The sequence below is a fragment of the Narcine bancroftii genome, chromosome 3 (genome assembly GCF_036971445.1).
Source record: "Narcine bancroftii isolate sNarBan1 chromosome 3, sNarBan1.hap1, whole genome shotgun sequence".
NCBI classification, from domain to species: Eukaryota; Metazoa; Chordata; class Chondrichthyes; order Torpediniformes; family Narcinidae; genus Narcine; species Narcine bancroftii.
This window is the reverse complement of record NC_091471.1, coordinates 38,381,973-39,535,405: the sequence shown is the minus strand read 5'-3', so window position 1 is coordinate 39,535,405 and position 1,153,433 is coordinate 38,381,973. Positions and strand designations below refer to the sequence as shown.

General features: G+C 42.3%; 7 protein-coding genes, 5 long non-coding RNA genes and 5 other non-coding genes across 34 annotated transcripts; 11 read left to right on the top strand and 6 right to left on the bottom strand.

The window, feature by feature from the left end:
- Positions 1-76,901: 76,901 nt before the first annotated feature.
- Positions 76,902-89,357, bottom strand: LOC138756090 (uncharacterized). 2 transcript variants are annotated; one of them, XR_011352737.1, is made up of 4 exons: positions 89,310-89,357; positions 86,311-86,430; positions 86,122-86,228; positions 76,902-77,077 (listed from the first exon to the last, which is right to left on the bottom strand). It is a non-coding gene; the product is annotated as an uncharacterized lncRNA (long non-coding RNA). The 2 variants fall into 2 exon arrangements; XR_011352735.1 differs by having other exon boundaries at positions 86,134-86,228.
- A 25,863-nt stretch (positions 89,358-115,220) lies between these two features.
- Positions 115,221-166,631, bottom strand: LOC138756089 (uncharacterized). The gene is made up of 4 exons (XM_069922750.1): positions 166,529-166,631; positions 161,947-162,015; positions 119,441-119,622; positions 115,221-118,231 (listed from the first exon to the last, which is right to left on the bottom strand). Exon 4 carries the CDS (start codon positions 116,056-116,058, stop codon positions 115,417-115,419), a length of 642 nt encoding a protein of 213 aa, XP_069778851.1. The 5' UTR covers positions 116,059-118,231; positions 119,441-119,622; positions 161,947-162,015; positions 166,529-166,631; the 3' UTR covers positions 115,221-115,416.
- A 64,559-nt stretch (positions 166,632-231,190) lies between these two features.
- On the bottom strand, positions 231,191-261,362 carry LOC138757101 (endothelial lipase-like). Of its 2 annotated transcripts, XM_069923877.1 has the most exons (10): positions 260,943-261,357; positions 254,850-255,034; positions 251,625-251,804; positions 241,100-241,211; positions 239,427-239,651; positions 238,560-238,802; positions 238,351-238,471; positions 237,268-237,489; positions 233,368-233,469; positions 231,191-231,928 (listed from the first exon to the last, which is right to left on the bottom strand). In XM_069923877.1, the coding sequence occupies exons 1-10, from the start codon at positions 261,025-261,027 to the stop codon at positions 231,904-231,906; spliced, it is 1,500 nt and encodes a 499-aa protein (XP_069779978.1). In that variant the 5' UTR covers positions 261,028-261,357; the 3' UTR covers positions 231,191-231,903. The 2 variants fall into 2 exon arrangements, with proteins under 2 accessions (XP_069779978.1, XP_069779979.1); XM_069923878.1 differs by lacking the exon at positions 237,268-237,489 and having other exon boundaries at positions 260,943-261,362.
- Positions 261,363-330,368: 69,006 nt separating this feature from the next.
- On the bottom strand, positions 330,369-343,097 carry LOC138757103 (uncharacterized). Its single transcript, XR_011353346.1, has 3 exons — positions 342,810-343,097; positions 331,261-331,469; positions 330,369-331,126 (listed from the first exon to the last, which is right to left on the bottom strand). It is a non-coding gene; the product is annotated as an uncharacterized lncRNA (long non-coding RNA).
- LOC138757102 (large ribosomal subunit protein uL22) lies at positions 342,978-351,785 on the top strand. 3 transcript variants are annotated; one of them, XM_069923881.1, is made up of 7 exons: positions 342,978-343,001; positions 344,076-344,125; positions 344,202-344,242; positions 349,047-349,181; positions 349,751-349,849; positions 351,138-351,329; positions 351,684-351,785. In XM_069923881.1, the coding sequence occupies exons 2-7, from the start codon at positions 344,086-344,088 to the stop codon at positions 351,729-351,731; spliced, it is 555 nt and encodes a 184-aa protein (XP_069779982.1). In that variant the 5' UTR covers positions 342,978-343,001; positions 344,076-344,085; the 3' UTR covers positions 351,732-351,785. The 3 variants fall into 3 exon arrangements, with proteins under 3 accessions (XP_069779982.1, XP_069779981.1, XP_069779983.1); XM_069923880.1 differs by lacking the exon at positions 342,978-343,001 and adding an exon at positions 343,012-343,034; XM_069923882.1 differs by lacking the exons at positions 342,978-343,001; positions 344,076-344,125; positions 344,202-344,242 and adding an exon at positions 347,986-348,074.
- Positions 343,818-343,885, top strand: LOC138759724 (small nucleolar RNA SNORD58). The gene has a single exon (XR_011355052.1). It is a non-coding gene; the product is annotated as a small nucleolar RNA SNORD58 (small nucleolar RNA).
- Positions 348,907-348,973, top strand: LOC138759723 (small nucleolar RNA SNORD58). The gene has a single exon (XR_011355051.1). It is a non-coding gene; the product is annotated as a small nucleolar RNA SNORD58 (small nucleolar RNA).
- LOC138759721 (small nucleolar RNA SNORD58) lies at positions 349,484-349,554 on the top strand. Its single transcript, XR_011355049.1, has one exon. It is a non-coding gene; the product is annotated as a small nucleolar RNA SNORD58 (small nucleolar RNA).
- LOC138759722 (small nucleolar RNA SNORD58) lies at positions 350,201-350,272 on the top strand. The gene has a single exon (XR_011355050.1). It is a non-coding gene; the product is annotated as a small nucleolar RNA SNORD58 (small nucleolar RNA).
- Positions 351,786-356,949: 5,164 nt separating the features above from the next.
- Positions 356,950-387,694, top strand: LOC138757100 (UPF0729 protein C18orf32 homolog). 6 transcript variants are annotated; one of them, XM_069923874.1, is made up of 3 exons: positions 356,950-356,973; positions 370,758-370,942; positions 387,170-387,694. In XM_069923874.1, exons 2-3 carry the CDS (start codon positions 370,760-370,762, stop codon positions 387,272-387,274), a joined length of 288 nt encoding a protein of 95 aa, XP_069779975.1. In that variant the 5' UTR covers positions 356,950-356,973; positions 370,758-370,759; the 3' UTR covers positions 387,275-387,694. The 6 variants fall into 6 exon arrangements, with proteins under 6 accessions (XP_069779975.1, XP_069779972.1, XP_069779977.1 ...); XM_069923871.1 differs by lacking the exon at positions 356,950-356,973 and adding an exon at positions 360,352-360,375; XM_069923876.1 differs by lacking the exons at positions 356,950-356,973; positions 387,170-387,694 and adding exons at positions 360,352-360,375; positions 383,868-384,023 and having other exon boundaries at positions 370,758-370,930.
- LOC138759674 (U6 spliceosomal RNA) lies at positions 384,469-384,575 on the top strand. Its single transcript, XR_011355017.1, has one exon. It is a non-coding gene; the product is annotated as a U6 spliceosomal RNA (small nuclear RNA).
- A 14,436-nt stretch (positions 387,695-402,130) lies between the features above and the next one.
- On the top strand, positions 402,131-925,542 carry dym (dymeclin). 5 transcript variants are annotated; one of them, XR_011353340.1, is made up of 18 exons: positions 473,702-473,819; positions 487,784-487,979; positions 544,275-544,327; positions 546,573-546,666; positions 581,293-581,426; positions 600,099-600,171; positions 619,147-619,272; positions 648,671-648,813; positions 684,762-684,944; positions 692,909-693,087; positions 701,552-701,677; positions 708,957-709,070; positions 711,870-711,964; positions 797,869-797,974; positions 864,499-864,681; positions 870,869-870,982; positions 894,902-895,058; positions 924,993-925,013. XR_011353340.1 is itself a non-coding variant. In XM_069923866.1 (18 exons), exons 2-18 carry the CDS (start codon positions 487,840-487,842, stop codon positions 925,140-925,142), a joined length of 2,178 nt encoding a protein of 725 aa, XP_069779967.1. In that variant the 5' UTR covers positions 473,702-473,819; positions 487,784-487,839; the 3' UTR covers positions 925,143-925,542. The 5 variants fall into 5 exon arrangements, 4 of the variants coding, with proteins under 4 accessions (XP_069779966.1, XP_069779967.1, XP_069779964.1 ...); XM_069923866.1 differs by lacking the exon at positions 894,902-895,058 and adding an exon at positions 759,147-759,311 and having other exon boundaries at positions 924,993-925,542; XM_069923865.1 differs by lacking the exons at positions 473,702-473,819; positions 894,902-895,058 and adding an exon at positions 402,131-402,216 and having other exon boundaries at positions 924,993-925,542.
- On the top strand, positions 408,869-419,546 carry LOC138756672 (zinc finger protein ZFP2-like). Its single transcript, XM_069923058.1, has 2 exons — positions 408,869-409,207; positions 418,389-419,546. The coding sequence occupies exons 1-2, from the start codon at positions 408,869-408,871 to the stop codon at positions 419,544-419,546; spliced, it is 1,497 nt and encodes a 498-aa protein (XP_069779159.1).
- On the bottom strand, positions 420,687-473,655 carry LOC138757098 (uncharacterized). The gene is made up of 3 exons (XR_011353343.1): positions 473,328-473,655; positions 426,428-426,462; positions 420,687-420,848 (listed from the first exon to the last, which is right to left on the bottom strand). It is a non-coding gene; the product is annotated as an uncharacterized lncRNA (long non-coding RNA).
- Positions 925,543-968,700: 43,158 nt separating the features above from the next.
- LOC138757097 (uncharacterized) lies at positions 968,701-986,617 on the top strand. Of its 2 annotated transcripts, none has more exons than XR_011353341.1 (2): positions 968,701-968,872; positions 986,340-986,617. It is a non-coding gene; the product is annotated as an uncharacterized lncRNA (long non-coding RNA). The 2 variants fall into 2 exon arrangements; XR_011353342.1 differs by having other exon boundaries at positions 968,701-968,910.
- On the bottom strand, positions 974,208-1,089,340 carry LOC138757099 (uncharacterized). 2 transcript variants are annotated; one of them, XR_011353345.1, is made up of 4 exons: positions 1,088,907-1,089,340; positions 1,069,681-1,069,995; positions 1,026,287-1,026,355; positions 974,208-975,740 (listed from the first exon to the last, which is right to left on the bottom strand). It is a non-coding gene; the product is annotated as an uncharacterized lncRNA (long non-coding RNA). The 2 variants fall into 2 exon arrangements; XR_011353344.1 differs by lacking the exon at positions 974,208-975,740 and adding an exon at positions 1,005,956-1,009,803.
- Positions 1,088,291-1,130,804, top strand: smad7 (SMAD family member 7). 3 transcript variants are annotated; one of them, XM_069923867.1, is made up of 4 exons: positions 1,088,292-1,089,430; positions 1,090,540-1,090,593; positions 1,098,289-1,098,360; positions 1,130,151-1,130,804. In XM_069923867.1, exons 1-4 carry the CDS (start codon positions 1,088,821-1,088,823, stop codon positions 1,130,687-1,130,689), a joined length of 1,275 nt encoding a protein of 424 aa, XP_069779968.1. In that variant the 5' UTR covers positions 1,088,292-1,088,820; the 3' UTR covers positions 1,130,690-1,130,804. The 3 variants fall into 3 exon arrangements, with proteins under 3 accessions (XP_069779969.1, XP_069779968.1, XP_069779970.1); XM_069923869.1 differs by having other exon boundaries at positions 1,088,300-1,088,690; XM_069923868.1 differs by lacking the exon at positions 1,090,540-1,090,593 and having other exon boundaries at positions 1,088,291-1,089,430.
- Positions 1,130,805-1,153,433: the final 22,629 nt, after the last annotated feature.

The window sequence follows — 1,153,433 nt, the reverse complement described above, 5'->3', positions numbered from 1 at the left end:
ATGGCTGGCTCCACCTCCCAGCTCCCCCCCCCCCCTCTATCCAGATATAACCCTGGCTTCCTGTCGTTTGATGGGGGGGGGGGGTGGATTTTGTAAAATACGCCTGTATGTTCTTAATGAATTGTGTGCTCCAGTGCTTTTGGTTCTGGACCTCCTGTGTCACCTTAAAAGCGTGGCCTTGGAGTATTCTGGTCCCCTTCCCCCTATAACAGTTTGGAACGGAGGGCCTCTAAAATCAGAACCCACATGCAGCTTCTCCACACTGAATATCGACCTCTCCCCTACATAATGAGCTCTGCCATCCAGGGGTTACCTGCATGGCTCATTTTGTCAAGGCACGCCACCTGCCCTACTCCAAGGAAGATGTCAGGCAAACGAGTAGGCCTTGCCAGCTCTGCGTGGAGTGCAAGCCGCACTTCTTCCACCCTGCAAAGGCGCACCTGATCAAGTCATCCAGGCCCTTCAAATGGCTCAGTGTCGAGTTTAAAGCAGCTCTCCCCTCCACAAACAGGAATGCTTTCTTCCTCTCTGTCATAGATGAATACTCCCACTTCCTGTTCGCCATCGCATGTCCAGACACATCCACTTCATCAGTCATAAAGGCCCTAGATTTCATTTTCACCCTGTTCGGGTATCCCAGGTATATACATAGCAACCATGGCTCAACTTTTATGAGTGAAGAGCTACATCAGTACCTGCTGGCAAGGGGCATCGCATCCAGCAGGACTGCTAGTTACAACTGCTGGAGGAATGGGCAGGTTGTAAAGGAAAATGCCACAGTCTGGAAGACTGTCAAACTGGCTTTTCAGTCAAGTGGCCTTCCAGATTCACTCTGGCAGGAAATTCTTCCTATGGCGCTCCATTCCATCCGGTCGCTACTATGTACAGCAACCAACACTACTCCTCATGAGCTCCTATTCAATTTTGAGAGAAAGTTGGCATCAGGAATTACACTCCCGACCTGGTTCACACTCCTGCTCCAGTCATTCTCAGGGTGCACGTGAAGAGAAGCAAAACCGACCCCCTGGTGGAAAGGGTGAAACTGCTCCATGCCAATCCCATGTACATCTATGTGGAGTACCCAGATGGCAGAGAGGACATCGTCTCCATCAGGAACTTGGCATCCACCAGAACAGAGGGTCCATTGGCTCAAATGCCCTACGAGCCGCAGAGCTCATTCACACCACCACCAGTCAGGCCTTAGGGAATCTGGTTCAGGAAGAAAGTGCATCCCTCTCCCATAAAACTGTAGACACTGCTCCCCTCTCCTTCTCACAAGAGGACCAGGAGACCCAAGACCCCAAGGCCCTCCCATGCTTAGTGGTCTGTTAGGCTCTCCAGACCCCCAAAAGGCTTAAATTTGTAAATAACTGTATATTTTTCAAAAACAATTCTGAATCAGTGTTCTCTGTCTTCATTCTGCAGGAAGGGGTGAATGCAGTAAACTGAGATTCACTGGTAATGTGCTGTGCTGATGGCTGACCCCGCCTCCAGGCTCCCCCCCCCAACCCCCCATCTACCCATATATAACCCTGGTTTCCTGCCAAAATCCTGAGCCCTTCTGAAGACCACTGTAAGACCCTACCCTTAGTTATAAGCTAATAAAAGCATATGTTCTCCTTCTAGTCGTGAGAGGTTTTATTCGCGCTTATACATCAAAATTCGACATAGCAAGAATTATAGACAACAGCTCCTTCTCAGTTATGAACATTGGAATTTTTTGTGAAAAATAGGCAACTGGATGGTAAATTACATCATCTTTTTGTACTAGAACTGCACCTGCTGCCCCCTCACTGGCACCCACTGCGAAAGAAAATAGTCTGTCAAAATCAGGAGATTTTAAAACAGGGTAATGGCATAAGCATCTCCTTTAAATTTTCTAAAGCTCTCAGACAAAGTTTAGTCCACACAATTTTTTCTCCTTTCTTCAAAAGATTGGTTTAAGGAAGAGTGATTTCAGCAAAATTTCCTTTAATACCCTGCCATTCCTAGAAGCCTTCTCACTTTCTTGCCATTGGGAATAGGAAATTCAGAAATTGCATTCACCTTAACAGATTTACAAGGATGTTGCCTGGCTTACAGCATCTGGATTACAGGGAAAGATTAAGAAGACTGGGACTTTATTCATTGGAGTGTAGAAGGTTGAGGGGGGACTTGATAGAGGTATTTAAAATTATGAAAGGAATAGATATAGACTCTTTCCTGAGGGCAGGGGAGGTTGGAACAAGAGGGCGTGAGTTAAGGGTAAGGGGGCAAAACTTTAGGAGAAATATTAGAGGCTGCTTTTTCACTCAGCGAGTGGTGGCAGAATGGATTGATCTTCCAAAAGAGATAGTTGTGGCAGGGTCCTTCTGTCATTTAAGAGAAGGTAAATGGAGGTGAGGGGGTTGGAGGGTTATGGGCGGAGAGTGGGAGAGTTGAGCTAGTGGAGTTGTATAAGTGAACCGGTGTGGACTTGAAGGGTCGACATGGCCTGTTTCTGCGCTGTAAACGGCTATATGTACAACACCATCTTTGCTCCTTTTTCCGTCCAACTGCTTCATTTTACACAGTTCCCCATGTAAAATTTCCTCTAACATATTTAAGGCCTTTTCATCTGTGGCTTTAAACTTGTTATTATCAATCCTCTTTCATGTTACCTGTGCACGCAAAATGGGGGTCGATAAAATGTATCAACACAAATCAAATGAAAGCAAATTCATAGGAAAGTATAAAAGAGGAAAAGGGAGATGGAGTGGTAAAGCAATTTTGCTTTTAAGAATCATAAAAGAAGGAACTGGTCTCAGCCAAATGCTAGACCTGATGGCCTAGAACAACAGGAACTTTAAAATGGTTATTAAACTTACAATTTCATAGGACATTACAGCATAGTCCTTCAGCCAACAATGTTATGCTGATCCATATAAATCTACTCCCACACCAAAGTAATCTTTCCCTAACTTACATCCATTTGTCTTTCATCCATGTGTCCAGGAGTCATTTAAATGTCCCAATTGTACCAGCCACCACTGCCACTCTTGAAAATTATCACTGAGAGGCAGACAATACAATAAACTAACATTTTAACTGTACTTTTTTTTGTGTTTGCCCATGCAGGGGTGTATTTCTGTAAACTCTTGCAGCTTTACAACCCTCCAAGATATCTGCCCATATCCAGTTCCAACCTGTTGCATTTCCACGCCTTTAATCACTCCAACTTTAATAACCGTGTCTTTAGCTGCAGGAGCCCGAAACTATAGAATTTCATTCCATAGCACAGAAAGAAGCTCTCTGAGGAAATTGACCTTCACCTTAGTGTAGTGGAGGAAGAGGTATTGCTCTAAATGTGCAGGGTGTTAGTGTGAACACACTTGAGTCTGGTTCTGATCTTATTTAAGGATGGATGCTTGCATTAGAAACAGTTCAGACAAGCCTCATTCGGTCAGTAATCTTCAAATCAATGAAGATTTGTCCTATGAAGTAAGATAGAGCAGATTTGGTCTAAGTTCTTTGGAGTTTGGAAGAAAATTTTTTAAAAACTGCAAATGTGGCATATCAGAAATAAAAACAGAAAATGCTGGAAGTACTCGGCAGGCCAGGCAGCATATGTAGAAAGAGAAACAGATCATGTTTAAGATTGAAGAGGTTTCAGCAAACGGACTTTAGATGGATGATGACACTCTGGCAAGGGTAGTTACAGTCCTACTGCTTTGGAATTTACTTCTTTTGTGTAACAGAGCCGTAATGAGGTCTATTTGCTTCACCCCAGCGTGTACACAGAGCATCAGTGAATGGGTTATTGAGGTGTGAACATCACTAATTGTGACAATATCTTCCATGGTGATCATTTGGTGTAGGCTAATAGGGCAATAATTATTTCTTGGTAATATCTATTGAGTTAAAATTTCAGACCTTCTGAATCACACAATTAGCAACATCTTAAATAATCTGTTTACCAAAAAAGCAATCACCGACATGAGCTGCTATCTCACAGCATCACCTACAGGGGATGCTATTGTAATTTCTTTCCATGCTCGACACCCAGCTTTTCTACTGTCATGTTTAACATTCCCTTCAAACATTACAACACTTCATTATCTTCTGTCTTCCTAGACGTTTGGATATATCGCTTAGTAATAGAGGGACAAGTGTAGACTACTCAATAAAGAGTGGCACAAGTTAGCACAGCAGTTCTTCTTTGGCTTGGCTTCGCGGACGAAGATTTATGGAGGGGGTAAAAAGTCCACGTCAGCTGCAGGCTCGTTTGTGGCTGACAAGTCCGATGCGGGACAGGCAGACACGGTTGCAGCGGTTGCAGGGGAAAATTGGTTGGTTGGGGTTGGGTGTTGGGTTTTTCCTCCTTTGCCTTTTGTCAGTGAGGTGGGCTCTGCGGTCTTCTTCAAAGGAGGTTGCTGCCCGCCAAACTGTGAGGCGCCAAGATGCACGGTTTGAGGCGTTATCAGCCCACTGGCGGTGGTCAATGTGGCAGCCACCAAGAGATTTCTTTAGGCAGTCCTTGTACCTTTTCTTTGGTGCACCTCTGTCACGGTGGCCAGTGGAGAGCTCACCATATAACACGATCTTGGGAAGGCGATGGTCCTCCATTCTGGAGACGTGACCCATCCAGCGCAACTGGATCTTCAGCAGCGTGGACTCGATGCTGTCGACCTCTGCCATCTCGAGTACTTCGACGTTAGGGATGAAAGTGCTCCAATGGATGTTGAGGATGGAGCGGAGACAACGCTGGTGGAAGCGTTCTAGGAGCCGTAGGTGGTGCCGGTAGAGGACCCATGATTCGGAGCCGAACAGGAGTGTGGGTATGACAACGGCTCTGTATATGCTTATCTTTGTGAGGTTTTTCAGTTGGTTGTTTTTCCAGACTCTTTTGTGTAGTCTTCCAAAGGCGCTATTTGCCTTGGCGAGTCTGTTGTCTATCTCATTGTCGATCCTTGCATCTGATGAAATGGTGCAGCCGAGATAGGTAAACTGGTTGACCGTTTTGAGTTTTGTGTGCCCGATGGAGATGTGGGGGGGCTGGTAGTCATGGTGGGTCTGGAAGGCTGGCGGCAAAACTCTGCATGCCAAACTGCATGAGTTTTTCAAGCTTTGTTGGGACCAAGGAAAACTGCCTCAGGATCTTCGTGATGCCACCATCATCACCCTGTACAAAAACAAAGGCGAGAAATCAGACTGCTCAAACTACAGGGGAATCACGTTGCTCTCCATTGCAGGCAAAATCTTCGCTAGGATTCTACTAAATAGAATAATACCTAGTGCCGCCGAGAATATTCTCCCTGTATCACAGTGCGGCTTTCGCGCAAACAGAGGAACTACTGACATGGTCTTTGCCCTCAGACAGCTCCAAGAAAAGTGCAGAGAACAAAACAAAGGACTCTACATCACCTTTGTTGACCTCACCAAAGCCTTCGACACCGTGAGCAGGAAAGGGCTTTGGCAAATACTAGAGCGCATCGAATGTCCCCCAAAGTTCCTCAACATGATTATCCAACTGCACGAAAACCAACAAGGTCGGGTCAGATACAGCAATGAGCTCTCTGAACCCTTCTCCATTAACAATGGCGTGAAGCAAGGCTGTGTTCTCGCACCAACCCTCTTTTCAATCTTCTTCAGCATGATGCTGAACCAAGCCATGAAAGACCCCAACAATGAAGACGCTGTTTACATCCGGTACCGCACGGATGGCAGTCTCTTCAATCTGAGGCGCCTGCAAGCTCACACCAAGACACAAGAGAAACTTGTCCGTGAACTACTCTTTGCAGACGATGCCGCTTTAGTTGCCCATTCAGAGCCAGCTCTTCAGCGCTTGACGTCCTGCTTTGCGGAAACTGCCAAAATGTTTGGCCTGGAAGTCAGCCTGAAGAAAACTGAGGTCCTCCATCAGCCAGCTCCCCACCAGCACAGCAGTTAGTGCAATGCTATTACAGCACCAGTGACCTGGGTTCTAATCCAGTGCTGTCTGTAAAATATTTGTACCTTCTCCCAATGGCCATGTGGGTTTCCTCCAGATATTCAGCTTTCTACCATCCTCATAAACGTATGGGGATTGTAGGTTAATTGGCTCATTTGGGTGGAACGGGTTCGTGGGCCTGAAGGGCCTGTATCTGTATCTGTAAGTTAATTTTTAAAATGATATGTTAATACATCTGTGATTCTCTTCCATCATTTTATTAGATTCTTCACTGTGGTTTCTCCAGAAGTAATGTCCTTTTATGGGAAGTGAAACACACATTTGATTATGAGAACAACTTAGAACATAAATTAGTGTAGCACATTACAGACCCTTTAGCACATTACATTGTACTGACCCATATAAACTATTCCATAATAAATCTAACTCTTGTCTCCCTCACAGACCCTATCCCCTATTTTCTTTATATCCATGTGCCTATCCAAGTGTCTTTTAAATTTATCTTTTGTACCAGCCTCAACCACTACCCATAGCAGTGCATTCTCTGTACTACTCTCTGTATAACAATATCAACCTCTGGCATCTCCCCCTATACTTTCCTCCCCTCACCTTAAAGAGATGTCCTCTGGTATTGGCCATTGCTGCCCTATCAAAAAGCTGCTGGCTGTTCTCTCTGTCTATGTCCCTGTAATCTCATACTCCTCTATTAAATTGTCTCTTATCCTCTGTTGATCCAAATAGAAAAGTTATAGCTCACTTAACCTTGCTTCAAAAGACATGTCTCCAGTCCAGACATCATATGATAAATCTCCTTTGCATCCTTTCTAAAGTTTCTACATCTTTCCAATAATGAGGCCCAAAAAATGAACACAAGTGAGGTCTACAACATTACCTCGCAGCTCTTGAAACCAATACCCTGACTAATGTGGTCCAGCAAACAATGGACCTTCATTACTACCTATCAACCTGTGTGGCAACTTTGAGGGATCTGTGGATTTTGACACCAAGATCCTTCTTTTCCTCGACATTGCTCACTCTTCTGCCATTAACCAAATACACCTCCTTCAGGTTCAATTTTCCAAAATGATTCACTTAACACTTTTCTGGATTGAACTTCATCTGCCAATTCTCTGCCCAACTCTGCATCCTGTCTATATCCTGTTGTAACCTATAACAACCCTTTATACTGTCCACAACATCTCCAACCTTCATGTCATCTGCAAACCCTCCACTTCCTTATCCAAGTTATTTATAACGATCACGAAGAGAGAGTCCCAGAGCAGATCCCTGTTGAATACCACTAATCAGTGATCTTCAATCAGAATACCTCCAATCCTCCAGCACCACATTACAAAATAAAGTATATCCTCTTCTCTAATGATCATCATTATCAACGCCCCAGCAACCTCTTCCCTCATTTCCTGCAGTAACCTGAGGTATATTGTGTCCGGTCGCAGGAACGTATCTGTCACGTTTTTCAGAGCTCTAGCACTATCTTTCTTAACCTAAACATGCTCCAACACATTAGCCTACCCTATGCTGACCTCACATTCATGAAAGTCCCTCTCTTTGATGAGCACTGAAGTAAAGTATTTCCTCCACCTCCAAATACGCGTTTCTCCCTTTGTCCTTGAGCGATCCTACCCTCACTTGAATATTGCTCCCATTCTTCATGAAGTTTTCTTTAATTCTACTTGCCAAGGCTTTTTCGTGACCCCTTTTAGCTCTCCTCAATCCTTTCTTAATATCCTTCCTGGCTACCTCATAATTCTCAAGAATCCAGTCTGATTTATGCTACCTAAACCTTATATATGCTTCCATCTTCCTTGACAACAGGATATAGACAGGATGCAGAGTTGGGCAGAGAATTGGCAGATGAAGTTCAATCCAGAAAAGTGTTAAGTGAATCATTTTGGAAAATTGAACCTGAAGGAGGTGTATTTGGTTAATGGCAGAATAGTGAGCAATGTCGAGGAACAGAAGGATCTTGGTGTCAAAATCCACAGATCCCTGCCATTCTTTCCTTGTTTTCATCAGACAAATCTATCCAGAACCCTCATGCAACTGGTCCCTAAACAACCTCTAAATTTCTGCTGTGCATTTTCCTTTGAACACCTGTTCCGAATTAACCTTCCTGTTCCTGCCCAGCACACCATTAGGCACAACAATTGTAAGGTCAAAGGGGCAACATTGGCATTGCGGGGCAGTTTTTAGGTGGTTGCCACAACAGTCAATGAACTGACAAACCCATTGCTGTTGCTATTTTGAATGAGATGTGCTGTTGTGTAGTTTTGCTGCCTTGGAAAAATTATCATCAAAATTTGGATCATTCAAATAGAAACAATCGTAAAATAATAACACCTAATAGATCGCTTCCATGAATGCTTATTATATTCTCAATCATACCTTTACCTACATAAGGCATAATAATCATTTAACAAATACAACTGGGTTCAGTTGAAACCACCACTCTGCCTGTGGCACTCAGTGGTGTTTTATTGAAGAAAAAAGTTTAATAGAATTGCCCAACAACCTAAGCAATGAAATATTAGCCTCAGCTACACTTCATAAGCAGAGGTTTGTGCATACAGAATGGACGCCCCTCCTCCCTCCTCAAACTATCATAAAGCATGTGAAGGACATGTCTCACCTCTTCCCTGTCATCCCCACCATGATGTTCCTGCTCAGTGACTATAGTTCATCATGCTGGTTCTCTGTCTCCTGTTGCTCTCATGGACAACAGATCTCCATCCTCATTTTCAGTTTCTTTGCTGTTGCTACAAGTACTGACACTCGGATTAGACAGAACTTTCTTTATGAAATGCAGCAATTTTCAAACTTAAAACCATTTCTGGTACTACAATGTATCAAAGACATGCCATGAGTAGAACTCAATTCTTAAAAGTATGCATGTAGTTATATGTTAAGGTACAGACTCGCCAAGGCAAATAGCGCCTTTGGAAGACTACACAAAAGAGTCTGGAAAAACAACCAACTGAAAAACCTCACAAAGATAAGCGTATACAGAGCCGTTGTCATACCCACACTCCTGTTCGGCTCCGAATCATGGGTCCTCTACCGGCACCACCTACGGCTCCTAGAACGCTTCCACCAGCGTTGTCTCCGCTCCATCCTCAACATCCATTGGAGCGCTTACATCCCTAACGTCGAAGTACTCGAGATGGCAGAGGTCGACAGCATCGAGTCCACGCTGCTGAAGATCCAGTTGCGCTGGATGGGTCACGTCTCCAGAATGGAGGACCATCGCCTTCCCAAGATCGTGTTATATGGCGAGCTCTCCACTGGCCACCGTGACAGAGGTGCACCAAAGAAAAGATACAAGGATTGCCTAAAGAAATCTCTTGGTGCCTGCCACATTGACCACCGCCAGTGGACTGATAACGCCTCAAACCGTGCATCTTGGCGCCTCACAGTTTGGCGGGCAGCAACCTCCTTTGAAGAAGACCGCAGAGCCCACCTCACTGACAAAAGGCAAAGGAGGAAAAACCCAACACCCAACCCCAACCAACCAATTTTCCCCTGCAACCGCTGCAATCGTGTCTGCCTGTCCCGCATCGGACTTGTCAGCCACAAACGAGCCTGCAGCTGACGTGGACTTTTTACCCCCTCCATAAATCTTCGTCCGCGAAGCCAAGCCAAAGAAGAAAAAATACACTCCATAACTGGAGATCAAATTGCTGCCAACACTGTTTCCTCCTTTTGCTTTTTGACAACTAGCTCAACATAGCTTGATTTTACTGATTACAAGGACATGTGTGAAATGAGGATTAATTAATTAAATAAATAACCTGCCTTTAGCCTATTAAGTAATAGGCAACTGGATTTTGTATCTTACTGGGTTGTGTGGATGGGAATGTGTTCTCCAATAGATCTGAAAATGGAGATTTACCCAGGTTGACTCTGTTGTGAATTATGATTAGCAAAAGCTTCTTTTGAGTAATGCAAGAACTGCTGTCTTAAGTTTCCTATGGATGTTCCGGCTTTCAATATATTACCACACATTTAGGTCATTACTATTTTAGATGTGGAATTAGTTATACTAACTGAAATGAAATTCCAGTTGTCCTCAAATTCAATCATCTGTTACTTTTTTCCCTATTTATATTCAAGGGTCTTGGTTAAAATATTGTGCAAGGTTATAGAGTAATTAGGCTACGCAATCTTGCTGAACATTCAACACCTGCTGATACTGGACCAAAATGTTTTGCTATTATTTTTTCAGCTAAGTGCCATTGCTTGGATTTTGCAACAGCGTGTTCCATGAAAATTGAAATGATAATTGACAGCTCGTGGATACACCAGTGGAAAAAAAAACAGCGATAGAAATTGACATTTAATTTTTACAGATCTTTCATTTAGGTTAATCTAAAATACTTGTAAAGAACTTTAAATAAATGAGAACCCAATCCTGTTAGATCTTTGGTGAAAGTTAACTAAGGACTGCAGGTGAGTCCTGCACGGCAAAGTGATTAACAATCCCCCTCTCTTCAAAAACTCCACATAACTCAATGCCAAACCATCTTTCCTCCCGAGACTTACACAAGGGCCTGAATTGAGGCATGTTTTTGACCACACAAGCTGGCTGAGGAGAGCATTAGGCCTGAGGGCTATTTTACATCAGTCCACTGTCTTCTTGACCTTGAGTTACTTTGGCCACCATCTGAACTCAAAATAGGCCTAGATCCACCAACAGCACTTCATTCTTATAATTCAGATCCATCAAATGGGGTGCAACACCCCACCCAAGGAGACTGGAGAGAGAAAGAAACAAGTAAGTTATTTTGGGAGGATAATAACTGACATGAACAGCCCAAAAGCAATCTGATGATAAGCTCCAACAATTCACTATATGTATAATTTGATTTTAGAAAACAAACTGTTGAATGAGCTCGGACGCTCAGCAGCATCTGTGGAGGCAGCGGGATGGTTGATGTTTCAGGTTCCTCCAGCAGCTTGCTTTTTGCTCTAGATCAGTGGTTCTTACCCTTTTTCTTCACCATTCACAAACCACGTTAAGTAATACCACATTAAATAATACCTATGCCACAGGTGATCTGTGGTCAGTAAGGAATTTCTTATGGTGGTATGTGAGTGGGAAAAAAAGGTTGAGAATCAGTGATCTAGATCCCAGTGCATGCAGTCTGTTGTATCTCTATAATTCCATTTACTTTTCCAATTGTAATTTTTTTTTTGCCTGATCACTTATTTTTATGTCATCAATAAAGTTATGAATATGGACAATAAACTTGAAAAAATGTGCTTCCAAAACAATTTGGGGAAAAATAATACTAATTTTATTAATAATGATAATTTCCAACAGATAATCGGTATATTCTCTCTGCAGAAGATGACGCAGAAGCAGCTTAAATTACCAATCAATTGGCTTCAGTTGAGGACCTGCTTGTATTCTTCAGCAGTTAATCTTCACCCTTAAGCAAGGACTGAGGTAAGTCATGCAAAGGGATATTGCATAAAACCAAGCCTTTCTGCCCATCAAGTCTATGCTGGCTATCAAGCAACAATTTACACTAATTCTACACTTTATTTTTCTCTCCAAAATCCATCATCTTCTGCCTGATTCTACCACTCAACTGGTTAATAGTATTAATCCTTTGTGGTGTGGAGAGAAATGGAGAACACCAAGGAAAACTCACATGGTGTAATGCGCGTCGAAAGAACCAAAGACTTGTTGATCCAAACCAAGGCTTTTATTAACTAAAAGACTGGAGCATATCACAAGTAGGTCGACCACTCCAGAATCACCTGGTCTGGCTAGGAGCAATCCTTTTTGACCTGCCAGTAGGTGTGGCTACACTCTCAGCCAATCACAGTCATCCTACACTACCATCTGTACATATGTTCAGATACACATTGGTGATAGAATCTGTACTATCACATATGGTTAAGAGATTATGTTGCTGGAGCCTTGAGGCAGTGGCTCTATTAGCTGTGCTCCCCTTAGTGAAATGGTGCTGGGCATTGAGAGCCTGGAGTGGAGGTTGATAAACTTTCACACCCACTGGCCCTCCAACCCTTTCTCAGCCATGGGAGTGGTTGATTACCCAAAATCTTTTCAGGCAGGCCTTACCCACAACATTTCTTCTTCAACAGGATTTGAGGCAGGGCTGCATTTACTGATTCCTTCTTGTGTTCCCCTGTCATCCTGTCTCATCCGTCTGCCTGCTGTTTGTCCCTTCCCTTTCCTGATCAGGCACCTGTAACAGAGAGAACTTGTGCCTGAGTGCGAAAGCATCAGGCACAGTTGCAATTTTAATAATTAGCATGGTGCATGAGCAGAATAGGTTCAGCACAAAAAATTTAAGTGTAAGAAATTTAAAATTTAATAGCAATTTGAGTCAAAATCTTATAATTTGAAGATATACATGGAAAATTAAGTCTTGGTAAGAATTGTGAGCAAGGAAAAAAAATTTTTAAATTAATTATGTATTTTATAAATGACTTTATTTCTAACATTTCAATTCACTTTCATTTATTCAGCTCACTAAACAGAACAATCTTCTGAAGTTTAATTAAATTTCAATTTTATGTTATTATATTTTGTTTTTCTTTCCTATGCTGCATTATAAATATAACCAACAGTCTATAATTGGGAGCCATGACTAGGTTTCTGGATATGCTTGTTAGGATTTGCAGAATTTCCCTTCATTATACCAAATAGTCATTATTCAAAAACCTTCTGCAGATGGTAAATGTCATACAAACTACCAATAATATGAACTTGAATTTTTGCTAAAATTCTTGATGTGGATTTATCATTGAGATAGGACAAATTGAGGACATGTGAATGATTAGAATTTTCTCCATAAATAACTCCACACTTCAGCCACTTGACAGTGGTAGAACTGTGGATCCTGTTTTCGATTTTGTGGAATAAACACAATGATGGAGAAACTCAGCAGGTCAAACAGTGTCCTTTATATAGCAAAGGTAATAATACATGTCCATTGTCTTGGGTTTGAGCCCTTCATCAAGGTATGTAAAAATATTGGCAGGCATCTGAACAAAAGAGTAAGGGGCAGAGATGTGGTTGCAAAGGCAGGAGGTATAGAAGGGAGGGAAGGGACTGCAGCGATCAAGGGGAGGAGGAATGGCTAGGGGATTAGAGGGGGAAGGGAGGAGAAAAACTGGAACTGGAACTGTTGCGGTCTGGTGCACAGTGGAATCCCATTATAACGAGATAGTTGGGGTCCAAAAAGATCACACTGCAAAAAAAAGTGGGGTTGCACTAAATCAGGGTTTCAATAAATGATTGTAATTACAGTTGAAATTACAACACAAATTAATTTTTATTAAACCAACCATCCCTGCTACTCGCAACAGCCGCAGGTCCCCACTCCTCACTGCACCCCCAGGACCTTGTTGAGGCTAGACAACAGCTCTCAGACACATGCTCCTACCTACCCCTTCCACAGGATCCCACCATGGCACATCAAGCCACTGTCTTCAACACATCTCCAACCTCATCACCTTTGGACACTTCCCTCCCACAGCCACCAACTCATTGTATCCCATCCCAACACTGCTTGTTTCTAACTTCTGACCAACATACACAAACCTAACCATCTGGGTAGACCCATTGTTCCTGCCTGTTCTTGCCCCACCAAACTAGTTTCATCTTTCCTTGACTCAATCTTTTCTACCCTAGTCCAATCCCTCCCTACCTACATCCACAATACCTCACATGCCCTCCATCCCTTCAATTACTTCGGATTCCCTGAACCAGACTGTCTCATCTTCATGATGGACGTCCAATCCCTTCATACCTCTATCTCCCATGCAGAAAGTGTTAGAGAACTTCACTTCTTTCTGGACCAGAGACCCGACTAGTCATCCTCTATCAGCACCCTCCTCTGCCTGGCAGAACTTGTCCTCATTTCAAACAACTTCTCCTTTAATTCATCTCACTTTCTCCAAATCAAAGGAGAAGCCATGGGTGCCTGCATGGGTCCCAACTACACCTGCCTGTGTGTGGGCTTTGTGGAGCAATCCATGCTGCAAGCCTACACAGGCAAGACTCCTCAACTCTTCTTCCGGTATATTGATGACTACATCGGGGCTGCCTCATCACCCGTGATGAGCTTGTCAACTTTATTCACAGCAGCCGACTTCCACCCCAATCGCAAACTCACCTGGTCCATCTCCAACAATACTCTCCCATTCCTAGATCTTCCTGTCTCTATCTTGGGAGAAAAGCTTTCCACCAACATACAGTGGAACCCCGATTTAACGTGCCCCGATTTAATGCAAATTCAGATATAACGTGATGAGTAATTAGACCCGGGCTTTGAGCTGCTGCCAGAAACGAGTACAGGTGCTTGGGGCTCGCAGGGGCCTGGGGCTGCCATGAACAGCAGGGACGTTGGGTGGCCGCAAGCAACGGGAACCTGTGGCTGCCACAAGCCGTGAGAGCCAGAGGCTGCTGTAAGCAGCAGGGATGTCAGGTTGCCGAGAGCAGCAGGGTCCTGGGGGTGCAGTGAGGAGTGGGGACCTGCGGCTGTTGCGAGTAGCAGGGATGGTTGGTTTAATAAAAATTAATTTGTGTTGTAATTTCAACTGTAATTACAATCATTTATTGAAACCCTGATTTAGCGCAACCCCACTTTTTTTTGCAGTGTGATCTTTTTGGACCCCAACTATCTCGTTATAATGGGATTCCACTGTGCATTACAAACCTACCAACTTCCACAACTACTTTGACTACACATCCTCATGTCCTGCTCCTGCAAGGATTCTATCTATCCCCTTCTCTCAATTTCTCTGTCTCCATCGCATCTGTTCCCAAGATGAAGTATTCCAGTCCACATCTTCCAAAATGTCTGCCTTCTTCCACAAATGTGGCTACCTCTCCACTACTATCAACTCAGCCCTCACCCACATCTCTTTCATTTCCCATTCATCTGCCCTGGCTCCCTCTGTCCCCAGACACAACAAACACAGAATCCCCCTTAGCCTCACCTACCACCCCACCAGCCTCTGCATCCAACACATTATCCTTTGGGATTTCTGGAACTTACCACAAGATCCCACTACCAGACACATTTTTCCCTCTCCTTCCCATTCTGTCTTCCTTAGGAACCGCTCCACCGTGACTCCCTCGCATACTCCTCCCTCTCCACTAATCGTCCCTCCAGCACCTTCCCCTGTGGCTGCAGGAAGTACCACACTTGCACCCACACCTCCTCCCTCACCACAGTCTGGAGCCCCAAAATTTCACTTATGATCTTCAGGACTGATTTACTGCATCTGGTGCTCCCTTTGTGGCTTTCTTTACATTGGAAAGACTGGATACAGATTGGGAGATCACTTCTCTGAGCACCTTCACTCCATCTACACCTCCCATTAGCCAACCATTTCAGTTCTGTGTCACACTCCTACATTTACAATGGCCTTATGAACTATCACACCAAGACCACCCGCAAATTGGAGGAACAACACATGATTTTCCATCTGGGCACTCTCCAGCCAGATGGCATTAACATCAACTTTTCTGGTTTCTGTTAACCTGCTCTCCTCTTTCCCCACCCACCCCCCCCCCCCACCCTCACTTCCCTTTCCTTCTCTTTTGAGTTCTTCTCTGCCCCTTCCCTCTCTATTCACCCAGCCATCCCTCCTCCCCTTGATCACTGCTGACCCCTCCCTCCTTCCTCCACCTATCCCCTCCTGCCTTTGCAACCACACCTCCGACATTTTTCCATTCCTTGATGAAGGGCTCAAGCTCAAAACGTTGGTTATGTATTTTTACCTTTGCTGTATAAAGGACGCTGTTTGACCTGTGCAGTTTTCCCAGCTTTGTATTTTTACTCCAAACATATTTTTGTGTTTTACAGCTTCAGATTTTTAAAAAATTTAGCACAGTAGCAGGCCCTTCCAGCCCATGAGCTAGTACCGCTCAAATACCCAATGAGCCTACGACCCCTGTACATTTTGAAATGTGGGAGTAAACCAGAGCACCTGGAGGAAACCCTTGCAGACACAGGGAGAATGTACAAACTCCTCACAGACAGCCCCAATTTGAACCTGGCTCGCTGGCACTTTAATAGTATTGCGCTAATCACTCTGCTCATCGTGCTGCTCTGTGTTGACTCCATTTTAGCTTTCTCCTCTTAATGCTTGTTACAAACAAATGACCTAGACATCAGCCAAATGGGAGATGAGATTGAGCCTTTAGTCTTATCTGGAACAACAAAACACTGTCACTTGCTGCAGCTCAGGAAATGGTCTCGCTCCATACATGTTCCATAAATTTCTCTAGCGTTATCTGGTGCATTCTGGGCATCTGATTGAATACCTGATTAAGCTGTACCTATTTGCATGCACACACCAATTTTTATAACAGCAGACTGTCCTTCAACTGATGCACAACCCAGATCTTTATGTTTCTATGATTTGAAACTGTAAAACAATAAAATAAGACAGCTGTAATGGAAAGCATTTATGCCATTGAGCCAGAACCAGGAAAAATTCATTTGGGTCTATGATCCATCTCTTTCATCATATCTCTGCATTGTTTTCCTCACTCAGGTATCTTTCAAAATTCACTTTTGAAGATTATTGTTGAATCTTTCGCCAGCACCTAATTAGGAAATGGCTTTCAAATCTTGAGTTTGCTTTACTCGTGATCTTTATTTTTTATGAATTTATGTTCATGACCTCCAGTTGACAATCCAGAAGATTGAGTAGTCCATGTCTATTTGATGAGATGAGCTTTGGTCACCAATGAGTTATCCCAATGTTTCACTAACAGGAAGCTAAAAGCAAAAAGCAGTGGAATACTGCCCATGAAATATTAATTTTGGCCTCCAATCCATATCCAAGCTCTAACCCCAAAGGTAAAAGAATGGTAGGTTCAGCTATTTGGCCATATTAACATCATCTGCCAATTTCAAGAATACATGAAGCAATATATGTGTGTGTGAAAACAGAAAATGCTGTAAACACTTTGCCGGTCAGGTAGCAACTGTGGGATAAGAAAGTGATTTAATGTTATTAAATTCTTAAACAGTTGGAAAGGTTGACCAACTGCTCTTCTATGGACGAAGACATATTCGCATATTCGCAGTTTCTCTGGTGGCAAGCAACATGCTAGCATGGATCAGTGGGGCCTTAGTACAAATACGATGAGTATCACCGTGTTTTGCAATGGAGGCAGAAAATAGTAGAGTAGAAATATCAGGGAAATCTTCCAACGGTTTGGAGAATTCATCCACTGGTTTACTCAATGTTTGAAGATGCAGAGCAGGGGTATAGGCGTTTGCCAGAGGAATGGTCTGAAAAGTAGTTCTCTCCATCAACCAATGCCCTTTTAAGTCGATGAAGAATGAATGAACCTAAAGAAAATCTGAACCAAGCAAAGGTCAGGATACTGCTGCTATAATAGATGGCCAAGTGCAGAGATGATTCTCGAATTTGACATTCATCTTCCTGGTGCCGAAGATTAGAATGTTGGAACTGTTAACTGCTTGTAGTTGCAGGTCTGGGGTAGGATTGTGTGCATCAAAACCGATGGGTGTAAATACACTAACTTCTGAACCCGTGTCCACCAGAAATTTCTGCTGGGACAGTTGGTTCCATACATACAATAGGCTAGCAGGTCTTTCACCGACCACCGCAGCCCTTAATGGCAGTTGGCCTGGTCATTTCCCACAAATGAGCAGGGTGGAAGGCACTTGTGGGCATTTACTCCCCAACACCTGTGATAATAACACCAAGACGAGGTGTCCGCAGGCTGCTTGCCCATTTTGGGGCATTGTTTGTTTGTAGGGAGTGCTGTGTTAAGAGCACTAAAGTGTGACATGGGGTCAAGAGTGGAGGGGTTGGTTGCAGACTTGTTTTTCCCTGCTGTCCTTTTTAGCCAACCATATGTCTGCCTCTGCTGCTCCAGCCCTTGGATCCAAAAAGATCTGCTCAAATAGCAGATTGGAACTTTCACCAGATGCCAGGAACACTATTTTGTTCATTAGTTCTGAAGGTGTGCTGTCTCCCAACCCATCGAGATGTAGTATTTTGGCTGCTCCTTCCCTATAGAACATATCATATACCCACAATAAAAGGGCTTTTAAAGCATCATACTTGCTGGAACGTGGTGGATCCCGAAGGAAGTCATCGACCCTCTTAGTGACAGCCTGGTCCAGGCCACTGACGAGATGGTAATAACGAATAGTGCGAAGGTGAAATTGTGCTCCAGCCAGTTGAAACCACAGTTCACGCTCAGCCATCCAGAAAGGTGGCAGCTTCACAGCGATGGCTGCAGAGTCAATGTTTGTCCAAAAATATAATTTTGGACTCATCGGGGGTCACTGGAATCACTGTGGACATGATGAAATAACCACACAAGGCGTTTTTTTCAATGAATTAAACAGATTTACTGTTTAGAATGTGTGCAACATTTTAAAAGGTCAAATCACGCGCCCAGCACTCATTGATGTCATCATGTACTGACGTCACATAGCCAGTTTGATGCCTTCTAGGGATTTAGTGCCGCCTCTTACCTGTGCTTATGCTCCTCCTCCTGTCCCTCTCTCCCTTCTCTCCTCCCTTCTCCTTCCCCCCAATTTATTCAGACACCGGTCTGCTTTTTGCTCATATTTTGACAAAGTACTCAGGCCTGAAATGTTGGTTACCCTTTACTGATACTGTATGACTTGCTTATTTTCTCCAGCACTTTTGTGGATGGCATAAGAAGCCATAGGTGCTTGTGGTTAGTAAGGGATTACTTAAGGTGGAAGAAAATGAAGATTGAGGTCTACTGGTGTATTGATTTACATGAGGTGGCCTACTGAGTTTTAATTTTGGGATGAAGAGCATTTTTTAATCCAGTATCCTTTCAAAATGCTTGCATTTTTTCTTGCAAAAAAAAAATATTTTCTTTGCAATTACAAGTTCTATTTGTGATTTGGCGGGAATTGGGGAATTAAGTGAAAACTCTTGTACTTCTAGAAAGGATAGAAGAAACCCCAAATCTTCCAAAATATTCTCTTTATTCAGCCATATCTTAATAACTAAATTTAGCTTCATCAAATTGATATCTTTTGGCTGAATTATTTCCTTTCTCAGTACTTTCATTCTTTATTGTATCATACAGTGAGACCCTGGCTTGATACTGAAGTTGCTCGGTTAAAGACACACTGAAAGCTCAGTCACCAGAGTAAAGCCATTTTACTGGCACACTCAGATCTTTCACAGGGCATGGATAAAGGCATGAATTTTATAGACAATAGGAGCGGGAGTAGGCCCTTCGGCCTGTCGAGCCAGCACCGCCATTTTACAGATCATGGCTGATCACTACCATCAGTATCTTACAATTTGTAAGTTCTCATTCATTTCTTGATGAAGTAAATTACAGGAAGAGCCTTAAAGTTCTGCAGCATATATAGCTTATTTTTTTAAACAAGTGGATAATTCGTAGCACAAAGTTATTTGCAAAGCACGTAAAAGGCCAAATAACCAGTATTATTTTTGTTTTTGGACTCAACAGTATGTGTGACATGTTGAAAGCGTGGCACGTGTAGTGTGTATACGGGTGGTATGAATTCCTGTGGAATGCTCTTTTGGAGGTTTTGCATGAAATTACATTGGAAGAGGTAATTAATATTAATAGTGGGCTATGCACAAGAAAGCATCGACAGACACTGAAACCATACTACTTAAAGGAGTAATCAATCTCTTGCAGCTTTGCTTTTCAATCCCTGGTGCCTGCTCTGCCCTTCAATTAGATTATAACTCCTGCATGAGCTCCATATTCCTCAGTTCCCTTCATACCTAAAAGTCTATCGATCTTTGCTTGATTATGCTCAGTGACTGAGTTTCCTGAGTGTCCTTTTGTAGGTTCCAAAGATTCAGTACCTCGAAGAGAGGAAATCTTCACTCTGAATGGCTTACCTCCTACTTTAAGAACGTGTTCTTAATTATCTACTAATTGATAATTAATGTAATGGTTTTATTTTTTTAAATGTAACATAGGTTTCAACACTATTTGTATTGCTATTATAAGATTTGTAATCCTTTATTTGATTGTCATGTACCTACGTAACATTTATTTGATAAAACCAATAAAAATATTGAAAAAGAAGACTGTGTTCCCCATTTGTCGATGCCACAAACAGGACAAGCATCATCCTTTTCATCCATCTCATCAAATCCCAATGAATTCATTTTTTGCTAATTTTCCCATCAACTCTCCCCACATTTTACCACTCAACCTACACATTTGGACAACTTTACAGTGGTTAATTAACCTAACAATTTACACATCTTTGGGCTGAGAGGAAACTGGAGTATCTGGGAGAAACCCAGTCATACAAATATGAGGCAAAATTCAACCATATTCAAACAGACTTTGATAGACTTTTAGATATTTAGAAAGCACAGGAGGTCAGAATTGAATGCCAGTGACTTGTGCTGTGAAGCAGCAGTGCTACTCATTGTGTCACTGTACTGCACCAATGTTGCATGCTTCAATGAGCTCCTCTTTCATTCTGTTAATCTCCAGAGAATATTGGCTCAGTCTGCTCAATTTCCCCTCATATTACAAGCCTGCCATGCCATGAATCTGGTGAATTTCACTGCACTCCCATCCATATACCCTCTGTGGGTGGCTCTCGGTTCCCTTTTAAATGTTTCCTCTCTGATCTCAAATCCATGAACTTTAGTTTTATATTCACCTACCCTGGGGAAAACACTGAGAACTGTGTGCCTCATGATTTTATAAAGCTTAATCTTTTAGCCATTGACACTACAGGGAGAAATAACCCAGCCTATCAATCCTCTCTTATAATTCAAGCCTGCCAGTTCCAGTAGCATTCTCATGAATCTTTTCTGCATCCTTTCCAACTTAATTATATCTTTCCTGTTGCTGGGTGACCAGAACTATTCACAATGCATTAAGTGCAGAATCAGCCATGACTTGTACAATTGTAACATGAATTCCTTACTTCTGTATTCAATGCCCTGATAGACGAAGGCAAATGTGACAGATGTCTTTTTCACCCCTCTATCTCCCTATATCACCACTTCCATAGAATTATGCACCTGTAACCTACAACACTCTCCAGGATCTTACCATAATTGTGCAAATCCAACTGCATCACAGCCCGGTATTGGGGACACCAATACCCCTGAGAGTAAAGTCCACCAAAAGATAATGAACACAGCCCAGAAACCTCCCCACAAGTGAGTACATCTACAGGGAACATCTGCCATTTGAGGGCAGCAGAAATCAAAAAGGACCCACACCACTTAGCACACACTCTGTTCTCACTGCTGACAACAGGAAAGGTGTACAGGTGCCACAAGACTTTCACCCACAAGGTTCAGGAACAGCTGCTACCCCTCCGCCATCAAACTGCTCAATAATAAACTCAATCAGGGACTCAATTAAAGACTCTTACTTGTGCACTTTCTTGATTTTCTTTTGTTCTCTCTGTATTGCACAATCAGTTTGTTTACATTTGTTATCTGTTAAAATCATAGAACCATAAAAAGCTACAGCACAGAAAACAGGCCATTGGGGCCTTCTAGTCTGTGCTGACCATTATTTTGCTAGCCCCAATGGCCTGCTCCCATTCCATAACGCTCCCATTCCATAACCCTCCAATCCCCTCCCATCCATCTATCTATCCACTTTATTCTTAAAACTTAAGGTCGAGCCCACATTCAGATGGCAGGTATTCCACACTCCTATCACTCTCTGAGTGAAAAGGTTCCCCCAAATCTTTCCCCTTTCATTCTAAAGCTATGCCCTCTTGTATTTATCTCCCCCAACCTAAGTGGAGAAAGTCTACTCGCATCCCCTCTGTCTATACCTCTCATAATCATGTAAACCCCTATCAAATCTCCCCTCATTCTCTTTGCTCCAAGGAATAAAGTCCTAACCTGTTTAATCTTTCCCTGTAGCACAGCTTCGGAAGACCTGGCAACATCCTAGTAAATCTTCTCTGCACTCTTTCAATCTTATTGATATTCTTCCTGTAGTTAGGTGTCCAGAACTGCACACAATATTCCAAATTTGGTCTCATTAATGTCTTAAACAACTTCAACATAACATCCCAACTCCTATACTCAATATTTTGACTTATAAATGCTAAGATGCCAAAAGTTTACTTTATAACCCTACTCACCTGCAACGCCACTTTCAGGGAACAATGAATCTATATTCCCATATCTCTTTGTTCCTCTGCCCTCCTCAGTGCCCTATCATATATTGTAATCACCTACCGAGGTTTTCCCTTCCAAAATGGAACACCTCACACTTGTCTGCATTAAACTCCATCTGCCATTTACTGGCCCATTCTCCCAATTGGTCAATATCCCTCTGCAAGCTTTGAAAATCTTCCTTACTGTCCAAAACTCCTTCTATCTTTGTGTCATTATTAAACTTGTTGATCCATTTTACCACATTATCATCCAGATCATTGATAAAGACAACAACAATGTTCCCAACACAGATCTCTGAGACTTACCATTAGTCACAGGCCTCCAATCAGAGAAGCAACCATTCACTGCCACTCTCTGTTTTCTCCTACACAGCCAATTTTGAATCCTGTTTATAACCTCTCTATGAGTACCTAGTGTTTTAACCTTCTGAATTAACCTCATCAAAGGCTTTACTAAAGTCCATGTAGATAACATCCACAGCCTTTCCTTCATCTACCTTCTTGGCAACTGCTTTGAAAACCTCTACAAGATTCGTTAAATACATCCTACCATGCACAAAGCCATGCTGACTGTCCTTAATCAGCCCATGGCTATCCAAATGCCTATATCTCAGAAGTCCTTTCAATAATGTACCTACACCTGACATCAGGCTCACTGGCCTATAATTTGCTAGTTTACTGTTGGAGCCTTTTTTAAACAACAGGACCACAATAGCTACCCTCCAATCCTCCGGCACCTCACTCGTGGCTAAGGACATTTTTGAATATACCTGCCAGGGCCCCTGCAATTTCTACATTAATCTCCCTCATGGTCCAAGGGAATATCATATCTGGCCCAGAGAATTTGTCTCCCCTTATTTGCTGTAAGGCAGCATCACCTCCTCCTCCGTAATCTCCATATATTCCATGACATTTCTGTTTGTTTCCCTTCCTTCCTTAGGCACAATGCCAGTTTCCTGAATAAATACTTTTAAAGATCTCCTCCATTTTGTGAAGCTCCACACATATCCTCTAGGGGTCTAATTTGTCCCTTACTCTCATTTTACTCTTAATATACTTGAAGAAACCCTTCGGATTTACTGTCACATTATCTGCCAAAGTAACGTCATGTCTCCTTTTTGCCTTCTTGATTTCCTTCTTTAGTATATTCTTACATTTTCTAAACTCTAAAAGGACCTCATTTGCTCCTTGCTGCCTATACCTGTATATACTTTTCTTTTTAACCAGATCGCAAAAATCCCTTGAAAGCCAAAGTTCCTTATGCCTGTTATCTCTACCTTTAATCCTGACAGGAAGATGTAAACTCTGCACTCTCAAAATTTCTTCTCTTACCGAATACATTCTTGCCAGAAAACAACTTATTCCAATTCACTCTTTCTCGATCCTTTCTCATTTTCACAAAATTGGTCTTTTTTCGATTTAGAATCTCAACTTGAGGACCAGACATATCCTTCTCCATAATTAAGTTGAAATTAATGACATTATGGTCACTGGACCCAAAATGTTCACCTACACATACATCTGTCACCCAACCTGTCTGATTCCCTAATAGGAGATCAAGTATTGCATCCTCTCTCATTGGTACCTCTAATATATTGGCTTAGAAAACTTTCCTGAACACATTTGACAAACACTAAGCCATCCAGCCCTTTTACAGTGTGGGAGTCCCAGTCAATATGTGGAAAGTTAAAATCTCCTACAATCGCAACTTTCTGTTTCTTATATCGGTCTGCTATCTCTCTGCAGATTTGCTCTTCCAATTCTCACTGACTATTAGGTGGTCTATAATACAACCCTATCAATGTGGTCATACCTTTCCTGTTCTTCAACTCTAGGCTGTCATGTCTATGCACAACTGTGATATTTTCCCTGACTAGCAATGCCACTGCTCCCCCTTTCATCCCTGCCCCTCTATCACATCTGAAATAACAGAACTCCGGAACATTGGGCTTCCAGTCCTGCCCCTCCTGCAACCAACTCTCACTAATAGCAATAATGTTGTAATCCCGTGTGCCAATCCATGCCCTAAGAACATCTGCCTTTCCAACAATACTCCTTGTATTGAAATAGATGTACCGGAGACATTTTTGTCATAAACAAACCTCTGATTTCTGTCTATACATGCAGTCCTCGCATGACCCTTAACCTCCTCCACCTCACTAACTACTCTAACACTCTGGTTCGCCTCCCCACAGTTCACAGTTATTTTATTTGTTTACACATTTATGCTGTGTACAGCTTATTTCACGCACTACCAATTAGTGGCAATTCTGCCACGCCTGCAGGAAATGTGAATCTCAGGGTTGTATGTGATGCCACGTAGGTACTCTGACAATAAATTTGAAATCTGAAAAGCCCTGCCTTGATTTAATCTTTCAAAGTGCAACACCCTGTCTGAGTGAAACTCCATCTTCCATTCCATGTCCCACTTTCCCAGCTCATCTCGATCCCATTATAATCTTAGATAATCTTTTTTACTATCTACTCTACCACCAGCTTTGATATCATCTGCAAACTTATTAGCCATGTAATCCAAGTCATTAATTAGATGACAAACAACAGCACTGATACACCAGTGTTAACCACTTGTCACACCCCTCCCATCTGAGTAACAACCCTCCATTGCTACCCTCTGACTCTTACTGTCAAGTCAATTTTGTATCTAATTGGCCCACTCACCCTGGATCTCATCTGATCTGATCTCTTGGATCAGCTTACCATGTGAGACCTCATCAAAAGCTGTTCTCACACTCACATAATGGCTACCATCTTGGCCACATCAATCCTCTTGTTTGTTTCAACAAAAAGATTGATATCATGCTCACCCAGTCTGTAGTTCACTGGATTTTCCTTGCAGAATTACATAAAACTGCAAAATTACCCTCCATCCAGTCTTCTGGCACCTCACCTGTGCCTAACGATGAGGCAAATATCTCCACCAAGGCTCCTGGGATTTTTTCCCTAGTTTCCATTATGTTCTAGGATACACTTCATCAGGTCCCAACAATTTATCTACCAATGTGTTTTAAGACCTCCAGTGGTTCCTCTGTAATATGGATCTCTTCAAGACATCACTATTCATTATCCCGAGTTCCCCATAGAACATAGAACAATACAGCACAGTACAGGCCCTTCAGTTCTCAATGTTGTGCCGACCCATATATTCCTTCCAAAAAAAATACTAAACTCTCCCTATCCCATAACCCTCCATTCTTCTTTCATCCATGTGTCTGTCTAACAGTCCCTTAAATGTCCCCAATATGTCAAAATGTCCTCTATTTCTCTCTCTCCATGGTAAATACAGATGAGATAAACTTGTTTAAGGCCACACCCATCTCCTGTGGCTCCACATATGATCCTTCTTGTTGATCTTTAAGGAGTCATATTCTCTCCCTAGTTATCTTTTGCCTTTAATACATTTGTAGAATCTCTTAGAATTCTCCTTAACCTTAGCTGGCAGAGTTTTCTCACAGCCACCATCAGCAAACATGGATATATTTCAGTTGATCCCTTCATCCAAAGAGGCCAGGTGCCATTACTGATCCTTGGAACAATCCAGTAGTCACAATCTCCCATGATGAAATTTAAAGCAGGGCCCAATAGAATGACAATCGAGGTCATGTTGCAAGTCCATTTGAAGGTTCAACTAAGGATTATTTTATTGCTGTTGTTTTCCCTGGCTAATCTATTCAGGTCTGCAAATTAAACAGAGAAAAGAGGGAAAAACCCAAAGTGTCTCCATTCTTCTGTGCAGATATTTTCAATGTCCATTGAGCTTTAAAATAGCTGAATCTGTGAAGGGAATCTGATCATTTGAAAAACTTCCCCCCAGGAGATCATCGGTAGGGTTGAGGTTACCAATTTAGAACATAGAACACTACAGCACAGTACAGGGCCTTTGGTCCACAATGTTGTGCTGACCTATATACACCTACTCAACAAACTATGTCTTCCCTATCTCACACCCATAACCCTCAATTTGTCTTGCATTTATGTATCTGTCTAAGAGCCTTTCAAATGTCCTTATTGTACCAGCCTCCATCACCACCCCTAGCAATGTATTTTTGCAGAAAAACTTTACCCCTGACATCTCCCCTAAACTTTCCTCCCCTCACCTTGTAGATATTCTCTGGTATTTGCTTCTTTTACTCCCTCTCATAATCTTGCAAACCTCTATTAAGTCTCCTTTCATCCTTCTTTGCTCCAAAGAGAAAAGCCTTTTCTGTTAATCTTGCCTCATAAGACATGCCCTTCAATCTAGGCAACATCCTGTTAAATCCCCTCTGCACCCTTTCCATAACTTCCACATCCTTCTTGTAATGAGATAATCAGAACTCAACACAAGTGTGTTTTCATCTTGAAAAACAAAACAGGAGCAGAAAAATTAGATCAGGGAATGAAAGAAACAATTTTTTAAAACCTTTCTTATAGAAAATGTTCCAGGTTTAAACCAATGGTAGTATTTCATTATTGTGGTGTTCTCTTGAAAAATAACAAGCAGTGAATGAACAAGACACCCTGGTATTTGAATATTTGCGTGGCATTAGGACCAATGGAACATGTTCTGAAGCATTTCAAGAGGAGAAACAAGGTATTGTTGTTGCAGAAAATATTTTAAGTTAAGCAGTCACAGGGATGGCACCAGATGATTTGCAAATGAAGCACAAATTTTAATCTTTTAGAACAAGAATTCTGGTTTATTGCTATAATGAAAAAAGTGACATTTGTTGGAGGAGAAATAAATGAAGCATATTTCAAGTGTGTAATGGTGAAATATTTCAAACAAGCATGAGTTCATGAAAGCCAGATCATGCATAAAAATTGTATTTTCATTTATTGTTGGCAGATTTACAAGGTGAGTGTGAGGGATTTATGTTGGCCCAGTCTCTGCTATGGACTGCCTATCACATTTTCCCAATCCAACGTGAAACTTGAACATTCTATTTGATTATTTTTGTCCTGAATGAAAGTGAAAAGATGCTGGATTTAGAGTGGTGGAAAAACAATTTTCAATAAATGTTCCAATTGTCCAAGTCTTTGATCAGATATCTATTCCAACAGAAATAGGTGCCAACTTCATAAATACATGAACATCATGGTCAACTGATAAAACTGGCATTATTTTTATAATTGGGCTGAGGTGTTTGTGGTGAGGCCAGTATACATGACCCAGACAGCATTTCCATTGAGAGGATGATCGTTCGGTTTCTAAATCGCCAGTACCTTCATGTTGATGATGCTGTTAGGTGAGGAGATACACATCTTTCACAAGTAACCACACAAGAAGTTATCAATAGTCATATTGGGATGCTACATGCTTTGCAGTGGAACTTGGAGCTGATGGAACCTTGATATGCTGTTTGGAGGGGCCATCTGATAAAAGAGCAGGAAAATAAATACAGAGTTGTGTTTATATAAGCATTTTCAAGATTTTCCACTTTAAGGCCACTGAAGCAATTTTTGAAGTGTCATTTTTGTAACATTGATTTAAAAAACATAAAAATACAGGATCATGAGTAGGGTCTTTAGCCCTTTATGCCAATTTTGCCATTCAATAAAGCATGGCTAATTCAATCTAAGCCTCAACACCACTTTCCTGCCTTTTCCCCATACCCTTTGACTCCCTCATTGTTCGAATGCCTGTCATTCTCTCCCTTGACTATTTTAATGATGCCACCTGCACAGATCGCTCAGATAGAAAATTGCAAGAGTCATACCTCTTATGGAAAAAAAATTCTCATCAACTGCTTGAAATGTGCAATTCCTTATTCTGAAACTGTTTCCCTTAGTTCTAAATAACCCTTGCCAATCTCTTGCAGATTCTTTCAATAAAATCACTTCTCATTCCTCTAAATGCTATCAAGTCCTACCTGTTCCAACGCTTTGCCTACCAAGTCAACCTCTGTGCAATGTGGTATCTATGTAACATCTAAGTGGGTGAGCAATTTTTGAAGTGTAATTTTTGTACCATTCCTTTAAGAATATATATAAAAAACATTATTAGAGACTGGGTCAGGAGTAGGCTATTTAGCCCTTTATGCCAATTCTGCCATTTAATAACAGCATAGCTAATCCAATCTGGGCCTCAACGCCACATTCCTGCTGTCTCTCTGGAGTTCATTTCCAAAGATTTGGTGAATAAATAGCCTGTGAATATCAGACTGTGCCTTTAATGTCTGAGTTTTCTGTGATATGCTGCCTATATTGTTAGGAAAGGTTCATGTTTGGTGAGTTTCAGAATTACAGTATTCCCAGTGTTAAGTTGACACTTTAAATTGTAGTCACTCTGACTTCAGATTTTCAGATTTCAGTTTTATTGTCAGAGTACATACATTATATCACATACAACCCTGAGATTCTTTTTTCTGTGGGAGAGGCAGAATTACCCCTTATTAGTCGTGCAAAAAAAAAACTGCATGCAGTGTATACATGTTAACAAATGTAAACAAACTGTGCAATGCAGAGAGAATAAAAAACTCAATAAAGTGCACAAGTAAGAGTCCTTAAATGAGTCCCTGTATGAGTTTGTTCTTGGGGAGTCTGATGGTGGAGGGGTAGCAGCTGTTCCTGAACATGGTGGTACGAGTCGTGTGGCACCTATACCTCTTTTGTGACGGTAGCAGTGAGAACAGAACGTGTGCTGGGTGATGTGAATCCTTGATGATCGCTGATGCTCTCTGACAGCAGCGTTCCCTGTAGATGTTCTCGATAATGGGAAGGGTTTTGCCTGTGATGTCCTGGGGTGTGTCCATTACCTTTTAGAGGACTTTACTCTTATGGGTATTGGTGTCCCCAAACCAGACCATGATGCAGCTGGTCAACACACTTTTCACCACACATCTGTAGACATTTGCCAGGGTTTCTGGTGTCATATCAAGCCTCCACGATGCAGACATGCTTTCTTCATGATGCCATTATTGTGTTGGGTCCAGGAAAGATCCTCCAAGATAGTGACTCCCAAGAACTTAAATTTTCTCACCCTCTCCATCTCTGATCCCCCAATGATCACTGGATTACATACCTCTAGATTTCCCTTCCAGAAGTCAACAATTAGCTCCTTATTTTTGGTGACATTGAGTACAAGGTTGATTGTTGTTCCAGTGGATACACAAGTCCTGAGTGCCTATTCTGGGATGACAGAATGGGGGCATTGCATAGAAGGCAAGGTTAGGAGAAGAGATGGGAGGATGGGATGCTGAAAGTTTCCATCTGTAAAGACCGATTTCATTCTGTCTAAAATGCATTTAGAATACCTCTTATATCGTGGGCCTAGGCCAGAATTCAAACCTCATCTACAAAGATCCACTTTGTCTCACATTCAATCAACTCAAATCAATTATAGTGAATACAATTAAATCCCTCTCTCTCTCTCTCTCTTAGTTCATGACCTCACCGTCTCAGCCATATGATCCTATAGAAATGGTGGATATAGTTGGGGCTTGGCCTGTTAATGGAGTTGGGTGTAGAAGACTCGGCATTTTGTATTTTGTACTGGAGAAACAGTTCGAAAAGCTCCAGGGCTGCAGAAGAATCCTTCTCTCCACTTTTAGGTTTCCATAGGTCAGCATAACATCATGGGCTAAAGGCCCTGTACTGCAATGTTCTACATTCAGATGTACCTCCTTTTGGCCTTACAGCCATGCCCATGTCCTCTTCTCTAGTGATCGTGGATGAATGATCTTCAGTTTTTGATTTTCTCATGGGATTTGTAATGGGCATGAAGGAGAGAGGCAAGAGCACAAGGAGGAAAAATTCAAAGTTCATATCATTGGGTGAAAGAACACCCAGACAGAATACAAGGTGCTGTTAAAGGAGGCCACATTGGGAAACACTAAAAGGTTGAAGGAGGTGCATGTGAAACTTTGCCTGACTTGGAAGGGCTTTTAGTGAGTCCCCGGCTGATGGTGAAGAAGGAGCTATAGGGACAAGTGTTGTACCTCCTGAGTTTGTAGGGGAAAGTGCCAGGGACAAATTAGGCCAAAAATGAGGTGAGATTTGTGTATGTAGCCTTCCAAAGAAGTACAAAGTTAGTAGTAGGTTGATTGGTAACAAAGGTGTATTTGGGCAGAATCAGCTCATGGGCCAGAAAGGCCTGTTACCATGCTGCGTCGCTAAATGAAATTTAAAAAACTATGAGCGCTGATGTGTGCTTTTTGGGCAAAATAGCCTTTCTCTGTGTGGTGAAAATGATACAATGTGTTAAAATGCTATAATAATGCAAGCTCAGTTCATCAATCTTCTTTTACATTTCTAGCACTGTAGTCAATCTAGAATTATCTCGGAGTGTGAAGCTTTGTTCCTCTTTCAGTTTCCAGGCACTGTAGAAGCAGAAGATTAAACTTGTTGGGATGATTTTTCTCTCCCTGAAAGCACCAGCTAAAGTGAGGATGGCACACTTTTAAGTTGCAGAGAAGTTAAGGAAGGGATAGATAGATAGATGAGTACTTCTGATAGAGTGAGACCAAGGCTGCCATGAGGGTAATTTGCAGAGGTCATTTGGTCTGTGGGTTAATTGGGCATTTGGAGAGAAAGAAATGAACCAAAGTTATCAACAGTCGGAATAAAACAAAAGGAATGTAAAAATTGCCTAATTAAGGACATTCATAGTAGGTCAAACTGTGCTAAAGGTACTGAAATATTAACTTTGTTTCTCTTTCTCCAGATGCTGCCTGATCTGCTGAGTTTTTCCAGAATTTTATTGTTTCTTATTTCTTATTTCATCTCTGTAGTTTTTAGATCATGGTAGCAAATAAATGGACTTTCACCTTTGAGGTATCATGCAATCTCAAATATCACTTTGTTGCTTTGAAATCTGTTTCTTATTTGTTAACATTAAAAACATATACCCAAGGTAAAGAATCTAGAAGCTTTCCACTAAATAATATGCTCAAACTTATATTTCGGTGGGGACCAAGGAATCAATTTTGATTCCAACGGTGCACCAAACAGCACCAGAGAGGCTGCTCTACTGAGGCCAAGATTGGGATGGGCTAAGAGTCGGTCTCTATGCTGAGATTTTGGCCGGTATTGGTCACTAGGTATGATGTAGGCAAATGCCATCTATAATGTAGGCAAATGTCTTGGACATGCAGCATTCAAATCATGAACCCCTCTGGACAAGTCACCAATCAAACCTCCCTGAATGTGGATCAGTGGCAAAATCCTCAAATTATAATCAGTGTATGAAATAATATTGAAGTGTGTTCAAATTTTACAATGAACACCAAGTCAATAGACAATAGACAATAGACAATAGGAGCTGGAGTAGGCCCTTCGGCCTGTCGAGCCAGCACCGCCATTTTACAGATCATGGCTGATCACTACCATCAGTACCCCTTTCCAGCCTTATCCTCATAACCCATAACCCTTAACTCCTTTGTCCACTATAGTCTTATCTAACTCTCTTTTGAACATAATCAGCGAATCTGCCTCTACCACCCTCTGTGGCAGAGCATTCCATAGATTCACACTTCTCCGGGTAAAAAAATGTTTTCTCATCTCCGTCCTAAAGGGCCTACCCTGTATTCTTAAACTATGCCCTCTAGTCCTCGTCTCCCCCATCATTGGGAACAAGTAATCCGACTTCACCCTGTCTATCCCCCTGATGATTTTGTACCTCAATCATGTCCCCCCTCATCCTTCTAAACTCCATCGGATACAAGTCCAGTTTTTCTAGCCTTTCAGCATATGTCAACCCCGCCATCCCTGGAACTAACCTTGTAAATCTGCGCTGCACACCCTCTATAGCTAGTATGTCCTTCCTAAAAATTGGAGACCAGAACTGGACGCAATACTCCAGGTGGGTTCTCACCCGGGCCCTGTACAACTGCAGAAGGGCGTCAGATGCATCACACTTCAATATTGCATAAAAAGGGATTTTGTACATGAAACAAATGAAATTATTTAACTCACATTGGAAATGAAATGTGTGATCAGCCAAAGTGAAACATAAATATTATTGTCTATGATTTCTTAAATCATAATGTTTTACAGAACTTGCTCCATTTCATTGTTAGTGAGTGGCAGTTTAGAGATACTGCTATATATTACTAACTCTACTTATTTACTTTTAACAGACTGTTAATATAAAAACAAGATACACTCATGACGTAAATTGATTACATATTTCTGCCTACTGAAGCAATTCGATATATGAGATGTGCATAATGCAAGATTCTTACTAAGTGAAGATTTGTGATGGTTTTAAAGTTGTAAACAAGAGCATCCTGAGAGACGTGGACTCACTTTCAACAACATTACCGGTAATTATACGATACTGAAGTGATAGACCAGCCACAGGCCCTTTGGCCCAACATACATACTGCCTAGTTGGTGTTCTGAGTGAATCCCATTTGCCTGCATTTGATCTATATCCTTCAAAATCATTATTACCCATATACAGGTGCTCCTCAACTTACAATGGGGTTACTTTCCAGCAACCCCATCGTAAGTCAAAAAATTGTGAGTTGAAAAAGAATACCGCACCTACCACTAAATTTTGAATATCTTTATTCCACACTGAAAAAACCCATTAATGTCCACAGCTGAAAGCACAATGGGCATGAAGAATGTTTGAAGCATTGAACTAAAATGAATTGCTGGATGGTGGGGATGGTAAAGCGACAGGGTCATCAATTTCATTTGTTCGCATGATCGCTAGCGCATTGATCGCGAGAGATTGCGAGCGCAGTTGAGTCAGCATGGTGAGAGAGTAGGCTGTACGATACTCTCATGCGATGCTGCCGTTGCCCAGCATCACGAGAGAGTAGCGTACCACATCTCGGGAACAGATCGGAATTTGAAATTTAAAGTACGGATTCAAACCTTTGTAACTTTGAAAAATCATAAGTTGGACTATCGTAAGTAGGGGAGCACCTGTATCTGGCCAAATGTCTTTTGAATATCTTAATTGTACTCACTTCTATATTAGTTTTCTGCCAGCTTGTCCCAGCTATGGCCAACTGTCTGAGTCCAAATACTGACCCTCATGTTCCTTTTAAATCCCTCCCATTTGCCTAAAGTTATGTCCTCTTGTTCTAGAATTGTCTACCCTAGGGAAAAGACAGTGAGAACATAAGAAATGGGAGCAAGAGTAGGCCATCCAGCACATCGAGCCTGCTCCACCATTCAATGAGGTCATGGCTGATCTGATGACAGGTCATCTCCACGACCTGCCTTTTCCCTATAGTCCTTAATTCTCCTAGTCGGTAAAAGCCTATTGTCATAAGTTTCTTTTGTTCCAGGGAATAAGGACTCAGTTGATCCAACATCAGCCAATAACTCAAACCTTTATCTTCAACCAATGTCGGTTTTGCTGCTTAAACGTCACAATTTTGTGCATTCTTCTTTCCTTAATTTCTTGGCTTGGTGGAGGCATATTATAGGTCTTATTAATCCAGACACCACAATGGCAAAACTCACAGATAAGTATCTGCACAAGATGATTCCCAGTGCCTTTAAGACAGCAGAGTTTGCAGATTTAAGAACTCACTCATTCATTGCAACTTTGCGCAAGCACGGATTCTACCCAATGTGTGTAATCGGAGAGACGTGAAAATTTTCAATACATTCTTTATTCTGTTTGAAGCTGTTGCAAATGGACATTCCGGTCCCACCAGTTCTGGAAAGCCGCCAGCATTTTGGCATCCATCACTGATTTCCTATCCTTTGAGTTATTTGTCAGTCTACTCCAAGCCTGAGCAATTCTTCTTTTTTTAAAATTTAAAGCAAGTACCTCTGAGCTGGCAATAAAACACACAAAAATATTTTTTCTCAATATAACATATTCAATCCATCCTTCAAATGTCAATGTTAATTACATCAAGTAGATCTTTGCATTCTGAAGCACAGGAAATAGCAGTTTTAGTAAGTTTAAAAATACAAAATAAGTATTTTGGCATAAGATTCCAACACATCCACCAAAATGTGCAGATGCTTGGGGTATGTTCAATACCAGTTCGAAGTGCAAGTCCAGATGTGAAGGAAATGAGTAAAGCCGTGTTTTACTGTTGTCGAAAGTGTTGGATTATCTCTTTTCTCCATATTTAATGAACATCCCAAACTAATGTGGACAAATCATAACTGAATGTGTGAGTGGCCTGAACCATGACTTCTCTTTCTTGCCCAACCAGTTTTGGAAGTGGCAGTGGGGATGGGAGTGGGGGGGGGGTGGTGGGGGGGATTGGTGAAGTAAGATAGTGTACACTCACAGTTTGTTTACTCGTGCTTGGTTTTCTGCTGAGGAGAGTGGAATGAGTGAGCTGGTGCGATCACTTTCAACAGATTTCTACCTCCTTTTGAATGAACAAGTGTTTTCTGATTTCTCTTCTGTATAGCCAGCCCTAGCTTTAAGATTATGCCACCTTGTTCTGACCTGGTAAAAAGTCCCAATAATGGATGGAGCTATCACAGGACAACACTCATGCTAAGTGACAACAGAAGAGTGAAATTAACAGAGTTTAGTGATCCCGCAACCAACAAATCAAATGAAGGTTCCTGCTCTCTTTCTGATGTAGAAATCTACTTGGGATGAATTAGCAAATCCTGGATTTCCAATCTGCTTGCAACTACCAACAAAAGAATTCATGGCTAGTAAAGAAAAGTGAATTATGTCCTTTGCATTTTGTTCTGGAGAAACAAAAGCTCCAGGGCTGCAGAAGAATCCTTCTCTCCACTTTTAGGTTTCCATAGGTCGGCATTACATCATGGGCTAAAGGCAATGTTCTATATTCAGATGTACCTCCTTTTGGCCTTACAGCCATGCCCATGTCCTCTTCTTCTAGTGATCCTGGATGAATGATCTTCAGTTTTTGATTTTCTCATGGGATTTGTAATGGGCAGGAAGGAGAGAGGCAAGAGCACAAGGAGGAAAAATTCAAAGTTCATACCATTGGGTGAAAGAACGCCCAGACAGAATACGAGGTGCTGTTAAAGGAGGCCACGTTGGGAACACTAAAAGGTTGAAAGAGGTGCATGTGAAACTTTGCCTGACTTGGAAGGGCTTTTAGTGAGTCCCTGGCTGAAGAAGGAGCTATAGGGACAAGTAGGGGAGCTTGTAGGGGAAAGTGCCAGGGACAAATGAGGCCAAAAACCTGAGCAGCCGGTGACAATTCCTATCAAAGCTGTGATTTGCAATGAGTCATGGCAAAGCCTGTTGTGGTGATCTTGGAAACAACTGTGGTCCACAATGCAATGACAAACTCGACCACACCTTATTCAACAAGAGCTAGAGTTTCTCAAGATGACATGTAAAATTTGCTTCAGGCCATGCTACTTACAGAAGAAAACCAACCTCCTCTTTTAACTCCTGCCAGACTGTGAGAAAATAGTGGGGTTTAACTTGTCTACAGACGATTATAAATCAAGAAAAATTACATTGTCCACATCAAATGACAAATATATAAAATGACTTTAAATACCAAGCTCCACTGAAACTAGTGAACAGAACCATAGAGTGCAGGATCAGACCCTTCAACCCATCTGGTCTATGCCGAGCTCTAATTCCTCCTGGCCCCAATGATCTGCACCCAGCTCATAGCCCTCCATATCCCTCCCATCCAAATACCAATCCAAATTTTTCTTAAATGTCAGAATTGGGCCTTTGTTCACCATTTTAGCTGGCAGCCTGTTCCACACTCGCACTACTTGTCTCCAGGTTGACTGGAGCAATGAAACACCCAAACCAACAATTATCCGGAGGCTCCCCACTGACATAGGGGCAACACAGTTAGCATGCAGTCAGCGCAACATCATTACAGTGCCAGAGATCTGGATTTGAATTTTCTGCTTTCTTTAAGTATTTTGTACATTGTCCCTGTGTCCATTATCTAGGACATGTTACAGAAAATCAGTCTATAAATAATACTTGAATGCATTTTGACTTCTGATTAAAGAGAACAGAAACTACCGGTAAGTGACGACAATGTCTGGGTGAGATAACCAAATAACCTTGATAAGTATTGATTAGCCTTAGTGGCAATGTTCCGGCTTTAATTTTTTTTAATTTTAAATTTAGAGATTAGTGCAGTAGCAGGCCCTACCCATCCACAAGCTTCCCCAATGCATCAAGTATCCTACAAACCCAGTTTTTCAGGTTTTTGATGCCTGATTACTGTAATCAGAAACTTTTATACAGAGATCATCTTAGCATTGATGGAAAATGGTCTGGAAATAATTTTCATTGGTAACAGTGCGTGAAGTTCAACAAGCAGTCATAGAAAATTTGTTCTTCCTTAACTTGTTTGGTGTTACATATAACCATGCCCAACAGTGTTCAACAATTTTGAAAGGATAGATCTTTGTCAGAAGAGGTCATGATTTTGTGTGTAATAATGAGAATTGAGAGTGTGATAAAACATAGTTATATATAATTATATATAATTGTCTAGTCGGGCACACCTATTGGCCGGGTGTACCTGTGATCCCTCCCCACAGGCTCCTGTTCCACAGACCCCTGCAGCTCAGTGCAGGACAGTCAAACAGTAGAGATGTGCTTGTGTTCTTAAGTGAATAAAAGCCTATTGGTTTCTCTACAATAGTCTTTCAGGTAAATGATGGTGTTTCAATTTTATTCACTTAAAGTTTTTTTTTAACAATGGAGCAGATCCTGAAGCCAGGAAAGCTGGAGATCCACCCTCAATCGCCTGAGGCATCCACCAACTTTTAGCTCTGGGTGTGCTCTGTTTTGAGGCCTTCCTGCAGGCCTCCTCTACCATTGTGCGATCGGACACCAACAACTGCAAGAGCTACACTCTCGGGTCGGCACCCTGGTTAACCCCATGATGAGGGACGCTACAAAGTACCAGGAAGTCATGGACATTCTCAAAGGACGGTATCTGTGTACGATCAATGTCGTCTATGCCCGACACCTCCTAGTGACTCGAGATCAATGACCCAGTGAGTCCAACGTCAAATATCTTTGGGCCGTGCGAGCACTGGACAGGGCCTGTAAATGCAAGGCTGTGTCCGCTACAGAGTACTGGGATGCCTACATTGTGGGGATCAGGTTGAACTAAGTCTGACAGGGACTCCTGGAGCAAGGGTAGCTCAGTCTGTGGAGAGAAGTTGAGCTGGCAGGTTCGCTGAAGGTAGCTCTCCAGAACATGCAGGCCTACGCGTCCGACTTTGTGGCCACCTCATGGTTACTCTGGGCACAACCATCTTGGGACGAGCTGCCACCCCCTCACTCTGCTAATGACTCGAGCACAGCAACAGCGCTCCGTGATCACCTCCCGCCACATTCGTCCAGCTCTGGTGGTGACCCAACGACAGACACAGTGCTAAGAAAAACATCAGAGGAAACATTGCCCAGCGAAGGATTCAACTTGCTCCAGCTATGGGAAGAAGGACCTCTACACCAAAGTGTGTAAATCCAAACCCCTGCCTAGCACCACCATGTGTGGATTGTGGGGACCACCATCCCAGACACCATCATCACCCAGAGCCAGCTGCGCTCTGTATTATATGTTGTGGCCGCCATCTTGGGTGCCATCTTCGGGACCCAGCAGTGCCGCATACAGGCCCTGGGGCTGCCATTTTGGACACCGCCACCACCCACAACAGCGATGTGCTGTGACCTGATACTGGCCTTCATCGACCAGGGCAGCCCACATTAACTCACCAGGTCGATAATGGATATTCAGGTAAACAGCCACGTGACGAGTCGCTTATTCGATAGTGGAATCACGGAGAGCTTCATTGACCCAGACACAGTGCAGTGTCTTTCTCTCACAGTACAGCTGATGAACCAGAAGGTCTCCTTAGCATCCAGGTTGCATATAGTGTGCATCTGGGGCATCTGCGTAGTGACTCTAATGGTGTGGGGCACTGAATATAAAGACTTGCGGCTAATGATACGTCGCAGTTCTGCACTGCTGAATTGTTGAGACTGGATTTTCAGTGCCACCTTAAAAGCGTGACGATGAAGTTCGATGGGCCCCAATCACCCCTTACTGTATGTAACCAGCAGTTTTCTAACCGGCAACCCCACCACTCACCACACGTGACCTGCGGGCTCTCCACACTCAAAATTGCTCCCCTGTTGCTATTTGTCAACCTCACTCCTGAATGTAAACCCATTGCCACCAAAAGTAGGTGGTATAATGCCGGGGACAGGGCCTTCATCCAGGCAGAGGTACAGCGCTTACCCAGGGAGGGGTTATTGAAGCCAGCACCAGCCCCTGGAGAGAGCAGGTAGTATGGAATGGGGAAAAGAATAGGATGGTCATAAACCAATACACGCAATTGGATGCATACCCCCTTCTACGGATCGCTGACATGGTCAACTAAATTCCCAGAATCGGGTTTTTTTTGACCATTAACCTGAAATCGGCATATCATCAAATCCCTATCTGCCCAGAGGATCGCCAGTATACGGCATTCAAGGCAGATGGCTGCCTCTACCACTTTCTGCAGGTCCCCTTTGGTGTCACAAATGGCATTTTGGTCTTCCAAAAGGAGATGGACCAGATGGTGGATCAGTACGAGTTGCAAGCTATCTTCCCATACCTCGATAACGTCACCATCTATGACCACAGCCTGCAGGACCATGACACCAATCTCCTTAACCTCACATATAACAGGCCAAGTGCATGTTTCGCACAACCTTGGCTGTGTCATGGAGAATGGAGTCAACGGCCTGGACGCTGACCACATGCGTCTGCTCCTGGAACTTCCCCTCCCTCATACCCTCAAGGCCCTGAAAAGGTGCCTTGGGTTCTTTTCTTATTATGCTTATCGGGTCCCCAATTATGCAGACAAGGTCTGCTCCTTCATCAAATCCACATCCTTCCCCCCGGCGGCAGAGGCCTTTACTGCCTTCACTCGATTTAAGGCAGATATCACTAAAGCCACAGTGCATGCTGTTGACGAATCCACCCCATTTCTGGAGGGGAGCGATGCATCAGACTTCATCCTAGCAGCAACCCTTAACCAGCCAGTCAGGCCAGTAGCCTTTTATATTTCACATATCCTACAGGGCCCCGAGATTCGGCACTCCTCAGTCGAGAAAGAGGCCCAAGCCATTGTCGAAGCAGAACAGCACTGGCGTCATTACCTGGCTGGTGAGAGATTTACCCTGCTGACTGATCAATGGGCAGTTGCGTCCATGTTTAACAATCAGCAGGGGGGTAAAATCAAAAATTACAAACTACTGAGGTGGAGGATTGAATTGTCTACCTACAATTATTCTGTACCGGCCAGGGAAACGTAATGAGCACCCAGATGCCCTGTCCTGCCTGACCTGTGCCAGCACACAAATCAACCGGCTGCAAAAACTCCACAATGATCTTTGCCACCCCGGAGTTATCAGGCTTTTTCACTTTGTCAAAGCATGCCACCTGCCATACTCCATTGACAAGATCAGACCCATGTCAAAGAACTGCCTCAATTTTACCAACCAGACAGGGCATAATTCGTTAAAGCCACCCACCCCTTTGAGTGACTCAGTGTCGATTTTAAAGGACCCCTGACCTCCACTGACAGCGGTATGTATTTTCTGAACATCATCGATGAATATTCCTGTTTTCCATTTGCCTTCCCATGCTCTGACATGACCTGCTGCCACAGACATCAAGGCCCTGCGTAGGCCTATTCACTCTGTTTGTCTTCCCCAGTTATATCCACAGTGACAGGGGGCCATCTTTTATGAGTGCTGAGCTGTGCTAGTACTTGTTGGCCAGGGACATTGCCATGAGCAGGTCCACAAGTTACAACCCCTGGGGTAACAGGCAAGTGGAGAGGGAGAACGCTATGGTTTGGAAGGCAGTCTAAGGGGCTCTCAGTTTCCTGCTGGCAAGAGGACCTCCCAGAGGCACTCCACTCTATCAGGTCCCTGCTATGTATGGCCACAATGCCACACCACATCAATGTATATTTTCCTTTCCCAGGAAATCTGCATCTGGGATCATACTACTGACGTGGCTAACGTCCCCAGAGCCCATCCTACTCCAGAACCACGTGAGGATCTTAAATCTGACCCCCACAGGTCGAAAAGGTCCACCTCCTCCATGCCAACCCCCAATATGCCTGCGTGGCATACCACGACGGACACGATGATACCGTCTCTGTCAGGACTTGGCTCCCTCAGGGGCTCTAGAGGCCATGGCTGTTCCCCTCTCACTCCTCAACACACACGATGCACCTGACCCCTGGTACCCTGCCTCTGTCCCATGGGAGGTTACACCAGTCTCATTAGTGGCTACCCACCAGCAGAACACTGATGAGTATGTACAGCTGCCCAAGACCATCTAGGATCCTACTGGGACAGTCCCAGTAAATGACCAGACCACATGAAAGACTGAACTTTTGACTTTGAATTGAAATTGTGTAAGTTCCACTTCACCCTGCTGGACTTTTTTTAAAAGCAAGGAGTGAATGTGATAAACCATAGTTATGTATAATTGTCTGGTCGGGCATATTTATTGGCTGGGTTGTACCTGTGGATGTGCTTGTGTCCTTAAGTGAATAAAACCTATTGGTATCTCTACAATAGACTTTTGAGTAATTGGTGGTGTATTAGAGAGATAAGAGTTTATTGTCATATACATGAGTATGATGTACAAATGCACCAAAGCAATTATTGGCTGCAGTCAAATGGTACACAAAATTTACCAACTACAATAATATACATTAAATTCCACGATATGCATTTATTTGGGGAGAAGGCAAAAGTAACACGTATCAATAATATATTTATTGTGGCCTATTCCTTGCAAATTGTAAAAATGAAGTGTAACCACATATTAGTAAATTTTAAAAATACACTTATTGGAAAGGAATTAAAAATCTCCCAACCTTCAGTGTCATTTAAAGAAACACAAAAATATTAAATGTGGTGGTACACCACCAGCCTACTGCAGGGGGAAACCTCTGTACCTGCAGGAGTGTAAGGGGACAGGACAACACCTGGCCGGCTGTCAATCAGTCAGCCTGAAGGGATCAAGCCCCACCTGGTAATGTGTCAATCACCCTCTGGGATATAAGCCTGCGCCAGCCTCCCGAGGCCTCACTCAGAGTTGCTGCAGCTACAGCCAGCCTGGCTCTGTGGAAGTCTTTGTGGATTAAAACCTGTTGTACAGACTTTACCTTGTGTGTATTTGATTCTGTCTAACAGCGCACCACATTGAGCAAACAAGGAGAAGCTAGAGAGGACCAAACTGAAACTTGGACTCACCATTTCCCTCCATCGATGCTGCCTGACCGACTAAGAGCCCTCCCCCCCCACCCCGTTTCTTTTGCTGAATATTTCCAGTTTCCATCTCTTTAGATGCCATGATTCCAAGATCTAGAATTATTACCTCAAACTTTCAACCCTCCCTACCCCATTTCCCTCCAGTTCTCATATTCCTTTTGTGTCTTTGTACCAAGTTAAACTCCTTTGAAGTGCTTTGAAATAATAAGGCTACCATAGATAGATGTAAGTGACTGATGTTCCCATCACAGAGAAGCTGTGACCCTGAAGTAATACCTGCTCTGGCCCCTCTGTATCCCTTTTCATGCCCTCCGCTACAGATTGTAAGAAGAACATAAACACTCAACAGTTGTGACTCCACAGCTTGATGACAGTGTGCAATTATTTTAAAATGCATTTAAATTAAAAGATAATTTTTAGAGCAGTTATATCACTTTGAAGAGAATGTATCGCCCTGTATTTGTTAATTACAGCATTCCATTAGCTGACCAATACAACAATTTCATTTAAAGCCATCTGAAGCTCCTTTAAAAAAAATTGGCTAACGACCTTGATGGTGGTTCATACTTTGTTGTAATATTATACTTTGGTCTCATGCATTTCCATAATATCATGTTTAATGTGCCAAAGCATGATGTGACAGGTGGCTATTAACTCTCTAGGGCAATTAAAGATTAACCATAAGACAAGTATCATTGCATTCAATTCTGTTTTACACTTTGTTAAGGCAATACTTCGCCTTGAAAAGAGGTAATAAGTACAACAAAATATTGAACAAGCCACACAACATGGTGGAAATGCTCAAGTTCATGTTTTAAGTGGAAACCAATCTGACTGGAAAAGGAGCTGATCTCAGATGACAAGAAATAGGTTATTTTCAGAAAGCAGAAAAAAAGAAAGAGCTCAAAGCAAATAGAGGTGTGGATCTTGTGGTTTGATTAACCACTTCCTTCAAGGGCCAGCTACAGATTGATAGCCTATTATTAGATAAGGTGGTGCTATAAAAAGATTGAAAGAGTCTTATTACCAAGTTTCCCCTGCATCTCTTTCCAACATCAAATCCATTAATTATTTCTTTGTTCCTCAGAATACTCCAGTTTAATTTTTTTTTAATTTTCTATCAATAACCTTTAATTCCGAGAAAAACAAAAAATGGTGGGAAGTACTCAGCAGATCAGAGACCATCAATAGGTAGAAATATTTTGAGACATATCCATTTATCAAGACTAAGGTAGAACAGGTGAATTTATGTATATTCAGTATGTCACCGAAGTCTTTTGTTAACTTCTACAGGTGGACCGTGGAGAGCATTCTGGTTGGTTGCATCACTGCCTGGTATGGAGGCGCCAACTCTCAGGACAAGAATAAACTCCAAAGGGTTGTTAACTTTGCCTACGACATTACAGGTGCCAGACTTCACTCCATCGAGGACACCTTCATGAGGCGATGTCTTAAAAAAACAGCCTCTATCCTCAAACCCCCCCCCCCCCCACCAGCCAGGCCATACCCTCTTCACTCTGTTACCATCAGGGAAAAGGTACAGGAAAAGGCCAGCACTCAGCAGCATAAGGACAGCTTCTTCCCTGCTGCCACCAGTTTCTTGAATAATCAATGAACCAAAGACACGGCCTTAGTTTTCATGCCCTATTATTATTATTATTATTTTATTTTTTAATAGTAATATCATAAGATGGTTATAATAAGAATGTTTGCCCTGTGATGCTGCCTCAAAACACCGAATTTCATGACTTGTTCATGACAATAAATCCAGATTCTGATTCATAAATGTTTTAACTCAAAACATTGGCTGACCATTTCTACCCATGATGCTATCTGCCCTGCTGGGCATCTCCTGCAATTCTTCAACATCTGCAAATTTTGTGTTTTCCTAACCTTCAGTTCTAAATTTGTAACCAATATAACAAGAAACATACATACTTACTACTGTGTAGAATGGCAGGGGGGAGGGATCGTTTCATTCATCTTTTACATGCTTGATCTGTTTATACTTGTATGCCTCACCTACATAAGGTATTAAATTAAATACCCAGTTCCTTCTAGATGGTTGACATCTGAGCCACGCCCACAGTAAAAGAATAATTGTCCCCCTCCCATGGGGATTCTTCGATAAAGAAAATTCCTTTGTTCCCTTCTTTCCTTCACCACGTTCTGAGGCTTCAAGAGCTCAGTTGAAATTAATTGTTCTGGAAATTCTCTTCTCCTCATTATTATATTCTTGCAATACTGATCAAAAGTGTTTTCGTTTTCCCAGTGTAAAAAGAAAGAAAAATGTTGGATTTGTGAAATGTTGCTTGTCATAATGGAGGATACTGGGATGTTCTGGCTGGGAGTAGCTTCAGCAGAGGGACACAAGCTTTGTGAGCTAGTTCAAAACACTGTTAGCAGTAAGTAAACGATTGCAGTTAACTGGAGTTGATAGGTTAATTGGCCACTATTAATAAACATATAATATGTATGTTTGCTCTATGATGCTGTCACAGAACACCGAATTTCATGACTTGTTCATGACAATAAATCCTGATTCCGATTCCATAGTCTGTTGGTGAATCTAGGAGGAGTAGATGAGAATGTGGGAAAATAGGATTACTAGAGGATTGGTGTGAATCGAATCATCCTCAGCAGTGGTCTTATGCCCCCCCCCTCCCGAGGGGGTGGGTGTGCAGCACATTTAATGGGGGCCAAGGACTGAAATCATAAATATTTTTAATGTTTCTTATGTAGTCAGTAGGAAAGAAGTATGGATAAATGGCACTGATTTGGTGAGCCGAAGAGCCTGTTTCCTTTTTACATGACTTTATCCCTCTATATCTGAAGTGGTCAAGAAGGCAGCTAATTGTCATTTCAAGGGCAATTATTGATTGGCAATGGATGCTACACAATGCCTGTATGAATTATATGAACAAACTGTGGAGGACTGAAAAATAACTAGCAGAACATATCCGTAAAGGAACTAGAAACATCCTCTAGATCAGCCACTCTCAGAGACGGCCATATGCCCCCCCCCCCTCCCCACCCCCAACCCGGGGCCGTGCAGCACATTTAAAGGGGGCCACAGACTGAAATCATAAAATATTTTTAATGATTTTTTGTGCATTCAGAAGGAAAGAAATATGGATAAACCAACTAAAATTGACTGCTTCACAGGGAAGGGGGCCCATAAACTTTGATCAGAGTCCTAAAGGGGCCAGAGCCAAAAAAAAAAGGTGGTGATTGGCCTGCTCCTACATTTAAATGATAAAGTCAATAATTAGAAGTAGAATATTGTTGCCATGAATGTTAATTATCCAGGGACAACAGTCACATGGAGTGGGAAAGATCTGAAAAGTCCAGGAGGCAGGGATGCCCACTGTCCCCAACGTTGTTTGTACAGCATTTGAACCGCTGGCTGAAGCCAGTCGACGCGATCCAGATGTACCATCAATAATCACATAAGGGTGATATTGTGAAATTATCAGGCTTTTATTAACTCAAGACAAGAACTACCATCTACCTCACTGACCGATCAAAGCAAAGAGAAAGTGGAACATGCAAGGGACTATGGGTAGGATCAGTCTCAGGAGACGTGTCCAGCCAGGAGCAGCCAATCATGGTACAATAGTGATTTACCACATTCACCCCTCCTTTTTGAGAAGACTCCTGCAGGGTGAGAAGAAGAGAGAAGGTGAAATGACTAAACATATATACATTTTACAGTTTGATTCTATCAGGAGGTCTCCTCTGCCGCAGCAAGTGATGTGGCAATGGTTGGGGCACTACCATAACGTCCTAAGCAGGTTGGTCTGTTAACAATTTGTCGAGGGGTTGGGGCAGGTGAGGTGATGAGAGAGTGGGGAGCTGGTACATCATTGGCGATAACAGTGGCCTGAGGAAGGGGGTGGTCGGCTGCAGGCTCTGGGACCCCTAAGGTTGAAGTGGGAGTTGTTTGTTGAAAGTCAGTGGTTGTAGTGGAGGGCCCTGATGGAGCAAGGTCCTGGATAGAGACCGTGCCTTCGTGCCAATCAGAGAAACCAACGTAAACATACTGGGAGTTCACGTGGAAAAGGCAGACCATCTCAACCAATGGGTCAGTCTTAGATTGCCTGATATGCTTCCAAAGCAGGACTGGTCCTGGAGAGGTAAGCCAGGTGGGCAGCATAGTCCCTGATGCAGACATCCTAAGGAAAACAAACCTGTTCATGAGGAGCGTTGTTGGTGGCCGTACATAAAAGTGACCGGATGGAGTGGAGTGTGTCTGGGAGGACTTTTTGCCATTGGGAGACATGGAGACCCCGTGACCTCAGTGCCAGGAGGACGATCTTGCATACTGTGGTGTTCTCCTTTTCTATTTGCCTGTTACCCCTTGGATTGAGGCTGGTGGTCCTGCTTGTGGCAATGCCCCTGGCCAGTAGGTATTGCCACAAAGCATGATTGATGTACCACATCACTGTGGATGAGCCCAGGATACCCAAAGAGAGTGAAGATATTCTGGAGGGCCTTGATAACTGTGGCCGTGGTCATTTCCAGGCAAAGTATGGCGAAGGGGAAACAGGAGTATTCATTGATGATAGTAAGGAAGTAGACATTCTGGTTGGAGGAGGGGAGGGGTCCCTTGAAATCGAACCGGCCCTTGAAGGGGTGGGTAGATATGGGAAGGTGGCCTGTAGATCATAACAGTCCCCATGTGGTCCATCTCCCGCTGGAAAACAAAGACCCTGTTTGTGATGCTGAAAGGGACCTGGAGGAAGTGGTAGAGGAGTCCATTCATCTCAAACACTGTAAACTGGTGGTCCTCTGGGTAGATTGGAAGCTGGTGATATGTTGACTTTAGGTCAATTGTGGAGAATACCTGATATTGAGCAATCTGGTTGACCATATCGGATATGCGGGGAAGGGGGTAAGCATTGGGCTGCATATATCATTTGATGGTCTGGCTGTAGTCTATGACCATCCTATTCTTATCCCCATTCTTCACCACAACCACCTGGGCCCTCCAAGGGCTATTACTGGTCTCGATAATGCCCTAGCCCAGTAAACGCTGAGCTTCCGCCTTAATGAACGCCCTGTCAGCCATCTGCCAAGGTCCTCCTCAATCTTCCAGAGCAAAGGAAGATAATTGAGTTTATGTAAATTGAGTAAATCCTTATCTACTTTTATCCCCAAATATTTAATGCCCTCTTGTGGCCACTTAAATTGACTCCCTTGTTGGTATTGTTTGTAACTAAAGATAGCATAGAGACTGTCTGCATTAATAATAAAAAGGTTTTTAGCAGTCTTGGACCATATCAAGGTATTTAATCTCCAGGCCCAGACCAAGTGAACCCCAGACAGGTGGGTGGCAGGAAGGACAGGCATGATTAACTATTGCTGAGGACAGAAGTTCTGGAGGACTGAAGGATGGCAAATGTGGTGCCATTATTTAAAAATGGCTTTTAGGATCATCTGTAAGCTTTCCTCCACTGACATTAAATGAATCCCCTCTAGTATTGGCCATTGCTGTCCACCGTATCCATGCTTCTCATAATCTTATACACCTCTATTAAGTTGTTTCTCATCCTGCATTGCTCTAAAGAGAAAAGCCCTAGTTATGTCAACCTTGTTCCAATTCAAGCATCATTCTGGTGAATCTCTGCTTCACCATCTCTAAAGACGACACTTTCCTTATTCTAATACATTCTAATTTCAAAGTATCATCTTTCAAAAGCATGATCTACAATATCCTGATTTTTGATCTCTTTAATCCAATAAATCAAACTTTGTGGCTGCTGCTTTATGTAGCTTTAATTCTTTGATAAAATGGATAAACATTTTGCATAGCTTCAGATTAAGACTTTAGTAATGATGAATAACAAAGTATTCACTGTATAATGATAGAGATATAAAATGTATATAAAGAAGCTCAAACTTTAAAGAGAAACATAATGATATTTAAAGAGACAAAAATACTCAAAGAAAGATTTCCTTTACATGTTATTGAGTAATGAGCAACTCCTTAGCCTGGGTAGATGTTGTGATATATTACATCATAGTCACTATGGTAAATACTACAAACAATAGTCATTTAAAGAGACAGGCACAAAATTAACTAAGAGTTAAAAAATACAAGGTTTTAACCTTTACATTCCGGCCCCTAATTATTATAATAGACATTAATGGTTAATGTACAATAATTTTCTACACAGATACACAAAGTAAATATAGAAAGTACAAGATTAGAAATCAAAACTTTCAGTTTCTTGTAAAAGAAAGATTTTAGTAATAGGTCTAATTAAGTAACCAGTCTTGGTTTTAATCCGCACTTGCTGAACGAAACTTTTCTTATCTGAAACTGTATCCACGAATTTCCCCAACAACCAAAACTTTTGTGGTGAAGAATTGTCCATGATAATTACAATATCTCTGCATACAAAATTGTGTTCAGCTTTAGACCATTTTGGTCGTTCTCGTAATAATTAAAGATATTCTTTAATCTATCTTTTCCAAAACAAATCTACAAATGGGGATTCATCAGGTGAACTCTGTCCTGTGGCAAATCTGCCATTTATTGTTGTCCAGGTTTAGCATTTTCACCTCGACAATTAACACATTTTGATATAATTCTTTTGATCAATGTCGAAGCACCAAGTATCCAATATATCTGGCACAGTTCTGATAACACGCAATTACAGCAACTGTGACCTTTTCTCTCGTGTATATGTCGAACAATCAAATCAAAAATATGAAATTGCTTAGCTAATATAATTGGATGTTTCACTTCTTCTGGAATTATTGCTTTCTCCAATCTTCCTCCTACTCTCAATACATCATTTACAAGAATAGGATTTAGCTTGTAAACACAACTTGTTTTTGTAACTATCAGATTCTTCTTCAATTTTGATATCTCGTTATCAAACGCCAATTCAGCATATGCCAACTCATCAACTGATAGGTAACAGCTCTTTCGAGTCTTCAGGTTCTCTTTCTTGATACGATTTAAAAGCATAGTTTTTAACCTAAGAATCCATGCAACAGCCTTTTTCAAATGAAACCATGAAGAATGATAGCAAATTAATTGAGTGACCAGATCATTTTCATCAGTTAATTGAATAGTATTTACATTCTTGTTTTGGATTTCAGGATTCGCCAGTGAAATTTCTTTTAACTTCTAGACTTTGAGGCCAATCTTCTTGAGGTCATGAAAGAAATTGAGGACCCATGTGTGGGCTCTGTTCAGAAAAGATTGAACTTTTGATCCTCATGAAGCCATATTAGCTGGATTATCCACTGTTTTAACATATCTTCATTGACTAACTCTGTTAATCTCAAAGGTACAAAACCTTGTGGTTTTGTTATTAATGGGCAAATAGCGCCTTTGGAAGACTACACAAAAGAGTCTGGAAAAACAACCAACTGAAAAACCTCACAAAGATAAGCGTATACAGAGCCGTTGTCATACCCACACTCCTGTTCGGCTCCGAATCATGGGTCCTCTACCGGCACCACCTACGGCTCCTAGAACGCTTCCACCAGCGTTATCTCCGCTCCATCCTCAACATCCATTGGAGCGCTTACATCCCTAACGTCGAAGTACTCGAGATGGCAGAGGTCGACAGCATCGAGTCCACGCTGCTGAAGATCCAGCTGCGCTGGATGGGTCACGTCTCCAGAATGAAGGACCATCGCCTTCCCAAGATCGTGTTATATGGCGAGCTCTCCACTGGCCACCGTGACAGAGGTGCACCAAAGAAAAGGTACAAGGACTGCCTAAAGAAATCTCTTGGTGCCTGCCACATTGACCACCGCCAGTGGACTGATAACGCCTCAAACCGTGCATCTTGGCGCCTCACAGTTTGGCGGGCAGCAACCTCCTTTGAAGAAGACCGCAGAGCCTACCTCACTGACAAAAGGCAAAGGAGGAAAAACCCAACACCCAACCCCAACCAACCAATTTTCCCTTGCAACCGCTGCAATCGTGTCTGCCTGTCCCGCATCGGACTTGTCAGCCACAAACGAGCCTGCAGCTGACGTGGACTTTTTACCCCCTCCATAAATCTTCGTCCGCGAAGCCAAGCCAAAGAAAGAAAATTTAAGCACTGATATACTATCAGTCCAAAACATAGAGTCTGATAACTCCATCTGTAATTCTCTTCTTAACCGCATCCATTTTGCTTGCCATAGTGGCGGCAGTCAATTCCATACGGGGTATGGTGACTGGCTTTAATGGAGCGACTCTGGCTTTTCCCATTACAAATCCACAATGTACTCACTTTTTGTTATTTCATAGTTCTAAATAACTGAAAGGATCAAAACTACTTTCACCTGCATCAGGAAAATTTTGTAACTGAGCAAATGTGGCAATTCCAAAGTCGAGGTTTAAAACATCTGTTGACTTCAAAATTTTATAATATTTCAAGACTCTCAATCCAATTCATCCAATCTTGTGCGATGGAATCTGATATAGTTTCATCCCATCCAAATTTTCTTCTGCACAATTCCTGCAGAATTTTCTTGGCTATTAATACTACTGCTGCCAATATTCCGAAAGGATCTTATATTGAGCTCACGATCGAAAGAATACCTCTTCTTGTTAAAGGCCGTTCTTTCAAAACAATTTTAAATTTGAAAACATCAGATTGAACACACCATTGCTCTCCCAGAATTCTTTCAACAGGTAGAATGTCACGATCCAAGTCAAGATGTTTTATCTCCTTTGCTCTTTCTGCCTTAGGAATAACAGCCAACACTTCTCAACTGTTGCTAATCCATTTCATAAAGAAGAAACCTTTTTTATTACAGATTTCTTTTAACTCGTGATAAAGATTTATTGCTTCTTTTTCTGAAACTACTGAAGTGAGACAATCATCAACATAGAAATTATTTCTGATGATGGTTATAATTTGAGAACTAAATTCCTCTTCATCATCTTCAGCACATTTCCTGAGAGCAACATTTGCACAACTCATGGAAAAAGATTATTTGTCATTTTGAATTCAATCATGTCTTTACTGTGATCTCCATGAGGCCACAATAACAATCATAAAAAATCACGATCTTCTGATGGTACTTTCACTTGATGAAATATCGCTTCAATATCTCCAGCAATCACAATGTGTTCTTTACAAAATCTTATCAGAACACCTATTAAAGAACTGGTTAAGTCTGCACCTTGTAGAAGTTGAAAATTCAATGAAACTCCTTGAAATGATGCTCCACAATCAAATACTATGTGAAGTTTCTTCTTTTGTGGATGTATAACTCCATGATGAGGTAAATACCATTTTTCACCCCATCTTTACGTTCCAAGATAGATTCTGATACCTTTTCTATGTAACCCTTGGCTATCATGTCCAACATAACATTTGTATATTCTAAATAAAAAGAAGAATTTCTCTTGAATTTTCTCTTCAAATTCAGCATATCAAGTTCTGCAATTATTTTATTATCTGGCATACAAATTTCTCTTTTCTTCAGAGGTAATGTATACAGTAATGATCATCAACATATTTAACAGAATTTGAAGCTAAATCCAGAAATTGCTTATTCTCTTTTGAAGATTCTTGAATATCTGTGAGACATTCATGGAAATCAATTTTAACCTGTTGTTCCCACAGATCATTAAATTTCACAACTGAAATCCTGTTGACATTCACATTCAATGTCTTTTGATCATTATTCATTTTTCCACCTAATGGTCTATTAATCATCCATCCAAGCAACGTACTCACAGCATAAGGTCCGTCATTTTGACTCCTTATTACTTATAGAGATTTGAGAGCTTTTGGTACATCTAATCCAATTAACATCTCGATCTTGGCATCAATATTAGTTAAGCAAACATTTTTTAGATGAGCCCACTGTTTGCTAATCATCATGATGAGGAATATTCACAGGCATAGTTTTCTGACTAAATACACTTGGAACATCACAAAATTCATTTCTATTCAATCCAGCGATCTGTAAACCTGAAATTATATTAGTTTCAATGTTTTTTTCATCATTCATTATCTTCAATAAGATCTGTGATCTTTTTCCATGAAGATTAAGTTTATTCATTACTTCAAAATGATGCGATACTTCCTGGATAAAGAAATGTGAGGGTCTTCAGTATGAAGCTTCCTGCTTTAGTTTTAACCTGCACAGGAACTATTGAGAGGGCTTTGTCACCACCTGTCGGACTCTGGCTTTACCTTACTCTTAATTTAGTCTATGTGTGGTCTGAGTCCAGCGTGTTCTTTGAATGAAGTGATAGGAGAAGGTATTCGGTTCAACAGTCAATTTATTACACAGCACAAGAATAAAACTTAACAGAGCTCTGGGTCAGTCGTTAGTTCATAGGTCACCTGCACAGTGAGCTATTCCCCAAGACTGACCCCTATTGTCCAATTGGCTCAGTTTATATAGATCAACCTTATCATACAGAACAAAAGTTGGCTTCCTTTGCTAGATTTCATTATCATACAGAACAAAAGTTGTCTTCCTTTGCTAGATCTTTTTGCATAAGAGTTATCACAAGTCATCTCCTGTTTTGCAGATATCTGGGGGGTAGCGCTCCCATCTTAATCCTCCAGGCCAGACTATCCTGTTTATTTTGATCAGAAATTAATTCATCCCCAGATATTTCTAATCACCATTCTGTTCCTGTCTGGCCAATTTGTGCTGTTCTCTTTAACACCTCCTCATGCCTTAATCTTCCTCCTAGACTGGTTATCCATTCCCTTTGTTTCTTGCAGGCCATTCTTTGTTCTGGTCTGGCCTGTGTCTCCTGTGCTACTCACCACCTCCTTCAGTTTGAGCATTCCTCCTAAATCGTTTTATGCATTTCCTCTCCTGGGTCATGTCTCCAGAATGGAGGACCATCGCTTTCCCAAGATCGTGTTATATGGCGAGCTCTCCACTGGCCACCATGACAGAGGTGCACCAAAGAAAAGGTACAAGGACTGCCTAAAGAAATCTCTTGGTGCCTGCCACATTGACCACCGCCAGTGGGCTGATATCGCCTCAAACCGTGCATCTTGGCGCCTCACAGTTTGGCGGGCAGCAACCTCCTTTGAAGAAGACCGCAGAGCCCACCTCACTGACAAAAGGCAAAGGAGGAAAAACCCAACACCCAACCCCAACCCACCAATTTTCCCCTGCAGCCGCTGCAACCGTGTCTGCCTGTCCCGCATCGGACTTGTCAGCCACAAACGAGCCTGCAGCTGACGTGGACTTTTACCCCCTCCATAAATCTTCGTCCGCGAAGCCAAGCCAAAGAATTTGGGAGCAGACAGTTTTGCTCAGCCAACTTTGCTCCATGCTGTGATTGCCACTTAATCACATTCCTCTTTTTCCCTGAACCATGCAGTAAATATAAAATTATTAATTAATCATTTCTTTCATAATGTTTTAACCCCTAGATTCCAACACACCCCATTAAGACTGTTTGTCTGAACCGAAGCTGAAGCATCCTCTCTGGTTATGTCTTTAGTCATGGATTCAGATTGTTTGACTTCCTTCTCAACTTTACTTCGATGAATATGCAGTAACATGGGATGCTTTAAATTGCATATATCACAACTGAATTTTTTTTGTTGATGTGTCCTGGACACAAGCAGCTTCTTTAAAATGGTTAATTTCACATCATGCGACTTTTTTCTCCAATTGTGAACATTTTTCTAAAGCATGCTTATCTTTGCAAAACAAACAGGTTTCCTGAACAGTCTGTTCTTCCTTTTTCTTTGTTTCCTTGTTCTTTCCTGTGTTTCTATCTGACACAGCAGAAACAAAGGTACTTCCCTTTGGTTTCTGTTGAGACAATGATTTAGACTTCTTTACATCTTTTGGAACTATTGAAGTATCCTTAATATTTCCAAATATGGTACAGTGTTAACATGCAAATGCCATTCCAAAAATTGTGCAACATCCTCAAAAGTGGTGTCCCTTCTAGGAAGAATCTTAAGTCTGGAAATTTGGTTCCCCATAATTCCTTCATCTTATAAAGCAATTTGTTTACAATAATTGACAAATTAGCAAGAAAATTTAGCTGTTGCAAATGTACACTATTTCCCATTGCAAAACTGAAAAACCTCACAAAGATTAGCATAAATAGAGCCGTTGTCATACCCACACTCCTGTTCAGCTCCGAATCATGGATCCTTTGCCAGCATCATCTACAGCTTCTAGAACGCTTCCACCAGCGTTGTCTCCGCTCCATCCTCAACATTCATTGGAGCGACTTCATCTCCAACATCGAAGTACTCAAGATGGCAGAGGCCGACAGCATCGAATCCATGCTGCTGAAGATCCAACTGCGCTGGGTAGGTCCCGTCTCCAGAATGGAGGACCATCGCCTTCCCAAGATCGTGATATATGGCGAGCTCTCCACTGGCCACCGAGACAGACATGCACCAAAGAAGAGGTACAAGGACTGCCTAAAGAAATCTCTTGGTGCCTGCCACATTGACCATCGCCAGTGGGCTGATATCGCCTCAAACCGCGCATCTTGGCGCCTCACAGTTCGGTGGGCAGCAACCTCCTTTGAAGAAGACCGCAGAGCCCACCTCACTGTCAAAAGACAAAGGAGGAAAAACCCAACACCCAACCCCAACCAACCAATTTTCCCTTGCAACCGCTGCAACCATGTCTGGCTGTCCCGCATCGGACTTGTCAGCCACAAAAGAGCCTGCAGCTGACATGGACATTACCCCTCCATAAATCTTTGTCCGCGAAGCCAAGCCAAAGAAAAAACAACATCCTCTAAAGCATATCTTTTCTCCAACCACTATCATTTTGCCAAGACATTGGCCAAATCTGCTTGTGCCTCAGCATGCACAGCTGATATGCTTGAAGCATGAGAGGCTGGACTTGACTAGATGCCTTTGAAGACTTTGAAGATTTTTCTGCACTCATAACCATGGAAATATTATCATTAGGATTCACATCTGAACTTTTAGATACCGCTGATTGAGTCTCTATCTTCTGCATTTCACTTGGCACAGCATCAGTGGGAATTCGCAATATGCATTCATCTGTTCCAGTTCCACTAACCTTTAAGCCAGTTAATGAAATCTGCAGAGCCTTGACAGAGTCCTCTTCTTGCTTGGTAGTTGAATCCACTTCTTCTTTGGTGGCTGGCTGCAACCTCCTACCAAGTGTGTCTGTCCACCTTGCTGGCTCAACTCACAACCAAACAGTTCTTTGAGAGGAGATGCTTGCTCAAGGACTTTAGCCTGACGAGACTTCTTCTTCTCCATCTTGGGTTATTCACACTGCAACCTAGCTTCTCCTGGCTTCTTTTCTTCCTGGGAACTGTAAACAAATTTGTATCTTACATGGCCCCTTTAAGAGAATTGCTGATGGCTGAATTGTCTTTGTGTGGATATGCACACAAACTTTCTTATCTGCTGTTTATAATAACATACTTCTGGACTTCCTGCCAATTCTGACTGGCAAAGCACTTGCCTATCTTTTCAAGGTCACAGGTGTCTGGTCAGACTTTGGCTCAATTTCAAACTGTGCAATTCACAGACAGGTCCTCATGGATTCTGGAATATTCTATTATTACAGCATAGATGCCACTTGCTTTAAATTAAGCTGTTAATTATTTTATACAAATTTTACGAGCCTCCATTTTGAACAAAGTTCACAATTAAATTTTTCTTTGAATTAAAAAATAGATGACATTTTCCTTAATCTAATATATCCTAATTTCAAAGTATCATCTTCCAAAAGCATGAGCTACAAAGTCCCGAATTTCGATCTCTTTAATCCAATAAATCAAACTCTGTGGCTGCTGCTTTATGTAGCTTTAATTTTGTTGATAAAGAATATGAACATTTTGCATAGCTTCACATAAAGACTTTCATAATAATGAATAACAAAGTATTTACTGTATAATGATAGAGATATAAAACATATATAAAGAACCTCAAACTTCAAAGAGATACATAACGATATTTAAAGAGACAAAAAAATTCAAAGAAAGATTTCTCATGCTCATGCTTCCTTTACATGTTGTCGAGTAATGAGCAAGTCATTAGTCTGGGTGGATATTGCAACATATTACAATCAGTCACTATGGTAACACTACAAACAATAGTTGTTTAAAGAGATAGGCACAAAAATAACTAAGAGTTGAAAAACATAAGGTTTTAACTTTTACATCTTCAACCTTCCAAAAATGAGGTAACCAGAACTGAACACAATACTCCAAATATGGTTTAACTAGTGTTTTATTGAGCTGCACTGTTTAATCAGAGCACTTGAACTGAATTCCCTGACTCATAAAGGACAGTACATCATATATCTTCTTAACTATGTGATCTACTGACTTGGCAACCTTGATGGATCTATGGGTTTGGACCACAAGATTCCTCTGTTTCCCCATACTCCTAAGAATCCTTCCATTAACTATGTACCCTGCCTTCAAACTCTATCTTCAAAAGTGTATCACTAAACGCAGAGCCAGATTGAACTCCATCTGCCACTCTTCCATTCTACTCTACATTCTGCCTGTATCATGTTGTGAACCTATGGTGTCCTTCCTCATTGCCCACGACACCTCAAACCTTCCTGCCATCTGTAAACTTATTGATCCACCACTCCAATCCCCTGCCAAAATAATTTATAAAGATCACAAAGAACAGGGATGCCAGAACAAATCCCAACCAAACACCACCATATAGAATGTGTTACATCTACAACACTCAGTGGGCGTCAACTTTGTTTTTTTTTAAATTTAGACAGACCTTTTCAGCCCATAGGCCATGCCACCTAATTACGCCCAATTAACCTACAACCCCTGGTATATTTTGAAGGGTGGGTGGAAACCGGAGCCCCAGGCAAAATGCACGCAGACAAGGGGAGAATGTACAAGCTCCTTACAGACAATGCGGTATTTGAACCCTGGTCCCCATCGCTGGTGCTGTAACAGTGTTACACTCTTTTCTTTCTTTGGCTTGGCTTCGCGGACGAAGATTTATGGAGGGGGTAAATGTCCACGTCAGCTGCAGGCTCGATTGTGGCTGACAAGTCCGATGCAGGAGAGGCAGACACGGTTGCAGCGGTTGCAGGGGAAAATTGGTTGGTTGGGGTTGGGTGTTGGGTTTTTCCTCCTTTGTCTTTTGTCAGTGAGGCGGGCTCTGCGGTCTTCTTCAAAGGAGGTTGCTGCCCACCGAACTGTGAGGCGCCAAGATGCACAGTTTGAGGCGATATCAAACCACTGGCGGTGGTCAACGTGGCAGGCACCAAGTGATTTCTTTAGGCAGTCTTGTACCTCTTCTTTGGTGCACCTCTGTCACGGTGGCCAGTGGAGAGGTCGCCATATAACACGATCTTGGGAAGGCGATGGTCCTCCATTCTGGAGACATGACCCACCCAGCGCAGTTGGATCTTCAGCAGCGTGGACTCGATGCTGTCGGCCTCTGCCATCTCGAGTACTTCGATGTTAGGGATGAAGTCGCTCCAATGAATGTTGAGGATGGAGCAGAGACAACGCTGGTGGAAGCGTTCTAGGAGCCGTAGGTGATGCCGGTAGAGGACCCATGATTCGGAGCTGAACAGGAGTGTGGGTATGACAACGGCTCTATATATGCTAATCTTTGTGAGGTTTTTCAGTTTTGCAATGGGAAATAGTGTACATTTGCAACAGCTAAATTTTCTTGCTAATTTGTCAATTATTGTAAACAAATTGCTTTATAAGATGAAGGAATTATGGGGAACCAAATTTCCAGACTTAAGATTCTTCCTAGAAGGGACACCACTTTTGAGGATGTTGCACAATTTTTGGAATGGCATTTGCATGTTAACACTGTACCATATTTGGAAATATTAAGGATACTGTATACGCTTATCTTTGTGAGGTTTTTCAGTTGGTTGTTTTTCCAGACTCTTTTGTGTAGTCTTCCAAAGGCACTATTTGCCTTGGCGAGTCTGTTGTCTATCTCGTTGTCGATCCTTGCATCTGATGAAATGGTGCAGCCGAGATAGGTAAACTGGTTGACCGTTTTGAGTTTTGTGTGCCCGATGGAGATGTGGGGGGGGGGGGGGCTGGTAGTCATGGTGGGGAGCTGGCTGATGGAGGACCTCCGTTTTCTTCAGGCTGACTTCCAGGCCAAACATTTTGGCAGTTGCCGCAAAACAGGACGTCATCGCTGAAGAGCTGGCTCTGAATGGGCAACTAAAGCTGCATCGTCTGCAAAGAGTAGTTCACGGACAAGTTTCTCTTGTGTCTTGGTGTGAGCTTGCAGGCGCCTCAGATTGAAGAGACTGCCATCCGTGCGGTACCGGATGTAAACAGCGTCTTCATTGTTGAGGTCTTTCATGGCTTGGTTCAGCATCAGGCTGAAGAAGATTGAAAAGAGGGTTGGTGCGAGAACACAGCCTTGCTTCACGCCATTGTTAATGGAGAAGGGTTCAGAGAGCTCACTGCTGTATCTGACCCAACCTTGTTGGTTTTCGTGCAGTTGGATAACCATGTTGAGGAACTTTGGGGGGCATCCGATGCGCTCTAGTACTTGCCAAAGCCCTTTCCTGCTCACGGTGTCGAAGGCTTTGGTGAGGTCAACAAAGGTGATGTATAGTCCTTTGTTTTGTTCTCTGCACTTTTCTTGGAGCTGTCTGAGGGCAAAGACCATGTCAATAGTGCCTCTGTTTGCGCGAAAGCCGCACTGTGATTCTGGGAGAATATTCTCGGCGACACTAGGTATTATTCTATTTAGAAGAATCCTAGCGAAGATTTTGCCTGCAATGAAGAGCAGCGTGATTCCCCTGTAGTTTGAGCAGTCTGATTTCTCGCCTTTGTTTTTGTACAGGGTGATGATGATGGCATCACGAAGGTCCTGAGGCAGTTTTCCTTGGTCCCAACAAAGCTTGAAAAACTCATGCAGTTTGACATGCAGAGTTTTGCCGCCAGCCTTCCAGACCTCTGGGGGGATTCCATCCATACCTGCTGCTTTGCCACTTTTCAGTTGTTCAATTGCCTTATATGTTTCATCCTGGGTGAGGACCTCATCCAGCTCTAGCCTTAGGGGCTGTTGATACACTAACCGCTACACTAACCATGCCACCCAAATTTTGAATCCACAATCCCAAGTTTCCATGCTTTGCGACTTTCTGAATGAATCCACCATGCGAAGCCTTGTCAAATGCCTTACTAAAACCCATATACACCACATTCACTGCCTTATCTTCATTAATTTCTTTTGTCACCTCCTCAAAAAAACTCATTTAGGCTCTTGAGAAACAACCTGCCCCTCACAAAGACATGCTGACCATCCTTAAGAAGACGATGATTCTCCAAATACTTTAAAATCCTATCCCCAGGAATCATCTCTAATAGTTGGCCTGCCACCGTGTAAGATTCACCTGTCTATAATTCACAGAATTCTTCCTATTACATTCCTTAAATATCGTTCAAATCCTCTGGTGCCACTCCTGTGGCCAAGGGGAATGCAAAGATCATTGCTGACAAATCTCCATCAGATATTGACAAAATCTGCCCTTGAGAGTGATAAGCAAAAAAAAGGTCTAATTTGATTTCATTTAAAAAGGTCCTTCATAGTGATCTGGTAGATTGGATACAGCAGACAGTGGTGGAGGATGATTCTTTAACCAAAGGTCTGAAACCAGCCAGATAACATATCATTGAAACATAACATTGAAGCTCATTTTCTCCAATTCTCATTCTTCTGCTCTCATCCCAACATCTCCCAGTCAAAACAAGGTCCATAAGTCCCTTGGTTCCATCCCACCAACCACCACAACCAGCACATTATCCATCAACATTTCTGTTAACTTCAGCGCAATCCCACCATCAGCTACAATTTCATCTTATGCAGCGAAAAGTCTCTCCAAGCCTTCACAGTCTGCTCTTCCCTCCTCATCCATTCTTCCACCCCCCCCCCCTGTAAAATTTGTCCATACAGCATCTCCTCACCTCCATTTAAGGCCATGGATCATCCAAGTGAGGCAGAGCTTGGCATGCACATTGTCCAACCTAATTGATTGCAATTAATAGATTCGGTGCAGCCTCCTCTACATCAGTGAAACCAAATATAGATTAGGTGACCACTTTGCTAAATACTTGCACTCTATCTCTGGGTCTAAGCTTGACCTCTCAGAAGCCAGTAGCCAACCACTTCAATTCCTCTCAGTGTTCCCATACACATGTCTGTCGTTGGTCTCAAAGATCACCAGAGTGAGGCCATAAACTTGAGGAACAAGACATTATATTTCTCCTGGACATCCATAAACCCAATAGCATGAGCAACATATTTTTTCAAATTTCAGATAACCCTTACTTCCTCTGGTTCCATTATCTCCATCTCTTCCTCATCTACTGGTTCTTACTTTTCTCTCCATCTCCTCCACACACGTATGCACACACCCCAGTGGTCTCTTCCACTACCTGTTTCTCCCACCTTCTGTCCAATATCACCTCATAGCTTCTCTCCAACTTTTTACTTCTTTCCCCTACACGCAACTTTCCCTTTGACACTCTTGATCTCACCCCTTCTTAAGTTTAGTCTCCATTATGGGGTTCTGACCCAGAACATTCATTGACCATTTCTAACTATGCCTGCAGCCAATCCATAAAGTTCCTCCAGGATCTCATTGTTTGCTTAACCTATCAGCATGTCTTTGGGATTTGGGAGGGAAAAAAAAGAGTACTTAGACATAAGAAGAGATTGCAAAATCCACAAAGGCAGGATCGGTCCCCAGTTATCGGTGTCGGTACAACTGTTCAAATTGCTGTACCATCGAACCTCCGAGGTCTTGGCCAGGGGTAAAAAGGAGGGATGTGTCAGGAGTAGGCAGCTGGCATAAGGCGAATCCTTTGTAGAGTATAAGGAGTGTTGGAGTGCTCACAAAAATAAATTTGGGAGTGCAAAAAAGGATTGAGATACCTCTGGCAGATGATGTAAAGGAAGATCCTAGATATTTTATTAATATATTACGAGCAAAAGGTAACTGAGGAGTGAATTATTAATATGGTCATCAATGTGTGGAGGATGTATGGTCAGGTCTTAAATTAATACTTGTCATTTATCTTTATCTGTGCTTACTGTAGAGAAGGTCATGGAAGCTCAGAAATTCAGGGACAAGAACAGCAAAAGGTTCCACAACACAAAATAGGTGGTGCTGGTGGTCTTAAGGTGAATAAATGTGGACAGATCCTCAGGGTCTGATCAAGTGTAGATTGCAGCAACATTTGGAGTATTGGGTACAAATCTAGTTATCATATTCCAGGAAGGGGAGGTTTTGGAAAGGGTATAGAAGAGATTTACCAGGATATTGTGTGCATTAGAGGCTCTAAGGAGAGGATGGACAAATTTCAGTTGGTTTTTTTTTGTGTGAAGTGTTGCAGGCTGAAGGGAGACCTGTTGGAAATTTATGAAGTTATAGGAGGCATAGATTGTTTTTCCCAGGGTAAATATGTCAAGTACTGAAGGACGTGTATTTCAAGTGAGAGGTGAAGGTTTAAAGGAGATATGCCTGACACATTTTTTACACAGAGATTGAGTGATGTCTGGAACAGGCTGCCAGGAGTAGTGATGGAAGCAGATATGATGGCAAAATTTAAGAGGCTTCTGGAGAAACATTTATATGTGAAGAGAATGGAGGGATATTCATCATCTGCTGGCAGAAGAGATTTAATTTAATTTTGGCACCATACTCAGCACTGAAAAGATGAGCTAAACACCTTCTATGCCCACTTTGGGCAAACAGTGCCTACTAGAATCCCTGCAAAGGCCGTGGACCCTGTGATATCTGTCTCTGAGGATGATGTTAGAACATCATTCAAGAGGGTGAACTCTCTCAAGGCATCAGGCCCTGATGGTGTACATGTCAGGGTACTGAAAACCTGCGCCAACCAACTAGCCAGAGTGTTCACGGACATTTTCAGCCTCTCGTTGCTGCAGTCAGAGGTTCCCACCTGCTTCAAAAGGGCATTAGTCATCTTGGTGTCCAAGAAGAGTTGTATGAGCTGCCTCAATGATTATCGCCCAGTAGCACTAATGTCTACTGTGATTAAATGCTTTGAGAGGCTGATCATGGCCAGAATAAATATGTACCTTTGGGAAGATCTGGACCCACTGCAATTTACCTATCAACACAAACGCTCCACAGCAGATGCAATATCATTGGCTTTCCACTCAGCTTACTCTTCATCGAATGCAGCTCAGCCTTCAATACCAATATTCCCTTAGTGCTGGTCAATAATCTACATACACTGGGTTTCTGTAACCCCTCAGCCCCCCTTGACTCTGCAGTACATCACTTGGCCAACAGATGGCCTAGAGACACGACACCCAGCCTAATGAGATCTGACCACTAGGTGGGCCCAGAGGGCCCATGGTATAAAGTCAAGGTCCCAACCATGTGGTCTCTCACTCTCTCCCCCGGGATCACACTGTAAGCACAGCTAGCAGCCAACTAGATAATTTATGTGAGTGGAATAAAATGTGTTGCCCCAAACAGTATTGTGCCTGTGTTTTCCTGTGGTGCAGTCTGCCACAGTTATGATGGCAGTTTTGGGAATGCCATCGGGGTGAACTGGGATCTGGTGATACCCTGATGAGGTCCACCTTAAAGAATATCCGTGCCCCTTGCAGATTAGCAATGAAGTCCTGCAATATGGGGCAGGAGATATCTGTCGGGTGTGGTGGCCTTATTAAGGTGGCGGTAGTCTCTGCACGGCCTTCAACCTCCAGCTGCCTTAGGTACCATATGGAGGGGGGAGGACCATGCACAATGCCAAGTTCTTCCATCTTTCGAAACTCTTCTCTAGCCAGGTTGAGTTTCTCAGGGGGAAGACACCACGACCTGCCATGGAGGGGAGAGCCCTCCATAATAATTTGGTGTCTCACACCATGTTTTGGTTCGGCCAAGTTGAAATGGGGCATAGCGATGGAGGGGAATTCCACTAAGACTCGAGCAAATTCATTGTTGCCAGTCACAGAGTACAGATAGTGAATTGTAAGATCAATGCCCTTGACCGAGAGTGTCTGAAATGCCTGGGTGTGTTCCACCAGTAGGGAGTTGGCTGTCAGGAAATCAGCACCCAATAATGGTTGTTGTACAGCCACCACCGTAAACTTGCAAGTGAATTGTCTGTCCCCAAAGCGGAGGGGAATTGTACGGGTGCCATATGTATGAACTTGCCGCTGTGAGCCTCGAGGCTGGATGGGGAAGCTGTACTGTGCCCCGGTGTCCACCTAGAAACGTCAGCCCGACAGGGAGTTTTGGATGTGGAGGAGGCTATGCAGTTGGCCTGTCATACCAGCCATCAATGACGGGCGGCCTTGGCGTTTCCCTGGAATGCTCAAGGGGAAGCGGCATCAACACGCCTCGGTACCCCACCGTCGATGATAGAAACAGTACTTCTCACTGGTGGGGTGTGTAAATTGGGTGGTCGGATAGTTGGTCGATGGACTTCCTGGTTGGGCATTGCTGATGAGGTGCGTCACCTGTTCAAATTAAATGCAGGTGTCCACCTTTGCCGCCCATAGCACATCTGCTTGGACAGCCATCCTCCTGGGGTCGTCAAAGTCTTCCTCCACGATGAGCAGCCGGATGACTTCAGGCAGCCACTCCAAAAAGATCTGCTGGAACAGCAGGCAAGAGGTGTAGCCACTGTTGAGTGAGAGCATGATGCTCATGATGGTGGAAGGGGCACTGCCCCCAAACCATCGATGTGCAGCAGTTGGGCCACCTGCTTGCACTTTGAGAGTCTGAAAGCGCAGGTTAATAGCTTCTTGATGGCCACATACTTCCCTTGCTCCGGGGACTGCTGGAGGAAATCAATGATGAGGGTTGCAGTGTCTTGATTGAAGACGTTGACCACATCGTAGTAGCACATGTCATCTGCAGAGATCCGGCAAATGGCGAACTGTGTCTCAGCCTGCTGGAACCACACTCGTGGTTGCGATGTCCAGAAGCCCAGCAGTTTCATCGCTAAGGTGTTGATTGTAGGCTGTTCCTCCATCATTGGATCCAGTCAGGATCACCACTATGGCGGGGTCTCTATGGTTATAGCTCGGGTTATAACTCGAGGTAGAAAGAAGGTTCGTACACCAAGGGAGTGTAATCAACACTGACTTTATTGGGCTGCAGCTCTGCCTTTTATAGGCAGCCGGCCGCGTCACCACCCCTGTGATCCACTGGCTGTGATTGGCCGTTTCGACTGCTATTCCTGTGGCCTATGGGAGCAGGTGTCTCATTCCACGTGCTGCCTGCTTGATCATCATGTTCGACAACTGTTTGCTGTGTCACCCCATGGAGTGGCCCACAGGGCGCTACAGTGCAATAATAAACTGTGCGCAGCGTAAATATGTACCATAAATATTCGAGTATTATGCGAACAATTTTGTACCGAAATTCAAGCTCAAAGTGGGGGGGGGGGAGGTGGTCACATTATACATGGGAGTAAAATTTTTAAAAAATATCTGCCAGTTTTAGCAATGTAGTCGGCTGCCGATACATTCTATACAACTTGAAGATGCAACCATTGAAAGCTCTGTGGGCAGTACGATGTTTGCTGGTTCATTTTGAACCACTCATTATCAGCAGCTGACTACATTGATGACAGAACGACTAGGTTGGGTGGAGAGGAGGGAGGTGAGATGGCAGTGTGAATCATTGGGGAGAGATGGCAGCACAACTCAGGTGGGCGAGGGTGGGAGAGACGGCAGAGTGACTCAGGCGGGAGAGGGTGTAGACGCAGCACGACTAGGTTGGGGGGGAGAGATGGCAGCGCGACTCAGGCGGGCGAGGGAGGAGAGGTGCCAGCGCGACTCGGGTGGGCGAGGGGAGGGGGGTCGTATTATACACGGGTAAAATTTTTCCCCTCACAAATGGGGGGGGTTGCATTTTACACTAAACGCATTATACACGAATATTTACGGTAAACAAATAAAAGAACTGTAAACAGATAATGAATGTAAACAAACTATCTGTGCAATTCAGAGAGAACAAAAGAAAATCAATAAATTGTACTAAATATTGAATATAGAAGTTGGGATGTTACGGTAAAGACAATGGTGAGGCCAAATTTGGAGAACTGGTCACCTAACCACAGGAAATATATCAATAAGATAGAAAGAGTCCAGGTAATATTTACTAGGATGTTGCCAGTTTCAAGGAAAGATTAAACAGGTTTGGTCTTTTTTTCCCTGGACGATAGAAGAATGAGAGGAGATATGATAGCGGTATTTAAAATTATGAGGGGCATAGACAGTAAATGTAAGTAGACTTTTCCAACTGAGGGTAGGTGAGATACAAACCAGAGGGCATGGGTTAAGGGTGAAAGATGAAAAGCTTTGGGGAAACTTCTTCACACAGAGAATGGTGGGAGTGTGGAACGAGCTGCCAGCTGAAGTGGTGAATGCAGCCTCAATTTTAACATTTAAGAAGAATTTGGGCAGGTACATTGATGAAAGGGTTATGGACTGGGTGGAGGTCAGTGGGAGAAGGCAGATAAATAGTTCAGCACAGACTAGAAGGACAAAAGCCCTGTGGTATGGTTCTATGAAATTTTGGGCCAAAGGACCATTTCTGTGCTGCACTATTTATGAAAGACTATCTAGCTGGGACTGTTTTACCTGGAGCACAGAAGGCTGACAAGTGAGCCTATAGAGGCATATAAAATCATGAGGAATGTAGGTGAATGATGACCATAATAAGAAAATCTAAAACTAGAGGGCCTCAGCTTACGGTGAGAGGGGAGGGGGGGATAATTAAAAAAACATCTGAAGGAGAAATTTTTCGCAGAAAGATTGTGGGTAGATGGAAAGAGCTGCCTGAGGCAATATAAAGACAGGATCAATTCCAACATTTAAACGACATTATAGGCCAAATGCAGATAACTGGGACTAACTTAGGCTGGCACTTGGTCAGCATGGTGAGTTAGACCCTCTGGTGTCTCTCTGCTGTTTATATTAACCACAGGAATCTATGTCACTGACAGTGGCATAAGTTTTTTTAAACCTTTTGAAAAAAGTTGTTGTCCAGTGTAGTAGATTAAAGATCTTCTTATGAAATGAGAACAATAATTGAATCCAAATGGACTGAACATGTTCCAAATTGAGAAGTGACATGTTCCATCCTCCTGTTGAAGCAGCAGCCTGTTATCCTGAAGCTGATGTCAAAGGTAGGCTGGAAAGGCCACTGCTCCCTCCACACACCGGATATAATATCATGCACTGGGAATGTTAGTTGGCCCAGATGCAAGCTGGATGAAGAAAGATTATTAAAAAAGATAGGGGAAAAGTATAAACTCTTATTTATGAAGAAAAAGAAAACAAATGCAATCACAAAAACAATTGTAAAAATGTAAATAATCAGAACTGAAATGAACACAGCTATACATGCCTAAAGCAAGCTCCCATGAATGATTCAAACATAACAGCAAAAGGAATTTTGTTTGTAGTTGTGATTTTTACAAAGTACCTGTTCAGCTTCAGTAAATAAGAACTTTGTTGCATATGTACATTGTTCAATGTGTATGGTGATTAACTCATTATCATTAACGTTATCCATACAAGCACATCTAGGCTACTTGGCCCTCAACATTTTCAAGTCGTCTTTTTTCAGTTAGATTTTAGCTGATCTTTTAACTCAGCATCGCTTTTCTGAACTAAACTTGCATCCCTTGTACTGTCTTGAAATGTATTGAATTTTATCTTGAATGTACTCCGTGAATGAACCGCCCATTGCTTGAAGAATTTGGAAGATTTACTATTCTCTCTTTGAAGAGATATTTTTATCTCATTTTTGTGCTGATTGGTTGACCTCTTGAGTTGATCCTTGACCCCTGGTTGTGGATACCTCAACCAGGGAAGAAGTGGTGTTGCAGCTTCACTGCAAAACACCTTAAGAATTATTAATGTCTGAATGAGATCACCTTTCATTCTTCTGAACTCGAGAGAGTACAGTCCTGGTCTATTTAATATCTCTGAAGCCATCCAGAATAATCTGGTGAATCTTCATTGCAGATTATAGATATTACCTATCAGATGGGTCCTTTCCAGTATTAGAGAAGTGTTAATCAAGTAATGACTAAATTTGTTCTATCCCAAGGATGGACAAGATACTTGTGCTTCAGTTAATGCAAATCATATGGGCCAGTTTCAAATGACTGATACTTTTTAAAAAATTTAGTCATTCAACATGGTAACAGGCCCTTTTGGCCTAAGTGCTCAGGCCGTCCAATTACACCCAAATGACCTACACCCGAGTTACGTTTTTAAAAAGTGAGAGATAGATCCTATGTGGTTCTGAGGGGACAAGGTAATTGGTGCGTGTAAAGAGATGTGGATCGAAATATTGGTGGCTATGTAGCATGCAGAATGGGATAGAAAGGGAGCACAGAACTGAAATATGATGGTGGAGGGAAACATCAAAAGTTTTGTAGTGGAATTGGTCAAATGGGTGTGAGAGACAGGAACTGCAAGATTGAAGCGTAAATCTAGATTCAGTGACAGCTTTGGTGATAACTTCTATCCTTTGAAATCGTGTCCCAACACAGTCTCTGAAAGCAAAATTGGACAAAAAATTATTATACACCAGGAAAAAGAAGGAACTTTTAAGGGGCAGGTGACTACAGAAAGTGTTGGAGTTAAGGGCAGGGGAAGGGGAGGTAGAGATTCCAACAGGCTTGTAAAAACAATTGCAGAATGGATGCTGAAACAATTAAACATAGGTAATGCTAGAGATGCTTGTGTGGGGGGGGGGGGGGGGAGCAGGCAAGGCCAACGCCGGGTGGACTGATTGAGGAACAAGGTCAGATAGAGGTTTAAGCACAAAGGTGAGAACTCTAAATTGAAGAGTCAGGTCTGGTGACTAACGCATCATTGAGAAACTGAGGATGCAGAGCAGAAAATTGAGGGTTGGGTTTTGGAGATCAGCCAGGAGAACAATGGATTATAAAGTTATTACTGATGGCTTTATCTAGTATACTGAAGTGGATTGGAAGTGTGGAATCTCATTGAAACAAAAGTAAGAATTCCTTGTGATGAATGGGCCAGAAATTGAAATAGACACTCAGCTAGGGCTGTGGTTCAGCTGGGTGTCAGGGAAGCCAATGGAAGTGATGGCTGATGGGGCACTTTGATTCTACAGAATTGATGGCATCTACCATCCAGTGCTTAGCTTGTTGTGACTGAAGTGACCACATGAGACAAAATCAATGATACAGTCAGGTTTATGTAACTTAAAATAAGCAACCCTACTCTGCACAGCACTGATGAAATTCCTGTTTATGTGTCTCACAAGCTGTTTCATTATATTTGTAGACATTGAATGACAGTGTATTTTAGATTCCATTTTATTTACTAACAAAGCAGCTGGTGACCAGTTTATAGAATATTCTTCCACTAGCTTTATATACTTTAATATACATTGATGCTTAAAGATGTATCGACGTGGTGAGAAATAGCTCCCAAAATAATCAAATACTTACAAGGAATTCTGCTTAACTTGATTCAATTTGTGTTTTGGTTTGTGAAAACGTCTTTTGTTTAAGTCATTTGATGCTGTGACTTGGGTTCACGTTTCAAGTGGCCTGCCTGGAATGTCTGATGTGCACACAAATGAAAGGAGCCCTTAAAATTGATGTTTATACAGTATTTAGTGAAGTTCGTTCGACTCCTTTTGAATGTTTGCATCCTCCATGGCAGAAGCTTTCATAATTTATTAAAGAACAGCCGAAGTAAACTGAAATAAAATTAATGGTTTTAAGTTAAACAGAATTATTTTATGACAAGCAATAGTTTTAATTTATTAAACCCATTCTTCCCATCTCATTGTGTCCATTAGTGGGAACTGCAAGCAGCAGACTGTTCCACCAACAACTCCTGTGAGATGGTGGTAACTATTTCAAGTTCCCACAAGCTGTTAAATTGTGTGTCATAGTGTAGCCACATTGCTAATTTGAGCTTGTAGTGAAATAAAAGGGGATTTCATCAAGATTGTAAAACAGGAAATCCTTGTTAGTCAAATGATGTAGTGATATGAAAAACAAAAGCTTTCTCACTACCAGGGAAGTGGTGTAGATGTGCTGGTAGAAAATGCTTTCAGGGAACTCCAACCACAAAGGACAAGGTTTGGGTGTTTTATCTGGGCTGCATCAGTGACAACCAGAGTAAATGTCAAATGCACCACAATGTAAACTTACTTACCATATATAACTTTATAACAATTTACAGTACGGAAACAGGCCATATTGGGTTCAGTATTCCTTGAAGGTGGATTCCCATGTAGATAGGGTGGTGAAGAAGGATTTTGGTATGCCGGCCTTTATAAATCATGTCAACTTTAGCCCGCACCGATTTATGTCAAACTCCACTAGTTCCACCTACCCACTCCCTTGCCCATAACCCTCCAACCCCCTCACATCCACGTACTCATCTCTCTTTCTCTTTGGCTTGGCTTCACGGACGAAGATTTATGGAGGGGTAAATGTCCACGTCAGCTACAGGCTCGTTTGTGGCTGACAAGTCCGATGCGGGACAGGCAGACACAGTTGCAGCAGTTGCAGGGGAAAATTGGTTGGTTGGGGTTGGGTGTTGGGTTTTTCCTCCATTGTCTTTTGTCAGTGAGATGGGCTCTGCGGTCTTCTTCAAAGGAGGTTGCTGCCCGCCGAACTGTGAGGCGCCAAGATGCACGGTTAGAGGCGATATCAGCTCACTGGCGGTGGTCAATGTGGCAGCCACCAAGAGATTTCTTTAGGCAGTCCTTGTACCTCTTCTTTGGTGCACCTCTGTCACGGTGGCCAGTGGAGAGCTCGCCATATAACATGATCTTGGGAAGGCGATGGTCCTCCATTCTGGAGACGTGACCTACCCAGCGCAGTTGGATCTTCAGCAGCGTGGATTCGATGTTGTCGGCCTCTGCCATCTCAAGTACTTCAATGTTAGGGATGAAGTCACTCCAATGAATGTTGAGGATGGGGCGGAGACAACGCTGGTGGAAGCGTTCTAGGAGCCGTAGGCGATGCTGGTAGAGGACCCATGATTTGGAGCCGAACAGGAGTGTGGGTATGACAATGGCTCTGTATACGCTAATCTTTGTGAGGTTTTTCAGTTGGTTGTTTTTCCAGACTCTTTTGTGTAGTCTTCCAAAGGCGCTATTTGCCTTGGCGAGTCTGTTGTCTATCTCGTTGTCAATCCTTGCATCTGATGAAATGGTGCAGCCGAGATAGGTAAACTGGTTGACTGTTTTGAGTTTTGTGTGCCCGATGGAGATGTGGGGGGGCTTGTAGTCATGGTGGGGAGCTGGCTGATGGATGACCTCCGTTTTCTTCAGGCTAACTTCCAGGCCAAATATTTTGGCAGTTTCCGCAAAACAGGACGTCAAGCGCTGAAGAGCTCACCAAAGCCTTCGACACCGTGAGCAGGAAAGGGTTTTGGCAAATACTAGAGGGCCTCGGATGCCCCCCAAAGTTCCTCAACATGGTTATCCAACAAGGTCGGGTCAGATACAGCAATGAGCTCTCTGAACCCTTCTCCATTAACAATGGCGTGAAGCAAGGCTGCGTTCTCGCACCAACCCTCTTTTCAATCTTCTTCAGCATGATGCAGAAACAAGCCATGAAAGACCTCAACAATGAAGACGCTGTTTACATCCGGTACCGCACGGACGGCAGTCTCTTCAATCTGAGGCGCCTGCAAGCCCACACCTAGACACAAGAGCAACTTGTCTGTACTCATCTAACCTCCTCTTAAAAGACAGAATTGACCCTGCCGTAACTACTTTTTCCGGAAGATCATTCCATTCAGCCACCACTCTCTGGGTGAAGAAGCATTGTCTTATATTACTCCTAAAGTTGTGCCCCCTAACCCTTAACTTATGACCCCTTGTTCCAATCTCCCCTACCCTCAGGGGAAAGAACTTATTCACATCTACTCCAACTATTCCCTTCATAAATTTAAATACCTCTTTCAAATCCCCTCTCAACCTTCTACACTCCAGTTAATAAAGTCCCAGTCTACTCAATCTTTCTCCATATTCAAGATATTGCAATCCAGTCAACATTTTTGTAAACCTTCTTTGCACCCTCTCTACCTTATTTATTACCTTCCTATAATTTGGAGACCAGAAATGCACACAATACTCCAAATTTGGCCTCACCAATGCCTTAAATAGTCTCAGCGTCACCTCCCAGCTCCTATGATTTATAAAGGCCAGCATACCAAAATCCTTCTTCACCACCCTATCTACATGGGAATCCACCTTCAAGGAATGCTGAACCATTATTCCAAGATCCCTCTCTTCCTCTGCATTCCTCAATGCCCTCCCCTTCACTGCATACATCCTATTTTGGTTATTCTTCCCAAAATGAAGCACCTCACACTTATCTACATTAAACTCCATCTGCCACCTTTCAGCCCACCTTTCTAAACAGTCCAAATTCTTCTGTAGTCTATGAAAACCCTCCTCACTATCCACAACTCCCCCAATTTTTGTATCGTATGCATATTTACTCGCCCAATTTACCACCCCATCATCCAAATCATTAATATAAATGACAAACAACAAAGGACCCAACACCGATCCCTGAGGCACACCGCTTGTCACCGGCCTCCATCCTGACAGACAGTTGTCCACCATGACTCTCTGATGCCTATCTTCCAGCCCATCTGACTATCTCTATATTAATCCCTAGAGACTGAACCTTTCTCACTAACCTTATCGAAAGCCTTACTAAAATCCCAATAGACCACATCAACTGCTTACCTTCATCAACCTTTCTGGTCACCTCTTCAAAAAATTCAACAATAAACGTATTTGCAGTAAAACTTCCATGGTAAAATCACCCAATATTTCCTTGCACCATTTTTATTGGAGATGCCATTGAGATTAAAGGTTTTCTTTTGATTTTTATGAATGACCTGGATGAGGAAGTGGAAGGGTGGGTTAATACCTGTAACTCAAGTAACTCAAGTTAAGTTTATGGTCATGTATTGGTTATGTATCTTTATTTTTGCTCTATAAAGTGCATTGTTTGACTTGCTGAGTTTCTCCAGCATTGTGTTTTTACTTCAACCACATTTCCTGCTGACTTTCATGTTTTACTTGTCTACTTTAAAACTCTGTGATATCTTTTTGAGGGAAAATTCTGCTTTTCTCTCTGAAGGGAGTTCTGTGGGATTCTCTTTTACTGCTCCCCTTCTGTATTCCCTGCTGTTCTCAAACTCTACAACAGTCCATATCTCAAGCACAAAACATTGGTTATCTTTGTTCCAAAAAGTATACTATTGCACTTGCTGATTTTCTCCAGCATTGTGTTGTTACTTTAACCACGGTGTCTGCAGATTTTCATGTTTTACTTCAAGTTTATTGTCATCTGATTGCACAAGTACAATCCAGCAAAATAGTGTTCTCCAGTCCTCGGTGCAAAACACGGAGAAACACAAATATAACACAGATGTAACATACATACAATACACATGCAGGACAATATTTATATATACAAATAAATAAATCTTGTTTTGTAAATATTAGAATCTCGGGTGGTCAGTGTGAGCAGTTCCTTTGGTTGTTCAGCATTCTCACCGCCAAGTTAGTAGGTGTGCAGATGACACAAAATTGAGTTGTGTTGTGGATAGTCTAGAGGGCTGTCAGAGATTACAAAGATACATAAATAAGATGCAGACATGAAGTGGGAGATCGAGTTTAACCCAGAAAAGTGTGTGGCGGTTCATAAAGCAGAATACATGGGGTGTTTCTGAGCAGTGTGGATAAACTGAGAGATCTTGGGGTCAAATGTCCATGGGATACTTACAGTTGCTGCACAGGTTGATGTGTTGTGAAGAAGGCCTATGATGTGTTGGCCTCCATTAAACATAGGATTGAGTTAAAGAGCTGTGAGTTAATTTAACAGCTACATAAAACTTTGGTTAGACCCCGCTTGGAATATTGTGTTCAGTTCTGGTCACTTCATTGCAGGAAAGACGTGGATGCTATAGAGAGGGTGAAGAGGAAATTTATAAAGATGTTTCCTGGATTGAAGTTCATTCTTGATGAGGATGGGTTGAATGAACTTGGTCTTTTCACCTTGGAGTGATGGAGGATGAGGATAACCTGATAGAGGTGTACAAGATGATATGAGCCAGAGGCTTTTTCCTGAGGTTAAAATGGCTAACACCAGTTTTAAGGTGCTTGGGAGTAAGTACAGGGGGATGCAAGAGTTGAGTTCTTCATACTGAGAGTGGTGTGTGAATGAGACTATTGGATAGGAACATGTTATACAGAGTGTTATACAGTAAGGAAATACTAGATATTTGGTAGTGTAGGTTATTATGCCAGCACCACATTGTGGGCTGAAGAGCCTGTACTGTGCTGTAGATTTCTATGTTCTAAATCAAATGAATAAATCAATTGTTTCATTGTCACAAGCCAAACACAAGGCAGGTGAGACTAATCTGGGTGAGACATTTTGGTCAGTGTGGACAAGATGGGCTGAAGGGTTTGTTTCTACACTCTATGACTCTACAACTCCAAGAACAAAAATGTAGTAAAAAGCTTCATTTTGTTTGCTATCCAGGCAATTCAACTTAAACAGTAGATAATGTAATGATGACAAATAAATAAATAAGATTACAGCGCAAGGAGTAATGTAACAGTGGTCAAACTGTGCAGGGTATAGAGAAAAGTACAGTTATAAAAGGCAGTTCAAGGGCATGATCTTTTGCCAGTGTGAGATCTATTCTAGCATCTGATAACAGGAGGAAAGAAACTGCCTTTAAAGCTGGGCAGTCATGCTCTTGTGTACCTTTAGCCTGATGGAAGAGGGTGTGATGAGGTGAACGAGTGATTTAATATTTTAACAGTTCTCCCACAACAGAGGGAGATACAGTTAGAGTTAGTGGAGGGTAGGTTGGTTTGTGTGATGGGCTGAGCTGTGTTCACCACTCTTGGTAGTTCCTGGTGGTCTTGGGTGCAGCATTTCCTGTAGCAGGATGTGATTATCCGAGCAGGATATTTTCTATGGTGCACCTGTAAAAGTTGGTAAAAGACTCTCAGGGAATAAACTAAATGTCCTCAGGCTTCTAAAATAAGGTTTCTGGTGCACTTTCTTGGTTGTAACATCAATATGGTTAGACCTAGACAAGAAAATGATGGTCTCCACCTTTTCCACCTCAGCACTATTGATATACACAGGATGTGTGATCACCTCCACTTCTTGAAATCAGTGACCAGTTCCTTCAGTTTGCTGACATTGAGGGGGAAGTTGTTATTCTGCAGTAAAAATTAGGGTACAGTATCAAAGAGTTAAACCATGCAAGAAATTGTATATCAAGATTTCTTTATTGTCATGTACACAAAATACACAAAAATTTGCTTTCCTCAATGTTTCCTCATAAAGGCACACAAAGAGGTGCCTCTCATCCAGCAGCCCTATCAAGATGAGAAAGAGAAGGAGAAGAGAATCCTTTCAGAGACACTGGGTGTACATAGATCCCCACCACCTCCTCCAATCCACTGCTTCCTGCACTACTGTAACCTCTGTGGCTACCCAGCCTCCTATCGGGTCCTGCTGTGAACCCAAACTCAAAGCATGCAAGTCACCACCTCCCACCCCCCTCCCCCCCCCCCCCCCCTCAGCCCTGGTTAGAGTAGTACAGGAAGGTTGAAGAGCTATTGAACCTAAAGGTATGGGCCAGCAGCAGGCTTCATTCCCCTCTGTTTCAGCATGAATGCAGTTATCTAGTTCCCAAGAACTTGCTTCTACAGCAAATGTATCACCTCCAGCAGATGTGTTTCCATCATCCCATTGTAATTCATTTTGATCAATCAGATGACACAATGCAAGAACTGCTGTCAAGTGTTAAAATATGCGCAGGATGGTGGTCAGGACTGCAGTGGAGTTACATACCAACATTTATTGCCGCAACCTCGCTTTGGAAGAACAATCACCCATGGAGTTGCTTACATCAGGAGCACCCAAAAAACGAAGGGACATGCAGGTTGCATAAAATGAGGATGTTGGCAAACCTTGAAGACATAATAAAAAATGTAACACTGTGACCTTGATTTCATTTCCTCCTCTCCTGTACCTTATTCTCTTTTGCATGCTGATCAACTTCTCTTTGACATCCTGATAAATGCAACAGACAATTAACCTCTCACCATAGCTTTGGAAAATGGAAGGAAACCAGAGATCTATGCATTCATGGGAAAAACACACAAACTCCACACAGACCAATCGCATCCAAGGTCAGGAGGGAATTTTTGTCCCTAAATCTCTGAGACTGCAGCCACAACTGCTGCTTTCCCCTGCCACCCACACTGATGTCCTTTATTGGACAAAGCAATAAATAAATTACAAAAAAATGTTCTCTGCACAATGTTTGTGTGTATTTGATGTTTCTGAAAATTCATAACAAAATAATGGTTGTTTTTAATGTGGGTTTTTCTCTCTAAGGCTCCTTGATTTTTGGAAGTTCCATTTATATAATTATCCTTGAATTTCATGAACCTCACAATTAAACAAGTTACACTGTTGGAATTACAAGAACATCAATTACATCTTGCATTATAAATAACATTTAATATTTTTTCTTTCTTCTTTTCCTTTACCTCAGAACTGCAACAATGTTAACATTTCACTTGTTTCTGAAGTTGCCCAAGATGACAAATTTTTTAATAGTTCTACGAGCAAGAACAAAAGAAAGAGTAAGCTATATGGCCCTTCAAACTTGCTCCACGATTCATCAGGATCATGGCTGATCTATCTCAACATCATTTTGCAGCATGTAACACTATTGATCAACCACATTAATATGTCTTAATATGCTTTAATCACCTTAAGACATCAACACATCTCACATGTTGCTGGCACAGTTCCAAGGCAGGCACTGAGGGAAGAGTTTGGATGCAACAGCCTTTATGGGGATGCCTGAGGGGAGGAGTCGCAGGTTCAGGGAGGCAGGCCAGCCCATACAGTTCATTCATACAGACAGGTGCTAATAAATATACACACTGCAACATCCATAAATGTCTAGCGTTATGAGCCCAGAGGACCCCAAAACCCAGCAGCAATAGAAATTCACCAAGAGAAATGGTTACATAAACAAAAGTTGTTTTTAATTATCTTTAAATATGAAAACAGGATCAAACTTTAACTTATTACTATTAACTTAACCCCCTTCTAATTCTAAGCGCACGTGTATGTAATGTGTGTGTAAGTTCAAAAAAAAGTTCTTTGATTCACAGTCCAATCTCACTTCTCACTCCTCCAAGTTCACAGGTATCAGACAATTCTTGTACTGTCCACAGAATTTAACATTTATGAATTTCACCAGGCATTAGTGTTTGAAAGGTAAATGGTTACCGCTCAGGAAGGTTCTTGTCGGTTTTCAGAGAGAGATTTGTTGTTCCTGGACACAAACTGATCCTTTTAATCAGCCTCGTCAGTGTCTTGCCAAAGCAACTTGCCCCATCAGGGTTTTCCAGATAATAACCTCTTTCTTTCAGGTCACCACAGAGTTCCTTTTTTGTTTTCCATATTTCAAGTGAAACATTATACAGCCAGACCACAAGGGCTTTGACCAGGTTGAACTAAGAACTCACAACCCATCTTCAAAATGGGGTTTTTGCACAAGCTTCCCAGATTTTCCTGTTCCAGTCCCAGCCACTGCTCCTGAACCATAGAAACTGAACTCTCTCTCTGAGTAAAACCACATGAACCTCTTAGAACAGCAAACTGTACTCAGACTGCAGCACCGGCCCAATCTTCTGAGTCCGTTTCATCTGTTACTTTCCAAAACAATAATCCATTACTCCACAGCATGTCCAATTAACACTTACTTGTAAAAAACTCTTCAAAATTTTTGCAAAGGCACCCGGGGCATGGACTGTCTGGCTTGAGCAGAGCTCTGGCACTTTAAATAAGATCTGTTTTGAAGTGTTTGTATGTGACCTACATGAAAATCATGCCACAATTTATCTCCTTTTAAAACGTATCTATATATAACATAATCCATCATATTAGAAATTGAGCCATTCTCTGTTTTGAATAAACTCAGTGACTGAGCCTCTAGAAGAGAGAATTCCAAAAACTCACTTTTATGGAAAGAATGTGCTCTTCATCTTAGTCCTGAACAGCCTGGGCTTTACTGTTAGCCTGTGATTCTTAGTTCAAAACCCCTTAGATGGGGGAAATTCCAGGTACTCAACTCATGAGCCATCGGCCCAAACTGCCCTCTCCCTCATTGGATTGACCAATGCTCTGACCTGATCTGACTGGAGCAACCAATTCCATGATCTGATCCTTTGACTCCACTGGAGCACCCTACCCTGTGACCTGACCTTCAGACCCCCACCCCCCATTATGCCCTATCTGTGACCTGACCCAGAGACCCCACCCGATTACCCGACCTGTGACCTGACCTACTGACCCCACAGGAGCACTGGACCACGTGACCTGACCCAGCAACTCCATTGGATGACCTGGACCTGTGTGACCTGTCCCACTGACCCTACCAGATCGAAGGTGCTCAGGTCAGGCGACCCTGATTTAGACATCCAGTCCAGGTATGAACTCTAAAAAGGACATCAGAGATGCCAAAAGATGTTACCCAATCAAACTTGGGTCCACAAATCTCACGGATACCAGTGTAGCATGAATAAAAGCTCTCACGACTGGAGGGAGAACAAATGCTTTTATTAGCTTATAACTATGGGTAGGGCTTCACAGTAGTCTTCTGAAGGGTTCTGTTTAGGTGGGAAACCAGGGAGTGGAGCCGGGAGGCAGGGCCAGCCATCAGCACAACACACTATCAGTGAATCCAAGTTCACTGCATTCACCCCTTCCTGTAGAATTAGGGTCTGTGAATGAAAACAGAGAACATGGGTTAAGAAAAAAATGGTTGAAAAAGATACAATTATTTACAAATTTAAATATTTAAGTGGTCTAGGGGTCTGAAGATCCTGATGGAGTGCCTTAGCACTGGGGGGCCTTGGACTCCTTGGGACTCCTGGTCCCCTTGTGAGGGAGGAGAGGCAGGCTGGGTCTCTGGCTCAAAGGTGGAAGGGAATGCACTTTCCTCCTGAACTGGATCCCCTGAGGCCCTGACCAGGGGTGGCAAGAATGTGCTCTGTGGCTCGCAGGGCACTTGAGGCAATGGACCCTCTGTTCTGGCAGGTGCCAGGTCCCTGATGGAGATGGTGTCCTCCCTGGCATTGTGGGATTGGCATGGAGCAGTTTCACCCTTTCCACCAGGGGGTCAGTCTTGTTTCTCCTCATGTGCTTCCTGAGAAGGACTGGATGGTTTGGAGTGTAGTTCTGATGCCAACCTTCTTTCGAAAGTGAATAGGAGCTCGTGAGGAGTAGTGTTGGTTGCGGTACATAGTAGTGACTGGATGGAATGGAGCACCATAGGGGTGACTTCCTGCCAGCATGAGTCTGAAGGCCTTTTGACTTCAGGGCCAATATGACAGTCTTCCAGACTGTGACGTTCTCCTTTTCAATCTGCTTGATCCCCCAGGAGTTGAAGCTAGTAGTCATGCTGGATGTGATCCCCCTCACCAGCAGGTTCTGGAGTAGCTTGTCATTCATAAAGGCTAAGCCTCAATCACTGACAATATAGCTGGGATACCCAAACAGGGCGAAAATGGAGTCTAGGGCCTTTATAATTGATGAAGTGGAATGGCGAATGGGAAGCGGGAGTACTCGTCAATGATTGAGAGGACGAAAGTTTTCCCGTTCGAGGAGGGAAGAAGTCCCTTAAAATCAACACTGAGCTATTCAAAGGGCCTGGATGACTTGATCAGGTGCACCTTTTCAAGGCGGTAGAAATGCGGCTTTGGTCATTTCCCTGACGTCTTCTTTAGAGTAGGGCAAATTGAGTGCCTTGACAAAATGAGTCATGCGGGTAACCCCTGGATGGCAGAGCTCATTATGCATAGACCGCAGTTGGCCGGTGTGTGCAGAGGTACAGCTTCCTCTGGTTAAAGCATCTGGAGGGTCATTAAGGGCTCCCGGTCGATAGACAATGTCATAATTGTAGGTGGAGAGTTTGATCCTCTACCTAGTAATCTTCTCATTTTTGATTTTGGCCCTCTTGACATTATTGAACATGAATGTGACTGAGCGCTGGTCAGTGAGGTGCCAGCCAGGTAGTGTCTCCAGTGCCTTATGACTTCTACAATGGCTTGAGCCTTCTTTTCCACCAATGGGTTCCACAGCTCATGGCCTTGTAATGTCCATGGAAAAAAATGCAACCGGCCTTCCCGCCTGGCTGAGGGTAGCAGCCAGGGCTATGTCCAAAGCATTGCTTTCCACTTGGAAAGCTACATTCTCACAATGTGGTTCCAGAGGTAATTAAAAGCTATTTTGGATTCAGCCAAGAGGGGGAAATCAGTGGTTTTTAAGAGAGGACAACTGGGGGTAATATGAGAAAAAACCCCAGGCATCTCTTCAAAGCCTTTGTGGTCCTGGGGATGGGGAGCTCTAACAGGGGGCGCATCCTATCGGGATCGGGGCCAATGATGTCATTCTCCACCACGTAGCCAAGGATAGCCAGCCATTTAGTCCTGAACACGCACTTGTCAGAGTTATAAGTGAGGTTCAGGGCTTTAATGGAATGTCCGTTTACCTTCACAGTCACTATGGAGTTGCTGACCTGGTGAGGTCTGCCTTGATCTAGGACCATTGAGGCTAGGTCCTCAGAGACTCCATGCTCCTCCACGCCTCCACCATCCTAGGTTGCCCTGCGTGGGTAAGATAATATCAACCTTGTGGCACAGCAAGGTGGCAGCCCTCCATCTTCCTCTGACGATGATGGCGCCAAGTTTGAATTTGGGTCACGGCACCCAGCCTTTTCGTGCTGTTTCATCACTGCCACCCTCCGTTGGTGTGTAGCGCAGTAAGTGGGTTTCAGGACAAATGGCTTGGGGCTGGAATCGGATCCAGGAGCAGTGCAGGCCATGGACTTCCACAGGCTTCCCCTCACGCAACAAATAGGAACATAGGAACATAGGAAGTAGGAACAGGAGTAGGCCAAAAATGGCCCATCAAGCCTGCTCTGCCATTCAATACGATCATGGCTGATCTAATTTATGACCTAACTCCACCTACCTGCCTTCTCCCCATATCCCCTAATTCCTCTATCATGTTAAAATTTATCTAACCAAATTTTAAATATGTTTAATGAGGAAGCCTCAACCACTTCCCTGGTTAGAGAATTCCAAACATTCACTACTCTCTGGGAAAAACTATTTTTCCTCATCTCTGTCCTACTTACTCCCCCGAATCTTGAGACTGTGTCCTCTCATTTTAGTTTCCCCGGCCAGCTCAAAAAACCTTCCTACATCTATCCTATCCATACCCTTCATAATCCTATATGTTTCTATAAGATCTCCTCTCATTCTTCTGAACTCGAGCGAATACAATCCTAGATGATTTAATCTTTCATCATAAGTCAACCCCTTCATCCCAGGGATCAACCTAGTAAACCTCCTCTGGACCGTCTCCAAAGCCAGTATATCCTTCCTCAAATATGGAGACCAGAACTGGACACAGTACTCCAGATGCGGTCTCACCAGTACCTTATACAGTTGCAACATTACCTCCCTACTCCTGAATTCAATTCCTCTAGCGATGAAGGCCAACATTCCATTTGCCTTCTTAATAACCTGCTGCACCTACAACCTAACTTTTTGCGATTCATGCACAAGCACTCCCAAGTCCCTCTGCACAACAGCATGCTATAGTTTTTCACCCTTTAAATAATATTCATCTCTTTAATTTTTCTTGCCAAAGTGGATAACCTCACACTTACTAACATTGTACTCCATCTGCCAGACCTTTGCCCACTCATCCAGCTTAACTATATCCCTCTGCAGACTCTCCACATCCTCATTACAATTTGCTCTTCCACTCAATTTGGTGTCATCCGCAAACTTGGCTACACCACATTTTGTCCCCTCCTCCAAGTCATCAATGTAAATAATGAAGAGTTGTGGGCCTAACACTGACCCCTATGGCACCCCACTTACCACTCTCTGCCAACCTGAAAAACTCCCATTTATCCCAACTCTCTGCCTCCTGTCAGACAACCAATTTTCAATCCAGGCCAATATACTTCCCCGGATTCCACTTTCCTGTAACTTACTGATAAGTCTCTTGTGCGGCACCTTATCAAACGCTTTCTGGAAATCCAAATATACAACATCAACCTGTTCCCCTCTATCCACCGCACCCATTATATCCTCAAAGAATCTTAACAAGTTTGTCAAACAAGATCTTTCTAAAACCATGCTGCGTCTGCCTGATTGAACCATTACGTTCCAAACCCTCGCCCAATGCCCTTTCTTGCCACAGCTAGAACACCCTGTCTTTTTCCGGGCAACAAGATCGGGGTTGTTGGCTCTTGCCACAGAAAAAGCACTCCCTAGCATGGGAAGCGGCAGCTGTTAGGGCAGGGGTAGCGGGAGCAGCCAGTCCTTGGAAGGGGTCACCTGGGTGAGTGAGCTCTCTGGCTTCGAGGTTGTCATTCTCAAGCCTGGCCTGTTCCAGTGTTTTGGCCAGTTCAACGTGACTAGCCAGGTCCTTCTTTCCCAACTCGAGCAGTCGCTGCCTCATGTACCTTGAGCAGACCCCCGCAACTAGAGTGTCCCAGATCTGTTCTTCCTCATGAATGTGCCCTATAGCCGCTTCATACCTGCACTTCTTGGCAAGCATCCACAGATCCAGCAGGTAGTCATCGATGGTCTCTCCTGGCCACTGGCGACATAAAGCAAGTTGGTGCCTCGTTTTGCGACTTCAAGTACCAAGCCTTTAATGCCTCGATGGCAACATCATATGTGGTGCAGTCCCTGATGACTGCATTCCCTTTCATTCCTACCCTCGAAACGAGTGCGGACCTCCTGAGTTCATCGATGTGGAAGTCGTCACTGGTCACATTCAGGTAGGCCTGGAAGCAGTCAAGCCAGTACGTGAACTCTTCAGCCGCGTCGAGGGACAGAGGGTCTATCAGCACTAAATCTGGTTTGAGCAGCGCTTCCATCGTTAGAAAATAAGCAAATAAAATTGTAATGTGAATAAAAGCTCTCATGACTGGAGGGAGAACAAATGCTTTTATTAGCTTATAATTGAAGGTAAAGTTTCACAGAAGAGTTCTGAGTTTAGGCAAAAAAACCATGGTTATATGTGAGCAGATGGGAGCAGAGCCAGGAGGCAGGACCAGCCATCTGCACAACACATGACCAGTGAATCCCAGTTCACTGCAATCAGGTATATGTGGCAGGGCATGGAAGCCACCATGGGCTGTAAACAGTTATTTAATCGATACCCTTTACTATTGGAGCAGTAATTATGGTCCTATGGTCTCCCAACAGGGGAATAGACTTTTGGTCTGAAAATAAAGGACATCTCTGTGAAGAAAGGCAAACTCTGGGGTGAGAGTAGGACATTTCTGAGGATGCCCACATAATTTATCTCCACATCTACCACAGATCGAGTCCACAAAACTGTGAATGTATTTAAATCTGAGTGGATTTACCACAAAGGTTCTCAGATCATCTTCTACTCTGGTCACTTCCCTTAACTTTCCATTCCTGGCATGTTGGTAGTCTTGCTAACAGTTTCCAAGGCTCTAAACCCAGGGATATTCTTAAACCTCTTCACCTCTCTCTTCTTCCACACCATCTCCCCACTCCTTACATTGGCTTTTAAACTTTTCCATTATTGTCAACATCTGTGTGTGTGACTTAATGGTACAGCTTCTGTGAAACTCTGCTGGGTATTTTTCTGTATTAGTCATAGATTACTGAGATCACTGAGATCGAATTGGATTATTCTATCCTGGAATAAGAAAGGAGGTTGCTGAGTCATTTAGAAATTTAATTCAAACTTTCCCAGTCAGAATGTGAAACAGAGCAGCAATAAAAATGAAGGTTAATTCCATTTGTGTTTGAGTTGCCTGTGGTAAACCATGGGGTCAGTGTTCAAGTCAATCAAAACTTATGTGATAAATGGAAAAATTCTGAAACTGCATGCTGTTGTTTCTAGCTTTCACTAAAATCTTTCTTTTTACTCAATTTATTTGAAGAGAGGAACTCTTCCAGTTTAGTTGTTGAGTTCAAGAAAGCTAAGTATTTCTAATTTCAACCTGGAGGATGGCAATGCCCAAGTCAATGTCACAAAATCATTAATAACATGGAATAAACAGCAGGTCCTCTCCATCCTGTTCTGTCATCCACAGCTAATTTGCAAGACGGCTCAACTGGAGTGACTGGGGTGGGGGGAGGGTGCAACAGTATGTATTGCATGCCTATGAAAGGAGGGGGGATGCTGCTTGGTGGGTATGCTCCTCAGGGGTCCTTGCATACATGAGGTCCCTGATGGAGACCATTTCCTCATGCCCATCCGGGTATGGGGATTCATATTGGGGATTCACCTGAAGGAGTTGAACCCTTTTGACCAGGGGGTCGGTTTTATGGCCCCTCACATGTTTTCATAGCAGGACTGGCCCTGGAAACGTCAGCGAGGAGGGTAGTGTGGTCCCCGATGTGGACTTCCTGGGGAGGGAGTAAATTCTTTTATGAAGGGTAGCGTTAGTAGCAGTACACAGCAGAGATCGAATGGCATGGAGCACCTCTGGAAGGACCTCCTACCAGTGAGAGACAGGCAGTCCCCTGGACTTTAGGACAAGGAAGATGGCTTTCCATACAGTGCCATTCCCTCTCTCTCTACCTAACCATTCCCCTGGGACTTATAACTCATGGTCCTGCTAGTGGTGATACCCCTGGCCAGCAGGAATTGGTGCAGCTCATTGCCCATAAATGAGGATACCTAGATGCTATGGATGTTTGACAGTACCCAAACAGGCTAAACAGGTTGTGCAGGGCCACAAGGATTGTGATGGTGGTCATGTCAGGGCAGGGAATGGCAAAGGGGAACACGAATACTCATCAATAACCATGAGCAAATATATATTGCAGTTGATGGAGAGAAGGGGGTCCTTGAAGTCCATACTCGAAGGCATACGTGGCTTTATCGGGTGCACCCTGTCTGGTGCACCCAGTCCGGTCGGTGGAAGTGTGGCTTGCTCTCCACACAGACCCTGCAGTTCCAGTTCCTCTGACATCCCCAATGGAGTATGGCAGATGCCAAGATTTGATAAAGTGAAAAAATCTTGTGACACTGGGGTGGCAGAGGTCGTTATGGAGGGTTTTGGGTGGCACTGGAAGTCAAGCCCCAACAGAACCGACGCGCAGAGCTGCGACATAATGAGGAGTTTAAAGTCTCTATATGTCGTACCCCGCACAGTCAGTGTCACCGTAGTGTAGCTGTGGATTTCTGTGGAGTGAGACTTTAAGGCTAAAGCGACTTTGTAGACCACCAGTTTTGCCTCAGGGGAGTAATGTTGAACAATGTCAGGATGAATAAAGCTCGCCCTATTGAAAAGGAATTTAGTCACCTGGTCATTATTGGAGATGACAATCATGGAGAGGGTGAGTTGGTGAGGACTGTTTTGGTCCAGCACCACAGAGGCCAGAGTGGGGAGCACAATGGGGGCACCCACGTGGCAGCGTGGGTCTCCCCGGAAGTCAGCAGGGCCCAAGATGGCGGCCCCAATGCTGCAGTGTTGTCATCCCTGGAAGATGCTGGTGTCTAAGATGGCAGCTGCCATGCCGCACATGCAGCTGCGATGGGGCTGGAGATCGGCGATCAGCATACTCTTGCATAGTGGTCCTTCTTCCTGCACTTGGAGCGAGTTGCATCTCTTGCCAGGCAACATTTTTGGGGGTGTTTTGCCTGGCCGCAGGAGCACTCCAGGTGCTCCTGGGAGACAGTGGCTGAGGTGAGCTCGTTAATCGCATTGATAGTGGATCAGTGGCCTGAAGACCCATGTCCCAGGATGGCGACCTCAGTGTGGTTTTGTTTGCAGAGTATGCTTCCACGTTGTGGAGGGCGATCTACAGCGACTTCAGAAGATCAAATGCCCCTTTTAAGTCTAACTTTCTCTGCTCGAGTAAGGTCTGATGCACATAGTCAGACCTGATTCCTGCAACATAGGCATCTCAGATCACGTCCTCCTTATTTTGAGCGGCCAATACTGCCTGGAAGTTGCACGCCCTTGCGAGTGCCCATTCCCCACAGGAACTCATTGCCCGATTTGCCTGTCTGTGAATGACCAGCATTTGCCTGGCATCTATTTCATTTACTTTCTCCCTGTATTGTCCGTTGAGTATATTCAATGCTTCCACATATGTGGTGGTGACTCTGGTCATTGGGAATAATTGGGGTCCAACCTGGGAGAAGAGAAGATGCAGTCTGTTTGCGTCAGGGCACGATGCCGGCTGAGTTTTGTAGGAAGTCCTCAAAACAGCATAGCCAGAGTTTGAAGCTGTCTGAGGCATCAGGCGACTGTGGGTCGATCTCCAGCTTGTCGGGTTTCAGGAGTTGGTCCATTATTAGTGATAAAACAAAAAAATTGTGAATAAAAGTGATGCTCAGTAAATAACTCGTGAGGCTGAAACTGAGTCACTGATTTACAGGCTTTTATTCACAATGGACAGAGAGTCCCTGGCTTTCTGGGGAAGGGTCAAAGTGTTAGAGGCTTTATACAAGATCAAAAGAGGGGGAGGTCACAAGTACAGTCACAGCACAGGGTGGAGCCAAGTTGTCAAGAATACAACAGTTCACCATAAACATCTTATCTCTAACATTTAAGATTCTTGGACTCTGCAAGGAGAGAAAATAGTTTTTACCCCATCCACTTTAATAATTAACCATTTTAATTAACTAATTTATGTGATCCCAGAATCTTTTTGATGCATGCCTCAACTTATCATTTTAACTCAACCATTTTAGCCTAGATATCATTGTGGTCAGAAAAAGGTTAGACTTTGTTTCTAAGCTGTTAAAGATTTAAACAAATTGCCATTAGGGAATACTGACTTTCATTTATATTAATCTGGAAAGTATGATCACATGACATCTAACACCAAAATCAGGGAGGCATCAAATACCCATAATGCCCCAAGCTACTGAAACTGCACTGTTGTGTGACTGGTCTGGCTGGATTTAGACAGACGTGTCTAATTTAACAGTGAGAGAAGCAGCATTGAATCGTAAAAGAGTAAATCGTGCCATTCCAGTTATGACAGTAGTGGTTGCTGGGTGACCTTGCAAATTTTTCTCAAGGATTTCTCACGGAAATAACCAGGAGACCAATGTTCAATTCTAGAAGAATCCTGGGTAAGCCCAGAGAGTTGACTAATTAAAATATCATGTGGCAGCATTGAACAATGTGTTGATATGACGCTCCCCTTCTCTTGTTTAAAATAAGAGGTTTAAGATAAGGGAACTTTGATAAGCCTTTTCATGAATCACAGCAAGCACCTGTTGGATTGTTCCATTCATAATTTGAAAACAAATTGCAGCAGAGAGCATAAACATAGGCAGAATCCACTGGCAGCAATTTGAATCCTTGCTGTCATTGCCAAGAAAACATGTAGAAACCACCTTTTATGGATCACTTTCACCTTCACCATCAGTGGGTGTTAAAGTGGAGGAAAAGTTACATGAACCCAGTGGGATGAAGGGTTCTGGCCTGAAACCTTGTCAGCTGCTTGATCGAATGAGGTACTCCAGCAGATGGTGTTTCAAAAGAGATTACATATTCGGTGCTGGCTTTATGAATTGACATAGATCATTTCTTCTTTAAATTTCCATGTATTTTACATATCTTCCTTTTCGTCCATTCACTTGCAAAGACTTCTCTTTTTCACCCACAGCATTTCCTCTAGAGTTCACCAGGGAGTTCCCCTTGTTTCCCTTCAGTTTCTCTCCTATTTGCCATTTAACTGAAATATTATCGAGGACAAGCACCCTTCTGCACCCAGCTCCACCTCAACATTACCTCTGTACACACCTCCACTGCAGTCATCACTGCTGAAGTAAGACAGGGCAGCATCCTAATCCTGAGCATCTTAAACTGCGTCATCAATGTCCTTGCTTCTTTCATGTCTGAAATGAGAATGTTCAGTGATGATTCCACAATATTCAATTCTATTTGCAACTAGTCAACAAATGAGTGATACCTACTGACCTTCAGCAATCCCAGGAATGGGCTCAACAAATGAGCGATACCCGCTGGCCTTCAGCAATCCTAGGAATGGGCTCAACAAATGAGCGACACCCGCTGACCTTCAGCAATTCTTGGAATGGGCTGGTAAGTGGCAAGGAACATTCAAGTTGCACAAATGATTCAATAGCATTTATGCCACCAAGTCACCCACTGTCGACATTCTGAATTCGCTATTGACCACAAACTCGATCATCCGCATAAATTTTATTGCTGCAAGAACTGTTGAGAGGCTGGACATACTGCAGGGAATAATTCACCTCCTGACAGTCCAAAGCTTTTTCAAGAGCTACAAGACATAGCCAGGACTATGATATAATCATATAACCATATAACCGTTTACAGCACGGAAACAGGCTGTGTCGGCTCTTCGAGTTCGCACCGGTTCATTAGAACAACTCCACTAGCTCAACCCTCCCGCTCTCCGCCCATAACCCTCCAATCACCTCACCTCCATGTACACATCCAACCTTCTCTTAAATGACAGAAGGGACCCTGCCGTAACTATCTCTTTTGGAAGATCAATCCATTCTGCCACCACTCGCTGAGTGAAAAAGCATCCTCTAATATTTCTCCTAAAGTTTTGCCCCCTTACCCTTAACTCATGCCCTCTTGTTCCAACCTCCCCTGCCCTCAGGCAAAAGAGTCTGTTTTTGTCTGGTCTATCAATTCCTTTCATAATTTTAAATACCTCTATCAAGTCCCCTCTCAGCCTTCTACGTTCCAATGAATAAGATCCCAGTCTCCTTAATCTCTCCCTGTAATCCAGGCAACATCCTTGTAAATCTTCTCTGCACCCTCTCCACTTATCTATATCCTTTCTAGAATTTTGAGACCAGAACTGAGCACAGAACTCCAAACCAGGCCTCACCAATGCTTTAAACAGCCGCAGCATCACTTCCCAGCTCCTATACCCTATACTATGATTTATGAAGGCCAGCATACCATATGCCTTCTTAACCACCTTGTCTACATGGGAACCTACCTTCAATTAATTCTGAACCATAACCCTGCCAGGTTCCTCTGCTCCTCCGCGTGCCTCAATGCCCTCCCCTTAACTGCATATGTCCTGTTCTGGTTATTTTTACTGAAATGCAGCACCTCACACTTGTCTACATTGAATTCTATCTGCCATCTTCAGCCCACTCTTCCAAACAAATCAAATCCTTCTGTAATCCAAGAAAATTTACCTCACTATCCACCACTCTCCCTATTTTCGTATCATCCGCATATTTGCTTACCCAGTTAACAACACCCTCCTCTAAATCATTGATATAAATGATAAACAAGCACCAATCCCTGAGGCACCCCACTTGTCACAGGCTTCCAACCTGACAGACAGTTGTCCACCATGACTCTCTGCTGTCTATCCTCCAGCCATCTCTGAACCCATGTCACAATCTCTGTATTAATCCCTAGTGACTGAACTTTCCTTATTAACCTCCCATGAGGAACCTTATCAAAAGCCAAATGGATCACATCCACTGCCCTACCTTCATCCACATTTTTTGTCACCTCGATAGAGTATTTGCTACTTGCCAGAATGACTGCAGCACCAAAGCTTGTCAAGAGCCTTGAGGCTATTCACGGCAAAGTAGCCCATTTGAATGGTACCCTATTCATTGCTGTAAATATTCTTTCCTTCCCTCACACTAGCTACAATGTGTGCTATCTAGGGATATGGGGCAAAGGCTGGTAATTGGAATTAAGTGTGAGTTTAGTTTAGCTTAGTGGATGGTCATGGAATAGACTCGATGGGCCTAATGGCCTGTTTCTGTTCCTTTATCTTGTGATCATCACTGGCTCAAAATCATGGAACTCGACACAGTACTATGGTCAGGATTGCTTCACCAGAAGAACTGTAGCACTTCAAGAATGCAGCTCATCGCCCCCTTCTCAAAGGCAGTTAGGAACGGGCAAGAAAGGATAGCTTTTCCTACAAAGCTCACATTCTCCAAAATTAATATACAAGAGTAATCCTCAATTTTGTGGCCTTCTTTCAGAGCTGACACCTTGCACATCATCTGATTTTAATCTTTTCGTCATTAACAACATTGCATTGAACCTCATCTAAAAGTACATGGAATGGTAAATTGTAAATTATTTCAAGTGTATCGATGAGTGATAAAATCTGGGCAGGAGACCAATTGATGGGAAAGTGGGCATAATAAAATGGGATCCGTGTGGAGTCGATGGAAATGGTTAATAGTCAGCATGGATTCAATAGGCCAAAGAGTGTGGTTCCATGTTTTTTTACTCAGTGGCAAAAGGGTGATTGGAGATTAAAACTACATTCTTCCAGGGTTGCCGCCATGTCAATAAGATACCCTGCATTAATACTAAAAACCTTTATCTGGTTCAGCTAAATGCCAGGCTTTTCCATCAAGACCAAAATTAAACATGAATTTAGAACATTCCCATAATTTTGTTTAGATTCTTTCGTAACATCAACATTCTCACAAGAGATGAACAAACATCCCCTGTTATTTCTGTTGGGAAATTTTCTTTAAAACCTTTCCAGGCTTAAACGCTTTTGCTCTGTCATGATTATGCATTGCTTTGGTTGCATATGTTTTGCCTCCAGTCTAAACATCAATCCAAAAGCTGCTGGAAAATGCAGGAAAATTATCTGCCAACTCCAACCTTTTCAGTTAATTAAGTTTTCAATCATTAGTTGCTTTTCTACCTCTCAAGTCCTGATGCAAGCTCTTAGCCCAAAATATCAGCCATTCCTTTTTCTCCAGAGATGCTGCTCAACCCTTTCAGTTTAGTGCCCAAGTATCATTGTGCCTGGTCTCTTTGACCTGCTCCTGGAACATAGCCCTCCATACCACTCCCATCCATGTATTCATCCAAATTGTTCGTAGATGTCAAAATTGAGCCCGCATTCACCATTTCAGCTGACAGCTCATTCCCCACAATTTGTGGTTGATCTTTCACATCAGAGCCTCTTACTTACTAACCCCATGTCATCTGATTCCTCGATTATTCAGAAATAAATCAAACTCTGTTTTGATTAGAATCCATGTCTGATGTTTCATTGCCTTCTAGGGTGGAGAATTCCAAATCCATTGTGACAATTATAGTACCTCATTCCTTAGCCCATCCAGAAATATTGGTTACATCTTTCAATCTAGTCACTGTTTGTGGACTGTTGTCACTTTCTTGGAATAACCCAGTGCACTCACCCATTTTGCAACTTGATCCCTTTCTGTAGATTGAAAGTTCTGCTTCAATTGAACTGCATCACTTTTAGACTTAATTCTATCATCCTGTGCTCATTCCTTCTTGGGATTGCTTTACTGCAAGCTTATTAGATAACCCTTTCTCATTGAACTATACTTGGATCATAAATAGAAGCTCTAAAATATTGGAAATCTAAACTAAAATCAGAAAATGCAAGAAATATTCAGCAGGTCAGGCAGTATGTGCAGAAAGAGTAAAAGAGTTAACATTTCACATTCAATGATCTTAAAGAATTTGTTCACAAATTGGTTCATCTGCAAGTGACACAGAAGAGACTGTGGATTCTGGAATCTGGCACAAAAAGCAACCTGTTGGAGTAACTCAATGGGTCGAGCAGCATTTGTGGGTGAAAAAGAGGGCAGCATGGTTGGTGTAGTGGTTGGCACAATACATTTACAGCGCCAGCAATCTAGACCGGAGTTCGAATCCCACGCTGTCTGTAAAGAGTTTGTATATTCTCCCTATGTCTGCATCGATTTCCCCTGGGAGCTCCAGTTTCCTCCCACCATTTGAAATGGTGGTGTAGGTCAATCCAGTGTAAATTGGACAGAAGGAACTCATGGACCAAAATGTCTAAAAAAAAATTTAGAAATCAAAAGTGGTCAACATTTCAGGTTAGAACCCTTCATCAACATAAATAATGAAGGGACCTGATCCCAAAACATGGATCATTCTTTTTCTCCCACTGATGGCACTCAAGATGGGGAAGCATAGTAAGCATAGCAGTTAGTCCAACACCGTCGTAGCACCAGCGATCAGGACTGGGTTTCGAATCCTGTGCTGTCTGTAAGGAGTTTATATGTTCTCCGTGTCTGTATGGGTTTTTCCCGGGGGCTCCAGTTTCCTCCCACCCTTCAAAATGTAGGTTAATCGGGTGTAATTGGGTGGCACGGGCTCAGGGGCTGTTAACGTGCTATCTATCTAAATTTTAAAGTTCCTCCAGCAGATTTTCTGTTGCTTCATCAGTGTTCTTATCTAGAAGTCAATCCCATTTACATTCTAAGAATTCATCCATTGCATTATTAGATTTTTTACCACTCTAAATTCCTGTTTTACCCTAACTTTCTCATTTTTTTTTCAGATAGAGCACAGTAGCAGGTCCTTCCAACCCATAATCCCGTGCTGCCCAAAAACACCCCTGTGAACAATTAACCTACTAAATCTGTATATCTGGAAGGTGGGAGGAAACCAGAGAAAATAGAGAAAGCCCTCGCAGTCACAGACAAACTCCTTACAGAGACCACTGGATTATTTTAATAAAGTTCTACATCTTTACAACTCTTTAGAAGCCTGTAAAAAGCTCCCATCAATGTTGAAAAGCAAAAAAAAAAATCCAGATGGTGGAAGTCTAGAGGAAAAGCAGTAAGTGCCGGGAATATGCAACAGATCAGTGCTGGCTAAGAGAGGAAAATTATTGCTTATTAATTACAGTCTAGAGGTTTATCTAGAAGATAACTGAGGGTAGCTAGAGAGAGAGAGAAAAATGCTAGTTGCTGGAACTATGAGATGCCGAACACAACAGTTATTGGAAATTAGAAGCAAAACAAAATGCTGGAAATAATTAGCAACTGTGGAAGGAGAAAAACTGAGTTCAAGATATTTTATGGCCAGTTAGTATAGTTCATCATATCATGACCTACACACCAAAAGCAGGATGGCTCTGTGAATGGAGAGGGAAGGGAGTGGTGAGGTGGAGGAAAGGAGACAGAGGAGAAGATGGGAGGGGGAACGGGTGAAGTTGATGTTAATGCCATCCTGTTGGAGAGTGGCCAGATTGAATATGTCAACACGAGAGTGGTTGCATGTAGATTCCTGGTGCTCCTCATCCATGACAACATGCTACAGACAAGACAGTAATTAGTGAAAATGTCATTGAGCTAAATACTATTGGAGATGTGGATTAGGAAAATAAGCTATAGGCAGCAGCTGTTCTTCTGGTTTGGGGAGATGACAACTTCATGAGGAAGGAAGTAAGATCGTGCTGATGGATCCAGATGAAGTGAAGGAAGAGGGAGTGGCTAAAAAGTTCAACTTAGTTAATTGGCCTGCTTCTACCTTCTAGAATGATTTAATTCCACAGAGCACTGATGGAGCTGAGTCACCTGTGACACGGAAGGATCAATTCATGCAATAAATGAGGATACGTTTTTATTCCTGTTGCTTCCATGTCTCAAAGTTTGGGAAATAACAAAGACTGAAATGTGAATCTGTCACATTTTTTTTTAAACCAACCAGGTTCTTAGTGGAAGGAGAGCTGTGGTAATTAATTAACCTCTTCAGATCCCAAAACTTGCTTCCTGTGTCTCATATGGGGCTACCAAGTCATTCATTCAAGGTAACAAGAGATGCCCAACATCATTTTCTGGTGATATAAATATACTAAATGATATCCAGTGCAACAAAAAAAATAGTCCTTTCATTCTAGAGTTAAACACATGGAGCAGGAGATAGAACCAGGCAGTGTGGGGTTGGGAATCAATGAGGTTAAAGGCTGGTGAGGGTAAGCGATAGAACTGAGCAACGTGGGGTTGGGAATCAATGAGGTTAAAGGCTGGTGAGGGTAAGCGATAGAACTGAGCAACGTGGGGTTGGGAATCAATGAGGTTAAAGGCTGGTGGGGGTAAGCGATAGAACTGAGCAACGTGGGGTTGGGAATCAATGAGGTTAAAGGCTGGTGAGGGTAAGCGATAGAACTGAGCAACGTGGGGTTGGGAATCAATGAGGTTAAAGGCTGGTGATGGTAAGCGATAGAACTGAGCAACGTGGGGTTGGGAATCAATGAGGTTAAAGGCTGGTGGGGGTAAGCGATAGAACTGAGCAACGTGGGGTTGGGAATCAATGAGGTTAAAGGCTGGTGAGGGTAAGCGATAGAACTGAGCAACGTGGGGTTGGGAATCAATGAGGTTAAAGGCTGGTGAGGGTAAGCGATAGAACTGAGCAACGTGGGGTTGGGAATCAATGAGGTTAAAGGCTGGTGGGGTTAAGCGATAGAACTGAGCAACGTGGGGTTGGGAATCAATGAGGTTAAAGGCTGCTGGGGGTAAGCGATAGAACTGAGCAACGTGGGGTTGGGAATCAATGAGGTTAAAGGCTGGTGGGGGTAAGCGATAGAACTGAGCAACGTGGGGTTGGGAAACAATGAGGTTAAAGGCTGGTGGGGGTAAGCGATAGAACTGAGCAACGTGGGGTTGGGAAACAATTAGGTTAAAGGCTGGTGGGGGTAAGCGATAGAATTGAGCAATGTGGGGTTGGGAAACAATGAGGTTAAAGGCTGGTGGGGGTAAGCGATAGAACTGAGCAACGTGGGGTTGGGAAACAATTAGGTTAAAGGCTGGTGGGGGTAAGCGATAGAACTGAGCAACATGGGGTTGGGAAACAATGAGGTTAAAGGCTGGTGGGGGTAAGCGATAGAACTGAGCAACGTGGGGTTGGGAAACAATGAGGTTAGAGCCTGTGGACTTCTCATCCTATCAGGCTGTAAAGTGAAAATATTACAGTTTTGAAATTTCTTCATATTTGGAGTGCTGTTCTCGTGTCCCATCTGGACCTAATTCACAGGAGCTGCTTGAAACCACAAAGATTGATGAGCTAAAGTCTGGTGAATTGTTGGTATTCTTTATTGTACAGTTGGCATAATTGAGAGCAAAGTGGTCTGAACAAAGCACTTCTTCCTTTGAACGTGTCATTGGTGACAAGAACAATGCGGGATTGTGAAGATTTCTGGAAGCATGTGCTTAAAGCGAATTAATGTACTTCTGTGTAAGATGCATTTTTTTGCTGCAACCGTGTCTGCCCGTCCCGCATTGGACTTGCCAGCCACAAACGAGCCTGCAGCTGACGTGGACATTTACCCCTCCATAAATCTTCATCTGTGAAGCCAAGCCAAAGAAAAGAAAAGAAGAAATAGGTTTAAGCAAAAAGTACAAGCCAAATTCCAATCGCTTGAGGTTCCAGGTTCACTTTTAGTCCAGTTGCCAGAACAAAATTAATCTTCTTTGCGCTTTCTTAAAATACTACAATGAAACCAGCCCCAAGCTGAATGCACAATGTACAGCTGATCTATGCCAAGGTGAGAGGAACCACTGGGCTACTGTAAATGGTGCCACTGTGTGAAATTGAGGGGTGACAGTAGGAAGTAATGATATTAAAATGCTACAAATCCCAACAGAATATACTGTAAATCATAGAATCATCAAATGGTTACACCACTGAAGGAGGCCACTGAGTCCTCACAGGGTACATGTTTGTCAGATCCACTGTCCTATCCTATCATACCACATAACCTGATAAGGAAGTTGAACCTACTGGGTCTAAAGACCTCCCTCTGCAATTGGATTCTCGACTTCCTGATGGGGAGACCTCAGGCAGTCCAGATTGGAAACAGCACCTCCAAGACCATCAAACTGAGCTTGGCACTCCCCCCCCCCCCCCCCACCACCCCACCCCAGGGCTGCCTGCTTAGTCTGCTCCTGTTCACTCTGCTTACCCATGACTGTGCAGTTAAACGCAACTCGAACCACATTATCAAGTTTGTGACGACATGATGTGATGGCCCTGATCAATAAGAAAGACGAGTCAGCGTACAGAGATGAGATGCAGTCACTACAGTCGGATGCAGAGCCATCAACCCATATCTGAATGTTAAAAAAAAACAAAAGAGATGGTTGTCAACTTCAGGATGGTCCAGGGGGACCTCACTCTGCTGACCATTGACAGCTCCACCGTTGAGGTCGTTAAGTGTATCAAGTTCCTTGGAGTGCACTTGGCAGAGAATTTCACCTGGTCCCTTAATATCAGCTCCATAGCCAAGAAATCCCATCATCACCTCTACTTCCTGCGAAGGCTGAGGAAAAATTCATCTCCCACCCTCCATCCTCACTACATTCTGCAGTGAATGTATTGAGAGCATCTATGCAACTGCATCACTGTCTGGCTTGGTAGCTGTACCACCTCGGACAGCAAGACCCTGCAGAGGATAGTGAAGTGAGTGGAAAAGATGACTGGGGGCTCTCTTCCTACAATGAGGAACATCTACAACACTCAATGCAAGTGAAAGGCAATAAACATTGTGAAGGACTCCACACACCCCTCAGGGAAACTGTTCTCCCTTCTGCCATCTGGTAGGAGGTACCGCGGCACTTGGGCCCATATGTCCAGATTGGGCAACAGATTTTTCCCAGGCCATCAGACTCCTGAATTTCCAGAACCTATCTGCATAGAATACCTTGGTACTTGCAGTATACATCTTAATATTTAATATTTTATGTTTTTAACCTCTATTTTAACTTCCATTTATGTAAATATGCTCCATGATCCTAGAGAAACACTATCTCAACTTTATCATGCAAGCATGATATGTACGATAAACAAAGGTGACTTGATCTTCATAGCCTGAAAAGCTTTTTTCCTTTTAGCTCCCTTTTGAATGAGGCAATTGAGCAAGAAGTACTATTCTAGGCCCTAACCATTTACTGTGTAATAAAAATCATTTACTTTTGGTTCTTTTGCCAAAGACTTTAATTCTACATCAGCAAGGTTCTTGATTTCCACTGCCAGTGGGAACAATTGCTCTTCACCTACTCTAAATATCAGTCTTTTTACCTCCACCTGATGCACTTGCAACCTTTGCACCCTCTTCAAGTCCTTCACTTTTGGTCTCCTGTGGAGTTTAAATATGGTGGCCAAGATTTTTGGAAAATGCCATACCTTGCCCTTAAGTCATAGGTAACTTTCTCCAGGGGAATACATGCTTGCATTTCCTTGCTCCTCTGCCCGATACTCAGACAGGAGTTGGGCTTCCAGGTAACCGCCATGCAATTCCTGGCCAGAGCCAATACGATCATTACAAATTGAATCTGGACAGCTTCATTTTAAGTCTTGTGTCCATTATGTGACCCAATAGGGACAGCTCTGGGTCTTGTGTGAATTCCTTATCTATGATTTTCCCTAGGACTTCGCCCAGTCCCACCCAAAGGACCTCACCTTGGTACATGTCCAGGACCCAAGCACAAAGGTTCTTGTCTCAATGACACATCTAAAACATTGGTCTGACAGTTCTGGCTTAGATCTATTAATCTTTTGTGACATCAGGTACAGCTGATGCAAAAAATTGTATTGCACCAGCCTTTACCTGTCCGACGCAGGTCAGACCAGCACCACTCACCAATTGTTATTCCGAAATCCAACTCCTACCTCTGTCTTGATTTATGAAGACCTCATTTAGGTCCTTCCACTTAGAGCAGAAAATACATCGCCAAAGTAGATTTCCATGTGTTCCCCCTTTGAATCATGGTCTCAATCTCACTGCACTTTGGTAGGACCATGGTTGGACCTAATTTGTTCTGTAGAAAAGATCTTATCTGAAGGTAGCAGTGGAATGTCTTATTTGATAAATCATATTTCTGCCAAAGTTGTTTGAATAATATTAGCTGCTCCTTCCCGTAATAGTCATCTATACACCTGATGCCATTTTGACACAGATGTCCAGGATCTTGTTATCTACTGTCAGTGGAATTAATCAATTTGGAGTCAGGGGTGTTTTTGGAGACAGGCCCACTTTTATTCCTAAGTATGAAAGTTATTCCAAATACAGATAGGTTGTTTCGGTATAGGGCTGTCTGTTTATCCAGATAACAATTTGGCATCCCATTTATAAATAAAATCCTCTGCCAAGTTCTCACCCACCAAGTGAAGGCCGGTTTGTGTCCAGGATGGTACCTCTCCCACCAGCCCCCACCCCCAAACCCCAAGAGTTAGGAGATGTATCTCGACTGGGCTGCCCAATAATATTTTTTGAAGTCCAGCATTCATAATCCACCCAGACTATAATCCAAGGTCAATTTTTCAATAGAGAGCCTGGCTACCATCCCATTCCATAGAAAAGCTCTCGCTCATGAGAGCAGGGTTTGAAAAAACCCAGGGCAATGCCGCAGCAGTGTCTGAAAAAGATACAGAAGTCTTGACAATACATTCATTTTAATACAGTTGACCCTGTCCATTAACATTATGGGCAGAGACATCCACCTGTTTAGGTCCTCCTCGATTTTTCCCTGCAAGGTTGTATAATTTAGTTGGTACAAAGTATTTTGATTATGATTTATTTTGACTCCAAGATATTTAATCCCATTTTGTGGCCACTTTAGGTAACTATTCTCTTGTCATTGGCTATAATCTTCTCTGGTAAGTGACATAATTTCACTCTTGTCTCATTTGATCTTATACCTGGAGATCTCCCCATAGTCTCCAGTGTAAAGCACAGTTTGGACAGTGAGTTTACTGGGTCTGTCAAATATATCAGCACATAAATTGATCTTTAAACCCTTTGATGTCTGGATCATGGCAAATGGCCTCAGCCAATGGTTCCATAGCTACTACAAACAGGGGCTGGAGATAGTGGGCAGCCCTGCCTACTTGATCTTGTCAGTGGGAAAGCTGAAGAAATTTACCCGTTAGTCACAACTTTTGCCTTGGGTGCATGGTACAGCGCCCTTATCCAATTAATAAAAGTTGGCCATAATCCTATCTTTTCCAGCACTTTGAATAAAAAGTCCACCTCTAACTTATCAAATGCCTTTTCTGCATTGAGGGCCACAGCAAGATCTCTCAGATTTCTAGCTTTTGCCAAATGTATTATACTTAATAGTCTACCCTCGTTATCTGCTGTCTACCTTATTTGTACAAATCCCATCTGATTTTTATTAATTATTTTTGGCAAATATTTCACCAATCTATTTGCCAGGGCTTTGGCTATTATTTTACGGTCCATGTTTAATAATGAAATAGGTCTATAAGAGGACAGAATGAGCAGATCTTTATCTTTCTTTAAGATCATCGTAATAATTGCTGTCAAAAAAGATTCCAGGAGTTTATGGGTCTCCATTGCCTGGTCTATCACCTCCACATAAAGAAGTATCAGTAGATCCTTGAATTCCATGTAGAACTCAGGTGGAAACCCATCCTCCCCTGGAGACTTGTTAGTCTCCAGCGAATTTAATGGAGCATTCACTATCCCTTCTTCCATGAAGGGACAGACTAGGCCTTCCTGTCTTCCCAGGTCCAAATTTATCAACTCTATCTTAGACAGGAACTCACCAATTTTATCTGACCTCCTTACAAATTCTGATAGAGAATTTCCAGGTGTCATTAATTAGTTTTGGTTTGTAAGAGATCCTGTCATCCCCAGTTTGTATCGCATTGATTGTTCTTGAGGCCTGCTCTGTTCTCAACTGCCAAGCAAGGACATTGTAGGCTCTCTCCCCCCATTCATAATATATTTGTTTAGACCATAATATGGTCTTTTCCATGCTGTATGTTTGAAGTGTATTGTATTTCAGCTTCTTATTTGGTAAAACCCTGTACAGATCTTCTGAGCCCAATTTTTGAAAGTCCTTTTCTAAATGAGCGATTTCTTGCTTTAATTCACCCACCTCCCTCTCATACTCTTTCCTTACTGTTTTCATATATCCAATTATTTGACCCTTCAGATATGCTTTGAGGGTGTCCCATAAGAAGAATTTATCTGGAGTAGAGGTACAGTTGGCCTCACAAAACATGTCTAACTGTGTTCCTATGAAACTACAAAACTCCAGCTTCTTTAACAGCAATCCATTAAGATGCCATCTGTATATCGTCTCCTGCTTGTCTGGCATTTCAAGCTTAACTATCAGGGGTGATTTATCTGAGAGAGGTCTTGCCATGTACTCAGCTTTCATGATCCTACACACTATATGGGCTGAAGCCAAGAAAAAATCTATTCTAGAATAGGAGTCATGCTGCCTTGAGTAGAAGGATAGTCCCTTTCCCTCGGATACTTCCGCCTCCATGCATCTATCAAATTCAGCTCTTTCATACCATCAATGGTGGCACATCCCCATTTTGTTTTTACTATTTTCTTTGTTGATTTATCCAAAACAGGATTAAAACAGAAATTAAAATCTCCCCCAATTAGAATGTTTACCCTCCCCTCTGCCAATCTGAAGAAAATGTAGTGCATAAATTTTTCATTGTCTATATTGGGGGCACATACATTTAATGAGGTCCAGGATTTCAAGTATATTTGACAGTGCACCATTATAAATCTATCTGCTTTGTCTGCAGTCACACCCTGCACCCTCACTGGAACACTCTTCCCTATCAGAATTTCCACCCCCCCCCCCTTGCCTTTGAACCAAATGAGGATGCTATTTCCTGGTCCACCTTTCCACTTTCTAACTTTTGATGCTCTTGTTCTATTAAATGGGTTTATTGAAGGAAGGCCAGGTCTACTCCCATTCTCTTAATATGTGCCAAGACTCTCTTTCTCTTGACTTCTCCGTTTAAACCATTAACATTAAAACTAGCAAACTTAGCCATTGCCCCGGGGATTGTTAGACTGATATTTCTTCTGTACCTCTACTACCCTAGCTCCCCTCCTCATCCAACCCTTTGTCTTCAGCCAGACCTTAGGGGAAAAAAAGACAAAGACTAACATAACTTTGCCAAGGGAAAATAAAGACAAAATACAAACAAAAACTATGGTAACACAGGTAATTAACCCCAAATGATTCCCCATTGAAGTTCTCACCCCACATTACAGCACCCCCCCCCCACCTTGGTGGCCATGTCCTCTAACTCATCACCATCCACTCATTCAAATTGGCAGTGCACCTCACACCCATATTTCCCTCCATCTATTTCCCTTGAACTCCCAAAATGTTTTCCCTTATTTAATTTCTATTGACCATAAACTCAATATTTACATTTTTTCTCGCCAAAATACTTTACAATTCATGGCAAGTATTTACGTTATCGTGGGTTAATCCCATTTTGGCTTTTATTTTTAATTTCCTCCAAGCATAGGCAAATCTTCGGCAAATTGCCATGTCTTTCCTGGATCTGTTAAAAACTTCCTCCCCCCACCTCCTTCAGTCTACCCATTAAACTGTGCTGTACCACATTCAAAGTGGCTGGGTATCTCACCACACACTCATATCATTTCTGCTTTATCAAAACCTGGTTCAAAACCTTCCTGGCCTTTAGGAGTGCTGCACTGATGTTGAGATAGAAGAAAACCTTGTTCCCCTTTATTTCCATTGGGCATTCCATCTTTTTTTGTGTCGGCTGCCCTTGCTCCCAATATTTTTTCCCTCTCCTGGTAATGCAATAGCTTCACCAGGACAGAACGAGGTTTCTGCCCGGGACCCAGTTTCGGGAGGAGGGACCTATGTGCCTTCTTTATTTCTACCCTTTCTCCTAATGTGTTTTTACCCAATACTTAGGGGATCCAACTTTGGAAAAAGCTCACCGAATTCTGCCCTTCAGAGCCCTCTTTTACCCCCATTATTTTTATATTTTTTCTCCTACTGTAATTTTCAAGGGCATCTAATTTTTCCCATAAACACTCTCTCTCTCCCTCATCAATGTGTCCAGTTTATCTTCCATGTTGTATATATTATCTTCACAAGCCCCCATTCTTTCCTCCAGCTGTGACATTCTCCTCATTAGGCCTGAGAGGGCACCCTGCATCTTGTCATGCCCTGAGCTCTTTTGTCCATTGTTTGGAAGAGTCTGTCCTCCATGAGGCCCAGTGCCTCCATCACATCCCACATGGAGGGCTCTGAAACCCGCCCCCCCCCCCCCATTTGCTTTGCCTCTTTAGTGTATTTTTTCATGGATCTTGTAAAGCCTTCTTCCATTGCCTCCGTCTCTGCCTGGATTATCGTAGTGACCCTCGGCCTCGTTGTCCTCGTTGCAGGTGCTTACCACCTCTCCGGACCCGACGCTGTATCTGCCACTGGGACTCATCGCATTTTCTCACCTGATGCCAGCTTCACCTCCAGAGCTCATTGCACCGCTCAGCCTGACATTGGATCCACTGATGGAGTTAAGGTTTGCTGCACTGCCTGACCCGACACTGGTTCCTCCTGACTTCTTTCCTCCCAGCTTGGCTCCTTTCCTATGCTCCCTGGTCTCTCTGCCCCCCGATCGCCACACTCACCATCATCGACACGAGCATCGCACGTGATGCGAGGGTGCCCGACCTGGCACTCTCGTTGCAGGGGGGGGAGTCCCAAACCTCTCCCTCTTCCCAAGGCATTCCACGGGGCTTCCAGCTGCCACTTGTCAGTCTGGGACGGTGTTTCCTCCTCGGTCCCGTCCCTCTTGCTGGGCAGGCTGTTCAGTTTGAGTGTCGACCCCTTTAGCAGGCCTCAAAGCGGCCCTACCATTTTCCCCACCACAAGGCACCTTGAGTTGGGTTTCCATCTTAATGCCATTTCCTTAACATTCTTGTTTGCAGGTTTGCTTTTTTTGTCATTATTCTGGTCCAGGTGTCTTCTCACACCATTTACAACTATTGGCTATTCTTTAGAAATTTATTTTTCAGTTTACTTTCTTACAAGTCTGGGAGCTCTGGGATTCTACCTCCTCCTACTCTCCCCACATTATGTGACCACTGTAATTTTCTTCCTTACTTCTCTCAGTGACATTGAATGCATCCAAATTGAACCAGACGAGTTAGCTACATTAAAGCATGTCTGTTACTTCTAGTAGCTTCCCATGTGCAATTGTTAGCCCACCCCTGATTCTTAATTACATCATTTTCTGTGGAGACCCCAACAGCTGTTTAAGTACTGATTTGGTAACAAAACTGAACCTTCTTGGTCATTCAACCACACCTTTCCTCTTGCATATATTTTACTGTAAAGAGAATATTTTTGGATTCCTTTTAACGTTTTCCACCTATTTCCTCTCATGCCTTCTCCTATTTCCTATGTTTCACTTCCCCTCCTGAATTTTCTGTAACCAGCCTGGTTCTCACTTGTGTTGACTTGGTTTTAACTCAAAAAGCAAAAACTTGCAAATGCTATAAATCTGAAATAAATATAGAAAATGTTGGAAGCCCTCAATAGGTCAGGCAGCATCTGTAGCAGAGAAACAGAGCTAATATTTCACATCAATGTCCATTCATTAATGTCTGCCGACAGAATCTCAGTCCTTTTCCACCTATGAAACTCACCTGGATCACAGCACCTCACATGTCAGGCTGCCATTCATAGACTTCAGCTTGGCATTTAATACGATCATTCCCCAGATGCTGATGGAGAAGCTGTCCTCGCTGGGACTCAATATCTCTCTCTGTGACTGAATTCTGGACTTGCTAATGCAAAGACCACAGTTTGTCCGGGTCAGTAGCAGAACGCCAAGCACCGCCATGCTGAGCACTGGTGCACCTCGAGGCTGTGTGTTCAGCCAGCTGCTGTCATGCTATTGCCCCACAACTGCATTGCCATATCCAGCTCAAAATGTGTTATCAAGTTTGCAGATGAGTTGCACTACAAAAAAGAGGTGGAAAATCTCGTGATATGGTGCAAGAGTAACAACCTCAGTGTCATCATGGGTAAGACCAAGTAGATGAACATGGACTTCTGGAGGACCAGGAGCGACCACACTCCAACTCTCTACTAAACATCAACAATTCCGTAGTTGAGAGAGTGTAGAGAACTGAGTTCTTTGGAGTTCATTTAACTAATGACCTATCATGGACACATAACATCTCCTCACTGTCAGGAAGGTACAACAGCAACTGCACTTCCTGAGAAGACTGAAGTGGGCAAGGCTACCATTATGTCATTCTTTTACTGGAGCTCTATGGAGAGCATCCTAGCCGGCTCTATCACAGTGTGGTACAGTTGTTGCAGAGAAATGGATCATAGGTCAATCAACAGGAATATAACAGTGGCAAAGAGGATCAGAGTCTGTCCCCCCCCCACCCCCCCACCCCATCAATGTGATCTACTGGAATCATGGTTTGAAGAGGGCCCATAAAATCACTGAGGACCCCTTGCACCCTGCACACACCATCTTTTGGCTACTCCCATAGAGAAAGAGATCTAGGAGTATCAGAGCCAGTGCCACTAGGCTGAAGAACAGCTTCTTCCCACAGGCAGTGAGAACAATGAACGACCAAAGGAACTGCTCACAGTAACCACTTGAGACGGTAATATTAACAAAATAATATTTATTTATTTATTTACGTGTATAGAATACCTGACCTGCAGGTGTATGTGTGTTATGTCTGGCTGTGCACCGAAGACTGGAGAACGCTGTTTCATCAGGTTGTACTTGTGCCATCAGATGAAAATAAACTTGGCTTAGCTTAACTTGATAATGTTGTGGTCCAGGATTTCTAGTCTTTCACCTTTATCCTCCAAGATGCTCTGCTATAGCTTGGTGATATTTGAGACAAGCAACACACTCCTCCTGAAGTCATCTCTTCTCCCCTAATCATGGAATCCTCATCCTAAGGTCTTTTTTCTTTCTCCATAGGCACTGGAGTAACATCTTTTGTCAGAGGAAAGGTGGGGTTGATCAGAGGCTGGATAATGGAAATTAAAATGAATGTAGAAAATACTAGAAATGCTCAGCGATATTCAGGGTCAAATAACCATTTTTTTTAAATCATTGCCCTACAAGATCAGCATTTCTTGCATTTATTATCTCATCTTCCACAAATTGAATTCTAGTTTCATTTCCTTCCACTATCTGTTATTGACCTTGCCAGCTGCAAAGGAAAGAAATTAATATTGCAATATCTCAAGTTCCATTTTTGTACAGAGTTGCAATAGGATAGAACAAAATTAATCATTGTGGAATGATCAATGAAATGAGAGGTTGTGAGGGGTGATATTGGTCAGACTACTTATTTGACTTATTTTTATTCATCACATGTTTTGCCAACAAGCTGCAGTTCTTGAGGAATGTCCACTTTCCCAAGAGGCATAATTGATATGATTGTTAAGTTTTTCCTTCTCTCCTAGCAAGATCAGGCTGGTGAGGCTCCTTGCTCTCATATCCCTGTTCTGGATGCAATGCTCCAATCTGTGTTCTCCAGGGAGAAACTACAACTGTTGTTATGCTATCAAATTCCACATTCAACCTCTTTGCTCTTAATTTTTTTTATGATCCTTGATTTTTTAAATGTTAAAATAAATTTGTTTCATCATATTCCTATCAGTGTTCAGGATTTCGCCATTGTGGACCAAGCCAGCATTTATTGCTCTCTCTAATTGTCCTTGAATACCAGGGCTTAAGACGCTATTTTGAAAGAGTCATCCACATAGGTGAGTCTAGTCTCAGAAATGGTCTGGACCAGACAGTAATGACAGAGAGATCTCAGTGAACCAAATGAAATTTTATAACAATTCAATAATTTTGAGGCAAAAGTTGCAAGTCATTCATCTTTTTGCTTAAAATAAATTCCAGGTTATTTATCAAATTTAAATGCATCTGCTTCCTTTGTGAGATCTGAACTCTGAATTATTAATCTGTGGCGGCCTGCCACCGCAGTGATCAAACTGGTGCTCTGGATGGTGAGCGCTTCTAAAAGCCAGCAGACCATGCAACGGCTCTGGCCCTAGCAAGCGAACCAGTGGACAAACGGTAAGGGCAGCTTAAGGGCCAGTGACCCCAAAATGGCACTGGGCCCCGCTGCACAGGCAACAGACAAGGACAGTGCACAGGGAATAAGGATTTGTCATGCAAGAGGGTACCCAGGTATGGGAAATCTGCTTTTGTAATGCGGGTCATTGCGTCAGTAAAAAGGGGGAAATGATGGGAACGTGAGAGGTGTAAGAGTTGGGCCTGATCCCCCAATAAAACACACAGATTAACCTGACAGCACTGTGTCTTTCTTTTGAGTAATGCACGGCTACAATTGGCGACCATGACAGTTTAGACAGCATCTAAACCCAACGATGAGTGAACTGGCAGCAGTCCACATAGTTGCTCTCAAGCTGCCAACCTTCTGGACCAATCAACCTTGCGTGTGGTTTGACCAGGCTGAGGCACATTTTCAGATCCAGTAGATCACAACAGAGTCCACCCAGTACTATCATGTGGTGAGCACCCTGGACTAGGATATGGCAATCAGAAGGTGCATACACTGCCTTCAAGGACTTGCTAATCGAGACCTTCGGGCTCTCATGGCGTGAGAAGGGGGCACGCCTGCTCCACCTGGATGGACTGGGGCAGGCCCCCGTTGGGTCTCATAAAAGAGATGCTGACCCTCCTGGGCAAATGACAATAAGAGCTATTTGATGTTTCAATCAAAAGGAAACCTTTGATATTTTGCTTACATGAATCATTCCGTCTCAGCTGCGCACTGTTGCACTTTTTACTGATTCCTTCACTCGCAAGATGAGTTGCATTTGTATATACTTATGTAAATAAGTCATGGACTGGGGAGCCTAATGATGACATTGTGGATAAGACTTGCATGTCATTATTGACATCACTGTGGGATCATAGGTGGAGAGGGTGAGCAAATTTAAGTTCTTGGAGTCACTATCTTGGAGGATCTTTCCTGGAACCAACACACTAATGACATCGTGAAGAAAGCAGATCAGCGCCTCCACTTCCTCAGGAGTTTGTGAAGGTTTGGTATGACACCAGAAACCCTGGCAAATTTCTACAGATGTGTGATGGAAAGTGTGGTGACTGGCTGCATCAAGGTCTGGTTTGGGGACACCAATACCCCTGAGCATTAAACCCTCCAAAAGGTAGTGGACATAGCCCAGGACATCACGGACAAAGCCCTCCCTACTATCAAGAACATCTACAGAGTACGTTACCATCAGGGGGCAACAGCAATCATCAAGGATCCACACAGGGTGTGACATGATGGCGTAGGGAGAAGTCATGGAAAACGCCTCTCCTGGTAGAATTAATTAGTACCCGACTTTTTTTAAAATTCAGTTTAAGTGGTTTTTTTAATTTCTTAGCGGTCTCCGAAGATGGCTACAAAAAAAAATCAAGAACTCAAACTCAAAAAAATTGGCAGCAACTGAAGTTACTTTAATGGAAGAAACTGGACCTACCTTGAAGACTGAGACTCTCTCCAGCCCTGACTGATGAAGACTCCATGGGTAAGGATTCAGGCTGCAGTGCCAACTTCTCAGGGAGTTGGGGAAGATGTGGTGGTGGAGCACAGAAGAAAATTATGGAGAAGATAATAGAAACAACGTTCATGAGTGAAATTCCACACACGTGTGCCACAGAAGCGATCGAGTTGGAGTCTGTGGACTGGACTCTGTCAGTGATTGTAGGTCAAACAAGGGCTAACCAACAAGCCCGCCTGGAGTTTCAGCCACTGGCAACTTCAATGGAGGAGCAAGAAGAAGAACCTGGAGTCGAAGAAGACAGTCTTTTGCTACAGTCACAAGGAGAGGAATCTGAAGAAAGAGGAGATCAATATATTCAAGGTAAAATGGATGCATATTATGTTATCCCAAAACCTCTTTACCCACAGAATTTTGAAAAAATTTATTCAATTAGTCATAAAATGGATGCAAATTTTGCTGAGGTGAAGCTGATTTTACTAATCAGTTGGGAGCTATTAAATAAGAAATGACTATAATGAAGACAGATATGGCAAAGTGTAATAAAACTGTTGATAAAATTAAAATTAAAGTTCAAAAGTTTGAAGAAGATTTCCAGGAATGTCATATGGAGGTGGATGAATGTAAAGATACAGTTAATAAGATAGAAGATTATTTTACGGCGTGGGAAATTCAGAAGAAAGATTTATTGCAAAAAGTTGATATGTTGGAAAATCAGAGTAGAAGAAACAATGTAAAAATTGTTGGTTTTCCTGAGGACTTTGAAGGCAATAAATCCAGTAAATATTTTTCAAAATTGGCTGCCTGAAATTTTGGGACCAGAGAATTTTCCAAATGGTTTAGAACTTGATACAGCACATAGAGTTCTAAGGAAAATACCATATCTGGGATAACTTGGGATAACTGCCATGCTCTAACATGACTGAATGTCTATGTTACCAGGATAGGGAAATGATTTTAGAACGGCAGTTCAAAAAGCCAGGGAACAACAAAATCCTTCAGTGATTCAGAATAATGTATTTTTCTACACAGATTTGGGTAATGAAATTGTCAAAAGAAGAAAAGAATTCAATTCAGCAAAATCAGTTTTGTGGAATAAGGGATATAAATTTGCTTTTCGATACCCAACAGTTCTTAAGGTTTTTTTATGGACAATATCAAGTTCAATTTTTTGCTAATGGGTCTGAAGTTTTGGCATTTGCTAATTCATTACCTAACATTAAGCAGAATGGAAGGCAATCTTCCATATGTCAACAAATCAACGGGGATCAAGAAAAATCTAAAGGACATATTTCACCTGGAAGACTGAGGGTTACGTTGAAATTGATGATGATCCAGTTAATAGAGTTCTTGAAGAAGCTTATCATACTTGACTGATTGAAATTAAATACTGATATTCTGTCAGGGGGAGGCAGGTTCTCTTTTTTCTCCCCTTTCCTCTTCTGAGGCTTCATGCACTTGTGGTTCTCATTATTAAGGGAGTTAGTGCTGACCCAATTGCCACTTTTGGGTTTTTTAAATTTTTTAATATTTTTTTTACTTTTGGGGTTTCTTACTTTCTATCTTTGGAGATGATATGTTTTGAAAATTGGCTGTGAAGCTTTGACGACGCAGGGTGGAGAGGAGAGTTGAATATTTTTAAAATTAAAATATGGTAATAAAAGGTTCAAATTATGTAATGTTAAATGTGAATGGGTTCAATAATCATTGAATAATGAAGAAGAAACTAATGGTTTTTTACAGAAGCTTCAATTACCATCTTTGAATTACCAAGCTCGGAAAGATTTAGATTCTCTATTTACATTGAAAGAAATTATTAAGGCTTTAAATTCTAAGCAAAATGGGAAATCTCCTGGTGAAGATGGGTTTACGCCTGAATTTAATTAAAAAAATTAAAGATTTATTGATGCCTTTATTAATGGAAGTATTAAAACAAGTGACTGTAACTTGTTCTTTACCTGAATCATTTTCAAATGCTGTAATAACAGTAATACCTAAGAAAGATAAATATTTATTAAAGCTGGAGTCTTCTCAACCTATATCGTTATTAAATATTGATTATAAAATTGTTGTTAAAGTTTTGGCTAATAGAATAAATGAATATTTACCTGAGTTGGTTCATTTAGATCAATCTGGATTTATTAGGCTTTTGATAGATTAGAATGAAATTATTTATTTAAAGTTTTACAAAAATTTCAATTTGGGTCAAAATTTATTAATTGAATAAAAGCTTCATATAGAAATCCTTTGGCTAAAGTAGTTACTAATGTACAACTTTCTCCTTTTTCATTAACATGAACAGCTAGAAAAGGTTGTCCTTTATCTCCTGCATTGTTTGTTTTAGGAATTGAACCTCTGGCACAATCAATAAGACAAGATGTTGGTATTAAAGGAATCAAAGTGAATAAAGGGGAGTATAAAATTAGTTTGTTTGGAGATGATGTATTGATTTATATAACAGATCCTGAAAATTCTTTAGTTTCTTTATATAAAAAATTACAAGATTATGGAGAAATATCTGGTTATAAAATTGATTGTGATAAAAGTGAAGTTATGCAATTAGTAGAAGGAGATTATGATTGTTGTAAACATGTAGCTCAATTAGGTGGACAAATAATCCGATTAAATGTTTAGGTATTAGAATTGATAAAAATTTAGATCATATGTATAAATTAAACTATGTTCCATTATTTAATAAAATTAAAGATTGTTTAAATAGGTGGAATGATTTACCTATTACTTTAATAGGAAGAGTGAATTGTATTAAAATGAATATTTTTTCAAGAATTCAATATATTTTTTCAATCTATTCCTTGTTTAGTACCCCAAAGTTTTTTAATGACCTTAACATAATTGTAAGGACATTTTTATGGAAGGGGAAAATGAATAGGATAACTTTGGAGAAATTAAGTTGGAAGTTTGAATTAGGTGGTTTACAACTTCCACATTTTCAGAATTATTATGAAGCTGTGCAACTGAAACTTAATAATGCAATGTTTGATTTAAATAAATCTTCTATTTGGATGAATATAGAGTTAGATAAAATTGATGAGAAGTTTATGTCTGAATTTATTTCTAAGTGGAATTCAAAATTGTTAATTGGTAAGGATACAGAAATTTTGAAATATTTAATTAAAATATGGAATAAAATTGATTATCAGATAGGTGGGAAGGGAAAGATCTCAGTGAAAATGCCCCTATATCAAAATAAACTTTTTTCCTTTTCCTGTAAATAATCATTTTTTAAAAGATATGGAATCAATTGGGGATTTAAAAAGTTGAAGATTGTTTTGAAGCAGGGAAGTTTTTGTCTTTCAATCAAATGAAGGAGAAGTTTCAAGTTCCCACTAATACATTTTTTTGTTATTATCAGGTTAAAACTTTTTTATTGGAAAAATTAGGCCATAGTTTAAAATTACCTAGACAGTCTGCTTTAGAATTGTTGCTAACTGAGGAAGAAATGAATAAATTTATTTATGAGATGTATAAGTTATAACAATATAAAATGCCTAAGTTGAAACCTAGAATGAAATGGGAACTTGATTTAAATAGAAAGATAGATGAAAATGTTTTGACTAATTTGTGTAAAGATAGTATGATTAAGGTTATAAATGTAAGATATAGATTAGTACAATATAATTTTTTACATCAATTGTATTTAACTCCCTCAGAAAATAAATAAATTTGAATTAATTTCCTCAGATTTATGTTTTAGATGTGGACAGGAAATGGATACTTTTTTTCATTCAACTTGGATTTGTTCTAAGGTTAAGAATTTTTGGTTATGTTAAATTGTTTTTGGAGTGAGTCTTAAAAGTACGTTTAAAAGTAAATTTGATCCTATGTTATTTTTATTAGGGGGCATTAAGTCGATTGCTTTAGGATTGAGATTGACTATGTACCAAATTGAATTTTTACATTTGGCTCTGGCTGTTTCTAAAAAATGTTTGGCTATTACTTGGAAATTTGATTTAGTTTTAGGAATGCAAAGATAGCATATTGAAATGAAATCCTGTATTCCTCTAGAAAAGATAATATATAATTTGATGGTTAAATATCATTTTTTTATAAAAGTATGGAGCCCATATTTAAAAACTCTTGGTATTAAAATTTAATCTCCTGGTCTGCTCCAGTGGATGTCTCGGAATTTGATTATTTGTTTTTAGTGATGGTCTCCTTTCTTCTTTCTTTGTAGGTGGGTAGGGGAGGAGGGAGGGTGTTAGTTGGGAGAATGAGGGAGGTTGGGGGTTTTATTCAATTATATAATGTTTGTATCAATATGTTATATTTAATGTTATGTGATTTAAAATTATAAATAAAATATGAAAAAAAAGATCCACACCACTCGGTACACACTCTGTTCTCACTGCTGCCATCAGGAAGGAGGTATAGGTGCCACAAGACTCACACCACCAGGTTGAGGAACAGCTGCTACCCCTCCACCATCAGACTCCTCAATGACAAATTCAATCAGGGACTCTTACTTTTGCAATGTATTGATTTTTTTCCCTCTCTGTATTTCAGTGTTTGTTTACATTTATTTATTTGTTTACATGTGTACATTGTGCAATTAGTTAGAATTAGAACAATGTTGTAATTAGTGCACTGGCCAAGTCATTGATAAAAATTGAGACTAGCTGCAACCCAAGCACCTACCCTTATAATGCCTCATTAATCACAATCTGCTAATGCAAGAAAGACCTACTTTTTTTCTGTGAACATGCTCACAATCTTTACTAGGTCATTTTATCTTCTCTGATAACACCTGGTGCAGCCAAGGTGTAACCTGCCACACTTGTGCAGGTCCCACCCACCTCATCCCAATGATTCAGACCCCTCCCTCCTGTGCCATCTCTCCAGAGAGACATTAATTTCCTTTATTGTTCTATTTCCATACCTATCAGAATGATTTAGGAAGGGACAACTGGAACTGAAACAGATGAAGACAGCGCTGCCAGTGGTAGAGTGATGAAAATTGAAGATGTGCAAGAAGACAGAGGAGAATAGATTAAATCTCACAGCAATGATGCCTGGAGAGGTTTGAGAGTTATAAGTCGTAAGTCTAGGAAGAAATTGCAGACAAAATTGAGAACTGTAAAAAGAAATCATTGCTGATCTGGGTGCCAATATAGATAGAGAATAGTTGTAATGTGTTGAGATTCAGTGCAATTACGAATGGAATAAAGCCAAATATTCCTGAACCCATCAAGGAACCCATCCTCCTACAACAGCCACCTGTGTTCATAAGTAAGGGGTATAACTTGGAGAGTTTTCTCCTTATTGACTCTTTTTTGGAGAATCTATTGCATTGCATTTCTCAAAAGGGATTTACTGAGAAGTTCTTAAAGCTGCAGCCTCAGTACCAGTTGTGCCTGTAACCCTCGTGAAGGTATTTGGCAAAATCCTTTTGGAGCAACCATGGATTTTTATTTAGCATCTCTTCATGTCAGCTTGGGGATTCTAGCTGGGGATTTGATCAATCTTTCATTAAGCATTTGGGAATGAATTTTATTTGAATCATTTTGGAAACATAGCAAGGAAGTTTTTTGAATTTTGACACCAGAAAATTTCATAAAGGATTAAAAGGAGGAAGTTGTCAGCTTGATTATTAAAAGTTTTTTTATTAAAAGCAGATATTTCAAGAAAAATAACAATTCAAGTGGAAGTCAATTTTCTTAAACTGTGCCATTCAATGTAGCCTCCTTTCATTCTGAGATCGAGAAATAGTGACATTAAAACAGATAATGTGTGGGTGTGAGGAGGAAAAGGGGAGACAGTAAATTTTATTTGCTGATTATTGACCAATAAGTCAAGCAAGGAAGCCGGGTCCCAGAAATATGATAACGTAGCACTTGCTTTTTGATCCATGGATTGAATGAAAATGTGTGAATCTGTTTGGAAAACGTAATTGGCACTTTCCAGAGCATTTGATACAATAAGCAAAGCTCATGTTATGTGACAACTACCTACCCACAGTGGCTCCTGGGCATGCACACAGCAGTGATGTTGATTACCATGGAATGAAGGACTCAAGTATAGAAAAATGCAAGCGTTTCAGGAAGGCTGCCCACACACAATGCAGGAAAGAGGTCCCACCTGAGCATTTTTTCAAGGGTGAGGTTTAACCTGAACTGTCGCTGGAGATACTGCATGAAAGGTAACGATGAAATAAAGAAGCAGATTTCTTAATGTTGCTGTTGGTGAGGCCTAGTCATTTCTTGGTGAAGGCAGGAACTAACTTCTGCAATTCTCACTTTGATTGTGCACCTCCACTTGGACAAAGTCTAGTCAGGTATTTGAGAAATGGACTGCATGCTCTTTCTCTGTCCTGGAAATTCCAGCCATAGGTCATCCATATCCATCCCACTGCTTTTATCAATTGGAGGTACCACTTCCAAAGCTCCAGCAGGCAAGTATACAACTTTCATTTGTATATTTTCCTTGGGCAGTATCTAAGGATGAAGGATAATGTGGAGAGAGGGAGACAGAAAGATTTGTAAACCTGCTTTAATGTGACAAGAACATCCTGAGGTCCTTCGCAGGAAGGAGTATTTTCAAAACAACAATGATGTCCAGTCACTTATTATGTCTTACGGTAGACAAAAGTTAAAGAATTTCGTGTATGTTACATTCTAAATGTAGAATGTAACAATAATGGAAACTTTATTAGCACAGATCATGGAAATTGTTTTGAAAGAGTTTTAAAGAAAAGAAAGGCAAAGAGGTTTTAGGAGGGAACTTCAAATTTAGGACCTAGGCTGTTGAAGGTAGATAGTAGAGGACTTAGGGATGTTCAAAAAGCGAAAGTTGGAGCTAAAGCTAGCCACAGAGGGAGAGAAAACCACGCAGAGTTGAAGGTGAGTTGAACCAACTGCTTTACTGATTCAAAAGCTGTGTGATTAAGAACCCTCTCCCAGCAGCCCCGCGACCTGCGGAATGGAAATGATGTCAGCCGCCAGGCTGTGGGCTTGCCCTGCACTCAGAGCTCTTATAGTCAGATCTGCTGCAGACTTGCCCGCGACTCCGTGAGCTGGTTCACCTGTTGCGTGAGCGAAACGCCACATGACTCCATTCCCCTCCAGACAGAATTGGCGTTAGGTGTGGAGTCCACGGCCAACATCTTTTTAGTCCATTTGGGTGGCTGACCTCATCGGTGTGGTGGTAGCAGGCACAGTGTGTTCCAGGTCTCGGTGCACTGGCTTGAGGCGGTCAATGGTGAAGGTCTCCTTCGCTGCCAGCATATATGACCAGGTGAAACGGCTGGAACCAAACTGTAGTGGGATGGTTCACGTGCCATATTTGCGATTACTGCTGTTGTTGGCAGAGGTAAGCACTGGACCTGACTTCCCAGCGTGGGTGTCATGCCTTGAAGGGTGAAAGATACTAACCTCCACCTCTGTGTCTATGAGGAACTTTTGTCCAGAGGGTTGGTCCCATAAGTAAAGGAGGCTATCACAGTGGCCAACCACCATAGCCATTAGCGATGGCCGGCCCCAGCGTTTCCCAGAAAAGAACAGAGTGGGTGGCAACAGTGGGCTCCTAAACCCAAGTTTTGGTGGTAAAAATACCAACAGTCTGAACTGGGGTTGCTCCCTGCTGTGGGTGTCAACAGTTTCATTGGTGGCATGGGGAAGGCCTTAGGGTGTTTTGCAGCAACTTGGTCAATAGAGGCCCCACCATGCTGCTTGGTGTGCCATTGGATATATCTGCATGGGCCACTACTTTGTGTGGACCACTGAAATTGTCGTCAGCGATGAGGAAGCGAATATCTTCTGGCATCTGCTTGAGAAAAACTTGTTCGAACAGTAAACATGGCTTATGGCTATCTGCTAACGCCAGCATTTTGTTCATTATGGCCGATGCGCGCAGTCGCCTAAGCCTTCCATGTGGAGCAACTGCACTGCACACTCATGGTGGGAGAGGCCAGAAGAAAGCATCAGGAGTGCCTTGATTGTTTCATACTTGTCCACAACTAGTGGCTGGTGTAGGAAGTCGATGATGCGGCCTGCTGTTTTCTGGTCAAGTGAACCGACCACATAGTAGTACTTTGTGACGTCCAATTTGCCTGACCTGGAATTGGGCTTCAGCCTGTTCAAACCAGACCTGTGGCTGCGAGATCCAGAAAGCCTTTTGGACCATCAGGGTCACCATTATAGTCGCACTAATCGCGAAGTGAACGAAAAACCACGTAGAATCGAAGGTGAGTTGAACCAACTGCTTTACTGATTCAAAAGCCTCACGCTTAAGAACCCTCTCCCAGCAGCCCCACGACCTGTGGAGCAGAACTGACATCAGCTGCCAGGCTCTGGGCTTGCCAGGCTCTGGGTTTGCCCCTCACTCTGAGCTCTTACAGTCAGATCTGCCACAGACTTGCTCACGACTCCGTGAGCTGGTTCGCCTGTTGCATGGTCCAGCCGCCACAAAGTACAGATTCCTTGGAGAGTTGATGGCTGGAGGTAGGGCATTTATATCACTGATGTTATTTAACAGTGGCACTGAAGCTTAATGTAGACATCTGGAAAATAATTGTCCCCAAACAGAAGTTAATTAACATTTATGGCCACATCGCTATTGAATGACATCATTAATTGTGATTATTCCTCACGTCACACAATTAATTGTTACCATTCAAAGCCAAAGATACCATGCGAGTTTTTCATTTGCAAGTTAGTCAGCACTTAATCTTAAATTTCTTGAGAATTTAAATGGTTAACTTGTTATACAATCTCCAGTTACATGAAATTTGTTAAAACCTGTGTATAAGGATTTTGTCCTATTAACCAGGCTGCTTTATTCACAAAGGAATGCTATTTTGGCAGAGTATTAAAGCAACCTCTGATGTTTGGACACTAAGCTCCTTATTCTGATTTTTAAAAATCGTCTTACATTACGCTCCTTAAGAGAAGCAGGCTAAGGAGACATGAAAACAATTACATCAGAGTTTTGGATGGTAACTACTGAGTGCTGTGAAAGAGGAAGCAATATTACCCTTTCAGCATGCTGTATCATTCATTAAGGTCCTTCATGATCTGTCAACTCAACTTCCCCATACTCTTGCTTCTCTTATGGACCAAAAACCTATTTACCTCAGCTGTAAATATACTCAATAACTCAAATCTTTTCATCTCTCTGTGGCAAAGAATTCTGAAGATTTGCAGCGCTCTGAGAAAAGAAATTCCCCTTTTATCTGTGTCCTAAATGAGCTGCACCTTATTCAAAAACTACGCCCCTTCATTCTCAAATGCCTCCATGAGGGGAAGAATTCTCTCAGCATCTACCCCTCAAGCCCTCTCAGAATCTTTCTGCTTCAGTAAGATCTCCTTTCATTCTCAAATCGCCATAAAGCACAGACCCAATTCATTAATTCTTCTCTCATCCTTGTTTGGATGGCTTTGTTCTACCTTAAGAAATAGGAACAGGAGTCAGAAATCTGGCCCGTTGAGCCTGTTCCACCATTTAATAAGATCATAGTTGAGCTGACTGTGGACCCAGCTTCATCTATCTGATTTTTAACTGTACTGACAATAACCACACCAACAGTACAAGTATAAGACAGCTTTAATAAACTAATATGTACACTAAGAGGTCTTGTCTCTCTGCAAGACAAACCTGGAAGGCTAGACTGTAGCTCTGGACTGCTTTATATACAAGGTCACCAGGATGACCCCTGGTGACCTAGTGGTGGAATTACATATCACCACATTCACCCCCCCCCTTAAAAAAACGTTATTTCCCCCCCCCCACCCCGTCCTCCTTCCCTTGTTTGTAAGTTCATGTCCAAAATTCTTCATGGCTTCCATTGCCTTCTGGACCTCCTCGGTAGTGGTATAGGGGTGGGGGGTACGGTCTGTATTTTGGCCTTTCTTGGTGGAGGTGTGGGAGTGAGAAGTACTAGATGGCCGTGTGGGCTGGGGATCCTCTTGTATGGGATTAGGTCCTGCCATCAAGTCTAGGGTGGTGATATTTTGTGGGGCAGGCATACCAGGGTCCTGATTTCCAGGGTGGGTGGTATAGTCCTCTGGGGTGACTCGATGGACGACTGTTCTAGTGACTGCTGCTGTGCTCCTTGTTGATCCGTAGACATCTGCGTTTCCTCCGCGTTGTTCACACATCCGGCCGGCGCGAGATCCCTGGTGGCCACCGAGTCTTCTCTTCCATCTGGGAATGTGACGAAGGCATACTGAAGGTTCGCGTGCCTCAACTCCACTTGATCCACCAGCGGGTCCGCTTTGTGGGGTCTGCAGTGCTTCCGGAGGAGAACAGGTCCCAGTGTCATCATCCATTTAGGCAGCACTGTGCCTGTCGTGGCTTTCCTTGTGAAAGAAAAGATACGTTCATGTGGAGTCATGTTAGTGGCAGTACACAACAAAGAACGTATAGAGTGTAGGGCTTCTGGCAACACTTCTTGCCATCTAGTAACATCTAGTAACAGGCAGGTCTTTTGCCCCTGGAATTTTAACTTGCAGTGCGGCTGGTAACAATCCCTCTCTCGTGCAGGTACTGCTGTACTTCTGCGCTCATGAATGTAGCACCCCTGTCTATGTGTATGTAGTTCGGGTACCCAAATATGCTGAAGATGGGTTGGAGGCATTTTATAACAGTGTCTGCTGATACATCAGAACACAGGATTGCAAAGGGGAAAGGGGAATATTCATCTATTACGTTTAGGAAATAGACATTTCTATTATTGGACAGGAGCAGGCCTTTAAAATCGAGGCTGAGGCACTCAAAAGGTTCGGTAGCTTTTATCAGGGTGGCTTTGTCTGGCCGGTAAAATTTTGGTTTGCATTCTGCACAGATGGGTCAGCTCTTGTTCACTGACCTCACTTCCTCTACCGAAAATGGGAGGTTTTGGGTTTTAATGAAGTGAAATATCTAGCGACCCCTGGGTGGCCCAGCTCATTGTGCAAGCTCTGCAACTGGGATGTGTGGTTAAGGGTGGCACAAGTGCCTCTGAATAGCGTGTCTGGGGACTCGTTGAGTCTCCTGGGTGGTATAGAATGTCATAGTTAAATGTAGACAATTCTATCTACCAGCGCAGGATTTTGTCATTCTTAATTCTCCCCCTGTTCTGGTTATCGAACATAAAAGCCACAGACCGTTGGCCCGTGATGAGGGTAAAGTGTTTTCACGCCAGATAATGTCGCCAGTGACTTACTGCTTCCACAATGGCTAGGGCCTCCTCTACTGCTGAGTGTCTTATCTCTTACCCCTGTAGGGTTGTCGTCTGTCTTGGTTTAGGGTGGCTGCCAGAGCCACATCAGATGCATCCGTTTCTGCTTGAAATGGGATTGACTCATCTATGGACCGCGTGGTAGCTTTAGCGATATGGTCCCTAATGTTCCTGAATGCTCTGGTGGCCGCTGGGCACAGTGGGAAAACCGAGGCTTTTATAAGTGGGCGGGCCCTGTCGGCGTAGTTGGGGACCCCATTGGGCCTAGTAAGTGAACAATCCCAAACACCTTTTTAGTGCTTTCAACGTGTGTGGCACTGGGAGGTCTCGGAGAGAGCGCATACAGGCTGGGTCTGGGCTGATTTCCCTGTTCTACATTATGTAGCCCAGGATTGGCAAATTCCTGGTGCTAAAGATGCATTTGTCCCTGTTGTATGTTAGGTTCATTTCCTCGACTGCCTGGAAGAAGCGTTTTAAATTCGTGTCATGATCCTCCTGAGTGAGGCCACAGATTGTCACGTCTAAGTAGGGGAACACCACTTTCAGTTGGAACTCATCTACTATTCGGTCCATTTCTCTCTGAAACAGGGACACTCCATTGGTGAGACCGAAGGGGAGTCGCAGAAATTGATACAGCCTGCTGTCTGCCTCAAATGGCATGTAAATGCGATCGCTGTTTCTAATGGGCAGTTGGTGGTATGCTGCCTTCAGGTCTATGGTGGAGAACACCTTATACTGCACAATGTTGTTGACCATGTCTGCTATGCATGGCAGTGAGTAGGCATCTAGTTGTGTAAATTTGTTCATTGTCTGGCTGTAATCCACTACCATGCACAGTATTTCTCCTGACTTTACTACAACCACCTAGGCTCTCCAGGGGCTGGTACTCTGCTCTACGATGCCCTTCTGTAGTAGCCTGTGGACCTCTGACCTAATGAAGGCTCTGTCCCTCGGGCTGTACCTCCTGCTCTTTGTGGCTATTGGTGTACATTCTGGGGTCAGGTGTGTGAACAGCGGAGGGGGTTCTATGTTCAGGACAGACAGGCTGCAGTGTTGTTTCTTCGTAAGGCGTAGTGGGGGGGGGGGGGGTGGTGAGGCACGTTGTGCACTATTGTAATGCTTTCTAACTGGCACTGAACATCTAACCCCAATAGTACCGGGGCACAGAGGTGAGGGAGTACTAGTAATTTGAACCCTTCGTATTTTGTGTGCTGGATTTCTAGAGTAGCCCTGCAAAACTGTTTTACCTCAGCCACAAGGCTGCTGGCAGCTAACAGGATCTGGTACTCACTCGGGTGTGTGGGGAGGGCAAGGCGGTTCACTAACCCCTGGTCAAAAAAACTTTCAGTGCTTCCATTATCTATTAAGCAATTTACCCTCACATCATTAATTTTGATGCACACAGTGGCATCATAAAAATTGTGTGGACTCGCCTGATTCATGTGTAGGGAAGTAAGTCTGGCATGTCCTTCGTGTCCTTCCATCCAATAGTACTCGGTGCCATATTCATCTCCTGAAGACTGTGTCCTCTGCTTTGTAGCATTTGTCCAAGATGGCTGGCTGCACATGGCATTCTTCTTCTTCTGTTTGTCTGTGGAGAAAGAAGAGCTTTCCCACCTGTCATTAGCTGTGGATTTGGGGCTTCTGCAGACTTTTGCATAATGCCCATGTTTTCCACAGTTGGAACAGACATTTTCTCTGGCAGGGCAGAGGGCTCTGGGGTGCTTTCTTTGTCCACAGGAAAAGCACTTGGGACCCTCAAGGTGTTGCTGCTGCTGGGAATTCCTGTGAGCCAGCAAACTTTTCTTTTCGTGGGGCTAGAGAGTCCAGCAGTGTGATGTTTGCCCCAGCCCCAGGGTCCTGTGAGTACTCTTCCAATTCTTTCCTGGTGCTTTCTAAAGTTTCTGCAATAGTCTCTGCCTCATCTAGCCCCACCATTCCTTTCTCCAGCAATCGATGTCTCATCTCAGTGGACCGTATGCCCGCAACAATTCTGTCCCTAATAAGGTCCTCCGCATACTCCTGAACTGATTCTGCTTTAAAGTTGCAGCCTCTCGCCAGGTCTTTTAGAGAATAGTCTCTGGCAGACTCCCCTTCTTGTTGTGACCTGTTCATGAGTCTGTACTGGGAGTGGAGTTCACTATGCCCCTTACTGTAATGCCTCTGTAAAATACTCATTGCTTCTTGGTAGGACCTGGCATCCTGTATAAGGGAGTAAGGGTGGTCTCCCAGCTGCGCTAACAGTAGCATTAATAGCTCTTTATCTGATGCCTCAGCATCCTCCACATAATTCAGAAAGCATCTCTGCCAGTGGCCGAAGTGTGTGCTGGCTCTGGGATTTCTGGGGTCGAGCTCCAGCCTGTCTGGTCGTAGCACATGGCTAAGCCTCAGTCTCTGGTCCCTTAGGTGCAGCAAGGGTGGAACCTGGGGTACTGGGAACTGCTGGTAGAGCATCTGTGGGGCTTGTGTCTGCTGGAGGAGTAACCTGGGTGGGGCTGTTGGCTGAGTCTCTGGGTTTGGGACATTTGCAGTGGGCTTAGGGGGAGGATCCCAACGATAGTGTCAGGTCTCTGTGGTACTGGGTTAACTGCTGCTGGGGGAGTGACAGTAGCAGTGTCTGCTTTCCCTGGCTCTGGAGTTGTCGGGAATTCTGCACCAATATGGCGATCGGGAGCACGACTTGTGGAGATCCTTCCACCTGCACTTGTAGTGGCCCCTTTCTGATCGGACAGGGGTTTAGAGTCAGTGGCGTCTGTACCGGCGAACCCACAGACAGGCAGGGCTCTTGGCTGTTTCTTACCTGCCCTATTGTACTTCTGTGGTCTTCTCTGCATTCCACCACGATTCCAGTACAGAGGTCCCTCGCCGTCTCTGTCCTCAGATGCACATGTGTGCTAGTCGTCCCCAGATTCCATTCTTCAGGAAGAGTCTCCAGGTGGTTGGAAAAGCGCATTGGAGCAGAAGCAGCTTCCATCCTAGTAGCTATCATATTAGTTTATTAAATTGTACTGACAATAGCCACACCAGCAGTGCAAGTATAAGACAGCTTTAATTAACTAATATGTACACTAAGAGGTCTTGTCTCTCTGCAAGATGAACCTGGAAGGCTAGACTGTAGCTCTGGACTGCTTTATATACAAGGTCACTGGGATGACCCTGGTAACCTAGTGGTGTAATTACATATCACCACATTAACCATTAACCTTAATTCCCCCACTCTGTAAAAACTTATCCAACCATACTGCAGGGCTGTATTCTTAGCCCCCTGCTCTACTGACTTTACACCTAAAATTGTGTAGCTTGGTATGTCAATAACACCATCTACAAATTTGCCAACAATAATGGGTTGTATAAAGGAAGGGGATATGTCTGCATACAGGAGGGTGATGGACAACTTGGCTGAATTGTGTACCAACGACAACTTTGCACTCAATGTCACCAAAACTAAGGAGCTGATTGTTGACTTCAGGAAGGGAAATCCAGAGGTATAAAATCCAGTGATCATTGAGGGATTGGGGGTGGAGAGGGTGAGCAAATTTAAGTTCTTAAGAGTTACTCTCTCGGAAGACCTTTCCTGGAAGCAACACACTAACTTCATTGTGAAGAAAGCATGTCAGCGTCTCTACTTCCTCAGGAGTTTGCAGAGGTTTGGTATGACATCATTAACCCTGGCAAATGTCTACATATGTGTGGTGGAAAATGGACTGCATCATGGTCTGGTATGGGGAAACCAATATCCTTGAGCATTAAACCCTCCAAAAGGTGGTAGACAGAACCCAGGACATCACAGGTGAAATCCTCCCTACTATCGAGAACATCTACAGGGAACGCTGCCGTTGGGGAAATTCAAGGATCCTCATCACCATGAAAAAAGGAAACTAGAGACACAACAGATAACCAGCCCAGAAGAAGAGGACCAACATCAAGACACCATGGAAAAAAAAATACCCAACAAACTGAGACAAGCAGCTCAACAAGAAAGTCAGAAGAGACACAGATGCAAGGAAGAGAAATAATAGACACAAACCCAAGAGCAGACACAGAAGAAGAAGAAGAAGAAGAGGAGGAGGAGGGGGAGGGGGAGGTGGAGGGGGAGGGAGGGGGAGGGGAGGGGGAGGGGAGGGGGAGGGGGAAGGAGGGGGAGGGGGAGGGGGAAGGAGGGGGAGAGGGAGGGGGAGGGAGGAGGAGGAGAGAGGAGGGAGGAGGGGGAGGGGGAGGGGAGGAGGGGGAGGGGAGGAGGGGGAGGGGAGGAGGGGGAGGGGAGGAGGGGGCGGGGAGGGGAGGAGGGGGAGGGGAGGAGGGGAGGGGGAGGGGGGAGGGGGAGGGAGGAGGGAGGAGGGGGAGGGGGAGGGTAGGAGGGGGAGGGGAGGAGGGGGAGGGGAGGAGGGGGAGGGGAGGAGGGGGAGGGGAGGGGAGGAGGGGGAGGGGAGGGGGAGGAGGGGGAGGGGGAGGGGGAGGAGGAGGGGGAGGAGGAGGGGGTGGAGGGAGGGGGAGGGGGAAGGAGGGGGAGGGGGAGGGGGATGGAGGAGGAGGAGGGAGGAGGGGGAGGGGAGGGGAGGAGGGTGAGGGGAGGGGGAGGGGAGGAGGGGGAGGGGAGGGGGAGGAGGGGAGGGGGAGGGGGAGGAGGGGGAGGGGGAGGGAGGAGGGGGAGGGGGAGGGAGGAGGGGGAGGGGAGGGGGAGGAGGAGGAGGGGGTGGAGGGAGGGGGAGGGGGAGGGGGAGGAGGAGGAGGGGGTGGAGGGAGGAGGGGGAGGGGGTGGAGGGAGGGGGAGGGGGAGGGGGTGGGGGAGGAGGAGGAGGGGGTGGAGGGAGGAGGGGGAGGGGGAGGGTGGGAGGAGGGGGAGGGGGAGGGGGGAGGAGGGGTAGGGGGGAGGGGGGAGGGGGGGAGGGTGGAGTGGGGAGGGGGGAGGGGGAAGGAACCTCAGCCTGCTTCCCAATTTGTCCTTCAAGTAGGTTTTCAGCTGATGGTATGCAAACATTGTACCGTGAGTTATACCATATTTGTACTTCATTTGTTCAAAAGATAATAAATTATTTCCCAAAAAAACAATTTTCTATTCTTTTGATCCCTTTTCTCTCCCATTCTCTAAAGGAAAGGTTATCTATTGTGAAAGGGATTAGCTGATTTTGCATCAATAATAATTTTGGTAGTTGGTAATTTGTTTTTTTCCTTTCTACGTGAATCTTCTTCCAAATGTTGAGCAGATGATGCAGTATTTTTATCCCTTTTATTTTATTTTATTTTATGTTCTTTTATTTTATTTTATTTTATTTTCTGTTCTTATTTTATTTTATTTTCTGTTCTTATCAGTTCTGCCAAAGCAAACAGTGAGGGAGATAGTGGACATCCTTGCCAAGTTGACCTGCTGAATTTAAATTGGTTCGATATATATCCATTTACTGTCACCTTCGCCAATGGTCCCTTATATAATGCTTTAATTTAATTAATATATTTCTCTGGTAGGTTGAACTTCTGTAGTACTTTGAATAAATAATTCCATTATACTCTCTCAAAGGCTTTCTCTGTATCTAAAGCAACCGGCACTGTTGGTGTCTTATTTCCTTGTACTGCATGAATTAAGTTAATGAACTTACAGACATTGTCTGCTGTTCGTCTTTTCTTAATAAATCCAGTTTGATCTAGTTTTAATATCTTTGGTACATAGTCAGCCAATCTGTTTGATAATAGTTTTGCTATTATCTTATAATCTGTGTTAAGTAGAGATATTGGTCTATACTAGGGGTGTCAAACTCAAATTCACGGAGGGCCAAAATTAAAAACTTGGACTAAGTCGAGGGCCGAACTAAATATTTATTGAAAATTTTCAACAACATCTGCATGTTTTCTCTTCTTTCAACATATGTAATGTTAAACTTTTTCTTACTAAAATAAATGTTTAATAATAGTTTTGGATAAACTCTTTCATTGTCATTGTCATTGGCCCATTTCCTTTAGCATCTGAAACCGTGCACATGACGAGTCAATGAGGTATGATTAAAGCAGTGGTCTTCAAACTTTTTCTTTCCACCCACAGACCACCTTAAGCAATCCCTTACTAATCACAGAGCACCAATGGCACAGGGACGCGAGTGGAAAGAAAAAGGTTGAGAACTGTTGTATTGTGGTAACTCCACATCTGATTAGGTTAATTGTTAGGCAAGTGGTCAGAGAAGGACCCCCCCCCACCCCAAGAAAGGCTTAAATCACAGGAACAAAATAAGCTTCCGTCTCACTGCTCCCAATCTTACACACAGTCCTGATGTGGAATGTGGGGTCGCAGCTCCACGTTCACCCAAGTTCAGGTGCTGTCTGTGTGGAGTTTGTACACTCTCCCCTTGTCTTGGACCAACCAGTTGGTCGCCTGACGAAGGCACCCGAACCCCCCGTTGAAACGCCGGTGTCCGGGGCGGTGGAGGAATTGGCTGAGAAGAGCACATTGCTCCCATCCCCCTCCCATGGTTGGAGAGGGATTAAACTGCGATCTCACGGCGCCGGGCTCGTCTCCAACAAAAGGAGCGGGAGGCAGGGTCCGCCACGCACGGAGGAAGGGGGAAGGCATCGCCAACGAGACATTCGGTCCGGCGTCGCCGCTGAAGCGCAGACCCAGCGAGGATGGTCCCCAACTCCAGCCGCGTCTGTGTGTCCGGGAGCTGGGCGGGCTGAGTGCGGCGCTCCGATCCCCGGGATTCGGGACTCTGAGATCCCTCCACACCTCCAGCGTCTTCATTTTCATCTTCAGTGTGCATGCGCTATACTGGCGCGGCGGCCAGCGGGCCAACTCTAATATATATTTAATATGATCTTGCGGGCCAAATATAATTATGGGCCAGAGTTTGACATGTGTGGTCTATACGATGCTGGTGTTAATGGATTTTCCCCCGTCTTTGGTATTACTGTAATTATTGCTGTTTTACATGAATCTGGCATGTTTTGTGTTTCTTCAATCTGGTTCATTACTTCCAGGAGAGAAGGAGGAATTAATAAGTCTTTAAATATTTTATAGAATTCTATTGGGAGTCTGTCCTCTCCAGGTGTTTTATTGTTGGGTAGCTTTTTTTAATATATCCTGTATATCAAATAGTTTTATTAATTTGTTTTGCTCCTCTTCTTGCAATTTTGATAGTTCAAATTTAGCTAGAAAATCATCTATTTTGTCTTCTTTGCCTTCGTTCTCAGTTCGGTATAATTGCTTGTAGAATTCCTTGAAGTTTTCATTGATTTCTGTTGGGTTATATGTAATTTGTTTGTCCTTTTTCCTTGATGCCAGTACCGTTCTTTTAGCTTGTTCTGTTTTAAGCTGCCAAGCTAGTATTTTGTGTGTTTTTACTCCTAGCTCATAATACTTCTGCTTTGTCTTCATTATGTTCTTCTCCACCTTATACGTTTGTAGTGTTTCGTATTTTATTTTTTTGTCTGCCAATTCTCTTCATTTTGTTGTATCTTCCCTTATTGCTAATTCTTTTTCTGTACTTGCTATTTCCCTTTCCAGCTGTTCTATTTCCCGATTGTAGTCCTTCTTCATCTTAGTTACATAACTTATTATCTGCCCTCTGATGAAGGCTTTCATTGCATCCCATAATATAAATTTATCTTTCACTGATTCTATATTTATTTCTATATTTACTTCGGTACATTTTAAATTGTCGCTCAATGAATTATCTAAAATCCTGTCTTTTATATAGCATGGAGTTTAATCTCCATCTGTACGTTCTTGGTGGGATGTCCTCCAACTCTATTGCCAATAACAGGGGTGAGTGATCCAATAACAATCTAGCTTTATATTCCATTTTCCTAACTCTCCCTTGGATATGAGCTGACAACAGGAACAGGTCAATCTTTGAGTATGTTTTATGTCTACTCGAATAATATGAGTATTCCTTCTCCTTTGGGTGTTGTCTCCTTCATATATCCAAAAGTTGCATTTCCTGCATTGATTTAACCATAAATGTGGCTACTTTGTTCTTTCTGCTAGTGTTTTGTCCAGTTTTATTCATCTTTGAATCCAAATTAAGTTTAAGTCCCCTTCTATCAATATATTCCCCTGCATATCTACAATCTTCAAAAAGATATCTGAAGCAGCTTTGAATATGTGATTACAGACACAATGATAATTAAAAGATTTATAACAAAGATGTACATCAAGCTGCAAGAGAAAGAGAATGATTAAATAAGCTGTAAACCCAAACATAAGTGGGAACAAGATCTAAACATAAAGATAAACAATTAAAAATGGGAAAACTATGCTCCAGAACTATAAACATGATGTTATGTATGATACAATATAATTGGTTACACAGGCTATATATCACACCCAAAAAGTTAAATAAATGGGACCCAAGAGTATCATATAGATGTTTTTGCTGTAAGAAGGAAACGGGAACAACAGTACATGCAATTTGGGCATGTGAGAAAATGGAAAAGTTTTGGGAAGATCTAAATCAGGTATTAAATAAAATCACAAAAAGCAACATACCAAAAAATACAGAGAACTTTCTTCAAAGTAATATAAGAAATAAAGAATTAGGCCTCAAATTGGATGAAGCACAAAAAAGATTTATTATGATAGCCTTAGCTGTAGCAAAAAAAATGTATAATGTCAACTTGAAAATCAGAAGAGAGCCTGAGAATACAGCAATGGTACATGGAAATGAATAAATGTATTCCATTGGAAAAAAATAACATATAATTTAAAAAATAAAGTCACAGTATTTGAACAAATTTGGGAACCGTACATGGAACACAACAGAAAGGGCCTCCACCCCCTAAAATGATAGAATGAGAAGAAGACGAAATGAACTGGCCCAGTGCGTAAAAGTAGATGACACAATTTTCTTGTTTATTTTCATTGTGTGATGACATCATTTAATGAGTTTATTGTATTGTATATGTTGAAAGTCGATAGACAACAGACTCGCCAAGGCAAATAGCGCCTTTGGAAGACTACACAAAAGAGTCTGGAAAAACAACCAACTGAAAAACCTCACAAAGATAAGCGTATACAGAGCCGTTGTCATACCCACACTCCTGTTCGGCTCCGAATCATGGGTCCTCTACCGGCATCACCTACGGCTCCTAGCACGCTTCCACCAGCGTTGTCTCCGCTCCATCCTCAACATCCATTGGAGCGCTTTCATCCCTAGCGTCGAGGTGCACGAGATGGCAGAGGTCGACAGCATCGAGTCCACGCTGCTGAAGATCCAGCTGCGCTGGATGGGTCACGTCTCCAGAATGGAGGACCATCGCCTTCCCAAGATGGTGTTATATGGCGAGCTCTCCACTGGCCACCGTGACAGAGGTGCACCAAAGAAAAGGTACAAGGACTGCCTAAAGAAATCTCTTGGTGCCTGCCACATTGACCACCGCCAGTGGGCTGATAACGCCTCAAACCGTGCATCTTGGCGCCTCACAGTTTGGTGGGCAGCAACCTCCTTTGAAGAAGACCACAGAGCCCACCTCACTGACAAAAGGCAAAGGAGGAAAAACCCAACACCCAACCCCAACCAACCAATTTTCCCCTGCAACCGCTGCAACCGTGTCTGCCTGTCCCGCATCGGACTTGTCAGCCACAAACGAGCCTGCAGCTGACGTGGACTTTTTACCCCCTCCATAAATCTTCGTCCGCGAAGCCAAGCCAAAGAAAAAAAAGAATGTTGAAAGTTTAGTGGGTAGGGAGGGGGTGGGAAGGAGGAAGGGAAAGGAGGGGTAAAGGGGAGAAAATGGCACTATGTATATTCAAGAGGGAAATGTTTGTGTGTATTTTGGTTAATATGGTTCATAGTGTGAAAAATTAAAAAAATTTAAAAGGATCCTCATCACCCAGCACATGATCTGTCATCAGAAAAGAGGGACAGGTGCCACAAAGCACACATCACCAAGTTCAGGAACAACTGCTCCCCCATCAGACTACTCAATAAGGGATTCATTTAAGGACTTTTACTTGTGCACTTTATTGATTTTTTTAAATTCTCTCTGTATTGTACAGTTTGTTTACATTTGTGCTCCGCTTACATTTATTTGTTTTCATGTATACACTGTGTACAGTTTATCTTTTGTAGTAATTCTGCTTCGCCCACCGGAAAATGAATCTCAGGATTGTATGTGATGTCATGTATGTACTCTGATAATAAATCTGAAATCTGAAATATAGTTTATGAGGCAGCCTTCACTGCTTCGTTAGGCAGAGAATTCCAAATTCACTACTCTCTAAGAGAAGCATTTCCACCTGATCTTTGTCTTAAGTATAAACCCCTAAATCTTGATATTGTCCCCTCATTTTTACCAACCTCCATTCTTCTGTCTTATTTGAGTATAAGTATAATTTTTTTTTAAAAAGGTGCTGCTATTATAAAAGTATAAATGGAGACTTTCCTTTTATAAATCCAACTGTAAGCCCTGACAGTGTATGGATTTATACTGTGAAGGGGGTGGGAGGAAAAGGGTTATTGTGTTTAGTTTTGTTTTGTAAGTAAAAGGTTTTTTTTTAAATGGAAATTTTGATATGTATATTTATGAAAAAAAACAAAAATAAAATATTCAGAAAAGGGTATTTTATTCATAATAAAATACGCAATGGTACAAAAAATGTAATATACACAAAACATGTCAACTTTTGCCTGCTCTAAAAGGAAAAATAAAGGTTCACCATTAGCATTGCCCAGCACCCCTAACAAGAAGAGAAAGAGAACCAAAAGAGTGTTCCTTCAGAGCTACTGGCCCTCTTTACGGAGCGATAGCGCATTGCACCCAGCTAAAGGAGGGAAAAAAAGGCAGACTTGCCTCTTATGGAGAAGGCCTATAAGGCAGCGTTGCTTTTATGAAGAGCAGCATCAGGAGCCATCCTCTGGAGCTGAGGGAGGCCGGGTGAGTGGTGCAGCAGCACCTCCTGTCGCCATGAGTTCACACATATGCACTGAGTAATGGCCGTCTTCGTTACCCATAATTTCCCACGTAGTTGGAACCGCTCTGGGAAATGCCAAGCAGTTCCAGCTGCATGGGGGACTATGGGTAATGAAGACAGCCATTGATTCCACATTAAAACAAAAAGAGGCTCACCCCGCTGGGTTCCACTGTGCCTCTGTCTGTCTCCTTCCAGCCCAGCTCGGTGAAGGAGCGAGGGGCAGAGGGGGAACAGGAAGAGGATATTTCTGGGTGGCAGGAAGGAGCCCTAACCCCAGCACCAATCATTATGGGAGCCCTGGTGGTGGCTCTTGGGTTGTGGGCTGACGACATCATAATGACATCATCAGCCTGGCCCTAAGCAGCTGCCTTCAGCAGCAGAGCCTTTATGGAGTGAGGCAAAGTGGCTCACTCCACCTCTGGGACTACCACCCCCACCCCCCAAAAGGATTGGACTCTACACCTAGCATCCCCCATCAGTGTTTTTATAAAGGTAGGTGCAGCAATGTGAAGGCAGAGAATATCTACCTTTACGTTCACGTTTTTTGCCACTATAAAAAGACGTACTGAGTGTCCGTGGATTCACCTCCAGTGGTCCCACAGCCTCGGGAAAACCAGCCCTCTCCAGGAAAATAGGAAAAAAGTTAGGAAAAAGCAAAGCATAACAAAAATAAGATATAAGAAATAGAAGATAAAGATATAGAGAAGAGAAAGAAAATGGCTTCCAAGAAGGAGAAAGTAAAAACAACTGCAAAAAAAAGAAGTAGAAAAGTCGCCAGAGAAGAAAGAAGAAGGCCTTACCTGCAAGAAGGAACAGGACGCTGTGGTGGCGAGGAACACCAGACCCTCGAGGTCAGTGCCTGCCCTGTAGAGTCACGACTCACCAGTCGGTGGACTGCAAAAATGGCTCTCGGAGCCAAACAAAAGTGCACAGTGCACAATCAAAGGAGAAAGAGGACACTGGCAGGAGGGGGCTCAGCAGAGGACCAGGCTGCCACAGAGTGAACAGCTGAGGGACGCCTGACACCAGGGCGCACAGCTGAAGGACGAGGAAGGCAGCAGAATAGGGAGCGATGAAACAAATCTGGGAGATAAACAGAGGGATGACCGACAAGAAGATCAACATCAGGAAGCACAACAGGAGGGGGAGGACCAGCAACAAGAGGCCCAACAAGAAGTGGCCTGACAAAGAGATACAAGCAGCTCATCAGGAAAAACAGAAGAGACACAGACACAAAGAAGAGAAGAATAAGACATAACACAGGTACAGACACAGAAGAAGAGGAAGAAGAAGACCAAGATCTTCACAGAAGAAGATAAAACTTCTGGACAAAGAGAAATAAAAGGTAAAACTGATGAACAGAATATAAAGTTTTTTTGAAGAACAAATGAGATCACTAAAAGAATAGTTATCATTAGAATTTAATGCAATTAAAAGGAAAATGAAAAGAGCAGAAGATAAAATGCAAAGGTAATGACAGAAATAGGGAAAAGAGTAGAGAATGTGGAAGAGCGGGAAACGGCTGTAGAAATGGAAGTAAATGACTTAAGAGAAAAATTGGAAGAAAGTGACAAAAAAAATTAAAGAGACACAAGAGTCGTTATCTCAGAAAATTGATATGTTGGAAAATTATAGTAGGCGAAACAACATAAAAATAGTGGGCCTGAAGGAGGGTGAAGAAGGCACAGACATGAAGGAGTTTATTAAAGGATGGATCCCGAAGGTCCTGGGAATGACAGAAATGCAAGAAGAAATGAGCATTAGCTCCGAAACCACAGTCACAATAAAAACCAAGATCCATTTTAGTAAAATTCCTGAGATACACGACAAGAGAAAATATACTGGAACAGGCAAGGAATAAAGTTAGAGAAGAGAATGAACCATTGGAATACAAGGGTCAAAAATATTTTATGGAAAAAAGGTTACAAATTCATATTAAAACATCCAGCCGTGCTTAAAATATTTATACCTGGGGAGCAAAACAGACAGTCCTCGGATCCAAAGAAAGCACAAGAATTCACAGACTGTTTGCAGGACAGGAGAAGAGATGAAGAGATGTAACAAGAATGAAGATCGGCGACAAAGTATATATAAAGATGTAAAAACAATGTATATATAAAGAAGTAAAGAGGGAAAAGAGACAGGAAGGAAGGGAGTAAGGGGGGGAAGAAGAGAGAGAGCTTTGTTATATGTGTTAAAGAAGTGTTTTCTGGAGAGGGCTGGGTAAAGGGGGAATAACCGTCACTGCAAAATCTGTTGATGCTGCGAACAAGATCGCAATCCAAATTAAAAGGGGAGTTGTGGTTGCCCAGCAAAGGATATGGGGCAACTCAGAGAGGAGGGGAACTTTTGGGGTTAAGGTATTAGAGGATGTTGGAACTGTGGGGTTACTTTATGTCTTAAATGTGTTGTCACACATTAAGTGTAATAAGAGAAAACTAAAAGATGAAAAGGGGATGGAGGTGGCGAAGAGGTGGAAAAGAGGTGTAAGCAAGATATAAGATGGCCATGTTGAACTATATGACTATAAACATTAATGGAATACATAACCAAATTAAATGGAAGAGGCTACTAAATTTATTGAAGAAGGAAAAAAATTGATATAGCATTTGTGCAGGAAAAGCATCTAACTGAAGCAGAACATAACAAACTAAAGAGAGACTGGGTAGGACACAATGGCAGCATCCTATAATTCAAAAGCTAGAGGTGTAGCCATACAAGTTAACAAAAATGTACCAATCAAAATAGGGGAGGAAATAATAAATCCGACAGAGAGGTATGCAATGATAAAGTGTCAGATATACTCAAAATTTTGGAATTTGCTCAATATATATGCGCCTAACGAAAAGGATCAAAAGTTTATGCAGGTTATTTTTTTGAAGATTGCAGACACACAAGAAAAGATATTGATAGGAGGGGATTTTAACTTTAATTTGGACCCAATGTTGGATAAAACTGGACAAAAGACAAGTAAAAAGAATAAAGTAGCCAAATTTATGGTTAAATCAATGCAGGAAATGAAACTTATGGATATATGGAGGAGGCAATACCCAAGAGAGAAGGAATTTTCATATTATTCAAGTAAGCACAAAACTTACTCAAGGATTGATATGTTTTTGTTGTCAGCCCATAAGCAAGGGAGAATTAGGAAAACTGAGTATAAAGTTAGATTACTATCAGATCATTCACCCCTATTATTAGTAATAGAACTGGAGGACATCCCATGAGAACATATAGATGGAGGTTAAACTCCATGCTACTTAAAAGACAAGAATTTAGGGAGTTTATTGAATGCCAAATTAAAACATATTTTGAAATAAACACAGGATCAGTGAAAGACAAATTTATATTATGGGACACAATGAAAGCCTTCATTAGAGGGCAGATAATAAGTTATGTGACTAAGATGAAAAAGGATTTCAATTAGGAAATAGAGCAGTTGGAAAGGGAGATAATAAGTACAGAAAAGGAATTAGTAAAAAAGGATGATATAATGAAAAAGAGAGAATTGGCGGACAAAAAAAATTAAATACGAAACATTACAAATATACAAGGTTGAGAAGAACATAATGAAAACAGAGCAAAAGTACTATGAAATGGGAGAAAAAAACACATAAAATATTAGCCTGGCAACTTAGAACAAGCTAAAAGAATGATACTGGCATCAAGGAAAAAGGACAAACAAATTACATATAATCCAACAGAGATTAATGAAAATGTTAAGGAATTTTATGAACAATTGTATCAAACTGAGAATGAGGGGAAAGATGATAAAATAGAGGAATTTTTAGCTAAAATTGAACTGCCGAAATTGCAACAAGAGGAACAAAACAAAATAATAAAACCATTTGAAATAGAAGAAATACAGGATATATTTTTAAAAAAAGCTGCCGAACAATAAAACACCAGGAGAGAATGGATTTACAATAGAATTTTATGAAACATTTAAAGTGTTATTAATTCCTCCTTTCCTGGAAGTAATGAACCAAATAGAAGAAATACAAAACTTGCCAGAGTCATGTAAGACTGCAATAATTACAGTAATACCAAAGATGGGGAAGGATACATTAACACCAGCATCAAATAGACCAATATCTCTAATAAACTCAGACTATAAGATAATAGTGAAATTATTAACAAACAGATTGGCCGATTGTGTACCTAAAATAGTTAAACAAGATCAAATTGGATTTATTAAGAAAAGACGAACAGCAGACAATGTCTGTAAACTTATTAATCTAATCCACGCAGTTCAAGGAAATAAGAAACCAACAGTGGCTGTTGCTCTAGACGCAGAAGAAGCCTTTGACAGAGTAGAGTGGAACTACTTATTTAAAGTATTACAGAAGTTCAATCTACCAGAAAAATATATAAATTGGATTAAAGCATTGTATAATGGTCTAATTATTAAAGGACATTTAACTAATGAGTGAAATTGGTGGGGTTGGGGGAAGAAGAGTGTTATCAAAATTCAAATTCTCAAAACTCTGTGGAATCTTAAAAGCACAATAAATTTTTGAATTTCTATTAGTTAAAGCAGTAGTAATCAGCCGGGCACAGGGAGAGTCCGGGCACAGGGAGAGCAGCAGCGGCCCCGGCCCCGGTCCGGGCGAAGGGTAGACGGCGGCGGCCCCGATACGGGCAGGAGCAAGGGGGAGACGGCGGCCCCGGCGTCGGTCGAGTGAGGCAGGCGGAGGCCCCGGTCCGGGCAGGGAGTGGGAGGCGGCGGCCCCAGTCCGGGCACAGGTAGAGCAGCAGCGGCCCCGGCCCCGGTCCGGGCAAAGGGTAGGCGGCGGCGGCGGCCCCGATCCAGGCAGGAGCAAGGGGGAGACGGCGGCCCCGGCCTCGGTTGAGTGAGGCAGGAGGAGGCCCCGGTCCGGGCAGAGAGTTGGAGGCGGTGGCCCCAGTCCGTGTACAGGGAGAGCTGCGGCGGCCTCAGCCCCGGTCCGGGCAGTATGGACCGACCTAGGAGGGGAGGCAGGCCCCTCCAGCCCGGGTAAGAAACCTGCATAGGAGAAGGCCACTCCGATATAAAACCTACGACCCAAGGACCTCGCTGCCACGTCCCAGCTTGCTTGGCCACGGCACACGAACCATGGGTGTAAAGGGTGGGGCCAGTACTGCGCACACTGCACTCCACCTAAAAGCTCCTTTGCGCAGGCCCGAGGACAGGTCCACGTCCTCCCCTTCCACGTCCTCCCCCTCCACGTCCTCCCCCTCCACGTCCTCCCCCTCCACGTCCTCCCCCTCCACGTCCTCCCCCTCAAAAGATGCTCACAAACTCAAGCTAGCATTCTGGAACATCAGAACCATGCTAGACAAGGCTGACAGCCACCGACCTGAACGTCGGTCTGCCCTCATTGCACATGAACTCCTCAGATTTGACATCGACATAGCCGCTCTCAGTGAAGTCCGCCTGGCAGATGTAGGCAGCCTCCAAGAACGCGGCGCGGGCTACACACTCTACTGGTCTGGCAAGCCTTCGGATGAACGACGCCTATCTGGTGTAGGCTTCATGGTCAAGAGCTTCATTGCCTCCAAACTCGAAAACCTTCCGACAGGCCTCTCGGACCGAATCATGTCCATGCGACTCCCCCTTCAAAACAAGCGTCACATCACCCTCATCAGTGTCTATGCTCCAACCCTCCAGGCGGAACCAGCAGAAAAGGACAAGTTCTACACCAACCTGCGCAACCTCATCCAACGCACCCCTACAGCCGACAAGGTTGTCATCCTGGGCGACTTCAACGCTCGTGTCGGCAAAGACTCAGAAACCTGGCCAAGAATCCTGGGCAAGCATGGCGTCGGCAAGTGCAACGACAATGGGCGCCTCCTGTTGGAGCTCTGCGCAGAACAGCGGCTTGTCATTACAAACACCCTTTTTCAGCAGAGGGACAGCCTTAAGACCACCTGGATGCATCCCCGATCCAAACACTGGCACCTCCTGGACTACATCCTGGTGCGAGAAAGTGACAAACGAGATGTGCTCCACACCAGGGTCATGCCTAGCGCGGAATGCCACACTGACCACCGGCTGGTTCGCTGCAAGCTCAACCTTCACTTCAAGCCAAAGCCCAGGAACAATAAAGCCCCCAGAAAGAGGTTCAATGTTGGAAACTTGCAGTCAGACGAAGCAAGAGGAAACTTCCAGGCAAACCTCAAAGCAAAGCTCGACGATGCAACCTGCCTCACGGTCCCGTCCCCTGAAACCCTCTGGGATCAGTTGAAGACTACCATACTGCAATCCACTGAAGAGGTACTGGGCTTCTCCTCCAGGAAAAACAAGGACTGGTTTGACAAAAACAGTCAGGAAATCCAGGAGCTGCTGGCAAAGAAGCGAGCTGCCCACCAGGCTCACCTTACAAAGCCGTCCTGTCCAGAGAAGAAACAAGCCTTCCGTCGCGCATGCAACCATCTTCAGCGCAAACTCCGGGAGATCCAAAATGAGTGGTGGACTAGCCTCGCCAAACGAACCCAGCTCAGCGCGGACATTGGCGACTTCAGGGGTTTCTACGAGGCTCTAAAGGCTGTGTATGGCCCCTCACCCCAAGTCCAAAGCCCGCTGCGCAGCTCAGACGGCAAAGTCCTCCTCAGCGACAAGATCTCCATCCTCAACCGATGGTCAGAACACTTCCAATCTCTTTTCAGTGCCAACCGCTCAGTCCAAGATTCCGCCCTGCTCCAGCTCCCTCAACAGCCCCTAAGGCTAGAGCTGGATGAGGTTCTCACCCTGGATGAGACATATAAGGCAATCGAACAACTGAAAAGTGGCAAAGCAGCAGGTATGGATGGAATCCCCCCAGAGGTCTGGAAGGCTGGCGGCAAAACTCTGCATGCCAAACTGCATGAGTTTTTCAAGCTTTGTTGGGACCAAGGAAAACTGCCTCAGGATCTTCGTGATGCCACCATCATCACCCTGTACAAAAACAAAGGCGAGAAATCAGACTGCTCAAACTACAGGGGAATCACGTTGCTCTCCATTGCAGGCAAAATCTTCGCTAGGATTCTACTAAATAGAATAATACCTAGTGTCGCCGAGAATATTCTCCCAGAATAACAGTGCGGCTTTCGCGCAAACAGAGGAACTACTGACATGGTCTTTGCCCTCAGACAGCTCCAAGAAAAGTGCAGAGAACAAAACAAAGGACTCTACATCACCTTTGTTGACCTCACCAAAGCCTTCGACACCGTGAGCAGGAAAGGGCTTTGGCAAATACTAGAGCGCATCGGATGTCCCCCAAAGTTCCTCAACATGATTATCCAACTGCACGAAAACCAACAAGGTCGGGTCAGATACAGCAATGAGCTCTCTGAACCCTTCTCCATTAACAATGGCGTGAAGCAAGGCTGTGTTCTCGCACCAACCCTCTTTTCAATCTTCTTCAGCATGATGCTGAACCAAGCCATGAAAGACCCCAACAATGAAGACGCTGTTTACATCCGGTACCGCACGGATGGCAGTCTCTTCAATCTGAGGCGCCTGCAAGCTCACACCAAGACACAAGAGAAACTTGTCCGTGAACTACTCTTTGCAGACGATGCCGCTTTAGTTGCCCATTCAGAGCCAGCTCTTCAGCACTTGACGTCCTGCTTTGCGAAAACTGCCAAAATGTTTGGCCTGGAAGTCAGCCTGAAGAAAACTGAGGTCCTCCATCAGCCAGCTCCCCACCATGACTACCAGCCCCCCCACATCTCCATCGGGCACACAAAACTCAAAACGGTCAACCAGTTTACCTATCTCGGCTGCACCATTTCATCAGATGCAAGGATCGACAATGAGATAGACAACAGACTCGCCAAGGCAAATAGCGCCTTTGGAAGACTACACAAAAGAGTCTGGAAAAACAACCAACTGAAAAACCTCACAAAGATAAGCGTATACAGAGCCGTTGTCATACCCACACTCCTGTTCGGCTCCGAATCATGGGTCCTCTACCGGCACCACCTACAGCTCCTAGAACGCTTCCACCAGCGTTGTCTCCGCTCCATCCTCAACATCCATTGGAGCGCTTTCATCCCTAACGTCGAAATACTCGAGATGGCAGAGGTCGACAGCATCGAGTCCACGCTGCTGAAGATCCAGCTGCGCTGGATGGGTCACGTCTCCAGAATGGAGGACCATCGCCTTCCCAAGATGGTGTTATATGGCGAGCTCTCCACTGGCCACTGTGACAGAGGTGCACCAAAGAAAAGGTACAAGGACTGCCTAAAGAAATCTCTTGGTGCCTGCCACATTGACCACCGCCAGTGGGCTGATAACGCCTCAAACCGTGCATCTTGGCGCCTCACAGTTTGGCGGGCAGCAACCTCCTTTGAAGAAGACCACAGAGCCCACCTCACTGACAAAAGGCAAAGGAGGAAAAACCCAACACCCAACCCCAACCAACCAATTTTCCCCTGCAACCGCTGCAACCGTGTCTGCCTGTCCCGCATCGGACTTGTCAGCCACAAACGAGCCTGCAGCTGACGTGGACTTTTTACCCCCTCCATAAATCTTCATCCGCGAAGCCAAGCCAAAGAGAGAGAATGGACCATTGGCAAAGGTAGCAGTAAATGGATATGTATCAAGTCACTTTAAATTAAGTAGGTCAACTAGACAGGGATGTCCACTATCTCCCTGATTGTTTGCTTTAGCAACAGTTCGCCTGGCAGAACTGATTAGAATAGAAAATAAAATAAAAGGGATATAAACAAAGAAGAAGGAGTATAAAATCAGCTTATTTGCAGATGACATCATAGTATACCTAACAGAACCAGAGGTATCAGTAAAAGAATTACATAAGAAATTGAAGGAATATGAAGAAATATCGGGGTACAAGATCAACGCAAGTAAAAGTGAAGTGATGCCAATGAGTAATGTGGATTATACAGAATTTAAAAAAAGAATCACCATTTAAATGGCAAGCACAAGCAATCCGATACCTAGGGATCAGGTTAGATAATAACTTAAGCCACATGTACAAACTAAATTATCAGCCACTAATAAAGAAATTTCAGGAAGACTTAGAATATTGGAAAGAATTACCACTAACGTTGATAGGGAGGGTAAACTGCATTAAAATGAACGTGTTCCCAAGGATACAATACTTATGTATAAAATGTATAAAATGTATAATGTCAACTTGGAAAATGGAAGAGAGCATGAGTATACAGCAATGGTACATGGAAATGAATAAATGTATTCCGTTGGAAAAAATAACATATAATTTAAAAAATAAAGTCACAATGTTTGAACAAATTTGGGAACCATACATGGAACATATCAGAGAGAGCTTGCCTACGACCTCATCCCCTAAAATGGGAATGAAATTGATAAGAAGACAAAACGACTAGATTCAGTGTGTAATAAATAGATAATGCATTTTTCTTGTTTATTTTCCTTTGTGCGAAAATATTGTTTTATGGTTTTATTGTATTGTATATGTTGAATATTTATGGGTTTTGAATGGGGGTGGGTAGAGGGAGGGAAAGGGGGAAAAAAAGGGAGAAAAGACTACTGTGTAAATTTAATGAGAAAACTTTGTACATATTTTGGTTGATATGGTTCATAGTGTGAAAAATTAAAAAATTATTAAAAAAACAAGGGTCATTTTTAAATTCCAGCATACAACCTTGGGAAGGGATGTCTGCCAGTGGGCCATACGGTTGAAGTCTGTGAGATCTGGATAGGCTCTCAATGGGTTAAAATGTATTTTAACATTGAAAATGGCAATTTCTGAGAAAACATACCGTTAGATTTTAATTGTAATCTGGTATATTGGTGACAGATTGTGGAGGAAAAATATGTTTTTGAAATTGTTCAGTCTTAAAAAATATGGGGATTTCCAAGAAAATTATGGTTGGTGCTTCAAAGATATTCTAACGTTCTCTGACTGGGGTTGGGTTGGGGAGGGGGGGGGATGGGGGAGGCGAAACAGATTAACCACAGGAAAATGCTTGCTGAAAATTAGAACTCAAACTGATAATAAATCAAATTGGAGCTATTGGCATCAGGTTGCCGCTCATGGACAATATTCCCAATAATAGGCACAGTTAGCTTAGCTGTTAGGGCCACAATTTCAATGGTAGCAACCTGGGTTTGAATCTTGTGTTGTATGTAGGAAGTTTGTACATTCTCCTCGTGACCTCTGTGGGTCTTCCCCAAGTGCTCCTGTTTCCACCCACTCTCCAAAACATACAGAGTTGGTAGGTTAATTAAGTGCAAATAGATTCATGGGCCTGAGGCACTTCTACCATGCTATATTATTAAAATTATTAAACACAGTATATATATCTTCATTATTCATCATTAATTGCTTTTCGCATGGGTATATGGTTGTATTTCCAGAGTGGACAGAAGGATTTCGAATTGAAATATTGTTAAGTCAATAAGAGTTGTCTACACAATCACTAGTTCTGTCTAGATTGGTTCAGAGTTCTTTTATTGTCACATAATAAAACATAAAAATGTAATATACATAATATACTTCAGCTTTTGACTGCTGTAAGGCAAAAAAAAGTTGCCATGAGCTTTGCCTGGTGCCCCTATCAATAAATGAAAGAGGAGTCTGGTCCTGTGGCTAAGAAGAGAAGGGAGGAGAAGAGGAGAGCTGTAGTGATTAGGGGGAGGGGGTTGGGGGGGACAGATAAGAGGTTCTGTGGAAGAGATCAACTATCCCAGATGGTATGTTGTCTCCCTGACGCCAGAGTCTGAGATATCTCAAATCAAGTTCATGGCATTCTCAGGAGGGAGGGTGAGCAACTAGATGTTGTGGTCCATGGAGGGAAGAGTGAAGAGGTTCTGCAAGGAGAGATCAGGGAGCTAGGCGCTAGGTTGTAGGACAGAATCTCCAAGATTGTGATCTCAGATTTGTTACCCATGCCACATGCTAGTGAAGTTAGAAATTGGATAATGCAGCTTAACATGTGGCTAAAGACATGTTGCTGGAGGGAGGACTTTAGGTTTCTGGATCATTGGGCTCTCTTCCAGGGAAGGTGGGACCTGTTCCGATGGGACTGTTTGCACCTGAAATGAAAGAAACATAAGGTTGTGATAGTAGGAGATTTTAATTTTCCACATATTGACTGGGACTCCCATACTCTAAAAGGGCTGGATGGCTTGGTGTTTGTCATATGTGTTCAGGAAAGTTTTCTAAATTAACTAGAGAGAGTGCAATACTGGATCTCCTTTTTGGGAATGAGACAGGACAGGTGACAGAAGTATGTGTAGGGGAACATTTTGGGTCCAAAGATCATCATAGTTCAAGTTAATTATGGAGGAGGATAGATCTGGACCTCGGGTTGAGATTCTAAATTGGAAAAAGGCTAATTTTGAAGAAATGTGAAAGGATCTAGAATGCATGGATTGGTATAAGTTGTTTTTGGGCAAGGATGTGAGAGGTAAGTGGAGGATCTTCAAAGGTGAAATTTTGAGAGTACAGAGTTTGTAAGTTCCTGTCAGAATTAAAGAAAAGGTTAGCAGGTATAGGGAGCCTTGGTTTTCGAGGGATATTGGGGATCTTGTTCGGAAGAAGAGAGAGGTGTACAGCAGGTATAGGCAACATGGAGCAAATGAGGTTCTTGAGGTGTTTAAAAAATGCAACCTCAAAAAAGAAATCAGGAAGGCTGAAAGAAAGACGAGGTTGCCTTGAAAAACAATGTGAAAGAAATTCCTAAGGTTTTCAACAGGTACATTAAGAGCAAAAGGATAGTAAGATACAAAATTGGTCCCCTTGAAGATCAGAATGGCCGGCTTTGTATAGAGCCAAAGCAGATGGAGAGATCAATTTTTTAATATATATCAGTATTTACTCAGGAAACAGGCCCAGAGTCATGGGAAGGAAAGAAAATAAGCAGTGAGGTAATGGAAACTATGCAGATTAAAGAGGAGGAAGTGCTTGCTGCCTTAAAGCAAATAAGGGTGGATAAATCTCGACAGCCTGACAAAATATTCCCTCACACTTTGAAGGAGGCAAGTTGTGGGAGAACCACTGTATAGTTAATAGCACTGTCTGTATGTAGGTACTGTATGGGCTGGCCTGCCCACCTTCACCTGTAACTCCTCCACTCAGAAATCCCCATAAAGGCTGTCATGCCCAAACTCCTCCCTCAGTACCTGCCTTGGACCGGGCCAGCAACATGTGAGATGTGTTGATGTTTTAAGGTCATTAAAGCCTATAAATCACAACTCTCTGTCTAATGTAGTTGATCGATAGCACTACAATTTAATCACCTTAAATTTTGGATCACTTCCAAGTCCTCCACAACAACCTGTGCCACACCAACATCACCAACCTCTATCACTTCACAACCCTCCTTACTCGGTGAAGATATCAGGGAACTGACCTGGAGTTGCCCGTTTTTCGCTGAATCTAAACCCCAATTCTATTCAGACAAAATTCACCTGATTAAAGCAACCCGCCCTTTCGAATGCTTGAGTATGGACTTCAAGGGCTCCCTTGCTTCTACCAACAGGAATGCATATTTCCTGAATATCATCGATGAATTCTACCTCTTCCCTTTCACCATCCCCTACCCAGACATGACCAAAGCCACAGTCATAAAGTCACTACGCAGCATATTCACTCTGGTCGGGTACCTCTGCTATATTCATAGCAATTGGGAATCCTTGTTTATGAGTTAGGAGCTGCACCAGTACCTGCTGGCCAAGGGCATAGCCACGAGCAGGACCACAGCTTATAACCCCTGGGGGAATGGCCAGATAGAAAGGGAGAATGGCCTACTTCAAGTCAAAAGGCCTACCCATCTTCCAGTGGCAAGAAGTCCTCGCTGAGGTGCTCCACACCACCAGCTCCCTCCTTTGTACCACTACTAATGCGACACCACATGAAAGGCTCTTTTCCCTCACCTGGAAGTCAGCATGGGGAACCACTCTGCCATCCTGTCTGATGATCCCTGGGCCCGTCCGCTCCGGAGGCATACCAGAAGCCACAAGGACTGGTCACGGTCCACCTCCTTCACGCAAACTCCCAATACGCAGACACGAAACACATGGTCAATGGCTTTAATGTCCTGAAACCTCCAGCATATAACTACATGCTTCTGGCCTGGATCGAAGATTGAAATTGAGGGAGGAGACTGGGGCTCTCAGTCTTTACTGGGAGGAGTTACCAAGTCAGAGCAGTCCATTGAGGACTCCCACCTGCGTTACTGTGTTCCACCACATTCACCCCTTCCTTTTTGGAGAAAGTCCTGTGGGATGAAGTGGGACAGTATCTATTATCTCCGGTCATGCAGGCTAAACAGGCTCATAGATTCAGCCAGTCTGGTAGCTTTATTTAACTCATATTTCCTCCGTTTTTCAGCTTCCCCTAACTCATATATCCTTTTTTATCTTTCTTCTTGCACTCTTAATTTCTCCAATTCCAATTGCAATTCAAAAGATCTATTCTCTGGAAAATTTTCTGTCTTGATCGCCGCAACACTGGTGGTGACATCATTGGTTCCTGCAATGCGGTGACCCGTCTGGCAGGCTGATTGTCCGGGAGCTGAGCTGTGGCAGTGTGAACCAGTTCTGGGGGTGGGGGAGTGGGGTGGGAATGTCAGTTGTTCCACTGGAAGTTGCAGGGGTGTTGTTCCCGGGGGCCTGAGGGGTCGTGATGGTGATGGTGGTGGTTTTAAGAGATCATTTACCTGGACAATACCCGAGACCGACTGGTTGCTGACGAGGGCTCCTGGGTCTGGGGTCCCTGCTCATGCAAGATCCCAGGTGGGCACTGTGTCTTCCCACCCATCTGGGTACTGTATGTGGACATACTGAGGTTAGCATGCAAGAGGTGCACCTCCTCAACCAGTGGGTCTGCCTTATGGATCTTAATGTGTCTGTGGATAAGCACCGGCCCAGGTTTCATCAGCCAGATTGGCAGTGTGGATCCTGATGTTGACCTCTTAGGGAAGGAGAACAGTTTCTCACATGGGGTGGCGTTTGTGGACATACAGAGTAGAGACCTGGTGGCATGTAGCACTTCCAGGATGACCTCTTGCCACTGGGAGATGGACATTCCTTTTGACTTGAGGGCCAAGAGAATAGCCCTCCAGATAACGCCATTCTCCCTTTTACCTGCCCGTTCCTGCAGGGGCTGTAACTGGTGGTTCTGCTTGTGGCTATGCCCTTGGACAGGAAATTCTGCCGCAACTCCTCTCTCATGAATGAGGACCCCCAATCACTGTGAATGTAACCGGGGTATCTGAACAAGGTAAAGAGGAGGCAGAGGGCTTTAATGAACCTGGGTGTTGTCATATCTCAGCAGGGGATTGCACATGGGAAGCGGGAGGACTCATCCATAATATTAAGCAAGTACACATTCCTTTTTTGTGGGCCTTGAACTCCATACTGAACCATTCAATGGGGCGAGCGGCCTTGATCAGCTGAGCTCTCTTCAGCCGATAGAAGTGTGGCTTGCTCTCCGCACAGACCAAGCAGTTACGGGTCAGCTCCCTGATCTCCTCCACCAAATAGGGGAGGTTGCAGGCCCTCATGAAGCAGTAGAGCATGGTGACCCCAGGGTATCAGAGGCTATCGTGGAGGGCTTTGAGGCGATCACTTGTGCTCTGGCTTGGGTTACCCTAGAGCTTCCCCAGCCGCTACAAGATCTCACAATTGAAAGTGGACAGCTCAATTCTCCACCTCATGATCTTATTATTTTTGATTTTCCCCACTGTTTATTGTTAAACATAAAAGCGATGGCTCTCTGATCCATCAGCAGGGTGGAGGGTCTACCAGCCAAATAGTGCTGTCAGAAGCACACCGCCTTCTCAATGGCCGAGGGCCGGAGTTCAGCGCCCTGGAGGGTTCGGGAAAAGAATGCTACAGGCTTGTCTGCTTGGTTCAGTGTGGTGGCCAGGGCGAAGTCAGAGGCTTAGCTCTCTACTTAGAAAGGGATGGATTCATCAATGGCGTGCATGGCTGACTCGGCAATCTCCCTTTTAATACCCTCAAATGCTTCACGGGCCTTCACCAAGGGTGGGAAGATGGTTGTTTTCACAAGAGGGTGAGTTTTGTCCGCGTAATTGGGGATCCACTGGGTAAGATGCGAAAAGAATGCCAGGCACCTTTTTAAAGCCCTTGGGCTCTGGGGCAGTGGGAGTTCCAGCCAGGGGCACATGCCCTCAGGGTCAGGGGCAATGACACTATGCTCCACCACGTACCCCAGTATAGCCAAACACATAGAATTGAACACACACTTTTTCTGATTTTTGCAGTGGCCAAAACCTTTTGCAGGTTCTCATCATGTTCTTCTTGGGTACAGCCGCAGATGGTAACATTATCCAAATAGGGATATGTGACTTTTAATTTATTGTCATCCACCATGTGGTCCATTTCCCTTTGGAACACTGAGACTCCATTCATGAGACCGAATGGGACCTGCAAAAAGTGGTAAAGATGGCCATTGGCCTTGAACACCATGCATGGACAGTCTTCCAGGTGGATAAGGATCTGGTGGAGAAGGCCCAGAACTGGGTGATCTCATTCACCATGTCAGCTATACAGGGGAGGGGTAGGCATCCAACAAGGTGAATCTATTGATGGTCTAGCTATAATCGATGACCATCCGGTGTTTCTCCCCACTCTTAACCACCACTGCCTGTGCCCTCCAGGGGCTGTTACTGGGTTCTATTACACCCTCCACTAGTAGCTACCCCACTTCAGCATTTATGAACTCCCTGCCCCTGGGGCTGTATCACCTTCTTTTCATGGCAATAGGTTTGTAGTCTCGGATAAGGTTCTGAAATTGGAGGGGGGCGGAGAAACCCGGAGAGTGGCCACGCCACAGGTCGGTTATCCTTGACGGTGTTCCAGTGTGTGATTAGCCACATTCGGGGGGGGCAGGCCTTCCAGGAATTGGTTATTTCTGACTGTGATTGGGGGGTGCATCAAACTGCATCAGCACTCTCTTAAGCTGGCATTGGAAATCTAGCCCCAATATGACTAGGACGCGAAATGAGGCATTACTATCAGTTTGAAATTTGTATACTTTGTGCCCCTAATGTCCCATGGATTTCTGTGAACGCTAATGCTACCTTGCACTTGGTAGGGGACACTGGTAGGGCATAATGTTGGACAATGCCGGGGTGTATAAAGCTCTCGGTACTCTTCATGTTGAATAAGCATCCCATGGTGTGGCCATTTACCTTAATGCCCATTGTCGATAAAGCCAGCACGATGGAGGGTAGTGCCAATTCATTGTCGGAGTCGCTGCTGCTGTAATGTTGGGACAACTGCCTCCAAGATGGCCACCCTAGGGATCCTGAAGATGGCCACCCCCATGGTCCTGAAGAGAAGCCAGACGTGACATCATCCCGTGTCGTCGGTCTTCTATTCCCGCCATTTGGTTCTCAGCTACCAGAAGTCCTCTACCGGCATCACCTACGGCTCCTAGAACACTTCCACCAGCGTTGTCTCCGCTCCATCCTCAACATTCATTGGAGCGACTTCATCCCTAACATCGAAGTACTCGAGATGGCAGAGGCCGACAGCATCGAATCCACGCTGTTGAAAATCCAACTGCGCTGGGTAGGTCATATCTCCAGAATGGAGGGCCATCGCCTTCCCAAGATCGTGTTATATGGCAAGCTCTCCACTGGCCATCGTGTCAGAGGTGCACCAAAGAAGAGGTACAAGGACTGCCTAAAGAAATCTCTTGGTGCCTGCCACATTGACCACCGCCATTGGGCTGATATCGCCTCAAACCATGCATCTTGGCGCCTCGCAGTTCGGCGGGCAGCAACCTCCTTTGAAGAAGACCGCAGAGCCCACCTCACTGACAAAAGACAAAGGAGGAAAAACCCAACACCCAACCCCAACCAACCAATTTTCCCCTGCAACCGCTGCAACCGTGTCTGCCTGTCCCGCATCGGACTTGTCAGCCACAAACAAGCCTGCAGCTGACGTGGACATTTACCCCCTCCATAAATCTTCGTCCGCGAAGCCAAGCCAAAGAAGACCAGAAGTGATGACGGAAGAGAGTTGAGCAAAGATGGCAATGGGATTCATGGCCTGCAAGCGGCGTTGCTGGAAGGGGGTTTAGAGCGGCATACCTTAGTGCAATGCCCCTTCCTCCGGAAATTCGCACAGGTCGTGCTATGGGCCAGGCAATACTTTTTCAGGTATTTTGTTTGGCCGTAGTAATTGCATTCCGTGTGTTCAGTGGCTGCATTGATAGTCAGGCTCCTTGATGCTGTGCCACATGACTTGCCAAGTAGGTCTCAGCATTCTTTTAGGCTGTTTCCAGCAATCAAGCCAGCTGTAGGACTTCTTGGAGGGCCTGGACACCCTTCTCCAGGGGTCACTCACGGATGTGGTTGGAACAGAAACTGGCCACTAACCCACATGGATGAATTCTTCTTGGTAGGCTGTGGCCATTACATCCTCACATTCGCAGGATTGTCCCAGCTGTCTCATGGCCCTCACAAAAATCATCGACAGGCCCTCCAGGGGCCTGATGTTAGGTGCCGAAATACCAGATATACATTGTTCATGGGGGCCCCATATTGCTGTTGCAGGAGGGCCATCGTGTTGTCATAGTTCTCACAGTCCTGTATCATTTGGTAGGCTCGGTAGTCCACTGATGTAAAAAGCAGTTCATACTTATTGCTGTCGGCTGAGATCTCGTGGCGCCTCATGAAGACCTTCAGACAGCATAGCCACATATCATATTTAACAGAGGCCTCTGGTTCCTTGGGATTGGTTTCCAGCTTCTCCACTTGTATTGCCTTGTCCGTGGCAAAGTAATCAGGACATTAAATTGTAGCTCGATCAATGACCACACGCAGGCACGAAGCACATGGCCAAAAGATTTAATGTCCTGAAATCTCCAGAAAATGACTACATGCTTCTGGTTCGGATCCAAGGTTGGAATTGAGGGAGGAGATTAGGGCTCTCAGCTTTTACTGGGAGGAGTTACCAGGACAGAGATGGGCCAACCTGAGCAGTCCAGTAAGGTCCCCCACCTACGTAACCTTGTTCCACCACAGTAATAAACTGGATTCAACAATGAGTGGTCGGAAAAAGCGAGAGAGTAGTATGGTGGATGATTGCTTCTCATACTGGAGGTCTGTGACTAGTGGTGTCCTTCTGGTATTGGTGCTGGAACCAATGTTGTTTGTTGTCCATATCAATGATCTGAATGATAATGTGGTAAATTGGATCATCAAGTTTGCAGATAACACTAAGATTGGAGGCATTGTGGACATTGAAATAGATTTTCAAAGCTTGCAGAGGGATCTACATCAACTGAAAAAATGGGCTGAAAAATGGTGCAAATGGAATTTAATGCAGAAAAATGTGAGGTTTTGAATTTTGGAAGGACAACCCAAGAAAGGACACAAACAGTGAATGGTAGGGCACTGAAGAGTGTTGTAGAACAGAGGGATCTGGGAATACTGATAGATAATTCCTTGAAAGGAGTATCACAGGTGGATGGGGTTGTAACGAGAGCTTTTAGCATATTGTCCTTCATGAATCAAAGTACTGAGTAGGAGTTGGGGTTTTATAGTAAAGTTGTATAAGACATTGGTGAGGACAAATTTAGAGTATTAGGTACAGTTTTGGTCACCTAACTACAGGAAAGATACCAATACAATAGGAAGAGTGCAGAGAACCTTTACTAGGATGTTGCCCAGATTTCAGGAACTAAGTAATAGGGAAAGGTTTTATTCCCTCAAGTAAAGAATGAAGGGAGATTGGGTAGAAGTATTTAAAATAATGAGGGGATAGACAGGGTAAATGTAGATGGGCTTTTTCCAGAGGATAGATGAGATACAAACCAGAGGACATGGATTAAGAGTGTAAGGGGATAGGAGGGGAAATGTCTTTACACAGAGAGTGGTGGGAGTGTGGGAATGAGTTGCCAACTGAGGTGATGAATGTGGGCTCAATTTAATATTTAAATAGAATTTGGAAAGGTATATTGATGGGAGAGGTATGGAGGGCTATGAACTGGATGCAGGTCAGTGGGACTGGGCAAAAAAATTGGTTCAGCACAGACTAAAAGTGTCGAAGGGGCCTGTTTCTGTGTTGTAGTGTTCTATGATTCTATGGCTCTAAGCAAAAGACACTGAGTGTCCGTGGAATCGCCTCCACCACTCCCGCAGCCTCTGCAGCCACAGACATTTGTTCAAACCATTGACAACCTGAGCTCCAGGTTCAAACCTCTGATATGAACAGGAAGCTTTCAGCACCCAAGGCCCTTTTTGCTCTCAATACCCTTTCAAATCCCAGATACGATGCCTGATTGCCGTGAGCCAATTTCCTGCAGCTCGCTGCTTGTGTGGGTCTTGACCACAAGTCACTAACATAGTTTGTGAGGGTTCTTCCGTTCTTGAGCCCCTTGCTGTCCATTTCCATGGTGACCTTCCCTCTAGCAATAACACTGCCATTACAGTAAATCCAGCCAATTTTTCTTTGCAGCAGCAGGAAGTGAGTGAGGATTATGGCTGGAGAACGTAAAACCAGTCCTGTGAATCTGTGTAGTTACACTACCTTGCTGGTAGTTGAAAAGGAATATGTTGTTGCACACTGGGAGATTCCATTGATATAAATATCCAGCCCCAAATACACTGGCCATTCACCATTAAGTCATAGTGAGCTTAATAGCAGTGCCGGGTACGTTCCTGGAGGGGATTCTGACAAAGAGCATATATCTGAATTTGGAAGGGCAAAGAAGCTCAGAATTTCTTGCAATTGCTTTATTTATTAAAGAAAATCCTGGTCCAAGCCATCCTGCAACATCTCATTAGGAGACCAGATCTAGATAGAAAAAAAAACTTACTAAAGTAGAGAGAGAATTAGTTTCTGAGCCTGAAATGGTACCTTGTGAATTTTTCACCATTTTTCTCATGGCCTGAAAGATCCTTATCACTAGATTCATAGAATTATGCAAAACACAAGCCAATGTCCAAATGTCCATGTTGACCAAGATACATATCTACACTAATTCCATTTGCCCGTGTTTTGCCAATACCCTTTTCAGTGCTAAAAAATTATGTCATGTGTCAGCTGGTACTTTACATGTTCAACCATTGACAAATGAGCCTTGGGAACAAAGTATTGAGGCAGTATTAGATGCAGAGGAGGTTTATCGGGATACTTCCTGGAGCATTTCAATAATGGAGACTCGAGAAGCTGAATGTGTTTCCCTGAAGCAGAGGAGGTTAAGAGGGGATCGGGTTAGGGAGTGCAAAATAAGGAGGGCTAGAGATAGCATAGAGTGCAGGAAAATGTTCCCCATGTCAGAGGTGGATAAAACGAGAGGACATTGATTTAGAGGAAGGAATAAGAGACGTATAAGGGATCTGAGGTAGACAATTTTACACCTGGAGAGTGGTGAGTACTGGAATATTCTGCTTCAGAGAGTAGTGAAAGTAGGGTTTCTGACTTCAACATTTAGAAAGTGGCAAGATGAGCACTTGAATCGCCCAGACATGGAAGGCTACAGGCCAACTACTATGAAATGGGATTAGCAGAAGTGTTCCACTGATTGGTATGGATGTGGTTTCCACCCTACATGAATGTATGAGCAAATGACATCCACTTCCAGATGAATTCAACCTTTATTTAATGAATAAAGCAAACAAACATGTTTCATTTTAACCTGCCAATATTAATCACCATTCATGAAGCAAGTTTGGGCATGATGAAAGAACTAATTTGATTCACTTGGATCCATATTTCTTTGCTCTTCATCAAGGTTGAAGGGCCATGCACCATCACTAATCACAGAAAACTGAAGTTGTGAAACTGACAGGCTTTTATTTACTATAGACTGGAACAGTCATAGGAACATAGGAACATAGGAAGTAGGAACAGGAGTAGGCCAAAAATGGCCCATCGAGCCTGCTCCACCATTCATTAAGATCATGGCTGATCTAATTTATGACCTAACTCCACCTACCTGCCTTCTCCCCATATACTGTAATTCCTCTATCATGTAAAAATTTATCTAACCGAATTTTAAATATGTCTAATGAAGCAGCCTCAACCACTTCCCTGGTTAGAGAATTCCAAACATTCACTACTCTCTGGGAAAAACTACTTTTCCTCATCTCTGTCCTAAATCTACTCCCCCGAATCTTGAGGCTGTGCCCTCTCGTTTTAGTTTCCATGGCCAGCTCAAAAAACCTTCCTACATCTATCCTATCCATACCCTTCATAATCCTATATGTTTCTATATGATCTCCTCTCATTCTTCTGAACTCGAGCGAATACAATCCTAGACGATTTAATCTTTCATCATAAATCAACCCCTTCATCCCAGGGATCAACCTAGTAAACCTCCTCTGGACCGTCTCCAAAGCCAGTTATCCTTCCTCAAATATGGAGACCAGAACTGGACACAGTACTCCAGGTGCAGTCTCACCAGTACCTTATACAGTTGCAACATTACCTCCCTACTCCTGAATTCAATTCCTCTAGCGATGAAGGCCAACATTCCATTTGCCTTCTTAATAACCAGCTGCACCTGCAACCTAACTTTTTGCGATTCATGCACAAGCACTCCCAAGTCCCTCTGCACAACAGCATGCTGTAGTTTTTCACCCTTTAAATAATATTCATCTCTTTTATTTTTGTTGCCAAAGTGGATAACCTCACACTTACTAACATTGTACTCCATCTGCCCGACCTTTGCCCACTCATCCAGCTTAACTATATCCCTCTGCAGACTCTCCACATCCTCATTACAATTTGCTCTTCCACTCAATTTGGTGTCATCCGCAAATTTGGCTACACCACATTTTGTCCCCTCCTCCAAGTCATCAATGTAAATGATGAACAGTTGTGGGCCTAGCACCGACCCCTGCGGCACCCCACTTACCACTCTCTGCCAACCTGAAAAACTCCCACTTATCCCGACTCTCTGCCTCCTGTCAGACAACCAATTTTCAATCCATGCCAATATACTTCCTCGGACTCATTGACTGATCAAGGCAGAATGGGATGGGGAGGATGCAAAGGGCTATGGATAGGATCAGACTCAGGAGGCGTGTCCAGCTGACATCACCCAATCATAGCATAACAGTGGTTTACAAACAAAGGGCTAAGTAATTTTCAATGGTGGAAGAGGTTCTGAGGGCCAAATAGAATTTATCCTTGGGCTTCAGTGAAATAAATGAAGTGAAAGTCACTCGATGCAGACACTTACCGTGGTTCCAACCTTGCAGCTGACGACGGAGACACTTACCGGTCCCGACCTCACTGCTATCTTTGAGGAGCTCTGATGGAACTCTAGTTTGGACACTAAGAATTTTAGTTTACTCCAAGGCCTAGAGAATCAAATCTTGTGATGGCTGGGTGTCACCAGGAGGGTGTTGGATAGTGGGGGGAAGGGGAGATGGGGGTGTGTGGGAAGGCACGTGAAGGCAAAATTATGTTAAGCAAGAAGGTGTAGATGGTGGGGCTGAGTGAAACACACAAACTTGCTGGAGAAACTCAGCAGGCCTTGCAGCATCTATTAGAAGTAAAATGTAGCCAATGTTCCGGACATGAGCCCTTTGTCAGGTATCAAGCACAAAGGTAAAATAATTACATCCGTGGTTGCCACCAATTCCACAGAAAAGGTGGAAGTTTTATTCCTTTCCTCACGAGTGTATTGATTAATATCTGGAATTGCTAGCAGAAACTTGCGAATGTAAACTGTGACTAGCCCAGACATGTCGGTTTGGGCTGAAAACAAAAAAATTCAAATCTCCAGATTGACTTGGCACTTATCCAGATTCTCCTAGAATGGTAATATCAGGACCAGAATAACCTCCTGAACTAGTTTTGATCAGCTCAGTAAGTCAGAAAAAAATATATCTGTTTATTTTCCTCAAATGAACCTCTATTGATATTGTTTGACTTGTCTCTTTCAGAGATCACAATTTGACATGTAGAAGGGATACTGAGGTGTAGTTAAGTAGGCAAATGTTAGAATAGTGCAGGAAATACAGGGTGGTAGTTATGGGTGATTTCAACTTCCCTAATATTGACTGGCACCTACTGATTGCAAAAGGGATAGATGGGGCTGAATCTGTCCAGTGTGTTCAAGAAGGACTCCTGACACAGTATGTGGACAGGTCGATGAGAGTAGAGCCTACGCTGGATCTGGTTCTGGGGAATGAACCTGGTCAGGTGGCGGACCTCTCGGTAGAAGTGACCATAACTCCCTTAGCTTCAACATTCCTATTGAAAAGGATAAAAATGGTCAAAATGGGGAAGTGCTTAACTGGGGAAGGACAAATTATGAAGGGATAAGGCAGGAACTAGCGAGAGTAAATTGGAAACAGATGTTTAAGTGTGAGAACACAGAAGTAATGAGGAGGAAGTTTTGGGTCCTGCTGGGTTCAAGATAGGAAAAGATGGTAGGAAAAGGGAACTGTAGCTGACAAAGCAGGTCAGATGACAAGTCAAGAGGAAGAAGGAAACATACATTAGATATAGGAAGCAGGAAACAGGAAGGACTCATGAGAAGTATATGATAGCAAGGAAGATGCTTAAGAAAGGACTTAGGAGAGCTCGAAGGGAGCATGAGAAAGCCTGCAGAATTAAGGCATTCTATGAAGAACAAAAGGATGATGAGAATGAAGATAGGGCTGCTAAAGGATAAAGGAGGCAACATCTGCCTGGAGGCAGAGAAATCTGGGGGGTCCTACATTAATACTTTGCTTCAGTATTCACAAGAAAAAAGGACCTTGATCATGATGAGGTCGAAATTGAATAGGCCTATGTGCTGGACAATGTAGAGAAGTAGAAGTGTTGGATCTTCTTAAAAACATCAAGATTGACAAGTCCCTGGGGCTGGACGCGATATACCCCAGGCTGCTGTAGGAAGTGAGAGAAGAGATAGCTGGGGGAGAGGTTATGAATTTTGAATCCTTTTTGGTCACAGGGGAGGTGTCAGAGGATTGGAGAATGGCAAAGTAGTCCCCTAGTTTAAAAAAGGTAATAAGGAGAACCTGGGAATTATAGACCGGTGAGTCTCGTTTCAGTGGTGTACAACTAATGGAGAGGATTCTTAAGGATAGGATCTATGAACATTTGGAGAAGTAAAGTCTACTCAAGGATAGACAGCATGGCTTTGTGAAGGGAAGGTCATGCCTTACAAGTCTAATTGAGTTTTTTGAGGAGACAACAAAAGAAATTGTTGAGGGTAGGTGTGATCTACATGAATTTTAGCAAGGTATTTGACAAGGTCTCCCATAAGAGACTCGTCCAGAAGGTCATGAGGTACAGAATCAGTGGAACTTTGGCTGTGTGGATAAAAAATTATCTTGCAGGAAGAAACCAGAGAGTAGTAATGGAAGGAAAGTATTCTGCCTGGAGGTCGGTGACTAGTGGAGTGCCACAAGGATCTGTTCTTGGACCCCTGCTCTTTGTGATTTTTATGTGACCTGGATGAAGAGGCAAAAGGATGGGTCAGTAAGTTGGCAGATGACACGAAGGTTGGAGGAACTGTGGATGGAGCTGAAGGTTGTCAAAGATTAAAAGAGGATATAGATAGGATTCAGAGTTGGGCAGAAAAGTGGCAGATGGATTTCAATCCGGATAAGTGTGAGATGATGCATTCTGGAAGGACAAACCAGAAGGCTGAGTACAGGATTAAGAGTATGGATGAATAGAGGGAACTTGGGGTTCAAATCCATACTTCTCTCAAGCTCGCCGCATAGGTTAACAGGATAATTAAGAAGGTCAATGGGATGTTGGGCTTCATTAATAGGAGGATTGAGTTCAGGAGTAGAGAGGTCATGTTGCAACTCTACAAATCTCTGGTAAGACCACACTTAGAGTTTTGTGTTCATTTCTGGTCACCTCATTTTAGGAAGGATGTGGAAGCTATGGAGAGGGTGCAGAGGAGATTTACTAGGATGTTGCCTTGATTGGAAAACAACTCTTATGAAGCAATGTTAGCAGAGCTGGGACTTTTCTCTTTGGAGAGTAGAAGGATGAGAGGAGTCTTGATACAAGTCTACAATGAGATAGACAGCCAGCACCTGTTTCCTCGGGCAGAATCAGCAAACACCAGAAGACATATGTATAAAGTTAAGGGAGGGAAGTTTAGGGGTGACATCAATGGTAAGTTTTTTACACAGAGAGTTGTGGATACCTGGAATGCCTTGCGAGGGATGGTGATGGAGGCTGAAACATTAGGGGCATTGAAAATACTCTTAATTAAGCACATGGATGAAAGAAAAATAGAGGGCTATGGTATAGGGAAGGTTTAGTACATTTTTGTTGGGAAGGAATATATGGGTCGGCTCATCATTGAGGCTAAAGGACCTGTAGTGTTCTATGTTCTAAGCTGGATGCATAAATTATACATTGAGTAGAGAATTTTTTTAAATCACCAGTTTATCACAGTTTTAATCATACAAGGTCAGAACAAAAGATTTCACAATACTCGATGGGAAAATGCTCTGGCTGTATAGCTTCAAATAATGAAACGATTTTAATGAATATTTCCTTCATGAGCCACCTAATCTTTCTTTCTCTCTCTTTCTCGTGCAAGAAAGACAGTTACCATGCCGTAGCCTTAATTCTTGCACAATATCGCTGCGGACAGTGAGATTTTTCTTGTATTTGAATGAGAAGCACAGCGTAACTACTAAACCAAAAGCTCCATGCAAACATATTCTTTCATTACAGTCGTCAATAGCAGATATCCTCATATAATTTTTGCATATAATCAAAGAGCAAAAAAATTGCAAATTATAGAAATCAGAAGTTTCACAGAAGTAGAAATACTCTGCAGATCAGACAGCATGTGCGACTGCTACTTTCAACTGATGTTTTTGAGTTAATGACCTGCAATCAGTGAAGAAAATTCATTGCCCTAAAATGTTACTCTGCTTCACTCTCAATAGAGGGATATATTGATGCAACAGCTAATCACATAACCCAGAGTCTTGTACTTAAAAACTAGACTTACACCACATTATATTACCATGCATTGAGCAATTGACTGGTACAATAGTTAGCAGTAAGTCAAAACAGATTGTATAGGTACATTCTGCTCCACCCAAATTGAAGGCAGTAAATGGTACATTTGGTTTTTAAGCCTGTTACTAAAATAAATATATTGATTTATGTTTGTGTTTAAAACTCGTATCCATGCAGTTTAATTAACTGCCTTAATCTCAATGGACAAGATTTTAAAATTACAATTGGATGAAGAAGTAGAGAGATGGGTCAGTTGGCTTGTGGATGATATGAAGGTTGTGAATAGTGTTGTTGTAGATTACAACAGGATATAGACAGGATGCAGAGTTGGGCAGAAGAGTGGCAGATAGAGCCCATCCCCTAAATATGAGGTGATGAAGTTTGAAAGATCAAACCTGAAGGCAGAGTGCATAGTTAAATTTAGGATACTTAACAGTGTGAAAAAACAGGGGGAACTTGGGGACTAAATCCATAGATCACTCAAGGCTGCCAGGCAGATTGATAGGATGGTTAAGAAGGTCTATGGAATGCTAGGTTTCATTAGTCGGGGGATTGAGTTTAAGAGTTATGAGGTAATGTTGCAACTCTATAAATCTCTGGTGAGGCCAGACTTAGCATATTGTGGAAGCTATGGAGAGAGTGCAGAGGAGATTTACCATATTTTGCCTGGATTGGAAAATGTATTATGAAGCAAGATTAACAGAGCTAGAACTTCATTCTTTGGAGTGAAGAAGGATGAGAGGTAACTTAATAGAGATCTACAACATTATGAGAGGCATAGATAAGGTAGACAGCCAGCACCTTTGCCCCAGGGCAGGAGTAGCATACACAGAGGACACCTGTACAAAGAAAGTTTAGAAAAGATATCAGGGGAATGTTTTTTTTTACACAGAGTTGTGGGTGCCTGGAATGCATTGTCAGGGATGGTGGTAGAGGTTGGAACAATAGGGGCATTTAAGAGACTCTTAGACAGGCACATGGCTGAAAGAAAAATAGAGAGTTATGAGGTAGGGAGGGTTTCTTTATTTTGTAGAAATATATAGGAAGGTACAACATCATGGGCCGAAGGGCCTGCACTGGGCTGAAATGTTCTATTTTCTATGTTATGCAGTCTAGAGACAACAATCTTCTCCTGTTGGACATTGTTTCACATTAATTTGTTATCAGATTCAGAATGCAGTTTGTCATACATACAATAATCCTGATTTTGGGCTCCAAAAACTGGCAGAGGATGATGCCACATAATATTATCAATTGAAAATAATATATTTTACTATGTAAAATAACTGTATTATTAACTCATGCAGGATTAATGACTCATAAACTACAAATGAATGTACTTCTTTGAGAAATGTGGCAGGAAGTGGATTTGGAGCATTTCCAACATTTATAGTGTAATCACGTTTGTCAGCTGTATCCAGCTGCAAATATGGGGGTAGGAATTTTATACTAGTCAGGCTTTCAGAATTTCCATTTACACTTTCAGCTTAGTGGTTTCGTATATTCCATCAAAGTGATATTTTAGGTGACCAACAGCTAACCCCACTCTGCCCCATCCCCTTCTTTCTATTGATGTAATTGTACCTTTCATTTTTAAAATTTTCTCCCTCCAACTGACAATTTTGAAATTAACTGTTCCATTGAAAACTTTGGTATGGACCCTGCCACTGAGCTTGCCTCTGCTCCAAACACCTCTCCCCATCTCTGTTTGCCTTCTCACTTTTACGCTTCTGATGAACGACCCTTTACACAAAAAGCAAGCTCATGTAGCAGCTCACCGGACGCTTAATTGAAATGGCTCGGGAGTTTCTGAGTGACGTCATGATGTCAAAATGTGATGACGATATATGGAACATACGGGATTTTAAAAAGCTGCGTATGACTGTTTGAGTAAATGACTTTTACTGAACTTCAACTCGACTATGTCTGGCCATTTTTGCGTTCTTCATTTTGCACTGCAAAACAGTTGCTACAGTGGTGAACCCAACGAGCCCAAACAAATTTTATACCCAACATGGACAATGCAATGGTTTTGGTTCAGGCAGGCTGAGGCACAGTTCCATATTCAAAAGAAAGAAGTGGACCTGATAAGCGCCCTCGACCAGGACACAGCTGATTGAGTTGTGGATTTCCTTTGGGACCTACCAGCTCTCGGCAAGTACAAAGCCCTAAAAACACTCCTTCTCCAGATTTATGGTCTCTCATGGTGCAAGCGAGTTGCATGGCTCCTCCATATCAATGGCCTGGGGGATCGCACCCCTTTGGAGTTAATGAATGACATGTTGGCACTGGCAGACAGCCATAGGCCTTGCTTGCTCTTTGAGCAGTTGTTTTTAGAGCATATTCCAGAAAACATTCCGCCTCACGTTGGCTGACGAGGACTTTGATAACCCTTGAACAGTGGCTGCCCGTGCAGACATCCTGTGGTATGCAAAAGAGCAAGGCACAAGGCCCATAGAAATTAGTGCTGTGTCACAACAAAACGCCCAGGCTCCACAAGTAGCAGCAACAAGGGGACATACAAGCATGACTCCATGACAACTATCTGGTGTTTTTACCATCAACGCTGGGTTCTGGAGCTCGCCACTGCCGACCCCCTTGGAATTTTCTGGGGAAATGTCATGGCCAGTTGTTGCTAATGGCTATAGCGGCTGGCCACTGTAACAGCTAATTCTATGTCTGGGATTAACTCTCCCAGCGCAAATTTCTCAACAACACGGGTGTAGAGGTTAGTGTCGTTCCTCCTTCGGGCTTTGACACCCGTACTAGGAGTACAGGTCTGGCATTTACTGCATTGAATAACAGTTCAATTCATACATACGGCACATGGATTCTACCCCTGAAATTCAGCGACAATAAGTTCACATGAAAGTTCATTCTTGCTGCTGTGTCTCAGTCATTACTGGGTGCCGACTTCCTCAGAGCCCTGTCACTGATGGTGAACTTAAAAGGGCGCCAGTTGGTGAACAACACAACATTCCAGACTCTCTGCCTTGGAAAAGCCAAATTACCTGCCCCGCACCTAGACACTATAGAGTACTTGAACAAATTCACCAAACTTCTTGTGGAGTTTCTGGACATTTTCACTCCCAGTTCTCCACTGCCATACCCAAACATGGAGTCACACACCACGTCCTTACCCAACGACCTCGTCTCCACGTCCGAGCCCAGTGCTTGCCACCTGACAAGTTGTGGTTTGCAAAACAAGAGTTCCACAAAATGGAGGAACTTGGAAACATACACAGGCTTCCCTGCTACATAATGGTGCCCAAAGCCATGGGAGGCTGGAGACCTTGCAGGGATTACAGGAGTTTCAATGACACTACCACTGCAGTCTACCACCCTGTGCCCCATATACAGGATTTTACAGCTAATCTTCATGGGGCCAGGATATTTTCTAAAATTGACTTGGTGCATGGGTACCACCAAATACCTGTAAGCCCAGAGGATGTGCCCAAGACTGCCAGCATAACACTGTTCAGCCTCTTTGTATTTTTGAGAATGCCTTTTGGCTCAAAAATGTGCACAAACATTCCAACGGCTGATGGATGGAGTGGGGCATGTCATGAGCTTCTTTTTCGAATCCTTGGACATTGACAGCCACTCCCACAAAGAGCACCTGCACCATCTGCATTTACTCTGCTGTCTACAGGAGTTCGAGCTATCTGTGAATCCTGCCAAGTGCAATTTCGGGCAGTCCTCTATTGAGTTATTGAGACATCAGTTCAGAAGCTAGGGTGTTATTCCATTGCCTAGTAAGATGGGAGTCATCTCAAATTGCAGAGGCCAGATACGATCAAAGGACTCCAGGAATTTGTGGGGATGGTCAATTCCTATTGTTGTTTTCTACCCTCTGCAGCTGATATTATGAAACTTCTTTACAATCTCATGTCCAGCGATGCCAAAGAACACAAGTAGACAAAGGAGATTCCAGCAGACCAAAGACACCCTAGCGAAGGCAACATTGCTGGTCCATCCACAAATGGATGCACAAACCACCTTGATGATAGACGCATCCAACGTGGCAGTAGGCAGGGTCTTGAAACAGTACTCCAATGGACAAGGAGGTCTCTAGTATTTTTTAGTAGGCACCTCTGCCCACCAGAAATTAAATACAGTACATTTGATTGGGAACTCCTGGCACTGTACCTAGCACTCAGACACTTCTGCTATTTTTTGGAAGACAGGGGCTTCATGGTTTTTACTGACCACAAACCTTCATGAAGGCATCAGATCCCTGGTCATCACACCAGCAATGCCACCTAGCTTACATATCCAAGTTTTCAAACATGATTAAACATATCTCCGGTAAGAGTAATGTGGTGGCTGATGCCCTGTCCTGCTCCTTTTTTTAAGCAGTACGTGGCCTCTCTCCGGGCGTAGACCACATAGCACTCACCAAAACTCAGTGCCATAACCACAAACTCCTGGCTTATAGAACTCTTGTCACAACCTTGCAACTCGATGAGGTAGCCTTTGGGCCACAAGGTACCACTCTCCTATGTGACTTTCCACAGGTCAGCCTCGCCCTATCATCTTTGCTGCATGGAGACATTGTATTTTCAATGCCATTCACGGAGTGTCCCACCTCTCCATTCAAGCGACAGTCCACCTGATAGCCAACAAGTTGGTATGGCATGGAGTCAGGTTATGTACTGGGCATAAAAGTGCATGGACTGCCAATCTGCAGAAGTGTAAAGGCACGTGAAGACGCCACTTCAGCCTTTCCAGCCACAGCAGTGCAGATTCAGCCACGTGCATTGTTGGCCCACTTTCGATGTCACGAGAGAGGGGGGGGTGAGTAGACTAATGGAAATCTGTTGGTCTGTGCGCCATGCTCCATGACTCTATGACTGGGAGGTGGTGATTCCGTTGATTATGTGGAAGACAGGCAGGTGGAATGAGGATCTCCAAGGGAGACCAATTTTCATATTCTGCTGTGGAATTTCACAGGAGACTGGAGGGACCGGGAAGCCACTCATTTATATTTAGAAAGGGATCAGACCTCATAGAAAATGTGTTATAAATAGTGGAGATGGGTGATAGGGAAACACTGTGCCATAGATCCTATGTTATCAGATTCAGTGAAGAAAGAATCTTATTGACCTCATCTGGTTTACCAAATATTGAGTCCTCTTTTCACACCTTTTTTCCTGCTTCTACTCAAGCACAATGCACTTTGACCCGTACCATGTGATTTAATAGTTCCCTGTACCTTACAAAAGTATAGGCTGCCTAAATTGAGATCCAGCTGAAAGTAGGATCTGGTAATCTTAGGTCAGCACAGGGTGGCTTAGTAATGTGGCAGGAAGCACTGCTGCTTCACTGCTCCCTAACATGGCTTGACCCTAACATCTGGCACTATGTTTGTTGAGTTTTTATATACAGTTATGCGCTGCATAACATCTGTTCGGGCAACGTCAAAACGCTTATAGATTATCCATTACCTATTTTTATATTTATATTTATGGTGTGTATATTTTTAACGTTGCAAATTGAAATCAGTATGAGTTAATGATTTAAGCAAAGCAAAGCAATTATCCAGTTACATCCCCTACATGCTGTTCTCCGACTGGTGTTTGCACAACATCCAAATTGCATAACAACTAACTGTATTTTCCTGTGACTCTATGGCCTTTCCCCAAGCACTCTGGTTTCCTCTCACATATAAAAGTAGGTGCATTGGCCATTGTAAGTTTATCCTTGTGTAGGTGGATGGTGGGAGAATTTGAAGGGCATATTGAAGAGATTTGAAGGGCATATTGAAGAGATTTGAAGGGCATATTGAAGAGATTTGAAGGGCATATTGAAGAGATTTGAAGGGCATATTGAAGAGATTTGAAGGGCATATTGAAGAGATTTGAAGGGCATATTGAAGAGATTAGGCAACCGTGAGGTGATGAAGTTGTCCTGAACACTGGGATAGACTCCTCTAAGTTTATGAAAATAATGCAAGACTTAGAAGACAATCGTTCAATCAGTTCCTAAGAATAATTAATTTTCTTCTCAACCCCCTCTTGTTTGTTTTCCAAACATTAATCCAAATATCTCTTAAAAGTTACAATGGATTTACCAATGCTTCTCATAGTGAACTCCATGAGTGGAAAGCTCTTTCAGGTGGCAATTGATCACCAAACCTGCTCTTAACTGCTTTTGCGAATGATTCAGATGACCCCTCATTTCATTAACAATCTGACCAGTAGAAAGAAATATTTCTTTCCTCACGGCATGAAACTGATGTGGAGCAGTCATCAGCACTCTATTGGAAGGGTGACTGGCCTGCTTCCTTCCTCCAACTTTCTGCAGTTCTACAGAAAAGTAAAATTGTGCATCAGGTGTGGTTTCATTGCTGGGAGCATATCAATGGAAGGTAACAGTGGAATCCAGTAAAAACTCTCTGAAATGTCTGAATTCCCAGTGGGTCAAATTTCATTTCAGGACTCTTTGCAGAAAACATTGAGAGCACATTCTCAATAATGTGAAGTGTTCCACTCCTCTTTCACAGTTTTCTCATGGACAATATGCATTGGGGGTGATATTCTGATCATAGAGGGCTCTTCTCACTGCCAACCAGGTCAAGTTCTGGTGCTTTTTAGTGTGTTGGGCAATGAGGCATTCTGCCAGATGATCTGGACCGTCTGTTTAAGGAGACACCCCACAGTATCCATCAAGTTTTCGTCGCTCACTGTTTGCAGGACTGCCTAATGGACTAGTGGTCAAAGATGCTTGTCTGGGAAATCTTGTTAGACAATGCTGAAGACTTAATCCTCCCCAAGGAGAGAATAGTATCACCAGATATCATTTGCATGCCTCTCTAAAACCAAAATGAGGAATTTACTATGATACATCAACAATGCCAAGAAACATTGTGTTCTGTGATTTTTAATTCTCTGTTTTAGTAATTTCCTATTATTCAAGAAAAAAGAATGTACTGTTTAAAAATACTTTGCTACTTTAAATTGACCATGGGTCAACTCCAGAGGGTGATTGGCTCAGCAAAACCTCCTGATGATGGTGTGTCTGCTTATTCATTTTTCATTGGTTAAAGATAAGTCATAATGTTTCACTGCCTGATGTAGAGGTTATTAGAGTTCAGTCTTCTTTTGTGCGTGCTGTTTGCAGAAAATGTAAATGTTCTCATATTTCATTTTGTTACACATTTGTCTCCACTCTGTTAGCTCAAGCCAATTAACCACAGTCTTACACCAAAGTTGAACAATCTATCCTAGCACTCCGAAGTGTTAAAGGTGAACCTTTTGAAATCAAAGTCTCTCTGCTCTTTTCATTGTCCTAAGTGGAAATAAAGTGTTCAAGGGTTTAATTAAAGGTTAAGAAGTTCTGGTGATCAGTCACCTGCTGCAACTTTCCCACAACTTTAGACCCATAACAGAGATAGCATAGCATAATAGAGAGAGAGAAAGAGGCACTTCAGCCCACAATGAGTCCCTACCAACAATCAGGTATAATCCATCCCCACATTATAGAAGGGTTCCCTTCCAAGAAAAGCATCCATATCAACGTCCTGCAACATGAGCCCGTGACTAAAATTGACAAAATGAGTTGTTTCTTTCACTTGTTATGTTTATTTCATTTTTAATCTCACATAAATTCTGCAACAATGAACTTTTATTCTATATGTCAAACTCTTGGTTGTGATTTTTGAGTTACGCAAACTGCCATTGCATAAGGGTACTTTTTTTTTAATTTATGTTTTTTCATTATTTTAAAGTTAGACAGTAACAGGTCTTTTTGGCCCATGCTACTCAATTACATCCAAATGACCTAGTACCCCCTATTAAGTCAATAGTGAGAGGAAACCCATGCAGAAATGAGAACTACAAACTCCTTACAGACAGTGCTGGATTCAAACCCATCCATTTACCAACACATGGTGTGCAGCCTTTTCTATCTAGGCAATCATGCACTTGTCTTAAACATCATGATTTGGTTCTTAACATGTATGTGAATTGTCAACTTTCTATCTTGGTATTGTGACAGAATATAGATATGTTCTTTGGGAGATAAATTGGGTCAGGTTTTTGATGTAGGACACATACAAACACTTTAAAACAGATCTTATTTAAAATACTGGAGCTCTGCTAATGTTAATCATATCGGCCCCAGAGCCTTTTGCAAAAGCTTTGGAGAGTGCCCAAGAGATTTCACTAATGGATTGTTGTTTACAAAAGGGCAACAAATGAAAGAACTTGTCGGAGCCACATTCTGTCTGGAGTGGAACTTGCTGTTCTAGGAGGGTCATGTGGTTTGCAAGCAGAGAGAGACAGAGACAGAGATAAGTTCTACAGTTTTACAGTCAGCAGCAGCAACCGGGACTGGAACAGGACAAGCTGACAAGCTTGTGGAAAACCCTATTTGGAAGACAGGTTGTGAGTTCATAGTTCAGCCTGGTCAAAGCCCTGTGGTTCATGCAAGAAGAGAGGACTGGCTATCTAATGTTTCACTTGAAATAAGAGAAAAAAAAGAACTCTGTGGTTACCTGAAAGAAAGAGGTTATCGTCTGGTGAACCCTGAGGCGGCAAGTTTCTTCGGCAAGATACTGGAGTGGCTGATTAAAAAAGGAATCAATTGTGGGTGTCAGCGTACAATGAATATCTCTCTCACAACTGACAAGAATCTTTCTGAGCAGTAACGATTTACCTTTCAAGCACCAAAGCCTGGTGAACTTCATAAATGTTAAATTCTGTGCACAGTATAAGAATTGCCTGCAACCAGTAAACTTGGTAGAATGAGAAGTGAGATTGGACTGTGAACCAAAGAACATTTCTGAACTTACACACATATTATATACATGTGCCTTAGAATTAGAAGGGGATTAATTAGGTTAGTTAAGTCAATAGTGATAAGTTAAAGGGTGATTTTGTTTTCATGTTTAAAGATAATTAAAAGCAACTTTTGTATAAGTAACCATTTGTCTTGGTGAATATCTATTGCTGCTGGGTTTTGGGGTCCTCTGGGCTCATAACAGTTTTCAAACAAAAGCTTGCAGAGGGATCAGGACTGTTGCATTTTGGAAGGACAAGTCAAAAAAGGACGTACACAGTAAATGGTAGAGCACTGAGGAGTGTGGTAGGATAGAGGGATCTAGGAATAGAGATAGATAATTCCCTAAAAGTGGTGTCACAGTTGGATAGGGTTATAAAGAGAGCTTTTGCCATAGTAGCCTTCATAAATATAGATATTGCGTATAGGAGCTGGGATATTATGTAAAGTTGTTTAAGACACTGGTGAGGGAAAATTTGGAGAATTGGGCACAGTTATGGTCACCTAACTACAGGAAATTAATCAATAAGATAGAAAGAGTGCAGAGAAGATTTACTAGGATGTTGCTTGGACTTCAGGAACTGAGCTACAGGGAAAGGTTAAAGAGGTTAGGACTTTATTCTCTGGAATGTAGAAGAATGAGGGGAGATGTGATAGAGGTATTTAAAATTATGAGGGGGATAGACAGAGTAAATGTAGATAGGCTTTTTCGATTGAGGGTAGGTGCGATTCAAACAAGACATGGGTGAAGAGTGAAAGAGGAAAACTTTAGGGAGAACATGATGGGAAACATCTTCACTCAGAGAGTGATGGGTGTGCGGAATGAACTTGCAGCTGAAGTGGTAGATGCGGGCTTGATTTTAACATTTAAGAGAAATTTCAACAGGTATATGGATGGGAGAGGTATAGAGAGCTATGAACTGAGTGCAGGTCAGTGGGGGTAGGCAAGAAAAAGTGGTTTAGCATAGACCAGAGGGGCTGAAGTGGCCCTATTTCTGTGCTGCAATTGTTCTATGTTAAGAATCTCCTTATCTCCCCTGAAACATTCAAATTTCAAGCTGTGCTTTTATTAACCTTTCCAAATACTTCAGTTTTTTTTTTAATTTTCACTTCCCTATACTTCATTTGAATTACTTGCAGAGGAAATGAACACAGTTGTCTGCACCTCCCACTGATAGGATCACCCTCACTCTCAGAAACATTGCCTCAGGTTCTGAGCAAGCTATCTATATAAGATATCCTGCATGTTGACTTTGCTCTTCCCTGCTACACTCCCCAAGTCATGGAAAGCTACACCAACAAAGTCATAGATTTGTGGAAACAGAGAAATCTAGGACAGAAAGAGGCCCTTTGATCTGATGAATCTGTGATGACCATCAACCACCAATTTTTATATTGATCCTATCTGAATCATTTGTTGTTCATACATTCCCATCAATTCCTTCCAAGGCGCTATCATTTATCGACACACTAGGGCAGTGATTCTTTCCACTCACATACCACCTTAAGTAACCCCTTACTAACCATAGATCGTCGATGACATGCGGGGAAAAACAGCTTGAAAACCATTGATTTAGATCAACTGTGATGAAACAAGGAAAGTAGATTTCCAAGAAGTAAAACGGGAAGATTTGCAGCCACCGTGGTTGAAGTAAAAACAGAATGCTGGAGAAACTCAGCAGGTGTACTTTATATAGCAAAGCTAAAGATGCAGAACTGACATTCCAGGCTTGAGCCCTTCATCAAGGTCTGGTAAAATGTCATCAGGAGTCCAAACAAAATGGTAAGGGGGGGAGGCATGGGGGGGAGGAGCATGGCCCCAAAGGCAGGAGATACTAGATGGAGAAGGGAGACAGGCCATAGCAGCAAGCAGGGGGAGAAGGGATGGCTAGGTGACTAGAGAGAAAAGGGGGTAGAGAGCTGAGGGAAAGAAGATGGGGAAGAGGAGAGCAGGTTAGCAGAAACTGGAAAAGTCGATGTTAATGCCTTCTGACTGGAGCGTGCCCAGATGTAAAATCAGGTGTTGTTCCTCCAAATTACGAGTGGTCCTTATAGGGAACCTTTATCCAATTATGTTTCTATTTACCTGTGCGATAGTAGGAAGATCCTTTCTGAGGCAACACAACAGCAGAATATAGTTGGTCCAGTATCTTTCTTTGGCTTGACTTCACGGACGAAGATTTATGGAGGGGTAAATGTCCACGTCAGCTGCAGGCTCGTTTGTGGCTGACAAGTCCGACGCGGGACAGGCAGACACGGTTGCAGCGGTTGCAGGGGAAAATTGGTTGGTTGGGGTTGGGTGTTGGGTTTTTCCTCCTTTGCCTTTTGTCAGTGAGGTGGGCTCTGCGGTCTTCTTCAAAGGAGGTTGCTGCCCGCCAAACTGTGAGGCGCCAAGATGCACGGTTTGAGGCAATATCAGCCCACTGGCGGTGGTCAATGTGGCAGGCACCAAGAGATTTCTTTAGGCAGTCCTTGTACCTTTTCTTTGGTGCACCTCTGTCACGGTGGCCAGTGGAGAGCTCGCCATATAACACGATCTTGGGAAGGTGATCGTCCTCCATTCTGGAATTCTTGGAAGAAAAGCTCCCCCTCCCCTGTCAAAAACATAATCTCACCTTGTGTAAATTATTATCCCAGCCATCAATGAGTTTTCCACATCATTCCCAGTCACTGATTTTAATAGGGCTCTTAACATAAGACTTGGTCAAGTGCTGCCTCAGTCAAAAGTAGTGAATGACCCACTCCTCACCTTTGGAACATTTAGTTCTTGTTGACCAACAAGGTCTGGTCAGATACAGCAATGAGCTCTCTGAACCTTTCTCCATTAACAATGGCGTGAAGCAAGGCTGTGTTCTCGCACCAACCCTCTTTTCAATCTTCTTCAGCATGATGCTGAACCAAGCCATGAAAGACCTCAACAATGAAGACGCTGTTTACATCCGGTACCGCACGGATGGCAGTCTCTTCAATCTGAGGCGCCTGCAAGCTCACACCAAGACACAAGAGCAACTTGTCCATGAACTACTCTTTGCAGACGATGCCGCTTTAGTTGCCCATTCAGAGCCAGCTCTTCAGCGCTTGACGTCCTGTTTTGCGGAAACTGCCAAAATGTTTGGCCTGGAAGTCAGCCTGAAGAAAACTGAGGTCCTCCATAAGCCAGCTCCCTACCATGACTACCAGCCCCCCACCCCCCCACATCTCCATCGGGCACACAAAACTCAAAACAGTCAACCAGTTTACCTATCTCGGCTGCACCATTTCATCGGATGCAAGGATCGACAACGAGATAGACAACCGACTCGCTAAGGCAAATAGTGCCTTTGGAAGACTACACAAAAGAGTCTGGAAAAACAACCAACTGAAAAACCTCACAAAGATTAGCATATACAGAGCCGTTGTCATACCCACACTCCTGTTCAGCTCCGAATCATGGGTCCTCTATCGGCATCACCTACGGCTCCTAGAACGCTTCCACCAGCGTTGTCTCTGCTCCATCCTCAACATTCATTGGAGCGACTTCATCTCCAACATTGAAGTACTCAAGATGGCAGAGGCCGACAGCATCGAATCCACGCTGCTGAAGATCCAACTGCGCTGGGTAGGTCACGTCTCCAGAATGGAGGACCATCGCCTTCCCAAGATCGTGTTATATAGCGAGCTCTCCACTGGCCACCGTGACAGAGGTGCACCAAAGAAGAGGTACAAGGGCTGCCTAAAGAAATCTCTTGGTGCCTGCCACATTGACCACCGCCAGTGGGCTGATATCGCCTCAAACCGTGCATCTTGACCACACCACAGAGCCCACCTCACTGACAAAAGACAAAGGAGGAAAAACCCAACACCCAACCCCAACCAACCAATTTTCCCTTGCAACCGCTGCAACCATGTCTGCCTGTCCCGCATCGGACTTGTCAGCCACAAACGAGCCTGCAGCTGACGTGGTCATTACCCCTCCATAAATCTTCGTCCGCGAAGCCAAGCCAAAGAAGAAGAAAGACTGTTTACAGGTCAAGAGTTGACTGGCCCTGGCAAAGCCCATATTGAGCATCAAATGAGAATATGCTTTGCTGCTGGGTGATTATCATTTGAATTTTACTTGTCCTTTTTTTCATGGCAGTACATATATGTGTAATTTTTCCACTTTGTTATGTAGAAGTCATTGTCGTCACTTGGAAAGGGGAACAGGCATGCCTGGAGCTAAAAACTGAACTGCTTACGTCAGGATATTAATTGGTCACATAGACCTCACATTTCCGATGTTATGCAGCACAAAACGAATAGGTTGAAATTTAGCTCACCTCAATGGAGGGGAATGCTGTAGGAAGCCAAGATGAATAATTCACCAGATACATTACATCACTGTTGAGGAGCAAGGAATTCAGGCAGTCTCTTCCCTGATATTTCATCTTGTAATTAAGCAAAAAGGATTAAGTGAATCATAGAAATATATTCCAAATATTATCAATTATTAATTTTCACATCCTGGTCTTTTCTCATTTTTGAATCTGCAAAATAACCTTGAGACATAAACCAACACTTTTAATCATTGCAGTTTTCCATGTGACTCTGATCCATTAATTTATTTATTAAAACTACAAAGAGATACAATTGTAACTTTTTAGTGCCAGGATGGCCAATCATTTGGCAAATTGACAAACCCGATATATTAACTGTTGAAGAATTGTTTGGTGCACTTCAGGCCCACTACCAAAAAGGGCTTTCCCTGCATTCAGTACTGTCGTTTTGATACTCACTACGTCTGGCAACTGAACTCCATGATTTAAGAACTCCTCAGCACCAAACCCACTACCTTGCTTTCATTGTCTGTGCAGGGGCAAAGTTTACTTCAGGAATTGCTCTCTGCTTAAGCCTTCAGCTTTGATCTTTGAGAGTAAAGAATTTATGGCATGAATACCTACAGGGAGCTATTTCCTGATCTGAGAGTTTAAAGCACAAGACTGCATGCTTGCCACTATTTACTGGGTCACTGGATGAGGTCAGTAGTAGTACCCCTATGGATCCCACAAGCAGTTATAGCTGACACGTTAGGGTACTGAGGAGTGGAGAGGAGCTGAGGAACAAAGAGATCTGGGAATACAGGTGCGTAATTCCCTGAAAGTGGTGTCACAGGTTGACAGAGTTGGAAAGAAAGTTTTTGGCATCTTGGCTTAATGAATCAAAGTATTAAGTATAGGAGTTGGGATGTTATGGTGAGGTTGTACAAGAAGCCAAATTTGGTGTATTGTGTGCAGTTCTGGTCGCCAAACTACAGGAAGATTGAATGACTGCAGAGAAGAGATACTCAGATGTTGCTGGGTCTTCAAGAGTTCAGTTACAGTGAAAGATTAAACAGGTTGGGACTTTATTCCTTGGAGTGTATAAGAATGAGGGGAGATTTGTTCGAGGTTTACAAAATTATCTGGAGTATAGACAGAGTAAATGCAAGTAGGATCTTTCCACTTAGATTAGGAGAGATACGTACGAGAGGACATAGCTTTATAGTGAAAGGGGAAACGTTAGGGGGAATTTCTTCACTCAGAGAGTAGTGGGAGTGTGGAACACGCTGCCATCTGACATGATAAATGCGGGCTCACTCTTAACTTTTATGAATAAATTGGATAGATACATAGATGGGAGGGGTCTGAAGGGTTATGGACTGGCTGCAGGTCAATGGGACTAGTGGAATAATATTTTGGCATGGACTAGAAGGGCCAAATGGCCTATTTTCCATGCTCCATAGTTCTAACAGAAATGCCTAAGCAGTATAAAAATACCTTCTCACCCAAAATCAATTAGCTGTGGCTCATCCCTGCCCTACCCAACATCCCTGTCCTAAAGACATTTTTAAAGCAAAGCAAACTAAAACTGAATTATGTTTTTTTCATGAGGTCTTAAAACACAACAGAAGAAAGTGGAAACAGGAATAAATCATCCCCACCACTCAATCACCTTTATTAAGCAATGACTTGATTCAAACTTTTCTATTACCTGGTTCCTCTCCCACCCCCCCCCCCCCCCCACCTCTCTCTCTCTCTCTCTCTCTCTCTCTCTCTCTCTCTCTCTCTCTCTCTCTCTCTCGCTCTCTCTCTCTCTCTCTCTCTCTCTCTCTCTCTCTCTCTCTCTCCACCCCTTTTCTCCCTCTCTCTCTGTGTAGTGTCAAGATACCTTCCAAGATATCTTGATCACCCTTGAATTTACAATAGACAATAGACAATAGGAGCTGGAGTAGGCCCTTCGGCCCGTCGAGCCAGCACTGCCATTTTACAGATCATGGCTGATCACTACTATCAGTACCACTTTCCAGCCTTATCCCCATAACCCTTAACTCCTTTGCCCACTAGAGTCTTATCTAACTCTCTTTTGAACATAATCAGCGAATCTGCCTCTACCACCCTCTGTGGCAGAGCATTCCACAGATTTACACTTCTCTGGGTAAAAAAATGTTTTCTCATCTCCGTCCTAAAGGGCCTACCCTGTATTCTTAAACTATGCCCTCTAGTCCTCGTCTCCCCCATCATTGGGAACAAGTAATCCGACTTCACCCTGTCTATCCCCCTAATAATTTTGTATACCTCAATCATGTCCCTCCTCATCCTTCTAAACTCCATCGGATACAAGTCCAGTTTTTCTAGCCTTTCAGCATATGTCAACCCCACCATCCCTGGAACTAACCTTGTAAATCTGTGCTGCACACCCTCTATAGCTAGTATGTCCTTCCTCAAAATTGGAGACCAGAACTGGACGCAATACTCCAGGTGGGGTCTCACCAGGGCCCTGTACAACTGCAGAAGGGCGTCTCTGTTCCTATACTCCAATCCCCTCTTTATGAAAGCCAACATGCCATTTGCCTTCTTCACAGCTTTCTGAACCTGCATGTTAGCCTTCAGTGACCGGTGAACAAGTACACCCAGATCCATTTGCACCTCCCTACTCCCTAGCTTGTCTCCATTTAAATAATACTCAGCTTTCCTATTATTCCCCCCAAAATGGATAACCTCACATTTGCTCACATTGAACGTCATCTTCCATTCAGCAGCCCACTCCCCCAACCTGTCCAAGTCCCTCTGCATTTTCCTGACATCCTCCTCACACCCCACACCGCCACCCAGTTTAGTGTCATCTGCAAATTTGCTCATGTTATTAATAATCCCCTCATCCAAATCATTTACATAAATTACAAACAACTGAGGACCCAATACCAATCCCTGCGGCACTCCACTCATCACATCCTGCCATCCTGAAAAAGACCCACTTACCCCAACCCTTTGTTTCCTATTTCTTAACCAATTTCCTATCCATGTTAGCACCTTACCTCCAATACCATGCTCCCTGATCTTGCCCACTAGTCTCCCGTGTGGTACCTTATCAAAGGCCTTCTGGAAGTCCAAATACACCACATCCACTGGCTCTCACAAGTCCACCCTCTTTGTCACATCCTCGAAAAATTCCAGAAGGTTAGTCAAGCATGACTTACCCTTAAGGAATCAATGCTGACTAGCCCTTATACTATTATTTCTGCCTAAGTGTTCTGCTATTACTCCTTTTATGATAGATTCCAATATCTTCCCCACCACCGACGTCAGGCTGACCGGTCTATAATTTCCCGTTTTCTCCCTCCCTCCCTCCCTTCTTAAAAATCGGCACCTCATCAGCCACTCTCCAATCCTCAGGGACCTCCCCCGAATCTATGGAACTTTGGAAAATGTCGACCAGTGCCTCCACAATTTCCATAGCAACTTCTTTAAGCACCCTGGGATGCAGCCCATCAGGCCTTGGGGATTTATCAGCCCTCAGTCCCAACAATTTACACACAACCTCCTGCTTCTGGATCCGGATATCCATTAGATCCCCTACTTCCCCAGGAAAGTTCCCCAAGTCTCTTGATACCGCATGACCATACCCCCTGACTGACCATAACCTATATCCTCCTTGGTGAAGACAGTTGCAAAGTATTTGTTAAATTCCTCAGCCATCTCCTGCATAATTCCACCCTTTTCCATTCTTAATGGACCAATTTTAGACCGAACCAATTTCTTCCTCTTCACATATTTAAAAAAGCTTTTGCTATCCTCCATTATATTATTTGCTAATTTCCTCTTGTACTTCATTTTCCCCTCTCTTATGACTTTCTTAGTTACCCTCTGATGCTCTTTGAAGGTTTCCCAATCCTCTAACTTCCCATTCCACTTCGCTATCTTATACTTACTCCCTTTGGATTTGATATTGCACTTGATTTCATTAGTTAGCCATGGCTGCCATTTGCATCTCCTAGAGCCTTTCCTCCACTTTGGAATAAATTTGTCCTGAATCCTGTGAAAAATGTCCATAAAAACCTGCCATTTTTCCCCAGTTGTCCTCCCAGCTAGTGTATCTTTCCATTTTATTTTGGCTAGCTCCTCCCTCATAGCTGCATAATCCCCTTTATTTAACTGCAGTACAGATGCTTCTGACTTCCTTTCTTTTTCCCTTTCTAATTGCAGCTCAAAAGTAACCATACCATGGTCACTATTCTCTAATGGCTCCCCTACATCGAGGTCACTTATTAACTCTGCGTCGCTGCACAGCACCAAGTCCAGAATTGACTTCCCCCTGGTAGGTTCCTCCACTAGCTGCTCCAAGAAAGTATCTCATAGACATTCAATAAACTCACTCTCTTGTGTTCCTGCCCCCGTCTGATTATCCCAGTCCACCTTCATGTTGAAGTCCCCCATAACTACCGTATTGCTACCACTTTGACATGCCACTCTTAATTCCTGATTTATACTTCTACCGATATCTGAGCTACTTTTCGGAGGCCTGTAAATGACCCCCATTATGGTCCTCATGCCTTTACAATTTCTTAATTCTATCCAAACAGACTCTACCCCACCTGTTTCAATGTCTTTCCTTTCAAATGCCTGAATTTCATTTCTTACCAACAGAGCTACCCCACCTCCTCTTCCTAACTTACTGTCTTTTCTATAGGACGTGTACCCGGGAACATTTATTTCCCAATCCTGCCCTTCCCGCAGCCATGTCTCCATTACTCCGACAATGTCATAATCTCCCATTGCCATTTGCGCCTCAAGCTCATCCATTTTATTCCTTACACTCCGTGCATTCATACACAATACCTTGATACCATATCTCCTTTCTCCCTCCACCTTTGTTCTCGATGCACTTGCCCCTACTCTTCTATCACTTTTAGTTCCCTTTTTCCTTATTGTTTCACCGTCTAACGGAACCACCCCTATATTCACTCTCCTATCTGCTTCCCTATCAGTCCTGTTCCCTTCCCCCTGCCAAATTAGTTTAAATCAAATCCGACAGCATTATTAAACCTAACTGCCAGTATATTGGCCCCCGTTGCATTCAGGTGTAAACCATCCCTCCTGTAGAGGACTTGTCTTCCCCAGAAGAGATCCCAATGGTCAATGAACCTGAATCCCTGCACTCTGCACCATTCCTCCAGCCACACATTTAACCTCCTGATTTTATTATTTTTGCCCCCACCCACGCACAGCACAGGTAGCAGCCCCGAGATTACAATTCTGGAGGTCCTGCTTCTTAACCTCCTTCTAAGCTCACGGTAGTCCCTCTTCAGGATCTCCTCCTTCATCTTATCCACGTCATTTGTACCCACGTGTATCAGGACTTCTGGCCGTTCACCTCCCCCCCCCAGGATACTCTGAACCCTATCCGAGAAGTCTCACACACTGGCTCCTGGGAGGCAACACACCATACGGGAACACTTGTCAGGTTCACAGAATCTTTTGTCTGTTCCCCTGACGATGGAGTCCCCAATGACCACCTTGTTCCCCTTCCTTCCTTTCCGCACCACCGGTTCCCTTGGTGCAACCTCTGGCAGGTTATCTTCCCCAACTACATCCAATACACTATATTTGTTGCTAAGAGCAGTAGCCAACGGGTTGATCACCACAGAGCTAGCAACTTTCCCCCCTCCCCTGTCCACTTACCTGACCCCCCCAATCCAGGGGTAAGCACTCTCCCTGATAAGCCTCAGATCATCAAGCTGCAACTCCATTTCTTTAATTTTATTCTTTAATACTTGTGTCTCGTTACATCCCCTGCAAGTATGTCCTGTGGGAAGATTTAAGGTCCTGTCACTTACCTCCTCACTCTCTCTTGCGAGCCTAAGGTCATCAAGCTGGAGCTCCAGTTCATCAACTCGGCCCCTAAGGAACCCCACCCCTTCGCACCTGGCACAGATATGGTCATTTGGGAAGGTGGAGGTCACCCATGACTCCCACATCTGGCAACTTGAGCAGAGCATGGCTCAGCCTTTTAATGTAATGGAATGTACAGTGCACTCAACTAGGAAGGGCTAATAAAAACAGCCAACCTTTCTCTCCGCCTGCTTTCGCCGAAGCCTGATGAGCCAAAGCCTGGAAGTCCCACTCGCTCGCTGGGCCACTCGCTCGCTGGGTCACTCGCTCGCTGGGCCAGTCGCTCGCTGGGCCACTCGTTCGCTGGGCCACTCGCTCGCTGGGCCACTCGCTCGCTGGGCCACTTGCTCGCTGTCCCTCTTATTTATTGGCCTTTTACCAATTAACCCCAACACGCTCTCCTGTACGCCCGCCCGACCAATGGCCGCCTCCGATGCCGACTCCTCTCCGCAGGCCCCGGTAAGAGACTTTTATAAAAAAGCTTTCTTACCTGCCCCCGACTCGTTTCTTCTCTGTCCTTCTCCTCTCTCCTCTCCTCTCCTCCCCCGACTGCTAGTGACTGTCCCCAGTAAGAGCCCTTAAAAAGACCTTACCTTCCCGACACGCTCTCCTGTACGCCCGCCCGACCAATGTCCGCCTCCGACGCCGACTCCTCTCCGCAGGCCCCGGTAAGAGACTTTTAAAAAATCTTTCTTACCTGCCCCCGACTCTTTTCTTCTCTGTCCTTCTCTCTCCTCTCCTCTCCTCTCCTCTCCTCTCCCGACTGCTAGGCCCTGTCCCCAGTAAGAGCCCTTAAAAAGACCTTACCTTCCCGACACGCTCTCCTGTACGCCCGCCCGACCAATGTCCGCCTCCGACGCCGACTCCTCTCCGCAGGCCCCGGTAAGAGACTTTTAAAAAATCTTTCTTACCTGCCCCCGACTCGTTTCTTCTCTGTCCTTCTCCTCTCTCCTCTCCTCTCCTCCCCCGACTGCTAGTCCCTGTCCCCAGTAAGAGCCCTTAAAAAGACCTTACCTTCCCGACACGCTCTCCTGTACGCCCGCCCGACCAATGTCCGCCTCCGATGCCGACTCCTCTCCGCAGGCCCCGGTAAGAGACTTTTAAAAAAATCTTTCTTACCTGCCCCCGACTCTTTTCTTCTCTGTCCTTCTCTCTCCTCTCCTCTCCTCTCCTCTCCTCTCCCGACTGCTAGGCCCTGTCCCCAGTAAGAGCCCTTAAAAAGACCTTACCTTCCCGACACGCTCTCCTGTACGCCCGCCCGACCAATGTCCGCCTCCGATGCCGACTCCTCTCTGCAGGCCCCAGTAAGAGACTTTTAAAAGTCACTCTGCCACTGATGTGCTTCAATTGCAAGCTCTCAGATTCTGAAATTCACTTCCTCTGCCCTTATGACTGACAGACTTTCTTATTTCTTTCAAGATCACCCTCCACATCAAGTCAAGTTTATTGTCATCTGATTGTACAAGTACTAACTGATGAAACAACATTCTCTGGTCATTGTGGGAAAACATGCAGACTCTCAACCAGACAAACACACATACAGACAAATTGTAGATACATTGTAGCGGCCCCTAACCGGGACACGACTTGGTATACAAGATGGCTCACGAGCGTGTCAACTGCGCAGACCCCACAGGGGCTAACGACCTTCATCCGAGGTGACAACCCTTATGGTGGGAAACAATGACCAATCCAATGCTGGCGCTGCTGTGATGTCACTCCCATTGTCAGCAGTAGCGACTGAATATAAGCAGAGCAGCCAATGCAATAAATCAATCTTTGACTTCGACACTTTGGGTGTGTGTCATTCTTTCCACACTTCACAGTAGCACACACACTACATTGGTGACCCCGGCAGGTCCAAATGCCAGTTGGACCTGAAGATGAAGGACCAGACGGTTCTTCACACAGTTTCGTTGAAGCTGCCAATATTCTTGGCATTGCAGGAACACATGTGATTAGACAGGTAGCAGCGACACCTCTCAAATGTGTCAGAGTTCACCATGGACATTCAACACATCGTGGGTAAAACGCTCTGTTCCACCCTGCAATCGAGTCTGTCCAGGCCCTGTCCCAGGGAATAGACTATTCAGCCCTAGCCGAGGCACAGCAGGAAGACCCTAAGATTCTGGCCTCAGGCTAGAGGATGTCGCCATTGACCCTGGTAACCAGTCGCTCTGCGACATCTCCACCATCAAACACTGGCCCAACATGCTGGCAGCATGAAGATGGCAGGTTTTCGATGCAGTGTTTCACCTGACGCACCCAGCCATCAGAACTTCTGCCAAAATGGTGGCCAGTAGGTTCATCTGGCACGGCGTCTCAAAACAGGTCAGTCAGTGGGTCAAGACCTGCATGGTCTATCAGACATCCAAAGTACAGACACATGTCAAGGCACACCCCCCAAAAAAAAACTATTGACATAAGTTCAGCCACGTTCATATTGACATTGTAGGGCCACTGCCAGTCTCCCATGAGGTGAGACAACTCCTCACCATGGTTGACTGCTCCACAAGGTAGCCAGAAGCAGACCCATTGGTCAACACAACTACCAAGACCTGTGCCAGGGCACTAATTAACACCTGGGTGTTGAGATTCAGAGTCCTGGAGCATACAATCTCTGATAGATGCACACAGTTCATTTCGTGATTCTGGACAGCACTGGCTAATTTGCTGGGAACCCAGCTCCACCACACCACTGCAGATCCACACCATGCCAAAAGAAGATTTCAATGCCTCAGCTCAGAGATGGTGATACCAAGGGAGTTTTTGGCTGCAACCAAGGATTCAGAGGACCTGGCAGCCTCATTGACAAAGCTAAGGGAAAGACTAGATACTCTAGTCCCTCCACAACCTCTGCCACATGGCCAGGCCAAGTCCTATGTCCACAAAAATGTAGAGACCTGTGAGTATGTTTTCTTCCAAGGGGGGCACACCAGACACCCCTGCAATGGCCGTATGAGATGCTGTACAAAGTAGTCAGACACAACGGGTGAACATGTGTGCTGGATATCGGTGGTAAGGAAGAGATTTTCACCATCAGCCGTCACAAGCCAACACATCTGGACATTAGCCAACCCGTCTCCACTAAACCCTCATGATGCAAAGGTAGGCCATCGAAAGCGGCGAACAGCACCCTAATTGCCAGTTCTGGGGAGGGTCATGTAGCAGCCCGCTAACTGGAATGCGACCCAGTACACAAGATGGCCAACAAACATGGTGACCGCTGTAGAGCATGTCGAAAGAACCAAAGACTTGTTGATCCAAACCAAGGCTTTCATTAACTAAAAGACTGAAGCATATCACAAGTAGGTCAATCAGTCCGGAATGACCTGATCTGGCTAGGAGCAATCTTTTAAAACCTGCCAGTAGGTGTGGCTATGCTCTCAGCCAATCACAGTCATCCTACACTACAATCTGTACATATACACATTGGTGATAGGATCTGTACTATCACATTAACCCCTTCTTTGAGAACTGACCCCAGGGTGGATGGAGGTTAGGGGCTGTACCGGTCAGGGGGCCTGACCATCTAGCGTGTCCGCTGTGGTACCAGGATTGGGATCACTGGAATCGTGTCACTGACAGGTTCGTCAGGTGCAGCCACAACTTTGTTCAATTCTCCAACGCCGTTGTCGACAGTCTGGCCTGAGCTGGTGGGGTGGTGCTGGTCCCTCTGTTCAAGCACATGACCTGGGGGAGAAGGAATGGGGGAGGTTGGGTTAAAGGCACTGCTGCACCTGATCCAGCTTGGGCTAGGTCCCTTACCAAGACTGTATCCTCCTGCCCATCCGGTTACTCAATGTAGGCATAATGCAGGTTCGCATGGAGCAGAGTCACTCGGTCAACCAAGGGGTCGTTCTTTGAGTACCGGACGTGGATCGGGAACCGTGAGCCATGCCGGTATGGTCGTTCCTGATTCGGATTTCCTCGGGAAAGAGAACATCCTTTCATGGGGGGTGGGAATGGTCGCGGTGCATAGGAGGGAGCGAATGGAGTGTAGGGCAATAGTGAGCATGTCCTGCCAGCGAGAGGTGGGGAGACCTTTGGACCAGAGGGCAAGCGTAACCGCTTTCCAGATGGTGGCATTCTCTCTATAACCACGTGGGTTATAGCTGGTGGTCCTGCTTGAAGCAATACCATGCTCCAGAAGTTCTACCGCAGCTCTGTGCTCATAAACGAGGATCCCCTGTCACTGTGGATGTAACTGGGGTACCCAAAGATCATGATGCCAACCTTGAGCAGATGCTGTGCAGGGCCTCTATGACTGAGGAAGCAATCATGTCTGAGCAGGGCACAGCGAACGGGAAGCGGGAGTACTCATCGATGACCGTAAGGATGTAGGTATTATGATTGGTTGATGGTAGGGGCCCTTTGAAGTCTACACTGAGATGCTCAAAGGGGTGGGTGGCTTTGATGATGTGGGTGTTCTCCGGACAGAAGAAGTGGGGCTTGCACTCACCGCACACCGGGCAGGCTCGGGTCATGGAGCGAATCTTCTCGACCGTGTAGGGCAGGTTGCAAGCTTTGACAAAGTGCGCAAACCTAGTGACTCCTGGATGTCAGAGCTCCTCGTGGAGTCTCTGCAGCCTATCCAGTTGTATGTTACCTCAAGTCCCCCTGGAGAGCACATATGGCAGGTCATTGAGTTTACCAGGCCAATACAGTTTGTCATAATTAAAGGTGGAGAGCTCGATTTTCCACATGGCGATTTTGTCATTCTTGATCTTACCTCGCTGGGTATTGCTAAACATGAAGGAGACCACACATTGGTCAGTCAGCAGCGTAAAGTGCCTGCCAGTCAGGAAGTGTCTCCAACCACGTACTGCCTCAACTATGGCCTGGGCCTCCTTCTCGACAGAGGAGTGCCGGCTCTCAGGACCCTGGAGGGTTCTGGAGAAGAAGGCTACCGGCTGGCCAGCCTGGTTCAAAGTGGCTGCCAGTGCAAAGTCGGACACGTCGCTCTCGAGTTGTAACGGAATGGACTCGTCGATGGCGAGCAGTGTTGCAGCAGCGATGTCCGATTTGATGCAGTCGAAGGCCGCTTTGGCTTCGGTTGACAGAGGGAAGGACGTGGTCTTGATGAGTGGCCTTGCCTTGTCGGCATAGTGTGGAACCCATTGGGCATGGTAAGAGAAATAGCCCAGTAGCAGCTGAATGCATTCTAGGTGAGGGGGGGAAAGTCCATGAGGGGACGCATGCAGTCAGGGTCCGGCATGACCACCCGTTCTCCACCACACAATCCAGAATTGCGAGCCGAGTGATCCGAAAGACACATTTGTCAAAATTGTAGGTCAAGTTCAGCTGAATTGCAGTCTGAAAAAAATTCTCAAGGTTGGCATCATGATCCTCCTTGTCATGGCCGCAGCTGGTGAAATTGTCCAGATAAGGGAAAGTAGCAGTCAGCCCGTTCTGGTCCACCATCTGGAAGACCACGACGCCATTTGTGACCCCAAAGGGTTCCCTGAGGAATTGATACAGCCATCCATTCGCTTCGAAGGCCGTGAAAGATCAGTCTTCTCAGAGGATCAGCAGCTGATGATAGGCCGAACGTAAGTCAATAGTGGAAAATACACGGTATTGGGCGATCTGATTCACCACATCCATGATCCGTGGAAGGGGGTACGCATCCAGAAGCGTGAAGCGGTTGATTGTCTGGCTGTAGTCAACCACCATCCGCAGCTTCTCTCCATTTTTAACAACCACCACCTGGGCCCTCCAGGGACTTGAGCTATGTTTGATAATGCCCTCGTCCAGCAGTCTGCGCACCTCGCTTGTGATAAATTTCCTGTGTTCATAACTATATTGCCGGCTTTTGATGGCCACAGGCTTCCAGCTGAGGGTGAGGTTTGCGAAAAGCACTAGCAGAACAATTCGGAGGGTGGAGAGACTTCAGGTGAGGCCCCGGGGTGCGGGGGGTGGGGGGTGGCTCAGGCTGCCACTGGCAGGAGGCTTCCGGGGTGGAGTGGTTACAGACAGAGAGTGGAGAGAGAACAAGTCTTTGGTTCTTTCAACGCGCTCTACAATTTTATTAACTAAAAGTCTGGAGCATATCCAGAATGACCTGGTCTGGCTAGGAGCAATCCTTTAAGACTTGCTAAGTGTGGCTACGCTCTCAGCCAATCACAGTAATCTTACACTACAATCTGTACATATACACATTGGTGATAGAATCTGTACTATCACAACCGCACAGACCCCGCGGGGGCCAATGACCTTTGTCCTTGGTGACAACATGCACAGTGGGAAACAACGAGCAACGGCGGGAATGCTGACCAATCTGAGGCCGGAGCTGTTGTGGCATCCCTCCTGCCATCAGCAGCGTGGAGAGTGCAGTAAACCAGTCTTTGAATTCAACTTCTTGGGTGTGTGTCATTATTTCCACGCTTTGTAGTAGCGCGCACGCTACAACACATGCAGGACAAGCATGTTGTCTATAAAAATAAATAAATATTCCTATGTGTAAACAGATGGTTAGCATGAGCGGTTCCTTTAAGACACCTCACCTTAAAATATCCTTCCCTGATATGATGTCAAATTAGTTTAATAACAGAGAACCATTTCACTATTACGAAGACAATATAAGATTGACACATCAGTTTCAACTTGAAACCACAAAACCCAAAATCCACCAAGACATATCTAGGGTGTCTTCAGTTACCATGTGAAAGGTTCATACCATGTGACCACAGAACTACGAATGCTGAAATTCCTATCACAGCAATTTCCCATTGAGGAGAGTGGGGTTTCTGCTGGTTCACCGAGAAATGTGGCTCAGCTCTCCACCCCCACATGATATGCTGAAGCAGGTACCTATTCAATATCAGATTTCAGATTTAGATTTCAGTTTAAATCTGTGTTCTATTTAGTGGATTCAGTCTATTGGACATAGAAAGCTAATTGGACCTGGGAAGGAGTGATGCTGGCAGGAAAACCAGGTGAGTAGGAATCTACAAACTCACAAAAAAATGCAGAATCACTATTATATGCTTTTTACGTTCTTATGAGGCAGGAAGTGAAATTAAATGTGTGTGTTTATTCTGATCGTAATTGATACTCATGGCCTGAGGCGGGGGGGTAGCCAGGTTCTAAAGTTAGGGGGAGTGAGCACATAAAAAAAAGGCGCCACAACACATGCCAGATGGGGAATCAGTGGTTGAATGGTGGGCCGCACTGATATTTTGGCAGCATCGGAGCTGGGAAGGGTTGAATGGCAGCAGCGTCGGAGCGGGAGGGTGGTGGCTGCATCAGAGTGGGTGGGTGGCAGCGGAGTCGGTGCGGGATAGTGACGCTGTCATTGGAGTGGAGTAGCAGCGTCGGACCGGGGTGAGGGGGGTGGGGGAAAGGAGCCACTTTTGAAAAAAATGTTCGGGGGGCAGCTAATACACCCCTTGCACCACCACCCCCCCCCTGCCCCCACCTAAACTACGCCACTGGCCTGAGCCTTTTAGAGGCCTCAGTATCAGCAAAATTTAAGTGTTTTCAGGTGTGATTATGTGCTAATGTATTTTCTGTCCCAATGAAAATTTTTGGAAGTACATATAAAACAAACAAAAATAAAAATAGGAGCAGGTTTCTTGTCCTCTCAAAGGTATTTCAATCAAGTCCTCTCCTAAACCTCTTCAAGTACAAGGCTAGCCCATTCAAAGTTTCCACATCCCAGACATTTGTCTAGAAGACCTTACCCTCACTGCTTCCTATGAATTACCACCCTTCCTAAATTAAAAGTCCAGCATTGTAGTCGTTTCGATCAACAAGTCTCAACCATTTTTTCTGTCTATGCCCCCCCCCCCCCCAAACTCTGCTCAAAGCTTATGGACTCCCTTCCCAGTGAAACAGTCAAATTTTGATTTCATCTGTAGCGGCCCACAGTCCACTCCACGGGCCAACACAGCAAACAGTCGTCGAACACGACAATCGGGCAGGCAGCATGCGGAACGAGATGCCTGCTCCCATTGGCCACAGGAATAGCGGTCGAATTGGTCAATCACAGCAAGCGGATCACAGGGGGTCCAATTTGGGCTCACGCATCCGGGACAACCAATCATCAGCCGGCCTCGCTCAAGCCACTCCCTGGTGGTGGCATGGCCGGCTGTCTGTAAAAAGCAGAGCTGCTGCCCAATAAAGTCAGTGTCGATTACTCCACCTTGGTGTGCAAGTCTTCTTTCTACCTTGAATTCATTTTAATTTAGCTTTAACCCGAGCTAGAACTGTAGCAAACATAGCGACCCCTTCCATATTTCTCTCCTACCGACTACATAAAAAACATTTTTTTTTTAATTATATTACATGAGGTGAAAAGAAAACAAGACTTTTACTTAAATGGCTACGGCCACCCCAGGAAATGGCTGGTCTAGATGGTCTCTCACCAATCTGTAGCATAACCTCCCTCCATTTGTGTTCAATTCCTAAAGCAGAAAATGTGGTAATCATACAAGCTATTTAAAGAAATTATGGGAAAAAAGGAGTTCCAGCATTAATTGCTGTGACAAGGCACTCATTACATGCAGCTAAACCAGAGCAAGATCCTTTTCTAGCTATTCCCTTTGTCCTATTATTCAGCCAATCTTTATATAGGTATTTCATTTTAAAATTTAGAGATAAAGCATGGTAATAGGACTTTATGGCCCACAAGCCCATGTGACCTATTAACCAATATGTCTTTGGAAGGAAACTGGTGCAACCAGAACAGGGAAAATGTACAAACTTCTTATAGACCTCAGCAGATTTGAACCCAGGTTTGCTGATACTGTCATAGCGTTGCACTAACTGCTACACTGACTGTGCCACCCATCCTTCTATCCATCCCAATAATATCTTGAATTTTGTTTCACTCAATAACCTTCGATCTGGCTCATCAAATAGCCTTTGGAAATCGAAGCATAATGTCAGTTCTCTTTATCCACAGGTTAGTTACTTCTTCAAAGAATTTCAACGATTTCATCAAATGTGATTTCCCTTTTACTAACTAAGTTGCTTTGCCTGATTACTTTGAAATGTTTTCAATACTCTGCTATTAAAGTGGGTTATTCTCAAACTCGCCATGCACAGGAGCCACATTGTGATCTGATCTTTGGATATTGGGCACAACCTGACAGACAAAACTGAGAGAAGATGAAAGGAAAAACTAAGATTGATCACATTTTCACTCTTACTGTCGAAAAGTATGAACTGTGGCTTAGTAAAATGCCAACCAGTAAATTCTGCCTTTATCCTAAATGCCTCACACAGTTTGAGAAGGCAAATTTCACTTCCTTTTACTCTCACATAGTCTGAGTGTTTCCAGCCTCACATACAATCTTAGGAACATTTTTTTTTAATTTTTTTATTTTTCAAACTGTGAACCATATCAATCAAAATACATGCAAACATTTCTTTGGCTTGGCTTCGTGGACGAAGATTCATGGAGGGGTAATGTCCATGTCAGCTGCAGGCTCCTTTGTGGCTGACAAGTCCGATGCGGGACAGGCAGACACGGTTGCAGCGGTTGCAAGGGAAAATTGGTTGGTTGGGGTTGGGTGTTGGGTTTTTCCTCCTTTGTCTTTTGACAGTGAGGTGGGCTCTGCGGTCTTCTTCAAAGGAGGTTTTATACCTTTTAAATATACAAATTGGCATTTTCTCCCCTTTTCCCCTCTACCCTCCCCCCTTCCCACCCCCCTGCAAACCCATTTAATGCTCAACATATACAATACAATAAAACCATTAAACAATGTCATCACACAATGAAAATAAACAAGAAATTTGTCTCATCTACTTTTGCACACTGGATTTTGTCTTCTTATCATTTTATCATTTTAGGGGGTGGTGGTCCGAGGCAAGCCCTCTCTGTTGTGTTCAATGTACTAAATTTGTTCAAATAATGTGACTTTATTTTTTATATTATATGTTATTTTTTTCAATGGAATACATTTATTCATTTCTATCTACCATTGGAGTACTCTCAGGCTCTCTTCTGATTCCCAGTTGACACTATACATTTTTTTGCTACAGCTTAGGCTATCATAATAAATCTTTTTTGCGCTTCATCCAGTTTGAGGCCTAATTCTTTATTTCTTATATTACTTAGAAGAAAGATCTCTGGATTTTTTGGTATGTTGCTTTTTGTGATTTTATTTAATACCTGATTTAGATCTTCCCAAAATTTTTTCATTTTCTCATATGCCCAAATTGCATGTACTGTTGTTCCCATTTCCTTCTTACAGCGAAAGCATCTATCTGATAATGTTGGATCCCATTTTTTTCAACTTTTGGGGCGTGATATTTAACCTGTGTAACCAATTATATTGTATCATACATAACCTTGTGTTTATTATATTCTTCATAGTTCCAGAGCATAACTTTTCCCATGTTTCATTTTTTATCTTTATATTTAAATCTTTTTCCCACTTTTGTTTGGGTTTATAGCTTATTTTATCATTTTCCTTCTCTTGCAGCTTGATGTTCATGTTCGTTATAAATCTTTTTATTATCGTTGTTTCTGTAATCACATATTCAAAGCTGCTTCCTTCTGGTAACCTCAGCCTGCTTCCCAATTTGTCCTTTAAATAGTCTTTCAATTGATGGTATGCAAAAATTGTACCATGTGTTATTCCACATTTGTACTTCATTTGTTCAAATATTAATAAATTATTTCCCAAAAAACAATTTTCTATTCTTTTAATTCAATTTTCTAAAGGAAAGGTTATCTATTGTGAAAGGGATTAGTTGATTTTGCATCAATAATAATTTTGGTAGTTGGTAATTTGTTTTTTTTTCCTTTCTAAGTGAATCTCCTTCCAAATATTGAGTAAATGATGCAGTACTGGTGAACTTTTATATTGCACAGCTTTTCATCCCACTTATAAAGTATATGTTCCAGTACCTTCTCCCCTATTTTATCTAGCTCTATCTTAGTCCAATCTGGTTTTTCCCTTGTCTGATAAAAATCTGATAAATACCTTAATTCTGCTGCTCTATAATAATTTTTAAAGATTGGTAACTGCAAACCACCTTGTTTGTACCATTCTGTTAATTTATCTAATGCTATCCTCACTTTCCCCCCCTTTCCATAAGAATTTACTTATTATTCTCTTTAGTTCATTGAAGAATTTCTCTGTTAAGGGAATTGGTAATGATTGAAATAAGTATAGTATCCTTGGGAAGACATTTATTTTAATGCAATTTACCCTCCCTATCAATGTTAGTGGCAATTCTTTCCAATGTTCTAAGTCTTCCTGTAATTTCTTCATTAATGGCTGATAATTTAATTTGCATAGATGGCCTAGATTATTATCTAATCTAATATCTAGGTATCAGATTGCTTATGTTTGCCATTTAAATGGTGATTCTTTTTTAAATTCTGGATAATCCACATTACTCATTGGCATCACTTCACTTTTATTTGCGTTGATCTTGTACCCCGGTATTTCTCCATATTCCTTCAATTTCTTATGTAGTTCTTTTATTGATATTTCTGGTTCTGTTGAGTATACGATGATGTCATGTGCAAATAAACTGGTTTTATACTCCATCTCCTTTATTTTTATCCCTTTTATTTTATTTTCTGTTCTTATCAGTTCTGCCATTGATTCTATTGCTAAAGCGAACAGAGAGAGAGATAGTGGACATCCCTGCCTAGTTGACCTGCTTAACTTAAATTGGTTCGATACATATCTATTTACTGTCACCTTCGCCAATGGTTCATTATATAATGCTTTAATCCAATTAATATATTTTTCTGGTAGGTTGAACCTCTGTAATACTTTGAATAAATAATTCCATTCTACCCTGCTTTTTCTGCATCTAAAGCAACAGCCACTGTTGGTATCTTATTTCCTTGAACTGCATGAATTAGATTAATGAATTTGCAGACATTATCCGTTGTTCGTCTTTTCTTAATAAATCCTGTTTGATCTTGTTTTACTATTTTTGGTACACAGTCGACCAATCTGTTTGTTAATAATTTTGCTATTATCTTATAATCTGAATTAAGTAGAGATATTGGTCTATATGATGCTGGTGTTAGTGGATCCTTCCCCACCTTTGGTATTACTGTAATTATTGCTGTCTTACATGAATCTGGCAAGTTTTGTGTTTCTTCTATCTGGTTCATTGCTTCCAGGAGAGGAGGAATTAATAACTCTTTAAATGTTTTATTGAATTATATTAGGAATCCATCCTCTCCAGGCATTTTATTGTTTGGCAGCTTTTTTAATATATCCTGTACTTCCTCTATTTCAAATGGTTTTATCAGTTTGTTTTGTTCCTCTTCTTGCAATTTTGGCAGATCAATTTTAGCTGAAAACTCTTCTACTTTATCATCTTTCCCCTCGTTCTCAGTTTGGTATAATTGTTCATAAAATTCCTTAAAGTTCTCATTAATCTCCATTGGATTATATGTAATTTGTTTGTCCTTTTTCCTTGATGCCAATACAGTTCTTTTAGCTTGCTCTGTTTTAAGTTGCCAGGCTAATATTTTGTGTGTTTTTTCTCCTAGCTTGTAATACTTATTGAACGCCAAATTAAAATGTACTTTGAAATAAATACGGAATCAGTGAAAAACAAATTTATATTATGGGATGTAATGAAAGCCTTCATTAGAGGGCAGATAATAAGTTATGTAACTAAGATGAAAAAGGACTACAATTGGGAAATAGAACAGTTGGAAAGGGAGATAGTAAGTACAGAAAAAGAACTAGCAACAAGGGAAGATATAACAAAAATAAGAGAATTGGCAGACAAAAAAATAAAATATGAAACATTACAAACGTATAAGGTGGAGAAGAACATAATGAAAATAAAAGAATCTTAGGAACTTGATCCTGAAATGGCAGCAGTGCTGGCTGGTTTTGGATTCCATCACATTAGAAGCCCCAAACTTTTTAGTAGCTCTTTGCCAAAGGATCTATGACCACAGTCCATGACGCTATAGCATAATACAGGCCCTTCAGCCCACAATGTTGTGCTGACATACCCAAATAAAATAAATCCACCCTACCTCATAACCCTCCATTTTCATTTCATCCATATGCCTATCTAAGAATTTCTTAATTGCTCCTCCACCACCACTCCTTGCAATGCTTTCCAGGCACCCACAACTCTCTGTGTAAAAGCCTACCCTTGATGTCTCCCCTAAACCTTACCCCCCTTCACTTTGTACAGATGACCTCTGGTGGGTATGCTACTCCTGCCCTGGGTAAAATTTGCTGGCTATCTATTTTATCCATGCTTCTTGTAATCTTGTCAACCTTGACTAAGTCACCTTTCATCCTTCTTCGCTCCAAAGAGAAAAGCCCCAGCTCTGCTAACCTTACCTCATGAGACATATTTTCCAATTCAGGCAAATCTTGGTAAATCTGCAACATCCTGGTAAATCTGAAATGAACTGTAAACTCCAGACCAGAATGTGAAATCTAACTTAAACCACATGTTCAGTAAAATCATTGCCAATCTCTGTTTCAGGTCTCCATCCTGTCAGAGCAAAATATTCCTTGATCCTAAAAATCTACCAATTCCTATTTTGAAAATAATCACCTTCTTCCTAAGCAGACCCTGGAGATTGAGGATATTTCCATCCAGTTTTGTATGTCCCGAGGTGGCTGATGAGGCCAAGGTGAGAGCCGCAGACTGGAGGACAGTTGAGGCAGGGTATGCCTGACAGAATGGGCAGATGTGTAGTTTGCAAAGTCCTGCACACTTTACTGCTTATAATGTATAGTCTCAAAAGTCTCAAGGTCCATACTGAATTATTTTGAACAGACATGGGCCAGGGATTTCCACATTTGCACATTTTCAAAGAGGCGGTGACAACAGCTTTGCTCGCCTAAATTCAGGGGTTTGATGTGAGCACATGAATAATGTGATTTGTTCAATGGAGCTAACTGAGTGCAATTCACTGAGTGTGAACCATTGGCAACCTTGAGCTCAGAGAAGACGTTGACACTGGATCACTTATAATTGCTATGAACTTGAAGGATTCCATGAGTGTCCAGGGAAATAAGTAAAACAAGCATGGAGGTCATGGGCCCTATACAGATTAAAGAGGAGGAGGTGCTTGATAAATATAATCGCTTGTGAGAGGCTAGTATAAGAATTGCTGGGGCTCTGGCAAAAATATTTAAAATTTCTTTAGCCACGGGTGTGGTCCCGGAGGATTGGAGGGTAGCTCACGTTGTTCTGTTATTTAAAAAAGGCTCCAAAGTACCACAGCAAATTATAGGCTGGTGCACCTGACGACAGTAGTAGGTAAATTATTGGAAGGTGTTCTAAGAGATTGGATATACAAGTATTTGGATAGCCAGGGACTGATTAGGGACAGTCAACATAGCTTTGTGCGTGGTAGGTTGTGTTTAACCAATCTTGGAGAGTTTTTCAAAGAGGTTACCAGGAAAGTTGATGAAGGAAAGTTGTGGAGTTGTCCACATGGACTTTAATAAGGCCTTTGACACGGTCGCACACAGGAGGTTCATCAGAAAGGTTCAGACGCTCGGTGTTTATGGTGAGGTAGTAAACTGGTTTTGATATTGGCTATAAGGAAAAAGCCAGAGAGTGGTGGTGGATGATGGCTTCTCACATTGGAGGCCTGTGACTAGTGGTGTGCCTCAAAGATCAGTCCTGGGACCATTGTTTATAAGATTGACTAGGATGTTGCCAGACTTCAGGGACTGAGTCAGGTTAGGAGAATATTCCCTGGAGTCTAGAAGAATGAGGGGATATTTGATTGACGTATTTAAAATTATGAGGGGTATAGACAGAGAAAATGTAGGTAGGCTTTTTCCACTGAGGGTAGATGAGATAGAAACCAGATGATATGGGTAATGAGTAAAAGGGAAAAAGTTTTGGGGAAACTTCTCTCAGAAAATGGTGGGAATGTGGATCGAGCTACCAGCTGATGAGGTGAATGTGGGCTGAATCTTAACATTTAGGAAGAATTTGATTAAGTACCTGGATGGGAGGGGTATGGAGAGCAATGGAATGGGTGCAGGTCAGTGGGACTAGGCAGAATAATAATTTGGCACAGATGAGAAGGGCCGAAAAAGTGATAACCCTGGACACGTGTTAGTCATAAAATTGTGGAATTTATTGCAAAAAGGAAACAAATACTGTACCAATCAGGCAACAGCACACCTGCATGTAAGCTGATCTCACTAGCATCCAGATTATCTGAGCTACACGTACCTGTAGAAGGTACCTTGAACTACTGAGGGCTAATACAAGTAGTGTCTACCACCCCTCTCCCAAATGACAGGCACAACACATGGATTAAAGAAGATATGTGGCTACATATTTGAATGTAAAAATGAAAACAGGTGAGCCACAATGATTCACCCAGGTCATGCCAAGACTGAGCCCCCTCACTGTACACACTTCACAACTGGTCCTCCAGCATTGCCTGCAGATCACAGCGAGAAACAATCTCAAGATAACCTGAGAAAAGAAAGAGTAAGTCACATATGTGCTCATTCTTATACAGTTGGGGCAAAAACCGGTTGATACACTTTATCAGTAATTCTAAAGACTGTGTGAGGAATGAGAGGCTTTAATACACATTAGATTTCAGCCGGCCCAACTCCATGTACTCGAATGAATGGAAGGGGGCAAGGAGGTTGACCTTTAGGTCACAGGAAGAGGGGTTACATGAGGTCAGGTCATTAGTGGGTGGGCCAGCCACTTATACACAGAGAAGCAACAGTATATACATATCATCACACCAGCCCAGATATCAATTAACGTAACTTCAAGTGAGGAGGATGACCAATTGGAAGGTGGTGTCAACTAAGGGTGGATCTGATATTCATGATCACAGGTGGGGGGTGACCTTTGGCCTATTTTCCATCTGTCTAGTGAGGTGCCACCATGTTACAGGAGAGCTTCATCCCATATATCTCCGCCAGTCATAAAGATAGCTTCTTTTTAGATCTGTAATTGTAGAGCTATCAATTAGACCTCACAGACCAGAAGTTGAGATTAATAGGCTTTAATCACTATAAATCATAGGCACAGCTTTCATGCTTTTGGCCCAATTCCAAGGCAGTACTGAGAGAGGGGATTGGACGATACCTCCTTCATTGGGTATTCTGAGGGGGAGAAGTTACAGTATCAGGGGCAGGCCAACTAGTACAACACATTCACCCCTTCTTTTGAAACAAAATCAGGTGGGATGAAGTGTCAGAGTCCATTCGGAGTCTCTTTACAGGTTCAACCTGTCTGGTGGTTTTGTCTGTCGAACTGACCATCACAGTGCTGGCTGTCGTGTAGCCGTTGACTCCTGGGCAGTGCTCTGTGTGACAGGCTCTGATTTAAATGTCTAAACAGAACCAGTTGGGAGTGGGGTGTGGGTTGGGGTTGGAACGGTGCAACTGATGCCAGCATTGGGGTCATATACCCAACCTTGTTCCTGGTTGGAGTTGGGAAAGGGGGGCCCTGGTCGGTCAGCTATGGTCAGTCCAACAAGTGCCTCAGATGTGGGGGGTTCTTGCATGTGCCAGGTCCCAGACAGAGACAGTGCCCTTCCGCCCATCCTGATACTGCATGTAGGCATACTGGGGGTTCGCATGGAAGAGGTGGACCTTCTCAACCAGGGGGTCTGATTTATGGGTTCTGATGTGGCTCTGGAGTAGCCCAGGCCCTAGTGTCATCTGCCAGACCAGTAGTGTGGTTCCTAACGCCAACCTCCTGGGGAAGGAGAATAACTTTTCATGTGGGATTGCATTTATTGCAGTACAGAGGAGGGACCTGGTGGCATGGAACGCCTCTGCTAGGACTTCTTGCCACTGGGAGATAGGTAGCCCTTTTGACTTGAGGACCAGGAGGACTGCACTCCAAATGGCGCCATTCTCCATTTCCACTTGGCCATTCCCTCGAGGGTTATAGCTGGTGGTCCTACTTGTGACTATGCCTTTGGCCAGCAGGTAGTGGTGCAACTCCTTACTCATGAATGAGGACCTCCAGTCACTGTGGATGTAACTCAGGTATCCAAAGAACACAAGTTAGGCAGGGACTTAATAATTGTTGCTGTGGTCATATCCAGGCAGGAGATGGCAAACAGGAATCATGAGTGTTTGTTTTCAATGTTGAGAAAATAAACATTCCTGTTCATGAAGGGAAGGGGGCCCTTGAAGTCCATATTTAAACATTCGAAGGGTTGGGTGACCTTGACCAAGTGAGCTTTCTCCGGCTGGTAGAAGTACAGTTTGGACTCTGCGCAGACCCAGCTGCTCCCTGATGTCCTCAACCGAGTACGGGAGGTTGCAAGCTCTCACAAAGTGATAAAGCCTGGTGACCCTGGGGTGGCAGAGACTGTTATGAAGGGCTTGAAGGTGATCTGCTTGTGCTTTGGCACTGGTACCTCAGTACAGGGCATTTGGAGATTCATTGAGCTTCCCTGGCTGGTACAAGATCTCATAGTTGTAGGTGGATAGTTCAATTCTCCACTTCAGGATCTTGTCGTTCTCAATTTTTCCCAGCTGTTTTTTTTAAATGAATGCTACTGCAGGTTGGTCAGTCAGCAAGGTGAATGGTTTGCTGGCTAGATAATGCCTCCAGTAACGCATAGCTTCCACTCTTTCTCAAAGGTTAAGTGCCGGAGTTTGGAGGCCTGGAGGGTACAGGAGAAAAATGCCACAGGCCTACCCACCTGGTTAAGTGTGGCAGCCAGGGCAAAGTTGGACGCATTGCTCTCTACCTAGAATGGGATGGATTCGTCTGCAGCTTGTATGGCCGCCTTGGCAATGTTGCCTTTGATGCTAGTGAAGGCCACTCGGGCTTCTGCCAATGGGGAATGTCTGCATAATTAAGGACCCATTGTGCTGTGACAGAATATAGATATGTTTTTGGTAGATAATTTGGAGGGTTTTTTAGTGTAGGTTACATACAAACACTTTAAAACAGATCTTATTTAAAATATTGGAGCTCTGCTCATGCTAGATATGTCGGGTCTTCAAACCCTTTTCAAAATATTTGGAGAGTGCCCAAGAGATTTCACTAATGGATTGTTGTTGACAAAAAGGCAACAGATGAAAGAACTTGTCGGAGCCACATTCTGTCTGGAGGGGAACTTCCTGTTCTAAGAGGATCATGTGGCTTTGCAAACAGAGAGAGTCAAACAGGCTTTCTCTCTGAAAGAGAGAGAGAGACAGAGACAGAGACCAGTTCTATAGTTTTACAGTCAGCAGCAGCAACTGGAACTGGAACAGGACAAGCTGACAAGCTTGTGGAAAACCCCATTTGGAAGACAGGTTGTGAGTGCTTAGTTCAGCCCTCGTGGTTCACGCAAGAGAAGAGGACTGTCTAATGTTTCACTTAGAATAAGAGAAACAAAAAGGCACTCTGTGGTGACCTTGAAGAAAGAAGTTATCATCTGGAGAACCCTGAGGCGGCAAGTTTCTTCTGAAGACACTGGAGTGGCTGATTAAAAAAGAAATCAATTGTGGGTGTCAGCGTACAATGAATCTCCCTCTGAAAACCGACAAGAATGTTCCTGAGCATTAACCATTTACTTTTCAAGCACCAAAGCCTGACAAACAACTCAGGAATGACTTGACTCCCGCTGCAGGTCTCCCCCCCACCCTCACCCACCTGACTCCCGCTGCCAGTCTCCCACCCACCCTCGCCCACCCGACTCCCGCTGCCACTGACGGCTCCTCCCCACACCCTCACCCGCCTGACTCCTGTTGCCACTGCCGGCTCCCCCCACCCCACCATTCTCCCCCCACCCTCGCCCGCCCAACTCCCACTGCCACTGACAGTTACCCCCACCCTCACCTGTACGACTCCCATTACCGCAGCTGATCCCCTCCACCCTTGCCCACCTGACTACCGCTGCCAGTCTCTCCCCCCCCCACCTTCACCTGCCCAACTCCTGTTGCCACTGCCGGTTCCCCCCCCCCGCCCACCCTTGCCTGCCTGACTCCCGCTGCCGCTGCCGGTCTCCCCCGCCACCCTTGCCCGCCTGATTCCCGCTGCCATTGCCGGTCTCCCCTACCACCCTTGGACCATCCTGCCATCAGTTTGTGCTACTCACATCTGTAACTCTTACTGATGCTGAAGTCTTGATAATTGTATGGATTTTCTATTGCTACAGGTTCCCTGTTTGAAATTCAGAAACAGCTGCTCCAAAAGCTCATTCTTCTTACTACTTTGCAAATTGTGATAAAGTAATGATGAAATTCACTGATTCAAATTTATTTAATAGCAGGTTGATCAATTCTTCTATAAACCTGGCAGAAAATCTTGGAAATTGTGTTCCCATGACAACATCACACCTCTCAGAATCAATGTTGACCAATCTCTACAGACAACGATTTTAACACTAAATTATATGCCATAATGTCTCAACAATATGAAGTGTGACTGACTACCTACTAAAGGAAATTCTCATTATATTACCAACAGTTTGAGACTCATAGAGGACCATAGCCAGAAACTGCTTCGCTTTATCCATACCAGACAACAAGGGGTTACAAAGCGGGTAATAAGAAATGGGAAAAAGAATTATGAAAGAAAATTGGCACAAAATATAAAAACAGAAAGCAAAAAATTTTATAAATATATAAAACAGAAGAGGGTGGCCAGAGTTAACATAGGACCCTTGGAGGATGAGAAAGGAAAACTGGTAGCAAAAAATGAGGAAATGGCCGAGGCATTAAACAAATATTTTGTATCAGTCTTCACAGTGGAAGACATGTCCAGCATGCCGAAGTGCGGAGTTAAGGATGCGAATGTTGGGGAGGACCTTGATAAAATAGTTTTTACAAAGGAAGTAGTGATGGAGAAACTAATGGGACTAAAGCCAGACAAATCACCTGGTCCTGATGATATGCATCCAAGGGTTCTGAAGGAAATGGCAGAAGTTATAGTTGATGCATTGGTGGTCATATACCAAAATTCCTTGGATTCTGGGCAGGTCCCGGCAGACTGGAAGAGAGCAAATGTCACGCCACTTTTTAAGAAGGGATATAGGCAGAAGACTGGAAATTATCGGCCAATTAGCTTGACGTCTATGGTTGGAAAAATGCTTGAAGCCATCATAAAAGATGAAATAGTGAAATTTTTGGACGTAAGGGTTCAATCAGGCAGACGCAGCATGGTTTTAGAAAGGGAAGATCTTGTTTGACAAACTTGTTAGGATTCTTTGAGGATATAATGGGTGCGGTGGATAGAGGGGAACAGGTAATTGTTGTATATTTGGATTTCCAGAAAGCGTTTGATAAGGTGCTGCACAAGAGACTTCTCAGTAAGTTACAGGAAAGTGGAGTCCGGGGAAATATATTAGCCTGGATTGAAAATTGGTTGTCTGACAGGAGGCAGAGAGTCAGGATAAATGGGAGTTTTTCAGGTTGGCAGAGAGTGGTAAGTGGGGTGCCACATGGGGTTAGTGTTAGGCCCACAACTGTTCATCATTTACATTGATGACTTGGAGGAGGGGACAAAATGTGGTGTAGCCAAGTTTGCGGATGACACCAAATTGAGTGGAAGAGCAAATTGTAATGAGGATGTGGAGAGTCTGCAGAGGGATATAGTTAAGCTGGATGAGTGGGCAAAGGTCTGGCAGATGGAGTACAATGTTAGTAAGTGTGAGGTTATCCACTTTGGCAAGAAAAATAAAAGAGCTGAATATTATTTAAAGGGTGAAAAACTATAGCATGCTGTTGTGCAGAGGGACTTGGGAGTGCTTGTGCATGAATCACAAAAAGTTAGGTTGCAGGTGCAGCAGGTCATTAAGAAGGCAAATAGAATGTTGGCCTTCATCGCTAGAGGAATTGAATTCAGGAGTAGGGAGGTAATGTTGCAACTGTATAAGGTACTGGTGAGACCACTGTGTCCAGTTCTGGTCTCCATATTTGAGGAAAGATATACTGGCTTTGGAGACGGTCCAGAGGAGGTTTACTAGGTTGATCCCTGGGATGAAGGGGTTGACTTATGATGAAAGATTAAATCATCTAGGATTGTATTCGCTCGAGTTCAGAAGAATGAGAGGAGATCTTATAGAAACATATAGAATTATGAAGGGTATGGATAGGATAGATGTAGGAAGGTTTCTTGAGCTGGCCGGGGAAACTAAAATGAGAGGACACAGTCTCAAGATTCGGGGGAGTAGATTTAGGACAGAGATGAGGAAAAATAGTTTTTCCCAGAGAGTAGTGAATGTTTGGAATTCTTGAACAAGGGAAGTGGTTGAGGCTGCCTCATTAAACATATTTAAAATTTGGTTAGATAAATTTTTACATGATAGAGAAATCAGGGGATATGGGGAGAAGGCAGATAGGTGGAATTAGGTCATAAATTAGATCAGCCATGATCGTATTGAATGGCGGAGCAGGCTCGATGGGCCATTTTGGCCTACTCCTGTTCCTACTTCCTATGTTCCTATGGAGGAATTTTTGCAGGTTAGCATCATGGTCCTGCAGGTCATGTCCACAAATGGTCACATTATCCATGCAGGGATAACAGCAACAGCAACACCATTCAGTCTATCACCCACTGAAAGACCGAAACCGCATTCGTGACTTCAAAGGAGGCTCTAAGGAAATGGTAGAGGCGGCCTTCCACTTCGAACGCTGTCTATGGGCTGTCCTCTGGGTGATAGGCCGAATTGAGCTCGATGGTGGAGAAGACCCGGTATTGGGCAATCTCGTTCACCATTCAGCTAAGTGGTGGAGGGGAGAGACATCCAAGAGGGTGAACCAGTTGAAAGTCTGGCTATAGTCTATGACCATCCTGTGCTTCTCTCTGCTCTTTATCACCACTACCTGCACTCTCCAAGGGCTTGTGCTGGGCTCTTTGATGGCCTCAGCCATGAATCATTTAACTTCAGCCTTGATAAAGACTCTGTCCCCGAGGATGTATCACCTGCTCTTAGATGCCACTGGCTTACAGTCAGGAGTGAGGTTTTCGAACAGGGTTGAGGTCGCTGATTGGTTTTATTTGGGGAGATGGGCAGGTGGTTTAAAAGTTGGTTATTATGGACAATGAGGGAGGGGTGGTGGCTATCATATTTCATCAGAACACTTTTAAGTTGGCACTGGAAGTTCAGCCACCAGTATGACCAGTACAAAGAGTTGTGCCATCACAAGCAATTTAAAATTCTAATACTTGGTGCCACCCACGGTTAATGTTATTATGCAGCTCCCTCTGATTTCAGTCTAGTGGGACTTGGAGGCCAATGAGATTTTGCACCAGAATGGGATCACTGTGAGGGACCAGCTCTGTAGAGTGCCCAGTGTATAAAACTTTTGGTGCTTTCTGTGTCGAAAATGTAAATGTTTGTAAATGCAGCCATTTACCTCATTGTCTATGGTGGACCTTGCCAATTGCTGTGGGCTGCTCTGGTCCAAAACGAGAGGTGCCAGAGGCAGTTCATTGTCCGACTCGCTGCTGCTGTATGTGTGCGTTGACGACCTCCAAGATGTCCACCCCAAAGATGTCTACACCATGGTTCACACGCAGAGCCATCGGATGTGACACCGACCCAGGCCATCGTCCTCGGGTTCACCCATGCACTTTTCTCCGCAACCGGAAGTGAACCTGGACGTGACACAGTCTAAGATGGCGACGGCTGCTGCTCACATATGGCGCTGCAAGAGGAAGATCTGAACCTACATACCCTTGTGTAGTGTCCTTTTCTTACGCAGCTGAAGCAGGCTGCACTTCTGGGAGGGCAGTTCTTCCGCTGGTGTTTCATCTGGCCGCCGTAATAGCACTTCAAGTGCTTGGCGATAATGGTTGCTGTTTGGGACACTGTGTCCCAAGATGGTGGCGCCCGTACTCCCAATGTGGCAAATATGTTGCCAGAGGAATAGCCTCTGCGTTCTTTTGGGCCATCTCTAATGATATGGCAAGATCGACCACATCCTACAGAGTCCGATTATCCTTCTTTAGGAGCTTTTGTCTGATGTGGTCAAACCTGAAGCCGGCCATACAGGCGTCCCTGATCAGCTCGTCCTGGTAGACACCTGCTATAATGTCGGTGCAGCCACAAGCTCTTCCCAGCTCCTGCAAAGCCCGAATGTATTCGTCAACAGACTCACCAGGTGCTTGTCGGCAGCTGCCCAGGAGTTATCTGGCATACATTACATTTTTCTGGACCAGGTACTGCTTCTCCAGGAGCCCCATTGTGGCTGAGTAAGTCTCACAGTCTCGAATAATCTGGAAAATGCAGTAGCCGACCTTTGCAAACAGCAAGTCTCTCTTGTCAACTTCTTCCCAAATGTCATGTTGCTTCATAAAGGTGTTCAGGCAGTAACGCCACTGGTTGAATTTTATGGAAGCCTCTGGATCCTTAGGGTCAGTGTCCAGCTTCTCTGCTTGAATAACCTTGTCCATAGCATGAAAATTACAGTGATTAACTGGAAGAGCAATCAATTAGACCCAACAGACCAGGAGTCAAGATTAATAGGCTTTAATTGCTGTAAACTCACAGGCATATGCTATTGGCCCAATTCCAAGGCAGTACTGAGGGAGGGGTTTGGGAGGTACCATCTTTATTAGGTGTTGTATCTGGATTGTACCATCTGAAGTCTTAATAAACACTAGAAAGGCTTGTAAGTTTACAACACATTTCTTTACTCACATCAGCTACTGGGTCGCGCATAGATGCAATGTCTCTCACCACCCATGCGCAACTCTCAAGTGTGATGTGGCTCTTACAGGGTTAGCGTTCATGCTCAGCATAAAATATTCCCAGGTTTCCTCAATATATAACATCCCTCTTTCTTAAAAAAATTATTAACATTTTAAAAATTTATTACAACTTAAGTTTCTTAAAAATAAATCATTACTGCTTCTTTATCTGCAATTGAAATTAAGAATTAACTATTCTATTTACACATTTGTGGTTCTATATTCTTTTCAGCGGAATCACACTGGTGGTCAGATTTCGCTTCTCCACCTCGTAGACCTTGTAGCCACTGTTTGGTTCTGTGATTCTCCTGCTTCTTGCTGTGCAGTCGTTGGGGTGTTGTTGGTTGGGGTTTCACCTCGTGTTCCATGACAAGATGTTGGAATTACAGAAACTACTGATGCTTCTGGTGCTTTTTATGTCAGAACTGTTGGGTGAATGCGGTTTTGTGTCAGTTGCCTGCCTCATTCTGTCTGAATGATATATGATCTTGGCGTCTCAGCTTTTCTAACAATCTTTGCTGGATTCCAGGTTTTTATCACTAGCTCCTGAACATGCACATGCTGCCCTGTGAAGAGTTCTGGTCATGTTTGTGCCTGTTTGTTAGAATGTTGACGACTTCCCTCTTGTATGTTAGTCAATTTTCTCCTTCGTCTGGAGGATAGATTTTGCTTGGCAGGGTTGTCTTGTACTTTCTGCCATTCAGAAGCTCTGCCAGGGACTTCATGTTGGCCCTCAAGGGTGTTGCTCACAGTGACAGAAGAGCAAGGTAAGGTCTTTCTTCATCTCTCGACACTTAGTGAGAGTGCATTAAATTGTTTGTACATGCCTCTCAATGAATCCATGGTCCTTGGGGTAATATGGTAATGACGTAGTGATGGTGAACCCATATTCTGCAGCTATTTCTCTGAATTCACGCGATGTGAATTGAGTCCCATTGTCACATATTAATTGTTCGGGTATCCCCTGTTCCATGAAGAGCTCTCGTACTGCAGCAGTGATGGCTGATGCTTTCAGGTCCTTCACTTTCCTGATGAAGGGGAATTTGGAGTAGCAGCAGGACACTATGAGATACCACTCTTCGTTTTCTGTGAATAGATCTGCTCCCACAGTGCGCCATGGCCTGGCAGGTATTTCAACAGGAATCATCTCTTACTTTTGTTGTGTATTTCTGGCATGCCGGACATGCAGCCACAATGTTTTCGATGTCCTTATACATGCCTGTCTGGTAAAATGCTGACTTTGCTCTGAGTTTGCATTTCTCCATTCCCATGTGGTCTTCGTGTATTTTCTGGAGAATTTCTTTTTTTCATTATCTCTGGTATTATCAGCCGAGACCCTGCCAGCACTACACCATTCTCCAGGGATATGTCGTCCCTGACAGACCAATACTGACGTATTTAGGGTGTACCTACTTTATCATTTCTGGCCATCCCCTGTATCACCTGTAGCGAGAGCAGATGCAGCACCTCGTCTTCTTTAATCAGGTTTAGTTTGTTACTGACGAGGTGATGTCAGACATAGACATATTCTCTATGTCTTTCATTTCGTATTTTTTGTTTGGGGAAAGATGTGACAAGGCATTAGCAAGCACCATTTCCTTTTCTGGCCTGTACTTCAAGGTGAAGTCATAACATTTGAGCCAGAGGAGTTGCCTCTGTGATCTGGCTGGTGCCTTGATGAGGTTCTTTTTCTGGATGTGTTCCAGCAGGCGATAAACACTCTCTACCACAGACTATCTCCCTAGAGGAATCTGTGGAATTTTTCGTAACCATATCCGACTGCATAATGGTTGCTGTTTGGGACACTGTGTCCCAAGATGGTGGCACCCGTACTCCCAACGTGGCAGATATGTTGCCAGATGAATAGCCTCTGCATTCTTTTGGGCCATCTCTAATGATATGGCAAGATCGACCACATCCTACAGAGTCCGATTATCCTTCTTTAGGAGCTTTTGTCTGATGTGGTCAGACCTGAAGCCAGCCATACAGGTGTCCCTGATCAGCTCGTCCTGGTAGACACCTGCCATAATGTCGATGCATCCACAAGCTCACCCCAGCTCCTGCAAAGCCCGAATGTATTCGTCAACAGACTCACCATATTGACATATTGGGTCTCTGGTGTTGTTGTCAGGGCTTTTGAGGCAAAGGTTATCGGTTTTCCTTCCTGCACCAATGCTGCCCCAAGGCCGCTGATGGAAGTTTCTACTTGTAATGTGACAGCTTTTTTTCTGTTGTAGTAGCTCAGTTCTATTTCTCTGCAGACCACTTCCTTAAGCTTGTCGAAATTTCTTTGATGTGATGGTGACCATTGAAACACCACATCCTCTTTTAACAACTCTTTGAGGTTGGCTGTGTCGTCTGACATGTGTGGGGTGAAGGAACGTGTACTGGACCAGGCCAAGGAAGCTTCTTAGTTCCTTTATGTCTTCAGCAATGGCTGCTACCTTCCCTGGGCTTGGCCTGACCTCATCAGGTGTGTACACCATTCTGAAGAATTGGCACTCCTCCTTAATGATGCATTTGTCTGCATTGAGATTGATGTCAGCCCCTCTTGTTCTCTCTATGGGTTCGTGGAGGTGAAGGTCATGGGTTTTCCCATCTCTACCTAAGACCTGGACGTCGTCTGTGATGCCACCGGTGCCCTTGCATCTCCTGTAGGTCTCATCTATCTTTTGTTGGAAGATGTCTTGGCTCACCTTTAGGCCAAAAGGTAGTTGCAGGAACTTGTATTGGCCAAATGGAATATTGAACATTGTGAGCAGTGTCGATTCTTCATCCAGTTTCACGTTCCAATATCCATTCTTTGAATCAAGTTTGCTAAAGATTTTGGATCCCGTGAGTTCAGAAGTGATGTCTTGGATAGTCACCTCTTTTGATTGGTTGGTTTAAGTCTTTGGGGTCCAGACATATCCTCAGGTGGCCATTCGGCTTTTCCTTTATTGCAATGGAGTTCACCCAGTCGATTGGCTACACCACTTTTGCCATCACTTGTTTTTCTTCCATTTCTACGAGCTCCTGCTCTAGCCTTAGTTTCAGCTCTACTGGCACCTTCTGTGGAGCATGGATTATTGGTTTGCATTCTGGGTCTATGGTTATGTGGTTTTTGAATTTTCCAAAGCACCCGACTGTGTCATCAAAGCATTCAGGGTACATGTCCATGAGCTTGGCCTTGTTTGTGATCAGTGGGAGTTGATCAAGTGGAATGTCGCTATTGATCCTCTTGGACATTTCCTTCTCCCTGATCTCATTGTTCACAGAGATTAGCTGCAATTCCTGACAATTATTCAGGCCTAGGATTGTTGGTCCATTGGCGTCAACCACAAAGAATGTGCATATGATGCTTTTTCCTTTATGTCGACCTTTTATTTGGACTTTTCCTAGTTGTTTAATTATGGGACCACCATAGACTGTGAACGTGACATTTACAGCTTCCAGTGTGCCTTCCTTCGGGTACCCGTTCACCATGTTCTCGGGGAACACCTGAAGGTACAGTCTGAGTGGGAGGACGCTGCTTTGTGATCCAGTGTCCAACTTTATTTTCAAGTTGAATGTTGTCAGTTTGTTTCTGATGTTTCTCTTCACTTGGATCGTGATGTGTAATTCATTCTTTCCTCCTTTCCCTTTCTTGGATGTCTCATGGAGGAGTATTGTGTCTGTGTGTTGGATTCTCTGCTGTTGCTTCCCTCGAAGTGGTGTACTTTCTTTCTGTATTCCTGTTTTCTCTCTCTCTTTTCATGCCAGACCTGCACATATTTTCCAATGATTGACCTTCCCACAGGTCCAGCACTTTGAACCATATGCGGGACATTTCTTGCGATCATCGGAGGGGTGTAGTCTGCCGCGCCTCCTACAGTTCTCAGATGTCTGCGGCTTTCTCTGTGCGCACTTCATGGCATCGACCCTTCTATCACTATGCTGTGTGTTGACCTGCACAGAGAGGGATTGCATTTGCCTCCTAGTGGCCTCAAAGGCCCTAGCTGTGTCCATGACATCTGCTAGTTTTAATCCATCTTTTCCTATCAGAGTTTTCTGCATTTCAGGATGAGAGCTTCCGCACATTAGTTGGCCAAATATTCTCTCCCTCTATTTCTTTGAACATGCATTTTGCAGCAATATTCTTTAGCCTTGTGAGGAAATTATCGACCAACATGTCAGACTCTTGTTTTAATCCCTGGAACTTGTATCACTTTATTCTGTGGTTGGATCATGGTTCCAGATGTGAGGAACATTTTTCAAGTGTCCTGTCTGGGTTATTTTTTTCCTCTTCAGCAAGCTCCCAGCTACTAAACAGGTCTAGTCCTCGCTCCCCCGTCCAAAGAAGGATGTAACTAACCTTTTCCTCTGGTGTACCTCTCTTGAGGAAACCTTTTAATGCCAGGTTGCACTACTGCTTGAACTTTTTGAAAGCCTCTATGATGTCGTCGACTTCTCTGTCCATTACTGGGTTTAATGATGTTGTTGCTGCTGTGGCCATTTTCTCCTCCAGCACTGGTAGTCAGATAATGGTGATTTTTCTTTGTTTCTTTCTCTCCGTGTTTATTTCAATTTTTTTTCTACACAGTGTGGGTTTCAATTAATCTCACCGCTGCCACTATGATGTGTCCAGGTTGTACCATCTGAAGTCTTAATCAACACTAGAATGGCTTGTAAGTTTACAGCACATTTCTTTACTCACATCAGGCTACTGGGTCACGTATTGATACGTGCATTAATACAATGTCTCTCAACATGCATGCACCACTCTTAAGTGTGATGTGGCACTTATAGTGTTAGTGTTCATGCTCTAGCATAAAATAGTCACAGGTTTCCTCAGAATATAATGTTAGGGATCTTGATGAGAGGAGTTACGGTATTGGCCAACTAGTACAATGCATTTATTACAGGGTTCCACCACAGTAATGTTGTCTGATTCTGCCCTGTCTCACAGGGCCATAGAATCATAGAACATTACAGCTCAGAAACAGACCCTTCAGATATTCAAGTCTGTGCAGAACTATTATTCTGCCAAATCCCATTGGCCTGCACCCAGTCCATATCCCTCCATGTCCTTCTCATCCATGTCACCGTCCAAATTTTTCTTGAAATTTAAAATAGAGCCTGCATTCACCACTTCAGCTGGCAGCTCATTCCACAATCCCACAACTCTCAGTGTGAAGAAGCTTCCCCTTAATGTTCCTCAAGATTTTCCCCTTTCACCCTTAACCCATATCCTCTAGTTTGTATCTCCTGCTTACCACACCTTCAAAGCATTCATACAAGTTACTCTATTTAAATAAATTGTAAAAAAATGAAGTTCCTGCAATGATCACTGTGACACGCCACTTGTTACATCTTGCTAACCAGAGCAAGGTCCTATTCCTCTTTTGTCCTATTACGTAGCCAGTATTTAATCTTATCTCTCCACCAAGTCAATTCTGACCAACCTCCTTTGTTCCATCCTCTTTAAATATGAGACCATCTATGCCATAAATGTTTCCTCATTATTCCTCCACTCTCTAGCACAGATTTATTTCTTCTTAAGTGATATCTCACTTCTAAAATATTTACTTTAATTTTTCTCTCTCTTTGGTCTTGATCCTCCCAATCTCTATAACTTCTTCCATCTTTGCAAGCCTTCAAGACACCAACACTCATCTAATGGAATTAAACAGGAAAGATTGCAGACACTGTGTGTAGTGCAATACACAAAAATGCTGGATAAATTCAATAGGTCACCATTCAATGTGCTCTCCAATCAGATGGCATTAACATTGACTTCTCCAGTTTCTATTGGGTCCCTCCCCCAGCCCTCTCTCTCTCTCTCTCTCCATCTCCCTCTCTGTTCTTTCCTCCAGCTCCCCTCACAATTCCCTTCCATCTCCATTCAGAACGCTACCATTTTCCCTGTCACCTCAACATTTTTTTTTCTTTTCTGCCCTCCCACCCTTATCTACCTGTTGGCCAGTGTTTGTCCCCTTCCTCCCTCCTCTCCTCTCCCCACATTTTTAATTTCAGGCACCTGCCTAATTTTTGCTCGTACCTTGACAAAGGGCTCAGGCCCGAAACTTTGGTTACCCTTTGCTTCATATAGATGCTCTGTTACCTGCTGAGTATCTCCCGTACTTTTTTTGCATTGCAGCACCCTTCAGCTGCCCATCTCCAGAACTCCATTTTCCTCACCCTCCCCTTCTTCACAATCGTCACTTACACCAAGCTTTTGTTGCCCATTCCTGATATTTCCTCTTGTGGCTTGAAGCATGTTTGGTTTAACCACGTATTATCAAATGCAAGACATTGCAGCAATCTTTCCCTGAGATTTTTAACATCTCATCTGTTGTCCTCAGTTTGTTCTTTTGTTATTGATCTTTTCTCACCCAGTGTTCAGCAGTATTTGTCATGGCCTCTTATTTCTAGGTGGTCATCTGCCACTTCAATCTTCTGTTATTGTCATCCATAACAAAGATTAAAAAAAAACACAAAGCATACCAATTTTCAGTGCCACACTGGCACAGCTCCCAAAGAAGTAGTAGGAAAACATTCTGATGCATACAAAGTACAAAAGATAAGGACATTGATTAGTAACCTCCCAGAGGAAGGAAATTAAAACAAGACGCAACAAAAAAGAACATAACCTGACCTTGCAAAATCCGTGATAAAATGATGCAGAACAAACTCAGAAATGCAAACTAAGCCATGGTTCACAAAATCCACAATAGCTCAGATTGCCCGAGTGTACGACATTTAATTAATTTTTAATTAATCTCTCATCCCTCCTCTTCAATGCATTCATATGTTATTTAAATAAATTGAAGTTCCACCATTGATCACTGTGAATCTCACATTACATGTTGCTAACCAGAGCAAGATCCTTTCTTGCTTATTCCTTTTATCCTATTTCCCAGCTGATCATGAATTTATTTTTTAAATTTCAAAATACAGCATGGTAATGGGCCTTTCTGGCCCACAAACCCATGGTGTCCAATTGCACCTGTGAGACCAATTAACCTTGTACATTTCTGGAGGGTGGGAGGAAACTGGAGCACCTGGAGGAAACCCAGTTAGACACAGGGAGAATGTGCAAATTCTTTAAAGACAGTGGTGGATTTGAACTGGGATCAATATAATTGAATTTTGTTTACTTTAATTACCGTATATACTCTTGAAATCATTGACTTTTGTGGTCCACTTTTTCAGGACAAAAAAGAGGACCGAGGGGGTTGACTTTTACACAGGTCAAACTTTTGACCTCGGTAAGTACCAGCATCGTTCAAGGCATCGAGAGCTCGGGTGGTCAGGATCAGGTGGTGAGTCCATGGTCAGGGCTTTGGGAGTTCAGATGGGTGGCCAGCTGGGAAAATGATGTGTGGCTGGAAGCTCGGATTGGCGGGCAGCTGGGTCGTTGGGAGTTCGGATGGGTGGGAGACCAGAGCAAGGATGCACAGTCAGGAGCTCAGATGGGCAGGCAGCATGGATGAGGATCCACAGTCAGGAGCTCAATGGGCAGCCGGGCAGGGCTTTGGGTTGGTTGCTGGGGCGTCGGGTGCTCCGGCGGGCAGCCGACCGGTGCGAGGGTCTGCTGTCATGGCGTCGGGAGCTCGGGACAAAAATAGGGGTCAGACAAAAACACCATTTTTGGGCTAGAGAAAGGTGGGAGGGGTTAACTATTACATGGTATCGACAATCGATGATTACACAAGTATACACGGTATTTCATTTTTTTGCAACGGGTCTTTCAATTTTACAAAACCTGTTTGCTTTTACCGGTGGTGAATGGCGGGGTAGGGGGGTTAATATGCCACCCCATAGCACTACAGAAGTCATTTGCAGTAACTGAAGGCTTACAAAATTGATGGGCCAGCCTCTCTGATCGGCAAAATCTGTCATCCTGGAGCCATGATTAATGCTGGAACGCCTGGATAGGCAAACAGCTTTAGTGGATCGACTAATCCTTCAAACTTGGTGAGATGAATGAGGTATGAATGGCAAAAGAAGCATGAAACTTTACAGAATCAAGAGCCACACTTCGCGAACAGTTTGACGGTCATAAATTCAAAATCCACACTTGAGGCAGGCAGTCATATATATCACAGTTTACTGATGTTATTAGCTGGCTTTACAGGGAAATCAGATACCACTGATGTTCTTTGAAGATATGGAGGGCCAACAGATGTTTCATTTTTTTTTTGTATGCAAAATCTTCTGCCAGATGGAACCACCAAGTAATTTTGTTGTCCTAGCAATGGCTATTTAAATCTTTAAGTCTGTTCTAGCATTTAATAATTTTGTGGTTGATGTAAAATGTAGCATTACATACCCACCTTTTCCCTTTATCCCTTAATATTCTTAGTCAACAAACATTTAGTGGATCTCAAATGTAAAATTAGCAATTAGCCAAACTATCAATTGCTTTTGGCAGAATTTCAATCACTTTCTGTGCAGAAGAGGGTTTCCCACGATATTTTGTACAACTATAATTATCTTGGATTAGTAAAGAGTAGACAAAATCAAGCATTATGATATGTTTACCCAGCCGTAGTCATAGAGTACGTGTTCTCTGGAGGATGGCAGTGGTCAAGATTTTCTTAAAGGGAGTCAATCTTGGGCATCGGAAACATAAAATAAGGGTCAGGATTTCAAGTGCCAATGACTGGCCATTTCAGTTGTCCATTGTCTGAACTTGAACAGCAATCAGGTGCCCTGTACATGGACTAGATAATTCAAGATTCAATTTATTGTCATGTAATAAACACAGTGCAATATTATTGTTGGGCGCTATCAGTAGCCCCAATAATGACTCGGACAAAGACTGAGGGGAACGATAGGCTTTATTGTACTAGAAACTGCTGGCCCGGGTCCAAGGCTAGGAATGAGCGGGAAGGAGAGGGGACTCGACCTTTATGGCCCGGGGTCACATGGTTATGACTAAGGGAGGAGCCAAGGTAGAAGGACAGCCGGAGGGAGGACCAGCCAGCACATACAATCATATCACAACAATTACACTAAATGAGTTTTTGTCTGCTGCAAAGCAGACAGATTTTACAGAAATTGACTGAAGCGCTTCTTACAGTCAGAGAAAGAAAAGCAGAAGAGAGTCCCCTCAGACTCACTGTGTGTCCATGGATTCACCTCCAGCGCTCCCACTGCAGCCACGGAGAGTCCAGACAAAACCATCAGCAGCCCGAGCTCTAGATCTGAACCTCCAACACAATCAGGTATCCTTCAACGCCCTCCGCACCCAGTTCTAATACCTAGTAACCAGCCAGTCTTGAGCAGTTCCCAACAGTCCAGTGTGACTCCCTCGACCACGGTCACCAGCAGGCTCCCAGTCTGCATGGGATCCTTGCCTCAAGTCACCAGCATCCCACTGCCTGTGCGTTCTTCAGCCTCAAAGCCCCTCACTGGTCTACTGCTGTGGTCACTGTCCTGTGGGTCATCTCCTCTGCTTCTCCTCAAACAGAGGGTGGTGGACTCATTTTATGGTGTCCTACCTCAGTCCTCTGCTTCCGTCTGTAACCCATCACTGCTGCTGCTGTTCATGGGCGCAGACTCTGAGGTTGCAGTATTTTTTAAATAAAACCAACATTGGATCCATTTACTAACTGTTTAAAACCTGTACAGAGCTGACGGCAGTCGGACTGGGCAGTTGGACCCCCCCCACCCCCAAGGAGCGCTGTGACTCCGCTGTCTGTTCTCCACGGGTCCACACCAGCAGTAGCGCTTCCATTACACAGCTCCGGCAGTGCCGCCATTTTCTCAGGCAGATGTGCATGGGAAAATATAATCGATGATGTTGAAGTAATTGATGGGAGTAATGCAGATTGGTATGCAATCCCCTCCTGCATGCTGACCAATTTACCAACATAATCATGGATATCCTCCACATCTCACTCCAGCAGGATATGGTACTCACCTACTTATAACAAGCATCAATTATACCAGTGCCCAAGAAGAGAATGCTTACTTGCCTTAATGATTATCGGCCAGTGGCCCTCACATCAACAGTGATGAAGTGTTTTTAAAGCCCGGTGATGAAGCAGATCAGCTCCCCTCTGAGTGGCAACATGGATCCATTCCAATTTGCCTATTGTAGCAACAGGTCTATGGCGGATTCCATTTCACTGGCTCCACACAAAGCCCTGGACAATGAAGATGCATACATCAAGATGCTCTTTATCAACTACAGTTTGATATTAAACACCACCATCCCCTCAAAACTGATCAGTAAACTCCAAGGCCTGGGACTCAACACCCCACTGTGAATTGGATCCTGGATTTCCTCACCTACAAACCACAGTTAGTGAGGATTGGTAAGAACATCTCCTCCACAGTCTCCATCAGTACCAGAGCACCACAGGGCTGCATTCTCAGCCCCTTGTTCTACTCACTTTAAATCTATGACTGTGGGATGCAGTACAACACAACACCATCATCTACAAATTCATTGACAATACTAACATACAGGAGGGAGATTGAACACTTGGCTGAATAGTGAGCCAACAATAACCTCTCACTCAATGTCACCAAAATCAAGGAGCTGATCATTAACTTCAGGAAGGAAAACCAGATGTGTATGATCCAGTGATCATTGGGAATCAGAGGTGGAGAGTGTGAGCAAATTTAAGTTCTTGGGAGTCACTACCTTGGAGGTTCACTCCTGGATCCAACATGCTAATGGCATCATGAAGAAAGCACATCAGCATCTCTACTTCCTCAGGAGTTCGCGGTGATTTGACGTGACCTTGGAAACCTCGGCAAATTTCCATAGATGTGTGGTGGAAAGTATGCAGACCAGCAGCATCAAGGTCTGGCATGGGGACACCAAAACCCCCAAGTGTAAAGCCCTGCAAAAGGAGTGGACATAGCCCAGGACATCACAGACAAAACCCTCCCCACCTTCAAGAACATCTACAGGGTATGCTGCCATTGGAGAGCAGCAGCAATCATCAAGGATCCACACTACCTCAGGAAGATATACCTTCCCAGAGTCTTTTTCAACAGCAATCATTACGGTGATCCCAAAAAAAGACAGAGATTCATTAAAACCTTCCTCCTATAGGCCTATTATTGAATGTAGATTATGAAATTAGAGCAAAATCATTGGGCAGTAGGTTGCAAACATCTGCCGAAATTAAGAAACCCAGGTCAGGCAGGATTTGTTCATAAGAGGGCAATCAGTAGATAGCGTAGCTATATTGCTCAATGTAATACACCCGGCACAATCGGGGGGATCTGGGATTAGCCGTATCCCTGGATGCAGAGAAGGCCTTCTGATAGATTGGAGTGGGGTTCTCTGTTTCAGACACTGGAGAAATTGGGACTGGGTCAAACATTTATCAATTGTATTATAAACCCCAGTGGCAGAGGTCTCCAGTGTTCCCACTGAGTAGATCTAGTAGGCAGCACTGCCCACTGTCCCCAGCTCTGTTCATACTAACTATTGAACTGCCGGCAAAAACCATTTTCCGGAATCCAGGTGGAACACAAAATCAATCTGTTTGCTCTTGATGTGTTAGTGCATTTGACGGAACCTGGGTGGTGGGAGGGGGTGGGGGGTGCCATTGACCAGACTGAGGACCCTACTGGAATACTGGAAGATGACAGGAAGGTCTCCGGGTATAAGGTTAATCTGGATAAAAGCAAAATCATGCTCTTGTTGAAAGGAGATTATAGACTCTATCGAGGGGAAAGCCAATTCACGTGGTCACAGGAAGGCATTAAATATCTAGGGATAAGAGTGGATAAAGACCTACATAAGATATATAAATTAAACTATTTTCTTTTGCTCCAGAAGAAGGAGGAGGACCTGACAAGATGGAAAACTCTGCCCATAATGTTGATGGGCAGAATTAACTGTGTAAAAATGAAGGGGATGCCAAGATTACAATATCTTTTTCAAACACTGCCCATTTCATTGCCCCAGTGCTTCTTTAAAATGCTCAATGGATGTGTCAAGAACTTTTTGTGGAATGGTAAGGTGTCTAGAGTCTCCATGGAAAAGTTGACATGGAAATACAAATTGGGAGCTTCAACTTGCCAGATTTTTAAAAAATATTACTGGGCGTCCCAGGTGAGATTTATTGCTTCATTTTTTGAGGGATTGTATCCCCCGACTTGGGCACAAATTGGGAGAAAGGTTAGCAGGAGAATTTATGTACAAATGGGACACCAAATCAGTTTCAAAGCAAACAGATAACCCCATAATAAAATATGTGTGCCAGACGTGCCAAAGAATAAATTGATATATTGGATTGAGGGTGGGGTTATCTCCTAAAATTCCCTTGACTCAGAACAATTTAATACCTATGACTTTGGGCAATAAGATCCTGGACACCTGGTGCCGGAAGGGGATCAGGTGTATCGAAGATTGTTACTATCAAGGGCAGCTCATGTCATTCAAGCAGTTAAGGACTAAATAGGAGTAATCGAATAGAATGTTCTTCTGCTTTCTGCAATTAAGATCTTTCCTAAGGGACAAATTGGGACCAACAATGACCCTGCCCAACTGTAGTGACATGGAGACCCTAATTCAGAAGAGGGTTGTGTGTAAATTTATCTCTCGGATGTATTTCATAATCCAAAGTGAAGGCCCAGTCAGGCTTACATTGGTCAAGGGAAAGGTGGGAGTTGGACTTGGGCATAACAATTGATGAATGATGGTGGGAAGATTTGTGTTTGAATAGCCTGATGGGATTTGTTAATGCCAGACACATGCTGGTACAATATAATTTCTTGCATCAGTTATACCTCACACTGATATTTTGGAAATGTGCTTTAGGTATGGTGTGGAGGTATGAACCTTTGTCCAGTCCTTCTGGTTGTGTACAAGGGTGAGATCCTTCTGGAAGACCTGCGGAACACTTTGAAAAAAATTACGAAGGTGGATTTTCCACAGGATCTGGATTTGTACCTTCTAGAGGACATTGGAGAAGTAAATTTTAGACTGTCTAAACTCCAAATTCAGTTTGTGATGGTCGCCTTGTCAATAGCAAGGAAGTCCAATTCCCAGCTAAATATCACACGATGAAATCTGGAAATACAGTGTTGTATTTCCCTGGAGAAAATCACCTCCATTTTACGGAAGAGATATAACACATAGGTGCACAGATATAATTCACATCCCCACCCCCCTCCCCCCCCCGAATAAGAGAAAAGAAACAATCTGTCTCAGCAGGTAAAGAATTAAGAGTATGATGATGACGTGTGTTTTTGCCCCAACCTGTTTATATTTAATATCCGAGGTCCTCCAGCTTCGAGGAGAATCATGTCTTTTGTCGGTATTTGGGTGGTTTTTGCATGTTTGAATTTGTATATTTTGGTATTTGTATAATTGAGGGGATAGGGAGGGGAGGGGAAAAGGAGGGGGAAATAAGGACTCTGTAAATCATATTACGTGGAAAGAGAATGTAAAATTCAGTTTATTGGATTTGCATGAGTCTTTGAAAAATCAAAAATAAAATATTCAAAGAGGATTCACACTACCAGGCACATGCTCCTTTCTCACTGCTACCATCAGGAAAGAGATATAGGTACCACAAGACCCACATCACCAGGTTCGGGAACAGCTACTACCACTCCACCATCAAATTACTCTTTTTAGAATATTTTTATTGGTATTTAATATTGACGTCCTGCTTTGCGGAAACTGCCAAAATGTTTGGCCTGGAAGTCAGCCTGAAGAAAACTGAGGTCCTCCATCAGCCAGCTCCCCACCATGACTACCAGCCCCCCCACATCTCCATTGGGCACACAAAACTCAAAACGGTCAACCAGTTTACCTATCTCGGCTGCACCATTTCATCAGATGCAAGGATCGACAATGAGATAGACAACAGACTTGCCAAGGCAAATAGCGCCTTTGGAAGACTACACAAAAGAGTCTGGAAAAACAACCAACTGAAAAACCTCACAAAGATAAGCGTATACAGAGCCGTTGTCATACCCACACTCCTGTTCGGCTCCGAATCATGGGTCCTCTACCGGCATCACCTACGGCTCCTAGAACACTTCCACCAGCGTTGTCTCTGGTCCATCCTCAACATCCATTGGAGCGCTTTCATCCCTAACGTCGAAGTACTCGAGATGGCAGAGGTCGACAGCATCGAGTCCACGCTGCTGAAGATCCAGCTGCGCTGGGTGGGTCACGTCTCCAGAATGAAGGACCATCGCCTTCCCAAGATCGTGTTATATGGCGAGCTCTCCACTGGCCACCGTGACAGAGGTGCACCAAAGAAAAAGTACAAGGACTGACTAAAGAAATCTCTTGGTGCCTGCCACATTGACCACCGCCAGTGGGCTGATATCGCCTCAAACCGTGCATCTTGGCGCCTCACAGTTTGGCGGGCAGCAACCTCCTTTGAAGAAGACCGCAGAGCCCACCTCACTGACAAAAGGCAAAGGAGGAAAAACCCAACACCCAACCCCAACCAACCAATTTTCCCCTGCAGCCGCTGCAACCGTGTCTGCCTGTCCCGCATCGGACTTGTCAGCCAAAAACAAGCCTGCAGCTGACGTGGACTTTTTACCCCCTCCATAAATCTTCGTCCGCGAAGCCAAGCCAAGAAGAATTGAATGATACAATTATACAATGTGCAATACATTTAAAAATATTTCAAATATGAACATAATTCAAAGGACTAATGGTAATGGTGTCATAAAACATCTTCTTTGGCTTGGCTTCGCGGACGAAGATTTATGGAGGGGGTAAATGTCCACGTCAGCTGCAGGCTCGTTTGTGGCTGACAAGTCCGATGCGGGACAGGCAGACACGGTTGCAGCGGTTGCAGGGGAAAATTGGTTGGTTGGGGTTGGGTGTTGGGTTTTTCCTCCTTTGTCTTTTGTCAGTGAGGTGGGCTCTGCGGTCTTCTTCAAAGGAGGTTGCTGCCCACCGAACTGTGAGGCGCCAAGATGCACGGTTTGAGGCGATATCAGCCCACTTGCGGTGGTCAATGTGGCAGGCACCAAGAGATTTCTTTAGGCAGTCCTTGTACCTCTTCTTTGGTGCACCTCTGTCACGGTGGCCAGTGGAGAGCTCGCCATATAACACGATCTTGGGAAGGATGGTCCTACCCAGCACAAAGATAAGCGTATACAGAGCCGTTGTCATACCCACACTCCTGTTCGGCTCCGAATCATGGGTCCTCTACCGGCATCACCTACGGCTCCTAGAACGCTTCCACCAGCGTTGTCTTCGCTCCATCCTCAACATTCATTGGAGCGACTTCATCCCTAACATCGAAGTACTCGAGATGGCAGAGGCCGACAGCATCGAATCCACGCTGCTGAAGATCCAACATAACATCAAACAAATCACCCAATCTGAAAAAAAGGAAAAATAAAGTTAAAAGTTCTTTTTCGAATGAATTATAAATGTCTTCTTTTTTTAAAAAATATTAAATAAAAGATATACAATTGTCTTTCCTTCTCATTCTATAAGAATTTTTATCAAAAGTTGATTTATTCGCAGTTGAGCAAAGCCATTATCTGTTATATTATCCAGTTTTAAAGATAAAAGAAACAAAAGGAGACCTAAACTAATTTTAAAAATGGAACCCCCCCCCACCTCCACCACCACTATACCTCAAACCCCTGACCACTAAACAAGGTTAGGAAATGATACGTGGAAATCAAGTGACATCAAGCCAGACATTTTGTTCAGTCCAAACTTTCTGATTTTCCTCGGATTTCTGAAACAAACATTCTTGATTTACTTAGTGACTTTCCATTTTCTCATAGAGGCTCAATATCAATTATTTATAGAAATTTGATGGACTTGAAAACAGCTTTGCTAGTTAAAATCAAGAGTGATTGGGAGCATGACTTGGATTTGTCATTTATAGATGAGGACTAGGATATTGTTCGAAATTTCATTAATGAATCCTCTTTCTGAGCGTGACATTATTTTGTTACAATTCAAAGTGGTGCATAGAGCACATATTTCAAAAATTAGACTATCTCGCTTTTATTTTGATGTTGATCCATTATGTTGATAAATGTAAAAAATTTTGAGGCTTCATTGATATATAAGTTTTATACTTGCCCTAGTTAGAAGATTTTTGGAAAAATGATTTCAAACTTTATTGGTCATTTTTAACATCAAATTAGAACCATGCCCCTTAATTTCTCTATTTGGTTTTTCTCAAGAAGAAGAAATACTATTGACTTCATCTCAGAAGCAAATTTTAGCTTTTACCTCATTGATAGCTAGACGGCCAATTTTGATGAAATGGTAAGATAGCACCCACCTACTCCAATGGTTACAGGAGGACATGTCTTTCCTAAGTTTATAAAAAAACAGATATAATGTTTAAGATGTGAAGGTGAATTTTTACAAGACGTGGGGCCTGTTCATGGAATATTACATTATTTAAAGAATTAGGGTATCTGGATGCTCCCAAACAGCATTGTCTGGTTTCCAAATGTCATCTTTCATTTCCTATGTATATTAGATATGCAAGTTAACCTTGTTTAGAGGGAGGGGTTCAATTAATGGGGGGTCCATTTTACCTTTTGTGTTTCTTTTTGAGGTATTTTGTCAAAAGGGTTTGGTTGATACAAAGAATGACTCAATTATTATTTGAGAAATACAGATTATCTGTCTTTTCTAAGATTTCAGCCCATGTATTGGATCAATACATGTGTGTAATTTTTTAATTAAACTCAATAAAGATATTTTAAAAAGAAAAAAAGATATCAACCTGAAACTCAACAGCACAGCACCAAACCACTTTGATTACCCTATGATTATGGTAATAGTCCATAAATAGGCCCCACGTCTTTTGAAAGTTAATTTTTGAATCTTTAATAGCATATCTAATTCTTTTCTAGACTTAGATAAGGCATGATATAATTTCACCACTGTGTGTGTGAAGGTGGAGTAATGTCTTTCCATTTAATCAGAATCGGATATCAGGCTGTCAAAGAAGTAAAAGATAAAAGTTGGAGTCAATAAGACTTTTTGAAGTAGTTAATTAGAGCAAGTAAAGGGCAAGGTTCTAATTGGACCTTAACAATCACCAATAATGTTTTAAATTTTTCTTTCCAAATTTTTTTCTAATCTAGAGCAAGGCCAGAACATATGGATCAAAGAAGCATCAGTAATTTTGTATTTATCACATAGAGGATTTATACCTGAATAAAAACAAGGTAGTTTAACTTTGGACATGTGTACTCTATGGACCACTTTAAATTGCAGCAAAAGGAGGTAGGATTAATCAGATTCCATATAGAGTCCCAAACAACTTCCAAAAATGATAAATTCAAATCCTGTTCCCTATTGTTCTTGATCTTAACTAGTGAGGCTACTCTTAAATCCAGCAAATTATTATAAATAATAGATGGTGAACCTTGGTGGGAAAGCTGTAAATCAAAAAGTAAATCATCACTGCCTTGGGAATTTGCAGAAAATCAGGGATCTTTGATTTGAACAAAATGTCTAATTTGTAAATATCTAAAAAAATGAGTGTTTGGTAAGTTCAATTTTACCACCAGTTGTTCAAAGGAAGCAAAATTGTTTTGAATAAAAAGGTCTTTAAAATGTTGAATACCTAATCTATGCCAGTCCTTAAAAGCAGTATCTAACAAATAAAGTTGTAGAAGATGATTAGATGTAATAGGATCGGCAAGAGAAAAACTGAAATCCAAAGAATCTTCTAAACTGTGCCCATATTCGCAAACTATGTCTAATTATCGGATTATCGGTCATTTTGTATAAGGAACAGGATTTCAAAAAAGACCCAAGAATAGCCAGCAGAGAGGTACTTTTAGTAAATTTCAGTTCCATTTCCCCATGAAGGGCAGCCCACAGATTTCTCAAAAGGTAACAAAAGAAGCAAGTTGCGTATATTGACCACCCAATAATAGAATCTAACATTCCACCATTCCTTTTATCTTTTTGAAGGTGAGCTTTATTTAAACGGGGGGATATAATCGAATCAAGTGAGTCAGAAAAGGATTTGGAAATGAAATTTGATATTTATTTGGAAGAGATACAAAAATTTAGGTAAAATATTCATTTTGATAGAATTGATATGTCCAATCCATGGAGATAAAGGTAATCATCTCGATAACAATACTTTAACTTGATTCAATAAAACTGAAAAATTTCCTTTAAAATGATATTTGCTGGGTGTATCTCCTAGTAATTGCAGTACTGTAGCAAGATAAGTAAATTGATCCTTCACAATCTTAAAATGGAAATTGAAATAACTTGAAATAGAACCATTTAATGGAAATAGTTCACTTTTATGCAGATTCAACTTATATCCAGAAAATTGACCAATCTGAGTAAAGCCAATATGTTTGGTAACAAGACATCTGGATTGGATACAAAAAGCAAAAGATTATCTGCATAAAAAGAAACCTTGTTCAATGCCATTCCTATATATCCCTTTGAAACCTCTATTTCCACAAGAGCCACTTAAAGGACACCTCACTGAAAACTATCAGACTCTGCAACAGTAAACTCAATCAGGGATTCATTTAAAGACTCTTGCAATTTATTGTTTTTTTTTTCTATAATGCAGTCAGTTTCTTTACAGTTCTTTATTTGTTTACATATCTACATTGTGTACAGTTTTTTTCCACTACCATAAATGTAATTCTGCCTCGCCCACAGGAAAAAGAATCTCAGGGTTGTATATGATATCATGTATGTACTCTGACAATAAATCTGAAATTAGTTGTTACTTCGCCTCAGTATGAGTTCAAATCCCATGAACAACTACAGGTATGATTATGGGTAAAATAGCTATCAGATAGCCCAAGGTTGGTTGATCAACGTTTAATGCCTCACCTCCTGACTCCTCAAAATCTTTCCACAATCTACAGTTCATGATCTGTAATCTGATAGAGAACTTTCCACTTGTATGGATGAATGCAGCTGCCATCAAACTAAAAGTACTTGATATCATCCAGAACAAAATGACTCATTTGACTGGGACCCCATCCATCACTCTAAATGTTCATCTGTCAAACCCATGACCCCTTCACCATGAAGATGAAGGGCATTTACGGACACTGTCACCTGCAGTAACAAGCCTGACTTGGAAATATATCATCATCCCTCCCTCAATCTGAATCCAACTGCAATGGCAAACAAAGGACAGTTAGTTTCCAGCATCAAAGAGAGGTGCTAAAGAATGCTCTTTCAGAGACATCAAGAGGCCATGGATTTCACCACCTACTCCAATGGAACTGCCTTGGGCACCCCTGTTGTTGCCCCGCATGTTCAGTGGTAAACCTGAGCTCAAGGTCCTCCTCGACCCCCTGGTTCCAAATCCATGAATTGTTCAGAAGCCTCTCATCTCATATGGCCCTGCACTCTGGATCACAAATTATTCCTGCAGAATTAATAATCACACTCAAGTGGTAACTCTGTCCATCTCTCTCTCTGCAACTGGATCCTTGACTTACTCATCAGCAGAACCCTCTCAGCAACATCACCTCCTTCTCTCTGACCATCAGCACAGGGACACCCCAAGGCTGTGTGCTTCATTCCCTGCTCTATTCCATCTACAAATTAGGATCCAATACAATCTATCACTGTTTTGGTGAAATAATGGGAATAAAATGAGCCAACATACTGGATGGAGCGTCAGACCAACAATCTTGCTTTAAACATCAGGAAGACCAATGAGTTTATTGTGGACTTCAGGAAGAGTAGACTGAAGGACCATGCACTTGTCTTCATTCATGGAACAGTGATGGAGAGGGTTAGTACCTTCAAATCCCTGGGAGTCAATATACCAGAGAATTTCTCCTGGAGTTGGCACATTGAGGAAATCATGAAGAAGGCACACTAGTGCCTCTACTTTTCAAGAATCTGAGGAGAATTAGTGTTGAATACTATAAAACATCGATAGGTCTCTTGTGGAAAGTATAATGACTGGTGACCTTATAATCATATAACCATTTACAGCACAGAAACAGGCCAGTTTGGCCCTACTAGTCCATGCTGAACATCTTCTTCCACCTAGTCCTACTGACCTGCATTTGGCCCATAACCCTCCTCTCCTCTCCTGTCCATAAACCTATTCAACCTTTCCATGAATATTAACATCAATCTCACTTCTACCACCACTGCTAGAATTTCATTCCGAACCCACACCACCCTCTGCATGAAGAAATTCCCCCTTATGTTTCCCTTAAACGTTTTCCCTTTTACTCTCAATCCATGCCCTCTTGTTTGAATCACCTCACTCTCAGTGGAAAAAGTCTATCCACATTGACTCTATCTGTCCCCCTTATAATTTTGAATACCTCTATCAAATCAGCCTTCTACGCTCCAGGGAATAAAGCCCCAGACTGTTCAACTATTCCCTGTAACTCAAACCCTGAAACCCTGGCAACATTCTCGTAAACCTCCTCTGCACTCTCTCTATACTGTTTATATCCTTCCTGTAATTTGGCGACCAAAACTGCACACAATATTCCAAATTTGGCCTCATACAATTTCAACATAACATCCCAACTCCTGTGTTCTATTCTCTGATTTATGAAAGCCAACATACTAAATCCCTTCTTCATCACCCTATCCTGGGAAATTTGAGTGCCCAGGAATACAAAAGGTTACAGAAAGTGGCAAACCTTGCCAAGACCACCAATGAGGCACTGATCTCCCATCCAATGAAAGTATCTATGTGAGATGCTGTCTCAAGAAAGCAACCAACATCATAAAGGACCCCTATCACTCTGGTCACAACCTCTTCTCAATAATTCCTTCCAACAGAAGGCACAGAAACCCGAAGTCAGAAACCTCCAGGTTCAAAAACAGTTTTTAAATTTTAAATTTAGATATGGCACGGTAACAGACCCTTTAGACCCATGTGCCACCCAAATACCCCGATTAACCTACAAACTCTGAACATTTTCTGAAGGTGGGAGAAAACTGGAACATCTGGAAGAAACCCACACAGTCACAGGCAGAATGTACAAACTTCTTACAGACAGTGCTGGATTGCACTATCCTCTACGCTAACTATACCACTCTCTTTGCCTACCATGCCTCCCTATCCAACAGCTGTCAGGTTCTTGAACCTCCTTGTACTGCTCTTAACTCTAAACTACTATAAATTACCCTAGGCCACCACAAGATCTGACTGCAGTGACATGTCATATTTTTTATGCTCTAACTGCAACTGTGAATATTTATTTACTGTATCTATCTTTTGATATTAATTATCTATTTTTATATCTTGCATTTGTGATCATTTAATTTTTTTTACCATTGTAGTTGGTATAATGTACCTGTTTGGCTGCAGCAACTAAAAATCTTGTGAAATGGTACGAGCATAACAACCTGAGTCTCAACATGGACAAGATGAAGGAGATGATCGTTGACTTCAGGAGGACCAGGAATGACCATTCTCCTCTGCATATCAACAATTCTGTAGTGGAGAGAGTGCAGAGCACAAAGTTCCTCAGAATTCACCTAACTAGTGAACTATTGTGAACACACAACATCCCTTCACTTACCAGGAAGACGCAACAGCATCTGCACTTCCTGAGAAGACTGAAGCAGCCAAGGGTATCGGCCACCATTATCAGGTGTATCCTGGCTGACTGCATAACAATGGATCTGAGGTCAATCCACAAGGCCATAGTGTAGCAGAGAGGATCACAGGAGTCTCCCTCCCCAGACATGATCTACTGGGATCGTTGTCTGAAGAGGACAATCAAAATCATTAGGGCCCCTTCCTCCCTACACACAACATCTTCCAGCTGCTCCCATCAGGAAAGAGATCCAGGAGTATCAGAGCCAGAACCACCAGGCTGTGGAACAGCTTCTTCCCATGGGAAGTGAAAATGCTGAACAACTGAAGGTACTGCCCACATTAACCATCTGAGACTCATATTCTCAAAACAACATTTATTTATTTGTATACATGAATTCTTGTCCTGCATCAGTATTGTTTGTCTGTATGTCTGCTATGTCTGGTTGTGTGTCTGCGTGTTTCGTTGTTTTGTTGGGTTGTAACTTGTACAATCAGGAGACACTAAAAACTTGACTTTTATAATAAACAAAATTCACTTTCAGTTAAACAGAAAAAGAGAAGCAAATCTAGTTCATTGTTCTTGTTCCTTTTATTCTTTCTGCTCAAGTTCAAATGTATTATCATAGGTTCACTCAGATGGTGATAAACATGAACAGAAAGGATGAAGTGAACAAGAGCAACCGAATGATCTTATAACTAGAAATGTTGAGGAATCCTATTCTAAGCAATTTCACTGCAGATAGATCAAACCACTGTTAGAATATTACATTCATAGTTTTGATCAAAGATGTAGGATGAATATTCGACGGAGAAGTTGGAAGTTAAATTTCATAGACTGTGAAGAAGGATATGTTATTAATTAACGTAGAGCTATGCAGCACAGGAACAAACCCTAGGGCACAACAGCTCCAATTTGACGTTCATAATTACTTAAGGTGGCACAGTTGGCAGAGTGGTTAGTGCAACCCCTTTACAGTGTCAGCGATCAGGACTGGACTGGGGTTCAAATCCTGCGCTATCTTTAAAGAGTTTGTACATTCTCCCTGGGGTTTTGTCCAGGGCTCTGGTTTCCTCCCTCCTTTCAAAGCATGCCAAGGGTTTAGATTAATGGGATGTAAATTGGGTGGCATTGACACATAGGCTGAAATGGCCTGTTACCATGCTGTATGTCTAAATTTTAAAATTTAAAGAAAATTGGAACAGGAATCGACCTCTTGACCCTCAAACTTGACCTACTCTTCAATATGTTCATGGCTTATCTATCCCAGGCCTCATTTCCTCTTCTGTGCCTGTTCCCCTTCACCCTCAATTCATGACCTTTGAAAACTTCCTCTTCAAATTCCACCAATGATCTGATCTCCTCTGTAGTAAAACTGTCGGGGAATCACCATCCTCGGGGAGAACTTCCTACATACCTCAGTTTCAAGTGACGTCTGCTTATATTAAAGTGCAGTGACCATATTCAGGTTTTTCCAAGTTGAATTATCTCAAAATCTATCATATTATGTCCCATTGAGATCTGACATGTTGCAATAAAGCCAGGCACCCACCACTCTGAATAAAAGGTATGAGTTAATTTGCCTGGATAGCACATAAAACAAAGCTACTTATTTCAGTGCACATGTCAATAAACAATTCAATAATAATTTTTAAATTCCCACAAATTAACTTAATCATTGGATTAAAAAAAAACATGTTACTTCAAAGAATGTCAGGAAAGCAGAGCCAATAACCTTTAATGGAAATTAATGCAAACAAACTTAGTATCTATAAAGTGCCCTTAACATAGTAAAACGTTCCAAAGCCCTCCACAGGAGAGCATAAAATAAAATGTGATTGAGCTACATGAGGAGATTTTAGGGCAGCTTGGCTGAAAATTGCTTCAAAAACAAAATGGAGTGATAAAGAATTCGGGAGGGAATTCCAGAGCTTCAGATCATAGTAAGAAGAAAATTGGTGTCAATGGTGCCCAAGATCAGAATCAAAGCAAGGCAAATATTTCCAGGGAATGATAGGTTGGAAAGATTTCAAAGATAAAGAAAAGCGAGGATGGAAAGAAAGAAGTTTCAACTAATCAGGTCCTTAACCATTCTTCTAAATATCAGCAGATATAAGCCTAGCTTGTCTACCCTTTCATGATTAAACAATCCACCCATTCCAGTTATTAATTCACTAAACCTTCACTGATCTCCTTCCAACACATTTACATCCTTCCAGTTGATACCAGCACTGTGAGTGGACCCACACAGGATTTTACAGCTGGCAAAGTAAGGCAGCAAACATAGGTTGATGTGTGAACACATTGATGCTATGAACAGTTTTCCTTTAGCTAGCCTCAAGTTTACAGAGAGGAAAACAGGTGAGCCACATGGGGACATTGACTTTGTCATTGGTTTAGTCAGGTCAGGAAGCAACATTGGCACTGAAGAGGTCAGAAGAAGGTCGAATTTGTGTTATTTTAACAAGGAAGGAGTTTTTCAGTGCTGAACGTTGATCCAAAACCCATCACAGGGTCACAAGGGAGGATAAACACATGGATCTCTTATTGTGTGGGCAGCCCCCTTGTGGTGCACAGATGAAATGGTAAGTCATATGGACCCTCAAGCCTATCCTGCCATTCATAAGACCATCGCGGATTTAACTGTAATCTAAACAGCACTTCTTTCCCTACCACCTTTCACCTTTTTGTTGATCAAGAGTCAACCTAACTCTGCCTTAAAAATATTCAAAGATTCTGTATCCACAGTTATTTGAGAAAAAGTGTTCCAAAAATCATGACATGCTGAGAAAAGTGACGTTTTCTTTATTCTGCTTATATTGGCGATCCCATGCCTATAATCCATAACCCTTGCTTCTAGAATCTCCCATAATGAGAAACATTCTGTCCACATTCACCATGTCAAGACCCCTCATGATCTATCTGTTTCAATCGAGTCTCTTCTCATTCTCCTACCCTTCTAAACACGAAATGAAAACAAAGCCAGTCAAACCTTTCCTCATCAGACAATTTGCCCATTCCAGGCATCAGTCCTGTTACCCCCCTGAACTGTTTTCAATGCATTAACGCCCTTTCCCCAATCCAGTGCTGCCTGTTGACTATTCCACCTGGACATTTTTATGTGGTCGAGAACCGAGCTGACCAATCAAATCTTACACCAAATACAACCCTTTATAACTGTTACAGAGTCCAGAGGACCCCAAAACCCAGCAGCAATAGATATGCACCACAACACAGTAGTTTTTAATTATATTTGAACAAGAAAACAGAATTAAACTTTAACTTATTACTTACCCTACCTAACCTACTTAATCCCTCCTCTAATACTAAGCACAGGTGTGTGTAATGTATATTTAAGATTAGAAAAGTTCTTTGGATCACAGTCCGATCTCACTGGTTGCAGGCATTTCTCGTACTGTGCACAGAAGTTAGCATTAACAAAGTTCACCAGTCTTTGGTGTTTAACAGGAAAATGGTTACCACTCATGAGGGTTCTTGCTGGTTTTCAAAGAAAGATTCCTTCTCCAGGACATCCGCAACTGATTCCTTCTCAATCAGTCTTGTTGAGAACCCTTCAAGGTTCTCCATATGATCCTCTTTCTTTCAGATCGCCAGTCTTCTCCTTTGACCAGGGTGCCTTCCAAAGATTGCCAGTTTGTCCCTCTGGAACTGATTTCTGTGACTCCTTCTCTCTCTGTTTCACACCCTCCTTCTCTGAGAGCAAAACTGTACTACCTGCCTGCAAAAATCACATGCTCTCCTAGGCAAGCTGTATTCTGCAACTTTGTTGCCCTCTTTGCAAAAAGCATTCTGCAAAAATTCTGTTTTAAAATGTGTTTGTGTGCAACCTGCTCTAGCAATTCATCCCAAACCACCTCAAAATACTCTGTCACAATAACAACTTCCTGATCTAAGTGTTACATCCTTAAATGGCTCCCTATCCCTCCCCACTCCCATTTATCTCTCTATCTCCCGACCTATCTGTAGAGATACAACTACAGCAGTGTCTGCACTCCTACCAGCCTCCTGCAAGGGGCAACCTGAGAGGCTGGCCCCACCTGGCCAACTGTTAAAACCGGCCTGTATATAGCCTGGAGCCAGCCCCTCCCAGGGTCAGTCAGACATGTGGAGTCAGCGAAGAACAGTCAGGCACACGTGAAACCAGCAAGATATTAAAACTGGTGTGTACAAAGTTTGAGCTGATTAAAGCCTATAGTACAGTCTTCTCATGTTTTGTGTTTGCCTGCTGCACAAGTGCCTCACAATTTAATTAGCTCAAAATTTAATGGACCACGGAGAAGTTCCTCACCATTGAGAAGCTAGATATCAACCCGCAACACCCGGACGCCCCGGCACACTTCGAGATCTGGAAGCATGCAATTGAGGCAATCATCCAGATACAGGCTGAGGTCATCATCATGAACCAGAAGAGACTCATGGTACTTCACACCAAACTGGGCCCCTGCACTTTCCAGGCTACCCGAGACTGCATGGACTTCAAGCCAGCGATGTCCATCCTGGAAGTCATGTACCAGCCCCTGACGAACGTGCTCTACGCCCGGTACCTGCTCAGCATCTGGGTGAGACGCAGACACTTACCTAGGGGCATTGTGGGAGCTAGCACGCCTGTGCATGATCGAAGCTGAGGTGACTGAAGGGGAGGTGGAGCAACTCGTCTATGATCCGAGGGCTGTGGTCGAGGGCAACTCGACAGGGACTGTTGGAAGAGAATAATGCCTCCATTATCAGAATCATGGAAGTGGTCTGCTCCCTAGAAGCTGCAGCTCACCATGTAGAGACCTTCGATGCTGGACTCCCCCAACCTCCAGCCTGGTTGACGCCGACGACGTGGAAGAGACGATTTGCTGCTGCCAATGCAGTCCCCTGCTGTAAGGACTGTGGGTCCTGATGTGGGTGGGACAGGCGCTCCCTAAAGAGCTGCCCGGTGAGGAACTCACATTGCCCCTGATGCAACAAGAAAGGCCATTTCGCTAAGGTGTGCCTATCCAGATCTACCAGGAGCGCTGAGGCCCTCTGCGACCAACCGGGAGCCCCCTGGACACTGCCACATGAGAATGCCGGACAGCACCATTACTCCACCTGCCACTTCTGCCTGCACTGTCAACTTCGCTTCCGGCCCGGCCGTCCACCCACACCACTACAGTGTGCTCACCACGAGGGCTGCTATCTTTCATCATCCGACTTCTGCCTGCACCGAAAACGTCACATCCGCCTGCACCAATTACATCACCTCCGACCTCACTTCCAGTCGGGTCGCCTAACCGCCCTGATGTCATGTGCCTCCTGTGGGCACCGCCATCGTGGGCCAGCAGGCCCCTAACCACCCCACTCGCTCGACTTGCCAACCAGACAATGTGGTCAACCTGTGTATGTGCCGAACTGTGCACCCACCACACCCCATGCTCAAAAAGACACCCGCTGGCTGCTATTCACCACAACCATCAGGGAGCATTGACTCAGACCCTGAGGTGGTCCTAGTGTCCACCATGCTAAAGTAAGACATTCCCCATGGACTCAGGCACTCGATGATGGACATCACTGTCAAAGGGAAGGTAACAAAATGCCTGATAGCAATAGTACTGAGAGCTTTGTTCACAGAAATGTGGTCCATACGCTGAAATTAATGGTATACCCAGTGAACTTCTCTATCACCTCCACAGACCAGGACAACTCCATCACAGCACTCGGGTGCTGCTCAGTGGACTTGACAGTGGGGGAGAACACATCAAGAGTTCAGGCTCCTGGTCAGCTCCTCAGCCATTCAGAGAAATGTCTCCAGGTTGGCATCATGGTCCTGCTGATCATGGCTGCAGATAGTGACATTGACCAGGCATGGGAAGGTTGCTCTTAGATTGTGCTGGTCTTCGGGAGGAGTCATGTGATGGAGTAGTGGCCGGACGGTGAACTCCAGCCCTCTCCAGAAAAGTCGGGAAAAACAAAGGAAAACACAAAGGCACAGAAATAAAAGTTACAGAAAAGTGAGGTGGAAAGAAGATGGCGACAAAAAAAGAAAAATCGAAAGCAACGGTAAGAAGAGAGGAAGAGAAGACAAAGGAGGAAAAAGGTGAAGGCCTTACCTGTCCGAAGAGGCCCGCTGCGGAGAGAGAAACCCGCTCCCTCAGGTCGGTAAATAATGGACTACAAAAATGGCTCGCAGAGCCGAGTAAAAGTGCGCAACCGCGTATGCGCGATACTTCGCGCATGCGCGATGCGAATGAAAAAAATCACACCGACGGGAGGGGGGACCAGCTGGGGAGTCGATCTCCACAGCCGGCAACGACAGCTGCAGAACACCTGCAGCAAGAAGAGACCACAGAAGACAATAGAAACAAGAAAGAAGAGGAGGAAAGGGCACCAAAGAAACAACAGATGGCCAACCCAGAGGAAGAAGAAGAGGAAGAGGAAGAGTACAGAGAAATAGAAGAAGAAAAGAAAGGCAAGATAAAGGATATACTTTCTCTTATTAAAGGATACATGGAGTCATTTAAAGAATGGCAAACACAGGAATTTAAGGATTTAAGAAAAAGAATAAACAACACAGAAGAGAAAATAAATAAAATAGAGATGACCTTAACAGAAATGGGAAAGAAAATGGACAAGATGGAAGAGCGGGCAGTAGCAGCAGAAATGGAGGTAGAAGACTTAAAAAAGAAATTGGAGGAATCTAATAAAAAAACTAAAGAGACACAAGAACTACTAGCTCAAAAAATAGATACAATGGAAAACCATAACAGAAGAAATAACATAAAGATAGTGGGCCTTAAGGAAGATGAAGAAGGCAAGAATATGAGGGAGTTTATAAAAGAGTGGATCCCTAAGACCCTAGGATGTCCAGAACTACAGCAAGAAATGGAAATAGAAAGGGCACATAGAGTATGGGCCTCTAAACCACAACCACAACAAAAACCAAGATCTATTGTAGTAAAATTCCTAAGATATACTACAAGAGAAAAGGTACTGGAGAAGACAATGGAAAAAGTAAGAGAGGGCAACAAACCACTGGAGTATAAAGGGCAAAAAATCTTCATTTATCCAGATATAAGTTTTGAACTCCTAAAGAAGAGAAAAGAGTTCAATACAGCAAAGGCGATTTTATGGAAGAAAGGGTATAAATTTATACTAAAGCATCCAGCGGTATTGAAAATATTTATTCCAGGACAACAAAACAGACTATTCTCGGATCCAGAAGAAGCACGAAAATTTGCAGAACAATTACAAAAATAGACTGAGGGAGGAAGACGGGTAATGAGAGTTAAAATGATCACGATTGATATGTATGTGGGTAAAGACAAAAATAGACTGAGGGATGAAGACGGGTAATGAGTGTAAAAATGATCACGATTGATATGTATGCGGGTAAAGAGGTATAAGAGTGAATAGAGACAATGTGCATACGTGAATGTATCTGTACTTAGAGGAAAATATAGATAGTATAGACAAGAATTAATAAGGGAAGGTAATGGAATAGAGAGAATAAGGAGGGAATTAAAAGAGTGACCTTTGTGACATATGAAAAGTGAAATCTTTTCTGGGGGGGCGGGGTGGGGGGAAATAGCGGTCACTGCAAAATCAGTTGACGCTTGCGAGTGGATTCGCAAATCCAAATGGAGAGGGGAGATGTGGTTGTCCGACAAGGGATAAAGGACAACTCAGGAGGGGAAGGGGAGATTGGGGATAAATAAGATAGAAATAGGAGAATAAGGAAAATGTTGGATGTTGTAGGAATGTTGTCTTATAAAGAGTTGAAAATAAGAAAACAGAAATGGAAAAGGAGGAAAGGTAATGATGGAAAAACAGAAAGAGAAGATAAACAAAATATAAAAGGGCTACGCTGAACTATATGACTTTAAATATTAATGGAATACATAACCAAATTAAAAGGAAGAAACTACTAAATTTAAATGAATAAATGTATTCCATTAGAAAAAATAACATATAGGTTAAGAAATAATATTGAAATATTCGAACAAGTATAGGAGCCTTACATTAAATGCAATAGCGAAAACCTACCGGGGACAAACATTATCTAAGTTGATGGAAGGAGAAGGAAAGAAAAGAATGGACTCAGTAGAATTTCTGGTGTATTTTTGTTGAATGACAACATTGTCTGACTGGCTTAATGCAACCTAGATTGTATACCTAAAATGGATGAGAGGGGGGTGGTGGGGGGGGGTGGCTTGGGAGGAGAGGGGGGGAGAAAAAGTCACTGTATATGTGTGAAAAAGAAATAGTGTATATCATGGCTAATGTGATTTATGGTGTGAAAAATAAAAAATTTAAAAAAAAAAAAGATTGTGCTGGTCTTCCATGCAGTCCACCTCCCACTGGAACATGGAGACCCCATTTGTGCCCCTATCATCCTGGGGCTAGACTTTCAGTGCCACCTCCACAGCCTCACCCTTGCCTTCAATGGCCTACTCCCCCCACTCACCATCCACAGCACCAAGTCCAATGACCGTCCCCAGTCCATCTGCAGGCTCTCCACCCTATGGGTGCCCCCTCCATCCCTGTTCAACTACCTGACGCCAGACTGTAAGCCCATAGCTGCCAAGAGCAGGCACTACTGTGCAGCCGACAGGACTTTTATCAAGGCAGAGATGAGACGGCTTCTGGCGGAATCAGCATCTGGAGAGCCCAGGTCTGGTTGTAAAAGGGGGCAGTAAACAAAGGATGGTCATTCACTATAGCCAGAACATCAACCAGTACACCCAGCTGAATGCCTACCTTCTGCCTGACATGGTCAACGAGATAGCCCACTACAGGGACTTCTCCATGAATGACCTGAAGTCAGACTACCACCAGCTCCCCATCCATGCCCAGGATAAACTTTATTACCACCTTTGAGGCAGACGGCTGCCTCTACCATTTCCACTGGGTTCCTTTTGGGGTCACAAATGGGGTCTCCATGTTCCAGCGGGAGGTGGACTGCATGGTAGACCAGCACAATCTAAGAGAAACTTTCCTGTACCTGGTCAATGTCTCTATCTGCAGCCCTGATCAGCAGGACCATGATGTCAACCTGGAGAGATTTCTCTGAATGGCTGAGGAGCTGAACCTCACTTGCAACAGGGAGAAGTGCATGTTTAGTACCACCTGCCTCATCATCCTGGGGTGCATCGTGGAACATGATGTAATTGGTCCCGAAACTGAATGTATGCGCCCCTAATGAAACTGCCCCTCCCCACACACAGGTGCCTATGGCTCTTCTCTTACTACTCCTAGTGGGTCCCCCACTTCTAGGACAAGGTTCACCCACTGGCCCAAGCCACCATCTTTACCCTCCCCCCTGAGGCGCAAGTGCCCTTCGCCCACATCAGACAGGACATCGCCAATGCCATGAGGCATGCCGTGGACGAGGACACCCCATTCCAGGTGGAGTACAATGCCTCTGACGTTGCCCTCGCAGCCACCCTCAACCAAGGGGCCAGACCTGTGGCCTTTTTCTCTTTTTCTCCAGGACCTTCCACAATTCAGAGCTCGCACACTCCGCCATCGAAAAAGAGACCCAGGCAATCATGGAAGCAGTCCACCACTGGCGCCACTACCTAGCAGGCAGGAGGTTCACCCTCCCAAATGACCAGCACGCAGAGGCTTTCATGTTCAGCACCACCCACAAAGGCAAGATCAAAAATGACAAGATCTTGTGCTGGAGGTTGAGCTGGCCACATTCAGCTACAACATCCAGTTTAGGCCAGGGAAGCTCAACGACGCCCCAGGTGCCCTGTCCAGCATGCAGTCCGAACAACTACAGGCGTTGACCTCTGCCACCCGGGAGTCACGTGCCTGTACCATTTCATTAACTCCTGGAGCCTATCCTTCACCATCCAAGAAGTCCAGACTATGACCGAATCCTGCAGAATCTGTGCAGAGTGCAAAACCCACTTCTTCCGCTCACCATAGGCTCATGTAGTCAAGGGCACTCGGCTCTTCAAGGGCCTCAGCATCGACTTCAAGGGACCGCTGCCTTCCACAAATAAGAACTTCCATTTCCTCTTGGTCATAGACGAATACTCCCATTTTCTCATTGCCATCCCTTGCCCTGACACCTCCACCGCTTCTGTTATCAAGGTTCTGGTGCAGATCTTCACCATGTTCAGATACCCAGCCTTCATCCACAATGACCGGGAGTCCAGCTTCATGAGTGAGGAGCTACACCAGTACCTGACAGAGCGAAGCATTGTGACAACCCCCTGGGGTTGTCACATGCTGGCTACAACCCCAGGGGCAACGGGCAGGTGGAGTATGAAAATGGGGTAATCTAGAAGGTAGTTCTCCTGGCTCTGAGGCCAAAAGGCTGGTACGTCGACCTGGCAAGAGGATCTCCCGAGGTACTCCATGCCATATGGTCACTCTTGTGCACGGTTACCAATCAGACCCTTCACAAACGCCTTTTCTCCTTTCCTAGGAAGTAGGTGGCTGGTGTCTCCCTGCCAACATGACTGACGGCTCCGGGACCGGTACTCCTCTCCAAATGTGTGTGGACCCACAAGTCTGACCCCCTGGTCAAGCAGATACTCCTTCTCCATTCAAACCTGAACTATGCCCATGTCAGGTACCTGAATGGTCATGAGGACACTGTCTTGACCAGGGATCTGACACCAGGAGGGGCCTAACCTTCCCACCATGGGCACCCCTGGCCCACCCAGGATTCCATGGGAGCTGACAGGTACCTGAATGGTCATGAGGACACTGTCTTGACTAGGGATCTGACACCAGGAGGGGCCTAACCTTCCCACCATGGGCACCCCTGGCCCACCCAGGATTCCATGGGAGCTGACCCCCTCCCTCCACCTCTCCAGAGGGCCCCACTGCTCACGGATCTGCCCCACACCTACACCTTCTCACTACCAGACACCATCCTGCCCATACCACTGCCCACCCTGCTACCCCAGACCCAACCAACCCTCTGGCAGCCCTGTCCCAGCTGACCATTGACTAGGAGCCAGCCCTGCGACGGTCTCAGGTGACCGTTGGACTGCCTGAATTTGTAAATACTACCTGGTGCCAAAGGACACCCCCCCCCCCACCCAAGGACCCATTTTAAGAAGGGGTGAATGTGGTGATACAACCACTACACTGGCCGCACTCCTACCAGCCCACTGCAGGGGACAACCACTGCACCTGCAGGTAGACAACCTGGGAGGCTGGCCCCACCTGGCTGGCTGTCAATCACCGGCCTGTATATAGACTCGAGCTGACCACCCCCACCCCAGCGGGGTTCAGTCTGACACGTAGAGCCAGCAAAGGACAGTCAGGCACATGTGGATCCAGCAAGATATTAAGACTGGTGTGTACAGAGTTTGAGCTGATTAAAGCCTGTAGTAGTCTTCTCATGTTTTGTGTTTGCTTACTGCACCCCAGCGCGTCGCACTATCTCTCTCATGCACAAACACAATGCTTGCCTTTCACTGTGCGCTTGGTTTTGTCTTTTCCCAACTCGCTGACGCTTATTCATGCCTTCAAGCATCCAACCTAAAAATGAACATGTACTCCCCATCCAACCCTATTCCATTAGGCCGAAAAAAGGCTGCTATTTTTTGGGTAGGATTATGGAGTGGAAAGGTGCACTTCCCATGTGAATTATTCAAAGAGGCCACTGATAGTAGATAGACAAATGTGATGAGTCTTGGTCATCTACGTACAGGAACGGTGTCAAAAAGATGGAAAGAGTGCAGAGACAATTTACAAGAATGTTGCCAAGACTAGAAAAGCTGAGTTACAGGGAAAGGTTAAATAATAGACCTCTATTAATCTACAACCCTGAATCTTGAGGCTGTGACCCCTAGTTCTGGTCTCACCCACCAGTGAAAACAATTTTTCTGCCTCCATCTTATCTATCCTTTTCATAATTTTATGTTTCTATAAGATCTCCTCTCATTCTTCTGAATTCAAGTGAGTATAAACCCAGGTGATTTAGTCTCTCTTTTTATGGTTATATGGTTATAGTGGGAATTTATTACTTGGAGTGTCAGAGAATGAGGGGAGATTTGATAGAGGTATACAAAATTAAGAGAGGTAAATGCAAGCAGGCTTTTTTCCATTCAGATTAGGTAAGACATGGACTAGAAGAGATGGGTTAAGGGTGGAAGGTGAAATGTTTACGGGGAACACCTTCACTCAGAGTGTGGAATGAGGTGCCAGCCGAAGTGGTGGATGCAGGTTCAATTTTGACATGCACTGGATAGGTGCATGGATGGGAGGGGAATGGAGAACTAATAACCGGGTACAGGTTGGCAGAATAAATAGTTCACCATTAACTGGATAGGTCAACGGGCCTGTGTTTGTGCTGAAGTGTGTACTATGGTCCTGTGGTTCGTTGTGTTGGTCCGAGTTTGCAGATGTTCACCAAATGCTTTCTTTGAAACTCACTAATCAGAACGAAAACAGTTAAAATTCACCAGAGGAACAAACACATTTGGTGAAATTCACCCAGTGGATCAAACATCGTTAGTGAAGTTCACTGAACGTAGTTATTGAAATTCACCAATTAAAAATGAACATGGTGTCTGAAACTCATCAAATGTGGTGAATGAAATTCATTTGGACTTCCTTGATAGGAAAGAATGTGGTTATGAAAACTCTTCAAGTGAGACATTCATAGTTACCGAAATGAATGAAGTTTATCGGAAAAGTGTAGTTACTAGAGCTCACCAGGAGGTAAGACTATGGTTAATGTGTGGTTACCAATACTTAATGATCAAACATGAACGTGATATCGAAACTCATTGAATATATTTAATTGAAATTTACTGACCTGGGCAAACAAGGGTATTGGAATTCACTGTCAGTGCTGAGCATGGTTTTGGAAACTTATCAATGGGGACAAATGTGATTCTGGAAACGTGTAGAATCAGGTTATTGAAATTCACTGACATGAAAAAAGAACTATGTCATTTTTGAAACTTACAAACAAGGGTAAATGTGGTTTTTGAAAATGACCGACAGGACAAATTTTTTTAAACTCCCAACTCACTGTCTGAAACAATTGTGTCTCCAGTCAGAAATTAGGAATTGAACATCTGAAGATGAGGCATTAAATGTTTTTTCTTGGAGACAATATGGCAGTGACTACAGCTCAAAAGCTAATAATATCCTGCAAATATTTGAGAAATCGTGCGGAGCTGTGAGACTTAATTGTCATGCAGAGCTTCTTGAGCTGAGTTCACATTCTCTTCATTTTGAAGAGTCCACAGCACTCAGGTAGCCAACTCAATATTCCACCCAAGTAACTACCCTTGTTGGTAGCACATGAAGTGAGCTATGCTCAGCTAAGGCCTTGCCAGTTAATTACACTGGACAACAAAGATTTTGCTTCCTGGAACACTTTTGGATTATTTTATATCTTTTAGGGTGCTGATCACGAAAATCATCTTAAAATGTTCCTAACATGTACTGGTTTTTTTTTTAGATTTAATCTATTTTGTGATTTCCTGTCATATTTTAAGTCTACTTCAACCATACAAAACTATGAAGTGTAACATGTCATTGAAAATTCATTTTCTGCATTCGCACTTGGACTTCATCCCTGCTGATCTTGGTGCAGTCAGTGATGAACATGGTGAAAGGTTTCACCATGATATTGAGCATGGAAAAGCGGTATCAGGGCAACTATTGTTGGTGCTGAGTACAAATGAAAATCAGCGGCAAAACATTTTTAGGTCAGTGAACGCAATGTGTCAGCATCATTATGCGATTAAACATGCCAAATTCAATAAAAGTTAATTTAATGTTTCTCCATGATACAGCAAATCTGAAATTATCTTTCTGTTCATCTTGAAGTTGCCTATAAAATCCCCAATATCTTTTCAGAAAAAATTGTTGTCAAAAGTTATCTGGTAAGTTACCTGAACCAGGAACTGCTCCTGGAGGGAGACAATGAAGTTCTACTGGTTCCCACACACCAGCAGTGAGAACTTGTGGCCCTGAAGTATCAAGTATTACACATATTTCATTCCATTCTTTCCAATTATTACAGAAAAATAATTTTATTTTTCAAATGTACTCCATTTCAATATATAAATAGCATTCAACGAAAGTAAGTCCACAATGTACAAAAAATGTAGCAAATCAATATATACAAATAGGACTATAAAACAGACATTTTCTTTTAAATTATCAGCAGTATAAATATCAAGGCAGCCTAGAACTCTGGAAGTCATTGCAAAAGGCAGCCAGAACTGATGCAGATAAATGAATGTGGGCCTCTATACAAAGGCACCTCGTCTCTTTGAGCATGAGAGCAGTATCCTCCTTCGTACAGAGAACTTCATGCTAAACAAGTTCAGTGGAGAAAACAATGTAACTGGTCAACAGGAATAATCTTTTATTCAACATGGCTGTTTTGGCATTTTCAGGAAGGAATCCAGTTAACGAAATCCTTTGGGTTTCTTTGAAGATATTGTAACTTTACTTCCAAACCCTCATTGTAATAATCTTGAATACAAACTAAAGAAAAAGAACAGGAAGTTCATAAGATTAAATAGTTGCCAAATGAAACCTAGACAAACAATGATGAAGTTGAAGACCACTAGATCCCCAAATTGTCATTTACAGAAGGCTATTTAACAAACTTCTCACTTTACCCATTATTATACAGTAATTAAGTTTTCCTTTTCCATTCCTAATCCACTGAAGAAATGCCATTCCAAAAGGCAAACAAGAAATACGGGGGCCCATTCAACTACCTTGAACCAGGAGAACAAAGTTGGAACGGGTGGCACAGTGGATAGAGGTGTGGCTTCATAGCACCAGAGTCCTGGGTTCTGTGCTGACTTTGAGTGCTGTCTGTGTGGAATTAGCAAATTCTCCCTGCCACTGCATGGGTTTCCTCAGTCGCTCCAGATCCACCTATGCCCCTCACCCTTGTCATAGAATGAAAATGAGTGCACGCACGCACGCGGTTGCAGATTCCAGGGAATCAGAGGACCAGCACGGTGCACCAGAAAACAAGGAGACCACCCCACCCCCATTTGAGAAGAACCACCAGAGGAGATAACCACGGCAGCAAACTAGTGAGGATTCTGAGGCTGAAGAACACACAGGCATCGAGCTATTGGCTACTCACGGCAAGGAACCCACACAGACTGTGGGCTGCTAGCGGCTGCAGTCAAGGGACTCACACCAGGCTGCAAACTGCTAGGGACTGAAGGGGTACCAAGTATCGGAAACAAGATGTAAGAGAGTGCCATGGGTGCTGATCATGTTGGAGGTTTGGTTGCTGATGGTTTGGACTGAAGGCTGTGTGGCTACAGAGAATGTGAAACCCCTAGAGGTGAATCCACGGACACTCAGTGACTCTGGGTGGACTGGATTCTCTTTTGCTTCACTTTCTCTGACTGTAAGGGGTGCCGTACAATTTGTGCTGATAGCAAATCTTTGTCTGTCTTACGGTAGACTAAAGGGAATTTTGTGTAATATCACATTTTTTGTTTTATTACATGATGATAAAAGAATCATGAATTTGAAAGATACAGCAATGAAGACCAAATCTCAATTTTTTTTTAATTAATTTTTTGGACTTTGCTCCCAAGGCCAAGATTTATTGCCCATCTCTAATTGCACTTGAGATGAGCCACTTGTAATGATGTTGGAGGGAATGAATATTTATGGTGTTGGGCATTCTGCTTTGCCTCGTTGAGTACGTTGTGGAAGTTGCAACTATGGAGAGCATCTTCACCTACTGGATTCCTCTGGGGTGTCAGGAACTGAGTCATTCATGACAGGATACTTTGATTTGCTCTTATAGCCACAGTGTTTTTGTGGGTAATCCAATGAAGTTTCTGGTTAATGGTGAATGCAAAGGCAAAAACATGTTCAAATGTTTAAAGTTATGCACCTTAAATTTGCATCAAATAGTTAAGTACATGTGATATATTGCTCAGTACCTTGTTTTGTTTTTAACTGGCCAGCCATTCAGACATTTGACGAATGTCAACTCATTGCCTGGTGAAATCTTAGTTGTTGGATTGTTTGCACAGAATGTATATCTGAGAACAAAAATTGATTGAATTTAACATAAAACCTCGTAATATTTTCCGCTCCAATTCCACCAGCTCATCTTTACCTCTCTCCCTGTAACCTCCATTGACAATGATTAAGGAAAGGAGCCATTCCCTCAGGGAAAAGCGTTCGAAGAATTCACACAGTGAAGAATCAAAGGCAAGGGACGAGGGTCCTTTCTGTCATTTAAGAGAAGGTTGGATGTGTACATGGATATGAGGGGGTTGGAGGGTTATGAGTGAAGATGGGGGGGGGAAAAACTAGTGGAGTTGTTCAAGTGAACCGGCACGGACTCAAAGGGCCGATATGGTCTGTTTCCCGCTGTAAACTGTTAAATGATGAGGAGGTAGAGCCAGATGTCCCAAGTGTATATTCATGTCTGTGAATGCCAGCAATGTGCAACACTTGGATCAATCGTTGAAAAAATAGATTGGAAGATGGATGGATGAAATGAGTAATAGAAAGGCGGCAATTAATAGTTTCCTCTTGAAACAGAGGATGAGAATACAACACAATGGCAATGGTGATCAGGAATTTGGTTTGGACGGTTGTTGTAGGAGGGACAGAAACAATTAAAAGGAGAGATAATTAAGTATCTGATCTGAGGAAAGGAAAACAAGATTGAAGATGATTACTTGTAGTAACTAAAAGTCATTGTTGAATTCAGAGGGAAAGTCACCACTGCGGATGAATTGAAAATGAAGATCATCCTGGGTTATTGTGAGCATAAGACTGATGGCTTCCAAAATTTTAGAAGGGTGGAATTTATTCGGAACTAGATCTATTAGGAGACAGAACTAGGATGAATGTGGGTGTGAAGGCTGTTGGACCTGCAGGAATTGATGAGTATGTAACACAAGATGTTAAAAGAACATAAGAAATAGGAGCAGGAGTAGGCCATCTGGCCCGTGAAGCCGGCTCCACCATTCATGGCTGATCTGATGATGGGCTCATCTCCAACTTCCTGCCTTTTCCCCAGATCCTTCAATTCCCCTACTATGTAAAAATATATGATGGTCGCCTCCACTGCTTCAATGGGCAGATTCACCACCCTCTGAGAAAAGCAGTTCCTCCTCATCTCCATCCTAAATCTACTACCCTGAATTTTGAGGCTATATCCCCTAGTTCTAGTCTCTCCTGCCAATGAAAACAACCTCGATCTTATTTCATAATTTTATGTTTCTAAAAGATTCCCTCTCATTCTTCTAAATTCTAGTAAGTACAGTCCCAGACAACTCAATCTCTCCTCACAGGTCAACCCCCTCATCTCTGGAATCAACCTGGTGAACCTCCTCTACACCACCTTCAAAGCCAGTTCATCCTTTCTCAAGTAAGGAGACCAGAACTGCATGCAATACTCCAGATGTGGCCTCAGAGACAGTTGCCTTGAAATATTAGTTGTGAAAAAATGTGATATGAAGTATTAATGTAAAAAATTGTGTAAAGAAAATAAGAACAGTGCCATTACATTTCTTGCAGAATGAATTAAGTCAAGCAACTGGAAAAACTGAAAAACATCTATATATCAATAGGTAGTATCCATTGTAGGAAAGAGCAAAAATGATTCAAATAAAATCGGTAAGTTGTATTTAGGATATTGTACATCCTGAAAAATAAGCCATGTGAGGAGTGGGTCATATTCTTGATTTTGCATCTGGCATCAACAGTGCGAGAGAAAGGATAAAATAGGATAGCAGTTAATGTCAGTGACCAAGATTTGAATCCAGCAATGCCTCTAAGGAGTTTGCATGATCTCCCCATGACTGCGTGAGTTTCCTCCAGTTGCTCTGGTTTCCTCCCACATTCCAAATATGTACAGGGTTTGCAGGTTAATTAGTCTCATGGGAGTATTTGGGTGCCGTAGGCTCATGGGCCGGAAGGGCCTATTGCTCTGCTGTATCTCTAATTTTTTAGTAAAACAAGACAGCAAGAAAAGACTCTAAAGAAAATCAATAAAATTATTTATAAAAATGAGATAGGCAGGATTAAATTGCGAAACAAATAAAAAGTTACATTAACTATTTTTCACCAAATTTTTTTTTTTTTTTTTAAATCTTCCTTTTTGGAACCAAGTAAACTCTGTAATGCAGTTTGCAGAACATAAATGAAATAAAGCCCTTGCTTGTACTGTTGCAGGAGCTTCAAGGTCATTGGATCAAAAGCAATATGATCAGACCAAATCTCTTGCATAGACAACTGCTAATACCAGAGGACATCTGTTTAACGTGAGTAGAGGAAAGTTTAGGGGAGACATTAGATGCAAGTTATCTTTTTTATAAAGAGGAGCTGACCACTCTGTATTTTTATAAATGCAATGCTAGGGTTGGTGGTGGAGGCTGGTACAATATAGACATTTTAAATACTCTTAGATAGGCATACAGATGCAAGAAAAATAGAGGGTTAAATGTGTGAAGTAGAGAAGAATTAGATTGTTGTGGAGGAGGTTTATATAGGTTGGCACAACACCATGGGCTGTAATACTCTAGACTTTGTAATTTATCAATTGGATTTAGAGCCTTAAAGTAATTACTCAAAGTCAGGACCCAAACTCTAGTCTTATCTGACAGTTTTCTGGCTAACATTTTGAGAGTGGAGTGCATGGCCAATCCAACTGGAAGTGTAATCCAGGATCTCCAAAATTGCTGTAATTTACAGATCAGGAATAAGTTGTTTTACATTCCATGGGTTTCTTCCAGAAAGTTTGATCAACTTATTGATTCTGAGGGATATGTATCCATGAGGATGATCGCAGATGATGGAGAAGCACTCCTGCCACATGCCTGATTGAAGTCTAGTCAGACACTGCACAGCTGACAAAAATTGCATCCTTTACTAAGGAATGATAAGGTAAGAACTCTCAGTGAAGAAATCTCCCACTCAGTCTCAGTTCCCTCCTTTCACTCAGTTCCCAAGCCCTTGGGAAATCCAAGCAGCATCAAGACATTTTTAATGCAGACATTTTAGTGGACAGACACGCATTTAGGTAGAAAAAAATAAATGGGCAGACTATTTTCCAAATGGGAGAAAATTGAAAAGCCCCCAATGCAAAAGGTCCTGGGTGTCCACGTGTAGAATAGCCTGAAGGTAAATTAACAGGTTGAGTCGGTGGTGAAGAAGGCAAATGCAATGCTGGCATTCATTTCATGAGGAATAGAATACAAGAGCAGGGATGAGGTGTTGAGGCTTTGTCAGGCTTCATTTGGAGAACTGTGAGTCATTTTGGTTTCCTCATATAAGTAAGGATGTGCTAACTTTGGAAAGGGTTCAGAGGAGATTCACAAGGATCAGAAACATAATTTAATGTCATGAACAAGTTATGAAATTCAGTGCTTTGCAACATCATCTTAGTCATATTATGACCCATCATACAACACTAATATATAAAAAACTAAAATAATAACAGTAGTGCATGAAAAGTAAGGCAGTGTCTTTTATATCCTTGATTGTCCCTGTATTTCTTCAATCCCTCTCCATCTCCCACCTCCATTCAAGGCCACAAACAGACTTTCCAGGTGACACAGAGCTTTACATGCACGTTGTCCAACTTGGCTAACCATGTTTGACCAGTAGTTCTTCATTTGCTCATTTTTCCCCTAACCCACCAGCTCCTGTCTGGACAGGCTGAAAAAGCTCATTAAATACTTTAAGAACCCAAATTCAGTACCATCTTTTGACACTGGGAAGTGCAATTGGCAGGTTATCAAAAAGCAACGGACAGCCTTTCTGGTATTTCCTCCATTTACATTGTCAAAGTTTAGACTCACATCCACTAAGACCATACTCACTTTTTCTGCATTTCCCCAGACCTCACTCGGACCTTCCTTATCGCCAGCTCTTTCAGCTCTTCTTTTCCATCAGAAGCCGACCCAGACCACCAATTTTTAAACATTGCCCAAAATGACCCACTGGATTTCTCCCAGCTCAGCTTAATCTTCAGCAAGTCCCCAATATCCTCCTCCAAGTAGATAAGGAAAGAGTTTGTCCTGTTTGCAATAACTTGCTCAGGCCTGCAAGGGAATAGCAATTACATCCGTCAAAACACAAATCAACTTGGAGTAAATTGGATGAGTATACACTTCCCTAACCATGGCAACTCGAACTGCATACAACATAAATGCTGCAGCTCTAAATCCTTCCACAGATGCAGCAAGACTTCCTTTGTTTTGTTCTCCTGCTTTATAACAACATAGAAAAATATCTTGTGTCTCATGAACTAGATCACCACAATCCTTCAGTACATTCCAAGCATTTAAAAAATATTCTACTTCTTTATTCTTCCCCAAAGTAAATAAAAAACATACATTCTTCATTCACATTGTACTCCAATTATAAATCTTCTTTTTGCATTTTGTAATAGGACAGATGAGTAGGTTATCTAACTGGCTTGCTCAAACTGTGTCCATGACCATTAGTTTATTTTTAAATCAAAAGAAAGAGCAGTTCTCCCTTAATGCCATAATGACAGAATCTCAAAATTTACACTAGAAACAATAGATTTGGCATGGTTAGAGTATTTTCTCAGTCAATTCTGCTTTAGTTGGTTACTAAAGATAAGACAATTTTTCACTGACATTGGCAGACTACCACTTTATCAGTAGCTGGTTTTAATCTCACCATCTCAGAGAAACTATGGAGTGGGGGAGGGGAGTAGGTTTTGGGAGCGAGTTGGGGGAGTGGGTGTAAGAATGGCAGTACATCTCAGACTTAATTCAGGTCATAGTAAATTCTCCTGCCTTCCGCTGGGTTGCAGTTTTAACCCCAGCCACACACAGCAAAATTTCTATTTGTTCTCACAAACAACACATTCCTGGAGTATCTGCCACCAACTTGCATTCAGATTTCAAAAGCATGCCATTTGTGCTACGTACATTTCAATATTGGTCTTCTTGCTGTCATTTTCAGTTCCATACAAGTTAACGTGCAGCTTGGGGTTTGTGCCTTGGATTTCCTTTGCACTGAATAAATGCATTTTTAATTGATAGTGAAATACTAAAAAAGATGTAAATTATAGAAAAATGTTAATTCATAAGATCATCTTCAAAACTACTAATTATGCCAGACCACCCTCCAAATTCACCTTTAAATGGCATATCCGCTCTCGTTTTTAGGTACATCTTATGGTTGCGTTTACTTCTAATTTTATTGACATTGTAACCTAATTTATTGCAACGATTCTTCCGGCAGCTGAGGCACATGCCCTTCTCAAAAGTCTTCTTATCAGGACATCGATACATCAAGCTTTGCATATCCTGATTGATGATGGAATCGACAAAGAGAAGCACAGACCGCTCGTGCTCACAATTAATGATTTCACCAATATCTGTCAACAGAAGCAAAGAAAACAATCTAACATCAATGATCAGTTCTTCTCCAGAAGAAACAAAGAACTTAAGGACCACTTCATGTATCCACATTACAACTCATTGGGTCAAGTGCCTAACTATGCTGCAAGGAAAACAAAAACAAAAAAATCTGCAATATTATGCATAATAAAAAGAAATTAATTCAAATTTGGGTCATTTATATATTAAAAAAAATTAAGAGTGAAATGAAAGGATGTTGGATCTGAATGTATTCAAGAGATTGTAGTCAGTGGAGAGAAGGATATATAGTAAAACCATAGAGCATGATATGTGGAGATAGGAAACCATCGTTTTGGAAGCTGACTGGCCATTCCCTGTTCCTAACAATTCTATTATAATTGTTGCTTAATGCAAAATTAGCCAATACACGAGAGTCTGGAAAACAAAGTTTGAACTACCTTTATAGAAGTAACATTACACTTGTTACTTCAGGACACAAAGTGTGCCAAGAAAATTTACCAAGAATTGTCAGTGAAAGTTAAATATAGCCAATCAGGAATAAAGAAATCAAAACTGAACCTGTCAAATAAACAACCAATTGTCACCAGCAGACAAAAACACAATAACCATAAAATACTCACTTCCATTGGCTATAGCATGAATGACATTGTGAAGACCACACCCAGGCTGGAAACTGCCACCATTTGGATAAACATCAATGTGCCCAATGGGCTGCTCAATGCCGATGCTAAATCCCAGTGGACTATATGCAAAAGTGTGAAGCACATCGACAAACTCTGCATCATCAGGGGACAGTCGCTTATCAGGCTCAGTACCTTCATACATGGGGCCAGCTGGATCCAAACCTGAAAAAAAGGAAAAAAATGTTCATTCACTGAGAAAATGCCTCTCCTCCCTTCCGACCTTCCTCTCTAAAGCAGAAGTAGGCTGCTTTGTTTCTAAGTATTCATAAGGTTTGAAAGGGTTAATTTTTTTCCCAACTAACCTACTCTTCCTTGAGAAGAAGGACACAAATTCAAGGACAGTTTATTTTCTACTGTTATCAGAATCATAAATGGAACACTCAGATGCCCTTCCTCTGTTTTAATTGCTTGGCTCTACACTCTGCACCTTTGACTTATGGCAACACCACACCTTACACTTATGTTTGTTTGTTTATTATTGCACTAACTGCTAAAAGAGTTGACTGCCTGGATAGCATTCAAAACAATGCCTTTTATTGAATCTCGTTACTCATGTCAATAAACAATTTAATTCAATTCCATATTCAGAGTATTACAGCAACCTTCTTCAAGTGATCATTCATTTCATCTTGGCCTGAAAATGCATGTGCATGCTCTCCAACAAGAAACTCTGCAGCAACTAAAAAGTTGGAACACTGGCAGAATTATATCCTTGCTTATTTTAGCTGAAACCAAATGCAAAATCCCACATCCACAAAACCATGGAAGTTTACTGTCCAAAAGGCAGCTGGCCATCGTTCCATGTTTCTACTGGATGTTTACCAAAAGAATCTTTGGCTAATCTTTCTTCAGTTATTCCCCAATTTTACTTTAGCTTTTAAAAAATGGTTCTTTGCCTCAAGGAATCCAAACGCTGTAAGAGTCTACAGAGATAAATTGTTCCCAATATGATCAACATGATCAGTATGAGACCTTATCTTGCAGACAACAGGAGAAATTTTATATCAACCAAAGCACCAACAACAAATACAGCTCAGGCAAACCTTAAGTGCCACATTTTGTAAAGTATTTTTGCAATGGGCCCAAAAGTGAAGCAGTATGATTTACCTATCCCTGCCATTTTGATTCTGTTTTTTCACCTCCTGCCAGTCAAATTTGCAGAGATTGCCATGAATTTGAAGAGACTGCCATGAATTCACAGCTGTAAAGTCAACGATGTTCCATTCCTTGATCAAATATATCCTGAGTACTTCACTTATTTTCTCAAAAATATTCAACCCAGCTCTAGGACGGCAAAATGGTGCGGTAGTTAAGTGTCCACTGACTCATATCCAGGGACCCTGTTTACATCCTAATGTTTGGGGCTCGGCACGTAAAGTCTCCCCAGGACAGCTTGGATTTCTGCCAAGCATTCCAATTTCCTCCCACACCCCAAAAATGTGCCAGATTTGTGTAGGAAAATGGGGGAAATGTAATTTAAAAGGGGGAAGGTGATTGTCATGTCAGAGAGAAATTGGTGCAGAAAAGAGAAAGAAGGAGGGAGAAGAGGTACACAATGAGATTCCTTGTTGACCCGATGGACTGACGAACAAGCTTTTTTAAATTCATACCTGTTATTCGTCCAATTTTATCTTTTGCATATTTTCCAGCATGTCCCGCAACATGAGCGCCCAAGCTGTAACCAATCAAATGCATCTTTTGAAGAGGTAAATTGGTCACCTGCTGCAGTGGGACAAGTTTACTTTTAAGTAGGTAGTTGGACATCATTGCAGAGTAACAAATAACAACAACCAGCAGAAACATTTACAATTTACTATGTGTGGTTCTTAAAATTAAAAGAACTAGCTGAATTAATAGCCAGTAGCAAAAACTGAGAAGCCAGAGGACCCCACTGGGTCAATCAGCATCCATGAATAAGAAATGGCCAGTCAACATTTCAGGTGAGGACCCTTTATTATGTTACTGTAATGACTCCCCCTTTCAATGATTGAAATTTCCAACATATCTTTATCCAGAAGCAACCCTATATTCTGGTTATATAATGATCCGGAGTCTTTTAGCATGGCAAGTAAAGTGCTGAGCAAAATAAATAACTAAACCCCACAAGCAAAAATTAACCAGCATTATCTGTGCTACTTAAAACTAATGGTTGAGAATTTGGTGACCTTTTACGAGAAGAACATTAACAATCTAGGTAAAGGTGGACTGGCCCAATATATCCATCATACTGAAACAATAAATTGAACCCAATGCCAAAGCAAAATACTGATGATATATGAAATACAAACAAAATCCTAGAAATGCTCAGTCAATCAGAAAGCCTATGTGGACAGATAATTTTCTAAAACAGATTAGCTGTTGTGAAACCTTCATTAATTTTCTCCTCAAAGGTGCTATTTGATCTTCAATCAATTGCAGCTGTTAACAAGTTTTCCTGTTGTCACAATGGTATACACCATCATCATGGAGGAAAGTCCATATTCACGGCCTTCAAACATATCAATGTACACAAGTTACATATAATTAAGTGGCTTTTAAAATACATTCCCACCTTTGAGTTACAAATTGTTAGGATCAAATGAGCTCAAAATCTGTGCTGGCATCACTGGTTTTGCAAATGTACAGGATCTGCTTGATGAAGTGGATATAAAATATTCTATGATAGATTTAATTTGAAAGTTCTTTTTTAAAAATATATTTAGGCTTCAATTCTAACTGCATCATCTAATTAATGTGACAAATTAATTGCTATGTGTGAATATAATTTCTTTTTCATCATTTGTGTATAGGATATGAGAATCAATGACAAGGTCAATCTATATAGTCCAAGCTAATTGCCCATGCAACAGCAAAACTGATGCAGATGAAGCCAAAAGATATATCAACTCTTAGTTCATTAAGTGAAATAAATTCCATCTTGGTTGAGGTGAGGAATGTTTGTATTCGTAGTGCTCAGGATCATGGTGGAAAATATTTCCAGTTTTCACTACAATATCTGGCATCCACAGGACCAAGTGCACAATAAATCTGCCTCTTTTGCTTCGGAACAAATATCACTGCCTCAGGGCTTTGTACTTCCTGCACCAGTGATCCTTGCAGCCTCAAAAATGTTAACTTGTCCGTGTATGAACTCTGACTGAGCTAAATTCAACCAAGTTGGGAGAATTATAACCTAAATCTTACACTGCCTGGTCAGTTTAGATTGGATTTCATCGTCTCAGTATCAAAGAAAGTTTCACTGACTGAAATATTATATCTGTAATAATGAATGGCTTTGATTGGTTGGTGATTACACCATTTTTCTCAGCCCACTGCACGTGAACAAATCGTAAACAAGTCTATTTAAAAAGTTAATGTTTTCACCAGACATGGCGCATGGTGGAGGTTGCCTATCCATGTGATATTATCAGCTCTATATTTATCAGCATTCAGACAGATTGTGATTTTTTTTTTTTTTTTTTTAAATTGGTAAAGGGCACTCAGGCCCACAAGCCTGAGCCACCCAATTAACCTCCAAATCTCGTATATTTTTGGAAGGTGGGAATAAACCGGAGTACCGGAGAAAATCCATGCAGGTCACGGGGAAAATGTACAAACTCCTTATAGTCAGCATCAGATCCGAATTCGGGCTGCAGCATTGTAACAACATTGAGCCAACCACCACGCTAACCATGCTACCCAAAAGAGAGAACAAAGCCATTACACTGGGATTCTTGTCTTCTTCTTCTTTGGCTTGGCTTCGCGGACGAAGATTTATGGAGGGGTATGTCCTCGTCTGCTGCAGGCTGTTGGTGACTGACAAGTCCGATGCGGGACAGGCAGGCATGGTTGCAGCGGTTGCAAGGGAAAATTGGGTTGGGGTTGGGTGTTGGGTTTTTCCTCCTTTGTCTTTTGTCAGTGAGGTGGGCTCTGCGGTCTTCTTCAAAGGAGGTTGCTGCCTGCCGAACTGTGAGGTGCCAAGATGCACGGTTGGAGGCAATATCAGGCCACTGGCGGCGGTCAATGTGGCAGGCACCAAGAGATTTCTTTAAGCAGTCCTACTACAAGAGGTAAAGACTAAAAATCTGAAGACAAAGAAAGCCATCGCTGAAATCCTTCTTTGTTCCAAACTGAAATCATTAGATTTTCCCAGATTAAACACCAAGTTATGAATAAGACTTGCAATTTTGTGTCTGATCCATTTTAAATTAACTCCCTATGAGTAACATCATGGTATGACCAATCATGTCAAACTGAAGTAAAGCCACTTCAACATGAATAAAGTTGGAGAAGGGCAGTTGTGTTATTCTAATCTTTCCTTTTCAAATAGAATAAATAAAGGAATTTCCCTTATTCTGACATTTTGGTTCAGGCAAATGATCAGATTTGGCATTAAGACAAGATTTGAAATTTTATTTGCTTTGTTGACATATGTAGAATCAACTCATTTTCTGCAAATGGCTAGCTCTAGCTAAAATCAGTTGGCAAAATTCTTAGCTCTGAATCAAGCACTTACTACTTCAAATATCACTCCAGATGCTGAGATCATGGGCAATTCATCTCAATGTTTGGATGCTGTGCAGTCAGAGGAGTTGCGCTTTAGTCAAGATGTTTAATCCTAATCATGCTCCTACTGAAAGTTTCTGAGACACTACAGAGAATTTTACAAAACAAATGAAAGCCTAAGATAGCTCCTACATCCATAGTTTTATTTATTTCTTTTCAAACTACCATATATTTTGGTGAGTAAGTTGAGTCTTGGAACCCTCAAAATCTCTCCAAAAAATGGTGGTCGGCTTATAAGCCAGATAAACTTTTGAGACCTTAATTTAGTTCAAAAAAACCATTGGACTTTGATTCGTCATACAAGTTGACCCTTGGAGACGAATTTGCCATACAAGTTGACCCTTGGAGACGAATTTGCCATACAAGTTGACCCTTGGAGACGAATTTGCCATACAAGTTGACCCTTGGAGACGAATTTGCCATACAAGTTGACCCTTGGAGACGAATTTGCCATACAAGTTGACCCTTGGAGACGAATTTGCCATACAAGTTGACCCTTGGAGACGAATTTGCCATACAAGTTGACCCTTGGAGACGAATTTGCCATACAAGTTGACCCTTGGAGACGAATTTGCCATACAAGTTGACCCTTGGAGACGAATTTGCCATACAAGTTGACCCTTGGAGACGAATTTGCCATACAAGTTGACCCTTGGAGACGAATTTGCCATACAAGTTGACCCTTGGAGACGAATTTGCCATACAAGTTGACCCTTGGAGACGAATTTGCCATACAAGTTGACCCTTGGAGACGAATTTGCCATACAAGTTGACCCTTGGAGACGAATTTGCCATACAAGTTGACCCTTGGAGACGAATTTGCCATACAAGTTGACCCTTGGAGACGAATTTGCCATACAAGTTGACCCTTGGAGACGAATTTGCCATACAAGTTGACCCTTGGAGACGAATTTGCCATACAAGTTGACCCTTGGAGACGAATTTGCCATACAAGTTGACACTCGATAAACCAAAAGAACTCAACTACAACAAATTTTCATTAAAAAAAAAACACATTTAGAACCCTTCAAAATCACCGTCATCATCATTGTATGAGCCCCAGTCTGTATCTGATAAGGCGGCTTCAGCTTTGTCATCAGATTACCACAATAAATATTCTTCCATGCCATCAATTGCACAAGAGATACCGCACTTTTTAAACAATTTTATTAGTCTCTACTTTCATTTTGTTACATGCTTTACACAGTACATCAAGTGATATAGCACACATTTCCCCACCTCATCATTCATGTATTCCATTCCTCACGCACATGGTCTTTGAATGGCTTGTTCAAGCAGACATCGAGAGGTTGCAATAGAGATGTCAAACCTCCTGGGATAACTGCCATTTAAGTATTATGTGGTGTTTGTCATGATAATGAATATGTATGAGATGTACCGGAAGTCACGTGGTATGAGAGAGAGATAAGAGCACAAGCAGGAGAACAAAGGAAACTGGAAAATAAAGACTCTGAGAAGTTTACCTGATAAAACTTGTGTTTAATGTTTTATTAACTTCACATTTCGGGCCACAAATGTGACATTGGCGACGAGGATGGAAGAAGCTTGAAGAAAATTAAAGACTAAACAAGATTACAGAGGATTACAGACAACTTCAAGGTGATAAGAATTTTCTCTTTGACTCAGTACTTTTGGGGCTGGGATATTTCCTCATGGCTGGGGCAGACGGTGACTTTCTAACACATAGTGGAATTGCTCATTTTGACCCAACGGGTGATGCAAGCACTGTAAGTGTGAAGTGGAAGGCATGGCTGGAAGAATTTGAATCCTACGCCGACAGTTGTGGCCTATTTCTAGATACCGGTACAGTTGAACAAAAAGCATAGAGGAGGGTGTTACTTCTTTTCACTGCGGGAGCCGCAGTTCTGGAAACATTTAAGACACTTTTGAATACTGGAAGAAAGGATGAGTACCGGAAAGCGGTAGATGCATTAAATGCACACTATGTAGTGACACCGAATGCTACATTTCAACGCCATTTGTTTCGGAGAACGAGACAAGAAGATGGCCAGACAATTGCTCAGTACGTGACGAGACTACGCCAGCTAGCTGTTGGATGCAATTACATGCCAGCTGATTTGGACAACCAATTATTGGATCAAGTTGTACAGCACTGCAGATCAGATAAACTCAGAAGACGTCTACTGGAAAGAGGGAGTGAGTTGGAACTCACCGATGCTTTAACCATTACTGCTGCATTAGAGGCTGTTGAAGGGCAATTTCATACCATGACCCTGAAAGACAACTCAAGCCAGCAAATTAAGAGGCTCTCACATCGCCATAACCAGCCAAGATATACGTCGACACAGGATGTGGAGTGTTATAGATGTGGAAACCGAGGTCACTTTGGAAAAGACCCATATTGCCCGGCCAAAGGCAAAGTTTGCAGAAAGTGTGGAGGTAAGGACCACTTTGCAAAGAAGTGCAAAAGCAAGTCCAATGCAGACCAGAAGAGGAAGAGTACAACTTCCAAAGGCAAAGCCTGGGGGAAAGGAAAGTATCCTGGAAAGAAAGATACCATTCGCCAGATAGACGGTGACGATGATGATACCCAGGAGGGAATGAGTTGTTTCCAATTTATGTTGAATGAGATACGTCATGAGAAGGTCCCAGTGATCATTGGTGGAGTGACAGTGCAGGTCATTGTATACTCAGGCAGTGACAGTAATGTGATTGATCGACATTTATGGGAGAAGTTGAAAAGGAGAAAGATCATCTGTACCTCAAAGAAGTGTTCCAAGAAACTGTATCCATACACAGCAACCAAGCCATTGCAGACCATTGGATGTTTTACTGCAACTGTTGAAGCTGGAGATAAGTACACCGAAGCAGAGTTTATGGTCATAGAAGAGAGGGGAGAACCATTGCTGAGTAGAAGCACAGCGCAAGACCTGGCAATACTTCATATTGGAGCTTGTGTCAATTCAATTCAGTCATACGAGGATATGAAGCAAGAATTCCCCGCAGTCTTCCAAGGAGTAGGAAAGCTGAAAGGTCGACAATTGAAGCTAAGAGTAGATGAAACAGTCAAACCCAAGGCACAACCAATGCGCCGAACTCCGTTTGGACTTCGTGGGAAAGTCGAAGCCAAAATTAAAGAATTGATCGAACAAGACATTATTGAACCGGAGGAACATTTGACACAATGGGTCAGTCCCGTAGTGATTGTGCCCAAACCAAAGGGTGACATAAGACTATGTGTTGACACGAGAATGGCCAATGAAGCTATAATTAGAGAATGACACCCTATACCAACAGTGGAGGAAATACTTCAAGAACTAACTACCAGCAAGGTATTCTCAAAAATTGATCTGAAATGGGGCTATCATCAATTAAAGCTGGATCCAGGTTCCCGAGATGTGACAACATTTTTGACTCACTGTGGATTGTATCGTTACAAGAGACTATCATTTGTAATTAATGCAGCTTCGGAGATCTACCAGTATGAAATCCATCGAGTGATTCAAGGCATTCCTGGAGTTGCCAACATTTCTGACGACATCATAGTTCATGCACCAACGAAGAGCATGACAAACAGTTGAGGTGTGTACTATCTAGACTACAGGAGGCAGGCCTTACCGTGAAATGAAACAAGTGCCAGTTCGGTGTGTCAGAAATGGACTTCATGGGACACAGACTTACACAGGAAGGACTAAACCCTGCAGAGGCCAAGGTGAAAGCTATTGCAGAGGCACGTGCACCTCAGAACGCAACAGAGGTGAGGAGTTTCCTGGGATTGGTCAATTTTTGTGCAAAGTTCATTCCTAATTTCGCTACAGTGGCAGAACCACTAAGGAAACTAACCAGGAAAGGTGTACCTTTTCATTTTGGATCTGAGCAGAAGAAAGCGTTCACAGCGCTGAAGCAAAGCCTGACAGATGCAAAAACTCTTGGATATTACGATCCGGCGGCATCAACCAAAGTCATAGCGGATGCCAGCCCGGTTGGTTTAGGAGCCGTGTTGGTCCAGATGCATGATGGAGGACCAAGAATCATTGCCTATGCCAGCAGATCGTTATCAGATGTGGAAAGAAGATACTCTCAGACAGAGAAAGAAGCACTCAGACTTGTATGGGCCTGTGAGAGGTTCCATGCATATTTATACGGCATTGAATTTGAACTCATCACAGATCATAAGCCATTAGAGGTGATCTATGCACCTAGATCCAAACCATGTGCCAGAATAGAGAGATGGGTACTCAGACTACAACCCTACAAATATAAAGTAATCCACATTGCAGGGAAAACAAACATTGCAGATCCGCTGTCCAGATTGGTGAAGGATGGCGGTCCACAATCCAAGTCAGAATTGGGAACAGAAACAGAGAGCTTTGTACGCTTCGTAGCTATTCAGGCGACACCGAAAGCTGTGTCTACGAAGGAAGTCGAGAGAGAATCCGAACGTGATCCAGAACTCAGGGAAGTAAGAGTGGACAATGGGACAAGTGTACTCACAAAGCTTACATTCCCATTAGAGACGAACTTTGTTGCATCGGACAGTGTGTATTAAGAGGTTGCAGATTGGTGATACCGCAAAGATTGAGACCGAAGATCGTATCCTTAGCGCATGAAGGACACCTAGGTATTGTTGGTACCAAGCAAAACCTCAGGACCAAGGTTTGGTGGCCAGGTTGTGATAAGGACGCAGAGAAATTTGTTAAAACTTGTCACGGATGTCAAATCACAAGTAGGAGTAATCCGCCAGAACCGATCCGGAGTACGCAACTTCCGACAGGATCATGGATCGACATAGCTGTTGATTTTCTTGGACCTTTACCGATGGGTGAATCAATTATGGTAGTGATAGATTACTACAGCAGATACTATGAGTACGTGGTGTTGAAGTCCACAACCACTGAAAAAACAATACAAGCATTAGCAGAGATATTCGCAAGATATGGATTACCTGTTACATTATACTCTGACAATGGTCCACAATTCATTTCAGAGACATTTGCGGAATACATGAGGACCACAGGTATCCACCATCATAAAGTAACTCCGAAATGGCCGCAAGCCAACGGAGAAGTAGAGAGACAAAATCAGTCCATTGAAAAACGATTGAGGATTGCACACGCAGAAGGACAAAATTGGCGAGAAGCATTGCTATCTTATGTGGCTGTCTATCGAGCAACGCCTCATGCAACCACTGGAAAAAGTCCTGCAGAAGCATTTTTTGGGAGAAAAATCTGCACAAAAATGCCAGAAATAAAGGAAATCCGAGACGACCAGGAGATGAGGGACCACGATGCTGAAAAGAAAGGTGCAGCAAAGCTATACACAGATTCGAAACATGGAGCCAAGTACTCAGACATCATGCCAGGAGATAATGTTCTAGTGAGGCATGAAACTGTTGGTAAGCTAGACACACCTTATTACCATCAACCCTATACTGTCGTATCCAGAAGTGGCAGTATGGTGACAGTCAAGTCTCCGACTGGAGTCCTGTATAAGAGAAATGTATCAGGCGTAAAAAGGTACCAGTACAGAGATACATCGAGCAAGAAGTTGAAAGGCCAATACGAGATGCTGAAACTGAGAGACCTGATGATGTTCCAGAGGCAGTTACCAGCACTCCTGATGAAGTGACTAGAGCGCCAGAAACACCCGAAGCCGTGGCGAGCATTATTTCCGACGCTGAGAGTGAACAACCGAGAAGCGACGACAATATCGCAGGCAGGCCAAAACGAAACCAGAAAGTTCCCAAACGAAACAAAGACTTTGTGCTATAGTTTTAATAAGAACTTTGGGACAGTATTTAATCTTATATCATAAAGTGCATGTATGAGTGCTGTAGGAAGTAAATTTCATGTAGTTGAGTTATAGTATTACCATTAGTTACGATGTTTGTAAGTTTCCGAGGGATATTGGTAAGTGAAGGTAAAGTTTATTTCTGATTAAAGGAGGGATGTCATGATAATGAATATGTATGAGATGTACCGGAAGTCACGTGGTATGAGAGAGAGATAAGAGCACAAGCAGGAGAACAAAGGAAACTGGAAAATAAAGACTCTGAGAAGTTTACCTGATAAAACTTGTGTTTAATGTTTTATTAACTTCACATTTCGGGCCACAAATGTGACAGTGTTAATCTACTTTTAGTCTTCTCAGTTAAGTGGCTACAAAATATATCCTAGACCAGCAAACTCTGTTCTTTGGGTAAACCGCCTGGCCATCTGTTCCACACATTGTCTATCCATAGTTTCACACCATTTACATCCATCCATCCTTTTTTTTTAAACATGAAAATGTAAAAAAATACCTGCTGGGAATTTTATTTCAGGTTTAATTTTGTGTTTGAAGATTACCATGGACTTAACTTCGTCCCGTCGGCCATGGACAATAACGCCAAGGTAAACCTGGTCCTTTCATGGCTTGTACTTCTGGTTTGCACAGTTTTCACACCTTTCCATTCCACTGCTCTATTGCCTATCATGTCTACATTTCTGATATTTGCCAATGCAAAATGGTGTTTCTGCCGGTTACGTATAATAAACTGGTGAAAACTTACAACTTTATGATCAAGATCTTTTGGTCGTTTCTGTGCAATTTTTAAAAAATTGTTATACCAGATTGTTCGTGTTCATGGAACGATTGCACCAGCCGACTGTAGCCTCAAAATCATCACCAAGGTCCGGATGCAACTTGGCCCATTTCAGTATTTCGTATGACTATGTAGCAATCTTGCCACTGTTCATCTACCCATTCTACAATGTAACTTTCCAATTCTGGCCAATGAGTGGTTCCTCTTCTCATTGAAGATTGTCTTTTCAGTATTTTTCTTTAAGTCTCTTCTTTCTTCCTCCAATTTCTTACCAACTTCTTATATACATCAAAAATTTCCTTGCAGCAGCACACTTGTTGGTTTTCTTGGCCATTTCTATCACTTTTACTTTAAAACTCACTTCATTCTATTGTCACTTTGATGGAGCCTCCATGATAACAACCACCTTCACCCAACAACTCAATCACTGCGATTTTTGGGGGTCAACTGATACGCCGACCAATGCCCAACAACTCAGTCATCGCAATTTTTCGGGGTTGATTTGTATGCCTGATATATGATAAAAACATTAAAATGAAGCTGAAAAAAAGGGGTCAACACATCTGCCGGTTGACTTATACACCAAAATATACGGGTATTTATCCACTTCCTTTTAAAAGTGGTAAATAATCCTTCGTCAAGAGTTTCTCCTGAGACATTCAAAACCTAACAACTTTCAACTTGAAACCATCTGAATCAGAGGTGATGTTACAATGTTGGGCTTTAATAATGTCATGTTCTATTAAATTAATCCACATTACCCAAGAAGTGATCATGATAGGGTCAATCTCTAAACCACAGGGTTTTCATTGTGCAGCATTTGACTACAACCTCATTCAGGTAAGTCCCACACTTAATTTTCATCCTTCAGCCAACTCACAGCCCTAAACCTCATCTTATCACACATCTTAATTGCCACAGAGTGCACCCACTTTTAGTAATATCAACAATTAATAACTTTGAAAGATAAAGCTAATCTAGAATGCATATATTAGGGCTTTGAAGAGTTAAGTAGTATTATTTACCTTCAGCCAATCAATTAAGATAGCGACTTCTTTTCCAACCACCTCAGAGTTGTTGACAGCTGTTGTGTAAAGTTGGTGTGCACGTTCAAGCCAATTGATCACAATGACGTTTGCATGTGTTTCTTGTTTTTGAAGAGCTTTAACCATAGCACTGATCCAAGATTCCATCAATCCTGTTGTCTACAAAGTAAGACAATGGTTACTAAAAGAGCACCTCCTCACTTTCAATAGGCACCATTTTTCAGTGAGACTTGAATTGTTGAAGGATTATTGGTACTGTTCCTTTTTTTAATCCCCAGATTTATGTTCCCTTATTAGGGACCCATATATACACAGCTCTGCTGCTTTGCAACACCTTCTCCAGCCTCCATAAAAATGATGAATTGTCACTTGAAAAGCAAGTAGCCTGTGCATATTAACATAATGTACTGTCTATGGATTCATTTAGATGTAGAGTCTTGGAGCCAACCAGCACAGAACAGGCCCTTTGTCCCAACTCATCAATGTAACCAAGTTGGGATTCTGGGTGACTCCCACTTGCCTGCATTTGGTCGATATACTTCTAAAACCTTTCTATTCATAGTTCTGTCCAAATATCTTCTCAACATCATAATTGTACTCACTTCTATAGCTTACTTGGCAGCTTGTTCCAAGTTTGGAATTACAATTAATGTAACTGGGCAGCATTTGGAGGCACTTCCTTCAAACATCCCCCCTTTTATACAATCTTTAACAGCCTTTCAGCTCATCTGGTTCTGACCATGTTCACTTACTTGAACCAGGATTATATTCAGAGTAAGCCCAAGGATGGTCAGTGACAAATCAGCAGGAAGACAATTATAGGCACAAGAGTGGGGTGAGGGGCTCGAATTAGTTGAACGAGCACATTCTTTTCATGGTTGGTGTCAATAACATCAACAAACCGGCATCAGATAAACCTTTTACCACATGCATCATCCTCATAAGGGCAATTATTCATATTCTGCAAAAGCACCACTTAGCACTCCCTCAATCACGGACTACTAATTTTGAATTGGCAATTAATAGTTTTGTTCTGATTTGTTGCATCTTAAAATTAAATGGTATCTATTGAAATATAGCATGGGATTTGTGGTTCAAAGTTTCTAGAGTTTATAGCAAGCTATTTTCTGTAGATGTGTTTTACATTACATCAATACAAGTTAAATGTTTAGGTGCAAACAACTGGCAAAATAGTTGTTTCCATTAAACCACAAAATAATGTCCTATATTGCTGTATAATATTCATTTATATGCCACTTCACTAAATTATCATCGTAGAAACCAAGCAAAGTAACAGTGCACATTAAGGCAGCTGAGAAAATGCCTGGTCAAAGAGATCAGCCTTATGAAGCATCTTAAAAAAAAAGTTCATGGATGAGATTGTTAGATTGTAGAAGTAAAACATTCAGTACTCATGGCTTCTGCAGCCACGTGTTTCTCAATGGCAGAGCAGCCAAATATGGAAATCAACAGAATTAAAGGTTAGCCAAGATGCTGGGGAGTTCAAGATTTAGGGAAATTACAATACTCCGATGAATGAAGCAATGGGAGTGTTGCATTGTTAGACAGCACCTGGCAAAACATTATACAAGGGGGCACCTTGTATTCTTGCTGTTCTTAACAACATTTGTATTTCGACCAACTGCAACATATTACCTGATTTCTGTCCCTCTGTTTGTCATACATTGCAGTGCAGTGTGGCTGCTTTGGTTCCTGCATTACAATAATCATAACATGCTTTGAATTTGGCTGTGTATATCAGGTTTGTCTTACAAGAGTGAGTCATTCAAAAAAATAAGATCTAGATTTAAATGGAAAATAATGCAGCTGAAGAAAAGCTGGTCAGGCAGCATCTGTGCAAGAGAATATTTAAGGTTGATTTTTTTTTTTTATTTTATTTCTGTTTTTCCAAACAAGCATGGTGGGTCACTTTTGAAAACACAGTCATTTTGAACATATTTAAACATTATTTTAGTACAAATCACTTCTGAGATTCAAGTACAATATCAATTTACTTGTAATTCCCCTCCCTCCACCCAAACAGCAAAAGAAAAAGAAAACAACCAAGAGATAGAAAATAGTAAAGGAAAGAAAAATTCAGTGGACCGCTAGACTTTTGAATCTACTCCTACTCTGAGGTATTTTGCTGCTATTGTCTTTATGTATTTTGTCCAATTTTTAATCTGTGAGCTGTTGTTATAACTGGGCACCAAAGTGCTAAGGTTGATGATCTTTAATCAGATTTGAAATGAGTACACCTCCTCTCTTTACGGATTCAGCAGAATATTTTTCAATATCCCAGGTTTCCTGCATTAAATTAGCCAATTGCAGAAAGGGCTGGGATTGGGATTCTATCAAACACAGCATCTGATAGTCAGGTTGAGTTTAGGGAGGGGTGAGAGCAAAGGAAAACTGGGTTACTGTGCAATCACAAAGACCTTATCTTATTCAGGACTCAATTATCTTCATTTAAGCAGGTATGTATCCATATCTGAAGTTGTCCTCAGAGTGATGACTTTGACATTTTTAAAGAAAAATGCCAATTTCCAACAACTTTCTAAACCTTTTTTCGATGTTTAAACTTAAAAGTTATCTTAAAGAGAGGAACTGTTCAAGGAACAAGTTTTTTTAAGTTTTCAATTATACTACAATTTCTTGAAATATAACAAAAGAATGATCCATCAAAACATGATTTGGTAAGAATAATGAAAATATCTGAGCATTTATTGATTAATTTCATGGGATATAACTGACGTTATTCTATGAATTAACTCTTCCTTTCCAAACATAATATAATTCTTGCCATTTTTGTTATCGGTACGTGTGGCCTGGAGCTAGGTTTTAAACTATTTGACAGATTCTCGGGATAGACCGCTCAGTTTTTAAATTTTTTTTTAGTGGATTAGTTGAGTTTTTTAATATAATTATTTCTTTATCTCTGTTTTCTTTGTTAGGAAAATTATTTCTAATATGTCACATACTCACTCTTTGGAATTTATATATGATGCACTATGTAGATTTGGACATACCTGTACCATTTTAATTGTGTTATTTCTATTCTCCTTATGCTGAGTAAATTATGAAATGTTAATAAAAAGATTGAAAAAGAAAGAAAATATCTGCATCATGGGATCAATTTTTATGTTGAAAATGTTCAGCCAAGTTGCTGGCTCATAGATAGATATGGCAGATTGTGTAACTCACCGTCCAACCATGAATTATAATGAATGTCTTGGAAGTGTTATTGAAGTTACATTTCAACAGACTTTCTTTCACACCTACAAAAATGGGACAGTCTTTTGTTGAACTCTGAAGGTTAAATTTTGTCTCAATAGTCCTGTAATGCTGACTTAGAGTTTCTTTATGCAGCACATCCTGAACTGCCTTGCCTGTAAGAGAGCCACAAAAGATCAGTTTGCAAAGGTACTGTTAAGTACAAGGTTGTTGTTAAATTGAAAATGGAATAATAATGGTTCTACAATCCAACATGAATAACTTTAGTCTTAATCCCCAAGGTTCTGTATTGTCTAGAGACAGAAAACTTCCAACTGCTTAACAAGATCAGGATTAGGTTATGGAGATATGCAAAATGGTACTGAAGACAATTTTGCAACCAGAGGCTGAGTGAAAACCAACCAAAAGAATGCATTCTGTTAACATGTACATTACTTTCTTTTTTATAACCAAGGATTAGCAGTTCATGTTAAAGAGAAAGAGAACAATGCATTTCATTATTCTTTTACAAAGAATCAAGGATGAACAATTCCAAGTTATGCCTGAAATTTTATCCAAAGATCTTTCTCATCAATAGAAGATGCAACTTTACTTATGTGAATTTCTTGATTTAGTTGCTTCATTAAAAATAAATAGGGCAGCTGGATTTTCAAGAGTACTTGCATTGAAAGGGTTCATAGAAAGCCTCCGTTTTCTAACCACCCGTCCCTATCCAAAGCACATAAAGAGGTGAGAAACATGGATGGTTTTCAATTCAGAATATATAGATTGTGAGTATTAATAATTCCATTAGTTGCCAAGAGCTTCTATTTTTAAATAGCAAGTTACTGTTCAAACATTTTCTAGAAAATTCTAAACAAAACAAAGGAAAAGAAATCAGAAATTAACAACAAAATTTGCCAGAAGTACATTTACTTATTCATTTCAAATGAAGGACAAGCAAACGACAATAAAATCCTCCATTCCTCCAATATCACCAGACACAGAGACATCTTCAGTGAGAATTTAGTGAAGAATGTTTCTGGACAAGCAGAAATTTTGGTATACTGTATACCTTTTCTAATCTTTAGTACAATGCAACTCCAATTATCTGAAATCAGATTCTCCCAAAATCCTCATTTATTCAAATTTTTTTGGAGCCAAACTGACCAGGGATGTCGGGCTCCCGGCGCCAACAGCAGCAGACTTCAGGCTCCTGGCGACGGCAGCAACAGACCTCGGACTCCTGGCATGAGTGGATCCTTAGTGGGGAAGTGTTAGGGATCGGCATTAGCCAGCAATTTTTTTTGGTGTGAATTAAACATTTTTAATGCTTAAAAAGCCTTACTTGTTGTTTGTCGTTGTATAAACACTGTAACAAGTGATTGCTGTTGCTACTGGGCTGTTTTAAAAAATGATAGCTTCTCTGAAAAAAACGTTTATCCAAAATGGGCCCAGTCCTGACCATTTTGGATAATCGGAGTTGTACTGTAGGACCCTGGGATCAAGGATGATGCATTTTCACTTGATTCAGAGTAAACCTGGATCATCAGAAATGTCTATTTTTTTTTCATCCCATCACCCAAATCCATTCTAAGTTTTCATTAGGTAGACTACTGAATAACTTTGGAAGAAGTTGTTCACCTGAGGGACGAGGATGGTCAAGAAGACAAATTAAAGTTGAAAATTATTACACTTTTGTATGATTACCACTTGATGTTTCTCCTCATTTATCAGATCTTAAACCAATCTTATTTACCATCACCATCCTACTTTTCCAATGTCTGAATAACTCGAAGTGGTAAAATAGAAAACTTCTGTTACTACATTTCAGCTGCTTTAATTTCAAAAAACGGTACCTGAACTACATTCGAAATTATCCACTTTTTGCCCTTCTTGAAGTATCTACCAAAATCAATGGGGATATTTTTGACACCACACAACAATGCAAAATGAATGAGACACACCATTAATCTGAATCAAAGACTGACAACATTCTATCATCATTTTATGGTTCCAATGTTTCTATTCCGTATCCATGGATTTTTTTTGGTTTTCAAATAAATCTGGGTTTTCAACGCAGAATGAAAGCCATAACACAATATGGATAATAATGCTTACTTTTGCCTCAAAAACATTAATGTTGACATTCACAGCCTGATGCAGTTCAGAGCAAGAATGGTGCCAGCTTTAACCCAAACTCTGCACTAAATTAATTAACCTTGGCAGGAGCAATAGCAATTGAACTATAATTAGCTCTCCACCCAACGTTATAGCAAGGAAAATTAAGCCAGAATCTGAATCTTAGATGATATTTAGTTACCCTTGCAGGACAGTTTGCAATAAGTGCAAAGGGCAAAGACTGAACAATTTAATTTAATTGAATTTGTTTTAATTTAGATATACAGTATGCTAACAGGCCATTTCGGCCCACTACCTACAATTAACCTACAAACCCCAGTAAGTTTTGGAGTGTGGGAGGAAACCGGAGCCCCCAGAAAAAAACTCAAGCAGGCATGGAGAGAATGTACAAACACCTTACAGACAGCACAGAATTCAAACCCTGATCCCGATCACTGGCACTGTAAAGGGGTTGTGCTAACTGCTACACCTCCCATGCCACCCCAATAAGGCATGACCTCAATGGTTGAATAACTCTCTGACACTATCATATCTCAAAGAATGCCAAAGCAGACAATCAGGACTATAAGAAATCAATCATAGCATGTTGGAGAAGAAAATGTAACATTAATGTGTAAGTAATCAGTTTTATTACAATTAGAGCTACACTCTAGTGGACATACTGAGAATAATCTGACAACATCTTTCATTGGTTCTACCTAGAAACTCAACTCTGCAATATTGTGATGTCCAGCATGTTCTAATCCCCTGTGTAGATTTCAGAGCGTTTAGGAACGTGTTTAAAGAAGCAGCCAATTCAGCTCCAAGCAGTATCACTTAAAATGGCAGAATCATCCCATACATTCTTTTGCCCAACCAACAAGTAAATAGTCATTTTCTATTCAAATGGATCTGCATTTGGCAATGCATCAACATTCTTTCATTTGTAAGAAAAATATTAAGAAAGTAGTATGTCAATACTCAAAGTAATCAAGGACAAACGAGTACAGTAAGAAAAGCAAGAGCTATTCAGAATATTGAAGTCTTGGAAGTTGCAAGATGTCAAGTCTTTATTGATTAGTTGATGTCGTCAATAGGCATCATGCTTGTAATGATTAATATCAGATTTTTCAGGAAGAAATAACTTGGATTGACCAATTTCTGCATCTAAACCAGTATTCCTTGGAGATTTGAAGAGTCAAAGGATTTCTTATTGAAACATACAAGATCCTGAGGGGGCATGATAGGCAAATGTCAAAATGTTTCTTCTGATGGGAGTTTCAAATGATGAAACCCATGTACAAGATTAAAGTGCAGTCAGGTGCATCGGAATCTCTTCATACAGAGGGTGGAATATCTCAGGAATTCTCTACCTCCCAGGGTTGTAGTAGTTAGATCACCAGAAAATTTAAAGAGCAAGTAGATACATTTTTGAAATGGAGACCTACATAGAACAGGTGCAGAGGAACAGTTGAGGCTCTGGGCAGATAAGCCATGTTAACATTGAATGGTGGACCAGGCTTGAGAGATGGGTGGTCTCCTGCTTCTAATAACTTGTGTTCTTATGAACTCAATGCAGACTTAGTGTTGGAAGTTGGACCAGACTCAAATCTTAACTGAATATCACCACTGACCACCAAGATTTAGCAAACCCCGAGATTGACATCATCAAAGTGCTTTTCTTCGGTGCTGTAAATTCCACCTATTCTTTTCTATATATCTAGCACTTTCTATATGAAGGCTCATATCATTAAGTAACTATATTAGATAACTTTTAATAGAACAGCATTGCACAAGAAAAGACCCTTTGGCTCATATGCTAATCATGATGTCTAAATCCATCCTTTTCATATTCATGTGTCTATCTAGAAGCTTCTTAAATGCTACTATTGTACCTGCTTCCACCGCTACCTCTGGCAGTCTGATCCAGACTCCTATCATCCTCTGCTTAAACTATTAGCCCTGCACATCTTTCTTAACCTTCCTCCCCCTCATCTTAAGCACACATCCTTTAAGTGTGTGGTGCTTTTGGAAGAAGATTTTGACTGCCCACCCAATCAATGCCTCTCATCGTTTAACTCATCTCTGGTGAATTTACCTTCATCCCCTATGCTCCAAAGAAAATAATGCAAGTTTGTCCAGTCTCTCCCCACAAATCATGCCCTCAGGTTACAGCAACTTGATTTTAGAGAAGAGTTTCAGTGCTGAAAAATTTTCCAAAGAGTTTCATAAACCAATTAGAGCGTGGGTCAAAAAGACAGCATTTGGAAAATTTTACAAGAGGTAAGACTGAAAGAAAGAGGTTACAGAAAGTATGGAACTCCAACACTTGTGAACTGTAACAACAGAAACCAGAGTGATTTTTTTTTAAGATTGAACTTGCTATAATCAGAAGAGCAGTACAAGAATTGTGGGAGTCTTGAATTTGAGCTATGATTGGATCCCATACTGTAGAATCCCCAGTGGAAACATGGGAATCCTGATGAATTTACATTCACCTCCAGTCTCCATGAATCCCTGCACATGGTGCCTGTGGATGAGATCTGTTAAAGACAGTCCCTGGCAACAGCAGAAGTTCAGAGAGTGATGGGGTTTCTAGGGCCACAGTGGCGGGGAGTGGGGGGGGGGGGGGCTTGCAGAGAAAGGTGCTTCTATTTTCTGGCTGATATACAGTTCTGAAAAAAAGCATGAGACCAGTTTTGATCAACACTTCCATCAGCTGTCAGATTTGTTCAAACCTTGGCCATTGCTAGATTTAAATCAAGTTCTCGTCTACTTTATTCATTACACACAAAATGGCTTCAGGTATGGTCCCAACAAATTGGATCACATTGCATATGCTTTTATTTTCACCCTCCTCCATCCCCCTCATCTGTTCAGAGGGAGCATAAAACTTTCTGCCTGGTATTTGAGACTGCTAGTGGTTTGCAATTGCTTCCAAAAGCACTGCAAATGCTGGAAATCCAAAATAATACTGGAAAATTCAGGTCAGAGAGCATCCAAGAAATATGTTCTCCCCCCCCCCCCCCCCCTCGTCTGCTGGGCATTTTTTTGTTTTCAATCTGCGTGACTCTCCAAAGTGTTTTACAGCTGATGGCTTGGATTCATTCTCACTGGTTGTAATGTGCACGGCGAATTTTCACACGCTAGTGGCAAGTGTTGTTTATCAAGCAAGTGGTCAGATAATGAGAATATGAACTGCTCCCAGGGAGAAGGGTGCCGGGATTATGTGGATCATCCTGCTCTCATCCTCTTATCCTTATGCTCCCCTCCTTGTTTTCCTTCTCAAGATTCCAGCCCTCTCTCTTGTCAATGTGACATCTGCTGGAGATCTAATTTTAGTCATTTTGAACATTCTCGTTTAAGATACATCTTTTCTTTTTGGAGTGAACTCAGCGGCATCTGAGATGGTCCTGCATTCGTACTAGGAGCATCTTCTCGCTCCCAGGCTTGTGTGATATCAAACGCAGCCGTGCACTGGTCTGACCCCCACAGCGTTTCCTGGTGGTGAGGGAGCAGGTAAAGAGTGTATGGCGGATCATGTGGACCACCTGTGCTAAAAAGAAACCATGTCTGAAAGTAAAAGAACTTCGACACCGCACTGATTCCTACTGAATAAAATGCACGGGGTCTCTCAAAATATGTTGAGGCACCTCAAATTTGTGGAGCGAGCATGGGCTTGGCACGTTCCCTGTGCTTGAATGGAAGGATGTTCCAAAAAAAAGCAAGCAGGCGGATCTCTACTTTGGGAACATGCTTTCTTGACCGCGCCGCCCGGTTGGAGAAGGACGGGAACCAGTTGACAGTCTCATCCTGCTGGGAATCCCAGAGGTGTGCGGAAAGGGCTGGAGGAACAGAACCTTCTGAGCTGAGGAGGAGTGACAGTCTCGGGAGCAGGAAATCATTTTAACTGAAGCTATCTGGGAGAAAAGTTCTTAATTCTGATTTGACCTGCATCCTTACCAGTCAGCGTGTCCTTGGAAGAGTTCTCCGAGGAGCCGGTCGATAGCAGAGACAGAAGGCTGACACACACAGCAAGGCAACTCATTGCCCTCTCACTGCTCGGACTTTGGAGCAGGAGGTTGGCTTGGACCCCGTGGAGCGAATGAAGTGGCCGCGCTAACAGCCCCAAAGTTGGTGGAAACTGAGACTTGGTTCAAACTTCTCCAAGGAGCTCGTTACAGCGGCTTCTTTCGCGAAAAGCGAGGTGGGGTGGTAGGGGGGGGGCTGCCATTGGCTTTTTAAACAGATCTTTTCCGTCATCCGACTAATTTGCACATCGATATTTGACTAATTTATTCATCATCTGTTCCTCACATTGGCCGGATCCCGAAGGTGGGGTCTGACTCATGTAAAACTGCCGCCAGATCGTCCAAACGGGGCGGGGAGGGAGAAACTTTGTTCAGGATTGAATGTTTCATCCTCTTGAGTCCATGTTTGAATCTTTGTCAGAGAGAGAAGCAAAGTTCGGAGAAAAGTAGGTCGTCTGAATTCAACGTTGCATGTGGGGTGGCCGGGGCAGTCGGCATTCCGCGGGCACCTTCATGTCGGAAGGCAATGGGAACTTTAAAGCCAGGTCGCTCCTCGTTTTCCGCTCCGGTCTGATGCGTGACCGACAGTAACCTTTCTCGTCTTACTGGCGGTAACGCGCGGATGACTGCAGCAATCTTGGGGAAACGTGCAAACGGTATCAGCCTGACGGAAATGGGAGAGTGCGAAGTTTTTAAAACAGTTGGCAAAAGCAATGGAATGATGTTGCCGGCCCGGTGCTTTGACGGCGGAATCACTGCAGGAGTTGGGCAACAAACTGCTAGCAGGTGTCCACACAGGTTCCTTTCCTTTGCCACATCTAGTCCGAAAGGGGACAGAACCTCTGATCCGGTTCGCATTGTTTCCTGGAGAAAGGGGACACTTGATCTGAACGAATTATCGTTGGCACTTCTGCAACTGACGACGACTGGACCCCCCCCCCCCCCCCCCCGTGGTCTTTGGTGAATTGCTTGGGGAATAATTGGGCGAAGATAAAGATTGAAATCAAAGCGTGGTTACACTGTTCCTGTCAGGCGAACCACTGTCAGGAATCTGTAACTGAAGGTCGTGGACACTTTGGTGGGACCTCAAGACGAGGAAAAAGAAAAAAATCTGCCAGATTTTGCACTCTGATATAGCTGTTTGTCGAGGCAAACAAGATCCGAATAAGGCTGACACAATGTTTCCATGATATAAAGCGAGGAGCTCAAAAATAGATGTCGAAACACCAGCACACTACCGAGGGATCACTGCAAAAGGGCAGCAGAGTGGTTAGAGCAAAGCCTTTGCAGTGCCTGCTCTGTCTGTAAGGAATGTGTACGCTCTCCCCGTGTCTGCCTGGGGTTTCCTCCCACCATATAAAACGGAACGGGGGTGCGGGTTAATTGGGTGGCAGAGTCGTGGGCCAAAATGGCCTGTTACCATGCTGTATGTTTCAATTTAGTCATATATCTTTAGATTGAGGCCTGAAACCAGGTTCAAATTTAAAGTCGTATATCTTTAGATTGATGTCTCACACCAGCTTTCGACAAGCACATCCTTCAATAGCCACATTTGTATCACTGTATGTGGGAGCCTGTTGTCTCCAAATCATTCCTCACCCACAACTTGTTCAATCCCAGGCTAGAGGGGCTACAAAATGATTACTAGCCAGCTAAAAAGACTTAAAGTCTTGGCTTTACCAAGAGGAAGCAAGACTGGTTTGATGACACAGGAGATCAAGGTGCAAATTAATGCAAACATAAGTTTGGATGCTCCATTGCTCTTCACGTCAAAAGAAACTGGTGTGTAAGCATCTGAAGGCAGAGGTTTGGCAGAAAACCATGGCCTAATGGAGAAAATCCAGTCAGCTAGGCTACTCAAAGACAGAAATGAGTTCTTCAGTACAAAAGTTATCTACATCCATATAGCTAAGTCCCCATCTCACTGAAACACAAGAATAGAAGCAAACTAATTTGGGATGGAGAACACTGACCTCCACAGAATTTCAGTTCTTGGGAATCCTGGCATCCACCTGCTGTGTTCAAGAATAGGTTCGATGGGTTCAAAGAGAATCAAGGCTGAACATGTGTTATCAACAAACAGTGGGCTTTATTTAAGCACAGGGGAATTCACAAAAGGACACACTCTCACACAAACTAACGCACACAAGCACAGTACACTGAGAAACTTGGGTTTAAATTCTCCATCACCCACCACACACAGGTACAGTAGACCCAAAAACAAGATTTAATTTCTCCAGCACCTACCACCCACAGGCATGGAATACTCAGAAATGAGGGTTTAACTTCTTCAGCGCCCACCACCCACAGGCACATTATCCTATGTAACAAATAAATGAGTGCATACACTAAACCTGGTGTCCAGTGTCACCGCTGTTTAGAATCCATTGAGTTGTCTCTGGAGCTGCCCATGGCTCGCAGCCTGGAGTTCAGCAATGGTCACAAATAACAAACACACATATAGCAATAATATACAAATAACTACATATTGAGTGTGAATAAATCTCGAAAAACATTCTCAACTCCCAACTGGGAATGCGAGAGTTAAACAGACAGTACCAACCCTCTTTATCCCAAGCAGGCACAACACGCTTAAAAACAGTAAATTAAGTACAACTAACAAGTATATCAAATGAACCTGGTCTCTAGCATTGCCCACGGCTTGGGATCTGGGATGGCCCATTGAATTTGGCCCTCTGGAGCTGCCCGTGGCCTGCAGCCTGGAGTTCAGTCAGCAAACAAAGAGAACAAGGGCAGAGACTATGTAAGATCCATCCACATGACCTGCAAAGACCAATTGTATGTCAGCCTCACCTCTGGATAGATCTATCCCTTGATTGGCAGGTGGGATGACTTCCGATCAGGCTCCAGCCAGTGAGGTCACGTGACTTTCCGCAATCCACATTCCCACTAGATTCCAGACAGAGAGGCCACATTATCCTCACTCCCACCAGGATCCAGATGGAGAAGACACATGACCCTCCACAATCCACGCTATAGCATGGTAGAGATATGGCACCATCTCACCACCACTCCTGACCAACAGGATTAAAGGACCATAAGATATAGGACCAGAGGTAGGCCATTCAACCACTGATACAAGAACTTAAAGCAAATCATACACTTGGATCTTTGCTATATAAAATATGCTGTTTGACCTGCTGAATTTCTCCAGCATTGTGTTTTTATTTGGATTTATTTCCAGAGTGGAGGAATTGCTCCAAGATGCCAAGAAAGCCATATCTCCAAATTTTTTTTTTTAAATGATACGGTCTTTGGAACAGAGTATTCCTGTGAAAATACTAATTCTCAACAGTAAAGAACTTCAGTCAGGAATCTGCAAACTCATCATTAACAAACAGTGCGACACAATATGAAATCTCATGACCGTCATTGAGAGATGAGCCTACATGTAGTTACGACAGAGAGTATTCCTCCTGTGCACCACAAGGAAAGATATCACCAGGGTTCTTCCAAACCACTTTCTGCTACTTCTTAAATCACGGTATTCATTTTACCCATCCAGAAGCCCAGTGGACATGATGGTGAGGTGATGATGAAAGTTTCTTGTTATGCACATATGTACATTATTTTTGATTAATAGTTAAATGGCCTGAAATTCCTACTGATGTTAATTAAACCCAATGAGTTTCTCCAGCAGATTTTTTATGCTCCACATTCCAGCTTCTGCAGTTTTTCCTACGAAAAATTCAGGGAGCTGTACTCACCACTATACTGGCACTTTACAAATTAACTAAAATCTTGGACTCCATCAATTAGGACAGACTGTTGAATACCCTTCTCAAATTTGGAGGTCCTCATCAATTCATGTCCCCCTTACATTTACTCCATGATTAACATGCATGCAAGATTGTATATACTCGTGTAAAAGTTGATCTCATGTAAAAGTTGACCCCCTATTTTTGGCCAAAAATTCTGGAATTTTCCCTATATCTCATGTAAAAGTCAACCCTAGTAACAGTTGCAAGAATCTACATAAATGATATGATGAGGAATTTTTTTTTCTGTTATGTGTATTGATGTAGAATTCATACAAACCTTAGGTTATAGATTCCTTAAATTCATTATAGACCAAGCACTCCAATTACTGGCAGTATAATTCATGTGATTATCACAAAGTATATCACACCACCATTTCTTATATATGCTAAACGATATAAATTTACTTCACTATAATTACTGTATCCTGAATGGATAACTACTGTAAAATTACAAAAGCCTTAACACAATACTTCGTCTGCTTGCCTTTCACAGATGTAAATGGTCACAGGGTAGGAATATAACTAGACCAAATTCATTAACATTGTAAATCCCTATTACTGAGTCAGTACCAGGTATGTCACACCACCTTAAATACAGTGAGCTAGGCCAATATGCATTTACAATACTTCACTTTAAGCAACATATCTCTGAATGGATACTTCGATATCTTAAAATTATGATAGGATACCACAATGCGTGGTCTGCCTGCCATTTGCAAATGAATAGCAGCAAGGCCAAATCAGCTGGAATGTATTTGGACTTCAGCTAGTGATATGGTATTTGGACTTCAGCTAGTGATATGGTATTTTGGATTCTAGTGAAAATTTCAGCCCCTCAAAAATAGTATCCATAAATTTAAAATTAAAAAATGGTCTTGAAAATTCAACTTTTACATGAATATATACAGTAATTTTACTAATCAGTGGCTGCACAACAAAACTAATCTCTGTGATGACTTGTATCAAACAAAGCAAGAATTTTTTGCCAACGTTTTCCTCAGCCTTTCTCTCCATAGTGATTTGTCTAACCTCCACAAGCTTCCTGCAGGTGTGGAACTAACCAGCAGAACTAAATGACAACCATTGAACCTATGATAACTACAGATGGGAACCAATGTTCTCCAAGTCTCAGCAGTATTTTCCAGGACCACAATCCTCCCACCCTCTTAATACGAGATGAAGGTGAGAGGTGCATGTACATTATGATCAGAACTAGTTAGAGTTTTATCCGTGTAGTTTAACCAATGTTGAATGCAGGTTCAGTATTTCTCAATTCCTCCACTCTGGAAATAAATCCAAATAAAAACACAATGCTGGAGAAACTCAGCAGGTCAAACATACTTTATATAGCAAAGATCCAAGTGTATGATTTGCTTTAAGTTCTTGTTAACTTGTTAAATAAATTTAAATTATCGATGTACAGTAAAACACCCAGTCTTCGGCCCCTATGAGGATTGGTGGATGTCGGATAAGTGAATTTGCTAGTTGCTTGAGATTGTGCGTTGCGTGATCGGTAAGCTGACCTCTAGGGGGCTCCAATTTTAAGCTTTCATATTTTTACCTATTTATTTTTGTGATTTTTTTTCTGCTGGTTGCTTGAATTCCCGATAATGGGAACTTGACTGTATTTGTTCCTTTCCCCAATCTGTATTCACACTTTCCAACAAATGAATGATCTCTTTGTTCTTCCTAATCAAACCTATATTGTCATATGACATAATAAGAGATATACAGCATGAAAACAGGCCCTTCAGCCCTCCAAGTCCCTGCTGAACATTAACCACCCAGTTTAATTAAACCTGCATTCATCCACTGTGGTACAGTATATTCTCTCCACGTTCTCATCGAGTCCCCCCAGATTCAACCATTCCCTTACAATGAACAATTTATCTACCAACTCACATCACACACAAAGAGAATGTGCAAACTCCATCTGGGGTCAAGTTTGAACACAGATCCCTGGTGTAAAACTGTCCCATTATTGCCACCCTGGGCTGCCTCTAATTATCTCTGTTGAATTTATTTTCCAATCATTTATTTAATGCCATTCTCTGATTTGTTAAAATCCTCTGTATTTGGAAATTGTGCTTTTGATTGCAGATTCCATCTTAAAATCTATTATATCGGTTTCCTGACTGCTCTCCTGCTTTTCTTATCAACTCTGGTTCATTCCCCTTTACTAAAGATCAAACATCAAATCATAATAAAGAAAATCCTGCCAACAGGATTTTTACATATTGGGTTAGAAATGACTCTTGCAATTATTGTAGGAATAACAGCTGCACGTTTCTCAGTCTTGGTGAAGGGTTCAGGCTCAGAATGTTGACCATCCTTCTTCTTCCACAGATGCTGCTCGACCCCCTGAGTTCCTCCACAAGATTGCTTTCTGCTCCAGATTCTAGCAACCCCAATCTCTCATATTTTTCCCACTTTTCTATTACCCACCTCTTCAGTCCAATTATATTGAATAATTGAAATGCCATCATTCTATTCTTTTTTGCTTGTTTTCTCATTTATTTTCCTATTTCTTCCTGCATCTCTCTTCCATTTTTAGGTGATTTGTGGACTATACCTAACAGCATGATCGATTTAATCCATATGGATTCTATTTGTGTCTTTATTATGTCTTTCCCTTTTTCTACTACCATTATGTCATCTCTAATAGTATCACTATCCCACCACCTCTTTTTTTGTGCAATTTTCCATAAATATATTATTCCCTGCAATATTTAATTCCCAATACATGATTGTGGCCAGCACCCCGGTTCTATTCCAGACACAGTCTGGATTGCAAAATAGAAAGTTTAACTCACTTTTAAGAGGAGATCATTCACCTTATCAATAATCACCTTATGATTATTCCTTTGCTTTTGTGGTAATGCAGGTGGGGACCTCACTGGACTGCTCCGGCTGGCCCGCCTCCAACCTGGTAACTATTTCCCGTAGTTTCCCAATAAAGGCTGAGAGCCCTAGTCTCCTCCCTCAATTCCAGCCTTGGATCCGGGCCAGAAGCATGTAACATTAAAGCTTTTGGCCATGTGCTTCGTGTCTGCATATGGTTATTGATCAAGCTACAATTTAATGTCCTGATTATTTTGCCACAGACAGAGTGGAGAAGATGGAAACCAATCTCAAGGAACCAGAGGCCTCCGTTAAATTCAATATGTGTCTGCGCTATCTGAAGACCTTCATGAGGTGCCTTGAGATCTCAGCCGATGGCGATAAATATGATCTGCTTTTTACATCAATGGGCTACCGAGCCTACCAAATGATACAGGACTGTGAGAACTACGATGATGTGATGGCCCTCCTGCAACAGCAATATGGGGGCCCCCATGAACTTGATGTATATCTGGTATTTGGGCACTTGATGCCTGGCCCCTGGGGAGTGTATCAATGATTTTGTGAGGGCCATGAGAGAGCTGGGATGCAAGGATGTAATGGCTGCAGCCTACCAAGAAGAACTCATCCATGTGGGTTTGTGGCCGGTTTCCGTTCCAACCTCATCCATGAATGACTCCTGGAGAAGGGCAACCAAACCCTCCAGGAAGTCGTACAGCTGGCTAAGACGTTAGAAACAGCCCAAAAGAACATGGAGGCCTACTCAACAAACCACACAGCCGCTAGATGGGGTGTGCCATCTTGGGACTCTGGCACCCTAACTGTCATTGCAGCTGCTGAACACACGAAGTGAAATTAAGTGAAGCCAAACCCAATAAATGAGAAAATATTGGGGGCGTGGCAAGATGGCGTAAGGATCAGACGTGCCTTCCGGTCCTCTCCTGACTCTATCATATTATTTTGTCTAGAAATGCCCGTTAAAATTCTTTAAAAGTTTAGATAACTTCAGTGCTGTTAATTTAACTTCTGACGGTACAATTGGTGAAAAAGAGCAAAAAAAAATGACAACAGATCATCAAAAAACTACATTTTCTAAAAGTTCAAGTTTTGGAGCCTACCTACAGAAAAAACATCGAGACTCAGCCTGAAATGGATCCCAGGAGAAAGGTACAGCTTTCGGATGTAGAGATCAATGTTACATCGGTAGAGCCCCCTAAAGAGGGCGCCAAACAGCCTTTAGAACAAAGAGTTACTCAGGTTCGCACATGTGCAGTAGCATCTGACGGCAATGTTATGAATGAACGGCTTGTGAATCTTGAATCTAAATTATCTTATACAATGCAGGGATTATCCAAGATTATGACTGAACTTGGTACTAGGTTTAATACTCTGGTGAAAATACATTCTCAACAGATGGCTGAGTTTGGAGCTTTTAAGCTTGAAGTGAGAGATAAATTTAATTCGTGTGAAGAAGATATAGACGAAATACGGGATCAAGTTTTTGATGTGACCAAAAGGGTCGAAGACTTACAAACTCAAAATAAAAATTTGGTGAAAAAGATTGATTATTTGGAAAACCAATCCAGACGGAACAATATAAAAATTATTGGTTTGCCGGAAGGTATGGAGGGACCAGACCCAAGAAAATTTTTTACTGAATGGATTCCGCAGGTGCTGGGTCAAGAACATTTCCCGGAAGGTATAATACTGGAACGTGCTCATAGAGCCTTGCGTAGAAGACCTATTTCAGGTCAAAGTCCAAGACCTGTTTTGGTTCATTGCTTGAATTATTACGACAGAGAAATAATTTTACGAGTGGCTATTAGAAATGCGCAACAGAGAAAATCACCCTTGATGATTCAAAATAATCGAGTTTTCTTCTATGCGGATTTGAGTCAAGAAGTTATGTTCCAATGACGGGAATTCAATCCTGCTAAAGAGTTGTTGTGGAAGAAAGGTTACAAGGCAACCTTTAGATATCCAGCTGTTTTGAAGGTTTTCCAAGATGGTTGCCAACTAAAGTTCTTTGATTCTTCAAAGGAAGCTATAGCATTTGCTCAAGAGCTGCCAATTACTCAGTTTCAACAGAGACATAGACCGCCGCGATCTCTAAGGAGACAAGAGATGGAAGAAAAGAGCCGTGCTCCAAGAAGGAATGGTTGTAATGGTGACTTGGCAGTTGGAGCTGATTAAAAAAAGAGTTGTCCTTTTTTTTGCTAATGTTTTTTTTAAAAAAAAAGGAATATTAAATAATGATGATGTTAGTTTAAGATGAAGTGAGAGTTGGGGGAGAGAACTGGATAGGCACTATTTCCTGAAAGTCATCTGCTACGTGTGAGTTATCTCACACCCATTTTTTTTTGGGAGTTACCGCATTGCGCGGTTTAGACGGGAGGGGGTATTTTTAACCTCCTACCCGTTTTTTTTTCCTTTTTTTGTATTATTAGATTAAAGAGTGAAGGGTTTTTTTTTGTTTAAATATAAAAAAAAGCATAAGAAAATATTTGATTGTTTAAAAAACTAAAAATTGATGTGGTTTTTTTTGTAAAGTTTATTCAGTAGATAAGGAATATTTGAAATTTAAATGTGAATGGGATGGATAAGTTTTTTTTTATATTTTTTCTTTAACTTTAAGGTGAAAGGAGTGGTAATTCTGGTGTATATTATTTTGCTATTTTAGTTATAGAACGAAGGGAATAATGGTGAAAGTTATAAATTGAATTATACAATTCTTAATGAGGCTTGAATTTTGTTTGTGGTTTATGTTCCATTTGTTGAAGATACAGATTTTGTTGTAGATGTGCTTTTATTATTTGGATATCTGAATTTTAACGTAATGATTGGGGATATTTAAATGTGGTATTGGAGCTTTTATTGGATAACTATTCAAGAGTAAAAGGGAAAAATGGTGGAAGAGTACTAAAATTGAATTGTACAATGCTGAATGAGGTTTGAATTTTGTTTTAAGATGGTGGTTTATGTGACTAATATGATGATAGATGTGAAGTTAGTTGATATTTGGTGAATGTTTATCTCTATAGAGAAAGTTTTTTTTTTCTTTTTTTTTCATGCTACAATTTTTTTTAAGAATTGATTATTGTTTAAGAATTTTTGATAGATAATGTTACTAACTTTACTAATTTTTTATATTAAGTTTGAGTTAAATATATGTTTCATCTTAACCCCGTTTGTTAAATATATGCATTTAAGTTTGATTTAAATATGTTTTTTAAGTCTGATATTTTAGTATTAATTACTTTTCTTTTTGTTAGTATTTTAATCGGTTATGTTTTTGTTTTTTTTTTGTAAGTGGGTTTTTTTTTCTCACATATATTATTAACTTTATTAATTCTTCACTCTTTGTTTTGGGGGGAAAGGGGGTTGGACTAATTTGAGTTGGGTTAGTAATGTGTAATAATTATTGGGGAGGATATAGTTTATTTAGATTACGGATACTGTATTATAATTTTATTATTTTATTCTTAATTTTTTTTAATGTAATCCTATATGTTATTCATGTTATAAAATCTTAAATAAAGTTTAAAAAAAAAATGAGAAAATATTACCTTCCCCTTAATGCGACCTGTTCGAACTTCTGGAGGAAGGTGCACTACACTAAGGTAGGTAGGTCTGAAACCCCTTCCAGCAGCGCCGCATGCAGGCCATGATCCAGGTCGCCATCTTGGCTCTACTTTCTTCCGGCATAACTTACGATAGCCAAGAACCGAATGGCGGGAACAGGAAACCAACGACACGGGGCGACATCACGTCTGGCTTCCCTTTCAAACCCCTCCGTGGGCGATCTATTTTTGAGACTCCAACAATGAATTGACACTGGCCTCCATCAGGGTGGATCAGAACAGGCCACACCAACTGGCGCGAACGATGATGGACATCCAGGTAGATGGCCACACCACGGGATGCTTGTTGGACACAGGGAGTTCTAAGAGCTTTATACCCAGGCACAGTCCACTGCTGCATCCTGCCTGTGTCCCCTACCAAGTGCAAGGCAGCATTGGCAGCCAAGTCCCACTTCACGAAAATCCATGGGTGCTGCACCATGACTCTAACCGTTAGGGGAACGAAGTATAAAAAGTTCAAACTGCTAGTAATGCCCATCTCTGTGCTCCAGTCATACTGGGGCTAGATTTCCAGTGTCAGCTTAAAAGTGTGCTGATGCAGTTTAACGGGCCACACCCCCACAATCACAGTAAGAAATAGCCAATTTCGTCAATTTCGGGAGGGCCCACCCTCCCTTTCAAATGCAGCCAATCACACATTGGAATGTTGTAGAGGATAACCAATTTGTGGGCTGGCCACCCTCTGTATCCTCCCCCACTCCCCCCCCCCCCCCACCACCATTCCAGACTGCAAACCTCTCACCATGAAAACCAGGTGATACAGCCCCCGGAAGTCAAAGTGGGGTGGCTACTAGTGGGGATGTCATGGAACCCAGTAATAGCCCCTAGAGGACACAGGTGGTGGTGGTAGTTAAGAGTGGGAAGAAGCACCAGATGGTCAGTGATTATAGCCAGACCATCAATAGGTTCACCTTATTGAACGCCTACCCCCTGCCCTGGCATAGCTGACATGGTGAATAAGATCACCCAGTTCCAGGTCTTCTCCACTATAGACCTCAAGTCAGTCTACCACCAGATCCCGATCCACCCGGAGGACCATCCCTACACGGCGTTCGAGGCCAAAAATGCTGGAGAAACCCAGCAGGTCCTTCACTGCGTTTTGCTCATACCTTGACAAAGGGCTCTGCACCGAAATATTGGTGAAATATCTTTAACTCTTAAGGCTTCTGCGGGACCTGCTGAGTTTTATTTAAAATAGCAGATCTTAAGTAAGTGGGAAAATGTAGCCATTCAAAATATCATTCCTTTTTTTTTGAATGGTAAATGTTTTCTTCAGAAATAAATCAGTTAAAAAAAATACTAAATCCCAAATGTGTTGCACTGGAGGCTGTAGACAAAGGGAGGATTGAGCCTGAAGCATCAAGTCATTTTGTCTGATTTCCATTAGTATAAAATACAGTGAAGGACAGAAATAAATGAGCAGGCATGCAATCACAATATGTTTTGAAAAGTTGCAAATATCTAAAAGACATTACATTTGAACATAAGGGTCGTTATGCTAGTATTCAAGCTGAAACTAATTTAGGAATTATCATGACTCTATTTAAAATATCTGGTGAATGGAGACAACGGAAATCTCTGAATTAACCATCTCCCTCCACAGATGCTGCTCAACCAGCTGAATTCCTCCAAGAATTGACTCTGACTGATTACAAAAAGGCAAATTTGATAGATGTTTGGCATTGGGCATAATCTCAAAGTTATTATGCATTCACAACTATAATTCATTGTAAATATGCGATTAAAGGAAAACTCTCAATTTGAAAATAATGTACAGTATTTACTAAAATGAGATAAAGCTGTAAAGTATGAAGAAGTGAAATCTGAAATTAAATTAAGAAATGTAGATAATCCTTCAGCCATTATGGGTTATGAGGAGTTAAACGAAAATCTGTAGATGCTGAAATTGTAGTGCATTCCACAAAAGTGCTGGAGAAACTCGACAGGTCACACAGCATCCATAGGAAGTGTAGGTTAACCAACATCTTTTCCTCCCTTCTCTGCTTTCTGCAGGGACCACTTCCTCCGAAACTCACTCATCCACTCATCCCTCCCCACTAATCGCTTCCTCAGTACCTACCCCTGTGACTCCATGAAGGGCTCAGTCCTAAAATGTTCTTTACCTTTTACTTCCTATAGATGCTGTGTTACCTGCTGCATCTCTCCAGCACTTTTGTGGATTGGATTATGGGTTATGACCCTGCATCAAGACTCTTTGCCTTCATAGATGCTGCTTGGCCTGCTAAGTTCATCCAGTAGTTTATATTTGCTCTAGATTTCAGCATCTGCAGATTCTCTTGTGTCTCTAGATGGAATTCTTCATGGACAAATCAAAAGGTTTAAGTCATAGTTATCCAACATGAATAATTATGCTGGATACCTATGGTTCTTTGGCCCAACATCTCCATGTTAGCCAAGGTGTCAACCAGAGTGAGTATTATTTTCCTACATTTTGCCCATATTCTAACTTTCCTAACCATGTTCCTATCTAAATGGTGTTTAAATATTGTAATTATCCCCACCTCTTTCTCTGGCAGCTCATTCCTGTGATAGTACAGATTCTATCACCAATGTACAGATGGTAGTGTAGGATGACTGTGATTGGCTGAGAGTGTAGCCACACCTACAGGCAGGTCTTAAAGGATTGCTCCTAGCCAGACCAGGTCATTCTGGACTGGTCGACCTACTTGTGATATGCTCCAGTCTTTTAGTTAATAAAAGCCTTGGTTTGGATCAACAAGTCTTTGGTTCTTTCAACGCACTCTACAATTCTATACCTTCTATTTGGAAACATTTGTCCCTCAGGTACCTTTTAAATCTTTACCCTCTCACTTTAAATCTATGCCCTCTAGCTTTGGACTCCTTCCCTGGGTTAATAATGTTTTGACTGTTCATTTTATCAGTGCACCTCATAATTTTACTGTATATAACTCTTTTCGATCAGCTTCCTACGCTTCGGGGAGGGTGGGTGGGGGGGGGAAGTCCTAGACTACCTCGTCTCTCCTTAAAACTCAATCACTCCAGTCCTAGAAACACCCTCATGAACCTTTTCTGTAATATCTCCAGCTTATGGTCGAACAGGATGAGGTCAGGGAGTGTGCCGAGAGAGGGTTGGAGACAGTAAATTAAATCAAATGTTCAATTAACACGTATCCTGTGTGAATAGACCTTTATTCCCATCATTTATCCTTCACTCACAAGGGAAGATTATTTGATCCTTCCAGTTTACTATGGGCAGGAGCCTGATGTATAGAGATTGATTCTACCATTTACACATTCCTTTTGATTCTCTCTACTTTCAAACACAGTTTATTGGTTGCAAACCTTTTGGGACACACTGATAACATGAAAGTAGTATATAAATGCAAGTTTCTCTTTCTTTCTACATTGAAATGTCTACAATACTGATGTCTAATGATAAAATAAATGATGGAAGCAATTCTCAATTACCTTTTCCCCTCACTTTCCTTCTCACTCATTCAAGTTTGTCCATTCACTGCCATCATTCTTGGTCAACTTTATTTGATGTGATTTATTGAAGATCATAATATTCACTCATGGATAAGATCATTTCAATACTAATTAAATACTTTTAAGTTCATTAAAAGACTTGAGAGTAAGATGGGCATTGAATGACTATGGAATCAAAGACGAAAGCAGCAAAATAAATGACCATTCATGCCATTCATCATTCATAAATTATAATAATTATTGCAACAGTCGGTGTGCACATTGGTGGGAATTACCAAGAGGTGTTGAGGGATAGAAGATAGAGAGGAGAGAACTAAACAAGGATTGTCAATAATGTGGAACTGCTGTGCAGTCAAGAAAAGTATGGAAACATCTCTACGCTCACCAACAAGTCTTCTAAAACACTGCAGGAACCCTACATTCAGGGTTGCAGGCATGTTTCTCTATAGCTATGGGGAGGGGTGGTTCAGTGCAGAAATGCATGCTGAGTAGGGGGGGGGGGGTCACATGATGAGAAGAGAGTGAGAGGACATAGAACCCCGGAGCTCCCAGATCTACAAGAAAATAAACCCGGAAAAAAATATTTAAACAACAATCAAAATACTCACTAGCAATGTGGGAAGATATCAAGAACAGAAGAATGACAATGAAAAATAAAACCACAAGCAAGAACCATAAAGAATTGGCCCAGAACCCAGGAGACCAAGTTGAGGTACCTTGTGGTGAAGTAAATGGCAGGACCGCCTCAAGGCCTGTTATGAAGGATGTCACCTGGCCTGTGCAGCCCATGGAGTCCACTCTACAGGAGATCCAGGACCAAGGAAGTGATGCTGCCCCAGATTGGCCAGCAGAAGGCAGGAACCCTGTGAAGTGGCTTGGGGAGAGGGAGGGAGGGACTCGGAATCCCCACTCCTTCAGTGGGAACGTCGGATTGGGCGCTGTTATACTTTGCATATGCTCCCGCTATGGCCGGTGGGAGCAGTGGTGGCAGGGCGGAGAGGCCGAGAAACACAGGAGAGGAGCCGAACCAGGAGGCAACGAGTTCAATGAGGTCCAGCATCGGGTCAGGGAACGAGCAGCAAGAGTGACGACAAGAAGGGGAAACAGCAATGCTGGAGGAAAGTACCATGAGGCCAGGAGGCCTGGAAAAGTCTTACCAGTGAGGGAGGCGGAGGACACAGAGCCATCCTTGTGAGATGTACTGGAGGCCTTGGATTTCATGGAAGATAGGCTCTTTCAAGCTGTGAACAAAATAGCCCAGGACAGATGAAAAAAATTAGATAAAATGCATGGAGCTCTCTCAGGATTAATGGGTAGAATGACAGAAGTTGAGGACAGGGTAGGAGAAAGTGAGGATAAAATTAACAGGGTAGGAAATGAGCTGGATGCACTGGTAAGTGACGGAACACATTTGGGAAAACTTGGACACCCTAAAAAACCACAGGCACAGAAATAACATAAAAATAGTGGGATGGAAGGAAGACACTGAGGGGAAAAACCCTACAGATTTCTTTCAAAACTGGATCCTTTAAGTGCTGGATTAAGATACATTGGGGGATACGGTGAAGGTGGAGAAGGGCACACCAGTCACCCATTCCAAAGCCTGACCCTGGGCAGAACCTCATTCGGTCCTGGTGAAGCTGCTGCATTACCAGCACAGGGAAAAAACATTAGTAGCGGCGGCAGCCAGTGCAAGAAGGCAGGAAGTACCGATGCAAATAGAGGGATATAAGGTATTCTACCCTGACATCAGCACAGTGCTTTTCAAGCAGAGAAAAGAATTTGAGCCAGTCAAAAGGCAGGTAAAGCAGAAAGGATTTGAGTGTATCCTGAGATATCCAGACACCTGGAAAGTGGTATTGCCAGGGGGAATAGGGAAATTTTCAGCGGAGTTGGAAAAGGTTCAGCAGCTTGCTAAGGAATTACCTGCACTTGTGAGGGGGGAGGGGGGGGGTGGGGAAAGAAGAGCAAAAGTAAGAATGGAAATTAATGTATGACACTGTAAATAACTACTGTAGAATATTAAGCATTTTGGTGTAAATATGGGTAAATATTAGGTTTATAAAAATGCAGTTAAAATGAGAAGGGAAAAAAGGAATTGGGAGAACTCTGGGGTGGGGGTAGGGGAGGAAGATGGAAGGGAGAGGTGTGGATCACATAGGCCAAGTAATAGAGGGAAATGGCAACAGCATGGGAGAAGCGATCGTTGAGGTGGGGGGGGAGGGAGGGTAGTTGTTAACTTGGCCTGCAACATCACAAGCACCAGATTTTACTTCATTGAGGACATCGATATGAAGCGGTGTCTTAAAAAAGCAGCCTCTATCCTCAAAGACCCTCACCACCCAGGCCATGCCCTCTTAAATTTGCTACCATCAGAAAAAGGTGCAGGAGCCTAAAGTCGAGCACTCAATGGCACAGGGACAGCTTCTTCGCCACTGCCATCAGATTCCTGAATAAGGCACTGCCTTACTTTTTGTGCACTCTCATTGTTGTTGTTGTTGTTGTTTATTTATTTATTTCCTTCCAATGATCTTGTAAGATGGTATAAAATGAATGTTCAACTGTGAAGCTGCTGCAAAACATGATATTTTATGACTTGTTCATGACAATAAATTCTGATTCTGAGGATGAGGGGGATAGAAGAAGGGTGGGGTTGGGGCTTGTTGTAGTATTTTGTGTTACTTTTGCCTTTTTTCCTTTTTATTTTTTTCTTAAATATTTTTTTATCTGCCCTTTTTGGGTTTGTAGTCCTTGTTTTTTTTTCCCCAGGGTTTAACATGGGCCCGGTGGGCTGCAGCAGATGGCTGAAGGAGAAAGGTTGAACGAACGATGGATACGGGGCGGTATGGGGGGAAAAACAGGTCTGAGAGGCTCAGGGACAATGGTTAAGTACATTAGTTTTAATATTAACAGCTTGAACGGGAAGGTGATAAGGAAAAGAGTCTTGGCACACATAAAAAAAAAGAGTGGATCTGGCCTTTCTCCAAGGTGCACATTTAATGGAGCAGGAACACCAAAAACTAAAAATGGGATGGATGGGCAAGGTAACAGCCTCCTCGTTCAGCTCAAATGCAAAGTGGGTGACAATTCTGATAGGGAAGAGTGTTCCAGTGAGAGTGCAGAATGTGTTCACAGACAGAACAGGAAGATTTGTCATGGTGAACTGTCAGATATATTCACAATCCTGGACCTTAGTAAATGTGTACGCCCCCAACTTTGATGATGAAAAGTTCATATAGGACATTTTCCTGGGATTGGCAGAAGGAAAGGAGAGCATTCTGGTTGGGGGAGATTTTAATTTTTGTATGGATCTTGTCTTAGATGAGTCAACAAATAGCTAAAACAAAGGCAGAGAGGGCTACCATTGACTATATGAAGGAGACGTGTGAAGGCGGAAACATCCGAGGGAGAGGGAATATTCCTTCTACTCAAAACAACATGACTCCTAACCTAGAATAGATTTTTTCTTGGCTTCAGCCCTTGTATAGGCTACACATCGAGCCTTCTCTCAGATCGTTCACCCCTGACATTAACAGTAGAAATGTCAGATAAGCAGGATACAGCATACGGATGGCATCTTAATATGTTGCTGTTAAAGAAGCCAGAGTTTTGTAGTTTTATAAGAGTACAGATAGACATGTTCTGCAAGACCATCTGCACCTCTACTCCAGATAAATTCCTCCTATTTGAGAAGTCAAATAATTGTATAGACCAGAACAGTAAAAAAAAAGAATATATGAGGGAGGTGGATGACTTAGAACAGGAAAAGATTTCCAAAAATTGGGTTCAGAAGACCATTACAGGGCTCTAACAAATAAAAAACTGAAATACAATATGCTCCAAACATAAAGTATGGAAAAGGCCATAATGTTGTCAAAACAAAAATGTTATGAATTGGGGAGAGAGCCCACAAAGTCCTTTTTTGGCAGTTAAAGACAGAATAGGCTTCAAGGACAATCAATGTGATATAAACAGGGTACAGCAGGATCACACATAAACCAAAAGAGATTAATGAGATCTCAGGGAGTTCTATGAGGGTTTATATAAATCAGAATTGACAGGGGGGTCCAATAAAGACAGTGAGTTCCTGCATAAATTAGAGTTACCAAATTTAGACCCAGAAGAACTGGAAAGCCTAGATCTTCCCTTCATGTAAGAAGAGATAGGGAAAGCATTGAATTCACTGCAGACTAACAAGTCTCCAGGGGAGGATGGGTTTCCACCTGAGTTTTATAAAGAATTTAAAGATTTATTGATGCCTTTTTATATGAAGGTGGTAGACCAGGCAATGGAGACCCATACACTCCCAGAATATTTTTCAATAGCAATCATTACAACGATCCTTAAAAAAGACAAAGATCCACTAATGCCATCTTCTTATAGACCCATTTCATTGTTAAACACAGATTATGAGATATTTGCCAAAGCCCTGGCAAATAGATTGGCAAAACGTTTGCTAAAACTAATAAATAAAGATCAAGCAGACTTTGTGCAAAAGACAGGCAGCAGATAACATTGGCAGACTGCTGAGTATAATGTGTCTGACACAAAACAGAAGCGAGAGAGGTGCAGCTGTGGCTCTGGATGCAAAAAGGCATTTGACAGATTGAAGTGGGATTTTTTTTATTTAAAGTGCTGAAAAAGTTGGGGTTAGGGCCAACTTTTATAAATTGGGTGAGGGTGCTGTGCCATGACCCCAAGGCTAAAGTTGTGACCAATGGACAAATTTCTCCAGCTTTCCCACTAACAAGATCAAGTAAACAAGAGTGCCTGCTATCTCCAGCCCTGTTCATACCAGTCATGGAGCCACTGGCCGAAGCCATTTGGCAGGATCAAGACATCAAGGGTTTTAGAGCAGGCCAGGAAGAACATAAAATCAATTTATTTGCCCATGACGTACTGATATATCTAGACAGAAACAGCAAAATCAATGTCCAAGCTGCACTCTACTATGGATAACTATGGGGAGATCTCTGGGTCTAAAGTTAATTGGGACAAGAGCAAAACAAAACCATGCCACTTACTAAGGGGGAATTACAGTCAATAACAAAAAAATCAGGGTCTTTATGGAAAAATTGGCCTGGGATTACAGTCTGGGCGGATTATGAATGCCAGACTTCAAGAAATACTATTGGACAGCTAATTCAAGATGCATCACTTCACTCTTTGAACGGGGAGGTGTACCATCCTGGACCCAATTTGCCTGCACGTGGTCGGTGAGAAGGTAGCAGAGGACTTTATTTATAAACAGTACGCTAAATTGTTATCTGGAAAAACAGGCATCCCTATACTAAAACAAATTATCTTCATTTGGAATAAAATTAACCAATATCTAGGAATCAAAGTGGCGCTGTCCCCAAAATCACCCCTGGCTCCAAATAGATTAATACCATAACAATATCCTGGATACCTGGCATTGTAATCCCATCAGGTGTGTAGAGGACTGTTACAAGTGGAGGCAGCTACTGTCGTTTGAACAACTCAGGAATAAGAATGACTTATCAAATAAGATGTACCACTGCTGCCTTCAGATAAGATCTTTTCTGCAGGACAAATTAGGTCCAACTGTAGCCCTAGCAATTGTCAGTGACATGGAGGCCATGATTTGAAGGGGGAACACACTGAAGTTCATCTTGGTGATGTATATCTTGGTCCAAGCGGAAAGACCTAAACCAGGCCTTCACAAATCAAGGCAAAGGTGGAAGTCAGCCCTAAAAATAACGATTGATAAGCGGTGCTGCTCCAACCTGTGTTGGACCAGCATGACTACAATCATTAACGCGCGGTACAGACTGGTGCAATACAATTTTCTGCACCAGCTGTACCCGATGCTGCAAAAATTGAACAGATGTAAACCAGAATTGTCAGGCCAATTATTCAGTTGTGGCATTGAGACAGGAATCTTTGTGCACACAATCTGGACATGGACCAAGGTGAAACCCTTCTGGGTGGAACTAAGCCAAGTCCTAGAAAAAAAATATTGACAAAGAATTCCCACAGGACCCAAACATAAGACTTACAATGAACCTGTTCAAATTTCAAATCCAATTCGTTATGATCACTTTGGCAGTGGCCAGGAAGTGCACAGTGGCTACTTGGAAATCTGACTCCTGTCTGAGCATAACTTGCTGGAACAGAGTATTGCAAAGCTGTGTTCCCATAGATTAAATTGTTTACAACTTAAGAAAAAAATAACTCTTTTTTGAATTTGGCAACCATACTTACATTCCATAGGAGCACGAATATAGTGGGAACCATCGTGCCTCGCCGCCCTACCTTCCCCGTCTATCCCTCAGTCAGTTGGAGGGGTTGGGGGTGGGGGGGAGAGAAATCAATCCCATCCCAACTAGGAAAAGTCTTTTCTTAAGAAAACAGCCTGAGCGCTGGTGGGCATGTCATGACAAACCCATAAAAACCCTGATCTATGTTTCAATCCTTTGTTGTGAGTGTCTTGAATGTTGTGTGTGATTGTGGTTAGTTAAGTGCTGTGTTAAATTGGGGGTGGGGAGGAGGGAGGGGGATGGAAAGTGCTTGAACTCTGCAGAAAACCTTGTATAGAATTGATTATTGTAAATTGTCTTTTTTCTTTGGCTTTGCTTCGCGGACGAAGATTTATGGAGGGGTAAAATGTCCACATCAGCTACAGGCTCGTTTGTGGCTGACAAGTCCGATGCGGGACAGGCAGACAAGGTTGCAGCGGTTGCAGGGGAAAATTTGTTGGTTGGGGTTGGTTGTTGGGTTTTTCCCCCTTTGTCTTTTGTCAGTGAGGTGGGCTCTGCGGTCTTCTTCAAAGGAGGTTAGTCAATGCAGATACTGTTAACATGACACTAATAATGTTGATAACTGTTTAAGTTTGGAAAAGCATAAATAAAATATTCAAAAAAAAAGAAATGCATGCTGAATGTCCAGACATCTGACTGGCTCGTTACTTACAAATTTTAAGCAAGAGTTTTTAAATAAGCATTTTGCCTCATTTACATATTCAATAAGTGTGAGATTTACTTAGTGTCACCCTGGGATATTAGATAGTGAACTTCAGAAATGTAATACAAGGATTTGCACAGAGTGCAATCAGCTATTCCACTGCTAAACTGGTTTGTTTTGCACAAAGCATATGAAGTTCTCGTTCAGTTTTTCCAAAGATTTCCTGCACCTTCACTGAATATATTTTGGTAGTTCAAGAAAATCTATAAATTAAGTAAATACCATTTCATGTTAAATCCCAATGTTACATCACCACTTTCTGAGTTGGAGATTGTTCCTATATTTCTCTCATTGCTCAACCCACTTTGAAAAATATTATCATTAAAGTGATTGTCCATATACAAAATGTTGTTGTCAGACACTAAAATGCAAAAGCCAAGCAAGATTTACAGCTTATTTGGTAGTCCATGTTGTTAAATTATTAATTTACAGTTCTCTAGTTGCCTTTGGAGATCCTTCTTCAGGAAAAGTATCACCAACTTCTCAATTTCCTGATAACTTATATGGCAAAGTGAAACGTGTTTAGACTCCATGGTTGTTGTAAATTAAATAGTTTACTGGCACCAGGGGACAGTGCTAATTTTTTAGGCACCACAGCTCACCAAAAACAACGACAAGGAGGTGCCAGAGCCGCCCCATGAGGTGCCCGGAGCAGCTTCATGAGGCGCCAGAGCTGCCCCCTGAGGTGCCAGAGTGGAGCTCCAGTGAGCTCCAGCAGCACTGCACCCCTGACTGGCACTCGATACAGGAATACAAATGAAGAATGTTTACTACTGCCGAAAGGCTCTGGAAGAAACAGGATTTGTTTTTAAAAATTTTTAAAAAAACATCAGTGCAGTAAGAGATGGCTCCATGTTTATCAATTCTTCTCCAACTTTTGCATCTTCATCTTCTCTGGCTGTATTAAAGCCAAAAGTAATTGAGAATAAGAAAGCAAACTCATAGTTGTTTCGAATCACGAAACCCCATCTAACAAAAACATAACTAAAGAATGCATTTTTGACTTTAGAAATCATTTTCAGAAAGGTTTTACAGTCTAAATTTGTAGCGGTGTGCACACATTCTCGAAATCTACAGAACTGAAATTACATGGAAAGGACAGTGATGCAACTACCAATGACTCCAAAAGAGTGGAGTTGAGCAAAACTGGAAGGTTTTTATTCACAATAAAATGAAGGCACAGCCCTACTGGTCGACTGTCCCAAACTGAGGAGGAACAGTCACCTTTATTCAGGAGTCTGTGGGACAGTCGGGCCAATGGGTGTGCCCAGACAGATAAATATATACATACAGTGATCTACCACATTCACCCTTTGTTTTTAAAATGAGTCCAGTAGGGTGAAGTGTTGATGATTCAATTACAAATTCAGTCTTTCAGGTAGTTTGATTTTCCACAGCGAAAGGAAAACACGTTCATGTGGTTTGGCATTGGTGGCCGTACATAGAAGGGACCTGATGGAGTAGTTTTTTAAAGGGGAGTTTCTGCCTGACCAACTGATCTATGAGAATTTAAACAAGAAATCTCAAGTAGGAAAAACAAAGGGGAGGCTGTGGATATTGTATATTTGGATTTTCAATTGACTTTCGATAAAGTGCCACATGTTAGGCTGCTTAATAAGATGAGGGCCTATGGAATTACAGGGACAATATTAGTCTGGATAAAAATTGGCTGATAGGCAGGAAGCAAAGGGTTGAAATTAAGGGATCCCATTCAGGATGGCTGCCTATAACAAGCAGAGTTCCGCAAATGACGGTCTTGGGGCCGCTGCTGTTTACAATTTATATTAACGATTTGGATTATGGAATGAATGGTTTTGTGGCCAAATTTGGAGATAACACCAAGATAGGTGGCGGAGCAGGAAGTGTTGAAGGGTATAGACAGATTAGAAGACTGGGAAAAAATATGAAAAAATGAGAAACAATGTTGACAAATGTATGGTTTTACATTTTGGCAGTGGAAATAAACAGGCAGAGTACTATTTGGATGGAGAGAAAATTCAAACCTTGGAAGTGCAAAGTGACCTGGGTGTCCTCATGGAGGGAAGCCTAAAAGTTAATGACCAGGTGAAATTGGTAGTGAAAAAAGCGAATGCTATGTTGGCATTCATTTCAAGAGGAATAGAGTATAAAGTAGAGATGTTGATGAGGATTTATGGGGCACTGGTGAGACCTTATTTGGAATACGGTGTGCAGTTTTGGGCCCCCTATCTTAGAAAGGATAAGATGTTGTTGGAGAGAGTACAGAGGAGATTTACTAGGATGATTCCTGGAATGCAAGGAACATTTGGCAGCTCTTGGGTTGTATTCATTGGAGTATAGAAGAATGAGAGGGGATCATAGAGACATTTCGAATTTTGAAAGGTTTTGACAGAGTGGATATAGATGCTTCCTTTGGTGGGTGAATCAAGGATAAGGGGTCACAGTCTTAAATTTTTGAAGTTAAAACAGAGATGAGGAAGAACTTCTTTAATCAGAGGGTTGTGGATCCGTGGAACTCACTGTTACATACAGTGATGGAGGTCAGATCATTGGGAGAATTTAAACAGTAAATTGATAAGTATCTAAATAGTAAGAGTATTAAGGGATATGGGGAAAAGGCTGGAAATCGGAACTGGGTGTGAGCATGGTTCAGCTTAGTGTAAAGTCACAGAACAGACTCGATGGACCTAGTGGCCTCCTTCTGTTCCTTTATCTTGTGATCTTGTGAGCATCTCAGGAAGTACCTCTTGCCAGAGAGAGACTTGGAGGCCTCTAGACTGCAGGGCTAGGAGGACAGCCTTCCAGACCACACCATTCTCCCTTTCCACCTGCCCATTCCCCCGGGGGTTGTAGCTAGTAGTCCTGTTCAGGCCAATGCCTCTGGCCAGCAGGTACTAGTGCAGCTCATCACTTATAAATGAGGCCCCCCCCCCCCCGCCCCCCCCAGTAGTTGTGAATATAGCTGGGGAAGCCAAACAGAGTGAAGAGACTGCGTAGGGCCTTGATGACTGTGGCAGTTGTCATGTCTGGGCAGGGAATGGCGAATAGAAAACACGAGTACTTATCAATGGCATTGATGAAGAACACATTGCGGTCCGAGGAGGGGAGGGGTCCTTTGAAATCGATACTCAGGCATTCAAAGGGGTGGGTGGCCTTTGCCAACTAAGCTCTGCCAGTAGAAGTGTGGTTTTCACTCTGCACAGACCTGGCAGTTTTTGGTAATCGACCTGATCTCTTTGATGGAATAAGGCAGGTTCCGGGCTTTGACGAAGTGGAAGAACCTGGTGACTTCAGGTAGGCAGAAATCATTGTGAAGGGCTTGTAAGTGGTCAATTTGTGCACTGGCACAGGTTCCACAGGATAGGGCATCTGGGGGCTCATTGAGTTTCCCGGGCTGGTACAAAATATTGTAATTGTAGGTGGAAAGTTCAATTCTCCACCACAATATCTTGTCGTTCTTGATTTTACTCCATTGCTGATTATTGAACATGAATGCAACTGCACGTTGGTCAGTTAGCAAGGTAAATAGTTTTCTGCCAGGTAACGTCTCCAGTGCCGTACTGCCTCAACAATAGCCCGGGCCTCCTTCTCGACAGAGGAGTGTCAAATTTCAGAGCCCTGGAGGGTACGGGAAAAAAAAGCCACAGGTCTGCCCGCCTGGTTAAAGGTGATGATCAGAGTGAAGTCTGATGCATTATTCTCCATCTGAAGGCTACACTGGCTTCTGGTGTTAGGGAAAAGAGGTGGATTTTATGAGGGGCTGAGCCTTGTTTGCGTAGTCTGGGGACCTACTGGACGTAATAAGAGAAAAAGTCAAGGCATCTTTCCAGGGCCTTGAGACTAAGGGGGAGGGGAGTTTCAAGTGCGGGCGCATATGGAGAGGGTCGGGACCAATGACTCCATTCTCAATGACATAGCCAAGGCGGGTGTATGAAATACGCATTTAGCTTTATTGTATGCGAGGTTAAGGAGTTTAGAGGTATGGAGCAAGTTTTGAAAATTGGTGTCATGATCTTGCAGGTCATGGCCGCAGATGGTGATGTTGTTAAGATATGGGAATGTGGCCTGCAGCTCGGAATCATCTACCATGCGGTCCATTTCCTGCTGGAAGACTGAAACCTAATTGGAGATGCCGAAGGGGACTCTCAGGAAATGACAGAGGTGGCCATTCACCTTGAACCCAGTATATTGGCGGTCCTCCGGGCGAATGGGGAGCTGATGGTATGCCAATTTTAGGTTGATGGTTGAGAAGATCCAATATTGTGCAATTTGGTTCACCATATTGGATTTACTGGGATGCAGTTGTGTGTGCCTATTAATGGTCTGACTGTAGTTGATGACCATCTGCTTTTCTCCCTATTCCTCACTATCACCACTTGTGCTCTTCAAGGACTGGAGCTAGCCTCAATTATCCCATTGTTGAGGAGTCACTGCACTTCTGCCCTAATGAAGGTCCTGTCCCCTGCAATGTACCACCTACTTTTGGTGGCAATGGGTTTACACTTGGGGGTTTCGTGAATAATGATGGAGGGATGATTTTGATGGTGGAGTGTCCACAGGTCGTGCATGATGAACAATCAGATTGTTGGCGGTGTTCAGTGGGGGAGGGGGTTGAAGGAGTGCAGTGGGCGATTTAAAAACTGCTGGTTACAGACAATGAGGGGTGGATGGGGCCAATTGTACTCTATCATCATGCTTTTAAGGTGGTATTTAAAGTCCAGACCCAGTAGCACAGCAGCACAGAACTGTGACATCACCAGGAGTTTAAAGTTTTTGTAGTCTGTGCTCCGCACAGTCAGTCACTACACAGTAGCTGCAGACATCTGCCATATGTGATCTTGAGGCTAAGGAACTTTTTAGCATACTGGCCTTACCACGAGGGAGTAGTGCTACACCCTGTCGGTTGAATGAAGCTCTCATAGCTACCACTATTGAACAGGCAACTTGTCACATGGCCATTTACCTGAATGTCCATCATTGGTCTGGTGAGTTTGCCCTGGTCAAGTGTGACAGAAGCCAGTCAGATCACTGTTTGTCACTGCATCGGAGAGTATGAGTGTTGAGTCAGGAGATGGCGGCATCCAAGATGGCGGCATCCAAGATAGCGGCCCCCAAGGCTTGCACACGGCACTGCTGGGTCTCGAAGATAACACCCAAGATGGCAGCCCCCACATGGCACTGCTGGATCTCAAAGAAGGTGCTGAAGATAGAGGCCCCCACAACTCGCTTGTGGTGCCGTTAGTGCCTGGGGATGGTGGCATCCAAGATGGCAGCCTCCATGACCTGCTTGCAGCATGGCTAGGGAGGGGTGATTTTGATCTACACACCTTTGTATAATGCCCTTTCTTCCTGCAGCTGGAGCAAACCACAGGGCAGCTTTTCCTCGGGTTTTTGCCCAGACCGCAGAGGTAGCACTTCGGGTGCTCACAGAGTACAGTGGCTGTGTTTGGGTCACTGGCAGGACGTCGTGGTAAAGGTGTTAGGCACTCGCGGAGTACGGCCACTATGGTTGGATTGGTGACAGAACTTGATGGTGGTGGCATGTCCCAAGTTGTGGAGGCCCTGCTCAACCACGAGGCAGCTGTTTTGTCGGTTGAGTAGGCCTCCACGTTCTCAAGGGCCACCTCCAGTGTGCCTACCAATTCGACCGCCCTCCACAGACTGAGCTCACCTTGCTCTAGTAGTCTCTGGCAAATTTAATTGGACCTGATGCATGCAACATAGGCATCTCTAATTAGGTCCTTCGTGTACTCCGTGGCCATCATGGCCTTGCATTCACGGGCCCGTCTCAGGTTTCGCAGGGTCTGGAGGTACTTTGAGTTTGACTCCCCGGGTTGCTGCTTTTGGGTCACTAAGAGGTATCTGGCATAGACCTCATTTTCGTTTCTCAGGTACTGGCTTTTCAATATGCCCATTGCCTTTGGATACAATGCGACGACCTTGATCATTAAATATACCAGGGGTGCAGTACCTGTAGTTTGTCATTCTCTGACCAAACGATGGCTGATGATGCCTGCAGGAATGCTCTGAAACAACACACCCAGAGTTCAAAGTTGGTAAATGCCTCGGGCGATTGAGGGTGAATTTTCAGTTTCTCTGACTTCAGGATCTGCTCCATTGTCAAGACTATAGCGAATAAAATTGATGCACTATCAATGACTCCAAAAGACTGAAGTTGAGCAAAACTGATAGGCTTTTATTCACAATAGAATAAAGGCACATCCATGCTGGTCAACTGTCCCAAACTGAGGAGGGGGCTGAGGAATAGTCACCTTTATTCAGGAGTCTTTGGGAGGAGCCACAGGTACAGTCGGCCAATGGGTGTGCCCAGACAGATAAATATGTTAATACAGTGGTTTACCACAAACAGAAAGTAATTTGCATACAGGAATTCAGGAATCAATACTGACCTTTAATTCCTGAATTAATGGTACGTAAGTATCTATGATTGGTTTGGTCAGTGCATAGAGATTCTAATCTCAGCCCAACTGCTGTTAGCAGCCTAGTTTCTCAATTTGTAAACTAATGTAGATTCTCTCACTGATTGTGTAGGAAATTCTATCAATAAAATGGCAGATGGAATTTAATGCTGATAAGTGTGAGGTGCTTCATTTTGGTAAGAAGAATCAGAATAGGACATACGTGGTAAATGGGAGAGCATTGAGGAATACAGAAGAGCAGAAAGATTTAGGAGTAACGGTACATCGTTCCCTGAAGGTAGAAACTCACGTGAATAGGGTGGTGAAGAAGGCTTTTAGTATGCTGGCCTTTATCAATCATTGCATGGAATATAGGAGTTGGGAGGTGATGTTGAGATTGTATAAGACGTTGGTGCGGCCTAATTTGGAGTTCTGTGTGCAGTTCTGGTCGCCTAATTATAGGAAGGATATAAACAGAGTGGAGAGAGTGCAGAGAAGGTTTACCAGAATGTTGCCTGGGTTTAAGCATCTGGAGTATGGGGAGAGATTGGACAGATTGGGTCTTTATTCTTTGGAGCGTAGAAGGTTGAGAGGGGATTTGATAGAAGTATTTAAGATTATGAAAGGGATAGACAGAATGGATGTGGATAGACTATTTCCATTAAGAGGAGGAAAGATTAAAACAAGAGGACATGAGTTAAGAATTAAGGGGCAGAGGTTTAGAGGTAACATGAGGGGGAACTTCTTTACTCAGAGAGTGGTAGCCGTGTGGAATGATCTTCCGGGAGAAATAGTGGCAGCGGAGTCAATTGTATTATTTAAGAAAAGGTTGGACAGGTATATGGATGGGAGGAAGATGGAGGGTTGTGGGCATTGTGCAGGGAGGTGGGACTAGAAAGGGGTGTTTGATTCGGTGCGGACTAGAAGGGCCTAATGGCCTGTTTCTGTGCTGTAATTGTTATGTTTTTTATATGTTATGACATAGGACACTGCAGGTACAGGAACAGGGAAGAAGAGTCAAACTGCTGGAGGAACTCATTGGGTCAAGCAGCATCTGTGGGATGAGGAATTAATTTTGGGTCAAGTTCTTGCATCAGGGTGAAGAATGGAGAGGAAAGATAGTGAGTTTAGAGAGGAGAGGAGGAGTGGGGAAGCAGAGGCCAGTAGGTGATAAGCAGGGGTTTTTTTTGTTTCCAACCATAAGCATGTACTCTTTACCCTTTCAGAGCCTGATGTTCCTTTGAGACTGCCATTTTTATTTCAGAAACCAACATAAAGGCAAATTAGTCTGCAACATGCCAGCTCAACTTCAAGGAGATGTTGCTGTTCATGTGACAGAGAATAGATTAGACAGGAGGAATGGAACATATAGAAATACTCTGAGAGCCAGCATAGACTTGATAGTCCAAAATCCTTCCTTCTTCATCATAAAGAAACAAGGTAAATATGGAGCATCCTAAAATGAAATCCACTGTGCAGAATGTGCAAGGGATATTGGTCCCAGAGTGATTAAGTGAGCATGTTTATTGATCAGTGTGGATTATAGCTAACGGAAAAGAAGAGACCAGTTCTCTACTCTTCTTTGCTGCTGTTCACTGGATTTCTCTGCTTAATATAGAAATTGATTCCAGCACCTCATACTAATGAAAGTTTGTATTTCAAATGATTGTCCAGGTACCTCTGTTGGAAGCTGTCTATATAGAAACAAAGTTGGATTCAGCTTCAAAGTCTTGTACAAATACCTGTAATCTGGCTGGCAATTGTAAAAATGCATATGCTTCTGAAATATCTAAGACTTGCCTGTAGCAGTAGAACTATACCTCAGTGAGGTAACCAGTGTGTTTCAGTAGAGCTGCAGCTTAAGGCCAGATGCCCCTTAAACCACCTGAAGCAGCTCTGTAAGAAAATGCATGAACAGAGATTCCAGACTGGCTGCTGTAGCTAGACCTGCTTATAGATAAGGGAGACGGAAAATATGCCTTAAGAGTGTACTATCCATAGTAACAGATGATAGTAGCTACAGAGAACATTATACAAGCTTAGAAACTAATGCCATAGTAACAAGACTAATTAATCAGTGTATGTAACCATAATTGCTGTAACTACAGTACAAGAATGACCTTCGTGTTAGAACCACCTTAGCTTTTAACAACAACTTTGCTATGCAATTGCAAGGCTACGGAAAGAAACTTCAACTCTGGTAAAGGAAAATTATATATGCACCATAATTGTCTATTGTCTGTTATCGACTGCAACAAGTTTACAGCCCCAACATCAGCAAGGCAAAAATTATGTAAGATTTCTTTTTAAATCAGGCTCTTGTAAACTATCATCATTTTATAAACTTGCACTGTGAGTAATCGGGGAAGTGAGAATTTTGTTTCCAGAATCAATGGAATTTTATTGACTGAGAGCAACATCTTCTCAGCTTTTACATAGTTGATATGACCTTGAATGTGCATGTCATGAAGGTAAAACTACTGATTCAATAGGAAATGGAACATTGACATGAGGTATTTTGTCTTAACCAAAACAATACAAATATCATAAGCTGAAGGACCTTTTCCTGTGCTGTACTGTTCTACACACTTTTTAGAACCAGCTTTCAAAGATATTGAACTTTTTGGAGGTAATTTTTATTTGAATTGTTGCCATGGTTTGCCTACCTGTTATTACACCTACCTGGTTTTTACATCAGTTATATCACTGATCATCAGGTGGGCTCTCTAACAGCTGAACAACAAACTCTTGAATGAGAAAGTGAAAAATGTAATTTTCTCCCCTCTAATCAAGGAGACAGAGTTCCCTGTGGCTTCTAGTGATTTAAAGTTTGCTGTAAAAACAAGACAAGAAATGATATAATAGAGGTAAAAGAAGCCTTGCTGAAATTCTACAGAGCTTCAGTAAAAGCAAAATGCAGAGATGAGTGCAAGAAATGCGATCAAGAAGAAGCCATTTAGCCTTTTGAGTCTGTTCCTTTTTTTTAATCTCTTACTTCACCTGATCTCTCCATTAGCCCCATTGCACTTGATTTTAGGCAACATATTCAAGAACTAGATTGCCTGATGGGCCAAATGGCCTGCTTCAGTATATTCATGGGAATATGAGAAATAAAACATTATTGCCAATGTGCTTAAGATTTGGAAAGCAAAATATGAATTGAATTGTATATTGTCACCTGTACCAAGATGCAGCTTAAAAAAAACTTCATTTTGTGCGTTATCCAGGCAAGTCAAAGCCTACTTAAGTACAACAGGTGGCACAAAATAAAAATTTAGACTAAAATGTCACAGAAAAAATGTTGAGGTAAAACAATGCAAAGATGGCATCATTGTATTAATGTGAGGTCTATCGATAATTTGATAACAACAGGGAGTAAACTGTCATTGAATCTGGTTGTGCATATTTTCACTCATTTATATTCTGCCTGATGGGAGTTTCTGAACCCATTCATATTTATAGATGAAATTTTTCAGAAGCTTTCATGAGCTTTCATGGAATGCAAAGTGGGGCAAAACGACGTAGATGGTCCAGTCCCAGCGATCCCCTGAAATTGCATTTACTGTACTAAATAGTCTGGGGACCTCTAGTGGCAGGATGCCAATTTTACAGCAGCTACTCATTATTATAACCATGAAATTAAGTAACTTCCATTGCATCAAATTGAAGTGTATACTGCCCATTGTTGAAAGCATGTTTTAAAGTATTTTGGAATTTATCAGCAATTGTAAAGTGAATGTGTAATGGAATTTGGAAGTGTCACAGTGGTGCGACAGTTTTAAGTTTGTTATTTTTACTAAGATTTTAAGAATTCTTGAAATGTTTTATTTTTTACTTACACAGTAATAATTGTTCATTGTTTTTCAATGATATGGTGCTTTGTTTTTATTTGAATTGACAAAATTCTCTGCCCCAATAAATATGAATCAAGTACTTGCATTTATATATTGTTTTGTCTCAAAGCATTGCAAAAAGGCGTTCCAAAATATGAATTATAGGTCAGTTATTATATAAAAGTTTCAAGCCACTGACTCAGCTATGAACTCGATTTCAAACACACTCCAGGTATGCGGTCATCCTGTTCCAGATCCCACTTCACTCTGGACCAGCCAAATGGAGGGAAACGAAAATATGCAGATTCCTGGGTCCAGTGCAGTACCCAGAAGTGTTGGAGAAACTCAGCAGATCGTAGAACATCCATAGAAAGTCAGTCAATGTTTCATACTTGAGTTCTTCTTGAGGAGTGCCAAAAATCAGACAGATGCCTGAATAAAAAAAGGGGAGAGGAGGGGAAGGGGAGGAAGGGAGATAGAGGGATGAAAGATCAGAAGTAGGGATGTCCATGGAAATGGGCGACTGATATTGATGTTCCTCCAATTTCCATGTGTAAGGTGTTATTCCTCCAATTGTCAGGAGCAAATGTCAGCCTTGCTATGAGAAATAGTTCACAGAAGGCCCCAGTACATTATTGTGATGGGTACTCTTTCATATGAAAATGAGTGTTGACTGATGATTCATTAAAATGACTGGGGCATAATTGGCATAAGAAACAAGTACTAATTAATTGTATTTCTAAGGCTGGAGAGTCGAGAAAGATAAATCTTGTCAGAAAGTAAGATTTTGCTGTATTTAAATGGAAAAATTGTTGTCAACTTTTTCCACATTAGGGGTTGGGTTATAAAGTTATAAACAGCTCCTGGGGATTCATGCTAAATCAATGACATTTTACTACGCATGGAACATTCAATATTGTCACCAGTTTAATACAGTGCAGACACTGAATACAAATAGTTTTTTTATTGTTATCGCTGGAAAATCCAGACTAATAATTCTGGAAATATTTGATTAAAGTAAATGTAGATGTTCCAGCTGGAGAGGGCGATGGAAACAAAGGGTTATACAGTAAATCTAAGAAATTTACTGATAAATCCAATCAGCAATTAAGAAGAAAGTTATTTTGTCCATTGAGTAATGAGAATGTGGAATTTGCTACCATGAAGAGTAGTTAAGGTGAGAAACCATTGATGCATTTAATAGGAGGATTGGGGACTCTTGCAGAGTCTTCTCACGTTTCCTGCTTGGAAATGTCTAATAAACAATGCATTCAAAGATTTTTGTCCCCCCAAGTCATTAATCGCAGAAGAAACTCTCTCTTGCATGGAAAGCTCTCTCCATGGAAATCTAGGTTACAGTCTCTTCAGCTCCTTTTTGTTGCTCAGAATGTCTTCTGTTCCAGGAAGATATTTATAGCTGTGTCCTTCTGAGGGAAAATCCCTGCATAATGGGCCAATGTCAGAAGAAACTGCATATGATCTCAAAAGATAGGTCAAAGTGGGCTGAACACCAGTGAAAAGACTGTTCTCTTATGCAAACATACATATTGAGACATATACTTGACCATGTTAAGTGCACAAATAATATTACTCCATCCATAATCCCCAACATACCCAGCATGACTAGTGCTGGAACATCAAAACCAGGCACAAGGTTTTCCAACAGATGCCACATTGGAGACAAATACAGGAGACTCCCATGTTACAGCTATTTACATTACAGAAATTTTCAAAATTCACAACTCACGCCCAAAGATTTGAGATACAGAATAAACAGAGCAAGAATAGATTCCCCTTGGTCTTCACTTTTCACCCCCACCAGCCTCCACATCTGATACAACATTCTTCATCATTTCTGCCAAATTGAATCTAATCCCCCCCCCACCATGGTCCACCACCACATCATCTCCCCACTCCTTTCCACTTTGCCCACCAAGCGGTCTCTCTCCATGACATCCCGGTTTGTTCTATCCTCCTCACCCATCCTTCGATCCCCTAAGGTACCTCACCTTACAGCTGCAGTTGGTGCTTTACTTGGTCCCTCTGACATTTGTAGCATGGAAGCCACCTTGAATAGATGACATCCATGACAAAGTCACCCACCTTTTACAGCATGTGATAACTTTAAAAGAACCCTTGGCGTTTTGACATTTTCCCCTCTTAAAAAGAATGCCATGCTATTTGGCGTAACAAGGAAACTCCAAATGGGAACAGCCAAGCATGCATGCTGAATTCACAACTCACGAAATGGCCATTACCGTGCTATTTGTCTAAATAAAAATAAATTAAAAATAAAACAATGGATGGAAAAACTGAATTTCTCTGATAAGTGAAGTCATGTGGTAGATAGGATCAGACTGAGCTGCTTAGAAATAAATACTTGTTTCTGTGTGTAACAGGCTTGGATAGGGCATAGAAAAAGGGATGACTCAAGGAATTGTCTTCCAGAACTTATTTGCTCCCTGCAGAAGACAGTATAACACATCAATTGCCTTCTGCTCTTTCTTCCTGCACCACTGCTCCCTCAGCAATGCAAAACGACATTGTGTGGAACAGGTTTCATTCTTTTTCTCGAAATGCACACAGATACTTTAACATTTCAGTATGTACTCAACTCAGTGTACACAATATTAGCCGACAGCTATTAAGATTGACAGGAAAACACTTCAACTAAGTAACAACAAATCTTCTCAAACCATGAAAAACTATATACAAAAGTATATCTTCTTTGGCTTGGCTTCGCGGACGAAGATTTATGGAGGGGTAATGTCCACGTCAGCTGCAGGCTCATTTGTGGCTGACAAGTCCGATGCGGGACAGGCAGACACAGTTGCAACGGTTGCAAGGGAAAATTGGTTGGTTGGGGTTGGGTGTTGGGTTTTTCCTCCTTTGTCTTTTGTCAGTGAGGTGGGCTCTGCGGTCTTCTTCAAAGGAGGATGCTGCCTGCCGAACTGTGAGGTGCCAAGATGCACGGTTTGAGGCGATATCAGCCCACTGGCGGTGTCAATGTGACAGGCACCAAGAGATTTCTTTAGGCAGTCCTTGTACCTCTTCTTTGGTGCACCTCTGTCACGATGGCCAGTGGAGAGCTCGCCATATAACACGATCTTGGGAAGGCGATGGTCCTCCATTCTGGAGGCGTGACCTACCCAGCGCAGTTGGATCTTCAGCAGCATGGATTCGATGCTGTCGGCCTCTGCCATCTCGAGTACTTCGATGTTGGTGATGAAGTCGCTCCAATGAATGTTGAGGATGGAGTGGAGACAACACTGGTGGAAGCATTCTAGGAGCCGTAGGTGATGCCGGTAGAAGACCCATGATTCGGAGCCGAACAGGAGTGTGGGTATGACAACAGCTCTGTATATGCTAATCTTTGTGAGGTTTTTCAGTTGGTTGTTTTTCCAGACTCTTTTGTGTAGTCTTCCAAAGGCGCTATTTGCCTTGGCGAGTCTGTTGTCTATCTCGTTGTCGATCCTTGCATCCGATGAAATGGTGTAGCCGAGATAGGTAAACTGGTTGACCGTTTTGAGTTTTGTGTGCCCGATGGAGATGTGGGGGGGGCTGGTAGTCATGGTGAGGAGCTGGCTGATGGAGGACCTCAGTTTTCTTCAGACTGACTTCCAGGCCAAACATTTTGGCAGTTTCTGCAAAACATGACGTCAAGCGCTGAAGAGCTGGCTCTGAATGGGCAACTAAAGCTGCATCGTCTGCAAAGAGTAGTTCACAGACAAGTTGCTCTTGTGTCTTGATGTGAGCTTGCAGGTGCCTCAGATTGAACAGACTGCAATCTGTGCGGTATACAGCACTAATATACAGCGCCACCCGATGGGCAAGTTAAAAAAAACTGCATGAAGCTAAGTAGTTCAACAGAGACAATGAAAATTTCAACAACAAAGGAAAATACATACCTGCAAACGAAACATCAATTGCCTTCAGGTCTTTCTTCCTCCTCCTCTATTCCTAACAATGCAAAATAACAGAAGTTACAATAAGAAATCTCCGTAATGTTATGCTGTTCACATAACCTGCCATAATACAGTGGCACCAAAAAAGAGTTCAATGAAAACATCCACAAAACATACATTAATGGTCAAAACAATACAATATAATAATGTTAGGAATGAACAATATGCATTAAGACTGACAACATAGACAGTTCATTTTCCAAAGAAACCAGTAAAACAGCGGAGTGTAGTCGACTGCTACAAAGAAACACTCACAGTGTGGGAGGTTAAGCTCTGAGATTTATTGAGGCTGGAAAGGTTCCTTTTATACAGTTGGAGTTCCCGCCGTTTGTTTGATTGCTGACATCAGCAGCATGAATAACAAAACTGGGTGGGAACATACCTTTCTTCCCAGCCTGTTATTGATCTGTTAGCTTGGCCAGCACCATTTTAGGGCTGCTGGTCTTGTACTGCTCCAGCTTTCAACCACTCCGGTTCGCTGTGTTAAGGGATGTGTTACAGTGTATTATGCTGCTGTTTACTTTACTACCGCGTGTGCCACGCTCGATCTCCATGGTGGTGGACTGCCACATGACCCCCCCCCCTCAGAACCGGCACTACAGTTCCTAGTGTCCTTGGATGCAGTCCCCAATGTCTTTGGTGGTCTGCCTCTGCGTCAAGATGCTGGTGTCTCCATGGGTTGTGTCGGATCCGTGTGTGCTGGCTTGAACTTGTCTGCAGTGAAGACCTCTGGTTTGCCACCGATGTCCAGTTCAAAGGTAGCCCCATTGTTCCGGATTACTTGGAAGAGGCTTCGTAGGGCTTCTATAAAGGTGGATGGTGTGACCCTCTGTGCATGAACACATACTCATGGACTTGGAGCTCTTTAGGGATGTTGAACTTGGTTTTCCCGTGTTTGGAGGGTGGGATCAGAGCCAGGATACTGACCTTTTCCCGCAGCCTGTCCAGGAAGGTGGTTGTACCCTCCTGTTGACCTCTGGCTGGTGGGATGAAATCTCTGGGGACCATGAGTGGAGTTCCATAGATGAGCTCGGCAGAGGATGCGTGGAGGTCTTCCTTTGGGGTTGTACAAATTGCCAGCAGTGCCAATGGCAGTTCGTCCACCCAGTTGGAGCCCTTGAGTCCAGTCATAAGGGCCACCTTGAGGTGCCTGTGGAAGCGCTCAACCAGCACATTAGACCATGGGTGGTATGCTGTCATGTTGTGTAGCTGAGCGCCCCACAGGCTGGAGGTAAATTGTGTGCCTCATGTGGCATGGTAGCCCGAACCTTGCTACCCAGGACAAGACGAGTGCCTTAGTGGATGTGTCGGCCAGGGGGATTGCTACTATGTCCACATGAATGTGGTCAAACCTCCGTTCCATTGGCTCAAAAGGCTGCTGGGGGACCTTGGTGTGCCACTGTACCTTAGCCCACCCGCTGACTTGTTTCCGCAACCCATGGCAACTGGACGTGGTCCTGATTGATGGATGTGCCAGCCCATGAATGGAGTCAAAATCTCGTAGCCTCCATGCCGTTGGGATGATAGGTTGAATCTGCCCGGTGGCCACGTCGCACAGGAGGGTAGTTTTACCTGTGCCGACTGGGATACCCTGAAGTTGCAGCCCTGTGATGGCAGTCCTGCACTGACGTATCTCATCGTCCTGCTGCTGTGCCTCCGCCAGTGCCACAAAATCCAGTCGATTAGCCAGAGAGTGGATGCTCTCTTTCAACAAGGAAGGCATTTCTCGAGGTGTGCCTTACATCGGTGGTGTACTCCAAGACGTAAGACAAGTGTCTCTGCTGGCGGGCTGACCAGGGGTCGGAGATCTTGGCCAGGGCGAACGTCAGTGGCTTATGTTCCACAATCAGCGTGAAGTACCAGAAGTGGCGGATGGCTAAGTACTGTACTGTAGTTCAGGGAGCAGCAGATGTTTGCTGAAGAAAGCTAGCGGATGCCAATTTCCTTCTATCTGCTGCTCCAGAACTCCACAAATCACAGTTCCTGAGGCATCAACCGTGAGGGCTGTGGGTGCATCTGACCTGGGGTGGGCCAGGAGTGCAGCATTAGCCAGGACTTCCTTTGCTTCCACGAACGTTCGTGCGGAGTCATCTTCCCAGGTCAAGTCCTTCGCCTTGCCGGTCATCGGGGTAAAGAATGAATGCATGGTTCAAGCCTCTGCGGGGATGAATCTGCAATAAAATTTGACAATCCCCACAAACTCCTGCAGTCCTTTGGTTGTACCGGGCCTTGGGAAGTTGCGGATAGCCTCCATGGTGCAAGGGTATGAGATATCACAAATCGGGTCCAAAATATTCTGAGAGGAGAGGGAGAACAGCCTGATGTCTTGGTACATGTGGGTACAAACGACATTGACAAGAAAAGGGAGGAGGTAATGAAAAGGGATTACAGTGAGCTGGGACGAAAGCTGAAAGTCAGCAACGATAGGGTGGTGATTTCGGGATTACTACCTGTTCCAAATGCAAGTGATGAAAAGAATGTAAGGATAAGGAAAATGAACGTGTGGCTGAGGTGCTGGTGTACAAGGCAAGGATTTAGCTTCTTGGATCATTGGGATCTCTTTTGGGGAAGGCATGATCTTTACAAGAGGGACGGGTTGCACCTAAATCCAAAAGGTGTCAACATTTTGGCAAGTATGTTTGGTACAGCAGTGGGGCAAGGTTTAAACTAATTTGGCAGGGGTATGGGAACCAGAGTGATAGGAAAAAGGGTAGGGAAGATAAAGTAATGGCCAGGAAAAGTAAAATAGGAAAAGTAATGTTGGGAGGAGAAAGTAAAAAATCAGATGGTGCAGTGAGTTTTCGGGTCAATGATAGTCTTAAGAAAATTACAAAGAAAAATAGTGGGCAGAAAAATCAAAAGAAAAGGTTACAGAAGTCACTAAATATTAAAAGGACAAAGAGCATAAGGGTACTTTATCTGAATGTCCACAATATTAGAAATAAGGTTAGTGAACTTGAGGAGCAAATCGGTACCCATGCCTATGATTTGGTAGCCATCACGGAAACATGGCTACAAGGTGACCCTAAATGGGAATTAAACTTTCAAGGGTATCAGGTGGTGCAAAGAGATAGACAGGAGGGTAAGGGAGGTGGAGTTGCACTCTTAATCAAAGATGAGCTCCAGGCAGTAGTGAGGAATGATGTAAGATCTAAAGAGCATAATGTTGAGTCCATTTAGGTAGAGATAAAGAATAACAAAGGGAAAAAATTATTGGTGGGTGTTATCTATCATCCACCATATTAACAATAGTTTAGTGGCACAGGAAATAAATAGAGAGATAAGTGAGGCATGTAATAATGATACGGCAGTCGTCATGGGGGACTTTAACTTCCACATAGATTGGGAAAATCAAGTTGGTCGTGGGAGTCTGGAAGAGGACTTCATAGAATGCATCCGCAATAGCTTTCTTGAGCAGCATGTTAAGGAACCCACAAGAGAAAATGCTCTCCTGGATCTAGTGTTGTGCAATGAGATAGGTAGAGTAAATGATGTAATAGTCAGAGACCATCTGGGAAATAGCGATCATAGTATGATTGAATTTCTCATTCAGATGGAAGGCGAAATAGTTAGATCTAAAACTAATATATTATGCTTAAACAGGGGTGACTACCATAGGATGAGGGAGGAATTGGGCAGAGTGGACTGGGAGCACAGGCTAATTGATGAAACAGTTGAGGAACAGTGGAAGATTTTCAAAGAAATATTTTGTAATGCTCAACTAAAATATATTCCGGTCAGGAAAAAGGGCAGCAAGGGAGGGAAAAACCAACCGTGGTTAACAAAGGAAATAAAGGAGAGTATAAAATTGAAGGCGCAGGTGTACAAAGCTGCAAAGAGCAGTGGGAAACTGGAAGATTGGGAAAACTTTAAGAGACAACAAGGGGTTACAAAGTGGGTAATAAGAAATGGGAAAAAGGATTATGAAAGTAAATTGTCACAAAATATAAAAACAGAAAGCAAAAAATTTTATAAATATATAAAACGGAAGAGGGTGGCCAGAGTTAACATAGGACCCTTGGAGGATGAGAAAGAAAAACTGGTAGCAAAAAATGAGGAAATGGCCGAGGCATTAAACAAATATTTTGTGTCAGTCTCCACGGTGGAAGACATGTCCAGCATGCCCAAGTGCGGAGTTAAGGATGCGAATGTTGGGGAGGGCCTTGATAAAATAGTTGTTACAAAGGAAGTAGTGATGGAGAAACTAATGGGACTAAAGCCAGACAAATCACCTGGTCCTGATGATATGCATCCAAAGGTTCTGAAGGAAATGGCAGAAGTTATAGTTGATGCATTGGTGGTCACATACCAAAATTCCTTGGATTCTGGGCAGGCCCCGGCAGACTGGAAGACAGCAAATGTCACGCCACTTTTTAAGAAGGGATGTAGGCAGAAGACTGGAAATTATCGACCAATTAGCTTGACGTCTGTGGTTTGAAAAATGCTTGAAGCCGTCATTAAAGATGAAATAGTGAAACTTTTGGAACATAAGGGTTCAATCAGGCAGACGCAGCATGGTTTTAGAAAGGGAAGATCTTGTTTGACAAACTTGTTAGGATTCATTGAGGATATAATGGGTGCGGTGGATAGAGGGGAACAGGTTGATGTTGTATATTTGGATTTCCAGAAAGCGTTTGATAAGGTGCCGCACAAGAGACTTCTCAGTAAGTTACAGGAAAGTGGAGTCCGGGGAAGTCTATTGGCCTGGATTGAAAATTGGTTGTCTGACAGGAGGCAGAGAGTCGGGATAAATGGGAGTTTTTCAGGTTGGCAGAGAGTGGTAAGTGGGGCGCCACAGGGGTCAGTGTTAGGCCCACAACTCTTCATCATTTACATTGATGACTTGGAGGAGGGGACAAAATGTGGTGTAGCCAAGTTTGCGGATGACACCAAATTGAGTGGAAGAGCAAATTGTAATGAGGATGTGAAGAGTCTGCAGAGGGATAGAGTTAAGCTGGATGAGTGGGCAAAGGTCTGGCAGATGGAGTACAATGTTAGTAAGTGTGAGGTTATTCACTTTGGCAAGAAAAATAAAAGAGCTGAATATTATTTAAAGGGTGAAAAACTATAGCATGCTGTTGTGCAGAGGGACTTGGGAGTGCTTGTGCATGAATCGCAAAAAGTTAGGTTGCAGGTGCGGCAGGTTATTAAGAAGGCAAATAGAATGTTGGCCTTCATCGCTAGAGGAATTGAATTCAGGAGTAGGGAGGTAATGTTGCAACTGTATAAGGTACTGGTGAGACCACACCTGGAGTACTGTGTCCAGTTCTGGTCTCCATATTTGAGGAAGGATATACTGGCTTTGGAGACGGTCCAGAGGAGGTTTACTAGGTTGATCCCTGGGATGAAGGGGTTGATTTATGATGAAAGATTAAATCATCTAGGATTGTATTCGCTCGAGTTCAGAAGAATGAGAGGAGATCTTATATTAACATATAGGATTATGAAGGGTATGGATAGGATAGATGTAGGAAGGTTTTTTGAGCTGGCCGGGGAAACTAAAATGAGAGGACACAGTCTCAAGATTCGGGGGAGAAGATTTAGGACAGAGATGAGGAAAAATAGTTTTTCCCAGAGAGTAGTGAATGTTTGGAATTCTCTAACCAGGGAAGTGGTTGAGGCTGCCTCATTAAACATATTTAAAATTCGGTTAGATAAATTTTTACATGATAGAGAAATTAGGGGATATGGGGAGAAGGCAGGTAGGTGGAGTTAGGTCATAAATTAGATCAGCCATGATCGTATTGAATGGTGGAGCAGACTCGATGGCCCATTTTTGGCCTACTCCTGTTCCTACTTCCTATGTTCCTATGTACCTTGCTGGGTAGTGGTTTGGCCCCGCATTTGGTAATCCTGTGGCCCAGGAAGTCAATTGTACTCAGCCCGAACTGGCATTTAACCAGGTTGATAGTAAGGCCGGACTCACGTAGGTGACTGTAGAGGTTTCAGAGGGTTTGTGGATGTTCCTGCCGGGTTCTGCTCGCCACCAAGATATTGTCTAAGTAGATGAAGGTGCCGTCCAGGTCTCGGCCCACTGTCCATTAGTCGCTGGAAGGTCTGTGCCACATTCTTCAGCCTGAATGGCATCCTCAGGAACTTGAACAGCCCAAATGGAATGATGATGGCCATCTTGGAAATGTCATCAGGGTGCCCCGCGATTTGGTGGTACCCTTGCACTGTCCATTTTGGAGAAGTTCATTGCTACCTGCAAGTTTGCCGCAAACTCCTGGCTATGTGGCATGGGGTAACGATCTGGAGTGGTGGCCGCATAAAACCAAAAGTAGTCGCTGCACGGTCTCCAGCCCCCAGATGCTTTAGGTACCATGTGCAGGGGAGAAGACCATCAAACAATGCCTTATTCCTCAAGCTTGCGGAACTCCTCCTTAGCCAGTTGGAGCTTCTCCGGGGGATGTCGACTCACCCTTGCATGGAGAAGTGGACCTTTGATAAGGATGTGATCCCTGATGCCATGTCGGGGCACTTCCACCATGAACTGAGGGGAAAGGATTTCCGGGAACTCAGCAAGCACCTTCGAGAACTCATCATCTGAGCTGTGGATGGAGTCCAGGTGTAGTGCCGGGAGCACGGCACCCCTCAGTGTGAAGGTCTGGAACGTATCCACGTGCATAAGTCTCTTGCATTTGAGGTGTATTAGGAGGCTGTGGGCCCAGAGGAAGACCGATCCTGTTCCATCGTGGCCAACATGAACTCCCACGAGAAGTGACTGCCTCCAAACTGCAGCTTGGCCCAACACGTGTCTGTATGCTGCTATTGTTGACAACCCTCAACGTGGGGCCCGCTTTCCTGCATCTGCATCCCAACACGTGTCTGTATGCTGCTATTATTGACAACCCTCAACGTGGGGCCCGCTTTCCTGCATCTGGTGTCCAAACCTGTTGGGGCCATCACGCTGACCTCCACTTCTCTATCCACCAAGAATCATCTACTGGAAAGGCGATCCCATACGTACAGGAGGCTCTCTCAATGGCCAGCCACTGGGGCCATCAAAGATGGCTGGCCTTGTTATTCCCCTGGAACTCGCAGGACGACCGGCATCGGTGAGCCTCAGAGTCCCATCGTTGGTGTTAGAAGCACCATCTCTCCTTGGATTCGTCCCTGCCTCTTGCCTGCCACTCACTTACAGGGCCTGCCTTGGTCTGGTTGTGAGACTTCGTGACGAGCCCCACTGTAGCTGAGCACTTCTGTTTTTGCTTCCACAGATTATCTGCCTGAGCTGCGACTTTCCGGGGTCTCTGAAATCCACGTCAGCCAGGAGCAGATCGATGTCCTTGAGCAGTTGCTCCAAGAATGCCTGCTCGAGCATGAAGCAGGGCTCGTGGTCTCCCATGAGGGCCACCATCTTGTCCATGAGTGCTGACGGGGATGTCCCCTAGCCCATCCAGGTGGAGCAGCCGTGCCTCCCTCTATCTCTCTTTCTCACCACAAGAACCCGAAAGTCTCGGTTAATGGCTCTTTGAAGGCAGTGTAAGTGCCTTCCATTGGTGGCTTGTGGATGAAGTTGGCCTCTCTGTCTGCAGTCTCTGGATCCAGGGCGCTGACCACGTGGTAGTACCATGTGGTCTCAGATGTGATGCCCTGAATCTGGAACTGAGCCTCAGCCTGGTCAAACCACATGCCAGTTTGAACTGTCCAGAAAGTCAGGAGCTTGAGGCCGACTGCACTGAACGCTGCTTCGCTATCCATCGCTGGGTTTAGATGCCGTCTAAAACGTCGGGGTCACCAATTGTAGTCGACTGCTACAAAGAAACACACACACTCGCAGTGTGGGAGATTAAGCTCTGAAATTTATTGAAGCTGGAAAGGCTCCTTTTATACAGTTGGAGTTCCTGCCGATTGTTTGATTGACTGACATCAGCCACATGAATAACAATAGTGGGCTGGAACATTCTTGCATGTGAATTTCCTTCTTCCCAGCCTGTTATTGATCTGTTAGCTGGGCAGCTTGGCCAGCGCCATTTTAGGGCTGCTGGTCTTGTACTGCTCCAGCTTTCAACCACGCCGGTTCGCTGTGTTAATGGACGTGTCACAATGTGTTTATGCCGCTGTTTACTACTGCGCTCACCGCGCGATGTGCCGGCTCGATCTCTGCGGTGGTGGGCCGCCACAGGAGCAACATTTTTCCCCACGACTTACCCTCAGCAATGCAAAATGGCACTGTGAGAAACAGGAGGGGAGGGGCTACGGAAGGTTAAGAGGCACAGAAGAGATGTTGCTCAGCAAAGTTATTTCCACAGGAAACATTAATAAAATAACAGTAAATAAAAATAACTCATCGAGATAAAATTCACAAATACAAAATAATGAAAAGATAAATAAAATTTTTCCTTCTACTTTTCTTTGGCTTGGCTTCGCGGACGAAGATTTATGGAGGGGGTAAAAGTCCACGTCAGCTGCAGGCTCGTTTGTGGCTGACAAGTCCAATGCGGGACAGGCAGACACAGTTGCAGCGGCTGCAGGGGAAAATTGGTTGGTTGGGGTTGGGTATTGGGTTTTTCCTCCTTTGCCTTTTGTCAGTGAGGTGGGCTCTGCGGTCTTCTTCAAAGGAGGTTGCTACCCGCCAAACTGTGAGGCGCCAAGATGCACGGTTTGAGGCGATATCAGCCCACTGGCGGTGGTCAATGTGGCAGGCACCAAGAGATTTCTTTAGGCAGTCCTTGTACCTTTTCTTTGGTGCACCTCTGTCTCGGTGGCCAGTGGAGAGCTCGCCATATAACACGATCTTGGGAAGGCGATGGTCCTCCATTCTGGAGACGTGACCCACCCAGCGCAGTTGGATCTTCAGCAGCGTGGACTCGATGCTGTCGACCTCTGCCATCTCGAGTACTTCGACGTTAGGGATGAAAGCGCTCCAAAGGATGTTGAGGATGGAGCGGAGACAACGCTGGTGGAAGCTTTCTAGGAGCTGTAGGTGATGCCGGTAGAGGACCTATGATTCCTTCTACTTATACTTGCATTAAAATGACTACAAGAAGTAGCAAATCAGGGAAGAAAGAAAAAGTGCCAACTAATCTGACTATGGAGGCTATTACTGAGCTACTGAATCAGCACAGACAGTCATCAGCCGATGATTTTAAAGATAAACTTGACTGAGTTCGGAGTTTAACCGAGGAACATAGTGAACACATGTTGAGCACGAATTGAACAATTTATGTGACCGTGTCAATGAACTGGAAAATGTATGCTCCAGATTAAGCGACAGCAATTTGAAGCTAATGGCGATATTCATTGACTTAGAAGGCAGGAGCAGACAACAAAATTTATGTATTCTGGGCTTGGTTGAATCTATAGAAAGTGGGCAACTTACAAAAAATTTTGGAGTTGCTTTGCATGGTTTTTGGGAAGGAGCTGCTTCAATCTCCACCAGAGATTGATAGAGCTCACCGGTTTTTAATACCTAAGCCAGCTCTGGGGCAGAGACTGCGCTTGGTCATTCTTTGGCTACATCATTATCAAATAAAGGATTCTCTGATTCATGAATCTCATCAAAGAAGGAAATTTGAATATCGCAGCCAGCAAATCAAGATTGTAGAGGATTATGGTTCGAAGTTTTAAAGCAGCCCACCAAATACAGAGAAGAAATGTTGGAGTTGTACAATCGTGGTTCCAAGCCTTCCTTGCTGTATCTTGTACGTCCCCACATTACACTTTCTAATAGACAAAAAAAAGTGGCTGCGCTCGGTTGAAGAGGCTCAGATCTACCTAGACGATCTCCCTACTACATCATGGCCAGCATGAATTTCTACCTGATGTCTTAAGATGATTGACTTTTAAGGTTTCTAACATTTGTTACATAATATTTGTTGGTCGAGGACTGGCTGGTTTTATTAGTCTTGGATTATGCGATCCTTCAGTTAGCAGTGTAGCTGCCGCTATAATTGGTGACCCTGACAGGTTCAAACGTCTTTGAACCCAACATGAACGACCCTTCAATCAATGCTATAGCCATCAAGCTTCCTGACTTCTGGGTTCAGGAGCCGGAGACCTGGTTCAGCGACGCAGAGGCTCAGTTTCACCTCCGTCAGATTTCATCAGATTCGACTAAGTTTTATCATGTGGTTGCCGCCCTGGACCAGGCCACCACCAAACAAGTGCTGCACCTCATTCGGCACCCACCCACGGAAGATAAGTGGGTGCTAACCGGCTCCATTGGTCTCTTCAGGTGCCAGCATGCTGCTCAGATGTTGCGCCTCGACGCCTCGGGGGACAGAACTCCAATCGAGCTGATGAACGAGATGCCCATGCTAATGGGCGATCACACCAACTGCCCACTCTTCGAGCGCATCTTCCTCGACCATCTGCCTGAAGACATCCGGCCGCTTCTGTCCTAGGAGAGCTTTGTCAACCCTAGGAAGGTCATTCAAAAGGCTCAGGAGCTATGGCTTGAATGATTCCCGGAGGGCTCAGCAGACCAGCAGGTTACAAGTCATGGGCATGATCACGCTAAGCCTTCCTCTAGCGCTGCAGTGGAACACACAGTCCCTGCAGGGGCCTCAAAGAACATAGCCAGAAGCAAGTCATCCACTTCAGGCCTCTGCTTCCTCCACCAGCGCTGGGGAGCCAAGGCTCAGAAGTGTCATCAGCCCTGCTCATTCCAGGGAAACAAGCAGGCTGGCCACTGTTAATGGCTGCGGCAGCTGGCCAAAAACACAGCCTTCTCTTCCTGTGGGATTCAGTCAGCGGCTGACACTTCCTGTCGACACCGAGGCCCAGATCAGTGTCATCCCGGCCACAGCCATCGAGTCCCGAAACTGGCCTCAAGAACCTCACCTCCATGCAGCCAATTCGACGGAGATCCAAACATATGGAGACAAGACCGTTCACTTCCAGATCGGCCAGCGGAAGTTCTCGTGGAAGTGCACCATTTCGTCCCTTCCAACTGCCATCCTGAGTGTCGACTTCCTCCTCCCCCACAGACTCCTGATTGACATTCAAGGTAGGCAATCGGTAGATGCTCATACCTTCCAATCCGTTTGCCTCAACACCTCCCGCACAGAGCAGCCACAGTTGGCCACAGTCAGCACACCCAAGGACAAGTTCCCATCCCTCCTCAAGCCGCAGTTCTCTGCTGCCTCACCACGCCATGGAGTGTTTCATTACATCCCCATCCAAGGCCGCCGGATAAGCTCCAGATAGTGAAGGAAGAGTTCTCGCATCTGCAGGAGCTGGGGATCATTCGACCCTCCAAAAGTCCTTGGGCCTCACCACTCCACCTGGTCCCAAAAGCCTACGGCGGCTGGTGCCCCTGCGGAGATTATCGACGGCTTAACGAAGTGACAGTACCTAACCATTACCCGATCCTTCACATCCAGAACTTTACAGCCAACCTGCATGGTGCGAGGGTATTCTCCAAGGTCAACCTGATACGCGGGTATCACCAAATCCCAGTGAACCCAGAGGACATACCCAAAATGGCCATCGTCACCCCCTTCGGCTTGTTCGAGTTCCTACGCATGCCGTTCAGGCTCAAGAAAGCCACCCAGACCTTCCAGCGCCTTATGGACACATTTGAATTTCGTATTCATTTACCTGGATGACATCCTCATTGCCAGCAGAGATCGGGCATAACACAAGTCTCACCTGCACACCCTCTTCTCCCGACTGGCTGACTTCGAACTAAAGATCAATCCGGCCAAAATTACCAAGACATTAACAGATATGTTTCTCAAGACTTCTGCTGACTAAAAGTCAATACAGACTAGCTCCAGTGGCCTGGATGATGTTATGCTCCTCAGGGGGGGTTCTTCCCTCAGGCTCGGCTATCTTGCTGATGATGTGTCACTGACATTGACGAACATAATCTCTCACATCTCCTTCGAAGTTTGGCCAGAAAAACCTCTGTCTCAGCAAGCTGAGGCTCTTGAATGAACTTGATGTACGGCTCGATCGTGAACTCTGATCGTGTCCCAGCCTTCAGGGAGTCAGGGACAAAATACTGGAAGCACTTTGCCTTGGTTTTCTGGTCCCTCAATATCCTGTACAACACACCATTTCTCACAGTGAGTCTGTCCCAGTGCTTCAAGTATCTTGTGACGGAGAGAGACTCCTTAAATCTTTCTCTCCTAGAAGGCCTCCAAAGTCTCTTAACATAGGACAGAACACTAGAAAGAGTTCTATCTTCCAACTGCTTATCACAGAGGTCCTTTTGGTGCAGGTAGGTAAGGTGTCCTGTTCAGGTGGAATCTATTGAGATTGGTACTGCAACGCTTCAACAACACAGGCCCTTGGACCAGCATCCCATTCAATGTGTGATGCTGACTTAATCAGTGCTTTTGGGGCTTTTTTAAATTTTTTTTATATTTTTAGGGTTTCCTACTTTCTATTTTTGGAGATGGTATGTTTTGAAAATTGGCTGTGGAACTGGGACGACCCAGGGTGGAGAGGAGAGTTGAATTTTTTAAAATTAAAATATGGTAATAGAAGGTTTGAACTATGTAACACTAAATGTGAATAGGCTCAATAATCCAATTAAAAGGAAGAGCCCATATTAAGAAGTTGAAAGTAAATATTGCTTTTTTACAGGAAACTCATTTAACAGAGAAAGAACATCAAAAGTTAAAAAGGGAATGGGTTGGTCTTTTAATTCTAAAGCAAGGGGAGTAGCCATTTTAATTAATAAAAAAATTGCCATTTAAATTACAATCAACAATTATTAATCTTTTTGGTAAATTGTCAATTTTTTTCAGAATCTTGGATTTTTATGAATTTATATGTTCCTAATATAGATTATGAAAATTTTATTCAAGATGTTTTTCTTAACTTGGCACAAGTAGATGGAAATTTAATATTTGGTGGAGTCTTTAATTGTTGTTTGGATCCCATTTTAGATAAATCTACAAAATCTTTAATGAAAATTAAAATGACTAAAAGAATATTGGTATTTATTGGAAGAGTTAAATTGGGTAGATATTTGGAGGAAATTTAATCCTAGAGAGAACGATTATTTATTTTATTCTTATCGGTTTGATTCTTATTCTATAATAGATTTTTTCTTAATTTTGGCTCATTTACAAGGAAGGATTAAGTATGTACAATATAAACCTAGAATTGTATCAGACCATTCACCGTTATTGATGTCATGTTTAAATTCTAATAGAATTGAAACGGTTTATAGATGGAGATTTAACTCATCGCTATTAAGAAATGTATAATTTTGTGATTTATGAGAAGTCAAATACAGATGTGTTTAGATACAAATGTTAATTCAGATGATAATAAATTTGTCTTATGGGATGCATTAAAAGCTTATTTAAGAGGCCAAATATTGTTATTTGACTAAAATTAAGAAAAATTATCTTAAGGAAGTAGAAAAATTAGAGAAGGAAATTATGATTTTGGAAAAAAAATTACAAAAAAAATCTGAAAAAGAGGTTAGAATTGATAAATTAAAAAATGCATTATAATTCAATTCAGACTTATAGGACTGAGAAATTAATTGATAGAACTAAACAAAAATATTATGAATTAGGAGAATGAGCATATAAGGTTTTAGCTTGGCAATTGAAAACAGAGCAAGCATCAAGGGTTATTAATGCTGTCAAGAAGAATTCGAAAATTACTTATAAACTACAGGATTCTTTTAGAGAATATTACACTAAATTATATTCATCTGAATCATTGAATAATGAAGAAGAAATTAATGATTTTTTTTAACAGAAGCTTCAACTACCATCTTTGAATTGCCAAGCTCGGAAAGACTTAGATTCTCCATGTATGTTGAAAGAAGTTATTAAGGCTTTAAATTCTAAGCAAAATGGGAAATCTCCTGGTGAAGATAGCTTTACGTCTGAATTTTATCAAAAAATTAAAGATTTATTGATGCCTTTATTAATGGAAGTATTAAAACAAGCAACTGTAACTTGTTCTTTACCTGAATCTTTTTTCAAATGCTGTAATAACAGAAATACCTAAGAAAAATCTTTATTTATTAAAACCTGAGTCTTATATTTATTGTTATTAAATGTTGATTATAAAATTGTTGCTAAAGTTTTGGCTAATAGAGTAAATGAATATTTACTTGAGTTGATTCATTTACATCAATCTGGATTTATTAAGAAAAGATAGTCTTGTGGCAGCACACATCCTCGAGGCGAACCGGCACCGCTTGTACCGCCGCGCCGGCGGGGCAGCTGCGAGAAGATGGCACCGTCAGGGGACCTCTGTGCTGTGTGGGTTTGAGCAAGGTGTGCACCTCGGGCGAGCGTGGTGACGTCACCGCCGATGCAGAGGTGGAGCTCACACTGCCATTAAAGGGACGCGCGTGAAGTTTGAATAAATCAGTTCATTGACACCCCCAACATGGTCGTGGTGCATTTCAATCTGTGTAGCAGCTGCTACACTGACCCCAGCGAGTCCAGACCGTTTTTCTGGCCTTCAGATATGGATTCTGCAGCAATCAAAGCGGTCGCAGTTAAACTTCCCCCCCTTCTGGACACATCACCCACACACTTGGTTTGGGCAGGCAGAACCGCAGTTTCGCCTCCGACACATCACATCAGACACCATGATGTTCTATTACGTTGGAGCGTGCTTGATGAAGAAACCACGGCCAGGGTGGATGACCTTATCCACGACCCACCGGAGGAAGGTAAATACCTCGCTCTCAAAGGCCTCCTCCTAGGCATCTTCGGGCTCCCCCCATTGCAGCACACCTCCAGGCTCCTACCCCTGGATGGTCTGGGAGACAGAACCCCATCTGCCCTCATAGATGACACACTGGCGCTAGCAGAGGGCCACAGACCTTGCTTCCTTTTCAAACAAATTTTCCTCGAACAAATGCCTGGGGACATACAACTCCTGCTGGCAGATGAGGATTTCTCAGATCCACGCCAAGTCACAGCCCATGCAGACATCCTCTGGCAGACCAAGTGAGAAAAAGAGGCCACCCTCAGCCAAGTCGCCCACCCAGGGCCCAATCAGCCACAAACGCCCCCCAAGCACAAACCGGAAGAACCCCACCCCACCTGGTGTTTCTACCATCAATGCTGGGGGGCTTAATCATGCAAGTGTAGGCAGCCCTGTATGTTCCAGGGAAACGACTTGGCCAGCCGCCGTTAATGGCTGTGGTGGCTGGATGCATGAACAGCCTCCTCCATGTGACCGACAAGTCCAGTGCCCGATATTTCCTGGTAGACACCGGAGCCGAATTGAGCATGCTCCCCTGACCGCCCTCAAGACCCACACCCATGCACGGGGCCCAACCCTATGGGTGGCCAACAGATCCTCCATCAAGACCTTCAGCATACACAGATTCAGATCAGCAAGGATAAGTTCTGCTGGAAGTTCGATCTGGCTTCAGTGAGCACAATGCTGTTGGGAGCCGATTTCCTCTGGGCACACAGCCTGTTGGTGGACATCAAAGGCAAACGTTTGGTAAATGCCCGCACTTTCCAATCTATCCTCCTCAACACCATAGACCCGTGTGGCCCGGGGATCACTTCCATCAGTGCCCCCAAGGACAAGTATTCTCGCATGCTTGACGAGTTCCCCTCCTGAAGTGCCAGTTGATGAAGTAGACAAAGACGATGTGGTCAAACAATAATCATGGCTTTTATTAGCAGAAACTTATGGTACAATATTGAAAGACAATAGGTGCATAAACAGTTATACCCAAGGGGAGTGTCCTTAACAGTAGAGATAATGCACAGCCAATGTTTGTACAGTAAGGCTTGTCAGAAGGGAGACAGGCAGCTTGGCAAACATTCACCACACCTCCATCCTGCAGCCACAGTTTACGTCTGCCATGCCCCAACATGGAGTCTGCCACCACATCTCGACCAGGGACCCCCTCCACGCCAAAGCCCCGAGAAGCTGCAACTGGCAAAGGAGGAATTCTCCCGACTGCAGGAGCTGCGGATCATCTGCACCCAGTAGTTCAACCGCAATGGAGGACGCAGGCTTTCAGCACGGTCCATGATTTGGTCCACTCCTCAGTCAAGACCTCGGTTCACATGGTGGTGGAACAGTTCATGTGGCACGGCTTCAAGAAGCAGGTAGCCGGAGGAGTCACGGGATGGAGTAGTGGCCGGACGGTGAACTCCAGCCCTCTCCAGAAAAGTCGGGAAAAACAAGAGAAAATACAAAGGCACAGAAATAAAAGTTAAAGAAAAGTGAGTATAAAGGTGGAAAGAAGATGGCGACAAAAAAAGAAAAATCAAAATCAATGGTAAGAAGAGAGGAAGAGAAGACAACGGAGGAAGAAGGAGAAGGCCTTACCTGTCCGAAGAGGCCCGCTGTGGAGAGAGAAGCCCGCTTCCTCAGGTCGGTAGAAATAGGACTACAAAAATGGCTCGCTGAGCCGAGTAAAAGTGCGCAACCGCGCATGAAAAAAAACACACCGACGGGAGGGGAGACCAGCTGGGGAGTCGATCTCCACAGCCGGCAACGACAGCTGCAGAACACCTGCAGCAAGAAGAGACCACAGAAGACAATGGAAACAAGAAAGAAGAGAAGAAAAGGGCAACAAAGAAACAACAGATGGCCAACCCAGAGGAAGAAGAAGAGGAAGAGTACAGTGAAATAGAAGAAGAAGGAAAAGGCAAGATAAAGGATATACTTTCTCTTGTTAGAGGATACATGGAGTCATTTAAAGAATGGCAAACACAGGAATTTAATGATTTAAGAAGAAGAATAAACAACGCAGAAGAGAAAATGAATAAAATAGATATGACCTTAACAGAAATGGGAAAGAAAATGGACAAGATGGAAGAGCGGGCAGTAGCAGCAGAAATGGAGGTAGAAGACTTAAAAAAGAAATTGGAGAAATCTAATAAAAAAACTAAAGAGACACAAGAACTACTAGCTCAAAAAATAGATATAATGGAAAATTATAACAGAAGAAATAACATAAAGATAGTGGGCCTTAAGGAAGATGAAGAAGGCAAGAATATGAGGGAGTTTATAAAAGATTGGATCCCTAAGACCCTAGGATGTCCAGAACTACAGCAAGAAATGGAAATAGAAAGGGCACATAGAGCATTGGCCTCTAAACCACAACCACAACAAAAACCAAGATCTATCTTAGTAAAATTCCTAAGATATACTACAAGAGAAAAGGTACTGGAGAAGACAATGGAAAAAGTAAGAGAGGGCAACAAACCACTGGAGTATAAAGGGCAAAAAATCTTCATTTATCCAGATATAAGTTTTGAACTCCTAAAGAAGAGAAAAGAGTTCAATACAGCAAAGGCGATTTTATGGAAGAAAGGGTATAAATTTATACTAAAGCATCCAGCGGTATTGAAAATATTTATTCCAGGACAACAAAACAGACTATTCTCGGATCCAGAAGAAGCACGAAAATTTGCAGAACAATTACAAAAATAGACTGAGGGATGAAGACGGGTAATGAGAGTAAAAATGATCACGATTGATATGTATGTGGGTAAAGACAAAAATAGACTGAGGGATGAAGACGGGTAATGAGAGTAAAAATGATCACGATTGATATGTATGCGGGTAAAGAGGTATAAGAGTGAATAGAGACAATGTGCATACGTGAATGTATCTGTACTTAGAGGAAAATATAGATAGTATAGACAAGAATTAATAAGGGAAGGTAATGGAATAGAGAGAATAAGGAGGGAATTAAAAGAGTGACCTTTGTTACATAAGAAAAGTGAAATCTTTTCTGGGGGGGCTGGGTGGGGGGAAATAGCAGTCACTGCAAAATCAGTTGACGCTTGCGAGTGGATTCGCAAACCCAAATGGAGAGGGGAGATGTGGTTGTCCGACAAGGGATAAAGGACAACTCAGGAGGGGAAGGGGAGATTGGGGATAAAGAAGATATAAATAGGAGAATAAGGAAAATGTTGGATGTTGTAGAAATGTTGTCTTATAAAGAGTTGAAAATAAGAAAACAGAAATGGAAAAGGAGGAAAGGTAATGATGGAAAAACGGAAAGAGAAGATAAACAAAATATAAAATGGCTACGCTGAACTATATGACTTTAAATATTAATGGAATACATAACCAAATTAAAAGGAAGAAACTACTAAATTTACTGAAAAAGGAAATAATTTGTCCAAGAAACACACTTAACTGAATTGGAGCACAAGAAATTAAAGAGAGATTGGGTAGGACATGTAACAGCAGCATCGTATAATTCAAAAGCAAGAGGAGTAGCTATATTAATTAGTAAAAATGTGCCAGTTAAAATAGAAGAGGAAATAATAGATCCAGCAGGGAGATATGTTATGATAAAATGTCAGATATATTCGGAGTTTTGGAATCTACTTAATGTATATTCACCTAACGAAGAAGACCAAAAGTTTATGCAAGATATCTTTTTGAAGGTAGCTAATACGCAAGGGAACATACTAATAGGAGGGGATTTCAACCTGAATTTGGATTCAAATATGGATAAAACGGGGAAAAAAATTAACAGGAAGAACAAAGTAACCAAATTTATAATTAAATCAATGCAAGAAATGAAACTTTTGGATATATGGAGGAAACAAAACCCAAAAGAAAAGGAATACTCATACAACTCGGCTAGACATAAAACATACTCAAGAATAGACCTATTTTTGTTATCAGCTAGTATGCAGGACAGAGTAAGAAAAAGAGAATATAAAGCGAGAATGCTATCGGACCATTCACCCTTAATATTGACAGTAAAGCTAGAGGACATCCCTCCAAGAATGTATAGATGGAGATTAAACCCCATGCTACTTAAAAGACAGGATTTTAGAGAATTTATTGAAAAACAATTAAAAATGTATTTTGAAGTAAATACGGAATCAGTGGAAGATAAGTTTATACTATGGGACGCAATGAAAGCATTCATTAGAGGGCAAATAATAAGTTATGTAACCAAGATGAAGAAGGACTATAATCAGGAAACAGAGCAGTTGGAAAGGGAAATAGTAAACATAGAAAAAAAATTAGCAATGAAGGAAGATACAACTAAAAGAAGAGAATTGGCGGATAAAAAAATAAAATATGAAACATTACAAACATATAAGGTAGAGAAGAATATAATGAAGACAAAACAGAAATATTATGAACTAGGTGAAAAAACGCACAAAATCCTAGCATGGCAGCTTAAGACAGAGCAAGCTAAGAAAATGGTATTGGCATCAAGGAAAAAAGACAAACAAATTACATATAATCCAAAAGAAATTAAGGAAAACTTTAGAGAATTCTATGAACAATTATACCGAACTGAAAACGAAGGGAAAGAAGGGAAAATAGATGAATTTTTGACTAAAATTGAACTACCAAAACTACAAATAGAGGAACAAAATAAATTAATAGAACCATTTGGAACAGTAGAAATACAAGAGATAATAAAAAAATTACCAAATAATAAGACACCAGGAGAGGATGGATTTCCAATAGAATTCTACAAAACATTTAAAGACTTATTAATACCGCCCCTCCTGGATATAATCAACCAGATTGATGAAACACAAAACTTACCAGATTCATGTAAAACAGCAATAATTACAGTAATACTAAAACAAGGGAAAGATCCACTCTCACCAGCGTCATATAGACCAATATCTTTGCTAAACACAGATTATAAGATAATAGCTAAACTATTAGCAAACAGATTAGCAGAACAGGTACCGAAAATGGTAAATTTAGACCAAAATGGATTTATCAAAAAAAGACGCACAACAGACAATATTTGTAAATTTATTAACTTAATTCATGCAGTAGAAGGAAATAAAGCACCTACAGTAGCAGTTGCTTTAGACGCAGAGAAGGCCTTCGACAGAGTAGAATGGAATTATTTGTTCAAAGTATTGCAAAAATTCAGTTTACCGGAGAAGTATATTAATTGGATTAAAGCATTATATAAAGGACCGTTAGCGAAAGTGACAGTAAATGGACATGTATCAAAGCAATTTAACTTAAGCAGGTCAACGCGGCAGGGATGCCCACTATCACCTTTATTGTTTGCGCTAGCTATAGAACCACTAGCAGAATTGATAAGAATAGATAATAATATAAAAGGAATAAAAATAAAAGACAGGGAATATAAAATCAGTCTATTTGCGGATGATGTTATAGTGTACTTAACAGAACCAGAACTATCAATAAAAGAATTATATAAGAAATTGAAGGAATATGGAGAAGTGTCGGGTTACAAGATAAACGTAAATAAAAGTGAAGCAATGCCTATGAATAATGCGGATTTCTCAAAATTTAAGAAGGAATCTCCATTCAGATGGCAAATGCAGGCAATAAGATACCTAGGTGTACAAATAAACAAAAATCTAGGCCAATTATATAAATTCAATTACAATCCACTAATGAAAAAATTACAGGACGATTTAGAGCATTGGAAAGATCTACCACTAACACTGATAGGAAGGATAAACTGTATTAAAATGAACATTTTTCCAAGGATATTATACTTATTTCAGGCATTGCCAATACAACTGACAGAAAAATTCTTCAAAGAGTTAAAGAAAATAATAAGGAAATTTTTATGGAGAGGGGGGAAACCGAGGATAGCACTAGATAAATTAACAGAATGGTATAAACAAGGAGGCTTACAATTGCCAAACTTCAAAAATTATTATAGAGCCGCACAATTAAGATACGTATCAGATTTTTATCAAACAAGGGAAAAACCAGACTGGACGAGATTAGAATTAGATAAAATAGGGGAAAAGATACCTGAACACATATTATATAAATGGGACGAAAAATTGGTACAACATAGAACTTCTCCAGTATTACATCATCTCCTCAATATTTGGAAGAAGATACATGTAGAAAGAAATAAAACAAATTATCAATTACCAAAACTAATACTGACGCAAAATAAGCTACTCCCTTTTACAATAGATAACCTTTTCTTTAGAGAATGGGAAAAAAAAGGGATTAAAAGAATAGAAAATTGTTTTTCAGGAAGTAGATTCTTATCCTTTGAACAAATGAGAGATAAGTACAATATAACTGGAGATACAGCGCTGGCATATTACCAACTGAGATCCTACTTGAAGGATAAATTAGGAAGCAATTTGAGTTTACCAGAGGGAAGTAACCTTGAATATGTGATTACAGATACAATGTTAATCAAAAGATTTATAACAAATATGTATATTAAACTGCAAGAAAAGGAGAATGAGGAAACAAATGGTAAAACTAAACAAAAATGGGAACAAGATTTAAATATAAAGATAAAAAAGGAAACATGGGAGAAATTATGTTCTGGAACGATGAGAAATACAATAAATACGAGGCTACGTATGATACAATATAATTGGTTACACAGACTATACATTACACCGCAAAAGTTAAATAAATGGGACCCAACAGTATCTGATAGATGTTTTCGATGTAAAAAAGAAATGGGAACAACAATTCATGCAATCTGGACATGTGAGAGAGTAGAAAAATTTTGGGATGATCTCAATCAGATATTAAATAAAATAACAGAAAACAATATACCAAAGAATCCAGAGATCTTTCTCCTAAGTAACATAAAAAACAAAGAATTTGGAATTGATTTGGAAGATGCACAAAAAAGATTTGTTAAGATAGCCCTAGCCGTAGCAAAAAAATGTATTATGTCAACCTGGAAATTGGAAGATAATTTGAAAATACAACAATGGTATATAGAAATGAATAAATGTATTCCATTAGAAAAAATAACATATAGTTTAAGAAATAATATTGAAATATTCGAACAAATATGGGAGCCTTACATTAAATACAATAGCGAAAACCTACCGGGGACAAACATTACCTAAGTTGATGGAAGGAGAAGGAAAGAAAAGAATGGACTCAGTAGAATTTCTGGTGTATTTTTGTTGAATGACAACATTGTCTGACTGGTTTAATGCAACCTAGATTGTATACCTAAAATGGATGAGGGGGGGGTGGGGGTGGCCTGGGAGGAAGGAGGTGGGGGGGAGAAAAAGTCACTGTATATGTGTGAAAAAGAAAAAGTGTATATCATGGCTAATGTGATTTATGGTGTGGAAAAAAAAAAGCAGGTAGCCCAGATGGTGAGGAACTGCATGCAGTGTCAGACCTCCAAGGTCTAGCACCATGTAAAGGCCCCAGTACAGCAGTTTGACTCCACAGCCAAGAGGTTCGAGCACAAATAAGTTGACATTGTGGGCCCTCTGCTGGTGTCCAGGGACACCCATTATTTGTTGACAGTAGTTGACTGCGCGACGAGGTAGCTAGAAGCCATCCACTGAGGGTCACATCCACCGAGACCTGCGCCAGGAACCTACTCGCCCATTGGATTGCCAGATTCTGGATCCCGGCACACATGACAAGTGACAGGGGAGCCCAATTCACATCACCCTCTGGTCACAGCTGGCAAACCTCTTGGAGATCAAGCTCCACCACACCACCACATACCATCCCCAAACCAACGGCCTAGTGGAGTGCATCCACCGGCACCTAAAGTGAGCCTCATGGCTCGCCTTACCAGTCCCAGCTAGATGGACAAGTTGCCCTGGGTCCTGTTCGGCATCAGAACAGCTCCGAAAGACCTACAGGTATCATCCATGGAGTTGATCTTCGACGCGCCGCTGTCACTACCTGGGAAGTTCTTCGGCCCGAGCACCGGCCCCGCCACCAAGAATCAGACCTTGCTGGCAGACTTGCGGGGTAAGCTTGCCTCACTAGCGCCCCCACTACCATCCCACCATGTGTCCCCAAGTAGCGGGCCGCGGCCAATTTAGTTTTTGTCTGGTGAGGTCCACACACCACATCCCTGCAGCACCCCTTCAAAGGCCCCTACAAAGTCCTGCAATGCTCAGGCAAGACATTCACCTTGGACATCCAGGGCAAGGGTGAATTTGAATTGTCCACAGTCAACCGACTCAAGGCGGCACACCTGGACCTTAGCCAGTTGGTAGCAATGGCCCAGCCAAAATGATGAGGTCGGCACCCAGGTTCTGGGGGGTGGCTGTGTGGCGGCACACATCCTCATGGCGAACTGCCCAGCTTGTACCACCGCACCGGCAGGACAGCCGCGAGAAGATGGCGCCGTCGGAGAACCTCCATTCCATGTGGGTTTGAGCAAGGCGCGTACCTCGGGCAAGCATGGTGATGTCACCACTGACGCAGGTGTAGAGCTCGTGCCGCCCTTAAAAGGACGTGCACGAACTTTGAATAAATCAGTTCGTTGAAACCCCCAACGTGATCATGGTGCATTTCAATCTGTGTAGCAGCTGCTACAGTCTGCTGATAATATAGCTAAATTAATTAGTTTAATACTTAATTCTCAGAGACAATTGGATTTAGCATTAGTTTTATCAGTAGATGCAGAAAAGGCTTTTGATAGATTAGATGGAATAATTTATTTAATGTTTTACAAAAATTTCAATTTGGGTCAAAATTTACTAATTGGATTAAAGCTTTATATAGAAATCCTTTGGCTAAAGTAGTTACCAATGTACAACTTTATCCTTCTTTTTCATTACCACAATTGGCTAGACAAGGTTGTCCTTTATCTCCTGCATTGTTTGTTTTAGCGATTGAGCCGTGGGCACAATCAATAAGACAAGATGTTGGTATTAAAGGAATTAAAGTGAATAAAGAGGAGTATAAAATTAAATATAGATTATCTATTGATTTATATAACAGATCCTGAAAATTCTTTAGTTTCTTTATATAAAAAGTTACAAGATTATGGAGAAATATCTGGTTATAAAATTGATTGCAATAAAAGTGAAGTTATGCCGTTAGTAGAGGGAGATCATGATTGTTGTAAACGTGTAGCTCAATTTAGGTGGACATATAATGCGATTCAATATTTAGGTATTAGAATTAAATTATTTAATAAAATTAAAGATGATTTAAATAGGTTGAATGATTTACCTATTACTTTAATAGGAAGAGTGAATTGTATTAAAGTGAGTATTTTTCCAAGGATTCATATCTTTTTCAATCTATTCCTTGTTTAGTATGTCAAAATATTTTTAATGACCTTAATTGTGAGGAAATTTTTACGGAAGGGAAAAATGAATAGGGTAGCTTTCGAGAAATTAACTTGGAAATTTGAATTAGGTGGTTTACAACTTCCACATTTTCAGAATTATTATAAAGCTGTGCAACTGAAATTTATTAATGCAATGTTTGATTTAAATAAATCTTCTATTTGGGCAAATATAGAGTTAGATAAAATTGATGAGAAGTTAATGTCTGAATTTATTTATAAGTAGAATTCAAAATTATTAATTGGTAAGGATCCACCAATTTTGAAACATTTAACTGAAATATGGAATAAAATTGATTATCAGATAGGTGGGAAGGGAAAGATCTCAGTAAAAATGCCTTCATATCAAAATAAACTTTTTCCTTTTACTGTAAATAATCAGTTTTTAAAGATATGAAATCAATTGGGGATTTTAAAAGTTGAAGATTGCTTTGAAGCAGGGAAGTTTTTTATCTTTCGATCAAATGAAGGAGAAGTTTCAAGTTCCCAGTAATACTTTTTAATTTATTATCAGTTTTAAACTTTTTATTGGAAAAATTAGACCAAAGTTTAAAATTACCTAGACAGTCTGCTTTTAGAATTATTGCTTACAAAGGAAGAAATGAATAAATTTATTTTTGAGATGTTTAAGTTGTTACAAAATAAAATGCCTAAGTTGTATGTTCATAAATCAAGAATGAACTGGGAACTTCAGAAAATAAAGAAATTTGAATTAATTTCTTCAGATTTATGTTTTAGATGTGGACTTGAACTTGTTCTAAGGTTAAGGATTTTTGGATACAAGTTAAATTGTTTTTGGAGCGAGTATTAAAAGTAAGTTTACCACTTGACCCAAAGTTATTTTTATTGAGGGACATTAAGTTGATTGCTTTAGGATTGAGATTGACTATGTACTAAATTGAATTTTTACGGTTGGCTTTGGCTGTTTCTAAAAATTGTTTGGCTATTACTTGGAAATCTGATTTAGCTTTAGGAATGCAAAGATAGCATATTGAAATGAAATCCTGTATTCCTCTAGAAAAGATAACATATAATTTGAGGGTTAAATATCATTTTTTTGTAAAAGTATGGAGCCCATATTTCAAAACTTTTGGTATTAAAATTTAATCTCCTGGTCTGCTCCGGTGGATGTCTCGGAATTTGATTATTTGTTGTTTTTAAGTGATGATCTCCTTTCTTCTTTCTTTGTAGGTGGGTAGAGGAGGAGGGAGGGTGTTAGTTGGGAGGATGAGGGAGGTTGGGGAGATTTTATCAATATGTTATAATTAATGTCATGATTTAAAATTGTAAATTAAATATTTTAAAAATAAGTCATAATTCGCAAACTTGACTATCCAGCATTACTCACAATAGTCTAGCTTAAGCTTCATCAGAATGTGAATCAATGGTTTATTGTCCGTCCAGACTGTGAATTTGTGGCCTTTCAGCCAGTCATTGAACTTGTCCCAGTCTGACCATTTCAAAGCCAGAAATTCTAAATGGTGAGCCAGGTAATTTATTTGGAACTCAGATAACAACTTGTTGGCAAAAGCAAGCTCTGGCTCATTCTTCTCCCTATGGAATTTGAGACAGAACAGCTCCTATGCCATCCAAAGAAGCATCAATAGACAGCATGAAGGGTCAGGTGAAGTCAGGATGAGCCAGGATGCCACTGAAAACCAGTGACGACTTCAGATTTTCAAAGGTCTTTACCTGCCCCAGTGTCCAGTCAGACGCACACAATTTCCTGCTTGACAATTTATTTTAATGACGCTTGCCTTTTCTTTTTCCACCCTTCAACAAGTCAAAGAATGGCTTGGTGATGGCAGAGTATCTGGGCACGACGTGTTGATAGCAATTTATCATCCCTAAAAGGGTCTTATCGTGCCATCAGGTTCCATGAGGTCAGTACTTGTCATGTTGGTGATTTTTTTTCCACCTTACTGGGGACAGTTGAAACACCATTCTCATTTATAATGTGACCGAGAACTCCTGAAGAAGAAGCACTTTTTGGGTGCCAACTTCAAATTCTGGCACCACAGTCTGTCAAACACATCTGCAGGCGCAGCAAGGCAATCTCTTCATTGGGTGCAAACACAACAAATCATCAAAATGGCATAGCAGACTCAAATAGTTTTGGTCCCCAAAAGCGCTGGTCTTCAGGTTTTTACAGAATTCTGTGTTGTGTATTGGCCTATGTGTTGTGTGGTTTTATGTTAAAAATTAACAGTTTGCCTTTAAGAGGCAAGGTGAAGGTAGACTGCTGAGAGAGTGGGAGACGGACTGAACATGTGCAGAAAAATTATCTAAAAATTTCTGGACTTGGACAATAATCCACCACTGGGGGTGCTGTGGAGTGGAAGAAGGCTCAGAGCATGAGTCATGGTCCGGAGGACAGTTTAGAATGTTGGGATTTCAAAAAGGATGAACATTCTAAAGGTAGCCAGAAGGATCTGGACCAAGCCAGTTGTTCCTCTCTCTGCAAGCAACACAAGAACACTTTGAATTTTGTGCTCTCTCTTTCTCAAAGATCTTTTAGCTTCAGTTTACCAAACAAACTGAATTTTGTTTATGATCTTTGCTTCGGTTGTGATCGAAGTTTTATGAGTCTTGTGTGTTTTGTGTTTGTTTTGTGGCTAAGTTTTTCTGTGGGCTGGTTGGAAATATAACTTAGACTTTAATTACATATGTTATATTTAGGCTGGGGAATGTATTAGTTTTACACTGTTATAGGTATTACCATAGTAACCAGTGGGCATTGTTATAAAAGGGGGAATTTTGAATTAAAGTTCGAAGGTGAATTTTTTTAAATAAAGTAATTGTTCATCTTTACCCTTGTGTGATATGCCTTCTTTGTGGTTGCTGGATTGATCTTGTAACATAATTTGGGGATATCATCCAGGAGTAAACCAATTAAGAAGCTTTAGGGGCGATTGACTTGTGTTTAGTTATCAGTTGTCGGAGTTTGACTCAACCTCCAACTTGAAATTAAAAATAATCAGTGAGTGTATAAATCACCAGCAGAAAAACCAGCAACTATGAATATTGACTCGTTCATAGCTAACCCTTCAGTGGTTAATTTAAAAATGGCTAAAAAGACAGAACTGATGATTATAGTTGGCAAGTTAAAACTTCTTACAGTAAAAACTGGGATGAAAAAAAAGGAAATTGCCCAAAATATTTTGTTAAGCACTATGTAAGAAAGGGGGTATTTGAAGAAGCTGCATTAGAACAGTTTCCAAAGGAGAAAACTTCAGAGGAAGAAATCTTGGCTTTGAGAAAACTAGAGTTAGAGGAAAAAAGAGAGGCAGAAGGGAAAGCCGAATGGGAAGAGGTAAGGCAAGCAGAAATGGAGGAGAGAGAGAAAAAATGGAAGCATGAGCTAGAACTAGCTAAATTAAAGCTGATCCTAACCCAAGGAGAGGGAGAAGCCCAAAACCCATGTGCTGGTCAGGAGGAGAGGTTTCTGGTCAGTAGAGAAGTGAGGTTAGTTCCTCCATTTGAGGAAGCTGAAATAGACCAGTATTTTCAGCATTTTGAGAAAGTAGCTGTAAATTTAAAATGGCCACCAGATCAGTGGTCACTCCTGCTACAAAGTGTTCTTAAAGGGAAAGCCCAACAGGTGTACTCGTGTCTCATGGTACAAGCAGCTGATTACAAATTTGTAAAGCAGGCTATATTTTGATCTTATGAACTAGTCCCAGAGACTTATAGACAAAAGTTCATAAGTTTAAAAAAAGCAGCAACACAATCTCAATTGGATTTTGCTTATAAGGTTGTGTGTTTTGATCAGTGGTGTGTCGCAATTAAAGTAGAAAACTGATTTATTGAGGGAAATCATTCTGATTGAGGAGATTAAAAATTGTGTTCCTGATGATATTCAAGTGTACTTGGCAGAGAATTGGCTAAATTTGCAGAGGAATATGCTTTAACCCACAAGTCTAAGTGGATACCAGGGAAAGCCTTTCAAAGGAATACTGCTGATAATCCAAGTAGAGTAGAAAGAAAATCTAGAAGTGAAGTTAAAGGACGAGAGGAAGAAAAATGGGTGAAGCAAAAATTTTTGAGTGTTATTTGCCACTATTGTAAGAAGTTAGGGAACATAATAGCAAATTGTCCTGTACTGAAAAGGAAGAAAGAGAAAGGGCTGTTTCCAACTGCCTGTGTTCAGAGTGAGAAAGTTAGGGATATTTTTAAACCATTAGTGACTGAAGGTTTCATTTCGGTAAAAGAAGGATCCAATCAAGTGCCAGTTAAAATCCTGCGAGATACTGGAGCAGCCCAATCGCTTGTATTAAGCAACATTTTGAATTTTGGTGAGGAGACCGATACTGGAGATGTGAATTTAATTAAAGGCATTGGTGGTGAAGCAGAGTCTACACCTTTGCATAGAATAGTGATGAAATCAGACTTAGTTAATGGCCCGGATACGATAGGGATAAGATCAAGTCTGCCGGTGGATGGAGTTTCTCTTTTGTTAGGGAATGATTTAGCAGAGAGTAAAGTCATACCTGCGGTGAAACTCACAAGTAAGCCATTGGTTTATGAGTCTGAGAAGGATTTGGAAATCTACCCTGTGTGTACCATGACTAGAGCCATGTCTAGAAAAAAGGTAGAGGTAGAGAAAGTCTGTGAAGATCCTGTAGTGGAGGCAAGTATTGAGAACAAACCTAAGGATCCAGCTTTGCTGTTGTCAAGAGAAGAATTAATAGCTAGACAAAAGCATGATCCTGATCTTGCTGGGATAAAAGGTAAGATTCTGTCTAACCAGGAAATTGAAACTGTGCCAGGAGGTTACTTTGTTCAAGATAGAATATTGATGAGAAAGTGGAGACCACAAGTGATACCTGCCAGTGAAAACTGGGTGGCAGTAAGGCAAGTTGTAATTCCCAAAACTTACAGGAATGAAATATTAAAGTTGGCTCATAGTCATCTTGGAGTGAAGAAGATGGTAGAAAAGATAAGGAAATAATTTTATTGGCCATAATTAAGAAATAATGTTGTGAACTTTTGTAGAAACTGTCACACTTGTCAACTGGTGGGCAAGCCTAATCAAGGACCACCAGTAGCACCTTTACAACCCATCCCTGCTTTCGGGGAGCCCTTCTCAAAAGTGATAGTGGATTGTGTTGGCCCATTACCAAAAACCAAAGCAGGAAATGAATATTTATTAACACTCATGTGCACAGCTTCAAGCTTTCCAGAGGCAATTCCCCTGAGAAACATCAAAGCAAAGACGACTGTGAAGGCTATGTTAACATTTTTCTCACTGTTTGGCCTACCAAGGGAAATTCAATTGGACCAAGGGAATAATTTTATGTCTATAATATTTCAACAGGTGGTGTATGAATTGGGAATCCATAAAATTGTGTTGTCTGCCTATCATCCTGAAAGTCAAGGGGCCTAGGAAAGGTTCCAATTAACTGTGAAAAATATTATGAGGGCGTATTGCATGAAAAAAAGGATTGGGATGAAGGAATCCATCTGTTATTGTTTGTGGTTAGAGAGGCAACTCAGGAGTCTCTTGGCTTTAGTCCATTTGAGTTTGTGTTTGGTCATGAAGTCAGGGGCCCATTACTATTGTTAAAGGAACAGTGAATACATAATGATATACAATCAAATCTGTTGGATTATGTTTTCAAATTTAAAAACAGATTACATCAGGGTTGCGAAATGGCAAGGAAAAATTTTAAAAATGCTCAGGGAAAAATGAAAATTCGGTATGATCAAAAAGCAAAAATTAGATACATTAAACATGGCGACAACGTATTGGTTTTGTTTCCAATGCAGTCAAACCCTTTGAGAGCTCAGTTTTCAGGACCATATAAGGTGAAATCAAAAATTAACCAGGTCTCCTAAGTCATTGAGACGCCTGATCATTGAAGAGAGACACAGGTCTGTCACGTGAACATGGTTAAACCTTACTTTGAGAAAATGACTGAGGAGGAGACTAGGATTCTAACCAAGGTGCTAATTATAGATGAAAGTAAGGTCGAGATAAGTTTTGTGGAAGGTCATGGAGCACAGAAAGTGATAAGTCCCAGGCTGGAAAATTCTATAGTTTCGTAAAACTTAGAGACCAAGTTAATGCATTTGACTAAATCAGAAAGGGAAGAATTGAAGACATTACTTATGAAATTTAAGGATATATTCCCAGATGTTCCAAGAAGAACTATTGTGGCTTGTCATGATGTAAACATGGTGACAAAGACTGATGTGTTCCCTGTTCCCAGAATAGATAATTGTATAGATAAGGTGGGGAAAACTAAGTTTCTTACAAAGATTGATCTCTTAAAAGGATACTGGTATGTTCCTTTGACAGAGAAAGGCTGGGAGATTTCTGCATTTGTTACACCTTCAGGATTTTCGGAGCTGAACAGGAGTGTGGGTATGACAACGGCTCTGTATACGCTAATCTTTGTGAGGTTTTTCAGTTGGTTGTTTTTCCAGACTCTTTTGTGTAGTGTTCCAAAGGCGCTATTTCCCTTGACGAGTCTGTTGTCTATCTCGTTGTCGATCCTTGCATCTGATGAATGGTGCAGCCGAGATAAGTAAACTGGTTAACCGTTTTGAGTTTTGTGTGCCCGATGGAGATGTGGGGAGGCTGGTAGTCATGGTGGGGAGCTGACTGACGGAGGACCTCAGTTTTCTTCAGGTTGATTTCCAGGCCAAACATATTGGCAGTTTCTGCAAAACAGGACATCAAGAGCTGAAGAGCTGGCTCTGAATGGGCAACTAAAGCGGCATCGTCTGCAAAGAGTAGTTCACGGACAAGTTGCTCTTGTGTCTTGGTGTGAGCTCGCAGGCGCCTCAGATTGAAGAGTCTGCCATCCGTGCGGTACCGGATGTAAACAGCGTCTTCATTGTTGAGGTCTTTCATGGCTTGTTTCAGCATCATGCTGAAGATTGAAAAGAGGGTTGGTGCGAGAATGCGGCCTTGCTTCACGCCATTGTTAATGGAGAAGGGTTCAGAGAGCTCATTGCTGTTTCTGACCTAACCTTGTTGGTTTTCGTGCAGTTGGATAACCATGTTGAATCATGGGTCCTCTACCGGCATCACCTACGGCTCCTAGAATGCTTCCACCAGCGTTGCCTCCTCTCCAACATCAACATTCATTGGAGCGACTTCATCACCAACATCGAAGTACTCAAGATGGCAGAGGCCGACAGCATCGAATCCACGCTGCTGAAGATCCAACTGCGCTGAGTAGGTCACGTCTCCAAAATGGAGGACCATCGCCTTCCCAAGATCGTGTTATATGGCGAGCTCTCCACTGGCCACTGAGACAGAGGTGCACCAAAGAAGAGGTACAAGGACTGCCTAAAGAAAGCTCTTGGTGCCTGCCACATTGACCACCGCCAGTGGGCTGATATCGCCTCAAACCGTGCATCTTGGCGCCTCACAGTTCGGCGGGCAGCAACCTCCTTTGAAGAAGACCGCAGAGCCCACCTCACTGACAAAAGACAAAGGTGGAAAAACCCAACACCCAACCCCAACCAACCAATTTTCCCTTGCAACCGCTGCAACCGTGTCTGCTTGTCCCGCATCGGACTTGTCAGCCACAAACGAGTCTGCAGCTGACGTGGACATTACCCCTCTGTTAATCTTCATCCGCGAAGCCAAGCCAAAGAAAGAAAGAACACTTTCAGGATTTTATGAGTATGTTATGCCTTTCGGGATGAAAAATGCAACTGGCACATTTCAGGGAATGATTAATGCAGCAATTCAGGGTTTAGAGCACATAGGAGCTATTACGATGATTCAGTAATTAGTATGGATACATGGGAAGAACACATGCTTGAATTAGAGCAGTTATTTCAGAGATTGGTGGAAGCACACCTCACAGTGAATTTGCAAAAGAGTGAGTTTGGACATGCCACTGTAATTTATCTGGGTTATGTGGTAGGATTGGGACAGGTGGCACCAGTTGGAGTGAAAGTATTGGCTATCACTGTGTTCCCTATCCTTGGTAATAAGAAAGCTCTTTGGAGATTTCTAGGTATGATTGGCTACTATCATTGATTTTGTAAAAACTTTGCAGAAATTGCACTCCCATTAATAAAACTACTTTGAAAGAAAGAAAAATTTATCTGGTCAGATGTATGCCAGGAAACGTTTCTGAAGTTAAAGGCCATTTTATGCCATCAGCCTGTACTTGCATCCCCTAACTTTGAAAAGCCATTCTTTTTAGCCGTGGACCTCAGTGACAAAGTGGTTGGTGCTATACTGTTATAGAAGAAGGATGGTGATGGAGTAGAACATCCTATTTCGTACTTCTTGAAAAAGTTTAACGACCATCAATAAAATTACTCGACCATTGAGGAGTTATTAGTGCCTGTTTTAGCATTCCAACATTTTGATGTGTATATTTGTACTGCTCAAAAACCGTTAATATATACTGACAGTTTTTCTGTCTAAAATGAAAAATAAGAACAGACGGTTATTGAACTGGAGCTTAGTGTTACAAGAGTATGATTTAATTATTATACACATAAAGGGGATGGATAACATATTAGCAGATTGTTTGTCATGTTGTTAATCTGGGTAGATATGAATCTAATCACATACTTACTGTAAAAAATGGAGTGTTTATTTAATTTTATTAATGTAATACTACCATTAATTGTTTAAAAAATTGTTCTTGTGGACCGATTGTTTTTAGCAGGGGAGGTGTTACAGAGTTCTGTGTTGTGTATTGGCCTATGTGTTGTGTGGTTTTATGTTAAAAAGTGACAGTTTGCCTTAGAGAGCCAAGGTGAAGGTGGACTGCTACGAGAGTGGGAGACGGACTGGGCATGTGCAGAAGATGATCTAGAAATTTCTGGATTTGGAAGACAAACCACCACAGGGTGTGGAATGAGTCCCAAGCAGAGTCATTGTCTGGTAGGCAGTTTAGAATGTTGGGAATGTAAAGGGATGAACATTCCAAAGGCCATTCTCCACCACGCAACCAACGATGGCCAGTCGTGAAGTATTAAACATGCACATTATTTGGTTATAAGTTAGGTTGAGGCTTTTGGCCTCAACATGATTATCCAACTGCACGAAAACCAACAAGGTCGGGTCAAATACAGCAATGAGCTCTCTGAACCCTTCTCCATTAACAATGGCGTGAAGCAAGGCTGTGTTCTCGCACCAACCCTCTTTTCAATCTTCTTCAGCATGATGCTGAACCAAGCCATGAAAGACCCCAACAATGAAGACGCTGTTTATATCCGGTACCGCACGGATGGCAGTCTCTTCAATCTGAGGCACCTGCAAGCTCACACCAAGACACAAGAGAAACTTGTCCGTGAACTACTCTTTGCAGATGATACCGCTTTAGTTGCCCATTCAGAGCCAGCTCTTCAGCGCTTGACGTCCTGCTTTGCGGAAACTGCCAAAATGTTTGGCCTGGAAGTCAGCCTGAAGAAAACTGAGGTCCTCCATCAGCCAGCTCCCCACCATGACTACCAGCCCCCCCACATCTCCATCGGGCACACAAAACTCAAAACGGTCAACCAGTTTACCTATCTCGGCTGCACCATTTCATCAGATGCAAGGATCGACAATGAGATAGACAACAGACTCGCCAAGGCAAATAGCGCCTTTGGAAGACTACACAAAAGAGTCTGGAAAAACAACCAACTGAAAAACCTCACAAAGATAAGCGTATACAGAGCTGTTGTCATACCCACACTCCTGTTCGGCTCCGAATCATGGGTCCTCTACCGGCATCACCTACGGCTCCTAGAACGCTTCCACCAGCGTTGTCTCCGCTCCATCCTCAACATCCATTGGAGCGCTTACACCCCTAACGTCGAAGTACTCGAGATGGCAGAGGTCGACAGCATCGAGTCCACGCTGCTGAAGATCCAGCTGCGCTGGATGGGTCACATCTCCAGAATGGAGGACCATCGCCTTCCCAAGATCGTGTTATATGGCGAGCTCTCCACTGGCCACCGTGACAGAGGTGCACCAAAGAAAAGGTACAAGGACTGCCTAAAGAAATCTCTTGGTGCCTGCCACATTGACCACCGCCAGTGGGCTGATAATGCCTCAAACCGTGCATCTTGGCGCTTCACAGTTTGGCGGGCAGCAACCTCCTTTGAAGAAGACCGCAGAGCCTACCTCACTGACAAAAGGCAAAGGAGGAAAAACCCAACACCCAACCCCAACCAACCAATTTTCCCTTGCAACCGCTGCAATCATGTCTGCCTGTCCCGCATCGGACTTGTCAGCCACAAACGAGCCTGCAGCTGACGTGGACTTTTTACCCCTTTCCATAAATCTTCGTCCGCGAAGCCAAGCCAAAGAAGGAGGTTGAGGCTTTTGGCCGACTGGAGAAATTTCTGCAGGATAGCGTCATGATCCTGCTAGTCATGGCCACAGATGGTCACATTTTCCAGAGGACCCCAAAACCAGGCAGCAATAGAAATTCACCAAAGCAAATGGTTACATAAACAAAAGTTGGTTTTAATTATCTTAAAACATGAAAACAGGATCAAACTTTAACTTATTACTATTAACTTAACCTATCTTAACCCCTTTCTAATTTTAAGTGCATGTGTATATAATGTGTGTATAAGTTCAGAAAAGTTCTTTCATTCATAGTCCAATCTCTCTTCTTACTCCTCCAAGTTCACTGGCATCATACAATTCTTATATTGATCAAACCAGCAACCACAAAGAAGGCATATCACACAGGGGTTAAGATTAACAATTACTGTATTAACAAAAATTCACCTTCAAACTTTAATTCAAAATCCCCCCTTTTATAACAATGCCCCCTGGTTACTATGCAAATTTATATAACAGTGTAAAACTAATAAATTCCCCAGCCTAAATATAACAAATGTAATTAAAGTCTAAGTTATATTTCCAACCAGCCCACAGAAAAACTTAGCCACAAAACAAACACAAAACACACAAGACTCACAAAACTTCGATCACAACCGAAGCAAAGATCATAAACAAAATTCAGTTTGTTTGGTAAACTGAAGCCAAAAGATCTTTGAGAGAGAGAGAAAGAGAGAGCACAAAATTCGAAGTTGTCTTCTTGTCTTGCTTGCAGAGAGAGGAACAATGGCTTGGTCTGGATCCTTCTGGCTGCCTTCGGAATGTTCATCCCTTTTCAAATGCCCAACATTCTAAACTGCCTCCCAATGACTCTGCTTGGGCCTCCTTGCACTTCACAGCCACACTCTGTGGTGGTGTGTCTTCCAAGTCCAGAAATTTCTAGATAATCTTCTGCACATGCCCAGTCCGACTCCCACTCTCTCAGCAGTCCACCTTCACTTTGGTTCTCTAAGGCAAAATGTCACTTTTTAACATAAAACCACACAACACATAGATCAATACACAACACAGAACTCTGTAACAACAGAATTTAACATTTATGAATTACACTGGGCTTTGGTGATTGAAAGGTAAATGGTTACCACTCAGGAAGTTCTTGTCGGTTGCAGTGGGAGGTTTGTTGCTCGTTGGACACCCACAACTGATTTCTTCTGTTCAGCCACTTCAGTGTCTTGCTGAAGAAACTTGCCCCATCAGGGTTTTCCAGATGATAACCTCTTTCTTTCAGGTCACCTCAGAGTTCCTTTTTGTTTCCCTTATTTCAAGTGAAACATTATGCAGCCAGTCCTCTCTGTTATATAGAGAATTTAGGTTAAAAAGACTTAAGTTAAAATGTGATGATTAATCATAAACAGGGAAGCCAGAACGGACAGGGAGTTTACTAGCAGTCAAGGACAAAAGGATCTGCTGAATATGTTTTTTTAAACCTATCTTTTCATGGTCATAGTGAGAGACATGCAGGAGACAAAGGATTGATAAGAAGGGTGAGAAACAGAATTTAGTGTATGTAGAATTCACAGCGTACGTAACGAACGTGATAATTAATAATGCAGTTATACTTAGAATGCTTTTGTAATACTAACCAATTAAAACAGTATTAATAAGAAGGGGAAGGGCAAATAATAAGGGTATAAAAATCAATGCACTGTATGTATCGGGGCTTAACTGGTGAGAAACCAGTTGAGTCCAACTCTGCAGACTTGTAAATAAAGCTTGTCGTGTCATCAGTTTTAAAGAGACTCATGTGTGAGAAGTTTTATTTCTGACAAATGGGGGCTCGTCCGGGATCTACACTCCGGCCGTGAGGGGAGGCGAGAAGAGGGACATCGGAGGCGGTGCACCCCGCTGAGTTCAGCGGCTCCTAGTCCCTTGCTCGTTGCTTCGGGCGGCTTGAGCGAGTGGTATCCGGACAGGGTGACACGACAAGACGGAGAGGAGAAGGGTGACGGTTCAATCCACGGGAAGACACCGGTAAGTGACGACTTACGATTGTGGTGTGGGGATTGGGTAACAGGTGTAACGGAATACACCTGTTTGGATAAAAACCTAACGTAATAGATTCGGTATAGATCTTTTGTCGTAGTGTGAGGACCCTGTCGCGGGACTCTAGGATAGACCCCAGGGAAACCTCGGCGGTAACCGAAGGAGGGACAGCACCTCCGACGAAGTGCCGAGAAGAGAGGGGTCAACCCCAGGAAAACCTCAGCGGTAACCGAAGGAGGGACAGTACCTCCGACGAGGCGTCTGAGAAGAAGGGAGTAGGGTCCAGAACGAGAGGGTCCTCAGCAACGATAAACAGATCTAGGTGGGAAAATGGGAGGATCAAAATCTAAGGGCTCGTCTGAAAATTCAGGACAATTCCTGGGAGTACCCCTTGACAGCCCTTTGGGGAGAATGTTTGAAAATTGGGATAGTAAAAGATATCGGGACAAAAACAAGAAAAAGATGGTCCAATATTGTCTCCTTTGGTCAAAACAACCTATTAAAGGTTCCTCGGTCTGGTGGCCGAAATTTGGATCTGATGAGGATTGGGTTAGACAAGCATTAAACATATATGTAAATTCGAGACCAAAGGTGAATCAAGAAGAGTCAGCATATGCATTTTGTTGGGTTCCCTGGCCAGGATCCTTAACAGAATGTTTTAAATTGAGGGTAGCGAGAGAAAAGAAATGGGAACCTCTGGACAACCTTCCCCCTCCTTATATTCCCCCGGTGCCTACTGCGCCCGAGGAAAGCTTATTACCGGAGGGGAAAGGTGATGAATCTGATTGCCCCGAAGGGGGCCGGGAAAAAAAGGATGAATTAAGGGAGTCGGACCCTAAACTTCCACCGGTAAACCGACCCTGGACAAGATCCCAGACTGGTCCAGGACCATCAAAGTTTTCAATAAACCTAAATCCCCTGAGAGAAGTTCCTATGGGAGGACCGGGAGGGGGAACGGGATATGTGAATGTTCCCCTAACTAGTACAGAGGTGCGGGGATTTAAGAAAGAAATGAAAAAGTTATTGGAAGATCCTATAGGACTGGCTGAACAGCTTGACCAATTCTTGGGACCAAACACATATACGTGGGAAGAGATGCAGGCAATAATGGGAACATTATTTTCACCCCAGGAGAGGCAGATGATTCGACGGGCTGCCCTCCTCATGTGGGAATATGAACAACCTGGGGACCCTAGACCCCATGAACAAAAATATCCCTTAAATGAACCCAGGTGGGACAAACGAACACCCGAGGGATTGGCAAGTATGAGACAATATAGAGAGTGGACAATTAAAGGGATACGGGAGGCTGTGCCAAAGGGTCACAATTTTACCAAGGCATTTGGGAACCACCAGGGGAAAGACGAGTCCCCTACTGATTTTTTGGAGAGGGTGAGAAAGAATGTCCAACAGTATGCTGGCGTGGACCCTAGTACACCAATGGGTGAACAGCTTATTCGAATTGAATTTGTTTCCAAATCATGGCAAGACATTAGAAAGAAACTAGAAAAGGAGGAGGACTGGAGTGAAAAACCCCTAAGTGAACTGTTAAAAAAGGCACAAAAAGTATATGTGCAGAGAGAAGAAGAAGATCAAAAGAGGGCGACAAAGGTTATGGTACAGACTATCCGACAGATGAATGCTGAATCCAGAGGGGAAAGAAAACAAAACCTTCCTCTAAACAATCCAAGATATCCAAGAGAGGGAAGACCCCGGAGGTTCGTTAAGTGCTATTACTGCAATGAGGAAGGACACTTTAAGAGGGAATGCCCCCGATACAAGAGGGAATTGCGTGCCCTCGAACTTATGGAAGAAGATTAGGGGTGTCAGGGGTTCCAAATGTTAGGGACAAAAGAGGGAACCCCTGGTAAAACTAAAAATTGGTCCCAAGGGAGAAGAGGTGGTGTTTATGGTGGACACAGGAGCGGAACGAAGTAGTGTAATAACTGTGCCAATCGGAACTGAGCCTATAAAAAGTAATTTGACAATTTCTGGGATAGAAGGGGCTCCCAGAATGGTATCAATAATTCCCCAAGTAACAGTGAAACTGGAAGAAAGAGAAGGGGTACAAGACCTCTTGTTATTACCTTCGGCTGGATTTAACCTCCTAGGAAGGGACTTACAGGCTCTCCTAGGTTTGGGTGCTCTCCCTGTGGACGGAGAAGTGCGAGTCCACCTCTGCGCTTTAAAGGAAGAGGATGAACGGCAGATTGACGAGAGAGTCTGGTATAAGGAGGGAAATCGAGGAGGTCTGGACATCCCACCTTTACATGTCACATTAATACCAGGTCATCAGCCGGTAAGGAAACGTCAGTATCCTATTTCTTTGGAAGGGAGAAAAGGGCTACAGCCGGTAATTGAGACTTTAATACGAGACGGACTATTAGAAGAATGCATGTCACCTTATAACACCCCTATACTCCCAGTAAAAAAGTCAGATGGATCCTATCGCCTAGTTCAGGATCTAAGAAGTTTGAATGCTATTGTTCAGACCCGCCACCCAGTGGTGCCTAATCCCTATACTATTATGAGTCGGATTCCCCCAGACCATGAGTGGTTTAGTGTTATCGACTTGAAGGATGCCTTCTGGACGTGTCCATTAGAAGAGGAAAGTAGAGATATGTTTGCGTTTGAATGGGAAAATCCATGGACAGGTAGACGGAGACAGTTTCGGTGGACTGTATTGCCCCAAGGGTTCACTGAGTCTCCAAACCTGTTTGGACAAATGCTAGAACAAATCCTGGTGGACTATCCACAATCTGATGATTCCCAACTAATGCAGTATGTGGACGATTTACTATTATCAGGACCCAAGGAACAAGAAATGAGGGGAGATACCATTAGACTCTTGAATTATCTGGGGAAAAAGGGTCTACGGGTGTCCAGGAACAAGTTACAGTTTGTTGAGAGAACTGTGATATATTTGGGACACCAGATAAGTAAAGGACAGAAACGGATTACCCCTGAACGGATTGCGGGAATCACTAGAATGCCTTTACCCCGTAATAAGAAGGAAATAAGACAATTCCTGGGACTCTTAGGTTACTGTAGGTTATGGATAGAGGACTACTCAGCTTTGGTGAAGTTTATGTATGATAAACTGACAAATGAAAATGAATATCCATTGAAATGGACCCAGGAGGAGGAGGGATGGTTCGAGGACTTGAAGCATCGCCTGACACGAGCCCCAGTACTCACTCTGCCCTCTTTAAAACAGCCCTTCCAGCTATTTGTCACTCATAACCAAGGAACAGCTGTGGGAGTTTTAACACAGGAGAAAGGCGGTCAGCGACACCCAGTGGCTTTCCTTTCCAAAATGATGGACCCAGTGTCTCGCAGATGGCCGACGTGTATCCAGGGAGTAGCGGCTGCTGCTCTGTTGGTAGAGGAAGCACGTAAACTTACTTTTGGAGGAAAGATGACTGTGTACACCTCCCATTCTGTGAGTGTTTTATTAACACAAACTGCCCATCGATGGCTGACTGATTCTCGCATATTAAAGTATGAAACCATTTTAATGGTTGGAGAAGATTTACAGTTTGCAAAAATTAATAGCTGCAACCCAGCTCAGTTTTTATACGGCAGTGAAACAGAGAGAGAGGTGGAGCATGACTGTGTCGAGTTGACAGATCTTCAGACCAAGACCCGAGAAGACCTTTGCGATACTCCGCTGGGAGAAGGATATGAATTCTACATTGACGGCTCCGCCAGATGTGTTGACGGAATGAGAAGAAATGGGTATGCTATAATAGAAGGAAATACTTGGAAAGTAGTAGAATCCACGAGACTACCCGGAAGCTGGTCAGCACAATCCTGTGAACTATATGCCTTGCAGAGAGCCCTCAGAATACTGTCAAAGAAAATTGGAACGATTTACACAGATTCCAAATACGCATACGGGGTAGTGCATACCTTTGGTAAGATCTGGAAGGAGCGTGGTCTAATTACATCAAGAGGAAAGGAATTGGCACACGAACAGATGATTACTCTGACTTTAGAAGCCTTAACATTACCCCAAGAAATAGCAGTGGTCTACATACCAAGCCATCAAAGGGGAGATAACCCGACAGCAATTGGAAACAGACTGGCTGATGAAGAAGCCAAAAGAGCAGCCCAGCAACAAGAAGTCCATTTGCTGACTTTAATCCCAATAAGGCAAGGCATAAAGACAGCTCCCATTTTCACTGCTAAGGAAGAAAAGAACATGGATCAGCTGGGCGCAAGCCAGTTACCTGATGGAACATGGAAGACACCAGATGGAAGAATGGTTCTAAATAAAGAAATAACTCGCAATATTTTAAAACACCTGCATCATCAGAGCCACTGGGGCACCCAAGCCTTATGTGACACAGTGCTTCGAGAATATGTGTGTAAGGGAATCTACACCTTGGCCCAACAGGAGGTACAAAATTGTTACCTATGCACAAAAATTAATAAGAAGATAATGAGAACAGGGACCATGGGAGGTCAACCATTAGCCATACGCCCTTTTCAACGTATCCAGATCGACTTCACAGAATTACCTCAAGTTCAAAGATGGAAATATCTGTTGGTGATAATAGATCACTTTACCCGATGGGTAGAAGCCTTTCCAACAATAAATACTACAGCCTCTACAGTAGCTCGCCTCCTCCTAGAGCAGATGATCCCCAGATATGGTATAATGGATTCTATAGACTCAGACAGGGATCCACATTTTTCTTCAAAAATCCAGCAATTGATTTGTAATGCATTACAGGTCTCTTGGAAATTACATACCCCTTGGCATCCACAAAGCTCAGGGAAGGTTGAACGTATGAATGGAACATTAAAAATGCAATTGACAAAGTTAATGGTGGAAACTAAAATGCCTTGGATAAAGTGTCTGCCCCTGGCTTTATTGAGAATTCGTACTGCCCCACGAAAAGATGTAGGGCTGTCCCCTTATGAAATGATGTTTGGGCTTCCCTTCTGGAGTACAGTTGAGGGGTGTCCCACCTTGGGGGAAGGGGATATATTTGTTAGGAACTATTTACAGGCACTGTCACGCTCTCTTGCAGATTTACGAAAGAGAGGACTATTGGCACAAACACCACCTCTAGACTTTTCTTTACACAAAGTGGAACCAGGAGACTGGATTCTCATCAAGACCTGGAAGACTGAAAAACTCCAGCCCCAGTGGGAAGGTCCATACCAAGTTCTCTTAACTACAGAAGCTGCAGCACGAACAAGAGAGAAGGGGTGGACACACGCATCCAGATTTAAGGGACCTGTAGAGGCACCTCAGGACCCTGATACAAACTCAGATTGGACTTGTGTTCCTGGAGAAAAACCTCTTACCTTACGATTTCGCAAAAAGACTTAATTCACAATGTTATTGTTATGTTCTTTGATTTTTCTTAGTTTGCCTATGTCTTTATCAGGTGTGAAATGTAAAAAAATGTCTTTATCAGGTGTGAAATGGTTTGGAGGAACCTGGTGGCGTACCTTCTTGTGGGTCATCGGAGGTATTTTATTCCTCCTACTTATTTTGCCCTGTATTATTCCCTGTCTACGCAGCCTGGTGATTTCCATGGTCGAACAAGCTATGCAACCAGGGGGAATGGGAGACCCTGTAAGACTTTTATTTCAGCGTGAGATTAATATATCATAAAACGTTTCTCTTCCCTAGCTTAGAATCCCCATTCATATCTATACATATATTCAACACATTTTAAAGAGAGAAAGGGGTGGATTGTTATATAGAGAATTTAGGTTAAAAAGACTTAAGTTAAAATGTGATGATTAATCATAAACAGGGAAGCCAGAACGGACAGGGAGTTTACTAGCAGTCAAGGACAAAAGGATCTGCTGAATATGTTTTTTTAAACCTATCTTTTCATGGTCATAGTGAGAGACATGCAGGAGACAAAGGATTGATAAGAAGGGTGAGAAACAGAATTTAGTGTATGTAGAATTCACAGTGTACGTAACGAACGTGATAATTAATAATGCAGTTATACTTAGAATGCTTTTGTAATACTAACCAATTAAAACAGTATTAATAAGAAGGGGAAGGGCAAATAATAAGGGTATAAAAATCAATGCACTGTATGTATCGGGGCTTAACTGGTGAGAAACCAGTTGAGTCCAACTCTGCAGACTTGTAAATAAAGCTTGTCGTGTCATCAGTTTTAAAGAGACTCATGTGTGAGAAGTTTTATTTCTGACACTCTCCTCTAGTATGGACCGCAAAGGCTTTGAACAGGCTTAACTAAGAACTCACAACCCATCTCCAATGGGGTTTTTCCACAAGCTTGCCAGCTTGTCATGTTCCAGTCCCAGATGCAAATCTTTAGAAATGTAGAACAGAATTCTCTCTCTCTCTCACTCAGAGAAAATCACATGACCCTCTTAGAACAGCCAACTGCACTCAGACTGCAGCTCCGGACCTACTCTTTCAAGTTCGATCATCTGTTGCTTTCTAAAACAATAATCCATTATTCCACATCATGTCCGTTTAACACCTACTTGTAAAGTCCTTATAGGCACTCTTCAAAGTTTTTGCAAAGGCACCCGGAGCATGGACTGTCTGGCTTGAGCCAAGTTCTAGCATTTTAAATGAGATCTATTTTGAAGTGTTTGTATGTGACCTTCTCAAAAAAAAACCTGCCATAATTTATCTCCTTTAAAAATATAACATAATCTGTCACAATAGTTATCCACTATTCATTCCATCTCCCTCTGGAAGATGACCCCAAAGGGGACTTGGAGGAAGTGATAGAGGTGGCCATCTGCCTTGAAGGCAGTGTATGGGCTGTTCTCCGGACGGATCAGGAGATGGGGGTAGGCTGACTTAAGGTCAATGGATGAGAAGACCCAGAACTGGGCAATCTCATTTACCATGTCAACGATACAAGGGAGTGGGTAGCCATCCAGCTGGGTGAAATGGTGTGTGGTCTGGCTGTAGTCGATGACCATGCAGTGTTTCTCTCCGCTCTTAACAACCACCACCTGTGTTCACCAGGGGCTGGTGCTGGGTTCTATGATCCCCTCTGCCAGAAGCCATGTGACTTCTGCTTTGATGAAGGCTCTGTCCCCGGAGCTGTATTACCTGCTCTTGGTGGTGACCGACTTGCAGTTGGGGGTGAGGTTCTTGAACAAGGGCAGTGCTGGGACCCAGATGGTAGAGGGACCACAGGTCATGTTCAGAAGTTGGGGGGGGGGGGGGGGAAATTGAGAGGTTTAACAATTTGCAGTTGTGGACCGTGAGGGGCAAGTGTGGACACTTGGACGCTCTTTAGCTGGCAATGGGAGTCCAATCCCAGTATGACTGATGCGCAGAGCTATGGCACGATAAAGAGTTTCAAGATCTTATTCATTTTGCCCTCCACAGTCAGTGAAACGGTGCAGCAGCCATGGATCTCTGTTGAGTGGTATTTGGAGGCTAGGGAGACTTTACATTTTGTCGGAATTACAGCAAGAGAGTAGCGCAGAACTGTCCCCGAATGAATTAAGCTCTCCATGCTCCCTGTATCAAATAAGCAGTTTGTAACACTACCATTTACCTTGGTATTCATCATGGCCTTGGCCAATTGATGTGGGCTGTCCTGGCCAAGGGTTATCGAGGCTAACGTCTGGTCGCTGTCTGAGTCACTGTAGTGGGGACACCCGTCAAGATGGCTACCCCATGTCACTCACGCGCTGCTGCTCATCACCACCAGAAATGGGGTTGTCCCATTTTCCCACCCCCATGGTCCCGCCAAGCCATTTCCCATGACCGGAAGTGACACCAGAGGTGAAGCTGGAAGTGGCACAGTTCAAGGTGGCAGCAGCTGCCAGCTGCACACAGCGCTACTGGAAGGGGGTCAGGACCTACATACCTTTCTGTAGTGTTCCTTCTTCCCAAAGGCGGAGCATGTAGCATTTTGGGCTAGGCAGCCCTTTCAGGGATGCTTTGCAATGTCCACAGAAGTAGCATTTCAGATGCTTGATGGCAGCGGCGGTGACTTGGGACCCTGCGTCCTGAGATGGCAGCACCTAAGCTCCCCACGTGACAGCCTCATTCCCCAAGAAGACCTCTGCATTCAGCTGCGCTGTCTCAAGCACTTTAGCCAGGTTGACTACTTCTTGCAGACTTCAATCACCCTTTTCCAGGAATCTCTGTCTGATGTGATCAGACAGAGATTCAGACACACATGCATTGCATAGCAGACCTTCTAGATGGGCAGCAGCAGAGTCATCTCTGCAGTCGCAGGCTCGCCCATGCTCCCATAGGACCAGCATGTACTTGTCCACTGATTCACTAGGCGCTTGTCTACGACTGACCAGGAGGAATCTGGTGTAGATGATGTTCGTCGGGGTCCAATACAGTTTCTGCAGGAGCTCCACTGTGGCTGAGTAAATCGTGCAGTCTCTTATTATCTGGAAGACTCGGTGGTCGACCCGAGCGAAAAGTAGATCTCTTTTGTCTTCCTCACTCTGCACGTCGATGCGTGTCATGAAAGCTTTGAGGCAGGGCACCACTGATCGAATTTGACTGAGGCCTCCGGATCTTTAGAGTCAGTGCCCAGTTTATTCACCCGTATTGCCTTGTCCATGCCCCCAAAATCGAAGGTGATTAAATTGTAGCGCTATTTGTCAACCACATTAGACAGAGAGATGTGATTAATAGGCTTTAATCACTTTCTCTTTGGCTTGGCTTCGCGGACGAAGATTTATGGAGGGGGTAAATGTCCACGTCAGCTGCAGGCTCGTTTGTGGCTGACAAGTCCGATGCGGGACAGGCAGACACGGTTGCAGCGGTTGCAGGGGAAAATTGGTTGGTTGGGGTTGGGTGTTGGGTTTTTCCTCCTTTGCCTTTTGTCAGTGAGGTGGGCTCTGCGGTCTTCTTCAAAGGAGGTTCCTGTCCGCCAAACTGTGAGGCGCCAAGATGCACGGTTTGAGACGACATCAGCCCACTGGCAGTGGTCAATGTGGCAGGCATCAAGAGATTTCTTTCTTCTTTCTTTGGCTTGGCTTCGCGGACGAAGATTTATGGAGGGGGTAAAAAGTCCACGTCAGCTGCAGGCTCGTTTGTGGCTGACCAGTCCGATGCGGGACAGGCAGACACGATTGCAGCGGTTGCAAGGGAAAATTGGTTGGTTGGGGTTGGGTGTTGGGTTTTTCCTCCTTTGCCTTTTGTCAGTGAGGTGGGCTCTGCGGTCTTCTTCAAAGGAGGCTGCTGCCCGCCAAACTGTGAGGCGCCAAGATGCACGGTTTGAGGCGTTATCAGCCCACTGGCGGTGGTCAATGTGGCAGGCACCAAGAGATTTCTTTAGGCAGTCCTTGTACCTTTTCTTTGGTGCACCTCTGTCACGGTGGCCAGTGGAGAGCTCGCCATATAATACGATCTTGGGAAGGCGATGGTCCTCCATTCTGGAGACGTGACCCATCCAGCGCAGCTGGATCTTCAGCAGCGTGGACTCGATGCTGTCGACCTCTGCCATCTCGAGTACCTCGACGTTAGGGGTGTGAGCGCTCCAATGGATGTTGAGGATGGAGCGGAGACAACACTGGTGGAAGCGTTCTAGGAGCCGTAGGTGGTGCCGGTAGAGGACCCATGATTCGGAGCCGAACAGGAGTGTGGGTATGACAACGGCTCTGTATACGCTTATCTTTGTGAGGTTTTTCAGTTGGTTGTTTTTCCAGACTCTTTTGTGTAGTCTTCCAAAGGCGCTATTTGCCTTGGCGAGTCTGTTGTCTATCTCATTGTCGATCCTTGCATCTGATGAAATGGTGCAGCCGAGATAGGTAAACTGGTTGACCGTTTTGAGTTTTGTGTGCCCGATGGAGATGTGGGGGGGCTGGTAGTCATGGTGGGGAGCTGGCTGATGGAGGACCTCAGTTTTCTTCAGGCTGACTTCCAGGCCAAACATTTTGGCAGTTTCCGCAAAGCAGGACGTCAAGCGCTGAAGAGCTGGCTCTGAATGGGCAACTAAAGCGGCATCATCTGCAAAGAGTAGTTCACGGACAAGTTTCTCTTGTGTCTTGGTGTGAGCTTGCAGGCGCCTCAGATTGAAGAGACTGCCATCCGTGCGGATGGCTTTAAGACATTAACATATCTCATACGTTGCTGGCCCAGTTCCAAGGCAGGTACTGAGAGAGGAGTTTGGGTGTAACAGTCTTTCTAGGGATTTCCGGGAGGGAGGAGTCACAGGTTCAAGGTACAGGCCAGCCCATACAATACATACAATAGTGGTTGCACCACATTCCACTCCAGAGGAGACCCCAGAGAGAATGACAACCCCCACCCCCAGTATGTCTTATGGATTATGTGCAGGGACTTAAAGGCAGAAGAAGGGGATGAAAGATCATTAAGAGGGTAAATTAAGTTTCGGTAGAATTATTAGGATGGAGATCTATACGTTAACACAAAATTTAGTCAAGTTAAACTTATCATTTATGTATTATAGGGGTAGAAAGTTAGGGGATGCGTAATACGTCATCACGCATGTGACGTGATCAGTGGGAACGTACATGGGCGGGTGACATGATTACGTTCGCGACGTTCAGTTGGTGCGTGCGGCATCTTGTGGAAAATAAAGTGACTAAGTTAATGCGGACGCAACATTTTTCACTATTTATTTTCACCAAATGGATAATTTCACATTCATCTATCTACATTGTACTGTTTGCTCTCTCTCTCTACCTGGGCGTCAATGTCGACAATTCTTCCTCTCCCTGAGTCGATAAGTTGGCCCTCTATTCGCCACTCAGCCCACCCGACCCTCCTCTCGGAGCGGGTCCGTGCGAGCGAGATCAAGGAAGTCTCGCGAGATCGGCGGTGTGTTGACGCGGGCCCATGAGCCTCTGCTCCTTCTCTTCCCCTTGGTGGTTGCCGGTGAGTGTCTGTGGATGACGGAAAAGCGCTAAAGTGAGGAAACAATCCTCGGCTAATCTGCTCCATCGAAACTTGAGATGCTCCAGTTTCACTGAAAATGGCCCTTATTTTAATAAACAACTTTATCCGCCTGGTATTAAATCGATTAATAGGTCGGTTTTACATCTAAACGAGAAAGGTGGTGAAATCTGCAGGCCCTGTGATGCGTCAAAATGGCTGCCCTGGACGGAGCCCCCACCGTGGTGTTGATGGTTTGTTTAGGCCGAGTTCGTTGGTATTAAAGCGATCGCTATGGAATTACCTCAAAGCTGATTCAGACCTTTTTACGATCACGGGTGGAATGCAAGATCTGTGACTTGGATTTAGTTGAGGGGCCGGGTTTTTAATGTTCTTGATCAGCTGAAAATGTATGGTTTGAGGTCCGAAATGTACTCTTAAATTGAGCCGCTTTCAGGTGCATTCTCCGCCAAGAATGCGCCTGTAGAAGCGGATGCAGAGCATTGCATATCATCGTTCAGGTGTAGCCCTGAAAGCGCTGCGCTGTCCACCTGAAAGGGACGGCTGCACGGGAGGCGCCTCGGAGTGCACTCCGTCTCCTGTCCGCTGTAGCTTTCAGGCAACTGCATTCAGGAGCCTAGGGGGACTTAGGAAGTTATCCCTCAGCTCATAGGAGGGTTAGAAAGTGCGCCTCCTGCTCTTTCAGGTGGGTACCCTGAGAACCGTGTAGGGGTAGAATATGCGGCTTTACACTGGCGTATTCTGGCCACCTGAAAGAGCCTAAAGTATTCATGGAAACTTGTCTTTTTCAGCATGTGGTTGCAATGATGTCAATCTTAGGACACCTTTAGAATATACCATGAAAAAACAACGCCTGTCTGAGCTTCCACATTTGGGACATTTTTTGAGAAATAAAAACCTAAATTGGGTCTTTTGAAACTTTAACCTATGTCTCCTAGGGATTCTGAAGTATAACATTTCACTTATCAATATAGTGAAATTGAAAACCAAATTAACAAACTTCAAAAAAAACTGGCATTAACATTTGTTAACCATATCTAATAATTTGACCTCCAGCTCTGTGAAAATGGTCCGGTACTCGTTGGATCCTGAGAATCCCACCAAATGTAAGTAATGATTAAATTTTAGCATAGCTTGGGAATGCCATGCAACTAGTTTATTGACTCTTATTATCTTCTACAGCATGCAAAGCAAGGGGTTCCAACTTGCGAGTACACTTTAAGGTAAGTGTTTTGAATTGAATATCTCTCCTGGTAAAATTCTTTCCGAGGGTTTTGAAAGCATATAAAAATTGCCTGTTGCTGGGTATATCAAAGTACCCCTCCTGATTGTAACTTGTAGCATATTGCACCTTACATGCGCTGTAGGTTTCTGTGAGGGGCAGTGGACAAAGTGGTGACACTGCCTTATAGTGGAGAAAAGTAAAATAATTTCATGTACGTTACATTTTAAATAGTATTATGTAACAGTAATGGAACCATTAGTGAGAGTTGGTCATTGTTCTATAGTGGCAGCCCAATTAAATTGTCATTAATATGCTGTATAACTGAATTGAAACAGCAGTAAACTTGTGGACTTGTATCAGAAGATGGCCACTTAACAATTTTAAATGTACCTTTAAGACAAAAATGAGATTACAGACCTTGCCACTATTAAAGTCTCTTTCTCTCTTCCCTCATGCATTTACATGCCCTACACATCTCCTCTGCTTCCATTGTCTGTTTAGATCAGTGGGTTTCAAATTACCCTAACTTTCCACAGATCTCAGCATTTTTAAAATCCACCTACACATTTTATGAGTGCCTTCCTGGCCCTCTCTGACTCCCTCTGCTTATTCCACGCAGTGCTAGGATGTTGCTCTGCCAACTTTGGCTGCCACGTTTCCTGCAGTATGGCAGTGTTCTCCATGCACTTCCCCTCAGTTGAAAAGGGTTTCCGACGTGTTGCAGTGCCATGCCGTTTATGTCAGCAGCGCTCCCTTGTGTTTTTACCCACATCTCGAAAACCATGTGTGAAGAAACGTTTGGGAAAGATTGCTTTTAAGGTTATCTGAAGAAAATTCCTGAGTAATAGCTGAACAACCCCATGCCTCTGCCTGGGGATTGGGCGTAGATTGGGCAGGGGCTCTGCCTGGGGATTGGATGCAAGTGAGGCTTGGCATGCTAGTGATAGAATGGGCAAGTACTGCTTGGGGTCAGGAGAACCAGATACTAGTTTGAGAATAAGTCAAGCAGGTACTGCCTGGTTATGTGGAAGGGGCTTGGAAGCTGGGTACAGATGGTAGTGCCTGTCTGATAGACTGTGCTCACTGTAAAAAAAAGATTTTGTTTAAAATGGCGTTTTTTTTTCTTTGATGACTTGAAACTGGTAATTTGTGTATCTCCCCCCCCCCCCCCCCCCGACTGTACCCTCTCATGCAAGCGCTTGACTCATTTCCTTCTTTTAGCAATCCCTATGCTGTAAGTGCTCTGTGATTGATAAAGGGTTGCTTAAGGTAATGAGTGAGTGGGAAGGAAGGTTGAGACCACTGCTACTGAAATATTTTGCTTGAGGAAAAAATTGTCATTGGCCCATTTCCTTTGGGGTTATGAAACCGTGCACATAACAAGTCAATTGGGTACGATTAAAATAGTCGTTTTCAAACTTTTTCTTTCCACTCACATACCACCTTAAGCAATCCCTTACTAATTGCAAGAGCACTTATGGCATAGGTATTGCTTAAGATGAAATATGAGTTTAGGGGGGCAGTTTAAAAATCGCTGGTTTAGATGAATTATAATTTTGCATTTGTTACTGTTACTTGCCATTATTACCAGGAGCTCAAGACTAGATAATCCCCTAGGTGCTTGTAATTTGTAGAAATATTATTCATGGTCAAAAACATATTTATATTCCTAAAACAGTAAATAGTTGTATTCCTTGTATAAGGAGTAAGACTTTAAGATGGATTACAAAAAGCCTTTACTATGGGGAGTTAACTATATTAATGTTTACTTGGCCTTGGATTTTAATTGTAATGCAACTTCCTGCCAGAATCGCTGTTCAGAAGCAATTGGAAGAGTATTGAATAAGATTGCAACAGAACTGTCTATTATGTTGTCGGAAGTATGGAAAGAAATTGCTGAGATCATGTTCAGAGATTTTTGCATCTATCTTGGGCACAAGTCAGATACCAGAAGACTGGCTAGTGTATATTTACGAATACAAGAAAAAAAAATGGAAATACAGTTTATGTCATTGAGAGAAAGCTTCTGGGAGGATTTTGAGAGATATTGGGAAAGATGAGGACTGATTGGAGATAGGGCAGCTTTGTGTGTGCGAGATTGTGTATCATCGATAGTTTGAAGAGATGATCTAGAGCACACATGTCAAACTCTGGCCCGCGGGCCAATATAATTATATTTGGCCCGCAAGATCATTTCAAAAATGTATTAGAGGTGGCCCGCCCTGCAGCGAGAGCCGATGCTGTTTTTTGGTCATGTCACCCCCACCATCCTCCCCCTTCATTGCACATCCTTCCCCATTGTAACACGAGAAATTGTAACACGAGAAATTGTAACACGTGAAATTGTAACACGAGAAATTGTAACACGAGAAATTGTAACACGAGAAATTGTAACACGAGAAATTGTAACACGAGAAATTGTAACACGAGAAATTGTAACACGAGAAATTGTAACACGAGAAATTGTAACACGAGAAATTGTAACACGAGAAGTCTGTTGATGTCATCAGCCGGCAAGCCGGTTGAGAGGCTCCCCACACAACCAGTCACTTCTCCCACCTGTCGAGCGGTGCGGTGGATTGGCGAGCGCCTGTGATTTCCTGTCAGCGCGACGGGCATGGTAGGCTGCACACGGCCTCCGGGCAGCGCGAGCCCCGCACGACTGGCACCGGACAGCCCTTCCACAGCGCGAGCGCACTTCTCCCGGTCGCCACGGCCTTCAGCGCTTGCACCTGCGCAGACCCCAGGGACGGCTGGTTCGGCCCTGCACGTGAAAAGAGAGATGGTGGCTGTCCGCAAAGGCTGATCGGCAGCGCGCTGGGCCTGAGTGGGTGGGTAAGCAGGGGTGGGCAGAGGGTGTAGGGTGTAGGTGAGGAGTAATGGGCAGGGGAAGTTATGGTGGTGCGAGGGGCAGTTAGACGGAGGGATGAGTAGAAGGAGGGGTGGATAGGGAAGAGGTAAAAGGGGAGGGGTGATTAGAGGGTGAGAGACGGGTAGAGGGAGGAACAGGTTGAGGGGAGAGGCAGTAGAGAGGCATGTATAGAATGGGGTGGGTAGAGGCAGAGCGAGTGGAGTGAGGGGTGAGTAAAGGTTGGGTAAAGGACTGGTCAGGTAGAGGGATGGTGGGTCGAGGGTGAATAGAGGCCTAGAGCCTGAGGAGTGAGCAGGAAATGCTGAGTCCTGATGCAGGCCAAAATGGACACAGCCTGTGCATCTCCACAGGGACCAAATAGGTTTCCGTCAGGTCAAGCAAAGGGTGAACTTGAGCTACCTACTCCTGACCTGTAACATTATCCTCCTAAAGTTTTCTCCTAAAGTTTAACATTACATATGTTGAGAGAAAACATGCAGATGTTGTTGAAAATTTCAATAAATATTGAGTTCGGCCCTCGACTTAGTCCAAGTTTTTAATTTTGGCCCTCGGTGAATTTGAGTTTGACCCCCCTGATCTAGAGGATGAGGGTAGGGTGGTGAGCATTGTCTATATGGGTTTAAGATAAACCTTTGAGATATCATGGTAAATCTAATTCAGAAAGTTAGGACTCATGAGATTTAGAGTGAACTAGCCAAGTGGATGCAAAGTTAGCTTAGTGGAAGGAATGAAAGGTTAGTTATGGAGGGTGACTAATCTGATAGAGCCCTCTGACAGGATGTGCTGCAGTGTTGAGTTCCCCATTATTTGTCATAAATGGATGAGAATGTTGGTAACGTGATAGGTGGTTGCTGATAACGACAGTAAAGAAGGTTGTCTAAAGTTACAACTGCATCTGGATCAGGGGACAAAGTAGGCAAAGTGATGGCAGATGCAACTGAACTTAGATAACTGCAAGGTGGTGTATTTTGTGAAGTTATACTAGAGCAGGATATACATAATGAATGACAGTGTCCTTTGACTGTTGTAGAACACAGACACCTCGGGACACAGATATATAGTTCTTCAGAAGTGGTGACTTGTAGACAGTGTGATGAAAAGGTGTACAGCACCTTTGTTCATGGAGAAAAAGAGTTAGGAAGTCATGTAACATTTGTACAAAGTATTGGTGAGGCTGAACATGTAGTAATGTGTTATATTGTGTGCAGTTTAGTACTCTAGCAGATGGTGTGGTTAATCTTGAGATGGATCAGAAAAGATTCACCAAGATGTTGCCAGGACTCGAGGTCTTAAATTATGAGGAGAGACTAGTAGGCTGTCACTTTTCCTGGAGTGAAGGAGACTGGCTTAGATCGGGAAGATAGAATTCTCAGGGAAGCCACAGAGCAGAAACTTAAAGTAAGATGGGGGAGATTTTCACACAGTGTGGGTGGGTATAAGGAATGAACTGCCAAAGGGCAGGTACATCACATTTGACAGATTCGTGGATAGGAAAGGTTTAGATGACTGATGGGCCCATACAGACATATGGGACTAGCTCAAGGAGGCATCTTGATTAGCAGTCAAGTTGGGCTGAAGGGCCTGTTGTGATGTATGACCATGAGAACTGGTGCTAGTGGAGTAGCATTACATGCTGAGTAAAGATGATGGAGGAAGGAATTATTGCTTTTTTTTTAAATTTAGATACAAGTCTGCCATCCAACTTACACTCCCATTAACCTATTTCCCCAGTACGTTTTTGGAACCATTGATTTCATTTGAAGCTGAAAGGTTGAGCAAGAAAAGTGTGGTTCCTATGATGACCTTCTTAGGACACCTTTGGAATGGCTGTGAAATAATGAGACTATTCTGAGTGACCACATTAAGATCTACAGTATGACAAGCTGTTGGTGTAGGTTTTCTGATGTAACTGAAGATGTTCTGGCCCTAGAATACTCGTGAGACTGCTCAGACCATCAAAGGCATGCACATTCGTCGGGCAACCAAGTTCCTAAAGGATGTGGTAAACAAGAGGCAGTGTGTCCCTTTCCGGCGCTACAATGGAGGAGTTGGGAGATGTGCTCAAGTGAGTTTAAAATAATTAATGACCTATGTAAATTTCCTTTAAAATTTGAGGTAATTTCTTAAACAGAGAATATTCTAGTTCAATTGCATAATTTGCTACTGGTTTAAATTGTGCATATACAATCTGGTGTTTAGTACAGGTTGAAATATGTATGGTTGAATTCTGAGCTGAAGGGAATTGTCCTGTGGCAATAACAGCTGGTGGGGTTGTTATCTGTTCAACTGTCATTAACTAACCTAGTATTCATTACATGGCTGCTACCTTATTTGTTGGGTGTTTCTTTGTGCTCTTGTGAAATGTGGTTGCAATGATGACAATCTTAGGACACCTTTGGAATAATAATGAAAACAATGTTGTTACATGACTGAGCTTCCACACTTTGGGAGGATATAAAATATTTTAATGGTTTGTTAAATGCTTCACCAAAAATCTTTTTTAGAATTAAATATTAAATATGTCTTGTTTCATAACTCATGTTGATTTGGGTTATGAATAGAACTAAATAGCAGCTAATTATCACAACAAACTCACAAGAAAGCAGGGTAACTTGTGATGTTTCTTATATTTAGGCCAAGGCCTGGGGGTGGACGCAAGGTCGTTGGCCTAAAAAGAGTGCAGAGTTCCTTCTGCATATGCTAAAGAATGCAGAGAGTAATGCTGAACTAAAGGCAAGTATCATAGATCAATTAATTCTACTTTTAAAACTATTCTGTCTTTGGGGTGTCAAAAGAAAGTTGAGAACTTGGTCAATCTTAGTTAATTTATTGACGGTTGAGCTAAGTCTGTTTGGAGATTACAACACCTTTCTAAAAGTATAGAGGTGTAATCTGGTGATGTGGAAGATGGTTTTGGTTTTTGAGTGGAAATTGTCCAGATGATCTGTATTAATTATCGAGGTCATTTTTTGATGCTCATTGTAATTTTTTGTTTGGTTGATATTTTCCAGTTATTTTGCAAGGAGGTGTTAATTTGGTGTAGATTTGATGAATATTTAAAGATTTCTCAATTTTAAAATGTGGCTGCAATGATGACCATCTTAGGACACCTTTGGATCATATATGAAAACACTAAAACATTTTAATCTGAGTAACCACATTTTATTTGTCTTGGACTGATTCTGCCTTTATAATCAGTTTGCACATTTTTATTGGACCTACGTTTAAAATAAAGTTGTTATTTATGTGTCGTATCTAATTTATGCCATTTTTATGTATATCTGTTTACTTACTGTGTACAGAGGGGGTGATGGATCCTGCAGTTAATTTGCACGTTTCGAATTGTGCTAATCAGTTAATTCTTTAATCTAAATGCTATAAGAATCCTTGAGTGATTACAGTGATATTTTGTAGCCATCATTTTGAAATTTGTAACTTGTGTAGTTTGACTGCTCATTGGAACTTTGGAGAAGCAGTTATATTTTGGCTAAGACATTGTACAGTAAAACCCCTGTTGTCTGGAATTCAAGCAACTGGCAAAAAATGGTAAATGAGTATGTAAAAATTACAGGCGTTTAAAATTGACGTGCCTTGTTAGATCACTAATCACTTAACATGCAAACTCAAGCAACCAAAAATTTCACTTATCTGGCATCTATGGATTCTCATAGGTGCCAGCTACCAGGGTTTTACTGTATTATGTCTTTCTTGTAATTTGGGGATTTAAGGGAGGAAGAGCTGTTTTAAATTTAATTTTTTTAATTGAGATACAGCACAATAACTCCTGCCTGTGTTTCCCAAATAGACCCATTTGACCAATTAACCTACTAACCCTGTGCATTATCGTCATGTGGGAGGAAGCCAGTGCAGCCAGACTCCTTACAGTGATGGATTACAGCTGTTACTTTAATACCATTGTGTTAACCACTACGCTAAATGTGCCACCCTTGATTGTAGTTTCCACTTTCTGGAATTGTATACTTTTGTATTTAAACGTGTTCGATTTTTTTTTTCCCCAAAGGGTCTGGATGTGGATTCCCTCGTGATTGAGCACATTCAAGTGAACAAAGCTCCTAAAATGCGCCGGCGGACTTATCGTGCCCATGGTCGTATCAACCCATACATGAGTTCTCCTTGCCACATAGAGATGATCCTCACTGAAAAGGAACAAATTGTTCCAAAACCAGAGGAGGAAGTTGTTCAGAAAAAAAAGGTGATTTATTGTGATTTATAGGATCGTTGAAATTCTGTTCTATTTCAGTTTTACATTTAACCTACAAGGCTTTAAAAATATATATATTTTTCTATTGTAGTTGGGATTACAGTATGATGTTAGTGACTGGGTGTTAAAATTGATTGTGCTGCGCCCTTTAGATCTTGACTATGAGAACAATGTTCAAAGCAGCTACATTCTGAAAGCATTTAAACGAGCATTTGAATGTTTCATGAAGAATTTGAGTGGAGTTTTTTGCTGCATTTTCTTGGGTGTTAGGTAATTATTAAGTCCTTATGCTGAGCCATTTAAGTGATAGTTACTTTGGATTCATGTGCCGCTTTCCTTTTATAGGTTTCCCAGAAGAAGCTGAAGAAGCAAAAACTCATGGCACGGGATTAGATTGTACTATTTCTGCAGCAATGTCTGTATATATAATAAAACTATTGGATCTACTTTTGTGGCTAGTGTTTATGCATTCTTCTAATTTGACTGAAATACATATTTCAAGAGATGGTTATAGTGTTTCTGTATTTCTTGATTTATTTCTATCATTCCTCATTCTATCTCTAACATCTGTTATTTTACAGCAATTGAGTCTTGCTGTAGGGGGGCTACAGTAGGGTCTTTTGCTTTTAGGAATTGTGCAGAAGGATAGAGATGAGAATGGAACTGCTCTTCTTTGAGGTTTTCAATATCTGAAGATTTACTTTTTTGCTGGGGAAGTAAATCACAGAGAGACTCGAACATTGTTGCAGAATTATGGAGACAAAAGTTGCTGAATCTGAAATGGAATGCTTGAAATGTGTGATCCATCAGGAAGCATTTGTGTGTTATTTTTGCATTGGAACAGACCAGATTAAAATGAGGGCTAGGAAACTTGCCTGAATGAAATCTAGTCCTTAGGTCTAATGTACCTTTGAGGAAGAGAGATTGTTCTCTGAGCACACACTTGGTTGTGTTAGAAGCAGGGTAAAGTGATGAGCATTTGGAAGCTCATAGTCATCAATCTGGACTGAATATCCATTAACATTTCAATAGACATTGGAGTAGGCCATTCAGCCAATCAAGCCAGCCCTGCCATTCATTTAGATTATGTTCCACTATCAGTACCCTCTCCCTGCCTTCTCCCATTACCCTTAATTCCCCTATCCACAAGAATCTTATCTAACTCCCTCTTGAATTTAATCCAGAAAACCTGCCTCTACTACCCTCTGCGGCAAAGCATTCCACCAACCCACAACTCTGGGTTTAAAAAAATTCTCACCTCTGTCCTGAAGGGCCTTCTGTGTATTCTTAAACTATGGCCTCTAGTCCTAGTCTCTCCCAACATTGGGAACATGTAATCAGTTTCCATTTGTCCAATCCCTTAATAATCTTATATACGTCAATCATATCTCACCTCATCCTAAATTTCAATGTATACAACACACTTTATCCAATCTTTCAGCATACATCAATCCTCCCATCCTGGGAACTAACTTAATAGAATGTTCTTCCTCAAATTAGGAGACCAGTATTGGACACAATACTCCAGATGTGGTCTCACCAGGGCCCTGTAAAACTGCAGAAGGACATCTTTACTCCTACATTCTTGTCCTTTTTATGAAGGCTAATATGCCATTTGCCTTTTTCCACAGCTTGTTGAATCTGCATCCTAGCTTTTAGCGACTGATGTACAAGAACACCTAGATCACTTACTTCCCCACTCCCTAACTTGACTGCATTTAAATAATAATCTGCCTTCCTGTTCCTGCCACCAAAGTGGATTTTCTTTGGCTTGGATTCGCGGATGAAGATTTATGGAGGGGTAAAGTCCACGTCAGCTGCAGGCTCGTTTGTGGCTGACAAGTCCAATGCGGGACAGGCAGACACGGTTGCAAGGGAAAATTGGCTGGTTGGGGTTGGGTGTTGGGTTTTTTCTCCTTTGTCTTTTGACAGTGAGGTAGGCTCTGCGGTCTTCTTCAAAGGAGGTTGCTGCCCGCCGAACTGTGAGGCGCCAAGATGCACGGTTTGAGGCGATATCAGCCCACTGTCGTTGGTACTGTCGTTGGTCAATGTGGCAGGCACCAAGAGCTTTCTTTAAGCAGTCCTTGTACCTCTTTGGTGCACCTCTGTCTCGGTGGCCAGTGGAGAGCTCGCCATATAACACGATCTTGGGAAGGCGATGGTCCTCCATTCTGGAGACGTGACCTACCCAGCGCAGTTTGATCTTCAGCAGCGTGGATTCGATGCTGTCGGCCTCTGCCATCTCGAGGACTTCGATGTTGGTGATGAAGTCGCTCCAATGAATGTTGAGGATGGAGCGGAGACAACGCTGGTGGAAGCGTTCTAGGAGCCGTAGGTGATGCTGGTAAAGGACCCATGATTCAGAGCCGAGCAGGAATGTGGGTATGACAACGGCTCTATACGCTAATCTGTGAGGTTTTTCAGTTGGTTGTTTTTCCAGACTTTTGTGCCTTGGCGAGTCTGTTGTCTATCTCGTTGTCGATCCTTGCATCCGATGAAATGGTGCAGCCAAGATAGGTAAATTGGTTGACCGTTTTGAGTTTTGTGTGCCCGATGGAGATGTGGGGAGGCTGGTAGTCATGGTGGGGAGCTGGCTGATGGAGGACCTCAGTTTTCTTCAGGCTGACTTCCAGGCCAAACATTTTGGCAGTTTCCGCAAAACAGGACATCAAGCGCTGAAGAGCTGGCTCTGAATGGACAACTAAAGCGGCATCGTCTGCAAAGAGTAGTTCACAGACAAGTTGCTCTTATGCCTTGGTGTGAGCTTGCAGGTGCCTCAGATTGAAGAGACTGCCATCCGTGCGGTACCGGATGTAAACAGCGTCTTCATTGTTGAGGTCTTTCATGGCTTGTTTCAGCATCAGGCTGAAGAAGTTTGAAAAGAGGGTTGGTGCGAGAACGCAGCCTTCCTTCACACAAGTGGATAACCTCACATTAAACTGCATCTTTCATGAATCCGCCCACTCAACCAGTCCAAGACCCCCTGTATTTTCCTAACATCCTCCCCACGTTTCACACTGCCACCCAGTTTTGAGCCATCAGGAAATTTGCTAAATGTTATTTATAATCCCCTTCTCTAAATCATTAATACCTATGATAAACTGAGGACCCCACTTGTCACATCCTGCCATTCTGAAAGTAACTTGTTAACCCCAACTTTGTTTCCTGTCCGTCAACCAATTTTCTATCCATGTCGGCACCCTATCCCCAATACCATGCTTTCTGATTTTGCCGCCTAATATATGCGGGATCTTATCAAAAGCCTTCTGAAAGTCCAAGTAAACCACATCCACTGACTCTCCCATGTCTAGCCTCCTCGTCGCATCCTCAAAATTTCAGATTAGCCAAGCATGATTTTCCCTTCAGAAATCCATGCTGACTTGTAATAATACTATTATTTCTATCTAAGCATTGTGTTATTTCTTCTTTTATAATAGACTCTAATATCTTCCCCACTACTGATGTCAGGCTAACCAGTCTGTAATTGCCTGTTCTCTCTCTCTCCCTCCCTTGAAAAGCAACACAACATAAGCCACCCTCCAATCCACAGGTAACTCTTCTGAATCGAGAGAACATTGTCACCCAATGCATCCACAATTTCTAGAGCCACCTCCTTAAGCACCCTGGGATGCAGCCTATCAGGCCCTGGGGACTTATCATCCTTCAGTTCATTAAATTAACTCGAAACCACATGCTTCCTAATAAGGATTTCCATCAACTCCATTACCATTGGAATTTCTATCAATTCCTTTCATACCACAGGACCTCGACCACCTATCTGAGCTTTAGCTGTATTTTCCTTGGTGAAGACGGATCCAAAGTATCTATTAAACTTGTCAGTCATTTCCTTGCTTCCTGTAATAATTTGCCCATTCCTGTTTTTAAGGGCCCAGTTTTGGTCCTAACTAATTTTTTTCTCTTTACATACCTAAAGAAGCTTTTCCTATCCCCTTTTATATTATTGGCTAGTTTACTCGTACCTCGTATTTTCCTCCCCGTATAGCTTTCTTATCTTCTGTTGCTCTTTGAAGGTTTCCCAATCCTCTAGCATCCCACTCTTTGCTATATTATTCTTCCTCTCCTTGATCTTGATACTGTTCTTGACTTCCTTTGACAGCCACATTTGCCCTTTGCTCGCCTTAGAACCTTTCTTCCTCTTTGGAATGAACTAGTCCTGTGCCTTCTGGAAAAATGCCCAGAAATACCTGTCATTTTTGTTCCAAAGTTCTCCCAGCCAGGGAATCTTTCATTGTATTTTGGCGAGCTCTTCTCTTATGGCTTCATAATCCCCTTAATTCAACTGTAATACTGATACTTCTGACTCTCCATCTCCCTTTCAATTGCAAATTAAAACTCACCATTTTATGGTCACTATTACCTAATGGCTTCCCTACCTCAAGGTCACTTATCAAATCCATGTCGTTATACAACACCAAATCCAGAATTGTCTTCCTCCTTGTGGGGTCCATCACAAGCTGCTCTAAGAATGTATCCTAGAGACATTCTTTAAACTCACTTGCAGTCTCAAACCAGCTAGATTTTCCCAGTCTACCTGCATGTTGAAATCCTACATAACTTTCATTACCATTCTGACATGCCAATCTTAACTCCTGATTTATTCTGCCTCCTATAGACAAGCTACTGTTTGGGGACCTGTATATGATTCCCATTATGGTTCTCTTGCCCTTGCAATTCCACAACTCTCCAAACAAACTACTCCACCTGCTCCTTTCAAGAGACTGAAACATCATTCCTCACCAACAGAGCCACCCTACCCCCTCTACCCACCTGTCTATCCTTTCAATAGGACATCTACCCTGGAATATTAATTTCTCAATCCTGAACCTCCTGCAGTTATTCCGATAACATACCCTCCAATATGCAGTTGAGCTTCAAGCTCATCCATTTTATTTCTTATAGTCTGTGCGTTGATATATAATACCTTTAATCTGTTACTTCCCACAACCTTCACATAAATGCAGATGCTGAAAGCTTGAGCAAACAATGAGAAGCTGGTGAAACTCCATGATCTGGCAGCATCCATGGGTAGAAATGGTGGCTATTTCTCCCTTGTTTACTGCCTAACCTGCAGAGTTCCCCTAGTTTACCTCTGTGACATTGGAAAATATGCAAGTGAATTGCCTGAAAAGATTAGTTGGAACCGCTGTGTAGCAGGAAGGGAAGGGGTAAACGATGGAAGTTACAGCTCTACTAGTTGCATGAAATATTTTCTGGTGGTGATTGAACAAGAAATGTGACTGAGGTGATGGCAGAGTGATGTTATGGAGACTGGGAGATGAGGACCTTAATACCATTGTTACCACTGAAGAGAATGGATTGGAAAAAATTGAAATTCTAGCAGATGCATTTGTGATAAAAGTACAGAAATTCTGTACTGTTCAGGAAGGGAGCAGAGCAGGGACTTGGGTAATAGTCAGCTCGGGAAAGTTGTATCAGGAACAAGCTTGAGGCGAGTGCATTTAAAAAGGGAGCGGAAGACAAGTTAAGGGTTAAATAGAACGGTGATTGGTGGGAGGAGTAATAAAGATATGGGGCAATGACAAATAAAAAGGGGAAGCTCAGGCAGAGAGGACAGAGGAGAGTAGTGGCTGAAGACGAGCTTGATTCCAGTGAGGTAAGGCCAGAGAAGATATTTGTATTTAAATTAGGAAGAGTTAATGGAGGCAACTAGGGCAGTGGAATGATTTGATTGCAGGATGTGGGAAATTGAGTTGGGGAACTGGAGCTTGATGAACTCCGGATCATTTGGGAGGCAGAGGCAGTGATAGGAGCTTCAGGAAGAAGGCCACCCCCCCCCCCCCAAAGGTCAGGAGGCAGGTAACTGGGTGTCTGATAGGAGAGGGAAGTGGAATAAGCAGACAGTGCAGAGCACCTCTTTGGCTGTTCCACCCTCAATAAAAAGTATACTGTTTTGGATACTGTTTGAGGGTGGGGGGGAATGTGGGAAGGATCTACCAGGGATATGTTGCTGTGGTTATGTCTGACACAGAGACTGGCCCCTCGGCTCAGAAGGGGGGGAAGGAGAAGAGAAGAGTTATAGTGATTGGGGACTCATTGGTCAGATGAGTAAATAGCAGGTTCCCAGATACCAAGGTCAGGGATGTTTCTAATCGATTTCACAGCATTCTGGAAGAGAAGGGTGTGTAGCCAGATGTCATGGTCCACGTGGGGACCAATGACATAGATGGTACTGATGAGGTCCAGAAGAGAAAATATAGGGAGTTAAGTCAGAAGTTGAAAAGCAGGATGGGTGGTAATCTCGGGATTGCTTCTTGTGCCATACACCAGAGAGGTTAAGAATTAGAAGTTGTGGTAGATGAATGCATAGCTGAAGAGTTGGTGCAGGGTGCAAGGGTTCAGATTTGTAGATCATTGAGATTTCTTCTGGGGAAGGTCTGACCAATACAAATAGAACTAGCTGCACCTGAAGTGGAAAGGGACCAATATCCTGGAGGCGAAGATTACTAGATCTGTTGGGGAGAGGGGTGGGAACCAGAATGTGAGTACGCAGATTAGGGCAGAAGGTCAAAAGCCTGATGCTATGTGTTCTGATTTTGTGAGGAAGAACAGGCAGGAAACAAAACATAAAAGTTGCCAATTAGAGGGTTTGAATTGTGTATTTCAATGCTAGGATTATTAGGAATAAAGGGGATGAACTTGGAGCATGGATCAGTACATGGAACACAATGTTGCAATTACAGAGGCTTGGCTGGAGGAAGGGCAGGATTGGCTGATGCACCTACTGGGGTTTAGGTGTTTTAAAAGGAATGGGACAGGAGGTAAGAGGGGAGGGAAGGGATTGAGGTAAGAGGAGAGGGGAGGTGTTGGAGAAGAGTAGACTAGACAGAGTATCCAGAGTTGGTGTGGGTGGGAGTCAGAAATGGGAAGGGAGTAATCACTCCTGGGAGTCGTCTATAGACCCCCAAATAGCCCCCAGGACACTGAGGAGCAGATAAGCAGACAGGTTTTAGGATGATGCAGGAAATACAGCATTGTAGTTATGGATAATTTCAAATTCCCTAATATTGACTGGCACCTCCAGACTGTAAGAGGGATAGGTGGGGCTGAATTTGTCAGGTGTGTCGAAGAAGGACTCTTGTCAGTATGAGACCCAGCTGACAAGTTGAGGCCAAATAGGATCTAATTCTGTATAATGAACCTAGTCAGGTGGCAGACCTTTTGGTGAGGGAGCATTTTGGAGAGAGTGACCACAAATCCCTAAGCTTTAGTATAGCTATGGAAAGGGATTTATCCTTTACAGACAAACTGGGAAATTGCTTAATTGGGGAAGGGCTAATTATGAGGCAGGAACTAGCGAGAGTAAATTGGAAACAGGTGTTCAAGGGTGAAAGTACAGAAGTTGTATGGAGGAAGTTTAGGGACCACTTGTTCAAGGTATAAATAAAAAGCAGGCATATGTCTCAAAGACTGGAAGAATGGGAGGCAGAGGAGTCCAGACCAACAAACAAGGTATTACTTGAATATGATAAGAGGAAAGGTGAGAATCGATTTTGGTGCTGTGAAAGTAAGAGAGTACGAACTAGAGGAAAGGGGATGGGGGTGAGGGTGGGGTTTAAACAAAAACTGGAGGTCACTGTTAATGACCTCCAGCTGGAGGTTACCAAGATAGATGAGATGTTCCTGATTTAACAGACTTGAATTGTCTACTTAAGAGGACACTGGGGTATACATTTTTGAATGAGCAGGGAATCGAAGGCTGAGGGGAGGGATAAAGAAGAGATGAGGCCAAGGCCAGATCAGTTATGATGTTAAATGGCCAATGAAAAATCTGATATAAAAACAAACTGCTGAAGCAAATTGGCTTCATGAGGATCTCCATCTGAGACATTGACTATTCCTTTCTCTCCGTGGATGATTGAAATCGAATGGCAGGGCAGGCTTTAGGGGCCATTGGCCTATTGACTTCCACCTCACCAAGCACATTTTTCTCTGACACTTCTGAAATTTTGGTGTTATCCCATCATGAGTCACATTTTACACCCCTATCAGTTTCTCAACAATCGTTCTCAAAGTCCCTAATCTGCCCATCTCCTTGGGCAAATCCTGCTGTAATTCCAGAGTGCAAAACTTATTCCAATATCTTCTCCCCCCCCCCACCTTCATTCAGAAGGCCACAAAAAAACCTTCCAGTTGAGGCAGAGCTTTGAATAGAGAAAGGCCCCCTTGAGAATGGCTGATCGAACCTAATCTGATTCAGTGCACAAAGCGTGACCTCCTCTACAATGGTGAGATGAAATGCAGATTGATTGACCATTTATTTAAGCTCTGTGGGTCGAAGCTTGGATTTCCTGTAACTCCAATAACTACTCTTGAACAGACATGTCTGTCTTAGGTTAGGTCATATTAAATTTGAAGGACAACACAAACAATTATCCTCCTGGACAGTCTTAACCCCAATGGCAAGGACATTTTCTTTCTATTTTGTGTAACCACCCTTCTAACCCATGATTTCCACCTTTCTCTCCAACTCCCTCGCCATTTCCTCCCATTGGGGATGGAAAGTCGTCTCGATAAAAGGTCTTGACCTGAAACTTTAGCCACTTCCACCCATTAATGCTGCCAAACCCGTTGAGTCCCCCCCCCCCCCCCCCCAGCAGCTCATTAGGGATGGAAAGTAAGCATTTCCATTCGCCTTCCCAAGGAAGAGCAGAGCTGGGAGGGGAACAGATTCCCTCCCCGAGTCAGCGAAGCCCACTCTTCCACACAAGGTGTTTCATTCCTGTCTTCTCCGGAACGGAATCCTGCCAGTTTCTGTACATCGTGTAATGGACCGTAGAGGTGCCAGTCAGCAGCTTGGTTGAGGAACGGATCTGAAGCTCGAGTTGCCGATGGTTTGAACTGGAGTCGGGAGGTCTGGCGGCGAATCCACGGATACTCGGCGCGGGGTGGCGGTGGGGGGACATAGAGGAGACGGGGGAGGGGGGTTGACCTCTCTTTTTCTATCTTTCTCTGACTGCAAGAAGCGCCTGACAATTTCTGCTGATGGCGAATCAAGGTAAGTTCTTCGAACAATTTATTACATTACAATCTTTACGCTGCAAGTGCCTCCTGGTCCAAAAGCTTATTGAACGATGGATGCGCTGGCCAGAGGAACTCATCGGCCCGTGGAGAGAAGGGCTCAGCCAGCTTCTCCCCCATGGATGCTGCTGCCTGAGCCGATGGGTCCCTCTCGCCGCTCAGTTGGCTCCAGACACCGAACCCGGTGCCGAGCTGTCATCTCATCCTCCCCGCGCCACGAACAGCGCCTCCCCCCCAGGCTTCACCCCCCCCCCCCCAGTTTCCATCCCCCAGACTCCACCCCCCAGACTCCACCCTCCCGCCGACCAAACCCCGTCTCCACCCCCCTCCCCCGACTCCACCCCCCTCCCCCGACTCCACCCCCTCCCCCGACTCCACCCCCCTCCCCCGACTCCACCCCCCTCCCCCGACTCCACCCCCCTCCCCCGACTCCACCCCCCTCCCCCGACTCCACCCCCCCTCCCCCGACTCCACCCCCTCCCCCGACTCCACCCCCCCTCCCCCGACACCACCCCCCCTCCCCCGACTCCACCCCCCCACCCCGACTCCACCCCCCTCCCCCGACTCCCCCCCTCCCCCGACTCCACCCCCCTCCCCCGACTCCCCCTCCCCCGACTCCACCCCCCCTCCCCCGACTCCACCCCCCTCCCCCGACTCCACCCCCCCTCCCCCGACTCCACCCCCCCTCCCCCGACTCCACCCCCCCTCCCCGACTCCACCCCCCCTCCCCCGACACCACCCCCCCCTCCCCCGACACCACCCCCCCTCCCCCGACTCCAACCACCCTCCCCCGACTCCCCCCCCCCGGGGCTGAAGTGACACGGCCTCTGTGACGCTGCCGCGTTATCGGAGTGCCGTCAGGCGATTGGGATCCGTCGCCCTCACGCCAACCAACGAGCACCGCGGTTCAAGCCGAGGCAGATGAAAGGCCAATTGGCGACCAGCTACCGAGCGCGTCGGGTCTTCAGCAGCCACTCAGAAGGGAGCAGCCGCACCCGGGTTCCTGCCGTCAAGCGCCAGGAAGTTGGGTAGGCGACCCTGGTGAAGCGGGCAGCGCAGGTGGTCGGAGCTGGGAGCATTTGGCGGTGAGTCTTCAGCGATAACCTCCAGAATGGGGTCCCCACATCCCCCAATTGTGTCTCCCCCCCACCTCCCCTAATTGTGTCCCCCCCACCTCCCCCAATTGTGTCCCCCCCCACCTCCCCCAATTGTGTCCCCCCCCACCTCCCCCAATTGTGTCCCCCCCCACCTCCCCCAATTGTGTCCCCCCCCACCTCCCCCGATTGTCCCCCCCACCTCCCCCGATTGTCCCCCCCACCTCCCCCGATGGTGCCCCCCGCCTCCCCCGATGGTGCCCCCCGCCTCCCCCGATGGTGCCCCCCGCCTCCCCCGATGGTGCCCCCCGCCTCCCCCGATGGGGGCCCCCCCGCCTCCCCCGATGGGGGCCCCCCCGCCTCCCCCGATGGGGCCCCCCCCGCCTCCCCCGATGGGGCCCCCCCCGCCTCCCCCGATGGGGGCCCCCCCGCCTCCCCCGATGGGGCCCCCCCGCCTCCCCCGATGGGGCCCCCCCCCGCCTCCCCCGATGGGGCCCCCCCCCGCCTCCCCCGATGGGGCCCCCCCCCGCCTCCCCCGATGGGGCCCCCCCCCCGCCTCCCCCGATGGGGCCCCCCCCCGCCTCCCCCGATGGGGCCCCCCCCGCCTCCCCCGATGGGGCCCCCCCCCCGCCTCCCCCGATGGGGCCCCCCCCCGCCTCCCCCGATGGGGCCCCCCCCCGCCTCCCCCGATGGGCCCCCCGCCTCCCCCGATGGGCCCCCCCCGCCTCCCCCGATGGGCCCCCCCCGCCTCCCCCGATGGGCCCCCCCGCCTCCCCCGATGGGGCCCCCCCCGCCTCCCCCGATGGGGCCCCCCCCGCCTCCCCCGATGGGGCCCCCCCCCGCCTCCCCCGATGGGGCCCCCCCCCGCCTCCCCCGATGGGGGCCCCCCCGCCTCCCCCGATGGGGGCCCCCCGCCTCCCCCGATGGGGCCCCCCCCGCCTCCCCCGATGGGGCCCCCCCCGCCTCCCCCGATGGGGCCCCCCCCGCCTCCCCCGATGGGGCCCCCCCCGCCTCCCCCGATGGGGCCCCCCCCGCCTCCCCCGATGGGGCCCCCCCCGCCTCCCCCGATGGGGCCCCCCCCGCCTCCCCCGATGGGGCCCCCCCCGCCTCCCCCGATGGGGCCCCCCCGCCTCCCCCGATGGGGCCCCCCCCCGCCTCCCCCGATGGGGCCCCCCCCGCCTCCCCCGCCAAATGTGTCCCCACGTCGGGTTGAGAAACATAGACGCATTTCTAGAATACGCAATCTGCTTGAGCAATTGAGCGGGCCAAGCAGCATTCGTGGGGTGGGGTGGGGGGGGGGGGGGGGTACGTCGAGCATTCCTCTTCTCCTTGGAAATTAGACTCTCAGCCTTAACCCGTGAGCGTTGACGTGGTGCTGTGTACAGCCCAGTACTTTATCCAGAAAAGTGATCTCGAAATAATAGAGCTTTCTGGGTTGACGTTGCATCTCTTGGAAACCATTGAATGGGTTGGAACCTCCTTTGAAGGATATGATCTTGGATGATGGGAACTTTGATGTTCCTTTCTAACTGCTTCCTGTGGGTGGTTTGTGAGGCTCTGCACAACTCCCACTGTTGACGCTGAACCCTCAACTTAAGATTTACAATGTCATCTTCAATGCCTCCTGACTTTGGAGTCGGTGCAGATGTTGTATTTTTTTTCAGTGAGGTTTTCAGAACAGCATTCAATCTTTTCACATATCTGCATGTTATTTCGACAGAGCTCTTTCTATGATGTCTGTTTTGGGAGGCTGGTGCTGGGCATGCAAATGATGCAATCTGTCCAGCAGAATGCAAGGTTAGGGAGAGAGAATTCCCTGTGGGTTCAGTGTGGTTGACCACCTGTGGAGCTGCTGGAGATGGGTGATATTTTAAATTAATACTTGTCTGTATTGTGACAGTTTATAGATAGGTTTTTGGGAGATAAAATGGGGCACATGCAAACACTTCAAAACAGATCTCATTTAAAATACTAGAGCTCTGCTCAAGACAGACGGGGTGGTGCCCGGGGGCCTTTGCAAAAACTTTGGGGAGTGCCTAAGAGACTTCACGAATGGATTGTTGTTTTGAAAAGAAACAGATGAGAGTTCAGAGCCGCAGGCTGTCTGGAGTGAAGCTTGCTGTTCTAAGAGCGTCATGTGGTTTTTTTTTACAAGTAGAGAGAGTCAAACAGGCTTTTTCTTCGAGAGATCAGTTCTGCAGTTCCACAGTCAGCAGCACCTGCTGGGTCTGGAACAGGACAAGCTGGAAAGCTTGTGGAAAACCCCCATTTGGAAGACAGGTTGTGAGTGCTTAGTTTAGCCTGGTCAAAGCCTTCTACAGTGTTACAGCCAGCAGAAGTAGCTGGGACTGGGACAGGACAAGCTGGCAAGCCCATTTGGAAGACGGCCTGGTCAACACCATTGTGGTTCATGCAAGAGGAGAGGACTGGCTGCCTAATGTTTCACTTGAAATGAGAGAAACAAAAAGGAACTCTGTGGTGACCTGAGAGAAAGAGGTTATCACTGGAAAACCCTGATGGGGCAAGTTTCTTTGGCAAGACACTGATGTGGCTGATTAAAAGGGATCAGTTGTGTCCAGGAACAACAAATCGCTCTCTGAAAACTTTCAAGAACCTTCCTGAGTGTAACCATTTACCTTTCAAGCACCAAACCCTGGTGAACTTCACAAATGTTAAATTCTGTGCACAGTATAAGAATTGCCAGTGTAACAAACGCAAAGGACCCCCAAAACCAAGCAGCAATAGATATTCACCAAGACAAATGGTTACTTAAACAAAAGTTGCTTTTAATTATCTTTAAACATGAAAATAGAATCACACTTTAACTTAACACTATTGACTGACTTAACCCCCTTCTAATTCTAAGCGCACGTATATGTAATGTGTGTAAGTTCAGAAAAGTTCTTTGGTTCACAGTCTAATCTCACTTCTCATTCCTTCAAGTTCACTGGTTGCAGGCAACTCTTATACTGTGGATAGAATTTAACATTTATAAAGTTCACCAGGCTTTGGTGCTTGAAAGGTAAATGGTTACCACTCAGGAAGGTTCTTGTTGGTTTTCAGAGTGAGAGAGGTGTTGTTCCAGGACATCCACAACTGATGTACTTCCATCAGTCACCTCTGTTTTGCAGACGAAACTTGCCCCGTCATGGTTCTCCAGATGATAACCTATTTCTTTCAGGTCACCACAGAGTTCCTTTTTGTTTCTCTTATTCCAAGTAAAACATTAGACAGCCAGTCCTCCCCCTCTTGCATGAACCACAAGGGCGTTGACCAGGCTGTCTTCCAAATGGGCTTGCCAGCTTGTCCTGTCCCAGTCCCAGCTACTTCTGCTGGCTGTAACTCTGTAGAAGTGATCTCTCTCTCTCTCTCTCTCTCTCAGAGAAAGCCTGTTTGACTCCTCTGCTTGCAAAACCACATGACCCTTCCAGAACAGCAAGCTCTCTTCCAGGCAGTAGCGGTTCCGACATGCTCTTTCATCTGTTGCCTTTTGTAAACAACAATCCATTAGTGAAGTCTTCTGAGCACTCTTCAAAGCTCTTGCAAAAGGTCTGAGGCCCCAACATGGGACTGAGCTCCAGTATTTCAAATTAGATCTATTTTAAAGTGTTTGTATGTGACCTATTCTAACAAAAGCATATGTATATACTCTGTCACACTTGCAACCAGTAAACTTGGAGGAATGAGAAGTGAGAATGGACTGTGAACCAAATAACTTTTCTAAACTTACACACACATTACATACACGTGCGCTTAGAATTAGAAGGGGGTTAAGCTAGGTTAGTTAATAGTGATAAGATAAAGTTTGATCTAGTTTTCATTTTTAAAGATAATTAAAAGCAACTTTTTAAGTAACCATCAATCTTGGTGAATTTCTATTGCTGCTGGGTTTTGGGATCCTCTGGGCTCGTAACAGTATTTTCTGTGGAGCAGCTTGTGGAGGCAATGAAACTTGGGAAAGGAAATGGTGATGCCTGAAACCTATCAACATTATCAAAGAGGATAGAGGTGGATTAATCCCTGCTGACTAACCATGCTAGGACAAAATAAGAAGCAAGGGAAAAAAATTGCTGGGGCCCTAATAGAGATTTTTCTATCTTCCTTAGCTAAGAGTGAGGAACTACAAGTCTGGAGGGTAACTAATGTGCCTTTATTTAAGAAGGACTGGAAGGACAAGACAGAGAACCAAAGGGTAGTAAGCCGATCAATAATGAGGAGCTGGTTATTGGAGATGATTCCAAGAGACAGACTCTATCTGCCCTTTGAAAGTGATGACTTGATAAGGCGCGACTATCACTCTGTGGCCACTGAATGTAATTACAGCCTTTATGACTAATCAATTGCCTAGGCTGCTCTGATTGTAGTTTCACAATAGTGGATTTCACTGCCTGGAGGGGGCGCTGCTGGTGGCTTGACGGAATGGAAGGGGCCACTGCTGGTGGCTTACGTCTGCTTATGTTGCAGGACGAAAGTCACACAAATCCTGGATATCAAGTGGCAAAACATGGATGCACAAACATAAATGCCATCTTTGAAAGTTGAACTTCATGTTTTTGTTGAAATGTATGAGGAAGGGTCTTGGACTACACATTAGGCTTTGGGGTGGGTTGATTGAGGTATTCAAAGTTACATGAGACGGTTTAGATGGTGAGAAACCTTTTATGTTGACAGAAATGTTCAGAGAAATGTGTCGTGGCCACTCAATCTCTGCGGACATATTTAAACAAAAGAATGGTTGAGATCTGGAATACACTGCCTGAGCAGTTCATGGAGACAAGTACACTCATGGTGTTTAAAAGTTTTTAGATGAGCTACTCAAAAGCCATTGCTTCCACAAGCTGCTTCACAGTAAATACAAGTATTTATTTAATATCTCCATTGTAGAACATTGTGTTAATTTCTGGTCATCTCATGGTTAAATATGTAGGGTGTAGAAGCTACGGAGAGGGTGCAGAGGAGATTTACCAGGATGTTTCCTCTATTGGAAAATAAGTCTTGTGTGACAAGGTTACCAGAGCTAGAGCTTTTCTCTTTGGAGTGAAGAGGGATAAGAAGTTCTAAGAGGCATAAATAAGGTGGACAACCAGCAGCTTTTCTGCAGGGCAGGAATGGAAGACACCAGATGACATCTGTACAAAGTGAAGGGAGGAAAGTTTAGAGGGGAGATGAGGGATAAGTTTTTTAGAGTTGTGGGTACATGGAATGCCTTGCTAGGAGGGGTGATGGTGGAGGCTCAAACATTAGGGGCATTTAAGAGACTTAAACAGGCACATGGATATAAGAAAAATAGAGGGTTATGAGGTAGAAAAGGTTTAGTTCTTTTTATTGGTAGAAATATGTAGGTCGGCACAACATTGAGGACTGAAGGGCCTATACTGATCTTCTATGTTTGCAATCCCTGCTGCTCCCAAGCTCTGACCATTTATTCACACAGACTCTCTTCCACAGCCATGTGCGAAGTCTCTTTGAGGGATGCATACCCTGAAGTTCTCCTCCTCTCTTTGAAGGGAATTCTGTGAGAGTTTCTCTCACTGCTCCCCATCTGGAATCCCTGATGCTCTCAAGCTCTACAACCCTGTACTCACACAGATTCCCACTAATGAAGGGCTCAGACCCAAAACAGTGCTTCCTGTAAGCACTGCGTGATCTGCTGAGTTTCTTCAGTACTCGTGTCTTGCACTATCAGCAGACTTTCCTATTATTATGTTAATAGCAAGCGTAGAGCTGTCTCGATTCTTTGTGCTCTACGTAGAAAAGATGTGCAAGGAATTGTTCATTTTTAAAATGTGGATGTGCAATGTAGATTAAAATTAAATTATTTTAACCTCTACCTGTTTAAAAATAGAAGAGCAAAGTCCAAATGTTTGTACTTGTTACGTGTACATTATGTGCCCTATTTTTGAAAACTTTCTCTTGGAAAAGGGAGGCCATTAATTACTCTAAATAATCAAATAGTTTGGATCACTTTCCTGAACCATGCAAATCAGAGCACAATAGAATTCAGGGTAATTTAATGGTGCTGGTTTGTCATCTGATTCTGTCTGCTACTGAACAAAAGAGACGACCGATCTGGAGCTTGATTTGAGATCCGCTTACCTGGGCTGTTGGTTTATATCACAGTTCCCCTAGGTCATGATTTCCATACGTCTCCTCCTCGAAGCACTCCCCAAGGATGCGTGTTTAGCCCACTGCTCTACTCATTATACACCCATGACTGTATGGCCAGGCACAATTCCAGGCATCACCCAGGCCGTGCCCTCTTCACTGTGCTACCATTGGGTGAAAAGTACAGGAGCCTCAATGGCAGCAGTTTCTCCACTGCTGTCAGATTCCTGAATAATCAATGAACTGAAGACTCTGCCTTACTGTTCAGGCACTATTTTTATTTATTTTTGTTTATATGTTATTGTTGTAAGATAGTTAATAATATGAATGTTTACACACGTGAAGCGCCGAATTTCGTGACTTGTTCATGACATTAAATTCTGATTCTAACTTGTTTTAATCTAGTGATGCTTTTCTTGCAATGTGTAATTCTTCACTGTGTCAAATACACTGCTAACATAGATCATTACAGTGCAGGCCCCTTGGACCACCATGTTGTGCCGACCCATATATACTTATCAATGTTTAAAAAATGAAACCCTCATAAACCCTCTATTTTGCTTTCCTCCATGTTCTGATCTGAGTCTCTTAAATGCTCCTATTATTCCAGCCTCCACCACCATCCATGGCAATGCATTCCAGGCACCCACAACTCTGTGTATTAAAAAAACAAACTTGCTTTTGATGTCTCCCCTAAATGTTCCTCCCTTCACTTTGTACAGATGTCCTCCTGCATTTGCTATTCCTGTCCTGGAAAAAGTCGCGAGCTGTCTGCCCTATCTATGTCTCTCAGAATCATGTAAACCTCTTAAGTCACACCTCATTCTTTGCACCAAAGAGAAAAAGCCTGAATGCTGCTAACCTTGCATCAAAAGATGCATTTTCCAATCCAGGCAACATCTTGGTAAATTTCTTCTGCACCCTCCTCAGAGCTTTCACATCTTTCGGAGGCATGGTTGAAGAAGCAGTTAGCACAACACCTTTACATCTCCAGCAATCAGGATGGGTTTCAATCCTGTGCTGTCTGAGGAGTTTGTATGTTCTTTAGTGTTTGCATGGGTTTTCCTGGGGCTCCATTCAAACCATAACTGAGGTTAATTGGGTGTAAATTGGGTGGCACAAAATGGCCTGTTACCATGCTGTATGTCTAAATTTAAATCTTTCCTGTATTAAGATGACCAGAACTGAACACTGGTACGAACTGAGTGTAACAAACCAGACAGTGTTTAATTTTAAAACACTAATTTTATTTCTCTTAACTATAATCCTAACTTTTAATCTATCCTTATCAGTAAATCTTCCCCGCGTGCGTGCGTGCGTGCGCGCGCGGCGCGCGAATATACCCAAACCATTGCACTCCAGGCCAAAATCTAGAAAGTTACTTCAAACTTCAGTCTTTCAAATTCAGTGTTGAAGCATGGGCCTTTGAAATTTGATGGCCAGAATTAATGTTGAACTGATTTGAAGACTGGATTTATAGCTACTACAGACTCATGAATTTTCCTTGTGTTGCCTTTGAAGAAATGTCCATCCACACTCCTGATCCTTTTGCAGGCAAGACTCAAATTGGGCGGCCTCCACAAAGTTTCCAAGACCCTGGAACCAATCTCTCCAAATAACTTCATTGATAGTCACATTCGAAATGAAGCGGTCTCTCCAAGTGACCTTCGCTGTTCGTCACACTCAACATGAAGCAATTTGCTTCCCAAAAGACCCTCCTGGCCCAGGTTAATCCACCAAAAAGGCCCAGTCAATCAAAAAGCATTATTTGTAATGAATTCCATAAAAATGGCTGGCTACAAGAGTGGCTTCAAAAAGCAGTTAATGTTTCTCCCTTGCAAAATCACAATGTCTTCACTAATATATCGAATATGGAAGAGACTGTCAAGCTTTCCCTCAATTCTTCCAATGTATCAAATTGCTGGGCTGTGACTTGTGATGGTGCTTGTTTGAAAAGTTAAGTGTGACCATTCAGTGTATACCATCCCATTTTACTAAAACAGGAGGTCATAATAACACAGTATTCTAAATGAGGTCTTACCAGAGGTTTATAGAGCTGTAGCATGGCTCCTGAATTCAATACCACGATTAATGAAGCCCAGCAACCCATAGGTCTTCTTAACTGACCTATCAAACTGTGTGACAACCTTGAGAGATGCATGGATTTGGATCCCAAGGTTCCTCTTCTTCCACCCTTTTTCATCCTAGCATTAACCATGAACTCTGCCTTCAAGTTTATTAGGACATTTTAACTATGCATTCATTCTAATTAACAGGAGTTCAGGAAGTTGTCACACCGCAGTCACGTACTTGCCTTCGTCGGGAGTAGTGCCAGCTGCTGCTGGTAACATATGCGATGTGTGGGGGTTAATGGCATGCCTGCTTGGGTGTGTATATGAGTGATGAATCTCAGATGGAGGAGGGTGAGAGTGTCAGGAACACCCATGTGGTGGTGAGCCGATGAGAGGCCAGAGGAGTTTAGCCAGGTGGTGTTTGGGGAGTTGAAGAATGCAATGTTGTTTCTAATGAATAATAAAAAGAAAGTCGACTTCATGGTGGGCTGAAAGAAATGAGTGAGTGTATTCTTTATTTGTTTGTAAGTGGTAAATCAGTGCCACCACAAAGTCAGTCAATAATTATGGAATTCTACTCCAATAAAGTTCAAACATTCAGATAGTGCAGACTTGTGACTGGCAAAGCACCAGTGACTTGGGTGTAATCATGACCTGCAATGCTGTCTGGGTGAAGTTTTGCTACTCTTTCAGTAACTATATGGGTTTCCTCTGGTTACTCTAGTTTCCTCCCACATCCCAAAAATGTGGTAAAAGAGTAAAACAGTAAAAGGTAAAATGAGTGTTAACCAAAAATGTGATGTTAATTGTCCACTGTAAATTGTTCTTAATGTAAATTGTTTATTGATAATTGCCTTGCCCTCAATGGCCAAAGGCTCTGTGCGATCAGAAATGTGGCAAAGTGTAACAATATGGGGAAATTTAGGGTGGAGAAAATTCAACATTTGGTTGACAAGTATGATGAATATTTGTTCTGGTGTAGGATTGGTAGATGTGGGGTGGGGCAGAGTGGATCAATTCTAAGCTTTTAATCATCTTGTTTCAGATACAAGATCTTAACATTTTCTTTCTCAATATTCTGATTACAGCAATGGTCTGCATTCCTTGCATTGTCATTCCAGTCCTGTTGTGGGTTTACAAGAAGTTCTTGGAGCCTATTTTATATCCTTTCATCTCTCCGTTTATTTCTCGTCTGTGGCCGAAGCAAGCCGTGAAAGAAGAAATCACACCAAAAACCGAAGCACATAATGGAACGTTCAAGGTAACAAAAGCTGTGGGTATAAATTTTTTATTGCAAGACACCACATTTCATTACCTTTTTATCATTTTAATTTTGTGCAGTTTTAAAATGGGTTGATGCTGAGGGTCATTCAGCCTAGTTTTTGTGGCAATGGATTCATGTGAAAAGAGTTTGCACCTCGTTTCCTTCCCCCCCCCCCCCCCAGCAGTAGTTAAATATTTCAACTGTATTAAATGAGGAGGGAAAATAATAGAGAAATGTTGAACTTGTTTACTGTTTTCCAAATTTGATTGTTTTGGAGGACATTCTGTCAACATCTAGTGCTTGCTTAAAAAATTGCAGTCTTTGCTTTCAGTGGAAATAATGAGTGCAGATGGTGAGATCTCTTCTTCTTCTCTTTGGCTTGGCTTCGCGGACGAAGATTTATGGAGGGGGTAAAAAGTCCACGTCAGCTGCAGGCTCGTTTGTGGCTGACCAGTCCGATGCGGGACAGGCAGACACGATTGCAGCGGTTGCAAGGGAAAATTGGTTGGTTGGGGTTGGGTGTTGGGTTTTTCCTCCTTTGCCTTTTGTCAGTGAGGTGGGCTCTGCGGTCTTCTTCAAAGGAGGCTGCTGCCCGCCAAACTGTGAGGCGCCAAGATGCACGGTTTGAGGCGTTATCAGCCCACTGGCGGTGGTCAATGTGGCAGGCACCAAGAGATTTCTTTAGGCAGTCCTTGTACCTTTTCTTTGGTGCACCTCTGTCACGGTGGCCAGTGGAGAGCTCGCCATATAATACGATCTTGGGAAGGCGATGGTCCTCCATTCTGGAGACGTGACCCATCCAGCGCAGCTGGATCTTCAGCAGCGTGGACTCGATGCTGTCGACCTCTGCCATCTCGAGTACCTCGACGTTAGGGGTGTGAGCGCTCCAATGGATGTTGAGGATGGAGCGGAGACAACGCTGGTGGAAGCGTTCTAGGAGCCGTAGGTGGTGCCGGTAGAGGACCCATGATTCGGAGCCGAACAGGAGTGTGGGTATGACAACGGCTCTGTATACGCTTATCTTTGTGAGGTTTTTCAGTTGGTTGTTTTTCCAGACTCTTTTGTGTAGTCTTCCAAAGGCGCTATTTGCCTTGGCGAGTCTGTTGTCTATCTCATTGTCGATCCTTGCATCTGATGAAATGGTGCAGCCGAGATAGGTAAACTGGTTGACCGTTTTGAGTTTTGTGTGCCCGATGGAGATGTGGGGGGGCTGGTAGTCATGGTGGGGAGCTGGCTGATGGAGGACCTCAGTTTTCTTCAGGCTGACTTCCAGGCCAAACATTTTGGCAGTTTCCGCAAAGCAGGACGTCAAGCGCTGAAGAGCTGGCTCTGAATGGGCAACTAAAGCGGCATCATCTGCAAAGAGTAGTTCACGGACAAGTTTCTCTTGTGTCTTGGTGTGAGCTTGCAGGCGCCTCAGATTGAAAAGACTGCCATCCGTGCGGTACCGGATGTAAACAGCGTCTTCATTGTTGGGGTCTTTCATGGCTTGGTTCAGCATCATGCTGAAGAAGATTGAAAAGAGGGTTGGTGCGAGAACACAGCCTTGCTTCACGCCATTGTTAATGGAGAAGGGTTCAGAGAGCTCATTGCTGTATCTGACCCGACCTTGTTGGTTTTCGTGCAGTTGGATAATCATGTTGAGGAACTTTGGGGGACATCCGATGCGCTCTAGTATTTGCCAAAGCCCTTTCCTGCTCACGGTGTCGAAGGCTTTGGTGAGGTCAACAAAGGTGATGTAGAGTCCTTTGTTTTGTTCTCTGCACTTTTCTTGGAGCTGTCTGAGGGCAAAGACCATGTCAGTGGTTCCTCTGTTTGCGCGAAAGCCGCACTGTGATTCTGGGAGAATATTCTCAGCGACACTAGGTATTATTCTATTTAGTAGAATCCTAGCGAAGATTTTGCCTGCAATGGAGAGCAACGTGATTCCCCTGTAGTTTGAGCAGTCTGATTTCTCGCCTTTGTTTTTGTACAGGGTGATGATGGTGGCATCACGAAGATCCTGAGGCAGTTTACCTTGGTCCCAACAAAGCTTGAAAAACTCATGCAGTTTGGCATGCAGAGTTTTGCCGCCAGCCTTCCAGACTTCTGGGGGGATTCCATCCATACCTGCTGCTTTGCCACTTTTCAGTTGTTCGATTGCCTTATATGTCTCATCCAGGGTGGGAACCTCATCCAGCTCTAGCCTTAGGGGCTGTTGAGGGAGCTGGAGCAGGGCGGAATCTTGGACTGAGCGGTTGGTACTGAAAAGAGATTGGAAGTGTTCTGACCATCGGTTGAGGATGGAGATCTTGTCGCTGAGGAGGACTTTGCCGTCTGAGCTGCGCAGCGGGCTTTGGACTTGGGGTGAGGGGCCGTACACAGCCTTTAGAGCCTCGTAGAAACCCCTGAAGTCGCCAATGTCCGCGCTGAGCTGTGTTCGTTTGGCGAGGCTAGTCCACCACTCATTTTGGATCTCCCGGAGTTTGCGCTGAAGATGGCTGCATGCGCGACGGAAGGCTTGTTTCTTCTCTGGACAGGACGGCTTTGTAAGGTGAGCCTGGTGGGCAGCTCGCTTCTTTGCCAGCAGCTCCTGGATTTCCTGGCTGTTTTCGTCAAACCAGTCCTTGTTTTTCCTGGAGGAGAAGCCCAGTACCTCTTCAGTGGATTGCAGTATGGTAGTCTTCAACTGATCCCAGAGGGTTTCAGGGGACGGGTCCGTGAGGCGGGTTGCAACGTCGAGCTTTGCTTTGAGGTTTGCCTGGAAGTTTCCTCTCGCTTTGTCTGACTGCAGTTTTCCAACATTGAACCTCTTTCTGGGGGCTTTATTGTTCCTGGGCTTTGGCTTGAAGTGAAGGTTGAGCTTGCAGCGAACCAGCCGGTGGTCAGTGTGGCATTCCGCGCTAGGCATGACCCTGGTGTGGAGCACATCTTGTTTGTCACTTTCTCGCACCAGGATGTAGTCCAGGAGGTGCCAGTGTTTGGATCGGGGATGCATCCAGGTGGTCTTAAGGCTGTCCCTCTGCTGAAAAAGGGTGTTTGTAATGACAAGCCGCTGTTCTGCGCAGAGCTCCAACAGGAGGCGCCCATTGTCGTTGCACTTGCCGACGCCATGCTTGCCCAGGATTCCTGGCCAGGTTTCTGAGTCTTTGCCGACACGAGCGTTGAAGTCGCCCAGGATGACAACCTTGTCGGCTGTAGGGGTACGTTGGATGAGGTTGCGCAGGTCGGTGTAGAACTTGTTCTTTTCTGCTGGTTCCGCCTGGAGGGTTGGAGCATAGACACTGATGAGGGTGATGTGACGCTTGTTTTGAAGTGGGAGTCGCATGAACATGATTCGGTCCGAGAGGCCTGTTGGAAGGTTTTCGAGTTTGGAGGCAATGAAGCTCTTGACCATGAAGCCTACACCAGATAGGCGTCGTTCATCCGAAGGCTTGCCAGACCAGTAGAGTGTGTAGCCCGCGCCGCGTTCTTGGAGGCTGCCTACATCTGCCAGGCGGACTTCACTGAGAGCGGCTATGTCGATGTCAAGTCTGAGGAGTTCATGTGCAATGAGGGCAGACCGACGTTCAGGTCGGTGGCTGTCAGTCTTGTCTAGCATGGTTCTGATGTTCCAGCATGCTAGCTTGAGTTTGTGAGCATCTTTTGAGGGGGAGGACGTAGAGGGGGAGGACGTGGAGGGGGAGGACGTGGAGGGGGAGGACGTGGAGGGGGAGGACGTGGAGGGGGAGGACGTGGAGGGGGAGGACGTGGAGGGGGAGGACGTGGAGGGGGAGGACGTGGAGGGGGAGGACGTGGAGGGGGAGGACGTGGAGGGGGAGGACGTGGAGGGGGAGGACGTGGAGGGGGAGGACGTGGAGGGGGAGGACGTGGAGGGGGAGGACGTGGAGGGGGAGGACGTGGAGGGGGAGGACGTGGAGGGGGAGGACGTGGAGGGGGAGGACGTGGAGGGGGAGGACGTGGAGGGGGAGGACGTGGAGGGGGAGGACGTGGAGGGGGAGGACGTGGAGGGGAGGACGTGGAGGGGGAGGACGTGGAGGGGGAGGACGTGGAGGGGGAGGACGTGGAGGGGGAGGACGTGGAGGGGGAGGACGTGGAGGGGGAGGACGTGGAGGGGGAGGACGTGGAGGGGGAGGACGTGGAGGGGGAGGACGTGGAGGGGGAGGACGTGGAGGGGGAGGACGTGGAGGGGGAGGACGTGGAGGGGGAGGACGTGGAGGGGGAGGACGTGGAGGGGGAGGACGTGGAGGGGGAGGACGTGGAGGGGGAGGACGTGGAGGGGGAGGACGTGGAGGGGGAGGACGTGGAGGGGGAGGACGTGGAGGGGGAGGACGTGGAGGGGGAGGACGTGGAGGGGGAGGACGTGGAGGGGGAGGACGTGGAGGGGGAGGACGTGGAGGGGGAGGACGTGGAGGGGGAGGACGTGGAGGGGGAGGACGTGGAGGGGGAGGACGTGGAGGGGGAGGACGTGGAGGGGGAGGACGTGGAGGGGGAGGACGTGGAGGGGGAGGACGTGGAGGGGGAGGACGTGGAGGGGGAGGACGTGGAGGGGGAGGACGTGGAGGGGGAGGACGTGGAGGGGGAGGACGTGGAGGGGGAGGACGTGGAGGGGGAGGACGTGGAGGGGGAGGACGTGGAGGGGGAGGACGTGGAGGGGGAGGACGTGGAGGGGGAGGACGTGGAGGGGGAGGACGTGGAGGGGGAGGACGTGGAGGGGGAGGACGTGGAGGGGGAGGACGTGGAGGGGGAGGACGTGGAGGGGGAGGACGTGGAGGGGGAGGACGTGGAGGGGGAGGACGTGGAGGGGGAGGACGTGGAGGGGGAGGACGTGGAGGGGGAGGACGTGGAGGGGGAGGACGTGGAGGGGGAGGACGTGGAGGGGGAGGACGTGGAGGGGGAGGACGTGGACCTGTCCTCGGGCCTGCGCAAAGGAGCTTTTAGGTGGAGTGCAGTGCGCGCAGTACTGGCCCCACCCTTTACACCCATGGCGGCGGCCCCGATCCGGGCAGGAGCAAGGGGGAGACGGCGGCCCCAGTCCGGGCACAGGGAGAGCAGCAGCGGCACCGGCCCCGGTCCGGGCGAAGGGTAGACGGCGGCGGCCCCGATACGGGCAGGAGCAAGGGGGAGACGGCGGCCCCGGCCTCGGTCGAGTGAGGCAGGCGGAGGCCCCGGTCCGGGCAGGGAGTGGGAGGCGGTGGCCCCAGTCCAGGAACAGGGTGAACTGCGACGGCCTCGGCCCCGGTCCGGGCAGTATGGACCGACCTAGGAGGGGAGGCAGACCCCTCCAGCCCGGGTAAGAAACCTGCATAGGAGAAGGCCACTCCGATATAAAACCTACGACCCAAGGACCTCGCTGCCACGTCCCAGCTTGCTTGGCCACGGCAGATGGTGAGATAATACATCCATAAAAGTCAATGTGTATTGTGATTGAAGCATGGGGGGGGGGGGGTCATGATGTCTGCTGATATGACGTTCTATTGGATGGTTACATTTACCTTCAGGGAAAATAATGTAATGTAGGGATTAAGTTACTAACAACATAAAATTGCCATTTTATGTTAAGATGCACAGGATGATAGACTTATTTAAAAGTTTTTTATAAATAGAAGATTTTTTTTAAAGAGCTTGATTTTTCATTTTTAAAGCTGATTTCTCTCCACCTGTTCTTCAATCCTAGTGGAGTCATCTGATGTTAATATTTATGAATTTGGATTAATCAATTTTGGAGGCAACCATAGATAATTTTGGACCTCGCTTCAATGCAGCAAGTTTTAATCTAGTGCAGATGGATGGTAGGAAAATTACAGGGAGTAGTTGGGTATTTAAGAGAGAATGAATAAATTACAAGAAAATGAGTGAATATTTTAAGAGGTGACAAAGTCTGATGGTTTTCTTTGTAAGAAAATATAATATGATGTCATCATATGGACTCTGTTGATTGGATTGCGCTTTGGAAATGTTATAAATATTTAACCTGCAATCCAATAGGAATGTCCAGCCTAACGGCAAAAAATAAGGCCATCTACAAATCATCCTATTCCTGGCTAACCATGTACCTCCGCATCATAATTGTGCATGATTCCTAAACCCCAAAAGTCACTTGTGTGTTGATTTTAAAGTGTACAAAGTTAAAATTCAGAGATCATATCAAGGGGAGTTGGAACGAATCCGATTCTTGTAATTGTCTGCTACAGTAAAATACCCAATATCTGGCATCTACTGGGATTGCAGGTGCCAGATATGCAAATTTTTTTGGTTGCCTGAGATGAACTCTTACAATGCATTAAGAATAAACAGTTTAAAAGACAAATGACAGTACAAAATGTGAAATAAAAATCTGTATTGTAGTCTTAGTTATACAAAGTTCACTTTAATTGGATAATTCCCTTAACTTACAAAGTTTGAATCCTAACTGTGTTGCCATCATAATTAACCCCCTCCCCAAAGTTTACAGATAAAGCCTCACTAATATACTTAATAATATTAATAAACCATATAACAATTACAACATAGAAACAGGCCAACTTGACCCTTCTAGTCCATGCTGAACACTTTCTCCCAATTAACCTATACTCAACCTGTCACCCTCCATTCCTTTCCCGTCCATATGCATATCCAATTTCTCCTTAAATGCTAATATCAACCCTGCCTCCGCAATTTCATCTGGAAGCTTGTTCCACACACTCACCACTCTGAGTAAAGAAGTCTCCCCTCATGTTTCCTCTAAATTTTTGCTCCCTAACTCTCAACTCGTGTCTTCTTATTTGTATCTCCCTCTTTAATAAAGGAAAAAGCTTCCCTGCATCAACTCTATCTATACCCCTAATAATTTTAAATACCTCCATCAAATCCTCTCTCAATCTTCTACACTCCAAAGAATAAAGGCCTAACTTATTTAACCTTTCCCAATAACTTAGACCCTGTAACCCTGGCAACATTCCAGTAAATCCCTGCACTCTCTCCAGTTTGTTGATATCTTTCCTATACTTTCATGACTAAAACTGCACAATACTCAAATTTGGCCTCACCAATGCCTTGTACAATAATACATCCCAGCTCTTATACTTAATGCTCTGATTTATAAATGCCAACATACCATAAGCTTTCTTCACCACCCTATCGATATGTGAATTCACTTTCAGGGACCTATGTACCATTATTTGTAGATCCCTCTGTTCTTCTCCACTCTTCAATGCCCTACCATTCACCATGTATGTCCTATTTTTGATTAGCCCTACCAAAATGCAACCCTTCACATTTATCTGCATTAAACTCCATCTGCCATCTTTCAGCCCACTCTTCCAACTGGTCTAAATCCCTCTGGAAGCTTTGAAACCCTTCTTCACTATCCACAGTTCCACTGGACCCAAAGTGCTCCCAACATACACCTCCGTCACCTCACCTATCTCGTTTCCTAATAGCAGATCCAACACTGCTCCTTCTCCAGTTAGTACCTTGAAATATTGATGTATAAAACTATCCTGCACACATTCAATAAACTCTCAACCATCCAGCCCATTTACAGTATGGGCGTCCCAGTCAATGCGTGGAAAGTTTAAAATCTTCCACAGTCAAAACCCAGTGCTTACTGCAAAGATCTGCTATTTCCTTACAAATTTGTTCCTCTCAGTTCCATCTCCACATTAGGTGGTCTATAATACATAACTGTTATCATTTCTTTCCTACTCCTCAATTCCACCCATCGTGTCTCTCTAGATGAGCTCTCTAAACTATTCTTCGAACAAACAATGTAACACCTCCCCCTCGTGTTCCCCCTATTCTATCATTCCTGAAGTATGTATATTGCCAATCACACCCCTCCTGCAGCCATGGTTCTCTAATGGCTACCACATCATAATTCCATGTATTGAAATAAATATATTAAAGAAAATCTTCTCTTGCTCTCCATTGATTACTAATGGTGCCTTCAATTTCATCCTTCTACCCTACATCTATTCTTTCACTGATTTCCCCTACCCATTCACATTGAGTTTAAACCCACTGGAGCCACACTAGCAAACTTACCTGCAAGAATATTTGCCCCTTTCCAGTTAAGATGTAAACCGTCCTGCTAGAACAGTTCCTGCCTTCTCTGGAGTGTGGCCCAGTTATCTACAAATCTGAAGCCACCCCTCCTGTACCATGTTTTCAGCCATGGCACTACCTTTCCATTTTTTGTGCATGGCACTGGCAGCATTCCTGCGATCCTGTCCTTTAACCTAGCTCCCTAAACATTCCGCATCCTTCCTCCCCACGTCATTGGGCCACAATGATATCTGGCTGTCCTTCCTCCTTTCCCACACCCACGTCTCAGTATATACCATTTATAATATCCTGTACCCTTGCACCAAGGAGGCAACATACCATACGAGATATCCGATCTCTTCTACAGAACCTTCTATCTATATCCCTAACTGTAGAATCGACTATCACAATCCTGTGCCTCCTCTTACTCCTTCCCTTCTTAGTCATAGGACCAGACTCTGGGTCAGAAACTGATCACTGCAACTCGTCTGGTATCTCGACCCTCTCAGCAGTAGTCAAAACAGCATACTTGATCTTCAGGGGGACTCCTACCAGGGAAACCTGCTCTGCCTCTCTTATTACCTAACCATAATCCAACTACCCTCTTCCTGTCTCTTAAGCATAACATTATCTATTACCCCCTCAGCCTCCTGAATGCTCCTAAGCCCATCCAGCTCCAGTTCCGCAACCTGTTCATTTAGGAGCTGAAGTTGGATGTCCTTTTGCATGTGAAGTCTCTGGGGTCGCTGCCAGTTTCTCTAATCTCCCACATCATACAAAAGGAGCATTGCCTTGCCTTCCATCTCCTCTCTTTCCCTAAATCAACTCTCTTACTAATTAACTAACTTTTCCTCCAGCCCCTCTTAACTTTAACTGTTTTTCTAACTCTCACTAACTACTTCGGTAACTCTCTAAATACTAACAGCTTGCTCTAACCCTTTTTTAAAAACTGTAACTTCTTCCACTAACTCTCTCTTATACTCTAACTCAACTCTCTCACAACTCCACTCTGTAACTAAACTTTTCTTCCTAACTCAACCAACCTCCTACCCCAAATATTTAAATCCCTCCCTCTTTTTAAATCTAACTCTTACTCTCTCATCACCTTCTCTTTTACCCTCTTGCTAACCTTCTTTCACTCCTTAAAACTTTACACTAACTTAAAAACCTCTTTTTAAAAAAAAACTCCCTAACTTCTTGCTGTGTATTCATTTATTTATTGGTCTGTTTATTTATTTATTACAATATACTTCCTCCCTACTTGTATTAGTAGGCAAGGATAGGAAGACATAGAAACATAGAAAATTGGTGTAGGAGTAGGCCAAGATCGTGTTCTATGGCGAGCTCTCCACTGAACACCGAGACAGAGGTGCACCAAAGAAGAAGTACAAGCACTGCTTAAAGAAATCTCTTGGTGCCTGCCACATTGATCACTGCCAGTGGGCTGATCTCGCCTCCAACCGTGCATCTTGGCGCCTCACAGTTCGGCGGGCAGCAACCTCCCTTGAAGAAGACCGCAGAGCCCACCTCACTGACAAAAGACAAAGGAGGAAAAACCCAACACCCAACCCCAACCAACCAATTTTCCCTTGCAACCGCACCTGCCTGTCCCGCATCGGACTTGTCAGTCACCAGTGAGCCTGCAGCAGACATGGACGTACCCCTCCATAACACTTCATCCGTGAAGCCAAGCCAAAGAAAAAGAAGGCCATTTGGCCCTTCAAGCCTACACCGCTATTCATTTTGATCATGGCTGATCATTCACTCAGAACCCTGTTCCAGCTCTCTCTCCATACCCCTTGATATCCCTAGTCACAAGTACTAAATCTAACTCTCTCTTAAATATAGCTATGCAACCGGCCTCAATCACTTCCTGTGGCAGAGAATTCCATAAATTCACCTCCCTCTGAGTGAAAAAATTCTTCCTCCTCTCAGTCCAAAAGGACTTTTCCTTTATCCTTAAACTGTGACCCCTGGTTCTAGACTTGCTCAACATTGGGAACAATCTTCCTGCATCTTGCCTGTCAATTCCCTTTTTTGAACATTTCTATTAAATCTCCTCTTAATCGTCTAAACTCCAAAGAGTACAAGCCCATTCATTCTAGCCTTTCTTCATATGCAAGTCCTTCCATCCCTGGTATCAATCTGGTAAACCTTTTCTGCACGCTCTCCATGGCAATGATGTCCTTCCTCAGATAAGGAGACCAAAACTGAACACAATACTCCAGGTGAGGTCTCACCAAGGCCCTGTACAACTGCATCAATACCTCTCTGCTCCTGAACTCGAATCCTCTTGATATGAACGCCAACATACCATTCGTCTTTTTTACTGCTTGCTGCACCTGCTTGCCCATTTTTAATGACTGATGCACAGCGACACCCAGGTCTGTTTGCATCTCCCCTTTTCCTAATTGGATACCATTAAGATAGTACTCAGCTCTTCCATTCTTTCCTCCATAACCACACACTTATCCACATTATATTGCATCTGCCATGCATTTGCCCACTCACCCAACCTATCCAAGTCACCCTGCACACTCTTAACAGCCTCTACACAGCACACAATCCCACTCAGCTTCATGTGGTCTGCAAACTTGGAAGTGCTGTTTTCTATTTCCTCATCTCTTTTTTTTTCTTTGGCTTGGCTTCCCGGACGAAGATTTATGGAGGGGGTAAAAGTCCACGTCAGCTGCAGGCTCGTTTGTGGCTGACAAGTCCGATGCGGGACAGGCAGACACGGTTGCAGCGGTTGCAGGGGAAAATTGGTTGGTTGGGGTTGGGTGTTGGGTTTTTCCTCCTTTGCCTTTTGTCAGTGAGGTGGGCTCTGCGGTCTTCTTCAAAGGAGGTTGCTGCCCGCCAAACTGTGAGGCGCCAAGATGCACGGTTGGAGGCGAGATCAGCCCACTGGCGGTGGTCAATGGGGCAGGCACCAAGAGCCTTCTTTAGGCAGTCCTTGAACCTCTTCTTTGGTGCACCTCTGTCTCGGTGGCCAGTGGAGAGCTCGCCATAGAACACGATCTTGGGAAGGCGATGGTCCTCCATTCTGGAGACGTGACCTACCCAGCGCAGTTGGATCTTCAGCAGCGTGGATTCGATGCTGTCGACCTCTGCCATCTCGAGTACTTCGATGTTGCTGATGAAGTCGCTCCAATGAATGTTGAGGATGGAGCAGAGACAACGCTGGTTGAAGCGTTCTAGGAGCCGTAGGTGATGCCGGTAGAGGACCCATGATTCGGAGCTGAACAGGAATGTGGGTATGACAACGGCTCTGTATACGTTAATCTTTGTGAGGTTTTTCAGTTGGTTGTTTTTCCAGACTCTTTTGTGTAGTCTTCCAAATGCGCTATTTGCCTTGGCGAGTCTGTTGTCTATCTCATTGTCGATCCTTGCGTCCGATGAAATGTGCAGCTGAGATAGGTAAACTGGTTGACCGTTTTGAGTTTTGTGTGCCCGATGGAGATGTGGGGGGGCTGGTAGTCATGGTGGGGAGCTGGCTGATGGAGGACCTCAGTTTTCTTCAGGTTGATTTCCAGGCCAAATATTTTGGCAGTTTCCGCAAAACAGGATGTCAAGCGCTGAAGAGCTGGCTCTAAATGGGCAACTAAAGCGGCATCGTCTGCAAAGAGTAGTTCATGGACAAGTTGCTCTTGTGTCTTGGTGTGAGCTTGCAGGTGCCTCAGATTGAAGAGACTGCCATCCGTGTGGTACCGGATGTAAACAGCGTCTTCATTGTTGAGGTCTTTCATGGCTTGTTTCAGCATCATGCTGAAGAAGATTGAAAAGAGGGTTGGTGCAAGAACGCAGCCTTGCTTCACGCCATTGTTAATGGAGAAGGGTTCAGAGAGCTCATTGCTGTATCTGACCCGACCTTGTTGGTTTTCGTGCAGTTGGCAAAGCAGAAGCTATGGATAGAATCCCCCCCAGAGGTCTGGAAGGCTGGCGGCAAAACTGCATGCCAAACTTCATGAGTTTTTCAAGCTCTGCTGGGACCAAGGAAAGCTGCCTCAGGACCTTCGTGATGCCATCATCATCACCCTGTACAAAAACAAAGGCAAGAAATCAGACTGCTCAAACTACAGGGGAACCACGCTGCTCTCCATTGCAGGCAAAATCTTCGCTAGGATTCTCCTAAATAGAATAATACCTAGTGTCGCCGAGAATATTCTCCCAGAATCACAGTGCGGCTTTCGCGCAAACAGAGGAACTACTGACATGGTCTTTGCCCTCAGACAGCTCCAAGAAAAGTGCAGAGAACAAAACAAAGGACTCTACATCACCTTTGTTGACCTCACCAAAGCCTTCGACACCTTGAGTAGGAAAGGGCTTTGGCAAATACTAGAGCGCCTCGGATGCCCCCCAAAGTTCCTCAACATTTCCTCATCTAAATCATTAATATATATTGTAAATAACTGGGGACCTAGCATTGAGCTTTGTGGTACCCCACTAGTAACTGACTGCCATTCCGAAAAGTGCCCGTTTATTCCTACTCTGTTTCCTATCTGTCAACCAATTCTCTATCCACCTCAATTCCATATCCCCTATACCGTGTGCCTTAAGTTTGTATAGTAATCTCCTGTGTGGGACCTCATCAAAAGCCTTCTTTTCAAGGCTTGTACAATGCATCCCAGCTCTTATACTTAATGCTTTGATTTATGCTCTGATTTGAAGCCTTCAAAGATGCTTTGAGAGAGTTGCCCCAGCAGTGAGTGGCATCGGCTCGCTCTTCACCTTGGGCGACACCATTTTATTAAAGCTACTGCGGGCAGGGCAAGGCCAGGGCGCTCCGCTGGCTTCGGAAAACATTTAGTTTTACAATTTTAAACTTCTATTGATACTGGGGAGTTTACTGTATTTGTTACCTTGCTGGTTATCACCACATTCATTTACATCCCACTTCCAATATTCACTTTTCTATTTATGATTATTACAGGGGGAGAAAGAACAAACATAAAAAAGTGAGAGCATGTGAAGTCAAAGCTCAGAAGTTGCTATCTGTAGAGTTTTAGCACAGATAAATATCAGTGCTCCACAGACCATGGAAGGAAATATTAACCAGCTGTCACTAATAAAGGAACCAAATACTTTTCTGCTGTGTTAATAGCCTCTTTTTTTAGTCTAAAAAATTAAGTCTGTGTTTCTTTAAACAAAGTTTAGCAAAGTAAAATTTCCCTTGATCTCTTCAACTTGAGTGTATTTCATTTTATCTTTAAAATTCCACACGAGTGGCATTCATTCTCTGAGAAAATTTAAGGTTCCATACGTTTATCACATGGTCAAAATATTGAAAGGACTAAAACATTATTGCTGAACTAGAAACAAAATTCCTGTTTAAACAATTTCCAATCTCTCCTTATGATTTTAAAACTTTTACTATTAACTGACTCCCAGCGAGGAGCCCAGATGCACTAATCTGTGTGCAGCTTGGGAGAATTTTCTTCCTCACCCTGAAGTACTAGCACAACTTCTGACCCTGTCCAAGAGAACATTTGAAGATGTAAACCACTGCCAGAAGGTTGGAAATAGCAAGTTGAGTGCTCGCTTCGGCAGCACATATACTAAAATTGGAATGATACAGAGAAGATTAGCATGGACCCTGCACAAGGATGACCCACAAATTGGTGAAGCGTTCCATATTTTTTAAAAAAAAGGAAATAGCAAGTTGAGCAGTATCCGTAGAGAAAGAAATTGCTAGAAAAGGTTGTTTTAACTTGCTGAGACCGGACAGGTTGATGAGAACAACAGGAATGTCTATTATGTTGTGGATTTTGAGGGAGACTAAATGTAAGTGATGTGGTGAAGCTCGTTACTCAATGCATGAAATAAAAATGTATCAAGAACACAAGAAAAGAGGAGATGGTATCATCCACCAGGCTCCTCAAGCCTTCCCTTCGTGACTGATCAATCCGTCTCAACCCTTTTCTATGCTCGACTGACTTAGCTCTCACTCCCTATGAGAACATGTAGGGAAAGGTAACAATATTGGAGCTGATGTTAATAAAAATAAAAGACCAAAAATGTGCTGCTGTCAGGCAGCATCTGTATCGAGTGGTAAAAGATAATATCACAATTTTATGATATTTTCATTGTGTGGCCAGCTTTGAATCTGGAAAGAGACCAAAATTAGAAATCTGATCTTTTGCGTGGTTAAAATGTGTATTTTTATGCACTCGTAATTTGTTTAAGCTGAATAGAATTTCACCTGCATCACAAATATGTAATCTATAGTTATGATGTGGTTCCGAGGTACAGCAGTAATGTAGAACTGATGTTGAAAGAAGCTACAGGTAGTTAACTAACTTGAAAAAGCTCGAGTCCATGACAAAGTGGAGGAGTCCATTGATAGTTTCAATTATAACTAATGTTCAAAGCTCTTTTATGATGTTCTAATTTGTGGGTATTTTTGCAGGTTGTAATTATAGCTAACTTTTTAATTTCCCTGTTTCAGAATTGTTGCAGGAAGCTCAGCAGTTTTTTTTTTCCTGCTAATTTTAAAAACCCCTTCAGGGTTCTATACAATGACAGTTTCCAGATTCTTTTCAGGCATTTTTTTTTTGGAACTGTCTAAAATCTGTACAACAGATGTAATGATTCTCTCTCCATCCTCCTTCCCACCAATACCTTGCCCTGACATTTGTTTGTTTTATTTTTCACTATTCACAAAGCATGCCAATGTTAATTTTATTCATACCTTGCCAGTTTGTTTCAAGTTTGATTTTTAGTTTATTATTTCTTCCCTGCTCTAGGCTAAATCTGTTGTAAAACTAGAAATGTAAGGATATGATGGAATTGTAGATGAACCATGAAAAACAAATAACTATCCCACTGTTGCCCTAATATTGGGCGCATATGAATGCTTTATTGTGTTGATATAATTTTTTTCTTTTTATACAAAAGTCATGTTATCCTATTTTGGTATAATGCCACAACATTCCCCACACACTTGCCTCAAATTATAAACAGATTTATTGTAAGATTAGATGTTTCTCATTTCCTCATTCAATGAGTTATTTGGATTAATAAAATACTTTCAAGTAAATTTGATTTGGTTTGTACAGTACATATCACAATACAATAGAAGACCTCAGGATTCACTTTATCCTTCAGGGAACACAGCATAAGAAAGCGATCAATGTTTCTGTGTTTGACTCCTGCTGAATAAAAGTTTTTCACTGTGAGGCAGAGTGTTGATCAACCAGCTACAACAGAACTGTGATGCAGAACTCTAATTAGATCACTAAGGACACTGATTCAACTGGGAATTTAAGTTAAAAATAAAAATCTAGAGGAACACAGTAGGTCAAGCAACATTGATGAGGGAAAATGAATTGTCAATGTTTAGGGTCAAAACCTATCTTCAGGGCCCTTTCCTCCACAACCCAACCTACTGAGTTCATCCAACAGATTGTTTCTTCTCCCAGCATCTACATTCTTGTCTCTCAAAATATTATGTTATTTAATTGCTGCCATTTCTAGTAATATCGATATTTAAAAATGTAAATGTTGATTTGGAAAATGGGAAGGTGGAAGAGGACATGACTCTCCCATTTGGGTGGCTACTAACAGGCCATTTCAGTCCATAAGTCCATACCATCCAATTTACACCCCATTAACCTACACTCCCAGTACAGGGGAGGAAACCAGAGTTCCCGTGGAAAACCCATGCAGACACGGGGGGTGGGGAATGTACAAACTCCTTACAGCGTGGGATTCAAATCCCAGTCTGGTCTCAGTCGCTGGTGCTAACCGCTGCGCCAACCTTGCTGCCCTTTGGTGGCTTACAAGTCACAATGTTGACAGGTGAAGAAAAATAAAAACGTCTCATTTTAATTTCTCCTAAGTGGCCTTTGTCAATTGATCACATGACACTATGTGAAGGCAGACAACGTAAAAGACCCATGTCACCCTGGCCCTGCCCTCTTCTGTCTGCTACCTGCTAGTTGCAGGCAGAAGGTAGAGAAGCTGAAAGTCTATCTCCTCCATGTTCAAAAACAGTTTATTTCCAACAGCTATCAAGTTCTTGAATCTTCCCAGATTACCTGAACCATAACATTATTTTAAGACTCTTGATTCAGCTCTTGTTTGCACTAATTTATTTCCAACTGTGAATATTAATTTATTTTCCCTTCCTCAATTTTTTTTGTGTTGTGTGTTTTGTGTATGCGGGGACAGTGCAGCAAGACTCTCATTGCATCTGTACATTATATTTGTTGATGAGCTTCGTTTCTTCTTTAGTCTGACAGTTCATCTATGAAGGGAGATGGGAGCTGCAACAACAAAGAGGCAAATGACATCAAGACACAAGGATCAGAAGTTACTTCAGACAAAAAGACTGATTAAGACCTTCAAGAAATGGCCTTGTTTATTTGTTGATAGCAATATTTAAAAGAATAAGTAGTTCTATTAATCAGTAGGTTTTCCAATAATGTTTTATCAATTGTATTGTATCTCATAACATGCAGTTTAATAGTTTCCTTTCTGTAATGCTCCAGTTTTGGGGTGCTGGTTGATCTCTACCATCCAATAGAGATATTGTTTCATTGATGATGCTTGTCCTTGGTTGAGAACTGATTCTACAATTGTACTGTAATTAGTAAAGATAAATGGTTCCTGATTAAATTTGAAGAAAAAATACATTCCCTTGTAGTTTTGGATCAAACCAAGAATGTGGTTCAGTAAGTGTGTATCTCATTCTTGAATATAACTGGTTATAATGCAGGTGAATCTGAATATTAAACAGCTTCATTAAGTTGTCTTTAATCTGTGTTTATCTTTTCTCAATTTGTCAATTGGTACCAGCTATGCAATTGATTAAAAGTACAGAGTAAAAACTCAAGATAAAGAGACATAACCAATGTTTCTGCTTTGACCCATTCATCAAAGTAGGTGTCAAAAGAAAATGGGGAGACTTACCAATTACTCTAGTGGGAAGGGTTAATTGCGTCAAAATGAAAGTGATGCCAAGACTACAGTATCTTTTTGAATCACTGCCCATTCAATTACCTAAAAAATTTCTTTAAATTATTAAACAATCATATTAGACAGTTCCTATGAAATAATAAGGTTCCAAGAATCACACTGGAAAAACTGACATGGGTCTACGGGCTGGGAGGACTTAGACTTCCAGATTTTAAAAAAATATTACCTAGCAGCACAGCCTAGATTTCTCACAGCTGTCTTTGTGGAAGACTGAACCCCTCCCCCCCCTTTCTTGGATTCAGATGGGGATGCACTCAATGGAGGAGGGGGAAACAATGGATTTTATCTATAAATGTGTCAAATCTCTAGAAAAATGACATATAATCCCATTCTAATGCATATGATCAGAACATGGCGAGAAATTAATGAATGTATAGGAAACAAATGTAGGGATATCAATAAAAGCATGAGTATGTAAAAATGTGTTATTGCCTATGAACAGGCAATAGAATATTAAAGTCATGGTATGACAAAGGCATAAGATATATTAAAGACTGCTACACAGAAGAAACTCATGTCTTTCAAACAACTAAAAAAACAAATACAGAGTAGCCAATGGGACCTTCTTTTGTTTTCTCTCGCTTAGATCATTCTGAAGAGAAAGATGGGGACCAATGTTGACCCCACCTGACATTAGTGAAACAGAACGAACATTCTGGATGGGGAATGCACCCAAATTTATAATAAAAATGTACTCTGCTCTCCAGAGCAATAGTGCAAAACCAGGGTTAAAGAGGTCAAGAGAGAGATGGGAGTCGGACTTTGGTGTGGTGATTTCAGAAAGAAGCTGGTCAGTTTGGTGTAAGGACAGTATGACAACAATAATAAATGCAAGATATAGATTGGTTCAGTATAATTTTTTTCACCAATTATATCTTACCCCACAAAAGTCACATAGATCAAAAGCCATAATTTCAGAGATGTGTTTCAAATATGGGACTGAAACAGGAATTTTTCTTCATGTGTTACGAGTCCAGAGGATCCCAAAACCCAGCAGCAATAGATATGCATTATGACAAAGGGTTACTTAAACAAAAGTTGCTTTTAATTATCTTTGAACATGAAAAATAGATTCAAACTTTAACTTATCTCTATTGACTCACTAAACCCCCTTCTAATTCTAAGCGCACTTGTGTGTAATGTGTGTGTGTAAGTTCAGCAAAGTTCTTTGGTTCACAGTCCAACCTCACTGGTTGCAGCAATTCTTGTACTGTGCACTGAAGTTAACATTAATAAAGTTCATTAGGCTTTAGTGCTTAACAGGTAATTGGTTACCACTCAGAAAGGTTCTTGTTGGTTTTCAGCGAGAGTTTTTCTTGTTTCAGGTCACCACAGAGTTCCTTTCTGTTTCTCCTATTCCCAAGGGAAACACCAGACAGCCAGTCCTCTCCTTTGACCAGGCCGTCTTCCAAAGCTTGCCAGCTTGTCCCTCTGTAACCGATATCTGTGTCTCTCCTCTCTCTCTCTCACTCGCTCCTCTGAGAGCAAAGCTTGTGAAGCCCCGGTCTCTTCCTGCAAAGATCACATGACCTTCCAGACAGTAAGTTCTGTTTCCAGGTAAATCTGCTACTGCCTGTTGCTACATTTGTTGCCTTTTTGCAAACAACAGTCCATCATGAGTCGGAACACTTGCAAAAGCTCCTGCAAAAATTCTGTGTTTTAAAGTGTCTGTGTGTGACCTGCTCTAAGAAACCTTTCCCAATTTATCTTCCAAACACCTCTATATACTCTGTCACAAATACTACATGGTTATGTGTGAAAATGAGGCCATTTAGGCAAGACACCACAAAAAAATTAACCAGGATAACAGGAGTGGCCTTCACAGGTGACCCGGAGCTTTATCTACGAGGTAATCTTATGGAATAAGCAACAAATTGAATAAATATCAAACCTCATTTATAAAAATAGCACTGGCAGTATCAAAAAAAATGTATTGCCATCACTTGGAAGTCTGATTCCCCTCTTCTCATAGTATAATGGACTGTGGAAATGATCAGTTGTGTAGCGGCAGCCAGAGACCGGGGTTTCACAAGCGAATTGTCCCCATAATGGCAGCCGACCACGCGTCCCGGGGGTCTGAGCTAAGATGGCGCTGGATTCCCTCCACCTCAGGGTTGAAGCCTGCGAACTGAGCAACGGAAGTGACATAAAAGTTGGCTGGGAAGGGAATAAAACTCTCTTCCTGCTCATCTTAACCTGAGTCAGGCGTTTTCCTCTGTAGCTCCTCAAGCTGTATAGGAAAACAATTATATAATTTAAACAATAAATATGATAGTTCTGTAAAGGTCTGGCAGCTGTACCTGGACCTAAATACAGTAACAGAAAGGAATATAAATGTTACAATTATACATATCCAAACGCGATTTCCCCAATTCTATATATTTAAAAGGTATGTAAGCTCTGACAGTGTGCACATCTGTATGTATAGAAAGGGGGAGGGAGGGACTGCTTTGTTTTTATTGGTTGTTTGTAAGAAAAAGTTTAATATATTGTGATATTGAAGATTTTATTATGTATATTTTGGGAAAAAAATATTAAAAAAAGAGGACCTGATTGTAGATTTTAGGAAGAGAAAAAAGGTGAGACTGAAAACATGGCTGAGTGATGTAACAACAACCTCACACTCAATATCACCAAATCCAAGGAGCTGATTGTAGACTTTAGGTAGAGAAAGTGAAAGGTCAAGAATCATTGGGGGAGTCAGAGGTGGAGAGGGTGAGAAAATATAAATTCCTGGGAGTCACTATATTGGAGCACCTTTCTGGGATCCAATATACTAATGGCATGATGAAGAAAGCACATCACGTCTCTACCTCCTCAGAAGTTTTGTATGACATTAGAAACCTTGGCGAACATTTACCTGTGTGGTGGAAAGTGTGGTGACTGGCTGCATCGCAGCCTGGTATGGGGACACCAATACCTCTGAGCATCAAGCCCTCCAAAAGGTAGTGGACACAGTCCACACATCACAAGCAAAACTCCCCATCATCAATAAAATCAATTTGTAATGCTGCTGTTGGAGGGCAACAGAAATCATCAAGGATCCACACCACCCAGGACATGCTCTGTTCTTACTGCTGCCACCAGGAAAGAGGTACAAGTGCCACAAGAATCGTATCACCAGGCTCAGGAATAGTTGCTACCATCAGACTCCTAAACAACAGACCTAACCAGATACCCTTTTTACACTGATACTTCAAGTCGGGTATAATCCACCTTTAATATGCATCGCTTACCTGTATAAACATGAAAAAGGCGGATTGGGAGATCATCTTAGACCCGTCTTTTATCTGCCAAGTGAGGTAGTATCAGAGGTGATGCAGGGTGAGTGTAAAAAGGCGAACCGTGTTGCCAGTTCCAAATGGGAAAAGAATATGACATGACGGTGCCTCATATGTGCAACGTAAATGCAGGCATTTTAAATTTAACTAACAGCTACAAAGTCGCCAATGGTTAGGTATTGTTACAAGATCAAACCAGCAACCACAAAGAAGGCATATCATACAGGGGTAAAGATGAACAATTACTTTATTTTAAAAATTCACCTTCAACTTTAATTCAAAATCCCCCCTTTTATAACAATGCCCACTGGTTACTATGCAAATTTCTATAACATTGTAAAACTAATAAATTCCCCAGCCTAAATATAACATATGTAATTAAAGTCTAAGTTATATTTCCAACCAGCCCACAGAAAAAACTTAGACACAAAACACACAAGACTCACAAAACTTCAATCACAACCGAAGCAAAGATCATAAACAAAATTCAGTTTGTTTGGTAAACTGAGAGCAGAAAATTTGAAGTTGTCTTGTGTTGCTTGCAGAGAGAAGAACAACTGGCTTGATCTGGATCCTGGCTGCCTTCGGAATGTTCATCATTTTTGAAATCCCAACATTCTAAACTGTCCTCCAGACCATGACTCATGCTCTGGACCTTCTTCCTCTCCACAGCACCCCCAGTGGTGGTTTGTAGTCCAAGTCCAGAAGTTTTTAGACCATTTTCTGCACATACTCAGTCCGTCTCCCACTCTCTCAGCAGTCCACCTTCACCTTGGCCCTCTAAGGCAAACTATCACTTTTTAACATAAAACCACACAACACATAGGCCAATACACAACACAGAACTCTGTAACATTATATTCTGATCTCAACATGCCCAGAAATTGGGGAGATAATGAGGTCTGGGAGCTCCTTACCCTCTGAACACAGCACAAAATTAAGCAACAGTTAACGGGAACAGTGAAAGATGGCCCGATATTCAAAAAGCTGGCTACCCAACTTAAGGACCACAACTTTCCTTGGGCAAAGCGCAGATAATAACCAAATTGAAGAGCCTGCAGAAAAAAATTCATTGGGTCATGGACCATAATGGCAGGAGTGGCAGAGGGCATCTGGTCTGGCCATATTTTGACCTGTGCCATTCCACCCGATGGACAAGCCACTCTGCCAACCCAGTTGCTCTATTGAGCAACATGGAGGATCCAGCTTCCACTGAGACCATTCCTGCTGCATCTCCCTCCAGCAGCAGAGCTGATGCCAGAGACATTAGCTGCTTGGAGACAGATGCAATCAAGCTGCGCCTCACAATCAACCAGGTAAAAATGATCTTTTGTTCGTGATTACCAGCTCTTTCATGTGTTTTTGTGAGTGTTTGCATCTCACTAATGTTTGTGTTTTTTTGTTTTCTAGGATGTCAGCCACATCCGAAAAAAACAGAAATTAATGAAAGCGTAGGTGGTTACAATGGAAACAAAGGATCTGTTACTGTCAATGGGCCATGATGATGCGGAGAGGGATTGGCTTTGTTTGGAAAGACAGAGGGACCCTGAGAAGCGGATGAGGAGAGATGTGCAGGAGGCGGAGATGGAAACACGGGACGCTGATAGACAGGAGTGCACAGATCAGATGAATGGGTTTGGCACCATGCTCCAAGACATTCAGCATGAGGAGAAGAATCAGGCCTCACTTCTGCGGGATTTGATTGGACTCATGATTGCTCCTGTACCACAGTGCCCTGCTCCCTCTCCACAGTACCAATCTCCTGCAGGCTAGTACCGTGCTCCTGCACCCCAGAGACAGTATTATTCTTTGCCACCATATGACAATAATAGTCTTGTCGAGACAGATGAAGCATATGAGTCATTTAATCCACCTTCTTCCTCCTCCTGGAAGTGATTTAACAGTTGTCCACACTGTGTTGTTCTGTACTACTTTTGAACACGGTAGCAGGTGTCATCTTAAAGGGTCATTTGCAGTTGTATTTGCACTCTATTGTTCTGTTATTTATCTCAAATCGGGTCCAGGAATTCTAAAAGGGGAAGGCGAACATGTGGGTACCAATGACATAGATAAAAAGGAGGAAGTACTGAAAAAGGATTACAGAGAGCTAGGACAGAAACTAAGAAATAGGACAGCCACGGTGGTGATCTCTGGTTTGCTACCTGTGCCAAGTGCAACTGAGGACAAAAATGGAAGGTTAAGAAAAATGAATGTGTGGCTGAGGGGCTGGTGTAAAGGACAGGGCTTTGGCTTCTTGGATCATTGGGATCTCTTTTGGGGAAGGCATGACCTCTGCAAGAAGGATGGGTTACACCTAAACCCAAAAGAGGTCAATATATTGGCATCTAGGTTTGGTACAGCCGTCGGGTGCAGTTTAAATTAATTTGGCAGGGGGGTGGGAACCTGTATGATAGGGCAAAGGACAGAAAAGATAAAACAGGAAAAGTTAGGTTAGGCAGCGAAAGTAAAAAATCAGAAAGAGCAAGGAGGGTGAAAAAAGCAAATCTAAAGGCTTTATATCTTAATGCAAGAAGCATTTGGAACAAGGTAGATGAATTAGCTGTGGAAATTGAGATAAACAAATATGATTTGATTGGGATTACAGAAACATGGCTGCAGGGTGGGCAAGCCTGGGAACTTAACATCCCGGGGTATATGATATTTAGGAGGGATCGGCAAGAAAGAAAAGGGGGTGGGGTAGTATTGATGGTGAGAGAAGGGACCGACACGATTGACAGGAAGGATATTAACTCAGAAGATGCGGAATCTATATGGGTAGAACTGAGGAATAGCAAGGGGTGGAAAACGTTAGTGGGGGTGGTATATAGGCCTCCAAATAGTAGTGTAGAGGTGAGGGAAGGCATTAAAAGAGAAATTAGAAAAGCGTGCAATAAGGGAACAGCTGTCATCATGGGAGACTTTAATTTGCATATAGATTGGACTAGTCAAATTGGTAAAAATACAGAGGAGGAGGAATTCCTTGAATGTTTACGGGACAGATATCTAGAACAATATGTTGAGGAACCAACTCGGGGGCAGGCCATTTTAGATTGGGTATTATGCAATGATAAGGGGATAATCAGCAATCTTGTTGTACGAGGCCCTTTGGGTAGGAGCGATCACAATTTGATCGAATTCTCACTCGACATGGAGAGTGATGAAATTAAAACCGAGACTAAGGTCCTGAATTTAAATAAAGGGAATTATGATGGTATGAGACGGGAGTTGAGTAAGATTGATTGGGTGGTGTTTATGGGGGAGTTGACTGTAGATAGACAATGGAAAGCATTCATAGATCTAATGGAGAAATTGCAAAAATTGTTTATACCGGTTTGGCATAAAAATAAACCGTGGATAACAAGGGAAATTAGAGACAGCATTGGGTCCAAAGAGAGAGCATATCAATTGGCCAAAAAAAGTACCACAACCGAAGACTGGGAACAGTTCAAGATGCAGCAAAGGAGGAGAAAGGGATTAATCAAGAGGGCAAAAATAAATTACGAAAGTAAGCTTGCGGCAAACATAAAAACCGTCTGCAAAAGCTTTTATAAATATGTCAAGAGGAAAAGATTGGTGAAATCCAGAGTAGGTCCTTTGCAGTCGGAATCAGGGGAATATATAATGGGGAATAAGGAAATGGCAGACCAATTAAATTCTTACTTTAGTTCTGTTTTTACAAGAGAGGATACAAATAACCTCCCAAGGATGTTGGGAAACATAGAGACTAATGCAAGGGAGGAACTGAAAGAAATCAGTATCTCTAAGGACATGGTCTTGGGGAAATTGATGGGATTAAAGGCAGATAAATCCCAAGGGCCTGATAATCTACATCCTAGGGTACTCAAGGAAGTGGCCATTCAGATAGCAGATGCTTTAAGAATTATTTTCCAGAAATCGATAGACTCAGAATCCTGCCTTTTGAGTAACATGGGGTTTAATCTCCATCTATACATTCTTGGAGGGATGTCCTCTAACTTTACTGTCAATATTAAGGGTGAATGGTCCGATAGTATTCTAGCTTTATATTCTGTTTTTTTTAATCTATCTTTCATACGAGCTGATAACAAAAATAGGTCTATTCTTGAGTATGTTTTATGTCTAGCCGAGTAATATGAATATTCCTTTTCCTTTGGGTGTTGTTACCTCCATATATCCAAAAGTTGCATTTCTTCCATCGATTTAATTATAAATTTGGTTACTTTGTTCTTTCTGTTAATTTTTTTTCCCAGTTTTGTCCATATTTGAATCCACATTCAGGTTGAAATCCCCTCCTATTAATATGTTCCCTTGCGTATCTGCTATCTTCAAAAAGATATCTTGCATAAACTTTTGATCTTCTTCGTTAGGTGAATATACATTGAGTAGATTCCAAAACTCCAAATATATCTGACATTTTATCATTACATATCTCCCTGTTGGATCTATTATTTCCTCTTCTATTTTAAATGGCACATTTTTACTAATTAATATAGCTACTCCTCTTGCTTTTGAATTATACGATGCTGCTGTTACGTGTCCTACCCAATCTCTCTTTAATTTCTTATGCTCCAATTCAGTTAAATGTGTTTCTTGCACAAATGCTATATCAATTTTTTCTTTTTTCAGTAAATTTAGCAGTTTCTTCCTTTTAATTTGGTTATGTATTCCATTAATATTTAAAGTCATATAGTTCAACGTAGCCATTTTATACTTTGTTTATCTTCCCTTTCCGTTTCTCCATCATTACCTTTCCTTCTTATCCATTTCTGTTTTCTTGTTTTGAATCCTTTATAAGACAACATTCCTAAAACATCAAACATTTTCCTTATTCTCCTATTTAAAACTCCTTTAGCCCCAATCCCCCCTTCCCCTCCTGAGTTGTCCTTTATCCCTTGTCGGACAACCACATCTCCCCTCTCCATTTGGATTTGCGAATTCACTCGCAAGCGTCAGCTGATTTTGCAGTGACCGTAACACCCCCCCACCCAGCCCCCCCCGAAAAAATTTCACTTTTCATATGTGACAAAGGTCACTCTTTTAATTCCCTCCTTATTCCCTCTATTCCTTTTCCTTCCCTTATTAATTCTTGTCTATACTATCTATATTTTCCTCTAAATACGGATACATTCATGTATGCACATTATACATATACACACATATACCTCTTTACCCACATACATATAAATCGTGGTCATTTTTACTCTTATTACATGTCTTCATCTCTCTGTTTGTTTTGTAGTTGTTCTGCAAATTTCCTTGCTTCCTCTGGATCCGAGAATAGTTTTTTTCCATAAGATCTTTTTTGATGTTTTGAACTCCTTCCTCTTCTTCAGGAGTTCAAAACTTAGGTCTTTTTAGTTCGCAGTCTTTTGTACTCTCGTTACACGTCTTCATCTCTCAGTCTATTTTGTAATTGTTCTGCAAATTTTCGTGCTTCCTCTGGATCAGAGAATAGTCTGTTTTGTTGTCCTGGAATAAATATTTTCAAAACCGCTGGATGCTTTAGTATAAATTTATACCCTTTCTTCCATAAAATCGCCTTTGCTGTATTGAACTCCTTTCTCTTCTTCAGGAGTTCAAAACTTATATCTGGATAAATGAAGATTTTTTGCCCTTTGTACTCCAGTGGCTTATTGTCCTCTCTTACTTTTTCCATTGTTTTCTCCAGTACCTTTTCTCTTGTAGTATATCTTAGGAATTTTACTAAAACAGATCTTGGCTTTTGTTGTGATTGTGGTTTAAAGGCCAATGCTCTATGTGCCCTTTCTATTTCCATTTCTTGCTGTAGTTCTGGACATCCTAGGATCCTAGGGATCCAATCTTTTATAAACTCTCTCATATTCTTGCCTTCTTCATCTTCCTTAAGGTTGGGGGAAAAGTATTGATGTGGATTGAGAACTGGCTGGCAGGTAGAAGACAGAGAGTTGGGATAAATGGCTCATTTTCTGAGTGGCAGGCGGTGACCAGTGGGGTACCACAGGGATCTGTACTGGGACCCCAGCTGTTCACAATTTACATTAATGATCTGGATGAGGGGATTGGATGTAATATCTCCAAATTTGCAGATGACACTAAGCTAGGAGGGGTTGTGTGCACAGAAGAGGGGGTCAGGAAGCTCCAGTGTGATTTGGATAAATTGAGGGACTGGGCAGATACATGGCAAATGCACTACAATGTGGATAAATGTGAGGTTATCCACTTTGGTAATACAAACCGGAGGGCAGATTACTATTTGAATGGCAATAGATTAAGAGATGGGGAAGTGCAGAGAGACCTAGGGGTACTTGTACATCAGTCTCTGAAGGTGAGCATGCAGGTACAGCGGGCGGTTAAAAAGGAAAATGGTATGTTGGCCTTCATATCAAGAGGGTTTGAGTATAGGAACAAGGATACCTTACTGCAGCTGTACAGGGCCTTGGTGAGACCGCACCTGGAGTATTGTGTGCAGTTTTGGCCACCTTATCTAAGGAAGGATGTTCTTGCAATTGAAGGAGTGCAGAGATGATTCACCAGGCTGATACCTGGAATGACAGGAATGACTTATGAGGAAAGATTGCGCAAATTAGGATTGTACTCGCTGGAGTTTAGAAGATTGAGAGGGGATCTCATAGAGACATATAAAATTCTGGCAGGACTGGACAGAATGGATGCAGATGGGATGTTTCCAATGATGGGAAAATCCAGAACCCGGGGCCATGGTTTGAGGATAATAGGCAAACCATTTAGGACCGAGATGAGGAGGAATTTCTTGACCCAGAGGGTGGTGAATCTGGAATTCATTGCCACAGAGGGCAGTAGAGGCAGGTTCATTAAATATATTTAAGAGGGAATTAGATATATTTCTTCAGTATAAGGGTATTAAAGGTTACGGAGAGAAGGTGGGGACGGGGTACTGAACTTTAAGATCAGCCATGATCTCATTGAATGGCGGAGCAGGCTCGAAGGGTCGAATGACCTACTCCTGCTCCTATCTTCTATGTTTCTATGTTTCTATGAATGGGTGAATATGTCAGGAAAATGTAATTAAATTGACTAATGTAAGATATGGAATGGTTAATTATAATTTTTTACATCAATTATATTTGACCCTGGAAAAGCTAAAAAAAATATGGGTTTAGTAATTCAGATTCTTGTTTTAGATGTGGTTCATGTATTGGAACTTTTCTACATGCCATTAAAGTTCAATAATTTTGGCTAGGAATCAAACTAGTTTTGGAAAAGTTATATAATTTTATATTACCATTAGATCCAACAATTTTTTTGTTGGGAAATTTGTATTCGTTAAGGGGAATGGGATTGGACAAAATTCAAATTGCTTTTGTATGTTTGGTGTTATCAGTAGCATGTAAATATATTGCTAGTACTTGGAAAGATGATACTGAGATTAATATATTATGCTGGCACAATGAATTGAAAGTATGTATTGTCATGGAAAAAATTATTTATAATTTGCATGATAATTATTCTTCTTTTGTTAGTAAGTGGTCTCCATATTTGAAATATATTCATTTAGATATACTTTGAAATGTTATTAATATTTATAATTTTTAAATATATATAAATCTATTTTTTTTCTCCCCTTAAGGGAGTTGGCTGTAGGGATGGGAGGGGTATTATTGTAAAATATTTTCTAGATTATTTCTATACTGTATGTTATGTTTTTTTTTCACTATCTTTTAAATAAAGTTTGGAAAAAAAAATCTATATACAGGTCAGTGATCGAATGCCAGCCAGGTGGAGTCAGCCTTCCAGGTGGTCTTCCTGCAGGTAAAGAGGTCACCCCCCCCCCTCCCTGCAGTAGGCTGGTGGGCATGTGGCCCAATGCTGTGGTTGTATCACCACACTGACACTGATAAGCAACTAGATCAGGCTCAGGGAGATGGGGTAGTGTTCCACTCTAGCAGGATGTGCTCTTTGTTGATTTCACATATATTGTGTAGAACACAACAAGTAACAACAATGTCTGGTACAAAAGTGGTACAAATATCAAGTCGCTTGCTCAAGCACCTTCAGTGACCTTTGAAACTTCTTTACCAAGCTCAAATGTTAGTTAAAGCTTCATTGCCATTGATCAACTACATGATGGTTAGTGGACCCCTTCATCAGCCACTTCCTGAGAGGGTAAGCTGGGTCTCCAATTTCCACTCCATTAACAGCTTTGGATTTTTGTGGGCAATGTAGATTTATTAGTACTTTACGCAACTTCTGAAATTACAAATAATCAGTTCACTAATGTTTTCTAGTGGCCGTTTTACAATAACAGGATAGAACTTGACCATTCATCTTGTCATAAGTTTCATTTGAAGTAGCCTCAGTCAGCTATTCCTTCATTTTAATATAGATATATTCCATTGTCATTTTATGGTTACATGTGACCAAAAAAAAGATTGATTGCTTGATCCACACATATATTACTGCACAGTAGGATGTATAAACTTACTTCACATGGGAAGAGGTACCTGCCTTGATCTTCGGCCTTTCTGTAGATGGGTGAGTTGGCTAAAACGCAAGCATCATGTGTGTGGCCAGGCCAACCTATGTACACATCTGCGAAGCTGGAACAACAAAAGACAGGGTGTATAGATCAACATTTGGTATACATTAACTCCAGCAGAAATCCTTACCAGCAATTGTGGTCAGCAACAGCTTGAAGAACAATCGAGTACCACCCTTTCTGATTGTAGTAGGCTTGTGCATTGTCATGTGGGGTGATGATGGGAATATGTGTGCCGTAGATGGCACCAGGTTGAGGCGCCTGCAAGCTCACACCAAGACACAAGAGCAACTTGTCCGTGAACTACTCTTTGCAGACGATGCCGCTTTAGTTGCCCATTCAGAGCCAGCTCTTCAGCGCTTGACGTCCTGTTTTGCAGAAACTGCCAAAATGTTTGGCCTGGAAGTCAGCCTGAAGAAAACTGAGGTCCTCCATCAGCCAGCTCCCCACCATGACTACCAGCCCCCCACCCCCCACATCTCCATCGGGCACACAAAACTCAAAACGGTCAACCAGTTTACCTATCTCGGCTGCACCATTTCATCGGATGCAAGGATCGACAACGAGATAGACAACAGACTCACCAAGGCAAATAGCACCTTTGGAAGACTACACAAAAGAGTCTGGAAAAACAACCAACTGAAAAACCTCACAAAGATTAGCGTATGCAGAGCCGTTGTCATACCCACACTCCTGTTCGGCTCCGAATCATGGGTCCTTTACCGGCATCACCTACAGCTCCTAGAACGCTTCCACCAGTGTTGTCTCCGCTCCATCCTCAACATTCATTGGAGTGACTTCATCTCCAACATCGAAGTACTCGAGATGGCAGAGGCCGACAGCATTGAATCCACGCTGCTGAAGATCCAACTGCGCTGGGTAGGTCATGTCTCCAGAATGGAGGACCATCACCTTTCCAAGATCGTGTTATATGGCGAGCTCTCCACTGGCCACTGAGACAGAGGTGCACCGAAGAAGAGTTTCAAGGACTGCCTAAAGAAATCTCTTGGTGCCTGCCCCATTGACCATCGCCAGTGGGCTGATATCGCCTCAAACCGTGCATCTTGGCGCCTCACAGTTCGGCGGGCAGCAACCTCCTTGGAAGAAGACCGCAGAGCCCACCTCACTGTCAAAAGACGAAGGAGGAAAAACCCAACACCCAACCCCAACCAACCAATTTTCCCCTGCAACCGCTGCAACCGTCTCTGCCTGTCCCGCATCGGACTTGTCAGCCACAAACGAGCCTGCAGCTGATGTGGACATTTACCCCCTCCATAAATCTTCGTCCGCGAAGCCAAGCCAAAGAAAAGAAGAAGAGATGGCACCAGCACACATTGGATACCCCTGTTTTGCAAATCCATTCGTTCTCTCCTGAAGGCATGCTCCACTTAGCAGTTCGACAAAATATTTTTAAAAGTGCCCTCTTCAACGCTCCAGTATCTTAGGATACTAACACAAACTGGCGACACCGACACCAAAAGTACAACCGATGGATTAATATTCACATAGAGTAGCATACCACCATAAAGCCACGGTGAGTCTAAGCTGGGGTTCCAGAAGTCTTGCACCTCAGGTGAGGCTCAGAGTTCCAGCACAAAGTCAATAGTGTTTTGAGACATATGAAAATGACTCCAGAAGTCATCTTCAACATTTTTGAGGACATTAGAGCAGAACACAGGTCCGTGTGGTCTTTCTCTCCTCCGTATTCTTCCATCAGAGACCCGTGTGAACTGACTCTGAAGAATCAAATGTCTCTGTCCACGGGGTCTAAAGTCCATGCGCCTTTCAACCTCAAACTGCTCCCTGCATCTCTTTATATTCTCCTCCAGTGTTTTTCTGCTCACGCTAACACGTCAGTCACGCAAATGCAACATAGCCCGCTTCAAAAAGCTGAATACGATGCGCAGATGATATGCTTGCATTTGAAGAGCGCAAAATATGTGCATAAGCGCCTGCTGCTCAAGCCCCGTTATTGTGCATAGAGCAAGCCCGGTGCGGATGTTTTACATCACACTAGACACCATCGTTGCTGTGCTACATGTCCTGCTTCTTTTGCTGCCCGGCATTTCTTCTGTGCGAACAAGCAAGTCAGCTTCCAGAGATGGGTCATGTATATGGCAATAATGTGGGGTTTTAGTGTAAAAAGAGCACTTATTTTACTCCTGAATGTTTATTTTTTTCTGTTTTTGCAGTCAGTTTGTTTATATTTCTTTCTTTGTTTACATTCTATTTGCTTTATCCTGAGTACAGTTTATGCTACCGGTCTAAATTCTGCCTGGCCCGCAGGAAAAAAAAAGATCAGGGTTGCATGTACTCTTATGACAATAAATTTGAACTTTGGCATTATCTACATCAACGCGGGAGCAGGAATGGCCGCTTGGTCCACCCAGAATGCCCCGCGCTCTGGAAAGGCTCCCATCAGCAGAGCAGCTGCCCAACGCGTGCGTGCGTGTGTCCGTCGGTCGGTCTTTGAGCGCAGTCGAACTGTGATTGCGGAGGTTGAACGAAGCGAGACGGGGGCGGGCGCTTCAGGTCCGAAGCCAATGTCGGTAAGTCAAGCTGCGGTAAATCGGAGGGCCTGGTGGTTGTGGGTGATTGTTAATCCCGAGGGGGAGGGGGTAGTCGGTGCAGCCCCCCCCCCCCCCCCCCCACCTCCCCATAGCCCGTTCCCCAGCACGGTTCCGCCATTTTAATCGCTGCTTTTTATCACTGGCCCGATTGGGTGGCATTACATCAGGCGTCTCCTTTCACCCGGGGAGGGGGAAGAGAGAGAAGGGGGGGAAGAGAGAGAAGGGGGGGAAGAGAGAGGAGGGGGGAAGAGAGAGGAGAGGAGGGGGAAGAGAGAGGAGGGGGGAAGAGAGAGGAGGGGGAAGAGAGAGGAGGGGGAAGAGAGAGGAGGGGGGAAGAGAGAGGAGGGGGGAAGAGAGAGGAGGGGGGGAAGAGAGAGGAGGGGGGGAAGAGAGAGGAGGGGGGGAAGAGAGAGGAGGGGGGGAAGAGAGAGGAGGGGGGGAAGAGAGAGGAGGGGGGGAAGAGAGAGGAGGGGGGGAAGAGAGAGGAGGGGGGAAGAGAGAGGAGGGGGGAAGAGAGAGGAGGGGGGAAGAGAGAGGAGGGGGGAAGAGAGAGGAGGGGGGAAGAGAGAGGAGGGGGGAAGAGAGAGGAGGGGGGAAGAGAGAGGAGGGGGGAAGAGAGAGGAGGGGGGAAGAGAGAGGAGGGGGGAAGAGAGAGGAGGGGGGGAAGAGAGAGGAGGGGGGAAGAGAGAGGAGGGGGGAAGAGAGAGGAGGGGGGAAGAGAGAGGGGGGGGGAAGAGAGAGGAGGGGGGGAAGAGAGAGGAGGGGGGGAAGAGAGAGGAGGGGGGGAAGAGAGAGGAGGGGGGAAGAGAGAGGAGGGGGAAGAGAGAGGAGGGGGAAGAGAGAGGAGGGGGGGAAGAGAGAGGAGGGGGGGAAGAGAGAGGAGGGGGGGAAGAGAGAGGAGGGGGGAAGAGAGAGGAGGGGGGGAAGAGAGAGGAGGGGGGAAGAGAGAGGAGGGGGGAAGAGCGAGGAGGGGGGGAAGAGCGAGGAGGGGGGAAGAGCGAGGAGGGGGGAAGAGCGAGGAGGGGGGAAGAGCGAGGAGGGGGGAAGAGCGAGGAGGGGGGAAGAGAGAGGAGGGGGGAAGAGAGAGGAGGGGGGAAGAGAGAGGAGGGGGGAAGAGAGAGGAGGGGGGAAGAGAGAGGAGGGGGGAAGAGAGAGGAGGGGGGGAAGAGAGAGGGGGGGGGAAGAGAGAGGGGGGGGAAGAGAGAGGAGGGGGGAAGAGAGAGGAGGGGGGGAGGAGAGAGGAGGGGGGAGGAGAGAGGAGGGGGGGAGGAGAGAGGAGGGGGGAGGAGAGAGGAGGGGGGAGGAGAGTGGAGGGGGGAGGAGAGTGGAGGGGGGAGGAGAGAGGAGGGGGGGGAGAGAGGAGGGGGGGGAGAGAGGAGGGGGGGAGGAGAGAGGAGGGGGGGGAGGAGAGAGGAGGGGGGGGAGGAGAGAGGAGGGGGGGGAGGAGAGAGGAGGGGGGGGAGGAGAGAGGAGGGGGGGGAGGAGAGAGGAGGGGGGGGAGGAGAGAGGAGGGGGGGAGGAGAGAGGAGGGGGGGAGGAGAGAGGAGGGGGGGAGGAGAGAGGAGGGGGGGAGGAGAGAGGAGGGGGGGAGGAGAGAGGAGGGGGGGAGGAGAGAGGAGGGGGGGAGGAGAGAGGGGGGAGGAGAGAGGAGGGGGGGAGGAGAGAGGAGGGGGGAGGAGAGAGGAGGGGGGGGGAGGAGAGAGGAGGGGGGGGGAGGAGAGAGGAGGGGGGGGAGGAGAGAGGAGGGGGGGGAGGAGAGAGGAGGGGGGGGAGGAGAGAGGAGGGGGGGGAGGAGAGAGGAGGGGGGGGAGGAGAGAGGAGGGGGGGGAGGAGAGAGGAGGGGGGGGAGGAGAGAGGAGGGGGGGGAGGAGAGAGGAGGGGGGGGAGGAGAGAGGAGGGGGGGGAGGAGAGAGGAGGGGGGGGAGGAGAGAGGAGGGGGGGGAGGAGAGAGGAGGGGGGGGAGGAGAGAGGAGGGGGGGGAGGAGAGAGGAGGGGGGGGAGGAGAGAGGAGGGGGGGGAGGAGAGAGGAGGGGGGGAGGAGAGAGGAGGGGGGGGAGGAGAGAGGAGGGGGGGGAGGAGAGAGGAGGGGGGGGAGGAGAGAGGAGGGGGGGGAGGAGAGAGGAGGGGGGGGAGGAGAGAGGAGGGGGGGGAGGAGAGAGGAGGGGGGGGAGGAGAGAGGAGGGGGGGGAGGAGAGAGGAGGGGGGGGAGGAGAGAGGAGGGGGGGGAGGAGAGAGGAGGGGGGGGAGGAGAGAGGAGGGGGGGGAGGAGAGAGGAGGGGGGGGAGGAGAGAGGAGGGGGGGGAGGAGAGAGGAGGGGGGGGAGGAGAGAGGAGGGGGGGGAGGAGAGAGGAGGGGGGGGAGGAGAGAGGAGGGGGGGGAGGAGAGAGGAGGGGGGGGAGGAGAGAGGAGGGGGGGGAGGAGGAGGAGGGGGGGGAGGAGAGAGGAGGGGGGGGAGGAGAGAGGAGGGGGGGGAGGAGAGAGGAGGGGGAGGAGGGAGAAGCCGCCCCCGCTGCTTCGTGGCCCGCCGAGGGACTGCGGCATCTTCAGGAGTCTCCGGGATGGGATGGGAGGGAAATCGAGGCCCGGCCGGTCGCAAGGTGAAGGGTCCTGGCAGCGATCAGAGTTGGGTTTATGCGGTCGCCATGGGTCCCCCCGTCTCCCTACTTTGTCCCCCTACGTTGTCCCACGCTCAGCTCTCTCTCTCTCTCTCTCTCTTTCTCTCCCACCGATGCGGCTCGACCCAGTGAGCCCGCTAGCAGATTGGGCTCTGACTTCAGACCCACTTCCCAGAGGGGAACCGCGATATCAGTACGGGCTGATTGCATTAGGAACTGATTCTTGGCCCCGCTATGATATGAAAACGCGCTTTCTGTTCCTTGTTGGGTGGGGGGTGGGGGGGTCGGTGGGTTGGGACGATGCCCACGATGATGTTTGGAAACAAATTCCCCTTTATCCGCAAGGGATCTGCAGCATATGGAAGTCGGACCAGCTCATCATTCGCATATGAAGGGAGTTCTTACTACCAACTTTGTGATCTTGATGCCAGTGATCAGTTTTAACCCCCGTAGACGCTGCCCAAGGCACAGAATTAAAGGCTGTTAATCAATCCTTTTTGCTGTTTGTTCTCTAGGCGGGATGGCACCTGTCATTCTTCACCTGACTCTCTCAGGGCAGCCTTCTCTTCCCTTCTCCTTCACCTCCTTGAGAGTGATTTGTTTTGAACCACTTCCATATGAACCACGTCCAAATGTATAGCAAGAGGAAAGGAGAGTTTGGGCCAACTTGTGCCATTTTCTCTTGAATGTCATACCTTATAAATCGAGGGTGACATTCTAGTAAATACCTTCTGTACTCTTCCCAAATTCTCGATATCCTTTCTGTAATGCACACAATACTCCCAAGTGTGCCTCAGCAAAGTTTTACCAAGTTGCACGTGACTTCCCCTTTCTTGTACTCGGTATCTTGCTCAGTGAAGGCAAGTATACCTTTTCCTTTCTTTGCCATCCTGGCCACTTTTCAAGGAACTTGAATCCCCTAAACCCCTCTGTATATCAGTGCTGTCAGGAATCTCAAATACATTCTCCTTGCATTTCACCTCTAAAAGTGTCACACCTCTCATTTGTTCATGTTAGATGCCAACTGCCCATAACTGCAACTGATCTATATTGTATTTTTTGATAGTCCTCTATACTGTTCACAACTTCACCAATCTTTGTGTCATCTGCAAACTTAATAACCCACCCATCAAATACTTTTTCATCCAAGTCATTTATTTATAAACTACAAACAAGAGGGGTTTCAATACCAATCCTTGTGGAATACCATTGATCACCGTAAACAATTGACAATGGAGTTCTAGCCAGAATAGCACCATTCCCCTGCTTCTTTGTCTTCCGTTGGCTAGCCAATTCCCAACGCAAACTATAATTTCACCATGGATCCTTTATCTTCTTGATCAGCCTATCATGAGGGATCTCTTCAAATACCTTACTTAAATCCATGCAGACAGCATCCACTGTCCTTTCCTTATCAAGAACCTTTGCTCCCTCTTCAAAAATTTTTAACCTGCTCACACAAAGCTATAGCGACTGTCCCTAACGCGACCATGCCTTTCCAAATAGTGCAAAAATCCTTTCCCCAAGTATCCTCTCCAATAGCTAACATACTGTTCCAGAATGAGGCTCACAGATCTGCAATTTGTTGGATAATTCTTCAAGTTAAGTCAAGTTTATTGTCATCGTTCTTCGGTTGTCAGTGCAAAAACATGCATATACGTGACCAGACATAACACACATACAGACAAAAATATGTATCCAGGACAAGTATTATATCGATAAAAATAAATAAATATTGTTTTGTACTAATGAGAGACTCGAACGTTTAGTGTGAGCAGTTCCTTTGGTTGTTCACCATTCTCACTCCCCATGGGAAGAAGCTGTTCCTCAGCCTGGTGGTGCTGGCTCTGATACTCCTGTATCTCTTCCCCATGGGAGCAGCTGAATGGTACTGTGTGCGGGGTAGAAGGGGTCCCCAATGATTTTGCGCACCCTCTTCAGACAACAATCCCGTTAGATCATGTGACAGTGGTGGGGGTGGGGGAGGAAATATTCCAATGATCCTCTCTGCCACTTTTATGGTCCTGTGGATTTACCTTTGATCCATTTCTCTGAAGCAACCATATCACACTGTGATGCAGCTGGTGTTAGGTCTGCTTTGTTCATGAATGAGTGAGACAAACACCAGGCTGAGTCGAAATCAGGGTTCTTTGTTCTTTATTACCGGATTGTAACACTTGCGACTAAACATGTTAGTCGGAGAATGCATTCTGCCGTTATCAGCAAAATGGTGATTTTTTATACCCTTGGATATGTGCTTAGAACATCATCATATCATTACTTGTCCAATGACTAAAACTGTTGCTATCCTTTCCCTGCTAGCTTCCTGCCTCTCAATCCATCAATGTCTCTCTTATCTTGTAAGTACAAGGATGCATTCACATCTTGTTACTGCCCCGTACATTCCCATCTCATGATGTTTTACCTAACAGGAGTACAAGGACACCTCCCCTTCTTGTTACAGCCTTGTACAGGGTAACTCCCTACACATTCCCATCTCATGATGTTTTACCTTACACTGGCCAGGACACTCTTGCTAGAGCACCTATAGAAGGTTGACACATCATAATTCTTGTCTCTCTCCCTGATGAAAGGAACAATGTTGGGTACTCTCCATTCCTCTGAGATCTTGCCTGTTGCTTGTGAGGATGCAAAGATCTTCATCAAGGGCCAAAAAAAATTTTGTCTTGCCTCTTTCAATAACTTGGGGTATATTCCCCAAAACCCTGTAGATTTGTCCACCTTAATGCTCTTCAAAAGAGAGGTGCTCTGTGATTAGTTAGGGATTACTTAGTGGTATGTGAATGGGAAGAAAAGGTTGAGAACCACAGCTCGAGACCTAAAAGTTACTGAAATATTTTGCTTGAGAAAAATGGTCATGGCCCATTTCCTTTAGAGTTATAAAACCATGCACATAACGAGTCAATTAGGTGCAATGAAAACAATGGTTTTCAAACTTTTCTTTCCAATTATATTCCACCTTAAGTAATCCCTTAATCACAGAGCACCTATGGCATATGGATTACTTAAATTGGAATGTGAGTGGAAAGAAAGTTTGAAAACCATTGTCCTCTTATCTATTTCCTCAAGATTCCCGATTGATTTTAGATTCCTAAACCTTACACATACATTCTTTTTTGACTAAATTTACAACCTTCCACATCTTCCAAGGTTTTCTCACCTTTCCATTAATATTCTTCCTCCTTGTGGAACATGGCAGCACTAGACTCCCATGTCATTTCAGATTTATTGTCAGAGTACATACATGACATCACATACAACCCTGAGATTCTTTTCTCTGGAGGCAAGGCAAAATTACCACTTATTGGTAGTTCAAAAAAAATGTACACGGCTAATACATTTAAACAAATAAAGAGCTGTAAACAGATAACAAATGTAAACAAACTGTCCAATACAAAGAATACATAAGAGTCCTTAAATGAGTCCCTAATTGAGTTTGTTGTTGAGGAATCTGATGATGGTGGGGGGAGGGGGGGTGGGTAGCAGCTGTTCCTGAACCTGGTGGTGTGAGCCTTGTGGCACCTATACTTCTTTCCTGATAGCAGCAGCGAGAACAGAGAGTGTGCTGGGTGATGTGGATCCATGATTAATGCTGCTGCTCTCCAATGACAGCGTTCCCTGTAAATGTTCTCAATAGTGGGGAGGGTTTTGCCTGTGATGTCCTGGGCTGTATCCATTACCTTTTGGAGGGCTTTACGCTCAGAGGTATTGGTGTCCCCTTACCAAACTGATGCAGCTGGTCAGCACACATGGCAATATCTAGAAATTTGCCAGGGTTTCTGGTGTCATACCAAACCTCCGCAAATTTCTGAGGAAGTAGAGGTGCTGACGTGCTTTCTTCATTATGCTATTAGTGTGTTGGGTCCAGGAGAGATCCTCTGAGATAGTGACTCCCAAGTACTCGACTTTTAAGTACCTGTTTTTTAACTCTTTGTTTTCAAGTTTAAATTTTTTAAATTTTAGTTTAAAGTATTAAGGAATTATTATGGCCATTAATGGTAAAAAGATTAAACCTCAAGTGCAGAAGAAGTTACATTTTCGAAGTGCTGAAGATTTGGGGCCTAGACAACTTGAAGGATAACGCTGGAATTACCCGTTCTTCGGAAGAAGGTGTATGTTCCCAAGAAGTGGACCCCGAATTGGAAAGCCTTTTGACTTCAATGGAGGGAGCATGCAGGAAGACGACTCTATTGTTGGAAATGCATCAGGTAGCATTTCAATCTGAAGAAATCGCTTTTCTTCGTGATTTGATGAAAAAACAACGAGATGTGGGGGGAGACCAGCGGCGACCCCCTGAGGAAGTCGGGTGCCATCGCTGGAAGTCCAGACCCGCAGTAAAACTTTTAAAATGCCTTCTGTTGAGTTGCAGCAGGAGCTGCAGTTACCTTGTTCTGCCACTATGTCAGAGAGAGCAGAGCTGAGCTTTACTGAATCACAGTGTATGCAATTAAATGCTATTGTTCACGCTGTTATAAAACGTTTGTTGACATCTCAAATGAATGAAATGGTTCAAATGAATGCTGGTATAAGTTCAGAATTAAATATGGTTAAGACACGTGTGGATGCATCTTATGAAGAATTTTAAAAAATTCAGACTGCTTTTTTGGACTGTAAACAACAAGCGACTTCTAACATAGAAAAAGTGTTGAAGATGGAAAAATCAGTCATAGAACTAGGAGAACGTGAGAAGGAGCTAGAAAGAAAAATAGATTATTTGGAGAATCAAAGCAGAAGGAATAATGTGAAAATTGTTGGTTTGCTAGAAGGACAAGATCCTCTTCGTTTCTTTAAAGACTGGATCCTGCAAATATTAGGGTAAGAATTTTTCTCTGGGGGATTGGTACTGGAAAGAGCCCATAGAGCTTTAAGAAGAACACCCTCAGCTGGTCAACCAACGAGACCGGTAATAATTCGATGTTTGAGTTATTTGGACAGAGAAGCAATACTTCGACTTGCAGTACAAAATGCGAGACGACAACAACAAACTCCGTTATTGATTCAGAATAGCAGAGTCTTTTTTTATCCTGATTTGAGTCAAGAGGTCATTCAATGTCGACGTCGATTCAATCCAGTTAAAAAAGTTTTGTGGCCTAAAGGTTATAAGTCTACTTTTTGCTACCCTGCAGTGTTGAACTGTTTTATGAAGACTATCAATTTCGGTTTTTTGAAAATGAACGTGAAGCAATGATTTTTGCTGATTCATTGCCAGATATAAGAAGTCTAAGACGTAGTCCACCATTATCTCCTAAAGAAAATTCTGGTTGTTCTGGAAATGGAAGAAATGGCAGAAATGGGAAAAACGGGAATGGAAAGAGTCCAACCTCTTCTGAGATGGGATCTTCGAGATTGGAATCTCTTGGATGAATAGAAGAATATTGTTCGGCTGGGGAGGGAGATTTGCACTAAGTTCTTTACTAGTCGTCAGCCACTGGTGGGGACCCACACCCACTTTTTGTTTAGGGATTACTACCTTTTGGTAGTTTTTTTTTGGGGGGGATATTCTTGGTATTTAGTAATAATAGATATGTCAAAGTTGAGGTTTGCTACTTTTAATGTTCAAGGATTAAATAGTGCGATTAAGCGTAAGCGAGTCTTGGTGTATATTAAGAAAATGAAAATTGATAATGCTTTTTTACAAGAAACACATTTGAATGTGAAGGAAAGCATGAAATTAAAAAGGGACTGGGTTGGACATGTATATTCTTCATTTAATTCTAGAGGTAAAGGTGTAGCAATTTTGATACATAAACATTTATCTTTTGAATTACAATCAATGGAGGAAAAGGCAGGATGTATTCTTAAATTGAATTGTAAGATTTTTAGTGAATTTTGGACTTAATATGTATGCCCCCAAATGCAGATGATGAAATATTTATTTCAGATGCATTTTTATGTTTGGGTCAGGCTAATGATAATATTTTAGTTCGTGGTGATTTTAATTGTGTTTTGGAACCTTTATTAGATAAATCTCCGAAGAAAGTTAAAAAATCCAAGATGGCAATTCAGGTCCAAGCGTTGATGAAAGATCTTAATTTAGTAGATATTTGGAGACGACTTAATCCGACAGAGAAAGATTTTTCCTTTTATTCATCTAGACATGAATCATTTTCAAGTATTGACCTTTTTAGAATCGGCACATTTACAAGGGAAAATATAACAAGTGGAATATAAAAGTAGGGTGATTTCAGATCACTCCTTGTTATATTTTACATATGCAACTTCTGAGAAAATTCAAATGGCTTATCGTTGGAGATTTAATACAATGTTGTTAAAATATGGAATTTATTGATTTTTTTAAAAAACAAATTAATTTTTAAAGAAAATTCAAATTCTGTTCAAAGTAAGTTTGTATTATTGGATGCTATGAAAGCCTATTTGAGAGGACAAATAATTAGTTATACTTCTAAAATAAAAAAGAATCGAATAAATTCTTGAATTAAATTCTCAAATTCTTGAATTAGAGAAACAGATCGATGAGTTAGAAAAGGAATTTCAGAAAGATGCTACAGAAGATCAGAAATAGAATTATTTAGGTTGAAGTTGGAATATATTCTTTGCAATCTTATCAATTTGAATGTATGATTAATAGGACTAAACAATGGTATTACGAATGGGGAGAGAAAGGACATAAGGTATTGGCATGGCAATTAAAGAAAAAACAGATTTCAAGGACTATTAATGCTGTTAGATGGAATTCTCTTATTACTTGTAAACCTCGTGAGATTAATGGTGAATTTTATTCATTCTATAAAAAGTTATATACATCTGAAGGAAAACAAGAAACTGAATCGATTGATTTTTTTTATCACAGTTGAATTTACCGATATTAGAAGATGCAGATATACAGGGGTTGGAAGAACCATTTACTGATTCGGAAATTAAAATGGCTATGCTGGAAATGCCGAACGGTAAATCACCTGGTGATGATGGATTTTCGGTTGAATTTTATAAAATTTTTTATGATGATTTATCTACAGTGTTTGGGGGTGTATTACGTCAAGTTGGAGAACATTATGAATTACCTGAGTCTTGTTCTGGTGCTTTAAAAATGATAGTCCTAAAAAAGATAGAGATCCCTTGAAAGTATCTTCATATAGACCATTTTCGTTGTTAAATGTAGATTATAAAAAAAATAGCTAAAATATTAGTGAATAGATTGGCTAAATTTTTACCCAAGTTGATTCATATTGATCAAACAGGTTTTATAAAGAATAGATATGCTTCAGATAACATTTTGCACGTGATTAGTTTGATTAATAGATTTAAACAATCTTTAGATCACCCGATGGTGATATCCTTAGATGCAGAAAAAGCATTTGATAGCGTTGAATGGGATTTTTTGTTTAAAGTTTTGGAGAAATTTAAGTTTGGTCCTTCTTTTATTGGTTGGATTAGGGCTCTATATTGTAAACCGGTAGCTAGAGTATTGACAAATGGTTTGATTTCGGAATCTTTTAAGTTAACTCGATCAACTCGTCAAGGTTGTTCTTTATCACCAGCTTTGTTTGTGTTAGTGATTGAACCTTTAGCACAGTTGATAAGACAAAATACACAGATACAAGGTATGAAAGTTTTAGATGAGGAGTATAAAATTAATTTATTTGCTGATGACGTATTGGTGTATTTAATAAACCCATCTCAGTCACTTTTGCACTTGAAGGAATGTTTAATACAATACGGATGTCTTTCTGGATATAAAGTTAATTGGGAAAAAAGTGAAATATTACCGGTAAGTGAAGGAGATTATTCAGTTTATAAGAATATTATTAATTTGAAGTGGACTGATCGAATTAAGTATCTGGGTATAATTTTGAATGTTAATTATCAATCTTGATATAAATTAAATTATGCTCCGTTAATGAAAAAAATTAAAACCGATTTGATTAAATGGAAAGATTTACCTATTAATTTAATGGGTAGGATAAATATAATTAAGATGAATATCTTTCCGCGTATACAATATTTGTTTCAATCTATTCCGTATTTACTTGAGAAATTTTTTTTCGAGATTTGAATAAAATGGTTAGGGAGTTTTCATGGAGGGGTAAATTTTCGAGAGTAGCTTTGAATAAATTAACTTGGAAATATGAGTTAGGGGGACTACATTTACCACATTTTCAAAATTATTATGAAGCAGCCCAACTTAAATTTATTAGTTCATTGATGAATTTGGTACAGCCTCCTAGTTGGGCTAAAATTGAGATGGCAAGTATTTCTGAATTTGAAATACATCAATTTTTGTTTAGATGGAATAAATTTGTTACAACAATATAATGTGCCTATACTAAAACATTTAATGAAGTTATGGAGAAAGAAAAATAAAATGACAGGCTCTAGGGGCACATTATTGACTTTGACTCCGTTGTATAATAATCAACTTATTTCTTCAATACAAAATTTATTGCAGTGGAGATTTAAAGGTGTGAAAAATTTGGGAGATTGTTTTAAAGAGGGTAAGTTTTTATCTTTTAATCAGATGAGGGAAGGTTTTGGTGTTGACAAGAACTCTTTAGTTCCTTATTATCAAATTCGATCTTTGGTAAAATGTATGTTTGGTAGAGATATGATTTTACCTAAAATGAATAAATTTGAGACTTTTCTTATGAAGGTACCAGAGAAGGGTTATATTTCATCTATGTATCAAATATTACAGGATGGTATGGATAAAAAGGGTTGGGATAGATCTAAAATTAAATGGGAAGCGGATATTGGTTTTATTATTTCTGAAGATGATTGGTTAGATATCTGTTATGATAGTGTAACTAGTTTGATAAATGCACATTATGCAATGATTAATTACAATTTTTTACATCAATTATATTTGACACCTGAAAAATTAAAAAATATGGTTTTCATGAATCAGATTTGTGTTTTAGATGTGGTGATACGGTTGGAACTTTTTTTCATGCTGTTTGGTCATGTATACATATACGGTCTTTTTGGAAGAAAATTCAATCGTTTTTAGAATATCTGTATAAGATTAAAATAGTTTTAGATCCAACAGTAGTTTTATTGGGTAGTTTGCAACCTCTGAAAGGTTTGGGATTAGATGAGTTCCAACTTGCTTTTGTATATTTAGCTTTATCCGTAGCAAAAAAAATGTATTGCTAGTACGTGGAAAGATACAAATATGATTGATATTAATAGATGGCATAATGAGATGAAATATTGTTTAATAATGGAAAAAATTACATATGTTTCACATAATTATAATGTTTAAATTAATAAGTGGCTGTTATACTCAGAATATTTACATTTCAATTTATATTGATTAGATTTTAATATGTATATTTAACTTTTTCTTTAATATTCTTTTTTCTTTATCTATGGCTCTCCTTAGGAGAGTTTGCTGAAAGGGGGGGGGGGAGGTTCTTTTCTTTTTTTTCTATATTATATAAAAAAAAATGTTTATATTTAATTGTCATATTATTTGTTTTTTGAACGAATAAATAAAGTTTTAAAAAAAATTAACAGGCCCTTCCAGCCCACAAACCTGTGGTGCCCATACCCCAATTAATCTACATCCCCTGTTTTGAAAGGTGGGAGGAAACCAAAATGCCTGGAAGAAACCCACACAGAACACAGGGAGAATGTAAAATGCCTTGCCAACAGCACCAGATTTAAAACTATCGTTGGTGCTGTAACAGCGCTCCTCTAATCACTAATGTAACTGTGCCACTTGTATCTAATTTTCACTGACCCATCCCTCTACTTCTTTGTACAAATCATTTATAAAAATCACAAAGAGCAGGGGTCCCAGAACATATCCGTGCAGAACTCCATTAATCACTGACCTCCAGGCAGAATATGTTCCACCTACTACGTCCCTCTGCTTTCTATAGGCAAGTCAATTCTAAATCCACACATCCGAGGTTCCATGGATCCCATTATTTTCTGCATGAGTCTCCCATGGGGACCTTATCAAATGCTTTACTAAAATCAACATGTATCACATCTACATCAATTTCTTTTGTAAGTCATCAAAAAACTCAATTAGGCTCGTGAGGCATGAACAGCCCCTCAAAGTCATGCTGACTATCCCTGAGAAGACTACACTTCTCTAAATGCTCATCAATCCTGTCCCTAATAGTTTGCCCTTCACTGATGTAAGACTCACTGGTCTATAATTCCCAGAATTTTCCTTATTACCTTTTTTTAACAAGGGGATCACATTTGCCATTCTCCAATCTTCCTGCACCTCCCCTGAGGCAAGGCAGGTCGCAAAGATCATTGCCAAAGCCCCAGAAATCTCTTCCTGTAGTAACATGGGGTATATCACATTCGATCAGTATTATCAATCTGAATGTTCTCCTCACATTGACCAAGGTTCATCTTCTGATGAACACTGAAAGAACATGGAGGATAGTGAGAGCAGTGTGGAGAATGCTCGCATGTTAGGGCATTTTGAAATCAAGAAAGAAATGTTGGGTCTTTTGAACAGCATTAAAGTGGATAAATCTGTCAGGCCTGATAGGTTATATCCCAGGTTATTGAAAAAGGCAACTAAGGCTAGGACTTGTTGAGCATTTTCCTATCCTTCCTAGCAACAAGTGAGGTCCTGGAGAGTAGCCAATGTTGTTCTTTCGTTTAAGAAGGGAATTGGGGATAATCCAGAAAATAGTAGGCAAGTGAGTGCACATTTGGGAAGGCATGATCTGATTAGGCTTCATGTAAGGTAGGTAACATTCTACAAATTTGGAATTTTTTTTTTGAGGAAGTTATGAAGGTAGTTGATGAGGGTGAGGTGTGGCTGATGTCTACCTTGTAAGGCGTTTGACAAAGTCCATGATGGTTGACTGATCCAGAGGTAAAGAAGCATGGGATCCATGGTGAAATGATGGTTTAGATTTAAAATTGGCTTGCCATAAGATCTGATTTGGTGGCATTCTTCAAAGAACTGTGTTGGGACTCCGGTTGTTTGTAGTTCTAAATAAGTGCCTTGGATGAAAAAGTAGATGGTGGATAGGTCAGTAAGTTGTAGATGACATGAAAATTGGTGGAGTTGCCAACAGTTTGGGAGCTTATGAAAGAATACAGCAGGATGTGGGCAGAAAAATGCCAGTTAGAGTTTAATTTGAACAAGGGAGAGGTGATGCACATTGTGAGATCAAATCCAAGGGAATGTATATAGTTAAAGACGGAACTCTTAACAGCATTGATATAGAGGTCTGGGGTCCAAGTTGGTACTTACTTGAGAATGGCCAAAGTAGTATACAGGGTAATAAAGAAGCCATCTGCTTGTCTTCATTGGATGGGGAGAGGAGTATAAGAGCAAGGAAATCGTGTTGCAGCTATATAAAACATTAAGTTGTACTTGAAATAGTGAGTGCATTTATGGTTGCCCCATTACAGAAAGAATGTGGAGACTTTGGAAAGGGTACAGAGAGACTTTCCAGGTCTTTGTCTGGATTAGAAGGATTGAGGTATGGGGCAAAGTTGCACACACTTGAATGGTTTTTCTCTGGAACATATGAGACTATGATAGCCAGAATTATTTCTTCCCAGGGTAAAAATATTGTGGAAGGGAGATTACCGGAAGTGATGATACAGGAGATGCTGGTCTGATCTCTCCTGATGGGGTCCTGGTCAAGGGGAAAGCAAAAAGAGGTGTCAGAGCTGTCGTCGCTGGCCTAGTCAAGTTAGAGGTCAGTGTGCCAGACTGCAACAGCGCTATCCTTCTTTGTGGGTTTAAAAGTGAGATTATGATTAGTGCAGAGAGAATGAAGGTCAGTGCATCCCGTGGAGTAAGATTGGATTAACTGATTGGAGTGATGAAGTTGAGATAGATGATATCTCGGTGGCGGATGGAAATTAAAAGATCCAGAGTAGGCAAAAGGCCTACTTTAATTCCACACACCATTGTCATACTGACATCTGTCCTTGGCTTCATACACTGTTAAATTAAGGTGACCTGAAAATTGGAGGAAATTACACCTTGTATTCCATTCAGCAGTCTCCAACCAGACGTCATCAACATTGACCTCCACTTTCCATTACTTCTGCCCCGGTCTCTCTCACCCCTTATTCCAGCTCCCCTTCCTTATCCTATCCTTGGCTCTTTGTCCTCTTCCCCCACCCACCATTTTATTCAGGTCACTGGCCTGATTTCTTTTCCTTTCCTGCCTGAATTGTCAACTGCCTTTTGCTTCCTATGGCTTCTGTGTGACATGAGTTTCTCCAGCACTTTTGTGTGCTGCTGTGAACCTCAAGGATTGTATGCATATCAGTATTGTCATTAGCTATATGCCTCTGTTCCAAGGTCAAGTTAGCAATTCCATTTTGTTCTTTTGCCCCAAAGTGCTGTATATATGTCCTTTAGGACGTCAGGTGAGTAGTTTTACACCCAGTCTTAGTGATAGACACTGAAGTCCCCAGACCAAGTTCTGTGCCCTTTAGAGAAATACCATGCTGATGTGAATCCAAGCAAATTTCTTGTGAGTTTTTTTTTTTAAAGGGGATTTTTTTAAGCAGATGGGCCAGACACAGGGTTGGTATATTCCTATAAATTGAAAATGTTGACTGATGCTCCCTGCATGTTAGAAAATAATAGTGAGAGGAAGTTGATAAAATGGGTGAATGACAGAGCTTCAGCGCCCTTTTGAATAAAGCAGTGCTTCACTGCAGTTCTAAATAGCTGTCCCTTATTCTGAAACATTCTTAGATTCTTCAGCCAGGGCAACTCCACCCCCCCCCCCCCCACCCCATATCTAACCTGATATACCCACAAGAGTCCTATGCATTATTGAGATGTCCTTTCATCCATCTAAACTCTAGAGAATACATATTAATCTCTTCTTGTACCTCATAGACTTCAGACACTTGGTTTATTCTTTAATTCAATTCAGACATACAGCATGGTAACCAGCCCTTTTTGCCCACAAGCCAGTGCTGCCCAGTAGTACCCAATTGACCTATACCACCACGTAGACATGAGGAGAACATACAATCTCCTTACAGACAACTGCAGATTTGAACCCTGGTTTCTGGCACCCTTCTTGCTGAATGTGTGTTGAGGATTATCAAAAGAACCATGCAAACAAGGAGAAACTTTGTCTTGTAACTTCTATTAGTAATAATTTGGAATGCACTTGCTGAAAAGTTAGTGTGAGCAGATTTGTGGCTTTCAACAAGGAAGAAATTGAAAGTTTAAATGGAAAACAAGTGAATGTGTTCACTGGATTGCTCTTTCAAAAGGCCAGAATAGCCCAGTGGAGCAAATAATCCTCTAATTATGGTGTAATGATTCTAAATGAAAACATGGAACTTCATGGAAATTATTTTGATCTCTGGAGTTTGTCTTGCAGGTTATACCTAGGGAAGGTAACCGTGGAATCTTTGATATTTGATTATTAGTGCGGTTCTCTTATTGGAGCTACATCAGGTTGTTGTTTAACTATTCCGTGGAGCATTAAAAAAAAATATAGGAGGAGGACAGGAGTAGTCCATTTCGAACTTGATCCTGCTTTGCCACCTGCTAATTTGTAAAAGGCAATAATTGTGTTGTACTTGTTTTAGGAAATTCTAACGGTGCCAATGGCGAACACACATCTGGATTCTACTGTGATACCCCAAAAGGAGATAACATTGAAGGTATCCAAAGGGTCAGAACGTCAGCAGCGCTCACGAAATGGACAGAAGCTCTTTATCTGCTCTGAGTGTGGCAAGAGCTTTAACAAATACTCACATCTCAAACTGCACCTGCTGGTGCATACAGGAGAAAAACCCTTTAAGTGTCGTGTCTGTGAGAAAGATTTCAATCACCCATCTAGCCTTCGGAAACATGAGATCACACACACGGGAGAGAAGCCTTTCAAATGCTCTGATTGTGAAAAGAGTTTCAATGACTCCTCAAATCTGTCCCGTCATAAACGCATTCACAGTGGTGAAAAGCCATTCAAATGCAACATGTGCAAGAAAGAATTCACTTATTCTCATCATCTCTTGTCGCACCAGCGCACACATACAGGAGAGAAGCCATATCAATGCCCAACGTGCAAGAAAGAATTCAGCCAATCTTCCTCATTAGTGATGCACCAGCGGACGCACGCTGACAAGAGCCCCTATAAGTGTAGCACATGTGAGAAGAGGTTCCAGTTGTCACGTCATTTGGTGAGTCATCGTTGCACACATGCAGGTGAGAAACCATTGGAATACAAGAAAGAGTACCAGCGAGATTCAAATGTGGCAAAACAGAAACAGCTTTACACAGGAGAGTTACCAACTAAATGCATCTTTTGTAGTAAGATGTTCCATCTGTCACACAACCTAATGAACCAGAAGTATTTGCATACTGGTGAGAAGCCATATCAATGCTCTGCATGTAGACATAAGTTCAACCAGTGCTCTGCTCTGATGAAGTGTCAACATGGAGGGGAGAGACCATATTTGTGTTCTGTTTGTGACAAAGGGTTAAAGGGCTCCAGCACACTGATGCACCATATTGTGACTGGTAGCAGTCCTCATCATTGCACTGGCTGTGGAAAGTGTTTGAAGAACTCCTCCAATCACATTCAGCACCAGACTGTGCTCATGGAAGAACGGCCCTATAGACTTGCTGGTTACAGGAAGAGCTTCAAGCGTGCATATAAAGGATGCACACAGTTTATAGAGCCATTGGAATGTTCACACAGGAAAGATTCCATCCAGATGTATGAGATGCAGGAAAGCCTTTGAAAACTCTTCCAATCTGTTATATCACCAGCAAATCACAGCACTTGAGATCTAGTTGTCCATTTTTTTTTCTCCCTGCACTTTTCCTTCATTATAAGCAATATCACCTGGATTAGACATTGGGATTAAATCTCCACAATTTCCCTTCCCCTGCTGTCTGATGAAACAGGAATTGCAATGTGCTTTTTGATTTGATCCTCTGAAAAACATGGGGTAAGATATTGAATAACTTAAGCAGGTGTTATTTTCAATATTGGCAATTTCCTTGGCTCCTACTTTCAAAAACTGGGATTTTTTTTAATGTTGACTAAAGTAAGTTTGTTAGTAATCTTTCCATTTTCTCGTGTGCTCCTCACCATGGCCCATGTTTGGTACACTTGTTGCTCAAAAGTTCTGGACATTACACTCGGATAGTGGTCTGTAGTTGTCGAGCTCAGGAGGTATGGCTCCCAAGTATCTCACCAGATCTGCCTTTAATAATTGTCAAGTCTTCATGAGCAGATAGAGATTCTGTTGGTAAAACTTTGAACAGTCATGGGATTACCAGGCTCTGATCTTTTTTTCTACATTTCCATTAAGGGGTTGCTAGATTTTCATCCTTAATGGCTTAAAAAAAATTCAGGGCCAATATTTGAACTTTTTTGTTTCCATGGAAAATACAAAATGTTTGTATTTATACTGCATAAGCAGTTCCCTCCCAAATTTGCATATGTCATTTTCTCAACATTATTGTTTTCTTTTCAGGGAATATTGTTGAAATATACAGGAAAGGGCATGGAGAAATAAAGGAAAAAATTGGTCTTTGAAGGATCTTCATTATTAAATGTTGTCAGCAGTTGTGATTTTACTGCTACAGGTAAACAATCTTTTATCCAGAACCCTTGGGGGACAGTGTATTCCGAATTTCAGATTTTTCTGGATTTCGGAAAGTCAGATTTAAACCCACCCGAGTTGTGCTGCCTTATCCATCCCCACACCCTTCCAGTCGCGCTGCTGTCTCCTCCTTCCCCACCTCTCCCGCTCGACGCGCGCTGCCTGTCTCCCCCCCCTTGCCCCACTCGTGCTGCCGGTCCCCTCCCCCGACTTGCGCTGCCGGTCTCTCCCACTCGGCCACCCGACTTGCGCTGCTGGTCTCTCCCACTCGGCCGCCCGACTTGCGCTGCCGGTCTCTCCCCCTCGGCCGCCCGACTCGTGCCGCTGGTCTCTCCCCCACAGCCTGCCCGACTCGTGCTGTCGGGATCTCTCTCCACTTGCCAGATTTTACAGCTTTCTGGATTTTCGATGTCTGGATAAAGAATTGTGTACCTGCAGTGCCAAATATGCAATAAGAAATACAGACACTGTGTTTTTAACTTGGCTTTTATGATGTGTGATAAATCTAACTCATTATCATATCATGAACCATAGACTGTCTTTTTTCTAATTTTGTGAACTCAATGTTTAGAAAGCCAGACTTTTTAATTTTGCGGTATGTTAGAGATATTTCCCACACTCACTATCAAATATTGCTGAAACCTAGAAATGTTTCCCTCAATTGGTTGAGTGAAAAATAAACAAAGAAAATATTTAATAGTTACTATTTAAAAGGTAGTTTATCTGTATTGATTCATTCAATGAGTCCTGTTTTTGGAAATTTGTCCCTATGTAGGTGACTAAAGCAATTAAATCTAGCCCTTTATCTAGTTCTATCTGCATTCTCTGTATCCGGTACATGGCTCTTCCATGCTTAGACACCACCACATGTCAGATTGTCTCTTCATTGAGGCATGGAAATGAGTGCATGGAAGCCTGGAGTACTTCAGAAGGATATTTTGCTCTTTAAGTTTGTCAATTATTATCTTGAGCTACTTTGACCCATTTGGAAGAGTGACAATTTACTTCCAAATCTATCAAAACTTCTACTTTCAGTTTCCGTTTTATTTAAGAATCTCCACAATGGACACTTTTTACAGAGCTCCTCCTGTCTGTCCTTGTCACACTTGAGAATATTTGCCCATACTAAATACTCCAGTGTCAACAGCATTCTACTAACTTCACAATTCGTCATTCTCAATTGTCTCCAATCTAATAAGCACAACCCATATAAAATACTGCAACCTTGCTAAAGGCATCTCTCAGAACCAAATTCCAACATATCCCATTTTTCTGAAATCTGTAAACTTGAGGTCAATTTTGTTATTGTGTTAATATCTTTTCTTGAATATCAATAATGTACTAACCTCCTTTGACAAAGATTTGCATCTTTTACTTATGACTTTGGTCTAACCACAGAGTCCATTTGTCTCAATAGATCACATATAATTGAAAATTTTGGTTACTTAATCTCAATAAAATAAAAAAAAATGCTAGAAATACTTAGCAGGTTAGATACTATCAGTGGAAAGCGAAACAGAATAAAAATTTTGGATTGAGACCTTTCTTCAGAATTGGAAATGAAGGAATAAAACACTAATATCCAGGTATATTTCTGAACCCTTTTATTTTGGTCTTTGTATATTATCTGGAATATGTCTGCTATACTCCCACTGAGGTCAAAACAATATAATTTTGAATGTTGTATCATGATCTCCTTTATATTTATTGTTATTAATAATAAACCAAAGTATATCACTCTCTTTCCTTTTGATTACCATACTAATTTGTTGGACCTATTTAAAAATACTTATTTGCTCATTACACATTTCACACTGATCCTATTTCTGTACAATGTAGATTCTACCTCCCAAGATTCATACCAACAACAAACTCCACCCACCATGCTTGTGTACATTTTTTTTACCTGTCCTCATTATGGTATACTACTTTGCAAAGTTTTGTAAATTTAATTCCTAAGACAATCCTTTACTGGAGTAATAGACCTAAATTTGACAATTCAAGATAATACTACTGCAAACCAGTACCATCTCCACACTCCCTGAAGCTGAGCTAGTTTTGTATCCATGCATTGGCTTCCACTTTCTTCATATGATTCTCTTTAAACATTATTAAATGCCTTCCAATAGCCCATAAACATTTGAAACACTGGCTTGATCAAAAATTTCACAATATTATTCCATCAGACATTTCAACAAATCTACTCTCTTTTAATATTCTCTCCATATATGTTTTATCCAAAATGTTAATTTCAAATGACTGCCATGCCCCCAATGTAAAACTGATTGGATTTTTCCTTTTGGATAGTTAAAGAAACTTTCATGCTCCATCATTCTAACAGGTTCATTTGCTGCTTTCAGGAATGTGTAATGCATTCCATCAACACCAGATAACTTGCCTACATTTGGTGATCGCTTCATCTGTGTTACAATTCTGTTTAAAACTTGCCACTCTTGTAACTTTCGTAGAATGGCATGTAGCATATTTTAATTTAAAAAATTTAGTTTGGAGATACACCACAGTAACAGGCCCTTCTGGCCCACAAGCCTACCCAAATACATCCCATTTGTTTAATTCTTTAGCCACACTATTGATTCTCTATGAAGATTATTATTTTAGACCTTCATGTAATCAGTAATGGAAGCTTGGGAAAATATTGCTGAGCCCCTTGCAGATATTTTTGCATAATCTTCAGCCTTGAGTGAAGTGGCAGAAGAATAAAGGGTGGCAAATGTTGGGCTATTATTTAGAAAGGATGGCAAGGAGAAGCTGGAGAACTACAGGACAGTAAGCCTGATGCCATTATTGGGAAAGATGTTGGAGAGGATTCTGAGATATCATATCTACCAGCATTTAAATAGGTTAGGACAAATTAAAGGTATTCCGCTCTGGGAAATCATGCCCCATGAATCTGATTTTTTTTTTGAAGAGGTAGTCAAGAAGTAGTGGAGATTTGCTTTTCTGATTGGATGCCTGTGAACAGTGGTGAGCTGCAGATGTTGGGGATAATCATTAAAAATATAGATTTCAATGAATAACAAAGATTTTTCTTCCTGAACACTTTTGGATGTATTTTTTTTATTTTGGGCTGCTGATCATGAAAATCACCTTAAAACTTTTCTGTCATGTACTGTTTGCTAAATACAACCTTTTTTTGGTGATTTCCTGTCATATTTTAAGTCTACTTCAAGCTTCCAACGTGCAGCGTCATTGAAAATTAAATTTCTGCATTCGTATTTGTATGTCTTCCCTGCTGATCTTGGTGCAGTCAGTGACAAACATGGTGAAAGGTTTCACCAGGATATTGTGACGATGGAAAAGCAGTATCAGGGCAACTGGAATCTATCAATGCTGGCTGACTATTGTTGAACACTGACATGAGAGGCATCAGATGCTGAGTACAAATGAAAATCAGCAGCATTTTAGGCAATTTGAAGTAACACAATATGTCAGCATCATTATGCGGCTAAACATGCTACATTCAATAAAAGTTGATGTGTCTCGAACTTCCTACATGATAGAGAAAATCTGAAATTATCTTTGTATTCAACTTGAAGTTGTCTTTCGTAATTCCTATTTTTTTCAGGAAGCAAACCTTTTGGGGGGAAACAATTGTTGCCCAGTGTGTTGGTGTTTGCAGGTGACATCACAATTGGTGGTGCAGTGGACAGAGAAAAGATATGCAACTTTACAATATGATCTAGATCATTTGGGAGTGTGGGCAAGGAGTGGCAAATGAAATTTAACTCTTGAGGTTTTTCACTTTGGTAAGTCAAACCAGGACAGACTTGCACAATAAATGACAGGGCTCTAGACAATGTTGTAGAGACAAGGTGTTGAGGATGATGGTTGGCACACTTGTCTTCTTTGGGCAGGATATTGAGTTCAAAAGTAGGGACCTCATGATTCAACTGTACAAGGTATTGGTGAGATCATATTTGGTGTACTGTGTATAACTGGTTGTCCAACCAAAGGAACAATATCAATAGGTTGGAAGGGGTGCATAGGAGCTTCTTAGAACACTACAGCACTGTACAGGCACTTCGACCCTCGATGTTGCGCGGACCCTCCAGTATTACAAGGACTGAAGGGCCTGAGTTAAAGGGAGAGGTTAGATAGTCTGGTTCTTTATTCCTGAGAGCATAGGGGGCTGATGGGGTGATTTTTTTAGAGGTATAATATCTAAAAAGAAAAGTCATGAGGGAATTGGATAAAATGAATGCTCGGTCTTTTCTCCCCCAGGGTACACAGTTCTAGAGGGCATAGGTTTTGCTGAGAGGGAGTAGATTTGAGAGGGATCTGAAGGGCAACCTTTTCACTCCAAGAAGACTGGATCTGGAATGAGCTACCAGAGGAAGCTATTGAAGCAGGTATAAATTGCATTGTTAAGAAAAAATACTTTGACTGATGGATATAAGAGGCTTGGAAAGATGTGGATAAATGAAGGCAAATGGGACTAGCCCAGAAGGCCAACTTGGTCAGCAAAGGGCCTGTTCTGTGTGGTGTGACTGATAATATTTTCCCAACCTAACCTCAGATAGTGAATGGATTTAATCTCAAATTTTATGAATCCATTTTGAAAAGAGACCAAGGAAGAAATATCTCCCCAAAATTGCAGGTATTTTATTACATGACTAAATAATCTCAGATATTTTGGAGAAGATACCTTTGTCAGCATTACACAGTTGGCATATTCTTGCCTTGAGGTGAAAGGTTAAATTTGGTGGATTTAATTCTGTCACCACATTATCTGCACTGATACCCAAACTCTGAGGAAAGATTGAAGTTCTTTAGAGGCAGTAAGTGGATTTGATTGGTGTGCATGTGTATTTTTTTTAAAGTGGCCTAGGTAGAGTGAATAGGAAGTTCCCTTGCCTCTCTTGAGAGGTAAGTGAGCTAAGATTTAAAGTACCTGTAGTTAGAAGTGTTAGAGGGAAAATGAGGAAAAAGTGGTTTTCACCACAGGATGGTAGGAATCTAGAACTGCATGGACAGAATATAGGAGAAGAATTTTACACTCAAATGCAGTAAAAAGGTACTGTTAATGTCACAAGGTTAAAGACAAAGTGGAAAAGTAATCAGTCTGTATAACACTTCATCATACACGATGGTCCAATGGATGCAAATTTCTTTGATTCCATTGCAACAGCTGCCATTTTTTTGTGGAGGTGTCAGACTAAAGTCTTGTCTTGTCATATGTAATAAAGATTTGATGGAAAAATAAATCCACTCAGCAAAAGAAAACAAAATGTACAATATTGCCTGACTGTTTAGGATGGGCATGAGAGTTCCTTTCTTAAGATACCTTCAATTTTTCAGTGATATGTGTATGTAAATTTTAGAAAATAAATGGAGTGTGTGCATTCTCTTTTGTAATAGCCTGTTGTGTTCCTGAATTAAATTTCTCAAAAGCACAAGTGCAAGGGAAGCATGTAGCCTTGGTTTACAATAGCCCAGAAGTAAAGTTCATTCAAACATAAAGGATCCAGACTCATAACCATTAAGGCCTTAGCAGAGAGGTCAATAACCAGGGGACATGGATTTATCCAATAAGTATTAGAGGGGAGATGGATATTGTTTTCACCCAAAGAGTGGGGGTGATGAAGGATTTTAAAAGTACTAAAATAGAAATGTATGTGAAGGGTTTGAATGTGGATGCAGTAGGCATGATCAGCAAATTCACTGATGACATAAAGATTGATGGGGTTGATGTTGAACAGGGTGAAATTAATTTGTTGCAGAAATGGGCTAACGAATAGCAGATGGAGTTTAATTTGGATAAATGGGAGGTAATGCATTAAGGGAGTACTGCTTTTTTAATAAACTTTATTTAAAATATAAAACCACTAAGCAAACATATTACAATATTTCACATATTGTGTTTATATAAAACGATAGAAAATAAAAAGAAAAAATTCTTATTAATCCACCCCCTTCCCTCAATCCCCTACAAACTTAAAAAAAAAGTAAAAAAAAAAAGAAATGGGGCAAGAGAACCCCAACAGGAGTACCTCATTTTCCGATATCTTTAAGTGTGTATGGAGACCTATAAGAGAAAGGGAATGTTTGAGATTCATTTAGATTTAATACCAATACTTTGTAAGTATGGGCACCATAACTTCCAAAATACATGATATTTGTCTCTTAAATTATAAATAATTTTCTCAAGTGGAATACAACTCTGAACTTCTGCATGCCATCTAACCAGCTCAATATCAGACTTCCAAGTTATAGCAATACATTTTCTAGCTATTCGCAAAGTAATTTGAACAAATTTTACTTGATACATATTCAATTTTAATTTAGGTTTAATCCCTCTATTAAGGAGTATAACTGAGACTAGAAAGTGTGTCATGAATGGTAAAGTCCTAGGGATTATTCAGGAAAAGAGGGACTTGGGTGTACACATCCAAAATCCTTGAAAGTAGGTAGATAATGTGGTTATGAGGGTATATGGTACAGTGACCTCCATTTGTTGGAAGCATCGAATAAAAGAGCAAGGAGGTTGGAGTTGTGTGAAGGTGGGAGGATGTGCCCCAAAGAGCTCCAATTAAAAAGCTTCAAAACAGGGAAAATTGGCCCAAATAAAAAGTTTTAACTTGCCATGCTGAGGCAATATGGTTAAGAAGAGCAGGAACCAGGCAACAGGAGCGGGACCAGCCAGAAATGCTGGAAACGGGTTCCTGCGCTAATAGCGAGACCTAGTGGAGAAGGCATGATGGCGAAGCCTGCAACGTTGGGTTTGCCTGACAAAGTTATTTTGACAGCGGTACAGTTGCTGGTGACCCCGATCGGCAGTCTGGAACAACAATTGGACAACAGGTTGAATGAAGTATCCAAAGGCCTGCTCAATCTACAAGCTTCAATTGGGACCCTGATGAATCGAGTTGGAACTCTAGAAGACAAGATGGAGGACGTCCAGGACAGGCAAGAAAAACTGGAGAACACAGCTGACGCATGGGTCACTGAGAAAAAGCAACTGATAGATAAGTTGGAATACTTAGAAAATTATAATTGGTGTAAAAATATTAGACTATTTGGCCTGAAAAAGGGGGAGGAGGGAAGGACCTGGTCGAGTTCTTCCAGCAAAGGTGTTGAGGGAACGATTCAGAGGTCCTCTAACCATAGAAAGGGCCCATTGGACATTCGGTCCCTGCTCTACCCCAAATCAATGACTGAGACCGGTTCTGATATGGTTCATCAGTAACAGAGACTGGGAAACAGTGGTAAGGGGAGCAATGACCAGGTCAAGGGATACAGGAGACCCAGTGGAATTCTTAGGGAGAAGACTGATGTTCTTTCCAGACCTAAACTCTGCGCTGCTAAAACAAGCAAAAGAGTTCATCCAGGCCAAGAAAATATTGAGAGACAAAAAAAGTTTAATATACAATGTTGTTTATGGTTACTTTAAAAGTTGTGCTGCCTGGAGGGGAAAGGAAGCATTTTAAGGATCCACGGGACGCTATGCGATGTGCACGGGAGCTACCAGACAATGTTTAGGCCACAAAACACAGGCTAAGTAACCACAAGACAGTGGGGGCTCACTACAGTTTTACAATTATTGACTTACAAAGACATTTGAAATGATTATGGACATAAATGGACAAAGTAACCAGGGTTTGACAAAGTTCTGTAACTGGTTGGGGGGAATGGGGAAATGTATTTCTTGTTTCAATAATTTTTAAGTAGGAAAAATAATGGGAGCTCGAGGCAGAAGAAACTGGGCAAGGCTGCAATGTAGATCGAGCAAAAAAAGATGGCACATGAAAAGACTTGCAATTAGAAGGGAAATGGCTCAGAAGAGGAGCAACGCCAAAACAGAAGATGGGACTACTTAGAGTGTTTTCTGTGCTAACTTTGATATATAGGGTTTTTTTTAAGGTTCATTTCATTCTATCTAGTTTGGTTTGTGGGGAGGGGGGGATATGCTATGCATTTGTTTATCTTCAATCTTTTTTCTTTATTTCTGGCTGTTGTGGACATCGTGTGGAGAGGCCACAAATGACGGAAAGGCACAAGGAGAGCATCACTCATGACTATTAAACGAGAGTGCTGTGAAGGTGAACTGATAAGATATAGAAACACAAATGAATAAGGCTATCAAATTTATCAGTATTAACTTGATAGACATATACACTTGAATGGCCTGAACAGCCCCATAAAAAGGGAGAGGGTCCTGGCTCATCTTTTTAAAAGTGGATACTAGTATTTTTACAGGAAATGCATTTGATGATAAAGGAACATGATAAACTTAAAAGGAACAGGTCTTCTCCTTTGGTTCCAAAACTAGGGGGGTAGCTATTTTAATACACACAAAAGAGTCCTGATGGTGGTGAGCGGCCAGGTTACAGACCCATCGAGGAGAAGTGTAATGGTGCACTGCCAACTATATTCAGAACCATGGATACTACTAAACTTATATACGCCAAACTTTGATGATGAACAGTTTATGAAAAATGCCTTCCTGAGGGTGGCAGAGGGAAGGCAGAATACATTGATGGGTGGAGACCTGAACTTTTCCCTGGACCCTATACTTGATAAGACAAAAACACTGGTAAGGCCCAAAGTGGCAAAAATAACTCTGGCCTTCATGAAAGAATTAATTGATAGACATATAGAAACAGGCCAGGGACTATTCCTTTTATTCAAAACCTCATGATTCCCATACTAGAATTGACTAATTTTTTAATGTCTGCCCGGTTGGAGAACAGAGTCCTTGAATTGGAATACTTAGCAAGACTAGTATCAGATCACTCAACGTTAGCAATGCCTGAAAAGCAGGCAAATGCGTATAGATGGTGTTTTAATGCTACTTCTGCTTTGTAAGAGGCCAGATTGTCCTGTTCTGTGAAACAAACTGCCCCTCAACAGATAACAAATTTTTAGTATGGGATACACTGAAGGCCTACCTAAGAGGGCAGATAATTTCATTAACCAGTAGTATAAAAAGTAAACACCTAAGGGAGCTAGAGACACTGGAACAGGAGATCACAAAATTAGAAAAAGAATACTGAAATTCAGGATCAAATGAAAAATATCGGGAATTGGAAAACAAGAAACTTAAATATAATACTCTGCAAACATACAGAGTGGAAAAAAGGCAAAGATATTATGAACTAGGTGAAAAAACACAAAATATTGCATGGCAACTGAGAGCAGAGGAAATTAATGTGATTCAGTCCAGGCTGGACTTGATAACTCACAACCCAAATGAAAATAATGATACTTTTAAAACTTATTATGAAAAATTATATAAATCTGAGGCGCAGAGATATTGATAAAATTTAAAAGTTTTTGGCAAGGAGTGAGCTGTCAAGACTAGTCGAAGAAGACTAGATAAAATTAAATGCCCCACTCTCTAAGGAGGAAATTGAACAGGCTCTGGGAACCTTACAAACAAATAAGTCTCTAGGAGAGGACAGTTTCCCCCACTCGAGTCCTAGAAATAATTTAAAGACTTACTAATACCACTATTAATGGGGGTAGTGAACTAGGTGGCGGAGTCAAGAACTCTCCTAGAGTCTCAACAGCCATTGTTATGGTGATAGCAAAAAAAATGGGGACCCAACAAAGCCATCCTCGTACAGACCCATATCACTACTAAATACAGACTACAAAATAATGGCCATGGCACTGGCCAACAGGTTGGGTCAATATCTTGCTAAACTGATAAACCCAGGCCAAGTGGGTGTTGTCAGGAAAAGGCACTCCGCCAATAATTTAAATAGATTGTTCAGCATTATTCAATTGGGACAAACAAAGCAAGATCCAAGAATAGTAGTCTCACTAAATGCAGAAAAGGCCTTTGATCGGCTAGAATGGCCCTTTTCAAAGTTCTGGGAAAATTCAGAATAGGACAAGCATTTATCAACTGAGTAAAAATGTTGTACGACAACCCACAGGCAAAAGTCAATACAAACGGGGCAACATCACCAACATTTCCCCTTAGTAGATCCAATAGGCAGGGATTCCCCTGTCACCAGGGCTGTTTGTCCTAGCAATTGAACCATTGGCAGAGACTATTAGAAAAGATCCATTAATAAATATGAGCACAAAATAAATTTAATGGCAGATGATGTACTGTTGTACTTGACGGACCTGGCTGGGCCCTTGGCAAAGCTCACCACTCTAGAGGATTATGGCACAATATTAGGCTATAAGGCCAATATAGAGAAAAAATTAATTATGAAGAGCACCAAAAAATTAGCAACTTCAGTTGACAGACAGGAGACATAAAGTACTTAAGAATAAATAATGATAACAATATGGAAAACCTATATAAACATAACTACCCCCTATGTTTGAGAAGATTGAGGAAGATCTGATGAGGTGGAGAGACCTGCCCATTACTCTAATGGAGAGGGTCAACGGCACAAAGATGAAGGTGATACCAAGTCTTCAAAACCTCTTTCAATCGTTGCCAATTCCACTCCAGCAATTTAAAAAAAAATGCTCTATGGCAACATCTTCTTTTCTTTGGCTTGGCTTCGCGGATGAAGATTTATGGAGGGGGTAAGAGTCCACGTCAGCTGCAGGCTCGATTGTGGCTGACAAGTCCGATGCGGGACAGGCAGACACGGTTGCAGCGGTTGCAGGGGAAAATTGGTTGGTTGGGGTTGGGTGTTGGGTTTTTCCTCCTTTGCCTTTTGTCAGTGAGGTGGGCTCTGCGGTCTTCTTCAAAGGAGGTTGCTGCCCGCCGAACTGTGAGGCGCCAAGATGCACGGTTTGAGGCGATATCAGCCCACTGGCGGTGGTCAATGTGGCAAGCACCAAGAGATTTCTTTAGGCAGTCCTTGTACCTCTTCTTTGGTGCACCTCTGTCACGGTGGCCAGTGGAGAGCTCGCCATATAACACGATCTTGGGAAGGCGATGGTCCTCCATTCTGGAGACGTGACCCACCCAGCGCAGCTGGATCTTCAGCAGCGTGGACTCGATGCTGTCGGCCTCTGCCATCTCATTCAGAGCCAGCTCTTCAGCGCTTGACGTCCTGTTTTGCGGAAACTGCCAAAATATTTGGCCTGGAAGTCAGCCTGAAGAAAACTGAGGTCCTCCATCAGCCAGCTCCCCACCATGACTACCAGCCCCCCCCCCCCCACATCTCCATCGGGCACACAAAACTCAAAACGGTCAACCAGTTTACCTATCTCGGCTGCACCATTTCATCAGATGCAAGGATTGACAACGAGATAGACAACATACTCGCCAAGGCAAATAGCACCTTTGGAAGACTACACAAAAGAGTCTGGAAAAACAACCAACTGATAAACCTCACAAAGATAAGCGTATACAGAGCCGTTGTCATACCCACACTCCTGTTCGGCTCTGAATCATGGGTCCTCTACCGGCATCACCTACGGCCACATAAGGAAATTTATTTGGAATGGGAAAGTACCCAGAACAGCCTTAAAATAAATTGACATGGGACTACAGGCTTGGAGGGTTAAAATTGCCTGTATTAAAGAAATATCTAGCAGCCCAGTCGAGGTTCCTCACATCCTTCTTTGAAGAGAGGGAGACACCTGCCTGGGTGCAAATGGGATTACATGCAATGGGGGAGGAGATGGTGAAGGATTTCATATACAAATGGGGCCCTAAATCAATAGCAAACAAAAAACAAACAAAACAATCCTGTACTGAAACACCAAATTAAAATTTGGTCTGAAATTATTGAAAGTATGGGGGAAAAAATGGAATTTTTACCTAATGCACCATTGACTCAAAATGATTTGATGCCCATGAACAAAGGTGACAAAATTTTGGAGATTTGGTACTTATAGAGGATCCAATATATTAAGGACTGCTATGAAGGGAGATAACTAATGTCCTTCGAACAGCTAAGGGGCAAATACAATTTGTCCTAGGGGACATTTCACTGTTTCCTCCAATTAAAATCATTCCTGAGAAACAGGTGGGGCCCTGCAATGACCCCACCTGCGCCTAGTGAAGTTGAAGGGCTGCTTCGACAAAGAAATCTGCTTAAATTTATATCAAGAATGTACTTGGTACTCCAAGCTGAAAGCCCAAAACAAGAGCTACGTGGATCAAAAGAAAGATGGGAGTCGGACCTGGGATATCACAAACCCAGCAAAGCGTCACAACAATCATTAATTCTAGATATAGAATGGTTCCGTATAATCTTTTGCACTGTCTCTACCTCACACCCCCAAAAATTCAAAAAACAAAACCAGAGGTGCCAGAAACATGCTTCAGATGTGGAGTGGAGCAAGGAACATCCCTTTAGGTGACCTGGTCCTGCATAAAGTTAGCCCCATTCTGGCAAGATTTGGCTAACATACTAACCAAAATAATGAAGGTGACCTTCCTGCTGCCAATGTTATATCTACTGGGGATTCTTATGGATAAAGGCTACAAATTAACCAAATTCCAAATTCAATTTGCATTTATATCCCTGGCCACATCAAAAAAATGCATAGCGATGACCTGGAAATCCAGGTCTCATCAGCAAATGGGCTACTGAGATGCACAACTGTATTCCCATGGAAAAAAAAATCATCTATAACCTTAGAAACTGACACAGCACCTTCGTTGGAATGTGGCAACCATATCGGGAATATATGGGAGTACGGCTGTAGCCACTCCCCAGCAAAACGGTTTACAAAGAACTGCTAACAGATAGATTAAGAAAAATGCCTATACAAGGGGATGGCCCCATGGACACATTATGGGAAATGGTGATGCCACATTCAACCTTCGCTTCTTTGTCTTTTCTGACTTTTTTTTGGTTTGTATCACGTCTTTTATTTTTCTCCAATTTCTCTTTTTTTCCCCATTTGGGCAGCCCTATCTCTTTCTTCTGCTATGGAAATACTCCACTCAGCCTGCCTGCTGTTCAAAATGATCATGACTGATCTGTGCCAAATATCCAGTTTTCAATCTTTCAAACAGTTTCCTAGTGTAGAGAATACTGGAGACCCACTACCCTTCTAGGGCAGCATGGTTTTTGCAACAATATAACAGTAACAGTGGCCCAGATTCAAATCCAGTGCTATCAATAAGGAATTTCTACGTTTTCTCCTGTCTGCATGGGTTTCCTCTCACCTTTCAAAATGAAAGGGGGTTGTCAATTAATTGGGATATTTGGACGGCTAGGGCTGGAAGGGCCTGTTATCCCATATGTCTAAATTTAAAATAGAAGCACTTCCTACACTTAAATCTTACTCCCTTTGAGATTCTCCCACTAGAAGAAACATTTTGATATCTACCTTGTATACTTATTTAAAACTTCAAAAGATCACAGCTTCGTTCTTTTGAACTCCAAAGAATATATATCATATATATAACATCCGCCAAACTTTTCTTGTCTGCAATCATTTTTCTTTCAATAATGATTAGCCCCCTCCTATTTTATAACATGATCTGAAAATGCAAAATTAACTTCTGTTTGTACACCAAAGACCACTAGATCTATTTAACTCCCCATCTTTTTGCTGTTTTTGTATTGTTAGCTTGTATGACACCTGCCCTAATTTCAGGTTGTTTGGCATCAATGTCGAACACACCCTGTGAAACACCTTGAGATATTTTTCCGGATTAAAAGATATTGAATTAATGGATGGAATTGAAACACGAAAGTGCTCCACTATGAAGTATATTCAAGGGATGCCTACCCTGAAGAAGTTCTGCTCTTTTCGAAGATAGTTCTATGAGAGTCTCTCACTGCTCCCCATCTGCACTTCCTGGTGCTCTTAAGCTCTACGGCCATGTAAACACTCAGACTTGCTTCAACACCCACATGTCCTTCCTGGCTACCACCCTCGCCTCTATGCGCAGATACCAGTGGACGCTTGCTCTCCTGCTACCATAGCTCTGTACTTCACTTGCCACGACTTGTCACTGACCTCCCATACATTTCATCCTCTGCTGAATCCATGCCTTCGACTACCAGTTCTACATTCACCTGTATCAAGGATCAGAAGCTTGCCTCCCTGGAGATTGCGACCTCTATGACCTCCAACATGGTCTCCATGCTGGTCCTAGTGGCATACAGGGCCGAGCCACTAATGCAAATTCTCATCCTGGCCCTGGCAGCCTGCAGGATCAAACTGCCTACATGAACTCACTCTGGCTCACGCGGCCCACAGGACCGAGTGTCTGTTGCGAACTCTGGTTCCTCCCCCTCTCCCCCTCCCCCTCTAACTTCCACAACCCTCCCTGCCTTTCCTTGGATCCTTCGTACCCTCCACCTACTGACACCTACCCAACAACCTCCATCCTAATGATCCCCACTCCAACCCCTGCCTAGTCTTTGCCAACCCCTGATGTTCCCCTCTTGGAGATGGAGTGCTCTGTCCTTAGTAGAAGCCTCACCTTTGGCCAGAGTTCAATGAATTCCATGCATGCCCTGGTGCCATACTCTTCCATTGGCTCCATCTCCATTCCTACTTCAAAACCAGGATGCTCCACCCACTACTACAGACTCCTCCCACTTTAAACTTTCTTCTTTCCGGCCTTCTGCCTGCTCTGGGACTTTATATTTCCAACTGCCACTGAGACATCAACTATCTTCCCTCACCCATTCCAATCCCAACCACTCAGAACATTGTCTCCACACCTAGCCCAACCTCACCATCAAACATGCAGACAAGGGTGATGCTGTCATCATCTGGGACACTGACCTCTATCTGGTTAAAGCCAGAGAACAACTCTTACTGCTTCAACAGGTCCTCACCAAAAGCCATCAAACCACTGTCTTGTGCACTATCTGAACCCATCACTTCCAGTCATCTCCCTTGCACAGCCTCTAATTTTGTTTCTCAACTCCACACTGCCCTGTTCTACCTCCTGCCCAAGATCCACAAACCCATTTGTCCTGGCAGATGCATTGTATCTGCGTGTACCTGCCCTTCTGAACTGGTATCTGCTTACCTTGACTCCATTTTGTCTCCCAGATCCAGTTCCTCCCCACCTATCTCTGTGATACTTTACATGCCCTCCATCACTTCAACAACTTCCATTTCCTTGAACACGACCACTTCATCTTTACCCTGGACATCCAATTACTATGCACCTCCATCCCAAAGGCCTTAAAGCCCTTCATTTATTTCTCAACAACAATTTGTACCCACCAGCACCACCACTCTCCTCTGCCTGGCAGATTTTGTCCTTCCCCTCAATGACTCATCCCACTTTCTCCAGGTCAAAGGGTTAGTGGAGGGTAGGTGCATGGTTCCCAGCTAATATTTTTTGTTGGCTAATTGGAACAGTCCATGTTGCAAGCCTACACAGGTAAGGCCCCTCAACTCTTCCTCTGTTACATCAATGACTAATGTTGCCTCATGCACCCAAGATTAACTCATCGACTTTACCAAATTTACTGCCAACTTCCACCCGACCTCAAATTCACTTGGTCCATCTCTAGCAACACTGTCCCCTTTCTTGTTCTCTCTGTCTCCATCTCAGGAGACAAACTATTGACAGTCATCTTCTACAAACTCACCAACTCCCACAGCTACCTCGACTACATCTCTTCATACCCTATCCCCTTTAAGGGTTCCATTTCTTTCTCTCAATTCCTCCGTCTCCGTCACATCTGCACCCAGGATGAGGACTTCCCTGCCAGATCATCAGAGATGTCCTCCTTCTTCAAACAATGTAGCTTCCCCTCTACCACCATTAACTCAGCCCCCACCCGCATATCCTCCATTAACATCTGCCCTGGCCCCCTCCACCCCAACACACAGGATTCCTCTTATCCTCACTTAACCACCCTACTAGCCCTCTCATCTAATGGATCTTCTGCCATTTCTACCACCTACCATATGATCCCACCATCAGACTCCTCTTACCTGCTCATCCCCTCTTTGCCTTCTGAAGGGACTGCTCCCTCAGTGACTATCTCATTCACTCCTCTCTTCCCACCAATCACCCGCTTAGCAGCTATTCCTGTGTCCTCAGGAGTTGCTTCACTTCTGCCCACACCTCCTCCCTTACCACCATTCGGGGCCCCAAACTCCAAGCGAAGTAACAAGTCACTTGTGAATCTGTAAGGGTCATCTGCTGCATCTGATGCTCCCATCATGGTCCCTTCTACATCAGAGAGACTGGATGCAGACTGGGAGATTGCTTCATTTAGCACCTTGGCTCAGTACACCGCAATAGCGGGGATCTCCCAGTGGCCACTCATTTAAATTTCCAGCCGCATTCCCTTATTGACATGTCTGTCCATGGTCCTGTGCACTGCCAGACTGATACCAAATGTAAATTTGAGGAACAATCTTTCTATTCCGTCAGGACACCCTCCAACCGGATGGCATTAACATCGACTTCTCCGGCATTCCCCTTCCCTCCCCACCCCCTATCTTTTCCTATGTCTCCTTTCCTCAAACTCTCTCCCTCTCTCTCTCTCTCTCTCTCTCTCTCCTCCTTTTTCCTTCTGTCTCCTTTACCCCAGCTCCGCATTCACAGAGCCAGCCCTCCCCCTCCCACAATCAATTCTCATCTTTCCTCTCTCCTGGCCTCCAATTAATATCCAATTAACACCTTTAATCTGTTGGTCTGTAGTCCTCTCCCTGTCTTTTAATTCAGGCGCCTGCCTGCTTTTAACTCACACCTTGAAGAAGGGCTCAGGCCTGAAACATTGGTTATATATATTTGCCTCCTTTGGATGTAGTAAGGCCTCTGAGTTCCTCCAACATTTCTGTGTTTTTACTTAAATTAATGGATACTGTGCCCCTCTATCCTGTTGGCCTTCACATTCAATGCCATTTCCAGCATTCTGTGGTAACATCACCAAATACAACTTCCACCAATATGGTGATGTAGCATAATACTCCTGGTCTATTTTTGTCATCCTTCATGCTTAATTCCAATTGCATGCCCCCTTCCCATTGCAAATGCAAGCTGTTCAATATTGTCCTGCCTCCTCTCTTCTTACATTGTAGGTTCCAAAATACTCATTCCAGAAGAAACAGCAGTTAATGTTTACGGCACTCAAGTTATTTAAATGTATTTTACTTCCATGGAACATCTTTGAATCTAGATGTTTCATTCTAGCTTTTAAACATCCCTCCTTAATTCCTCACCCCATACCCATGCCTTTGCTTCCACACTGCTCCAGTGAAGTTCAAAGCAACCCTGGGGTATAATATCTAGTTATGTTAAGGCATATTAAAGCATTTTTGAGTCTATAATACTGAGTTCAATAATTCACGTTGATTCTGTGGTTCCTTTCAGCATCCCCTTTACATCTATCTTTGGTTTCATGTTCCATGACCATCGTTTTTTAGCTTTCACCACATAGCAAAGCAGCGTAGAAATGGGCCCTTCAGAGCAGTTCATCTGTGTTCTTATGGACCATGGACTGACCTTTTGGATTGTGGACTGTAACAGCTACTACGGTAGAGCTACTGAAATAATACAAAAAACACACACCAGACTGAAGACTGGTTTATTCAGGGTTTGAGATGCAGGCAATGAGAATGACCATCCGCAAGCATCTCATTCATTAGGTCCGATGGATTCCTTTCACCCAGGTCTTCCATATTCAAAAGCTGCATGCCGCATTCATGTCTTGTCAATTCCAGTGTATTCAGGAGAACCTGGTGTACTGGTTTTCCACCGGGGGATTGGCAATAAATTCGCTCACTCGAGATGCGGTAGTGGCATCCAATGCAACTACAACATGCCATAACCTTGTGTCCTCTGCCGTTATGCCCCGAAGACGAAACTGGGTTTCAATCTGAATAGGCCAAACCCGAGGTTGATGGGTTCAGGAAGGAGGTAAGTGAAATCCAACTGCATTAACTGCCACCGTGGCGGCAGCTTCCATTCCTGCTGCAGCTGTGTCCATTATGACTGTAGACTCAAGCTTCGGCTGAATCTTGCAGTCGGGGTCACCAATCGTAGTGGCTACTACGGTAAAGATACTAAAGAAATACAAACACATGCCAGACTAATCAACTGAAGACTGATTTATTCAGGGTTTACAGGCTTCTTTTATATACTTCATGTCCCGGGGTCCACGGGACAAGGCGGGACACGTCACTATGAGCTTGCTGCTGATCTACGGGACCGGCAGATTTAAATTTAGCCTTGTAAGTGTCCCATGCCTTCCGGTGGGAGACTCAATAGCTCAACATGCCGTTCCTCGGCACTTGGTATCTCTTGCGTGCAGTGAGTATGCAGCGTCCGTATTATGGTTCCGCACGATTGCAGAACCGCGTTGGTGACAGTTAGCGTGGCCACGCTGTGCACCCACTTGGCCCGCTACAAGGCCGCTACAAAGGCTGGATTTCTGCTAAGAACTCTATGTAATTTGTGATAGAGCTGAGTTCTGACTCACCAATGCTTGGAACTTTCGAGAACAAAGGGAGAATTCAGCTTGAAGCAGGAAACGGCAGTTGGAATGGGAGTAGAAGGCTCTTTTGTTATCAGTTAAAGAACTGAACTTGGACATTGAACTTTGAGTTTGTATTCTGTGGACTGTATTTTTTGGATTGACTTACTTGACTAACTGATCTGAGGTTTAGGAGTTTTTTCCTTTTTGAATATTGGGTACAGACTATAATCTGGGTTTTTCCACATACACACTGTTTATAAACATATGATATCTGTATATTTGCTATAGATATTTATAGTGGGGTTAATTGTATGAAGACATTATATTGCTCATTGTGTATACAATCACACAATTAAGACTCAGAGACGTGAAGCTTTCTCATTCTATTAGACTAACCTGGCTACTGACACACAGGGTTATATATATTTGGAAAGGTGACATCATGATGTGGGTATCATGATGTCCTGCAGAGGGCGATCTTACACCCAACACTCTTCCACCCTGTGGAGTGAATGCTGACTGGGCCCCTTCGAACTAATAAAATTATATCGGGCCCAGGACTACAAGTGAGAATTAGAATACATCTCGTGAGTAATTATAATTATAAAGGGGAAAGTATTTAATAATAATCAGGGCACTTAGTCCTGAAAGCATTCAGGTATTCTTCTTTCTCTTTTGGACCACCTTGGCGTGGTTTGCTGTGCCGGTCTTTGCTCGGAACACGTAGATAGTTGGGTCGCGGTCAAGTCTTTGGCGACTACCTGCCTTCGCTGCCCTCCTGGCTGCATGTCTCAGTTACTGGACTCCTCAATGGATTCATCAGCTCCGCAACTGTCTCTGCCCCCCCCCCCACCCCACGACCATTCAGCCCGAGGGTTGGGATGGTCGGGGAAGGCCACGGCAGGTCTGGTTCCACATTCTCCAGTTCATGAGGCAGTTCATGGATCTTAGTGTTAGTCAATGTTCGTAATTGGTCAATGTGTCGCTTCCACAATCGGTCCCCCACTAGAACAGAGTATGAATAGGGGCTCAATTTTTGTAAGAGTACTCTTACCACCCACGGGTCTTTATATTGTCTATAATCTTGTACTGACAAAAGACAAAGGAGGAAAAACCCAACTCCCAACCCCAACCAACAAATTTTCCCCTGCAACCGCTGCAACCGTGTCTGCCTGTCCCGCATCGGACTTGTCAGCCACAAACGAGCCTGCAGCTGACGTGGACATTTACCCCTCCATAAATCTTCGTCCGCCAAGCCAAGCCAAAGAAGAATCTTGTACCAGAACTCTCTCGCCAACTTGCAATGTTCCAGATGAGGTTTGTGGCGATGCTGTTTTTTGTAATTGGAGACCCAGATCTGAATGAACTGTGGACAGCCTGGTCCGCAAGTTGTGGCCAACCATTAGTTCTGCAGGGGTGCATTTTGTGGTAGAATGTGACATGTTTCTGTCTCCCAATAGGAAATCTGCAATTTTGTGTGCCCAAGAAGCATTTAGAAGTTTCATGGTTTTCATTGCTTTTTGAATGTTTGTACAAAACGTTTTGCCTCCCATTAGTACTTGGGTGATAGGGTGCAGACAAAGTATGTCTGATATTGTTGTCGCACATAAATTTAAAAAAATGTTCTGATGTAAATTGAGGCCCATTGTCTGTAACTAATTCATAAGACAATCCGTAAGTGGCAAAGATAGCTCGAGGACAGTCAATCGTGGGATCTGCTTTGGTGTTTTTCAGCTGTGAAACTATTGGCCATTTGGAGTGTTCATCCACAGCTATTAGGAAAGTCTCACCCATGAATGGTCCAGCGAAGTCTGCATGAATCTGTTGCCAAGTTTTGGATGGCCATTTCCATGGGATAGCTTCGGCTTGCAGCATTTTTGGCTACATTGATGACATACTTTGCCTTCTCTTACTGTTGTTTCAATGTCTCTGTCTATGGAGGGCCACTAGACATGCATCTGGGCCAGTGCCTTCATTCATACCATTCTTGGATAGTTGTGGTGGAGGTCTGATAACATGGTAGTTTGCCACTTGACTGGAATAATTGTATAGGTACCGCATAGTAAACATCCTTCTTCGACTGATAATTCATGGCGGCGTGTGTGGTAAGGCTTTAGATTTTCTGGAATGACTTCAGATTTGGGCCACCCATTAAGGGTGAAGTATAGGATCTTGCTTAATGTTGCCTCTTTTCGAGTTTCTTTTCTGAACATCTGGGCTGTAATGGGCAGTTGTTGAAGTTGTTTTTGGTTGACGGCTGCTTCCTCTGCCGTCCATTTAATAATTTCTTCTTGTTGTTCTGTCTCGGGTAGCGGCATATGTGATAAGGCATCTGCATGGCTGTTGAATGTTCCTGGTTTATGTTTTATATCATAGTTATATGCCGCTAGTAGCATGGCCCATCTTTGAATTCTGGCTGCAGTTAATACTGGTATACCTTTGTATGGCCCCAGGATTAAACTAAGAGGCTTGTTGTCTGTGATCAGGATGAATTTTCTTCCATAAAGATATTGGTGGAATTTTTTTACACCAAAAATTATTGCCAATCCTTCTTTTTCTTGTTGGACGTAATTGCGTTCTCTTGTGGTTAATGTTCGCGAAACATACGCGACTGGTTGCTCACCTTTTTCTGTGATTTGTGATAGTACCGCTCCAAGTGAAGCATCTATGGCTAATGTAACTTCTTTAAGGTCGAAGTGGATCAGCACCTTATTTGTTGACATTAGTATTTCCTTTAGTTGATCGACTGTGTTTATAGTTTCTGTGTTTCAATACCAGGTTTGATCTTTCTTGAGTAATTGATTCAGCGGGCTGCATAGTGTAGACATATTAGGGATATGTTTTGGGTAGTGATTAACAAGTCCTAGGAAGGACTGTAATTCTGATTTGTTGGTTGGGTACGGGGCCTTGCAAACGGCTTCTGTTCCCACTGGATTCATTCGCACCCCCTTGTTGTTGATTGTAGACACAAGATAAAATACTGAGGAGCGAATGAAGACACATTTGTCCTTTCGTAATCGTATATTAGCTTGTTGTAGTCTGGTTAAAATCTTTTCAAGGTTTTGTAAGTGTTCACTGTCATTTCGGCCCATGATGATGTCATCGAGGTAACATCCAACTGAGAGTCCGTATAGTAATTTGTCCATCGTTGCTTGAAAAATCCCAGGTGCTGCTGATATTCCGTAAGGCCCGTGTACAGGTGAATAGTCCCAGATGGGGATTGATTGTCACATATTCCCTTGATTTTTTTGGTCCAATTCTATCTGTTGATATGCTTGTGACAAATCTAGTTTTGTGAATTTTTGCCCTTCGTTTAGTGCTTGGAACAATTCTTCTGCCTCGGGCATTGGGTGTTTGATAGTGATTTTGTAATTGCTGCAAATGCGAATTTCACTGTTTGATTTTCATATGGGTACGATGGGCTATCCAATCACTGTATTGTATTGGGTCTAATATGCCGTCATGTTTTAGTCTTTTTAATTCAGTCTCAATTTTTCCTTTCATAGCAAATGGGACTGTTCTGGCTTTGAAGAATTTTGGTTCTGCATTATCTTTTAATTGCAGTTTGGCTTGAACACCTTTGATTTTCCCCAATTCTTGTTGGAAAACTACTGCATGATTGTTGAGGATTTGGTCAAGTTCTGGCTGGGAGGTGTCTGTGTGGTTTACATTTAATATTGAACTGATTTCCAGCCAGTCTAGGGGAATGTGTTGTAGCCAGTTTCTTCCGAAAAGTGCTGCTGGGTATCTACGATGTAGAGAGAGAGAGTGTTTTTGGTTGGTGTTGGGATGTATTGTACTTGGACTGTATATTTTCCAAACATTTTGATTCTGTCTCCTGTACTGGATCTTAAAGTTATTTCAGTTGTATTTAACCGGGAGGCATGGTAGCAAGCGTTCCTTTACATGTAACGGCATTAGGGACACCTCTGCCCCTGTGTCTAACTCCATCTTCAGGGGGATTCCCTTTATTTTTAGCTGTATAAAGATTGCTGGGGGGCGTGGCAAGATGGCATAGAGTCTAGACGTGTAATCTCGACCTCTCTGGCCAGACTTTTAAGTACCTGTTTTTTAACTCTTTGCTTTCAAGTTTAAACTCTTTAAATTTTAGCTTAAAGTATTGAGGATCTATTATGGCCATTAATGATAAAAAGATTAAACCTCAAATGCAGAAGAAGTTACATTTTTGAAGTGCTGAAGATTTGGGGCCTAAACAACTTGTTACAGCTTCAGGTTTAATTTCTTCAGTGTCTAAACCACAAAGACTGCCTGTGGGAGCTGAAAAAAAAATGTCTACTACTCACCAAGTGAAGGATGGCGCTGGAATTACCCATTCTCTGGAAGAAGGTGCGTGTTCCCAAGAAGTGGATCCCGATTCTGGAAGCCTTTCGATTTTAATGGAGGGAGCACACAGGAAGACGGCTCCATTGTTTGAAATGCATTAGGAAGCATTTCAACCTGAAGATATCGCTTTCCTCTGTGATTTTGCGCAAAAACAACGAGCTGCGTGGGGAGACCTGCATCGACCCCCTGAGGAAGTCGGGGTGCTGTCGCTGGGAGTCCAGACCCGCAGTAAAACCTCTAAAATGCCTTTTGTTGAGTTGCAGCAGGAGCTGCAGTTACCTGGTTCTGCCACTACGTCAGAGAAAGCAGGGCTGAGCTTTTCTGAGTTACAATATATGCAGTTAAATGCTGTCATTCAACCTTTAATGAATGAGATGGCTCAAATGAATGCTAGTATAAGTTCAGGAATGAATACAGTTAAAGCACGTGTGGAAGCATCTTGTGAAGATTTAAAAAAATTTCAGTCTGCTTTTTTGGAATGTAAACAGCAAGTGGTTTCTAACACAGAAAAAGTGTTGAAGGTTGAAAAATCAGTTATAGAATTGCGAGAACATGAGAAGGAGTTAGAGAGGAAGATAGATTACTTGGAGAATCAAAGCAGAAGGAATAATGTGAAAATTGTTGGTTTGCCAGAAGGTATGGAAGGACAAGATCCTCTTCATTTTTTTAAAGACTGGATCCCACGTACTAGGGCAAGAATTTTTTTCTGGAGTTTTGGTACTGGAATGAGCTCATTGAGCTTTAAGAAGAACACATTTACCTGGTCAACCACCGAGACCTGTAATAATTCGATGTTTGAATTATTTGGACAGAGAAGTAATACTTCGACTAGCAGTGCAAAATGCGAGACAACGACAAACTCCGTTATTGATTCAGAATAGCAGAGTTTTTTAAAATCCTGTTTTGAGTCAAGAGGTCATTCAACGTAGATGTTGATTTAATCCAGTTAAAGAAGTTTTGTGGCGTAAAGGTTATAAGTCTACTTTTCACTACATGACAGTGTTGAAGGTGTTTTATGGAGACCATCAATTTCAGTTTTTTGAGAATGATCGTGAAGCAATGATTTTTGCTGATTCATTGCCAGATATAAGAGGACAAAGACGTAGTCCACCATTGTCTCCTAAAGAAAAATCTGGTTGTTCTGGAAACGGAAGAAATAGCAGAAATGGGAAAAACGGGAATGGAAAGAGTCCAACCTCTTCTGAGATGGGATCTTCGAGATTGGAATCTCTTGGATGAATAGAAGAATTTTCTTATTCTTATTTTACTTCTTATGTTATTATGATACAATGTTACTGAAGTTGATTCATATGGATCAAACAGGTTTTATAAAGAATAGATATGCTTCAGATAATATTCTGCCATGATTAGTCTGATTAATAGATTTCGACAATCTTTAGATCACCCGATGGTGATATCTTTAGATGCAGAAAAAGCATTTGATAGAGTTGAGTGGAATTTTTTGTTTAAAGTTCTGGAGAAATTTAAGTTTGGTCCTTTCTTTATTGGTTGGATTAAGGCTTTATATAGTAAACCAGTAGCTAGAGTATTGACAAATGGTTTGATTTCGGAACCTTTTAAATTGACTCGATCAACTCGTCAATGTTGTCCTTTATCACCAGCTTTGTTTGCATTAGTGATCGAACCTTTAGCACATCTGATAAGACAAAATACACAGATACAAGGTATGAAAGTTTTAGATGAGGAGTATAAAATTAATTTATTTGCTGATGATGTATTGGTGTATTTAATAAACCCAGCTCAGTCACTTTTGCATTTGAAGGAATGTTTAATACAATATGGATGTCTTTCTGGATGTAAAGTTAATTGGGAAAAAAGTGAAATATTACCGGTAAGTGAAGGAGATTATTCAGTTTATAAGAATATTGTTAATTTGAAATGGACTGATCGAATTAAATATTTGGGTATAATTTTGAATGTTAATTATCAATCTTTATATAAATTAAATTATGTTCCATTAATAAAAAAAATTAAAACTGATTTGATTAAATGGAAAAATGTACCTATTAATTTATTGGGTAGGATAAATACAATTAAGATGAACATTTTTCCAGGTATTCAATATGTGTTTCAATCTATTCTGTATTTACTTGATAATATTTTTTTTTGAGATTTGAATAAAATGGTTAGGGAGTTTTTATGGAGACATAAATTTTCAAGAGTAGCTTTGAATAAATTAACGGAAATATGAGTTAGGGGGATTACGTTTACCACATTTTCAAAATTATTATGAAGCAGCCAACTTAAATTTATTAGTTCATTGATGGATTTGGAACGGCCTCCTAGTTGGGCCAAAATTGAGATGGCAAATATTTCTCAATTTGAAATACATCAATTTTTGTTTAGATGGAATATAAATTTGTCACACCAACATAATGTGCCTATACTAACACATTTAATGAAGTTATGGATAAAGAAAAATCAAATGATAGGCTCTAGGGGTGAATTATCGGCTTTGACTCCATTGTATAATAATCAACTTATTTATTTTTCAATACAAAATCGAAGTTTATTGCATTGGAGAGTTAAAGGTGTGGAAAACTTGGGAGATTGTTTTAAAGAGGGTAAGTTTTTATCTTTTAATCAGATATGGGACAGTTTTGTTATTGATAAGAACTCTGTTTCTTTATTATCAAATTCGATCTTTAGTAAAACGTACGTTTGGTGGAGATATGATTTTACCTGAAATGACTAAATTGGAGACTTTTCTTATGAAGGTACCAGAGAAGGGTTATATTTCATCTTTGTATCAAATATTACAGGATGGTATGGATAAAAAGGGTTGGGATAGATCTAAAAGTAAATGGGAAGTGGATATTGGTTTTATTTTTTCCGAGGATGATTGGTTAGATATCTGTTACGATAGTGTAACTAGATTGATAAATGCACATTATGCAATGATTAACTATAATTTTCTACATCAATTATACTTAACACCTGAAAAATTTAAAAAAGTATGGTTTTCGTGAATCAAATTTGTGTTTTAGATGTGGTAATTCTGTTGGAACTTTTTTTCATGCTGTTTGGTCATGTATACATATACAATCTTTTTGGAAGAAAATTCAATTGTTTTTAGAATACCTTTTTAAAATAAGATTAAAATACCTTTAGTTCTGACAGTATTTTTATTGGGTAGTTTGCAACCTCTGAAAGGTTTGGGATTAGATAAATTTCAACTTGCTTTTGTATATTTAGCTTTATCTGTAGCGAAAAAATGTATTGCTAGTACGTGGAAAGATACAAATATGATTGATATTAATAGATGGCATAATGAGATGAAATGTTGTTTAATAATGGAAAAAAATACATATGTTTCGCGTGATAATTAGTGGTTGTTATACTCAGAATATTTACATTTCAATTTATGTTGATTAGATCTTAATATGTATGTTTAATTTTTCTTTAATATTTTTTCTTTTTTCATTCTTTATGGCTCTCCTTGGGAGAGTTGGCTGAAGGGGGGGGGTTTCTTTTTTTTTCTATATATAAAAAATAACATTCATGTTTATGGTTAATTGTTGTATATGTTATGTACTATTTGTTTTTTGAACTAATAAATAAAGTTTTTTTAAAAAGATGGCTGTGTTTCCTCCATTTATACCTCGGATGTGTAATATCTCAGGAGCTGAAATTTCAGGAGCTTGAAGGTCAGCCGTTGGGCTGTTATGATCATCAGTGCTAGGTCCCCTCTCTCTCTTTCTGCCTGCTTATTTGCAGGCCACCTGCGCTTTAGAAGTGGACATTTAGCTTTGATATGTCCTTCTGTTTTGCAATGGTTGCATTTAGAATTTTTGAAGAAACAGTTTTCTGGTTGGTGGTTGTATTTCCCACAATAGAAGTATTGTTGGTGGGAAGATCTCATAACCAGTAGGTCCAAGTTTTTATCTGCCATTTCAGAGTTGCAGTGCACTCTATATGCAATTGTAGGGTAATGTCTTCATCCATTGCTAATAATTTTTGCTTTGCTTGGCAATTTGCCAGTCCCATCAGTAATCTGTCTCGTAGTGCCTGATTTAGAAACTGCTCAAAAATGACTGTCCTCCACCAGTTTGCACAACGATGCCAGGTATTCACTTTCTGTTTCTCTTGCACCTTGTCTCCTTTCATAGAATTGTTGCCTTTCTGCCATAACTTGTGGTTTTTGGCTTAAATAGTTCCTCAGAGCTGTGCATAATTCATTGAATGTCTTCGTCCCTGGATCCTCTGGGGCCAGCAAGGCCTTAAGGAGGTCAAATGTTTTGCTGCCCAAGTTTGTGGTTTACTGGACCTTGTACACAATTGTGGGCTACGCAGTAGTGGTTAAACTGTTCTATGCAGTTATCCCAACTTTATTCTACTTCGTTGAATTCCCTGAACTTTCCCTCTGTCATCTTGGTGTGCTTTCACCTTGATCTTTTGGTGGGAATTTGTTGTGGTTGTTAGGCAGTCGCTTTCTACCTTCTGTTGTTTTCCTTCTCATGGTTGGTGCATGGAATATATGTAGGGTTTGTTTCGTTCCTTGTCGCCACTGTTGTGTATGCACTCACACAATTAAGACTTGGAGATGTGATGTCTTCTCATCCTTTACTTCTATTAGATAAACATGGCTACTGACACACAGGGTTTTATATATTTATGGAAGGGTGACATCATGATGTGGGGGTCAAGATGTCCAGCAGAGGGTGGGCTTATTCCCAATACTTATGATCATTAATAAAAATAGAGTTAAAATTTAACTCTTTTGAATTGAGTCTTTTGTTGTTGTTGATTTGAGTCGTAACAAAGTGGGGGCTCATCTCGGATTCAAGCATATTTGGGAGCTTAGAGGTTAATTGATTAATGATCAATCATCTGAGTCTGAATCAAGCTGGAGCATGGTAATTGATGGAATTCGAGTCTGGTCTAGGAAATTCCTTTGGTAAAAATAACTAAAAGCTAGTGTGTGCATGCATGTGTGCGTGCGTGTTAGAGAGAAATCAACAGCAACAAAACCAGTCCAGTAGCCATGGATTTAGAAGGATTTTTGGCATTACAAGTTGGGAATTGCTTCAGTAGAAACACAAATGAAAAAGGTGGAGATTTGGAGGAAAATTGCTAAATACTACATAGAAACAGGAAAGTTTGAAAAAGTATTAGAGCCGTTTCCCAAGAATAAAACATCTGAGCAAATACAGTTGGAATTAAAGAGATTAGAAATGGACACAGCCGAGAGACAAAAGAGATTGGAAATGGAATTGAGGATATTAGAACAAGAGACAGGAGAGAAAATTAGGCTACATGAGCTGGAAAAGATTAGAGTGGAAAATGACCGTGTAATGTGCCCAGAGGACCCCAAAACCCAGCAGTAATAGTTATTCACCAAGACAAATGGTTACTTAAACAAAGGTTGCTTTTAATTATCTTTAAACTTAAAAATAGACTAGTAGATCAGGAAATTGACTACATGTTGAAGAATGGTATAATTAGAAAGTCTACTTCAAATTGGAGTTCACTTTGTGTTTTAGTGCCTAAACCAGATGGAACTGGTAGGTTTTGCATTGACTATAGGAAGGTAGATGCTGTGACAAAGACGGATGCTTATCCTATTCCTAGAGTGGATGATTGTATAGACAAGGTGGGGGAAGGAAATATTTCTCACTAAAATTGACTTGCTGAAAGGTTACTGGTGAGTTCCTTTAACAGACAGGGGTAAAGAGATTTGTAACACCTTCTGGGCTGTATATGTACAATGTCATCCCTTTGGAATGAAGAATGCTGCGGGAACATTTCAAAGAATGATAAATTCTGTAATTCAGGGGCTGAAGCTGCCATTGATGATTTAGTTATAAGTAGCGACACGTGGGAAGAGCATGTCCTTGAGTTAGAAGAATTGTTTGACTTTCAAGAGCAAATCTCACAGTTAATTTAAGTAAAAGTGAGTTCAGTAATGAGACTGTTACTTATATGGGTTATGTTGTAGGTCAGGAGCAGTAGGTGCCAGCTGAGGCAAAGATTTTGACTATCTCTGAGTTCCTTTTTCCAATTAGTAAGAAAAGTCTTTGAAGGTGCCTGGAATGATTGGCTTTATTGCAAGTTTGTAAAAGCTTTGCAGATATTGCATTCCCTCTATTAAACCTGCTTAAGATGGGAGAAAGTTTTATCTGATCAAAATGTTGCCAGGAAGCATTTGTAAAATTGAAGGCCATTTTATGCCACTGACCTGTGCTTAAATCACTTGACTGAGTGAAACCATTTTCTTTAGTCATGGATGCCAGTGATGAAACTGGCAGTGTGGTGTTGTTACAGAAGAAGAATGATGATGATATTGACCATCCAGTATGCTACTTATCAAGAAGTTTAATGATCATCAGAAGAATTATTCCACCAGAGAGAAAGAGTTGTTAGCTCTTGTGCTGGCTCTACAGCATTTTCGTTTTTACATTTGTTCATCTAAAAACCTGCTTATGGGGTATACTAATCATAATCCATTGATTTATTTTTATTTAAAATGAAGAATAAGAAAAGATGCTTGTTAAATTGGAATTTGATTTTACAAGAGTATGATTTGATGGATAAAACACATTAAGGGAAAGGATAATGTGATTGCTGATTGTCTTTCTAGATGCTAAACTTTGTAAATGAAATTAGTTACTGTGGGTGCTTGTATATGAACACAGTGTTTTGATTTATATTGTGATACCTTAATTAATTGCTAAAATTTTGGTCTTACAGACCAACATTTTCTTTGTGGGTGGGAGGTGTTATGGACCATGGACTGACCTTTTGGACTGTGGTCTATCATTATGAAGGATAGATTTCTGCTAATAGCTATGTGCAACTTGTGATACAGCTGAGTGCTGACTCATCAATTGCTTGGAACTTTTCAGAACAAAGGGAGAATCCAGCTGTGATGTAGAAAGCAGCAGTTGGAGTGGCAGAGGGAAGCTGGAGAGATGTGTGAAATTTACATGCCTGATAAGTGAGGATTCATAAGTTTACTGCAATGCAACATCAGTCATTTTTCTCTCCAATGCTCAATATGACATCCTTTGTTATCAGTTAAAGAACTCAACTTGGACATTGAACTTAGAGATTGAATTCTGTCGATTATGTTTTTTGGACTGACTTACTTGACTAACTGACCTGGAGTTTTTGGCGATTTTTCCTTTTTGAATATTGGGTACAGACTGTAATGGTCTGGGTTTTTCATGTACACTCTGTTTATAAATATGATATTCGTATATTTGCTATAGATACTTACAGTGGGGTTAATTGCTTTAAGACATTATATTGTTAATGGTCATTAATAAATGTAGAGTTAAATTTAACCCTTTTGAATTGAGTCTTCTGTTGTTGCTAGTATGAGGCGTTATGGTGCCACAAATGTTCCTTTCCCCAAATAGTCTAATTTTCTTGCATTTAGCTTGTATACCTCTAAAGGTTTTCTCTCCATTTATCTACCCAAATGTATTTTAATTATTGCAATTGATCTGCCTTTGGCAGCTCATTCCATATACCTCAGTGTGAAAAATTGCATTCAGGTCCTCTAAATATTTTCCCCTCCTAGCTTAAATCTATACCCCATAGTTTTAGACTTCTTATCCTGGAGTAAAGGGAACAAACACTCTGACTATCTATTTGATCTACTGTATATTTTGGCATATACGTTGACGGCAGATAAGTCGAGTTCCCATTTATAGCCTCATTTTAATTTTTTTTCATATATCTGGCATATAAATTGACCCTCATTTTATGCCTCCCAGCAACAACCCAAAGTTTATTTTAACACTGCAATCACCAAGCAACAAAAATGTAAATTAAGCAAGCAAGTTAAAAAAAAAACATAAAAAAATCTTTGCTTCTGGCCAGGAAGATGCCAAACAGTGCTGGGTCCAAGTCTTCAGCATCGGCTGCAGCGGAGTTGGCAATGGCATTGCTTCACTGCCCAAGTGTGCTTAGTGTAGGAACCATAGCTATGCATCGGCTCCCGGGCAGGAGTGATGACTCAGCGTACCGGGCAGGAGTGGCGACCTCATTCTCCTGGCAAGATCAGGAATCTTGTTCCCCTGGCAGGAGCAGGGACCTCGTTCTCCTGAGCAGGTGTGGTGACCTTAGCCTACTGGGCAGGAGTGGCAATGTCAGGCACCCAGGCAGGAGCAGTGACCACGGGCTCTACAATTGTAGAATGTCTGGGTGGGTTATGCCAGTGCCTGGCAGTGGGAGGTGCTTTCAGGTTGTCTTATACGCCGAATCTACATCAAGCAGTTTTTTTTGATTGAATTTATGGTCTCAAAAGTATATCTGTTGTATAAATCAACTCCCCAACTTTGAGGGTTTCAAGACTCAAGTTGTATGCCGAAATAAACGGTATCTCTCTCCAGATAAAACAATCCAAGTTTTCCTGAGCTAATTTAAGGATGGCACCAAGGGGAGTGGGGGTGGGGGCAAACGAGCTATCTGTTAGACCTGGCCCACCCCCTCCCACGTCACTAGCATCTAGGTTGACACATGCTAGTGACTCTTCACCCATCCCCGGCAGCGTCACTAGTGTGCGTCAAGCATCAGTAGTGTCTAGCAACGCAATAAAAGGAGAGGCCTTGTTTTCTATGTTGGAGGGGCGGATAGCACCCCCCCTCCAGTCAACAGGTAGGTCCCAGCTAGCATCCCCCCCCCCACCTGCTGAACGAGCTCCTCTCTAACATGCTAATGCCCCCCTCTAACTTTCGTTTTGGCACCGACCCTGGCTAATTTTCACTAATGAAGGAAAAAGGTGGGTGAACCTCTTCTGCAGATTTCTAACTGTTGTATCCTTTGACAACCTTCTTTATCACCCTCAACTTCTGTGTTAACAGAAAACCGGCCAACTATGGTTTTGTCCAAATTATTTATATATGTGATCATAAACAAAAGGTCCCAACACTTGTAGAAAACCACTGGTCATATGTACAAATCTCCATCTTCATTTGACACCTAAAATATTAATAATAATTTCTAGTATGATGAGTCAGCTTCAGGAGAACACAGCAGAGTTGAGGTCCATGCTTAAGAAGTGCTGGATTTTTGTGGGAAGCTTTCTACATGGTCAGTGGTAAATGCTATTGCTGTCGATATTGCAAGTCCTCAGCCAATGAGTGTTCCCAAAGGAAATTAAGTATATCCAGCCCATCTGTTCAGTTCATCAGTGGTGAGTATCATCTTAAAAAAAATAGACGTGATGTTTCCTGTTGAAGATTGCCAAAAAGGAGTGTCATACACCAAATGCCTTTATCTGTCCTATTATGGTAGTACTTCATGTACATCCACTTAATTGCCAATCTTAGTACATTATTTAGTGTGCAGCCTTCTCTTTGACTTGAAGTACATAATTTTGTGTGTAGTCCACTCATCTTTAGCTGTACTAATTGTCTATAAATCTGATACCAATTAATTTTCAGTCATTAAGGCTCCTTGTGCCTCCTCTGCCATTCATTACAATCATAGCTGAATTTTCACCTTTCTTACATTGAAGCCATATTCCTTTAAAATACAAAAAAACACGTTAGTTCTGTTTTGAATGTACAGAGATTCACCACCCCTTTCCATGACAAAATTTCTTGGCGCGATTCTGAATGGTTTTAAATATCCTAGTGAGAGGAAACATGAGTGCAAGCATGCCAACTTATTTAGTCTTTTACAAGATAGCATTTATTGCCAATACACATGTACAATGTACATACTTACTTTAAAAAAATTGCATCAATAGAATCCATTCAATAACTGTACAAAAAGATAAAAATATAGTCAGATCATTGAATGGCAGAGCAGGCTCGATGGGCCATTTTTGGCCTACTCCTGTTCCTACTTCCTATGTTCCTATGTTCCTATAAGATATATCATAACCATTCTCTCCCTTTGGTCCCTTCCTTCAAGCCAATAATCCAAACATTATCGCATCTGCTGAAATTCTTCACGTGGTCGATCCTATCCAGCATAGCTTGTTTATCCAAGTCAAATTTCTTTGCGTCCTCTTCTAAAGCTTTCAGCTTTTCTTGCATTTTAACTTCCACTTGACCCTCGATAGACTCTAGATTCAGTCACCTTTTCTGACATATCTCTCATTGTGGTTTCAACACCCATGAAATGATTGCCTAAAGTCTCCATTTTATCCAGGATTATATTCAGGTTTCATGCTGACCCCCATCAAAACTGCCAGGTTCAGCCGGTCCCAAGGCCGCTCTTGTGCCCCTCCTGGCTGAATCGTTGTCTCTTCCGATTTTGTTTTTTGCTGCCTTGGCTTCTTAGTGTTCACTTTGTTAATTCACGGTGAAAAAATTCTTAATTTTAAACAATTTTATTCTTAATACTTAAGCCCGCATTTACCACATCAGATGGAAGCTCATTCCAAACTCCCACCACTTTCTGAGTGAAGAAGAGCCCACTAATGTTCCCCCTAAACCTTTCGCCCTAAAGCCATGTCCTCTTGTATTTATCTCTCTCAATCTAAGTTGAAAGAGCCTACTTGCATTTACTTTGTCTATTCTGCTCATAATCTGCCCTCATTCTTCCAACCTGTTTAATATTTCCCTGTAACCCAACTCCTGAAGATCTGGCAACATCCTAGTAAATCTTCTCTGACTCTTTTGATCTTACTGATATCCTTCCTATAGTTTGGAAACCAGAACGGCACACAATACTCCAAATTTGGCCTCATCAATGTCTTATACAACCTCACAATAATATCCCAACTTCTATACTCAATACTTTGATTTATGAAGGCCAAGATGCCAAAAGCTTTCTTTACAACCCTGTCTATTTGTGATGCCACTTTCAGGGAATTATGTATCTGTATTCCCAGATCCTTTTGTTCTTCCACACTCCTCAGTGCTCTACCATTTACTGTGTACATCCTACCCCAATTCGCTCTTCCAAAATGCAACACCTCACATTTGTCTGCGTTAAATTCCATCGGCCATTTTCTGGCCCATTTTTCCAGTGGTCCAGATCCTTCTGTAAGCTTTGAAAGCCTTCCTCACTGTCCACAATGCCTCCAATCAGTGTCATCAGCGAACTTGCTGATCCAATTTCTCACATTATCATCCAGATCATTGATAGAGATAACAAAGAAGAATAGTCCCATCACTGATCCCTGAGAAACACCACTAATCACAGGCCTCCAGTCTGAGAAGCAATTATCCACTACCACTTTCTGTTTTCTCCCATTCAGACAATTTCCAATCCATTTTACAACCTTCTGAACTAACCTCCCATGTGGGCCCTTATCAAAGGCTTTACTAAAGTCCATCTACAGCCTTTCCTTAATTAACTTTCTTGGTAATCTCCTCAAAAAACTCTATAAGATTTGTTAAACACAACCTACCATACACAAAGCAATGCTGACTATACTTAATAAGTCCTTAGCTGTCCAAATACTTGTATATCCTATCTCTCAGAACATTCTCCAATGATTTATCAACTGCTGATGTCAGGCTCACCGGCCTATAATTTCCTGGTTTACTTTTGGAGCCTTTTTTAAACAACGGAACAATATGAGCTACCCTCCAATGCTCTGACACCTCACCCTTGGCTAAGGACATTTTAAGTATTTCTGCCAGGGCCTCTGCAATTTTTACACTAGTCTCTCTCAAGGTCCAAGGGAATATTATGCCAGGCCCAGGGGATTTATCTAACTTTATTCACTTTAAAGCAGTAACCATCTCCTCCTCTTTAATCTCTATATATTCCATGCCACTTCTGCTTGTTTTTTTTTCTTCCTTAAACAGCATGCCAGTTTCCTGAGTAATGCAAAATAATTGTTTAAGATCTCCCCCATCTTGTTAGGCTTCATACATAGATGACCAGTCTGATCTTCTAGTGGACCAATTTTGTCCTGTACTATCCTTTTACTCCTAACATACTTGTAGAAACCCTTTGGGTTTACCTTACATTATCTGCTAAAGCAACCTCATGTCTTCTTTTTGCCAACCTGATTCCCTTCTTAAGTATTTTCTTACAGTTTCTATATTCTTCTAGTACCTCATTTGCTCCATGTTGCCTTTACCTGCTATACACCTCTCTCTTCCTTTTTACAAGATTGCTAATATCCCTTGAAAACCAAGGTTCCCTATGCCTGTAACTTTGCCTTTCATCCTGACAGAAACATGCAAACTTTGCAATCTTAAAATTTTGTCTTTGAAGGCCTTCCACTTACTGAACACATCCTTGCCAGAAAACAACTTATCCCAATCCACTCTTCCTAGATCTTTCTCATTTCCACAAAATTGGCCTTTCTCCAATTTAGAATATCAACTCAAAGACCAGACCTATCCTTGTCCATAATTAACTTGAAACTAATGACACTAGGACCACTGGACCCAAAATATTCACCTAGACGTGAACTGTCCGATTCCTTAATAGGAGATAAAGTATTGCTTCCTCTCTCATTGGTACCTCTATATATTGATTTATAAAACTTTTCTGAACACATTTGACAAACTCCAAGCATCCAGCCCTTTTACAGTATGGGAGTCCCAGTCATATGTGGAAAGTTCAAAACTATTATCACAATTTTCTGTTTCTTACATCAGTCTGCTATCTTTTTGCCGATTTGCTCCTCTGATTCTTGCTGACTATTGGGCGGTCTATAACTCAACCCTATCAGTATGCTTACACCTTTCCCATTCCTCAGCTCTATCCATATGACCTTTGTAGACAAGCCTTCTGGGCTGTCCTGTCTAAGCACAGCTGTGATATTTTCAATGACTAGCAATGCCACTCCTCTCCCATTCATTCCTCCCCCTCTATCTCATCTGAAACAATGGAACCCTGGACATTGAGCTGCCAGTCCTGCCCCTCCTGCAACCGGGTCTCACTAATAGCAATAATGCCGTAATCCCACGTGCCAATCCATGCCCTAAGATCATCTGCCTTTCCAACGATACTCCTTTCATTAAAATAAATACACCTGAGAACATTTTGATCATGTACAAATCTTTTATTTCTGTCTAAACTACAGTCCTTGTATGACCTTTATCCTCCTCCACCTCACTATCTATTCTAACACTCTGGTTCCCATCCCCCTGCCAATCTAGTTTAAAACCCCCAGAGCAGCACTAGTAAACCTACCCGCAAGGATGTTAGTCCCTCTCCAGTTCAGGTGCAAACTGTCCCATTGGAATAGGTCCCACCTTCCCTGGAACAGAGCCCAAATGTCCAGAAACATTAAGCCCTTCCTCCTTCACCATCTCTTTATCCACGTATTTAGCCTCACTAGCATGTGGCACGGGCAGCACATCTGAGATCACGATCCTGGCCTTCAACCTTTGCACCTAACCTCCTAAACTCTCTTTGCAGGACCTCCTCATCATTCCTACCTACATGGACCACTGCATCCGGCTGCTCACCCCCTCCTCAGAATACCAAGAACTTAATCCGAAATATCATGGACCCTGGCACTAGGGAGGCAACAGACCATCTGGGATTCTTGATCCCTCCTTCAGGACCTCTTATCTGTTCTCCTAACTATCACTACTGCTCTTCTCTTTTTACTCCTTCCCTTCTGAGCTGAGGATCCAGTCTCAGTGCCAGAGTTTTGACCACTACAACTTGTCCCTTGTAGATTGTCCCCACCAACAGTATCCAAAACAGTGCACCTATTATTGATGGGAACTCCCACAGGGGTGCTCTGCTCTCTCTCTGTCTTTTCCCTTTCCCTCTCATTTTTTTTGAATATTTTATTTTTGATTTTTTTTCCAAAAATATACATTATATTAAACTTTTCTTACAAACACAAGCATAAAAAAAAGTCCCTCCCTCCCTCCAAACATAAATACAGAGCAGTTCACCATCACAGGTTACAGATATTTTAAATATATAGAGTACAATTGGGGAAACTATGTTTTTGTATATATATTAGTTACTTCTATAATCTTTTTATTCCTTTTTATTACTGTATCTGGGCCCCTATGTGGTCCAGGTATGGCTGCCAGACCTTTATAAAAATGCCATATTTGTTCTTAAAGTTACATGTGATTTTTTTCCATAAATTATACAGCTATTTATTTCTGCAGTCCATCATACTATAAGTAGAGGGGAGTCGGATTTACAAGTGATCGTGATACATTTTTTTGCTACCGCCAGTGCTATTTTTATAAATGAGATTTGATATTTGGTCAAATTGTTGCTTCTTTCCGTAAAATTATAGCTCCGGATCACCCGTGAAGGTCACTCCCGATATCCTGGTTAATTTTTCTGTGATTTATTGCCAAAATGGCCTCACCTTCCACGCACGACCACATGGCATGTAGAAAAGTTCCTGTCTCTGTCCCACATCTGAAACACATCTCTGAAATTTCAGCTTTTGATCTGTGTAACTTTTATGGGATAAAATATAATTGATGTAAAAATTATACTGAACCATTCCATATCTTGCATTTATAATTGATGTCATGCTGTCCTTACACCAATCTGACCAGCTTCTTTCTGAAACCACCACACCCAAGTCCGACTCCAATCTTTCCCTTGACCTCTGCAACCCTTTCACTCTGGAGAGCAAAGTACATTTTTGTTATAAGTTTGGGTGTACAGGTACACTATCCTTTATCCGGACATCTAAAATCTAGAAAGCTCCAAAATTCAGCAAGTGGGTAGAGAGGCGGCAGCGTGAGTCAGGTGGGGGAGAGACAGGCAGCATGCGTCAGGCGGGAGCGGGTGAGGGGGGAGACTGGCAGTGTGAGTCGGGTGGGCGAGAGACAAGAAGCGTGAGTAGGGCAGCCGAGAGACCAGCTCCGCGAGTCGGGTGGGCGAGGGGGGAGACCGGCAGCACGAGTCGGGCAGGCGAGGGGGGGTTGGGGGAGATGGCAGGGCGACTGGAAGGGGGTGGGGGTGGATAGGGCAGCACAGTTTGAGTGGGCTTTCCAAAATCTGGAAAAATCCAAAATTCAGAACATACTGTCCCCCAAGGATTCCGGATAAAGGTTTGTGTACCTGTATTCCCCATCCATTCCATTTGTTCAGTTTCACTAATTTCATGTGGGCTCAATGTTGGCCCCCATCTTTCTTTTAATAATGATCTAAACTGGAGAAAACAGAAGAGAGACCCATTGGCCACTCTGTATTTGTGTTTTAATTGTTCAAAGTGCTCCTTCTGCATAACAGTCCTTAATATATCTTATACCTTTGTCATACCACAAATTTAATATTCTGTTGCCCATGTTCATAGGCAATAACATTTTTATTGATATCCCTACTTTTTTTTCCTATACACTCATTAATTTCTTGCCATGTTCTAATCATATGTATTAAAATAGAGTTATCCATCGTTTTCTTTAGTGTTTTGAAACTCCATTTACAGAAATCTAGCCTGTGCATTTAGGTAATATATTTTTGAAATCGGAAAGTCTAAGTCCTCCCAGCCAGTAGTCCCATGTCAGTTTTTCCAGTGCAATTCTTGGTACCTTATTATTCCATAGGAACTGGGTAATATGGTTGTTTAGTAGCTTAAAAAATTTTTAGGTAACGAAAATGGTATTATAATCTTGGTATCACTTTCATTTTGACGCAGTTAACTCTTCCCACAAAAGTAATCAGCAAGTCTCTCCATTTCTGTAGGTCTCTTTTTATCCTCCCAAGAAAAGGAACATAGTTTAGTTTGTACAGATTTTGCAAATTATTGTCATTTGCTATTCCAAGATATTTTATTCCATTCATCTTCCATTTAAATTTACTTCCTTCTTGGTATCATTCATATTCAAAATTTGTCAATGGCATTATCTCACTTTTATCCATATTCATTTTGTAGCCTGATATTTTTCCATAATTTTCTGAAGTTGTTTATAATTTTTCCAAAGATTTAGCCGGGTCTGATAGGTACAATAGCACATCAATAACGAATAGAGTGATTTTATGTTCTTCTTGCCCAACTTTGAAGCCCTTTATATCCGGATCCCTTCTTAATATCTCTGCCAGCGGTTCAATCACTGAAATAAAATGCACTGGGGACAGGGGCATCTCTGTCTGTTTGATTTACTCAAGGGGAAGACTGCCAACATCTGATTATTTGTTATTATTTTAGGTTGTGGTTTATCATATAAAGTTTTTAATCTAATTTATAAATGTTCTGCCTACACCAAATTTTTCCAGTGTTTTAAATAAATTGTTGAATGCTGATTCCACATCTAGAGAGTCTTGGATTTTGTTCAGATTTTGCCATGTGTATTATATTAAATAATCTTCCTAGGCTGTTTGAGGAATACCTTCCTTTAACAAGTCCTGCTTGATCCGTATGTATCAGTTTTGGCAAGTACTGTCCTAACCTGTTTGCCAATGCTTTTGCTAGTATCTTATAATCAGCATTTAACAGCGATATTGGACTGTATTAAAGTTTTTAAAAAGGGGTCCTGTTTTCATCACTCTACTTAAAAAATAAGTCTTAAAAAATAAGTCAATCCTTGAATGTGAGCCCCTGAGTAAAAAGAGTAGTCTTTCTCTCTGTGATTTAATCGGCTCCACACATTGATAATGTTTAGATCTTTCATAAATGAAATTGTGTTTTTTGTTGTTTTTGCCCTTGTATTGTTCTTGCTGATTTATCTAGTTTTGGATCCAAGGAAAAATTAAAATCTCCTCCAACCAATATATTTTGTCTTCCCTCTGCTGTTTAAGAAGATATCCTTCATAAAGGCTTCATCATCATAATTTGGAGTATTATTACAGTGGATACGATAACATAATTGTACAAGGCGTTTTCATAACCAGTGCAATCTTTTAAAAGCCAGAATCATGGACTTGAAATGCACTGATGGCATCACACACTGATGGCGTCACATAGCCGGATTGATGCCTTCTGAGAGTTGTAGTGCTGCCATAGCGCCACTATATGCCCACCTCCCACCCCCCCATCAAGAAACAGCAGAAAGGTTTGTCTGTCTTTTAAGTAGTCGACCTCTGCGACGAACTGTTGGCTGCTGCAGTGGGGAATACGTCCACATGAGCTGGTTTAAGCCTGTCAATAGTGAAAGACTGTGGCTTCCCTCCAATGTCCAAAATACAGGTCGACCTAGTTTGTCTGAGTATCCTATAAGGTCCTTAGCAAAGTGTCTGCAAAGGTTGCAGTTTCTGAGGTCTTCAGGTACAAAGGAAGAGTGTTCTCTATGCAAAGATGGTGGTATGGCGTCAGTTTTCCATTCAGTCTTCCTTAGCTAAATGTAGCTTCTCTGGAGGCAAGTGACATGCTTTAGCATGGATTGGCAGGCTCTTAGTACAAATGTGGTGAGTAACACCATGCTTTGCAGTGGAGGCTGAAAATTGTAGAGTAGTAATCTCAGGGAAATCTTCCAGTACCTTGTAGAATTCATCTACTGGTTTACTTAATGTTTAGAGGTACAGAGCAGAGGTATAGGTGTCTGCCAGAGGAATAGTCTGAAAGATAGTTCCATCTATTAGGTGATGCCCTTTTAGGTCGATGAGGAATGAATAAGCCCAAAGAAAATCTGCACCAAGCAAAGGTCGGGATACTGCTGCTATAATAAATGGCCAAGTGTAGAGCTGATTCTTGAACTTGACATTCATCATACTTGGTGGTGGATCCTGTAGGTGATGGATCCTGTAGGAAGTCACCGACTCTCTTAGCGATGGCCTGGTCCAGGGCACTGACAAGATGGTAATAACGAGTGGTGTTCAATTCATCTTTGCAAAGATGAAATTGTGCTTCAGCCTGTGGGAACCACAGTTCAGGCTCAACTGTCCAGAAAGATGGCAGCTTCACAGCAACGGCTGCATAATCCATGTTGGTCCAAAAATACATTTTTGGACTCGTTGGGTTCACCAGTTGTGGCCACTAGAATCACAGTGGACATAATGAAATAACCACACAAGACATTTTTAGAGTGAATCAAATGGATTTACTCTTCGTAACGCGTACAACCTTTTAAAAGCCAGAATCACGCACTGATGTCGCATAGCCGGTTCAATGCCTTCTGGGAGTTGTAGTGCCACAATAGCACCACCACAGGAGCATAAATATTCATAAATGTCCATGCTGGTCAATAAATTTTACAGTGTGCCATTATATACCTTCCAGCTTGATCAATCGAAGTATGTTCAATTAACACTTGTGTATTTTTATTAGCCCTTTCCTGCTCACGGTGTCGAAGGCTTTGGTGAGGTCAACAAAGGTGATGTAGAGTCCTTTGTTTTGTTCTCTGCACTTTTCTTGGAGCTGTCTGAGGGCAAAGACCATGTCAGTGGTTCCTCTGTTTGCGCGAAAGCCGCACTGTGATTCTGGGAGAATATTCTCAGCGACACTAGGTATTATTCTATTTAGTAGAATCCTAGCGAAGATTTTGCCTGCAATGGAGAGCAACGTGATTCCCCTGTAGTTTGAGCAGTCTGATTTCTCGCCTTTGTTTTTGTACAGGGTGATGATGGTGGCATCACGAAGATCCTGAGGCAGTTTACCTTGGTCCCAACAAAGCTTGAAAAACTCATGCAGTTTGGCATGCAGAGTTTTGCCGCCAGCCTTCCAGACTTCTGGGGGGATTCCATCCATACCTGCTGCTTTGCCACTTTTCAGTTGTTCGATTGCCTTATATGTCTCATCCAGGGTGGGAACCTCATCCAGCTCTAGCCTTAGGGGCTGTTGAGGGAGCTGGAGCAGGGCGGAATCTTGGACTGAGCGGTTGGTACTGAAAAGAGATTGGAAGTGTTCTGACCATCGGTTGAGGATGGAGATCTTGTCGCTGAGGAGGACTTTGCCGTCTGAGCTGCGCAAATACTTGAGCGCATCGGATGTCCCCCAAAGTTCCTCAACATGATTATCCAACTGCACGAAAACCAACAAGGTCGGGTCAGATACAGCAATGAGCTCTCTGAACCCTTCTCCATTAACAATGGCGTGAAGCAAGGCTGTGTTCTCGCACCAACCCTCTTTTCAATCTTCTTCAGCATGATGCTGAACCAAGCCATGAAAGACCCCAACAATGAAGACGCTGTTTACATCCGGTACCGCACGGATGGCAGTCTCTTCAATCTGAGGCGCCTGCAAGCTCACACCAAGACACAAGAGAAACTTGTCCGTGAACTACTCTTTGCAGATGATGCCGCTTTAGTTGCCCATTCAGAGCCAGCTCTTCAGCGCTTGACGTCCTGCTTTGCGGAAACTGCCAAAATGTTTGGCCTGGAAGTCAGCCTAAAGAAAACTGAGGTCCTCCATCAGCCAGCTCCCCACCATGACTACCAGCCCCCCCACATCTCCATCGGGCACACAAAACTCAAAACGGTCAACCAGTTTACCTATCTCGGCTGCACCATTTCATCAGATGCAAGGATCGACAATGAGATAGACAACAGACTCGCCAAGGCAAATAGCGCCTTTGGAAGACTACACAAAAGAGTCTGGAAAAACAACCAACTGAAAAACCTCACAAAGATAAGCGTATACAGAGCCGTTGTCATACCCACACTCCTGTTCGGCTCCGAATCATGGGTCCTCTACCGGCACCACCTACGGCTCCTAGAACGCTTCCACCAGCGTTGTCTCCGCTCCATCCTCAACATCCATTGGAGCGCTCACACCCCTAACGTCGAGGTACTCGAGATGGCAGAGGTCGACAGCATCGAGTCCACGCTGCTGAAGATCCAGCTGCGCTGGATGGGTCACGTCTCCAGAATGGAGGACCATCGCCTTCCCAAGATCGTATTATATGGCGAGCTCTCCACTGGCCACCGTGACAGAGGTGCACCAAAGAAAAGGTACAAGGACTGCCTAAAGAAATCTCTTGGTGCCTGCCACATTGACCACCGCCAGTGGGCTGATAACGCCTCAAACCGTGCATCTTGGCGCCTCACAGTTTGGCGGGCAGCAGCCTCCTTTGAAGAAGACCGCAGAGCCCACCTCACTGACAAAAGGCAAAGGAGGAAAAACCCAACACCCAACCCCAACCAACGAATTTTCCCTTGCAACCGCTGCAATCGTGTCTGCCTGTCCCGCATCGGACTGGTCAGCCACAAACGAGCCTGCAGCTGACGTGGACTTTTTTTTACCCCCTCCATAAATCTTCGTCCGCGAAGCCAAGCCAAAGAAGAGAAAAAAAAAAAATTTTTATTAATTAGAATTGCTACCTCTCTTGCCTTTGAACCAAAGGAAGGTGATATTATTTGTCTCACCTATCCTCTTTTTAATTTATCATGTTCCAATTTGGTAAGATGTGTTTCCTGCAAAAAGATTAATTTCTTTAAGAATGCCAAGACCACTTCCTCCTCACCGCCCCATTTATCCCATTAATATTAAGAATAATAAACTTTAGTATTTTATCTATACCATTTTCAAACAGAAATTGCATAACAAAAAAATCTTCCCAATTTTTAAAATACTGTTGTAACATTTCCCTTTTAAGAGACATTTCTAATACATACATTTCCCTTTTAAGAAACACACATCCCTATCTCTGACGGTGACATTGACAATAGTATCTGAAAGCCCACGATAAAACCCCTCAGATTCTTCTTCTTCTGAAGAAGAAATCCTCCCTTTAGCGACATCTTTTAAAACTGCTCCTCTCCTGGCACCATCTTCCCTCTAAAATTCTGGTTTTGAGCTTTCTAACCATCTTTTTAATACTTTTTGTGGAGAGCTCTTTCAAAGCATGTCTGCTCAGCTCCTTAGCATGATCACCCCTTTCCCTCTCCTATTAGTCACCTAGCTACCTGTCTCCTGACTTTTGGGGATGACTGTCCCCCTGAAATTCCTCTCTATCACCCTCTCTACCTCCCAAATGTTCCAGAGTTCATCTAGATCCAGTTCCCTAACTTGGTTTGTCAGGAGCTGCAGCAGGATGCACCTTTTTCAGATGTAGCCCTCAGGGACAAATGTGCTGACCCAGATTTCCCATATCCCGCAACCAGAGCAATCCATCAAGCCTGACTCATCATCAATGGCTTCCCTGCTGAAGCTTTATTCACTCACTGCCAACCTGCTGAAGTCTGCCTCGCCGAAGCCTCACTCTTGATGGAGGGGAAGTCAGTTTGCGTGATGGCCTGAGTTACATTCACAACTTTCTGCAATTTCTTGTAGTCTTGGACTCAACAGTTCCCATACCATGCTGAAGTATACTGAGATAGGAATATTCCCGTCAAATTCATTGATTAGAGTCATTTAGAATATAACAAATTTATTTGTCTTCTACAGAAGTAAAGGCACCGTTGTGCATTTTTGGCAGTAGTATCAATGATTTTTGGTCCAGGATAAATTGTTGGTGATATTTACACCTATTAGAACCTAAAGGTCTTGACCATCTCCACTTCAGCAGACAGGAAGAACATCACACCAGTAATTCCAGGATATATTCCTGGAGTATGTCTGGAGAGGCTAAATGCGTGGCACTTTGACAGGATTATACATATAATAATAAACCAAAATTAGAGGAGCAAATAAATAGAGATAAATGTAAGAAAAATAGGGTTGAAATACTCGGTGACTGTCTGTGACTGCTACCATGTTAAGTATATTCAGGAAAGTTTTCTCCAACATTATCAAAATGGTCCTACAGAGAGTGCACAATACTAGAGCTATTCTGGGAAACAAAGATGGGCAGGTGACTAAAATGTCCATTTGGCCACAACTTTGGGACCAATGACATTATTCTATTAGTTTTAAAATAGTTATGAAAAGAGATGGGACTGGTTGACAAATTAAAGTCATAAACTGGGTGAAGGCTATTTTAATAGCATTAGAGAGGTGTGGTACGCTGAGGTAGCAACAAGTAAGCACAAAACTCAAAAGACTGTACAACAGGCTTTATTTAGGTAAAAGTCTGAACACCAGTTCATGCTTCGGTGACTCCCATGTGACTGGCTCAAGGGGCCGGCTCAGGTCTATATTCGCGTCGGCTGGTTGACAACCGGCCAGGTGGAGTCAGCCCTTAGGTGGTCTTCCTGCAGGTACAGGGATCGCCACCTGTAGTAGGCTGGTGGTCGTATCACCACATTCACCCCTTTCTTAAAATTGTCTTGAGGGGGTGTGTAAAACGATGCTAGGTGATATTTACAAGTTTACAAGTTTAGATGGTCTGGCTGCTGTCGAAGTCTCTGTGACCGTTGCAGGGTTGGCTCCCGGTCAAAGGATGGCAAGGGTCTGTTTGCTGCTTGAGGGCTGGCTGGGTATGGTATGGTCATGGCGGGTGCCGGTGTGGGCAGCGTGGTGTTTATTTGCACGTTTGTTCGTGGGGGTGGTGGGGGGTGGCCAGGTAGGTGTGGATCGGCAGGAGTGGAGTTCATTGGAGGGGCGGAGGGAGTGCTTCGACACCCGGATCCTGGGTGGGCCAAAGGTGCTCATGGTGGGGAAGTTGGGTCGGGTAGTTGTGCTGCTGGGGCAGCGGTGGTGTCCCTGCTGGTGCCAGATCCCTGGTCGAGACTGTGTTCTCATGGCCACTGGGGTACCTGATGTAGGGTAGTTGTGGTTGGCATGGAGGAAGAGCACCTGCTCAACCAGCAGGTTGGCCTTGTGGGCCCCGCACGTGTTTGCGTAGGAGCACTGATCCCGGAAATATGAGCCAAGCTGGGAGTGAGATTCCAGATGCCAATGTCCTGGGGAATGAGAAAAGGCGCTTGAGAGGGGTTTATTTTTTCTAGCAGTGCACAAGACTGACCTAATGGCATGGAGTACCTCGGGGAGGGCATCTTGCAAGTAGTCGATGAACCAGCCTTTGGACCTCAGGGCCAGGAACACTGCCTTCCAGATCACCCCGTCTTCATGCTTCACCTGCCTGTTGCCCCTCAGGTTGTAACTAGTCGTGCGACTAGTTGCAATGCCTCGTGCTACCAGGTGCTGGCGTAGCTCCTCACTCATGAAGCCGGACCCCCGATCACTATGAGTGAATGCCAGGTATCCGAACATGGTTAAAATCTGCGTCAGGGCACTGATAACGGTGGTTTTGGAGGTGTTGGGCAAGAGATGGCAAAAGGAAAATGGGAGTACTCGTCTATGATCGTGAGGAAGTAGACGACTTGTTCCTGGAAGGCAGGAGGCCCTTAAAATTGATGCTTAGCTGTTTGAAGGGCTGAGTGGCCTTGATAACTTGGACCTGTGGCAGGTGGAAGAAACGCAATTCTGCAATGACGGAGTATCCGAGCTCGAAACCGTGGAGGATCCTGGAGAAAAAGGCCACAGGTCGCCCCTTTTGGTTGAGGGTGGCTATGAGGAAAACATCAGAGACATTACACTCCACCTGGAATGGGGAGTCCTCGTCCACGACATGCATCATGGCATCGGTGATGTCCTGCCTGATGTGGGCAAAAGTTGCCTGCGCCTTGGGAGGGAGAGAAAAGGCAGTGGCCTGGGCCAGAGGGCGGACCTTGTCCGAGAAATGGGGGAGCCACTGAGAGAAATAGGAGAAAAGCCCAAGGCACCTGCGGAGGGCCTTAAGCGTGTGTGGGATGGGCAGCTCCATTAGAGGATGCATGCATTCTGGATCAGGTCTGATGACACCATGTTCCAGGATGGCGAGGCGGGTGGTGCTGAACATGCACTTCTCTTTGTGGTACATGAGGTTCAGCTCCTCGGCCGTCCGGAGAAATCTCTCCAGGTTGTCATCGTGGTCCTGCTGCTCGTGGCTGCAGATGGAGACATTGTCCAAGTATGGGAAGGTCGCCCTTAGGTTGTGTCAGTCTACCATAAGGTCCATCTCCCGCTGGAAGACAGAAACCCCATTGGTGACCCCAAACGGAACTCGGTGGAACTGGTAGAGGCATCTGTCTGCCTCGAAGATGGTATAGGGCTTATCCCATGTATGAATAGGGAGCTGGTAATAGGCCGATTGTTGAGAAGACCTTATAGCAAGCTATCTCATTGACCATGTCGGCTATTCTGGGTAGGGGTTAGGTATCCAGCTATGTGTACCGGTTAAGGTCTGACTTTAGTCGATGACCATCCTCGGTTTTCTGCCCCCTTTGACCACCAGGACTTGGGCTCTTCAGAGACCTGGTGCTGGGCTCTATGATACCTTCCGCCAGAAGCTGCTTCACTTCTGTTTTAATGAGGGCCCTGTCAGCTATGCAATAGCACATGCTCTTGGCAGCTATGGGCTTGCAAAATTATTGAGGACCTCTTCCACCCTGTACATAGCATCTTTTCCATGGGGAAAGAGATACAGAAGTATCAGAGGTAGCACCACCAGACTGAGGAACAGCTTCTTTTCACAGGCCGTGAGAATGCTGAGTGACCAAAGGAACTGCTCACAACTAACCATCCGAGACTCTCATATTCATGAAACTGTAGCATGCATGCTACATGAAGTGTGGAGTAAATGCAACTCACAGACAATCGAGTCAAGGTCGAAGACTGGTTTATTTGCTCTGTTTATATTTACTTCCTGGCTCTGATGATAGGAGTGACATTATTGCAGCACCGGCTTCTGACTGGCTGGTGTTCCTGCTGTTTCTTTCTTTCTTTGGCTTGGCTTCGCGGACGAAGATTTATGGAGGGGGTAAAAAGTCCACGTCAGCTGCAGGCTCGTTTGTGGCTGACCAGTCCGATGCGGGACAGGCAGACACGATTGCAGCGGTTGCAAGGGAAAATTGGTTGGTTGGGGTTGGGTGTTGGGTTTTTCCTCCTTTGCCTTTTGTCAGTGAGGTGGGCTCTGCGGTCTTCTTCAAAGGAGGCTGCTGCCCGCCAAACTGTGAGGCGCCAAGATGCACGGTTTGAGGCGTTATCAGCCCACTGGCGGTGGTCAATGTGGCAGGCACCAAGAGATTTCTCCTGCTGTTTAATGCCGTGTGGGAGATCACATGGGACGATGGCTGTTGATCCCTGCGGGGCCCTTGTGATCGCTGCATTCACTAGACATTTTGTGAGCTGGGTCGTGACCTGGTTCACAGGCCACTACATGACACACACCCCCCTCCCCCCAGAACTGGCGATCGGAGTGTCCATTGCTACTTTGGGCAGCCTACTTCTGCGTCGTTGGGGCTGAGTCTCGACTGGCTGGCTAATGTCTACATGGGCTGGTTTCAGATGGTTGAAGGTGAATGTCCAATGCACATTATGTCTGACGTCTCTGTACGGCCCCTTGTATGGCCGATGGAGGGATGCCTGGTGCGCTCCCCTTCGCACAAAAACATATTTGCAAGTGTGCAAGTCTTTGGGGCAAATGATTTTGGCTGGTCGTGTGGGAGGGGCTGTGGAGGGACTAGGGTACCCAGGCTTTTCCTCAGCGGTTTCAGTGCCACTGTGGAAGTTTCTCGATCCTTGGCAGTGGCCAAGAACTCCCCTGGGATTAATGTCTGCTGTGTGTCTCCCCAGAAGGACCCAAGGTAATTCATCCACCCAGTTGGGCCCCTTGAGCCAGGCAATCAGGGCTGCTTTTAAGTGTCTGTGGAACTGCTCCACCAATCGGTTGGCCTGCAGGTGATATGCCATGGTGTAGTGGAGTTGGGTTCCTAACAGTTTGGCCAGTGCCACCAGAGCCCCGAGGTAAAATGTATTCTCCTATCAGAGATGAGATGTTCCAGAATCCCAAACCTGGACACCCAGATGTTGATTAGTGCCCTGGCGCAGGTCTCTGTGGTCATGTTGACCATTGGCACTGCCTCTGGACTCCTCGTGGAGCAGTCAACCATGGTGAGGAGGTATCTCGCCTCACAATGTCAACGTGGACATGGCTGAACCTACGCCATGCTGGCTCAAAAGTCTGGGGAGGTGCTTTACCGTGAGTTTGCTCTTTGGATACCTGGCAGAGCATGCAGGCCTTGGCCCAATGACTGACCTGCTTGCGGAGCCCATGCCAAACGAATCTGCTGGCCACCATCTTTACCGTGGTTCTGATGGCCAGATGCGCCAAGTTGTGCATGTGTCGAAAACCTGCAGGCTTGATGGGCGGGGTTTGCCGGTGGAGATGTTGCAGAGGACCGTCTGGTTGCTAGGGATGATGATGACATCCTCCAGCCTCAGCCCGGAAAGTTCTGTCCTGTATGCCGGAATCTCAGGGTCATCATGTGGTGCCCTGGCTAGGGCTGAATAGTCTATGCCCTGGGATTGGGCGATGATGGACTCGATGGCGGGATGGGAGAGGACATCAGTCACCATGTTGCTCTTGCTGGCGATGTATTGGATGTCCGTGGTGAATTCGGACACATAGGAAAGGTGCCTCTGTTGCCTGGCCGACCACAGGTCAGACACTTTGAGGAAGGCAAAAGTCATCGGTTTGTGAACTGCCTTCCAGAAAGTACCGAAAGTACCTGACTGCCAGGTGCACCACCTATAGCTCCCGGTCAAAGATGCTGTATTTAAGTTCAAGTGGCCGGAGGTGTCTACTAAAAAAGGCCAGGGGCTGCCATTGCCCGTCAATCAGCTGTTCAAGGACCTCTCCGACCGCTGTGCTGGAGGCCCCTCCGGCCTGGGGTGAACCAGAAGGGTGGCATTGGCCAGAGTATCCTTCTCCTTCTGGAATGCCTCCGAGGCCTCCCAATCCCAGGCAATGCCATTATTTTTCCCCACCATGAGAGTGAACAAGGGGTGCGTGATCCAAGCTGCTGCTGGTATGAATTAATGGTAGAAATTGATCATACTGGCGAACTCCTGCAGCCCCTTCACGGAGCAAGGTTTTGTGAACTGTTGAATAGCCTCCACCTTCTTGGGCAGTGGTTTTGCCCCGTACTTGTCAATCCAATGCCCCAGGAAGTCAATTGTGTTCCACCCGAACTGACACTTGGCGGGATTGATGGTCAGCCTAAACCCCTGCAAGTTGTCTCAGGTTGGCCGTGTGCTCTGAATGGTTGTGGCTGGCAATAATGATATCATCAAGGTAGATGAACGTGAATGGGAGGTCCTGGCCCACCACGTCCAACAGCCACTGAAAATTCTGAGCAGAATTCTTAAGGCCGAAGGGCATCCTCATGAATTCGAACAGGCTGAAGGAGGTGACAATGGCAGTTTTGAGTATGTCCTTGGGGTGCACTGGGATTTGATGATAACCCCTGATTAAATCGACCTACGAAAATGCCCGTGCCCCTTGTAAGTTGGCAGTAAAGTCTTGAAAATAGGGTACGGGTATTTGCCTGGTGTGGTGGCCTCATTGAGGCATCAGTAATCACCACATGGCCTCCATCCTCCTGCTGCCTTCGGGATCATGTGCAGGGAGGCCCAGGGGCTGTCTGACTGCCGCATGATCCCCAACAATTTTCTTAAATTCCTCTTTGGTGAGGGCAAATTTTTCGGGGGGGGGAAGGTGGTGCGCCCGGCCTGGAGAGGGGGCCCTCAGTGAGGATGTGGTGCCTTACCCTGTGCTTTGGTTCTGTGGAGGAGAATTGTGGTGCTACGATTGCAGGGAACTCCACCAGGATATGTGTGTAGGCGTCGTCGGACAGTGTGACAGAGTCAAGGTGGGGGGCTGATAGTCTGGCTCCCCCCCCAGGGGCATAGTTTGAAAAGTTCTGGTGTTCAGGAAATGCTGCCCTTTCAAGTCTACCAGCAGGCAGTGTGCACGCAGGAAATCAGCTCCCAGGAACAGTTGCATCAGTGCCATGACGCTAAAAGTCCACTTAAAGTGGTGGCCAGCAAGACGTAAGAGGATTGTGCGGGTGTCGTAAGTTCGAATAGAGGTGCTGTTCACTGCCCTCAGTGCCGGGCCCAGCTTGGTGTACTGGGTGTTGTAGGCCGTGGGGGAAAGACACTTATTTCGGCACCAGTGTCCACAAGGAACCACCTTCCTGATAGAGAGTCCCACATGTTGGAGGAGGCTGTCATATTGGCCAACTGCTGCAGCCATTAACGATGGTTGGCCATGGCATTTCCTTGAAATGCGCAGGGTGGGCAGCATCGATGATAGCCTGAAAGTGCAGATTAGTAGCTCTTTGAGGGCACCATGTTTGCCTTGCTCCGGAGGATGCCGAGGGAAATTGATGACCCTTGCTGCCGTGTCCTGGTTGGGTGAGCTCACTACGTAGTAGTAGCAGGTGTCATCTTTGGCGATCTGTTGAAGATGGAACTGGGCCTTGGCTTGTTTGAACCACACGTGTGGCTGCAATGCCAAGAACATTGGCAGCTTTAGCGAGACCACGTGGAGAGCTGCTTGGTCCTTCAATTGCCGGTTGGACCTGTCAGGGTCACTAATGTAGTGTGCACACTACCACGAAGTGTGGAGTAAGAACGAAACACACACAGTTGAGTAGAGATCGAAGACTAATTTGTTGCTCTGTCAGCTCTGTTTATATTCACTCCCTGTCTCTGACAACAGGAGTGACATCATCGCAGCCTGATGTTTCCCACCATGGTGAAAGATCAGTATTACTGATCTAAAAGAAAAGTGAGGATTGTGAGAGATGAGAAAACTGATCTAAAATTATGAACATGAAGGAAACTAAAATTCATACATTAGTAAATGAATGTAACCAGTACAAACAGGATGAGCTTGGGAATTAGGATGCAGGAAAGCAGAGTCAGCACGATTAACATAAGAATCTTCTAGTCTTTGTGACAAGATCAATGAGCCACCATAAGGAGCAGTAAGGAACAATAGAATGTAGGAAGTTGCGGTAGTCTGGATAGACAGAAGTGCCAAGTTCTACATATCTAATTAGTTAACCTTACACAGATTTACAAAGTTATACATATTAAATTAGCCAACCCTAGACAGGATGAGCCAACTCTACATACCAAGAGACTGTAGCTCCGAGAATCAGGAAGGTGTGAATAAGGACAATAACATGAAGGGACACAGACAGGATACCCCCTGGTCCTCCAAGTATACTGAAACTGCACGTAGGCAGGAAGGATTGCCTCTGCCAAACCCATCCAGGGGGCAGAAGAATGTAAGGGGGAGGGTATTCTGATACTGAAATTTACTGTATAAAAGTTGGGTGAGCCCCAGTGTATGTGTGTATTCCCAGGGAAAGGGTAAGGGGAAGCACCCAACTTTGCATTGTTGTTGTAATAAATGTTCTTTGTTCTCAATTTTGGTCTCGAGCAATTTCTTTAAAGGTAATTCTGTTTCTAACAAGCATCAAAACGACTTTGTACTCATTATACAGATGTACATTGTGCTATTTTCATTTTTTTTAACAGAAAGACCAATACACATATACACAAAGGTTCACATACACCCTCAGATACACACCTGGAACCCCTCACCCTCTGACCACCTTGGTACCTTTGCTGACAGTATCATCGATTGCTAGATGTTTTTATAATTTGCGCTAATTTACTTTCGTAATTTATCTTGCATTTCTTTATTGCAATGCTTAGTGGTTCACTGTTGGCTTTTTAAAGTTTTCCTAATCTTCCAGTTTCTCACTGTGGTGATATGTAATTACACCACTAGGTCACCGGGGGTCATCCTGGTGATCTTGTGGATAAAGCAGTCCAGAGCTAGTCTTGCCTTCCTGGTTAGTCTTGCAGAGAGACAAGACCTCTTAGGGTACCTATTAGTTTATTAAAGCTGTCTTATACTCGCACTGCTGGAGTGGTTATTGTCAGTACACTCACTACTTTTGGCGACTTTGTTCACGTGAGCTTTTAGTTTGATGCCTTTTTAAAAAAAATGTCCTTAGTTCTCCAAGGCTGGTTCTCCTCACAATTACTTATGTTGAGCACTGAAAAATCACATTGAAAGTCTTCCATTGTGCATCAACTATCTAACCTGTGTTCCCAGTCCATGCCAACCAATCCTCCCACATCTCTTTAGTTTCTGTTGTTTAGGCATAGTATACTGGTTCATTCATTGGAGCGACTTCATCACTAACATCGAAGTACTCGAGATGGCAGAGGCCGACAGCATCGAATCCACGCTGCTGAAGATCCAACTGCGCTGGGTAGGTCACGTCTCCAGAATGGAGGACCATCGCCTTCCCAAGATCGTGTTCTATGGCGAGCTCTCCACTGGCTACTGAGACACAGGTGCACCAAAGAAGAGGTACAAGGACTGCCTAAAGAAATCTCTTGGTGCCTGCCCCATTGACCACCGCCAGTGGGCTGATCTTGCCTCCAACCGTGCATCTTGGCGCCTCACAGTACGGCGGGCAGCAACCTCCTTTGAAGCCCACCTCACTGACAAAAGAGGAAAAACCCAACACCCAACCCCAACCCACCAATTTTCCCTTGCAACCACTGCAACCATGTCTGCCTGTCCCGCATCGGACTCGTCAGCCACAAACGAGCCTGCAGCTGACGTGGACATTACCCCTCCATAAATCTTCGTCCGCGAAGCCAAGCCAAAGAAAATGTACAATCAGACTGGTTTTAGTTCAATCCTCCATTTGAAGGAGAAATTCAAACTGTGATCAGTCTTGCCAAGAGGATCCCTGTCCACACAATCATTCCTTTTACCTGTCTCATTGCACAGGACCAGATGTAAATATGTTCCTTGTGGGTTTCTTGAACACTATCCAGGACGCACTCTGTTAATTTCTCTTCAAGGTGGACGTGAATGATCCCTTGACAAGACTTTGGAAAAGAGCAGGGTGGTTATTCCAAATATCTGCAGGAAACCGTTTGACGGTGAATTCTTTTTTTACACGAACTTTCTATATGAAAATGGATTACAATGTACTTTGAGGCCATAAAAGATGCCCATAAATCTTGACTTCGAAGGCACAAAATTGAAACGGGCACTACAATTCCCAGAATGCAGAGCGATTCGCTGGAGGGGGCGGGTATGACCTCTGACCTGCAGCAAGTGACGCAAGGCATGCGACGTGGATGTGTGTCGGGCGACGGCAGTTGGAACGGGAGCGAATAGCAATAGCGCTTGCTCGCTCCACGCCGATGGGCTCAGCGCCTCTTGCATAAGTAGATCGTGTGCAGTCGACTCCGCGGGAGGTGGGTGAGTCCAATGGGAAAAAAGAATTTGCGCCCTGTGTTTTGCAATGATACCGGAGCTGGGCGAGGTGTTTCCAGTCAGGTTGTCAGCTAGGTCCACACCGGCCTTTGGGAGAGGCGTTGACCTCGAGAATTGTGCGCTCCACGGCCTTAAACCATGGATCGGAGTTGGCGTTATCCAGTGCAAGATGCTGAGGGACACCGCTTTAATGTAAAAGTCAAACTCGCAACGAAATTACAACCCAGCCCCGCATCACAACGGTGTATGATTTGCAATTACAAATGGATTTGGTTGTTGTCAATGATTTAGCATATTTTACCTTGCACTTTTCCTGATTACCCGAGGGAAAAATGTATCCACACAATGCACAGTTCCCAGTTTCTGTGTGTGATCTACAAGGCAACTGGAATTAATAATTTGCTGATAGTTTTTGATCCAGCTGCATCAAGATCATTATTTAGCAGTTTTGAAAGCAGTTGTACGTCTTTGCATTGTATTCCAAAAAAAAAGAGAGAATAGGACAGGATTTGACTGATGTGATCTTTTATTGCATTGGATCATGGCATAGAGTAATCATGAAGAGTTCTAAACGCTTTTGTATATTATGCAAGGTAATTTGAAATAAGAACACAAGTGGGAATAAAATGCTGGAAATATCCAGGTCAGTCTGGTGGTGTCAGTCTCTGCTGAATCTTGGTGGCTATTGGTAATAATCCATACTTTTGGCAGCACAGATGATTTTTGCAGCAAATTTTTCCCTCAGTTAGCCAGACAAAAATTCAATATGCAAGGTCATTAATCTTTCAGAACTGTTCTAACAAAGGGGATCAATCTCTTTTTCTCTTTACAAATATTGTCTATGGTGCAGCATGTTTCCAATTTTTGCTAATTTATTTTTGGATTTCCTACTTGCTGGTGTGCCCTCCTTCCCTTATCCACCTTTTGTCTTTGGGACAATGCTCCTCCCCTCCACCATTTTGTTTGGACACCTGCTCACAGTTTTTCATACCTTGATGAAGGGCTCAAGCCTGAAACATTGCTGTTTGACCAGCTGAGTTTCTCCTTCATTGTGTTTTTATAGACTTAGACATGATATGAAGAAAATCCCTCCAAGGTGAAAACTTTGGACTGCTAAATTCAAACATTTCTTTTAAATAGTTAGCAAGGAATGCATTCAGGCTGATGTATTGGGAACATGGTTCTAACCCCTCAGTTCCTCTCTGTGGCGCCAGGAACCTGATGTGAATCTCCGCACTTGTTTCTTCCTCTTAATATATGGTGCCCCGGCATAAATCCAGTAATGGGTTGTCCTCTCCCAATGGTCTCTCTAATCCCCTGTTATACATGTTAGAATTTGTTGGCTTCCTCTGTGCCTCTCTTCCAGTCCAGAGATGTATCTACACTAATGTGGTCAACTGAGATGAGCAACACAGCTTTCATCACATTCAAACGGAGGTGCTGGAGCCTATAGTATTGAGGCAATCCGTCAACATGATGATTCGTGTCAACACCTCTTCCACAATAATCCTTAACACCTATCCCCACAAGGCTGCAATCTCAACCCTTACTATCTTTATACAATCACAACTGTGTGGGTAAATGCTGCTCTAACTCCATCCACCATTACAGTTGACATCACCATTGTAGGCCCGAAAATAAGCAATGATAATATAGAGAACAAGAAGAGCTAGAGAATGGTACTAGGAGAATAACCTCGCAATGATGGTCAACAAAATGAAGGAGTTGGTCAATGACTTCATGGAATGGAGCACTTGTCCCAGTCTCTGTCATTGGTGCAAAGATTGATACTATGGCCAAGAAGTACCTCCTACGTCTCTGCCTTCTGAGAAGCCTAAAGAAAATATGCATGTTCCCAGTGTCTTATCAATTTTTATAAATGCACCATAGAAAATACTCTGGGGGTAAAACACGGGATTCTGGTGACTCCGTGGGTTAAGTGAAAAAAACACACAAATGCTGGAGAAACTCAGCAGGTCAAATAGTGCCTTTATGTAGCAAAGGAAAGGTTGGTGATGTATCTTTACACCTTGATGAAGCCCAAAACGTTGGTGATGTATCTTTACCTTTGCTACTTAAAGGCACTGTTTGACCTGCTGAGTTTCTCCAGCCTTTGTGTGTGTTTTTTTTAATAGAAAATATCCTATTCAGATACATCACAGCTTGATACAGGAACTGCTCTACTTAAGACCATAAGGAATTGCAGAGAGTTGTGAAGACAGCTCATGAAAAGCAACCTCCCCGCCATTGACATAATATTCCCTGCTGCCTTGGGAACACAGCCAGCACTAAAAGACCCATCCCACGCTACTCAAATCCTGTCAGGCATAGATACACAAGTTTGTAAATATACACCACCAGATTCAAGGATGGTTTCTTCCTTGCTGTTAGATGATTGAACGTTAGCAAACTTTCAGATATATAGTCCTAGAGTTCATACACGACATTACATACAACCTTGAGATTCTTTTCCCTTTGGGAGAGGCAGAATTACCGCTCATTGGTAGTGCAAAAAAACTGTACACAGCATATATGTGTAAACAAATAAAGAACGGTAAACAGATAACAAATGTAAATGAACTGTGCAATACAGAGAGAATAAAAAAGAAAACCAATAAAGTGCACAATTAAAAGTCCTTAAATGAGTCCCTGATTGAGTTGTTTGTTGGGGAATCTGATGATCGAGGGGGTAACAATTGTTCCTAAACTTGGAGCTGCTAGTATTGTGGCACCTATACCTTTTTCCTGAAGGCAGCAGTGAGAACAGAGCATGTGCTGGATCCTTGATGATTGCTACTGATATTCAATGGCAGCTTATCCGGTAGATGTTCTTGATGGTGGGGAGGATTTTGCCTGTGATATCCTTGGCTGTGTCTATTACTTTTTGGAGGGCTTTACACTCAAGAGTATTGGTCTCCCCATACCAAACTATGATGCAGCTGGTCAGTACACTTTCTACCACACATCTAAAGAAATTTCCCAAACCTCCAAAACTCCTGAGGAAGTAGAGGCCCTGACATCCTTTCTTCACGATGCCATTAGTGTTTTGGGTCCAGGAGAGGTCCTCAGAGATGATGACTCCCAAGAACTTAAATGTGCTCACCTTCACCTCTGATCACCAATGATCACTAGATTGTATACCTTTGGCTTTCCCTTCCTGAAGTCAACATTCAGCTCCTTAGTTTTGATGACATTGAGTGCAAAATTGTTTTTGATGCATCATTCAGCCAAGTTTTCAACCTTCCTCCTGTATGCTAACTCAACAGCTTTCTTTATACAAACACTACCATGGTATCATCGCCAAATTTGTAGATAATGTTTTTTGTTGTACCAAGCCACACAGTCGTAGGTGTAGAGCAGGGGACTAAGAACACAGCCCTGTGGTGCTTCGGTACTGATGGAGATTGTGGAGGAGATGTTCTTACCAAACCTCACTGATTGTGGTCTGGATGTGAGGAAATCCATGATCCAATTTCAGAGGGGTGTTGAGTCCCAGGTCTTGGAGTTTGCTTATCAGTTTTGAGGGGATGCTGGTGTTAAATGTAAAACTGTAGTTGATAAAGAGCATCCTGACAAATGCATCTTTATTGCCCAGGTGTTCCAGGGCTTTCTGTTGAACTAGTGAGGTGGCATCCGCCATAGACCTGTTACTACAGTAGACGAACTGGAACCATCTCACCACTCAGTCAGGAGCTAATATGCTTCAACACCAGCCTTTCAAAACAATTCATCACTGTCGAAGTAAATGCTACTGATCAATAGTCATTAAGGCAGGTTACTACACTCTTCTTGGGCACCGTTATGATTGCTGCCTGTTTGAAACAGGTGGGTACCACACCCTGCTGGAATGAGATATTGAAGATATCTGTGAACACCATGGTAAGTTGGTCAGCACAGATTTTTAATGCTTGGCCAATATTCCATCCAGGCTGGATGCTTTCCTTAGATTCACTCTCCTGAAGACAGCATGCACATCATCCTCAGATATGGATAGGGTAGGATCGTCAGGGTACCAGGGAGTGTGAAGGGCTGGTTCTTTGAAGTTACTGTGGCCAAATCAAAATAAAAGGTATTTAGTTCCTCTGGGAGCAAAACTTTATTGTTTGCTACTTCATTGGATTTGATTTTGTAGCAGGTCATGGCATTTATAGCCTGCCACCGCTGTCAGGTGTCCCTTGTTTCTATTTTAATCTGGAATCTCCACTGCACCCGAGAGATAGCTTTTCGAAGGACATACCTGCTCCTATATTGATCTGGCTCTCAACAGGTTCCGAATTTCATTGTTCACCCAGGTCTTCTGGTGGGGGGGATACCCTTGAACAATTTGGTGAGGACACACTCATCCATTGCTGTTTTACTAAAGTCTGTGACAGTCCTGATGTTTTCATTCAAAAAAAAACAGCGGAACAAGCGTTGGAATTAGTGCTGCATTACGACCGAAGGCCCAGCCACCCCACTCCCCAGCAGCGGTCAGCAACGCCTATACCAAGAGATGACAACAGCTCCAAATCATGGTGTTTCTACTATCAGAGGTGGGGATCCAGGGCCCGCTGATGGCGACTGCCTTCTCATTCCAGGGAAACGACAGGGCCAGGCGTTGCTGATGGCTATGGCAGCTGGCCAGTGGCATAGCTTCCTGTATGGGACACACACTCCGGGCGTAGGTTCCAAGAAGACACAGGAGCAGAAATCAGTGCCCTTTCTCCCCCAACTCCTCCCTCGAGCAAAGATACCAAGACCAGCAGGGCCAGACTGGAACTCACAGCATCACCATCTGCACGTACAGAACACACAATTCAGTTCCAGCCGATTCACATGGATGTTTATGCTGGGTGTGGTGTCACAACCATTCCTCTGCGCACACTGTTTGCTGGTGGACCTGAAGGGATGACAGCTAGTCGACGCAAAGACATTTCAAACCTATCCCCTCAGCGAGGCCAGATTGCTGGCTCTGCACCGGAACTCCGTCACGTGTTTGGACAGCGAATTCGTCGGAGCCCCCAAACACAGTGTGATGCACCACATTCCCACTCAGGGACATCCCCTGCACTCAAGCATGCAAGTTACCACCAAATAAGCTCCGACTAGCGAGGGAGGAGTTTAACAAGATGGAAAAGATGGGTATCGTGTGGCGTTCAGTCAGCCCATGGGCCTCTCCGCTACATATGGTGCCCAAGTCTGCAGGAGGATGGAGGCTGTGCAGGGACTACAGGAAGCTGAAGTGATCATCTCTGGGGAAGAGCAACATGGTGGTCGACGCACTGCCCTGGTTGTCCATCCAGTTGGGAACACTTTGGCTCCCGAAGTGGATTACGCGACTTTAGCAGAGGAACAACAGGGGGACAATGAACTTTTGGCATACTGAACTGCAGTCACCGGACTCTGCCTTGAGGACATACCAATTGGGCCCAGAGATACCAAACTCCTGTGCGACATTTCCACCGTTCAACCTCGGCCCATTATACTGACCGCTTGGAGGCCCAAGATCTTTGACACTTTGCACGGGTTAGCCCACCCTTCCATCTGGGCGACCACCCATCTAATTGCAGATGGCTCCAGGTGGCATGGCCGACACAAGCAGGTCGGCCATTGGGCCAGGATGTGCACACCTGCCAGACCTCCAAGGTCCAGAGGCACGTAAAGGCATCTCTGCAATCTTTCCAGTCAACACACAAGAGGTTCGAGCATGTGCACATGGACATCGTCGGCCCACTAACTGTCTCAAGAGGAGCAAGGTACCTATTTACAGTGATGGACAGATTCACGAGGTAGCCAGAACCTGTCCCAATCACCAACAAAATACCAGAGACAAGTGTCAGGTTGCTGATCACAACCTGGGTGGCGAGGTTCGGGCTCCCCGCCCACATCACCTTTGATAGAGGGGCACAGTTCACCTCGGCTCTGGTCAACGGCAGTGCAGCTACTAGGAATCTAGCTCCACCAAATGACTGTGTACCACCCTCAATCAAATGGCCTGGTGGAATGTTTCCACAGGCACCTGTGTCAGCCCTGATGGCATGTCTCCAAGGGGCCATCTGGGTAGACGAACTCCCCTGGGTGCTACTGGGCATCGGTGCAGCCCCCAAGGAAGACCTGGCAGTGTCATCTGCTGAACTAGTTTACGGTACCTGCCAAATTCGTGCCTGCACCCCTTGGCCAAGAGGACGCACCAGCAGAGGTCTTGACCAGACTTCGGGAGAGTCTTGGAACACTGGCTCTGGTGCCAATGTCCCACTACTGGCAAGGCCCTCCTTCATACCCAAAAACCTGCAGCAGAGTGAGTACGTTTTCGTCCACCGAGGAATGCACAGACCACCCCTGCAGCAGCCATATGAAGGACCTTTCAAAGTGGTATATCGTAACTGGGCAACTTGTGTTTTGGATATGGGCGGTCGGGAGGAGACATTTACCATAGACCGCATCAAGTAGACGCGCCTGCACATTGAGCACCAAGTTGTGGTCTCACCAGTCAAGAGGCGAGGGTGGCCACATAAAGCAGACAGTATACGGAGTATGGTTTCAGTGCCTCCTATCACTGATTCTGAGAGGGGACCATGTGGCAGCTTATCCACTCGGCAGTCGAACCAGTGCCAGCAGTTGCCGTCGAGTCTGCAGTCAGAGACTTACTCGGGAGCTCTCAGTGCGGGGCAAAAACAACAGACAGGAGTTGACGTCAGTTTCACCCTGCATGATCGCTGGGATTAGCTTGGATCTTTTAAATGCGAGTTTGAGTCAGTAAGTCAGTTGGTTTGAAACTTTACTCGATTCAGCGTGTTTCTTTCACTCGTGGTGACTGATAGCCAAAAACTTACATTAAAGGCAAAGATAATGTAATTGCTGATTGGCTTTCAAGATGTTAAGTTTGCAATGTTTTGCAGCAAAACAAAACTTATTCATTGTATACTCATCTAAAAGAATGCTATTTGTACTACACAAAAGAGTCTGGAAAAACAACCAACTGAAAAACCTCACAAAGATAAGCGTATACAGAGCCGTTGTCATACCCACACTCCTGTTCGGCTCCGAATCATGGGTCCTCTACCGGCACCACCTACGGCTCCTAGAACGCTTCCACCAGCGTTGTCTCCGCTCCATCCTCAACATCCATTGGAGCGCTTACATCCCTAACGTCGAAGTACTCGAGATGGCAGAGGTCGACAGCATCGAGTCCACGCTGCTGAAGATCCAGCTGCGCTGGATGGGTCACGTCTCCAGAATGGAGGACCATCGCCTTCCCAAGATCGTGTTATATGGCGAGCTCTCCACTGGCCACCGTGACAGAGGTGCACCAAAGAAAAGGTACAAGGACTGCCTAAAGAAATCTCTTGGTGCCTGCCACATTGACCACCGCCAGTGGGCTGATAACGCCTCAAACCGTGCAACTTGGCGCCTCACAGTTTGGCGGGCAGCAACCTCCTTTGAAGAAGACCGCAGAGCCTACCTCACTGACAAAAGGCAAAGGAGGAAAAACCCAACACCCAACCCCAACCAACCAATTTTCCCCTGCAACCGCTGCAATCGTGTCTGCCTGTCCCGCATCGGACTTGTCAGCCACAAACGAGCCTGCAGCTGACGTGGACTTTTTACCCCCTCCATAAATCTTCGTCCGCGAAGCCAAGCCAAAGAAAGATAACAATAGTGAAGGTATTATTTAATGTTGTGGATTTCAGTTAAAAACTTTGCTCTTATAGCTCAAAATTTTCTTTGTTGGGGATGTATTACGAGCTCCTGTTTTAGTAAAATGGAATTATCACTGTAAGGGATAGTATAGGCAGGAGGAGCTGAATGGTCACAGTTAACATTTAACATTTCACATAAGCACCATTACAACACTTGACATAGCCCAGCGACAAATCGATACATTGGAAGAGCTGAGGGAAGGCTTGTCACAGTTTGTTCCAGATTTGATACATTTCAAAAACATTGTGATTTTTCAAGGGAGAACTATTCTGGCGGCTGAAGAGAGAACAGCTTTTTGAAGCCACTCTTGTGGCCAGTCATTTTTTGGAAATCTGCGCAAAGCCTGCTCTGTGAATGACTGGGCCTTTTTGGTGGATTGACCTGTGCCAGGAGGGTCTTTTTGGGAAGCAAAGTGCTTCATTTTGATTGTGACAGTGAAAGTCACTTTAGGAGACTGCTTCATTTTGAGAGTGACTAACAGTAGAGAGACCGGTGCTAGGGTCTTGAAAGCTTCGTGAAGGCCACTCAGCTCAAATCTCGCCTACAAGAGGACCAGGAGTGTTATGACCACAGCTCATGAGAATGGAAGAATTCGTGAGTCTGGAGCAGCCATAACTCCAGTCTACCCCATCAGTTCAAAATTAATTCTGGGCATCAAATTTCAAAGGCCTACGTTTCAACACTGAACTTTGAAGTAACTTTTTAGATTTTGGCCTGGACTGTAATGGTTTGGGTATATCACACGCACTCACATACACGAGTACACCTGTACATAGTTGGGGAAAGATTTGGTGTTAAGGATAGTTTAAAAGTTAAGATTATAGTTTAGAGTCAAATAAAATTAGTGTTTTAAAATTAAACACTGTCGGTCATTGCCTATTGCTGCTTGTTACATGCAGTTCGTAACACCACTTTAAATTGCAATAAATAATGTGCACATAGAGTGGTAGTATTAATCAAATTACAAATGGAATCCCAATCCTTGTCAGAAAATGAAAGATTCAAATCCTGTTCCCAATCGCTTTTGATCCTAATTAAAGAGGTTGTTCTTAAATCAAGCAAATTATTATAAATAAGAGATATTAAACCTTTTGTGAAAAAGTTGAAAATCCAAAAGTAAATCAAGAATATTCACCTCAGGAATTTTCAGAAAATTGGGAATCGGAGATTGAACAAAATGTCTAACTTGAAAATATCTTAAACGTGTATTTAGTTAATTAAAGTTTACCACCACTTGTTCAAAAGAAGTAAAACTATAATGAATAAAAAGGTATTTGAAACATTTAATCTTTTCTTTCTTTGGCTTGGCTTCACGGACGAAGATTTATGGAGGGGGTAAAAAGTCCACGTCAGCTGCAGGCTCGTTTGTGGCTGACAAGTCCGATGCGGGACAGGCAGACACGATTGCAGCGGTTGCAAGGGAAAATTGGTTGGTTGGGGTTGGGTGTTGGGTTTTTCCTCCTTTGCCTTTTGTCAGTGAGGTGGGCTCTGCGGTCTTCTTCAAAGGAGGTTGCTGCCTGCCAAACTGTGAGGCGCCAAGATGCACGGTTTGAGGCGTTATCAGCCCACTGGCGGTGGTCAATGTGGCAGGCACCAAGAGATTTCTTTAGGCAGTCCTTGTACCTTTTCTTTGGTGCACCTCTGTCACGGTGGCCAGTGGAGAGCTCGCCATATAACACGATCTTGGGAAGGCGATGGTCCTCCATTCTGGAGACGTGACCCACCCAGCGCAGCTGGATCTTCAGCAGCGTGGACTCGATGCTGTCGACCTCTGCCATCTCGAGTACTTCGACGTTAGGGATGAAAGCGCTCCAATGGATGTTGAGGATGGAGCGGAGACAACGCTGGTGGAAGCGTTCTAGGAGCCGTAGGTGGTGCCAGTAGAGGACCCATGATTCGGAGCCGAACAGGAGCTTTGGCAAATACTAGAGCGCATCGGATGTCCCCCAAAGTTCCTCAACATGATTATCCAACTGCACGAAAACCAACAAGGTCGGGTCAGATACAGCAATGAGCTCTCTGAACCCTTCTCCATTAACAATGGCGTGAAGCATGGCTGTGTTCTCGCACCAACCCTCTTTTCAATCTTCTTCAGCATGATGCTGAACCAAGCCATGAAAGACCCCAACAATGAAGACGCTGTTTACATCCGGTACCGCACGGATGGCAGTCTCTTCAATCTGAGGCACCTGCAAGCTCACACCAAGACACAAGAGAAACTTGTCCGTGAACTACTCTTTGCAGATGATGCCGCTTTAGTTGCCCATTCAGAGCCAGCTCTTCAGCGCTTGACGTCCTGCTTTGCGGAAACTGCCAAAATGTTTGGCCTGGAAGTCAGCCTGAAGAAAACTGAGGTCCTCCATCAGCCAGCTCCCCACCATGACTACCAGCCCCCCCACATCTCCATCGGGCACACAAAACTCAAAACGGTCAACCAGTTTACCTATCTCGGCTGCACCATTTCATCAGATGCAAGGATTGACAATGAGATAGACAACAGACTCGCCAAGGCAAATAGCGCCTTTGGAAGACTACACAAAAGAGTCTGGAAAAACAACCAACTGAAAAACCTCACAAAGATAAGTGTATACAGAGCCGTTGTCAAACATTTAATAGTCAATTACTAAAAACAGTATTTTGCAAAGAAGGTTAAAACAAAATTAGATGCCTTGGGACTAGCAAATGTAAAAATTTTGAAATCCAAAAAACCTTCTAAATTGTGCCCTTATTCTCATACTATGTTTAATTATTGGATTATTAGTTTTATATATATGAAGAGGAAGATAAACAGGAGCCTAAAATTGCCAACAAAAAAGTATTCTTTGTCAAATTCAATTCCGTTCCTATCCATTTGGTCATCCAAATTATCAAAATATTACAAAAGAATTAACTTGCATATAATAATATAATCTAAAATTGGGAAGTGCCAGTCCACTATTCCTTTTAGCTCTTTGAAGATGAGCTTTATTTAAGAAGGGGGTGGGGGGGTGGTTTTCCTTGCCATATGTAGAAGATCTAAGCGAATCAAGTGAGGCAAAAAAAAGATTTAGGAATAAAAATGGGTATGGATTGAAAAAGGTACAAACTTCTAAATAAGATGTTCATTTTAATAGAATTGATACGACCAATCATTAATAATGATACAGGTGACCATCTTGATAACAATAATTTAACCGATGTAAGAAAAAAGTAGTGATAGGGAGATTTTAAACTTTCCACATATTGACTGGGACTCCCACACTGTAAAAGCACTGGATGGGTTGGAGTTTGTCAGATGTGTTCAGGAAAGTTTTCTAAACCAATATATAGAGATACCAACAAGAGAGGATGGAATGCTTGATCTCCTATTTGGGAACCAGGCAGGTCAGGCATGTAGCGGCGAACATTTTGGGTCCAGTGACCATAATATCATTAGTTTCAAGTTAATTATAGATAAGGATAGGTCTGGTCCTTGAGTTAAGTTTCTAAATTAAAGAAAAGGCAATTTTGTGGGATTGAGAAAGAATCGAGGAAGAGTGGTTTGGGAAAAGTTGTTTTCTGGAAAGGATGTGTCCAGTAAATGGAAAGCCTTCAAAGGTGAAATTTTGAAAGTGTAGAGTTTGCATGTTCCTACCAACATTAAAGAAAGATAACAGGCATAGGGAATCTTTGTTTTCTAGGGATTTTGGTAATCAGGTTAAGAAGGTCTGGCAATAAGGAACAAATGAGGTACTTGTAGAGTATAGAAAATGTAAGAAAACACTAAAGAAGGAAATCAGGAAGTCAAAAAGACATGAGCTTATTTCAGTCGATAATGCAAAGATAAATGTAAAGGGTTTCTACAAGTATATTAAGAACAAATGCTTGGAATACCTTGTCAGGGGTGGAAATGGAGGCTGTTGCAATAGGGACATATAAAAGACTTTTAGATAGGTAAATGGATACAAGAAAAATAGACGATTATAGGTGGGAGGTCGGAAAGGTTTAGATTGTTGAATAGGTTTATATAGCTTGGCACCAGAGTGGGCTGAAATCCATGTTCATCCACAATAACACATCCCAGGTACCCACCCAAACCTTTTCCTGATGTCTCCCCTAAACTTTCCTACACTTATTTTAAAAGGATCCCAGGTATTGGCCATTGTCCACCCCATCTATGCCTCTCAATTTTATGCTCTTGTTAGAATCAATTTATTATCATGAACAAGTCATAACATTTGTTATTTTGCAGCATCACAGTGCAAACATATAAACTCCACCTTACAACAATAAATAAAAATGGCACGAAAAGTCAAAGTAAGGCATTGACTTTGGTTTATTGATCAATCAAGAACCTGATAGCAGCGGGGAAGAAGCTGTCCTTGTGCTGCTAAGTGCTCATCTTCAGGCTTCTGTACTTTTCTCCCCTCCCTCCCCAAATGGTAGCCTGGGTGGTGGGGGTCCTTGAGGATAAGATACCACCACTTTTAGATGTTCTCGATGGAATGAAGAATGGTGCCTGTGATATCGCAGGCTGAATTAACAACCCTCTGGAGTTTTTTTTCTTGTCCTGAGCATCGGATTTCCATACCAGACAGCAATGCAATCAGCCAGAATGCTCTCCACAGTACACCTGCAAAAGTTTGAGAGTCTTCAGTGACATACCGAATCTTCTCAAACACCTGACAAAGTATACCTGCTGCTGAGCCTTCTTCATGATTGCCTTGACATAAAGGCTTCAGGACAGATCCTTAGTCATGTTGACACCCAGGAATTTGAAATTCTCTTCACTACTCAACCCTCCTTATTTCCTTCTGAAGTCCACTATCATCTCCCTGGTTTTGCTAATGTTGAGCACAAATTTGTTGATATAACTCCACTCCCTCGTGAGCCTTTCCAGCTTTCCCTTAAATATTTGGTTTATTTGTTCCCAGTCGTCCTGAATTAGATAAGGGAATGTCTTTTAAATTTTCTTTTGGATTTCTTTGTGACCTAATGATGGCCCCTGAGTTTGCTTTTTGCTGTATGTAAAACATTCCTTCTTTACCCATTCTATCAAAACCTTTCATAATTTTAAATATCTTTGAGTTTATCCTATTTCAGCTTCCCAACTCCCTTTTCTTAAAAGAAAAGGGCATTTTTCCAAACTTTTCAAATATATATACCCTTGCTTTTCTGTTGTCTTTCTTGTTAAACTCTCTGCATCTTCTCCCTTTTGAAATATGGCAATCAGAACTTGCAGATCTCTGGATTATTTTACCAAGGTAATAATGCAGGTTCAGCATAACTACTCTTCAATCTAGAAATAAATCCTTGTGTTTTAATGACCTTGCTAATCTGTGGCTAATTTGCAGTTATTATTGTATCTGTATTCCAGGATTCTTTTAATTCTCTGACTAGACATCACCTTCCAAATAACATATGAGTGGTGTATTCTTTCCACTGTACTTTTAATTTAACTGTACTGGAGAAGGTGCAGAGGAAATTTACTAGAATGATGAGGGGTTTCAGTTAAGTAAGAAAGCTGATTCTTTTTGTGACATTGAAGTCTAATACAGCCTTTCAAGAGAAATGATTTCTACTGGCAGATGGGGTATTAACCAGAGAAGATATATTTATGAAAAGCGGTAAAAGAAACAGATGAAAATAAGAATTTATTTTTATGTAGTATGTTAGGGAGATGTGAAATAGAATCTCAAGTCTAATTCATGAGCATAAAGAGAGCTTTTGGCATGTTGTCCATCATAAATCATAATATTGAGTATAGGGGTTGGTTCGTTAAGTTGTATAAGACATTGGTGAGGCAAAATTTGGAGTATTGTTTGCTACAGTGGTATCATGAAAGATATCAATAAGATTACAGAGATTGACAAGGATGTTGCCAAGACGAGGAGCAGAGTTGCAGGAAAAGGTTTATAGGTTAGGCCTTCCCTGGTATGTTGGAGAATGAAGGGAGCTTTGACAGAGGTATACAAAACTGAGGGGTATATATAGAATACGTGCAAACAGGCTTTTTCCACTGAGATAAGGCGCATGGGTTAAGGGTGAAAAGGGAACATTAGAGGGAACCTCTTTATGCAGAGAGTCTTGAAAGTGGCTGAAGTGGTGAATATGGGCTTGATTTCAACATTAGAGAAAATTGATGGGGGGAGGGGTATGAAGGGCTGTTGACAGGGTGCAGGTCTATGGAACTAGGCAGAATAATAGTTCAGCATAGACTAGATGAGCTGAAGGGACTGTTTCTGTGCTGGTTCTAAATGGATTGTCAGTGCATTTCGTATAATCCGTCTGTTGTTTTTGCATTTAGGTTCTAATTAAAGCAATGTCTGAATAATCTGAAGCCGATACCGTGCACAAGTGGAGATGGGTGCAAACAATAGCAGCATTGCTGATCTTACAAATAATGATTACCTTAAGCGTCTTGCTGGTACGGAATTCATCTCTGAGAATGATCCTTTCTGGAATCAACTTCTATCATTTTCTTTGACTACACCTACTAATAGGTAAGACGATGTGATTAACACATGTTAATACAAATGAAGTGGAAAAGATGTAGTGATTGTTAAATAATTATTAAAGTAAAATTCACCTTCATGTTGATGCTTTTACATTCTTTTCAATGTGGATACTTCTGTAACTTAAGTAATTCCAATTTAATCTGCAACAATTTCAATGTGACTCATTTGAAATTAGCATGAATGTGGCTTTCTTTACATCCTGTTTTTGACTATGGATTGTAGCTGGAGACCTTGTGCCTACTTTTATTCTGGTACAGAAGCAGTATTGACCATGGTTTGGCTGAAAGTTTAGAAAAAAATAGTCTCAGAATGAATATGACATGGAAAGAACCATTCAGTCCACTAAATTTTCAGGAGTACCAAATATGAGGAATCTATCTAGAACCATCCCTTCCCTCTCCACGTGGCCCTATCAATTCTTTGCTTTCAGATACTTATCCAATTCTGTTTTTAATGTTATAATTGAATTTGTTCCTTTCGCAATCATCTCAGCCTTGAATAACTTGTTGCTTGGTTTTTAATTGTACTTAAATTAATTCCATGACTTGCAGTTCTTAATCTCTCTGTCGGTGGGAATAAGTGATCTATCAACTAGAGTTGCAGAGTTTTACAGTATGGAAACAGGTCTTTTGGCTCAATTAGTGCATGCTGACCATTGTAAATCTAAGATGCCTCAATTTACCAGTGTTTCACCCATACCACCCTATATAATTTTTACCTGTCTAAATGTCTTTTGAATGTGCAATTAAATCCATCTCTACCACTTCCTCTGGCAGCTTGTTCCACATATCTAGTGTCGTCTCTGTGAAAAGATCCTCCTCAAGTCCCTTTTAAATCTAAGACCTCTATTTGTATCTAAGCCCTCTATTTTTAGACTCCCCTACCTGGAAATAGACTATGATTCTAATTATGTTATATACCTCCTTAGGGTTATCCCTCAGCCTCCTGCACTTCCTGAAGGAAAGTCTCAGCATATTCAATCTTATAATTCAAGCCCTCCAGTCTCAGAAGTAACTATGTGAATCTTTTCTGTACTTTTTATGGCTTAGTGTTATCCTTCCTATAAATGGACAACTAGAAATGCTCACGATACTCCAAATGAGGTCTATCCAACATCTTGTACATTAGTAACATGACAGCTCAACTCTTGTACTCAATGGAATTAAGCAGTAAAGATTACAGACCCTATGCTGGAGAAACTCATGCAGCATCTATAGGAAGCACAGGGTAACCAATGTTTCATACTTCAGCCCTTCATAAAGGTATGAGAAAAAAGCAAGAAGTGCCTGAAAAAAAAAGTGGATTAAAGGAGGGGAGGACGGAATGGGCAGGGGGAGGAGTACAGGCCAACGGGCAAGAGGTCATAGGAGGATGTGGGTAGGAGAGCAGAAGAGAGATGATGGGGGTGGGGAATAGGGAACTGGAGGAAAGGAGATAGAGGGGTAGGGAAAGTTAGAGTTGGGAAAGGAGCCTAATGGAAACTGGAGAAATCGCTGTTAATGCCATCTGGTTGGAGAGTGTCCAGACAGAATATTTGCTGTTGTTCCTCCAATTTGCGGGTAGCCTAAGTTTGGTAGTGCATTTGGAATGGGATGTGGAATTAAAATGGTTGGCCACTGGAAGGTCCTTGTTACTGCACTGGATGGAGTGAAGGTGGGCAACAAAACGATTTCCTGGTCTACATTCAGACGCAGTGATGTAGAGAAGGCCACAACGGGAGCAGTGGGTGGAGTAGATGACCTCTACAGATTCATGTGAAGTGTTCCTTCACTTGGAAGGACTGCTTAGGGTGGTGAGGAAGGAGGTGTGGGTGCAAGTTTAGCATTTCCTGTGATCACAGGCATAGGTACTGAAGGAGTGATTATTGGGAAGGGATGAGTGGAAGAGGGAGTCCTAGAGAGCGCAGTCCCTGCTTAGTCCTTTGACCAATGAAGGCAAGTGTGCCAAAGACTTCTTCACTACCCTGTCTATTTGCATTGATGCATTCAGGGAACTTTGTACCTACACCTGCTTCCAGGGAATTATATATTTTGTCTATCTTCTCTTATTTTAAATACTTAGATCCCTTTGTAAACTCCTTTGTTCTGAGAAGAGCAGACCCAATTTCTCCAATCTATTCACATGCCTGGAATCATTTTTATAAATATTTTCTGTATTCTCACTGAAGTCGTCACATCTTCCTTAAAGTGTGGAGCTTGGAACAGGGCACTCCAGTTGAGGCTGAATCTTGTTTCCTAAAGGTTCATCATGACTTCTTTGCTTCCATTTTGAAGGAGGGAGAGTGGAGGGGGAAATGGCAGGTGGTGGGGAAAAGGAAAAAGGAACAGGATCCGTCGAGAAAGAAACCGGCAAAAGCAACAACAAGCTGGGAGAAGAAAATGGCAAAGATGCAAGCAGAACAGTATCTCTAAGGACATGGTCTTGGGGAAATTGATGGCAGATAAATCCCAAGGGCCTGATAATCTACATCCTAGGGTACTCAAGGAAGTGGCCATTCAGATAGCAGATGCTTTAAGAATTATTTTCCAGAACTCGATAGACTCAGGATCAGTACCCATGGATTGGAGGGTAGCTATTTAAAAAGGGGGGTAGAGAAAAAGCGGGGAATTATCGGCCGGTTAGCCTTACATCAGTAGTGGGCAAAATTATGGAATCCATTATTAAGGATGTAATAGCGGAGCATATGACTAGCAGAGAAGGGATCGGACGGAGTCAACATGGATTTACAAAAGGTAAATCGTGCTTGACAAATCTATTGGAATTCTTTGAGATGGTGACAGGTAAAATAGATGGGGGAGAGCCAGTGGATGTGGTGTACCTGGACTTCCAAAAGGCCTTCGATAAGGTCCCGCATAAACGACTGGCTTCCAAAATCAAGGCTCATGGGATTGGGGGCAAAGTATTGATGTGGATTGAGAACTGGCTAGCAGATAGAAGACACAAAGACCCAATCAGCTGGACTGTGCCGCACTACCTATCCTTCATGGAAAAGGTTTTTCCAGGACAGCCCCTTTGACCACAAGGCCAATAGGTAGTGGTCAACATGGAATGTCCTGCAGAAACTGAGAGAGGAGGACTCAATGGATCCAGTGGAATGGTTCCCTGAGCAGACCATCCAGATTGTCTGGCAGAATACCTCATTGACAGGGCTCACCAACAAGCACCAGTACTTGGCCTGGCTGGCAGAGAGGAGCCCTCCAGAGAGATCCTTCCTACATCACCCTCAACGCATGCTGTCCTTGAGACAGCTGGGATGGGTTGGAGACCGTCATCCACTTCTTTGCCTTTGCAGATTCACAATGAGGGGAGGCTCCTTAAACCAACAGAGAGGGGAGAACAACAAGGTCCACAAGAGTGGTGACTGAGTATTAAAGCAACAATATTAAGTATGAAATGTACATCGATGAGATGACTGACACAAAGTAAAAAGTTCCTGAACAGTTTTTACATGATAGCAGATGACTCTCACTACGTGAAAGTTTTGAGCAGATTTTGTAAATGACTCAGTAGGATTGAAACTGTGAATGTAAAGTCTTGAACAGCTTTTTCTCTTGTTTAATTTATTGCTAATAATTTAATGTGAATAAAAAGTTTCTTTTCAAGTTGTGTATTACAATTACATATTTTTATACATTTTCTTGCCAGTCTCCTTTCTTTTTACTCCTCCTCATCTTATCTCCTGTCCTGCAGACATTCTGCGAATCCTTGGCCTTCTTTGGATCCGAGAACAGTCTATTCTGTTTCCCAGGGATAAATACTTTAAGTACTGCTGGGTGTCGCAGCACAAAGTTATAGCCTTTCTTCCATAAAATCGATTTTGCCGTATTGAATTCCTTTCTCTAAAAGTTCATAACTTATATCTGGGTAAAAATTATTTTTTGTCCCTTATATTAAATTTTATTAGAATGGACCTCGGCTTTTGGTGTGGTTGCTGCTTCGGTACTAGTGCTCTGTGCCCTTTCTATTTCTATTTTTTCTTGTAGGTCTGTCACTCCCAACACCTTCGGAATCCATCTTTTTATAAATTCCTTCATGTCTGTCCCTTCTTCGCCCACTATTTTTATGTTATTTCGCCTTCTGTAGTTTTCCAACATGTCAATTTTCTGGGATAACATATCTTGTGTCTCCTTAATTTCTTTGTCTCTTTCTTCCAATTTTCCTCTTAATTCATTTGTTTCCATTTCTACAGCAGTTTCTCGTTCTTCCACATTTTCTACTCTTTTCCCTATTTCTGTCATGGCCAACTCTAAACTTTGCATTTTGACTTCTGCTCTTTCCATTTTTCTTTTAATTGTATTGAATTCAAATGTTAGCATTTCTTTTAATGACCTAATTTAGTCTTCAAAAGTCTTGATCTATAGTCTGTCTTTAGCTTCTTTCCTGTGTAGATCTTGGTCCTTCCTCTCTCCTCTGTGTCTGGGACTCTTCAGCTCTTTCTGGTGAGCCACTCCTGTCTCTTTGTCGGGCCTCTTGTTGCTGGACCTCCTGGTGCAGGACGTCCTGCTGCCGATGGCCTCGTTCCAGCTCCTTGCCCCCTTGTTCACCCCTCTCCTGCTCTTCCCAACTCTGGGGGTCTCCCAGCTGAGGGCCCCGTTGTTGGGTGTCCCTCAGCTGGGCCCCCTCCCGCCAGCGTCTTGGAGCATGCGCAGTTGCGCACCTTTGTCTGGCTCCGTGAGCCATTTTTGTAGTCCGCCGGTCGGGAGGTCACCACTCCTCCGGGCACCTACCAGCTTCAGGAGTCGGTCGATCCTCCTCACGGTGGCTCTCTGCTCCCGTGTGCAGTTAAGGCCGTCTTCTTTTTTTTTCCCGGGGATTTTCTTCTCTTTTCTCTGTCATTCTTGCTTTTTCTCTTTTTGGTGCCATCTCCTGGCTCTTCCTTGTAACTTTATCTTCTTTTTCCTGTGTTTTGTGTTTATTAGGCTCTTGTTTATTTTGGACTTTTTTTCCTTTTCTCTGGAGAGGACTGATTCTACTCAACCGGCCACTACTCCATCACGTGACTCCTCTCAAGTTGTGCATAACAATTGAAGCCAACGTGGAACCTACAGATTCTGTTGTGGGTAGGGCAGGATATCCTTGACAGGGTAAACAGATGGTACTTCAGGGAAAGGTGTAATCCAACTTTTTAAACTGGGGTTTTGTGAGCTCTGTAAAAAATGGATTCTAAATTCTCAACACAGTCTGAATGTTATTACTTCATTTTAATGGTCATATGATGGATTCCCAAAAGTGTGTGAAAATGCTGCACTCTCTAAGAGCCTTTGAAAAATTCCATGAATTGTTTCCTATGTTCCTGGTAATTATTTGCTGTGATGGTTCTCGGGGGTGGGAGTTGACAGGAATCTGAAATCAGATATGTGAGCCTTGTGCCTGTCCATTGTGGTTGACTTGTAACTTGACTTTTGATCCTGGGGATTTTGGTTTAGATGAAAGATTTAATGTTGTTCTTACCCAGGCAATTGATTTTGTGGAATTTTGTATTACCGGTACTTCTCTAGTGCTTTGAGGAATCTGTTAATGATAATCTATGTTTCAAAAGCTTACAGAAGTGTGAGAATCCCTGCTGCTCTGTAGGGTATGTCTTGATCTGAGGAGTCTTTTGAAATGGGTGCTGAAGATGGTGGTGATGAATTTAATCATTGTTGTCTGCTTGTGCTGAGAGTGTCTCCAGAGAGAGTTTGAAGTCCTTGGATGTGTTCATTGACCCTGTGTATATTAACTGGTGGGAGTATCTTTAACCTCTCCCTGCTGTAGGCGCAAGTGCCCACCTGCTTTAAAAGACCACTATCACCTCAGTGCCAAACAAAAACATAATAATGGGCTAAGATGATTACGCACAATAATTCTGATATTCACCATTATGAAGTGCATTGAAAGGCTATGCATGGTTCACATTAACCCAGCTTCCCTGCAGGCTTCTACCAACATTAACCTGGCTACTGTGACAACAGGCCCATGGCAGATGTCATCTCCTGACCCTCTACTCTGCTCTGGAACTTCTGGATAACAAGGACACCTATGTCATATTGATGTTCATTGACTGTAGCTCTGCCTTCAATTTCATAATCCCAAATAAGCTTGCCTCCAAGCTCCAAGATCTTGATCAGCCTTAACAGCAGTGCTCCTCAAGGCTGCGTACTCAGCGCACTCCTTTACTCCATGGACGTATGTTAACCTCAGGTCTCCTGGTATCTGGGTGCTGTCTATTTATACGTTTTTCTTATTTTTTCGGTTGTATGTATGGATGGCCATAAATTGTAAGTCAGGGACCACCTGTACCAACTTCCTCTATAGATTTGCAGATGACACCACAGTTGAAGGCTCAATTTCAAACAGTGACAAGTTGGAATATAGAAGAAAGGTGGTGATACTCGTAGCTTTGTGCCAAGAAAACAACATCTTCCTCAGTGTCAGCAAGACAAAGGAGCCAGTTGTACACTACTGGAAGACGGGTGGAATTTACTTCTCTGTCTGCATCAATGGCGCTGAGGTTGAGATAATAGACCTTTTAAAATTCTGAGTGATATAAGTCTCCAATGGCCTCTCCTCGTCCAACCATGTCAATAAAATGGCTAAAAAAGTACACCAGCTGCTCTTCTTCCTCAGAAACCTGCGTCATGTCACCTGTGTCCCTCAACAATGTCCACAAATAAAGGTATTTTCCCAGGATGCATCTATATGTGGTGCCTCCCCTTTCGACTCCATCTACACTTCCCACTGCCTAGGAAAAAAACAGGCCAACATATTAAAACACCTTGGCCACACTCTCTTCTGTCTCCATCAGTGAGGAAGAAGATTCATGAACATGAGATTACACACCTCCAGATTCAAGGACAGTTTTCCCCCACCTTTATCAGACTCCTGAATGAACTCTGTCTGTGAGGTGCTCTGGGACCCTGAATTGGGACACCCATAAGTCAGTGAGTGCCCTGGCCAGATTTCAGTGGTGGTATCAGCCAGCAGGACTGCCTTCGGCCACCTTGTGGAGCGATCAACTATGGTCAAGAGTTATCTCACCCCATGGGAAACCGGTAATGGCTGAATCCGAGCTGTGCTGGCTAAAAGGTCTGCCTGGGCATTCTCGTGTGAACCTGTACTTTGGAGGACTGATGGTTCGTGCAGGTCTTGGCCCACTAGCTAACCTGTTTATGGAGGCCATGCCAGACAACCTGTTGGCCACCATTTTGACTGTTGCGCACCCTGCCATCTGCGCCAGGTTGTGGATGGTCTCGAAAACCTGGCACCTCCGTGCAGCCGGAACGATGGGGCAGGGGCTGCCGGTAGAAACATCATGCAGCAGTGTCACGTTACCTGGCAAGATGGGGACATTCTCTACACTGAGGCCAGAGATGGCTGTCCTATAAGCATGGATCTCAGGGTCCTGAAGCTGTGCTTTGGCGAGAGCCATGTAATTGACCCCTTGGGACAGGGCATGTATTGATTAGATCAAGGGATGTGACAGTGCATCAGCTACCACATTGTTTTTCCCCCGTGATATGTTGGATGTCTGTGGTAAACTTCGACACGTAGGACAAGTGTCTGTTGTCAGGCCGACCATGTGTCCGATACCTTATGGAAGGCAAAAGTCAGTGATCAGTGAACACCTTGAATTGGCCTTCCAGAAAGTAACAGAAATGTCTTTCCGCAGGTACAGTGTCGATGAGTTGTTCTAGCACGCCCCCTACTAATGTGCTGGAGGTATTGACAGTTAGGGAGGTAGGTGCCTCTGGTCTGGGGTGGACCAGGAGGGTGGCATTGATCAGCACATCTTTGGCATTCTGGAATTCCCTAGAGGACTCCTCTTCCCAAGCAATGTCTTTTGCCTTGCCTGTCATCAGTGTGAAGAGGGGACACATGATGCCAGGTTCATACCTGTGGCGAATTCCTGCAGCCCTTTTATCGTGCGTGGCTTAGTGAAATGCTGGACTGCCTCAACCTTCTCGAGTGGGGAGGGGGTTAATCCTGTGCCCCAGGAAATTGATGGTGTCCATTCTGAACTGGCACTTTGCGGGGTTGATAGTCATCTTGAACTCACTCATTTGGGTTCAGTTGTCTCAGGTGGCCACTGTGTCCTAGCATCTGTTGGTAGCGATGAGGGTATTGTCCAAACAAATGTAAATGGGCAGTCCCGGCCCATTGCATCCATCAGCCGCTGAAAAGTTTGTGCTGCGTTCTTTAGACCAAAGGGCCTGCAGAGAACTTCAAGGGCCTGCAGTGAACTTCAGACAAGCCAAAGGGGTTTATGATTGCAATCTTGGAGACGTCCTAGGGGTGGACTAGGATTTGGTGGTACCCCCCGGATTAATTCCACCTTGGAGAACATCCATGCCCATGCAGGTTGGTGGCAAGTCTTGGATGTGGGGCATGGGCATGGTGGCCTCGTTAAGGCAGCATCTCACTGCATAGTCTCCAACTCCTTGCTGATTTGGGCAACGTGTGGAGGGGGAGAGGCCCAGATACTGTTGAAGCTCCACACAATACCCTGCTCCTCCATTTTTTAAACTCCTCCTTCACCAGGCTGAGCTTTTTTGGAGGGAGTTGGTGTGCCCTGGGGTGGAGTGAGGGCCCTCGGTCAGTATCTGGTGCTTTGGCTTGGCCGTGGAGAACTGTGGCACTACTATTCAGGGGAACACGGCAAATTCATTGTCTGAGGGTGTTATAGAGTCCAGGTGGGGATGGGTAGCTTTGCTTCCCCCAAGGCAGAGTCTGAAAGGTCTTGGTGTGCGCCAATTACTGTCCCTTGAAGTTGACAAGCAAGCAGTGGACCCGAAGGAAGTCAACCCCCAGGAGCAGTTGTGCCACTGCCACGAGGATGAAGGTCCATGTAAAGCAGCTGTTGCCGAAATGAAGGGAGATAGTGCAGGTCCCAAAAGTTCGAATATAGGAGCTGTTGACTGCTCTCAGTGCTTGCTCCTGCGGGTGTCGAGGCCTGTGGTGGGTAAGACGCTTATCTCGGCACCCATGTCGACCAGGAAATGCCTGCCCGACAGCAAGTCCCAGATGTAGAGGAGGCTATCACTTTAACCATCCGCAGCAGCCATCAAAGACAGTTGGCTAGGGCGTTTCCAAAAACTTGCATGATGGATGGCATCGACAGGTCACAGCACCCCATCGCTGATGGTAGTAGCATAGCTGTCTCAGCTGCTGTTGGCCTTGATCTTGCCAGGGTCTGTTGGTGGGGTTTGCTGATGTGGTCTATGATGGCACTGGTGTCCTCCTTCGCTCTCCAGAACATGTATGCCTGGGCTGTGGTTCTCCGAGGATCACTAAAGTCCTTGTCTGTTAGCAAGAGTCGTTCATCCTCGGCCAGCTACTCCAGAAAGATCTGCTCAAAGAGCAGGCAAGGCTTGTGGCCCTCAGTTAAAACAAGCATCTCGCTCATTAAGGAAGACAGGGCCCTGTCCCCCAATCTTCCATATACAGCAATTAGGTGGTGTATTCACGCCGGAAAAGCCCGAAAATATGGGTCAATAGCTCTTTGAGGTTCGCATATTTGCCTTGCTCCGGAGGCTGCCATAAGAAATCTACGACCTTTGTCACTGTGTCCTGATCAAGGGCGCTCACGCTGTAGTAGTGGGTGTCATTGTCAGCGATGTGGCGAAGCTGGAACTGAACCTCTGCCTGCTTGAATCACACGTGTGGCTACGACACCCAGCCTGAGAGAGACCGCGTGGATGGTGGCTGGCTCTGCTTGATCTGTCATACTCAGGCCCAACTGCCGGTTGGACCTGTTGGGGTCACCAATGTAGCATACATGCTGTGCACTACGCAAGCATGGAGAAGAACAACATGCACACCAAAGCCTTGTCAAATGAGACTGATTTATTGCTGTGGCTGTCGTACTCATATGGGCCCCTGGCGCTGACTTCAGGGTCCCACATAATCGGAGTGCCGGCCTTGGATTGGCCGACATTCCTTCCAGAATTCCCTATCTTCCCGCTGTGCGGAGATCATTTGGAACGACAGCTGGTGTCACCCCCAGGTCCGCGCAGTCGCCGAGTTCATTAGCCATTTTGCGGGCTGGTCTGTGTCTCCGCAATTCCTACTTTTCTGAAGACGAGGTAAAATATTGTACTGAGGAATACTAAATAAATTGTTGGTTTGATGACGTGGTCGCGCTTGACGACAGTTTGGTTTAGGATGAACTATTAAGTGCATGGCTTACTTGTCATAATGGATCTGATGGAGAACTGAGACAGATTGCAGAGGTCAACCAAATTTGAGAAGGATCCTCCACAGGCCTTCAATTGAGTGAGACAAAGGTTTTTGCGAAATGAAAAAAGACATTGTGCTTGGTTAATATTGTTTCCAGCATTTGATGTGGAACTTGGTAAAAATCATGCCTCTGAATACCGTATATCAAGGAAAAGCAACAAGGCCTTGGGTGTAGATTGCATTCAGTCTTAATTATAAAACTTACTACTGGGAAAATTCAGACTCATGTTCCACATCTGGAAAGAGGAGAATATACTATGAAACTGTAGCAATTATGATCTCCTTCCAGAAATGAGACAAATCTGATCGCAGTACTTGTGTGGATTTTTCTCCTGTCTGCCACAGGAAAGATATCACTGAATTGGAGTGTAATGCATCCAATGCCAGATGAGGGCGCTAGTGTTCTTTTTACAGCTTTCAGACTCGCTTGCTCACCTATTGAGTCAGTGAGGTTGGCTAGTGACTATTCTGCTTTTGCCCTGCTCACTCTTCTGTCATGGCTGTTTCTGTGATCCCATTTACTTCTGACATGAAAATTCTAGTGAATGAATTTCTCAGGAATGAAAGCCTTTCATAAAACAGGGAGTGCCATTTATGTGCACATGTAATTTGTGAAACAGTCTTCTCTCTCCTTGTCATTGGACCAAGAATTTGCCACGTCAGGTTCATAAAACTAATGGTTTAAGTCTGCATCCAAGGAAGCTGCTTTGGGGATTTCTGTATCATCTACTCTATGATGGGTATTGACAACTGGTTTACTGACATCACATCAGCAGGCCTATTATTTCAATGAACTCAGCACCTAAACCACCACAGTAAATAGCAGCTAAGACTCTGCTGAAGCAGAAGTTTGTGTGACAGAATATTTCACTCTCAGCAAAGGTAATTTGAGGAAATTTATTTTGGCCAATCGAGAAAATGGTGTCTGAAGACGAAGATCTAAAACTGGCTCCAACCTCATGATCTGCTGAGTAGCAGTAATTGCAGGATTTGTGTGACTTTGGAGTCATGGAAAGCATTAGACAAGAACCACTGGAGAAATACTTAATTGACTGGCAGTAAAGGCAAATCAATATCAATACACTCTCTCAGGCCAGCACCAGTAGCATATATTCATGCTCAACCAACTCCAGAAACAGGCCACACATCTCCATGTGATGTCAAATTCCTGGAAAAAACTTGTAAATGCAGATTTACAACATAATTTATAGCATGGGAATTTTTCTCCTTTTTCTTTCAATCTCAACCTCCCTTATACACAACTTTTACTCAGGAAATTAGTGCCATTTGGCATGTTGAACTGTCATTACTTGTAATACATTTGAAACTGGGTCCATTAATAAGTTGTGTTGTCGTCATTTGCTTTAGAACTCCCTTGATGCTAGTTTTCTAAAGCTGTCAGTTTATTCACAGCAGGTGTATCATTATTAACAAATTGGAATTAGGTGGAAAAAAAAATCACAGTATGTTTATCCATGTTCCATCAAATGAGAATGCTTTCTTTATTAAATTCATTGTATGTAATTGACAGTTGACAATGTTTATGCCTTCCTTTCCCAAAATATCTCAGTGGTAATTAGTTTACAGGAAACTAGATGCATTTCAACTATTTGGTATTCCCCTATATCATTTTGACTAACAGAAAGCAGGAACAAATTTATATTTACATTAATAGTTGTTCCCGTCAGTAAGAAATGTCCTAAAGAAAATCACAGCTAGCTCATTTCTTTTGCAGTGTAGACATACAAGTATGCGCACAATTACATCTCAATAGTTACTAATCTATTTACTTTGGAGAAAGTTAGAAAAAAGTTCAAAAGGAAAAGCAAAATCAGCAATGTCAAACCTACTGATGATGTTCAATAAAAACTTAAGCAATCATGTTCTAAGGTTTCCTTAAATAGCTTTGGAGGCCAGTAATAATAAAACATAGGTACTGCAGTGTTTGTGTTCTATGACATAGTCGACATTAACATAACATTCATAGAACGGTGTGAATGCCACAGATTTTTCCCACACTTTATCCCGAAACCTGAGCTTAGTGTTTTATAGATTTTCTGAACTTTGTGCTCTGTGCAGGCTTTTTGACGTTAGAAGTAATTTATCAGTGAGGCTTCATTGTATGAACAGCCTTTGACCGAGCTCAAAACAAGTAAAAACTGTTGTTCTGTTTTAGTTAATGATATTTCTGGTCAGAGATTAGATCTAGAAAAATAGAGTGTATTTTTATTTGTTTGAGTCTGTACAATTCCAGATAATTGGTGCAGAAATGGAAAAATGAGCAACTGTGAATGCAAGTTTCCATTGTTCGACTTGGTAGAAATAAACTTCTGTATCACTTAAATCTTTGATACAAATCATTCAAAAGGGAGATGTGTTTCATGATAGTCCATTGCTGCATATCCAAGGGGTTATGAACGTTATCAAAACAGCCATGGACGATTGTGTCCCCACCAAATTGTTCAGGGTTTTCCCCAACCAGAAGCCCTGGATGAACAATGAAATCCAGAACCTGCTAAGATACAGAACACAGGCATTTGTCTGGAGATCCAGAACACTACACAAGGAGCAGGTACCACCTATGGAAAGTCTGCTCCTCGGCGAAGTGGAGATTCCAGACGAGAATGGAAACAAAGGATACCCAAAAGCTTGGCAGGCCCTAAATGGCATAACCTGCTACAAAACCACACCCAGTGCAATAAGAGACAATAGGTGCTTTTAAACTGCAGCACCTGGGTAGCCCTTCTGGGACCTAGGTGCGATTAGTGGGGCAAAGGTGTCTCCAGCACCTTTTAAGCTGAGTGTGGATCGCCCCAGTAAATCACTAACCTGGCGATTTAAGGGGAATTCTGCCCCCGTGATGATATGGTAAATGACACGTCATGCAAACTAGTCTCCCTGACCCCACCAGCTGTCAGTCTCCCTCCCAATTGTGCTCCCCCAACCCGCGGCAGCCGACCCCCCCCTCCCCCGCGGCGGCCGTCCCCCCCTCCCCCGCGGCAGCCGACCCCCCCTCCCCCGCGGCGGCCGACCCCCCCTCCCCCGCGGCGGCCGTCCCCCCCTCCCCCGCGGCGGCCGTCCCCCCTCCCCCGCGGCGGCCGACCCCCTCCCCCGCGGCGGCCGACCCCCCCTCCCCCGCGGCGGCCGACCCCCCCTCCCCCGCGGCGGCCGACCCCCCTCCCCCGCGGCGGCCGACCCCCCCCTCCCCCGCGGCGGCCGACCCCCCTCCCCCGCGGCGGCCGACCCCCCCTCCCCCGCGGCGGCCGACCCCCCCTCCCCCGCGGCGGCCGACCCCCCCTCCCCCGCGGCGGCCGACCCCCCCTCCCCCGCGGCGGCCGACCCCCCCCTCCCCCGCGGCGGCCGACCCCCCCTCCCCCGCGGCGGCCGACCCCCCCCTCCCCCGCGGCGGCCGACCCCCCCTCCCACGCGGCGGCCGACCCCCCCTCCCCCGCGGCGGCCGACCCCCCCTCCCCCGCGGCGGCCGACCCCCCCTCCCCCGCGGCGGCCGACCCCCCCCTCCCCCGCGGCGGCCGACCCCCCCCTCCCCCGCGGCGGCCGACCCCCCCCTCCCCCGCGGCGGCCGACCCCCCCTCCCCCGCGGCGGCCGACCCCCCCCTCCCCCGCGGCGGCCGACCCCCCCTCCCCCGCGGCGGCCGACCCCCCCTCCCCCGCGGCGGCCTACCCCCTCCCCCGCGGCGGCCGACCCCCCCTCCCCCGCGGCGGCCTACCCCCCTCCCCCGCAGCGGCCGACCCCCCCTCCCCCGCGGCATCAACCTCTCACCCCCCCCCCCCCACTTCTCCACCCTGGGTCCTGGCAGCGACCCCTCTCTCCCCCCGATCACCGCAGACACTTCAGCCGGGGTTTCCTGGTGACACCAGTGTGTAAGCGCTGATGTCACTGGAGTAACCGGGTCAGCCATTTTGCTGTTCAGGTCGACATGTGCTGGGTAAGTTTAACTGAGTTCCCTGACTACTTCCGAGGTAGGGCAGAGACCCAGTTGAATTTGGATGGCGCTGACTGGATCAGACTCTTTCAAGCTGCTTTGTGAATGTGGCGCTGCCCGGTTAACCCCATTTTACAAGGCAGTTTGAAAGCACCTAATAAAACTTCACTTTTTTTGATGGCTTTTACACAATACTTTGGAACCATTTCTGTGGTCATAATAATAGTGTTTGGTGTGGGGGAAAAAAAAGTGAGCTTTAGAACTAACTCAAATATTAGAAATGGTTTAACACAAGTTGCAACAAGTTCCTTCAATAATATCAGCTGTGGGTGGCTCTGCAAGCCCTGTAAATCTTGAGCTGGGTTTTAAGTGTCTGGAAACAGCTGGGTGTTTGAAGCTTAAGATCAAAATGAACCTTTTTTCTGATATCGCTTGTTGTCTAATGGGAAAATGAGCAATTGCATGAATTTACTGATCCTTTTGATATTGCATTTGGTCGTATGCAAATTTCCTTGACTGGGGTTAATGCTGTTAAACTGAATTTGTCTTGTGGGATAAAGAACTTGCACAAGGAATTAGGTTACTCTTCTTCAATGTACCCCATGATGATTTCACTGATGTGGAGTGTATTAAAGATACTTTATATTCCAAATACAAATCTGAATGCATAAGAGTTAAAATTTGTTTTTTCTTAATGCATCTCTGCACCAACCATCTCCCCCACTTCAAATTCAAATATGCAAGTCATTGCATGAGACTTTGGCTGGAATAGTACTTTCTTTTCCACTTGTAACACTTCACCTTTGTCGCCCTTAGAAACATAGAAAATAGGTGCAGGAGTAGGCCATTTGGCCCTTCAAGCCTACACCACCATTCATTATGATCATGGCTGATCAGTACCCGATTCCTGCCTTCTCCCCATACCCCCTAATCCCCTTGGCTACAAGGGCCAAATCTGACACTCAAATATTGACAGGGAACCGGCCTCAACTACTTCCTGTGGCAAACAATTCCACGCATTTACCACTCTCTGAGAGCAGAAATTTTTCCTCATCTCTATCCTAAAAAAATTACCCCTTATCCTTAAACTATGGCCCCTGGTTCTGGTTTTTCCCAGCATTGGAAACAACCTTCCTGTGTCTAATCTGTCTAAACCCTTAAGAATTATACATGTTTCTATAAGATTCCCCCCCTCAATCTTCTAAATTCCAGAGAATACAAGCCTAGTCTATCCAACCTTTCTTCATATGTGAGTCCCTCCATCCCTGGCATCAGCCTAGTGAACCTTCTCTGCACCCCCTCAATGACGAAGATGTCCTTCCTCAGATCAGGCGACCAAAACTGCACGCAGTACTCCAGGTGTGGTCTCACCAAGGCCCTGTACAGGTGCAGCAGGATCTCCCAACTCCTGGGCTCAAATCCCCTTGCAATGAACGCCAACATACCATTCGCCCTCCTCACCTTTACGTCCACTTTCAACAATTGATGCACAGCAACACCCAAGTTTCGCTGCATCTCCCCTTTTCCTAAACAGATTCTATTTAAATAATAATCCTCTTTCCTGTTCTTACCTCCAAAGTGGATAACCGTGCATTTATCCGCATTATACTGAATCTGCCACGTCCTGGCCCACTCACCTAACTTGTCCAAATCACCCTGCACTCTCCTAGCATCCTCCACACAGCTAACCCTGCCACCCAACTTCGTTTCGTCTGCAAATGTCGAGATACTGCTATCTACTCCCACATCTGTCATTGATATATATCGTAAACAACTGCGGCCCCAGCATTGAGCCCTGTCACTGAGCCACTAGTCACTGGCTGCCATTATGAAAAGAACCCATTTATTCCTACTCTGCTTCCTGTCCCTCAACCAATTCTCTATCCACCTGAATACCATACCTCCTATACCGTGCTCTTTAAGTTTATACACTAGTCTTCTGTGCAGAAGACTAAAGTCCAGATATACCACATCCACTGGTTCTCCCCTATCCACTCTACTGGTTACATCCTCAAAAATCTATTAGATTCGTCAGACATGATTTCCCCTTCACAAAACCATGCTGACTCTATGCAATACCACTATTTTCCAAATCTACTGCAATTGCATCTTTAATAACCGATTCTAGCACCTTCCCTACAACTGATGTCAGGCTAACTGCTCTGTAGTTTCCAGATTTCTCTCTCCCTCCCTTCTTAAAGAGTGGGGTTATGGTGGCCACCCTCCAATCCTCAGGAACGAATCCAGTATCCAAAGAGGTTTGAAACATCATCACCAACGCATCCACCATTTCCTGGGCTAGTTCCTTCAGCACTCTCGGATGCAGACTATCCGGCCTCAGGGATTTATCCGCCTTTAATCCCTGCAATTTAACTAATACAACTTCTCGACTTACAATTATTTCCTTTAGTCCCTTCATCACAATAGATCCTCGGCCCTCAATAATTTCCTGTAGATTAGTGATGTCTTCCTTGGTGAAGACAGAACTAAAATAGTCATTCAAACAGTCTGCCATACCCTTGTTCTCCATGATCAACTCACCCGTTTCTGTCCACAACAGACCCACATTAGTCTTAACTAACCTCTTTCTCTTAATGTATCTATAAAAGCTTTTATAGTCATTTTTTTTAATGTTCCCTGCCAGCTTCCTCTCATAATCCCTTTTACCTTTCCTAATTAATCCTTTTGTCCTCCTCTGCAGAACTCTGAATTTCTCCCAATCATCAGGGATATTATTCTTTTTGGCTAATTTGTCAGCTCCTTCTTTGGATTTGACACTCTCTCGGATCTCCCTTGTTAGCCACGGATGCGCTACCCTCCTCGATTTATTCTTCGTACAAACTGGGATGTACATTTTCTGCACTTGCTCCAAGCTATCCTTAAATGATTGCAATTGCATTTCTACCGTTAGTCCTTTAAGTATCATTTGCCAATCTATTTTAGCCAATTCACATCTCATACCATCAAAGTTACCCCTCTTTGTTCCAAACCTTTGTATCTGAATCAACTCAGTCACATTCCATCCTAATGAAGAATTCCACCATATTGTGGTCACTCTTGCCCAAGGGGTTCCTCACAACAAGATTGCTAATTAATCTGTCTCCATTACTCAATACCCAGTCTAAAATGGCTCGTTCCCTCGTCGGTTCCTCAACATGCTGATTTAGAAAACAATCCCACATACATTCTCTTCAACCTTACCCTTAACAATTTGGTTCATCCAATCTACATGTAGATTAAAGTCACCCATTACAACTGCCGTCCCTTTGTTGCAATCATTACCAATTTCCTTCACAACTCCTTCACTAACCTCACTGCTACTGTTAGGCGGCCTGTACACTACTCCCACTAGCGTCTTCTGCCCCTTAGTGTTTTGCAGCTCTACCCATATGGATTCCACATCCTCTACACTGATGTCCTTCTTTTCTATGGCATTCACCTCTTCCCAACCAACAAGGCTACTCCACCTCCTTTTCCATTCTGTCTATCCCTCCTGAATGTCGAGTAAGCCTGAATGTTGAGCTCCCAGTCATTTCCCCCCTGAAGCCACGTCTCTGTGATCCCAACTATATCATAGTTATTAATAGCTATCTCCATATTCAATTCGTTCACTTTATTACAAATGCTCCTTGCATTAAGACACAAAGCCTTCAGTCTTTCTTTAGCCACACTCTTATTCCATTTACTATTATGTAAATAAATAGCTCTTTTTGATTTTCCCCCCACTTTTGCTTGCCTGCCAGTAATGCTTTTCACCTTGCTACCTTTTGCTTCTATTCTCATTTTATACCCTTCTGACTCTCTGGATTTGGTCCCATTCTCCTGCCACATTAGTTTAAACCTTCCCCAACAGTGGTAGCAAACAAACCCCCAAGAACATTGGTCCCAGCCCTGCTCAGATGCAGACCGTCCTGTGTGTACCAGTCCTATCTGCCCCAGAACCAGTTTCAATGTTCCAAGAATCAGAAACCTTCCCTCCTACACCACCTTTCAAGCCACAAATCATTCTAGCTGTCTTGTTGTTCCTACTCTGACTAGCTCGTGGCACAGGTAACAAACCAGAGATTGTTACCTTTGAGGTCAATTTACTTCCTAAATCCCTAAATTCATCTTGTAAGACCTCATCCTTTTTTTTCCCTATGTCGTTGATACTGATATGGACCATGACAGCTGGCTGTTCTCCGTCCCCTTCCAGAATGTCCTGCAGCCACTCCGAGACATCCTTGACCCTTGCACCAGGGAGGCAACACACCATACAGGAGTCTCATTTGCAGCCACAAAAACTCCTATCTATTCCCCTTACAATGGAATCCCCTATGACTATTGCCCGACCTCTCTTTTTCCTGCAAGTCCTCTTGGACAGCAGCGCCACCCACAGTGCCATGAACCTGGCTACTGCTGCCTACTCCTGGTGAGCCATCTCCCCCAACAGTATCCAAAACAGCATATCTGTTCTACAGGGAAATAACCACAGGAGACTCCTGCACTATCTTCTTACTACTTCTCTTAGTGTTGGTCACCCAGTCCCTATCCTTCTCTACCCTCTGAAATTGCAGTGTGACCAACTCACTAAAGGTGCTATCCACCAGCATCTCAGCATCCCGAATGCTCCAGAGCGAGTCCATGCACAGCTTCAGTACCAACATGCAGTCAATCAGGAGCTGCAGCTGGACACAATTCCTGCACACGTAGTCCCCAGGGACACTGACAGTATCCCTGAGTTCCCACAGAGCACAGGAGGAGCATGACACAGGTCTGAGATCTCCTGCCATACCAGAAACAAACTCCTTAAGCTAATGCAATAAATAAAAAGAATGAAATACTCACCAAACTCTTTCCTCGTACCTCCGCCTCGCTGTGCCAAAGCCTCTTGAGTCAAAGCCTCAGTGCTCTGATTCCCGCTCCTTCACTTAGCCACTCTCAGACCTTTTCCTACCTTTATCTACTAGTGAGTGAAATACACCTACTGTGCCCCCTTACACAATCAACTCCTACAGCTGTGCTCTCTATCTAATCACTGCCTCAACCCTCAACAATAAATTATTACCTCTTAACTGACCCTCAGACTTAAAATAAATAAATAAATAAATCTCCCCGCCAACCCGCTACTCAACTGACCCCTTCCCTTTACTTGTTTAAACAAACAAATAAATACATAAATAAATAGATGAACATTTCACAAGCCCACTACTTACAGTTTTCCAGCGACGCTATCCCCTCCTGCCTTCACACTGACTGGACTGCACCCAAGTAGGCCCAAGCCCCGGTAAGCCTTGGAATTTAAAGGCTTACCTGCCCGTCACTCTCTCCAAGCTCCTCCTTCTCCATTTAGTCGCCAGAATTCCACACCTTAATGAGTTCCATGTATGCCATGATATTGAACTTCTGTTGGCTCTGTCTCCATGCTTACTTCCACAACCATGATTCTCCACCTGCCACTACAGATCCCTTCTCCTGGTTTAATACATCTTCCTCCTCCTGGACACCTAATTCCAGTGTTCTACCAGCTCTGAATATTTATATTTCAAACTGCTGCCATGATATAAACTGTATCGACTTCACTACTCCCCTCACCCCCTCAGAACGCCTGGCACTCCACTCTCTCCACACCAATCTGAACCTCATCATCAAAGTTGCAGACAAGGGTGGCACTGGCCTCTATCTGGCTGAAGCCAGACCTCAACTTTCAGACACCTCCTCTTACTTACCCTTCTATCAGGTCCCCACCAAAACTCATCAAACCACTGTATCACACACTGTATCATCACTCCGGTCACCTCCTTGGCATGGCCTTCAATCTTATTGTTTACTAACCCCACACTGCCTGTTTCTACCTCCTACCCGAGATCCACAAACCCAATTGTTCTGGCTGACCCATCGTGTCTGCATGCTCCAGTCGCACCAAATTGGTCTCCACTTTTCTTGACTCTTGTTTTGTCCCCCCAGTCCAGTCCCTTCCCACCTACATCCAGGAAATTTCACATGCCCTCCATCATTTCAACAACCTCCTGTTCCCTGAACTCATTTGCCTCATATTTACCATGGATATACAATCCTTTTACACCTCCCCCTTACTGAAGGCCTCAAAGCCCTTCATTTCTTTCTGGGAAATAAAACCAACCAGTCCCCCTCCACCACCACCTTCCTCTGGCTGGCAGAACTTGTCCTCATCCTCAGTGATTTCTCCTTTGATTCATTGCACTTTCTCCAGGTTAAAGGGGTAGCCATGGGTACCCGCATGGGTCCTAGCTATGCCTGTCTTTTTGTTGGCTACGTGGTGCAATCTATGCTGTAGCCTACACAGGCAAGGCCCCTCAATTCTTCCTCTGCTACATCAATAACTATTTTGGTGCTGTTTCATGTACCCATGATGAGCTAGTTGACTTCATTAATTTTGCTGCCAACTACCATCCCCCAACTTCATATTCACTTGGTCCATCTCTAGCAACACTCTCCCTTTCCTTGATCTCTCTGTGCCCATCTCAGGAGACAAACTCTCGACAGACATTTTCTATAAACCCACCAATTCCCACAGGTACCTCAACTACACCTCTTCCCATTCATTCTCTCAATTCATTCATTCTCTCAATTCCTCCGTCTCCATCTGATTTGCACCCAGGATGAACACTTCCAAGCCAGATCATCAGAGATGTCCTCCTTCTTCAAACAATGTGGCTTTCCCTCTACCACCTTCAACACGGCCTTCATCCATATATCCTCCATTACCCGCACATCTGCCCTGGCCTCCTCTGCCCCCACGCACAACAAGGACTGGATTTCTCTTGTCCTCATCTACCATCCCACCAACCTTTGCATTGAACACTTCTTCCTCCACTATTTCTGCCACTGACTACGTGATTCTACCACTAAACACATATTCCCCTTTCCTCTCTGCCTTATGCAGAGACCACTACTTCTGTGACTCCCTTGTCACTCCTCCCTCCCTACCAATCATCCCCTTGGGACATAGCCCTGTGACCACGGGAAATGCTGCACTTATGCCTACACCTCCTCCCCCAGTATCATTTGAAGCAACATTTCACTTGTGAATCTGTAGGGGTCAGCTGCATCCGATGATCCTGCTGTGGTCTCCTCTACGTCGGCGAGACTGAACATAGACTGGGAGATTGCTTTGTTGAGCACCTCGGCTCTGTCCGCTGCAATAGCATGGATCTCCCAGTGGTCAGCCATTTCAAATTTTCCATCCCATTTCCTTGTCGATGTGTCTGACCGCCAGCTCATGTATTGCCAAACTGAGACCACCCATAAATTGGAGGAACAACACCTCATTTAATGACTGGGCACCCACTAATTTGATGGGATTAATATTGACCTCTGGCATTTGTTAAAACTGTCCCCCCCCCACCCCCTTTCTTTCCCTGTTATCTCTCCATCCCCATCTTCTTTCACATAGACATGATAAATTCTACGTAGTCCTTTATCATATTCAATTAACACCTTTTGTTGGTCTAGATTCCTCCCCATTTTTTGAATTCAGAGACTTTCAGATATATCCTGCTTCTGGTTTTCTGATTTTTCCCTTGAAGAGGGGCTTGGTGGGGGTGGGGAGTCATGTGATACCATAGGGAATACTGCGCTCCCTTACGATCTTAAAAAGTGCTAATTAAGAAAAGTTTTTACCATTAAAATTAATTTAAAGTCTTTTAAAATACTGACAACTTTAATTACAATGTCACCGTAAAAAGAAAAACTCTGAAAACTACACTGAAATAAAAATGTGAAATGAGGAAAGAAAAAGAACCTGGGCTTCCCTCTTCAACGAAGCTGGCCGTTGGAGTTCTTCACGGATCAGCTGGAGACAGCCCTGGAGAAGGACTGCAGCTCTCCACAAAGATGACGCCGTCCTGAAAACTAATACCACACTGCGCATGCGTGCTACTGATGAAAAAAATTAAAGAGAAAAAAATCTTCATCCCTCTTAAAAGGCCAGTCCAGCGCTTCAGGTCTGCGACAAGAAGAAGACTTACCTGGTATGGAAGATGGTTCTAGTGACTCTACAAGTGAAGAAGATGACATAACTACAGAAGAAGAAGAATTTAAAGGCAAGGCAAAGTTTTTAAAGAAAAAAATGGATAAAATTGAGGCTAAAATTGATAAGCTTGCAAATGCAATGGAGAATAATTGTAAATTTTTAACTGGAGAAACACAAGTTAAAATTGATTTAACTAAATCAATAAATAATGTTTCACAAAGGGTTGATAAATTAGAAGAAAGAATTCAGGACTACTGTGAAGAAGTTCAACGCATTGCAGAAAGAACAAACATTAATGAGGACTCTTACTGCTTTGGTTTCTATGAATGAAAAATTGTTGGAGAAGGTTGATATTTTGGAAAAGTATAGTAGAAGAAAGGTCAAGATGTAATTCGCTTTTATAAAGTTTGGATTCCGCAAATATTTGGATGAGAAAACTGAAGAGAAAATTTTGGTTGAGAGAGCCCATAGAGCTCTCTGACCAAAACCAGGACTGAATCAAAGACCTCAGTCTATATTGATCAGATTTTTAAACTATCAAGATAGAGAAAAGATACTTGGATTGACAATGAGAAGAGCTAAAGAACTTTGACCTTTGAATTATGAAGGTGACCAAATCTTTTTTTAAAATCCAGATCTGATTCAAGCTCTTTTGAAGAGGAGGAAAGAGTTTAATCCAGTTAAGAAGGCTTTATATGATAAAGGTTATAGATTTGTGTTGCGATATCCAGCAACTTTGAAAAGTTTTTATTCCAGATCAGCAGAATGTCTTCTTCAACCACTATATTCAGCCTGAAGATTTTGGTAAAGATCTGCCCGTTGCTTGCCTATGAGGACTTGTGAAATAATTCATTAAAATGGGGAGTATGTTCTCCTCTTTCTATAATTGTTTTTTGTTTTCCCCAGGAGTCAGGGGTTGTGTTTGTTAGTTTCTGATGACTACATGTGTTTTTATGGAGGGTGGTAATGCTAGTCTTTCTGGGATTTTGGGGAGGGAGGGTTTTTTTATTTTTCTATTTTTTAATTTAACATTTTTACATAATATTTTTATTTTAAATAAGTTCAGTGTTTTTGGATTGCAGATGATGACACCTCAGACTAATTTAATTTATGGGGATTCTTCATGGATAGGAATGTATTTTAATAATTTGGAAAATAATAGGTAAAACAGTTAAGATATTAAGTTTTAATATTAATGGGATAAATTGACCCATAAAATGAAAGAAGGTATTATCATATATCAAGAAATTTCTTTTTTACAAGAGACTCATTTAACTGAAAGTGAAAATTTAAAATTGAAGAGATTCGGTAGGTCAAGTAGCTTTCTTTACATATAACTCTAAAGCTGGGGGCGTGGCAATTTTATTTTAAAAAATTACCAGTTAAAATCCAATATGTAATTATAGATCCTTTGGCAAGGTATCTGAAAGTAACTGTAAAATATTTTCTGAAGAATGGACTTTATTGAATATTTATGCATCGAATGTAAATGATCAGAAATTTATACAGGATAGTTTTTTAAATTTAGTGAATGTATACGAAAATGTTTTAGTAGATGGTAATTTTATTTTTTGTTTAGAACCTGTATTGGATAAGTCTTCAAGATGTATAATGAAATCAAAGGCAGCGAAAACATTGTTACTTTTAATGGAAGATTTTTAATTTAATTGATATATGGAGAAGAATTCATCCTAAGGAAAGGGATTATTCTTTTTATTCTAACAGGTTTGATAAGTATTCTAGAATTGATTTTTTTCTTGCTTTCTGTTGAAAATCAATCAAGAGTGATTGCTGTGGATTATAAGCCTAGATTATTATCTGACCATTCTCCTCTTTTAATTGAGTTGGAATTTGCAGAAAAACAACATTTAATTTATAGATGGAGATTGAATTCTTTATTATTGAAGAGACCGGATTTTTGTTTGTTTATAAGACAACATATTCAATTGTTTTGTGAAACTAATTTAAATTCAGTAGATAATATGTTTGTTATTTGGGATACATTGAAATCTTATTTACGAGGTCAAATTAGAAGTTATTCTTCAAAACTTAAAAAAGAATATATGAAAGATATTTATCGGAAATTGGAAAAGGAGATAACTTTATTGAAAAAAAATTCAAAAAATCATCACCTGAGGATAAATATAGAATTTTAGCAAATAAAAAAATTACAATATAATACAATGTTAACATACAGAACAGAAAAAATGATATAATGATCTAAGCAAAAATAGTATAAGTTAGGGGAATGATCACATAACGTTTTGACTTGGCAATTAAAAGCAGAAAAATCTTCTAGAACAATTAATGTTATACAACTGGACAATGATAAAGAGACATATAAGCCACAAAGAATTATTGATGTATTTAAGGAATTTTATGAGATTATATACATCTGGTTCACTACAAGATGAGGAGGCTATAGATAATTATTTGTAACAACATTACAATCTTTTACTCAAGAAAGTTTAGATCGATTAGAGAGTTCTTTTACGGAGCAGGAGATTTATGATGCACTTACTAGTGTAATAATAATACATCTCCAGGTGAAGATGGGTTTCCAGTTGAATTTTATAAAAAGTTTAAAGATTTATTGATTCCATTATTAATGAAAGTAATAGAACAAGCTTCTAAACAACATAATCTTCCAGAAACTTTCTCTATGGCGATAATTACGGTTATTTCTAAAAAAAGATAGGGACCATTAAAGCCTACTTATTATAGACCTATATATTGATTATAAAATTGTAGCAAAAGTATTGGCGAATAGGATTAATGAATATGGATCAGACGGGTTTTGTTAAAAATAGATAAACTTTGGAGATATAATAAGTTTATTAAGTATAATTCATTTAGTTCAGAAAAAAGACGATTTAAGTCTTATTGTAACTTTAGATGCTGAAAAAACTTTTGATAGGTTAGAGAGGTATTTTTTATTTAAGGCGTTAAGTAAATTTGGTTTTGGTATTAACTTTATAAATTGGATAAGGCTTTATATAGAAGTCCCAAAGCTGAAGTGATTACTAATGGACAGATATCTCACTCTTTTAAATTAAATAGATCTAGTAAGCAGGGGTGGCCTTTATCATCATCTTTCTTTGCTTCAGCTATAGAACTACTTGCCCAAAAATTTAGAGATGATCAACAATTAAAGGGATTTGAGATAAATCAGGTACAACATAAAATTAGTTTATGTGATGTATTACTTTAATTAACTCACTACAAGTATCATTACCAAGACTCTATAGTCATTTGTTAGATATAAGATAAATTGGGATAAAAGTGAAGTAATGGAACTTGTAAAAGGAGATTATTCACAATGTAGACAAGTAGTTTGTTTTTAATGGACAGTTAAGATTAAATATTTAGGTATATGTATTGATACTAATTTGAAATATTTATATAAATGAAATTATATTCCGTTACTTAAAAAGATAGAGGAAGATTTAAAGAAATGGGTAAGTTTACCAATTACGTTAATTGGGAGAGTTAATTGTAATAAAATGAATATTTTTCCACGACTTCAATATTTATTCCTGTGGCGCTCTGAGGAGCTGAAATAAATCACTGCCACCACACCGATTGTCGTTAACGACTGTTTTTATTCAAATTCAGCATGCACCTTTAAGGACAGCATGAGCTTAGTCACCTGGTGCATTGTGACGTTCATAATCACTGCCCAGGTCGCGCACTGGAAGGAATGCTGGAGTCAAGAAGAAACCCCTGATGACCCCTTCTCCTAATAGCTGGCCTGCCATGTGGCGATGCAAGCGGGGCCGGTTCGCCATTAGGTTGTGCGCTGCCACACAACCCTTCCCCCCCAGAACTGGCTACGTGTCCTCTCGCTTGGGCGGATGGCCCCGCCGTTTGGACACGGCCGCCTGGACCGGTTGAGATAAGTCTAGGTGGGCTGCTTTCAAGCGGTCCACGGTAAATAATTCCTCCCTGCCCCCCATGTCCAAAGTAAAAGTTCCGCCCGACCACTGGAGAACCTTGTACTGCCCCTCGTAAGGCCGCTGACAAAGACGAATTGCTCACATCGAGTTCTTTGGGCCGATGAGACGGTCGGGTGCTGTGGTGTGACGGGGGTGGTGGGGTCAAGTTGCCCAGGTGTTTATGGAGGTCGGCGAGCCGCTCACCTTCACTGTGCGTGGCCTCCAGTTGCGGGCTGAAGAAATCCCCTGGCAGGGAGAGTGGTGTGCCATAGACCATTTCAGCTGACGAGGCTTGCAGGTCCTCCTTGGGTGCCATTCTGATTCTGACGAGAACCCAGGGCAACTCGTCCACCCAGATGGGACCAGAAAACCTGGCCATCAGGATGGATTTTAAGTGGCGTTGGAATCTCTATACCAACCCGTTAGACTGCGGGTGGTAGGCCGTGGTGTGGTGCAGTGTTACCCCTAAAAGCCTCACCAGCTGTGACCACAGGGCGGAGGTAAATTGAGCTCGTAATATGTGCCGGCACGCCGAAGTGAGCGATCCATTGGATGACCAGGGCTCTAGCGCACGTCTCTGCCAATGTTTCATGGACCGGGACGGCTTCCGGCTACCTAGTAGCTCTGTCAACTATGGTGAATAGGTACCGCGATTCCCTGGATACCGGCAAGGGTCCTTTGATTTCTATGTGGATATGTTGAAACCTTAGCGTTGGATGGGGACCTGAGTGTGCCTGTGGACTTTGGAGGTCTGGTATCGGACGCAGTTGCGGGCTAGTGCTGTGATCTCCTTCTTGAGGCCGTGCCAGATGAATCACTGAGCCTCCATGTGGACGGTAGTCTTTACTGAGGGGTGGGTGAGATCGTGGATGGAACTGATGACCCTAGCCCTCCAGTCCTGTGGAACTACCGGGCACAGTGAGCCGGTGGAGGTAACGCAGAGCAGCGGCTGGGCAGAGTCGGGGAGGCGGATATCCTCAAGCTGGAGCCCTTATACTGTGGTGCGGAGAGCCTGGGTTTCAGCGTCACGCTGCTGGGCCTGTGCGAGCTGTGCGTAGTTGAGACCGGGAGCTAGTGTGCTGATGGCTGGGCAGGAGAGCACGTCAGCGACTACATTGTCCTTTCCCCCCCTGTGCCGGATGTCCGTTGTGAACTCTGAGATGTAGGACAGGTGGCGCCATTGCCTGGCTGACCACGGGTCCTTGCCCATCGATAGTGCTTGGGTGAGGGGGTTGTGGTTGGTAAAGACGGTAAAAGTCCTGCCCTCTAGGAAATATCAAAAATGGCAGATGGCCAGGTACAGCGCCAGGAGCTCCTGGTCAAACACACTGTATTTGAGTTCGGGAGGCCCCAATTGCCTGCTGAAAAAGGCTAGCGGGCGCCACTGTCCATCCAGTCACTGCTCGAGCACCCTCTGACAACTGTGGCGAAAGCATCGACCGATAGTGCCATGTGTGCTTCCGGGCGCGGGAGCACTAACAAAGTCGCCTCAGCGAGGGCCCACTTCATTGCTGCAAAAGTCTTGTCTACCTCCCCCGACCAGGCCAAGGTCTTCTCCTTCGTTGCTATCAGCGCAAACAGAGGGCGCATGATGCAGGCGGCGTTGGGGATGAATTGATGGTAAAAGTTCACCATGCCCACAAATTCCTGTAGCCCTTTGAGTGAGGAGGGCTTGGGGAAAGATTGGACGGCTGCTATCTTCTCCGGTGCTGGTGTGCCTCAGGAACTTCAAAGTTTGATTCCCGAACTGGCATTTGGCCTTGTTGACCATGAGGCTGAACTCTGCCAGCTGGGCCTTGTGCTCTTTACGAGTGTGGCTAGCTACCAGGATGTCATCTAGGTAGATAAAGACAAAGTTCAAATCCCTACCCAGTGCGTCCATGAGGCACTGGAATGTCTGGGCGGCATTCTTCGGGCCGATCGGCATGTGGAGAAACTCGAACAGGCTGAAGGGGATTATAATGGCAGCCTTTCAAACGTCATCAGGGTGGACCGGGATCTGGTGGTATCCGCACACCAGATCGACCTTTGAAAAGAAGCGTGCACCGTGGAAGTTGGCCGTGAAGTCTTGGATAGGGGGACTGGGTACCTGTCTGGAGTCGTGGTGTCATTCAGCCGTCTGTAGTCTTCGCAGGGCCTCCAACCTCCCAATGACTTTCGGACCATGTGTACCGGTGCCGACCAAGCGCTATTCGATCGTCGAACGATGCCCATCTCCTGGAGTGTGGAGAATTCCTCCTTGGCTTGCTTCAGTTTCTCCGGCGGCAGCCGTCTAGCCCTGGAGTGGATCGTGGACTCTTGTGTGAATACTCCGTGTCGGGGGGAGGCGGTGTTGAAACGAGGCTCCCGGCGAATTCGTGTTCGGCGGCGGCGACTGTGGTGATGCTCTGACCTGGCGTCATCTGCCGTGCCCAGGCGCACCGAGCAGAAGGTGCGGGCATTAAGCAGACTCCTGCCCCTCGCGTCCACCAGCAGGCCGTGAGCCCTTAGGAAATCATCCCCCAACAGCACTGTGCTCATCGAGGCCAGGACAAACCTCCAAGTGAACTTCTCTTCCCTGATCTGTATCAGTGCCCTACGAGTGCCAAAGGTTTTGATTGTAGAGCCATTGGCAGCCCGCAGGGTTGGACCGGTGGTTCGAGTTCATGTTTCCAGCGCTGTGGGGAGAAGGACGCTCAGTTCAGCCCCTGTATCGACTAGGAACCAGTGGCCTTTGGATCTATCTTGAATGTAGAGGAGGATGTTCATGTGGCCAACAGTCGCAACCATCAATGGTGGTTGGCCTGGCCGTTTCTCTGGTAATGGCAGGGCTGGTGGCACTTACGGGCTTTAGCCCCCTAGCGCTGATGGTGGAAGCACCATGATGAGTTGGTTTCTTTGGGCTTGCCCTTGGGAGAATCTTGCTGATGATGGGGCGTCGGTTTGGAGACCTGGCTGAGTGCTACCTCGTTCTCCTGCTTAGTTCGCCAGAGGGCATCTGCCTGGGTTGCTGCCTTGCGGGGGTCAGAGAAGTCCTCTTCAGACAGATGGAGCCGAATATCCTCTGGCATCTGTTCTAGAAAGATCTGTCTGAAGAGGAAGCACGGCTCGTGTTCCTTTGCCAGGGCTAGCATCTCGTCCATGAGGGCTGAGGGGCTTTGGTCCCCAAACCCGTCTAGATGTAAGAGTCTGGACTTCCCCAGGAGCAGATTCTTGAGGGCTGTGTACTTTTCAGTTGCTGGTGGCCGATGGATGATATCGTCCACCCTTGCTGCCGTGTCCTGATCGGGGGCACTCACGACATGTAAAACTTGGTGGTATCAGCCGTGATGTTGCGCAGGTGGAATTGTGCTTCCGCTTGGCCAAACCATGTCCGTGGGTGATGTGGCCAGAAAGGGAGAAGTTTGAGGGATACTGCGTTAAACTCTGCCGTGTCCATCATTGGTTGGGTCCAGAAGGTCATCTGGGCCCGTCAGGGTCACCAATGTGGAGCTCTGAGGAGCTGAGGTAAATCACTGCCACCACACCGATGGTCGTTAAGGACTGTTTTTATTCAAATTCAGCATACTCCTTTAAGGGCAGCATGAGCTCAGTCACCTGGTGCATTGAGACATAATAATCACTGCCCAGGGCACACGCGCTGGAAGGGATGCTGGAGTCAAGAAGAAACCCCTAACTATGCCATCTCCTAATGGCTGCCCCGCCACGTGGCGATACATGTTCGCCATTAGGCTGCGCCACCACATTCCAAACTTTACCTATATCTCTATCTCAAAATTTTTTTCAAGATTTAAATAAGCAAGTTAGGAAATTTGTTTGGAAATGGAAGATGGCAAGAAAGTCATTAGAAAAATCAACATGGAAATATGAACAAGTTAGATTACAACTTCCCAATTTTAAGAATTATTACAGAGCAGCACAATTAAGATTTTTAGTTCTTATGTTCGTTAAAATGAAACCATCATGGGTGGATATTGAACAAAATAAGATAGGAGAAGTTAAACCAGATGAATTTATTTATAAATGGGATTTTAAATCCAATGTAATAGATAAGGAAGCCCCAATACTAAAACATATGTTGAACATCTGGATTAAAGTTAAATTAGAAATTGATGTATATATCTTTCATTTAAAAACTTCAGTAATTAATCCTTTATTGTTTTTTTCAAAAGATAATCCTTTTTTAAATATATGGTATCACAAGGGAATCTCTAATTTGGGGATTGTTATGATAATAATTTTCAATTGCGGGCTTATTTGAGAGAAAATTAGGACCGCAAATGATTTAAAAGACCTTTCAAATTTGGAACAAATTATGGTTGATGGAATGATTAAAAAATTTATTTCAATTGCATATATATTATTACAAGAACAGACTCCTAAAGTTGGTTTGTTTAATTCAAAAGAAAGATGGGAATGGGATTTGGACACGATAATAGATCAACAAGTCTGGCAAAATTTGTGTAAAGACGTTATGACAAATACAATTAATGCACGATATAGATTACTTCATTATAATTTTTTACATCAACTCAGAAATTGAGTAGATGGAGATCGGATTTATCAGATCAATGTTTTGGATGTGGAATAGAAATTGGAACTTTTCTTCATTCTACGTGGTCTTGCTCAAAGGTGTTAGGTCTGCTTTGTTCATGAATGAGTGAGACAAACACCAGACTGAGTCGAAATCAGGGTTCTTTGTTCTTTATTACCGGATTGTAACACTTGCGACTAACCATGTTAGTCGGAGAATGCATTCTGCCGTTATCAGCAAAATGGTGATTTTTTATACCCTTGGATACATGCTTAGAACATCATCATATCATTACTTGTCCAATGACTAAAACTGTTGCTATCCTTTCCCTGCTAGCTTCCTGCCTCTCAATCCATCAATGTCTCTCTTATCTTGTAAGTACAAGGATGCATTTACATTTTGTTACAGCCCTGACAGGGCAGGGTAACTCCTTACACATTCCCATCTCATGATGTTTTACCTTACAAAGGTCAACCCTTCGTTGGTTTCTATTAGTATGTGGGGGTGTGAACAGTGGAAGAAACACAGCCACCTCTTTGAGGATTGTTAATGACAGTTTTTATTCAAATTCAGCGCTCCCCTTTAAGGGCAGCATGAGCTCAGTCACCTGGTGCATTGTGACATTATAATCACTGCCCAGGGTGCGCACTGGAAGGGATACTGGAGTCAGAGAGAAACCTCTGACGATGCCATTTCCCCATGGCTGCCTCGCCACGTGGCGATACAAGCGGGACTGGTTCGCCATGAGGATGTGCGCCGCCACAAGTAAATATTTACAACGGATAACAGGAGTAAATTTTCCTTTAAATCCTGAATTACTTTTGTTAGAAAATTTTGAAAGTGTTACTCCTAAATTATTGTTGTCAGATTCTCAATTAAAGTTTGTTAACTTGGTTTTAGTAATAGCAAAGAAATGTGTCGCTGTAACATAGAAATCTGATGATTTATAAACATTAGATAGATGACATGCTGAAATTCAAAGCTATATTCCATTAGAAAAAATTACATATAATTTAAGGGATAAATATTCTTTATTTTTGCAAATTAGGGGTCTGTATGCTAAAATAATGAAATTAAAATTATGATTTTGTTAATTTCTTGATCAGTGAGGTTCTCCCTAAAAATATAACAACTCTATGATGTTTCTGGGGATGCAATCTGAATTAATTACTTGTAATTGTTTTATAATGACGTATCTTGTATTTTAGTTTTGAATTAGATTAGCTGGGGGGCGGGGAGTGTGGGTTAATAGGGTTTATTTGTAGTTTTTAGTTTTTAGATATTAGTATTTTAGTTTTTATAAATAGATTTTCAGCATATATTTGTTAATATTTTATTATGTACTTATGCTATAACATTCTTAATGTTCATTATATATGGTGAAAAAATAAATATTCAAAAAAAAGGGTTCAGGCCTGAAATATCAGCAATATACTTTGTCTCCTACAGATGCTGAAAAGACCAGCTGGGTTCCTCCAACATTTCAGTATGTTAACATTGTACACACAATAATATTCTAATATGTGCGTTTTCCAGCAACTATTTCTTACAATAAAGCATTTTCCAAACTGTATCCTAATTTTTGTCCATTAAAAAAAAATTATAATTTCCCTCCTTTTTAATTTTATGTATAAGGAGAGCAGATATTTTAATAATTCAACAATTTGAGGAGTATAAAATGCAAGAGAAAACTTAAAGAAATCAGGAGGGCTAAAAGAAGATATGAGGCAGACAATGTGAGTGAGAACACTAATGGTTTCTACAGCTATATTAAGAGCAAAAGGACATTAAGGGACAAAATTGGTCCCCTTGGTTTTGTATTGAGCCAAAAGAGATGGGGGAGATCTTAAATGGTTTTTTTGCATCAGTATTTACTCAAGAAACTGGCATAGAGTCTAAGGAAGTAAGGAAAACAAGTAGCAAGGTCATGGAACATATACAGATAAAAGAGGAGGAGGTTCTTGCTGTCGTAAAGGAAATAAGGGTGGATAAATCCCCAGGGTCTGACAAGATATTCCCTTGGACCTTTAGGGAGACTAGTGTAGAAGTTGGAGGGGCTCTGACAGAAATATTTAAAATGTCCTCAGCCATGGTGTGTGGCTGGAGATTTGGAGGGTAGCTCATGTTTTTCTATTGTTTAAAAAAAGCTTCAAAGGCTACCCTGGAAATTATAGACTGGTGAGCTTGATGTCAGTCACAGGTAAGTAATTGGAAGGCATTCTTAGGGATCAGGTATACAGTATTTGGATAACTAGGGACTGTTGCGGGATAGTCAACATGACTTTGTGTGTGGTTGGTGTTACAAGATCAAACCAGCAACCACAAAGAAGGCATATCACACAGGGGTAAAGATGAACAATTACTTTATTAGCAAAAAATTCACCTTCAAACTTTAATTCAAAATCCCCCCCTTTTATAACAATGCCCACTGGTTACTATGCAAATTTCTATAACAGTGTAAAACTAATAAATTCCCAGCCTAAATATAACATGTAATTAAAGTGTAAGTTATATTTCCATCCAGCCCACAGAAAAACTTAGACACAAAACAAACACAAGACTCACAAAACTTCGATCTCAACCGAAGCAAAGATCATAAACAAAATTCAATTTGTTTGGTAAACTGAAGCCAAAAGATCTTTCTGAGAGAGAGAGAGAGAGGGAGAGAGAGAGAGCACAAAATTCGAAGTTGTCTTGTGTTGCTTGCAGAGAGAGGAATAACTGACTTGGTCCGGATCCTTCTGGCTGCCTTCATCCTTTTTGAAATCCCAACATTCTAAACTGTCCTCCGGACCATGACCTATGCTCTGGGCCTTCTTCCACTCCACAGCACCCCTAGTGGTGGTTTATCGTCCAAGTCCAGAAATTTTTTTCATTTTCTGCACATGCTCAATCCGACTTCCACTCTCTCAGCAGTCCACCTTCACCATGGCTCTCTAAGGCAAACTGTCACTTTTTAACATAAAACCACATAACACATAGGCCAATACACAACACAGAACTCTGTAACATAGGTCATGTTTAACCAATCTTATAGTTTTTTGAGGAGGTTATCAGGAAAGTTGACAAAGGAAAGGCTGTGAATGTTGTCTGCATGGATTTTAGTAAGGCCTTTGACAAGGTCCCACATGGGAGGTTAGTCAGAAAGGTTCAGATGCTAGCTATTCAGGAGAGATGTCAACTGGATCCAACATTAACGACACAGGAGAAGCCAGAGAGTGGTAGGTGATGATTAATTCTCAGACTGGAGGCCTATGAGTAGTGGTGTGCCTCAGGGATCAGTGCTGGGACCATTGTTGTTTGTCATCGATATCAGTGATTTGGATTTTAATGTGGTAAATTGGATCAGCAAGTTTGCAGATCACAAAGATTGGAGGCATTGTGGACAGTGAGGAAAGCATTCCAAGTTTGAAGAGGGATCTAGATGAGCTGGAAAAATGGCAGATGGAATTTAATACAGACAAGTGTGAGGTCTTGCATTTTGGAAGGACAAATCAAGGGAGGGCATGCACGGTAAATGGTAGATCACTGAGGAATGTGGTAGAACAGAGGGATGTGGGAAGAACTGTACAGATACAGAATTCCCTGAAAGTGGCATCACAGATAGACAGGGTTGTAAAGAGAGCTTTTGGCATATTGACATTGGGATGTTATGGTAAAATTGATAAAGACATTGGAGAGGCCAAATTTGGAGTTTCGTGTGTGGTTTTGGCCATCTGTCTACAGGAAAGATATCACTAAGATAGAAAGAGTGAAGAGAAGATTTACTAGGAAGTGGCCCAGACTTCAGGAACAGACCCACTTGGGAGATAGAACATTACAGCACAGTATAGACCCTTCAAACCTTGATGTTATGCAGACCCATATAATTCCTTTAAAAAAAAGTTCAAAATCCTCCCTACCCCATAACCCTTCCATCCATGTGCCTGTCTAGGAATCTCTTAAATGCCCCTGATGTTTCAGTGTCCACTACATCCCTGTGTGTGTGTGTGTGTGTGTGTGTGTGTGTGTGTGTGTGTGTGTGTGTGTGTATATATATATATATATACACACTTCCCTGATGTCTCCACTAAACTTCCCTCCTTTCACTTTGTACTTGTGTCCTCTTGTGCTTTCTGTATCCGTCCTAGGAAGCAGCACTGGCTGTCCACCCTATCTATGCCTCTCATAATCTTGTAGCTCTCTTTTAAGTCTCCTCTCATCCTTCTACGCTCCAAAGAAAAAAGTCCCAGCTCTACTCACCTTACCTCTGGTTCGTTCTTTAAAAATGCATCACCTCACACTTGTCTGGATTGAACTCCATCTGCCACTTTTCTGCCCAACTCTGCATCTTGTCTATACCCTTTTGTAACCTTTGACAACTGTCAACTCCATCCACAACTCCTCTAACCTTCATATTATCCTTCTGCCTCTTCATCCAGGTCATTTATAAAAATCACAAAGAGCAGTGGTCCTAGAACAGATTCTTGTGGTACTCCACTAGACACTGACCTCCAGGAAGAATACTCTACTTCTACTATTACTCTCTGCAAGCCAATTTTTTAACCAAACAGCCAAGGTTCAATGGTTCCCATGCCTCAAGACTTTCTGAATGAGTCTCTCATGGGGGACCTTGTCAAATGCATTACTAAGATCAATGTAGACTCATCTACTGCTTTACCCTCACCCATTACTTTTGTTGCCTTCTCAAAACACTCGATTAAGCTCGTGAGGCACAATCTTCCCTTCACAAAGCCATGCTGACTATCCTTGAGTACACTGTACTTCTCCAAATGCTCACAGATTCTATCCTTAAGAATCCTCTCCAATAGTTTGCACAATATTGACTCAAGACTCCCCAGTATATAAATCCCAGGATTCTCCCTATTACCTTTTTTAAACAAGAGGCCTACATTTGCCATTCTCCAATTCTCTGGCATCTCCCCTGCAGCCAAAGAGGACTCAAAGATCATAGCTACTGCCCCAGCTATCTCTTCCCTCACTTCCCACAGCAACCTGGCTATATTGCATCCAACCTCAAAGACTTATCAACCTTAATGTTTTAAAGAAGGTCCAACAGTTCCTCTTTCTTAATCTCAACACTGTGCAGTGCACGAGCCTGTTCTATTCTGACCTCACCCTGATCAAGGTCCTTTTCTCTTGTGAATACTAAAGCAAAATATCGTGTTTGACAGCATATAAGAAAACACTTCAAAACAGATCTCATTTAAAATGCCAGAGCTCTGCTCAAGCCAGATAGTCCAGGCTCTGGGTCCCTTTGCAAAAACTTTGAAGAATGCCTATAGAGACTTCACAAGTAGGTGTTTATTGGACATGCTGTGGAGTAATGGATTATGATTTTGGAAAACAACAGATGAACGAACTCAGAAGATTAGATCTGGAGTCGCAGTCTGTCTGAATGCAGTTGGCTGTTCTAAGAGTGAGAGAGAGAGAGAGAATTCAGTTCTACAGTTCAGCAGCAGCAGCTGGGATTGGAACAGGACAAGCTGGCAAGCTTGTGGAAAAACCCCATTTTGAAGATGGGTTGTGAGCTCTTAGTTCAGCTTGGTCAAAGCCCTTGTGGTCCATACAAGAGGAGATGGCTGGTTGTATAATGTTTCACTTGAAATGAGGGAAACAGAAAAGGTGGCCTGAAAGAAAGAGGTTATCATCTGGAAAACCCTGATGGGGCAAGTTTTTTCAGCAAGACACTGATGTGGCTGATTGGAAGGTATCAGTTTGTGTCTAGCGAACAACAAACCTCTCTCTGAAAACTGACAACAACCTTCCTGAGTGGTAACCATTTACTTTTTAAGCATCAAAGCCTGGTGAAATTCATAAATGTTAAATCCTGTGCACAGTATAAGAATTGCCTACAACCAGTGAACTTGGAGGATAGCTGGTGCTGCTGCTATCCCAGACATACCTGTCCTCCTTTCTCGTCCTAGCGTTCGCTTTCAATTACAGGTATACAACACCAAATACAGCATGGTGGCTCCAAATACGGTATTCATTTAGGATCTTCTCAACCTCTGCCTCCAGGCACATGTTGCCTTTAGCAGACCCTCCTTCATTCTCATCATCCTTTTGTTCTTTACATATGCATAGAATGCCTTGGGATTCTCCTTAATCCTACATGTCAAGACCTTCTCATACCCCCTTCCAGCTCTCCTGAGTCCTTAAGCTCCTTCCTGGCTACCATATACTTCTCATGAGTCTTTCCTGTTTCCTGCTTCTTATATCTAATAAATGCTTCCTTCTTCCTCTTGACCAGCTGCCTCAACTGTTTCATCGACCATGGTTCCTTTTTCCTATCATCTTTTCCTTGTCCCAGTGGGACAAACCTATCCTGAACCCAACACGTGGTTGCTAAACTTCCTCCACATTAGTTCTGTGCTTTCTGCTTTGAACATCTGTTTTCAATTTACTCTCACTAGTTCCTTCCCATCCTCAATTAAGCACTTTCCCATTTTGTCTGCTTTTACCCTTTTCCATAGCGATGCCAAAGCTTAGGGAGTTGTGGTCACTCTCACCAAAATGCTTCCCCACTGAGAGGACCGCTACCTGGCCATGTTCATTACCCAGGATTAGATCCAGTATGGCCTTTTCTTGTTGGCTCGTCCACATACTGTGTCAGGAATCCTCCTTGGGCATACCTGACAAATTCATCCCCAATATTAGGAAAGTTGAAATCACCCATAAATACAGGTTAGTCAGAAAACAGAGAAACGTGAAACAGGTTAGGACTTAATTCCCTGGAGCTTAGAAGAATGAGGGGAGATTTGATAGAGGTATTTAAAATTAAGAGGGGGATAGACAGAGTAAATGTATGTCGGTATGTCGGGATACAAACCAGAGGACATGGGTTAAGAGTGAAAGGAGAAAAGCTAAGGGGGAACTTCTTCACACAGAGAGTGGTGGGAGTGTGGAATGAGCTGTCAGCTGAAGTGGTGAATGCGGGCTCAATTTTAATTTTTAAGAAGAATTTGGACAGGTTCATGGATGGGAGAGGTATGGAGGGCTGTGGTTGGGGTGCAGGTCAGTGGGGCTAGAGAGAATAATAGCTCGGCATGGACTAGAATGGCCGAAGGGCTTGTTTCTGTTCTATATTGTTCTATGGCTCTTTTTTTTAATGTATTGCCAGAAAGGAAGGTGCAAAATTTCATGTATTACAAACAGAAAGACTACAGTTTGTGCAGGTTGGTAGCAGAAGTTCGAACACCGTCACGCTGAGCGCGGGCTCAGGGCTGTTTTCTCTGTCTGTTCCTGTTCATGCTACTGACCCACAACTGCATAGCTAGATCCAACTCTTAACAGTCCCATAAAATTTGCAGATGACACAACAGTAGCAATGATGAGTTGCATTATGGGGAAGAGGTGGAAAATCTTCTGATAGATTTAGAGGATGAAAGAAGTTCGACATGCCCTCCCACCACCCCCCCCCCCCCAACCCATCCCTTAACAACTTCCATAGGTTATTGATTGAAGAAAATACTTGCTGGATGCATCATAGTGTGGTATATGAGCTGCTCTGCTCAAAATCAAAAAGGCTATTGAAGATAATGAATGCAGCTCAGAACATCACAAAACTTCCAACCCCTCCATGGACAACATCTATTTCTACAGCAGTGGTTCCCAACCTTTTTCCATTCACATACAACCTTAAGCAATCCCTTATTAATCACAGGCCTCTTATGGAATAGGGATTACTTAAAGTGGTATGTGAGTGGAAAGAAGAAGATTAAGAACCACTGTTCTACAGGAAGCAAAAGTCATGAAGGGCTCTTGAGGATTATGTGGTAGCCAGGAAGGAACAAGAAAGGACTGAGGAGACCTAAAAGGGACCATGAGAAGAACTTGACAAGTAGGATTAAGGAAAATCCTAGGACATTCTACACAAACATGAAGATTAGAATGATAACCAGAGTGAGTGTAAGACTGATTAGGGATAAAGGGGGAACATGTGCCTGAAAACACAGGAAGTAGTGGAGGGCCTAAATGGTGAATATGAGGTGAGGGTAGAGTAGGCTAATGTTCTTGTGCATGTTGAGGTTAAGGAAAAAGAGGTATTGGATCTTCTTAAAATATTTGGATCAATAAATCCCTGGGTCTGGACAAAATATATTCCAGATTATTAAAGGAAACGAGGGAAGAGATTTCTTGGGGGTTGGAGATGATCTTTGCATCCTCCCTGGCCACTGCAGAGGTACTGGAGGATTGGAGAATGGCAAATGTAGTCCCATTGTTAAAAAAGGTAAGAGGGAGAATCCTAGGAATTATAGACATGTGAGTCTTATGTCAGTGGTGGACAAACTAGCAGAGAGGATTCTTATGGGCTGGATTTACAAGCATTTAGGGCAGCATACTCTTCTCAGGAAGGGTCAGCATGACTTTGTGAGGGGCAGGTCATGCCTCATGAGCCTAATTGAGTTTTCTGAGAAAGTACAAAAGAAATTAAGGAAGGTAAGGTGGTGGATGTGGTGTTTATGGATTTGAGTAAGGCATTTGACAGGGTTTCCCATGGTAGGGTGATTCAGAAAGTCTTGAGGCATGGGATCCAAGGGACCACGGCTGCTTGGATTTGGAATTAGCTTGCCTGCAGAAAGCAAAGATTAGGGCCCCTGCTGTTTGTGATTTTTTAAAAATATAAAAACATGGATGAAGAAGTGGAGGGATGGGTTAGTTAGTTTGCAGATGATTCAAAGGTTGTTGTGGATAGTGTAGAAAATTGATGTAGGTTATAGTAGGATATAGAGTTGGGTGGAACAGTAGCAGATGAGTTCAATTTGTATAAGTATGAATTGATGCATTTTAGAACGATGAAATTGAAGGCAGAATATGACCAATGTGGACCAGAGAGGTTTTGGGATCCAGGTATATAGATTCCTCAAGGTTGCCATGCAAGATGATAGGGTGGTATACGGTGGTTAAGAAGATGTATGATGTGCTGGCCTTCATCAGTCGGGGGATTGAGTTCAAAAACCATGAGCTAATGTTGCAGCTCTATAAAACTCTCTTAGACCACACTTGGAGTATTGCATTAATTTCTGGTCACCTCTTGACAGGAAGGATATAGATGTTTTAGAGTACAGAGGAGATTTACCAGCTGAACATGTCTTCTGAAGCAAGGCTGACAAAGCTAGAGCTTTTCTCTTTGGAGTGCAAAATTATGCAGGTGACTTAATAGAGGTATGTAATATTACGAGAGGTTTAGATAGGGTGAGCAGCCAGGATTTTTTTTTACTGAGGTGACTGTAGCAAATACCAGAGGAAATACCAGAGAAATTTTAAGGAAGATATCAGAGGTAAAATCTTTCTACACAGAGGGTGGGGAATGCCTGGAATGCATTGGTGGGAGTGGGGGTGGAGGCTGGTAGTAGAGGGACATTTAAAAAAACTCTTAGATAGGCACATAGATTTTAGAGAAATAGATAGTTATGGGTGAGAAATAGGGAAGGATTAGGTTGCCATGGAGTAAGATTACCTAGGTCGACACAAAAAAAAGCCTGTTCTGTGGTTAATATTCTATGTTCCAAGTTCTATCTCCTGTTGCCTAGGAAGAACAGTCAAGAAAATGAAATATTTACACAGCCCAGACACTAGTCTTTTCTCCATCCTGCCATCAGGAAGAAGGCTCGAGTGTGAAAGTGCACACCAACAGATATGAAGACATTTATTTCCCTGCAGCCAACAGGCTCCTGAAATCTAACATGCTGCCCTTGCTTGGTGCACATTGATATTTCTTTTAATTGTAATTTTATACAGAACCACACAGATGAATAAAAATTGGATTCTCCGGAATCCTCAGTTATCTGAAATTTTAAAAATCTTTTGGATAAATGAGGATATCTGAAACAAATCAGAAATCCTCATTTATCCAAAACTTTTTTGAAGCAGAACTGACCAGGGACCTTGGCTCCCAGCGGCACCAGCAGCGGACCTTGGCTCCTGGTGGCGGCAGTGGGACCTCAAGCTCCCGGGCAGGAGTGGGACCCTTGGGCTTCCAGCCGGAATGGGGCCTCGGTGGGGAAGTGTCAGGGATCAGCAGTGCCAGCATTATTATTTTTTTCTTTAGAATTAAACACTATTTTAATACTTAAAAAGCCTTACTTTGTTGTTTGTTGTTGCTATTGTTCCTGGGCTGTTTTTAAATAATGACTAGTTCGCTGAAAAAAACGTTTTCCGACTTAGGCCTGGTCCTGAACATTTCGGATAATCAGTTGTACTGTATTCTGTAAATTAAGCTCTTCATATAGCTGTATGAAGGTCACAGATAACCTGCCTGACTGCTCTCAGAAGATCCCTCCTTAATGTAACTTTTTAAAAATTTTCAATAAGGATATTGAAAATATGAGAATATTTTTAAATTATTTTCTGTTTTGTTCTGGGCTGACTGAAGAGTACAGGTTTCTGATGCCTTTATATGGTAAACCACTGTTTGTATAGTTATCTGTCTGGGCATGCTTATTGGCTGATTGTACCTGTGGCCGCTCCCACAGACTCCTGAATAAAAGCCTATCAGTTTTACATAACTTCAGTCTTCTGATGATGCATCCATTTTATTCACAATAGTGTGGAGTCATGTGGGAGGAGCCACAGATACAGTCAGCCAATGGGTGTACCCAGATAGATAAATATACAAACAGTGGTTTACCACATTTAGTCAGACAGAAATCTTAATAAATGTTCTTTTCTCCCCTGATTCCCATCAGTTTCTTCTTAGATTCTTGCCTAATAATGCCTTTTTGGACATAAGATGAAGTGTAAAGTGTAATATTAGTTTGGTGTTGTTGCAATGTAGATTGTTTCTGTTTGATGTCCTCCCTCCCTCCCTCTCCCTTCCCCTCCCTGCAAAACTATCATTTAATTTCCACCCCTAATTACTCTCAAATTTATGGTGCTCAGCTACTACCTGTGACCTTCTAGGGATTGATGAAAGTACTGTACACTAATCACAGTCTTTGTAATAAAACAAGCTACAGTAGTGTGTGCCAGGACATTGACAAAGTGAAATTTTTTGCAAGTCAACTTTCAGTTGATAACGAGTTTATAATTTACATGTAGACCAAAATTCTTAGCAGCTGGAGCCAAATAGGTACTTTGCAAAAAAAAGCTGCAATTAAAAAGTAATAATAAATGTAAAAGATTCACAGTTACCATTGGCAAAAAAAGAAATGGTTCTGCAATAGAGCAGACAGACCTTTTTATGGCATCAGAGCAGTCCATGATTTTTGCAACAAGAGAAGTGGTTTTTCTATGATACCCTGGGTCTAGTTGGTGGAGGTAATGGGTTTTTGAGATATGAGAACAGGAAGTTTTGGCATATTTCTATACTTTTGTCGTTTTTAACCATCTGCAAAATAGAGTAATGTTCCAGTGGTACTGGAAGTAAATATTTAATATGATGGATGATTTGTCAGTCATAAACCCCTTTCACACTTGCAAGTGATCCCAGGAATTAATGGCCAATTGGCCTTTAAAGTGTCTATCATGAAAGCAAAATCAGCTCAAAGCTGGCATCAGATGACATCATCTCACGCCAGGGATTGAAGGCCTCGACCCCTAGTACAATCCCCGGTGTCTGCAGATGCTGGCGTTGCAATCATTCAAGTGTGAAACAGGTAATTGCATTGTGGGATTGAAATGACCCAAGTTTTTGCATGAGTGCAGGAATGTGAAGGAAGAAAAGATTAAAATGAAGGTATAAACTTTGCCTTCGGAAAGTCGCAGTGGGAGAGAGAGAGGAAATAAATAGCAATAGCTGACAATTTTTAAAGGTGTGGGAATGTTGGTAGCGTTATTTATAAAGAACGTGGGGATAAAGCTACCGACTTTCCCAGGCTGTATAAATTGTGTGTTATAGCTGCGCTGGATGGGTCACGTCTCCAGAATGGAGGACCATCGCCTTCCCAAGATCGTGTTATATGGCGAGCTCTCCACTGGCCACCGTGACAGAGGTGCACCAAAGAAAAGGTACAAGGACTGCCTAAAGAAATCTCTTGGTGCCTGCCACATTGACCACCGCCAGTGGGCTGATAACGCCTCAAACCGTGCATCTTGGCGCCTCACAGTTTGGCGGGCAGCAACCTCCTTTGAAGAAGACCGCAGAGCCCACCTCACTGACAAAAGGCAAAGGAGGAAAAACCCAACACCCAACCCCAACCAACCAATTTTCCCCTGCAACCGCTGCAACCGTGTCTGCCTGTCCCGCATCGGACTTGTCAGCCACAAACGAGCCTGCAGCTGACGTGGACTTTTACCCCCTCCATAAATCTTCGTCCGCGAAGCCAAGCCAAAGATAGCGCTACTAACTTTCCCATGCTGCTTAAAAATTGTCTGCTTGTAGCGGGGTTGTTACTGCTACAGCCAAGTTATACCTCACGATTATAGCTCCTGGGCTGTAGCTTGAATCTTGCAGAGGAAAGAAGACAAGCATGCTGGTAGAGTATTCAACACCGAGTTTATTCAGCAGCAACTCTGCCTTTTATAGTGAGCTTGGCTGCGTCACCACTTGGGTGTGGCTTGAGTGAGCCGGTCACTGATTGATTGGTTCCAGCATCTGGGCCCCCTGTGATCCACTGGTAATGGTTGGCCATTTCCGTCGTTCCACCGGCGGCCTATGGAAATGGACTTCTCAGCCCATGCGAGGTCTTGCTGGTTGCCATCTTTGACGGTCATTTCTGATGTTGGCCCAAGGTACGAACCTCTATGCGACCCCCACCCCCCTCTCTAGAACCAGTAATCGGGGCAGAATTCTTAGGAGGCCGACCCCTGTGCTGTGGGGTTGGATGGGCAATGGGCTGCTCAGAGTTTAAGTAGGCCGGTTTTAACCTGTCGATGGTAAAAGTCTCTTCTCTGCCACTAATGTTGTTTCTTATGAGATGGTATGGCCCCTTGTAAGGTCTCTGGAGAAGTGGCTGGTGTGCCCCGTGCCGAACAAGTATGTATTTACAATCGGCCAAGTCCTTGGGGATGTATGTTTTGGGCTGGCTGTGGGGTCTGGGCTGGGTGGGGGCCAGGGTGCCTAGGTGCTCACGAAGCCAGGACAGTGTGGTCACTGGGGGCTCCCCTAAGTCCTCAGAGGTCGTCACCCTGTATGACCAGGGGTGCACCATAGAGTAACTCAGCAAAGTCCTCCTTGGGTGCAGCTCGAATTCTCAACAGGACTCAGGGAAGCTCATCAGCCTGGTCCAGTCAGCCTTACCATTAAAGCTGCCTTGAAGTGTCTGTGGAACCTCTCCACCACCCGTTGGCCTGTGGATGATACGCTGTGGTGTGGTGGAGTTGGGTCCCCAGGGTGTGGGCTAAGGCGATCCACAGATTAGAAGTGAATTGGTCCCCCCTATCTGAAGTGAGGTGTTCGGGGACCCTGAAATGCCCTACCCAAGTGTGGAGTAGAGCCCATGCGCATGCCTTTGTGGAAGCCTTCGATAGTGGCACCACCTCGGGCCATCTGGTCACCTGGTCGACCAGTGTGAGGAGGTAGTGTGCCCCTCTGGACACAGGTAGGGGCCCCACAATGTCAATGTACATGTGGCTGAACCGGCGATGTGCAAGCTCAAATATCTGTGGGGGGGCCTTGGTGTAGGTCTGAATTTTGGATGACCGGCAATGAGTAGAGGCTGTGCCAGAAGTACCCTAATCCTAACTCTAACCCTAACCCTAACCCACCATATTAACAGTAGTCCTGTTGGCGGTGTGAGCTAAGTTAAGGACTGAGTTGAACACTCGCCTCCTCCATGTGGTTGGAACAACAGGACGAGGTTTACCTGTTGTGGTGTAGCAGAGCAGCGTGCGATTTCCGGGGGAAATCTGGACATTCTCCAGATGTAAGCCGGTGAGTGCTGTCCGGTGTGCTTGAATGTCAGGGTCTGCTTGCTGTGCATCAGCCAGGTCCGTATAGTTGATGCCAGGGTTAGGGTCATGCACCGCTGAGATAGCTGGATGGGATAGGGTGCTGTCCACTACGTAGGATTTACTAGCTATAAGCTCAGTGTCCTTAATAAATTCAGAGATGTAGGACAGGTGCCGCTGTTGCCTGGCTGACCATGCATGCGTAGGACACCTTATAGAATGCAAATGTAAGCCGTTTCAGTCCTTGCGAGGTCTTGCTGGTTGTCGCGTTCGACGGCCATTTCCGGTGTTGGTCAGAGGCGCGGGCTGCTAAATGCTCTTGGTTTTTATTGCCAGCACTTTCCCACGGCCCCTTATAAAGGTTTATATAGGTCAGCACAGCAACAACAGGGACTGAAGGGCTCATATGTGTTGTACATAAAGCTTAATTATGTTGCAATTAGGCATGATTAATTATGTTCAAATGTAATATCATAATACATTGATCAAGATTTAGGGCAAGTCCAGGTATCGAGGTATCATGATGTCAGTGGTAAAAGGTAGATCCTAACCCTGGGGAGGCTCCTTGCAAGTGTGAAAGCATTCATGTCCCAGTTAGGTGTGGTCAAGTGTGAAAAACAAAGCCAAATCCCCATTCTTATCCCAGGACACTGAATAGCCAATTTTGTGGGATGCAAGTGTAAAAGGGGCTATAGAGAGCCTCAAATAATAGCCACTATTGTTCCTTTGTTTAAGAAGGGTAACAGGGATAATCTAGGAAATTATAAAGCATTTAGCTGTACATCACTGCAGGGAGATTATTGGAGAAGATTCTTGGGGATATAATTTACTTGCATTTGTAAAAATATAGACTTATTAGCAATAGTCAACATGGCTTTGTGTGAGGGAAATTCTGTTTCACAAATTCGATTGAGTTCATTTCGAGGAATTGAAGGGTCGGGCATTGGATGTCATCTGCATAGACTTTATTAAAGCACTTGACAAGGTGCCTCACAGCAGGCTAGTCCATTAGATTGTTGCCTGGGATCTATGGTGAGGTATGTTGGATACAAAAGTGGTTTAATAATAGAAGTTAGTTTTAGAAGGGTGTTTTTTTTCCCCAGACTGGAGGTCTGTTCTGCTGTTCCACAAGGATTAGTGATGGAACCTCTGTTGCTTTATACTCCATACTGATAAGCAAGTTTGCAGATTGCACAAAAAATGGTGGAATTGTTGATGGTGAAGAAAGTTATCAAAGGATACAGCGGGGAATAGACCAGATGAAATAGCAGTGGAGTTTAATTCAGAAAGTGGAAGGTGATTAATTTTGTAAGGTCAAATGCAAGGACAAGTGCAGTAAATGGCAGGACACTTAGGAGCATTGATACACATATGAATCGAGTACAAATCAATAGGTTATTGAAAACAGCAACATAGGTGAAGGGAGTGGTAAAGAAGGTGAAGGCCATGCTTTCCTTCATCTGTTAGGAACTTGAGTGTAAAAGTTAGGAAGTTATGTTGCAGCTATATAAAGCTGCATTTGGAGTACTGTGCGCAATTCTGGTTGTCTTATTATGGGAAGGTCATGGATGGAGGCATTGGAGTGAATGACGAAGAGATTCATCAGGATATGGATGTATTAGCTAAAAGGAGAGGTTGAACAAACTTGGGTTGTTTTCTCTGGAGTGTTAGGATGAGGGGAGATGTGATAGAATAATAAATTATGAGAGGCATTGAAAGGGTAGAGTTTTTTTTCTCAGCATGGAAATGCCAAATACTAGAAGGCACAGGTTTAAGCTGAGAAGCGGAAAGTTTAAAGGGGATACACAAGGCAAGTTTTTTTTATGCAGGGTGGTAGATGCCAAGGAAGGGATGGAAACAGATACGATAGCAACATTTAGGGGCATTTAAATAGATATGAAGTGGCAGAGAATAGAGTTCAAACTTACTTTTGGATGTTCCAAGATATGATGATAGCAGTCCAACTGCAGTTGTTTAGATCGTAGAATTTGAGGATGAGTTTATTTGGTACTATTGTATTGAAGGAGAAGTTATAGTAGTCTGACATTGGTGTCCTTGTGTCCAGGTGTTCCAAGGCCGGGTGTCGGGCTAGGAAATTGGCACAGCTATAGACTTGTTGTGGCATATGAATTGATGTGAGTTCAGGGTGATTGGTAGGCTGGAGTTAATACAAGCCATAACCAGCCTCTCAAAGTACTTTACGACATTGGGCAGTAGATATTTAGGCCCATTATTCTGTTCTTCTTTAGCACAATAGTGGCCTTTTTGAAGCAGGTGGGTATTTCATTCTGTAGGAGAGAGAGGTTGAAGATACCTGTAAGAACTCCCACTACCTGATCTGGACAGGCACAGTCATTGGAGCCAGACTGGGCAGTTTCTTTCCGTGGTTTCATTCTCCATAAGTTTGATCTGATGTATGCGGTGGTGACCATGTGGTTAAGGTTGATGAGTTATGTGCCACTTGCATCTTGCTTGAAGTGTGCATACAATGGATTGAGCTCATCTGGAAGGGATGTGATGTCATTTGCTGTTCTTTCCAGATTTGCTTCTATTCCATTCTGGCATGTATGCCCTGCCACGAACCCTGGTGTCTGTGATAATTATCAACTATGTTCAAGCAGATGAAATGAGTTAGATTGGCATGGTCTTCAGCACAGGTACAATGAATCAAATGGCCTCTTCCTGTACCATTTTGTACTACATTCTGAAAAATAGGATAGCCCATGGAAGTTTGTAAAACATACTAAGTGCTCATATGAGTAACTGAAAGTGTTCCATCATACCTCTTGTAAATTGTGGGGAGTTTGGGGTGTCAACCATTTATCACAATTCCAAAGTGTTTGAGTGGCTCATTTGGTTTTATTCTTGTGTGGTGGCCTGCCGCCGCCACGATTGAGCTGGTGCTCTGGGCGGCGAGCGTAACCAAAGGCCAGCAGCACTGGCCCCAACAAGTGACCGGCAGCTGAATGACAAGGACAGCTTAAAGGCCAGTGACCCCAAAATGGCACTGCCCTTGCTACACAGCCAACAGACAGGGAAAGTGTGCAAGAATGAAGGGCTTTGTTATGCAAGAAAATACCCACGAGTGGGAAACCAACTTTTGCTATGCATGAGGTGACATCAGCCAAAGAGGGCCATGATGGGAACAGGGCAAGTATAAAAGTCGGGGCTGAGCCTAATAAAATTCAGAGCTTAACCTGACTACACTACATGTGTGTGTCTTCTTTCGAGTAGCACGTGGCTATACTTGGTCAATTGTTGGTGGAGATTTTGATGGTAATAAGCCCATGGAATGTCGAAAACATGTTAACATTGCGGATAGTTCAGCCCAACACCGAGAATGGAACAGATTTTCCTGCATATAGGTATAATTCATAGAACATAGAACATTACAGCACAATGGCCCTTTGGCCTCACCAAAGCCTTCGACACCGTGAGCAGGAAAGGGCTTTGGCAAATACTAGAGCGCATCGGATGCCCCCCAAAGTTCCTCAACATGGTTATCCAACTGCACGAAAACCAACAAGGTCGGGTCAGATACAGCAATGAGCTCTCTGAACCCTTCTCCATTAACAATGGCGTGAAGCAAGGCTGCATTCTCGTACCAACCCTCTTTTCAATCTTCTTCAGCATGATGCTGAACCAAGCCATGAAAGACCTCAACAATGAAGACGCTGTTTACATCCGGTACCGCACGGATGGCAGTCTCTTCAATCTGAGGTGCCTGCAAGCTCACACCAAGACACAAGAGCAACTTGTCCGTGAACTACTCTTTGCAGACAATGCCACTTTAGTTGCCCATTCAGAGCCAGCTCTTCAGCGCTTGACGTCCTGTTTTGCGGAAACTGCCAAAATGTTTGGCCTGGAAGTCAACCTGAAGAAAACTGAGGTTCTCCATCAGCCAGCTCCCCACCATGACTACCAGCCCCCCCACATCTCCATCGAACACACAAAACTCAAAACGGTCAACCAGTTTACCTATCTCGGCAGCACCATTTCATCAGATGCAAGGATCGACAATGAGATAGACAACAGACTCACCAAGGCAAATAGCGCCTTTGGAAGACTACACAAAAGAGTCTGGAAAAACAACCAACTGAAAAACCTCACAAAGATAAGCGTATACAGAGCCGTTGTCATACCCACACTCCTGTTCGGCTCCGAATCATGGGTCCTCTACCGGAATCACCTACGGCTCCTAGAACGCTTCCACCAGCGTTGTCTCCGCTCCATCCTCAACATTCATTGGAGCGACTTCATCCCTAACATCGAAGTACTTGAGATGGCAGAGGCCGACAGCATCGAATCCACGCTGTTGAAGATCCAACTGTGCTGGGTAGGTCACGTCTCCAGAATGGAGGACCATCGCCTTCCCAAGATCATGTTATATGGCGAGCTCTCCACTGGCCATCGTGTCAGAGGTGCACCAAAGAAGAGGTACAAGGAATGCCTAAAGAAATCTCTTGATGCCTGCCACATTGACCATCGCCAGTGGGCTGATATCACCTCAAACCGTGCATCTTGGCGCCTCACAGTTCGGCGGGCAGCAACCTCCTTTGAAGAAGACCTCAGAGCCCACCTCACTGACAAAAGACAAAGGAGGAAAAACCCAACACCCAACCCTAACCAACAAATTTTCCCTCTGCAACCGCTGCAACTGTGTCTGCCTGTCCCGCATCGGACTTGTCAGCCACAAACGAGCCTGCAGCTGAATTGGACATTTACCCCCTCCATAAATCTTCATCCGCGAAGCCAAGCCAAAGAAGATATAAACCTACTCAACAATCTAAACCTTTCATGCTTCACACCCATAACCCTCTATTTTTCTTGCATCCATGTGCCTGCTCAAGTACCTTTTAAATATCCCTATTGTACAAGCCTCCACCACCCCGGCAATGCATTCCAGGCATCCACTACTCTCTGTATTAATAAAAAACCCTGTCGTCTGCCTTAAACTTTCCTCTCCTCACATTATACAGATATGCTCTGTTATTTGCTACTGTCGCCCTCGGTAAAAAGGTGCTGGCTGTCAATCATATCTATGCCTCTAATAATCTTATAGACCTCTATTAAGTTGTCTCTCATCCTCTTCGCTCCAAAGAGAAAAGGCTTGCGTCACAAGACATGTTCTCCAATCCAGGCAACATCCTGATAAATTTCCTCTCCAAATTCTCTAAAGCTTTCGCATCTTTCCTGTAATATTGTGACTGGAACTGAACACAATATTCCAAGTGTGTTCTAACCAGAGTTTTATGGAGCTGCAACCTTACCTCTTGATTTTTGAACTCACCTCCTGCTAATGAAGCCCAGCATGTCATAATTTTTCTTAACTACCCAATCAACCTACGCGGCCTCCTCCAGATTTATAGATATGGATCCCAACGTCCCTCTGTTCTTCCACAGTGTTATGAATCTTGCCATTCATCTTACACTCTGCCTTCAAGTTCAACATTCCAAGATGCATTACTTCATACTTATCCAGATTGCACTCCATCTGTCACTTCTCTGCCCAACTCTACAGACTGGCTAGATCCTGTTGTAACCTATGGCAACATTCTGCACTATCCATAATACCTGCAATCCTCTTGCAATACCTGCAATTTTTTCACTTTCTGTGAATTTCAAATGAAATGGAATGCTGTAATCAGTTAATGTCTCTTTTCTGAGTTGTTTGTGATGCATGAAGGTCAATTATTATAGATGGTAAGTAAATGGAGTTGGGATATAGACCTGTGGGAGTACTGCAGTAATGCCCTAGGTCGTGAGTAATGGCCTTTCTCTCCATGATCATCTTCCTTTGTACTATGTATGATTCAGCTAGATCTGAAATTTCCATGGAATACTTATTGACTTCTTGGTGCCACTTGAATAAATGCATCCTATACCCTGCACCTTTGACTTACTGTAACATTATAATCTGTACTTAAGCATGATTTGACTTGCCTGGATAGAATGCAAACAAAGTTTTTCACTATCTATTGGTACAGTATAAACAATTCAACAAGTAATTAAATACATTTGTTCCATATTGGAAACAAAGCTGCAATGGCGTTTGTTGATGAGTGGTCCTTGTGAAATCTATCCAAAAATTAGACTACTTTAGATGACATTCTGTGAATTTCCTTTGGAAATCTCTCAGCAGCATTTAATATCTTGCCTAAGATGAGGAACCACAGATTCCTTGTGGTGAGTTCATGACTATTAATACAGAAGCTCCTGAAAGGATGTTTGCAGTTCCAAAAGATATTGGGATATCTTTTACCATCAAACCAGTAAAAGTGATGCTCTAATTTTTTGTATAATTAACTGATAATACTAATGAAGACCAAAAATTTCACAGCCAATTTCTTTGAAGTTATGTTCATTGTTTTACATAGGGTTACAAGATCAAACCAGCAACCACAAAGAAGGCATGTCACACAGGGGTAAAGATGAACAATTACTGTATTAACAAAAATTCACCTTCAAACTTTAATTCAAAATCCCCCCTTTTATACCAATGCCCACTGGCTACTATGCAAATTTCTCTAACAGTGTAAAACTAATAAATTCCCCAGCCTAAATAGAACATACGTAATCAAAGTCTAAGCTATACTTCCAACCAGCTCACAGAAAAACAGACACAAAACAAACAAGACTCACAAAACTTCGATCTCAATCTAAGCAAAGATCATAAACAAAATTCAGTTTGTTTGGTAAACTGAAGCCAAAAGATCTTTGAGAGAGAGAGAGAGAGAGAGAGAGAGAGCACAGAATTCGAAGTTGTCTTGTTGCTTGCAGAGAGAGGAACAACTGGCTTGGTCTGGACCCTTCTGGCTGCCTTCAAAACATTCATCCTTTTTTGAAATTCCAACATTCTAAACTGTCCTCTGGACCAAGACTCATGCTCTGGGCCTTCTTCCACTCCACAGCACCCCCAGTGGTGGTTTATTGTCCCAAGTCCAGAAATTTTTAGATCATTTTCTGCACTGCTCAGTCCATCTCCCACTCTTTCAGCAGTCCACCTTCACCTTGGCTCTCTAAGGCAAACTGTCACTTTTTAACATAAAACCACACAACACAGGCCAATACACAACACAGAACTCTGTAACAGTAGCAACGGCAAAACAAAAAGTATTTATTCCCTAAACAAGCCAATGACAAAAAGTAGATTTTAATAAATTTATTAGACTTATCTCGAAAGATGATTTTCTTTAAAATGCTTTGTTGAATCATTTTTTTGAATTTAGCACAACATTGAAGTCAAGTTTATTCAGGTTCATTTATGAAATATCAACTGAACAATGTGTTCAGAGACTATTAATAAGTCTGGTTAAATGAATATTAATGACTTTATCTGAGGTGAAATACTCCAATTGAAGATTGGTTACCATTTGAAAACTTAGTACATTCATGAACCATAAATAGCAAAAAAATTGGTGGTTAAGTAAACTGAGAATAAATATTAGATGGTTGTCAGGGAGGGGATTAAAAGAGTGTAATCTAATCAAGGAGTAGAGATAACATTACAAACTGCGAGACTGGAGCTCAAGCAGTTTGCCAGCTGAACTACAAGATTGGGTTACCCCTTAATACTCTGACAACCTGTAATTATATATAGTGCTACTTTTGAAACATTGAACAACAGCCGTCTTTGATATTATGTTTTTGCATCAGGTTATTTAGTCCATCATAGGGTATCTCAGTATATGTAATTTATTCTCTATATTATTTTAATCAATGGCATAACTAAATTTACACTTGTGAATTAATTGATTATGTTGTACAGTTCTCGCACTATAATTTCACTTGGGGAATTATAGAACTATTAACATGCTCACATACTTTCTGCCCAGTATGCAGCTGAATCACAGATTGGGAAGTTTAGTTATAGTGCTCTGTCTGTGCTGACTTAGCTAATACATGTTGGAAAGTTGGCATAGAGTTGCATTTGGCTTCAGGATGAGAGAGAAAGAAAAATTTATGAGGGTTTTCGTTCGTGACTTTTCATTAAGTACAAAATCAGACTTGGTTGCATTTGCCTCCATGGTTCAATATTGTTTATTGCTTGCAAGAAGCTGTCAGGCTGGACTATGGAGCGAAAATATAGTTAAAGTTCTAACTGAGAGAAAAGACAGTTAAAAAAACTGGAATTCATTTAAAACTGTTAAATCTGTAACCAAGTACAGAGCTAGGAGAAAGGGAAGAAGGAAGGAAGGTCTATGATCGGATGAAATGCTAAATGAGTGACTAAATGACAGAAAGAATCATGGTGGAAACATTTGTAATGGCACCAGACACCAGATTTCAATTACTATTGACAGTAGAGTAAACGGAGGCTGAAGTTCCTACCAAAATCTCATTGCAGCGACCAGCAGTCAGTCACCTTAATAAAAAGCAAGATGAGGTTTCTTGAATTTTCATTGAACTTTGAATGTAATTGGAACAGCACAAGACGAGAGGCAAAGTGAGCTGGATCATGAATGTATCTCAAAAATTGTCGGACAGTTGATTCTATGGACAGCATGCTATTGTTTAGACCAGGTTAACCCTGTAGTTCAAGAAGGAATTCAAGATAAAAATCAATGTGAAACAAAATTCTTGAAGTCTAAGTGGAACTTGTAAATAATATTGAAGGAATGGAGAAATCACCAGTTTCTTCCAGAATTGATGTTGAATTCCTGGTCATTTCTATGTGATGTAACGTGGGTTCAGAACTCAAAACAAATTTTCCGATCTCTGGGAAGGAGCTGAGAATAATAAACCTTTGAAAGGGTAGAAATGCACTAAATAAAATGCCTAAAACAGTGGTTTAGTTACTGAGAATATATTAAATGTGTGTAATTTTGTCCATTGAAATAACTTAATGTGTAGCTGAAAGAAACCTGGGGTGTGGGTACCATTTAATGCATTGTGTAGCACTAAGGAAGGAGGCTGTTGTCTTGTTAAAGAACTGATCTATGAGAAAAAGTGATTGAAAAGGTACATTTTGCAGGAGGCATAGCTGGAATTTCATTATTAAATTTTGTGACATGTTCATAACAATAAATTTGGATTCTGATTCTGATGAAAGATTATTTTAAGACTGTTGTGTGAAAAGCTTTCACTCATCGTAGTCAATTTTGGTTGTGGGGTTGTAGAGTTAAGACATCAGGGAGTGATGTGCTTCACAGAAACATGGTTAAACGAGGACTTACAGGACACGGCACTACATCCCAAGGGTTACACCCTCCACCGTGCTGACTGGACAGGGGAGGTGGTGTCTGTGTCATTATCAATTCATCGTGGTGCACAAAGTGATGATTATGTTCCAGTCCTGCTTCCCAAAACTGGAACATCTGGTGATCAAATGCCACTCATTCTACCTGCCAAGGGAGTTCACTGCTAGTCACAGTGTCATTCTGCCAATCTAACATCAGGCTAACACTGGAAGTACTAAAGCACTGTGAATAGCAGCCATAAGACAGCACATCCTGATGCCTTCCAGATCATTGTAGGGGACTTCAGTCAAGCCAACCTGAAGAAGACTCTAATGAACCACCTCCAGCATGTCACATGTGAGACCAGAAGAGCCAATACACTCGACCATTGCTACACCACCATGAAGAATGCCTTCTGAGCCATACCATGACCGCCCTTCGGCAAGTCTGATCCCTTGGCTGTACTTCTACTCCTGGTGTACAAGCAGAGACAATGCTCAGGACAAGAAAAAAACTCCGGAGGGTTGTTATCTCAGCCTATGACATCACAGGCACCAGACCTCTCTCCATCGAGGTCATCTACAAGAGGTGGTGTCTTAAGAAAGCATCCTCTATCCTCAAGGATCCCCAATACTCAGGCCATGCCCTCTTCAATCATGTATTTATAATGTTATGGTACCTGAAGTGCTTTAAAGTGCCAGAATTAAATTACAGATTGTAAAGGTTAAAACCTTGTGTTTTAACTCTGAGTTAATTTTGTGCCTGTCTCTTTACGAGAACTATTGTTTGTAGTGTTACAATAGTGACTATAATGTAATATGTCGTAATATCTGCCCAGGCTAATTGCTTTTCATTCTACCAGATGCAAAGGAAGCATGAGCACAAGAAATTTTTCTTTGAACAGTGTATCTCTTTAAACAATCATGTGTATCTCTTTAAAAGCGTTTTATATCTTCATTATACAGTGAATGCTTTGTTATTCATCATTATGAAAGTCGTAACGTGAAGCTATGCAAGATGTTTATCTGTTCTATCAATGAATTAAAACTACATAAGTAACAGCCATAGAGTTTGTTGGATTACAGAGATCGAAATTCAGGATATCAAAGCTCACGCTTTGGAAGATGATACTTTGAAATTAGGATATTTTATAATAAGGAAAGTGTCATCTATAATGATGTAAATACACAGTATAAAATTTAAGATTTTGTAATACTCAGCAGGTCACACAAGTTTGAGGAGAAACAGTATTTAGATTTTTAGATGAAAAGCCATTGACTTGCAAGGTTATCTTTTAGTCTCTTCAACGATAGGATTCAATGTTAATTGGTACAATGAGGAAGATTTTTAGTTCATGCATTAATGATAATGTCATTTAGTTACCAATTTGCTTAAAAATCTGCTGAAAATATTTGTATTCTCAGAGGATGAGTTGATGTTAACTGATGGGCAGCTTGCATGCTGGAAAACGTTACAGACTTCACATGCTTAGAATATAAAGACAGAGTTGAAATTTATTATTTCAAAAGTTCCGCCCACCAACATTTGAAAGCACTTGATTAATTCAGGGTTATGCTTGTGCTAAATTTATTTAAAGTGTGCCATTTATTCAACGTAGTGATGGTCAATGGAATTATTACATGTTGAAATGTACGATTTTAAATTACTGTATTCCAGTAAACTTATTTTGGACCACAGACAATCCAGTTACAGTGATAATAACAGAAAATTTTTACCAAGAATATTCTAAATTCATTTACTGCTTCATTACTAAAATAAAAAAAACAAGTGCCGGTGCACTGTGTATAGTAAACTGACTGGATGTATGATGGGCTGGTTTGGAAAATGTTAGTGGCCAGAAACACAGAAGGATGCAGAGAGAAGCAAACCCATCCAAGTTTTTCACAGGCACTGATCTCTTGCCCATTTAATACATCTGTATGAATTGCTGCCTCAAGAAGCAAGCCAACATTACAAAGAAACCCCATCACAGAGTCACAGTTTTCACCAAACATCCACCAGACTTGTGAACCTTCTCGTAAAACCCAAACCTGAACCATAAACTACTCTGAGGCCATCAAAAGATCTATCTGCAATATTGAAACATTACTTATTTTTTGCAATAACTCCAATTATGATTTTAAAAAAATCCTTATATATTTATTTATTTTTCTGCTCATGGCACACTGTGGTAATTGAATTTATACTGTTGTTGGTGTACCTTGTGTACCTTTGTAGCGCCAAGTAAGAATTTTGATGCATCGCTGCAGTGCATTTATGTATATGACAACAAACTCTCATATTAGTACTCTCTGATTTAATATATTGCTTACAGCTGAATAGGGTTACGTAAATTTAAGTGTTTACCCATGAATTTCTATTTGAAATGATTATTTACAAATTATCCATGGCAATAAAATTGAGCATTAAATCTTAATACCAAGGATCTAAATATTGTGCATATGCCAAGTTTTTAATATTATGCAAATTAAAGGAAGAATTGTAAATGATTTGTCCTGGTGATATTGTCAGTAGTTCTTTGAAATGTCAAGAGGTTATGAAAAATAAGTTTCAAAAGCTAAAGATTCTCTGTATTTCTCCTTCATTATATCAAGAATCATATACTGCTCAATTTGTGTTTTAAAATAGTGGCATTTTTATTTTGCAGTACTGATATGCGTCTCTTGGAAGAGGCCACCCTTCCAATCTCCAGATCACTCAGTAAGTATGATCATGCTTCAAATCATATCACATTACTTGACTTTAAAGACAATATGTCACAAGAAAATCATTAAATTTTACATGGAGGAATTTAGCAGTGATTCCTTTCTGATTCTTGAATTTCTAATGAGCAATAATCAACTCCAAAATCATTCCACAGTGGTCCTGAATTAAATAGATTCACTTAGCACAAAGTAGATTTGTTAACTTTTCCTCCAGAGATGGGTGGGTGGTTGAAAGTGGAGTATTCACTGAACTAGTTACCCAGCTAAAAATTAATTTCTCCTGTACATAAACGCCTACATATCTTTTTACAGTTTTTCATGTAAAAATAGTAACCTAAGCAGAGAATTAAAGAGTTAGAACATAGAACACTACAGCATAGTATGGGCCCTTTGGTCCCTCGATGATATGCCAACTTATATATTCATACCAAAAAAACTAAGCCCTACTTCGTAAACCTAATGTTTCAGCCTCCACCACCACCCCTGGCAAGGCATTCCAGGCACCCACAACTCTCTGTGTAAAAAGCTTGCCGCTGATATCTCCTAAACTTTCCTCCCTTCACTTTGTACAAACGTCGTATGCTGTTTGCTACTCCTGCTCTGGGAAAAGGATGCTGGCTACCTTATCTATGCCTCTCATATTCTTGTAGACCTCCATTAAGACATCTCCCATATCTTTCTTTGCTCCAAAAAGAAATATCCCAGATCTACTAACCTTGCCACATAAGACTAATTTTCCAATCCAAGCCAGATCCTCGTAAACTTCCACTGCACTCTCTCCATTGCTTCCACATCCTTTCTCTAATGAGGTGACCAGAACTGAGCATAATATTCCAAGTGTGGTCTCAGTAGAGATTTGTAGAATTGCAACATGACCCCTTGACTTTTGTACTCAATTCCCCAACTAATGAAACCCAGCATCCCATAAACCTTCTTAACTATCCTATCAACCTTGAGAGATGTATACGATTTGGACTCCAAGGTCCCTCTGTTCTTCCTTACTGTTAAATATCCAACCATTAACACTATTTGACCTTCCAAAATGCATCACCTCATACTTAACCAGATTGTATTCCATCTGCCACTTTTCTGCTCAACTCTTGTCTACATCCTTTTGTAACCTACAACAATCTTCAACATTTTCCATGACTCTTCCACCTGTAGTATCATCCACAAACTTACTGACCCATTCTTCGACTTCTTCAAGTCAGTCATTTATAAAAATGACAAAGAACAGAGTTCCCGGAACAGATCCCTGCAGAACTCCACTAGTCGCTTATCTCCAAGCAGAATTCTTTTTGTCCACTACTACTCTCTGCTTTCTACTGAGAAATTCTGAATCCACACAGCCAAGGTTCCATAGATCCCATGCCCGTGACTTTCTGAATGAGTCTCTCATGGAGGAACTTGTGAAATGCCTTACTAAAATCCAAATAAGCCATATCTACCACCCTACCTACATCAAAAAACTCAATTAGGCTCATGAGACATGATCTTACCTTCACAAAGCCATGCTGACGTTCCTTGAGAAGACTGTACTTCTCCAAATGCTCATAAATCCTGTCTTTAACATTCTCTCCAATAGTTTGCTCACCACTGATGTAAGACTCACTGTTCTATATTTCCCAGGATTCTCCCTATTACCTTTTTTAAACAAGGGGACCATATTTGCCATTCTTCAATCTTCCAGCACCTCCCCTGTGGTCAAGGAGGATGCAAAGATAATTGTCAATGCCCCAGCTATTTCTTTCTTCTCCACAGCAACATTGGATATATCTCGTCTATCTTGACCAAGGTCCTTTTCTCTGGTGAATACTGAAGCAAAGTATTCATTTCGGATCTCCCCATCCTTCTCCTCCTTCAGGCACACGTTTCCTTCTTTAGCCTTAAGCAGCCCTATCTTCACTCTTATCAACCTTCTGTTCTTCATCTTCTTAATCCTGCTCATGTCCTCTTCGAGCTCTCCTAAGTCCTCTTTTGTTTTAGAACTATAATCCATTGTGCGGTGCTATATTTCAGAAAATATGATTTTTGTTGAAACTATTAGGAACGTCTCATTTTAATTTGTTACATTACTGAAAAAAAAATAGATATTTTGAGTAAATATCCTAATTTTGGAATAACCTTAACTCTGATTTTGAAAGCTTTTTTCATTATTGCTTGTAAAACATTTCAGATTAATAATTGTTTCATATATTCTTGATATCAAATAGCTCTGAAGTTTTGTGTATTTCTTTCAGTTGAGAATAATCCTCGTACAGGGAACTTTCAAGCTCTTGTTAAAATCTTCCTCAGTAGAACCAATGAATTAAAGATATCGGCTGAATGTCAAGAGTAAGTCATGAACCTATATTTGATATTAAATCAGCAGCACTTTTATTGCTCTTAACATCTCTGAAGTTGACTTTATTCCAATATTGTATCTTATTCTATGTCAGCCGGGCATATTTTACTTCCATTTTATCACTGATCCCAAATCTTTATCCTTTATCCGGACATTTAAAATCTGGAAAGCTCCAAAATCCAGAAAGTGGGAAGAAAGGCGGCAGCGTGAGTCGGGCATGTGAGAGACCGGCAGCGCGAATCGGGCAGGCGAGGGGGAGAGACCGGCAGCGCGAGTCAGGCGGGCGAGGGGGAGAGACCGGCAACGCGAGTCGGGCGGGCGGGAGGCCGGCAGCGTGAGTCGGGCGGGCGGGAGACCGTCAGCGCGAGTCGGGCGGGCGAGAGACTGGCAGCACGAGTTGGGCGGGCGAGGGGGAGAGACCAGCAGCGCAAGTCAGGCGGGCGGGAGACCGGTAGCGCGAGTTTGGCGGGCAAGAGGGGGGGAGATGGCAGGGCAACTGGAAGGGGGTGGGGGTGGATACGGCAGCACAATTCGGGTGGGCTTAAATCTGGCTTTCCAAAATCCGGAAAAATCTGAAATTCGGAACACACTGTCCACCCAAGGGTTCCAGATAAAGGATTGTGTACCTGTATTACATGTAGGCAAATCAATCAGTTTCCCCACTAAATGGTATTATTGTATGCTCTCTCCTAGTCAAACAAATGGATGACAAATTTCTAACTAATAAATGCTCGTAAAATGTTTTGAACAACTGAACTATCATTTTTGCATATAATACCTAACTACTAAATAATGGTTCTTAGTTCATCAAGTTGAGCCTCTTCAGTATTCAATAGCTGATTCTATGTCATTGATTTAGTTTCCATAAGGAAGCAATTCTTTGACCCATTTTTGGAAGAATATAGACTTGAATGTAGAAGGTGCCCAGAGTGTTACATTTTGCAGTAAATGTGTTTTGCACGTGCCACGTTATTAGTTGCATCTTCAAGAATAGATAGATAATTCATCATTTAATATCATATGTGGAGCATTGTACAGTGCAGCATTCCCTCCAACTGTAGTCAAGTGCTTCAGTGGCAGTATCTGAACATGAATTAATCATATGATAAATAGCAAGACAGTTAATTTAATCCAATGAATATTTCCAAATATTTCAATAACTTTTCAGAACTAGACAAGCTTCAGCATAGAGATGTAAAAAGTTGAGAAGAAAGGCAAACTGGTAGATTTGTTGATGTGGAGAAATTTAGCTGTTCTTAATTAATGTAAAAACATTGTGCTGCATTGGCATCTCTGCTTTTCACAAGGGAGCAATGCACAAACATCTAAGAATACATCAAAATTAACATAGCATTCAAACTTAGCGTCAGTTACAAAGTTATTATGGAAGTTTTAGCTCTTTGTGCCAGACAACCAACCATTCTCTGAGATGAACTTCCTTCAGAGTTTGTTTTGTGTGCAATATTTTATTAAGGAATGAAATTGCATTTATTTCATGGCAAAAGGTCCCTTCTTATGCCTTCCCACTTTTGTAGAGAATGAAGATCTAGTCCATGATAATAATAAAATATCTGTACCAAACATATTACCATATAACCATATAACCATTTACGGAGCTGAAACAGGCCATGTTGGCCTTTCGAGTCCGCACCAATTCACTGATTTTGTGCGCCCTCTTCAGGCATTGGTCCCGGTAGATCTTCATTCAATAACGATGGGCGAATTCAATGCAGGTGGAATCAGATAATAGCAAAACTATGAGCAAACAGATTGGCTGTCTGTGCACCAAAAATAGTAAAACTTGACGAAACTGGATTTATTAAGAAAAGACAAACAATGGACAATATCTCTTAAGTTCATTAACTTAATCCATGCAGTACAAGGAAAGAAGACTCCAACAGTGGCGGTTGCTTTTGACGCAAAGAAAGCCATTTCTGAATCAGAACTTCCAAATTATGTGCATATCCCTTATAAATCCGTATAAATAGCTCCAGAAGTAGCAACCAAATAACAAGAAAGTCTGCAGATGTTGTGATTGTAGTTTAATAGACAAACGTGCCGGAGAAACTCAGCAGATCACGCAGTGTTCTTTATAGCAAAGATATATACCATAACCAATATTTAGGGTCTGAGCCATTCATAATGCTGTGAGAAAAGAGCAGGAAGATGCCTGAATAAAAAGGTGATGGGAGGGGCAGGAGGAGGATTACAGGCCAACAGGCAAAAGGTCATGGGTGGATGGGGGGGGGGGGGCAGGCAAAAGAGAAAAAAAAAGATGAGAACTGATAGGGGGAAGGGATAGACCTTAAGTGGATAACCTTGTCCATAATATATAGGAGCAGAAATTGGCTATTCGGCCCATCGAGTCTGCTCCACCATTCCATCATAAGCTGATCCATTCTCCCACTCAGCCCCACTCCTGTACCTTCTTCCCATAACCTTTGATACCTTGACTATTCAGATAGCTATCAATCTCTGCCTTAACTACACTTAGTGACCTGACCTCCACATTCCAGAGGTTCACCACTCTCTGGCTAAAGAAATTCCTTTGCATCTCTGTTTTAAACGTCGCCCTTCAATCCAAAAGTTGGGCCCTCTTGTCTTTGACTCTAAATGGAGAGGGAAAGGGGTGGGGAGCTGGAAGAAAGGAGACAGAGGGATAGAGAAAGAGAGATAAGGCAGAGGTCTAATAGAAACTGGAGAAGTCAAAGTTAATGTCATCTAGTTGGAGAGTGTGCAGGTGGAATATTAGGTGTTGTTCCTCCAATTGGCCTCAGTTTTGCAGGGCCTGAGACCATGGATAGACATGTTGTTTTGGGAATTGGGTGTGGAATTCAAATGGTTGGCCACTGGGAGGACCCCATTATCACAGTGGACAGAGCAAAGGTGCTCAATGAAATATTCTCATAGTCTGCATCAAGTCTTTCTGATGTAGAGGGGACCATAACAGGATTACCCCTGAAGATTCACAAGTCCAGTGCTGCTTCACTTGGAAGGATTGTTTGGAACCCTGAATGGTGGTGAGGAAGGAGATACAGCACAACTGTAGCATTTTCTGCAGTCACAGGGGTAGGTACCAAGGGTGCAGTTATTGGGAGGGATGAGTGGACAAGGGAGTCCCACCAGAAAGGTCTGGTGGTAGGATCATGTTTGTAGGTCAGGAAACTTTCAGAGGATTGATGATATGTTGTCAAGGACAGGATTATTCTTGTCATCACCTACCACTCCACCAGCCTCTGCACTGAGGGCTGCTATCTCAAAGATCCAGTGACCTGAGTTCAGTTCTGACCTTTTGTTATTATGTGTATGGAATCTGCACATTATTGCTGTGAACATACTGATTTGCTCTATATTTTACAGTTTCCAGCTACATCCCACAAAACATGTAGTTAGTTGGACATTAGATTATTGAAGCTTATCCTAATTTTAGGTGGATAGGAAAAGATAGATGGAGTAGAGAGAGACAGAGAGAAAGACCGAGAGAGAGAAGAAAATAAGTTAAAGAGAAAATTGGTAGGGAATGGAGTTGATGAGCAAAATAAAACAAACTGCTGGAGGAACATGGGGTGAGGCAGCTGTTACTTGACCCACTGAGTTCCTCTATCAATGTTTTCTTTGCTCCACAATCCAACATCTGCAGTCTCGTGTCTGCCAATGGAGATGGCGAGCTTGCTGTAGGAGTCAGTGTAGACTCAATGTGCTGAATAGCCACTTTTGATGATATTACAGAACCTTTAATTTTATCAGTTTAGCATGTTATTGTTATATCTTTTATTGATTCCATGTTCTATTTCAATGTGACAAGGTTTACACATGGTATATGGTATTGTTTGCCTCTTGCTCTGTGCTTTTTTATATTGTCACATTTACATTCCTTGACTTTCTCCCATCTTTCCAATTTTGAAAATAAAACCTCATTTTTTATGAAATAAAAGGGGGCAGGGATTCATATTTGTGCATTATGGGGGAAGGTGTGACCTGTACAAAAGAGATAGGTTGCACCTAAACTTGGGTGGGTTGAAATGCAAAAAGCATTAAGAATAAGGGTGATGAAATTAAGGCATGTATCAATCTTTATTCGAGACCCTCTGGACCAGGAACTTGAAGGAATTGGAATTTTTCAGATAATAAAATAATATTAATGGAAGTACGTTAAGTAATTGCACTGATTTTAGATTCATGCAGAACAAGGACACACTTTAACTCGAAGGGTCTCTGGATGAGGGGTGCTGGACGGGGGGGGTGTTGTGGCGGTGATGGACGGGGGGGTTTGTGATGTCGCTGGACGGGTGGGGGGCTGGTAAATGAAGTGAGATGAAGATTGACATTTTCACAGTCTTCAAAGTCTGTGAACAGGAGAGGCACGTCTGACTGGCCGGGGCACTGAGACACAGCGCTGGACAATGGTGGGTTGTGTTGCGTCATGTTTTGCGCCAAACACAGGGTTTGGTGTGCAGATGATAAATTCATGGAAAAAATGTTTGGTTTTCAGAATTTTTGATAAAAGATAAGAATTTATGATGTGGTAAGAATAAGAATTTATGATGTGGTGGACATTACAGAGACCATGTTGAAACAAGGACACGATTGATGTTCCTGGTTTTAGATGTTTCAAAAGGAATAGGGAAGGAGGTATAAGGAGGGGAGTGAAGGGGAGGGAGTGACATTGCTAATAAACAGGCAGGGCTCTTGAGAATGGTAATTATAAGTGAAGAGGAAACTCTAGAAAGGGTCATGAGGAGACCTTACAAGTAGGATTAAAGGAAACCTCAAGGTGTTCTCCATGTGCAAGAAGAGGAGGATGACTAGAGTGATAGTAGGATCGCTCAAGTACAAAGGGAGAAACAAAGCTGCAGTTGGAGGAGATAGGGGAGGTCCTTAATGAATACTCTGCTTCAATGTTTACCAAGGAGAGAGACTTTGGTGAATATTAGATCAGTGTAGAGCAGGCTATTGTGTTGTAGCATGTGAGATGAAGAAAGAGTTACTGTTGGAGCTTATGAAAAAAATCAGGATAGATAGGTTCCCGAGGCTAGACAGGATATACAGTGCCCTCCATAATGTTTGGAACAAAGGCACATATTTCCTTTATTTGGCCTTATGCTCCACAGTTTAAAATCTGTAATCAAACAATTCACATGTGATTAAAGTGTACATTCCAGATTTTATTCAAGGTTATTTTTATGCATTTTGGTTTGACCATGTAGAAATTACAGCACTTTTTATATATAGTTCTGTAGTCATTTAGTAGCGTAGCGAAATAAACACGCAAGTTGTTGTAGTTGAGTCAAGCCCAACTCTGTAATCATGCACACCTTTTAAATAACCCACTTCAGACAGTTTTCTAACGCTCGGCCTGGAAATGACATCATCCCTGCCGGCTGGTAGTGAACCTGGTACCTTGGAGCTTCCTGCCCCTGCTGACTCAACACTCAGTCAGCCGGTTCGTTGTGCAGCATGGCTCAGCTGCCTCAGGAACCTCTCCCACCACCCCTTGCAGAACTGGCGTCAGGAACTAATGATCCATGTTATTTTAAATTTTATTTTGAATTTTTCAAGTCATACATGCATTCACATTCAAAATTTCATATATCCCTTATTAATATATAATCATATTACATGATGGCTTTTGTACCCAAATCTTATTTATCCTCCCCCTTCCCCCCCCACACTCTCCCCCCCAATAAAAAAGATTTTTTAAAAATCCCCAAAAAGAAATTAAAAAAAACACAGAGAGAAAAATAGAAAGACATGTCTTAGAACTATCATCCAAACTAGAAGAATCTATGTTTCTTGACTTAACCAGGTCCATTGAGCGTCAGTATGAATTTCTTTCTTTCTTTCTTTTTCAATCTTTTTATTATTATTATTATAATTTATAAACACATACAGTTCAAAGAGATATAAAAAATACATAGTAAGTAATGAATTAATACAGAGATATTAAACAATAATATTACAGAATAAAATTTCATACATACAAAAAAAAGGCAAGTTAAAATTACAACATTATGTTGTCAGGTTACATTATATTGCTTATCATCATTGTATTCGATTTTATAATATTGTATTTCATATTAATCATTATATCTCATCATCATTATATGAAACATTCTAAAACATCATTTCATAAATATAGGTTCCATTTTTTCAAGAATATATATATATATAGGATTTTTATGGGGGTTCGTCCAGGATATGAACCCGGGACTGGAACAGGACAAGCTGGCAAGCTTGTGGAAAGCCCCATTTTGGAAGACGGCCTGGTCAAAGCCCTTGTGGTCAATGCAAGAGGAGAGGACTGACTGTCTAATGTTTCACTTGGAATAAGAGAAACAAAAAGGAACTCTGTGATGACTAGAAAGAAAGAGGTTATTATCTGGAGAGCCCTGAAGGGGAAAGTTTCGTCAGCAAGACATTGAAGTGGCTGATTAAAAAGGAATCAGTTGTGGATGTCCTGGAACAACAAATCTCTCTCTGAAAACGGACAAGAAACTTCTTGAATGGTAACTATTTCAAGCACCAAAACCTGGTGAACTTCATAAATCTTAAATTCTGTGCACAGTATATGAATTGACTGCAACTAGTGAACTTGGAGGAATAAGAATTGAACCAAAGAACTTTTCTGAACTTACACACACATTACATACACGTGCGCTTAGAATTAGAAGGAGATTAAGTAAGTCAATGGTGATAAGTTAAAGTTTGATTCTATTTTCATGTTTAAAGATAATTAAAAGCAACCTTTGCTTAAATAACCATTTGTCTTGGTGAATATCTATTGCTGCTGGGTTTTGGGGACCTCTGGGTTTGTACCACAGGCAATTCTTATACTGTGCTGGGTTTATGGGTCCTCTGGGCTCGTAACAGGACATCTATTTCCTACCCCAAATATAATCATCTCAATAATGTACAGCTTCATGTTTTTTCATTTATGAATCTTTATAATTATCAAGTTACTTTTGCATGATATTGCTAAAATAACTTTTATAAATTTTTTTAAAAACATATTAACCATAACCATTTTATCAAAATCCAATTATTCAAAATTTTATGACCTCTTCTCCCCAACTTCTTTAATCCAGAAAAGTTAACTCTCCTTAAACATCTTTAACCCAAAATAAAAGTAAAAAGAGAAAAGTAGTCAAATTAATGCATATCTTAAACATATAACCAATTACAACCCCGCCCCACAAAACTGTTGTACAATATAAGACAGCACTGCCCCCCCTCTACTGTGCGGGCTGTGGCTCTTGTCACAGTAAGTACATGTTGGTTTGGAGAAGGATGGTGGAATTCGCACCTCCCCACAAAAGAAAACATAAATAGTAATACAAACCTATCAAGAAAAAATAATACTCATGACCATTCAACAAACAATTTCATTTCACATTAATTTTCAAATTTTCTTATTGAAAAAATTGCAACGGATTCTTTCCTTCAATGTCTTCCATAAAACCAACAATTTTTACGTTATTTCTTTTTCTGTGCTTCTCTAAAACATCAATCTTCTCCAAAAAATATTTCTTTTCTATGACCTAAACCGTGGCTGAATTTTCTACTTATATGGAAATTTTCTCCTTATATGCTTCCATTTCCTGTTGAACAAGCTTCATCTTCTGCTCAACTTGATCCACTTGATCTTTAACTCTATCAACCACTTTAATACTTTCTTCATTTCATCCTTAATGCTCTTTATTTCTTCCATCATACATTGAAATTGAGTGTAGGTGACAATTTCCAGCTTTTAATATTTCTAAATCTCAAAATACGTCACCTTCCAAGAGAAGTAAGCTTTGATATTCCGAATTGCATCGTATTCATCCAAATTAATCAAACTTCATAATTGCAGCTGTAAATAATTTTAATTTTCCGTTGATAAAAGTGAATTAATATTTTCATAGCTTCTCACTTCATAAAATAAAGCGTATTGTAAATGATAATGATAATGATACTCAACTTCAAACAAATATAAATGAATTAAAATGATAATAAATGATTAATAATGAATAATAAGGATAAATTCAAAGAAAAGTTTCTCGAGAGCTCACATCTTTTCCATAGTCATTCCAAGAATGAGAAAAGAACTCTCGGTCCGCTCAGATATTATGACATGTGACATCATAGTATCTATGGTAACTCTACAAAAACAATTAATCTTTAAAGAAAAAGTCATAAATCAACCATAAATCATAAACACAAGGTTTTAACCTCTACATTCTGGCCCCTAATTATTATAATAGACATTAATGACTAATACATAATAATTACTATTACAGAAAGAAAAGTAAATATGATAAGTATCAAATTAAAAATCAAAATTTTCTGCTTCTTGTAAAAGACAGATTTTAATATAAGTCAATTTAAGTATCCAGTCTTGGTTCTAATCTGAACTTGCCGAACAAAACCTTTTTTTAGTCTGGAACTATTTCCACGATTTTCCCCAGCAACCAAGAATTTTTTGGCGGAGAATCGTCCATGATAATTACAATGTCTGCATACAAAATTGCATTTAGCTTTAGACCATTTTTGTCTTTCTTGTGATAATGAAAGATATTCTTTAACCCATATTTTCCAGAATAAATCTGCAATGAACTGCACTTGTTCCCATCTGCGTCTTGCATAAATATCTTCTTTCTGAAATTGACCCAGAGGCATTAAAGATTTAGATTAAGAAGTAAGAGATGATTTGGTGTAAGTGCCTCGATGTTATTCAAATCGATAGAAACTTTAGTTATTGGAGGAGTATTTAAAATAGCTTCAATCAAACACAATACTGTCTGAAGATTGTCATCATTCAGCATTTGATTATTCAAAATAGAATTAAGAATTTTCATGATTGATCTAATCATTCTTTCCTACACACCACCATGATGTGATCCTGTAGGCGGGTTAAATATCCAATTAATTTCCTTTTGAAGTAATGAATCATGAATTTGATGTTGATTCCAATTTTGAATTGCTTTACGTAACTCTAGTAAATTAGATCCGTTAGTGTTTTGGATTTCTGGATACTCTGTAGAAATTTTCTTCAATTCTTCTGGATTTTGAGGCCAATCTTCTTGAGATTGTAAAAGAAATTGAGGACCGGTCACCCACGTGTTGGCTCTTTTCAGAAATAATTGAACTTTTGATCCTTGTGAAGCCATGTCAGCTGGATTATCCACTCTTAACAAATCTCCATTGATTAACATTCGAAACCTTCTCGATCTCATTAAGTTTTAGTCACAAAAGTACGAAATCTCATGGTTTTATTATTAATGTATTTAAGCAGTGATGTACTATGTTATGAGCCCAGAGGACCCCAAAACCCAGCAGCAATAGATACTCATCAAGACAAATAGTTACTTAAACAAAAGTTGCTTTTAATTATCTTTGAACATGAAACTAGAATGAAAGTTTAACTTATCACTATTGACTTACGTAACCTAACTTAACCCACTTCTAATTCTAAGCACAGGTGTATGTAATGTGTGTGTAAGTTCAGAAAAGTTAGTTGGTTCACAGTCCAATCTCACTTTTCTCATACCTCCAAGTTCACTGGTTGCAGGCAGTTCTTATACTGTGCACAGAATTTAACATGTATAAAGTTCACCAGGCTTTGGTGCTTGAAAGGTAAATGGTTACCATTCAGGAAAGTTCTTGTCAGTTTTCAGAGAGAGATTTGTTGTACAATGGACACCCAGCCATCTCATTGTCTTGCTGACAAAACTTGCCCCCTTCAGGGTTATCCAGATGATAACCTCTTTCTTTCAGGTCACCACAGAGTATCTTTTTGTTTCCCTTATTCCAAGTGAAACATTAGACAGCGAGTCCTCTCCTCTTGCATGAACCACAAGGGCTTTGACCAGGCTGAATCAAGTGCTTACAACCCATCTTCCACATGGGGTTTTCCACAAACTTGTCAGCTTGTCCTGTTCCAGTCGCAGCTGCTGTTGCTGGTTGTAACACTGTAGAAGTGGTCTCTGTGTGTGTGTCTCTCTCTCTTTCTGAGAGAAAGCCTGTTTGACTCTCTCTGCTTGCAAAACCACACGACCCTCTTAGAACAGCTCCAGACAATCTGCGGCTCCAACAAGATCTTTCATTTGTTTCCTTTTGTAAATAACAATCCATTAGTGAAATCTCATGGGCACTCTCCAAAGTTCTTGCAAAAGCTGTGGAGCCAATATGTCTAGCATGGGGCAGACCTCCAGTATTTCATAAAAGATCAGTTTTAAAGTGTTTGTATGTAACCTAATGTAACAAACCTTTCCCAATTATATCTCCCAAAAACATATCTATATACTCTGTCACAGCTATCAGACAAAAACACAATCTGCTAACTCCATCTGTAATTCTCTTCTTATCACAGTGTCCATTTTGCTCGCCATAATAACGGCAGTCAATTCCATACGAGGTATGGTGACTGGCTTTAATGGAGCCATTCTGGCTTTTCCTATTAGAAATGTATTTGCTCTTGATTATTTTGCAGTAGTAAATAACTGACAGTACCAAAACCATCTTCAATTGTGTCATCAAAATGGTGTAATTGAGCAAATTGACAATTCTGAAGTCTGCTGGTTTAAAACATCTGTCGACTTCAAAATTTTCTAACATTTTAAGACTTTCAATCCAATTCATCCAATCTTGTGCAATGGAATCTGGTTTTGCTTCATCCAATCTAAATTTTCTTCTGCACAATTCTTGCAGAATTTTCTTAGCTATTAATACTACTAGTGCCAATATCCCCAAAAGATCATATTTTAAGCGTAGGATCGAAAGAGTACCTCTTCTTGTTAAAGGCCGTTGTTTCAAAACAATTTTGAATTTGAAAACATCAGATTGAACATACCATTGAACTCCCAGAATTCTTTCGACAAGTAGAACGTCACATCCAAATTAAAATGTTTTATCTCCTTTGCTCTTTCTGCCTTAGGAATAACAGCCAACATATCTTGACTGTTGCTAATCCATTTCGTAAAGAAGAAACCGCCTTTATTAGAGATCTCTTTTAACTCATGATAAAGATTTATTGCTTCTTTTTCTGAAACTACCGAAGTAAGACAATCATCAACATAGAAATTATTTCTTTTTTTTTTTTTTTTTTTTTTTTTTTTTTTTTTTTTTTTTTTTTTTTTTTTTTTAAATTTTTTTATTTTTCACACCATAAATCACATTAGCCATGATATACACTATTTCTTTTCACACATATACAGTGACTTTTTCTCCCCCCCCCCCTTTCCTCCCAAACCACCCCCCCACCCCCCCCTCTCATCCATTTTAGGTATACAATCTAGGTTGCATTAAGCCAGTCAGACAATGTTGTCATTCAACCAAATTACACCAGAAATTCTACTGAGTCCATTCTTTTCTTTCCTTCTCCTTCCATCAACTTAGGTAATGTTTGTCCCCGGTAGGTTTTTGCTATTGTATTTAATGTAAGGCTCCTATACTTGTTCGAATATTTCAATGTTATTTCTTAACCAATATGTTATTTTTTCTAATGGAATACATTTATTCATTTAAATTTGGTAGTTTCTTCCTTTTAATTTGGTTATGTATTCCATTAATATTTAAAGACATATAGTTCAGCGTAGCCCTTTTATATTTTGTTTATCTTCTCTTTCCGTTTTTCCATCATTACCTTTCCTCCTTTTCCATTTCTGTTTTCTTATTTTCAACTCTTTATAAGACAACATTCCTACAACATCTAACATTTTCCTTATTCTCCTATTTCTATCTTATTTATCCCCAATCTCCCCTTCACCTCCTGAGTTGTCCTTTATCCCTTGTCGGACAACCACATCTCCCCTCTCCATTTGGATTTGCGAATCCACTCGCAAGCGTCAACTGATTTTGCAGTGACCGCTATTTCCCCCCACCCCGCCTCCCCCAGAAAAGATTTCACTTTTCATATGTCACAAAGGTCCCTCTTTTAATTCCCTCCTTATTCTCTCTATTCCATTACCTTCCCTTATTAATTCTTGTCTATACTATCCATATTTTCCTCTAAGTACAGATACATTCATGTATGCTCATTGTCTCTATTCACTCTTATACCTCTTTACCTGCATACATATCAATCGTGATCATTTTTACTCTCATTACCCGTCTTCATCCCTCAGTCTATTTTTGTCTTTACCCACATACATATCAGTCGTGATCATTTTAACTCTCATTACCCGTCTTCCTCCCTCAGTCTATTTTTGTAATTGTTCTGCAAATTTTCGTGCTTCTTCTGGATCCGCGAATAGTCTGTTTTGTTTTCCTGGAATAAATATTTTCAATACCGCTGGATGCTTTAGTATAAATTTATACCCTTTCTTCCATAAAATCGCCTTTGCTGTATTGAACTCTTTTCTCTTCTTTAGGAGTTCAAAACTTATATCTGGATAAATGAAGATTTTTTGCCCTTTATACTCCAGTGGTTTGTTGCCCTCTCTTACTTTTTCCATTGTCTTCTCCAGTACCTTTTCTCTTGTAGTATATCTTAGGAATTTTACTACAATAGATCTTGGTTTTTGTTGTGGTTGTGGTTTAGAGGCCAATACTCTATGTGCCCTTTCTATTTCCATTTCATGCTGTAGTTCTGGACATCCTAGGGTCTTAGGGATCCACTCTTTTATAAACTCCCTCATATTCTTGCCTTCTTCATCTTCCTTAAGGCCCACTATCTTTATGTTATTTCTTCTGTTATGGTTTTCCATTGTATCTATTTTTTGAGCTAGTAGTTCTTGTGTCTCTTTAGTTTTTTTATTAGATTCCTCCAATTTCTTTTTTAAGTCTTCTACCTCCATTTCTGCTGCTACTGCCCGCTCTTCCATCTTGTCCATTTTCTTTCCCATTTCTGTTAAGGTCATCTCCATTTTATTTATTTTCTCTTCTGTGTTGTTTATTCTTTTTCTTAAATCCTTAAATTCCTGTGTTTGCCATTCTCTAAATGATTCCATGTATCCTCTAATAAGAGCAAGTATATCCTTTACCTTGCCTCTCTTTTCTTCTTCTATTTCACCATACTCTTCCTCTTCTTCTTCCTCTGGGTTGGCCATCTGTTGTTTCTTTGCTGCCCTTTCCTCCTCTTCTATCTTGTTTCTATTGTCTTCTGTGGTCTCTTCTTGCTGCAGGTGTTCTGCAGCTGTCGTTGCCGGCTGTGGAGATCGACTCCCCAGCTGGTCCCCCCTCCCGTCGGTGTGTTTTTTTTCATTCGCATCGCGCATGCGCGAAACTTCGCGCATGCGCGGTTGCGCACTTTTGTTCGGCTCTGCGAGCCATTTTTGTAGTCCATTATTTACCGACCTGAGGGAGCGGGTTTCTCTCTCCGCAGCGGGCCTCTTCGGACAGGTAAGGCCTTCACCTTTTTCCTCCTTTGTCTTCTCTTCCTCTCTTCTTACCGTTGCTTTCGACTTTTCTTTTTTTGTCGCCATCTTCTTTCCACCTTTATACTCACTTTTCTGTAACTTTTATTTCTGTGCCTTTGTGTTTTCTCTTGTTTTTCCCGACTTTTCTGGAGAGGGCTGGAGTTCACCGTCCGGCCACTACTCCATCACGTGACTCCTCAACATAGAAATTATTTCTGATGATGTTTATAACTTGAGAACTAAATTGCCCTTCATCATCTTCAGCACATTTCCTAAGGGCTAAATTTGCACAACTCGGTGACGAAATTGCTCCAAATAAATAAATTGTCATTCTTAATTCAATCATATCTTTACCTTAATCACCATTAGGCCACCATAACAATCGTAGAAAATCATGATCTTCTGTTGGTACTTTCACTTCATGAAACATCGCTTCAATATCTGCTTCAATCACAATGGGCTCCTTACAAAATCTATCAGAACGCCTATTAAAGTACTGATTAAGTCTGGACCTTGTAAAAGTTGAGAATTCAATGAAACTCCTTGAAATGATGCTCCACAATCAAATACTACACGTAGTTTCTCCTTTTGTGGATGTATAACTCCATGATGAGGTAAATACCATTTTCTACCATCTTTACATTCCAAGATATCTTCTGATACCTGTTCCACATAACCCTTGGTTAGCATATCTGACATGACATTGGTATATTCCAAATGAAAGGAAGGATTTCTTTGGAAATTTCTCTTCAAATTCAGTGTATGATGTTCTGCAATTATTTTATTATCTGGCATGCAAATTTTTCTCTTCTTCAAAGGTAATGCTATATAGCAGGGGTGGCCAAACCATGGCTCGCGAGGCACATGCGGCTCTTTGATATGTAATGTGCGGCTTGTGGCAATACCTTATATGTGGGGAGGGTATTTGTCGGCAGTTGGGAGGGTAAGTGTTAGCGGCAGGGAGGGTAGGTGTTGCTAGCGGGAAGGTAGGTGTCGTCATGTCGGCAGTGGGGAGGGTAGGTGCTGTTAGTGGAGAGGGTAGGTGTACGCAGCAGGGAGGTTCGTGTCAGCAGTGGATGGGGGTAGCTGTTGCCAGTGGGGAGGGTAGCTACCACCAGCGGGGAGGGTGGCTGTCAGCAGGTCGCCAGCTGACTGTCAACAGCCTGTCCGCTGCTAGGCAGGAGCAGTTCAAGATGCAGCAAAGGAGGACCAAGGGATTAATCAAGAGAGCAAAAATAAATTACGAAAGTAAGCTTGCGGCAAATATAAAAACCGACTGCAAAAGCTTTTATAAATATGTCAAGAGGAAAAGATTGGTGAAATCCAGAGTAGGTCCTTTGCAGTCGGAATCAGGGGAATAAGGAAATGGCAGACCAATTAAATTCTTACTTTAGTTCTGTTTTTACAAGAGAGGATACAAATAACCTCCCAAGGATGTTGGGAAACATAGAGACTAATGCAAGGGAGGAACTGAAAGAAATCAGTATCTCTAAGGACATGGTCTTGGGGAAATTGATGGGATTGAAGGCAGATAAATCCCAAGGGCCTGATAATCTACATCCTAGGGTACTCAAGGAAGTGGCCATTCAGATAGCAGATGCTTTAAGAATATTTTCCAGAACTCGATAGACTCAGGATCAGTACCCATGGATTGGAGGGTAGCTAATGTTACCCCACTATTTAAAAAGGGGGGTAGAGAAAAAGCGGGGAATTATCGGCCGGTGAGCCTTACATCAGTAGTGGGCAAAATGATGGAATCCATTATTAAGGATGTAATAGCGGAGCATATGACTAGCGGAGAAGGGATTGGACGGAGTCAACATGGATTTACAAAAGGTAAATCGTGCTTGACAAATCTATTGGAATTCTTTGAGATGGTGACAGGTAAAATAGATGGGGGAGAGCCAGTGGATGTGGTGTACCTGGACTTCCAAAAGGCCTTCGATAAGGACCTGCATAAACGACTGGCTTCCAAAATCAAGGCTCATAAGATTGGGGGCAAAGTATTGATGTGGATTGAGAACTGGCTGGCAGGTAGAAGACAGAGAGTTGGGATAAATGGCTCGTTTTCTGAGTGGCAGGCGGTGACCAGTGGGGTACCACAGGGATCTGTACTGGGACCCCAGCTGTTCACAATTTACATTAATGATCTGGATGAGGGGATTGGATGTAATATCTCCAAATTTGCAGATGACACTAAGCTAGGAGGGGTTGTGTGCACGGAAGAGGGGGTCAGGAAGCTCCAGTGTGATTTGGATAAATTGAGGGACTGGGCAGATACATGGCAAATGCACTACAATGTGGATAAATGTGAGGTTATCCACTTTGGTAATACAAACCGGAGGGCAGATTACTATTTGAATGGCAATAGATTAAGAGATGGGGAAGTGCAGAGAGACCTAGGGGTACTTGTACATCAGTCTCTGAAGGCGAGCATGCAGGTACAGCAGGCGGTTAAAAAGGCAAATGGTATGTTGGCCTTCATATCAAGAGGGTTTGAGTATAGGAACAAGGATACCTTACTGCAGCTGTACAGGGCCTTGGTGAGACCACACCTGGAGTATTGTGTGCAGTTTTGGCCACCTTATCTAAGGAAGGATGTTCTTGCAATGGAGGGAGTGCAGAGGTGATTCACCAGGCTGATACCTGGAATGGCAGGAATGACTTATGAGGAAAGTTTGCGCAAATTGGGATTGTGCTCCCTGGAGTTTAGAAGATTGAGAGGGGATCTCATAGAGACCTATAAAATTCTGGCAGGACTGGACAGAATGGATGCAGATGCGATGTTTCCAATGATGGAAAAATCCAGAACCTGGGGCCATGGTTTGAGGATAATAGGCAAACCATTTAGGACCGAGATGAGGAGGAATTTCTTTACCCAGAGGGTGGTGAATCTGTGGAATTCATTGTCACAGAGGGCAGTAGAGGCAGGTTCATTAAATATATTTAAGAGGGAATTAGATCTATTTTTTCAGTATAAGGGTATTAAAGGTTACCGAGAGAAGGCGGGGACGGGGTACTGAACTTTAAGATCAGCCATGATCTCGTTGAATGGCGGAGCAGGCTCGAAGGGTCGAATGACCTACTCCTGCTCCTATCTTCTATGTTCTATGTAGGCACCTGAAAGCTGCTAGCCACTTTGCCTAATAGTGCCCCCCTCTCACCCCAAGTCATCATGAGGGGCAGCTTACAGGGGCCAGTCAACCCTTAGGCATCTAGCATTTGGGACATAGGAGGAAATCAGAGCACCTGAGGGAACAGCAGTTCTGCAGGTAGAACATCCAAACTGCACACATACCGCATCAGGCACCACTCGTGACTTGTTGGGGATAAACATAAAAATATAGAAAGGAACAAGCCCTTCAACCCATGGACCCCATTGACTCTGATGCCAGACTAAACTATCACATCTGCTTGCATGTGGCCTGCAGTCCCTGTTCCGTGTACCTGCCTTTTGATTGTCACTGTTTTATCAGCTTCCACCCTCTCCCCTCATAGTGCGATGCAGGCACCCACCACTCTACACAAAGTCTCGTAAATTTCCTTTAAACTTTACCCCTCTCGCATTAACCCTCTGCCCTTTAACAGTACGTTGGGGCTGGAGTAGCTGGCACGACCCGCCCTTGCCTCGTAGTCCCGCTGCCCGGCGACCCAACTCCCCACTGCCTGACAGTTCCCTGGCACGGGACTACGGGGCTGGGGCGGCCAATGCGGGAGATTGCCCATCCCAATACAGTTTTGTTGGGAAAAGTATTTTCCAATCTTTGTCTTGCAAATCATCCATTTGCAAAATGCTGATACACTGGTGATAATGAAGAAGCATTGTTTCAAAGGGAGCAATTTTGCAAAAGATTTTTTTCTAATCAAGTCTACACACCAAATATTAAGTTATTCTCTCTTGGCCCTTTAGGCTGCTTTCAGGTGCTCGGATGCAGATAATGTGCCTGTAGAGCCTCTTTCTGGTGGTTTCAATGCTCCTTTCATCATTCATTGTCTTCAATAAGATTTGTGATCTTTTACCATGAAAATTAAGTTTATTCATCAATTCAACAGTACAAAATGATACGGTACTTGCTGCATCAAGAAATGCACAAGTCTTCAGTATGAACTCTCCTTTTTTAATTTTAACCTGTACAGGAACTATCGAGAGACCTTTGTCACTGACCCCAGTAAGACTGTTTGTCTGAACCGAAGTTGAAGCATTTTAACCATATATAACAGTTTATGGCATGGGACCAGGCCATCTTGGCCCTTCACGTCCATGCAGTTCATTCAAACAACTCCGCTAGATCCCCCCTGCCTATTCTCCACCCATAACCCTCCAACCCCCTCTTATCCATGTATATATCCAGCTTCCTCTTAAATGAAAGAATTGACTCTGCCTCAACTATTTCCTCCGGAAGATTATTCCATTCAGCCACCACTCTCTGAGTGAAGAAGCATCCTCTAGTGTTTCTCCTTGCACTCAACTTGTGTCCTCTTGTTTCAACCTCCCCTGCTCTCGGGGGAAGAGTCTACTTGCATCTAGTCTATTTATTCCCTTCATAATTATAAACACCTCTATCAAATCCCCTCTCAACTGTCTATGTTCCAATGAATAAAATCCTAACCTCTTCAATCTTTCTCTGTACTCTAGGTATTTTAAGCCAGGCAACATCTTTGTAAATCTTCTCTGCACCCTCTCTACCTTAACTATATCGTTCCTATAAGTTGGAGATTAGAACTGAACACAATATTCCAAACCTGGCCTCACCAATGCCTTAAACTATCGCAGCATCACTTCCCAGCTCCGATACTCTGTGCTATGATTTATGAAGGCTAACATACCAAATGCCTTCTTAACCACCCTGTCAACATGGGAATCCACCTTCAAGGAACGCTGCACTATAACTCCAAGCTTTCTTTGTTCTTGTGCTTTCCCCAATGTCCTCTCCTTTACTACATATGTCCTATTTTGATTATTTTTACCGAAATGAAGCACCTCACACTTCTCTACATTAAATTCCATCTGCCATCTTTCAGCCCAACTCTCCAGAAAAACCAAATCCCTCTGTAATCCCTGAAAATTTTCCTCGCTATCCACCACTCCCCCTATTTTCGTATCATCTGCGTATTTACTTACCCCATTAACCACCCCATCATCCAAATCATTGATATAAATTATGAACAACAAGGGACGTAGCTTGAGGCACATCACTCGTCACAGGGTTCCATCCTGATAGACAGTTGTCCACTATGACCCTCTGCTGTCTCTCCTCCAGCCACCTCTGAATCCATCTTACTATTTCTAGATTAATCCCTCATAACTGAACCTTCCTTATTAACCTTTCATGTGGAACCTTATCAAAAGCTTTGCTAAAATCCAGATAGACTACATCAACTGCCATACCTTCATCCACCTTTCTTGTCACTTCTTCGAAAAACTCAACAACGTTCTTCAAACATTACTACCCCTTCACCCATGCTGGGTGCTCCTGATCAATCCCTGCTTATCTAGATATTTATTCACACCATCTCTAAGAATACCCTCCATAACTTTCCCTACCACCAGTCAAACTTACAGGCCTATAATTACTTGGCCAACAGCTCATGCCTTTTTTAAACAACGGAACTACGTTAGCAACCCTCGAATCCCTTGGCACCACACCCTCCTCCAGTGATCGTTGAAAAATCACTGACAATGCCTCCGCTATTTGCTCCCTGACCTCCCTTAACGTCCTGGGGAAAATCCCATCAGGACCAGGAGACTTATCCATTTTTACTGACCCTAGAAGCTCCAAAACCATCTCTTTACTTATCCCTATTTTTTCCATAACTAAGCCATTTGCCTCACTTATCTCACATAGTCCAATATCCTTTTCTTTAGTGAACACAGATGAGAAAAAAAATCTTTTAATATCTCTCGCATCTGATACGATTCCTCACACAGTTCACCGTTCTTGTTTTCCAACGGTCCTTCTCTATCCTTAACCCTCCTTTTACTATTCACATATCTGTAAAATCCCTTAGGATTTACTTTTACCTTATCAGCTATTGACACCTCATACCTTCTTTTTGTCTTTCTAATTTCCTTCTTAAGGTTTTTTCTGCAATCTATACATCTTATCCATTTTTTTGCTTCTTAAATTTAGTAAATGTCCCCTCCCCCCCTTATCCCGAACCAACTTCCTTATTTTTCCAGAAAACCACGGTTCCCTTAAGCTTTTGGCCTTGCCTTTTGATCTGACTGGCACGTAAAGATCCTGTACTCTCAATATCTCTTCTTTAAATACCCTCCAAGTCTCCTTTACATTTTTTCCAGAAAAAAGATCAGCCCATACAATTTTCTGCAAATCCCTTCTCATTTCTTGAAATCTAGCCTTCCCCCACTCAAAGACCTTTAACCTTGGACATGACCTATCCCTTTCCATATTTAAGTTGAAGCAAATAGACCCATGATCACTGGATCAAAAGTTCTCACCAATGCACACTTCTGTCACCTGCCCTATTCCGTTCCCTAACAATAGATCTAACATGTAGTAGGCACCTCAACATACTACTGTAAAAAGCAATCCTGAACACATTGTACAAAGTCTAAACCATCCTGCCCTCTCACTGATTGTGTTTCCCAATCAATGTTAGGAAAATTGAAATCCCCAACCATCACAACCCTATTTCTGCTACACATCTCAGCTATTTTCCTGCACATTTGCTCATACAGTACCCTATCCTCTTTTGGCGGCCGCTATATTTGTATCCTCACCTTTCTTATTTTTTAGTTCAACCCACAGAGCCTCGCGTGATGTGTCCTCCAGTCTATCTTGCCTCAGCACCGCTGTAATATCTTCCCTGACAAGCAATGCCACACCTCCCCTTCGTACCCCGCCGATTCTGTCACGTCTAAAGCAGTGAAATCCCAGAATATTTAGCTGCCAGTCACAATCCTCCTTCAACCATGAATCACAAATTACTATCACATCATAATGCCTCAAGTCAATCCATACCATTAGTTCATCCACCTTGTTTACTACACTCCTTGCATTGAAATAAATGCATCTCAGAGATCTTCCACATTTAACTTTCTGCCTCTCACCCTCTCTACAATTGTTGCTATGGCCACTATTTATTACCTGCTGCTGTTCCACCTCCAGATTGTGTGAAAAGGCTTTTTTCTTTGCCTAAAGATTCTGCTCATGTTATCCTCCCTGACATGAACCCTTGTCCCCACCCTTACTAATTTAAAGCCCTAGCAAACATCCCTGCCAGGAGACTGGTACCTCTGGGATTTAGATGTAACCCATCCTTACAATATAGGTCCTATCTCCCCAAGAAACGGTCCCAGTGGTCCAAGAACTTGAAACCCTGTCTTTTACTCCACCCATTCAGTCTCCACCTGACTCTATTTTTCCCCTCACTATCACGTGGTACAGGAAGTAATCCTGAGATTACACCCTTAGTGGTCCTTCTTCTGAGCTCCCTGCCTAACTCCTTATATTCATTTTGCAGGACCACTTCTTCCTTCCTACCAATGTCGTTGGTACTGACGTAAACCACGACCTCAGGCTCTTTCCTTTCTCCCTTTAGGATGTTCTGGACTCGTGTAGCCACATCCCGGACCCAGGCACCAGGGAGGCAAACCACCATCCGGTTTTCTTTATCTCGTCCACAAAATCCTCTGTCCGTCCGCCTCACCATTGAGTCCCTTATAACTATTGCCCTATTCTTCCTATTACTTCCTTTCTGGGCTACAGAGGCTGACCTTACACCTCTGCCTACCTTAGCCCCACTATCCCCTTCCTCAGTATTCAAGGAGGAGTAGTGATTTCTAAGAATTTCTTTGACTGTGTCTTTAGTCTTGGATTCAAATTGTTTGACATCCTTCTTAACTTCATTGAATATGCAATAACTTAGGATGTTTTGAACTGCATTCATCACAACTGAGTCACTTGTTGCAAGTTTGATGTCCTTCGCACAAGCAACCGAAACATATTCCATTCTTCTTTAAAAAGGTTAATTTCTCGTCATAAGATTTTTTCTCCAATTGTGAACATTTTTCTAAAGCAATACAATACAATACAATACAAACAGCTTTCCTGAACAGCTTGATTTTCTTTTTTTCATTGTTTCCTTAACCTTTCTTGTGCTTGTATCTGATACAGAAATAACAAAGGTACTTCCCTTTGGTTTCTGTTGAAACGATAATTTAGACTTCTTTACATCCTTAGGAACTATTGAAGTATCCTTAATATTTCCAACTCCTGGTATGATGTACATGCATAAGCCATTACAAAAATTGTACAACATCCTCAAAGGTAGCAGCCCTTCCGGAAAGCATCTTAAACTCTGTGGCTTTGGTTCTCCATAAGTCCTTTAACTTGTAAGGTAATTTATTGGCAATAATCATCAAATTAACAAGCAAACTCGCTCTTGCAAATAAACACTACTTCCCATTTCATTACAACATCCTCTCAGAAAGAGTGCATATGCTTGCAAAGCCTTTGCATCGTCTGATTTTATTGCTGGCCAAGAAAGAATCTTGTCGAAATTGGCCCTTTCTAAATTATTGCTCATCGCCGAAATGATAATGCAATTATTCTTTTTCCCTTTCGAAACCTTGGTCTGAATCCATATATTGGAAAATTTTGACTAACTCCTTCACCTATCTTCCAGTATATTGCTCCAGGTAATACAAACAATCTTTGGCGTTTCTAGTATTACTTTCAATGTGATGTTCAAAGGAATTCATGAACATCAGATATTGTAATGGATCTCCAGTAAAAACTGGAATTTCCTTCTTAGGTAAACCATATGAACCTTGTTGCTACGCTACCAGACCAGAAATTTCACACTGTTTTGCCATGAGTGATAATATATTGTCTTGTCCACCATGGCTTGTGATTGATTGTCTTGTTGTCAATGGAGCTGGCTGAACTGGTGCCATTAGTGATGGACCTTGACATGTAAATGATGGCATTGATGGGGTTCCTTGGTATGGCTGTGATGGCATTAGTGTAGATCCTTGACTTATCGCTGCCTCTTCAGTAACACGTGGTTAAGACGTCAGTTGTTGAATATGATCAACTCGCATAGTTGAACCTGATTGAAATGCCCTTCTTTCAGGAAGATTCATAAATTATGTGCTAGGGAAAGATAGAAGGTCGCGAGCTCTTTCCACAGGGTTGCTCATTGACATTCGAGCACTAGCAGTTCCACCCATGGCTCCTTGCTCAAATATACTCGTTTCTTGTGGCTGCCGTACCCATTGACCTCCTGGTGGCTCCCTGGGTACTTCAGGCTGAGTGATAGATCATGCAGAAGCCTGAGCTAATGCTTTTACTCTGGCCATCTTCATAGCATGTTGTTCCTCAAGCTCTAGTCTTTTCTCTCTTCAGTAATCTTTTTCGTTCCTCTAGCTGGAGTTGTTTCTTCATTTCAACTTCTTGCATAAGATGCTGATTCTTCATTTCAGCTTCCATTATCTTCTAAAGCATGTCTTTTCACAAACCACTCACGTTTTGGACAGGTAGTATCCAAGTCTGCTTGTGCCTTAGAATGCATATCCGATATGCTTGAAGCATGTAAAGCTGTGCTTGCTCTAGATGCCTTTGAAGACTTAGAAGATCTTCCTACACTCATAACCCTGGAAATATAATCATCAGGATTCATATCTGATACTGCTGATTGAGTCTCTATCTTCAGCATTTTGCTTGGTACAGCACCAGTGGGGCTTTGCAATGTACATTCATCTGTTCCAGTTCCACTAACCTCCAAACCAGCCAGTGTCTTAATGGAGTCTTCCTGCTTGGTAGTTGAAGCCACTTCTTCTCTGGTCACTGACTCCAACCTTCCACCAAGCCTTATCTATCTGCCTTGCTGGCTCAACTCATGATCAGAGCTGTGAGAGGAGCTGTTTGCATGAGGTCTCTAGCCCGACGAGACTTCTTCTCCATATTAGATTCTTCACACTGCACCCTGTCTTCTTGGCCTCTTCTTGGAACTGTGAACAAATTTGTACCTTTCGTGGACCCTTTAAGAGTATTCCTGGCTATCTTAGTTCTGTGTTCTGTAGTATTCTGCACAAACTGGCTGCGTTATCTGTTATTAGAACACAGAATATGGACTTCCTGCCAATTTGCCTGGTAGCTCTCTTTGTTACTTTCAAGGTCAACAGGTGTCCTGAAAGGCTTCTTCGATTTTAAACTGCACATTTGCCAAGATGTTTTCATAGTGTGATAGAATATTTGTAGATGTATTTGGGAGATAAATTGGTAAAATTAGAGTAGGTTACATACACACACACACACACACACACACACACACACTTTAAAACAGATCTTATTTGAAATATTGAAGAATTCATATTCAGTGAATTCACAGAAACTATAGAGAATGCTATGCACATTTCACAAGTCGGTGCTAATTGAAATTATGTCATTAAAGAAACAAGCAGGAGATGCTCTGGCTGTAAAACGCTCTTTGCAAGTGTTTTGACAGAGTGCACAGAAAGGTCACTCCTGGGTATTTGTTTACCTAAAGACAACAGCTTGACCAAGAAGACTAACTCAGAGAGATAGAGAGAGAGAGAGAGAGTGTTTGTTGGAACTGAAACAACCTCTAGAGCGGCAGGAAGTGCTATCTGTCCAATGTTTCTCTTGAAATAAAAGGAACAGAAAGGAACTCTGTGATAGTCTGAAAGAAAGAGGTTATCATCTGGAGATCCCTGATGGGGCAAGTTTCATCATCAAGACATTGAGGTGACTAATGGTGGTACCTCAGTTGTGGAAATCCTGGAACAACAAATCTCTCTCTGCAAATCCTACAAGAACCTTCCTGGTGAACTTTATACATGTTAAATTCTGTGCACATTATAAGAATTGCTTGCAACCGATGAACTTGGAAGAATGAGAAGTGAGATTTAACTGTAAACCAAAGAACTTTTCTTACATTTACACACACATCAGATACACGTGGACTTAGAATTAGAAGAGGGTTAAGTTGGGTTTAGTTAAGGTAATAGAGATAAGTTCAATTCTGTTTTCATGTTTAAAGATAATTAAAAACAATTTTTGTTTAAGTAACTACTTGTCTTGGTGAATGCCTATTGCTGCTGGGTTTTGGGGTCCTTTGGGCTCATAACAATAGAAGCTTCCAGAATTTTCTACATGCTTTCTTTAAATCTTAGCTTCTTTCTTCCAACCAAATTCACAATTTTTAAAAACATTTTTCTTTGAATAAATTCAGGGTGACACTTTCCAGCTTTTAATATTTCTCAGTCTCAAAAAACTTAACCTTCCAAGAGAAGTAAGCCTCGATATTCTGAATTGTATCCTATTCATTCAAATAAATCAAATTTTGTAATTGCAGCCGTAAATAATTTTAATTTCTGTTGATAAAAGTGATTAAACATTTTCATAGCTTCACATTTCATAAAATAAAGCTTATTGTAAATGATAACGATACTCAACTTCAAACAAATATAAATGAATTAAAATGATAATAAATGATTAATAATGAATAATAAGGATAAATTCAAAGAAAATTTTCTCGAGAGCTCACATCTTTTCCATAGTCATTCCAAGAATGAGAAAAAAACTCCCGGTCTGCTTATATATTATGACATGTGACATCATAGTATCTATGGTAACTCTACAAAAACAATTAATCTTTAAAGAAAAAGTCATGGGAGGAGTCACGTGATGGAGTAGTGGCCGGTAGGAGAATACCAGCCCTCTCCAGAAAAGAAGAAATAAAGTGAAGAAAACACAAAGTTCAAGAAACACAAAACACAACAAATAAAAGATAAAGTTGTGGAGAAAAGAAAGAAAATGGCACCCAAGAAGGAAAAAGCAAAAACAACGGGGAAAAAAGAAGAAAAGACGCCGGAAGAGAAAGGAGAAGGCCTTACCTGCATGAAGAGGCAGGGAGCCATCATGGAGACAGGAACCCGCTCCCCGAGGTTGGTGGTGACCCAGCAGAGTCGTGACCTCCTGACCGCTGAACTGCAAAAATGATTCTCTGAGCCAAACAGACATGCATGCACAATGCACACACTAAGGAAAAAGAAAACACCAATGGGAGGGGGGCCCAGCTGAGGAGTGAACTAACATAGTGCGACCAGCTGAGAGATGCCCGACAGCAGGGCTCTCAGCTGGAAGAAGAGGAAAGCGACAGGAAAGGGAGTGATAGGAAAGAAAAACAGCAACAGATAACTAGCCCAGAAGAAGAGGACAAACAGCAAGAAGCCAAGCAAAAAAACACCCAGCAAAGTGAGGCAAGCAACTCAACAAGAAAGTCAGAAGAGATACAGATACAAGGAAGAGAAGTAGAAGACACAAACACAGGTGCAGACACAGAAGAAGAGGAAGAAGAAGACCAAGCTCTGCACAGAAGAATAGGTAAAATAGATGGACAGTATATAGATAAAAAAAATTTCAAGAACAAACGAAAGCATTAAAAGAATGGTTGACATTAAAATTTAGTGAAAAGAAAAGAAAAATGAAAAGTATAGAAGAAAAAGTGAGTAGAATAGAACTGGACATGACAGAAATAAGGGAAAAGATTAGAAAATGTGGAAGAACGAGAAATGGCTGTAGAAATGGAAATAAATGACTTAAGAAGAAAAGTGGAAGACAGTGACAAAAAAGTTAAAGAGTCACAAGAGTTGTTCGCTCAGAAGATGGATATAATGGAAAACTGTAGTAGGCGAAACAATATAAAGATAGTGGGCCTAAAGGAAGATGAAGAAGGCACAAATATGAAAATTTATAAAAGAATGGATCCCAAAGGTCCTGGGAATGCCAGAAATACAGGAAGGATTGGAAATAGAAAGGGCACACAGAACACTAGCCCTAAAACCATAGCCACAACAAAAACCCAAGATCTGTTTTAGTAAAATTTCTGAGATACACGACAAGAGAAAATATACTGGAGAGGGCAAGGAATAAAATTAAAGAAGACAAAAAAGACCATTGGAATACAAGGGTCAAAAATTATTTTTTTACCCAGACATAAGTTTTGAACTCCTAAAGAAGAGGAAGGAGTTTAACACAGCAAAATCGATCCTATGGAAAAAAGGCTATAAATTTATGTTAAGATATCCAGCTGTGCTTAAAATATTTATCCTGGGGGAGCAAAACAGACTGTTCTCGGATCCGGAGAAAGCACGAGAATTTGCAGAACGCCTGCAGGACAGAAGGAGAGATGAAGAGATGTAATAAGAACGAAGAATGACAACAAACTACATATAAAGATGTAAAAATAATGTGTAAGTAAGAACAAAAGAAGGGAAAGAAAAGGGAAGTAAGGGGGGGGAAAGCAAAAAAAGAGGGTGAGCTTTGTTAAATGTGAAGATAAAAGTCTTTTCTGGAGGGGGCTGGGTGGGAGAGAATAACAGTCACTGCGAAATCAGTTAATGCTTGCGAGCGGGTTCGCAATCCAAACGGAGAGGGGAGTTGTGGTTGCCCAGCAAGGGACAGGGGGCAACTCAGAGAGGGGGTGGGGGGAACACTTGGGGTTAAGAGAATTTTAGATGTGGGAGTTGATGACGTATTTTATGTTTTAGAAACGTTGTCATACATTGAGTTCAAAAAGGGAAAATTGAGAGATGAAAATGGGGAAAAGGGGGAAGGTGGTGGTGAGGAAGCAGATATGAGGTGTAAACAGAGTATGAGATGGCCATGTTGAACTATATTACTATAAATATTAATGGAATACATAACCAAATTAAAAGGAAGAGGCTATTAAATTTACTGAAAAAAGAAAAAATAGATATAGCATTTGTGCAGGAAACGCATCTAACTGAAGTGGAACATAATAAATTAAGGAGAGACTGGGTAGGGCACGTAGCAGCAGCATCATATAATTCAAAAGCCAGAGGAGTAGCTATATTAATCAATAAAAATGTACCAATCAAAATAGAAGAGGAAATAATAGATCCAGCAGGGAGGTATGTAATGATAAAGTGTCAGATATATTCAGAATTCTGGAATTTGATCAATATATATGCATCTAATGAAGAGGATCAAAAGTTTATGCAAGATATTTTTTTGAACATTGTAGATACGCAGTGGAATATATTGATAGGAGGAGATTTTAACCTTAATTTGGACCCAAAGTTGGATAAAAATGGACAAAAGACTAGCAAAAAGAATAAAGTGGCCAAATTTATGGTTAAATCAATGCAGGAAATGAAACTTATGGCTATATGGAGGAGGCAGCATCTAAGGGAGAAGAAATACTCATATTATTCGAGTAGACATAAAACATACTCAAGGATTGACATGTTTTTGTTGTCAGCCCATATTCAAGGGGAGTTAGGAAAATTGAATATAAAGCTAGATTGCTATCTGATCATTCACCCCTGTATTAGCAATAGAACTGGAGGACATCCCACCAAGAACATATAGATGGAGATTAAACTCCATGCTACTTAAAAGACATGAATTTAGAGAATTTATTGAATGCTAAACTGAAATGTACTTTGAAATAAATACGGAATCAGTGAAAGATAAATTTATATTATGGGATGCAAAGAAAGCCTTCATTAGAGGGCAGATAATAAGTTATGTAACTAAGATGAAAAAAGACTACAATCGGGAAATAGAACAGTTGGAAAGGGAAATAGTAAGTACAGAAAAAGAGCTAGCAACAAGGGAAGATATACCAAAAAGAAGAGAATTGGCAGATAAAAAAATAAAATACAAAACATTACAAATGTATAAGGTGGAGAAGAACATAATGAAAATAAAGCAAAAGTATTACAAGCTAGGAGAAAAAAACGCACAAAATATTAGCCTGGCAACTTAAAACAAAAGAAGCTAAAAGAACTGTATTGGTATTAAGGAAAAAGGACAAACAAATTACTTATAATCCAATGGAGATTAATGAGAACTTTAAGGAATTTATGAACAATTATACCAAACTGAGAACGAAGGGAAAGAAAACAAGATAGAAGAGTTTTTAGCTAAAATTGAATTGGCGAAATTGCAAGAAGAGGAGCAAAACAAGTTGATAAAACCATTTGAAATAGAGGAAATACAGAATATATTAAAAAAGCTGCCGAACAATAAAACGCCTGGAGAGGATGGATTCCCAATACAATTCTATAAAACATTTAAAGAGTTATTAATTCCTCCTCTCGATTCATGTAAAACATCAGTAATTACAGTAATACCAAAGACAGGGAAGGATCCACTGACACCAGCATCATATAGACCAATATCTCTACTTAATTAAGATTATAAGATAATAGCAAAACTATTAGCAAACCGATTGGCCGACTGTGTACCAAAAATAGTAAAACAAGATCAAACTGGATTTATTAAGAAAAGACGAACACCGGATAATGTCTGTAAGTTCATTAATTTAATCCATGCAGTTCAAGGAAATAAGATACCAACAGTGGCTGTTGCTTTAGATGCAGAAAAAGCCTTTGACAGGGTAGAATGGAATAATTTATTCAAAGTATTACAGAGGTTCAACCTACCAGAAACATACATTAATTGGATTAAAGCATTATATAATGGACAGTAAATGGATATGTATCCAAACAATTTAAATTAAGTAGGTCAACTAGGCAGGGATGTCCACTATCTCCCTCACCATTCACTTTAGCAATAGAACCATTGGCAGAACTGAAAAGAACAGAAAATAAAATAAAAGGGATAAAAATAAAGGAGGAGGAGGAGTATAAAATCAGTTTATTGGCAGATGACATCATAGTATACTTAACAGAACCAGAAATATCAATAAAAGAACTACATAAAGAAAAAGTCATAAAACAACCATAAATCATAAACACAATGTTTTAACCTCTACATTGAGTACCAATCTGATCAATTTAAAATAAAGTGATGACCTGCTTAATTGATACATGCTTAATATAGCCATCACATTCCACATGTTGATACCCCTTCTGCCCGTTTAAGCGGGCAACCTCTCCTTCGTGAGCATGCAATTGTCACAAGTTGCTGCAAGCCCTCATGTGCTAACTTGAAGCGGTCAACTGTGAATATTTTGCCTGCCTCCAATGTCTAACACACAAGTTACATCATTGTGCTGAATCACTCTACAGACCTTCATATGGGCGTTGAAAAGGAATATGATGCATCCTTCATTGCACAAAAACATATTTGCAGTCCTTCAGGTCTTGTGGGATATAATAAGTGGTTGAACCGTGTCTTAAGGTAGGAACAGGTGACAACGTGCAGACTTTCTCAAGTTGTTGCGTTAGGAGTGCTGTGGGTGAATCTCTGTCCCCAGGCAGCTGGCATGAACTCCACTGGAACAGTGGACTCCATGCACCACTTCAGTAGAAGACATGGCGAGATCCTCTTTTGGTGTGGGGCAAATGCCCAGCAGCACCCAAGGCAACTCACCCACCCAATCCTGGCCTTTGAGGCGCACGATGAGGGCTGACTTCAAATGGTGATGGAATGTTTCCACAAGGCCATTGGATTATGGGTGGTACACTGTGGTATAATACAACTGGGTGTCGAGAAACTGAGCGAGCACCGTCCACAATGCTGATGTGAATTGCACCCCCCATCTGAAGATATGCCCACCGATGACCTGAAATCAGTTACCCAGTTTCCAATAAAGGCTCTGACACAAGATGTCATGGTGGTGTCTGAGAGTGGGACAGCCTCCGGCTACCTGGTGAGCCTATTGACTATTGTGTGCAGGTACCTGGCACCTCGCGATGGTGGCAGCAGTCCCAAAACTTCTGTGCACTAGGGTAAAAGGCTGCAGCGGTGCCTTCGCATGCCTCTGTGTTTTGGAGGTCTGACAATGTACACAAATTCTGGCCCAGCATTCCACCTGTTTCTGTAGACTGTGCCACACAAATTTTCCTACGATGAGCTGAGTGGTGGCTCGAATGGAAGGGTGCGCCAGGTCATGAATCGTATTGAACATACAGGAACTCCAAGCAACAAGATCAATTGGTCGAAGTTGGCCTGTTGACATGTCGTACAGAAGTGTAGTCATGGAAGGTGAAGCCCTCCAGCTTGTCCCCCAATACTGCAGTATGATAGGCCGCTATGTCATTGTCATGCCGCTGTGCTACTGCAAAAACTGCATGGTCAATACCCGGAGACAACTCATGGAGTGAATGGATGACCGTGTGAGATAGTGCACCCGCTATGTGATGGTTCTTGCCCACAATATGCCGAATGAATATGCTATACCCCAAAATTAAAGAGAGATGCCCCTATTGGCTTTGTCCAAAGGTAGATATATTTTGGCTTGAAATTTAAAAAATTTTGAATAAAATATTAGGAGTTACACTTCCAATAGATCTATTAGGTGCATATAACATAACATAACAATTACAGCACGGAAACAGGCCATTAGGCCCTTCTAGTCCGCACCGAACCAAACACCCCTTTCTAGTCCCACCTCCCTGCACAATGCCCATAACCCTCCATCTTCTTCTCATCCATATACCTGTCCAACCTTTTCTTAAATAATACAATTGACTCCGCCGCCACTATTTCTCCCGGAAGATCATTCCACACAGCTACCACTCTCTGAGTAAAGAAGTTCCCCCTCATGTTACCTCTAAACCTCTGCCCCTTAATTCTTAACTCATGTCCTCTTGTTTTAAACTTTCCTCCTCTTAACGGAAATAGTCTATCCACATCCATTCTGTCTATCCCTTTCATAATCTTAAATACTTCTATCAAATCCCCTCTCAACCTTCTACGCTCCAAAGAATAAAGACCCAATCTGTCCAATCTCTCCCCATACACCAGATGCTTAAACCCAGGCAACATTCTGGTAAACCTTCTCTGCACTCTCTCCACTCTGTTTATATCCTTCCTATAATTAGGCGACCAGAACTGCACACAGAACTCCAAATTAGGCCGCACCAACGTCTTATACAATCTCAACATCACCTCCCAACTCCTATATTCCATGCAATGATTGATAAAGGCCAGCATACTAAAAGCCTTCTTCACCACCCTATTCACGTGAGTTTCTACCTTCAGGGAACGATGTACCGTTACTCCTAAATCTTTCTGCTCTTCTGTATTCCTCAATGCTCTCCCATTTACCACATATGTCCTATTCTGATTCTTCTTACCAAAATGAAGCACCTCACACTTATCAGCATTAAATTCCATCTGCCATTTTTCAGCCCACTTTTCTAAGCAGCCCAAATCCCTCTGCAATCCTTGAAAACCTTCTTCATTATCCACTATTCCACCTATCTTAGTATCGTCTGCATATTTACTAATCCAATTCACCACCCCATCATCTAGATCATTAATGTATATAACGAACAACAATGGGTCCAATACAGATCCTTGAGGCACACCACTGGTCACCGGCCTCCAACCTGACAGACAATTATCCACTACCACTCTCTGGCCTCTCCCTTTCAGCCAATGTTCAATCCATTTGACTATCTCAAAATTTATACCTAAAGACTGCACCTTCCTATATTGATCAAATATCCTATGATATTTTTGTTAGAAGATATTAAAAGTATCTGTATTAAATTGGGATTAATTATGCATCAAATGGAATTTTTAAGAATTGCCTAGCTGTTTCAAAGAAATGTATTGCTATTACATGGAAATCTGGTGTAGATTTAGGGTTAGAGAGATGGCATGCAGAATTGTGTTCATGTATTCCACTTGAAAAAATTACTTAAAATTTACGCAATAAGTATTTATTTTTTAAAATATGGAGCCCATGTATAAAAACTGTTGGTTTAAGAATTTAAAGTTCTCTCAATATCTGGTCTGCTGGGTGAATCTGTGCTCCACAATTTAACTCCCTTTATATTTAGATTTATATTTTTAGATTGACATTCTCCTATATTCTTTTCTTATCTATTCTTTATTATTATTAGTTTAGCAAGGGGCAGGGTTAGGGAGGGAGAGAGGGAGGGTTGAAAATATTACCGTGTAATTTAATATCAATATGCTTATATATATTTATTTTTCGATAATTCAAAATTTTAAATAAAATATTTAAAAAATTAATGTTGTTCATGTTACAGGTTGTATTTGTATGGCTATGGATAAATATGTCTTTAAAAGAGATTAATTATGGGGGCTTAGTGTGGGTCACTTCACAAACAGAGTAGCACTTCACAAAAGACATCTTATTTAAAATGCAAGAGCTTTGCTGAACCTAGATGTTGAGGCTCCAGTTAGCTTTAGAGAAGCAATGAAGAATGCTGATCTATTGTGTATAGGCAATAAAGTCCAGGATCAGAAGTACTAATAAGATCTTTCAAAGATTGGCTTTGGAGCCTTGGGAGAGGTTTTTGGTTTTTACAAGCAGAGAGAGGAAAAAAACCAAACAGGATTCTTCTCACAGAGAGAGAGAGAGAGAGAGAGAGAGAGAGAGTGAGAGTGAGAGTCAGTTCTACAGTAGCAGTTGAGGTTGCAAAATGGCAAGCTTGTTGAAATACCCCATTTTGAAGATGGTTTGTGAGTTCTGAGTTCAGCCTGTTCAAAACTTTTGTAGTCCTTACAAGAGGAAATGGATGGCTCGAGCATTTCTCCTGAAATAAGGGAAACAAGAGGAACTCTGTGGTGATGTGGAAGAATCCATGATGGGGCAAGTTTCTTCGGCAAGACACTGAAGTGATTGATTGGAGGAAATCAGTTTGCATGTGTCCAATGAGCAACAAATATCTATCTGAAACCAAAAAGAACCTTCTTGAGTGGTAACCCTTTAACTTTATGCACCAGAGCCTGGTGAAGATTCATAAATGTTATATTCTGTGCACAGTATAAGAATTGCCTGATACCGGTGAACCTGGAGAAGTGAGAAGTGAATGATTGGACTGTGAAACATAGAACTTTCCTGAACATATACATGTGCACTTAGAATTAGAAGGGGGTTAAGTTAGGTTAAGTTAATAGCAGTAAGTTAAAGTTTGATTTTGTTATTATGTTTAAAGAAAATTAAAAGCAACTTTTGTTTAAGAAACCATTGTCTCAGTGAATTTCTATTGTTGCTGGGTTTTGGAGTCCTTTGGGCTCATAACATTCACTTATTGGCAATAAAGATCTATTAGCAATAAGGATCAGTTTTATATTATTCCTTTTATACCATTGGAATGTATTATGTTAAATTGCATTGTAATAATGCTTTGAACAGTGTGGTTTTCCATAGCACTGAACTGGCACTCATGAACCAACAGTTTGGTGACTCTTTCCTGCCTCCTTGGGTTCAAAGCAGCTAGAAATGAGCAGATGCTTCGTTGCAGCTGAATCCATCTCCAAGTTTCACATTGCAAAAATCAAAACCTGACTCTCCAGCACCAGATCCATTCTCTCCAATGTAGAAGTCTCTCCATCATCTTCTACATTATCCAATTATGTACTGTACAGTATTTTTATGTTTAAGATGTTGCAGTGTATTTGGAAGTGTTTCTTAAGTGTTTTACATGCATAGAAAGGTAAAATATATACTAAATATGCTATGTACTGTGACAGATATAATCATATAACTATTCACGGAGCAGAAACAGGCCATGTCGGCCTTTCGAGTACGCACCGGTTCAATAGAACAATTCCACTAGCTCAAACCTCCCGCTCTCTGCCAATAACCCTCCAACCTCACCTCACCTCCATGTACACATCCAACCTTCTCTGAAATGACAGAAGGGACTGAAAACTGACAAGAACCTTCCTGGGCAGTAACCATTTACCTTTCAAGCAACAAAGCCGGGTGAACTTCACAAATGTTAAATTCTGTGCACAGTATAAGAATTGCCTGCAACTAGTGAGCTTGGAGTAGTGAGAAGTGAGATTGGACTATGAATCAAATAACTTTTCTAAACTTATACACTCATTACATACACGTGTGCTTAGAATTAGAATGGGGTTGTTAATAGTAATAAGTTAAAGTTTGATCCTGTTTTCATGTTTAAAGATAATTTAAAACAACTTTTGCTTAAGTAACCATTTGTCTTGGTGAATTTCTATTGCTGCTGGGCTTTGGAGTCCTTTGGGGTCATAACAATTGCTGCTGGGTTTTGGAGTCCTTTGGGTTCATAACAATAATAAGATAAATATTGACTAACTGATGTTAAATAAGCACCGTATGTACTTGTTCCGACTTAAATACAAATTTGGGTTAAAGATGGACTTAGGTACTGGAACTTGTATTTAACCCGGGGACTGCATGTATTGTAGTCAATTCTAGTTGCCGCTTTATAGAAAGGATATGGAAGCTTTGCAAAGCTTACTCTTAAATATAGTCTTTAACTTCTATTCTGGCTAGTTATAATTTGCAAGTTTATAATTTTTCTTGTATTTATTTTTCTCTCATCAGCCAGCTGTTCATTTGGCAGGCCCATAATGCTCTGTTCATCATTCGCTGTTTACTGAAAATCTTTGTTAGCCAGATGCCTGAGGAGGAGCTACTGCTTAATTTTACATACCAAGAGAGGGCACCATTGACTTATGGTGAGTGAAACAAAAAATTAATTAACTGATTCATATTTATCTTTTTATGACATGTTTATCTTGAGCCATATTTCTGAGTTTTACTTGAATCTTTAAGTTTCTTAGTCATTAAACACAGAAAAGGTCCTTTAACTCAACTTGTCCAAACCATCCAAGTTGGTATTCTAAGCTAGTTCAATTTACCTGCATTGGGAATGTACCCTTCAAAGCCCTTCTGATCCATAAATTTGGGAAGCGAGGGAATTGATGGCTGAGCCACTGGTGATGATCTTCGCATCGTCACTGGGACAAGAAAGTACCGAGGATTGGAGGTTTGCAAATGTTTTTCCCCTGTTCAGGAAAAGGGTGTAATTATAGATTACCATGAAATTATAGATTAGTGAGTTTCAGTGGTTGGCATGCTGTTGGAGAAGATCCTCAAAGGCGTGAATTACAGACGTTTAGAGGGATAATCTGATGAGGGATAGTCAGCATGGCTTTGTCAGGGGAAGGTTGAGTCTCAGGAACCTCATTGAATTCTCTGAGGATGTGGTAATTTCAGTAAGGCCTTTGATAAAGTTTCCCATGCAAGGCTCATTCATAAAGTAAGGAGGCATGGAATCAAAGGAGGCCTTCCTTTGTGGATATAGAATTTGCTTGCCCACAGAAGGCAGAGGATCATTGTAGATGGGTTGTATTCTGCATGGAGATTGGTGACCTGTGGTGTTCCACAGGGGTCTGTTCTTTGACCCCTCTTTGTGAGTTTTACAAATGACTTGTATAAAGAAGTGGATGGGTGGATTAGTAAATTTGCAGATGACACAAGGGTTGGTTGTGTTGTGGATAATCTGGAGGGTTGCCAGAGGTTACAGAAGGACATCGATTGGATGCAGAGCTGGGTTGAAAAGTGGTAGATAGAATTTAACACAGAAAAGTGTGAAGTGGTTCATTTCAGTAGGTCAAATTTGAAGGTAGAATACAATGTTAATGGGAGGATTCTGAACAGTGTGATTGAACTGAGAGATCTTGGGGTCTGTGTCATAGGACACTCAAAGCTGCTATGCAAGTTGATAGGGTTGTTGAGAAGGTTTATGGAGTGTTGGCCTGCATTAACAGAGGAATTAAACTCAAGACCCATGAGGTCATGTTGCAGCGATGTAAGACCTTAGTTAGACCCCATTTGAAATATTGTATTCAGTTTTGGCCACCTTCAGTACCAGAGCACCACAGGGCTGTTTTCTTAGCCCATTGCTCTACTCACTTTACACCTACGACTTTGTAGCTCGGCATGACAGTAACATTATCTACAAATTTGTCGATGATACCACAGTAGTAGGTTATATAAAGGAAGGAAATGAGTCAGCAAACAGGATGGAGATTGAAAACTTGGCTGAATGGTGCACCAACAACCTTGCACTCATTGTCACCAAAACTAAGGAGCTGATTGTTGACTTCAGGAAAGCCAGAGGTATACAATTCAGTGATCATTGGGGGATCAGAGGCGGAGAGGAGGAGCAGATTTAGGTTCTTGGGTGTCACTATCTCAGAGGATCTTTCCTAGACCCAATGGCATAGTGAAGAAAGCACGTCAGTGCCTCTATTTCCTCAGGAGTTTGCAGAGGTTTGGTACGACACCAGAAACCCTGGCAAATTTCTACAGAGATGTGGTGGAAAGTGTGCTGACTGGTTGCATCACTGTCTGGTATGGAACACCAATATCCCTGAGCATAAAGGCCTCTAAAAGGTAGTGGATACAGCCCAGGACATTACAGGCAAAACCCTCCCCACCATTGAGTACATCTACAGGGAACGCTGCCATCTTTGATGAATGCTGTGTCACCCCCAGCACAAGTTCTGTTCTTGCTGCTGCCATCAGGAAAGAGGTATAGGTGCCACAAGACTCACACTACCAGGAACAGCTGCTACCCCTCCACCATCAGACTCCTCAACAACAAATAAATCAGACTTATTTAAAAACTCTTACTTGTGCACTTTATTGATTTTATTTGTTCTCTCTATTGCACAGTCAGTTTGTTTACATTTGTCATATTTTTACAGTTCTTTTATTTGCTTTCATGTTTATGCTGTGAACAGTTTATTTTTTGCACTACCAATTAATGGTAATTCTGCTGCGCCCACAGGAAAAAGGAATTTAGGGTTATATATAATGTCATGTATGTATTCTGACATAAATTGGAAATCTGAAAGATGTGGATGCCAGAGAGAAGGTATTGAGGACATTTATAAGGATGGTACTTGGATTGAAGATCTTGACTCATGAAGATGGGTTGAGTGAACTTGGTCTTTTCTCCTTGGAGCAATGATATAGGTGTATAAGATTATGAGAGGCATTGATCATGTGGATAGCCAGAGACTTTTTCACACTGGTGAAATGGCTAAAATGAGGGAGCATAATTTTAAGGTGCTTGGGAGTAAGTACAGGGAGGAAGAACAGAGAGAGTTCACTGCTAGTATAATAGGATCTTTTAAGAGACCATTAGATAGGGACATCGAAGTGAGAAAATTGGATGGTTATGCAGCAGGGAAATTCTAGGTAGTTGTTAAGATTAGATTATTGGGAAGACACAACGCTCTGGTCCTAAGGGCTTGTACTGTATAGTTTTTTATGTTCTATATGTTAATGAATAGCCAAATGGGCCCACTTCTTACAGTTTTTTCTGGCAGCTTGTTTCAGATAAGGACCACCCTCTGAATTAAAAGGTTACCCTTAAGTACCTCTTAAATCTCTCCCCCACCTGAAACTTTGAACTTTGTCTCATGCTATTGTGCCAACCTATATAAATGAACTCAACAATCTAAACCTTCCCTACCTCACACCCATATCCCTCTATTTTTCTTGCATCCTTGTGCCTGTCTAAGAATTTCTTAAATGCCCCCATTGTTCCAGCTTCCACCACCATCTCTGGCAATGCATTGCAGGCACCTGCAACTCTGTGTAAAAAAAAAAAAAAAACCTTACCCCTTATGTCTCCCCTAAATTTTCCTCCCTTCATTTTTTACAGATGACCTCTGATGTTTGCTACACCTGCCCTGGGAAAAAGATGCTAGCTATCTTCTTATCTATGCCACTCATAGTCTTATAGACCTCTATTAAGTCACCTCCAAATAGAAAACCACTTGCTCTGCTAATGTTGCCTCATAAGATATATTTTCCAATCCAGGCAAGATCCTGGTAAATCTCCTCTGCACCCTCTCCATAGTTTCCACAGCCTTCCTGAAATGGGGTGACCAGAACTGAACACAACATTCCAAGTGTGGTCTCAACAAATGTTTAGAGTGCTGCAACATTTTTTCATGACTCCTGAACTCAATCCCCTGACTAATGAAGGTCAACATACCATATCTTTCTTAACTATCTTATCAACCTGTGTGGCCACCTTGAAAGAAGTATGGATTTTGACCTCAAGGTCCTTCTGATCTTTCACATTGTTAATTATCCTACCATTAACCATGTACTCTGCCTTTAAATTTGACCTTCCAAAATGCATCACCTCACACTTATCCAGATTGAACTCCATCTGCCACTTTTCCGCCCAAATCTGCATCCTACCTATATCACATTGTAACCTACTACATTCTTCAACAATATCCACAACACTTCCAACCTTCATATCATCCATAAACTTACTGTCTCATCCCCTCTACTTCTTCAACCAGATCATTGAGAAAATCATAAAGAGTTAGGGTCCCAGAACAGATCCCTGCAGAAGTCCACAAGTCACTGGCCTTCAGGCAGAATACTTTCTGTCTTCTACCTTCCTCTGCTTTCTACAGGCAAGCCAATTCTAAATTCATGCAGCCATGGTTCCATGGATCTCATGCCTTTTGACTTTCTGAACAGGTAACCCCGAGGAATATTGCCAAATGCTTTACTAAAATCCATATACACCACATTTATCACCATATCTTCATCAATTGTGGCCATTGGAATCATAGTGAACACGACGAAATAACCACGCAAGGCATTTTCAGAGTGAATCAAATGGATTTACTCTTTATAACCCATGCAACCTTTTAAAAGTCAGAATCATACACTTGTCACACACTGATGTCACATGGCTGGTTCGATGCCTTCTGGGAGTTGTAGAATCTCGATAGCACAACCACAGGAGCATACTTATTTATAAATGTCTATGCTTCTCCATAAATGTTACAGTGTGCAATTACATTCCTTCCAGTTTGATCAATCGAAGTATCTTCTATTAACACTAGTGTATTTTTATTAATTAGAATAGCCACCTCTCTTGCCTTTGATCAAAAGGAAGGTGATATAATTTGTCCCACCCAACCTCTTGTGTTTCCTGAAAAAAGATTTTATCCACTTTTAATTTCTTTTTGTCCAAACTGTAATGGATATATATTGGGAGAATTTGGTAAGATTAGAGTAGGTTACATACATACACACATTTTAAAACAGATCTTATTTGAAATATTGAAGAATTCATATTCAGTGACTTTACAGAAACTATGGAGAATGCTATGAACATTTCACAAGTAGGTGCTAATTGAAATGACATCGTAAAATTGTCTTGGATTGGAGACAGGCTGGCTGGTTGAATAACTACAAGGCTTCTGACCTTACTGCAGAGTGCTCACAGGAAGGTCACTCCTGGGTTTTGTTTACCTAAAGGCTTCTTCAGGTGCATTCTCCACTAAGAATGCGCCTGAAGAAGAGGAAGCAGTCCTTTGAATTGACGTTCAGGTGGCAGCGCTAAAAGCATAGTGTTGGCCATCTGAAGGGACAGCTGCACCGGGATGCGCATCTGAGTGCACTCCGGCTCCTGTCCCTTGGGCTGTCAGATTTGGGATGGCTGGCTGTCAGAGCTGGGACAGGCAATGCAGGCTATCCCACGCGGAATGTCTCCACGCTGATCGCTCTGCCCCACTCTGCCCCAGCGGGGGAGTACGGGGCTGGGGCGGCTGGCGGGGTAGTACGGGGCTGGGGCGGCTGGCGGGGGAGTAGGGGGCTGGGGTGGCTGGCGGGGGAGTTTGGGGCTGGAGCGACCGACGGGGGAGTACGGGGTTGGGGCAGCCGGCAGGGGAGTTCGGGCCTGGGGTGGCTGGCGGGGGAGTACCGGGCTAGGGTGGCTGGTGGGGGAGTACGGGGCTGGAGCGGCCGGCAGGGTTGCAAGGGGCTGGAGTGGCCGGCAGGGGAGTATGGGGCTGGGGCGGCCGGCGGGGTTGCAAGAGGCTGGAGCGGCCGGCGGGGGTGCAAGGGGCTGGAGCGGCCATCCCCAAGAATCATGACTTATCGAAACCTCTCATCTTTTAAATTTAGTCGGATTTTGTGTGTGGGCATAAGCTTTTAATTTTAAAAGTTGCTTTTAATTATTTTTAAACATGAAAACAGGATCAAACATTAACTTATTACTATTAACTTAACTTAACCCCCCCTTCTAATTCTAAGCACACATGTACGTAAAGAGTACTTAAGTTCAGAAAAGTTCTTTGATTCACAGTCCAATCTCATTTCTCATTCCTCCAAGTTTATTGGTTGCAGGCAATTCTTATACTGTGCACAGAATTTAACATTTATGTAGTTCACCATGCTTTGGTGCTTGAAAGGTAAGTGGTTACCGCTCAGGAATGTTCTTGTCGGTTTTCAGAGAGAGATTTGTTGTTCGCTGGACACCCACAACTGATCCCTTTTAATCAGCCAAATCAGTGTCTTGCTGAAGAAACTTGCCCCATCAGGGTTCTCTAGATGATAACCTCTTTCTTTCAGGCCACCACAGAGTTCCTTTTTGTTTTCCTTATTTCAAGTGAAACATTAGGCAGCCAGTCCTCTCCTCTTGTATGGACCCCAAAGGCGTTGACAAGGCTGAACTAAGCAGTCACAGCCTGTCTTCCAAATGGGGTTTTTCCACAAGTTTGCCAACTTGTCCTGTTCCAGTCCCAGCTGCTGTAAAACTGCAGAACTGAATCCTCTCTCTCAGAGAAAAGCCTGTTTTACTCTCTCTACTTGCAAAAACCTCTTAGAACAGCAAGTTCCATTTCAGACAGCCTGCGGCTCAGACAAGTTATTTCATCTGTTGCCTTTTTGTAAACAACAATCCATTAGTGAAGTCTCTTGGGCACTCTCCAAAGCTTTTGCAAAGGCTCTTGGAGCCGGCCTATCTAACATGAGCAGACCTCCAGTATTTTCAATCAAATCTGTTTTAAAGTGTTTGTATGTGACCTACACTAAAAAAATCCTGCCCCAATATTATATCCCAAAAACATATCTATAACCTGTCACACAAGAAAATCTCAAATTTCGATTCAACGGGTAAAATACTATATTGAGTAATTCTAAATCCAAAAATATAAGATCACTAGCACCAAAAGTGCATTTACTGGGATTGATCACAATGCCAAATTCATCAAGCCTCTGAAACAATGAGATAAGGTGGCGCTTGTGCTCCTTTTCATCCGCGCTCATGACCAGAATATTGTTGATGTAAACAATTGCAAAATCGAGGCTGCCGAGTATGTGGTCCATAAACGGCTGGAATGTCTGAGCTGCATTCTGTCGACCGAATTGCATTTGTAGAAACTCAAACATACTGAAAGTGGTAATTACTGCCATCTTTGCGACATCAGAAGACTCAACTGGAATCTGAAAGTAAGCATGTACTCGATCAATTTCACAAATACATGTTTGCCACGAAGGTTTGCTGAGAAGTCTTGTAAATTGGGAATGTCGTGTTAGTGGAATTGTTCAGGGTTTGATAATCAGCACAAGGCCACCAATCCCCAGGAGTATTTTTTGGAGCCATAAACAACGATGCTGTCAGATCTGTGGACTATGCCCAGCACTTGCATATGGTTGAATTCTACTTTTGCTATTTTAAGATGGTTTGGGGAAATCTACGAGGCCATGCTGCAACCAGAGGTCCCCAAGCCTCTATTTGGTAGGTTACTGCATGTTTAATGTCTGTATGGTGATACGATGGGGTCAATAGGCAAGGGAAACACTTGAGCAAGGCTCAGAAAGGGCAGGAGCCAGGTTGAAGGCTCATCAGGCGGGTGACAACATTGGAGGGACTTGCTTGCAAAGAAGAGCTGTGGTCCACGACACAGTGGTTTTTCAAATCCATCAACAATGAAAAATGTGACAGGAAATCTGCTCCAAAATGGAATTTTCCACATTTGCAACCGTGAAATCCTACCAAAAAGTTTTCTTGGGACCAAAATCCAATGTGTGTGACCTCTGGAAATATGTTTGAATACAAGAATCATTTGTGGATGAAAGAACACATGACATATTTGGGTGTCTACGTTTCTCGGGTTGGAGGTACCACAGAAATCTCTGCACTGAAATCGACAAGAAATTAAACACCTGGAAGACAGTCTTTGAGGAAGAGATGGCAGCCGAAAGGTCCATGGGCAGCAGTTGCCTCTACTGCCGGGTTTGGTCGTTTTCTGGCTGCCGTTTGTAGAAGTCGCAAGGTGGCTAACAGGACTAGGCAGCAGTACCAAATTTCCGATGCTTCCAATAAATATGTTGTCTGTCGCCTCTATCACATCCTCGACCAACACAATTCTAACCAGGTCGATGGAAGGAATTCCATTGTTTGCCCAAAGCCTGGACCTGCTTAGTCAGTGTGCTGCCATTTGCTGCTACAACTCAGTTATTGATTGATAAGGTGGTGGCGCTACCTTAGATTGATAAGGTGCTGGTGTTTCACAAAATGCAATAAACAGTTGTTCCTGTTCCGTTTGCTCCTGCTGACTGGGGGAATAGCTAATCTTCATATCTTCATTGTGGAGGTCATGGACATAATGAGGTCGGCATGATGCCCCATGATTGAGGGTGGACACTCGAAAGACACTCAGCAAATCTCATGAACTCGACGAGGTAAACATTGGAGGAATCTCTGCTTCCAAAAATGCCCTTCAACAGAGTCTGTCCTGGCTAGCCATCTGTCATTAGCTAGTAAACTCGGCAATACAAGCCTCCTGAGACGGCTGAGTATGCCGCAGAATAGCAGCCTTAAGCATGTCGTCTGGGAGATTATCGTCCAGATCAACTAAAACATCCTTCACTTCACAGGCAATCATCTCTGGAAAACATGCCATAAGTCAACTGAATTTCATCTTCTGACTTTTCACACTGAGGACGGAGAAACATGCCTCGAGGATTGTGAACCATGCTGGTGCATTCTTCTTTGGCTTGGCTTCGCGGAGGAAGATTTATGGAGGGGGTAAATGTCCACGTCAGCTGCAGGCTCGTTTGTGGCTGACAAGTCCGATGCGGGACAGGCAGACACGGTTGCAGCGGTTGCAGGGGAAAATTGGTTGGTTGGGGTTGGGTGTTGGGTTTTTCCTCCTTTGCCTTTTGTCAGTGAGGTGGACTCTGCGGTCTTCTTCAAAGGAGGTTGCTGCCCGCCAAACTGTGAGGCACCAAGATGCACGGTTTGAGGCGATATCAGCCCACTGGCGGTGGTCAATGTGGCAGGCACCAAGAGATTTCTTTAGGCAGTCCTTGTACCTTTTCTTTGGTGCACCTCTGTCACGGTGGCCAGTGGAGAGCTCGCCATATAACACGATCTTGGGAAGGCGATGGTCCTCCATTCTGGAGCCGTGACCCACCCAGCGCAGCTGGATCTTCAGCAGCATGGACTCGATGCTGTCGACCTCTGCCATCTCGAGTACTTCGACGTTAGGGATGAAAGCGCTCCAATGAATGTTGAGGATGGACCGGAGACAACGCTGGTGGAAGCGTTCTAGGAGCCCCAGGTGATGCCAGCTGGTGCATTAGAACCATAGAACACTACACCAGAGAAACAGGCCCCTTATAGTTTGTGCTGGACAATTTTATTTTTGCCCAGTCACACTGACTTGCACCCAGTCCATAGGATTATTAATAAAAAGGGGAGGGGGCCCTCCACCTTGACCTCCCTGACTACTCCTGTAAGGAATTTATCCTCATCACGTTAACTCACAGGGTCACCACCTGTAACAGCACTATTTACGCAGTTTACACACAATAGAAAAATACACTCACTTGTTTCTTTCATCACAAGATGGAGTTGACTTTCTTTATTCTCTTCAGACACATCTCCACAAACACCACCCCAGCCAAACAAACCCCTCTGATCTTTTCATTGGCTCCTCACTACCCAAATGATCCTGATATCTCATTCTCCTCCTGTGCCTGAGATTCACCTCACATATGCAGACTGCTTAACTCCTGACCATGACGGTACAGATCATTAAAATATATATGCCATGAGCCTTGGCTAACACTGTAAAACATCAGTTGATCAGTTGTGTAAGGTTCAGGAATCAAAAATGCAAGTCAGAATTTATTGTCATGAACAAGTCATGAAATTCGGTGTTTCGCAGCAGCGTCATACAGCAAACATTCTTATAAACCACCTTACAACAATAAATTTAAAAAAAAAGTGCATGAAAAGTCAGGCAGTGTCTTTAGTTCATTAACTATTCTGGAATCTGATGTCAGCAGGGAAGAAGCTGTCTTTAGGCTCCTGGATATTTTTACGGATAGTAGCAGAGTGAAGAGGGTATGGCCTGGGTAATGGAGGTCTTTGAGGATAGAGGCTGCTTTTTTAAGACACTGTGTCTTGTAGATGTCCTCGATGGAATGAACTCTTGTGCCTATGATGTCGCAGGCCGTTAACAACCCTCTGGAGTTTTTTCTTGTCCTGAGAGTTGGGCCCTCATACACATCATACACGTGCACTTAGAATTAGAAGGGGGTTAATTTGGGTTAGTTAAGTTAAAGTTTGATGCTGTTTTCATGTTTAAAGATAATTAAAAACAACTTTTGTTTAAGTAACTATTTGTCTTGGTGAATGTCTATTGCTGCTGGGTTTTGGGGTCCTTTGGGCTCGTAACAACCCTACTCAGTGAGCTGATCCATCACCCTCCCGACAACTGTGGTGTCATCGGCAAATTTGTAGATAGCATTGGAATGGTGCCTGGCTGCACAGTCATGGGCGTGTAATGAGTAGAGCAGTGGGCAAAGCATGCATCCTTGAGGTGCACCTGTGTTGATCATCAGTGATGAGGAGACGTTGTTTCCAATTCGTACTGACTGTGGTCTTCTGATGAGGAATCAAGGATTCAGTTGCAGAGTGGGGTGCAGAGGCCCAGGGTTTGGAGCTTCTTGACCAGCACGGAGGAAATAACGGTGTTGAAGGCTGAGTTGTAGTCGCTGAAGAGTAGCTGTACGTATGAGTTGCTGTGTTCGACATGATCCAGAGCATGGCCTAGGTGGTGAGGGTCCTTGACAGAGTCTGCTTTCTTGAGACACCGCTTCTTGTAGATGTCCTTAATGGAGTGAAGACTGCTTTCCATGATGACACTGGACAGGTTTACAACTCTCTGTAGCCTTTTACTGTCCTCTACACTTTTTACCTCCATACCAGACAGTGATGCAACCAGTCAGACTGCTCTCCACAATACACCTGTAGAAATTTGCAGGTCTTTGGTTATATACCAAATCTCCTGAAACTCCTTAGGAAGTATAGCAACTGGCGAGCCTTTTTCATAATTATATCAACATGGAGGCCCCAGGAGAGGTCTTCAGAGATGTTGACAATTGGGAATTTGAAGTTCTTAATCCTTTCCACTGCTAACCCCTTGATGAGGACTTGTTTGTGTTCTCTTAATTTCCCCCTCCTGAAGTCCACAATCAGTTCCTTAGTTTTGATAACATCGAGTGCAGTGTTGTTGCTGTAACAACAGTCAACCAGCTGATCTTTCTCACTCCTGTTTTCCTCCTCATTGCTCTCTGAGACTCTGCTGAAGACCATGGTATCATCGGCAAATTTGTAGATGGCACGTGAATTGTGCTTAAACACACAGTCATGGGTGTAGAGTGAGTAGAGCAGTAGGCTAAGCTTGCATCCTTGAGATGTACCTGTGTTGATTGTCAGTGAGGAGGAGAAGTTACTTCCGATTCATACTGACTGTTTCGCTGATGAAGAAGTCAGTTGTGCAGAGGCTCAGATTTTGCAGCTGGCTGATGAGTATGATAGAAAGCAGACTGCTATATGTTGCTGTTGTCTAGGTGACACAGGGCTGACTGGAGACCCAGTAATATTGCATCTGCTGTGGAGCAATTGTGGCAGTATTGCAGTGGGTCCAGATCTTTACTTGGGTACATTAATTCTGGTCATGAACAATGGCCTTACCATGTTTTCAACAGCATGTCAACTTCGCCACCAGTGGAGGGAATACCCTGATGCGTACAAGGCTGCACTTCACCCCCACGTTGGTTACTCGGATCACATATCTATCTTGCTAACACTGGCCTAGAGACTGCTGGCAAAGCAAACCAGGTCAGTTCGCAGGGAGATCAGGATGTGGTCAGGAGGGGGCACAGCAGCGCTGCAAGACTGCTTTGAGACCACAGACTGGAGCTGTTTCAGGGAGGCGGCCACCAACAATGCTCATGTAAACAGAGAGGAGTACACGAGCACAGTGACTGGCTACATCAGCAAGTGCATTGACGATGTCACTGAGAACAAATGTTTCACAACCAGGGCTAACCAGAAACCATGGATGAAATCGGAGGTCCATGCCCTTCTCAGAGCTGGTGATATTGCTTTCATGAGTGTGTTGGAGGATGGCACCAAGATCAGCCAGGGCTGAACTCTCCTACGCAATCCGGAAGCCAAAGCAGGGGTACACACAGAAGATCCACAGACAGCTATGTGGCAAGGGATAAAGACTACAATGGATCACAAGACAATCTTGCGAGTTAAGGACAATGACACCTCCCTTCTGGACAGACTGAGCATCTTCTATCCATGGTTTGATCAGAAAAACAGGATGATGACAAATAAAGTTTGTGTCCCCTGATGAACAGGCCCCCGGCAAAGCTGCAGCCGAGGTGAGGAGAACCCTATCCAAGGAGAACTCACACAAGGCGGCAGAATCAAATAACTTATCTGGTTGGGTACTTAAATATCTGCGCAGACTAATTGACAGAGGTTTTCACGAACGTCTTCAACACCTCACTGCAGTAGTCCATTGTTCCTGCAGGATTCAAGACAGCCTACATCACACATGTCAAACTCTGGCCCGCGGGCCAATATAATTATATTTGGCCCGCAAGATCATTTCAAAAGTGTATTAGAGGTGGCCCGCCCTGCAGCGAGAGCCGATGCTGTTTTTTGGTAATGTCACCCCCACCATCCTCCCCCTTCATTGCACATCCTTCCCCATTGTAACACGAGAAATTGTAACACGAGAAGTCTATCGATGTCATCAGCCGGCAAGCCAGTTGGAAGGCTCCCCGCACAACCAGTCACTTCTCCCACCTGTCGAGCGGTGCGGCAGATGGGCGAGCGCCTGTGATTTCCTGTCGGCGCGACGGGCATGGCAGGCTGCGCACGGCCCCCGGGCAGCGCGAGCCTCGCGCGACTGGCACCAGACGGCCCTTCCACAGCGCGAGCGCACTTCTCCCGGTCGCCACAGCCTTCAGCGCTTGCACCCGCGCGGACTCCAGGGACGGCTGGTTCGGCTCTGTGAAGAGAGAGATGGTGGCTGTCCGCAAAGGCTGATTGGCAGCGCGCTGGGCCTGAGTGGGTGGGTAAGCAGGGGTGGGCAGAGGGTGTAGGTGAGGAGTAATGGGCAGGGGAAGTTATGGTGGTGCGAGGGGCAGTTAGAGGGAGGGATGAGTAGAAGGAGGGGTGGATAGGGAAGAGGTAAAAGGGGAGGGGCAGGGTGAGTAGGGGAGGGGTGATTAGAGGGTGAGAGACGGGTAGAGGGAGGAACAGGTTGAGGGGAGAGGCAGTAGAGGGGCGTGTATAGGATGGGGTGGGTAGAGGCAGAGCGAGTGGAGTGAGGGGTGAGTAGAGGTTGGGTAAAGGACTGGTCAGGTAGAGGGATGGTGGGTCGAGGGTGAATAGAGGCCTAGAGCCTGAGGAGTGAGCAGGAAATGCTGAGTCCTGATGCAGGCCAAAATGGACACAGCCTGTGAATGCTGACTACATCTCCACAGGGACCAAATATGTTTCCCTCAGGTCAAGCAAAGGGTGAACTTGAACTACCTACTCCTGACCTGTAACATTATCCTCCTAAAGTTATATCCTAAAGTTTAACATTACATATGTTGAAAGAAGAGAAAACATGCAGATGTTGTTGAAAATTTTCAATAAATATTTAGTTCGGCCCTCGACTTAGTCCAAGTTTTTAATTTTGGCCCTCCGTGAATTTGAGTTTGACACCCCTGGCCTACATCGTCCCAGTACCCAGGAGGGCAACAATAACAGGCCTCAATGACTACTGCCCTGCGGTACTGATCTCCACCATTATAAAATGCCTCGACTGACTGGTGATGGAACACATCAAATAACACCTCCCAGAGATGCTGGACCCATTTTAATTCACCTATGGAAGAAGCAGTTCTACAGATGATGCATTAACCTTGTCACTTTACTCCATCCTGACCCACTTGGAGAACAATGTTTCTTATGCCGGGCTGCTGTTCATTGATTTACGATAGGCGTTTAACACGATTATTCCTCAGTGGCTGTTGGTGAAGCTGTCCTTGCTGGGATTCAACACTCTTCTCTGTAACTGGATCCTGGACTTCTTAACAGAATGACCAAAGGCTGACGGGTTAGTAGCTGAACGTCGAGCACTGTCGCGCTGAGTACTGGTGCACCTCAGGGCTGTGTTCTCAGTCTGCTCCCGCTCATACTACTGATCCACGTCTGCATCGGCAGATCCAGCTCCAACTGGGTCATTATGTTTGCAGATGACACAACAGTAATTGGCCTCATCAGCAACAACAGAGAAGAGGTGGAAAATCTTATGAAATGGTGTGAGAGGAACAGCCTGATTCTCAACATGGACAAGATGAAGGAGATGATCATGAACTTCAGGAGAACCACGAATGAACATCCTCCATTGCACATCAACATTTCTGTAGTAGAGAGAGTGGAGTTCCTTGGAGTTCACTTAACTAGTGACTTATTGTGGACACTCAGCATCTTCTCACTTGTCAGTAAGGTGCAACATCAACTGTACTTCCTGAGAAGACTGAATCAGGCAAGCCTATCAGCCACATTATGTCATCCTTCAGTAGGACCTCTATCGAGAGCATCCTGACCAGCTATATCATAGTGTGGTATGATTGATGCATAGAAATGGATTCAAGTTTAATCCACAGAACCATAAGAGTGGCGGAGAGTATCACTGGAGTCTCCCTATTGATGTAATCTACTGGGACCGTTGTCTGAAGAGGACCCCTTCCTCCCTGAACACAGCATCTTTCAGCTGCTCCCATCAGGGAAGAGATGCAGGAGTAGCAGAGCCAGCACCACCAGGCTGAGGAACAGGTTCTTCACACAGGCAGTGAGAATGCTGAACGACCAAAGAAATTGCTCACACTAACCATCTGAAATTCTCAAAACAAAATCCATCTATTTATTTATTTATTTGTTTGTATGGATGAAATACTTGTCCTGTATGCTGTTTTGTTGGGTTGTACTTGCACAGGTACACAATCCTTTTCCGGATTTCAGAAAGCCAGATTTAAGGCCACCTGAATTGTGATGCAATATCCACCCCCACCCCCTTCCAGTGCCGTGCCGTATCCCACCACCCACCACCCGCCCGACTCACGTAGCCAGTCTCCCCCCCCTTGCCCGCCCGACTCGTGCTCCTGGTCTCTCGGCCACCCGACTCGCACTGCTGGTCTCTCGTGCTGCTGTTCTCTTGCCCGCCCAACTCGCACTGCCAGTCTCCCCCTCGCCCGCCCGACTCGCACTGCTGGTCTCTCGCCCACCCGACTCACGCTGCAGTGCCCACCCAACTTGCGCTGCTGGTCTCTCACCTGCCCGACTCACGCTGCAGGTCTCCCCCCACCTCGCCCGTCTGATTTGCACTGCCGGTCTACCCCCCCCCCCTCGCCCGGCCGACTCGCCCTGCTGGTCTTTCGCGCTGCCGGTCTCTCGCCTGTCCGACTCACGCTGCCAGTCTCTTGTCTGCCCGACTCACACTGCCAGTCTCTCCCCCTTGCCCACCTGACTCGCTCTGCCGGTCTCTCGCCCGCCCGACTCGTGATGCCAGTTTCTTGCCTGCCCGACTCACACTGCCAGTCTCTCCCCCTCACCCACCTGACTTGCGCTGCTGGTCTCTCGTCCGCCCGACTCGTGCTGCCGGTCTCCCCCCCCCCCCCCTTTGCCCTCCCGACTTGTGCTGCTGGTCTCTTGCCCACCCGGCTCGCGCTGCCGGTCTCTCGCCTGCCCGATTCGTGCTGCCGGTCTCTCGCCCTCCTGACTCGCACTGCCGGTCTCCCCCCCTCGCCTGTCTGCCCGACTCCCCCTGCTGGTCTCTCGTGCTGCCGGTCTCTCGCTCGCCCGACTCATGCTGCCGGTCTCTTGCCTGCCCGACTCACACTGCCATTCTCTCCCCCTTGCCCACCTGACTCGTGCTGCTGATCTCTTGTCTGCCCGACTCGCACTGCCAGTCTCTCCCCCTAGCCCACCTGACTCATGCTGCTGGTCTCTTGCCCGCCAGACTTGCACTGCCGTGCCCGCCCAACTCACACTGCTGGTCTCTCGCCCGCCTGACTCGTGCTGCCGGTTTCTCCCCCTCTCCCGCCCGACCTGCGCTACTGGTCTCTCCACCTTGCCCGCCTGACTCGCACTGCCATCTCTCTCCCCACTTGCCTGATTTTGGAGCTTTCAGGATTTTAGATGTTCAGATAAAGGATTGTGTACTACCTGTACAATCAAATGACAATAAATTTTACTTGACTTGAAGTTTGATAGTAGAAAGTCATGAAGCAAAGGAACAATATATGGATTTGTAGTTGACTTGCATACAGAAAGCAGAAGATGGTAGTGGAAGTAGAGTATTTTGCCTGGAGGTCAGTAACAAGTGGTGTTCTGTATGGATCTGTTCTGGGACCCCTGCTCTTTGTGATTTTTTTGTTTGAGAAGTTGAGGGGTTAATCAGTAAGTTTGCACATGACAACAAAGGTTGGAGGTGTTGTGGATAATGTCAAAGGATGTCGTAGTTTACAAAAAAAATAGAATATAGAGTTAGGCAGAGAGATGGCAGATGGAGTTCAATCTGGTAAAGTGAGAAGTGATACTGTATTCTTTAGAAGATCGGACTTGAAAGCAGAGTATATTGTTAACGGCAGGATTATTAATGGGGTGGAGGAGCAGAGGAATCTTGATGTCCAAGTCTATAGATCCCTCAAGGTTGCTACTCAGATGATAAGGTGGTTAAGAAGGCTTACTGTGTATTGGCTTTCATTAGTTAGACCAGAGTATTGTATTTAGTTCAGGTTGCATCATTATATGAATGATGTGGAAGTTTTAAGAGAAAGTTGTGGAGGGGATTTTCCAGGATGCTGCCTAAGTCAGAGAACATATCCTATGGAGAAGGATTGAGTGACCTTGTGAGAAACAGAAGTACCTTCACAGAATTTGCTCGAGACAAAAATTGAGAACAAAGAACATTTATTATACAACAATGCAAAGTTGGGTGCTCTCCCCTTACCCTGGGAATACACACATACACTGGGGCTCACCCAACTTTTATACAGTTTATTTCAGTATAGAAGTACCCTCCCCCTTACATTCTTCTGCCTCCTGGATGAGTTTGGCATAAGGCAATCCTGTCTGCTTACGTGCTGTTTCTGTGAACTTGGAGGACCAAGGGGTATCCTGTCGGTGTCCCATCATTTCATTATCCTTATTCACACCTTCCCGACTCTCAGGGCTTACTAACTTCTTATATGCAGAACTTGCTAATTCTGTCTAAAAGGCTAGAAGACCCTTATCTTATTCAGACTAACTTTACCTTCCTACATTCTATGATCTATTGTCTATCCTTATCTTATTCATACTGGCTTTATTCATTACACATATATCCATACTAGTTTTCTTCATCTTTCATATTTTCGTATTTTCTCTCTCACAACCTGAACTTTTATCTTTGGAGCAATGGAGGATGAAAAGCAACTGAATAGAGGTGTATACAATTATGAGAAGTATAAGTAGAGAAGATAGTCAGCATCTATTTACTCAGGGCGGCAATGGCCAATAACAGAGGATATCCTTTTAAGGTAAGTAGAGGAAAGTTTAGGGGAGACTTCAGAGGTAGTTATTTTTTAAATGCAGAAAAGAGTGGTGGGTGCCTGGAATGTACTGTCATGGGTGGTGGAAAAGATTCCATTATTGTCATGTAAAACTATATTTGTAATGTAACATACATGAAATTCTTTAACTTTGTCTACTATAAGCAGAGAGTCACCACTTTGCCCAGTGTCCCCCACAGAAATGAGGCCCCAACAAGGAACAAACTTGTAACCCCTGTTTTACAAGACCAGTGCTCTACCACTGAGCTGTGGAGCAACTGGGAGGGGCTGATACAATAGAAACATTTAAAAGTCTTTTTGATAGGGAGATGGATGCAAGGAAAATGAGGGTTATGATTTGTGAGAGAGGAAAGATTTAGATTGATTATGGCATAGGTTTGAATAAGCCAACACAATGACTTGGACTAAAGAGCCCATACTGTGCTGTACTGTTTCATGGAGAAAACAGTGAATAATATAACTACATTTTTGTAAATTGTGAAACAGGACTTAAATACAATGACCTGTGGGGGTTTGGAATTACATAGGAGTAGTTAATTTTCAATGATTCTAGGATGATTGTGGTTTGCATGAACCCATATTTTATTTGTTTTTATTGCATATTTAAAGTTTCAAAGATGCTTTTATGGCCTGTTTTGTTTTTGTGCTTGTTTTGTACTTAGTTTTTATGGTTCTGAGAAACCACATTAGCGATCCAAAGGAAGCCAGTAAGAGTTTTTAATTCATAAACAGTAAACATGGAAAAAAACCTCAAAGGAGTTAGCAATTCAGATAGCAATTATTAAAAGCTTTGTTTTGCATGTTATCTGGGCAAGTCAAGTCATTTGGCAGTCAATGCAAAAGCATTGGGAGTAGCTTTCAGGGTATGGAGACTAGTACAGTTAAGAGAGTGCAAAGGCACCATCTATTACCAATGAGAGAGCTTTTTAAAAATCTCATAACAGCAGGAAAGAATCTGTTCTTGAATCTGGACTTCATATTTTTAAGCTTGTGTTATTTTCTGCCTGGCAGAAGAAGGGAGAAGAGAGTATAACCAGGGTGAGATAGGACTTCTGAAATAGAAGACATGAATATTAAGTCCTTGGAATCCATCTTTTTAGGGCCAAGGCTCTGGGGCCTGCAGATTGGGAGATTATTCCCTAAATAGCAAAAATTCATAATATTGTCTTCTTTGAGGTAAATATTTCTTTAAATGTTGGTGCTACGTTCGACCAGGAAGGATGCAATGACAAAGCTCAATGTTTTAATCTCTGACGGTTGGATTGTGATCTAGCAGGAATGTAAGTTGATTTGCCTTGAACTAAAACAGCCCTCTCTGGTGATCAAACTTGATGCATTTTGTTTTGTTTTGTACTTGCCAGTGTAAATATTGTCATGGCTAATGAAACAAACAGTAGTTAGAAGGGTATAGGGAAGGAATAATATGCCCTGGGAAATATGAAACTGACTGCTGAATCTTTTCCTGTTATAGATTTGTACATTTTGGATGGAATTAAGGGGGAATGATAGCTGATTTCATAAATTTAATATTATTCCAGAGATAAACATATGGTTATAGCCATCCCTAAATTTGTATGTTTAAATCTTTTTTTCAGGGGCTGAGCCAGAAGATCTCCTGGATGGATTAGTATGCAACCTTGTATATCTCATTATTGAATTACCGTTATTGTAAGTTCCTTTATTGATTTGGAATTTAGTTTATACTATTTTTGTTTAACATGTATTTGATATTTAGTAACTTTGATTTTACCTTTTTTCTCCATGTAATCTGAAAAGATTTATTGATGATTAAAGCATTGGGTTAGTAAATTGGGCTTCAATTTTAATCCAGACTAGTAACAACCTTCGTTAGAAGTTCTGCATCCCACAACTCACTTAAGCACAAATGTTTAAGCACAGTTAGTATAGCGGTTAGTGCAATGCCTTTACAACACCAGCAATCAGAATCGGGGTTCAAATCCCACACTCTCTGTAAGGAGTTTGTACCTTCTCCCATGTCTGTGTGGGTTTTCCCCTGGTGGCTCCAGTTTCCTCCCACCATTCAAAATGTGCTGGGGGGGGGGTGTTGTAGGTCAATTGGGTGGCATGGACTCATAGGCTGAATGGGCCTGTTACTGTTCTGTATGCTTTAAAATTTAAATTTAAAAGACATTCCTGAATAGTGTCTGGTGAACAAGGAAAATGATGATACTGCTGTATTGGCAACTGGTGAGAGTGTGGGAGAGTGGAGAGCAGAACACAGCATTGCTCCACATTGCTACCCGGTTGTGATATGTCATTGGCACTGTACAGGCTTTAAACAGCCTGTAGAGGATCTGATGGTGATTTTTTTTTACCATCCTGTAACCATGGAGGTTTGTGCCCAAGATGGTGGCACCTATGCTGGGCAGTGTATCACAAGGGGTTGCAGACTCCAGGGTTGCAGTGGATCGACGCAGAGCACCAGAAACAGGGAGAACAACCCCCCCCCCCCCCAGTTGAGAAGGAAAGGCCTGGAGATGACCCTACAGGGAAGGTGACCATTGCCACAGATCAGTGAGGGGCTCAGCAGCTGAAGGACCCACACAGGCTGTGGGCTGCTGACGACTTGCTGTTGAAGGACTGCAGGCTGCAGGAAACTTACAGTTGAAGGACCCATACAGGCTGCAGTGTGCTGGAGACTGCTTCATGGGAACCAGGTATCAGATTCAGGATTCGAATGGGTGCTGAGGGCAAGAAGGGCTCCCCAAGGTCCTCAGGTGCCAAAATCTTCCTGATCGTATTGGAGGTTTGGATCTGGAGCTTGCGTTGCCAATCGTTTGAACAGGAGTCTGTGCGGCTACCGAGGCTCTGGGAGTGCTAGAGGCGACTCCACGGACACTCAATATCTCTGAAGGGTTATTCTTATTGTTAGGGGCACCAGGCATTATTCATGGCGACACTTTGTTTCCTTTATGACTTAAAAAAGTTGAAGTGCATCATGTCTTATTACATGATAACAAAAGGAACCTTGAAAACTTGGAACCTTGAGTAGCATTAAATGTCAATCAAGTCTGTGTACCCAGGTATCCAGAATGGTATCTATTCCTAATTCAGCATTACAAAAAGAAATTTAAAAAGAAAATGCAGAAAATACTCAACGCATTAGGTTGTACCTGTGGACAGAGAAAAAACGGAGTCAATGTTTTAGGTCAGAGATCTATCATCGGAAGAGATTATCTGATTAAACTGTCTGAAAATGTTATCTGATTTTATTTTATCGTGCTTTAAGGTGCACAAATTGGCTGCTGTATTTCCTGCTTTACCACAGTACTACATTTGTCTGGAAGATATGAAATAACCCATATTTAAAGTACAATTTAAAGTATATGTCGACATATAAGACAACCTTCAGATAAAATGGGACCCCGGTTTCAGCCTGAATTTCATTGTTTTATTATATATTGGGTGTATAAGGCAACCCCCCCCCCCGCCCCCCCAAATACTTATGTTGACTGAGCTGAGCTGGGGTCACGTCAATTGAGCTGTTGGGCGTGGCTGGAAGGTGGGTGTTATCATGGAGCCTCCAGCAAAGTGAAGGAAGTATGAGGGAAGTTTTAAGTTAAAGGTCATTGAAGTGGCCAAGGAATCGACCAAATGAGCTGCTGCGAGGACATTGGACATAACTGAGAAGATAGGAAGAGAGTGGAGAAGATGTTTTAAGAAAAATGCCAAAAAAAACCAATGCTCTATGAGAAGAAGAATCATTTGTTGGCCAGAGTTGTGTGTCCTTGTCGAGTTCTTTGCCTCTGACGATGATGGTGATAGAGATTTTGAAGGATTTTAGATGTTTTTTTTAAACAATAAAAATTTATTTCTAATATACTGGTAGCCTAACATTTTACTATAGGGTGGGGTATGGAACCAATTGAGTGGTACTTTGAGTAGAATTTTAAGGTTATGTTTTTATATCTGGCCTAAAGACAATCCGTGTTTTTTGGGCCATCTTATATGCCAAAATATGTGCTACATAGAGGTACGTTTGATTATCTCAATTTAGTTATTAAATGGGATTAGATCATATGTTAAAATGCCACTAATCTGCCAATATATATTGGTGGTTATAACTTGGGATGATTTGTGTGAGAAACAGAAAACATCATATTGATTTTGGAGATAGAGCTCTTAGGTTAGAGATCAAAAAGCATAAATATTTAGTGGTGTTTTGTATGGAATTGATGCTGAAAATGCATTTCTCCTCACGAGGAAACATCAATGCATGAGTTGTTCCATCTCATGGCATTTGGTTATTTATTGGCCAGCTACCAAGTGTTAGAGCCCAGCAAATAAGTTTTCCTCATGATGTAAAATATGCCTCTATCTGAGTGAGCATAAAGAGAGGAGAACCAAGCCTAATCAGTCCTAACTCAACCTGGGCTTATACCTGTAAACATGATGTTTTCTGCTTCTCACACAAATCTTGGAGGAAAGATTGTATTTCAGATGAGAGTTTTATAAACATCAAGCTGTGGGCAGCCCATTTTGTGCTGAAGTATTTTGCTTGTTGACAGTGACACATTAGTATTCCTTTTATGTTTATTTTTCTCCTCATTTAGTTCTCTCTTGCCTATTGGTCACCAAGTAGCAATGCATTGCCCAGACAAGACTGTTCCCTGCTCAGGGATGCCACCTAACCTTATAGCCAGAAGGATTAGAGACCACCCTCACCGATCCTCTGCATCTTTGAGAAGGGCAGAAAGTTTTCAGTGGCAACTAGGCTTCAGGCACCATTGTGCTGAGACCCTGTCCCTGAAATTCACATATGACAGAAGCCAAAGTTAGGGACAAGATTTTTAAAGCTGGAAGTGAATTTAAAAGTATTTATTTATCTCTGATGTCAAAAATCTCAAAAATATTAAAAAATGATAAATATTGAAAATCTTCTTAAATTCACTCAAAAACATCTTCCGTTCCTGTTTGTGTAATTATCTGCAAGACACATCTCTTTCAAAATCAGTGCTGAATAACAATAAAATGAAAGATGTTTCCATTGCAGGTCTGCCATTGTGGCTAAGGTAGTGGCAAATGTGGATTTTTTAAATTTAATTTTTTATATTCAGGTACAGCATGGTAACAGGCTTTTCTGGCCTATGCTGCCCAAACACACCCATGTGATCAATTAACCTTATAACCCTGTACACCTTTGGAACATTGGAAGAAAATGGAACACGCTTAGGAAACTCATGTGGACATGGGGAGAATGTACAACTCCTTAAGAGAAATTGCCGGATTTGAATTCGGGTCACTGGCACTGTAATTGCACTGTGCTATTGACTACTAGTAGAGTGCCAAACTGTTATTCAGAACATCTCAAATTTGTGTATTTACTGTGTGCACAGAAGTCAAAGAGAGATAAAAGAATAAAAACACACCGAACTGTTGGAGGAACTCAGCCAGTCTTTCAGCGTCATAAAAAGCAAAGATATATTGGTGACATTTCGGGCATGAACCCTTCTGCAAGGAATAAGCAAAAAAAAACCAGGAAATCTCAAAATACAGCCAGTGCTGGTTGGGGGAGGAGTTCAGATCAATGAAAGGTATTAATTGGATATGATAAGGGGAGGTGAGAATTGATCAGATCTGTGCGGAAGGAGACAGGGAAAAGGGAGAGAGACAGAGCTGTGGGAAGGCGACAGGGGAAGAAGTGGTGGCAGGGTTCTCGGTGACCTCCCATATGGATCTCCACTCTGGCTCTGGCTGTTTACAGGATGGAGCTCCTGACACAGGTCTCCACCTTGGCCTTGGTGACCTACGTGCCTCTGACATGAACTTGCACCCTGAACCCAACAGCCCACAGGACAGGGCCCCAGAACTGAGTCTCTGTCTTGGCTCCAGCGACCTATAGGATCGAGCCTCCGGCATGAACTTTCACCCTGAACTTGGCAGCCTACAGAACCGAGCTTCAGATGTGGATTTTCACCTCGGCCCCTGCAACGTACAGGACAGTCTCCAACGCGAACTCCTACCTTGGCTTGGGGAGCGCATGGAGTTCTCTCCCTCTACCCTCTGACTTTCCCAACCCTCCCCTCCCTCCGTTGGATCTGTAACAGCACTGATTCACCACAGCTTACAAACAAATAAAGAATACACTCTCTCGTTTCTTTCAGTACATCATGAAGTCAACATTCTTTTTATTGTTCACCGGACACAACATTGCATTCTTCTACCTTTGTTATTTAGTGAGTTAGGTTGTTTTTTGTTAGGTTTCGGTGGGGGTTGTAAGCCGCACTAATATTTATATAATTTGTATGATTAGATGTTTTGGGGCAGGGGTGATGAATACAGACACGGTACATTATATGAATGTTGAAAAATATGGTATTGGTTGTTTGAATTGCTTTATGAGTCATCTCCCAAAGTTAATTATCTTTTGGACACGGACTTATCGGATCCTTTCAGTAGTTCAGTAAGGGGTAATAGAGATACTGCAGATCCTTCCTGCCCTCCACCTCCAGATCCATCCCATCCTCCTCCCCTCCCGAGACCTTCCACCCCACTGAACTTTCCCCAACCTATGCCTTGTCTTCACCATCCCCTCCGATCTGCCCCTCTCTGAGACTGAAGGCTGTCCTCAGTGGAGGCCTCACCTTCATTCCCCTTTGCCCACACCTCAATGAGTTCAATGAACACCATGATGCTGAACTGTCAGCTTCATCTCCATGCCTACTTCCACATCCATGATTCTTCACCCCCTCTACAGATCCCTGTTCCTGCTTTAAATCTTCTTCCTCCTCTTGGATACCTTGTTGTCTAGACTTCTCCCTGCTTCTTCCAGCTGCTGCTGTGACGTCATCCGTATCGATTTCACTACTCCCCTCACACATTCCAATCTCACCCCCTTGAAACACCTTACCCTCCGCTCTCTCCGCACTTATCCAAACCTCATCATCAAACCTGAAGACAAGGATGAAGCTGTTGTGGTCTGGCACACTGAGCTCTAGTTGGCCGAAGCCAGACGACAACTCTCAGACACCTCCTCTTATTTACCCCTCTAATAGGACCCCACTAAAACTCATCAAACCATTGTATTGTGCTTCATCTCTGAACTTATCACTTCCTATCACCTCCCTGGCATGGCCTCCAACCTTATTGTTTCCCAACACTGCACCTCCTACCTAAGATCCACAAACCCAATTATCCCAGCAGAGCTATTGTCTCTGTATGTTCCTGCCCCACTGAATCGGTCCCTGCTTACCTCGACCTTGTCTTGTCAGCCCCCGGTCCAGTCATTCCCCACCTACGTCTAAGACACTTCACATCACTTTAACAACTTCCAGTTCCCTGAACTCAATTGCCTTATGTTTGCATGGACATCCAATCCCTATACACCTCCATCTCCCATACTGAAAGCCTCATAGCCCTTCATTTCTTTCTGGATAAACCATTCCCCTCCACCAGCACCACCCTCCTCTGGCTGGCAGAACTTGTCCCCAGCCTCAATAATTTCTCTTTTGACTTATCCCACTTTCTCCAGCTGAAAAGGGTAGCTATGGGTACCTGCATGGGCCCTAGCTATTCCTGGGTTTTTCTTGGCATGGTGTACCCTACTCATGCATGGCCCCTCAACTCTTCCTCTGCAACATCGACGACTAGGTTGGTGCTGCTTCATGCACCCATGATGAGGTAGTTAACTTCATCAACTTTCCGGCCAACTTCTACCTTGACTTCAAATTCACTTGGTCCAAGTCTAGCAACACTCTCTCTTTCCTTGATCTTTTTGTTTCCATTGCGGGAGATAAAATCTCAACCAACTTCCACAGCTACCTCGACTGCACCTCTACCCTGTCTCCTGTAAGAATTCCATTCCATTCTCTCAATTCCTCCATCTCTGTTGCATCTGCACCCAGGACAAGGACTTGCATATAACCATATAACAATTACTGCATGGAAATAGGCCATTTTGGCCCTTCTCATTCCACACTGCCACCACTCTCTGAGTAAAGAAGTTCCCCTCATGGTACTTCTAAACTTTTTCCCCTTAACTCTTAACCTCTTGTTTCAGTCTCTCCTACTCTCAATGGAAAAAGCCTATCCACATCAACCATCTATCCACCTCATAATCTTAAATACCTCTTATCAAATCCCCTCTCCTCCTCTTTCAAACTACGTGGCTTTCCCCCTACCACCATGAACTTGGCCCTCACCTGCATATCCTTCATTACCTGCACATTTGCCCTGGCCCTCTCCACTCTAATGTGCAACAAGGACAGGATTCCTCTTGTCCTCACCTACCACCTCACCAGCCTCCTCATCCAACAAATCCTTCTCTGCCATTTTCACCACCTATTGCGTGATTCCACCACTAGACACATATTCCCCTCTCCTCTCCTCTCCGCCTTTACCAGGGACCGCTCCCTCCATGAGTCCCTTGTCCACTCCTTCCTCCTCATCAATTGTCCCCTTGTGACCGTAGGAGATGCTCTACTTGCGCCAACACCTCCTCCCTCACCACCATTTGGAGCTCCAAACAGTTCTTCCAAGTGAGCAACACTCCATTTGTGAATCTGCAGGAATCATCTTCTGCATCTAGTGCTCCTGTTATGGTCTCCTCTACATGGGAGAGACCAGGCACAGACTGGGGGATCAGTTTGTTGAGCACCTCACCTCTGTCCACTGCTATAGTGTGGATCTCCCAGTGGCCACTCATTTCATTGTCTCATCCCATTCCCTTGCTGATGTGTCTGTCCATGGTCTCATGCAGTGCCAGACTGAGACCACCCAAAAATTGGAGGAACAACACCTCATTTTCCGACTGCACCCTACAACCAGATGGCATTAATATCGACTTCTTTGACTTTCATTAAACACCCTCCCCCCTCACTTCTTCCCTCATCACCTTACCCCAGCTCTGTCTCTCTGCCTCTTTGCTGTCTCATTCTGCACAGACATGATCAATTCTCACCTCTCCCTTATCATATCCATTTAACACCTTTTGTTGTTCTGGACTCCTCCCCCAGCTGAATTCTGAGATTTCCTGTTTTTTTTATGCTCATTCTGCTTATTCCTTGAAGAAGGTCTCAGGCCCAAAACTTTGGCCATGTATCTTTGTCTCCTATGACATTGAAAGATTGGCTCTGTTCCTCCAGCATTTCGGTGTGTGTTTTTACAATCACAGAATCTACAGACTTTCATGCTTCACTCAGATAAGTTTGGTTACTCGGGTGAATTGAGGAATAGAGTGCCTTGATATAAAAAAATCAATGATTTAGCTTGTACAAGCAGAAAAATTATTTATGAAGCCATTCAAGATATTTGCTTTTATTAACTGTGCCTTGGTATAATGTAGGGAGATTATAGTATAATTATAAAAAGCATTGGTTAGGCTGGAACTTGTGCAAACCATCTGAAGAATGTGTTTGTACTTGAGATGTGCAAAGAATATTCACCAGAACATTGCCATGGACTGTTTAACCATGAAAAGAGGCAGGATGGGCTAGGAAGACTTGGTTTGATGTGGAGGAGCATGATGGAACTGACTGAAGAATACAGAATTATGAGGGATTAGATAAGATAGATGGAAACCGAGTAAGATTCACCCAAAAATTAATATCCATGCTGCCCAGTCTGAGCATCTCTTCAGTTTTTTAACCTCCCACCCTGATCCTGTTTATCAGGGACCAGGCTGTGAATACTGGTTGTTGTTTTTTTTTGGCTGTGTGCTGGATTGGAATAGTTCTGAGTGCTTTTCTCAGTCTTCTTTGCAGATTAGTGTTTGGGCCTATGAATGCTGTGGCCATTTATAGCAGCTAAATGGCTTCTAGTAAGATTAATTAACTTTGTAACAATTTTGATTCCTGACTCAGTACTATGAAGCTCATTTTCACATTGGTACCAACTGTTGGTGTAAATGGACCTGCACCAAATTTATAATTTGACAATGTTTCCCTTTCTTAAAATATCCTTTCCAATTAAATATACAGTGCGCTCCATAATGTTTGGGATAAAGACACTTTTTTCCTTTACTTTCCTCTGTGTTTCACAATTTTACATTTATAATCAAACAATTCACATGTACTTAAAGTGTTCATTCCAGATTTTATTCAAGGTTATTTTATATGCATTTTAGATTGACCATATGGAAATTACAGCACTTTTTATACATAGTCCCCTCATTTCAGGGCATCATAATGTTTGGGATATTTGGCTTCACAGGTGTTTGTGAGTACTCAGGTATGTTAAATTGTGTCATTGGTGCAGGTAGAAGAGAGTCAGATTTGCTTCAAAGCTTTTGATCGCCTTTGGAGTCTGTAGTAGCCATTTTTCAACATGAGGACCAGAATTTTCCAAATTAAATTCAAAGAACCCATTATGAGGCTGAAAAGCAAGAATAAAACAATAAGAGTCATTGCCAAAACCTTAGGATTACCAAAATCAACATTTTGGAACATCATTAAAAAGAAAGAAGAAAGAAAAAAAGGTGAGCTTAGGAATCGTAAAGGGATTGGTATTCCCAGGAAGGCCTCCATTGCAGATTCTCATCCTAATGAAGAAAAATCGCCAAACGTATGTCCAACAGCTCAGAAACACTCTTTATAAAGCAGGTGTGAATATGTCAATAACTACTGTTCGCAGAAGACTTCATGAACAGAAATACAGAGACTACACTGCAAGATGCAAACACAGAAAGGAAGGCCGGATTACAGTTTGCCAATACGTATTTAAAAGAACCTGGAGAATTCTGGAAAAAGGTCTTGTGGACAGATGAGACCAAGATTACCCTGTAATGAGAATGCTAGTAAGAGCAAAGTGTAAAGAACTGCTTAAGATCCAAAGTAACCACCTTTCCCATGGTTTGCATCTTGCAGTCTAGGCTCTGTATTTCTGTTCATGAAGTCTCCTGCTAACAGTAGTCATTGAGACATCCACATCTGCCTCCTGAAGATGTTCGTTTGGGGATTTTTCATTATGATGAAAATTCTCGTCATCAGCAGTGGAGATCTTCCCTGGAATACCAGTCCCTTTGAGATTACTGAGCCCGGCAGTATGCTTCTTCTTCTTCTTACTGATCTTCCAAACAGTCGATTTTGGTCATTCTAAAGTTTAGATGATGTCTCTTACTGTTTTATTCTTGTTTTTCAGCTTCATAATGGCTTCTTTGACTTTCATTGGGACTACTCTTGTCCTCATGTAGAAAAATGGCAACTACAGACTCTAATGGCGATCAAAAGTTTTGAAGCAAGCCTAGCTCTCTTGTATCTGCTTCAATAAAGCAATTAAACATTCTTGAATGCTAACAAACACCTGTGAAGCAAAATGTCCTAAACATTTTGGTACCCTGAAATGAGTGGACTATGTATAAAAAGTCCTGTAATTTCTACATGGCCAATCCTTGAATAAAATCTGGAACGTGCACTTTAATTAAATGTGAATTGTTTGATTACAAATTTAAAACTGTGGAGCACATGGACAAATAAAGGAAAAAAAAGAGTATTTGTTCCAAACATTATGGAGGAAGTTGTATTTTAATGATTAACCCTGACCTCAATGCCCGTCATCCACCTCTGGCAACATTCACCCTTTCTTGAACTCTCTGTCTACATCTCAGAAGACAAAATATCTACTAGCTTCTTTTACAAACCCACTAACTCCCACAGTTACCTCAACTATACCTCTTTTCACCCTGTCTCCTGCAGGTTTCTATTCCTTTCTCTCAATTCCTCTGTCTCCGCCACATCTACTTCCAATGTGGGACCTTCCATTCCAGGACAACTGAATGTTGACCTTCTGAAATTGTGGCTTCCCCTCTACTGCCATTATTTCAGCTCTCACCCACATTTCCTCTATTTCCCATACTCCTACCACCCCTCCCCCCCCCCAACCCCCCTCCCCTGGACATAATGAGGTCAGGGTTCCCCTTGTCCTTACCTCCCACCCCACCAGACTCCACATCCAACATATCATTCTTTGCAATTTCAGCCACCTACATTATGATTCCATAACTGGACATACAGTATCTTGCTCTCCCCTTTACACTTTCTCCTTTGACTCCTTCATCTATTCATCCTCTCCCTCTTCTCCTCCACCCCACCCCTTATTACTTACTCCTGTGACTGCAAGAGGTGCTATACACTTGCACTTGCACCTCCTCCTTTACTATTATTTGGGGGCCCAAACAATCCTTCCAAGTGAAGCAACACCACTGTTATGAATCTGCAGGGATCATTTTCTGCATCTGGTGCTCATGATGTGGCCTCCTCGACATCAGAGAGACTGGATGAAGACTGGGAGATTGATTTTTTTTTAGCACTTTCGGTCTGTCTGCTGCAATAGAAAAGATCTCTCATTAACCAAGCATTTTAATCCACACAACATTGCCACACTGAGATGTCTGTGCATGGCTACATGTACTGCCAAATTGAGGCCAAGTGCATATTAGAGGAGCAATTGCCTTATCTTCTGTCTTAGCAGTCTCCAACCAGACAGTATCAATATAATCTTCCAATTTCAGTTAACACCCTCTCCCAGTTTCTTTCTTCCCCTCACCACTTTTGTCACCTTTCCTCCAGCTCCTTTCTTCCTATTCCTATCTAAGAGCTACCCTCTTACCCCTCTTCCCATTGCCTTAGCTTCTTTCTCTTCTAAGCTTCTACCTGTATCCACCTATTACCTCCTACCTGTGAGTATGTGCTGCTCCCCTTTCCCCTTCCTCCCTCCCAGACCTATTTTACCAGATTCCTGATGAAGGGCTCAGGCCCGAAACATTGATTGCCTTTTACATCCTTTGGGTGCTGCGCAACCTGGTGAGCTTCTCCATCAATTTTATGTATTGCTAATAATTAAATTATTTTGAGCATTTTGTCTTCAATCACTATAGTGACAGCCTTAAATGTACTACCAACAGAGGAAAGCCTTTTCTCTCTTTAAACAGGCATAATTTCCTGTTTCTTATCACTTATTATTTGATGTTTAGAACTTGGAGACAACCAAATCCCTTGCTTCAACTTGGTTTACCATTTACTCCATTAATTGGTCTTCAGGAAGGATAGCTGTAAAGCCTGGTTCCTGTGTGATGTTTGAATTTATTTATTTAGAATTTCTCCATTGACAGAATTATGCAGTTTCCTAAATATTTCTTCAGGTTAACCTTTGAAACTGGAAACAATGAAATCTCTGATTTATGAACTGCTTCATGCATTGTTGACAGGGTTGTTGGACCACAGTTTGATTGCTGTGGTCCACATCCGTTTTATGGATCTTTTAAATTTAAATTTTAAATTAAACTTTAAAAATAAAAAATGTAATTTTAAATTTAGACATACAGTATGGTAACAGGCCATTTTGGCCCACAAGCCCAGTATGTTTTGAATGGTGGGAGGAACTGGAGCACCTTGAGGAAGCCCATGCAGACACGGGGCGAACATACGAACATCTTACAAACAGCATGAGATTCAAACCCTGGTCCCAAACGCTGGCGCTATAACAGCGCTGCGGTAACCGAAAACTCTTGGCACGAGAACTTTGGAGGCTCTGGAAGAATCCAGTGATCAATAAAAATTCAATTTAAATTAGCTTCAACATTCAAACTTATTGTCAGAGTACATACGTGCTATCATATATAACCCTGAAATATTTTTTCTGCAGGCTAGGCAGAATTTCTAATTTTTGGTAACAACTCAAAGAAAGCACGTAAACAAAATAAAGAAATGTAAATGAACTGCAAATACAGAAGTGTGTGTGTGTGTGTGTGTGTGTGTGTGTGTGTGTGTGTGTTTGCATTTTTTCAGTATATAAGTCGACCGATGTAGAAGTTGACCCCACCTTTTTCAGCCTTCATATTAAGGGCTTTATGGTATATACGGTGTATAAGTCGACCCCCATTTTCTGGCTGCCTGAGGTGCTCCATTGACCTGCGTATAAGTCAACTCCCAAAGTTCACGATGCCTAAGATGGGCCATTGACCTGCATATAGGTCGACCCTCATAGATTGCTCGGATTGATCTGGACGTTGGCTGGAGATTATTGCTATCATGATGGGTCCATTGACACAACGCAGCATGGGATGAAAATATGAAGCAAGCTTTAAGTTGAAAGTGGTAGAAATGGCCAAGAAAACCAACAAGTGAGCTGCTGCAAGAAAATTTGATGTGCATGAGAAGTTGATAAGAGATTGGAGGAAGAAAGAAAATACTTTAAAAAAAATACCAAAAAGGCAATGACGTTTGAGAAAGGGAATCACTCATTGGCCAGAGTTGGAAAATCACGTTGCAGAATGGGTATGCTAACAAAGGCAAGATTGCTACATAGTCACCTGAAATAAAATAAGAACATTTGCACTACAGTAGGCCAAGTTGCACCAAGACCTCAGTGATGATGTTGAGGCTACAGTCGGCTGGTGCAATCGTTTCATGAACAGGAAAAATCTGGTATTATGCCAAAAAATAAAAATTGCCAGAAGATCTTGATATAAAGTTGTAAGTTTTCACCAGTTTATTATACGGAACCGGCAGAAACACCAGTTTACATTGGCAAATATCAGAAGCACGGATGAAACCCTCATGAATTTCAACATGATAGGCAATAGAGCAATGGAATGGCAAGGTGTGAAAACTGTGCAAACCAGAAGTACAGGCCATGAAAGGACCAGGTTTATCATGGTGTTATCGTGCATGGCTAACATGACAAAGTTAAGACCCATAGTAATCTTCAAACGCAAAATTAAACTGAAAATGTAATTCCCTGCAGGCATTTTTGTACATTTTCATGAGAAAGGATGGATGGATGAAAATGGTGTAAAACTACAGATAGACAATGTGTGGAACAGGCGGCCAGGTGGTTTACGCGAAGAACGAAGTTTGCTGGTCTGGGATATGCTTTGTAGCCACTTAATTGAGAAGATTAAAAGTAAATTAGTACTGTATAATAGTTACATGGCTGTTATCCCGGGTGGTTTGATGTCTATATTGCAACCTCTGAATGTCTGCCTGAACAAGCCATTGAAAGACCATATGCATGAGGAATGGAACATATGGATGTGAAGTGCAGAAAAGTAGTTTACAAAGGGCGGGGCAATGTGTGCTGCATCACTTGATATGCTGTATAACTTCGTGCTCAAGGCATGGGATTAAGTTAAAGTAGAGACTGTGATAAAATCATTTAAAAAGTGTGGTATCTCCTGTGCAATTGATAGCATGGAAAATTATTTATTATGGGACACTGACGATGAAGCTGAAACCACCTCTTCAGATACATACTAGAACCCATATGACTGTTTAAACAGTGAGAGTATGGATGTGCTTGCTGCCATCTTTGTTTCAGGCAATGATAGTGGGAGTGATTTTGAAGGGTTCTAAATGTGCTGTTGTTTTCAGACAACGATAACAATTTTGAAGGGTTGTTGTTGTTTTCAATAAAAATCTCAATGAAAACCTTTCCAAGTCGAATTTTCTTTTGTTTCTCAAAGGTCCACTAATACGCCAAATTGGTTTTTCAAGGGTCAACTTATACACTGGATCAGCATGGATTGGTTTTTGAGCTGAATTTAAGGTCTCAAAAGTATATCCGGAGTATAAGTTGACCTCCATTTTTTGAGAGTTTTTTTTGGGGGGTTTCATGACCCAAATATACAAGGTGTGTGTGTGTGTGTGTGTGTGTGTGTGTGTGTGTGTGTGTGTGTGTGTGTGTGTGTGTGTGTGTGTGTGTTTTATTCTTTCTTTCTTTGGCTTGGCTTCGCGGACGAAGATTTATGGAGGGGGTAAAAAGTCCACGTCAGCTGCAGGCTCGTTTGTGGCTGACCAGTCCGATGCGGGACAGGCAGACACGATTGCAGCGGTTGCAAGGGAAAATTGGTTGGTTGGGGTTGGGTGTTGGGTTTTTCCTCCTTTGCCTTTTGTCAGTGAGGTGGGCTCTGCGGTCTTCTTCAAAGGAGGCTGCTGCCTGCCAAACTGTGAGGCGCCAAGATGCACGGTTTGAGGCGTTATCAGCCCACTGGCGGTGGTCAATGTGGCAGGCACCAAGAGATTTCTTTAGGCAGTCCTTGTACAAGGTATGAATTCTTAAATGAGTCTGTTGTTCTGGAGTCTGGTGGTTGAAGGGTAGCAACTATTCCTGAGTGTAATGGAGTTGTGTTAATATTAATATTTAGGTTAATGTTAAAACTATATTTCATATATTTATATATATTTTAGTATAAGTTAATTTTAGGTGGACAGGGCTCATTTACATTCCACAAACACACATGGTTCTTTGCTGCTGTTATTTGGCTTCATGCATTTGCATTTTAAACGCTATTGAGCACAAGAAGCCAATTTGCAGAGATAGAATGGCTGTTGATTGAATTTTGAAGCAAAGAGATGAAAGATTCTTGAGATATTGAAAACAGTAGGTGTTATCTCAGAAGCACCTGTGTAAACGCACAGCCATTTCATGTGGACAGACATCATGGAGACATAAAGTGGATCTAGATACTTATTTCACATCCGTGTGAAAAGACATGATGAACTTCAAAGACAGAGATGATGTCACATACCATGTGACATGAGAGGTGTGGAGAAATATCAAATGCAGACATTTTGAATCAGTTTCATAAGTTAACTCTGTGACACACACACACAACAATTGGAACCTTGTGAAAGATAGGATTGAATTACTGTAACCAGAATAGCCACTGTTAGGTGTTTCTCCTAATAAAAGAGGAATACAGAAAATAAGTGGATTTCAAAAGGGAAGCCCACTTTCCGACTGCTCTTTGGAAAATAAAGAGTGCAGTCTCATCGTGGAAGAAAACTGAAGACAAAAGACAGAAAACTTGACGTCCTGGAATGATAGGACTTGTATAATCCTATTCACAGGAGATACAACATAAGTGGCTTTTAAATAAGTAAGACCACTGTAGCGCGATCAATGATCACCCACAGAAACAAAGCAAACAGTCAAAGCCTTTATTAATCAGAAGACCCAGACATGCCTTGACATGCTGCTGGCTCATGCCCAAGGCAGGTATGAGGGAGGAGACCAGCCTTTATTAGAGGATCCTATGGGGAGGGGCTACAGCTAGAGAAGGCAGGCCTGGCTGCCCAGCCCACTGAGGACGTACCCGGACAGGCTCGCAGTAATGTGTTGCACCACATTCACCCCTCCTTTTTTCTTTAATTAATCCTAGCGGGGTGATGCGGGGCTGTGACGGGCCCAGAGGCCCCCAAAGCCCAGCTACAATAGAAATTCAACAAGACAAATGGTACTTAAATAAAAATTACTTTTAATTATCTTTAAACATGGAAAGAGGATCAAACTCTAACTTATTACTATTAACTTTAACTAATTTAACCCCCTTCTAATTCTAAGTGCACGTAATGTGTGTGAAAGTTCAGAAAAGTTCTTTGATTCACAGTCCAATCTCACTTCTCACTCCTCCAAGTTCACCAGTATCAGGCAATTCTTATACTGTGCACAGAATTTAACATTTATGAATCTTCACCAGGCTTTGGTGCTTGTAAGGTACATGGTTACCACTTACGACAGTTATTGTTGGTTTTCAGAGAGAGATTTGTTGCTCGTTGGACACACAACTGATTCCTTCCGATCAGTCACTTCAGTGTCTTGCCGAAGAAACTTACCCCTTCAGGGTTTTCCAGATGATAACCTTTTTCCTCAAGGTCACCACAGAGTTCCTTTTTGTTTCCCTTATTTCAAATGAAACATACAGCCAGCCATATCCTCTTGTATAGACCACATGAGCTTTGAACAGGCTGAACTAAGAACTCACAACCCATCTTGAAAATGGGGTTTTTTCACAAGCTAGCCAGCTTGTCATGTTCCAGTCAGCATGTCCAAATAACACCTACTTGTGAAGTCTCTATAGGCATTCTTCAAAGTTTTTGCAAAGGCACTCAGAACCTGAACTGTCTGGCTTGATCCAAACTCTTGAATTTTAAATGAGATCTGTTTTGAAGTGTTTGTATTTATCTGTGACCTACACTAAAAAAACCCACCCCAATTTATCACCTTTAAAACACATCTATATTTTATATATAAAAAAATAAAATTATACCATATAAAATATATCATATTCCGTCACACTTTCCCCTTCAATGGAATTTTAACCAAACTGACTTTACGATCACTGAAGTGATAAGAATACACAATATATAACATGTAATAAAAATGTAACCCAATTTTGAGAGTATATGTTTCTATACATGATCAATTTAACATCTTGACAGAACAATCTACTTGTTCTGATTAATTTGCAGATTATATTCTTGCAATATTACACTCCAATTTAACAATCTTCTGTTTGTATTCTTTATTTTATTTAAAAACACCAGAGGATTGTTGTCAGTAAATATCACAATTAATTCATGAGTGGTAGTGGTACCAAAATATACATTAAAATTCTTCAGAGCAAATATTATAGACAACATTTCCTCCTCAATAGTGGAATAGTTCCTTTGATGAACATAGAATTTTTTTGAAAAGTAGGCAACTGGATGGTTAATTTCATCATGTTTTTGTAACAAAACTGTACCTGCTGCCCCCTCACTGGCATTAACTGCTGAAGAAAATGGTGTGTTAAAATCAGGAGATTTTAAAACAGGGTAATGGCATAGCATCTCCTTGAAGTTTTCTAAAGATCTCTGACAAACTTTCATCCACACAAATTTCTCCCCTTTCTTCAAAAGATTGGTTAAAGAATACCCTGCCATTCCTAGAGCATTCTCACTGCTTTCTTGCCATTGGGAATAGGAAATTCAGAAATCCACCTTCATAAGAAATTTAGCTTTCTCAATTTTATCAGTACATTTATCAATTCTTGGAACAGGGGAAGCATCTGTTTTAGTTACAGATTTAACCTCCCTGTAATCTGTAAAGAACTTAACAGTTACATCTACTCCAATCGGAGTTCAAAGGTCTAATAATATCATGTTCAGCATATATTCCATATGTTTTTGGATTGCAGATGATAGTGTTCAGGACCAAATTATTCTGTGGGAATTCTTCCTGGATAGGAGTGATGAAAAAGAATTGTATAAATAAGGAAAATTAATAAAACGATTAAGGTTATGAGTTTTAATACTATTGGGATTAATGGGCAAATAGGCAGGGATGCCCTTCTCTCCAGCTCTGTTTGCTTTGACCATAGAACCTCCTGTACAAAGGATTTGTATGGATCAGCAATTGAAAGGGTTTGTAGTAAATCAAACCGAACATAAGATTAGTTTATTTGCAGATGATGTTTTAGTATATTTAACTCAACCACAATTATCATTACCTAGACTTTATAAACAGTTAGATAGATTATGTAAGGGTTTCAGGATATAAAATAAATTGGGATAAAAGTGAGGTAATGGAATTAGGACAGGGTGTTTATTCAAAATGTCAAAAAGACGTTCATTTTAAGTGGACTGATAGGATTAAATATGTAGGTATACGTATAGATAATAATTTGGAAAATTTATATAAATTATGTTCCATTATTTTAGAAAATAAATGAAGATGAACCATTATTCCAAGATTTCTCTGTTCCTCTGCATTCCTCAATGCCCTCCCTTTCACTGCATACGTCCTGTTTTGATTATTCTTCCCAAAATGAAGCATTTCACACTTATCTACACTAAACTTCATCTGCCTCCTTTCAGCCCACTCTTCTAAGCAGACCAAATCCTTCTGCAGTCCACGAAATCTATCCTCACTATCCACAACTCCCCCTATTTTGGTATTGACCGCATATTTACTCATCCAATTTACCACTTAGTTTGTGACACTGAGGAACAAGTCCTGTGGCACCTGTACCTCCTTCCTGATGATAGAAGTGTGAACAGAGCATGTCCTGGGTGATGTGGATCCTGGATAATTGCTGCTGCACTCTGATGGCAATGTTTCTTAATTATGTGGACACTTGATATTCTCTACTGATTACATCAAAGCTGAATCTCTAAGGCTTCTTTACTTTTTCTGATTTACGTTAGTGATGTTAATATTTCACTCTTTTTTAGTAAACTGGTGGTAAATATACAGAATAAATGTACTCTAGTTCAAAATTAAATTGGTACTTATTATTGGATATCATGCATAAATAAAGTGTTGAGAAAATTATTAAAATTGAAGGGTGCTATGAGGAAGCAATTAAAAACTAAAGGGGAAATTAAGAGGTCAAGAGTGTGATCAGGTGATTTGTATAAGATGAAAACACAGCATTATTATTTAAAACCTATAACCTATTTTTGCTAAGAATAAGGAAATTGAATAGATGAATCCCGAATTGGACCACAATGAAAAAAAGTGATTCGATGGATTAAAAATACTAGTTTGGTTGTTAATTAAGCAAAGGGAAAAGTAAATTCTCCTGGGATGTGTCACACAGGCAATGATGATAAAGTTGCACAGCCAGATTTGATGACTACAATTTTAATTACCGCATTGATTTGTATTGCAATGTTTCCTTAATTTCTCTTGGATTGGCTGAAGCCAATTACATTCCTCTTGCAGCTGGATGTCCTGAATATTGCACAGTGGAATGTGTCTCCTGATTGCCTTGGTCTAAATAATACAATTAATGCTTATTCATTTGAAGTATTAGAAAGCTATTGGTTTAATCTATTATGTATTTTGATGGATTATGAAAATTCACTTGCAGCAAGCTGTTCAAGGCAACATGTTAATTTTAATTGTTTTGATTTTTACTTGCAGAGATATTACATATAGCATTCTTCTCGAGTCTGTCACTACACTTTTAGTCCTACTGTCTTGCCAACTCTTCCAGAAAGAGATCATTCGAGAGAGTGTAATATACAAGTATTTAATGCAAGGACAATGGTAAGTTAATTTTATTCAATTGTTATTTGGTTTACTTTAAGAGAAATGCATGTAAACAGTAACTTCTCCTCCCTGATCTTGAAATCTGTTGGAGGAGATTAAAGGAAACCATGTGTACAGAGAGCATACTTTCTGAGAAGCACAAACTTCTCTTTGGTGCACAAACTTTTCAAATTAATGAGAAAAATATAAATGCTCAGGATTGCATATAAAAAGGCCAAATTATTTTTTAGTTTTTAGAAAACCAATTGCAAATTGTGGACAAGCCTATGAATCTGTTCAAGACTGTGGAGGGTCAAGCTTATCTGCTTATAATAATCAGTTTTAACCATGGAAAATAATGATAGGAAGTGAGATAATTGTTATGATGAAAGGCTTGGGAAATTGAAATACAAAACAAAAATGCCAAGGATACTAGAAATCTAAGATAAAAGCAGAAAATCAGGACAAAGTCTGGTGGATGAGGCAGTATCTGGAGGAGATTGGTTTAAAGTAACCATTTAAAAATGTTTCCAGAGCATCATATTATAAGAAACAATATCTCTGACCATCGACTTGATAACAGTGGTCGTGACATTATGATTATCACTAAAAGAATATAACCATATAACCACCTACAGCACAGAACAGGCCAGTTCGGCCCTACTAGTCCATGCTGTAACAATCCCCACCCTCCTATCCCACTGACCAGCACCCGGTCCATACCCCTCCAGTCCTCTCCTCTCCATGTAACTATACAGTCTATCCTTAAATGTAATCAATAATCCCGCCTCGACTACGTCTTCCGGAAGCTCATTCCACATCCCTACCACCCTTTGCGTAAAGAAATTTCCCCTCATGTTCGCTTTATAATTTTCCCCCTTCAATCTTAAACCATGCCCTCTAGTTTGAATCTTCCCCACTCTTAATTGAAAAAGCCTATCCACATTTACTCTGTCTGTCCCTTTTAAAATCTTAAGCACCTCTATCAAGTCCTCCCTCAATCTTCTACGCTCCAGAGAAAAAAGCCCTAGTCTGCACAACCTTTCTCTGTAACTCAAACCTTGAAATCCTGTCAACATTCTCGTGAACCTTCTCTGCACTCTCTCTATTTTGTTTATATCTTTCCTATAATTTGGTGACCAAAACTGTACACAGTACTCCAAATTTGGCCTCACCAATGCCTTGTACAATTTCATCATAACCTCCCTACTCTTGAATTCAATACTCCGATTTATGAAGGCCAACATTCCAAATGCCTTCTTCACAACACCATCTACCTGAGTATCAGCCTTGATGGTACTATTTACCACAACTCCTAAATCCCTTTGTTGCTCTGCACATCTCAATAGCCTACCATTTAATGCATATGACCTATTTAGATTTGCCTTTCCAAAATGTGACACCTCACACTTAACTGTATTAAATTCCATCAGCCATTTCTCAGCCCACACCTCCAGCCTTCCTAAATCATCTTTTAATCTATGGTAAACTTCCTCACTGTCCACAACACCACCAATCTTTGTATCATCCGCAAACTTGCTTATCCAATTCTCCACCCCTACTTCCAGATCGTTAATATATATAACAACTAATAGTGGACCCAGGACCGATCCCTGAGGAACTCCACTAGTCACTGGCCTCCAATTAGACAAACAATTTTCTAACACTACGCTCTGACACCTCCCATCCAACCATTGCTGAATCCATTTCACTACCTCTTTATTTATACCTAATGCCTCCAACTTTTTTCCTAACCTCCTGTGGGGAACTTTGTCAAAAGCTTTACTAAAGTCTAAATAGACAACATCCACAGCTTTCCCTTCATCAACCTTTGTTGTAACCCCCTCGAAAAACTCAATCAGGTTTATTAAGCATGATCTACCCCTGACAAAACCATGCTGATTACTTCCTATCAATCCCTGTACCTCCAAATATTTGTAAATACCATCCCTCAGAACACTTTCCATCAACTTGCCCACCACAGACGTCAGACTCACGGGCCTATAATTCCCAGGTTTACATTTGGACCCTTTCTTAAACAGCAGAACCACATGCGCCACCCTCCAATTCTTTGGCACTACCCATGCGGCCAGTGACATCTCTGTTAATGGCCCCACTATCTGTCCACAAGCCTCCCTGAGTGTCCTTGGGAATATTTTGTCTGGTCCCGGAGATTTATCTACCTTTATCTTTTTCAACACAGCCATCACTTCCTCCTCGGTTATCCTTATATGCTTCATGACCTCCCCACTATTTTTCTTTACTTTAACTGGTTCAATATTTTTTTCCCTAGTGAATACCAAGGCAAAGAAATTATTCAAAATTTCCCCCATTTCCTCAGACTTCTCACTCAGCCTACCCTCGCTATCTACAAGGGGTCCAATTTTATCCCTCACTAATCTTTTACTTTTAATGTACCTATAGAAACCTTTTGGATTTATTTTTACTCTGTCTGCCAAAGCCCCTTCGTGCCTTTTTTTGGCCTTTCTAATTTCTTTCTTAAGATTCCTTTTACACTCCTTGTAGTCCTCCTTCAAATTCTCAGCTCCTTGCTCTTTATACCTCTTGTACACCTCCCTTTTTCTCCTAACCAAATTTCCAATATTCCTCGAAAACCAAGCCTCCCTATGACTTCCAGCCTTTCCTTTGATCCTCACTGGGACATATCTACTCTGTACCCTCAAAATTTCTCTTTTGAATATCCTCCATTTTTCATTTACATCCTTACCTGAAAATATCCTGTCCCACTCAGTACTCCCCAAATCCCATCTTATTCCTTTGAAATTTACTCTTCTCCAATCCAGAACCTCAACTTTAGGCCCCTCCTTGCTCTTCCCTAAAACTACCCTAAAACTAACAGAGTTATGATCACTAGACCTAATTTGTTCTCCAACAATAATGTCCGATACTTGACCTAGCTCGTTCCCTAACAGGAGATCTAGTATTACACCGTCCCGAGTCGGTTCTTCTACTAATTGATTTAGAAAACAATCTTGAACACATTTAACGAACTCTAGCCCATCCAGCCCTCTAACTGTATGGGTATCCCAATCAATGTGAGGGAAGTTAAAATCTCCCATGATCACTACCTTATGATTCTCACACATATACGTTATCTCCCTGCAAATTTGTTCCTTTAATTTTCTTGGCCCATTTGGTGGTCTGTAATACACCCCTATTAGCACCCTCATGCCTCCTTCACCCCTCAATTCCACCCAAACAGCCTCACTGGATGATCCATCCAGACCACCCTCCTTAACAAGCAGAGCAACTCCTCCCCCTTTTTTTATCCCCTGATCTATCACATCTAAAACAAATGTATCCTGGAATATTAAGTTGCCAGTCCTGTCCCTCCTGTAGCCAGGTCTCACTAATTGCCACAATATCATGACCCCAAGTATCTGTCCATACTCTAAGCTCATCTACCTTGTTCACTATGCTTCTTGCATTAAAATATATGCATTTCAGAGAATTACCCTCACATATATTCTCTTTTCTACCTTTTACCCTAATCTCCATCCTACCTTTGTTATCGTTATTATTCCTATCTAGGTGGCCATGCTCCCGTGACACTACTCTCACACTCTGTTCCCCACCCCCCTAGTTTAAACCTTCCCCCACAGCTCTAGCAAATCTGCTTGCCAGCACATTGGTCCCACCTCCAGTTCAAGTGGAGTCCGTCCCTTTTGTACAGGTCCGACCTTCCCCAGAAGAGATCCCAATGATCCAGAAATCTTATCCCTTGCCCCCTGCACCATCTCTTTAGCCACGCATTCATCCTCCACATCCTCCTATTTCTACCCTCACTAGCGCATGGCACCGGCAGCAATCCAGAGATTACTACCTTGGAGGTCCTGTTTTTTAATTTCCTACCACATAATCCTGTTTCAGGACCTCATCCCCACTTCTAACTAAGTCATTGGTCCCCACATAGACCACGACTTCTGGCTGTTCTCCTTCCCCTTGCAGAATGTTATGAACTCGATCCTGGCACCAGGGAGGCAACAGACCAACCTGGATCCCCGATCTCGTCCCACAAACCTTCTATCTGTCCCTCTGACTAATGAGTCCCCAACTACAAGTATCCTCTTCTTATCCCTCCGGAACCTCAGGGGCAGCCCCTGTGCTGGAGACCTGACCCCCACGACTCATCCCCGTTAGGCTGTTCCTCCCAGCAGTATCCAGTATGATGGGAGATCAGAAAAAAATAAACCCTACAAATAATCTAAATGTGAACTGCGTTACTTGATCATTGAATTTGAGTATTCAGGAGGGAACTAGATAAATATTTATATAGTAGCCTATGTAGAAAGGTGGCGTAATCTTTTTTTGAAGAATAAAACAGTTCTTTTTTGTATGTACTTAGTTTTAGATCACAAGTTGCATATTTTTGCAAGAAAGTTTGTGCAGGAAAATTTATTCTATAAATCTAAGTTGGATTAAGTCCTACATTTTTGTACCATAATAATCAGAATAAGTGGTGCTAGTTTCATCTGTATTTCTTGAGATAATGATGTTGACAAAAGTATGTGAGTATATTTCTGAACCAATTAGAGGTAGCCAATATCCTCCTTCCCTTCTCAATAGACACGGTCCATTGTGTAAAACTTGATATTTGGAATGACAATTTTCTGATTCAAGATGTTCTATTTTTTTAATGATGTCTATTTATTCACTGGTGTTCTTGTTATCCATTCAATGTTCGTTACTATCTGCAGGAAACTTAAATGTCCTTAATTCAGTATGAGGATGTTTGCATTCTAACCTTATTCCTCCCGCTACATTGTTAAATTGACCTATGGGAATCAACAAGATTATGTAACTCCTATTGCATCAACATTTTTTTTGCTACTTGTGATGAAGATCCTGCAATTTTCAAGTAAAATGAACCAGTATTTATTTTCATTTGAGTGCTTTATGCAAGATCCCATGAGAAGTAGTGATGACAGATAAATGTAATCATACATCTATAAAATTATTGAAATACACGTGGAATTTGAATGGAAAGATTCAATTTTATTTATTTTTTTGAAAAAAAAGTCAAGAATTTATTTGCAAAGAAATTCCACAATACATTATGTTAATTTATTATTGCTCTTTGTTGCTAAAAATAATTGACAACATTAAAGCACATTATTATGATACTGCGTGTGAACCCTTGACATTGGCCTGAAATATTCTACTGAACAAAGTGTGATTGAAGCATTGCAAGTAGACTTAATGTTGATGGAGATGGCTTGGTGATAAATGAGGGAGTTCCTTCTTCGTTGCTACCCAATGACCCCTGCTGGAGTTCAGTTGTATCTGTTTGAACTTGCGTTTTCTCATGATTCTGTGCACTGTTGAATATTCTGTCAATATTTAAATATTGATAACTGAACATCAACATTTGGTTAATGTAATGGAGTTCTGGACTTGGCTTATTTTGTGATTTACATTTAGATTTCAATTTAATGTCATTTTCTTTTTTTCTCTTCCTTGTTTTCATGTCTCCTCTTCAATTTTTTTTTGCATTTTGTCTACACCATTCATTGCTTTGTAACTTCTGAAGTGAGTTTGAACACTAAACATAGAATACTACAGCACAGTAGAGGCCCTTTGGCCCTCGATGTTGTGCCGACCCATATATTTCCAAAAAAGGTACTGAGCCTTTCCTACCCCATAGCCCTCCACTTTTCCTCCATCCATATACCTGTCTAAGAGTCTCTTAAATGCTCCTAATGTTTCAGCCTCCACCACCGCCCTTGGCACCCACCCTCTGTGTAAAAAAAAAAAAAAAAAAAAAAAAAAAAATGTACCCGTGATGTCTCCCCTAAACTTCCCTCCCTTCACTTTGTACTCTTGACCTCTAATGTTTGCTATTCCTGCCCAGAGAAACAGGCACTGGCTGTCCACCCTATCTGTGCCTCTTATAATCTTGTGGACCTCGATTAAGTCTCTTTTCATCCTTCTATGCTCCAAAGACAAAAGTCCCAGCTCTTTTAACCTTGCTTCATAAACCTTGTTTTCCAATCCAGGTAACATCTAGCTAAATCTCCTCTCCTCCCTCTCCATAGCTTCCAGAACTGAACACAATACTCAAAAGTGTGGTGCAACAGATTTGTGCTAATATTAATCTTTAAAGTAAAATTTTTAGTTAGAAAATATTTATTTCTTAGTAAAGTTGGGGGTGGACAGGGCACATTTACATTTTATAGACACAATTACTCTCAGAGAGTTCTTTGAAATGGAAGCTGGCAGATTTTGAAGACTTAAATCTGTTAATGTATTTTTCTACTGGAAGCTTGTTTGTTTCAGAGGTTTTCTAATTCAGAACTGCAAAGAGTTATAAAAGTTTTGTGACTGTCCTCCATTAAAAGGACTCCAAGGAATTGGTGTTTTCTCAGGAGCGGCTGATTAACACAGTTCAGAGTCTGTGGACTCGTAATTCATACTTTTGAAGTGGGTCTAAGTGGAAGAGATGCTTTTAGCATATAGATGTAAAGAAACTTAGAAAGTAACTTCAAAAGGACAGCGATGACCTGGGCTTACAGAAAGACTCCATTGGATCAAGATTCATAATTTTGAAAAAAGTATTATGAACTTTAAAGACAGAGAAGATGCCACATGTCATGTGATGAAACTTTTGAGAGAAAGATATTACTGAACGAGAGGCATTTTGAGACCAGAAGTTAGCCATCCTCTAAGTAAGACAGGATTAAAGATACAGTCACCAGAAAAGGTACAGTTACATATTACTCTTGTTCAAAGGAGAACACAAAATAAGTGGCTTTTGAATGAGGAAGACTACTTCTGACTGTCTCTTTAAGATAAAGAGGGCAGATCAACCGTGCCCTTTCCTATTTGGATGCTTCGTTTAACCCTTGCGGAATTTGTGAAATCATCGTGGAAGAAAATAGTCACTTTGCTGCCTCTTTGGAAAAGATGGCAAATTTATTGAGTGGAACACAGATTCCAAATTCTTCATGCAAGAGAGAGAAAATTGTTGTGTGAAGAAACATTGCTCTTAAAACAGCTTTACAAAAGACATTTGTGAGTTTTAAAGAGGTCTGATGACTTGATGTTTCAATATACTTCATTATTGCTTTTGAGCAATAATTTAAAGAAATTTGATGCCTCACACTTCATAATTGCTTTTGAACAGCAGTAAAGACTTTGAGTTTCAACAGAAAAAGAATTCTGAGACTGAACATTAAAATCATCTCTTCAGAATCAAGCTTAAACTGTAATGGTTTTGGTTTTAACACACTCACACGCACCTATATACATGTGCGTATAGTGGGGGTTAAGTTTAAAGTTAAGTAAGAAGTGTTATGTTATTAATAATAGATTTGATTATTTTTGAAAATACCATTGTCTGTGGTATATTCCCATTGCTGGTGATTTAGTTTGTAATGTAATTGGAGGCTCATCTGGAATTTAACCAAAATTTGGAGCTTATTGATTGAATAATTTTTGATTTGTTTGGTTAAATTTATTTTTGAAAGCCAATTAAAAGCATTGTGTGTGTGGAAGCAGCAGCAATGGATTTTGGTAACTTTTTGGCATTGCCAATTTTCTACCCTAAGGGGTTAGATTTGAAAGGAGTGGCAATTTGGTCAGATTCTGCAGAATTTGCAGATAAGTATGCTCGCAAGGTGAGATTTGTGCCCAAACAACCTTTTTCAGAAGGTAATATAAAGTACCCAATTAAGTTAGAAAATAAATGGGGAATTAGTGCTAGCAAAGAAATTTTCAGAAGATCTAAATCAGGTATTAAATAAAATCACAAAAAGCAACCTACCAAAAAATCCAGATATCTTTCTTCTAAGTAATATGAGAAGTAAAGAGTCTGTGAGGCATAGCAGCAGACAAGCTGAGATGATCAGCCAGACACTTCAAATTTTTCTTTGTTAGACCAGAATTCTGGTGTTAAATTTGAGAGTAATGACTTGAAAAAGGATTTGTTATTATCTTGGAAGAAATTTATAAAAATGCAGAACACAGATCCTGATTTTGTTGAATCAGAATAAAACACTCTCTGCTGACAAAATTTAAAAAATGCCAGTTGGATAATATTTTAATGAAGGTATATTGATGAGAAAATGGAGGTCTCTTGATATCCCTGCCAATGAAGAATGGGCAGTTATTCACCAGGTTGTAGTTCCTAAAGCCTATAGGGATAAGATTTTAACCTAAGATTGTATCACATTCTTAGGTGAGCATCTTGGGTTAAAACTATTTTTTAAATTATGAAACAATTTTATTGATCTCGTCTGAGAAAAGATGTGACATTTTGTAGAACGTGTCATGCTTGTCAGATTATGGGGAAACCTAATCAAAGTCCAACAATGGCACCTTTAAAACCTATTCCTGGTTTTGGAGAACCTTTTTCTAAAGTTATTGTGCATTGTGTTGGTCCATTACCCAAAACAAAAACTGGAAAGAATATTTGTTAACTATTATGAAGCTTCTAGATTTCCAGAAGTCATACCACTTAGGAATATTAAAGCAAAGTCTGTCAAGTGTTCTTGTAAAAGTTTTCACTTTGTTTGGTTTGCCTAAATAAATACAATCAGATCAGGGGAGTAATTTTATGTCAGGAGTATTTCAGCAGTCAGTTTATAAATTGAGAGCTAAACAAATCACATCATCTGCATATCATCCAGAATCTCAAGGAGCCTTGGAGAAGTTCTATTCGTCTTTAAAAATCACGACGAGAACCTATTCTCTTGAGAATGAGAAGGATTGGGATGGACAATGATTATGTGGACAAGGTGTCCATTTGCTTTTGTTTGCAGTAAGAGAATCTGTTCAAGAATCATTAGGTTTTAATCCTTTTGAGTTGGTGTTTGGTCATGAATTTAGAGGACCTTTAATATTGTTAGAGCAGACGTGCAGTAGATTATGTTTCAAAGTTTCAAGATTGTTTTCAGCAAATGTGTAAAATAGCTGAGGAGAAATTTAAAAATAGCTCAAGATAATATGAAAGTGTGGTATGACAGGAAAGCAAGACAGAGAATTTTGAAACAAGGGGATAAAGTGTTAATTCTGTTCCCAAAAAATTTAATCCTCTTGGAGCAAAATTTTCAGGACCATAAGAGATAGAATCCAAGGTAAATGAAGTTAACGACATAATTAAAACACCTGATAGGAGTCGTAAAACACAGAGTTGCCATGTCATTATGTTAAAACCTTATTTTGAGAATGTGGACGTTAGCCAGAAACAGCCTTCACCAGAGGTATTATTTATTGACAAAACTGAAGTGTTTGAGGATTATGAAACATTAAAAGCTGATTCTTGTGAGGGTCACTTAAAACAGAACATTGTTTCAATTTGTCTATCTAATTCAAGTATTTGGAAAATTTGGATGATAATTTGCAGTCCCAGAAAAAGGAACAAATGAAACAGATAATTTTAAAATTTAAGGACTTGTTTCTGGTTGTGCCACAGAGAACTTCAATAGTTTACCATGATGTTGATGTTGTATATGCGAAACCTATTAAACAGCATTCATATTCAATGAATATTGATAAGTCTAAGCTGGTAGATCAAGAGATTGAATACTGTTAAAGAATTATATAATTAGATACTGTTGGGTCCCATTTATTTAACTTTTGGGGTGTGATATATAGCCTGTGTAACCAATTATATTGTATCATGCGTAACCTCGTGTTTATTGTATTTCTCATAGTTCCGGAGCATAGCTTTTCCCATTTTTCATTTTTTATCTTTATGTTTAGATCTTTTTCCCACTTTTGTTTGGGTTTACAGCTTAATTCATCATTCTCTTTCTCTTGCAGCTTGATGTACATGTTTGTCCTTTAAGTAGGTTTTCAGTTGGTGGTGTGCAAACATTGTACCGTGAGTTATACCATATTTGTACTTCGTTTGTTCAAAAGATAATAAATTATTTCCAAAAAAACAATTTTCTATTCGTTTGATCCCTTTTCTCTCCCATTCTCTAAAGGAAAGGTTATCTATTATGAAAGGGATTAGTTGATTTTGCGCCAATAATAATTTTGGTAGTTGTTTTTTTTCCTTTCTACGTTTTTTTCCTTTCTACGTGAATCTTCTTCCAAATGTTGAGCAGTAGGTACAGTACTGGTGAACTTCTATGTTGCACCAGTTTTTCATCCCACTTATAAAGCTGTAAGAAGGAAACGGGAACAACAGTACATGCAATCTGGGCATGTGAGAAAGTGGAAAAATTTTCAGATGATCTAAATCAGGTATAAAATAAAATCACAAAAAGCAACCTACCAAAAAATCCAGAGATCTTTCTTCTAAGTAATATGAGAAGTAAAGAATTAGGCCTCAAACTGGATGAAGTGCAAAAAAGATTTATTATGATAGCCTTAGGTGTAGCAAAAAAAAGTATAATGTCAACCTGGAAATGAGAAGAGTGCCTGAGAGTACAGCAATGGTACATAGAAATGAAGAAATGTATTCCATTGGAAAAAATAACATATAATTTAAAAAATAAAGTCACAGTATTTGAACAAATTTGAGAACCATACATGGAAACACAACAGAGAGGGCCTACCTGAGACCTCCACCCCCTAAAATGATAGAATGAGAAGAAGACGAAATGAATGGAGACACAATTTTCTTGTTTATTCTCATTGTGTGATGACATTGTTTAATGGGTTTATTGTATTGTATATGTTGAACGTTTAAAGGGTTTGGAGGGGGTGGGAAGGAGGGAGGGAAGGGAGGGGGGAAAGAGGGGAGAAAATGACACTGTATATTCAAGAGGGAAGTGTTTGTGTGTATTTTTGTTAATATGGTTCATAGTGTAAAAAGTTTAAAAAAAAATAATAATAATTATATAATTAGATGTTCTATTTCAGATTGGAGTTCACTTTGAGACCTGGTACCTAAATCAGATGGGATGGTTAGATTTTGGCTTGATTATAGAAAAGTTAATGCAGTGACAAAGCCAGATGCTTTTCCTATCCCTAGGGTGAATGATTATGTGGACAAGGTTGGAAAAGCTAAATTTCTTTCAAAGTTATTATAAGGTTACTGGCATGTTCCTTTTACAGAGAGTGGTAGTGAAATTTCCACATTTGTGACGCCAACAAGTTTATATGAATACAATGTTCTACCATTTGGAATGAAAAATGCTTCAGGAACATTTCAAAGGATGATTAATTCTGTAATTCAAGATTTATAGCATACAGATTCTTTCATTGATGCTTTGATCATGGCGTATGACATATATTTGCAGCAGAGAAATTATTTAACAAACTTTTAGAAGCAAAACTTACGGTTAATTTAGTTAAAAGTGAGTTTGACCATGTTACAGTTGCATTTCTTGATTATGTTGTTGGTCAAGGAAAAGTGGCACCTGGTACAAGTGAAAGTTCAGACAATCTTTGAGTTTCCCAGACGCATAAATAAGAAAACTGTTAGGAGATTTTTAGGAATGGTCGGATATTACAGAAAGTTCTGTAAAAACCTATTCTCATTGGCTGGCATCATTGTCAAAGTTGCCAAATCTCATCACGGACTTGACCAAAGATCAGAGATGAGGTGAAAGTAACTGTCCCTGATACATAGTCAGCTTTTGACTATCAAGGATAGTGGACAACAAAGTGAAACAAAGATCCAGGTTGCAGTTATATGTACCAGAATGAAAGATGATTGTGGATTTGGAACATTAAGCATCCCAACTCCAGTACCTTACTGCAGGAGCTCTTTATGGTAATGTCCTAAACATGACCATGACCATCTTCAAATGTTTTATCATTGATCTTCATTCCATTGAAAACTCAGAAGGTGAATCTTTGCTGATCATCATGCAAAGTTGACTTCCAATCAGCACGTTGAATGGTGTAGCGACAACAGCCTTGCGCTTAACATTAGCAAAACCAAGGGGATGATTGTGGACTTCAGAAGGAAGTCAGGGGAACACGACCTAGTCCTCATCGAGGGCTCAGTAGTGGAGAGGATCAAGACTTCAAATTCCTTGGTGTCAACATCTCTGAGGATCTGTGCTGGAGCCTCCATGTTGATCCAATCACAAAGAAGGCAGCTGTACCTTGTGAATGTCTGAGGAGATTCGGTATGTCACCAAAAACTCTCGAAAACTTCTACAGGTGTACTGTGGAGAGCATTCTGGCTGGTTTCATCACTGCCTGGTGTGGAGACTGGCAGTGCGAGTCGAGTGGATGGGGGGGGGGCAGGGGAGGAGATGGCAGCGCGACTGGAAGTGGGTGGGGGTGGATAAGGCAGCACAATTCGGGTGGGCTTAAATCTGGCTTTCCGAAATCCGGAAAAATCTGAAATTCGGAAAACACTGTTCCCCAAGGGTTCCGGATAAAGGATTGTGTACCTGTATCATTGTTTTGAAGAGGTTGCACAAGTATCGTTTGCATTTGCTTGTCAGTTTTCAAAGTGGCCTCACACTCTACAATTGAGAGCCTGTTTAAAAGAATAATGGTGTTTGATGAGTAGAACATATATCTTGACCATTACAAGCCCTTTGGCCCATGACTTATAGAAACCTACTTAATAATCTAAACATTCTTTACCTCATAACCCTTTATTTTCCTTTCATCCATGTGCCCAACAGACTTTTTAATGTCCCTATTGTACCAACCTCCACCACTCACCCCTGGCAATGCATTCCAGGTATCCACTATATTTATAAAAAAACTTACCCCTGACTTCTTCCCTAAACTCCCCGGTTAGTGCATAGCCTTTACAGCACCAGTGATCGTGGTTTGGGTTCGAATCCCACGCTGTCTGTAGGAGTTTGTACGTTCTTCCCCGTCTGCATGGGTTTTCCCCAGAGGCTCCGGTTTCCTCCCACTTTTCAAAACATACCTGGAGTGTAGGCTAATTAGGTGTAAATTGGATGGCAAGGTCTTGTGGGTCAAAATGCTGTATGTCTAAATTTAAAAAAAAACCTTTCCTCCCTTCATTTTGCGCAAATGTACACTGGTGTTTACTACACTCGCTCTGGGAAAAAAATATGCTACTGTCCACCATATTTATGCCTCTCATAATCTCATTGACCTCTATTAAGTCACCTCTCGTCATTCTTCGCTCCAAAGAGAAAAACACTACCTCTGCTAACATAGCCTCATAAGATGCATTCTCCATTCCAGGAACATCCTGGTATATATCCTCTGCACTATCTCCAGAGTTTCGACATTCTTCCCATACTGAAGCTACCAGAATTCAACACAATATTCCAAGTATCGTCTAACCAGAGTTTTACAGAGCTGCCACATTACCTCTCGACTCTTGACCCTAATCGTCTGACTAATGAAGCCAGCATAACATACACCTTCTTTACTACCCAATCAACTTGTGTGGCAATCTTGAAAGATCTATGGATCTGGACCCCAAAGTCCCTCTGTTCTTCCACATTGTTAAATATCCTGGCATTTACACTAATTATATTTCACACCAAGACACAAGAGCAACTTGTCCGTGAACTACTCTTTGCAAACGATGCCGCTTTAGTTGCCCATTCAGAGCCAGCTCTTCAGCGCTTGACGTCCTGTTTTGCGGAAACTGCCAAAATGTTCGGCCTGGAAGTCAGCCTGAAGAAAACTGAGGTCCTCCATCAGCCAGCTCCCCACTATGACTACCAGCCCCCCCACATCTCCATCGGGCACACAAAACTCAAAACGGTCAACCAGTTTACCTATCTCGGCTGCACCATTTCATCGGATGCAAGGATCAACAACGAGATAGACAACAGACTCGCCAAGGCAAATAGCGCCTTTGGAAGACTACACAAAAGAGTCTGGAAAAACAACCAACTGAAAAACCTCACAAAGATTAGCGTATATAGAGCCGTTGTCATACCCAGACTCCTGTTCGGCTCCGAATCATGGGTCCTCTACCAGCATCACCTACGACTCCTAGAACACTTCCACCAGCGTTATATCCACTCCATCCTCAACATTCATTGGAGCGACTTCATCTCCAACATCGAAGTACTTGAGATGGCAGAGGCCGACAGCATCAAATCCACGCTGCTGAAGATCCAACTGCGCTGGGTAGGTCACGTCTCCAGAATGGAGGACCATCGCCTTCCTAAGATCGTGTTATATGGCGAGCTCTCCACTGGCCATCATGACAGAGGTGCACCAAAGAAGAGGTACAAGGAGTGCCTAAAGAAATCTCTTGGTGCCTGCCACATTGACCACCGCCAGTGGGCTGATATCGCCTCAAACCGTGCATCTTGGTGCCTCACAGTTCGGCGGGCAGCAACCTCCTTTGAAGAAGACCGCAGAGCCCACCTCACTGACAAAAGACAAAGGAGGAAAAACCCAACACCTAACCCCAACCAACCAATTTTCCCTTGCAACCGCTGCAACCGTGTCTGCCTATCCCGCATCGGACTTGTCAGCCACAAACAAGCCTGCAGCTGACGTGGACTTTTACCCCTCCATAAATCTTCATCCGCGAAGCCAAGCCAAAGAAGAGAAGAACATTTCACACCACAGAAGTTGCATAAATCAAAATCTGAAATATTGGGAATGTGTTTTAGGTGTGGGATAGAAATAGGAACATTTTTACATGTTACGTGGTCGTATATGAAAATGAGATCTTTCTGGCAGGATATTACTGAAATATTGACAAGGATAACAGGGATGGTCTTCACTGGTGACCCGGAACTTTATCTTTTGGACAACTTCATTGAAATAAGTAATAAACTAACTAAATTCCAAATTTCATTTGTTAAAATAGCCTTAGCAGTGCCTAAGAAATGTACTGCAATTACTTGGAATCTGACTCCCCTCTACATAGAGCACGATGGACTGTTCAGATGAATAGTTGCATACTTATGGAAAAAAATTACATATAATTTAAGGAACAAATATAACATATTTATTAAGATGTGGCAGCCATATTGCATCAATTGTAATTATAAATACAATAATAAAAGGATAATAATGAATGCTGTTATAGATAAATGCAAGTGACTTCCCCTTATTGAATTTTTGATGATCAAGATAAATATGAGCCCTAACAGTATGTGGATTTATATTGTGAAAGGAGGTGTTGGGGGGTGGGGGGGGAAGTTGTTTTGTTTTGTTTGTTTTTTTGTATAAAAAAATATATATATTTAATATTGGAGAGTTCTTCTATATATATTTATGAAAAAATAAAATATTGTAAAAATCCTGCCATTAACAATGAACTCCGTCTTCATGTTTGATCTTCCAAAATCCATAACTTCTCGCTTCTGCAGATTGAATCCCATCTGCAACTTTTCTGCCTAATGTTGTAACCTTCAACAATCTTCTGTCCACAACTTCTATCCACAACAACTCCAACCTTTGTATCATCTGTAAACTTATTGATCCATCGCTCTACTTCTTCTAGGTCAACTATAAAAATCACAAAGAGGAGGGGTCCTGGAACAGATCCTTGTGGAACTCCACTAGTCACTGACCTCCAGGCAGAATATGTTTCACCCACTACTACCTACTGCTTTCTGCAGGCAAGCTAATTCTGAATCCACACAACCAAGATTCCATGCCTCATGTCTTTTTGAATGAGCCACCACAGACCCTTGTCAAAAGTCTTACGAAATCCATATACATCACATCTACCACACAACCTTCAGTGATTTGTTTTGTTATCTCCTCAAAAAAACTCAATTATGCTTGTGAGGCAAGATCTACACCTCACAAACCTTTGCTGACTGTTTCTGAGAAGACCATACTTCTCCAAATGCTTTCAAATCTTGTGCCAAAGGATCCAATAGTTTGCCTGCCATTGATGGAAGATTCACAGGTCTCTAATTCCCAGCATTCTCCCTATTACCTTTTTTAAACAAATGGACCACATTTACCATTCTCCAATTCTCCAGTTCTTCCTTTGTGGAGAGGGTCAATGCATAGATCATTGCCAACATTCCAACAATCTCTTCCCTCTCTTCCTGTAGTTATCTGGGTATATCTAGTCCAGTCCCAGGGACTTATCAATCCTAATATCTTTCAACATATTCAGCACTTCCTCTTTCTTAACCTCAAAATGCCTTAGCACATATGCATGCTTTGTTTTGACCTCATCTTGACTGAGGTCCCTCTTTCTGCTGAATACAGAAGCAAAGTATTCATTTGGGACCTCCCCAATCGCTTCGGTCTTCTTTATCCTTAACCAGCCTGACCTTCATTCATTCATCCTTCTGTTTTTCACGTATGCATAAAATACTTAGGCTTTCATTAATCCTATTTGTCAAGGCCTTCTCCTAAGTCCTTTCTTAAGTTCATTTTTAGCTACCATATAATTCTCATAAGGCCTTCCTATCTTTTGCTTCCTAAATCTTGTGCATGATTCTTCCTCTCAACTCTTTTGTTAAATGTGGTTCCCCTATCGTACCATCATATCCAGAATCCAAAACAAGTTAGATCATAAGACATAAGAGCATAAATAGGCTATTCAGCCCATCGAGTCTGGCCTGTCATTTAATCATGAGCTGATCCATTTTCCCACTCAGCCCCACTGCCCTGGCTAATCAAGAACCTATCAATCTCGGTATTAAATACACCCAATAACTTGGCCTCCACATCTGCCTGTGGCAACAAATTCCACAGATTTACCACCCTCTGGCTGAAGATATTCCTACTTATCTCTGTTCCAAGCAGACATCTTCATTCCTGAAGTTGTGTCCTCTTGTCCTAGACTCTTCCATCCCAAAAAACAACCTTTCTACATCTACTCTGTCCACGCCTTTCAACTTTCAAAATGTTTCAATGAGACCTCCCCTCATTCTCCTAAATTCCAATGATTACAGACCAAGAGCTGTCAAATGCTCCTCACATAATAACCTTTTCATTTCCGGAATCATCTTAGTGAACCACCTTTGAACCCTCTCCAATGTTAGCACATCTTTTCTTAAATGAGGAGCTTAAAACTGCTCACAGCGCTGCATAAAGCCACAAAATCACATTCCTGCTCTTATATTCTATTCCTCTTGAAATGAATGCCAGCAATCCATTTGCCTTCTTCACTACCCTCTCAACATACAAGTTTATCTTCAGACTGTCCTGCATGAGGACTCCCAGGTCCTTTTTACATCTAGGTATTTTCAGTTTTCTCCCCATTTTGAAAAATAGTCTGCCTGTTTATATTTTTTGACCAAATTGCATGACTGTACACTTTCTGACATATTGTATTTGCCAATTCTCTGCCCATTCCCCTAATCTGTCTAAGTCCTTCTGAAGCCTTTCTGTTTCTTCTACACTACCTGCTCCTCCACCTATCTTTGTATTTTCTGCAAACTTGGCTTCAAAGCCATTCATTTCATAATCCAAATTAGTAATATACAACTTTTAAAAAAGCATTTTCAATGCTGACCCATGTGGAATACCACTATCACTATTAACTGGCAGCCATTCTGAATATGATCTTCCAACTCTCTGATTCCTGTCAATCAGCCAATGCTCTACACATGCTAGTATGTTTCCTTTTACACCATTGGCTCTTATCTTGCTAAGTAGCCTCATGTGTGGCACCTTGTCATATGCCTTCAGAAAGTCCAAATACACAACATCCACTGCATCTCCCTTATCCAGCCTGCTTGTCACTTCCTCAAAGAATTCTAATAGGTTTGTCAAACAAGATTTTCCCTTAAGGAAACATGCTGGCTTTGCTCAATCCTGTACACATGCCTCTAAGTATTCCATAACCTCATCCTTTACAATCGACTCCAACAACTTCCCATCACTGACTTTAGGCTAACTGGTCTGTAATTTCTTTTCTTGAGTGCTTCCTCACTCACTTCTTAAGTAGTGAAGTGACATTTGTAATTTTCCAGTCCTCCAGGACCATGGCAGAATCTATTGATTCCTGATAGATCAGTACCAATGCCACCACAAACTCTACCGCTACTTCTTTCAGGACCTGAGGGTGTAATTCATCTGGTACATGAGACTAATCTACCCTTAGGCCATTCAACTTTCTGAGCACCCTCACCCTTGAAATAGTAACTGAATTCACTTCCCTTCTCTGATATTGTTCGACATCTGGCACACTGCTAATGTCTTCTACAGTGAAGACTGATGCAAAATACTAATTCAACTCCTCTGCTATCTCCTTGTCTCCCATTATTATTTCTCGAGCATAATTTTCTAGTGGTCCTACCTCTACTTTCACCTCTCTTTTATTCTTTGTATAGTTGAAGTAGATTTTGTATCCTCCGATATTATTTGCTAGCCTACTTTCAAACTTCATCTTTTCCCTCCTTATCAGTTTTTTTAGTTACCTTCTGTAAGTTTTTAAAAACTTCCCCATTCTCTATCTTCCCACTAATTTTTGCCCCGTTATGTGCCCTCTCGTTTGCTTGCACATTGGCTTTGACTTCCCTAGTTCAAATATTTCTACTTTGTTGCTACATATTTATCGTAGAACTTCCCCATTTCTTGCAGAAACTCCATTCATTGATGCTCTGCTGTTTTCCCTACTAGTGTCCCCTTCCAATCTACTTTGGCCAGTCTAGTTCCCTTTACACCACTGAAATATTTGGGAAGTTGAAGTCTCCCATAACAACAACTGAAGGGAAGATACTGGTAAATGTTTTTTTCAAGACTGGTTTTCGTTTGATTTTGTGAATTTTTATGGAAGCTTGTTTGTATGTATGGCTGTCCATAATCAGGTGTTCAAAACTCGGGGAGTTCCTACACAATGAATAGACATATGAAAATGTTGCCCTGCAATGTTCATTGTGCACTTTGCCTTGCCTGGAAATGGAGGAATGGCAGTTGGTTATAAAAAAAAGTCAGTTTGGAAGGCAGAACTGTGTCCATTTAAATATAATATCACAAGGCTACAGTGTCTTTGGGAATAGCTTACACATTGCTCTATTAACAGCACAGATCGTTGTCGAATTGGAACAGAAAAATAGTTCCCTATCAACTTCTATGATATGCACCAAGCTTATCAGTTGTGAAAGGTGAAATGTGAACAGTGGTTGAATTGCAGTCTCTAACATGTCAGTACTGATTTTGTTTTGACACATTAGTAGGACATTGTTATTCTGTGCTGTGAGTCAAGTATAGATCAGTGGAATATAAAAATACTGTCTGGAAAGACAAGAATCTGTACTGGTTTAATTCATCAATAATTGCACAGAATTTTTTGAAATTGCATTTTTTTATTACAAGATGGAACTTTTTAAAGTTTATTATAAAGGACTTAGAGCAATGAAATGGATATTCCTGCAAACAGATCAACAGGTTTTCTCAGGATTAGATACAGCTATGTCAGGAACACAATTTATAGGATTACAATAAAAAGGAAGATTAATTCACACTAAGCAATGTCAGCATGAGAGCACTGTTACGAGTTTCAATCAGAGGCCAGGGAAGAAACTGTCTTTAAGCCCATTGGTGCATGTTTTTACACTTAAAAGCATTCTCCCAGAGGAGGAAGAGGAAAAAGAGAATGTCTTGGGTACGATGGGTCTTTCCGTATGTTGATAACTTTTCCTAGGCCATGAGAGGTATAGATGGAGATCAAGTAGGGGAGGGAAAATTTTGTGTTTTGAGCTGCATTCAGTACCTTCTGAAGCTTCTTTTGATGTGCAGAGCAGCTCCCATACCATGCTGTGATGCATCTAGCAAGTATGCTTTTGATGGTGCATCTGTAGGAGTTGTTGAGGGATAATGAGTCATGCTGACTTTCTTAGACTCCAGCATTTTGTGGTTTTACTTCAACCATAGGTCTACAGATTTTCATTACTTAGTTAAGAAAGTAGAGGTGTTGGTGTTCTTCCTTGATTGTTGCATTGATGTGCTTGTCCCAGGTCAGGTCAATGGATATATCTATTCCTAAAAACTTGAAGCAACTACTCTTTTGTACTTCATGCCATTAATGTAAACAGAGATGTGGATTCTACTCCCTCTCCTGAAATCAAGGATCATCTTCTTCATTTTATTAGATCATAAGATCAAAAGACATAGGAACTGAATTAGGCAGTTTGTCCCATTGAGTCTGATCCACCATTCAAATCGTAGCTGATATGTTTTTCCTCTCATACCCATTTCTCTGACCTTCTTTCCATAACCTTTAATACTCTTACTAATCAAGAACATATCAACCTCTGATTAAAAATATACCCCATTGACTTGGAGAATTGACTGTGACAACAAATTCCACGGATGAAGACATTCCTCCACTTATTGATTTTGAGAGAGACGACATTATCTTGCCATGCCACTACATTTTCATTCTTCTCCCTGTATTCCAACTTGTTATTTGATACTTGGCCCACGACTCTGGTATCGTTGGCAAATTTAAAGATGGAGTTGGAATGATATTTGGCTGTACAGTTGTGGGTGTAAAGGGAATATAGTAGTGGACTGAGTACATATATCCTTGAGAAGCAGTGGTGTTCAGTGTGATCGTGGAGGAAGTGTTCTTCACTGATTGAGACAGGAAGTCAAGGATCCAGTTGCAGAAGAGGACACGGAGCTAAATCGTGAAACTTTGAAATAAGTTTGCTCAGGACTATTGCATTGAAGTCAGAGTTGTAGTCTATAAACAGTAATTTAATGTGTTTCCTTCGCATCTAGAGCCTACTGGATCTGCTGTGGATTTGTTTGGCCTATAGGCAAATTGAAGAGAGTTTGTTTTTTATTTAATTGTCTTTCATTTTTTTGGTGGGGAGGGTTGTTAATTTTTTCGTAATGATTACCGTAAATATTTGTGTATAATACATTTTGTGTATTATGCGTGTCCCCCCCCCCATTTTTTAGGGGAAAAATGGGGAAAGATTTTACCCCCATGTATAATACGACCCCCCCCCTCGCCTGCCTGATTCGCGCTGGTGTCTCTCTCCCCACCCGAGTCGCACTGGTGTCTCTCCCGTCTCGCCCACCTGAGTTGCGCTGCCGTCTCTCTGCCTGCCCACCCAAATTGCGCTGCTGTCTCTTTGTCTTCCCACCTGAGTCGCGCTGCCGTGTCTCCACCCCACCCGCTCGAGCCAAGCTGCCATCACCCCGCCCACCTGAGTCGCGCTACCATCTCTCCCCCCTCCTCCCACAGCCGCGTTGTCGTCAATGTAGGCAGCTGCTGATAATATCACTTATTGTTAAAACTGGCAGAAACTTTTTAAAAATTTTACTCCCGTGTGTAATGCGACACCTCCCCCCCCCCCCCCACTTTGAGCTTGAATTTTGGTACAAAATATTTCGCATTATACACAAATATTTACGGTAAGTCTGATATCAATGGCAATGGTGCACATTGTTCTGCCAATTTGAAAAAAAAGCTGTTGTCATTAATATTAAATAATATGTCCTTTATTAAATCTTTTTGAAGTTAAATTTTCATTTGTATGTAATTTAATAAAATGTGTAACTTGAGCAGAAAGAATTGAAACACAAAAGTCTGCAGATGCTGTGATTGTAGTAAAAACTCAGAAATGCAGGAGGACCTCAGGAGGTAAAGGTGTACAGTATTACAAACTTCAAGGTGTAAGCAAAAAAAAAAACAGGAAGGCATCGGCATAAAGACTGAAGAATGGCAGGGGCTGGAGTCCAAACCAACAGCCAAAAGGTGTTACTTGGATATGATAAGAGAAAACTGAGAATTGATTTTGGTTCTGTGAAAGGAGACAGAGGGAACAGGGAATAGAGAGAGAGAGAGAGAGAGAGAGAGAGATAGGGGGGGAAGGCAATGGGGAAGAAGAAGGGGGGCTGACAGTGTAACAAAAATCAGAGTTTTCCCATCTGGTTGGACGGTGCCCAGATGGAAGATGAGATGTTGTTCCTCTAAACTGCTTAACAAGCAGAAGAAATATTTAAAATAAGATTGCCACATCTTCCCATTCTCATGACATGGAGATTTAATTTAATTTAAAAAATATAGATAGATGGCATGATATCTGGTCCTTCTAGCCCATGAGCTCAAGCTGCCCACAAACCCCAAATAACCTACAACCCCATACTTTTTAAGGGTGGGAGGAAACTGGAGAACCCAGAGGAAACCCACGTAGACATGGGAAGAACGTACAAACTCCTTACAGACAGTGTTAAATTTGAACCCATGTCACTGGCGCTGTCATGTTTTGCACTAACTGCTACTCTAACCGTGCCCCCCTAAAGCTAGATCATGAAATTAAAATTAGATGCAAATATTACCACATCATAGATCTACCCTTATTCTGCCTAATGCAATATGCTATTTTCAAAATGCGAGATGAATTGTTGAACTAATTTACTTGAAATATTACATGAAAATTGAGCTACGGATGGAGTTGAGGTAGAAAGTAATAGATGACAATTTGTATTTGGCACCAATTTCAAAGGGCATGCTTGAGTTGGACATATTGGTAAAAGTGTCCATTGATTTTATTTTGGTCAATGGGAGCATTTAACTAATTTTCTCAGAGATGGTTCTGCAGAGAGCAGAATAAATGCCATGCTAAATCTCTGATTGATTTGTAATTTCACTCAAAACTAATACTTTAAAGACAGTGGATTATGGCAGGAGATGATTAGGCAGAAGATGTATTAAATAAGTCAGCGCTTGAAAAGATTGAGTGAAATGCTATTTTCAGAGTGAATAGTACGATCAGTTTTAATTTTTAAAAAAATCAGTACTTACTAAAATGGTGGGTGGGTGGGGGGGGTTAGGCGTTAAGTATAAAATATGCTGATAGGGGTTCTTGGGCATTTTATAAATCTGAAAAGTGGTACACTCCAAAGAAAAATTGGGAATGTCAAATGTTATTGCTGTTTGGAGGAACTTTCAGAATGGAAATAAGTTGTGTTTTCTACAAACAAATTGATAATATTTCAAAAATAATTTATTGACTGTAATGAGCTTTGGAACGTCATAAAGTGCTTTGAAACTTGAAGGTTTTTCTTTCCTGTAACTTTCCTTCCTAACCATCAGAGACACGAATACCACCAGCATCTTGTGTTGCTTTGCATTATCCTGGCTCAAGTGGGTGAAGAATGAAGAATATATGGTTATAATAAAAATGTCAACATCACTGAGTCAACTAACAATGCACAATATATGTCACAATCCATCAATGGATTAATGTTGGTTCATTAGATGTAACCTTGCTAAGCTTTGCATTATAGGCATCGATTAATCAGACTCTCTTTGGTATCATTTAACTAAAAAAAAATGAAAGCATCTGGAAGGATACTTAGTGATTCCTGTGCTGATCATTAGCTGTGCAGGATGTCTCCCTGACTTTGCAAGCTACAGGGGATCAAGATGGTTGGAGTGGAAGCTCTTGGCATTGTCTTATGTGTCAGTCATGTGGAATTAATTCACATGAAGGTAACTAGATCAACAGTTTCACAACTGAAAAAATATGCACACACTGCCCTAACTTCTCCAAGCAAAAGTCGTGAGCTATTACTTAAATGTTTTTTTAGGACTGATGATTTTGAAATTTAGATACTTCCAGCTATGGAATTTCCACATTTGATGGATGAGCAAAATGAATTTGAAGCATGATCTAATATACTCCTAATGTTTGGCATTGTTTGCCATAGCAACAAAAAAGGGTCACTCTATAGGTATTTACAGATGTTTAATATGAAGTTTCACATTCAAGTTAAACCACTTTATTTTTTTAAGACAAGTTTTCCAGAGTTGCATTTACTGGATGATTCTCTACCTTTAGTAAGAGGGCTGTGGAGAATCTGTCACTGAGTCTATTCAAAATGTAAATCAATAGGTCTTTAGATATTAAGAAGGTCAAGGAATGTGGGGAGAGTGCAGAAAAAGTATCCTTGAAATAAAAGGTTAATAATTGAACAATACAAGAGGCACGAAGGGCAGAATAATTGACACATTTATTTTTAATGGAAATCTACAATGCCGTATTACCTCCACAATTCCTTTTACACACAATGCTGATCCACCATCTTTAATGGACAATAAATGCATCGTTAACTTTGGTGAAAAATTAATGAGATCGAAACTAAATTCTTCTGTTGATTATCAGTGATTTGAAGTTGTAGAAATGATCTTTCATTTATAATTTCTCAAATTAGTTACGTTCACATTTTAAAATGAGCATATACCAATCAATACCATTGAATCAAATCTTAGAGCATTAAAAGTTTTAACATGATTGTGTGAATGTAGAGCTCAAGAAAAGTTCCTTAATAGTTCCTGGAGAAGCCAAAGCAGTCATGGAGAGAACACAAACCTCCACATGCATGTAAAAGGGAGGGGGAGTATGATCTATTAATCCTAGATTAATAGAAAGGAGAGAACACAAACCTCCACATGCATGTAAAAGGGAGGGGGAGTATGATCTATTAATCCTAGATCACACACATGCCCATCTTTGTGCAACAATTTGTAGCTTGTCACTCCTGATACCCATGACCAACTGGGTTTCCCATGAAAGATATAATTAAAAAGTCTGATTTAAAAAAAAATCATTAAGACTTTGGGTGCTTATCAACTGTTTCATCGTTTACAACATGTTAGATAACAAACTTTATCAATAGTTCTGAAAAGAGTGCTCAGGAGTGTTCAGCCTTTGTTGTCATCAAAAGAAAATTAATTTCATCTACACTGTTCAAGAAAATCAAAATGATTTATTTTATTAGGAAGGTAATATTGAATATTGCTAATTTGTGGTTTAATGCTACACAGTAAAATTGCTGTTTTCTTTAAATAAGTTTGAGTAAAGCCATGGATCAGCTTTCAAACCAGAACACAGAAATCTTTTGTAGAAAAATCATTTAAGAAGCTGCAGGACTGCCCCATTCCCTTGCCTTCATGTCTGTCCATGGTCTCATGCACTGCCAGACTGAGACCACCCGTAAATTGGAGGAACAACACCTTGTATTCTATTTGGGTACCCTCCAACCAGATGGCTTCTCTGATTTCCATTACCCACCCCCCCACTCCATCTTTCCCCATGTCTCCTTCCTCCAGCTCTGTCTCTCTCTCTCTCTCTCTTCCATTTTCCCTTCTGTCTGCTTTCACAGACCCCAAAACAACGATCCACCCCATCTTTTCTCATCTTTCCTCTCTCTTGTGACCCATCTATATGCAATTAACACCTTTTGTCTGTTAGTCTGTGTTCCTTCCCCTGCCCATTCTTCCTTTCACAGCCTTTTAATTCAGGCCTCTGCCTGCTTTTTATACATACCTTGAAGAAGGGTTCATGTCCAAAATGGAGGTTATATGCTATCATTTGTGCCTTGACAGTGTGTGTGTGTGGAGTGAGTGAGTGTTAGCAAATCAGCCAAAAGTTCTTGTTCAAAACACAGTTGGTAGTCTGGATGGAAATTAAATTCTTTGCTCAAGTTTTTATTCAAGTTCATTTCCATAAAAATAAACCTAAATCATGTGCATTTTTAGAATCTAATTATAATAAATGGAAAATATTGGAATATATTCCTTGATAAATTTGAGGCAATGGTTTATTAATACAACAGAAAATGGATTTACCAAAACAATTAAGATTTATTAGCCTAGATATCGGTCCCATCAGAGGATTTTAAATAAGATTGCTTCATTAAAAATAGACAAAACAATTTGCAGGTTGTAGGTATCAGTGATCAATTTCTTAGTGAATTAATGTTTTAAAGCTTTTAGCTGTTGCCTGTTGGCGCACTTAGAAAAAGATCAAGAGTAATTCTTCGAGTTTGAAAGGACACCACTGGGCACTGTTGATGGAAACTCACCATGGTAACTTATTATTTTGGGATCATGTCCAGTATTGTGTTTACTGCACAAAGCATTTTATAGGGTTTTTGCTTAAATTTATTTTGTGATTGACATATCCATTAAGGGCTCCAAAGTCCCATAGATTGAAAATATCTTTGTGTGACGCTGTCTTAAGTTGGCCTGGTCACATCCTCTTCACGGTGCTATGCTCAGGAAGAAGGTCCAGAGCCTGAAGTTCAAGAACAGTTTTTTTCTAACAGTTATCAGGCTCTTGAACTTTCCTAATCAATAAGCTACTCCAGGATCACAAAAAAAGACTTCTCTGCCCAATTGAAATGCCACTTTTTTTCTTGCACTTACAGTGAATATTTATCTATCCATCTTTTATATTTATCATCTCCATACTTGGGTTATGGACATTGTGCTGCTGTTCATCGACTTCAGTGCAGCATTTAATTTGATAATTCCCCAGAGGTTGCTGGAGAAGCTATTCTCGCTGGGATTCAACATCCCTCTCTGAAACTGGATTCTGGTCTGCGTCAGTAGCAGAACGTGGCGCACCCTCATTCTGCACATTGGTGCATCTCAGGGCAGTATGCTACTGACCCATGACTGCATCACCAGATCCAGTTCCAACAGTATCATCAAGTTTGCAGATGACACAACAGTCATTGGCCTCATTAGCCACAATGATGAGTTGCACTACAGAGAAGAGGTGGAAAATCTCATGAAATGGTGCGAGAGTAACAAACTGAATCTCAACGTGGAAAAGACGACAGAGATGATCATGGATGGAGGGCCAGGAATGACTATTGTCCACTACACATCAATAACTCCAAAGTTGAGAGAGCACCAAGTTCCGTGGAGTTCACTTAACCAGTGACCTATTGTGGACTCAAATCTCTTCACTTGTCAGAAATGTGCAACAACCAAGCGGGCAAGGTTTATGTCAACTACCAGCCACTATTATGTCAGCCTTCTACAAGAGGCGTATTGAAAACATCCTGGCCAGCTGTATCAAGATGTGGTATTGTTGCTGCAGAGAAAATGATCAGAGATCAATCCACAGGACCATAGTGTCTCTCTCCCTCTTCTTCTCCGCCACCCCCCCCCCCCCCCCCCCCATGGATGTGATGTACCAGGGTAGTTGTGTGATGAGGGCACACAAAATCACTGAGGACCCTTCCACCTGCACCCAGCATCTATCAGCTGCTCCTGACGGTGAAGAGACCCAGGAGGATCAGAGCCAGCACCACCAGGCTAAGGAACAGTTTCTTCCCACAGGCAGTGAGAATGCTGAACGACCAAAGAACTGCTCAAACTAACTCAACGAGGCTCACATATTTACAAAACAACATTTATTTGTATTTTTGAATACTTGTCCTGTATTGTTTGACTGTATGTATGTCACCACCCTCCTCTCATATTCTCATCTTAATTCCTCCAAATGCTCTGCCCTCCACAACAAGCCCAACATCACCATCAAGCCTGCAGATAAGGGTGGTGCTGTTGCGGCCTGGCGCACTGACCTCTACCTTGCTGAGGCCAGACGACAACTCTCAGACACCTCCTCCTATCTACTTCTCCCACAGGACCCCACCATGGCACATCAAGCCACTGTCTCCAACACCATCTCCAACCTCATCACCTCTGGTCACCTGCCCTCAATGACCACCAACCTTATTGTCCCCCATCCTCACACTGCTTGTTTCTACCTGCTACCTAAGATACACAAACCCAACCACCCAGATAGACCCATTCTTTCTGCTTGCTTTTGTCCCACCAAACTAGTCTCATCATACCATGACTCTATCTTTTCTCTCCAGGTCCTATCCCTCCCCACCTACATCTGTGATACCTCACATGCCCTCCATCTCTTCTATGACTTCATATTCCCTGAACTTGACTGCCTCATCTTCACGTTGACGTCCAATCCCTTTATACCTCCATCCCATATTCCCATCCCACATTCAGAAAGTCTTAAAGCACTTGGCTTCATTCTGAACCAAAGACCTGACCAGACACCCTCTACCACCATCCTCCTCTGCCTGGCAGAATGTCCTCACTTTAAACAACTTCTCCTTCAACTCACTCACTTCCTCCAAATCAAAGGAGTAGCCATGGATACCACATGGATCCAAGCTATGCCTGCTTGTATGTGGGCTTTGTGGAATAATCCATGTTGCATGCATGGATTATTCCCCAACTCTTCCTCCAGTATATTGATGACTATATCAGGGCTGCCTCATGCACCTGTGATGATCTAGTCAACTTTATTCACTTACTGGCCATCTTACACCCCAATCTCAAACTCACGTGGTCCATCTCCGATAACATTCTCCCTTTCCTAGATCTCTGTCTCTATCTCGAGAGGCAAGCTTTCCACCATTATATTGTAACAAACCCACTAACTCCCACAATTACCTTGACTACACTTCTTCACACCCACTCCTCTGCAAGGATTCTATCCCCTTTTCTCAATTTCTCCATTTCCACCGCATCTGTTCCCAAGATGAGGTCTTCCAGTCTAGATCTTCCAAAATATCTACATTCTTCCGAACCTGGTCTCCCTCCACCACCATCAACTGAGCCCTCACCCTCATCTTGTCCATTTCCCGCTCATCTGCCCTGGCCCCTTCTGCCCCCAGACGTAACAAACATAGAATTCCCCCTCATCCTCACCTACCACCCCACCATCCTTCACATCCAACACTTTATCCTCTGAAATTTCTGGTACACAGCAGGATCCCACCACCAGACACATGTTCCCCCTTCCCCTCTCTGCCTTCTATATGGACCATTCCCTCTATGACTCCCTCATGCATATCCCTCCCTGCCATTTGCCCCCCCCCCCGACACCATTCTCTATGGTCGCAGGAGGTGCCACACTTGCACCCACACCTCCTCCCTCACCTCAGCAAAGGGTCCCAAACGGGCCCATCAATTGAAGCAACACTTCACCTGTGTATCTGTAGGATTGGTGCTTCCTTTGTGGCTTCTTCTACATTGGAGAGACGGCGCAAATTGGGAGATTGGTTTGCTGAGCACCTTGGCTCTGTCTGCACTAGTAACGGAGACCTCCCAGTAGCCAATAATTTCAGTTCTGTGTCACACTCCCACCCTTACATGCCTTATGTACTGTCCCACCAACACCACCCGCAAATTGGATGAACAACACCTGATTTTCCTCTGGGCACTCTCCAGCCAGATGGCATTAACTGACTTTTCTGGTTTCTGCTAATCTGCTCTCCTCTTCCCCATTCCCCCCTTCCCTTCCTTCACTTAGCCATCCCTCCTCCCCTTGATCTCTGCTGTCCCCTCCCTCCCTTCTCCACCTATCACCTCCTGTCTTACAACCACCCTTCCCACCCCTTACTCTTTTGTTCGGATGCCTGCCGACATTTTTCCATACCTTGATGAAGGGCTCAAGCCTGAAATGTCGGTTATGTATTTTTATCTTTGATATATAAAGGACACTGTTTGACCTGCTGAGTTTCTCCAGCTTTGTGTTTTTACTCCTACTGTATGTTGTATCTGGTTGTGTGTTTTGCACCAAGGACCAGAGAATGCTGTTTCATCAGGTTATACTTGTGGAATCAAATGATAACATACTTGATGTGACTTGATTATCATTTACATTTGATAATTCGGTGTGGTAAATTGGGCAGTGTGACAAACTGGAACCCCTGAATCATGATTCTTAATATATTAATAAATAAAACTATTAGTAGTTAATTTACTAAAAATTAATATATGAATCATTCTCTTATTTTGCCTTTTCCCCACACCCATCTCTTTTCACAGCCTTCAATACACTAGCAGGGTTGTCAAAACATTACTTTACAACTTCATTAGGCAAGAGAAGTGTCCACCTCAAGGAACTCAGGTTTTTGAGCAAACCTCTGTGGGAAATGGATTGCTTTATGGATTAGCATCTGGCGTGGCATGTAAGTACAATATGTTTTTATTATGGGTATTGTAAGTATTAATTTAATTTCTTTTGCTCCTCAATTGATGGCCAATACTGGAAATGTCACTTATTTCTAATCATTCGATAAATTTATTATCTGAATTAGCCATTTCAGTCGAGATGCAGTGATAATTAGTCAATTATGCAATGAAATACGGTTTCATTTTCAACTGTTGTTTATTCATGTATACTACACATGCCTAATAACAAAGAAACCAACAAATTTCGTCAATCAGGAATATTTAATGTAACATTCCCATTGCCATCACATTAACATAAGTTAACTTGGCATAAGACAGAAGCTGAATTTTGTATATCATTGTACAAAAAATTGCTGATGGATCGAAATGTGATATGATATACCATCAAATTTCCTCATGTTCAACTTCAAGTGTCATTTTTCCTCTCAATAGTCTATGTCTACGTTGTAGTAAGGTGTGTAAGAAAAATAGTGAAGTAAATTGATGGAAGGCCCACATTGATTAAGAAGAATTTTTGCAGTGTTGGAGAGAGGTGGTGTCCCTAATAATTCAGTGCAAAATTTATCTGTTTAGAATTGAGAAACAATTAAGGTGCAATTAGAACCTGGGTACAAACTAGTGTGATGGATATTGATTAGAAAAGTTGCAGGGAAATTTCAAAGATATGCAAAAGCTGCAGGACAGTAATGATGGGATACATCAACAACTCAGATAAAGTCTGAGTAGCAGTGAGTTTCTGGCAGACCTCCTGTAATAGCAGCGCTGCTGTTGGTGTAAACCCGGGGAGTCAACACTTTTTATTTCAAATCCTGCAACCGCGGGGGTCTGTGCCCAAGATCCAGGCTCCCGTGCTGGCAGTGTCCTCGAGTGGTCTTACTAAAGGCAATTTTATGAATATATATTCTGTTTTATTACATGACAATAAAGAAATCTTGATCTTATGTGGTGGACTCATAACTACTCTCTGAAGTAGCATGAACCAGCAACCATCAGTGGACCAATCAAGCAACAAACAGCCTGAGAGCTTTTTAATTTTCTTTATGTTTCCAGTAACGAGCCAGACATTTCAGTTACAATCTCTGAGCTCGTCTTCTCTTGTGAGTGGCAACATTGAACCTATAGACAGAAGGGAGTTACCCTCAACAGCAAGTCCTCAACCTTGATTCAACCCCAGAGAGTCTCTTAGCACCAGATCAGATATAGTCAAGGGAACTATCTGCGGTATACTAATTTTCTTTCTTCTTCAGTTGATTTAATAATATGGCTTATTTCTTATTTCTGAAGACAATTGGGATTGAGGAATAAATTAAAACTTTGTCAGTGACCCTATAAATGAATAAAAGTAAATTAAGTAATTACCCTGATTAACTTTGAATGGCATCATGAATTATTTGGGAAGAAAGCAGGATTTTTTTAGTATCTCCTGTCAAGAAGGGTGGCAGGAAACACGATATAATACAAGCCTGTGGTTCTAATATTAGTCCTAGGGATTCTGAGAGACAGAATCATTCTACAAAGCGTGCTATGTTATGGGAACATCCCGTCTGACCAACTTGATTGAAATATCAATATTGGAAGTTTATAGACAAAGATTTGCATTGTCAATGCATAAAAGGGCATGTAGGAGTCATGCTAGACAATGGGACCAGTGTATTTGGTTGGATAGAGAGGGACAAAGATTGTATTTCTGTACTAGATGACTCTGCAAAAACTCTTCTACCATAGTTTTATTTTTAGTACTATGTCAAAGTGTGAGGTTAGATAATGTAATTTAAGATTGGGACTAAAGAATTCTTACACCAAGATTAAATGAAAGGATGGAACATTCTGAAAACATTGAGTAGACTTGTCCTATAATATTTAGAAAGAAGCAGACTGAAAGGTTATCTGATAGATGTCTTTAAATTATGGTAGGCGTCTGCATGTTAAAAGGTGGTTTCTTCTTAAGTATGTACTGATCATAATGTTGAACTTGGAACTTAAGAGTTGTAACTTTGTATTCACATCTTGTCATTAAAATTCTAGAAGGCTTTTAGTATGCTGGCCTTTATCAATCATTGCATGGAATATAGGAGTTGGGAAGTGATGTTGAGATTGTATAAGGCGTTGGTGCAGCCTAATTTAGAGTTCTGTGTGCAGTTCTGGTCGCCTAATTATAGGAAGGATATAAACAGAGTGGAGAGAGTGCAGAGAAGATTTACCAGAATGTTACCTGGGTTTAAGCATCTAGAGTACAGGGAGAGATTGGACAGATTGGGTCTTTATTCTTTGGAGCGTAGAAGGTTGAGAGGGGATTTGATAGAAGTATTTAAGATTATGAAAGGGATAGACAGAATGGATGTGGATAGACTATTTCCGTTAAGAGGAGGAAAGATTAAAACAAGAGGACATGAGTTAAGAATTAAGGGGCAGAGGTTTAGAGGTAACATGAGGGGGAACTTCTTTACTCAGAGAGTGGTAGCTGTGTGGAATGATCTTCCGGGAGAAATAGTGGCGGCGGAGTCAATTGTATTATTTAAGAAAAGGTTGGACAGGTATATGGATGAGAAGAAGATGGAGGGTTATGGGCATTGTGCAGGGAGGTGGGACTAGAAAGGGGTGTTTGGTTCGGTGCAGACTAGAAGGGCCTAATGGCCTGTTTCCGTGCTGTAATTGTTATGTTAATTATAAAGCTGTTAAGAGTAAAAATGACTTTGGTCTGGCTTTTGTGCTCAGTAGAATTAGGACATTGCTCAAAATGCTGTCCTCAAAAGGTGTTTTCATGCTGGGCCTCCACTTTGAGGATGGCTGCAGAGGCGGATGAAAGGCTGCTCCAGTTCTACTTTTATGCAGAGTGACGCCTCGGTGCGTCGTCCAGAGCTGCTGTAGGCGGGGCACCTGTTGCTGTGGCACCATGTCATAAATATGCGGCAGAGTAATGGCCGTCTTTCCTACCCATAATCCGCTCTGAGTTTCCAGGGGATCATGGGGGAGAGGGGTGAGTGAGATGGGTCGCGGGCTGATTACATTACCATGACGTCATTAGCCCGCCCCTAGCAACCAATTGCAGCCGCTGTATATTCATGTGAGGCAGCAGAGCTCAGCGCTCCACCAATGATCCTTCCCTGAGAGGGATTTCAGTCAGCGCCTTGGAGCCGGCCACAGTCCATTCATAGAGGTAAGTATCCCGATGTAAGGTCGGAGAATTTCCACCTTTACACTCAGGCTTTTTGATTGTATGAAAGGGACAAAATATTCAGTTGATAGCAGAATAATAATTCCCATTGTCAGGATTTTGGCATCATTCCCTAGAAGATGTTGTATTAACTAAAATAGAGTTTTGAGTGTTGCTGATTAGTTACATATTTGGTTTGAATTCTCATAGGTAACAAATTAGGAAACAAAAAAAGGGATTATAATTCACATTGTTTACAATTTTCACAATTCTAATGCCATCTACAAGTTTGCCAATGACACCACAGATGTTGGCAGAATCACAAACGCCAATGAGGAAGTATCCAGGAAGGAGATAGATCAGCTCATTGAATGGTGTAATGACAACAACCTTGTGCTCAACATTAGCAAGACCAAGGAGATGATTGTGAACTTCAGGAGGAAGTCAGGGGAACATGACTCAATCCTCAACGAGGGCTAAGTAGTGGAGATACTCATGCACTTCAAATTTCTAGGAGTCAACATCCCTGAGGGTCTGTCCTGGAGCCTCCACGTTTATGCAATCGCAAAGAAGGCTTGCCAGCGGCTGTACTTTGTGAGATGTCTGAGGTGAGGTGTGTGTCACCGAAGACTCTCGTAAACTTCGACAGGTGTACTGTGGAGAGCATTCTGGTTGGTTGCATCATTACCTGGTATGGAGGCACCAAATCTCAGGAAAAGAATGAACTCTAGAGGGTTGTTAACTCGACCTGTGGCATCACAGGTATCAAACTTCACTCCATCGAGGATATCTACATGAGACGGTGTCTTAAAAAAGCAGCCTCTATCCTCAAAGACTCCCACCACCCAGGCCATGCCCTCTTCATTTTGCTACTATTGGGGAAAAGGGTACAGGAGCCTAAAGACGAGCACTCAGCTTCTTCCCCGCTGCCATCAGATTCCTGAATAATCAGTGATCCAAAGACACTGCCTAACTTTTCATGCACAATTCTTGTTATTAGTTTTTTTTATAGTGATATCATAAGATGGTAATAATATGAATGTTTGCCCTGTGATGCTGCCTCAAAACACCAAATTTCATGACTTGTTCATGACAATAAATCCTGATTCTGAAGTTTGAGATTTAAGCATGGAAATGTTATTGAAATTGTAGATACATTACAACTCCGCAATCGAAATTCTATGAAATCCTCATTTATCCAAAATTTTTTCGGAGCCGAAATGACCAGGGACATTGGGGTCCCTGTTGCGGCAGTAGCACAGTGGACCTCGGACAGCAGCGGACCCCGAGCTCCCGGTGCCGATGGACCTCAAGCTCCCTGCATGAGGGGGGAACTCAAGCTTCCTGCATGAGCAGGGAACTCAAGCTCCTGGAACGAGCGAGGCCTCGGTGGGTAAGTGTCAGTGATCGGCGATGGCCAGCTTTTTTTTTTAGTGAGAATCAAACTTTATTTTAATTCTTAAAAAGCCTTATCTTGTTGTATAAACACTGTAACAAATGATTTGCTGTTACAAGTGATGACCAGTTTGCCAGAAAAAAATGTTTATCTGAAATGGGCCCAGTCCTGATGTTGGATGATCGGAGTTGTATGGTATTTACATTGCTATTTTACTGTTTTTACTAGTGATTGTGATGACATTAATAATTGCAAATCATAATTTTGCTGTTATTTTATAATTATGAAAATGTCATTATACATTTGTGAAAATGTGCGACTTAAATGTGTAGTGATTGAAACAGAAGCCACTGACACATTTAAAAGGAGGCATATAAGATGGGGAAGTGAATAAACAAAGTTGGGGTGTGTTGGAAGAGGTGAAAATCACATGGGCCAAACAACCTATTTCTTTTGTTCTTTGAAGAAAAACTATATGTGTGTTCTCAAAGAAGCTAGTGTGGCATTTAATGAACCAGGAAATCCAAAGACCAATTTGCTTTTGTATGGGAAGTGGAGTGATTGTGCAGATATATTTTACAGAAGAAACAATTTTTTGTTCATTTCATGGTTAAAAGATGTAGTCATTAATACAGAATGTTTCAAGTGTGGAAACTTCCCCCTCACCCCCCCTCTTCCCCACCCACCCCATCCCTCCATTGACGTGATCTACTGAGATGGTTGTCTGAAGAGGGCACGCAAAATCATTGAAGATCGCTTCAACCCACCCTGCACACATCTTTCAGCTGTTCCTGTTAGGGAAAAGATACAGGAGTATAAGAGCCAGCACCTCCAGACTGAGGAGGAGTTTTTTTTTCCCCACAGGCAGCGAGAATGCTGAATGACTAAAGGAATTGCCCACACTAACCATGCAAGACACCCACGCGCACAAAATAATATTTATTTATTTATTTTTATAGCTATAATACTTGCCCTGCAAATTTGTCTGCATGTGTTATGTCTGGTTGTATGTCTGCATGTTTTGCACCAAGGACTGGAGAACGCTGTTTTGTCGGGTTGTACTTGTACATTCAGATGACAATAAATTTGACTTGACACTAGTCTTCACAGGATTTAGAAATGGCCCTAAGAGGACTCTTAACTTTTGATATTTCTAATTGCATGTAAAGCTGTATAAAGTATCAAGTTCTGCATTAAAAATCAGCAATATGACTAGAATTACTTCCTAAATTAATTAAAACAAGTAAAAAAATAGAAACACAAATGGATCACACATCTTTTGAATGTATTCCACCATTCAACAGGGACTTTGCACACTATGCAAGGGAAATTATGGAGAAATAATAAGGAAATTGATAAGACAATAGATGAGCACCTTAGAATATTTAAGAGAATTCATTGCTCTCTGCAAATTATACCTACAGAACATCTGGCTACTCTTAATCAACTACAGCTCAGCATTGAATATCATCATACCCTTAGTAGTGGTCAACAAGTTCCAAACCCTGGGCCTTTGCATCCCATCTGCAACTGGGTTCTTGAATTCCTCATTGGAAGACCACAATCAGTATGAATCGCAAATGTCTCCTGCTCACTGACAATCCACACAGGTGGACCTCAAGGATACATGCTTCACCCACTGCTCTCCTTGCTTTGTGTGTCTAGGCACAATTCAAATGCCATCAACATATTTGCCACTGACCCCATAGTTGTTGGCAGAATCAAAGACAGCAATAAGGAAGTGTACGGTAGGGAGATAAATTAGCTAGTTGAGTGGTGTCACAACAATAACCTTGCACTCAATATTTGCAAACTGAAGGAGCTGATTATGGACTTCATCAGGGGAAAATAAGGAGAATACAAATCAGTCCTCATTGAGGGGTCAGTGGTGAAGAGTGTTAAGGACTTCAAATTCCTGAGTGTCAATATCTGTGAAGATCTGTCCTGGAGCCTCCATGATGATGTAATCACGAAGAAGGCAGTTATACTTTGTAAGAGATTGGAATATCAGCAAATATTCTTGCAAACTTCTACAGATGTACTGTGGAGACCACTGTTTGGTATGGAGGTGCCAATGCACAGGACAGGAAAAGACTACAGAGTGTTGTGAACATGGCCAGCGTCATTGTGGGCATTAGTCACTCCATCGATGACCTCTACATGAGGCGATGCCTTAAGAAAGTAGCCTCTATCCTCAAGGATGCACACCACCTAGGCCATGCCCTCTTCACACTGCTACCATGAGGAACGAGGTACAGGAGCCTGAAGATAAACACTCAGCAGTAGAAAAACCTCTGCCCCTCCACCATCAGATTTATGAATGGACAATGAACCACAGATTCTACGTTACTTTCTCTTATTTTTGCACTATTTTTTTTTATTTTAAAATGTAATTTATAGCAATATTTCCACCTGTAATGTTGCCAAAAATGAATTCTGTGACATGCTTATGACAATAAATTCTGAGTCTGATCTAAAGAGAAAGAAATATTCTAAGGGGGTGAATGTGGTTGTGAAACTGAACCCACAATGACTAAACAAAAAAGTTAAAGTACCAGATTGAAAGAGAAATCCAAAAAGGTGCTGACTGATAGTGGTGCGACAAATACAGGATCCAGCAAAGTAGGTCTAAAGTAAAATAATCAAGAAGGAGAAAATAAAGTTCGTTTATCATGTGACTGCATATATACAATCAGATGAAACAGCGTGTCTCTGGAACACAGAGCACACACTCAATACACAGCACATAATAGTCACATATATATTTAAAGATATATTTTAAAATAAATATACTGCATATAAATATTTTGGGATGATTTATTTGGTTACAGGATACTGTTCATCAATCTCACAGCTTGCAGGAAGAAGCCATTTCCAAACTAGACAGTCCTGGTTTTCATGCTCTTGTGCCTTCTTGATGGTAGTGTGTCAAAGATAAAGTGTGAAAGACGGAAAGAATCCTCTATAATTCCATAACTTCTATAACCCAAGGGCAATGTTCCCAGTAAATGCCGTCAATTGAGGAAAGGGAGACCGCAGTGATCGACAGTTTTGAGGATCGTCCGTATAGACTTTTATTCGGATGCTACTGTGCCACACAATGATGTAGTCAGACTGGATACTCTCAATTGTGCTTTTGCAAAAGGTTGTGAAGATGGGGGCTGGTAGCTTTGCCCTCTTCAACTTCCTTAGGAAGTGTAGGTGCTGCTGCTCCTTTTTGACTAATGAGGAGATGTTGTGGGTCCAGAATAGGTCATCCTTTATCTGCACAGCAAAGAACTTTGTGCTCTCAAAGACAGAATCAATCATTGATGTCTAATGGAGAGTGGTCAACCTTCACCCTCCTGAAGTCCACAATCAACTCCTTGTTCACATTAAGACTCAGGTTGTTCTCTCATCATTTTGCAAGCCTCCCAGTCTCCTCTCTGAAAGCTGGCTTATCATTGTCGACAATGAGGCAACTACTGTTGTATCATTTGCAAAACTGATGATTCCATTGAATTGGATCTGGTAGTGCAATTGTGACTATTAGCAGGCCATGAGTACTGTGCTCAACATGATGGGATTTGAGATTTTGCTATAAACCCGGAATGAATGTGTTCTTTTGGTCCAGTTGTGGAATGTAGAGTTACAGCAAGAACAACTTCTCCATCAACCTCTAAAGTATGATCGTGATGAACACTGATCTACAGCCTACCATTTGACGCATCATTGTCTAGGTGGGTCAGGACAAAAGTAAAGCTTTATCTGTGGATGATGCAGCCAGGATAACAAACTAAAAAGAAATATAAAAACTTACTTTGAGCTTTATGTAAAACAGAAGAGTGGTCAACATGAACATAGTCCCCTCAGAGAAGGTGCTGAGGAAATTGTTATGGGAACAAGGAAATGGCAGGAGTTAAACAGATATTTTGCATCATTCTTTATAATAGAAGGTACAATAAACATTGCAGGGCAGAAATTAGATGCCAAAATCAGAACATTACTGTCAGGCAGTCTCATGGAGGTAGTAGTTTGCATCTTCGGACTCTAAAAGAAGTGGATGCAGCAATTATAATCTTAAAAAATATTTTACATTCTTTAGAAGTACAAGAGGACTAGAACAATGCCAATGTAATACTATACTGTAATTCCAAAAAGGAAAACAAAAAGCAGAGGATGTAGGCCAGATAACCAATATCTATTGTTGAAAGAAGACAGATTCAATTAATGAGGAGGTAGTAGAAGGACATTTGGAAAATTATGACTTGATCAAGAAAAATTGGCATTAGCAAGGCCTTTGACAAGATTCTGCATACTAGATTGGTCTGGTAAGTGAGATCATGTGGGATCCAATTAGAGTTAACCAATTGAGTACAACTTTAACTTGGTAGGAGGAGTTAGAGGATGGTAGTGGAAGGTTGTTTTCAGATTTTAGGCCTGTGACCACAGGGAATGGTGCTGTTATTTGTCATGAATATTAACAATTTGGATAAGAATATACTTAGCATGGTTAGAAAATTGAAGATGACACCAAATTAGTGGTACAGTGGGCAGTGAAGAAAGTTATCTAAGATTATCAAAGGATGAAGATGTACTTAGAAAGTGAGGATAAGATGTTGCAGTTTGGCAAGTTAAAATCTGAAAGATTTTCACAGTGAATGGCAATGCCTTGGAGAGTGTTGTAGAACAGGGTCTTGGAGGTACAAGTACAAAGCTCCCTGAAAGTGATGACATGGTTAGACAGGGGGTAGGGAGGGGGAGTGGTGGGATGCGGGGTGACTAAGGGATTTTACATGCTTGGCTTCATTGCCCACAGAAATGTGATGTCATGTATGTACTCTTGACAATAAATCTGAAATCTGTATCTGGTCTGGGAAGTAAGGACAATAGTTGGGATGTCATGTTACAACTCTACAATCATTGATGAGACAGTCCATGTGCTGTTCTGGTCACACAGCTGTAGCTAAGATGTCATTAAGATGGAAAGGGTGCAGAAAAGATACTCATGGATGTTTCAGGGCCTGGAGGGATGAGTTGGAAGCTGTAGACAGGGAATTTTTTTTCCCCTAGTATATTGGAGGTTAGGTATAGGAGGCTGACTTTCAAGAGGTATATAAAATCATAAGGGGGATAGATACAGTCACAGTCTTTTTTTTTTACCTCCAGAGTATGGGAATCTAAAGTGAGAGGGCATAGATTTAAGGGGAAAGAGATCATGGAGGTTACTTGTACACACAAGTGATAGGTATGGAATGAGCTGCTGGAGGAAGTGGTAGAGATACAGTTGTACCATTTAAGAAGCTTTTAGACGGTACATAAATGGGAAAGGTTTCTATGGAGATGAGGCAAATAGGACAAACTTGATCTGTACAGACCAGTAGGCTCAAAGGGCCATTTTTCATGCTGTCAAGCCAATGACTCTTATGTCCCCAACCTTGCCATATTCCCTATCACCTGCCTGGCACATCACACCCTTTGTCTCTACCAGATCCTGGAAGTTACTGAGAGGCTAATTTGGTTCATTAATCATAGTTTGTCATTTCTGTTTTTTTGATGGTAGAATTCAGAAAATATTGAAAACATTTCTGGTCTGCAGGAGGAGACAAACTCATCCTCCTGGGAGACTTTAACACCAAGATGAATAGAGACAAAACCCTCTGTCAAGATGTAACCAGTGGAGAAGTAGTAAGTAATGCCAATTTCAACAAGGCACTCTGCTTGACAAAGTGCTTGAAGCATGGTTCTTTATAGTGAAGCACCTTGTTTCATCAGAGAGACAAGCCCAAGGTTTTCTGACTAGCGCCTGGTAGACTATGTTGTCGTCTGAACAAGGACTGAAAAGATGTCCATATCAGCTGAGTGATTACAGGCAGCTTTGACCTCTTCCAAATTTGCTCGTCTATCTCCATCAAGCTGGTTCCAAAGCATCAGTATCAACACAAGTGATGCCAGATTAATGTCGACACTTTTAATGATCCACAAAGCTAGTTCTTCTCAGACAGTGTTTCACAGAAGATCTGTCACTGTCTTGTCAACTGAATATAAAAGAAATCTAGCCTCAGAACACACTTTACTGCAAACCAAGAACAGGGTGAACTCATCATGATCTGAAGGGATGTTTGGAGGAAGGAGCACTTCATGCATCTCCTTAACTGTGTCTATCTTGACACAGGACACACGAATCCAAACACAGCAGGGTATCCAGGCCAGACTTGCCACCATTCCTATCTCAATCACTAATCTTTAAAGTAAAATTTGTTATATTAGAAGGCTCCTTGAAATCAAAGCCATAAATATTATGACAATAAGAAAATATTAGGAAATACTGTTGCCATGAAATAAAAAGCCATGTGTGTTTTGATACAAATTTTTTGATAGAGAAAGCCTCCACTCAAATTATTCTGGACCTGAAATGTTGACACCATCTTTCCCCACCGCCATTGAAACCCATGGATGCTGCTTGACCTGCTGTGTTTTTTGTTTCAGATTCCAGAATTTACAGTCACTTATTTCCCTTGCTCCAATATCTGGTATAAAGGCAAAAGGAAATACTATTCCATACCAGTTCAATGTTGCCTATCAGTTAAAACCCACCCTTCTGTTCTTTCATCAGTAACAAAATAGACAAAGAGATTATAGTGGCACTAAAGTTTGGAGTATTTTAGATAAACCTGACCTTTTCCGTCTTGCTACCAAGATAAACAGAACTGGCTGATAGTATGTCTACAGTGAGGATTATTACTCAGCCTGGATGCAGATAACTGGCTTGCCAAAGGTGACAGAAACAGAGAAAGATAGAGCTTGCTGAGCACTGAAAAGGAAAGCCCAATGCTTGGGGAATTAGTCTTTTCTGGAGTTTGGATAAGTAAGATGTAAATCACAAAATTCTGTGGACACTGTGGTTGAAGTAGAAACACAAAATGCAGCTTATAATACCTCCTGCAGTGTGCAGCAGCGCTGCCGGAGCTCTTCTAAATCCCTGTCCTTCTGGCTGCATAAATGCTGGTTCTGGTAAGTAATTCTGACCTGGTGTCTCAGGAGGGACACGAGCAGCCAAAAGACACACCTTTGACTCCCTTTGGCTTTAGGGAACCCTGACTTCTTAAGGAAGTATATCACGTGGTGCCCCAGTTTCTCATCATATGGGTCCAAATGCTTGGACTTACTGTGGTCTGCCAGCATGCTGACCAAGTGCTCAAATCCCTCCCTCTCGTCTGTCCACCTGGGAATCCTATCCTCGGTGCCTGCACTGTCTTTTTTGCCCCTGTTCCAGAACATTTTCCTTCACCTGTTTCCAGCCAAGACCTCTGAGACCCTGCTCGCAGCACCAATTGTTGTGAGTGAAGAAACAAGTTTGGTAGGTCTCAAAGGAAAGGACTGTAGACACACAGTTTTGGTAGTGAAGCATTTTATTTACAAAAGGCAAAACATGCGAGAATGACAACAGAGGTAACACACCCACAATTTACAGCAGCCAGGGGAAAATAGCGGCAGTTTAATAGCAATCATGGGAAAAGTCGGGTAAGCAATAAACAGCGTGCATTTTAATAGCTATTGTGGGAAAAAGTAATAGTGGCACTGAAACAAACGTGTACAATTAATAATGAACATAGGAAAATAGCGTGGGAACAAAGTACACACACATATTCAACGAACTGGGTACATACAATGATCAAGGAAAATTCACTATGATGCCCCACCACCCCTTGACTCAGTGCAGACACAGCTCTATGCTACAATGGTCACTAATTAAATGCTCCCACCCCTTTTAACAGTGCACACCTTATCAACTAGCACCCTTCCACATTTCTAGGCTTGGAGTGAAGGAGGGTGGTACCAAGGTGACAAAGAGGGAGAACAAAGAACACATGGCACCTTATAGTGCTGGAGGGCTGCAGAGGTGCGGGTGAGGTCAGGCCCAGGTCATTAGCTGGGAACCAATGGCTCAGCATCAGGAAGGATTATCCACTTACAACAGCCAATGGCCCAAGGCCAAGTACAGGCAGACTGGAGAATTTAAATGGAACTAATGGCAAGGTGTGCTCTAATGGGTGGGGCCAAACCTTGATTAGCAGTTGGTGTGTTCTCTGACTAGGTAGGGGGCAGTGCTGTCACGTGATAGTCACAATCCTTCCCAATACAGGCAGATAAATAAAAAGGTGAATGAAACAATATGGATTGATGGTGCCCTTAATCTAAGCAGAACCACACAGGATAAAAAGCATTAAAAAAAAATACTCAAGTGCACATAATCCACACTGAAATTTCAACGCAGTGCAGAAAGAACTTTGTACTGCTGCAAATGGTCTTTTGCATTTGATGCTAATGAAGTTCATCTTAGATTGGCAGGGAGGACATACTTAAAAGTGGGAATAAACATTCAAGCAAGAAAGATGACCCAAGCTCACTCCAAAACAAAAACTATTACACATAAATAGGTTACTTGTATCATCCATGCAACTTACAGTCACATTTGTCATATTGCACTCAAAAATTGCTTAAAAGTTACTGAGATCATGAAATTTGCAGCCCTTACATCATTTGGGTCCATCAGACTTCTCAACAACAAACTCAATCAGAGACTCATTTAAGGTCTCTTACTTGTGCACTTTATTGATTTTCTGTTGTTCTCTCTGTCTCTCTTCTTCTCTTTGGCTTGGCTTCGCGGATGAAGATTTATGGAGGGGTAATGTCCACGTCAGCTGCAGGCTCGTTTGTGGCTGACAAGTCTGATGCGGGACAGGCAGACACGGTTGCAGCGGTTGCAGGGAAAAATTGGTTGGTTGGGGTTGGGTGTTGGGTTTTTCCTCTTTTGTCTTTTGTCAGTGAGGTGGGCTCTGCGGTCTTCTTCAAAGGAGGTTGCTGCCCGCCGAACTGTGAGGCGCCAAGATGCATGGTTTGAGGCGATATCAGCCCACTGGCGGTGGTCAATGTGGCAGGCACCAAGAGATTTCTTTAGGCAGTCCAAGGACTGTTCTCTCTGTATTACATAGACAATTTGTTTACATTCGTTATGTGTTTACAGTTATTTTATTTGTTTACATGATTACGCTGTGTACAGTTTTTTTTTGCACTACCAATTAGTGGTAATTCTGCCGCGCCCACAGGAAAAAAGAATCTCAGGGTTGTATGTTCTTTGACAATAAATCTGAAATCATGCCACCTCATTGCAATTGAAGTAACACGCTAGCTTCTGTGACTGCAGTGTTATTCCAGTATCTTTACTATTCTGCTCCTTTTACATAGCTAACTACACCACCCTCCTTTAGCATTAGGCGTTTTCATGCTGGGCCTCCGCTTTGAGGCTGTCTGCAGATGTGGATAAAAATTTTACACTTACCTGTTCATGGAGCAGCCCTAAAAGGCTGCTCCAGTGCTGCTTTTATGCAGTGCCTTGGTGTGCTGTTTGAAGCCATCATAAATACACGGCAGAGCAATGGCCATCTTCCCTACCTACAATCCCCCACGCAGCTGGAACTGCTCAGGATGATTCCAGCTGTGTGAGAGATTATGGGTTGGGAAAATAACATTGCTCTGCTGTGTATTAAAGCTGCTGGCGCTGACGAGCCACCCTGAAGGTTGAAGTGGCCTGGTGAGGTGCTGGAGGCTGGAGCAGCCAACGAGGCTGACACAGCTCACACCGGCTGCCCCCTGATGGATTCTGCCGTCCACCCTGCCCTGACGGCTCCTCCCGCTGGCCCTCCCTGCCCTGACGGCCCCCGCCCGATTCCCCTGCCCCGACGGCCCATGTTGGCTGCCCTTGTCCTGATGGCCCCTGCCCTGAGAGGGTCATGGAGGAAGAGGAGTGAGTGAGATGGGTTGTGAGCTAACAACTTCACCATGACGTCAGCAGCCCACCCCTAGCCAGCTGGTGGCAGCAGCAGTACATTCATGCAGAGTGACAGAGCACAGCACTCCACTGCTGACCCTTCCCCCAAGAGGGATTGCAGTCAGTGCCTTGGAGCCGGTCAGGGCACACTTATGGAGGTAAGTCTCCCGATGTAAGGGTGGAGAATCTCCACCTTTACACTCAAGTTTTTTGACTGTATGAAAGGGCCTACTGTCTAAGGTAGACAAATAGTCATAGAATTATACAATAAAGAAATAGGCCTTTTGACCAACTTATCCATGTCAACAACGATGTCTTCCTTGGCTAATCCAATTTTCCTACAATAGCCCATTATCCCTTTAAACCTTTCCGATCCATGAACCTGTCTAAATGTTATTTAAATGTTGTAACTTTACTCACTTTTACTATTTCTTTTGATATATAGATTTTTTCATATAGCCACAACTTTCTGTGTAGAAAAACATGTCCTTTAGGTCCCCTTTAAATCTTTCCCTTTTGACTTTAAATCTGTGCCCTCCAGTTTTAGATTACTCTACCATGAGAAAAAGACTGTGATCTTATCTATGATAGTCCCTCTCATGCTTTTATAGGCCACCTCGTCCAGCTTCATCCTTGTAAAACTTTTCTGCACCTTCTTGCTTTGTCACATCCTTTCTATAGCACGGTGACCAGAACAACACACAGTATTCGAGGTGCCATCTTACCAATATCTTGTACAGCTGTAACATGACATTCTAAGTTCGGTACTCAGAGTCCCACTTGATCAAGGCAAATGAGCTCTACGCCTTTTTAATCACTTTGTATACTTGTGTCGCCAGTTTGTCTTTTTTTACTCTTAGCCTAATCAGTAGCATCTGGAGAATTTTCTGGATACCCCTTGCTTGACCCATCTTTATCTGTGGAATTTCTCAGGAATCTATCCATGGCTACATGCTGCCTGCCTCAAGTAAAATATAATCTTTACCTATATTTGTCTTGTTCTAAATATCATCTAGGAAGCACAAAGTTACCCCACCATCTTTACTTCATTGCCAGCTTTGTTTACCCTTCTGATGTGGATGCTTTTTTCATTAAAAAATCTCTAGCCTGGGATTGTCTGACCTCAGAAGCTAAGCAGGCTGAGAACTTGTTAGTACTTGGAGAGGAGACTGCCTGTGAACTCCAGGTGCTGTAGGTTTCTTTGAGGGGCGCGGGACAAAAGTGGCTACTCTCTGTCTGCCCTACGGTAGACAAAAGTTAAAGAATGTCATGTATGTTACATTCTTAATGTAGTAATACGTGACAACAATGGAACCTTTACCTCACATCTCTATTTTCCTGTTGAAGGAGTTAGAATAGCTACTGAACTGACACAGATCCTACATGTTGAAGATGTGTTAACAGTGCCCTTTATTAGGGATTTCTGGATGAAGGTGAATTTAAAGCTCTTTTATTTGGCTCCCATTGAAACTTTTCCCATTATCACTAACTATTTCTCCCCTTACTGCCCCTGGCACCAGCTGAGCATTGTAGACTTGGTTTCCTCTATGACCCAGAACAGTACTTCCTCATATTCTCTCTGATTGTGGAGACTAATTTTTTTTCATCCTCCTGATATAGTTTTCACAAAAGTCGTCAATGTTCTTAAAATTTGAAGCTGTTGCATAATTTTGTCACCTGCATCTTGACCTTTGCCATCATATTGGTTCCATAGATCAGTCTTTGTTATTTAACTGGACTTCTTAAATGTAAAAGTCTGTATTGTTTTGAACTCCCTTTGTTGACTTGTCTTTCACAAATAACAAAATCTGCTCTTGCTGAATCACCTCAACTGGGGCATGTGCAAAAATTCATGTCACAATTATGTGGAAAAGCTCCAAGAGCCAATGCTATACCAGCAGATGTCTTCAAAGAAGACCCACTATGAATGATAAACTGACGGTTATTTCAGATGTTATGGAAGATAGGAAAAAACGCTGCAGGACTTCAGGGCATCTCATTTGCATACCTTTAAAATCTCTTTTACTCTCAACTGCAGGTGAAATCCTCTCTAGAGTCCTGTTAAAAAGACTGATCATCCAGATAGAGGGAGGCCTTATTCCAGAAAGTAAATGTGGTTTCCAGAAGGGACTTGGAACAGTAGACTTGATTGTCGCAGCAAGCTTTTCACATTATTTGTCATGAGGGCTTATGGAAGATCATGGCATAGTATGCTTCCCCTGAAAAGTTCATCAAATTGTCCGACAGCTCCACAATGATGCGATGGCTCAAGTAATAGATGATGGAAAGTCTTTAGAGAGTCTGATAAAGAAGATCAAATGAATCTTAGATGCAGAATTTACTATGCTCTTTACAAAGGATATTCTCAACTAAAGTATAACAAACCACATTTAAGGGACTTGTCTGTGGCAATATTGACCTCGCAATTAGCACAAATAAAACAAATTATGGTGCCACCGCCAAAGCTATTTATAACGGCAGCATTGCTGCTGGTATGGACTTGGAATAGGAGGGAGCAGAGACACAGCACTATTCTGCAGGGTCCAACCACCTAGTACTAATGACAATGGCTCCATACAGGTTTTAAATGACCTGTTAAAGGAGCTGAGGGTGTTGTTAATTAAAATCTTGCAACCTTGGGGGGTCTGTGCCCAATATGGCACCACTTGAGAGGTTGGAGACTCCGTGGGGTGGGAAGTGGACCAGTGCAGGGCACCAAAAACAAGAAGAGAACAGGTCACTCCATTTCCTTCCCAACCCCCCCCCCCCCCCCCCATTGAGAAGGAGAAGCAGAGGAGATAACCCTACAAGACAGTGATCACGGCAATGGACCAGCGAGGGGGTCTGCAGCTAAAGGACTTGCATAGGATGCAGGCAGTCCACAACTTGCATTCAATGGATTCATAAAACCAGGATTAATGGGAATGCCAAGGGCAAGAAGGGCCCCTGAAGGGCTTCATGTGCTGAAAGCTTCCTAATCTTTTCATAGCTTTGGAACTGGAGCTCAAGTTGCCGATGGATTGAACAGGAGTCTGTGCAGTTGCATGGATACTCATTGTGTCTGAGGGGACTCTCTTTTGCTACCCTTTCTTACTGTAGGGGGGTGCTGATGTGGTGATTCTGTGTTATGGCAGGCAGAAAAATTTATGTAATATTACATTTTCTGTACTATTTACAATAAAGAAATCTTGAATCTTGAACTTGCACTAAGCACTCCATATACAGAATGAAACATCCATGTAAATGGCCAAAACCTTTCATTTGATGTCAAGTTCAAATATTTGGGTAGAGCTCCCTTAAGGTCAGTCAACATTGATGACAATCAACAGCAGGATAACAAAAGTAGACAATGAATTTCAGGAGGAATTCAGCAGATCAGACAGTGGAAATGGTAATTCAATATTCTTGGTCTGGACCTTCCCTTTGTCAAGACTATAGGATAGGAGGAGGAATACCATTGGGAAGGGGAGAAGAAACATTAGAGAGAGAAAGGAAAAAGAATAATGACACAATGCTTTTTGATCTCCTAAGTTATTCCAACAATTCTTCATCTGCACAGGATTCCAGCATCTGCAGATTTTGTGTTTCTCAGCAGGATAACAAAAGATCGATCTAGGTTTGGAAGACTGAAAAGCAAAGTTTGGGAATAAAGAGGAATCAGCCAAAGAATGGAACTGAAGGTGTATCATGCTATTGTTTACTACCTTATGACCTAACTCTGTGGTTGCAAGACATGGATGGTGCATAGCAGACATGCCAGACTGCTTAACCACTTCCACATGATCTGTCTGTGTAGAATACTTTAAAATCAGGATTTATTGTCATGAATAAGTCATGAAATTTGATGTTTTGCAGTAGCATTACAGTGCAAACATATATCAGTAAAGTTATGAGCCAAGATTCTAGACACAGATTCTGTCCCAGACAAACTTTCGAAGCATCTATACACTGTTAAAAGAATCGCAAATAAGATGAGCAGGACACGTAAGAGCACCTGCTAGAATACCAAAGCAGCTACTTTATGGAGAACTGACTGAGAAAGGACAGAGTTAGCAAGTGTCTATGGCTCATTGATCATTCAAGAATCGGATGGCAGAGGGGAAGAAGCTGTCCTTGTGCCGTGGAGTGGTCGTGTTTAGGCTCCTGTACCTTTTTCCCACTGGTAGAAAGTGAAGAGAGCATGGAGGTCCTTGAGGATAGATGCTGCTTTCTTAAGACACCACCTCATGTAAATGTCCTCAGTGGAGTGAAGATTTGTACCTGTGTTGTCGCAGGCTTTGTTACCTACCTTCTAGAGTTTCTTGTCCTGAGAGTTGGCACTTCCATACCTGACAATGATGCAATCAGCCAGAATACTCTCCACAGCACACTTGTAGAAGTTTTGGAGAGTCTTTGGTGATGTACCGAATCTACTCAAACTCCTTACAAAGTATAGCTGTTGAGAAGCTCTCTTCATGATCGCATCAACATGGAGGCTCCAGGACAGATCCTCAGAGATGTTTTTTTTAAATTTTTTTTTGACCATACAATTACAAAATTAAAACATACAAATGCAAAAGTAAATCCAGTATTTGCTCCATGATGGTTATACCCCAACTCCCCAAACCCTACCCACCCCAAAAAGACCCCAAAGAAAAGAAAAAGATAGATTGGGAAAGAAAACCAAAAAAATGATAAAGAAATAGGAAAGAAAGAAAAAAAGAAAAGCAAGATGAACCGCTGAAAAGAGCTGAACACTCCATGGATCATAAATACATATTCAAATAATTTTCTTTGGAGAAGGTCAATGCAGACTTCAAGGATTAGGATGAACATAATTAAGGATTTTCACCTGAGATCTGTAAATATGGACACCAAGCTTGTCAAAATGTCATACTTATTTCTTAAGTTACAGGTAATCTTCTCGAGGGGAACACAACTGTGTAACTCTGCTTTCCAACATGCCATACCTAGATCTGAATCAGACTCCATGTAACTGCTGTATATTTTCTAGCTCCTGCCAACGCAATTTTAACAACTTCTGTTTGTGTTTGTATAGTTCATGTTTAGGTCTTATCCCTGTAATATTAGCCAATAAAAATAATCCTGGGTTTTGTGGAAATTAGATTCCTGTGATCTGCTCTAAGAAATTCCCTAAATCAACCCAAAAAGGCCTTTGGATCATAACCAAGTTAAATGTAAAAAGTTCATACCTCCTCGCCACATCTAAAACATCGGTCTGATAGTTCTGAATTTAATTTATTTAATTTCTGTGGTGTGAGATATAATTGATACAAAAAATTATATTGTACTAATCTATATTTTACATTTATCATGTTAGTCATACTATCCCAACATAGTTCAGACCAGGTTTGCTCATCGATTCTTACATTTAAGTCTGATTTCCATCTCTGTTTGGACTTAGGAACCCCCTTTTTGGGTGTTCCCATTTGCTAATGTAAACTTTTTGTACTTCCCATTTGAATCAGAGTCGCCATATCACTACAATTGTTGGTCCCAACTTATCCCTTAAATACGCTCTTATTTGAAAATAGCAGAAGATTGTGTTGTTAGGAATTCCATACATTTAAAAAAATTGTTCAAATAACATAAATTGTCCCCGCTCATAACAATTTCAATATATCTGACTCCTTTACGAGACCAGATCTCAAAAATTTGGTTACCTATTGTACAAGCTATAAACTTGTTATGAGTCGGAGGAGTTTTGGGAGATAAGCCTCCCCTTGTTCCAGAATCACTATTTATTTTATACCAAATTAAAACATACAAATACCAAATGTTAATTAAGTGTTTTAACAAAGGGGTTTTCTCTCACCAGTTATTAATTTTGCATCCCATTTATATATAAAATCCTCTGCTGTTCTCTCTTCTATTTTATCCAATTCCATTTTCATCTATGCTCAACATTTTCATCTTTCCTCAACAAAGAAGGTAAGAAATCTTATCTGACCTGCTCGTTAACAATTTTTAAAATTAGGAAGTTGTAAACCTCCTAGCTCATATTTCCAGGTTAGTTTTTCTATGGAGACCCTTGACATCTTACCTTTACAAAAAAATTTTCTGACTTATTTATTTAACTCCTGAAAAAAACTCTGAGATAACGGTATGGGCAGTGATTAAAAGAGATATTATACTCTTTGAAATATATTCATTTTAATACAATTAACTCTTCCTACTAGTCTTATAAGCAAGGCTGTCCATCTGATTAGATCTTCTTCAATTTTTTTGAGTAAATGTAAATAATTCAATTTGTATAAGTTTTTAAAGTTATTATCTTTCCTAGTCCTAAATATTTTATCCTATTTGCCGGCCATTTAAATGGGGTATCTCTTTGACATTGAGTATAATCTCCACCTGTAAGAGGCATAATTTAACTCTTATCCCTCCTTATTTTACAACTCAAAATTTTTCCAGTCTTCCAATTTCGAGTACAATTTCTGTAGCGAAGTTACTGGCTCTGTCAAATATATTAATACATCGTAAGCAAAAAATTAATTTTGTATTCCTCCTGGTTAACCCTAAATCCCTTAATGGTCTGGATCTCGATGGATTACTTCTGCAAGAGGTTCTAAAGCTAAAATCAATAGAGCTGGAGATAGTGGACATCCTTGTCTACTAGATCTTGACAATTGGAATGATGTAGAAATTTGTCCATTAGTCACCTGTTTAGCTTTTGGTTTATTGTTTAATGCCTTAATCCAATTTATAAAGATTTGTCCTAATCCAAGTCTTTCCAGTACTTTAATTATAAAATTCCATTTCATTCTTAACAAACGCTTTTTCTGCATCTAAACAGTGATACTCAGATCACCTCTTTTGTGCCAAATAAATTATACTAAGCAACCTGCTACATTATGAGGAAATTGTTTCTTTTTCACAAAGCCTGTTTGGTCCATATTGGTCCATTTCGCCTGTTTTTTTGCCAAAACTTTGGCAATGATCTTATAATCTGAATTTAATAATGAATTAGGTCTATAAGATGACGGTTTCAATGGATCCCTATCTTCTTGTGGTCTTCTTTGGCTTGGCTTCGCGGACGAAGATTAATGGAGGGGTAATGTCCACGTCAGCTGCAGGCTCGTTTGTGGCTGACAAGTCCGATGTGGGACAAGCAGACACGGTTGCAGCGGTTGCAAGGGAAAATTGGTTGGGGTTGGGTGTTGGGTTTTTCCTCCTTTGTCTTTTGTCAGTGAGGTGGGCTCTGTGGTGTGGTCAAGATGCACGGTTTGAGGCGATATCAGCCCACTGCCAGTGGTCATTGTGGCAGGCACCAAGAGATTTCTTTAGGCAGTCCTTGTACCTCTTCTTTGGTGCACCTCTGTCTCAGTGGCCAGTGGAGAGCTCGCCATATAACACGATCTTGAGAAAGGCTATGGTCCTCCATTCTGGAGACGTGACCTACCCAGCGCAGTTGGATCTTCAGCAGCGTGGATTCGATGCTGTCGGCCTCTGCCGTCTCGAGTACTTCGATGTTGGTGATGAAGTCGCTCCAATAAATGTTGAGGATGGAGCGGAGACAACGCTAGTGGAAGTGTTCTAGGAGCTGTAGGTGATGCCAGTAGAGGGCCCATGATTCGGAGCCGAACAGGAGTGTGGGTATGACAACGGCTCTGTATACGCTTATCTTTGTGAGGTTTTTCAGTTGGTTGTTTTTCCAGACTCTTTTGTGTAGTCTTCCAAAGGCGCTATTTGCTTTGGCGAGTCTGTTGTCTATCTCGTTGTCGATCCTTTCATCCGTTGAAATGGTGCAGCTGAGATAGGTAAACTGGTTGACCGTTTTGAGTTTTGTGTGCCCGATGGAGATGTGGGGGGGCTGGTAGTCATGGTGGGGAGCTGGCTGATGGAGGACCTCAGTTTTCTTCAGGCTGACTTCCAGGCCGAACATTTTGGCAGTTTCCACAAAACAGGACGTCAAGCGCTGAAGAGCTGGCTCTGAATGGGCAACTAGAGCGGCATCGTCTGCAAAGAGTAGTTCACGGACAAGTTGCTCTTGTGTCTTGGTGTGAGCTTGCAGGCGCCTCAGATTGAAGAGACTGCCATCTGTGTGGTACCGGATGTAAACAGCGTCTTCATTGTTGAGGTCTTTCATGGCTTGTTTCAGCATCATGCTGAAGAAGATTGAAAAGAGGGTTGGTGCGAGAACGCAGCCTTGCTTCACAACGACCCGCCTGACGCGCTCTCCAGGGGGACGTGCGCCAGCGTACAGATGGACAAACTACAGAAACTCCATGAGGCGCTCTGTCATCCAGGGGTCACTAGGTTTGCCCACTTTGTGAAGGCGCGCAACCTACCCTACACAGTCGAGGAGATTCGCTCCATTACCCGAGCCTGTTCGGTGTGCGCTGAATGCAAGCCCCACTTCTTCCGTCCGGGGAACTTCCACGTTATCAAAGCCACCCGCCCCTTCGAGCGTCTTAGCGTAGACTTTAATGGACCCCTACCGTCGACCAACCATAATAACTACATCCTTACGGCCATCGACGAGTACTCCCGCTTCCTGTTCGCTGTGCCCTGCCCAGATACCACCGCCACCTCAGTGATACAGGCCCTTCACAGTATCTTTGCCATTTTCGGGTACCCCAATTCCATCCACAGTGATAGGGAGTCCTCATTCATGAGCGCAGAGCTGCAACAGTACCTTCTGGAGTGTGGTATCGCTTCAAGCAGGACCACCAGCTATAACCCACACGGTAACGGCCAGGTCGAGAGGGAGAATGCCACCATCTGGAGAGCGGTTACACTGGCTCTCTGGTCTAAAGGTCTCTCCACCTCTCACTGGCAGGAGGTTCTCACTAGTGCCTTACACTCCATCCGCTCCCTCCCTCCACAAACTTTTGTGTTCCTCGATCAGCTTGTGTTTGTTTTGGCAGACTACATCTGCAGTCTCTTGTGCCTTCAAAAACTCAAATTATTTATTGTGTTATGTTCTGTAAATGAGAAAAGAACTGGTTTATAATTAAATCTGACAAGCATGCATTAAGTAAGGCTCAATGGGCCATTTTTGGCCTACTCCTGTTCCTACTTCCTATGTTCCTAAGTAAGTATACCAAGGAGCTATTTTCTTTGTAGCTCTTCAGAATATTGCAATAAAATAAAGCATCAGATTCATTTGCTTAATGCATATACTTTCAATATTATTTAAAATAATGTTTGTTCATATTTAATTATACTCAAGCAACATATGCAGAAATTGTGAAGAATGCCTATGGAGATTTCACAAATAGGTGTTAATTGAATTGACTTGTGGAATGAACAAACTATTGTTTTTAAAGCAACAAGCAGGAGACATGATGTCTATTGATACCTCTTTGCAGAGCTTTTGACAAAACTGTTCAAAGGTCATTAAAGTGTTCTTGTTTGCCTAAAAACAACAGATGAACCAGAAGACTGACTTCAATTGTTTGCTGGAGAAGGTCAGGTTTTTTTTTTACAAGTGAGAGAGAGAGGGTCACACGGGCTTTCTGGCAGTTTGAGAGTGTCATGTCTCAGAGAGAGAGGGAGACTGAACAGTGTCAGCCAGGAGAAGCTTGTTGGAACTGAAACAGAAGCTCCAGAGTGGAGGACGGCCTACTCTTGTGAGCCATGCAAGAGGACAAAATGAGCTGTCTAGTGTTTCTCTTGGAATAAGTGGAATAGAAAGGAACTTTGTGGTAACCTGAAAAAAAGAGGTTATTATCTGGAGAACCCTGATGGAGCAAGTTTCATCGCGCAAGATATTGAGGTGACTAATGGTGGTACCTCAGTTGTGGAAATCCTAGAACAGCACATCTCTCTCTACAAAACTTACAAGAACCTTCCTGAGCAGTAACCATTTACCTTTCGAGCACCAAAGCCTGGTGAATTTCATAAATGTTAAATTCTGTGCACAGTATAAGAATTGCCTGCAACCAGCAAACTTGGAAGAATGAGGTGAGATTAGACTGTGAACCAAAGAACTTTCTTAAATTTACACACACATTACATACACATGTGCTTAGAATTCGAAGGGGATTAGGTTGGGTTAAGTTAAGTAAGTTAAAACTAGAGATAATTTTAAGTTTGATTCTATTTTCATGTTTAAAGATAATTAAAAACAACTTTTATTTAAGTAACCATTGGTCGTGGTGAATGTCTATTGCTGGTGGGTTTTGGGGTCCTTTAGGCCTGTAACAATACCAGATATAGTAAAATCTTGAGAACCTTTCACTGATCAATTCCACAACCTGTTACGTATTGGTTTTGTTCATCAAGTTAAAAAATTCAAAATTATTCGAACAATCATTTATTGCTTTATATTTAAGTTCAGTATGTTTCCCCATATCCATAATTCCGTTAATTGAAAAGTTCTATTAACTGAACTTTTTTTTGGCGCAAATTGGAATAAAATTATCACCCATCTTGCCCATGTAGGGCTCTGATGCTCTGTTTGCTCCAGTTTGCTGACAACATGCTCAGAACCAGCCGGAAATGCTGGATGTTGGCTCATGGAAGCAGGCTGGAATCTTGAGCATTAGTGAGCGACTTGAGGAAGTTGGCGGATCAAGCAGCGCATAGGAAGAAATTAGAACACTGTTTATCCTCATTTCAGGTAACTCCCTCCTTTCTTCTTTTCCCTCCACTGGACTTGGTTCTCCTCTGTCCCAACATCTTCAAGGAGAGTGGCCTTCCAGGCAGGAGTGGCGACCTTGGCCTCCCAGACAGGAACAGGGACCTCGAGCTCCTGGGCAGGAGTGAGGACTTCAGTGGGGAGGTGTCGGGAACCGGCGATGGCGGTAGGGAGGTGTGGGGTTTGATGGTGGAGGTAAGGAGGTGTCAGGGATTGGCGACGGCGGTGGGGAGATTGGGGATCGGTGGTGGGGAAGTGTCAGTGATCAGAGGTGGGTAGGTGTCGGGGATTAGCGGTGCCTGATTCTACAGTGCTGTTTTTGGGTTTTTATAGTTTTGTTCTGTTAACTGAAAAAAATCCAATAACCGAAAATATCTGGTCCCAAATTTTTCGGATATGAGGAAGCGTACTTGGGATATTTTAGACGGTCAGCTAACTACAATTTTGGGGCTTAATCAGATCTCTTTTTATATTTCCAATTAATTTAGTGTTACAAGCCCAAAGGAGCTCAAAACCCAGCAGCAATAGATATTCATCATGACAAATAGTTACTTAAACAAAAGTTGCTTTTAATTATCTTTAAACATGAAAACAGAATCAAACTTTAACTTATCACTATTAACTAACCCAACTTAACCCCCTTCTAATTCTAAACACACGTGTATGTAATGTTTGTGTAAATTTAAGAAAAGTTATTTGGTTCACAGTTCAATCTCACTTCTCTTTCTTCCAAGTTCTCTGGATGCAGGCAATTTTTATTCTTGGCACAGAATTTAACATGTATAAAGTTCACCAGGCTCTGGTGCATGAAAGGTAAATGTTTACCGCTCAGGAAGGTTCTTGTTGGTTTGCAGAGAGAGAGATGTGCTGTTCCAGGATTTCCACAACTGAGGTACCACCATCAGGGTTCTCCAGATGATAACCTCTTTCTTTCAGGTTATCACAGAGTTCCTTTCTGTTCTGCTTATTCAAAGAGAAACATCAGACAGATAGCACTTCCAGCCATCCGCCACTCTGGAGCTTCTGTTTCAGTTCCAACAAGCTTCTCCTGGCTTGTCACACACAGTCAAAGATTCCTTTCTGTCTGTCTCTCTATCTGAGATTCAAACTGCCAGCAGCATATCCTTCTCTCTCTCACTTGCAAAACCCCTGACCTTCTCCAGCAAACAATAGGAGTCAGTCTTCTAGTTCACCTGTTGTTTTAAGTAAATAATAACCTCTCAATTACCTCTGAGTGAGCACTTTGCAAAGAGCTCTAAAGCCTTGCAAAAAAATCCAAAACAGAGAACCTGGCTCTGGTTGTTTTTCCAAGACAACAGTTCATTCATTTCATGATATCATTTCAATTAGCACCTACTTGTGAATGTGCATAACATTCTCTATAGTTTCTGTAAAGTCACTGAATATGAATTCTTCAGTATTTCAAATAATATCAGTTTTAAAGTGTGTGTATGTAACCTACTCTAATTTTACCAATTTATCTCCCAAAAACATTCCAAAATATTCTATCACATTATGCACACACGATCATGGTTGTAATAGTTTCTTTTTTAGGGAATTTTTTTTAAATTGAGTGAATAATCTCCACAAACTCACAAATTAAAATATGAGGGCAGCACAGTAATGCAGCAGATGGTGCAGGGGCTAGTAACTCCAGTGACCCAGGTTCAATCCTGGATTCCACTGCTATCTGCATCTCAACTCTCCCTGGTTTGGTTTCAGCATGTGCTCTGTTCTTTCCTGCATCCCACAGGTATGTTAGTTAGATACCTTAAATTCCCCCTAGTATATGTGAGAGAATCAGGGAAGTGTTATGGACATGTCTGAGAGAATAAGCAGTTGCATAACAAGCGTGAAATTAAGATCGAGGAAAGGTGGCACATACTGGATGAGCTGAATGACCAGATGTCCTAGGGAAATAATGAAAATATTTTTTCCAGTTTTTTTACTTCGGCTACATTCAGATAACTTGGAAAACCCCCCCAACCCCCTCTACCCCACTTCCTTATGGTTTCTTCATCTACCTGTCTCTCCACCTCCCACAACTTCTGTCCTATACTCTCAGTTCTGACCCCTCCTCCAGCTTCTTTCCCCCTTTATGTATGTAATTTCACATATTAATTTTGATAGGTTAAGTCACTCATCTGAGTTCTACTGGTACCATGTAACCCAGTACTACCTGTCGCATAGTCGGGTGGTCGGTGACTAAACCGGCTCCCCCACCAGGCCTGGTGTAGAGGGTGGCGAGACACACTGCAGGATGAAAGTCAAGACCTGTCAAAGGGCAGACGAATCCTCTCATAGGGCTAATGGCCATCTAGCAAACACGTGATGTTAAGCTCGGAAAGGGCATCAAGGGTCTAGCCGTTCACTGCAACAAAACTCCCCCCAGCTGCCTTGGACCTCACCATGCTGCTGAATCTGGGAGGGATATCAAGAGTGTGGGTCTGGACTTGTGCAATCCCCTACTCAGATAAAATCTATTCACGTACACACTATTCCATTCTGAGAAGTGTGGTATCCTTCCCACACATTGACTGAAAGGAACCATCATCATCCTATGGGATGGATAGCAAGAAGAAGTTGTTTTGATAAAGGATTCAAATCCAAAATCTCTACCAATGAATGCTGCCTGACCTGTTGAGTTCCTCCAGCAATTCTTTGTTTGCTGACGATTCCAGTATATGCAGCTTTTATGTTTTTCAGGCCATACATATCTTGGTCTGTGACTCAAAACTGCGTAACATGTCTGAATTCCTTATTTTTTATCATTGAGCTTTCCTGTTCCTATTTTATCGTCCATTGATGTACCATATTGGTATTCCAGCAATCTTCTGCAAGCCATCGTCTGTTTTAGGTTAAGATTTTGCCACCTATCCTGGATTCTTTTACGTTCTTTATCTGTTTGCACTTGTGCTTTTAACTTAATAGATAATTTAGCATGATCACATAACTACCTGGCTTGAATATTTGATTTTTCCTTTTAGCTGACTGCCAGAGTGATTAAAGTGTCATCATAAAGTCTATTTACCTCATTGGGGTCACAAGGTTACCATTCTGTGCTCTGTCCATTTAGGTGATTATAGGCGCCAGGTTCTATCCATGCTTGCACTACCACCATGATAGTCTTCAGGTAGAACAATGCCCAAGATGCAGTACTGTTATTCATTTATTCTTTTTAGTAGCTATTGGGAAAACTATGCTTTCGATATATCACAAAATTCAATGGTTAGATTTCAAATTGTTCACATTGGTCTCCTGTGATATTTTATGTAATAATTTTAATTTTCCCCGCTCTTTTAGTTTTTTTTCACCGTCAAAAGATAAGATGGATATCTGTTAAGTTATTTGGTTCCCATTTAGGTTGTGGAGAATTGGTTGGAATTTCCACTTCAAGCTCGGGAATTATAGAAATAAATGTACTTCGTTGTTGTGATTGCAAGATGGTTACTAGCATCTACTTCAGAATGCATGTCGTTACTTGGGTTTGACATAACTGATCTTAAAAAGAAGTCTGTTTTCTGAAAAGGAAGAGAAAAATGATTATTTGTAGTGGCTCAGCAGCACGAGAAGCGAACAAGAGCCAGCATCCACTGGTAAGTCCACGGCCAGCAGCATCCTTGGAAATGCTCAGCGTGGGGAAAAGCTACGGGACGGAAGTTGATGTCACTTCAGTCCTGCTGGGGTGCTAAGGACTCTGGGCCTTTTTAAGTGCACGATTTCAAACAAATAAAGCAGTTACTCTAGAACTGTACAAGACTCAGCATGTTCCTTTCAGTTTAGTGGCTTAGCAGCCACATTGGTGACCCCGATGGTCCAACGGCATTTGGACCCGATGCAAACCACTCCAGCAGAATGGACAATGCAAATGACTCAACTTTTCAAAATGCAGTTTCACTGAAACAATCATCTATCAGGACTACTCAGCCCCTTGTCTGGTTCCAGCAGGAAGAGGCCCAGTTCCGGGTCAGGAACATTGTCTCAGATGAGACCCGATATTACTACATGGTGGCTGCGCTCGACCAAGAAACGGGAAGCAGCATAATGGACTTTCTACAGTCATCACTGGAGACTGGCAGGTATGAGGCTATCAAGGCCCTGTTAGTTGGCACATTCGGCCTCTCACGCTGCTAATGGGCTGTGCAGTTGCTACAGATAGACAGCCTAGGCAATCAGCCCTAATGAGTGACATGCTGGCACTAGCAGACGGCTATTCTTTAAACAGCTCTTTTTAGAGCAGATGCTGGAGGACATCCACCTCCTGGCAAACGAGGATTTCTCTGACCCGCAGAAAGTGGCTGCTCACATGGACGTTTTGTGGCATGCCAAACGAGATAGCGGGGCCAGCGTCACAGCTGAAGGCCCTACCACATCAGCTAAACCTGCAATACCCGCAATAAGCAATGACACCAGTTCCGAATCTTGTTGCTTTTACCATCAAAGATGGGGATCCGGGGCCTGTCGATGCCAACCGCCATGCTCATTTAGGGAAACGAAAAGGCCAGTCATTGCTAATGGCTGGCCATCATGATAGCCCTCTGTACATCTGGGACAGACACTCTGATTTCGGCTTCTGTGTCTACTAGAAATATGCTCCCAGTGTCCTACTCCCCTCAAGCCATGACACCAGAACTAGATGGCCCGGGCCGGAGTTCATGGTTGCCAATGGCAGCACCATCCATACTTATGGCACTCGGACTGCCCCCTTGCAATTCGGTTCCAGGTGATTCACATGGACGTTCACACTGCCCATGGTATCACAGCCACTGCTCCGTATGCACAGTTTGCTGGTGGACCTGAAGGGACAGAGGCAGATTGATGCCAAGACTTTCCAAACCTTTCCCCTTGAGGAGGTTAAATTGCCAGCTCTGCATCTCAACTCTGTCATGTGTGCAGTCAAAGAGTTTGTCCGGGTGTTATCAGAGTTCCCATCCATTGTCATGCTGCAGTTTTCCATGGCAGTCCCCAAACATAGCATGACACACCACGTCCCCTCATAAGGACACCCCCTGCGGGCCCAGACCTGTAGGCTACTGCCAGACAAGCTCCGGTTCACAAGAGAGGAGTTTAATAAGATGAAAGAGATGGGGATCATGGGGTGCCCAGACAGCTCCATATGGAGCCCAAGTCCACGGGAGGTTGGAGGCCGTGTGGTGACTACAGGAGGCTGAATGATGCAACCGTCTCCGAAAGATACCCAACCTCACATTTACAGGACTTCACAGCCAACCTGCAAGAGGCACGCATCTTTTCCAAGATAGACCTGGGTGATGCGTGGGTATCTCCCGGTCCCGGTCCATCCGAGGATGTCCCGAAGATGGCCACCATAACCCCGTTGGGCCAGTTTGAATTCCTCATGACGCCGTTAGGCCTTAAAAATGCAGTGCAGACCTTTCAGTGCCTCATGGATGCAGTCGGGCGAGACTTGAACTTTCTGTTCATCTACCTGGACGATATCCTGGTAGCCAGCCACTCCTGCCAAGAGAATCGAACCCATCTGTGCCTCCTCTGCCGCCGCCTCAGCAACTATAGTCTGGCGGTCAACCTCGCCAAGTGCCAATTTGGCTTGTCCACCAGTGACTTCTTGGGATACTGAACTGACACAGAGCCCTTCCCCTGCGATGAAAAGTAGAGGTTGTTCACCAATTTGTCAGACCCAAAACGGTCAAAGGTCTGCAAGAATTTGTTGGGATGGTTAACCTCTACCACCATTTCATTCCCTCAGCGGCCCGAATTATGCGCCCACTTTTCAGTTTGATGTCTAGCCAAGCCAAAGAAGTTGCCTGGATGGAAGAGGCGACAGCGGCATTCGAGCAGGCCAAGGATGCGCCAGTCAACGCCAAGCTCCTGGTCCACCCCCAGGTGGACATCCACACGGCCCTCACTGTGGATGTCTCAGAAACTGTAGTCAGTGGCATTTGTCTTCTTCAGCCGACATCTGTGGCCCCTGGAGGTCAAGTACAACACATTTGACAGGGAGCTACTAGTCCTGTACCTGGATGTTCGGCACTTCAGATACTTCCTAGAAGGGAGAGAGTTCACGATCTTCACAGTTCACAAGCTCCTCACTTTCACGTTCACCAAAGTGTCCGACTCTTGGTCATCCCACCAACAGAGCCATGTGTCTGAATTCACCACCACAATCAAGCATGTCTTGGGGAAGAACAAAGTGATGGTGGACACACTGTCAATAACATCCATCCAGTTGGTGCAAGCCCCAGCCCCACGAGCAGATTACGCAGCACTAGCAGAAGCACAGAAGGAGGACAGCAAAATACTGGCATACTGAACCACGTTCACTGGCCTCTGCCTTGAAGACATACCCCTTGGGCCCAGAGGTAACAAACTCATCTGCAATACCTCCCCAGGGCAACCACAGCCCATCATACTGGCCACCTGGTGGTGCTGAGTATTCGACGCTTTACACGGGTTGGCTCACCCTTCCATCCAGGCAACCACCCAGCTAATTGAAGAGCAGTTCATGTGGCATGGCCTATGCAAACAGGTCGGAAACTGGGCCAGGATGTGCACACACTGCCAATCCTCCATGATCCAGACCTGAAGGCACCGCTACAACCCTTCCAGCCAATGCACAGGAGGTTTGAGCATGTACGTGGACATTGTTGGCCCACTACCTGCTTCAAAAGAGATGAGGTACCTATTTACAATGGTGGACAGATTCACGAGATGGCCGGCAGCTGTTCCAATCAGTGACACAACAACAGAGACATATACCAGGATGCTGACCACAACCTGGGTGGCAAGATTTGGCCTCCCCGCCCACATCACTTTAGCAGAGGTGAGCAGTTCACCTCAACCCTGTGGTTTGCGACGGCGCAGCTCCTGGGAACCCAGCTACACCAAACAACTGCGTGCCACCCCAAATAGAACGGCCTGGTGGAGCATTTCCACTGGCACCTAAAATCAGCCCTGGCAGCACGACTCTGAGGATCCGGCTGGGTAAACAAAGAAGGCCTAGCAGTATCATCAGCTGAGTTGGTTTACGGTTCAGCGCTCACACTGGCCAGTGAGTTCATGCCTGTACCCCATGGTCAAGGAGACACACCAAAAGAGGTGCTGACCAAGCTCTGGGAGAGACTAGAGACACTGGCTCCAGTTCCACCGTTCCACCACAGGGCAGCACCCTCCTTTGTACCCTCCTGCGGCAGAGTGAATATGTGTTCATCCTCAGAAGAGCACACAGACCGTCCCTACAACGACCATACGAAGGACCCTTCAGGGTCAACCTGTGTTTTGGACATTGGTGGCTGGGAGGAGACATTTACCATTGACCATCTCAAACCAGCACACCTGGACATAGAACAACCAGTCATCACACCACCTGCTAGGAGATGAGGCCGACCATGCAAAAAAGACAGCATACAGGTTACGGTTCCTGCACCCCCCCCACCCCCCTCCCATCGCCAGTTCAAAGTAGGGGTGGGGGGGGTCACGTTGTAGCTCACCTACATGACAAACAAACCTGCGCCAGCAGCTGCAGGTAAGTCCACAGCCAGTGGTGTGCGGAAGTTGATGTCACTTCCGCTCCACTGGGGCACTAAGGAATCTGGGGCCAGATGGGCTTCTTTAAGAGCACAATTTCAAACCAGTAAAACAGTTACTGGAGAACTCTGCAAGACTCAACGTGTTCCTTTCAGTTTAATGGCTTAGCAGCCACATATTTATATTTGTTTTTATTTGTGAGGGTAGTATCGCAACTTAACTTCAACTTCAGGTTCGGAAGTCTATCGTAATGTGGATGTACCTCTGCTTTCTTCTTGAGCTAATCTGCCTCTAGAAATAGCCACTACTGTTAAATACAAAAACATACAGTATCCTCCTTAATGTTTTGAACAAATACGCATTTTTTCTTTATTTGCCCGTGTTCTACAATTTTAAATTTGTAATCAAGCATTTATATGTAATTAAAGTGCACATTCCAGATTTTATTCAAGGTTCTGTGTATACGTTTTGGTTTGACCATGTAGAAATTGCAGCACTTTTTATACATAGTCTCCTCATTTCAGGGCACCATAATGTTTGAGACATTTGGCATCACAGGTGTTTGTGAGTACTCAGGTATGTTCTGCTATTTAAGAAAAGTGGAAGACAATAAAAGGAAACTATAGGCTGATTAGTCTGACGTCGGTGGTTGGGAAGATATTAGAGTCGATCCTCAAGGATGAGGTGATGAAATACCTAGAGATACATGACCGGATTGGTCCAAGTCTGCATGGTTTTTTAAAGGGTAGATCCTGCCTGACCAACCTATTAGAGTTTTTTGAAGAAATCTCAAGTCGGATAGACAAATGGGAGGCTGTGGATGTTACCTATTTAGATTTTCAACAGGCTTTTGATAAGGTGGTGCATATTAGGCTTCTAAATAAAATGAAGGCCCATGGAATTACAGGGAAATTATTAAACTGGATAGAAAAGTGGCTGATAGGCAGGAAGCAAAAGGTTGATAGACAGGAAGCAAAATTAAGGGTTCCCATTCTGGATGGCTGCCTGTAACTAGTGGTGTTCTGCAGGGGTCTGTATTGGGGCCGCTGCTGTTTACAATTTATATTAATGATTTGGATTGTGGTATAAATGGTTTTGTGGCCACTTTTACGGATGACACCAAGATAGGTGGTGGAGTAGAAAGTGTAGTAGAAACAGTAAAGTTGCAGATGGATATAGACAGATTAGGAGATTCGGCAAAATTATGGCAGATGACATTTAACATAGAGAAATGTACAGTTGTACATTTTGGCAGTGGAAACAAACAGGCAGAATACTATTTGGATGGGGTGAAAATTCAGACCTCGGATGTGCAAAGGGACCTGAGTGTCCTCATGTAAGGAAACCTAAAAGTTAATGACCAGGTGAAATTGGTAGTGAAAAAAGCGAATGCTATGTTGACATTAATTTCAAGAGGAATAGTGTACAAGAGTAAAGAGGTGTTGATGAGGCTCTATGGGGCACTGGTGAGACCTCATTTGGAGTACTGTGTGCAGTTTTGAGCCCCCTATCTTAGAAAGGATGTGATGTTGTTGGAGAGGGTGCAGAGGAGATTTACTTGGATGATTCCTGGAATGCAAAGGCTAAGGTACGAGGAGCGTTTGGCAGCTATTGGTTTGTATTCATGGGAGTACAGGAGAATGAGAGGAGATCTCATAGAGGCATTTTGTGTTTTGAAAGATTTAGATAGGGTGGATGTGGGTAAGATGTTTCCCTTGGTGGGTGAATCGAGGTCAAGGGGTCATAATCTGAAAATTAGAGGTTATCCATATAAAACAGAGGTTAGGAAGAACTTCTTTAGCCAGAGGGTCGTGGATCTGTGGAACTCGCTGCCACATACAGCAGTGGAAGCCAGATCACTGGAAATAGACATCTCATTAGTGAGGGCATCAAAGTATATGAGGAAAAGGCCGGAAACTGGAACTAGTGTAGAGTAGCTTCGTGTAGTTTTACGGAACAGACTCGATGGGCCTAGTGGCATGCTTCTGTTCCTTTGTCTTGTGATCTTGTGGTGAGGTATAAGAGAGCTAGACTTGCTTCTAAGCTTTTGATCACCTTTGGAGTCTGTAGTTGCTATTTTTCAACATGAGGATCAGAGTTGTGCCAGTGAAAGTGAAAGAAGCCATTGTGAGGCTGAAAAACAAGAATGAAGCAGTAAGAGACATCACCCAAACCTTAGGATTACCAAACTCAACATTTTGGAACATCATTAAGAGCTCAGTATTTGCAAAGGGACTGGTATTCCAAAGAAGACCAACACGCTGATGACAGAAGAATTCTCATTATAATGAAGAAAAATCCCTAATCATATGTCTGACAGCTCAGAAACAATCTTCATGAGGCAGATGTGGATATGTCAATGACTACTGTCCGCAGAAGATTTCATGAATAGGAATACCGATGCTTTATTGCAAGATGCAAATCATGGCAAAGGTGGTATGCTTTTGGCAGTTTTTTTTCGCCCGCACATTTTGCTCTTGCCATCACTCTGATAGAGGTTAATCAGAGGTTAATCATTTGTCCACAACGCCTTTTTCCAGAATTCTGCAGGCTCTTTTAAATACTCTTAACAAACTGCAATCTGGACATCCTTCCTGTGTCTAACTAGTGTTTGCATCTTGCATTGTAGCTTCTGTATTTCTGTTATTGAAATCTTCTGCGGATATGAGATATTGACATATCCACACCTGCTTTCTGAAGAGTGTTTTTGATCTGTAGGACAGGCGTTTGTGGATTTTTCTTCATTAAGATGAGGATTCTTCTGTCATCAGCGGTGGAAGTTTTCCTTGGTTTACCAGTCTCTTTGCGATTACTGAGCTCACCAGTACACTCTTTCTTCTTAATGATGTTCCAAACTGTTGATTTTGATAATCCTAAGGTTTGTGCAAGGTCTCTATCAGTTTTATTTTAGGGGGGTGATGAAGGACTCAAGCCCGAACCGTTGGTGATATATCTTTACTTTTGCTGCATAAGGCACTTTTTGACCTGCTGACTTTCTCTAGCATTTGTGCGTTTTTTTTAATTGTCTTATTCTTGTTTTCAGCTTCATAATGGATTCTTTGACTTTTCACTTCTCTGGTCCTCATGTTGAAAAATGGTAATTACAGACTCCAAAGATGATCAAAAGCTTAGAAACAAGTCTAGCTCTCTTATACCTGCACCAATGAAGCCACAAACACCTGTGAAGCCAAATGTTCCAAACATTATGGCGCTTGAAATGAAAGGACTTTGTATAAAAAGTACTTTGTCAAATCAAAATGTACACAAATAACTTTGAGTAAAATCTGGAATGTGCCCTTTAATTACATGTGAATTCTTCGATTACATATTTAAAACTGTGGAACACAGGGGCAAATAAAAGAAAAAAATGTGCTCTTGTTTTGTGTAAAGTACAAGTCACAATATGAGAGTAAATACAAGATAATGGATTTCTGAAATATCTGACCAAATACCTTCTTCTCCCTTGTCTATGACATTTCTTTTTCTCTATTACAGCTGGCCTGTGGACAGTTCTTACATTGGGAGGAGTTGGGAGTAAGCCAGCCCAGCAGGAGGAACCATCATCCCCACTGGCTAATCGGAGCTTATTACTGCTACTTGTTTTATCAAATCTGAGTAACATGCCAAGCAGACCAAATCCATACCGACAGTCAGTAATGTCCTTCAAGAACACACAAGGTTTGTGTTAAGCTTATGAATATAAAAAAATGAGATGGTTTTGTTCACTGCTCATCTGTCAACTACAAATGTTCTCATTGCATTAACCATATGTAGCCTGTTTGGCTTCGAGATTGGATTACTGATGAATAGGGACACTATTCTCATCATGCCAATTGCTGAACCATATCAGATTGGTTTGTTGGCTTCTTTTCCTTATTACCATTGAGCTGTAGGTTCCCTAAGGCATTTCTTGGACTCAGAAGACAGGAAACAGTGTCTCATTCAGATGCTGCCTGAGATCATTTATGGGTAAGCATCTGGTTGATCAGAGGGAGTCAAGTGAAGGTTGGAAGAATTACAGGGATAAAATATATAATAATTCAAGCATTCTGTGTTTATTCTGCAAGAGGCCTCTGAGGGAAGATAAACAGTTAAAATATTGAGTTATTGTCTTTCATTGGAACTCACACTAACATGGACATTAGTGTGACTGCCAGGCATTTGCAGAAAATGTCTCTGGTATGCACACCACATGCATACCAGAGTTATCCTACGTAAACTCAGTGTTGAAACATGGACCTCAAAAAAGTGCTGTGACCCATTCCCAGACACTTCATTGTTGCATTGTTAGAGTGTTGTTGGAGATAGTTGCATTCCCACAGATGGGGTTTAAATTAAGCTCCCATCTGTCCTCTTAAAAGATCACGAGGTGTTACTGTAAATATCGCTTTTGCAGTTACCCACGTCCAAATGATTAAAAGAAAATGAATCATTATTTATTCCTATATTGATATTTGTGGAAATTTTCTATGTGGAAATTGTCTGATGTTTCGTAAACATGGATATGGGTGTCTCTGGCCAGGCCAGCAGATGTTGTCTATCCTGATTGTCCCTTGAATTGCTTGGGTTGTTTGGCCATTTCAGAAGAACTAAAGATTAGTATGTCTGCAGCGAAACAAACAGAAATAGAAAATAGGAAGGGAAGTAGGAGCAGGAGTCAGCCATTCAGTTCTTCAAGCCTGCTTTCCTATTCGAGGTTATTAAGGATGATCATTCAAATTCAGCATTCTGTTTCAACTTTCTCCCCATCTAACTCATTCTTGAATATGTTTAATTATTTAACATCAACTGCTTTCTGTGGTAGAGAATACCACACTCTAGGGGAACCTATTTCTTCTTATATCAGTCTTATTCAGTTTATCCTTTATCATTAGGCAGTGACCCCTGACCATGACCTCTCTTGTTATTAGGAACATATCTCCTGCATCTAATTTCTTCAATCCTGTTATAATTTTGTAGATTTCTATGAGATTCTCTCTAATTCTTCTGTTTAATTGAATATGCCGAATTGACCCAAGTTTTCTTCATGTCAGTGCTGCCATAACAGAGAGAAATTAGTAAAACCATACAGTGGTTTCTCCATCGCAGGAACATCCTTTCCTGAGATAGAGAAATCAAAATTGCACACAATACTCAAGTTGTGGCCTCACCAAGGCCCTGACACTTGTGCTTGAATCTTCTCCTTATGAAAGCTGGTATTCATTTACTGTATATTATTGACACCAAAAATGTATAACCTCATACTTGTCCACATTGTATTGCCACTTTCATATGTCTACCCACTTCAATTTGTCCAGATCAATGTTGAGCATTTTTGAATCCACCACAAAATATTGTGTTTAATTCTCTCATTGTTGTATTTACATTCTTTACATGCTTGTCTATCTTCTCTGCATTTTTTGAATCTTATTGATATCACTCCTATAGTTAGGTGACCAAAACTGCACACTATTCTCCAAATTTGGCCTCACCAATGTCTTATACAACTTCACCATACCATCCTAATTCCTGTACTCAACATTGATTTATGAAAGCCAATGTGCCAAAAGCTTTCTTTACAACCCTCTCTTCTGTGATGCCACTTTCAGAGAACTATGTATCTGTATTCCCTCATCCCTCTGTTCTACTGCATTCTTCAGTGCCTGACTGTTTATCATGTATTTCATACCTTGGTTAACCCTCCCAAAGTGTAAAATCTCTCAGTAATCTGCTCTAAAATGTGACGGTAAATTTTCAACCCATTTTTCTACCTGGTCCAAATTCTGCTGCAAGCTTTGAAAGGCTGCCTCAGAGTCCACTACAATTCCAACCTTATGTCATCTGCAATTTGCTCATCCAATTTATCACATTATCATTCATATCATTATGGATGAGAAATAACAATTAATTCACTCAACTACATAGGCCTCTGGACAGAGAGTCAATCATCTACTACTCTGGCTTCTCCCACAAAGCCAATATCTAATCCACTTTACTACCTATAGTGTGGATTGTGGAGGATGATTTGACCTCTCTGTCTGTTATTTGGTGGGTGTGTGGATTGGGGAGGGTCATGTGGCCTCTCCATTCTAAACCTGGTGGGAATGAGGATTGTGGAAGGTCACATGAGCTCTCCGTCTGTACCAACTCGGAAGTTCCATCACCTGCCAATCAAGGTTGGACTCTGCCGACCCATTTTTGCACACCTGACCACTGGCCTCTTTAATCACCCAGTGATTATCTCAGCTGGACCATCCATCTTCCTGTTCTATAAAGTCTACCACATACAGTACCTCATGCTCTTTGATCATGAGGCGGACCCTGCTTCACTCCATATCGCGAACTTTGGACATCACTGGAGGAGTTGTTGGTAAGGTGTGCACTACACAGGAATTGGGGATTGTTAGATAGAATTGGAGCTGCACCAACTTTAGACAAGGAACAGCAGGTAGCGTATTGTAATCCTTGGTTGCTAGTATCAGTAGTGTTAAGTCTGATGTGACTGGATTGTACTGTGCTTGTAAGTCTATACACAATTTCTAGTATCAGTAGTGTTAACTCCAATGTGTCTGGGTTGTACTGTGCTTGTAAGACTATACACACTTGCTAGTATTGTTATTTTTAAGTCTAATATGACTGGGTTGGTCTGTGTATGTATGAGTGTAAATCGTTGCTAGTGTCAGTAATGTTAAGTCCAATGTGACTGATTATACTGTGTTTTGTGATTGAGAGTAATAGTGTGTGTTATTCCTGTTGCAAACCTCTTGTGTGTGTTTTAATAATGATCTTTTCTGCGTGTCCAGACACGTTGCTCTTTGAACCCACAGTACTTTTCCCTTCCCATACAATACTACCTCAACCAAAATACCGAACGACTGAACCTTCTTGACCAACCTCCCATGTGGGACCTTATTAGAGCCCTACTAAAATCCATGTACACAACATCCACACACTTTCCTTTATCAACATTTCTGATAACCTCCTTGAAAAACTTTAATATTGGCTAAAAATGACCTACCACATTCGAAGCCATGTTGACTATCCCTAATCAGTCCCCATCAATCCAAATATTTCTCTATTCAATTCCGTAAAATATCTTACAATTACTTAACCCGGTGGTTCTCAACCTTTTTCTTTCCACTCACATACCACTTTAAGTAATCCCTATGCCATGTGATTAGTAAGGGATTGCTTAAGGTGGTATGTGAGTGGGAAGGGAAGGTTTCAACGTTTTTCTTTCCACCCACATTCCACCTTAAGCAATCCCTTACTAATCACAGAGCACTTATGGCATAGGTAATACTTAAGTGGTATGTGAGTGGAAAGAAAAAGGTTGAGAACCACTGACTTAACTACTACTGACATCAGGTTCTCTAGCCTATATTTTGTGGATTGTTCTTTGAGGCTTTTTTAAACATATTAGATATCCTCCAATTCTCCAGCACCATCCCCGGGGATTTATTCTCCCTTATTTGCCTCAAGACAGCCAGCACCCCCTTCTCTTTATTTGTATATCTTCCATGTTCTCACTGCTTGTTTGCCTCAGTTCTGTAGACTCTGTGTCTATCTCATGAATAAATACCGATGCAGAAAACTGATTTAAGATCTCTCCAATCTCTTTTTACTCCATACGTATCTGATTACTCTGATCTTCAAGAGGATCAATTTTGTCCCTTGCTATCCTTTTGCTCTTAATATATCTGTTGAAGTCCTTCAGATTTACCTTCACCTTGCCTGCCAAAACAATCTCTCTTCTTTTCCTGCTATACACCTTTCTTCTTCTTAACTGGATCTTCAAAATCCCTATAAATTCAAGATTCCCTATGCCTCTTAATTGTTTAATTTTGACAGGATCATACAAACTATACTCTCAAAATTTCACCTTTTGAAGGCCTCCCACTTGCGAAACACGCTCTTGCCAGAAAACAACGTGTCCCAATACACGTTTACCAGATTCATTCTCATTCCCTAAAATTTGACCTTTCTCCAATTTAGAATCACAACCTGAGGATCAGACCTGTCCTTGACTGTAATTATCATTATACTAATAGAATTATGATAACTGGGCAAAGGTTTTCCCCTATATATACTTCCATCACATGTTCTGTCTCATTCTCTAATAAGAGATCCAGTACAACATTGTCTCAGGTTGGGACTTCTGCATATATTGATTTATTAAACTTTCATGACACATTGACAACTCTAGCCCATTCAACCTTTTTATAAGTATAGGAGTCGCAGTCAACATGTGGAAAGTCAAAATCACCTTTTATTACACTTTATGGTTCCTGCAGTGTCTTCTCCTCCAATTCATGCTGGTCATCCCTTTCCCATTCCTCAGTTTCAAAAAAGAAAATGTTTTTTCCATCATTATTCACTCAGGAAACTGGCACAGAGTTGTGGGAAGTGAGGAAAACAAGCAGTGAGGTTATGGAACCAATACAGATTAAAGAGGAGGAGGTGCTTGCTGTTTTAAAGTAAATAAGGAAGGATAAATCCCCAGAACCTAACAAGATATTTTCTCAGACCTTGAGGGAGGTTAGTGTAGAAATTGCAGGGTGTCTGGCAGAAATATTTACAATGTCATTAGCCATGAGTGCCAGAGGATTGGAGGGTTGCTCACGTTGTTCCATGGTTTAAAATAAGTTCCAAAAGTAACCCTGGAAATTATAGACCAGTGAGCCAGACGTCAGTAGTAGGCAAATTATTGGAAAGTGTTCTAAGAGATCGGATATATAATTATTTGAATAGCCAGGGACTGATTAGGGAAAGTCAACATGGCTTTGTGCGTGGCAGGTCATGTTTAACCAATCTTATAGAGTTTTTTAAGAAGATTACCAGGAAAGTTGATGAAGGAAAGGCTTTGCATGTTGTCTGCGTGAACTTTAGTGAGACCTTTGACAGGGTCCTGCATGGAGGTTATTCAGGAAGGTTCAAGCACTAGATATTCATGGTGAACTGGATTCGACAATGGCTGGATGGGAGAAGCCAGAGAGGAGTGGTGGATGATTGCTTCTCAGACTGGAAGCATGTGACTAGTGGTGTGCTTCAGGGATCGCTGTTGGGACCATTGTTGTTTGTCATCTATATCGATGATCTGGATGATAATGTGATAAATTGGATTAGCAAGTTTGCAGTTGATATTAAGATTTGAAGTGTTGTGGACAGTGAAGAAGGTTTTCAAAGCTTGCAGAGGGATCTGGACCAGCTGGAAAACTGGGCTGGGAAAATAGCAGATTGAATTTAATGGAGATAAGTTTGAGGTTATACATTTTGGAAGGACAAACCAAGAAAGGACATACATGGTAAATGGTAGGGCATGAGGAGTGCAGTAGAACAGAAGGATCTGGGAATACAGATGCGTAATTCCCTGAAAGTGGCATCACAGGTGGATAGGGTTGTAAAGAGAGCATATTGGTCTTCATAAATCAAAGTATTGAATACAGGAGTTGTGATGTTATGGTAAAGTTGTATAAGACATTGTTGAGGCCAAATTTGGAGCATTTTGTGCAGATTTGGTCACCTAACTACAAGAAAGGTATCAATAAGATTTATAGGATGTTGACAGGACTTCAGGAACTGAATTATAGGGAAAGGTTAAACAGGTTAGATCTTTATTCCCCGGAGCGTAGAAGAATGAGGAGAGATGTGATAGGGGTATTTAAAATCATAAAGGGATAGACAGAATAAATGTAAGTAGGCTTTTTCCACAGAGGGTAGCTGAGATACAAACCTGAAAGCATGGGTTTAAGGTGAAAGGGGAAAAATTTAGGGGGAACATGAGGCAGAACCTCTTCACACAGGGAATGTGGGAATGTGCAACAAGCTGAAGTGGTGAATGTGGGCTTAATTTTAACATTTAAGAAGAATTTGAACAGTTACATAGATGGGAGAGGTATGGAGAGCTATGGACTGGGGGCAGTTCAGTGGAACCAGGCAGAAAAATGGTTTGGCACAAACTAGAAGGGCTGAAGGGGCCTATATCTGTGCTGTAATGTTCTAGTTTATCTATTCTATTAGTATCATCCAAAAATTATAACAGCTTTTTAAACAGGATTTTCCTTTTATGAATCCATGTTGACTTTTATTCGATCCTGTCATTCTCCAAGTGCTCTAATACATTACATAAATGAAAATTGTTTGTCTTTTTTTATCTCCCTTGAAATTAAAATTTAAATGTGAATTAATTACTTCTGGGATTATTTGTCATTACCTTTATTGAAACTAATAATTTTTATTCATTGAGCACACATGTGTGTACAATGTGTGCAGTCTTATTAGATAATGATCTTTACTGGTACTTGCATTGCATGGTGCTTGTTATATGATTGTTCCTGTTAATGGATATGGAATCATGAAGTTGTAGTCATTAATTACTGTCATAAAACTTTGCCATGAAATGAATACTACTGAGGAGATAATCAAGAGTCAACCATGAAACTGTGTCTTGAGTTGCAAATATACCATTTGTTAGGATGGCAAATTTTCTTGATTAAATGAAACTGGCAGAAAAGGAGTCGTTTTGCGGAAATACAGGAATGTAATAGTTACCTTTACTGAGATTAGTTTTTTTTTCTTGAATTGCAGATTTATTTAATTGCTTGGATTTCAAACTCAGATTCAAACTTGTATCTCAAGATCGATGGTTCAGATGATCTTCTGTATCTTGCAAAACTATATGTTACAGAACAGCAATGTTCCAAATTCTGCTGGCAACTCAAAATTATCAAAATATTCTAAAGATATTTAAAAAATACTTCTGTAAAAATTGAAGGAGATATTTAGTTTCACAAATAACACAGCAAGCAACAAATGTGGAACATTCAAATAAGATTCTATTTTAAATGAATATATATCAGTACAAATACTGTTGGTTGCCTGAAGAACCGTACTGGTCACATGATTCAATTACATCCTTTGAAATCAATCTTTTCATGAATTCACAAAGAAAATTCTAGAAGGGAATACAAAGCATTGCTGTTTCAAGTGTATAATTTTCTTAAAAAATTAACACTGAATGGTAAATAGGCATTTATGTGAAGACATTTGAGGAGAATGAATATTCCATCCAGGTTGATTGAACAACACTTTGGAAAATCTGTAAGTGACGCAGAGAATTTAAAAAGACCAAAATAATATGTAAATAATATAGGAAGAAGGAAATGTAAATGAAAAAATAAGGTGAAGTACAAAAAGGGGGAGGGATGGAGAAAATAAATGGTGAATATTGCAGTTAGAAATTAGAAATTGAAAGTTCAACTAAGAGATGATCAAAATTATCAGTACTACATGCAGAGACCTCTCATTTTCTGATCTGATTAATTTCTGGCACATAGAAATAAAATAATTACAAAGTCTGTTTCAAACTCCCCTTTCTCTCTACCTTTTGGAAAGGATGAAATCTTAAAACACATTCCTTTAGTTGCCTTTTATGACATGCCTCGGTGGAAACATGGAAGATCTTGCACTTGCCATCTTATTACATCTGGTACACTTTTCTACAATGTTAATCAATTTGCTGAAATGTTAAGAAGATGAGAAACTATGTTAGTGTTTTATCATTTTTCTAACTGTAGAAAATCATAAATCGACAAATGCAGAACAAATTTCAAAATTTTATATTGAGGATTCTTTGAATTGCTTGTTTTAATCCTTCATTTCAGATAATTCTGCCATTCAGTCACCAAACTCCCACTCCTTCCAGATAAATTTCAACAGTCTATATACAGCATTATATGAACAACAGAGATCTGACCAGGCGACTCTATTGCTGTATACTTTGTTGCATCAGAACCCAAATGTGAGAACGTATGTTTTGGCCCGTACTGATGTGGAGAACCTGGTGAGTGTGCTTTGAACTTTTTTGGCAGGATGAATTGCAGTTGGCACTGATGAGAAATAAAACATGTCACTTTCTGATCAGCGTGGCCAAGAACCACAGTGTTGATACTTTTATCCACTAAGTCATGGGAGCTCATTTCATTCCAAATGGAGAAAATAAATTAATCATACTTCACAAATGTGTTTCTGTTATTAGCAGGCTGTGGTTTAAATCTGATCGGGTTAGGTTTCAATACTAGAAAATTTGGAATTTGATTCAGGGGATATTATTTTGTTTTTGTTCCTTTTTTATGGAATGGAATTCATTTTTCTGTTCACTCCTTGAACTGAAAATGACAGCTAAACAAAGGAAAGCAAAGAGCATTACCTTATTCTGATATACCGAGCACAAATTGAGCATCCAAATTGTATTCAGATTGTACTCTTTCCTCAATGAAAAGAACATTCTAAGGAAAATTTCTTCATAATATCACTGACAGTGCACTTTAAAGACTCACTGATGACTAATGTGTGACTAAACTTATCACTTGAATAATTTTAATTTGATTGGAGTCTTTTGCAAATGATTGTCTGCAATTCTGGTCCCCTAACTACAGGAAATGTGTAATTATCGGTAAGCTCAGAAGGGCACATAAATATTCACTTAGATGATATTGGGTCTGAATGGTTTGAGATGTAAAGAGAGACTGTTTTTTTTCTATGGAATATAAGGGGCTGAGGAGTGACCTTACAGAGGTATATAAAATCACGAGGGTATAGACAAGCTGATTGGTCGTGGTCTTTTTTCCAGTGTGGGGGAGTCTAAAAGTAGAGAATGTATATTTAAGATGAGAGGGGAAAGATTTGAAGGCAATCTGAGGAACAAATTGTTCACACAGAAGCTGGAGGGTGTGTGGAATGAAGTGCTAGTGGAAATGGAAGGGGTGGATATAATTCCAACATTTAAAAACGTTTGGATACGTACAGAAAATGAGAATGGATAAGGCCTTTTGGTCTTATTCTCCATGTCAGCCAAATTGAAATGATAGGCAATTTGGCCAGCAAAGACAAGTAAGTCCAAATATTTCATTGCTGTTTTCCATTACTCTGATTGATGGCTTGTTAAATCTAGGTTATTCAATTTATATTATCTCTTTTATGCATGACATAACACAATGGAATAAGTCAAGAATGTGATGTCAGTTTTGACATTCAATTGGATGGATTTTATAGTTTGTGTTTTGAAAATACTCTGGGATGATGATGTACTTTAACCACAATGAATTTTGGAGATCGTTCTATGGGTCAGAAATGGGCTACAATGAGAGAGTGGAAAGATACAGATCAAAGAAGAAAACTTGATCCACATGGCTGCATTTTCCTTTTGGAAACATTTTGTTCCTAGCTCCCAGTTGACTCAGTTGTTTTGGTGATTAGAACTGGATACATTGCTCCTCCTCTTATATCTTGTTCTCTTGGCCAAGTATATAGGATTAGGATTAGATGATTCAAACCAACGATTGAGCTTGTACTCCTATTTAATTACATCATATTCAACATCATGTTCACCTGCATTCACAAAACATATTTATGAAGGCTTTTGGATCTGAAATATTAACTCTGTTCCTTTTTCCACAGATGTTTGAACTGCTGAGACTTTCCAACATTTTCTGTTTTTATTTCAGATTTCCAGAGAGGTCTTTTTTTAAAATGTTCATCTCCTTTATTTTACCTCCAAAAACAGCCTTTTGCAAGCTCATTTTATGCTTTGCCATTTCTCCACAAACAAATAAGTTTGTCCAATCCTATCCTCTTGATTTGTGCATGAAGTGTCATACTGTACTTGACACAGATCTCAAAAGGTTTCTGGTGCCACCTGTAAACAGGTTTAAAGAAGGAGAAAATATAGAGTTATGGATCCAAGACGTGGATACATAAGTCACCTATCTCACTGCTGTAACTCATGGAAAGTAGTGAAAAGTACCAAAGATGAGCAGTAAGGCAACCAGTGGTTCAGATAAACATGCTAAACCATTTTAAAAAAATTTGCAGTCAAGGGCAACTTTTAAAAAAAAGCATTTTGATCCCTCTACATTCTTAGTCCTGATGCAGGGTTTCCAACCAAAGCATCAGCCAACCCTCTTCCTCCATAGATGTTGGTCGACCTGTTGAGTTCCTTCAGCAATTTTTCTTTTTCTCCAGGTTCTGCCATTTGCAGTTCCTTATGTTTCTTGAGAAGATGGCATTTCTTCTTGAATATCCACAAGTCATGCGGTCAACATACTCCAACAATGCATTAAATGTTTCACATGACTCAAGTGGTTTGTTGAATCATTTCCAAATGCATTTTATGGTTAGACCATAAGATATAGGAGCAGAATTAGGCCATTCAGTCCAATTAGTCTGCTCTGCCATTCAAATCATGGCAGATCTGTCTTTCCATTCAACCCCATTCTCCTGCCTTCTTCCCATAACCTTTGACGCCCTTACTAATCAAGAACCTATCAACTTCTGCTTTAAATATACTCAATGACGGTCTCCACAGCTGTATATGGCAATAAATTGTACAGATTTACAATTTTCTGACTGAAGAATCTTCTCACCTCTGTTCTAAAGGTTTTGAGGTTCTGCCCTCTGTTCCATAACTAGAAACATCTTCTCCACAGTACCAAACTTTTCAATATTCGGAATATTTTCTTGAGATCACCCCTCATTCTTCTAAACTCCAGGCCCAGAGCCATCAACCACTCATTTGTGGGATCATTCTCATAAACTTCCTTTGGACCCTCTCTAACATTAGCACATCCTTCTTTAGATATGGAGCTCAAAACTGCTGCTCACAGTTCTCCAAATGTGGACTGACTAATGCCTCATCAAAGCTTAGCATTACATCTTTGCCTGTATATTCTAGCCCTCTTGAAATTAATGCTAATATTGCATTTGCCTTTCTTACTCAACCTTTAGGGAATCCTGTAATAGGACTCCCAAGTCTGTTTGGATCTCTGCTTTCTGAATTCTCTCCCCATTTATAAAATAGTTCACTTCCCTATTCCTACTACCAATGTGCATAACAACACACTTATCATTGCTGTATTCCATCTGCCACTTTTATGCTCATGCTCCCAACTTGCTAAGTCCATCTGCAGACCAGCTGCTTCCTGAACACTACCTCCACCTATCTTTCCATCATCCACAAAGATGGCCATAAAGTTATCAATTACGTCATCTAAATAATTTACATTCAGAATGAAAAGTAGTGGACCTACACCAACCTCTGCGGAATACCACTAGTCACTGTCAGCCAGCCAGCAAAAGCCCCCTTTATTCCCATTTTTTGCCATTTACCAGATTTCCAAATTTCTATCCATGTTTGTACCTTTCACGTAATACCATGGGCTCCTATCTTGTTTAGCAGTCTCATGTGTGGCATCTTGTAAAAGGCATTCTGAACATACAAGTAAACAACATCTGCTCATTCTCCTGTGTCAACCTTGTTCGTTACTTCCTTAAATAACTCCAACATTTATGTCAGGCAAGATCTCCCCTGAAGGAAACCAGGCTGACTTTAGCTTAGTTGAACGAATTGATCTTTATCTGAAGTCAGACTGGTCAAGGACAACAAATGTTCTCCATGTAACAACATGGATTTCCTCTGGGTTTGCATGTGCCAAAAATGTGCATGTTGACAGGGTCATTAGTCACTGTAAATTGCACCTTGTCTGTAGATGAAAACTAGAATCTAAAGGCAGCTGGGAATATGGAGAAGTAGAATTAGTGTGGAAATGGATGCTTGAAAGTTGCTGTGGATTTGGTGGGGGTGAAAAATCAATTTCTGAGCTGTTGTTTTGTTAGTGATTCCAGTTAACTGTTTTTTTTAAAAATCATTACTGACTTTAACTTTTTGATGACAGAGCTGCTTAGAACCATCGAATACCAAAGCACACAAACAGGTCTTTTGGCACATCCAGTTGTTGCCAATCTATTCTGCCTAGTCCCATTGACCTGCACCTGGACCAAGGCCCTTCATACCCTTCCCATCCATGTACTGTACCTATTCAATCCAGTATCACCCAATCTCAGTGGAAAAAAGCCCATTTGCATTAACCCTCTCTATCTACCCATCATTCTCTGATGCTCCGGGGAATAAAATCTTAACCTGTTCCTTCTTTCCCTATAAACATAGGTCCTCAAATCCTGGAAACATCCTTGGAAATTTTCGTTCTACTCTTTCAATCTATTTAATTAATCTAAACTTTTCTAGCTGCGATGGTACGATTTGAATTGGCAGCCTGAGATCATTTATTCTTGCTTCTGGATTATCAGATCATAATCTCCATACTATTTTGACTCCGTATTCCATTAATTGGTTTGCCACTGACCTCTATTAATAGTTGCTCTAATGTTAAGGTGACTTTCTTTTCCCTTTGTCTCTTTTTTGGGTTGGTTCAGTATTTTCATTCGGTTGAGGAATTGGGTGGTTGTCAAATTGTTGTCAAGATCCAAATTCCACCTGGGGAGTAATATCATTATAGCTATTTTTAAAATAATTGCTTTCCTTTTTTGGAACCTTTGCATACTCATGGAGAATTGGCATCTCTGCTCAATGGAGTTGAGAAAGGGTCCCATACTGTAAGGGGAACCAGGTGACACTAATGGGGACTCTTTGCCTTACAGTAGGCAGAAGACAATTTAGTGAAATATTACATGTTCTATACTATTACATGACAATAAAATAAACTTGAATGTGGGAAATTGTGAATGTGGTGGGCCTGGACTCTGGGCTGGAGCTCTTGTTCCTGCTTTCAAGAAGAAAGCAGAAATTGATAGTGGAAGGGTGAATGTGCCAATTAGTGAGTATCTTGACTGCCAATTGGTAATTTATTTTAAGTGTCTAACTGGAAATTAATGGTTAGGTTAATGAGCAAGAGTAAGACTCAATTTGGTGGGCAGAGGCAGTTATAGGAGCTTCAGGGAGACAGTCATCTCCAAAAGTCAGGAGGCAGGTAGCTTGGTGACTGTTAGGAGAGGAAAGGGAATATGCAGATAGAGCAGAGCCCCCTGTAGCCGTTCCCTTCAACAATAAGTCTACCATTTTGGATACTGCTGAGAGGGACAAGTTGTAGTGGTCATGTCTCCGGCACAGAGACTAGTCCCTCGGTTCAGAAGGGAAGGGGGAGAAGAGGAGAGCTATGGAGATTGGGGACTCGTTGGCTAGGCGAACAGATAGGAGGTTCTGTGAACGAGATTGAGGATCCCAGATAGAATGTTGCCTCCCAGGTGCCAGTGTCGGGGACGTCTCTGATTGAATCTACAGCATTCCAGAGGGGGAGGGGGAGGGTGAGCAGCCAGATCTCACCAATGACATAGACAGGAGTAGTGATGAGGTGTAGAAGAGGGAATATAGGGAGTTAGGAAAGAAGTTAAAAAGCAGGACCTCAAGGGTGGTAATCTTGGGAATGCTGCCTGTGCCATGCTTCAGAGAGGGTAGGTACAGGAAATTGCGGCAGATGAAAGTGTGACTGAAGAATTGGTGCAGGGGTTCAGCTTTGTGAATCATTGGGATCTCTTCCGGGCAAGAGGATGGCCACACCTGAACTGGAAAGGGACCCATATCCTGGTGTGCAGGTTTGCTAGAGATTTTGGGTAGGATTGAAACTAGTTTTGCAGGAGATGGGAATCAGAACGTGAGTGCAGAGAATAGGAAAGAAGGTCAAAAGCATGATGTTATCTGTTCTGAGTTTGAGAGGAAGGACAGGCAGGGGGACAAAACATAAATGTAGTCATTTAGAAGGTTTGTTTGAAATGTGTCTATTTCAACGCTAGGAGTATTAGGACTAAAGGGGATGAACTTAGATTATTAATCAGTACGTGGAACCTTGATGTTGTGGCCGTTACAGAGATCTGGCTGGAGGAAAGGCAGGATTGGCTGATGCAGGTACGTAGGTGTTTTAAAAGGAATAGGATGGGAGGTAAGAGAGAGGAGGGGCATAGCATTACTGTCAGGTATAGTATCATGGCTATAGAAATGGAGGATGCTGCTGAGGGAGTGTCTACTGAGACAGTGTGCGTGCAAGTCAGAAATAGGAAAGAACAATCCCTGTACCAGGAGTAGACTATAGGCTCCCAAATAACCTTTGTGACACCGAGGAACAGATAAGCAGGCAGACTTTGGATTGGAGCTGGAAATATGAGGTTGTTGTTTTGGGAGAGTTCAATTTACCTAATATTGACTGGCACTTCCTGACTGCAAGAGGGATAGATGGGACTGAATTTGTCAGGTGTATCCAAGAAGGATTCAGCTGATGAGAGCAGAGCCCACGCTGGATCTAATTCTGTGAACCTGGTCAGGTGGCGGATCTCTCGGTGGGGGAGCATTTTGGTGAGAGTGATCCCTTAGCTTTAGCATAGCCATGGAAAAGGATATAAACAGTCAAACTGGGAAAGTGCTTAATTGGGGAAGGTCTAATTATGATGGGATGAGGCATGAACTAGAGAGAGTATATTGTAAACAAATGTTCAAGGAAGAAAGCGCAGAACTAATGTGGAGGAAATTTAGGGGCCCCTTGTGTTAGATTCAGGATAGGTTTGTCCCACTGGGAAAAGGAAAAGATGGTAGGAAAAGGGAACCATGGCAGACAAAACAGGTGAGGCAGCTGGTCAAGAGGAAAAAGGAAGCATTTATTAGATATAAGAAGCAGGAAACAGAAAAGGCTCATGAGAAGTATATGGTAGCCAGGAAGGAAATTAAGAGAATTTGAAGGGGCATGAAAAGGCATTAGCATGACAGAATAAAGAGAACACTAAGGCATTCTATTCGTATATGAAGAACAGAGGATGACGAGAATGAAGGTGGGACCACTAAAGGATAAAGGAGGTATCGTGTGCCTGGAGGTGGAGGAGTTTGAGGAGGTCCTAAGAGAAAAGGACCTGGATCATGGTGAGATCAGGATGAGCTTTGTGGTGGACAATGTTGAGATTAAGGATCTACTTAATAACATTAAGATTAATAAGTCTCCGGGGCCAGACGTGATATACCCCAGTTTGTTATGGGAAGAGGTAGCTAGGGCATTGGCTATGATCTTTGAGTCTTCTTTGGCTACAGGGTAGGTGCTGCAGTATTGGAGAATGGCAAATGTGGTCCCCTTTTTTAAAAAAGGTAATAAGTAAAATCCTTGGAATTATAGATCGGTGAGTATTACATTAGTGGGCAAACTGTTGGGGAGGATTCTTAAGGATAGGATCTATGAGCATTTGGAGAAGTACAATCTACTTAAGGATAGACAGCATGGCTTTGTGAAGGGAAGGTCATGCTTCACAAGTCTAATTGAGTTTTTTGAGTAAGTAACAAAGGAAATTGATTAGGGTAGGGTGGTAGATGTGGTCTACATGGATTTAATAAGGCATTTGACAAGGTCCCCCATGAGAAACTAGTTCAGAAAGAAATGAAACATGGGATCCATGGAGCCTTGGCTCTGTGAATAAAAATTGGCTTGCATGTAGAAAGCAGAAAGTTATAGTGGAAGGAAAGTATTTTGCCTGGAGTTCTGCAAGGATCTGTTCTGGGACCCTTGCTCTGTGATCTAGATGAGGAGGCGAAAGGATGGGTTAGTAAGTTTGTGGATGACACAAAGGTTGTGAATGGCACTGAAAGTTGTCTTAGGTTACAAAAGGATACAGACAGGATGCAAAGTTGGACAGAAAAGTGGCAGATGGCGTTCAATCTGGATAAGTGTGAGGACAAGCCATAAGGTTGAGTACAGGGTTAATGGTCAGTTACATAAGAGTGTGAATGAACAGAGGGACCTTGGGGTCCAAATCCATACATTCCTCAAGGTCGCCATACAGGTTGATAGGATAGTTAAGAAGGCCTATGCGATGTTGGGCTTCAGTAGTAGGGGGTTTGAGTTCAAGAGTTGAGAGGTCATGTTGCAACTCTACAAATCTCTGGTGAGACCACACTTATGTATTGTGTTCAGTTCTGGTCATCTTGTTATAGGGAGGATATGGAAGCTATGGAGAGGGTGCAGAGTAGATTTTTCAGGATGTTGGATTGGAAAATAAGCCTTATGAACAAGGTTAGCAGAGCTGGGACTTTTCTCTTTGGAGCGTAGAAAGATGAGAGACTTAATAGAGGTCTCCAAGATTTCTCAGGGCAGGGATAACAAACACCAGAGGTCATATGTAGAAAGTAAAGGAAGGGAAGTTTAGGAGAGACATCAAGGGTAAGTTTGTTACACAGAGAGTTGTGGGTGCCCTGAATGTCTTGCCAGGGATGGTGGTGGAGGCTGAAACATTAGGGGCATTTAAGAGGCTCTTAGGCCGGCTCTTGGATGGAAGAAAAATAGAGTAGGAAGGGTTTTGTATTTTTTCAGGAATATATGGGTCGACACAAAATTGAGGGCTGAAGGGCCTGTACTGTGCTGTTCTATGTAAATTGTAAATGAGATGGAAATACATGTGACCCTTCATGTGTCTTTGATTTGTAGGTTCTTCCAATACTTGAGATTTTGTATGACGTTGAAAAACGGAATTCTCACCATGTCTACATGGCACTTATTATTTTGCTCATCCTGACTGAGGAAGATTCATTCAATCGTTCTGTTCATGAAGTGGTGAGTTGATTCTGCCTGAATTTACTTGCTCTCTAGTGCCTCTTTCTCATCTTGGTTTGCTTGTGATTATACATTTTAATTCATGACTGGATGATCAAGAAGATGTGGAATTAGTGAGGCCAATGTATGTTCAAAATATTTTTCCATGGAATCTCTTTTTTCAGATAATACTTGTTTGAAAAGTAATTTAAGTCACTTTCTGTCTGTCTCTGAGAGACATCTTTCCAAGACTATATTGATCTCTTGCTGCTCAGCCAGCCTCCTTGGCCAGTTTAATAATTGGTAGAGAACATCGAGGAGAGAAGGGCTCTGGAATTAAACTTGGAAAATGGCTGCATTTCAACTGAAGGTGTGATATGCTGCAGTCAAAAGCACTGATTATGCAGGAGATGACATCAGCCAACTAAATTGCACTCTCCCAGATGTTCATCTGTTTGTGCTGTTTTGGCTGCACCAATCCAGGAGAGTCTTTAGTATTTTTATTGAACCCTTGAGTGTTGACTTTGTGGAGTCAAGCAAGGAACCCTCATTGTAGAGTACACCTTCACTAAAGTCACCTTGTATTCATATTGATGATAGAATTATTTTAATTTTTTTTAAAATAAACAAGTGTTTAAGATTTTAAAAGGGACAGACAGAGTAAATGTGGATAGGCTTTTTCAATTAAGAAAGGGGGAGATTCAAACTAGAGGACATGGTTTAAGATTGAAGGGGGAAAATTATAAGGGGAACATGAGGGGAAATTTCTTTACGCAGAGGGTGGTGGGGATGTGGAATGAGCTTCCGGCAGACGTGGTCGAGGCGGGTTCATTGGTTACATTTAAGGAAAGACTGGATCGTTACATGGATAGAAGGGGACTAGAGGGGTATGGACCGGGTGCTGGTCAGTGGGACTAGGAGGGTGGGGATTTGCTAGGGCATGGACTAGTAGGGCCGAACTGGCCTGTTCTGTGCTGTAAGTGGTTATATGGTTAAAAGGACAAGATCATCAGGATGTTGTTTGTGCAGACAACTTTTATGATTAAAGATCTAGGAATGCTGTCTGGGTTTCCTATTATTCAAGATGGTCACCATTTAGAATTTTTATGGCGTGAGTTTTTTGTTAAAAGGAGTTTTGTACCAAATTCCCTTGTAAATTTGTTTGCAGAAATCAAACTGAATAAACCATGATTTATTTCATCTGTGTATCCTTTATAAGAATTATTTTTTAAATCCCTACTTCAACAAAAAGGATCACCACTCTCTCTAGAGCTAGCCTAACTTTATCATTAAATTCGTAGACCATGGTGCTGTTGTGGACCCATGGAATGACCTCTATCTTGCAGAGACCAGATAGGAAATCTTGGATACCTCCTCATATCTACTCCAAGACCAGAACCTCACTAACCATAATCATGATACCATCCCCTTCAGTGATCTCCTTGCTACCTTCTCCATCCTTCCCAACCTCATACAAACCTGCTTCTATCTCCTACGTAAGGTCATAAGTGGGACTACACCGGAAGGCTCATTGTTTCTATTTACAATACTGAACTCATCTCCTCATGCCTTAACTCCATCTTGGGTACCCCTTATCCAATATCTTCCTTGACACCCCACTTGCTCTCCAACTTTTTAAGAACTTCTGATTTCACCTCATCCTTACCATGCAAATGCAATCCCTATACACATCCATTCCTTATCAAGAAGGTCTAAGGCATCTTTTTTTTTCTGGAACAGTACTTGTTTACCAACACACTCTTCTACAATTTGTACAATTTCTCTTTTGATTCCTCCCATTTTCTCCAAATCCAGGGTGTAGCCATGAGCACATGCATGAGTTTCAGTTAGACCAGCCTTTTCGTTGACTATGTGGAACAGTCCATTCTCCAAACCTACTCCAGTACAACTCCCCAACTCTTTCTCTGCTACATTGGCCACTTGTACCCATGCAAAACTTGACAGCTTCATTGCCAACTTCCACCCTGCTTAAAATTTCTTTGTAGTATTTCTGATTCATCGCTTCATTTTCTGGATCTCTCTATCTCTATCTCTTTCTCAGGAGATAAATTATGCACAAACATTTACGACAAACCTATTGACTCTCACAGCTACCTGGACTACATGTCTTCCCACCCTATATCCTGGGTGAGATATTCCACTCCAGGACATCTATAATGTCCTCTTTAAAGAAACATGACTCTCTCCCACATAAAGCCCTTATGTACAACTCTCATGTTTCACATATTCATTCTCTCATCCCCTCCCCAAACAGAACATAGAAATTTCTTGTTCCTTGCGTTCTCCCCATTTGTATCTACATGTAGCACATCATTCTTTGACACTTCCACCATCTACAATCTGATGCCACTACCGGCATCTTCTCCTCTCCATCTGTTCTGATTTTTTGCAGGAATTACTCTCTCTCTCTCTCTCTCTCTCTCTCTCTCTCTCTCTCTTTCTCACTCTCTCTCTGTGACTCCCTGGTTCAACCACAGAATGTGCAAATCTTGGCCCATCATCTCCATCCGCACCTCCATGTAGGCCCATAATTTGCCCAACCAATTCTACTGAACTTGGTATACTCATTGTGGCCTGCTGTACATTGGTGAAAACAAATGCAGCCAAACGGAGAATGCCTGCACTTTGTCCATAGGGGCCAGCTAGAATTCCCAGATGCCAGCCATTACAGTCCCTTTTCCCATTCCCAAACAGACCTCTCTGTCCTTAGCTTCATCTTAAATGAGGCATAATGTAACATGCATTCTGTCCGGGTAATCTAAAACCCCATGTCATGAACATTGAATTTTCCACTCACATTTGGATCCACCCCATCTGTCTTGAGTTCAGTTTTGACTTGAAACCCACTCCCCGCCTCTAGTGGTCTCTTTACCCCATATGCATCTCCACCTCACTCATCTTTAATATTTATTACATCTAACCCCACCCCCGCCCAGAACTTTCCCCTATCCTCTTTATGCTTCCTATCTCCCCTTCTCATTTTTTTTCTTTCTTTTTCTTTGGCTTGGCTTCGCGGACCAAGATTTATGGAGGGGTAATGTCCACGTCAGCTGCAGGCTTGTTTGTGGCTGACAAGTCCGAGGCGGGACAGGCAGACACGGTTGCAGTGGTTGCAAGGGAAAATTAATTGGTTGGGGTTGGGTGTTGGGTTTTTCCTCCTTTGTCTTTTGTCAGTGAGGTGGACTCTGTGGTCTTCTTCAAAGGAGGTTGCTGCCCGCCGAACTGTGAGGCGTCAAGATGCATGGTTTGAGGCGATATCAGCCCACTGGCGGTGGTCATACTGACTGAATAAAAGGATTCTAATCCAAAATGTTGACTGTCCATTTGACTTCCTGACCTGCTGATCTTCAGTGTTTGTCTCTAAGACATTAGTTGTGGGAAACACATCTAATCTAGAGCTGATGACTAGGTTGATATACGAAAAACAAGACTGTGAACTTTTTAATTTGTCAGAACTATTTAATTTATTGCGGTATTCATTGGGTTGCAAATTTTTTCCATCATTGGATGGTATAGAAATTTACTGCTGACAGCAAGCATTTAAAGTATGTGGCAGTTGCGTCAGTATATGGGTGATGAATCTCAGAGGTAGGAGCGAGAGTGTCAGGATCACCCGTGTGGCAGTGAGCCAGCAGGTGCTTTTAAGCTGCAGCACCCAGGTAGTCCTCCCGGGACTCAGGTGCGATTAGTGGGGCAAAGATGCCTCCAGAACCTTTTAAGCTGAGGGGAGATAGCCCCAATAAATTGCCAACCCAGCAATTTAAGGGTGATCCTGCCCCAGCGATGACGCAGTAAGTGACGTGTCATGCAACTAGTCTCCCCCATCCCCCCCCACCAGCTGTCTGTCTCCCTCCCACCATCATCCGTGCTCCCCCAACCCACAGCAGCTGACCCCTCTGTCCCGTGACAGCCGACTCCTCTGCCCTCACAGCGGCGACCCCTCTCCTCTCTCCCCCATGGCAGCAACCCCTCCTCTCTCCCCTGTGGCAGCGACCCCTCTGCTGTTGATAGTGGTACCCATCCACCCCCCCCCCCCCCCACACCCCCCCCCCCCCCCCGTGACATCGACCTCTACCCCCATGACAGTGATCTCTCACCTACCTCCTCTTCTCTACCCCGGGCCCTGGCAGTGATCCCTCTCTATCCCCCCCCCATCACCGCAGACACTTCAGCCCGGATTTCCCTTTGACACCAACACGCAATCGCTGACATCACAGGAGTAATGGGGTTGGCTGTTTTGCTGTTCAAGCCGCTGGTTGACATATCCTGAGTAAGTTTAACTGGGCTCCCTGACTACCTCCGGGATGGGGCAGGGACCCAGTTGACCTTGGACGACGCTGACTGGGTCCGACCCTTTCAAGCTGCCTTGTGAGTGGGACACTAACCAGGCAAATTGCCCAGTTATCCCCATTTTACAAGACAGTTTGAAAGTACCTAATGAGAAGGTCAGAGCAGTTTAGCTGGGTGGGATTGGAGAGTTGAAAAATGCGATTTTGTGTCTAGTGAATAAAAAAAAGTTGACTTCATGGTGTGCTGAAATAAATGATGGAATGTATTCTTTATTTGTTTGTAATCTGTGGTAAATCAGTGTGTTACAAGTATATGCTGACATATAAGACAACCCACAAATAAGATGACCCCCTGAATTTCCACCCAAAATCTAGGTTTTGATCTATACTCTTGTATAAGACCACCCCAAGTCTGGCCCTTACCGCTGACAGGGGAGTGATGTTGCTAGGCACATTTAATATACTAACACAATATTTTAAAAGTAACTTACCCAGTAAAGGTGCATATTTTATTAGCAGATTTAAAATAAACCAGAGTTGGCTCCATTAACAGGCTGTTTAAAGCGTGTATAGAGCTGGGCGGATGGACTCCATGGAGAAACGCTGAGACATCGCTGTTAAAGGTTCAGATTTTAAACGGTGAGAGGGAATGTTGAAACTTTGCTGTTAAAGTTCAGATTTTAAACGGTGAGGGAGAACGCTGAGACTTCTCTCTTAAATTTCGGACTTCATACTTGGCGTATAAGATGACCCCTGGTTTTGGGATGTCATTTTTAATGGTCAAGAATCATCTTATATGCTGGATATACGGTATCATGTAAAATCACATGAAATAAAAATAGAATAAACATAATTTCTGTAGACATATCGTCAACGTGTTGAATTTAACCCAGTGGCAGAATTGTGATCTTCATTTGTAATTCAAATATGAGAATCCTTATATTAATAGGAGGTATTTCAATTTTTTTATTATTATGTATTGAACTTAATATAACCCACAAGTATAAGTGTTAGTGAAAGGTGCAAGGGAGTCTTGGAAAGAGTGATCCTTATGAAAAACAGAAAGGGAGGTGGGCCAGATGTGTCTAGCAGTGGGATACAGTTATAGGTGACAGAAATTATGGAGAATAATATATTGGATGTGGAGGCTATTGAGGTGGTAGGTAAAGGCAACAGGAACTCTATCCCTGTTATGTTGGGTGAGGAAATATCGAGGAGATACAGGTGAGGACTACATTTACAGCATGGAAAGCCTCAGCCTGAGAGCATATGCTTGAAGGCATGGTGGAACTTGGCAGCAAAGTTGATAAAATTGATGAGCTCTTTATGGGTACAGGTTGGAGCATCAATGTAGTAGAGAAGAGCTGGGAAGCATTGCTTGTGTAGATTTTGAACATGGATTGCTCCACGCAGCCATGAGAATACCCATAGCTACATCTTTGATTTGGAAAAAGTGAGGGAAATTATTAAGGGTGAGGATGAATTCTTCCAGATGGAGGAGGGTGGTGAGGGTGGTGATGGAAGGGGACTGGTTGAGTCTGTTATCCAGGAAGAAGCAGAGAGCCTTGAGGCCTTCCTTAAAGGGAAAGGAAATGTTCGAGCATTGGATGCCCATGGTGAAAATCAGGCAGTCATGACCATGGAACTGAAAATGTTCAAAGTGAAACAGAGCAGTGAAGTTTCCTGGATGTAGGTGGGTATGGACTGGGCCAAGGGTGACAACAAAAATGGAGTCAAGATATGATGATGAGTTTGGAGGGGCAGAAACATGAGAAACAATGGGCCTACTATTGGGGTGGGAGATAGAACTTAGCCCTGCGGGATTGGAAAACAATATGCTTAGAGGCTTTTGAAATGAGGTCTCCTATAAACATCATTCATAGTGTGATCTCTTTTTGTTGAGTCCTGTTCTTGAGGTAAGTAAGAGGAAGTGTCTATGAAGTTTTCTGACCCTGCGGTACCCAAGTTCTGGGCACAGAATGCTCTGGGCACTGAAGGCTTCCTTGTCATGTCGGAGGTTTGGATCTGGGCTCAGGTTAACAATATTTTTAACTGAACTGGACTCTTATGTGGCTACCGAGGCTACAGGAGTTCTGGAGGTTACGCTGGGAGATTCGCTTTTGCATTTCTTTCTCTCACTAAGGAGTGCTAAGCAATGCTAATAGCGAATCTTTTTCTGCCTTATGACAGACTAAAGACAACTTTGTGTAATATTTACATGACAATAAATAGATCTGATCTGATCTGAAAGACAGGAAGTCAAGGATCCAGTTGCAGAGGAGAGTGCTAAGACCAAGATCTTGAAGTTTCGGGATGAGATTGTTGTGGAGCTATAGTCGATGAACAGTAATTTGACATAGATGACTTCAGTGTTCCAGGGCCGAGTGCAGGGCCAAGGATATGGTGTCTGCTGTGAACCTGCTGTGGACCTGTAAGGACAGTTGGAAAATTGAAGTGGGATACGGCTGGCTGAGAAATTAAAGCAGATGAGCCATGACCAGCCTCTCAAAGGACTTCATGATAGTGGATGTCAGGGCCACCAGTCATTTGCAAATTTAAGATCGTTATTGTGCTTTCTTCAGTACTGATATGATTGTGGTCATTTTATAGCTGTTCTGTAGGTTTGATTAAAGCTTAAGAGTGATTTTTTTTTTTAAAAACCACCAGATTCTTATGCTTATGAGCTTGCTCAATCGCTTTCATTGTCAGTTCTGGTTTTGTATTACATCTTTATCCGAGCTTGTGATTTATTGATATGTTCTGGTTGAAAATTTGCCTTCATGGTGCACATTGCTGACATATTTGACATTCTTCTGAAGACTATGGATGGATTTGAAAAATATGGTGGGCATTGTTGAAAGAGAAAATACTGTAATTATTGAATTGTATATTTGTTTTCTTTCAAAATGCATGATTGAAAGGATTGTTGTCTTTGCTGATTTTTGTTTTAATGAAGAGATGTTTCTCTTTCTAAATTTTGTCTTTCTCAGATATTAAAAAATGTTACTTGGTATGCTGAGCGAGTTCTGACAGAAATCTCCTTGGGAAGCCTACTCATTCTCGTGGTGTTAAGAACAGTACAATACAACATGACCAGAACCAGGGTAAGAATTTTTAAAGTATTTAAATTTATAAACCAAATCTTTACTGACATGTACTCTCTCTCTTTTCCTCCCTCTCTTCTTTTTCCTCTTTCTTTCTCCCCTCTCTCACCCTCTCTCTTTCTGTCTGTCCCCTCTCCCATCTCATCCCCTCACTTTCACTCTTCCCTTCCCTCTCTCCTGCTTCCCCCTCCATTTCTCTCCTCTTCTCCTTCTCTCCCCTTTTTCTCTTTTTCCTCCCCTCCCCTTTAACCCCACTCTTTCCCCATTCTCTCCCTTCTCTCTCCTCTGTCCCCTCCTCCTTCCCCCTCCCAGCACCCTTGCCTCCTTCCTTTCCTCCCTCTCCCAACCTCACCTTCCCTCTTTCCTCTCCTTCCCTCACCTCCCTACTCTGCACATTAAAATTCTGAATGTTTTATCTTTTCAATATCTCTCTTAATTTTATAAAATGTTAACAGGTCTCCTGACTGTCTCTGAATCTTTATCAAAAACAACCCAAGTTAGTCCAAATTCTCCTTATCATTTATATACTCTAATCCAGGCAATATCCTGGTAAATCCCTTTTGTATCTTGTCCAAGACATCCTTCCTGGTATTGAACACAATATTTCAAATGTTTTCCACAGCTGCAAAATGACTTTCTTACTTTTGTACTCAATTCCCTTTCCAACAAAGACAAGTATACCATACTCCTTTACTACTCCATTTACACATGGGTGCTTTCAAGGAAATATGGAACCAGAACCCCCAATGCATATCAATGCAGTTTTTGTCTTCTAATCCAATGAAGGACATTCTTGGTTTTGAGGGAGTGCTGTAATGTTCACCAGACTGATTCCTGGGATGACAGGACTGAAGATTGAAGGAAGACTGAATAGACTAGGGTTATATTTATTAGAATTTAGAAGAGTGAATGAGGATCTCACAGCAACATAAAATTCAGACAGGACGAGATAGGTTAGATGCAGAAAGAATATTCCTAATGTAGTGGAAGGTGAGAACAAGGGGTCACAGTTTAAGGATAAGGGGTAATCCAGTTAGGACTTAGATGAGGAGAAACCTCTTCACACAGAGTTGGGAACTTATAAATCTCCCTGCCACAGAAAGTTGTTGAGATAGTAGGTTCCTTAGATATACTCAAAAAGGAGTTGAATGTGACCAAGGCATCAAGGGGTGTGGAGGGAAAGCAGGAAAAGGGTACTGATGTTGAATGATGAGCTATGATCATATTGAATGGTGGTGTAAGCTCAAATTGCTGAATGGCCGTCTCCTGTAGCAGTTTTCTAAGATACTATGATAAATTGAGATACATAAGATGTATTGTATAATAAATATTAACAATAATACTAGTGCAAAAATAGTGATGCAATTGGGCAGACGTCCTTTTGTGCTGTTATCACAGTCTGCGTTTAATGTATTAAGAGGAGGTTCAAGAGATGTTGGAAAGAAACTGTTCTTGAATCTAGAGCTGCTGGTTTTCAGGCTTCTGTACAGTGCTCGAAGGTAGCAGTGAGAAGAGGATGTTACCAAAGTAATGAGGGTGGTGGGGGGGTGGGGGCATTTATGATTTTGGCTGCTATCTTGAGGAGCACCTCACACAGATTGCCTTCAGTGAATTAGAGCCTGTGATGTATCAGGCAATGATGCTTCTTTCCAGAGCTTTCTGCATTTCTGAGCACTTGATTTGCAAAACCAAACAGTGATGCAGCTAGTATACCTTTCACAGTGCACCTATCTCCTACCCAAAAAACTCAAATCAAGTTTGTAAAACATGATCTATCCTGCACAAAGCCATGCTGACTGTCCCTCATCTAACCAGGTCTTTCCAAATGTGTGTAAATCCTGTCCCGAAGTGATATCTGCTAGTTTCCTAACCACTGATGTGAGGCTCACTGTCCTGTAAATTATTGAATTATCCCTATTTACTTTCTAGAAGAAAGGTACAATTTTGGCCACTCCATAGACCTGTTCTTAGTGTTAATACAACGATCCTTGTCAAGAACCCAGCAATCACCTCACTTGCCTCTTTGAATTATCTGCGATATTTCTTTTGTCTGTGATCTGTGTTCAGGTTTGGTCCCAAGACAAAAAGTCATTTAACAATATTAACATGGAAAAAATGGCCAAAGCTACTTCCCAGGTCTTAACTCAACAAAATTAGCATAATCTCCTGTCTGTTATCTTAACTAATGAATCCCCTATCATTATCATTTTCCTCTTCTTCCCCCTTCCCTTCTGAGCCATAGAGCCAGACTCAGAGCCAGAAACCTGAGTCCTGTAGCTTTCCTCAGGTGGGTCATTTTACCCCCACCCCCAACATTTTCCAGTTATGAGAATAGATAGCAATGGATCTGAAGTCCTGAATTAGCTCTGATTATATTAAATGATTGATCAGGCTGAAGTGTTATTTAATTAATTCTCCATCCAGCACCTGATTTCGTATGGTTCTATTTGTGACAACCACATCCCCCTACAAATGATAAACATTCTTTTCTGTTAGACCCTCAAAAATTTTCAGATTCTTAGAAATAGACAATTGCTTCTCCTGCCACAGATGCTGCTCGACCTGCTGTCTTTGCTCTAGGTTCCAGCATCCACAGTCTTTGTGTTTTCTATTTATTGAAATTTACCTCTTTAACCAAGCTTTTACTCACACTCACACTTATAATATGCTCTAATTTATCTTGGTTTCCATTATCCAAGTAAGTAACTATGACATGTCTTGAGAAATTTTTTTGATGATTGTGTCACAATTTTATTTCTTGTCCATACTTTTTTCTAATCTTTTTATTTACCTTGTTAGGACAAATACCTTCACACAAATTGTTTGGCAGCATTAGCCAACATGTCTGCTCAGTTTCGTTCCCTGCATCAATATGCAGCTCAAAGAATTATAAGGTAAGTTTTTTCAGGTATTTTTGCAGAATATTTGATCATCATGAATCATCTTGCTATGGTTTAAATTAGATTCTTTCTAACCATTTTTAATCAGTACTCTCTTGTCTTTTAAAAGAAGTGGAGTCTTCTCGTCTAAGGGTGGCTCAGTTAGGGTAGCCATTAGCGCATTTGCTATTTCAATGCCAGTGACCTGGGTTCAAATCTGGTACTGTCTGTAAGGAGTTTTTACACTCTCCTAATGTCTGCGTGGGTTTCTTCCTGGTGGTTTGGTTTCCTCCCACTCCCTAAAACGTATGAGGTTTGTAGGTTAATTGGGGTATTTGGGTGTCATGGGCTTGTGGACCAGAAGGGCCTGTCAACATGCTGTATGTCTAAATTTTAAAAATAATAGAAATGCTATGGGATAACTTAATTTGACTTTTATTACCAGCTTAATTCTGGACTCTAGAAATTGGTATATTAAAATATACAGGAAAACCCCTGTTATCCCAAATTCAAGCAACTGGTAACATCAAGCAACTGCCAAGAAAAAGATGGAAAATAAATAGGTAAAAATATGGAAGTTTAAAATTGGCACACATTGCTGTTAGTTTCCCAATAATGCATCGCCTTCCCAAGATCGTGTTATATGGCGAGCTCTCCACTGGCCACCGTGACAGAGGTGCACCAAAGAAAAGGTACAAGGACTGCCTAAAGAAATCTCTTGGTGCCTGCCACATTGACCACCGCCAGTGGGCTGATCTCACCTCAAACCGTGCATCTTGGCGCCTCAGTTCGGCGGGCAGCAACCTCCTTTGAAGAAGACCGCAGAGCCCACCTCACTGACAAAAGGCAAAGGAGGAAAAACCCAACACCCAACCCACCAATTTTCCCCTGCAACCGCTGCAACCGTGTCTGCCTGTCCCGCATTGGACTTGTCAGCCACCAACGAGCCTGCAGCTGACGTGGACATTTACCCCCTCCATAAATCTTCGTCCGCGAAGCCAAGCCAAAGACAATGCAACACAGAAACTCAAGCAACCAGAAAATTCTCTTATCTGGCATCTACCAATGCCGAATACAGGGGTTTTAATGTACCATTAGATTTGGCCTCTGACAGGGAGCATCCATATCGAGCTGACTTTCAAGCCTTTATCATTTGCAGGAATGTCCTGTTCAGTTGCTGGAGTTGTTTTATGAAATGTTCAACTTTAAGTTTATTATTATCATACAATTATATAAGTACAACTGGACAAAACAGCATTCTTCGGACCTCGTAAAAACTTGCAAACACAGATATATACATAGCATACATATTTACAACTGATTTATCTGCAGTACATATTATTTTTAAAATAAGTAAATATTGGTAAATAAATAGTCGAGTCTCAGAGGGATTGTAGGGGCAGTTCATCACTCATTCAACAGCCTCACTGGTTGTGGGAAGAAGCTGTTTCTCAGCCTGGTACTTCTGTATCTCTTTCCAAATGGGAGTAGCTGGAAGATGCTCCGTGTGGGATGGTAGGTGTCTTTAATGATTTTGCGAGCCCTCTTCAGACACTGATCCCAGTAGATCACTTTCATGGGGTGGGGTGGGGGGGGGAGACCCCAGTGATAATGTTGGTACATTAAAGGCACCAATTTTTTTATTATTATGTCTATCAACATTAGTACCTTAAATACAAATGTGGTCTGGAGTTTTAAAAAATGTCACAGGTAGAAATATATTCCCCATCTTAGACAGGCATATGTATGAAAGAAAAATAGAAGGTTATGAGGTAGGGAGGGTCAGCTTTTTTTGGGGGGTAGATATAAATAGTTTGGCAAAACATCGTGGATCGAAGTGCCTGTACTCTTCTATAATGTTTTATATCTGTCAAGCATAAACATTGTTTGACAATCTTTGTGTCAAGGCTTTTTCTCTTCTGGTGAGAACTCCAACCACTTGCCTGTCCTCTGCCCCATCAAGCTGAGGTTAAATGTTAAATGTAAATTTGAGGAACTGCACATCATATATCTCCTGGACTGCCTGAAGCCTAATGGCATAAATAGTGAGTATTCTAATTTTAGGTTCACCTCTCACACCTCCTGCCCGATCACAACTTAGTCCCTCCCCAAGTTTCCTTACCCTTTTCTTTATGCAATTTTACCTTTTTATCTTAGCCTTGATAAAGGCATCCAACTCAAAACATTGACTGACCATTCAAGTTTATTATAATCTAATTTTATATATACAACCCGACAGTCTCTCTCCAGACCATGGTGCATACACAAAAACATATAATACACAGTACATAATGATCACATAAATAATCAAAAGTAAATATATATAAATATTTGGGATTATTTGCACAGTTACAGAAAATTAATAATCAGTCTCACAGCCTACAGGAAGAAATTATTAGCCAGCCTGGCAGTCCTGATTTTGATGCTCTTGTACCTTGATAATAGTGGGTTAAAAGTACTGTGTGCTGGATGGAAAGGGTCTTCTATAATTCTTTGAGCCCTATTAAGACAATGCTGCCAGTAAATTAAATCTATAGAGGAAAGGAAGACCCCAGCGATCCTCTTAGTCTTTTAGTTATCCTCTGTATAGTCTTCTGGTCTGATGCTACCATATCACATAATGATGCAGCCAGACAGGACACTCTTAATTGTGCTCCTGTCAAAGGTTGTCAAGATGGGGGCCAGTAGCCTTGTCTAACCTGCTGAATTCCTACAGCAGTTCTTTGCTCAAGATTCCAGCACATGCAACTTTTGTGTTTCTCTTATGGCCTTTCATGCTGATTACATATTTTGCACGCAAGTGAAAAGGCAGGAATACACTAGTTAATAATTTTTTTTAATGATCCCATTTCAAATTTTTTAAGAGAACTACTGGCAGGGCGATCGGCATAGTAGTTACATCGCCAGCAATCGGCGTTAGGATCCGACGCAATCTGTAAGGAGCTTGTATGTTCTCCCCGTGTCTGTGAGGGTTTCCTCCTGGTACACCGGTTTCCTCCCATCCTTCAAAAAGTACTGGGGTTGTAGCTTAATTGGGTGGCATGGGCTTGTGGGCTGAGAGGGCCTGTTATTGTGTTGTACGGCAAAATAAAGTAATTGCTCTTGACACATGAGCGTGTCGAGGATGAGAAATCTTGATTTCTTATCCTTGAATTTGGGCAAGAACCTGTACTCATTTATTGGTTAGCACTTAATGCGAAATCTTAATTGAGGAATTTGCTTTTATTAGAAGGTTTTATTATAATACGTTGGACATGTTCTACAGTTAAACCATAAATCGTGGTGGGACTATCACTAACAAAAAAGTTCAAATTAAGAATGATAGAATATTAATTTCTAGCTCAAATAAGAGCTGCTATAGTAGCAGTTTTTTAAAAAAAACCCTTGTCTTCCAGCTGATGGATGCTCAGCACTGGATTCATCAGCAAATTGCAGTTGTCATATCTTTGTCTGCAATATTTTGGTCCTATAATCTTTAACACTACACCAAGGGCTGCAAGTTTTTGAAAATATCGTAACTACAAGCATCACAATTTTCTATGTGTAAAATTTATTTTTGATTGCATCTGATTAAAATCACCTGTACTCTTCAGATACCAAAGTGGGAGATTAATTCGCATAAAATTGAAACTGTTCAATGAAAACGATTGCCACTCTGCCATTTAAAAATGGACAATTTTATATTCCAAGGTTCTCACGTTCTAAGATTTGTAATAAATGACATTTTAAATTTATCTTTCGACATGGGAACATTGTTGGCAAGGCTGGAGTTTGTTGCCTGTTCCTACTTTCTCTCGAGAATGTTTGCTAAGCCCTCCATGAGCAATGCTGCTGTGCCTCTGTTGAAGGGAACTCTACAATAGTGTTAGGTGGAGTGTTCCAGAGCTTGGACCCAAAATTGATGAAAGAATAGCAGTTTATTTTGTAATTCGGGTGTTTTTCCTTTGGAGGAGAGCCCACTGTTGATAGTTCCCATGCTTCTTCCGCTTTTATATTGGTAGATATTGTGGTTTGGAAGATGTTTTTGTAATAGCCTGAGTGAAAAAAAAATTCCAGTGCTTTTTGAACGTGAAATTCAGCGCAGCCATGGTTCTTTTGTGGTGGAGGAATTGAATGTTCAATTTAACAACCAAGTTGGTTACATTGTCTTGGATGACGATAATGTTCTGAGTTTTGAAATTGCCGTCATTCACAGTAACAAGTTTTCTATTATACTCCCCTTTTCTGCCTTGTAGATGATCTGTGGTTCTTTGCAAGTGATTCTTTTGCAGGATGGCAGTCTCTCATTTGCTCTTAAAGTAACCAGTTACGTTTTCCAAACTTAGAAAGCATTAGCCAACTTAGTAACCATTGTCTATGGGAGGGTAGAAAGTCCTCTTTCCATTTAAGCAATATGCCTCTTCTAGCTGGTAATGTCGAAAATGCTAAGACCTGTTTTTGGTTAGACATCAAATTTATGTTTACATTTCTGGAGAAGCCAAACATTGCAATCAACCGACATGGTTCTAGATTGATCCCAAAAATGGCCGAAAATGTTCTGAAAATTCTGCTAAATTGGGACAAAGCAAAAACGTGTGTATCAAAGAGGCTTCAAATCTTTTACATTTGCCACACAGTGATTTGATATCTGGTCCATGCACCACTTTAAATTGAGCCAAAATTGAACTCCAGTCTTCTTATGAAATAGACATATTAAGATCATTCTCCGATTCAGTTTTAATCCTAATTAAAGAGACTTTTAAAATTCAATATTTTATAATATAAGGCAGATATTGTCCCTTTATACATCAAAATTCGACATAGCAAGAATTATAGACAACAGCTCCTTCTCAATTATGAACATTGGAATTTTTTGTGAAAAATAGGCAACTGGATGGTAAATTACATCATCTTTTTGTACTAGAACTGCACCTGCTGCCCTCTCACTGGCACCCACTGCGAAAGAAAATAGTCTGTCAAAATCAGGAGATTTTAAAACAGGGTAATGGCATAAGCATCTCCTTTAAATTTTCTAAAGCTCTCAGACAAAGTTTAGTCCACACAATTTTTTCTTCTTTCTTCAAAAGATTGGTTTAAGGAAGAGTGATTTCAGCAAAATTTCCTTTAATACCCTGCCATTCCTAAAAGCCTTCTCACTTTCTTGGCATTGGGAATAGGAAATTCAGAAATTGCATTCACCTTAACAGATTTACAAGGATGTTGCCTGGCTTACAGCATCTGGATTACAGGGAAAGATTAAGGAGACTGGGACTTTATTCATTGGAGTGTAGAAGGTTGAGGGGGGACTTGATAGAGGTATTTAAAATTATGAAAGGAATGGATATAGACTCTTTCCCAAGGGCAGGGGAGGTTGGAACAAGAGGGCATGAGTTAAGGGTAAGGGGGCAAAATTTTAGGAGTAATATTAGAGGCTGCTTTTTCACTCAGCGAGTGGTGGCAGAATGGATTGATCTTCCAAAAGAGATAGTTGTGGCAGGGTCCTTCTGTCATTTAAGAGAAGGTAAATGGAGGTGAGGGGGTTGGAGGGTTATGGGCGGAGAATGGGAGAGTTGAGCTAGTGGAGTTATATAAGTGAACCGGTGTGGACTTGAAGGGTCGACATGGCCTGTTTCCGCGCTGTAAACGGCTATATGTACAAATTGTATTCCGAAAGTTTGTCTACAAATTTCAGATATGGAAGATATGGAAATACTGAAATGTTAGAACGAATAAAATGTCTAATTCGCTAATATCTAAAAAAAAGTATCTGTCTAGCAGATTAAATTTCATCATCAATTGTTGTAAAGATGCAAAATTTTGTTGGATAAAAAGATCGTTAAAAGTTTTAATTCCTAGATGATTCTATTCTTCATAGTTTGTATCTAAAACGGCGGATTGGAAAAATGATTGAATAGAATAGGACTAGTAAATATAAATCCCATAATTCCAAAAAAATTCCTAGATAGACTCTAAATCTTCAAACTCTGTCTCATTATTAAATTATTTGTTAGTTTTGGAATAGAAAGAGGTAAAGGTGAACTCAATACTGCCTGTAAGGCAGTATTTTTAAGGCATTTCAATTCTGTTTCCATCCAGTTGGGGCAGTCATCTCTGTTATCAAACTGTAAGAACAATAACATATTCCTTATGTTCATTACCCAATAATAAAATCTAAAATCAGGTATCAACAGTCCATAGATGGTTAAATTCTTAGATGATATTGTTAGCTGTCACTTGTAGTGGTGCATTGTAACTTAACATTTATCATCCCATGCTTGAATTTTATCAAACTGTTATTACATGCAGGGATGCCCAGCTTCATTTGCTCAGAAATTATGGATGGAACTTTGCATTGTGCAGTCATCCAGGAACACCCTCTTCTGACTTATGACAGTAGGTAGAGCAGATTGGAACTAAGTCTCTGCTCTGAGGAACTCCTTCAGATGTCCTGGGGCAAGGACTGATCTTCAACAACCACACTTCAGTTCTTTTTTGCAGACACATTAGAGTGCTCATTGATATGTGTTTTACAAAGGCTCCCTTGATGTCAAGGCTAGTCACTGTCATGTCATTTCTGAATTCCGGTCCATTGGCATTGTTTTGTAATGAACTTGGGGACTAAGTGGTCCTGAGTGGGCATTAGTGAGAGAGAGTTATTGACAAAAAAACTCTGCTGATGAGATCTTTTAGCTGTATTGATGATTGAAAGTAGAGTTATTGGTTGATAATTAGCTGATTTGGCTTTGTCTTGACCTGGAGATGCAAATGTTATACCTGTTCAAGAATAGATTGGCTGAAGGTGTAAATGAGTCTGAAACACAAGTCTTTAGCTCCAGAGCTGGATTGGTGCTTGATTGAATAACCTTTGTTGTTAAAATTAAATGTTAATACTCTCAATACTTTGTGAATTGGAACAAATTAGCAGAAGGAGATTTCTAGACAAAGTAGTGTTAGATTATCAACTCAGCATCTGTGACTGACTATGGTTGTAAATATTTCAGATATACTGTTTTCATTATATGCTGTGCCCTCAATTGTTAAAGGTAAGAATATTTTGGGAATCATTTCTTCTTTCTTCTTCTCTCATTGGTTGATATCTGCCATCATCCATAATTGGAGGAAACAGGATCACAGATACTTTGATTGTAGGATCATATAACGCCATACATTTCTTGCTGTTTAGCATGCATGTAATTCTGTGTTGCAGCTTTTTCCTGTTGGTACTTTTGCTCATCCTGCCATGACCTCCTGCACTCCTGTTGAACCCCAAGATTAATCTCTTGGCTTAATTGTAAAAGTGTGGGATATGCCTGGATGTGAGTTTATAGGTTGTGCATGACAGTTCACAGAGCTCCAGGTCTATTGTGAGTCTTTTATTTTAGCAGATGCTAATGCCTGTCATGCAGCAGTATTGTGTCATTTAATCTGACTGCAGACTTTCATAAGTGTTTTGCCTTATGCGAATGACAAATGTAACAACACTTGAGATCTATTGCTTATTGCTTTTGCATTAAGTCTTAGAAGGTCTATTTTCTCTATTTTGGTAGAACATGATTAGAAACAGATTTTAAAGAAATGATTTTTGTGGAGGTAATACATATTCAAGATAGGAATGCAATAAAGCCAGCCTTTTCTGCCGTCTCTATTTTATATAAGCCCTACAAACTTTAGCAATCATATTTTGCTACATACAGTACCATGCTATGGTGCTATGGTTGCAATAAACATATTGTGGCCACTGGAATCACAATGCCAAATTTAAATTTCTCCAGAACTTTCAATAAAAAACTCCTCTCTACTCTATCAAAGGCTTTTTCTGCATCCAACGAAATAACCATTGGTAGGTTGGCTCTCTCACGTGAAACATTAATTAAAGAAATCAACTTCATTATATTATCTGCTGAATAATGATTTTTAATAAAACTCACCTGATCTAAATTAATTAAATCTGGTAAATATTTAGCCAACATATTAGCTTGAACCTTCACCACAATTTTATAATCAACATTTAATAACGAAATTGATCTATAAGACCCTGCTTTCAATGGGTCCCCATCTTTCTTAAGAATAATAATCTTGAGAAAAATAATCCAGAAAAGAATGAACCTCTGCTGCCTGTTTCAATACATCCATCAATAAAGGAATTAATAAATCCTGAAATTCTTTATAAAATTTAGAAGTAAAACTATTATCCCCTGGAGACTTCCCATTTGGCATAGATCGAAGTGCATCTATTACTTCTTTAGTAGTAAAAGAAGCATCCAAATCCATAATATCCTTATCACTCAAAAAGGGTAAATCCAAATCAGATAAAAAATTATCAATTTTAACCTCATCCCCCACTACTTCAGAAGTAAATAATTTTTCATAAAATTTTCAAAGCACATCATTAATTTCCTGAGGTTTATATGTAATCATTGATTCATGTCTAATAACATTTATTGTTCGAGAAGATTGTTCTGTTTTTAACTGCCAAGCTAATACTTTGAGCTGCTCTTTCCCCTAATTCATAGTACCTTTGTCTAGTTCTCTGTCATAACTTCTCAAATTTAAGTTTGTAATGAATTATAATGTAACTTTTGTTTGGAAGAGTGGGCTGAAAGATGGCAGATGGAATTCAATGGAGACAAGTGTGAGGTGTGGCATTTCACTAAAAATAACCAGAATAGGACATATACAGTTAAGGGGAGGGCATTGAGGCACGCAGAGGAGCAAAGGGACCTGAGGGTTATGGTACAGAGTTCACTGAAGGTGGATTCTCATGTAGACATGGTGGTTAAGAAGGCATGTGCCAAGCTGGCCTTCATAGTATAGAGTATAGGAGCTGGGAGGTGATGCTGCAGCTGTTTAAGGCATTGGTGAGGCCAGGTTTGGAGTACTGTGCTCAGTTCTGGTCTCCAAATTCTAGAAAGGATATAGATAAGGTGGAGAGGGTACAGAGAAGGTTTACAAGGACTTTGCCTGGCTTACAGCATCTGGATTACAGGGAGAGATTAAGGAGACTGGGACATTGAAACGTAGACGACTGAGAGGGGACTTGATAGAGGTATTTAAAATTATGAAAGAAATAGATAGACTAGACATAAACAGACTCTTTCCCCTGAGGGCAGGGGAGGTTGGAACAAGAGGGCATGAGTTAAGGGTAAGGGGGCAAAACTTTAGGAGAAATATTAGAGGTGCCTTTTTCACACAGCAAGTGGTGACAGAATGGAATGAACTTCCGAATGAGATAGTTGTGTCAGGGTCCCTTCTGTCATTTAAGAGAAGGTTGGATGTGTACATGGAGGTGAGGGGGTGGGAGGGTTATTGGCGGTGAGTGGGAGGTTTGAGCTAGTGGAGTCATTGGCGGTGAGCAGGAGGTTTGAGCTAGTGGAGTTATTCTAGTGAACCAGTGTGGACTCGAAAGGCTGACATGGCCCGTTTCTGCTCTGTAAATGGTTATATGTTTATAAATTCTATACAATGTTTAATAATAGCTTGACTCAAATCAGCATAAAATAAAACTATTATTCTTAACTACCAATGGGCCTTGATTACTTCTCGTATTTTGAACTGCAACTCTTAAGATCAATTCTCTATTTTGATAGCATAAACATATAATCAGGATAGAACGTGAAGCTTGACCTGGAAGAGGTTTCCTTCTTATTGCTCTATGAGCTCTATCCAATTCCAAACTATTCGGAAAATATTCTTTCCCCAAAACTTCAGGCCATGCAATCTTTTAAAAGCCAGAATCATGCGCTCGACATGCACGGATGTCATCACGCACTGATGCCTCCTGGGAGTTGTAGTGCCACCTTAGTGCCACTGCAGTATGCTATAAGTTTTGTGTAAGGGATAGTGCACCTCACTAGCAAAGGTTACACTTGATGGTAGAAGTTATTTTCCTGTACCGTTGCATTTTTTTTCTAATACTGTTTTGTGAGTTGTTTGTAGTATTTAGAATCTGAATTGATGAAGGCATTGATACCTTTCCAAATTAGATGATGTGTGAAATGGAGGAGAAACTACACGAGGTAGCAGTCCCACATAGCAGCTGCCTTACTGGTCGCGGTCATGGGTTTAGCAGATGAGTCATGCAATGTAGACACTGACATTTCCTCGCACTTCGTGCAACGCCTGCTATTCCATGGTGTTTCAAGTATTTGTATAAATATATCCTAAATGTGAGCATTCCTTCCTTCACTGCCACCTTTGGCAATGTGTTCCTGCCTTCAACAACATCTAAACTCCTCTCTATTATGTTACCTCTTAACTTAAACCTGTGCCCTCTACTTTTATATATCTCTGCTAAGAGGAAAACTTTCTAACCCAATCTATACCCATCTATAGCTCAATCAGACTCCCCCTCAGCCTTTTATGTTCTGCGGAAAACAAATCCACCTTGTCCAGTTCCTCCTTCAGAGTTAAAATGCTCCATCTGAGAGAATATCCTCTCCAACCTGTCAGTACAACTATCTTTTTGTAGTGTTTAACCCACTTCTTCCCACAGGCAGTGAGAATGCTGGACAATCACAGGAACTGCTCACACTAACCATCTGAGACTCTCATATTCATGAAACAAAATGTATGTATTTATTTGTATACTTGTCCTGTATTTGTATTGTTTGTCTGTATGTGAGTTACAGATATGTCTGATTTAATGTCTGCATGTTTTGCACTGAGGACTGGAGAATGTTGTTTTGTCAGATTGTACCTTAAATTTTAAATTTAGATATACAGCATAGTAACTGGCCCTTTCGGTCCATGAGCCCATGCCGCCAAATTACACCCAATTGACCTACAACCCCCGGTACATTTTGAATGGTGGGAGGAAACTGGAGCCCCAGGGAAAACCCATGCAGACATGGGAAAAATGTGCAAGCTCCTTACAGACAGACCAGGATTTGAAACCTGGTCCCGATCGCTGGTGCTGTAACAGCGTTGCGTTAACCTCTATGCTAACTGTGCCGGCCCACTTTCTATTTGTACCATCAGATGACAATAAACTTTAAGATAGAATTGCATGCAGTATTCCATCTATGGTAGTGTTTCTCAACCTCTTTCTTTCCCCACACATACCACCTTAAGCAAGCCCTTATTAATCACATAGCACCTCTGGAATAGGGAATATTTAAAGTGGTATGTGAATGGAAAGTAAAAGGTGGAGAACCACTGATCTATAGTCTAACTCAGAGGTTCTCCACCTTTATCTTTCCACTCACATACCACTTTAAATAATCCCTATGCCATCATGCTCTGTATTTAGTCTCTTTGGTTTGGCTTCGCGGACGAAGATTGATGGAGGGGTAATGTCCACGTCAGCTGCAGGCCCGTTTGTGGCTGACAAGTCCGATGCGGGACAGGCAGACATGGTTGCAGCGGTTGCAAGGGAAAATTGGTTGGTTAGGGTTGGGTGTTGGGTTTTTCCTCCTTTGTCTTTTGTCAGTGAGGTGGGCTCTGCGGTCTTCTACAAAGGAGGTTGCTGCCCGCCGAACTGTGAGGTGCCAAGATGCACGGTTTGAGGCGATAATCAGCCCACTGGCGGTGGTCAATGTGGCAGGCACCAAGAGATTTCTTTAGGCACTCCTTGTACCTCTTCTTTGGTGCACCTCTGTCTCGGTGGCCAGTGGAGAGCTCGTCATATAACACGATCTTGGGAAGGCGATGGTTTTTCCCTATGCCATTAGTGCTCTGATTTAGGAAGGGATTGCTTAAGATGGTATGTGAGTGGAAAGGGAAGGTTGAGAATCACTGCACTAGACTCAATTGTTACTGAAATATTTTGCTTGAGAAAAATTGTCATTGGCCCATTTCCTCTGGAGTTATGAAACCATGCACATAATGAGTCAATTAGGTACGATTATAACAGTGGTTTTCAAACTTTTTCCTTCCACCCACATACCACCTAAGCAATCCCTTCCTAAATCAGAGCACTAATGGCATAAGGAATATTTAAAGTGGTATGTGAGTGGAAAGAAAAAGGTTGAGAACCACTGGTTTAATTGATGTTTTATTTAGTTTTTCCACAATCTCCCTGCTATTATTTTCACTGCTCCAGATAATGAAGCCATTATGTATGCCACCATAACAATGTTATCTACCTTAGTATAGACATTCATGCCTGTGTACACCAAAGTCATTGCTACTTCAGTTCACCCAATTCACTGTGTATTATGAGCTTTATTATTCTTCCAATATAATTTTGTATCTGGGCTACACACCTCGCAATTGACATGTCTGTAAAACTATTATTCATAGCTTCTATGTCCACATGAGATTAATGATGTATATGATAAACAGTTAGGGTCTCAGCACCGATCACTGTAATGCAGCACTAGTCATCGGCTTCCAATTGCAAGATCAACCATCAACTGCCACTGATGCTGCCTAACTTGTTTCAAGTATTTTCTGTTTTTATTATTTAAATCATCACATTCTGCCTCCTAATATCAAGCCAATGAATACAAAGCCAATTTCAGATCTAAACTTCCCTGATTCCACAGGATTAGCCTTTGAACATTTCTCCCATATAGGACCTTGATGCAGCCTATGGAGATGACATCAAATACATGACCCTGATCCATGCACTTAGTTACCTCTTCTAAAAAAAATTCAAATCTTGGTCAGAATAATGACAAGTTGCTGCAGTCTCTGTTATAGTTCTCATTATGGCTCTGATGGACTGGTAGTGGAAGGATGGAAGGAATGGATATATATAACCATATAACAATTACAGTACGAAACAGGCCATATCGGCCCTTCTAGTCCGCACCGATTTAAGTGAAACTCCACTAGTTCCTCCTACCTGCTCCCTGCCTATAACCCTCCAACCCCTTCACGTCCATGTACTCATCCAACCTCCTCTTAAATGACAAAACTGACTCTGCTGCACCCACCTCTTTCAGAAAGTCATTCCACTCAGCCACCGCTCTCTGAGTGACGAAGATTCCTCTTATGTTACTTCTAAAGTTTTGCCCCCTAACCCTTAACTTATGACCCCTCGTTCCAATCTCTCCTTATGATGTTGATTGGCTTGGCAATCAAGAAGTCTACTTTTTCATTCATAGTTTCCTGCTGTTTCAAAATAATGCTCATTTCAATAAGATTTCAGTCAAACATTGTATAAAACTTGAGCAAACAATGAGCTACTGGAGGAACCCAATGAGTAAAGCAGAATCAATGAATAAAAATTGTCAGTCAACATTCAGAGTTTATCGAGAAGACTAAGATAAAAAGGAGGTGATATTACATATATAAAGGGACCTCAAACATCTTCTAGATGAGGCAGAGCTTTACATGCATGTTGTCCAACCTAATCTACTTCATTAGGTGTACTTAGTGTGGCCTCCTCTACCTTGTTGAGATGTAGATTGGGTGACCGCTTCACTGAACACCTATGCTCTGTGGAACTTCCTGTAGGCAACCATTTCAACTCCCCAAACCATTCCTATGTAGATACGTCTGCCCTCTGCCTCATGCATTGTCAGGGTAAGGCCAAATGTATACTTGAGGAACAATGAATTATATTCCTTCTGGGTAGGCTTAAACTGTTAATAGCATGAACATTGATTCTTCCAATTTTTATGTAAGTTTTATTCCCCTGCCCTTTCCTAGTGATTGCTCCTTTTCCCTGTCTCTCCACCTCTCATACCTCTGTCCTATCATCTATCGCCTTGGCCCTTCCTCTAGCTTCTTCCCCCTTTACGTGCTGTATGTAATATCACCTTTTTATCCCAACCAAAATATTGACTGACCATTTCTATCCATGAATGCTGCCTGATCTCCTGAGTTCCTCTGACAGCTCAAGATTCCAGCATCTACAGTTTTTGTGTTTCTTTGTTGCAGGAAACTTGTAGCTTTTGTGTATAAATTAAAAGGACACCCGTTGCTTCTGAGTTTGAAAGTTGTGGGTTCAACTTCCATCCCTGGGTCTCAAGCCCATCTGAGTAATTCAAATAGGTGTTTTTTTTCCCCCAATACCCTGGAAATGGTTGTTTCTTCAAACAACTTTATTTAGAGTTCATAGATAATTATCAAATGATTGTTTATTTGGGTCTTGTTTGGTGCATTTTAATAATGCATCAAAGACTACAAGCTATTTTCATTGTTGAAAGTACTTTGGGGCATGAAGTCTTTGAAGTTCTTTTACAAATATTGATGATTTATATTATCAGATTTAAAAATAAAAGGCTAATGATTAATTTTAGAATGTGGCAGCAATGCACAATTAATTTTGAAATTATCTTAAGTTGGTTAGGAGGAGACCTTTTTCATGTTTAGAATAGCAAGTACTTAAATTGCTATGATAGTAAGCACCTTGTGGTATCAATCGTAAACTGTGTGTTGGATTAGTCGGGATTACTATTCCCTTTCTGGTATTCTGATTTGCAGATATATTTGTGTCAAATTAACATTTTGCGTAAATCAGCTTGATTTTGCCCAGAAACTGCATCGGGAAAATTGACAGTCACCATTGTAACTTTTTTCTTCCACTATAATAACTGAATATTAATTATGTCTATGTTTTGTATTTATTATCCTTTTAATTTAACCTAACGTATCTTTTTTATTTAACCAAACCTATACTACTGTAGTTGTTTTTGTTATGAAGTTCTGTCTGTGTGCGGCAAGTAAGAACTTTGGTGCATATGTACATTGTACAGTGTTTCTGCTATCATATTAAAATGTTATCCATTGCCATCATCAAGACCGATGAAAGGGCAATAAAGATTTATCTCCATTCTTATTTTATGGTTTGGTGGTATTTATGAGTTTGAGATGTGCTGTTGATAGTCTTGGCAATTTGTAGCTGAACTGATGGAAGGTTATCAATCTGAAATATTATTCTCCATCCTCTCTACCTGCCTGTCACCCACACCTCCAGCTCCCCATTCCTTTCCAATCCTTCCTCCTCTCAGAGTGTGTTTACCACTCCTATCACTTCCGGAATTCTTTTTTTCCTGCTGCTAGAGTTAAACAAGAAAGTTTGCAGGTGTTGGGGGTCAAGTTCAATACACAAAAGTATTGGAGAAACTCAGCAGGCCATAGGAAGTCAAAGATAACCAATGTTTCAGGCCTGAGCCCTTTGTCAGGAACCCCCTTCCTACCTGTATGCATCTAAAACCTAGCAATCTGTTCTTCTCCCCTCCCCCTTTTATTTGGACTTCTGTCCATTTCATGCTATTCCTGATGACGGGTTTTGGCCTGGAAGGTTAACTATCTTTTATTCTTCATGGATTCTGCCTGACCTGCTGAGTTCTTCTAGCAATTTGTATTGCTAAAATATTATTGCTCTCTTTTTCACCAGAGGTGATGTCTTATCTGTTTAGTATTTCATGTGTTTTTTCATATTTACAGCATTTCCAGTCTTTTTTTGATTTTTGGGTAATAGATTCATTGTTAGCCACTGCAGTTATATACATGATCCACTTTTATTTCAGTAAATGATAACTTCAAGGAATATATTTTTGGACATATCTTCAGTAATAATTTCATTGAATGGAACGAACCCTCATTTATTTTAGATGGTGATTGGTTCTTATGTATTTTTAAATGTAACCCCATTTAAAAAAATTTGGAGATGCAGCATAGTTACAGGCCCTTCCAGCCCATGACCTTAGGCCACCCAAATACACTAATTAAACTACAAACTCTGTATGTTTTTAGAAGGTGGGAGGAGGTGGTTTTAGAAGGCGGTTGTTCGCGGATGAAGATTTATGGAGGGGTAATATGGAGGGGTAATGTCCACGTCAGCTGCAGGCTCGTTTGTGGCTGACAAGTCCGATGCGGGACAGGCAGACACGGTTGCAGCAGTTGCAAGGGAAAATTGGTTAGTTGGGGTTGGGTGTTGGGTTTTTCCTCCTTTGTCTTTTGTCAGTGAGGTGGGCTCTGGGGTCTTCTTCAAAGGAGGTTGCTGCCCGCCGAACTGTGAGGTGCCAAGATGCACGGTTGGAGGCGAGATCAGCCCACTGGTGGTGGTCAATGTGGCAGGCACCAAGGGATTTCTTTAGGCACTCCTTGTACCTCTTCTTTGGTGCACCTCTGTCTCGGTGGCGAGTGGAGAGCTCGCCATATAACACGATCTTGGGAAGGCGATGGTCCTCCATTCTGGAGACGTGACCTACCCAGCGCAGTTTGATCTTCAGCAGTGTGGATTCGATGCTTTTGGGTTCTGCCATCTTGAGTACATCGATGTTGGAGATGAAGTCGCTCCAATTAATGTTGAGGATGGAGCGGAGACAACGCTGGTGGAAGCGTTCTAGGAGCTGTAGGTGATGCCGGTAGAGGACCCATGATTCGGAGCCGTACAGGAGTGTGGGTATGACAACGGCTCTGTATACGCTAATCTTTGTGAGGTTTTTCAGTTGGTTGTTTTTCCAGACTCTTTTGTGTAGTCTTCCAAAGGTGCTGTTTGCCTTGGCGAGTCTGTTGTCTATCTCGTTGTCGATCCTTGCATCTGATGAAATGGTGCAGCCGGGATAGGTAAACTGGTTGACCGTTTTGAGTTTTGTGTGCCCGATGGAGATGTGGGGCGGATGTAATAGCGTTGTGTTGACTGACCACTATGATAACCCTACCACCATTTTGCAAAAAGTCCACTATCATCACATGGGAATCGTTTAACTACCTTTGTCAATATATAGTGCGTTGATGGTGACTTTTGTGATCACTTATACATTTTTCGAAGATCTTCCCTGCCTCAAGGCATCCTCCATTCTTGCTGTCTGGTACTGAGTTAAATGAAAATGAATTGAAAAAGTAAAAGTGTAAATAAACAAATAATTCAAAACTGACCATGAAATACTGTGGATATCACCAGCAACAAAAATATATTCCTCCAAAATTCAGCAACTTCAAAGTCCACCATCCCATACTCATCCAGCAATATTTGCTCAATAATATAATGGAGCAGCACCAGATATACTTAAAAGTTTGGTGTTCACATATAAAGATTTAATACAAATTAACAGTTAAAATTAAACCGACATATTGCTTTGATAATGTTAAAATTCTGCAGCTTTTTCGTTGCCAGTTAAAATAATGATGGATAATTAAGCAACTAATGGAAGACTCCATTAACAAGCCCCTTTTCAGTGATGATAGAATGTTGCTTTTGAGTCTATCAGATAAGGCTGAGCATTTGCAACCATTTTTGGATAGTCCATCTTAGCCTATTCCAAAAGTTCCTTCCATCAAACCAGTCAGTTCCACCAGCAATTTTGTGTATTTACAACAATCACAGCATTTGCAGACTTTGGAATTTTATTCTAATTAGTTCTGACTGGCTTGATTCACTCCACATAATGGCATGAAACAGATTAGATCTACAGAGAAATCCAGCCATAATGCTGAAAGTGAATGTTCTAAAACCACCCTGAGCAAGTTTCTTCCTGTGCAGTTGCAGCCCTGAACAACCATTTATGGTCTCACTCAAATGTATGCTCCAGAATCAACAAAGTGGGGAGAAAAACAGTTGACCTCAATCATTAAAAATTCACACATTGTTTGGGGTTTCGGTTTCAGAACTCAGTTCAAACTTGGGGCGGCACGGTTAGCATGCTGCTATTACAGCACCAGTAACTGTTTCAAAACTGGTACTATCTGTAAGGAGTTTGTACGTTCTCCCTGTGACCTGAAGATTTCCTCCGGGTGCTCTGGTTTTCTGCCACCTTCCAAAAACCGTATAGGGGCTGTCGATTAGGTGTAATTGGGTGGCATGGATTTAAATCTCTAGAATTGGCTTCTCCCATTTTGTAAATAAAATTTAAAATAAGTACTGAATTTTAGACATTCTATGAGAATGAATGACTTTGATATTATAGAAGGCTTTGGGAAAGTGTAGGGTCAAGAATTAAAATGAGGTCAATAGGCTCTGGGACAATCTCTCCAATAGCTGCAGTTATACCTGGCATAAAGGAAGATATTTAATGTTGTTAGAAGCCAATGATCTGAGCTTTACAAATTACTGCAGAAGCATCATGTGACTGTAAATAATTTAGGTTCACAATTTTCACATCACATAACTACCAATAACTATTTTATGCAAATATGAACTTGACTATACATCTTATTCCTCATCACATTCAATAACACTATTACAGAGCTGCCAAAAAAATATAACTGGCCAAGTTATGGACCTTTCTACCACCATGTCCACACTAGCTGTTTTGCTCATCTTCACCATTTCCATTTCCCGGCATTAAGTCCAAATCCTTATGCCTATTTAACTGTCTGTCCAAATGCCTCTTAAATGTAGTTACTGTATCTGATTCCACTGCCACCTCTTCTGGCAGCGTATTGTGTGAAAAATAAGACCGTCAGAAACTCTTTGAAACTTCTTCCACTCACTTTAAACCTATGGCTTTTTTGATACCTCTTCCATGGGAAAAACATTTTTCCTGACTATCCCTTTATAACTTGGTGTAACAGGTTAGCCACAACTTCCTTCACTCCACAGAAAACAAGCCCAGTTTATCTAATCTCTAACCTACAATCCAGGTAACATCCTGAAATTGTGTTGACCAGCTGCATCATGGTCTGGTATGGGAACATCAATACCCCTGAGGGTAAATCCCTCCAAAAGGTAGTGGAACAGCCCAGGAAATCACAGGCAAAACCTTCACCTTCGAGCACATCTATAGGGACCACTGCTTTCAGAGAGTAGCAGCAGTCATCAAGGATCCATGCCACACAACATACACTCTGTTCTCGCTGCTGCCATCAGGAAAGAGGTATCGGTGCCACAAGACTCGCACCATCAGGCTCAGGAACAGCTCGTCAACAACAAACTTAATCAGTATTTCTTTATGTTTACATTTCTTTATTTTTTTACATGTGTACATTTTCACTACCAGTTAGTGATAATTCTGCCTCACCCAGAATCTCAGGGTTGTATGTGATGTCACGTATTTACTCTGACAATAAATCTGAAATCCCAATGAGTCTGCATGTTTTCCTGCACAATCACATCTTTCTTACATTTTGGAGATCAGAACTGTACACAGTACTCAAGAGTTCTTTAAAGTTGAATATAACATCGTACTCGTATACTCTATGCCTTGACTATTGTTAGGTCTGCTTTGTTCATGAATGAGTGAGACAAACACCAGACTGAGTCGAAATCAGGGTTCTTTGTTCTTTATTACCGGATTGTAACACTTGCGACTAACAATGTTAGTCGGAGAATGCATTCTGCCGTTATCAGCAAAATGGTGATTTTTTATACCCTTGGATACGTGCTTAGAACATCATCATATCATTACTTGTCCAATGACTAAAACTGTTGCTATCCTTTCCCTGCTAGCTTCCTGCCTCTCAATCCATCAATGTCTCTCTTATCTTGTAAGTACAAGGATGCATTCACATCTTGTTACAGCCCTGTACAGGGTAACTCCTTACACATTCCCATCTCATGATGTTTTACCTTACAATCCCTCCTTTGTCCTCTTTAGAGGACAATCTCGCCCTGACTATGATACCACCGCGTTACATTAGTTCGCCTATTATTGCCAAGCTCTATACGGGTTCTGTTCACAGGGTAGTTCGGCTGGTGGGCGAGGGCTCCCCCAACCCTCCTTTGCGTACACCCCCCATCCGTCACCCCGATCCCATTGCCCGTTTACAAGTTTCATCCCATTTGCCCCCAAGCAAAAAACTAGCTAACCCCCCGTACATTAGTAAATTCCCAAGTTAACATATGGTCTACAATCTAATTCATAATACTTGTTCTACAATCTGATTAATAATGTTTGTGTTACAATCAATGTTATAATATTTGTTCTACAATCAAGGTTATAATATTTAGGTTACAAGCAAGGTTAAAATTATATGTGTAACAATCTAATTCACAATCCCTCCTTCCCATCACATTCCCCTTCAGACTCCAGATCGATCTCAGCAACTTTCTCCGCCTCCTGTAATGTGAGATAGTCTTGCTCCACAGCCTGCACAGCTTGATATTTCGGAGGCAGTTCATCACGGTCAGCAAAGGCTCTCTCTATGGTCCTCGTGACCAGCGTTCGAATGCATGGAATACAACAACAGCCACAAGTGATAAAAATTGATACAGAAATGAACAAACCCAGCAAAAGTTGTCCTAACAATGTGCTCCATCTCCCAAACACTCCCTGTAACCAGGATAAAACAGGATTGGAGACTGCAGACTGGGCTTTTAATTCTTTCGCCAATGCCCTAAGTTTCGTTAACCCCTTAGTGAGTGATCCATCTGGCCCTGTGTTATTAGAGATAGAAGTGCAGCATAGATCTCCAAACATAGCACACACTCCACCTTTCTCTGCCAGGACCATATCAATCGCTATCCTATTCTGAAGTGTCATAAGGGAAGTTTCTGACAGTTGTTGATGTATTGCCTCAACAACGTCCCTGGTCAAATTTGCAAGGCGCTGGACATTATAGTGAATAAGATTGATCCTATTAACATTCTTATTTACAGTGATGGGAAAAATTGCACTAAAAACAGGAAAGCTTTCAAACCCAGCTGCAATCTCATCGGCTAATTTAAATTCGTCCGGAATATTCCGGGCTTGGCCAATGGCATCAATCCATACCCCATCAGGGTTCCTTCCTCCCGGCCCCAAGAGTCCAACACTCCTCCTTTTTCTCCACAGCCAACTCTCTGTGTGGCGCAATTCTAGGGAATCCTCGTCTCCCTCCTTTACTGGAACTCCTTCGGTGTCCGGGTTCTCCTTACTAGCATTCGCCACCTGTTGTGAAACTAAAGCAACCATATTACCCAGCATCTGCATATAATGATCTAGTTCCAGTTCCCTTTCTTCCCACAACTTAACCCATGCTGGATCAGTCTTTGGACCGGGCATGGGTCGACCCGTTAGAATCTCATGCGGTGACAGGAAGGTATCTTTGGCCTTCTCTTGTCGCATAGACATCAGTACTAATGGCAATGCCTCAACCCAATTCAACCTGGTCCCCCCTAAAACTTTCCCTAATTTAGACTTTATCGTTCTGTTTGCCCTTTCTACTAACCCCTGGCTCTCAGGCCTATAGACACTACCAAAACGGTGTTTGATCCCTAGGTATTCTTCAACCTGTCGGATCAGCTCATTCTTAAAATGAGACCCATTATCAGAGCATATCCTGCTGGGGACTCCATAGCGGGGTATTAACTCTCACGTTAGCCAGCCTATACACTATCCGCATCTTCTTTCTCTGTTGGAATAGCCTCCACCCATCGTGAGTACCTATCTACTGCCACTAAAAGATATCGGTAACCCTCCTTTGTCCTAAGGTCAGTACCCATATCTGTATAGTCAATATAGATCTCTTTCCACGGGGCTGTCGGTACTGGAAATCGTAAAAGCGGGTGGGGTAAGGTGATCCTTTGGTTATGCCCGTTGCAGATAGTACATTCAGCTCTAAAGTTGTCAATGTGCTCGCGTAAGTGGGGATTCCACCAATGTTGTTTAAGCGTATTATAAGTTTTGGTGGCGCTAATGTGAGTCGGCCCATGAGCTTCTTCAAATAATAGTGGGAGTATTGACGAGGGGCAACTATCGTACCTATAGGGGAGCGCCAAACATGTACTGTCTGATTTTCATAGCTGATCTCCTGTCGAGTGGCACCGCGTTTCATCCATTCCTCTTTCTCACTTGGGCTAGCTTTTTCCTGTATTTCTATTAGGTGCTCAATATTCGGTGGGGGTCCCTCTCCCTTCTCATCTGTGTAGTCATACAATCTGCTACAAGTCTCCTTAGTTTCAGATTCATTTTTTTGTTATGGGACCTCAAAATCATCCCCTGTATATGTTCATGATAACCAGTAACCTGTTTGGCTGCCCTGTCAGCCGCCGTGTTTCCCTTCCCTTCCTTTGTGTTATCTGGGGAATGGCCCGCCACCTTAATTAGGCTCAGAGCCCGGGGAAGCATGACCGCCCTGACCAGTCTCCGTAAAACCAGATCATGACGGACGTTTTGTCCGGCAGCAGTCCGAAAATCCCTTCTTAGCCAGCCTGGTGCTTCAATATGTACTGCACTCCAAGCACATGCAGAGTCAGTATAAATATTAACTGTTTTACCTTCGCTAAGCTCCAATCCTCGTATGAGCCCTATCACTTCTGCTAACTGAGCTGATGCCGGTTGGGGAATGATAGAGGACTCTACTAGATAGGGTGCCTCATCCTCCCATCCTACCACTGCATAACCCGCCACATTACCCTCAGAATTTTTATGGCAACTTCCATCTGTAAATAACTCCCAGTCCACCTCCTCCATGGGTTCCTCAAATAGCTTTTCCCTCAGCTTGGAATCTACCTTGACTCTTGCTACACAGTCATGCGTCTCCATAAACCCCGAGTTCAATCCTCTAGCCATGTTGGAATAGTTGTCCCTGGGTGACCTGAAGGTGATGTGAGGACCCTTAAGGGCGTCCTCCATCTTAATGGATCTGTTGGCCGAAAAGCTGAAAGCATTAGACATTAAAAGGGCTGAGACACTGTGGTCTGTATTAACAACTAGGGGATGACAGAGAACAATATGCGCGGTTTTTTGTATCGTACTAGCTACTGCTGCGAGGTAACGGAGACATGGGGCTTTTCCTGTCTCTACATTATCCAGTCTCCAACTATAGTAACTTAGTACTTTCCTTCTTCCTCTATCTCTCTGATACAGTACTGAGCTAACAATGCTCTCAGTTTCAGCCACGTCCAAGTAGAATTCTTTACTGTAATCTGGATTAGCCAGGCTGATCGTTCTTCCCAGTTCTTGTTTGACACTCAGAAAAACCGCTTCACGTTCTACATTCCACCTGACTGGTTCTTTAAGCCTCCGGTGACCTATCTCTGTGACCATTTCCCTCAGACTTTGGGTCAGACTCACATATCCTGGGACATATGTTCGACTATACCCGCAAAGCCCCAAGAATGCCAGCATGTCTTGTACTGTAGTAGGTTTTCGATACCCTAGTATCATTTCTCTATGTGCCTCAGACATGGCCGTACCGTTTTTACCCACGAGTCTTCCTAGAAAAGTTACCACCCTCCTTCCGATCTGACATTTTGACCTTTTTACTTTAAATCCAGCCTCGCTTAACCCCTTGAGTAAAACTGCTGTCCCTGTCAGGCACTCATGTGGCGTTTTCCCTGCTAATAGTAGGTCGTCTACATACTGAATCAGTGTAACATCTTCCGGGAGCTTTAATTTCATTAGGATTTCGCTAAGGGCCTGATTGAACAGTCCTGGACTGTCCTTATAACCCTGAGGTAATCTAGTGTATGTATACCGATGTGCTTGGTAAGTGAAAGTGAACCAGTCTTGGCATTCCTCAGCTAATTTCAAGCAGAAGAATGCGTTTGCCAGATCAATGACAGTATAGTATTCGTGCTCCGGACTCAGAGCCCTAAGTGCTACATATGGGTCTGGGACTGGTCTCCCGATGGTCTTGGTAGCCAAGTTAATCTCCCGGAGGTCATGTACCATCCTCCAGTCTTTTCTACCCGGTTTGGGAACAGGCATGATGGTCGTGTTCCACATACTGTCAGGTGCCGCCCTTAAAACCCCTGACTCCATTAACCCTTCTATCGTTCCTTTAATACCCTCCTCCTGACTGGGCGACAAGCGGTATTGTTTTCTCCATATTGGTTTCTGCCCGGGGTTGGCCAATTCTAGAAATACCTCTCCTTTTATTACTCCCACATCATAGGGCCCCGTTGTCCATATATGTGGACTCAGATTAGAAAGATATTTGTCTGAGTCTCTGTGATCAATATTTTCTCCTTCTATGGCTCGGTCTCTTTCTACTTTCTCATTCACTACCTGGTCCCATGCTTCAATATTCAGTCTGACAAATTTTCCTCCCTCCGAGGTGGAATATCCCGGGATTTCTGTCTGCCTGTATTCACACCCTATCGCTTCCTTTACCATCGGACCCAGCTGTCGAGCGTGATGATCTTTGGCAATACCCAAGGTCACATGAGGCACACTTTCTACTCCTAAGCAGAACCACTCCATTTGTTCTTCTGTCATGACAACCATAGCAGCTATTCCCTCCTTACCTACAAAGATAAATGGACAATGTATCGTTTCTGTCTTCCCTTCTTTTAGAGAGTCCCACCTCTCCTCATATTCCTGGTCCGGGTGGATGGTGTAGTTTAATGTAACATGCATAGGATCTAGTGGATAATGGTAATCCCCATACCGAGGAATACTGGCCCTCCACTCAAAAAACTGTTTAATCAGCCCTGGGCCTGGTTCATCATACAGTAGCCGACTCCAGAAAATACTAACCTCCACAGAGTCTTCTGAAGCGTTAGATGGGGTCATTACTATAAACTGTCCTCCCCTTCTAATTGTATCCCCTGGGTATGTTAACCGAAGGCCCTTCTCAGAACATTGTATGGTTATTCCTAGTTTGGTAAGAATGTCCCTTGCTAATAAATTAATGGGGCAACTTGGCACAACCAGGACAGGCGTTTTAACCCTTTGTCGTCCAAATGTCATGTCGATGTTATCTGTATAGGGCTGTGTTTCCTTTATCCCGGAGAATCCTATTGTAGATAATGTTTTGCCCGAAAATGTGCTCCCTGGGGGTTTTTTAATCACTGTCGTAACTGCTGCCCCTGTGTCAACCATAAATTCAATTTTTTCTCCATTTACCGTCCCCCAAATTTTTGGTGGCTCCCAGGGAGGCGTGATTTTTGATTCTCCAGGGCACCTTCAATAATCAAATTCAGCACCTTCCTCAATATAGTCATTACACTGAGGTGCCTGGACTTGTTGATCACTCTGCCACCCCCCGATTCTCTGGGGCCCATCAATGTGTCCACCCCTACCCCTTGCTTGTCCTCTTAAGTTTCCTCCTCTTCCCCGATAGCCTCTAATAGAGGGTAATCTTTTTCCCCTTGCTCTCCCAGCCTCCGGACAGTTCCGCTGGTAGTGTCCAGGATTTTGGCAGTACCAGCATACTGCATGTTCCCCTCTATACATTGTACCTAGCTGTCTTTCCCAACCATTTCTTACTTGGGGTCCCGGATTTATCACTGGCCCCATGACCTGTGGGACTATCTGTTGGGCCGCTAATTTAACCCCTATATGTTCTATGGCTCTCACCAATTTATCGGTTGTCTTGTCCACCTCCTTCTGGGACGCACTTTCTGACTTAGCATGCTCTGATTGACGATGTCGTTTGATTGCATGTGTCAGGTGTCTTTTCCACAAATCCTACTGACATTGTCTCTACTCCCACAATGTCCCTTAATTTTGCTTGAACCGTAGCAGGTAGTCCGTTTATTATCCCATTACGAAAGTGAGCCCTTCCTAAGGGGCTGTGGTCGGGTCTTTCTCCAGTCCCTGTTTCCCATAAGTCCCATGCTCGAGTGAAATACTCGTGTGCAGTCTCTCCTTCCTTTAGTTGAAGGGTTACCAAGGCATCCAAACTATAGGGTGTAGGAAATGTTTCTCTAAGTGCTTCCCAAAATTTATTCCGAAGTGGGTTAAATTCTATTTCATCCCCCAATTTACTGCTTCTTACAATTCTCTCTATTTGCTGTTCTGACATCTGCGAGTGCTAATTGTTCTTGGCAGGTTTCTCGCTCAAAACAAGAAATCCATGGACTAGCCCCATTACTCAACGGAGGTAGTTTTTTCATTAAACTCTCTAAGTCCATTCGTGACCAGGGTACATATTTTTGAGTTCCCCGTCCCGTGATCAGTAATGGGCATTGATATCTCAATTTTGGGGATTTCTGCTCCTTCTTTTCTCTTGGCATGCATTTATTTATCCCACCTTGTTCTGACTCTTCTTCGTCACTGTCACTGTCCCTATCAGCTTCCAATGTCTCAGGGTCAAAGGTATATTGGTCACGTTCATCTCTAAGATAATCTTTTCGGCCATAGTTTAGTTGTTTCACATCTTTCTCTTTTGTTCTAACTATGTCCAGGTAGGCATGTCTATTTTTCTCCCTCCCGAGTCTTTTCCTTTTACTTTCCTCCCATGGTGGATCGTATCTCGTTTCCTCATCTGTACTACACTTTTCGTCCTTTACTCCTATTACCATTCCTTCAGCTTTAATTTCTCCTGACAGTGTTGTAGTTATCTTTTCCACTTCCTTCAATACACCTACCATTAATTCTTTTTGATCCTCACTGATCTGCCCCAGCACATTAATATCTCTGTTTAAGTTTTTAATGTTATCCTGAACCTTTTTCATGTTCCATTTCTGTATCTCTAACTCCTTTTCTATTTTCTTGGACTCCAGAGGGGTCTCTACATCTATTACTCCCCCTTCTATTTTTATTAAAGGGGCCTGTACCTCGTCTGATGTGTCCCTATTCCCGAGGTTCTTGTCACACCCCAGTGTCTCAATATCTGGATATAAGGGACGTGACTCCAGTATCCCATCTGGGGTGCCAGGGGCACCTTTTGACTCCACATATGTATAGGGCGGGGGTCTACAAGCTATTTCTACAGGGGCAGTAACAGGTGGGTTACCAGGGAGACCAAATTCTTCAAATAGAGCTAGGACATCGCGGTACTGAATCTCCTTGTCTCTCACCCTCTTTTTTGCTGACTCGCGATTAAAGATTTTGTTTTCTGTGTCCCGTTTGTATAATTGTATAAGACTCACTTATAAATGATTTATTGTCAGAGTACATACATGACATCACATACATCCAGAGACTATGAGAGAGAGAGAGAGAGAGAGAGAGAGAGAGCATAGCGAGAGAAAGAGATAGAGAGGCAGATACACAGAGCACAAGAGATAGAGAGAGAAAATGCCTTGCACTGGCCCCACTGGGAGAAAAGTCTTCAGATTAACACTTTCGTTTCAAAGGTTTTAAAAGGTTCTCATCCTGTGATCACTGGTCTGGATCAGATTGGGTCTCCCACCACTGGGAACTATCACTCCTTCCTTCCCTCCCACCTCGAGTGAGCTACACGTCAGCCCACAATGTCTGCCCTGATCCCGCAATGGTGGGGGTGCGGGAAAGAGGGAGGGAGAGAGGATAAAACAGGATCCCATTTGATGCGGAGCTGGAATTGTGGGCACAAAATTAAAACCAAATTGTATTTCTCTGCCCTGCCCAACCTGGGGATTTCAGGGCAGCACCGCCACAGATTGGGATTGGGAGGGGGAGTGGGTGAGAGAGGAGGGGGGGAGAAGAGAGAGAGGGGGAGAGAAGAGAGAGGGGGGAGGGTGAAAGGAGGGAGGGAGAGAGCAAACCCGGACACTTCGTGGCTGGAAACTGGAAACAGGCACTTTTCCTTTCCCTTCTGTGTTTTGTTTCTTCCAGCTTATCTAAGCCTCTACGTTTTAAAAATTTTGTTTCCCTCACCTGTCAGGAACATCTCAGTGCCCCCGGGTAACCAACCCCTCTTCCTCCAGCGGTCTACACATTTTCGGAGCATTTTTTGTTTTTCCAATGCCGCATTACTGGTATTTCGCTCCTCTAATTCCTGATTAATTTCCTTAATAACTTGGTCAAAAGTCTTAGCAGGCAACTGTACAGCCATAGCTGTGGGACCGCTTTCTAATGCCTGTTTTAATTTAGGTTTTTGTCCGTTTAGGGGATCTATGTCAACGAAAATTGCTTTTAAAAATGTCTCCTTGCAAGCTGGATGACTAATATCTTTTAAAGGAACAGTCTCTAAGTCTTGTCCTCCAATTGACTTCAGACTGTCCTGTATACTCTGATTGCTCGTTTTCCACTCTCTGTTTTCCCAAAGGGGTCTGAAAGTTAAATTACAACTAGAAAACCAAATATTTGGGCTATACTTTTGTCCTGTTTCCCTGTACCAATCTATGAATTTACGTAACTTTATCTCCTTGGTGATGTTGGGAATACCCTCATTTAACTTATCAAAAGTATTTCGAATAAACCGGGTGTCTCTTAGGAGTTTATCAACTTTTTCATTAATATCTCCTACCTGATCCGGACACAGCTGTCGCAGCCTTCTGTCGTCGTTCTTGTTCACCAGGCAGGCGTCCCTGAGTACTTTTTATGTTGTCTCAAGGTCTCTAGTGTCTGCTGTGGTATTCCACCACGGCGAATTGGGGAAATAAATTCTTAACTTCTCAAGTGTACAGACATTATCATACCTACCGGACATTTATAAGTCAGTCTCTCAGATACAATTGAGGCCAATAAGCCTGAACCTTTGTTTTCTTTCAAAGCCCAACCTTCACGTGGGAGATTTCTCCTCTTAATAACCAGTTTAGGGCAGAAAACTTAGGTCCTCAATTGTTTATAGACCACCTTCTCACTCTATTGGACTTTGCAACGACACAATAAAGACTTTTAAACTTTAGTAGTTTCTTGCGAAGCACTTAATAAATGTCATTCAAACACCTTAAGGACTTTTATCTTGTCTGTAATCACTTACGTGTTACAATCCTGGCATGCGACCTTCAATTGTGGTCGTCTAATTTGTCCGATCTCCAGTTCTTACTGACAATTATAAAGATTTTAAAAAAAAGAGAGAATTTTGTTAAAACAGGCTTCTCTGGACCTTTTTATCAGCCGGCTGAGATGATTGTCAGAAAAAACAGAAACCGTCGTCCACTGTTCACTCACCCATCACGTCGGGGTCACCAAATTGTTAGGTCTGCTTTGTTCATGAATGAGTGAGACAAACACCAGACTGAGTCGAAATCAGGGTTCTTTGTTCTTTATTACCGGATTGTAACACTTGCGACTAACAATGTTAGTCGGAGAATGCATTCTGCCGTTATCAGCAAAATGGTGATTTTTTATACCCTTGGATACGTGCTTAGAACATCATCATATCATTACTTGTCCAATGACTAAAACTGTTGCTATCCTTTCCCTGCTAGCTTCCTGCCTCTCAATCCATCAATGTCTCTCTTATCTTGTAAGTACAAGGATGCATTCACATCTTGTTACAGCCCTGTACAGGGTAACTCCTTACACATTCCCATCTCATGATGTTTTACCTTACACTATGAAGGCAAGCAAGGCATATTCCTGCTTCAACCCCCTAGCCACCTGTGTTGCTACTTTTAGGGAACTGTAGACTTCAACCTCTAGATCACATTGTTCATCAATATTCCTAATGCCCACCATTTACAGTAAATGTCATATCCCTATTTGACTTCCCAAAATATATCACCTCACCTTAAATTCCATCTGCCAATCTGTTGCCCAACTTTCCATCTGATCTATGCAACCCTTAGACAACCTTTCATGCTGTCCATAACAACACCATGCTTCATGTCACCTGCAACATAAAATAGAGTATGAAAGTCTTATGTAGGTGTACATATGGAAATATTAGAACAAAGGACAGTGCAGCACAGGAAAAGGTCCTTCAGCTCACATGTCTGAGCCGAACGTAATGCCAATTAAGATGATCATTATCCATATCCCTCCATTCCATGCTTAATCATGTGTCTAACAGTCTCTTAAATGCTACTATTGTATCTCCTTCCACCACTACACCAGTAACCTGTTCCAGGCATCTACCATTCTTTGTGTAACATGAAACTTAAACGCACAGCTCCCTCAGCTTAAATACATGTCTTCTAGTGTTTCACATTTTTACCCTGGGACTATGAGAGGTCTAGATATGTTATAAATTTTATAGACTTCTATCAGCCTTCCCCTTATCTTCCAGAGAATAACCTATGTATGTCAATCTCTCATACCCTCAAATGCAGGCAGCACTGTGATAAAACTCTCCTCTACCCTTTCCAAGTCCCCCCACCCCTCCCTCCATAATGGAGCAACCAGAGTTGCACACAATACCCCAAGTGCAGCCTGACCTAATATAGCTGCAACATGACTTTCTTACTCTTGCACTCAGTGCCCCATTCATTGAAGACAAGCAATCATGCGCCTGCTTACCAACCTTTCTACTTGCATGGCTATTTTCAAGGAGCTATGGACTTGCACCCCAGATCTCTCTGTATATCAATGCTGATAAAGATCTTGCTATTAACTGTGTATTTTCCTCTACATTTTTCGTCCCAAAGTGCAACACTTCACACTTGCTCGGAGAATAAACTCCATCTGTCATTTCTTTCTTCATGTCTGTAACAGATCTATATTCTACTTTATTCTTTGATAGCCCTCAATGTTCAAGCTTCAGATTTATTATCAGAGTACATATACAAGATCACATACAATCCTGAGATTCTTTTTCCTGTGGGCCAGGCAGAATTTTTACTTAACAGTAACTATACTATACTCAAGAAAAGGATACGAATACAAAAAGGGAAACATAAACAAAGAAAGGTCATTAAACTGACAGTGCAAGACAGAAAAAAAATTGAGTAATAAATAAATAATGTGCAAAGTAATAGAGTCTCTAATAAGTTGATTTTCTCAATGGTGGAGAGTTTTGTCACTGATGTATTGAGCTGTAACCCCCTCCCTTTTGTAGGGCTTTCCACTCAGGTATTGGTGCTGCCCACCCACCCCCGACCCCTATACTAGGCTGTGATGCGGCCAATAAGCACACTTTCTACTGCACATCTGGACCTGTGTGGCTGAATGTGGGCTCATGCATAGATGTGAGTGCCCCAACTAAAAGCCGTGGATGAACTAAAGGAGTCACACACAGCCTGCTGAAGGCTACGTCAATGGGATTTAAGAGCAATGATCCGGATCTCTATAGGAAAGCCAACAGATGACTATCTTTCTAGGAAAGAAGCAATTCCAGGTGAAGTTAGAAACAGAATCATATGCATGGCAGGTATGGCAGCTTTCGGGCCATTACATCCTACAAGACAAAAGCTAACATCATAAATGGCTGTGGTGCTCCACTCCCTGATTAGCTCAACACCTTTTATGCTCGCTTTGAAAAGGAGAATTCAACACTACCAGTGAGAATCTTGCAGAAGCTGATACCCCTTGATATCTGTTTGAGAGGCCAAAGTCAGAACATCTTTCAAGAGGGTGAACCCTCACAAGGCGTCAGGCCCTGATGCGTACCTGGCCAGGGTACTGAAAATCTTTGCCAACTAATTAGCCAGGTGTTTACGGGCATTTTCAATCTCATTGATGCAGTCGGAGGTTCCCACCTGCTTTAAAAGGGCATTGATTATTACAGTGCCCAGGAAGAGCAGGGTGAGCTGCATCAATGATTATAGGGCAGTAGCAATCACATCTACTGTGAGTGTACCAAAAGGAAATGCTTTGAGAGGTTGGTCATGGCTAGAATGAACTCGAAGGAAAGTCCTGGATCCACTGCAATTTGCCTATCACCACATTCATTCCACAGCAGATGCAATCTCACTGGATCGCCACTCAGCTCTGGATCAACTGGAGAATAGCAATAATTGCATCAGGCTGCTTTTCATCGATTATAGCTTTCAACAAAATTAAGTCTCTGTACCTTCTTTTGCAACTGGACCCTCATCAGAAGACCACAGTCAGTGCGGATTGGTAATAACATCTCCTCACTGACAATTAACACAGGTGCATTTCAAGATTGCATGCTGAGGCCACTGCTCTACTCTTTCTACACCTATGATTGTGTGGCTCGGCACAATTCAAATCCCATCTACAAATTCACTGATGACATCACAGTTGTCAGCAGAATCACAGACAACTCCAAAGAAGTGTACAGGAGTGAGATAGATCAGCTAGTTGAGTGGTGTCACAACAATAACCTTGCACTCAACGACAGTAAAACTGAGGAATTGATTGTGGACTTCAGGAAAAGGAAACCATGAGAACACAAACCAGTCTTCATCAAGGGGTCAGCAATGGAGAAGGTAAGAAACTTCAAATTCCTGGATGTCAACATCTCTGATGACCTATCCTGGGGCCATCACGTCCATGCAATCATGAAGAAGGCATCCTGGGGCGTGGCCATGCGAAGGACTTAGACAGACATGTTTTAGTTGAGCTCTCAGTGAAGAATATTAAAAAGACGGTTAAAATCTCAAAATCAAGAATTCTTTCACCAAAAATAGATAAAGCAAGTACCAAGAGACCAAGGCTGAGGAAGTTTCTATTCAGCCAGGGACATCGAGCGAAAAACCAAAAGGGAGCAGCGTAAGAGTGGCCTTGGGACTGGCTGACCTTGGCAGAGCTGGGGAGTCAGGACAAGAACTAAATATTATCCTTGAGAAAATGGAAAACTTGAGTAATCAATTTGCAGGCATCAAAACTGTAATGAGAGACATGTCTGAGAGGATGACTGAAATTAAAGAAATCGTTGAAGATTTAATGCAAAGAATGACCCAAGTAGAAATAGGGTTGGTAAATACACATGATAAGCTAAAAGCTATGTAAAAAGGTGCAAAGAAATGGGAGGCGGACAGACAAGGTCTGCTGGACAATAACGACCACATGGAGAATTTTAGCAGATGAAATAATGTTCAAATTATCGGACTGAAAGAAGGGATTGAGGGGAAAGATCCAGAGAACTTCTTTGAAACATGGTTCACACAAGTGCTGGGAGAAGACAAATTCAGAGAAAAACTACATATTGAAAGGGCTCACCAGACCCTCAGACCCAGAAGAGTCCTGGTAAAACCTTTGAGTCACTGGGATAGGAGACAATTCTGGGAGCAGCATACAAATACCCTAAGCAAAATAATGGCCTGCCCAAGATTGACCAAGAAAAAGTGCTATTTTTTCAAGGTTTTAGTCCTACTTTGATTAAGCAAAGGAAGGAGTTTGATGATGTAAAAAGACAATTGCATTACAAAAATTGAACTACTCGATGATATACCCTGCGACTCTGAGGGTCAAAATAGAAGAAAGTAATCAGTGATTTTTTTAAAAGCCTAAGAACAAGGTGGAAGACTTATTGCGAGGATTATGAAAAGACTAAGGTTACCCAAGAAGAAGACTGTGAATAATGTTTACAATGGGACTAAATAAAAGTTGTATTTTTAAACTGTCTTGTATTTATTGTTGAAAATGAAATTTTTTTAGAAGATCTCTGGGTTTTTGGTATGTTGCTTTTTGTGATTTTATTTAATACCTGATTTAGATCTTCCCAAAACTTTTCCACTTTCTCACATGCCCACATTCCTTTTCCTTCTTACAGCGAAAACATCTATCTGAACTGTTGGGTCCCATTTATTTAACTTTTGGGACGTGATATATAGCCTGTGTAACCAATTATATTGTATCATGCGTAACCTCGTGTTTATTGTTTTTCTCATAGTTCCGGAGCATAGCTTTTCCCATTTTTCATTTTTTATCTTTATGTTTAGATCTTGTTCCCACTTTTATTTGGGTTTACAGCTTATTTCATCGTTCTCTTTCCCTTGCAGATTAAAGTACATGTTTGTTATAAATCTTTTAATTATCATTGTGTCTGTAATCACATATTCAAAGCTGCTTCCTTCTGGTAACTTCAGCTTGGTTCCCAATTTGTCCTTTAAGTAGGTTTTCAGTTGGTGGTATGCAAACATTGTACCGTGAGTAATACCATATTTGTACTTAATTTGTTCAAAAGATAATAAATTATTTCCCAAAAAAAACAATTTTCTTTCTTCTAAGTAATATAAGAAGTAAGGAATTAGGCCTCAAATTGGATGAAGCACAAAAAAGATTTATTATGATAGCCTTAGCTGTAGCAAAAAAATGTATAATGTCAACCTGGAAATCGGAAGAGAGCCTGAGAGTACAGCAATGGTACATAGAAATGAATAAATGTATTCCATTGGAAAAAATAACATATAATTTAAAAAAATAAAGTCACAGTATTCAAACAAATTTGGGAACAAAATTTGGGACCTCCACCCCCTAAAATGATAGAATGAGAAGAGGACAAAATGAACTGACCCAGTGTGTAAAAGTAGATGGCACAATTTTCTTGTTTATTTTCATTGTGTGTTGACATTGTTTAATGGGTTTATTGTATTGTATATGTTGAACATTTAATGGGTTTGGAGGGTGTGGGAAGGAGGGAGGGAAGGGGGGGAAAAGGGGAGAAAATGACATTGTGTACATTCAAGAGGGAAATGTTTGTGTGTATTTTGGTTAATATGGTTCATAGTGTGAAAAATAAAAAAATTTAAAAAAAGAAAATGAAATTTTTTTGAAATGTTCACAGCGAGCTCAGGAAAGAGCAAAAACTTGGGAGAAGTAGAAGCAGGGTGGAGACTCGAGTCTAGGGGAGAGAAGGAAGAGGAATATTTATAAAAGATGATACTAAAGGAAGGGGTTCTTCTTCGACGAAATATTCCACGGGCTATTTTTGCGGGCATTTGGGATTTCCTGTTTACGTCACCATCAGAGCAGAGACATTGTTTGTGTTTTTTAAAGGGAAACTATCATATTATTTAAACTATCAAAGACAACAGAAGGAAGACAAAATATACTGGTCGGAGGAGATTTTAATTTCTGTTTAGGTACAATATTGGATAAATCAGCAAAAAGGGTAACAAGGGCAAAAGCTGCAAAAACGACACTATCATTTATGAAGGATTTAAATTTAATTGATATATGGAAGCAACCTAACCCCATAGAAAGAGACTATTTGTTCTACTCAAGGGTACATGATTTATATACAAAGATTGATTTGTTTTTAATGTCTGCCCAGTTAAAAAGTAGAGTGTAAAAATTGAATATTTGGCGAGACTTTTAGCAAATCATTTGCCATTAACTTTAACTATTATAATAACGGAAAAACAAGAAAATGTGTATGGATGGCGTCTCAATGCCACATTGTTGAGAAGGAAAGACTTTCGCGAGTTTATAAAGAGAAAAATAGAACTATTTTGTGAAACTAATCTTTCTTCTGCTAATAATAGCTTTTTAATATGGAAAACGCTTAAAGCTTACTTAAGAGGACAAACTATTTCTTATACAAAAAATCTTAATAGAGAATACACTACCAAATTGGATGGTTTGGAGAAAAATATAACAAAACTGGAAAAAGAATATCAAAGAACAGGGTTACAGGAAAATATAGACTATTAGAGAATAAAAACCTGAGCTATAACACATTAAAAATGTATAGAATGGAAAAAATGATATTAAAAACTAAACAAAAATGGTATGAATTAGGAGAATGGGCGCACAAAGTTCTATCTTCGCAAGTAAAGTCAGAGGAGTCATCTAGGATGGTAAATGCAATGAAAACAGAGGTTGATATTATAACATAAAATTTAAAAAATAATTTTTAGACAATATTCTTTGGCTTGGCTTCGCGGACGAAGATTTATGGAGGGGGTAAAAAGTCCACGTCAGCTGCAGGCTCGTTTGTGGCTGACAAGTCCGATGCGGGACAGGCAGACACGATTGCAGCGGTTGCAAGGGAAAATTGGTTGGTTGGGGTTGGGTGTTGGGTTTTTCCTCCTTTGCCTTTTGTCAGTGAGGTGGGCTCTGCGGTCTTCTTCAAAGGAGGTTGCTGCCCGCCAAACTGTGAGGCGCCAAGATGCACGGTTTGACACCAGGAGAGGATGGACTCCCAATAGAATTCTACAAAACATTTAAAGGCCTAATAATACCGCCCCTCCTGGATGTAATCAACCAGATTGATGAGACACAAAACTTACCAGATTCATGTAAAACAGCAATAATTACAGTGATACTAAAACAAGGGAAAGATCCACTCTCACCAGCGTCATATAGACCAATATCTCTGCTAAACACAGATTATAAGATAATAGCTAAACTATTAGCGAACAGATTAGCAGAACAGGTACCGAAAATGGTAAATTTAGACCAAACTGGATTTATCAAAAAAAGACGCACAACAGACAATATTTGTAAATTTATTAACTTAATTCATGCAGTAGAAGGAAATAAAGCACCGGCAGTAGCAGTTGCTTTAGACGCAGAGAAGGCCTTCGACAGAGTAGAATGGAATTACTTGTTCAAAGTATTGCAAAAATTCAGTTTACCGGAGAAGTATATTAATTGGATTAAAGCATTATATAAGGGACCGTTAGCGAAAGTGACAGTAAATGGACATGTATCAAAGCAATTTAACTTAAGCAGGTCAACGCGGCAGGGATGCCCACTATCACCATTATTGTTTGCACTAGCTATAGAACCACTAGCAGAATCGATAAGAAGAGATAATAATATAAAAGGAATAAAAATAAAAGACAGGGAATATAAAATCAGTCTGTTTGCGGATGATGTGATAGTGTACTTAACAGAACCAGAACTATCAATAAAAGAACTATATAAGAAATTGAAGGAATATGGAGAAGTGTCGGGATACAAGATAAACGTAAATAAAAGTGAAGCAATGCCTATGAATAACGCGGATTTCTCAAAATTTAAGGAGGAATCCCCATTCAGATGGCAAACGCAGGCAATAAGATACCTAGGTGTGCAAATAAACAAAAATCTAGGCCAATTATATAAACTCAATTACAATCCACTAATGAAAAAATTACAGGACGATTTAGAGCATTGGAAAGAGCTACCACTAACACTGATAGGAAGGATAAACTGTATTAAAATGAACATTTTTCCAAGGATACTATACTTATTTCAGGCATTGCCAATACAACTGACAGAAAAATTCTTCAAAGAGTTAAAGAAAATAATAAGGAGATTTTTATGGAGAGGGGGGAAACCGAGGATAGCACTAGATAAATTAACAGAATGGTATAAACAAGGAGGCTTACAATTGCCAAACTTCAAAAATTATTATAGAGCCGCACAATTAAGGTACCTATCAGATTTTTATCAAACAAGGGAAAAACCAGACTGGACGAGACTAGAATTAGATAAAATAGGGGAAAAGATACCTGAACACATATTATATAAATGGGATGAAAAATTGGTACAACATAGAACTTCTCCAGTATTACACCATCTCCTCAATATATGGAAGAAGATTCATGTAGAAAGAAATAAAATAAATTACCAAATACCAAAACTAATATTGACGCAAAATAAGCTACTCCCTTTTACAATAGACAACCTTGCCTTTAGAAAATGGGAAAAAAAAGGGATTAAAAGAATAGAAAATTGTTTTTCAGGAAGTAGATTCTTATCCTTTGAACAAATGAGAGATAAGTACAATATAACTGGAGATACAGCGCTGGCATATTACCAACTGAGATCCTACTTGAAAGATAAATTAGGAAGCAACTTGAGTTTACCAGAGGGAAGTAACCTTGAATATGTGATTACAGATACAATGTTAATCAAAAGATTTATAAAAAATATGTATATTAAACTGCAAGAAAAGGAGAATGAGGAAACAAATGGTAAAACTAAACAAAAATGGGAACAAGATTTAAATATAAAGATAAAAAAGGAAACATGGGAGAAGTTATGCTCTGGAACGATGAGAAATACAATAAATACGAGGCTGCGTATGATACAATATAATTGGTTACACAGACTATACATTACACCGCAAAAGTTAAATAAATGGGACCCAACAGTATCTGATAGATGTTTTCGATGTAAAAAAGAAAGGGGAACAACAATTCATGCAATCTGGACATGTGAGAGAGTAGAAAAATTTTGGGATGATCTCAATCAGATATTAAATAAAATAACAGAAAACAATATACCAAAGAATCCAGAGATCTTTCTCCTAAGTAACATAAAAAATAAAGAATTTGGAATTGACTTGGAAGATGCACAAAAAAGATTTGTCAAGATAGCCCTAGCCGTAGCAAAAAAATGTATTATGTCAACCTGGAAATTGGAAGATAATTTGAAAATACAACAATGGTATATAGAAATGAATAAATGTATTCCATTAGAAAAAATAACATATAGTTTAAGAAATAATATTGAAATATTCGAACAAGTATGGGAGCCTTACATTAAATACAATAGCGAAAACCTACCGGGAACAAACATTACCTAAGTTGATGGAAGGAGAAGAAAAGAAAAGAATGGACTCAGTAGAATTTCTGGTGTATTTTTGTTGAATGACAACATTGTCTAACTGAATTAATGCAACCTAGATTGTATACCTAAAATGGATGAGAGGGGGGGGGGTGGGGGGGTGGCTTGGGAGGAGGGAGGGGGGAGGGAGAAAAAAGTCACTGTAAATGTGTGGAAAAGAAAAAGTGTATATCATGGCTATTGTGATTTATGGTGTGAAAAATAAAAAATTAAAAAAAAAAAAAAAAAGATGCACGGTTTGAGGCGTTATCAGCCCACTGGCGGTGGTCAATGTGGCAGGCACCAAGAGATTTCTTTAGGCAGTCCTTATACCTTTTCTTTGGTGCACCTCTGTCACGGTGGCCAGTGGAGAGCTCGCCATATAACACGATCTTGGGAAGGCGATGGTCCTCCATTCTGGAGACGTGACCCATCCAGCGCAGCTGGATCTTCAGCAGCGTGGACTCGATGCTGTCGACCTCTGCCATCTCGAGTACTTCGACGTTAGGGATGAAAGCGCTCCAATGGATGTTGAGGATGGAGCGGAGACAACGCTGGTGGAAGCGTTCTAGGAGCCGTAGGTGGTGCCGGTAGAGGACCCTTGATTCGGAGCCGAACAGGAGTGTGGGTATGACAACGGCTCTGTATACGCTTATCCAAGCCATGAAAGACCCCAACAATGAAGACGCTGTTTACATCCGGTACCGCACGGATGGCAGTCTCTTCAATCTGAGGCGCCTGCAAGCTCACACCAAGACACAAGAGAAACTTGTCCGTGAACTACTCTTTGCAGATGATGCCGCTTTAGTTGCCCATTCAGAGCCAGCTCTTCAGCGCTTGACGTCCTGCTTTGCGGAAACTGCCAAAATGTTTGGCCTGAAAGTCAGCCTGAAGAAAACTGAGGTCCTCCATCAGCCAGCTCCCCACCATGACTACCAGCCCCCCCACATCTCCATCGGGCACACAAAACTCAAAACGGTCAACCAGTTTACCTATCTCGGCTGCACCATTTCATCAGATGCAAGGATCGACAATGAGATAGACAACAGACTCGCCAAGGCAAATAGCGCCTTTGGAAGACTACACAAAAGAGTCTGGAAAAACAACCAACTGAGACAATATTATACAAAACAATATAAATCACAATTATTAGGAGATGAAAATTAGATGGACGAATTTTTAGCAAATATTATACTTCCAAAATCAGAAGATAGAGAACAGGTTGATTTAGATGCTCCTTTCACAAGAGAAAAAAATTGAGAAAGCTCTGGGTACTTTACAAGCTAAAAAGTCTCCGGGGGTGAATGAGTTTCCTCCCGAGTTCTTTGGACAATTTAAAGACTTGCTGATGCCTCTTACGATGGATGTATCAGACGGAGCGATGGGGACCCAGACTCTCCCGGAATCTTTTTCAACTGCTATAATTACAATCTTACCGAAGAAAGGTAGAGACCCATTAAAAACTTCATCATATAGAATGCTGATTATAAGATATTGGCGAAGGCACTAGCTTATAAATTGGGGCAATATCTCCCAAAATTAATACATACTGATCAGGTGGGATTTGTTAAAGGAAGCCACTCTTCAAATAGTCTGGGCAGATTATTTAACATGACTTATGGCAAAATCAAAGTTGAACCCAAGTCTAACAGTCTCCCTAGATGCAGAAAAAGCATTTGACCATTTAGAATGGACTTTGCTATTTAAGACAATAAACCTAATTCTGATTCACTGGCTTGTAGTTCCCTGGCATGTCCTTTCTGGCCTTTTTAAGTAAGCCAACCTAAAATCTAATGGGACTTTATCTAAGACCAAAAATTATGTTAATCTTACTGTAAGGCCCTCTGCAGCATCTTCACTATCTTCCGGATTTCAGCACCTTAATGTGGTCCAAGACTACCAAGTCTTTCTCCCTGGTACCTCTTACATGGTTCAGGACATACAACTCATTTAATTCATTTCCTTTGCTTCCATGGTCTTCTCCTCATTGACTGATGAGGTATTAAGATTAAATCTCATTCATCTTCTGTGGCTCCACACAAAGACAGCTATGTTGACTTAATTGGACCAATACTCTCCCTAGCCAGTGTTTTACTTAATATAGAATCTCATGCGATTTTCTTTTTTCTTGCTTGCCAGTTCCAGGCTTATGTCCTTATTTGCCCTTCTGATTTCCCTCTTAAGTGCCCCCTTCTCCTCATATATTCACCGAGGGATCCACATGATCTGGACTGCTTAAATCTGATGTATGCCTCTTTTTTTCTGACCAATGCCTCAATATCCCTCATTGACCCATGTTCCCTAAACATGCCAACCTTGCCATTCGCCCTTACAGGAACATGCTGGGCCTGAGCACTTGTTTCTCACTTTTAAAACCCTCCCAATTTCCAGTTGTCTCCTTTGCTGCAAGCATCCTCTCCCAATCAACTTCTATGTTTTCCTGCCTAATCCCTCCAAAATCAGCCTTACCCCTATTTAGGACCTTAGCTTGTCAACAAGACCAGACCTATCTTTCTCCATAACTATTTTAAAACTAATCGAGTTTTATGATCACTGGTTGCAAAGTTCTTCCCCACTGACACCTCAGACATTTTTCCTATCTTGTTCCCTGAGACGATGTTGAATGTTATGCTCTCTCCAGCAGGACCCTCAGTATGTTGATTTAGGAAGCTTTCTTTGACACACATAACAAATTCCACTCCATCCAAGCCCTTTGCACAGCAGTGACCCATTCAATGTTAGGAAGTTAAAATTTCTATTATTCTTACAGCTACCTGCAGTCTTCACGACATATTTGCTTTACCAATTCCTGTTGATTATTGGATCATAAACCATGGAGGTGATTTTTCTCTTCTTGGTTCTACTTTCTACCCATATAGACCCTGTGGCTGAACCCCCAATATCCTTTGTAAGCATTGTTGTTCAATCTTCCTTAGTCAAAAAGGCAAGCACCCCCACCCCCTCTTTCCTATACCTTTATCATGTCTGTCACATCTGTCCTGTGGGACATTGAGATGCCAATCTAGTCCTTCTTTCAGCCATGTTTTTGTTGAGTACCATCTTGAGTGTTGCAACTGGATTCAATCAAGCAAATAAAAAGTATTTCTTCACTATCTTGACTTGTGGCTTCTGGAAATAAGTAGAGAGATTTTAGAAAGTTATTTAGTGTATAATTTCTGTAGTCTATTCTGCTTTAATATGTGTGATTGGATCCATTTTGTTTCAAATTTTTATACAAGGTGTTGAAGAGCCTGTAGTTGGAATATTGTTCACGGCAATATGAAAAATATTGTTAAGCTGGAAAGGGAGCAAAAATATCTAGGCTTAAATAGTAGGCGTGGATTATAAAGCAAGGCGAGAAAGACTGGGACTTTTCTCCCTGATGTGTAAGAGATTAAAGGGAGATTTATAAAACCATGCAGGGCATAGATGAGGTAAATAATCATAGCATTTTTCCCCAGAGTAGGTGAATCTAAAACTAGAGGGCATAGATTTAGGATGAGAGGGTAACATTTTAAAAGGGACCCGAATGTCACCTTCTTCACACAAAGGGTGATGGGTGTATTGAATGAGGTGCCAGAGGAAATACTAGAAACTTGGACAATCATAACCTGCAAAAAGCTTTTAAACAGGTACATGGATAGGAAAGGTTTAGAAGGATGTGGGCTGATTGCAGGCAAATGGTCAGACAATTTGGGCTGAAGAGGCTTTCTCCATGCTGTAGAATTCAATGATTCTTTGTGATGGAAGGAATTATTTACAGAACTAACCAGCAACACCTAACTAACAGTAAACGGTTTGCACAATTCTATCAAAATACAAATTTCTATTTTGGTATAGATTCAAATATGAAGACAAGCTCTGAATTCTGATTTCAGATTTTATGTCACAGTATATATATGACATCACATATAACCCTGAGATTCTTTTTTCTGTGGGCGAGGCAGAATTACCACTTAGCGCTTAGCACAACACCTTTACAGCACCAGCGATTGGGACAGGATATGGGTTCAAATCCCATGCTGTCTGTAAGGAGTTTGTACGTTCTCCCTGTGTCTACATCTCCAGGATTTTCAGTTTCCGCCCACCCTTTAAAAACGTACCAGGGTGTCGGTTAATGGGGTATAATTTGGGCAGTGCTATCTCATAGGGCTGAATTGGCCTGTAACAGTGTTCTATGTCTAATTTGTTTTTAATTGGTAATGCAAAAAAAAAACCTGTACACAGGATATTCATGTAAACAAATAAAGCACTGTAAACAGGAAAAAAAATATAAACAAATTGTCTCCAATATAGAGAGAATTAAATAAAATCAATAAAGTGCACAATTAAGAGTCCTTAAATGATTGAGTTTGTTGTTGATGGGTCCTATGGTGGAGGGGTAGCAGCTGTTCCTGAACCTGGTGGCGCGAGTCTTGTGGCACCTATACCTCTTTCCTGATGGCATATGCTGGGTGGTGTGGATCCTTGATGATTGCTGCTGCTCTCTGATGGCAGTGTTCCCTGTAGATGTTCTTGATAGTGGGGAGAATTTTACATGTGATGTCCTGGACTTTTATCTGGTCCATTAACTTTTGGAGGGCTTTACGCTCAAGGGTATTGGTGTCCCCATACCAGCCAGTCAGCACACTTTCCGCCACACATCTGTAGAAATTTGCCAGAGTTTCTGGTATCATACCAAACCTCTTCAAACTCTTGAGGAACTAGAAGGGCTGATGCGCTTTCTTCACGATGCCATTAGTGTGTTGAATTCAGGAAAAATCCTCCGAGATAGTGACTTCCAAGAACTTAAATTTGCTCACCCTCTCCACCCCTGATTTCCCCCAGTGATCACTAGGTTATACACCTCTGGCTTTCCCTTCCTGAAGTCAACAATCAGCTCCTTAGTTTTGGTAACATTGAGTGCAAGGTTGTTGTTGGTGCATTATTCAGCCAAGTTTTCGATCTCCCTCCTGTACGCTGACTCATCACCTTTCTTTATACAACTCACTACCGTGGTATCGTTGGCAAATTTATAGATGGTGTTGTTATTGTACTGAGCCACACAATCATAGGTGTAAAGTGAGTAGAGCAGGGGGCTAAGTATGTAGCCCTGTGGTGCTCTGGTATTGATAGAGATTGTGGAGGAGATGTTCCTATCAATCCTCACTGATTCTGGTCTTCCAAGGATTCCAAGGCCACCTCCATTACTATCCTCTGTCTCCTATCATCAAGCTAATTCTGTATCTAATTGTTCAGCTCACTCTGCATCCTATGCAATCTAACCTTCTAGACCGTGCAAGAAGGACCATGTCAAAGACTGCCCTAAATGTCTAGCACTCCATCTATCTTCTTGGTTACTCTTCAAAGGACTCATTCAAATTCATGAGACACAATTTCCCATGCACAAAGCCATCCTTACTATCCTTAACCTGTTCTTGTCTTTCCAAATGCAAGTTGATCCTGTCTGTTAGAATCCTTCCAGTAACCTACCCACAACTGATGTCAAGCTAACTGGCCTGCAGATAACTCGTTTGTCCTTGCAGCTTTCTGTAAATAAAGACACAACATTAGCTACCCTCCAGTCGTCCAGCATCTCGCCCGTGCTGAACAGTAATCCTAGTATCTCTCCCAAGGCTTCTGCAATTTATTCCCTATCTTTCCATAATGTCCTGGAATATTCTTGATCAGACCCTAGAGATTTATCTAACATGGTGTGCTTTAAGATTTCCAGTACCCCTTCTTCACTAGAATGGACTCTCTTCAAGACATTGCTATTTACTTCCCAAGTTCCTTAACCTCCTTTTCTTTCTCCTTGGTAAATACAGCTGAGAAATGCTCATTTAGGAACTCACCCATATCCTGTGATTCCAGAGGTAGACAGCCTTTTTGATCTTTAAGGGGTGCTATTCTTTCCCTAGTTACGCTTTTGCCTTTAATATACTTGTACAAAGATTTTCCATAACCTGTGGCCAGTGCAATCTCATACCCTCTCTTGATTGATCATCTCTGACTTTTCCCCACCTTTTATGTGGACTGGCACACCTTGGCAATTTGTAGAAAAATGTCAGTGAGACGAGTACTGCCTAGTTGTGTAGCAAAGGTGCATAGCATTATGATGTAAAATTGAGACATAAAAGCTGACATACTCTGGAAACTGGAACAAAAAAGCAAACTGCTGGGGGAAAGAGATGATTTATGTTTCAGGTTGAAATCCTGCATTGAGGCCATTAATATTGATGTTATTGGTGTAAATAGGCCCTTTCATGCAGTGAAAAAGCCCGAGGAGACTTACCTCTACAAATGTACCATGGCTGGCTCCAAGGCGCCGACTGCAATCCCTCTCAGAGAAGGATCATCACCAGAATGCTGCGCTTCGCCACGTCACATAAATGTACAACCACTGAAAGCAGTTGGTTAAGGGCAGGCTGATGGCGTCGTGATTATGCCTGAGAGGGGAACCATCTCCCCTCTCCCTCCCACCCGCTCACCTCTCTCCTTCCATGACTCCCTCAGGGCGGGGACAGCCGGCGTGAGCTGACAGGTCAGTGGTGGTTGGTGGGGGCGTCAGGGCGGGGGCGGCCAGTAGGGGGCCATCAGGACAGGAACTGTCAGGGGGCAGCCAATGCAGGCTGTGACAGCCTCGCCAGCTTCTCTGGCACCTCAATGGGCTACTTTGGCCTTTGGGGGCGCTCTCTGCGGATCCAAACGCACAGAGCAATGGTCGTCTTCCCTACCCATAATCCCCCATGCAGCTGGAACTGTTCTGGGAAACACAGAATGGTTCCAGCTGCGTGGGGGATTATGGATAGGGAAGATGGCTATTGTTCTGACGCATATTTATGATGGATGGCCCTACAGCACCAGTCGCCCCGCCTCCACTGGCTCCGGAGGGAACTATGAGGCATCGCTCAACATGAATGCGACATAGGAGCAGCCTTTTAGGGCTATTCCGTGAAAGGTAAGTTTATGATTTCCCTCCACGCTTATAGCCGGCCTCCAGTTGAAGGCCTGGCATGAAGGGCTTAATGACACCTGGAGTGAATTAAATTGGTAGAAGATTAGCATGTGTGATGTTAAGGATAGCAAGGATGAGAAAGGTGATCCTCACTCCTCTTCCAGCTGGAAAGAGTTGCAGAATTTAGCCTTTTCTTGTCCCTCTCAATCTGTGTTGTCATTTAGATTGCAGTTGGTTAGGGCACAAGTCTTATTGTTAGTTGCTTAAGTAATTATCACAATGGATAAATAGATTTGGCTCTTTTCACTTGCTTGTTCAATTGCAGAGTTGTAGACTCCATGTAGACTTGTTTCTAGCCAAACCAAACTCAACACTCTCTGTGATGTACATATTGTTGTTTCAAACTGTTTTTGAGATTCTTTGCTGAGCTGGATATTTGGAATGGTGAAGAAAATGTGCCAGGGTTTTAGGCTATATATATTGTGGTGGAATACTGTTTTGCACTTGCCAATGTCCCAATCTACCTAGATTCTTTATGTAATAAGTGTATTGCTGGAAATGATAATATTTATTTCCCATCCATAACTGCACTAATGCCATCACCATTAACGGTTAGTGTAGCACAACACTGTTACAGCGCCAGTGATCCAGGATTCAAATCCCACACTGACAGTCAGGAGTTTGTCCATTCTCCCTGTGTCTGTGTGGGTTTCCTCTAGGTGCTCCGGTTTCCTCCCACCCTTCAAAATTGTATGTGGATTGCAGGTCAGTTGGGAGGAATTGGGCAGCATGGGCCAAAAGGGCCTGTTACTATGCTGTATGTCTAAATTAAAATGAATGTTTCTGAATACTACTGCCGCAGTAGTGGATCTACTAGCAATTTTCAATTACAGGCAACGACTCACTTGGGAAACATGAGTTCTGAAGCATTTGATCACTGAATTGATTGCTGGTGTCAAACCAATAAAACCTTGGAAAGTTGGCTTTTCTATTTGATTGAATGGGCAGACAAAGCTCAGAGTTCTTTATCTGTATGCATGCAGCGTTTACAAGCTGGGTGAATTGTTGACACAAATGGAAATAAATGGGAATGATATGATACCAGTTATGGAGACATGGTTGCAAAGCGACCAAGTCTGGGAAATATTCAAGAAGTCTTGACATTTCAGAAGGATTATTTATTCCAAGTTAAAGGAAGTTGGGACAATCCTACTAGAGTGGGAAAAAATCTGGGTTCACAAGATCAATGTGGTGAATCTATTTGGATGAATATAACAAAGAGCAAAGGGAAGGAGTTACCAGTGAGAATGGTTTATGTGATTACTAGCAATAATTACACAGTAGGGTAGATTTTTAATCACAAAAAATAGGGGTTTGTAAGAAAGGTACTGCAATAATTGTGGGTAATTTAATCTTGTAGATTAGACAAATCAAATTGGGAAAGGTATCTTCAAAAATAAAGAAATAAAAAAGAGTTCATGGATGACTTTTTTCCGGTTTTCTGGTCACTAGTGATGAAACACGATTAATTCGTGGTTTCACAGTCACAAAATCAATGGAAATAGATTTCAAAACATAATAAACTGAATATTAAATTCTCCCTGTGCCTGGATCCCAAGTCTATACAAATGGGAGGAGAATCAGGATTGAGTTGCTCAATGTTGGGGAGAGAAGATTATATCAAAGATATAATGGTTACTAGAAAATTTCTGAGCAAGTCCAAAATGCCACATACTTTTCTGTCTTAATATGAACATTTACATCCCTTAGAGCTGGGGAATAAATGAGCAATGGTAAAGACTGAGCAAATATTTTGTATGAAATTGGAGGCCAAAAATAGGATGAGAAAGTTAAAGCGATTGCCATAAATTGAGAAACGTTATATGGCAGGTTAATGAAATAAAACCTGACAAGGCCTTTGGAATCTTTTCCCTGCAACTCCTGAGTGTTATAAGCAGTGGTTGTAGCAAGATGCATTGATAGTAATCTAATATTTCCTTGTTTACTAATTTACAAAGAGAACACATTAGAAACAATAGCACGCAACCTGGATTCTTGAGACTGCTTCATCACAAACGGCAATTCAGCAGATGTAATGCATTTGGTTTTCAAAAACCCATTTGATAAGATGTCACTAGCAAGTTTGAGCAGACATTTTTTTGTCAGGGAGGAGCTGTGGGCTGTGGAGAATGGACAGAAAATAGAGCAGAAGCCAATATTAAATCAATCATCATCTTATTGAATAGTGAATTAGAATTGTGAGGTCCATTGTTGTTTCTTCTTATTCTGTTATATCAGATATTTTAATTCATTTAATTAATGCAATTGAATGTAAGTAATTAAATAATTGAATTTTCTTCTTTCCCTCCAAAATATGTTTTGACATTTTATTATACAAGTGAGTTGCACCACATGGGTTCTGTGTTTATTGTGATTGCAAATACAAAATCTTTCAGAATTTCAGAACTCCTTTCTTAAAAGATAACCAACCATATTTCTCCCTTAACTCCCTTTCTCCCTTAACTTTGTTTTTCAGTTACACTTGCCGCCTTTTGCGGAGATACCTGTATGTATTCGACAAAATACATTTCCCCTGCTCTCACAGCACTACATTGCAACAGTGGTTTTCAACATGCAGTGACACAGGAGAGGACTTAATATACTTTACGTGCTCGCATATTCTCAAGTCTTATGCCTCCAGGTTATTAATATTTGCTCTCCCCTTGTTATGTGTTGCATGCAGCAATTCCCTTTGCCTGATCGTGCATGGCTACAGTATTAATTTGTCAGTGTTTAAGCTGTGTTTCCTCCTCTTAATTTTCCAGCTTCTTATCCTTGAAAAGTAATTGTGGAAGTACCATATAGTTTTTTTCGGGTAAATCTTTGTAGTATGCTGCACACTATAATATTCAAGATTTGATAAAATTTTATCAGAAATAATTTCTAGTTTGAATTGATCTGGCAGCCATCGAAGCATTTACACTAGTACTAAGTATCCCATGACTGTTGAGGAGGTACTGCTGCTCACTATCAGTACCTCTTGCTAGAAAATGTTCTCTTGTTGATGATCTTTCTTCTTTGGCTTGACTTCGTGGACGAAGATTTATGGAGGGGTAATGTCCACGTCAGCTGCAGGCTCGTTTGTGGCTGACAAGTCCGATGCGGGACAGGCAGACATGGTTGCAGCGGCTGCAGGGGAAAATTGGTTGGTTGGGGTTGGGTGTTGGGTTTTTCCTCCTTTGCCTTTTGTCAGTGAGGTGGGCTCTGCGGTCTTCTTCAAAGGAGGTTGCTGCCCGCCAAACTGTGAGGCGCCAAGATGCACGGTTTGAGGCGATATCAGCCCACTGGCGGTGGTCAATGTGGCAGGCACCAAGAGATTTCTTTAGGCAGTCCTTGTACCTCTTCTTTGGTGCACCTCTGTCACGGTGGCCAGTGGAGATGTGGCAAAGTGTAGTTAAGATAGCTTAGGGAGTCAGTAGGTTTGACATGGGTGTGAGAGGCTGATATTATCCTCTGAAATGTAGACAGAGAGAATTCAGAAAATGATGGGAAGAGAAACAGATAGAATATGTGAAATTGGGAGCAGGGTGAAAAGTGGCAGGAAAAATAATGGAACTGTTGTGTTCTGCTTGAGTGAAGAAGGAAGCACCGATGCAATCATTGATGTACTGGGAAAAGAGTTCAGGGAATGGTCTTGGGTGAGACTGAAATAAAGACTGATCTACATATACGGTCGCATGGTTTGCGTAGTGGTTAGCACAGCGGTTAGTGCAATGCTGTTACAGCACTAGGGTTCAAATCCAGGGTTTGAATCTAGCAGTCTGTAAGGAGTTTGTGCATTCTCCCCGTGTCTTCGTGGGTTTCCTCTGGGTGCTCTGGTTACCTTCCACCCTTCAAAACTTATGGGGCTGTAGGTCGGCCACCCTTTTTTTTAAGTTGCTACAAGGATCAATTTTTTAATGATAGGTGACTTGACTGATTTACTGCAGCAACACACAAGCTACTGGAGGAATTCAATGGGTTGAGCAACATCAATGGGAGAAAAAAGAATGGTCAACGTTTGAGTCCCTTTATTGATGAAGAGTTCTGATTTGAAATGTTGACCATTCTTTTTCTCCACTGATGCTGCTCAACTCGCTGAGTTTTTCCAGCAGATTGTGTGTTAGTCCAGATTTCACCATTCTGTGTCTCAAGATTTCAACCTGAAGAACTCACTCTGAGAAAATCAATTAAAGATTTTAAAACATGGTGCATATCATGAGCGATTTCAATAAAATTAGAGATCTCAGCTCTTACAGCTTCAGAACAATTAAGTGATATATTTTTAATTTTCAAAAAAATTTTTAAATTTTGAAGTTAATTCCAGCTATTTAACCCGTGCCACTCAATTACACCTAAATTATCCTACAAACCCAAATGTTTTGAAGAGTAGGAGGAAATCAGAGGACCCGGGGGAAATCCATGCAGACACGGGAAGAACTTCACGGGTCACTGGTGCTGTAATCTTTGGCTTGGCTTCGCCGACGAAGATATGGAGGGGGTAAATGTCCATGTCAGCTGCAGGCTCGTTTGTGGCTGACAAGTCCGATGCGGGACAGGCAGACATGGTTGCAGCGGTTGCAGGGGAAAATGGGTTGGTTGGGGTTGGGTATTGGGTTTTTCCTCCTTTGTCTTTTGTCAGTGAGGTGGGCTCTGCGGTCTTCTTCAAAGGAGGTTGCTGCCCGCCAAACTGTGAGGCGCCAAGATGCACGGTTTGAGGTGATATCAGCCCACTGGCGGTGGTCGATGTGGCAGGCACCAAGAGATTTCTTTAGGCAGTCCTTGTACCTTTTCTTTGGTGCACCTCTGTCACGGTGGCCAGTGGAGAGCTCGCCATATAACACGATCTTGGGAAGGCGATGGTCCTCCATTCTGGAGACGTGACCCACCCAGCGCAGCTGGATCTTCAGAAGCGTGGACTCGATGCTGTCGACCTCTGCCATCTCGAGTACTTCGACGTTAGGGATGAAAGCGCTCCAATGAATGTTGAGGATGGAGCGGAGACAACGCTGGTGGAAGTGTTCTAGGAGCCGTAGGTGATGTCGGTAGAGGACCCATGATTCGGAGCCGAACAGGAGTGTGGGTATGACAACGGCTCTGTATACGCTTATCTTTGTGAGGTTTTTCAGTTGGTTGTTTTTCCAGACTCTTTTGTGTAGTCTTCCAAAGGCGCTATTTGCCTTGGCGAGTCTGTTGTCTATCTCATTGTCGATCCTTGCATCTGATGAAATGGTGCAGCCGAGATAGGTAAACTGGTTGACCGTTTTAAGGCAATCGAACAACTGAAAAGTGGCAAAGCAGCAGGTATGGATGGAATCCCCCCAGAGGTCTGGAAGGCTGGCAGCAAAACTCTGCATGCCAAACTGCATGAGTTTTTCAAGCTTTGTTGGGACCAAGGAAAACTGCCTCACGACCTTCGTGATGCCACCATCATCACCCTGTACAAAAACAAAGGCGAGAAATCAGACTGCTCAAACTACAGGGGAATCACGCTGCTCTCCATTGTAGGCAAAATCTTCGCTAGGATTCTCCTAAATAGAATAATACCTAGTGTCGCCGAGAATATTCTCCCAGAATCACAGTGCGGCTTTCGCGCAAACAGAGGAACTACTGACATGGTCTTTGCCCTCAGACAGCTCCAAGAAAAGTGCAGAGAACAAAACAAAGGACTCTACATCACCTTTGTTGACCTCACCAAAGCCTTCGACACCGTGAGCAGGAAAGGGCTTTGGCAAATACTAGAGCGCATCGGATGTCCCCCAAAGTTCCTCAACATGATTATCCAACTGCACGAAAACCAACAAGGTCGGGTCAGATACAGCAATGAGCTCTCTGAACCCTTCTCCATTAACAATGGCGTGAAGCAAGGCTGTGTTCTGGCACCAACCCTCTTTTCAATCTTCTTCAGCATGATGCTGAACCAAGCCATGAAAGACCCCAACAATGAAGACGCTGTTTACATCCGGTACCGCACGGATGGCAGTCTCTTCAATCTGAGGCGCCTGCAAGCTCACACCAAGACACAAGAGAAACTTGTCCGTGAACTACTCTTTGCAGACGATGCCGCTTTAGTTGCCCATTCAGAGCCAGCTCTTCAGCGCTTGACGTCCTGCTTTGCGGAAACTGCCAAAATGTTTGGCCTGGAAGTCAGCCTGAAGAAAACTGAGGTCCTCCATCAGCCAGCTCCCCACCATGACTACCAGCCCCCCCACATCTCCATCGGGCGCACAAAACTCAAAACGGTCAAACTCAAAACGGTGCTGTAATAGTGAGGCCCTAACCACTATGCTAACTGCTAAATTACTCTAAAATACTCTATTCCTGAAATTGTTATATTAATAAATGACAAGGCATTGAAATAGTCAAATTCCACTTCTGCTAGGCTTGTGTATTTAGCTACTTGACCCTGCTTTGTCATCTTGTTAGTTGCTGAGAAAATCTCTTGTTCCTACATTTCAGTTGATTGAATGTGAGCTGTAGTTTTTGTCTCAGCCACATACATACATTTGAGTAATAGAATCACACAGCACAGAAACAGACCCAAGAACTCCATCATTTCCAGGCTGACAAGATGCCTATCTGCGATATTCCCATTTGCCTGTCACCCTCTATTGTAGTGAAGTATGAATTAAAATGTTTTTCTAATGTTGTAATTGGATATGCTGCTGCCATCTCCTTTAAGAGCTCATTCTCCATTATCAATACCCTTTTGTGAAAAACAGCCCTCAGATCTTTTATAAATTTTTCCCCTCTCACTTTAAACATGTGCTTTAGTTCTAGACTTCCCTGTTCTGGGAAAAAGACAATGTTGGAGAAATTCAGCAGGTCAAACAGGAACCAATGTTTCGGGCTTGAGCCCTTCATCAAGGTACGAACAAAATGTAGGGAGGTGCCTGAATAAAATGGTGCGGGGGGTTGTGGGGATGAGCAGAGGGAGGAGCACAGGCCCACGGGCAAAAGGTAATAGGGAGGGAGGGCACAAAATAAATCAAAAGGAAGAAGGGATAGCTGTGAATGGAGAGGGAAGGGGGTAGAGAGCTGGAGAAAAGGAGCCAGAGGGATAGGAGAGAGGGAGTACAGGAAGTGGTCTAGCAGAAATCAGAGAATTTTTATCTTTGCTATATAAAAATATGCTGTTTGACCTGCTGAGTTTCTCCAGCATTGTGTTTTTATTTCAATCACTACATCTGCAGACTTTCGTGTTCCGTGACCATCTATCCTATATATGAAGGTAACCCTTCAGTGTCCCATATGTTCCAGTGAGAAAAATTTCTATCATCTAATTTCTTCAGAAAATTACAACTCTTCATTCAGGCAGCATCCAGGTGAATATTTTCTCCACTCGATCTATTACAAGTACCTCCATATTTTTCCTGTGGTAAAGTGGCCAGACTGTACATAATACTGTACAATGTCTGGTATAGCTGTGATGTGTCATCTCTACTCTTATATTCAATGCCTATAAAGGCATTCATGGCAACTGCCTTCTTTACTACCCTATCTACCTGTGTTAACATCTTCAGAGAGCTATGGACTTGCAGCTCAAGGTTTCTCTGTATATTAAACTTCCTAAGTCCCTGCCATGTACTCTGTCCTCCTAGAACACAACTTCTTGAAGTGTATTACCTCACATCTATTTGGATACGTGTCAGGTCACTCGTTTGAATGCTGTTGCTACCATATAACCCAGTACTGCCTGTCGCATGGTTGGATGGTCGATGACTAAACTGACTCCCCCACTAAGCTTGCCTGGTGTGGAGGGTGGCTAGATGCCCTGCTGGATGGAAAAACAAGACCTGTCAAAGGGCAGATGAACCCTCTTGTAGGGTCAATGGTCATCTTGCAAACCCGTGCCGTGAAGCGCGGAAAGGGCATCCCTTACATCGAAACTTGGTCTGGCTGCTGCAATAGAACTTCCCTCAGCCGGCTTGGACCTCACCCTGCCACTGGATCCGGGAGAGGACGTCGAGAAGGTGGGTCTGGACCTGTGCATCCCCATCTCACCTAAAATCCATTCATACACACACTATTCCTTTCTGAGGAGTGGGGTTTACCCCACAAACTGACTGAAAAGAACCATCATCATCCTAAGAGATGGATAGCCAGAAGAAGAGTTTAATTAAAATCCTGCCTCCATTTCACCTAACTAGTTGGATTCAAACTTTAAATTAAATCTACATATTTGAAAGATGACATTTGCTTTTCTCCACATTTTAGTCATTTTTATGTTCATTAACATGAGTTGTTGCCAATTTTCTCTCCAAAGCTTCATTTTCACATAATGTTCAATGAGTATTGATTCTCCTTCACTCATTCACTTGTTAATAGATGAACTTTAGCAGTGAGTCATGATGGGGTTCTTTGGAATATCCTGAATCTCATCCCTCTTGTGCATATTGCTAACAAGAATTTTTATTTTTAATTTTAATTTAGAGATACAGCATGGTAACAAGTCCTTCCAGCCCAATTACACCCAATTGACCTACAACTCCCTACATTTTGTAATGCTTTATTTATCATGTTAATATATTTAATAATCAGCAATCATACCAAATGTAAAACGTCAAAAAAACCTTCCTCCACCCCCCCCCCCCCATATTAGTCATATTAAACAGAGAAAGAAAAAGAAAAAAAAAAGATCATCCCATTGTCAATGCATGCAATAAAACATATGGAGACATGATAATACCACATTGTTAAAATCTTTACAGAGATGTACTGGCTAGCCAGTAGCAATCATAACTCTATATTGGCACCAGTGAGGTACCTATATGCTCTAAATAAAGCTTCCAGATATTTAAGAAGGTGTTATATCCCTTCCAGAGATTGTAAGTAACCTTTTCAAGTGGGATGCAACTATTCATCTCCAAATATCATCTATCCACGAGTAGATGGGAGTCAGAAATCCGTGTTACCACTATGCATTTCCTGGCCACACATAAGGCATTTTCTGTGAATTTAATTTGAGAATTAATTAGTAATCACCCCCCCCACCCCTAGATTTTGAAGGGGACCATTCAGCCCATCAAATTTATGCCAGGTCTCTGAGCAAATGCAGCAATCTGAAAGTCCAAGGTTCTTTTTATGGTTATGTAATAATACAGAAATATGTAATGTACATGATATACTTCAACTTTTGTCTGCGTTAGGCAAACAAAGAGTCACTATGAGCATTGCCCAATGTCCCTAACAATAAGAGAAAGAGAAGAAAAAGAGAGTGTCTTCAGAGCCACTGAGTGTCCATGGATTCGACTCCAGCCTCTACATCCGCACAGACTCCTGTTCAAACAATTGGCAGCCTGAGCTCCAGGTCCAAACCACCAATACGATCTGGTCAAGCCTCTTGTCCAATCTAATTCTCCCACTTCATTTCTCTGAAACCTGTTGGTGCAGTTGCACATAAATAACTCATAGAGTTTCCAACCAGCTGCCTGCACTAGGTGTAATTTATGTCACCAATTCATCTAACAAGCAGCACTTCTGTGGGATGTAGGAAGAAACTTGAGTACCTGGAGGGGATAAACTAGCTCTAAATCTTTAATATCTGAAGTAATTCTTTAGTTTTAGACATACCCCTGCTATGATGAAAATTTTCCTTCTGACTATCCCGTCTATGAGCGTCATAATTTTATATATGTTTGTATAAACTCCCCTTTATCCTCCTACACTGATAGGAAAACATGTCAACCCTTTTCAGACTCTCCTCATAACTAAACTACCAGTGCAATCATGACCTCCCTATAGTGTGGCAACCAGAACAGTTCACTGTACTCCAGACCCAATCCATGTTTTATAAAATTATATCAAAACCTCCTTGCTCTTGTATTTTATACCCCAGCTAATGAAGACCAGCACCCCATATGTTTTCTTCACCACCACTTGTGCTGCCACCTTCAGGGGTCATGGGACAACAAAATTCCTCAATACTCCTGAGGGGCCTTACCATTATTATAAATGTCCCGTCCTTAGTAATCTTCCGAAACACATCACTTTGCATTAGGAAGATGAACTTTATCTGCCATTGCATTACTCATCTTACCAGATGATCAATAACACCCTGTGGATTATGACTGCCCTTCTCATTATCAGCAACATCTTTTGAACCTATTAATCATACATCCTACATTTACATCCAGATTGTTATGTTTTATAAAGGTCCCAGCACTGATTTTGCCAGTACACAACTACTAACAGGCTTTCAGCCATTACCAGAAGGGCCTGTTACCAATGGTGTATATCTATGTCTAAAAGCAACCCTCCATCTTCAGCCTCTACCTTCTATTGTTGATTCAATTTGCCCATTTGCCAAGGATCCCATGGGTCATCTCTTGGATTAGTTTCCTATGTGGGACCTTGCCAAGGACCTCACTGAAGTCCATGTATACTACGTCAATTGCATTACCCTCATCAAATTGTCAGACATGATCTCCTCATTATACTGCAATACTGTTTATGTTCCAAGTCTAGATTAATCCTGTCTCTCAAGAATTTTTCCAATTACTTAGACTCACTTGCTGGTAATTGCTTAACTTGTATCTGTTTCACTTGAGGTGCAATATTTGTTGTCATCACGTCATCTGGCACCTTACCTCTAGCTACTGAAAATCTAAAAACCTCTTGTCAGTGCCCTTTTCCTCCCACAGCAGCCTGGGATATGGCTCATTGTGTCCGATGAATTTATCCACCTTTAAATATGCTGAAATACTAACCATCTGAGACTCTCATATTCATGAAACAGTACTTCTCCTGCAAATGCATTGTTTGTGTGTTATGTCTGGTAATGTGACTGTGTGTTTTGCACTGAGGACCAGAGAACACGATTTTGTCGGGTTGTACTTGTGCAATCAGATGACAATAAACTTGATTTGACTTGACCTGACTTAACTAGTTCTGTTTTAATGGTGGCATGCTCCATAATTTCACTGTTGCTCCCTGACCTTCAACTGAGGAATACAGATGAATAATTCATTTAAAACCTCACCCATCTTGCCTGGTGCCATGCACACATTAACCTTTAAGTCTCTAGTGGGCTTATTTTTTCCATGGTTGCCCTTAATATACTGATAAAGTGTTTTTGGATTTTCCTGCACCTGTAACTGAGTAAATCATTCCTATATATATATAGTGCATTGGCTGCCCAAAATGCATGGCCAGGAGTGATAGTGGAAGCTAGTACAACATGGACATTTAAAATACTCTAAGGCAGGCACATTGATACAAAAATAATAGAGGGCTATGGATCTAAGGGAGGGAATGCTTAGATTTTTGAGTACGTTTATATTGATCTACGCAACATTGTAGGTAAAAGGACCTGGACTGAGCTGTAATGTTCTATAATATATCATTAAGTAATTCTGATTATTATGTGCTGTGTATAGCGTGTTTATGTGTGTGCACTGTTGTCTGGAGAAACACTGCTTCATATGGCTGTATTGGCACAGTCAATCAATAATAAACATAAACTTTTACCTTGCATGCCAGTGATATGTTGTGTCCCTCTTTGCCCTCCTCATTTTAAAAATAAATATTCCTGCATTTTCTATATTTCTGGAGGTCCTCTCCACTCTCAATTCTCTACATCTGCCATATGCTTTTTCCTTTATCCAACCATTAATATCCTTTGACATTCAAGATGCCTTGGACATGTCATTATCTTTCATCTTTACTGGAATATGTTGGAACTGAAGTCTCACTTCCTTACTTTTAAACAACTCCTGTTGATTCCAAATGGCTGCTTCCAATTTGCTTTTGCCAGGTTATGTCTTATGATGTTAAGATAATCCTTCTCCCAATTCAGGATCTTAGTTTCTGGACAACTTTAAACTCTCTCCCTAATTACATTGTAATTTGCAAAGTTCCACTACCAACTTGAAAATACTCTCCCTATGTGACTCTTCAACCACTTGCCTGGCTACGTTTCACAAGGTTAGATTGTGTTTGGCCCCTTGTCTAATAGAAATACTAATGCACTGCCTCAAAAAGCTCTCCTTGATGTACTTTAGAAAATCCTACCCTGTTTATCAATCCCAGTCAATATCGAGGAAATTGAAATTATCCAATTATTTTTACATTTATCTTTGGTTTGCCTACATATCTGCTCCTTTATCTTCTGCTATTTATTAGGAGTCCTGATAAGTCTTCCCCTGTTGTTGTAGTTGTGCATCATTCATTCTCAAATAAGACCAGGTCATTTATTCGCTAGTGTTGTGAAGTGTACAAAGGTGGCTGATTAAACTAATCTAAGTTTGAAAGAGGTGACAGAGGTGAAGGGATGCTGTAGAGTCAGTGGTTTTTGATTTTAGAGATTTTCTTGACCAGCAAAATTCCTATGTCTACCCTTAAAAATTTAATTTAAAGAGTCAATATTGATTCTCATTAGTGCAGTAATGCCATCACCTTGACATCTCTATCACACCTGGTGATTTTCTACTCTGGTACGCTGACATGCCATTCCTGCCCTTTGAACCATATCTCTGCAATGGCAACAGTATAGTTTTCCAATGCATTGATTAATGTTCTAAGTTCATTTTCCTTTCTCGTCAGATTCTGTACATCAAAATAGATACAGTTTAGCCTTGCATTCGTGCCATGTGCCTTAACTCATGTTCTGCCTGTCAGATTGATTTCGTTTTTCTTCAGTATTTGATTGTATGTCCAACTGAATATCTATGCTGTGTACCATTCCCCTGCCAAATCAAATTAAATCCTTCCTAACACAAGGATGTTGGACCAATTCTGGTTCAGGTCCAACTCTTCCAGCTTATATGTGTCCTCATTATCCCAGAAAGAGATTCAATGGTGTCAAAATCAAAAGGTATCCCCACTCCAAAACCATCCTCGTAGCTTCACATCCATCTGATTTATCCTCATGCCTATATTCCTATACTCACTGGCACATGGCAGCAGGAATCATTTGGAAATGACAACTTTAAAAGCTTTAGATATGTGGATTCTGGGGAAAGAGAGACAAGCTGGAAGGGTTCTACCTGAACCAAAGTTGGTCCATCCTATTTTTACGTTCTTTAATGTGTCCATTAAATTCATGTTGCAATATCATTCTTATTTGCTTCCCTTTACACTGGTGCTGCTTTAAATGCTAAATTTATAAAGTTCCCGTACTACATTAGAAGCTCTGCTTTGTTGATTAGCACAAACAAGAGACCCTGCTTTCCTCTTTAACCTCTTCCCTAATTTTTTTTTAAATAAAGCTTTATGAATTTCTATGACAATGGAATTGCACAAAATTAGTTTATCTGCTAGCTATAGATGGTAAGCCAAGGGCCATGCATTCAGTATGACCGGGAAACTGAATGTACTTGTTAAAACCTTTGCTTATATAATTTATTTACATAGCAGTATTAATAGGAATCAAATAGAAGTAGAGAATCCAAGAATTGTAGCGTATTTGACAGATATGAAAGAAGTTTTGGCTACAACATGTAATACATGGAATCCAGCAGCACCTATAAAAAGTGACGAAAAAAAACATCCAACCCCATGAATACCACAATCACTGTGATGAGACATGTAAAGGGGTTCAAAGTTGTATCATTATTGCATTTCAAAAATATATTAAAAATACAACGTTTAAGTTTACAACTTTTCTTTTTTTTTAATTTTTTTATTTTTCACACTATGAACCATATTAATCAAAAAACACACAAACATTTCCCTCTTGAATAGACACAGTGTCATTTTCTCCCCTTTATCCCACCCTCCCTTCCCTCCCTCCTTCCCACCCCCCTCCAAACCCATTAAACGTTCAACCTATACAATGCAATAAACCCATTAAACAATGAAAATAAACAAGAAAATTGTGTCATCTACCTTTACACACTGGCTCAGTTCATTTCATCTTCTTCTCATTCTATCATTTTAGGGGGTGGAGGTCCGCGGTAGACCTTCCCTCTTGTGTTCCATGTACGGTTCCCAAATTTGTTCAAATAATGTGACTTTATTTTTTAAATTATATGTTATTTTTTTTCAATGGAATACATTTATTCATTTCCATGTACCATTGCTGTACTCTCAGGCTTTCTTCTGATTTCCAAGTTGACATTATACATTTTTTTGCTACAGCTAAGGCTATCATAATAAATCTTTTTTGCACTTCATCCAGTTTGAGGCCTAATCCTTTACTTCTTATGTTACTTAGAAGAAAGATCTCTGGATTTTTTGGTATGTTGCTTTTTGTGATTTTATTTAATACCTGATTTAGATCTTCCCAAAACTTTTCCACTTCTCACATGCCCAAATTGCATGTACTGTTGTTCCCGTTTCCTTCTTACAGCGAAAACATTTATCTGATACTGTTGGGTCCAATTTATTTAACGCAGATAGCACTAGATAAATTAACAGAATGGTACAAACAAGGTGGTTTGCAGCTACCAAACTTTAAGAATTATTATAGAGCAGCACAATTAAGATATCTATCAGATTTTTATCAAACAAGGGAAAAACCAGATTGGACCAGGATAGAGCTAGATAAAATAGGGGAGAAGGTACCAGGACATATACTTTATAAGTGGGATGATAAACTGGTGCAATATAGAAGTTCACCAGCACTGCACCATCTGCTCAACATTTGGAAGAAGATTCACGTAGAAAGGAAAAAAAACAAATCACCAACTACCAAAATTATTATTGACGCAAAATCAACTAATCCATTTCACAATAGATAACCTTTCCTTTAGAGAATGGGAGAGAAAAGGGATTAAAAGAATAGAAAATTGTTTTTTGGGAAATAATTTATTATCATTTGAACAAATGAAGTACAAATATGGAATAACTCATGGTACAATGTTTGCATACCACCAACTGAAAACCTACTTAAAGGACAAATTGGGAAGCAGGCTGAGGTTACCAGAAGGAAGCAGCTTTGAATATGTGATTACAGACACAATGATAATTAAAAGATTTATAACAAACATGTACATCAAGCTGTAAGAGAAAGAAAATGATGAAATAAGCTATAAACCCAAACAAAAGTGGAAACAAAATCTAAACATAAAGATAAAAAATGAAATATGGGAAAAGCTATGCTCTGGAACTATGAGAAATACAATAAACACGAGGTTACACATGATACAATATAATTGGTTACACAGGCTATACACCATGCCCCAAAAGTTAAATAAAAGTTTACATTTTTTCTTGAAGTGAAACTTTACCCCCCAGACATAAGAGCATCAGAAATTGGAGCAGCAGTAGGCTATCCAATCTGTTGGGTCTGATCCGCCAATCAGTGTGATCGTGGCTGATCTGGTGGCTCATCTCCACCTACCTGCTTTTTCCCCAGATTCCTTAATTCCCTTACTATGTAGAAATATATCCAACCTTGTCTTGAATATATTTACTGAGGTAGCCTCCATTGCTTCAATGCTCTGCGAATTCCAGAAATTCACTGCTCTGTGGGAAAAGCAGTTCCTCCTCATCTCTGTCCTAAATTTGAATATTGAGGCCATGTCACCTGCTTCTGGTCTCCTCCAGCAATGGAAACAACTCACCTATCTCAATCTTATCTATGCCTTTCATAATTTTATATTTTTCTATAAGATCCCTTCTCCTTCTTCAAAATTCCAGTGAGTACAGACCCAAATGTCTCAATCTCTCCTCGGAGGCCAGCCCCTTCATTCCCAAAATTAACCTGGTGAACCTCTTCTGCACCATTTCCAAGGTCAGTACATCCTTCCACAAGTAAGGAGAACAGAATAGCATGCAGTACTCCAGATGTAGTCTCACCAGTTGCAGCATAACCTCCCTGTTCTTAAATTCATTCCCTCCAGCAATGAAGACCATCATTCTATTTGCCTTCTTGATAGCCTACTGCAACTGCAAACCAATCTTTTGTGATTCATGTACAAGCATACACACATCCTTCTGCAAGGCAGAATGCTGCAATCACATGCCATTTAAATAAATAACATTCTAATCTTCATCCTTCCAAAGTGGATAATCTCACATTACTAACATCGTACTCTCACTGCCAGATCCTTGCCCACTCACGTAACCTATTGATATCTCTCTGCAGCCTCTCTGTATCCTCTGCACAATTTGCTTTTCCACTTAATTTGGTGTCACCAGCAAAGGTGGATACAGTACGCTCTATCCCCTCTTCCAGAACTTTATGTATACATTTATGAACAGTTGTGGGCCTAGCACTAATACCTTTGGCACTCCACTGCAAACCAAAAAAGCACCCCTGCACCAAACACTTTTGCTTTTTAATGGTTAACCAACCCTCTATTAATGCTCATACATCATGCCCAATTCAAGCATCCTTATCTTGTGTAGGTCTTTTTTGCAGCACTTTATCGAATTCCTTCTGAAATTCCAGGTAAACAATGTCCATCTGTTCCCCTCTATCCACTGCACTCATTATATCCTCAAAGACCTCCAGTAAGTTTGTCAAACAGGACCTGCCTTTGCTGAACCCACGTTGCATCTGCCTGATGGATCCATTTCACTTCACATTCCTCACTATTTCTTCTTTAATGACAGCTTCAAGCATTTTCCCAACTACAGATGTTAAACTAACTTTTGTTCCCTGCCTTTTGCCTACAGTGTCATTACATTCGCCATCTTCCAATCCACTGGGATCTGCACAAAGTTCAGAGAATTTTGATAAATTATCACCAAAACCTCAGCTATAACTTCTGCCATTTCTTTCAGGACCAGAGGATTTATCTATCTTTAGACCCTTAAGATATCTGAATGCAAGAGGTCCTCACCTCCCATCCCATCCATAACATCTGTCTTTGGCATGTTAGATGTGTCCTCTACTATGAATACCAATGCAAAATCGTCATTCAAAGGCTCAGCCATTTCCTCATTATCCAATATCAATTCTCCCCTCTTCTTCCAAGGGTCCAACCTTCACTTTAGCCAACCTTTTGCACTTTACATAATTATAAAGTCTTTTACTGTCAGTTTTTATATTTTGTGCTAATCTTTTCTCATAGTCTGCTTACTTCGTGCTTATTTGTTGCTTCTGAGAGGTTTCCCACTGCTCTTGGCACAAACTTTTCATTTGATGCCTTCCTTGATTTCTTAGTTATCTAAGGCTGGCTGCCCTCACACTTACTGTCCTTGCTTTTAACTGGAATATACTTTTGTTGAGCACCATGAAAAATCTCTTTGAAAGTCCTCTACTGTTCCACAATCTTCCCTCCTTGTAGCCTGCGTTCCCAGTCTTCCCGCCAACTCCTCTCTCATCCCCATTAGTTTCTCTTGTTTAGGCACAACACACCTGTTTAAGATCAAACTATTTTACCCTCCATTTGTATGATAAACTTAATCATACTATGATCACTCTTTCCAAAAGGATCCTTTACTACAAGATGGCTAATTTTAGCTGTCTTTGCACAGGACCAGATCCAAGATAGGTTCAGTTGCATGCTGTTCAAGGAAGTCATCCCTTATGCATTCTATGAAGTCCTTCTCAAGGATGCCTCTACCAACCTGATTCACCCAATCTCTATGCATGTCAAAGTCCCCCACAATCCTTACATGCCTCTGATATTTCTTGGTTTATTGCCTGTACCACTGTAATGTTATTCCCATTACTGTTCCTAATCTCTACCCAAATGGGCTCAACATTTTGCTCCTTTGATCTTGTATCATCTTTACTATTGCCCTGATCTCATCCTTTACTAAGAGCATTATCCCACATCCCTTACCTTCCTGTCTGTCCTTCCTGATTACCTGATAATCCTTGAATATTAAATTCCCAATCTTCTTCACCCTGCAACCATATTTCAGTACTGGCCACTAAATCATACCCCCTTGTAATAATTTGTGCCACAAGTTCACTGACCCTGATTCGAAAAATGCATGCATTCAGTGTGACAGAGTATATAGATATGTTTTTGGGAGATAAATTGGGAAAGGTTTGTTAGAGTAGCTCACATACAAACACTTTAAAACAGATCTTATTTGAAATACTGGAGCTCTGCCCCATGCAAGACATATTGGGGGCCAACATTCTTTGCAAGAGCTTTGGAGAGTGCCCAATGCCCAAGAGACTTCATTAATGGATTGTTGTTTACAAAAGGTAACAGATGAAAGAGCTTGTCGGAGCCCCTTCTGTATGGAGCTGTATTAGGAGGGCCATGTTGTTTTGCAAGCAGAGAAAGTCAAACAGGCTTTTTCTGTGTGTGTGTGTGAGAGAGAGAGAGAGAGAGAGAGAGAGAGACACACACACACACACACACACACACACACACACACACACACACACACACACACACACATACAGATCACTTATACAGTGTAACAGACAGTAACAGCAGCTGGGACTGGAAAAGGACAAGATGGCAAGCTTGTGGAAAGTCCCATTTGGAAGATGGGTTTGTAAATGCTTTGTTCAGCCTGGTCAAAGCCCTTGTGGGTCATGCAAGAGGAGAGGACTGGCTGTCTAGTGTTTCACTTGGAATAAGAGAAACAAAAAGGAACTCTGTGATGACCTGAAAGAAAGATGTTGTCATCTGGAGAACCCTGAAGGGGGAAAGTTTTGTCACTGGAGTGGCCGATTAAAAGGGAATCAGTTGTGGATGTCCTGGAACAACCAATCTGTCTGAAAACCGACAAGAACCTTCCTGAGTGGTAACCATTTACCTATCAAGCACCAAAGCCTGGTGAACTTCATAAATGTTAAATTCTGTACACAATATAAGAAGTGCCTGCTACCAGTGAACTTGGAGGAATGAGAAGTGAGATTGGACTGTGAACCAAATAAATTTTCTGAACTTACACACACATTACATACACGTGTGCTTAGAATTAGAAGGGGGTGAAGTTAGGTTAGTTAACTCAAAAGTGATAAGTTAAAGCGTGATTCCGTTTTCATGTTTAAAGATAATTAAAAGGAACTTTTGTTTAAGTAACCATTTGTCTTGGTGAATATGTATTGCTGCTGGGTTTATGGGTCCTTTGGGCTTGTAACATCAGATAAAGTGCCTTTATACCCATTGTGCTTTTAAAATTTGGTAATTCTTGCCTCTTTTGCACTCCCCTCTACTTTTGCTTTAACTTTTTCCACACTTATCTTTTACTTCATCCATCCCTCTCCTCTGTTGAACCCACTCCCTATTATTTAGTTTAAGGCCCTGTCCAGAATCCTAATGACTGGAAAACGAAGACAAGAGCATAAGGAATAGAAAGAAGAATAGGCCTTTCAACCTGTTGTGCCTGATGTGTCATTTAATAAGATTATTGCTGATCTGGCCTTTTAATTTTCCTATTTTGGAAAATCCATCAAACTGTGTTTTAAATATATTTAGTGGGGTAGCCTCCATTCCCTGGATAAGAAAGTAGAAAAAAAAGAAAAAGTGGGTCTGAGTGGGAAAATGGATCAGCTCATGATTAAATGGTAATGTAGTGGTATGCTTGGAGGGAGTGGGCAGAACTAGTGTTAACAGGTCACGTCATGTGATGGCTAGACACAACAGCCTCCTATCTACTGGCAATTAGCCACTACTGCCACAAAGCATAGTGATTCAGCAGAATCTGCAGGTCTACTGAGAAGCCCTGGCCTAGACAACGTAACTATGTCATGAGGTCGTTTATACTTCAGCTGTCATGATGGCAGATCACATGTTTTTGTGTCTATATTAAGTCTGACAGCCTGTTAATAAACATTTCTACTCTTCGCTGGCTGACAATTTCAGGTGTGGTCTCATTATTCTAACATTTTAACATGATGGCGTATGGGCACAAACATCATCCTCCACAGTAGGGTGAATAGTCTGTTGGCAATGAGGAACGATCAGCTCGTTGAATGGTGTTACGACAACAACCTTGCGTTCAATGTTAGCAAAACCAAAGAGATGATTGCAGACTTCAGGTGGAAGTCAGGGTGAACATGACCCAGTGTTCATCAGGGACTCAGTAGTGGAGAGGATCAAGAACTTCAAATTCCTGGGTCTCAACGTCTCTGAAGATCTGCCCTGGAGCCTCCATGTCGATGCAATCACAAAGAAGGCTCACCAGCGACTATACTTTTGAGGTGTCTGAGGTGGTTCGTTACATCACAAAGACTCTCGTAAACATCTACAGGTGTACCATGGAGAGCATCCTGGCTGGTTGCATCACGGCCTGGTATGGAGGCGCCAACTCTCAGGATAAGAAGAAACTCCAGAGGGTTGTTAACTCGGCCTGCAATATTACAAGCACCAGACTTCACTCCATCGATGACATCTGTCATGATAATGAATATGTATTCCCCTAACCCTAACCCTAACCCAAAGGCAAAGTTTGCAGAAAGTGTGGAGGTAAGGACCACTTTGCAAAGAAGTGCAAAAGCAAGTCCAATGCAGACCAGAAGAAGAAGAGTACAACTTCCAAAGGCAAAGCCTGGGGGAAAGGAAAGTATCCTGGAAAGAAAGATACCATTCGCCAGATAGACGGTGACCTGATGATGTTCCAGAGGCAGTTACCAGCACTCCTGATGAAGTGACTAGAGCGCCAGAAACACCCGAAGCCGTGGCGAGCAGTATTTCTGATGCTGTGAGTGAACAACCGAGAAGCGACGACAATATCACAGGCAGGCTGAAACGAAACCGGAAAGTGCCCAAACGATACGAAGACTTTGTGCCATAGTTTTAATAAGAACTTTGGGACAGTATTTCAATCTTATATCATAAAGTGCATGTATGAGTGCTGTAGGAAGTAAATTTTATGTAGTTGAGTTATAGTATTACCATTAGTTACGATGTTTGTATGTTTCCGAGGGATATTGGTAAGTGAAGGTAAAGTTTATTTCTGATTAAAGGAGGGATGTCATGATAATGAATATGTATGAGATGTACCGGAAGTCACGTGGTATGAGGGAGAGAGATAAGAGCACAAGCAGGAGAACAAAGGAAACTGGAGAATAAAGACTCGGAGAAGATTACCTGATAAAACTTGTGTTTGATGTTTTATTAACTTCACATTTCGGGCCACAAATGTGACAACATCTACATGAGGAGGTGTCTTAAAAAAGCAGCTTCTATCCTCAAAGACCCCCACCACCTAGGCCATGCCCTCTACTACCATCGGGGAAAAGGTACAGGAGCCTAAAGACTAGCACTCAGTGGCACAAGGACAGCTTCTTCCCCTCTGCTATCAGATTCCTGAATAATTAATGAATCAAAGACACTGCCTTACTTTTCATGCACTTTTATTGTTTTTATTATTTTATTTTATTTTTTATAGTCATGTCGTAATATGGTTATAATACGTATGTTTGCCCTGTGACGCTGCCACAAAACACCGAATTTCATGACTTGTTCATGACCGTAAATCCTGATTCTGTCTCTGCTCCTAAGTTTTATGGTCTTATGCAGAGGAGGCTACATCAGGAGAATCAGATGCAGTAAATAAAATCTACAGATTTACAAGTGAAGTGCTGATCCACTTGGAAGAACTGTTTTGTCTCCCAAACAGTAGTCAGGGAAGAAATGTAAGTGCTCGTTTAACACGTCTTTCTGTCAGAAGGGTAGGTGCCAAGGGAGTAACGATAGGTGAGAAGGGATAAGTGAATGATGGAGTCACAGAGGGAGCAATCCACCAGATCACATATCACCCTTGTACTTTGTGCCTTCAAAGTGTTGTTTTCTGAAACAAGTCTGTAAAACATTCTCCTTTTAAAAACTGAATGCATTTGTCTGGAATTTCAGTAGGAGTAAGACTTTTTTTTTCATTTTTAACACAACAACCTTAAATTTAAAAAAAATAACTGAACGCATTTATTTTGTGTTTTCGAAGAAATGAGCAAAGTTTCCAGTTGAACTGTTTTTTTTTGCGTAAAACTGTTATTACAAAATCAAATCTTAAGTGTTTCACATAGACCCAGATCCAAAGTAGTTTTGTTAAAGTAAAAAGCTTTCCTTTCAGTGGAAACCTGTGCTATCTTCCAAATTTACAAAAGTACATTGGGAAACACCTTGCAAAAAAATCTGTCCCACAATTTGTATGTTAACATGTTCCAGTTGTGCTATGCCCTCTCTTATCCCACCCATGATGACCACTGCTGAAACAAAAAACACAATGGGTGCAAAGATTGGGAACAGAATACGATTATGCTCTTCTATTCTTCAGTGTAACAACTTGCTAAGACTCTGGTTCTGTCGCATCAGTGTCAAGCGGCTGTCGTGAGGTACTTTTAATCAGACCCTGAAAAAATGCACCTTCAAGAGAAAGAAATGGAAGTCATTGCCTGCAATAACATGCAAATTATCCATAAAAATAAAACTAGTTTTTCAGCATCTTTGTTGCAATGTTCTATCTTGTTATTAACTATCCTTATAAAATCGTATTTACTGCTGTAGGAGATTATATGTTAAGTATTCTTCACCATATTTGCTGAAGTAAAATGTGTGATGCTTACACAGTAGAATCCCATTAGCTGGAATTCAAGCAACCAACAAAAAAAAATAGCGGAAAATATACAAGTCCAAACTATGAAAGTTTAAAATTGGTGCCCCCTAGAGGTCAGTTCAACACAAAGTCTCAAGCAGCCAGCAAATTCACTGATCTGGCATCTACTAATCCCCATAGGTGCCGGATATCAGGGGTTTTACTGTATTGCCGTTTCAAATTATTGTCACTTCTTTAAGGATTTTTTTTTGATGAACAGAAATAAATAGCAACTTAGTAACTGAGGTCAAATAGATTCTTAATGTTGCTCAGTCTATGCCGATACTCTATTTGCTTTCCACAACTTCACTTGCATAAGTTGTGTACAGTACACTATTACTTCACTACTTATGCTTCATTACCACAGACAGGAAATAAGGGTTGAGGGAGGTAGGTGTCAAGAACAAATGTCTGGGTGAGAAGTATGTAAGCCTATCCTTATAACCCAGTGGTGGTTGATTTTGCTTTCTTCACATAGGATGTGGTTGATGTCAAAGAGAAAAATATACTGCACTCTATAGGCACATTCGTATTGATGTCTGCCAAGACCTTTTTTCATTTTTAACACAACAACCTTAAATCAAAAAAATAATTGAACGCATTTATTTTGTGTTTTCCGAGAAATGAGCAAAGTTTCCAGTTGAACTGTTTTTTTTTGCATAAAACTGTTATTACAAAACCTCTGGTCACAAAATCAAATCTTAAGTGTTTCACTTAGACCCAGATCCAAAGTAGCTTTGATAAAGTAAAAAGCTTTCTTTTTGATTGCACAATATTTTTTTTAGTTTTATAAGACCATAAGACATAGGGACAGGAATAGGCTTTTTAGCCAGTTGAGTCTGCCCAGTCATTTAATCATGAGCTGACCATTTTCCCATTCAGTCACACTTCCCAGCCTTTTCCTCATAACCTTTGATGCCCTAGCTAATCAAGAACCTATCAATCTCTGCCTTAAATACATCCAATGACCTGGCCTGCACAACTGCTTGTGGAAAAAAATTCCACAGATTTACCATCCTCTGGCTAAAGAAATTCCTCTGCATCTCTGTTCTCAGCAGACACCCTTCAATCCTGAAGTTGTTCCCTCTTGTCATCATGGGAAAGAACCTTTCTACATCTATTCTGTCCATGCTTTTCAACATTCAAAATGTTTCAATGAGATCCTCTCTCATTCTCTTAAATACCAACAAGTACAGGCCAAGAACCTTATGTGATCATCCTTTCATTCCCAGAATCATCCTTGTGAATGTCCTCTGATCCCTCTACCACATCAGCATGTGCTTCTTAACTGAGGAGCCAAAAGCTGCTCATAGTACTCCAAAGTGAGGTATCACCAGGTCTTCATAAGGCTTCAACATCACATCTTGGCTCTTATATTCTAATCCTCTTGAAATGAACTCCAGCATTGCTTTTGCCTTCTTCACCACCGATTCAACATGCAAGTCTACCTTCAAGGTATCCTGCATGAAGATCCCTTTACATTTGGATATTTTCAATTTTCTCCCCACTTAGCTTGTTTATTTTTTTCTACCAAAATGCATGACCATACACTTCCTGACATATCTCATTTGCCACTTCTTGCCCACTCTCCTAATCTGTCTGTCCTTCTGAAGCTTCCCTGTTTCCTCAATATTACTTGCTCATCCACCCACCTCTGAATCATCTGCAAACCCTTCTATAAAGCCATTCAGTCCACCATCTAGTGGTCCAAACACCAACCTTTGTGGAAAACCACTAACAACTGGCAGCCAAACAGAATACAATTCTTGTTTTCCAACTCTGCTTTCTGCTAATCAGCCATTGCTGTACCCATGCTAGTATGTTTCCGGTTATGCCAGGTGCCCTTATCTTTTTTAAGTAACCTCATATGCAGCACCTTTCAAAGACCTTTTGCAAATCCAAATACATCCACTGTATTTCCTTTTATCTAAGCCTGCTTGTCACTTCTTCGAAGAATTCCAATTGGTTTGTCAAGCAAGATTTTCCCTTAAGGAAACTATATTGGATCTGGCCTATCTTGTCATGTTCCAAGTACTCCCATAGCCTCATCCTTGACAATCCTCTCCAACATCTTCCCAACTACTGACACCACGGCTGCCTCTCTTCCTTCTTGAATAGAGGGTGACATTCACAATTTTCCAGACCATACCAGAATCTATTGAAACCTGAAAGATCATTACCAATGCCTCCACAATCTCTTCTGCCACTTCTTTCAGAACCTGAGGGTGCAATCCATCTGGTTCGGGAGACTTATCCACTAGACCATTCAGCTTTCTGAGCACTTTTTCCCTTGAAAGAGTAACTGCACGCTCTTCCTTTCCCTGATATCCTTTGACATCAAGCACATTGCTAATGTCTTCCACAGGGAACACTGATGCAAAATACTCATTTAGTTCCTCTGCCATCTCCTTGTCTCCCATTATTATTTCTCAAGCTTCATTTTCGAGTGGTCCAAAATCTACTCTCACTTCCCTTTAACTCTTTATTTTCTTGAAGAAGGTTTTGGTATCTTATTTGATATTATTTGCTAGCCTACTTTCAAACTCAACCTTTTCCCTCTTTATGATTTTTTTTAGTTATATTTTGCAAGTTTTTAAAAAAAAAAATCCCAATCCTCTCTCTTCCCATTAATTTTTGCTTACTTGTATGCCCTCTCTTTTGTTTTTACATTGGCTTTGACTTCCCTTGTTAGCCACAGTTGTGGCATTTTTCCATTTGAATATTTCCTCTTTGTTGGTATGTATTTATGTAGGTAGGTATCCCACACCTTCTTCATTTTTTGCATAAACTCCATCCATTACTGCTCTGCCATCTTCCCTACTCATGCCCCCTTCCAATCCACTTTGGCCAGTTCCACTCTCATGCCACTGTAATTCCCTTTACTCCACTGAACTACTGACATTTCTGACGTTAATTTCCCTTCTTAAATCTCAAATTGAAATCAATCATACTGACCCCTAATGGTTCCTTTACTCTAAGCTGTCTAATCACCTCTGGTGCATTACACATCCCTCAATCTAGTACAGCTGATTCCCTAGTGGGGTCATCAACAAGCTGTTTTTAAAAGCCATCTCTTAGGCATTCTACAGTTTTTAACACTTGAGATCCAGTCCCAACCTGGTTTTGCCAGTCTACTTGCATGTTAAAATCCCCCATGACTACCATAACTTTTCCCTTCTGACATGCCTTTTCTATTTGTTGTTGTTATTTATTGTCCACATCCCAGCTATTGTAGGGTGGCCATTCCAAAGGAGGACATGGTCATAAGTTACCACATATTATAATATATACAGTGTGTTTGCATTTGATGTTTTTGCAAAACGATGGGGAGTGGGGATTTCAGGCTGCTGCAGGGGAGCAAGGATCTTGGGCTGCCGCGGGGAGCAGGGACTTCAGGATGTCGCTGGGAGTGGAGACTTCAGGCTGCTGCAGGGACTGTGAGTTGCTGCTGGGAGAAGGGGCCAAAGGCTGCTGAAGGGAGCAGGGTATTCGGGCTACCACTGGGAGTGGTATACCCTACTTTTAATATAAAATATTTACTTGTACAGTAGTTGTAATAAAGATTTTTTTTTAATTTTGGTCGTATGTGTGGGTGGACGTAATTCACGTAGGTCGGAAGTCGAGGACTACCTGTGTAAACAGCAACAGTGGCTTCAACTTTCTCCTCGTCCTTGAATTTCCACCCTTAAATCTTTGAACATTTGGTTAAAATACAGTTAATTTCCTGTTGTAATTAAAGCTCTGAAGCTTCACGAAGTTTAGACATTGTCAAGGACTATTACCGAACTGCATACCTTAGAATTGTTGAGAACAGGTGGGATAGGCTGTAAACACTAATGGTAATCATAGAACAAAGCAAAGAATATTGATTGTCCATCTCATACTTGACTAATTTCTGAGACATTTATTTTGCAGGATTGATTGTATAGTGTTCCTTTATCCTATTTTCATCTGCCTAGTATTCACATTACTTAACTGCACTGTGATTGTTTACAACAGGTGATTTGTAGTGCCACCTCACTTGCATTAGAGTTAAATACAGGTGGTCCTCGACTTTGACCCACTTGAGATACATCCACCCGCACATTTGACCAAAATTAAAAAAAAAAATTTAAATTGATGCAGTTGTATGTAAATGATCATTTGGAATTTCCAGCATGACTTCAGAATCTTATTTTGATGCCATTTGCTATGTAGTCAACTTATTTATTGCTCTCTGTAGCTGTTAACTCCAAATATATATGGCAGATAGTTAACAAGCAAACGAAATTGGATTTAAAATATTCGCTAAAGAGGTGGCACAATACTCATAGCAGTTAGCACAATGCTGTTACAGTGCCAGCGACTCGGGTTTGAATCCAGTGCTGTCTGTCAGGAGTTGTCTGCATAGTGGGTTTCCTCCGGGTCGTCTAGTTTCCTTCCACCCTTCAAAACGTAGGTCAAATGGGTGTAATTGAGCAGCCATGGCTTGTGGACTGAAAGGGCCTGTTACCGTGCTGTATGTTTGTCTACATTTTTTTAAATTTGCTCTCCTAATTCATACTGTTTATATTTCTTATTATTGATTGTACAGTAAGCTATAATTAAAACATTCAAGTTATTTCTTAGTTATAAAAATATAGAAACTGCGTAAACAAAAATTATAGTGAACATCCTGTAAAGATATAAATGAATGATGCCACCTTTTAATATTGTGGCTATCATTATGTATCCTGCTGTATGCAATGCATTGATTATTTAAACTTTTATTTTGACTGGGTTTCATTGTATATTGCATTTCCATACTTCATTGGTATGTCACCTACCATACCTAATTATTTCTTTCTTCTTTGGTTTGGCTTCGCGGACGAAGATTTATGGAGGGGGTAAAAGTCCACGTCAGCTGCAGGCTCGTTTGTGGCTGACAAGTCCGATGCGGGACAGGCAGACACGGTTGCAGCGGCTGCAGGGGAAAATTGGTTGGTTGGGGTTGGGTGTTGGGTTTTTCCTCCTTTGCCTTTTGTCAGTGAGGTGGGCTCTGCGGTCTTCTTCAAAGGAGGTTGCTGCCCGCCAAACTGTGAGGCGCCAAGATGCACGGTTTGAGGCGATATCAGCCCACTGGCGGTGGTCAATGTGGCAGGCACCAAGAGATTTCTTTAGGCAGTCCTTGTACCTTTTCTTTGGTGCACCTCTGTCACGATGGCCAGTGGAGAGCTCGCCATATAACACGATCTTGGGAAGGCGATGGTCCTCCATTCTGGAGACGTGACCCACCCAGCGCAACTGTAATCATATCCCTAAAACAAGATAAATTTACTCAGATTGTGGGTGATTTTTGAAAGGAGAATGGCTAAGTTCCCAGAAATAACAGGAAAAATAAATCAATGGAATATATAATCCTATCCTGATACAAATGAGTACAGTATTTATAATGGAAACGTGAAATCAGGTCATTAATACCAATTAAATCTTCACATTTTGGAATTTTATATTAAAACAGTTTTTTTTTAAAAGGGATGATTTAAAAGATAATCTCCTTGCTTCTTAGAAATTTTTGTACTTTCTAAAATAAATAAATGAATTCAGAAATTCTTCCATTTCTGTGCATCTACTCAGATCAGATTTGTTAATTACTTCCAGCACAGAAATCAGGCTACTCACATAGGACTTGACCATTGTGTATCTCTTCTCATACTTTTTCACCCAACACCATCTTCAACATATCTATTCCTTTCTCTCTTGTATCCTTCTTTCTTCTTGGTTCGGTGCGGACTAGAAGGGCCTAATGGCCTGTTTCCGTGCTGTAATTGTTATATATGTTCTTCTTTGGCTTGGCTTCGCGGACAAAGATTTATGGAGGGGTATGTCCACGTCTGCTGCAGGCTCGTTGGTGACTGACAAATCCGATGCGGGACAGGCAGGCACGGTTGCAGCAGTTGCAAGGGAAAATTGGTGGGTTGGGGTTGGGTGTTGGGTTTTTCCTCCTTTGACTTTTGTCAGTGAGGTGGGCTCTGTGGTCTTCTTCAAAGGAGGTTGCTGCCCACCGAACTGTGAGGTGCCAAGATGCACGGTTGGAGACGATATCAGCCCACTGGCAGTGGTCAGTGTGGCAGGCACCAAGAGATTTCTTTAGGCAGTCCTTGTACCTCTTCTTTGGTGCACCTCTGTCTCGGTGGCCAGTGGAGAGCTCGCCATATAACACGATCTTGGGAAGGCGATGGCCCTCCATTCTGGAGACGTGACCCACCCAGCGCAGTTGGGTCTTCAGCAGTGTGGATTCGATGCTTGCGGACTCTGCCAGCTCGAGTACTTCGATGTTGGTGATGAAGTCACTCCAATGAATGTTGAGGATGGAGCGGAGATAGCGCTGATGGAAGCGTTCTAGGAGCCGTAGGTGAAGCCGGTAGAGGACCCATGATTCGGAGCCGAACAGGAGCGTGGGTATGCCAACGGCTCTGTACACGCTGATCTTTGTGTGTTTCTTCGGGTGGTTGTTTTTCCAGACTCTTTTGTGCAGTCTTCCAAAGGCGCTATTTGCCTTGGCGAGTCTGTTGTCTATCTCGTTGTCGATACTTGCATCAGATGAAATGGTGCAGCCGAGGGAGGTAAACTGGTTGACCGTTTTGAGTTCTGTGTGCCCGATGGAGATGTGGGGGGGCTGGTAGTCATGGTGGGGAGCTGGCTGATGGAGGACCTCAGTTTTCTTCAGGCTGACTTCCAGGCCAAACATTTTGGCAGTTTCTGCACTGGAGAGCTGGCTCTGAATGGGCAACTAAAGCGGCATCGTCTGCAAAGAGTAGTTCACGGACAAGTTGCTCTTGTGTCTTGGTGTGAGCTTGCAGGCACCTCAGATTGAAGAGACTGCCATCCGTGCGGTACCGGATGTAAACAGCGTCTTCATTGTTGAGGTCTTTCATGGCTTGTTTCAGCATCATAAAGAGGGTTGGTGCGAGAACGCAGCCTTGCTTCACGCCGCTGTCAATGGAGAAGGGTTCGGAGAGCTCATTGCTGTATCTGACCCGACCTTGTTGGTTTTCGTGCAGTTGGATAATCATATTGAGGAACTTGGGGGGCATCCGAGGCGCAAAGCCCTTTCCTGCTCATGGTGTCGAAGGCTTTGGTGAGGTCAACAAAGGTGATGTAGAGTCCTTTGTTTTGTTCTCTGCACTTTTCTTGGAGCTGTCTGAGGGCAAAGACCATGTCAGTAGTTCCTCTGTTTGCGCGAAAGCCACACTGTGATTCTGGGAGGACATTTTCAGTGACACTAGGTATTAATCTATTAAGGAGAATCCTAGCGAAGATTTTGCGTACAATGGAGAGCAGTGTGATTCCCCTGTAGCTTGAGCAGTCTGATTTCTAGCCTTTGTTTTTGTATAGGGTGATGATGATGGCATCACAAAGGTCCTGAGGCAGCTTTCGTTGGTCCCAGCAGAGCATGAAAAACTCATGCAGTTTGGTATGCAGAGTTTTGCCGCCAGCCTTCCAGACCTCTGGGGGGGATTCCATCCATACCTGCTGCTTTGCCACTTTTCAGTTGTTCAATTGCCTTATATGTCTCTTCCCAGGTAAGGACCTCATCCAGCTCTAGACTCAAGGGCTGTTGAGGGAGCTGGCGCAGGGCGGATTCTTGGACTGAGCGGTTGGAACTGGAAAGTGATTGGAAGTGTTCTGACCATCGATTGAGGATGGAGATCTTGTTGCTGAGGAGGACTTCGCAGTCTGAGCTGCGCAGAGGGCTTTGGACTTGGGGTGAGGGGCCGTTCACCGCCTTTAGTGTCTCATAAAAACCCCTGAAGTCGCCAATGTCGGCACTAAGCTGGGTTTGTTTGGCGAGGCTAGTCCACCACTCATTTTGGATCTCCTGGAGTTTGCGCTGAAGATGGCTGCATGCGAGACGGAAGGCTTGTTTTTTCTCTGGCCAGGAAGGCTTTGCAAGGTGAGTCTGGTGGGCAGCTCACTTCTTTGCCAGCAGCTCTTGAATTTCCTAGTTGTTTTCGTCAAACCAGTCCTTGTTTTTTCTGGAGGAGAAGCCCAGTACCTCTTCAGTGGATTGCAGTATGGTCGTTTTCAGCTGATCCCAGAGGGTTTCAGGAGACGTGTCCGTGAGGCAGTGTGCATCCTCGAGCTTTGCTTGGAGGTTTGCCTGGAAGTTTCCTCTCACTTCACAAGTTTCCAACATTGAACCTCTTTCTGGAGGCTCCACTGTTCTTGAACTTTGGCTTGAAGTGAAGGTTGAGCTTGCAGCGAACAAGCCGGTGGTCAGTGTGGCATTCCGTGCTGGGCATGACCCTGGTGTGGAGCACATCTCGTTTGTCTCTTCCTCGCACCAGAACGTAGTCCAGGAGGAGCCAGTGTTTGGATCGGGGATGCATCCAGGTAGTCTTCAGGCTGTCTCTCTGCTGGAAAAGGGTGTTAGTAATGACAAGCCGCTGTTCTGCGCCGAGCTCCAACAGGAGGCACCCGTTGTCATTGCACTTGCCGACACCATGCTTGCCAAGGATTCCTGGCCAGGTTTCTGAGTCTTTGCCAACGCGAGTGTTAAAGTCGCCAAGGATGACAACCTTGTCGACTGTAGGGGTGTGTTGGATGAGGTTGTGCAGATCAGTGTAGAACTTGTCCTTTTCTGCTGGTTCCGCCTGAAGGGTTGGAGCATAGACCCTGATGAGAGTGATGCGTCACTTGTTTTGAAGGGGGAGTCGCATGGACATGATCCGGTCAGACTGGCCTGTCGGGAGGTTTTCGAGTTTGGAGGCAATGGAGTTCTTGACTATGAAGCCAACACCAGATAGGCGTCGTTCAGCCTGAGGCTTGCCAGACCAGTAGAGTGTGTAGCCCGCGCCGTGTTCTTGGAGGCTGCCTACATCTGCAAGGCGGACTTCGCTGATAGCGGCTATGTCGATGTCGAGTCTGAGGAGTTCATGTGTGATGAGGGCAGACTGACGTTCAGGTCGGTGGCTGTCAGCCTTGTCTAGCATGGTTCTGATGTTCCAGCATGCTAGCTTTAGTTTGTGTGCATCTTTTGAGGGGGAAGACGTGGACATGTCCTCGGGCCTGCGCAAAGGAGCTTTTAGGTAGAGTGCAGTGTGCACAGTACTGGCCCCACCCTTTACACCCATGGTTCATGTGCCGTGGCCAAGCAAGCTGGGACGTGGCAGCGAGGTCCTTGGGTCGTAGGTTTTATATTGGAGTGTCCTTCTCCTGTGCAGGTTGCTTAACCGGGCTGAAGAGGCCTGCCTCCCCTTTTAGGTCAAACCATATCTGGAGATCTACGACCGCTGTCCACAGGGCTGTAGAAAGTAGGGAACACGGGGACTGAACGGGAGAACGAAGGAGAGAGACTGTCGGAAAGGTGTCCACCATGAACATGTTGGGGACGGGAACGACTACCCTTCAGGGATGGGGAAACCAGTCGGGAGCCACTCGCCTGCCGGATGCCTACCTTAATTCAAACATCTTTTTTCTTCTTCCAATTCTTAAGATGAAGTATTGTGCATGCTGGAGACTCACAGGAGACAATAGTTGGTGAAATCTGAAGCTAAACACAAATGTGATAGAGGAACTCATCAGATCAAACAGCATCAATGAGGGGAAAAAAAAGTCTTGCTCAAGGGCTTTAGACGAAATATGGACCATTCTTTTTCCTCTTACTGATGCTATTTGACCCACTGAGTTCTTCCAGCAGATCATTTTTAGCGTTCTGCATCCTAACCACTTTCTGGATAAAGGTGTTTCACCAGAGTTCCTGCTTAGATTGAATAATGGAGCTAAACAAGATAGCCTGCAGATGCTGTGACTGTAGTACACAAAAGTGCTGGAGTAACTCAGCAAGTCACACACCCTTACTTATGGATCAAAGATTCGTAACCAACATTTCGGACCTGAGCCCTTTGTCAAGGCTTGAGCAAAAAAACAGACAGGCAGCTGAATAAAATGATGGGGGGAGGGGTAGGGGAGGAGCACAGGCAGGATTCACAGCTGGATATGGGTGGAAGGGCAGGAGAAAATGGCTGGAAAGTGATGGGGAGGGGATAGTTTTCTTATGGAGAGGGAAGGAGGGTTGGAAGCTTGTGGAAAGGAATCAGAGGAATAGGGAAAGAGAATGAGAGAGACAGGGGAGGGGACTAATAGAAACCAAAGAAGTTGATGTTAATATCATCTGGTTGGAAAGTGCCCAGATGGAATATTAGGTGTTGTGGTGGCCTCGGTTTGGCAGTGTATGACACCACGGACAGACATGTAAGTGTGGGAGTGTGGCGTGTAATTTAAACAGTCAGCCACTGGAAACTCCCAGCTACTCCAGCAGACAGATCGAAGGTGCTCAACGAATGATCTCCCAGTTTGTGTCCAGTTGAGGCCACAACAGGAGCACTGGATTCAGTGGATGACCCCTGCAGATTCACATGAAGTGTTGCTTCACTTAAAGATCTATTTGGGACCCCAAATAGTGGCAGGCAAGGAGATATGAGTGCAAGTGTAGGGAGGGAGTGGTTCCTCCGGAAGACAGAGAGGGGAGGGGAGGTGTACATGTGTCTTGCGGTTGTGCGATTTTAAATAAAACTACCGTTGGCTCCATTAATGGGGCATTCAAAGCCTGTGCAGAACTGACAGCAGTTGACTGGGTGGTTGGACATCGCAAGAGTGCTGTATCTCCACTCCTTGCTCCCCACAGGTCTGCACCATTACATTGTCTCTAGCTGCACCACCATTTTCGGCATATGTTGGATGCAGTACTGGCATTTTCAACACTTAACATAAACTTGCAGCTTTTCCATTCTGCAACTCCATTTCTAAATCCTAAAGTCCATGACCTTTAGTAACTGATTTTTGACTATGCCAAACAGTCCACTCAACTCTGTATCTACTCAAACTTCAGAATTGTGCCATTGTGTCAGTGTTATTAAATTTCATGTGCCGAATGACTATACAGAACTTTTTAATAATTTATAGCTTATCTCAGTCATCTTATAATCTATTATTATTCTCATTGTATATAGTCATTTCAAGCTTGGTATAACTTCCAAATATGAAGATATTACACTGGATTTCCATATAGAGGTTTCACCATTGAATCTTCAGAAATGCCATTGTTTACCGCACTCCAGATTTATATTCAACTGTTTGCCATTACCTGCTCTTTACTTTCATATCAAATTTCCTGTAAATTTTGTTACTGCTCCTTTGACTCCAAGCACTTCTATTTTGCCAACTTGCCTTTTGTATAAAACTTAACACCCTCTGAAACTCAAATAAATAACGTTAACTTCGTTCCTTTTATCACTCTTTCTGCTGCCTCTTGAAAAATATCTTCTCCGTATGCCAATTAGTTTATTCCCTGATTATTCTTTTTTGCAATGATGGTAATATAAATGCAAGCATTTTATCGTCAAATTCTTTGCTCACAGCCAAGCTTCATTACACCAGGCAATGCGAATGGTAATTCTTTGTTTCTCTTATGGCAGGCAAAAATTGAAGTATATCATGTACTACACTTTTTGTATTTTTACATGACAATAAAAGGAATCATGAATCTTGAAGAAAAGAAGTGTCATTAAACTGAATTGCAAACAGTAACCATGATGGTCTGCATAAGAACTTAAGAAACAGGAGCAGGAGTGAGCCATCTGGCCATTGAACCTGCTTCATCATTCAATAAGTTTATGACTGATAGAACATGATCTGACTGTGGACTCAGCTCCACTTAACCTGTCTGTTCCCCATAACCCTTAATTCCTCGATTCAAAAAAATCAATCTGAACATCTTCAATGAGGCAGCTTCTACTGCTTCCTTGGGCAGAAAATTCCAGTAATTCATTACTCTTAAGGAACAATGAAGCAAATTCCTCCTGGTCAGCCTTAAACCTAATGGCATGAACACTGATTTTTTTTAAAATTTCCAATTAATTGCACTGTTTCCATCTCTACCTACTAATGTATTATTTTTTTCTCTCTCTTTTCTTCTTTTCCCCCCCCCACTTCCTGATGGATTTCTCTCTACTTGTCTTTTCATCTCTCACACCTTCTGTCTTTGTACCTCTGTGCCCATGCACAAGCTTCTTTGCCCTTCATTTTTAGCGATTTTATCTTTTTATTGGTATCAAAAGTTGACTGACTATTTCAACCCATGGATGATGTTCTCACCAGGTGAGGTCTCCAGCAATTTTTTTGTCTGATCTTGCTATCTCTTCCTTTATGATAGCTTCAAGCATTTTCTCAACTATGGCGGTTAAGCTAACTGGCCTTTTGTTTTCTGTCTTTGGCTACTTTTTTTAAACTGTATTGTTACATATGCTGTTTTCCAATCTTCTAGGACCTGCCAAGAGTCCAGAGATTTATGATAAATTACCATTGGTGTTTCTGCTATAATCTTTGCCATTTTTTTCAATAATCTGGGAGAGTTATCTACCATTAAGCTCCGTTGTTTGCTCACACTACCTTTTTAGATATAATGATTGTATAGAAGTCCTCAACTTTCATCACCTCCTTAACATCAATCTTTGGCATGTTAACTGTGTCTTCCACAGACTGACACAAAATAATGTCAAATGAAAAACTGTTCCATCTATGCCTAGCGTAAATGGATTTAGTAATTGAAACAGATTTCCATTTTCCAATTTCATTCCATCATTGGAATTTTGATGGCCAAAATAATACTAGGATATTTTTAATATTCACCCTGACCTAAAATTCCCATGGTCCATCTCTGGCAGCACTCTCTCCTTTCTCGATCTCTTTGTCTTTGTCTCTGTCTCAGGAGACATTTTTTACAGGCATTTTCTTCAAAACCGCCAACTCCTACAGTTAATCCTCAACTTCACTTCTCAATACCCTGTGCCCTGTCAGGATTCTATTCCCTACTCTTGGTACCTCCATCTCAGTCATGTCTACTCTGAGGATGAGGTCTTCCATGCAAAAGCATCCAATATGTTCTCCTTGTTCAAAAAATGTGCCTTCCCATCTTTCGCCAATAGCTCAGCCCTTACCCACATCTACTCTATTTCTCGCACATCTTCCCTGGCCCTCTCACCTCTAGCTGGAAGGACAGGATTCACCTTGTCCTCACCTACCACTCCACCAGCTTCTGCATCTAACATTATTACCCACCACGATTTCTGCTGCATACAGCATGGCCCCACCTCCAGACACATCTTCGACTCTCCTCCTCCTCCACCTTCTGTAGGGAATGTTCCCTTCAAGTCTCCGGAGTCTACTCATCCCTTCCCATTAATCGCCCCCTTGATACCTGCCCTTGTGACCTCAGGAAATGCTACATGTGTCCATATCTCCTTCCTCACCACTATTTCGAACCCCAAACAGTCCTTCTAAGTGAAACAACACTTTACCTGTGAATATGAAGGGGTCATCTATTGCACTGTTGATCCTTTTGTGACCTTCTCTACACTGGAGGGACTGGATGCAGACTGGGAGATCACTCTGTCTGCTGCAATAACAGGGACTTTCCAGAGGCCGACCATGTCCATTCCACATCCCATTCCCATGTCAGTGAGTCTGTCCAAGCCAAGGTGACCCACAAATTGGAGGAACAACACCTAACATTTAGTCGAGGCATCCAGCCAGGTGGCATCAATATAGACTTCTCTGGCTTCTGTTAAACACCCCCCCCCCTCCTCTCTCTCTCTCTCTCTCTCTCTCTCTCTCTTTCTTTCTCTCTCCCTCTCTTTCACTCTGTTTCCTTTCCTCCAGCTCACCATCTCCTCCTTTTGCCCTATCACCTCAGCTTTTTTCTCCTGCCCTCCCACCCATTTCCATCTATGACTTCTTGCCTGCTCACCATCTCCTCCTTTTGCCCTATCACCTCAGCTTTTTTCTTCTGCCCTCCCACCCATTTCCATCTATGACTTCTTGCCTGCTGCTCTGCACTTCCCCTAACCCCTCCTCATAACCTCCCCCCACACCATGAACTTTCTTCCCTCTTCTGTCCTCACCCACCTTTTCATTCAGGTGCACGCTAGATTCTTGCTTTTACCTAGCCAACGTGCTAAGGCCCAAAACGTTGGTTACATTCCCTTTGCTTCCTTTTGATGCTGCTTGACCTGCTGAGTTTCTCCAGTACTTCTGGGTTTTGCACTACAATCACAGGGTGTGTAGGCTTTTTTTGGAATATTTTAGTTTGGATATTATAAAGCATGGATCAGTGTTTCGGCAGCAGATGGATTGAAGTCATTTGACAGTGTTGAGGGGGAAATCACAGATCTCCGTGATCGAGAGGGTTTAGAGTGAGATCTCCACATGGTTAAATAGGATGGTAGGTGATCCATTATTGAATCAAACATGAATTAATTTTGTCCCTCATGACATCGCAACTGTTATAAATTTCTGCTAAGCAGCCTGTAATTTCTTGACAGTGAGTTATCAGTGCAGTGAGGGTAAATTTCTGGAGAATCCATTGATGATTTAGCTACCTATCTTGTAAGGCAATATTTTCACTTCGATCACTTCGATCCCTTCATTCTTATCCTAATACCCTTTGCATTGGGTAAGTAACTAAATTCCCGAGAGAACTGCCCAATCTCTGGATGATGCTGAATGAATCCTATGAAATCATTGCTGCAGAAGTATCCCTTGGTCCTGTGGGTGTCCAACTTAAACCGCAGTCACCTTAATGATAATGGTTGTGATAATAATTTTATTGCCATATACATTGTACATAAAGTTCCAAACATGTATTCTGTTAAAAAAAAACCACAGTAGTCGACTTAATTAAATTAAAAAGAGACAATATATAAAAAAGAGAGATAGATAATAAATATTAACGGTTATCTTTGTGCAAAAAAACAGATTTTACAATTGTACACAGAGTCCTGTGCTGTAAGAGCAGTCCATAATTAGTGTAATAAGGGGAGGTTTAAGAGTATGTTAGCTGTTGGAAAGAAACTGTCCTTGAACAGGGAGCTACTTGACTTTAAGCTTGTCTACCTTCTGCCTGAAGGTAGCGATGAGAAGCGGTCATGACCAAGGTGATGGGGTTCCTTTATGATGTTGGCTGCCTCATTGGCTTGCTCCTTTGTTTATTAGAATAACCACATTTAAAAATTGCTTCATGGGCTGTAAAATTCCATCTAATTTTGTTATTTTTCTTTCATTTTTTTATATTCTTCATAAATTATTTTTCATTAGAGAAGCTATATCTTTGGACACCTGGAAAGCGTATTGTCCAACTGTTAGAAGAAAGCCTGACGGCACTTTGTGCCTACAATTTGAGAATATTTTACCCAGTTGGAATGACTGTCCAACTGTCCAACTATGGCAAAACTCCTTCAGCCAGAAATAATCCCGTGCCAGTCACAGCCACATTCAATCTGCAGAATTGAAGGTCGCTGCTTCAACTTAGATTGATCCTTTACTTTGGAACTTAGAAATAAAATGTTGCTAAAAGTGCTCTCTTTTATTTGGCACTTGTTAGACCAAGAGTTTACATCTCTGCCACATGGACCAAAAATATTCAATGGCTGTGAAAAACTTATTATTTCAATGCCATGAAAATGGACTGAAAGAAAAGTTTCAGGAAAAAACTAGAATGGCCATCTGTAGGCAACTCCAGATAATGCCAACATTTCTTGTTTCATTTAAAATATGTATGTTTTTATTGGAAACAAAGTCATTCCATTGACTTGTAACAGGAAGAAATGTAAGGTACAGGAGGAAATTTTAAGGGACTTCAAAAATGTAGCTCACTTCATCCACAGATTAGCTTTTTTGATGTGGGGAGCTGATATTTTTGTATAATTTACTGCTCCAGCACCAAATATGTTTGTCCTTTCTGAAAACTTAAAGCAACAGAACCATGTTTTTTTTTTGTTAGGTTCAAAGGTTTTCCCGGAAAATTTGCTGACACTTGTGAAGAATTAGATTTGTTACATCCAAGACCATGGGGTGAAGAGATCAAGGAGATCATTGCTCAGACTTTGAGTTACTTTGCTTAATGATAACATTTGAAAACTTGAAATCACATTGTGACTTTGATATCTTTAAATTGTTTGATGTCCTTGTTTGTTTCAGTCAAGTCAAGTTTATTATTCTTTGATTGCACAAGTACACCCCGACGAAATAGCGTTCTCCAGTCCTTGTAGGCACACAACCAGACCTAAGACATACAGACAAAATTGCTTATGCAGAGCAAGTATTCATATATACAAATAAATAAATATTGTTTCGTGAATATGACAGCGTCGGATGGTTAGTATGAGAAGTTCATTTGGTCATTCAGCATTCTCAATGCCTGCGGAAAGAAGCTTTTACTTGATGCTGGCTCTTGACACTCCTATATCTCTTCCCCGATGACAACATTTGAAAGATACTGTGTGGAAGGGATCCTCAATGATTTTGCATGCCCTCTTTAAACAATAATCCCAGTAGATCAAGTTGATGGGGGTGGGGGGGGAGGGTAGGGTGTGGGAGACTCCAGTGATTCTCTCTGCCATTCTTACGATCCTGTGGATTAACCTCCAATCCATTTTTCTGCAACAACTGTACCGCACTGTGATGCAGTCAGCCGGGACGCTCTCAATAGAGCTGCTGAAGAAGATTGACATGGCGGTCAGTAACCTTGCTCACTTTGGTGGGGGGGTGGTCATTCCTGGTCCTCCTGAAGTCCATGATCATCTCCTTCATCTTGTCTACGTTGAGACTCAGATTCTTACTCTTGCACTATATCACAAGATTTTCTACCTTTTCTCATCATTGTTGCTAAATAAATGACAGTCAGGCAAACGCAAATTCATTTAAAGGTTCAGTATATGAACTAATGAGGCAAAACCGATGTGCTAATGAGTGTTTTGAATATATGGTAAATGCATGAACCAGTTGTAATGTGTCAGAATACAGACAAGGAAATAAGGAAATTGTCTTTCACTTTATTGGTTGGAACAGAGTCAGTGAGTTCGATAAACTATATATTAACTCTTCTATTCTGTCAGTGGAATAAAGGGATGCACAATGTTGGGTGTCAGTACTTTTCTTCACTATTATTTGTTTTTGTTCCTCCAGCAGGTTGTGTTTAACCCCAATGTTTTCATGTTTGTAAATTATTTTAAGAGATGTCCCTGAGGTTTGGTTCTGTTCCAATTGTCTATTCTTTTAGAGCTTAATTGAAAATTGTTTTAGCATAAAAGATATGCAGCAAGCTTGTGTGTGTGACTGCACAATTCACATACATATGTTCAGGCACAAATGGAAATGTTTTAAAATCCTCTGTTCTTGCCTGCAGCATGGAAGTAAGCCCATTTGTTGTCATCACCACAGTCCCTTGGCTGAAATGATCAGTTATGAAGTAGATGGACACAGCAAAGCAACTGAATCTGGGTCTTTCTTGATCTATATGGATCAATATTTTGCATTAAACAATCAAACAGTTATGTTGGTTACTTGGGAATGAAAGATGATTGAATAAGCTTTTGACATTTTCCAATTTAAAACAAAAATAATTGCTGGATGGCAAGTAAAGCATTTGAAATAAAAGATAAATCTGTTTTACATGTGTGGTAAAAATGAAAATAACTTCAGATTAAAAATTAGAATCAGAAGAAAATAAGTACATGTCAGTCTACTTTTTATAGACTGAGAGTTGTGGGTGCCTGGAATGCCTTTCCGGAGATGATGGTGGAAGCTGAAACATTAGGGGCTTTTCAGGCTGTGTAATCCCTAAGAAAAGGGATAAAACAGCTTTAGATGAAGTTAATTTCAGTGTTTTTTTAGAAATTTGGCTTGAGATTGGCTTTTCTTGGGTTCCTGGAAGTACATAAGCACATGTACAAATTTTACTTTCCACTTATTTTTGAAAAGCTGCTTTAATTTTTTTAAAAGCTAAGTTTAGAAAATAACTATGAAAGCTTACATTTAAAACGTCTCATGAGAAATATGATTTAAATGTCTGCTTATAAAATGCTGATGTGTTTAATAGTCTGAAATGAGACACATTGCCATATAGGTTACAAGAGGATATAGACAGGATGCAGAGTTAGGGAGAACAGGATGCAGAGTTTGGGAGAAAAGTGGCAGATGGATTGCAATCCTGATAAGTGTGAGTTGATGCATTTTGAAAGGACAAACCAGAAAGCTGAGTACAGTGTTAATGGTCGATTACTTAAGAACGGGAATGAACAGAGGGACTTTGGAGTTCAAATCCATACATCCTTCAAGGTCGCCACACAGGTTGATAGGATAGTTAAAAAGATCTATGGGATGCTGGAATTCATTATTGGGGGATTGAATTCAGGAGTAGAGAAGTCATGTTGCAACTCTACAAAACTCTGGTAAGACCACACTTAGAGTATTGTGTTCATTTCTGGTCACCTCATTGTAGGAAGGATGTGGAAGCAAAGAGAGGGTGCAGAGGAGATTTACCAGGATGTTGCCTCTTATGAGGCAAGGTTAGCAGAGCTGGATCTTTTCTCTTGGAGCATAAAAGGATGAGAGGAGTCTTGCTAGAGGTCTACAAGATTATAAGAGGCATAGATAGGGTGGACAGCCAGCACCTGTTTCCCAGGGCAGGAATAGCAAACACCAGAGAACATATGTACAAAGGTAAGGGAGGGAAGTTTCAGGATGGCACAGAGAGTTGTGGGTGCCTGGAATGCCTGGTGATGGTAGAAGCTGAAACATTATGGGCTTTTAAGAGACTCTTAGACAGGCACATGGATGAAAGAAAAATAGAGCGTTATGGAGTAGGAAGGTTAAGTACTTTTTTTGGAAGGAATATATAGGTTGGCACAAAATCAAAGGACTGAATGACCTGTACTGAGCTGCATTGTTCTGTTTAATTTATATAGAGAATTTTTTAATGCTTACTCTCCTTTTTATTCCTAATTTTTGTCATTTTTTTTTAGCTTGTTTGCTTTACTTTCGAAGAAGCACAACAAAGTTCTAGAACAGGCCACACAGACGTTAAGTGGTTCTGTAGGTGCAGAGGAGAATTTGCCAATACCTGATCATGTAAGTCTTTAAAATTGAACTTCACAAGCTGAAGTTGCCATAATGTATAAATAAATTGTTTAAATAAATTGTAGCTAGTGTACATTGAAGCCACTGTGAACAAATGGTGGAGTGCATGAAAATTGAAGGAGTTGGATGGTGTATCACCAAACAGAATCATTTTTCATCAGTGGTGTCAAGTTTCTGAAGTGTTGAAACTCCCCTCATCCAGCTAAGTGGAAAGCATTCAGGTCCTGAACTTGCAGTCTTTGAGAATGTCAGGAGGTGAAATGCTTGCAAGATGATAGAGTGGAACCAGAGTATTTATATAGCTGATTCAGTTGAATTTCTGGGCAGTGGTCATTTTTCAGCCACAACTCTCCCTACCCTACAGGATGTTGATGGTAAAATAATTCCCAATAGTAACACTACTTGATGTCAAGATAGACACTCCTGCTTTTATGGAGTGAATGGTACTTCCCACTTATCAATCAATACTTAAATGACGACTACGTGCGGGTTAGGAAGTGGGGATATCAGGTCAAGCTGTAGGATTTGAGTATTGGGTTTCATGGGATAAAGGAGTTTAGGGGAGTAATGATTTATGGAGTAAAAGCAAAGTGATTACTTTAAGGGGATGGCCATGGCTACTCTGGCTCCCCATAATGCAACACATGGGAGAAAATGCCTCACTGAAGAAGAAGAATGAAGCAGCACTACATTTAAGATGTCTGTTCACCTGTCCTTAGATGGGAGAGTATGTGGCAAAGGAGGGCTCAGCTTTTTTTCCCACTTAGCCAAGCAAAAGATAGACGTCACCCAATGTAAGTGTGCACAATTCTCTAATTTTTCTTTTAGAGATTTGTACCATTTTACCATAGTTGAAATAAAAGGGAAGTGTATTTTTTATATGACTGAAGGCCAAATATTTTAATGCTTTGTTCAGAAAATTATTGTTTGCAGTAATTATGTTTTTTGGTTACAATCATTAAATTGGTATAAAATTAAGCAAGCCTTTGCATATGACCCAAGAAGCTACTATTCCATACTTCAGATGCTGTCAATTTTGATCATAGTTGCAGCCATTTCAAAGAAATGAAATTTTTTTGGTGAAAATTATCCATTGTTTTTGTCATTCTCAAACATATTTCTTCTATTCCTTGCGCAGAATAGAAAAACAAACCAGAGTGTGTAAAAGATAGTTTAGTTATGTGTTAAACAGCATAACAGGGTTACATTGATTTCTAAACTAAACCCCACAAATGACTTGAAGACACACAGGAGATGGCAGATGCTAGAATATAAATCTAAACATAATCTTCTGGAAGAACTCAGCAGGTCAAGCAAAAGAAAAAGAAGGGTCAATGTTTCAAGCCAAAACTCTTTGTTGAGAAAAAGTAGTTGAGTCTCGATGCAAAGTTTTGACTCAAAACATCGGCAATGCTGTTGACCCATTCAGTTCCTCCAGCAGATTGTGTTCAACCACAAGTAACTTCCTCTACCCCAGAAAGCTGCTTATTCCCCTGAGACCAAAACCCCACCAGCAGCACAGCATAAATGCATTCAAGATAGTTGGAGTTTCTGGCTTGAATAAGACCATGATACTACTGTCCAATATTTAACATGACATTAAAGTCATACAACGATAAGTAAAGAAAAAAAAATGATGTAATAATGCAGCATACATTTCTAATCTGTGGTTGAATCTGAACTACAATGGTGAAGAAAATGATAGACTAGCATTTATGTGGTTCTATCAGTACTCCCAATGAAGTATGTTTGCCACATGGTCACTAACTGTTTCAAATGTGGAAGCTCATTAGGAGAACTGCAGTGGCTATTGGAGCAATCCATGCTACAAGCCTACATAGCAAGGCCCCTCAACTCTTCCTCCGCTACATCAATGACTACTTTGGTGCAGCCTCATGTATCCATGATGAGCTCGTTGACTTCATCCACTTTGCTGCCTGCCATCTACCACCCTAACTTCAAATTCACTTGGTCCACCTCTAGCAACATCCTCCCTTTCCTGGATCTCGCTGTGTCCATCTCAGGAGACAAACTCTCGACAAATATCTTCTATAAGCCCACTAGCTCCCACAGGTACCTCGACTACACCTCTTTCCCCAACCCCTGTAAGGATTCCATTCCATTCTCTCAATTCTTCCATCTCCATCACATCTGTACCCAGGACGCCAGATTATCAGAGATGTCCTCCTTCAAACAATGTGGCTTTTCCTCTACCGTCATCAACTCAGCACTCACCCACATATCCTCCATATCTGCACATTTGCCTTGCCCCTCTCCACCCCCACACGCAACAAGAACAGGATTCCTCTTGTCCTCACCAAGCACCCCATCAGCCTCCACATCCAACACATCCTTCTCTGCCATTTTTGCCACCTACTACATGATTCCACCACTAGACCCATATTCCCCTCTCTGCCTTCTGCAGGGACTGCTCCCTCCGTGACTCCCTTGTCCACTCCTCCGTCTCCACCATTTGTCCCTTGAGACCTATCACTATAACCACAGGAGATGCTCCACTTGCACCCACACCTCCTCCCTCACCACCATTCAGGACCCCAAACAGTCCTTCCAAGAGAAGCAACATTTCACGTGAATCTGCAGGGGTCATCTACTGCATCTGGTGCTCCTGCTGTGGTCTCCTCTACATCAGAGACTGGATGCAGACTAGGAGCTCACTTTGTTGAGCACCTTGGCTCGCCACAATAGGATGGATCTCCTAGTGGCTGCCCATTTCAATTTTCCATCCCACTCCCTTGCCGACATGTCTGTCCATGGTTTCATGTACTACCAGACTGGGACCACCTGTAAATTGGAAGAACAACACCTCATCATCTGACTGGACACCCTATATCGACTTAACTGGCTTTCGTTAAAACCGTCTCCCCCCCCCCCCCCCCATCACTCCCTTCTACCCCCATCTTCTCTCCATTCCCTGTCTCCTTTCACACAGACATGATAAATTCTACCTAGGCCCTTATCATATCCAATTAACACCTCCTCCATTGTTTGAATTCTGAGACTTTCCAATATATTCTGCTTCAGCCTTTTCTGATTTTTCCTTGATGAAGGACTCAGGCCCAAAACGTTGGCAATATATCTTTAACTCCTATAGATGCTGAAAAGACCAGCTGAGTTTGTCCAGCATTTCGGTGTGTTTACTACAATCATAGCATCTGCAGCCTGTCTCACTCAAACTGCAGAACATTACCTGCAGCATTGTGGGAATGATCAAATCCATGGGATTGTATGATTACGATTAAGAGATGTACAGTGGCTTGATTCTGAGAGAACTCAGCTTTCCTTTGAAAGAGTGTCATGCCAGTTTGAGAGTCGATATGACCTTATTTTATCTAATTTGAAAGAGCACCACCAAGAGTGTAGTACTGCTTTAAAAATGGAATGAGAGGTGATTCCCATTTTATATTGGAGAACTCACTGATGCTTTGGCCTCTGAACCATATGTGATTCTAGACCTTTACTTATGGTTGACTTTAACTGCACAAGGATGGACAACTATTGGCCACAGAGTGAAAGATGTCCACATGCTGTGATGGGATAGAATGTCAGTATCTTGGACTTTTAGCCTTTTGTTTTGGAATTATTTCTTCATGTCTAGTCTCAACCGTTTTCATTATTTCAACATGTTTTTCCATACATTAAATAAATCTTAGTGGTCTGTCAAATCTTTGTGTAATTTAACTAAGGTTGATGGTTTTGCTCAGAATGTAAGATGGCACTGAAGTAGAAAATGGAAATATAAAATAGGTATTGGCAGATTGTTGTTCTAAGGTTACAAACAAATGAGTGCACAACTGGAACAAGTCAAGCTAGAGTTCACTTTTTTCATCTCTACTGCCACAAACATGCTGCATCAAGTACAAACGCGTGGATGTATTTAATGTAGCATGGAAGTGTGAACAAATCAGAATTTTGTGGTGGTACATAACAAAGAGTATGCTGTTTCCAACTTCAATGGTGTATTTTTTGAGATTCTTTGAGCTTTGGCCTTTATTTACATGCTGCTTTTTAAAAAATTTTCTGAATGTTTTAGTTCTATAAAATATGCTCTGGTGTTTCAACTGACCATTTCTATCCATGGATGATGCCTGCCCTGCTGAGTTCCTCTAGTAGCATTGTTTTATCCATATTCCAGCATCTGCCATTTTTCTGTTTCTCTAATGAATTTGAAACATTGATTCCCTTGTTTTCCAGATTTCTCCTTTTCATTTTTCGTGTTCACCTCCCTCTTTTTGACCTTCATTCTGTCTTCATTTTTCACTTTCACTTTCTTCCTGCTTCCTCCTACACTTCCTTATTCCCATTTTCTCTCTGCCCTTTTTTCTTCAGCCACGTCTTCCTTTCCTATTAATTCTCTTTGCTCTCTTACTTCGTCCATCCTCTTACACTTTATCTTCCCCTTTCCTTCCTTCTCCCTTTTCAACTTCCTGCCCTATCCCTCCTCCTCTCCTAACTTTCTCTCTTCTTTCCCTTCTTTACTCCTTTTCACTTCCTTTTCCACCTTTCTTGGTCCTCTTTTCTGTGACAGCTCAGTAAAATATGTGTTCATCCAACAGAGGAGGATGTTGAGGAATTGCTTGCTTTAAAAAATAGTGGGTGAGGTTTGCATTGGCTTGTTCTTTTTTAATCTCTTTGAAATCCTATTTAAAATTAAAATTCATAATGTAATCTCTTTGAATTACTGTCTTTTAAAAAACTTTTTAAACATATCTCTTGAAGTACTTTAGTAACCATTTATCACTGTTTTGTTTTGATAGTTCCACTAAAAATTCAAATAAACCTTCTGATGTTTGATAAAATTCGAAAGTGAGAGAAAACTGACACGAATGTATTTGTTAGGCTTATTATTTTCATATGGCTCCATTGTCTTGAATCCATTCTCTCATGGTCTCGGTATTATCTGCTATTTGTCTTTTCCAAAGAAAATATTTGGAACTGCAGAATGGGTGTGTTGCTTGTCTGACTTGTACCATGGTTCAACCAGCTATGACCTCAAGCTGTTATTACCTGCCTAACTTATTTGGGTGTCATGTCTCACTCCTAATTAATCGAGGCAGAAGTTACGTGCTCTTTAAGACAAAAATAGAGAGGAAATTATGAGATAGAGCATTTAAGTGAATGGCATTTGATCTTTTAAAGATCTTTAACTCATCCCCCTTGTTAGAGATACATAACAGTGCCTTTGTATTTATGAGAAAGCATTTCTAATTCTAATTTACTGTGTTGGGAAAGGTTGTGGCTGTCATATGACAGCACTGCTCCCTACCTTTAGTTGGAGGACAGACCAGCTGCCAATAAAGGTTTGGTTCTGCCCCACCAAATTAGTGCACACCTTGCTGTTGGCCTCTTGTAAATTACTTGGACTGCACTTTCCAGCCTGGCTGTACTTGGCCTTGGGCCATTGGCTGTTATAATTGAATTAACCCTCCTGGCACCGAGCCATTGATCCCTGCTAACAATCTGGGCTGCCCTCTCCAGCACAATAAAGGTGCCATGTGCTCTCTGCTCTCTCTCTTTTGCTATCTTCGAGGGGCCACCTGCTTTCACTCCAGGCTGAGGAACGTGGAACAGCGCTGGAGAAATTGTTGGTGAGCTGTGCACTAAATAGGGTTGAGAGCATTAATTATTGTCCCTAAATATCCTAGAGCCATGCCTGCAAGGAGTCAAGGGATGGTAGACATTGTATTGACTTTTCCCTTTGTTGTGTGTGTGTGTGTGTGTGTGTGTGTGTGTGTGTGTGTGTGTGTGTGTGTGTGTGTGTGTGTGTGTGTGTGTGTGTGTGTGTGTGTGCAGTTTGTTTCCACGATCGTTATTAGTGGCCTGCGTGTGTTTAATCGCTTACCGACTTATTCCCACAATTGGTAATAAACTATATGCGTTGTTTAGTACCAACCCGACTTTTTTCCCACCATCACTAATAGGCTGTAGCGTTGTTACACTGCTGTTACCTTTTTCCCATAGCTGTTGTAAATTGCATATGTTTGTGTGTGTGTGTGCGTGCTGCATCTGTTATCCATTGCCTTCTCTACATAAAATCCTTCACTACAAAAAGCTATGTTCAGAGTCCTTGCCTTTGAGCCCTTCCAAACCTGATTCCTCACTCTCATCATTTACCTTATTCGGAGCACTGGCAAAGACATTGAAGCAAAATAATCTTTATCGCTCAAATCATCTGGTAACATATAGTTCTATCCATGAATTTTCCTTATTGGCATCAATATAACATAAAGAAAAATCCACTGTTCATGAGATCTTTCATAGCCTTAGTCTATATCTAAAGAAGATGGGGGAGATATTGAATGAATTCTTCTCTTCGGTATTCACTAGGGAAAAGGATATGGAATTGTGTCGGATAAGTGAGGCAAAAGGGGTAATTATGGAAAATATAGGGATTAGGAAAGAGGGGGTGTTGGAACTTCTGAGATATATAAAGGTGGATAAGTCTCCAGGTCCTGACGGAATTTTCCCCAGGACCTTGAGGGAAGTCAGGGAGGAAATAGCGGAGGCTCTGACAGTGATTTTTCAACAGTCACTGGAGGAAGGTGTGGTGCCGCGGAATTGGCGTGTTGCAAACGTGGTCCCTCTGTTTAAAAAGGGCTCCAGGTGTAGGCTCAGCAATTATCGGCCAGTAAGTTTGACGTCGGCGATGGGTAAACTAATGAAAAGTACTCTTAGGGATAATATGTATAAGTATCTAGAGGGGCAGGGATTGATCAGGGACACCCAACATGGGTTTGTGAGGGGAAGGTCATGTTTGACAAATCTTGTTGAATTTTTTGAGGAAGTGACTAGAAAGGTTGATGGAGGTAGAGCAGTAGATGTGGGCTATTTGGATTTCAGTAAGGCTTTCGATCAGGTTCCACATGGAAGGTTGGTGAGGAAGGTTCAAGCACTAGGAATTAATGTTGAGATAGTCAGATGGATTCAATGGTGGCTAGAAGATAGGCACCAGAGAGTCATTGTTGGCAACTGTATGTCAGGATGAAGGCCAGTGATGAGCGGTGTGCCTCAAGGATTGGTGTTGGGTCCTTTGTTGTTCTTCATTTAAATTAATGACTTTGATTATGGGGTGGTAAGTTGGGTATATAAATATGCAGACAATACAAAAATAGGGGGAGTTGTGGAGAGTGAGGATTTCGTGGAATGCAGAAGGATTTGGACTGCTTAGAAGAGTGGGCTGAAAGGTGGCAGATGGAGTTTAATGTAGATAAGATGATTAATGTAGATGTGTGAAGAACTTCATTTTGGGAAGAATAATCAAAATAGGACATATGCAGTGAAGGGGAGGGAATTGAGGAATGCAGAGGAATAGAGAAATCTTGGAATAATGGTTCATCATTCTTTAAAGGTGGATTCTCATGTAGATAGGGAGGTGAAGAAGGCTTTTGGTATGCTGGCCTTTATAAATCATAGGAGCTGGGAGGAGATGTTGAGGCTGTTCAAGGCATTGGTGAGGCCAAGTTTGGAGTATTGTGTGCAGTTTTGGTCTCCAAATTATAGGAAGGATATCAATAGGTGCACAGAGATTTACTAAAATGTTTCCTGGATTGCAGTATCTAGAATACGGAGAAAGATTGAGTAGACTGGGTCTTTATTCATTGGAGCTTAGATGGTTGAGGGGGGATTCGATAGAGGTATATAAAATTATGAGGGGAATAGATAGAGTAGATGTGAATAGGCTCTTCCCCTTGAGGGTAGGAAAGATGGGAACGAGGGGTCATAAGTTAAAGGTTAGGGGCAAAAGTTTAGAAGTGACATAAAAGGAAGCTTCGTCACTCAGAGAGTGGTGGGTAAGTGGAATGACCTTCTGGAAAAGATGGTTGCAACAGGGTCAACTTTGTCATTTAAGATGAGTACATGGACATGAGGGAGTTGGAGGGTTATAGGCGGGGAGCAGGTAGGTGTAACTATTGGAGTTTCACTTAAATCGGTATGGACTAGAAGGGCCGATATGGCCTGTTTTCGTACAGTAATTGTTATATGGTTATATGGTTAAGAACTTTTAGAGTATATTTTGATTATCTCTGATATTTTGATGATTAAGAAGTATATATCATTGATCTGGAGACATGAGTGTCTCTGTAACATTTGAATTTAAATAATTAAATATGGAATAGAGGCATTGTATGAGTATTTCAAGAACCATGTAAAAATCCAACATTTTGGGTCCCTTCACCTTGACCAGTGGTTTTCAAACTGCCCCCCGAAACTCACATTCTACCTTAAGCAATACTTATGCCATGTGTTCTGTGATTGGTTAGGGAGTGGAAAGAAAAAGGTTGGAAAACCACTGTTTTGAATTGTACCTAATTGACACAGTTTCATAACTCCAAAGGAAATGGGCAATGACAAATTTCCTCAAGCAAAATATTTTAGTAACCATTGGGTCTCGAGCAGAGGTTTTGAACCTTCCCTTCCCGCTCACATGCCATTTTAAGTAATCCCTTACCAATCACAGAGCATTTATGGCATGGGGATTGCCTATGGTGGAATGTGAGATTGGTGGGCAGTTTGGAAACCACTGATGTAGACTATGTATAAAGGGAATATAGCAACTGAGTAAGATGGGTGGAATGAGATCGGTGGGAGTATAATGATAATGAGTTTATTTTGTACACATTTTACAATGTACATATTCAGTGAAATTCTTATTTACTGCGGCCGAACAGGTATTTGCATAGAAAAACTAAATGAATTAAATTAAAAGAGATATAAATACATAAGATAGATGATAGATAGATAGATAAAGAGATAGATAGATAGATAGTCAACATTATCCTAGTGCAGAAGAAGTTACTTGAAATAATGTGGACTGTCCTTTTGTTTTGTTGGAGCAGTCTATGATTAGTGTACCAGTGCATTAGTGTTGTAGCAGTTAGCACAATGCTGTTACAGCACTAGCGACTCAAATTTGAATTTTCCGCTGTCTGTAAGGAGTTTGTGCATTCTCCCTATGGCCGTATGGGTTTTCTCTAGGTGCTCCCTTTTCATCCCACATTCCAAGAAGATGTACAGGTTAGTAGGTTGATTGATCACATGGGTTTAATTAGGCCACAAGTGCTCATGGATCAGAAAAGCCTGTTAACGCGCTGTGGAAAACGATGTTAAGCCCACAGACAAAGACAGAATAGAAAGGTTGAGCATGGGATGGTGAGAAAAATATTCTGAGTTGCGTTTATTTCATTGCAAGGAATATTGTAGGAAATGCAGATGAGCCTAGAAGATGGATCAAACACATGGAATTATGACATTGTGGCTAATAGTGAGACTTGGCTGCGGGAGGATATCAGAAAGAATCTGGCAAGAGTGGATTGGGACAAGTTATTTTCTGGCAAAGAAGTGCTTGGTAAGTGGGAGATCTTCAAAGATGAAATTTTGTGTGAACAAAATTTGTATGTTCCTGTCAGAATTAAAGGCAAGACGAGCAAATTTTAAAAATCTTGGTTTTTGAAATATATTGAGGCTCTGGTTGAGAAGGAGGAAGTGCATAGCAAGTATAGGCAGCAAGCAACAAACAAGGTACTGGAGGAGTATAAGAAATGGAAGAAAACCTTAAGAAGGAAATAAAGAGGGATAAAGACGTGAGGTGCCTCTGGCAGGCAAGGTCAATGAAAATTCAAAGGCCTTCTGCAGAGATATTAAGATCAAAAGGAATGCAAGGAACATAAATAATTCTCTTGAAGATCATCATGGGAATCATTGCATGGAACCAAAAGAGGGGGGAGATCTTAAATGGATTTATTGCAGGAGACAGACACAGAGTCTGTAGTAGTGAGGCAAAAGAACATTGAGGTCATGGACCCATACTGATTTCAGAGGAGGAGATGCTTGTTCTTTTGTGGCAAATAAAGGTGGATAAATATTCATGACCTGACAAGATATTCCCTCGGACCTTGAAGGATGCTAGTGCAGAAATTGCAGGGTCTTTAGCAGAGATATTTAAGATGTCCTTGCCCGTGGTTAGGTGCCAGAGGATTGGAGGATAACTCATGTCTGTTGTTTAAGAAAGGTTTTAAGAATGATCTTGGAAATAATAGACTGATGACCTTAAGATAGTGCCTCACATAAATATCTTCAATGGATGGGTAGTCAGAGCCGATGAAGCCTATGTTCCTGGGAAGTTCAATTCCCAAATCAAGCTTTGGATGCAACCAGTCAGTATATTTTTCTCAACACACCTATAAAAGCTTGACTGAATATCTAAATGCATGACGAATCTTCTCAGACTCCTTAGAAAGTATTGGTATGCCTTCTTCACAATTGCCTCGATGTGCTGGTTCCAGGGGTGGTTCTACTGGAATATTGACTCTACAAGATCTTCATTACTGGATCAAAATCCTTGAACACATTATTTCAACAAATACCTTTATGACCCGAATTATAGCTGTACAATTACAACTCTAACCCTAAGACTATTGGAATGGGCTTTTCCTACTTGTGTTGCCACATCACAGAAATATCTTTTTCATAAAGTTGCCAAATAGAAAATGAACTTGATTTATTCCTAAACTTGGGGTGTTAGTATCATGGGAAATAGATAAGCAGTAGTAAGAACTTTATGGGATCTTTAAATAACTATCCTTGTGTGAATTTGAAGGGAGCTAATTCACTGTCTTTTAAATAAAAAGCCTAGAACTAAACTAAGGGCCCTGGAGTCTGTTAAATGAATTGAATAACTAGAGTTGCTATCTCGAACCTCTGCTTTGCCACAATGAATGTTTGGTTCTGCTTGAAGAATATGCAAACATAAAATAAATGAATGGTCAAGGTGCAAATAGGTTAATTCTGGTCATTTTTGCTAATGCTGATAAAAAAGTAGTTGGCTTACATCTTGAGTTACAAGTTTATTGTCATGCACCAAAATTTTTACTTGCTGCAGCTGAACAGGTTCGTCAGATATAAAAAAAACCCAGTAGTACCTGTATTCATTACATTTTTAAATAATGGTGTCACAATAGTGCAGACTGTCATTTTTCTGGTGTTGGAGTATTTGATGGTAAGTGTAGTAAGGAGAGGTTCAAGAGCCTAATAGCACGGTACAAAACTGTTCTGCCCAAAGGTAGCAGTGAGAAGAGATTGTGTCCAGGGTGATAGGGATTCTTTCTGATGCTGTCTGCCTTCTTGAAGCAGCACCTCACATAGATACCTTCAAAGGATAGGAGGTCAGAATCTAAATTGGTCCCCCATTGGCAGGGGAATCCTGATTTGTATCTGGTCCCAATTGGTTCTTCAAGCATCAGTTAGTATTTACACGTTCCTGGGAACACTTTTTAAAGGGCAGATACATGTTCTATCAGCTCAGAATAAGCCTGGAGAACAACTGCATCATTTTAAAGACCTTATAGACAAATCTATAAATGAAAAGAGATAGATAATAATCTCATCTATATAACAAGGGCTGTGTTTAATGGGATTGAGACACCAGCTGTGCATAAATGATACAATGGGGAAGGCCCTTCTCACCGTCAGCCAAACAACAGTATGTTTAATAATTGTGATGACAAGGCATTCTTGAAAATGATCTTGACATTCTGATCAAGGACATTCCATGGAGACAAATAATTTTCTGCACAAATCTTTCTGTTTGGTATAAATGATATGGCATGTTCAACTGAATAGAACCTTTATGAGGAGAGACTGGATGTGTTTTTCTTGGAACTGAGGAGGCTGTGTAGGGACCTTATACAGTATATGAAAATTATGAGGAACCTAGATATAACAGATAGTAAGAAACTTTCCTCCTTTGCAAAGATATCTAGGGCCTGAAGGCATAGGTTTAAGATGACAAGCAAGAAGTGTAAGGGGATCTGAGGAACATTTCTTTTCAATCTAGAAAGTGGTTGAAACCTGGGATGTGCTGCTTAGAAGGTGGTAGTGATTGCTACTCTCACAATATGAAATACTCTCACAGTATTTGAATTACTAAAGTTTATAAAATTATGAGAGGCATAGAGGCAAAATATTTTTTCCATGATAGAGGCATCAAAAACAAGGACATGGGTTTAAGGTGAGAAAGATGAGTTTTAAAGGGAATCTGAAGGGAATGTTTGATTTTACTGAGAATAATTGATATCTGGAACACACTAAGAGGCATTTGGACAGGCACTTGAATTCCTGTTAGAGTTAAAGGTAAGCCTGATTTTGGGAACATTGGATGATGAAGGACACTGAGGCTCTGGTCAGGGAAAAGGACGTATTTGTCAAATATAGGCAGCTGGGATCAAGTAAATTCCTTGAGTATAAGAGTTTAATTTTTTTTAAATATGGCACTATACCAGGCCAATTCGGCCCTACGAGTCCGTACTGCCCAACACCCTGGTACGATTTTTGAATAGTGGGAAGAAACCGGAGCCCCTGAAGAAAATCCATGCAGACACAAGAAGAATGTACAAGGAGTACATTTAAGAGAGAGATCAGGAAGGCAAAAGAGGACATGATATAGCTTTGAGAGATAGATAAAGAAGCAACTTAAAAGATTTGACATACTTAAGTGCAAAAGAGTAACAAGGGGTCCTCTTAAAAGATTAACATGCTGGAGCCTCAGGACATGGGCCAGATATTAAATTAATGTTTCTCACCTGTATTTATCAGGGAGAATATAATGGAATCTCAGGAATTAAAGGAAATAAATAGCGATGTCATAAAACATATCCACATTACAAAAGGATAGTTGCTGGCAGTCTTAAATAGCCTAAAGGTAGATAAATCCCTAGGGCCTGACCAAGTGTATCCTAGGACATTGTGAAGGCTGGGGAATAAATTGTAGAAGCCCTGCAGAGATATTTGCATTATCTCTAGCTTCAGATGAGATATCAGAAGACTGGAGGCTAATTTAGTGTCTTTAAGAAGGGCTCTAAGGGTAAACCAGGGAAGGATAGGGAAGTTATATTGGTGATTTTGATAGACAAAATTAACCAGCATTTGGAAAGGCAAGGATTGATTAGGAATAGTCAGCATGGCTTTTGTGCGTGGGAAATTATGTCTCACAGAGAACTAATTCATCTGATCAAAAGAGGTAGAAGCAGAATTAGGCCATTCGCCCTACTGAGTCTTCTCCACATAACCTTTGACTCCCTTACTAATCAAAAATGTAACATTCTCTGCTTTAAATCTATACATCTCCACAGCCTTCTGGGGCAATGAATTCCACAGATTCGCCATTTTCTGGCTGAAGAAGTTTCTCCTTAGCTCAGTTCTAAAGGGAGATCTTTTAATTCTGAGCCTGTATCTATGGCCCTATATTCTCCAACCTTATTCGCTCCCGCTACTGGAAACATCTCCATGTCCAATTTACCTAGCTCTTTCAATGTTCGGTGTGTTTCATTGAGATCTCCTTCACTCTTTTAAGCTCCAATGAGTACAGGCCCAGAGCCATCAAATGCTCCTCATAGTTTAACCTCCTCTGGACCTTGCCAATGCATCCTTCCTTAGATATGGGCCCCAAACTGTTCACAATACTCCAAATGTGCTCTCATCAATGCCATCTTAAGCCTCAGCATTACCTTTTTCCTTTAATCTTTTAATTCTCTTGAAATGAATGCTAATATTGCATTTGCCTTCCACGCTACTGACTCAACCTGTAAGTTAACCTTCAGAGAATCCTGAATTAGATCTCCCATATCCCTTTAGACCCCCACTTTCTGAAATTTCTCCCTATTTAAAGGGATAAAGGCAAGGATTCTTTTCTAACAAAGCTCATGACCAGGCATTTCCCTACAATGTTATCCATCTACCACTTCTTTGCCAATTTTCCAAACCTGTCCAAGTCTGCTCACAAACAGCTTTTATTGCTGCATCTTTGTACATGTGACAATAAACTTGAACTAAATTTGATTGAGCTTTTAGAAGAAGTGACAGAAAGGATTGATGAGGACAGGGCAGGGTGGTAGGCAGTCAAGAAAGTTATCAAAAGTTAAAACGGGATCAAGATCAACAGGGAAATGGGTCCAAGAATGACAGATTTAGACCTAACTGGTCCTTCCAACCCATGCCACCCAAATTCATCAATTAATCTACAACTCCCGTACATTTTGAAGGATGCTAAGAAACTGGAGCACCCAGAGGAAACCCAAGCAGACATGAGGAGAATGTACAAACTTATTCCGGGCCGCACCTGGTTATTGGTACTATAATAGCGTTGCACTAACTGCTGTGCTAACCGTGCCACCACTGTATTGCATTTTAGTAAGTCAAACTAGGGCACGATTTGCCCAGTTTGCCCTTGAACATGTTGTAGAACAGAAAGACTGAGGGTTACAAACACATAGTTCCTGAAAGTGTTGTTTCAAGTAGACAAGGTGGTGAAGAAGATGTTTGGCACTTTTATCTTCATCATTAGGGCATTGAATACAGGAGCTGGGACATCACATCCCCTCCAGTTTTAAATGCATTTCCTAGGTATGTAACTCTAGTTTGTGAATCTGCTTGGAATCATTTACTGCATCTGCTGCTGCAAATGTGGCCTCCGCTACATTGTAGAGACTGTCGCGGACTGGGAGATTGTTTCATTGAGAACCTTTGCTTTGTTCGCTGTAACAGCAAGGACCTCCCAGTGGCCAAACATTTCCATCCCATATACCAGTGCTACACCGACATGTCTGTCCATGGCCACCTGTAAATTGAAGACACAACACCTTAAGGGCACTCTCCAACCAGACGGCATTAACATGGACCTCCAATTTCCATTAACCCTCTCCTCATGTTGTTTTCTTTCTCTCATACTTCTTTCTCCTTTCCACCAGTTCCCCACACCCTTCCATTCCTTCTTGCATCAGAGAGTTACCCTTGGCCCTCTCCCCCCCCCCCCCATCACTTCTCAGCTCCTCTCTCTTCTACCCTCCTTCCTGTATCCTCCAGTTAACTCTCTACTTGTTCTCCTCCCCTTTACCCTTGCTCCCTCCTCTCCTCTCTGCCTGCTCTCTCCCCCCACCTTTTTATTCAGAAATCTACCTGTTTTCCCACATTCCAAACCAAGTGCCCAGGCCCAAAACTTTTAGTGTCTTTTTACTCCCTATGAATGCTGCATGACCTGCTGAGTTTCTTCAGAACTTTTGTGCATTGCCCTAGACCTCAGCATCTGCAGATTTTCTTACTTAACCTCTATGGTTTTACCCTAGGAGAAAAAAGTCCTGACTGTTGCCATTTTGATGCTTCTCATAATTTTATGGTCTTTTGCCCAGAGCAGGGAATGAGGGTGCCTAGATGTGGGTGGAGGTTTAATTGAAACCTAAGGGGTAACTTGTTTATACAGAAGGTGTTGAATGTACGGAATGGGCTGCCAAAGGAGGTGGTTGATGCAGGTTCTATTATAACATTTGGACAAATATTTGGATAGGAAAGGTTTGGAGGGATATGGGCCAAAAGCAGGCAGATTGCAGATTGGACTAGATGAGGTGAGACTAGAGGAGGCGCTATCTTTTTGGTCGGGTGGACAAGTTGGGCCAAAGGGCCTCTCCCCAAGCTGAGAGATGTTGCTCAGACTGGAAGGCTTGAGTTATAAGGAGAGACTAGATAAGCGAGGACTTTATTCCTTGGAATGGTCGAGGCTGAGGGGGGTATATTAAATCATGAAGTGTGAAAATAAATTGGATGGTCACCACTTTTTTCACTTAGTGCTATGCATTGTCTGCCTCTCCCCCTTCCCTCTCCAAATAGTCACCCAGTTAGCTGTCTCCCTTAAGACCCTCTCTATAACTATCTCTCTCTCCTGAATGATCAAGAGTTCATCCAGCTCCAGCTTCCTAATACAGTCTCCCAGAACCTCATGGAGATGTAGGCATCAGGAACACTTGTGCTATCCCAGATTTCCCACATCCTGCACTTGGAGCATTCCACTGCCCTAGTTCTCTCCATTAACCTTCCTTCCTTAAAATCAAAGACCTTTCCTTCTTGGAATCAATCTCTTCCTCAGCTTCTGCTCTCCTCAGCATCTCGAGCCAAAGCCTCAAAGCTCTATTTCTACCCTAAGCCACCCACACACTGGCCGTCCACTTTTAGGTACCTCTCTTGTTATTTGTGAGAGTGAGCAATTATCTCAATTGCTTATTCCCACAAATCAACTCTCTGCTTAACCCTTCAGCTGCCATCCTCGCTCTTTTTAAACAGTTTCCCTTCCACTCACCCCTGTGCCAAGACTTTCGCTCCTCCTCCCTATGCTCTCATGATCCAAGAAGAGGAGAGCTATGGTAATCGGGCACTCATTGGTAAGGTTTGGAGATGGGAGGTTTGGTAATCGAGATCGAGGCTCCCGGATGGTGTGTTGCCTCCCTGGTGCCAGGGTCAGGGATCCTCTGATCTAGTTCATAGCATTCTGGAGGGAGAGGGTAAGCATCCAGATGACGTGGTCCATGTAGGGACCAATGACATCTATGTTTTTTCAATAGAATTTGTGTGATTTTACTGGTGTCACAAGCCCAGAGGACCCCAGAACCCAGCAGCAATAGATATTCACCAAGACAAATGGTTATTTAAACAAAAGTTGCCTTTAATTATCTTTAAACATGAAAACAGGATCATACTTTAACATTACTATTAACTTAACTAGCCTAACTTATCCCCCTTCTAATTCTAAACGTATGTGTATGCAATGTGTGTGTGAATTTAGAAAAGTTCTTTGATTCACAGTCCAATTTCACTTGTCATTCCTCCAAATTTACTGGTTGCAGGCAATTCTTATACTGTGCACAGAATTTAACATTTTTTTTAAATTTATTTATTCGTTCAAAAAACAAATAATATATGACATATACAGCAATTAAACATGAACATGAACGTTTTTTTTAATAGAAAAAAAAAGAACCCCTTCCCTTCAGCCAACTCTCTTAAGGAGAGCCATAAAAAAAAGAAAGAATATTAAAAAAAGAGTTAAATATACATGTTAAAATCTAGTCAATATAAATTGAAATGTAAATATTCAGAGTATCAGCCACTTATTAATTTAAAAAATTATAATTATCCTGTGAAACATACGTAATTTTTTCCATTATTAAACAATATTTCATCTCATTATGCCATCTATTAATATCAATCATATTTGTATCTAGAATTTAACATTTATGAAGTTCACTAGGCTTTGGTGCTTGAAATGGTTACCACTCACACACACACACACACACACACACACACACACACACACACACACACACACACACACAGGGAAAAAGCCTGTTTGACTCTCTCTGCTTGCAAAATCGCCTGACTCTCTTAGAACAGCAAGTTCCACTCCAGGCAGCCTGTGGCTCCAATGAGTTCTTTCATCTGTTGCCTTTTGTATACAACAATCCATTGGTGAAGTCTCTTGCACACTCTCCAAAGCTTTTGCAAAGGCTCTTGGCGCTGGCCTGTCCAGAATGAGCAGAGCTCCAGTATTTTAAATAAGATCTGTTTTAATGTGTTTGTATGTGACTTACACTAAAAAACCTTCCCCAATATATCTCCCAAAAACATATCTATAATCTGTTACACTGGTCTGAAGAATGTCCAACGTCTCAGCGTTGGCCACTCACACACAAAATCTCTGTTTTCTTATGCCAGTTTAGGCAGCATGTGGTAATTAAAGAGGCAGGACTTGCAAGGCACGTCATCGATACATGCTATTCATTAGCTTGCTGTTCACGAGAAGCCTTCAGTTAACTTTAGACTGCAGACATTCTGGGAAATTTTCTAGGAATCTAGGAAATAAAATATCGGAACAGGAATGGCACGCTCATTCCCATTCTGACCTTTTTTTACACAGCATACGTTCTGGGAAAATGGCAATAATTTTCTGGAACGCAGCGGCTGTGTAAAAAACATTTTAGATAAGAGTAGGGATGAGGTCCTGAAGAGGGAAATACAGGGAGTTAGGAAAGAAGTTAAAAAGCAAGACCTCAAGGGTTTTAATCTCAGGATTTCTGCCTGTGCCATGCACCCGAGAGGGTAGGAACAGGAAGCTGTGGCAGATGAATGCATGGCTGAAGAATTGGTGCAGGGGGGAGGGGTTCAGATTTCTCAATCATTGGGATCTTTAATGGGGAAGGTCTAACCTGTACAAAACGGACAGGCTGCACCTGAACTGGAGGGGGAACCGACATCCTGGCAGGCAGGTTTGTTAGAGCTGTTGTGGAGGGTTTAAACTTGATTGGCAAGGGGGTGGGAAACAGAATGTGAGTGCAGAGAATAAGGTAGAAGGACAAAAGCATGATGCTATGTACTCTGAGTTGGTGAGAAAGGGCAGGCAGGGGACAAAACATAACGGTAGCCAGTTAGAAGGATTGAAATGTGTCTATTTCAGCGTTAGAAGCATTAGGAATAAAGGGGATGAACTTAGAGTATGGATCATTACGTGGAACTACAAATTTGTAGCCGTTACTGAAACTTGGCTGGAGGAAGGGCAGGATTGGCTGATGCAGGTACTATGTTTAGGTGTTTTAGAAAGAATAGGATGGGAGGTAGAATAGAAGAGGGACGGGTGAGGGGGGGGGGGAAGTAGCATTACTGGTCAGGGATAGTATCACAGCTATAGAAAGGGAGAATGTTGCAGAGGGAGTGTCCACTGTGTCGGTGTGGGTGGAAGTCAGAAATCAGAAGGGAGCCTTCCCAGCAGTCTGTAGGCCCTCAGATAGCCCTTGGGATACCAAGGAGCAGATAACCAGGCAGATTTTTGGAATGGTGCAGGAAATACAGGGTTGTAGTTATGGGTGATTTCAACTTCCCTAATATTGACTGGCACCTACTAACTGCAAGAAGGATAGATGGGGCTGAACATATCAGGTGTGTTCAAGATGGATTCCTGACACAGTATGTGGGTGGATTGATGAGAGGAGAGACCATACTGTATCTGGTTCTGGGGAATGAACCTGGTCAGGTGGCGGACCTCTCAGTGGGGGAGCATTTTGGTGAGAGTGACCATAACTCCTTTAGCTTCAACATAACTATAGAAAAGAATATAAACAGTCAAAACGGGAAAGTGCTTAATTGGGGAAGGGCTAATTATGAAGGGATGTGGCAGGAACTAGCAAGAGTAAAATCGAAACTGACATTTAAGGGTGAAAGCACAGAAGTAATGTGGAAGAAGTTTAGGGACCACTTGTGCAGGGTTCAAGATAGGTTTGTCCCACTGGGACAAGGAAAATATGGTAGAAAAAGGGGAAAGTTTTTTACACAGAGTTGTGGGTGCCTGGAATGCCTTACCGGGGAAGGTGGTGGAGGATGAAACATTGGGGGCATTTAAGAGACTCTTAGACAGAAGCATGGGTGAAAGAAAATAGAGAATTACAGGGTAGGGAGGCTTTAGTACTTTTTTTAGGAAGGAATATATGGGTTGACATATAGAAGTTTAGAAGATTGAGAGGGGATCTCATAGAGACATATAAAATTCTGGCAGGACTGGACAGAATGGATGCAGACGGGATGTTTCCAATGATGGGAAAATCCAGAACCTGGGGCCATGGTTTGAGGATAATAGGCAAACCATTTAGGACCGAGATGAGGAGGAATTTCTTTACCCAGAGGGTGGTGAATCTGTGGAATTCATTGCCACAGGGCAGTAGAGGCAGGTTCATTAAATATATTTAGATATAGATGTATTTAGATATATAATTAGATATATTTCTTCAGTATAAGGGTATTTAAGGTTACGGAGAGAAGGCGGGGACGGGGTACTGAACTTTAAGATCAGCCATGATCTCGTTGAATGGCGGAGCAGGCTCGAAGGGTCGAATGACCTACTCCTGCTCCTATCTTCTATGCTTCTATGTTTCTATGTTTCATTGAGGCCTGAAGGGCCTGTACTTCTGAGTTCTATGAGCACTGGATCATACACCTCTGGTTTTCCCCTCCTGAAGTCCATAATAAGCTCCTTGGTTTTAGTGTCTATTATCTGGCATAACATAGACAAATTCATTGCTTGAGAACATCGCCTATATTTTGAGGGAAAAGAAAACTAACTCATTCTACCGACTTCCATCCTTTCTGGTAGGAGAAACTATCTCCTTGGTGAGAGGACTGGTCTTTGGGGGAAATGTTTGGTTCAATAAAAAAAATTGTGAGCATAGTATCTATATGCTATATCATCAAAATATACCAAAGCAAAAAAAAACTGCTGGAGGGACTCACAGGTCATTTATGGAAGCAAAGGGATAGTTGGTGTTTCAGGTTAAGATTCGGCATTAGGACTGCCACAGGTACTGTTGTCCTGCTAAGTACCTCCAGCAGTTTGTGTTTTGCTTTAGATTACAGCATTTGCAGCTTCATGTCAGCAAAATATACCAACCTCATTTGCAAATGTGACATTGTCTCTTAGAGATTTTTCAGCTGTACAACCTGTGAACAGTGTGCACTTGCACTGATGCCCTTAATTTTCTCCACGCCAAATTCATTGTTATACAGGTTATATTTGCGCAAGAGGCACTGACAATGCAGCTGTCTTGATGTTGTTCCCTTTAGGGGAAGCATACAGTGATCATTTGTAGGAACGAATAATAATTAGTGAGGACTAGCCTTCAACTGATCCTGATATGAAAAATTATACCAGCAGAATCACTGTCCATTCAGTAGGCAGCTACTGACCCCTGAAACCACAGACCACAGCTGTTTGTTGTGATTGTTCCACTTGACTTAATCAGTCCTGGAAACTAACCACAGTATTTACAAACCACTTTTGAAACACATTACACCAATAGAAAAAGAACATTGTTTACATGGATCAGGAAAAATCTAGATTGTTGTATCTGTTTTTTATGAATGCAACAGTGAATGTGTCTTCGTGAAGAAGCATTTGTACATGGGGCACGCATGGCTGAACTGGAGAACTCAAAGACCTTGGGCAAGAGGAATGTAAGGCACATCAAACCGAGAACATTATTAAGGGAACAGTACCTGCCGAATAGGAAAGAGCTGGATAGATGGAGGAAGAGAAGATGCTTCTAGAAGTGGGAGAGTCTAGGACCAGAGGGCACAGTCTCAGGATAAAAGAATGCCCTTTTATAACAGAGATGAGAAGAAATTTCTTCAGCGAAAGGAGTTCGTTGCTACAGACATTTGTGGAGCCCAAGTCATTGAAAGCGGACATTGATGGGTTCTTGATTAGTAAGGGTGTCAAAAGGTTACAGGGAGAAGGCTGGGGAAAGGGGTTGAGAGGAAAAATAAATCAGTCATAATTCAAATGGTAGAGGAAGTGTGATGGGCCAAATGGCCTCATTCTACTCCTAAGTTTTAGAATCTTAGATTCCAGTCCAAATATCCTAAATGGTTAGTTTGTCATTACTGCTTGACTCAAAAATGTCCCTATTCATTACACCTTGCCAATAAAAAGTGTTGAATGTTGAGTGCCCACACCTCTTCAATCACGTCCATTTGGGGCCCCAAACAAACCTCCACTCATGAATTTGCAAGAGTCATCTACTGCATCCAGTGCTCCTGTTGTGGTCCCCTCTGCATCGGAGAGACTGGATGAGCTCCTCAGCTGTGTCTACCACAATAGTGGGGATCTCCCAGTGGCCATCCATTTCAATTCCCTGCTCCATTCCCTTGCCAACATGTCTGTCCATTGTTTCGTGCCCTGCCGGACTGAGAACACCAGCAAATTGGAGAAACAACATCTTGTATTCTGTCTGGACACCCTCCAACTGGATAGCATTAACATTGACCTCCAGTTTCTGTTAGGCCCCACCCCCGCCCATCTATCCTTTTGCTTCCTTTCCTCTTGCTCTGTCTCCCTCTCTCTCTTTCTCTTTTCCCTGTCTCCTTCTCCCTGCTTTGCGTTCAAAGAGCCAGAACTATCCACACTCCCTAATTAAGTCTCACCTTTTCTCACTCCCGTCTTCCTATCCATATTCAAATAACACCTTTTGTCTGTTGGTCTGTGCTGTATCCCCTGCCCTTTCTTTCCTTCTTCCAGCCTTTTAATTCAGGCTCATAACTGTTTCTTACTCATACCTTGAAGAAGGGCTGAGGCCCGTAACATTGGTCATATATCGTATGGACTCTGTGAGACCTGCACTATTTCTGTGTTTTTGCTATAACCCTGATAATAAGAATTCAGCATAAACCCTAATGAGAAATGAAGAATAGGAAGTTGTCTCAATTATCAAAAGTCTTTTCATCGGCAAAGATGTAGCATCATCTGAATATCTTTGTTTGGTGTATGAAGGTGACCCAGTGCTTTCAGTCATCTGTCATTTGAAATCCCCATCCCACTTCAACCTCTCTGCCTTTCAACTGCTACACTATACCAACAAACCCCAATGTAAGCTTGAGGAAAGCCATCTCATCTTCTAACAAGGCACATCGCAACCCTCATACTCACTTCTAATCAGCAGTTTCAGGTAACTATTTTTTCTTTCGATAAATAATTGCTGGAGGAACTCAGCAGATCAGACTATATCCATGGGTAGAAATGGTCAGTCAATGTTCCAAGTGTGAACCCTTTACAAGACTGAAGATAGGTGAAATTACATATATAAAGAGGGAAAGAAGCTGGGAGAAGGGACACATGGGCATCCATTTGATCTTGGTGCAAAGCATCATGAGTAGAGTACAATAGTAGGATACTTTTTATTTGAACAGCAGCCAGAGCATTCGACCATTGATCCCACCATACTGAGAGGATTTCAAGAATTATAAATGGGGATTTAAGTAAAATTTTAAAAAGCTAGTCTCCTTAATATAGTCATCAAACCACTAAGATGACCTATTTAGTTCACTAATGTTCTGGGAAGGAAATCTGTCCATTTATGATGCAACATAATGGTCACCCATGTTGATGCAATGTTTGATTGGCTCCTGACTAACTCTTCAATTTAGAGGCAATTTGGGATCTCCTGTAATTTTCTTATCCTATAAATGAATAAACATAAGTTTAACTAAAACAATATTTCAGCTATTTTTATTTTATTTGCAGCATGGTAAAAGCCAATTTCAGTCATTTAAACCCACGCTGCCCAATTACACTCAAGTTAATCTACAATCCCAAACATTTTTGGAAGGTGAGAGGAAACTGGAGCACCCACGGAAAACCCACACAGACACTGGGAACATGTATAAACTCCTTATGGACAACACCGAATTGGAACTGATCATTATGCGAAATGTGCTGTGCAATAGATGAGTTGTGGAGCAGGCACAAGAAACTGAATGTCTGGCCCCATACCAGTGGATAGAGATTTCTTCTGCATGTATATCGGTTCATAAATACTTCAAGTTCAAGTTTATTATCATCTGACTGTACATTTACAAAACAACGAAACAGCATTTTTTCAGACCATGGTGGACACATATACACATAATACACAATACATAATAATCAAAAATAGAATTTTAAAGATACAATTTAAAATAAATATATATACACACACAAGATTTATTTGGTTGCAGGATACTGTTCAAAAGAACCTATTTCCCAGCCTGGCAGTCCTGATTCTGATGCACTTATACCTCTTTTTTGATGGTAGTGGACCAAAGATAATGTGAGCTGGAAAGGTTCTACTATAATTCTTTGAACCCTATTGAAGGAATGCACCCAGTAAATGTCTTCAGTAGAGAAAAGGGAGACCCTAGTGATCTTCTCGGCTGTTTTCAATAAATACAATGCTGGCATTCATTTCAAAAGGAATAAGTGCAAGTATGTGATCTTGAGGCACTAATGAGACCTCACATAGAGAAAAGTGAACAGTTTAAGAAAGGATATGCTGATGTTAGAAAGGGTTCTCAATGGTTCATAAGGATCATTCTGGGAATGAAAAGGTTATCTTATGAAGAATGTTTGAGGGTTCCTGGCTTGTGCTCATTGGAATTTTGAATGTTGAAAGTAGATGTAGAAGCTTGTTTCCCGGCGGCGTGGCAAGATGGCGTAGAGGACAGACGTGCGATCCCACCCTTCCTCAGCTAGTTTTTTAAGTACCCGCTTTTAAAATTTATAAAAGAGATTAAAAATTGTATTTTTATTTTGTGGAACATTACTGGGTTATATGGCTACTAATGTAAAAAAAAACAAAAACTCAATTGCAGAAGAAATTACCTTTTAAGAATGCTGAAGAATTGAGGCCTACCCAAGGCACAGAGGACCCCTGCTCGGCTGAGTATGATGCCGGCCCCGATCCTGCCTTTGCAAGATGGCGCCAGCTCGACTATGAGCTCGGTTGGTGCCGAACCCAACCCTGCCGAGAGAGGAGCCTGTGAGCCCACGCTGCCGTCGGAAGCCGCACCTGCGCAGTCCCTGGCCTTACTAGGCATGCGCGGTGCCTCTAGGGTTTGGGAGCTGTTGGATCGGGTGTGGGCTGTGGGGGTGCCCGAACAGCGGCGTCCCGATGTGGTCGGGGTGCTGTCGTCAGCTGTTCAGACTTGCAGCCGCACTGGAAAGGGACCGACGACATTTGAAGAGGAAAAAGACTTGCCTCTATTGGGCAGCATGCAGGAGCAACTGGAAGTGGAGACTAGAGAAGGTAGGCCTCAAAAAGAGGCACTGGAATCTGGAATGGAGTGCGCTGTTTTGGAAGGGATTGCTTATCAAATGGATAATATGTTTAAACAAATGACTCAAGGATTTTTGGAAGTGACAACTAATGAATACTATGTCTGAAGATATGACTGCAGTTAAGAGTGATGTTAATAAATGTACCAAAAACTGCAAGAAATTTTTTTTAAATTGAAACAGCTTTTTTTGAATGTAAAAATCAAGTTGAATGTAACAGGGAAAAAATGGAGAAAGTGGAAGATTCTTTTGTGGATTGGGGAATTCAGAAGAAGGAATTATTGAAAAAATTGATTCACTGGAAAATCAAAGTCAAAGAAATAATGTGAAGATTGTGGGTCTTCCAGAAGATATTGAAGGTTCCGATCCAATAAAAATTTTTAAGAAATGGATTCCCGGATGTTGGACAAGGAGTTTTTTTCGGAAGGCCTAGAGTTGGATTGGGCACATAGAGCGTTGCGGAGGAAACCACTTCTGGGACAATCGTTATGGGTGGTTTTAATCTGTTGTCTGAAATATCAGGACAGAGAAATGATACTACAGTTGGCGGTGCAGAAGGCACAACTGATGATTCAAAATAACAGAGTATTTTTTTACGCAGATCTGAGTCAGGAGATTATTAGGCGGCGGCGGGAATTCAATTTGGCTAAAGTGTTGTGGCGGAAGGGTTACAAATTTGCTTTTCGTTACCCTGCAGTGTTAAAAGTCTTTTATGGTAATTTTCAATCTCAATTTTTTGAAAATGACCATGATGCATTAATTTTTGATAATTTACTACCAGAGTTGCGAGGAAATGGTTGATTCTCAGCGCCGTCACCTAAAAGGAAGCCAAATGGAAATGGAAATGGCAATGGGAATGGGAAGAATGGGAGAAATGGGAAAAATGGAAAGAAAGAAGTGTTAATTCAAAGTCTTATTGACTTTGAAGACCCGGAACAATCATTGGGATTGGAGTCAATGGGTTGAATATATTGATTATATTTGATTATGTTGATGTGAATAATGTATTTCTTGCGGTGCGGTGGGTGGATGGCACTGAAATCTTTGATAGTCACCTGCCACTAGTGGAGTTTACCACACCCAGTTTTTTTAGGGCATTCCTACCTTTGGGTAGTTTTTTTGGGGGGTTAATAAAAAATTTTGTTTAGAATTTTTTTTTTCTTTTTTAAAAATATTTAGGGGAGGGATAGTGATTTTAAGATATAAGGGGAGCGATTTGTAATGAGTGATTATATTGTTAATTTGTAGGGATGTCTAATCTGAAATTTGCAACTTTTAATGTTCACGGGTTAAATAACACAATTAAGCAAAAACGAGTTCTGGCTTATATTAAGAAATTGAAAATTGATGTTGCTTTTTTTGCAAGAAACACATTTGACTGAAAAAGAACATCTCAAATTGAAGAGAGATTAACGTTTGGTCATGGGTTTTTTTCTTCATTTAATTCCAAGGCAAGATGTGTAGCGATTTTAATTTATAAGAATTTGCCCTTTGAATTACAATCTATGGAGGCTTTTAAGGGTGAATTGTAAAATTTTTGCTGAATCTTCGACTTTGCTTAATGTTTATTCACCTAACGAAGATGATGAGCGTTTTATTTCTGATGCTTTTTTGTTGTTAAATCAGGCTAACATTTCAATTGTGTTCTGGATCCTTTATTAGATAGATCTCCAAAAAGTATAAAGAAATCAAATATGGCGATACAAATTGGGGCCTTGATGAAAGAAAGAAGTGTTAACTCAAAGTCTTATTGACTTTGAAGACCCGGAACAATCATTGGGATTGGAGTCAATGGGTTGAATATATTGATGGCTATTAGGAGAAGGGTCAATCCTACAGAGAAGGATTTTTCCTTTTATTCGTCTCGACATGATTCATTTTCCAGAATAGATTTTTTTTTAGTATCAGCACATTTACAAGGAAGAGTATTACAGGCGGAATATAAAAGCAGGGTTATATCAGACCATTCTTTATTATTTTTTTCTTGTGTAAGTTCAGAAGTGGTATGTTCATCTTCTAGATGGAGATTTAACACAATGCTGTTGAAAAAAACAGAGTTTGTTACCTTTATTAAAGAACAGATCACTTTGTTCTTGACTGAGAATTATAATTCTGTAGATAGTCATTTTGTGTTATGGGATGCACTAAAAGCTTATTTAAGAGGGCAGATTATTAGTTACAATACTAAAGTTAAGAAAAAGTATATGGCAGAGAGTTTAGAACTGGAGAGGCAAATTGTTGAATAGGAGACGGAATTTCAGAAAGATGTGACAGAAGATAAAAAAAAGTGGTTTTGGCTAATCTGAAACTACGTTATAACACATTGCAAACTTATCAATTTGAGCATTTAATTAATCGATCTAAGCAGCGTTATTACGAGTTGGATGAGAGAGCACATAAAGTACTTGCATGGCAGTTAAAGATGGAACAGGTTTCACGGATTATTAATGTTGTTAAAAGAACTCAATAGTTACCTATAAACCTCAGGAAATTAATGACCAGTTTTATTCATTTTATCAAAAATTATATACTTCTGAGGGGAAACAGGATAGTGGTTCTTTGAATCTTATTTATCCAAATTAATGTTACCAGCATTAAAGGAGGAAGATGTTGTGGAATTGGAAGCTCCATTTACAGAATTTGAGATTAAGGAAGCTATACAGGAGATGCTAAATGGAAAGTCACCGGGGGACAACGGATTTTCTGTGAAATTTTATAAACATTTTTATGAAGCTTTATCCTCTGTGTTTGAAGATGTATTACAACAAGTAACTGAAGAGCATGAGTTACCGAAACTTTGTTCCAGTGGTATAATTACTGTAATTCCAAAAAAAGATCGAGGTCCGTTGCAAGTGTCTTCATATAGACCTATTTCTCTACCGAATGTAGACTATAAAATTATAGCAAAAGTGTTAGCAAATTGACTTGCCAAGTATTTACCTAAATTGATACATATTGATCAAATAAGTTTTTATTAAGAATAGAAATGCATCAGATAATATCCTTCGATTGATTACTTTGGTCAATGCATATCGACAGCAGCCTAACCATCCAATGATGGTTGCGCTTGATGCGGAAAAAACTTTTGACAGGGTTGAATGGGATTTTTTATTTAAGGTGTTGGAGAAGTTTAAATTTTGCCCTTTTTTTATTGGTTGGGTTAAAGCTTTATATACAAACCCAATTGCCAGGGTGGTGACAAATGGTCAAGTTTAATTATCATTCAAATTGACACATTCGACTCGACAAGGGTGTCCATTGTCACTAGCCTTGTTTGCATTGGCTATTGAACCGTTAGGTCAAACAATAAGACAGAATGGACAGATAAGAGGGATGAGAGTTATGGATGAAGAGTATAAGATTAACTTATTTGCAGATGATGTTTTGATATATTTGACAGACCCAGAACTATCATTGCCGCATCTGCAGGAATGTTTATTGCAATATGGAACATTATCTAGATAAAAGGTTAATTGGGATAAGAGTGAAATTTTGCCAGTTGGAGAAGGAGATTATTCAGAATATAAAGATATTATAAAATTGAAATGGTCTGATAAAATTAAATATTTAGGAATAATTGTAAATGTTGATTATCAATCTTTATATAAGTTAAATTATGTTCTTTTACTAAAAAAGATTAAAGCTGATTTAATTAAATGGAAAGATCTCCCGTTAACTTTAATTGGTTGAGTTAATTATATTAAGGTGAATATTTTTCCTCGAATTCGATATTTATTTCAATCAATACTGTGTCCTCTTTCAAGGGATTTTTCAGGATTTAAATAAAGCCGTGAGAGAATTTTTATGGAAAGGTAAATTATCACGGGTAGCATTATGTAAACTTACTTGGAAGTATGAGTTAGGTGGGCTTCAATTACCTCATTTTCAAAATTATTATGAAGCAGGCCTGTTGAAATTTATTAGTAGATTGATGGATTTGGACCAACCCCCAAGTTGGGCGAAAGTTGAGATGGCTTGCATTTCTGAAATTGAGGTGCATCAATTTATATCGATGGAATATAAATTTCTTGCGGGAATATAATATGCTGATATTAAAGCATTTATTAAAGGTGTGGACTAAAAGAAATAAGATTTTAGGATCAAAAGATAAATTGTCAATTTTAACCCCATTATATAATAATCAGCTTATTCCCTTTTCAATATTTAATAATTATTTAAAGAGCTGGAATTTTAAGAGTATAAAGACATTGCAGGATTGTTTTGTAGAAGAACAATTTCTTTCCTTTAATCAATTGAGGATTGATACGGAGTTTGATACTTTATAAGTGGGATGAAAAGCTAGTGCAATATAAAAGCTTATATTTCACAATATATGGAAGGAGATTCACTTAGAAAGGAAAAAAACAAATTACCAACTACCAAAATTATTATTGATGCAAAATCAACTAATCCCTTTTACAATAGATAACCTTTCCTTTAGAGAATGGGAGAGAAAAGGAATTAAAAGAATAGAAAATTGTTTTTTGGGAAATAATTTATTAACATTTGAACAAATGAAGTACAAATATGGAATAACTCATGGTACAATGTTTGCCTTCTTAAAGGATAAATTGAGAAGCAGGCTGAGATTACCAGAAGGAAGCAGCTTTGAATATGTGATTACAGAAACAATGATAATAAAAAGATTTATAACAAACATTAAGCTGCAAGAGAAGGAAAATGATGAAATAAGCTATAAACCCAAACAAAAGCGGGAAAAAGATTTAAACATAATGATAAAAAAATGAAATATGGGAAAAGTTATGCTCTGGAACTATGAAGAATATAATAAACACAAGGTTACGCATGATACAGTATAATTGGTTACACAGGTTATATATCACGTCCCAAAAGTTAAAAAAATCTGAGATCCAACATTTTCAGACAGATGTTTTCGCTTTAAGAAGGAAATGGGAACAACAGTACATGCAATTTGGGCATGTGAGAAAGTGGAAAAGTTTTGGGAAAATCTAAATCAGGTATTAAATAAAATCACAAAATGTAACATACCAAAAATCCAGAGATCTTTCTTCTAAGCAATATAAGAAGTAAAGAATTAGGCCTCAAACTGGATGAAGCGCAAAAAAGATTTATTATGATAGCCTTAGCTGTAGCAAAAAAATGTATAATGTCAACTTGGAAATCAGAAGAAAGCCTGAGAGTACAGCAATGGTACATGGAAATGAATAAATGTATTCCATTGAAAAAAATAACATATAATTTAAAAAATAAAGTCACATTATTTGAACAAATTTGGGAACCGTACATGGAACACAACAGAGAGGACCTACCGCGGATCTCCACCTCCTAAAATGACAGAATGAGAAGAAGACGAAATGAACGGAGTGTAAAAGTGTGTAAAAGTAGATGACACAATATTCTTGTTTATTTTCATTGTGTGATGACATTGTTTAATGGTTTTATTGTATTGTATATGTTGAACGTTTAATGGGTTTCAAGAGGGGTGGGAAGGGGGGAGGGAAGGTAGGGGGAAAAAAGGGGAGAAAATGCCACTGTGTATATTTAAGAGGGAAATGTTTGTATGTATTTTGATTGATACGGCTCACAGTGTGAAAAAATTTTTTTTTTAAATTTAGGGGCCTATAAGCTTGCCCTCCTCAACCTCCTTTGGTTATCTAGATCATTGGTTTTCAAACTTTTTATTTCCACTCACATACCACCTTAAGTAATCCCTAGTGAGGGATTAAGGTGGTATGTGAGTGGGAAAGAAAGAGTGAGAATCACTGCTCTAGACCCAATTGTTACTGAAATATTTTGCTTGAGAAAACTTGTCATTGGCCCATTTCCTTTGGAGTTATGAAGCCGTTGTAGCTAGCTGCTACAAGCTATGGCTCTACAGAGCCTATAGCGCAGGAGAGGTTATAGCTGTATGCAGGTTAGCTCAGAAAGAACACGCTGTTCCCAGAAAGAATGACATGAACCTCAGTTGTGTGTAGTTAACACTGAGCTTTATTGGGCTCACAGCCCTGCTTTTATTCTCAAGATGAGGGGTGTGGTCAAAACCCTCTCAGCACTGATTGGTGTGTTTGTGATCGGCTTTCCCTGATAGGCCAATTAAGCTCTTTTGGTTGTTGCCAATTGGAGGGCAGCGCTGCGGGAGCCTTGTGTAGCCTGCTGGATTGTCACGTTTGTCCTTCATTTTGTGAGGCCCTGTGGGAGAGCTGTGAAGGGCTGCCACACGGTGCACATAATGAGTCAATTAGGTACGATTAAAACAGTGGTTTTCAAACTTTTTCTTTCCACTTACATACCACCATAAGCAATCCCTTACTAATCTCAGAGTACCTATAGCCTAGGGATTACTTAAGGTGGTATGTGAGTGAAAAGAAAAAGTCTGAAAACCACTGTCCTAGATGGATCATTCTTTATTTGCACTCCAAAAAAATTTGTGCTCATCGCTTTCTCCACAACAGATCCATTGAAATGTAATGGAGAATGGTTGACCTTCATTCTTCTGAAGTTCACAATCACCTTCTTTGTCTTGTCCACATTGAAACTTGGGTTGCTGTTCTCACATCACTTTAGGGGCCGTACAATCTCCTCTCTATAAGCCAACCCATCATTGTTGCCAATGAGCCATTACCATTGTATATTTTAAATAAATTTAAAATTTATTTTTCCATTTCTAGGCTTTAAAGTTAATTTTCTTTTAAGAAAATATATTCAATCATTCTTGTTTTAACTACAAAAAATAAAATTGTCACAGATTTGATGTGTTTCAAATTGAACTGCATTTTCAACAGAAATATTTAAATAAATAATATTAAATCTCCAGTTACATCCAGTTGTTGGCTGGTTAGTATATGTCATTTAAATTTCATAATAGAAATTTAAGAAAATATATTTTAAGTAGCTTTAAAAACAAAGTAAAATACTGCTTTTCCTCTTCCTCTCTTGCTGCCACATTATTGGTTATAAAAATAATATCATCTTTAAAATAGTTGATTATCATCTTTACCCTTTGGTTTGGTTGTGGCAAGGGATGTTTTGTGTATACTGTCTGTCGGTTTCAGCTGCCTGTCTCTGCTTCTTTTCCTGTTTGTATTTGATTGTTCGGGGAAAGACTTCCATTAAAGCATTTTTTTATTTGGGACATATTGTGAGCTGGATAACTCATTCTGATTAGTTCAAAGATCATCCTGTTAAGGTTCCCTGCACATTAGATTCCTCCATTCAATTTTACCTCAATATGCAGTACTGCTACTTACAGAATATTTAAAGCCCATAAATAAAATAAGAGTATTGTTGAGGAAAGCAGAGAGCTAACAAAATTGGACAACTAAAGAAAAGTTTCTTAATAAAAACATTTTATAAAGGTGGAGTTGTTACACAGTTAGTGTAGCGGTTAGCCCAACCATGTTAGCGATCCAGATTCAAATCCGGTGCTGTCTGTAAGGAGTTTGTACGTTTTCCCGGTGTCTGTATGGATTTCCCCAGGGGTTCCAGTTTCCTTCCACCATTCAAAAACATACTGGGCATTGTAGGTTAATTGTGTGTAACTGGGTGGCACGGGTTCATGGGCCAAAAGGGCCTGTTACTGTGCTGTATGTTTAAATTAAATTAAAATTAAATTATATTTATTAATAAATTTAAAAATTAGATTAAACATTCTGATCTATCTTTTCTTGAATGGCAAAGCAGGCTTAAGGCTCATATAGTCTATTCCTACTTCTTTCACTGAAGCCACTTCCAATTGTTTTCATTTTTTATATTTTTCTTGTTTTTTGGAATATCTGCAGACCTGCAGATCTGCGCTCTCTGACAAGAGGGAATGAGAGACTTTCGCTCTTTCAGCTATACTAGTATCCTTCCTATTCTGTGTCTTCCTTTTAACAGTAACAAAGGGTGGAAGGGATCAATAACACTTCCTTAAACAATTTATGAAATACAAAGAGTTTTAGGACAGTTTTTTTCTGAAATGGTCATTCAGCATTTGAATGTTGGAGCACATTTGCGCAAGCAAGTATCAGAAATACAATTTTAAAACAAGTTCCTATTTAAATAATTTTTCTGAATGTAATGGAAAAGGTTCATTTATAGAATCAACACTGCTTTTTTCGTACATCAAGTCACCCAGGGACATAACTAACATTGTCAATTTCACACTTATCTCTAGCTACGCATGAAATTCTTTTCAGATTATTAACATTACATTACATACAGCAATAAACACATTTAAAAATCTTGTAGGCATAAAAAAAATCTAAAGAGCAAAAGATGGAAAATCAGGATGCCTATCCAAGATATATATTTCATTAACAAGCATTTCTTTAGGTTTAGTTCCTTTCCCTTTCTATCACCTTCTCTTTCAAAAGCACTGACTCATGATGTGTCTATATTATGGTGATGACATTCTCACTTGATTGAGGATTTAGCCTGTCTGTGGAAAAATTGTAACTTGCCTGATCCGGTCTTTATTTAATTCTTATTTCATATCAAAAACAAAACAGAATAAGTTAGAAATTACTGCACTTAATCTAGGCAGCTGAATGCATAAAAATACAGTTGCAGAAGGTCAAGGAGGGAAATAGTTTGGTGGAGAGGTTGGATAATGGGAAATCGGACAAATATGTGAGAAAATACATTTTGTAATATCTGATCAGTCTCCTAAGGTCCATCTTTCAGAATTAGAACCTTTTTGGTTTCATAATCAACACTTGGGTTAGATACATGTGTTGTAGCACCACAGGTAGAGCTTCCCAACCTGCTTTTTAACTTCCTTGTGGAAAGTAGGTAGACATCTGGCATGGGTAGAGCACATTATAGTGCCTTATTCTAGTACAAATGACTTCACATTACAGCTGTTTGGTAACAGAAATGAAATTTTGCAGAATTCACAACACTCTTCCAGCTCATTTTTTTATTGACGCATGCTCAGATAATGTTGCTTCACAGTATAGAAAATTGCAATACAGGTCATTTTCGAATACCTCCCACCCAATAGTGTGGGGGTCCCCTTTAGGGTACTTGGGACTCTGGCCACCCACCCTGTATAATTTTCCCAGGGCAGTGGGCGGGAGCCATCGGGGCGGCAGGTGTGGGCTGTGACAGCCACACTGTGCCGTTTCAGCCTTCGGGGCCACTCTCTGTGGCTCAAAACACGGCCATTGCTCTGCCACATATTTATGATGGGTGACGCTACGGCACCAGTTGCCCCTCCTCCGTCGGCTCAGGAGGGCACTACGACCGCTCATTATGAATGGGACATTGGGGCAGCCTTTTAGGGCTGCTGCCTGAAAGGTAAGTTTTTAGTTTTCCATTCGCTCCTGCTGCTGGCCTCCAGGTGGTGGCCTGACATGAAATGGCCTAGTGGGACTTTTTATTTGCATATCCAAGAATTCCTGAAGATGGCAGCACAGGAGGATAAGAAAGTGAAGAAACAGTCCCAGATATTTACCTTAATTAGCTGAGATATAGGTGCTTATGGCACAACTTTACGAACTTTCGGATTGGCTCCATTAATATATAACCATATAACCGTTTACAGCACGGAAACAGGCCATGTCGGCCCTTCAAGTCCGTACCGGTTCACTTGAACAACTCCACTAGCTCCTCCGCAAACTCCTGAGGAATTAGAGGCTTTCTTCATGATGCCATTGATGTGTTGGTTCCAGGAATACAAGTTTTATTTTGTACATTGACTATTTTGGTCATATTTGCACTGAAAATGCAAACTGCAAATACCAAGGATATTTGGCAGAATGTTGCCTGGGATCAGTGGTGGATTATCTTCCCCCTCGGCTGAGCTTTAGTAAGGCCCCCCCTGACCTTGCCCCCCACCCCACAGGTGATGCCCTCCCTTCACATATCCTAAATATATCCGCTGGGTATGTACTCCAGGTGTGTGTGTGTATGCTGAGGATGGCGAGCAGCAATGCAGGATAGAATTGGTGGGCCGGATGGCAACACCTTGGAGGGGAGGGGTGCATGAGGAGAGGAGGGGTTGGGCCGGTAATGGGGTGCTGGCAGCTGGCAGGGACCTTATCGCCAACCACCCCAGCTTTCAACCATTTAATGATCATTGCAATTTGAAAACTGGGTACAATTTCCAGAAACTCTTCTGTCATTCGTAATTTAAACAGTGTTAATAATTAAAGTGATCGCTTACTGTGCTCCTGTGGCAGAGAGTCCAGGGTTAATTGAATCAGTTGTCCCCGACTTTTCCTTGAGCAATGCAGGCGCTACATAAGTCAAGCTCTGCTGCAGGAGGCAGACCTCAGACTCATGCATACTTTTACAAACGTGAGCATTGATTGAGAGGTAGCATTTGGACCAGCGGGAGCCCGAATTGATAGATGGAGCTGAGATCCTGCTGGTGATTAAGTAAACGCGGTACTTCCATAACCGCGAGGCATAAGCCTTGATTGAGTGACTAGAATGACTACACTACACTACTATATATAATGTTGCATTAATACTACATGAGTAATAAAATATCATAAAGACAAGTTATATGAATCAATATAACTTGATATATGAATCAATTACAGACCTATTATTCCATGCTCGCATAATAAATAACTGCTGTCTGTGCTGGTTAGCAAATTAGCACCTGTGTGGATCACAATAGTTATTTTGTTAGTGATATATCCGTCAAATCAATGCTGTCCCAGATTATTTAATAGATGGTGTTCCCTTCGTATGGAGACCAAGTGACTTGGGAATAACAAGGAAGAGCTTAGGAGCAACCCCCCCTTCCCCCCACACCCCACACACCATCCCACAAGTTGGGGGATTGGTTCAGAGCCTGTTGCCAGCAGCGTGAGTTTGTGTCATGCTCGTCGTGGGGTACTCCTAAACTCTTCCTTGTTATCCAGCATACTAGAGATTATGGGCAGGATTCAACCCCCACCCCATCCCCATCCTCCACCTTCCTTCCAATTGATTAGATTTTTAACATCTATCCAACCGAATTGGACATTATAAAATTTAATAGTATGGTGGTGGGAAAGTGGAGGATTGGTGAGTTGAAGTAGTTTGCCCAGAGCGCACTCTGGTCAGTCTGGTGGGGCTGATGGCTGCTGCTGGGTGATTGACTTTGAGAGGCCACCTCACTGACTGCGGTAGGAGTAAGAAGTGATCCTCCGGACTCCAAAGCTAAGTGACTGACTGCACCATCTGCACGTCTCTTCCAAAGCTGTCAATAGTGACTGCAGAAGCATAGGAAGCTCCAGTGGAGCGGTATTGACTGTTAGCGTTGACAACATTGATTTGGATAATTGGATCATCCTCTCTGATTGGAACTAGGACTAGGTATACACTGGCAGACAGAAGGAAAGAGAGTGAGAGAAGGACTCAAGTCAAGGAGAAACAGAGATTTACAAACTAGAGATCACTTCCAAATCGTTTTAATGCAGCAGTTGCCAGTACAAAGTAAGTCCCTAAAACTAAAGCATTTTACTTGTTTACTTCAAAATATTTATATGTTTTAAGCTAAATTTACATAACAAAAGAGTATTTGTAATGAAAATAATACAATCAAAAATTAAGTACTGAAATATCTCAGTCGGCTCGGCCCCCTTTACTCTCTAGGCCCTCGCCTTCAGCCTAATAGTTAATCTGCCACTGCCTGGGTGGAACATTTCTGTTATAAGTAGAGAGTGAAGGGGCTGTGTTTGTTTTCCATAGAATAGAGAAGGTTGAGGGGAAACATAATTGAAGTGTCCAAAATTATGAAGAGCATAAAAAGGTCGATGGTAAGAAACATTTTCCATTTCAGAGATATCTAAAACAAGAAGGCATGGGTTTGAGGTAAGGAACAAGAGGTTTAAAGGTATGAGGAAGAATTTTTACACTCCAAGTGTGGTTGAAATCTGGAATGCATGACCTCATGGGTGAGTGAAGGCAGAGATTTTTATATTTCATAACTATCTGGACAAGCACCTGAATCTTCAGGACACAGAAGGCTATGTGCCAACTGCAGGTGAATGAGATTTGATTGAATTTGTTAGTTGGCATTCATATTATGGGCTAAAGGCTCTGCTCATGTGTTGCATGATTACGATTCTCTAACTTATTCTTTACACACTTACCATTGCCAGTCATTGTATTGCCCAGCCAACCACATCTGGCTCTTCTTTCATGCCTTCATTGTTTCCTTTATTTAGATTTAAGACTTTAATTTTGCAATAAACTTCACTTTCAAACTCAATGTCGTTAGTTCTACTTTATTTTGGTCACTTTTTCAAAAAGCTCTTGGCATCAAGACTATTAATTAATCATGTTGCATTGGACAAAATGAGATCCAAACTAACCTTTTCCCAAATTGGCTCCTCCTAAAAGCTTTACCATACAGTATATGTTCCATTAATTCATCTTTCATTAAAGTTTTCCATCAGTACTGTATTATTCCTGTTATACCTTTAATTTCCTGATTGATACTTGACCTATTAATAACTCTTTCCAGTATTTTCTGACATTGTCTTTTTTTTGGATCAAGCCAACTTATTTCTAGTTCTATATCATGTAAAATCAAGATTGTTTCTCATCAATACAACGATCTCCCTTATTAATAGTGCCTCAGTGCCCATTTTTTCCCTTTGTGCCAGTCCATCTGAAATGTTGAATATTTTTAGATCACCCTGTTGCCATGTTTCCATAATAGCAACTAAACTATATCTATTTGCTTTTGTTTGTGCTATACATCATTTACCTTAATATATAATTTAGACATACAGCACGGTAACAGGCTCTTTCGGCCCACGAGCCCATGCCTCCCAATTACACCCAAATGACCTACAACTGCAATACATTTTGAATGGTAGGAGTAGCTGGAAGATGCTGTTTGCATGGTGGTAGGGGTTCTCAATGATTTTTCTCACCCTCTTCAAACAATGATCTCAGTCGATCATGTTGATGGACGGGAGAGAGATCTTCTCTGCCGCTCCTATGGTATGGTGGATTGATGATCCAATGCTCTACAGTAACCATACTGCACTATACAATAGATCCCCTATAGAAAGTTGACAGGATGATGGCCAGTGGCCTTGCCTGCCTCAGACACCTCAGGAACTGCCTTCATGTTAAATGAGGAGATTTGTGATCAGGAAAAATCACTTCTCAAGTGGACTCCAAGGAAGTTGATAGAGTCTACTCTCTCCACTACCAAGCTATTAATATGTAGGTGGCCATCCCTGGTTCTCCTAAAGTCCACAATAATCTCCTTTGTCTTGTCCACGTTGAGAATGAGTTTGCTATTCTCGTACCATATCATGAGATTTTCCACCTCTTCTTCTGTAGTGCAACTCATCATTGCCAATGAGGCCAGCTACCGTTGTGTCATCTGCAAACTTGATGACTCTGTTGAAGCTGCGTTTGGCTATAGAGTCATACGCGAAGGGGGTGAACAGGAGCAGGCTGAGTACACAGCCCTGATGTGCGCCAGTGCTCAGCATGTCTGGATTCGATGCCTATGAATCCAAAAGTAATTCTTCCTGCATACCTCTCTAGCCTCAAATTCCTTTGCATTGTCTTCCTAATTTGTGTTTTTATGAATTACCAAAATCAGAAATTAAAACAGAAATTGAAGTTGTATTTTCTTTCTCAGAACTTTGTCTCTTTCCTACTGTATATCAAGAACAACCAGTAAGTAAAGCTCAGAAGTGGAGGCTTTGTCTCACCAGTTTGTTGGTTTAAGCAAGAGATGAAAAATTATTATAATAATAACATTGTACTCGACGATGGACAAGAAACAAGGGCCAGTTGCAGTTGAAGTCAGTTAAGTGCATAGCCGTTATAACACAGATGTGTTTGAATTTTTTGGCTCTCTGTCTTTGATGAATCATTGATTCCTGAAAGGGGATTTAACTAAAATTTCTGGATTTCATCTCTTGAATGAGTCTTGATGAAGGGTTCTAACCTGAAATATCAATAGTACTTTTTGTCTCACTGATGCTGCTTGACCCACTGAGTTCCTCTAGCAGATTGATCTTTGCTCCAGATACCAGCATCTGCAGTTTCTCATGTGAATGAATCTGATTTACCTATTATGCTAAGATGCTAGAAATCCAATCTGACCTTGGCCATGATTCATCTTGATACTTTGTTTTTACTGTTTTCTGTGAATTTTAAAATCCAAAATGGCATTTTTTTGTGAAGTCAGATGGCGTGCAAAACTAAGATTTTCTCTATCTTACTCGACGTGACAATAAACAAAGCTAGATTGCAAGTTTTTGTTGTAATCAGACCCATTCTTACCGTGGGGTTGTTCAGTCTAGTTCTGATTTTACTCTATCATTATGTATTTTAAGATGATTCCGACATCTAAACACTATCCTAGCTAAAATATTCATAAGGTTGATAATAGTAGATTTTTTGATGTAAATGTTATTGAGCACAATTTCCTTTTTTATTATTCATCTGAAGCCGGCACTATCTACCGCAAGGTTTAAAAATTTTATACACTGCAGAAAATTTTCAGAATTAAGAAGGAAGTATGATGGTATGTTTAGTTTTGTCTGTCTGTTAACTGTATTTAACTGTTCACTGTATTTAATGCCACAAGATGTAAAATTACGCCTTTGGTTCACTACATGCTGCTTTCTTCAGTATCACACAAGCCTAACTTACACTCAGATTATGATGTTTTTGACAATTTCGATTCATTTGTTTGATTCTGTGTAAGAAATCAATCAAATCCTGTTTCTCCTTGGAAAATATTGTGGCTAGTAGACAAGGTTAAATAGGGAAGATTTACATTTGTGCAGAAGTTTCACAAATGTCATGTGAAGGTGTACTGAAGATTCTAACTTCAACACAAGCAACAAGTTGGATAATTGTAGCACAATGCATTATAACACAGATCTGTGTTTGAATTTTTATGTCTCTCTCTTGTCTCTCTGAGACAATTTACCTAAAATTCTAAATTTTATCTGAAACAAGTATTATTTATAAGCCACACACAAAATGCTGGAGGAACTCAGCGGGTCAGGCAACATTCATGAAAGGCAATAGGCAGTCAACATTTTAAGCACTGGGAAGAAAAAGGGCAGAAATCAGAATAAAATTGGTGGGGGAGGGGAAAAAGCACAAGCTGGTAGGTGATATGTGAATACAGGTAGAAGGGGAAGAAATGGGAATAACGTAAGAAGCTACAAAGTGATAGGAGAAAGAGGCAGGGTTTTAAGGGAGATACTCTGATAGGAGAGGACAGCAGATCATGGAAAAAAGGGAAGGACTTAGCAAACTAGAGAAATGAAGGTATGGGTGACAGACAGGTCAAGAGGAGAAGGAATAAGGGAACCACAGTGTTCAGTGAAAGTCAGTGGGGTTTGAGAACAACGTCATCAGAAATTGGAGAAGTTGATGTTAATGCTGTTTGGTTAGAGACTACCAAGATGGAATATACAGAACGCTGTTCTTCTAATTTGCATGTGCTCCTAACTTGGTATTAAACATGGACAGACACGTCATTATGAGAATGGGAAGTGTAATTAAAATGGCTGCCACTGGGAAATTTTGGGTGTTGTGACATATGGTGCAAAGGTGCTCTAAGAATCTCTCCCCCAACCTGCATCCAGTCTCCCCAGTGTAGGGAAGGCCACACTGGGAGCACCGAATGTAATAGATGACCCAATAGGATTTGCAGGTGAAGTGTTGTCTCTCCTGGAAGGGCTGTTTGGGGTCCTGAATGGTGATAAAGGAGGAGGTGTAGGTGCTGGTATTGCACTTGATGCAGTCACAGAAATAAGTGCTGGGGCTCGATTACTGGAGAGGGTTGAGTTGTCAGGGGAGCTGTGGAAAGTGCAATCCCTGCAGAGAGAGAAGTGAAGGGGAGAGGAAAAGTGTCCGGCATTGGGATTTTGTTGGAGATGACAGAAATTGCAGAGAATAATATAATGCAGAGGCTGGTGAGTTGGTAGATGGATAAGGGAAACTATCTCTGTAATGGGGATGTGCAGAAAAATGGAGAAGTGGGTTGGGGCTGCATTGATAGAGTGGAGGGGAAAATATGTTTACTGAATAAGGATATCTAACCAACAGATGCAGGGGAGAAGGAGAAACTAAGAGAATTGCATCCTTACAAGAGATAGGCTGGGAATAGATGTAATCCAGCTAACTGTAGGGGTCACTGGCTTACAAAAGATGTCAGTAGATAGTTTATATTCCAAGATGGAGTCGAAGAGATCAAGAAAGGGGAGTGAGGTACTGGAGATAGATTGGTAGTGAAGTTAATAAAATTGATGCACATGGTTGCAGGATGCTATACCAATATAGTTATCAATATAGTGGAGAAAGAGTTGGAGAGCTTTGTTTATGTAGGTTTGCAACCTGATTATTCCTCATAGCCAACAAAAAGACAGGCATAGCTGAGGCATTGCGAATACCCATGGATTTGGGAGAGTGGAAGGACTCAAATAAAAAATTGTTGAGGGTGAATACCAGTTCTGCCAGATGGATGGGGGGTGGTGGTAGAGGGGAACTGGTTGTATCTTTTATCAAGAAAGAAGCAGAGAATCTTGAGACCTTAATCGTGGGGAATTGAAATGTACAGGGAACTAAAACTTATGGTGGAGATCATTCGAGGTGTCAAGGATGGAGGTGGGAAGAGGCTGAATCAAGGGGACAAAATTGAGTTGAGATACGAAGGCAAATTTATGAGCTTGTGTCTGAAAATAATTCAAAATTCAGAAGCCATCTTGTGTGTTCAGTATTTTATTTAAAATAGATGGCTTCAGGTTCTGCTTAAATTATACCATAAACTCACTGAGGTGAAAGTCTATATTCACTGTGATTGTAGTAAAAACACAAAAACGCTTGAGGAACTCAGCTGGTCTCACAGCATCCAGATAACTAGGAACAGAAATATAACTGACATTTCAGACCTGAGCCCAAACCTTGAAGAAGGCCTCAGGCCCAAAATATTGGTTATACGGTATATCTTTACTTCTTATGGTCCCTGAGTTCCTCCATTATTGTTGTGTTTTTACTATAAAGTCACTTTTATAAACATTAAAGAAAAAGGGTGATAATATTTTTTTTCTATTCCTGCACCAGTGTCATGTTTTATCAGTATTTCTGTTCAACAAAATACATCTCTGAGGAACTATAAGAATTTAAGTTTGTGTCAGGATTTTGCATCCGATTAATTTTTATTAATTTGTAGCATGTCATGGTGACACATAACCACAGTGCAATGACATGTTGAATTTGAGATTGTTGCAATAATTTGTATTGTGATTTCATTTCCTACCACACAAACCTGAGGATCCTGTACAGACTGTGACTGGGAGGAAATGAGGCAGCAGTAATGTGAACAGACAGTCTCATGTCTGAAATCTTCCAGAACTGAACAGTCTGTTCCCTATTGGAGAAGATTTTTTAGAATATTTTACTCTCATGTTGCATAACCATAACCCACAAATTAATTGCAATATTACACTGCAAACCATTCGTGCCAGATTTCTAGACATAAACCATATATGTCTATAAAAGGGAATATTAAGACTATTGACAGGTTGTCAACACCTAGCTTATTGATCACATTAGCTGATTATTGCAAGCTTACTTTGATCTCATGCACCTCTATTATATTTCTATGTAAATGTCACGTCACCCTGTGGTCACTGGAATTACAGTAAGCACAACGAAATAGCCACACAAGGTGTTTTTAGAGTGAATCAAACGAATTTACTCTTCATGACCCATGCAACCTTTTAAAAGCCAGAATCATGCGCTCGACATGCACTGACATCATTATGTACTGACGTCACATTGCCAGTTCGATGCCTTCTGGGAGTTGTAGTGCCGCCATAGCGCTGCTACAACGCTGGTCATCCATCTTAGTGCAACATGCTAAGTACAGCTACATGAAATACAAGGATTTTGATATTTTCTTTCTTTCTTTTCTCACCTTTCTAATACTTGCCTGAGTACAATTTTGTAAGTTACAGTAAATGTAATGGGATTTGCAGCTACTTAATTTTTTTTGTTCTAACCCATAAAAGCTTCAAATGTATTTTTTTAAATCTATAGATACTTGAAAAGACGGAATGGTACAAACAATTGGAAGAATTCAACAGGTTATGCAGCATCCATTAACAGTCGATGTTTTGGGTCAAAACCTTGCTTCTGGGCTGAGAAAGGAAAGGGAAGACAGGCAGTTGTGTATCAACCACAGAAAGAGTAGCAACACATAGCCATACAGTATGGAACACGCCCTTTCAAGCCAACTCATCCATGCCAACCAAGTTGGCATTCTGGCTGGTTCCATTTGCCAGCATTTGGTCCATATCTTTCTATGCTCTCCTAATCTGTTTGCTCTGAAACCTACTGTCGAGGTCAGTCCTGAACCAGAAGAGAATGCACTCATGCACTCACTGAGATGGCCTCAATGGAAGAGTGTGTTGTTATTATCCATGTTAATTTCTGTAAAGAATTGAAGGACAGGGCACCAAATTTGTAGTGGCAGAGAATAACAAGACTAACTTTGTTATTTCACAGGTAATCGCTCTCAGAACTAACCCATCATTATTTATTTTCCCTTTCTTTCTTTCTTTCTCTATTCATCATTCAACAGTAACAATTTTTGAAGTCCATTCTGGCCAATGAAACCCATGCTGCCCAATTACACCCAATTAGCCTATTAACCCCTCATGTTTTGGATGGTGGGAGGAGACGAGAGCACCCAGGGAAAAATAAAATCACACAAGTCATAGGGAGAATGTGTAAACTCCGTAGAGACAGTGCCAAATTGGAGGTTGGCATTGCAGTGGTGTTGCGCTAACCGCTACGCTAACCATGTCATTTCATTCTCTATTCACATTGTACTGAATCAAAGCTCATTGCCGTTCTCCAGGTTAACTCATTCTCCAGCTTAACTCCATCTTAACTCATTCTCCATCTTAAATCTCCAGTTTAACTCATTCTCCAGCTTAAATCTCCATCTTAACTCCAGCTTAACTCATTCTCCATCTTATATCTCCATCTTAACTCATTCTCCAGCTTAAATCCATCTTAACTCATTCTCCATCTTAAATCTCCATCTTAACTCTTTCCTTTTGAAAATCTCCAGCTTAACTCCAGCTTAACTCATTCTCCAGCTTAAATCCAGCTTAGCTCATTCTCCATCTTAAATCTCCATCTTAACTCTTTCCTTTTGAAAATCTCCAGCTTAACTCCATCTTAACTCATTCTCCAGCTTAAATCTCCATCTTAACTCCAGCTTAACTCATTCTCCATCTTATATCTCCATCTTAACTCATTCTCCATCTTAACTCCAGCTTAACTCATTCTCAAGTTTAAATCTCCATCTTAACTCATTCTCCATCTTAACTCCAGCTTAACTCATTCTCCAGCTTAAATCCAGCTTAACTCATTCTCCATCTTAAATCTCCATCTTAACTCTTTCCTTTTGAAAATCTCCAGCTGAACTCATTCCTTTTGAAAATCTCAAAATTGCCAATGCCTAATCACCACTTTTGCATTTACCTCATTTTTTTATAGTGATGTGTCTTGATAGCATCCTCCCTTTGGTTTTCACTTCAGTTTCTAAAGTCTCGCTGTTGCACTGCCTAGTATAGAATTGAGTCAGACAGACCAAATCTGTATGGTTAAACAGTCTGCCGGCACTCACTGTCTCAGCTCGACTTCACAGATGCTATTTGGGTGAGGTAAGGAAGTAGGTAACATCAGTGGAACTATATTCAAGCATGAGTCAATTATTCCGGGAAAGGAGAATTTGCAAAAATGAAGTTGAGGTATGAAATGAAGTTAAGGAACATAGGAAGTAGGAACAGGAGTAGGCCAAAAATGGCCCATCGAGCCCGCTCCACCATTCAATACGATCATGACTGATCTAATTTATGACCTAACTCCACCTACCTGCCTTCTCCCCATATCCCCTAATTCCTCTATCATGTAAAAATTTATCTAACCAAATTTTAAATATGTTTAATGAAGCAGCCTCAACCACTTCCCTGGTTAGAGAATTCCAAACATTCACTACTCTCTGGGAAAAACTATTTTTCCTCATCTCTGTCCTAAATCTACTCCCCCGAATCTTGAGACTGTGTACTCTCGTTTTAGTTTCCCCAGCCAGCTCAAAAAACCTTCCTACATCTATCCTATCCATACCCTTCATAATCCTATATGTTTCTATAAGATCTCCTCTCATTCTTCTGAACTCGAGCGAATACAATCCTAGACGATTTAATCTTTCATCATAAGTCAACCCCTTCATCCCAGGGATCAACCTAGTAAACCTCCTCTGGACCGTCTCCAAAGCCAGTATATCCTTCCTCAAATATGACCAGAACTGGACACAGTACTCCAGGTGCGGTCTCACCAGTACCTTATACAGTTGCAACATTACCTCCCTACTCCTGAATTCAATTCCTCTAGCGAAGAAGGCCAACATTCCATTTGCCTTCTTAATAACCTGCTGCACCTGCAACCTAACTTTTTGCGATTCATGCACAAGCACTCCCAAGTCCCTTAGGAGCATGCTGTAGTTTTCACCCTTGAAATAATATTCAGCTCTTTTTTTTTTCTTGCCAAAGTGGATAACCTCACACTTACTAACATTGTACTCCTTTGCCCACTCATCAGGTATCACATCAGGAAAATTACAATATTTACCTTGAGCTTTTATCATTTTTCCTGCAACAAAGCAAAGGCGCACACCCTCTCTGAATGACTGATGCTCAATTGGCAAAATATGGTCATTATTATGTTCTCTAAGGAGGGATTGCTCAAAAAAGTTGAAGCAGGTTCCCTCTTCATCATGTGGAGTTGGATCTAAACGGGTTATTCAACTCTGCTATCGTGCGTCATTTTTATTTCATGTGACAAAAAAAGAGTTATGATTGTGTAATGAAGTATGTTCATTTATTCTCAATGTTTAGACGGCTGAAAGCATTTTGAGCTGTGACCATGTGTTTAATTTTTTTCAAATTTTGACATATAGCATGGTAACAGGCCATTTCGGCCCATGAGACCGTGACACGCTATTTACACCCAATTAACCTACAGCCCCAGTACATTTCAAATGGTGGAAAACCCACGCGGATACGGGGAGAACATAAACTCCTTATAGACAGCAAGGAATTTCAACCCAGTTCCCGATCACTGGTGCAATAAAGGCATTGCGCTAACCATTGCACCAATCGTACCTCAAACTACTGTTTGGAATCTGGAGCATTTCCCAAAACTTCTATCTCTACTTTCTTGGTTATTACATTAGGCGGCACAGTTGGCACAGCAGTTAGCACATCACCTTTACAGCACCAGTGATCAGGATATGTGTTCGAATCCCTCACTGTCGGTTCCTAGGTGGTCTCCCCTCCAAGTACTGGCCAGACCTGAGCCTGTTTAGCTTCCAAGATCAGACAATCTCAGTCATATTCAGAAGAATCCAAAGGGGGAAATAGGGGTAGACAGAGGCAGTTGACTGGCAGATACCAGAGAAGCAAAGAACATAAAATGAATCACAAAGGACTTTGTGAGAGATAAGCAGGGACAAAGGCAGCCAGTGATGGAATCTGGGAAGAAGAGAAGGTGACCATAGTGGTATAATAAAACAGATGGAATTGAAGGGGGTGGAGGGATAGAGAGAAAAGATAATGGTGGCAGTTCCATTATTGTCACGTAGTACAACATTTAGAATGTAATATACATGAAATTCTTTGACTTTTTGTCAACCCGTAAGGGTTACACCAGATTTAGTCTCTCAATGTCTGATGGCAGAAGGACTCTGGATTGCCGACCTTTCTTACAAAGCCTCAGTGTTGGCTGCACCAAGCTTCAGTGCTTCCCTTAATATATGTACTCCTGCAGCCTCGAAAGTGTTAATCGGCACCATTCCCATGTTGTACTTTCAACCAACAAGTTTCAGACTGACCAAAGGACATCTTTCACTGAGTTGATGATCTTCCAGCAGCACTTGATATCCATCTCTCTGTGCATCGCTCAAAACTGTCCATAGATCAAAGAGTCCTTGGTTATGCAGCTGCTAGGGATGAACTATGATTAGCCATTTTTCATTCTTCTCCAGACCTACTTTGCAAAGAAGTGGGTAACTGTCTTGTCGTCATCTCAGCTGCCCTGATGGCAGCAGGTTTAGGAGTAAGATTCTGACTGTACAGGAAGGATATGTTGGAGGGCCCATTTCACCCCAACCAAGTGAGGTCTTGGTGCTTGTTGATTTCTGGAGATAAGGGATTCTGCCAGGTGATTTGGACAATCTGCTCAGGTAACCACCAACAAGATCCATTGTCTTTAACCCACAGAGCTACAGGATGTTTCATGCTAATCACTGCCTGAAAGACTTGTGGTCAAGGACGTTTGTCTGAAAAACCTTTCTATAAAGGAGAGGAGATGCTGACTGGGACACTGCGTGGCAATGGGACTAGGCCCATCCACTACAACAGCAAGAATAGGTAGAATTCAGCAAATTAGGACACATGCTATCTGCATACTTTGGGTCTAAGCACAGACTGAAGCAGCCACACAAAAAGCAAAAGAATGATGTCGGTACACTTTTGCCGCCATTGTCAGGGACATGCGTTGTGACTTGTTAGAGCCATTCCATCTTGGATGCTCTGATGATCTGGATAACTGCCAGGGTGGAGGAAAAGGGGAATGGGCCACACCCACATAAAATACAGCAGCACCAAGAATGCCCCATATTTGTTGATGAGGTTTTTACCAGTAATTAAGAGCTGTTTCCTTAGTGCCAGTTTTTATTCAATCTTGTTTGCCTGCTGTACTTTCAGCTAATTCAAACCAAATCCCTAATACCTTCAGGTAGTCAGTGAAAGGAACAGAGTACCATTGGATTTTCTGTGGTTGACTATGGGCCCTGATTTTCCACACAGATTGTTCGCAAAGATCTACACTTCGGATTGAGAGCCTGTATCAGGATTGAAATTAAAGTGGAAGAAAGCCAGTATAAGAGGACAAGGGGGAAAAGATGATACAAGGGCCAGTAGGTTCAAAGAGGTGTGAATGGTAATTGGCTGAAGGAGCCAGGTGGGTGAGGGGTGGGTTGGAAAGGCAAGTGGGTGATAGAAGCAGACAAGGAAAAAAAGCATTTGGAATCAGATGTAAGGTGAACTGGAGACAGAGGGCGATGATGGAACACAAAAGATACAAGTACTGGTAAGTACTTTGAAGCCAGATTAAGGAAGGAAGGTGATAATGGAACCATTAAGGGAGAAGTGTAGGGAAGATTGAACAAGATGGAGGAGGGAATCTGGTGGGTGAAGTGTGTGGATCATGAGTGATTAGAACCAGAGAAAGAGAGGGTTAAAATGTACAATGGATGACTGAAGGAGGGCGATAAGAAAGAGTACAAAAATTAGGAGGATCAGTGTATGCATGAGCACCATGGTCCAGACAAATCATGATAAACTGGAAGGAGAGAGGGGAACACACTACCTGAAATTCTAAAACAGTGGTTCTCATCCTTTTTCTTTCTACTCACAGACCACTTTAAGTATTCCCTCTGCCATAGGTGCTCTGTGATTAGTAAGGGATTGTTTAAGGTTGTAATGTACTGAGGAAACCTGGGACTATTTTATGCTAGAGCATGAACACTAACACTGTAAGAGCAACATCACACTTGAGAGTGGTGCATGCGCAGTGAGAGACATTGTATCTATACACGACGCAGTAGCCTGATGTGAGTAAAGAAATGTGCTGTAAACTTACAAGCTTTTCTAGTGTTTATTAAGACCTCTAATGGTACATCCCGGACTCAATATGATGGCAGTGGTGGGATCGATTGAAACCCACCCTATATTGAAAATAAATTGAAATAAACACCATTATCTGACTACCAGTGCTGGAGAAGAAAATGGCCACAGCAGCAACAACATCATTACACCCAGTAATGGACAGGGAAGTCAACTGTATCATTGAGGCTTTCAAAAAGTTCAAGCATTAAAAAGTTTCCTCAAGGGAGCTACACCAGCGGAAAAGGTTAGTTACATCCTTCTTTGGACGGGGGAGCGAGGACTAGACCTGTTTAGTAGCTGGGAGCTTGCTGAAGAGGAAAAAAATAACCCAGACAGGACACTTGAAAAATGTTCCTCTCATCTGGAACCATGATCCAACCACAGAATAAAGCGATACAAGTACCAGGGATTAAAACAAGAGCTTGACGAGTCGGTCGGTAATTTCCTCACAAGGCTAAAGAATATTGCTGCAAAAGAAATAGAGGAGAGAATAGTCGACCAAGTAATGTGAGGAAGCTCTCATCCTGAAATGCAGAAAGCTCTGATAGGAGAAGATGGATTGAAACTAGCAGATGCCATAGACACATCTCGGGGCTTTGAGGCCACTAGGAGGCAAATGCAACCCCTCTCTGTGCAGGCCAATATGCAGCACAGTGATAGAAGGGTCGATGCCATGAAGCGCACACAGAGAAAGCCGCAGACGTCTGAGAACTGTAGGAGGCGCGGCAGACTACACCCTTTCGATGATCGCAAGAAATGCCCCGCATATGGTTCGAAGTGCAGGACGTGTGAGAAGGTCAATCACTGCAGGAGATGTGTAAGTCTGGCATGAAAAGAGAGAGAAAACAAGAATACAGAAGGAAAGTACACCACGTCGAGGGAAGCAACAGCAGAGAATCCAACACACAGACACAATAGATGTCTGTTCCATGAGATGTCCAAGAAAGGGAAAGGAGGAAAGAATGAATTACACATCACGATCCAAGTGAAGAGAAACATCAGAAACAAACTGACAACATTCAACTTGAAAATAAAGTTGGACACTAGATCACAAAGCAGCGTCCTCCCACTCAGACTGTACCGTCAGTACATGGTGAACGGGTACCCGAAGGAAGGCACACTGGAAGCTGTAAATGCCATGCTCACAGCAAAAGGTGGTCCCGTAATTAAACAACCAGGAAAAGTCCAAATAAAAGGCCGACATAAAGGAAAAAGCATCATGTGCACATTCTTTGTGGTTGACGCCGATGGACCAACAATCCTAGGCCTGAATAATTGTCAGGAATTGCAGCTAATCTCTGTGAACAATGAGATCAGGGAGAAGGAAATGTCCAAGAGGATCAATAGCGACATTCCACTTGATCAACTCCCTCTGATCACAAACAAGGCCGAGCTCATGGACATGCACCCTGAATGCTTTGATGATACAGTCGGGTGCTTTGGAAAATTCAAAAACCACATAACCATAGACCCAGAATGCAAACCAATAATCCATGCTCCACAGAAGGTGCCAGTAGAGCTGAAACTAAGGCTAGAGCAGGAGCTCGTAGAAATGGAAGAAAAACAAGTGATGGCAAAAGTGATGAAGCCAACCGACTGGGTGAACTCCATTGTAATAAAGGAAAAGCCGAATGCCCATCTGAGGAATATGTCTGGACCCCAAAGACTTAAACCAACCAATCAAAAGAGGTGACTATCCAAGACATCACTTCTGAACTCACGGGATCCAAAATCTTTAGGAAACTTGATTCAAAGAATGCATATTGGAACGTGAAATTGGAGGAAGAATCGACACTGTTCACAATGTTCAATATTCTATTTGGCCAATACAAGTTCCTGCAACTATCTTTTGGCCTAAAGGTGAGCCAAGATGTCTTCCAGCAAAAGATAGATGAGGCCTACAGGGGATGCAATGGCACCGTCGGCATCGCAGATGACGTCCAGGTCTTTGGTAGAGATGGGAAAACCCACGATCTTCTCCTCCACGAACCCATGGAGAGAACAAGAGGGGCCAGCATCAAACTGAATACAGACAAATGCATCATCAAAGTGGAGGAGTGCCAGTTCTTCGGAATGGTGAACACACCTGATGGGGTCAGGCCAAGAGAAGGTAGCAGGCATTGCTGAAGAGAAGACATAAAGGAACTAAGAAGCTTCCTTGGCCTAGTCCAGTACACGTTCCTTCACCCCACATATTGCAGACTGCACAGCCAATCTCAGAGAGTTGCTGGAAGAGGATATGGAGTTTCAGCGGTCACCATCGCATCAATGAAATTTCGACAAGCTTAAGGAAGTGGTCTGCAGAGAAATAGAACTGAGCTACTACAACAGAAAAAAAGCTGTCACATTACAAGGACACTTCTCTCAGAGGCCTTGAGGCAGCACTGGTGCAGGAAGGAAAACCGATAGCCTTTGCCTCAAAAGTCCTGACAACAGCAGAGTCCCGATATGCCAATATCGAAAGGGAGCTGTTGGCAGTCGTATATGGATACAAAAAATTCCACAAATTCCTCTGTGGGAGACAGTTTGTGGAAGAGAGTGATCGTCGCCTGCGGGAACAGAAAAAACATAGAAGTCCTGAAAGATAAAGAAACCAAGAAAACCCAAGAGATGGCACCAAAAAAGGAAAAGACCAGAGAGATCGGTAAAGAAAAAGACAGGAAAACAGCAGAAAGAAAAGAGGTAGGCCTCACCTTAAAAAAGAACGTCTGCTCCCCGAAGCCATTAGATATCCAGCTGGGTAACAGCCCTCCCTGGAACGAACTATAAAAATGTCTCACTGAGCCACAAAAAGAAACACAACTGCACATGCGTGGGGTGCATAACAAAAAAGACACTGACGGGAGGGGGGCCCAGCAACAGGACAAAATTGAATTGACAGAGAAAGAGTCAGGCAGGTGACATCGCAGCAAGAAGAGGTGAACAGAAGACAAAAAGTTAGAAAGAGAAGAAAAAGAAGATAAAGATTTACACGGAAAAGAGGAAGGTAAAAAAGATAAACAGTTAATAGATAGAGAATATTTTGATGAACAAATGAAGACATTAAAAGACATTTTAACAACAGAATTTAACACAGTAAAAATAAAAATGGAAAAAGCAGAAGATAGATTACAAAAACTAGAGCTGGCCATAGCAGATATAGGAAAAAGAACAGCTGAAGTGGAAGGAAGTCAAGCAGCTGTGGAATTAGAAATGAATGAACTAAAAGAAAGGCTGAAAGATAGAGACAAAGAAATTAAAGAGATACAAGATCTGTTAATTCAAAAAATTGATGTGTTGGAGAATTATAGCAAACGAAACAATATAAAAATAGTAGGCGTACAAGAAGGTGTAGAAGGGTCAGACATAAAGGGATTCATAAAAAGATGGATCCCACAAGTCTTGGAAGCAGAAGAACTACAAGACAAAATAGAAATTGAAAGAGCACATAGCTTGGCCGTTGTATAAACAGTTATACCAATCTGAAAATATAGGAAAAAAATGACAAAAATTATGAATTTTTATCTAATATTGAATTATCACATCAACAAATAGAAGAACAAAATAAATTGACAGAACCTTTTAAGACTGAAGAAATACATATATTAATGAAACTACCAAACAATAAAACACCAGGTGAAGATGGATTCCCGATAGAGTTTTATAAAGTTTTTAGGTATCTATTAATCCCTCCCCTCCTTTTTTTTTTAATTTTTTTATTTTTCACACAATAAACCATACTGACCAAAATACATACAGACATTTTTCTCTTGAATATATACAGTGTCATTTTCTCCCCTTTTTCCCCCCTCCCTTCCCTCCCTCCCTCTCTCTCCCTTCCCATTTATTCAAAGTTCAATCTATAGGATACATTAAATCCGTTAAACAATGTCGTCACTTAATAAAATGAACAAGAAATTTTTGTCTTTTACTTTTATATACTGAGTCAGTTCATTTTGTTGTCTTCTCCTTCTGTCATTTTAGGTGGTGGAGGATCATGGTAGGATTTCTCTATTGTGTTTCATGTATGGTTCCCATATTTGTTTGAATATTGTGATGTTATTTCTTAAATTATATGTTATTTTTTCTAATGGAATACATTTATTTATTTCTATGTACCATTGTTGTATTCTCAAGTTGTCTTCTAATTTCCAGGTTGACATAATACATTTTTTTGCTACAGCTAGGGCTATCATAATAAATCTTTTTTGTGCTCCATCCAAATCGAGTCCAAATTCTTTATTTCCTATATTACTTAGAAGGAAGATCTCTGGGTTTTTTGGTATATTGCTTTTTGTGATTTTATTTAATATATGGTTTAGATCTTCCCAAAATTTTTCTACTTTCTCACATGTCCAAATTGCATGTATTGTTGTTCCCGTTTCCTTTTTACAACGAAAACATCTGTCTGATACTGTTGGGTCCCATTTATTTAACTTTTGGGGTATGATGTATAGCCTGTGTAACCAATTATATTGTATCATGCGTAACCTCATGTTTATTGTATTTCTCATAGTTCCAGAGCATAGCTTTTCCCATGCTTCATTCTTCATCTTTATGTTTAGATCTTGTTCCCATTTTTGTTTAGGTTTACAGTTTGTTTCCTCTTTCTCCTTTTCTTGCAGTTTGATGTACATGTTTGTTAAATTTTTAAATTATCATTGTGTCTGTAATCACATATTCAAAATTGCTTCCTTCTGGTAACCTCAGACTGTTTCCCAATTTGTCCTTCAGTAAGTTTTCAGTTGGTGGTATGCAAACCTTGTATCGTGAGTTATATTATATTTATCCTTCATTTGTTCAAAAGATAATAATTTATTTCCCGAAAAACAATTTTCTATTCTTTTGATCCCTTTTCTCTCCCATTCTCTGAAGGAAAGGTTATTTATTGTGAAAGGGATTAGTTGATTTTGTGTCACTATTAATTTTGGTAGTTGATAATTTATTTTATTCCTTTCTACGTGAATCTTCTTCCAAATGATGAGCAGATGGTGCAATACTCGTGAATTCCTACGTTGCACCAATTTTTCATCCCACTTATAGAGTATATGCTCAGGTATCTTCTCCCCTATTTTAACTAGTTCTAATCTGGTCCAATCTGGTTTTTCCTTTATTTGATAAAAATCTGATAGGTATCTTAATAGTGCTGCTCTATAATAATTCTTAAAGTTTGGTAGTTGTAAGCCTCCTTGTTTGTTCCATTCTGTTAATTTATCTAGTGCTATTCTCGGTTTCCCCCTTTTCCATAAGAATTTCCTTATTATTTTCTTTAGCTCCTTGAAGAATTTCTCTGTTAGGTGAATTGGTAATGATTGAAATAGGTATTGTATCCTTGGGAAGATGTTCATTTTAATACAGTTTATCCTTCCTATCAATAGACAATAGACAATAGGAGCTGGAGTAGGCCATTTGGCCTGTCGGGCCAGCACCACCATTTTAGATCATGGCTGATCATTACCATCAGTACCCCTTTCCAGCCTTATCCCCATAACCCTTTACTCCGTTACCCACAAGAGTCTTATCTAACTCTCTTTTGAACATAGTCAGCGAATCCGCCTCTACCACCCTCTGTGGCAGAGCATTCCACAGATTCACACTTCTCTGGGTAAAAAAATGCTTTCTTATCTCCGTCCTAAAGGGCCTACCCTGTATTCTTAAACTATGCCCTCTAGTCCTCGTCTCCCCCATCATTGGGAACAAGTAATCAGACTTCACCTTGTCTATCCCCCTGATGATTTTGTATACCTCAATCATGTCCCCCCTCATCCTTCTAAACTCCAATGGATACAAGTCCAGTTTTTCTTGCCTTGCTGCATATGACAACCCTGCCATCCCTGGAACTAACCTTGTAAATCTGCACTGCACACCCTCTATAGCTAGTATGTCCTTCCTCAAGTTTGGAGACCAGAACTGGACGCAATACTCCAGGTGGGGTCTCACCAGGCCCTGTATAACTGCAAAAGGGCGTCTCTGTTCCTATACTCCAATCCCCTCTTTATGAAAGCCAACATTCCATTTGCCTTCTTCACAGCTTTCTGAACCTGCATGCTAGCCTTCAGTGACCGGTGAACAAGTACACCCAGATCCGTTTGCACTTCCCCACTCCCTAGCTTGTCTCCATTTAAATAATACTCAGCTTTCCTATTACTTCCCCCAAAATGAATAACCTCACATTTGTTCACATTGAAATTCATCTTCCATTTAGCCGCCCACTCCTCCAGCCTGTCCAAGTCCCTCTGCATTTTCCTTACATCCTCCTCACACCCCACACCGCCACCCAGTTTAGTGTCATCTGCAAATTTGCTCATGTTATTTATAATCCCCTCATCCAAATCATTAACATAAATTACAAACAACTGAGGACCCAATACCGATCCCTGCGGCACTCCACTCGTCACATCCTGCCATTCTGAAAAAGACCCTTTTACTCCAACCCTTTGTTTCCTATCTCTTAACCAATTTCCTATCCATGTCAGCACCTTACCTCCAATACCATGCTCCCTGATCTTGCCCACTAGACTCCCGTGCGGTACCTTATCAAAGGCCTTCTGGAAGTCCAAATACACCACATCCACTGGCTCTCCCGGGTCCACCCTCTTTGTCACATCCTCAAAAAATTCCAGAAGGTTAGTCAAGCTTGAAACCCTTAAGGAATCCATGCTGACTAGCCCTTATACTATTATTACTGACTAAGTGTTCTGCTATTTCTCCTTTTATGATGGACTCCAATATCTTCCCCACCACTGATGTCAGGCTAACCGGTCTATAATTTCCCGTTTTCTCCCTCCCTCCTTAGTGTTAGTGGTAAGTCTTTCCAGTGCTCTAAGTCGTCTTGTAATTTTTTCATTAATGGCTGATAATTTAGTTCATATAAATGGCCGAGATTATTATTTAGTTGTATACCTAGGTATCGAATTGCTTGTGTTTGCCATCTAAATGGTGATTCTTCCTTAAACTTTGTGAAATCCGCATTATTCATTGGCATTGCTTCACTTTTATTTGCGTTGATCTTGTACCCCGATACTTCTCCATATTCCTTCAATTTCTTATGTAATTCTTTTATTGATATTTCTGGTTTTGTTAAATATATTATAACGTCATCTGCAAATAGACTGATTTTATATTCCTTCTCTTTTATTTTTATCCCTCGTATTTTCTTTTCTTTTCTTATCGGTTCTGTTAGTGGTTCTATAGCTAACGCGAACAGTGAGGGAGATAGTAGACATCCCTGCCTTGTTGATCTGCTTAATTTAAATTGTTTTGATATATATCCATTTACGGTCACTTTCGCCAATGGTCCCTTATATAATGCTTTAATCCAATTAATATATTTCTCTGGTAGGTTGAATTTTTGTAGTACTTTGAATAAATAATTCCATTCTACTCTGTCAAAGGCTTTCTCTGCATCTAAAGCAAAGTTGGAGTTTTGTTTCCTTGTACTGCATGGATTAAGTTAATGAATTTACAGATATTGTCCGTTGTTCGTCTTTTTTTAATAAATCCAGTTTGGTCTAGTTTTACTATTTTTGGTACACAGTCGGCCAATCTGTTTGCTAATAGTTTAGCTATTATCTTATAACCTGTGTTAAGTGGAGATATTGGTCTATACGATGCTGGTGTTAGTGGATCTTTCCCCATCTTTGGTATTACTGTAATTATTGCTGTTTTGCGTGAATCTGGTATGTTTTGTGTTTTTTCAATCTGGTTCATTACTTCCAGGAGAGGAGGAATTAATAAGTCTTTGAATGTTTTATAGAATTCTATTGGGAGCCCATCCTCTCCCGGTGTTTTATTGTCATGTAGTTTTTTTAATATTTCCTGTATTTCTTCTATTTCAAATGGTTTTATTAATTTATTTTGCTCCTCTGTTTGTAATTTCGGTAGTTCAATTTTAGTTAGAAATTCATCTATTTTGTCTTCTTTCCCTTCATTTTCAGTTTGATATAGTTGTTCGTAGAATTCCCTGAAGTTTTCATTGATCTCCATTGGGTTATATGTAATTTGTTTGTCCTTTTTCCTTGATGCCAATACCGTTCTTTTAGTTTGTTCTGTCTTAAGCTGCCACGCTAGTATTTTGTGCGTTTTTTCTCCTAGCTCATAATATTTCTGTTTTGTCTTCATTATGTTCTTTTCCACCTTATATGTTTGTAGTGTTTCATATTTTATTTTCCTGTCTGTCAATTCTCTTCTTTTAATTGTATCTTCCTTTATTGCTAATTCTTTTTCTGTATTTATTTCCCTTTCCAACTGTTCTATTTCTTGATTGTAGTCCTTCTTCATCTTAGTTACATAACTTAATATCTGTCCTCTGATGAATGCTTTCATTGTGTCCCATAGTATAAATTTATTTTTCACTGATTCCGTATTTATTTCAAAGTACATTTTAATTTGTCGCTCAATTAATTCTCTAAAATCCTGTCTTTTAAGTAGCATGGAGTTTAATCTCCATCTATACATTCTTGGTGGGATGTCCTCTAGCTCTATTGCCAATAACAGGGGTGAGTGATCCGATAACAATCTAGCTTTATATTCCATTTTCTTAACTCTTCCTTGAATGTGGGCTGATAACAGGAATAGGTCTATCCCTGAGTATGTTTTTTGTCTACTCGAATAATATGAATATTCCTTTTCCTTTGGGTGTTGTTTCCTCCATATATCCAAAAGTTGCATTTCCTGCATCGATTTAATTATAAATTTGATTACTTTGTTCTTTCTGTTAGTCTTTTTTCCCGTTTTATCCATGTTTGAGTCCAAATTAAGGTTAAAATCCCCTCCTATTAGTATATTCCCTTGCATATCTGCGATTTTCAAAAAGAAGTTGCGTGATGGAGTAGCGACCAGTAAGAAAATACCAGCCTTCTCCAGAAAAGTTTTTTAAAAAGTAAAGAAAAGGCAAAGCCACAAACACAGAAACCATAACAAATTAAAAATAAAAGTGTGGAGAAAATGGCAGCAAAGAAAGAAAAACCAAAAACAACAGGAAGAAAAGAAGGAAAGATGTCGGAAGAGAAAGGTGAAGGCCTTACCTGTACGAGGAGGCCCACCGTGGAGAGAGAAGCCCGCTCCCTGAGGTCAGTGGAAACCCCGAAGACAGAACTACAAAGATGGCTCACGGAGCCAAACAAAAGTACGCAACCGCGCATGCGTGAATCCTCGCGCATGTGCGATGCACAAGACAAAAACAACACCGAAGGGAGGGGGGACCAGCTGAGGAGTAAATCTCCACAGCTGAAACAGACAAGTATAACACGACAGCAAGGCTCCCAACAGGAAAACAGAAAATAACAGGAACAAGAAGGAAGAGAATAAAAATAGGAAATCAGAGAAACAACAGATGAACAACCCAGAGGAAGAAGACCAACACCAAGGCACTTTTAATAAAAATAATAAAAACAAAAATACCCAACAAAATAAAATAAACAACCCAACAAGAAAATCAGAAGAGATGGAGGTAAAGGACACAGATCCTGGAGTGGATTCAGAAGAAGAGGAGGGAGAACATCAAACTCTACTCAGAGAAATGGAAGATGAAGGGAAGGGACAGTACATGGATAAAAAATTCTTTAAAGAATATATGGAAACATTAAAAGAATGGCTGACACAATAATTCAGTGAAATAAAAAGAAGAATAAAAGGTACAGAAGAAAAAGTGAATAGATTAGAGATGATCATGACAGAAATAGGAAAAAGAGTGGACAAGGTGGAAGAACGAGAAACAGCCATAGAAATGGAGGTAGATGGCTTAAAAAAGAAATTAGAAGAATCTGATAAAAAAAGTTAAAGAGCTGTTAGCTCAGAAGATAGATATAATGGAAAATTATAATAGAAGAAACAATATAAAGATAGTGGGCCTTAAGGAAGATGAAGAAGAGAAAAATATGAAAGAATTTATAAAAGAATGGATCCCCAGAGTCCTAGGAATGCCAGAATTACAGGAAGGAATGGAAATAGAAGGGGCACACATAATGTTAGCCCCTAAACCACAACCACAACAAAAACCAAGATCCACTCGAAAAAAATTCCTAAGATATATGACAAGAGAAAATATACTGGAGAAAGCAATGAAAAGAATAAGTCAAAAAGCCACTGGAATACAAAGGTCAAAAAATTTTTTTCTATCCAGACATAAGTTTTGAACTCCTGAAGAAGAGGAAGGAGTTTAACGCAGCAAAAACGACCCTATGGAAAAAAGGTTATAAATTTATGTTAAAATATCCAGCAGTGCTTAAAATAGTTATCCCGGAGCAGCAAAGCAAACTGTTCTCGGATCCGGAAAAAGCACGAAAATTTGCAGAACACCTACAAAACAGACAGAGAGATGAAGAGATATAACAAGAACAAAAATGACAACAAACTATATATAAAGAAGAAGAATAAAGTATAAGTAAGAACTAAGAAGAGAAAGAAAGGGAAGAAAGGAAGTAAGGAGGGAATTAAGAGAGTGAGCTTTGTTATATATGAAGATTTAAATCTTTTCGGGGGGGCTGGGTGGGGAAGAATAGCAGTCACTGCGAAATCAGTTGACGCTTGCGAACGGGTTTGTAAATCCAGATGAAGAGGGGAGATGTGGTTGCCCGACAAGGGACAAAGGGCAACTCAAAGAGGGAAGGGACTATTGGGGTTAAAGGAAATTTAGATATGGGAATAGTGGAAATATTTTATGTTTTAGAAATGTTGTCTTACAAGGTGTTCAAAAAAAGAAAGCAGAAATGGATAAGAAGGGAAGGTGATGATGAGGAAACGGAAAGAAAAGATGAACAAAGTATGAAAAGGCCATGTTGAACTATATGACTTTAAATATTAATGGAATACATAACGAAATCAAAAGGAAGAAGCTGTTAAATTTACTGAAAAGAAAAAATTGATATAGCATTCGTGCAAGAAACACATTTAACTGAAGTGGAACACAAGAAATTAAAGAGAGATTGGATAGGACATGTAACAGCAGCATCATATAATTCAAAAGCCAGAGGAGTAGCTATATTAATCAATAAAAATGTACCAATCAAAATAGAAGAGGAAATAATAGATCCAGCAGGTATGTAATGATAAAATGTCAGATATATTCAGAATTTTGGAATTTACTCAATGTATAAGCACCTAATGAAGAAGATCAAAAATTTATGCAAGATATCTTTTTGAAAATCCCTCCCCTCCTTGAAGTAATGAATCAGGTGGAAGAGACCCAAAACATACCAGAATCATGTAAAACAGCAATCACAGTAATTCCGAAAGAGGGAAAAGACTCGCTATTGCCAACGTCATACAGACCAATATCATTATTGAATACAGATTATAAATTAATAGCAAAATTACTAGCAAACAGACTGAATGACTGTGTACCGAAACTAGTAAGGCAAGACCAAACAGGATTTGTTAAAAAAAAGACTGGCAGCTGATAATGTTTGTAATCTTATCAATTTAATTCATGCAGCACAAATAAATAAAACGCCAATGGTAGCCGTTACGTTAGACACAGAGAAAACCTTCGACAGGGTAGAGTGGAATTATTTATTTAAAGTGTTACAGAAATTTAAACTACCGGAAAAATTTATTAACTGGATTTGACCATGATATAATGGACCGTTAGCAAAGGTAATAATAAATGGATATGTATCAGATCACTTTAAATTAAGCAGGTCAACAAGTCAGGGATGCCCATTATCCCCTTCACTGTTCGCTTTGGTTATTGAACCATTGGCAGAGTTGATAAGAAAGGAAACTATGATAAAAGGAATAAAAATAAAAAAAAAGAGAAAGAGTATAAAATCAGCCAATTTGCAGACGACGTCATAGTATATTTAACAGAACCAGATAAGTCAATATTAAAAAATCTATATACAAAACTGGAAGAGTATTGAGAGATATCAAGGTACAAGATTAACACCAGTAAAAGTGAAGTGATGCCAATGAACAAAGTTGATTATTCAGAATTTTTTTTAAAAAACCTTTTAAATGGCAATCACAGGCGATACGTTGCCTTGGTATCAGAATAGATAATAACCTAAAACATTTATACAAATTGAACCATTAATTAAAAAATACAGGAAGATTTAGAGAATTGGAAAGAGCTACCTTTAACTTTAATAGGGAGAGTAAACTGTATTAAGATGAATGTGTTTCCACTGATACAATATCTAATCCAACGTTACCAATCCCCCTGACAGAAATTTCTTTTGCAAAACTGAAGAAAATAGTACGGAAATTTTTGTGGTAAGGTAAGAAATCAAGAATAGCACTAGAAAAATTAACATGTAGTTACAAACAAGGTGGGGGGGATACAGGTATAAAACTGCAAAAATTACTGCAGGGCAGCACAGTTAAGGAGATTTTTATTAGAGAGGAGAAAAACAGGACTGGTCTAAGATAGAATTAGACAAATTGGGAGAAAATATCCTGGAACATATACTTGATAAATGGGATGAAAAATTGGTGCAATACAACAATTCACCAATACTACATCACATACTTAAATTATGGAAAAGAATACACCTGGAAGAAAAAAAGATAAATGATCAAATACCAAAAATGTTATTGACACAAAACCCATTAATCCCCTTTACAATAGATAATTAATTTTTCAAGGAATGGGATAGAAACGGAATCAAGAAAATAGAAGATTGCTTTTTGGGAAATAATTTATTAACATTTGAGCAATTAAAAGATAAATATGGAATAACACAAGGTATAATGTTTACATATTACCAGTTGAAAACTTATCTAAAAGATAAATTGGGAAATAGCTTGAGTTGACCAGAAAGTAGCAGCTATGAATATTTAATCACAGACACAATGATCATTTAAAAATTTATTACAAACATGTACATCAAATCGCAATATAAGGAAGAGGATGAAACAAAGTATAAACCGAAACAAAGTAGGGAAAAAGATTTAAACACAGAGATAAAGAACAAAACATGGGAGGAGTTATGTACAGAAACAATGAGGAACATGATAAATACTAGATTATGTATGATACAATATAACTGGCTACATAGATTATGTATCACTCCTCAGAAATTAAAAGAGTGGAACCCAACAGCATCATATAGATGCTTTCACTCTAAACAAGAGACTGGAACAACATTACATGCAATTTGGACATGCTCAAAAGTAAAAACTTTCTGGGAAGATCTAAATCTAATATTAAACAAAATCACAAAAAATAATATACCAAAAGATCCCAAAACATTCTGTTAAATAATGTAAGAGACAAAAAGTTAGGACTAAAATTAGACAGAGCCCAAATAAGATTTATTATGATAGCACTCACAGTAGCAAAAAAAAATGTATTATGACAACCTGGAAAATGGAAACAAGCCTTAAAATACAACAGTGGTTTACAGAAATAAACAAGTGTTTTCCATTAGAAAAAATGACATACAATCTGAAAGACAAGTGTACGTTATTCGAACAAATTTGGGAACCGTACATAAAATATGTCGGAAAACCTCTATCTCTTAAAACAACATAATTCTGAGCACAATAAGATTTAAATATGTGTAAGTGGATGATACGGCTTCATTGCTTTTTGTTCTTCCTTTGTTTTATGTGTTTTATTATTTATTGGTTTTTGATGGAGAGGGGATGAAGAGGGGGGAAAGAGAAAATGTCACTGTATATATTCATGATGATCATTTGTGAATGTTGTTATTGATATGATTCATAGTGCAAGAAATAAAAAAATGTTTTAAAAAATAGACTCAATCAGAGACTCACTTAAGTACTCATACATTGCACATTTATTATTGAAGATTTATTTTTAATATTGTACGGTCAATTTGTATAAAAATCTAATCTAATCAGGTCAGAAAGAAAGTCTGCTGATGCTGGAGTCTATAATGTAGAACATAAATATGCTGGAGAAACTCAACAGGTCATGCAGCATCCATAGGAAGTAAAAGACTGTTGACGATATGGGCCTGAGCCCTTCGCCAGGAGTGTCAAAAATCAAGCTGGTGCCTGAATAAAAAGGTGGGGGGAGGGAGGGAAGGAGAAAGGAGTAGAGCACAGGCTAACAGGTAAGAGATCATAGCTGGAGAAGGTAGGAGAGTAGAAGTAAAAAAATCTGAGGTGATGGGGGAGAGGGCAGAGGGCTAAGAAGTATTACGCTCTGATAGTAGAAGGAAAGGAAGGGGTAGGGGAGCTAGAGGAAGGAAGACAAAGTGGTGAGGGAAAGAGAGAGACCATAGAGGGGATGAAGAGAAATTGGAAAAGTTGCTATTGATCTGTCTTGCTGAAGACAGCTGAGATGGATGACAAGATGCAGGTGGCCTTAATTTGGCAATGGTTGAGGGAGTTGCAGAGGAAGCAATCCCTACTGAAAGTGAGAGGGGAGGGAAGGGAAACGTGTCTGGTGGCGGAAAGTTCAGAGAACATTTATTCATTATATTTTCTTAACTGAAACATTCCATCATAGGTAACATCTCCTCTGCATCAAGTTTCTCTGTGGTCTTGCAGATGGCACTACATGCAATATTTTAACTGTAACTAAACCAACATTTTATAAAACTATATGGTGGACTCAACAAAATAATATACTCTTGTCCTGGCAAAGGTATTTTTGTCCTGAAATATTAACTGCTGCTGCCTGACCTGCTAAGTGTTTCTTGCATTACCTGTTGTTTTTCAGATTTTCAGCACCTGCAGCTTTTTTTCCTCCCCTTTACAAAATTATATACACGTCACGGACACAATTGCACTTGTACATGTTGCCATTCTGCACTAGGACTTCTCGCATGATGGGCATAGAGCATTGATGTGTTTACCCTGAGTGGATCCTACTCTCACTGGCCCCTCATCTTTCCCAGCCCATACAATCACCTTTTTTCCTCCCCGCCATCTAACATCCTCTCTCCCAGTATATATGCTGTCTTTCTTGGACCCCCATGACACCTGCCCACCTCCCTCCTATCCTATCTCGCTCATAATCCTTCGCTTCCCATTTCCTGTCGGACTTCCACCCTATTCTTCTTCCTCCTCCCCCCCCCTCCCTAGCCCCCATCCCATAAAGTTCTTCCATCATGCCTGAATGACCAGTTGCTGATCAAGTGCTTGATTGTAGTCAACACATTGGCACTTGTTGGTTGCTTTGATTAAGTATTTTCTCAATTACTATTTTCCATCTTGAACGCCTCAACCGTCACTACATCACCTTCCCATCTCGACATTCTACGTAACACTGACAAAAATCATGAAACCAGAGACTGATTCACTCCTGTGTGGTAGTTTGCAAATTCTTACTGTAACTGATTGGATTTCTCCTGTGTGCTCCGGTTTCCTCCCACATTCCAAAGACATACAAGCTGACAGTGAGCAGAGTTCTTCTGCGAGCAGTCTAACAGATCATCTCTGACATTCATCCAGCCATGTAAAGAGCGCATTTGTAGGGTATAGGATTGTAGTGGAAAGAGCAAGAGCAGCATGTTAGCACTGTATTGGGGTTCATTCATGAGCCCGATAACTGCAAGTATTTGAAGAAGTGACAAGCAGTCTGGATAAGGGAGATGTAATGGACATTGGGTATTTGGATTTTCAGAAGGCATTTGACAAGGTGCCGCACATGAGGCTACTTAAGAAGATAAGAGCCCATGGTATTACAGGAAACTTACTAGCGTGGGTGATTGGCAGGAAGCATAAAGTTGGAATACAAAAATCATATTCTGATTGGCTGCCCATTGCTAGTGGTGTTCTACAGGGTGAGTGCAGGAACCACCTCTTTTTATGTTGTATATGAATGATTTGGATTATGGAATTACTGGTTTTGTGAACCATGTTTGCAGAAAATATGATGGTAGGTAGAGGAGCAGGTAGTGTAAAAGAAACAGAGGCTGCAGAAAGATTTAGACAGATTGGGAGAATGGGCAGAGAAGTGGCAAATTAAATATAATGTTGGAAAGTTATGGTCATGCTCTTTGGTATTAAAAAAAAGCATAATATTTTTTAATATGGGGAGAAAATTGAAAATACTGTACACAGGTGCAAAGGGACCTGAGAGTCCTGATGCAGGATAGCCTGAAGGTGAAGAAGGCAAATGCAATGCCAGCATTCATTTCAAGGGGAATAGAATATAAGAGTGGGAATGTGATGTTGAGGCTTTATCAGGCACTGGAGAGACCTCACGAAGTATTGTGAGCAGTTTTGGGCTCCGCATTTAAGAAAAGATGGGCTGACGTTGAAGAGGGTCAAAGAAGGTTCACTGGGATGATTCCCAAAATGAAATGGTTATTATTTGAGGATCATTTGACAGCTCTTGGCCTGTATTTCTTCGAACTTAGGAGAATAAGGGGGATCTCATTGAAGTATTTCGAATGTCGAAAGGCATGGACAGAATAGATATATAAAGGTTATCTCCCATGCTGGGAGAGTCTAAGACAAGATTGCACAACTTCAGCATTGAAGGGCATATGCTTAGAACAGAAATGCATAGGAATTTCTTCAGCCAGAGGGTGGTAAATCTGTGGACTTTGATGCCACAGGCAGTTGTGGAGGCCAGGTCATTGGGTGTATTTATGACGGATATTGAAAGGGCATCGAAGGTTATGAAGAGAAGGCCGGGCAGTCAGGCTGAGTGGCAAAATGGATCGGCTCATGATTAAATAGTGGGGCAGACTCATTGGGCTGAATAACCTCTTTCTTCTCCTATGTCTTATGGTCTTATAATGAAGAAACTGCCTTTAAACCTGATTTTGTATACTTTCACAGTCTTTCACATTCTTGAGTCTTCTGCACAATTGGAGGGTGGAGTGGGTCCTTCATTATGTTGGCTGCCTTTCCTAGACAGCGAGAAATGTAGACAGAGTCCTTGGAGTGGATGGAAGGTTACGTTCTATTCTGTGCTGTATTCACCACTTTCTGCTTTTTATGATCTTGAGCAGAGCAGCTTCCATCTAACAAGTATGGTTTCAATGGTGTACTTGTAGAAGTTGTTGAGGGATAAGGGGAACATGTCTTCTGAGGTAGTGGAGGCGTTGGTGCACTTTTAATCATCATGTCACAGTCTTTGTTCCAGATCTGGTCATTGGAGATTTTTATTCCTTAAAATCTGAGTTGATGTACTCTTTTGATTTCAGCACCATTAAATGTGAACAAGGGTGTGGACTTAAACTGTAAAGTCTGCAGATGCTGTGATTGTAGTACAATACACAAAAGAAATAAACAGTAACCAACAAAGAGGGCCTGGGCTCTTCATCAAGGTATGAGCAAAAAGCAGTCAGGTGCCTGAATAAAAAGTTGAGGGGAGGAGAGGAGAGAAGGGAGGAAGGGGAGGGGGAGGACTAACTACAGGCTAATAGTTAGCTTGAGAGCAGCAGGGATATGAGAAGGGGAGCAGTGAGAGAGACTCTTGTGGAGCTCCCTTCAAAGAGAGAAGGAGAACTTCTTCAGGGTAGACATCCCTCGTGTGGATTCTGCTTACTCCTCTGAAGTCACTGATCATCTCCTTCATGTTTTTGATGTGAATTGGGTTAATTGGCCAGTGTAAATTACCCCTCTTGTGAGGGAGAGTGGTGGAGGAGGAATAAAATTGGAATAATGTATGATTAGAGCAAAAGGGTTGTCAAAGATTGCCATGGACTCCATGAACTGAAGAATACAGGCTTCTTGTTTAACCTCCATGGACTGAAGGGCCTGTTTCTGTGCTTCTCTATGTTTCTAAAGTTGAATGGGCTCCAATGTAAGGTTTGAGCATTAGTCCTCATGGGTGAAAAGGAGCAATAGGTCCAGGCGCCACTGAATTAGTTCACGCATGATCTGCATTAGAGCATTGTTTTCCACCCATTCCTCTATACTCCTTGTAAACATTGCTAAATAAAAATCTATAAACGTCAACTGGTTTGGGACAATGGTTAGACTTGCATTTGTTTGGATGTGCATGTGACACCAAAGATATGATCAAAATGGCACATGAATCTATAAATAAATTCCATATAAATAAATTGCTGTCTCCCTGACCTGTAAACTCAATTGAGGTTGATGTTCATGGGCACTAATGGACAAGATGCAAGCACAGCTACAAGGATTAAATCTGCAAGATTTACTTGAAGATTTATCCACACTCTTTTTATTCAATCACATTGTTATACTCTGCAGATAGTTTGAACGTTCTGTGATCAACTTGTTGTCATTTAAAGAGAGTATTGTGGAAAGACAGCATCAAACTGGATTGTTATAATCATAATAAATATAAAAAAGTATCATTCTTTTGCTGGTTATTGACTATTTTTTAAACTTCGGCATGGAATTTTAACTTTTTAACTTCTGTTAGGTATGGAAGAACTTTCACAGTTAAGTGTACATCAATAATGAGATTGTTAGTATAGTTGATAGAACTCCCTTTGAGATAAAACTTACTCCTTGCACTTTGTCTTACACAGGCTCAAGATCTCAGCGTAATAGAAGAAGTAATTCGAATGATGCTGGAGATCATAAATTCCTGTCTCTCCTCCTCCCTTCATCACAATCCCAACCTGATTTATGCACTCCTGTACAAACGAGATCTTTTTGAACAATTCCGCACCCACCCTTCCTTCCAGGATGTGATGCAGAATCTTGACGTGGTAAGGAGTCAATTTGACAAACATTCCATACCTATTGCACTTACTTTGTTTGACTATTTCTATGTAAGAATTTTTTGTTTCAAATTTGACCTGTGACACATTGGACTCAGATGACCATTGTACAACAAAAATAGCAGCATGTCACGTAAAGGAAACAGAGTTTCTGACAGATTGGTATATCAGGTAGAGAAGAAGATGCAGCTAAGAATGCTAGTTTGAAGCTATATTTGTTTCTATGTATTCTTTCCTTCAACATATCTCAAAGAACCAAAATAGAACTAACTGGGAACTTTACCTATTTCCATTTTACAGTACTGTGGAGTAGTATGAGTGTTACCACACATCTAATACAACTTTTTAAAAAAATACTAGCCAAATTTAATTTTGTTCCTAAAATCACTGTCTTCTGCAGGCAGACCACCTCTTGAGAATTAGTGGTTTCCCAGTACTTTATTAAGATCACATAACATCTTTAATATTTGATTGATGTCAGGCTATTCATTTGTAAGGTTCATCACAGTTAAGTGTAGTTCTGTTTGGCTTTTTAACCAATCCTGATAAAGTTTTTTTGAGTAGCTAATATACAATCATTGGGTAATATGTTCCAGCCACTGCTCTAACTGTTGAGCAAGCATTATCTCTTTAACATCAATAATGTGCACATGTTGCCCTCTGGCAATCAGTGGTGAGCAGTGTGCCGCAGGGAACGGTAGTGGGCCTGCAACTGCAACGGTTCACAATATACATAAACAATCTGGAAGAGGGGACAAAGTGTATTTATTGATGACACTAAATTAAGTGGAAAAGCAAGTTATGCTGAGGATATAGAGAGACTGCAGAGAGAAAGAGACAGGTTAAGGGAGTGGGCAAGGGTCCAGCAGATGAAATACCATTTTGGCAAATGTGAGGTTATCCACTTTGGGAAAAAAATGGAAGTTAAGAATATTATTTAAATGGCAAGTGATTGTAACATGCTGCTGTGCAGAGGACTTGGGAGTGCTTGTGCATGAATTGCAAACAGTTGGATTGCAGGTGCAGCAGGCTTTCAAGAGGGCAAATGAAATGTTGGCCTTCATTGCTAGAGGGATGGAATTTAAGAGCAGGGATGTTATGCTGCAACTGTACAAGATACTGGAAAACTGAGTGCATTTCTGATCTCCTTATTTGAGGAAAGATGTCCTAGCTTTGGAGGGAGTGCAAAGGAGGTTCACCAGGTTGATTCAGAGATGATGGGGTTAGCCTATGAGATTATAAAATTATTAAAGGCATTTAAGATAGAGGTGGTTAATTTGTTTCCATTGGTAGGGTAGACCAGAACTAGGAGGCAAAGCCTCAAAATTCAGGGTAGTAGATTAAAGACGGAGATGAGAAGGAACTTTTTTTTTTCCGAGAGTGGTGAATCTGTGGAATTCACTGTCCATTGAAGCAGTGTAGGCTACCTCAGTAGATATATTTAAGACAAAATCGTATATATTTTTACATAGTAAGTGAATTAAGGGATATGGGGAAAAGGTAGGTAGGTGGAGATGAGCCCATCATCAAAACAGCCATGATCTCATTGAGATCATTGGAGCATGTTTGATGGGGCGGATGGCCTACTCCTGCTTATATTCTTATGTTCAGCAGAGAGGAATCTCCAAAAACACTTCACACTAAATGAGCAGACAAAAACTATTGAGAGCAGTAAAAACACCAAAATGCTAAAGGAAACAGCTGCTCTTTTCAGCATCTGTAGGAGACAAAGGTATATTGCTGACATTTTGGGCCTCACCCCCTCTTCAAGGAAAAATTAGAAAATGAATTATCAGGATATATCAGAAAGTCCCAGAATTTAAACCAACAGAATCTAGGCCAACAAAAGGTGTTAATTGACTAGGTAGAATTTATCACGTCTGTGCGAAAGGAGACAGGGGATGGAGAGATGACGAGGAAAGCAGGGGATGGGGAGGTTTAACGAAAGCCAGAGAAGTCGATATTAATCTGTTTGGAGAATGCTCAGTCAGAAGATCCAGTTGGAGGCATTAATATCAACTTCTTTGGCTATCATAAACCACTCCTGCCCCCCACCCGCTACTTCCCCTATCATCTCCTCTCCCTGTCTCCTTTTGCACAGACATGATAAATTCTACCTAGTCATTTTGTTGGTCTAGATTCTGTTGGTTTGAATTCTGGGACTTTCTGATATATCCTGATTCTTCATTTTCTAATTTTTCCTTGAAGAAGGGGTCAGGTCCAAAATGTCGGCAAATATATCTTTGTCTCCTACAGATGCTGAAAAGACCAGCTGTTCCTCCAGCATTTTTGATGATTTTACTACAATCATGCAGCCTATCATGTTTCACTCATTGAGAGTGGTGACAAAATGTTTTCAGGAGGACATTGAAAAGAAGGATGTTGAGATATATTCATATGGTGTTCAAAAGTAACAATTGGAAGAGAAACCTTGCAAGGTTGATGCATTACAATCAGAAAATAAGAGCAAACCAGCAAACCATTGTCCTAATTAAATGCACCACGAAGGGAGATCTGGTACAGGATAGTGCGGAATGTTAGGCTGAAAGTATGATGTAGATAAAAGGAACGGTATGTGGTCAGCCAAAGTCCCCACTTGCTTCAAGAAGACCACCATTATAATAGTACTGAAGAAAAGCATAATTATAAATCTAAATAACTACCAACCAGTGGCTTTGACATCATTTATCTTGAAATGCTTTGAGAGGCTGGTCATGGCTCACATCAACTCTAGTCTACAAGCCTACCTGGACTCACTTAATTTTGCATCCTGGCCAAACAGATTCACAGTGGATGCCACCTCCCTAGGTCTCCACACGACCCTGGATCACTTGGATGTTACAGACATGTATGTTAGACTACCGTTCATAAGCTATAGCTCTGCTATAATCTCAAGCAAACTCATTCCCAAACTTCAAATGAGTAACAACATCTCCTCTGTGATTGCACTCAACATGGCATTCCTCAAGGATGTGTACTCAGTTCCCTACTATATTGTCTCTACATCCATGACAGAAGAACTAAGTACCATTCGAAATCCTTCTTCAAAGTTGTTAATGATGCCATAGTGGTGGACTGGTTATCAATTAACCACAAGATGTAATACAGGAAAGAGGTTGTAAGTCTAGTGGCATGGTGCTAAGATACAACCTCTCTCTCAATGACAGGAAGATGAGGGAGATAGAACATAGAACACTACAGCACAGAACAGTCCTTTCGGCCTCAATGTTACGTTGACCTATATATTCCTACCAAAAAATTAAATCCTTCCTACCTTGTAACCCTCTATTTTTCTTTCATTGATGTGCCTGTCTAGGAGTCTCTTAAATGTTCCTAATGTTTCACCCTCCATCACCAACCCTGCTAAGGCATTCCAAGCACCCACAACTCTCTATGTAAAAAACTTGCCCTGATGTCTCCCTTAAATTTTCCTCCCTTCACTTTGCACAGATGTCCTCTGGTGTTTGCTACCTCTGCCCTGGCAAAAAGGTGCTGACCGTCTACTTTAACTATGCTTCTCAGAATCTGGTAGACATCTATTTGGTCATCTGTCATCCTTCTTCGCTCCAAAATGATTATCACTGACTTCAGGAGAGGAGTCAGAGTCCACACCCCTGTTCATATTAACTTGAAAAAGTAAAACACCTTCTACTTCTTAACAATAAATATCTCCATTGACCTCACGTGGGACAAACACATCGATGCGATTTTCTCCAAAGACTAAAGAAATTAATTTGGTCCCCCAAAAGCTTCTACAGGTGTACCAATGAAAACCTACTTGCTGGATGCATGACAGCATAGTATGGGAACTGTTTTGCTCAAGATCAGATCAAAGGTAGTGAATGCAGATCAGATTTTAATGCAAACTTTTCTCCCATTCATGGGCCATCTATATCCCCTACTGCCTAAGAAATGGAGCCAACGAAACTACATAAATCTAAACCAGAAATTGTGGAAATGTGCCTCAGATGTGATTTGAAGATTGGAACTGGCTGTCCAACTTTTCCTTAAATGGCAAAATTGACTTTGCTTTGACCACCTCCACTCAGCCACCACTCTCTAAGTGTAGAAGTTCCCTCTCATGTTACTGCTAAACTTTTGCCCCCTAACTCTGAACTCATGACCTCTTGTTTGAATTTCACTTACCCTCAAGGGAAAGAAACTATTCACATCTACTCTATCTATCCCTCTCATAATTTTATATACCTCTATCAAATCCCCTCTCAATCTTCTACGCTGCAATGAATAAAGACTTAATCTACTCAATCTTTCTTTGTAATCTAGATTCTGAAATCCAGGCAATATTTTAGTAAATTTTCTCTGCATCCTCTCTACCTTATTGATATCCTTCCTATAATTTGGTGACCAGAACTATAAACAGTATTCCAAATTTGGCCTCACCAATGCCTTGAATAGTCTCAACATCACTTCCCAACTCCTATATTCTATGCTTTGACTTATAAAGGCCAGCATACCAAAAGCTTTCTTCAACATTCTATCCACATAAGATTCCACCTTTAAAGAATCATGAACCATTATTCCTAAATATTTCTGTTCTTCTGCATTCTTCAGTGCCCTCCTGTTTACTGCATATGTCCTGTTTTGATTATTTTTTTTCCAAAATGAAGCTCTTCACACTTTTCAGTATTAAACTTCATCTGCCATCTTTCAGCCCATTCTTCCAAGCAGTCTAAATCCTTCTGGGATCTCTGAAAACCTTTTTCACTATCCACGACTCCACTTATTTTTGTATCATCCGCAGAAGGATGATATAGGTACACAGATATAGTTACACCCCTTCTAAATAGAAAAAAGGTAAAAATCTGTACTAATAGTGGAATGATTGAGTTAAATGAAGTGGGTCATGGCACAGATGATGTGCTCTTGTTTTGTATCTTTGCTACTTTGGGTTTATATTTGGTTCTTTCAAGGGTCTGTCACTCTATAGATTTCTGGTTCTTTATGTTTGTTTAATTTACATAATCTTTTCCTTGTGATATTAGGGTATGGGAGGGAAGGGAGAGAGGAGGGTGGGGCAGGGTGAATAGACTCTGAATGCAATATATCATTGTTGAGAAAGATTGTATTGTTGATTTGGATTTCTGTGAGTCCTAAAAAAAATAAAAAATAAAATATTCCAAAAAAAATGAAGCCAACATAAAGAAAGACTCGTTGTGTCATTCAGTCCCTCCTGCCTATACTATCCCTTACAGTGATAATCCTATTTTACTAAAATGGGAGTTCGTAATAGTACATATTTCTTCTTTCAATTCATTGATCAGAAGAGATTACCAGGTAGGCAGAGCCAACTTGCAAAACCTCTCTGGATTGTGTAACATCCCACTGACTGGAAATCCCTGGCCCATAACCTCTTGAAATGGAGAAGGTGGTACTGCGAAGCACAAGTCGCTTTAATAGGAGGAAAACATCCAGCATAATTGGCAGAAAGAATGTGACCCTGCCCCCTCCTGTTCCGTAAAGTTCCTTCTGTCCCACCTGTAGCAGAGTCAGTAGGTCTCAACTTGGCATCATTAACTTCCTCAGAACAAACAGAACTGAAGTGGCAATAAATCATCCTTGACCCCAAGCATATATCTAGTGAAGAGAAGGCATTCTTTGTTATTTGTACCAATTAAACATTTTCATGTAGAAGCTAACCATAGGACGAAGAAGCATTTCGATTTCAGTGATGTAGTTGAGGTTACAGAGCCACAAAAGTTTCTAAAAATTCTGTATTATCAGTGACAATATATTTAAAAACTAAAAAATAAGGATCATTGAAAATGGGAAGAAAAATTATTCTGTGTACTATAAAATACACTTTTGTATGTGTGAATAAGATTATATCATCTGTATTGTCTTACAATGTGGAAAATCTAATCCAGGCGTTACCAAATGAGCTGGAAGGATTTGGAGAGAGTTCCTGAGAATGTGTGGAAAAGAATTGATATGAGTGCACAAGCACTGTTAATAGGTGCTGATGGTTGGAATGGATTTGATTGCCTGCTTTGTGCTGTATATATCATGGCCATTAAAGTGAGTAAGGGGATTGGTGGTGAGTACATACTTGATTATACAAAAGGGGAAATAAGTATTTGTTCTTCGTCATATTGGTGCATTTAGTTGGAGATTGGTTTAAAAGAGAGCTTTGACCTTTTCACATTTTATCTTGTAGGTGATCAGCTTCTTCAGTCTTCGGCTAGAACAGGCAGGAGCAGACCTGTCAGTTGAACGGGTTCTGGAGGTCATCAAACAAGGAGCAGTAGCACTGCCTAAAGATAAATTGAGGGTGAGTCTTCTGGTCTTGCCAAGCTTGGTAATTGCTGAAAGGTCTGTTCTGGCTTGTTTTGGATTATTCCCGCCTCTGAATCAGATGTTGTGGGTTGAAGACATGTTCCAGAGACTCAAGTGCAAAATTATAAGCTGACACACCATTGCAGCACATTGTTTTTTTAAGAATATGCCAAATATCCCTTTTACACAGCTGTTAAAAGACAGGAATTAACCACCTTTTAACTGCATCACTTACCTTTGTAAACACAACGAACGCAGGATGAAGCGTTATTTTCATCCTGTGTATTACCTGCTAAGTCAGGTAGTATCAGAGCCAATGCGTTAAGCCAATCAGAAAGGCTTGCCCACCTTCCTAGGTCCAGGACGGTTGAAGGCTGTGATGCATTGATGACATTGAATGCGTGCAACTTAACAGTAGGAGATTTCAACTTGAAATGGCAGCAACGAGGTCATGATGAAGTCACTGTATAACGTTATAACGTTATGTATAACGTTATACATCACACGGAACACCGACGCTGTAATGCTGCAGGTCTCGCCTCCTTATGTTCCAGGATGCCATGCTGTTATGTAAAAGGTTGCATTGACCTGGCTTTTCTTGGGTCAGTATTGTAAGGTAAAACATCATGAGATGGGAATGTGTAAGGAGTTACCCTGTACAGGGCTGTAACAAGAAGGGGAGGTGTCCTTGTACTCCTGTTAGGTAAAACATCATGAGATGGGAATGTGCAGGGCTGTAACAAGATGTGAATGCATCCTTGTACTTACAAGATAAGAGAGACATTGATGGATTGAGAGGCAGGAAGCTAGCAGGGAAAGGATAGCAACAGTTTTAGTCATTGGACAAGTAATGATATGATGATGTTCTAAGCATGTATCCAAGGGTATAAAAAATCACCATTTTGCTGATAACGGCAGAATGCATTCTCCGACTAACATGGTTAGTCGCAAGTGTTACAATCCGGTAATAAAGAACAAAGAACCCTGATTTCGACTCAGCCTGGTGTTTGTCTCACTCATTCATGAACAAAGCAGACCTAACAGTATAAATGACCCGAGCTGGCTTTAAAGACAAGTTGTTCACACACCAATTAAGTGGAATCTCTGTATAAAAAGGGTAAGAGATGATTCTTGAGGTAGGGCAGTGCATATCATGTACACTAGATAAGCTGTTAGGATGGATGTTAATCGCGAACTGTGCTTCCTTTTGACCTGGACCTCAGCTTGAGGTCTGGGATCTTGGAGGTTGGGGAGCAATTTTGAAAGGAGCCTGGACATCAACAGATAAATTAGGAAGATTTGGACATGAGAAATGAGAAAAGAGGCTCATACTGCGTCTTGGAAGCAAAAGCGGGATCTGTGGCTTGGAAATTAACGCTAGAGAATGAACATTATGATTCTATTCAAAACACAGAAATGCTGGACGACCTCAGCAGGTCTTGCAGTGTCCATAAGAGGTAAAGATATATTATCAATCCCTTCCTCATGGTATCTTATGGATGCTTTAAGATTGGCCGAGTTCCTCCAGCATTTCTGTGTTTTGACTACATTTGCAGTGTCTGCAGACTTTTGTGTTGCACTCCATTATGATCCTGTTGTTTAGTGAAATGTGGGGGTAGAGTTGAAGCATTTGAAGATGAATATTGGTAGGCCGTTCAGAAATTTTAATCCAGTGCCACACTCAAATAATGTAGCTGTTCCAGGGTTGCTCACTGATGGTCACTGCCAGGGCAGCTTGATCCAATTCTCCCTCAGTGATTCAAAAGATATGTTGCATGGGTAATTATGTCATCACAACTGGGCTGGAAATAAAATTACGTTCAGGACATCAAGAAAGACTTGGGTGTACTGAATAAATCAAAGAATATGGACCCAAAAAGAATCTGGCTACATTACTGAAGGCTAGTAAAGCTGAAATAGCCATGTCTCTCTTCACTTATTTCAAGACAAGTACATGCCGGCATCTTTGGCAAAGTGGAACAAAAAGAAAATCCAAACTGACCATTTGGCGCCTTTCAACTGGATTTTATCATGAACAGAGTGATGGAGGATGAAACCAACTGTGATTTCAAGCAACACTCAGTAACAGCTGGATTCTGTTAGAAGCCCTCACAATGACCTTGGTTCAAACAAGCTAAGTTTTAGAGCAGTCAAAATGACTGCCCTTTACATCAAGATGTTCTAATAAAATTGAAATTAATGGATAGAAGAACAAATACCTCAAATGGCTGACTTATGGAAGATGATTATGATTGTCAGGACCAAGATAGACATATTTTTGGAATCTAGGGAGTGGAAATTTGCAGGATAGAAGAGTTGAAGTCAAGATCAGACTACCCTGATCTTATTTGGTTTGATGGGCCATAATAACTAGACGTGCTCCTTTTTGCTAACTGCTTTTCTGCTCATTCTACTCCAGTCCCTGAAATTACCTTTTCTCTGGCTGTAAATACAGGTTTGACATTGGCTATTCTACAATATATGTGTTCTTTGCCATCTAATTTTTAAAAACCTTTTGAAAGATATAAAATGACATAATTTCAATAATACAGTATTTACAGCGCGATTCCAGCCCATGGGCCTGTGCTGCCCCAATTGCACCCATGAGACCAATTAACCTAACCTGTACGCTTTTTTGGAATATGGGTGAAAGCCTGAGCACCAGAGGAAACCCACATGGTTATGCGGAGAATGTACATACCCTTTGTGGTCAACGATGAATTCGAGCCCAGGTCACAAACTTTTAAGCTAACCATGCTGCCCACGATAGACAAGCACAGGTCCAACAACACTCAAAGAGCTTGACCCCAGTCTGCAAAGAGCTACCTGCTTGATAGGCACCTACTCCATCAAATGTAACAACTGTTTCCATATTGGCTGCAGTGAATACCAAATGCTGCCCTCAAAGCTGAGTCACAACACCTCCCAAATGCATAATCACTGCCACCTATACCTATAAAGACTACAAGCATACAAGTTCCCAATGTAAAAATATATAATTCTAATTCTGATTTGTAAATAAATTCCTACTTCATTGTTGGGTCAGGATTCCAAGACACCATAACCAAGAGCATTAGGGAGTGGACAGATTTTCCCAGTAGTCAGAGGCAAACCCCCCCCCCACCCCCATCCCAACATAGCCACTGACACGTGCGCCTGGGCTTTCTTGCCTTGTGGAGACCTCAGGCAACCGCTACACCTGCCTGCTCGCCAACTACCCGACCATTCTGTGCCCACAGTTCACCTCCACACAACCACAGCACGATGTCCAGAACCACTTGGCGACCAATGGACCCCCATCCACTCGCAAGCCTGCCAGCTGGCGCCGGACTAAGTCGGACTGGCCAAGGAGGAGTTGCATCATCTGTAGGTCTGACAACTCGTGGGCTTCACCCCTCCAACGGCAATTGGTGACCCTACAGTGACTACCATCATTTGATCAAGGCTACAGTTCCAGACCACTTCCAGTGCCCCTCATTCAGGACTTCACAGCCAACTTTCATGGCACCCACCTGTTCTCCAAAATTGACTTGATCCGGGAGTAACATCAGATCCCGGTCCACCCAGAAGACATCTAGAAGACAGCCATCATCACTCCATTTGTCCTTTTCGAGTTCCTGAGGATGCCATTTGGCCTGAAAAATTCTGCACAGATGTTCCAGATGTTGATAGACACAGTAGGAGGTGACCTACCATTCCTTTTCTTTTACCTTGACGACATCCTGGTGATGAGCAGCATGCAGGAGGAACTTGTGGCATACCTACTACAACTATTTGCTCGACTGACACAGTTTGGTCTCACCATCAACCCCGCAAAGTGTGAGTTTGGCTGCGAGCAGATTGATTTCTTGGCCCACCACATCACCAAAGATAGCACGGTGCCACTCCCGGACAAGGTAGAGGCTATCCGCCAGTTCCTAAGGCAACCACGCTCAAAGACCTCCAGAAGTTCATGGGGTGGTAAACTTTTACATCAGTGGCAGCCTCTATCATGCGCCCCTCTTCAACCTGATGACTGCCACCATCAGGGACCTCGATTGGACAGATGAGGCATCGGCCGCTTTCACAGGTACTAAGGAAGACCTGGTGCATTCAACTATGCTAGTGCACCCGTGGCTGGATACATTCACGGACGACGCATCCGGCACCGCTATGACACCATCCTCGAGCAGTTAGTGGACAATACGTGGAGGCCACTTGCATTCTTCAGCCACCATCTCCGTCCACCGGAACACAAGTACAGTGCCTTCAACAGGGAGCTGCTCACCCTCTACCTTGCGGTTCGCCATTTCTGCTATTTCCTGGAAGGTCAGCCCTTCATGGTCTACACCGACCACAAGCCGCTAACTTTTGCCTTCCACAAGGTTTTGGATCCTTGGTCCGCCCACCAACAGCATCACCTGTTGTACATTTCAGAGTTTACTTGCTCCATTGGCCATCTCTCCAGAAAACACAACATGGTTGCAGTTGTCCTCTCCAGGCCAGCAGTGTGCACCCTTTTGCAGGGCATTGACTTCTACGAGCTGGCCCGGGCTCAACAAGCCAACTCGGACACAGAGTATTTCCGCGCGGCCATTGTGGGCCTACAACTGCAGGATCTACCCTTGGATGATGCCACCACCACCATCCTTTGTGACCTTTCAACAGGAAGCCCCTGACCAGTGGTACCAACTAAATGGCAGAAAACGGTCTTCGACCTTTTACACGATTTGTCACACCCCTCCATCCGTACAACGGTTCAGATGGTTTCCACCCATTTCATCTAGTATGGCCTTTGCATAAAGGTCACAAAATGGGCAAGAGCATGCATGGACTGCCAGATGGTGAAGGTGCAGATGCACACCCAAGTGCCTATCCAGCAAGTCTGAGCCTGCCTCACACTGATTCAAATATGTCCACATGGACATTGTGGGCCCCCTGCCTGTCTTGAGGGGATACCGCTACCTGCTCACTATGGTGAACTGATTCACCCGATGACCAGAGGCGACCCCCCCTTCTCAACATTGCCTCGTCCACCTGGATCACCTGTTTTGGCGTCCTGGCCCACATAACCACCGACTGTGGTTCGCAGTTCACGTCCGCTTTATGGGATGAACTTTCCAAACTCCTGGAGACCCAGCTACATCGCATAACTTCCTATCACCTCCAATCCAACAGCCTGGTGGAGCTTTTCCACCAGCATCTGAAATCAGCCCTCATGGCGCGACTCAAGGGTCCAAACTGGACAGACAAGCTCCCTTGGATCCTCCTGGGTATTTGTATGGGCCCCCAAAGACGACCTGTATGCCTTGACCGTCGTGTTGCTTTATAGGGAGTCCCTCGCTGTTCCCGGTCACATCCTACCCCTGGCCCAACCAGGACCTAGGAGCACTTAAGGGACAAGCTGGTGTACCTAGCACCCCCTCCACCCTCATGACACTTCCCTCTCATATTCTCCACGACCTAATGAATTGGGCCTATGTCTTTGTACACAGGGGTGGCCACCAAGCACCTTTTCAGCGTCTCTATGAAGGACCCTATAGAGTGCTCCGCAGAACAGGTTCCACCTTTGCCTTGGAAATCAAGGCAGAGAGGAGCTTTTCACTGTGGACCATCTGAAGCCCACACACATGGACATATCACAGCCAGTCAGAGTCCAGCAGCCAGCACACAGAGGCAGGCCATCAAAACAGCAATGCCTGCCATCAGCGCAGCAGGACACTACTAATGCCAGTTCTTGGGGTGAGGTGGGGGTGTGAGGCCATGCACAGGTGTGCCAGGATGAACCAGCCCCGCTTGTTCTGCACGGTCAGCGGGGCATCCGCGGCAAAGATGGCAGCGCACATGCATCTTTTCCGGTCCAGGCTGGAAGTTGGCTTGTGTGCTTGCATCAGCATGAGGCAAGCGGCGGGATGTACGCACGGTCCGACTCTCGGTGTAAAAAGCAAGCGCGCGAGTTTTAGATAAACGTTCCATTGTGATACCCAAGCTAGCAATCTGCGTCTCCAGTTTGTACATTCGTTCTCTCACAACTCACTGCAGTAGAATGAATACAGTCATGCTATTGTGTGCATTAAAGCTGGACCTGACAGAGGCACCTATATTCTGTAAATGAAAATGAATCATCGGGGTTACATATTTTATCATTTAGATAAAGTGCACCGACGACATAGGTCATCTGGATTGGATGGGCATTTGAACAGTCTGCTGGTGTATTTCAAATATAGGAAGAATAATCAGTTGGACAAGGATAATTTTTTCTCTGTGAATATATTCAACATGCCATGAAAAGATGCTCTCAACTGTAGACTAATTTAAATCCTCTTACACTTCAGACTGTTTAGTAAAGACCTTGTGAAGAAGTGAATCTTTTCAGTTAATTACCATTAGATACCACATTTCAAAGCAGAAAAGATCTAAATCTTGTCTAGATCCACTACTTTAATGTTGCCTGAACTTTACTATAATTTTCCCACGTACTGTTACTGTAACAACAGTGGCAGGACGGGGGAAGTTTATCAATGTCCATAAATTCAGCCAGAAAATCTGGTGAGTCATTTAAATTTAACCATATAAAATTACTTTCAACTGAAATGTCATGATCCAGCATCCTCAAATGTTCAAGATTTCTTTACGGCTGCTTAAATTATGCTGATGTTGTCAGAGTGTTGGTTAGAAGTATTAGTTCTAAGAAATTGCTACATATGAGTCATGAAAAGGAAATTTACCGTTTAAAAATTAGCAATCATCGGTCAATAACGCAAGATGGATGATTAGAAATCTATAGCATAAAAATTATTGGAATTATTTCTTCTTAATATTTGTCAACTCAGGAAAATTCATAGAATTGTGGGAACCAGGAAACAAATTGCTGGGCTCTCAGCAGAGATATTTGTGTCATAATTAGCCACGGGAGAGGTGCCAGAAGACTGCAGGATGGCTATGTTGTGCTGTTACTTAAAGGCTTGTTAGCAAAGACAAGCCTGGAAACTGTAGGCCAGTGAGCTTGACATCAGCAGTTGGAAAATTGCTGGAGGGGATTCCAGGAGGCAAGATCTACCAGCATTTGGATAGGTTGTGAGCATGGCAGAGCATGTCTTACAAATAAGATAGAATTTTTTGGTGATGAAAAACAATGATGAGGGCTGAACAGAGGCCATTGTATACATGGACTTTAACAAGGCCTTTGACAATATACTGCATGGCAGGTTAGTCTGAGAATTTTGATCACATGGGATCCAAGGGGAACTGACCCATTGGATTCAAAAATATCCCAGTGGAAGAAGTCAGAAGGTAGTAGTGGACAAACAGGAGACTGCAGATGCTAGAATCTGAAGCCAAACACAATCTACTTGAGGAAGTCAACACAGCAGTATCGGTGGGACAAAAAGAGTGGTTAACATTTTAAGCCAAAACTCATCATCAGGACTGAATGAGGAGGAATAAAGGATGTTGATCTAATTTGAGGCGTGCTGCAGAGGTTTCATGTAGACCTTTTGTTGTTTTGTTATCTACATTAATGATTTGGATGGCAGTGTAATTAACATGATTAGAAAATTTGCAGAATGACACCAAAATTTATCTTCATGTAGTGGACCGTGAGGAAGGATATCTAAGTTTGTAACAAGATTCAGATCAGTTTGGGCCAAGGAGTAATAAATGAAATTTAACTCTGAAAAGTGTGAGGTGTTTGCTGCACTTTGGTCATTCAAACCAGGGAAGGACTTACATGGTGAATGCTAGGATGTTGAGAGAGACAACAGAGACTGAGGGGTGCAAGTGCCTGAAAGTGGCAACTCAGGGTGGTGAGGAAGCCATTTGGCACACTCACCTTAATGGGTGCAGTGTTGACTACAAAAGTTGAGACCTTATGATTCAGCTCCACAATATTGAATTATTGGAAGGCCTGCAGATGATGTTTTCAGGACTAGAGGGCTTGAGTTATAGGGAGAGGTTAAATAACTTTTATTCCCTAAAGCATGGAGACTCATGGGTGAACTTGTAGAAATGTATAAAATCATGAGGAACATGGATAAAGCCAATGCTCACAATCTTTTTCCCAAGGTAGATGATTCTGGAACTAGGTGACATGGGTTTAGGTGAGTGGAGAGAGATTTAAGAGGGATTTAAGCGGAAATTTTTTTTTAATCAGAGGGTAATCCAAATCTGGCACGAGTTGCCAGAGGACAGATGTATGAGTAGGAAGAGCTTAGAAGCATATGCACCAAAAGCAGGCACATAGGACTGGACCAGAATGCAAATTGAATCGGTAAATTTGCAGATGGCACAAAGATCGGAGGCGTTGTGGACATCATGGAAGGCTTTTGAAGCTTGCAGAGGGATTTAGTCCAGCTGTTAAAATGCACTACAAAATGGGAGTTGGAATTTAATGTGAACAAGTGGGAGTTGTAGCATTTTGGGAGGATAAACCAGGGTAGTACTTACATGGTAAATAGTAGGGCACTACAGAGTGAGGTAGAACAGAAGGATCTGAGGATACAAGTGCATAATTCCCTAAAAGTGGCATCACAGGTTGATGGGATCATAAAGAAAACTTTTGGTACATTGGCCTTCATAAGTCAGTTTTAAATAGAGGAGTTGGGGTGTATGAGACATTGGTGAGGCCAACTTTGTAGTATTGTGTGCATTTTGGTCACCTTCCCACAGAAAAGATATCTGTAAGATTTAAAGAGGGAGAGAAAATTTACAAGGATGTAGCTGAGACTTGAAGAGCTGTGTTACAGGGAAGGTCAAGTTTATTGTCATTTGATTATGCATTGTCGAAACAGCATTCTCCGGTCCTTGGTGCAAAACATTCAAACACACCACCAGACATAACACACATATATACAAACAATACATATGCAAGACAAGTATTTCATCTATACAAACAAATAAATAAATAATGCTTTGTGCATATGAGAGTCCCGGATGATTAGTGTGAGTAGTTCCTTCGGTCGTTCAGTATTCTTACTGCCTGTGAGAAGAACTGTGCATCAGCCTGGTGGCGTAGCCTCTGATACTCCTGTGTCTCTTCCCCAATGGGAGCAACTGAGAGATGCTGTGTGCAGGGTGGAAGAGGTCGTCAATGATTTTGCGCACCCTCTTCAGACAGCAATCTCAGTAAAGCACATCGATGGGGAGGAAGGGAGACTTATGGTCCTGTGGTTTGACCTCCAATCCATTTCTCTACAGCAACTACACCACACTATGTGGCAGCCAGCCAGATCACTCTCAATAGAGCTCCTATAGAAGATTGATGTAATAGTGGCCGGTAGTCTTGCCTGCTTCAGTCTTCTCAGGAAGTGAAGTTTGCTGATGCGCCTTCATGGCGAGCAAGGAGATGTTGAGTTTCCATGATAGGTCACTAGTTAAGTGAATTTTAAGGAACTTGGTGCTCTCCATTCTCTCCACTACAGAGTTATTTATGTGTAGTGGAGGGTGGTCATTCCTGGTCCTCCTGAAGTCCACAATCATCTCCTTCATCTTGTTCTCGTTGAGACGCAGGTCATTACTCTTGCACCATTTCACAAGATTTTCCACCTCTTCTCTGTTGTGTGAGTCATAGTTGTTGCTAATGAGGTTAACTATTGTTGTGTCATCTGAAAACTTGATTACACTTTTGGAGCTGGATCTGACGATGCATTTGTGTGTCAGTAGCATGAACAGGAGTGGGCTGAGCACACAGCCCTGAGGTGTGCCAGTTCTCAGTCTGACAGTGCACGACATTCTCCTACTGACCCCGAGAGACTGTGGTCTTTCCATAAGGAAGTCCAGTATCCAGTAATAGAGAGGGGTGTTGAGTTCCAGCAAGATCAGCTTCTCCACCAGCCTCTGGAGAATAATCATATTAAATGCTGAGTTGAAGTTAATGAACGGCAGCCTGACATATAAGCGTCGTTCTCCAGGTGAGTCTCGACGGATTGAAGATTTAAGGCTATAGCATCCTGTGGTTTTTTTCCTACAGGTGAATTGAAATGGATCCAGCATCTCTCAAAGGTGTGCTTTGTTGCATCTCATCACCTGATGCTCGAAGCATTTCATAATGATGGAGGTCAGTGCCACAGGACAGTAGTCATTAAGGCCTGTTATTGTCACCTTCTTGGGTATTGGGATAATGGTGACTGTCTTGAACCCTGCGAGAATGATGGACTGCTGCACTGAGATGTTGAAGATGTTCTTGAAGACCTCTGTCAAATGGTTTGTGCAGTCCTTTAGTACCCGACCAGATTTGTTGTCTGGTCCTGCCACTTTGTGTGTGTTCACCTTGGATAGGGTTCTCCTTACCTCGACTACAATTATGCAGTTCAGGGGGTAATGAAACTTTCTTTGGCATCATCCTGTTATTCTCATCAAACTGTGCATAGAAAATGTTCAGTCTGTTCGGAAGGGAAGAATCATTGTCCATAACTCGCAAGGTTGACTTGTGATCCATTATAGTCTTGATCTCTTGCCACATGCGCCTCATGTCACCAGTGTCACACAGCTGTCTGTGGATCTTCTATGTGTACCCTCGCTTTGCCTTCTGGATTGCATGAGAGAGTTCATCCCTGGCTGAGTGAAGTGTTGTTTCTCAAATTGGAGTCCTATGACCAATGGTGGCCCACAAGGATCAGTACTGGGTCCACTGTTGTTCATCATCTTTATTAATGATATGGATAAGAGTTAGTAAATATGCAGATGCCACCAAAATTGAACAGTGAAGAAGGTTTCCTAAGGTTAAAAAAAGATGTATATCAACTGGGAAATAGGCCAAGTTCTATGAAAGTTGCAACACAAATGGAGAATGTGTTTTGACACATTTTCTTTCATTTTTTTTAACGACATTTAGGGTTTTTACATAGCCGCTACATAACAGGAAATTATCACAAAATTCCCACAACACAGGTTGTGTAAAAACTTCGGAACAGAAATGAGTGACTCATTCCCTTTCCAAAATTTTACCTGTGGCACCCCTAGACATTTTTGCGGACTGCCTGCAGACTAAACTGAACTGTAGGCAGTCCACAACAATGATTTAATGAATACGACGCAATGATAATGCCTAATGACATATTCAGCTCGTAACATTGCAACATGGGAGATTTAAATGTCAAACAAGGTGACATTTACTTACCAGCAGTAGTCAACCACTAAGTGAATCTTTGAAGTGATGGTGGCATTAACAGGATCTGTAGATCTAGAGCCATTTTGCTCTTCCGTCTTGGGGCTTTTTCAGATGCAGATGAATGACGTGACTGGCGATGTTGACAGAGTGACGCTGTGCGTTGCACGTACATCATATGTCACGGGCACCGTCGACTCATGTTCAGCCTACATAAGTATCACACCTACATTACTTTGTCTAAACGCTTCCACCAGCGTTGTCTCCGCTCCATCCTCAACATTCATTGGAGCGACTTCATCCCTAACATCGAAGTACTCGAGATGGCAGAGGCTGACAGCATCGAGTCCACTCTGCTGAAGATCCAGCTGCGCTGGGTGGGTCACGTCTCCAGAATGGAGGACCATCGCCTTCCCAAGATCGTGTTATATGGCGAGCTCTCCACTGGCCACCGTGACAGAGGTGCACCAAAGAAGAGGTACAAGGACTGCCTAAAGAAATCTCTTGGTGCCTGCCACATTGACCACCGCCAGTGGGCTGATATTGCCTCAAACCATGCATCTTGGCGCCTCACAGTTCGGCGGGCAGCAACCTCCTTTGAAGAAGACCGCAGAGCCCACCTCACTGACAAAAGACAAAGGAGGAAAAACCCAACACCCAACCCCAACCAACCAATTTTCCCCTGCAACCGCTGCAACCGTGTCTGCCCGTCCCGCATCGGACTTGTCAGCCACAATCGAGCCTGCAGCTGACGTGGTCTTTTACCCCCCTCCATAAATCTTCGTCCGCGAAGCCAAGCCAAAAGAAAGAAAAAAGATATCCGTATACAGGTCGTTCTGTGTGAACAACCACTCTAGAAGATAAGTGCGAAAACTGACGACACAAATATTATGTCCTCTATTTGTAAAAAGCATAACTGAATACTTCAGTTGATAGGCCATGTTCTAATGATACAAGATGTTGGACCATTCTTGAAGAATGGAGTATTATGACCAATTCTGTTCATTCAGCTATAGGACTAGTCATTCAGTTGGAAATGTTGAAGAAAAAATTCACATGGATGTCAGTAGGCTGGAAGGCATGAGTTGTAAGGTGAATGGTGAGGTTGGGTTTTTCTGAGCTTTGGAGGCTGAGTGATGAACTATATAAAATCTTGAATGGTATAGATAAGATTAATCTTTTCCCCAGAGCATAGAAGTCCAAATGTAGAGGGCATCAACTTCAGGTGAGAGGGAAATTATTTAAAGGGGATTTGGGTGGTAACATTTTTCATGCAGAGGATGTTGGGAATGTGGAATGCGAGAGGAAGTGATAGGGGCGGTTGCAATTGAATCGTTTAAGTCATTTGGACAGGTACATAGATAGGACCAAATGCAGGTGGTTGGGTCTTACTCAGGAAGCCAGCATGGCCAAAATGGACTTGTTGGGCTGAGGGACCTGTTTCTGAACTGAATACTACCTCTGACTCATGGCTGCAAACACAGTGTAGCCAATCCTTTCCCCTCTCTTCAGTTATTCCTTCAATATTTTTTCTCATGTAAAATAGCTATACAATTTCCTTTAGAAGAGCAACAACACTGAGTGCTTTCACCAACCTTTCAGGCATTAATTCTGGATTCTAACTGTTCATTGTGTGAAGAATGATTTTCATGTATTCTCTCTGATCTATTGCCAAAAACTTTAATTCTATGTCTTCTGGTTCTTAATTCTTCCACCAATGAAACTTCCTCTTTGTTTATTTTGTCTGGACTCTTGATTTGATCACTTTTATCAAATCATCTTTGAACTTTTTTTGCCCTGAATATAAAGCCAACTTTTCCTATCTCCCATCTTACTGAAGTCTTATCCTTGGGAACATTGTACTAAATCTTTGCCACACCCTCTCGGCCCCTTACATCCATCCTTTGGATGCAGTGCTCTAACGCAGCCAAATAAGTATTTTATGGAGTTTGGTGTAACCTCTTTGCTTATGTATTCTACAACTCCTTCAAAGCCAAGGATCCCAATTGCTTCTTTAGTCATTTTCTCACCCAATCCTGTCAGATTCAAAGATTTGAGTACATGTATACCCAGTCACTCCGTTCCTGCATCTTTCTCTTTAGTTTCACACCTTCAGTCAGTTTAAATTTCCATCCCCATGTTCGTCCTTTGCACCTCCCTTTGTTAAAGTTTGCCTGTTAAATTATCTCATCCATATCTTGCTCACTGTGTTATCAAATATAATCTGCATATTTTGAAATGGTGGCTGAAAACAGTTCATTCATTTATAGGAAGAAAAATGACGAGAGCAGTTCCATTTCTTGGGGAATACCATTGCATTTGTCTGCCAGCATAACAAACAATTTTTCGCAATGATTTTCCTTTTCCAGAGCCAGTTTTATTGATTATACTGCCATAGGTCTTAATCAAGAATTCTTCCCACCCTGAAGATTCCTACTTGGAGAAAAACAGCTTGGGGAATTTTCTTCTTTGGTATTTCATCGAAATTGAAATTAACTTCTTCTACCAGCAGAAGCCTAAGAGTAGGAATAAAGGGGGCCTTTTCTGGCTGACTGCCAGTGGTTAGTGGTGTTCCTCAGTGTTTGGTCTAATAGTTTTCAGATTATATAGAAACTATTTGGATGAAGGAATTGATGGTTTTTAGACCATGTTTTGTGGATGATACAAAGAGGGGCAGGCAATGCTGAGGAAGCAGGAAGGTTGGGAGAATAGGCAAAATTGTATACTGTAGTCAGCACTTTGGTAGAAGGAATATAGAAGGAGACTATTTAACATTTATTTCAAGAGGACTAGAATATGTAGACAAAGATGCAATGTTTTGCAAGGCATTGGTCAGACCACATTTAGAGAAGTGCAAGTACTTTTGGGCCCCATATCTAAGGAAGGATGTGCTATTGTAGGAGATGGTCCAAAGGAGGGTTTATGAAAATGATCCCAGGGATGAGAGGGTTAGCGTTTGTGGATCGTTTGATGGCTCTGGACTTGTACTCCCTGGAGTTTAAAAGAGTGAGGGGGAAATCTCATCGAAACATTCAAAATGTTTAAAGGGCTGGATGGAGTGGATGTGGAGAAGATGTTTCCAGTAGTGAGAGAGTCCAGGACTAGAGGGCACAGCCTCAGAATAAAAGGTTGTCCCTTTAGAAGAAACTTCTTAAGCAGAAAGTGGTTAATTTGTGGAATTCATTACTATAGATGGCTGTGAAGGCCAAGTCATTGGATATATTTAAAGTGGAGGATGACAGATTCTTGATTAGTAAAGGTGTCAAAGGTTACAGAGAGAATGCAAGAGAATAGGGTTGAGAGGAAAAATATATCAACCATATTTCGAATGGCAGAGCAGACTTGATGGGCTGAATGGCCTAATTCTGTTTCTGCAACTTGTCCATTTAATTCTTATTGACTCTAAGATAACTGTTAAAGACAATATTGGATCTACAGGAAGGTATTGCAAGGGTAATTTGTGAGGTAGTGTACTCTGTACCATTTATACTTGCCTTCTGGTTCTTCATAGCAACCTTAAAATTCCTTCCCACCTTGAACAATCCCAGTCCAAAGATTACCATGAATAAGTGGGCATGTGAATCTTTTCCCCTGACTACCTGCTAATTTCTTGTGCGACAGAGCTTGAAGAAATGTGTTTGTTTTAGGAGTCTGGTATCAGATGTGACTGGCTTGGCTTGTTGACTGGAGCCAATTCAGTGTAATACAGTAATGGCTTTCTGACTGTGAATGTTGAACTATAAGAGGCCCTGGCTTTGGCTTGCTTGTAGCGGGCTAAGCGGCCATATGGTTACATGTGCCGAATCGCTGACCCAGTCGTCCAACACAAGATGGTGCAGGCCCCCCTTCCTTTCCCTTCTGAAGAGGAGCCTGCGGTTGGCAACATGCATTGCCTGGGGGATAGTGCCGCTTCCATGTTGTGTGCCACTGGACGGGGAGTGATACTGCGTAAGGCCAGTACTCACTTCCTAAGGCCAGCACGGCTCTCACAGGAAGTGGGCAGTCACTCGAGCAGATTGAGGAATTCAGAATAAAGTTCAGATACTGGTTCACCTCGTGCTGTGTCGACTTCTCATTTCGGTAGCGCTTCCATTAGCAGACGCTACACACTTATCTTTTCAATGGATTTAGAAGATTTTAGAAAGACAAATGTTGGTGATTTTACATCCATTGTTACAGGGTGTCAACAATAGTTTCCTCAGGTCAATTGTACAGAGACAGGGATCATTGTTGCCTGGTAGTTTTGAGTTCTTAACCTTCGAATATTTTGTCCCTAGTTAGCCAAAGGCTATGCTGATGTACTAAAGGAAACGATGAATTTCATCCTTGAAAACTGTCTTTAGTGAGACATGGCTCCCAAAATATGGGAAGTGTCCATGTTTTTCAGGGTCTTTTAGTAGAGAGTCTTTATAGCTGTATTGTAGAGAGGACATAGGAAGCAGGTTGTGAATCACACCGATGGAGTGCCTTTGTTTTTAAATGTTAAGTATAAAGGCTATTTTCTTGTATGCTTCAACAATGGTTTGAGCTCAACTTCAAAACATGAAAATATGCAAGCATCATCTGTACACTGCAACTTGTTGACTAACATTGGTGTAACCTTGGTTCTTGTCTGGAGGCAATATTAGTTAACAGGTTTAACTTTGGCCTGTACATTAGATACATTGCTAACTATGGGCAAGTCTCCCTTTTCTCTCCCGGGTAATCATCATGGGTCATTCTCAAACAGCTCCTCCAAAAGGAAGAGAAAGAGAAAAGGAGAAACTTGGTTGAGGGAGTGCAAACTAAGGCAGAGTCCAGAGGGATCTTGATAGCATCAAGGGTAAGGTTCCAAAAGGAGGGCTAGAAATATACGGCAACTGAACAAAACTTGACACCTGGTCATTATCTAAGTGCTATGTCTGGAACCTTGCTATGAAGATATCAGCTATTGTCTTTCTTTCATTTCAATATTAGTTATCCTTCAAATCTACTTAAATATTGTGTGAAACTCTGGTGTTTCATTAAGTCATGAAAAGACCTGTATAAAAGCAAGTTTTTTGGGAAAATTAAAAACAAAGTTCCAAAAGAATTAGTATCTTTTATAGGATAATCACAGTAAGCAAAACCAATCTTCTGCTATGCTTTGTGTTCGAAAATTATTGCATTTTTGTTTACCATGTCATTGGTACCTGTGCATCCTTTTATCAGTCACAAAAATTAAGCCACATGAGTGGCTTTAGTTTGTTTTACTTTATTCCTTTTGTAACCTGATTAATCTGCAATTAAACATTTGGGTGAAGGGAATCAGGAAACCAAGTAATCTGTTGTCGCTGCTTTTCTTTAATATGATAAGGAAGAGACAGCCTGGCTCCTGCCCGGAGTGACTCAACTTGCAGAGTATTCTCAAGCTTCCGGGTGACTTTCATCTGGCCAGTAGTTTATCAAAAAATGGAATAGGTTGGAATTTCTCACTTAGCTTAATTGTTGTGGTCTTTGCATTCTAGTACAACCAATGTCTCTCCAGATTTTACACGTATAAAAGTATGGGACAGTGGATGAAAGTGTAAATTTTAATTTGAATTGGGCACAAATAAATCTCAGCTATCCATTTTGATGCTTATAATACTTTGGTGAAAATATATTTTTTTTCTCTTCTTGCTACTGGCTGCACTAATTATGCTGGGTTCCCAAAGGTCAAGAAATGGAGACAGCCATTTGGCTTGTCACAACCATTTCAACTTGTAATGCCCTATCTAATTAGTTTTAATCCCTATTCTTTCCCATAGCCCTGTATATTCTCTTCTGAAAATACTTAGCCAATTTTCTTTTTATATTATTATTGACTCTGCTTCCATCTTTTTTTTTCTTTGGCTTGGCTTTGCGGACGAAGATTTATGGAGGGGGTAAAAGTCCACGTCAGCTGCAGGCTCGTTTGTGGCTGACAAGTCCGATGCGGGACAGGCAGACATGGTTGCAGCGGCTGCAGGGGAAAATTGGTTGGTTGGGGTTGGGTGTTGGGTTTTTCCTCCTTTGCCTTTTGTCAGTGAGGTGGGCTCTGCGGTCTTCTACAAAGGAGGTTGCTGCCCGCCAAACTGTGAGGCGCCAAGATGCACGGTTTGAGGCGATATCAGCCCACTGGCGGTGGTCAATGTGGCAGGCACCAAGAGATTTCTTTAGGCAGTCCTTGTACCTTTTCTTTGGTGCACCTCTGTCACGGTGGCCAGTGGAGAGCTCGCCATATAACACGATCTTGGGAAGGCGATGGTCCTCCATTCTGGAGACGTGACCCACCCAGCGCAGCTTCCATCACACTTCATGCAATGCAAATCAGATATACTGATTTTCAAGTAAAAACACAATGCTGGAGAAACTCAGCAGGTCACACTGTGTCCTTTTTATAGCAAAGGTAAGAATACAAAACCAACGTTTCAGGCTTGAGCCCTTTATCAATGAATGGGAAAATGTCCGAATAAAGGAGTAGGTGGGAGGCATGGTCACAAATGTAGGAGGTAATAGGTGGAGAAGGGAGGCAAAGGACAGCAGCAACCAAGGCGAGGAGGGATTGCTAGGTGAGTAGGGAGGGAAGGGGAGAGGAGAGCTGTAAGGGGGAAGGAAAGGGAGGAAGAGGAGAGCAGGTTAGCAGAAACTGGAAAAGTCGATGTTAATGCCATCTGGCTGGAGAGTACCCAGATGGAAAATCAGGTGTTGTTCCTCCAATTTGCAAGTGGTCTTGGTGGGATAGTACATTAGGCCATGGACAGACATGTGAGTGTGGGAGTGTAACACAGAACTGAAATGGTTGGCTACTAGGATGTCTCTGTCACTGTTGCGGATGGAGCAAAAGTCTTCAATGAAGTGATCTCCCAGTCTGCGCCCATTAAGCGATCTCTCAGTTTTTTCATTTCATTATAACTCTTTTAGTGGTCTCAATAAATGTGACTCCTCAAACTTGAAACCATTCTGGTGATGAAGTAATTTTTCCTATTTATGGCATAAAATCTTGAACTCACAACTTGAATTTGTGTGTCAGCTCTTCTTTACCTGTCTGCTCCAAAAAGATCCATCTTCTCCAGGGTGTCCACATATTCTTGATACCATTCTCGTAAATGACTTCAAAAGCTAATGCAATGTCTTGATATTCTTCCTAAATTATGGTGATCAAAAATAAAACCATCCATGATCTTGTTAATGTAGCATAAAGTTTAAAAGTGTCTTCCATCTTTGCTCTTTTTCTCTAATTTACTGGAAAATCATGGTCAATTAGGGAGAGTCTTTGTGAGAAGCAGGTCATGTCTTACCAAGTTGATTTGAGTTTTTGAGGAGGTGACAAAAATGGTTGATGAAGATAGGGTAATAGATGTGGTATACACAGACTTTTGTAAGGCATTTTACAAGGTTCCTCATGAGAGGCTGATCCAAAAGGTACAGATGGGATCCATGATGAATTGATTGTTTGAATACCAAAATGGGTGGCTCATAGAAGACAAAGGACAGTGCTCTAAGGGTATTATCCAGGCTGGAGACCTGTGCCAGTGGTGCTCCAGGGGGATTGGTGTTGAAACCTCTGTGGTTTGTGATATACATAAATTACTTGGTGGTTTAATTAGAAAGTTTGCAGATGACACAAAGATTGGTGAAGTTGTGGATAGTGTAGAGGTCTATCAAAGAATACAACATGATATAGATCAATTATGGACATGGTCAGAAAAATGACAGATGGAGTTTAATGTGAGGTATTACACTTTGGAAGGATAAATATAATGGTATTGGTCTGCAGGGACCTGGGGGTGTAGGCCCATAGCTCATTGAAAGTGGCCATGCAAGTAAATAGAGTGGTAAAGATGATGTACAGAATGCTTGGTTTTACTGGCCAAGGAATTATGTATAAAAGTAATGAAGTCATGTTGCACTTTTATAAAACGTTGGTTAGGCCACACTTGCAATACTATGTAGCAATTCTGGTTGCCCTATTACAGGAAGCTGTGGAATCTTTGGAAAGCATCAAGAGAGGTTTCGGAATCAGAATTTATTGTCATGTTTTCTGGTTTAGAGCGTACAAAGTTTTGGGAAGAAATTGGACAAATGTAAGTTGTTTTATCTGGAGTGAAGGAAATGAGGGATGACCCGATGGAAGTGTATAAAATCATGAGAGGTATTGTTAGGGTGTTCAGTCTGGGCATAAGGGTCACACATTCAAGAGCATGCATTTAAGGTGAGGAGGAGGAAGTTTAAGGACACATATTGTACATGGAGAGTGCTGGGTGTCTGGAATGGACTACCAGGAGAAATGGTGGAAGCAAATAGAATAGTAGCATTTAAGAAGCTTCTAGATAGGCACATGAACGTGAAGAGAATGAAGGAATATTTATCAGGTGCACACAGCAAAGTTTCAGTAGTGGAAGAGTTAAGTAAAAGCAGATTTGCAAGAAGATTACAAAGAGCAAAAGCCATGAAGTAGGCAGTATCAATTTAAAGGGAAAAGAGAGGAGAAACTTTCCTGGCTTTTACATTTCCAGTCCAGTATAAAAAAGGGACATTGCTGGCTGTGGTTCTGGGAAATGAAGTATTAGAGCGAGAAAGAAATTGCACAATTAATCAAGGAGCACATTAGTCCATTACAGACATGATGTTGGAAGTTTCTTCAAAAAAGACCATATTGTGTTTTCTTAAGAGAAGTTGAGAGTAATTTAGAAGTAATATTTTAATTATCAGAAGATATAGTGTGATATTGAGTTTTGATGAGTGTTTTCGGACTAACTTTTTTTAAAGTATTTTTTATTATTTTATTTTTTATATTCCTTGTGTTTTTTTTGTAAAATATTGGGGAGGGGGAATTAAAACATAATGCAATGTATAAATTATTAATAATTGATGTATTTACTTATTATGTGGCATATTCTTTCAGGAATATATTTATATATCTATATATGACATTGTGTTTCAAATGATATTTTGGTTTTTTTGTGTGTCGGGAATAATTCACAATTAGGATTTGAATTATTGAAGATATATATGTATGACATTGAATTGCGAAAAGTGCTTTCGGGAAAAAATTAATTATTTTTATTTGGTTATTATTTGTTTTCTTTGTGTATTGGGGTGGGATGGGGGAATTAAAAATACAATGCAATGTATAAATGATTAATAATTGATGTAGTTATTTTCAATGTTTCTTACATTGTAGATGAAAATTCTAATATAAAATAATTTTAAAAAGACCATATTGTTGGAGTTTGAAAACAAAAAAGGGTCCATACTACAAACACAGCATATGCATTCTTCACAGTGTCATGGTAGACTATTTCAGAGATAGTGAGCACAAGGGTAAACTGGAAAACAAGGGTAAACTGGAAATTAAGGATCTCACCTCAGCAAAGTTCTATTTCAGAATTGTAAAATCTATAAAATACTCCCAAAAGTGTTCGAGAAGCAAAATCTTCATTGTCCAGCATAGCCAAAATCTGAAAACAGGAGTGGCCCAACAGAAATATAGAAAGTCCTGGTGGATACTTAAATTACTTTAAAAAGTAATCAGGAAAGGGAAAGAGACACAAAATGGCTTTGGCAAGCAAGTCCCAAAGCATTACATCAGTGTAATTAAGGGTAGGAGGCTGACCAGAAAAATAATGTAGTCCATTGGGTATTAAAGTGGCAGTCAGTGCATGGAGTCAGAGGTGAGGTATTAAATGAATAATTCTTATCTGTTTTCAGTTTGGAGGATATTGTAGTTGGAGAATTCGGGGAGTGAGCAGTGGAATTTTGGAACAGTTAAATGTAGATAATTCTCCACCGCCTGATGCGATGTATTTCATTCTGATTTGGAAGGCATGGGAGTCATTCAGAGGATGTAGAATCATTGTGGGTAGAGTTGAGAAACTCTTAACACCTGGTGGGTTTCACATACATGCCTCCTGCTGGTGTGACATACATGCCTCCAAATAGCACCCAGGATGTAGCTTAAAAATTAAAATAGGGATTAGAGAAGGCATGTAAAAAGGCAAATATTATGGGGCTCATGGGAAAGGCTACAATATGCAGGTAGACTGGGAAAATTAGGTTGGCACTGGATCCCAAGAGAAGGAATTTTGGTATGCCTACGAGATGGCTTTTTAAAGGGAAAAGACAAATCTGGATTTGTTGCTGTGTAATGAACCAGATGTGATTAGGGATCTTAAGGTAAAAGAACCATTAGGAAGCAGTAATCACAATATGATAAAATTCAGTTTGCATTATGAGAAGGGGCGGCACAGTTATCGTAGCAGTTAGCGCAACCCTGTTGCAGCACCAGCGATCAGGACAGGGTTCAAATGCTATGCTATCTGTAAGGAGTTTGTACGTTCTCTCCATGTCTGCGTGGGTTTTCCCCAGGGGCTCTGGTTTCCTCCCACTATTCAAAAACATACCGAGGATTGTGGGTAATTTGGGTGTAGGCTTGTGGGCCGAATGGGCCTGTACCATGCTGTATGTCTAAATTTTAAACTTAAGGAGAGAGGATAGCTAAAATTGGATGTGCCAGTATTACAGTTGAGTAAAGGTACTACAGAGGCATGTGAGATGAATTGGCTAAAGCTGATTTGAATGGACCCTGGCAGGGAAGGCAGTGGAGCATCAGTGGCCCCATTTCAAAGGAAGGATGTGCTGTTGTTGGCGATGATCCAATGGATGAGAAGTTGAACATTCAAGGAGCAGTTTATGTTTCAGGACCTGAACTGCTGAAGTTTAGAAGAATGAGAGGAAATATCATTGAAGCATTCCAAATACTGATAGGGCTAGACAGAGTGGACATGAAGAAAGTATTTCTAGTAGTGGGAGAGTCGCAAACCGGTGGGCACAGATTCAGAATTAAAGGATGCCCATTTAGAACAGAGATGAGGAGAAATTCTTCAGTTAGAGAGTTGTGAAGCTATGGAATTTATTGCCACATGTGGCCCTGGAGGCTGTCATTTTTTAAAGTAGAGGTTGATAAGTTCTTGATTAGTCAAGGTATCAAAGGTTATGGGAGAAGGCAGGAAAGTGAGGTTGAAAGAATAGCAGACTTAATGGGCTGAATGGCCTAATTCTTCTCCTGGCCTTATTTTCTCAATCTTGTTTAGCTCCTGACAATGTTAAAATCTATGCACACAGGAGAAGTATCAGGTGATGGGAGAATAATGAATATGTTTCTTTCTTCAAGGATATGTACAATAAGATTAAAATAATAAATTGGAGAAAGCCACATTTTGATGAATGAAAATAGATTTTACTCAGATAAAATTGGAATTAACAATTGAGAGTAATTCACCGAGAGGGTGGTTGGAATGTGGAACGCACCATCTGAGTGGGCGGTGGACATAGTTCCCCTTGGAACACTTAGGAAGTATCTAGATGAACATTTAAATCATTATAAAGCTACAGACCACGTTATAAATGGAAATAGTATAGATAGATACTTGAAGGTCAGGGCGGACATAGGGTCTAATGTCCTCTTTCACTGTATGACATGACAATAGATAACAACAAATAAACAACACCAGGTTACATCATGGTTTTGAGAGAAGCGAGGAAGGAATTGCAGAATTATTGACCATATTCTTCTGATCACTTCTAGATACAATTATGGAAGTGGAGAATTACAAATATTACAACTTTGTTCAAAAAAGAGTGTAAGGATACACCTAGCAACTACATAATAGTCCGTTTTGTATTATTGATGAAAAATCTTTTGGAACAGATTACCAGGGATAGAATTAGCAATCACTCAGATAAATATAGATTAGGGAAAAATTCCAAGTATGGATTGTTGAAGACAAAACTAATTCAATTAATTTCATTGAGATTTTCTTATGAAATTACAGATTGTCTAAAAATTCTAAAAGGATAGGAACACAGAGTTCTGAAGGTATATGTGCCATTGAAAATGGCAGATAAGGTTAAGAGAATGGTTAAAAACAAGAGCATGTGGGATCCTGAAGTTCTTCAACAGAATACAAATGCAAGAGGTTACTATGTAACCACAACTGGTATTCTGTCCATGACTAAGCACCCTACTTTAGGAAAGATGTGGATTTCTTAGGAATTTGCAAAAATGATTCTGAGGATGAAGGTCTTTACTTCTGTGAAAAGGTAGGATACATTAAGTTATTCCTATGGAATTGTGTGAACCCATTTAAAATCATTAATAATTAAGGCCGTGTAAATTGTGAGAATTTGATCCCATTGACAAAAGAATCAAGAGCCAGAGGACTTAAAATGAAAATGATTGTCAGAAGAATCAGAAGTACCATGAGAATAAGGTTATTGATGCAGTAAGAGAGATTAGAATTTGGAATGCACCCCAGATTCGGTTATTGCATTTAAAAGAAATCTAGATGTGTAAATGAAAAGAATCAAAACTGTGGAGGAGTAGGTCAAGCTGATTGCTTGAACCTGGAATAAGCTGTAGTGCTGATTGGTCCCATCTCATAATGGAATCTTTCTTTGAAACTTGCAAACTTTTTGAAGGCTGAGGAGAAGAAAGGAGCTGGTTTAAAAAATGAAATTAACATGAGATTCATTCTTCATCTAACTTGAGGATGAAAAGTTTTATTTGATTTCATGTGACATTTCATAATGCCCTTAAATCTGCTCCAACTACAAAGATGTTGCTTCCTGAACACTTTTGGGTCTATTTTATGAATTTTGGGCTGCTGATCATGAAAATCACCTTAAAACTTTTCTATCAAATACCCTGGTTTAGATATAACTTATTTTTGTGATTTCCTGTTATATTTTAAGTTTACATAAAGCATACAAAACCACGAAGTGCAACATGTTATTGAACATTTATTTTCTGCATTTGCACTTAGTCTTCTTTCCTTTCCACCCTCTCAGTGCAGTCAGAAATGAACATGGTGAAAGGTTTCACCAGGATATTGCAACCATAGAAAAGGGTAACTGGAATCCATCGACACTGGCTATTGTTGGACACTGGCATGAGAGCCATCAGATGCTGAGTACGAACGAAAATCAGTCACAAAATTATTTTTAGGTCAGTTGAATTAACGCAATGTGTCAGTGTCATTATGTGATTACTAAATAATTATGCTGCCCCTATCACTGGACTTCTTGCAGTTCGCATACAGATCCAACTATTCTGTGGATGATGCCATCACCACTGTCGTCCATCTAGCCCTCATCCACCTGGAAAATAAGGACTCATATGTTCAAATGCTGTTTATTGACTTCAGTTCATCATTCAACACAAGGAAGTTGAGACTGCTGGGTCTAAACACCTTCCTCTGCAGTTGGATTCTTGACTTCCTGTCGGGGAGACCTCAAGCATCTGGATTGGTAAAGCACTTCTAAGACCATCACACTGAGCATTGGTGCCCCTCAGGGCTGCGTACTTAGTCCACCGCTGTTCACTCTGCTGTCTCACGACTGTGCAGCTAAACACAGCTCAGACCACATCATCAAGTTCACTGACAACACGACCATTGTGGATGTTATTAGTAAGAATGAGGAGTCAGGATACAGAGGTGAGGTGCAGTCGCTCACGGACTGATGGAGAGCCAACAACCTATATTTCAACATTAATAAAACAAAAGAGATGGTTGAATTCAGAAGGGCCCAGATGGCAAAACCCTGCAGAGGATAGTGAAGTCAGCAGAAAAGATCTTTGGGGGCTCTCTTCCTACCATGAAGGACATCTACAACACTCGATGCAGGTGAAATGCAATAAACATTGTGAAGGACTCCGCACACCCCTCACGTAAACTGTTCTCCCCTCTGCCGTCTAGTAGGAGGTACTGCAGTACTCAGGTGCTTACACCCAGAATGGGCAACAGTTTTTACCCCCAAGCCATCAGGCTCCTGAATCCCCAGAACATAAGTAGATGGAATACTGTGGCCTTTTACTGTAGATGTCTTAATATTTTAATATTTCAATGTGTTTAACTTCTATTCTAACTTATGTTCTTATATTTATGTAAATATGCTCCGTGGTCTTGGAGAAACGCCGTGTGAACATGATATGAACAATAAATAAAGGCGATTTGACTTGAAATTCAATAAAAGTTAATTTAATGTTTCTTCAACTTCCTCCATGATACACCAAATCTGAAATTATCTTCATGCTCAGCTTGAGGTTGTCTATCATAATCTTCTATTTGTTTTCAGGAAGCAAACCTTTTGGAAAAAAATAGTTGCTAGTGTTTAGGAGTACCTTCACCAGAAGGACAACAACTGTTCTAGAGTTCACCACCTTGAAAGTCTGCTCTCAAGAGTAGTGAGTGAGATGGAACAAATGCTGCTCTTGCCAGTGAAACCCACATCCCAAAAAAAAAATACCTGTCAGCTGATGCTTCCTTTCAATGTCAGCAAGATATTCCCCCTTCATTTCTCAATTTACCAGTTTCCTGTGGGGACTGCTGAATAAGGAATAGTAATTCTACAAAACTTCCTCATGCATAATCTGGAATGACCAAAATAAATATTGGTGGCTTTTCTAAAATCAGATAACTCAGCACAGTCTGGGAAGCGAGTTTTAGATTGTCCTTTAGCACACTTAATAACCAGATAAATTTGTTGTGATAACTTTGATACTAACTTGACTATACTTTTGACTATACATGCAAGCACACACGTCTGTCCAGTTTTGTTCCACTTACAGGTGGTATGTCTCAGCTTTATTCAAATGGGTAATGTGTGGTAAGGTGACCTCACCACACTGATGTCTGTTGTGTGTGTCTGCACACTATATAGTGGTGTGAAGGACTGAAGGTCTGTAAACTGCAACCGCAATGAATCATACTGAAATAATTTTAGGCAATGCTTTGGAAAGATTAACAGCATGTAGCAGTACAAGGGAGTGGGAGATAGAGGCCAGTAAGTGGTAGGTAGAACCAGATAAGGAGGGGATGATGGGAAGAGGTTACAGGTGTAATAGATATGGAAAATGTGGGGGAGTGTATTTTTGATTAGGAATAATAACTGCAGAATTGAAAGAGGATATTCCTGGGGAAATGTCCATTGGGGCTATGTGGATAACACTTATGTGAAATAAAAAGAGGTACATAATTCTATTTCTTTAAAAATAGTTATGAAAAAGATTGTACCATAAGTTAAAAGCTTAACTTACAGGAAAGCTAAGTTTTGATGGCTTTTGACAGCAATTCAAATCAGTTGATTGGTAGAGGCTGATATAGATAAAAGGACGTCTAGCAAGTGAGAGGATTCTAAAAATGAGATTGAGTGATTTCAGGGCAAAAAGGTTCACTCGAACCTTTCACCCTCCCACCTGGTTCTGTCTACCCATCATGCCCTCCCCCCAAATTTGTTTTTACCTATTACCTACCAGTCTCTGCACCCCCCTCCCCACCCTGCCACCAAGTCCTCCACTTGGCTCCATCTGCCCATCTATCGCACCCCTCCTTGTACCACTATATACTTGCAATCATCCTTCTCAGACTTGGTGCAGAGTCTCAACAGATCTACTTGATCCGCTGAGTTCTTCCAGTATTCTGTTTTTCTTCCGGATTCCAGCATCTTTATCTCTTTATCTTCATCAAGCTTAGGAAATCTGTACATAAAATATATGTTGGTAATGCAGAGCCCATTTCCACAGTGTACGATCTTCTGCAGGAATTTGATGAGTGGAGACTTTCAGTAAATACCATTCTGGTTTCTCTCTTATGTCTCTTCTCTTTGGCTTGGCTTCGCGGACGAAGATTTATGGAGGGGGTAAATGTCCACGTCAGCTGCAGGCTCGTTTGTGGCTGACAAGTCCGATGCGGGACAGGCAGACACGGTTGCAGCGGTTGCAGGGGAAAAATTGGTTGGTTGGGGTTGGGTGTTGGGTTTTTCCTCCTTTGCCTCTTGTCAGTGAGGTGGGCTCTGCGGTCTTCTTCAAAGGAGGTTGCTGCCCGCCGAACTGTGAGGCGCCAAGATGCACGGTTTGAGGCGATATCAGCCCACTGGCGGTGGTCAATGTGGCAGGCACCAAGAGATTTCTTTAGGCAGTCCTTGTACCTTTTCTTTGGTGCACCTCTGTCACGGTGGCCAGTGGAGAGCTCGCCATATAACACGATCTTGTGTAATAAATAGAGGCCCCACAAGTCATCTCATGCCTGCAGAGTGTGTGTCCTGCTCCTTGCGGGAAATCAAGGAGAAACACTAACGTAAGTGTTGGCAGGTGGAGTGCTTGAAGTCTGGCTGTTGGACCTCGAGCAACAGTTGATATCACTGAGGTCCATCTATGAATTGACGTTTTTCATGGATAGCTTATTTTAGAAGATGATCGCTATGTTGTTCAAGGAAGAGTGGGGACAAATGACTGTCATATGATCAAAAAAGAGACATCTGTTCAGGAAATCCTGAGCACAAGCATGTGATAGGTGAATACTGATGAGAGGGGAAGAAAGGAAAGGATCTAAGAGGAAATGGGAGGTAGCAGAAAGCTGAGAAACACTTTGACATGAGGAAGGACTGGAAGGGGGTTGGGAGCAGGAGGAAGAAAAATGGGGGTAGACAGGGGAAGGAGTCAGTGAGGTGAGAGAAAATGATGGGGAGAAGAAAAAGAGAAAAGGTGGGAGGGAAGTTATTGGAAGGTGTAGCTGATATTGGTGCCATATGGTTAGCAACTGCCAAGACGGAATATAAAATGCTGTTCCTCCAATGTACATGTGGCCTCAACCAGGCAGTACATGTCAGTGTGGGAATGAGATGTGGAAGCGAAATGGCTGGTCACTGGGACATCCTTGCTGCTGCAGCAGACTAAATGATGCAATTCCCCCAATCTGCATTGTCCCCTCAATGTAGAAGAGGCCACAGCAGGACCACCAGATGCTGTAAATGACCCCTATAGATTCACAGGTGTAGTATTATTTCATTTGGAAGCACTCTTTCAGGCCACAAATGATGAGGAGGAGCAAATGAAGCACTTCTTGAGATCACAGTGTTAAGTACTGGGGAGGTAGGATGGGTGGGGAGGTGTGATTGGTAGGAAGGGACGAGAAGATAAAGGAGTTGCAGGGAGAGTGATCCCTACGGAAAGCGGAGAGGGGAGGGTAGGGGGAGTGTCTAGTCACGGGATCATATTGTAGGTGGTGGAAATTGCAGAGAATAATATGTTGGATGCGGAGGCTTGGGTGGTAGGTGAGAACAAAGGGAATCATCTAGGTGATTAGGACCATGGCAATGTATGGGAAGTGGAGAAGATGGAGGTGAGGGCAATGCAGATGTCAGTAGAGGGGAAGCCACACTTACTGAAGAATGAAGACATCTCAGATGTCCTGGAATGGAAAGTCTCCTCCTGGTAGCAGATGCGGTAGAAATTGAGGAATTGAGAGAAAGGAATTGCATCCTTACAGGAGAATAGGTAGGAAGAGGTGAAGTCAAGGTAACTGTAGGAGTCCGTATTCTGTTGTGTATAGATAGTTTGTCTCCCAAAATGGAGACAGAGAGGAGAGTTACCGGAGATTGACCAAGTAAATTTGAGGGTGGGGTAAAAGTTGAGGTTGTTGATGAGCTCATCATGGGCACATCGTGCAATACCAATGTAGTCATCAATAGAAAGAGTTGAGGAGTGTTTCCTGTATCATTTCTCAACATGGATTGTTCCAAATAGCCAATGCATAGTGGGGACCCTTGGCAATATTGATTAGGAGAAAGTTGGATGAACAGAAGGAGAAATGATTGAAGGTGATATCAAGTTCTGCTAGATGGAGGAGGGTGGTGGTGGAGGGAGTCCGGTTGGGTCAGTTGTCTGGAATATTTAAGGCCTCCTTTCTGGGGCATGGTATTGTAGAGACTGGATGTCCATGGTGAAAATGAGGTGGTCTGGGGAACTGAAAGCTGATGAAGTGGTGGAGAGCATGAGGTATCCAGGACATAGGTGGAAGGGACTGGACCAAGGGGGACAACATGGAGTTAAGATAGGACGATACCAGTTTGGTGAGCCAGTAGCATGCAGAAACAATAACAGGGCAGTTGGGTTTGTGGATCTTGTGTAGAAGGTAGAACTGGTAGGCAGTGCATTGTTGGAAAATAATGAGATTAGAGGGTGTGGAAGGGAGAACTCAAGACTTGATGAGATTAGAGATAGTGCAGGAGCCTGATGTTTCTTGGTGGGATCCTGTTCAAGGGATAAGCAAGAGAAGGTGTCTGAAGGCTGTTGACTAGCCGAGGACAGACGAGATATGGGTCTTATGCAAGCAAATTGTCTACCATCGCAATCTGCGTTGACAAAATGAGCCATGCAGGTAACCCCTGGATGGCAGAGCTCATTATGCAGAGACCGCAGTTGGCTGGTGTGTGCAGAGGCACAGCTTCCTCTGGATAAGGTATCTGGAGGGTCATTAAGGGCTTCTGGCCGCTAGACAATGTCATAATTGTCGGTGGAGATGTCATCCTCCACCTAGCAATTTTGTCATTCTTGATTTTGCCCTTCTTGACAGTATTGAACATGAATGCGACTGAGCACTGGTCAGTGATAAGCGTAAATTTCCTAACAGCCAGGTATTGTCTCCAGTGCCTCACGCCTCTACAATGGCTTTAGCCTCCTTTTCCACAGATGGGATCAGGAGCTCGTGGCCTTGTAATTTCCAAGAAAAAGATGCAACCAGCCTGCCCACCTGGTTAAGGGTAGAGGCTAGGGCTACGTCCAAAGTGTCGCTTTCCATTTGGAAAGGTGTATTCTCATCCACCTCATGCATGGCGGCTTTCGCAATGTGGTTCAGGAGGGAGTTAAAAACCATTTAGGCTTCAGCCGAGAGGGAGAAATTAGTGGCTTCAACCTTATCAGCTTGAGGGATCCACTAGGCGTAATATGAGAAAAACCCCAGGCATCTCCTCAAAGCCTTTGAGGTCCTGGGAATGGGGAGCTCTAACAGGGGTGCATCTTATCGAGATCGGGGCTAATGATGCATTCTCCACCACGTAGCCAAGGATAACCAGCCATTTAGTCCTGAACACGAACCTGTCAGAGTTATAGGTGAGGTTCAGGGCTTTCGCTGTGGAGAAAACTCTGGAGGTTGGTGTCATGGTCTTCTAAGGTATGGCCACAGATGGTGACATTATCAAGGTAGGGGAAGGTAGCCTTCAACCCATACTCATCCACCATTCTGTCCATCTGCCTCAGGAAGATAGGAACCGCGTTAGTGATACCAAAAGGGATCCTCGAACTGATAGAGGCGACTGTTAGCCTCAAATGCCATATATGGACGGACCTCGGAACAGATTGGCAACTGGTGATAAGCAGCTTTCAGGTCGATGGTCAAATAGACCCGATACAGCTCAATATCATTCACCATGTCCGAAATTCAAAGGACGGGGTATGCATCCAGGAGTGTGTACCGATTAATAGTTTGGCTATAGTCATTTACTAGCCTGGACTTGTTTTCCATTTTTACCACTACCACTTGCGTTCTCCACAGGCTGGTGCTAGGTTCAATGATACCTTCATCGAGCAGATGTTGTGTCTCAGATTTTATGAAATCTCGGTCTGCTGTGCTGTACCTTCTGATCTTGGTAGCGATAGGTTTGCAGTCCAAGGACAAATTTGGGAAGAGAGGTGGGGGGAGTTGATATTCAGTGTGGAGAGGCTGCATGTGCGTTCTGATTTTAGGGGCCCTCCATTCCAAACTGTTACAAGGGGGAGGGGACCAGAATACTTCAAGGTCACGCTTTTAAGGTGACACAGAAAGTCCAAATCCAACACACCAGAGCACACAATTCATCAAATATATACAGGCAAAATTTACAGAATTCCACCCCCCCCCCCCTTCAAACGACAGATATACTATACAATGTTGTTGGATACGCGTAGAATGTGAATGAGGTGCAAGGAATATGCGGTAATTGGAAAAATACGTCTTTAGGTTGTACTCTTGCACAGTCCGTGAGTCTGTGAGCCTGTGTGTCAATTAGGCATTTAGTGGAATGTCCATTTATCTTGCAGCGCAAATAAAAGCTCTCACAACTGGAGAGAGAACAAACACTTTTATTAGCTTATAACTATAGGTAGGGTTTCAAAGTAGTTTTCGGAACGGTTCTGGGTTTAGGCAGGAAACCAGGGTTATATGTGAGCAGATGGGGGTGGAGCGAGGAGGCAGAGCCTGCCATCAGCACCATACACTACCAATGAATACCAGTACACTGCACGTGGCTATGGAGGTTACAGGGGCTTAAGAAGCAGCTGGATCCATGGACTCACAATTTTTGCTTCTTTTTCTGCCTTGATAATAATGTAAGATAAGTGGCTCCTCTTTGTGAGAATTTACAGGACAAACAAAGAAACAGATTTTTGTGGACTTTATGTACATGACAATAAATAGAATTGAATCTTGAGATTAAGAAATTACAAGTGGTCGAGGAAATTATTCAAAAGGATCTACTTCCCTTAAGAGAAGGCTTAAAATCCAAGGAATGTGAATTTAAAGTACCGGTAGTTGGTTAAAAGATTTGAGGGGTGATGAGGTGCTTTCACTGAGTGGGTGGTCAGGATCTGGAATTTACTGAAACACAGAAGTTTGCAGACTCTGTGATTGTAGTAAAAACCGAAATTCTGAAGTAACTCAGCAGGGTCCATAAGGAGACTTCTTCACCGTGAAGAAGGGCTCAGGCCTGAAACGTTGGTAACATACATTTATCTCCTATGGACACTGTGAGACCTACTGAGTTCCTCCAGCATTTCTGTTTTTTTTTCTAGAATTTACTGTCTGGATGTTTAGTAGCAGAAGACAATCACGTCATATTTTTAGAAAAAAATACTTGGATGTATTCGCACTGCTCTTTATCAGCCAGCACAGACACTAATGGGCCAAATGACATTCCTTTGTTTGGTACAATTTGTACAATATGGTTGAATTCAGTTGGTTATAAGGTTGTTTGGAAACATACTCAGATTTTGCATTAGTTTTTACAGATGTTGGTTCTTCAGGATAATTGCTTCAACTTTTCTCTACTCCCCTGAAAGTAATGTCTCATCATTGTTAAACAAATGCCTGTGATATACAATTTCCTTGATGTTCTTCCAGAGAAGCCCTTTAAATATGAGCCAGGAAAGTGAATAAAGAGTAACACAACTGAATATATCAAACCTGCACTTACACCATCAGTATTAGTGATTCAGTTATTACAGAAGTCATTGCTACATAGGAAACGCTTTAATTAGAGAACACTTTTTCTTGACCACATAATTTAAAGAGTTAAAGTGAAGGCTAAATCCTGTAATAATTCTCATTTTCACTGTGAAGGGGATGTCAGACACGTCCCAGCACCCATAGATAAGAGAAGTGACTGAGCCAATCAGATTGGAGAAGTATTGGATGGTGACAGTATGTCTGTGTCTGTTGCTCTGTTTATTGTTATGGTGTTGGTTATTTCCGTCTATGACGCTAATAGAAGTTACCACAGTCATTTATAGAAATTGAGAAAGCTGGTGTTATTTTTCATTGCAGCTATTAGTGCTTTTTATTTTTTAAATCCATTTTTTATGAACTTTGTTAAACTTTCTCTTTGCTTTTTTTCTTTCAAGTCTAGGCCTGTCTGTCTCTGGGTTGGCTTGATCTCTGATATGTATCATGGCTAGATGCTAGCTTGCAAAGGGAAAAGCAATTGCCCCACATCTAACATCTGCATATTTCTATATAGACTAAGCTTGCTCTGGAGATGTTATCTCAAGCCTAAGCATTTCTTTGCAGCAAAACACATTTTTATGTCTGTTTCCTGAATTTATGTGATCACAGTTTGGGGTATCATTAAATCCTTAGCCCCAAATATTTTAGGTAGCCTAAATTGAAGCAATATCTTAAATCTGACTGCAAGGAATCTGTTTTTAGCCTGCTTGCTTCCTTCACAACAGGATTGATCAGTGTAGCTGTTTAATAATTGTGAAACTGTAGCAACAACTCAGTGCAGTGGCCATTCAGTCTGTAAAAACTTTTTTCATTCTGCTTCATTTAATAGCGTTATCTCACTTGAAATAGCGTCAGATAAGCACAGTATTGTTCTGCAATCCAATGCTGAACTTAATTCACCAATATTTGACAGTCTGTCTGAAAATCCTATAGGATTTCTGTTGTAGGAATTAGAACAATTCCCAATAAAGTTTTTAATGCTTATAGAGTAAAACCTCTGGAATTCGGTATCTATGGGGATTGTTAGATGGCGAAAAAGTGAATTTTCTGTTTGCTTGAAATTGCACTTTGCGTGATTAATGAACCAACAGCAAGATGCGCCAATTTTAAACTTCCATATTTTTCACCTATTTATTTTCATCTTTTTTTTACAGTTGTTTGAGGCTGCCAGTTGCTTGAATTTCAGATAACAGGGGTTTTACTGTTTTACTTAAAATACCAGCAATGACATCTTTCCTTCTAATAAGCATTTAACTGGCATTTAAAATCTTTAAAACATTGTCTTTGCTCTTTTCTAGCTGATCTTTCTTTGTTACTGCATTCTGTCCTGTGATCATACTGCTGTAATTTGTATGGATTGACTAGCTGGACTGGTCACAAAAATTAATTTTCTCACTGTACATGTGACAATAAACTTGAACTTGAAAAATATTACTCAAAGTATTTATGCAATTAGAAAAACTAAAACTGACAAAAGTTTATTAAACAGGAATAAATAGGTTGTTTTGTATTTGTTACTACAGTTTAACTCCAATTATCTGAAATTAGATTCTCTGAAATCTTCATTTATCCAAAAAAAATTTAAATTTTGGATAAATGGGAATATCCAAAATAAATCAGAAATCTTCGTTTATCCGAGATATTTTCGGAGCCGAACTAACCTCACAGGTTGAAAAAAAAATCATCTGACATGAAATTAGAATGTTGATTATCCTCGTTTCAGGTAACTTCCTCCCCTCTCTCTTTCCATTTTTCCTTACCTTCCCTTATTGATTTTTCTCTCCAACTCTCCCTCTCAAACTGCGTGCCACTGTCTTCCAGCTGCAAACGGTCAGAAGAATCCCTTGTCCTGGCGTCAAGGAGAGTGGGCTCCCAGCCAGGAGTGAGACCTCGGGCTCAATGGCATTCCCTCTCCTCTATCCTCGGCACACCGGAACTCCCGACACCAACTCCAAACCCTCTCCTCGGCCTACTACCGCACACGCACACGAGACTCCCTGGCGCTGGACTCCCCAATGTGTGTGTGCGGTAGGCCTAGGAAACAATTCAGAGCTGGGAGCTCTGGTAACCAGGGAGACAGGAGCCCACTGACTCGCCAGTAGGTGTTCCACCAGCCCGGGAAGCCTCCCTGGGGATGAGCGGCAGTGGTGGGGAGATGTTGGGGGTCGGCAGTGGTGGTTAGAAGGTTTTGGTGATCGATGGCAGTGTTGCAGCTAGTATTTTATTGATGAGAATTAAACATTATTTTAATGCTTAAAAAGCCTTCCCTTGTTTGTTGTTGTTTAAACATTGATACAAGTGATTTGCTGTGGCGACTGGGCTGTTTTTAAAAAAATGACCAGTTATCGGAAAAAAACATTTATCTGCCATAGGCCCGGCCCCAACCATTTCGGATAATTGGAGTTGTACTGTATTTATTTTCTGTTGCCGGTGGTGTGCCAAAGTAATCAATCCTGTCGCATTTTCACATTTGATAGCAACAAATAAAAAGTCACAGTGTAATATATCCAAGTTTGGTGTTATTTAAAACATTACCTAAATTATGTTTCTGTAAATCATACCATTTCAAGTCTCAACCACAATAGACCAGTCATTGATCTCCCTCTCAGGTACACATTGGGCTTGCCATCTGCCTACTTTGTTTCCATAGCAGATTTCACTAACCAAACTCAGGTGACTCAAGGTAAAGTCTTTACTTTTTTCTTCCTTTTAAGCCACTGGGAGCTTTAGGGGTAAAAATAGCAGTAAGTACAGTGGTATGCCCCTCCTGCGATGGAATGTCTCTGACAGCTACATTTGCAGGGAATGTGTCCAGCTGCAGTTCTTCTAAGACTGCAAGGTTCAGCGGGAGTGGCAGCTGGACTCACATAGAACTCTATGGAAGGTAGAAGGCTAGGTGTTTCAAAAATATAGTCATATTGCAGGGTATGCTGGGTAGACTGAAGATAATGGAGGAGTCTCCTGTGGCTGTTCCCTTGTCTAACGAGTTTGTTGATTTAGATACTATGCTGGAACAGGAATACCCTCTCATCGTAAACCAACAGTAGCAGCCAGTACTGTAGTATCGTGACTGGTTCTATCATGAAGCAGGGAAGGTCAAAGTCTGGGTGACAAGCAGTTATAGGATTCTTTATAGTTAGGGAAGAATGTAAAACACAATATGGTTATTGCATTGGTGATTTTAAATGGACTTAAAAATTGTAGGGAATTCATAAGGGGCATCCAGGAGGGTTTCTTGAAAAAATATGCAGTTTATCTAGGGATGGAGCTGTGCACCTTATATTGGAGAATGGCCTGGCCAGGTGATGAGAGTTTCAATGGAGGAGCATATTGGGAACTGTGATCTATAATTCTGTAAGTTTTAAGATAGTTATGGATAAGATTAGGCTGGTCCTTAGGTGAAAGTGCTAAATTAAAGAAAGGTTAATTGCAACAGTATTAGTTAGTAACTGTAGATGTAGATGAGGTATGGCTGAGAGTAAATCTGCATGCACATCTGACAAAGTGGGGGAAAAAGCAGTATGATGGAGGAGGCCATTGAGGAATGGAGTGAAACAGAGAGATCTAGGAATAACAGTTCATCATTCCTTGAAAATGGAATCTCATGTGGATAGAGTGGTGAAGAAAGCTTTTGGTATGCTGGCCTTTATAAATCAAAGCATAGAATCTATAAGTTGGGAAGTGATGTTGAGACTATTCAAGGCATTGGTAAGGCCAATTTGGAATGCTGTGTGCATTTCTGGTCCCCAATTTATAGGAAGGATATAAATAAGGTAGAGAGGGTGCAGAGAAAATTTACTAAAATGTTGCCTAGATTGCAGTATCTAGAATACAAAGAAAGATTGAGTAGACTGGGTCTTTATTCATTGGAGCATAGAAAGTTGAGGGCGATTTGATAGAGGTATTTAAAGTTATAAGGAAGATAGGTAGAGTGGATATGAATAGGCTCTTCCCCCTGAGGGTAGGTGAGATTGAATCGAGAGGTCATGATTTAAGAGTTAGGGGGCAAAAATCTAGAAGTAACATGAGAGGGAACTTCACTCAGAGAGTGGTGGCTGAGTGGAATGGCCTCCTGGGAGAAGTGGATGAAGCAAGGTCAATTTTGTCATTTAAGGAAAAGTTGGATAGGTGCATGGATGTGAGGGGATTGGAGGGTTATGGGCAGAGTGCAGGTAAGTTGGACTAGAGGAGATCGCTTAAGTCAGTATGGACTAGAGGGCTGAGATGTCCTGTTTTCATGCTGTAATTGTTATATGGATATAAGTACCATCAATGGGAGAAAAAGATTGTTGACATTTTGGGTCGAGACCCTGCATCAGAACAGAGTGGAGGTGGAAGATATTAGACACTCTGATTATTACTCTCCAGCCTCTGATTCCAGCTTTACCCTCCCTTTTCCCTACCTGTTTCCATTGTCCATTTTATTTTCCTTATCAGCTTCCACCTTTATCCACATCTTTCCCAACCTGGCTCCTGCCCATTATCCCCCACCCCTCCTTGATCCACCTATCATCTACTGGCGCCTGCTTTCCCCCCCTCCTCCTTTCTTTCTTTTTCAATTATTTTCATAATAAATACAGTACAATGAAGAAAGAGGAATTAAACTGAGAATACAATATTCAAGCAGTATAAGCTCAATCCTCCCCCCCCACCCCCTCCACTGCCTAGATCACACATGTCAAACTCTGGCCCGCGGGCCAAATATTTGGCCTGCAAGATCATATCAAGAATGTATTAGAGGTGGCCCGCTGGCCGCCGTGCCAGTATAGCGCATGCACAGTAACCGCTGTGTCCCAGGGTGAGAGAGAGAGAGAAAAATCCTGGTCCTTGAAAAGTAGTGGTGGGTGGTTTTATAAACACACTGTCGTGTCCCCCCGCCCACCCCTCCCCACGCAGCGCGGCCTGGCCGGTGTCAGGGGAAGCCAAGGCCGCTTCCCAGCGCCTGGAACCCCAGTGGCACAGCGTTTCTTGGAGCTGCAGATGGAGTCGGGACGCCGGAGGGAAGATTGGGGCTCCCCGCTGGGCGATGGGGGCGCCGGCCGCCCTGCGCCTTCCCACCGGACCAGCGGCGGGTGCCCGGAGTACACATGGAGAGCGAGGCTGGTCGGGCAGGTAGGGTGGAACCCCCTGCCAATCTCGGAGTGGCGTGGGCTGGATCGGGATTAGCCGCGCTCACCTGCTCCTCCGCCACTGACCGGGATCCCAGCGCGGTCCTGAGCGCGGAGACTGCCCTGGAAAGGTCCTGGGACACCGGCACGGAAAGAAAAGGGGGTCTGGGAGAAACTCAGCAGGTCAAAGGGGGGTACGAGAGAAACTCAGCAAATCAAGGGGGAGGGGTCCGGGAGAAACTCAGAAGGTCAAGGGGAGGGGGTCCGGGAGAAACTCAGCAGGTCAAGGGGGGTCCGGGAGAAACTCAGCAGGTCAAGGGAGGTCCGGGAGAAACTCAGCAAGTCAAGGGGGGTCCGGGAGAAACTCAGCAGGTCAAAGGGGGATCCAGGAGAAACTCAGCAGGTCAAAGGGGGATCCGGGAGAAACTCAGCAGATCAAAGGGGGGTCCGAGAGAAACTCAGCAGGTCAAGGGGGAGGGGTCCGGGAGAAACTCAGCAGGTCAAGGGGGGTCTGGGAGAAACTCAGCAGGTCAAGGGAGCTCCGGCAGAAACTCAGCAGGCCAAGGGGGGTCCGGGAGAAACTCAGCAGGTCAAGGGGGATCCGGCAGAAACTCAGGGGGGGGCCTGACCTCGCCAGGACCATTGCCCACTCCCCCTCCCTGCCGCAGGCCGACCCGCGACTCACGGTGACGGGGCCGCTGATCCGCCGAGATGCCGCCCTGCAGCGAGAGCCGATGCCCCCGCACTGTCGTTGTCCAACCCGATCGCCCGCAAACCTCGCCCTCCCGCGCACAGGCCTGAGAAAGTATTATGAACTTTAATCTCAGGATAAAACGATCTTCCAATCGTTTCATGTCACAGTGATAAATATATTCCTGGTTAAAAATGGTCCTGCACCTGGATACAAGCTCATTAGGCATAAAACTTGAAAAGTGTGTAAATCAAAGGATATCTGTACCAATGGAAAAAGGACATGGCAAATAACCCTGCTAGAGTTCATGCCCATTTGATTGTTTCAGGAATCATGTTATTCTCCCACATTCTCAATAGCCCTCAGATTTTACTATTCGACAGCACACTAGCAACATTTGACAAATCCTCTATAGAGAAATATTATTTATTGAATATTTTATTTCTCATTTGTTAATGCTTCTGGAAAGAGTTTATCCAAAACTATTATTAAACATTTATTTTAATAAGAAAAAGTTTAACATTACATATGTTGAGAGAAGAGAAAACATGCAGATGTTGTTGAAAATTTTCAATAGATTTTTAGTTCGGCCCTCGACTTAGTCCAAGTTTTTAATTTTGGCCCTCCGTGAATTTGCGTTTGACACCCCTGGCCTAGATGAACAGAAAAGACATCTATCAATCTATCCATATACATTTTTAATTTACTTTTTAAAAACAAACTAACCTACTCCATTAAAAAAAAGACAACTAACCAAAACAAAACTGAGCATCTTATCCTGAAGGTTTACATACAAAGGTACGTTTATATCTCATCTCAAAGGTGAGTACATCTAATTACATTAAAAACATTTATATCAAATCAAAATAAGACATAAAAAGTCGCCATGTATCTTCACATTTCACCAATGAATCAAATGCTTAATTTTTTCTAAACTTAAACAAGACATAATATGAGAGAACCACTGCTAGAGGTCTAGAGTCTCTCTATTTGAATAAGATGGCCCTTCGAGTCAAGAATGTAGAGAATGCCACAACCCGTTCCCCTTTTCGTTATACCGGCTACCTTCAGTCTCCACTCAGTTCTGTTGAAGGATCTGAGACCAAAATGTCCAATAATTCCTTGTCCACAAAGATGCAGTTTGACTAGCGGTGTTCTTGCAGAAGTTAATAGTTTGCAGGATTCCGTTGGGGCCTTAACAAGGATCTTGGTATCCTCTTTAACCATGGGTGAGGTGCAAGAAAACTGGTGAATAGATAATATAGTTGTTCTGTTCAAGAAGGGCAGCATGGACAATGCAGGAAAATATAGGATAGTAAACTTGAATTTAATCCCTACAAGTGCAAGATGCTGTATTCTTGGTGTTCAGTAACATAGCAGTGTGCAGAAAGTGGAAAACCTAGCCAGGTCTATTGCTGGCTCTGACCTGCCATATATTGATGCATCTATGTGAGATGCTGCCTCCAGAAGGCAGTCACTGTCGTAAATGACCCCCATAATCCTGGTCACAACCTCTACTCGTTGCTATCTTCAAATAGCTTGAGGTTCAGCACCTCTAGGTTCAAGAACAGTTTTTATCCAACAGTTGTCAGGCTCTTGAACCTCCCTATTTTACCCTAAACACAAACTAGTCCAACCAAAAGATCTGTTTGCACTATTTTTCTTGGACTAACTTCAACTCCAAGATAATTGACAGATGGATGGAGTTTAATCCATTCAAGTGGATTGGCAAGAATATCTCCTCCATAGTCTTCATCAGACCCAGAGCACCACAGGACTGGGTACTTAACCCCCTGCCCTACTTTCTTTACATCTACGACTGTGTAGCTCAGTACGACAACAACACCATCTATAAATTCCTTGACGATACCATGGTAGTGGGTTGTGTAAAAAGTCAGTTTGAAAACTCGGCTGAACGATGCATGCACCAAGATCAATGACACTAAAATTAAGGAGCTGATTGTTCACTTAGATTCATAGAACATTTCAGTACAGAAACAGGCCTCTTCAGTACAGAAACAGGCCTCTTCAGTCCTCTAATCTGTCCCGAATCATTTTTTTTTTACCTAGTCCCACTGACCTGCACTCAGTCCATAACCCTCCATTCCTCTCCCATCCATTTACCTGTCAAAATTCCTCTTAAGTGTTAAAATTGAGCCCACATTCACCACTTCAGCTGGAAGCTCATTCCACACCCCCACCACTCTTGTGTGAAGAAGTTCTCCCTCGTGTTCCCCCTAAACTTCAAGAAGGCAAAGCCAGAGGTGCACGATCCAGTGATCATTGGGGTATCACAGGTGGAGATGGTGAGCAAATTTAAGTTCTCGGGAGTCACTATCTCAGAGGATTTTCACACTAATGAAATTGTGAAAAAAAGCACATGAGTGCCTCTACTTCCTCAGATATTTGCAGAGGTTTGGTATGACCGGAAATCCTGGCAAATTTCTACAAATGTGCGGTGGAAATTGTGCTGACTGGCTGCGTCACAGTCTGGTACAGCGACACCCGATACCCCGGAGCAAAAGGTAGTGGGCACAGCCCAGGACATCACAGGCAAATCCTTCCCCATCATCAAGAACATTTACAGAGAACATTGCCATCAAAGACCAGCAGCAATCATCAAGGATCCACATCAATCAGCACATGTGCTGTTCTCACTGCTTCCAGCAGGAAAGAGGTATAGATCCCACGAGACTCACACCACCAGGTTCAGAAATAACTGCAACCCTCCACCATTGGACTCCTCAACAACAAACTTAATCAGGACTCACATGGAGCATTTTTGAAACAATTGAACAACTTGAGCACCACTGATTCTGACGATTAACTAGTTGGTAAATTGTTTTTTTTTAATTGATGTAAAATTAAAGTATTTGAAAATCTCTGACGTGGATAATTTGGCCAACCCATCATTCATGTGCCTGGATTTTACTACTTGCAGAACATGTTCAAAAAAGTATGTAAGATTATGAGGGGTTTAGCCTTTTTATCAGGGTGACAATATCAAATATCGAAGGATAAACATTTAAGGTGAGTAAAGGAGAGTATAGGGGAGATGTCAGAGGTAAGTTTTTTACACAGAGTGGCCTGGTGCCTGGAATGCATTGCTAGAGGTGGTGGTGGAGGCTAGTGAAATGGGACTCTTAGATAGGTACGTGGATGTGAGAAAAATAGAGGAGTATGGGTGTGAGGTAGGGAAGGATTAGATTATTGTGGAGTAGCTTTACATATATTGGCACAATATTGTGGGCTGAAGGTCCTGCAGTATGCTGTAATGTCCTAAATGGAAATAGATTGCAATCAGTATTATAAAAATAAATGAATCACAAGCTAACTTTGTTATCATTAAACATAATTGTTTGTTACGCTTGTGAATTGTTGTTTTTATATTGTACTGGTAAAGACATTGGGAACCCATTAAGAATTGCCATCCTTTTTTTTGAATATTTTATTTATAGAATTTACAAGTCAAATATACCCAACAATACAATTCACCACAATTCTTCTTGTTGACTATAATTGTAAATAATCCCCCCTCTCCCATCCCTTAGAAAAATGAGAGAAAACAAAAGAAAGAAATAGGTATAAGAGTAGAATAGAAAAACAACGAACAGTAATAAGAAGATAAGAGAAAGATCTGCCAGGCACCTTTACCAATCTTTCAGGCCTAAAGATTATCTGACTTTTCTGGATCATGGGAGGGGCAGGGCAAGGGGGTAAACAGGTATGGCTTCCAAATATCCATAAATACGTCATACTTACTCCTCAGATTATGTGATTTTTCTCCAGGGGGACACAGTTTTGCATTTCTGAATTCCAACGTGCCAATCCTAAATGTGATTCAGACTTCCAGGTAACCGGGGGGCGGAGGGGGTGGGGGGGTGGTGTGGCAAGATGGCATAGTGGGAAGACGTGTGGTTCAACCTTCCCCCAGTTAGACTTCTAAAGACCCGAATTTAAAATTTGTAAAAGTGGTTAAAAATAATATTTACAGACTTTGGAATATTGGAGGATTGCAATGACTGCAAACGTGAAAAAAATCAAAAGTTCAATTGCAAAAGAAATTACCTTACAAAAGTGTTGAAGAACTGAGGCCTACTTACCAAGTTGAAGCCACGGAGTCATCGACTGGAGTCCCCAAGCCTCAGAGGACTCCTGCTCGGTTGAGTATTACGCCGGCACCGATCGCGCAATCGCAAGATGGCGCCAGTTCAGTGACGGGCTCGGCCAGCCCTGACTCATGCCCCTGTGAGACCGGGGGCGTGGGCAGATCGGCCGAGCGAAGACAGACCCACGAGCCCGCAATATTGCCTGGTGGTCCGGGCATGTGTGAAGCGTCGCGGATCCAGGAACTACTGGACAAGGTGTGGGCTGTGGGGGAGCCCAAACGGCGGTGGGCTGACAAGGTCGGCACACTGTCGACGGGCGTCCAAACCCGCAGCCGCACTAGAAGAGGACCTATGATGTTAGAGGAGGAAGAAAGATCAACATTACAGGAACTTACACAGGAAGAAATGGGGACTGAGACCAGAGAAGGTAAGCTTCTGTGTTCACAATTTTGGAAGGGATTGCTCATCAAATGGAAAATATGTCAATACAGATGTCTACTCAGATGACTCAAGGACTTATGGAAGTGAAAACTAAAATGACTACTATATGTGAATAAATTACTTGTATGAAGCAAGATATTAATGTAGTTAAAAGTGATGTTAGATGTATAAAATCAGTGGACATTGTACAAGATAATTTTAGAAAGATTGAAGAAGCTTTTTTTGAATGTAAGAACCAAGTGGAGTGTAATAGAGAAAAATGGAAAAATGTGGAGGACTCGTTCATGGATTAGGGGATTCAGAAGAAGGAATTATTGAAGAAGATTGATTCATTGGAAAATCAGGGTCGAAGAAATAATGTAAAAATAGTAGGTCTTCCAGAAGATAAAAAAGGTTCTGAACCGGTAAAGTTTTTTAAGAAATGGATTCTTGAGGTGTTGGGCAAGAAATTTTTTCCAGATGGTCTGGAGTTAGATCGAGCACATAGAACACCAAGGAAGAAACCATTTCCAGGCCAACCACCACGAGCAGTTTTGATTCACTGTTTGAAATACCAGGACAGAGAAATAATATTACGAATGGCAGTGCAGAAAGCACAACAGAATCAGGCTCCAATGATGGTCCAGAATAACAGGGTGTTTTTTGTAATGCGGATTTGAGTCAAGAAATTATTAGAAGGTACCGAGAATTTAATTCAGCTAAAGAAGTATTGTGGTGAAAGGGATATAAATTTGCCTTTCGTTATCCAGCCGTGTTGAAAGTTTTTTATGGGAACTTTCAATCTCAATTCTTTGAAAATGTTCATGATGCATTAATTTTTACTAATTCATTGCCAGATTTATGAGGAAATGGATGATCGTCATTATTGTCACCTAAGAGGAGGGTAAATGGCCATGGAAATGGGAAGAATGGAAAACATGGAAAGAATGGGAAGAAAGCTGAATTGACACAAAGTCTTGATATTGAAGATCCGGAACAATCATTGGGACTGGAATCATTGGGTTGATTATTTTTGTTTCAGTACTTTGTGAAAGCCTGACTGGATGACACTGAGACCTTTAGTCATCTGCCACTAGTGGGTTTTACCACACCCAGATTTTTAGGGGGCTACTACTTTTTTAGCAGTTTGTTTTGGGGATTGTTAGGTTTTTTTTTCCTTTTTTTAGAATATTTACATAAGGGGGGTTAGAATATTAAGGGAATTAGAAGGGGAGCATTATTTTATAGTAGTGGAATGTATTATTATATTAAGATATGTCTAATTTGAATTTTGCAACTTTTAATGTTCAGGGTTTGAATAAACAAATTAAGCGTAAATGTGTTTTGGTTTATATAAGAAAAATGAAAGTTGATATTTCTTTTTTGCAAGAAACACATTTGACTGAAAAAGAACATTTGAAATTGAAGAGAGAGTGAGTTGGTCATGTATTTTCTTCTTTTAATTCTAAAGCAAAGGGTGTAGTGATTTTGATTCATAAGAAATTACCGTTTGAATTGGAATCGTTTGAAGGAAATGCTGTGAGGGTTTTGATGGCTAATTGTAAAAAATTTTGCTGAATTGTGGACTTTTAAAAATATTTATGCACCTAATGTAAATGATGAATGGTTTATGTCGGAGGCTTTTTTATTGCTTAATCAGGCCAATAATAATATTTTGGTCGGGGGAGATTTTAATTGTGTTTTGGATCCTTTATTGGATAGATCTCCAAAAAGTATAAGGAAATCAAAGGGGATAATACAAATAGGAGCTTTGATGAAGGATTTGAATCTGGTTGATGATTGGAGGAGAGTAAACCCTACAGAGAAAGACTTTTCCTTTTATTCCTCTAGACATGATTCCTTTTCTAGAATAGATTTTTTTTTGTTTCGGCACATCTGCAAGGAAGAGTATAACAGGTTGAGTATAATAGTCGGGTTATATCGGATCATTCTATGTTATTTTTTTCCTGTGTAGGTTCAGAAGTAGCACAATCATCTTATAGATGGAGGATTAATACAATGCTATTGAAGAAACCAGATTTATTACTTTTGTTAAGGAGCAGATTACTTTGTTTTTGGCTGAGAATGTCAAATCAGTTCGTAGTAATTTTGTATTGTGGGATGCTTTGAAAGCATACTTACGAGGGCAAATTATTAGTTATACTACGAAAGTTAAAAAGCAATATGTGGCGGAAAGTTTAATGTTAGAGAAACAAATTGCTAAATTGGAAAAGGAATTTCAGAAAGATGTTACAGAAGATTAAAAAAAGCTGCTTTAATGAAGTTGAAATTATATTATAAAACTTTACAAACTTATCAGTATGAGCGTCTACTTTATCGATCTAAGCCACGTTATTACAAACCAGGTGAGCAAGCTCATAAGGTATTTTCTTCTTTTGGCTTGGCTTCGCGGACGAAGATTTATGGAGGGGGTAAAAAGTCCACGTCGGCTGCAGGCTCGTTTGTGGCTGACAAGTCCGATGCGGGACAGGCAGACACGATTGCAGCGGTTGCAGGGGAAAATTGGTTGGTTGGGGTTGGGTGTTGGGTTTTTCCTCCTTTGCCTTTTGTCAGTGAGGTGGGCTCTGCGGTCTTCTTCAAAGGAGGTTGCTGCCCGCCAAACTGTGAGGCGCCAAGATGCACGGTTTGAGGCGTTATCAGCCCAGTGGCGGTGGTCAATGTGGCAGGCACCAAGAGATTTCTTTAGGCAGTCCTTGTACCTTTTCTTTGGTGCACCTCTGTCACGGTGGCCAGTGGAGAGCTCGCCATATAACACGATTTTGGGAAGGCGATGGTCCTCCATTCTGGAGACGTGACCCATCCAGCGCAGCTGGATCTTCAGCAGCGTGGACTCGATGCTGTCGACCTCTGCCATCTCGAGTACTTCGACGTTAGGGATGTAAGCGCTCCAATGGATGTTGAGGATGGAGCGGAGACAATGCTGGTGGAAGCGTTCTAGGAGCCGTAGGTGGTGCCGGTAGAGGACCCATAATTCGGAGCCGAACAGGAGTGTGGGTATGACAACGGCTCTGTATACGCTTATCTTTGTGAGGTTTTTCAGTTGGTTGTTTTTCCAGACTCTTTTGTGTAGTCTTCCAAAGGCGCTATTTGCCTTGGCGAGTCTGTTGTCTATCTCATTGTCGATCCTTGCATCTGATGAAAAGGTGCAGCCGAGATAGGTAAACTGGTTGACCGTTTTGAGTTTTGTGTGCCCGATGGAGATGTGGGGGGGCTGGTAATCATGGTGGGGAGCTGGCTGATGGAGGACCTCAGTTTTCTTCAGGCTGACGTCCAGGCCAAACATTTTGGCAGTTTCCGCAAAGCAGGACGTCAAGCGCTGAAGAGCTGGCTCTGAATGGGCAACTAAAGCAGCATCGTCTGCAAAGAGTAGTTCACGGACAAGTTTCTCTTGTGTCTTGGTGTGAGCTTGCAGGCGCCTCAGATTGAAGAGACTGCCATCCGTGCGGTACCGGATGTAAACAGCGTCTTCATTGTTGGGGTCTTTCATGGCTTGGTTCAGCATCATGCTGAAACCTGGCCAGGAATCCTGGGCAAGCATGGCGTCGGCAAGTGCAACGACAATGGGCGCCTCCTGTTGGAGCTCTGCGCAGAACAGCGGCTTGTCATTACAAACACCCTTTTTCAGCAGAGGGACAGCCTTAAGACCACCTGGATGCATCCCCGATCCAAGCACTGGCACCTCCTGGACTACATCCTGGTGCGAGAAAGTGACAAGCGAGATGTGCTCCACACCAGGGTCATGCCTAGCGCAGAATGCCACACTGACCACCGGCTGGTTCGCTGCAAGCTCAACCTTCACTTCAAGCCAAAGCCCAGGAACAATAAAGCCCCCAGAAAGAGGTTCAATGTTGGAAACCTGCAGTCAGACGAAGTGAGAGGAAACTTCCAGGCAAACCTCAAAGCAAAGCTCGACGATACAACCCGCCTCACGGACCCATCCCCTGAAACCCTCTGGGATCAGTTGAAGACTACCATACTGCAATCCACTGAAGAGGTACTGGGCTTCTCCTCCAGGAAAAACAAGGACTGGTTTGACGAAAACAGCCAGGAAATCCAGGAGCTGCTGGCAAAGAAGCGAGCTGCCCACCAGGCTCACCTTACAAAGCCGTCCTGTCCAGAGAAGAAACAAGCCTTCCGTCGCGCATGCAGCCATCTTCAGCGCAAACTCCGGGAGATCCAAAATGAGTGGTGGACTAGCCTCGCCAAACGAACCCAGCTCAGCGCGGACATTGGCGACTTCAGGGGTTTCTACGAGGCTCTAAAGGCTGTGTATGGCCCCTCACCCCAAGTCCAAAGCCCGCTGCGCAGCTCAGACGGCAAAGTCCTCCTCAGCGACAAGATCTCCATCCTCAACCGATGGTCAGAACACTTCCAATCTCTTTTCAGTGCCAACCGCTCAGTCCAAGATTCCGCCCTGCTCCAGCTCCCTCAACAGCCCCTAAGGCTAGAGCTGGATGAGGTTCCCACCCTGGATGAGACATATAAGGCAATCGAACAACTGAAAAGTGGCAAAGCAGCAGGTATGGATGGAATCCCCCCAGAAGTCTGGAAGGCTGGCGGCAAAACTCTACATGCCAAACTGCATGAGTTTTTCAAGCTTTGTTGGGACCAAGGTAAACTGCCACAGGATCTTCGTGATGCCACCATCATCACCCTGTACAAAAACAAAGGCGAGAAATCAGACTGCTCAAACTACAGAGGAATCACGTTGCTCTCCATTGTAGGCAAAATCTTCGCTAGGATTCTACTAAATAGAATAATACTTAGTGTCGCCGAGAATATTCTCCCAGAATCACAGTGCGGCTTTCGCGCAAACAGAGGAACTACTGACATGGTCTTTGCCCTCAGACAGCTCCAAGAAAAGTGCAGAGAACAAAACAAAGGACTCTACATCACCTTTGTTGACCTCACCAAAGCCTTCGACACCGTGAGCAGGAAAGGGCTTTGGCAAATACTAGAGCGCATCGGATGTCCCCCAAAGTTCCTCAACATGATTATCCAACTGCACGAAAACCAACAAGGTCGGGTCAGATACAGCAATGAGCTCTCTGAACCCTTCTCCATTAACAATGGCGTGAAGCAAGGCTGTGTTCTCGCACCAACCCTCTATAAGGTATTAGCATGGCAATTAAAAACGGAACAGACATCACGAATGATTAATGCTGAGAAAAAGAATTTAATAGTTACCTATAAACCTCAGAAAATTAATGATCAGTTTTATTCATTTTACAAAAATTATATACTTCTGAGGGAAAGCAGGATGCTGGTTCTATCGAATATTATTTATCTAAATTGAGATTAAAGAATTGGAAGCTCCATTTATCGATTTTGAGATTAAAGAGGCTATACAAGAGATGCCAAATGGAAAGTCGCCAGGAGATGATGGATTTTCTGTTGAAGTTTATAAAGTATTTTATGAAGATTTATCCTATATATTTGGAGATGTGTTGCAGCAAGTTACAGAGGAGCAGTTGTTTAAGTGTTATAATTACTGTGATTCCTAAGATAGGGACCCATTGAAAGTATCTTCGTATAGACCTATTTCTTTATTAAATGTAGATTATAAAATTATAGCGAATAGACTTGCCAAATATTTACCTCAGTTGATACATAGAGATCAAACAGGTTTTATTAAAAATAGAAATGCGTCTGATAATATTCTTAGATTGATAACATTAGTCAATGCATTTAGACAGCAACCCAACCATCCAATGGTGGTTGCGCTGGATGCGGAAAAAGCCTTTGATAGGATCGAGTGGAATTTTTTGTTTATGGTGTTAGAGAAGTTTAATTTTGGCCCTTAACCCTAACCCTAACCCTAATTTCCTTATCATTTAATTTAACGCGTTCGACTTGACAAGGTTGTCCATTGTCACCAGCCTTATTTGCATTGGCTATTGAACCGTTAGCTCAGACAATAAGAGAGAATGATAAGATTAAAGGAATGAAAATTGGGAAGGATGAATATAAGATTAATTTATTTGCGGATGAAGTGCTGGTATATTTGACAGAACTGGAACAGTCTTTGAAATATTTACAAGATTGTTTGTTAAAATTTGGAGAGCTATCTGGATATAAAGCAAATTGGGATAAGAGTGAAACATTGCCAGTTGCGGATGGAGATTATTCAGAATATAAAAGTATTATAAAATTGAAGTGGTCAGATAGAATTAAATATTTGGAAGTGGTAGTAAATACAGACTACCAGTCTTTATATAAATTGAATTATGTCCCTTTATTAAAAAGGATTAAAATGGATTTGATTAAATTGAAGGATTTGCCATTAACATTAATTGGTCGAGTAAATTGTGTTAAAATGAATGAATATTTTTCCTCGAATTCAATATTTGTTTCAGTCTATACCATGTTTACTTTCAAAGGGTTTTTTTTCAGGACCTGAATAGGGCTGTGCGGGAGTTTTTATGGAAAGGAAAATTAGCCCGAGTAGCTTTACATAAACTTACATGGAAATATGTTTTAGGTGGATTGCAGTTACCTCACTTTCAAAATTATTATGATGAAGCTCAGTTGAAATTTGGTAGCAGATTGATGGATGTGGACCAATCTGAGTTGGGCAAAGGTGGAAATGGCTTGTATATCTGAAGTTGAGATACATCAGTTTATATTTAAATGGAATGTGGATTTATTAAAACATTTGTTAAGGATATGGGGTTAAAAGAAACAGGGTTTTAGGATCAAAGGTTATTCCTTTTTCAATGTTTAATAATCATTTAAAGAGATGAAATTCTCAGGGCATAAATATAATTCAGGACTGTTTTGAAGAAGGCCAATTTCTTTCTTTTATTCAATTGAGGGAGAAATTTGATATATCTGTAAATTCTCTGTTTATGTATTATCAACTCAAGAGCTTTGATAAAAGATAATTATAGTAAAAAGATGAATTTACCCATGTTGACGAAATTTGAGTCTTTGATTTTTTTCTGTACCTAAGAAAGGTTATATTTCTGATATGTACCAATTATTACAGGATAGTCTGGATAAACCGGAATGGGAGAAATCTAGGCTTAAATGGGAAAGTGATTTAACATATTTTTCCGGAAGATAATCGGGAGGTTATGTGTTCTGATAGTGTAACTAAAGTAACGAATGTACGTTATGGAATGGTTAATTATAATTTTTTACATCAGTTATATTTGACTCCAGAGAAATTGAAACAATATGGATTTAGTCATTCAGATTCTTGTTTTAGATGTGGACTATGTACTGGAACTTTTTTACATGCTGTTTGGTCTTGTTTTAAAATTCAACCATTTTGGGAAGGAATTAGATTGGTTTTGGAAAAATTATTAAAGATTAAATTACCGTTAGACCCATCAATCTTTTTGTTGGGATATATGGTTTCTTTGAAAGGATTAGGGTTGGATAAATTTCAAATCGCATTTGTACATCTAGTGTTATCTGTAGCACGAAAATGTGTAGCTAGTACCTGGAAGGATAATGTGGAGGTTAATATAAACATGCTGGCATAATGAGTTGAGAAATTGTATTATTATGGAAACAATTACATGTAATCGGCATGATAATTATTCATTTTTTGTTAAAATGTGGTCTTATTTGGAGTATATGAACAGAAATACTTTGAAATTTTCTTTATAATCACTGTATTATCTTTATATTTGGCTCCCCTTAAGGGGGCTGGCTAAAGGGGTGGGAGGGTGGGCTGGGTTTTTGGGTTTTTATATACAAAAAATTTATTTTTTTTCCGTTATGTTTGATTGCAAGTTGTTTAAATTATTTTAAATAAAGTTTTCAAAAAAAAAGACCTCTAGCTAACTGCTATACATTTCCTAGTCACTGCAATGCAATCTTAACAAATTAGAATTAATGCTTTGACAAAGAATTGCCATCTTGCCTTTAGTCTTGGTTAACATTTGCTATATTGGCTGATACCAGGTACCTGATCACTTGGACTGAAAATAAGGTTTTTCTTTTTTGTTAATTAATATCTAATTCTTCCTAGCAAGTGCTATATACTACTAAGAAATCAATTTCACTACCTTTAACTGCCTAGAGTTGGCAGACTGGCAGAACTATTAGATGAAGTTGCATGGAAGGGTGGATTGTATGGAAACGTGAAATGTAGCTCCTTTCATTATTCATTGGGATGAAGTTACAATCCTGGACAAACTATCAGTCCACAACAGGATTAGAACCCTGATGACAAAGACAGGGAGGCTACTGACCATTAATAATGTAGTAGCATTATTAGTAGCACTCAGTAGTTTGTAATGTCAATGTTTCCCTTGTGTTGGGCCAACAATCTGCCCCTCATCTGAGCTATGTACTTTCAACAAGATCCGAGTCAGCTTCAACTGGCATGACAGTATTTTGAATTATCATTGTTTCTTTACTTTTAAATGCCAAGCAAAAACTAACAGATAGTATAATTCCAGGCGCACTTTGAAATGCTATAAGTTCCAGAAATCTGAAGCCTATCTTCAAGGAACCTTAGATTTTTGTCGTTATCTTCCATCTTTTTTTGATGATTAGCTTGTCATTGCTTGTTTTCAATCTTTGGCTTGGCTTCGCGGACGAAGATTTATGGAGGGGGTAAAAGTCCACATCAGCTGCAGGCTCGATTGTGGCTGACAAGTTCGATGCGGGACAGGCAGACACGGTTGCAGGGGAAAATTGGTTGGTTGGGGTTGGGTGTTGGGTTTTTCCTCCTGACAAATCAGAATGTTGTTGCACATGGAATGTATATTACGTAATGACTCAAGTATCATGATCAGTAGCCCTAATCACAGACTTCAAACCAAGTTCCCCTCAAAGATCAATATGATGAGAACATTCCATTCCCAACATCTTGATACCAAAAGTCTATTATTGATACCTGCTATTCTTGTAGTCCTGATGGCTTCAAGAAGGGTAGAGCTTGCAAGTCAAGCCCCTTCTCAGACCACAAGTATTTTTGTTTTGTCTTGGTTAGAAAGTTGTGAGAAATTTCATTTTTATCATCAAATTTACAAGCTATAACTGGAGCAACAGTTGTGCTGTATTTTTATCAAAATATTAAGTTTGATTTGCCCGAAACATTAGTTACGTATATAAACTTTGCTACATAAAGTAAGTACACTGTTTGATCTGCTGAGTTTCTCCAGCATTGTGTTTTAACTTCAACCAGGGTGTCTGCAGACTTTAGTTAGTGTTCACCTTAAATGTTATCATATTCTAATCTTGAGGAAAAGTTCTTGTTGATCCAAAAGCCTTTTGCTGTATATTTGTCCATGTGACAATGAGCAATTCATGTCAAGTTCAATTTAAATTTTTTAATTAAACATACATGCAGCGCGGTAACAGGTCTTTCCGGCCCATGAGCCCGTGCCACCCATATACCCCAATCAAGCTAAAACCACCGTATGTTTTGAAAGATGGACGGAAACTGGAGCTCCTGGAGGAAACTCGCAGACATGAGGAAAACATACAAACTTCTTCCAGACAGCACCGGCTAATCATGCCATGGTTGTTTGAGCATCCAGAGAAACTAGGCCAGATCGCGAGCCCTACACCAGGAGTTTGGTAGAGAACGATCTTCCTCTGTAGTCATCTTCTCTCTAGCTTTGGCGCCTGGATATTGAAATGCATTGGACCTCGTTCCAATGATAACTGACCCTAAACATTTGAATAGTTTTGCTAAACCTGAATAAAAAGTTAAATGCAGATAAATGAATTATTTATTTTGATTTATCTTAATATTTTAATTAAATGTCTGGCACTTCAATACACTTTTGGAAAAAAGGATTTATTTTAATAATATTTATACTTAATCATTTAGGACAATTTGATTGAAGACTATCGGAGACATTTAAAAATAAAAAGCTTTGATGATCAGAGAAATGAGATTGATCGATACATTGATCTTCAGAAGACTTTTGAGTAGTTTTCACAGTTTAAAATAAGCTAACAAAAAGAAATATGACTATAAATGAGAATGATCGAGAGTGTAAAGTTACAATATGGGCACCTCCCCATCTTTTAGGTATAAGCCTATATCACCAACTACAGCTAAATTAAAGTTTGACTTGGGTCAATGGTAAGGTTTTCTTCTCTAAATCACAGAGTTTGGCCTGAGCCTTTTGCCAAGGTGTGACCAAAAGGCAGGCAGACGCCTGAATAATACGGTGGGGGGAAGAGAGGAGAGGAGGGACAAAGGGGTAGGGAGAGGAGAACAGGCCAAAGGGCATATGTGGATATGGGTGGGAGGACAGAAGAGAAAAAATCTGAGGTGATAAGGGGGCGGGGTTTAGCAAAACTATTCAAATGTTTAGGGTCAGTTATCATTGGGCCGGAAAGACCTGTTACTGCGCTGCATGTATGTTTAATTAATGAAGAGGGAAGAGGTGGAGAGCTGGAGGAAAGGAGACAGGGGGATAGGGAAAAAGAGAGAGAGATGGGAGGGGTTTAACAAAAAGTGGAGAAGTCGATGTTAATGCCATCTGGTTGGAAGGTGCCCAGATGCTGTTCCTCCAATTTGCTGGTAGCCTTGGTTTGTCACCGCATAAGGCCATAGGCAGACGTGTGGGTACGAAAATGGGGACAGATTAAAATGATTGCACCAAAAGTTCACCTTTGGACACTCTAATGAGTAGAGATTGGTCAATTAACATTCAAAAAAGAGAGAATCTCCTTGAAATGTACAAAAAAAAAGGTTAAAGAGAATAGTGCATGAAGGGTAGCGAGTGGTGCACTGAATAAAGCAGAACAGATGTTGCCTGTGAGCTGAACCAACAGAACTGTTTCATGGAACCTTCGCAGGAGTTTAAATAATTACAGTTGGTGCGCTATCATAATCATCCGACCTCTTAAGTCACACACCTCCCAGAATTCTTTATGCCCCCTCTCCAGCCACCAGGAACTCCTGATCCTGCAGGGACCCATATCTACGGACGCCGGTTTGATAATGGAGTGGCGCAGTTCGCCTCAGCAAAATATTTCTCAGGTGTCTGAAACTAGGGATCATAGTCATGAGATATGAGGCAAGTCACATAGAACTAAAAAAAAATGAGGAAAACATTTCTTCAAGGCTGATAAACTTCTGAAATTCACTACCACAGAAGCCAGTAGAAGCCATGTCATTGACTGTCTTTAAGATTAAGGTGGGTTGATTTCTGGGCACAAAATTCATCAAAGAGATATGGGGAACAAGAAATTTATATTGAAATGGAAGACCAGATATAATCATATTGAGCAGGTGCAAAAGGCTTTTATTTTCTGTTTCTTTGCTTTAGTGCTCACATGTGCTATAGCTGGAATGATACTGAAGAAGTTAGCACAGTCGTAAAAATACATATGCGCATAAAAATTTCAATGGCTATAAACATTTTGGACTCTTTTGGTCTGTTATGAAGTAACATTGTGCCTGAGTGACTTATTTATTTATGATAGAGAATTTGCTTCAAGATGCTTAGCTACTGAATGATTCTAACAGAATATTCACATTAAATTAATCATTTTTTCCTCTTTCTTTCCCCACAGAAGTTCCCAGAACTTAAGTTCAAGTATGTTGAAGAGGAGCAACCGGAGGAGTTTTTTGTTCCATACATTTGGTCATTGGTTTATAACTCTACTGCTGAATTGTATTGGGATCCACAGCAAGTCCAGCTTTTTTCAATGGATTCTGGCTGAACACTTGTTTATTGGGATCATAGGTGGTGGGAGAGAGGAGGGACAAATATAACAGAACAATTGTATAAGAGCAAGAAACTCATTCCAAGTTTCGCATGCTCTGCATATTCAATAAGATGTTAATATTATTGGCAGGGAAAAGAGAAATGATGTATCAGAATATTGCTTCAGTTGGCTAGAAGCAAATGATTGAACAGTAATATCAAAATTAATTACTTACCGGTATCTCAAAAGGTTTTAGATCCCTACCCAAAATAGTAGATATGGTGGGGGGGGTGTTGAAGGAGGGGAATATGAAATATTTCAAGAACGCAGCACTCACATTTTCCTAATTATATTCAGAATATAAATATTGTTTGTTGTTTATAATAATGTTCAATTAAAATGTTTTAGAATTCCAGTCTTCCTGATCCAAGTATATTATTTGTAGGTAACAACTGAGATAGAATAGGACATTGTTTTATTTAAGTTATAATAAAAGCTTTAAGAAATGAATCTGTGCAGGATGCAAGTTCTGGACAAATCATGTTTAATTGAGGTACTGCCCAGTTCATGTCTACTGAGTGAGCAGTGATGGTGTCAACTAACAATGTTTTAAATGGAAGTTCTTCATTGCATTTTGTCTTACGTCCACAGTTATGAGCAAAACATAAAATCAGAAAGATGTTTGATAAATATATCTCAGTAGAAATGTGCTTTCAATGGAATAATTTAGACCAAAGTGTAATTTAGTGGATAATGCTTAATGTATAAATGTTCCTCCCTGAAATGTTCCTTCCTGGTTATTGTGTAGAGCAGGCATTCTCAACAGGGGCCACAGCCCATTTAAGGTGGGGGAGGGGGAAATCATATAATACTTTTTATGTTTTTTATGAAATTGGTAGTAGAGAGTACTGTTACGAGCCCAGAGGACCCCAAAAGAATCAATAGTCATTCACCAAGGCAAATGGTTGCTTAAACAAAAGTCGTTTGTAGTTTTTTTTAAACATAAAAACAGGATCAAACTTTAACTTACTACTATTAACTTAACCCCCTTCTAATTCTAAACGCACATGTATGTAAGTTCAGAAACTTTCTTTGATTCACAGTCCAATCTCACTTCTCATTCCTTCAAGTTCACCAGTATCAGGCAATTCTTATACTGTGCACAGACTTTATGAATTTTCACCAAGCTCTGGTACTTAAGTGGTTCCCGCTCAGGAAGGTTCTTGTCGGTTTCTGATAAACAAACTGATTCCTTCTGATCAACCACTTCAGTGTCTTGCCAAAGAAACTTGCCCTATCAGGGTTTTCCAAATGATAACCTCTTCTTCTGCAGGTCACCACAGAGTTCCTATTGTTTCCCTTATTTCAGGTGAAACACTCTAGCCAGCCATTTCCTCTTTTATGGACCACAAGGGTTTTCAACAGACTGAACTCAGAACTCACAACCTGTCTTCAAAATGGGATTTTAAACAGTGCCAGCTTGCCATGACTGTAGAATCCAGTTCTCTCTCTCTCTCTCTCTCTCTCTCTCTTAGAGAAAGCCTGTTTGGTCTCTTCTTTCTCTCTCCCTCTCCCCCCCCCCCCCTCTCTCTCTCCCTCTCTGTGCTTGCAAAACCACATGACCTTCTTAAAGCAGCAAACTGCAGCCAGGCAGATGGTGGCACCGAACCCAAACTTCTGAGTCAATTCATCTATTGCTTTCAAAACAATAATTCTTTATTCCACAGCATGTCCAATTAACACATACTTGTGAAGACTCTTGAGCTCGGATTCTTCTATTTTCACCTCCTTATGAAAACCCTCAGGAAAGCAGCTTTTATTGTCTTTACAAAGACACTGGGCCCAGACTGTCTGGTTTGAGCAAAGCTCTGGCATTTTAAATGAGATCCGTTTTGTGAAGTGTTTGTGTTTGTTTGTGACCTACACTACCACCACAATCTATCTCCTTCAAAAGCATATCTATTTACAACATAAAATATATAGTCTGTCACAGTATAGAAAAAAATGACTAAACTTGACTGCTTCACAGGGAAGGGAACCCATAAATTTGAGCAGAGTCCAAAGGGGGCTATTGATGGCATAGAGCTAAATTAACAATGAAGGCCCCAATTTGGATGTATTTACAGAATGATTCAATTGTAACTTACTGCAACTAATACTTATCTCAAAGTATCCCATGATAGAGGAAATGATGATGGCATCCCATTGGAAGATGATAAATCACAGAATCAAACAATGACTTCAGCTTCATTAGCCAGTGGACCAATGCCATATCTCACATTTAGAATGTGAGAGGGAAATATTGATGCTCATTTGAAACTTCTGTCGAAGTTATTGCAATGATAGTTTGTTTCAAACAAAAGCATGGCAAGATTTCAACTGAAGCCTATGAAGATAAATATTATGTTTCTATCTGGAGAATAAAAGACACCGAAATGCTGGAGAAACTAAGCCGTCCATAGGAGATAAAGATATAATGCCAACGTTTCGGGCCTGAGCCCTTGTTCAAATAATAAAGAATAAGCAAAAAAACAGGAATTCTCAGAATAGAGACAGTGCTGGCTGGGGGAGGAGTGCAGACCAACAAAAGCTGTTAATTGGATATGATAAGGGGAGAGGTGAGAATTGATTTTGGCTGTGTGAAAGGAGACAAAGGAAAAAGGGAGAGAAGCAGCTGTGGGAAGAAGTGAGGGAGGGGTTTAATGAAAGCCAGAGAAGTTGATGTTAATGTCATCTGGTTGGAGGGTGCCCAGACAGAAGATGAGGTGTTGTTCCTCCAATTTTTAGGTGGTCTCATTCTCGCAGTCCATGAGACCATTCCCAGAAAGGGAATGGGATAGGGAATTGAAATGGGTGGCCGCTGGGAGATCCACGCTATTGCGGCAGACGGACAAGAGGTGCTGAACAAAGCAATCTTCCAAACTGCATCCAGTCTCTCAGATGTAGAGGAGACCACAACAGGAGCACCGGATGCAGTACATGACAGCTTAAGATTCACAAGTGAGAGGAGTCACGTGATGGAGTAGTGGCCGGACGGTGAACTCCAGCCCTCTCCAGAAAAGTCGGGAAAAACAAAGAAAAACACAAAGGCACAGAAATAAAAGTTACAGAAAAGTGAGTATAAAGGTAGAAAGAAGATGGCGACAAAAAAAGAAAAATCGAAAGCAACGGTAAGAAGAGAGGAAGAGAAGACAAAGGAGGAAAAAGGTGAAGGCCTTACCTGTCCGAAGAGGCCCGCTGCGGAGAGAGAAACCCGCTCCCTCAGGTCGGTAAATAATGGACTACAAAAATGGCTCGCAGAGCCGAGTAAAAGTGCGCAACCGCGCATGCGCGATACTTCACGCATGCGCGATGCGAATGAAAAAAAACACACCGACGGGAGGGGGGACCAGCTGGGGAGTCGATCTCCACAGCCGGCAACGACAGCTGCAGAACACCTGCAGCAAGAAGAGACCACAGAAGACAATAGAAACAAGAAAGAAGAGGAGGAAAGGGCACCAAAGAAACAACAGATGGCCAACCCAGAGGAAGAAGAAGAGGAAGAGGAAGAGTACAGAGAAATAGAAGAAGAAAAGAAAGGCAAGGTAAAGGATATACTTGCTCTTATTAAAGGATACATGGAGTCATTTAAAGAATGGCAAACACAGGAATTTAAGGATTTAAGAAAAAGAATAAACAACACAGAAGAGAAAATAAATAAAATGGAGATGACCTTAACAGAAATGGGAAAGAAAATGGACAAGATGGAAGAGCGGGCAGTCGCAGCAGAAATGGAGGTAGAAGACTTAAAAAAGAAATTGGAGAAATCTAATAAAAAAACTAAAGAGACACAAGAACTACTAGCTCAAAAAATAGATACAATGGAAAACCATAACAGAAGAAATAACATAAAGATAGTGGGCCTTAAGGAAGATGAAGAAGGCAAGAATATGAGGGAGTTTATAAAAGAGTGGATCCCTAAGACCCTAGGATGTCCAGAACTACAGCATGAAATGGAAATAGAAAGGGCACATAGAGTATTGGCCTCTAAACCACAACCACAACAAAAACCAAGATCTATTGTAGTAAAATTCCTAAGATATACTACAAGAGAAAAGGTACTGGAGAAGACAATGGAAAAAGTAAGAGAGGGCAACAAACCACTGGAGTATAAAGGGCAAAAAATCTTCATTTATCCAGATATAAGTTTTGAACTCCTAAAGAAGAGAAAAGAGTTCAATACAGCAAAGGCGATTTTATGGAAGAAAGGGTATAAATTTATACTAAAGCATCCAGCGGTATTGAAAATATTTATTCCAGGACAACAAAACAGACTATTCTCGGATCCAAAAGAAGCACGAAAATTTGCAGAACAATTACAAAAATAGACTGAGGGAGGAAGACGGGTAATGAGAGTTAAAATGATCACGATTGATATGTATGTGGGTAAAGACAAAAATAGACTGAGGGATGAAGACGGGTAATGAGAGTAAAAATGATTACGATTGATAGGTATGCGGGTAAAGAGGTATAAGAGTGAATAGAGACAATGAGCATACATAAATGTATCTGTACTTAGAGGAAAATATAGATAGTATAGACAAGAATTAATAAGGGAAGGTAATGGAATAGAGAGAATAAGGAGGGAATTAAAAGAGTGACCTTTGTGACATATGAAAAGTGAAATCTTTTCTGGGGGAGGCGGGGTGGGGGGAAATAGCGGTCACTGCAAAATCAGTTGACGCTTGCGAGTGGATTCGCAAATCCAAATGGAGAGGGGAGATGTGGTTGTCCGACAAGGGATAAAGGACAACTCAGGAGGTGAAGGGGAGATTGGGGATAAATAAGATAGAAATAGGAGAATAAGGAAAATGTTGGATGTTGTAGGAATGTTGTCTTATAATGAGTTGAAAATAAGAAAACAGAAATGGAAAAGGAGGAAAGGTAATGATGGAAAAACGGAAAGAGAAGATAAACAAAATATAAAAGGGCTACGCTGAACTATATGTCTTTAAATATTAATGGAATACATAACCAAATTAAAAGGAAGAAACTACTAAATTTAAATGAATAAATGTATTCCATTAGAAAAAATAACAGATAGGTTAAGAAATAATATTGAAATATTCGAGCAAGTATAGGAGCCTTACATTAAATACAATAGCAAAAACCTACCGGGGACAAACAGTACCTAAGTTGATGGAAGGAGAAGGAAAGAAAAGAATGGACTCAGTAGAATTTCTGGTGTAATTTTGTTGAATGACAACATTGTCTGACTGGCTTAATGCAACCTAGATTGTATACCTAAAATGGATGAGAGGGGGGGGGGTGGGGGGTGGTTTGGGAGGAAAGTGGGGGGGGGAGAAAAAGTCACTGTATATGTGTGAAAAAGAAATAGTGTATATCATGGCTAATGTGATTTATGGTGTGAAAAATAAAAAATTTAAAAAAAAGATTCACAAGTGAAATGTTGATTCACTTGGAAGGACTGTTTGTGGCCCCGAATAATGGTAAGGGCAGATACCAAGGGGACGATTTGTGGGGAGGGAAGAGTGGACAAGGGAGTCACGGAAGGAGAGGTTCCTGTGGAAGGCTGAGAGAGGATGAAGGGGAACATGTGTCTGCTAACATGTCTGTCCATGGTCTCATGCACTATCAGACTGAGACCATCCTTTCATGGACAAAATCAATTCTCACCTCTCCCCTTAGCCAATTAAAACCTTTTGTTGGTCTGGACTCCTTCCCCAGATAGCACTTATATTCCAGGAAATTATTCCCATTTTACCAGAACTCATGCAATGTAAAAAACTCGGAACCAGAATGTGAGTGCCATTCTAGTTTCAACTTTTTTCCCCCTAAACCCTTATCATTTTCCTGGAATGCCTGCAGGCATTCTGGAACCAACTAGTTAATGAATACGACATTGATGAAGGTGACCAGTCGACGTCGACACAGTGGCGCTGCACCTCCCACGTATGTTATATGTCAATGTTGACACACGTCCTGTCTCTTTACATATCACAATGCCTCTATGCTGTCTAAAATCGTGGACAGAAATGGAGATTTGCAGCTTTGGTCATTCCTGTGTGAATGGCCAATGCCGGGACATCAGAGACTCTTCATAACAGTAAAATCCCACCAAATCTGTGTAAAAATCATATCTGTCTCTATTCTGAGATTTCCAATTTTTTGCTTATTCTTTCCTTATTCCTTGAAGAAAAGCTCAGGCCCCAAACATCAGCGATGCATTTTTATCTCTTATGGACGCTGAAAGACCGGCTGAGTTCATCCAGCATTTCTGTGTGTTTTTACTACAATCACAGCTTCTGCAAACTTTCGTATTTCACTTCTGTAGGAGAATTTCAGCTCATTTTCCCAGAAACAAGCTAGTGCCAAATTGAATAAGTAATCATTGTTTATGTGTCATCTTTGGGATAAAACTCAGCATTGGCAAAAGAGAAAAACGCTGAAAACTTTCCATGAAGGAAAGTCTTTCCACATTTTTGTTCTTTTTCGTGTTCATCGTCAGCAGTTTGTAGTTCTTTAGAACTTCCAAGTAGTCTATTGTATATGAAATAATTCATTAAGTCCTGAAAACCCTTGTAAGTTATTGTATAAATGCAGCTTCACATTTTTGGCCTGTGAAATTTTTAATAGCAACTAAAAGGCCAAGACAGCGCATGCAAAAGAGACCTATTCTTTTTTGCAGAGCATTACCTCTTCAACTATGGATTTACATGGCTTCATGCTCACCTGAACGTATTTGTCTGTTTGGCAATAATATAACTGATGATAATGTCAAAGTAAATCTGTCAGATTTTAGAACCCTGGGATCTGCTTTACATCCCATTTTTGTAGATACTGTAGGACCAAAATATATGTTATTTCAAGCAAATGTGATGTCATTGTAATGCACGTCGAAAGAATCAAAGGCTTGTTGATCCAAACCAAGGCTTTTATTAACTAGAAGACTGGAGCGTATCACATGTAGGTCGGCCAGTCCAGAATGATCTGGGTCTGGCTAGGAGCAACCCTTTTAGACCTGCCAGTAGGCATGGCTACGCTCTCAGCCAATCACAATTATCCTATACCACAATATATATATATATATATACACATTGGTGATAGAATCCGTACTATCACAGTCATGCCATAGTTTCATGTGCCCCCTTGGCCAATTGCTACGTTTAAGTCAGTGTCGATGTGGAATGATAAGCAACCACAATTTAGCTGTTCCAGGAGAAAACTAGTTTCATATTACAATAGTGGGAATTAGCTGTGCATAAGGTCTGTGCATAAATTTTATTGAACTTAACTGTTTTTATTGTGTAAAAAATAGTAGTCCTTATTATTAAGGAAGCATTTTCACAACAGTTGCTGCTGTTCCATGTGTTTCAATTTTCAGGCCCAAAAAATGGGTGGTCCCAACATTTTGTTTTTTAATAGTTGCTGGGCTTTGCTGACAAGACAAGCATCCAGTATCCATCCCCAATTTGCCTTTACAAAGTCATTTACTTTGGTGTTGGTCATGAGTCACCTGCCAGATCTGAGAAGAGCAGCAGAATTCCTTCCTTTTAAAGGTGAGGTTTTTACAATAGTTCGATGGTTTAATAATATTCCAGAATAATTAACTGAATTTCACCACCTGTAGGTGGTGCACACACTATTTTGACTTGAAAATATTTCACTGTCCCTCTATTGTTGCTGAAAACAAATCCTGGAACTCGCTGCTCAATAACACTGGGAAGGCCTTCAAGAAAAATTTCACAACCACCTTCTCAAAGGGAAATTAGGGATGGGCAATGAAGGCTGTGCTTGACAGCAAAGGCCACATTATATAAGTGACTAAAAGAAAGTTTTGCATCGCATTCAGGAATGCAGTGCTAATTTTTTAGGTGTGGGAGCTCACCAAAAACAGCGACAAGGATGTGCCCCTTGAGGTGCTGGAGCGACGCTCTGGTGAACTCTGGCAGCACTACATCCCTGATTGCATTGATGGGATTTGAATATGCCTCTACATCAGTAGCTGAAGGCCATGAATTACACTGGACATCATTTTTTTTCTAAAGGTTTGCTTCCTGAAAAAATTTGGGGATTATGAAAAATAACTTCAAGCTGAACACAAAGATCATTTCAGATTTGACTATCAGGAAGTTGGAGAACATTAAATTAATTTTTATTGAATTTAGCGTGTTTAATCACATAATGATGCTGACACGTTGCGTTCATTCAACTGACCTAAAAATGTTTTGCTTCTGATTTTCGTTATCAGCATCTGATGCGTCCAACAATAATCGGCCAATGTTGGTGGATTCCAGTTGCCCTGATTCTGCTTTTCCATGGTCATAATATCCTGGTGGAATCTTTCACCATGTTGGTCACTGACTGGCTATTTAAATTGTGATCTGCGGGGAAGACGCCCCAGTGCCAATGTGGAAAATGGATTTTCAATGACATGTTGCATTTCATGGTTTTGTATGCCTGATGTAGACTTAAAATTTGACAGGGAATCACAAAAATTTCGTTATATCTAAAAAATGGTGTGTGATAGGAAATTTTTATGGTGATTTTTGTGATCAGCACCCAGAAGTGTTCAGAAAGCAAAATCTTTGTTATCGAGTATTATTTGTCCAGTTAATCACTCTGCTACCCCAGTGGATTTTGTTTGTTACAAATGAGCTGAACTAAAAACCAAGTGACAACACCTGATTTCATAGGAAACACATTTGCCTAGAAATGTGATTACACAGAACTGTTTATTTCATCATTCTGTCCGAACGGAGAAAGAGAACGGAGGTGCTCCTCAACTTACGATGGGGTTGCGTTCCAATAAACCCATCGTAAGTGAAAAAATCGTAAGTTGAAAGAGGTACAGTTCCAGACCTATCGAACATTATAGCCCAGCTCAGAACCCTTACCGTAGTCTACAGCTGGACACATTTATCTAAAACAAAGCCTATTTTATAATTAAATGTTGAATACCTTTTATTCAACACTGAAAAAAATCGATTGTTTATCATAAAATATAGTGATAATGGCCATTGTAACTTCGAAAAATCGTAAGTTGGGCCATCGTGAGTAGAGGAGCACCTGTTCTTGCAATTTTTGCAGTTTACAATTGAATAATATTGACATATTTTAAATCTACTGGGTATAAAGCAGCTATTTCAGAATGAGAGATAAGTATAACCTTTCAAATAAATGTACATTTGAACCATAATTGATTCAGCTGATATCAGCTAAAAAAAAAGTCGACCCCATGATTGATCTTTAATGAGGAGGACAGGTTTCATTCTCTTCAGCATCATTATTGAAGTTGGTTTGAACATTGGAAGCCATGGTGTTGTTCATCACAAAATACCCCAGAATGTACACATTCCAAACTCATAGAATGGAGGGGGGGTTTCTGTCAATGGAACTAATGTCCAGGTTGAGTGTGAGAAAAGGTAAGAAATTGGAAAAGAAAAAAAAACATTAAACTGATTTAGGAAATGGACTATATTGCAATATCATACAATCATTTTAATTTTAGCTTGAATAAGGATCACTATTGTTTTTCAGGAATGCAGTCATTAATCAGAAATAGTCTCAGCCTGTTTAGTAATGAAATTAAAACAATGTAAAACGCTTACATTTATAGAATCATTCATGTCTTTGTCTCAAAGATGGATGAAGTTCTTCCAGAATCCTAACCAACATGTTCTCAGCTCACCAGACTGAAAGACAATACCTGGTCATTCATCTCAGTGCCATTTGTAGCATCTTGCTGAGATAAAAATGACTACTGCAATTGACATCAATGGTTAGGCCTAAATACACCACTGAAAAAAAATAATGTGAATTTGGGAGATTTGATTGATGTTTTATAGTGATAAATATTGACACATTTTAAATCTACTGGGGATAAAGCAGCTCTTTCAGTATGAGAGATGCAAATGCCATTTTTCTGCACAGGGCAAAGTAATGTTAATTGAAGTTTGGTATTTCGTGTTTAGTTTCCTAACATCTCTGCAACTCCAAATTCTTCCATGTGTATGTACTGTCGACAATACAAGCAGAGGAATTTCCTAAGCTTCAGTCCATATACTGTACAAGTAGATAATGGTTTTATCAATGGGAATAGATGTATTTCTACTGCATTTTCCTTGATTTCTCATAATTAAAAATGATCACCATTTAGGTGTAAAGCTTTAAAGCTGAACGAGAAAGTTGCTGAAATTGGGGAAAATATGTTTAGGTAGTTTTATTTTCCATTCTTTTATTGCACAGTCATTTATATCACAAATTTTTCTCCGAATTAAATTTATTTCAAACCTGTCAAAGAAATGGTTTAGATTTGGTTTCTTCCTCTACGTTTTCATTGCTTCAGTCGGCAGTCTCTCTTCAGTGTGTTCTTTAATTACTTAGAATCGGAATTTATTGTCATGAATTTATTGCAAAATTTGTTTCGCGGCAGCGTCACAGTGCAAGTATTGCTATAACTTACAATTCAAAAATAAATAAATACATAGTGTGAGAAAATAGAGTAAAGTGAGGTAGTGTCTGCAGTTCATTGTCTATATTCAGGAATCTGATGGCAGAGGGGAAGAAGCTGTCCTTGTGCTGCTGGGTGTTCAACTTCAGGCTCCTGGACCCTTTTCCTGGTGGTCGCATGATGAAGAGGGCATGGTCTGGGTGGTGGGGGTCATTGAGGATAGTGACTGCTTTTTTAAACCACCACCTCTTTCAGACGTCCTCAATGGAGAAATTATGGTACCCGTGATGTTGCTGGCTGAGTTAACAAGTGTCTGGAGTTTTTTCCTGTCCTCCGCATTGGCACTCCATACCAGACAGTGATGCAATCAGGTAGAATGCTTTCCAGTAGGGTAGTGTGTGGAGATATGAGAACAATTTAGCCAGAATTAATCAATGAATATGACCCCTTATTGCTTGAATGTATTTTGATATTGTCTATTGTTGCCCTTCACTAAATTGTCTATCTGATTCATAGCGAATGAAGTAATATAACCCCAAAACCAAGGATTTTGAAATGGAATGCAATAAATATCAAAGTTTAGAAAAATACCTGAGGTTTTGAATTATTGTTGTGATATGTCTTTTTTTTTTGGCCTCCTCTCTTTCTCTCATGAGATAGGGTGGAGAACCAGCGCCTTTTTCCCGGGACAACAGTAGCAAATACCAGAGGATATCTGCATAAGGTGAGGGGAGGAAAGTTTAGGGGAGATGACGAATGTCTTTTTTTGCGCAGAGACTAGTGGGTGCCTGAAATGCATTACTAGGGATAGTGGTGGAGACTGGTACAAGAGGGACCCTTAAAAGACTCTTAAGACAGGCACATGGATGGAAGAAAAATAGAGGATTATGGGTGTGGAGTAGCAAAAGTTTAGATTGTTGAATAGGTTTATATAGGTCAGCCCAACATTGCGTGCACACTGCGCGATCATGTATTATATATTTTAAAATTAGACATACATCACAGTAACAGGCCATTTTAGCCCATGTGTCCGTGCTACCCAATTTACACCCAATTAACCTACACCCCAGTACATTTTTTTGAATGATGGACGGAAACCAGAGCCAACAGTACAGGATTGGAAGCCTGGTCCTGATCGATGTCAGCGTAAAGGCATTACACTAACCACTACACCATCCATGCTGCCCAATATATTTCAGATTTACTGTCAGAGCACATACATGATATCACATACAACTCTAATATTTCTTTTTCCTGCTGGCGTGGCAGAATTACCACTAATTGGTAGTGCAAAAAAATCCACACAGTGAACATGTAAACAATCAAAAGAACTGTAAATAGATAATGAATGCAAACAAACTGACTGTGCAATACAGGAGAGCAAAGAAAATAATCGAGTGCACAAATAAGAGTCTTTAAATGAGTCTGAGTTTGTTGTTGAGGAGCCTGATGGTGGAGGGGTAGCAGCTGTTCCTGAACCTGGTAGTGCAAGTCTTGTGACACCTAGACCTCTTTCTTGATGCCAGCAGCAAGAACAGAGCGCGTGCTGGGTGGTGAGGGTCTTTGATGATTGCTGCTGCCCTCCGACATCATTCCCTGATGATGTACTCAATAATGGGTATGGTTTTGCCTGTGATGTCCTGGATTGTGTCCACTACCTTTTGGAATGTTTACACTCAGGGGTATTAGTGTTCCAATACTAGACCATGATGCAGCCAGTCGGCACACTTTACACCACACCACTGTAGGAATTTGTTGGGGTTTCTGGTGTTGTACCAAACCTCCACAAACACCTGAGGCAAGTATGTGTGTGTGTAAATAATTTTAAATTTAGACATTGTTAGGTCTGCTTTGTTCATGAATGAGTGAGACAAACACCAGGCTGAGTCGAAATCAGGGTTCTTTGTTCTTTATTACCGGATTGTAACACTTGCGACCAACCAGGTTAGTCGGAGAATGCATTCTGCCGTTATCAGCAAAATGGTGATTTTTTATACCCTTGGATACATGCTTAGAACATCATCATATCATTACTTGTCCAATGACTAAAACTGTTGCTATCCTTTCCCTGCTAGCTTCCTGCCTCTCAATCCATCAATGTCTCTCTTATCTTGTAAGTACAAGGATGCATTTACATCTTGTTACAGCCCTGTACATTCCCATCTCATGATGTTTTACCTAACAGGAGTACAAGGACACCTCCCCTTCTTGTTACTGCCCTGTACAGGGTAACTCCCTACACATTCCCATCTCATGATGTTTTACCTTACAACATACAGCACACTAACAGGCCATTTCACCCCATGAGTCCGTGCTGCCCAATTTACACCCATTAACCTACAGCCCTGGTATGTTTTGAAGGGTGGGAGGAAACCAGAGCCCCCGGAGAAAACCCACACAGGCTCAGGGAGAACATACAAACTCCTTGCAGACAGCACGAGATTTAAAACCCGGTCTGGATCAGATCGCTGGTGCTGTAAAGGTATTGCGCCAACTGCTAAGCTATCATTCTATATAAGAATTGGACAAATTAAAGGGAAGCAATCATTGGGCTCTTGACTGTAAAGTACAGACTCTTACTTCCATATTTTATCCCTGGGAGACAATAGGTAAATTAAACAAATAGATAATATATGGTGATTCTGTATCATGAGTGCTGCCATTTGTGCGGATCTGGGCAAGGAGGCCATGGACTTTCAACCCAGCTCCATGAGGTCCTTCTGCTCAGCCGTCACCCTTCAATGGCCCCATATGAGAAGCCATGAACAAAATTTGCAGCGTAGGAAACTGCAGCAGCCCTGACGCCACCACCAGGTTCAGTGGCTGAGGGCCTCATACCAATCCAAGCCTCTTAGCAGCCATCTTTTAGAAACCAGGTATTTGGTCCAGGTTTTGTGAATGTGGTGAACCAGGTTCCCGAAGGGCCACTCTCACAGGTGGCTTCCTAACTCTTTGGATGTTCAGAACTCTTAAGAATTATTGTGGACCCTTTCCATCTGGCTCACAGTATCTTTGACCTACTACCATCAAGAAGAAGGAACAACAGCATCAAAATTAGGCAGGCTGAGAAATATCTTTTTCCTGCAGGTTGTGTGATTGATGAACAATATCCTGTAACCGATTAAATCATCCCAAAATATTTAGATGCATTCATTTGAAATTATGTCTTCATATGTACATGTGACTGTTTTGTCGTGTGAGTGTGGGATTAACTGGGCAATTTGCCCAGTTAACGCCCCCATTACATGGCAGTTAGAAAGGGACCAAACGGGTCAACCTCGTTGGATCCCACCGGATGCCTGACCTACCTCAGAGGTAGTCAGGGAACCCAGTTAAACTTACCTAGGTCACATCCACAGGCAATTTGAACATGAAAATGGTCAACCCACTTATTCCAGTGATGTCAGCGCTTGTGTGTGTGTGTGCGTCAACAGGCAACCAGCATCTGAATATCTGGCAGTACTTCCAGTGAGTGTGTGATGTGTCATTGTGGGGATGGATCCCCCTTGAATTGCTGGGTTGCCGATTTAACGGGTCGAACTCCTGCAATTCAAAAGGTCCTTCCAGCACCTTTTCCCCAGTAATTGCACCCGGGTCCTAGGAGGGCTACCCACGTGCTGCAATTTAAAGGGGGCTTGTGTGGGTATCACTGTGTGCTTGCGCATACTGTGGTCTGGAGAAACACTGTTTCATCTGGTTGTATATGTACAGTCAGATGATAATAACTTGAATTAAGGATTGAGGAGCTGCTATTTGTATAGCCTATGCTTGGGTTCAGCACTGGACTGGATAGGAGGCCATGAGAACACTGAGGTTACAAGGGCGCAGGAGGCAGTGGCATGAGAGGAGGTGGGATCCAGACACTCTGTCTCTGAAGCAACTCTCTTGCTATTCTTTCTTGTTTTGATGCTGGCGCTATATTAATAGCGCCTCTTTGTGTGCCTTTACATAGTAGACAAATACTTTATTGTGTATTTTTGTGTACACAACAATAAACGGAATCTTGAATCTTGATTCACCGAAGGAACTTGTTTGTTGTCACTCACAATCAACTGTATACTTCTGCCTTCCAGTCATCACAGAGTTAGCAGTATGAAACTTTGTTATTTTCTCTTCAGCACAATTAAGAAGTCAGTATTTTTCCACCAGTTGAAGAATGGCATCATGCTGACATTTTAATAAAATTTTATAATCAATGACATGGTATTAAAATCCAGGGCTCTTTTCATGTGACAGTGACTTGAATCACAGATATGCTATGGGCTAAAGAGTGTTCATGTACTCCTTCTTTCAGAGGGTTGTAATCTTCAAAAATCTAAACCTTGTGGGTGCTCAATCATTGAGTAAACTCACAACTGAGAAAATGGATTGATGGATACAGGAAATTGATATGTATGGAGATCAAACAATAAAGTGGACTTGAAGTGCAGGGTCATTCATTGATTGGCACTTGGGGATTACTGGAGCTTTTCACAATTCTTGTCATTGGACTATGCAGATTAGAAATTTCCCAGATTTGATGCTGAAATAGGATCACAATCTTCGAATCAAACAGGCTTTGGCGAGAATAGATAAGAGGCAAGGAATAGTCGGAGCTGAAGTCAGAAAGGGCCACCCTATTTGAGGAACAAAAAGGATTCAGCAGGTAAGGGCAGGTTTTTAGAAGTATTTTGTTCATCGAGTCATAGACAGTGGGAACGGCAGCCGAGGCAGGAAAAAGCTCCACTTGCAAAATGCGGGTTGTCACGGAAGCCAGCAGTATCCATGATGACTTCATCAAGTTGCAGCTCCTGGCAAGCCAAGTTAAAGAATTGGAGTTGGAGTTCGATGAACTCCGGATCATTGGGGAGACATAGGGGAAGATAGATTGGAGTTACAGGGACACTATCACACCTAGGAAGCAGGAGGAGGGTAGATGGGTGACAGGAGAGAGAAAGGTGGCAGAGCAGGGCACCCCTGTGGCCGCCCCCCTCCTTCAATAACAAGTATGCCATTTAGGATACTGTTGGGGCAGATGACCTACCAGGCTCAAGCCGTGAAGATCTGGTCTCTAGCATGGAGTCTGGTCTTGTGGCTAAGAAGGGAAAGGAGGAGAAGAGGTGAGCTATAGTGATAGGGGATTCCATAGTTAGGAGGACAGATAAGAGGTTCTGTGGAAGGGATTGTTTCCTAGATGGTATGTTGTCTCCTTGGTGCCAGGATCCGAGATATCTCAGATTGGGTTCATGTCATTCTCAGGAGGAAGGGTGAGCAGCCAGATGTTGTGGTCCATGTAGGGTAGGAAGGATGAAGAGGTCCTGCAAGGAGAGTTCAAAGAGTTAGGCCCTAGGTTGAAGGACAGGACCTCGAGGGAATGATCTTAGGATTGCTACCTGTGCCCCGTGCTAGTGAGGTTAGAATGGATGGATAATGAAGCTTAACGTGGCTAAAGACATGGTGCAGGAGGGAGGGCTTCGGGTCTCTGGATCATTGGGCTTCCAGGGAAAGTGAGACCTGTTATAATGGGACAGTTTGCCTCTGAACTGGAAGGGGACAAATATCCTTGAAGGAAGGTTTGGTAGTGCTTCTCTGGTGGGTTTAAACAAGATTTGCAGGGAGATGGGAACCAGAGTACCAGAGCAAATGGAGGAGTGGAGGAGGGAAAGGGTGATGTTAAAATTGCATCCACCATTAGAAGTCAATGGGCTTAATGTGGTGGAAATGTTCTCTGGTACATCTATTCAGGAGAGGCAGGACTGGCAGCTCAATATTCTGGGCTTCTGTTTCTTTAGATGTGATAGAACGGTGGGTGGGGGGGGGGGGAATGAAAGGGGAAAGAGAGGACATTGCTCGTCAGAAAATATCAGCTCTGCTCAGGCTGGACAGACCAGAGCACTTGTCTACTGAGGTTATGTGGTGTATAGTCAGTAGGAATTGGAGCCAAAAGAGATTGGAGAGGTCTTAAATGTTTTTTTTTTCATCAGTATTCACTCAGGAAAATGGCACAGAGCCATAGAAAGTAAGGAAAACAAGCAGTGAGGGCATGGAATCTATACAGATTAAAGAGGAGGAAGTGCTTGCTAACTTAAAGCAAATAAAGGTGGATAAATCCCCAGGACCTTTAAGATATTCTCTTGGAATTTGAGGGATACTAGTGTAGAAATTGGAGAGGCTCTGGCAGAAATATTTAAAATGTCCTTAGCCATGGATTGCCAGAGGACTGGAGGGTAGCTCATGTTCCATTGTTTAAAAAAGGCTCCAAAAGTAACCCTGGAAATTATAGGCCTGTTAGCCTGATTATTGGAAGGTGTTTTAAGAGATTGGATATACAATTATTTGGATAGTCATGGACTGATTAGGAATAGTCAACATGGTTTTGTGCATGGTAAGTCATATTTAAACAATCTAATAGAGTTTTTCAAGGAGGTTACCAGGAAAGTTGACAAAGGAAAGGATATGGATGTTGTCTGCATTAACTTTAGTAAGGCCTTTGACAAGGTCCTGCATGGGAGGTTAGGAAGGTTCAGATGCTAGATATTCATGGTGAAGTAGTGAACTGAATTTGACAATGGCTGGATGGGAGAAGCCAGAGAGTAGTGATGGATGATTGCTTCTCAGACTGGTGGCCTCCCTGTGGTGTGCCTCAGGGATTGTTGTAGTTTTGGGCCATTGTTGTTTGTCATCTATCTGGATGATAATATGGTAAATTGGATCAGCAAGTTTGCAGATGACACTAAGATTGGAGGTGTTGAGGACAGCAAAAAAGGTTTTCAAAGCTTGCAGAGGGATCTGGACCAGCTGGTAAAATGGGCTGAAAAATAGCAGATGAAATTTAATGCAGACAAGTGTGAGGTGTTGTATTTTGGAAGGACAAACTAAAAATGGACATGCACAGTAAATAGGGCACAGAGAAATGTGGTAGAATAGAGGGATCTCGGAATACAGATACAAAATTCCCTGAAAGTGGCATCACAGGTGGGTAGAGTTGTAAAGAGAGATTTTGGCATATTGGCCTTTATAAATCAAAGTATTGAGAATAGGATGTTATGTGAAAGTTGAATAAGACATTAGTGAGGCCAAATTTGGAGTATGGTGTGCCGTTTTGGTTACCTAACTACAGGAAAGATATCAATAAGATAGAGTGCAGAGAAGATTTAGCTTAATGCCCCGACTTCAGGAACTGAGTTACAGGGAAAGGTTAAACAGGTTAGGATTTTATTCCCTGGAGTGTGGAAGAGTGAGGGGAGATTTGAGAGAGGTATTTAAAATTATGAGGGAAATAGAGAAAATGTCGATAGGCTTTTTCCACTGAGGGCAGGTGTGATACAAACCAGAGGGCATGTGTTAAGAGTGAAAGGGGAAAAGTTTAGGGGGAACATGAGTGGGAACTTCTTCACACAGAAAGTGGTGGGGTGTGGAAGGAGATCCAGCTGAAGTGAATTTGGGCTCAATTTTAACATTTAAGATGAATTTGGGCAGGTGCATGGATGGGAGAGGTATGGAGGGCTATGGACTGGGTGCAGGTCAGTGGGACTAGGCCAGAAAAATGGTTCAGCACAGACTAGAAGGGCTGAAGAGGCCTGTTCCTGTGCTGTAGTATTCTATGGTTCTAAACAATTCATAGATTATGGAATAGGAAATGAGCCAGTGTTACAAATGCACTGATTATCAGTTCGCTATTCTGTTTTAATACTCTGAATGGTTGAACATGTTGCAACATTCATTTGTTTGCTTCCATTTTATTCTTTAGCTCATTAAATCCTCGAATGAATCAGAATTCATGATCTAAAATACTTCCATTTTAAAAATTTGATTCTGCAGTATCTCACTAATGCTGTTTAAAAATAAAATTTAACATTGTCATGCTATGTGCAAAAGTCATCTAGTAGCTTTCATTTATTAATACTTTGTAGTGCTGGATGCAGCCAAGAAAGACTCAGTCACCACATTGAAAGTCGTTAATGGCTGTTTTTATTCAAATTCAGCGCGCTCCCTTTTAAGGGCAGTGGGAGCTCAGTCACCTCGTGCATTATGACATTATAATCGCTGCCCCAGAAGACTTGAGGCAGGGATGAACCCTGACAGCACCATCTTCCCATGGCTGCCCCGCCACGTGGCGTTACACGCAAGGCTGGTTCGCCATGAGAGAGTGCGCCGCCACACAACTCCCCCCAGAACCGGCTACGTGTCGCGCCACTTGGGCGGGCAGTCCTGACATTTAGGCATGGACGTCTCCACCGACCGTGATAGGCCTAAGTGTGCCGCCTTTAAACGGTCCACGGTGAAAAGTTCATCTTTACCCCCTATGTCCAAAGTGAAAGTCCTGCCGGACCGCTGGAGGACATTATATGGACCTTCATACAGGCATTGGAGCCTGGAGGCATGCTGCTGAGGGGAGAGCCCGAAAGTACAAAGGAGCAGGTTCTTGAGGACAAGATATTTACCCTCGGCTAGTGGGTTATGTATTAGATCGTCCACCCTGGCTGCCGTTTCTTCGTCCAGCATACACACGGCGTGGTAGAACATCGTGGCATCTGCTGAAATGTTCCTCAGTTGAAACCATGCCTCCGCCTGCCCGAACCACGTACGTGGGCGATGGGTCCAGAAGAGGGGGGCAATTTGATGGCAATGGCGTTGATCTCTGCCGGATCCATGTTCTTGAGATCAGAGAGGCATCTGGGCTCAATGGGGTCACCAATGTGGTGCTGGACACGGCCAAGGAAGACTCAGCCACCACGTTGAAAGTCTTTAATGACTGTTTTTATTCAAATACAGCGCACGCCCTTTTAAGGGCAGTGGGAGCTCAATCACCTCGTGCATTGTGACATAATTACTGCCCCAGGTGCGCGTTGGGCAGGAGACATGAGGCAGGGAGAAAACCTGACAGTGCCATCTTCCCATGGCTGCCCCATCACGTGGCGTTACACATGGGGGCGGTTCGCCATGAGAGAGTGCACCGTCACAACTTACCTATTTTTTAAATTTAGAATCAGATTTGATCAAAGCCTACTTTGATTTCTTTTTGAACAAGTTTTATCCCATAAAAAAGTTTCATCATTACATCTGAAAAGTTCCAATTTTAAAATTTTCTGTTCATTGGGTTAAAGCTGAGACTCACCATTGACTGAGTGGTGAACATAGCTTTCACAACATGCACTTGTAAAATATAGAATATGTGGTATATGCTGAGTTAGTAAGATTTCTTCATTTATGAGTTTTAAAGAAAATAGGGCAGCTGATACAGTATAAAACATTCTTGTTGATCTCGTAGCAGAAGTGAGCACTTCATTTTGGAATCAGTTAACTTGTACATGGATATTGAAATAAACTATTAATATTTACTGTATACTTTCACTCTAAAGCATATGCTCTTGGGTGAGTGGGAAAGGGTAGGCATTACCAATAGAAATGTTCCATAGCAGAAGCAACTGCCTAGTTTAGGGGAACAAATATACTTACAAGGAAGCTAAAAAAAACACAGCACATGAGGAACAAAGCAATTGAACAATATATTGTTGAGATTAGATGGAGGAGAATGGAAGGCAATTGTAAACATCAGTGCTAGAGAAGTTGGGCTAATAGTCTGTTTTGGTGCTGTAAACACTGTGAGATAGAAAACCTCCACAGGGTGATCAATCCTTACATGAAAAATAATTTATTGAGAACGAGCTCTTTCATATTTTAGACCTTTATACCTGGGATTCAATTGGCTCTCTTTGCTTCAAGGGCAAAAGAGTCCAAATACCTCCTTTGTGTTTGTATGTTGTACCTCAGGTATGGCTAACCAAGACCATGAAGGCTTTGATCATGCCTTCTCTGGACTTGACTTGGTAACTTGGCATTTTGTCTGCTCCAATTATTTCTTGGATAGATTTTATACATGTCTCAGCCATTTCCCAAGCTTTTAAATGCAGTTCCTGTGGTAGGAATCTGCAGTATTTCACTGCAATTTTTAATTGATGGATTTTTGTCAATTCAGGACCTTAAAAATATGAAGGTGTATTTGTTAAATAGAATTTGAGATACAGATCACTATTTATCTGTCTGAATGACAGACCAAGCGCAAGAACTGATTGGTCTGGTCTTGTTTCTCTTCATCTGCTCATGAACAACCTCCTTCTTACTGTAAGTTTGCTTTAGAAAGTCATTATTCTGTTGTCTGACATCATTTATCCTAGTCATTGAGTACATTCTGAACTTTCACCTACGTTGGTCTTCTTAGCTTGTGCTATACTTCAGTTTGACCATCTCAATCATGTTTCTGGTGTATAAATATATATATATATATATATATATATGGTCCATGGGTGGTAGATGAGATGCCTCTTTCATGAAGCTACATGATCTGTTTAAATCTATTGAGAAGGAGCCCTTATAAACAAATGAGCAAGGATTTTCTTCCTATTGTCTAATTAGCACAGCTGTTATTTTGCCTTTAGCAGCACTGTTTTATATATAGTGGAGAGAGACAGAATATGACACATGGAAAATGTGGTTTATAGCTTGATTGCCTATATTCAATGTGCTGTGATTTTATACCATGTAAACAGTAGATCTGTGAAATAAATAACAACTTAGTGAAATGCATACTTTGCATACCCAGGTCTATCTCCAATTAATTCATCTTAATAATTTATTCTCACTTTTAGGATGAATTTCTGTTCCACTTTTAACTCCTTCTGTTCGTCAGCTATAAAATTTTACAAGTAATGCAATTATATCTCCTCTCCCATCATAAGGTACTTTTTTTCTGTCTGAGAGATGGTAGTTTCTCTGCATGAGTTAGCAGACAAACATGCTATTGAAATTATTATGCATTAAGTAGCTTGTAATCAGTACAGCAATTTTACTAATGTTTCCAAGGAAATGTATGGAAATATAAGTTTGTGTTTGGCCATGTTCCCAGAGATCTGTCTCCTTCCCGCTGCTCTAGTGAACATATTGATTAGCAAGGCAAGAGGCTGAGGCCAAAATAAATATCAGAATGGAATTTCCTGTCTTAAGTTATACTGAAATGATGCTGGAATGTACATCAGTTTCCACACCAATTTTGCTGGAGGCAGCTTGTAACAAAATTTCTTGAGAATTTCCTAAGCATTAAACACATGGAAATTGGGGCTGACAAAAATCCCCTAGAAAGTACTAAGCAATTTTACACATATTTTGTAAATGAAAGTTTGAAACATGTATTATTTAGGCACATTAACCATGGCAAGTACAAATAAGTGTGCAATTATTTATTTTACCATTCTGATGCCACTAAATAAATATTGGAGCATGCACGTGCAATTAAAGTAGGTGAAACTGAACCTATAAAAGATAAAATTATATTGTATTATTTAAATAGCTATGGAATCTTGAACTCTTTGAGGGAATGATAATCCACTCCTAAAAACAGAATTGTGTAGATAGTTGGCAGGTCATTCAGTAGTGTGGGCATCATTGTAAATAAACTAGGTAGGCATGAATTGAACGGTTGCATTCTTCCTGTTGGGAATCAATTGCCTTTCTGTACTTCAAAATTGTCTTGTAGTCTGTTCAATGACCTCTTTGTTTGCAGTGATTTACATATACCAAACACACATGATTCACTCTTGCCCTATAGTGAAGCAAACCTAACCCTTTCACATTTGGTTTATTATAAATTACAATGTTGTGGCCGTTTTAGAGGAATTACGATGTGTCCATTACAAGGACTTGCCTGCCATAAGGACAGGATTGGCTGATGCAGGGATTGGATAGGAGATAAAAGTTGAGGTGGGGGGGGGGGGTAGAATAGCATTACTCATCAAGAATTGTATCACAGCTGCAGAAAGGGAAGATATTGTGGAGGGATTGTCAGTGTGGGGGGAGACCAGAAACAAGAAGGGAATGATCGCTGTTTTGGGAGTAGTCTATAAGCCTCCAAATAGTGCTTGGGACACCGAGGAACATATAACTGGGCAGATTTTGGAATGTTGCAGAAATTACAGCTGGTTGTTATGAGAGACTTCAACTTCCCAAATATTGGCACCTCCTTACAGCAAGAGTGATAGATGGGATAGAAACTGACAAGAAGGATTCCTGACACAGTATGTGGACAGCCGACCAGAGAAGAGGCCATAATGGATCTGGTTCTGGGTAATGAAACTGGTCAGGTGACAGACTTCTCAATGGGTTAGTATTTTGGTGAAAGTGATCACAACTCCTTGTCCTTTAGGATAGCTATAGACAAGGATATGATTCGTCAAAATGGTAAAATATGTCATTGGGGAAGGTCTAATTACAATGGGAGTAGGCAGGAACTAAGGAGAGTAAAGTGGGAACAGATATTTTCGAGAAAAAGCACAGAAGAATGACCTGGATGATGTTTGGGATACTTGCCTGGAGTACTAGATAGGTTTGTCCCACTGAGATAGGAAAATTATGGTAGGAAAAAGACAAAACAGGTGAGGCAGCTGTTTAAGAGGAAGAAGGAAGCATACATAAGGTTTAGAAAGCAAAAGACAGGTAGGGCTCATGGGAATAAAATGATAACAAGAAATGGACTTAAGAAAGGACTAAGGAGAGCTAGAAAGTGGCACAAGAAGGCCACAAGAAGGCAAGTGGATTAAGGAAGAACAGAAGGATGTCGAGAGTAAAGGTATGACCGCTTAAGAATAAATGAGGCCTGTCTGGAGGCGGATGAGATAGGGGAGATTCTAAATGAATATTTTGCTTCATTGTTTACCAGGGAGAGGGACGTTAGTCATGGTGTCATCAGAATAGACAAGTGCATCTACTGGAGTATGTTGAAGATAAGAGGAATTGTTGGATCTTCTTTAAAACATTAGGATTGATAAGTCCCTGGGACTGGACGTGATACTACAGGAAGCAAAGGAAGAGATTGCTGGGATGTTGGCAATGACCTTTGCATCCTCCCTGACCACAGGGGAGGTACCAGAGGATTGGAGAAAGGGAAATGTGGTTCCCTTGTTTATAAAAGGAAATAAAGAGAATCCTTGGTGTGATAATCCTTTGAGTCTTATGTCAGTGGTTGGCAAACTATTGGAGAAGATTCTTTAGGACAGGATGTATGAACATTTAGAGAAGAATAGTCTTTTCATGGATAGTCAGCAAGGCTTTGTGAGGGGAAGGACATGCTTCATTAACCTCATTTTTGAGGAGGTAAGAAAAATTGATGCAGATGGGAAGGTAGATGTGGTGAGTATAAATTTTAGTAAGACATTTGACAAGGTCCTCCACAGTAGACTTGTTCAGAAAGTCATGAGGCATGGGATCCATGGAACCTTGGCTGCATGGATTCAGAAATGGCTTGCCTGCAGAAAGCAGAGTGTGGTAGTGGATGGAATGTATGGTGCCTGGAGTCATTGATTCATGATTTCCACAGATATCTGTTCTGGGACCCTTGCTCTTTGTGATTTTTATAAATAACCTGGATGAAGAAGTAGCGGAATGGGTCTGTTAGTTTGAAAATGACACGAAGGTTGGAGGTATTATGGATAGAGCAGTAAGTTACAACAGGATATAGATTGAATGCACAGTTGGGAGGAAAAATGACAGATGGAGCTCAATCCAGATAAGTGTGAAGTGGTGCATTTTGGAAAGTCAGACTTGAACATGATCAATGGCAGGATTCGTAACTGTGTAGAAGAACCGAGGGACCTTGGGATACAAATTCATACATCTCTCAAGGTTGCTGCGCAGATTGATAGGGTAGTTAAGAAGACTTATGTAATGCTGGTCTTCATTAGTCAGGGAATTGAGTTCAAGAGTTATGAGGTAATATTGTAGCTCAATAAAAGTCTGGTTAGACCACACTTGGAATATTGTGTTCAGTTCTGGAAGGATTTGGAAGCTATGGAGTGGGCAGATGAGATTCACCAGGATGTTGCCTAGATTGTCTCATGAGGCAAAGTTAGCAGAACTAAGGTTTTTCTCTTTGGAGTGAAGAAGAATGAGAGGTAACGTAATTGAGGTTTACAAGATTCTGAGCAGCATAGATAAGGTAGACAGTCTGCACCTTTTTGGCAGGATGAGAATAGCAAACACCAGAGGACATCTGTATAAAAGGAAGGGAGGAAAGTTTAGGGGAGACATCAGGAGTCAGCCTTCTTACACAGGGTGTTATGATTGCCTGTAATGCATTGCTAGGGGTGTTGGTGGAGGCTGGTAAAATGGGGACATTTAAAAGACAGGGACTAACCAATGAAGAGTTTATCAGAATGAAGAGAAATACCAGAGTTGCAGATGCTGGAATCTTCAGGAGTCAAAGAATCGATGGAGGAACTCACTTAGCAGGTCAAACAGCATCGAGAGAAAAAAGGGTCAGTTAATTCTTCAAGATGAGAACCTTTATCAAATATAAAAGTGGTTTGAGAAAGATATACTAAAGGTAATGACAAGGCATATCTTATTGTTTGCAGCTCCCCTAGGAAATACACCTGTTTCATTCACGATTTGCCCTCCATACCCTTTACGTTAAGGCATGTGAAATTTTATTTATGTGACTTGTTGCTGCAAGAATGTTAGCGCCCAGCTATGATTATGGGTGCAGAAAATGAAGAGGGAAGGAAGAACATTGATGTTAGCTCATTAATGTTTTTTGTTTAGCCATTGAACAGATTGCACACCCATTTTGGGAAAATCAAACTAGATAAAAAGTACTTATGCATACCATGTTTCTATTTTAACCTCCACTAAAGTCCTTGGCACAGCTGCAGTTGATAAAAAAATGTTGAGCTCTTGTTATCCACTCTTCCATCATCACATAGATCACTTAAGCCTCTTGAAGCATCTGCCTAAATGATTCAGTGAGTAAATGTGCCACCTCTCATGATACGAAGACATTCAAACCAGATTAATTTCCTAACACACAGAATTAGTTTGTTCCTCTTCATAGTTGAGAATTGTTTAAATGCCCAGTGCTTCCAGAATTAGGGAGAATCAAAAATCCGCAAGACTTGCTATATCTTCAGCGGCATCTACTTGCATTGGGTGAGAATTGGATAAGTTTGACTATGAAGTCACTGTGGTTGACTAATCTGTCAACACTAATGGAGTTTACACATGGAATGACCATTTGCATTAGAAAGTTGAGCTGTTGGTGTCTCTGGAATGAAACTGTGGAAAGGCACATAGCACTTGATTAATGTGTTACTCAATGAGATACTAGTGCAGATAAGATGTGATCTCTAGATACAGATTTCAAAGGTCACCTTGCCATTGATAGATGAAGGCTACACCCTTCTGTTAATTTAAGTAATTCAAGTGATTGATTTTATTTTAACTGTTTCTAAATGCAATGTATGTCAATTTTCTAAATGTACGACATATGTACATATTTACAGTGTTGTTAGAGTGGAATAAATAGAGTACGGATTTTTCAACAGCTCTCCATATTTCTTAGTGATGATATATTCTTGACACTGCATTCTGTTGGAGTAAGAGCCCACACTTATTAATAATGAGTGAAAAGAGTGGACCTTGTATGAAGAGAAAGAAAGAAACTTTCAATTAAATAAGTAGACTTATCTGTGAGCTGACAGCATTGGTGATGACAGCGGCAGCTCCTCACCAGCATCGTCGCATGTTGGTGGCTATCGCTGAGTGAGAGCTGGAAAAAGTGAGCACAGGATGCAAAGCTGGCCAAAACTCTGCTCACAAAGGCAAAACTGCTCCGCCTGACCAGCTCCTGGGTGAGACTATGGATAGGAATTGTTGAGAAGTGTAGGTAGGTCACAGCCAGGATGAATGTGCACTTGTCAATAATAGAAGCTAGACAGTTTGGGTCTGTATTTCTTGGAATTTAGATGGATTCAAACATGTAATATCTTAGAGAGCATGGCAGGGTGGATGTTGAGATGCTTTCGCTCATGAGTCAAAAACAAGGAGGCATCATTACAAAAGATGGACATTTATCTTGAGATGCACAGAATTCGATGCTCCCAAGGGTGGAGTGGCCCAGATCATTAAATATGTTTAAAGTAGGGACAGGTCGAAGAACTTAGGCTTATGGGGAACTCGCACAGAAGAGGAGTTGAGATCCACATGGATCTGACATGATCATATTGAATGGTGGGCAGTTTTGTGGGACTTAATGGTCGACTATTTTCCTATTTTCTTGTGTCCTTCAGGGCACTCCAATGATGCAGCCATCAAATCAAAAAAGTATTGAAATGGGGAACATTTCATGAATGTAATGTCATTGGTTTTTGTAAAATCAGCATAGGAAAAAGAAAAATGCTTCTTAGACTCAGAGTTATTGCTTTGAAGCCCCAGTGTGTAAAATTAGCCGTGTGAGTTCATACGTAGAATATGGGTGTATTTGGGCGGCGCCGGTTCATGGGCTGGAAGCGCTTTTACCATGCCTTGTCTAGAAATTTTTTTTAAATATTTAAATTTAAGAACATTTATTAAAGAAGCCTGAAGTCCAGCCCCTCTCGATTTAAGAACAGTTTTTTTCCACCATCTATCAGGCTCGTGAAACCCCCTGAAATACCCTCTGGAGTGCCTGCCTGCTTTTTATTCATACCTTGATGAAGGGCTCAGGCCTGAAACGTCATTTATAGTATATATCTTTCCCTCCTAATACAGTAATGCTGTGAGACCAGCATTACAGGTCTGCAGACTTTTGTGCTTCACACTAATCCAGGACCATCAAACATCTCCAGGCACTATTGTAATATCACATTTTGTTTGTACTGGTCGAAACTGTGAATAATGGGACTAACTGAAGAGCTCAAGAAACGCAGCTACCAGAGAAGAGTCAACTACCAACCTCATAAAGGGGAGTGATGTCAGTGCCCTTCATAAAGGGGAGTGATGTCGATGCACTTCACAAAGGGGAGTGATGTCAGCGCGCTTCATAAAGGGGTTTTTACAGATACGTGAATAGTAAAAGGAGGGTTAAGGATAGAGTAGGTCCACTGGAAAATGGGAATGGTGGACTATGTGAGGTACCGTATGAGATGGGGGAGATATTGAACAATTTTTTCTCGTCTGTATTCACGAGAGGAAGGGACATTCGACTATGTGAGATGTGAGGGAAATGGCTTAGTTATGGAAAGGATATGGATTAGTAAAGAGAGGGTTTTGGAGCTTCGAGGGTCAAGAAAGTTGGATAGGTCTCCTGGTCCTGATGAGATTTTTCCCAGGACGTTAAGGGAGGTCAGGGAGCAAATAGCAGGGGCTCTGACAGTGATTTTTCAACGATCACTGGAGGAGGATGTGGTGCCGTGGGATTGGAGGGTTTCAAATGTAGTTCCATTGTTTAAAAAAGGCACAAGGTGCAGGCCAAGTAATTATTGACTTTGGTGGTGGAGAAAGTTATGGAGGGTATTCTTAGAGATAGTATGTACAAATATCTGGATAGGCAGGGATTGATCAGGGGCACCCAGCATGGGTTTGTGAAGGGTAAGTCATGTTTGACAAACCTTGTTGAGTTTGTTGAAGAGGTGACAAGAAAAGTGGATGAAGGTAGGGTGGGTTGACGTGATCTATTTGGATTTTAGTAAGACTTTTGATAAGGTTCTGCATGTAAGGTTAGTAAGGAAAGTTCAGTCACTTGGGATTAATAGAGAGATAGTGAGATGTGTTCAGAGGTGGCTGGAAGATAGATAGTAGAAAGTCATGGTGGACAACTTTGTCAGGATGGAAGCCTGTGGCGAGCGGTGTGCCTCAGGCACCGGTGCTGGGTCCCCTGTTGTTTATCATTTATATTAGTGATTTGGAGGAGGGGATGGTTAACTGGATAAGCAAATATGCAGACGATATGAAAATAGAGGGAACAGTGGATAGTGAGGAAGGTTTTCTTGGATTACAGAAGGATTTGGTTTGTTTGGAAAAGTGGGCTGAAATATGGCAGATGGAATTTAATGTAGACAAGTATGAGGTGCTGCATTTCGGAAATAGGACATATGCAGTTAAGGGGAGGGCATTGAGGTATGTAGAGGAACCGAGGGATCTTGGAGTTATGGTACAGAGTTCCTTGAAGGTGGATTCCCATGTAGACAGGGTAGTTAAGAAGGCAAATGGTATGCTGGCCTTCATAAATCATAGTGTAGAGTATAGGAGCTGGGAGGTGATACTGCAGCTGTTTAAGGCATATGTTTGGAGTACTGTGCTCAGTTCTGGTCTCCAAATTATAGGAAGGATATAGATAAAATGGAGAGGGTACAAGAGAAGATTTACAAGGATGTTGCCTGGCTTACAACATCTTACAGAGAAAGATTAAGGAGACTGGGACTTTATTTATTGGAGCATAGATGGTTGAGAAGGGATTTAAAATTATGAAGGGAATAGATAGACTAGATGTGAGTAGACTCTTTCCCCTGAGGGCGGGGGAGGTTGGAACAAGGGCATAAATTAAGGGTAAGGGCACAAAATTTTAAGAGAAATGTTAGAGGAGGCTTCTTCACTCAGAGAGTGGTGGCAGAATGGAATGATCTTCCAGAGGAGATAGTTGTGGCAGGGTCCTTTCTGTCATTTAAGAGAAGGTTGGATGTGTACATGGAGAGTTATGGGTGGAGAGTGGGAGGGGGGAACTAGTGGAGTTGTTCAAGTGAACTGGCGTGGACTCGAAGGGCCGATATGGCCTGTTTCTGCACTGTAAACTGTTATATGGTCATATGGGAGTGATGTCAACACGCTTCATAAAGGGGAGTTGTGATAGTACAGGTCTATCACCAATGTACATAGTGTATATAGTTACTGTATCTAGACTGTGCTTACAGCGATTGGCTGAGAGCTAAGCCACACCTATTGTCTGGGCCTTAAAGGGTTGTGTCCCTAGCCAGGTCGGATCATTCCGGACTGGTCGGCCACCTGTGAAGAGCTCCGGTCTTTTGCTAATAAAAGCCTTGGTTTGGATCAACAAGTCTTTGGTTCTTTCGACGAGCTCTACAATTTTATTAGCAAAAGAATTTTTTTTGAAAGGGATGGAGCGTTTAACTCGGCCAGAAAAACTTGATATCGACCCACAGTCAGCTACAGCCTTCAAAGCCTTTAACTTCTGGCTGCTGAACTTTGAAAACTTCCTGAGATTCATTCAGGTAGAGGAGGATAACCAGCGTCTAACAGCATTGCTGTCTATGGTGTCCTTGAGAGTCTACGAGAACATCCAGGATGAGACCACTTACACCGCAGCCATAAAGGTACTGAAAGGACTGTATGATCAACCGGTGAACAGAGTTCATGCCCGGCTCGTGCTTGCGTCGAGGAAGCAACAGCCCGGTGAGTCCAGCAGGGCATATTTACAAGTATTAAAGGCATTGGGCAAGGACTGTAACTGTGTGGACAAAACTGCTGCCGAGATCACAAATGATCTCGTCCGGGATGCCTATGTGGCCGGGCTCCGATCGAATGAAGTGAGGCTGCGCTTGCTCGAACAAGGGGTAGAAAAACTAGAGGACGTGGCCCGGATTGCGATCACAATGGAGGATGCAGCCTTAAAGTCCACCGAGCTCTCTAGGGACTGGACCCCACGTTCTGATGTGAGTAGAGTGCCCTTCTACCCTACCCCTGACGGCCTGTCAGCTGCTGCTACCCTGCCCCCTGCGAACCCAAAATGTTATTTCTGCGGGAGGGACAAGCACAGCAGGTCCCAGTGCCCAGCAAGAAAAGCCAGGTGCCAGAAGTGCCTTAAAAATGGCCACTTTGCTGCAGTCTGTTGGTCTAAAATGGCCGCCAGCAAACACAGTGCCTCGTGTGAAGCCCAATCGCCACTATCCCATTCAAACTCTTCTTCCCCAGAGCTCTTGTCCAATGAAAGCGAGGGCTCCCCTGCACGGCAACGCCTGACGTCATGGAGACGCCGAACCCGGAAGGGGCAACCCACCGTCGCAATCATGGTGATGGCCCGCCTCTCGCCCCCGTGCGGAACACTCGACACTACCGCCGCTGCTGCCGCCGCCACAGACGCCCCCGGGGCCGACGCTACCACCGCTGCTGCCGCTGCCACAGACACCCCCGGGGCCAACGCTACCGCCGCTGCTGCCACCGCCACAGACACCCCCGGGGCCGACGCTACCGCCGCTGCTACCGCCGCCACAGCCACCGCCGCGGCCAACCAGGTGCTCACCCTAGCGTCCATCGCTGACGACCGCCAGGGCCCGACCGCCGCGACCAACGACCTACCCACCGCCAATCGCGAGCAACTACAAACCCCACTACTTACTATTCACCCGCCAACGCCGCCACAACAGCACTTCCGGGAGGTCCTCCAACCTGCTCCTCGAGCGTTGAATAGGTCATCCCGTTGCGTGACGTCATCCCGTTGCGTGACGTCATCGCGCAAAACTCCCCTGTCAACTGCTTCAATAACATTAAACCAGCAATGCTCTCATCCCCTCACCAGAGCAATGGAACTGATTAAAGTGCATGGACACCACCAATTGCTTATTTGACTCTGGGTCAACTGACAGTTTTATCCAGCCAGATCTGGCCCTCCGTTGGGGACTTGACATTATTCCCACTACCCAGAGGATCTCATTAGCGACGAGGTCGCACTCGACTGGGATAAAGGGGTATTGCATCGCCACGCTGGAAGTACAGGGCGTGACGGTCACCCACTTCAAATTATTCGTCCTTCCCCAATTGTGCGCCCCAGTGTTGCTGGGATTAGACTCCCAGTGTCAGTTCCAAACGGTGTCCCTACACTTTGGGGGACCCCACGCCCCCCTCTCGGTCTGCCATCGCCCCACTCCCGAAGCACCCGAGCAACCCGCCCCCATGCCCCGGGGCCAATGCCCCGCCAGCACTCTTCGCAAACCTTACCCCTGGCTGGAAGCCTGTGGCCACCAAAAGTCGGCAATATAGTTACAAAAACAGGCAATTCATTAGGAGTGAGGTGCGTAGATTGCTGGATGAGGGCATCATCGAACCCAGTTCAAGCCCCTGGAGAGCCCAGGTGGTGGTTGTCAAGAATGGGGAAAAACTACGGATGGTGGTCGACTATAGCCAGACCATTAACCGCTTCACGCTCCTGGATGCGTACCCCCTGCCACGCATCACGGATGTGGTGAACCAGATCGCCCAGTACCGCATTTTCTCCACTATTGACCTACGTTCGGCCTACCACCAGCTCCCGATCCGCTGCGAGGACCGACCATTCACGGCCTTTGAAGCGAATGGGCGGCTATATCAATTTCTCAGGGTACCATTCGGGGTCACGAATGGTGTCGCGGTCTTCCAGCGGGAAATGGACAGGATGGTGGACCAGAACGGGCTAACCGCGACCTTCCCGTATCTGGACAATATCACCATCTGCGGCCACGACGTGCAGGACCACGACGCCAACCTAGACAAATTTCTTCAAACTGCCCGTCAGCTAAACCTGACTTACAATTTGGACAAGTGTGTCTTCCGGACCACACGACTCGCTATTCTAGGTTGTGTGGTGGAGAACGGGATAGCCATGCCAGATCCTGACCACATGCGTCCCCTAATGGACTTACCCCCCCCACATACCCAGAAAGCTCTCAAACGTTGCCTGGGCCTTTTCTCGTATTACGCCCAATGGGTTCCAAACTACGCCGACAAGGCGCGTCCTCTTATCAAGACCACCTCTTTTCCCCTCTCGACTGAAGCCACAGCGGCTTTCGATCGAATCAAATCTGACATCGCTGCTGCGACGCTGCACGCGATCGATGAGTCTGTCCCGTTTCAAGTCGAGAGCGATGCATCCGACTTCGCCCTGGCAGCCACCTTGAACCAGGCCGGTCGGCCTGTAGCCTTCTTCTCCAGAACCCTCCAGGGTCCGGAGAGTAGACACTCCTCGATCGAGAAGGAGGCCCAGGCCATAGTTGAAGCGGTGCGTCGTTGGAGACATTACCTCGCTGGGAGGCGCTTTACACTGTTGACTGATCAATGCGCGGTCTCCTTCATGTTCAGCATCACCCAGCGTGGTAAGATAAAAAACGACAAAATCGCCAGATGGAGAATCGAACTCTCCACCTTTAACTATGACATCCTGTACCGGCCTGGTAAGCTCAACGACCCGCCTGACGCGCTCTCCAGGGGGACGTGCGCCAGCATACAGATGGACAGACTATGGAAACTCCATGAGGCGCTCTGTCATCCAGGGGTCACTAGGTTTGCTCACTTTGTCAAGGCGCACAACTTACCCTACACAGTCGAGGAGATCCGCTCCATGACCCGAGCCTGTTCGGTGTGCGCTGAATGCAAGCCCCACTTCTTCCGTCCGGATAACTCCCACGTTATCAAAGCCACCCGCCCCTTCGAGCGTCTTAGCGTAGACTTTAAGGGGCCCCTACCGTCGACCAACCGTAATACCTACATCCTTACGGCCATCGACGAGTACTCCCGCTTCCCATTCGCTGTGGCCTGCCCAGACACCACTGCCACCTCAGTGATACAGGCCCTTCACAGTATTTTCACCATCTTCGGGTACCCCAATTCCATCCACAGTGATAGGCGGTCCTCATTCATGAGTGCAGAGCTGCAACAGTACCTTCTGGAGTGTGGTATTACTTCAAGCAGGACCACGAGCTATAACCCACGCGGTAATGGCCAGGTCGAGAGGGAGAATGCCACCATATGGAGAGCGGTTACACTGGCTCTCTGGTCTAAAGGTCTCCCCACCTCTCACTGGCAAGAGGTTCTCACTAGTGCTTTACACTCCATCCGCTCCCTCCTATGTACTGCAACAAATGCCACCCCCCACGAAAGGATGTTCCTTTTCCCAAGGAAATCCGAATCGGGAACCACTGTACCGGCATGGCTCACCGTCCCTGGCCCCGTCCTTTTGCGACGCCACGTCCGGCACTCAAAGAATGACCCCTTGGTCGACCGAATGACTCTACTCCACGCAAACCCACATTACGCATACGTGGAGTTCCCAGACGGGCGGGAGGACACTGTTTCGGTGCGGAACCTAGCTCAGGACGCGGTAGACCCAGCAAACCCCCCAACTCGTTCTCCAGGCCCCGTGCCGCAACAGAAGGACCAACAGCACCCCAATGACCCGGGCCACCCTGCCGACAAAACGACTGGGGAATTGAGCGACGGAGCAGTCGCACCCGACGAGCCCGCTGGCAACACCACTCCAGCGACCTCAATCCCGGCACCACGGCGGTCACACCGGATGGTCAGACCCCCTGACCGCTACAGTCCTTGACCTACCCCTTTCATTCTCTCCCGCGTTTTTGTTTTTTTTCCCAGGGTCAATTCTCCAAGAAGGGGTGAATGTGATAGTACAGGTCTATCACCAATGTACATAGTGTATATAGTTACTGTATCTAGACTGTGCTTACAGCGATTGGCTGAGAGTTAAGCCACACCTATTGTCTGGGCCTTAAAGGGTTGTGTCCCTAGACAGGTCGGATCATTCCGGACTGGTCGGCCACCTGTGAAGAGCTCCGGTCTTTTGCTAATAAAAGCCTTGGTTTGGATCAACAAGTCTTTGGTTCTTTCGACGAGCTCTACAGGAGTGATGTCAGCGCATTTCACAAAGGGGAGTGATGTCAACACGCTTCATAAAGGGGAGTGATGTCAGCGCACTTCATAAAGGGGAGTGATGTCAGTGCATTTCATAAAGGGGAGTGATGTCAGCGCACTTCATAAAGGGGAGTGATGTCAACACGCTTCATAAAGGGGAGTGATGTCAGCGCATTTCACAAAGGGGAGTGATGTCAACACGCTTCATAAAGGGGGGTGATGTCAGCGCACTTCATAAAGGGGAGTGATGTCAACACACTTCATAAAGGGGAGTGATGTCAGCGCATTTCACAAAGGGGAGTGATGTCAACACGCTTCATAAAGGGGAGTGATGTCGGCACGCTTCATAAAGGGGAGTGATGTCAGCGCACCTCATAAAGAGGAGTGATGTCAGCACAACTCATAAAGGGGAGTGATGTCAGTGCATTTCACAAAGGGGAGTAATGTCACCACGCTTCATAAAGGGGAGTGATATCAGTGCATTTCACAAAGGGGAGTGATGTCAGCACATTTCACAAAGGGGAATGATATCAGTGCGCTTTATAAAGGGAAGTGATGTCAGCGTGTTTCATAAAGGGGAGTGATGTCAACGCGCTTCATAAAGGGGAGTGAAGTTAGCACACTACAGTCATTGTCTCTTTGGCAACATGCCTGTAGGGAAACAATGCGCTCCGTCAACCCATGTGGGTCTGCAAATGCGGTATTCTCCTGGGCAAAGAAGGGGAACCCACACCATTTGTGCAGGCCACTCAGTCTGCCACATTACTTCCCCCCCCCCCCCACCACCCCAGAATCATTGCACAGTTGCAATGTCACAATTTTGGGTATCTTAGGAGGGTGTCCCCAGTGCTTGGGAGCTGGGACATGCACAGGTTCAGCAATGTCCATGTATGCAGGCTTCAGTCTGTCTTGTGTAAAAAGTTCTGGTCCACCACCAATTTCCAATTATAAGGCCCCTCATAAAGTTGCTGCAGGAGTGAAGTGTGGGATGGACTTTGAACAAAGACGTAAGAAGTAGAGTCGAGCGCAGCAGAATGTGTGTAGGTGGTGATCTATGATGAGTTGCTGGAACCGGAGCCAGGGAACCATCTTGTTTCTTAGTTCTTGTAATTCCTTTGTAACCGAGGATTTATTTTTGGCTGGAGAAGGAGTGATGTCTGCTGGTTCTAGGAGTGGAGCACCGTAAACTAATTCTGATGAATAGGTCTCCAACCCATCCTTAGGTGCCATTCTAATACCCAACAGCACCCACGGTAACTCATCTGTCCACTGAGGCCCATTAAGTCTTGCCTGCAAGGCTTGTTTCAGATGCCGGTGGAAATGTTCCACTGGTCCATTAGCCTGTGGTACGCTGTAGTATCGTGTAATTGCATACTGCAAAGTCTCACCAGGTTTGCCCTGAAGGCTGAAGTTAACTGAGTTCCCCTGTCAGTGGTTAGATGGACTGGTACTCCAAATCGAGCAACCCAGGTTGACAGAAATGTCCGAGCACACATTTCAACCATGATGTCCATCGTTGGTGTTACTTCTGGTCAGCGAGTAAAATGGTCAACCATTTTTAATATATACCATTGACCTCTGGACATGGACAATGGACTCACAATGCCTATATGTACATGCTGAAACTGTTGAGTCGTAGGTGGAAATTGTTGAAGCAGTGCTCGGTTATGCCGTTTAACCTTAGCTGCCTGGCAGGAAGAGGCATTTCGTGCCCATTGAGTGACTTGCTTCCTTAAGCCATGCCAGATATATTTTGAGGACATTAGCTTGATGGTTGTGCAGATAGATGGATGGGACAGGTCGTGAATTTGGTTGAAAAGTTTTCTCTGCCAAGATGTTGCACTGATTGTTCGTGGGTGGCTGTATGTTCACCTAGTTGGGACCCAATGAAACGTCAGCTAAGAGCAGGTCTGTAATAGCTGCATGGAAAGCTTGTATCTCCTCTTGTTGGGCTATTGCAAGAGCCCAGAGATCCAGCCCTCCTGTAATTGCATTGACCTCTGTCCTGGACAAGGCATCAGCTACAACATTGTCTTTACCAGACAAATGTCACACATCAGAGGTAAATTCAGAAATATAGGCTAGATGCCTTTGTGGATGTGCTGACCATGGTCAGTAAATGCAATAAAATGCCTGCCCTTGAGAAAATATCTGAAATATTTGATTAAAGTGCTAACAACTCCCAATGGAAAATGTTGTACTTTAATTCGGGTGGGTGTAGATGGCAGCTGAAAAATACCAGGGGTTGCCAGTGACCGCTGATTTTCTGTTATAGGACCACTCCCACGACGATGTCTGATGTGAGCGCGGGGGGGCCTGCAAATGGGGCTGAGCCAACATGGTTGCCTTTGAAAGTGCCTCTTTTGCTTTGTCAAAGGCTTCTGTGGCTTTGTAGTCCAGAGCAGTTTTTTAGGTTTGCCGGTGAGGATGTGGAACAAGGGCTTCATGATCCTGGCAGCTGTTAACCATTCCCAGGAATACTTGTAGCCCTTTAAGTGTAGTGGGCTTTGGGAAACCCTGAATGGCTGATACTTTGTCTGTAAGTGGGGTTGCTCCTGCGTTCGAAATCCTGTGTCCCAAAAAGTCAATTATGTGTTCGCCAAATGCACATTTTGCAAGGTTGATAAAAAGGTTGATTGTTGCAGGTGTTGGCTGTGCTCTTGTGTTGACTCACTGGCCACTAAGATGTCATCGAGGTAACTATATAACCATATAACAATTACAGTACAGAAACAGGCTATCTTGGCCCTTCTAGTCCACACTGACTTAAGTGATCTCCTCTAGTCCCACCTACCAGCTCCCTGGCCGTAACCCTCCAATCCCCTCACATCCATGCACCTATCCTTTGGCTTGGCTTCGCGGACGAAAATTTATGGAGGGGTATATCCACGGCTGCTGCAGGCTCGTTAGTGACTGACAAGTCCGATGCGGGACAGGCAGACACGGTTGCAGCGTTTGCAAGGGAAAATTGGTTGGTTGGGGTTGGGTGTTGGGTTTTTCCTCCTTTGTCTTTTGTCAGTGAGGTGGGCTCTGCGGTCTTCTTCAAAGGAGGTTGCTGCCCGCCGAACTGTGAGGCACCAAGATGCACGGTTGGAGGCGATATCAGCCCACTGGCGGGGGTCAATGTGGCAGGCACCAAGAGATTTCTTTAAGCAGTCCTTGTACCTCTTCTTTGGAGCACCTCTGTCTCGATGGCCAGTGGAGAGCTCGCCATAGAACACGATCTTGGGAAGGCGATGGCCCTCCATTCCGGAGACGTGACCCACCCAGCACAGTTGGGTCTTCAGCAGCATGGATTCGATGCTTGCGGACTCTGCCAGCTCGAGTACTTCAATGTTGGTGATGAAGTCATTCCAATGAATGTTGAGGATGGAGCGGAGACAGCGCTGATGGAAGCTTTCTAGGAGCCGTAGGTGATGCCGGTAGAGGACCCATGATTCGGAGCCAAACAGGAGTGTGGGTATGACAACGACTCTGTACACGCTGATCTTTGTGTGTTTCTTCAGGTGGTTGTTTTTCCAGACTCTTTTGTGTAGTCTTCCAAAGGCGCTATTTGCCTTGGCGAGTCTGTTGTCTATTTCGTTGTCGATCCTTGCATCAGATGAAATTGTGCAGACGAGGGAGGTAAACTGGTTGACCGTTTTGAGTTCTGTGTGCCCGATGGAGATGTTGGGGGGGGGGGGGCTGGTGGTCATGGTGGGGAGCTGGCTGATGGAGGACCTCAGTTTTCTTCAGGCTGACTTTCAGGCCAAACACCTATCCAATGATAAAATTGACCCTGCTGCAACCACCTCTTCCGGAAGGTCAATCCACTCAGCCATCACTCTCTGAGTGAAGAAGCCCCCTCTCATGTTACTTCTAAACTTTTGCATCCTAACCTTTAACTTATGACCCCTCATTCCAATTTCACTTACCCTCAAGGGGAAGAGCCTATTCACATCTACTCTATCTATCCCTCTCATAATTTTATATTTCTCTATCAAATCCCCCCTCAACCTTCTACGCTCCAATGAATAAAGACCCAGTCTACTCAATCTTTCTTTGTATTCTAGATTCTGCAATCCCGGCAATATTTTAGAAAATCTTTCTGCACCCTCTCTGCCTTATATTCTTCCTATAATTTGGGGACCAGAACTGCACCCAGTATTCCAAATTTGGCCTCACCAATGCCTTGAACAGTCTCAACATCACATCCAAGCTCCTATATTCTATGCTATGATTTATAAAGTCCAGCAAAGGAAAAGCCTTCTTTACTACCCTATCTACATGAGAATCCACTTTCAAAGAATGATGAACCATTATTCCAAGATCTCTCAGTTCCTCTGCATTCCTCAATGCCCTCCCCTTCACTGCATATGTCTTGTTTTGATTATTCTTCCCAAAATGAAGCACTTCGCACTTTATCAGTATTAAATTCCATCTTCCATCTTTCAGCCCACTCTTCTAAGCAGTCCAAATCCTTCTGCAGTCTCCAAACACCATCTTCACTATCCACAACTCCCCCTATTTTTGTATTGTCCACATATTTACTAACCCAATTTACCACTCCAAATCATTATTGCAAATGACGAACAAAGCACCCAACACCGATCCCTGAGGCACACCGCTCGTCATCGGCCTCCATCCTGACTCTCTGGCATCTACTTTCTAGCCACCATTGAACCGATCTGACTATCTCAACATTAATACCTAGTGCCTGAACCTTCTATGTGGACCCTTATTGAAGGCCTTACTGAAATCCAGATAGACAACATCAACCTTCCTAGTCACCTCCTCAAAAAATTCAACAAAATTTGTCAAACATGACTTTCCCCGCACAAACCCATGTTGGGTGTCCCTGATCAGTCCCTGCCCCTCTAGATACTTATACACAATATCTCTGAGAATGCCTTCCATTAGTTTACTAATCACTGACGTCAAACGACTAGCCTATAGTTGCTGCGCCTACACCTGGAGCCCTTTTTAAACAGAGGAACCACGTTTGCAACACACCAATCCTGCGGCACCATGTTCCCCTCCAGTGACTGTGGAAAAATCACTGTCAGAGCCTCTGCTATTTCCTCCCTGACATCCTTCAAGATTCTGGGGAAAATCCCTTCAGGACCCAGAGACTTATTCACCTTTATATGCCTCAAATGTTCCAATACCTACTCTTTCCTAATCCCTACATTTTTCATAATCAACCCTTTTGCTTCTCTTATCCTATATAATTCCATATACTTTTCCCTAGTGAATACCAAAGAGAAGAACTCATTCAATATCTCCCCCATCTCATTTGTCTTGTCACACATTTGTCAGCTCTGATTCTCTAAGGGACCAATTTATCCTTCACTATTCTTTTACTATTCACATATTTGTAAAAATCCTTCAGATTTACTTTCACCCTGTTTGCTATAGCTACCTCATACCTTCTTTTCACTAATCTAATTTCTTTCTTAAGCTTCTTTTTATTATCCATGTATTTTCCAAGCATCTCGTTCATACCTTGCTTTTTGTATTTAATGTAGGCCTCCTTTTTAATTCGAACCAACTTTCTAATCTCCCTTGAAAACCACGGCTCTTTCAAAATTTTGGCCCTGCCTTTTATCCTAACGGGAACATAAAGATTCTGCATCCTCAAAATCTCACCTTTAAATGACCTTCTGTTCTCCTCTACCTCCTTCCCATAAAACAAACCACTCCTTGAAAATCCCTTCTCATTTCATCAAATCTGGCTTTCCCCGACTCAAAAACCTTAATCTTTGGACCAGACCTTTATTACCATCATCCCCCCTCCATCATGACACTGACCCTTTTCCTTCTGGATCACCTGACTTTCCAACCCCAAACTTTGTCTACAAGTCTTCTCTATTTGTGAACAAACCTTCTCTTTGCTGCTCTCCTTTACATGGTCCCCTTCCCCCAACCATACTAGTTTAAAGCTCCCTTAGTAGCCATAGCAAATGCCCCCGCTAGGATCCTGGTCCCCCTGGGATTCAGATGCAACCCATCCATTCGGTACAGGTCCCACCTTCCCCCAAAAAAGTTCCATTGATCCAAGAGCTTGAATCCCCACCCCTTACTCCAACCTTTCAGTCACACATTCATCCTCCACCTGATACTATTCTTACAAAGGAACATAGGAAGTAGGAACAGGAGTAGGCCAAAAATGGCCCATCGAGCCTGCTCCGCCATTCAATACGATCATGGCTGATCTAATTTATGACCTAACTCCACCTACCTGCCTTCTCCCCATATCCCCTAATTCCTCTATCATGTAAAAATTTATCTAACCGAATTTTAAATATGTTTAATGAGGCAGCCTCAACCACCTCCCTGGTTAGAGAATTCCAAACATTCACTACTCTCTGGGAAAAACTATTTTTCCTCATCTCTCTCCTAAATCTACTCCCCCGAATCTTGAGACCGTGTCCTCTCATTTTAGTTTCCCCGGCCAGCTCAAAAAACCTTCCTACATCTATCCTATCCATACCCTTCATAATCCTATATGTTTCTATAAGATCTCTCATTCTTCTGAACTCGAGCGAATACAATCCTAGATGATGTAATCTTTCATCATAAGTCAACCCCTTCATCCCAGGGATCAACCTAGTAAACCTCCTCTGGGCTGTCTCCAAAGCCAGTATATCCTTCCTCAAATATGGAGACCAGAACTGGACACAGTACTCCAGGTGCAGTCTCACCAGTACCTTATACAGTTGCATCGTTACCTCCCTACTCCTGATTTCAATTCCTCTAGCGATGAAGGCCAACATTCCATTTGCCTTCTTAATAACCTGCTGCACCTGCAACCTAACTTTTTGCGATTCATGCACAAGCACTCCCAAGTCCCTCTGCACAACAGCATGCTGTAGTTTTTCACCCTTTAAATAATATTCAGCTCTTTTATTTTTCTTGCCAAAGTGGATAACCTCACACTTACTAACATTGTACTCCATCTGGCCAACCTTTGCCCACTCATCCATCTTAACTATATCCCTCTGCAGACTCTCCACATCCTCATTACAATTTGCTCTTCCACTCAACTTGGTGTCATCCGCAAACTTGGCTACACCACATTTTGTCCCCTCCTCCAAGTCAGCAATGTAAATGATGAACAGTTGTGGGCCTAACACTGACCCCTGCGGCACCCCACTTACCACTCTCTGCCAACCTGAAAAACTCCCATTTATCCCGACTCTCTGCCTCCTGTCAGACAACCAATTTTCAATCCAGGCCAATAGACTTCCCCGGACTCCACTTTCCTGTAACTTACTGAGAAGTCTCTTGTGCGGCACCTTATCAAACGCTTTCTGGAAATCCAAATATACAACATCAACCTGTTCCCCTCTATCTACCGCACCCATTATATCCTCAAAGAATCCTAACAAGTTTGTCAAACAAGATCTTGCCTTTCTAAAACCATGCTGCGTCTGCCTGATTGAACCCTTATGTTCCTAAAGTTTCACTATTTCATCTTTAATGACGGCTTCAAGCATTTTTCCAACTACAGACATCAAGCTAATTGGCCGATAATTTCCAGTCTTCTGCCTACATCCCTTCTTAAAAAGTGGCGTGACATTTGCTGTCTTCCAGTCTGCCGGGACCTGCCCAGAATCCAAGGAATTTTGGTATATAACCACCAATGCATCAACTATAACTTCTGCCATTTCCTTCAGAACCCTTGGATGCATATCATCAGGACCAGGTGATTTGTCTGGCTTTAGTCCCATTAGTTTCTCCATCACTACTTCCTTTGTTACAACTATTTTATCAAGGCCCTCCCCAACATTCGCATCCTTAACTCCGCACTTGGGCATACTGGACGTGTCTTCCACCGTGAAGACTGACACAAAATATTTGTTTAATGCCTCAGCCATTTCCTCATTTTTTGCTACCAGTTTTCTTTTCTCATTCTCCAAGGGTCTTATGTTAACTCTGGCCACCCTCTTCCGTTTTATATATTTATAAAATTTTTTGCTTTCTGTTTTTTTTATATGCCCTTTTATATGCGTGGCACAGGAAGTAATCCAGAGATTACCCCCTTTGTGGTCCTTTTTAGCTCCTTCCCTAACTCCATAACAGGGTTGCCAGCCGATGTCCTAAATGTGTGGAATGTGGAATGAGGTGGCGTTGACCAAACTGCGCCCTTTTACATCTACCAAAAAGCCATGTGCCCTCAGGAAGACAGCTCCCAAAATGGGCTGTCCTATGGCCACTAGCATGAAAGTCCATGGTAAGGTGTGTCGCCTAATACCAATTGTATCGACTTGGTCCATAACTGCTAATCGTAGAGCCATTGATGGCACACAAGTCGGCTTGAGGCACTCGAGATTCCCACTCATAAGAGGATGGCGGGAAGATACTGAGTTGAGCTCTGATGTCAACTAACAATTTGCATTCCATGAGCTGATCAGTGGCATATGACAGGCCAGTCTGGTTGCCAACTGCTAAGGCCATCAGTGGCGGTTGGCGTCATTTCCCTGTGAGTCAACCACGTAAATTCATGATGGCACACAGCAGCACGCATTCCTGCCCCACTTTCTATAGTAGAAACACCACTCACTGTTCTCCAGTGGCTTTTTCTTCCTCGGTAGCTTGTGGAGTGCCATAGAACTGGCGGCTTCATTGACTTGACTATCCAAGGTGACCTGTTGAAACTTTGCCACGGGAGGCTGCAGTACCCTGTGAAGTCTGTCTGCCTCCTTCGCACTTCCCTTGGTTTGGAGAAGTTAGCAGAAAAGAGCAGCAGGGCAATGTCACGAGGGAGCCGTTCCAAGAAGGCTGCCTTGAAAATTAAGCAGTTGAAATGTCCGTCTACTAACGTAAGCATTTCATTCATCAGTTCTGACAGCCTTCTGACTCCTAGATCATCAAGATGGAGTAAGTGTGTGCCTCTTTCCAGGTCAAACATGCCGAAAGTTGTGAGGAGGTGTGCCTTAAAAACACTGTATTGATCCTCCTCAGGGAGGTTGTTAATAAAACCTTCTATCTTGGCAGCAGAATCTTCATCTAATGACGCAACTACATGCCAGAATTTGGTGGTTCATTTGTTATGTTCCTAATGTGGAACTAGGCCTTAGCCTGCTGGAACCATGGATGTGGTCTGTGAGGCCAGAAGGTGGGCAGTTTCACAGCCACGGCGTGCAGCGCAGTAAAGGCATCCATTCGGCAGGCTTTCTCACTATGTTTCACTGTGGTGCTCAAAAGACGTTGAGCATGTCAGAGTCACCAATTTAGTGATACTAACTGCAGAGCTCAAGAAAAACAGCGACCAGAGAAGAGTCAACTACCAACTGTTTTATATTTTAAACAATCGCACACTTCATAAAGGGGAGTGATGTCAGCGCATTTCATAAAGGGGAGTGATGTCTGCGCACTTCATAAAGCGGAGTGATGTCAGCACAATTCATAAAGGAGAGTGATGTCAGCGGACTTCATAAAGAGGAGTGATGTCAGCACAATTTATAAAGGGGAGTGATGTCAGCGCACCTCATAAAGGGGAGTGATGTCAACACACCTCATAAAGGGGAGTGATGTCAGCACACTTCATAAAGGGGAGTGATGTCAGCACAATTCATAAAGGGGAGTGATGTCAGCGCACCTCATAAAGGGGAGTGATGTCAACACACCTCATAAAGGGGAGTGGTGTCAGCACGCCTCATAAAGGGGAGTGATGTCAGCAAACCTCATAAATGGGAGTGACATTAATGCACTGTAGAGTCATTGTCTCTCTGGCAACATGCCAGCAGGGAAGCAACCTGCTCCATCAACCCACACGGGTCTGCAAAATCAGGCTTCTCCTGGACAAAGAAGGGGAGCCCACACTATTCTGGGCCGGCCGCTAAGTGCAGCAATTCTACCTGTCCAGCTGTGCGGCCACTCGGTCTGCCACACGGTCATTTTATTTTTATTTTCTAGTTTATCTCTTATATGGTAACTTAATTTATATTTATGGTAAAACACAGGATTCTGTTGTGTGAAAAAAAAAACACACAAATGCTGAAGAAACTCAGCAGGTCAAACAGCGCCTTTATGTAGCAAAGGTAAAGATAAATCACCAACGTTTCGTCCTTGAGCCCTTCATCAAGATGTGAGAGAACATGCACCTTGATGAAGGGCTCAAGCCCAAAACATTGGTGATGTATCTTACCTTTGCTATTGTGACAGAGTAAATAGATATGTTTTTGGGAGGTAACTTGGGAAAGGTTTGTTAGAGTAGGTTACATACAAACACTTTAAAACAGGTCTTATTTAAAATACTGGAGCTCTTTTAGGTTAGGTTAGTTAAGTCAATAGTGATAAGCTAAAGTGTGATTCTATATTTATGTTTAAAGATAATTAAAAACAACTTTTTGTTAAATAACGATTTGTCTTGGTGAATATCTATTACTGCTGGGTTTTGGGCTCCTCTGTGCTCGTAACACTACTTAAAGGCACTGTTGAACCTGCTAAGTTTCTCCAGCATTTTTGTGATTTTTCTTTTAATTTATATTTATTGTTGACTTGGTGCAGCAAGAATTTCAGTATCAGTACATTATTTTATGTATCTGACAATAAACTCACATTCATTCATGCACTAAATGTAGTACATTGTTACCAATCTGGAATGAGGATTGAGAAATCAGGTACTGTTGTCAGCAAACAATGAAATGCCAGCAGAACTCAGTGATTCACACATGGAAATGATCAACATTTCTGGACGGGGCCCTTTGATAAGCTGAAACATTGACTATTTCTCTGCGCAGATGCTGAGTTACCCGCTGAGTTCCTCCAGCAGCTCACTATTTGCCGAAAAGTCTAGTATCTTCAGTTTGGGTGTTTTTCTTCAAGATTGTGTGACGGGCCCATAGGACCCCAAAATTCAGCAGCAAGAGAAATTTACCAAACAAAAGTTACTTTTAATTTTCTTCAAACATAAAAACTTTAACTTATTACCATTAACTTAACTTAACCTTACTTAACTCCCTACTAATTCTAAGTGCACGTGTATGTAATGTGTGTGTAAGTTCAGAAAAGTTCTTTGATTCACAGTCCAATCTCACTTCTCACTCCTTCAAGTTCACTGGTATCAACAAATTCTTATACTGTGCACAGAATTTAACATTTATGAATCTTCACCAGGTTTTGGTGCTTGAATGGTAAATGGTTACCACGCAGGAAGATTCTTGTAAGATTTCAGAGAGAGATTTGTTGCTCGTTGGACACATACTGATTCCTTCCAATTAGCCACCTGAGTGTCTTGCTGAAGAAACCTGAACCATCAGGCTTTTCCTTTTTCTTTCAGGTCACCACAGTGTTCCTTCTCTGTTTCCCTTATCTTAGGCAAAACTTTATATAGCCAGCCATCTCCACAAGGACTTTGAACAGGCTGAAATCAGAACTCACAACCCATCTTCAAAATGGGGTTTCAAACAAGCTTCCAAAAGCCACTGCAGAAAACCAGCACTCTCTCTCTCTCTCTCTCTCTCTCTCTCTCTCTCTCTGTCACTCACTCTCTCTCTCTCTTTCTCTCCCTCTGCTTTCAAAATTGCATGACCTTCTTAGAACAGCAAACTGCATTCAGATAGATTGCAGCACCGGACCCAAACTTTTGAGTCTGTTCATCTGATGCTTTCCAAAACATTACTCCACAGGATGTCCAATTAACACCTACTTGTGAAGTTCTTCAGCAAAGTGATTTCCATCATCTTTACAAAGGCACTGGGAGCCTGGACTGTCTGGCTTGAGCAGAGCTCTGGAATTAAATGAGATCTGTGTTGTGAAGTGTTTGTGTTTGTTTGTGACCTACACTAAAAAAAAACCCACAATTTATCTCCTTTAAAACATATCTATATAGAATATAAAATACAACATAAACACCCAGAATTTCACATTCAATCTTATGTGAGAAACTGGAAATTGCATAGAGAAATGCTGAAGAACCATGGGTGGTACGGTTAGATAACACCTTAACAGCACCAGCGATCAGGGCTGGGGTTGTAAGGAGTTTGTACCTTCTCTCCGGGTCTATGTGCATTTTCTCTGGAGGCTACAGTTTCCTCCCACCATTTGAAACATACCAGAGGTTGTAGGTTAATTGGGTATAATTGGGCAGTGTGGGCTCATGGGCCGAATGGCCTGTTACCATGCAGTATGCCTAAATTTTAAAATGTTTAAATTTCATTCATTACAAAGTGCAGGTACAAGAGCTCAAAAACCAAAATCCTCCAGAGTCATAATAAAAACAAAGCAAAGTCCAAACAATATGAATAAAATTAAAACTCAAGTCAAATTTATTGTCATTTCATTGTACAAGTACAACCCAACGAAACAGCAGTCCTTGTTGCAAAAACAGGCAGACGCACCAGAAAGAATTCACATACTGACAAATAATACATATGCATTTCAAGTATTTCATCTATACAAATAAATAAATGAATATTGCTTTGTATGTATAAGATGGTTAGTGTGAGCAGTTCCTTTGGTCGTTCAACATTCTCACTGCCCGTGGGAAGAAGTTTATCATCAATTGAAGTTACGGATGTAGAGGAAGTTATCTATGGCTTAGTCATCATTTTAAAACAACAATTTTTTTTAATTGTCAGGAAAAAGAGAGTGTCCTCAATATACAAGTCTGAAACTGTGGTTGTTAAATGTACTTCAAGATCACACAATTGACAGATATGTTCACAAAAGCCTACACAGCTATTGCAGGTTATAATGCAAGATGGGTACAAAAATAAATGTAACCTTGACTATATGAGTTGAATTGATTTGTTTATTGTTACATGGAGGAAAGGAGACAAAGGCATAGGGAAAGAGAGAGTAAAGGGTAAAGGGTTTAACGGAAATTCTATTCCTTTCAATTCCTCCATCTTCACATCCACCCTGGGCCTTTCTGATGTGAAATGCAACAAGGCCAGAATTCCCCTGTTCTCACCTACAACCCTACCTGCCTCGTAGGACCCCATGCAATATCCATATACCCCCTTTGTGTGTGTGTGTGTGTGTGTGTGTGTGTGTGTGTGTGTGTGTGTGTGTGTGTGTGTGTGTGTGTGTGTGTGTGTGTGTGTGTGTGTGTCTCTCTCTCTCTCTCTCTCTCTCTCTCTTTCCCTATCCCTCTGTCTCCTTTCTTCTAGTTCCCCATCCCCTTCCCTTGCTTCTCCTGTGATAAGAGAGCTATCTTTCTTAGCCCTCTTCCCTATCACCTAAGCTTCTTCTACCCTGCCACCTCTTACCTCCCACCTCTCCTCCTCATACCTTCCTTCGACCTTTTTAATTCAGGCATCTGCTTCTTTTCTTATTTCTGTTGAAGGGCCCAGGCCTGAAACGTTGGTTACCCTTTACTTCCTATTGATGCTGCATGGCCTGCTTAGTTTCTCTTTTCTTAGTTACGTTTGAACCCTGCATCTGCAGACACAGTCGTACAGTGTCGTATCGACCCTTCATGGGCACTCAATGACTGTAAAGGGATTCTCCTTTGGAACTCTTTTTCCTATTGTTAGGACCACTGGGCAATGCTCATTGCGACTCCACGTTTGCCTTATAGCAAACAAAAGTTAAAATATATCTCCTTGGCGACATTACTAACCGATCTAGATCTGGTTATAAACAGGTATCTTTCCCCACTGTCCACTACACCACCACGTTTGGTGTCATCTTTAAGTGTACTGATCCTATTAACTCATTGCCATCCAAATCATTAATATGGATTACAAACAACAGTTTCAACCCAGTACCAATCCTTGCAGCACACCACTGCTCAGTCCTCCAATCAGAACAGCAATCCTCCACTACTACCCTCTGATTCCTTCCAATTACCAATTTTGAAACTAATATGCCAGTTTCCCTTGGATCCCAAATGATCTAATCTTCCAGAACAGCCTGTGATGTTAGATCATGTCAAAGACTATGCTAAAGTCCCTATACACAATGTTCTCTGCCCTATCCTTGTCAATCCTCTTCGTCATCTCTTCATAAGACATCTTCAATGTTCTAGCCACTGATATCTAGCTCACTTGTAGTTTCCCAACTTTTTCTTGCTGCCATTTTTAAACAACGGTACAAATTAGCCACCCTCCAGTCTTCTGACTCTTTACCTGAGGCCAAAGATGATGTAAATATCACCAAGGGCTTCTGCAATTTCCTCCCTAGCTTCCCACAAGCTGCAAGATGCACTTCATCAGCTACTGGGAATTTTCTGCCTGAGTATGCCACCTACCTGGACTTTGCCCATAACCCTCTAATCCCCCTCTCATCCATATACCTATCCAACTTTTCCTTAAATGACAAAATTGGCTTTGCTGTGATCATCTCTTCCAGAAGGCCATTCCACTCAGCCACCGCTCTCTGAGTGAAGAAGTTCCCTTTCATGTTACTTCTAAACTTTTGCCACCTAACTCTTAACTCATGACCTCTTGTTTGAATCTCACCTACTCTCAAGGGAAAGAGCCTATTCACATGCACTCTATCTATCCCTCTCATAATTTTAAATACCTCTATTAAGTCCCCCCCTCAACCTTCTACGCTCCAATGAATAAAGAACTAATCTACTCAATTTTTCTTTGTAATCTAGATTCTGAAATCCAGGTAACATTTTCGTAAATCTTCTCTGCCCTCTCTCTACCTTGTTGATATCTTTCCTATAATTTGGTGACCAGAACTGCACACAGTATTCTAAATTTGGCCTCACCAATGCCTTGAATAGTTTCAACATCACTTCCCAACTCCTATATTCTATGCTTTGTTTTATAAAGGTCAGCATATCACAAGCTTTCTTCACCACTCTATCCACATGAGATTCCACCTTTAAAGAACGATGAACCATTATTCCTAGATCTTTCTGTTCCTCTGTATTCCTCATTGCCCTCCCATTTACTACATATGTCCTGTTTTGATTATTTTTTTCCAAAATGAAGCACTTCACACTTCTCAGCATTAAACTCCAACTGCCATCTGTCAGCCCACTTTTCTAAGCAGTCCAAATCCCTCTGCAATCTCTGAAAATCTTCTTCACTATCCACAACTCCACCTATCTTTGTATCATCCACATATTTACTAATCCAATTTACCACACCATCATCCAAATCATTAATGTAATTGACAATTAACAAGGGACCCAACACCGATCCCTGAGGGATCCATCCTGACAGACAGTTCTCCACTGTGACTCTCTGGAATCTACCTTCTAGCCACCTGATGTGCCAGATAATGAAGAGATCAAAGGCAGTGTAGTTAAACACATATCATGGCTTTTATTAGTAGAAACTCAGTAGTACAATAATGAATGATAATGGGTGCATACACAGTTATAGTCAAGGGGAGTGCCCTTGGTGGTAGAGATCTTCTTTTCTTTCTTTCTTCTTTGGTTTGGCTTCGCGGATGAAGATTTATGGAGGGGTAAATGTCCACGTCAGCTGCAGGCTTGTTTGTGGCCAGTAGTGCAGACTAAGCATAGTGAGAGATCAACTGCATGACACAGATTTACCACACCACCGTTGAACCCATATGAGTATCTCAAAATTAATACGTAGCCCCTGAACCTTCCTTACTAACCTTCCCTCATCAACCTTCTGGGTCACCTCCTCAAAAAATTCAACAAGATTTGTCAAACATGATCTTCCCCGCATAAACCCATGTTGAGTATTCCTGATCAGACCCTCTCTCTCTCTAGATACTTATATAAATTATCTCTAAGAATACTTTCCATTATCTTACTGACCACCAACATCAAACTTCCAGGCCTCTAATTGCTAGGCTTACTCCTTGAACCCTTTTTAAACAAAGGAACCACATGTGCGATACCCCAATCCTCCGGCCCAATGTCCCTCTCTAATGACTTTTGAAAAATCACTGAAACTGTCATAAATCTGTAAAGATTGACAATGAAGGAAAATTCATTGTCTTTTCATCATACATTAACAAAGAGAAAAAAAGTCAGAATGTAGTTCAAGGAAATGGTTCAGGGTGGAGGGCTGGGATTAGGAGATGTCAGCTGATGGCATATTGAGTCAAGAAATTAAGACAACTTTGAGAAAGGATGACAGATCAAAAGGTCGCACTATTGTGGCTGCATGGATGGGAAATAGAAGAGCAAAGTTTTAATTACATTTCTAACAAGTAAAAAAGTACTTTCACATTAATAGTTGGAGATTTTAATTCCCCTTATATTATCCTAAAGTTAGATGGTAGCTTCTGCATGTAATCAAGAAGATAAATGAGATGTTGGTCTCATTGCAAAGAACAGAGAGGTTCTTTTGTATTTGTATAAGGTGCAGGGGAGAAGTATGCAGTTCTGCTCTCCTTAACTTGAGAAAGGATATACTGGCTTTGGAAGCTATGTAGAGGAACTTCACCAGGTTGATTCCAAAAATGAAAGGGCTATTTTATGAGGAGAGATTGAGTAACCTGGGACTATACTTGGAAGGATGAGGAAGGTATCTTACGGAGATATAAAATTGTGAAAAGCATGAAAGAAGCAGGGAGGTTGTTTCCACGAGCAGGTGAGACTAGAACTAAGGTTAAAAGCCTCAAGATTTTAAAGAGAGAGAAAAAAAGTGAATCTGTGGAATTCTCTGCACAAAGAAGCAGTAGAAGCTGCTTCATTGAATGTATTCAAGACATAGTAAGATAGATTTTTGAATAATAATTAAGAGTTATGGGGAACAGTAATTGGAGCAGAATCAACAGCCACATCGCCATGATCTTATTGAATGGTGGAGCAGGCTAGATGGTCCAGAAGGCCTAGTCCTGTTCCAAGTTCTTCTGTTCTTCCAGAGATGCAGCTGTGTAAAAGGATAAAGTACACCACCTTTAAGTTGGATTTAGGAGAACTACAGTACTATAGCCAGTATGCAATAAATCCAACAGAGAGACACATTGCAGAATTTTGCTTTATGGAATGAAGCTTTTCAAATGGAATCATACTAATATACTCTCTCCTGTCAATCAATGGTTGTGAACCTAATTCAGTTAGATTCAGCAGTTACGGAATAGACCAAAGATAAAACAGGAATAAAGATTGGAACAAGGCCATCTATACTAGACTGGGAAATAATTTAACAAAAGTGAAGCAGAACAGTATTTCTCAAGTGATGGTCTATTGTTTGTTAGACTGGACAATGAAGATTTTGCTTCCTGAACACTGTTGGGTGTGTTTTATGGATTTTGAGCAGCTGATCATGAAAATCACCATAAAATTTACCTATCACATACCATTTTTTTAGAGATAACCTATTTTTGTGATTTCCTGTCATATTTTAAGTCTATTTCAAGCATATAAAGCCATGAAGCGCAACATGTCCTTGAAAATTCATTTTCTGCATTGGCACTGGGACGTCTTCCCCACTGATCTTGGTGCAGTCTGTGACAAACATGGCAAAAGGTTTCACCAGGACATTGTGACCATGGAAAAGTGGTATCAGGGCAACTGGAATCTATCAATGATGACCGACTATTGAAGCAAACCTATCGAAAAAAATTGTTGAGCAGTACACTCTGTGGTCCTCAGCTACATAGCAAAAATAAATATCACTGATTTCATAAACAAGTAATACGTAATACAAAGGTGTGAAGCTGATGTCAGAAAAACCCAAAATATTCTCCAAAAATGTTCCCATCAAAACAAAAGCCCTGACTCTGTGGGTTGGGAAGAAGTTCAAGTTCACACCCCTCTCTCCCCACCACATGATAGCCCATGTGCTTGTTATAGGTGTTCCATGATAACTCAAGGATTACTGATGGTGGTCTTTGGGTGAAAGAAGATTGAGAACCACTGGACTAGAAAATACTACATGAATGTAAATCCATCTCAGAGTAATAGGAAACAATCAAGTACGAAATCAAGTTAAAAGTGTACTTGTAAAAAAAAGAATGAGATTGCCAAATCTAGACTTAAATACTGGGGTCTTGATCAAAAATGTTGCACAGTCTGGAAATGTTTAACTATGAGAAAGAATTGGATCAGCTGGGACTGTTTTTTTTGGAACAGAGAAGACTGAAAAGAAAGAATTGAGGTGTGTAAAATTATAGAGTGTATAAGAAAGATCTATTTTCTCAGCTGAGGATTCAAAAGGAAGAGTGCATGGATTTAAATAATGAAAAGGATTGGAAGGGGGTTGAGAAGATGATAGGAGTCGAAAAGAAGCAGAAATACTCGACATATTTAATGGACATGAATTAAAGAGCCGTGACCTGCAAGGGTAAAAATCCCTGAAGGCAGGATGAAGCTCTTGTCTCCTTTTTGACCAATGTGAGGATGATGGATTGAACAAACAGAATGATTGACATTGCTTGAAGAAGGCTCACCAGCGTCAATATTTTGTTAGGAGTTTGAGGAGATTCGGTCTGTCACCAAGTACTCTTGCAAATTTCTACAGGTGTACCGTGGAGAGCATTCCAACTGGTTGCATCACTGTCTGGTACAGAGGTGCCAATGCACATGACAGGAAAAGGCCACAGACAATTGTGAACTTGGCCAATGCCATCGTAGGCATTAGTCTTCTCCCTATTAAGGACATCTCCAAGAGGTGGTATCTCAAAAAAAGCATCATGGATCCTCATCACCCAGGCCATGCCCTTTTCTCTCTGCTATCATTAGGAAGGATTTCAGGAGGCCTTAAGACAAACACCCAACATTACAGAAACAGGTTCTTCCCCTCTGCCATCAAACTCTTGAACAGTCAATGAACCTATTGACACTACCTCACTTTTTTTTTCTCTTTTATGCACAAATTATTTAAATACTGTAGTTATTAAAGTGTAAATTATGACAATTTGGGACCTGTAATACATAATTCTGATGCTACAAAACAACTAGTTTCATGACACATGACAATAAACCTGATTCTGATTCTAAACCACTAGGTCTATCAGGATTTATTTAAAACCCAGGGAAGTTTTAAAGTTCAGGTTCCAAATTGATCATGCGGGGTCTTAGTCTCATTGAGCAGTGGGGCAGGTTGGGTGGTGCTCCTATTTTTTGTCTATTTTCTAACACATGTTAGTGAAAGACTGAGAGTTTTCCTCCAAGTATCCTAATGTGCAACTATTATCTGCTTCATGCAGGTCTGTGACTGGGTTGGGGTAAGTTTGGTTCTGGAGTGGAGTTGAGAGTTGAACTGCTTCCCTTGGCTTCTTTTAGATTAGCTTCAGTTGGGCAAGAGGTGCCACATTACAAAATTCAAGATTCCATTTATTATCTTGTACACAAAGTGCACAAATAAATCTTTCCTATGTGTGCTCTGTAAAGGCACACATTTCAGTGCAAAGGAAAATGGCAGCCCTGCCACTGGTGCAGACCTGGGGAGAGCAGGGAGCAGAGACACAGAGTTTCCCCCACCTCGGGGTCCTACCACTCAATCCTCCTGCCTATTGGCTCCATACAGGCTCTAAGCAGTCTGTTAAAGGAGCCAAGAGCGTTTTATTTAAAACCCTGCGAGTACAGGGTCTGGGTCCAAGATGGCAGCACCTGTGTACGGCAGCAGTCTCAAGGGCTTGCAGACTCCAGGGGAGCAGCAAACTGGTGTAGGGCACCGGTAATGCAGAAAATACCCCTCCCATTGAGAAAGTGAAACAGAGGAGGTGACCTTAAGGACGGACCATGGTGGTCGACCACCGAGAGGTTCTGCAGCTTGTAGCGCGAATAAAAGCTCTCATGACTGGAGGGAGAAAGAACACTTTTATTAGCTTATAACTATGGGAAGGGTTTCACAGTAGTCTTCAGAAGACTTCTACGTTTAGGCAAGAAACCAGGGTTATATGCGAGCAGATGGGGGTGGAGCCAGGAGTTGGAGCCAGCCATCAGCACAACACACTACCAGTGAATCTCAGTTCACTGCATGGCTTAAGAACACACACAGGCAGTGGGCTGTTGGCAACTTGAGCCCAAAGGACTCTCACCAGGTTACGGGCTGCTGGAGATATTCTCAAGAGAACCAGGTATCGGAACCGAGATTCCAGAGGATGCTGAGTGCAAGGGAGGCTCTTGAAGGGTTCTGGATCCTGATGACTTCCTCAATGTGTCAGAGGTTTGGATCTGAGCTCAGGCTGCTGATGGTTTGAACTGAACTGGAGTTGTGTACGGCTGCAGTAGCTGCAGGAGCCCTGAAGGCAAATCCATGAGCACTCAGTGACTCTGGGGAACCCTCTTTTGCTTCTCCTTCTCTGACTATCAGGGGCGAGCCAACGCTAATGCTAATGGCGAATCTTTGTCTGCCTTATGGCAATTCTGTGTCATATTACATTCTGTTTTTATTACATGACAAAAAAATAAGATCTGATCTGATCTGAACAAGACAAAAGAGAGTCCCTTCAGAGACATTAAGTGTCTATAGATCCCACTGATAATCACGCCTCCTGCAACTCTGTAGTTGCATAGCCTCCTGTCCTTAAGGCATCCAAGCAACCCACCTTGGCCCCCGATTCCAATCCCCTGAAGTGTTAGAAAGTTGTCATGGCTCGAGGCCATTCAGGGTCAGTTGCTTCCCTGGAATCTGCAACCGTTGGTGTCTTGGCTGCTGACCCTGGGCTCAACCATCTTGGATTTGGACCTTCAAGGACATCAGATTAAAAGCTGTCATTGACCCCCATCCTAGAAGGCTGTAAAGTTATGTCTGAATTCCTCTTCCCCATTTCAGAAGGAAAACTCTGCAGGAACACTCTCTGCTCCTGAGGCTTCAGCTGTTGGGAGTCAGCCCAGAGTGGCAACTGCCTGACCTCCATCTCAGAATGGAGCTGGGCCTTAAACAGAGACTATGATAATACCATTTGGTGAAAACAGAGTCCTAGTCAATATGAACACTTCATATTCAAGACCTATCATCAGAATTCACCAATGTATCCCTCTAAGTCACACACACATTTGTACAGATATAATCCTACTTTCCAAATGATCAGTTAAAATCATGAAAATGTACAAATGAAACTATTGCAACTTCCAATGAAAGCAAGGTATTTTCTTCAGATGAATGTAGTGAGTGACAGATAGTTATAGTACATTAGAAGTGTGTACTTCAACATGACGGCCAGATTTTGTTGTCAGTTGAATTTATAAATTAGCTCATTTATGTTGTTTAGGCAACCTAACATTTTTTAAGGTTTAGACTCTTGACTTATGTCCTCTACAAAATCCAGCCAGGAAGATTATTACTTCTAATGAATACAAATATTTCTTCTTCTTATTTTCATATTATTTGAAACATGAGGTGGCCATTGACCCATTGCCTAGTTCTTAGGTGGCACAAATATTATCTGCTACTTGCCAGCGCAGACCTGGAGGTTTACTTGGAGTGGTTCATTAACACTGGAGCTGAGCACTGTTGAGACCAATGACAATTTCAATAAATTATTGATTTGGCTCTCTGATCTAGAACATAACACCTATTGTTTACTCTGTGGTTTGGTCTTATGAGTACTGAACAATGGGTTGGAGTGGGGAGGGAAAGGAGAACAGTTCCCATTTCTGATTACTATTCAGCAGTCCCCCTTTGAAATATTCTTGGGTGTTGGATGAAGATGGAATTAAGAGCCAGTAGCTGACTCCTCAACACTCACTTTTGCTGAATAATGATTAAGAGGACAAGGTAGCGCTATAACGCTGACAGAATTTCTCTTTCCCGGTTCTGATGCTAGGTCTTTGACCTGAAACATTAACTCTGTTTCTTTTTTCCCACAAATGTTGCCTGCCCTGATTGTTTTTTGCATCATTTTGTATCATCTTTGAGATCTATAGCAATGATCTGGGTGATAACGTGGTAAATTGTATCAGCACATTTGCAGATGACACTAAGATTGGAGGTATTGTGGACAGTGAGGAAGGCTTTCAAAGCTTGCAGAGGAATCTGGACCAAATGGAAAAATGGGCAACAAAAAGGCAGCTGGAATTGAATGCAGACAAGTGTGAGGTGTTGCATTTTGGAAGGACAAACCAAGATAGACATACACAGTAAGAGGCAGGGCAGTAGAACAAAGGGAAATGGGAATACAGATACATACTATAATTCCATGAAAGTAGCATCACAGGAAGAGAGGGTCGTAAAGAGAGCTGTTTGCACATTAGCCTTCATAACTCAATGTATTGACTACTGTAAGGTAAAACATCATGAGATGGGAATGTGTAAGGAGTTACCCTGTACAGGGCTGTAACAAGATGTGAATGCATCCTTGTACTTACAAGATAAGAGAGACATTGATGGATTGAGAGGCAGGAAGCTAGCAGGGAAAGGATAGCAACAGTTTTAGTCATTGGACAAGTAATGATATGATGATGTTCTAAGCACGTATCCAAGGGTATAAAAAATCACCATTTTGCTGATAACGGCAGAATGCATTCTCCGACTAACATTGTTAGTCGCAAGTGTTACAATCCGGTAATAAAGAACAAAGAACCCTGATTTCGACTCAGTCTGGTGTTTGTCTCACTCATTCATGAACAAAGCAGACCTAACACTACAGGTGTTAAGATGTTATGGTAAATTGCTGAGGCCAAATTTGGAGTATTGTGTGCAGTTTTTGACAATTAACTAAAGGCAAAAACATCAATAAGATTGAAAGACTTCAGAGAAGATTTACTAGGATGTTCCTGGGACTTGAGGAACTGAGCTACAGGGAGAGGTTTAACAGGTTAGGACTTTATTCCCGGGAGCATGGAAGAATGAGGGGAGATTTGATAGAGGTATTTAAAATAATGTTGGGTATAGATAGAGTAAAAACACACAGAAATGCTGGAGGTACTCAGCCAGTCTCTCAGCGTCCATAGGAGTAAAGATTTAATACCAACATTTTGGGCATGGGGACCTTCTTCAAGGAATAAGGAAAGAACAGGAAGACATAAAATAAAGTCTGGCCCGTGGAGGAGACCAGACAAACAAAAGTAGTTAATTGGATATGATAAATTGATTTTGGTTCTGTGAAAGGAGCCAGAGATAAAAGGGAAGAGAAAGAGAAAGAGGGGGAGAGACAGTCAGACAGGGGGAAGGAGAAGTCAGGAGGAGGGGTTTAATGGAAACTAGAGAAGTCAATGTTAATGCCAGCTGGTTGGAGGGTGCCCAGACAGAAGATGAGGTGTTGTTCATCCAATTTGCAGGTGGTGTTAATCTGACAATGCATGAGACCATGGACATACATGTTAGCAAGGGAATGGGGTGGGAAATTGAAATGGGTAGCCACTGGGAGATCCATGCTGATGCAGCAATCAGAGCCGAGGTGCTCAATGAAGCAATCTCCCAGTCTACATCCAGTCTCTTCATCGTAGAGGAGACCATAATGGGAGCACGGAATGCAGTCGGTGTCCCCTGAAGATTCAGAAATGAAATGTTGCTAAACATAGATAGAGTAAATGCAAGTAGGATTTTTTCCTCTAGTGTTAGGTTGGATTCAAACCAGAGGACATGGATTATAGGTGAAAGGGAAAAAGTTTAGGGGGAACATTTGGGGGAATTTATTCACACAGAGAGTGATGTGAATGTGCAATGAGCTCTCAGTTGAAGTGGTGAATGCGGGCTCAATTTTAACAATTAAGAGAAATTTGGACAGGTACATGGGTATGGAAGGATATGGAATGGATGCAGATCAGTGAGAAGAGACAGAATAAGGGCTTGTTTTCTGTGCTGTGATGTTCTCTGGATCTGTGGTTCTATCAGAGCTATATCCTTGCAAGAAGTTTCTAGCTTCAAGAATGGTGAGAAAAGACAAGCTAGAGAAAAGATTTAAAAGTTGATAAAATAGTTAAGCAGCTCTCCAATATTCCAGAGGAGAAGTTGTGCTTTAGTTGACCTTTCCAGATTTCAGCTGGATCTAGTACATTTATTCAGGGTTTTAGGCTGAACTTTAACTACTCTTGTTCAAAATGTTTGGAGCCTGGGGGCATAATGGGGATAGGTTGTGATACTCTGATGGCCAACTTGCTGCTGGCACTCAGGGTCACATGAGGACAAAGTAGCTGACACTCAGTGAGCCACAGCCAAAAGCAGTCACTGCTGTCAGGGATGTGAGGAGGGGAAGAATAGAACATAGAAGAGTATAGCACAGAAACAGGCCACTAAACAGACCGCACGCATCTGCCTGCACATAGTCCCTATACCTCCATTCCCGGCCTGTTCATATGTTTGTCTAAATATCTCTTATACATTGCTTCTACCATCTCCGGTGGCACCTCACTCCAGGCACTTACGTAAAACCATGCAAATCCCCTTCAATTTTTCTCCCTCTCACCTTTGTTATGAGCCCAGAGGGCCCCAAAACCCAACACCAATAGATATTCACTGAGACAAATGGTTACTTAAACAAAAGTTGCTTTTAATTATCTTTAAACATGAAAACAGAATCACACTCTAACTTATCACTATTGACTTAACTAATCTACCTTAACCCCCTTCTAATTCTAAGCGCATGTTTATGTAATGTGTGTGTGCAAGTTCAGAAAAGTTATTTGGTCCACAGTCCAATCTCACTTCTCACTCCTCCAAGTTCACTGGTTACAGGCAATTCTTATACTGTGCACAAAATTTAACATTTATAAAGTTCACCAGGCTTTGGTGCTTGAAAGGTAAATGGTTACCGCTCAGGAAGGTTCTTGCCAGTTTTCAGAGAGAGATTTGTTGTATGCTGGACACCCACAACAGATTCCTTTTTAATCAGCCACTTCAGTGTCTTGCTGAAGTGAAACATTTTACAGCCAGTCCTCTCTTCTTGCATGAACCACAAGGGCTTTGACCAGACTGAACTAAGCACTCACAACCCGTCTTCCAAATGGGGTTTTCCACAAGCTTGCCAGCTTGTCCTGTTCCAGTCCCAGCTGCTGCTGCTGAACTGTAAAACTTCAGAACCTATCTGTGTGTGTGTCTGTCTCTCTCTCACACAGAAAAAAAGCCTGTTTTACACTCTCTGCTTGCACAACCACACAACCCTCCTAGAACAGCAAATTCCACTCCAGACAATCTGTGGCTCCAACAATTTATTTCATCTGTTGCCTTTTTGAAAACAACAATCCATTAGTGAAGTCTCTTGGGCACCCTCCAAAGCTTCTGCAAGGCTCTGGGACTGATATGGCTAGCATTTGCAGTGCTCCAGTATTTTAAATAAGATCTATTTTAAAGTGTTTGTATGTGATCTGCACTAACAAACTTGCCCCAATTTATCTCCCAAAAACATATCTATATACTGTCACACCTTAAAACTCGTTGACATTTTATATGACAGTATTTGACATTTCTACCCTTGGAAAAAGACTCTATTTGTTCTATACCACTCATAATTTTATAAACTGATGTCAGATCACCCTCAGGTTTCATGCTCCAGCCACACCAAGACTACCTGCAAATTGGAGGAACACCACCTTATATTCCTTTTGGGCACTCTCCAATTTCTGTTGAACTCTTACCTTTTACCTCCCCCAAGTCTCCCTCTTTCCCTGTCCGCTTTCCTCCAGCTCTCCACCCCTTCTCTTCCTTTTCTACTCTCCCACCACTTCTCAGCTTTTTTTCTCTTCTTCCCCCTACCTATATCTTATGACCTCTTCCCTGTTAGTCTGTGCTCCTACCCTCCTCTCCTTTCCTCCCCAGCTCACCCCCACCTTTTTATTCAGGCTCCTGCCTGTTTTCTGCTCATACCTTGTCAAAGGGCTCAGGCCCAAAACATCAGTTACCCTTTACTTCCTTGTGGCAGCCCACCACCATGGAGGTCGAGCCAGCACATCACACGGCATGTGCGGTAGTAAACAGCAGCATCGCACATAGTAACACGTCCCTTAACACAGCGAACCAGTGTGGTTGAAAGCTGGAGCAGTACAAGACCAGCAGCCCTAAAATGGCACTGGCCAAGCTGCTCAGCTAATAGATCAATAACAGGCTGGGGAAGAAGGGAATTCACATGCAAGAATGTTCCCGCCTGCTATTGTTATTCATGCGGCTGATGTCAGTCAATCAAACACTCCAACTGTATAAAAGGAGCCTTTCCAGCCTCAATAAATCTCAGAGTTTGACCTCCCACACCGCGAGGGTATGTGTTTCTTTGTAGCAGTTGGCTACATCCTATCGATTCTGCATGGCCTGCTGAGTTTCTCTCGAACTTTTGTCAATTCCACTACAATCCCAGAGTCTACAGACTCTGTTTAAAAGTTTGTACCTCAAGAGAAAACTCTCTTCGCAAATTGTACCCATTTTAAAACACATTTGGTTAACATTTTCAAGTTAAACCTGCAGGTAAAATGTTTTTATCCAGCCAGAACAACAATGTCTTTTAATGATCCAAGGACTTTAGTTTACTCACTGAGGGGTTTCCTAGCAACTCCCATTCACAGAATATAATTAGATCAATTTCAAAGGAGAAGCTATATATACACACTCACGCGCGCGTGTGTGTGTGTGTGTGTGTAGTATGTGTAGTTATTACGCAAGCTGTAAAGGCTGAACACCAGACAGTCTGTCTTAATTCTGGATTTTATATGAGGAGGAAATGAGTTAGCCGAATGTTGGCCACTTTTCAAATAAGCCTGGCACCGAGGCGCCTGCTGTGAGCTGTCGGCCGGGGTAACACGTACACATCCCCAGAGCCAGTGGATAACCGGTAACCAGCTCCACTTTGAGATAGGCTGCTTCACTCTTGCACAGAAATGCGGCGACAGCCACTTCCCCATTATTCTGGACTTTGAGGAAGTTGACTTCCAATTAGGTTCCTTTTTGAAACATTTGGGCTATTGTCAAGTTTTCTGGCACAGTTAGCTGCGTAGATAACACTGATGCAATTTTTGAATCAAACACGTTCTTAAAGTCATAATGCTTTAATGACTAAAATATACATTTGCAGCACTTTCTTTTTATTTCCCCCCCCCACCCCCCCCCCCCCGCCCCCTACCCCCGGATACTTTTTCTGCAAATATTCTCCAACAAAGGGATTAAGCTGGAATAAGCCAGGGCTCTCAAGTTGGCAGGAGGGAAGAGAGCAGTCAAACATGCAAAGGCCTGACAGAGGAGGGTAGTATTCAGGGACAGGCCCTCGGAGTAACTTGTTGTGAAGAAAGGAAAGAGGAGCCCAAGCCCAGGTGAACAAGGATGCCACAGATCAACAAAAACACTACAGTTCATACACATGGGCTATCAATGCTGGAAAATAATTAATGATCATTCTAGATGTGTCAAGATCGCACGTTGTCTTTCAAAATACCCCAATGCATTTCTCCCATGAGCAATGACAGCTCATGTTCTTGGCTTTGGTTCGGGGAGAATTCTTCAGTCATTAGTAGTGGAGGTCTTCCTTGGAATACTAGTCCCTTTGTGATTACTGAACTCACTAGTACGTGCTTTCTTCTTAATGATGATCCAAACAGTTGATATTGGTATTTCTAAGGTGTGGCTAATGTCTCCTACTATTTTATTCATGTTTTTCAGCCTCATAATGACTTCTCTGACTGTCATTGGCACAACTCTGACCCTCATGTTGAAAAATGACAACTACAGACTTAAAAGATGATCAAAAGCCGAGAAGCAAGCTTAGCTCTCTTATACCTGTACCAATAAAGCAATTAAACATCCATGAGTATTTACAAACTCCTGTGAAACCAAATGTCCCAAACATTATGGAGCTCTGAAATGTTCTATAATTTCTACACGGTCAAACCAAAATGTATACAAATAACCTTGATTAAAATTTGGAATGTGCACTTTAATTACATGCGAATTGTTTGATTACAAATGTAAAACTGTGGAGCACAGGGGAAAATAAAGGAAAAAAAAGTGTCTTTGTCCCAAACATTATGGAGGTTGCTGTATAAATGTCAAGGCAATAGAATTTAACTGATTTTATTATCACCATTTATCACTGAATAATACTAATAACATGGGAAGATGGGCAATAATTCTCTCTTGAGATTAGCAGCCAATTTGGGCATGCAGAATGATGAGGCACAGATTATGTAGCAGGACACAAGAGCCACAATGTTCTGAACTTGGTAGCAACAAAATCAGAAATATCTTAATCACAGGAAGTGTAATTTGCACCAGTAGTCAGCCCAACACCTGCCACATTCGACCACCCATAAATTGGAGGATGGCCTCATGTATTATCCCACCAAGACCACCTGTAAATTGGAGGATGGGTGCAGACTGGGAGATCGCTTCACTGAGTACCTTTGTACTATCCTCATTAGTGACAGACACTAGTGGCCAACTATTTCAGTTCAGCATCACACTCTCACATTCACATGTCTGTCCATGCCTTATGTACTAGCCCACCAAGACCATCCGTAAATCTGCCATTTTCGTCCGTGTCAACCATAAGGCAGAGCTTGCAAAGAAACTTGAGAAACAAATGTTAGACACATATATTGTATATGCTTTCACATTAGAATCATGATTTATTTAAGTTGCATGCATAGATGGTTTTATTGAAAATTTTAAGTGCTGTAGCGAAGGGGAATTTTGTAATATGTGACCATGAGTCATCTAATCTAGGGACACTCTTTTTCAACTTCATCTTACAAACCTATTATTTCCAAAGTTTTCTGTGAAGATTCTCGTGCTCTACCATACGGATCAACCATCATTGACCAATCTGTGTGTTATGTGTCCAGTGCTTTTTATTTTTATTTCAGCTTTCTAGACTCTGCAATCTTTTCTTCCTGTATTTTTATTGGTTTTGTCAGCTTGGGGCAATGGGAAGTTGTTTAGAATGTTTCATTGGAATTTATATCCTGCCACATATTCTGTGCTGAAAAAAGACAACTGCAGGTGTTGGAATCTTTGTTGAACGCACGGAAGTGGGAAGGACTCACAGGGTCAGGCAGCATCCATGGTTAGAGATGTTCAGTCAACGTTCTGGGTCCCCGAGACTCGATAAAGAGTCCCACCCAAAATATATTCTGCGTCGACACCCAGCCTAGATAGACAGGTGTATAGAGGCTGCAAGCGTTCCAGACCTATTCTCAGATCGGTAAATTGATAGTTCACTGGTTTATACTTTGACTTGACACCAAGAATTCATGAAGAAAGCATTCTTATGCAGACCTTTGGGGCAAGAGTTCACTTGCTATCATTCGAGTTGTGTTGATAATGTTGATGGGGGAAACCACAAAATTCCACAAATTGAGCAGAAGATGCCTGACCCGACAGGCAGGCCTGAAGTTTGGGAAGTAGTGGTATGCATCTGCCATGTGTTCCCAATGTGTGCACTCGAGGATCTGAATACCATCCCAAACGCTCCTTCTCCAGCTTCAAGGATTGTACAGGGGTCAATGCATTTTTCAAGGAGGCTTTTAAAACATCCTTGTCTTTCATTCGGTCGGCATGGCAACTTCTTCCAGTGATGGAGCTCAGAAATGACTATTGATTATGGAGAGTGGTGTCAAGCCTTCAAATGGCATTGCCTTCCCAAGGCTGGGGATGTTGGCCTAGGAGATGACACTGATTAATTTGTCTTTATGGTAGATTTAGAGAGTTTGACAAAGCAGCATTAGTGGGTTTTTTTTTATCAATGCCTTGAAAAGCCTGCTGTAGGCAGTGCAGGTCTCAAAAGTATTTGGAGGGCAGGGATCATTGGTAAGCAGGTTGACGATGAGCATTGAGTCAGGCCTGAGATCTTAATCTTTAAATATCCTTTTCCCCTGTAGAGCTCGTCGAAAGAACCAAAGACTTGTTGATCCAAACCAAGGCTTTTATTAGCAAAAGACCGGAGCTCTTCACAGGTGGCCGACCAGTCCGGAATGATCCGACCTGGCTAGGGACACAACCCTTTAAGGCCCAAACAATAGGTGTGGCTTAGCTCTCAGCCAATCGCTGTAAGCACAGTCTAGATACAGTAACTATATACACTATGTACATTGGTGATAGATCTGTACTATCACATCCCCAATTTTCCAAGGGCTGTGCTTATGCATTGAATGTGATCACTAAGAAAGGGCTCTTTAGATGTGAAAAGTATCAATGCCTGACCATGTACCCCTGTTGTGTAGGAGGGCAGGGTTATACAGAGCAAACATGATGGCAGAGAACTAGTCTGAGACAAGAGGAGAGCAAGGAAGTATGAGATGCTTCCTTCTTATCAACATGATACAGGCGCATAGAAACATGTATTCACACTAGCACAGGTGCTGAAGAATCCCGAATTGTACACATATTACTGGGACCTTGAAAGCGGCCACTGCTTAGCTTAGCAACAGCTAACTCATGAGTCGGGAGAATGGTTGTATCTCATTATAAACTGGAGAGTAGAGGTCTGCCGCAGGGGTCAGTGCTGGGTCTACTGTTGTTTGTTATCTAAATTAACAATTTGGATAACAATGTACTTGACACAATTCATAAACTTGTAAATGACACCAGTGTTGGTGGAGCAAGCCACTGGCTTGCATTACAGGTAGTTGGTGCTTGCCAGCCCTTCTGCATCAACTAATACATAACAAATGAAAACTTTGGCATGGACTATGATACTTTGTCTGATCGTCTGAAAGCTCACATTCATTTCAGCTCTTTCCTTAACTGTAGAAACTGGTGTCCTTTATCTTCTCTTCTTTGGCTTGGCTTCGCGGACGAAGATTTATGGAGGGGTAATGTCCACGTCAGCTGCAGGCTCGTTTGTGGCTGACAAGTCCGATGCGGGACAGGCAGACACGGTTGCAGCGGTTGCAAGGGAAAATTGGTTGGTTGGGGTTGGGTGTTGGGTTTTTCCTCCTTTGTCTTTTGTCGGTGAGGTGGGCTCTGCGGTCTTCTTCAAAGGAGGTTGCTGCCCGCCGAACTGTGAGGCGCCAAGATGCACGGTTTGAGGCGAGATCAGCCCACTGGCGATGGTCAATGTGGCAGGCACCAAGAGCTTTCTTTAGGCAGTCCTTGTACAAGGACTGTCCTTTATAGAGCAAAGATAAAGATACATAACCAATGTTTTGGACTTGAACCCTTCATCAAGGTACGAATTTCTCCTCCACGGTGTTTTTACTCTTTCCAACTGCTTATGTTTGTCCAACTGAAATGGGATACAAACCAGACATTTAATGCAACAGAGCAGAAGCTACCAGTCGAAGGAAAGTGATCGATTGACATGAATACAGCAATGTGAAAGGAAATAGATTTGCAGTAGCCTGGTCAGTAGCAGAAGGCTGCTGGCACTGGATAGCCCAATGGCACAGTTTGTAGGGTCGCTGTCTTACAGCTCTGTGCCCAGCTTCAACCCTGTCATCCTGTCTAGTCTGTGTAGAACTTGCACGTCCTCACTAAGATCATCTGGGCTCCCTCCAGTTTCCCCCAACAGATCTGTATGGTGATAAGTTCATTGTCATCTGTATATGTGGGTGAGTGGTGGGATCTGTGGGCAGTTGTTGGTAGTAAAAGAATCAGTGGAAATTGATGCTTGTTGGTCAGTGCAGATGAGATGGGCCAAAAGTCCTGTTGCCAAGCCTGGAGTTATATATTTTCAATCTGTTAATAGCCATATGTAGTTAAAATAAATATGCATATATATTTATTCCGACAGAATATTTTGATTAACAGTGGACACATCTTCATATTTTCCTTGAAGAAGACTCTGAGTAAAACAAAGATGTACTGCAGTCGCATCTTAACCATAGTTTCAGCTCCTTGTGCCTCTTGTGACATTCAATTCGATTACATTGATGTTGTGCTCTGCTCCATTTATTTCCCCCTTTGGTCCATAACCTGGCAAAAACCTGTCAGAACTCAGGTTCTATCCTACTTATAAGGTCTTCTTGGGAAAAGAATTCCAAGTTTCTATTATAGTCTTTGGGCTAGGTGTCCCTTAATTTAATTCCCAAATAGCACAGCTCTCATTTTAAGGCCATTTTAGGAATATTCTTTTTAAACAGCTCAATTGTATCATCCATTTACAATAAATTTAAGAAAATGAAAATTTATTCAACAAGACAATTAATTGTACCAGTAAATCTGCTTCAACATTCAGCTAATTCTAATTACATCCATCCCCTACACACACATTCCCCACACACTCACCCACATAACCGCCAGCACACACACACACACACACACACACACACACACACACACACACACACACACACACACACACACACACACACACACACACACACACACACACACACACATCTTGTTCAATCATCCTCTGACGTATTGACTGGAACTGAATTCATCACCCAGATGTCTCCATTTAAAGGGCAGTATGATCAAGGCATAACTTGCTCCTTTTTTTCTCCATTTCTCTTGAAATGAAGCCCAGCAATTTAGTAGATATTTAAAAATGTAACTATTTTTTGTACTTGTGCTCCAGCTCTTAGTGTTGTGCATTTTGGCATCCAAATCCTTTTGCTCCTCCATGGTCTCTAATTCCCCGCCATTAAGAAAATATTCTGGTTTGTTGTTCTTGGCTCACAGTTGGATGACTTCACACTTGCCCACAACAAACTCCTTCTGTCTAGTTTTGTCCACTCACTTAAATCTGTTTGTGTCCTTTTGTAACTTTCTGCTCCCATCTGCGCTGCTTACTTTGCCTCCCTGAGACCCAGGTGCCTTTAACCTGCAATGCAAATGCTCCTTCATCAGTAGTCTGGAGCATGAATGCACCTCATTATGCTCGTGTTGAACCTGTGTCCTAGGAAAGTGCACGGGTATCACAGACCAAGATTGCCGAAGGGTAGCCTTGATCTCCCAGAAGTCACCCTGAGCTTTGACGTTCTGGGTCAGCATGCTGTCAGAATGCAGAGTTTTAAAGTTCTGTGCCGATTCTGTGCTGCTGGATATTCCCTTCCTGTGGACCAAGTTCATTGTGTACAGCGCTTAAACATCTTGAGAACATGTGAATTGCTGATTGGACTGAACTAGGGAAGCAGATCTTTTCTGGACTGACAGAAGTAACATCAGTAACACCACTTGTGACCTCTCCTGGTCACTCAACATCTCCTCACTTGCCAGGAAGATGCAATAGTGACTGCACTTCCTGAGAAGACTGAAGCAGGCAAAGCTACTGGGCAGCATCATGTCAAGCTTCTACAGGAGTTCTCTTGAGAGTGTCCTGGCTGGCTGCATCACACTGTGGTACGGTTGCTGCTGAGAATTAGATTGGAGGTCAATCCACAGAACCATAAGAATGGCAGATAGGATCATTGGGCTCCCCCTTATTGACATGATCTACCCGGATCATTGCCTGAAGGGGGCATGAAAAATAAGTGAGGACCCCTACCACCCTGCACAAAGCATCTTTCAGCTACTACTTCTGTCAGAAAAGAGATACAGGAGTATCAGAGCCTGAACCACCAGGCTGGGAAATGGTTTCTTCCCACAGGCAGTGAGAATGGTGAACGACCAAAGGAACTGATCCAGCTAACTATTTGAGATGCTAATATTCACTCAAAAATATCTATCTATCTATCTATCTATCTATCTATCTATCTATCTATCTATCTATCTATCTATCTATCTATCTATCTATCTATCTATCTATCTATTTTCAACCAGGCATACCTTGTAAAACATGGTTAATACATTCCAAGCAACTTCAATGTTATGGAAAACTACACTGTTTAAAGCATTGCACTTTAATATAATATGTTCCAATTCTATAATTATTTATTTTTTAACCTAGAACTCTTATGCAAACATCTGTATAAAATATATAAAAGGGATATCTTCTTCTTCTTTGGCTTGGCTTCGCAGACGAAGATTTATGGAGGGGGTAAATGTCCACGTCAGCTGCAGGCTCATTTGTGGCTGACAAGTCCGATGCGGGACAGGCAGACACAGTTTCAGCGGTTACAGGGGAAAATTGGTTGGTTGGGGTTGGGTGTTGGGTTTTTCCTCCTTTGCTTTTTGTCAGTGAGGTGGGCTCTGCGGTCTTCTTCAAAGGAGGTTGCTGCCTGCTGAACTGTGAGGCACCAAGATGCACGGTTTGAAGCGATATCAGCCCACTGGCGGTGGTCAATGTGGCAAGCACCAAGAGATTTCTTTAGGCAGTCCTTGTACCTTTTCTTTGGTACACCTCTGTCATGGTGGTCAGTGGAGAGCTCGCCATATAACACGATCTTGGGAAGGCGATGGTCCTCTGAAAAATGATAAAGATCTTTATTGGCAATAAGTGAACATTGTTAATTTAAGAAAATATTTGTCCAATGTAATTTACACTGTAGTTTTTTTTCATCATGAAGATCTTTATACTTTGAATTCTTATGCTTCTCTCGATGTTTGGTTCTTTTTTTTTCTTTGGCTTGGCTTCGCGGACGAAGATTTATGGAGGGGGTAAAAAGTCCACGTCAGCTGCAGGCTCGTTTGTGGCTGACAAGTCCGATGCGGGACAGGCAGACACGATTGCAGCGGTTGCAAGGGAAAATTGGTTGGTTGGGGTTGGGTGTTGGGTTTTTCCTCCTTTGCCTTTTGTCAGTGAGGTGGGCTCTGCGGTCTTCTTCAAAGGAGGTTGCTGCCCGCCAAACTGTGAGGCGCCAAGATGCACGGTTTGAGGCGTTATCAGCCCACTGGCGGTGGTCAATGTGGCAGGCACCAAGAGATTTCTTTAGGCAGTCCTTGTACCTTTTCTTTGGTGCACCTCTGTCACGGTGGCCAGTGGAGAGCTCGCCATATAATACGATCTTGGGAAGGCGATGGTCCTCCATTCTGGAGACGTGACCCATCCAGCGCAGCTGGATCTTCATAAGCGTGGACTCGATGCTGTCGACCTCTGCCATCTCGAGTACTTCGACGATAGGGGTGTAAGCGCTCCAATGGATGTTGAGGATGGAGCGGAGACAACGCTGGTGGAAGCGTTCTAGGAGCCGTAGGTGGTGCCGGTAGAGGACCCATGATTCGGAGCCGAACAGGAGTGTGGGTATGACAACGGCTCTGTATACGCTTATCTTTGTGAGGTTTTTCAGTTGGTTGTTTTTCCAGACTCTTTTGTGTAGTCTTCCAAAGGCGCTATTTGCCTTGGCGAGTCTGTGGTCTATCTCATTGTCGATCCTTGCATCTGATGAAATGGTGCAGCCGAGATAGGTAAACTGGTTGACCGTTTTGAGTTTTGTGTGCCCGATGGAGATGTGGGGGGGCTGGTAGTCATGGTGGGGAGCTGGCTGATGGAGGACCTCAGTTTTCTTCAGGCTGACTTCCAGGCCAAACATTTTGGCAGTTTCCGCAAAGCAGGACGTCAAGCGCTGAAGAGCTGGCTCTGAATGGGCAACTAAAGCGGCATCATCTGCAAAGAGTAGTTCACGGACAAGTTTCTCTTGTGTCTTGGTGTGAGCTTGCAGGCGCCTCAGATTGAAGAGACTGCCATCCGTGCGGTACCGGATGTAAACAGCGTCTTCATTGTTGGGGTCTTTCATGGCTTGGTTCAGCATCATGCTGAAGAAGATTGAAAAGAGGGTTGGTGCCAGAACACAGCCTTGCTTCACGCCATTGTTAATGGAGAAGGGTTCAGAGAGCTCATTGCTGTATCTGACCCGACCTTGTTGGTTTTCGTGCAGTTGGATAATCATGTTGAGGAACTTTGGGGGACATCCGATGCGCTCTAGTATTTGCCAAAGCCCTTTCCTGCTCACGGTGTCGAAGGCTTTGGTGAGGTCAACAAAGGTGATGTAGAGTCCTTTGTTTTGTTCTCTGCACTTTTCTTGGAGCTGTCTGAGGGCAAGGACCATGTCAGTGGTTCCTCTGTTTGCGCGAAAGCCGCACTGTGATTCTGGGAGAATATTCTCGGCGACACTAGGTATTATTCTATTTAGTAGAATCCTAGCGAAGATTTTGCCTGCAATGGAGAGCAACGTGATTCCCCTGTAGTTTGAGCAGTCTGATTTCTCGCCTTTGTTTTTGTACAGGGTGATGATGGTGGCATCACGAAGATCCTGAGGCAGTTTACCTTGGTCCCAACAAAGCTTGAAAAACTCATGCAGTTTGGCATGCGGAGTTTTGCCGCCAGCCTTCCAGACTTCTGGGGGGATTCCATCCATACCTGCTGCTTTGCCACTTTTCAGTTGTTCGATTGCCTTATATGTCTCATCCAGGGTGGGAACCTCATCCAGCTCTAGCCTTAGGGGCTGTTGAGGGAGCTGGAGCAGGGCGGAATCTTGGACTGAGCGGTTGGCACTGAAAAGAGATTGGAAGTGTTCTGACCATCGGTTGAGGATGGAGATCTTGTCGCTGAGGAGGACTTTGCCATCTGAGCTGCGCAGCGGGCTTTGGACTTGGGGTGAGGGGCCGTACACAGCCTTTAGAGCCTCGTAGAAACCCCTGAAGTCGCCAATGTCCGCGCTGAGCTGTGTTCGTTTGGCGAGGCTAGTCCACCACTCATTTTGGATCTCCCGGAGTTTGCGCTGAAGATGGCTGCATGCGCGACGGAAGGCTTGTTTCTTCTCTGGACAGGACGGCTTTGTAAGGTGAGCCTGGTGGGCAGCTCGCTTCTTTGCCAGCAGCTCCTGGATTTCCTGGCTGTTTTCGTCAAACCAGTCCTTGTTTTTCCTGGAGGAGAAGCCCAGTACCTCTTCAGTGGATTGCAGTATGGTAGTCTTCAACTGATCCCAGAGGGTTTCAGGGGACGGGTCCGTGAGGCGGGTTGCAACGTCGAGCTTTGCTTTGAGGTTTGCCTGGAAGTTTCCTCTCGCTTCGTCTGACTGCAGTTTTCCAACATTGAACCTCTTTCTGGGGGCTTTATTGTTCCTGGGCTTTGGCTTGAAGTGAAGGTTGAGCTTGCAGCGAACCAGCCGGTGGTCAGTGTGGCATTCCGCGCTAGGCATGACCCTGGTGTGGAGCACATCTTGTTTGTCACTTTCTCGCACCAGGATGTAGTCCAGGAGGTGCCAGTGTTTGGATCGGGGATGCATCCAGGTGGTCTTAAGGCTGTCCCTCTGCTGAAAAAGGGTGTTTGTAATGACAAGTCGCTGTTCTGCGCAGAGCTCCAACAGGAGGCGCCCATTGTCGTTGCACTTGCCGACGCCATGTTTGCCCAGGATTCCTGGCCAGGTTTCTGAGTCTTTGCCGACACGAGCGTTGAAGTCGCCCAGGATGACAACCTTGTCGGCTGTAGGGGTACGTTGGATGAGGTTGCGCAGGTCGGTGTAGAACTTGTTCTTTTCTGCTGGTTCCGCCTGGAGGGTTGGAGCATAGACACTGATGAGGGTGATGTGATGCTTGTTTTGAAGTGGGAGTCGCATGGACATGATTCGGTCCGAGAGGCCTGTCGGAAGGTTTTCGAGTTTGGAGGCAATGAAGCTCTTGACCATGAAGCCTACACCAGATAGGCGTCGTTCATCCGAAGGCTTGCCAGACCAGTAGAGTGTGTTGCCCGCGCCGCGTTCTTGGAGGCTGCCTACATCTGCCAGGCGGACTTCACTGAGAGCGGCTATGTCGATGTCAAGTCTGAGGAGTTCATGTGCAATGAGGGCAGACCGACGTTCAGGTCGGTGGCTGTCAGCCTTGTCTAGCATGGTTCTGATGTTCCAGCATGCTAGCTTGAGTTTATGAGCATCTTTTGAGGGGGAGGACGTGGAGGGGGAGGACGTGGACCTGTCCTCGGGCCTGCGCAAAGGAGCTTTTAGGTGGAGTGCAGTGCGCGCAGTACTGGCCCCACCCTTTACACCCATGGTTCGTGTGCCGTGGCCGAGCAAGCTGGGACGTGGCAGCGAGGTCCTTGGGTCGTAGGTTTTATATCGGAGTGGCCTTCTCCTATGCAGGTTTCTTACCCGGGCTGGAGGGGCCTGCCTCCCCTCCTAGGTCGGTCCATACTGCCCGGACCGGGGCCGAGGCCGCCGCAGTTCACCGTGTCTGGATTGGGGCCGCCGCCTCCCACTCTCTGCCCGGATCGGGGCCTTCACCTGCCCCACTCGACCGAGGCCGGGGCCGCCGTCTCCCCCTTGCTCCTGCCCGTATCGGGGCCGCCGCCGTCTACCCTTCGCCCGGACCGGGGCCGGGGCCGCTGCTGCTCTCCCTGTGCCTGGACTGGGGCCGCCGCCTCCCACTCCCTGCCCGGACCGGGGCTTCTGCCTGCCTCACTCGACCGAGGCCGGGGCCGCCGTCTCCCCCTTGCTCCTGCCCGTATCGGGGCCGCCGTCGTCTACCCTTCGCCCGGACCGGGGCCGGGGCCGCTGCTGCTCTCCCTGTGCCTGGACTGGGGCCGCCGCCTCCCACTCCCTGCCCAGACCTGGGCCTCCGCCTGCCTCACTCGACCGAGGCCGGGGCCGCCGTCTCCCCCTTGCTCCTGCCCGTATCGGGGCCGCCGCCGTCTACCCTTCGCCCGGACCGGGGCCGGGGCCGCTGCTGCTCTCCCTGTGCCTGGACTGGGGCCGCCGCCTCCCACTCCCTGCCCGGACCGGGGCCTCCGCCTGCCTCACTCGACCGAGGCCGGGGCCGCCGTCTCCCCCTTGCTCCTGCCCGTATCGGAGCCGCCGCCATCTACCCTTCGCCCGGACCGGGGCCGGGGCCGCTGCTGCTCTCCCTGTGCCTGGACTGGGGCTGCCGCCTCCCACTCCCTGCCCGGACCGGGGCCTCCGCCTGCCTCACTCCTATATGGTTCTATATCCATAAGGAATTCACAAGGATCGTTCATTTTCCAATAAATATTGATAATTCCTCTCAGGTGAACTGGCACCTCATTAACATCTTCATTTTGCATCTGATCTTCATATAATCATTGTTGATCCGTTTTAATTAGAGTTTCATCATCGAGTTCACCAGCTTTGTTTAATTATTGCACCACTGTTTGATAATGCAATATTAATAAAATTTAACAATTTTTGGTTATTGCTATTGTGGCAGATTATATCATATTTGATATTGTATATAGCTATATTTTTGAAGGAGATAAATTGTGGAAGTAGTGTAGGTCACAAACAAATACTACAAAACAGATCTCATTTAAAATGCAAGAGCTTTACTCAAGCCAGACAGTCCAGGCTCCGAGTGCCTTTGCAAAAACTTTGAAGAATGCCTATAGAGACTTCACAAGTAGGTGTTCATTGGACATGCTGTGGGGTAATGGATTATTGTTTTAAAAGCAAAAGGGCCAGAAATCACCAGAAGTCCAGTGCTGTATATCCACGATAACTTTGGAGTGAATTCATGTTGTGTATGATGCAAGGGCAGGAACTGCTCAGGTCCATGGTCTTGGCTCATTTAACAATTTAGACAATGTGATGCCATGTGGTTAAATCGGCTGCTAGTGTTTACTTTACATATTCTATATTGTAGCCCAGAATGAGATCAAGCATCATAGCACTGAGACAAATTGTAGCACTCTATAAATTATCTCAAAACAGACTTGAGCTATAACACTGAGCTGAGCAGATACCAGACATGCCAGTGGGAAGGCCCAGTGAGGTTTTTGTTGTTGATAGCCTGCACCTTCAATGTGTGAGAGTAGTCAAAGGGTCTTGTATGGCCACTACTGTACAAAAGTAGGAAATGCTTCCCTTTCTCTGAAGTGGGCTCCACATATCAGACACACACAGTGCCAACTTATTCATTTGGGACTTTGATAGCTCCAGCTTCATGCAACTCATCTGATGAACTGTACCAGTCCAAAGGAGCTTTATTTGTAATCAGACTGGCAGTTAATTATTTGTCTGTCAGGTCACTCCTCTGAGGGTTACTGGCACCATGTAACCCAGTACTACTTGTCTCATGGTCAGGTAGATGGCGACTAAACTGGATTTCGAGAGGATGGGTCTGGACCTGTGCAACCCCTACTCACCTTAATCCATTCACGCACTTGCTGTTCCGTTCTGAGGAGTGGGGTTTTGTCAAGAATCGGCCTGTACAGCCACTTCAGGTCGTACATATCAAACTCCACAAAATGACTGAAAGGAACCATCATTATGGTTATCTTATAGAGAGAAAAAAAGATATGAATCAAATATTAACTTTCAGAAACTAGACAGAGAATTGCCAGAGCATCCAAATTACTTAAATCTGCCAATCATGATAATGTTCTATGAATAGGCCCCATATCTTTTGAAATTGAAACTTTCTATCTATAATGTTGCATCTAATTTTCTCTGAGCTTCAATATGATATTACATCATGTAACCGTTATGGATGAGTAGGTGAAGATTCATCTTTCAATTTCATTAAAATTGGAAGTCTAGCTATCAACATGCTAAAAGCTAAAACTTTATCTTGAGATGCAGACACAAGTATATTCAGTTCACGAGATAAACTAAACAGGGCAATTAAAGGGCATGGTTCTATTTTGATCTTAAAAATCATTGATAAAGAATGAAAAAAATGTTGTTCCAAAATCTTCCTAAATTAGGACTCTCCCCAAACAATGAAGCTTCAAACATTTTGCTCTTCTCACATTGTGGATCAACATCTGCATAAAAATTAGATAATTTAAATTTGGACATACGTATTCTATGTATCACCTTAAATTGTAATAAACAATGCCTTGCACAAAATGAAGAATCATTCATCAAACTAAGAGCAGAGAACTGGTCTTCATCGGAAAATTTATATTGAGATCATGTTCCCAATCATTCTTAATCCCTGCTATTGAGGCTAATCTTAAATCCAATAAATCATTATAAATACATGATATTAATCCACATGAACAAACTGTGAATTAAAAAATATATCAAGAATATTTGAATTTATGATTTGAGGATAATCATGTAATTTTGACTGAACAAATTGCCTACTAGAAAGAATTATAATTATAGATTTTTTTTCTAAAAGGTAATCTTGTTTAGAGGGAGGGGGTAGATTAGATTTAGTTTTAGTTTTTATTGTTTTTTTCCATTTTTTTCTTTTTTTTCTTTTTATTCCTGTTTTAAATTAATCGAGAATATACAGGTTTAATTATGGTTGTTCTAGATCACATGATCACATTAGACAATGTTATGACCAAGGCTTGCTATATTGTAACTCATTTGGTTTCTATCCAGAATTATTTTTAAGAAATACTTCAACTTCAAGTCAACTTTATTTTATTTATTGTTCATACCATGCTCACATGGTAAAGATGAGATAGCGTTTCTCCAGGACCATGGAGCATATGTACATAGATATAGGTTAGGAAAGCAATTAGCATATTAAAATATTAAGATATTGAGATGTAAACACTGAAAGTCCACGGCACATTATCCACATCTGTACTGGGAGTTCAGAAGCCCGATGGCTTGGGGGGAATAAGCTGTTTCCCATTCTGGACATAAGGGCCCAAGTGCTACGGTACCTCCTGCCAGATGGCAGAAGGGAGAACAGTTTGCATGTGGGGTGTGTGGAGCCCTTCACAATGTTTATTGCTTTCTGCCTGCATTGAGTGTTGTAGATGACCTTCATGCTAGGATGATCTTCCCCAATGATCTTTTCCATTGACTTCAATATCCTCTGCAGGGTCTTGTGGACTGAGGTGGTACAGCTACCAAACCAGGTGGTAGCTGTACAAGATGCTCTAAATATATCCTCTGTAGAATGTAGTGAGGATGAGGGTGAGAGAAATTTTCTTCAGCCTTTGCGGGAAGAAGAGGTGCTGCTGCACTTTCTTGGCTGTGGAGCTGGTGTTAAGGGACCAGGTGGGATTCTCTGCCAGGTGCACTCCGAGGAATTTGATACTCTTGACAACCTCCATGGTAGAGCCATCAATGGTCAGCAGAGCGTGATCTTCCCAGGCCCTCCTGAAGTCGACAACCATCTCTTGTTTTTTCTAACATTCAGATAAAGGTTGTTTGCTCTGCACCAGTCCGTTAGTGTCTGCTCTTCATCTCTGTATGCTTCTTTTTCATTCTTACTGATCAGGTCCACCACTGCTGTGTCGTCAGCCAACTTGATGATGTGGTTCGAGCTGTGTTTAGCTGCCCAATCATGGGTCAGTAGAGTGAACAGCAGTGGACTGAGCGCACAGCCCTGGTGGGCCCTGGTGCTCAGTGTGATGGCCTTGGAAGTGCTGATCCAGATGCTTGAGGTCTCCCTGTCAGAAAGTCAAGGCTCCAATTGCAGAGGGAGGTGTTTAGACCCAGCAGGCCCAACTTCCTTATCCGGTACTAGGGTATGATCATGTTGAATGCCAAACTGAAATCAATAAACAGCATTTTAGCATATGAGTCTTTATTTTCCAGGTGGGTGAGGGCTAGATGGAGGGCAATGGCGATGGCATCGTCCATGGAGCATTTGGATCTATATGCGAACTGCAGGGGGTCCATTGAGAGGGGCAGCAGGTACTTGATATGCCCCACGACAAGCCGCTCGAAGCACTTCATGATGATGGATGTCAGTGCGACAGGGCGGTAATCGTTGAGGCAAGACACGGATGACTTCTTTGGCACAGGGACAATGGTGGTGGCTTTGAACCATGTAGAGACCACTATGCTATTCAAGAAGGTGTTAATAATATCAGTGAGAACATCTGCTAGCTGAGCCACACAAACCCTAAGCATTCTGCTGGGAATGTTATCCGGTCCAGCAGCTTCCCTTGGGTTGACTTTGCCTAGTTCTCTCTTAACGTTGGCCATTGTAAGACACAGCACCTGATCGTTTGGAGGAGGGATGGTCTTCTTCACTGCCACATCATTTTTCACCTCAAATCACACATAGAAGTTCAGTTCATCTGGGAGGGAGGCATCACCAGCACATGTAGATAGTCTTGTGGTTGGTGATATCTTGGATCCCCTTTCACATGCGTCGCATGTCCTTACTGTCTAGGAAGTGACTGTGAATGTGTTGGGCATGTGCATACTTTGCCTCCTTGATAGCATTAGACAGCTTGGCTCATGCAAACGCTAGGGCTGCCTTGTCAACTGTTCTGAAGGCAACGTCGCAGTTCCTGGGCAGCACTCGTACCTCTGCAGTCATTCATAGCTTCTGATTAGAGTGAGTAGTGGTGGACAGGAACAATGATGGCGCCAGTACACTTACTAATGTAGCTGTCACTGTTTCCATATACTCCTCCAGATTTATGCAGTCTCCAACGATTGCTGCTTCCTTGAACATGTGCCAATCAGTGAGCTCAAAGCAGTCTTGAAGCAGGTTTTAACCTGCTTCAGGACTGGTCCGGAGCATTTACAAGTGGTCTGTATGCTGGGATTAGCATTGCAGAGATGTGGTCTGAGTACCTGAGGTGGGATAGGGGATCCGCTGAATACGCATCAGAGATGTTCGTGTACAGAAGGTCCAACGTGTTTGCCCTTCTTGTAGCAAACTCCACATGCTGATGGAATTTAGGAAGCCCTGACTTGAGGTTTGCCTGGTTGAAATCCCCAGCGATAATAATCAGTCCGTCAGGGTGTGCAGTTTGCAGTTCGTTTATTGCCTCGTGCAGTTCCCAGATCGCCTCCTTAGCATTTGTGCTGGGGTGGGATGTACACTTCAACTATGAGGACTGTGGTGCATTCCCATGGTAGATAAAATGGTCTGCATCTGACAGTCACAAATTCCACCAACATTGAGCAGTGACCGAAGACTTGCACCAAATCCTTACACCCTTCTGTGTTTATGTAAACACACAGGTCTCCGCCACAAACTTTTCCACATAGAGCAGCGTCTCTGTCAGCCCGAAATAAGATGAGCCCATAAACAAATAATGTTTAATCAACAAATATGCATGAATTTGAATTACATTTATATTAATTTGTGATATGTACATATGTCATGCTTGTTTGCTATATTAGTAGACTTTGTATGTAGGATTAATATGTTAAACTCAATAAAAATATTTTAAAAATAAACCATCATCATCCTGTGGGATAGATACCCAGAAGAAGAAGATTTGTCTGACACTCTTGCAGTGGTGTCACTGGGGTTGGTGTCACCAGTGTGGTAACTCATGGTGTCACCTCCGTCCCACCCCACCCCACCCCATGGATGGAGTGTATGAGTGAATCGAGTGCAAAAGAAACAGGTGTGTGTTCCTTGTATGCTTGAGAGGCGGTGGTGGCAGTGAGCATGGGTGGAGAGGGGAGGGGTGGTGGCAGTGGTGTCACTGAGTGGGGTGGTGACAACAGCGTTGCTTAGCTGGGGGTGGCAGCGGTGGCAGTGAGTTGGGCATGGCATCAATGGCGGTGCTGAGCAGCGGGAGGGGTCTCTGACCGGAGCACATTCGAAGGTCCAAAAAGTAAATTTGCATAGTTTCAGCCTTGTGATACATGTAAGATGGGCTTACGAAAAATGTTTTTGTTGAAACGAACTACAGGGACATTTTTATAAAAAATAAATAAATATTTTATAGACAGTTATTTTGGTGTCACCCCCTCTGATGGTGTCACCTGGTGCAGCCCGCACCCCCCACATACCCTCGTGACGCCAGTGCACTCTTGCAAATCTTTGGAGATATAGTGATATGTGGCCCCCATCAGCTTTGCCTGTTAGTTTGTATGTGCAAAATTGGTCAGATAAAATACTTGACAAATTATTTTTATTCCTTTAGTTGTAAGGTTCCTGGAGAAATCTCCCAGCAATGTGGTATAGCTGTTGTATGTCCAGCTGCCCTTGAAGTTTTTGCAATTAATTAACCGGGCAGCTCTAAGGGTGAAAGGAGCTGGAGGTGTCTGCCTGACCAGCATTTTCTGTTTTTATTTCAGAATTCCAGCATCCTACAGTTTATTTTTCTTTTCAATTACTCAGACCCATTTTGCTGGGATTGGAGATAAAATCGAGACAGGCTTTCTGCTGCAGTTAGATACCCACAACGTCGATATGTTGGAAAATTGGGTAAGTTCACTGCTGTGGTTCACATACAGAGAGAGAGAACAAAATAAAAATCATATAATAACTTGGATTTACGGTGATGCTTTTAAAAGTATTCTGACACATCAGCAACACTGAATCTACAATGCACTTTTCATGACCTCAATGTTTCAAAGTCCTTTACGACAAATAAGTATGATGAAGTCAGACTGTAATGTAATGTACAGACAGAAAGGCAATGATTTTTTTTCCCTTAAGAACTGGTTAAGAGGTAAAGATTTGACAAAATTATATAGGATTTGTTGTTAAGAAGGAGTATGGTGTGTTGTCCTTCATTAACTGGAATTGAATTCAAGAGCTATGAGGTCATGTTTATATCATTTAAGACCTTGGTTAGACCCCACTTGCAAAATATTGTGTTCAGTTCTGGTCACCTCATTACGGGAAAGATGTGGATGCCATAGAGAGGAAGCAAAAGAGATTTACAAGGATGTTGCCTGGATTGGAGAGGATAGGATGAGTGAACTTGCTCTTTTCTCCTTGGAGGATGAGGTGTGATTTGATAGTGGTGTACAGATGATGAAAGGCATTAGTCGTGTGGATTGCCAGAGGCTTTTTTTCCTCCAGGGCTTGACTAACACCAGGGGGAATCTTTTTAAGAGTAAGTACAAGGGGGATGTAGGAAATAAGTTTTTCACACAGCATGGAATGTGCTGTCGACAAAAGTGGTGGTGACAGGTACGATAAAATAATAGCTTGGATTTACAGTGATGGTTTTAGAACTTACCTGTACAATACAAGTAAAAATTTAAGAGACTATTAGGTAGGCACATTGAACCAAGGAAAATTGAATTTTATGCAATAGTGAAATTCTAGACAGTTTTTAGAGGAGGTTTTTAGTATTAGTACAACACTGTGGGCTGATGGGCCTGTATTGTGCCTGCAGATTTCTATGTTCTATATTTTCTCTAATTTTCTTCAGAACCCACTTGTTGTTCATGACTCTTCGTCCTCTACCTGACAAAGAAGGATCCAAAGTTTTACATCTTGTTCTCCAATGTAATGCAATAAGTTATAAATATTCATGGCAGCAAGAATAAATAGTTTATAGCAATGCAGTGCTTAAGCTTGCCGGTTCTCTAAAATTATTTCAGAAAAAGATAACAACATTTTTAGAAATTCTTTCCAATCCTTAATTTCACTTCATTCAGTGCCATCTCGTCTTGTCGCAGTCTATTACATATGGAGTTTAAACGGAAGTACTCACTAAAGAAAACCAGACTCCAGCCTCAGAATAAATATAACAAATGTACTCTATAATGCAGATAATTTGTCATATTTATTCCCTGCCTGAAGGGCATGGCTGTCAATCAAGCAAACATTAACAACCCTGTTGTAGCTTATTGATGGCTTCAGCTTGACTTAATATCACTTCACACCTTGTTTGTGCTGTGGAATTAAATAGCACCGAAAGCAACTGAAAGCCAATTGTACATGGAGCAGGAGAGTGGATTAGTCCCACTCTCCCGCTCCAGTGTCCTGCTTCAATTAAGGTCTTGTAATGTATTAAACATATTAATAGTTTCAGGCAAGCCTTTATGGCCCCCTATTCAAAATATTCCCATGGTGTACCTTTTATAACTCTGCAACCTACTTGCTGACATGATACAATTAGATTAGACTTAAGCTAACTGGCAGATCTGCAGGCCAATGCAAATGGTTTCATCCTACAGAACATTCCGGGCCATGTAAGAGGGAAGAAATTCTGCACTGTAAAGGTTAATATTTCTCTAAGTTATTCTGAGGATTATGGGTTTTCTATCGTATAATGTACATATGCAACAAAATTCTTACTTGCTGCAGCTGAACATGTACTTCTAAAGAGAACCAATAGTAAACTAATTGAATTAACCATATAGCCATATAACCGTTTACAGCACGGAAACAGGCCATGTCGGCCCTTCAAGTCCGTACCGGTTCACTTGAACAACTCCACTAGCTCCTCCGCCAACTCCTGAGGAAGTAGATTGAACTTAATTAAATTAAAAGAGGTAATAAGTAGATGTGTGAGATATAAATATTCACACTAATCCTCATGCAAAAAAAGGGACTTGCAATAGTGCAAATCGTTGTTTTGTGCCCTAAGGGGTGGTTCAAGAGCCTGATAGCTGTTGGAAAGAAATTATTCTTGAACCCAGAGATGCTAGTTTTCAGACTTCTGGTCCTTCTGCCAAAAAAAAGATAGCAGTAAGAAGAGGTTAGGACCAGGGTGGTGGAGGTTGGTTATGATGCTGACTGCCTTCTTGAGGCAGCACCCCATTTGCTTGTCTGCAATGGATGGGCACTTGAATTTTAAACCAGGTTTATAGGATCTCATTATCTTATTGTAGCACTATCAATTAGACCCAAGAGACCAGAAGTTGAGATTAATAGGCTTTAATCGCTATAAACTTACAGTCATATCTTACATGCTGTTGGCCCGATTCCAAGGTAGTACTGTGAGAGCGGATTGGGCGATACTGCCTTTATTAGGAATCCCGAGGGAGAGGAAGTACAGTATCAGGGCAGGCCAACCTGTACAATGCATGTATTACAGTGTTCCACCACACTTATAAGCTTTCATCAGGTCACCCCTCAGCTTCCTAATGTTCTAGAGTAAAGAACACAAACTTGCCAACCCTCTCCCCATTTGTCACACCCCCCAAACCAGGCAACATGCTGGTAAACCTCTTCTGTATCCTTTTGTGGCCTCTATGCGGGGGGTGACGAGAATTGCATAGTATTCCAAGTGCAGCCTACCAAAGTTTTATGTGGCTCTAAGTGTTAATATGACTCACATCCACTCTATCGTTGGGGTTCTGATTAGGACAATGTGGGAATCACATGCCCTTTCATAGGTGGCTGTTGGTACACGCTGGGGTGGACAGATAGATAGGCTTGGGAGGTGTGCGTTTCTTCGGTCTTTTGTACAGGGCTGCTGTGTGTTCGTGATGCATGGATAAGGTTCTCAATACTATCCTGTATGCAATTTGTGAATTTGGAAATACCAGGAGTCGGGGGGGATGTTCCGATTCCTCAAGAAAACTTTGAGCAAATCCTTGACTCTTTTCCTTCGTCTCTTCCCATGGGAGAAAATGGAATAGAGATAAAGTGTGGTACATCAGCAAAACTTTCTCCACCACAGAGAAGGAGGTCGATAGGAGTGGCAGATCCTCTCCCAAAGCAAACATCATCCTGATGTGGATTGTCTTGCCATTCATGATCAGATTTCAGATTTATTGTCAGAGTACATACATGATATCACATACAATCATGAGATTTTTTTTTCCTGTGGACGCAGCAGGATTACCAATAATAGGTAGTGCAAAAACAACTGTACAGAGCATGATCATGTAAACCATCAAAAGAACTATAAACAGTTAACGAATGTAAACAAATTGACTGTGCAATACAGGGAGAGCAAAGAAAATCAATAAAGTGCATAAGAGTCCTTAAATGAGTCCCTGATTAAGTTTGTTGTTGAGGAACCTGATGGTAGAGGGGCAGCATCTGCTCCTGAACTTGGTGGTGTGAGTTCTGTCACACCCATACCTCCTCCTTGATGGCAGCAGTGAGAACAGAGTGTGTTCTGGGTAGCGCAGGTCTTCAATGATTGCCAGTGCCCTCTGAGGTAGCACTCCCTGCAGATGTACTCAATAGTGGGGAGAGCTCTGCCTGTAATATCCTGGGCTGTGTCCACTACCCTCTGGAGGGCTTTACATTCAGGGGTATTAGTGTTCCCTTACCAGACCGTAATGCGGCTGGTCAGCACACCCTCCATCACACATCCACAGAAACCTGCCAGGGTCTCTGACATCACACCAAACCTCCACAAAGTCCCAAGGAAGTAGAGGTGCTGATGTGCCCTCCATACGATACCATTGGTGTGTTGGGTCCAGGAACGATCCTCCGAGATAGAGACTCCCAAGAACCTAGATGTTCTCACCCTCTCCACCTCTGATCCCCTAACAATCACTGGCTTTCCTTTCCTGATGTCAACTATCAGCTTCTTAGTTTTGATGAAATTGAGGGCAAGGTTGTTATTGGTGCACCATTCAGCCAAGTTTTCAATCTCCATCCTGTATACTGACTCATTCCCATCCTTTATACACCCACTATCATGGTATTGTCAGAAATTTGAAGATGGTGTTATTGTAATACTGAGCTACACAGTTGTAGGTGTAAATTGAGTAGAGCAGGGGGCTAAGAACACAGCCCTGTAGTGCTCCAGTACTCATGGAGATTGTGGAGGAGAAGTTCTTACCAATCTTCACTGGTTGTGGTCTGGAGGTGAGGAAATCCAGATCCAATTACTCAGTCAGGTGTTAACTCCCAGGTTTTGGAGTTTGCTGATCAATTTTGAGGGGATGATGGTGTTAAATGCTGAATTGTAGTTGATAAGGGCATCCTGATATTTGCATCTTTGCTGTCCAGTCATTTCAGGGCTTTGTGTAGGGCCAGTGAGATGGTATCTGCTGTAGACCTGTTGCCATGAACAGCGAACTGGAATGTATCCATGTCACCACTCAGAAAGGAGCTGATCTGCTTCATCACCAGCCTATCAAAACACTTCATCACTATCGATGTAAGTGCTACTGGTCAATAGTCATTAAGGCAGGTTACTGCACTCTTCTTGGGCACCGGTATGATTGACACCTGTTTGAAACGGGTGGGTACTACGTCTGGCTGGAATGAGATACTGAAGATATCTGTGGTAAGTTGGTAAGTTGGTAAGTTGCTCAGCATGGATCTTTAGTACTCGGCCAGGTACTCCATCCAGGCTGGTGGCTTTCCTCGGATTTAGTCTCCTGAAGGCAGCTCTCACGTCATCCTCAGATACAGACAGGGTGGGATCGTCAGGGGGTGCAGAGAGGTGGTTCTTTGCTGTTGTTGTCATCAAATTAGACGTAGAAGGCATTGAATTCCTCTGGGAGATAAGCTTTGCTCTCAGCTACTTTACTGGATTTGGGTTTGTAACAGGTTATGGCGTTCAGTGCCTGCCACAGCTATTGGGCGTGCAGCTGAATTTGTTAGATTATGTTTCAAAATTCCTGAAAGTTCCACATAATCTTGAATCTCCCAAACTAAATGTATTCTGGAAGTTCCTTTGTCAGGTGATCTGCAGTGATTCAAGAGACACTTCCTTTACAATGGGAACCATGGTTAGCAGTAAATGGCAGCTTTAGGTATGTGTCATCCAGACAAACCCAAAGGAATCAGTGAAACTCCATGACATTGGAAGTGCAAAGGCTCATCATTCAAGTTCATTGTCTCTTGTACAGATGTTCAGTGAGAAAGTTTGTTTTGTGAGCAGTCCAGCTAGTTCACCCTTGCATATAGCAAGTGAAACATGGTACAGAATACCACACAGTAATGTATCCTGAAAGGAGGCTTTCAATGCTGCATCTGTGTTGAAGGATGCCAAATTTTCTCATGCTACAGGTGCTCGTTCCACTCTTGGCCATCACATTGATGTGATTGGACCAGGACAGGTTGCTAAAGAAGTTTACTCCTAGGAACTTTAAACAGTCCACCACCTTCACTTCAGCGCCGTTGGTGCAGACAGGGGTGTGAGTTTTTTTCTGGAATGCTATGACTAACTCTTAGTCATGCTGACATTACTGTAACAACCCACTTCTCTCTATTTCTCTTCTGTAGTCTGACTCATCGTTGTTAGAGATCCTTCCTATGATGGTGGTGTCATCCATAAATTTCGAAATGGTGTTGGAGCACTGTTTGGCCATGCATTAATGTGTGTAGAGCAGGCAGTGCAGTAGGGGGCTGAGTGCCCAGCTTTGTAGGGCCTTGGTGTTGAGAATGATTCCAGAGGAGGTGCTGTCACCAATCTTCACTGATTAAGGCCTGAAAGACAAGAATTCATGGATTCTATTGCAGAGGGAGGCCAATATCACATGTTTGGGGATGAGTTTATTTGGCAATATCGTGTTGAAGCTGTAAATCAATGAATAGTCATTTGACATAGGAATCCTGTTGTCCTGATGCTCCATGGCTGAGTGTAGGGGCAGGGAGATGGCATTTGCAGTGGACCTGTTGTGACGGTAGGCGAATTGGACTCGTCGACGCTGGCTGGGAGGCTGGAATTAACGTGAGTTATGACCAGCATCTCGAAGCACTTCATGGTGGTGAATGTCTGAGGCACCAGCCAGTAGCCATTTAGGCCCGTCACTATGTTCAGCTTCGGCACCAGGACGATAGTGGCTTTCTTGAAGCAGGAGGGTGTGTCTTCCTGTAGCAGGGAGAGATTGAAGAAAATTCACAAGGAAACAGCTGTTTGATTAGATGTAATTTGAGGATTACTGTAGCCACAAAATTAACAACACGCATGTACTCATCAACCTTTACCAAAACAGACGAGAAAACAGGAATTCCAACCCGAGAGAAAGTAACAGTTGTAGTGTTGACGTCATAATGGCAGAAACAGCTACTAATGAAACTGAAGAAGACAAAACATTACATTAAACTGAAACACAATGGATCCCACATCCTCATTGCTTGCAGCTCAGCAGACTGCACGAGTCAGCGTTATGGTACAACCAGCAGAGCTGCCACTTCACAGTTTCAGCTGGATTAGGAGAGTTGATGTAAATAAGGTAATAATAAGACGTGGGTTACAAAGTCTTACAGGTTCTTCCAGAGAGGCAGTCGTTGTGCTGTAGATGGGGTCGTTGGTGAGTCCTGGACCTCCAGCACGGTGTCGACCTGCTGGGGCCATGGCAACTCGAATGGAGTGACTAGGGCGGGGATGGGGTCGGGCTGCAATGGTATGTAATGTGTGTCCATGAAAGGGGGGGGTGCTGTTTAGTGCTTATGCTCCTCAGGTACTCCCACGTGCGTGAGGTCCTGGATAGAAATAGTTTCCTTGCGCCCATCCAGATAGGCCACATATGCATATTGGGGATTTGCATGGAGGATTTTATGGTTCCCCACATGTTTCCATAGCAGGACCGGGCAACAACCAGGATGGTAGGGTGGTCCCCGACGTGGACATCCTGGGGAAGGAGAAAATTTGTTCATGAGGGGTAGCATTGGTGGTAGTACTTAACAGTGACCTGATCGCATGGAGTGCCATGGGAAGGAACTCCTGCCACTGAGAGACTGGCAGCCCCCTGGACAAGGGCAAGGATAATGGCCTTCCACACAATGGTGTTCTTCCTCTTCACCTGGCTGTTCCCTCGGGGGGTGATAACTGGTGATCCTGCTAGTGGCGATACCTCTGGCCAGCAGGTAGGGAGGAAAACATATTTATCCCTGTTGTAGATTAGGTTTAGGTGTTTGGCAGATGTGAGGAGTTTCCGGAGGTTGGCGTAATGATCTTGCTGGTTGTAACCACAGATTTTGACGTTATCCAGGTAGGGAAAAGTGGCACAGAGGTGATTATGGTCTACCATCTGGTCCATCTCCCGCTGAAAGATGGAGATATTGTTGGTAACACCGTTAGTAGAGGTGGCCATCTGCCTCAAAGGCAGTCAACTAACGCCTCCCCATCTGAGCAGATGGGAGCTGGCGGATTTCAAGTCAATCGTGGAGAACACATGATATTGGGCAATTTGATTGACCATTCCACAATGCGAGGATGGGGATAACGCAACCAGCTGCGTATAGCGGTAAATGATCTGGCTATAATCAATCACCATTCTGTGTTTACCCCCAGCTTTGGCCACCACCAGTTGAGCTCTCCACGGACTGGTACTGGCCTCATTCCAGAGTTGCCACACTTCTGCTTTAAGAAACACCCTGTCCCCTTCACTGCATCATTGGTTTTTTGTAGCGACAGGTTTACAATTGAGGATGAGGATCAATATGGAGAGTAGAGAGACCACGTCTCAGTTGAGCTGATGGGGGAGGGGAGGGGGCGATGGGGGGAGCAGGGCAGCTGGCTGACGCACTGCGGGTAGCCAATCGTTGGGAGGGGGGAAAGAGGACCATCATATTACATCACTCTTGAGGTGGCACTGAAAGTCCAACCCCAGCAGCACTGATATACAGAGCTTCAGCATGATGAAGAGTTTAAAGTCCATGTTCGTCGTGCCCCTCACTCTCAGTGTCACGGTGGTGTAGTTGCCAAGTGGCACTTTGAGGCCAGGGTGACTTTATAACTTACTGGCCTTACTTTAAGGGAGTAACATTGCACTGTATCAGAGTGGATAAAACTCTCAGTGTTCCCGCTATTGAAAAAGCATCTTGTCACCTGATCGTTGATTGGGATGTCCATCAATGACCAAGAGAGTTGATGTGGGCTGCTTTGATCCAGTACCATGGAGGCCAGTGTTGGTTTGTGCTCTAGCCCATGCTGACTCCTAGTTCGGGAGAATAATGTTAGCCCCCATGTGGCGGCATAGTTATCCCCGGAAGTTGGCGATGTCCAAGATGGCAGCCCCAAGACATGGCATGGTAGTCTCTGAAAGATCATGGCAGCCAAGAAGGTGACCCCCCATGCTGTGCACATGGAGGCGCTGGGACTGGAAGGCAGTTGTGATTGACATACCCTCCCGTAGTGTCTCTTTTTTCAGCACTTTCGGGGGTGCTTTAGTTGGCCACAAAAGTAGCACTTCAGGTGCTCTTGGAAGTCTGCGACTGTGGACTGCTGTGGATTGCTGTCCTGTAAACCCGCATGTGGATCCCGCGCCATTCGTCAAGTAAGCTTCCATGTTACAGAGGGTGATCTCCAGTGATTTCACAAGATTGATCGCCCCTTTTAAGTCAATCTTACTCTGCTCAAGAAACCTCTGAACTAACGCCTGCAACATAGGTGTCCTAGATCATGTCCTCCGTGTTTTGGGGGCCAACACTGACTGAAAGTTGCATGCTTGTGTAAGTCCCTGCAGTGCCCGGAGGAACTCGTTGCTCGATTCACCTGATCGATGTCTGCAGGTAGCCAGCATGTGCCTGGCGTATACCTCATTGACTTTCTCCCTGTACTAATCCTTGAGTTTGTCCATTGTCTCCCTGTATGTTGAGGCATTCTTGATCATCGAGAACACTCGATGTCTGACCCAGGAGAAGAATAGGTGCAGCTTGTTTGCCTTCAAGGCCATGACTCTGGTGGAGTTCTTTTTTAATCCCTTCCCTATAAAATGTCAAGAAAAAAATTTAAAGAAAAAATCACCCCTTAAAAAAAACACACACAAAGGTAGTAATGCCCTAAAAATCTGGGTGTGGTAAACCCCACTAGCAACAGATGACTGTCAAAGATTTCAGTGCCATCCACCACCTTCCCCCCACCCCCCCCAGCCAGACACACATGCATTATTCAATTAAACATAATCAAATATAGTAAATATATTCAACCCAGTGATTCCAGTCCCAATGATTGTTCCGGGTCTTCAATATCAAGAAGACTTTGTGTCAGCTCTTTTTTCTTTCCATTCTTTTCACACTTCCCATTCTTCCCATTTCCATGCCCATTTCCATTTGCCCTTCTTTTAGGAGATCGGCCATTTCCTTGCAAATCTGGCAATGAATTGGCAAAAATTAATACATCATGGTCATTTTCAAAAAATTGAGATTGAAAATTACCATAAAAAACTTTTAACATTGCAGGGTAGCAAATAACCCTTGAATAACCAATTGACCTATAACCCCCGGTACGTTTTAAATGGTGGGAGGAAACCTACGCAGACATAGGGAAAGAATAACCCTTCCGCCACAATACTTCTTTAGCTGAATTAAATTCCCGACATCATCTAATAATTTCTTGACTCAAATCTGCATAAAAAATACTCTATTATTTTGAATAATATCATTTCTCTATCTTGATATTTCAAACAACAAATTAAAACCCCCCGTGACGATTGTCCCGGAAATGGCTTCTTCCTTAATGCTCTATGTGCTCGATCCAACTCCAAACCTTCTGGAAAAAACTTCTTGCCCAACATCTCAGGAATCCATTTCTTAAAAATTTTTATCAGGTCAGAACTTCAATATCTTTTGGAAGACCCACTATTTTCACATTATTCCTCCGACTTTGATTTTCCAATGAATCAATTTTTTCCCTATTACGTTCAACTTGATTTTTACATTCAAAAAAAGCTGTTTCAATTTTTAAAAAATGATCTTGTACTGTATCAACTGATTTTATACATCTATTAACATCATTTTTAACTACAGACATACCTTGCTTCATATTTGTCATGTCTTCACACATAGTACTCATTTTAGTTTTTTCTTCCAAAAATCCTTGAGACATCTGTTTAAACATAATGTCCATTTGGTAGGCAATCCCTTCCAAAACAGCACACATAGATTCCATTCCGGATTCCATCACCTCCCTTTGAGGCCTACCTTCCCTGGTCTCCACCTCCATTTGTTCTTGTGTGCTGTCCAGTAAAGGTAAGCCTTCTTCTTCTTCAGGCACCGCTGGTCCTCTTCCGGTCTGGCTGCGGGTCTGAACACCCGACACAGCCCACACCAGTTCTAATAAATCCCAAACCCTTGAAGCACCGCAAATGCCCGGTACGACCAGCAACTGCGCAGGTGCGTCCTCCGATTCAACACTGCGCATCCCTGGCACACCTGACAACATTGCGGACACGAGGGCTCCTCTCTCAGCCAGACCGCCCGCCCGTCTGACTTCATGGACATGCGGTTCAGCGCCAGCCGAGCTTGTCGTCAAGCCGGCACCATCTTGCGGAGGAAGGATCGGCACTGGCATCATACTCAATCGGGCAGTAGTCCTCTGAGCCTTGGGGATTCCCACCGACGACTCCGTGGTTTCAACTGAATAAGTAGGCCTCAATTCTTCAACACTCTTGTAAGATAGTTTCTTCTGTAATTGAGCTTTCATTTTTTTCACATTAGTCCTCTAGTATTCCAATAACTGTAAATACTACTTTTAATCACTTTTATAAATTTTTAAAAACGGGTATTTAAAAAACTAGCTCGTGAAAGGTGAAATTGTACATCTGTCTTCTACGCCATCTTGCCACGCCCCCACTCTGGTGGAGTTCTGTAGGAAAACCTCAAAGCAGAGTTCAAAGCAGTCTGAGATTGTGGGTCAATCTCCATCTTATCAGGCTTCAAGAGTTGTTCCGTCGTTTGAAAAAAATGATTGTAAATAAAATTGATGCTATCAATAACTCAACGGCTAGAGTTACAGAACTATAGGCTTTTATTTACAATAAACTTGAAGGTCATCCTGTACTGTGACCCAGGCTTTCTGGGGAGGGGTTATGGTGTTGGAGCCTTTCTCCTGGGTCAAGAGGGAGCTGCCATGAGTACAGTCATAGAGAAGGCCGGATGTGCACTACATTTGGAGAATTGTGCACAGTTTTGGTCATCCTACTATAGGAGAGATACAATGAAGCTGGATAGGCAAAAAACGATTCACAAGAATATTACTAAGATTGGAAGGCTTGAGTAATAAGGAGAGGGACTTTTCTTGGTGGAGTGTAGAGACTCAAGGGAGACCTAATAGAGATTTACAATATCTTGAGGCTCATAGATAAGGCAAATAATCACAGGCTTTTTCCAGGAATAGGAGAAACTAAAAGAAGAGGCCATGGATTTAACTTCATTCTTCATACATACATGCAGACATACAGCACGGTAACTGGCTCTTTCAGCCCAAGAGTCTGTGCCGCCCAATTGCACCCAATTGACCTATAACCCCCGGTACGTTTTGAATGGTGGGAGGAAACCTACGCAGACATGGGGAAAACATACAATCTCCTGAGAGAGAGCATGAAATTCGAACCCCGGTCCCAATTGCTGGCACGAAAACAGAGTTGTACTAACCACTACATTAACTATGCCACCCCAAAGCTAACTATGCCACCCTCGGTGGGGAAGATTTGTAAGGGATCTGAGAAGTGCCTTCTCACAGAAGTGGTAGGTATATGGAGCATGCTGCCAAAGGAAGTGTTAGTTGTGGGAATAACTGCTGTATTCAAGTGCACAAAGAGAAAAGATTTAGAGGGATATGAGCTGAGCACAGGCAAATACGACTAACTTGCAGTGTGGACAAGATGGGCCAAAGAACCTGTTACTGTCCAACTTAATGACAGAAACTCCAATAAAATATAGGCAGTTTATAGAGGAATACTGTGGTGCTTTATTAATGCAGTACACTGCATTCCAGACAGAGGATCAAACATATTTAATTCTCATGACACTCACAGGGTGTCTAGCATTTTTAAGTTGGCTTGGCAGCAGACTAGTACCACAGCAAGAAACTTAAAATGCTCACCTTTCCAAGTTTGTAAATGCCCTAATGCAAAAATATTAAATTAAATTTGTGCATGCATATTCATCCAGTTTTGCACAATTACACATTTATATAAAATGTATGATATTTAAAATAAAAGCAGCCATTGTGAACTTTTGTATGCTGTGAATTTGCACCTCGCATTAATGAAGGGGCTACACTATCCTTTCTGCCAAGAGGAGTAATTGCAGCATAAGATCTCACAGAGGAACTCTCATTGTAAATGTGCACATGGGAATTTATAACAGGAATATAAAGGTGGAATATTTGACTTTAAAATGGGGTCTGAATTATGTCTGCAATTCCTAATCCAATTATCCTCTAGCCTCTGAAGATTTTGAGAAAAGGGTGTATGCATCAAAAAATTGCATGAAAGCTGCTGGATTGTTAAAAGTTCACAAATATCACTTTGGAAAAAACACATGCTTTTCCTGGTCAGTTTGATTTGCCTTCAGATCCCATAACATTTTGTTAATTAGTGCTCTGTGGTATAGGCAACCCAACAATTCAGTGATAAAGCAACAAAACAGATTGGAAAAATGTCAGACAAATCTATCAGCAAAGAACCAGATATTGTATTGGGTCAGGGCTCACCAATGGGCAGAATCTACAGACATGTGACCTAAACATAGCTCACCCAGAGACACTGACTGTACACCAGACAGTCAGAAAGATTTCTCCATCGTTGCATTGAAGATCCACTGAACATAGTGTGGAAACAGGCCTTATGGCCCAACTTGCCCATGGTGACCAGAATGTCCCATTCACACTAGTTCCACCAGCCAGCGTTTAGCCCATATCCCTCTAAACCCCATCCTATCCATGTATCAATTCACATTTTTTTCTTTAACATTGCAATAGTATCTGCCTCAACCACCTTCTCCGCCAGCCCGTTCCATACACCCACCATCATGAGAAAGGTGGAACAGATTCTTCTGCAAAACTTTAAAGATCATGTAAGATCTATGAATTCTCAAATCTTCAGAATGTGAGAGGCTGAGGTAATCTACACCACTAAAGACCATGATGCAATGCAGAAACCAGAAGAAAGCTGGAAAATAAGGAGGAATCTCTGCAATTTCTGCTTCTCCTTCCATTGGTCCTGCCTGACCTTCTATACATTTCCACAATTTTCTGCTTAAATTAGGACAGAGATCTCTTGCTACTTGGTGCCTTCTACCATCAACTATTGAATCAGTACTCCTCCAAGTTAAACAGCAGGAACAAGGCAGAGTTCCATGTGACACTTTGAGGATTTGGGGTGGAAGGTAAGTGACATTAGGATTGGACTTCAATACCCTTCTCTAAAAGAGGCCACATAGGATGGTAACTGACTGAGCAGATAAGCTTAAAGTAAGTAAAAATACATCCAAATGCTGGAGGAACTCAGCTGGTCTTTTCAACATCTATAGGAGACAAAAATATATTGCTGATGCTTCGGGCCTGAGCCCTTATTCAAGGAATAAGCCAGAAGCAGGAAATCTCAGCAAGTCTCAGAATTCAGACAAGGCTAGCTGGGGGAGAAATCCAGACCAACCAAAAGGTGTTAGTTGGATATGAGAAGGGTCGAGGTAAGAATATATTGTGTTTGTGTGAAAGGAGACAGAGAAAAGAGAAAGAGGGAAAAGAGGGAACTGGGGGAAGGTGATGGGGAAGAAGTGGTGGGGGGGGATGGAGTTTTTAATGAAAGCAGATGAGTCGCTATTAATGTCATCCGGTTGGAAGGTGCCCAGTTGGAAAATGAGGTGTGGTTCCTCCAATTTTTGGGTGGTCTAAGGCTGGCAGTACATGAGACCACGGACAGACATGTCAGCAAGGGAATGGAGTGGAGAATTGAAATGGGTGGCCACTGGGAGATCCATGCTATTGCAGCAGACAGAGCAGAGGTGTTCAACTAAGTGATTTCCCAGTATGCGTCCAGTCTTTCCAATGTAGAAGAGACTACAACAGGAGCACTAGATGTAGTAAATGGTCTATGGTCTCACCTTTCCCCCATTACCTTTCCTTGTCTATGTCTCTCCATTCCATCTTTTTTTCCCACAAACATGATACATTCTTACTTTGTCCCTTCTCATATCCAGTTAACTTCTTTTGTTGGGCTGGATTCCTCCCCCAGCCAGCCTTGTCTGAATTCTGAGATTTTCTGAGATTTCTTGCTTCTGGCTCATTCTTTGATGAAGGGCTCAGGCCAGAAACTGCAGCAATACATTTTGTCTCCTGTAGATGCTGAAAAGACCGGTTGAGTTCCTCCAGCTTTTCGTTGTGTTTTTACTACAATCGCGGTGTCTGCAGACTTCCATGTTTCATTAAGCTGCCAGACTGGTATGCTTCAGGTGGTAAGAATAAAAGCAACGTGGTGCCTACATTCACCAACAGACTTGCTGGAGAAACCTTTGTCCGTGGTAGTTGCCACTGAAGAGTCTTCATGAAGAAGAAGAGGTGGTATATTAGTAGCATAAAATTACTGAGGGGAAGTTGTTCCATCATCTGGCTGGAACTGTTTCTACACAGTTGTGCCTTTAAGAAGCTTAAGTTCATATTCTGCCTGAGTTTCCTCTGACCTTTCTGCCTTGCCCAACCCTCCAATCAGTCCCAGAGTAGACTTAATTAATGTCAGTGACACCACAGTACTGGGTTTTCTTCATATTAGCCTAAATTACTAGGATAGGCCGACATCAACAGATGGGATGAATTTCCAAGCTTGACAAATCTGGATGGTTTCAGTAATTCCTACAGTGGAAAAATCTTAGTTTCAATGTTTCTTCCTTTTGTTAGTCTCCTTGCAGCAATATTGCAATCTATGATGCAAGTTATGTAGAAATGTGACTATTCTAACATTCCTGCAGCTTGTGCAAGATAACCTGCTGAAGATCAATCTTGGTATGGTATGTCCAGGTTGGCAGCAAAATGTCAAGCCCCGTCACGCTGAGCACTGGGGCACTGCAGGGATGTGTGCTCAGCCCACTCCTGTTCACTCTACTGTCCCATGACTGCAACACCAAATGTAGCTCCAACAGAGTCATCAAGTTTGCAGCTGACATGACTGGTCTCATCAACAACAATGAATCGCACTACAGAGAAGAGGTGGAGAATCTTATAAAATGGTGGGAGAATAACGACCTGAGTCTCAACATGAACAAGACAAAAGAGATGATCGTGGTCTTCAGGAGGACGAGGGACAACCAGCCACCAGAACACAATAATAGCTCAGTAATGGAGAGAGTAGAGAACACCAAGTTTCTTGGTGTCCATTTAAGAAATGACCTATCCTGGATGCACAACATCTCCTCCCTTGTCAGAAAGGCACAGCAGCAAATGCACTTCCTTTGAAGACCGAGTGGGCAAGGCTACTGGCCACTATCCTGTCAAATTTCTACAAGAGTTCTATCAAGAGTATTCTGACAAGCTGGATCACAGTGTGGAACAGTTGCTGCAGAGCATAGGATGGGAAGTCAATAAAAGCAGCAGAGAGGATCGCTGGGGTCTCCCTCTCCCCCATCGACATGATCTGCCAGGATCATTGTTTGAAGAGGGCATGCCAAATTATGGAGGACCCCTTCCACCCTGTGCACAGCATCTTCCAGTGACTCCAGTTGGGAAGGACATACAGGAGTTTCAGAGCCAGTACCACCAGGCTGAGAAAAAACTTCCCACGGGAAGTGAGGACACTGAAGGACTGATGAATTGCTCATACAAACCCTCTGAGACCTTGCTATATATTTAACTATATTTATTGTGTGTATGTGTTGGGTGTGTGTGTGTGTTTGTGGGGGGGGGGGGAAATGGGGGTGTGTGGACAGGTGTAAAAATATGTACTGCATATGTATCGTTTGTCCCTATGCGTGTTATGTCTGTATCTTTGCACTGAGGTCCAGAGAATGCTGTTTTCTGGTTGTACTTGTACAATCGGATGATAATAAACTTGAACTTGAAATTGATATCCAGCCCTGGAATGTCTGGTTCTCCTTGCCCCTCTGGTGAAAAAAATCTTATCAGCAGCAGGCCTATCCTTGTTCCCAGGGACCCCAGTAAATGTTACCCAAGCAACAGCTCAGGAATGCTGCATTGAAACACTCCCCTCTGTAGGGCTGGTCATTGAGAAGGACTTGGAATCTTAATCGTGTATTTTTGCTGCTGGAGAGGGATTCTTAAGTACAGTATGAATAGTTTGTCACTGATATTTTTAGCACGTGTCCTCCACAAACCTGACAATTGAGAAGACCTGAGGCTTGAAAGGGAGATTCCAGGACTAGTGGAGGTGAGCAGCACAGAGAAGCACATCTTTATCACTCCTCAGCACCAGCTCTTTTCATGAAGGGACCACTTCCTCCATGACTCCCCTGTCCACTCCTCCCTCCCCACCAATTGTCCCTTTGTACCTACCCCTTTAACCGCAGGAGATGCTCTATTTGCACCCACACCTCCTCCCTCACCACCATTCGGGACCCTCCAAGTGAAGCAACATTTCACATGTGAATCTTCAGGAGTTATATACTCCATCCAGTGCTTCTGTCGTGGTTTTCTCTACATTGGAGAGAATAGGCACAGACTGGGAGATCGCTTTGTGGAGCACCTCGGCTCTGTCCGCTGCAATAACGTGGATCTACCAGTGACCACTTATTTCAATTCTCCATCTGATTCACTTGCTGACATGTCCGTCCATGGTCTCATGCATTGCAAGATTGAGATCACCCACAAATTGGAAGAACACTTCATCTTCCGATTGGGCACCCTCCATCCGGATGGCATAATATCGACTTATCTGGCTTTCATTAAAACCCATCCTTCACTTATCTTCCCCAACCCCCCCACCATTGCCTTTCTCCAGCTCTGTCTCCCTCCCTTTTCCCTGTGTCCTTTCACACAGACATAATTTTCACCTCTCCCCTTAACATATTTAACTAGCCCCTTTTGTTGGTCTGGACTACGCCCCAAGCTAGCACTGTCTGCAGTCTTGAATCTCCTGCTTTTTGTTTGTTCTGCTTATTCCCTGAAGAAGGCTCAGGCCCGAAGTGTCGACAGTATATCTTTGTTGCCCATGTACGCTAAGAGATTGGCTGAGTTCCTCCAGCATTTTGGTTTGTTCTTACTGCAATCACAGCTTCTGCAGACATTCTTGTTTCACCCAGTTTAGCCTTTATATAACAGAGTTATAGTGCGTGAAAATGGGCTCTTCAGCCCAACCTGCCGACACTGACCAAAAAAAGTGCCCCATCCACACTCGACCCATCTGCCTGAGTTTGGCCCATGTCCCTCTATGTTTCTTAAATGTTGCAATAGTACCTGCCCCAACTACCTCCTCTGGCAGCTAGTTGAATACACCCACTATGCTCTGTGTAAAAGTTACCCATCAGATTCCATTAAATCGCTCTCCCATCACCTTGAACTGATGATCTCTGGCTCTTGATCCCCTTACTCCGGGCTTCAAAATTACCATTGTGATGACTTAACTTACCTTTCAGATACCTTCACAAGCCACTAAATGCAGGGGGCAGTTCAGGATGGACAATAAATCTTAGCTTTGCTACTGACACTCATATCGCACAAATTCACGAAATTGTAATGGGCCTAGTTGCTCATGTCCATGAAATCCATGGGGCAGAATGTCAAGAAGGGAGACACTGAATGAATGTCCAACAAAGGTAAGCCAAATATTGGCAAGTGTTTTCTGTTCAAGTAACGCTGGGAAGGCAAAGTCTAAGGAGAGAGCGTCAACATGGATCTTGAAGAACCTGGGAGATTTGAAAACATTCAAGAGGGAATTCCCTTAGACAAGACCTCAGAGACAGAAAATAAAAGCTACAGTTAACATTCAAGATTCTTGAGTCAAAGAAATACAAATCATGTGTTGTAGCCTGTCGCAGAGGTAGAGACTGGTGATGATCTAAGTCAGTGGTTCTCAACCTTTTTCTTTCCACTCACATGACACTTTAAGTATTCCCTCTGCCATCGGTGCTCTGTGATTAGGAAGGGATTGCTTAAGGTGCGATGTGGGTGGAAAGAAAAAGGTTCTAATTGTTCACTGTTCTAATTGGACCCAATGGACTCGTTATGTGCGCGGTTTCAGAACTCCAAAGGAAATGGGCCAATGACCATTTTTCTCCAGCAAAATATCTCAGTAACAATTGGGTCTAGAGCAGCGATTCTCAACCTTCCCATCCCACTCACATCCCACCTTAAGCAACCCCTGACTAAGCAACCCCTTTGTCAGAGCCTCAAGATGTTGCATCCAACCAAGAAGCCACAAACCAAGAGATAAGAGCTTCAGTGACAATCAATCTAGAGTTTGGGCAGAGGCCAAGTGATATCACAGTAATGGAAGTTGTCAGTATTTGTGCTGTAGAGAATTTGGAATCTAAACCTTAACTCAGGATTGATGAAGGTGCTGATGTTTTGAATGTTGGTTTAAATTGAAAGAGTGGCAGAGAAAAGGGATAGAGAAGGAGGGAGAGTAAAGAACTGTAACAAGTACCAAAAATTATGGCGTCAATCCTCCTGACTTTTAACCAGAAGAAATTGCAACTGGCTCACTGATAGTGCAAGTGAAACATGGTACAGAATACCACACAGTAATGTATCCTGACATGTCCGTCCATGGTCTGCTTCGCCTGGTCAACCATCAGTTAGAAAATGTCTTCACTTCCTTGACTTTGCTGGCTTCCCAAAGGTGAGGGCTTCAGTGTAGGTAGCAGCTCCTATCACCAGTCCAGCAATGCTTTGGCGTGGCTTCTGTTTGTAAGGAGCCCGCTGAGCTGCCTTGCGGGCCATTGTTTGCAGAAATTTTCACCCCAAGCTGTTAGGCTCTGGGGCAACCTCCTTGAGTTATGACTGATGATACTGACATGGAATCCCAGAAATGCAGCTGAAAGGAATGATAATGAGGTGCATGTCTCTACAGGGATACTCATGCAGTATCCGATCGGCATGCCAAAACATTGATTCTATCAGCTTTTCTTGGTGGTATTGTAATACAGCTAGGAAAGATCTCAAAAGTGAAAGTATAATTTTGCAGCATAAAGCACATTTATAGACTGTCACTGTGGGTACAAGGAGAGTTAGGAAAGAAACAGAAAAACAGTGAGTTGTGAAGGAGATGGCTATTGTAGGATCAATATACAGCAAATATTAATCTACTGTACAAATCTAAAAATATGTATGCCAGAAATCCGGATTTCCCAAGAATCTGAACTCCCTGAAAACTCTCGACTTTTGAGCATGTGTGTGTGTGTGTGTGTGTGTGTGTGTGTGTGTGTGTGTGTGTGTGTGTGTGTGTGTGTTTGCATTGTGTGCGCATGTGCATTGTGTGTGTGCAGGAGTGCATTGCGTAAGCTCCACAGATACACTGCTCAAGAATCTGGAAAATTAGAAAATCCATACTGATCCAATCTCCAAGCAGTCCAGATTTTAGAACTTTTATTGTAAATGCCCCAAGAAACCAATTCACCCCCAGCAAACCTCCCCAATCCCACAACCCTCAGGCTAAACATTACTACAGGCTGCTACAAGAAACCTAAATTTGATAACGGTGGCTGTGGAGGTGTCAGGGAAAGAGATGGTGAAGGGAAGATGGAAGATTGTCCGTGGAAGGCAGGGGGCCCTTGAATTCGATGCTAAGCCATTTGAAGGGCCAAATGGCCCCGGTGACAAAGTGTGTTGTGCAGCGCCTGCAGATGGTCAGACTGCACAGTGGCACAGGGCATTGGGAAAATCGTTGTACCGGATGTTGTAGCTGGACGTGGCTAGCTCGACTCTCCAGACAAGATCTTATCGTTCTTGGTCGGTGAGGAGGGTGAACCTCCCGCAGACACCAACCCAACCAGATCTTCAAACCCATTCATCACCTGCTGCAAAAATTGGCTCCGGGGAACATGTTCAGATTTAGCAAATGTATTTGTGGTGAAGTCAAGGCAAACAAGAATCCTGCAGATATTGGAAAACTGGAACAACACACAAAAAGTGCTGGAGGAGCTCAGCAAGTCAGGCAGCATCGATGATAATTGAGTGAAAACACAATGCTGGAAAAACTCAGCAGGTCAAACAGAGCAAAGATAAAGATACAAAACCAACGTTTCAGGCTTGATATCAAGGGCTCAAGCCCAAACCGTTAGTTATGCACCCTTACCTTTGCTTTGTTTGACTTGCTGAGTTTCTCCAGCATTGTGTTTTTACTTCAATCAAGGTGTCTGCAGACTTATATAATTTACTTCAATAGATAGTCAAGACTTTGGGTCTCAGGGACAACAATAAACAGGCAGATGCCCAATTAGAAGCATTGGGGAGGGGGAGGAGCACCAGGTGAAAGGTGAATACAGGTGGGAAGAGGAAATAAAGAAAAAAGCTGAGATAATGGGGGAAGGGTCAGGAGGTTGAGAAAGATGCTCTCTGCTAGGCGGAAGGAAGAGGATGAAGTTGGAGACTGGAAGGTGTGGGAGACATGCAGTTAGTTAGGGTGGGGGAGGAAAAAGAGTAAAACAAGAAAATTTGCAGACACTGTGATTGTAGTTTACACGAAAATGCTGGAGAAGATCAGTAGCACCAGATGACCCTCATTGTATTGCTTCACATGGAAGGAAGGTCTGTTTTGGGCCCCAAATCGTGGTGAGGGAGGAGGTGTGAGCACAAGTCGAGAACTCCCAATGATCACAAGGGTAGGAACCAAGGGGGTGACTAGTAGGAAGAGATGAGTGCATGAGGGATTCATGGAGGGAGTGGTCCCTGTGGAAGGTGGAGAGGGGAGGGGAAAATATGTCTGGTGGTGGGATCATACTGTAGGTTACGGAAATTGTGGAGGATAACATGTTGGATGCAGAGGATGGTAAGGTGGTAGGTGAGGACAAGGGGAATACTGTCCTTGTATCTAGGGGCAGAGGGGGGCAGGGCAAATGTGCAGAAAATGTTGGTGATGCAAATAAGGGCTGAGTTGATGGTGGTAAAGGGAAGGCCACATTTTTTGAAGAAGGAAGACATCGCGGTTAATCTGGAATGGAAGACCTCATCCTGGGAGTAGATGCAATGGAGATGGAGGAATTGAGAGAAATAAATAGTATCCTTATGAGGACAGGGCATAAAAAGGTGAGGTTGAGGTAGTTGTGGGAGTTGGTGGGTTTGTAGAAAATGTCTGTAGAATGTTTGTCTCTCAAAATGGAGACAAAGAGATCGAGAGTGTCATCAGAAATTGGCCAAGTTAATTTGAGGTAGGGGTGAAAGTTAACAGGAAGGTGGATAAAGTGGATGAGCTCATCACACCATATTGCACCAATGTAGCGGAGAAAGTGTTGAAGAGCCTTGCTAGTGTAGGATTGTAGCATGGATTGCTCCATATAGCCAACAAAAAGGCAGGCATACCTGGGACTCAAATCAATTTGACTTGGAAAAAAATGGGACAAGTCAAAGGAGAAGTTATTGAGGGTGAGAACAAACTCTGCCAGCCAGAAGAGGGTGGTGGAAAGAGTAGTAGTTGGGCCAGAGAAGAAAAAATGGGGAGGGGGCAAGAATATGAAGAGGGAGGAAGAGGGCTTTTGATAATTGGAGGTCAATATTGATGCTATCTGATTTGGAGTTTCTAAGATGGTATATAAAGAACTGTTCCTCCAATTTACATGTGGCCTCAACCTGGCAGTACTTGAGGCCATGGACAGACGTGTCAGTGTGGGAATGAGATGTGGAATTAAAGTGGCTGATGTATCCTTGCTCCACTGCAAGTACAGGTGGGAAATAGATGGAAGCATCAGCATCTGCTGACCTCTGAATACTCAGTGTCACAGGCACTTGCTGATGGAGTCACTCAATCAAAGGAAGGTCCAAGTAGTTTGGATATGGACAGGGATACATTAAAGTGTAAAGGTACATCTTCATATCAGGCTAGATATTTTAAAGCTTAGATTTTAGATACACTTTTTCTAAGGGTAGGTCAATCGAAAACTAGAGGACACAGATTTAAGGTGTGAGAGGAAAGATTTAAAAGGGATCTAAGGGGAACCTTCTCCAGAGGATAGTGGATGTAATGAATGTGCTGCTAGAGGAAGTCATAGAAATGGGTCAACTGTAGTTTTCAAAAGACATTGAGACAGGTACATGGAAAGGAGTAAATTAGAGGGATATGGGTCAGTCGCAGGCAAATGGGCCTGTTTCTGTGCTGAAAAAGTCTTTCAGTATGAAAAGAGATGGAAGAGTGGATGGACATATTTTTAAAAATCATCAAGGCATCAGAACTAGAACTGACCACCTGAGCCATCTGTGATTGTAATAAAGGCAATATGACAATGTTATGCACCAAGTTCAAGAAACCCCTTCATTTGTAGAATGAGGAGGCAATAATTTGGGTGCATTGTGCAGAATAAAAGAAAGGATCAAGCAATCGTCACGGGAACTCTCTGAAACCCCAACATGCCAGATGACTCCACAGATGACGCTCCACCTGTGGCCCCTCAAAACATCCGGTTTTTTTCCTATGTCCACGAAAAGGATTGGTTGTTCGGTTTTGGTCCTCATTGACTTCACCACATACCTCTCCAGTTCCAACTCCCATTCTTCTCCAAAGCGGTACATTTGAATCTCTCTAATCGTATTTCTTCTTCTGTAACAGAATAGAGATGAATCCTTTAAGGAGGCCATATAAACACTAACCAATACTTACTCACCATACAATGCCAAGGTTAATTATAACACTTGAACATCCTGAGATTTGATTCCCTGGTAAGGACTTAAGGCATGAATTAAATCAAGGAGTCTGTAGGCTTCCACACTCTGCCAAAAGTGGGTGTACCTTTGCATCTGTGCCAAATGGTTGTAGGTTCAGTTTTCACTACAAAATATTGCTTTGTACTCAGTCTGCATGGAAACTATTGGTTGTGCTATCTGAGATTTGGATATGACATTGGCCTTCTCAGATAGACGGGGGAGGTTTTTGGATAATATCTTCAAGAGGAGAAAAGGAAATGCTGTCTGTTATTGACAACATTATTCCTTGCAACCTCCTTTGAAGAAGACCGCAGAGCCCACCTCACTGACAAAAGGCAAAGGAGGAAAAACCCAACACCCAACCCCAACCAACCAATTTTCCCCTGCAACCACTGCAATCGTGTCTGCCTGTCCCGCATCGGACTTTTCAGCCACAAACGAGCCTGCAGCTGACGTGGACTTTTTACCCCCTCCATAAATCTTCGTCCGCGAAGCCAAGCCAAAGAAAAAAAAAAAAAAAATTCCTTCAACTAATCAATACCACCGCACATCAGTATATTATTTGTGGGAACATGTTATGCACAGTTTGCTCTCCTTATTTCCTATATTCAAATCCAATGCTCTCTGTAAGGAGTTTGTATGTTCTCCTTGTGTGCGTGTAGGTTTCCTCCAGGTGGTCAAGTTTCCTCCCACCCTTTAAAAACATATCGTGGATGAAAGTCAATTGGATTTAATGGGATGGCATATGCCTGTTACCATACTGAATGTTTAAATTTTAAATTTAAATTCCCAAAAAGACTACATTTCAAAAGCTCCTCGTTGGTTCTAAAGATTCGTGAAGATGCTAAATAAATGCAATCTTTTCTAACCTTGTCCACAATGGTTATAACAGCATACTGCTCAATTCCCATTGAAAACCCATGCTACACATCATCATTACAGACAGAATCCTGTTTCTTGCCTAGGACCTTGGCACAATTTTAACTGAGGATTGTTGGATGTGCCCATAAAAACTTGCAGCCATTGATACAGAGTCATAAAAAACACAGAAAATAAATTCATTTAAAATACATTTAATTATTTTCTGTTTCTTTAACAGCTTTTGTAAGCCTTTGATTTTTGCTTACCAAACCTTCGGAAGGATTGAACTCATTCCCCCTCCCTAGAGCTTTTCCAACCACCCTACCCCCTTCAACCCAAATATTAACCCAACTACTGATTACCGTTCCCTTGCCACCCTCCTTTTGAGGAAGGAAAGAGACGGCTGTCGAGACGCAGAATTTGAAACCACTGGTAATGAAGACTTCTACAATTCACCCATGACTAATGCGGTCTTCATCACTCGGGGGATGAAAATGGTATCCATAGTTACCCACTGTTACCTTCTGTTTATTTTCACATGTGTGAAATCCCACTCTGCTGTGACTAGTGCAATTACCCATCACAACCATAGATTAAAAATAACCCTCCCTCTAAACCTGGAAATATTTGCAGTCTAAAAATATTTGCATTCTATTCTTGAGCACCGGATTCCTCGGCAAATATTTCTATGTGTGAAAGTCCTCAGCAGTGTGTTTTTCGCTCATTGAGAACCCACCCCAAATGTTCTGAGGAACCAGTTAACACTGCTCGTTGGTACAGAACCTATGGGCCACTTAACCCTCAGCACTACCATCAGGAGATGTTCTCCCTCAGATTGCATGGCTTTCCACTGGGTGCTCTGGTTTCTTCCCTCATCCCAACCATGTTAGGTTAAATGGCCACAGTATATTACCACCCATGTGTAGATGAGTAGTAGAATCTGGGAGGGGGGTACATATAAGGGAGTCAAGTCATCAAGTTTATTGTTATCTGATTGCACAAATACAAACCCAACAAAGCGCATTTTCCGGTCCTTGGTGCAAAACATGTAGACACACAACCGGACATAACACATATACAGATAAACAATACATATGGAGGACAAATGTTCATATATTCAAGTAAATAAATATTGTTTTGCAAATATGCGAGTCTCGGATGGTAATGTGAGCAGTTTCTTTGGTCATTCAGCATTCTCACTGCCTATGGGAAGAAGCTGTTCCTCAGCCTGGTGGTGCAGGCCCCGATACGATATCTCTTTCCTAACATGAGCAGCTGAAAGATGATGTGTGTGGGGTAGAAGGGGTCCTCAACGATTTTGCATGCACTCTTCAGACAATGATCCAGATAGATCACGTCGATGGGGCAGAGGGAGACTCCGGTGATGGGGTCAATGGGGATGTAGGAAGAATACAATGTGATCAGAGTAGATTAGTGAAACCATAGGTAGTTGATGAGCGATGCAGACTCAATGAATCAAGGGGACTGTTTCTGTGCTGTATCTCTCTATGATTACATGCCACCCTGCTTTTAAATGGTTCACTTGTAGCAAGAGTTGGAATGGGGACACAATGCAGAAAACTCTCTCATTAGGCCTGAGGATGTGAAAACACAGCTGACCCTCATTGAAATAACTTCCATCAGAGTCCCACCCTGACCCATCCAGAAGTTATGGATGTCAGGAGTATAAAGATTGCAGGCAGCAAGCTGTATTTTGGGATCCATTGTACATCAGGAAAACTGGGATGTAAGAGCTTAAACCTCGATGCTGGATCTGGGGGAGAGTCTCATCCTGGCCCACAGTGAAGCCTAACATATGAAGCTCCAACTTTACTACACCCTTCCAACAGGTTTGGCCTCAGGCTGAAACAATGGAACAGGCCCAATCATGACCTCCATAGTTAAGGAAGGAGCAAGTAGCATGGCACTGCACCTCTCCCATTTTAACAGCATCAATGCCTGGTGCTTGACATCTTGCAACGGATACTACTGTTTATAATTATTTAATAATTGAATGCCAAAATACACAACATGAAATGGTACTAAAATGGTTAGTGTCGTGGTTAGTACAACACTGTTACAGTGCCAGTGACTGAGGTTCAAATCCGGCGCTGTCTGTAAGAAGATTGTACGTTCTCCCCGTGTCTGCGTGGGTTTCCTCTGGGTGCTATGCTTTCCTCTCACTGTTCAAAATGTTGGTCAATTGGGTGTAATTGTGCAGCAAGGGTTTGTGGGCCAAAAGGACCTGTAACTATGTCCAAATTTAAATTTAACTTTATGCTCAATGTCAGTCAAGAAGGCCACAGGTCTGCTTGCTCATCTGTACCAAGTTAACTATTCTCACAGTCTATGGCAGAGGTGCTACATTTAGCTTTGTGTTTTTGGACTAAGAAGGGGAAAATCCATCGAAATCACCCACTTCTGGTTTCCATTCATGGATAGGGCACAAATGGAGAAAATGAAACATTCAAGTTTGGCCATGATTATCCTTCCTCTGTCCAGGTTCACAAACAAACAATGAATGAGATACAAAATGCTGGCACATCATCCTGAATTGACTCACTCTTGCTATAAAGACAGAAGGAGAATTAACCTGGAAAAAAAGCCAAAAGGCAAGACTTCAATGTGCACCTTGTGCAGCCAATTTGGAACAACTTCTTCTGAAGAATCCTTTTACGGATACACCTTTTGTGGGATGAATTATTATGAAAGAAAATATAGATGATGCTGGAAATGGTGATGGCCACAAAAGGTTGGAAAGACTTAGCAGGTCAAGCAGAATCTATAGAGAAAGAAACACAGAATTACTTGTAACTCAGCAGACAATAATTTTTCCCATAAAAAGGCGATACTCCACTCTGAGCTCTCCAAATAGAAAAGGAGATTCAAAAGAGAAGATCTGGAATTTCAAAGCTCAGATTTATTGTCAGGCTTTGGTTATCAATGATTTCTCCAGGGAAGTGTACCAGGAATGCGAGGTGGCAAGTGCTGTTCATTCTCCTCCATGTTCAGACGGAGTAGCACTTGATTAGAACACTTCCTCACATTTTGTGGACATACACTCCCTGTCTGTTTTGAACCTGATCTATGTGGACCGTAAGCTCAAAAAACAAGGTCTGATGTCTCATCTGGGGGTGGGGATCATCTGAATGATGGATATAGTGATGGTGTGAAGGTCATAAATATCAAAGTGAAGTAACTTGGCAGAGGCCGCACAAGCCAAGCGAGCTACCAACACCCAGAAAATGAAGAAAGATTTTTTAAAATATTGCTCACTGGCAAGCCATGTGTAATCAGCGGTTTAAAAGATTCACTTAATTTACCTTCTTTGTAAAATATCTGTAGTTCAGTTTCCCAAATATGAGGGATTAATATCCTTCCTCTCCTATTGGAGAGATTCCAGGTTGGAAGCATGAATTACACTGAGTTAATGGAGGTTAATGGGGCTGGAAATCAAGAGGCTATAAATTAATGCAAACCTCAAACTCCCTGGATCAGAGATGAAAGGAAACAGCCAAAGCTCCCACATGGTTTGGAGACATTTGCGACTGCAGATGCTGGAATCTGGAGTTAAGAATAACCTGCTGGAAGCATCTTGCCTCCGCAGATGCTGCTTGAACTATTGAGTTCCTTCAGCAGTTTATATTTTGGTCCCATGATTCTTGCTGCCTAATGATTCCTGAAAGGTTCATGTGTACGGACATTGACTGTGGGCAGGGTCACACTTGTAAATCCCCTCACCTTGCCTATAGATATGAACAGATTGTCTGCTAATACTGTTAACTAAGAGAAGCAGTGACACACTCTGTCCAAGGCCTCAGAGTATGATTTTACTGTGTTACTTATAGACATAGTGACAGACCGGCCACGTTACTCAAACAAATACTGGGAGCCAAATGCCCATATGTGCTTTTTAAAAAAGAAAGTGAACTCAGCAAAAGCCAGCAAGACAGAGGGAAGAAATCAGAGATGCACTTGTAGTCAAAATGTCTGAATGGTGGAGGCATTACACGGACAGCCTCTACACTCATGTGGGAAATAAAACTTATCCATCCAGCCTGGATTTAAAGCTTGGCTCTGAGTCAATTAGAATATCTACTTATATGGCACTGCTCTGAATTCCTCAGCTGTACAGGGTCCTAATGTCCAAACGGATATGGTTCTTCATGGTGCTGGATGTAATTTAACTGATGCCACTCTTTGAACCAAAAGGTTTAAGTCCAAGTGCTATTCCATCAGTGAATGAGTTAAGTCTAGGCTAGTGCCTCAGGGCAGTACCAATGAAGGTGGCTTTCTGACAGATGAGACATTACATTTAGACCACATCTGACCTTGAAGGTGAATATAAAAGATCCCATTTTGCTATTTAAAGAGAAAAGGAGCCTCATTAGAAGCCAGAATTTATTGTTCATAAAACTAAATTGTTTGGTTAACATTGTTGGTTAAGAAGGTGCTGCAATGACTGTGATTCCCAAGGTTCAATATGGTATCACATTGCACTTTCTGGGAGATTGCGTTACAGGCAATGTCCAATGCAATAATATCTTCATTTTAAAAATACTTAATCAGCTATAAAGTAATTTGGGTTGCCATGGTAGAATTGTTGAAGGCACTAAATAAATGCAGGTAAACTGAAAAGTTTGCACACTGTGATTGTAGGGCAAATCATAAAAAAAGTTCTGGAGAAACTCAGCAGGTCATGCAGCATCTATAGGAAGTAAAGGGTAGCCAACGTTTTGAGCCTGTTTGTGATGTACTGTACTCATTTCATAGCTTGTTAAATTTGCATATTAGTTTAAATGTGCCATTTAGAGACATTCCCTTAACAATCTGAATTAAGCATTAGTTTGCTGCAGACTTCCTCCCTGGCACAGAATACAAGATGGAGTTCAGTAAGCAGAGAGCATTAGGTGACGTTCAATCCTCAATTGGCTTATTCCCCATATGTTAAATTTGGACAGCAACTTCAAAGTAGCAATGTGCCTCATAAATTCTGCCCACTTGCTGGATCATTCCCATACTCTGCCAGCTTTTCCACGCATATTGTTTTATTTATTTAACTGATTGCTTTCTTAGTTGTTTCCATTTTGCTTTCTAAATTTTTCTAATATTCTGTTGGAGGTGGCTTATTCAAGTTGCCTTATGAAGTGACTGTAAACTTCATGTGTGACACAGTGTCTTGGAAAGGTATTTGATCACGGACTGCATCACAACCAGGCCATATCGTGTTGTTTCCAGATATTCACAGCCAAGTATTATTCAATGAAGACTCCAATAAACTTGCAGATTAGTGAATGCTGATTCCTCTCCCATGCCTTGAACTCCTAAAGCCAATTAGATCACCCCAGCCTGAGATCAGTTAGTGGCACAATTCAGAGAGTGAACCTGGGAGGTTCTTTGATGCTATTATTCATGCCCCATATAATGTGTTTTCCCTGCTGCGTGCAGGACATTTCCCTCAGTCATAATGAGCTCATCGTGAACTCAGAACTCTCGTCCCCTGTCAGAGATGGCAGTAGGTGTGTATGGTGCAGGGCAGTGAGGAAAGTAGCTGATGCAGTCAGTACAAATAGATTAAAATAGCAATGTTAGCAATATGACTGTATATTCTTATCATTTAGTGTCATTTTAATCATGATTATCAAAAAATTAATGTACTTTTAATGCTCTAGGCTCCTATGGTATTGACCCATGTTTATGGATTGTGCCATAACATGTAGATCGACCCTATGAATCATAGGTCAAATCAAATGCAAGGCTTTATTGCACCAAAGCTACAGATCACCTTTCCGTCAGCAGAAAAGCAGGTAAGTGCATGAGTTTGTGATTCCTGTTAAATAATTCCAAGGGCAGTGGAAAAACTAGACCTTGAGGAGTGGGGGTTGAGTTGTCCATGCTAGACACTGTCAGGTCATCAGCTTGTTAGTTAACAGATTTGTCATTTCACTTATATCAGCCACTGTCTGGGAAAGTAGGAGTTGGCTGCTTTGAGCAAAGGGTTGGCTCCCATTCAAAGTCACCAAATCTGAGAACAGATCAGTTAATTGAATACTCTTCAGCCCACCCCAACCATATCAATGGCGATACCAAAAGGATAATTCTCACTGTGCACTACCAATGAAGAACTATGACCAATATCAGTAGAGATTGAGAGCAGTCTTCCCCACTGCTGAACTCCTGGGCTCTCTATCCATTAAATGCCAGGAGAAATAACAATAATGCCATCGCAATGGCTTTCGGAAAGGAACAAAAGGAGAAAAAAATGAACAAAGAAAAGGATGAACAAAAAATGCACATTTATTATAAAAGCCACAAGGATTTCTGTGAAGTCACAGAGGCAACTTCATCTCTTACACTATACACAATTCTTTAAAATGAGGCACAGTATTAAAACATACTCCAAGCAAGTTGCCTTCCGTTCAGAGCATGAACAAATTCCAGCAAGTTGCCAATTCTTTATAGCGAGATACACCCTTTAATAATGACTTTAATTGATGTTCTACTCATAGTAGAGTTATGTATTATGCCTGTGATAGATTGTGGAAATCTGTTTGTCTTCTCCCCTGATTTTGTAAATCTTGTCTCCTTCTCAAGGACAAAAGGAAGTCGTTCTTATATCAGTCATTAACAGATGTAAATCAGAATATAATGGTCTTCAAAAATTGCTGGTTGGGCCATTTAAGAGAGTAGTAAAGAAACGACCACACTGGTGATTCAGAAGTCAAGCATGGGCAAGAGTGATGAGAGATTTCCTTCCCTGGTGGATTTTTGTGAACCAGATGGGCTTTACAATAATTTGGCAGTTTCGTCATTGCCTTTTAATGATGGAAGGTTTTAATTCTGATTGTATCTATTTTCTACAAGGTATGTTTTTCAACTGGAACATTGCGATTCAGATTCAGCCCACTGTGTACTCAATTCAGCCAACTGCATTTGAGCTGGCCCTTTGAAAGTTATCCCATTTAGTCCTGTTCCTTTGTCCTATCCCCAGCACTACTTTCGCTTCAGGTTTTCAACCAGTTCCATTGCAAACCAAGTATTTTTGAGCATAACAATTATTAAAACAAATCCTATTTGTCTGACAAATAGGTTATCAGACAATAGAACTTCTAGTTCTATTTCTAATTACCTTACACCTATGAACTCTGGCTCCTGACCAGCATTTCCCCTTCTTCACTCTATCAACACGTCATTAAATCCCCTTGGAAGCCTCGATTAATCTTGGATCATGGCTTTCATGGCCTCCAGCTTCGTTGACATGTATCAGTCTATTTCATAGAGCACACTAATTAGTAAATGTGATGCAAATAAAAATATTTTCACATGTTTAAAATGATCAAAATCTATTTGTTACGTGACTGTGATTATCAGACATTAAAAAAAACATTGGAAAAGTCTTTGACAACATAAGGCATAGGGTCGTCAGGATAATCTGGGACAGGCCTCAGAATTACTGTCTGAGGCCTAGTCATTGTACAGTCACAGAAGCAAGGCCTCAAGCTCCATTACATTTGTATGGCTGTAAAATGGTGCAGCCGCAGTGAACCTGATAGTGAGCTTGATTGACATTGCATATACAACAGATGATTGGACAAGAGAACTGAAATGTGTATTTCTCCCACTTACATGCTGCTGAGATTAGCTGACAAATATCATATATGTCCGCCTATAAGACAGAATTCAAATTTTAAAAACATCACCCCAAAACCAGGGTGCTTCTTTACTCCAAGAATAAAATCCAAACCTTAACAGCGCAGACTCAATGCACCCCCATACTAAGTATAAAATATGAACCTCAACAGTGAAGTCTCAGCCCTCCCCTGTGGGGTTCATCTGCCCAATTTGACTGCCGTTGGCTCTGTACAGGCTTGAAACAGCCTGTTAAAGGAGCCAATGATGGTTTATTTTAAAATATGCCAATAAAATGTAAACTTTTACTGGGTTACTGGGTAGAACCATAGAACGATAGAACACCAGCACAGAAACAGACCCTTTGGCCCTTCAGGTCTGTGCCGAATCTAATCCCATTGACCTGCACCTAGTCCATATCCCTCCATACCTCTCCCATCCATGTATGAACCTGTCCAAATTCTTCTTAAATTATAAAATTGAGTCTGCATTCATCACTCCCACCACTCTCTGTGTGAAGAAGTTTCCCATCATGTTCCCCCTAAACTTTTCCTCTTTCACTCTTAACCCATGTCCTCTGGTTTGTATCTTACCTACCCTCAGTGGAAAAACAGCCTATTTACATTTATTCTGTCTATCCCCCTCATAATTTTAAATACTCTATGAAATCTTCCCTCATTCTTTTACGCTCCATGGAATAAAGTCCTAACCTCTTTAATCTTTCCCTGTAGTTCAGTTCCTGAAGTCTGGGCAACCTCCTAGTGAATCTTCTCTGCACTCATTCAATCTTATTGATATCTTTCCGGTAGTTAGGTGACCAAAACTACACACAATACTCCAAACATGGCCTCAATAATGTTTTATATAATTGTGCCATAACATCCCAGCTCCTATACTAAATACTTTGATTTATAAAGGCCAATATGCCAAAAGCTCTCTTTACAACCCTATCCACCGGTGATCCCACTTTCAGGGAATTATGTACAGTATCTGTATTTCTAGGTCCCTCTATTCTACCACACTCCTCGGTGTCCTACTATTCACCAAGTCCATCCTTTCTTGGTTTGTCCTTCCAAATTGAAACACCTCACACTTGTCTGCATTAAATTCCATCTGACATTTTTCCAGCTGGTTCAGATCCCTTTGCAAGCTTTGAAAACTTTCTTCTCTGTCCAAAATGCCTCCAATCTCAGTGTCATCTGCAAACTTGCTGATCTCATTTACCACATTATCATCCAGATCATTGATATAGATGACAAACAACAATGGTCTCAGCATTGATTCGTGAGGCACGTCACTAGTTGCAGGTTTCCAGTCTGAGAAGCAATCATCCACCACTACTCTCTGGCTTCTTCCATCCAGCCATCGTAGAATCCATTCACTACTTCACCATGAATAGCTAGTATCTGAATCTTCTTGACAAACCTACCATGTGGGACCTTGTCAAAGTCCTTATTAAAGTTCATGAAAACAACATCCTCAGCCTTTCCTTGATCAACTTTCCTGGTAACTTCCTCGAAAAATTCTATAAGAGTGGTTAAACACTACTTACAACCTGTGTCGACACTACCATTAAGCGAATTAGGCAACCGCTTAAGAAGCAGACCACGGGGGGAGGGGGGGTGGGGGCAGACAGTCTGTTAACTTTGAGGCATCCCAGGTTCCGTATATTTCCACATTGGGTGCAAATGTAGTGGTTCGATGTATTTGGGGCCAGGTGACTCCCTCCTTCTCCATGCTCTAAACCCCTGCTACAGTTTCACTGCTGGAGACTGACTCTGGTTTGAAATGACCTCTTGGACTGGGATGCATGTGTGCAAGTGTAGCTACATCTTCGCAGAGTGCCTTGGCCAACACACGGTGGTCAGGGTGATCGAAGCACTGTCCAGTGAGTGAGGGGCTTCCCAAGGAAGGGGAGTGGAGGGTGCAAATGCCCTCCCACACCCTGGCCACATTGGCTCGGTGCTGGATCGGTGCTGGTCCCTCCCTCTCTCCCCACTCCACTCTCCCCAGTCCCTGCTCTTTCCCCATCCCTGGTCTCCGCTTTCCCCCCTCCCCAGTCACTGCTCACCCCCTCCCCATCCACAAACCCCCCCTCTCTCCCCATCCTCATTCTCATTCCCCTCCCTCCCCAGTCCCCACTCTATTACTCTCCTCCCCCCACTTCTCCACCCCTGGTCCCTGCTCTACTCCTCTCCCTCCCCAGTCCCCGGTCTCCTCACCATTCCTCCCGGTTCCTGCTTCCCTCCCCTCTCTACTTCCCCCTTCCACATTGCCCCACCCCAGAGCTCCTGATCAACTCTAAATCCTGGGTGGATTATTCAAATTCCTGCAGCGACCCTGTGAACTAATTTTTTTTGGGGGGGTGCAGGTAGTTGGCCTTGCCTAGGGTGCAAATTATTCTGGCACCAGCCCTGCTACCACGCACAAAGCTATGTTGATTATATGGTTTCTGGCTATCCAAATAATTGTATATCTGATTCTTAGAAAATCTTCCAATAATTTGCCTACTGCTGACATCAGGCTCACCATCCTATAATTTCAAGGGTTATTTTTGGAGCCTTTTTTAAACAATGGAACAATGTGAGCTACCCTCTAATCCTCCAGTACCTCACCTGTGGTTAAATATTTTTTAAATATTTCTGCCAGAGCCCCTGCAATTTCTGCACTAGGCTCCCTCAAGGTCTGAGGAAATATATTATCTGACCCTGGGGATTTATCTACTCTTGTTTGCTTTAAGACAGCAGTCACTTCCTTATCTTTAATCTGTATAGGTTCCATGACCTCAATGCTTGTTTTCCTTACTTCCCACAACTCTGAATATTGATGAAAAAATTTGAGATTGCAGGGGGAAAATTATAAGGGGAACATGAGGGGAAATTTCTTCACGCAAAGGGTGGTTGGGATGTGGAATAAGCTTACAGCAGAGGTGGTTGAAGCAAGGACGTTATTTACATTTAAGGAAAGACTGGATAATTACATGGAGGGGAGAGGATTGGAGGGGTATGGACCAGGTGCTGGTCAGTGGGACTAGGAGGGTGGGGATTTGTTCCGGCATGGACTAGTAGGGCCAAACTGGCCTGTTTTGTGCTGTATATGGTTATATGGTTATATGGTTATATAATGTCCTGGAACAACAAATCTCTTTCTAAAAACCGACAAGAACCTTCCTGAGTGGCAACCATTTACCTTTCAAGTACCAAAGCCTGGTGAACTTTACAAATGTTAAATTCTGTGCACAGTCAAAGGGTTGCCTGCAATCAGTGAACTTGGAGGAATGAGAAGTGAGATTGGACTGTGAAGCAAAGAACTTTTCTGAACTTACACACATATTACACACACATGTGCTTAGAACTAGAAAGGAGTTGTTAGGTTAATTTAGTCAATAGTTAAGTTAAGTTAAAGTGTGATTCTATTTTTATGTTTAAAGATAATTAAAAGCAACTTTTGTTTAAGTAACCATTTGAATTGGTGAATATCTATTGTTGCCGGGTTTTGGGGTCCTCTGGGCTCATAACATTTTAAACTCTGTATTCTCAGAATATCACCTTTGAAGGCCCTTCACTTATCTCACACCTTTGCCCAAAAACAACTTAACCCAATTCATACATTCCAGATCCTTTCTCATTTCCTCAAACTTAGCCTTTCTCCAATTTAGAATCTCAACCTGAGGACTAGGCCTATCCTTCTCCATAATTAACTTGAAACTAATGGCATTATGATCACGGGACCCAAAATGTTCTCTTACACATACTTCTGTCACCTGTCCTGTCTCATTCCCTAAAAGGAGATCCACTATTGCACCCTCTCTCATTGGTACCTCTATATATTGATTTAGAAAACTTTCCTGAACACATTTTACAAACACCAAGCCATCCAGCCATGTAAGGGAGTTCCAGTCAATATGTGAAAAATTTAAATCCTCTACTATCTCAACCTTAGGTTTCCTGCAGCTCTCTGCTATCTCCCGATAGATTTGCTCCTCCAAATCTTCATCGACTAATGGGAGGTCTATAATACAACCCCATGAGTGTATTCATATCTTTCCCATTCCTCCAGTCCACCCATATAGCCTCAGTAGACGAGCCCTCTGGTCTCGAGTAATTTGCTTTTAAAATATTGTGACAGCATCACTCCACTGGTCAGTGGCAAATGCCAGACTTGGGATAGTCTTATATAGTATGTATTTTAAGTGCCAATATTGGGTCATCTTATATATGAGTCATCTTACATGCTGACATATACAGTAATTCAGGAGTGGAATCTGGACCCAACTGGTCTACTTGGTTTAATAGTTTCACCCACAGAGTTAGAGAGTTGTCAGGATTAGTTTCAGTATCGGATCAATACCAAAAAAAAAACCCTTAGGTCTTAAATTGTGATAAAAGTGGCTGGATAGGGTTTGAACATAGAACAATACAACATAGTACAGGCCTTTAACCCTCGATGTTGTGCCGACCCATATATTCTTTCCTTAAAAAAAAGTACTAAACCCTTCCTACCCCATAACCTTCCATTTTCCTTTCATCCATGTGTCTGTCTAAGAGTCTCTTAAATGCCCCCAATCTTTCAACTTCCACCATCATCCCCAGCAAAGCATTCAAGGCACCCACAACTCTCTGTGTAAAAACTTACTCTTGATGTCTTCCCTAAACTTTCCTCCCTTAACTTTTTACTTATGTCCTCTGGTGTTTGCTGATCCTGCCCTGGGAAACAGGTGCTGGCAGTCCACCCTATCTACGCCTCTCATAATCTTGTAGTCCTCTATCAGGTCTCCTCTAATTCTTCTACACTCCAAAGAGAAAAGTCCCAGCTCTGCTAACCTTGCCTTGTAAGACTTGTTTCCCAATCCAGGCAACATCCTGGTAACTCTCTGCAGTCTGCACTGATCCCAGAGATGGAGCACCACCATCTGATTCAGTTTGTTCAATCTCACCACACCCACCTCCGACAACTGCACATTTTTTTTTGTCTATTTGAGCTTGAGCCCTAGCAACTACAGTAGTCTTGTGAGGCCCAACTGATCCTGAAGCCCTGCCTAAATCAGGAGAATTCCAGATTCTCCTGATGGCGTTTTGACAGCTTTTGAAGTCCACTTGGTTGATTTTTCAACCACTTCTTAATATCTGATTATAAAGGTGGCTTTAAAAAACTGAAATAAACTTTGATAATTTTAAAATTTTTAAATTTTGGGCAGCATGATTAGGGTAGCAGTTAGCGCAATACCATTAGGGTGCCAGCAATATGGGTTAGAATCTGGCGCTGTCAGTGGGGAATTTGTACGTTCTCCCCATGTCTGCCTGGGTTTTCTCCGGGAGCTCCGGTTTCCTCCCACTGTTTGATACTTATGGGGTTGTAGGTTAATTGGTTGTAATTGGGCAGCAGAGACTCATGGGCCGGAAGGGTCTGTACTGTGCTGTATATCTCAATTAAATTAAATTACATTTTAAAAAATGTATATAATGCATATTTGACTGATGTGAATTAATTTTTCTTAAAGCAGCAAAAACAAGCCTTCAAATTCAATGAAATGAATAATGCCATCATAGTGGAGCCAGATATGAAAGATATGAAAGATATCCAGGCCTCAGTTTATGGACAAGTAAGAATGTAGGCCAAGCACCTTGCCACTGTTTCTCCTCTCAATGGCCAGCAAAATGGGAGTCCGTTTTAGCCCATTACTGCAGGCAAAAATCTTCCTTTTGCAAATGAAAATCATCAAATTTCAGATGTTGGACTTCTGAAATAAAAGTGGAAAATGCTGGCAACACTCAGCAGAGGGGGCAGTATCCGTGGAAAGAAAAGTAGGAATGGCATCTCAGACTGAAGATGCTTCATCAGAGTTTGGCTGTGAACTCTTCTTTCCAACTGCTAATAGAGGGGTGGGGGGGAGGGTAGGGGTGGTTTCTGAAATGAAACATTTCTCCTTCCACAGATACTACCTGACATGCTGAGGGTTTCCAACATTTTTGTTTTCATTATCTACCAGATGTCGGGTTGTATAATATGTGGTGAAATGTTAAGTTCTCCAATGATACTAAACGATCAGTCCTCAATGTGTGCCTACTTGTTGTCAGATGAGAGTGCAAAATGGGCTGGAGGTCAAATGCTGGCATAGCTGACCTCCTGCTCTGCAATTGGACTCAGTCCAGAGTGGATCACGCTAACAAGACTTGCCACTGAGCCTAGAGATGGAACACCATCATCTTGAGATGAGGCTTAAGGCCCACTCCATACCTCTCCTCTTTAACTTTACACCTGCAATGATTGGAGCATTCTAGCACAGACCCAGTCATTTGAATATATGGATGGAAAAATTCAAGTTCAACTTGAAGTTTATTGTCAAGGGCGCTGAGATCCATGAGAAAATTAATTTTGCAGGATGACCACTTAGTCACACATACATCAAGCAGTAGTTAAAAACACAGAGATACAGACAGAGATTAGTTAGAACCGAACAAAGGCAATGTTATTTAATTCATGTGAGGGATATTCAGGTAGGCTCAGCAGCGCCTAAATTTCCTAAGGAGGTTGAGAAGAGCAAGGTTACCGGCCACCATCTTGAAAACCTTTTACAGGAGTAAAACAAGAAAGTCTGCAGATGGTATGATTGTAATAGAAACACAGAACTGCTGAAGGAACTCAGCTGATCTCACAGCATCTACAGGAGGTAATGATATATTACTGGCATTTTGGGCCTGAGCCCTTCTTCAAGATAAAGGAAAAGAACAGGAAAGTTTCAGTATAAAGACTGAAGAATGGCAGGGGGAGGAGACCAGACTAACAAAAGGTGTTAATTGGATATGATGAAGGCTTTATAAAAGGAGACAAGGGAAATGGGAAAATGGGAAGAGGGAGAGAGAGAACGAGAGAAAGCAAGAACGAGAGCTGGGGGAAAGATGACAGGGGAAGAAGAAGGTGAGTGTGGTTTAATGGAAACCAGAGAAGTTAATGGTTGGAGAGTGGCCACATGAAAAATGAATTGTTTCTCCATTTTGCAGGTGGTCTCACTCTGTTAGTCTATGGACAAACATGCACAGGTGCACAATTGAGAATGTCCTGTCTGGCTGCATCATTGCATGTATGGTAGCTGCAAAGCATCAAATCAGACGTCAAAATCTGAGGATCATCAAAATGGCTGAGAAGATCACTCGGGTATCCCCAGATCCAGATCCAACAGCGTCATCAAGTTTGCAGATGATACAACAGTAGTTGGCCTCATCATCAATAACGATGAGTTGCACTACAGAGAAGAGGTGGAAAATCTCATGAAATAGTGCGAGAGGAACAAATTGAGTCTCAACGTGGACAAAGAAGGTGATCGTGGATTTTAGGAGGACCAGGAACAACCACCCTCCACTAGACATCAACAACTCTGTAGTTGAGAGAGTGGAGAACAGCAACTTCTTTGGAGTTCACTTAACTCATGACCTATTGTGGACACTCAACATCGCCTTGCTTGACAGGAAGGTGCAACAGTGACTGTAGTTCCTGAGAAAACTGAAGCAGGCAAGGCTACCGGTCACCATTGTATCAACCTTCGATAGGAGCTCTATCGAGAGTGTCCTTGTCGGCTGCATCACGGTGTGGTACAGTTGCTGGAGAGAAATGGATCAGAGATCAATCCATAGGACCATAAGAGTGGCAGAGAGGATCACTGGAGTCTCCCTCAGTGTGATCTACTGGGATCATTGTCTGAAGAGGGCACACAGCATCATTGAGGACCTCTTGCACCCTGCACACAACATCTTTCAGCTGCTCCCATCAGGGCAGAGATACAGGAGGATCAGAGCCAGCACCACCAGGCTGAGGAACAGTTGCTTCGTACGGCAGAGAGAATGCTGAACGACCAAAGGAACTGCTCACACTAACCATTCAAGACTTGCATTTGTATAAATCAATACTTATTTATTTATTTGTATACTTTTCCTAAATAAGTATTGTTTGTCTGTATGTGTTATGTCTGGCTGTGTGTCTGGATGTTTTACACCAAGGACCCGAGAACGCTGTTTCGCCAGGTTGTATTTGTACAATCAGATGACAATAAATTTGACTTGACTTGGCCTGACCTTTCCTCTATTGACAACGTTTATTGGGAATATATCTTAAATTTTGCTCAAAAAATTATTGATCACTCTTTTCATCTAGCACACAGTATCCTTGGTACATGACCATCAAGAAGGAGGTACAGGAGCATTAAAATCAGGACTGCAGATTAGGAAATAATTTCTTCCAGCAGGCTATGAAATTAATGAACAATATCCTGTAACTGAGTGAATCATCCCATAATATTTATATGCTTATTGTAAATTATATTTTTACGTATATATGTGATTATTATGTACCATATATTGTGTGTATATGTGTGCACCGCGGTCCAGTGAAATATTGTTTCATCGGATTGTGTATGTCGAGTCAGATGATAATGAACTTGAACATGTCTGATAGCAGTGGGAAGAAAATTGTCCTTGAACCTGCTGGTGTATGATCTCACACTTGTGACAACTTCTTCCTGATGGAAAGAGGGAGGAGACAGTATGGCTGGGATGGGATGAGTCTTGCACTATTTGGCTGCTTTTCCAAGGCAGCAGGAAGTGAAAATGGAGTAGATGGAGTGGAGGAGGATTTGTGTGATGGTCTGAACTGTGTTCAAATCTTTCTGCAGTTTCTTGCAGACTTGGGCGGAGCATTTCCTATACTACACAGTGATGCATGCTGACAGGATATTTTCTATAAAGTAAAATGCAATGACATTTGCTGGGGTTTCCAAATATGATTCAGTTTCCACTCCCAATTGTTTAAAATGGTCCCAGCCTTTCACATACTCGGTTCAAAAACTAAACAACTCAAAATAAGTGCGACTATCAACTCAGGTGATGCTCCTCCCCTTCAGTTGGGACAACGTTGACAATCTGTGCCAGTTATTGCACCTAAGTCCAGCCACCATTAAAAACTGTAAAAGCCGCAGGCACTGACTCTAACATTTAATTTGATGGAATCACCTGTTTACGGCGCCAGTGTGAAAGGTCAGATAATTCATGCCTCAATGCAGACAGAATAGACAGAGTTGGAAGTACCTGGACATAAATAATCTGCACAGTCAGATCTGACACACTGGCTCCAACCTGTACAATTGAAGAAACAGGAGGTGAGAAAAACACAAAAGCTGCAGAAACTTGGTTATTTCCATAGAGAATGTGTACGCGAGATAGCCTATTATTTGCTTTACACCTGCTTTGAACAAGTTCTTCCCTTATGGTGTTAGTAAAATGATTAAACTAATGTGCTCTGGCTCCAGCTAGTCTGCCACACCACTGGCAGGAACATTTTGGCATCTCCCTATCAGCCTCAGAATACCAATTTGTTTAGAAAATCTTCTCCACCTTAAACATCTAAGTGTAGGCTGATAACAAATATTTTCATTATGTGGCCTTTCCATATTTGAAAATGGTTTTCTTGCTTTGAGAGTTCGATAAAGATTTTACAGTCTTTCTCAATCCATTTAATGTTCCCCAAAATCCTGTCACCTGTTGCTGACAAGAAATTACTCTGTATCTTCTTTTTCTTCTTTGGCTTGGCTTCGCGGACGAAGATTTATGGAGGGGGTAAAAAGTCCACGTCAGCTGCAGGCTCGTTTGTGGCTGACAAGTCCGATGCGGGACAGGCAGACACGATTGCAGCGGTTGCAAGGGAAAATTGGTTGGTTGGGGTTGGGTGTTGGGTTTTTCCTCCTTTGCCTTTTGTCAGTGAGGTGGGCTCTGCGGTCTTCTTCAAAGGAGGTTGCTGCCCGCCAAACTGTGAGGCGCCAAGATGCACGGTTTGAGGCGTTATCAGCCCACTGGCGGTGGTCAATGTGGCAGGCACCAAGAGATTTCTTTAGGCAGTCCTTGTACCTTTTCTTTGGTGCACCTCTGTCACGGTGGCCAGTGGAGAGCTCGCCATATAATATGATCTTGGGAAGGCGATGGTCCTCCATTCTGGAGACGTGACCCATCCAGCGCAGCTGGATCTTCAGCAGCGTGGACTCGATGCTGTCGACCTCTGCCATCTCGAGTACTTCGACGTTAGGGGTGTAAGCGCTCCAATGGATGTTGAGGATGGAGCGGAGACAACGCTGGTGGAAGCGTTCTAGGAGCCGTAGGTGGTGACGGTAGAGGACCCATGATTCGGAGCCGAACAGGAGTGTGGGTATGACAACGGCTCTTTATACGCTTATCTTTGTGAGGTTTTTCAGTTGGTTGTTTTTCCAGACTCTTTTGTGTAGTCTTCCAAAGGCGCTATTTGCCTTGGCGAGTCTGTTGTCTATCTCATTGTCGATCCTTGCATCTGATGAAATGGTGCATTATATACTCTGTATATAGTGGTGTAAAAATTGCTGGGTGAGCTCAGTGGGTCGGGCAGCATCCATGGAAGGCAAATTATAGTTTAAGTTTCATGCTGAAACCCTTCATCATTTCTAGATGAAGGGTTTCGGCCTGAAAAGTGGACTTTGTCTTCTTGACCCATTGTTGCTCCTGTTTTCTTACAACTGCAGTCTTTCTTGTTTACGATAAATATAGTGATTGGTGTGACATGGAAAAATGCAGCATCTTTTCCATGCCCACATAAAAAATGGCCGGTCTGCTGTAACGACAGCACTGGCGCTGGTGTGGACTCCGGGTAATTGGGTCCTGGATTTCCTCACCTCCAGACCGCAGTCAGTGTGAATAGGTAAGAACAACTCCTCTACAATCTTCATCAGCCCCAGACCATCACAAGGTTGTGTGCTCTACTTGCTTTACACCTATGTCTGTGTGGCCCAGTATGGCAACCAAACCATTTATAAATCTCCTGATGATACCATAGTAATGGGTTGAATAGAAAGGGGAAATGAGTCAGCATGCAAAAACGAGATTGAAAACTTGGCTGAATGGTGTACTAACAACAACCTCTTACTCAATGTCACCAAAACCAATTTAGGAAAGGGAAATCAGAGGTGTATGATTCAGTGGTCACGGGTGGAAAATCAGAGATTGAGAGGATGATAAATCTTAAATTCCTAAGAGTCACTATCTCAGAGGAATTTTCTGGGATGTAACATACTATTGATATCATGAAGAAAATATGTCAGGAGTTTGCGAGTTTCAGTAAGACATTCTCTAACTTCGCAAACTACTACAGATGTCTAATGGAAAGTGTGTTGACCGGCTGCATCATGGCCTGGTATGGGGGGCACCAATACTTCTGAGCAGAAAGCCCTGCAAAAAGTAGTGGACACAGCCCAGTACCTCACCGGGAAACTCTCCCTACCATCGAGAAAATTTACAGGGAACGCTGCTGTCAGAGAAGGATCTACAACACTCGGGTCAAGCTCTGTTCTCACTACTGCCATCAAGGTATAGGTGTCACAAGACTTGAACCACCAGGTTCAGGAACAGTTGCTATCGTTCTACCATCAGACTCCTAAACAAAAGACTCAATCAATGACTTCATTTAAGAACTCTTATTTTGCACATTATTTATGACTGAATTTTTTCCCTCTATTTGCACAGTTTGTTTACTTTTCTTTCTTTGCTTACATTTCTCTCTTTCGTATATGTATCTTTTCCTTGAGTACAGTTTACACTATTGATAAGTAGAAATTCTGCCTGGCCTGCAGGAAAAAGAATCTCAGGGTTGTATGTGATGCCATGTAGGTACTCTGACAATAAATCCGATTAAACTTGAATAAATCTCAATACCAACTTGAATGCACCTTCTCCACTTTGGACAGCCCATGGCCAAGGATTCCCAAGAATCAGTGAATGTTTCGTAAGAAAACTTTGAGCTTATGAGTTCAGTGCTTCATATTTCAGAAGATAAACTGCTTGTCTCAGAAATCTGGTGCCATTTGCCAATGATGTGGCCTGGCCAACCTAATTGACTGAGGAGGGAAGAGAATCACTGCTGCCTGGTAACTCTCTATCTTCAATTGATCAAATGCTACTGGCATATTGAAGGTGATGAATTTCATCAAGGCTGTTGGCCTTTGCCAAAAGATGGTTCCTACAATCCGGGAGATGGTCCATGTCCTTCAGGATCTTGCTGCAAAGCGGTACTGGCAAAATGTTGTCTGGTGCAGACCGGTATGCTGACCAACATATGCCTTGCATATGTTGAGTGAAAGGCCCATCTTTCTGCTGCTTCAGTTGAGTTATTGATGGCCCTGGATTTCATCTTCAATGGTGATCAAGAACACAAAATAAAATGAAGGCTGTCCCACTGCTCAAGGTGATTATGGCTGATCCACCCAATGCCTGAGTTTCTCTCCTGTGCCACTTATAACATATAACCATATAACAATTACATTATCAGCCCTTCTAGTCCATACCAATTTAAGTGAACTCCACTAGTTCCACCTACCTGCTCCCTCCAACCCCCTCACATCCATGTACATTAGGGTTAGGGTTAGGGTTAAATGACAAAAGTAACCCTGCTGCAACTACCTCTTTCGGAAGGTAATTCCACTCAGCCACCACTCTCTGAGTGAAGAAACTTCCTCTCACATTACTTTTATTTTTCCCCCTAACCCTTAACTTATGACCCCCTTGTTCCAATCTCTCCTACCCTCAGCCTATTCACATCTACTCTATTTATTCCCCTCATAATTTTATATACCTATCAAATCCCCCCTCAACTTTCTACTCAATCTTTCTTTGTATTCTAGATACTGCAATCCAGCCAACATTTTAGTAAATCTTCTCTGCACCCTCTCCACCTTATTGATAACCTTCATATAATTTGGAGACCAGAACTGCACACAATATTTCAAACTAGGCCTCACCAATGCCTTGAACAGTCTCAACATCACCCCCAGCTCCTATATTCTATAAAAGCCTTCTTCACCACCCTATCTCCATGAGAATCCACTTTCAAAGAACGATGAACACTTCCCAAGAGTCCTCAATTCCTCGACTTGAAAAGATTTATTTTGCTCTTCTTTAAACACCATATATATTCATGTAATAGTCAGGCTTTTTAGACCAAGTTTTTGGGCCAAATTTGGGGGGGATCAAATTTTAGAAGGGTCATACCTTTAACCACAATAAGTACCTGCATTGTTCAAGGCGTTGAGAGCCTGGACGCCTGGGACTAGGTCGTAAGTTTGCATTTGGGGCTTCAGGAGCTCAGATGGGCAGTCAGCTGGGCCCAAGAAAGAGACTGTGGCCAGGGTAGGGAGAACTCTGATGGGCAGGCGGTTGGGGCCTAAGAGAGAGTCTGTGGCTGGAGCATTGGGAGCTCTGGTGGGCAGGCAGCCAGGGTGAAGGTCCATGGTCGGAGTGCTGGGAGCTTGGATAGGCAAGAATTTGAAGTGAGAGCTTGCAGTCAAGGTGTCAGGAGCTCAGATGGGTGGGTAGTCGGGGTCAAAAATAGGGGGGTTGACTTTTACACAGGTAATTTGGAAAACACACGAATTTTGGACCAAAAAAAAGGGGGGGGAATCAACTATTACACGGAATTGACTATTACATGAGTATAAATGGTTCCATCAGTGATCTAGCCTCTATAACACTTGAGTGTAGAGAATTTTAGAGATTCACCAGCCTCTGCGAGAAGTACCTATGCACCTCAGTTTTAACTTATCGTGTGACTATGTTCCCGAGAGAGAGAGAGAGAGAGAGAGAGAGAGAGAGAGAGAGAGAGAGAGAGAGAGAGAGAGAGAGAGAGAGAGAGAGAGAGAGAGAGAGAGAGAGAGAGAGAGAGAGAGAGAGAGAGAGAGAGCATGCTTCAGGAGTCAAGTGTAATTTACTAATGATGAGGCCTGCCCAACATATTTGCTTCAGGGCAGGGATTACTGTTAACTGCTTGTTAACAATATCTGGAAATCTTGGTTCTGGAGCCTAAACACCAAGAGATGTATGGAAACAAAAATACTTCATTGATGAAACAGCTTCTGCAGTCAGTTAAGACCAAAATTAAACACAGTACAGGTGCTGGGAACCTGCACTAACAACAGAAAATGCTGGAATCACTCATCAACTCAAACAGCATTTGTGGAAAGGGAAACCGAATGAATTTGCTGAAGAGTTTTTGATCTGAAACATTACCGTTTCTCTTTCATGCTGACTATTCCAGCATTTTCTATTTTTATTTCCTAATGGACCTTTCTGTCTCCAAACCATATTGTAACACTCAGCAATTACCACATCAAACAATTCTTCAAAGGTGACATCATTAAGGGAACAATCATTGTCCACAGACTGATAATTACATGATATTTATTGTTATCTTTAATCATGAAAGATAAGAGAAATATATTGAAGTAATTACCCTAGTGTGCTTCACTTTGCCACATCTATCTGCATTCAAGTAATCTCACTTGGCAGGGTTAGTGCTAGATTTCCATTTCTGCTTCAGACTAGCAAGTCTCTGAAATTATGCGTCTTCCTCCAATTCAGGATGCCCCCCCCCTCCACCAATCACGATTTCTTGTGATCTGAGGCCCCGCATTTGGAGTCATCGCTGTTTTCTGCCACATCCTGTGTCAATTGAATGTGGGCTTCATCCACACATTAGATTTAATTACTGGCAAGTAAATGCTGTAGAGAGTCACAGACAGATTGAATATTTTCTCAGCACTCTCAAGCTTAATGATATCCTTATGGTGACCATAGCTCCATACTCCAGATGCAGTCTCACCCTGGTCTTCTATAGCTGTGACATGTATTCAACAAAACACATATTCAACGATGACATAAACACCAAAGATGACATAAACACCAAAGGCCTCCTTCGCAACCTTGAAAGTGGGCCTGGTAGCAGTGGGAAAATCTTCTCTTGGCCACCTTGAATAGCCTTTGCACTTCTGATTCTGTAATTGGGAGCAGAGTGCCGATGCATTTAATCTTTACCTTCAACAAAAATTTTTGTAAAGTTAAGGAACAACACACCTTACTCCTGGACAGCCTGAAACTCAATGGCAGAAACATAGAATTTTCCAATTTTACATAACCCTCACCTCTATTTCGTTCCACTATTTGCATCTCTCATTTACTTTCTCATTCTCACTTTTCTCTCACCTTCCCCCACCATCATCACCTGTCCATCTTTCCATTTGCATTGGGAAGGGTTGTGACTGTCACGTATCAGCACTGCCCCCTACCTAGTCGAGGACACATCAGCTGCCAATCAAGGTTTGATTTGGTTTCGTCCCATCCATTATTGCACACCTTGCCATTGGATCCATGGAAGTTACCTGGATTGGACTCTCCAGCCTGCCTGTGCTTGGCCTTTGGTCATTGGCTGTTGTAATTGGATTAACCCTCCTGGAACCGAGCCAATGGGTCCTGCAAATAACCTGGGCTGGACCCTCCAGTACTATAAAGGTGCCATGTATTCTTTGTTCTCCCTCTTTTTTTTGCCAGCTTGGGACCACCCTGCTTTACTCCAGGCCTACCAATGTGGAAGGGTGCTGGTGAAACTGTTGGTAAGATGGGCACTGGTAAAAGGATTGGGAGCTTTTAATTAGTGTCCCTTGTAGCATAGAGCTGTGGCTGCACTGAGTCAAGGGGGGGTGGGGGATCGTCATGATTTTTTCTTTCATCATCATTGTATGTATCATTTCATTGTGTGTGTGTGTGTGTGTGTGTATTTTGTTCCCACACTAGTTGCCCCACGTTCATTATTAATTGTCTGCTATTTCTTTCCCATTGCTGCTGTAAACTGTGAGGGTGAGAGTGTGCTGCATCAGTTAACATTTCCCCCACTTGCCTTCTGTTAATCAAATCCTTTTCCATCAAAACTGTATGTTCAGAGTCCTTGCCTTTGAGACCAACCAGACCTGTTTCCTCACTCACAACACCATCTCTCACCCTTTCTTCTGTCCATTATCCTATCACACCATCGCACCTTTCTCCTCTTTATATATTTGGTATCTCCCCTTTCCACTTTAGTCTTGATAATAGACCCTGACCTGAAATGTCTGATCTTTTCTATCCATGGATGCTGTTTGACCCCCAGTTTCTCTTTGTTCACTGAAGATTCCAGCATCTGCGGTGTCTGTGTTTTATCTTTTCATAACATTGTCTGCTGTGAACTGGAGACCATTAGCACTGATCAGTTGCTTGTGTTGATTCAATCTTTATGAGCCTGCCATGTTAAACCTTTCTATTTATATACCTTTCAAGGAAAAATGTGACATCTTTCTAGTCTACTAAAGCAAGATGCACAATGTCTCTGTAGCCCCTTTTCCACTGGCATCCCAGTTAATTGGCTGTGCAATGTCCCAGGATAGGAAGCTCTTTGTGCCATTTCCACTGGGCCACCCTTAACTGGGACATTAATTGCTTTTCCATTGAACACACTCATCCCTCGGGATCGGAGTTTTCTACCTTCAACTGGAAACGGTTATCTTTCTGCTGTCCCTTTTCCACTGGTTTAATCAGCACGCTGATGTCAGCAAATGCTGGGGATATGAATAGGGATGGAGGTGGTTAACCTCAGCGTGAAATGATGTCATTTGATGCCAGCATTTGGACAACGTTCAGTGGAAAAGGGGCTTGTGATTAGTGACGTTCAGCAACTTTAGAGAATATCTCCAATTGCAAGTTTTGTACATTAACAGTAGTACATGTTGATTTTAACTACACCACAGGAAGAGTGCGGGCTTGTTTCTGGAGATCATGTGTTTCCTCCTGAGTCAGGTTCAAATTTCATTGATAGCACTTGCACCAAGCTTTAGGCATATCAATATCCGACTGGTGTTCTTAGCACGAAACCTACAGTACCAGACACATCTTGCTCAACTGGCACTCTCAATCTGAGCCAGTCTCTGTCCATGTACAACTCATCTTGGCTATTCCATGAACTTTTCCTGGTGCACTGTTTGTAGGAATGATTTTCCAATCCATATTACAAATATTTTTCCCAAATGTAGGGAAAAATGCAGAATGCTGGAGAAACTCAGCAGGCCTCGCAGCATCCATAGGAGATAAAGATAAATAACCAGCGTTTCAGGCTGAGCTCTTCTTCAAGGTAAGAAGGGCTCAGGCGCACAATATTGGTTTTATATCTTCACCTCTGATGGACAGGGCAAGACCTGCTGAATTCCTCTGCCATTTTTGTGTTTTTACAACAATCGCATCTGCAGACTTTTGTGTTTCACTTTCTTCCTAAATGGAGATTTCTTTCCCAGCCTCTCAGACGCAATCTGCAATTTGTGCAGCATTCCTTTCTACTTTCTGTCTAACCTTCAGCTGCTCATCCAACATATCTTGTCTGTCTTTGGACAGCTCCAAGGCTTTCTACCTCTGCATATTCCATAACATAACATAACATAACAATTACAGCACGGAAACAGGCCATTAGGCCCTTCTAGTCCGCACCGAACCAAACACTCCTCTCTAGTCCCACCTACCTGCACAATGACCATAACCCTCCACCTTCTTCTCATCCATATACCTGTCCAGCTTTTTCTTAAATAATAAAATTGACTCTGCCGCCACTATTTCTCCCGGAAGCTCGTTCCACACCGCTACCACTCTCTGAGTAAAGAAGTTCCCCCTCATGCTACCTCTAAACCTCTGCCCCTTAACTTATGTCCTCTTGTTTCAATCTCTCCTACTCTTAACGGAAATAGTCTATCCGCATCCACTCTGTCTATCCCTTTCATAATCTTAAATACCTCTATCAAATCCCCTCTCAACCTTCTACGCTCCAAAGAATAAAGACCTAATCTGCCCAATCTCTCCCTGTACTCTAGATGCTTAAACCCAGGTAATATTCTGGTAAATCTTCTCTGCACTCTCTCCACTCTGTTTATATCCTTCCTATAATTAGGCGACCAGAACTGCACACAGAACTCTAAATTAGGCCGCACCAACGCCTTATACAATCTCAACATCACTTCCCAACTCCTATATTCCATGCAATGATTGATAAAGGCCAGCATACTAAATGCCTTCGTCACCACCCTATTCACATGAGTTTCTACCTTCAGGGAACGATGTACCGTTACTCCCAAATCCTTCTGCTCTTCGGTATTCATCAATGCTCTCCCATTTACTACGTATGTCCTGTTCTGATTCTTCTTACCAAAATGAAGCACCTCACACTTATCAGCATTAAATTCCATCTGCCATTTTTTCAGCCCACTATTCTAAGCAGCCCAAATCCCTCTGCAATCCTTGAAAACCTTCTTCATTATCCACTATTCCGCCTATCTTAGTATCGTCTGCATATTTACTAATCCAATTCACCACCCCATCATCTAGATCATTAATGTATATAACGAACAACAATGGGCCCAATACAGATCCCTGAGGCACACCACTGGTCACTGGCCTCCAACCTGACAGACAATTTTCCACTACCACTCTCTGGCCTCTCCCTTTCAGCCAATGTTCAATCCATTTGACTATCTCAAAATTTATACCTAAAGACTGCACCTTCCTAACTAACCTTCCATGTGGTACCTTATCGAAGGCCTTACTGAAGTCCATATAGACAACATCCACTGCGCTACCCTCATCCACATTCCTAGTCACCTCTTCAAAAAATTCAATCAGATTGGTCAAACATGACCTTCCTCCCACAAATCCATGTTGAGTGCTCCTGATCAGACCCTGTCTATCCAGATATTTATAAGTACTATCTCTAAGAAATTTCTCCATTAATTTATCTACCACAGACGTCAAACTTACAGACCGATAATTGCCAGGCTTCCTCCTTGAACCCTTTTTAAATAACGGAACCACATGCGCAATACGCCAATCCTCCGGCACTATCCCCATCTCTAATGACATTTGGAAAATTACCGTCAGAGCCTCTGCTATTTCCTCCTTTACTTCTCTCAATGTCCTGGGGACGATCCCGTCTGGTCCCGGAGACTTATCCACCTTTATATTCCTCAAAAGCCCTAACACTACATCTTTCGTAATCACTATATTCTCCATATTTACCCAATATGCTTTTTTTATCTCACATATCCCAATATCCTTCTCCTTGGTGAATACCGAAGAAAAGAAACTGTTCAATATTTCCCCCATTTCTCTAGGCTCCACACACAGTTTTCCGCTCTGATTCTCTAAGGGACCAATTTTGTCTCTCGCTTTCCTTTTACCATTAACATATTTGTAGAACCCTTTTGGATTAATTTTCACCCTGCTTGCTATAGTCTCCTCGTACCTTCTTTTAGCTTTCCTAATTCCTCTCTTAAGATTCCTTTTACATTCAATGTATTTTTCTAGAATTTCCTTTTTAGAATTAATTCCTTCTGGCTGGGCTTCCAGTTTCCACAAATAAGCAGATCTCCGATGAATGGGTCCTACATATCAATGAAATTATGTTTATTGTGAAGAATCTTACTTCCATTCAAGGACCACCAGGGATTCTCTCTGCTCCTGGTTATATGTGAAGAACCATTAATGGTTATGTTACAATGGTTTATAATGCTTCCAAAGCATTCACCAGGTTCTCATTTGAGGACTTAGTGGTGGCATAATTAGTTCCATTTGTAATCATTGAGATACAATAACATCTTTAATTGCATTTGCTTTGATCTATCAAGTCAACACACAAAGACAACTTTTTCTTCCTTTTCAAAAGGCTCAAGCAGCTATACAAGATTACAGGAGGAATAGACTGGGTGAATGCAGAGCATTCTACACAGAGTATATGAATTGGTAATCAGAAGGCAGGTTTAAGGTGAAGGGGTGAGACTGATATGAATCTGAGAGGTAACTTTTTTTTACACAGAGGGTGGTGGGTGTATGGAACAAGCTGCTGGATGGATGGATAAATAGGATAGGATTTGAGGGATATGGGCCAAACACAGGCAGGTGGGACTAGTCTGGGTGGTACATAGTGGTAAATTTGTAGGTACCAGAGCTCACCAAAAATGGTGACAAAGAGATGCCGGAGCTTCCCCCTGAGGTGACAGAGCAGTGCTCCAGTGAGCTCCGGCAGTACTGCATCCCTGGTGATTGGTTGGCATAGACATGTTGGGCCAAAGGACTTGTTTCCACACTGCATGATTCCATTACTCTATTATCATTTTCTTACTGTTTAGATATTTAGCTTTAATTACAGATGGTTTCGGGGACTTCATTTGTCCATTGTGCATGCTTTCAATTGAACCACTCCGTCTTTCGGTGAAAATCCATGAATTACGTTATTGAGGAGAGATTATACCTGCCGATCACTATTCTGATTTGGACCTAGCATCATTATTTTAACATCATGTTTCAATATCTCCTCCATTCATAATTAAATTACATAACAAATGAGTGCTAGCAGATAAAACTGAAGCCAGCAGGCATTAAAAGGATAACAGTGCACCATTTGGAGTTATACATTTCAGAGATATGTGAAATGGATATTAACTATCCCAGCCCTGGAACATCACTGCAGGAATTCCTCAGAAAAATATCCCGTGTCCAGACATTGTGCGACTGTAAGTCAATTGGGTATAATTGGGTGGCATGAACTCGTGGGCTGAAAGGGCCTGTTACCATGCTGGTCGTATGTCTAAATTTATCGTTGACCCTCCTTCCTTCAGATGGTGGTGCACAAAAAGGAGCAAACAAGGTTCAATTCCATGCGCACTTCTTCAGCAAAGGGAACAGTCCCTGCCTGCATGCAGCAAGACCAAGACGGCATACTAGCATTAGAGAAACCCAAAAACATCAGATGCTACAATCTTGAGCAAACAATGAGGAGCTCTTAGTATCTCTTCAACATAGAGCAGACCACATCACTGGCAAGAGCCATGGGGAGTGAGAGCAACATTGCAGCAGTGAAAAGTTGTTCAGTGGTGATATGCAACAGAAACAACGAGATTGCCAGCTCCAAACTTTGCCAGTATAGCCCACTTGAACACTTTAGAGACCTTGGTATCCATGGAACTGTAAACCAAGAGGAGCTACAAGCACCTGTGGAGGGAGATCTAAGAGAGAGAATTGATAATAGGAAATCACAGAAAGATTATATTTGCTGTTTTTATTAAAATTATACTTCAATTTCATTGTGAACTCAGGATTACAAATACACTCCTCATTACAGTTTCCAATATGTCTAGACTGAGGCTGAATCTCAATCAGTAAAATATAACGTTTCTATTCTAACCTGCTCCCGATATTTCTTTACAAATCATTTTTAAACTATTTTAAGCCTGCATTAGTTCCCTGTAATCAGACTAGACTAAATATATTGATACCTTTTACTGTTCTAATGTTGGTGCAATGAAGGATCCAAATATTTTGTCTGTCCTCAAGGTTATGTGAAAATTATATGGTAGCTAACTCATGTCTTTGCTCAGAAGTTAGCGTGTCACTACCCAATAAAGTTACTTTTCTCAATTTTGGTCTGTTCACAATAAAGTTAATGTTTGCATTGACATCGCTCCTTATAATGTTTATCTAAGTCCTGGTTTGAAGACCAGCAATTAAGGTTAAAAATTCAAGGATCCTTTTATTGTCACGCAATAATACATTAAATATGTAATATACATTGATATACTTTAACTTTTGCCTGGGGAAAAGCAGATAAGAGTTGCCAATAAATGCCAGCACTGCTAGCTCTGCTGTAGCCCAGTCCAACTGCTAACGGCTCCATACAGGCTTTAAAATTCTGCAAACATGGGGTCTGGGCCCAAATGGCGGCCTCTGCGTATGGCAGCGGCCTCAAGGAGGTTGCAGAGCACCCACAACAGGGAGAACACCCCCCCCAACCACCCTCCCCCCCGTTGAAAAGGAGAAGCAGAGGAGACGACCCTAAAGACAGTGACCACATTGGAGGATCAGAGAGGGGCTCCGCAGCTGAAGGACACAAAGGAGGGGAGCTGTTGGTAACGCGTGCAAGGAACTTGCATATGCTGGTGGCTGCTGGCGACTTGAGGTCACAGGACTCCCGCCAGGCTGCAGGCTGTTGGAGACTGGCTCATGAGAACAAGGTATTGAACTGGGATTTGAGAGGGTGCTGAGGTCAAGGAAGGCTCTCAAAGGGCGTTGGGCACTGAAGGTTTCCTCATTGTGTCAAAGGTTTGAACTCCAGTCTTGTGCAGCTGCAGAAGCTGCTGGAGCACTGGAGGTGGGATCCTCGGTGACTCTGGGAGGAATCTCTTTTGCTTCTCTTTCTCTGACTGTAAGGGGCACCGAGCATTGTTAATGCTAATGGTGAATCTTTGTTTGCCTTATGGAAGACTAAAGGTGATTTTGTGCAATATTACATTCCAAAGAAAAGGTACAAGGACTGCCTAAAGAAATCTCTTGGTGCCTGCCACATTGACCACCACCAGTGGGCTGATATCGCTTCAAACCGTGCATCTTGGCGCCTCACAGTTCGGCGGGCAGCAACCTCCTTTGAAGAAGACCGCAGAGCCCACCTCACTGACAAAAGGCAAAGGAGGAAAAACCCAACACCCAACCCCAACCAACCAATTTTCCCCTGCAACCGCTGCAACCGTGTCTACCTGTCCCACATCGGACTTGTCAGCCACAAACGAGCCTGCAGCTGACGTGGACATTTACCCCCTCCATAAATCTTCGTCCGCGAAGCCAAGCCAAAGAAGAAGAACATCTGTTTTATTGCATGACAGTAAATAAATAGTATCTGATTTGCATCACCTGGCACCATTACAGTATGAGAGTGTCCATGGATTCACCCCAGTGCTCTTGCAGCCTCTGTAGCCACACTGTCTCCTGTCAGATTCATCAACAATCTGAGCTCCAGATCCAAACCTCTGACATGATCAGGAAGCCTTCAGCACTCGAGTCACTTTGGGAATCCTTTTCTTCCTCACTGTTGAATCTGAGCTCCGATACCTGGTTCCTATGAGCCTAGGTCCAGCAGCCCGCAACCCCTATGGGTTCCCCAACCGCATTGCTTGCAGCCTGTGTGGGTCACTCAGCTGCTGAGCCCCTCGCTGGTCCACTGCCATGGTCATTGTCATTTCCTCCTTTTCAACGGGCTGGGGGGAGGTGTTTCACCCTGTTTCTGATGCCCTGTGATAATTCACTACTCTCCTGGAGTCTGCAACCTCTTGTGGTCGCTGTCGAGCAGAGGTGCTGCCATCTTGGGGACAGACCCCATGGTTGCAGGATTTTACTCACCAACATGGTCAGCTTCTCTAACAGGCTGTCGAAAGCCGGTATGGAGCTACTGGCGTTAGGACCGGGCGGTTGAACCCTTCGGAGCAGCACTGTGTCTCCACTCTCCGCCCTCCTCAGTCTGTGCCAGCAACAGTGCTGCCATTACAGCAGCTCCAGCAGGGCTGCCATTTTCTTGATTGTAATGTTGGCAAATATGGCGGTCATTTTTGCACAGCAATAATAATTTTTTTTAAATTTAGAGATTCAGCATGGTAAAAGCCCATTCAGGCACATGAGCCCACGCCACCCAAGTACACTGATGTGACCAATTTATCTACGAACCACTGCGTCCTTGTAATGTGGGAGGAAACTGAAGCATACTGAGGAAACTCATACAGTCACAGGTTTATTCCTTACAGACAGTGCTGGATTCGAACCTGGTTCGCTGGCGTTGCAAGAGCATTGCGCTAATTGCTACACCAACCTTGCTGTACTGATCGGAAATCTAATTTTTGGAGCATCAGTTGGTCAATGTTTCTCAGGATTTCAGTTTCCGGATGCTCAAAAGGATGAATGCAATGCAGGAACTTTTACCTCTCAAATCAAGCACGGTTCGGTGTAGATGTGACAACTAATCTCCAGGAAAGCTTCTGAGGTCTAATGATTGGTATCGCCACTTATGGAATAGAGATAGAAGAAAATTATCTGTGGGCCCTTGGACCTCTGCGATATGATGCACAGATATCAGGTGCAAAGTTCAAAAGATCTCCTCCAAATCTCATCATCAATGCTCAGGGCACAATCCTCACAAAATCAATGGCCGTTCGGACATTTTGCCAGAACTGCTTGTGAAGTAAGTCAGGTGATTGTGTGACTAAATCTTTCACATTAATGCCAATCAGTGTTGTCAACCTGAAGGGAAAATGCCCCAAATGTTCTTTATAGTCCTTGGCCATAATCTCATAGGCTAATTGGGCTAGTACAATGTTGGAGCAGGCCTAAGTGAAAAGAATGCAAATACATCACCATTCCAACCTGAGCTCACTGCTGCCTCCACTATCTCGGCACTCTCCAAAGCCAAATATAAGATGAGGTGATACCCAACCCACCTGCACTGACTTGCAATGAATTGGAAAGGGCATTGCCCTTCAGTCCTGACCATGGAGAGAAATGGAGCTCAGTGTCTGGCTCAGTGTCTGGCACTATCTCACACCACATCCATCCTGCCCAATTTCAAAGGCAAATCCAGTGCCAAGGCACCAGAATATCTCCAATGCAATTATTCACAGCAATTCAACTGATGTAAAACACACAATGGTCAGCCTGGAGATTTTAGCATGAGGATCACACCTTACACTTTCACCACTGACACTTGGGTATGTAAACAACATATATCTCTTTCATCAGGCTTAAGATCTCAGCTCATTACAAGTAAGCAAACAAATGGTTTACTCATCTGGTTACTTTAATTCTCGGCAGCAATATTGGAAGTCCTCACTTAGTATTAAATATGTGTTCCTAGAAACTGAGACAGCAAGTCAAATGAATCACCTTGCGAGGCTGAGGTCAGAGGTCAAGATGTGGGTTTGGAGGCAGAGACCTGAGAGTCATGAAGCAATGGATTGAGTGAAGGTAGATAGTTCATATGGGAAAGAAATAAAATCGCTGGTGCTGGAATCTAAAACAAAAACAGAAATGCTGGAAGGGCAGCACGGTTAGTGTCATGGTTAGAAAAATGCTATTACAGCGCCAGCAACACATGTTCAAAGCCGGTACTATCTGTAAGGAGTTTGTACGTTCTCCCTGGGTCTGTGTTAGTTTCCTCCAGATGCTCTGGTTTCCTCCCACCCTTCAAAACATACGGGGTGATAGATAGGTTAATTGGGGCATTTGGGTGGCACAGAATAGTAGGACGGAAGGGCCTGTTACCGTATTTAATGTCTAAATTAAAATTAAAAATCAAATGAAATTAAAATTAACTCAGCCAATCCAGCAGCAACTGTGGAAAGAGAAACCAGTGAGGTGTTTTAGGTCAAAGACCCTTCCCCACACATGGGGACTTACTTTCCAGTCACTCAGAGAATGGAACAATGAGCACTGTCACCTAGTAACATGATGCGAGGAAGTCATCAACATAATGAAGAGGTAAGGTAATGATCAGTAAATTGATTATTTACTACATAAAATGAAACTTCAATAAATGAGAAGTCATTAAGCCAGGACTGCTCTTGCTATCATTCCTCTCCTTCAGTGTGTGACTTTTTGGCTTGGCTTCGCGGACGAAGATTTATGGAGGGGTAAAAGTCCACGTCAGCTGCAGGCTCGTTTGTGGCTGACAAGTCCGATGCGGGACAGGCAGACACGGTTGCAGCAGTTGCAGGGGAAAATTGGTTGGTTGGGGTTGGGTGTTGGGTTTTTCCTCCTTTGTCTTTTGTCAGTGAGGTGGGCTCTGCAGTCTTCTTCAAAGGAGGTTGCTGCCCGCCGAACTGTGAGGCGCCAAGATGCACGGTTTGAGGCGATATCAGCCCACTGGCGGTGGTCAATATGCCAGGCACCAAGAGATTTCTTTAGGCAGTCCTTGTACCTCTTCTTTGGTGCACCTCTGACACAATGGCCACTGTAGGAACAGTACACATCTAACAACAGCTCTTCTGAGTAATCTGACTGAGGAGAGAGTCTGCCATAATCCCAGTTAACTTGCATGGATGGAGTCTACCTTTAAAGGAGGCCAAGGGAAGATCTCCAATAGAATTTACAACCAAGACTCATTCACAAATTGAATGGCGGGGCAGACTCGATGGGTAAATAGTCTATATCTGCTCCTATATCATATGGCCTAACAATCACCAGAAGCCAAAGCTGAATTCATAGTCTTTGTTCTCCCTTTCCCTCCAAAATGTGCACATTATATTGCATAAAGATCAACTGGAAGGAGCAACCCCGTAGTGAGTCAAGCAGGCAGTTGTTCCTTGCATTAGCATTCCTTTCGACTCTGATGGCATTACAGTGATGCAGGTGCTTTTCCAATCCAATATATGACTGTTATATTTTCCAGTCATAACTGAAAATGTTAAATAAAACTGGAAAATGCAAGAAACACTCAGGAGGTCAGGGAGCCTCTCTAGAAAGAGAAGCAGTTAACATTTTAGTGAAGACACAATGCTGGAGAAACTCAGCTGGTCAAAGTTTGACCTGCTGAGTTTCACCAACATTATGTTTTTACTTCAACCACTGTAATTGCAGACTTTCGTGTTTTACTGCAGTTAACATTTTAGCTCCCCAAGAATACACATCATTTTATCCAGCCTAATGGCTGCTAATTCAGGGTACACCAGTAATTGAACTTGCGCTCCTCCTTCCCAAATTGACCAAGTTCAAGTTCAAGTTTATTATCTCCATGCAATTGTAAAGTACAATGGGACGAAATGGCATTCTTCAGTCCTCGGTGTAAAAACATGCAAACACATATAAAGACAAAGCACATATTTATATACAGATAAAGATAAATATAAAGATATTATATAAAGATAAATATAGTTAAATAATAATAGATTCTCAGAGGGATTGCATGAACAGTTCATCAGTCTCAAATGCCCATGGGAAGAAGCTGTTTCCTGGCTCTGATACTTCTGCATCTCTTTCCTGACAGGAGTAGCTGGAAGATGCAATGTGCAGAGTGGAAGGGGTCCTTAACTATTCTGCGAATCCTCTTCAGACCAGACAATGATCCCAGTAGATCATGTTAATGGGCAGGAGAGAGACCCCAGTGATCCTCTCTGCCACTCTTATGTTCCAGTGGATTGGCCTTTGATCCAATGCTCAACAGCAATTGTCGCAGACTTTTCAGGATAGCTAGATTGGCATACAGCCTGTAGAAGAGTCTTTTAAAAGTTTCCATTCTACCAGCCTCTACCATCACCCTGGCAATGCATTCCAAGTGCCCACCACTATGACGTCCTGTCTATATCCTATTGTAATCTATAACAATTTTCTACACTATTCATAATACCTCTGACCTTCACGTCATCTGCAAACTTACTGACTCATCCCTCTACTTCTTCATCGAGGTCATTTATAAAAATCATGAAGAGGGCAGGTCCTAGAACAGATCCCTGTGGAATGCACAAGTCACTGACCTCCAGGCAGAATACATACCATCTTCTACTTCCCTCTGTTTTTTGCAGGCAAGCTAATTCTGAATCCATGGATCCCATACCTCATGGTTTTCTGATCGAGTCTACCATAGGAAACCTTGTCAAATGCCTTATTAAATTACATGTACACCACATCTACCACCCTACCTCAGTCATTTTTTTTGTTACTTCCTCAAAAAATTCAATTAGGCATTTGAGACATGACCTACCCCTTACCTACCCCCATGTTGACTATTGTAGAGAAGACCGTAAATGCTCATAAATCCTGTCCCTAACAATCCTCTCCAATAGCTTGTCCACCTCTAAAGCAAGACTCAATGCATCATTCCTAGGATTCTCCCATTACCTTTTTTTTAATCAAGGGGATCACATTTATCATTCTCCAATCCTCCAGCATCACCCCTGTGGCCAGAAAGGATGCGAAGATCATTGCCAAGGCCTCAGCAATCTCTGCCTTCACTTCCTATAGTAATCTTGGGTATGTCTCATCTGGTCTCAGGGACTTATCAATCCTAATGTTTTAAATAAAAACCATCACCCTCTGTGTAAAAACTTGCCCCTCAGATTTTGTTTAACTTTCTTCCCTCTCAACTTCTTTATTGACCTCTCATTCTTGAACTCGCCCTAAGTAAAAGACTATCAACACTACCTATACCTCTCATCATTTTATAAGGGTCAGCCATGTAGTGAAAGAGTTAATGTTTCAGGTTGATGTGACATTTTGCATAAATTGATGCTGATACTGATAATATTCTACTTGAGATTTTTATTTATTAATGTTCTACACTTTCCATAGAGCCTGATCGTTGGTAGTCCTTTCCAATTCATTGACCTCCCTCATGTGCTCTCTTTTAATACCTTTAGTATATCCAATTATTTGTCCTCTCAGATAAGCTTTTAATATATCCCATAGCAGAAATTTATTGGTAGTAGAGGCACAGTTCGTTTCGCAAAATATTTCTATTTGAGCTCTAACATAACTGCAAAACTCCAGTTTTTTTCAATAGCAGCGGATTAAGGCACCACCTGCATGCCGTGACTTCTTTATCTGGCGTGACAATAGTTAAGGTCAAAGATGAATGATCTGATAATTTCCTAGCTGTATAGGTCTGGTCCGAAGATGAAGATCTTTGAGTGGGGGAAGCCAGATTTGGAGAGGGATTTGCAGGGAGTAGTCTGGGATGATCCTTTTTCCTGGAAAGAATGTTGAGGAGAATTGGGGAGCATTTAAAAGTGAGATTTTGAGAATGCAGGATCTTTATGTTCCTGTCAGGACAAAAGGCAAGGCCAAAGGTTCAAGGGAGCCATGGTTTTCTAGAGAGACTAGGAAGTTGGTTTGGGATAAGAAGGAGGCCTAAGTTAAATACAAGAAGAAAAGGATTGATGAGATGTATGGACGATACATAGATTGTAGAAAGAACCTTAAGAGGGAAATTAGAAAGGCAAAAAGAAGGTACAAGGGGGCTATAGCAAATAGGGTGAAGGCAAATCCCAAGGGTTTTTACAAATATGTGAATAGTAAAAGGAAAGTTAAGGATAGAATAGGTCCACTGGAAAATCAGAGCAGAGGTATGTGTGAGGAACTATATAAGATGGGGAAGATATTGAATTATTTCTTCTTATCGGTGTTCATGAAGGAAAGAGATATTGAATTGTGTAGGATAAGTGAGGCAAAAGGGTTAGTTATGGAAAAGATAGGGATTAGTAAAGAGGGGATTTTAGAATTTCTGGGGTGTATAAAGGTAGATAAGTCTCCTGGCCCTAATGGGATTTTTTACAGGACCTTAAGGGAGGTCAGAGAGGAAATAGCAGAGGCTTTAACAGTGATTTTTCAACGGTCACTGGAAGAGAGTGTGGTGCCATTGGATTGGCAGGTTGCAAAAGTAGTTCCGCTGTTTAAAAAGGATGCAAGGTGTAAGCCAAGCAACTATAGGCCAGTAGGTTTGACATCGGTGGTGGGAAAACTAATGGAAGGATTTCTTAAGGATAATATGTATAAATATCTGGATAAGGAGGGATTGATCTGGGACACCCAGCATGGGTTTGTGAGGGGAAAGTTGTGTTTGACAAATCTTGTTGAATTTTTTGAAGAGGTGACCAGAAAGGTTGATGAAGGTAGAGCAGTTGATGTGGTCTATTTGGATTTTAGTAAGGCTTTTGATAAGGTTCCACATGGAAGGTTAGTGAAGGTTCAATCTCTAGGGATTAATATAGAGATAGTCAGATGGGCTCAGTGGTGGCTGGAAGGCAGGCACCAGAGAGCCATGGTGGACAACTGTCTGTCAAGATGGAGGCCAGTGATGAGTGGAGTGCCTCGGGGATCAATGTGGGTCCTTTGTTGTTCGTCATTTATATTAATGATTTGGATGACGGGGTGGTAAATTGGGTGAGTAAATGTGTGGACAATACAAAAATAGGGGGAGTTGTTGATAGTGAGAGGGTTTTCATGGACTACAGAAGGATTTGGACTGTTTGGAAAGGTGGGCTGAAAGGTGGCAGATGGAGTTTAATGTAGATAAGTGTGAGGTGCTTCATTTTGGGAAGAATAACCAAAATAGGACATATGCAGTGAAGGGGAGGGCATTGAAGAATGCTGTGGAACAGAGGGATCTTGGAATAACGGTTCAGCATTCCTTGAAGGTGGATTCCCATGTAGATAGGGTGGTGAAGAAGGCTTTTGGTATGCTGACATTTATAAATCATAGCATGGAATATAGGAGCTGGGAGGTGATGTTGAGACTGTTTAAGGGATTGGTGAGGCCAAGTTTAGAGTATTGTGTGCAGTTCTGGTCTCCAAATTATAGGAAGGATATAACAAAGTAAGAGAGGGTGCAAAGAAGGTTTACAAAAATGTTGCCTGGATTGGAGCATAGAAGGTTGAGAGGGGATTTGATAGAGGTGCTTAAAATTATGAAGAGAATAGATAGAATAGATGTGAATAGGCTCTTTCCCCTGAATGTAGGGGAGATTGGAACAAGGGGTCATAAATTAAGGGTTAGGGAGCAAAACTTAAGGAGTGGTGGCTGAGTGGAATGGTCTACTGGAAAAAGTAGTTGCGGCAGGGTTAATTCTGTCATTTAAGAGGAGGCTAGATGCCGCTTTAGTTGCCCATTCAGAGCCAGCTCTTCAGCGCTTGACGTCCTGTTTTGCGGACTCTGCCAAAATGTTTGGCCTGGAAGTCAGCCTGAAGAAAACTGAGCTCCTCCATCAGCCACCTCTCCACCATGACTACCAGCCCTCCCCACATCTCCATCGGGCACACAAAACTCAAAATGGTCAACCAGTTTACCTATCTCGGCTGCACCATTTTATCGGATGCAAGGATCGACAAGGAGATAGACAACAGACTCGCCAAGGCAAATAGCGCCTTTGGAAGACTACACAAAAGAGTCTGGAAAAACAACCAACTGAAAAACCTCACAAAGATTAGTGATACAGAGCCATTGTCATAACCACACTCCTGTTCGGCTCCGAATCATGGGTCCTCTACCGGCATCACCTACGGCTCCCAGAACGCTTCCACCAGCGTTGTCTCCGCTCCATCCTCAACATTCATTGGAGCGACTTCATCCCTAACATCGAAGTACTCGAGAAGGCAGAGGCCGACAGCATCAAATCCACGCTGCTGAAGATCCAACTGCGCTGGGCAGGTCACGTCTCCAGAATGGAGGTCCATCGCCTTCCCAAGATCGTGTTATATGGCGAGCTCTCCACTGGCCACCGTGACAGAGGTGCACCAAAGAAGAGGTACAAGGTCTGCCTAAAGAAATCTCTTGGTGCCTGCCACATTGACCACCGCCAGTGGGCTGATATCGCCTCAAACCGTGCATCTTGGCGCCTCACAGTTCGGCAGGCAGCAACCTCCTTTGAAGAACACCGCAGAGCCCACCTCACTGACAAAAGACAAAGGAGGAAAAACCCAACACCCAACCCCAACCAACCAATTTTCCCCTGCAACCGCTGCAACCGTGTCTGCCTGTCCCGCATCGGACTTGTCAGCCACAAACGAGCCTGCAGCTGACGTGGACATTACCCCTCCGTAAATCTTCGTCTGCGAAGCCAAGCCAAAGACGAAGAAAGATGAGTTCATGGATGTGAAGGGATTGGAGGGTTATGGTCATGGGAGTGGGTAGGTGGAACTAGTGAAGTTTCACATAAATCGGTGCAGACGAGAAGGGCCAATATGGCCTGTTTCCGTAATGTAAATTGTTATATGGTATTATGGCTATATGGTTATATTCAGTTTCTGCCCTCTAGCTGAGCTGAACCGAGAAACAAGTCAATTCTGCTGTAAGAGTCATGCTGTTTCAAGTAGAAGAAGTAATCCCTCTCACTTGGATGCCATTGTCTCCAAGCATTCACCAGATTTAAGTCTTTCATGAAGGCCAGGGTTGCTTTTGTCACCCTAGCTCTTGTCATTTTCCTGGCTGATTTGTCCATTTCCAGATCCAGGAAAAAATTGAAGACCTCTCCAATTAAGAAATTTTCCCTCCCTTCTGTCAATTGCAAAAAGACATTTTGTATTAAATTTTCATCATCAAAATTATAAATACATGCGTGTCCAGGGTTCAGAATATATTTGACAGTGTACCATTACAAATCTATCCGTTGGGTCTATGACTGTGTTTTCAAACCTTAATGGGACATTTTTCCTTATTAAAATAGCTAGTGCCCTGGCCTTGGAGCGAAAGGAGGATGCTATCACTTGTCCCACCCAGGTTCTTTTTAGTTTTTGAAAGATCTGTTTTAAAGTGTTTGTATGTGACCTACTCTAAAAAAAACCTGCAATACAAACACAACACAATCTGTCACACTTTCATCTCACTTACATGTCCCTGGGCAAACTGGGAGGAGCCTATCAGTAGTAGGCCCTTTCAAACTGCCATTTAAAATGGGATTAACTGGGCAATTTGCACGGTTAGTGCCCCACTTATGTGGCAGCTTGAAAGGGTCCAACTAGCTCAATCCCGTCGGAACCCAACCAGGTCCCTGACCTACCTTAGAGATAGTCAGGGAACCCAGTTAAACTTACTTAGGTCTCGTCAATGGCCAATTTGAAAAGGAAAATGGCTGACTTGCTTATTCCGGTAATGTCAGCACTTGCCGGCAGCCAGCATCTGAACATCCAGCAGTACCTCCGGTGAGTGTGTGACATGTCATTGCGGGGGTTGGGTCCCCCTTAAATCACCGGGTTGATCCCCCTGCAATTTGAAAGATGCTTCCAGCACCTTTTCCCCTGTAATCGCACACGGGTACCAGGAGGGCTACCCAGGTGCTGCAGGTTGAAAGGGGCTAATATGTATTTGAATCCATCCTCCCGTGTTTAGATTAAGTGTGATTTTTCTCTTAATGTCCTTCCTTGGCCATTTGGAAACAATTCCTGAAGGCAGTTCCACCATTGTGTGAGGAAGACTCTCGAAAGTGCTTAAAACATTAAGATGATTCAGTGGGATACATCTTAAATTACTGTTTTCTCTGACAGAGAAATCAGTACAAATCTTAATCTGTCCTCCTACTACAAATCATCCCCATCCCTTTGCTATGTACTTTCCATCACATTGGTCCTTCCTGACCGCAGTATTCCAGATGTAGACTCAGCTGGACACAATGTTCATGAACTAAGGCTTCTCTATACTTTTGAAAGGCTGCAGATGCTGTGATTGTAGTAAAAAACACAGAGAAAATCTGGATGAACTCAGCATGTCTCGCAGCAATGCATCCATAGGAGGTAAAGATATATTACTTATGTTTCACGTCTGAGTTCTTCTTCATGGTATACCTGGAAGATATCTTGAGGAAGGGCTCAGGGCCGAAATGTCAGTAATACTTCTTTAACTCCTGTGTACACTGTGACTCCAGCTGAGTTCCTCCAGCATTTCTGAGTGTTCTTTTCTCTACAATTCTACTGAAATCCTCTTCTAATAAAGGACAACATACAATTTTCCCTTCCTGGTTGTTTATCGCATTTGCATCTTAACTGATAGCGATTCATGTACAGAACGATTTGTGCATGAACTACAATCTTGATCTCAACATCCGCATTAAAAAGCTTATTGTGGATTTTACAAAAGGGAAGTCAAGAGATCGTGCACCTGCCTTCATTGGCAGGATGGCCATAAGGAGGGTTAGTACCTTCATGTTCCTGGGAATCCACATATCAGAAGATCCAATGCCTCTGTTTCTAAGACAGCTGAGGAGATGTAGCATGCTATCGAAAACTTTATTGAACTTCTCCAGACATATTGGGGAAAGTATTCTAACGGATCGCATTAAGGCCTGGTTTGGAAACTTGAATACCTCAGAATTCAGAAGGCTTGAAAAAGTGGCAAATCCAGCTAAATCCATCTCGGGCACTGATCTCCCAACGATTGTCAACGCAAGTCTCTTACCCTTTTTACACAGAGGATTCAAGCTGGGTATTATCCACCTTTCGAATGCTTCGGCTACCTGTGTGAACGCATTGAAGGGGGATTGAGGGTGGGGTCTGAACTTACCCAACTTCTATCTGCCATGGTAGGTAGTGCCAGAGGGGAAATGGGGCTGCACTACACATCCCACCTATTTTGCTTTGGGAAGCCGGACTGATGTGTAAAAGGACTCGCTGACCCAGCTTTTCTTCTGTTCTGTGTGAACAAGCAAGCCAGCTTCCAGAGACGTGTTGTGTACACAGCAATAAAGGGTATCTGCCTCAAGGCCGTAGCCAATATCATAAAGGATCCCCAACCCCAACAGAAGCTGGAAGTCCAAAACCTCTTGTTTTTCCAACTGCTATCAGGCTCTTGAACCTCCCCATTCTACACTATACTTGAGGGTTTTAGATAATCCAAAAGAAGGTAGGTGGGCTTAATAAATATAGTAGGTAATGACAGAAGAAGAGACTGAATTCTCTGTGGCCTAAAGTATGAACAAGCCAATGTCTATGAATGTTACTTAATGACCTCATACTCAGCTAAAAATTCTCATAGAATTGAAGATAGTGTGGCAGTCCGCCATGGTGGCGAGCGAGCTGGCGATCCAGGCGGCGAGCGCAGCAGCACTGGCCCCAACAAGTGAACCGGCAGGTGAATGGCAAGGGCAGCTTAAGGGCCAGCGACCCCAAAATGGCGCTGGCCCCTTGCTGCACAACCAACAGACAAGGTCAGCACGGGGGGAAGAAGGGCATTGCTATCCAGGAAAGTATCCCCACGTGGGAAACCCACTTTGGTTATGCATGTTGTGACGTCAGCCAAGGAGGACCTCAGAGGGACCAGTGCAAGTATAAAAGTCGGGCCTGAGCCCTAATAAAACTCAAAGCTTAACCTGACTACACTATGTGTGTGTGTCTTCTTTCAAGTAGCGCATGGCTACAACAGATAAATAATCTAGCCAGATAATGTATGAGTGAGAGGGAAATTTTGAGAAATATTGAATTTTATTGCCGCATGTACTGGGATATAGTAAAAAGCTTAATTTTCTGTGCAATCAAGACAATCCAACTTAGAGAGCAGGAAGTGAAAACAAATAAACAAGGAAACAGACAAATATAGCGATACCTTGACTTATGCCCGATCGAGAACATCCAGTTGCAGATACATCTGAGGATGGATGGGCTGGCATCTAGGAGATATGAGAGAGTCTGTGGCCAGTACATTGGAATATCGAGGATCCGTGGTCAGGGCACCGGGATCTCAGTTAGGTGGGCAGTCAGGGTATCGGGAGCTCTGGGTGAGCGGGCAGCTGGGGTGAGGATCCGCAGTTGTGTGTCAGGAGCTTGGATGAGTATATTTCACCTATAATGGTCGACTTGTGCCCAAATCAATTTGCGTCCCCACTTCCAGAATGTAACCCAGACGCAAGTTGATGCATGGCTGTAAGTGTAGGGAGTAAAGTAACAGTGGTCAATTAGTACAGGGTACAGAGAACATACAAAAACAATGCAAGCAAACGAGAAAAGTATCATTATTAAAGACGGTGCAAGGGTGTCACCTTTTGCTAGTATGAGATCCATTCTAACATCTGATAAAAATAGAAAGAAACTGTCTGTGAATCTGGACCTTCATGTTCTTGTGTACCTTCTGCCTAATGGAAGGGGGAAAAGAATGTGATTGGGGTGGGCTGAGTGATTTAATATTTTAGCAGCTTTCCCACAACAGTGGGAGGTAGACGGAGTCAGTGGGTATGAGGTCAGGAAAAATTAGATTGGTGTGGAGTAGGTTTACATAGGTCAGCATAACATCGTGGGTTGAAGGGCCTGCAATGTTCTATGTTCTCTGGTATGGTATGCTTTGAATTGTTAGTACTGCACTACACATCTATACTAATTAACTAATCTTAACTAAGATCCAAAATGAATAAAGATCTGTACTAATCTGTACCTGTATCAGTAATCTGTGGCCATCAGTACAACATTTGCATGTCAACGGTATTTCTGACTTACAGAAACTTTGGGTTTCAGACATTTCTCAAGAGTATGTGACTGGGGGAAGAGGCTACACTTAAAAAGAACAGCTTCTCCGAGGGAGATTATCAGAGGTAATTTCTGTGGTCTAGATTTGCTGTGGTCCGGCACCAGTCCAGTCTCAAGGGTGCTGGACTAGAGAGTTTTAACCTATAGCTTGTCAATGACAGGTGATTTCAATTGTTATAATAAAGAGTAATAATTTACAAATAGATTAAGTGAATTTTGAGACAAGATGAAAATGAGACCGTCCACTTTGCACAATACAACAGAGTATCTTCGAAATGATGAAAAGCTGGAACCAGAGCAAGTCCAGGGGCTTGGCAATGTCCATGTTGACTGTTAAAATGTCATGCCCAGGTAGAGTAAATAATCAAAAAACTGGGTGTGGAGTCACATAGTCTGGCGAGTTGTTACAGTAAAGAGCTTTATCTTGGGATATGTTATAAGCACCAAGCCAGCTTCCTGCTCTCATTATCAGTAGATTCATCATTTTGCACTACTCAGACTGAACAGTGTAGAAGTTTACTTCAACAATGAAGAGTATTTGTTTCAGGTTCAGTAATGGCAGCTTCTATTTCCCCTTAAGCTGGGGTATACAATTTGCATTTTATTTACAACATTCATAACAATTATAACTCCAGGAGGTGAGGTGCATGGCGAGTCTGGCATTCAAAAACTCTGTCTGGAATTAAGTAAACTATATGTTTTGAGAGTTCTATGTTTTTTTTTGCAATTGTTATATTGCTACCACTTAGTTTCGGTTGCCAATACTAACAGAGCAGTATTTTCTGTACTGATACTACTGCTTTTTTCTCCCTTTGCTAATCGTGGTACCTTTTCAAAAGTTAGAATTAGGGGTTATTCCATTACTTGCCATGGATCCCACACACAGAATAGATTCAAAGCTGAAAACATATTAAATGAGCTTATAAAAATATTGAAGCTAGGCCATTTTTGCCCAGTTTTCTCTCCTGTTCATGAATTATGATTTACACTCAAGCAAAGTACTACAGACTTGACCAAAGGTCCTCTGGTACTGTTGCACCTCAATCACCTCAACCTTTTTCCAGCACCACCATCCCCCACCCCCCACCCCCCACCCCCCAACTCTGGCCACCTACCACTCCTCTTTTAATGCTTACTATCACCCCTTTACACTATAATCTCAAAAAAGGGTCCCAGCCCAAAATTTTGATCTGTTGGGCCCCTCCTGCTTCTTGTTGTTTGCTTAAGATTCTGGCATCTGCAGTTCTTGTATTTCTCATGAACTAAATATTGCTCAACTGGGGTACCTCACTATATAAGTAACTGACTTGTTCTTGAATCTTTCTTTTTTTTCATGAACAACTTTTTGTCCAGAGTTGCAGCAAGTTTATACAGTGAAGGCATTGAGACTTAACCAATGAGATTTCAGGAAGTAGGAGTGAGGACAGTGAGCTAGAATGTGTGAAATCTGGATCAAAGTAAATATAGAAAGAAAATAGAGAGAAACAAAGTCTGGAATTAAAAATGGGAGGGACTATAAGGAAAAGTAAAAACAAATGTATAAAATCTTTCTAATCTCCCAAAACAATTTGCTAGATATGTATATCTATATACCCCATCACGGAAACATGGCTACAAGGTGACCCTAAATGGGAATTAAACTTTCAAGGGTATCAGGTGGTGCAAAGAGATAGACAGGATGGTAAGGGAGGTGGAGTTGCACTCTTAATCAAAGATGAGCTCCAGGCAGTAGTGAGGAATGATATAAGATCTAAAGAGCAAAATGTTGAGTCCATTTGGGTAGAGATAAAGAATAACAAAGGGAAAAAATTATTGGTGGGTGTTATCTATCGCCCACCAAATAACAATAGTTTAGTGGCACAGGAAATAAAAAGAGAGATAAGTGAGGCATGTCATAATGATACGGCAGTAGTCATGGGGGACTTTAACTTCCACATAGATTGGGAAAATCAAGTTGGTCGTGGGAGTCTGGAAGAGGACTTCATAGAATGCATCCGCGATAGCTTTCTTGAGCAGCATGTTAAGGAACCCACAAGAGAAAATGCTCTCCTGGATCTAGTGTTGTGCAATGAGATAGGTAGAGTAAATGATGTAATAGTCAGAGACCATCTGGGAAATAGCGATCATAGTATGATTGAATTTCTCATTCAGATGGAAGGGGAAATAGTTAGATCTAAAACTAATATATTATGCTTAAACAGGGGTGACTACCATAGGATGAGGGAGGAATTGGGCAGAGTGGACTGGGAGTACAGACTAATTGATGAAACAGTTGAGGAACAGTGGAAGATTTTCAAAGAAATATTTTGTAATGCTCAACAAAAATATATTCCGGTCAGGAAAAAGGGAGGGAAAAATCAACCGTGGTTAACAAAGGAAATAAAGGAGTGTATAAAATTGAAGGCGCAGGTGTACAAAGCTGCAAAGAGCAGTGGGAAACTGGAAGATTGGGATAACTTTAAGAGACAACAAGGGGTTACAAAGCAGGTAATAAGAAATGGGAAAAAGGATTATGAAAGTAAATTGGCACAAAATATAAAAACAGAAAGCAAAAAATTTTATAAATATATAAAACGGAAGAGGGTGGCCAGAGTTAACATAGGACCCTTGGAGGATGAGAAAGGAAAACTGGTAGCAAAAAAATGAGGAAATGGCCGAGGCATTAAACAAATATTTTGTGTCAGTCTTCACGGTGGAAGACACGTCCAGCATGCCCAAGTGCGGAGTTAAGGATGCGAATGTTGGGGAGGGCCTTGATAAAATAGTTGTTACAAAGGAAGTAGTGATGGAGAAACTAATGGGACTAAAGCCAGACAAATCACCTGGTCCTGATGATATGCATCCAAGGGTTCTGAAGGAAATAGCAGAAGTTATAGTTGATGCATTGGTGGTCATATACCAAAATTCCTTGGATTCTGGGCAGGTCCCGGCAGACTGGAAGACAGCAAATGTCACGCCACTTTTTAAGAAGGGATGTAGGCAGAAGACTGGAAATTATCGGCCAATTAGCTTGACGTCTGTAGTTGGAAAAATGCTTGAAGCCGTCATTAAAGATGAAATAGTGAAACTTTAGGAACGTAAGGGTTCAATCAGGCAGACGCAGCATGGTTTTAGAAAGGGAAGATCTTGTCTGACAAACTTGTTAGGATTTTTTGAGGATATAATGGGTGCGGTGGATAGAGGAGAACAGGTTGATGTTGTATATTTGGATTTCCAGAAAGCGTTTGATAAGGTGCCGCACAAGAGACTTCTCAGTAAGTTACAGGAAAGTGGAGTCCGGGGAAGTTTATTGGCCTGGATTGAAGATTGGTTGTCTGACAGGAGGCAGAGAGTTGGGATAAATGGGAGTTTTTCAGGTTGGCAGAGAGTGGTAAGTGGGATGCCGCAGGGGTCAGTGTTAGGCCCACAACTGTTCATCATTTACATTGATGACTTGGAGGAGGGGACAAAATGTGGTGTAGCCAATTTGCGGATGACACCAAATTGAGTGGAAGAGCAAATTGTAATGAGGATGTGGAGAGTCTGCAGAGGGATATAGTTAAGCTGGATGAGTGGGCAAAGGTCTGGCAGATGGAGTACAAAGTTAGTAAGTGTGAGGTTATCCACTTCGGCAAGAAAAATAAAAGAGCTGAATATTATTTAAAAGGTGAAAAACTACAGCATGCTGTTGTGCAGAGGGACTTGGGAGTGCTTGTGCATGAATCGCATAAAGTTAGGTTGCAGGTACAGCAGGTTATTAAGAAGGCAAATGGAATGTTGGCCTTCATCGCTAGAGGAATTGAATTCAGGAGTAGGGAGGTAATGTTGCAACTATATAAGGTACTGGTGAGACCGCACCTGGAGTACTGTGTCCAGTTCTGGTCTCCATATTTGAGGAAGGATATACTGGCTTTGGAGACGGTCCAGAGGAGGTTTACTAGGTTGATCCCTGGGATGAAGGGGTTTACTTATGATGAAAGATTAAATCGTCTAGGATTGTATTCGCTTGAGTTCAGAAGAATGAGAGGAGATCTTATAGAAACATATAGGATTATGAAGGGTATGGATAGGATAGATGTAGGAAGGTTTTTTGAGCTGGCCGGGGAAACTAAAATGAGAGGACACGGTCTCAAGATTCGGGGGAGTAGATTTAGGACAGAGATGAGGAAAAATAGTTTTTCCCAGAGAGTAGTGAATGTTTAGAATTCTCTAACCAGGGAAGTGGTTGAGGCTGCCTCATTAAACATATTTAAAATTCGGTTAGATAAATTTTTACATGATAGAGGAATTAGGGGATATGGGGAGAAGGCAGGTAGGTGGAGTTAGGTCATAAATTAGATCAGCCATGATCGTATTGAATGGCGGAGCAGACTCGATGGGCCATTTTTGGCCTACTCCTGTTCCTACTTCCTATGTTCCTATATATGTGAAAGTAACATGGGTAAAATTGTACTGTAAAATTCCCGTTATCCAGAATTCAAGCAACCAGCAAAAGAAATTGCATAAAATAAATAAGTAAAAAAATACAGAAGATTAAAATTGGTGCCCCCTGCCCTTTCATTTCGCCAGTCATGCAACATGCAATCTCAAGCAACTGGCAAATCCACTTATCCGGCATCTACCAATCCCCATAAGTGTCAGATTTTACTCTAGTTACTTTCTGAATAAAAACCCACAAAAGCTGAGTACTGTTGAAATTATGATAGATTGAGAAATGTTGACCTTGGACACCAATTACATGAAACAAATGTGCAGGTGCAGAAAGAAGTTAAGATACCTTCATTGCATGCAGTTTTGAGTACAGGGCCAAGGCGTCTATCTATATTTATGTAGGGTCTTGGTGATGATACCACACCTGGAAAGTTTTATGCAGTCTTGCTTTTTTTTAGAAAAAATATATCTGCCATGGAAACAGTGCAGTGAGGGTTAACTGGATTGATCTCTGGTCTGTCATATGAGGAGAGATTAGGGCGTCTGTTCCTGTATTCACTAGAGTTTAAAAGAATGAGATAGAGTTTCACCGAAACATATAAAATTCTGACAGGGCTAGACAGTGTGGATGGAGGGAGTATGTTTCTCTTGGCTCGGGGATCTAGAATGAGGACTCACTGTCTCCGGACAGAACTGAAGAGAAATGCATTTACTCAGAAGGAGGTGAACCTGTGACATTCCTATCACAGAAGATTATGGAGACCAAATCGCTAATTATATTTTAAGTAGGAGGTGGGTAGATATTTAGATACAAATGCATCGAGGATATGGGGAGAGTGCCAAGGTAATGAAAGAGATTGCGTTGAGTGATGAAGAAAGCTTTAAGGGTCTAATAGACTACATCTGCTCCTATTTTCAATGTTTCCAACTTTCCTTTGCTCAATTTACATGATGTTGACTGTAGGTCATTAACAGTTTCAATGCTGTTGCAAGGATACCCAAGCAATAGGTATCCTTGCAACAGCAAAGTTAGGCTTAAGCTCAATAGGAAATGTAAATAGTGTGCAAGTACAACTGAAACTCACAAGGCAAGAAGATAAGAAGATGCTTTCTCTAAACTATACATAATAAACAGCAACTGTGTCTATTCTGGACATAACACTTTGAGAATGAATTGAAATACCTTTGAGAGACTGAAGGGAATTTAATGAAAATTAACCCAATGATGAGTTATTTGACCAGTCTGAATAAGTATTCTTGAATGTGTCCATTAATTTCTTCTCAACTTTCTTTACTACCACTTTGCAGTAACAAAACTCAAGAGGAAGTTAATGGGCACTTTCAAAACCATGAAAAGGCCCAGACAAGGTGGATAATGATTCAGTGTTTTCATTAGGACCATGTAGAGAAAAAGGTCGCAGGGTAAGGATAAGAACCAGCAGTGACATGAGGAAAAATTTCCTTACATTGAGAATACGTGATCTGGAATCCATGGCCTCACAAAAGGGATGAAGGCAATTCAGTCACAGCAGAAGAGACGACTCTGCAGGACAGTGTCCATTGCGGCGGACCAGCGCGGGGCTCAGCAGCTGAGGGACCCATTCAGACTGCGGGTGACCTGTGGTTGGGGAACCTGCATGGGCTGTGGGCTGGTGGACACCGGCTCATGGAACCAGGTATCGGAGCCAGGATTCGAGAGGGTGCTAATGGCAAGAAGGGCCTTGGGCCTTGAAGGCTTCCTAATGGTGTCGGAGATTAGATCCGGAGCTTGGGTTGCCAATGGATTGAACAGGAGTCTACAGTGGCAATGGGAACGCTAGAGACGAATCCATGAACACTCAGTGACTCTGAAGGGAATCTCTTTTGCTTCTCTTTCTGTCTCGGGTGACACTAATGGTGACTCTTTGTCTCCCCTAAGGCACTCAGAAGGCAATTTTGTTTAAGATTTCATGTTTTGTACTATTGACAAAAATGACAATAAACAATGACAGAATCTTGAATCAGGAATAAGTACATTGTACAAGTTGGTATGTAGTTTATCACCTGATTGTACATCTCTCCAGACTATGGTGCATACACAATAATACACAGTACATAATGATCACATAAATAATCTGTGTAAAATCTATAAATATTTGGGATGATTTTCACAGTCACAGGATACTGCTCATCAGTCTCACAGCCTGTGGGAAGAAGTTATTCCTCAACCTGGCAATCCTGATTTTGATGCTCTGAAACCTTCTTGATGGTCGTGGGTCGAAGATATTGTGCAATGGATGGAAAGACTATTCTATAATTCCTTGAACCCTATTTAGACAATGTTCCCAGTAAATGTCATCTATAGAGGAGATTCCAATGATCCTCTCAGCTATTTTAATGATCCTCTGTATAGGCTTTGCAGCTACTATATCATGCAATGAGGCAGCCAGACAGGACACTCTCAATTTGCTCCTGTAAAATGTTGTCAGGATGGGGGCCGGTAGCTTTGCTCTCCTCAGCCTCCCCAGGAGGTGAGGTGCTCTCGAGCCTTCTTGACCAATGAGGAGGTGTCGTGAGTACAGGATAGGTCATCGCTGATATGCACACCAAGTACAGCTGTGATGGACCTGATCTCCCAGTCCTGCAAATAATTTCCTTGGAAGATTTCCTGATCTCTTATCATAACCTAGGTAGATAGTCAGAACCTCAAATAATGTAAGGTTGCACTGTTCCTCCTTAGTATAAATCTATCTTATGATGGTTGGGCAATCCCTGAAAAGATTTCTCCTCCTAGCATTCAGAAACATACACATTGAGCAATGAATAATGATCAGGTGTTACAATTCAGTTTAATTTCTCTCTTTCTCTCATTGCTGAATAAAACCATTCCTACTAATGCTCAGCTAAGCTGATCTTATTCAGCCCAGACCACATGACTAATAACGTCCATTTTATCTTGGTGTCATATTTAGTGGTATATTTCCATGAACATACAGACATATAAGTAAGGGGCAAGAGTTGGACTCCCCAACCCTCATCTTCCCCCATTTAATGAAATTTTGGCAGATCCATTTGTAACCTGCATTTTCTTTGCCCATTGGTCATCAATAATGTATCCATCTTGACCTTAAAAATAACCAGTGTTTGCTTCTACCATCCTTTGAGGAAGAGAATTTCAAAGATCCATGACCCTCTGCAATAAAACAATTCAGCTCATCTTTATCTTAAATGGGTGACCTCTAATTTTTAAACTGTGATCTAGATGAAGATGAAGAGGAAAATGGGCGGTTTGGGGTAAATTATTTGAATGAAATCAACACACAGTTCAACGACTCACATTCCCTTCAAGGCAGATAAAGAGCAGCAAAAAATTTATATTATTTATTTTTCTCCCTCCAAGGTAAATTGAGCATCCTGATAATGCTGCGCATTAATATGTGGATCAGTTAGGAAATCTTCCACAACCTGACTTCCACCATGTAGTATGACATAACTGAAGAGCATGTCCTGAATCCCTCTCATCTTAACCAGAGCCACCACAGTATGTTTTCTTATTTACATGACTCAGGTGCACATTCATTGTAATTGTTGCAACTAATCTCATAAACCCCACCTCTCTATTACCTTTGGTAAGGACGAAATGCAACGCTTTGCAAATGGTTAGTGCAGCAGTTCGCATAACCCCTTTTCAATGCCAGTGATAGGGTTTGAATCCTGAGCTGTCTTGAAGGAGTTTGTATGTTCTCCCTGTGTGTCCTCCCGCCGTTCAAAATGTATCAAGGGTTGTCATTCAATTTAGGTGTAATTGGGCAGCACTGCCTCATTGACCAAAAGGATTTGTTACCGTGCTGTGTGTCTAATTTTAAAAAAAATCTGAGATGGATCCTTTTGCCTGTATTAAAAGGGTGTAGCTAAGATGACATGAATGTGGCTCCCTTCATCAATGGCCTCAAAAGTATAAATATTACATGCTCAGGAGCGTACGTCATGATAAGCCCATAAAAATGTACTATTGGGTTGAAAGAAGCTGACTCCTGGAAAGTAAACATTGTGGCAGAACTCTCATCTCTTCACTGACAGAGCTGTTGGGTGTTGGCGATCTGCAGCCTCACAGCACCTCACTGTAAAAAGTAAAAATGGGAAATTGAATCGTGCACAGTAAAAATAGGTGATATAATAGACGGGGTTGGTTTTCCTGTCCTAATGTTTTAACATGCTTTATTACACATTTAAAAGTTGTTGTTATAATGAACTTGGATCACAACGTGCTATTTCAGTGTAACAAACTTGCATGTACTGTACTCCCACATCCTGAGATTTAGTCTCCAGTCTCTCAGCTCACTAATATCCAGTTTATACTGTGAAACTGCTTCCAACTGCAAAGCTATGGTTCTGATGAAATTGAACAAATTTATAATTTGTTCTGGATATGCCAACACCAGAACTAAAGCATAATTTGGTTATGGATCTTTCCTGATGTTGCATTTTAACAGGCATACCAGCCTTTACAAGTTCCACAGACTGACACTCTCACCATAATTGAATTCATAATCCAAGCAAATTCCTGATATAGCAAATGACCTCTGATACAGTGCTCTCCATCATGTTTGGGACAAAGACACTTTTTTCCTTTATTTGCACCTGGACGCCAGCCTTAAATTTGTAATCAAACAATTTAATTAAATTGAATCAAACATTTAATTAAAGTGCTCGCTCCAGATTTTATTTAAGGTTATTTGTATATATTTTGGTTTGACCATATAGAAATTGCAGTATTTTTTTTATACATAGTCCCCCCCATTTCAAGGCACCATAATGTTTGGGACATTTGACTTCAGAGGTGTTTGTGAGTCCTCAGGTATGTTTAATTGTGTAATTGGTGCAGGTAGAAGAGAATCTTAGAAGCTTGCTTCTAAGCTTTTGATCACCTTTGGAGTCTACAGTTGCTATTTCTCTACATGAAAACCAGACTTGTGTCAATGAAAGTCAAAGAAGCCATTACGAGGCTGAACAAACAAGAATAAAACAGTAAGAGACATCGCCCAAACATTAGGATTACCAAACTCCACAGTTAAGAAGAAAGAGTGTACTCGTGAGCTCAATACTTACAACAGGACTGGTCTTCCAAGGAAGATCTCCACTGCTGACGACAGAAGAATTCTCATCATAATGAAGAAAAACTTCCAAACGTATGCCCAATACCGTCCTCAGAAAATTTCATGAACAGAAATACAGAGGTGACACTGCAAGATGCAAGCCATGGCAAAGGTGATATGCTTTGGATCTTGGGCTTTACATCTCCACACTTTGCTCTGATAGAGGTCAATCTTGGGCTCATTTGTTCACAAGGCCTTTTTTCCAGAATTCTGCAGGCTCTTTTAAATATACTTGGCAAACTGTAATCTGGTCATCCTTTCTGTGGCTAATTTATCGTTTGCATCTTGTAGTGTTGACTGTGTATTTCTGTTCATGAAGTCTTCTGAGGAGAGAAGTCATTGACATGTCCACACCTGCCTCCTGAAGAGTGTTTCTGATCTCTCAGACATACATTTGAGGATTTTTTTTGTCGTCAGCAGTGGAGGTCTTCCTTGGAATATCAGTCCTTTTGAGATTACTAAGCTCACCCGTATGCTCTTTCTTCTTAATGATGTTCCACACTGTTAATTTTGGTAATCCTATGGTTTGGGTGATGTCTCTTACTGTTTTATTCTTGTTTTTCATAATCATAATGGCTTCTTTGACTTTCACTGGCACAACTCTGATCCTCATGTAGAGAAATAGCAACTACAGACTCCCAAGGTGATCAAAACCTTAGAAACTTTCTTATACCTGCACTAATGCAGCAATTAAACATACCTGAGTACTCATAAACACCTGTGAAGTTAAATGTCCCAAGATGTGTTGCTCGTCAAGTTTATGCTTAGCCCTTGTAAATGCCACCCTCCTGATACACCTGCGGGTGGGCGTTCCCACAGCCCTCTCGGTTGACACTTCCAACTCAGCAGTCTGGGGTGTACTGGAACAACATGTCATTGTAAAAATGTTTGGAGGAATTGTAATGATTGGCTATAGGAAGCACAAGTTTAGACCCACACAGGATCTAATGTGTCTGGTAAAGTGGTCACCCAATCTATGTTTTGTCTCACCAAAGTAGAGGAACTCACACTGGGTACATCAAATGCAGTAGATGAGGTTGGAAAATGCACATAAAGCTCTGCCACACCTGATAGGTCTGTTTGCGGCTCTGGATGGAAGTGAGGGAGGAGATGTAGGGACACATTTTGTAATCTCTGTGGTTATAGCAAGAATTGCCTAAGGAGCAGAAGTGTGGGTAGGGAGAGAAGAGTGGACTATGGAGTCAGCCTTAAATCTAATGACATTAATATTGATTTTTCTAAATTTAGTTAACATCCACCCCATCTGATACTACCATTTCCATCTCTTCTTTACCTATTCATGTAGTTATTTTTTTTATTTTTCTAACTTTTCTCCACCCCTCTCCTCATAATAATCTCTCCGTCTACCTCCCACACCTTCTGTCCAATACTCTATCACCTCCAATTTGGGAACCTCCTCCAGCTTCTTTCTTTTTTTAATCTCTTGATTGATCAATTCTATCCATAGAAGATGTCTAAACTGTTAAGTTCCTCCCTTGTCATGCCACTGATAGTTAAACAATGTCTAATATTCACTGTTTATTCCCAAATTCATCACATGACCAGGCATGTGCCAAATGCCCCTTCAGGGGAGCTAAAAACTGACTTATTTGAAAATAATTGCATAAGCTAAATTGTTTCTTGAAGTAAATGCTTACTGAGCTGTTTTACTGTTACATAATGAAAAATATTGAGAGAGGTCAACAAACCTTATTTCATGCTTTTTTTTGGGTATTAAATCAGTACTTTTCTCTTCCCAATTGAAGTCATAGAGAAATGAAAACCATCCCTTTGGCCCAAATCATCTAAGAAACCAATTTGCCTTTTGGGGAGTTAAACAAAGGCAGGATTTTGTGAAAGGCAATACTCTGGAGGATATTGTAGAACTGAGAGAACTCAGAATACAAAGTTCATTAAAAGTTGCTCCACAAGATGGACCAGGGTAGTAAAGAAGCCATTTGGCTTCATTGGTCAGAATCAGAATCAGTATCGTCATGAAATCTGGTGTTTTGCGACAACATCACAGTGTAAACATTCATAATATAACCATCCTACAACATTACTGTAAGAAGATAAAGATAATAGTTCATGAAAAGTGAGGCAGTGACTTTGGTTCAATGATTATTCAGGAATCTGATGGCAGTGGGGAAGAAGCTGTCCATGTGCCATCTTTAGGCTCCTGTACCTTTTCCCCAATGGTAGCAGAGTGAAGAGGGCATGGCCTGGGTGGTTGGGGGTCTTTGAGGATAGAGGCTGCTTTTTTAAGACACTGCCTCATGTAGATGTCCTCGATGGAGTGAAGTCTGGTGTCTATGATGTCACAGGCCGAGTTATAACCCTTTGGAGTTTATTCTTGTCCTGAGAGTTGGCACCTCCATACCAGGCAGTGACGCAACCAGCCAGAATGCTCTCCACGGTACACCTGGAGAAGTTTATGAGAGTCTTTGGTGACATACTGAACCACCTCAGACACCTCACAAAATATAGCCGTTGGCGAACCTTCTTTGTGATTCCATCAATGTGGAGGCTCCAGGACAGATCCTCAGAGATGTTGACACTAAGGAATTTGAAGTTCTTGACTCTCTCCACTACTGGGCATCGATGAGGACTGGGTCATGTTCTCTAGAGGTCAGACATAGTATGCATGTCCTGGCCAAGTGCCCAACTTGTTTGCATAGGCCATGCCAAGCAAATCTATCTGCCACCAGTTGGATGGATGTATTGTGTCAAAAGCACGACGCCACCAAGCGGCTGGAATGATGGGCCAGAGTTGGCTGGTAGGCACGTCACAGAGGAGCTTGTTGCCTATTGGGCCTGTGGGGATGTCCTCAAGTTGCAGGCCTGAAACTGTGTTGCAGTAGGCTGGCATTTCTTCATCCAGCTGCTGTGCCTCAGCGAGCACCATGTAATCTAACCCTGGGGACAGGGAATGCACTGAGTGGATGGAGGTGTGAGACAGTGCATTGGCCATGACGTTGCTTTTCCTGGCTAAGTGTTTGACAGTGGAGGTATACCCCAAGATATATGACAGGTGGCGTTGCTGCCGTGCCGACCATGGATCCAACACTTTGGCGAATGCGAAAGTGAGGCATTTGTGGTCCATGAAGACCATGAACTCCCGCCCCTCCAAGAAATACCTAAAGTATGGCATGGCAGAGGGCTAGCAGCTCCCTATCGGAGGTGCTGGATTTCAGCTGCGGGGGAAGGGGTCGCAGCTGCTGGCTGAAGAATGCATGTGGTTTCCACCGACCCTCAATTAGTTGTTCCAGTACACCCCAGACTGCTGAGTTGGAAGTGTCAACCGAGAGGGCTGTGGGAACGCCCACCCGCAGGTGTATCAGGAGGGTGGCATTTACAAGGGCATCCTTGGCCTGCTCGCAAATTGCTGCTTACTCCGTGACCCATGTGATTCGGGCTGCTGGCGGTAAGAATCAGTGGTAAAAGTTGATCATGCCCACAAACTCCTGTGGGCCATTGACTGTACTGGGCCTGGAAAACTGGCATATGGCCTCAACTTTTGCCGGCAAGGGAGCCACTCTATGCCGGTCAATGCGGTGGCCAAGAAAATCAATGGCCGACAGCTCAAACTGGCTGTTCGTGGGGTTGATGGCTATATTCACTCAGACGGTGGCAGCGTTGGTGGAGATGCATCACATTCTCTTGGTGTGAACAGCTGGAGATTAGGATATCATCTAAGTAGATGAAGACAAAATCTAAGTCGCGTCCCATCAAGTCCATGAGCCGCTGGAATGTCGGTGCCACGTTCTTGAATCTGGAAGGAATCCACAGGAACTCGAATAGGCCAAACAGGGTGATGAGGGCCATCTTGGGAACTTCGCTGGGGTGGACGGGAATCTGGTGATACCTGTGGACCTGGTCAACTTTGGAGAAGATACGTGCCCCATGAAAATTGGCCATAAAGTCCTGAATGTGGGGCACTGGGTAGCGGCCAGCTGTGGTGGTGTCATTGAGCCTTCTGTAGTTGCTACATGACCTACATCCTCCAGTCAACTTGGACACCAGATGCAGCAGAGAGGCATAAGACAACCCCCATGTCTTCCATTTTCTTGAACTCCTCCTTGGTAAGGCGGAATTTGTCAGGCAGGAGCCTGCGTGCCTGGGCGTGTAGTGGTGCTCCTTGAATGGGAATGTGCAGCTGTACACAATGCTTAAGGGTGTCTGTGGAGAACTGCGGTGTAATAATGGTCAGGAACTCTGCTAGTACTCTGGCAAATTCGTCGCCTGACAAAGTCACAGAGTCCAGATGTGGGGCCAGTAACTTGGCTTCACTGAGCGAGAAGGTTTGGAAGGTCTTGGCATTCACTAGGCGCCATCCCTTAATGTCCACTAGGAGGCAGTGCACCCAGAGGAAATCTGCAACCAATAAAGGCTGCAACACTGCTGCCAGCATATATGACCAGGTGAAACCGCTGGAGCCAAACTGTAGTGGGATGGTTCACGTGCCATATGTGCGATTACTGCTGTTGTCAGCAGTGGTGAGCACCGATCCTGACTTCCCATTGTGGGTGTTGTGGCTCAAGGGAAGCAAGACACTAACCTCCACCTCTGCGTCTATGAGAAACTTTCACCTGGAGTGTCAGTCCAAGTAAAGGAGCCTATCACGGCGGGTAGCCACCATAGCTATCAGCGATGGGCGGCCCTGGTGTTTCCCGGCAAAGAACAGGGTGGGCAGCAATGGTGGGCTCCTGAATTCCACTTTTGGTGGTAAAAACACCTATGGTTTGAACTGGGGTCGCTCCCTGCTGCAGGCATCACTGGCTTTGTTGGTGGCATGGAGAAGGCCCGGGCCTTAGGGCGTGATGCAGCAACTTGATCAATGGAGTCCCTGCCATGCTGCTTGGTGTGCTACAAGATATCTGCACGGGCCGCTACTTTGCCTGGGCCACTGAAATCATCACCAGCGATGAGGAGGCGGATATCTTCTGGCATCTTCTCAAGAAAGACTTGTTCGAACAGTAAACATGGCTTACGGCTGCCTGCTAGTGCCAGCATCTTGTTCATTAAAGCCAAAGGCATGCGCTCATTTAGGCTGTCCATGTGGAGCAACCTTGCTGCGTGCTCATGGTGGGAGAGGCCAAAAGTACAGATCAGGAGTGCCTTGATTGTTTCATACCTGTCCACAACTAGTGGCTGGTGTAGGAAATAGATGATGTGGTCTGCTATTTCCTGGTTGAGTGAACCAACCGCATAGATGTACTTTGTGGCATCCGAGACAATTTGCCTGACCTGGAATTTGGCTTCAGCCTGTTCAAACCAGACCTGCAGCTGCAAGGTCCAGCAAGTCAGCAGGTTCAGTGAAACTATATTCTGCGTCCTTGGGTAGGTCCAAATGCCATTTGGACCATCAGGTTCACCAATGTAGCTACACTAGGTATGGGGCAAGCAAAAGAACCATGCAGAGTCGTGAGTTGAACCAATTGTCTTTAATAGAACTCTCGCAGGCATTTAAATCCCTCTGAACCTGATGATGTTTGCGACTCCCAGGATCTTTATGATATCAGCTGCCAGGATGTGAGCTTGACCTGCACCTGGAGTTCTCACAGTCAGGTGTGCCATGGACTTGCCTGCGACTCCATGAGCCGGTTGCATAGGCGAGCCACCACAACGTGTTAATTCTGGCCACGACCAGCCTCTCAAAGCATTTTTTCACAGTAGAAGCTAGTGCTACAGGGTGGTAGTCGTTGAGGCAGCCCACACTACTCTTCTTGGGTACCAGGATGAATGAAGCCCTTTTGAAGTTGGTGGGAACCTCTGACTGTCACAATGAGAGGTTAAAAATGTCCACAAACACTCTGGCTAATTGGTTGGTGCAGATTTTCAGAACCCTACCAGGTATGCCGTAACAGCCTGATGCCTTGCGATGGTTCACCCTCTTGAATGACTCTTTGAATTCTTCTTTGCTTTATCTGTCAGATCTATTAAATTTTCTCTGCTTGCCCAAATTTCTCTCTAAGGATACCTCTATCCCTCTTACACTCAAGGGATTAATTTTATTCCTTTGTTGATCAGGATCCTGCCAGCCCTGCCCTTCCCTCTGACAGAGCTTGCAGACCTTGAACTCTCCCCTAACAAAAGCCTCTCCCTTGCCAAATGTACTTTACTGCAAACAGCTCTTCCCATCAAACTTCTCAAGTTCCTATGTAATACCTCCAAAATTAGTCTTGTCCCAATTTGTGATCCAGTTCTATCTTTTTCCACGATTATTTAAAAAAAACTAATAGAATTGTGGTCACTCATCCTAAAGTCCTGCCTCACAGACACTTCAGTTATTTGCTCAGCCTCATTTCCCAATAGGTCGAATGTTGCCTCCTCTCTAGACAGGCTGTCTGCTTGTTTCTTGAGTAAATGTTCCTGGCTATACTTCAGTTCTGCCCATCCAAGGCTTTACTATAGTTTACAATATACTAATCATGTGGCAATCCGAGTAGTAAACTGTTTAATGTGTTTTCTTCTACACCAGGCCAGAAGTACTTTAGTTAGTTGCAGCTCAGTGTGCAAAAGCACCTGGACATGCCTCTATTTGGGTTTTTTAGACTGCATGCATGTAACGGCGCAATCAACAAAATTTGCCATTACACGGCCAGTCTAAAAAGGAAAGCGCAGTCAATTCCTGCACCGCGATTTAGGCTGCATGCATGTAACGGCGCAATCAACAAAATTTGCCATTACATGGGCAGTCTAAAAAGGAAAGCGCAGTCAATTCCTGCACCGCAATTCATCCTGCATGCATGTAACGGCGCATCAACAAAATTTGCCATTACACGGGCAGTCTAAAAAGGAAAGCGCAGTCAATTCCTGCACCACGATTTAGGCTGCATGAATGTAACGGCGCAATCAACAAAATTTGCCATTACACGGGCAGTCTAAAAAGGAAAGCGCAGTCAATTCCTGCACCGCGATTTAGACTGCATGCATGTAACGGCGCAATCAACAAAATTTGCCATTACATGGGCAGTCTAAAAAGGAAAGCGCAGTCAATTCCTGCACCGCAATTCATCCTGCATGCATGTAACGGCGCATCAACAAAATTTGCCATTACACGGGCAGTCTAAAAAGGAAAGCGCAGTCAATTCCTGCACCACGATTTAGGCTGCATGAATGTAACGGCGCAATCAACAAAATTTGCCATTACATGGGCAGTCTAAAAAGGAAAGCGCAGTCAATTCCTGCACCGCGATTTAGACTGCATGCATGTAACGGCGCAATCAACAAAATTTGCCATTACACAGGCAGTCTAAAAAGGAAAGCGCAGTCAATTCCTGCACCGCGATTTATCCTGCAGGACCCCTACTAGTTTTCGGGGGAAGCCTGCAGACTCAACTCACCTCATGAATTTGACCCAGCTGATGACTCAGGCCACCTTGCTCCATGTAAAACACACACAGGAACTTGAGGGGTGCAGTGTAAACGACCACAAGATGAGTAATTATATCAATTTTTTTTCCCACAAATTGTTCCAACGTTGCTATCTAAATGTCACATCCCTTGAAGACCTCATCTTGACCTGAATGAGCAATAAGATCAGTTCGATCCCCCCCCCCCCCCCAATATCTATGGCACAAAATGAATGCAAGTTGATGTTGGCTTATGCACAGGGAATGGCAAAAGGAAAATATTTCGGATTCATTTAAACGCAGTGTCAATTAGTATCTGTGAGGCGCTTCACAAAATGCATTTAAAGACACCGTTGAGAAGCAGATTGTTCACTATCTAGAACACATGAGTCAACCGATTCAAATGTACAAGGCAGCCCGCAAAATTCGATTCATACCTAATTCTCCCTGTGTCCATTCGTAGCATAGCAACGTGCAATAACCTCCCCAAACCCCAGGGTCTGCCTCTGCATCTCGATTCCGTGCGGGGCACAAGAATTCCAGTGAAGACATAATTGTTTCTTTCTGGATCGACAGGAGACTGGAACAAGTTTCGCTTCCCAAAATTCCAGATGATCATTCTGCTCCCCCCCCCCCCCCCCCCCCCAGAATAAAGTGTATCAAACGGTTATATTATTAATCGTGGCTGAATGTTCACAGCAGTTTGCGTTGAAGGGAGAAGGATTGAGAAGTGTTCGTAACGTGATCGCTTGTTTGCGTAACAATCGCTTTAAACCGGGGGCCGCGACCGAGTGTCTAGACGCACACGTGATCGACCGCGCCAATGCGCAGCCAAACCAAGGGCTGGCTTGTAAATTTCAAGCCCTTGTGTCAGTTTCAGCCAGGAGTCCGGAGCACTCAGAAAACCCGCCGCCAGAGTGGAGAAGAGCTGGAACCGGCGACAACTCTCGAGATCTTCTTTCTTTATAGATCGGGCTTTTTTTCTCCCCCCCCCCCCCCCCACCCCACCCCATGTGTAAAGGAAGAGAGATTAAGTTAGTACAAGGAAGACGCACGTTCAAAAACCATCTCCCATCATTAAACCCTTGCCGGGGTTTGGATTAATCTACCCAAAAGCCAAGGAAGGAACAAGGGAGCGCTTGGGTTACATTTCAATGGATACATATTCTTGGCTACATTTTGTCTACTTTATATCGGTGGGTTACAATGCATGATCGTCTCTTTGGGGAGCCGCACTAACCCATCCCCCTTTGATCTATTTAATTGCAGTATTGTTTAAACCATTTTCTGGATCTCTTATTTCAAAAAAAAATAAGAAGGTGGCGTATGCTACAGATTTGTGCGGCTGTTACGGGGTGGTTGCCATCGAGAACAGGCTGGATTCATGTTTTGCGGATATGTCTTTGCTGTACCTGGCTGGATTTTAGCAGATTTCTCTCCGGCGGATCTTCATCTCGCATGTTCAGGACGAAACGATCGGGTCTTGTCCGGCGACTTTGGAGAAGCCGTACGTTGGGAGAAACAGACGGGCAAACGGATAACGAGGGCGATGCAAATCGAGGAGGAGGAGGAGGAGGCGGCGGTGGATGTTGCGGGGGCAAAGGGTCGAAATACACAAACTCTGACCCCGAATTGAAAGCCCTGATGCACTCGCTACTGAAAAAACTGAAGGAGAAGCAGTTGGAATTATTGTTGCAGGCGGTGGATAGCAAAGGGGGAGCCCGGACCAGCTGCCTCCTCTTGCCCAAGATGATCGAGCCTAAACTCAGCAAACAAACTTACTCCCTACCGGTACTGATCTGCAAAGTCTTCCGCTGGCCTGACCTGAGAAACTCTTCGGAACTGAAAAGACTCTATTGCTGTGAATCCTATGGAACCAACAGCCCGGATTCCGTCTGTTGTAACCCACACCACCTTAGTAGACTTTGTGAATTCGGTAAGAAAGGCTTGATTATTCTGAATTATTTAATGCCTCTAAAATGTTTCAACGCATACATCAGGTCGATGAGTTTTTTTTAAAAAAAGTCGGACCTCGACCTTTCACAATATTGACCTCACCTGGGCCATCTCTTCTGGAACAGGGGCAACATTGATTTTATTCGGTCTTTTCAGGTGATTAGTGATTCAGTCATTTTAATGGCTATCAGTCCTTGACAAACTTGCTCCATATAGTTGGTTTTCTTAAAAAAAAACAACGCTCGGTATTGTGATTTATGCTGTTGTTTAAGTTCTAGTTGATTTGATTTCATTTAAAATCTCATTTCAATAACTTGGTTGGTCGACCATTCAGTTTGACCCCGAATTGAGAAGAACCACAGTGCAAAAAGGAAGTATTGATTCCAAACTTGTTCAGGGGGGTGTTTTTAAAGTTGGGTCTCCCTCTGCGCCTCGTTTCGCAGCAAACATTGCTGCGAAACGTCTTTTTTTTTAAGGATGTGAATGTTTCCAACATACTTTGTGATTGTGTGTGTGTTGTATCCCAGATTGTGATCGGAGTTGAAAAATGTAAATGATTACAAGGACGTGGGTGGGGTATTCGTTGGTTTTTTTTGTGTGTGTGTGTTTCTTGGAATTAGTTGAATTTCAAGAATAGAGGTTTAAATTCTCCTTCCTTTGAAGACGGGAAGTTATTTCAAACATCTTATAAATCACGTTAAATGTATCAATAAAAGTTCTTAAAACTGGGGGGAGTTGTCTGGAAGTCTTGTCGCCGCAGTAAATGGGTGATTTTCCAGTGAGATGGCGCGGTGAGATCCTCGGTCCGTTTGATTCAGTGGTAATTTCCAAAGCAGAAGTGGTTTACGTGAGCCAAGGAGGGGCGATTAGACACACAAGTTGCATATCAGTGAGACTGGCGCCAGGCTGACTCTTTTGTTTATGTGACTGTTAACTATCAAGGCGATCGCCGCCTTTGCTGTTCTGCCTCCAGCCCCCAGAGTTAAGACAAACAGTTTACGAAAGAATGCCGGCTCTCCTGCCAGTGTTATCATACGTTTCTATCTCTTCTCATGGCTTTGCCCTCTTTTTTTATTTTTCTGTTTCCAGAGTCACCCCCGCCTCCCTATTCCAGATTTCCAATGGACTCACTCAAACAGTCTGGTAAGTGTTGTGTTACTTATTTCTGATCGATGTCGTGTTTCTGCTTCTTCCCCAGAAACCCCCCCCCCCCCAAAACTAGTAACAATACATGTACATATTTGTAGCGAATGACCTCTTCAAAATAAAACTTCAGAAAGCGCCTTTTTGTGCAGTGAGTTAAATCCTGGGAACACTGGCGAGGGGGGAGGGTGTTGTTATTAGAAGTTTCCACCGGGAGCAGAATTGATTCAGGACACTGGTAGAAAATAGATCGGTCAGGATAATGGTGTGATCAATGAGGGATTGGGGGGGGTGGAGAGACAGAGACTCTGGTACTTGCTTCTGAGCTACTGTAGAAATAATTTGCACCTTTGCTGTAAAAGAACATAATAAACTTATACAGCTTGAGGCAAGGCACCAGGCACTACTACTTCCACTGCTGGTTGCTTGAAACAACTTTAGGTTCAAACAGGAAAAGATTATCACTCTTCACATGGAAAAAAAACCCCAGCATATCTGATGTGAGGTGAGGGTTACCAGGCTCCACCCACATCTCGTCCTGGGCTCAATTCAAAGGCTGTCGGATCATATATATTACAGGTCAGTCACCCTCCACACAGTAAACCTTCTGTGAGCAGGGACCTTGATAATTCACAAGTTGTAAAACCAGAAGTAAGGTATTATCAAAACCAACCTGCTCTTGAACATGGCTTGCAGCATGACCATGCCCAGGTGCTCAGTTTCAATCATTTCAATTGGGGTTAAAGAAGGAAGAAAATTGAATGATTATTTTTCGGCTTTCTTCTCATGTACATACTACCTGAATAAACTGACTCGGCACCTTGTAGATCAAGTCTTGTGTGTGGTGTAGTACTTTTATTTCTTGTAAGTTTTTAACCCTTTGCACTCCAGCCATTTTTAACCTTTCATAATATATACACTGGACGGGGTCCATGGGTAAACTACAAGATAAACGTCAGTATCAACCAGCAGGAGGTTGGGTATAAAACTAGTTCCTGAAAACCGGAACATGGAGTTTCAGGTAGTCCCTGAAAGCAGACACGGAGTCCAAAGGGTTAAAGATAAATGCAGGAGGGCTGTATGGTCGTCCATGTAAACGATTGTTCTCTTTAAGCTACTTTGTGCAGCTGAGCTGGGCTTCAGCGGGCAGTCACCTAGAACTAAAAGTGGGATAATGGGATGAGAGGAGCAGCCTTTATAATGCTTCAAAAAGTGTGTACGAAAAAAGTAAATGTTTTCAGGTGCAATTGCTATGTTTTATCTCATGAGAGAATGAACACTCCTTAGTTCTTTATGATTTCTTAGTTTAGACATTCTTCTCATGGTAATGACCTGCCAAGACCATTCTTTCAAAACAAAACTTGGAGTCCTTTTGCTTGGCACACATTTTAATCCTCCACCCTCCACACTACACCTCCCACCCATGAATACCATTAACATCCAGCCTATAGGCTGCCATATTGAGAGGAAGACTGCACTCTCAATAGCATTCCTCAACACAGTGGCTGACATAAGAGATCTCTGATTTGTTCATGCACAGTGGATCAGCATTGAGTAGTGAACAGTGGTATCGGTTGATGGTCAGAGCTAGACATGGAAATGATCTGGTTGTCTGAAATAAGCCACCTGGTGGCACACAAGGCTCTTCAATGGAAGAGTCAGGAAAGTTGGCAGTAATATTCCTTGGAGTCAAGTGGGCTGAGAAGTGTATCTGTGGAAATTGGTCAATAATTATTTTAAACATAAGAATTCCTTTGATGTCATAAACTGTGGCTCTGTGGTAGCACTCTCCGCTCTGAGTCAATCCAGAAATTTGAGCACAAAATCCAAATGCCATTCCAGTTAGCGCCATCAAACAATGCTGGACTTAGAAGAGTGTTAAACCAGAATTCTACCCAGCTCCCTGGCAAATATTAGTCCTTTAACCAACACTCATTACTGTTTGAGAGATCTTCCTGGATAAAAATTGGTTGTGGTGTACTGCTATTAAAGGGACTTGGTGGATTTTATTGTGAAAGGCTCTATATGTTCTTATGTGCAATAAATGTGGATGTTTATTCCTTTTGAAATGTATTTTTGTTTCCAATTAATCAATACATTTACCCAGTCATTAGTTAATATGCTACATAACTTTCCCTCCCATCCATCTTATGAATTCTCTGATTCTGGGGTTCAGGTATCTCCCGCTATCTGAAAGTAGAGCATTCCTATGAAAGCTTTTGTAAACTGAAATGGCATAAAGTGAAGAAGCAATTACGACCACTAATTTATCTGGGAAATTTTTTTAGCGTTTCTAGACCCAAAAAAGCCCCACCAGATAACACACAAAACCTAAAATAACACTAACATACAGTAAAAACAGGAATGATAGGATAAATACATATATAAAGTAGAAATAATGTGTGTACAGTGTAGTTTCACTTACCAGAATAGGGAAGAAGGTGACTGGGATGTAGGAGAGCGAGAGTGAGGAATGAGCTTGCCGGCGCCACTCACTCCTTTCGCCTTTTCTCGTAAAAGAGAAACCCCTTTTCGGTTAGCAAAAACAGGCCCAAATGCAGGCCTTTTGTAAAACTGAAGTGGTGGATGCCTGTACACTGAAACATGGGTATTCATCCACTTGCTTATCTTGCTCAAGCTGTCTATTTTCATGTCTGGTTTTCCCTCTATCTTCCTTTAACAAAGTCAGATTAGACCTTTCACCTTGCATGGACACTTCAAGATATTAAAAAAAGCCACAAATGGGGCAAACTGTCCTTTGTATCATCTTTTTGCCTGCAATCCTATCTGATGATACAGGTAGTCCCCGACTTACAATGGTATTTGGGACCAAAGGATCAGTCATATCTCAAAATGGATGCGTCAGAATTTTGCCTGGGTGCATGGAGTAAATCAGTCTTAAAGCAAACTTTTTAAACAAAATTTCATCATCTGAACTTTCCTTGTTAGTTGACATCTTTTTCGTCATCTGAGCTTGCTTAGTTGGCATCCCAGGTTCCATAGGCTGCGTATGGCCATCTTGATTCCTGTGCACGTGCGCAAGTCTTCGGTTGGTGCATGCGTGGTGGGTTCGCGTTTTGGAGTTTGGTTGGCGCATGTGCGAGAGTCAAACTCCTATACGCAAACCCACCATTCACCTGCCAACCGAAGACTCGTGCATGCGCACAACAATCAAGATGGCAGCGCCCAGCCTACAGACCCCAGACGCTGACTGAAAAGGTAAATGTGCACATTTTGACTCTTGCATGCCCTGTATCCCTGTTGTAGTTTGTCAAATACAACATAAACCACGTAAATTTTATATTTTTTCTTACTATTTTTGAAAATTTGGTTTGCATGTGCAGATGGACGCAAATCGTATAGGTTGCAAGTCGCGGAGCACCTGTACTTATCTAATAATGTGAGGCGGGCTGAGCCACTCTGCAAGTGAACTGGGTTACGGAGCAGAGGACTTGCGGGGGCAGAGAGCCTCGATGTACTGGCATGGTTCCAGCCCTTGGGGCTGATGTCATTTCCATCCCAGGAGTCACAAGCATTGTTAGGAACTGGGCGATATAAGCGTGCATACGAGTTCGATTAAAATCACGGCTGCTGGTGTGATTTAGTCACTCCACCTCCTCGTGACCATAAATGTTTAGTTTCTTGCTAGATGAATACGTGAAAGTTTGTTGAATTAAGTTACAGTAAGCATGTTATGCTTCCAGTGTCTGAGTGTTGGTGATCTCGTATGTGAGACTGATTGCTCCAAGTTGGCATTCTTTTCAACTGTTGAGATTTATGGCAACAGAGTTTCAACAAACCCCCAGACTACCCATGGGCTACCCAAACACCACACCTGTAGGACTACCCAAGCCCTGTACCTAGTATCAATTTGTACTTTTAAGCTGCAGGGGGATCGACCCATTAAATTGCCAACCTGGCAATTTAAGGGGGATTCCGCCCCCGCAATGATGAGTTAAGTGACGCGTCACACACTCAGGAGAACTATCGGTAAGTCTCCCCACCCCCTGTCAGTCCCAACCCACCGTCCTCCAGTCACCCTCCCATCAGTCACGACACCCACCATCAATCGCGCGCCCCCCCCCCCCCCAGCAGCATCCCGCTAACACACACGTTGAGCTGTAACAACCGGAGTGGCGTTCGCAGCGGTGGCAGTTCGTGATCGCCCCATTCCTCCCCCTCCGTGGTAGCGACCCCTCTCCTCTTCCCCCTGCCCGATAGTGGCAGGTGCTTCCCCCAGGGGTTTCCCTGTGACACCAGTGCACAAGCGCTGACATCACAGGAGTAACCAGGCCAGCCATTTTGCTGTTCAAACTGCTGGAGGACACATCCTGGTTCCCTGACTATCTCTCAGATAGGTCAGGGACCCGGTTGGATTTGGACTACACTGACTGGGTCGGACCCTTTCAAGCTGCCGCATGAATTGCCCAGTTAATCTCATTTTACACAGCAGCTTGAAAAGGCCTAGTGGGTTTATCCAACATTTGCACCTCATCTCCATTGGAGAAAGTAAAAGGTCTTTTGCCTTTCTTGTTGAACAGATCTGGTTTCCCTATCTTATCACAATTCTGGGATCAGTGTTGGATCTTGATCTCTGCTACTAATCATTTGTCCAATGGATAGTAGCAGAAACAAATCAATTATGTTTTTTACACAACCCCTATGTTCCAGGAAATTATTGGCATTTTCCCATAATGTATGCTATGTAAAATGGTTGGAACAGGAATGAGGGTGCCATTCCTGTTCCAATATTTTACCTCCTAGACCCCTAGCTAATTTCCTGGAACACCTGCATTCTAAAGTTAACTGCAGGCTTTCCATGAATAGCGGGCTAATGAATGGCATATATCGATCACACACGTTACAAGTCTCGCATCTTTACTGCACTTCTGGTATGCTGTCTAAACTCGTGTAAGGAAATGGAGATTTCGAGGTTTGGTCATTCATGTGTGAACAACCAATGCCAAGACATTGGACATTCTAAAGACTGGTAAAATCATGCAAATTCTATCTTTTTTAAATCATAATTGACCAGCAGGATTTGATAGTCCTGATTCTTTGCAGTGCAGCCAGCATGCCACCCACCACCAGTACATTGTCAGGAAACTGAGCATGTTTTCATGACATTGAATAAGAATGGAGCATTAAGGTGAGCATGCCCATAATTTGTTGGTGTATGCCACCAACAGATGCTTTCATGCACTGGCACCATGCATTGATTTTATTTATTAAGTAAGAATACTAAGGGATATAAGTTGGGGACTGGTCAAACATGAGCTTATTGAATACATTTGTTGCTATGAATTTCCTGCACATTCTTGTATTTGGGCCCTATAATTCCTTAAATTGAAATAAAATGTTATATGTTAGATCTATAACTGTTTGAATTGGGAGAAGATTGCATCTGCAATGCTCTGATGTGCATCATCCAAAGAGATATTGCAAATTCAAGCAACGTGTGTAGTCCTGGTCATGGGTCCCATATTCACTCATACTGTGGAGCTTCTGCCTATTAGTGAGAAATTGTATTAAATTGAGCAATTGATGCCAAAATCTATGAAAAAGTAAAATGTATTGGTCGATTAAATATCAAGGTGCTTGAAGCGTTATTGGCAGAAGTTTGAATAGATTAGTTTGGGACCTATAGTGAATTAGATGAGCAGCCAGCCAATGTGCCTCATTAGTCAATTGCAACAAGTCCCTGCACATATTGACATACATAAGATTAGTTATGTATGTAAACAGAAAGCCACAATCTGAGGCTGCCCTTTATGGAAGGGAAAGCCAGCTATTTTCGAGGAAGTATTGCCGTTTTTTTTTGGCACTTGGAATGTAAGAAAAGGGTTTCCTTGCATCTCTTCATTCATTCAATTCAGAAATGCCAGCTAATCCCACAAGTTAGCGGCTAAGTAGGGTTTCTAAGGAGATCTCCATTGTGGTTCACAATAGGACACTTGCTACTTTGTCTCGTCAAATTTTTATTTTGAAAGGTTAACTTCTGGCACTGGTCAGCATGAAATTGAAATGAACTAACCAGAAAGAGACGGCCGTCATTCAGTCTATGTTGCTATGCCAGGGGATTAGATTAAAGGGGTATTCCATCTGACATTGGTGGCCTTGGTTCAAGGAGAGTTCTTTCTCCTATTTACATATCCCTCCTGGCAGTCAGTCTTTCAAAAAATCAAGGTGACAGTATAGTGTGGGTTTTTTTTTTGAGGAATAAACAGTTGAAAGGTCCCCAGGAATATCATTACTGCACTTCAAACAGCATCTTTTTCTCACTCTGAGAATAGAAAAACCTTTGGATTAATATCACATATGAAAGACTGGATAACTATCACCACTTCCTTGGTGTTTCACTGTTTGGGGGTAGCTCAGACTTTTATCCAGTAGAGTTTATGCATTGAGAGTGCAATATCCGCTAATCTTGTATAGGATGACAGGGGGCAGGCGGTTGGGTGAGGACCATTGATTCATGACATTGTCCCTTAGTTGCCCATGAAAATGGCAGGCAGGTCCTTGGGATTTTCCTAGGTTATGCTGTGATTGGGCATTCAGCAGACTACTACTGAGAAGAAGCGCAAGAAAAACCTGATGTTAATTTGGTGTCATTAAAACCTCTAAGAAATCCCCTTTCAGTGAACACTGTGGGTGGGGATTTGGCCCAGGTTGAGTTTGCCCTAATATCTTGGATAATTTTTGTTTTAAATGAGTTTATTATCAGTTACTCTGACACAGAATCGTAATAACTGCATGCTGACGATGAGATATCTCTGGCTGTTAAAAATCAGAAGCTGTGTTTGAAAATTTTGAGTTGAGTGGAATTTAGATCCACACTGTTGATTTCTGTTGACGGCTTTTCTGCTGAAACCTGATGAAAGGTTCGGCACATCTTTTGAGTGCACTAGTCTGAATCAACATATGCTCCCAAGCAGAGAGAACAGAAGAGATGTGTGCAGACACACTGGAATTATGCTCAGTCTTATCTGAGTTGGGTCTTCCCAAAAGGCGCACACACTGCTCTAGGTTCTAGTGTGTTGCCTAGTATTTGAGGTATTTCAATGCGGTTGGCTAGGAAATGGAGATAGCTTGGAGAAGAGCCAAAGAAAATGGGCCCACATCACTCCCTCAGTATCCATCTCCCAATGTTGAACTGCAGCACGGAACACAAGGCAGAAACTTTTTAGATGGCTTTCATCAGCTTGGTCAAAAATGAACAGCAGGAAAAGAGAAATAAAGGTTAACCCATTGAAGGCTGGATTTGGTACTCATTCACCAAACACTTACCCTGGCATCCACCAGAAACTGGCTCTTGTAATACTTGTATTTCAGCTGAATCCATGTCTGACGTTTCTGACTGTAGAATGGTCTTACTTGGGTAAATGTCAGGCTAGGCTGTGAGGGAAATAAAGATGGGATCTCCCAGTTGCTCCTCCCCACTAACTGGAATGCTCTTTAACACCTGATGATGGTGACTTGCTGTGAGTTGCAGTTTTGTATACACTGGTGACTCTCTTGTGTCTTTAAATTGACTTTTTTTATATGTGACTCTAGTCAATCAGTGTTGCTTAGCACAGTAACTACAGAGACCTCATAATTATACGTGACATTTGGGTTGAATGACTCAAACGATGCCAGGAAATAAAAATGTTATGACTTACTTTAATGTGTGTTTTTCCTTTTTGCTTCCAACAGATTTGCCAGACTCTGTGCCTCCCTCGACTGAAACTGGGGGAACTCATTATACGGCCCCTGGGGGGCTTTCAGGTAAGAGACACTGTGTAATATTCCCAGCAGTTAATGATACCGTGATTTCTCTTGAGTGTTTAAACAGGATGTTCACAAATTTTAAAAAAACATTATTTAGTACTGGATTATTTGTGTGGGAGAAGGGGGAGGCTGAGGATTCCAGGGCGTAATGGTTAGCACAATGCCTTTACAGCACCAGCGATCGGGACCAGGGTTCTAATCCCGCATCAAGGAGTTTGTACGTTCTTCCTATGTCTGCGTGGGTTTTCCCAGGAGCTCCGGTTTCCTCCCACCCTTCAAAACGTACTAGGCGTGTAGGTTAATTGGGTATAAATTCCCTACTGTCTGCAGGGAATTGGTACGTTCTCCCTGTGTCTGTGGGTTTTCCCCATGGGCTCTGGTTTCCTCCCACCGTTTGAAGCGTGCCAAGGGTTGTAGTTTAATTGGGTGGCACAGGCTTGTAGGCCAAAATGGCCTGTTACCACGCTGTGTGTCTAAATTTAAATTTAAAATTCCTACCAAATTTGGGATGTCAAAAGTGTACTCCTTCACCTGAAAATGTGAGGACAGGGACCAGTTAGTGCCAGAATATTCAGTTATTTGTTGTATTATAGCATTCTCGGTGGTATTAATGTGGTATACTGTGATATTCTAACTATATATGCCCAGAAATGGCATCCATTTGCATCCTTTATATGTAAATTGCACATTAGAAGGATATTGACTTGTTCTGTAGTTTTTGCACCATTTCCTTCTGTGGTCCTGCCCAACAAGAAATTTGGATCAGGATTGATCTTATAATACATGCCAGCAGAATTTCCATTGTACTTTGCACACATGATGATGTCATTAACACATATGGCCAGTTTCACATACAGACAGAAATTGGATTGAAAAGTGGTGATTTCCAATCTTTCAATCCACAATAAAACTGAGTACTTCATACTGAAATTGGTGAACTGTGAATTAAAGACACCCCTGGGTTATATCTTTCATAGACAAAATCATCCCTGGTAATTTTAAAAATTGTTGCCTGCAGTTCTCGCTAATGATCGAGGCATCTGTGATGGTACAATACCCATCATTCTTTGGACGTCATTTGCTGCTGATCATGGGGGGCTCAGGGAATGTCCATGTTTCGGCCCATTGGCTGACTATCTGTCTCGCACTGGGTCCACCCTCGTTTTCACCCATGGCTTCCATGCAGAGATCTCTTTAAAGGTCTGACCTGCCTCCCGTGGATCAGCGCGTGAATGACGTGGCAGCTGCCTGTCTCAAAGGCAGCTGTCATCTGTGTAGCGTGCAGGACAGCTTCTCAATGTGTTTAAAGGGGAGCAAGCAATAATAAACATTTCTTACAGCAAGGATGTCCCAGCTTCTTAATTTTCTCATGACTTCTAACTTGGCATGAATGCAGTGTGCAGCACCTATTCAGCCTAATAGAAATGCCATATGTCCAATTTGCATGTATTCTTATGAGCTGCAGTATTATTTAATCCTATGTGTACATGCTAAAAAGCAATGAGCTTGGTAGGTTGATTTCCATGATATTCAGGTGTTGTATTATCAATGCAGAGCATATTTGTGTTCCAGGTGTCAGGGTGAGTAATATGTATTCTTTATAGATTGAAGCTTTCTTCTGGAGTGTGTTCATATTGTACGTGCTGTGAGAGTTTTCATGTTGTCGTGACTGGGATATGAAAGTTTTGCATGTTCTGGAAAAGGATGATTTGTTTTCACCCACAGCCCCGACATTGGATGGCATGAAAACAAAAGTGACTAATGGGCAAAATAGTGGACTTCTTCAAATAATTTGTGATGCAAAAATATGATAATATTATTATCCATTTCATTTTGGAACATGCAAGTCTTTTTTTTTTAATTTCTGTGACTATTGGATTCTTGAAGCAGCCAAATAATTTTAAATTGGAAACTAACAAAGTCTTGTGGTGAAGTCCAGGTTTCTTGCCCTGAGCCAGGCATTGGCTGCAGTTGTGTGTGGCCTCTCAAAAGTTGAAGTTGTGTCTGAAGATTCCCAGTCTGCACATTTTGACTGATAAAGGAACATTTTTTTAAAATGTTGATTGTAAAACTTGTGAACTTGCTTCAAATATGATGTCAAATGCAGTGCGTCAATTAAGATCCAAATGCTAGAACTTTAAAGGTGGCATTGATGTCCTTAGTAAAATGTCATCCAACATTCCAATTTTCTGAATCCATCATGTGGTGAATAATATTGAAGTGAAGAAGGCACTTGGGACACATTTCTCTGCATAACGTGTGTTTGACCAATTGCGTATCCCTTGAGCAATTCTTACTTGTGTCCCACACGTTTTTGTAGCCTCCTGGGCCAGTGATATTGTTAGCTTTATAGCTTTTCCTCTCAAATAAAATCTTTGAATTGATATTTCAATGACTAACAATCTGGTCAGACTCCAGAAATTTTAGACAGTGGTATTACGTTGTAGGAAATTGTTGAACCTTAGATTAATAATTAGTTCTACTTTCACATTTAATCTGCCCTATGGGATCTTGATTTAAGGGGTGTTGCATCATTTTTATCATTTGGGGTTTACTTAATCTTATTGGTGTTTGCATGTGCAGTTTTTTTCAAAGTTCATTTGAAGTGTGGGAATTTTTTTTTCTCTGTGAGTTATGTATGAAGTGAATATTTGGATGCATACTGCATGAAGATGCACAACTGATTAATTACAGACCTGAAAGTGCCAGTAGGAGGAATGTGAGCTGATTAGTTAACAAATCACAATAAGAATGGTTAGTTTGGGCCTCTCCCTCTTTCTTTCCCCACCCCCCCCCCCTTCACATTCTTTATATAAGATGGCCCATAATGAGTGCTGGAATCACTCAATCCTCAATGAGGGGCTTGAAATTGAATTAGTCCAAGCAATATTGTTCACCAGATGTGAAAAGATTCAAACTGAATTTCATAATCAGGCTCGAAGTCAGATCCGTTCCTTTGCAAATTCAGCAAAAAAGAGGCCACCTTATCAAGAAAATTCAGCAACTCTCATTAATCCAGTTGTAATTCTTATTTTCTATGAAACTGAGGCCAGATGAGACTGTGTATGAGATGGAGGCATGCAGCTAAAATGGTGAAGTGGGAAGTTCTGGTTGTTTGAACACCCTTTTAATTTTAACTTAGCAGAGGTAGGGAAAGCTGGTATTATAAAGACCCAGTAATGGGGCCTATTGTAATCTGACCTGCCCTGTGCTCCAAAGCATGAACTACTAAAGGCACCTTTGCCCACATGCCTATGCCCATTTTTGGCGACATAACAGGCAGAGAACTTTGCTCTGAGACCAGAGTGATTAGTAGTGGAAAATCCAGTGGTGACGTCTACATTCGGGTTCCAGATTTTTCCTTACCTGCTCTGTATCAACCAATCTCGATGTGGGCTGTGGTCATTGGATAGATAAGTCTTGGTGGTTTGCAGTCATTGATGCCACCGGAGAATGGTGGCAGACACAATAAGTGTCCACATTGCAGTTTGGGCCAAAAAGCCTATTTGGCACTTGTATGTTTGGGCTACAGCCTGAGGCCCCAAAATCTTTCATTACTCCTTCAGAGCTCATCTTACCAGGTGCTATTGAGGTGGCTGCAGGAGCAACAACTTGCCTTCTGGTGGTCATGGGCCTACAGAGCACACTTCTGAATCCCAGGATAGTACCATTAGTTGTGGTCACAATCCATTCGGTCCCTGTTTTGGGCAGTGACTGCCCATCCAGTAGTACCCAGCTCCCAGTACCTAATAGCCTGAATACTCTCTGATCTCAGAAGCTAAGCAAGCTCGGGACTGGTCAGTACTTGGAGGGGAGACCGCCTAGGAACACCAGGTTTCTGTGAGGGGCGCTGGACAATGTGCAGACTGTCTGCCTTACAGTAGACAAAGTTAAAGAATTTCATGTATGTTGCATTCTAAGTGTAGTATTGCTTTCCAATAATGGAACCTTTACTTTGCTTGTATTACTGGTTCCCATATAAACGAAAGATTAAAATGACTGGCAGCTTAACCTGGCCCTGGTAGCACAAGGCACCGAGTCTGAGATGTGCAGCTTCACCGGGAAAGAAAGAACAGCCAATCATTCCTAACATCAAATAGTTAATTTTCTCCTGGAATGTGTTCATGGTTCTTGAGTACACTGAGCTCATGGCTTCTTTGTGGATAGGCCCAGGCAGTCAGTATTGGCAAGCTGTTTCAATGTGTGATGAAATGCTGTGCATTTGTATAACCTTAAGATGTCCCAATTCACTTTGCAGTCAATGAGGTGCGCTTAAAGTGTTGGCACCAAGGTGATAGAGGAAATGCATGCAACGTAAACCAGAGTCGTTGAGGCCAGTTGTAACAGTTCCAATCCCATGTCCCTCTCTTTTGCCTCAACCTGCCCACCCTTGCCCACCCCTCTATGTGTTTTGTGTGTGTTTCTGCTTCTAATGGAACTCGGCTATTGCTGAAAATCAATCACATTTTCAGAAAAATGCACATTTCTGGAAAAGCTGAACCTATTCTCCTGGGTCTGGAGTTGGTGCAGAAAAGAGAGAAAACAAGAGTTCCTTAGCAACTTGCTTTTAAAGCAGTGCTTCACAGAAAGTGTTGCTCAGGGGATCTCCCCTATGACGGAGAAGATGAGGAGTAGAAAGGAACTGAGGCAGAGAAATGGAGCTAATGTTGACCAAGATCATTCAGGAGAAAGGAACAAAGGAGGAGGATTACAAGATGCCCGTCCACAGGAACCTGCAAACCATTGTACTAGGATGGGAGTCGACTGGGATTGATTGCTTCTTATTTTTTTAAAAATGGAATAAAAGCTTTGTAATCCTTTTATTTTCCTCTCGAGTCATTTCTGCAATCCTCAGGACCTCAATTGGTTTGCCTGAATCCACCCAGACTTGATTCTTTTTTAAAATCAATATCTTGTCTGTAAATATTTGAGGCAGTTCACTTTCTCCTCCTCCCTTCTGGCTTTCTTTATCCTGCATTTTCTAAACGTCAGGCTTGCTGCACTTGGAGTACTGGGATCTGTTTTTCTTTGCAAGTGCCAGCACAGACCACAGAGTAGTGGGGATGATGCTTAGTTTTCGTGCTTCTCAAAGCTAGATTTTTTTTTGATCGTTGAAAACCACAGAGGAAAACTTGTTTTTTTTTTAAGTAAAATATTTCAATTGACTTTAGTCTTGTGAGTGAACTCTGTTGTAAATCACTTTTAGTTTGCTGTTGAAGGTGATGTTTTGGGTCTACTAGTTACTGCTGCTCTCCTCTCCATTGAGGCCCTCTCGACCCACCCCTGCCTTGCTCTTCCTTCCTGAAACGGTTGAAAGGTCATTTGTGGGCACAATATCAGGGAAGTTAATCATAGTGTGTATAGAGAGCACAGAAACGAGCCCTGTGGCCCAATTTGTCCATCTTGATCAAGTCACCTACCTCATTTGCCTGCCTTGACCTATATCTCTCTAAACCTTTCCCATCCATTTAAGCATCTTTTAAACATTATAATTGTACCTGTCTCTATCACTTCCTTTGGACAGTTCATTCCTATACGCATCACCCTGTGTGTGGGAAAAAGTTTCCCTTTGGGCTCAGTTTAAATCTTTCCCCTCTTACCTTAAACCTATGCCCTCTAGTTTTAGGCTTCATTGCCCTGTGAAAACAACTGTCACCAACTGTCATCCATGCTCCAATGTTAATTTTGACCCATGACTTTTGGAGTCTTGACAGGAGACTGTCCTTGGGAAGTCTCTGCTGGTTACCCCATACTCACCCCTCTTCCTGATAGAATCATTAGATTCATCTGTTCATCTTCCCTATTCATTCTCCTCTCTGATCCCCAGCTTCATTCCTAGTCAAGGATTGTGTGTTTAGATGGAACTCCTTTGCACTCTGCTGCTTGATTTATTCTCTCCCTGTCTTTCTTCCTCTAGTGTTCTTTCCTCAGCATCTTATCCTCCAAACCTCTGCACGTGCTTCTTTATCCCTTCTGTCCTTGTTCCCTCTCTCGATCAGCATTTGTGATCTTTCAAGAGAATTGCAGCTAATTAACGGGCTCTTCCTAGACTGCCTTTAGCTCTATCTTCGTGATTGCAAGCCGGAGGGTAGTCTTTATACCAACAACTAATGTTCGCAACCATTGTTACAAAAACACTGAGCACTCTTTAAAGGCATTAACAGCATTTGTTCAGGTTTATATATTTTTGTACACATTTTGCTCTTGTGAATGAATTGAAATTGTACAGATTTAATTACTGGGTGGTACATTGCCTTTTCTGTCTACAACTGTTTGTGTCTGGCATCTTGCTTCTCTTCAACCTGTTCTTCCCCTTTATGTTTTCTGTCTTGCTCTACCTCTCTGGCTCCAACACCAACCCCTGTCAATTTTCATAATTTCTCACCCCACCCTCCACCTCCCGTGCCCCTGCATGAAGGTGTCACAAGATGTGCTCTTGGGAGAGTGATACTCAGCAAGCATGGATTGGAGGACTGAGGTTGAAGCCCTGGATTTATGCTGTTCTTTATTTTCGGGTCATGTACGTGGAGCTCTGCTGCATCTGCGGGCCTGTGGCAATGCTCAGCTTCCTCTACTCTGTTCTCACTTCATTGGCTCTTTTTTTTATTGCTGCTTCTGCCATTGCCTTCTTCTCTGTGCCTTCTTTTTCATTCTGTTGTCCTTTTATTCTGATGTTTCTTTCCCCTTTTTCCCTGTCACAATTTTTTCTAGCTCCCAAATCTGATCCTCTCTGCACCCCCGCATTGTCTAAGGCCTTGTGTTACAGGTTTCATCATGGCCCCCTCTCCATACGTTTTGAGTCAGTGAGATCTAGTTCATGGAAACTGGCCCTTTGGACCATCAATTTTGTGGCAACGTTAATTCCTATTTTAATTTTCCTTCATTCTCTTCATCTTCCCCATGTTTTACTACAATCTTCGTGTCTTTGTTACTCTATGGTTTTGTATTTCCCTCTCTTTGTTTTTTTTTGTTTTGGCTTGGCTTCGCGGACGAAGATTTATGGAGGGGGTAAAAAGTCCACGTCAGCTGCAGGCTCGTTTGTGGCTGACAAGTCCGCTCTTATCTCTGTATATGACCCTTTATTCCCACTCTTCTCTCATCACCTCTCTGTCTCTACCTCCTGTTTACCTGTATCTTGATGGGACTCAGTTCAGGGCTGGAGAAGTTTTGGGAGCTGGAGCCTGAGGCTGGACACGCTTCTCGGGTAAGTGCAGGAAGAAAGCTAATCCATGGACCTATGACCTCGAAGGAGAGCAGGGATGGCCTTTAACTCACTGGCTGTGTGTGCTCTTTCATGGTGGGCATGAACATTCTAGGAGGGGAGTGAGCTTGTCAGTGAAGGGACACGGGGCACCTTTTGAACCTTGATGTGTCAAAATCATCAGTCTAGATTTATGGGAACAGCTCCTTTTAGTTTAACTTCTTTTAACAAATCTTCAAGCAGATTCTGTTTGTTCTAGAAACACCAGTACATTTCTAGGATGCCAGGTTTGTGGGTTTAACTAACCTAAATGGCAAATAGTTCGTCTCCGCTTTCATTAAGCATGTATAATTTGAAAGGGAAGGTGTGGTGATTGATGGGTCGATCATCCTGGAGCAGGTCATTGGAAAGTGCCTATAAACTCCTGAATGCACTTGGTTCTGTAGAATGTAGAATCAACATATTCAATCCCGCAGTAAATTAGAAACACAGGCAGCAGTTAATTTGTATTATTACTGTGGGGCAGAAAAAAGTCTGCTAAACGTCTTTGCCTATGCAATAATGTTGAGTTAAGACATTTTCACTTGGCTACTTCTACTCTTAAATCTCCTTCCCTTTTTATAGTCTTATTTTGGGGCACTGAAGGCTACAAATCTGCTTTGAGAGATGATTTTAAGTGTCATCTCTGCAATTATACTCAGCCCAGTCAACATTGTGTCGTTCTGCTTGCAGTGAGGACTTGACTATGTTTTATTTGTGCTTATTGAATGTAAAACAAATCGCCAGACTGCAGGAAATTACTGAAGGGTTAACTAAGCCATGAAAAGCCTTTATTGCTCTCTAGGCCGTCTGCCAGACTGGGAGCCTTGCAGCTACTCTCTCACATGTCACATGACTAGAACAAAATGCAGCAGCCAGTGAAGAGTGGAGCCTGGAACTTGGCAGTGTCTGTCCTCTAGCTGTTGGCCTTCCAAGCCCACGCCACCCCCACCTTCCCTCTTGTATTCTGGCTTAAGGTCCTTTCTTTTGCCAGCAGGGTGGGCTTTTGCTTTGCAATCGGATGTGGTGTGTGGGGCATGGGTTTGACACTCGAAGAGGCCCGACGAAGGTTTATGTTGCATGAAATGTGTAAACGTGAGAATTTTTACTGTGAACTGTCTCGCTTTTCTTTTTCCACGCTTCTCACGGACTGCTGGTGTAAGCACTGCCTGGATGGCAAAACGTGGCCCAGAGCAATATTGAATCTGATCATCTCCCCCAATGGGAGAAAACTTAATAGAAAGCTTCAAGTACCTCCACACTAAAAAATAAATACTAAGGTTATATTTTTGAGTAATTGGGAAAGATGTAACTAAAGGGGAGAGGTAGTCTATAGAAATGACACAACTCGAAGCAGTAGTTTTTTTTACCTTTACGGTAACAGGCCCTTCCAGCTTATGCCGCCCAAATACACCAATTCACTTACAAATCCAGTACGTTTTTGGAAGGTGGGATGAAACCGGAGCACCTGGATGAAACCCAAGCAGGTCACAGGGAGAACTTAGAAACTCCTTGCAGACTGCTGGTTTTGAAGACTGGGTCACTGACGCTGTAAGTGTTGTACTAACTGTGCCACCCTTTCTTTGCTTTATTGTTTATTTTTGACAGTAATTCATTTGTGTTCAGTCATTTCACTTGTTTGAACCTAGACAGTAAGGGGTGGGATATCACAAATTCTCCCCACACAGTTGTAGCCTTCCAATAGTGATTTCTGCAACACCAAACTGGGATATTCATCTTAGTGAATACCCACCTCTCCAGGAAATAATCGTGAAAAGCAAATGACAAGCTGCAGCCCTAGCTAAGGTAGGGTTGGCTCAGCTCGTATAGCAAATATAATGGTCAATGACCATGTGACTTTGCAGTTGCTGCCTTTTCATAGCTACTTGTCTTTCAGTATCGTAAGCATGTGGTTGAGTTAACGATTTCTAGGGGGCCATTCATGAAAACATTTGGTGGTGAATCGGGAAAATTTTCTTTGGAAATGTGTGCTGATGTCCTGGTGTGGTAGTCAAGTATGAGCAACTCTAAATTCTCTAGATTTGATTTGGCACCAGGCCACTGAACAGAGCATAAAGAATGGAAGGTTGAAGTATGTTTGAAACCCTTGGTATGGTGGCATGTTTATAATTTAGACCTCTCCTGTAAGCATAGCCCACGTGGATAGCTTCCTATCTCATTTGTTCTGGATATTGCTGCCAACTTGTCTAGAATAAAGAAATGTCTAAATCTCAAAAAAACTGTCCTTCTGACATTGTTGACACTGTGGTGGAGGGGGTCAAGATAAGTATTAGACATTTTGCCAAAGGAACGGTCAGTTAAAACCCTGCCTCTCCAGCATTTGATAGGATGGCCCTGTGGCTTTTTGCATTCATTTGAGGTCGCGATCGTAATAGACATTGGTTGACTCCTGAATTGAGGAGTATTTGAGGTGGGGTGGGACGGGGAAGGAGTGTCAGAGAGCCTTTATCAGCTGCGCATCACATTTGCCTTCTACCAAGAGGACATGGAATTCCTGCTGGTGCCGTCTCAAACTGACCTTTGCACTCCACTGTGTAAAAGATAACTAACTGTGCTGTGTCTGGCACCGTTCAGGACTCTGGATTAAATGACCCACAGGCACTAACTTGGCTCCCTGCCTGCTGTCATGGAGATGTTTCCTCCTGTGTGTGTGTGTGGTTTTTTTATCTCGAGCGAGTCTGTCTCAGGTTATCCCCAGTTCATGCTTTTTCACGACAGATGGTTTAACCAGATCAACAGCTCTGCACCTCCCATTCGTATGGAGGGGGAAAAAATGACTATGTAAGAGGAAACCTTTGGCGTAACCAAAACATCACCCTAACCACCATCCAAAATATTGATCTTTTATAATCTGTGTTGTTTGAAGGTCAGAGACCCCAACATTTGTACTGTTTTTTTTCTGAGCCCTGTTGACCGTATGGTGATACAGCTGACCTCGGTGCACTTTGGACCCAAGGAATGGAGAAATTTGTGACATTGAGACTCCATTATCAGGCCACCCACAACCGAAACATTGTCGTACAGAAAGAAAGATTGAATGAACATTGGTTGCTCATTTAAAGCTCGTTGGGGGGTGGGGGGGGGAGAGAACTGTACTTTCTGTTGCATCCATTGTTTTCATCATGTTCAGTAGAAATTAACCACGTGTAGTATTTTGTGGTACAACACCTGGAGTATTATGACTTCATGTTCATGTGGTAGGTATATCGCTGCTGTACATGCAGCAAGCTGAATTTCACTCCATTCGGTTACCATCTTAGAGCTCGCCTGCTGGAGGAAGAGCTACCATACTTTTTGTATTGGGTGCATGTTAACTTAACGAGCATCTCGATCATTAATGAGCAATTATTTTACCATAGATTTGAATGATCAGCAATAAAATAAGTTGTACAAGTTAAGTGGACTATTTCCTGCAGGACGGATGGTGTCCACTTGCCTTTCTATATTTATCAATGGTTTCAATGTGATTTGTAACTGATCGTAGGACATTATTCTGGAACGATGAAGTGAATCAGTTAATATGTTTTAATGGTTGTGAGGAATGTTGGTCATAACTTCGGGACAACTGCCTGCAATGGGAGTGTGAGAGGAAGTCTGAACTACTCTATGAAGAAAAAGAAAATACAACCTTTCAAAGACAAGAGTGGAGAAAACTGGCAGAGCAAGTACTGACTAGAGAAATTTTCAAGGCAAAATGGGAGAGGAAAACAAACAAGGAAAGTACTGTGTTGTATTTATTTAATTTTTTTAAACTTTGCCTCCTGATGGTAGGATGGTAACGTTTCTCTTTAATTTAACTCCGGCCTTGATCATTAACCAGAGGGATGTGGTTGTCTGCCTTCTTGTTTATGGATATTTCATTCCTTTCCCAGTTTCCTTCCCTGCTATGAAGCCAAGGAGGCTTTTGGCTGAGGACTGGTTTTGATTTGCACTTGGGCTTGGTCCCAGTCCTCTGGGTCTTGCACAGTGGGCTCCACCCAGTCTCATCAGCACGAACTAAGAAAAGAATTACACCTTCATCTCGATCCCTTCCCTGTCTCCCATGCCCCAAAAGGAATGTATATTCTACTAAAATGGAAAGAGGGTTTTGTTGAATTGACCCCAATCCTAACATTTTAGCTGCAAATCGGCCTCAGTGAAAGGCAAAGCCCAAGTACAGCACTGTTGAAAATAGTTAAATCTGTAATGTGCGGTTTGTGGAGGCCCACTTTTGGGTTTTAAAAAGCTCTAGATTGGAGGGGGAAGGAAAACAGGAGGGAGTTCTTCTGTTTTGAAAATGCAGTGAATTTGATAAGGTGCACTGGTCAACATCAACACCACCTCAGTGACATGGAATGCAGACTGTTGCAAAGACCCATCAGCCCCCTCCCCCACTGAAAGAGTTTGGGTGGTTGTGATGTGAATTTGTATGGGGCGCCGCTGTTCACTATGACTTGGAGACCTCGAATTATGCTCTCAAAAGTGAGAAGCAGCTTCCCAAAGCAGCTGATGATCGTAAAAATGTTTAAAGCTGTATCTTCATATGATCCATTTGTGGTTTATCAATCAGAGAGAAAGAAAACATGCTTTGATTCTCCTACTTTTTTCATCGGAAGAGGTATTTCTTACCCAGACAAATCATAACAAACCTGCTCACTCTCGAAGCAATAGCTCCCATTAATACTGAAACTATAAAACATTCATTCTGTTTAGAAAGAACCTGCTTCTCTTGATTTCCTGCTCCAATGCTGTTGTGTGAAAACAAGAGGGTGAGAAATGTAGTCATCCTATCTGGTTTCCTCTGACCTGGAGCTAGGAAAATGCAAGCATCTGCCAATTGAAATTGACCTCTCCATTTACAGTCGTCAGCCTTTCTGGCGTTAAGAGATAGCACATCTCAGAGAAAAAAAAAACAGCGCCACCTCAAGAATAACATTATATAGTTTATGGCTCCATTCTTTATAAATCAGAACATCATCTCACTTGTCATGAGGAATGGAATAGGAATGCCTTTGTTGTTGAATATCTAAGGATGCCCCATTGGAATAATTTATTGATCTCTGTGTATCTATCATCAGATTCTATAAGTCACACAGCTTCTTCATGGTAGGGGTGAACGATCCTATATACTTGATGGAAAACTTGCATTTTTACACCCTTTTCACGCCGCCAACTTGCCCAGGAAGCAGGTAAACTTACCGGACATGTAGCACCTGGTAAGCCATTCACACTGAATCATGATTTACCTGGTTCATCTGGATCTATGGGGGGGGGCCCCACCTCCAATGGTGATGTCACAAGTGACACATTAGGTACTCACAGCTTAGTGAAATCGTAGCGGGAATAAAGCACATGAGCACTCAATGTATAAAAGATCATGGGAAAATCTACTGCAGTGGGCTTCAGACTGTTCAAACTTGGGAGAAACCCACAGACCAGTTTGTCATTATTCCCTAAACAATAGCGTATAACAACTATTTACATAAGCATGATATTGTATTAGGTATTATAAGTAACCTTAAGATTATTTAAAGTACAGGTATGCTCTGACTGCCTCTCCGGCCACGCTGTGAAATATAACTGTGCAGTCGGTGAGATTGTCAGAGTGCGGCCGGCAGGGCTGTCAGAGCGTACCTGTGCTTTAAATCATCTCACAATTGCTTATTATACTTCCAGAATGACGCAAGCATACAGGTGCTAACATCACTAATGGTACCTGTAAAGTCGAGTAGACAATTCACTCCACCACAGTGATTAATGAGTTAACTCAGCCAGGCTCTGATACTTCTCTACCCACACCCCACCCCTTCCCCCTCCAGCCCAGCCAAGAGTCAGTGCCTGGTTAACTTTTACTCGACCTTCCCGGTTGGGACCTTCCACAACACCAGATGACCCACTTGGCTGCTTCGATTTACTTTATTTGGTGGTGTGAAAGGGGCTATTTTGCAGCTTCTTCATGAGAAGGGGGTGAATGATCCTACATGTGGAAATCCTGCCGTCCATTGGCATTGTTACAGAGGAGCATTATTTCTGTGTGCAAATTTCAGGGGAATTTCAAGAGTAACCGCTCCTGTAGTAGATTAGCTTTGGATGATTGATGTGGAGCAGTGATAAGAGGGCATGTGTTCCTGCTTGGAGTGCTTCATGAGGTTTGGTCTTGCTCGTTATCAATAATTTATCAAATCTGGACATTTGAGGCCAGCATGTTGCCTTTAATCACCATCGCTTGCACAGAGCACTGGAGGGTGAGGGTGGATCGTCGAACTGGCTGGAATGCTGATGAGTTGAAGGAATTAGATGGTTTAGAGAAGAAAGTAACTATTTTCCATAGAAGACCAATGCTAAACTGGAGTCCATTGATATTTTTTTTGGGGGGGTGGTGCATGGTGAATCTGAAATGAAAGCGTGCACTGGCAGTTCCACATCTTGTTTTTGGATTGCTATCAACATGATATGAATTCTATTATTCAAGTAGCTGAGAATCCGTGCAAAGGAGAATATTCTTAGAATTGCTCTAGCATTGTCTCTGTAATTTGTTTCTGGAAATGGGAATTCTCAATCCTCTTCCCTCATTCTCCTGATCACCCCCCCCCAAGGTATTACTGTCCAGTGTTTGGTTTTTCAGTAAACCCCATGGTATCCAGCACCTATGGGGATTGGTAGATTCAGGATAAAGTGTATTTTCTGGTTGCTTGAGACTTGCTCATACAATTGCCTAATTAATACACCTTGCATTAAGAATGAACAGTTTAAAAGTCAAAAATACTATACTGTACTGTTTAAAGGATAAAAATGTTGTACTTGCACTGAACAAACTTGACTTGCATGAATATATAAACCTTGAAGCATTTTACTTTATTTCCAGTCACATTCTTTGAAAACATTTTAACCATCGCTGCCTCTGCAGATTCTTCCTCCTCCACGGAGCCGCCCGAGAGATGAATTACAGATAATTAACTCTCCCCCCCCACCTCCAAATTTACAGATAAAGCCTCTGACTGGGGCGACTATTACTAAGCAGGGATAAGGAAACACCAAGGGAGTCACCACCCCAATGGTGAGCGGCTTCATCCTGGGTGTTGCCATCGCTGTTTCACACAACTTAAGCACGACCAAGGTGCTCCGCTCCCATTAAGTTACTTCAGAGAACATTTACAATTATAAACTTGTGTATTTTTTACCTATTTTATTCTTATTATTTGAATTCTTTTAATTTATTTTCCTCCTTTTTTTTGGCTAGTCGCTTGAGTCTTGATTTCCAGTCACCAGGGCTTCCCCAGCTCTGACAATGGACAAGTGTGCTCGCCAAACATGTGGCTATATCTAGTGGGTGCCCTTCACCACCGTAACACGTCAGGAGTAGCCATGGAAGTGTTTATGGGATGTAGTCATTGTTGGAGTATTGTGCTGGAAACCTCACAGCCAACCAGTGAAGGGCAAGATCCCAGGCAAAATAAAGGTGCGAGAATGATCAGAAATGATGGATGAATGTAGGGCATTTACGATATTTTTTTTTGTTCCTGCCGACCCACGAGTGTGGAGAGGAATTTGGTTTACTATTTCACTCAGAAGCACCTTCACCTACTGTAAAACGTGAAAGTCTGCAGAAACCGTGTTTGAAGTAAAAACACCATGGTTGATAAACCAACAGGTCAGACAGTGGATTTTGTATAGCAAAGGTAAAGATATAGATGAATGTTTTGGGTTTGAACCCTTCATCAAGGTATGAGCAAAATGTAGACAGGCACCTGAATAAAATGGCACCTGCCTACATTTTGCTCACACCTTGGTGAAGGGCTCAAGCCCGAAACATTGGTTATCTTTATCTTTGCTCCATAAAGTCCAGCTGAGTTTCTCCAGCATTTTGTTTATATCTGATGTGTGCTGGGGCACCAGGGAAATCTTCCCCATCCATCACCCACCAGTCTTGCGCTCCTGGGGATTCTGAGCCTTAATTGTGGAAATTTAAAGGCAGAAGTTCAAGAATGGTTCCTTCTCCCTCAAAATCATGAGAATCACCCCCCCCCCCCTCAAGTTTTTGGGATTGGAGTTACATAAGATAAACTGCAAGATCCTTTGCTACTCAGGATCCAGAGAGGAACTTGCCTGCTTGGGCTGCAGTGCTGCTCTCAACTGCTTGCAGAAGACAGTCCTGCTGCTACATGCACACTGCTCCATACACATTCAGTCCTGCTTGTCACACTAGTTGCCATCAGCAAAATTATCTGTCAGATGTTGGGAAAGAGTTTTGGTAATTACTTCAAAATTTTCTTTGACTTGGAATTTGAAAAACCCCACTGGGTTTCCTGTGCTGACATAGAAACTTGAAAAGGGTTGTGTCAATCTTGCAGCATTGGGGGTGGCTGATTCTAGATCCAGGTGATAATTTTCAGAGTCCTGTGCGCTTGTGACTCAACAATATTGATATCTTTGATGGTGAGCTGGCATTGGTTACACATACTAGGTTGGGCACTAGTCAATTGGAGTGTACATCTAGCCTGCTTCCACCCCTTCCAACCTCTCCCTACCCCTTCCCTCCCACATGGTCTCTCTCTTGCCCTCCGTGGCTGTCAACAGAGAAGAATACTTCAGATTCTCCCAACTGAAGGCAGAGGTCTTGAAGATCTGCTTGGGTTGTTAAATCATTACACTAATGGCAAGCTCTCTTAGCTTCTGGCATGCCATTAGAAATCTTCCTGACCCAGGGCTGCTGCCCTTCCTTTTTTGAATTCTTTCACCAGATGCTATAATCAAGGCACACATGTGCTTTTTCCTGACAGTTTTTGACATACTTTAGTACTTGTCATAGCCAATTTCACCAGGGTCTTCCAGGACAGTTCCAGATTCTGTTTAGGTGCAGAAAATCTTTGAAACACACAAGCTGTACCAAATAGTATCCTCACCTCTATTCCTCATTTTTTTTCTCTCTCTCTAACACACTTTTCAGGTTTCTTTGTCATTTCCTCAATTAGATTACATTGACATACTAACATCCCTCAAGGCTGATGCTGTTCCGGTTTCTGATGAACCAAAACACTCCGCCTGAGTCACGCATTGTGTTCCTGCATTTGTTGCTGATTAAGGTTCTGGCGGGTGGGGTGCTGCAGTTATTAATGACACCGTTTACTTTGAGCTAATAGCTGGGAAACAGCTGGCATTTTATCAAGTAGACTGAACAAAGTCTCAGTAGGGTGAAGGGTTGATGGTGATGGTTTGAAGTTCTTGCTCTGTGTAGCCTCCCAAGGTTGTCCATAGTTTTTCTTTGTTTTCAATATAAATTCTGGAATGGGGAGGTGAAAAATTATATTGCAGCACCCCTGGTTTCCAAGCAGGAAGAGGTTTTGAAATTGTGATAAAAGTATTAGGAAACCATCAGAGAAACTTGAGAACCTGGATTAGAAAGGTGAAGTGCTTTTAGATGTTTGGTGCAAGGAACAAGGTTAGATGAACTCAGTTGGACAACATTAGATTTCATTCAGTTGGACAGCATGAGGGCACCATATTGGTGGAGCGAAAAGAAACAATCTACTGGAGGAACTTAGTCGAACAGCGTCAGTGGGAGCAAAAAAACCATCAACTTTTCAGGTTGGAACCCTTCATCAATACTGCATCACCTCGGTAGCGTCTTGTGGCACCATATTTCCTGGTGGCCTGTCTTTCTTCCCTGACCCATCACTTCTGTAAAGTGACGTTTAAACCAGCTCACTGGGAGACACTGAATAATCTTGTAAGATTAATTTGAAGAAAGCAGCCAATTATTCCTTTCTTTTGCCCAGAATTTATACCGATGTGAAGCAAGGAAGTTTGCATGAATTTATTTTTGAAACCCTCATTTTGATACTAATGTCTGTGTGGCTGGTGAGGAGAAAAGGATTGAGCCAACAACAAAAAAAAAATTAACAGCAGGCAGGATAAATATGTATCAATGGCGTTATGCCTCCTAAACCAATTGATGACCCTTTTTCTGTATACATTGGAGTCTCTTTAAATGCGCTTCATCCTTTGTCAGAAATGGACTAGAAAACATGCTTTTTACCTGGAAAGGGGGTGGGGAAATGAGGGTTCAAACTAATTAATCAAACCTTTTGATTGGATATCTCGCTCGCATCACGTGTAGGCTTTGATCAGAGTGCCCAATAACCTGGAATGCTGACTTCAGTACTCCGCTATAGAAGTTGTATCCATTTTGATGACTCCCTAAAGGTTGATACGAACTATGCAGGAGATAGGAGTGTGATAACTTTTGATGCCACGGCCAACATTGAATCTTGTTCAGACACGCTTTTGTAAAGAGGCTCTTTGCCTCTTTGAATAAATAGAATAAATAAATTATTCTTATTTCCCTACCTTTTCATCAAGTCCTTCTCTCCAGGAACTCTCCCCATCACCACCTCCCCCTCCCCAAATTGTCCTTTGAATGTCCATCATGTATACAGGTAAATTGCATCTGAATAGCATCCTACAATGTTTTTTTTCACACTATAAACCACATTGATCAAGATACATACATTTTCCTTTTCAAATATATTGAATATAAATATTCTGTTCTATTGTCCTATCACCAAAGTAAAATGAACTCGTCCATCTTGCTGTTGCTGTGTGCAGGCGAGATGCAGAGCTGTAAAGACAGAGCTAGGTTTAAAGCTACCAATTCAGATGCACTTTGAGATCTTTGGAGCGATTTGATAAAGTGCCAGATAAATGTAACTCCCTCTCATCCTTTTAATTTTTAACTTGTATACTGGTACAGTTTTTAAAAAAATTGTTAAACTTATCCACCAAATAATTTTGAAAAAAAAAACAATAAGGTCACCTCAGAAATTGAAATAAATTCTAACCGAGCTTCCTGTTTCGTCCTAAATTCCTCATTTTAATAAATTGCGTCTCCTGGCTTTTGAACCTTGAGAGAGCCATAGGTATAATGATTGAACAGCAAGCAATAAGTGAGGCTCCAGCTAGACTGTAGGGGAATAAAACACACAGGCTAAGCTTTTGTCCTTCAGACTGACCCGCTGAGCCTCCATTTCACCCAATGCAGTACAGACAGATGTCTGTTTCTACTTCACGGTGTACTGTTTGGGCTGGAGTTGCTTTCAGGGTTGTGTGTGTGGTGCGGGCTGCTGGATGGGGGCGGGTGTGACAACTGATTTCCTTGCAAATTAAAACCTTAAGGATAAAAAGACTTTGAAGATGTGGGAGATGGACCCAATTCAGGCTGGCAAGTGATTTATATCACAAGTTGTAGCCTCACACTGTGACTGTGTGGTGTGTTAAGGGAAGAAAAGGCACGTGATCAGGAATAGAAATGATTTGATTATAAAGCCAGACAGAAGTAATCATTAACTTCTCCAGGCTGCTTTCCGTCTCCAGTCTGCTGGGTGGTGGTGGTGTTTTTTCTCTCTCGCTTTGAATGCCATGGGGACACAAACCTGCACGTTGTGAAATTGCCTGCTAGTTGGAGGATCTGAAGAGGCATGGAATGGGGGAAATGTCATGAAGAGGAAGAAATGGAGAATTTTGGTTGTTGGACAGGAGACCCACAATAGTGAAGAGAAATTGTGGATGTAAAATTTTGTACTCCTATTGACCATGAGGGGGAAAAAAAAGAGTCCAGGGTACATGATGTATAGCTCACCTCCCTGGAAACTGCAGCCTCTGCAACCCTCAACATGGGTTCCTATTTTGGCCCTGGCCGCCTGTCCTCCAGAGTTCCCACACCTGATTCTAGCCCAGTGGTTCTTAACCTTTTTCTTTCCACTCACATTACCACTTTCAGTAATCCCTATGCCATCAGTGCTCTGTGATTAGTAAAGGATTGCTTAAGGTGGTACGTGAGTGGGAAGGGAAGGCTGAGAACCACTGCTCGAGACCCTATTGTTATTGAAATATTTTGCTTGAGAAAATTGTCATTGGCCCATTTCCTTTAGAGTTATGAAACCATGCGCAAAATGAGTCAATTAGGTACAATGAAAACAGTGGTTTTCAAACTTTTTCTTTCCACACACATACCACCTTAAGCAATCCCTTACTAATCACAGAGCACTGATGGCATAGGGAATACAGGTTCCTTTATCCGGAACCCTTGGGGGAAAGTGTGTTCTGAATTTCGGATTTTCCAGATTTCGGAAAGCCCACCTGAATTGTGCTGTCGTATCCACTCCAAGCGCCGGCCGCTGCCTCCAAGCGCCGGCTGCCTCTCTCCCCACTTAGCAGATTTTGGAGCTTTCCAGATTTTAGATATCCAGATAAAGGATCGTGTACCTGTACTTAAAGTGGTATGTGAGTGGAAAGAAAAAAAGTTGAGAACCACTGCTCTAGCCAGTGTCTGCTCAGGCTGCCTGCCCGTCATATCTCCTGTACCTTCAGCCAATATAAACCCACCAATTCTCACAACTATTTCGACTATGGTGTCTCTTAGCACATTGCAGTCAGCAAAGTATTTTTCACTGCAGTGATTACTATTGTAGTATAGCTGTAACGGCTGCCATTTTGAACACAGGAAGCTCCTCCATGCAGCAGTGCCAAAGAGGATCATGTTTTTTTGTGTGATGGGCCCAGAGGACCCCAAATCCCAGCAGCAATAGAAATTCACTAAGATAAATGGTTACTTAAACAAAAGTTACTTTTAATTTTCTTTAAACATTAAAAACTTTTAACTTATTACCATTAACTTAACTTAACCCCCTTCCAATTCTAAATGCCCGGGTATGTAATGTGTGTGTAAGTTCAGAAAAGTTCTTTGATTCACAGTCCAATCTCACTTCTCATTCCTCCAAGTTCACTGATATCAGGCAATTCTTATACTGTGCTCAGAATTTAACATTTATGAATCTTCATCAGGTTTTGGTGCTTGAAAGGTAAATGGTTACTGCTCAGGAAGACTCTTGTCAGTTTTCAGAGAAATTTATTGCTCATTGGACACACACAAACTGATTCCTTCCGATCAGCCACTTCAGTGTCTTGCCGAAGGAACTTGTCCCATCAGGGTTTTACAAATGATAACCTCTTTCTTTCAGATCACCACAGGGTTCCTTTTCTGTTTCCACTATCTCAGGCAATATAGCCAATCATCTTCTCTTGTATGGACCACAAGGGCTTTGAACAGGCTGAAATCAGAACTCACAACCCGACTTCAAAATGGGGTTTCCAACTAGCTTCCAAAAGTCACTGCAGAAAACCAGCAGTTGCTCTTTCTCTGTCAAACTTAGAAAAAGTTTGACTCCCTGCTTACAAAACCACATGACCCTCCTAGAACAGCAAACTGTATTCAGACAGACTGCAGCTCCAGACCCAATCTTCTGAGTCTGTTCATCTATTGCTTTCCAAAACAATGATCCATTACTCACAGCATGTCCAATTAACACCTACTTTTGAAGTCCTTTAGCAAAAGTGATTTCCATTGTCTTTACAAAGACACTGGGAGCCTGGACTGTCTGGTTTGAGCAGAGCTCTGGCATTTTAAATGAGATCTGTGTTTGTGACCTACATTAAAAACCCCCACAATTTATCTCCTTTAAAACATATCTATATAAAATATAACATAATCTGTCACATCTGAAGATCCAACTGCGCTGGGTAGGTCACGTCTCCAGAATGGAGGACCATCGCCTTTCCAAGATCGTGTTATATGGCGAGCTCTCCACTGGCCACCGTGACAGAGGTGCACCAAAGAAGAGGTACAAGGACTGCCTAAATAAATCTCTTGGTGCCTACCACATTGATCACCGCCAGTGGGCTGATATCGCCTCAAACCGTGCATCTTGGCGCCTCACAGTTCGGCGGGCAGCAACCTCCTTTGAAGAAGACCGCAGAGCCCACCTCACTGACAAAAGACAAAGGAGGAAAAACCCAACACCCAACCCCAACCAACCAATTTTCCCTTGCAACCACTGCAACCGTGTCTGCCTGTCCCGCATCGGACTTGTCAGCCACCAACGAGCCTGCAGCTGATGTGGACATTACCCCTCCGTAAATCTTCATCCGCCAAGCCAAAGAAAGAGTGTAAATCTTTACATTTATTTGCCACAAAAATACCAAGAACAGTGTTGTTCTGCAAGGAGTCTTAACAGGTTATATCTAACATTCACATGGCTGTGCACAATGATTTGAGTTATAGTTATAAAGGCGGGGGGGGGGGGGGGGGGGGAGGGACGGACGGACTTCATTATTAACAAGCAAGGACAGCCTGATGATGTTGTTGTGGGGTTCATTCATGAGCTTAACTGCTGCAGGAAAAAAACTGGTTGTAAGTCTGGATTTCAGGGTCTGAGTTACAGGGAAAGGTTGTGCAGACTGGGGCTTTTTTCTCTGGAGCGTAGAAGATTGAGGGGGGGCTTGATAGAGGTGTTTAAGATTTTAAAGGGGACAGACAGAGTAAATGTGGATAGGCTTTTTCAATTAAGAAAGGGGGAGATTCAAACTAGAGGACATGGTTTAAGATTGAAGGGGGGGAATTATAAGGGGTACATGAGGGGAAATTTCTTTATGCAGAGGGTGGTGGGGATGTGGAATGAGCTTCCGGCAGACGTGGTCGAGGCGGGATCATTGGTTACATTTAAGGAAAGACTGGATCATTACATGGATAGGAGGGGACTAGAGGGGTATGGACCGGGTGGGTGCTGGTCAGTGGGACTAGGAGGGTGGGGATTTGCTAGGGCATGGACTAGTAGGGCCGAACTGGCCTGTTCTGTGCTGTAAGTGGTTATATGGTTATATGTGTGTGTTTTTGCACTCTAGCCACCTTAATGGGGGGGTGGGGGGAGAGGTAAGGAGAGTGTGTCCAGGTGTACTGGGTATTTCAATGTGTTGGCTACATTTCTTGGGGAGTGGAAAATGTTGAAGTCCATGGAGGGGAGGGGGTGTGTGTTAAATTCTGAGCTGCATTCACTACCTTGCGCTGCAACTTCCAACCTTGCACAGCAATTCCCTTATCATTGCACGTGTAGAAACTGTTGAGGGATAAAGAGCACATGTCGAGCTTCCTTAGACATTTAAGAAAGTACAAGAGTTGGTGCTTTTTCTTGACCATTACTTCAACTTGATTATTTGCAGGACTGGTCATTGGAGCTATTTATTCCTATTTTTTTTCCAGCTCGTGCCATTGATGTTGACATGGGTGTGGTCTCCTCTGTCTCAAGGGAATGCTGGCTGAATGCTAATGTGAGCTGGGAAATTGGTGGGAGCTTCCATTCCTTGGTGTGGGATCTTTTACATCAGTCTGAATGGATGGGGTGGAGCAGAGGTGGTTTCTTGGTTGCTGCTGTTTCCTGCCTGTCATGGGGTGGGGGGGGGGGGGAGGAAAAGTGTAATGTTGGAAGTGGCCATTACATAGGTCAGTAAGGGGCCTCCTGATGCTATCTTGGAAGGGACAAAGGAATGCCCCCAAATTCACTTGCTCCAGATTAACATTCCATAAGGGATTAGTTCTGTCTACCAAGGGTCTTGAACTGGTTTCAGTGCAGATGCTCACATAGTAACTCAGTCAAAACCATCAAGCACTGAAATGATCGCATGTTCAGAACGAAAATGATTACCAGACTTTTCCGTTCCAGCATGATTTTTTTTCGCTCCGTTTCACTTACCTCATCCTCCTTTTATGGATCTGAGCAAAATTTGGCTGTAGACTGGTTTTTAAAAAAGTCAACCCTTGGTTATTTATTATTATTGCTCCTCCCCCATAATATTTCACATGCTTGAGGGTTTTCAATGGGTTCAGTCATGAAGGTTGGCAGAAAAGGCTTCTCCACCTCCATGCTTGAATGTGATTTTTTTTTAAAAACTTTGAAGGGGGGGAGCGGGAAAGTACTAGATGTTTTTGCACAAGCTTACAGCACATTGAGGGATGATATTGTGACCCCCTCCTGCATATCCTCCCATGAAAATTATATGCTGATGTATTATATTTAAAAATTGCTTTCCCTTCATTTTCTCCCCCTCTCCCCGGTAGGTTAAGGCACCCTTTCTCCCATCTCCCCACCAGGTCCTTGCTGGACCCCACACCTATCAAATCACCCCCATTGGCACATGCATACCTTTCTGGGCAGGTAACAATTCCAGCACATTGAAGTGCACCAAACTCCTTTGGAATGCAACAACTATTGTGGGCACAATAAAGAGTTGTAAAATACAATTTTTTTAAGAAGCATGTTTTGTTGCTTTATCTTATAAATTGCTCACAGTTGGCCCTCACAGCCTTGACTGTCAAATCATCTTTGCAAATTTGGCTGCGGCAGACCTTTTAATCACAACCTCTCGCCTAGCGTAACAGTACAACATCATTAAAATGCCAGTGAACCAGGGTTCGAATCTGGAGTTTGTGCATAGCCCCCGTGTCTGTGTGAGTTTCTCTCACCCTTCAAAATGTACCGGGATTGTAGGTCAATTGGGGTATTTGGGCTCGTTGGCTAGAAAGGCCTGTTAACCGTGCTGTATGTCAGAATTGAATTTCTCTATTGACAGTGGTTGCCTGTCACTTTAGTGGACGCAATCACCCATTTCAAATAATTTGTTCATTGCTACAAGAGGTGGGAGTTTTAGAACACTGAGCATACAGATAGATACTGGATAAAAGGTCACAGACTGGAACATTGACTGACCATAGCCACTTTCAGGTGCAACCTCCGCCAAGAATGCGCCTGCAGAAGCAGATTCAGACCTATGGAATGGTCGTTCAGGTGGCAGCTCTGAAAGTGCAGCGCTGGCCACCTGAAAGGGACAGCTTCACTGGAGACGCCTCGGAGCGCACTCCGGCTCCTGTCCTTTCGGAATGTCGGTGCTGGGGCGGCTGGCACGGCATTGATGTCCTGCGCCGGGAGCAGGGACAGTGGGGAGGGAGGCTGTCAGGTGTTCGCCAGCTGATTGTCATCCCCTTAGCAGCCGCTTTCAGGCGGCTGCATTCCGTTGCCTGGGGGGACCTGAGTGCTCTGGCGATTATCCCTCCTGGAGGAGGGTTACAAAGTGTGCCTCGCATGTGCCTCCTGCGCTTTCAGGTGGCCTCCTGACAGCCGCATAGGGCTATAATATGCGGCTTTATATTGGGGTATTTTGGCCACCTGAAATTGCCTCATATCTACTCGGATGCTGCCTGCCTGACCTGCTGAGTTCCTCGAGCAGTTCATTGGTTGCATACAGATGCTGCTTGTGTGGGGGTTTTTAAGTCCATGTGACTAATAGGGATATAGACAGGCCTTAATCCTTAATTCTCAAGAACAATGGAACACCTTGCCAAAAGAGGCTGATAGTATTTGTGAGAGCCATTTATGTAATATGCTGAGATGAGTACTGATAGCTTTGTACCATGATGAAGGAAATGCATTTAAAATGCAAATAATTTCTCCCATATCTCTGTTACACTGTTCTCCTTGTCTGTGTACTAATGAGACACTAACCTCTCATTATATCTTGCTTCAATGAGTGGGTGGGGAGGGGGGGGTGAAGGGAGGGGGGAAAAGGGGAGAAATGTTTCAAGAGGGAAATGTTTGTGTGTATTTTGGTCAGTATGGTTCATAGTGTGAAAAATTTTTAAAAATTAAAAGGACCATCCCTTGAAAGTGCTTTGCTTATTTAATTGTTTTGACACTCATAGTCTGTTTAACCCCCCCTGAAAATACAGTATGGCAATACTGTCCACTCTTGCCAACAAAAGTCTCGTTTTTAGTTCACTGCAATAAATAGCCAGGCATAATTGTCATCTTTGGCCCAATAATTTTTAGTGCGCAAAATGTATGAAAATTATGGCTGGCCCTTACACTAAACCTAAATCTTCAATTGCATTAAATAATCATCTAGACATCCCACAGAATTAAAAAAATGGGACATGAAGACTCCGAAGACAATTACACTCTGTCTGGAAATAAATTGTCTTAAATGGTAAGTCCCCCGCCCTCCCTTTAAGGGCTTAACTTACTTTGAGTGAAGTGTGTGCAGCAGTGGCCTGCGGACAGAGTTGCAATCTGTAATTTGCATGGCTGATGAGGCGCTTACACCAATGGATAAAGAATGTCAGCAGGAAGCAGTAATCAGCTGTCTGCCTCATTCACTGGAGACAGACTCTTGCAGACAAAAGGAGCCGGGCTTGCTTTCTTTCCCTTGCTTTATTGTTCAGGCCCCAGTCACTGCAGTGAATGGGAGGGTTCCAGCAGCTTGCATAGCAGAAGTGCCTTTGTGTGGCCTGTCTGTCCTTTTATTGACGGTGCATTTGCAAACCTGAAGCAATACCCCTCCCCCTAGACAAGTTTCATACAGAACTGCCCTTTTGCAGAAGCCAGTGTCAAAAGGAATATACACATACATAGAAATGTCTGTCTGTCAAGATTTTATGCCCTCTGTTATCCACCCTTTCGGCAGTATCTGGCAATAAATTTGCAATCCTTTCTTTTCTCCATGGACCCCCTCCATTCCCATCACCCAGGTTCACTGATGTATTCGAGGGTTCAGTGATTGAATGCACTCTAGAAATCAGGAACACACAGAAAATTAGTGTAACTGGCAGAAGGAAAACACAACCTCAAAATACTGCCCACCTGGTCAGCCACTTCCTGCCTCATTTATGGAAGAATTTGCCGATCCCACATGAGCCACTTAACACTACTCAAGGGAATGCCTTTTTAAAAATAAAAGCCTTAGTGTCCATCCCATTAGCAACATGGCAACCACTTCCTGTATCGTCCATTAATTAAAATAGGCTCTTTGGCCATAATAGGTAGAGTCTGATCTCTGGTGCCGCATGCATGCATACTGGTTTTCATTGGTATTTCTCCAAATAGGTCACCTTCTCAGGAGAAGGGAGGTTCTCTTATCTAGAAGACCCTGCAGCATGAGGAATGGTTCAAAAACCAACTCTGGCTACTAGTGTGCGTGAGCTCTGCTATCTCAAGGCACTACCATCTTGGGGCACTGTGGGGGGTGGTTTCATTGTACAGAAATGAGAGGCTGCATCACGCATTTGTTGCCTTAAAACGCCAAAAGTCTGGATAATAACAAAACGTTGAGGCATGGATAGGTTACTTTTGACCTGATGTCCTACCTTTAGATCAGAGCAGTGGTTCTCAACCTTTTACTTTCCACTCCATACCACTTTTAAGTATTCCCCATGCCATAGGTGTTCTGTGATTAGTAAGGGATTGCTTAAGGTGGTATGTGGGTGGAAAGAAAAAGTTTGAAAACCACTGCTTTAATTGTACCTAATTGACTCGTTACGTGAACAGTTTCATAACTCCAAAGGAAATGGGCCAACGACAATTTTTCTCAAGCAAAATATTTCGGTAACAATTGGGTCTCGAGTAGTGATTGTCAACTTTCCCTTCCTATTCACATACTTGTTAAGCAATTCTGTACCAATCACAGAACACTGATGGCATAGGGATTACTTAAAGTGGTATGTGAGTGGAAAGAAAAAGATTGAGAACCACTGGATCAGAGGAACAAACGTTGGTCAAAGTAGACCTTCCTTGTTGTTTCTGATGTGTCTGTCTGAGATGCCACCCAGGTCTGTTTGAATCAAAATTAACTCCCAAGTAAGAGCTATGTTGTTCCCATACTAGACCAGCTCCATCACTGTCTGGTATGGGTACACCAACAGCCCTGAGTGTAAAGCCCTCCAAAACATAATGGACACAGCCTAGGACATTACAGGCAAAACCCTCCCCACTATTGAGTACATCTACAGGGAACACTGTCGTCAGAGAGCAGCAGCAATCATCAAAGACCCACACCACCCAGCACACTGTCTGTTCTCACTGATGCCATCAGGAAAGAGGTACAGATATCACAAGACTCTCACCACCAGGTTCAGGGACTAATTTAAGGAATCTTACTTGTACCATTTATTGATTTTCTTTGCTCTCCCATATTGTACACTGTTTGTTTGCATTCATTTACAGTTCTTTCGATTGTTTTCATGTTCGCTGTGTGCAGTTTTTTGGCACTACCAATTAGTGGTAATTCTACCACGCCCGCAGGAAAAAGGAATCTGAGTTGTATGTGATATCATGTATGTACTCTGACAACAAATCTGAAGAACATCAGGCACAATCATTTGGGACCTTTGCACTCTGTAAAAAAATAGAACAGTAACAGGCCCTTCAGCCCATCTTGTCTGTGTTGAACTGGACCTATCGACCTGCGCCCGGTTTATAGTCCTCTATGCACCTGTCCAATTTTTTTTGAATGTCAAAATGGAGCCTGCGTTCTTCACTTCAGCTGGCAGCTCATTCCACACTCTCACTGCGTAAACAAGGGGGCAATGCTGCAGGAAATGGAATTTGGAAATCAATGCTTGTGATGTAATTGATTGTTATTACCAGTCAAACCCATAGTGGAAGCAGAAAAGAAAGATGGGCCACCTACACCAATCTAAGGTTGCCACGTGCGGGGAGTGCAGTAATGATCCTCTTTCTTAAAGTCGTTTTGTTTCCCTTTTCTTGCTTCATTTTGGCAATTAATATACTTACTGTATTAGGCACTCGGGAGTAATGCTGAGAATGTGGAGAGGTTGAAAAGAGCCCTGTTGAACAACGTGTTCTGATTTCATTCTGGTGCTTGTTTTGAGCAACTTTTTGAAGGGGAGTTTGAAGTAATTTGACACAGATCCTTAACTTTTTTTTTCCCTTTTCCTGCTTGTTCTCTGCCAGGATTTCATTTGTATGTAGTTGAGCTTGGAGAGGGTTACGAGGGGCACTGCAAAGGGGAGGGAAAATGAAAGGAGTGGAGGTGATGGGGGAGGGGTGCCAGAGCAACATTGCCTCATTGCAGCTTTTAAGAAAAGTCCGAAAGCCGGCCAGCTCTTGCTTTGAGGACTGAGGCAAATGTCAAACACACAGAAACCTCATTAGAGCTGATGCTATGGATTAACCAAGCATGCAGCGCGAAAACTTGACTTGCAACTGTAAATAAACCAAGCATTTATAAAACATGTATGTGTGTGTATGCACGCAGCTTTCACGTTAATAATTCAGACAGGATTCCAGTTAGTTAGAAGGGTGCTATTATTTCTGAAATGGTGAGCTCAGTCTCACAAGTAGACTGTAATGAACTTTCAAGTTTATCTGGGAAATAAAACTTTTTTTTAAAAATGGAGTTTGACTAGATTTGTACAACTGAAACCAGAGGCTTGTGGTCACTGTACTCTGCTGTCTATAGCAGGCTGTCAATCTCTGTGTGTTTGGAAAGATGTTTGGGCCCCCAATTCTGGGGGTCCTGGGTGGGAGAAATAAAAAAAGGTTGGCCGGTCAGTTGTCAAGAAGACGTGGCCCATGTTTGCTTCTGCTGGTGGTTGTGTGGCACTGTTGAAAGAGCAGCTTCAGACACCACATCTGCATTATCTGCAGTCACTGTTACCATCCATTTTCAATCCTCATATACTGCTGCCTGGAATGTTAAAGATTCCACGCACAATTTTCTTTAAGAATTTGAATGCAGGAATTGTATGAAATATCTCATGCGGGGAGGGGATTTTTAGCATCTGTGACAGCATGGGAGTGGTAAATCTTTCACGTTTGTTCCATTGTGATCCTGTGTGCAGTGTCTTTGTATGCTCTTGTGTTAACCGCATGCAAGTGCGCACATAGGTATTTCTCGGTGATGATTTTAATACTCCAAAGGTGGTGGCGAGTCGCCTTCTTGAACTACTTCAGTTTTTCAGTGGGAAGTGCTCCTGCAGTCCTGTGGTTAGAGGATGTTCCAGGATTTGGAGCCAGCAAAGATGAAGGAAAGGGATTGAATTTCCAGACCATTGCTCCACAAGTGCTGATGCTCTCATGCACCAAATGCACTGGTCTTCACTGGCAGACATTGTGGACTGGGGAATTGGCGATGGAGTAACTGCAGTGTGTTTGGAGATGGTGGAGACTGCAGCCACCATGCACCAGGGGCTGGAGTAATGAACCTTAAAGGTAGTGGATGAGGTACCAGTCAAACGGGTGTTTTGTGCTGGATGGCAGTGTTTCTTGAGAGTTGTGAAGGTGTGCTCATCCACATGGTGGGGAGAGAATATTACGTCATGCTTTTGACTTGATTCTTTTAAAATTGCAAATACAGGGACATGATCCTTTATCCAGAACCCTTGGGGGACAGTGTGTTCCGAGTTGATTTTTCCGGATTTCAGAACAAAGGCCAGCCAGCTGCTCCAGATTTAAGCCCACCCGAATTGTGTTGCCGTATCCACCCCTGCCCGCCCAAATTGCACTGCCGTCTCTCTCTCTCCCCCTTCCCCCACCCCCCCCCCCCCCCCCCCGCCTGCCAGAGTCACGCTGCCGTCTCTCTCCCCCTTTGCCCACCCGAGTCGCACTGGCATTTCTCCCTCCGCTGTGCCAGAACCAGGAAAGCAATGTTGGTCTTTGGAGCTTTCCAGATTTTAGATGTCTGGGTAAAGGATTGTGTACCTGTACTCTAAATCTGAAATAAACTAGAAAAATGCCAGTAATCCTTTAAAGTGTCAGGCAACCTCTGGAAAGAGTATCTTTAGATCTATCCACAGAAGCTGGCCTGATCTGTGTTTGCAGCATTTACTTCATTCTCCTGACACATTCCTTGTTGGGGGGGCTTTGGAATGCTTGGATGAGAGTGCTTTGCTCTGCGATGTCTAGCCTCTAACTTGTTCATGTGGCCACAATATTTATGTGACTGATCCAGCTGAGATTTTGGACATGATGATCCCCTGGCCTAGGGAGTCAGTAGTTCCTTTCACACTGCCAACCCTCCTAGGAAGCGGATAAACTTACTGGGCCTGCTACACCTGGGGAGCCTGCCATACTGCACTATGATTCATCCAGTTCATCAGGAACCTGGCATTTTAAGGGGGCTTCCACCTCCAGCAGCGATGTCACGAGTGGCATGTATAGCGCTTTGACAGCCCCGCTGACTGCACAGTTACATTTCACAGCACTGTCAGTGGGGCTGTAGGAGCACAGCCGGTTGCGCCGTGAAATATAACTGTGCAAATGGCGGGGCTGTTGAAGCATGCACACAGTCACTAATGGAACCCGGTAAGTCGAGTAGACTGTTCACATTGCCACAGAGTGATTAACGAGTCGGCTGGGCTCTGATACTTGTCCCCACCAAGAGCCTGGTTGATTGTTACTCTCCCTGCCTGGTTGGGACCTTTCACATCGCCAGATTACCCGCTACAGACCCGCTAAATTGGCCGGTTCCACGCACATGTACTTGGTGATGTGAAAGGGGCTACGTGTAATGGTGATGTTAGTCAATTTAGACAACACAAAAAATGAAGCATATATTTGTAATTTGAGGTCAATCTTTGTAAACCAAGATCAAGTTATGTGCTGGTGTGAATGTGGGTATTAAGAACTACATTGAAATAATCCTGTAAAACAGAAACCTGTTTCATTTCAAATTTCCAGTATTTTACCTTTGCTTCTGTGTTAATATATATGTCATCATAAAAAATTTTGTTAGAAAATAAATATGCCCATAATTGTCTATTTAAAACTTTGAACACTCAGCAAGACAGGCTGTTAGTACAGTAAAACCCCTGTTATCCAGAATTCAAGCAATAACCGGGAAAATAAATTGGCATGCCTTGCCGTTAGTTCGCCAATCACGCAACACACGATCTCAAGAAACCAGAAAATTCACTTTTCTGGCATCTACTAATCTCCATAGGTGCCAGATGCCAGGGGTTTTATTGTATAATTGTTTCCTTCCAACTAATGTGAGTGATATTTAGGGTAGGTGGTGATTGGGTAGTCTGCCATTGGTTGCCAGCCCCAACAATCCCTCTCCCTGAATGTTTGCATCAATGATGTGTTCATAGGAACATGGAAGTAGGAACAGGAGTTGGCCAAAAATGGCCCATCGAGCCTGCTCTGCCCTTTAGTACGATCATGGCTGATCTAATTTATGACCTAACTCCACCTACCTGCCTTCTCCCCATATCCCCTAATTCCTCTATCATGTAAAAATTTATCTAACCGAATTTTAAATATGTTTAATGAGGCAGCCTCAACCACTTCCCTGGTTAGAGAATTCCAAACATTCACTACTCTCTGGGAAAAACTATTATTCCTCATCTCTGTCCTAAATCTACTCCCCCGAATCTTGAGACTGTGTCCTCTGGTTTTAGTTTCCCTGGCCAGCTCCTCTCATTCTTCTGAACTCGAGCGAATACAATCCTAGACGATTTAATCTTTCATCATAAGTCAACCCCTTCATCCCAGGGATCAACCTAGTAATCCTCCTCTGGACCGTCTCCAAAGCCAGTATATCCTTCCTCAAATATGGAGACCAGAACTGGACACAGTACTCCAGGTGCGGTCTCACCAGTACCTTATACAGTTGCAACATTACCTCCCTACTCCTGAATTCAATTCCTCTAGCGATGAAGGCCAACATTCCATTTGCCTTCTTAATAACCTGCTGCACCTGCAACCTAACTTTTTGCGATTCATGCACAAGCACTCCCAAGTCCCTCTGCACAACAGCATGCTGTAGTTTTTCACCCTTTAAATAATATTCATTCTGCAAATAAGTGTCAATTTTTTATGATGTTGAATAAAGGTTAGAACTAAATGGTTTCTTCTTCCTCCTGCAGAATCCCGAATAAGTCAGGAGTTGGGAAGTCAGTCGCACTGGTGCGTTGTCGCATACTGGGAGGAGCGGACACGAGTGGGGCGCCTATACACTGTCCAAGAACCCTCCCTCGATATTTTCTACGATCTACCTCACGGGAATGGTTTCTGCCTGGGACAGTTAAACTCTGACAACAAGAGCCAGCTGGTGACCAAGGTCCGGAGCAAAATAGGTTATGGTATCCAGTTGAGCAAAGAGCCAGACGGGGTGTGGGTCTACAATCGCAGCAATTATCCGATCTTCATCAAGTCAGTCACACTGGACAACCCGGACTCCAGGACGTTACTGGTTCACAAAGTATTCCCGGGCTATTCCATCAAGGCTTTTGACTACGAGAAGTCTTATACCTTGCAGAGACCCAACGATCATGATTTCACACATGAGCCATGGTCTGGATTCAGCGTCCAAATTAGTTTTGTAAAAGGCTGGGGCCAATGCTACACGAGACAATTTATAACCAGCTGCCCTTGCTGGCTGGAGGTGTTCCTCAATAACCGATAGAGTGGTGTTATTAAACGACTCAGATTTAGCAGAGATGCTTTCAACAAAAAGTAATGAGATTTAATAAAAGAAGTGTATTTTATGTTATATATAAATATATTATATTACTTGTAAATATGAAGACGTTTTATAGCATTATTTATGTATTGTGCAATGTGTAAACCGGACAATTAAAAATGCACTTTGCTTAATATAAATGCAAATAAGATGAAAAAAAAACGCCAAATTTAAATAACACAGATTGGTGTTCCTATGGGTGCTGAAACCAAGAAGAATGTTTTTTTTAAATAGAGGAGTTTATGTTCAAGTGGAAAAATAAAATTGTACACCTGATTTAAAAAAAACCCACCTGATTTGGATATATTTTTCAAGTGAAGCGATGGTTGATAAGTTTTCCCTGCTTACGTTTAGTTTCATTATCAAGGTGGACTGAAAATCATTCCCACCCATCATTACATGTATTTGTTATGCTTTAACAGTGAATGGGTGGGTGAAGATCTGTTTTGTGAACAGATGAGCTTTCTTTAGTTTTTACTTCTCATTCTTCCAAGGAAACCTATGTTTTGAGTCTCTATCTCGTGAAAATGCTGTCTTGTGTTTGATTATAGCTCCCAGCATCTCAACCAAGGAAATACCCTTCATGAGAGAATAGGGGAAAGAACTTAAGACAACCCCATTGTCCCCAATATTTCTGCAAATATTTTATCTCTCTCTCCCCACACCCCCCCCACCTTTCCTGGCAAGTTAATTTTTAATTTTTTTTTTCTTACTCTGTCAATCCCAGATCAACTGAAGCAGTCAAGCCATGGTATACTTCCTGAATTGTGTAATTATCATTGGACAATGAAAATTTTGCTTCCTGAACATTTTTGAGTGCATTTTATGGATTTTGGGATATTTATTTCAAAAATCACCTTAAAAATTTCCTGTCATATTTTAAGTCGACTTCAAGCATATAAAGCCATGAAGTGCAACATGTCGTTGAAAATTCATTTTCTGCATTGGGACTTGGACTTGTTTTCTGCTTTTCTTGGTTCAGTTAGTGATGAACATGGTGAAAGGATTCACAGGACATTGGCCATGGAAAAGCAGTATCAAGGCAACTGGAATCCATCAATGCTGGCAGACTATTGTTCGACACTGACACGAGAGGCATCAGATGCTGAGTACAAACTAAGATCAGTGGCAAAACATTTTTAGGTCAGGTGAACTAAATTGTATTGAATTTAGAATGCTTAATCACATACTTGATTAAGCATTCTAAATTCAATACAAGTTAGTTTTAATATTTCTCCAACTTCCTACGTGATGCAGCAAATCTGAAATTATCTTTGCATTCATCTTGTTCCCAATTTTTTTTCAGGATGCAAACCTTTAGAAAAAAACTTGTCCAGTGTTATCAGTTGAACAAATCCACAGAGCAGCTGTTAGGACACAACAGCCTGAATCTCATTTCTCACTATGTCTGGCATATCTACATGTATGCCTCTTCAATGACACCTTCCTTGGTTACTGAACACTATGGGAGGAACTGACATAGCACCCTCTGAAACAAACACTAAAATGGAATCAGTGCAATTCCTGAAGGGGATTCAGGAATTTTAACTTTCCGATAGTTTGCTGCATACCTTTTAATAGTCAGCAGAAAGCCATCTTTAATGGCATGCTCCCAATGGCAGCCACTCAGCACCGCACACATTTGGACTGCCATAAGGGAGAACGAGAGGCTACAAGGGAGAGTGTGAGAGCTACTTGCACTCAGAGCCATCCTAAAAACCTGGCAGCAAATGGCTCATGTATCTTACTCTACTCAGGAGCAAGAATCCTTACACCATGCAACAATTGCAAGATCTGTCAAGAGTACCTGTACACGGCTGTTTAAACCGGAAGAGTGGAGGTCATGTGAGGGAGTTGACTCAATGGGGATGCCTGGTATCTCTCTGCATGCATCAGAGAATAAATGCATATTGCAATGTGCCTTTTAAATAATTTTACCATGGATTCATTTATTTATCTGATATAGTCAGTGCAGTTGGTTATGCACAGCAGGGTGAGGAGGAACATCATCTGGGCTTCCCCAGCTTATGATTGGCTTACTACATTGGTGTACTGTGGAAAGGGTCATTAGCGAGGTTATGCTGGATGCAATCACTGCCTGGCAGCGCCTATACTTCGTGAGGTGCTTGAGGGGAGATTCGGTATGTCACCGAGGACTCTCTAAAATTTCTACTGGTGTACTGTGGAGAGCATTATGGTTGGTTGCATCACTGGCCAAATCTCAGGATAAGGAAAAACTGCAGAGGATTGTTAATTCGGCCTGCAGCATCACAAGCACCACACTGCACTCCATCGAGGGCATCTACATGAGGCGGAGTCTTAAAAAAGCAGCCTCTATCCCCAAATACTCCCACCACCCAGCCCATGCCCTCTTCACTCTGCTACCATTGGGGAAAAGGTACAGGAGCGTAAAGACGAGCACTCAGCGGCACAAGGACAGCTTCCCCTCTGCCATCAAATTCTTGAATGATCAATGAACAAAAGACACTGCCTTACATTTTGTTCGCTGTTATTTTTATTTTTATTTTTCATATTATTGTTGTAAGGGGACATAATATGAATGTTTGCATGACGATGCTGCAACAAAACTCCAAATTTCGTGACTTGTTCATGGCAATAAATTCTGATTCTGTAGAGGAGGTCACAATGGGAGCACTGGAAGCACCTCTTTTCTGTGGGCTTGTGCTCCTCCCCTACCACTCCCACCACTTTTGCCTGGTTTTTGTTCACACCTTGATAAAGGGCACAGGCCTGAAACGTAGTCCTGTATCTTTAGGCCACGTCAGATAGCCCAAAAATTTAGATGTAAAGGCGGAGAAACTTCGCCAAAATGCATAATCACTTACCTTTCTGAATGTGTGGAGGCAGTTTCTGAGCCACATATTCCAACCCCTCTCTGAGAGGGATAATCTCCACAGCGCAGCCCTCCACCGATTAATCTGAATGTACAGCAGCGCTAAGTGGCTGTGTAAGGGGGGGTTGATGATGCCATCAGCCTGTGACCCACCTCCCCACTCATCCTTCTCCCTCCAAGTCAGGGGCAGCAGGGAGCCTTCGGGGTTGCGGGGGCTGTCAGCAGGGGCCGGCGTGACAGCAGGGACTGTGGGGGCAGCAGGGACTGTCGGGGCAGCGGGAGCTGTCAGCAGAGACTGTTGGGACAGCAGTGGATATCAGCAGGTACCATCAGGGCAGCAGGAACTGTCAGCGAGGACCGTCAAGGCAGTGGGAATCATCAGGGCAGCAAGAGCTGTCAGCGGGGACCATTGGGGCAGCGGGAGTTGTCAGCGGGGGCTGCCGGGGTACTGGGAACCATTGGGGCAGCAGGGGCCGACAGGGCAGCGGGAGCCACACCGAGCCGCTTCGGCCTTCGGGGCTGCTCTCTGCGTCTCAAAACTTGGCAGAACAATAGCTGTCTTCCCTACCCATATTCCCCCAGGCAGCTGGAACTGTTCTGGGAACAATAGAGCGGTTTCAGCTACCTGGGGGAATATGGGTAGGGAAGATGGCCATTGCTCTGCCGCATATTGATGATGGGTGGCGCTACAGCACCAGTTGCCCCACCTCTGTTGGATCTGGAAGGTGCTACGAGTCGCCTCTGGATATGAATGGGATGCTGGAGCAGGCTTTTAGGACTGCTGCCTGAAAGGTAAGTTCCCACTTTTCCATCTGGTCCATAGCCGGTCTCAAGGTGGAGGCTCGACATGGAATGGCATTTTGCTACATAGTTTCTCCAGCATGTTTGTGTATTGAACTACAATCACAGTGTCTGCAGACTTTCTTGCTCAACACAAGGCTGATTGGACTGGTTTGTGATGGCTTGTGGAGCTGAATAGCTGGGAACCTCTCACTGTCCACATTCACAGACTTGCACAGGGTGGCAGAGCACAACCAGTTCCTGTGCAACTGAATACCAGCAAAGACTCAATCAAACGTTCAGAGAAGAGGAAACGGGCAGGATGGAATTCTCTTTATTTAATCTGGAGTTCTCGGCCCAAAACAGGTAATTTAATCACCATCCTTGAGCATGGCTGGAAGCGGCCTGCAAGGGATCCCGTGGGGACCTCCTGATCCAAGAGGAATGTGGACTCTGCAGACTTGAAAGTACTAATGCATCTTTGATCCAAGGGTAAATATTATTTACCCTAGACTTATTTGGGACTGTTCTTAGGAATATAAATTCATCCAGTTTTAATTTACAGCTTTTCCAAAGTTATTGATATATAACCATGGAGACAAGGCCTACCATGGTGATTAAGACAGAAGCAACCTGGAGTCATTCCTTTCTTTTTCCTGTGCTTCTTCCAATGTTCTTCCAACTTTAATCCTATTTCAGAAAAGCAGGAATCAGTTCATTTATTAATGCCGGTGACTGCAGTTCACTTTTCCCATGTCTTGTTACATTGTCATTACAAAAAGAACCTATAAAAAGGATGGAAAACCTTGAAAGTAAATTGAAAAGGTGCTGTTTGGTGGGTTTGCACAGCAGGTTCAAGGCAGGAGCTTTATAAATACTTTCCCAAGTCCAAGGGGACATGGAAATCTAGGCATGCAATCATGAAGTATGCCTTTTTTCTCCTTTCCCTTGCTTTTATATTTGTGAAATGTTTATCTGCAAGAGAATTTATGTGGTAGGGCTTTTATCAGAAGCATTCAACTGAATTGTATTGCTGTTGCCTGATATGTCAGCTTCTCGTTTTGAATTCAAATGTTGCTGTGCATAACAAGAAATTTTCACCATGATTAAGAATACATTTCCTTGCAGCAGGATACTCGTCAAGGGTGTCCTTTCAATCTTTTGCTTTTTGACTTGGCATCAGAACCTCTTTGTGTAAATAGAGGTTTCAAGGGGATATATAGGAACGGCATTGAACATAAAGTTTCTTTGTAGCCACATTGGCATCAAGGCCTAGCCTGGGAGTTGGGAGTGCGAGGAAAGATACACCAACATGCAATTAAAGATCTCTCCAGAGCTGCTCAAAAGGGTAGTCAGTGGCTCTGGATGAGGAGAAAGGATCCCACCAGGTCCCCCAAGTGAGTGAATGGCATCTAAGGGGTGAGCCCGAAATGCCAGAATTCACTGCTGAACCCTCCGGAGGTGTCATGGGTCTATCAGTGAAACACTAAGGAAGGAGGGCGCCACTTGATAACCCAGAAGATGCCACCATTCACTTGGCTACCCCGCGGGGTCTAGGCAGCAGGTCTCAGGAGTACAATAAAGGGTATTAACATCTAGTCCTACATAACATACCTTTATATGCAGATGATCTTTTGCTTTTTGTATCCAATCATTACCAAACATATTAGCTTTACTTTCTCATATTGTTCAATTTTCTGGAGAAAAGTTGAATCTGCATAAAAGTGAACTATTACCATTAAATGGTTCTATTTCAAGATATTTCAATTTTCATTTTAAGACTGTGAAGGATCTATTTACTTATCTTGCTATTACAATTACTAGGAGATATACCCGGCAAATATTGTTTTAAAGGAAAATTTTCAGTTTTATTGAATCAAATTAAATTATTGTTATCGAGATGGTCACCTTTATCTATCTCCATGATTGGACATATCAATTCTATCAAAAAGAATATTTTACCTAAATTTTTGTATCTCTTGCAAATAAATACCAATTTTCATTTCCAAATCCTTTACTGACTCATTTGATTCAATTATATCATATGGCAAGGAAAAACCCCTCATTTACATAAAGCTCACCTTCAAAAAGTTAAAAGGAATGGTGGATTGGAGTTTCCTAATTTTAGATTCTATTATTGGGTGGTCAATATGCGTAGGTTGCTTCTTTTGTTACCTTTTGAGAAATCTGAGTCCCGCCCTTCATGGGGAAATGGAACTGAAATTTACTAAAAGTACCTCTCTGCTGGCTACTCTTGGGTCTTCATTTTTAATCCTCTTCCTTATACAAAATGACCGATAATCTGATAATTAGACATGGTTTGAGAATATGGGCACAGTTTAGAAGATTCTTTGGATTTCAGAGTTCTTCTCTTGCTGGCCCTATTATATCTTACCATCTTTTACAACCTTATTTGTTAGATATTGCTTTTAAAGACCTTTTTATTTGCAACAATTTTGCTTCCTTTGAACAATTGGTGCTAAAATTTAACTGATCAAATACTCTTTTTTTTTAGTTATTTACAAATTAGAGATTTTGTTCAATCATAGATCCCTGATTTTCTGCAAATTCCCAAGGCAAACAGTTTTGATTTACTTTTTCATTTACAGCTTTCCCACAAAGATTCAATATCTATTATTTATAATAAATTGGCTGGATTTAAGAATAGCCTCGCTAGTTAAGATCAAAAAGGATCGGGAACAGGATTTGAATTTATAATTTTTGTATGTTGTTTGGGACTCTATATGTAATTTGATTAATCCTCCCTCCTTTTGTGCACAACACAATTTGTTGCAATTTAAAGTGGTCCATAGAGTACACATGTTCAAAGTTAAACTACCTCATTTTTATTCAGGCATAAATCCTTTGTAATAAATGCAGAATTACTGAAGCTTCTTTGATCCATATGTTCTGGACTTGCTCTAGTTTAGAAAAATTTTGGAAAGATATTTTTCAAGCATTATCGGTGATTCTTAAGGTCAAATTAGAACCTTGCCCTTTACTTGCTTAAATTGGACTATTTCAAGAAGATGAAGTCTTATTGACTCCAATTCAAATTTTACCTTACTTCTTTGATAGCCAGAGGTGCAATTCTAATTAAATGGAAAGACATTACTCCACTTTAACACACAGTGGCTAAATGATATATAATCATATAACAATTACAGTATGGAAACAGACCATCTTGGCCCCTCTAGTCTGCAACGATTTAAGTGATCTCCTCTAGTCCCGCCTACCAGCATCCTGGCCATAACACTCCAATCCCCTCACATATATGCACTTATCCAACCTTCTCTTAAATGACAAAATTGACCCTGCTGCAACCCCTCTTCTGAAAGGTCATTCCACTCAGCCGCCATTCTCTGAGTGAAGAAACTCCCTCTCATGTTACTTCTAAACTTTTGCCTCCTAACCCTTAACTTATGACCCCTCATTCCAATTTCATCTACCCTCAAGGGGAAGAGCCTATTCACATCTACTCTATCTATCCCTCTCATAATTTTAAATACCTTTATCAAAACCCCCCACAACCTTCTACGCTCCAATGAATAAAGACCCTGTCTACTCAATCTTTCTTTGTATTCTAGAAACTGCAATCCAGGCAACATTTCAGTAAATCTTCTCTGCACCCTCTCTCCCTTATTGATATCCTTCCTATAATTTGGGTACCAGAACTGCATACAGTATTCCAAATTTGGCCTCACCAATGCCTTGAACAGTCTTAACATCACCTCCCAGCTCCTATATTCTATGCTTTGATTTATAAAGGCCAGCATACCAAAAGCTTTCTTTACCAGGCTATCCATATGAGAATCCACTTTCAAAGAACAATGAACCATTATTCCAAGATCTCTCTGTTCCTCTGCATTTCTCAATGCCCTCCCCTTCACTGCATATGTCCTGTTTTGATTATTCTTCCCAAAGTGATGAACTTCACACTTGTTGATATTAAACTTCATCTGCCATCTTTCAGCCCACTTTTCTAAGGAGTCCAAATCCAAGATAACGCCTTTGCTCAACTGTGAATAATACAACTTTTAATAAAAATTCTTAAAGAATAAGAAGAGAATGAAAGGCAATTATATTCCTTTTATTTTTTTTAAAGAAATTTATAATTCATTTTTTAAAAACTTTATTTTTCCTTTCCTCCCTTTATTTCTCTTTTTTTTCTTTTTGTGTGATGTTAGATTTTGCGACACTATTACCAATGTGCTTTGGTCCTTTGAATTATGTTAACATTTGAAATTTTTTTTCCTATATTTTAAATTTATTGCACATTGTATAATTGTACCATTCAATTGTTTACATATTAAATACCAAAAAAAAATTTATAAAGAAAAAAGAATAAATTCTTAATTCTATGCTCACACCTTTTAAAAAGATACTGGGCCATTGTCTGCAAGATTAGGAGGCCATTTAACCCAGAACACTGTTTTCACCACTTGGATAACTGATTCTAAGTGGAATAAGTCCATGTGACAGCTGCCAATCAACAATGTTCTCTTGTTCAATTAGCTACTGACAGGTTCAAAGTTGACATCACCTGAATGCTTTTGGTAGCTTGGGTAGTTTTGCCCTTGCCTGATCTTGGCTCAAGTGTTCAGGAAATGTTAGCACTAGGCTAGTGAGCAATACCGGCCATTTTGTTATCTCAATGTGCTCGAGGAGCTCCTGAGAAATGAGCAAGAACTCAGATACAGTTCATCATTAGTGGAGCATTATCAAAGGGAATGGCCAATCCTATGAGCTCAACGAAGAATGAAGAATCTTCTCTGCATCTGATGTTATTTGGGAACCAGCTCTGCTGACCTGGTAAAATCTGGGGAGGAAATACATCAGAAAAGATCTCTGTAACAAATCACGTGACACTGCACGGGCTCTGGGAAAGTCTCATGTAATTGCTCCAGCCACTAATTATTTACTCTCAACGTTTCACTAACCATAAAAATGAAAGTGTCTTCACACGTAAACAGCAGCATATTATTCAAAACACACTTCAATCCAACTTTGCATTAGCGAAACATTTTATAATTCCAGCATCCTCCGTGCACAATCCTGTATAAGCCATGTTCCTCTTGGTGCTATCCACCATCTCTGGGTTACTGACATATTGGGCAGTCTGTGAAAGGACTGTGGCAGCACTCAATCTAGTGTGCATTGGGGTACTCGCACAGAGCCAGATGCAATTGGCATCTGATGTAGCAATGTCACAACAAAAGAGCATGAATCTACAGTATGCCTGAAGGGGTTGCAGAAAGATACTGCACTCCCTTTGGCCCATCAAGTCCACACTAGCTATCAAGCACTCATTAACGTGAATCCTATCCCAACCCATTCTCTTCTCTGGACATTTCCCACATATTGTCATCAGGAGAGACAGCAACATGACCATTAATGTCTGGAAGCTGTACAATCAAATTCAACCTTTGGGCTATTTAGCCCCATTCCCTATAAAAACAAAGGGCTCAAGGCCTGTACTTTTAAAAATATTCACTGCCTTGAATAAAGTATAATGCTGCTTAAGGTTAAAAAAAACTCAAAGTAACTGCTCCTGCTCTAAGGATGCAATGCGCAGTGCAGCCCAAGGAACAAATAGGGCTATATTACGGATGATATGAAGGTAGAAGGAGCAGATAATGTTGAGGAAACAGGGAAGCTGCAGACAGATTTAGGCCAGTGGTTCTCAACCTTTTTCTTTCCATTCACATACCACTTTAAGTAATCTGTATGCCATAGGTGCTCTGTGATTAGTAAAGGATTGCTTAAAGTGGTATGTGGGTGGAAAGAAAAAGGTTGAAAACCACTGTTTTAATCATACCTAATTGACTCATTGTGTGCACAGTTTGGAAATGGGCCAATGACAATTTTTCTCAAGCAAAATATTTCAGAAACAATTGGGTCGAGAGCAGTGATTCTCACCCTTCCCTTCCCACTCACATTCCACCTTAAACAATCCCTAACTAATCACAGAGCACCAATGGCATAGGGATTACTTAAAATGGTATGTGAGTGGAAAGAAAAAGGTTGAGAACCACTGATTTAGACAGATTAGGAGAATGGGCAGAGAAGTGGCAAATTAAATATAATAGAAAGTGTATGGTCATGAGCTTTGGCAGAAAAAAATAAACGGGAAAACTATTTTTTAAATGGGGAGAAAATTGAAAATACACAAAGCAAAGCGACCTGGGAGTCCTTGTGCAGGATAGTTTGAAGGTCAACTTGCATTTTGAGGTGGTGGTGAAGAAGGCAAATGCAATGCTAACATTCATCTCAAAAGAAATAGAATTTAAGTGCAGGGATATGATGCTGAGGGTTTATAGGGGTCTTGCAGTATAGTGATCAATTTTGGGCTTCTCATTTAAGAATGTATGTTTTGACATTGGAGAGGGTTCAAAGGAGGTTCACTAGAATGGTTCTACCAATGAAAGGGTTATCATAAGGACTGCCTGTATTTATTGGAATTTAGGTGAATGGGGGAGGGGGGGATCTCACTAAAGCACATCAAACGTTAAAAAGCGTGGACAGAGTTGATGTAGAAAGATTGTTTCCCATGGTGGGAGAGGCTAGGACAAGACAGCAAAACTTCAGGATTGAAGCTTAGAACAGAAATGCGGAGGAATTTCTTCAGGTGGTAAATCTTGGATTTGTTGTCACAGGCATTTGTGGAGGTCAGGTCATTGGGTATGTTTAATACAAAGATTGATAGGTTCTTGATTAGCCAGGGCATCAAAAATTATAGGGAGAAGACCCAGCAGTGGGGCTCACTGGGAAAATGGATCACCTCATGCAGGGCAGACTCGATATGTTGAAAAGTCTATTTCTGCTCCTATGTCTTATGGTTTTATCAAAGGCCTTGCTAAAGTCCTATGAATTATATATGTATTATGGACTTAAATACATTAAAGGGATTGTATACCCTATAGTCTGTACGGGGCTGAATACATCAAGACACAAATAGCACTATATAACCCACAACCTGAGTGGATTTTAAATCCAAGGACTAAATTCCAAAACTAAAGTCATACACAGTTTTATCTTCATCCTTGAGTAGAAGGCAGATGCATGTGAGGGGTGGGGGGAGGTGGGAGGGAGTAGCCAGAATTAGAGGCTTTGGTTCACAATATTTATGCCTGTCAGAAAGCACCAGGAGGATTGGGATCATTGGTGTCCAGTAGACCATTAGCTTCTTGTCAACTCATGAGTTTTGAGCTAAAAGCATTCTTTTCCATAGGCAGCCAAAGATTGGAGAAAATGGTGATCTTTTAAAACTTTCTGAGATTCAACAGAGCAACATGGCCTTCCATTCTACGAGACCATATTGCCCAATTACATCCACATGGGAAATTAACTTAGAAATCCGTATGTCTTGGGATTGTACTAGGAAGCCAGAGGACCTGAAGGATACCCAGAGGGTCACTGGGAGAACATACAAACTCCTTGCAGTGAATTTTGCTGTCAATATTTGGCTTTCCAGGAAGGTGTCTCCTGAGATGTGGAAAGTGAAGCATGTTTTTCCAGGGTCTTGGCATGAATCTTCATTGGTGGGGGCAGGTTGGTAGATTTCTTTGTTAGACCCAACCTGTTGAATACTTCACAGTGAACAAGTTAACATGATCTTGGTTCAGGAATGGAAGTTAAAAACATGGCATGGATTTTCAATTTATCCTGTAGATTAACTGCACACCAAGAGGAGACGTGTTCAATGTTATGTACAATATTGCGGTTAGAAGAATTTTGCTGCGATGAACCAACCTTGTGTGATGACGGAATCCACAGGAATTGGGCCTTTGATGGACCCATTGAAGAGAATCACAATTTACATGTCATCATGAAGAATGAAGAAGGAATAACTCACGGTACAATGTTTGCATACCACCAACTGAAAACCTACTTCAAGGACAAATTGGGAAGCAGACTGAGGTTACCAGAAGGAAGCAGCTTTGAATATGTGATTACAGACACAATAATTAAAAGATTTATAACAAACATGTCCATCAAACTGCAAGAGAAAGAGAACGATGAAATAAGCTGTAAACCCAAACAAAAGTGGGAACAAGATCTAAACATAAAGATAAAGAATGAAACATGGGAAAAGCTATGCTCCGGAACTATGAGAAATACAATAAACACGAGGTTACGCATGATACAATATAATTGGTTACACAGACTATACACCATGCCCCAAAAGTTAAAGAAATGGGACCCAACAGTATCAGACAAATATTTTTGCTGTAAGAAGGAAACGGGAACAACAGTACATGCAATTTGGGCATGTGAGAAAGTGGAAAAGTTTTAGCAAGATCTAAATCAGGTATTCAATAAAATCAAAAAAAGCAACATACCAAAAAATCCAGAGATCTATAAGAAGTAAAGAATTAGGCCTCAAATTGGATGAAGCACAAAAAAGATTTATTATGATAGCCTTAGCTGTAGTTAAAAAATGTATAATGTCAATTTGGAAATCAGAAGAGAACCTTAGAGTACATCAATGGTACATGGAAATGAATAAATGTATTCCATTGGAAAAAATAACATATAATTTTTAAAATAAAGTCACAGTATTCGAACAAATTTGGGAACCGTACATGGAACACAACAGAGAGGGCCTACTGCGGGCCTCCAGCTCCTAAAATGACAGAATGAGAAGAAGACGAAATGAACTGACCCAGTGTGTAAAAGTAGATGACACAATTTTCTTGTTTATTTTCATGGTGTGATGACATCGTTTAATGGGTTTATTGTATTGTATATGTTGAATGTTTAGTGGGTAGGGAGGGGGGTAGGAAGGAGGGAGGGAAGGGAGGGGGAAAAGGGAGAAAATGACACTGTGTATATTCAAGAGGGAAATGTTTGTATGTATTTTGGTTAATATAGTTCATAGTGTGAAAAATAAATATTAAAAAAATGAAGAATGAAGAAGTAGCCAAATATGAGGGATTCCCCAGAATTTCTCTCAGTTGATAGAGTTAAGGATGTGACGTAAAATGATTGATGCAGCTCTCTGCATTTTTCATTGAAAAGCATAAGAATCAGTAACCAGAGGACATGGGTTTAAGGTTGGGGGTGGGGGGAGATGAGAGTTAGCAGGAACCTGAGGGCTAAAGCTTTTCCCCAGAAGGTGGTGAGTGCAAGGTCAGAGGAGGTGGTTAAGGCAGATGCTATTGCAATGTTGAAGAAAAAAATTAGATGTATAGGATAGGTTTGGAGAGATATTGGCCAAACACAGGCGGGTGTGATATTTTGATCAGCATGGGCAAGTTGAGCCAAAGGAACAGTTTGCACACTATGTGGCTATGATTCTATTGCAGAGTGAAGTTTGCGTTCATTGTGCCTCTTTTTGGACTGTGACTCTGGAGGAATCCTTTAGACACTGGGAGGAGGCAGACGAGGAGTGCCCTTGCGATGACTTTCTCTCTGATCAATGCCACAGTTGAATGTCTCTTTTCTTGAAGATGGTCATGACAATGGCCTTTCTATGATCACAAGTATGGCCCTTTGAACTGGATGGTAGTGTTGAGTTTGTGAAATTATATTAGAAGTAGCTCTCTGCCAGATGCTTCCCAGCGATCACTGGTTGAGAGGTCATGTTTTATTCTGCAGCTGACAAGTGACATGGCCTCTTGTGTGTCTGGGAGAGTGTCAGGTACTGAGCCCAACAGAAATTGTGGGATGGGTACATGTCTCAAAGACAGATCCTCACTGGAGATGTTGGTGGAAGAAGAGACTGTGGATGCTGAGCCTGACATTCCCTTTGCTGCCTCCCCTGTTCCTGCTACTCTCCAAGATCTGATCCCTGGCTCCAGGTCTCCTTCCTCTGGCACCATTTGCTGTCATTGTTTAGAAGGCAGCAGATCACCAGATATGTTCAAGGGACCAACGCTGTTTTTGGCAATTATTCTGATTCTTGCATGGTTTTTGTTGTATCTGTGTTCAGCTGCTGTGCTTAGCGAGTGCACTGGGGTGAAGTTGAGGCTAGCCCTTGCCCCTCCGAATCCATCTCACTAAACAGAAGTAATTCCTGAAAATGTCCAGCAAGTGCAATTACATTATGATAAGTGTCCATCACTAGGAAATTCATTTTGTGTTTCGCATGAACATAAGAAACAGAAGAAAAGTCACTGTATATGTGTGAAAAGAAATAGTGTATATCATGGCTAATGTGATTTATGGTGTGAAAAATAAAAAAATTTAAAAAAAAAAAAAAAAAAAAAAAAAAAAAACAGAAGCAGGAGCAAGCCTGCTCCCTCATTCAATAAGATCATGGCTGGTCTGGCCAAGGACTCAGATCCATCTACCTGCCTTTTCCCTCTTACCCTTCATTTCCCTACAAAAATGTATCCAACTGTATCTTAAATAATGAGGCAGCCTCTATTGCTCCCTTGGGCAGAGGATCCCACAGATATACTACACTCTGGTAAAATCCATTCCTCCTCATCTCTGTCCGAAATCAATACCCTCAAATTATGGGACTATGTCCCCTAGTTTCAGATTCATGACAGTTTGCACATTGAGGGAATGAGACATTGTTTTTTTTGTTCATGAATAGTTTTACGATCTTGATGGAAATCACTCTGAACACATCTCAGTGCCTGAGCTATGATATTCTTCTCCGTGAATGCATTTCTTCACAGTTGCAATGCCTGTATAATCTCCCTGATGTAGCAGAAAAGCAGCAGGTTGTGATCGTACGATGAGGAAGCTGAGAGTCAGGGTGACCTGGACTTCCATGGAGAGAGGAATTCCAGATAGCAATTTGGCTGAAGGTCTTCCGGCAGAATATCACATTGCTCCAGGATGACAGGCTTGAAAAACCAAAGTTTCGAGAGGAAGTGGAAGGAGGGCCCATTGAATTTCAGGAAGCAGGATCCTCTGCCTCCCATCACGAGGCGTCAAATCATGCTATCTGGTCAACCATATCATAATGAAGCCTCACCACATGGAGATGTGCCAGCGGAGTCTCCACTGAAGCTCCCTTTGCAAGAGTATCTCAACTGCTAAACATTTCCTGTTAATTTAAAGACACTCGGCAAACTTTGATGGTGTTTGTGCAGTCTGCAGTCGAGTGTGAATATGTCCAGTCAGGACTCCTGAAGTCGGCAGGTTTCTCTTTCAATATTGACAAAATCAACAGACCAGTACAATGTGGTCTTAGTTTATCATGTAGTGCATGTATTCTGGAGCTTATGATGTGCAGAAGGAAATGTGTGACTTCATTAGATCTGACCTTTGGAAAAGTTCAGGGTTGCTGATCAGAATTACAATCTGCGAGTCAAATTTCACGATGGTCAGAGTTGCATCCAGAAAATAAATCCGTTAAAATGGGGTTTGAGTTGCACACAACTTTAAAAAAATGAATTCTATATCATCCATTGTCTTGGTTGTGTACACAGCTGCTTCTTAATGTGAGCAAATTAAATTGATGTAGTGGGCTCCCTAGAAAAAAAAGCATGTGAGACCCTCAGATCCTTGCAAACACATCTCCTCCACAATCTCCTTCAGTACCGACCGGAGCACTACAGAGTTGTGTACTTAGCCCCCGCTCGATTCACTTTACATCCACAACTGTACATCCATGACTGTCTGGCTTGGTACAACAACAACAACACCTTATACAAATTTGCAGATGATACCACACCAGTGGGCCTGATGAAAAGGGGCAATGAGTCAGCATACAGGAAGATGATTGAAAAACTTGGCTCAATGGTGTACTAACAGCAGGGGTGCAGTGCTGCCAGAGCTTGCCGGAGCGCCACTCCAGCAACTCGTGGGACCACTCCGGCACCTTATGGGGCTGCTCTGGGGCTGCTCCAGCACCTCATGGACCCACTCAGGCCAGTGCCGCCCCCACCCCCCAACCCCAAGAGCTATTCTGGACATACCTGTTTCTTTCACAACTGATCATTCTCCTTCCTCATCCTACTATTTGCTCTCAGTTATATAATGCCTAATACAACATGGTGGCCCCCAAGGCCAGGTCTCACAAGACCTCCATGTCCCTGTTGTTGGTGAGCCATGGCACCTAAAAAATTAGCACTCCACCCCTGACTAACAGCAAACTCTCACTCAACGTCACCAAAACAAAGGAGCTGATTGTAGATTTTAGGAAGGGAAAACCACATGTGTACAATCCAGTGATTATTGGGAGACCAGAGGTGGAGAGGGTGAGCAAATTTAAATTCAAGGGAGTTACTGCCTTGGAGGACCTTTCCTAGACCCAACCTATGAAAGTCATTGTGAAAAAGGACGTCAGCACCTTCATTTTGTTAGGAGTTTGTGGAGGTTCAGCATGGCATCAGAAAACTTGGCAAACTTCCCATGCATGTGTTGTGGAAAGTGGGTTGATCAGCTGCACCAATACATTGGAGTGGAAAACCCTGCAAAAGATAGTGAACACAGCCCAGTACATTACAAGCAAAGCTCTCCCCACCATTGAGAAAATCTTCATGAAACACTGCTGTCGGAGAGCAGCAGTAATCATCAAGGATTCACACCTCCCAGAATATGTGCTGTTCTTAATGCTGCCATCAGGAAAGAGGTAAAGGTGCCACAGGACTTGTATCAAACCACCAGGTTTGGGAATGGTTGCTACCAATCCACCATCAGAATCCTAAACAATAGACTCAATCAACAACTCATTAGTGGACTCTTATTTTGCACATTATTTATTACTGGACATTCATTTTTTCTGTATTTGCAGTCAGCTTATTTACATTTCTTTCTTTTTGCATATGTGTCTTTTACTTGAGCACAGTTTACACCAGATAGAGATTCTGCCTGGCCTGCAGGGAAAATAATCTCAAAGTTGTATATGATGTGATGTATGTACTCTGACAATATATTTGGGCTTCAGGTGTGTTAATTTTTAAAAAAATTTTCTCAAATAATCTTTAATAATAAAGCACAAAAGAGCTAACATTTGTAGAATACAAGTAACTTTCCATTATAATGTCCCAATAAAGTTCTTATTTAGTGGGCCACGTACAGTTCTTGTTATTTAACACTGGGTTTATCGCTATCTAACTCATCCTCCTCAGTTCTCTAACTGGCGACTTGCGCGGGGAACCTATATTTAAACAGGCACCCACCCATGTGTGCTCCTTTGTGCATGTACTGGCCCTGGCTCCAACCATTTGCTGCTGGAGCCGAGCCAAGTGCGCATGGGTCAACCCAGTCCATGGTACATGCACTCTGGTGGACATGCTGGATCCAGTATGCCTACCCACCATGCATGCACCTGCCGGCACTCGCCCGCATGCATAAAGTAATCAACATGGCTGCGCACGGCCTTCTAGCCTCTGGAGCACCGCCGACGCCCGCGGGGTCAACAGGTCATTGCCCATCAACAGGTAAGGAGCAAGCCTTTGGCTCTTACTCCGGCCCCAGACATTTTGGCTATTATTATAATGATTATTATCATAAATAAAAACAAATACACAGAATATATCAATATATAAGCAAGATGTAAATAAAGGAAAAGTCAATGATCAAAACGGTCAGATTTGTGTGAAAGACAGATTGTCTTCAGCATGTTGTTTGGCTTTCTTGCTTTCTTCACATTCTTCCTCCTCTTAGAACCAGATTTTGAAGATTTTAACTTTGTATTTGGTAACAAAACTGGATTTCAAAGGGATGAGATGAATCCAATGATTCTTCAGTTTTGAAAGAGACCAAGGGAAAGACCCAGAGAACAGATAACAAGAATAGAGATTTAATTGTAGATAGAATTCGCAATGCCATGGAAGTAACAAAATCGGATCTGGAATTACAGGAAAAGTAGCCAGAGTGGTTGAAAAGGCTGCAGTTCTAGTTAAAGAAATTTGTAGGGGCCATGAGTGGAGCTAGTTTACTTCTTTACAGAAGGATTCTACAAATGCTATGGTTGTTGAGGAGTTTGAAGACCTAATTTCATTTGAATATTTATCTATGACTAACTTCAGAAAAGAAAGAAAATGATGATCAAACCCATTGCAGGGAAGATAAAGGGACTCGTTTATTAAAATTGAGAGTATCAGATAAATCTTCAAAATCTGGTTAGAAGAGGAAGAAGAATTTGAAAAGAAAGACAGTCGTTTTCTTGAACCCACATGTTGCATTCACCATGTGAAGATGAGGATGTTTATATTGACTCCTCCTGGTACTGTAGTTGCATGATGTAGTATGTGATTTTAGTTCATTTGGGTGCAGCAAAAACTCGAGACTATAAAACACGCGCTTTATTAGTCATGAAACGAGATAAATTCTGGGGCAATCCCGAGAACACAGCTATTAAAATAACAGCTTAAACACGTTAACGGAATGCAGCAGTGAAACAGACAGTCACACGCTTTAACACACACACACACACACACACACACACACACACACACACACACACACACACACACACACACACACACACACACACACACACACAACTTGTACAGTACCACAACACTCACAACTGGCAACTGTGTCACACCCAAACTTGGGATACCAAATGGGGGAAGGGACTCAGTGGCATTTTAGTGTTCACAGGCACTCACTACAGCTCGAGAGTAATGACCTGCTGGAAGGGTTCTGACTCCAGGTGTGGTGTGCTGAATACACAGCCTCTAATCCCCGGTTAGTGGAGGTCTGTGGCTGCTCTACCAGTGAATATCGATTGATGGTGACACCCTGGTCAATGTGGGGGTTTTCTATCCCTTACCTATGTTCCCCTCCGGATGGTGTCCAGCTGTGGCTACAGCAACCCAGGCCAAGTGCAGGAGTTGACCACAAGGCAGAGAGAGCAGATTATGGGAGGTTGCAGGTGCTCCCATTGTATGGGGCCTGGCCAATGCCAGTGTGTGCTCTGGCTAGTGGGCAGGCATGCACCTGGTTGGTCAGGTGGAGAGGCTGGGTGGTGCCTGACAGATCTGTGTGGCTTCCGATCTCAGGCAGACTGTTGATGCCAGCATAATATTCCAACCCTTCAGAAGCCATATGGTGCTGGATGTGTAACATGGGCACCAGATGTATGGGTGCCAATGACATGGTGGGTGGCAAAAATTAAAAGCTAGAGAGTTTAGCGACTCCCTTCTGGGTTCTCTGTGGGACAGGCCCTTTAGTGGACGGTGTATGGGGGTAGTATGGGCAGAGTGGTTGTGCAGCGAGAGTCTGTTTAAGGTGGAGGGGGGCGGCTGTAGGTGGCTCTGAAGTTGTTCAGGCTGTGGCATCCAACATAAGGCCAGCAGTAGAGGAGGAGGGAGTCTTTATTATTTGTACAGGGGCCAGTAAGTGGCAGCCCCAGGAGAGTTTGTGCCGTGGCATTACACATAAGGCACCAGGAGCAGTATCTTCCATCTTCTTGGTCCACCGGGACAGCATTGCTGTGCTCTTGCTCTGGCTGTGGTAGTCGATAGCCCTGTAACCACCTATCCTGCTCTCAGATACCACGTGCCATGCGGGCTAGTGGATAGCCAGTGGGGGAGGGGGTGGCGTCGAAGGTATAAGAATTAACATCATACCCAGTAGTGCACTATTCTGTGGGGGGTAGGAGGAGTATGCAAGGGAGGGGCCTGGGGGGTGGGCAGATCATTCATACATGCTGCAAGTAGGAAAACATCAAAACTGAGCAGTAATGGAACACTTAAATATAAGACTTAACTTTGTAGCAGAAATTTAAAAGCAGTAGTTAAGTATAGGAACTTTTAATGAATGGCTCTGATAACACTGACAATGGCCTTGATAGAAATATATGTTTTCGAGAGGAAGTGAATTGTCTTGGTCAGTGAGAAAGAGTCCAAGTGCCATGAATATTGGACAGTGAAAGGAGATAGAGAGAGAGTTATCAGGGATGTGAGGGTCAGGTTGGCGCCACTAGCCGGGATGACTTGAAAAGAATGCTGGACTGGCAGCAATAATGGCAATGTTAATTAACACCTTCCGGGTGGCAGGGCAGGAACACAATGGCTGGAGGATCAACACCGCAGTCAGGTGGGGGGGAGGTTTTCATCTTTGATCAGCCAAACTGGTTTTTGCAGGGGGGCAGAAAGAATATGGGGGGGGGGAAGCATTATACGGATGCCCTCCACCAATCATGGGGTGTCCGGGGGGAAGGGTGTATGTCACTCACGTTTTGTGATCCTGTTGCCGTGATGGCAACAGAGCTCCTGTTCATCTTGTAGGGCCACCCACTTCTGTTCACCTTGTAGGGCCACCCACTTAGTGCTGTCTGGTCTCTGTGCAACTATCTCCCCCCGTTCTAGGTGGAGAGTGGGGTCAGTGTACCAAAACCTTGCCGGACTCTTCAGGCTTCTTGATGAGGGCCACGTTGTCCGAATTGTGCAGGGGCAGCGAGGGGAGAGAGCCCCTGCACTGCCCACCACCTCCTGCAGCACACTGAGCCACCCTTGAGTGAATTATCGGGGGTTAGGGTGTGAATTTGCTGCTTGAGGAGGCCATTCATGTGTTCATTGATGAAGTGTGTACCCTGATCTGACTGTAGTCCAATGATGTACCATAAATGGAGGAGAGATACTTAAGTCCATGGGTGGTATTTTTCTTGTCATCTCTGGTGCAAGGTGCTGTGATGAGCATCCCAGAGAACGTATAAGGCCGTATGCTTTGTTCTGTTGGCAAGGGAGGGGGCCGGAATTGGTCAGCTCCAGTGTCGTGCTGAATGTGCCCTGGTGACCCTGACGGCCAGCCCTGTGGTTTAACGTGCTGACAAGTGGGACAGATGTTCACTGACGTGCACGCCTGGTCCTGGGTGAGGGACACTCCTAAACCCTCTGCCCATCATCACCTGCCATCGGATCCTAAATGGCTGCTTTTGCACTGGGCCCAGGTGGCCAGTGTGCTTGAGTCTACAGAGTTGCTGTGGATCACACATGTCAAACTCTGGCCCGCGGGCCAAATTTGGCCCGCAATATAATTATATTTGGCCCGCAAGATAAATGTATTAGAGTTGGCCCGTCCTGCAGCGAGAGCCGATGTTGTTTTTTGGTAATGTCACCCCCACCATCCTCCCCCTTCATTGCACATCCTTCCCCATTGTAACACGAGAAATTGTAACACGAGAAGTCTGTCGATGTCATCAGCCGGCAAGCCGGTTGGAAGGCTCCCCGCACAACCAGTCACTTCTCCCACCTGTCGAGCGGTGCGGCGGATGGGCGAGCGCCTGTGATTTCCTGTCAGTGCGACGGGCATGGCAGGCTGCGCACGGCCCCCGGGCAGCGCGAGCCCCACGCGACTAGCACCGGATGGCCCTTCCACAGCGCGAGCGCACTTCTCCCGGTCGCCACGGCCTTCAGCGCTTGCACCCGCGCGGACCCCAGGGACGGCTGGTTCGGCCCTGCACGTGAAGACAGAGATGGTGGCTGTCTGCAAAGGCTGATCGGCAGCGCGCTGGGCCTGAGTGGGTGGGTAAGCAGGGGTGGGCAGAGGGTGTAGGTGAGGAGTAATGGGCAGGGGAAGTTATGGTGGTGCGAGGGGCAGTTAGAGGGAGGGATGAGTAGAAGGAGGGGTGGATAGGGAAGAGGTAAAAGGGGAAGGGCAGGGCGAGTAGGGGAGGGGTGATTAGAGGGTGAGAGACGGGTAGAGGGAGGAACAGGTTGAGGGGAGAGGCAGTAGAGGGGCGTGTATAGGATGGGGTGGGTAGAGGCAGAGCGAGTGGAGTGAGGGGTGAGTAGAGGTTGGGTAAAGGACTGGTCAGGTAGAGGGATGGTGGGTCGAGGGTGAATAGAGGCCTAGAGCCTGAGGAGTGATCAGGAAATGCTGAGTCCTGATGCAGGCCAAAATGGACACAGCCTGTGAATGCTGACTACATCTCCACAGGGACCAAATAGGTTTCCCTCAGGTCAAGCAAAGGGTGAACTTGAGCTACCTACTCCTGACCTGTAACATTATCCTCCTAAAGTTATATCCTAAAGTTTAACATTACATATGTTGAAAGAAGAGAAAACATGCAGATGTTGTTGAAAATTTTCAATAAATATTTAGTTCGGCCCTCGACTTAGTCCAAGTTTTTAATTTTGGCCCTCCGTGAATTTGAGTTTGACACCCCTGCTGTGGATCAACGCAGAGCATATCTGTGCCGCTTTGTCCATTGTATTGATTTGGCAGTGTTTTTGTTAGTGTTGACATCCACATGGTGGACGGTGATGTGCCACTTACTGGCCTATTCCCACATGACCCTTTTCCTGCCACCAGGGCATCCAGACCACCATCCCATTCGTCACAGCCCAGGAATCTGTGTAAATGTACCCCGAGCCTGTGGTGGATCTGATGGCCAGTGTGACAGCTGCCAGTTCGGCGAGCTGGCTGGAACCTCCCAGACCCACAGAAGACAATGTCTTACCTGTCGCTGGCTATAGAGCAACTGCTCGGCAGAGTTGTCTGCCATTTTTACAGCAGCTGGAGCCATCCATGAGCCAGGCATTCTGTTGCTCCTGGCTTGTGAGGGAATTGAAGGGCTGACTCCAGGTCACAGAGGGGGAGGCAACTGGGGGTAGGTCCTGTTGTACGCCCTGGCTAATGCAGATGGACATGACCTGCTCATGAAGCCTGCTGACACCCTCTGGTCTAGCCTGGTCTCTGTCAGCGATATACCACTTAATGATGGAGGAATGCTGGGCACGACCCTCTTTGTGGATTGCAGCTGCAGATTTAATCCAGTGCATGATGAGGAGATGGTGTCTAAGGGTAACTATCTTGTTTGCTGTCTGGTGGTGATCAATGCCAGGTAGCAGGCAAGAAGCTGATGCTCAAAGTGGATATGGTGCATGGTGGGTTCAGGAAAAGATTTAGTTCAAAAGCCGAATAGTAGTCTGCGTCCTTTGATCTTTTGCCAAAGGCTCCAGTTGGCAATCGTGATGGTGGTAGAGACCTGGAGCTGGCTTGGGGCTAGGGGAAGAGCCTGTTCAACAGCTTGCTTTAAAGTTTCAAAAGCGAGCTTCTGCTCTTTGAGGAAGGTAGCCTTTTTCTGGGAGACAGCATACCCCTGGCGCAGCAACATGGATAGGTGTGGGATGTGATTGTCGCCAGTGTGAAACAACCACTACACTGTCCGCACTCCTACCAGCCTACTGCAGG

What these genes read in the sequence shown, in the direction of transcription:
- LOC138757102 (XM_069923881.1), top strand. Translation starts at nt 344,086, where the DNA reads ATGGTCCGGTACTCGTTGGATCCTGAGAATCCCACCAAAT. An exon ending in TCCTGAGAATCCCACCAAAT is followed by an intron (nt 344,126 to 344,201) that starts GTAAGTAATGAT and finishes TATCTTCTACAG; the next exon opens with CATGCAAAGCAAGGGGTTCC. An exon ending in ACTTGCGAGTACACTTTAAG is followed by an intron (nt 344,243 to 349,046) that starts GTAAGTGTTTTG and finishes TTCTGGCCCTAG; the next exon opens with AATACTCGTGAGACTGCTCA.
- dym (XM_069923866.1), top strand. Translation starts at nt 487,840, where the DNA reads ATGGGTGCAAACAATAGCAGCATTGCTGATCTTACAAATAATGATTAC. An exon ending in ATATCGGCTGAATGTCAAGA is followed by an intron (nt 546,667 to 581,292) that starts GTAAGTCATGAA and finishes TTCTCTCATCAG; the next exon opens with CCAGCTGTTCATTTGGCAGG. An exon ending in GTACTGATGTGGAGAACCTG is followed by an intron (nt 693,088 to 701,551) that starts GTGAGTGTGCTT and finishes TTTGATTTGTAG; the next exon opens with GTTCTTCCAATACTTGAGAT.
- smad7 (XM_069923867.1), top strand. Translation starts at nt 1,088,821, where the DNA reads ATGCTACAGATTTGTGCGGCTGTTACGGGGTGGTTGCCATCGAGAACA. An exon ending in TAGTAGACTTTGTGAATTCG is followed by an intron (nt 1,089,431 to 1,090,539) that starts GTAAGAAAGGCT and finishes TTCTGTTTCCAG; the next exon opens with AGTCACCCCCGCCTCCCTAT. An exon ending in GGACTCACTCAAACAGTCTG is followed by an intron (nt 1,090,594 to 1,098,288) that starts GTAAGTGTTGTG and finishes TGCTTCCAACAG; the next exon opens with ATTTGCCAGACTCTGTGCCT.
- LOC138757100 (XM_069923871.1), top strand. An exon ending in CGTTCAAGGTAACAAAAGCT is followed by an intron (nt 370,943 to 387,169) that starts GTGGGTATAAAT and finishes TTTCTTCTTTAG; the next exon opens with TCTGACAGTTCATCTATGAA.
- LOC138756089 (XM_069922750.1), bottom strand. Translation starts at nt 116,058, where the DNA reads ATGCCTCCAACCCATCTTCAGCATATTTGGGTACCCGAACTACATACA.
- LOC138757101 (XM_069923877.1), bottom strand. Translation starts at nt 261,027, where the DNA reads ATGAGTTGCCTTGCTGTGTGTGTCAGCCTTCTGTCTCTGCTATCGACC. An exon ending in TCTTAATTGATTGGCTGAAG is followed by an intron (nt 241,212 to 251,624) that starts GTAAATAATACT and finishes GTCCCACTGCAG; the next exon opens with CAGGTGACCAATTTACCTCT. An exon ending in AGCGGATATGCCATTTAAAG is followed by an intron (nt 238,472 to 238,559) that starts GTGAATTTGGAG and finishes CATCTTTTTTAG; the next exon opens with TATTTCACTATCAATTAAAA.
- LOC138756672 (XM_069923058.1), top strand. Translation starts at nt 408,869, where the DNA reads ATGGTAAAAAGATTAAACCTCAAGTGCAGAAGAAGTTACATTTTCGAA. An exon ending in GCTGGAAGTCCAGACCCGCA is followed by an intron (nt 409,208 to 418,388) that starts GTAAAACTTTTA and finishes TACTTGTTTTAG; the next exon opens with GAAATTCTAACGGTGCCAAT.